We start from the raw sequence: 987,079 nt of genomic DNA on the forward strand, positions 1-987,079 counted from the left end.
TTCTCAACACGGGGAGGTCAGGTTTCTCATTGCGAGTGGTCGCGTATGCTCGCGACCGCTCGCGATGAGAAACTACAAGTCAGCGTTGAGAAAGCTGCCGCTCGAGTAAAAATCTACTCGAGTGGCAGAAAACTACAGCTCGCACTGTGCAAGATGCCGTTTTCAATGATTGCACAGTGCCGGATGCTTGTCTGCACTGTGCAATCATTAAAAACGGCATCTTGCACAGTGCGAACAGGGTACTACGCAGGTCATGAAGTGCTACGCGTAGCTCGCGTGGTGCGAAGTACACTTTGCGTAGCTACGCGTAGCGCTACTTCGCGAACTACGCCCAGGAAGCATTATGCATTGCAGTCATACACTGCACACCTCTACGCACAGTGTCTTGCAGTAACACATTGCACACACAATCCAGCGCTATAGATCCCTGTTCAAAACTGTATTTCTGTGTAATATATTGCACAACCTCTTAAGCGCCTTTTGGGTACTTAACACACTGCTCTGCATCCACCTCCGGACATACAGCACCTGGGCAGCATATGCAAGACAAAATCAATGATTTGTTTGGATCGGTCTGACACTGACAGACAGACAGACAGACACACACACACACACACACACACACACACAACCACACACACACACACACACACCTGAGTTCAGTCAATCACACATCAAATTCTGCTTTTACAGAAGCAATCTAAACTAGAGAAAATGGTATTCCATGGGAATGAATTATTACAAAAGTACTTTCCACTGTGAAAATTAAAATTAGTCACTGGTGATGTATTTGATTATACAAAACTTATTTTTTTCAGATTTTTTAAATATGCATAGTAATCTTCATTCCAGGTACAGGTGGTACCTGCAGTGTGCATAATAAAACACTTACAGTTATACGTATATTACATAAAATGAAGAAACTAAAAAACAACAAAAGATAATTATACTGTGCTGTACAAATTCTAAATTTGCAATTTGCGCAGCAACTAGAAACTTTCTTCAGTTTTTTAGTTTTTTTTCTATACTATGGCTGTGTTTCAGCTCTGCCCAGATTTTTTCGGGTAATGAAAAGACAAACTAATAAAGCAAGATATTCAGATGTATGTATGGTTTGTACCACTGTGAGTCTTTCCAGAGGGCTGCTGAGCACCTCAATACCTAGGATTGCTTATTATTTTCTTGGAGAAGCCACTCCGTCTTGAAATGAGCAATCAATACCTGCCTGATGAATATTTATAGCACACGACAAACTGCCATCAACAACTAATTGTACAAAATGTACAGATTGCCTTGTTTGCCCCGTCGTCTCACCTCAGGATAAACTGTGTGCTGTTCAATGGCCACCGAGGTTGTTTGAGTCCACAACAACGAAAACAGAAAACAGAAATAAACAGGAAGAGGAGTTACTCTCTCACTGAGACCAATTACAGCATGCTGCTGTGTTTTTCCTCCTTTGGTTCAAAGGTGTCATCCCAAGACACTGACACAGCAGGCAAACACGTTTTTATCTTTTTAATCAGTACTATTCTTAAACTAAAGAATACCTGCGGAAGTTACAGGGACTGGCTAAAAAAATATCGGTTATGTGCATGTGCTAAACACGGTTTTAAAATGGGTACAAGTATGAGAACAAGAGTGTGAGTAAATGTAGGAAGAAATCACAGGGGTCATGCACGATAAATGAACAGACGCCATATTATGCGTAGTGTTCCGTGGCGTAACACAGGCCCCTGCATTCCCTGCGGTGCGGGGGGGCACCAATCTCCAAGGGGCCCCCTCAGCACAGTGTTCTGGCTGGAGAGCTCCAGATTGAGTCCGGAGGAGGCCCCTCCAGGTACCTTGCAGAGGGCCCCCCTCAAGTTTCGTTACGCCAGTGCAGTTGGCGCACCAGATGTCTGCACCCACTCGGGCGCTATGGTAGTAAAGAAGAGGCCGCAGATAATTGTGCTCTCTTCTGTAATGTGGATAGTTCAGACGCACATATAGCGCCATCACTCTCTGTTGAGGGTGTTCCCCATATGGGCATGCAAATGAGGGAATCCCTTTGCCTCTGCACCACACCCTATTATAGGCGCACTGAGGTAAACAGGCCCTCACGGCCCTCACGAGCCAAACTGACTGTGCGCCACAAAGAGGTGGTACACTGTTGGAGCATCCCCTGAGGGGAGTCCTTTGGAAGGTGCATGGGGGTACCATGAGTCCCTCCAGAATCCCCCTGCAGGCTGGCACACTCAGTCAGTGCAAAAACAACAATTGATGGAGAGAATGCAGAACAATGTCATACATTCACCCCAGTACAGAGATCTGGGCCTAAATCCATCGTTCTTTTGCTCACCATGCCATTCCAGTTTGGACCCAGCCATTCCGTCCATCAATTGTTTCTTTTGCATTTGTCACCCTAAGTGGGAAGGGTATGCCCAGACGTGGGTCCCGTGCTCACTTCACCACTGGATTCAAGCTAGCCTGGCTGATGAAGGGTGATGCCCTGAAACCAGTCCCAGGATGCTTGTTTCCGATCCAGGGAGGATCTGGCTTGGCAGTTCGGGCTGGACTGTTCCCACAAGGAACAGGGTCAAGACTGATTTGCATATGGCTGGGTCCAAACTGGGATGGTGTGGTGAGCAAAAGAATGATGGATTAAACTCAGATCCTTGTGACTGGGGGTGAATGCTTGCATTGTCCAGCATTCCATCCATCAATTGTTTCTTTTACACTCACTCAGTGCACCTGCCTGCAAGGGGATCTCTGTCCCCTCTTTAAAGCAGAGACGGGTGCTGACTGCACTGTGAAACAATGAGCGGTTTGTAAGCAGCCATTTCGTCTTTCACTGAATGTGCTGCTTCCAAAGCAGGCGCAAGTTCGCAGCTACCCCTGGTGGCAGCGCTTAAATGATAATAGAGCTCAAGAGTTGAAAGCCCCTTTGCACAAACTGGTACAGTGTGCCCTCTGATTAATACTGAACCAGGTTACAATTACCCAGAGTAACAGCAAAAGGTTTAGGTAAATCCTTAGACAGTCCTAGATTCAAAGCATGTATATGCAATGATGGCTGCTAATGCTTTAATTATTTACCTGTAATCACCTATCTCCATTTAGGAAGATGTGTTGCCCAGTGGGGCAAATCCCACCACCACTGTGCAACACTAGGTACTGGTTAGGTAAACAGAGTTTCTCTAAGACAGCCTTATCTACCCCTTAGTAGCGGAGGACTGAGGGCAACTTCAGAGAATGTTTGTTAAGGGTTAACAGTATTGGTATTGGTATTGGTAGGGGTTTTTTATAGAGCGCACAACTCACCCTGGGGCATCTAGGCGCTACCATCACAACACTTGCATCAAGAAACAGCTTAGTAATGTTCCCAGACTATTTCATTAAAATCAACAAGTATTTTATGATTAAAATGAGGCTAAAATGACAAAAATTGGATCAGTCACTATAAAGTTATCGCTTCTTAAAACGGCAGTCCCATTCCACATGGATCTTCCTATCTGTATGGAAAGTCAATGAAAGCTCCTAGACGGTAGTCTCAAGTCGCCCATGGAGGCTTCTTCTTCTTCCAGGGACATAGCACAAATCCCAGCTCCAGGCTGTATCTTGTCTTCAATCAGGCCAGAGGCACATGATGAGCAAGCCATCTTGTCCAAACTTCACAGAGTTCCTCTAGGGGTGTTTCTGGCTTGTGTCTCCACAGAAGACGGTCTCACTTGTCTTCATGAGTTTGCCTAAGTACCCCCTTACTCTCCTCCTAACTTCCCCTCCCATTCCTTGGTGTGGACTCTAAAGTCCTCTGCGGAGTCCTCTTTCTGGATACAAGTCCACAGTGAGTTCAAGGTAGCTTTGTCACTCACTTTCCAGTTCCAAAAACGAATTTCCATCAAGTCCAGTGTCAAGGCCAATTACAACTGGACCAATGGTCTGCTTCAAAAGAAGAGTCCTTTGGTGCTCTTTGATGGTCATCCAGTTCAGCCAACTGGGGATCAGTCTTGACACTAAACCATTTGTAGAATGAAACACAAGTCTTGGTAGCGGTGGGTTACACTTCCACCCACAGTGCAAGCAGATTCGATCCGCTCCCAACTCCTGCACCAAGCCTGAGGCTGTCTGCTTGTCTCCAGACTTCCAGCGGTGTTCCAGTCTGGTCTCTGTAGCTATCCAGTCACACATAACCTCCCACCCCCTCCACTTCAGAGGGTCTGTGTGTTTTTGAGGCTTTCAAGCAGCACCAACAGATATAGCCCCAGCAGAGGTGCCAGTCCCTTTGAAGATTCACAGAAAGACATCCCTTTATTAGTTTCAACTGAGCATCTTAGGAATGTGGCCACCCCCTCCATTTCCAGGTCTACAAACCCCAGTGAGGTCGAGCAAAGGGAAAACAGCCCATCGGCAGCTCTCGCATCCAATAAACTAGCAGGTTACGGGCCTGTGGCATGGAAACTGAATACAGTCAACTTTATACAATAAAGGAAACACATACACTGAGAAACCACTTAGTGGTTCCTCAGTCCACAGAATCAAAATACCAGCAGTGTCTAGTAGAGAAAATGTCAGGAACAATGCCTAAGCCAAAAGTGGATTTTCTACACTTCAGTTCTATTTCCTTGTCCCCAACATTGCAGCATGAAATGTGTCCACACCTTGGAGGCAGGTACCCCACTGCCTATCTTAAAGAAAAAAGTAAAAGAAGGACATCTAGCCACAAACCTCCTGAGTCGATTCCTAAAACAACCCAAAATTGTGGCAATCAAAGTCAGCTATTGAAAGGTACAGCGGAACAATTCTAAGGACTGGGGTGAGGACTTAAAATCAGAGTAATGAGACGACAGTTAAGTAATCAAAGCACTAGCTCCTCATCCCAGTTATCACTAATGAGTATCTACCAAACCAGGCATAACTGCCAGAGAGGTGGCCAGCCAAAAGAGGCACCATCAAGACACAAAGGATGAAGGATTGAATCCAAAATGTCAAAAAAACCTCCAGGGGCCAGAGGAAGTCAACAATCACTAAAGGTCAAAAGGCAGATGGCATAATCAGTGGGTCTCAATAAACAAGTCAGCCAAGAGAAGAGACATTAACAAGAGCTAATCCCCATGAGACAACAGAACAGTCAAGGAAACCAAAGGCAGCGGCTAGTTAATGAACCACAGGCAGTGACATGGTGGAGGAAAGCGGTAGGTGGAAAAGACCCGGAAGCGAAGGCAGACCCCAACTGAAGCAAAATGAAAGCATGACGGAGAGACCACCATTGACCTCCAGAGGTGGAATGTGGGATATGGTTAGGGACAAGAGCACAAAATAAGTATGTTGGGAGACAGCCCAGGACGCAGGACTGAGGCCCCAGGTTAAGGAACATAACCTCAAACACCCTGGAGAGCTCAGGTGAGGGATTCAACCAAGCACCAAGATGGGGGTCTCAAAAGAACACCAGCACCAGCTTAGTACCAAAGGAAAATCAAAAAAGGAAACCTGGGAGTAGAAATAACAGCACCCTTAAATGCTGCAGAAATGTACCCAACCCAAAGAATGTTTAGCGACAGCCTATGTGTACTAGGGTAAAAAGAAAACTCAGAAAGGATACAGATGAAGCACATACCACACAAGAGGTCGGATCCAGCATGCCATGAAAGGAGACAAGCACGGATGACCATGGAAACACATACCATGCCTTATGCTGTACCTACCTGCACCCAAGCACTGATGAGACCAATGAAGCACAGGACTCAGGAACAAAAGGCCAACATGGCAGAGAAACACCAGAGAACCTGCAGCAAGAAACCATAGAGGCCAAGCAAAAAACTGGTTGTCAAGGATATCACTATACGCGGATGATGTCCTGCTATACGCAACGAGACCTAGATTTACAATACCTCGGCTACTGCAGATATTCATACTTTTTGAAGGATACTCAGGGTACCAGATTAATTGGGATAAGTCACTACTGTATATGTTGTCAGACGGACCACCTCCGAAGCTAGGTGCTGACAATAGGTTACAAGTTAAGGACAGTTTTAAATACCTGGGGATACAAAAAGCCAAAACAGACACAGAATTTCTGGCAGGGAAATTACAACTACAACTACGTTTACGAAGCGACGTTGCCCACTGGAGGAAACTATCGGTATCGCTTATGGGGAGAGCTGTCCTCTTTAAGATGATGTCACTACCACGAATACTGTATGTCGCACAGAATACCCCTTGTTCGATTCCCGACAAGTTATTTAAAGATGTGGACAGCGAATTACACACATTACTGTGGGATGGGGGGGTGGGAGAATAGCATTAGCAAAATTACAGAAAGGAGTGTACGAGGGGGGTTTGTCCACTCCCAATCTGCAAAAGTATTACTTGGCCGCACACTTAATGGTCATAAATGACTGGATTTTCGCCGATAGGAACGACCCGGCCTACAGGGTGGATCACTGGTCAATGGGGACCGGTAGGCATCTGCGAGCGCTATATAGTCGGGGGAAAAAAGGTGACATGCAATCCTATACACAGATAGTAGTGAACATATGGAGGAAGGCCAATCAATATTGGAAAGGGCAAGTCAACAAAGTTGGGCAGTGGGGTATAGACTGCGCACGGTTGTGTGATAATGTACTCTGCTACAAATTCATCAGATAGTGCTCAAAGGAAAATGAGAACATCGACTATCCTGCGTTGTAAAATCAATGTGAAACCATCCACATTTATATAACTAAATACCAATTCAATTTCCTGAGCCACAATCATGTAGTGTATGACAATAATTGAATCACACAATGGTTTTCTTCAAGTGTTCATCCTTGGTCTTTATTCCATATCTTGTAATATTTGCTTGTGCTTCAGTTCTTCATCAAAGCTACCGACAGTCACAGTTTTTGCCAACACGTGTTTCGTCTTATTGGCGATAACCAAAGACTTTCTCAGGGCTACAACAAACAAATATATGTCCTAATTGCATTATATTACATCTACATTGAGACCTCTACCAACTTCTTGGTTGAGACTACCCAATACTCAGTGCATTATTTAAACCCTATAAAGTAAAACCATCTTAGTGTACTGTGCAGTACATCAATCTGCAGTAAAGCAAGAAATATATATCTTCAAGAAGAGAAAGAAAAAAGCTAAGAAAAAGAAGAGGAAAGAAAAAGTAACGAACCCTTGAAATATTAGAGCTAAAGTTACGACGCTAAAAGAGAGAAGACCTTCCCATAATAAAATCACCCGTGCTAACTTCTAGATAGGCAGGGTAAATCAATATCACCCATGCACAACTCCATTGGGCGAGCCCAAAGCTCCAACAAGAAGGCCCACAACAGTAGGAAAAATGTCCTTGGTTGGCACAAGGGGAGTCCAAGACCGGAAGCCATATGAAAATTCAAGGGGAGCCAAGAGGCCCAATAGGAAAGAGTGTTCCATCTAAAGGGACAAAGCCCAGGACACTCAACAACCCAAGCTCCAAGCAAGGCTCGACAGCCAGCCAAGACCACAAAATTCCAGAGGAGCCTTCAAAGGCTCATACGTCAATGTTCCAACATAGGGCAAACCACAATACAGGACTGCTATGGAAGCCACCTCCAACAGCAAAGTAAGGCCCACAGAGTCAGAATAGCAGACCCTCACAAAGAAATGCACCAACATGTCAACCCCATCACACTGCAACAGCTGTGGGCAGCCACATAGGGTGCATGCCACTAAGATATGGTAATCCAAAGGTGGACCTGAACCACCCCCCTCTGAAAGACCCCAAACACACAATGGAGGAAGAGATTGCCATAGAAAAGATCACATGCTGTGAGCACGCAGCACCCACAAGCATCCAGAGTCAAACAGCAATGACAGACAGTCCGGGAACAAAGCAAGAATCGAGAGTCTGGCAGGGGATCCAAATGACCAATCACCAAAATCCCCAAGTCACGGATGGAGCAAGGTCAGAAAGAAAACATGATGCAAGTATTCGAGGCAGAATAGATACCAGTGCTCAATCCCAAGATCAGGGGCACACAGGTTCAAGCCATAGAAAGCAAAGAGGGACCAGACCAAAACCAAATAGACAAGTCCCACACAGTTCCCTGTTAAGGCATGCAGGGTCATGCAAGCTGTCACCACTGCCTTTGGTGCTAGGAGGGCAATGAATATTCCATAGAAAAACTGAAAACCCTGGGTAAACAAGCCCCACCAAGAAGAATGGGGAGACCCCACCTCCAGAGAAGATCAAACCGGATCACAAAACACTTATGAAAGCTCACCACCAGCCTGCTAAGCAAATGGCAAACAAATGGATCAGGTGGTAAAAACCATTTAAGAAAAGACACAACCCCAACTTCCACTTCACCCAGAACACCAATGCAACACTGGAGCAGGAAGAGGAAGAAAAGAACTTATGGCCGGCAACCACAAGCTTAAGACCAACATAGAGTAGCACATCCTCAGGAGAACAAAAAAGTACAAATAATCCCAAATAAAATAGCATCACTAATTAGAACCCTCTACCAGAAGCCACAAAATAGGGGGACTGCTGACTGTCCTCAAAACTCCCAAGCCCCAAAACTGAGTGGTGTGGACCATAAGCCATAGAAAGAAATCATAACCAAACTAGTGCTTATTTTCTAAGAAAACAAGAGCCAGGGCCCTTGTCATGAGGGCACTGCAGCTTGCACCACTCATTGCCCCTGCCCATGGTGCCAATGTCAGTACCAATACAACTACAAACCATTACACTCCTGCAAGTGTGACAAGTCAGACTATTCCACAACCGCAAAGCTATAAGAATGGCTTGGATGGCAGCTATCAATTAAGTGCAGGTGCCGATCCCCAGAAACCACCAGCTAAAATTAAGCACTGAACCAATCCTCCGAGCAGCAAGGTGAGCCGAGATAACCCCAAGTGGAAGTAACAAGGGAAAATCAGGAATAAAACAGACAAGGATCATGCACAACAATATTGAGTGAATGGAGAACCCAACAGATAGACAATCTGTGCACAGCGCCACAACAGGACACAGGCTTGAATAAGCCTAGCCACAGCAGTAAGCAAAGGGAACAGCTGAGCACCAATAACCACATATGCAAAAAGCGTCAGAAAGGACAAACAGGAAGGACAGCAACCTAAACAAGCGTTGGCAAAGCCAATAGGTCTCACCTTTGGGACTTATTGGTTTGTCAATACCTTTTAGCCACAATCTAGAAGCTGAGACCTAAAAACACCTTACAGTGTCTGGTGGCTACTCTTGCAAAGAACGATTAACAAATTGAATAGGAATGAAATATAAACTGTTCAGCTTAAAGTTGCATATTGGTGTATTTGGGTGTTAAACTAGGGCTAATACAGAGAACCCTTTGTCCAGAGAGTGTTACCATGTGCAAAAATGACAAGCTATTGAACTGATTCAATTATGCAGCATAATGTACATTTTATTGCTGCATAATTTAGTAAACCCAGCCACATAATTTGGCCCACTCTTGTTGTATACTTGAGTGGCTCTGCCCATAAACTACATGTTAATGGTGACTCAGAGAGTTAACGTTTGCCACTGAAATATGCAGTGATCTGCAGCTCACAAATTCAAACTGTAGGCAGTTCAATTTAGCCTTCCATTATTCTGGTAGGTAGGTGAAGTGTGCTTCATTAATACTGGCAACAGTTACATCTGGTATTTACAGTGCTTAGAAACAGCATAAGTGAGGAATGAAGCACTGGGGGGCAAGACTACAAGCTAAATACATTTGTGAAGTTGTGAGAAGTAGTATCATCACCAAGTGTGTACACTGCAGTACAACAATGTACGTCAACATGTATATGTCAAGTATCTGAAAAAGAAACGCTTTACTTTGCACCTCGGAAATTTGCACCCCATATTTTTCTGAGTAGTTTAAATGCAGATTTAAAGCTGCAGTGGACCACGGTTTGCATCCAGCCTGTGTCAAGGGAATAAAATGACAGCTCTACAAAGGTGCCAGGTAGCTGCCTGATAATTATGTAAAACCTACTTCAAAAGTTCACGTCCCAGCTTTAATAACCTAAGTAATATCTGAACACTGACTCCACAGTGGCGAGTGCATGCCACATTTATCGAACAATGACATAGGATTTTATGCAGCTGCTGAAACAATTTCTGTTTGACCCATGCTGTATGCTGAGGACTGGGTTGTTCATTGCATTCATGTACTTGTATACCTCAAATATGCTTTTGAATACAGTCACAGAGTTTGATGATTTTTTTGCACCTAGAGCGCTTAGTGGGTCGATGTTGGTTTGAAGCACTATGCAATGGGGGCAACTGTGAAGTTCCTGAAGCGAATGGTGGTGGTGGACGTGGTGGTGGACATGGTGGTGGTGGACGTGGTGGTGGATATGGTGGTGGTGGTGGTGAACGTGGTGGTGGTGGTGGACATGGTGGTGGTGGTGGACGTGGTGGTGGTGGTGGACGTGGTGGTGGTGGATGTGGTGGTGGACATGGTGGTGGTGGATGTGGTGGTGGTGGACATGGTGGTGGGGGACGTGGTGGTGGTGATGGATGTGGTGATGGACGTGGTGGTGGTGGTGGACATGGTGGTGGTGGTGGACGTGGCGGTGGATGTGATGGTGGACATGGTGGTGGAGGTGGTGGTGGTGGACGTGGTGGTTAATGTGGTAGTGGTGGATGTGGTAGAGGTGGACATGGCGGTGGTGGACGTGCTAGTGGTGGACATGGTGGTGGTGGATGTGGTGTTGGACATGGTGGTGGATGTGGTGGTGGTGGACGTAGTGATGGTGGTGGATGTGGTGGTGGTGGATGACATGGTGGTGTGGACATGGTGGTGGTGGACGTGGTGGTGGTGGATGTGGTGGTGGTGGATGTGGTGGTGGACGTGGTGGTGGACATGGTGGTGGTGGATGTGGTGGTGGACGTGGAGGATGTGGTGGTGGACGTGGTGGTGGTGGACGTGGTGGATGTGGTGGTGGTGGACATGGTGGTGGTGGTGGACATGGTGGTGGTGGACGTGGTGGTGGTGGACGTGATGGTGGTGGACATGGTGGTGGTGGTGGATGTGGAGGTGGACGTGGTGGTGGGGGACATGGTGGTGGGGGACGTGGTGGTGGTGGACATGGTGGTAGTGGATGTGGTGGTGGTGGACGTGGTGGTGGTGATGAACGTGGTGGTGGTGGACGTGGTGGTGGTGGACGTGGTTTTGGTGGACGTGGTGGTGGTGGAGGGTGTGGTGGTGGTGGACGTGGTGGTGGTGGACGTGGTGGTGGTGGACATGGTGGTGGTGGACGTGGTGGTGGTGGACGTGGTGGTGGTGGTGGTGGATGTTGTGTTGGTGGTGGACATGGTGGACATGGTGGTGGTGGTAGACATGGTGGTGGTTGACGTGGTGGTGGTGGACATGGTGGTGGTGGTGGACGTGGTGGTGGACGTGGTGGTGGTGGAAGTGGTGCTGGTGGTGGTGGATGTGGTGGTGGTGGATGTGGTGTTCAAATAGCTGGCACATTTGCCGTTAGGATCAACACAGCATGGCGATACAGGACATTTGCTTCAACAAAACTTCCACCTTATGAGTGAAATATCGGATGCTATTTAAAAAGACAAATACAAATGAAACGCGTTTCAAATATTTTGACTGTTTGAAAAATTAAGGGCTTTCACTTTAAATTTCCCCAAAGGGAATTGATTAAAAAGTGCTGTCAGTAATAAAGTTAAATCGGGAAATCGGGGAGATGAGTCATCCGCAAGATGACAAAACAAGGAATGCATGTGAGAGAGAGGGGGAACAGGAGGTGAGCCCGGGAGTGGTGCATGCGTGCACGCGCAGTCTGCTCATTTTCAAGCACTGCACTCATGCTTGTGGCACGCTCCCGCAAGGTGGATGCCGCCACAAGCACAAGTGTGTGCTTGAAAATGAGCAGAGCGACGGCTAAAGGCCCTCCTAAGGAGCGCATGCGCACTGCGTAGGCGAGACCTAAAAAGGATGGGGATAAAAAGTGCTATAGGTTATGAAGGGGAGATAGAGAAACTCCATCCCAAAGGTAGCAGGTCACCCAGCAATGAATTTAGAGCAAGCAAGGCTACAAGGATCGCAGATCCTGAGTTTCAAAGTAATTTGTGCTAGTAAATCAGACTTGGTTAGATTTTCAGCAGCAAGGAATTCATTTTACTCAAGTGTGATATTACTCCACAATTGCACTATATTACACAGGAGTGCATTCTATGCAAAGGGTTTGGACCAGGTGTTCAAAGCGTGGTGAGCCTTAAAAGTTGGTGATTACACCCATACATGTGAGTTTGCAAATATTCCCAAACTCCTCTCTATCCACACTCTGGAAATGGTCATAGATTTACTTCTATCATGGGCAGGAGTAAATTTCATTTCATAGTGGGAAAGGAAATAATACCTTGAAAGAGTGTTGGAGAAGCGGTTTCTCAAAAGGAAACATATTACCCAGTGGAAAAAAATTGAGCCATTTCAAATAGGCGCTGACATTTCTCTAGGCATAATTCTACACCATGTAAAATTATGCCAGTGAAAATCCCAATGGAAAGATGTATTCAAGTATTCAACATTTGTTGGTAAAGCTTGCTAACAAAGCTGTGATTAGTCCAGTTTTACAGGTATAGTGTGAATACAGTAACCAGTGAAGTGAGAGCAAGCTGTAGGCTTACGTCCACGCCAGTCACAGCGCCTTTTTTCCACGAATCAAATTCTAAATCCTTGCTTAATTAAGACCAGAATGTAAATATTCCATCCTGCAAAAATTTGGCTCATTAGAACAGGAGACGTCTGACATGACTTCACTGCAACCTTTTGCCTGGGTCACTACTAGAGTACCATAGTTGGGACTTTACTCATGCAGAGCTCATCGTACTGAGACAGCATGATTTACTCCAACAGTAATGGAATCAGGCAGTGGTTCTTAACTTTTTGGCGCCCGTGGACCCCCAATGAGTCATTATTGGAACTGGTGATGACCCTCCACCCGTCAACACCCCCAATACTCCTCCCCGGCCTAAGCAATTTCTATGATTTGAACTTCATAACAATACACAAAAAATACAATAACAAGCAAACACCAAACAAACGCTCCTATATCGAACTATTTTATTTAATTCACAATCAAGTATAGAACATTCTTCACATTTTAAATTTTGCTTCTTTATGTGCATATACTTTATTCATTTTAATGTAGTAATTTTAGCATTATATAATGTTGTACATAGTTGAGGACCACCCAAGTAGGCGTCGCCTTAATTAATTTTAATGTAGTCATTTTAGAATGATATAAAGTTGTACATAGTCTAGGACTATCCGAGTTGGCCTCGCCTTTATTAATTTTAGTGTAGTAATTGTAGCATTATATAATGTTGTACATAGTTGAGGGCCACCACCTGAGTAGGCCTCGCGGATCCCCATGGCTCCTCCCACCACAGCTTAGGAACCACTGACCCAGGTCCTTGGACTCCGGGAAGTTATCGAGTTTTCCACTGGGGGCGGTGATAATTTCTGCAATAAGATGCGATGGCAGCTGGTGTTTCCCGGCATCCCCTGAAATGGGGCCAAGCTTCCGCATCCTGCCCTCGTGGTCTTTTAAGCAGCAGCAATTACAGGACACGTGATTACCAAGGATAATGAGTTTCATTGCCTGTGAAATATGCACAATGAATTAATACAGAGTACAAATAAATGGAGCATGTGTTAATTACCGTTCTCTCACTCTACCAATTCTGCACGAGGTGCAGAGTTCATCCCCTGCGATCTGAGTGCGCAGCTACTTATGTCCCTGATGGCTGAATCATGTTCTCCTTCGGAGTGCATGAATTACTTTAACGACAGCCGATATGAGAAATTCATAATGCGGCAGTATTAAGGACTGTACAGTGAGAAGCAAGGAAATGTCGCTGAAGTACCTGTCTTTATATATTAATAACTAACTTCCAGATAGCTCACCGCACCTAATTTCTGCCACTTCTAAGCGCCGTAAATAAACTATGACCTGATTTAATGGTACACAAATTGGGGGTCTCAGAAGAATGAAAAACTGCACGTGCCTGGGCAGGATTTTAACTTGTGATCTGCTGTTCACTATATGTTCCGGCAGCAAGTGTTCAACACACTGAACCATGCAGCCAGCAGTCAAATTAACAACAAGCATTTGCAATTGCTATTGACATTGTAAATGACACTGCCTTCAATGTATCTGTTTTGATAATTAACACATAAATAAAAGGCATTGTCATTTAGAATGCCAAGAGCTCAAACTCTTGTAAATGCGAGACCTATTTAATTTCATAGAAGCGGCCGCCATAGTCCCGGGCTGCTTGGAAAGTGAAATCCTGCATGGCGCGCTGAAGGTTGCAGGATAGCATGTTGTGCCATCAGTAGGAGAAACACATTAAAGAAAATAGTGCTTACAGACTAAATAAGACATACCGTGTAACAACAGAAGTAAAAGGGCCAGTCCTCATGGGAGGTTACAAATGAAGACAAGGAGGTACTAAGGAGGGACTAACAAGCCTATTAACAAATCAAATGCCAGCATTTACAAAAACACAAAGCCTATGAAAAATATGAGCGGAGAGTGGGCGGAACTTCAAGTCCATACTCGAATACAGCATGCCTCACAGAGCAGCGCATGTGCTGCCCAGGCTCGACCTAAGAACGGATAAAAACATCATTTGAGCACGGTGAAAATCCAGTACCCATGTCTCCACTTTGCTGCTCTAGTCATAGATATCTTTATCTACGGTCCCTAGAGGCCGCAGAAGGTGATGATGAGAGACTGCACACTCGTGGTCCAACTTTCATGAAGCTGAGGGTAGAGGGTTGTCTGACCTTGTGCGAGCCAAAAGCATAGACAGCAATTCTCAGGCCACACAGGTGCCTCTCAATCCAGCAAGCAAGCCAACCGGGTGACCAACCACCACAAAACAGCAAGGTCAAATAAAGAACAAAATAATAAAAGGTGAGGCAATGAGGAAATGTGCATGTCAAGCATAGTTATACCTAGTTTACCTGCGCTTGTAGCAGCAGAATTTTTGACCAGTTATCCTATGCTGGCTGGTGAGGAGGAGAGAGGGCTTAGGGGGCCATATCAACATCTCTGGACTTAATGTGCTTGTTGGGGGATTCCAACAAGGCACGGTCAGCAGGGCAGCAGAGCTGGAGGAGGGGATTTCAGGCTTACTCTGAGCTTTAATTCAAATGGACTGCACTTAGTTATACATTTTGGAAGCATCAACAGCAGAAGTGTTCACAGAGGTCGGGATCCTGAGATGTTCAACAAGTTGGAGAGGAACCCTAGCCTATATGTCCAATACTGGGGAGCTGGCTCTGACCTTACAGCCGATACATCCTACTAATACAGCTGCTCCAGCCATTCAGGCAAGGTCATAGCTGCTCTCCTCAGAAAGGAGTTTGGGTAGGTCCTCACCTTGGTATGTAAGGCGGTGGTCTCTGCCTACATGTAGGTAAGCATGCACACCATTCAAAAGGCTGCACTGAAGGAATACCTTGCTTAGGGTCACCACACATCTCTGGGAAACAAAGAACAGACAATGAAAAACTGGGATGTGGAGGTGTCTTCTGGGAGCAGCATCCATCAATCATCTTGCAAACAACATCCTTACAAAAAACAAATGTTCTATAACAGATATGGGTACCCCAAGCAAAATATGCTCCAGTATTCAACACATTTATTGGAGACATATCTATAAAACGACAGTGATAGGTTATTAAAAAAGTTATCCACGTATTGTTTGATGAACATGAAGGGGCCTCCATCTTCCGCAAAACTTTAGAATACACTAGAATAGGCTAGCATGCTCCTCTCTATGCACCCTAAACAACTATAAATATGTTGTCTCCAGGGCAAATGGCATGGGTGGGGTCACAGTGTTTGAGACTATGCTGTGGGGAGACAAATTGAGGAGCTCCATTCTCAGAGTACATCAAATGAGTCACCCTTAAGAGCACCTATTTGCAGTTCGAGTTGTCGCCCAGGTTCAGGTAACCCACAAATTGTTGCTTAAAAACAAATAATGGGGAAACTGTCACAGACAAAGGGAAAATAGCAGGTAAGGCACAGCCGCACAAGGTTTTGAGGGCCTTGGGCCTCACAGTTTCAAAGTTCACCAGCCACCTCCACTGTAAACTGTGGCATTATTCATTACTTGAGTGCCACCGTGAGGAAATGACTTTTGTAGGCTCACTTCCGCTTTTTGACTATTAGGTACTGTTGTAATGACTGTGCAATTCACCGGGCCCTGCCGACTAGGAATCAGTGCATGTGCTTTGACCGTAAAGGTGTATGTTTAATTTGCTTATACCCAATTGGCATAGGTTAACTCATTTTGAAGTCCTTGGTATATGGTACCAGTGGTACACAGGGCCTGTGTGTTAAGAGTGTGCCTCATGGATTGCAGCACCCATTGTGTCATCGCAAGTGTGACAAAGTAGAGCATGTCTCCTAGTCTGACACTGCACACTGGTAAAGCAGGTTCAAATTGCTAACTTGACCTTGCAATTTGAAGTAATGGCAAAGCTCAAACTTTCCTCTTTAATATATATATATAAGTCACTCCTAAGGCAGGCTTAACAAGCCACAAGTCTTGATGTGTATATTAAAAAGTAGGTTATGTGATTTTACATGTCCAGACAGTAAAAACCCAAAATTGCATCTTGCATTTAGAAAGGCTAGTAACCCCATTGGCAATTACAGGATTACATGCTGATAATTCAGCAGTGCTATCTTCTGAATGGGACTACTAAATATGATACTTCAAGGTATGTAAAGCATTCTTGCATTAAACCAACTTAATAGTCCAGTCCAAATTAATACAACTTTTGCACATGTGACAACTTTAACGAGTAGCCACTTTATTGCCCAATGGTTTTCAGAGACTATTTATGGTTGCTGGCAAAAAGATAGCCTTCTGCCCTTCTGGAGAAAGGTGTAAACAACTCTCAGGAAGGAACACAAAGGATCTTGCAAGGCAATGACCTCCTCTTGACAGGAAGGCCAAAGAAAGTGTGAGCCCAGAAGTAGAACTTATAAGGGGAAGCTACCTTTGAATTACAAAAGGTAATCACACAGATGAGGAGCTACTCCTTTGTGTCTGCAAACAGGCTGGCATCTTGGGCAGAGAGGGAAAAGATGTTGCCAAACTGGTTTTTCAAGGGGAGTGAAGCTCAAAGTGGCCACTTCTCTGGGATAGGATAGGGAGCTCCACACACCAACAGATGGGTTCTGCTATGTCTGGAGTGGGCAGAATAGTGAATTCTGGGACAGCTAAATGCCACACTTCACTGGAAGTCATCACTAGATGGAATTGGACCTGGTAACTCATTGGCTAGTGGTTGGCGCATTTGTTGAGGGCATAAACTGGGCAGAAAAGTAGTACGCCTAGCACCCAGACCTCCGTTCACATCTGCACTGAACAGAGCCAGACTGGGAACCGAAACCAGCCCTGGCGAACTGCTGGACCGGCCCCCTTGGGGGGGGTTGGGGGGGGGTTGGCGGTGGGGTGCGGCCACGCTGTTTGTTAGGGCCGGTTTCACCCGATTTTATTACAGGGGGGGCGATATTGCCAATCCCCGGTAACAAAAACTGCCCCCCATGGACCCAAAACTAGCCCCCACCCTGGCGAGCAGCCCACCGGGAAAAATGCCCGGTGCCCACTACGGCCAGTCCGGCCCTGGCACTGATGAGAGAACACAAGAAGGAGCGCCCTGCTGTTTCCTGGACCTGGCAAGGAGAGGCTGCGCCAAAGACTGGTCTGCACCTGCTGATCCTTGAGCTAGCAAAGAGATGACTGTGCCTATGGGGCCCTGCTCGAGGAAAAGTCGCCTCCATGCCCCGGACAGAAATAGTGACACTGCAAGAGCCAGTTGGCTGACTACCTGTCACAGCTATGGGGCCACAAAAGCTGAAGTAGCTTACCTTGATGATCTGGCAGCTTAGAACACCTGGCTGCCACTGACCACCGAACTGCAGCCTGGGAGACCGAGTCTTGACCATCAAAAGCTGCACGCGAATCAACTAGAGCCAGGAGAGTCATCTGAGTGCTGTTTGGTCACCCAAGATAAACGTTCCCACCAGTTAAAGGGAACCGCTGATTTCGCTGTAACCAGACACCAGTGGCAACTGTTTTTTGGCTGGACTTCGATAGACATTGATCCCCTGTGGCCAGAGTCACCCCGCTGTGTTCATGAACTAAAGGGTGGCCCCATGTATCCCTTGCATCAGGACCACTACATTGATGTGTATAGTGGTTAGCCCATAGAGCCTGGAACTTGACTGCAATCTGCTTTTATTGTAAGGTAATGGGACTGCCAAGCCTCATTGAACCAAGTGACTCCCTCCTTGCTGGATTTGTTCCCCTAAAGTGAGCTGAAGTAGTCATGTACAACTTTACAAAAGTTTTCCCAAGTAACCGCTAAAAGCAGTAGAGGCCAATGCTTGTGTGAGAATTGAATGAAAAACAGTGATTTATTACTGCATATTCATTTATAACTCTGGAAACCTCTGGCGCATTTTGATAATTTTAGTGTCTAACAATTCATAAAAGTAAGAGCTATTTTTATAAATTGGTTTTAGATTTCCCTATTGTGTTTCTTTCTAGTTCAACTGTTGTGGTACTTTTAAATGCTTTGCACTTGTTCCTTTGACAAAGCCTGACTGCTCAAAGTTACCCATGGTTGAGCTAAGATTTTGCAAATTAGCCTGATTGGACCCAAGATAGGTATGTGTTGGAAATGGCCCTTTTTGCAGGGTCATCCCTAAGCTTTTTGCCTCCCTCCTGGATTTTTCCTAACCTGTTTTTGTTGGCTTTATGACTCTGGGCACTATACCACTGCTGATCAGTGCTAAAGTGCATATGCTCTCCCTTTGTAAATATGACTATGTGAATTGGTATATCCCTGATTGGCTTATTTGGTTTACCTGTTAGTCCCTAGTAGCGTGGCCCGTGTGTGCCCAGGGCTGGTAAACCGAATGCTGCTGGTGGGCCTGCAGCACTGGTTTGTGCCACCCACAGAAGCAGCTTGCAAAGTGTGTCTCACACCTGCCACTGCAGTGTCTGCGTGCAGTCCAGAACTGCCATCTTGGCTGTGAAGTGCACCCACTTCCCAGCCCCTAAACCTTCCCTTGGCATCCTGTAAGCCCCCCTTATGATAGGGCGCATTGTATGTGTAAGGTAGGACATGCCCTGATGTGTGTAGCATGTCCTAGTAGTGAATTACACCCAATTTCGTTTTTCACTACTGTAAGGCTACCTGTTCTCCATAGGCCAGAATGGGAGGTCTGGGCTATTACATCCTATAGTCCTAACTGACCCACAGAACATGGTAGAAAAACGAATTTAGTATGCCTGAGCTCAGAATATTAAAATACATCTTTTAGTGAAGGTTATTTTTATATTCTGTGTTTGAAACTACCACTTTTAAAGTATAGGTACTTTCTTGCCTAAGCCTTCCAGTGTGCTCTGCTATTATGTGTATTGGCTGTCTGGTTTTGGAGGGACAGGGCAGGCTGAGTCAGACCTGGGTTGAATAGAGCGACCTGCCTGGGTGTGAGGGGAGGGGTAGCTCCTGCACTTGAATAGGGCTGTGCCTGGCAAGGTGAATGCTGGCTCTTTCTGAAAGGAAGGATGCAGCCTGATCAACAAAGTGCTCCAGGGCTGGGCAAAACTGGTTCTGGCTGGGTTCAGAGACTTGGGACCCCTAAGAACAAAGACTTTGGGGGTATAAATATTTGTGCACAAACCCCTACAATTTGTATTGCTCCTGGATAACAAGAAGAACCTCTGTCCGTGTGGCTACAGGAATCTGCAAGAGAAGGACTGTCCTTGTGCCTTGTGTGCTGTTTCTGGGACTGGCCTGCAGCTGTTACTACTGGACTTCAAGAAGAGGAAAGGAACTTTGATTGGACTTTTATTTCTTTTGCTACAGCAACTACCCAAGGGCTAGGAGAGAGCTAGCCTCCTGCTGGAGTCTCAGGCACATCAGACTCCACCATCAGCCTCCTGTTTCCTCCCAGCGAGGATTACTATCTGCAGGTGAGGCTCCTGTGTGTTCCAGGACCTCTATTTCTACTGTTGAGAAGAGAGCGCTGAAAATCGTTAGCGGGCCGCTGCAGCTGGTGAGCGTGAGAAAAATCGCCGCTCCGCTGTCGCCGAGCGCTCGCTAACCCCGAAGATCGTCGCAGCACCTGTCTGCGGGCCTGAAAACGCCCGCTATCCGAAGATCGTCGCAGCACCTGTCTGCGGGCCTGAAAACGCCCGCTATCCGAAATCATCGCAACAGGATCATCGCAGTGCGGACGCCGAGCGTTCGCCATTTTCCCCGCATCGAATCCGGATCGTCGCTCCCTCGCGGAGCGCCATCTTTGTCAACGCAGCAAGATCGCACACGCAACAGGCCCGGTGCATCATCCTCCCTTTGCGGCAAGGATTTTATCGCATCACCGGATCAGCGTGAAGAAGTTTGTCGCTTTGTCCTGCCCGCAACCCAGCGCATCATCCTCCCTTGCGGTAAGGATTTAACGCATCGCTGGCTAGCGTGAGGAAATCTATCGCAACAACTCCTTAGCGACATTTTTGTTGCTTTGCTCCAGGAACCAGATACTTTGTGAGTAAAAGGGTCGCAGAGACCACTGCCTTGAACCAAACATCATTTTGTGCATCCTGAACTATTTTTCCTTGCAGCATTTCTAAAGTAATTATATTTTTATAGTATTGTGGATTTTTACTGTTATTGGTCTTGTGATTAAGTCTATATAAAAATACCTATTTTTCATAACTACTTGAGTGGTGTCCATTTGTAGTGTTCCTTATTATATTACTGTGTATGGTCATAAATGCTTCACACACTGCCTCTGAGATAAGCCTAGCTGCTCGTGCTACGTTACCACAGGGTTGAGCAGGGGTTGTCAAAGGGTGTAGGCTGCTTACTCTGACTTAGGAAGAAGGGTCCCTTCTTGGACAGTCGCCAGCCATTGCCAACTAGAGACCCCCATTTCTAACAGTATGTGAATTTATTGCAGGGTGAGGTTGCACAACCACCCCATATAATAAACCGCCTTTCTCAAAACTGCCATATATGAGAAATTACATTGGCAAGCGACCTTTTCAAGGCCCATCTGGGAAGAGCATGCTGTCACACTACTATTTAACTAACAAATAGTTTGCGGACTCCTTTCTTTCGAAGCAGAAACAGAAGGCATTTCTAAAATGGAGCACCCTACCAGTGCTTAATTTGAGCCAGTGGTTTTTGGTGCTGGCACTTAATTGCCAGCACCGGCGCTTATGACAGTCTGCCACTTGGTGGCGCTGTCTGCCTAATTTATGTATGAGCACAACAGCTGTTTATTAATTCAATTTACATTTATAATGACTAATATCTGCTTCCCAAGCAATTCTTATAGATTTGGGGCCCTGGGAAAGTATGAATTGTCATACTTGTAACAGTGTGATAGTTGCTGTGTTTGCAAAGTCATTGGCAGCGCTGGCAGGGGCAACAGACAGTGCAAGCTGTAGTGTCCTCCTAACGAGGGCCCTGGCGCTTATTCTTTTTACAAATTAAGCACTGCACTTGGTCTCCGCTAATGAGAATTGAAACCCTACAGAAAACAGACTCATGTACGATGTAAAGGCAGCAAATGCGCCGGTAGGTTTACAGTATTCCGCAAGGAGCCAGGTGAATGACCTGTTTTACCACAGGAAGGCCCTGGACATCTGTTCTTACTTCATCCACTTGGGAGCTTGTTAGCAAACACAAACACGCGCTGCTTTCTTCTCCGGGAGGAAACCAAGTGCCATTAATCAAAACAACCGCAGCACACCCAAGTCTGCTGGCTGACAGGGGAGCAGCTGCTCTGGGATCACGCGAGACTCACTTCACACTCGAAGGCACCAGCTAGCCAGCATCATCCTAGTGTGCATTACACGTCAGTCAGTTTACACTATAGGGTTTAAGGCTTACGTTACGCCAAGATTTAGGGCCAGATGTATCAAAGGGTTTTACCCATTCTGTGTCTATGGGAAAATGTGTTCATACATATGGCCCTTAGTGAACTGTAGCAAATATGCTTGAGCAAGGCAAAGGTGAGTTCTACAACACAAAATGGCGCTAACGACAGTTGCGTCTCGACTCGTAGCACAATCCTCCAGATAAGCTATGTTAGGTAGGTGTAACAGGGCGGGAAAAGTGCAAACATCGCTAGACTTCCACGCCAATCAAGATCAACTCAGGTCACGCAAAAGATAGCGTGAAATCCTAGTAACAAATGAAAACAGGTGCAACAAATAGACACCAGGTAAACGGCGAGGTATTTCCACGCGTGATATGTGTAATTTGTGTGAATCACGCATATTTTGCAATTTACCCTGGGGAAGTTGTATGCATGTGGAGATTTTAACTGAGGGTGTGGTTTGACTACAAAATTCAGGCTAGCCACCACTCGGTCACATTTGCGTCATAGTGCCACTCCAAGCCTTCCTTAGCATCTTGGTAACAAGTCATTATATCAGCAAGTTTCATGAATGACATCATTGGTACCCAACACATAGTAAATATGATGGTGCACAATTTTTTTACTGTTAGACAAATTCAGAATTTCTGCTAAGCATTGTATTGTAGGATCTTGGTACATCTGGGTCTTAGATTTCAAAGAGAATGTAGCATCTGGGCATGGGTCAAGTACAAGATAGTAGCTGTAATACAGGGGAAAAAACATTTATGACCAATGAGAACGCATTTAGAACTGATTAGCATTGTACTGTTTTTTTTTTTATTTCTGGAAGGGTAACAGGAAAATTTCTAAAAGAAAAACTTTACACAGCAATGTCAATGACGGTGTGTAGGTCAGCGCCGGCTTGGTTTAATACTGATAGAGGGAAGGTAGCAGGCTGTGCTTAATTTGAGCCGATGGTTGCAGCTAGGGCTAACCGGCACTTATTTTTGAGGACCGGCACTTGTTTTTTAGACTTTGACCCAGGGCAAGTGAGAGAAAAACACAAAAGAAGGAATAGAAAGACGTAAAAACAATGACAAAAAAGGAAATCAAGGATGAAGAAGAAGCCACAAGAGTGAGATACAGTGTCGGGTTGTGGGTGAAACAGGCATGAGGTAGAGTTACAACTACACATCCCACAGAGCACGAAGTTACGCGGAGCACCATAAGTTAAAAGAAAAAGTAAATGCTAAAAATATTGCCATTGGGGTTAGTTGTAGGATTGCCTTTTGCACAGCTCACCCTGACACCAGTTAGTTTCAACTAGCATGTTGCCTAAACCTTTTTTTGTTTTTTTTGCAAAGTTAATTACAATTAAAAGTGTTTTATATATTAATGTGTAGCTCATGTGTATTTATGGCTATTAGCACCCAGTAGTAACAATACACCAAGAGTGTTCCTTCGAGGTGATGTGCTGAAATGAGTTGGGTAACTCCATACCCAAATCAACAAGCATTTTCAATGCAATAGGTCTTGCATTTGGAAGAATTCAAGATATTGGCATTGTAAATGACAATGTCTTTCATCCATGTGCTTGCCTTTGAGATATCCGTGAAGGTACAAAGATCTTCTGTGCAATACTAGACTCAGAGAAGCGAAACTACAAAGAACCTAAAGCCCAAAAGGAAACAGATGTGTACAGTTCTAGCATATAAATGAGGTTTTCACTAAAGAACCTGTACTTCCCAAAGTTGTGCACAATAAATCCATGTGCACGCATGCGCCTTTGCTCAGTAAAAAGTACAAATTGGGTGATCAGAGGCTGCAAGAAGCCTTATCTGCCAGATGCCACACAAAACAAGGGCTTTGCGGGATGAGGAAGAGAAGGGCGAGGTCCGGGAAAAAGTTTCTCGACTGAGGGTTTTTGTAATGCAAAAACGCCCTCTAACTAAAACAATAAAACAATGACTTTGAAACAGGAGGAAGTGCTGCTCGCTCAGGCAGACACGGTTTTCATTAATTAATAACATTCCCTGAACCTCATAAGCAGGGAGGTAGGGAATAGTTCTCGTAGGCAATGTTCACTGATGTCACTTTATCATTGTAAAGGCTGTCGCAACGTGATCAAGCCCCCCCCTTTACAGCCATATGAGGTGAAACTTAGCAAGGAGTATTATATAAGCATATGTACGGACTACAGCACATATTTCCATACACAAATCACATGCAGCGATCTAAGAAGACTATAATCAAGTTGTCCTGAAGAGAGGATGTCCAGGAGAGGCCTCCTTACTTTGGGTTCCATAAAAAATGGAAATGTGAAAAGAACAGTTAAGCAATTTTTCCTATTGTAAGTCATGTGTATTTTCCATGCGTTTAGGTGTTGACTTTATGAAAAAGTCAAAATTACATCTAAAAACAAGAGGGCATTGCAGAATTCTTCTCTTTCCGCTCTGCCCATAAAACACATTTTACGAGAAGACACTTTCAAAAGAATAAACAATAGCACATTAAGTATAAAAAAAAAACCACTTAAAAGCATTGATAAAGCTTCCTTTCCAAACCCAGCCTCAATTAGAGGATATTGCATAACGGCCAGAGCAGACGACTTTGCAGCTGGGGAACCAACTTCGAGTCTCAGCATCAGCTAAACATCCTGTGATTCTGAACATGTTATTTATCTCCCTGTGCCTCCCAAAAATCAATGTGTCCTTGCGTAACATAACTGGTGCTCATAAAAAGCCTCTAATACCTTTGTTCGCGCTATAGAAACAAGCAGTGTTGTGAGGTTGCAGTACCACAGGCTGTCACTAGGTGTCCTATGAGACCACTTTTGGCTACATAGTGTACTGTACCGTGCAAACGTGATGAAGCAAAGGATATGGCACAGCGGTAAGAGATGCCGACTGGTAAGCTGAGGATCCCGGTTCGAGTCGACTATCATGCTCAACATCCTGTGCTAATGGGCTGATTGTTTAATTTCCCCGAGCCCATGGCTAGGTTAGCTATATTAAATAAAAGTGTTTGTAAAGTAACATAAAAACTAGCAGTGGCCTTGGATGAGTTGTGGGGGCCTGCAAGCAGTGTTGTGGGAGGGATGAGGGGGAGGCGCAGGAGATTAAGGGATATGAAGCAACCAAAGCAGTGTTGTGGGAGGGGTGGGAGGGAGGCTCTGGAGATAAAGCAACGGCAAGCAAAATGATGCAACAGAAGTGTCACTGCAGAAGTAAACAGAACAGTTAACCAGCAAAGAGGCAGGCCAACTAAAAAAAGCTTTTAAGTATAAATAACCTGAACAGTAAGAACACATGTAAAAGGGCCAGTCCTCATGGGAGGATACACAATTCCAAAAGTAGGGACTACTAAGTGTATTCACCAATGAAAAGGCAGCATTTCTAATGGACAGCAACAGAAACCAATGATAAAGACGGGTGTATTTTCCAGCCCATATCCTATCTACAGCATGTCTCAAAGAGACAGCACAAGCGCTGCCAAGGCAAGACCTAAAAACGATGTGTCTGTATCCCGTTATTGCAGAGGTAAGTAAAGCACGGCTCCCATAATTAATGTTAAGTGAGTATTGAGGAAAATATTTGCTCCTGATAACACAGTCCTTTTCCCTATTTGACAAATAATAAAACTCTTAATATTCATTAGCATTAGACAATGCTTCAGAAGAGCCAACTCTTTTGCCTTTCCTTGAACATTTCTACTAAACAGACTACCAAAAGGGATTCTTATTTTCAATTAATAAACTGGAGAAAATGCTGGAAAACAAGTTGTAGGAAGGAGGGGTTTTCCTTCTAACTTGGTTAGTTGGGAGGAAGCGCAGTGTGCATGATACAAGTGAAAAAAAAAGAAACTGCAGATAGGAAACGGAGTGCACCTTCAGATTTTTGTGTTTTACCCAAAACGCTGTGCCTACCTAACAAGAAAATACTAAATCACAAATGGAATTAATAATTGGAGGGAAAACGAAACTTAAATTAAATTAATTCTTGCTGATTTTATATGCAGATTTCTTTGACATATCGAAAATCAACAATTTGCAATTGGTGCTACATTAAGAGAATGTCCAGTAATTTTATGGCTCGTATCGTGCACGCCCTCAGATTGCCCTCACCCGTTGTCAAGTGCTTTAGGATGCCGGGTAGTTTGAGTGAGTTTTATTAAAGGAAGATTAAAAAAAAACGACATACACAAGTATATGAACCAATCCATCTCGAGTAAAACTGACTTTAAATTTGGATTGCAGACCCAGGAGAATGTATGTGTATGTGGAACTGAGTCTTTGTACTACATGGCAATCGAAAGTTAGAATTGAAAACATTTTAAACGAAATGCACAATACACAAAACTGTAGATTATGCCCTCTGGTCAAAAGGAAAGGAACATTCCATTTTGGTACTAAATGAATGTTATGGCCTAAGCATCACTGTGCATCAGTCCACATACAAATTAGAACGACCCCATCTTCCTGAAGGGCTAATTGAGCAAAAAAGACTATCTGACTTAGCCTGCCATCTGCCCACAGAGTACACATGTACATACATGCTTACACTTTAGGTGAAGCATTCTCAGAGCCTCTTACCCTAGTTATCTACAAGCACCTGATTTTATAATAATTGGTGAGCTTTTTTGGAGTGAGGGGTTTCCAGAAACATTACAGTGAGTGAGACTCCAAAGGAGAGTTCAGAAACCAAAGGCCTGACAGTAGGAAAAAAACGAAGGTGTTCAAGAGTAGAATTTACATCCCTACTCATCCAAACTTTAGGACTGACCTTTCTCCAGTAATGCCTTCTTGGTGATTTATACAGGGACATTCAGTGATCCCTTGAATTCTATTTATTTATGTGCACAACCCTTATCCACATTTTTAAAAATCTTTTAGGTGCAAAACACGGACACCACATACAGGGGCGGCTGGTAACATTTGAAAGTGGTGTGGCGTAAAATGATTGGCATACTGCACCGTTGCAAGCGAGCGTAGCGAGCGAGCCCGAACCACCATAAGGGGGGTTCAATGCGATTCTCTTTCCGTGAAAATTTTGAAAAAAGAGAAGAAAAATTGTGCATTTTCAAGCAAATTTGAGAAAGCAGGAAGGTTAATAAAGCAATTGTGAAAATGCCTCTGTGAACTGTCACTTTTCTCTTTACCTATCTCTCTCCCAGAATTCACCACCTTCACCTGTAAGTGGCAGCGAGCTGCTCTATCGGCGTCACTCTCTTCCAGTAACACTCTCACCTTCCCATCATCTAAGTATCCCTTCCTACCTTATCTCTTTCGCTATCTCAGCATCTCCCCTCCTCTGTCACTTGCTGGGTGCTGCTGACACTGCCCGGTGACTGTCTCTTGCTGCCCCTTCCATTGTCTCGCAACCCCCCATGCTCTCCTCTCCCTATCTTGCTATCTCTTCCTATCTTGTTGCTGTCACATCCATCTTGCTTGCTATCCCTCCCTACATCTCAGTATCCCTTCCTCCCTCGTCTCTTTCTCTGTCTCCGCACCTCCATTCCCCCGTCATAGCAAATGACAAGAGTTACGACAGAGCACATCTCACACAAGAATCGGATAAACTATCTCTAGACTCTACTATAACACCTAATATGTACCGGTGATTGCAGGTGGTGGGCGCTTAGCGCTGCCACTCTTTTAAGGTCCGGCATCCGGTCCGGGGCGTATTTCTCATCATCGGCCTTCACCCCCAGAGCAAGAGAGAAAAGTCAGTTAACCGGGGAATAGAAAGAGAAGGAAACAGTGACATAAGGGAACGAGGGTGCAGAAAGGAAAGTGTGTGAATAACGGAGCTGACCTAATGCCCATTGCTTATATCATTACAAAACGAAAGCAGAATGGTTTCAAAAGACCACGTTTGTGATTCAAGAGCAGCAGTATGCATTTTGTTTTCAAATGCACGCACCCAACAAGCAGGTATTTCAGTACCTCCAGGAATAGTGTGCTTTCCCACCCAGGGAAAACATGGTTGTTCAAAGAGCGAGGAGGCGACAAAAGTAGGGCTTCACTGGCAAACACTGTAATGTGGCGCTAATGTGTTTAGGTGTGAATAAATCAATATGGCCACCTTGCTTTAGTTAGTTAGTTATTTTTCATATTGTGAATGTTTTATTTCTCTCTACCCTGAGGCTGCACTTAGAAATTGAAAAATGTCAGCAAATGACTACGTTTCCAGCAAGTGATTTTCTTTATTGGATCCATTTCACAAGGAAGCAAATAAACGAAAGGAGGCAAAAAAAGGTAATACCTGTTTCTTGAAGTCTCGGACCAGTTTTTACTACATGAGGAGGAGCGAGACAGAGAGGGAAGAGGGGGAACAAAGGAGGGGGGGGCAGCTGCCAGCAGCGGGAGAACTGGACACTGTCCTTGTCTTCTTTGGGCACGAAGGAAAAGACAGAGTTATTTTCCTTCACTGCCAGTTTCGCCCGTCCCCAAAGGCCGAGCCTTAACCATCGGCCTTGCCACTTGGCAAATTCCGCCATGGGGAAGGCATGTTTGAAAAAGTAGGGGAACGGACTCAAGCAGTGACTTACGACAGAGCACATCTCGGAGGAGGGGGGGGGTAGCGCTGGGTGGTGGAGGGAGAATAAAATTAAGACAAAAACTTACCTGACCGCCTCTGCTCCGCGTTGGCAATGGCGCCTCTTGAGTTCAACAGGACTGGAGTGGCAACCCCTCAGCCAATCCCGGTGCTGCTGCAGCGCCAGAATTGGCTGACGGCATAGCTTACTCTTCGCCCGCCGCCTGCCCATTAGGAGACCGAGGGGCCCCTAATGGTCATGCGCAAGTCAGTGAAAACACAAGTGCGCATGACTGGGCACGGGCGAAAAATTTGCGCACCGTCCCCACTCATGCGCACTTGTGCTCCAGTGCGGCCTGTCCCTGCCTGGTCTGACAATGCATGTCAGTCAACATGACACCGGACTTCGGGGGGGGGGGGCTAATTCTTCCAGCCATAGGCAGAGTGGCTTTAAGAATGGGTGAAAACACAACAGAAGCCTCATTAACAAATAAATGGTCTTTTAAAGACATGTGAAGTACTCAGGTGCGGCTGCAATTAGATGGTCTCCAGCCCGCTAAGCTGTCTCAGCCCGGGCTGACACACACAATGGGGGGGAGGGGGGGCTGAAGCCCGGTGAGCCTAATGGGTGTTGCAAGCCTGCTGCTCACTGCTACAATCAATGCTGTAGGGAGGCAGATACACAAGCAGGCACATACACACATCTTACAAAAACACAAAGGCAATCTCAAATGGATAAACGCACAGAACAAAGACCAACAGTAATTCAAAGAAGCGGCCGCCATTGTCCCGGGCTGCTCGGAAAGTGGAAGCAGGCATGGAGTGCCGCATGTTGGGCCTGCAGTAGGAGACCTCATTGGACTTAACCGCAATATAACACCAGATATCATCCCATCCTCATCCGAAATGTGAAGCTAAAGGTCCCACCAATTGCAGTTGATTGATAAATCCTTTATTATAGGTTACACACTGGAGACTACATCCATCAGAGTTCTGACCACTCCAGCTCACAGCTTAACCACTGTCTATTTGAAGAAACACATTATAACCTGGCGAGGTCATCACATGCAATTCCATTACCCTTAGTTCCATTTTAAGCATCAGTGCATGCCACACAAAGCCTGTAGGATGTAATTTATTGTAATACACAACAAAATGAAATACCTTTATGTCTAAGCTCTTTCCTAAAGACTAGGGTACTGTTACTCATAATTGATCTTCTAATCTATGCTGGACACTTTTGATTCCAAAACACCTTTCTTGGCAACACACCCATCCTTTAATCTCACCGAAGGAATTTCATTTGAATCAAGAAACACTGGCAATTCCTTTATATGAAACCAACTGATTAAGGAATCACCCTTCACGGATACATACATTTTTGCTGAAATAACCCTATCATGCAATTCAACTGTGCCCCAATGGCACTTGTAGGGGACTGTTAGAATCCGGGTTCTCTGGTTGGCACAGGTAGGTACTTGTGACAAGCAGGGAACCTTTCCTCTAGTCAGGGTAAGGGGTTACACTCCTAAAATAACCCCTGCTCACCCTCTAGGTAGCTTGGCGCGAGCAGACAAGGCTTATCTCAGAGCGTTATAGGTTATGCATTTGTGAACACATACAGTAACCAAGTGACAACACGACAAATTGTCACCACACAGGTTTTTATATCAAAAATAAGGATTCTTTATATAGAGTTATCACAAGACCATTAAACGACAAAAATACACAATACTGTTACTTTAGATGGTAGAAGTTTGCTTAGTTCTCTTAAGTTCTTAAATGCGACACTTTAAGTCAATGTACCTTAGATGCGACACGCAGGGCAACGAAAGTGTTGCAACGATGCTGATGCGTTGAAGTTCTTGGTGCAAAAGAAATAAAGACGTGAAGATCTTCCAGATGCGTTACGCTTCTCTCATGTTGTGAGAAGGCTCGACTCGATGCGTCAGCTACAGCGGCGTCACCCCTTTACGCGATGCGACGACAGCGGCCTTGGCAGCGGCACTCTTCTCTGACGTTTGTGAGACGCTTCCACTCGATGCGATGCTGCAGCGGCATCACCCCTTTACGCGATGCGATTACAGCAGCTCCGACGGCGGCACGCTTCTCCGTGGATGCGAGGTGCTTTTCTGGATGCGGTGCAATGCGACAACTACGATGGCTGCAATGGCGACACGCTTCCTCCTCGATGCGAGACTCTTCTCTTGATGCGGTGCAATGCGTCAACTACGATGGCTGCGATGGCGACACGCTTCTTCGGCGTTGCGAGACACTTCCGGAATGATGGGAGACGCTTCCGCTCGATGCGATGCTGCAGCGGCGACACCCTTTGCGAGATGCGACGGCCACAGCTCTGACGGCAGCACGCTTCTCCTCCTTGAGTCGCGCTTCCAGCTCCTTGTGACATACAGTACCTCAGAAGGCCCAACAACAGCAGCAGGCACTTCCAAAAGACTCTGGGGAGCTGGGGATGAAGTCCACTGGTCCTGGGACTTCGTTCAGGGGGCAAGCTCAGTTCAAGCCCTTGGAGATATTTTAAGCACAAGTTGAAATAAAGTCTTTGTAGTCTTTTCTCCTCTCCTTTCAGCAGCAAGGCAACCACTGCAGGCCAATCCCCCAGGTCAGGGACAGTACTCCTCCTTACAGCTTTCCCAGTTCCTTCTCCTCAGGCAGAGGTTCTTCTTGTCAAGCAGGATCTAATTTCTTGGGAGCAGGGTCCCAATACTTATACCCCTAATTCCTTTGTTCCTCTGGGGTAGAGGGGCCTTTGCCCAGTCCAAACCAGTTCTTGAGCACTTTGTTGACATGACTCTGCCTTTCTATTCAGGGTGCAGGGCAGAGACATCAGCCGCTCCACAGGAGGTGGAGCCAGCATTGTGGTGGCAGAGCACAACCCTATTCAGAGTCCAGGTGCACTCCTCCCACCCATCTGGATGTCAATCTCTCTATTCACCACCAGGCTACCTAGCCCTGCCCCTCTGGGTTTCCCCAGCCCTGTCACTCACACAAACCAGACAGGCAGATACACATCACAGCAGAGGCGGGCTGAAATGGTTAGGCAAGCAAATACCAACTTTCTAAAAGTGGTATTTGCAAACACAGAATATTAAAATAAACTTTACTAAAAGATGTATTTTATTATTCTGAGTTCAGGCATACTAAACTCGAATTTCTACCATGTTCCCTGGGTCTGTTAGGATCATAGGATGTAACAATTCTAACAGCCCATTCTGGCCTATGGAGAACAGGTAGCCTTGCAATAGTGAAAAACGAAAATGGTTGTAATTCACTATTAGGACATGCCACACACACAGGGCTTGTCCTACCTTATGCTTACAATGCACCCTGCCCTTGGGCCTACCATAGGGGTGACTAATATGAAGTTAAGGGAAGGTTTAGGGACTGGGAAGTGGGTGCACTTACCCAGTCAGCATGACAGTATCAGACTGCACGCAGGTTCTGCAATGGCAGACCTTAGACACATTTTACTAGGCCGCTTCTGTGGGTGGCACAACCAGTGCTGCAAGCCCACCAGCAGCATTTGTATTTACAAGCCCTGGGCACTCCTGGTGCACTTTACTGGGGTCTGACAGTAAACCAAATAAGCCAATCATGGAATCCAACCAACATATACATTTTAAATAGGGAGAGCATATGCACTTTAGCACTGAACAGCAGTGTTAAAGTGCCCAGAGTCATAAAACAGCCAACAACAGGTCAGAGAAAATACAGGAGGAAGGCAAATATTTCAGGGATGACCCTGCAAAAAGGGCCAAGTCCAACAGGGACTTACAGTTGAAAAATGTAGCATGTAGGGTAAAGGATGATTGGTCTGGAAAGGACAAGGTGCGCAATGAATTTTAGGGTTTTTGGCATGGTAAAGGATGAACTTTCCTCGGAAGACGGTTTGGTGATGAGAGGAGGAACTTTAGTTCTGCATGAGAGAGTAAGAATGCGTCTAATTAGATGGGCCCATGAAAGCCATCCCAGCATATCAAAGACCAATAGAAGAGTAGGAGAAAATTACTGGTGGCCAGGGATGGACATTTTAATTGAAAGGGTTGTGCGTAATTGTATTGAGTGTGAGAAGTGTCACAAAATGCAGGACGCAATCTATGGTCTTTAGAGATTTAGCAACTGGTCCTTGGGGTGATCTAGCACTTGAAATTGTTGGTCCCATTAGGTTGTCAAGTATTGGAAAATTTATAATTACATGCATAGAAGTAGTCTAGGTGGCCTGAAGTGAAAGTGGTGAACTCATTGGAGACTCATGATGTAATTCTGTTTTTGGAAGAGTTATTTGGTGTTGCGGCCCGGTACGAGTGCCTGCAGCCGCCATTTTCTGCTCCTCGGAACTCTGAGCATCCCTGGTCAGTGAAGCTCCCTCTGCGCCCCCTCATGGCATCTCTGGAGGCCTCACCTGGTTTCTTGGGGCCCGGAGCGGAGGTCCGGCGGTCGGACCCCATTACTTGGAGGTGCGGAGGGTGCGTTGACCTGCGCCCACGCCGCCATCTTGGGCCTTGCAACACGGCGAGAGCATACAGGCCCCGGATCGCTTGACCGCTCGCCCTCTGCCTCCCATTTTTGCATGCTTGGTGCACCTGGGCACCGGAAGTAGCAGGATATCGCTTGCCTGGCTGACCCGCCCCATGGACTGCTGGTACCTTTGGGGTGGGGGCCTGCTTTAGGGACACACGGACGCCATTTTGCACCACCTGGACCCCGGAGAGTTTCCAGGTGGCGGGGGCCTACTGCAGGCTCTAGGAGGCACTTCGAGGGGGCCTGCCTGCCCCTTTGGGGTCCGGAGCGTAACCCTGGTGGCTCGTGCCCTTCTTGCAGGCACACGGGGGTGCATCGCACAGAGGCCTTTGGGAGCACCGCCATCCTGGGCCTCCTGGCGAAGTGAGGGGAAACGGTCTGCGGATCCGCTGACGGACTTTACGTCACAGCACCAGTTCTCTGGAGACCCTGCCTGGCTGCCCTCCACACTGAGGTGAGTGGCATCTCCCACTGGACCCCTCTCTCCCGACCTACACCCTCTCTCCCGACCTACACCCTCTCTCAGCTGCTAGCCCGCACCACACCTGAACCCTGGACTGTCTTTGAGGCTCCCCAGGTGTCTCCCTCTCGACGGCTTGCTGGAGGAGCCTATCTCCGTCCCCGCCGGTACCTAGGGCACTGAACTTCTGTTGAGCCCTCACCTCCTGCCTGGGTCGCACCAGCTGGGGGTCCTCCCGCTCCCACTGCTCTGAGCCCTGCTGCTGGGACGCTCTGGGGCTTCTTGGTGACTCACACTGTTGGCTGGGTTGATGCCCTTCCCCGCATGCCCTCGCGAGTGGCCTCTCCTTCCCGCTACATACCTGGCTCCAACTTTTTTGGGGCTGGGAGAGCTGCCGTGTCCGCTGGGGCCTCAAGAGGGACTCACGAGGTTCTCTTTCTCATCCTGCCAGTGATCTCGGCCTCTAAAAAGACAAGCCCTCGCCACTCAGCCCTTTGTTGTAGACTGTCCTGCTTCTCCACACAGCGGCTGCCTTTGTTACATGCGGGGGGTGGCACCTGGCCTCCTGCTACACCCTCCTGCCCTGGCTTCACACTCGGCACGTGGGTGCTGGAAGGGTCATGCCAAGGTGAGGAAAGACACAACTGCACCTCCGAAGAACAATCCTGTGATGGCCTTGTGGAATAAACCTGGTCCTATCTCTGTTGCGGCTATGGCTGCACCGACAGAGGCTCCTACGACCCTGTTACTCAGTCCTTTATGGCCAATTTTCTGAAAGAACTGAAGTCCGAAATTGGCTACCTCTGAACTGAAGTACAATCCTGCGTTAAGGAGCTCAGAAGACACGTCACCGAAATTGGTGGGAGGGTGAACGTCCTTGAGAAAACGGTCGACGCTCGCACGGAGGATCGAGAGCAACTCTGGCAACGACTGGCTCTCTTGGAGGAACAGCATATCGAGCTCCAGATTAAGCAGGAGGACTTAGAAAACCGGCACTGCCGCATAAATCTGCACCTGAGAGGGGTCCCGGCGGGTCCAGAGGGCTCTGACATCATGAGTTTCATTGCTGACCTCCTCCACGAAATCAGAGGGGACGATGATGCCTCTCCGCCAGCACTTGATCATGCTCACCGTGTGTCTGGGCCTCCTGGTCACTCTGGTCTGGTCCCCGATATACTCACTTGGGTCCATTTCTTCACAGAAAAGGATGCCATCTGAAAGGCAGCGCATTCCAAGTCAGAGTTAACCTACAAGGGCTCTCCTATACAGAAATTCCAGGACCTTGCTCCTACCACGCTTCGACGCCACAGGGACTTCAAACCTGTAACCGACAAACTTCAAGAGATGGGCGTATAATACCAGTGGGGTCATCCTTTCGCACTCATCTTTTAATGGGAATCCAAGCACCGGGTACTACGATCCCTTCAGGAGGCCTCCCAACTGCTTCACCTCCTGTTCACTTCCCCGCCGTCCAGCTCTTCACGACTGCCTTCCTCGGGCCGAGAGCCGGCGAAGCCACAGTGGGCTAGAGTGCTTGGACCAGTCTAAACGGGGGGAGTTCTCCTCTTCCCAAGCCAAACAAGACATCATCCAGCATCTTCGCTCTCTGGATGGCGGGCGGCCTCCCCCCTGGTCCCAGCATAAAGAGAACTGAACAATTTGCCATATCTCAAACGGATATTACTCCTTTTCGTCCTTCGCAATTCTTCACGGAGATAAGATTGGATCTTCATGCTCCTTGCTTGTTCGTCCTTTGCTCTGACCACAACGTGGCAGCGGTGCTGGTGTGCACCTCCTGATGGCGATGCTGATGATCTGAGACCCGCTTCCCCTCCTATTCCTTGGAGAGTGACATCTCTGGGATGGCTTGTGTCACTGAGCCTAGCTTGCTCCTAGACTGGACTAGGTCATGTTGGCCATGTTGGCCGTTGTTCAATTTGGGTATTCTGCTTATCTTTTCTCTTTCCCCCTTTTCTTTTCTCCTTCTTTCTTCTTTTCTGTCTGGAGGGAGGTGGAATTTAGCCACTTTGGGTGTGCCATTTCTCAATCGAGGGCTATTAATTGCTGTATTGGCCCCTCTCTACATTACACTGGACATTGTGATGTATTCTTGCTGTATTTGCTTTTCATGGGGGTATGTCGGGGGAGGCTGTGGGGCGCTGCTTTGTAATTTACTCTCCCTACCCGCAATGGCACCTGTGTGTAGTCCTCCTTTGTCATGACTTCTGTACCCTGCTTGAAACTTCTCTCCCTTAATGTAAAAGGTCTTAACTCCCCCAACAAGCGCTGTCAGATTTGGCGTTATCTACTACAACAGAACCCAGACGTTATCTTCCTAAGGGAGACTCATCTGTTAAAGGCAGACGTTCCCAGCATGGTTCACCCTAGATATCCCCTCCAATTCTGGGCATCTGCATCTACCAAAATGGCTGGGGTGGCTATTCTCTGCAGGGCAGGTATCCAACAGGGGGCCCCCAGAGTGGTCCGTGGCAAAGATGGTAGATTCATTAAATTGGTGGTCAGGATCGGGCAACGGGCATTCACACTTTGCAATATTCATCAGGGAACTCCTACAGGGACAGATAACACCTGATGACCACCAACTTATCCTGGGGGGTGATTTCAAGCTGGTTTGGGATGCGGGACTGGATCATAGTGATGGCTCGTTCCAAGGGGCGGAGGCCATGTCCTCTTCTTTGAAAAAGCACATTACTGACCCTGGCTTACTAGACATTTGGCGCTACCACTCACCAGCCGCGCGAGACTACTCCTATTGTTCACATGTCCATCATTCTTACTCTCGCATCGATTATTTATTTGTTTCGCATTCTCTGATATGTGATGCCTTCTCGGCGTCTATGTCCGATATTTCCATCTCGGACCATGCCCATGTGGAGCTTCTGTTGCATGACCACGCATCTCACTCTTGTCGCCCTCCCCGCTGGCGGCTCCCTCCTCAGATTCTTCGAGACGCTGTGGATGTATCAGAGCTCCGGGAAGCTATCACATCCTATTTCTTGTCCAACGACCTCCCTGAGAATCCTTTCCCCGTGTTCTGGGATGCCTTTAAAGCCACGATTTGGGGTCGTATCACCTCTATTGCGATAGCTCTTGCTCGGGAAGCTCGCCTCTTTGAAGACACTCTATCTCGTGACATAAAAACGCTCGAGAAACTGGACCAGGAACTCCCTCTTGCTCTTCACAAGCGACGTCTGGGTATGCTCCGCGGCCAGCTACGGGCCCATAGAACTAACAAGGCAGAGCATGCTCTCCTGGCGTTGAAGCAAAGATATTATGAAGGTGGGAATGGTTCTGGCCCGTCGCTTCTGGAAACAGGCCGCAAAGGCACACATTGCTAAAATAAAATTGGATGATGGCATGTGGGCTACTACTGAAGCCGCTAAACTGAAAGCCTTCCATGACTACTACTCCTCTCTTTACGCACCGGATCCACCCAATCTGGATCAGATTCAGGCAGTACTAGGGGAATGCACTTGGTCTCTGATCGTCCGACACCACACACAACTCCTTGAGGACCCACTTACTCTGAAGGAACTCATAGGCACCCTAAAAGACCTCCCTCTCTGTACAACCCCCGGGCCCAGACGGACTCCTGGTCTCTTTTTATCGTGTTTTTCTTCCGCAGCTTCAGGAACATTTACTTCAACTTTTCAACTCTTTCTTGGATACTGGGGGGCCCTCCATCTCTATGGCAATACCGAGATCACACTGCTTCGGAAACCGGGGAAGGATCTCACGCTATGTTCCTCCTTCCACCCCATCGTGCTCTTAAACACAGATCTCAAACTCTATACCAAAATGCTGGCCAAACGACTCAACCCGCACCTACCCGGGCTTATTGAGCCAGATCAGGTTGGCTTCATTCGTCACCGGCAGGGCGCAGACAATGTGCGGCGCATCGTTCATTTAGTCGGGAAGGCTCACCACTGGAATATACCTATGTGCTTGTTGTCACTCGATGTTGAAAAAGCATTTGACCAGGTGGACTGGGTCTTTCTCCGGGCTGTCCTGCATAAATAGGGCTTGGACCTCAGATTATTGCTAGGATCATGGCTCCCTACCTCTCACCTCTAGCTCTGGTGTGGGTCAACGGCAAACTTACGAGTCCCATTTCTATCCACAGGCGCACCCGCCAGGGTTGTCCACTATCCCCCCTATTATTTGCACTCATTGTAGAGCCCCTCGCTGTCATGATACGCAGGTCTCCTGATATTCATGCCATTACTCTCGGAGGTTTGGACCATAAAATAGCCCTGTTCGCGGATGACCTCCGTCCCCCGCTGTCCCGCCCGCTAACCTCTCTGCCTCTCTTCATGGGTTGCTTCAGTTGTTCAAACTTGTTTTGGGCCTCCAAATTAACCACTTTAAATCATGGGCCTTGCATCTCAATCCCTGAGTCAGAGATCCCTGTGCTCCAGTCTCTTGTACCGTATCAATGGGCTTCCCATTCCATTTGGTACCTAGGGCTCAACTTGACTCCTAATCTTAACACGTGGTCGCAAACCAATTGGCAAGAATGTAAAAAAAAAGGCCGTTCTGGAGGATCTGCGAATGTGGAAGTCTCTCCCACTTTCCTGGCTGGGCCGCTTGATCACAGTCAAAATGTCGCTGCTACCGAAAATATTATATCTATTCCAGACCCTACCCACGCCTTTCCCCCAGCACCAGATTCAGAATCTTCAGCATGAACTCATTAGCTTCATTTGGGGAGGGCATCGGCCAAGCTTCTTCAATAAAATACTTCTACTACCGCGAGACAGGGGGTGTCTTGTCCCAATTTAATGGAGTATTATTGGGCTTCTCACCTTCGTTTAATTTCGGAAGGGATGGCATGGGAGAGTGAGAAGGTCTGGTTCAATATGGATAGGGCTGTGACCTGTAGACCCATATGGGATCTTGCCTGGCTCCCACGGGAGGCTCGGTCACGCAGCGCCTATATAGCCATCCCAACAAAAACCGTGCTCGATATCTGGGATAAGTTAGCGTTGTCCAGGGGTCTCACTTCTTTTCCGTCTCCTCACACTCCTATTGCACACAACCCACACTTCCCGCCTGCCTTGCATCCACACTCCTTCTCGACCTGGTCGGATGAGGGGTGCCGGACTCTCTGGGACCTTTTTAAGGAGGATTCCTTTAAATCCTTCGAACAATGCAAACTGGACTTTCAGCTCTCTGAGGGGGCTAGCTTACAGTATCTTCAACTCTGGCACTGGGTTAAGGCGTCATCCTCCGCTCAGGGAGCCACCCGCCCTTTCACCCCTTTTGATTGACTGGTGTGCTCCTTTGATAACTCCAGGGGGCTGATCTCTCGCACATATCAAGTTCTTCAACATACTCCTCGGGTTGACCCGCATACCAACCAGTCCCGATGGCAGTCCGACGCATCTGCTGACATCACGCCTATGCAATGGGACCATCTGTGGTGCGACATTCCGAAGGTTTTCCGCAGCTTCTCCCAGAGGGAAACCCCATACAAGGTTATGACACAATGGTATTACACCCCACATAGGTTGCATAAAATGTTTCCTACTTCCTCCCCTATCTGTTGGCGTTGTACGAGTGATATTGGAGATTTTATCCACATCTGGTGGAATTGTCCGCTCTTGACCACCTATTGGAAGGAGGTCCTTAGTCACATCAAACTGGTGATTGGTTACCCATTGTCCGAAGCTCCGTCCCCAGTCATTTTAGGCCTTAAGCCCGTGAACCTGCTTGCCATGATGGGCAGGGGTTGTGTGCACCCGGAACTCAAATGAGTCTCAGTGACGCTGTGTGCGTGTGCTTCTTGCAGCCTGAGACCTTCGTGAGGATTGCCCTGTGACTGTGCACACCTGAAGCTCAAGGGAGCATCAGCGACGCTGTGTGCGTGTGCCCTGTTGCAGCCTGAGATCTTCGTTATCGCCATCGGCCTGGAAGCAACCAAGTCTCATCGGAGGCCCAAGTCGCGAGAGGCGGAGAGGAGAGCGAGGTAACGTGTGTCGGCACCTGGGACGGGGTGCGGGTCAGAGAGAGACGCACTCGGCCTCTCCCCTTCTTGCAGCGCGAGCCTCTGTTCCAGCTCGTATCACGGCCCGTACGTGCCAAGGAGTGGCAGTACCAGGGCCGGAGTGTGGAGCTGCACTGTGGTTTACACCATACTCATGTTGGGGGCACATGTTGGCGGAGCCAGTACGAGTGGCAGAGAGACCGTCTGAAGCACCGTGATCGGTGTCGGAGTGCCATGCGCATTGCATTGTTTCTGTATTACGAACTGCCCGATTGCTGCCTCGTGCATTGCATTGTGTTTCAACATAACGAACTGCCTGATTGTTGCATTACGCATTGCATTAGTTTGCATAACGAACTACCTGATTGTTGCAATGCGCATTGCATTATTTTGGCATTAAGAATTGCTTGATTGTTGCATAACGAACTGCATTATTTTTACATTGTAAAGCGCCTGATTCTTGCATTACGAACTGCATAGCATTGCATTAGGACTGCATTGGATCATCTGAATTGCTCATTAATACCACCAGAACCTACAAGGGCTGGCTGGCCTAATAACCGGCCAGGAGGAATATTACAGATACGTATATGTTGGATTGTTATCGTGTGGTCCCATCGTATATCCTTTTCTATAAACTTATACTTGTTTTTCTATGAAACTCGTTTGGAGTCCCCGTGTGGTGTCATCATTGGGTCACTGAGAGCATGGTTGCAAATGCTTTACACATTTGCCTTGAAGATAAGCCTGGCTGCTCGTGCCAAGCTACCGAGGGGGTGAGCAGGGGCTATATAAGAAGGTGTTCTTCTTCTCCCTGACGTGAAAGCGAGGGTCCCTACTTGGCCTAAGGTACCTACCTCAGCCAGCTAGGGAATCCCGGTTCTAACAATCGCCAAATGTCTCTTGGCCTGGACGCCGAAGGCATAAGTTCCTAAAAGGTGGACAAATGTGTGTGACTGAACGTCACGTCTCAAATCCATTCTTTCATGGAGGGAACAACTTTCCTCCCCCAATGCCTAGCTACCCTACGCATAGCATGTAGCTTACGGGTCTCCTTTGGTGTGTCCTTAACATAGCCCAGCAGTCCCAATAAGGGGTTCGGGCCACCAGGTGTGCCAATGATGTTGTGTATTGTGTTAAAACTCTTATCCTAAAACCTGGCCAACCTAGGACAGCTCCATGCCATATGCCGAAATGAGGCTGGGTCGAAGTCGCATCTCCAACAGCCATCCTCCGCCCTGATCCCCATTCGATAAAGCTGAGAGGGAGTCCTATAGAATCTATGTAGAAATTTTAATTGGATTATTTGGAGTTTATAATTGGGGGATAAAGCCGTTAGTTGATTGCAACAAAACACCCACTGTTCCTCAGTGAATGCATCGTGCAACTCAGCACTCCATGCTTGAAGGGCCTTGGGCGACAATACATGGGCCGAATTCTGCATGTTTTTATAAATCCTCATGATGAGTCTGCGGGGGGAGTCAGTCTTAAGCACGTTCTCTAGGGCAAGCACTGTAGGAGGTGGGTTGGGGAATGTGTCATGTAGTGCTCTGCACGTGGCTCTAAGTTTGTGATGGAATAATAATTCAGAGAAAGAAGCTGCACGCCACTCCACGGGTTCGAAGGGGAGCTCTGAACTCCTCTCCTGGGTAGAGGTCCGCAAAAGTTTGTATTCCCATCTTCAGAGCTAGTGCTCTACTTGCACCCTCCCCTTTTGTAGGAAGCATAGGGTTGTGTGCCAGGGGAATAGAAGGGGCATACAAGATTTTGAGGTGCGCTCCTTCACGTAGCTTGTCCCATGCCCACCTCAATGTTTCCACCAAGTCAATTTCTCCTCGAGGTTGTTTGTAAGTCAGGTATAAGGCCACCTGGAGAGGCACCGGAGCAGCCACATCCAGTTCTACAGCCGTGTGCGGCTGGAAGGGGGTTGGGTGCACCCAGTAATGCAAACATTGTGCTTGTGAACTTAGCGCATATAGCTGAATGTCAGGGGCCCTCATCCCACCCTGTGAAAATGGCAAAGTCAACAATTCCCACGAGATACGTACTTGTCAGCCTGCCCAAACCATGGATATCAATATGGAACGGATGGAATTAAAAAAGGTCTGCATGAGAGGGAGCGGGATAATAACAAATAGGTACAACAGTTTCGGCAGTATCACCATTTTATCAATGGCTATTCTCCCAGCTAAGGACAGGGGGAGCCCGGCCAACGCGGTGACTTTGTCTTCCAGCCATGATACTGTTTGCCCACAATTCATGACCCAGATTTTATGCATGTTTCTGCTGAGTCAAACACCAAGGTATTTTACCGGGCCATCGACCCAATTTAATGGGTAGTCAAGAGGAAAAGGTGCAGTAGCGTCAGTTAGGGGGAAGATTGTGGAGTTCGTCCAGTTTATAGAGATTCCAGAAAGACCACCAAATGTGATCAATTCACGGAGAATGAGAGTCGTATTCGTCTCTGGATCAGAGATATAAGGTGATATCGTCAGCGTATAGTGAGATTAAGAGGCTCCTCGAACTGAATCCCAGGCCTCTGGCTGTGTGATGTTGCCTGATACGAGCTGCCAACGGCTCCATTACAATCGCGAAGAGTAAGAGAGATAACGGGCACCCCTGTCTCATGCCCCATGAGATGATAAACGGATCCGATAGCATTCCATTCACCCTTACCCTGGCGGAGGGTCTTGTATAGAACAGTAGCACCAGACTCAGAAAAAGAGGATTGAACCCCATCCTCTCCAGGACAGCTAAAAGATATGACCACTCCAGCGAGTCAAACGCCTTTGTAGCGTCAAGGAAAATAGCAATGGCCTTCGAGTCAAGATGAAGATGATGCACAACCAAAAAAAAGGTTCGAAGACTGTGAGATGTAGAGCGCCCGGGTATAAAACCTGATTGGTCTGGGCAGGCGATCAACGGGAGGAGAGGCTGAAGTCGATTGGCGACCAATTTAGCCAAGATTTTGACATCCACATTTATCAACGACAGTGGTCGGTAAGAGTCAAGTTCATCTTCGGATTTCCCCGGCTTAAGCAAGGTAATTATAATGGCCTCACGCATGGAGGGTGGTAGGATACCCGTGGTTTGAGCCTCCTCGTAGATCGTTATGAGGTGTGGGGCCAGTTCCTTGGTATAGGCTTAGTAAAAGGCTGTGGTCAGCCTGTCGGACCCTGAAGCCTTGTCCGATGGAAGACTTCTGATTACCTGAAGTACATTCTCCACTGCAAAAGGAACGTCGAGGTATTCTCTATGCCCCGTCCCAACCATAGCAACTCGAGCGAGTCTAAGAACGGCTTGAGATTATCTTGCACAAAGCCATGGGTCAACGTATATATTGTAGAATAAAATTGTGTAAACTTGTTCAGTATGTCTTGTGGACCTGTTGACCCTTGGGTAGAGTCCCCCCTGACCTCCGTAATGAAAGCAATTGTGCGTGAGGCGTGAAGCATTGTCGCTAGGGTTTTCCCTGATCTATTACCCTCCCCGTACCTCCTGGCTTGGGTGAACTTGCCTAGAAACTTTATTTCGCACTGAGCCTCCTCCACGAACTCTAGCAGTTTCTCCATCAAGTTTGCAACTAAAGTGGGGTCATCAGTGGTAAAAAATTACGTTTCAATTTCCTTAATCTGTTTTTCCAAGGACTCTAGCGTGCCCCTTACAGCCTTCAGCACTCCTCCCTGACGAGCTATGCATTGCCCCCTAATTAACACCTCGAATGCCTTCCACAGAGAGGCCTGGGTGAAGACTGAGCCGACATTAAGAGCGAAATAGTCAGTTATATCCCCTCTTATCTCCTCTTTAAATGCCTCGTCTAGCAACGCATTGGGGGGAAGCTGCCAACTGAACATTTTGGTGGGAGAGTCTGGTAGCACAATGCGCAATAGACTTGGTGCATGGTCCAACAAGGACCTTGGGAGATGAGATACTGCACTCGTCCATGACGCCACATCCGACTAACCACCAACCTTAGGTTGCTGGAGCCATGTGCTGCCGGCGCAAAGAGCTTTAACGCCTTGTCATGGATAGTAAGTGCTATCTATATAAATGCAATTACTATAAATACAATGAATATGCAGCTTTATCCATAGGTTAGCCAGTGTTCACTTCAGGTAAGCGAAAGGCATTGGTATGGTGGCCAATCCCAGCAAACCTTTACAAGGAGTACATGTCCCATCATGTTGAGTCACTGAAACTCCTGAATGACTGATGTTACAGGGAGAACGGAATTTCTGTAGCCTACCGGAGGGCAACTTTATATATCAGTGCTCCCCTTACAGTACTGTTTTTTGCATAGCATATATTTTTGCATTCTTTTTTACTCTTTGTGTCTCTCTGTAAAGCTGGCTAAAGTCACCTGAAGTAACTCTGAGATCATTGGTTTTTACAGAATCCAGATCATCACGAGATGTACCTGGATCTGGTGAATTAAAGATTTTCCCCCCAATTCCTTCTGAACCTCCATTTCCTTTCAGTCAGTTTTGGCATTGTGGCTCTTACTCTAAGGGCCACAGAATTACCAATAGGGGTGTAAATGGGATTATGCCCCCAAATCCGGATTACAATGTTTGCAGTAATATTGCACTAGCCATGCTGTCTTCCATCCACACATTTCTGAAGGTAAAACCTGGTGGAATTTGCGTGGGGGATAACCACATTATTCAACATTTTGCTGCATGCAACAAGGGAAAACCATGGCATTTCTGCAAAAGGCTTTCTATGCCCTTCAGCCTTGCGCCTCTACATGGTCATGTACTTCTTGGTGACTTGCAATATCCTTATAATGTATAATTATGGTACATTATCCCATTTATAATTCTCAAATTAATGCCTAAGAGCTAAGCTTGTAGTAAGGAGCTGATAACCTGAAATCACATAAAGCAACATGTTATCTTAAACTAGCGAGTTGCACACTTTTCAGTATCCTACATACCAGAATTCCCCTTGACAACAAAGGTCACTGAGAAAGGAAGCCTGGCCAAAGAACACCAGTCAGCCACTAGAAGAGGTGATATTTTTGCTTATTTAATAGGTAGCGTCATGTTGATATGAATGTCCCCACATTTAGATGGAGTCCCTCACAGGCATGGACAATTTAGGGGTCTACGGGGGTCACAGCTGTGACCCCTGGCTTACTCCTTACGACCTCTGACACTACCTTTGCTACCCCTGGCCTGAGAGATCACAAAAAAGTGAATTACAACGGGGCTCATAAGAGCCCTGTTTACTTTTTGTTTCTTTAATTCATTTGTTTGTTTCCTCAGTGTCTCTAGAAGGGATTTTTAGAGGAAACAAGGTGGCTACAGATGAAACTGGTGCAATCATGAGGACTGTGCGCATGTTTATATTATAAATATCATACTTTTTAGATTCCTAAACTAATGTAACAGGTTTCTAAAGCGGATACAACATACAAATCTATTTTTTTGGAGAGAGAGAGAGACAGAGAGAGAGAGTATATATATGTGTTTATGGTACATAAATAGATTTATATCTGCTTTAGAAACAGGTTGCATTATTTTATTCATCTTGCACTTCATGTTTAAACTTTCATTAATTGTTGCTTTTTTAGTTCTGAGGTGTCGCTACGTTAATGTCATTATGCCAAGGTCGTGTGGCAACACCTTCTCTACCATCACCAAGGTCAACAAGTAATGTGATGTCACTTGTGGTGTTGTGTGATGTCTTCTGTGGCTGAACCATTGGATGATGTCAGTTCCACTACCCCTGCCTTTTTGGTAAATCAACGCCACTGCTCACTCGATGAAAGACAAAGCACAGCCCTGGAGGCTTCAACAAGTCAATGGTAAATGGTTTTATATTGCCTTCTGTGTTCACACAACGGCCTGATGAAATGGTCAGTAGCCAGCAGCTTCCGTGTTCAGGCCCTAACCTCTGTGGATGAGACATATACAATATGCACTGTGAGAGCCCATTGTTGTTTTATGCAGACCAGTACTTCCTTAGGAAATACTTTTTTTTTTTTTTTTGAAAATATCTTTATTGAGCATCAGACAAAAGCAATCACATTTACATCCGGTTTCCATGTGTCATCTGTGCATTTTACGGTAAACAAAAACCAAAAGGTCTACAATCTGATATCCAAGTGACAAAGATCCACCACCTCAGCAATGCGCCACTGCATTTCCAACATTGTCAATGAGTGTAAGCAAACGAGACAAGTAGCCCGCACCCTGAGTGGTTTGTCCTGCACCTACAGAGAGCAGAACAGTACAATACTCAATATAGCCCTACCCCACAACCACCCCCCTCCCCCCAACCCAAAACTAACTAAAAACATTGGTGCCGTTTCACGGGTGAAGCACCCCCTCCGATGTAGTAGCGGCAGGTGTCCACCCAGCTCTGTTGCCCCCAACCGGGGGGGGGGGCGGTACTGAGGGGGAGGAGGGAGGGGAGGGGGGGAGGGAAGGGGGAGAGGCAGGGGCGGGGGGAAGAGACTGAGGGGGGGCAAAGGTCACATAAAGGGAAGGCAGAAGAGGGGACAGGGAGGCTAGCCCCCCCGGAGGGGTGTGGGGGGGGGGGTGGAAGGAAAGGCCAGTTCACGGAGGGAGCCAGGAGGGAACCCCACACCCAGGAGGTTGACGAGCTCTCTGATAATAGGCGGGGCTCACAGCTGCAACACCTACCCTGCTCCGCCAGCGCCATGCGACCCCCTGCGTTCCCGCGTCCACCCCATCCTTAGGAAATACTTATGTAGCTACTTGGCTCACAGCTGAAATCTACAGAGAACACAATACTAATCAATGTACTCGTGTTAAAAATTAGAATTAAACAGGGGGGTATGACTCTGTCATTGTTAAAATCAGGTCCAGGCATTTACATCCATCTGGTAGTCCTATGCATATACATGACGCGCTTGTGAAGCATAGAGTAGGAAAGAACGTTTCACTTCTTGCATTATTTAATATTTCTGGGTAAAGTGCTTGACTAATAAGCTAATGTCCTTCACAATGGCGTGATGCAATTGCAGAGGAAAAACGTGTTTATTACTAAATCATATGATAGACAAACTTCTGTTAGAGTAAAACGTGTGTGATTTCCCCACAGGGTATGAAGACCAACAGAATGACTGATAAGGATTGCTTTTTGGACGAGTCCAACAAGGGTAGGCAAGTTACACTGGAACGAGATGATAACTGGTTTAAGGTTACCACAGAGAGGTCCTCCGACATTCTGACACCCACCTCCGCTCCCCGGGCAGTAGTATGATCCAGGGATGCAGAGCAGGCGTTGTAAGAAGGTGTTTTCTTTGGCTGTAACTTGTAAGAGATGTGGCTCCCAACTTCCGCATCATGAAGTGTACTAGAAAGACGTTTAGTTTGGCAGATGTTAGGCGGCGGAAGTAGCATGCAAGAGCTAACCGCTGTGCGACGTCACACCATTGGCGGAGCTGCAGAGAGTCCCACTAACGCACTTCTCGTGTTACTGCTTTCTCACTTTCTAAAAATATCTCAATTAACTTCGTAACATTTCCAGCTATACACATTTACGCAGAGGCCCACTGACCTCTTACGTGCTGAAGTCCCAATTAACACTGAATACGGAGAAGTGCGTAATAGGAACAGCGTTGATTGTGCCCTCAACAAAGGATTCGTAAATACAAGCGCACTGCAGGGAATGCAAGGCTGGCGCCATTAGCGTGCGGTATGAATCATTATGTTCCCAACTCTGCCAAATAGCATCAGAGCTCATGACGAGAGATTGCACAACGCAGCGCACGCACCGGTGTGGACTGCAGTACCAAGCGCAAGAAAGAGGCTGTTTGACAGCGGAAGTCAGCAGGGAATGTTTAAAAAGCATTTATAAACCAAACATGTACAAAAACTATAGCAATTGTAAGTCTTTGCCTATGTGTAGCAAACAGACTTAAAGTGCCGTCTGCCACTGGTTTTTCTTATAGGTAAAGTGTTGGGCTCCGTTTACTCCTTTTTCCATACTCCAACCCTCCAAACAAAATATCTCTTTTAAGGATTGCTTTTATATACATACACACTTTGAGCACTAGCCATGTACACAGTAGTAAATCTACACTTGCAGAAGTACACCGACTGTTGTGACGGAAAAATCTCCCGCATGGGGATGGACATGCACCAACCATCTCCATGAGTGGCCTAACTGTAATGATGTCTGGAGCCATGCCAGCTGGAACACCCCAGAACTCAGGGCCACCAAGAGCAACTACCACTGTCTGGAGAAACAATGGCACGCCACTAAGAGCCCCGCCAACAGAACAGCTCACAAAAAAGCCCTCAGCAACTATCGCAGCACATCAAGGAAGCCAAGAAAACAGCCATCAACTCCGCAGCCAACCACAAAAAGGAACTTTTCAAAATAGACAAAAAAATTCTCCAACCCGACAGCTACAGAGAACACCATTCACCCCTCCCAAGTATTCTGCAACACCCTCTCAGACTACTTCCACAGCAAGATCACCAACATCTACAATAATTTCAACCTCCAACCCACAACCCTCAACCCAGATGACCTCAACCAAACAGCGAGCACCAGCCAAACCATTACCACCTGGTCGCCGCTCATCACCCTAACCACCTCAGTCATCATGTCTTCCATTCACTCGGAGTCGCCTACCGACCCCTGCTCCCACCACTTCTACAACCTTGCAACAAACCCAATCAGCACACAATTCACCAGTATCCTCAATACCTCATCTCACCAGCAACCTTCCCAGACAGATGGGAGCACGCAGATGTCAGACCCCTCCTAAAGAAAGCCTCAGCTGACCCCAGCGATCTAAAAAATTATCGTTCGAGCTCCTTGCATCCCTACCCGGACAAAGTACTCAAGAAAGCCATCTACCAGCAGCTCACTGAATTCCTGGACCAGAACTACCTACTGGATGCCTCACAATCAGGATTCCGTGCCAACCACAGCACTGAGACGACGCTGATTGCTGCCACAGACAACATCAGAACACTTCTTGAGCGTGGAGAAACCGTGGCCCTGATCCTCTTTGACCTCTCTGCAGCATTCAATACAGTCTCCCACAACCCCCTCATCAACAGACTCTAAAACATAGGCATATAGCAAGACACCCTCAAGTGGATTGCCTCCTTCCTTACAGGACGCACACAGAGCATCCGACTGCCTCCCTTCACCTACCCACCCAAAGACATCATATGCGGCGTTCCACAAAGATCATCCCTCAGCCCCAGCCTGTTCAACATCTGCATGACACCCCTCGCATACGTCACCAGATTCAACATAACCTCCTATCCAGACGACACTCAACTGATCCTCTCATTCACCGAAGACCCCTCCAACGCCAATACCAATTTCTGCAATGCCATGACCAATGTAGCCAAATGGATGAGACCACTGCCTCCAACTCAACTCCGACAAGACTGAAGTACTGATTTTCAGGAAGAACACCTCCGCATGCAATCACAGCTGGTGGCCTGCAGAACTCGGACCTACACCCACACCGACCAACCATGCACGCAACCTTGACATCATCCTTAACAGCCAACTGACCATAAAACAACAAGTTCTCCCCCTGCTCCCACACACTACGCATGCTCAGCAGAACCTCCGGATGGATCCCATCCAACATCAGAAAGACTGTCACTCTGGCCCTTGTTACCAACCACCTCACTATGGCAATGCCCTCTTCACCTGCATCTCCACCCAGCTCCTCAGAAGACTCGAGGCCTTACAGAATGCTGAGACCAGACTCATCCTGGACCTCCTCAAAAAACCCACATCACCCCCACCTGAGAGACTTCAACTGGCTACAGAAGAGATGCTAGTTCAGGTCCTTACACACACGCCTCCAGACACTTGCACTTTTCTTCACTCGCACACCTCAGATCCATCGTGGCCGCACCTTCTCCTACATTGCTGCCAAGCTCTGGAATGACCTCCCCCTCCAGCCCCGCACAGCCTCCTCGCTGGCAGACTTCAGAAAGAGACTCAAGACCTGGCTCTTAGATGGAGACATAGCGACCAGATACCCCCGGGGTGACAGCATTTACAAATGCGGTTTGATTGATTGCTTGACACTGATTTTTGTTGTCATTAGTTAACATGGACTATGCGTGTGCGCCAAAACATAGGCCTGTCTCAAGGACTGAGGTCGTTTGGATGGGGAGGGCTCCGTAAAATGCTACCCTCATAGTGGTGAAAGACTACTCCCCTTTACCAGGAGTTAAGCAGCACAAACGCTGTGGAGGCAGCATGCCATGTAGTGATCAGCAGGAGTGAACAGGTCCTTTTTAGGTCTCGCTGAGACAGTGCAAGCTGTCTCTTTGAGACAATTTGTAAGTGGGCTTTCAAAAGTGCTACCCACATGATTTGGCAGGCCTAAAGCTTGGGTGCACGATGGCTGCTCGCACTCCCTCCTCCCTTCTCCCCCTCCCTTTTCGTCAGCTTCAGGCTCCTTTGATGCTGGCATTCACCCCTCCCTTCTCGCCCAGCCCTTGTCACCTCGGCTTGTTATTCGCGCGGCCGTGTCACTTTCACGGCCAATGCTTGTTTTCATTTGCTCCCTGCCCCATGCATGCAGAGTCATCGGGTAGTTCACTGACGAAGTGCGCTTTCATGACACTAAGCAGATGGCTTCAGAGGATTCTTTTCAAAGGGGCCGTCCGGGCTTTTAGGAGACAATTGCTCCCAACATAAAAACTTTGCAAAGCATGTCAAGAGCATTAATCTACCAGTAACTTCCCCATTCTACAGTCATTCATCTGTTATTTGATGTATTTTACCTACTTAGTTAATTGGTTCAGGAGGAAAAATATGAAAACGTCACCAGGAAAGGAAAAATAGGCACAGAGAATTATATTAATAAGTAATTCTCTCTGTCTATTTTTCCTTCCCTGGTGACGTTTTCATATGTTTTGCCTGAGCCAATTAACTGACAAAGTAAAACATATTCATGACCGAAAACCCTGTCACGTTGAATGAATCACGTCTCCCTCATCTCCCCTCTCTATGGTCCTTCTGTCTCCCTCGACCCCTCCCTTTCTACCGTTCTCGCTCTTCTCCTGTTTCTCCATCAACGTTTCTTTAATCTCTTAACATTCCTGCCCCTCATCTTCCCTCCCTCCCAAATGTGTATCCCCTTCCCATATCTCTTACTGTTGCACCCACGTCTCACTCAGCCCTGCTCTTTGTCCTCATCCTTCCTGTCTCGCACACCCTGCATTTTGTTATGCCCACTCTCTCCTTTATCCCACCCATCATTTCCCATTACCACCTGGCGCACCTCTCCCCCTCTCTGTCTTCATCTCCTTCTATTCCTCCATCATATCTCCCTCACTGTCTCACCCTGTTACTTTACTTTGCACTGCTTCTCTGCAGTTACTACCCTGTGTGACAGACTCCGCAGTAGTAGGGTACTTCGTGCTCTCTCTCTCCCTGACACAGGTGTAAGAGGGCCCATGCCACTACCTGTGCAGGGTTGAAATAAGGGCCAAAAGTAAAGAGTACCAAGTTACGGCATCAGTTTATCGAGAAAGCAAAAAAAACGAGATAATTCCAAAACAAGCATTTGCAATGCAAAAGGTCTTGCATTTGCTTGGACCTGCAGGGCATGTCTCTCTGCATTACCAGCCTGCTTAGGGCACAAGCATTTGCAATGAAATAGGTCTCGAATTTACGCGAGTTTGAGCTATTGGCAATGTAAATGACAATGCCTTTTATTTATATTTAGTTTTTTAAAACATAAACAAAGGGCATTGTCATTGTCTCTGAAAGTGGTTCTGAGTATGCTCTAACATAGCGGCATTGTCATTCCTGTGGGCAGTACGGATTCTCTAGAGGATTCCTAGACTTAAGAATGCATGCACGATTGCTCCAGAGCCTACATTATACGTAATGTATATAGGACGGTCTGAATAACTGCTCCATTTTTACATTCAAGACATTTGGAAAGCGTATGTTCTGCCCTCAGTGTGGTCTCAAAGCATTAACAGAGCATGCCCCTTCCAGCCTACAATGTTATCCTCATTAAAAACTTGCATAACATGTAAAGTCTTTTCATGGTATTGATGTTAAACTGGCCAAACTTTGGGTCATGTAACCCAGCTAGTATGCTTTTAGGCTCAATGTGCCTGCATAATTGTTAACGAGTTAGTATTGGCTTGGCTTCATCTAATTCTCTGTATGCAAAATAGAAATGAACTTTCCTAGACACCCATTACACCTGTCTCCTCAATAGTGACTCCGCAGAGCGAAGTCCTATGGCCACTTTAACCTTAGAATCGATGTTTAACTGACCGAACTATGTGATTTCCATGCAACCTGGCGCAGAGGTTCAGAACACATGGAACGAACCATGTTGTGATGTTTACACCTAGGTGCAGCAAGTTCCGACACTGTTTTGTGCGATCACTGACATTTTGCATATGATTACATCTGTATGCATAGGGATGGAGTACTTACTAATTGTTCTTTTCCAGACTCTATTGTATAGTGCTCTAATCTCTTACAGGACTAGGTAAAAATAGAAACTAGTCATTTCTTAGAAAACGGGTACCTGTATTAGTGTGTTCATCATAGGAAAATCAAAACTGCAAGTACCCGAGTGTGTAGAAGTAAATGAAGCTTGCCAACCCGCTTCTGTCCGACCTGCAGCCTCTCTTCAATTTGTCCCCCGGAGGCCTTGCTTGGCTTGGCCTGGCCTCTACCCTAGGTATAATGGTCAACCTGGGCCTGTCCCTAATCTCTGTGTTTTCTTTCCACCAGATTGAGGCAGTCACGGAAGCCTGAGCTTTTATGTTCTTCCAGATAAGATAGCCATGGCTACCGAGTAAAACACCCCGGCAGGTGCCCCCTGGCTCTGAACTTCGCTGGAGCCTCAGAAATGCTGCAGAGCGGGAGGCCTGAACTTTGTTCAAGATCGGGCAGCAGGGCCGTCAGTAATGTGTTTTTCTAAGGGTTGAGTTCTTGGAAATGGAGAAGTCCTGAACACCCATCAGAGGCGGAGTGTGTTTGTGTGCCTGGTCCCATCTTGAAAATCAAATCACTTCTTTAAAAGATTATTCCTTGAGCTGCCCCCTTCAGTTTTTTGGGAAATCCTGGGCTTTCCTTTAACGAGCAATTAAACTGTAGAAATCGATTAAACTCAACCAATTATACTGAGCAATTAGGCAAAGGATGAGGGGATTAGCTAAACATATATTTCAAAATGCCTGTAAACAGTGCTCTACAAACTACGTTTGGCTAACCTTGTAACAGAAATGCTAATGTATCTGCTTATAAAATTAATTTAGAAAAAAAGATATATATATTTATATTGAGCTGTTAGGTTCCCTGTGACACGAGACATCTAGGAGCCTAAACATTTCTACCCAGCTGTAGTCCTAGACAAATGATGTTCCTTCACATCACAGCCCTCTCTAGGACCTTTGTTAGGTCTCGCCTGACCCAGCGCATGCGCTGACCTGGCGAGACATTTTGTGAGTGCTCAAAAAAGTGCTACCACTGTAGCCTAGAGCTACAGTGAATGTGCGCGGGCGCGCCTCACTTTCGCGGCTGCACGGGCGCTTTGATGTTCTCCGTGAGCCAGTTTTTTTTTTCCTGTTTATTACTTCTATGTAGTAATGGTGGCACCCGTGCGCCGCCATTACTACAGAGCAGTAATAAACAGAAACAAGCATTGGCATAGCCAATAGGTCTCGCTTATGGGACCTTATAAGTATTTAGTTATGCAACTGTTGCATGGCTAAACACTTATAAGGTCCCAAAAGCGAGACCTATTGGCTATGCCAATGCTTGTTGTCTATGACACTAGAGTGAGGCCTACATGTTCACTCATTTAAAGTCCCACTTCTGTATGTTTAACTCACCCTTGGCCTACATTGGTTTGGTGTGAATTGCTGTGCAGAGTGTGTGTGTTATACATGTGCTGAAAGTATGCATGTCTGGTAGTGGTAAAATATAGGAATAGAGCTGTGCAGTGAGTGTATATTATATGCATGAACTGGATATATGTGTGCCAGGGAATTGTACAATACAGTAAGGATGTGGTGCTGAGCAGTGTGTGTTTAGCATATGCAGGTGATGGGCGTATATATGCTGTGAATGGTACAATGCATGAAATATGATGGGTTCCATTTTTGGAGAAAGCAAACACAAGGAGATGATGGACGGAGCGCTGAAACTTTTCGGACACTTACCCCCAGTCACAGGTCTGGGTTGAATCCATCATCATTCCATTTTTGGAGACCCAGGGTAAACTGGAGGAACATGAGGAGGTAGAGGAATCGCCCTGTAGCGTCCTCCCCAGCCCGGGAGCATACAGATTAATATGCCACGCAGGGAGCTCTGGATTGTACGTCATCATTCTGCCGCATACAATCACACTTTACCCTGATTACATCATAACTGTTAATAACTACACCTTAAAACCTTCCTACCAGTTACGAACCACAAGGGTCCCAACACACACAGTTTAAAGACACATCTTCCCCCTTGTTAAAATAAAAAGTACAAAAAACAGTTACATTATATTTCTTTGATGAGCCATCAAGGTGCTCACACTAGTAGGCCAGATCCAGTCGACGAAGTCTTTGAGATGCACTCTGTTCATGTACTGATGGTACAGGTTTTAATGCTTGATCTGGTCTGTCAGGCAGAACTGCCTCATTTGTAATTGCAGGAGCTGACGATCGTAGATGTAGGTGCTTAAAATGTGACAACCCTGTGAGATGGACTGTCCAAGACGATGGGTTGTCACCATGTGTCCTTTGCTGGAAACAACCCTCAGGGGACCGACAGCAAACCGAGTGTCTGTTTTCCGCTTTTGCTTCTGCTTGACCAGGACTAAGACACCTTTGTTGAAGACGATGTCTTAGGCCTCGAATGCCAATCGGCGTACGTCTTTATTTTGCCCTTTTGAGTAGTGTCAGTGACGCGAACCTTATCAGCACTCACGGAGCGGTCAACTGTCCATTGTGGCAGTTTGGCTCCGATGGCTCTCCCGAACAGCAAGGTGGGGGTCTTTCACCCATTGTGGAGTGAGCAGTTGAACGATAGGCACAAAGGGCTTTAGAAGTGAGATCCCTCCAAGTCTCACTGGTGCAGGGACACCCTTTGTCTACGGGTTCAGTAAATGAGGATCGACACTGGAGTGGGACAAAACACAAGTTTATTATATCTCATGAGATGGCTCCGCCATAGAGATACTACAAGTGCTTGAGAGGGAACCAACTAGAACAGTCTAAGACCTGCCTTTTATACATTTTGGGTACCATAGAAATTCACCAAATACCCCTTTGTCATGGTTACATCTTTTATATAACCCTCTTATGGCATTTTTACATAACGCTTACACAACCCCTTTACACAACGCCACCATGATGTACTGTAGAATCCTGATAAACCCCTATCCACGTCACTTTCATAGATAGGCAAGGGAGGTTACAGGCGTTGGTGAGATAACAGATTAGACATCCATCTGTGCACGTAGGCCTTTCGGCAGGGTAGGGCTGCTTACTCTGGCATGCGAGCCTTATCAATACAACCAGCTTTCAGTGAACACGTAACGTCTGACTTCACCAGAGTCCCTGCAGAAACACAAAATAGGGCTGATAAACAAAATGGCTGAGAGCAGAGGCTAATTTAACAAAATACAATGTTTACCGTTTAACAGGGCTTGCTTTAATTCAATCCCCTCCATTGATGCTCAGTGAACTACCCTTTTGAGGGTACCCATAAATAGTTCCCCACCACCATTTGCTTTTGCCCACAGAGGTGTCCTCTTTTGATGCTTGATATTCATTTTGACTAGAAACTCTGAACTCTTTGCTGTTGAACTGTGGACCATTGTCAGATTTAAGAATAGCAGGGATACGCCACACTGCAAAGATGTTGGCCTGCCGCTTAATGACATTGTCATGTGTTGTTGATAATCCTCAACCAACAGGAAACGTGACTACTCATCAGTGACTACCATGAGATGCTGTCTCCTAGGGGGCGAAATAAATCAACTTCAACTCTTTCCCAGGCATGTGTCGGAAGATCAGACATTGTCAATGGCTGTTGTTTCACTTTGGGGAAAAGGCAGTTGCAAAGATGGCACTCCATTAGTTCCCTCTAAACTCGCTCCTCTAAATGCTCGCTCTCTTAGGGTTCTTTTAGTAGCTACAATGCCACAATATCCTTCAAAGGCTAGTTCAATGGCTTGTTGTCTTTGGCTCCTACTAACAATTCTCTCAATACCACACCTTCATTGGTCACGGACACTTCATCTTGTACATTTTTTAATTTTTTGAAATTTGACATAGTCAGCAAGAGATCGAACACTCCTTTTGCATGACTGAATTAAAATGACGTCTTTGAGGATAAGCATGTTCTTGCCAGCATTGGTAGCAGCAATAATCTGCTCAATGGATAGGGCTGCTTGTAGTACTGGACTTCACAATGAAGTTAATGTACTCCTCAGCTGTTTTGGATGTTGAATAGTGACGATTTAGCAGTGCTCAGGAAAAATAATCAGCAGGGTTCTGGTCTTTACCTGGCTTGTGTACAATAGTGTAGTCTTACTCTTGCAGTCTCAAACCCCACCTCTCGATGCAAGGCAGCATCTTATCTTTCGGATTTCCAAAAATGGTGACAGCGCTTGTTCATCTGTTATGATAGTGAACAGTTTTCTGAATAGAAACACACGAAAATGTTTGCAGGGCCACACTACAGCCAGGCTCTCCTTCTCTGGCTGAGAATAGGCACATTCTATGTCAGCCAAACTTCGACTTGCATAGGCCACAAGGGGTCTCTGGGCATTCGGATGACCATTATGTTGAGCAAGGATTGCCCCTATCCCTACAGGCCTCGCATTGACAGTGAACTCAGTCTGTAGTTGGGGGTCAAAGTTGGCCATCTCGGTTGCATTCTCCATTGCATGCTTTATTCTTTTTAAGTTTGATCACATTCATCAGACCATTTGAACAATACATTTTGTTTTTTTAGTTGTCTGAATGGAGCACTCATAGAGGCAAAAATCCAGATTGTATCTTGAACAATAACTGGACATACCTAAGAAGGATCGCAGCATAGTGACATCTTGTGGGGGGCAAGTAGCTGAGTATCAGGGTCAGGAGTTCTTCCCCATCAGAAAATAGGTGTCCAAAGAATGTAAGTTTGGTCTTGTGAAACTAACACTTTGCTGCTTTCAGAGGGAGACCTGCATCAGCAAGTACTAGGCACACTTGTGTAAGAGCCTTGTCATGTTCCTTTTCCGTTGCTCCAAATACCAGTATTTCATCACTGTAGTTAAAAACATTCATGACGTATAATATCCTGAATTATTTCTGCAGCTGACGACACTCCAAAACTCAACCTTTTGTATCAGAACAAACCAACAGGAGTCGAAAAAGTAGTGATGTACCTGCAATTCTCTTCGAACTCGTGTTGATACTGTCCTTTGTTCAGGTCATGCGGGGAGAAGACTTTGGCACTATTCAGCTGCATGATCATTTGCGCTATGTGTGGACCAGGATGTCTTTCTCTCTCGATAACTTTGTTGGCCTGTGCATGTCAATGCAGATGTGCACTGCACCCTCAGTGTCCTTTTTTGGCACACCACTAAGGGCAACACCCATGGCATAGGACCAGTGGAGTGCTAAATGATGTTATTTTTCAATAGCATTTCTAGTTCTTTTTAAACAGCGGAGAGGATGTGGCCTAAAGGCTAGAACGGTTGACCTCAAAGCTAACGAACCGGGTTCAAGTCTCTGCAAGGATGCTCACCATCCTGTGATTCTGGGCAAATCACTTAATCTCCAAGTGCCTTACAAAATGAATGTGCCCGTTTGTAACCTAACAGGTGCTCATGTAAAGCACTCTGATACCTGATATCTCCAGGTAGAGTTTGCGCTATATAAAGTTCCCTAGAAAAAAAAAAAGCTTTATGTAAGTGAAAAGCAACCCTGCGGTGCCGCTGGCAACAGGGCAAATGCCCTCATTGATGTGAAGTTGCATTTTCATCACCTTGATCCTGGCTCGGCCGTGAAATAACAATGGAAAGGGACTCACAACTTAAGATTTAGTTTGGAGGTTGGAATTGAGAGATATCAGTCCCATGTCATCAGCGGTAGCAAAACTGAGTAGGCAAGCACTGGACAAAGCTCCTTGAAGAACATAAATTGTCTCTTGCACAGGTAATGTTTTTGTTTCAATGTCACATTGAATGACCCTTTTCTCTGCAATGGTTTACAAGCAGCTCACATGTAGACTTTTATGTTTGACAGATTAAGGTATGGCACAGGAGATCGGCTTTTGAATTTTTCAACAGGCATGACATTAATTGACGCACCACTGTTGATAATAAAGGTTACAGGGCAACCATTTACTTGACATCTCGCCATAACGTAGCTGGTTTCTCTTTTGACTTGCAATCCGTTATGAAGTGGTTTTCTTTGCAGAAACCTTTTCGCGTTTGTCCTAGGGCAGGACATTTGCCTTCATGGGGAAATTAAAACCCATATCAGAAACCTAACTTTTTTTCTGTGGAGGCATTGATTTGCATGCATCTAACTTGCACTTGCGCTGGCTTCTCGCGACCAACGTCAATTCTTTTCTTGCTATTCCAGCTTCCATATCAGCAGCTTGTCAATCTGCTCTTTCCTCAGCTCTTGCAGACATTAGTACTTTCTCTAAGCGGAGCGTCTCTCTCAACATACGTCTTCTGAAAGACAGCCATTGATGACTTGAAGACGTATGGCTTCCTTATTAAATTCACTAAACTTGCAGTGTTAGATAAGCACATCAAGTCTTTCAACAAACACATCCACCTTTTCACCAGCTTGCTGTCTTGCTTGCTTGAAAATGTACCTTTTATAGTCGATATTTGACATTGGATTAAATTGGCTCCCAATGCTTCTTTGATCTGACGTTACAATATTGCATCAGCTTGTGATATTTTCTTCATCATTTCTTTCACTCCACCACAAGCAAGATTCTTGAAGTACCTAATTATTTTCTTTTCATCTTCTTTTTCTAGGACATCTATGAAATCATCAAACTTCTCGATCCATGCAGACCACCTGGCGCCAATATTCTGCTTCTTCGCCGTGTCGCATGGTGGTTGTGGTTTCAGAAATACAGCGGCATCGCACGTTGTGCTGTTTTCTACTGCAGTTCAGAGTATATGCCATTCAGGTGACAGCAGCTGTTCTTCCGGGCCAGTATCATCTCCAAACACTGGCCTTGTGCTTGCACTTGGGTCGTTGCACTCGATTGGAGGTTGTAAGGCGCCATCTTTCTTGACTGTAATTAACGGTTTTGTCTCGCACTTGTTCTTTACTGTTTTTTTGGCATTCTGCATTGTACCTGGTTGTGACTGCCTTTAAGCATCTTGCTTTATATCGATGCTGGCTCTGTGTTATGCTGAGGCGCAGTATCTCTTCTTTTGGCCTTACCAGTGGGTTTCTGGTAGGCTTTTCAAATGTGCTCCTCTGCAGGGTCTTCAACTTCTTCAAGGGCTGTGTATGGGCTGGAGCGGGACTTCGATTCCACACACGCCACCTTCGAACTGCTTCTCTTCGAATTGGGCACACATGGCACACACAAGGAGTCTGCTGTAATGTTGCAAGCTTCCAGGGAGAGCAGTCTTGTTTCTTCGGTGCACACATCCAACACTTGTCACCAGTTGTAGGATCCTCCCCAGCCTAGAAGCATGCAAAGAAATACGCCACACACAGAGCTCTGAATTGTACGTCTTTATTCCTCCACATACAATAACACACTCCTTTCTGAATACATCATAACTGTTAATAACCACACCTTAACACCTCCCAGCCAGTTGCACACTTCCTCTGTTGATTCCACCTAAAACTGCAAGGGTCCGGGCAGACAGTCTCATTACAGTACACCCCCCAGACAGATTTGTGTATTTCTGCACTCCTGGGAGCTGGCTGGGACACATTGGAGTAAGGGAGAGCCAGGCTCTTCAGTGCACTTCAAAGGGTGCTCTGATTCAGACAGAGGTAAGTAGGAAGGAGTCTATGCACATCTCAGGAAGGAGATGGGGCTGATAAGTGAATCAAAGAGTAGGGCTGACCTTTTGATAGACATCAATGTGGCTGGCATCCAGTTGTGACATCCCGTTGTGAACCTCTAGTCACTCCCATGGCCTGTGTTGTTGGGCTATCAGATTTGGAGTCACTCCTGTTGTGACAGACAGCTTTCTGTAAGAAAGGGAGGGCAGAGTAGAGGGCATTTCAAAAGGAAGCAGACCTCCAACATATACTTAGAGAGTCGGACTCAAAATCACATTTGGTGTCTGGAAATAGACTATAAGAAGGGAAGTTTGATGCCCTAAAAATTGTCAATTGTCAGGCAGGCAGTCGGGCTGTGCGAAAAGCTCTGCAAGACTTCTGACTCTGATCAGGACTGGGGTCCAGGGATTACCAGAGTTCAGGGTGGGTGAGGGAACATCCCCCACAGAATCCAAGACCACCTGCCCCTGGAGCACCAGTGCCTTCCTGCTTACCAATACTAGTGTGCCTTGTGTTGAAGAGGGGGGGGGGGGGAGAGAGATACAGTGGGAGATCTTGGCGATTGGATCTCTAAAGCGAGGTGTGAGGAGAATGGCTTTTGCACTGATCAGATCTTAGTATGTGTGTGGAAGGAAGACGGCGACCCCATATGCCAGGTGGCACTGCCATGAAGATTACTGTTGAGCTGCTCTGTCTGTAGCCTGTGGGCAGAGTGAAGTTGGTGACCCCGTATGCCAGGTTGGGCTACTGTGAAGATTGCTGTGTGCCGACTGGGCCACAGCCCATGTGCAGAGTGAGGACGGTAACCCTGTACGCCAGTGAGAGCCACCAGGAAAACACAAGGAACATGGTCTGGTCGAGACTGTCGTCGAGTGGTATACTCAGCCGTGGAGACCCGTGCGGAAGCATGCACCGAATGGGAACCAGCACCAGGAGCGTCGATCCAAGGAAACTTGCCAGCATCGGAGGGGCATCGAGGAGCCCCCCTCTGCTATTGCCTCCGCAGGACCACCAGTGAGGAACTCAATGAAAACCCACTGATGCCCATGCAGGGCTCTGTGTCAGTGTGGGAAGGTAGGTTCCTTCTAGTATGTTCACCCCCACTATTTGCCTGGTGTCAGTGTGTTTTTGACTAGTCTGCCTGGGATCATGCTAACCAGGGCCCCATTCACTGTATTTCTTCCCTAAATTTGACTATGGTAAGTACTATTGTACCTCCACAATTGGCTGCTGGTGTACCCCTATAGGTACCCAGTATATGGTATGAAAGTACCCAGGGCATAGGTACACCAGGTATCTCCCATGGACTTCAGCATGCATTGTGCCACCCATGAGAGACCACTCAAACTCTGACTACAGGCCTGCTATTGCAGCCTGTGTAAGCTGCTGCTAGCACCACTTACAACAGATATAAGTTTATCTGAGGTCACTACCCTTAAAACCTATAAGTCGCCCCTAAGCCAGGCGTTTCAATCCTGAAGGCAGGGTGCTGAGTTATAAGTGTGTCGTGCCCCTGTATGAGCAGGATACCCCTATTCAATTCTCCAGGCTTTATTAGTGCGGTCAGTCATTTCAATACATATAGTGGCCATTGGTCATTACACAATGTCTAACCATATAGTGGCTGTGCTAAACCTGGGCATGTTTGATATCAAACATGTTGGAATCATACCCCAACACAGTTACCGGTGTTAGAGGTATAATTCCATGCACTGGGTGCTCCTCTGGGAAGCCTTCTATACTCCCAGTAACAGCCTTCAAGGGTCTGCTAGCGTTGCTGCTGACTCCAGACATGATTCAGGATGGGATGGCTCTAAAAGAGAAAAGTGTCTCTGGCTTCTCTGGTGACTTTAACAACCGTGGGCGCTATACCCCGACATTGTCACGTGAGAGCTTGTGTCTCACTCTTCGCCAACCGGCAGGAAGTGTGTGACTCTTCTGGGAGCGAGGGGCACTTATGGAAGGGAGAAAAAGCGTATCCCACACAAGAACGAGAGTACCTCTGAGGCACGTGACAGTGAGTGCACGTGTGAGGGCGTGTGAGATCCGCAGAGCCGTATTTTTTGTCTTGCAATTTTATATAGCTCGAACTTAACCCTGAGGTATCATGGCGCTATACACGAGCACCAGCTGTTGCAGACGGGCACATCCATGTTTTGATAGGTGTGGGGAGATGAAGTGATTTGCCCAGAATCACAAGAGGTTGAGCCGCAGAGACTCAAACCTGGTAACCCAGCTTCGAGGTCATATGCTCGAACCGTTAGGCCACATCTTAATGAGTCCAGCCTGCAGGGACAGGGGCCCATGTACTTTCACTCCAGAGTGTGTCACTCCTGGGCGTGTCACTCTTAAGTTTGTCAGTCCTGTGTGTCTCTCCTGAGGTTATCACTCCTGGATGTATCACTACTGGGTGTGTCATTACTGAGGGTGTCACTCCTGAGTGTGTCACTGGGGCGTGGGGGAGAGCAAACAACCCCGTACTGGTCACGAAGTTCTATTTGTATGCCGATGCTTGTTTACACCCGAGAGGCGCTTGGTGGGCGCTATACCCCAACCTTCCCACGTGAGAGCTTGAGTCTCACTCTTCGCCAACCAGCAGGAAGTGCCTGAATCTTCTGGGAGAGAGAGGCACTTATGTAGGGAAGCAAGTGCATCCCCCAAAAGCATAAGAGTACCTCTGAGGCACGTGACAGTGAGTGCATGTGTGAGGGCGTGTAAGATCCGCAGAGCCGTGTTTTTTGTCTTGCAGTTTTATATAGCTCGAACTCGACCCGGAGGTATCATGGCGCTTTTCACGAGCACCAGCTGTTCCTTGGGCACATCCATGTTTTGTTAGGCGTGGGGAGATGAAGTGATTTGCCCAGAATCACAAGAGGTTGAGCCGCAGAGACTCGAACCTGGTTACCCAGCTTCGAGGTTGTACGCTCTAACCGTTAGGCCACATCTTAATGAGTCCAGCCTGCAGGGACAGGGGCCCATGTACTTACACTCCAGAGTGTGTCACTCTTAAGTTTGTCAGTCCTGTGTGTCTCTCCTGAGGTTATCATTCATGGATGTATCACTACCGGGTGGGTCATTACTGGGTGTGTCATTACTGAGGGTGTCACTCCTGAGTGTGTCACTAGGGCGTGGGGTAGAGCAAACAACCCCGTACTGGTCACCGTGTTCTATTTGTATGACGATGCTTGTTTAAACCCGAGATGCGCTTGGTGGGCGCTATACCCCGACTTTGTCACGTGAGAGCTTGTGTCTCACTCTTCACCAACCATCAGGAAGTGTGTGAATCTTCTGGGAGCGAGGGGCACTTATGGAGGGAGAAGAGTGCATCCCCCACGAGCACAAGAGCATCTCTGAGGACAGTGAGTGCACGTGTGAGGGCGTGTGAGATCCGCAGAGCCGTGTTTTTTGTCTTGTAGGTTTATATAGCTCGAACTCAACCCGGAAGTATCAGGGCGCTTTACACGAGCACCAGCTGTTTCAGACGGGCACATCCATGTTTTGTTAGGCGTGGGGAGATGAAGTGATTTGCCCAGAATCACAAGAGGTTGAGCCGCAGAGACTCGAACCTGGTTACCAAGCTTCGAGGTCGTACGCTCTAGCCGTTAGGCCACATCCTATTGATGCGGCTGCAAGACGCGATATGTAGTGGGGGAGGGGGAGAAGCGAGAGTTGTGTGCGCGTGCAGCCAATGCTTGGAGAAACAAGCATTGAAAATGCAATAGGTCTCGCCTTTCATTAAGTTAAAGCCATTTGCATTTCTAATGGTATTGTGTAGCAAAGCAAATGGCTTTAGCTTAATAAAAGGCGAGACCTATTGCATTTTTAATGCTTGTTATAAAAGCAAGTATTTGACTGGGCACTCACTTATTACTGCTACAGAGGTATTTTGAGTTGTGAGCCTGTGTTTATGCCCCTGTGTCATCCACTCCCCCCGAGAAGCCTTGGACTGCTCAACTCACGTTATCACTGAGAGCCAGGTGGTGAAGGGGTACTTGGCCCTGTTGCTCAGTATCTGTAGTAGGCCTGGCACTGGGACATCAAGAGTAAAAGGCCTCAACCCCCACCGTTCAGCCCAGTAGCTTCTGCTTGCTTTGTGGCCCTCTGACAGGGTTCCGATTTACTACTTTCTGCAATTCACCTACAATCCCAGTAATGGGTAAATGCTATTCGACATAACCCACCGGGTCCTATTTGCCTTGTATGGAGTTCTACATAGCATAGAATTCCACACAGGGAGGATGGTGTCTCCTATGCAAATTTATGTTTTTTCCTCCTTTGAGGGTGAATACATTTCTCCCCAAGGGGAATCCCCTTTCATACTCCCTCAGCAAATTTGAGGTGGCCAGTTCCTCTGCCATCCTGGAAGGAAACTTACTCTAGCCTTAGGTTGGATAAAGTCACTAACCTCACTGGTGGAAAGGAGTTTATTTTGCCCACAAACAGAGACTGCAGTACCATTTATTGAGCGCAACATTCATCCATTAGGGCATTTTGGTGCTAACAACAAATAGACCCAGACTCATAAAGCAAACACCTCAAAGAGAGGAAAGTCGGGATGATACTAACAAAATAGGTAGGTCTTTAAATTGCCTTCCGATTAGACATATACAACCTCAATGGCTTTCTTCCCAATCGGAGATTGTTCCATAGCTTTTTAACAGGAGACACAGGAAAAAGTAGTTCGGATTTTCACACTGCTTAGCTTGTGGAACACATTTGGAATTATGTTTAAGGTGCCATTCTAAATGTATTGGTCCTCTGCAAGGAATGCCTTAGTGGAGTAGATAATAGAGGCGGAGGAGTCAGACTTTCATAGATTTTACTTAGATATTTCTAAAGCGCCGCTATCGCTCTGAAGGGAGCATCCTGGCACTACACAGAAGATTGGGTAAGCATGAAAATGATCCTAATATGCCAGTTAAGAGCAGAATAAATTGGTGAGCCCCAATAGCCAGGTTGTCAGTGATTTTCTAAATTGAGTCTCTGATTCTATCATCCTTTAGTGTGCGGGCATGAGATTCCATGCTCTTGTTCCCAAGACTGCAATGGATTTTCCTCCTTTCTTTTTATACCTAAAGGTGGGGGGCTTATGAAGGTTCGCTGTGGAGGATCTGAGGGTTCCTAGCCGTGACCGAATGAGTGAACTTGGCTGCCAGGTATTTAGGTCCACGGTCTCTAAAGGCTCTGAAAGTAATCACCAAAATCTTGAATAAAATAATTTTCTGTATGGGCAGCCGATGCAGCGTCTTAAGAGCTGTAGTGGCCGATGAATACCGAGGCATTTTCAGCACTAGACGGGCCGCTGCATTCTGTACAATATGTAGCCTTTTTACTACTCGTTTGTTGGTTCCTGTGAAAAGGCTATTGCAGTAGTCTAATCTTGAAAGGATCAGTGCAACTGCCACGGTCTTCCTTGCAATGCAGGAAATGTAATCAAAAAATTTTTTGAGGGTTTTTATGGGGTTCAAGCACATTCCTAACACTGCAGGAGCCTGTGGCCCAAATGAGAGAGAGGCGTCAAATTTCACTCCCAGATTCCTGGCGATTTCCACTGTATTAGATGGGGCAGGTGCATCTTCTGGCCACCATTGAATTGGGTTAAAAAGATTGTGTTTTCCGATCAACAAATTCTCGATTTAGCAATATTGCTATTTGATGGGGGGCCGGTGATACTCCGACATCGAAAGGATCGGTGAACAATATGAACAAATGTATGATTGTCGTAAAGGAAGTTTTTTAAAATAGAGGATAAAAAGTGGGGCAAATGGAACCCATATAGAGGAGAAATCTGTGTCTCCCTATCAACTGAAGTGGCAGGGGAGGGCAGAGATGGGTGCCGATAGGCCCGAGAATCTGCAGCCCCAAGAATACCATTGCCATGGTGTATTTACAAAATGTGTACTGAATGTCATATCCATTATTTATCGGTATTATGACCTGTACTGTTTTGCATTAAAAATCAAACAAACAAAAAAATCTGTAAAAAATAAATCAAATCTCGTTTTTATCCGAGTTACATTTGAGGTTGTTTAGTCTCACCCAGCGGATGTCCTCTGTCATACATTGCTTAAAATTAAGGGGATGATTACGATGGCGGAAGGCCCGCAACCTCCAGGCCATGCGTCGGCGGGCCCTCAACCATCAGACGACGATTCCCCGCCCACCAAATTAGAGGGGGGGGGGAAATCAGGCCACGACTGTGGCGGGTGCAAAGAACGCCCGTCATGGACCCGCCACAGGCAATCATTACGATTGCCTGGCAGAGCGGTTTGCAAAGGTAAAATGGTGGGGGTGCCAATTTACGATGCGGGCTGTGGCCAGCCTTTCCGTGGTGGTGGAACCGCCATTGAAAGGCTGGCAGGAATGGGTTTTGGGGGAGGTTGTGATGCACGGGGTACCCCTCTGTATTTTTCTGCACTAAGTGGCAGGCACCGTGTGGTGCCTGCCATGTAGCGCAGGATAATGCACTGCATGCACATTTAACATTGCGGTGGGTGCTGCAGCCAGCAGCACCCGTTGCAATGTTAATAGGCCTGGATGCAACCGCCATGGTGGCGGTTGCATCGTATAGTGGGGTGCGGGACCGCCGCATTACAGGCAGGCACCGCTATGATGGCAGGCAGACTCGAGTCCGCCCGTCATGGTAATCGGCCCCTAAGCTCTGTTTTGGTCATGTCTTTATCCAGGGCCAAGATAAATTGTGCGTCACCTCCATATGAGTTTCTTTTTAACAGAGTTTTATATAGCACGAACTTGACCCGAATCGGATATCAGAGCGCTTTACATAGCACCAGTTGCATTACATGAGGACACATTCTTTTTTGTTAGGCACGGGGAGATTAAGTGATTTGCCCAGAATCACAGGATGTTCAGCATCATTGTCGAGACACGAACCCAGTTCCCCAGATTAGAGGTCGACCGCCCTAGCCAAAGAGGATATTAACAAGATCAACTGAGCCATGCAGATATTAAATAGGAACGGGCTGAGAGAAGAGCCTTGTGGAATGCCTGAGGTAATCTGGCGTTCGGTTGAGAGGAAATGTCCTAAGGCCATGGTTTGTTTACGGTTAGTAAGGAAGGATTTTAGTCAAGCCAGAGCCGTTGAGGATACAGCGCTTTGTTTGATTCTAGATAAAAGGATGTTGTGCAATATGGTATCAAATGCGGACGACAGATCTAATAGGATTAGTACCAAATTTTTTCCTTTGTCTAGCGTTAGGTTTAGTGTGTCTAATACTTCCAGCAATGCAGACTCAGTTGAATGTTTAGGGCGAAAGCCAGATTGGCTGGGGTGAAGTATCTTGGCTTTTTCGAGGACGTTTTTCAGTAAGTTGTCTCAGTAAGTTGTCTATTGACAAGTCTTTCAGTAATTTTTACAAGAATGGGCAGTAGTGATGTAGGACGGAGATTTTTGAGAGTAGAGGGGTCTATGTTCTGGTTTTTTTTTTGCAGTGGTTTCACAACTGCTAGTTTCCATTCTTCCGGAATTATCGCTGTAGTTAAATATGAATTAATTATCTTGTTAACCACTGGATTAACAACGTCCAAAATCTTTTGAAGGACCGCAGGGGTACATGCATCAAATGGGGATCCTGATATACAAACAATGATGGCTTGGCGTGACTGTTCTGGTTAGATTGCCTCAAAAGCCTGGAAGGACGGTCCTATAAAGGTAGGATAGGGTTTAAGGTCTACCTGGGTGTAGGATATTAAATTATTTTTGAATATTAAGAATTTTCTCTTTAAAAAAAGACTGAGAACTGGTCACATAGCCAAGGAGATCCAAGCATCACAGATGCTAATGCTTTTGGGTCAGTGAAGGATTTCACCACTGTGAAAATCCTTTTTGATCATTACAGGCCTCTAAGATTTTATTGGAGAAATACTCTTTTTTTGCTAGCTTAATGTGTGTTGATATTTTTTTCTGCGTAGTCTGAAGAGGTTCCGTTCTTCTACACTGTAAGTTCTTCTTCATCTTCGTTCTAGTTGTTTGCACTGGAGGTGGAGTCCTGTTAGTATAGGCGTATACCAGGATGCTGAAGTTTTAGCTTTGTTTGTTTTTTACTTTGCTCTACAGGAGCAAATTTGTCACTGTTCTCGGTTATCCATTTGTTAAAGCGGTGGGTGTCTTCCTAGGTGTTTCCTGATAGAGTTGGTAGGGTGTCCCTTGCCAGTTGGGATAATACTGGGTTAGCTAACATCTTAGCCCATTTGCTGCTTGGTAATGAAGTTGACTTTTATTTAGGAGGGTGAATTAATCCTGGGAAGTAATTTTTAAATGGTATTAACATGTGATGAGACCAGACTTGGGCCACTGGGCTGCTGACTGTTAGAGAGGAGAAATTGGAGCACACTCGGTTGATAGTGTGCCCATCCTGGTAAGTAGGGGCTGAGACCAATTGGTAAAGCCCAACGGTTTTTAGCGTTTCTATAAAGTTAATCTACCCCCGGATTACTACGGCATTCCAAAAAGAGATTAAAGTCTCCTAAGAGGGTGAAATTAGAATACTGAAGCTTGAGGTCTCCTAGGGCCTCTCCTAAAGAGTCCAGAAAATCGCAAATAGGGCCTGGGGGGAAGTAGATCAGGGCTCCTGTAAAGGACTGGGAGCCATTGATTTTAAAATAGATCCCAGAGCTTTCTATACCTTTAAGAGAAGCAAGGTGAACGTTTGTGCACTGCAAGTACTCACGGGGAATGACGGCCAGCCCTCCTCCCCTTGTTTAATTTCTATCTTGCCTGCAAATGGCTTAATTAGGAGGGAGTACATTGGCAATCTCAGGGTTACAACATTCCTTAAGCCATGTCTCAAAATCAAGTTGTAGCTCAGTTATCATCTCACTGATGTATAGCATCCTGTAGTCAGTCTTCACATGCCAGGTGTTTAAGAGAAACTCTGATGGATGTGCGCGCATTTAGGAATGGGGAATATGAGTGTGTGTGTGGTCTCTGGGAAGGAACACAGGCTGTCTAAGGCAGCCAGCAGGAATGCATGGAGATGGTCCATTTAAGAGACGAATAGTATTTCTTTCACACACTACGGCTAAAGGAGCTAGTTTGTTTGCTCTTTTACCTTTCACCCGCTAAAGTAATGGGTTAGGTTTTCTGAAACTGCCAGTGCTGCTAATTCCTGGAGGATGCCTAAGCATAGTTGCTAGGGGGCCCTTGTCATGTGTCACACCAAAAGCAATGCTGCCTTTGTAGCATGCAGCAGATTAAATTCTTGGACATGTAGTTTTGTTTCAAAATTGAAAATCCTAACATGTAAAGTAATGTTGGTTAAAAATGCAGGAACCCAAGGTGTCAATTCTAACAAATGACCACTTGTTGGACATTTAATGTGTTTCTAGAAGGAGGAAGCAAAGCCCACATGTTATAGAGAATAAAACACCCCCTTAAAATATATGAATGGAATTCATCACATTTATAGAGCGCACAGCTACCTTCAGGGAGTTGTTCTGGCGCTAGCGGAAAGCTTGCGAAAGTGAAGGGAGGAATGTAAGAATAAACAACCATAAGATTAAAAGGATATTGCAAGTCACCTCGGAGTTCCTTGACATAAAAAGATATTCATGTCTCTATATGGTCACTGAACTCCTCTGTGACTTGCAATATCCTTATAATGTACAGAAGAGGGCATTGTATTCCATATATAAACTGCAATGTCCTGTATCATTCATCAGCCAGAAAAATTTCCAGGTTAAATGTATGTAGGAATAGTCCACATCTACCCCTAATGGAGAGCTACGCCCTCTTCATCTGCTTAAAATGTGAACTTTTATTAGCTGCCATTGGAATTGTTATCGATTTGACATTTGTGTCCACTTTAAATCCCCTTTGTGCCCATGTTCACATTACAATTCAACACTTTCCACATAATGTAGGATCCTGTTTTTTACAGAAGTTTTAAAGTGTATTATAATTACTGTTTTAAACCTATGTGTTTTGTATTTGTTGACCTCAGTAGAGGTCTAAAGCAAATTAAATAAAAAATTGTAACTTGAAACTGTTTGCAACAAACGTTTGTGCACATTTAGGTTTACACACCCAACCTTTATTTTGCTTTGGTATGACCTATTTAGAAGGCTTTTCTTAGGTGTGGCCTATTTTGAAGTTCAACATTATGATCATCCTGCAGCTCACCACTAAAATGTCTTGTAATTTGAGTCTTTTTTTTAACCCACTTTCGAGGTAGGGTATGTGTTGTAACTTCCTTCCTTGGTATGTTCCACCCACCCCTCCCCTTTACCCTACTATGGTACAGTCGTGGAATGTTGGAATGAAGTCGACCTTAGAATGTTGTCAAGGGACTTCTGTTCAGAGAGATTCTGTAACTGACAAGCTGAGGATGCGTCTATGGTTTTAACTAATAAAGAAGTTAATCTTTCCACCTACCTGCGTGGTCACGTGCTACATTTGGCGACGAGTTACAAGGGATGCTGTGACAGGGACAGCGGTGCATCCTCCCCTGTAGTTATGCAGCTTGCAGTTGGTGATGATAAGGACTTGACAGCATCTGGATTGTGAGTAAAGGGACACAGCAACAGCGGTTAAGCGGATTTATCGGCCGGTTGCCGTGGAGGTTGTTGATGTCGATACAGGAAATGAGAAAGTGTGTCACAGAGGTTCGGCACATTGGAGGTCTTCAGGGTGCTCACAGGGGTTGGAGAGCGAGAAAACCCTCATGTTGAGCGTTGCGAGGGGGATTTGGAGCTAGAGTATCAGAGAGCCTGTGGTGGTTTGAAAAGAATTTACGGCGGAACCCTTGTGAGCGTTTTACTTAGCGGGTGGTGGACATCCGTCACACCTCGACTAAGAAGTACAAATACATTGAGGCCGATCTGTGTGTGGGAGCAGCGAGACGGCGCGACGGCTGATAATCAGTAATTGAGGTGGCGAGGCAGCCGGGTTGGTAACGTGAGCGACGGACTTTTTGAACACAGCTCAACCAGATTACGTGGCAGTGCATCGGGATACGGCATATCGTTAAAGGAGAGGAGAGAGCATTCGGAGAGGACGGGGGGCTTTTACCTCGTCAGGAACTGTGCGCACATCCTTCCCAGCGTGAGGCGGCTACGATCTCCCGTGAGGTGCTTCCTGTCAGCGGTGCACATCCTTCCCAGTGTGAGGCGGCTACGATCTCCTGTGAGGCGTTTCCTGTCAGTGGTGGAGGCGTCGCTCTTCGCATCGCAGGCCAACCAGAAGGAGGAGGACGCGGTGATTCATCGGAGAGAACACAGTCACAGAAACAGGACTGTTAACGCTCAGAGATTGAATTTTTTTTTTTAATTTTCATTTTTGGACTGTTTGGAAAGACTTCGACAAAAGTAAACGAACTGTTCATTCTTGTGGTATTTACAGTGAGTAGAGCACGATTTAAGTGGGAGTGAATGAGAATAGTTTTTTTTTCTCTATAAAGGTGTTCTCTCAGAGTATATTAAAGGTAAAACGAACGGTAGTACAGTAAAGACATTACATAGATATTTCAAGCTATCACCTAGGAGTAAATTTGTATAATACTACTGGCTTGCTGATTGAGTGAGGTAACTAATTCAGGGGTATTTAGAGTGCAAAGGCTTATAGTTTGTATTCTGGGAGACATGGCGGGAGCGGGAATGAGCCAACCTCCCCCATTTTTGAATGATCTAGGTGAACCAGAAATTCCGTGGAAGAGATGGGTTGGCATTTTTAAATCATATTTGATTGCAATAGGTGGAGGAAACTTTTCAAACATACGGAAGCAGCATATTTTGTTGCACAACTTGGGCATACAAGGTAGAAAGGTGTATGAGGATGTGACAGGGAGGTCGGTTGAGGATGATCCCTTGGAGGAAGAGGAAGGTGTGGATGTGTATGAGTATACCTTGAGGAAGTTGGAGGCGCACTTCAAAGTAAAAATAAATGTGGTCCTGGAGAGACACAAGTTTTTCAAGCGCAATCAAAAGAGAGATGAGAAAGTGTCCTCATATGTAGCAGTGTTGCGGGGGATGGCCGCCACATGTGAGTTTGGTGCACTCACTGACTCCCTTATAAGGGACCAATTGGTGAGATGCACAAATGACGAAAAGGTGCAAGAAGAGCTTCTCACAAGGAATCCGGATCTAGAGGAGGCCATTAACATAGCCAAAGGTTTAGAGCACACTGCACAGTGTATGAGAGAAATGAAAATTGGTGGGGCAGTAAAAGACAAGTTGGAATGCAAAGAGGGAACCAACAGTGAGGCTGTGTGTATAGTGGATGAAAAAAAGAAGGAAGGGTCAAACAAGAGAACAAGTAATTTACAATGTTTTAGATGTGGTAGTCATAACCATTTGGCGAATAATTGGAAGTGTCCCGCAAGAAGTATTGTATGTAGAAAATGCAATAAGAAGGGGCATTATTCGAAAGTTTGTAATGTATTTATGCCAAAAGTACACGATTGAGCAGAATGAGGATGGAGAAGTTACAGATGGGAATTTCATTTTTCAGATAGATGAGGACACGGAGAAAAATACAGGGTATCCCATGTGTGAAATCAAGTTGGATGACGAATGTTTTAAAGTGTATGCGGACTCTTGTTCTCCATTCACACTGGTGGATAAGAAAGTATTTGAGGAGAAATTTGCTAACCATAACATTATTATAGAGAAGGCAGACATTTCTCCGTCAGGGTACAACAAAGTTCCCATACCCTTAGAAGGCATGGTAAGAATGAGGATTTCTTTCAAAGACAGACACACGGTGGGGAAGGTTTATATTTCGAAAGAGGGGTCAAGCTTGTTGGGCTGGAAACATCAGAAGGAGCTTGGCATAAAGCTTGATCCCAACAACAGTGAACAGGTTCTACTCATGGAGACCCCAGGGGTTGGGGCCACGCTAATTGAGAGTTACCCGGAGGTATTCAATGAGGAGTTAGGACTGCTTAAGAATTACATACACAAAATTGTACTTAAAGAGGGGGCAAGGCCAGTCATTCACAGGACAAGGTCAGTACCCTTATTGATGAGGGAACCATTGAGATTGGAGTTGGAGAAACTAGTGAGACAAGGGGTGATACAAGAAATTGAGAGCTCAGCGTGGTTGGCACCCATTGTGATCACAACTAAGGATGGGGGCAAGAGCATTAGGCTCTGTGTGGATTTGAGAGCGCTCAACGGAAACATTGTGGTAGACAGACACCCCTTGCCAAGAATTCATGAGATGTTGAGCACCTTGCAAGGTGCTAAAGTGTTTAGTGTCCTAGATCTATCGTCAGCATACTATCAAGTGAAATTACACCCGGAGTCACAACCGTTGACGGCATTCACTACCCCTTTTGGCAACTGCAAATTCCTAAGAATGCCTTTTGGACTAGCTTCTGCAGCCTCAGCCTTCCAAAGAGCCATGCAGCACGTGCTCAAAGATTGCAAAAAGTCCATGTGCTTCCAAGATGACATACTCATATATGGCATGAGCGAAGAGGAGCATAAGGTCAATGCAGAGAGGGTGTTGGAAAGGTTGAAAGAAGTAGGGTTTACCACTAAAGAGAGTAAGTGCAAGGTAGGGGTCACCTCCGTAGAGTATTTGGGGCACATAATCTCGGAAGAGGGAATCAAACCTAAACATAGCCTAGTAGAAGCAGTGATGAAAGCGCCCACACCCACTAGCAAATAAGAAGTGCTGTCATTTCCAGGCCTGGCAGAGTACATGGCAAAGTTCATTAGGAATTTTGATAGGATGGCTCAACCCTTAAGGGAAATGCTAAAGAAAAAATGTGAATTCACTTGGGGGAGAGAACAGGAAGCGGCAACGGAACATATAAAAGAAGCCATTTCCAAGGCACCATACATAGGCAATTTTGATGTCAATAAGGATACCATAGTTACCACGGATGCCAGTAGCAAAGGGATTGGGGCGATGTTATCACAGAGTACTAAGGAGGGTACAAATGTGGTGGCGTTTGCTTCAAGAACATTGTCAGCAGCCGAATCTAATTACTCCACGATAGAAAAAGAGGCTTTGGCGGTGTACTGGGCGATCCGACACTTCAATTTCTATGTGTGGGGCATGCCGTTCTCTGTGCACACGGACCACAAACCCTTAATGGGTTTATTCGGGAAAAAAGAATTGGAAAATCTGACGCCCCGCATCGCTAAATGGATACTGGGCTTACAAAGCTTCAACTTTAAAGTGGGTTTTCTACCTGGTCACCAAAACAAGGTGGCAGATTTTCTGTCTAAATCACCATTAGAGGAAGGTTTGGAATCAGAGTCGGAAGAGAAAAAGGTGATGGAAATAAAGATACCTGCAGTAACGAAAGAAGTATGGGATGTGCATTCAGAACAGGATGCAAATCTGGCGGAAGTGAGAAGGAGGGTGGCCGAAGGGTGGCCCAATAAGTGCAAGGATCTGGCGGAAGACATCTAACCGTACTGGAATGTACGTAATGACTTGTCTATAGAGGGGAAATTTATTCTCAAGTCGGGAAAGATCGTACCCCCGGAGGGTTTGAGATCAAAGATTATTGATCTCACCCATGAGGGGCACATGGGCAGGAGTATGTGTAAAGCACGTTTAAGAGCTGTATACTGGTTCCCAGGGATGGATCAGCTCATGGAGGACAAAGTGAAGGATTGCTATTCATGCAGTATCAGTGACAAGTCTAGAAGCATAAGACACTCACCGCTCATACCGGTGGAAGTCCCCATGGTCCCATGGGACAAACTAGGATTGGACATTACAGGGCCCATCCGGTCTATAGGACCTCAAGACAGGTACCTGTTGGTTTTAATTGACTATTACTCAAGTTGGATATCTTGCAAATTTGTGAACACAATAAATACCAAGACACTTATAGAGTTCATGAGCGAAATATTCTCGAGAGAAGGAATTCCCTCCACCTTGGTTACTGACAACGGGGTACAGTTTGTGTCGGAGGAGATGAGGGAGTTCCTTAAAGACATGTCAATATCACATGTACGCACACCCCTATATTGTCCCAAAGCTAATGGGAAGGTGGAGAGGGCAAATAGGATGATGAAGGAGTGCATACAACTGGCTAATAAGTCAGGGTTAGCTGTTGAGCCGGCTATTAGAGACATGCTATGGGCATACCACACAACACCAAGTCTGTCGACGGGACAGTCACCCTTTGAATTATTGAGGGGAAGGAAGGCAGGCACAAAGTTGTCCCCTAACTGGTTGGGTCCGAAGGAGAGGGTATTGGTCAACTTGAGTGAATTCAAAGCTAGGACTGATACCCGGCAGAGGAAGTACCAGGAGTGGTATGACAGGAGGTGGGGGGTACAGGAGAAATCCCTCAGTCCAGGGCAAAGTGTGTACATCAGGAAACCCGAGATACAGGGTGGTAGTGGAGGTAAATACTACCCTCCGGGTAGAATCAAGGAGGTCAAAAGAAACGTGGTAATCATGGAGGATGGAAAGAAATGGAGCATGGACAGGGTGGCGTTGGATGAGAGTGGGGGTATCCACAGAGAGGACAACAGGGGTCATGGACAAGGTGCTGGGGTGGTGAAGACTCAAATCAGGAGAGGGTACCGCCAAAGGTACACTCCATGCTGGCACAAGGATTTTAGTATGGGAGACCAAAGTCAAGCAGAATGTTCATATACTTAGATCCACACCACACATAGGGCACCCAGGGAGGTGGGTAGCTTTGTTTTCCTATTCCTGTAGTGAGTTCCTCTCCCCTGCCCCTTTTACCTTGATGGTCTGTTAGGGAAGGAAGATGTGTTGTAACTTCCTCCCTTGGTATGTTCCACCCAACCCTCCCCTTTACCCTACTATGGTACAGTCGTGGAATGTTGGAATGAAGTCGACCTTAGAATGTTGTCAAGGGACTTCTGTTCAGAGAGATGCTGTAACTGACAAGCTGAGGATGCGTCTATGGTTTTAACTAATAAAGAAGTTAATCTTTCCACTTACCTGCGTGGTCACTTGCTACAGTATGTAGTCCACTTTTCTCCTGCAAATATTTAGAATATACCTACCTAGATTTTGTATGTTAACTTCGTCGCTCTGGCTTGTGAAGGTAAGCTTGAATCCAGCAAGTGTCATCCTCGGTCGTGTTGTTTATTTTGTCCACAGGATAGCTTAGTGTTATTTTTTTTGCCACATATCTTAGCACCTCCTTTGTTTTTAGCTTGTGATGTGTTTGGATACACATATCTTTTAGAACTGTAGGTAGCTTCGGAGAACAAACTATGCTAAACATTCATCTTAAGATCATGCTCTTCCCAACATCCTAAAACAGCACTTAATATTGGTCTACACCTCTTTTACCTGACCTTTCGGATGTTTGTCTACTTTTACGCCTTCACATTGTGGATCCTTGTGCACTTAGTAGTGTTAGAATTAGGGTCCTTTCAGTTAAAATGTCACTTGGTTAGACAACTAAGGAGAATTAGTGTCTATGGACCTGGATGTCAAGCTGAGAATTACTGAAAGACTGTAAGGCTAGGTCATTATACCACTTCTGTCTTAGTTTAATCTGTAGCCCTGAATAGATAGTATTAACTTGTTTATATTTTGCTTTGTGTGAGATATGGTATTCGCTAAAAATATCCAAAAAGAGAGTACAACTGGATCAATTTCCTCCATAGTAACTGAGTAACAGGGAAAGGTGGAAGATTAAAGTTGTCTCTAAAACGCGGTTTCTGCTCAATATCTCATCTTCCCCTCATCCACACTTTTGTTATTACAGATAGGCAAGAAGTAAGATTATTTGAGGCAATAGAAAAAAGAAGAAAGCTCAAAATATTGCATCAAAAACTCTCTAAACTGATTAGCAGAATGGCAAAGGGCATCTGGAATCTGGTGGGCCAATGCCTGGGGATTGTGGGATTCGAACGGTATGACAAGTTGAGCGCTTCAGCATGACGTCACTTTAATCGGCATACATCAGGGTCCCAATGGCACGGGCAAAAAAGTCCACCAGCGCTATGGCGACCACCTCCACTTAGGCACTGATGAAGGAGACTGGCCAGTAAAGATGCACATTTGATTGCTGAGCATTTGGCACGCAATAATGTTGTACTGGTGGCTTCTCATAAGTCCAAGAGTGGTATACAATAAAATATGGACAACTCAGCCAGCTCATGGAGATATAGGCATTGGTGGCACTGTGACAGCCATTTCAAGAACTCTGTTAGGAAGGCTTTATGCCCCAGGGATTTACCCGACGTAAGCTCTCCAAGAGCTTTCTGCGATTCATATATTGTCGGATGTTCTCCTAGTAACGTGTGTTCTCGAAGTATCAGCCCTTTAACAAGAAGGCTAGGAATGGTGTTATTATACTCACTTCTCTATGACCCTGGGTGGGAGGACAATCGGGAGGTGGAATGCGAAGAGTGAACCATATTGGCTTTTTGAGATCTTCACTATTCAATCTTTTACTGATCGACCTACCCATATAATGAGCAAAGTTGACAAACAAATAGCAAGATGCATATGCTCTTAAGCAAAGAGAAACAAGGGCCATTATCATGATTTAACTTGAAATCCAACTGGCTGTGAGCCCCGCACCAGCCCCCCAACTACAAAGTGACTCATAACAGTACATCATTTGGAAACTCTTCCCATCCACTTCTGACTGATGTCAACAAGGTCACACTTCCTCCATGCAACATGTATTTCCCAAAAGAACTATTATTAATCGGTTATACACAACCGTAGTCAATAAGAAAAGAATCTTTAGTGTTCCAGTGATCTCGCATCCAGCATCCAACCTACACGACTCTCCTCAAAGAGGAAGTGCACACATCGCTGGCCCACTCCTCTACCGCCCCCTCCGAAGAAACTTCTGGAAATTCCAAAACGTGTGTCATGAAATCACAAAGACGAACATTCTCTCTTTTAGAAGTCTAATAACGTTTAAAGTTTGTCAGATTTCAGGCTTTTAAACACTTTGGCAATAATTGATTTTTTTTTGTCATTTAGAAAAGGTTTTGCTAAGTCTGTTTTGCATTTGTTGTTTTTTTGCTAATCGTGCTCGCTTGTACATCCGTGGACGCTTTGGAGCCTTTCTTGGATAGTAATTGAGCAGCACTTTACAAATAAAATAAAAGGCATAACACCACACAAAGCTATGCATACAACCAATAGGTCCAGAGATGTTTACTGCTTTGCCAAAGGGATACAAGCACTGACAAAGCCAATTGGTGGTGGTTCAATGTACTAAAAGGTGGGAGGAACCCACCAGGAGTGGGCAGAGAGGGCTACAGATGTAAACCGATGCAGTTCACCACAAGCACTGGAGAGGAGAGGGAAGGATCCACTCAGACAGCAGTAGCATTAGATGAGGGATCAACACTCTACTGGACAGAAGCAAGACTTTGATCAGGTTCGAAGCCACTAGCTGAAAGACGCTGGTTGAGGAAATGCAGTGGTGGAAAGGGGCAGATCCAAAGCCCACTCTATGTATATTGCTAACAATAGATCTCACTGCAGCACTGGCAAAACCCAGATCTACAAATGGTACCTAAAAAGGGTACATTTATTAGCATGGATGAAAAACACCATCAACAAATAATAAAGAACAGTTTACACCAGTAATCAGTCATCTTCGGTTTATTTGCAAAAAGAGATTTCAGTATATAATGGGGGAGAGGAGTTGGCCTAAGGGCTAGGGCGGTCGACCTTGAATCTAGGGAATCAGGTTCGAATCTCGGCAATGACACTGAACATCCTGTGATTCTGGGCAAATCACTTAATCTCCCCGTGCCTAACAAAAAACAAGCATTTGCAATGCAATAGGTCTCGCATTTATGCAGTTTGAGCTATTGGCATTGTAAATGAGAATGCCCTTTATTTATGTTTTGGTTTTCAAAACATAAATAAAAGGCATTGTCATTTACAATGCCAATAGCTTAAACCTGCGTAAATGTGAGACCTATTGCATTGCAAATGCTTGTTTTGACAGTGCCCGGGCCAAATTGTGATCCCAATCTGACCCTGCCTGGCTCCTGAGAGGCAAGGAAAGGATCGGCAGCCCGGGTCCAGGGCAGGGGAGGGAAGCCACTCCTCTGATCAGACCATTCACGGATCTGCCAGCTACTCCAACACCTTCCGGCTGCCGCTTCTCGTGCCCTCCCATCCAAGGTGCTGGGTTCTTAATGCCAGGGGAATAGAATGTTAGAACGTTTATGAATTAGAAAAGTGGTATTCGAATGTTTCCTTTGGAACGGTGGCAGTTGCTGATCCCTGCCAGGGCTACTGGCCGCTCTTTGATGCTCATTAAAGACTTCCACAGATTACGGGGGGCGTGGCCAACTGGCGAGCATGGCGGACGCCAGTGCTTGAGGCTCCGGCCGTTACCCCCGTTTAATCCTGTCAGTTCTCCTGGGAAGTGGGCAGCTCTGGCCCGTACAGCGCTGGTTGGGTGCGGGACGACGGCGGGGACAATCCCTGAGGCCCGGAAGCCGCGGGGCGGTCGCCCCTGGACACGACCCGTGAAGCGGCCCGCGCGGCGGAGATGATTGCTAGCGGCGGCCGCCGGCTTGAAGTCGAGTCAGGCGAGCGGAGGACGGAGAGCGGGGTGATCTGCGAGGCCCCGTGTAGTTGCGGTGAGGCTCCCGACTGGAGACTGCGGTGCGGAGGAGGACCTGCTGTAGTGGAGTGCGGAGGAGAGGTGGCGGCGGACTGGGCTGCGCTGCGGTGGCCTGTCGCGGCCAGCGAGGGCTCCGGTGACGGCGGCGGGCGGAGCTGAGCCCTGAGGGAGCGACGCGCCTGGCTTGAGCGGCCCGCATGCAGTAAGGCCTGCAGCCTGGACACGGCGGACAGAGAGCTGGGGGCCCCGGGACGTTGTGGGCCCCGTGGATGTGACAAGTACTGAGGCGTCACGACGAACAGCGAGTTGCTGGGGGCTGCGGAGCCTGCGGAGCGGTCTGCGCCACCGCTGCGGGGAGAGTGACGGCCTGTGCTCGCGCCTGGGCAGGGGCGCTTCAGGAGAGGTAGAGCGGAGCGGCTGACTCAGGGATACAGAGGCAGGGTGAAGAAGCGCCTTGACAGCCCGAAGGGCCCGGAGGCTGGGGGACGCCTGCTGCCGGGGGCCTGTGGACTGGTGCGGGCGGTGGCGGGCGCCATCTTGTGAGGGGCGCCATCTTGGGAGAACCGGCGCCGGCCCCCTGGGAGAGGGTGCCCAACGTGGAGAACAACAGTGCGGCCTCGGCGCCCGGGCGGCAGGAGAACCTCTGGGCGGCTGAGTGAGGTGCGCTGGGCGTGGGGGGTCCCCCCGGACGCCCCCGGTAGCCGGAGTGCTGGAACAGTGACACTCCACGCGCCCAGGGGCCCAGCAGACTGCCGGCGGGCACCGGTCGGGTGTACCCGGCGACATTGGGGAGGTGCCAGCCTAACCTCAGCAGGCGCCACTGAAGGGAGACGCGGGAGCCTTTGGCGGGCGCCGGTCGGGCTTACCCGGAGCGGCTGGAGAGTGACGGGTGGAAGTCTGGCTGGTCGCGGCCGGCGCCGGTGAGGGGAGCCGCAGGGGACCACACCGACCGACACATTCTGGGAAGGAGCGCAGTGGAGGGCTGACCTGGGGAGAGGGGCACGACGCACTGGCCCAGGAGCCCTGCGGACTTTGGGGCCTGCTGCTTGCCCGCACTGGTGGCCGCGTAGAGGAGTGCAACATATAGGAGCGGAGGTGCGGCCACCGAGCCGTGCTTGCGACACCAGGAAACAGCCTGCGGATGCCGACGGCTCAACAATACGTGATGGGCCGGCTTCGTGACAAAACGCAGCAGGGACAGTCACGCACAGGGAGCTTGGACACCACGCAGTCCCGTCCAGGGGGGGACGTGGAGCCACAATCGACGGCCCTGTCGACCAAGATGGACATCATGCTTGCGGCGGTGGAGAAACTCAGCGCCAGCTTGGAGCAGACGAGAGAGTCCTTAGAAGTCAGGATTGACAAGGTCACCTCCGACTTCACGCTACTCCATGCGGACCACCGCAAGCTGGCTGAGAGGGTCACGGTCCAGGGCCAGACGCTTCGGGAGCTCCAGCCAATCACCCAGAGCCATGGGGCTGCACTGCAGGATGTGTTGGACAGGGTTAATGCACTTGAAGACCGGGTCGATGAAGCAGAAGGGCGCTCCCGTTGCAATAATGTACGCGTCGTGGGACTTCCAGAGGGCGTGGAAGGACGGAACCCGGAGCAGTATATAGAGCGCTGGCTGAAGGACCTCTTGCCGCAAGGGGCACTCTCCCAACACTTTGCGGTAGAACGAGCGCACAGGGTGCCGGCGCAGCAACCCAAACCAGGGGCCCGGCCCCGCCCGTTCCTCTTCAGGCTCCTGAACTATCGCGACCGAGATGCGGTCATGAGTGAAACACGCAAATCTGGGGACCCGACGGTTGGCAGTAGTCGCGTCATGTTCTTCCCCGACTACACCGCGGCGGTGCAACGGCGCAGGAGCAACTACCTGGCGGTGAAGAGGCAACTTCGGGAACTGGCGCTGCCCTACTCCCTGCTGTTCCCGGCCCGTCTGCGAGTGGTGGCAAAGGAGGGGACCCGCTTCTTCGACTCCCCGGCGGATGTCTGGGACTGGCTGGAGGAGACGGGGCAATGGACGGGGGAGAGACCCACGGGTGCGGCGCCTGACGGCCGCCCAGAGAGAGGACCCAGGAGGCGCAGGAGGCGGGGAGCCCGACAGCAGATGTGGATGGGGCTGGTGGCGCCTAGCCCTGAGTGGATCAGAGTGGAGAGACAGGAGGCCCTTGACGCGGTGGCGACTCTGGGGACGCCACCTGGTGGAGACTGCATGGAGACTGGAGCGTGCAGTGCTCCGGGGACCAGTGGTGCCTGGTCCCCGTCCACGGTGATTTCGGAGGAACTGGTGCTGCCGGTGGTGACCCCACAGACTGCTGACTTGATTGTGTGATGGGACGCTGCTGCACCGCACTGAGGTGGGAGCCATGTGGGGTGGGTATACCCACACAATTGTCATGCAACTATGCACCTAGAGGAGGGGCGGGGACCTGAGGGAGAGGGGGTTCTTCCACGAAGGGCATAGGCTTCGCGTGGGGGGCGCCCGGCAGGGTAGGGCGACTCACCTGTGGCGCGTGCCGCTAGATTTTACAGTGGGGGGTCCCTACTACCGAGCCCTCGAGCCCGGACAGCGCGACAGTTTCATGCTAGATATGCTGCTGCTTTTTCCTCCACTTAGAGGTGACTGGGGTGGGGGGAAATTGTGCCAACTAGTCGATACTCCCGCGCGTACCCCATCAGACACAGTACTGACACATTGCATTGTTAATTAGTTTCTTTGCAGTTTGGACGGATGCCCCGTTGGGAATACGCCCCTTTTGTTCTACTGTTCACGGCAGTTCCACTGTTCACATGGCAGCGCATTTATATGTTCCCCTGGGTCGTGTGGCCGGCCCCTCCCCCTCCTCCCCGGGTGCGGGCGCTCTACTTCCAGCCCGGCTGGCTTTCCTACCTTCACGATGACGCACACTAATGTTGTGACCTGGAATATACGGGGCATGCACACACCGTCAAAGCGCTACTCCATCTTCTCCTACTTACAACGTCACTCTGTGGGGATCGCCCTCCTACAGGAGACGCATATGTCACAGCTAGAACTAGGTAGGCTTTCCAGGCGATGGAGAGGGCACACATATGGCACCATTTACTCGGCGCACGCGCTCGGCACGTTGATATGGGTGCGAGCGGGGGTCCCCTTCCGGTGCGAGGAGGTGGTGGTGGACGTTGAGGGCAGGTACACGCTGGTGCGGGGACACCTGAACGGGCAGGAGATCTTGCTGGGGTCGATATACGCACCCAATGTGGATCAGCCGACCTTCCTGGAACGCCTGACACAAATCCTGCACCCTTATTCGGGGCTCCCCTGGCTGCTGGGTGGGGACTTTAACATGGTGCTAGATGTCCAGCTGGACAGATCCTTCCCTCCTCTGCGCGCTGCGATGGTGGAGTCCAATGCTCGGGCGCTGGGAGACTGGCTTGCGCACTGGGCGCTACAGGACCTGTGGCGCACCCTCCACCCGAGAGACAGGATATATTCTTATTACTCGGCGGTGCACGATCTGCACGTCCGGCTGGATAGGTTGGTGGGCTCGCAGTCGCTACTCCCGCTTATAGCGCGTTCTGAATACCTGGGCCGAACGCACTCCGATCATAACCCCTTGTGGTTCCAGCTTAGCTGGGAGGTGGAACGGCAGCCGGTGCCCACTTGGCGGCTTCAGCCGAGCGCGCTTGAGGACCCGGAATTTAGGTCTTCCCTTGGCACGGCCATTCTGGCATACTTTGAAGCAAACGAAGGGACCGCGAGTGATACACTGGTGGAGTGGGAGGCCCATAAGGCGACCATTCGAGGCCACTGCCTGGGGGCCACCTGGAACATACGCAGGGGCCTCTCGGACTCTCTGACGAGCCTGGAGAATGAGCTCCTGCGGCATGAGAGGGAGGGGGAAGGAGGGGGTCGCCGCTCACACACCCTGTCGGACCTCCGGGAAAAGCACGCGGACCTCCTGGAGCGGCTCCGGTGCTACAACTAGGCTGCGCACACAGCCAGGACGCACGCTAGGGCGGACAGGGCGGGCCGCCTCCTGGCCTGGCTCATACGGCAGGAGGACCGACGTACCCCTATAGGAACGATCCGCAGCGAGGATGGCACGCTAGTCCACACACAGAGTGAAATACACCGGGCCTTTGCTGACCACTATAGGCAACTGTACAAAGCGAGGGGCACTGGCCCCCCGCAGCTTCTTGGGGACTTTCTGGCCTCTGTCCAGCTCCCCGAGGTCACGGCGGCGCACAATGGGGAACTTGCCGGGCCTCTCTCTTTGGAGGAAATAGGGGAGGCAATTCAATCAATGGCATCTGGGAAGACGCCGGGGCCGGATGGCCTGCCCGCGGAATATTACAAAGCATACCGCGAGTCCCTGGCGCCGCTGCTGCGAGAGCTCTACAATAGAGCACTTGAGGTGGGGTCGCTCCCCCCTTCTATGCGGGAGGCGTTCCTGGTCTCCCTGCCTAAGCCTGACAGAGACCACACAGAGTTGGGCTCCTACCGTCCCTTAGCGATGCTGAATGTGGATTACAAAATCCTCGCCAAAGTGCTGGCGGAGCGGCTGGCGCCGGTGGTCCCCCATCTGGTGCACACCGACCAGAATGGCTTTGTCCCGGCACGGTCAACGTCCCTGAACATTCGACGATACTTCAGGGTAGCAACTGAGGCAGTGCACAGGTGGCCCAGGGCAGGGTGTCTCATCCTGGACTTAGAGAAGGCATTTGATAGTCTGGAGTGGGGTTACTTAGCCGAGGTGCTGCTGCGATATGGGTTGGACCGGGAATTCCTGAAGATGGTCGACCTGTTATACAGGCGACCCACGGTCCGTGTCCGTCTGGGCCCTCACGTCTCGGAGGCGATACCGGTGGGCCGAGGCACCCGCCAGGGGTGCCCGCTCTCCCCGCTCCTGTTCGCCTTGGCAATTGAGCCTCTGGCTGTGGCTGTGCGGGCGACCCTGGGAGATGGTATACAGCTGGGGGACGCTGTCCACCACGTGTCGCTCTACGCTGATGACCTACTGGTCTATGTGCAAGATGTGGGGCATGTGCCGGAAGAGCTACCGCGGCTGCTGAGGATGTTTGCCGCCATCTCGGGGCTGCGTGTGAACGCAGCCAAATCATGCCTGTATGCCTTTAACGCCGGTATCGACGATCCAAGATACTGCCTGGATGGCACGCTGGTCCAATGGAAGGAAGACACCTTCCGCTACCTGGGGATCCAAATTTACCGCTGCCCGGCCGACCTCTTCGATGGGAACCTGGGGAGGGCGGTCACGGCGCTCAGGTCGCAGGTACGCTTCTGGAGCGCACTCCCACTGACGATCACGGGCAGGGTGGCGCTGGCCAAAATGGTCATGCTCCCCCGCCTCCTGTACTACTTTGCCAACCTTCCGATGTATATTTCCCCCGCATTTTTTGGTAAGCTTAATCAGCTGCTGCGGGACTTTGTCTGGGGTAATGCCAGACACAGGCTGGCGCTCGCGAAGTTGTATCTACCGACAGATAGAGGTGGTCTAGCCGCCCCTTGCTTCGAGCACTACTACCTGGCCGCTCAATTACAATGGGTGGCCCGCTGATAGGGGCAGGGATGACACGGCCTCGGGGTCGGCGCCTTACTCCCTGGAGCGAATAATCAGGTCCTTCCATCCTCTTCACAGGATCGCGCGCCCGCTGCCACTCCTTCTGGACGTGGCGCACAGGTGTTTCCGGAGGGCCTTGTTCCTCACGCGTACTATTGTCCCGTATGCGCCGGCAATACCGCTGGAGGGCTCACCTGGTGGAGGAGGGGTGCTCACTGCCCCCATGCTGGCGGATTGGTGGGGAGCTGATGTGCGCACGTTGGGAGATTTGTACCGGGAGGGCGAGCTCATACCATACGAGACCCTGGTATCAGAGGACGGGCTCCCGCCCGGGGGGTTCCTGACGCACCGCTCGCTGATAGCGAGCATGGCCGCCCAGTGGGGAGATATGGCCTCGGAACCCACCCTGCACCTGACCATGCAATACCTGCATGTCATGGGGAGGGGAGGACACCTGATCCGCTGGTTTGCAGCTTCACTGAGGAAGCTGTCGTCCATCAGTCTGGACCGCCTCCGTGCTAAGTGGGATCTGGACCTGGGAAGGCCGCTAACGGACAGGGAGTGGGAAAGGATACTCAAGGGCCCGGTGCGTATACCCCGAAACTTGCGGTTCCGCCAAATCCAGTTATTTATTGTGCACAGAGCTTACCTCACGCCGGAGTTAATCAATAGGTATTTTCACCGTACTGACGCAGTGTGCCCTAGATGTAGTGAGCCGGGGGCGGGTTTCCTACATATGCTGTGGAGCTGTTCGCGGCTGGGTCCCTACTGGAGATCGGTCAGTGGGTTACTGCTAGAGAGTGTGGGCCGCAGCATCCCATTCGACTGGCCCGAACACATATTGCATCACTTTAAGCGATCGCGTAAGGATAAGGTGACGTCTCGATTCATAGACCTGGGGCTGGTGGTAGCGGCACGCCTCATTACGAAGCGGTGGAAATCGCATGACCCGCCGCGCGTGCAGGCTTGGAGTGCCTCATTTCAGGCATGGGCCGGGGCTGAGGGGACCGCCATTCAGAGGGAGGAAACGCTGGGCCTGCAGAGGGAACCCATGGCAGACCGCTGGAAGCAGCTGCTGGGGAAGCTCAGACGCCTAGGCGCGGAGGGTTGCGCGGAGTTGCAGGAGGCGGCCGACGGAGCTGACATGGGTGGGGTGGATCGGGGGATGCCCCCCTGTCGAGATGATACGCCCCTGACTGCTTCCTCCCTTGGCGCCACGACACCCACACTTGCAAGGCGTTGTTCACAGCCGAGGCACACACACATGGGGGATCCTCGGGGGGGTGCGGAGGGGTGGGGGTTTACTGACAGCTGGGGGGGGGTACTGAGCCTGTATGTACAGTTTATGCTGCCATTGTTACGGTTTTGTTATGTATAATCTTTGGACCTTGAGGGTATTCTGCCTGTTCTTCATTACCTGAATGGGGCGGGAAGCACTCACGCACAGGCACGGAGCCTGGCTGAGGTATGGTTAACACTGTCACTCTCGATGAGACTGCACTGGAACTGTCAAAGAGACTGTAGATGACTCCGCTGGGGACAGTGTTCACAAATAAGCCTGATTGCATGACATAAAGTAGTAGATATTGACCCTGATGCGGGGCGATCCCCCACCCATGTTTTCAACTCTCTGCTTACCTATTGTGTCATATGCCAAGGTATGTTCTTGTTTAAAACAAAAGCAGATTTTCAAAAAAAAAAAAAAAAAAAAGAAGGAATTGAAGAGCCGAGTGAGAAGGGGTGCCAGCGAAACCAGTGTATTTTGATACTTATGCTCTCAGTTTAGATGAAGGGGAAAGTAACCCGCGATTTTCAGACTCTTTGTGGTGTTCAATAACTATTTGTACCAGGATGGTGTGAGTATATTAAAGAGCAGTTGTTCGGAAAAAAAAAAAAAAAAAAAAGACTTCCACAGATTACCTTTGGAGCTGCCTCTTTTTACAAGCACACAGACAGTGCATAAATGCCTTATTTGCATGACCATAGTTGTTTGAATCGCGTAGCTCGTCATTGTCGCGAAACTGGCGGAAGCCCACGCTAACAAAATACTAAGTGAGCACATGGCAAAAAACAACATCCTGGACCCCTCCCAGCACGGGTTCAGGCCGGGCCACAGCACGGAATCCGCGCTCCTAACTTCCACAGAAAGTTTACGGGAAATTATGGATTCCGGCGAAAGTGCCGCGCTGATTCTACTCGATCTCAGCGCGGCCTTTGACACGGTCTCCCATGCCATCCTATTGAAACGCCTAGGAAACATAGGTATCACAGACGCGGCACTCCAATGGTTCAGATCATTCCTAACCAACAGATCGTTTAGGGTATCCGCCCCCCCGTTTATCTCCCAACCCCAAAACATAGGACAAGGAGTTCCACAGGGCTCTGCCCTCAGTCCCTCCTTGTTTAACCTATACATGCAACCCCTGGCGGAGGTTGCCAAGAAATGGGGCCTCACAATGGTGTCGTACGCCGACGACACACAGCTGGTCATCAGCATCAACCATGCCCCCTCCCCCGATGCCACTAGATTCAGGGATGGTCTGACCGCCGTTGCTAAATGGATGACGGCAAATTGCCTTCAACTCAACGGCGACAAAACAGAGGTGCTGATAATGGGGAAAAATAGTAACAACTGGAATGACCTCTGGTGGCCCCAATCACTGGGCCCAGCACCCCCCCCTAAGACTCTAGCGAAAAACCTGGGAGTATGGCTAGACTCTGCGCTTAGCTTCCAGTCGCACACAAAAAAAGTTGCCGCAACCTGCATTGGCCTACTGAGAAGCCTCACCCCCATCTTAGGCGATTTTGACTCCAAAACTCGACAACTCATCGTTCAATCTACCATTCTGTCCAGACTGGACTACGCGAGTGTCTTGTTGTTAGGAGCTAATAAAACTGAAGTTAAGAGACTCCAACGGATACAAAATTCGGCGGCAAGGGCCATAGTAGGTCTCCCTAAAAGATGCTCGGCGAGAGCAACCATTCACAGACTACATTGGTTACCCATGGAAGCCCGCATCCAGTTCAAGGCCCTCATATTCGCCTTTAAAATCATGAGGAACGAAGGCCCGGAGCTACTCCGCTCACTGCTGACCCCCTACTCTCCCAAACGGAACCTCAGGTCCATGGGGCAACACCTAGCTATGGTGCCCTACACTAAGTTTTGCCGCATCGGAGGGCGCTCCTTCAAACTACTGGGGGCCAAATTATGGAACTCCCTTCCCCTCAATATTCGATGCATGGACAACATCCTAGCTTTCCGCAGAACTATTAAAACCTATCTCTTCCCCCCCTGTTAGGTCCCTCCCCTCCCCTTGTTCAGTTGGTTGTGTTATGGTTCCAGCGCCGGGACGCCCCGTTGCGAGGGCAGCTGTTTGCGCTTTACAAAACTGTTAACATAACATAACATAACATTGTGCTGCAGCACCCGATGTGTCGTTTCTCTTGACACTTCTATACTATTCACTTTGACAATATCATGTTTAGTGCAGTTCTGCGCGTGCCTGATACAGCCACTCTAGAGTCTAGACGTTGAGCTGGCAGAAGGCAAGGTGGCAGTGCATGGCGAGGGGAAACACAGGGCTGGCAGTGCACATCGGAAGCAGGCACTGGGCTGAATTCTGGTCTGACACTCTGTGGGACTGGTACCATATATAGATAACATGCAGAGCACAGGGCTGGCCGCCTCTGGTGCAGGAAACCAGGGTTCGAGCCTCGAGGTCACGTCCATATCCTGTGATTCTGGGCAAATCACTTAATCTCCCCGTGCCTGAATGTGTAATGTAAATACGGTGCTACTTAAAGCGCTCCAATATCTTCGGGTCGAGTTCACGCTAAATAAATATGCAAAAAAAGCCTGGTAGTATGCAAAAGTGAGGAGTGTCAGGTAGGCGGCAGAGCACTGCATGCCGGGCTGAGAAATGGGCCACTTTGTGGTTGCCAGTGTTCAGGGTTGGCAGTAGACCGAACTGGCAGTGTTCACACCTACAGAACAGAGCGGATTCAGGCCTTGGTGGACAGCATGTGGCTTCTCTGCTGCATAATGAAGTTCTGCATGGCTACAGAAGAGAGTGTGGTCCATCGGCTAGATTGCCGACTTTGATGCTGGAAACCAGGGTTCGAGCCTCGGGGTCGCGTCCACATCCTGTGATTCTGGGCAAATCACTTAATCTCCCCGTGCCTGAATGTGTAACGCAACCGGTGCTCATGTAAAGCGCTCCAATACCTTTGGGTCGAGTTAGCGCTATATAAATCTGCCTTAAAAAAAAAAGGCACGGCTGCTCACTAGGACTGTATGCGCAGCGAATCAGCTTGGCGGTTGGTGCCCAGTTTACCTGTGCACATGCCTGTCAGAGCGCACGTGTACTAGGAGGGCTGACTGCGCAAGAGCTGCCCTCCTTAGGGCTGCCGACGCACAGGGTTCTTTCTCTGTGTGTAGGACTGCCAACAGAGCGTTCTCAGAGGACATCTTTATTTGTAAGGCTGCCATTGCACAGGGCTTGAAGTGCACACGGCACCCACTCACAGGGCATCCTGTGTCGAAGATGCCTATGTGCAGGGATGGACGTAAGCTCTTTATGCAGGGCATACATCTGTTAATGTGACAACCTTTCCTTAGTGCATGTGTAAAACGGCGCGCACACACACTGCTGTTAACGTGCAGTCCTGTCAGTGCACGGGGCTATGTGCAGGCCCGGCCACTGCAGAGAGCTCTCTTGTACAAACATTGGGAAAAGAGGGCGTCACTGCAGGATGAGGAGGATGGTGCTTGGGTGGAATGCAGAGAGTGGAAAACAACAGCAGCCGACTAGGAATGAGGAGTATTTGAACTGAATGCGATGGTGAACAAAATTATGTTTTTTAGTTCAATTGTTACCCAACATGGTTGTTCTGCCCTCGGAAGCCTAAAGAGGAAATCAACATAGAGCCTCGTTAAACCGGCAGCGAGAAGAGCCAAGTTCTTGGCTGTTTACGGAAAGTCAGAGACAGGGTTGAAAGCAGAGGGCATGGAATTCCAGTCGTGTGCAGCCAAATAGGACAAGCCCGGTGGAGCGTGGGGCGCGCGCTTGGTGGGGCGGGGGAGACATTCCAGGCGGGGGAGCGGACCCTTTGAAGTGCGATGCCAAACGGATTGCATGGCGGCACGATGCGCGTGATTGTGCGCGTGCTCGCCATGCAATCCGCTTTTCGGAGCACTTTTGAGAGCCCCTTACAATAGGATCGCTTATGCGATAGCAAGGCGAGACCTAATGAATGTGTGTCCTCATGTAACGTAACTGGTGCTATGTAAAGAGCTCTGATACCCGATTCGGGTCAAATTCGCGCTATATAAAACTCTGTGTAAAAAATAGATAAATAAAATGCTCCTTAGGTGGGCCTAACGAAAAGATCAATATATACAGATGTTTGTCTGAGTTAAGAACCTTGGTTGACATAAATATTCTGTGCCCGGTTTGACAATGTATGACGGTTTGACTATGATCTACTCACCTGTAGATAAACTCCTGTTCCTTTTTCCTCGGAGACGGGAGCTGGAGAACACAGTGGTGGTTGCCTGGCTGAGGAGTTGCCCAGAGAGCGCAAGCACACACAAGGAGAACAGGTGACCACTGCATGACAAAGAACGAGCAGAAGAATGTGTGGCATCCTGGCAGGTGCACAGGAATGTAAAATGTATAACTGGGAGTGTTCTGTATGTTTACTATTGATGTGTGGAACGTTAAGTGGTCAGTTGAGACCTGCTCTTTGTGGGAGATGGAGCCACGGATGTGGTCGGAGTCTGCATCATAGAATAACCCTACTTATTCAACCTACACCCTGTATTTGTGCCTTTAATGGAATACCTCAGAATGATGCTGCAAGGATCTCTAGTGAGACCTTGTACCACTGCCCACTCTAGTGCCTGTTCTGGCTGACCAAAAAATGCCTTCAGAGCACCTCCTCCTTCCTCCCTGGGAGAGTTTGGTAAGGTTGCCAGATTGAGGGGACACTAATCCTGAGCTTAGGAAGGAAACATGTGAAGCCTGGAACCTCTGATCAATGAGTGGGTCTACCATGTTCCTCTAAGAGCTTAGTTGACTGCTGCTGTAAATGACATTTTTTTTTTGGTGTGAGAGGTGCTGAGTGCAGTAGGGGGTTTTGTCTGGCCCTTTGACTGAGGTGTATGGATCTTGCACTTGAGCCCCGCCACATAACAACTCGCACACATCGAGCTCTCTGCTTCACTCGATGAGATGGCAGACGTTGGCTACCATTGCACAGTATGCCACTTCTGAACTACAGATGGGTCAGCAAGAGTGCTGGGATTGGACATTTGTCACATTGAAATCCAATCCCACATGACGTCACATTGTGGAAGGTCAAGTAATATAATGTTGCGTTTTGAGTATAGAGCTTGACGATGGTGTAGGAGAACAAATGAGTGTAAACACACTTAAGGAGGATGGCAGAGAGAAATGGGGGGGGACAACAAGGCAATATTGGAGGGGAGTCGAGGCACTATGGAGGAAATGGGTTGGGGGAAAAAGTTTCCTAATCTTCAGAGACCTATTGTCCACACGCTAAAGAACCATTGACAGACTCCAACTTCCCACTGGGGACAGTCTCCTCCAGGGGCAATAACCTAGGTCAGGTATTTAGGGATTGCTGGGCCTATTGTCAAAGAACTGTCTTACCTGATGGGATATCTCTTAGTGTTAGAGAACACGTTACTTTCCTGGACAGGCCTGAGGTGAGTACAGGCCTTGCTACTGCAGAAGCACATGATGTAACCCACAGTAGATTGTGGAGTCGAACTAACTGTTGTGAGATGCTGGCAATTATCAAAGTGTAAAATCTAGTCCTGGTTGAAAATACCCGTATTTTTCACAAAAAAGTCCAGACAAAACTAGGACAAAAGAATTTGTAAAACTCCACAAGGTCCCTACTTTCAAGTTATCCTTCCCATGTATTGGACTTGATCAGACTGTATATTGACTTAGTAATGACTCTATATCCCAGCATAAAGTGTTGTCCTGTGACGTTACGGCAATAAAATTATTAGGCTATCTTGAAAGCAGTGTCGCTTACCAGGGAACTGAGTGCCTCAGAGCTTGAGGTTATGAAAAACTATCTTCTCTAAAAAGCTAACATATCAATACATGTTTTCCTACCAGCTCACCATGCAGATGTGCGGGTACAGCTTAAAAAGCTTTAGAGAATCTATTGACTCCTTGGTAAGATGTTCTATGTTCCACCAGATTACCGAAGAAATTTAAATTTGTAGACTATCATACGGACGCTCAGATGTGTAAGCCTATGTAGTGTGAGGGGCCCAGTAGCAGTAGATACATTTAGCAACTGATTGTGAATTTTCAGATCTTTTTCAGGCTGAATCCAAATCCCCTAGACCAAGCATTCCAGAGAAGTTGAGGATTAGTTTGAGTCTAGAAACACCAGAGTTTGGCAGAAGGGAATAATCCAGAAATGACCAGATGACTAAGAAGGCAGAGTGATTAATACAAACCCACCCACTGTCTTGAGCTTGAAAAAGTCACATACATATGACAATTTTCTTTTAGAAAAATTAGAACAAAACTCACTCCAGAACAGAATATAATCTGAAGCGAATGCTTTTTTAACCATTTTCTAAATGAAAAATCAAAAATAAGAGCAATTAACCACTGAAGCAAGGTCCCTTGAACAAATTGAGACTGAGAGAAACTGACAGTTGCTGTACTTATGGAAATGCCTGACGTGACAGTGCATGACTACATTCTAAACTTCAGGCAAATTCTGCCTGTAATAAGATGTGATATTGAGGACAACATTTCTCAAAATATTTGGAGAAACCTCCCAGAGTTTTGGAACAAGTCCCTCCCCAGGTCGGTTATGTAATTTCCACCAGAGAGTTTTTCATTGTAGTTGCCACTGCAAAGTAACACTAAGCACTTTACTCTGTGCTTCCTTAAACTTCGGATAGAAAATGAACATGCAAAAGTTCTACTCAAGCACGACTATCTCTTTGATCATAGATTGCCAGTGGAGAATAGACACTTTTTCTTCCCCCAGATCAACTTGCAACAGACTATAGAATTAAATGCGGGTCAATTGTAGTCATGAAAGCACATTTTCTGAAAGCCATGTATTCTGTAAATCAATAATGGTTTTAATCTTAAAAGATGACAAAGGTAATGAAGAGTCTGATTTTTAGTTAATCTTCTACACAAGGAAAATAGTACCTACAAATTCCCTGAGGTGTAGCGAAGTGGGTTCTCTGATCCCACTTGAGAAAGATTTCTGAAGTCTTGATGATCAAGATAAGTTCTTCTGAAACTGTAGAAAACAGGTATAACGACCTCCGAAAGCATTCCACAAAATTCTGTAAGGTAACGTTGACCAGCTTGGAGGTTCCCAGGGTCCAAATAAATATAAAATGTATTGTGTATTAACAAAGTCAGCTCTTCATCATTTGCAGGGCCAGAAAGAATAACACCACTGATCAGGATGTTGGTATCCTTTTTGACAAAAACCTGCCGTTTTCTAGGAAGAAGTGAAAAGGGAATAATAATGAAACCACTGCACTGGAAGGAATGGAAAACCTTCTGTGTTTGGTAATAGGACATCTAGTGGTCCCTGACACGGACAACCCTGGAAAAGGGGCCAGAAACCTCTGTTGAAAGAGGCTTTGATGTTTTACATAGAGTGACACAGTGGTTATATTCTTGCTCATTTCTTTTAAGTGACACAGCAGTCCAATAGGGCATATCTACTGTATAGTAGGTCTTTTTTTGTCCTATTGTATATAACGTTAAGTATGTCCTCTTTGTAGAATGTATCCATGAATCGTTTTGTTAGTCCTTCATTTGTGTTTTGTCTTGATTAATGTATTTATTTTGATTTAGTGATTGTTCTAAATGTAGTGATGCATGTTATTGTTTCATTTAGTCGTTTCATCCAAAAGATAAAGGTTTGATACAGTCAACCTACCTGCTTTTGGAGTAATGATTCTGTGAGCTTTACATATCAATGTTAGAGAGGGAAAACGCTAATAATTTTTTCATCAAGATTCTATAAGTAATTGAAGTTCATTAAGTGTACATAAGTTGAGACAACTTTTGAAGCACTTCACTGATGAAAGAACTATTGATCCTTGGTCTGAGAGGTACTTTGTTGTTGTAACGTATTCTTGATTCGAGTCCTAAACTGAATCACTCCCCCATAAGAGACCACTGAGTGTGGCTTGGCATTGTGGATCCGCCCAAAGATGACAGGGTGGAGAGGGACCCAGTACTCCCAACAAACTAAACTAGACAAGTACGTCCTCCATAAAGACTCTGTGGCGAGCTAGGTCAGGGGGGCGGGGGTGGACACGGGGCTCGGGAGATTTTACCCCCCCCCCTCCCCCAGAGAGAGCTATGTGCTCACCCGTAAGGTCAGATAGACTATGTCACAACCAACGCCATGCTACTCTGGTCAGATCTCCACCCAATGAGGAAGAGAGTAAAGGGACTGAGAACACTATCAGGGCCCTGGTAGCGACACAAAGACCCAAAAGGAACAAGTAAGTGCACTGCAGGTCGACCTAAGGGAAATGGAAGCCAGACTGGAAGTCTTTGAAGTTCGTGCACGACTAAATAATATCAGGGTAGTTGGGTTCCCGGAGAGGGCGGAGGGCCCTAGTGCAGACCTATTCTTGGAGGACTTAATTCTCGACACGCTTAAACCAGAAGGTCTGTCTAAGTTGTTTTCCGTAGAACGCGGCCATTAAGTTCAAGGTGCACTGCAGCAGCCAGGGGCTATGCCGCGTACCTTCATTGCCCGCCTCTTTAACCACAGACACCGTGAAGGGATTCTACAAGCTGGACACTGCAGCCTGCCCCTTACATATGAAAATGCAGTCATTAGCTTTTTTCCAGACTTTCCCTTGTGGGTCCAGCATCTCTGCCACAGCTTTGAAGTAAAGAAAGCGCAGAGTAAGCGAGAACTTAAATATTCAATGCTGTTCCCCCCCCCCCCCCCCCCAAATTGAGAGTAGTGACAAGAGGGAAAAACATGGTACTTTGGTTCACCTAAGGAGGCATGGAGCTGGATTGAGGGCTGGCGGGCAGCACAGGACACAAAAGCACGGCAACGTTGCCACAAGCGGAGGATCGATGGGTGGGGCCAAAATGGACTACTCAGGAGACTGATCCCAGCAATCACCATCAAGGACTGTCCCACTCACTAGACAACACTTCGGAGGGAGCTGTGGGGGATTGGTTCTATGTCCCTGTTTGAGGCACGGGACTACAGAGGTGAACTTGAGACAGTACTAAGCCCAACTAAGGGCATCATGAGAGAACTGTGATGACGGAAAATGTGGACCCACTGGGGGGGCTAAAGGCTCAACAATGAACTACAGTAAAACACTGGGGAGATGAAATGCGAGGGCTCATTGATTGATTGTGTCCACCAACCCCTTTTCTGTTATACACCAGTTGGGGCGACAGGCGCTCTGCAATCTTGGGGGGGGGGGGGGGGAGTGTGGGCAGTTCTGAGTTCACTGTGCAGGGATGCAGGGAGTTTCAAGGGGAAAGATTTACTATCAGTCATCGGTTGTTACAGCTTTTGTTTTGTGTGCACAGTCTATCATTCTGCACTGGTGAATGCACCCACCCACATCACTCTCTCTGAGCCTAGAGATCAGCGAGGAGCCAAAATGGGCCCGCACAGACATTAACCCTGGTGGTAACATGGGAGGAGATATCTCAGTGAAACTTATGTCCTGGAATGCCAATGTGCTTGGGGATAAAATTAAGAGAGGGATAGTACTGCAATATCTGACCCGCAAGGAGGCCAAAGTGGTACTAATACAAGAAACGCACATGCTGGGCAACCACTACCATGCACTAGATAGATGGGGATTCAAGATGGCAGCCCATGTGGGCTATACCTCGGGCTCGAGAGGAGTTGGAATCTTGTGGAAGTGAATGTTCCCGCTTATGATCGAGCGTACTTGACTCAACACACATGGGAGGTATACAGCACTATTGGGAAACTGGGAGGGTCACACACTTAATATTTGCTCTGTTTATGTCCTGCCGCAGCCGCATGTCTCAACACTTTTTGACTTGAGTGCTCTATTGCTGTAGTTGCACGAGGTCAAACTTCTTGGTGAGACTTCAATTTAACAATGGATGGGGCACGAGATCTATGGCCACCCAGACCCCTAGGGTCAACCCACGCTCCCCTCACTGTTTTTGTTCAACCCCCCCTGGGACTGGTAGTCCTTTGTGCACACAATCCCAGGGACCAACATTATACCTTCCACTTGGGAGCACATTGAAGCCTTTCCCAAATCGATTACCTCTTTACACACCACCACCATGTGCAACACTTCTCTGAGATTCAGCACCTGGCAAGAGGGATAACTGATCATTCACCAGTTTGGACACAACGGTGAGAGGGAATACCCCAAAAAAGGCCCCTGGGACTTGAAGCAACAGCCCATATGGGAGAGATGGACAATGGCCAGTGAGCACTACTTTATGGAGAACCTGGCATCTGTTGGCTCAGGCCAGACTCTTTGGGAGGCCGACAAGACCATTGTCAGAGGCCCTCATTTCAAGGTTTAGGAAGGACATGAGAGCAAAAATGGAGGAACTCGGAGGAGAGATTATAGCTCAGTAACAACCCCTTACAGAGACGGCTAGCCCAAAAGCGTGGTACACACTTACTATTAGGCAGAGGAAATAGCAGGGCCTAGCAACAGAGGCTACCAGAGCGGTACACCGTGCCACACAACATGGCCTCTACGAGGTAGGTGACAAAACTGGCAAGTTTTTGGCATGGCTTGACAAGAGGGGTCAGAGCAGACATTGGGTGCTGGAGGTACAAACCCAAGAGGGAAGGCCAGTGAGGGAGAGGTGCTAAATAGCGACGCATTTGCAGACTATTCTGCCCAGATATATACTCTGGCGTTGCAGACCACAAGCGAAGACTCCTAGGCTTTGCTCCAGGACATAAGCCTGCAGAGTCTGTTGGGGGACTGATAGAGATCTCTTAGAGGGAGACATTACCTAAGGGGAAATATTGGTGGTGATAGGAGAGCTTCGCCCTGGTAAAGCCATGGACCCCAATGGGATACCAATTGAGGTCTACAAAATGTTAGGCATCAAGTTCGCTCCCCCACCTGCTAACAATGTATAAAGAAAGTAGGCAGAAGGGTGCTTTATAACACGATCGGAGATTGGCAACCATTGTGGTTATCCTTAAGGATGGAAAGCTGCTGGATCATTGCGCCTCAGACACGCCAATATCGCTCCTAAATGCGGAGGTTAGGATATTAGCTAAAGTGCTTGCCATATATGCCTGGTCAAGGTGATTTACTTCCTAGTTCATCTGGACCAATCGAGCTTCATGCCCCACAGGAGAACTACCCTTAATCTTCGCTGCCTTCATAGGATGTTGGGAAAATCAGCGGCCCTGCAGGAACAGGAACTGGTCTTGTCCTTGGATGCCAGGATGGCATTCGAGACAGTGGAATAGGACTACATCTTTAAGGTATGACTAGATTTGGCTTGGCTCTAACTTTTTTATCTGGATCTGGCTCCTGTATACTGAACTGCTGGCCCAGAATAAGGTGAAATGTGGTCAACCCAGAGAATTCGAACTTCAGTGGGAAACCAGACCGGGCTGCCCCCTGTCCCCGTTGGTCTCTGCCCTGGCACTTGAAACCCTGGCAGCATGGATCAGACAAGATCCATTGGTCAGAGGTCTACATTGGGAGTGACAACAGAAGGACAAAATATTTATACGCAGGCACTGTGCTGCATTTTGTGACTGACCCAGAGCTCATCCTGGCAAAATTAATGTAGATTACGAATTTCGGTAGATATTAAGGCATTACCATAAACTGGAGCAAATCCCAAATATGCTTACTGAAGGGCTGGATGCTGCAGCTGCCGCCGGACAGTCAGGAGACAGTGGCTATCGAGGGTTTCTGTTACTTTGGGATCTGTGTCACACCTGACAATAGCCTCTTTTTCAGAAGCACTTCGCTCCCTTACTAGACCGGTTGAAATTTAATGTGAGGCATATGAGGTCACTGCTGCTCTCGCTATTGGGGAGGGCTGGCTGTTCAAAATGATGACTCTGCCCTGCTTCCTATATGCCCTGCAGAGTGCCACTTATGAAGTCCCTAGATCATTTTTCAAAGGGATAAAAGGGAGAAATCAATACCTTGCTTTGGGACGGAGGCCTGGCACGAATAGCACTACCAAAACTAAAAAGGGGCTGGTATGATGGGGGCATTGCGGTGCCAGTTGTACAGACATACTATTTGGCAGCACAACTGGGCACCATTAACCACTGGACCTTCCTCCCACTAAAAGACCCTGCAATCTGTAGGGACCTTTCTGTGTTGGGGCCCTGTGGGTACCTGAGGCACTATATGGGAGGACTGGGCGGGGAAACTTCCCTGGCCCCACGTGGTCAGTAGTACAACTGTGGCACCAGGTCAAGTCGTACCTGGGGCGGAAAAACAAGGTGACACAGGCAACATCTGAGACACGGAAAGTCTGGGGGCATTATGGAGGCAAGCAGGGTTCGATAAGTGGGACCCCGTAAGAATCTCCAAAGTCGGCAATATTTAGACTCAGGATATCACCCCCTAGTCAGACTTGAGGCAGGAGTATCACTTGGCCGCCACAGAGACGTACATGTATATGCAGATCTGTCATGTGCTCAGAACAACCTACAGCGGGACACAGACCTTCCTAAATCCTCGTCTCTGGAACATAATTTCTGAATTTATGCCCGAAAGGCCATGTCACTGACATCACCTAAAAGAAGATCCTCAATCATATGCCAGATACCTTGACCCAGTAGAAGGAGAAGTGGGAGAAGCTTTGAAGAAAGGGATTGGTAGGAGGCCCTGGCAGCCCCAATAGAGGTAGCTGTACGATCAAGGTTTACGCTAATTCAGTTACAGATCCTGCATCCCTCCAACTACGCCCATACAACAAAGGTTAAGATGGGGAGGGTACGAGATGCAAATTGCCTGCAAGGCTGTGAACAAACGGGCACATTCCTGCACATCATTGAGACTACCTGGGAGGAGGCGAGGGCGTGAGTGTCTCTGCGAAGCAGTGTGTACTAAATATAAGGGGTGAGAGTGACGTTAACAGGGCTTAACGGCTATGGATGACAACAGGACTGGTATAGGCCAAAAGGAACATTGCGAAGCTCAGATTTAGAGTCCTGGAAACATAATAAGGCTATGTGCATGATAGAGCGAGTGGTGTACGAGGGCAGAGGCTGCCCCCGGAAGTGTGGGAAAATCTGGTATGTCTACAGGGGCCATATATGTGGGACTCTGCACTGACCTGAAGATGAAGCGGGATATCCCAGAGGCGTTTCAAACAAACCAGCTGAGAAGTGATGAGTGTGGGGGGTAGGGGTACGTCTGTTCAAGGATGATGTGCAATATATGTCAGTATTGATTTTGCAGAGTACGGTTGCACTTATGACATTGATAAAAATGATTAACAAATGAGTTCATGTATTTAAATTAATTTATAATTTAATACAAAAAAAGGCTGTGTTTTGTATCTTTAAGTAGCCCTATGTTAATATCATTTATTGAACACCGGCTTACATTTTGATTTTACAATAAAATATATGTACTTTTTTAAACAATAAATATTAATAATTTTCTTTATGCTTTCCTACAGTTGGTGGCAGATATCTCCACAAATAGGTAGAAAGTTAGTAATGGTCGCTTTATGCTCATAAATTTAGTTGTAGGTGTCACCATCTACTTCATTTAAGCAGGAGGAGATTCAAGTCTACATTTAGGTATAAATCTCTACAAAGAAATGATAGGAGTCAGATCCTCTAGCAGAAAGTTGTGGACTTCTCAGGCGATGTCCCTCACTTGACTAGGAAGTTGGCTGGCAAGCACATCAGCTCTGGATCTCAGAATATTCTCCAACACACTGCGGGATGTCACCTACACTGGTCAGCTAGAAGTTCTGACTTGCAGCTTCTGTCCCTTTTTCCAACCACATTTGCAGATGCAGTTTGTGTGCACCATGGCACAGTTCTAGGACTGGTTTGAGGGGTGTTGTCACTCTGCATATCCAACGCCAGGCAGTCTGTCTTCAAGTAACAGCAAGAAGAAGGAATAGAGATAGGAATCGTATTCATATAGTCCGAAAACACTTTCACAAAGGGGAACAAATACTTAATTTATCAGCCTGTTGGAAGCAGCATGACCTAGAAAACAAAAAGGGCAGGAAAAAGACCAACTCTACACTTCTGAAGAGCCCCCTCTCTCCTGTCCTCACACATCACTAGTCAACTTCATTGGGGCGGGGTAGGGGGGGATAGGTGGAAGGGACACCTGGAACGAACAAAAGGGCAGGACTTCACAAAAGGCTATCTCTATACGTCTAGAGAGACCACTGACACTTGTAACCCTACACTTGGTCTGGGAATGCCTTCAAGCATTAAGAATGGCAGCAATAAATATTGCTTGTCTGGTAGGTAATCTCTCACCTCCATTTTCTTTTAACACCTTGCGTACAATAGAGATATAAAATGGATTTCACTGTGCCTACAGTCATCCATGCCACAGACAAAGGCACATCACACAGTCTTACCCATGCTCACTGAATGAAGTGAAAGACTCAACTGAGACGAATAGGCAACTCTGGGAAGCAAGGAACTGGTAAAAACAAAAAGCCTGACTTGCCACATTAATTAGCACTATCACTACTGTTCTTCTAGAGCAATTCAATTGCACACTTAGGAATCACATTCAATATAGAGGGAAAGCAAGGGGCTCCCCCCCTGACTGTAGAGCCTTGTTGTAGATCCGATTCAATGACTCAGAAGTCTTCAGTATGCACATGATTGCAGTGAGCACTGAGGTCCAAAAGAAAACTCAAAATAACAGAGACTTCCTTCAAGGGATCACTCAGAACAGTGGTGCTGCTTGAAAAGTCACGCAAGGGGACATTCTCATTCCAATAGGTGGTCACCAAACTCCACAAAAGAGTGTATAAGAACTGAAAAAACCTGCTTCTTCGGAACATAGGAGGTGTGGAAAGAATAGGACTTAACTGGTGCAGAGTGCTCTTTATGTGATGGGGTGTGACTTTATATTTGAAATCCATGCAGCTTCAGTTATGTTGCCTGACTCTTCTATCACCTTGAGATGCTGGGTATGCTACATTTTCCAGATCCAGCTTGCGTCCGGGGCGTCATTTAAGATGTCTCCTGGAACCTGCATCCATTAGAAATATATTTTACTAGTATCAAAACAGCGCTGAGCTTCAAAATGTACATGTGGAAGAAATGGTCAGAAAGATTTCATAGTTCAGTGTCCAGTCTGCAACTCGTGCTCATTGCAGAACTCATTCTTTAATGTTTCTGTTGCATCAGCCTCAAAGTATTTTTTTTAATTCTTCCAAGTGCTTTTTTCTGATACTGAGAAGTAATAGAAAAGCTTCGATCTAAAACTGAAGTTTGGTGTAGAATATCCACTGCAACTGTAGGTGAGGTAAGTGCCAAGAGATTTTTCTGTGCAATTTAGTGGCGTACAACCAACACGCAAGCAAACCTCCAATTAGGCAAGAAAAGACACCAGTTGAAGCATTCCTGGGTTGCTTTTTGTGGCATGGGCAGACAACAATATTCACCCAGAAAGATGCTGGGGAATGCAGCAATTAACAAATTTAAAACTAAGCTTGCATACAAAAAAAAGAAAAAAAGAAAAACAGACCAGTATTAACTAATTATCAATATACAAATGAGAAAATTAGATCTAGAAACAAATAAACCAATCAATTATGGGGCGGGGGGGGGGGGGGGGGAGGGGGGTCTGCGGTTCAGTTCAGTCGAAGAGCCAGGTCTTGAGAGCCTTTCTGGAGGTGTTCAGGACTGGTGCACGTCTGATGTTGATCGGGAACTCGTTCCGGGTCTTGGCTGCAATGTAGGAGAAGGCTCTTTTCCCTGTTCTGGCTCTGGGGATGCGTAGGGTTTTGGCGAGGTCGGCGGATTCTTTTGGGTACGTGGAAGGTGATTATCTCATTGAGGTATTGAGGTCCGGTGTTGTGGAGGCATTTGTAGGCGTGGGTGAGTATCTTGAAAGTGACTCTCTTCTCAACGGGGAGCCAGTGGAGATTCCGTAGGTATTGGCTGATGTGCTTGTGTCGTGTGATATCGAGGACGAGTTTAGCGGCGGTGTTTTGTATCATCTGGAGCTTGCGGAGTAGAGACTTGTTGATTCAGACGTAGGCTGCGTTTCTGTAGTCCAGTCAGCTGGTTATGTCGAGTACGATTATAGACAGAGTAAACTTCTCGGGTCTAAACAAGCTTACAGCAATGGCACAAAGAAAAGAATGAAAAGTAGATCTGTGTCTCAATAACAAAAACCTAATAGGGGAGCAATCCGTTTTTAGGACGAATGCCCTCACTCACCAAAGGTGACATGCTTCATCATTTGGGCTTTCTCCTCCCAGTGGGAAAACCTAGTCCCCACTGAGGGCTACAACCACCTCACTGAGAGGTGGGAGCTCAGGGATGTTTTCAATTATGCATAAAGTCTGGATGCTCAAATCCCAAAGAAGAGCAATGTAGTGATGTGAGGGTGCAGCGCAAAAAAGTGAGTGAATGGAGTATGTGAAACTAAAACTACCTAGTGCAGATGAAAAGGAATTTTATTGGCTCATCTGTACTGGCAGGAATAAAAAGCAGTGCAAAGCAGAACCTATTGAAAGCTGCTTGATTGAAAAAAGGTCGACATGTTTCAGCCATCAACCATCTTACAACTATGTCTGGCTTTCTTCAGGACCAAAGAAACAAAGCTGCTGCTGTGAAGTGCAAAAATGATATTAAAAGTAATTTTTTAGATACAAAACCAGTAATCCACTTGCGGATTCAGTATCACTGGAACTTTTCTAAAAAGAAAGACACAGAAAAACACATTAATCATTCTAATTTCTAAAGTCATGCCAAATAATTACTATATTGTATGAGGATAATTCTTGTAAATGCCTCAGACAAAATGTATTTAAGTCCTTTAGGGTACTTAAAGGTATGTTCACTCACCCGATTTGAAGGACAAGTGAGCCCATCTCAACCTGGTTACAACTCAGGGAAGGGAGCCCCGCTCTGAAAAAACAAGCAAACGTTCAACGATTAATGAATCCGTTTTGCTATGCGAGATGTAAGGATGTGTAAGTGGTGTTAAGGACCACCAACAAACATGGACAGATACCGAAGTACAGAAAAATAACAATGGCACTATCAAAAAAACAAATGATCTGGACAGTCATGAAAAGTGTGCCCAAGCCTTATCCATATAGATAAAGGTCTCTAAAGTATATGCATCTGAGTCCAAAGCTCTTCACTTAACAGCAATGCAATACCATTAGCAGAAAACATGCTAATACTCACACACATCTACATATAAAGAAAGTTGGAGGTATCTAAAATCACAACCACCAAACTCTCTCAACAATCGCACATGGTTGCGATAAAAATACCAAAGGTAATTAAGGAGAGAAATAAATACACATAGTCCCCACAAAAATGCTAATGCATATCGTGCCACCAATGATTAATGTGCAGGCAACAATGTTGAGCAAACCTACAAAAGCAAGTCGGTTAATGAAACCTACAGCAGTGTGAATCATGCTGGTTATGGAACACTTAGAGTCACACACGTAATTCACAAAAGGACTGAGTAAATCATGTCTCTCTCCAACTATTTATATATACAATTAACTGCTCAATATCTGAAAACAGTGCTATCTCTGTCATGTGCGTTATACCACACACGTGGTAGCCGATATCCATTGTGAGGGCTAGGGAAAATATGCCACTGCTCGATCGTAAGTGTATATAACTGCAAAATCACACTTTCGTTAAAAAGACATATGTTGTAATAATGTCACTAATACTATAAAGGATTAAGGTATACTAATCTGAAGCAGCCTTGCTTTGCTCCAAATACCCTTAGTTAGCAAAATTATTAGCTGTATAAACCAAAAGTAACAAATTACACCGAGTCAACAATCCAACGGATAAAAATTATTGTCAAGGCTCTTCTCACAGCCCACCCAACTCACCTCTCCGTCGGTACTCCGTTGTAGTACGGAAATTGCAACCGGAGGCACCGACGAGGGCGATTAGTTGTATTTAAGTAGCTGCATCGATTGCCTAAGTCGTCGCGGCAAGGACCCCCCATAGGTGTCTTACTGGGATGCCTGTTAGACTAGTAGGACCGAAGGAGTGTGATTTTGCAGTTATATACACTTACGATCGAGCAGTGGCATATTTTCCCTAGCCCTCACAATGGATATCGGCTACCACGTGTGTGGTATAACGCACATGACAGAGATAGCACTGTTTTCAGATATTGAGCAGTTAATTGTATATATAAATAGTTGGAGAGAGACATGATTTACTCAGTCCTTTTGTGAATTACGTGTGTGACTCTAAGTGTTCCATAACCAGCATGATTCACACTGCTGTAGGTTTCATTAACCGACTTGCTTTTGTAGGTTTGCTCAACATTGTTGCCTGCACATTAATCATTGGTGGCACGATATGCATTAGCATTTTTGTGGGGACTATGTGTATTTATTTCTCTCCTTAATTACCTTTGGTATTTTTATCGCAACCATGTGCGATTGTTGAGAGAGTTTGGTGGTTGTGATTTTAGATACCTCCAACTTTCTTTATATGTAGATGTGTGTGAGTATTAGCATGTTTTCTGCTAATGGTATTGCATTGCTGTTAAGTGAAGAGCTTTGGACTCAGATGCATATACTTTAGAGACCTTTATCTATATGGATAAGGCTTGGGCACACTTTTCATGACTGTCCAGATCATTTGTTTTTTTGATAGTGCCATTGTTATTTTTCTGTACTTCGGTATCTGTCCATGTTTGTTGGTGGTCCTTAACACCACTTACACATCCTTACATCTCGCATAGCAAAACGGATTCATTAATCGTTGAACGTTTGCTTGTTTTTTCAGAGCGGGGCTCCCTTCCCTGAGTTGTAACCAGGTTGAGGTGGGCTCACTTGTCCTTCAAATTGGGTGAGTGAACATACCTTTAAGTACCCGGACTTAAATACATTTTGTCTGAGGCATTTACAAGAATTATCCTCATTCAATATAGTAATTATTTGGCATGACTTTAGAAATTAGAATGATTGTGTTTTTCTGTGTCTTTCTTTTTAGACAAGTTCCAGTGATACTGAATCCGCAAGTGGATTACTGGTTTTAAATCTAAAAAATTACTTTTATTATTATCATTTTTGCACTTCACAGCAGCAGCTTTGTTTCTTTGGTCCTGAAGAAAGCCAGACATACTTGTAAGATGGTTGATGGCTGAAACATGTCGGCCTTTTTTCAATCAAGCAGCTTTCAATAGATTCTGCTTTGCACTGCTTTTTATTCCTGCCAGTACAGATGAGCCAATAAAATTCCTTTTCATCTGCACTAGGTAGTTTTAGTTTCACATACTCCATTCACTCACTTTTTTGCGCTGCACCCTCACATCACTACATTGCTATTCTTTGGGATTTTAGCATCCAGATTTTATGCATAATTGAAAACATCCCTGAGCTCCCACCTCTCAGTGAGGTGGTTGTAGCCCTCAGTGGGACTAGGTTTTCCCACTGGGTGGAGAAAGCCCAAATGATGAAGCATGTCACCTTTGGTGAGTGAGGGCATTCGTCCTAAAAAGGGATTGCTCCCCTACTAGGTTTTTGTTATTGAGACACAGATCTACTTTTCATTCTTTTCTTTGTGCCATTGCTGTAAGCTTGTTTAGACCCGAGAAGTTTACTGTGTCTATAGTCAATAATGTTCATTGGAGACTAACTTCTTGCAGGTCTTTAAATATTCATTCCCTTGGACCCCCCCCCCTTTTTCAAAGTCTTTTTGCGTGTATATGTCTAGTACGATGCCAAGGTTTCTGGCGTGGTCCATGGACGTCTGAGGACTGCGGGCCACCAGGTGTTGTTCCATGCTGATGGGGTGGTTCCGAGGACGAGGACTTGCCTTTTCCGAGATGAGCTTCAGGCAGCTGTTACTCATCCAGGATGCAACGTCCTGCATTCCTTCATGGAAGTGGAGTCTGGTGGTGGTGGGGTCCTTGGTGAGGCAGAGGATGAGCTGGGTGTCATTGGTGTAGGATACTATGCTAAGGTCGTGCTGTCTGACTATGGCAGCGAGGGGGGCCAAGTAGATGTTGAGGAGGGTTGGGCTGAGCGATGATCCCTGGGGTACTCCGCAGTCTATTTCCGTGTGTTCCGAGAGGAAAGGTGGCAGTCTGATCCGTTAGCTTCTGCCAGTGAGGGACGAGCGGATCCAGTTGAGGGTGGTTCCTTGTATGCTGGCGTCATGTAGTCTGGCGGCGAGTGTTTGGTGGGAGACAGTGTCGAAAGCTGCTGACAGGACGAGCAGGATCAGGGCTGCGGTGTGGCCTTGGTCGAGGAAGGTGCGGATGTCGTTCGTGGTGGCGAGTCGGTGAGTCTTGGTGCTGTGGTTGCTGTGAAATCCAGATTGAGAAGGGTCAAGGATGGAGTGGTCTTCGATGAACCTTGTTAGTTCTGCATTGATGGTCTTCTCAGCAACTTTTGCCGCAAAGGGAGGAGCGAGATGGGCCGGTAGTTCGTGAGGTCCGTGGGATCTACTGAGGGCTTCTTGAGCAAGGGTCTGACTTCTGCACGTTTCCAGTCATTGGGGAAAGTGCCGGTCACAAAGGTGACCTTGATGGTGAGTCGCAATTCTGCCGCGATGGTGGTGGTGGCTTTGTGGTAGATGTGTGGTAGGCAGGGGTCTGTGGTGGACCCCGAGTGGATGCCTTTCATGATCAAGGCGGTTTCTTCGTTCGTGACCAGTGTTCAGGAGGAGATGGTGGGCTGGCTGGCGTTGCCAGAGGGCGGTATTGCTGCGGAGTCAGGTGTTTGGTCATTGAAGTGGTCATAGAGGTTTTTGATCTTCAGGTGAAAGTAGGATCAGAGCTTGTCACAGAGGTCCTGGGAAGAGGTGATTTCCGTGGCTTCGCTGGGGGGCTTTGTGAATTCCTGGATGTCTCTGAAGAGTTCCTTGGAGTTGGCGAGGATTTTGTTGTGGATGAAGGTTCTTTTGGTGGTTCTGATGCATTGGTGGTTTCTGTCATGGCGTTCTTGTAGGTGTTGTGGTTTTCAAGTGTTTTGCTGTTTCTACAGTGCTTCTCTAGGATTATGGCTTCCTGGTGGTCGGTGGTGAACCAGGTGGCTTTCTTGGGGCGCTGTCTGTCAGAGTTGCGTAGCGGGGTGAGCTTCTCTGTGCAGTTGGAGATCCAGGTGTGAAATTCCTTGGCTGCGAGTTTGGCGTCGGTTGCAGCGATGGGGGTGTTGCGGTTGAGAGTGGAGGTGAGCTGCTCCTCAGTGACTGCAATTTGGTAAACAAGAGACCCCTACTGAGAATAATGAATCTTGCTAGTTGTAGAGAAAAATAGTGGTAGACTAAGAAACACAAGATCTATAATATTCAATTCCTACAAAACTTCAGGCCTCTATCTATGCAAAAAAAAGAACACATGTAAAATAAACAAGTACACATGGCGGAGGGAGTTTTTGTATGCCATGGCGAGTCCTCCTCCCGGGTGGTTGAGGCGGTCCTTCCTCTGGATCTTGTATCCGTCCGGGATCGATATTGTGAGGTCTGGGGCGGAGGAGGCGTTGGTCCAGGTTTCTGTAAAAAAGGCAACGTCTGGTGAGAGGGTGTCAAGGAGATTCCAGATCTGTGCATGGAGCGAACGTTGAGGAGCATGCTCCTCAGGGCGTTGGCGGCGGTGGTGAAAGTCTGGCGGCAGGAGAATTGGCTGTGGGTTGTGTTCAGCATGGACTACTGGCAGTTGTGGTTTCTTCCGGGGTTGAGTGTGAGAAGGTCAGCTGAGTCGTAGCAGTGGATAGTCGGAGATGCAGGGTCCCTGGGGCGCGGATGGGCTTGCCTTTTGCGCTCCCGCTGCATGCAGCTGCTATTAAATAGGGGAGGGGGGGGAAGCACAGCTGGGAGGCGGGAAGCGGCAGGGGAGAGGGACCTTGGGGGCAGCGTTGGGCAAAGAAGAAAAACACTGACAACCACTTTATTTGAAGTCAATAGGATAATCCATTAAAAGATATTTAGCGAGTCCCAATGTAAGTCTTTGCTGAAAGGTGTAATGTTAGAACACAATGTTACTATGAGTCTTTTTAGCATTACTGGGCTCAATGGCATGTCAACCTCCATGTAAAAGAATAACCTGGTGTTGGAAGAAAGTCCTCATAGTAAAAGTTCCCTTTATACTTTGATCTTTCTTTGTAGCTCACATTAGGCCAGTGGGAGCTGTTCAAGGTGAAAGCAGGTTCAACAGCTTCATGTAGGCAGGGGGAGACACCCTTAGTCATGGTAGTTTGCAAGGATTTTTTTTAAAAAAACTATCTACGGGCAAAAGACCACCATACAGAAGGATGGCACATGATGAAAGGTTGATGGGCGCCTGCAAGAAATTCTCTTGGCCAATACTCTTGTGAGAAAAGATGAAGACTTAACAGCGACAGTTACCTCAAGACTCAATCCATAAAGGGTTCCCTGACGTCCGAGACATGTCCAGGAGTGATGATAACCTCTATGTCCAAATGGGGTATGTGACACTCATTAAGGCTAACCCTTGGCCAGTTCCTGTTGTGAAATGCAAGATGATATCAATCATCATCAGAAAGTGGAGAGCCATCAGCCAAGAATTACAGACCTTGAATCTGCTCAGACAAAAGAGAGCAGAGGAAGGGGGCAAGGGCTTCACAACAGACCACACAGGGAAGGCAGGCAGAGCAGTTGCAGCACAACAGAGCATGGAACGCAGAAGGGAGTGGCAGTAAACTGGACCAGGGAGGACAGAAGGGAGGGGATTGGGGCATGGAACTCTAGCAATGAAAGCCAGGGTGGTGGGCACAGGGACAGGGGGAAGCCATCTGACCATGCTAGGCAGGTAGGAGGGGCAGTGACAGCTCAAGCGAACACTCCAAGTAGACCCGAAGGGCAGTGGCATATCCATGGAACATGGTGGGCAAAAGGGAAAGAGGAGGACAAGCACACGGACATCAGAGGACAAGGGGAAGGAGGGTGGGGCAGCAAGCTAAACAGGAGCGCAATGATAGTGGCATAGACTCTGGCAACGAAGGGGTGTGCAGGGATATCAAGCTAACTGGAGGGCAGTTGCAGCAAATAGGACCATGAAAAGCAGTAGGGAGGGGGCAGGAGCACAGACTCTGATAATTGAGGGCAGGAAGGAGGTGGGTAGGGGCAGTAAGCTAACTGTGCAGGGCAGGCAGGAAGGGCAGTGGCAGAAAAACGGACATGCAGGGCTAGACAAGTAGGGACTTGGACAATGGAAGGCAAGGGAGAGGGGGCAGGGGCAGTACGCTTGGACAAGGGCAGCACAACGAACAATGCCAGGCCAGACCCGGTGTCTATCCCGCGCTGTTCATTAAGATGAACATCTTATTTTACGTTAAAAACACCAAGAAATTCACTGAAAAAAACAATGGTTAAAGGGATGTTCTACTTAGGTGAAAATGTAATGAAAAACGTAACATTTGAAACCAACACAACGACTGACATTCGTCAGTTATAGTTATCTCAAGTAACTATAACTCACACCCTAAAGTAACTATAACTTGTGCCCTCACCATGCACTCATTTTACCCTTGAATATGAAACCACTCATGACTTATTCATGGACTACATTTAAAACATCCCTAATCACATATGAAATGCAACCATTGTTGATAATACAGTTGTCACATAGGCCATCGCTCATGACATAATTTATAACATCACTGACGACATCTCAAATGACATCTGTAAAAAGGTGGAATATTATGTGGTGATACTGGTTAGGCTTCACCATGACATAGTCTCACCGTACCTCAGAAATGGTCCCTGGATTCACAATAGTAAATCCTTAGCTCAGTCCTGGTACAGTAGCAAAGAGCAGTCGTGCTTTAATAGAGGAACATTTGTTAAGCATTTCAGAGTACCAACATGGACAGTAAGTAATTAACTCAACTCGAAAGAAATTTGACACCAATTTATAAAAACAAAGAAGATTTTTATATAACTTTAGACACCAAAACGAAGTCAGTCAGAGAAGTATAACTGGAGTTATGGATATTAGAGGCAATATTAAATCAGTGCACAACAGTATTGCAAAACTATCATTGCAGTCAATGGTAAAAAGCACTAGGGACAATCGGTCACTTGCAAGTCGAGCTGCTTGGAACCCAAGGCGGTGACAAGTGATGTGGGGCCCAAGACCAAACCATGACAGTCAATTCGATTTTACTTGGCTCGAGAACCCCGGGTACAGAGTTGTCCTGACTGTTCTTAGTGCTGAAGCGGGAGCCACGGGGAAGCTGGTTTTACCACTTACATTGTGCTGAAGGGGAACTGGGTGCAAAAAGCCAACTACAAAGCCACTGCTGATGTCAGATGAAGGTTTTGCAGATTTCCCTCGAGGTACAGGTGGTGGCTGCCGTACTGACGACTAAGAATCCTTGGAAGGAGTAGGTCAGCAGAAATGTATTTCGATGTCCAGAGGAAAATGGTAGCCGCCTGAAACTGTCTGGAGGTCAGGAATATGTTTACGACAATGCACTGGACAATCTACTTTTGGGCGATCGTTTGGAATGGCCAACAACCAGTGATTCTTTTCTTCCGGTATGTTGTTTTTACCTGCGGTATGCAGGGAGCTAGAGCCACTAAACCAGTGGAGTCTGGAGTTGCCTTTGGCTCTCAAAAAGTGCCCCACAATCTGGTGGAATCGAGCTTGGATCCTGGACGAGTAACAGTCATGCAGTTCCAGGAAGGTTAGCACAGGCGCAGAGTACCATGCCTTTACTTTGTGCAGATCCTGTAGTCGAAAACACAGATCTCCTCTTTGTCCTTTATTGCAAGTCAGATCAGAACTGGCGTTCTGGTGTCAGGGGTAGCCCTTAAATCCCAGATTTAGGAGTGTGGTTGCAAGTGGCCAATGGGCTACTAATCCCAGATGCTAATCTGCCTCTGATGTGAATAGATCCAGGGCAATGTGTGTCAACTTTTCTACCTAGAACCCTCTTTTCTATCACTTTTAAAAATGACAGAAGTCTTCCTCAGCTGTACAGACAAGGAAGGCCACCCTAAATGTGTGGCGAGCCTTCTGAGACTATACATCTCCTGAATACCTACTTTTCTCACCTGCCCAGGTGCAACTGTGCCTAGGGGTAGACTGTTTCCATCTTTGGGAGGCAGCCTAGGTGCATATCACAGACAGAGAAGTCTTTGAAGCTTCTTGATGTGCCACTTCATCAGCCATACTGTCAGGAAGGTGTGACCTTCCAGTCCAGGCATTTGTTTCTGACTCCTGGGAGAGTTGACACCTCATGGCAGGGGGTCAGATTCCTGTCTTTGCGGCAGCAGCTGGTAGCCAAAGCACAGGTAAAGTTACAGCAACCAGGTGAAGAACCTCTGAAGTAGCCACCTGAGTACATTCCACATTGTCCTCAATACAAGATTAGTGTCAGGCGTGATGAGCAAGTTGTTCGATACCAAACATGACATATTTCGGCAGCATCATAATGGAGCTGCTAATCTCCGGTTTGCAAGGGTGCCAGTGATCCTATGGACCGCCTATCACTTATAGTAGCCTTTAATGGTAAAAGCCACTATCAGCACATATAAGCTTGCACTTACATGTCCACACCTTAATATAATGCACCCTGCCTCCTGGGCATCAGGAGGCCTTCCTCAGGTGCAACTGGCATATATTAAAAATAGTGCATTGACTTTGCCACAATTGGTAAGGGCAAATTTGGACTGGAGCAATTTGCACTGCTTCTGCAATGATACGCCTGCTGTCAGTAGTTTACTTGGGTCACTCAAAGTGGCACAAAGAGCGCTACAGGCCCTGGTGAACCCCTTTAACACCCATTCCCTGGGGTACCACTGGTACCACACACTATGGACTCATAAGTGGGTTAAAGTCCTTGCCAATTGGGGCCAATTCACGTGTATCAGTTTTAGGGAGAAAGCACTGGCAGGGGCCTGATTAGCATGCTTCAGTGCACATTCATTGTTGAAAACCAGGAACTAGTAGTTCGACTGGGGACAAAAATCGGGCAAAAAGATCTGTTTTCTTACAAGATCATTGATGACATCCCTGATGATATCATTCAATGAGCACGTCAGTTTGTTTTATAGTTTACATAGTGGCAGGTAGCTACATATTTCTTTCCTGCCTAATTTTGTACAGCCTGTGTCCAGCTAATCAGCAGAAGTGTTTAGAAAACCCATGTGCTCCTAATGCACTATAGGTGTGTAGAGGTATTGAACACATTATAAATCTATGTATTCAAAGAGTAACTCTGTGTGCAGGTCACAGATGATTTATGTACCACACAAGTTTTTTGGTATTGCAAAAAAAAGCTTCCAGCAGGCCAAAGATTCTGTGTACTACATATCAAGTATTGTAGGCAGCCTTGAGTTATTAGAATCGTCTGAGCATGACAATTTCTACTTAACATAGAGGACTGTGTACAGCAAGTATTAACCTATGTACATGTGCTTGTTTTGCTTTTGAAGACGGGCTTTCTGTTATGTTTCACCACAGTATGGAGGCTGCAGGTATGACATTTAGCACATTCAGACCATCGGACCTTGTATAAATCAAGTGACAATTGGACAACTTTTGAATAGAGTGTACACTGTTCTTAGTAGATGCTTTTTAATATTCTGGTATACTTCTCATGAGAGTTCCACTGTCTGCAAACACACTGGTACAGGTAAACTTGCTATGTAGAGTAAAGAGTGTCAACAGTACCCACTATTGTACTCATATCCTCTTCTTTTCACAATCTAAGTACAGCGACTGCCAAGAATTTTATACAGGTAATGGATGTCCATAGAAGGGCATTAGTTATGTAAAAGGGTTTCAGTATCTTGAGGAACTTGGTTTTCCCTTAATAGCTGTATACAGATTGAACACCATATGCAGTATAGGTTATCCTTTAATCTGTGGCAAACAGTCAACATGATCTTGGCTACCCACAAAGTGTAAGGTATGGAGTCAATGTTGCATACAACACAAGCTTGCTTTACCTATGGAGCTTGTATGTATTATAGAAGAATTGTTGCTTGCTGCTATTATGAGCTATTTTGCACTTACTTGCATAGCTCTAATAGTATACCCGTTTATATAGCAATGTGTAAAAAAGAATCTTGGAAATGTCATCAGTGATGTCGTTAATTATGTCATGTGAGATTTCAACAGAGATGTCATAAATTATGTCGTAGAACATGTCATGTGAGGTCAAACAGTGCTTGGCGGGCGCAAGTTGCTACCAGTTTTTTTTTTAGATCAAAATGTTATTGTTGTCACTGGTTAATTCACCTACCTATAGCGTTACGTCAACCTTTTTTCTCAGCAAATTTCATATATATATATATATATATATATATATATATATATATATATATATAAATAAAAACACTGTATGAACTCATCCATTTTGTAGACACTGATAAGAGGAATTCGTACCCTGGTCACTTGTACTTAATTAACATTCATGTACGAAAGAATGAGTGGACAGAGTCAGAGTTTGTCAAATAACACAAAAACATTGAAATGGTTTTACATGTAGAAATATTTCTGCAGCTTGAAGAATTTTCTCATTATTCATGGTGCGCATAATTCCACCATCTAGTGCTTGGGTCCAGAACAGACTGTCCTTATTGTTCTCTCTGAGTCATTGGCCATTTGGTGCCGTGATCTCAGACATATGCCCTAGATGCCCCTCTGCTTGGCCACCATCTTCAAGTTCTTTTTTCCCCTTTGGCAACTTGTAACATTATTTGGGCTTCCTTTCTCCTTGTACGTACTCCCTCCAGCTCTTCGTTCCAAATCATCTCATTTCAGGGAGATAAGAGGGTCGCCTTTGCATCCAGAAACTTCATTGAGCTGCAAAACTACCCCACCTATATATGTATCCATTTAGTTTTGCAGTGTTAAAATCTTTTCTGGTATGAAATGTTGGGCATAGAATCTGTAACAAAATTCTTCCTCATTGGGAGGCCAGTTTGAAAAGTGTGAGCATTTGCAAAGAGTTTTTTTTTTTGAGACTTTCTGTCCCACTTACTCTTCTTTTTTTATTTGATAGTCCACTCATAGTATGAGTGGATGACCATGTGGCCAGCAAGCATGTCATTTGTCGAAATGCTGGTTAAAAAAAAACAAAAAAATAAAAACAGTTAAGCTACCAAAGGTACTCCTGGCTTGTGACATGTTTGAATTTTCTGTATTATCCATTTTGTTATATTCCCCTTCTAACTAGTGAGCCTTTGGTTGCAGAGGCAAAAGGAAAGAAAATGGCCCCCCTTCTTGATTTGGCTTTTCTTTTGCAAATGACTGCCCGCCTGATGTCTAATATGGGTAGTGCTCTTTCTAATGGTGACTGAAAAAAAGGCTGCTAATTGGATAGTCTCTGTCCATGATGTGATTTGAAATCCCTTGAGAGAACCTTCTAAATCATTTTTCCATTTGGCAAAGCACTGCCATTTTAAGCTCAAGTCGGTGCTTCTTCGCTTTTGAAGTTGAGTGCCCCGATTCACCATCACTTTCTCTTCAGCGCCCATTTTTCTCGCGCCTTGAGCCCCTTCTTCCACTCCTTTTCGCCTTTCAGGTCGAACGGATGTCTAAGGGGTTATCATCAATAATGTCTTTTGGCTTTGAACACTGGGGTTTGCTATGTTTTGACTTACTTTGTCTCATTGGGTGTCATTCGTGTCAAGGCTGGTTTAAAGGCCGTAAGAGTCCAAAGCTGTTAACCCATGCTTCTTGTACTCCGCTTCTTTCTGCCTTTTCCTTGCAGCCAACTCCTTCTCGGTTCGACAACTATTTCCTCGGCATCAGATTCTTCCACCTGCACCACCTTGTGCTTCAGGTTTTCTTACTCGCTCGGCTGCCCCAGATACTGGAGGGAGTGTTGCTCCTGCTGTTTCTGTGCCCATCTTTGCTTTTCTCTGACATTCATGGTTTTGAGAGCAGGAATATAACACAAGCTTCAAACCCCTCCTAGCTGTGGTCCTTTGACAAGCAAAGACAGCAGACCATGTGGCTTTCCTATGCGCAAAAACGTGGTGGCACTTTGGGCAGAACCTAACAAGGGGTTTGGTCCATCTCTCTCAGTGCCTCTGAATGCCTGGCTGTATATTCTCTGACCCACGTGTTGAAGTTACAGTCTGCAGAGTCCCCCCCACCCCCCAAAAAGTAAAAACTCTTCTAGTGTTTGTATTTTCTTTGGATGTCTGTGTGTCTTATGGTTTTTCAGTTATTTCTTTAAAAGCCCTTTGACAAATTCTGTCCAATTCACTCCAATAGTCCCTGGATGACAAAACTTCCTTCAAGACCCAAAGGTGGAAACAAGAATTTGAAGCTGGCCACCACACGAGGGATTTCCAGGGAAAATATCTGAAGTCAGGGGAGAGATATGACAGCAACAAATTGTCAACAATGCCTAAAAAAATAAACCAAAACACTAAAAGAGGTAATTCCAGACCTAAACCAAAATAGATGACGGAATAATGCACAGTAGGTGCATTTAGAAAAGATTGACGATTCACTGTAAAATTAGAGGATGGATTAGTTCACTGAGCTATCCATAACCATGTGCTGTATTAAAGAAATGACACCATGAACAACTTATCTAAATGCTGTAAAGAAGTGGACTAAAATTATAGTATTTAGCTGAGTGTCTCCAAAAACCTTCTACGCTTTTCAAACTCTTTTTACATTATGGGCAGATGCTCAGGTATGCAAGGATGTTATTAGATTCCAATAAGTAGTCAAACAAAACCAAGCCATACAAGCACTACACACAACACAAATCAAACAACATTTGTCAATACATAAAGATAATACAGCAACAAAAAACATTAGTGAACTTAAGTCTTTTTATTTTCCGTCACCATTAGTATTTTACAATACAAATATCACCTTGTGAATACACAAAACCCTACAGAAGAGAACTCTGCTTCACGTAAAATACGTTATGAATGTGTTAATATATAGATATATATGCATTTATGTACATGTTTGCACATATCTATAAATGCATATTTATATATGTATATATAGTTCATTAAAATCTGCACATTGGCAAATATAGGTTAGAATACTTTCTCAAAAATATGGTAGGAGTGAAACTCAAAGTACATGCTTTTTCTGCACAAATAAATTTAAAAGAAATAGAAAATGTTTGTAATTTATTAACAACATTGTCAAGTATGTATAATTAGTGATAAGGTATCAAGTTTAAATTAGGCAATGTATAAACAAAAATGATGCATGTATTCTTGAGAAATGAATTTTGTTTCAGAATACAGAACACAAATGCATTTGTTTTAAAAGGCGAGCTTCTACAGAATTTCTCTCAAAATAGTAATTGTTACTTGGCCATAGACATGGGATTGTGACATCTGATTTCATCATAAAACTGGAAATAAAAGAGCTCCACTGAAACCAGTCCTCTGTTCCACAAACCAGTACATACTGCATGTTTGAAGATCATCTTCTCTCACAAGTGCTGAACCCTATTAAACAAAACAAGTAAAGATGAAAAGCGCAATATGCACAGCTTTTAGAAGGTAGAGGTAAGATTTCCTGGTGAAGCTTCAAATGTAATTTTCAGACAAAACATTTCACAACATACATTAGCATTCATTTCTATTTTGAGAAAAAGGCACACAAACTCTCCTTTTAGTCAGACAAATCACTTGAACAGAACTCACAACATGTGAACATAATTCAGAACATAAAAACAAATGCTTCTGTCTTTTTTCAAATTTAACTTTTGAAGCAATTATTTGTTTCATTTAGTTTTGAATTCAAAATTCAGTAACATATACATATAATGCCATTTTTCATGGAATACTTTATCGAAAAATAAAAACATATAAGACTGTCTACTGACCATACAATCAAGACAAGAAAGGCACTAGTAACAGACAAATCTCTTCCAATGTTAACTTTCATTTTCCAGACATGTAAAAATCATCAATAATTTTCATACATATTTTGAAAAATAAAGTTAGGAAATACTTAGAAAATCACTTTACAACAGAGTATTTTTGCACTTTTGACACTGCAGATTTTTACAAAATCAAAGTTATCAAACCTTTCTTCTGCTACGATTTTTAGAACATTGGTGCAGGCGGTAAAAAGATTTCAGCCTTTAACCCATTCCGGTATGTCAAAGCCTTCATAGAGACGTTTCTTAGAAAATGGCTTACAGCCCAATCTTTGGGGCAAGAGATATGAAAAGTATGTTTTCCCAAGAAAATAATATGTTTTTCCCAGACACGACTGGAAAGACCACAACCCAGGATATAAAACGTTTATGAGGTTGTCTGATATACAAAGGAACACGTTTATGGGACATGTAGACAGACATTCTGTTTGCAGGAACTTTGTACAGTGCATGTTAAGTTTTGTTGTTGTCCAACGCAGGTCCTTTGGAGAGAAACAAAATCACAGTGCTGACCATGTAACTTAACAGGTTAGGGTCAAGGTAACTGTTGAAGATGGGAGAAGGAGGAATTTGCTTTATGGCAATGGTCTTTTATGGAGTTCTTAGCACTTAGGATAGCTCCTTCCTCAGTGTAAATTTCCCAGCTGCTATGTATCATTCACAAGTCTGCTGTATTCCACTGTTCGACCAAAGCGTCTTCTAAATGGAAGCGGACATGAACGAGGCCAGTGATAGGAGCGAGGTATCGTGCCTTGAACATTCTTTTCAAAGTACTGAAAGGGTCTGTACCACCACACTTGAGAGAGAAGATTCGTTGGGGAAGCTTCTTTTAGAACCTGGGGGAGTAAAGAATGACACTCATTAGTTGTAACTCGCACTCCCACAATAAGCAAGTCGAAAGTTTCAGAATTCTACTTTGAGGATTACAAATCCGTCTCTTTCTCAAAGGTTATGACTGTCTAATTTTATCCGTTAAATTACTCTATTGTACAATTAGTAACACAATTCTACTTACATCAAGAGTGTACAGACTACAGAGACATATTTCACAGGACTTGCATTCTTGACAGACCTTGAGATGTGCCCATACATTTATAAAAACATTTTTACAGCACAAAGGCACTAGACTGAAAGGTATAAAAATATATCCAAATCGCAACCAAGTAATTGTGAGTAAATAAAATAACACTTTTAACAGCTATGCTCATGGTAAAAAAAAAAACAAGCATTGGCATAGCCAATAGGTCTCGCCTTTGGGACCTTATAAGTGTTTACCCAGAGCTATTGGCTTTGCCAATGTTTTTAAGCTATGTTGTAGAGCATTGTGGCTGCTGTGCAGCAAGTTGAAAAGTTATGATAAAAAAGTGTTAACATTTTTGTTACCATATATTTATATAACTAAGAAGCCATTATGTACAACTGAATGACCGGATTAAAAAAGAATTAATATAAAAAATGTCTTCTAGTTTTTTGTTCTTGCAGTGCTGGCAAATTCTTCCTGCCTGTTCTAATGCTTGTTTATTTCTTGTTGATTTATTTATTATGGTTTTCTTTGTTTTGTTATGCGCGGGGGACATAACAACGGGACGGTGGTGCTTGGGAAATAGTACCTGAATTACAACACAAGCAGCGGACAGACTTTAGGGGAGAATCAACAGGTGCCAGATTCTGTGGATAGACTGACGTGGTGCTGAGTGGTACTGAGTTCTGGTTTGCTGATGTGGAGGTGATGCTGAATGATACTCAGGTGGTGCTGAATTATGGTGAGGTGGTGCAGAGAAGATGCTCAGGTGATGCTGAGTGATGCTGTGGTGCGGAGGTGCTGCACTGGTGCTCAGGTGGTGCTGAGTAAAACTGAGTAAATGCTGTGTTGATGCTGAAGTAGTGCTGCGTTAGTGCTGAATTGCCGCTGAGGTGGGGTTGCGCTTGTGGTGGTGCTGTGCTAATGCAGAGGTGGTGCTGTGCGGATGCTGAGATGGTGGTGCACTGATGTTGGCGGTGCTGGGGTAGTAGTGAGGTGGTTCTGAACTGGTGCTGTACTGATGCTGAGTTGGAGGTGAGAGTTTTGTATATTTCGTTTTTTTGGGGGCGAAGAGTTGGGAAAGACTGCTTGGGTTCTGAATGTGTACTGATCGACTTATATGATATTGTGCATGCAGGAGTATGCCTTGGCTGCTGGACATCTGTGTTTTTAAGGCAATCACAATATATCTGAGGAGAGATTCTATATTTGTTTCAGCAGCTTAAGTGTGTAATGTTTAGGGAGGAAGACAAACAGTTAAATAAGCAGGGACAGATGGGAGGTGGGGTGGGGAGGACACAGGAGCTAAAGTGAAATACAGGCCTGCTCGATATTTATTACTGCAGCTGAAAACAGCATCTGAAGTGTGCAAAGCTTATTTAAAGCTGGTAACGTAATCTTTCATTTGATTCTGATGCCCTCACTATAGGCTCCTGCTTCGACACTTGGCTTGCTACAGCCCATGTAATATTTATCAATAGAGGAAGGCGTGTGCACACTGCAATGGGCCAACATATGTGATGCCACTAATTTCGAAATGTATGCTCCGAGGATTTTTAAAACTTACGTCCTACAACTATGGTGGCCACTCTTGTTAGTTTAATTAGGTCCACTGACACTAAGACTACATTACCCAGAATGCATTACGTTGTGTCGATGTATGGGCAGTGAGAAGAGACTGTGTCAAATGATGGTTTCCTAGTTTGCTATTCGGAGGTTCAGTCTCTTTTGCTATTGGTACCTCTAGTCTAACATTACGCCTGCTGCTCTGAGTGAAGAGTGGTGGACACCTGCCGTGGACATTTGCAAATAAGTAAAGTAAAGGAAGAGGTGTGGCGCCGCAGCCAGGGCGACTGACTCCGGAATCTGGGGATCACGGTTTGATCCCCGGCGCCGGCGGCAGATTAGCTAAGCACCATGTGACTCTGGGCAATAGCTTGCTTAATCTTCCCCACTGCCCCCAGCGCCTAGAGACCCTTACGGGTGATTGTTCGCGATTTACAAATGTGGAACTTATACCCTTAACTAGGAGGAACCCGGAAAGGGTAGTAGGTGAATGTGAAGTGGAAGATGTGTGAATCTCTCATATCAGTAAATGGGTTTTATTGAGAAAATAAAAAGCATGACGACGCACACAAGGGAGAACCAATACAGGGGCGGCGGAATGAAGCATGAGAGAGAAAGCAACAAAGAGCACAGGGGAGAAGTAGAAGAGACACAGCTTGCAGCACATGAAGGAGGCAGCAACAAAGAGCCTGGGTATATGGGTAGGAGTGGAAAGAAGCACAAAACCAAGAGAGTTGTCAAAACATGCACTCACATGGACTGCCAAGCAGGAAAAACAAGCAGCGGCCGCGAAAGTTAAAGTAACAGCCAGTGGAAGAGATAAGAAAGGCAGATGGCAGCTTCGCACGTGCACGCAAGCTTGAGGCCAGGAAAAGCTTGTGGGTAGCACTTTCAAAACTCCCTTACTAAACGTCAAGCAAGTAGCGCATGCGCTGTTCTAGGCTCGACCTAAAAAAAAAAAAAAAAAAAAAAAAAGAAATAGCTGGCTTGGAATTTGAGGAAAAGTCTTTTGATGCAAATATCAAATCTATATACTTCCGTATGAGTTTATTCCGGAAATTAATTCTGCGCCTACTACCCCGAATGGATAAGGGAATCACAGAACATGCTGCTTAAGAAAGGGCGTCCCTCGTCTATACCAAGGTGCCCATTCATCACACTAACACTTGGGACAAAGAATCCTGATGTGGAGGAGATAGGGGATGGGCGGATGGAGAGGGAGTGTTTAGCCTTCCGTGGCTTCTTAAAACTCTTTGATACTCTCAATATTTCTATTCTCACTCTTATTCCCATGTTTTTATTTTACAAGTAAAACTTGCAGTTCTGTGATACGCCACCAGCCTCCGGGTTGTAGGCAATAGGCTGTGTAATATCTTTATGCACTCCACTCGCTGCCGGCCGATGGTTGTAGGTAAAAGCTGTGTTAATACTCAACGGACAATAATTAAAAGAATTGTTCCATAAAGAAGCAAAATTGCTACCATTTGGAAAATACTTTATAACTGTTTTGTTTTTACACTGTACATTCGCAAATGTCTCATCAAAAAGAAGCTTGCCACCGACAGTTGTAAACACTATACAAATTAAGTGTACACAAGTAAACTTCTTAATCAGCAATGTAACTTCGAAATCCAGTCTTAAAATGCAGTTTAATTTCTAATTCTTCATCTACACAAAAATGGAGACTTCTCACTTTCCTTTACCAACCAACCCTCTCCGAGAGTGAGAACTATTATTTTCTTAAAACATGAAAGCAATGCATTAATTGAACCCCCTCAATAAGTAGAATGCAACGATCATGTTTAAGCCTCAAACTGTTGCAGTTAGTGCTGGTGGCCAGAAGAAAGCACCATGCTTTTTTGTAATAGATGCACAGTTCTACTCATCCTCTTATCTTTCCTTTTTAAAGGCTACTCTGTCATTTCCTTCAATTCCCCCACCACATCATCATTGAGGGTTGTCAATGGAACCCCCTCTCTAGAGAAGTGAAAGACGATGCTAGGACAATTGTTTCATCCACTCCCTCAAAACAGACGACTGCAAGCCCTATACTGACATATCACGGACTAATGTCTAGGGGAGAGATGGTGAGTCTCTGTACAGCCAGTGCAGAGAGCCAGAGGGAAGAATGTCTTGGATGACCAACATCCCCTTGTGTCTTTTTCTTTTTGTGAAAGGATGGATCACATCCTGTCTTACTTGGTCAACAAGCATCCTGGGACTGGTTTCGGGGTTTCATCCCTCATCAGCCAGGCTAGCTTGGCTCCAGGGGCATGGAGCGCACGGGACTCACATCTGGGTAAACCCCAAAACAGGTCTTAGGATTCTTGTTTCCGGACAAGTGAGCCCCTGGCTTGGCAGTTCGGGCTGGGCTGTTCCCATGAGGCACAGGGTCAAGACTAATTTGCAAATAGCTGGATCTGAACTGAGGTGGCGAAGTGAGCTAAAGAACAATGATGGATTCAACCCAGATCTGTGACTGGAGGGGAATGTTTTGATTTGTTCTGCATTCCGTCCATCATTTGTGTTTCTTTTGCCTCAAGAGCACATTTTCTAGAAAAGATTTATACTTGCTTCTACAGAAACCATTCTAAATGCCTCATGCATATTACAAAAAGCACCAAAAACATGTAGTTGGATAGGCCTTGTCCCCTCAAAAGCACATCTATATCAAGATACTTGTCAACTGGTGAGAAGAACATGTCAAGCCACCTGACACAATCACAGGGAAACCGTGGCACCAGAGCAATATAGCTGGCTAAGCACTTCCACCTCAGTAGTGTTTCCGTAACAGGTTACCAACCTCCAAATCAGGTGATATTAACTTAAGATTGCCAAACAATATTCTGGGAAAACAGGAGCTCCTCCAGGTCAGAATGGAGTCCAAAATGCGGATTACCAAGTTTCCAAGATCAGTTAATCAGAATCCTGTAAGGGGAGACCCTCAATGGAGTTTTAATTCAAAATATTTAACACTGGGTCTGTATTGAATACAGCAACAAATGTGAAGAGATCAATGCATCCTCACCATATTTCTCGCTCCCCAGGGGTTACAGAAACAGCTACGTGTCACAAAAGTAATCTTCCCACAGCACGGACATGCCAAATGAGGCCGGAGAGAATCACTAGATCTTTATTCCATTTCGTTCACCCACCCATCCATCCTCTCAATTTAATTTACTGCCAGCTTTCCATACCCCCATATATCCATCTTCTCAGAATTTCATTTACTTAGTCATCTTTTCACCTACCATCTATCCATTCTCCCAAATATCCATTTACTCTTCCATCCTTCCCCCTCCCGTTTACCAGTCCATCCTCTCAGATTTCCATTTACTCTACCATGCTTTAACCCACCCATCCACCTTAACCCCTAATGCACTCATCAAGTCATCCTGTCACTTACTCACCCATCCTTTCACCCACCCACCATCATTTCACTCACCCATCCATCCATCCTTCCTTTTACCAGTCAATCCTTTCACCTACCATCTTCTCACCCACCCATCCATCCTCTCATATTTCCATTTATGCTGCCATCCTTTCACTCATCCATCCACTTATCCTTTCAGATTTCCATTTACTCTATCATTTCCCCCACCGATTAACCTATCCTTTCACTGACCCATTCTTTTACCCACTCATCCTTTCACCTACTCATCCTATCGCCTACCCATCCATTCATACAACTATTCTTTCACCTACTCTCACCCTATCCATGCACCATTTTACCCACCCATCCATGCACCCTTTTACCCAGTCATCCATGCATCCTTTCACCCACTTTTCCTTCTGTCCTTTAACTCATCTATCCATCCTTTTACCCGTCAATCCTTTCACCAGCTCATCCATCCTTTCACCTACTCATCCTCTCACCCACCCAATCATCCAGCATTTCTCCCACTGAGCCATTCTTTCATCCATCCTGATTTCCGTTTACTTTCCCATCCTTTCACCCACCCATCCTCTCAGATTTCCATTTACTCTGCCATAATTTCATTCACCAATCGTCTCACCCACTCATCCATGCATTCTCTCACCCACACATCCTATCACCTATTCATCCCCCATCCTTCCACCCACATATCGATCTGTCCTTTCACCCATCCATCCTGTCACCCCATCATTTCCCCAACCATCAACGGAGATCAAGCTATTGATAGAGGAAGACCTTGAGGTATTGTTCCTCACAGAGACCTGGCTTCGACAATGCTTTACCCCATAGATTGTAAGCACCCTCCCCCAGGGCTCTGAGATATACCGACTAAACAGTCGGTAAAATAGGAGGTGGCATTGCCATAATTTAGAAAGCACATCTGGCTTGCGCCATCACCCCCCTCAAGATTGTCGACTGCGAAGCCTTTGCATTTAGATTGTCCTTTACCCCGACCTCCTCTTTCTCGGGCAGTCTCATCTACAGGCCTCCAGGGACTTGTACACCTTTCTTAGTGGCTATCCCGGATATCCTGGCCAGCATGATGATAGAGAAAAGAGCCTTTACCGCTTTAGGCGACTTTAATATTCATCTGGACGATCAGAATAATCCATTAACCAAAAGATGTGTAGCTGATCTCGAGGCCCTACAATTAACACAACTGATACACCAGGCTATGCCTGAAAAGGGCCATACTTTGGATCCATTTTTTTCCAACGACCCTAAACTGGAGGCGCTTGCTCATATGCCCTGGTCAGATAATTTTTTTATCCCCATTAGATATTTATAACCCCCTACAGTAAAGCCCAAGTGTAGTTGCCCAGTGCTAGGACGCAAAAGGCCAAGGCAGGTCCCTGAAGCCTCGCTTACAGACCTTGAGGCGAATGCCCCACCAGAAACAAGTGACTTGGAGCAAGCGCAGAAGAATTGGTCAACCTGGATGAATGGAACTGTGGATAGAAATTTTAGGAAACCTGGTCCAATAAAGCCTAATAATTCCAACAGGTCTTCCTGGTTCAGCCCCCAGCTGGTCGCCCAAAAAATAACTGTAAAAGCTAGAGAGGAGCGGGAGGAAGACGTATGCCCCTGAGTTCAAAATAGCATACAAGGCAGCTATCCAGCGGTACCAAAGCACAAGCCGCCTTTTTTGAAGAAAACATAAAGAGGTCTTCTAACTCCTCAAAGGAGCGGTTTAAAATTGTAAAATCTCACAACAGTTGAATCAGGCACCCACATTGCTCAATATTCATAAGTAAGATGTAATGAGTTGGCCACGTTTTTCAAGAGTAAGGTGGAAAAGATTTATAATTCCCTTCACTCACACATGAGCCAGATGCCGGCAGCAACCACAGTCCCTAAGAGCACCCAGGTACTTCCATCTAGCGCAGAGTAGACAACAACCTTCTCTCCCCCAGCTATGTTTTTGTACCCTAAACTAAGCGAAGAACAGGCTGGTTCCCTTCTACGGCCCTATAGACCCTGCACCGCCCCACATTCTTGCTCAAGGGGGAATTGTGTTCAGACGCAACTCACCAGCCTCATCTCTCTATCTCTTGAAAAAGGGATAGTACCTAAAGAGTGGAAGCATGCCATCGTAAACCTGCTGTTAAAAAAACCTCAACTAGGCAAACTCGTCCGATCTTATTACTGCCCATTTTGGGAAAGATCGCAGAGAAACAGGTCAACAGTGCTATTTCACAGTTTCTGGAAGATAATGGCATTTTACACCAGACCCAGATGGGCTTTCGGCCGGAGCATAGTACGAAGTCAGCTCTACTTCTGGTCACCGAAAAATTTAAAAAAAAAAACCAGATCAGGGAAGGGCCGCAGCTATTGCTACAAAATTCTTGTCAATAGGCTCAAAAACATTGGGATTAGAGGTACAGCCAACCAATGGGTGGCCTCGTTTCTGAGTGACAGATCTTTTCAGTGTATGGAGGCCGGCATTTTGTCAGACACTTTCTCAGCACCTTGGGGAGTACCTCAGGGATCCTCCCTGAGCCCAACCCTTTTTAATGTCTATATGAACCCATTGGCTCGCATAGTTCAGGAGTTTGGGCTCTCCATTGCGTAATATGCAGATGACACCCAATTAGTGGTGTCAATAGCCGACTCTATTAATTCCAACCATAGGTAACTAACTCAGTGTCTGGAAAAAATAGGAACTTGTATGGCTGATTGCAGTCTCAAGCTGAACAAGGAATAAACCGAGCTTATGATCCTGGGCAGCAATTTCAGCCCTCGCTTCGAGATCCCTTGACCAGCAAACTGGGGTCCCCCCCCAAACTCCTAAATGCTCCATAAACAAGCATTGGCATAGCCAATAGGTCTCGCCTTTGGGACCTTATAAGTGTTTAACTATGCAACAGTTGATGTTGCACCAAGCACATTGTGCTGCATAATTAAATACTTATAAGATCCCAAAGGCGAGACCTATTGGCTATGCCAATGCTTTTTTTTTAATGCTCTCGTAGGGAATTTCATTAATTGCTGGGAGCTCAGTCTGAGTAAAGACGCGAAGAAGCAGTGAAGTCTGGTATTGTGGCCGCTAAAAACGGGTGAAGTCCATCTTTAGATACTAAACCCATAAAAAGTGAAAGACAATTGCGTGTCACATAGAAATGGAAACAAAAGGTCCCTGGCAACAGGTTTTATTTTTATTGTACTCTCATTCATATACAGATATAAACCGCAGACGAGCTCTGTCTTTCTCTTCTTGATATGAAACCATGGCTCCTGTGGTCCAATGCGTACCGCGCACAGAAGAATGTAAATACAATTAATTAAACACATCAGGAAATGCAATTAATTAAACACATCAGGAAATTACACAATTGAAGGCCCATTCATTCTTTGATGAAACGGGACGTTGTTGATGGAGGCAAAACTTCTAAGTAATAGGAGAGCATATTACAGCCACGTGGTCTATCCAAGCGCTGCAAAGTGGATGAAAGACGACGCTTTGGCACTTCACACGATTTTTCAAAACACTCGATTAACAAAATAAAATACCCTTTAAATGGTTGGTAGGCGCTGGTGCACAGAGAATCCTAAATTCCTGAAACAGTAAAATGATTTCAATGGGGTGTTTATTACGTCTGATAGATAACAAGTACCCCTGACACACTAACAAGTAGTGTATACCTACGAAGAAACACATTCTCTCCAAATAAAAGAACATCGTGCTCAAAGTAAAGTTGATATTTGCGGGGAAGGGAATAGGATTTATTTTTAATAATGTGGAATAAAACAATAAAAGAAATGAGGTGAGAGAGGAAAGAAATATAGACAAGCGCTAGTAATGTTGCCAGTTGTGGGTGTGCTGGCAGAGGAGGCTGGGTCTGCGCAGCAAAGCGGCCGTGCGGCCGCGAAATTGAAAGTGATCGTGATCAAAGCGGCCGTGCGGCCGCGAAAGTGAAAGTAAGCGCGGCGCCCGCGCACATGCACTGTAGCTTTAGGCCACGGCAGCACTTTGTAAAGCCCAGATATAAAATGTCTCTTCGAGCCTTTGGCTCGCGAGACCTAAAAATCTGGGAATGTGGCTCGATCAGAATTTAACTATGGAGACGCAAGGCAAAAAACTGGCGGGCATATGTTTTGGGATCCTCCGGATGATCAGGAAAATTCTGAGCCTAATCCCAGAGAACTCAAGAAGGACAGTGGTACAAGCCTTGGTGGTCTCAAGACTAGATTATGGCAACACGCTATACCTTGGGTCACCTAAATACGTCACCAATAGGCTACAGGTTGTACAGAACGCAGCAGCTAGACTCAGTCAGCTACAGCGTGCCCTTGAGAGAGCTGCACTACCTCCCCGTTCAGACCAGGATCAAATTTAAGTCCCTCTGCCTGGCACACACAGCCATGCATGGTAGAGGCCCAGCTATGCTACGAACTTTGATATCCCCTTATTCACCCTGCCGCTGTCTCAGATCAGGGTCTAATTTTCTGATGTGCACCACCAGAATTAAGAGGTCAAGGTAGGGTGGCAGATCATTCTCTCACATGGTGCCGAAACTCTGGAACAGCATGGACCCAGAGTTGCGGCTGATCGGAAGCCAACAGTCTTTTTTTTAAAACTTAAAGACTTGGCTGTTCCCCTAACCTTCACTCCAGATAGCTGCCTTACCTGTTATAGCTCTGGGATGCCTTTGGGTAGCCATGCGCTCTATAAATCCCTAAATCCATCCTTTCACCCACCATCCTCTCACCTACTCATCCAAACATCCTTTTGCACACTCTTCCTTCCACCTAATCATTACCCATCCTTTCACCTATCCATCTCCTCAGCCACTTATCCTCCCATACTTGCCCACTCATTCACCCACAAATCCATTACTGCGCCCACCCATCCATCCATCCATCCATCCATCCCAACACCAGTCTATCCATCATTTTATCCAACCATCATTTCACCGTCTTATCCATCAATCCTTTCGCCCAACCATCCATGCATCCTTTCATTCACTTATCCTTTTACCCACTCACTTATCCTTTTACCCACTCACCTATCCTTTTACCCACTCACCTACCCTTTTACCCACTCTTCCATCCTTTTGCTCACCCATCCAATCTTTCACGCAGTCATCTGTGCATCCTTACCCACCCACTCTTTCACATACTCATATTCACCCTTCTTTCCCTTTTTTTAACAACCCATATTTTTTCTTCTTTATAGAGTTGTTTCGCTTTTATAAAAAGCCCTGCTGAAACTGCTAAAGCGAGGGGGGTGGAATCCTGACAGCCGTACCCTCTTATGTATTAACTACATTTTTTGACACTTGTGATGGCCTCAATTTTATTATTTAAAAAACAAGTTGATTTCTGCAGACCCAAATCCACAGCTGGTGACTTCCCTCACTGTAGAACTCTTTGGTAGAAAAGACACCAACACAATATTTGCAAAGAAAACAGATCACTTCAAACTACCAGTGAATTATATTATCCGATTTTCTTAAATCATTTCCTGGAGACGTCAACAGCTTCTGAGAAAGGGATTAATAAAAGCAGCAAATATTACAATTCACCAATTGTGCTGGTTCCTTTTCCTTATGAATCCAACATCCGGTAGTGGCGTCCAACGTACCCAATTATCATCAACACAAGTGCCAAAGGGTGGCATGACATTTTTATAGCTTGCATATAAAAAACTGAGTAACATTTACACTAAACTGAATACTCACTTGCTGGTTGGCCATTGTATGATACCACCAGAAAAGTCTTGAAGTGATATAGTAAGCCACAACCACATCCACAGTGTAGTGATCATGAGCTAACAGAATACAGAATATCCCCACAACGCTGAGGCTCCAGCAAATCCAGTGGTATATTCGGAATCGCCGTGGTGAATCTGAAAACAAACGCAAAAATTCTTCTTAGGTGTGTGAAAAATAATATCCCATCATTTTAGTGAGCCACATGCCATAAACAAGAAATGGAAGGCAAAAATAGAATAGAACGTCTCTAGAAGGGGATCACGAGACATCCTTAGGAAACTTTCACGCCTGTATGCAAGCAACAGTAAAATGGCTAAGAGACCACTTCTTGCAATTTAACAGTGAAAAAACAGATCTTACACTGTGCGATAGGGAAAGTGGTGCCTACACTTCCAATTGACTTCTGGCCTATCCCTACGGGTACCTGTTGAGAAGGTACGTAAATCTAGGAGTCAGTTTTAATGATAAACTGAACCTAGAGACTCAAGTCAACTAAATTGTGGGGAGTAGTTTTTCAATTATTAGGACACCTCGGAAGATTCTTCCGATGTTGCCAATCCAGGCCAGAGCTCTAGTAGTAAGGAGTGTTATCCTGAGTCGTCTGGATTACTGTAACTCCTTGCTACTGGAGCCTCCTAGATATCTGATTGGGAGGCTACAAAGAGTCCAGACTGTGGCGGCAAAGCTCGCCCTTATGAGACCACGGCGATCTTCAGCATCCCAGGCCCTGGCAGAGCTGCACTGGCTCCCTGTTCTGCAGTGGATACAGTTCAAGTCATTATGCATTGTCTATAAGGCGCTGCATGGGCTTGGGCCTAAAACGTTGCAGAGCAAATTCAGATGGTATGCTCCCACCCGTACTCTCAGCTCTTCCTCGGCTAACCTGGTAAAAAATACAGAGGATTAAAAGAGCTAATTTAGGGGGTAGGGCCTTCGGTACTGCAGCTGCCAGGCTATGGAACGGTCTGCCCACCGGACTGAGACAGGTGCAGGACCTGCTACTGTTCCATAAAAAAATAAAAACTTGGCTCTTTCCAAGAGGTTAGTAGATCAACCTTGTAGGTTTCTGCAGTGGGCATTATGGTAGTATATATGTATCTCAGCGCCAGGATGCCCGCAGGGTTACAGTGTGCTTTACAAGTATGATTTAAAATAAAAAAACATAAGAATTTCGAAATACGATGGTTAACCACTTCGTTCTGAAGAGTTTTTACAGGTGTTTAATCCTTTTTTGAAATTAGGCACAAGTTACACTAAAACATCACAACATTTTCCCACAAACAGTACTTAATATTTTTTTCTTTTTTCCCTATATGCTGAGCACTTTAATTGGTATCTAGAGAAATTCACCTACCCTGGATATCTAATCAAAATCTGGAGACATTTGGTTCTTTAAAATAGTGTGTTGTGCTAGAAAACAGGTTTTCTAACAACTAGATCAACAAAACGTCTGCTGGTGAAAAATAAATATTTCTTCACCATTAGTTTTGAGCTCAATATTTTCAATTATTATGGTTGATTCTTGTTTCCATATTTGGGGAAAATAGCAGAGATAACTATGGATGAACTCTCAAAGATACAGACTAGACACCATCTTGAATTCAGTAAGGGAAAATTTGTGAAGCTTGGTCAAGTTATACACGAACAAAATAATACCTAACTTTACAAACATATAATATCATTGTGAAAAAGTGTTGATTGGCAGTAAGGTTCACATCTGTAGTTTTTTGTATTGAAGATGGGTGTACATAAATAGTATTCTATCACATGTCCCTTACTCCTCCTGGATCAGATATTCACAAATTGTTTGTCCAAAAATCCATAGCTAACAACTGCATGTGAAGTACAATGCCTCACTGTGTACAAACCATGCATCAAATGTCATTGAAGACGGTAAATTATTCAAAATTAAGCATTCAGGGTAGCTATACATTTTTACCATAGAATAGGGGTCACATTTACCACCTATAATTCTGTAAATTAAACATCTAGGGCTATCCAATGGCTGCAATGAGCAAACCACTTTTTCTTACCCAAAATGCACTGCAAACATATACTTTTCCAAATGCCGATGACATTTATTTGCATGCACACTATACAAAGGAAAACTTAAAACCCGTCCAGCATAGCAGAAGCAATTCTGGTAATAGCAATGAGGTTGTGGCAAGGCCATTACTAGGCAAACAGCAGTAACATTTGTGATTAGAGTTTGAGGGTGTTCCCCAAGGATGTGTGCATGAACCATTTCAATAGTGCCTGATAAGTTGTACTACAGATAGGAGATTACAATCACAGTACCATGTGGTTTTAAAAAATAGGAACTTCAAAGGAACTGTAAACCGTACCATAAACTTGAGTTTCTAGAAGATCAACACTCAGATCATGCAGATTTATTTAAAAAACGTTATGGCTTGCTTTTGCAGGTACCAGTAAATGAACAGGCATTAAAGGAGATCTATCCATATGGATACACATAGTAAATTAGACTTCACTGAAGTCCACACTTTAATGACAGCCTTTATCTACCAGACCTACGATTTTCAGATCTGGTGTGTGATGACATTATCTGTTAAGATAAACGTATACCCACAATTTTTAAAACAATTACAATAAAAAAATGTTAAAAAAAAAAAAAAAAAAAAAAAAAAAAAAGAGAACAGAGTCGCCTGTGCTTCTGCCCCCTTTGGGTTTTATGTGTTTCAAGGTATGCCATTGCTTTGGTGGAATTTTTTTCTTTTTTAATCAGTGCCACATCATTTTGAGCATTGTAATATTTGTGTTCCTATTAGAATTTGGTGACGAGTATTAACCAGTTCTTTAGTTAAACTGTACATGCGACAAAAGAGTGGCTTGCAAACGAGAGTCAGTGTGCGTTACGATTTAGTCGCTTTACTTATAGAACATTTAACATGCGGAGTTATAACTTTTTTGGGTTAGAATGTGCATGTTATGTGAATGTCAAAAAATACCCCGTGCCCCTCATTAATCAACTTGGCATGTTCAATTGTTTTTCTTTGATACCATGTTAAGTGTTCAGCATTTGTGTGCACAAATTAAAGATATGTGCGCACACACGTGCATATATACACAACACACGGTGTCTTAAAGCTACAATGAAAAAAATAGTGTCAAAAGTCTACTATGCAATGTTTTGTTTATATGGCTTTACCTTTCACCACTTACAAGGCAAACTTCATCTTCGGACTCATTTTGTTAATACTCTTCTAGGAGGGTACAGCTTAATAAGCTATTGCGATCTGTTAAGCAAAGGATCTCTACCCCCTGCTTCTGTATTGTTGTAATTCAGGATGTTGCTTTGTTAGGGAATATTCTTTCGAGACAGTGGGAGCTAAACACACAAAGTTGCCTACCTATTTAACAAACACTTCCCCTACCAAAAGGCTATTTGCTTGGCCATTCCTTGTTCCGGGATTTTACAGCCAGCTGGTGAATACAGGAGTATGGTACATTTAACTGTTGTCTTGGACCTTAAAGAAGCAGGTTCATGATCTTTCTAAAAGTCGACCTTTAACTTAACACCGGACAAGCTCAAATGATATGTTCTCTTTAGAACTGTGTACACTCCCATTTATAAAGTAAACTCCAAATGATAAGAAATTAGAAATTGCAAGCCAGCACAATCAGAAGCATGGCTGCACTGTCCCAATAATATAACACGGAATAAGAGTATGTATGATCAGTACTGTTTTGCAATCTGATACAAGTCACCTTACAAAAAAATCTGTATTCCACTTACACTCTTTGATAAACATGTAGGTGAGTGTTAACATGACAGTGTGGCCACTGTACAGATAGTCTCCACACATGGTGTGCGACCCTGTGATAGAAAGCCCTCCTCCTGCGATCATCTTCATTATCCTCCTCAGTTGGGCTTCCCAATCTCCCAACAGCTGGTGAAAGATAAAATAAAATAAAATTAATTCCATTACTTTCTGTGCCATAAAGAAAAACAAAGCACAAAGTAACTGAAACAATAATACAGGTCTGAGTCGTAGTCTCCCTTTGTTTTGTTTTTTTATTTTTTTTTTAACAGGTGATAGTAACTTAACAATACGATTCCAGTACTGGACCGAGAGCCAAAGAATACAGCCTTGATACTCGGACATCGCTGTACCCCGTGTTCTGTTTGTCGCATCGCTCATTGCCTTTCCCCTACAGGTGATGGTGGGTATGTGGAACAAAAGCCTGCGCTGGCTCGCACAGTCTAAGGTATTTGTGTCATCATGAATGTAGCACTGTTTCGGAGGAAGAGGACTTGGGGAGAGGCACTACACAGCGATAAGCTTCTGAACATACTGTCAAAACACTTTGTTCAATCATTGGCTCAGATATAGGATAAGACAGGTGTTGGTGTATGAATGTCTGGTACTGGACATTAAAAATGACATAGAAGTAACCCATAGAGAGCTGTACTGGTTCTTTTTCTTTGTGAGATCACAGGACTGGGTTTTCAACCTCATCCTCTGCAAAATCACATAACAGGTCTTTCATCATATATAGAAAATGTTACTTACCCTGCAAGCATCGGTTTGTGGCATGTAATGCTGTAGAGTCACATGCTTTGTACAAGTCCGACATCTAGTGCTGGGCTTCGAAGTGTGCAAGTTGTTTTTCTTCAAATAATTCTTTCGATTTATGAGGTGCAACGACTCCTCTTGCTTGGAATATGTATGTTCCTCGACTATTGTTAGATTGTTTTCCACTTGGTGGGGAGGATGAAGTGAAAGGACAGTGTATCCTATGGAGATGACCGTGTAACAATAATGTAATGTATAATATAGATAAATGCAACCAGCACAAGTTACCGGGGCGGAGGGAGGGCACATGTGAATCTACAGCACTACATGCCGCAAACAGATACTTACAGGGTAATTAACATTTACCATTCGATGGCATATGTGGCTGTAGATACACATGCTTACCATAGACTAAAAAGCAGTTCTCCTTGTAAGCGGTGGTTAACTCCAGCTATGTGCATTTGTTTGAAATAATGTACGTAGTACTGCTTGGCCGACACTTGCTTGTTGTCGTGCCATAGCATGTACACAGTAATGTTTGGTTAATGTGTGTGGTGTAGACCATGTAGATGCTTTGTATAGGTCAGCTATTGGTATATTTTCCCCTAGAAATGCTACAGAAGCTCCTTTTTTATGTGTAGAAAGAGCTTTTGGTGGTATAGGGAGGGGTGTTTTGGCTTTATCATAGCAGGTTTGGATACATTTTACTATCCAACATGCAATACTGGATTTGACAATTGTTTTATCTTTATGTGGTTTGGAGAATGCCACCAATAATTGTTGAGTTTTCCGAAAGGACTGTGTCCTATTGATATAGTACATTAGTGCTCTTTTAACACCTAACGTGTAATGCTCTTTCTGCCACCGAGTTTGGTTGAGGAAAAAATAAATGATATTCAATAGACTGACTCATGTGAAATTGTGAGACTACTTTTAGTCGAAATTTAGGATTAGTTCTTAAAAACACTGTGTAGTTGGAAAAATGGTTCCTCCAGAGTCAATGCTTGAATCTCTCCCCCTCTTCTGAGTGAAGTAATTGCAATGAGAAAAGCAAATTTCCATGACAACATGCACACTTCTGAGCCCAACACTAGATGGCGGACTTCTGCTAAGCATGTGCATCTAAAGCCATATATGCCATCAATCATATATTGTATCATGGAAGTGAAAATTAATGTTATCCATTTACTACCTGTTAGAAGAAACTGTACTAATAAAAGCATATCCAAACATTTACTACAACACAAAGGTCAAAATCAAATTTATTACCACTGGACAGCAAACTTTACATGCCTCAAATACTCTATGTAACAATTACCTACCACACTGTGCAAATGCAACATGTTGCATCCTGGTTTTGTTGAAATGTCTTTTGTTAAGGAAAGTACACATTAAATAATACCATGGCATAAACCATTTATGCTGAGGTGCAGAGTATAATATGCTATTTCTTACCACTGTTGCTCATCTCTCGTGAATCTTCCCACACCACTCAATAATGGTAGTAAATAGCACATTACAGATGATTACAGTATACATTTTACACACACACATATCTACACACACACACACACACCACACACTTCATTGTATAAAATGCAGTGGTATAAACCAATATGTCACATGGTATCGGTAAATATGGAAAACCTTCTACTGAAATATAGGTTTCAGTATCATAATGCCACCAACACAACAACACTCTGCAGAGCTTTACCATTTTCAGATTCACTGTGGCAATGGAGGACCAGATTATGCAGCAGCATTATCTAAATTCCACACCAGGAAAAGGCAAATTATACAGCAAGAAAAGGCACAATATATGTATTTTGTAGCACTCTGACAGTATAATTTTGATCAATTTCAGAAAAACTTTTTGTGAATAGCAAATTGTGGCTAATGTGTTTCAATCCATAATTATGTGGCAAGCGGAGCAGCTACATAGTAGCATAATTCCACTGTCCCATCACATTCTGCATGCTGCACAAGAAACAAAATACCCACAAAGAGGCATCGCCAATATTTGGAAGGACCTTTCCAGTGGTTGCGAGAACACTTCTAGACTGAAGCCTTAAGTACTAAACTTGACCTTCAATTCAGAGGGCCTCTATTTAAACCTAAATAAGCTCCCATTAATATTCTCATTGGATTCTAGTTAGGTAAACACTATTACCGGTATGGATATATGACTGATGCCTCAAGTCTAGGCTTTACTAATTTGTTGGGAACTTGCTGCAGATCTTGCTTCTGGAATAGAAGAATCTTGTTTGCCACTTAGTTATAGCCCTCTTCTCTATCACAGCATTTAAGGCCAAGGATTACACTGTGGCGTTCCAAAGGACACATATGGATCACTTTAAGGATAGTGCCAGACTTTCTAGTGGAAAGCCTCAACATTTGCAACATCAACCATGTCAGGCAGTTCACCTTCAGGAACATCAAACATCAGGAACCCTGCACTACAATCTTTGGAACATCATCTACTTGAACAAGCCAGGAAGTCCAGGATATACAAGTGCGATGCCTTAAAGGAATCCTCAAGCATCTCAACGTTTGACTTCAGTTCTACAACAGAGGTGACAACACATTCTTTAGATTAATGCGAGAGTTCACAGTTTCTACTTAAGTTTAAGAGTAGTGCTCCAACATCTCCTGATTCCAGAACAACCTCCAAGGATGGTTGCGTAGCCTTCAGTCTTATCGGAGACACCTTTACAACTCTAATTTTAAAGTTCTGAAGATCGTCTATCACTACCATAAGAAGGAATCTGCCAAGTCTGTGGTCACATCACTTCCCTCACCTCTGTGGTCACCAGCTCTAGAGAGAGGCTTAGGAGTACACAAAAAGCATTTTTCCTCCCTATTCTCGATGGGGACTGTCTTAATATGAGGGTCTAGCACAAAAGGAGAAGTACCAGGATCGTAGTATACAAGCAAACTCACAGTAATTCACGAATGTCCCAAACCAGAGGTTCTACAACACCCATCTCGGTTTCTTCTGCCACTGTGACCTAGTGCAGCATCCAGTCAAAAGGTGGGGGAGACACTAATCTTTAGACAGGTTTCACACCAGTCTAACACATACATCACATTCCTCACAGCTTCCCAGCAACAATATAGCCCGAGTGTTAACGGGCCAAGGAGGAAGGAACCAGATTTTCAGCTCTGGGTAGTACAATGAGTTAATGACTTGGATGCAAGCTACAAGCCACACAGAGTGCGCTTATGGCATGCTCCATGTTAGTGGAATGGTGGGTGGAAGCCAAAAACTTCCACCTGGGTATAGAATCTGGACACATTTCAAAGTATTTCAATAAGGGAGTTCACCCTCATAGGCTGTTTGCTGGTTCTGGACACTACCTCTGTTTGTAAGAGGGTAGCTGAGACTGATGTTCTAGAACAAATCTTTGCTCCAAACAACAGATATTGAAGTCCTCGAACTGCGGATTCGAATTTAGATCTCACTGATTAGACTCCTCGACCTACAACTCGGTTTCTGCATATGAGTGGTCTAAACTTTGCTACAGACATACTCCAAGTTATCACGTTTAAGACATTTCTTCAACAAGCTGACTAAGCTTTCTGGGTCTCTGAGGAAACAGAGCCTCTTGTCCCACCCCTCCTTACCCCCCCCCCCCATACACGGAGAACACCTTCTTGCACTTAGCCTTCAGAAATGACCTGATTAACTGGAGGCCCTGTGACAGCAGTAGACATAACTTTTGTAGGTCCGTAGAGAATAACCAAGAGTACAGAATATTTATTGTCAAATACAGACATCTAGCTCCTGTTGGGGCCATGAACACTTGCTCATGAAGACTGACAATCTTGCATAAGAAAGGATGCGAGTCCAGGCGCCTGGAAAGCAATATGCTTGGGTTGAAGCTCACATGTGATGCACTTTAAAGCACCTTCTGGTACCATCCATAAGATGGAAGTCTTCCTATGCATTGGATATGAAAGTCGCTGAAAGTTAGTTAAGTTTTCAACATAAATGTTTTAACTAAAAAATGTCAAGTACAGTACTTTCCTAAAGTTGAATTTGCACTTTCCAAGTAATTTTCTGTAATACTCATTCGAAAGTAAACTGCAGGCATTACTAAGTTCACGGTCCACTTACAACACCTGCATTGGCAAAGGCCATCTATCTCGCTTTTGTGAGACCTATTGGCTTTGCCAATGCTTTTTAAAGATGTTGCACAGTAGCGCGAGCTACTGTGCAAAATGATGAACTAAAAACAAAAGCGCTAAGACACGGCCAGTGTTGACCGTGTCATAGCGCTTTTTTAGTTAACTTTGTCATGTTGCACGGCAGCCTGCGCTGCCATGAAACATCTTTAAAAAACAAACGACGCCAAATAGCTCTGCGCGAGCTATTTGGATTTGCTAATGTTTTTTTAAAGGGGATGTGGCATTATGGTCAGAACTGCCGTCTGCAGTACTGGACAACAGGTTGGAGTCTCAACATTGAAGAATCACCATGCAGAGATTCGGGTCAAATCACTTAAACACCCTGTGCCTAAATATGAAAATTAAAGTGTCACTGCGTAAAGAAAGTGTTGATCATGCAATTCTCTCCAATACCTTTGGGTCGAGTTTGCATTATATTAAGAAAAAACATAGCAACGAAGAGGGAGGGGGAGGTAGGGACAGGGAAAACAATGAGGACGAGAGAGGGGTAGAGAAGGCCTGCAACCACACACACTCTTAACGAGTGCGAGAAATATAATACAAAAAAAAGTACCTCTTCCAGTGTGAGAACACTGGAGCAGAGGCAGTTAACTACTTCGTCCAAGGACACTGCATGGACGACCGAAGAAAAACAAGAACAAGCATTGGCATAGCCAATAGGTCTCGCCTTTGGGACCTTATAAGTGTTTAGCAATGCAACAGTTGCATAACTAAATACTTATAAGGTCCCAAAAGCGAGACCTATTGGCTATGCCAAGCGGCAGTGAAAGTGATCGCGATCAAACATCGAAGCGGCCGCGAAAGTAATCGCGGTAAAGTGCGGCGCGCGTGCCCGCACACATGCACTGTAGCTCTAGGCTGGCCTGGTAGCACTTTTTGGAGCCCTCTCAATAAGTCTCGCTAGACCAGCGCATGTGCTGGGTCAGGCGAGACCTAAAAAGTGGAAGCAGCAAGAGGCCTTAACCAATGAGAGGCAAGGAAATGAGTGACGTGGAAGCCAACCAATGGTAAGTAACAATAAGTATTGGGAGTGGGTTCCAAGCCTGTTTTCAAGCTCTTTTTTTTTATTAATCACAATAGCTTTTGCGGACAGCACATGCACGCTGTAGGCAAAACATAAAAAACGATTTATTTTGTAGTAATGTAGGTACACTATGCAACCACAGCTTCTCTGTCATAACCAAAATGGAATTTCGAAATGAAAGCGTGGTATCATTATTTAAAAGCATAATCAGGCAGGCATACACTTTTACGACAGGTGGAAAATCTGCCAACTGTGATAGTATTGTCTGGGTGTGTAACGTTCTGTACCACACTGTTACAGGGTTTACTGCAGCAGTACAATTCAATAATGCTAATTAATGAAAGGAAAAAAAACAAATCTTCTGGGAACCTTTTAAGGGAGTAATTGAGCTGCCAACCGCTGTGGGAGTTCTGTAGCCAAGAGAATACCAGCCACATACATCCTGCTACTAAGAGACGTTAACTGTGTTCTGTAATACAGCTGCCGTGGTTTCTTTTTTTAGCTTCACTAATAGAAAAGTAAGAAGCCACGGTCATGGCAGCATGTGAAAAGGATGCCGTTAGAAAACTCAGCAATTGGTAAAGCCTGTACACATTTGGCTAGAAAAGTTCATGTTACTGGCCTCTATATACGGTCAGACTAGTTTTTAGGTCTCACCTACCAGGCAGGCTGAGTTATATCTTTCCACTGCTCACTTTTTGGGAACAATTTTTTTCTTTCACTAAGCATTCCATGAGTGTACACGTGTTTTCTGCCTGGCTCTCTGCCTCATGTTTTTCTCCTTTCAGCCAAATAACCAAACCCCCGAGCTCCATGTTGCACTCCTTCATTTGCAGCTGTTTTTGTGCTTTGCATTGCTACGAATTCCCACCATGATGTGTTGCTCTCTCCCTTGTGTGCCGTTTTCTTCTCCTGTATAATCCCACTGGCCTTTATTTTTCATTTAATTTCCCCTCCCCCACACACAATGTTGCTTCCCTCCACCCATTCCTTTGTTGGGTGCCCACCCCCCACTTTAAAACATATATATTTTTAGGAGGGCTCTGCAGCTCCTATTTGTGACATGCTGCTCGGCTTGATGAAATAACCCTTAGCGCAATTCAATTTTTCATTTTTGTATTTACTGAGCCAAGTGGAGTCCGTCATCTTGGATCAGTAAATAACAAAATTGAACTCCCATATTTTAGTAGGAGCCCGCATGCATGTGCGTCAGGCAAAAGTCACCACAAGTGCATGCGCCTACTGAAAAATAATGGCTCCGGCAGAGTCATGGTGAGTAAAAGCTATTCATGTTTTTTCTTTGCTGATGCAGCACATCATGGGCAAAAATATTTTGCTTTTTAAGAAAAAGCACTGAAACACAATAGCACCTATTGACTTTGCCAATGCTTGCTCGTCCTAGAAGCAAGGCTGCTGGATTTGTCACATGCATCGGATTTTATACCTGTATGCAACTAACTGCTTCTAGCATATACGTATCTAAAAGTGCGCAGTATAAAGTAACAGAGGGTGGTCGACAAGGAGGGAGTGTGCTTTTACTGTCAGCCTAGAGTGCAGAGCTGATGGTGCAACAGATCCCTTCATACATAACCTCTGAGTCCAGGGTCGGTGCCTAATGCAAGGTTATTGCACTGCTATGGCTCATGGTGTTGGTGTGCAGAAAATATATTCCTAGGGTCAGTGAAATTGTGTATGTGACATGGTACTGCATTTAGATCCATCAAGGATGGTGCCGTTTTAACATTCACAGGTTTGTTGGTTTCCCTGCTTTTAAGAGTTGCTGCAGCCAATTAAAGCTAAACATTTAAGCCACAAGTAGGCCATGTTCACTGCAATATTTATTAATAGAGTAAATAATCACATTATAGTAAATGAATAGCCACTTATGACCATTTAACAGCCCAAATGCGGCCATGACGGGATGCGGTTGAGTTGCTGGCCTTAGAGCCTGGAAGTCTGCGTTTCACCACCTGACCGAAATTTGGGATTTTGGGTAAACATTTGCAAACAGATGTAAAGTAAATATGTAAATAACCAGTTTGCTGTCTAGTACTGTAAGAATTACATTTCTCATCCCATGACATCATGGTTTTTATTATTCAATCACAGCTGCACTCCTATGATCACACGTGTCTATGTACAGTGGTTCACGTTCCCCGTGCTCCTGCTACAATGGAATGCCTTATGCTTGGCACTCCAAGGAGCTGGTTCTGCAATGAATTAACTACCTAATCATCTTGAACTAAAAGGGATGTCTAACAATATCATACCCCACTAAATACTAATTTCCCCAATACCATTAAAATATATCTTCTATATCAATCCTGAACAACTCTGTTACGTTACTAGTCCCCCAATATCACTTTATAAAACCATCAGCTGCAGGACGTACCCCATACGCCACCATCATAGAGCTCCAATACATCAAGTAATACTACCAACGTGAGCCATCAAACATATATCAGAAATCAGTCAATATGTATGACACTAATTAACATCTATAATACAAAACCGCAAACTAAGCGTGTTATTCCACAATATCAGCGCCTTCTACAGACACCAGTAGTGGAGAAGTGTGGCTCAATGATTAGAGCGGCAGACCCTGATGCAGAGGTCTAGCCCGTGACCAGGGTTCAATTCCCCGCTTCGGTGGGTCTTGGGCTCAAAATTCCACGGACCTGATAATTCTCGCCTCGGTGCCATTCCAATCATAGAGTCCCACTCTGCAACTCTGGGCAATAGCTTGCTTAATCTCCACAACGGCCCCCACAACGCTAAGGATGCCTGGCCTCCACCTTGGGGGTGCCCAGGAATGGATGCCTCACAGGGAAAGCCAGGATGAGTTCCACAGCGGTATTCATACAAGCGCCTTGAGACCCTTGCGGGTGAGTAGTGCGCTATACAAGTATCAATTTATTTATTATTTATTTAATGGCACTGATCGGACATCAATACTATCAAGCAATCCCATCAATTTCAGCTAAGAAGTTCCTACTAGAACTGAGAAGTATATAAGGTACTGCATATATCCCTCTTCTTCAGTACCCATATCTAAACTTTTTCTTGTTGACTTTTCTCGAACCTCGTGTTTAAGGAGGAATTCACACTAAAGGCTAGAAGGCAGGATATGCTTCTAAAACCTCACACCACAAACTATATGTGCTATATAGGCACAAGGAAAGGGTTTTTCTGAAAACTACCTGCAGATAATAAAGGGAATACCCACCGATTTAGCAACTGTGGAGACTAAGATTACCTGAATTCTATGGAGTTAAAAAGAGATTAGAATAGAAAAGGTACCTGCTACAGGTTTAGGGTTAACCTAATACGCTAAAGTGCAAATGAGTAATTGTACAGATTTGTATGCGCAACAAAGCTATCGCCAGCACTACAAAAGGTGTTTTTAACATATTAGTACACTTATTTATTATATTTATAAAGTGATAAAGTCACTTCACAGCACGGATTGATGTGCTTCAGGCTTCTTGTGCTTGCAAGCACAGGGACGGGGAAGGTGGGGACCCTCCTGGCAACTCTGAAATTTGATTCCTGATCTGCAAAAAATAAAGTGGCAGACAAGTTTTACCAATTCAGTTTTCAAGAATCTTCTTAACTGCATGTGATTTGGTCATATTCTGTGGTTGGGTTTCAAAGCATTCTACAATTTAGAAACTGGCACGTCTGGGAAACTCCCTCAGTATTTCAGCTGCTGGAAGAGTTGGTGGTTGATCATATGTGCCATCGTCAAATGCAGAATCTTGGTTCTGCGCATATAAAAGGACGAAACAAGTCTGATATAACTTGTGCAACTTTTCATAGGGGATGTGGTCTAGAACTTTAGTATGAGTTTTGAAGAGGGGTTAAGAATGTATTGCATGGGGTTCGCTACGGTCTCGGTTGATCAAGATAAGCTAAAAGAGATGGAATGAAATTCCAAGAGCTCGAGTTGACAGAAGGAGGTCAGTCTGTCACTTTTGTGCTAGGTGAGTCATCCTAGATGGTATGGCCCAGTTGTAGGTACAGAGCTCGCTGGTGGGACCTTGAAGCATAAAGTTAAAGCATTCAAAGGGATATTTATAATCAGGAGGGGAATTGTATGCTGGTGAACTTTCATACTGTTTCATTTGAGTAAACCACACTGAAGTCCTAATCTTAGGTGATCAGGTCCACCATTGACTTTTCAAGAAACCAGCATCACAAAGGGGAATTTCTCTGCCAATGAAGTCCAGTGCAGTGGTAGTGCCGGATTACTGCTGATAATCTGTACGGTTCTCCTTATACCCCACTACCGGACCTCTGAAATATGCAGTATAAGAAACGACAAGTCACTAATCCCAAGGCTTTTTTAGGACTGACCTGACAAAACAGCCGCCAACCACAGGGGCTAGTTTAACAAAACAGTGGTCTTGTGAGGTCAAGGATCCTCAGGTAGCGAGGCTACAATTGTTAAGTTTGAGAATAATTCAATTGAATTCATTGATATATTGAACCCAAGGCGGATCCAGTTCAGAATTATATGCAAGGACACAGAAATTTAGAGGAAGGCATCACATTTTATTTGACATCATAAAATGGAGTAGCTTCCATTTCTGTCATTTTTGCAATTCAAGAGTATACATTATTGTTAGACCGGTCAGCCCTTTGGGTGGTCCCTCCTCATCATTATTTATTTTGTCCCACTTTTTGCCTCAAACCCTGTTAGAATTTTTCCTTTTTGGGAACCACCAGACTTTTTAGTGTTGATGCAGATTCAGGGAGCCATTTTATCTATCCCTGGAACTTCTGTCTGAGGGCCTGGAGCACAAAATGGTGGCCACCTGTGACATCACCAGCAGCCACTGGAACCTACTAGAACCTTCTGCAACATTCTGGAGCCCTGTGACAGTTGGAGGCGGTTTAGAATGTTGGGAAGCTAAGACAGAGAGTTGGCAGTTGGAGCTGGCAGTTGGCACCTGACTGGTGAAGAGTGAGCAGCAGAAACCTGAAGGAGGAAGGAGTGAGGCAGCAGGGGTGGAAACTTGTGCCTGGATTGGGGTCCATAAACCCACCCTTGATACTAGTCCCTACTGACTGAGCCCAGCCTGGAGCCCTGTGTGGGAAGAAGCAAGAAAAACCATCTTAAGGACCTGGACAGCAGGAACAGGCCTTAGAATCCAAGAACAGCAAGATCCTGACCTGGATACTGGTTTCCCTGGAGTCAGACGTCGAGTAGACTGGAGACCTGGAGCCCGAGGTGGAGAAGCGGCGCTGACTGGAAAAGCAGACGTCGTACCCGGAGCCGCCAGAGGTCGAGAGAGGGCGCCGACGGAGGTCGTAGAAGTACCAGAGGTCGAGGAGGAAGTCACCCGAGGTCGAGTGAGCGGCGTCGACGGGGGAGTGAAGTCCGCCCTCCGGAGTCGCCGGAGACCGAGGTGAAGCGTGCCGGAGGTCGGGAGTGGAGATCGCACTCCGGAGTCGCCGGAACCTGAGGAGAGGAGCACCGGAGGTCGGGAGTGAGGTCGCACTCCGGAGTCACCGGAACCCGAGGAGAGGAGCACCGGAGGTCGGGAGTGAGGATCGCACTCAGGAGCCGCCGGAAGTCGACATCGAGCCAAGGCCGGCCGACGTCATCGAAACTGAGGTCGCCATCGGACCGGAGCCGCCCGAAGTCGACATCGAGCCAAGACTGCCCGACGCCATCGAATCGGAGGTCGAGATCGAGCCGAGGCCGCCGACATCGAACCGGAACCGCCTACCGGCGTCGTCAAGAACTGATATTGTGCCGAGGCCGCCGACATCGAACCGGAACCGCCTCACGGCGTCGACACGACTCCAGCGGCGTCGGAGCTTCAGAAAAAGGGCAGTAAGTGGAATAGAGGGCGCCTAAGGCCCTGTGGAATCCTAAGAGACTACCCTAGGGGTTAGAGAGGTGCTGGAACCAGATTGACTGTGCCAGGGGTGAGCTGAGACTAATTCAGAGGGGTTGGGTAGAGTGAGAGAACCAGGTCTCTAGTATTCCCCCCTTGATCTACCTCAGTTTAGGCCTCAGCCTTGACCAAGCTAGGGAGCAGCCACCCTCAAGCCATCCACCTAACCACAAGCTGTGCCTGGGCCAAATCAGCCCATAGTAATCTCAAACGTGATCTGATTCTATAAGTGTCACTGTCAGCTTTTAATTATTTATTGAGAGCACTGTATTTATTGTATTTAACCTATTTATTGCTTCACTGTATTTATTGTTCCACGGTATTTATTGTCGCACAATATTTATTGGTTTGCAGTATTTATTGCCTCAGAATATTTAATTGCCTGTATGTAATGCACTTATATTTATGCCTTTATTATTTATGATCACCCCTATCTATTGAATCATTAAGACAGTATTTATTTGACCTGCACTATTTAGAAAGCCTTGTATATTGTGATTGTGTTATTATTTATTTAATCAGCAACTAAGAGAAAAAGAAGATAAACAGAGATATTTTCATAATTTTTACGGTGTAGAGTCGTTTTTGGAACGGATGCACGCATGGTTATTGTATGGGTATGTCGTATGCTTAGCACGGTGCCTGATTCCTGACCACTCGAGCCAAGCTACCACAGTGTGTCCTGGAAAGACCCTGTTACCACCACCCTTTCCGGTGTGGGAGTGGAGTATTTTCAACAATTATATACAGTGCTCACACATACATAAGTGAGGGTGCGTGAAGTGAAGTGTTTAGTGACAATAAAAAACTTTACATCGCATTGAAAAACAGATAAAAAGAACCCAGGTAGTTTAGACAGTTTAAGGGAACTTTGAAATTGTAGTCGACGGCGTTTCGATCTTAGTAATTCAAGATCATCATCAGGACAGTGTAAAGTGCGAGCACGTAGGATTACGTAAATAATACCAAGGGTAAGGTCCGAAGAATCAGGCTTAATTGGCGGAGGGATCCTAAACGGGAGGCAAGAGCCCGTGTTGAGGAGAAGACACGTAGGCAGAGTCAAGAGTCCCGGTATTGTTGGAGGAATGATTTTTCCGGAGTGAGCAAATCCCGGAGTGAGACGCGCTGGCAATAGTCCGTAGCGTGTCAACCACAGGGGCTAGGCAGACAGATGCACTCAGGCGCAGCTGAGGGAGGGTGGCAAGCTTCAAGACACATGTAGCTCTTCTGCGTAGTTATCAGTGGGTTGACATGTGGACGTGCTACCTTATAAACCTTGCTCTCTTTCACTTTCTCTTGTTGGTACAGTCCTTGCTTAGGGAGAGGAGGCCTTGTTGTCAACCCTCACTGGTACCGGAGGGAAGGTAGAGTCAACGATCGCCAACAAAAGAGAATGGAGGCAACCACTCCTCCCTTGAATGGAACTTTTCATACTGGCATCGTTGGAGGAGACTGATTCAGCTCCCTGGTGCAACACATTCTACTACAAGAGAAAAGGCGGGGGGAGGGGTAGAGACCTGCACTGGCATGATGCACTCTGAAAGGGAGCCTTTCTCTACCTCACAGTGCGATGGTCTAAAGCCACACTCGAGTGGTAGTCATGGTCAACCTCACCATTACGGATTGCTTGAAGCCATCATGCCCAGAAAGAGTGAGACTCTACGACACTGTAGTAGTCTCTGCCGGAGAAGGAACGTTTTGTTTCTTGGAGACTACCTACTCCTGGGTTGGAAACATTTATTCTCAAGCATCTTGGCTGGATCCTGCAGCAAAAAGTTGAGTGGTACTGGCGGAAAGTTAACTGACCAACATAGTACTTGCTTTGTCCCAGTAATTAGTTGTCAACGGAGAGTATGTCCTGTGAAGGTAACCTTCATACTGGAGGAGAATCATTCCAGAACAGGATGATTTGGGGCTGCACAGGATTTCAAGGAGCTCAGCGACGGGACAGGCATCTAAACTCCAGAATTTAACTATGTTATTGCAAACAACATTGAAAAACTCCTCTGTAATGGGAATCATGCACATTGGCAAACAATTCTTAAGAAACCAACTTGTACTATTAAAACAAACAAATGGTAGCAGATATGGATCAGATAGTTTCCTAAACAAGGCACAACGTACCTGTTAAGGTTATTCGTTGCAAGCTGTTTCTGCTTAAAATAATCTGGTCTCATTAGCATAATTCATAACCTCAGAAATAATCAGAGGTTCAATTTTCTTAAAGGATGGTTGTAGATATCTAAAGAAGAAGGGCACATGCCAAGCCCTGAAGGACTTCGGTGTGGATTTTAAGTGGAGCCAAGGTGAATAGGCATAGGAACATAATTTGTTTAATTTAAGGTAAAAAGGATAATCTCTATTCCAGTGTAGTGCCACCAAACTCCAAAGGTCTTAATCAAGAGAGAAAACTCTTATGACTGAACGAGTCTAAGATCACCTGAAGCCCGACTGTATCTTCGTCTATTACTTTTGTAAGGCTAGGCAGGATGCCGAACAACAACAAAAAATTCTCTCAGCCTGAATGTACTGGACACATGTAAGAAAGTGCCCCTTTTTGCATGGTTACCCCCCACTTTTTGTCTGATATTTGGACTGAGTGCGCAGTGGGTCCCTGCCAATCATGTACCCGGTGCCTGTGTTCTTTCCCCAAACTGTACCTTTGTTTCCACAATTGGCACAACTCTGGCTCACTTGTAAGTCCCTTGTAAAAGGTACCAGAGGTACCAAGAGCCTTGTGATAAGTGAGGGTCTCCAAGGGCTGCAACACGTATTGTGCCACCCTCCGAGACCCCTCACTGCACACACACACACACTGTCATTGCAGACTGTGTGTTTTGGTGCAGACAAAACTTAAGATTCGACATGGCACACATCTGTGTGCCCTGCCTGTGGCATAGGTAAATCACCCCTCTAGCAGGACATTCAGCCCTAAAGCTGGGTGCACTATCCCGCAAGTGAGAGCACAGCTGCATGAGCAATGTACCCCTACAGTGTCTGTGCCATTCGACATTGTAAGTGCAGAGGAGCCGTATTGTGTACATGGGCTGGGAGTCTGTTATTACGAACTACACAGCTCCATGATGGCTTTACTGGATGCTTGGTATCAAACTCCTCAGCATAATAAACCCACACTGATACCAGCGTTTGCTTTATCTCAATATGCACCCAGAGGGCGTCTTGGAGATGTCCCCTGAAAAATGGCCAACTCCCTTGTGTGCAGCTGACCGGTCTGCACCAGCCTGCCTCACACAGATGTTTCTGATCTCCTGGGGTGGGAGCTCTTGTTCTCTCTTAAGTCCGGGACAAAGGCTGATTGGGGTGATTTACACCTACCCCCAAGCAAGAAGAGCACTCAGGGTGGCGAGCCTCAAAGGATTCCTGCCCTTTGATATACTAGCCAAGGCCTCTCCAGCTAGTGGAGATGCCTGCTCCCTTGACCAAGCCCCAATTTTGGCTGCAAGGTCGGCAGGAAAATTAGTAGTCAGGAGAGGTGTGTCCCCTTCTCAGCCAGGACTACCCCTAAGGTGCCCTGGACCGAGGTGCCCCCTCCCCACCCCCTTTTAGGAAATCCTGCATCCTGAATGGAAGGATTCGACACAATTAGGTTAGTGGGATGCCCCCTCCCTAAAGGGAGGGTACATTCAAAAGGTGTAGTCACACTAAAGGCAAGAAGCCCATTGGCTACCATCTGCAGATACCTGTAATGCCCCTAAATTCCGTATTTAGGGGCACCCCTGAACCTTGATTCTCAGATTCAACAGACCGAAGCAGAGGATGGAAGAGGTCTACTGCTGGACGAGTAACAATCGCTGTAGACAGAACTCAAATAACCCAGCCACCTGTAGCCAGTTCAACAACTGGACCTGCTGTCCGTCCCTTCAGAAACCCTGCAAGGTCTCCAAGAAAACCCAGAGACCTCTCAGCCTTCACCCAATCGCAAAGAACCTCCCTTTGGACTAGAGGCTCTAGTCCCAGGAGTCCGCCAATACAGGAACCGCAGCAGTTGAGTACTAGCACTTGTGTCAACGCGACTCTGCTGCAAAAGAACCAAGACCCCAGTGGTTGAGGACCGGCACCTGTGTTGACACAACTCTGCCCTGCCAGAAGAAAGCACCACAGCTGGACGGGTTCCATGACCTAGAAAGGATCCCCTCAGCCCAATGACCCAAGGTGTTCACAGCTCAGTTCCCAAGTCTGTACCCTCCTGCAATTGGCCCTGTCAGCCTCCTCCTGCACCCCCTGCACGACCGCAGCCTCTTTGTTACGGTCCGGCTATGGTGGAACACCTCCATCCCCTGCACATCTCCATCCCTATGACTGCGACAGCTGTGTTAGAAGTGCCTCCATCCGATCTTCAGTAACTTGCTGACAACGACGAACGGTGTTGGCGGTCTACTGAATCCTATCCATCTTCATTGCTCTCAGCTGAAAGCAAAGGTAAATATTGCCGGTATCGACCGCTGCGGCGTAGATACCGAATCATGCAACTCTTCGGGTGCCCCCAGTCTACATTGACTAACATTGGGCTCAGTGACCTCTGCAAACCGGCCGCCTCCGTGCTGCTGGTGGTGCCGGACATACCTTAAACTTAACCCTTGCCAGTGTAGGTCTACACCCTCGAACACTGGAAAAGTAAGTCGTGTATTTAACCGTTAAGGCATATAAACTATTTTCCTCCCATATGATTGCACTGCATTTTTATCCTATTGTATTCTAAAGTCTCTCTATTTCTATTGCAAAGTTCGACTGTTCTAACTGAAAATACCAAAGCATTTCTATCCCTGCAAAACAATTTGCACTGCATTTTGGAAAGTAATACTATTTCGAAAACTCTTACTTACCTGCAACTGAGTACTTCTTGGGTTTAGAAATAAAATAACCAAATAGTAACGTTTTATACAAAACAATTGGTCTGGATTCAGTCTTTGAGTGTGTGCTATCATTTCTTGCCTGAGTGTGTACAATACGTGCTTTACATAGCCCTTTGATAAGCCTAACTGTTCAACCACACTACCACAAATAGAGCTTTTAGTATTATCTACTAAAGCCTCTGTAAATCTCTGGGGATCCACTGGCCTCTGCAAATACCATAACTGTGCTTTGGTATAGTATATACAGAGCCAGCTTCCTACAATACAGGGTTGTATTTCTTTTAACAAGTAATTGAATTGTATCCATCACAGCATTATTCAGAACTGTATAAAAAGTCAACAGGAAGTTTAAGAAGGGTCTAGAAATCGCAAGGTCTGCTGATTTAAGCAAATTTTTTCATTAAAAGAGTAAATCGCTGGTCATTTCATTGCGAAACCCGGCCTTTTGTTAGAGGTAGCAATGCTGCACTTAAAACTCGCCTATCTGAACACAAAGTCTTCACAACCGAAGGTTGTACGGGATTTAAATTAATCTAGTTTTTGAACTGGCATGCTACTCAAGAATGATGTAAGTTCTGTTTGAAAAGCTGGCTTGTCAACTAAGGAAAGTTGCATTGACCCAGTCCCTTAAAAGAATACCCCATACTTGCATCGATAATGTTATTTATTTAAAAGTTAACTGGCCATAAAGTGCTGTGAGCATACTTGCTCAGAGCTTTTGAATCACAAAATCCAAAGACAAAGCAGCCATTTCTGCATATTAGCTGCTGTATTACTTTTCGCCATGGAGTTATTTTTTGAATCGCTGAAATCAGACCATATTAGTTTCTGACATATGCACAATATGCCATTGCTTAAAGTATAATCTTTTTGAGACAACTTCGTTATTATTTCAGTTTATCGACTCAAGTGCATATTCTTGTAAACTAGTATGTCAGGGTATTACAAAATAATACATTTTACATACTACTAAATTTGCAAAAGAACGAGTGCCCGGGCCCAAAGTACTGCTCAGAAGCCCACGGCCGATCTATAAAACAATAGTGCGCCGAATATCTAGGCTGCGTAGTATTAAATCCACTCCCAGACACTCGACCTTTCATCTCACTCGTGCCGGTCCCTGCTCTCGCCCTTTGTGATGGCTTTTCAGTCTTTCTTACTCCTGCTGTCCCCTTAGTGTGTTTTTCCCTTTCTTGCTCTAGGGAAACGCAATATGAGGTAAAATAAGTGCCAGTGCCCCCGCCCGACTGGCTCAAATAACAGATTCAGTGTAGTTCACAATCTTGAAGTCTAGTTGATTTCTAAATTCACCACAGAACAAGCATTTGAACTGCAATAAGTCTTGCATTTGTTAAAGTTAGAGTTGTTGGCGTCGAAGACAATGTTTTTTACTTTTGTTTTTTTATTTGCAGTGGGGTTATTATACTTGCAAAGCACTATTGCCAATGGTCTAAAAAAGCAAAAGTAAAAAACTGTCATTTTCAACACCAACAGCTCTAACTTTAACGAATGCGAGACCTATGGCATTGGAAATGCAATCGGTCTTGCATTTGTTGGAGTTGGAGTTATTGGCATTATAAATGGCAATGTTTTTTTACCTAGCCATGTTGCAGGGTGCAGTAACATATGAGGCCAAAAGAGGTCCCATGAGACCTCCTTTGGTCACATATGGTATTGCACCTTGCAGAAGATATGCTAAATCCACCCTACCCATAATGCATTGCATGCAAGACAGTGTCACAAGTACATTTAAATTGTTATGTCCATATATACAATTAGTAGCTTTGAAATGTGACAAAATAATTATTATATTAATTCCAGATTAGGTTGTACTTTGTGTGGAGCTGATGAAGGGAAATTTATAGAAGGACTCCCATAAATGTGAGATGTGCTAGTGAGTAAAGTAACCACTGCCAGCCTTGCTTAGGACCAAGAGTGTCCTGCCTGAAGCCCTTTAAGAAAATAGTGCTCTGAGGCTGTAAGTAAAACCTAGGGAGTAACAACACATGTAACAGGTGGTGTCCTCATGGGAGTTTACAAGAGACAAGGCGGTACTAAGGAGGGACTACTAAGCCTATCTGAGGCTGTAATTAAAACCTAGGGAGTAACAACACATGTAACAGGGGGTGTCCTCATGGGAGGTTACAAGAAGAGATAAGGCGGTACAAAGGAGGGACTACTAAGCCTATTGACCAATGAAAAGCCACCATTTACAAAACAGGGACAGGACCATTTAAAAAGATTGGGCGGAAAGAGGACAGAGCTTTATGCACAAATCCTGAATACAGCATGTCTCTAAAAAGCACAGAAAGTTTCATGGTACACTGACACCCTTTAAATAAGGTAGATGCATGTATTCAAAGGCTTATGTAATAAGAACAGTGCTTCAAATCAGTATTTATAAAGACACAACTGACTTCTGACCTTTTATAAAGGGGGCAGTACAACATGACCTCTCTTGCTTTTATATGTCAAAGAAATCCCTATTGGAGATGTGTTTAGTAAGGAATATGCTACTTACCAGTATGCATCTGTTCTTGGCATGTAGAGCTGCAGAGTTGTACACTTAGCATAGATCGCCATCTGGTGTTGGGCCCGGATGTTTGCAGTTTGTTTTTCTTCTTGGACAGTCTTTGGAAGTCACGAGTTTGGTGACTCCTCCTTCGGTCCGTACTGCGCATGGGCTTCGGCTCCATCCTCAGATTGTTTTTCGCCAACAGGGAAATGATGGAGCGTAGTAATAACAGTGAGAAACCCATGTGTTGTATCTAAATAAGATGTACTGGAACGGATACAGGTAGCCGGGGAGGCGGGTGGGCGTGTACAACTCTGCAGCTCTACATGCCAAGAACAGATGCATACTGGTAAGTAGCATATTCCGTTCGAGGCATATGAGCTGCAGATTGTACACTTAGCATAGATTATATAGCAGTACCCAACCTTAGCGGCGACCACCGGTATCCGTTGCAGCTGTTTGAAAAAGTGTCTTTAGTACAGCCTGGCCCACCCTAGCTTGCTGCTTGGAATGCACATCTACACAGTAGTGTTTTGTGAAGGTGTGCGGTGTAGACCATGTGGCTGCTTTGCAGATGTCATCTAAGGGTATATTCCCTAGAAAAGCCATAGAAGCCCCTAACTTTCTTGTAGAGTGGGCTTTAGGAGGAACAGATAATGTTCTCTTTGCCTTTTGATAGCAAATTTGTATGCATTTTACAATCCACCTAGCTATCCCTGATTTCGAAATGGGGTTGCCTTTATGTGGTGGAGAGAAGGAAACGAACAATTGTTAAGTCTTCCTGAAGGGTTGCGTTCTTTGTATGTAGTATAGCAACGCCCTTTTCACATCAAGTGTGTGTAAGGCCCTTTCCGCAGCAGATTGGGGTTGCGAAAAGAAGACAGGTAATTCCACTGATTGATTGAGATGGAAGGGGGAAATGACTTTGGGCAGAAACTTCGGGTTTGTACGAAGTATGACCTTGCTGTGATGCATTTGTATGTAGGGTTCCTGTATGGTGAACGCTTGTATTTCACCAACCCTTCTAAGGGAAGTAATAGCTACAAGGAAAGCTGTTTTCCAGGTGAGAAACTGTAGCTCACATTTGTGCATTGGTTCGAAGGGCGGACCCATTAGTCGTGTAAGAACTAAATTTAGATTCCATACAGGGGAAGGTGGTGCCCTGGGAGGAATTACTCGTTTAAGGCCTTCCATGAAGGCTTTAATAGCGGGCACTCTGAAGAGTGATAAATGCTGTCTGTTTTGTAGATAAGCAGCGATCGCTGCTAGGTGTAGGCGTATGGATGAATATGCCAGGTTACACCTGTGAAGATGGAGCAGATAGCATATGATGTGCTGTATGGATGCATCTAGAGGGTTGATTGTATTATTACGGCAGTAAATTACAAATCTTTTCCACTTTGCGGCATAGCATGCTCTAGTGGTAGGACGTCTGGCTTCCATGATGATGTTCATGCAATCAGGGGGAAGGTTAAGGTATCCGAATTCTAAGATTTCAGGAGCCAGATCGCCAGGTTGAGCTGAGCTGGGTCCGGGTGCCTGATTTCTCCATGGTTCTGGGTTAGGAGGCATGGGGATAGGTGCAGTTTTTGATGTGGTACCACTGATAGTTGTAGTAGCGTGGTGTACCACGGCTGCCTGGCCCACGTGGGAGCTACCAGAATGAGTGTGAGGGAGTGTTGTTGTAGCTTCCTGACCACTAATGGAATTAGTGGGAGAGGTGGAAAGGCGTAAGCAAATCTGCCTGACCAGTTCATCCATATCGCATTGCCCTTGGACAATGGGTGTGGGTATCTGGCGGCGATGCTTGGGCATTTTTTGTTTTCGTGGGTGGCGAAGAGGTCTATCTGAGGATGCCCCCACTGTTGGAAGAATGGGTGAAGAACTTGTGGATGCAGTTCCCATTCGTGTAGTTGTTGCGTTTGTCTGCTGAGCAGATCTGCCATGGTGTTTTGTACGCCTGGAACGTGCTGTGCCAGGAGAAAGATGTTTTGGGGAATTGCCCATCTCCATATGCTCTGGGCTAAGCGGGAGAGCTGGGGAGAGTGTGTCCCCCCCTGTTTTTGTATATAATACATCGCAGTCATGTTGTCTGTGCGAATGAGGACTGCTTTGCCCGAAATCTGTTTTTGGAAAGATTTTAGGGCTAGAAAGATCGCCAAGAGCTCCAGATGGTTGATGTGGAGCGATTTTTGCTGTGGCGTCCATAGACCTTGCATGATGAGGTGTAGGAGGTGCGCTCCCCAGCCGGAGAGCGATGCGTCCGCTGTTAGAATCACCTGAGGAACCGGGTCCAGGAATGGCCGCCCTTTGGAAAGGTTTGTGGTGTTCCACCACTGCAGAGAGTGATGTGTGCGGCCGTCCACCAACACCAGATCCGTCAGCTGACCCTGGGCCTGGTTCCACTGTTGTGCTAGGCACTCTTGAAGTGGACGCATGTGGAGTCTTGCATGGGGCACTATGAAGATGCAAGACGCCATCATTCCTATGAGCTTCATGAACACTCTTGCTGGAAGAGAGTGTTGAGGAAGGAATGTTTTGCGTAAGGCTTGAATGTTTGTGATTCTGGCTGAGTTTGGATAGGCAATACCCTTGGAGGTGTCTATAGTGGCCCCGAGATATTGCTTTGTGTGAGATGGTATGAGGTGGGACTTTTGGTAGTTCACCGTGAAGCCTAGCTGGTGGAGCAGTTGGATGGTGCTGTTTGTATGTTGCACACATTGGTCGTAGGACGCGGCTTTTATCAGCCAGTCGTCTAGGTAAGGGAAGACGTGAATATGTTGACGTCTGAGGTGTGCTGCTACTACTGCTAGGCATTTGGTAAACACCCGTGGTGCGGTGGTGACCCCGAAGGGGAGAACCGTGAATTGGTAATGTTGCCCGTCCACCACGAACCTGAGGTATTTCCTGTGAGAGGGGTGTATTGGAATGTGAAAGTATGCGTCTTTCAGATCCAAGGTTGTGAGAAAGTCTCCCTGGCAGAGGAGTGGGAGGACTTGTTGTAGGGTGACCATGTGAAAATGGTCTGAATGTATGTAGGCATTTAGAGGCCGGAGGTCGAGAATGGGTCTGAGGGTCCCGTCTTTCTTTGGTATTAAGAAATATAGGGAGTAGACCCCTAGATTTTGTTGATTGACGGGGACCTGCTCTATAGCGTGTTTTTGGAGGAGTGAGAGTACCTCTTGTTTGAGCAGTGTGGAATGTTCTTGAGACATTGGACGGTGCCTTGGTGGGATATTGGGTGTGGTAGATGTTAGTTCGAGACAGTACCCTGACCGAATGATTTGGGTCACCCATTTGTCCGATGTTATGGACTCCCATGCGTGGATAAAGTCTTGTAGTCTGCCCCCGACCGGAGTGGGATGGTCTGGGGGGAGCGGAGGGGAGTCATTGTGCGGGTGGGGTGGCAGAACGGGTGTTGTTGGTTTTGCCCCTGCCCTTATTGTTGTTGCCTCTGTAACCACCCCTTTGATTGCCCTTTGAAAAGGTATTTTGAGGAGGGGACTTGTAGGAGGTAGAGGCGTTATCGGTGGAGGAGCCTCTGCCTGTGCCACGAAAGGACGAGCGTCGAAAGGAACGTTTAGAGGCTTGTGTTTGGAGTGCCCCCATAGACTTTGCTGTGTCTGTGTCCTTTTTCATCTTTTCCAACGCTTCGTCTACCTTTGGCCCAAAGAGAGTTTGCTGGTCAAAGGGGTGATTGAGTATGGACGCCTGGACTTCAGGCTTGAACCCTGAGATCCTGAGCCAGGCATGGCGACGAAGCAGGACACTTGTATTTATGGCTCTAGAAGCAGTGTCGGCTGCATCGAGGGCACACTTAATGGAGGTGTTTGTAATTAGTTTACCCTCCTGTATCAGGTCATGAGCCTTGCGCTTGTGTTTTTCTGGAAGGTGCTGCATAAGAGCCTCTAGTTCGTCATAGTGTGCTCTGTCATATCGCGCAAGCAGTGCTTGTGTGTTTGCAATGCGCCACATGTTTGCAGCTTGGGAGGCGGTGCGTTTACCAGACGCGTCCAGAAGTTTAGATTCCTTGTCTGGCGGTGGGGCTTCTCCTGAGGATTGGGAGTTAGCCCGCTTTCTAGCTGTGGAGACAACTAGGGAATCTAGGGGAGCAGGGCCCTTAATGTATGCAGGGTCTGTGGGTGTCGCCTTGTACTTCTTCTCTATTCTAGGGTTCAGTACTCTGGCCCGGACAGGGTCTTTGAACACCTCTGTAGCGTGCTTGGTGACACCCTTAAGCATGGGTAAAATAGAAGTGGATTTGTCTTGTATGTCAAATGTATCCAGTAGGAAGTCTTCTTCCACTGGTTCACTGTGCATGTCCACCCCATGGTAGTGTGCTGCTCTCTGCACTAAATGATGAAACCCTAAGGAGTCCTCTGGAGGAGACGGCCTGGATGGGTATAGGTCGTCCTGAGGTATATCTGGTATATCAGGGTTATTTTAATCCTCCCATGGGTCTGGGGTCCCTGGTGGAGTGGGATCCATTGGGGCGTCCGCCGGGTAATTGTCCGGGTCCCCGTCATCCGGATCTGGGGCCGGATCGTAGTGAGGTAGAGGTGGCGGAGACCTGGGAGGGGGAGGGGGTGGAGGAGGTGGAGGAGGTAGGGGAGGCGGTAGTGGGGAGGGCACTCTGAGGGGAGAAGTAGCAGAGTCCTTCCTTTTGGGTGGAGGAGGAGGAGCCGGAGTATCAAGGCGTCTTTTCTTGGTAATTAAAGTCAAAAGCCCAGTCTTTCGATCTTTGGACAGAGTCTTTTGTAAAGGGTCTGGTGTAAACAGAGCCAATGGTGCCGAATCGTCTGTCGGCACCGGTGATTTCGGAACCGAGGGTTTCGATGGTTTGTGTGCGCCATGCTTTCTTGAGGTCTCCGGGTGTTTCGGCGTCGAATGAGGTTTCGGCGCCGGGGCGTCGGTGCCGACGGATTTATGTTTGTGTTTGGTCGGCACCGAGTGTCCAGGCTTCGGCACCGGTGGCTTCGGAGTCGAGCTGGATATTGCTTTCTTCGGTGCCGGATGCTGTTTTTCGGCACCGGGCGTCGGCTGGCTCGATCCCGAGCTGCCGTGAGACTTTGGAGGCTTTGACACCGGGCCCGTAGGTGGGGTGATAGAAGCTTTGGTTTTGGTTTTGCCCAGGCCGGCAGGCGAGGGAGTAACCTGAGTCTCTTTGGTTTTCGGCGCGGGGGTGGGAGGGGGCATAGTACTCACGGCCCGCTGCGCCGGTGTAACGTCCTCCACGTCGGAGTCGTCGGCCTCGGAAGCGCTGACGACGTCTTCCTCCTGTTCGGTGTGTGTTTGCCCCGAAGCTTCGGCGCCGTCTCCGAAGATGTCCGGTGGAGCTGCAGAGGATGAGTGCGCCATGGTGCGTCGAGCTCTTCGATCTCGGATGGTCTTCTTCGATCGAAAAGACTTGCAGGCGAGGCAGTCTCTAGCCTCGTGTTCAGGAGAGAGGCAAAGGTTACACACCTGATGGAGGTCGGTGTGGGGAAGTTTAGACCCACATTTTGGGCACTTTTTGAACGGAGTCCTTTCCATCGGCCGGGACCGGAGTCGAGGAGGGCCCGAAGGCCGGTGCCGATGTACGGGATGGAGAAAGTGCCGCTTCGAGAGATGAAGATGATGATGAAGAAACTCGAAGAATCGAGGATTTTCCGTCGAGGCTGGAACCGTAGAAGTTCGAAGCCGGAGCACGAAGTATCACATCCGAGCCCGATGGCGGAAAAAAACAATCTGAGGATGGAGCCGAAGCCCATGCGCAGTACGGACCGAAGGAGGAGTCACCAAACTCGTGACTTCCAAAGACTGTCCAAGAAGAAAAACAAACTGCAAACATCCGGGCCCAACACCAGATGGCGATCTATGCTAAGTGTACAATCTGCAGCTCATATGCCTCGAACAGATAGTTTGTCCCTTTGCCGTGCCATGTATGATCCGCAAATAAAAAAATCTGAAGCTTAGACATGTCGGCGTGTGCCACTGGCGTGGGGTGCATGAGACCACTTTTTTAATCTGACATAAGCAAAAGAAAGAAAATTATCACTTTAACATAAATTAGTTCAAAAATCTCAGATTTCAGTTGTGCTCTTTTGTGGTCAAATAAAGCATGCATATCTTGGGAGGATATCAACACTTAATTTGTAAAAATAAATAAGCGCAAGGTCCCACGGTAATTCATTGGAGGGCACTGCAGCTGCCACCAGCCACAGACTCAGACAGTGCCACTGATATCTACTAACCATCACACTCCAACAGATGTGACAATTTAGATGAATTCATCTGAACCGAAACTGTGAGAATGGCCTGGTTGACCTTTAAAAAAAAAAAAAAAAAAATTGTATATTGAATTATGATACACTGTTCCTGATGTGCACTGCATGAAAACGTTTTTTTTTAATAAAACTAGACAGGGCCACCATGTGGTGAACCATTAATAACAGACTGTAAGCAAATAGGGGACTGTCTTTTGCAAACACCGGCACAAATTAAGCACCGATAGATAGATAACTTTCTTCACTGTGAAGGAGTACATTCATTATGGACCATGTCCAATTCACCTACATTTTAGGCTCAGTTGTAGAGATGTGGCATAATTTGGTGCTACTCCATATCATTTGCTTTGTGTTAAACCTGCATGTGATTGTTCGCTACTGCTCTACTGAAGCAGCCAATATACTCAGGGTAAAAAGTGATCAACAACCGTATGGAACACATACAGTGCTGTCAATCGGTTACATTGCTATTTTAAAGAGGTGCACAAGTAAGAGGACTCTTTTTTGAATACCCTTCTTATGTGTCTTAGATGCAGTTCCTGTCTATTTTATGCAGTTTCTCATTTGAATTGAATAGGTCTATGCATTGAAAGGTTGATAAAATGCCGATCTAAAAATGTAAAAAAACAGGTTTTGATGGAATGCAAGGGCAATAAATGAAGATAAATAGCCTGAAATTGACAGTGGAACTGTGCTAAGCTTTCAAACCTGCGCCTTATCTACAGAACTTTGAAATTATGGAGGAGGTGTTTTCGCGCGACATGCCAAAAATGGTGTACGCCCGCCTATTCAGCAGGCACATCAACATCCTGGTTTGATGCAAGTGGCTACAGAACATGGCTACTTTGCAACCAGAAGGCATTATGTATTTGCTGTTTGCACCTATAATTATTATTTTGGAACAGAAAATCACAACACTTTTAAAAACAAGGCACAATTTCCAAATTAGGAGTATTCTGATATCCTTACATTCTCACTAAGACACGCAAAATCTGGGTGTGTAATACTTGCCCGTCAATATCCTTAAAATTAATAAGATCTGTAACTTAATACGGAGTTAAAATTAACCAATTACCTATGTGGTCAACTATACTGTTTAACCACAAAATAGATTTAAATACTTTTCCTACTAGTACTGACATGCGAACAAAGGCCTTGACAGTCGAGAAAAGGACATATTTTTTTTTTTTATCTCTACAGGTAGTGTAACAATACTTCTGAAAGAAGGATCCATTGAACAGCATCTGGGTCACCTACTAACCATTGAGCACACAGCCTTTATGAGGTCCTGGTGAAGGGATGAAACGTAGGATTCAAGTGCAATGGGATTTAATTGATCCCTCAATCTAAAGAAGTTGGAGTATTAAGTGTCCACCATTGCATGAGTAACACAGAGATAGAAATGTACTTCATCTGCATAGGTCTTTGACAGTAGCTGCAGGATTGCTGGCAAGGGATATGAATAAATGAAAGCATTTATTATAGAACAGCCATCTCAAAAGGCTTTATGGATAATGGTACAAACACCCGTTAAGGGTTTCAAGCTGCACACTGAATTACACGAGTTTGAAGGACATCAAGTAAATATAGAGATGTGTCTAGAAGTACAAATGATAGTAAAACAAAATGTTTACTTTTTATTTTTAAGAAAATCAATTCGAACATGACCAAAAGAGTCAATATTCCCAATGAGCTGCTGGCCGCAGTACTAAGACAGAGATTATTATAATACACCTTGCATGAAATTAGGTCCATTTAAGCTACCTAAAGGTTGCCCCAAAGAATGAGCAAGAACAGTAGAAATGGAATTAACAGACACAGAACAGAAACCGGACACTAGTGGACAGACCGCTCTAGACCAAAGCGCTGGGGTCTAATGCCAATGGAGCAAGTCAGGGTATATCTTGTAAACTGCAGCCAGCGAATGGAGAACCAGGAAAGGTAATGGGATGAGAAAGATAAGGAAAAAGACCGGAGGGAACATTGGGAGGGAAGAGTTGGCATGTCCAGGTACAACAGTCAAAATACGTGGTGTTCTTAGTTAAACTAAATTGTGTAGTGTTGAACATCTCTACAAATAATAAATACATGCAGATGAGCAAATCAAAAAATGAAAAAAGCTATTGATCGGTGAACGATTCCAGTCATAGGGGAAAACGAACACTTTTCCTTGGAAAAGCATAAAGCACCAACAACAGTTTTCAAGTCGCCACAAGGGATAAAAAAAACGGCCATTTTAACTCGTCTTGCATGGATAAGGTGCAGCACGCCATTTGAAAGGACGCGAGGTGCTGATCACAATAGGTCAGTGTTTGCTTTCTCCGTCGTTAAGCACCAGGGCGTGTTTTTCCTGCTAAGGCTGCTCATAGATCTGCTAAACAGCCGTCGTTCCTCGGCTTCAATCAGGAAATTGATTTAGCTCGTTCGGGGCCTCTGGACTCAATATTGTGTCTCTTGGAAACAGGAGGCATGCGGTGAATAATTTGATTACTAACAAGCAGATGTGGCACGACGGAGAGGCCGCGAGGAAAATCATTAGTGTAAAGGAGGCCTCGAAGTCTGCCGACGCCTAATCCTCCGTTTTAAGAAGCAGCAGCCACTGATCCGAGGGGCGGAGGGCGGCGGCGCTGACGTGCATTACTGCGCAGTCCACAGCCCGCTTTCGAATCCCTACTTATGGAGGTCATTAGCAGGCAAGGGTCAGGGATTCCTTGTAATCATTCAAATGAAGTGCTGACTGAACTATCCTGTTCGGGGCACCGGATTTACTTCCTCACAGGAGGCTGCAGATCGGGGACTGCGGTGTAATACATGAAGCACACCAGGGCTCGAGTCGGGGTACCACGCGGGTGGACGGCGTCCCCCCACATATTTTACCGGGAGCTCGATAACTGGAGCCACACATTCACTCTTTGGCCTCTCTGGGGCGAGATCGGAGCTCATTCAGAATGCTGCTCACGCGCTGGCTTCTCTGATGCAATCGCATCTCAGGGGTGAGCCAGGGGAGGCAATGAGTCTGATGGTGCAAGCCACCTTTCGTGACGTCACTTTCTGTCGTGACGTTAGCGTCCCCCCACTTCTTTTTTTAGGACTTGTGCCCTGAAGCACACCGTGCCGAAGTGTCCCTCCCCTGGCATCGTCTCCCACCAGCACAGTATCCCAACAACACTGTCACTGCAATGGCACTCTGTGACATGCATGACGGCCTCCGGCCTGCCCTGCTTTTCACAGATCACATTGTGATGGACTGGATCACAGTTTAGAGCCGATAATAAAACAAGCATTTGCAATGCAACAGGTCTCGCATTAGGAAAGTTTGAGCTTTTTGTATTGTAAATTGAGTAATTTTTTATTTATGTGTTGGTATTTAAAATATTGAAATTACTAGCTTTCTCATGTACAATGTCAATAGTTTTAACTGTTGCAAATGTGACACCTATAGCATTTGTAATGCAATATGTGTTGTATTTACATGACTTAGATGTATTGATATTACAAATAACAATGGCTTTTAATTTTTGCAAATAATTAAAATCTTAAATAAAAGTTAATGTAAATTATAATGGCAATCGTTTAAACTTTTGTTAATAACTCTTGTGAAGATTAGGTTTAGCGTATTTAATTGCGCCTAAAATCCAAGAACAAAGTTAAATATCATTTTTTTTGTGCCCTTTGTAATAAAGCCTAAATATTGAGAGAACATATTAGAGCCAGTTGTTGTTGAATGGTTGTACAGATTGATACTGTGGTGGCGGTGAGTGATGTTGTGGTGGTGTCGAGTGATGCTGTGGCGTTAATTGATGCTGTGGTAGCGCATAGTGATGTAGTGGTGCCCTTGAGTGATGCTGTGGTGGTGCTAAGTGATGCTGTGGTGATGCGATAGAGTGCAATAGTCCAATAGATAGATAGATAAGATAGATAGATAAGATAAATAAAGATAGATAGATAGATAGAGCGATCGATAGAGTAATTATGTAGAATATAATTATGTGGCACTGAGTGGTTTTGTGTGGAGTGTATGTTGATTTTAGTGACGTGTAATTATGTGGCATTGAGTGTTATTTTGAGTGTATCTTGCATTGTAATTAATTGGCACTGAGTGTTATTTGGAGTGCATGTGGCATTGAGTGTAGTGTAATTATGTGGCGCTGAGTGGTATTTGAAGTGTATGTGGCATTGAGCGCTGTGTAATTATGTGGTGTGTAACTATGTGGCACTGATTGGCTTTTGGAGTGTCTGTTGTATTGAGTGCATTGTAGTTATGTGGCATGTAATTATGTGGCTCTGAGTGGCATTCGGAGTGTATGTTGCCTTGCCTTGTATTTCTATGGTTCCTTAAACCCTTAGAGGCAATTCTTTTATTTTAACTAAAAGGATGGTAGTTAAATGGTGTTTACGGCAGGATGGTCGTTAAATGGTGGCTACGGAGAAGCTGTGTGCTGAAAGGCAAAGAGAACACGGGCATGAAAGTGAAAGCGAGGATGAAAATGGAATGAGTGTGGCAGGATGGTCGTTAAATGGTGGCTACGGAGAAGCTGTGTGCTGAAAGGCAAAGAGAACACGGGTATGAAAGTGAAAGCGAGGATGAAAATGGAATGAGTGTGGCAGGATGTTAGTTAAATGGTGGTTACGGGGAAGCGGAGTGCTGAAAGGCAAAGAGAACACGGGCCAATGCTGGAAGAAAACACGAGATGCGAGAGGCATGTGTGTGTGGCAAACACTGGTGGGGCTCAGAGCATTCTGTTGCTGCCTTGATGCCTGTGTGTGTGAGCAGTGGGGCTGTGTGTGTGAAGTGCCTAAAGTTGCAAGAAAACATATGGTTATTTAAATCCTTAGACGCAGAATTAATGGAGCTAATGTTATCGACCTTAGAAGGATGAAAAGGGAATGAGCGCGGCATATGTTAACTTTGTAAGCGCAGAAAGCGTGCAGGGCAATCTTATTATTTTGGTTGTTTGAGACTCGGATCTGGGCAAAGCTGCAAGAAAACATGGAGGGGGAGGGCGGGCTGTGTGCTGAAAGGCAAAGAGAACACGGGCATGAAAGTGAAATCGATGGATGGCAATGCGTCCGTGAGACTAGCCCTGAGGTGGGGGAGGGACAGTTGTGAGAGGTGCCATGAGGAAACAATCTATCGGCATGCTGTTGCGGGGGCGGGGGAGCGCATTCCAGGCGGGGGAGCGGACCCTTTGAAGTATGATGCCGAGGCTGTGGCTACACGTGCACGCACCAGTGGGCTGAAGCGCTTCCCCAAACGGATTGCATGGCGGCACGATGCACGTGATTGTGCGCGTGCTCGCCATGCAATCCACTTTTGGGAGCACTTTGAAATGCCCCTCTTACTAGAGACTCGCATAGCGATTGTGTAAAAGCAATAGCTAGGCGAGACCTAAAAACTGCCAGCCTAACACTGTGCAACTCATTGGATGTGTAAATAGCCAATAGGAGAACACATGAAAAAATATCAAGGAACAGCTTTTATTTTAGAATAAATACTATTGTATACCCAACGAAGCATAAAAAAACCTTAACACAAATGGTCAACACGAAAATTAATTTTGCCAGAAAACCACCCACTTCAATTAATTTTTAATTAACAGTTCTGGCAGCTAAATAAAACTATGCGCTACTTTGGGGGATCCGAGATCCTGCTTGTGAGAGATCCATTGCCCAGGCACTGCAGGTGAAAGAGTAAAACATCACAGGAGACTGTCCTAAGAACCACAGGGAAATGGGCACTTCATTGCCACAGCTCCATGTACCATGGTGGCTACCTTGGCTAAAGATCCTTTTGGTGGACCACAGATACAGTGGGAATGAAAAGCAATAGTCGTGAAGCTGCTGTCAGGCTTATGCCTTATTTTTTTATTTCATTTATATTATACATAACAGTATGTCAGATGCAATGTCAATTATGATGAAAGGTGATTGTATAACGTGAATAAATAGAATCATATAAATAAACAACTAGAACCTCTTGAGCAAGTTTTAATTGTCTAAACTAGCACTGCCAATGCCACAATAGGCCTGGCTTTAAGATAATGTTGTACAGTAAATAGTATGGGAATAAATAAGCCTTTTGTGGATGAGAAGAACTGTAGAATAAGATATGTGTAGGTTAAAAAGGTCTGATGACAGTTGCACTGTCAAGCCAGACCTAAAAATCAATGTAGGGTAATGACTGCCCTCCTCCATCTGTGCTGTTGCCAGAGCAAAACAACTTACATTATCCAGTGATATCTAGTGGGCTTTCTTACCAGCAGGGTAGATTGGAAATAAATACCTCGTATCTGGCCCCCTGAGGGCAGAAAGACTGTTGGGAACATTTTGGAGAAGGAGGCGAGGCCCAAAGTATGGGAGGGCCATGCCCCACACTTTGTAGAAATATAAAACTCCCTGGTATTTAGTGGGATTTCTGCCCTCCCTTGGGAGCAGTGTGTGTGGTTGGGGCCAGGCCTAATACCTGGGAGGGCCACCCCGACCCATTTTTCAATAAGGAAAATAAAGCTGTCACCCCTGAGGTAGAGTGGAGGTAATTGGCTCTAATTTCTCCTGGGGTGGGCCAGAAAGATATCTGGGGATGGGTAGGGGAGGTAGCACTAGCTCACTGCGAAGTGGCCACTACCCCGCCCCTCAAAATCCGCTCCCTGGTGATCAGGTGAGCTTTCTGCCCCTGCTTGGGGAGGGGATGGGGGGTGGGGGCATATCGGAGGAAAACACTCATTACCTGCCCCCGAAGGAAGGGAGAGGCAGAATATTTTGGGATTAAAAAAAACAATCCCTGGTGTTTATTGGACTTGCGCGTCGAATGTCATTATAAAATGAAAAACAAAAAGTGCCTCGGGCTGCTGGGGAAGCTCATCCCCATCTGCCCGGAGTGAAATCAAAACAAGGAAATACCTCTGGCGCTCACACCAGAAACATTTCCTGCTGTCAGTGCAAGAACGTGCTGGAGCCGTCCTCCGCACCCAAGCGCTCCTGCGCTGGACAGCTCCAGCATGTTCTTAGCATGCAAGTGGTTACCAGATTGTTTTGTGAATTTGTTTGATTACTGTATTTAAAATTAAATCAATTTGATCAGACGACAAAAAGTGGTTGACAGCACTTAAAAGATTTGTAAATCTTAAATTAAACTTTAACTTGAGAACAATGCTCAAAGCGCCCGGGAAAACATTTAGATTTTGATCTGGTGGGCATTACGAGATTTGAAAACCTGCATACTGGATTCCCGAGTCTTGATCTAGGTAAGTCAATTCTGGGGCCATGTATGATGACAGCACAAATTCAATCACTGATGACATTACCGGTGACCTACTTAATCACCATTAATACCATTTACATCAGTTAATGCCAGGTCCTGGGAACAATGTCCATGCCGCAGAGCCTGCTGCTACAGTCCTTTGGTTATGTCCAGAAGGCACTGGCCCAGCCTTTGGCCACATCCTTCGCTGTGATCGTGCCCCCATAGCCTGCTATGCATTGCTTTAGGCCACATCCATAGTACAGTGGGCACATTGGGCATCTTCCTTGCTCACAAGCTTCCTGTACTCAGCATTTAGCAGAGGTCATATTAAACTGGGTGCAGCTCATGAGCTATGGCTATGACCAACATATAGTAGCCATGCACCTATGGCGAACAGCTCAGCAGGCACTGGCCGCAGCATGTTGCCTCCAACTAGGGCAAGTGACCATTCCTCCCATAACCCACTGAGTGCACCAGACTTCAAACATGGTGTTTTGGGCTGCAGCCGGTACCCGGTCACAATGACCCCCAGGGCCTTTGAGTTAGGCCTTTGGCAGAGCCCACCCAGTACCCCTTCTCCTCACTACATTATTTATCAACTTTTGGCGTTTTCAAAAGGTGTTCACATTTCCCAAACATTAAAGAGAAATCCACAGACCCTAAATATTTTGGATTGATGATCACTTCAAAATAGTGCTGGTTTGAGGGTAGTTCAGAAATTCCACAATTTTCACATGATTTCGAATCAGCAGGCAGGCCTAGAATGTAGCTGAATCTATCAAAAACCTATTGGTACTTCAAAGGCACTTAAGTTAGCATGACTGAGTCCAACCTGCAGGCTTCCTATAAGCCAGAGGTTCTGGCATGACACTTACCTTTGTAGCCTCTCAGAAACATCAACTTGCATTTTCACCACCCCTACCCTACAATAAATATCCTCTCATGCTACAGCACAAAGACAAATGACTAACTCTGCCCCGCCCCGAGCAGCTTCTTAGATGTGAAACAGACACGCCAGTAGTTCTATGCCTAATCTTCACATTTTTGCTGCCCTAAAACAAACTTCAAGGTGAGGTTAGCTTGTAGCCAACTCTGCCGAACACACAGAAACCTTTCAGAAGGGAACCTCCCCAAAAGGGCCCATATGGCATCTCTTTAAAGGCTTTCACAATAGGATGCTTTATATTGAACATGAAAACTGCACCAATTCTGATTCTTTCAAAGTCTCCTTCACACACAGCCCGAAGAATCTGATCACAAAACGTAGCAATGGACTTATTTTGTTAACTTAATTAAGGTATCAACTTGTTGCCTCCTTCGGACGCATTATGTTTAATTATAGTAGTTGTCTAGCTATCACTCCAAAGAATCTAATCACGCAACTAACCATATATCTCACACAGATGACTCCCTAGTTCATGGATTAGAAAGCCAGTACCATGGAAAAATATTTATTTTTTGCTAGTAGCTTCCACTCGCTTAATGAATCTGCATGCATCTGTCAGAAAATAAGCATCTGTCCACCTGCACTTAGTGCCAGAAAACCAGCGGGTGGGAGGTGGTTAACTCGGCTGACCCCAAATGGTGGAATTCCCATGTGCATTTTTTTTCTAATCTGCAAGAAAAATCTACTAAACGTGGGCAACATCGTATCCCGTAGGCTAACGTTGTCCCCTTTTGGCAGTTTAATCGAAATCCTTTATATGTTCTTTTGGAGAGAAAAAAATATATATCGTCAGTGGGTTTGTGAAATAGCTCAAAAAACAACATTTGAGGTTGCCATTTTCCAGTTTATAAACTAGACTGTATTCTGAAAAAGCTGTTTGGATTAATTTATGTGGCGGTAGAGTGGGCATGCACTCCTCCTTCTAGAAGGACTCGGGAGATTCTCAGCGTGGTGGAAAGTTACCCCTTTATTTCCTGCAACCGATAGCTACATTTTACCACTTGGTCTGCACACCCTACTTTAGGATCACAAACACAGTGGCGGCTCCACCGCTAAGGCAGAGGAGCGTAGCCCCACTGCTCCGCTGTAGGAAACATAAAATATTAGCTTGCATTATTATCATTTTAAGTTTCCTTCCGCTGCTGCAGCTTTCTGGGCGGAGCGGACTGCTGTGGGGACGGAGGAGCAGGGGAAGAGAGGTCTACCCACTCCTAAGTGCACATGACTGTTTGGTCAGCCCTCTCGGGCCGCCCAAAACAGTCATGCGCACTTCCCATTTTCTCCATGCAGACTGCATTACAGCCTGCATGGAGAAGATACCCAGGTCCCCATTCCCTGGCTGAGCACCAATTCATGGAGCTCAGACCAACCACAACACTGCATTGCAGCGTTGTGATTGGCTATAGGGAGCAAGGGAGCTGGGTGCTTCCTGCTGCTTTCTGTATCCTGCTGCAGGACGGAGCAGGAAGAAGAGGACGGGGAAGAGGCGGCGGCCAGACGTCCGTCACATGTAAGTGGTGTTTAAAAAATAAATTTAAAAAAAACACCCCCGCCCCACCGAGTCCAGTAGCAGCCGCTACTGTACAAACCGCTATGCAAATATTTTTTTCCTGCCAGATTCAAGGTGACATGACCACTGCCCCTTACAGCCCAAAGCGAACTTTAATCTTGCACTGGTAGCAGTGGGTATTGAGCCAAATACGTCCACCTAGGTCTGATCTTCCTTAACTGTCTGCAGATTGCCCAGGGCAGAGTTAAAGGGAGTCCTAAAAATACAATTTTACAGTGATATCCCCATATAGACTTCTTGGATGTCACAAAGTCAAGAATAGCTTCCCGAAAATAAAGTGTTGAACATAGATAAGGGCACTGGGAAGAGAATTTGAGCCAAGATGATCGTGTGTGAGAAGTGGACACTGTGTGCAGGGGGATATGGGCACACTTCTGGAAAGTGGACACATGCACTGTACTATCTGCAATGGACATGGCAGCGGCTATGCTCACTGGGTAGGAGGTTCGGTAGGTGGGCTGCACAACGTCTAACCCATAACTACGCGGCCCACCACAACTAGTGGTTAGCTTGGGATTGGGCACAAAATCTAAGGGCTTACTGGGAACAGAGTACTTCCAAGCAATGACTTGTGCCCGCAGTGCTGAACCATAAACTGTGCCCAGTGAGTACTGGAGGGGTATACCTGTGACCGGTTCTGGGCCATAAATAGCTCACAGGAAGTAAACCAGATGACCTCTTATATATTCCACTAGGAGTCTAGATTCAAAGGATGTGTATAACTCTAAAGATAGAAGACTTGCCAAACCATATCTCAATCCTGCAATTTAACTGGATGCAGACTCACATCATCACTCTTAAAGTAAACAAAGTGAAGTGAACTTACCTTAGGAGAACAGTGGAAATGCTTTCCAGGTACTGGGAGTGTAGTTACATACATGGTAATACACCGATAAAGGTACAGCGTGCCCACAAGACAGAAAAATCTTCTACTAATAATTGACCTATAATATAATGAAAATAAAAGTCAGATCGTCAGAAGATAATCGCTCACTTATAGTACATGTTGCGGCTAAGGATTCTCTCTGAAAGGTAAATTAGAGATAATGTAATGGACTTCCAATGCTCAAAGTGCTATTTAAATAATTAATTTGTGTGAGTGTTCACAGACTTTGAAAGCATTTTCCAAGGCTTCCATTTCCATGGCATATTTTAGCAGATACATGCCCTTCTGCTTTTGCCCACTAATTGCGGCCATCGTTTACATTGCAATTTTGCCCCTTAGATGTGGTTCTGCCTGGAGATCAAAATGGAGAATCTGTCGACCTGGGCACCTTGAAACCTCTCTCCACCCATTAATCATATCTTGTGTGTTTATTCACTCTCCCAGCTACACTACCAGTGAAACCTCATCTTTTGCAACTGCTGTAACATCTCTTCCTCTCCCTTCTGCGCTCCTGAACACTTCCATCTGTCTTATCCCCTCCTTTATGAGCTTTAAGGTCTCTGATGCTAACAGGTAAATGAAATATCATGCCCTTCCATTTTGGGTCTTTCACTGCCTGTACCTCCAGTACCCCTCACCGACACCCTGCAGCTCAGTACAATTTGTTAATAATGTAACTGGTCTCTCCTGCTCCTAACTTAACCAATAAGCCTCTTGCTCCTGTGCATACATCCATTTGTTGCACTCGCCTAAGATGTATCCCTTTCTCACATCTGCACCCAAGCCTCAGCTCGAACCTGTTGTTTATCACACATCTATCTGCTATCAAAAGGTCCAATATCCCTCCTTTCCTCTTGCATGGCAACCTCGCATTGAAACTCCTCTGTCTGTGCCCTTCTATCTTGTACCCACCAAATGAACCTTCAGGAGAGCTTACATTCCTAGAATCTCTCCCGCCTCCTTGCAGTCTTGCACACCCCTCCTTCCCCTTTGCATTTCCCTAGAACTTCATTTACCCAATCTCTCCCATCAAGACCTCCAAGATATCCTGCAGGAAGCTAAGCATGCCCTCTGTTTGCACCTCACTCCAAAGTCTGGTATGTTTCAGCTTCTCAACTAATTCTTGATCCCTCCATTAGAGTTTGACCAAGTGTACGGCATATTTGCATCTCCCTAGGCCCGATAATCCTTGACACTCCATTCTCCCCTGAGATAGCAATTTTACTGCTCCACTTGAATCCATTAAGATATGTGTTTAAGCCCGCTCTGCTGCCATCCCACCCTTGTGACCATATACACCCCTTCAAGCTATCCCCCAACTTCTTTGGCTACTGAACAACTGAATCTTTGTGGACCTCTGGGCAAGTATGAAAACGCCACAGTGAGCAAAACGGACAGTTTCAGAGGCTTAAACAAAAGGGAGCAAAGACTCTCAAAGGACTCAGAGTACTTTAAGAAAAAAAAGAAAAAATAAAGCCAACCACATCAAATGGAGGTTTAAAAAATGATTTAGAATAAGCAATCTATTTTTTTTTTTAGAAGCTACACATAATCCTCTATAATCTTAAATTATGAAACAAATTAGTGTTCAACATGGACGATTTTGACCATTCTCTTGCATGTAGGCAATGACGACAAGTTTTTATTTGTAGAACGAATGATTGACAAGCATGATTTCGCTGGTTTGGCTCATTATCACTTAACAGTCAATAACAAGAGGGCCGATAAACTAGAAGAAAAATCTACAAAACATGTAGAAGGTTTTCTATTAACTAGTATTTGCACTTACTGTACTGCCTTTTTTTCTCCTATTGAAAAATGTATATATGCAGACCGTCTTGCAAGTCACAGAGGAAGCCTGCCACCTCTGGCACCACCGGTACCACATTTGTCGGAGCATTTGATATAATTTATAACTGAGAGTTTCAATGTCATAAAGGCTTGTCAGTTAGAGGTGAAGCTTGTCAGACAAGGAGGTATGTAACGAGGTCAATTTTTTAGCTACTTCTTTCTGGAAACAGTCTCCAGCCTCCATTCTAGAAGTTAATCCATATAGAAGTAAACTTGATGCCATGGATGTGACGGCTGAACAATTTAAGGTACATCACACTTTTCAAATAATTTGTCTTTAACGTAAAACCGGAATACAAACAAATGTATTCAGATGATGCCCCCAGTCATTAGCTACACGCCTAACATCTTTCATCTCAGTGGTGCTTTGTCATTATACGGGACACATTTATCTTTAAGCCTCAGCAGACTGCATCTTCGCTGGGACTTGGCGAACCTAAACAGCAACCTACACCATTCAGTCTGAGCGCCAACTTGAAAATTGTAAGCAAATTATTCAGTCACTTGCAAAAACAACAGTTGATGGACAGAATTCAGAACAATGTCATACATTCACCCCAGTACAGAGATCTGGGCCTAAATCCATCGTTGTTTTGCTCACCATGTCATTCCAGTTTGAACCCAACCATATGCAAATCAAACTTGACCCTGTGCCTCATGGGAACAGTCCAGCCCAAACCGCCAAGCCAGGTCCTCCCTGGACTGGAACCAAGCATCCTAGGACCGGGTTGGGGGTTTCAACCCTCTTCTGCCAGGATAGCTTGATTCCAGTGGCATGGAGAGCACATGACTCACGTCTGAGCATACCCGTCCCACTCAGGGTGACAAATGCAAAAACAACAGTGAAACCCCGAAACCGGTCCTAGGATGCTGGTTTCCGGTCCAGGGAGGACCTGGCTTGGCAGTTCGGACTGGACTGTTCCCATTAGGCATAGGGTGAAGACTGATTTGCATATGGCTGGGTTCAAACTGGAATGGCATGGTGAGCAAAAAAACGATGGATTTCACCCAGATCTCTTGACTGGGGGTGAGTGTTTTGATTTGTTCTGCATTCCGTCCATCAATTGTGTGTCTTTTGCATTATTCAGTCACTCCCATCATCACCTTTCCATCAATGCAGAATCCATGCCCCTTAATTGCCATCTGTCCATCAAGAACGTTGTATGCTACCCTTTCGCATCTCCTTCAATGACTTAGACCATTACCCCCCACATAGAATCAGAAAGCAATTTCCGTTTCTGAATGGCCCAGTTTGACTGGCATTCTATCTCCAAACTCGGTGGCTCACTATCCCAGAACCTCAGGGGGGTTTAATACAGCACCCAAACACACCAAGGAATACTATCTGGAGCCTCCTCTTCCAGAAACATAGCAGTTACCTTACTAGAGTCCATCCACATGATGCAGGTCTATCAATGGGTCAGACCATTGCATCTTCTCCGGTCTAGCAATTCCATTCCACCCCTCCGTCCAAAAGCAGCAGCCAACAGACTTAACACTACAATTCAGGGGCATGGTAAAAATAATTATATGAATGCCACCCTCCTCATCCTCTTAACTGGTACCTTGCCTACTCTGTTTGCTGACCTGCTCTCCACCGTGTTCCAAGACTGAGATGCCAGCCAGTTCAACTCTGATCTCTCCTAATACTGGCAACTCTATTGACAACCTGATGATGCCTGGAACATATCCAAAACAAACTTCAAATAAGCAGCAATCACGCAGCTCCACCTTCCTTGCAACCAAAATTACAAGTTACAACAAACTGCAATAACTGTTGAAAACTTCAATGCGCCTGCAAAATTAGTAACTGATGAAACTCCCATCATTAACTGGAAAGGTCTCTATAAAAACTTCAAAATGTTCAGGCAAGTTTAAAATAAAACATTAGCAATGAATGCGACAAACACTCCCACAAAACGTTCAAATTGGTTCAGTGACCTACCACCAACCAATGCAATTATACATTCATCGGCCTTCTCCGCAGCTACCATTACCTAATTCAGCTTCATACCCTCTTTTTCACTCAAACCAAGAACACGGTTTTGTCGTCAACCATTCCATGTTCCGTGTAATGCCAATTCCAATACAGTTGCTAAAGAAATGGGCAACGAGGGTACCTAGGTGAGATTGTGATTAATATTTATCCACAACTCCCCACAACAGGTCTGCCTGCATACTGCAATTATACCTAAAATAATGCCAGTGAATGGCAAAAAATAGGGTGTTTCTCTTTGCTCGGACAATCAATTTGTATTTAATGTTTGTTAGTTGCTCACAACCTTCCATGAACTGTGCATGCCCCCTATCCTGCCCTCAATGCCTGGATTTCACAATAAAAACCCGATGGTTTTGAAAGATAAAACTACTGTACAGCATTTCACCGACTGAATTGCTTTTGTCTATGCTTAACAAAAACCATAAATACATATTAGCTCAAAGTGCTAAACTGATCTTACTTGCTTTACCTACCAATTCAAACTCCCCTACAAATTGAACAGGGGAGGACAGTCAAAAAACGTCATGGGGCTTAATCAATAAGCCCAGGGGATCCAGAAAGTACCATCCAAGGGCAATTCACTTGGTGATCGATACCCAAGGGCATGCCCGTGAGAAGCAAGCGGATGAGTTCACTTAGGAGGCTGGAAGGAGGAAAAATGGTGCAGGGCGAAGCAACTACAGCCATTCAATTCAGTCTTATTCAGCTTAAATACTTTTACTGGTCAAAGAGCACCTGTCAAATAAAGGAAAATTGGCATGATGGATTTTCATGACTGAGATGCCATGGTAAGCAGGGAACTTCAGACAACATCAAACCATTCTGATAGGCAGTACTACAAAGGGTAAACATCGTTTACAACGAAGTGGATACAATGCATGCCATCACAACGCGGTCATTACAACAACTGCTTTGTTACATCGCATTCCATTACAATGCAAGTCGTTACAACGACTTGTTGTAGGAGGCAGAAGGTGTTGAATTTAAAATCCAACACCTTCCCTACTGTTGCAGACTGGAGTTAGAATAGTAAATGATACTATTCCAAACTCCAGCGCCCCCACCCTAGAGTAAGTCGTTGTAATGACTTGTGTTGTAATGGTATGCATCGTAACAAGGCTGTCATCGTAATGACCGCATTGTAATGGCATGCGCTGTAAACGTGTGCATTGTAAAGTGTCCTATTCCCTACAAAGCCTAGGCTTCCCCTGCTTCCCTTATCCATTGAGGAGGACGCAAATCGTCATAAGCTAGCTTTACTGTACCTGGGTCAAGTAGTGGGCGAGGAAAGTTAGTGTCAAAGAGAAGACAATGAGGAACACCGAACCCGGAGACTCAGGCGCAGGAACACTGCAAGTCACTAGAAATACCAAATACAAAATGGGGGGCTGCCACGCGAGCACCTCAAAATGTGGGGCTGGTGAATAAGATTCAAAGGAACAGAGGTAGAACTGGGAAGAACTAAAAATATACTTTGGGTGGTGATGTGTCTGAGACAGAGGAGAGTATACCACATATTTACATATATCTCATTCAATACCACTGCAATTGCGCGGCAAAGCGCAATGCAGTATTACGTGTTGTATGCGACAAAGCGTCATTTCCCCTGGATAAGGGCATGCGTGGTATCGACTGATACTCTGTAGAGCTGATCCTGTATAAATGGATTACAATCGCTGTATGCCATCTCACTTTTTTGTCTCTCAAACTTTAATCAAATAAAAAGAAGGAATCATTCAGTAAGGAACTTATTGACTCCTGCACAGAAATGGCTTGCTGTAGACGTATGTTACGTGGCGTGACATACTCCCTCCTTGCCGTAACAGCATGACAAAGACAGATTTTAAAGGGGGTGAGTGAGCGGAACCCATCACGTCTGATAGCATGCACTTGTTGGAAGAAGATCACCGACATATTTAGTCACACAGCTCCCAGGAAGAGGATTATTCATTTATCCGGGCAGCTTGCTTTCTAAGTACTCGCGTGTGTTCTCAGGCGTATATCCCCGACAAGGAAAACACGGCCATACTGCAGATCTAGCGTGATGGAGATATACAGAAACCAAGCTTTTTATTGTGTCGCAGGAGTTAAGCTCTCATTGCTCACCGTTGTGTTCTCTCGTGGTCTGACAGATACGTTCCAATGCCTGCAGCTCAGTTTTTCATCCTTCCAAGGTCAATAGATTGAGTTCTTTTAAACTGGGTACTAACACCTATCGTTTAGAGTGTTCCGAAAGGGCAAAAGTGTAGCATGAAGCCATGAATAAAAACATTATCACGTGCAACCCACGAATAGGCACGCACTTGCTTTATTTAAGTTGAATATTAAGTGTGTAAACAAAAGAGTAAAGAAAGGCACAATTTATTGACCAGGAAATTCAAGCGGACAAGAAAAACATACAGCAGCCATTTCCTGGCCTTTGTCTTTACTTTGTCAATTCTGTTGCCAAAGCAATCAAATGAATATTACTGCGACACGGGACGGCACTGCAGCGACAACAGATGACCGGGGAGGTGGCTGCTGTCAGTCAGGGGACGCTTTTCAAGGGATTACCAGCTGTGAAATGAAAGACTTCCACCCTGAAAATGGAGTGCTGCCCAGGACACAAGCTGTACGTGACACGCTAAAGGTCACCAGAGGTTGACAGACCACATGAAAGAGAGCACCCTGCGGGCACAATTCACGGGCCTACAATGTTATTTATTTTTAAATTACCACGGGGCTCGGGAACTTAGATGGCAGAAATCCAATTCCTGAACCCTGGAATTTTCCATAACAACTTGATGCTGGTGCCAGCCTCCCTTCTCCCCGCGCAGCTGGGCTATGGAGCAGCGTGCTGATCGTCACTCGCCGACCAGCTCAGTTTCCACTCTCCATCAATGGGGAGATACAGGATTAGCACAATTGGTGAATACAGAATAATGCATTTCACTCCCTCGGAAGACCGGTCAATCATCGCTTCCCAATACGCAGCTCCGTGCTAGCCAAGGCCAATCTATCAACTGTGAGAAGCTCTCTGGCCCTAGGCACGGGGCTAATTCCCTCACCACACACATCCTCCCCTTGCCCTTTATGAAACAAAAACACGAGGGTCGGATTCTCACGGACATGGAGGAAACAAAGTGGCCACTAAAGATTCATATTGGTCACTGTGGCTAAGGGGCAGCTGTAGCATGGATCCTTCTGGATTCCTCAGAGAGCTGGTGCTGTCCACTTCTTCCTAACCAGTCTATGGCAGCCTATGGGCTTTGGCAACGAACCCTCTTGGAAACCGAGGCCCAGTTCAAGCACGCCCCTAGCCTGGGCAAAGTGATCGTTCTAGACAGTCCCTTCACCAACAGACGAGCCATCTTTTCCAATTGTGAAGCCAGACTGGTGACCCTTTCACACGGTCCTCTACAGTCGGCAATGTAAAACAAGCATTGGCATAGCCAATAGGTCTCGCATTTGAGACCTTATAATTGTTTAGCCATGCAACAGTTGCATAACTAAATACTTATAAGGTCCCAAAAGCGAGACCTATTGGCTATGCCAAGTGGCCGTGGGGCCGTGAAAGTGAGCGCGAACAAACATCAAAGCGGCCGTGAAAGTAATCGCGGTATAGCGCGGCGCGCGCGCCCGCGCACATGCACTGTAGCTCTAGGCTGGCCTGGTATCACTTTTTGGAGCCCTCTCAATAAGTCTCGCCAGACCAGCGCATGCGCTGGGTCAGGCGAGACGTAACGAATGCCGGAGTGTAAAAAGTACATGAAACACTGCCAGAAATAACTACTGACTGGTGCATTTCTCTGTGCAAAAGTCTAGATTCCATACGAATGGTTTTACTCAAATCAATGCCAGTCGCATGGCCTTCCATGCGGAGGTCCACCACAATCACAAAAAAAATATAGGATTCTTGACGTTCTTTTTGATGAATTAATAACTTTTAATCCCCAAGACCAAATCACTCCATTTTGATTGAAAACTGGTGAGGAAAAATATAGCCCCCACACCATTAACAACAAACACTTGAAATATTAATTGGTCTGACTGCCAAGTTGATGCAATAGATAATGGAAAAAACAATTCAAGCGTGGGCCACAAAAATGAAAAAAGGAAAACATGCCACAGCCAAACAGGGAGGTCATATGCTTGAAAAAAGAAATAACCGTCACATCCAATTTATATTGGACTGTATGCATGCTTGCTAGCAGACAGGAATATCTAGAATAAATTTAGAAATCTTTAGTTTTGAAGCACATTATAGGAATATTGGATTATCACTGGTGCAAAGTAATGGTACTATTGGCGTTGAATTACAGAACCCTGAAGACGTTGTTTAAACAAAGTGGGATGACCCAAAAATATAAAAGGTTAAAGAATGGAAATGAAAAAGCACTGGCACAATAAAGTATGGGGCCACCTCCCTGGCTCTGAACTGCTCTTCTTTTCAGGGAAATCTGATCAGCCAGAATGCTGTCACTCCGTGCAAGAGAGGCATTGGCTGAAGGACGCAAACCAGATGCCCCCTGCTGTATGCTATGGTGGAAACAAAATGTCAATGAAAAAAGATCAATGGATGCCAAGGAAAGCTCCAACGGATCTCTATATGTATATAAGTATTCGGGTGGAAACCTGCGAATTTGTCAATCACAGACACAGATTCCAATCCAAGCCTGTCGTGCGATACCCTAAAGCATTTTGGTGTGGCTTTTTAATAATGACTTCTTCACTGCATTGGGCCGAGAGAGCCCACATTTCCACTTTCTATTACAAACTCGCAAAACGGCATTTTCATCCCGTCCCCAAGCATTTATCCCCTACTTGTCCTTTCCCTGTTTTTCAGCTCTTGATTAACATCCGATCCTGCAATACTTAACTCTTCCCTTCTCCTTACAAAATAATCGTCAATATGGTATGGGTTGCAAATAATTTTGATTTCTCTATTTAAAGTAGCCAATATATGGCTGAAGCCGCCAAAGACTTTGATCAGCAGGGTATTTGAGTCATAAAGCATTATAGTGAAGTACTAAGAACCCATTATATATTTTTCACTCCTTATAATACTGGATCTCTAATCCTGAAATGAACCGCATCAAAAAATATTCTTCTTGGTTCCAAGGTACAGTGGTTTTTCCTTGCACTGTTGAGATATGCCTCTAATCAGAGTCTACATCGACCTCCTTTCTATTTTAAGTGCTTATTGCTCTTCTAATAGTTTCTTAAAGAGTTAGTAATACCCCACACTTCCATACAGGGCTCTGAGAATTTTGATTGTACATGTAGGATTTTAAAAATGTTCACACTATTCATTAAGCACGTAATTAGTTTTCATTGACTATTACCAGCTACAAAGTCAATTTTATTTTACACTTCCATTACTGCGCTGTTTTTTTTGGTTTATGTATTGCCTTCATTTTCAAATTAAGGCACAAATTCGATCTTTAGTGGTCATAGTATGCCAACTGCACCTCACTGAATCATGTATAATATCAAGCATTTTCACAACCAGGTCTATGGGATCAACAATTTAAAGCATCAGCAATTGCACTGGTTTAGGGATCCAGACCCCTTCCTCTTCACCAGTTCTACTTCTAAATTCAGTTCTGTACTCTACCTCCCATTCTTACGCACTAATGACTTTTAATTCCATTTACACTTCTGCCTGAGCCTGCGCTTTATATATATATTTTTTTGAAGTGCCCCATCCCTTCCTTTTGATTTCCGATTGCTCCCAATCTCTTATTCACTTAAGAGGAGAATTAATGATCCAGTTCAATTCTTTGCCTGAGTGGAAGGCTGGGAATTACATTTGAAATACATTTTTTTTAAAAAAGAGAACAAATGAACATTGTCATAGTAACATACAGATCACCAAATGACAACAGTACTGGACAGACCAAGCACATGGAAACCAAAGTAATATAGCACGACTGTAACGAGATCCATCTATCGCGAATGCTATATATTTTTTTCTGCATTTTTTTTTATAAGCCAATTTAATATTTGCAAATGGTCGAAATACCTATAGGCAGACTAATTTAAATATTGGTTGCCTTTTTGTTTACGCACGGATGCCTTTTATGTAACTGGGAAAATAGCTCAATTTTCAAATCACAAGACTGTTTTGAGCATAAAAGCTTTGAAAGAAACACGCCAAAAAACCAAAATTCATGACCTATTTAGTATGTTTCTGGACTTGCTCGTTTTTTTACTTTATAGGTGGTTCGGAAAGAACACTGAAAAAAAACTCTTTCTTGGCAAAGCGAGCCAACAATGAAATGCTGGACAATCCCACATAAAGATACAACAGTACTCAAAAATGGGCAGAAACCTGCCTTTAATGGTATATCTCAACCTCTCGCGGGCCTGAAAGCCCATCTACGCAGATGTCGCTGATCGCTTCTATACATTTTTTTCAATTAGCATCTGGCATTTTTCATTTTAATTTGTAGGCTTGGCATGAATCGAACTCGCCACAGACTGAACAGCTTTCAATGTTCCCTATGCACAACACAAGCGTGCCAGACACTCAAGTGTTGTGGAGGAAGTGGCACAACGTACAATTTAGCTCGTTAAAAGAGGATACTGAACACCACCTCAAACACAAAACATTTTTACTTGCACTTAACCCAATTTATAGACAACCTACCAAGATTCAGATTCACTCCCTGTGCGATAGTACAGGTGAAGTCAGGCAAAAAACGATGGTTCACCATTTTAAATGTAGTTTGACAGTATCACCAGCAAATAGAAACTATATTTAATATACCATTTAAATCAGAGAGCATCCAAAGCCAAAGATAAATAGGTATGTGACAATGGTACGTTTAGGCTAAATAAGTGCAAAATCCGAGATCCCGAAGATACCCTATCTTTCCAGATTGTGCTCCCGACCTACTTGTCAACTCCCGGCGCAAACTGAAATTCTTAAATCATGCTCTCACACTTTCCAAAATGTGCCACTGTTCATGTAAGGAATTTAAGAGCACATTTGTTTGATGCTGGACTGGGAAACGGAAGCAGCTTTGGATATTTTTTTAACAGGAGCGTCAAACAGAAAAGAGTGAGGAAGCAAGGAGTAAGCCCAGGCTTCGCCGCGGTGGTTCTTTAAGAATGGGGCTCGATGGGGAATTTACCAGCATCATTTCACAAACGTATTCGCTAAAGGGCGACATTTTCAGGCAGTCAGGTGGTGCCCTCGTGAAATGTTCCAATACTCTGAAATGTGCCAAAGAAGTATAAAGGTGTGTTGGGGAGTTTCACCTCAATGGCAGCTAGAAAACATATCCAGTGGCGGGCGGTAGCTCTCTAGCGCTAGCTTAAACAGGAGACTAAACCAAGCTACCATTTCTTCAGACTCCAAGTAGTCCTTTTCATTCGGTATTTCTGGCATCACCGAACCAGTTCTTCCCTCTTTTTCTTTTCTTTTTCTTAACTGCATTGACATAGACCGCGCTTTTAATGGCAACTTCAACTGCTGGGTTGAAAATTGAAGGTGCCGCACCGCACAGAGCCACAGATGAATGAGAGGAGATGTCCAGATGGAAGCACCAGGTAGTTCAGAAGAAGGAAGTATTCTCCCTACATGCACGCCTACCTCAGACTGTGGTGTACGCATTCCCTGCTATGAATATAGCAGAGTAGGGTGACAGTGGACGGTCAAGGTTCTGCCCACTAACAGACTTTCCACTCTAGTGTAGGGTCAAACTATGTATACTGTTTTCACATGAGCCCCATTTGCTTAGCCCACTTTCTATCTCTAGGTCTTAAGACTTAGTCACACCACCCTACTGAAAAAAAGTAATTTATTTTACTATCCCTCATATCCGTTATTCACCAAGTGCTAATCACATTCTACCTTTCAGTCACTCAAACAAATCTTGTCTAATATTCTTGAATCCGGGCAAGAATATGACTATCTACCATTCTCCATCGCCAAACCGGACACATATTTTGCTTTTTTGTCATTTCTATTTTTTTTCGTACAATGGTACCCATGATCATGTTGATCAAGTTTATTCTTCTCTTTGTGAGCAACATTTCTTCAACCTTGCTAATTATGCCCTTGTCTGTCACTTACTAGCCCACTGTATTTTGCGGTATACTCAAAGTTTCAATGTATTGGTCTCCGTTTATGGCTTTTGCACTTACGGGCTCATCCAGCCTAGGTTCTGCCCTTTGCCTTTAGCCTTCTCCCTCCTCAGTTTCCCTTCACATCCAATTCTTTATTTTCAATCTCAGAATCATTTTCAAATGGCATAAAAAGTGACCTTTTGCTTCCATCCATACAATCACAAACTCATTTAGTGTATTTTATGTTGTCAAAAAGTTATTCTTCATTACAACTGCTCAGTCAACTTTGACCGTTTTAGTGATGTCGGAGTTTATTAGAGAAAAAATAGAATACATAAATCCCATACTGGAATTACTCCGAGATGTTCAAAATGTGGATTGCAGGAAGCAAGCGTACTAATGGCCACATCATATATATTTATAATATCCCATTTCTTCACAGGATAATGAATCGTTAGTTTACAGCCATATAAAAACAGTTATACATCTTAATGGGGGCATCACATTTATAATATCCCATTTCTACGAGGAATATTGAGTCAGTTTACGTACCAAATAAAAACATCTTGGATAAGTCAAGGTGAAAGTAAAACAGGGCACTGTGGGATCAGAGGGTACATGGTCCTGTATACGCTCTGTTTTGGAGATGCCATGAATGAATGGGCAGTGCACGTATCATCTGAGAAATTATTTGCAATAACCCTGATCATTTTTTGAATCTGAAGAATCAGACCACTCCATTAAAATATCGATTTGCCCTTGTTAGTTCTCAAATATTTCAGATGACCGATTCTGTGGTTTATATCTACAAAGAGGGAGAGAGAGGTTGCGGTTTGTTTTAAAGCGTGACTGGTGCCTCCTCCCAATCACAATATCTACCACAAAAGACAAGCATTTATTAATTGCTGAGCAGTGTGGACAACACAATTTGGTGTATTATTATGAAATAATTCAAATGCCTGTTCTCTGTGCATTTTAAAGGCCAGAAGACCGGTAGCTCCACCATTCCAGGGATGGATCAGAGTTTTCCTTTCTAATATTTCTCTTTTTTGATTGACACAAGATTAGACCACAAACATCTAAGTAATAGGTTAGGATAGACATGGGTGGACATAGCTCTTGACCGTAGATCAAGGGGCAGTACTATGTTGACACCAAACTAAAAGTTTGCATTGCACAGACTTTTGAGCAGTGTGTGTTACTCGTGTGGTAGGAAGCTTTCAAATAAATAGGTGCACCATTAACTATCCCTCACACATTTTTAACTTGTTGGGTACATCTAGCTTATTAGAATGGAGGCATACAATCTTCCTCAAAAGTCCCCCAGGGGGAGCCAAACAAGTCGACTTTCAGGAAATCATGGTGAGCAGAGACCCGATGGCTAAGCATCCCACTTAGCTTAGTGAGTACCTCTGACCTTAGAAAACACCTTCTCTCAATGTTACAGAAACCCAATGCAGTTTTTGATTTACGGCTTGGTGTCTTATGATACAGATTCTGTAGGTTATCAATTTAGAATTGCTACATAAAGTCGTTTAGCGTATTGAATTCATACTTTTGTGCATAATGCTATTTTCATCTATGTATTAGCAGAGTTTCAATTTCTATATACCAGACCTTCAGCTATGTCACTGCCTCTAAATGATCAGCAGTAACTAGCTAGAAAATAGACGCCAGAGAGACCAAGATATAAAATACAAAGGGTGCATGGCAATTACAAAGTTTTGCCTATGGATAGTGAAGGGTAATGTTAAGTAGCCAACATTATATGCAATGATGTGCTGTTCTACTTTAAGGGTCTGTCACTCTGGTATAACCCATCTCTTAACTTTCGGAGCAAGATCGTGTTTGAGAGTGATCTGGAAGAAATCCTGCTGTTTCCTCTTAACCCCCTACTGCGGCTAAGGTAGACTTGGATCTAGGGGAGGGACTAGTGAGGTGGAAGGGTATGTCCTTCTGAAACTTAGGAGTCCATACATTTCATGCAGAGTTGAACCATCTTGAAGTTAATCCTCACTGCCGCAATGTCATCCACCCGGGAGCAAGTTGCCTTCTGTCAATCACTTTCCTTAAACGTTATGGGCAGGATCACAGTCTTGAAGATAGTGATGCATCTGAGCCTTCTCTGCCATTTCACCAACATCCCGATAGTACCAGGTCGGCATATTTTTCAACACTTCGATAAACTGCTTCGTGAACAGTTCTGGCAAAGCTGCTATTGGGCAGCAGTACCCAAATAAAGGCTCCTCCAGATAAGGGAGACCTTAGAGCTCTTAATTTTGAGCTCTATTTTTGGCAGCCCAGGAGCAATGGCCATCTTGGAGGCGGTCAGCACACTTCCTCGAAGACACTAGCACTCAAGACTCCCCTTTGATCAGGCTGATATCCTGGCCTGGACGTGCCACAGGGGCATGCCCAAAAGGTGACCTTCCCCACTGCCTACTGGTGGCTCAGAAGTCCGCAGTTAGGGGGCACTGGATTACCAGAAGGATCCCCCTCCTTTGCTCCCATTATACCTCTTTTGGGCCTTCCTAAAGGACTGGGATGCCAGATTGAGCTACAGTCCAAGGATCAGGCAGGAGTCTCCATATGGGGCAATCTTTAGAGGGAAGCCTGCTCATGACTCTTCAGACCTTAGTGGAGCAGTGTGATAATCATTGGGGGGAGGGGGGAGTCGTCCTTGTATGTGGTCTTCTGTGCCATATCATCCGTGATAAATGGGAGGTGGAAGAGTACGAGTCAGCCACCCATCAACAAATTCATAATAAGCAATGAGGAAATGGATGAAGACTCGTCACCTGGTTTGCCATGGCCCTCACTGGCCATGCCCAGATCTGGTTACAGCCTCTAAAGCCTCGGAAACCTGCCAGATATGGTGCCCCAGAGGCAGATCTTAAAAATATGGTGTGGGACTGTTCTCATTTGCAGTCATACTGGGGTAAGTTGACACAGATTATTATTATTAATGAAGGGCCTGCATAGGGTGGACGTGTGGGAGGCTGAAACTCTGGGCATTTACTAAAGACCCGGGAAACTTAAGACAGCTGTCCTTTTTCTTGATCGGTCCCTAATCCTTGTGAACCGCACTATCACCATGACATAGAAAAACCCACAAGCACTGGGGTTGTGTGATCGGTCCGAAGCTGTGGATTTACATATGGAGAAAGCTAAAGGTATCCGAGTCCCTCCCAAACTCATTGGATAAGCTGGTAGTAACTCTCAGGGCTGCGCCTCTTCATATTAAGATGAGAAAGCAAGGTGTTTGCCACTCAAATTCTCATGTCCCCAGCTAAACTAGCTTTGCCTTAAAATTCCCACTCCTGCTCGTCCGTTGGATTTTACTGGTTCAATCGCAGTCGCATCCCCTCATACAGTTCAGCAGTCCATCCCTCCTGCAGAGAACTCTGACTTCATGCTTTTACCTTGTACATCGGGCTACCCCTTTGCCTTTCTCACCTCCCCAGGTTTTCCATAGGTTCACCTACGGTTATGCAGGTTCATATTCGCCCAAATCTGAGTCTACCTCCATGTTTTCTATATGTTAAGGTTATACGTAATCTACCATTGTTTTTCTAGCAATGCTATGGTAAATTATGGTTTTGCATGGCATGCTGGGCTCCTTCTGATGAAACTCTACTCACACTTGATGTTCTTTTACATAATTACCCTCTGTATTAGCGGTCATTGCGTTGTGAGAAATGGCAATAGCTGATATGCCTTTATTTCAGAACTCCCTAGATACTTCAAGTAATCGGGGGCTAGCTCACACCTCTACCTGAGCTTCATAAACACAATATAGCGGATTCCACAGACCACACAGTTCTTTCAAAGACCGTTAATTACTCAGAGTGGAGTTGGGTCTTCCTCAGTTCAATGCACCTGCTCAAGTATCCATTAAGGTAACTTACCACATTTGACTACTGCACAATCATTTAAGAAATACTATTATTGGGCACTCATTATCCATTTCTGATGTATACTTCAGCCAACTTTGGCTTTCACCCATGCAAAGGTTTTATTTTCCTCAGTTCCTCCCATAAGTTTCATTGGCTAGATTTAGACACATTTGTGAACATATATTTGTAATCTTTTTGAAGACTTGGATGTCTTACCACTTCACTAGGAGCATCTGATCCTGTGGCTTTCAGTATGCGGGGGAGAGCTAATTGATCTCAAGTTTATTATTTGATTGGCTCCACATTTTCAGGTGTTCGCCATTGTACTGCTGGCACTGGTGTCTTCGGAGATAACCAATGTGGGCTGGACGTAGGCGAAAATTTCAGTTTGAGAGTGAGCATATTTGGATGTGTGATGCAAAATATAATGGGTGCAGCAGCCTTTTCTGTTGAGAGTGGGGTGCTCGAATGGAATGGGATTATTGGACCAAAAAAGGTACGTAGCACCACAATCAAGTAATATTTCCACAAAACTCCCTTTTGTTACTTCTTTCAGTTGTCCACAACTTGCAGACTTTCGGAAGCCTAATGTTGTTGGTTATAGCAGTATTTCCTGTGGAAAGGTTTGCATCATTTTTGGTCCATGAGCATAATTTATATTTGTTATTTTATTCTAAGCAAGTGTAATCGGGACTGTGTCTTCAGCACGGATGTGGTATAGACTCCTTCTTAGTTGTTACTATTATTTTGGGGAAAATATTTTTGGGTCCTTTAACGCTGTTCGATTCAGTGGCAAATTCATTACCTTCAGAAGGTGGGGAAAAGGTGCAGGAACTGCCCATCAAGAAATGGTATGCTGTGGTTCGTATTGGGATCTTGGCTTGCAAATGACTTCTTTTACAACCGATTGGCAGCTACACAATTCCAGCATGAGACCACACAGTAACTGTCACAAAAGATAAAATGCTGTGCAGGAAGAATGTGGCCAAGGACTTAAACAATAGCCAGCGCCACCAAGGAATACTGGATAAAAATGAGCAATTCACCACAAAAGACAAAATAAATGGGCACAGGATCAGAACGGCTATTTTGCAAAGCAGCCTGTTGAGTTATTTTCTCATTCCATTACTATTCTAGCTGCAGATCCTTTCTTTCAATCAGATCCAATTCAATGGAAAACCATCCATTATTGATGATCGGAAGGGATTCAGATTTACTTATTTAAACAGAAGCTTCAAATAATTTATCATTACATCTTATCTATCTCTCATAGGAATGGTCATTTTTGAAGCAGGCAAAGTAAAGGATGCTGACTGCAGAAGTATATAAAACCCTAAACAAGGTAGAATTAGCACAGGAGTGTCCATGGTTACTGATGGCTAATACGTGTTAACACACTGTTGTAGGAAGTGTTTGTTCAGGGCTGTTCTTCAACTACCATATTAACACTTGATAAATATGCAATTATGCACCTATTATTAAGTTATTCAATTATGCACTTGGTTACACATACCGAATTATAAGATTCACAGTTGACAAACCCCATTATATAAAACGTTTGTGCGCTTAAGGCCAGTTCCCTTCCTAAAGTTAAATTAAATCCTTGCAGGCAATAAACTAAAATATTGGAAACCATCTCAAAATTAAGGCGTATGGAAATGTGCAAAGTTGACAACTGGAATTTCATGAAGTTACAAAATTTGTTGGGAGAAACGTTTTTGTTGGGATTTTTGCTGAAAGTCTGTTTTGATCGGGGACTTATCAGCAAGGTGGCGAAATTGCAGGTTGCTTCTGAAACTACCTTTTGTAGCATTGCACGGCCTGTTTTCCTAAACCACCTTCTTTCTTCATGATATCAAATATGAAAAGAATTTAGACAAAACTGAACAATAGCTGACTTAAGTGAAGCTTGCACAAACTACTCAAAATCTACAGTTGTCTATGGTTTTTCTGACATTAGACTAAGTAAAGTAGGAACCAATCATTAGGGATTTTGGTTACCAGGGGCCGTTTTATGGAAGTTCCCCGGGGGCGCAACAGGAGTTTGTGCCCACTTTGTGCACCCCTGGGGCACTTTGGGATTACAGAAGGAGCTGCAGACGCTTGTGCGACCCTTTCTAGAATACCGATCGAGCTGGCACACAAAGCACCCAACGCTATCTTAAGAGGGTGTTCCCTCATTTGCATGGAGGCGCTGCCCCATGCAAATGGGGGAAGCCTTTGCCTCTGCACCCGTGCCCTATTTTAGATGCGAGTGAAGGCAAAGAAGCTATCAGGAGGCGCACTGATAGGGCGCCACGTAAAATGTGGTGCATTGTCAGAGCACCCTCCGATTGCAGTCCTCTGTAGGGGGGGGCAAGGGGGTCTCATGGACCGCCCCAGACATCTCTTTGCAGGCAGGTGCAGCCACCCACTGCACCTGCCTGTAAGGAGATCTTAAATCCCCTGTAAAAAGTGAAGGCGGGTTGCCACCTGCACAGTGAAACAGAGCGGCTTCAAAGCAACCGCTTCGTTTTTCACCTGAATGCGCTGCCCCCAGGGCAGTGCAAGTTTACAGCTGCCCTGGGGTCTAGCGCATTCCATGTAATAGGGCGCACTTTCCCCGTTTGCGTCCGGTGCACCAGTTTTAGGGTGCGCGGACACAAACAGGGAAAGTGCGCCCATTACATAATATGGCCCCAGGATGGCAATCTAATCCCAGGATCAACAGTGCAAGTGACAATGCTTGATTTGCAAGAACACAGCCTTGTATATTTCTCTTCCGTTTAGGAAGTAGTCACTTGTACCTTCAGATTTCCATGCAAGAAGTTCTAGCATTACTTTAGCTAGAGAAAAGGAACACTTCGCAGCTTAAGCCGGATCAAATACCACGATGTGAACTGTAGGTTCCAGCTTTTATAAGAAAAATCATTACAAATAGGAGGAAGAAGGGTGAATACATGGACACTAAAAATCAATCGTTGGGTGGCTTTGTGAGAAACTTTGTACTGTGCACCATTTAACTCACATCAAAGTAAAGAATGCCATCTGCATACAAAACCGGAAAAACAATTACCAATAGAAAACTGATTTCAATCTAATAAATACCAAACAGAATAGATATTGATGATATTGATTTCACAGCACGAAAGCCTCTACCAATTAAAGAAAAGTGCAGTAAACACTTTCAGCTTCCTATTTAACCTTTGAGTACAACGCCTGAATTCATCTACTTTAAGAGAACAGTTATGGGAGTGTGGCTGTGTGGAGTAAGACAACACAGAAATTTATGTCTGAAAAAGTTAACAGGCACCAAAGAAAATTCTTAAAGAGACAGGCTAGAATAATGCAGGAAACTTTTTTTTTTTTAAATGACGTAACTGAAGACATCTTTACCATTTGGGATAATAAGAAATACCATTTGCAGCAGACCTATTGTAAATTCAATTCACAATTGATCTTCAAAGACTTGATTTCTAGTTTATCAAATTGTTACAAGCATGGGGAGGGAATGTTAACTGTAAATGTTTACACATTACGTGGTCGTCCCCAATGATTGCATTATTCTCTGAAGGATTTGTGTGCGCGTTTGTAAAATTCATGCTCATCAGTTGTAGATTTTGCTACCTTGTCTGCCCAGGTACAGGGATCAGAGACAGTTTTCATGTCACTACAGTGTTTAATTCTCTTTTAGAGTGTAAAAGTTATTGAAAGCCAGTGACACGTAACCCAAATGCATGCTAACACTAGGACACGTTAAACTACACAGCAATAAATGAAACAGTTTTAATGTGTGTACTTAAGATGCAGGATTCTTACTAAATGGAATGCATTAATTTACGACTTTCTTCCAACCAACCACTTTTGCCTTTGTCTTTCTTTCCTTCCTCAACAGGATTATTCAAACTGTACCCAGTAGCTGATAAGCATTCGAATAATTAATAACCATTGCCTTTAAGATTTGAGACTTATTTCACAAGTATACCTTAGTCCCAATTACGAAGTCAACAAGAACCTTCCATCCCAGTCACTCGACACCAAATCCCCCACATCCTCCTCACTCAAAAGTTTGGCAATAAAAGCATTCCCAAATGTATAAGCAATGAATGGCATCATCAGCCAAAAATGAAAGCTTAACCCTTGGTCGTATTGCACAATAAACTGGTTTTGCACCACTTAAAAATCTGATAATTGCAGTAGGCAACTCTAATATTGCAGTGACTCAACAGTGCTGAACATGCAAAACGTGAATGAAGCCATCTAGCAAATAATATCAAATTCAAGAAATGGCTGTTCTTGGATTACCATTGGCAATCCGTAAAACCTTAAGTTTATAATTGTAAAGTATTCACCCAGCCACATTATTTTTTCAACTGCATTCAAAGATGGCAATAAAAACGTAATTCTAGATTAAAGCAATATTTTGGACATTTGTACAAGCTAGCCTGTATATGGAAACACAGGGTCGATAAATACTTAGTAAACGGCTAACTTACTTGTGTTTTAAAAAAAGCCACTGGATTAGCCACACGCCCACGAGGACCATCCCATTGATTTCACATATAGAAAAGGCCCACTCCACTCTGTTAAAATAATCAAAAAACGTGTCTGGTAGTGGAGGTTGTTCCTCCAAGGGAGGCACTCTTTCATGGACAACCGAAATCATCACTGTGGTAAAGATGAAACAACAAACTGCATAGAAAAAAGCCAGAAACGTTTTTCCCCATTCCGCAGGAAATGCATTCAATCGCTCTGGCTCTGGCATGGGAATATGGACCATCTCCTTCCTGTATCCATTTGGCATTCCATTCTTTTTGCTTTTGCTGGTGAAGCTGTTCTCACAGTTTGGGACAGCAGTGCCAATACTCAGATGCCCATTAGCATGTCCATTCTTGTGTTCCTCAATGTGGTGTTCAATTTTTAATGTTTCTATCATCTCCAGCAATTGCTGGCCATTGTCCGAAGTAACCCGCGATAATGGCGGCCTCTTAAAGTCCTCTTCTGTTAGCTTTAGCAAGCTCTGCCCATTCAGATTCTGAAAAGTCTCAGAGTATTCTTGCATGCCCGTCTCTGTAAGCCAAGTAGCCACCTCTTTCGGTGACCAGTGCACCACTTCCTTCATCTTATTACTGGGCAAATTTTCAGTCCTCAATCTTCTCCAGAGTACATATCAGTCTCTTTCTTTGCAGTACAGCAAAAACCCTCGCCTTTCCGTGCTCATCTTGTCAAACGTGCAGCAAAAGGTAGAGTGTAAACTTCTTAATGATGCAACCAAACTCTTAACACTTCAGGTAGCTTTTGATCTTGCTCGGAAACGCACCACTGAATTGTACTTGAAATGTTCTTATCCAAAGGATCATTTCTGTTGAGATAAAGAGTGAGATTTAAATTCTTATAACGTTTAGGACATTTCATTAAACATAGTAAGAAATCAATGCAAGCGTGTGAAAGGATGAAAGGATGATCACGACAAGCTTCAAGCACGGTCTCGTTAAAATAAAAAAAATGCCAGTGTGCCTGAAATCCAGAATGGAACCATTTATCCTGTATACCAGTACAAAGTGGCATGTAGTTTTCATTTATTATGGTTTTCGGCTCATAAGAACTACCAGAAAAAGTTTCACATACATAAAACTCAGTGGGTTGTAAACTGGTACTAGGACACAAAAAGATAAAAATAACTTTTTTTTTTTTTTTTAACTTTACTTGCAATTTAATACTAAATGGCACAAGTTAGGATGGTTGCACGTCATATCTACATCAAAGCAATGCCAAAATTAACCACAACTAGAGCCCAAGAAAGATTAACATAAAATTGATGTTCACTTGCCGGTTTGCAATGAATTAGAGGGACAACATTTCGGACTAACTAGAAATGAATGCAACACTGGAAAACAATGGAAAGTTATTTATTGTGTAGGGTGTCAACCTAGGATAAAAAGGTGCCTACATTAAATCAAGAGTTGATGCTAGAGATAACAATAGTGCAATGTCCCCAGAAATTACGATAACTCATGGATCTTCAACCAATGGAACACATTTATGGACCCCTGTTTCACATGGCTACAGAAAATACAATTATATGAAATGGCACCAGTGTTGGATGGACTGGCCTTTCGGGCAGTTTGACACACAGTGTGCGACCTGTTTTTTTTGGGGTCCAGTCACGGCCCACAGCACCCAAAAAATGAAATGGAATATTTAGGAACCCTTTCAAACTGGCGAGTCTAGCAGTGCCAACTGGCTAGACTGCCCCAAAGGTATATCCAGCACTAAATGGAACATTCATAAAAATTTGCAACGAAAAATACTGACTGACTGCGAATTATCAGGATAGCAAATGCAGTGGCACACCGACTGTAGTAAAATTATTAAGCAGTTTGATCATATAGAGGGAAGAGCAGGCTGGTACATCCTTTACAACTGAAGTCCGCACCAACTGTCGCCTTAACTGTCCCTTCAACAAGCCCCCACAGAATCTACCTAGGCATCTACTATGATGACCACCTATCTTAGCAGCAACCCACTTGGCAACACCACAGCAATCTATCATACCAGATTGCTGGCACCTCACACCCTCTTCGGTTGCCTATTGATGAACTCCAAGAAAGGGACCAAGGAGCCTCATGCTTCAACATACTATTCCTGCTCCCACTGTGAGGCAACTCTACAGCTATAAGTCTATGCCTACACAAGGGTTACAGAAATCTGAAAGAATCCATGGTTGCTCATTCATGCAAACGTTTTCTTTACAGTCAGGGCAACTATTTCTTGCCCGGTTTCAGCATGCCTCCTTACGTAGGAGTGAATTTTAGAGCCTGAAAAAAAAGTGCTGTTCTACTATGAGAAGCATGCTACTGAAGTGCTCAAAGGCTGAGAATAAACATTAAAACTGAAACGGTTAGGTTTTTACATCATGTATATTCTTATTTTCATTGTCTTTCCAAATGTGAAAATACTTTGTACACTGACCAACGCATCTTACCCCTATGAAAAACAACCAACATTACACTGGAGGGGTTTGCAGTTCAACATAAGCTATTAGATCCAACATAGGCGAGATCTTTCAAAACGTTCTGGCACTCACAGGAGAATAAGACATCGTACCGCCTTACCAACTCTCTTACCTTGTACTATTATTCAAATATACTATACAATTTATAGTATTTTCTTAACACTTGCGGTGTGACAGTTTTACAACAAAAAAATTCCCTGGCATACAATGTATGTGGGAAGCACACTGGAGGTTGAAGTATGTCTAAACCTTCTATTATATTAGAAAACGCCCAGTGCTTGTCAGTGAAAACACACTCCATTGGATTCATACAAATGTATTTAATTGACAAACGTGTTATAATTTTTTTCACATATCGTTGTAAACTTGAAGTGAACTGTTTGGTAAGATGAGGAACAAGCATTGGCACAGCCAATACGTTTGACTGGCAAAGCGGTTATTTCTTTCTTTTCATTATTACAAGTGTATACTACAAAAATAAATAGAAACAAAAATGAGTATGCCTCCACCTAAAGAGGCAGACCTAAATATGCAACAGAAATGTAAATTTAGAAATAAATTAACCATCACAATTTTAAGAGACCAGTATGACTATCCATAGCTGGCAGGTGTACTTAAAACAGGAATAGAAACTCGTTTTGAATCACGGGAAAATGGGATACTTATTGGTACAGAAAGAGTACAATTGACTTTGAATTACTATAACCCTAAGACCTCCTTTAGCAGTTAAAAAAGGGATATGGAATGGAAAGAAAAAATGAGTAGCAAGAGGCTGCCTTAAAAGTTCTGGCACTGAAAAAGACTTCTTTTTAAGGAGCCAATGGCAGAGGGGGTGGACAAAAACTTAATTTGATCAACTATTGAAGAGACCAATGGATTACAAACGCTGACCCAAAGCCCCTTAGCGCAAGTATGGACACATTTTTATATGACGTTAATTTGAGAATGTAGCAAAAACATTGTGTCTTAGAACAGACTTATCAATAATTTCGCTAAGATACAACCAGATAACTCCAAAACCACGATCTAGTACAGATAAAAAGTGAACATCAGGCACTTGTAGCATATATGAAATAATCCATCTGGGAATGAAGAGTCATCCATAGTACTTAGTCATACAAATATTTATACTGTGGGTCGGATTGTCTGCAGTATTGGGAGCATTTTAATGTATTTACTGATGCTATCAATTTTATATGGAGTTATAACTGATACCAGAGGATAAAGACACTGTTATACAATGTTATATTTTGTGATTTTTATAAAAAATATGTTTGAGTGAATACTTTCAAAAAGTAATAAAGCATTTTAAACAGCACAACAGACCTACATTACAAGACTGCACCTAGTAAAACATATGGCTAGGGAGAGTTGAGAAGGCAGTTTAGTGGAGTGGTTGAGGAAATGATCAAGCAAAACTTCATCAATTATTTAGTGAGCTACATTCTCTTCTATCGTTAATTGAAAATGCTTTTTTCCCTAATATTACGTCTGGAAATATTTTGGGATAGGCTGTTCATCTGGATCCTGCTTTCTAGTCATTCAACTTAGGAGGCTTTGGACCTTTGGTAAACAGTACAAATATTATGGATGAGAATGAATGAATCAATCTCAGTCCCTTTAGTCAACCTAGGTGCACTCCATTCCATTCTATTCCCAAAAGATTCCAGAAATGCAAATCATCTTTGGCAAAGTCTATGCCCTGATGAAGGATCACTGTGCATACACGTGCAGTGTTTGTGTTCATTCAGAGAGGACACAACCTTTAAGACCGAGCTTTACAGGCTTACACGAACTACGAGAAAATGGAATGGAATACAACCAGTAATTGCCAATGGTCGAGACGTGATGCAACTATTTACATACATTACTTTTGGGCTGCCAGGTTCTTCAACTATCATCACCCATTGTCATTACTGTTACTATTGCACTGCTTCCCACCAGATCCTTTTTGTTTTAATGTAGGGACTGACCTAAACTTAATGCTTACATATTGCTGTTTAATCATTTGTCGGATTTCTTTTGGGGGGGGGGGGGCGCTATATTCAGGTAACGGGTGTTAGGGAGGTAAGGTTATACACTACCCATGGTAGTGGAGTTCAGGTATTGCAGGCATTACATTGGTTAAAACAGAAGGCCCCAGGGTACATATGCCTTAAGGCTTCATCAGATACTAGGCCCAAAAATTACCTTGATTAGTAGCACAGGACATAAAACCACATATTTTCCACACAATAATTCAGTTGCTCGGCTAGACCTAGAAAGGGATGAAAGTGACAGGGGTGTGGAATTCCTATAGCCCGACGCCGAGGACATTGTTTGAGGTCAAGGACAACAGGCTTTTATGTTTATTTTGTCCGTGGGACAAGTAGGCTCAACCCCATGCAGTACAAGCCCTTTGGCTGCCAGTCTACAGAACCACATTAAGGATCAGGGAAGGGCACTGGCTGCAGTTATGGTGATATTTGTGAATATATGTTAATGCTGTTCGACTTGTATTTATACGTTTATTAATACAAAGCCTTTACGGTTGGGGGCAGCGCTCAGGAAATGTTGTAATCTCGGACTACACTACTGAAACTGGTTCCAGTATAAAAATGTGTACTCATTTGCAAAGTTTAACAATATGAATCAACTTGTGATGCTCCAAGAATGCTCTCTGATAAGAAGCAATAATTTGCATAAGCTAGAAAGCAAGATTGATGATTCTATGCTTTCAAAATAAAATATTCACTAACAAATGCAACTAGTAAAGAAATGTTTTTCTGTTAAATTTTAGTTACCATTTCTTTGAAGCATCAGTTCGTAAAATGTGTTGATACATGCTAGAATTCTCCAACAAAAATTGATAAAGATAAATCAGTGCAACCATTTTCAACAAGATAATGGGAAACATGAAAATAAGCAAGCATTGGCAAAAAGAATATGTCTGACATTGGTGGTCAGCCTTTTGGCTTTGTCAATGTGTGTCCTGTTTTGACATGGTCTTTGTAAAAATGTTATTGTTGTAGGAGCCGCCGGGCCATTGCCATTATAACAAACATTGGCAAAACACACAAATATTTCTGGGTCTCAAAAAAGCACACATTGCGACAGCAGTTCCTGGCAGTACACAAAACTGTGTGCTGATATGCTTCTTGTGAAAGAGCAGAATGCCGTCACACTAAAGCCAGCCTATAGAGAAAGAGATACACTTTCAATAAAAGCAAAATATCTTGGTTAGCACCAGACCTAATTAGATGCAAAATTCTTAATAAAAGTCACAAAGGTGCATCCATGGGATATGCCCTTGCATTAGTGCAGATTTATGGCTTTCATGAGTTTACACAAATGTACGGAAGTAGGCCTGGAAATCATACTCCTAGAAAATATTTGTGAACTCAATTTTAGCATGCGCAAATATTCATATATAGATTTGCTCATGCGAAAACCTGTTGAGCGTTTACAGTTCACTTTCCCTCCAACCACTTTTTTTCAAATCCTGAAAGATTTTTTACTTCAGCCCTTGTTAAGGAGCACATTTTAAACCTTTCTCAGTTATGGAAGATCAGATGAAGCTGGGGAAAACCCCTAAAACTTGCAAATTAGTAAATTTGCACAGACTCAAAAGGGTATTCCATCCCTGGAACTATTGCTTACTGCTACCTCCAATCCCAGTATGCTGATATGCAGAAAGGGGCAAAATAAGGGAATTGCTAGTATTTAGACCTTACAATAGTATGATCCCTGGCATAATCAGAGAGGCCATTATCCGAGTTCTTATATAATGAGATTGCTGCCATAATTTGATGCCACACTACACAGCAACAAATGGACAAGTGTGTTTTGTTACACTACACGTAAATTTAAGAAGGAACCTGTCCCATGGACAAGTAGATATTTTACTAAATTCCACACCCCTGCAGCGGAAAAGCACTCAAAGCAGAGTCTGCGGCATTGAAAAACCGAGGCTGGAAATGCAATGACCGCTGCACAGTGTTGCAGAGACTAGAGGAGGAAAAACTATGCGACTGAGACAGAAGTAACTGTCAAAAGAGCCTAAAAAAATCAGTATTAGTGATAATGCAACCATGGGGTGGGGTAGACAAAGAAACCCTTAGGCTGGAACAAGGACTCCAACACTAGCACAGGAAGACACAGGCTCGAAAACCAGAGAAAGGGGGACAGCCAGAAACTCCTTCATTGTTACTGGAGGACACACTGAACCGGAACGGAGAATTCCCAGATACTTGGACTGTTTTAATGCATCTGCATCAAGTAAGGCAACAGCTGTGTCAAGTCATTAGTGAATACAAGTGCCCCTAATAAAGAATGCATTGCCTATGTGTTTACTCAAATTGGACCTTCACATTGTCTACATAAAGATATTCCAACTGAATTGACTGTGTTTTTATTGGACAATTAATGTATGAGGTAGTCATACAGTGAGTCCATATTAACTGTTCAGTTAACAAAGGAGGTGATTAATCCGCTAGGTTACACTAGATCTTGTCTGAATTCCCAAAAGTAATCCCTTTCACTTTAAAAAAAACAAATTATTAGTATCTGAAACCATTCCTTACAGACTTTTTATGATGTTTTGGGGATTTAAAAGGTGTTATCCTAAATTGCAATAAAGAACATAAAAAGAAAATATACATTTTCTAATCTCTCAGAAAATAGAACACAATGATGGAATCAGAAACAATCCATTTATTAAAACCTTATAAGGACCCTAAAACCACAGATTTATATTGGCGGATAGATTTACTCAACATAGGTTAAAACATTGTTCAGAAGACCTCTGGCCCATTATGATTTTTTCGACCCAATCGGGGATTCATAGAAAATAGGCAATCAATGAGTAAAGTAAGAAAGGGTCAGGATTTATATGTTGTAATAGCAAACAAAATCTAAAAAACTCTTCTTCTCGCTGAACCCAGAGAAGGCATTTGATAGAGTAGATTTGAAGTTCTTACTGTGCAGTCTGGATAAGGCTGGTCTGGGTTGTACTATAACTCTTATTCTAGCAACTTTTAGAAGCACTAGGCTCGAGGTCATTGGAGTAAAGCATCCCCCGCCCAAATAATGGTTACCAGATGGATGAGACAAGATTGTCCCGCCTCCATCCTTGTTGGCCTCAATAATAGAGCCCTTCCACGATTCAGTACTTGGGAGTGCAGATAACAGCCTCACTGGACCAGTTATTCGATGCTAAGCTTCTCCATCTATTAGATGTCATTTTTAAAGCATCGTATCAATAGCCCAAGTTGAAGATTTTGATGTTTGGTTGTTTAGTGGCCATAAAAATGAATTTTCTTGCTTTGTTTTTTTTTATACGTTATATCAACCAGACTCTTCTGTTAACGATCCCACCCAGTGTCCTGAAACCTATCAAGGATATGGTGCTGACATTTATATGGAATAACAAGGCCTAAAGGAAGTAGGAAAAAATCCTTATTCCTATCCATATGCAAAGGGGGCCTGTCATTTCCATACTGGACTTCCTACATTCGGACTACACAGGTATTGTCCTTATTGGATATCCTCAATGTGGCTGGGCTCTAGACATTGTGGCAAAGCAACTTTGCTAATACCAATCAAAATGACAATGAGTAATTGTCCACAGCTACAAGAGGTGCTACCCATGAACCCTCTAACATTACTCCTGGAAGACTCAGGTCAGGATCCTCTGACCACTCGTTCTGGTAAACTCATCCATTTTTTCCTTGCACCTCACCTCACGATATCATATGCTTCGAATCAGCCAAATTCTCTACCACCCCCCCCCCCTCCCGAAAACACATGGTGGCTCGAAATATGGAATATTTACAACATGGAAAAACAGACTGTTAATTAGGGACAGCATGCAAATATTTGAAAACACTAGGGCTCCCTTCTGTACCTTTATCAAAAGCACATGTCACCAGAGGGGAGGCCTGCAGTACATGCGTCAGCTTTTTCATAGGTCTTGATTGTGTAGGCCTAGCCCTGCCCGGTCGTCCGGGGATGAGGACAATATTGCAGACTCTATTTTACACAACAAGCCTAACTGAAATCATACAAGATTGCTGCTTGGCAAGAAGCTAATGAGGTCAATGGGTGGCAATTCAAGTAGTCTTTGCTAGATTTCGATTTGCAACAGTTATTCTTTCTAGATATGCAAAATGCATTGTAATGAGGTCATCGTTGATATTTAGTGATACAAAAGGTGATGTGATTATCTACTCCTTTCTCTGTAAAAACTTTCTAAATAAAGTTTGGAAGAAAGAAAATACAATCTCACTTGTAGATTTCTTAGAGTGCAGATTTGAATTATACATTTCAGAATATATATGTTAATTTGAAGATGTGCACATTGTGTTCTCTCCATCAGCTACAGTGGCAAGCCCACAAAGAAGACAAATTAAGCAATTTTAATTGGATCCTGTAGTGTTGTAATGCTTTTTCACGCAGACTGTTCCCATGGGCTCTCTGGCCTTGTTCCACTCTTCCCACTATCTATTCCTTCATTGGAAGGCCCTCCTGAGACCAACTGCAATTTTACTCAAAAATCAATTTTCAATGACTTCTAACACAATTATCCCAAAATTATCCAAAACACATTTGAGGCTACAAAATTGCACTTGTAGAATGTTCCCTAGTTCGAGAGATTAATTATCCAATTTAAAAAATGCTGGCTTGCATAAAATAGGATGTTTTAGAAGGCAATGTGAATGTCTAAGCAAGCTTAAACATCAATGGATCTGTTCCGAAAGCCATGAATGCAATTTTTTAAGCTTTCCTGGCCATCTAAGAAGTCAGACATCTGAAAATTTGCGAGACACTGGGATATTGTTTAACTACTTCTGGATGCATAAATTAAGCTGCTATGTATAGTACAGTCCTGGTATTTTTCTAGTAACGAGAATTTAACATGGCAAAAAAAGAAATGACGCAAGCCACAACCATGAAAATCAGTATTCAATGATTTTTTCCGCCACAAAACAGCTTACACTACAAGGCATCTGAAATGTACTGTCAGTTGCTGTAGACCACTGGGATTGTGAGACCACCTCTCCCTTATTGGAGCACTTGGCAGTTCCACTTGCCCTGGAACACTCCACTCTAGCGAACAACAGTGTTCGCTGTTTCCCAACCTTTGGTGATGCACAAATAGTACTTCTATTCTTCCAATGTCCTGAAGAGTCCCACAGTAACCAGGGCCGAAACGCGTTGGCAGTATCGTTTGGAGGAGCCATTCAATCTTTAACATATTAAGCAATGCATTGGACACACATTTAAAAAAAAAAACAAAAACAAAAAACAGAGGTCAGGATTTTCCTCAGTGTGAGACCATTCAACTATTGCCCATATGGACTGTGCAATAAATAAGGAGCATAGCCACACTACTTGAACCAACTGGAAGACTGATGCAAGATTCTAATTGTCACATTTATTTTTGTCTTTTGTATATTTTCTTGGTTTCCATAAGTTAGTGATTGCCTTCCCTTTGTTACTTTGTATGTGCATTGCTACATTTAATGTTAACCTTAATGCACACTCTAGGTACCAGTACCAAGAGTTAAGATTATAATGCTACACAAGGAGTAAAATAAATCATAGTTTATGAAACTGGCCAAAAACACCAGGGATTAATGTAAGCATTCACAGTGGAAATTACTTAAATAAAATCTGTTACCATATTATACCATAGCTTCTGTTTAAACCGTTTTTTTATGCCAAAGTATTGTGGGGGGTCATTAGAGCAAACCCCTATAGTTTGATACACATTGTTAATATCTTTCATAATTGCTAGATGTTGAGTGAAAATCGATTACTTCGATGTTAACACACAAAAATACAAACAAATGATAACTACAAGATCAATACAAACTTGGCGCACACAGTCATACAATACAAATAAGTCAAAAGCAGACAAGTAATTTCGATCTTAACATTACAAAAAATATGAATTTTAAAAAAAGAGGGAAAAGGAACTGGCTAAATTTGATGTGCAATACATCACCCCCGACAGGACAGCAAGTTCAATAGTTTCAACTGGGAAAAGTTGAACCTTATAGCCGTAGACAATATCTGTCATGGAGCATGTAAGTAAAGTTCAATGAACATGGGGACAAATCTGGAAGAGCTTGACATAGCTACATAGAATAAATAGGCATAAGATGCATGTTCCAAAGTCGAATAGATGGAAACAGTCAAGAACAGAGGTTCTTAAGATGACTGCAATATTCTATGAAAATTCTTAACTATTTATGGATTTGAGAATAACAGTTTAAACAATTTTTGACAATTCTTACACTAATAGGACAATTAGACTCAGACTGGAATATATCAAAGCTTCCAAAAACAGAGGAACATTCAACAGGCCTGGTCAAAATTAAGCTAGCATTTGCCAAGCCAACAGTTCTCACCTATGAGAGCTATTGGCACGGGCATGTTTTCTAGCCACCATGCTACATCACTGCTCTACAGCAGCGTGGCTGCTGTGCAGCATGGCTAAATCCAATTAAATAAAAAAAAGTGCTATGAAACAGTCAACAAGGAGTAAGAAAAGAAAACAAGCATTGGCATAGCCAATAGGTCTCGCCTTTTGGACCTTAAGTGTTTAGCCATGCAACAGTTGCATAACTAAACACTTATAAGGTCCCAAAAGAGAGACCTATTGGCTATGCCAAGCAGCCGTGCGGCCGCAAAAGTGAAAGTGATCGCGATAGCGATCAAACAACAAATCTTATGAGCCAGGAAGACATATCACTTCCGCCAACTATTTGGTGACTTGCGCCCATGTCTAAAGGCAGTCGAGTTCAGTAAAGGGAAGTAAAGGAAGGAACTGGCTCCCTTCTTTTGGACAGAATCTGAAGCGGCCGGCTTGGATTCTTTCCGAAGTTGCCGCCCACCCCCTTCTCTCTGGAGAATGAAGCCACCTTATTGTTTTTAGCCCCATAGATGTGCAGCGCCACCAGGCACATGCCACCCTGAGAGCAGCATTCTAAATATAGCTCTCAAAGAGCGCTGATAAAGGGCCGCAGAACCAGAATTAATCTTACTCAGCCCCTCAGAGAGGAAGATAGGCCTCCGAGCCGATATGCAAGGAAATCCAGTGGGCTGCAGCTGTTTGCAGAACGAGGCTAACAAGGGGGTGATGGAAGCCACTGGAGGCCTGTTGCTGCCAGGCGAGGGCGCTACCATTGTGCTTTCACTACAACCAGTGCCCGCTGTCTCCCAGCTACTTTAACGTATGCAAGTCTGCAACACCACCATGCTACTACTATTACTGGTAATAGGCGGGCTTGACGGGTGGAAGGCAACATTAAACGCGGTGACCCTGAAGCCGGCGCCGCGCTTATCGACATAAGCTCGGTAACTTTGCCCTCTGCCTTGTGTGAAGTCGCAACACCTCGTGTGCACATCTGTCTGGCAGACACTGTGAAGCCGCAGAGACGCCCTGCGTGTGCACATTTCCTGGGCATGTGTCTGCCTTACGCCGTGCATGTGCACATCTTTTGTCCGGCATGTGTGCCTTGTGTGAAGTTGCAGCGCCGCGTGTGCACATCTCCTGTCTGGCAGACACTGTGTAGCCGCAGAGACGCCCTGCGTGTGCACATTTCCTGGGCATGTGACTGCCTTACGCCGTGCGTGTGCACATCTTTTGTCCAGCATGTGTCTGCCTTGTGTGAAGTCGCAGAGCCGCAGTGAAAGCTGAGATGAGCGCGCGAAAGTGAGAGCGCAGTGGGAGCGTGTGAAAGCTAATATCACCAGAGAGGAGATCTTGTGCGGGTGCACATCGGCTGTCCAGGCAAGTGCACATGTCCTGTCCCCCTTCGCCCACCAAGTCGACAACAATCGGTCTCGTCAAGGCGAGCAACGCATGCCCTGCGTCATTAGGGAGAGCTAAAAAGGAGAGTGGGTGGGAGCAACGACACAGACAGAGGAAGGCCGGGATTAACTAGGGGCAAGCAAACTGACAACGAAGTGTGGGCTGGAGGGGTAGGGCAAGGGTCTCCAACCTTTTGTATAGTAAGAGCTACTCGTGCTCGGTGAAAGTCACTCCGAGCTGCTATTATTTTTAGTGTCTTAATACTGGCCTGTAATGGTTGATCAAGTCATCACTCGAGAGTCGTTCTCCAAGAACATTTAGTGTTTATTGCAAAAGCTTCCCCACGACATGGAGCGTGTCTCCAGCACGAAGGTCGATCAGCAACTGACACAGTCCATCGAACCTCGAGCCGGCGCACACTTCATGCACAGGTCGACATAGTTCAAAGCAATACATTCTAAAATACATGCATAGTATTTTGTAAGACATCGTAACAAAGTAAACAACCCACTACATCACCTCCCCCCTTATAACACAAGCATTGGCATAGCCAATAGGTCTCGCCTTTGGGACCTTATAAGTGTTTAGCCATGCAACAGTTTCAGAACTAAATACTTATAAGGTCCCAAAAGCGAGACCTATTGGCTATGCCGTGCGGCCATGAAAGTGAACACGATCGCACAAACATCAAAGCGGCCACGAAAGTGAAAGTGATAATCGCGGTAAAGCGTGGCGCGCGCGCACATGCACTGTAGCTCTAGGCTGGCCTGGTAGCACTTTTTGGAGCCCTCTCAATAAGTCTCGCCAGACCAGCGCATGCGCTGGGTCAGGCGAGACCTAAAAAACAAATCAATATGTAACAAAATCTTTGAACCTAGCAGGGGGTTTTCTCGGCCTGCCAATGTGACTAAATGATGGTGGGTTCATGGTTGTTGACACTCTGACAGGCCCATTGGTGGACAATCTTTTGTTCCCGGAAACAGGAACAGCCCTCACATCCGACTGTAACCAATGCGTCCACCCATTATCATCTACCTCCAAATTGTTTTTTCTACTACTAATGAACTTGGCCTGCTCGTGTGTCACCTTCACCAATTGCCTCTTGTTCCACCATCCTTTCCCTTCCAGGAAAGCTGCCCCCTTACCAACGTTGTTAACCTGAACTGGACTTGAAAATACCGAATTCACTTTAATAACTTTAAAGGGTTTTTTAATCATCACCCAATCACCTACTTAAATTTTCTTGTTTCCCCAAACAATTTTTTTAATTAAACTTTTCTTTCATGCGCCATTGCTTTTCTTTAACCTTGTTCGCAATCATTCCAGTATCAACACATTCCTTTGCAACATCTGAACTTTTTTAGCCTAACCAAGAAGGAAATAAAGTAGTGAGCTTTTGTGTCCCTTAGTAGCTCAAAAGGAGTGACCTCTGTGGTACAATGGGGAGACGTATTATAATTCCATACTTTCTCCTCCAGAATTTTCCAACATCCAAACCTGAAGCGATAGCTGTCTGAATGCCTTCTTTCATAATCTTATTACCAAGTTCCACGAGCCCATTAGAAGGTGAGTACAGTGCCACCCTAACGTGCTTTATGTCTTGCAAGTCCCAAAATGTACGCATTTTTTCAGACACAAAATGAGTCCCTTTGTCCGTAACTAGAACACAACGAGCCCCTTCTAATAGAAATACCTTTTTTAGAAACGGGATAGTATTGGCTGAATAGGCTTTTACAATAAACACTTACATTTTCTCGGAGAACGACTCTCGAGTGATGACTTGATCAACCATTACATGACCACATCAGAGAAGATTACATTGGTGCCCACCACATGCAATATTATCAGCAGTGTCCACCTCAGCGTATGAGGCACGGTTGTCATGGCAGTAATGTAAACATGCATTGTCAATGTAAAATGCCTCTATGGGGGTGATGCATTACAGCTATTGTTGCAATGCCCCTAGCACCAAGTTATTAGTAGTAAGTCTCCCCAAACACCAACTTATGAGTTCTGAAAATACACATTTTCATCTTAAATACACACTTCAATTTTGGTATACATACATTTATTCAACTAAGCAAAAGCTTCCGATTTATTAGGATGGGCTGTACACAGGAGAACTACTTGCAGGTAGCAAGAAAGCTACCAGCAGATCATGAGCTACTTGTTGGAAAAGCTTGGACAAGGGCAGGCGCACAGACAAAGGTGAGTGGGCAAGAGGTGCTGGGGAATCACACGGAAACTGCTGTAGGGTGGGCAGGGTGGACTGGGGACAACATGGAGAGGGAGAAGAACACAGGGAAGACAGCTGAAACTAACTCACACAAGCTCTCATAGATTGCTTAAACAAAAAAAGAAGGGTAGCACCTGAAAAAGCGAGCAGTGGAAGGGCATAATCAAGGGGTCCATTCTCTAGCAAGAGAACAAACACACGAAGAGAAAGGAAACCTATGGAAGGTGAAGAAAACAAATGAGTGACAATTAAGCCAACATGGAAAGAAATAGGTGGCCTCTAAGCCTCCTTTAAGGTAACAAAAGATCTAGCAAGAGACATAACAAGCATTGGCATAGCCAATAGGTCCCGCCTTTGGGACCTTATAAGTGTTTAGTTATCCAGCACAATATCCTTGGTGCAACAACATCACGTGTTGCATGGCTAAACACTTATAAGGTCCCAAAGGCGAGACCTATTGGCTATGCAATGCAATCGGTCTTGCATTTGTAAAAGTTAGAGCTATTGGGGTTGTAAATAACAATGTTTCTTAGTTATGTTTTTTTGTAAAATATATCCCAGCAGTAGCATAAGCAATAAAAGAAAATCCAAGAGGCAAGGAAGGGGTGTTGTACCACAGGCTCTTGTTTTCTTATAGCTTAGACTGCAGTTACTGGGTATGAAAAAGTACAGGCTTACTGTAAATACAGGGCAAGCACGAAATCGAGTTTTACTGAGTGCTGTTTAACTGATAACTTATTTAACATAACGGCCTTAATTTTAGTTTTCAACATGACTAAATAATGAAGTAACACGATTACAGAATGTGCCAAATTATGCTGCATAATATGGCTTTTTTGCAGCATAATTTATTCAATCCTGCCTCATAATTTGGCCCTTTGCTGCCACATAATTCCAGTGGCTTTTCCTATAAAGCAATTAGGCAGTGCCAGATGGGCTGCTTTGTGAGGTAAATGAAAGGGCTTGTGTTTGTTATTTATGTGCATGTTTTATGTTCTAGTGGGACAACAAGACAACTGTTTTCAGAGGTGTTTTGTATAGTGTGATGTCGGCATCTGTAATGGTTGAGAAGCTTGTGCCAAAGTGGTGTCAATTGGTTCACTTGTGCACTACTGTACATAGCTACTCACACCAGTTTTTTTTTTTTTTTAGAAAGTATTTTATGCAGGTTTATACTATGCGTAGAATACAATTAACGGAAAGCAACTCCACATAAAAAAAAACACACGCACACAGAAGAAACAAAGCAAAGGAGACCTAAATAAATCATATGAACTTAAAGCTCTCTACTGTCATGATATAGCGTATTTGTTAAGGAAACCTAACAAATAATTACCTAGCTAAAAAAATTGATAAACCTATAAAAAAAAGAATGGTCTTGTTTGCCATGCCAAGGCGAGTCTCCTGCCATGCAGTCTACAGAGCAGGAAGGCATACTGGCTTGTAAGTCTCTGCCCTGTTGTTTTTTCCATAAACGCGCTCTGCAGTCTTTTAAAGTTATCGAGGATCCCCTCTCGCCGCCCCGTGGAGCCTTGCAGGAAAACCAAACCCCTCATCTACTCATATTAGAGAAGAAATTGCCTGCAGGCATTATAATAGTTGCATAGCCCTAACCTAATTCTTATTAAAACGACTCCTTGCTGAACCTGACCTTCTAAAAAACACAAAACGCAAAAATATGAAATTGATATTCATTTTAAAGCACTACGAGTATGGAAAGTAGGGTATGTTGGTCAGCACAAAGAGCATTTGAAAATTATGGAATGGGACGTGCTTAGAGGACTCACCCGTGGTTCGGATGTTAGAAATGCCTTAGAGTTCACCCGAGGCTTTTAATAAAACATGTAGTATGTGGGGGGGCTGCTGAAGTCAGAACTGTGCAGAGCCACTCACACCTCCTTATTGTGAGTCTAAAGTGTTAGTAATAGCCCATGTGAGCAGAGTTCACCAGTTGATACAAAGGTGACCTGTGCCCTCGAGTTACCTCGTCTCAGGAGACCCAGGGGAGTAACTATGCAGAGTTGCGCCAGCCAGACTCCTTGTAAGAGCCAAGCTGGTCACAGCTCTGTGTACAGACCTGCCCGCCATGGAGGGCTCTAAAGTCTGGAGCGGCATTAATGTACAAGGAAACAAAAGTACGTTCCATGACAACATTTTCGGTCTGTCGTTTTTGAAATGCTACCTTTCCAGAGCGATGGAAAAATCTGCATTTAAACATGTGTGATCTTTGTTGTGTTCAGCCTCTTTTTAAACGAATCCCTGACTCACCCACCCCGTGAAGACGCTGGATTCTCGTGGGACGGAGGACAGTTTGGTTGCTTTAAGATAAAGCAACTAATTTGCATTTAGCACGGCGGCTGGCTGTAAAGATGAAAGTGTTTCTAAAAGAGTAAGCGTGGTTCTATTATTGGCGTCTCGCTTGAGTCTCCAAAATAGGGCAAGATGGTAAGCGGGAGGATCCAAGTTCCACTTGTAGTGTCCTGGGAACTTGAGAGAGGGGGGGGGGAGCAGGAGGTGAGCCCGGGAGTGGTGCGCGCGCAGTCTGCTCTTTTTGGAAGCACATACTCGTGCTTGTGGCACGCCCCTGCTCGCTCCTGCAAGGTGGATGCCGCCACAAGCACTTGTGTGTGCTTCCAAAAAGAGCAGAACGACGGCTAAAGGTCCTCCTATGCAGCACATTGCGCGCTGCGTAGGCGAGACCTAAAAATGAGAAGAAACCACAGGACCATTGAAATTAAATGGGAAAAGAGAAGGTGGATCTACACCAGTGGTCTTCAAACTTTATAGCACTGAGACCTCTTGAGAAAACTGTTTTTCTATCTGGTCCTCCTTCAAGCTGAACTGTGTGGGGTAATTACATTTTTTAGAGCACCAAACGTGTACAGAGGCTGAGGGTGTGGGGGGGGGGGGCTCCTGACTGATTCACTTTTCCCCTTCATGCACTCTCCCTCCAGAATTTCTCGCCATCCCTTTTTAGACTGATACTGATCTGGGTTTAATCCATCATCATTCTTTAGCTCACCCCAGTTCAGACATGGCCATATGCAAATCAGTCTGACCCTGTGCCTCATGAGAACAGTCCAGCCCGAACTGCCAAGCCAGGTCTTCCCTGGACCGGAAACAAGCATCCTGGGACCGGTTTCGGCTTCATAACCCTCATCAGCCAGGCTATCTTGAATCCAGTGACAAAGTGAGCAAAGGACCCACGTCTGGGCATACCCTGCCAACTTAGGGCAAAGAAAGCGATACCAAACGGGATGATAGACGGAGCGTTTGAGCAAATCAAACACTCACCCCTAGTCAACGGAGCTCACACTGTTGATATTAAATAGAGTGGCCATGTACAAGATGATCAATCTACCAAGATTTCTCTTTGTGCTTTTAAACATCTCACTGATCCGAATGAAAACCTCAGTTAAGCGAAGAGGCTGAGACGCACAAATTACTACAGTTTGTTGAAACCCTGAGAATTCAAAGTGAGATCTAACACTTTGGTTGGTGACGGAGGAAAAAAAAAATACATCCTTAAATAACAATGGGCCTCCAAAATGCTGGTGGTAAACCAGACTGGAACCCGCCTGACCTACAATGGAAGGTTGGCAGCAGAACCTTTGGCAACCATGGAAAGGGTCATGGCAGCATAATGGAGAAATATAAAAAAGTATTTTTCCAATGTAATCTCCCCTAAAGAATCTTAACATTTGAAAAAGTAACATAAAAAAAATGAACGAAAGGTCTCCCCCGGAAAAAGTACTCGGCTTTATACGGGGTGAGTTTTGTCGGTTTGGTAACATTTCCTCCAATTGTTACCGAGAAAAACAAAGTGTTCCTGTCAGGTGTACATATGCGCCTCTTACACAGAATTGCACAGTAAAAAGTCACTATAATGCCGATTTATATTTTTCTTAACACAATACATTCTCTCTAAGCAAATAATTCAGCAACCAATTATGGTTTAAGAGCACAGTGTATTTCGACAAAGTTTTTAAATAGCTGCTTCCCTTTGCATGATGCATAAGCCTGCTACAGCACAGAAGACTTTTAAAGGAAAGTATAAACCCAGGGAACGCATTCCACTGGTTTGCCCATAAAGCTCATCTATGTATACACGCACGCACACGAGCGCGCACGTCAGGCGTAGGCTATGCAAAACACCGGAGCTGCACTAACGGTGTAAAGAAGAGTATGCGGGGCCAGCCTCGAACACGCTTCATGTGGTGATGGCAGTACCATTGGAATGCGGGTGGTGCTCATTAATCGGAGAGCGCGATCAATATTCTTTAAAGCCGGAATGCATTTGTTTACATTTGCGGTGGCACGAAGCCAGCAACACAAACTCAATTCTTTTGCTTCTACAAACGGCAGTATGCAAATCGCCTCAAAATGGCAGCGCAGAGCGGAGCCGCGGCCAAACATCCGCCTTCTAATGAGGTCTATGGCCTATTGGCTTTTTTCTTTGTTATACAGTTGTGCTGCTAAATGAGCTGCACACGTTAGAAATCGATCTGTTCATACACGTCTCACTGACCCGACCATACTGGTGAAAAAGAAAGCGAAACAAGAGAGAGTTCCCTCCGTAGCAAGTTATCTATTTAAAAACTTCCGAGTAGGTTTGCAAGGGGAAAGGTACGGTGTCGTGTAAAGCAGCCGAGCAATTGCCTGTAGCTTGTACATTTCGTCAGCTTTTTATCTGTTTAGTGATTGCATGTCGCATAATCATGTTCATTACAAAACACAAACCTGGGAGGTTCGTGCGCGCAGCTTCCTTTCTCTGGGTGCAGCTCACACATGCTCGCTCTGGTGTACTTCCCATGAGAAGGCCTTCAATCCGACTGTTGTTACCAACTCCATTATACACTAGTAAATATGGCTGGAAACTCGAGTTGTGGAGTTCAGATTTTAAAATAATTTAGGAGATCGAATTCAAAGCACTACATGAGAGCCAAGAAACAAGAATCAGAAATAACAGCTGTAAGGTTCAAGGGTGAGGGTTTTTAAAATCAGATAACTGATGCTAATGGACATATAAAATATTATCTATATCTACACACACATACAAACACACGCACATAAATATATACACACAAAATATATATACATACATACATACATATATATATATATATATATATATATACACACACACATGCATACAAGATCACGCAGGCAACTGCTGGTGTCTTCTTACTGTCAGTAGGGAAGCAACAATTTAACATTGCTTTTGAAATCTTGAACCGCTGATCTCCAAGCTTCACAACACGTAAAGACAACTATTACGCGGCACTTCAGTCCTTTGACAGGTGGTGAATGATTTCATGCATTTTGAACGGGCAGAACTACAAGTCAAATGAATTTTTATATACGTACTTTCAGAGGCACACAGTTTTTTGGAACCAATATATTTTAAAATGAAATGTAATTCCTGAGAAAAAGACAAAAAGTACCTCATATATCTTTATCTGAGATGCTGTGAGTCAGCGCCTCCCTGGGCCAGGTTCAAGAGTAAATTGTTGACCGCCGCAGTATATCCCATGATCTATACTGTCTTTCTTTCCCCTCATTTTTGATTCAGACCTCTTATGCGGTGACACTCCCGGCAGGCTCAGACCTATACACACACTTAACAAATGCGATATTTGATTCTTTCTGTGAATCCTATTTTAATGTAGGCCTGTCATCACTGAGTCCCCACACTAGGACTAGGCTGTCACTGGGAGACACACACAAGAGTAATTGTTGTTCGTGTCTCCTGTCTTGTTTGATCCGGACCAGTTCTGAAGCTGCGAGAGAAAGAAGCTTGGTCCAGAAGACTAAGCATTATTTTATGCAGCTGACAGCTCTGGGCTGACAAATATAATGTTGCTGCTCAGTCCTGGCTCTTAAAGATAAAAAAATATATGAGCTATTAATTTAGTTTTTTTTTTTTTTTTTTTTTTTAAATATTTTTTATTTTCATCAACACGGTAGGCACAAAATAAAATACAGTAATACAGAAGCATATATAGTAGTATACATCAACAGTATAATAAATTCAAAAAGACAATAAAATGAATAGCATATGACATGACATATGGACATATGGAGAAGGAAGGCAACAAAAATAGAGTAAGCAGGTAATCAAGAAGAACCATATAATCACAAATTGAGATGATCACCAAATGATATAAAGCAATATAGTCATGAGGGCACACAGGAACATTTACTTCGCGAATTACAAAGCCACAAATATATAATAGATTGATCAAAAAGACATTGGTCGCCAAAGTGCTTCTAATTTAACCAAGGAGCGAAGTCCCCTTGTATTTGCTAAGGCAGCCTCCAAGCCGTAGGTGTCCTTAATTATCGACCAAAAATCCTCAACCTGAGGTGGTGTGGGGGAGATCCAAGCCCTAGCGATAGCTAGTCTAGCAGCCGCCATTAAGATTGAGAAGAGACATGCTAAGCCTGAGTTATTTTCTTTACAACCCAGCATGATCTCAAGACCAGTCAATGGTTGATTCAGACCAAGTTTTAGCTGAAGTAGCTGTTCAATTTTCTGCCAATAAACCGTCAATGAAGGGCATGAGATAAACATATGCAACAAGTCGGCAGCGTATAATCTGCATTTAGGGCAATATTTTTTATCTCCCGCCATATTACCTGGATCCCATTTTGCAATTCTAGCCGGTGTGTAATATAACATACAGGTAATACGTAGTTGCTGGAGTTGCAAGTTGACAGAGTGCACCGAGTCCTTTACATTAACTAGTGTTTGTTTAATCATACTAGGGGAGACCGTTAAACCCAGCGTTTGACTCCACCGTTCAGCTAATTTTACGCTACCATCGAGTTTAAAGCTAGACAAATGAATATACATCATGCCTATTAAAGACTTAGTCTTTGTGCTATATATACAATCCCAAACACTTGACTGTATAAACTCAGTTGGAGCCAGAGTTGTAGTCAAATAGTCTCTTATTTGCAGATACTTATAGAAGAAATTTACCGGTAGCTTATACCTTATGCGCAAATTTTCGAATGACATGATTCCCCTCTCGTTATAAATTTCGCCTAGATATGAGATCCCATATTTACTCCAAGATTTGCCTGCCTGATCCTGGAAGATCTTAGGGAGCAGTGGATTCCCCCACAGAGGAAATTTGGCATGCATTTTGGGTAGCTTACACTTACTAGCCATATCTCTCCATATGAACACAATATCCCTCAGAGTCTTAAACTTAACTCTCTTAAAGTAATTTGGATCGTTTATCCCATAAAGAAACATGTCCCTTTGATTACCTAAAATAAGCTTGAATAGTGGATTTAGCTGGTCCAAGCCCAACAAGCATCGAAAACGAAAAATAAATGAAGACCAAAAATACATTTTAAAATCCGGAAAACCGAGCCCTCCCTGTTCGTAAGGAGATTTAAGTAGCTCGATTGCTCTTCTGGGTTTTTTATAACCCCACAGAAAGCTGCTACATATGCCCTCGAGTTTTTTAAACAAATTGTTAGGAATTTTCAGCGGGATAGAGCGGAACAAATATAAGAATTTGGGAAGTATTTTCATTTTTATTAGGTTAGATCTACCCAATAGCCCCAAAGGGAGCCTGTGCCAAAATTTAAATAACCTAGCGGTTTCCTGCAAAAGTGGTAAATAGTTGATGTCTATAATCTGTTTAACATTAGGAGTTATTTTTACCCCCAAATAAGTTACTGTAGTGTACGCCCCAACCGTCACATTATGAATCCCTGGAGTAGTAAGCACTTGAGTTTTATTCACGTTCAACTTGTATCCTGAGACGTTACCGTATTTCTCAGCTTCATCTATGATGTTATTCACGGCCTCAGTTGGATTAGTAGCATAAACCGCTATATCATCAGCATATGCTGTAAGCTTAAGTTGAGAGGTGCCGGAAACCAACGGATCAATGTATACACAAGATTGAAGAATACGTAAAAATGGCTCTATATATAGAGCAAAAAGTAATGGTGACAGCGGGCAGCCTTGCCTGGTCCCGCACAGTATCCTAAAAGATGTTGACCTAGAGCCCATATAACAGAGATTAGCTTGGGGATTACTATATAGAGCTTTTACACAGGACTGGAACTGCTTACCGGCACCTATCTTTGCTAGGATAGCCCAGAGAAATTCCCATCTGACACGATCGAACGCTTTTTCAGCATCTAGTAAGATCATGCCAAAATCGATTTTCTTTTGCTCTGCATAGTCAAATGAACTAATTGCCGTGTTAACGTGGGCAGTAGTATCCCTCCCTAATATAAATCCATGTTGACTTTCAGAGACTAAATCCGTCATGATCGGGGCTAAGCGATTTGCCAAGATCTTAGAAAAAATCTTCGCGTCCGCATTAATAAGCGAAATTGGCCGGTATGAACCACACTCAGTCGGTGGTTTGCCCTTTTTTAAAAAAAACACAATCTGTGTCTGATTCCATGATGCCGGCACCTCACCGTAAATAGCTACATATTGGATTGCACTGATAAGGGGTAGAAGTATGATCTGCTTGAAGGATTTATAAAACTCTAAGGGTATTGAGTCAAAACCAGCCGCCTTCCCACTTGGTAGTAGTGACAGTGCAGATTCAACTTCTTCTTGCAGAATTGTTTCTTCTAATGTATTAATTTTCTCATTATCTGCAGACTGGAGGCCACTGTTATTGATATAGCCTATTATCTCTTCTTGTTTAGATGACCATGTCAGAGAATATAACTGTTGATAAAACTGCGAAAACTGATCTAAGATATCGGATGTTTCTGTGTACAGTATCCCATTTGTTCCCTTTATAACATCAATCTTAGTTCTAGCTTTTGCCTCTGCAGTCTGATATGCCAATACATGTCCTATATGTTCCCCATACTCATACCTCTCCAGCCGATGCTTACTGTACTTTGCGGCCATTTTCTCTCTTAAATGTTTTTTGACTGCAACTCTTGCATCAATTAAAGAAAGGAGCATACTTTCCTGGGCCTTTGAATCCTTACTCTTAACTACCTTCACGTGTTCTCTCTCAATATCACGCAAATTAAGTAATAAATTCTCCATTTCGCTTTTTCGTTTTTTGTTCTGTAAAAGAATATATTTCTGTGTGATACCGCGGACGAACGCTTTCATAGTATCCCAAACAATTATTGGAGATGCAGAGCCTATATTTATTCTAAAAAATTCCTTTAATTGCTGTGTAGTACTCGACAGATATTCAGTATCCGTCAGCAAATACCTAGGGAAAGAGAATTGCCTGATTTCCTTATCTTCAATTTTAACCTGAAAAGAAAAAATAATGGGGTTATGGTCGGAGGTCACCCGGGGGCATATTTCCATTTTCGATGTTCTAAGTACTCTATCAGAGACCAAGGCCATGTCAATCCTAGAGTATGATTTATGAGGAGCCGAATAGTAAGTATAGCCCGGTATTAGAGGGTATATATGTCTCCAAGCGTCCTTGACAGACTGAAGCCTCATCATTTGCATTATCGCTCTACGAGTTTTGCACATTCTTACATTACGCCTATTCCCCGTAGAGTCTATATGATAGTCTAAGACGCAGTTGAAGTCCCCCAAAATTAATTTTTCCCCCTCCCAGTTTAATAATTCCAAATTGAGGAATTCGAAAATATTAGGATCGTCGACATTAGGGCCGTATATAGCACAAATCACATATTTCTTACCCCCTATAGCCAGCTGAGCTATTGCCCATCGGCCCCATTGATCTGCCAGTTTGTTGATAACTTCGCAGGCAAACTTTTTATCTTTTAAAATAGCTACTCCTTTAGTAGATACGGTTTGAGTTGTACTAATGACAACCTCTAGCCCCAGGTCCGCTAATAAATTCCGGTCTTTGTAAGACAGATGAGTTTCTGTCAGCACCACTAAATGAGACTGATAAATTCGTAACTCCTCCCGGACCAGCCTTCTTTTACCTGTGTTGTTGAGACCAGCGACATTACAGGCCAAACAATTAATCCAATTCATATTTAAATTTTATCTTTTGTGTTAATCCTCCTCCTCCTCCTACAACAATAATTATCAAAAAAATCAGATGATCTATGACATATAGTTTATTTTTTATACTGTTGACAACTGAAATAAAACACCTCCCCCATTCTTTAAGAGCGCAGTGCCGCAATGATGATGATTTTCTCCCCCCCTTTAACCTCATACACCCTCCCTAACCCTCACCAAACCTGAGCCCAATCTAAAGGTGACACCTCACCCCGTCTCCAAGAAAAACCCCCCCTTATTACCAGCTGCCGCTGGAAATGGCAGCCCTACCGAGCCACAGCCCAGTCAAACCTACCCTCACTTACATCTATTTATAATGTAGTTTATAATGTAGTCATAAACAAAAACATAATGCCAGGCTTTAAACATAATTGACAATTTCTGCTAGTTTCTCCAGACTACTACAGTACTGCACGGAAGAAAGTTCCCAGTCGCAATAGAGCAAACCCTCCTTCTATCCCACCTATCCCTGTTCAGCATCTTCTGCGCGCCATTTGTTTCTTTTTCTCCTAGAAAAATGTAGGTATGACTACCCTTGAGAACTTTCAAACGTGCAGGTTCTTGTAGGAAAGCTTGAGCGCCAAGAGCTTTTATAGGATCGATAAATTGGCGCAGCCTCCAACGTCTGTCCATTGTAGCCTTGCTCAAATCTGATCTAACAAAAAAAGAAAAAGAATCTACTGAGACTGGAGCGTTAGGTCTCGCTTTCATTGACACTGCTTGTCTCAATAAAAAGTTCCCAAAATAGATCAAAAAAGGGCGAGGGTATTGCCCGTCTTTATTCCTCTGAGTTAGCGGCAGTCTATGGACCCTTTGAAGTTGAGAGTCCCAATCCCAATCCGAGAGGTCAGGGAAAGCTTTCTGAAATAGTTTAACCAGAAACCCCCTCGGGTCTGACCCCTCCGCACCTTCAGAAATACCAAAAAGTCTCAGGTTTTGTCTTCGCTGGCGGTTTTCAATATCCTCCAGCTTGATTTGCATATCCGCAATCTGTCCTTCATGCTTTCTGGCAGAGACATCTGTGAGTGCTGATAGATCTTCGGTTGCGGAAACTCTCTGCTGCAGCTCAGTTAGGTCTTGAGTTAACCCGCTAATTTTATCAGACATTTCCCGAAGGGATTGTTGGATTCTACTATTGTCCTCTCTGACCTGTGTATAGTGCAGCTGCGCCTCTTGTCTTTGCTCAGCTAGGGACTGCAGAATCAAAGAGAGTGATGGCGGTGGCGCTGCTCCCTCATTACAGCCGGTTCCTGCCTCTATTAGTACTGTCGCCTGACCAGCTTGAGACTGAATCTCTTTCGGGGAATATGGATCATTGTGACTTAAGGATTCCGGCTGTGCTATTCCTGGGACATCGCGCCCAGAGCTGGCTTCTGATGGCGAGTCACCAGGGTGAAATGTTGATGGGTTAGCCCCATTGCTGTTGCCGTTAACGCCCGAGAGTCTTAGTGCCATATTTCGCACTCCGCCCTTAGCTTGCACCCATTTTCTGAGGGGGCTGTTATCAGAGATAGCTTTCCCTATAGGGAGCACATTGTGTAAGTGGAGTGTACTTCTCTTCGTTTTGCTATTGACTTTCCCTTTGACCTTTTTAACGGTCAATGGCTTACACCCCGTCTGTGCTGGACACTCGATTAGTTCTTCAATGTCATCAAATGAAGCCGAGTCATTAACATCGCTATCACCTTCCCCTTCTACTATAACACTGCCCTCCAAGCCAAGAGTCCGACCCGCACCGGCTATTGCAGTCACGTTATGCTCACCAACATCAGCGTCTTTTCTCAAGTCTGTAGATGCAGACTCTAATACCTCTGTTACAACCATCAGCTCTCCCTCTTGCCTGCTAGTCCCCTCGTAATGCTGTATGGGTGGGGAAGGAGTAAGAGTAGGCATGGACTCAGATTGTAAACCCTCTGCGCCTACACTGCAGCTTGTAATAGAGACACTGGCGTTATCCGCTACAGATGAAGCGTTGTCTATTAAAGGGACGGCTGAGCTGAGTGCAACATTGTTGCTATCTTTAATTGCGGAGAGTAAAGTTTCTGAAACATTGTTGCTAGTCGCGCACTTGCCTGCGAGGAGCTCCGGGACTCTCCCAGTCTGTAGAAGGCTCGTTAATGGCTTGCTGGTTGTAATGCCTGATCTCTCCTTGCCGGCACCCGTCACCAAGTTCCCCTCGCCTTTTCCAGCGATATTCCGGCCGGTACGAGTGCACCGCGGGGTCGTTTTCGGTGGAGCCATTTCTCCCCCACGCTTGGAGTCAGCTGAAGCAGCAACAGCGGACGAAGTCAGACCGGTCCAATGGAGTGTCGAGCAATACGGTGAGCGCCCTGGGAGAGAGCAATAGCCAACAAGCAACCTCCCCAATGCTCTCCGCTCAGATTTCAAAAGCGAAAAATTGCCACATTCGCGCACGCTGTACTCCGCTCCGTAGTTCTTCACTGCAAGTATTTAAATTTGAAGCCTCGAAGTCTTTTGTATCGCACACATCATATCGTATCGTTAGAGGTGTAGGAGACCATCAGGGCTGCAGCTCGCTGTGGCGGCTTCAATCCGCCATCTTGGTTCTCCGGTTTAAATTCAGCTATTAATTTAGATTGAAAGTTTGGTGTCAGCACATAGTCTTACATTTGAATATGGTAGGTAATTTGGCATGAAAGTGGCATACCGGCATGAGATCCAAGCTATTTTATTTGATAAACCTAAGAGATAGCATTGTGCTTGCCTGTAGCCAGCTAAAGTGGTTCAATACATTTTAGCTGCCGAAGCAGAGAGCCCCTACTCACCTCATAATTACATTGTTTACAATCTACCAAACTTTGGCTACATAGGGGTGATTTATCAAACCAAGAAGTTGGGTAGGATAAGAGTTTCAAAACCGCCAAATTTTATTTTAGTATTCTTAGAATTCTGTCATCCTATCTGTTTCAAGATGCAGTCTGTCCCTGGCATCGTGACTTCTCTGTCCAGCAGGTAATCTACACAGCGAGGGACAGCAAAAAAGGGTAGGAATGTCTTTGGAGTGAAATGGGCTAAACTCGCAACTGAAGCTGAAAGGAGAGAACGCTCCTGCTGAATTCACCAGAATGCCTCCCTGCAATGTTTGACACTTTGGCAGGCCACTACCTACCTCCTGGACAGTACTCATCTTAAATGAAGAGAAAGTGGATGGAAGATAAAGATAACCGGACTAGGGTCCCACTGCATTATAATAAACACTGCAGGAACTCGCTGAACAGCATACATGCCGTTCATAAGTAGCTTATATTGGAACAAGAAGGTACTACATATTTGCCTACTAGCAGAAGCCTCAAATGGGGAGAATGTCACCCTCTAAGAAACCAAGCAGGCTACAAGACTGAGAAGGCCCAGAATCAAAGAACCCTGATGGAAAGACCAGAGAAGCCCTGCTAAAGCGTGCTGATGGAGAGCGGTGGAGATGTGCCCCAGATTGAGGGATCCATCCAGACAACTTAAGTAACCAACAAAAACACCTGCTTAGAAACTGGATGTCTCAGCTAGCACACTAGTAATGTAATTAAACACCATCAAAACTGACACAAAGAGGCAACTTGAAGCACGCAGGTAACTGTCTCTATGAACATCCTCGAGGTGAGCTGAACTTTCTTGGTGCACTGCTGCCTACTGGTGAATACTTTGATACAAATCCGGCCAATACATTCAGAAAATTAACATTCGTCGGGTGCTAAATTAATCCAGATACAACTGTATCTTTCTCTTTTTTACTCAAACATAAGTCTTCAAATAGGACATACGTCACCAAACATATTACAAATATCAATAAAGAACACAAGTTTCATACTGCTCTTACTGGAGCAAAGTAGGAGGAACGAATAATCCAGTAGCTAGCTTCAACGCCTAAGGTTTTCCACCAGCTGTACAACTTTCAGCCACAACGTGTTTTGCAGCGCACTGTAACACTTCTTCAGGGCTGAAACAGAATAAGTGAATTCATATAAAATAACAGTCTTAATGGAATGTATTCTATTGTAGCCCTAAAGAAGTGTAGATAGTCATGGGCTACTCAACCTGAAAAAGAAATACTTCAATGGAGGACATCTGGTAGACAATATCCCTATATTTTAGAGTTGGTGGGAAATCAATAAGCTAGCAACTTAAGTGAATAAAGATTACATTTAGAAGGTGCTGAAAGCACAATAGTCTCCGAGGAACCGTTGGGCGGGAGACTCTATCGAAAAACAGACCACAGTGGACGTGAGATATCCAGACTCGTCCGGGGGTAGAAATGGGCACCACAACTGTGAGAAATATGGTGAGCAAACAGGAAATGATCCTTCAGATGTTTAGCCACAAGAACAAATGGTAAACCACTTTAAGTGGGATGAAAAAACGAGGGGGGGGGGGGGGGGGGGGCTCTCAGATGGGCGTGGCCAATGTAATTAAGGGCGTGGCTTAAAACACCTAAGCTAAAAAACTGTGCTTAGCATAGTATGCCGTCCGACTAGTATTTTGCTGTTTCTGTCATTGCATCCAGATATATGATATAACCAGTAACAGGACTACTGGCTTTGTCAATGGTTGTTAGTTGCATAAGATAAATAAGCAGCAACTATGGCTTGTATACAATATTGAAAAATCTTCCACTTAAAACCCTGGTGACACCACAACAATATTGCTGCTCCTGAGTTTCAATAAGAGAAGGGAAATCTAGAGAGAAAATGACTCTTTACATGATTTCCCTTCCCCTACAATGCTCATCTGGCAGGACGTCATGACGTAACTTCTGCAGTCCGGCCACAAGAAAATACATCACAAAAAGTGAAAGAATCTGAAAGCTCCATAAAACCTGAAACCGCATTACAAAAAACGAGGCAAAAACGGCATAACTGTGAACAAAATATTTGCAGTCCAGTTTCAAACTGCCTAGTTACAAAAAAAAATAATATTTTAATTTCATGCAAAAATGGTGTCAATGATACAACACTGATGCACTGGCTGGGATGGAACACTGTTAACTGTAATGGCTTCGGTGACAGTGACACCACAATGTTCCATCCAAGGATGTATGAGTACTCTTATTACTGTATTCTTCGACCAATCCGGATAATCAATCACATGGTGGCGACATGCACAGGTAAGACAGCTCTATGGGTCTAATTTTAGTAGAAAACTGTGAATAGCGTGGCACTTAAAATGATACTACTAAATACTCTGACATGAACTGTCTGCCAAAAGATGTGCCCTTAGTAAAACACCCTCTGTCCTACATTAGCCTGTGGTGAGGGGACCGGAAGAAAAGCTGTAATTGAAAGCTTACTTTATTGTCCTGTTAGAAGAAAACACAGTTTCCAAAGATATACTTTATAAAGTTCGTTGAAGGTTCCTGCCCCAATCGGAGTAAATTTTGTTTTCTGACAGCTAACATTTTAGAACGGGCCGTGATCGAACATTGAAAATATGTTCGGTCATCCCTAGTGCATTTGTATAGTGCATTCCCCCTGTGGCCTGAAGAAGGGTGGCAAGGCATGGCTTCAGGCTCCGACTCCCTCATGGATTTCAGACTGTAAATGCAGCCCATAAACGAGGAGTGTGGCATCAGTATCCGACCTCCTGGACCCTAATGGCGTGGGTAAAGACCCTTCTGTACTTATTGCATATGATATGATTTACATATGTTGTTCTTTGGATATGAAACGCTACATTTACACTGCTCTTCTAAATTCCCTTCCACAAAAAGATACAAAACTAAAATAATTCAAGAAATAGTTTTGCGCGTTCATCTAACCCGTTCTTAACTGAAGGAAATAAAAAGTGTGTACATTACACATTAATAATGCGCCCTCTGTCTAAACGTAAACAAATTGTGACGCAAAAGCAAATCGATTGGGGTCTCATGAAACCCCCCGCAAAACCTTTGGTGCAGGCCATGCAGCGAGGTTTTGCAAGGCTCCGAAGATGAAGCACAGGAAGTGAAGTTGTGAAAGCCGAGTCACAAGGAGCCGGGGGCGAGGGCACATGGAGAGGGGAAGAACAATCGGCGTTGCTCAATAGGAACGTTTGTACAGTGTCAGGAGCAGGTTTGACAACAACTGTTGGAAGCTGGAGGCTTAAAGTGACAGCCAGTGAACCACAGCCAGAAAAGTGGAGATGCAATAGCTTTAAAAAAAACACACACACATTCTCACCAGCACTTGGAATCGAGAGGAATTCAAGCCATGCGCTGAAATAAACCTCACATCTGAATGGAAACAGTATACCGTTGCCAAGGTCACTCACTGATCAGGAACACTAAAGGAACAAGCAATGGCATAGCAAATAGGTCTCGCCTTTGGGGCCTTATAAGTGTTTAGCCATGCAACAGGTGATGTTGTTGCACCAAGGATATTGTGCTGCATAACTAAATACTTATAAGGTCCCAAAAGCGAGACCTATTGGCTATGCCAATGCTTGTTTATTAAAGGTAACAGGTGGCCTACGGGCAAGACGACCTCAGGATCAGCCCTCGTGAGGCAAGGAAACATTGGGACAGGGGGCACTTGGACCTCACAATTGACACATTGGATCAGGAAACAGACAACAAAACAGGTTCACTGCACCGAAGAGCAAAAGAGACTGGGTGATAGGGAAACACTGTTTCCATAGAAGAGACAGGTAAAGAAGAAACAAAGAGTTTTCATTCTTTTAATGCCTGGATCTGGAACAATACACCACAGACGAACTCACAAGCGTTGCATTAGAAATACTCTGACATGAAGCCACCTAGGTCATTGTGAAAGGCACAAGACCCACTTACCACCCACGCCGTGCACTACCATTGCTGACACAGATTATGCAAAAATCCTCCAGACCAAAACCCCAATGCGGGCTGCATGTAGCGACACTCCACTACACACACATCATTGGTAGAGTTAGGCTAGGAAGGTCACAATAACCTCACCCTGCAAAACACCTCTGGGAGGATAACCCACATCACACAAACTACCCACCGACACCAATTTGGTAGAGGAACAAAATCGGGAGAGAACCTCTCCTTGAGGAATCACAGCCACAGATAGCCCTAGGCAAGGTAACTGGCGAACGCCATGCCTCACAAATAATGAGCAACTCTAGTGTATGCAAAAGAACCGCGCGGAGGTTTGCAATGAAATCCCACTGTGAACCGCAAGATGAATCAGTAGCACGAAAACGTGTGTTTGTTTACCTTGAATGCAGGATCAATGTGGAAATCTCTGGCTCTAAGATATCGAAGCAAGAACTCATCCGACAAACCCAGGGGCTAGCGCGAGCCCTCGTTCTCAGCTTTCTGCCTAAGGAAAAGGATGCCTTCTTCACTACTGCGGTGTGGCTGGGCAAATCGTGGAGTTTGGGGTTACCTCTGTCGAAAGACGCTTGCTCTTCAGACATGCTGCGGTCGATGAATGAAACGTATCAGACAGGGAGGGGGGCTGCAGCGCTCCCACACCTTCCCACTCCTCTACGTTGTCAAATGTGCCTGAATGAAACATGCCGATAGCTGCCCTAACACCCCACAGCTATGGGAAAGTTATCCGCCCTCCCCTATGGATCCAGCCCTCCTCCTACCCAGCCTCCAGGGTTACAAGGTAGTCACGTGACACACACGCAGCCTACGTTGGTTGTTAACCTGCCCAATGCGAATGCCCTGGAGATCGTGATCTGATGAAATGCCGACCTCTTTGCAAACGATCCAGGTTTTCGCAAGCAACCTTTATCATTGCACTCGTGTTTGACGACAGTCCAGCCTCCTTCCGTTCTATGACGCCGCTGCAACCCAACAAAATTAGAAGCGTTTCCACACTACGCCTCATTCGAGGCTGAAACCCAATCATAGTTTCTGCGTGCACACAAAAAAGACCACAGAGTTGTGTTTGGGAGAAACTATCTCAAGTTTGTTATTCAACTGCATCATTTTACGCACATCAAGCATTTATGTACTAGAAACATTATGATGTGCGCATCTAACTTGTAGCATGCCAGACAAGTTATCAGCAGTTTTCAGTTTGAAAGCAAGACTAGAGCCTCTCTCTTCAGTGGCAGTAAAGTACATGGAAAACAAGCGCGGCCACGCTAATTACAAACAGATGACCAATGCGCGCAATAGAGCCTCTCTCTTCAGTGGCAGTAAAGTACATGGAAAACAAGCGCGGCCACGCTAATTACAAACAGATGACCAATACGCGCAATAGAGCCTCTCTCTTCAGTGGCAGTAAAGTACATGGAAAACAAGCACGGCCACGCTAATTACAAACAGATGGCCGCTGCTCGCTCCCGCAAGGTGAATGCCATGGCATGCACAAGTGCCTGAAGAGTGCAGACCGATTCCAAAAGGTCATCTCCTAGAGCAACGCATGCGCGCTGCGCTAGGCTCGAACTAAAAAGTGCAAGACCTGCATGTTAACAGGCGCTAAGCAAAACTGTGTACAATTGTCTGAACAAGCACTAGATTAAGCTAATCATTTGTTTTTAGGTCCAACCTAGGCAGAGCTTGCGCTGTCTCTTCGAGACATGCAGTATTCACTCTATGGACTTAGAACCTGCTCCCCGCTGTGGATTGGCTTTTGTCAGTCATTCAAATATTCTAGGCTCAAATTGGCTAATGGTTGTTGCATGTCCCATCCTTTCTCTAGAGTTTACTTCCACAAATTTTTGCCGCAGGATTTGTCTACATCCACTTTTGTTATTGAATTTTGTGTCTGTGGCACTTTTTTTCCTACGTACAACAAAGCACTTCTTTAAAAACTTGTGCTTTGTTATTTATCTTTCAGGGCTGCGGGCTGTTTCACGCGTGCCGTGCTGTATGTTTTTCTAAACTAAGGCTTCTTGAACTGGTTTGCATGTGAAGGTTGCTTTCTGTCCGGACCACGTGTTCCAGTCTATTTCTGACCATTTTATACTATACGTATAGGCAGCTTTATTTTCGAGTCACATTTACGTTTTTTTTGTTTCAGAAAAATGTATGTTTGCTTGCCGCTGCTTTATGCTCGGTCTTAATGTTCGTTCCTTCTTTGAATATTAGATCCAGTGTTTATTTTTGACAATTATTTTTATTTGTTTAGTGAGAGGGGTTCCATTGCTCTAGGCAGCGATGAAAGGAGCAGACTGGGATTTCTCATCACGCCAAGTCTCTACACACGCTGACTTTCATCAAAAACTGCGAAAATGAGGCACTCAACGTGCACTATGATGGCATGGGCCAAGGGCAGCAACCCACGCTCATCAGAGCGTGGTGAGCACTTGGTTATTTACTTGTCCAGCAAGCAATGGTTGAAGTATGTAGCGACTTGGCGCGAGGAGAAAACCCTGTTGGCTCCTTTCATCACCACTGAGAGCAAGAGAAACCCCCCTCAGAGAGGCCCTCGTCGGCATGCTGAGAAACGCCACGCCATAGGAATCACTCAGCGCGGCAGTCCCTGTACTAACACGTGTTGACCAAGGCAACCCGGAGAAGCCTGTCCCAGCCCAAGTGGCCTGATTGCATAGTCCACGCCACCCAAGAAACACCTGAAGGAGAGGAGTCACCGACATACACGGGCGTCCGCTGAGCTACCAAGAGATGCTGTGGTCCGCGATTCCCACTGCAGTCGCACTGCCCTGCATAATAACGTCCCAGTAATCTGTGCCTTGTTTTTCACTGTAGGTGCAATTGGGTACTGAATTAATGATGATGCTTGAAAGTTTTCACTTTATTTTTCTTGTTGGGATGCCTAGTGTGCATTGTTCAGCGTAGCTGGTGCTGCATTTAGGTCATTCCAGGTAGCAGCCTTACAGAACCACCACAAAAGTCTGCACCAGGACATCAGAGTGCAAAAAGCAAAAATTGTCTAATTGTAAAGTATCATTTTTACTGGGTGATGAAAATCAACCTGCTCAAATTTTTCACATCCTGTATATGCGCAACAGCATAAATGAGGGTTTGATTTTTTTCCCTTCTTGAGTAAACCCCGGTTGGTTGTGCGCAGCGTGGGGGAGGGCTATCTCCCCACACCCCTCCTTCCCAGCCTAACCGCAAGGCCCCCTCTCAGTGAGAGGCTCGCACCTCTAGAGCCCTTCTCTTCTGGCAGCGGACACCTTTGCCCCATGGGGTCATTTATGTCACCCACACTCTTCTGCCAGAGACCTCATAGGGCTCCGTACTTCTGTTCCAGGACAGTATTTCTTCTTTGCACCCCTTCCAAACTGTTAAGCCCATTAACACAGAGACCAAATTCTTTCACTAGAGATAGAAACAACCTGGACCGTGGGTATATAGCATACTGAGTCCAGGCACAGCATCAATGGGTGGACCCAGCTGATTTCATTTTGATTCCTCCCTTCCCCCACGGTATGAATGAGTGAGCAGCATGGCTTTATAGAGTGTACACAAAAGCATGCGGCCACTCCCCCTGGGCCCAGCAGGAGTGGACTACATAACCAGCACAGTGGGTGTCTTGCCCAAGATGGACGCCAACACAGCGCCCATCCAGTGCCCCGTCCTCCCTCGCAGCATTTGCCAGTGCCAGGCTAACGGTAATCTTTTTATTCAGTTTTATTGATGCTCCTTTCCCAATACTCTATTCCACTGAGCCACACGTTCTGCGTGTTAAGACTTTTAAACTGCACATGGAAGTGCAACATTTTAAGTGCTGCAGTAAACTTACAAAAGTAAAGATGCGTCCACTAAATTACTTATTAAGACAACTGATAGAAAACTTGATCAGGTTTACACTACAAACCTCTTTGTGATTTGGCTGCTGTAACTGCTTATTGTGTGTACTTTTTAATTTTGTGCGCATTTTAGGAATTGAATGTGATTTTTTTGTTAAATGTCTATTATGAAGGGCAATATAGATAGGTTCTGATGACTTAATGAATCCAAAATGTTTTTAATATGACATTCAGACACGCCAGCTGTTGACTTTTAAAGTTTGATCAAAAATCGCATTTTGTAAGTCTGTGAGACGCAGAGATTTGTAACACCACGGTGGCGAGGTTTAGTTGCCACTACTCATTTACCCAGATCCCAGCACAATGTACTCTGGTCCTCAGAAAACCAATACAATCCTCAACCAAGATGGAAGCCGAACGGACTATACTGATGGTCGTACTGTACGCATACTGATCCTGATAACTTGTATGGTCAAGAGAGGTAGCTACGCCAATATGAATATAATTCTTTCCAATAAAATGTTTAGAAGTGGCCGTGAGGTGACAATTATAAAACAGACCACTAATAAAACCTGGTTTGTATGTATTTTCGATCTACAGTGCACAACACCGGACTCAAAACATTCTGGGCAGCTTTATTTAATAAAGGACAGATTCATGTTAATTGTTCTCTTCGTTCATAGCACCCTTCATTCAGTATACGCTCACGTCACCAGTGGCACATGAAGCAACAGTAGATGTTGTAGCACCCAGGATATAGCGCTGCATGGCAAAACACTGAAAAAAGTCCCACAGGCGAGCCCTATTGGCTATGCCAAAGCTTGTTTTCTCTTTTTTCCAATTACTTTTTGACGATGACTTCGGCACTGATAAAACATATGGCAGAGTTAGAACATTGGTTAAAGTAAAATGAGCCTCACCACACTTCCTTCGTAAAAGTTTCTCCCTCAGTATTACAATTAGGTTTGGGTAAAATAGTGTGTGCACGCTTAATATGGCAGTGGAGATTGTAGCCAAGTAAGTCAAATGAGGTCCTAGAGCAAAGGATATAGAAAGGAGAAATCCAGGGGCCTCTTAAATTCTACATATCTCAAATTAAAATGTAGCATTGAAGACAAACGTGCTGTCGGAATAAGTAAAGGAATAAGCGCACTCCCGCTAGCCATTTGCAGCACCAGTATACAAGCATTAATAAAGATTTTAGGTCCATCCATATAGTCATGGGTGAAGGTACTTAGTTTCATTAAGCATTGTGATTAACCTTAAATGAGATCTCGACTGGGAGTGGGCCAAAAGGCCCATCTCCATTTAAGAGTTTGCTTTGGGAACCATACTCTGCGGTCCAGCATAGTATAACTACATATATCCACTAAAAGTAGCCATAATCATAGTTCTAAAGAATAACCCAACTCTAGCTACACCACCTCTGATAGCCCAAGCACTGATCTTTGCTCCACCAATGTTACCAACTGTGAAAGAGAATATAGATAGATATAGGTGCCTTGGCACTAGAAGGCCCCTTGCAAGCTTTTTATCTGAAGTGAATCAGTATTGGAATTGCAGCAGGGACAGTAGCTTCTCTATGCTACTTGCAAGGCTATAGCACTCTGTAGGTACACGCCTACAAAAATGACAGGACAACAAGAAACAGAAGACCTGAAATGCAACTAATCGTAGAAATAATACCTCAAAAACTGGTGACCTCAGGTATGTAGGGCACTTGGGCAATGCAGCCTAGCTTGTAGCCATCAAAGCACTCTCTCGGTCTCTCACTCGGAGACTTCTGCGCCCTACTCCAGTGAATACCTCTGCCTCAACATTTTAAGTAATCACATCCCGATATGCAAATTACACACTTTCTATCACCCCCCCCCCCTCCCCCCTCCCCCCGGGGACAATCTCTCCTTCATCAAACAATTACTAGAAATCATCTCCGGTAATGTCGATTCCGCAGTTCCCCAAATCTTCCTCGGTGATTTCAACCTTCATTGGTCTAACCGCATTGACCAAGCTGCTACATGCCTTAAATCCTTCTTAGATCACGAGCTGACCAAATACTGTGACAGGCCAACACATAATAAAGAAGAAATCCTGGATCTCATCATCTCCAAAGGAAACACCATATCTCTGGATAACATCTCCGAGTGGCGACTGGTCTGACCATCACATCATCCTTTTACATTAACCGGGAGGTGTCCGCGAGGAAGCCTCAATTGAAGAAGCTAAAAGTATGGAAAAGGGACCTTAGACATATTAATACAGCTGAACTAGCAACCCAATGTAAACTTGCCCTTTCCGCCCATGTTGTCAAGCCTGAGGTTCACTTACTCACGGACTTTTACAACTCTTCTATCTCAAGTATCATGGACTCCGTTGCACCGATCCAGCAAAAAAATGCATCAACAAAAATCTCGAAACCATGGTTTAAACGACAACTTAAACTCCGAACGACGTAACCTAAGGGCAACTGAACGATCTTGGAAATCCAATCCTTCCTCGGATCGGCTAAAAGTCCTCAGATCGGCAAGGAGCTCCTATAACAAACAAATCAAGAGTGCCTAGGCCGACTACCTCAGATCTCAACTTGACCAAGCCTCTAATCGTCCCAGGAAACTCTTTGAAATCATGTGATGCACCCACTCGGTCTAACCCAGGTCACAGCCCACCCTCTTGCGACGCTTTGGCTACATTTTTCTCTGAGAAATCGACACTCATCAATATCGTAATGGAATCCAAAAAGGCCTCTATACCATCCCATTGCCTTGAGCACCCTTCATCCTCCGCTGAACAGCCCGATCCAGTTAGTCTGAGCACCAAAAACAATGCCTCTTGGGACACTTCACCCCTTTTAGCGAAAGAGACAACAAAATTCTTCAGAATATCAATCCATCCAATCACTTCAATGACCCGCTACCACCCTCCGTCTTTAAAGAAATCAAGGAAGTCCTCACCCCCCTCTGGACAAAGTTTGTCAATGCCTTTCTGTCTCAAGGTATGATCCCGGACTGCCTAAAAGCAGCTTAGGTTTCCCCTATCTTAAAAAAACCTAATGCTGATAGTGCTGACCTTAAAAACTTCCACCCTATCTCCAACATCACTACTCAGGCCAAAATCCTTGAAAAATGTGTCCAATCTAAACTTTGTGCTCACATTGAAAATTTCCAAATCCTAGACCATCACCAATCTGGCTTTCGGAGCGGACACAGCACTGAATCGGCTCTCATTCATGTTTACGATGACATTCTAAAAATGCTCGACCAGAACGAATCCTGCCTCCTGATCCTCCTTGACCTTTCCTCTGCATTTGATACTGTAAATCCCGACAACTTACTATTAGTTCTGGAACACAGGATGGGCCTCTCTGGTCTGGTGCTGCAATGGTTCTCGTCCTTCCTCCACCACAGATCCCAAAGAATAAAGGCGAACCACTCTCTATCCCAGGCAACGGCTGTATCCATGGGTGTCCCTCAAGGGTCCGCCTTATCCCCCATACTATTCAACCTATTCTTGGAACCACTTGCAAATGCACTAAACTCGAACATTCTCTTCCACATGTACGCAGATGACACGCAACTTTACATGAAAATCTCCTCCCCTGACAATCTCACATCATTCAACACTATTCTCTTGAACACTCAAAACTGGCTAATGGAGAACCACCTCCTACTCAACACTTCCAAAACCGAATTCTTGCTCATTTCTCCTCCGAATCATACTCCCAAGGTAGACCTCTGGATGAACCATCGCACTGCTTTCAACTGCCCCCGTCATTTTTGATTCAGCCAAATCGCTCGCAATCACCCTGGACAAACACTTAAATTTGAAGAACCACATTAGTAAGGTTTGCAAGGGAGCAATTCACCATATAAGACTACTCAGGAATCTCAAACCTTTCCTCCCACAAGCTGACTTCAAGCAGGTTGTTCAAGCGCTGGTTTTGCAGAGGCTAGACTATGGCAGTGCTACACTATGTGGCCTCCCGAAATAAACCTTGGCCCCTCTTAAAGCTGTACTGAATGTGGCAGCCAGACTGACCTGGGGCACTAAAATATCTGCGCACATTTCCCCAGTTCTAAAACCTCTAAATTGGCTGCCTTTTGAAGCAAGAATACAGCTAAAGATCGTCTGCTTGACTCAAAGCTCTCCATTTCAAAAACCCCCCCCAAGTACTTATGCCAAAAGCCAGAATAGTGTTGATTTTCACTTGCAAGTGGAATTTGTCACACTTCAATATTTAACCGTACAACAGAATTTGTTAAAGATCTGCTCTCTGGGGTAGATTTCTGGACATTGCAGAATGGTGGAAAGTTTGTGAGTATTTCCAGCTCATTCCTGTTGTCAAGAACAGCAGTAAATGTATTTACATGTTGGGGTGGGGGTCCACAGCATTGGTGATGGTATGGAGAAAGGAGTTTCTCCAAGTGGAAAATAGTTTAACCATGAAGAAACATGAACAATATTGACAGACGCACAGCCACATTAGCAGGACATGTCCGCATGCCAAAATGTACATATTTACATTTTTGTATGCATGAATAGATACACATGTGAGTACGTACTTCTGATAGTCTTTCACAGTCGCAGCTTCCCAAGGGTACTTCTGGAACTTTCAGAATACAGGGTGTCGACATCCATCAAATGCAGCAACTCGCACATTCAGTGCACGAATGTATCATGGAAACCCGCCTCCCTGCCACAGTCTCTGAATCTTCCACAGGTCATTGCAAGAATTTAGTTTGTCTAAAGTTGTGGTTGGATAGAAACAAGTACCGGAAGTCAAAGGGGTTCAAAATTGTTTCAGTCACAACTTATCTCTAGGCTCAACCACCCATCAGGAGACACAAATATACCGTCGACTGTGTCACTTATATTTAATAACTTGAAATGTGAATCAGTTATATTTTTTAAGTTTTATGTTCATGTATGCTATTTAGGTCTATGTGTCTGCAATTACACTGATCCCGATCATTTAGATCGGACACAATGTAAACTGAGTGATTAATTATTGGGGTAAATTACTTTTTAAATGGAGGATACCGTTGTGTACTGGTGGCACAAGATTATCTTGTTGCCGTCCATTTTCTTAGCCTTAAAGAGCCTAGGTGCTTTTTCCCATGTGAAAGGTCACTGACGAAAAGGACATTCCGGCAGAGCATGTCTGTCCGACTTGCAAGGCTCTTTGCTTGTAACTCTTGTTTATTGGTGGGTGGTTTGAGTTCTCCCTTGGTCCTTGTTGAAGAGCTTAGTTGTTACCACACATGGCATTACATCTCAAGTCGTTTCTACGACTTGCGCTAGATGGCGCGCTGGACTTAAGAATAGTATAAATTACTATTCCTACTCCAGTTAGCGCAACAGCAGGGAATGTGTTGGACTTAAAATCCAACACATTCCCTAGTGTTGCACGCCATCTAGCGCAAGTCGTTGAAACGACTTGCGATGTAATGCCATGTGTGGTAACAACGCGGACGATGTATATATATTTTTTTTCTTTTACACAAAACCTGACAAGTGGCAATTATTAACAGACGAGTAGTTCTATTTCTTAGAAGAACATTCAGCTAAGCACACTTCTGCGTGTACATGCTACTGTTTTTATCAGAATGCGCTAGCTGTGAAAACAGCTCTATTGTGATTTTTAGCTCTGGGTACTGAGAAACGTAAAACAGTTTCTTGGCAAGAAAATCAAATAGTTTCTCATGGAATTCTTAGTATCAATGCGGCTGGAGTCTGCCGTAGCGTAAGAAGTGACATAGTGACTGACTGTCTAGGTTTGTGTCTGTTTACGTACGTGGCCTGTGTTCGAGTTTTGCAATCACAGTGCATGCCACCGATTGCGAGCTTGTCCTCCCAATAGAATGATGCTTGCAGCCTGCTGAACAGCAATGTAGCACAGCACATTGGCAACAGGGAAAGACCTGAATCACCACATGCTTGAAAAAACATGAACAGCGACCTGTGACATCGCCCAAGGAGAGCACTCAATACTGCTTAATTAGGTTACTGGGTCTTTCATTTTCATGCAGTTTATCAAAAGAGGTTACGTAACAAAAATAAACTGCAAACTCACTGTTACAGCACACGTCCTTTAACCACACAAGAGCGAATTAACAAGACCTTTGAGCGGTACTTTAAACACATTCACTTTAAACGGGTTCCTTTCCATAGTTTGAAATTGTGTTTGGTTGAGTGCTTCCTGTAACTCATTTAAAAAATAGTGCTTACAGACTAAATGAGATGTACCATGTAACAACCGAAGTATAAGGGCCAGTCCTCATGGGAAGTTACAAATGAAGACAAGGCGGTACTAATCAGGGACTAACAAGCCTAATAACGAATCAGAAGCCAGCATTTATGAAGGACAGTGACACAAGCCAATAACAAATGTGGGTGGAGAGTGGGTAGGGCTTCGCGTACATACTCCAATACAGCATTGCTCACAGAGCAGCGCATGCGCTGCCCAGGTTCGACCTCAACAAAGACCAGCAAGTACTAAAAGGCATAAAGTCAAAACGGCATAACATGGGGGAACATCAATGTTCTACAGACAAAACATTTAGAACAAGGGAGAACGTACCATCGAACAATCAGTCAATTTTCATATCGAACCCAATCTCCTTAGCCCTCATGTGCATTTTGGATTCAGACAGACAGATGCTTGCAATGCAACAAAAAAATAGGACCTTATATGTGATTTCACTGCATGCAAGGATTACTCCAATTTACTACTATAGCACACGATTACAACTACTCTATCTTTTCATTTTTCTCAAGAAACACTGTTAAAAGTGTACAATATTTTGAAAGTAGAGAGCAGCCTGTACAAGTAGATTGTCAGAAATAGTTAGCAAGGGGTTGATGGTGATAAGTCCATGAACTACTCTGTGGAGACAGCAGAGCTCTAAAGTCTGCTGAACAACCATCTGGGCCTGTGAGAAATTCCATCCAATTGTTGATCATTAACAACGTACTGTAAAGACATTTGGCAATACCGTGACCTTTAAACTGCCACAAATAAAGTAATTATAGGTGTAGACTGCTGTTGCGGTATTAACCTTCTGTGAAGACACTGCGGTCACCCATATGTTCCAGGATAATTACCAGCATTACGATGACTTATTTACTCAATAGGTAACCGCACTAAAACCTATTCTCCCACTGGTATGAGGAAGGCAGATTTTATTAGAAAGAGAACAGTGCTTTCGGTAGTGTCTATTCTTCAATATCGAAATATGAATCACCTGGATAACAAGCATTGGCACAGCAAATAGGTCTCGCCATTTGGACCTCCTAAAGTTTTTAGCCATGCACACATTATCCTGGGTGCTACACCATCTACTGTTACTTCAAGTGCACTGATTAACGGCCACACACACCCAAAGATGCGCTTCCGTGCTTTTTAATGAAAATATGAAAAACTTGTGCACATCGGGTGTCATGTCATAAAAACCGTGAAAGTGAGAGAGACTAAGTTCTGGGCATGAGGAGAACAGAAGAGTGCATCCGGAATACTTTGTGACAGAAGGAATTGTGAATAGTTGTCTGTGTGCAGAGTATGGGGGTTGCAAGTGCTCGAGGGGGGGCCCATGTTTGGTTTCGGGGGTCTGAAAGCAGGGTCACTGGTTTCTGCATGAGAGCTCTGGCACGGTTTGTCTCGGTGACCGGTAAAGAGACGTCGCTATCAGTGGTGCGGCCAGTGGCGCCAGGTCAGGGGTGTCACCCGCAACCAAATTGCACAAGAAACCTGCTATAAGATGTTCGTGAACATCGCCGCGCTATAGGTGGCGCACACGTGGCTTGATTGTCATAGGACTGCATGTAAAAACTCATATGGACAAGGAATTGGTGCATCAGAAGTTCAATGTTCTGAATAAAAAAAGTTCTCTCGCCCTGAAGCAGTTCCACAGTCAGAAGGAACAACATGCGTTGACTGTTTTTGTTGTATCTTTAGCCAATAATAAAGAAAGAATATCGAAATTGGCTTTGTGGACTGTATTGTGCATTGATTACATTGAAAGTTTGCTCTTCCACATCCACATCCGTGATTCAGGAACAAAGTTTTGATGTTTTTTTACTTTAAAACGAGGGAATAGTTTTTTTAATTTTTTTATTTTAGTTGGCACCAGGCCCATGGCGCCATTGCTGAGAGCAACTGAGTACACACACAAATGTGAACATTACGGGGTCTCCGAAAGCCCTCGGTGCTCCGTACGGGACTGTCACATACCCTGCTTCAGCTATGAAAGCGCCTGGGGTGAGTCATTCTTTAGGGCTGGTGTCTGCGCCCGGAGCGCACTCTTCAGCGGCTGCCTGAGAAACGACCACCTGCCCCTGCGGTCTGGGCGAAATGTCATAGAAAATGCTAATTTCCGATAAGGCTGCGCCAAGGGGTGTCAGCTTCAAGGCAGAGCCATGCTCTGTGAGAGGGTGTGCTGGCAAGGAGGGTGGGGCGCTGCGGTGTGCTGTATGTGGCCAGAAGAGTCTCTGCCCTAATCCCTGCCCTGGGGGGATATCCCGGGACTGAGAACGAGAAAACGCCTGTTTAGGGTTAGGAGAACCCCAGAATGAGGGCATACAAAGAGGCAAAAGGGGAAGGCGAGGTGTCCAAAGAAAGAGGGAGTAAAGGTCTACTGAGAGCGCAAATATTAAGAGGCAGAGAAGCGGAGGACATAAAAATAAAGGAGAAACAAGGGGTACATACATGGCGTGATCTGAATATGCAAAGGAAGTGGGGTGAAGTAAAGAGAGTGGACAGTGAAAAGATATAGAAAAGGAGAGAGGGAACATATGAAAAGAGTGTCGGGAACGGGCAAATAAAAAGGGAACGCAAATAATGTTAAGAGAACATAGGGAAGAGTATACGAAAACGGAACTGCTAGAGAAGAGATTGAGGACATGGGAGAAGAGGGTATAGATAAAGTAGGGGAGAGAGAGGGGTCTGAAAAAGAGTTTGAGAAGGATGAGAACAAGTGTGTGAAGAGAGAAGAGAGTAGGGAGAATGAAAAGGAGAGAATATACAAAACGAGTGGAGAGACAAAAAGAAAGAACGGGGAAGATGAAATGAGCAAAGAAAAGGAAAAATAAACAAAAGAGACATGGAAGGCGTACATGGAGAGGACGCGTGAAAAAGTAGAGTGAGGAACGTGGGAGTGAAAGTGTATGTATCTGAGAAAATAAGAAAGACAAAGTATGGAGCGGTGAAGAGATGGAGTGTAGGGGTGGGAGGGAAGACTGGATCCTGGGCTCGAGGGGAGATGACAATAAAGGGAGAGAAGGGGAAGTACAGTGGTCTGGAGAGCACATGGGTTGGAGGGTGCGAGATCAGGTTGTGGAGGGAGGAAAGTCCGTGTGTCTAGAGGGAATCGGATTTGGGAGGGGGCAGAGGAAGATATTCTCAGAGGTGAGAAATAGGATGGGAGAGAGCACAGGTGGGTAAAGTTCTGTGCAAGGAGGCATACGAAACAAGTGCTCACAGTTCAGGCAGACAAAAGAAAACCGGGTTCATTCAGGTGGGAAAGCGATTTGTCCAGGATCACTGAGCGGCCTAGTGATGAAGTCAAGATCTCCAGAATCTACAATTTAGTCACTGAGAAAAGTACGTTGCCCAGATGAGGGGATAGGAAGGAATAAGTGATAGGAAGGAATAAGTGATATAGAGGGGAATAGATAGATAAAAATGGAAAGAAATGGCGAGTGCTAGATGTGAGGTGGGAAAAGGTGACCAAGTGGACTTACCAATTAGATCATTGGAAGGGGGTGTCTGTGGCACAGCAAGTTGGAGGAGAAGGAAACAGGAGTCAGAACAGTGGAGCGTTATTGATATACAAGGACAAAAGGGCGGGAGGAGAGTCTCGCCCAGTTAAAAATGGAGGTGGAGATAGAGGAGGGGAAAACAGCAGCACTAGAAATCAACGAAGGGAAGTGGATGAGGCGCTGAGAGACTGGAAAAAGAGAGAAGAGCAGTGGTGTAAACAAGGTGTAAAGAGACACTGGTCGACGTAGAAAGAGGACGGGAGGGGGTGCGAATGTAGGAAGTGTGTTGGCAGTGGAAGAAAAGTGAAGAGGCAAATGGGAGAAACAAGGAGGGTGGGTGGTGGGGAGGGAACAAGGATGGGGAAGGGGTGGTGCAAAGGGAACAAACAGCACACAGAGAAATGGTGGGTGGGAGGAGAAATCAATAACACCAGTTGCAAACATCAGCTGCATGCGTTTGACTAAGAAAGCCAACAAACAGCATTCCAAGAACATGAGCCGAGGCAAAGAAAACAGTGTACGAAATCAACTGAAATTAACAGAAGCTAAATGAGACATGTAACATGGGAAGTCTCCATGGGAGGTTCTAAAACACCAAAAGGAGGGGCTAATAAGCATGGTCACCAAACTAAAGCAGGCATTTATGAAGGGCAATAACAGGAACCAACGAAAAAGATGTTAGGTGCTCGAAGACCACATTGTAGATACAACATGTTTTGAAGAGTCAGCGCAGTCACTGCCTAGGTGAGACGTAAAAAGTGGGCACTGTAAAGATACCAGTGAAGGAGTGTTTCGTTCATTCAAATGTAGTTTTTCAAGCAGCAGACAAATGTTTCTACGATTGTACACATTTTTTAATAACAAATAATTCTTTCGCAAAGTTTATTGAAAGAAGTTGATGTTCTTGGGAAGGTCCCATAAATTACAAAATGGTGCGTGCGTATGTGTGAGAGCATGTATGCGCGTGCTTGAAGGTCATTATAAATTCAAAGTATTTTATATAACACCAATCTCTGATGTGGCTGCTTGCAATACTGTACGAATAGCTTATATTCTCTCCACCACTGTCTGAGATAAGTTTGCGGGGAGTACCCCCCCCCCACTGTCTGACATAAGTTTGCGGGGAGTATCCCCACCACTTTCGGAGATAAGTTTGTGGGGAGTATCCCCACCACTGTCTGACATAAGTTTGCGGGGAGTATCCCCACCACTTTCGGAGATAAGTTTGTGGGGAGTATCCCCACCACTGTCGGAGATAAGTTTGCAAAAGTTTACAGTGGCCTCAAGTTTGATACATCCCATGCTTTGTGGCTCATAAATGTGACGCATATAAGCGTTATCCCAGGGAAGCACTCATGACTTAGTGAAGGAGTTAAATCAAGGTCATTGTCTTGATTTAGAAGTTTCTAAGACTTATTTTTTAATTACGTCCTTTAGTGTGAGAATTGGCGTTTGGGCAGGGCAACCAATGGCGGAATTGGTCAAAGTCTCAAAGGAACATTACGAGAAGTTTAAACTAGACACCAAAAGAGAATAGTGCGAAGGCATCTCAGTTCATTCTAAATGACCAACCAGGCCTACCTTGCAGCCTACAAGACTAGATATGTGTACTACAGTACCAGGATCTTGCTAAGTGTTGATAGTTATGGTACTTATTGCAATTAAAACATTTTTGGCCCTCTGGCTTGTGCAATTAAAGGTCCACCTCTTGCAAAATTTGGCAGCCCGGTAGTAACTTCAGTTTTATTAAAGTTTTTATTCTAATAGGCCACTTCATTTCATGTTGAACTTTTTTTTCCCGCTTCAAGTAATAGACCGGTATTCTGCAATGAAGTCCTTTCAGAAATTAAACAAGCAGTTTTTGTGGACTCTGAGAACAGCTAAACAAAGAATAAAATAGGGTATCGTTTATGAAGATTTTCATTCCCCTGTCATCAGTCGCGAGTTCACAACCAAGTGGACAATGGAAAATTAGCAGCAACTTCTCTCAGAACACACTACAACTGTTAAAAGAGTCGGTATTTTGCTTGCTGAAATGCACTAAAGCAAATAATGTGTATATCAGTCTGAAGTGACAGTATCGCCCACGCGCTGATGTTTATTTAAAGGAATTCTATTTTTCAATAAACTATCAGGCTGCCATACCCTCATTCCAAAAAAATGCTTCTAGTCCTCTGTGGGATTCTCTTCTACGTTCTACTGAAATACAAGAGAACTGCCACATTGTCAATTTATTGCCAAGTAGTACATAGTTAAGCTGCCATTTTCTTTAATGGCAACTTTTTGTGGTTGTTAAAGTGTAGCAGTTTTAATTTCATCATCTATCGGAATGTCACTCAGACGGGATCTGAGGGGCATTACGTGCTCATACATTTTTATTTGACAAAAATAGTTCCCCTTCTTTCTTTTAACAAGCATTTGCAATACAATAATAAAATGTCGAGCTATTGCTTTAAATGTAAAAGAAATGCGGCATCCGCCTGCCTTTGTTTTTTTATTTATTGACTTTTGTAGCAATGGTGCTACGCCGAGCTTTAGATGTTTAAAGCTAAAGCGTGTCATGCTGCTATTAATACAAAAAACAATAAATGGAAAGAAAGAAAAAAGGTTGTGCAGCCGCCTTTTCTTCTGTATATTTACTATTGTAGCATTTGCAGCATGCCCAGCTTTAGCTTAGGATGTGTAAAGCTAAAGCGAGGCTTAACGCCATTGCAATAAAAGCAAATAAATAGAAATAAAATGCGGCGTCCGCCTGCCTTTATTTTTTTATTTGTTGACTTTTGTAGCTATAGCGGCAAACCGCGCTTTAGATGTTTAAAGCTAAAGGGCGGCATGCAGCCATTGCCACAAAAGTCAATGTAGTGTTCTGCAGGGGGGTGGGGTATGCCGCCAGAAGGACGGCAGCAATGACAGGAGGGAGGGGGTGCGAGCAAGGAGGCAACAGACGGCCAGAGAAGAACAGCCCAAAAAAACAATTGGTGATGTCCGCTGGGGGGTAACCAAGCACACAAAGGCAGGACAGATGGACAGTATTGAAAAATGAGAGTAAAGGAATTTAGAAAGGCAGGCCAACTAACCAACCGGAAGTGCTGGGCGTTTTGAATGCCGTTTTCCTGAATCCAGATGTCTCGAAGAGACGACACAAGCGCTGCCTAGGCGAGACCTAAAAAGCAACCATCCCAGAATAGTTTACTCCCACATTCAAGATGGCTCAGCTGAAGTGGAAGGGGAGAGAGTCTCCTGAGGTGTGAAGACTGTGGGGCACACAACTAAACAAGAGACAGGCCTTCCCTCCAGGATGTCTGTCGCCTGAAAGAAATGTAAATGTGAATATTAGGTTAATCTGTGAATGTAAAGGGTGCCTGTAAGCCTGTACTGTCTTTAATTGATTGAGTCATTTGAACAGGGTTCTTTGGGAGATATTGTAAGGTGACCTGATGAGAGTGGTGTGTGCTTGTAATGAACAGTTAGAAAAATGTCTGTACTAGGTAACAGTTTGCATATTACTTTGATCTATATTTTGGAAGTACTTTTTTAAAATCATGAACCGAAATCTTTTTGTGCACTTTGTGGCAGCCTATCTTATACTGTGTGTAATGAATGTTTAAAATAATACCGTACATATTCAGTATTGGGACCTTGTAATACTGAAAACATACAAGTCACTATTGCACACTGCACCAACTAAAATTCAATTCGGTCTCTCTCTGGTTACACACACAGATATTGCATTTATTTTTAAGTTATGGTGTGCGTTATTTTATATGCAGTTACTTGAAGGTGAAAGACTAACAAAATAGAGACTATTTTGTTCTTTTTACCGAGGCCTTTGATCCCCGCCTCCACGTTTACTAACCCTGCCCCAGTGGACTCAGGATCAGAGTTTGCATACTTTTTTTTTAATGCACTTTGACCCCTGATGTCACAGGTGCAGTGTCAGATCTCAAAACTCACAGTATTGTGTGCGATTCAAGAATAACTGTGCGGAAATTGATTCTGATGGGACCACGCCATTAGAAAACTAGTGCATTGGCCCAGAGGGCCACCTTTCCTTTTAAATCCTCAGTTACTTAAACCACTGACATGGCGTTAAAACAATTTCAGCCAGTGCGTAACACAGGCCACTGCATCGCAGGGAGTTCCCTCAGCCCTTCAAGGGAACTCCATTCAGCCCAAAGCCTATAAATATTGGTCAGATATTGGAGACTTGGGGGCCCCTAATCACATTCTACATGGGACCCTTTCATTTAGCATTATGCCACTGCCTCCAACGCGGTTTGTGCTACAGTGGTTTTCCACTTGATTAAGGCATAACTAGCACCTATAGGGTGCACCGTTACGCCACAAAATTCCACTGGGGGTTGGGGTGTAACTTTATGGAGACCATATTGTCCTTCTTGTTGCCTAAAGTTATCCTTTCTCTCGGCAAGCAGGCCTTCCACAGGCTGCCCAAACTATTTCGATTTTAGCAACGGGGACCCCATAATGAATGGCGTGGCAAGGGCACAAGTTCTAATGCAAGGAAGGACCCCCTCCAAACTCCCTAACTTGGCAATACAAAACAGCACTAATTGGGGGAAGTGAGCCCCATGCCACAGCATCTGTTGCACTATTGATAGCTACCCCTCTGCACGTTCAAACTGCGCCAAAGCCAACTCACAGAAGGCACCACCAATGGGCAAGATCATTTCGGCTCTAAATATAATAACCACCATAACGTTCCCCCGAATACGTGGGGGGAAAAGTAACAAGCATTGGCATAGCCAATAGGTCTCGCTTTTGGGACCTTATAAGTGTTTAGCCATGCAACAGTTGCATAACTAAATACTTATAAGGTCCCAAAAGCGAGACCTATTGGCTATGCCAATGCTTGTTTCTGTTTATTACTGTTCTGTAGTAATGGCGGCGCATGGGTGCCACCATTACTACCTAGAAGTAATAAATAGGAGAAAAAATCACCTGGCTCACGGAGAACAGAAAGTGAAAGTGATCGCAATCGCGATCAAACATCAAAGCGGCCGCTGGGGCAGGCGGGCAACTAGAGCAAAATTTCGGGGGGGGGCTGAAAAAGATTGCGGGGGGGGGCTGAAAAAGATTTCGGGGGGGCTAAGTCTTCCAGCCATAGGCAGAGTGGCTGTAAGAAGGGGTGAACACACAACAAAAGCCTCATTAACGAGTAAATGGTCTTTTAAAGACCTGTTAAGTACTCGGGTGCGGCTGCAATCAGACGGACGCCAGCCCGCGAGGCTATCTCAGCCGGGCTGACGCACATGACGGGGGGGGGGGCTGAAGCCCGGTGAGCCCAATGGGTGTTGCGCGCCTGCGCTGGGGCCCCCTGCGAAAGTGAGGCGCGCACGCGCCCGCACTGTAGCTCTATGCTACTGTGGTAGCACTTTTTTGAGCCCTCACAATAAGTCTCGCCAGACCAGCGCATGCGCTGGGTCAGGCGAGACCTAAAAAGCACCCAAAACAACAATTCACTTCCGAGTAACCACAACAAAGACTAGTTTCAGTGTAGGGATCTCTTTCTTCCTTTTCCACACTGGTGCTTTCTGGCAAAAGAAGCAGCAAGAGGGTCAATACAGACACACTTTATCCATGACAACCTTTCGTTTTAGGCACAGAGGTCGCCAAACAAGGAGTCACCACAAGCCCAACAGGTTAGCGTGATGCTCATTACTTTTCTCAAGCTGGTTAGAACCAATAATAAAGCTATGTTATAAAAACGAATGTCCTAAAACTAAGGCCTTGCTATGCTCCCAGAAACAAACTGGATGCAAGAAAGTAACAGTTAACTGTGGAACAGAAACTTGCTTTAGAGTGGAAGCCAGTAACAGAATGAAGGCCAACAAGGAAACGCAGGAGCGTAAAAGGAACAGCAGAAAGGTGCTTTCCTGCTGGTACAAACACAGACAAAGGGCCTGATTTAGCTCTCGGTAGACGGGTTACTCTGTCACACCGGTGACTGAAATCCAGTTTGGCAAAATATAAATTCTATTATATCCTGTGGGATTTATATCTCGGCGGATGGGATATCAGTCACCGTTGTGATGGAGTAACCCATCTGCCGAGATCTAAATCAGGCCCAAAAATAATCCGATAGTACAGTGCACGACTGCCATTCGCACACAAAAGTATCAAAGCCAGATTTTCCTTAGGCCATGCTAATATTTGTGGATAAAATCTGCAAGCCTAAGGTGGCAAAATAAAGTAAAACATTTAAACAGCAGGCAAAATGGTAAAACTAAGGTAGTAACTTTACTCTTTACAAGAATTTCAAACCCATGTTTAGGTGGCGCATAATAGAGAGCAGTGGATGCAAAATACCTATTGTGGGCTTTATTTTCAGGCATGTTGTACGGCAGCCACGATGCTGTACAACAAGGCTAAAACACATTGACAAAGACAATAGGTCTTGCATAGGCGCGACCGATTGACTTGGACAATGCTGGTTTTCTTTTTTTTACAGATGTAGAGTACCGGCACTGCTCGAAAGCAAATAGGTAGCCTGGCCTAGGGTACCTCCATTTACATTTATTTTTCACTTTTGACCATGCTGCATAGCATCTTGATGACGTACATTGCCAAAAGGCAATGGCGAAGCAAATAGATCCTAAAGGCAGGACCTACTTGCTTTGCCAATGCTTGTTCTGTCTGGTGTTATCTAACCCCTTTTGACTTTAATAAAACTATATGCATAATATACAAACTTGTAGGGGCTTTCACACAGCCCTCTTAATCCATTTGTCTGCTATTGTCATGCACATTTTTCATCCGGCCACTACAGCTTACAGCTTTGGGCAATGGGTCAGCCCACTTCAGCCACTGACTGACTTTACTGTGAGTAACAGCATTTTACTCTTTCACATGAGACACATCTGTCACTGACTAGATTCCTTCAGTGCAACGCGATGGTAGTGTGCACTTTGAGGGAAAAAAAGTGATTTTACTTTATCATTTTTAGGTCTCGCTGAGTCAGCGCGCATGCGGTGCTTAGACATTTAGTAGATGAGTTTTCAAAGTGCTGCTGGCTGGCGACAAGCTTGCGTTCACGCGAACGTGCACGCGCGCAGCAGGCAGCTTTCAGCGCCATCTGGAGTTTTCACTTTTTCCGCCGTCGCGCGCGCACCCCTGCTTTCACTTTTGCCGTCCCACTCGCGTGTTTGCCAGCGCGCACCCCTGCTTTTATGTTTTTCGCGCGACCACTTTCCTTTTGCTTGTTACTATTGAGTGCATGTTTAACTTGCTGCTTTAATCTCCAACTGTTATTAACCTATTACAATATGGAGCCTGTTTTTATATGTACCTTGTGCGACACTACAGTTCCGTTTCTATTTATTTACACATAATTGGCCACTCTGATACTGTTCCTTTTGTAAGCCAGAATCATTCAGATCGCGGTCTGCCACAGACCTGTCACTTGTATTTTAATGGGTTGGATAATATCAACATTTCTTATTACAGCGCTCGGATGCACTGATGGTGTCAGGTGTAACTTGACCAGTGATTACGCAGGTTCGTCTTTATAGCCATAAACAAAGGACTCAAAATGGACCCGATTGTATTAGTGATTGAAGGGAACTCTTCCTATGGCAGCTGCTGTGGTGATCTTTGAAATTGACAATTTTAATGTTATATTAAGTGCATTTGTGAGGATAGCACTTTCAACCCGTTTGTAGAGTCCTTTCGTTCACAATTCATCACTTTCAGGTATGTTGGCCCAATTAGTGCGGTTTAAATTAACGACGACTACAACTCCCAGAACTCAGTAGGTTGTTGAGAAAAGTCCAGACTGGAAAATGTCTAATCCAGTAACTTTTCTATTTGGGAAGCCTAGTTGTTGTGTGCAAAATCCTTGGCGATACTCTGAACTTGTCAGCATGTTGTGTGCTTTGGAAGTACTATGTATGTACCTCTAGCCTGTGGCATCGAGGTCTGAGACAGGCGAATTCTGCAGTTTTGCAGTAAAACATGTCACGCCGAGCTGTAGAAATTGCCATACCATCAACAGTGTTTAGAAGGGTTGCATGTCAGAATATCGTTAACAAAAATAATGCGGACATAGCCCTATCGTTTACAAAATATACTGTCATTGAAGATTTTCTACATTTAACTCCAGTGGGGAGATGTTTTTATAAATAATGTTTAGGACACACCATTTTTGTAAGGCGATATCTATTTCACAATATTCTGCTACCATACAGGTTGGGGTATGGAATTGCTGGTAAGCAGAGCTTCCTTCCTTTGGCAAGGACCTGAAGCCCTTTGTATTTGCAATTGTATTTATTTGAGGAAGAATGTGTGTGGTTATATGCCCCGTGGCTTATGTAGGCGTTGTGTGTGAGGACTGGAGTTGTCCTCTTTCTTATTTTTGTCGCTGCACAATATTCTTTGTCGGGGGATTTTTTTTTCACAATATTCTGTTGCCATGCCAAATGGGAGTATTGTAATGCTGTTACGAAGAGTTTCCTTCCTTTGGAATTGCGAGGGAGAATGTGTGTGTGTGTGTGATATGATCGAAATTAGTGAGAAATAGCACAATTGTGCATAAAAAACACTGCCATGCAGCTTCTTCATGCAATCTGTCAGGCAATTGGTCATGCAAGTGTGCATGGAGGCATTTACTGCAGCATGATACTGTTACATAGGTGTAATGGTTGAGCTCTGCCGAGTAGAGAATTAAAGGCTTTATCCATAGTTTGGGGACTCTGGCACAAATGTGGACTATGGCCCGTCCACCATTTTAACAGTGCATTTTGATCAATGGCACTTGCAATATGGTGGATGGGATTATCGGTCATGTTTTGACAGAGTATTCTCAACCTCCAAACTCTAAATACGGCCTATAATTCCTACAAGTCACAGGCAGTTTAGCTACTTCTAGGGTAATAAAATATAAAAAACCAACAAGGATTTGCAATTCAAAAGACCTCACATTTGCGAGAGTTTGTTACTGGCATTGTAAATGACAATGCTTTTTATTTGTGTTTTCAAAACCAACACATGTAAAAGGCTCCGTTATTTATAATGCTAATAGCTCAAACTCCCGCAAATGCCAGACCACTTTCATAGTGGCTGCACCCCTTTCTTTAGACGCTGCTTGCCGTATTCAGATGACAGCGAGCCGCATCAAAGGAAAGGGGCGTGGCCGCCATTAAAGTGAAAGCATGTCATGGGGCACTTTTACCCCCCAAAAAAACCATTTGTTCACAAACCTGTTTTTTTTGTTTTTCGGTAAAAGCAACCCATGTCGTGCTTTCACTTTAATGGGGTGCACGCCCCTTTCTTTAGAAGCAGCTCGCTGTAACCTTGATATGGCAGCAGTGTCTAAAGAAAGAGGTGCAGCTACTATGAAAGTGGTCTCATCCGCTTAACATGTAGGATGCAAACTCGCGTATTCTATCCACAACGTCAGTATTCTATCCACAACGTCAGGAGACTTGATTGGCCAAGGTTCAGGAATCTCATATTTTTTTTACTCCGGATTGTCCTGTCCTACCATATTTATTATTGTCGTACCATTAGGTCCACGGCACCTCTTGCTGACACAAAACTGCGTACACACACACTAGATCCAGGACAACTGACAGGGACTGCATTCGGTCTCATACTAGATCCACAGGCTTTGGTAGCTCTGTACTAATATGCGCAGAGAATTAGTAAACAAGCATTGGCATAGCCAATAGGTCTCGCTTTTGGGACCTTATAAGTATTTAGTTATGCAGCACAATATCCTTGGTGCAACAACATCAACTGTTGCACGGCTAAACACTTATAAGGTCCCAAAGGCAAGACCTATTGGCTATGCCAATGCTTGTTTATATAGATCCCGGCCAAGCAGTTTCTCCAGCAACAAAGTGCTGCAAAAAGAACTTGTATCAAGCAACCAATGCGATACCTATTGGCTTTGCCAATCCTTGTTCAGATCGACTGCGGCTCACAAACCTTTAAGAAAAATGACCTAATTTACACTGTCATATACTAACTAGACTGTATCATAACTCGGAAAATAGAAAAACTTTATTTGTCTGTATCCTGTTTTGACAAATTAAGTGTATGTGTAGGAAGGCAACCAAGTTTGGATAAGAGTTAACAGATCTTTGAGATACAGAAATATGGAGCTCTGTGGCCCTGAATATAACATCACAAGGAGTAACTCTAACCTGTATGTAAAAATATAACAAGTGATTAATAGAAGATACTAATTTTAAGTAAAACCTTGCCTCAAGCTCCTATTCAGTAATCATGTTAACATAAAAAAATTAAACAAGTCCTATATTTTTCTCAGTAAGGCTCACTTGGGTTTTTGGCCAATTGTTTCAAATCAAGGATTTTGAAGATAATTTTAAAATAGATTAAAAATCATCACGGAGACCTACAGTGAGGTTTTTAAATGCTCCACAACTTAGCCAGGATAACCCCAAAAACATCCTAGATAGACGCAAGTTAGTATTCAAAAGTCAAAACTACGTAACTGGTGACACGAAGGCCAATGTGTCCACTGGCACTCAGGGAGGATGTATACTTTAGCATAATACTGCCAGACACCACTGCGAAAAGTGGCACTGATGAAAAAAGACTGTACAATTTCCTGCCCTCCACCCACAAAAACACCATGAGGTGCAGGAGCACATTCCTTAATGACCCCAAATGTTACTAGAATCCAGCGCAAACAACCTACCAACTCACCAAGAACAAAACATATATACTTCTGGCTGGTGCAGCTGTCACTTAACGCACCTCATTGAGAGACTGAGGCCCAAGTAACAAGATCTGCAATCACCCTTTCCCACCCACCCAAATAAGTGATACAGAGCAGGAAATTACTAAGGGCGTGCAAGACTAGCGTAATTTGCTGTAGCGTGATTACGAAAAATTACACAAAATGCATCTTGTACTTAAAAAAAAAAAAACTTACCTGAACGGCAGATATTCAGGCAAACATTCAACTTGGATTTGTGTAAATTTCCCACCAGGGTAAAAAGTCTACCTGTAATGTTTGACCGCTCAAGTTTAAGGAACTCCCGCTCGCATTCAGATTTGTAGTTTCACGTTAAAAAATTACCAGAACGGTCCACTCGGGTAAAAAAACATCTCGATGAAATACAGCTCATTTTCAAATATTACCAAAAGGTTCTTTATCTTGTGTTAAAATTTCTCGCCCGAAATTATGTTATTTAAAAGTGTGATTTCTGTAATGTTCCATATACTTTGTTAAAGAAAATTACGCTAATTAAAACGGTGTTCAAGTAAAATTTTGCCTAGGCTTAGGAATTACGTAAACGCCAACTCGTCTCAGCTGAAGCACTCCGCAATCAGAAGATCCAGTAAAGTACTACGGCATTGTTTCAGGTCAAGCAGGTATGGGTCACAGATCTGTACAGCCAAAACAAGCATTTGAAATGCAATCGGTCTCACCTTTGGAACCTTATATGTATTTAGCCATGCAGCACATTAGCCAGGGTGCTGAAACATCTACTGTTCTTTCACATGGAGGGAAAGTAAGCACCAAATTGTGTGACATGCCGGGTATGATAACACATGGAGAGAAATATTGCTTTTCAGCGGGAAATGGTAAAGTCCAAACAACTGTTTTTAATATAAAATCAGGGCCTTCGGTGGCCATATCACTGAAAATACAAGATTTGAAAAAAATATTGTCTACGGGTGCTTGTGGAAGACAATTTCTATGGACGGGAATCTAGAGAATGCTAAAATGATTCTGGTATTTTACGGACCTCTGCTGGTCGTTTTCTATCAAGAAAGTGAAATAGAGGCAGTACCAACAAAAATAAAAAAAAGTAAAGTCCCTCAGCAGAAAGCAATTCTGGTATTTTACTTACCTCTTCTGGTAGTTTTCAATCAAGGTAGTTGAACAGAAAAAAAAGTCCCTAAGTGGAAGCAGACAAGTCCTAGGGCGGATCTCCAGGGCCCACAAAGTACATACAAAGAAAAGTATATACTAAATTATATACAAGAGGTCTCGAATAGTTGACCTAAAAAGGAAAAGAAGAGTTCATGGCAATCATCATACCAATATACTAAAGCATTATGTCTTTGCAGTGGAATAAATAGCAAAAGTGTCTTCTGCTTAACCCGTTTACAAAAATTATCTTGATTGAAGGGACTAGTAGTGCTGTGCAACAATTTTAAATGGCTAAGCTTCAAAAACCGTTGGCTTCTACGATTTACCAAAAACATTCTCTTAAATTATTCATATAAATTCACAAAGACCACTTTTTGTGGTTTTCCAAAATATAACATTGTCAGAGGGGTCACCACTGAAAGTCACTGTGACAGCTAATTTGTATTATTTCTTTTTTTATATATTGGAGGACTACGATCTGAAGAGTGAGCCATCACCTGAAAACCACAATTAATATTTTATTACTGTTATGGATAAACATGTGTGATCCAGATACTTGCATGCACAGCGATCGCTGTTTCTAGCCCTGTGCGCTCTGTTGTGACTAGGGGTGGGCGGAATTTGCGAAATTCACTTTCGCAAACTATCGCGAAAATGTTAAAAATCTCCGCAAACACGCAGAAATATCGCGAAGACGCAGAAGTTTTTTTCCCGCCCGTTCGTGGTATTTTCTGCGTGATCGCGGCTCACCAACTTACCCACGCGGTTGCTCACGGGTGCGGCCATCTTGTTTTCACTTGTCTCGCTAGAAGAAAGACGTGATCGCGAGAAGAAAGACGCGATTGCGAGAAGCGACGAATGACGTTACTGTGGGCGCGAACTGTCGCGAGACAGCGCAAATGGCTACCAACAATCCAACATCTCGTGGAGAACGCGACCGGATCGGGAAAACTTGTCGGCGAACGCGGGGATTCCGGTCAGGCGATCGCGCGCACGCGATAATGTATTTTTTTACAGTGCGAGCAAGAAAAAAAATTTCCGGTAAGATGCGGATTGCGGAAATTGACATTTTCGCGCTCTCCCCCCGGAACGCGAAAATGTTAAATTATCGCAATTTCCGCGAGCGGAACGGAATTTTCGCCCAGGCCTAGTTGTGACTTGGTATTGTTCTCTGGATGCCTTCGGGTTCTGCCTTCTAGCACTTAGCATATTTACCTTTGAGACAGAAGTATTTTATATTCACATAGTTTTAGAAGAAGGTGCAAGTTCTTGTGTTTTGCTCTACAGTGAAGTACCGAGTAGGAGCCTTGGCGCTTTAAATCCCCGAGACTTCCTGGACTCGCATAAAGTATCCAGGTTTAGCAGTTTGTGAACCTATGGAAGATCTCTTGGGCGAATTGTGTGGCGGAGTCACCTGTTTTCTTCGCACGGACTCAAAAGGTGGCACCAGGATCCTGAGCAGCAGCATTATTCCATGACAACGTCATTAATTGGTGGGGCGTTTTAAACTTGTAATCCATCAATGTATATTAGTGAGCAAAAAAAAGAGGCCATCGCCATGATAGGCAATATTTGAATATAAATTCGGTAATATCAACACATGTTATGGACAGCACTTAGTAATGCAGAAGTGCGGCATGAAGCACTGTATAAAAAAAAAAAGTTATTAATCATAACTCAGGGAGGGATTGTTGGAGAATGATGTTCAACAGCACTGCTGCCCTAAATTAACCCACTTATCAGCGGCACCCCTAGTTCTTCTGTGAAGGTTTAACTAAACCAGCACATCCAGAGTTTCCACGGCTAGTAGCAAGAAGGACATTTTTTCCTTGCTCAAGGTAAATTGCAGTTCTGTGGATCTCATGTTATTATCCTACACCAGAGGTAGAAACGGGAACTATTTGATGATATGCAATTCTTGTGAGGTGTGCATGCCCAGGCGGTAGATTTATGCAGAACAAGCATTGGCAAATCAAAGCGGGGTCGACCATCAACCTTTTAGCTTTTCAATGCTTTTTTTGTCATGGCTTTATAAATATTTACTGTTAAGTAAGTTGGCAGGCCATGGTCCAACTAAAAAAAAAAAAAAACAGCCTAAAAGCAAACTTTTGTGATCTAAAAAACACAATTTGCCCTAGTAGTTAATTCCACATAAGGGAACTACTTTGTGTGTGGATGTGCACCTTATGTGATAGGGTGAATACCATAACTCACAGCGAATTTATCCAGTGGCTGTAGTAGTTTGACCCACTGCCCCACGATGCATGCTGTGGATACTCTCAAACATTTTCTCAGGGGCCAGAAAGTACAATTTGGGTGTGCTAAGAGCTGCATCTATGCCATGGCATCCTCAATGAGACGCAGTAGGGTGGAGACGTAAGGGACAGAAAAGAAAACACCTTTTCAAAAGATTACTAGGAAATGCTTTCTTACAAAATATTTTTGTAGCGGACTCCTACTTTTTTTTTGTTTAATTGTATAACTTATGCATACGGATTCATAATTTTTAAACTAATTGCTTTCACATTTCATAGTGCTTATTGTCACAGGAGGGGACCTCGCATTATTAATAAACTTCACTTTTCCCTAGTGAACCAACCAGGATTTAATTCTGTGACCCTCCAGTTAGTTTCACATAGAGACATCTGAATTCATTAACGAACTAAACTTTCCTGTCAAACCAACGCAGGTCCACAAATTACATTAATTTTTCATTTAACGTATCTGTATTATTTAATAACATGTAGGTTAAAGATCAACATGTAATTGCAAGACAGCCAACATGAACCATGGAAAACCTGTGTGATTGAGGCCACAACACATGCAGTGACTGGCACTCTGAGGTGCCTCGAGATAATTAAACATGGATTCAAGAGGTTAATCTGACACCGTGGCAAGCAACAAGAAAAGAGCGGTTTCATAAAATGTCTTCTATAAAAAGGCAGGCTTTCAACCCAACACTAAAGCTGCTCAAAATACATTTCACACATACTTTTTGCCATTTTCGGAAGTGATCTTAACTGTGCTTCGACTACACGTCAGCAGATCACCAAGGAAGTGACTAAAGCCACAGCTCCATGGCAACTCCGTCAGTCAAGAAAAATACAGCATTTTGCTTTCGAGACTTACTTGCATTTACCATCACTATTGTTTAAGCACAAAAAAATAAACATTTAAAGAACGCTTGTTTTTGCGATTACAACCTGGTTTAAAATCGTTCCTTCCAAGCCCAAACAGGCCTATGCTAGCTCCCAAAAATTTATCGTAAAAAGAAAAAAAAAATAATAAGAACAATCGGAAAATGTATACATCAGAACCGTTAAACAGAGCTATTCGGGCTTTAGGTATAACTTACACATGCCAGTAGCCTTTTTTCTTGGGCACTGCAAAACCCTTTTCAAAGTTCGCACAGCAATCCCTAGTAAGTAATTCATCCCCCGTGGCCAGGGAATGGGTTGCTCCTTGGAGAAACAATTTTCCCCATGTGCTTGCGCTTTTTTTTTTTTTTTTTAATGCGGAAATAAAGTGTATATTTTTGCCTCGGAAAGTTACTTTATTATTTTTCGTATGCATTTCTGAAATTGGATGGACTTTTGAAGGCAAAGCAAAATGAAAAACTTCATATGCCTTGATAAAGAATGACATTTGTAAACAGACTGTATATTAACTGCTATATTACTTGCTATATTAACCAAATATGTGGTAATTACATTAATGTAGCCCTCTTGTTCACTTGGAATTTGGAATATCTGTCCCGAAGCAGTTCAAACCCTGCCTGCTTTGCACATGTATACAATAGATCAGACCATGAATGCCTAACTATAATAAAAAGCAACAAGCATTTGCAATGCAATAGGTCTCGCATTTCCGCAAGTTTAAGCTATTGCCATTGTAAATGAAAATGCCTTTTTTTAAATATAATTAAAAGGCAGTCAATTACAATGCCAATAGCTTAAACTCGCGAAAATGCGAGACCTATTGCATTGCAAATGCTTGTTTTAAAAAGCCTCAATATTTGAAAATTACATCCTCCCACTTGCAAACAGGAACTTAGTTTCCATATATTTAGCCCCCCCCCCCCCCCCCCCCCTTCAAATAACTGGTTTGCTCGCACAAGGCAAAATGCCAAATCGGTGGTGGAATGTAACAAACACGTAAAACATATGTAACACACATGCATCTTCTGTTTATGTGAGTTCGGGCCTACGTCATCTTCATTGGCTTTTGGCTAGATGTGCGCTATAGAAATACTACATATATACATACACACATACAGACATACAAACATACATACACACACAGACCTACAGACAGACCTACACACAGACCTACAGACAGACCTACAGACATATATGCAGACATACCTACATACATAAACACATTCATAAATACTGACAGACATACCTACATACATAGACATACAGACATACCTATATACATACATACACACATACATACAGTTCGTACAGACATACATGCAGACATACCTACATACATACACACATATAGACATAACTACATACATATATACAAACAGACAGACCTGCATACACACGCAAAACCAGTAGATAGGGTTGTCCAGTAGAGGTAGAGCTGGTTTTGGTAGCTGGGTGGTCAGGGTTCCTATTGTAAACAGGGGCCTGAAGATTGAAGGCTTGAATTTTGTAACTCAGTCAGCCTTTCATTCTTTTAGGGCATCAAAATGAGCACCGCTGAGGGCTGTGAGTGGCGCAGTAATCCCGATGTTACTGTTCATGAGAGATACCATCTGCATTGAGATTGCCACTCATGGGAAGATATCACGACTTGAAGTTGAGAGGTTTATCTGCGCAAAGAATCGAAAACGTCCTTTTGAAAAAAACGATGAGAAACATACGGGAATCGGGCGGGCTAGTTTCGTAAGATTCTGAATTCCCACAACAAAGTAATAATTATACCGAGGGTTTTGGTCCTTCCAGGCGCTAGAATGTACACTAAACTCTTGTATCACCAGTAAGCCGTCCCGAGTTGGAAAACGCCTTTTAACATTGCTATTGAACTGCAAGAGTCTGCTAACAAGAGGTAGTAATGAATAGTAAAGCAAAGCCGGCACGATATGGACATCCGCGCCTTACTGCCCAGCGAAGACACGGACAATGTCCTCTTCTTTTCTGTGCTGGCAGCTGCCCCCCCCCTCTTTCTATTATTCCCCCTCTTTCGGTCTTGCTCCTCACTTACTGAAAACCGTGACTTGAAGAAACGGTTCACAACCTCTCTCTCTTTCCTTCTTTCATTTAGTTGCTTCCCTGTGATAGATCCAAAAAAGAACAAGCTGTATCCGTGGAGCCGACGGGGGACGGAAAGTGAAAGCATGAAATGCGCTTGTGAGCGCGCGGTGGGAGCCAGAGACGAGACGCCATGCGGGCGAGCCAGTGAGTGTGTGTGAAGCAGGAGACACCATGCTCGTGCACATCGGATGTCCGTGCGCGCACATGGTTTGTCTCCCTTCGCTAGGAAAAGCCGCAACAATAGAGTCTCGCAAAGCGAAGCTGGTGCGCTGCATTCGCTAGGCGAGACCTAAAAATGCTGCCCATCTAAAAGTGGTGTGAAATGTTTCCACATAAACAAATAGTAAAAAACAAAACCTGAACACGCATTGCATAAATAAATTAGTTTAAAAAAAAAAAAAATCAAAACAGAAATCAGAGCATTATTCGGCCTGCCAGCACAGACACTGCAGAGGACCACTTTCTAGGTTGCTTTACAAGAGCAAAATGCGGTCACTTACACTGAAGAAAAACAATGGCTAAAGTGAGCTGACCAACTCCCCTGATGTAGGCTGTGGAGGGCGGAAGTAGAATATGGGAGGGAGAGGATGCAGAGGAAGAGGAAGAAGAGGAGTTACCCGAGTTAACTATAACTTGCACCTCTACAAAGCACTGCACATGACCCGTTATGTTATGTTAATGCAGTTTAAAGCGCGCACAGCTACTCCTAGGAGTGTCCAGGCGCGAGCCTAGAGGTCAGCAGAATAGAAAAGAGTTAACATATTACATTACTCATGACATGGTGTGACATCTCAAATTACATCACTGATGACATCATCCACAGAAGCACACACACCTACTCACACTCTAATACAACATCTCATAAGCCCGCTCACATACCCACACAACTGCTCACATACCCATACAGACTGATACTAGTACTTAGAAAACCATTCACTTAACCATAGATCCACTCACACACCCACTCACAGAGTCTGACCATACAACCAGTCACTCGCCTCCTTACAACCACTCACCCACACAGCTGACACATTCAATTAGTCGCCCATACAGTCACTCATCCTCTCAGAGCCACTGACTTGCCCACAGAACCACTCACATCCATACAACAACTCACACACCCATACAGGGCATGCCACAAACAATCTTCCACTCAGCCACTAACACACCAACTCACTTAACCAAACTCTCACCCTAACAGCCACTAACTCACCCATACAGCCACTTGAACAGTCACTCACACATACAGTCATTCAGACACTCACTCACCCATAAAGTCACTGACAAACCCACTCAGTCACTGACACACCCACTCACCCACAAAGCCAGTCATTCACCCACCCATGCAGCGACTGACCCATGCAGCCACTGACACACGACTCACTCACCAACACAGCCACTGAGTTACCCACTCAGACACTTACACACACACCCGTACAGTCACTCAGACACAACTCATACACAGTGACTCACAAACTATGTTAAAAAAAGAAAATCACTCAGTAGTAGTACACTAAGTATACCAATTCAACTTTTGTAGTATCTTAGGTTATACGTTTAACACAAATGTTTTGAAAACACTCACAATCGATGTCATTTGAGATGCCATCAGTGATGTCACTGACCATGTCATTAGTGTTGTAATATGTGAGGTCATAAGCAGTGCATTGAGGGACGTAAGTTACTGTTAGCTCAGGTAAATCTAACTGCTAAATTTCACTGGTTTTGTACAAGTGAAACCTGAGCCTTTCTAGAACACGCTATAACCTTTGGTTTTATATATATTTATATACACACGCACACGCAGAACGGGGCCTAGAATGCAGAACGGGGTCTAGAACGCCAAGGCTCGTCCATCTCAACACGTAGTGGACGGAGTTAAGTCAAAGCACGCTTTGACTTCTTGTGGTGCCTCTTACCTCACAACTTCGACGAAGAGGACTACGAGCCTCCGAAATTATGCGACCTCCACGGTGCGTGCTATGTCGCGAGGAGCTTCAGGGTCTGCTCCACAGCCTTCAGCGCTATGGCCTGATAATCGTAGCAGGACTGTGTTGCGGTCGCGATCCAGGCACCAGAGCCACACGAGATGGGGGTATATTACCGACATGGCGCGGTGACATACGCAGCACGGCTTGAACCCCGAAGTCTTCCTACAGGACATCCCCAACATACCAAAAGGAGATGACAAAAGGTTAAAAAAAAACTGTCAAAAAGTGACATGGGGTAGCTCTCTTCAACGGATCACTGGCTGGCGTGGAAAAGAAAAGAACTGGTGCCGGAGTGGCGGTTATATTGATGCGGACGTCACGACGATGACCAACAGGACGCCATGATGTAACGCAGAGTCGACCGATACCACCTACCAGCGCACAGGAGAACTGCTATCAAAAATCTTCTGGATCCAGCCTGACGCCTGGAAGTTCAAAGGTAAGGAATATGTGGCTAAATGTCTCCATCAGATACCTTAACCACACTCCGACTAGGACCTACATATGGACCACAAGTGCATCCACAGAAACTAACATGCCATTGAGACAACAGGCTCAACTTTAATCTCTTCAGCATCACAAAACATGAAGCAAAGACTTCCCGCCCCCTTCATTACCAATGCACAAGCAATTTTCGGAGCTGAAGAATGTCAAGAAACATACCACTGTCCCTGCAATTTTATCACGGATCTTCTACCAGGGACCCTACTCCTCATCACAACTGGCATAGTTTCAGAAGCTGCAGGTTAGGGCAGGGTATACAATTGAACTGGAGGACACTTTTGCACTAGCATTGAGCGAAACTGCCAAAGCCTCCTTAAAAGTGCCCCTTCTCATTTTGTACTTTGCCCATCAACTGTGATCCAATATGTTCTGTCAGGCCACTATCCCTTTATAGGGCATCTGCTCATCATGCCATACTGCTCTGCATCATTACTTCCTTTTTTATCCAAAGACTCATACAATAAGCAGTTTCAGTCCTGCAAACTTCCTCGGTATACAGATTCCATGTACACAGATACGGATTTCTGCCTGGCAGTGAACTATTGAATTTTGCTCAAACCTTCTGGGATTAAAGCTGGCCTGCTTACTCCTCCATTAACTCAGAATATAACTTATCAATAAGCTTATCAAGATAACGTGTCAAGAAACTGAGAATGTCCTTGCAATTTAAGGCACTTAATAATTAAGTCACCAAAATAATTGAGTCCTTCATTAAAATATGATTAAGAGGTTAATTAAATCTTGCGTAACTGGATACTACTTGAAATATTGATGCAAGGAGGCAGCATGGCTGCTACACCTTATGAATCGAACCAGCAAAAAAAGGTGCTCGAGAAAGATCAGAGTAGCACATCCTAAAATGAGCGAGCAGGATCACATCCAATTCATGTACTGTTATTCTAAGGCACAGTGTTCATTATCAAATTGGGAATAATATTAATCTTAACACTAATTCTGTACTCCCCCTCCCACGCCACTCAGAAGGCTCAAATAAGCAGATTGTAAATCAGACTTTGTTCTCCTCGAATCCATGTCTAATACCCTCCCATTCCTGAATTTCCGCTTCACACTTCATAGTTTGGTGATTACAGAGGTTCAGGGAGAGGAAAGCTGCCCCATTTAACTGTGGAAACGCAACCAGTCAGAAACGAGATTGGGTTTCTTTATAGTTATTTTTGTAGAAGTTCCGGATAATGCCTAGCTTAAAAATGTCAGCCACGAATAATTTGTGGGATTGACTGAGAAACAAGATAAAACCTCTATTAAAGCTATCGCTCATTCTAAATCTCCGGTAACCAACTAACTCCTACTTGAGATATATAAAAACTTTCAGAAAGGTTTAACACCCAACTTGGTGAATTAATATAATGTAATTTATAAAGAAGATAAAATTCAGCCCCCATTTAAACAGAGAAACAATATGTCCTTTTAAAGCAGAACGAAAAGCGTGATCATTGAGATTCTTATAGACCAATTACTCTCTACAATATGTATTACAATATGTATTACAAAATACTTATGAAAATTCTTTCAAAAATATTGGGCAAGATCAACTGTCCTAAAACACTCAAAAGCATTCAATGCAAAACAGCACGTCTATTGTTTCAGTTTTAGTTCTCTCCCAATTTATCTGTGTGATTTTATATTTTGCGTATATGGCCGATAGGCATCAGTGTGCTTTACAATAAAGTAGAATGAATCAATAATAGAAAATATACTCTCACATTAAAGGTGGAGAGAACATCACGTTAGCCTTCCCATGAGGTAGAGCAAGTCACACGAATTCATTGTAAAACAAAGCAATGACAATTAGGTGGTACAGTACCACAAGATGATCATCAATCGATTGTGCTGGTTGAGGTTGGTCTGCACTTGGCGGGAGCGTGAGAGGGGGGGTAGGAGCAGTTTAGGCCTGGTGTCTTTGAAAGAGAAGAGATTTGAGGTATTTTTTGAAAGGGAACATATTATGTGGTCAGACGGAGGCTCGGAGGGAGAGAGTTCCATGTTCTCGAGGCACTTCCAGAGAAGGATCGGTTCATGTCTCAATCGTGCTTGAAGGTAGGGGTTTCGAGGAGGAGCAAATTAGTGTTTCGCGAGCATCGGCAGGTGTCTGAGATTTTTAGTTTCTCAAAGTGGCATGAGGGCAAAGAGGAGTGAAGAACTTTGAATGATGCTGGTAGGTTTAAATTGGGCTCTCACTTCTATGGGAAGCCACTGAAGGGAGTGTAGAATGGGGAAGAGATGTGACCTGTGAACGTCTTGTGATCGGTCATGCGGCGGGCTGCTGCTGCATGTAGGACTGCTCTGAGAAGGCCTAGATGAGCTTTGGAAATGCCGGAAAGGAGTTCAATTCCATAGTTGAGTCTGGAGAGCCCAAGTGCCTGGGCTACAGATTTATGGATGTGTGCTGGGATGAGGTTCCCGATTCCCCAGAGAAGCCTTAGCTGGAAACGGGCACGCTGAACTATAGAGAAGATCCAGAGATTTGGTATTCTGAATGATGGACTGTTGGCTGTCAATTAGCATACTCTTAACAGACCCCAGACGCCTTTCATATGGGATTTTAAGCTCATATTTTAGGAAGCCTTTGAAGGTTGTTCAGTAATGCAGGACTTTTAAAATGCAAGTCTCTGTGCTCAGATTATCAGAAGTCACTTCCTATGAGCTCAATGAAGAGTGTTTGGAAAAGGTCCTACTTAAGATCCTGCAGTGATCAGTTTCTCAACCAACAGTAAATGTTGGAAGAGGCACTGGGAGGCAGCAAGCACATTCTTGCTTATCCTGATCACAGCATCACCAATGGTGAATCATGTATTAGAACCCAGTTAGGTTTCCCACACTTCAGAGAGCCCTGGATACCACTCAAAATAAGCTTTGCAACCTGTTAGTGGAAGGCAATATAGCAGGGAGCTTTGACAGCATACCTAACAGCAAGCAATATACTAACATTTTGACAGACCAAAAACAAATGCTTCACAAACAATTTAAACAATCAAGCTTCTTGAAGTAGCCCTCCCAGGCTTCCACACAGCAGTTTGATGCTCCTTTTAGGGGCTGCCCATTTCCAATAGACCCATTGCAGATCTCAAGATAGCACCCAGTGTGCCTAGCGTTGTCTGGGAAGGGTGGGGATAGACAGAGTGGAAAGAGCTGCTGTAGAGTCCCCTCGGGTGTATGGAGGCTCAAAGGTACTCGAAGGCTATCATTACTTCATACCTGAAATGCAATCTTCCAAACTGAAGTGCTTAGGTCACAGCAGTGCCTTATTGTGGGTGGAACAAGTCACAATGACATGTGGGCTGGAGGAAATGGGACTTATCATGAGTCTAAAGATTAGAAGACTTTCTCTGAACGAGGTCAGGAGCTCAGCTAGGTCATGGCCACCTTGCCATCATCCCCCAGACGCCCTAGTGCAGTGATCTGGGGACTTGAAATGAGGCAACAAAACCAATTACCAAACTGAGCTAGTCTGTTCCTGGTCGCTAGTCGGTGCACAGCAAGCAAATGTGATTTGTTGTGCGGGTTACTGCTGGCAGGATGTTTTAAGCTGATGGTTAAATATGGGGTGCTATGTTATACTGAAAAACAGATCACTAGATAACAAATGTTACCTTGATGAATGCCACAGGGCATGGACAAACGTATCGCACATTAACAGAACATTAAATTTCAGTCACGGTCTCACTTGTAAGGTCCTTTGCAATGCATACTGATATTGTACTGAAAAGGAAGGCAAGCATTACAGCACAAGATGGTTCTAGACTGTTACTATTAGCGCTTCTGCATAAACCGTGGTTATCAATTCCTATCTGCTGGGGAGTTAATTGACTAAGTCAAAGGCACCAGAAAGCCCTTCTGAAGGCAGGTTATCCATACTTAAGCAGATATTTTTGTTGCATTTACTTCCCATGAGGCCGGGTTGGGCTAATGGATATATAGGTCCAAAATGCACAAAGAAAATACTCAACAGTATGGTACGATTGTTTCCTCAAATGTGCTGGTCACTCACCAGAACACATTTTTTTTAAAAATATAAAACAAACAACTTTGCAACTATAACTCAGTTTACCACTTCATTTCACAGGATCAAAAAATGTCATCAGATCGTATGTGGAAACTTTTATTTCTCTTATTTCATTCCAACACCCTGATGGTTTCTAGTTGTATCTGTTGATTAGGCATTTATCATCAATCTGAGCCACTTGGGGCATCACAAGGAGTCTGTGGTGATCTGCAGAATAGACCTAAAGGAGTGCACTTCTAAATGTAGCTCTTCCTTCTCTACCCTTCCAATATGGATGGAGCAAATTTAGTACTCCTTATGTTGTGTCAGGTTACATGTGGTTTATTTCTGCATTTTGTTTTTCCCTCGCCAGGGAGCAGCTAATCATAATGTTTGGAGCCCAGAGCTGAATGGAGAATCTGCAGGGAAAGAGGCGCCTTATGAGTACCTGAATGTGTGTAAGTGTTTCCGGAGGACATAAATGTTCTATTTTAGAACAAGAAGTCAGGTCTAGACGTGAGGGGGAGAAAGTGATAGGTAAGGATAAACAGAGAAATATGGGAACGCACATGAAATGGTGTATAAAGCAGGGTGAGTACGAGATAAGTGCAGTGAGGCAAAAAGGGGAGGGGAGGAGAAGAAACAAGCTGATAGAGGATGCAAGAGTCCTAGCTTGCAGAAAAATTATGTGTTATCAGAATGAGAAAATGACAGTGGAAGCCACTCTTCAAAGGATGGTAAACGAAAATTAATTTAAAGTGATTCACTTGGAAAGAAATGTACTCTGCAAGATTCAGCAACCCATACTTTTCCACAAAGGGGGCGGATCTAACAATCGTGTTTGGGATGGCACCAAATGCACCTAAATTTCTTGGTATGTTGATTGCTGGCCTGGTTACCTTGATTGCCATGCAGTCAGCGATGACACTGAGCTTGTTAAAAAGACTTGCGCGGTGAGGTACCACGGGGAAAAAGCAGGGTCTTGAAAGCCGGGGAATTCTCGTGTCAACAGACGGATGGGCCTTAGAAAGATGCTTGTTCAGCAAGAAATCTCAAGCAAAGAAACAAGAAGAAGGAAAAAAAAAGACAGAAGGGCTCCTTAAGCTTACTATGTTAACTAATCTACAGTATACGTACAAAAAAAAGTGCAGCACCAAGCAGGTGAGTTTGCAAAGAAAACCGAAACGTTCACTGATGAGTGTGTCGAAATCCACGATTAATCATGAGACCGGGTGGCAGCGGCATGACTCAACTGGCAAAGCCACGTCTGAGTCATGCAAGATTATGAGTAAGGGAGCCTCGGTGAACGTTCAAGTATTAGGAATATACCATCCGCGGCAAACCAGGCCAAGAAGATACACGGGTAGCTGCAACGCTAGAGATATAGGTCTTGTCCAGAAAGAAAATACACCATGTCTGCATCTGAACAGGTAAGGAGCACTTAAAAGCCACTTGCCTGGATATTAACTGCCTCCCCTGTCCACTGGCCACATTGCCTCAAGATCCCATTTTCAGAAAGTATCTTTGTGTAAGGCAATCAGCATACCCAATCATTCATATTTCCGTAGGGAAAACATAAGAAAACAAAAGTAATTTTTCTGATGCTGTATTACGAAGAATGAAAAATTGAGCCTTGCCCCCTCTCTGACCTAGAGCTATACCTATATCTACTAAGACTGTTAAGGCCTACCTGTAGCACTGCAACTCCCTGGCTAGCCCCAGGCGTCCGTGCTCCATCTGTGGACACCCATCGGGTACTTCCCCCATGGATTGCGAATGTGCAAGACTGGGCACTGCACCTACTAGACACTATGTTTGCTCATTGGAAACAGATGGATTGCAAGTGCTCATATATTCTCCATACCTGTACCTCTGGCAGAAGTATTTAGACTGGCAGCAAACCAAACATGGCAGCTTCTCACAAAACAAGCACAAGCAAAGCTAATGGATCTGTTGTGTGGCACAGAATATTTGCATTGGCATTAGTTAAGGACCATTGGCCATCACCGAGTGAAGACACATGCTAATGCATAGACAGCCACTCTGGAATGGGCTTTTACTGCAGAAAATCAATCCAAAATGACCTCCTAAGGCCCATCTGTCGTAAATCATTTGTGAGCATAGTCAATCGAGATGGCTTCTAATGCAGAAGCATGCATGCATTCTGATGCAGTAATGCACATGCAGCATGACACCGTGGCCATTTCTAATTTACAGTTTCCAAACAGCTGTCTGACAAATGTAGAACTGTAAATGTATTGTTAACAAGAGACTGTGCTACAGCACAAATAAGGAAGAGTGTAGTCTATAGCAAACTTAAAAAATAGGAAGTTGGGAGCAGAGCATGACAGCAGGGTTGGGGAGCACGAGATGAACTGTGGGGGCTAGGGAATATAGCATGGGGTTGGGGGCGCTGTGATATCTGGTGCAAGAGGTTGAGGAAGGGGCATGGTGGGTGGGGAGGAGATTGGGGTTCCAAGGAAAGACGAGAACTCCCAGGAGTGCTGCAATGTAACAAAGAACTGGTGAATTTGCAGGAAGGGACCAGAATAATCTGTTTTTCAGCCCTAAAGAACCAGCGCCATGAAAGCAAAACACATGCTGGCTGTACCCCATGAGAATCAGTTACACAATGGAATGATGATCTGTCTGGAATACCAAACATTAGATACAAAGGACATTTCAGCAGAACTGTACATTGATGTAAATGGGATAAAACTCAAAGTGTTAACCATATATAGTTTTGTGAATTTGTGGCACGAGATGTTTTATGAACATATATAGATCTTAACTCTCATGCTCCTCCTTATAGACAAAGGAATCTCTCGAACACTTCTGATTGCAGCAAGTGTTTATTAAAAATGGCTCCTCAAGACAGGCTTCAGCTGTAGCCTCTCTCAAGGACCCGTGAGAAAGTCTACGTCCGAAACGTGTTGGGAGAAGGCATTTTCAATAAACAAAACTTGCAGCAACCAGGAGTGTCAGAGAGAATCCTTTGCCGATAAGGAGGAGTGCATGAGTTAATGTTACGGGCGACTGGAGCCCGACTCAGACCAATACACAAACAGCTCAGGAACTTACCGGGAGGTTTGGTGATTTTATACATATACATACGTAAAACACACACACATATATATACGTACAAACACACATATATATATATATGTATATACACATACACACACAAATACATGTACATACACATGTATTTGTTTTAGATTAAGCAATGTAATAAGTGAGTTGTTGAAACTAAGTAAGGAGAAAGCAGCTGTTTGCATTGATACGATCTCCATACCACAACCTGTTGCATTTTAGCAATCAGTCTTCCAGAAGGGTTACTGAATAAGTGGGCGAGCAGAGAACATCCATTCTGTTCAGTGAACCCTAGAAATGAAAGAAGTGACAGAACTATTCACTGCACTTGGGTAAATAAAAAATGAAAATCACCAATGTTGATTTTGAAAGTCAGAAGATACAATAACGTCCTGCAAGAATTTAAAAAACAAACAGGATGGAGAGGCAAATATATTCGAAATACAGTTAATAATCATCAATATTGGCACCTTTTAAAAGTTGGACTAAGACTACATAAAGGTTCTATACTACATAAATGCTTACATCTGTAAGCCAAAGTTCAACCTTGTAAGGAGTGCGATTACACAGAGGAAGTGCAGTCTTGTTTAGGCTCATTGCTACATCAGCTTCATCTGGCTACACCAGAAATGACAATGAACAGTTCAAAGTCTTTTCAGGAAACAGGAAGGCTTCCCACAAAAAGAGAAGCCTTATAACTTGGGTGGAACACTCACAGAAGAATCTAGAAAGGGACCAGAAATCAGTGTTTAACAATTCAATACAGAATTCTGACTATTTCAGATTTATAATTACCTGCCTTTGAAATACAAATCTGGAACAAGTTGAGCAGTCTGTGTTTCTAGTGTGGTTCCAATCATTTTCTTCAGGATAAAGAAATGTTTCAATGTTAAAATCGCTTCAGACTAAAAGACTGTATTTTTCGGTCTTTTCGCACCAGTGTTGAACACATCTAGAATAGTAAAGTAATCATCTCTAGTTTACATCAGATGAAAATTGGGAGGTACAAATACAGAAACTTTATGTGTCCGTTCTAAAGAGAAAGACAGAGGAGAGAACTCACTGAGAAGGCATTGGATAGAATTTGAGGAGAAAGCAATAAATATGATAACTGCCATATTATGAAAACAATGCTCTAAAATCTTGAATCGATGGACTCTTGCCCGAAAAAAAAGCTTACAAATATGTCACATTCTGGAAATGTAATTAAAATATAAACTTACTTTAAAGTGTGCTGTTTATAGGGAAGAGCAAATGGGTATTGGCACGAGGTCTTTAGCTAAGTGGCTAGGTCATACCCCCCAAAAACATAATGTCTTAGCTTTGTTTAGTGGTCTCCAAAAGCAGCAGGCATGAAAAAGCTACGGGGAAGGGCAAAAACGTTGTGGTGACTGGGGTGTGCTCGGTTAGTAGACTAAAGTAGAGAAAAACATCCAACAAAACAGGAGGCATAAGCACAGAGGGAGCAAGAGATGGACCTTTGGCATTACAGTAGTTCCATTACATGACAAAATATGTGCATTCTAAATTCTGACAGAGCCCTAAATAACTGCATCGATCAATGTGCTACAACTACTGTAAGTAACTAAGAAGTGCAACGTGAAAAAGCAATTCTTGCAACACTGCCAAGTTAAACCAAACAAAACGAGAACAAATTATGAGGCTCACTAATTTTCAGTGGGAACGAGCAAGAACGAGACCGGGGTTAAACCGGACCTTTATGCTCTCTTCCACGCCTTGTACTTGCCTTCAGGCACTCATCCTTCTTTAGGGGTCAAATTCCTATATTAAACACTGTAGACGGCAAACTTTATAAGTAGAGTTGGAGAGGTTAATAATCAATCACAACTCCTTCGATTGCTATTACAGTATTGCAAACAATCGAGAGGAGGATAAGAAGATTATCCAGCCCCTAGCGACAATACCTCCTGAGGCTGGAGCCGGGAGTTAACTTTTAGCGTATTTGCACTTCGTAATTGCTCTGACTGCTCCTAACTTCTGTTTAACGCTTTTAATCGCATTTTCAAAATTAAATTTAATTGAATTGTCACAACTTCCTTTTAACGCTTTAATCACATTTTAAATTTGAAGTTAACTGAATTTTAGACGACTTATTGTTTTACCTGCTCATGTTCACTGTATTGCTGCTAACTACCAGGGGAGCTGGGATCATTTTGCGAGCGTGCTTGGGGGCGGACAGACACCTGTGTTTCCCGTGACTCGTGTGGAGCAGGGCTGCCATTTTGGGGGTAGTTGAGGTCAGCTGGCTAATTTCCCCCCCCCCCCAGACGCTACAAATGGAAGCGCTGACGCAACCACACAGCGTATGCGACCACGCAGCGGGCGCGCCAAAGGCAAACTCGTCTGCGCCCGTCCGCGCTCCGCCCGCGCTCAGCGCCAGCACCCCTGCTCAATTAAACCCAGGTGAGGCCAACATCACAGGGTATTCAAGATCACAATTATTGAATTTGAAGCCAGTTGGTAAGTCGACTGGCCGTCTGTGTCTCAAGTTCAATACGAGGCCTGTGTCTTTTATGATCACCTGCCCCAAATGCAATTCTACTTTGCCTGGACTTAGCTACCAATCTATTAAGCCCACTAATGATGAAATTCTTAAAACGGTGGAGCCTAACACAACAGTGGTAAAACGCATATTGCTGAATGCCAGGACTTTGGTGAAGCATAGTGTTGAGTGTGCCTCACTCATTGAGGGGGAGAATATGCAAATTGCTTTTATTACTGAAGCTTGAACAGATGATAGCTCAGGCCCCGATATTGTAAAAGCGACTCCGCCGGGGGGGGGGGGGGGGTTGTACTTTCATATAGCCTCCAATTCAGCCTATGAGGCTCTCTCCTTTAGCTTAAGTCTATCACATCACCACACATTTAAGGGCATTTTACTTTATAGACCCCTGGGACCTAGGAGCACTTTTCTAAACTATTGATAATTTGCTGGAAGAGGGGCTCTGTACAGATGCCTTCACCAGCATGGGAGACTTTAATTACCATCTGGAAACGTTAAAGGACCCAGACTCAGTGGCCCTTATAGATATGATGAAGAGTGCTGACCTAAGTCAGCAAGTGACAGGCCCCACCCACGTGGCAGGTCACATATTGGACGGAATCTTCACAAACCACCCTCAACTGCTGTACACAGATTTATTACCTCTGACCTGGACAGACCACGCTGCCGTACAATTTGAGTTAGCCCTGCTCACTCACACCACGATTCAGATTAAAAGCAGAGCCTGGAACAAAATCGAGAGCGCGGACCTACAAGATGCACTTATGGCATCTGCTGGTCAGATACCCTCAGGAATAGAGGAGGCCGCCGCACATTATACAACTTGTGTGGAATCAGCTTGTAATAAACTAGCCCCAGTCAAAGTTTTATTTCCTAAAATGTCCCAACCAACAGCACCCTGGTATTTGGAAGAACTGAGGAGACAAAAACTCTCCCGTAAGTCTCTAGAGCGGAGCTGGAGGAAAGAATATAAGGAAGGGGATAAAAAGAGTTATAAACAAAGTCTCGCCATTTATAAGCAACTCCTATTCGAAAATAAAGAAAAAGTTCTTTACTAATCAAATCAATTCAGCAAAAAATTCTACTAAAGAACTTTTTAAAACTGTTTCAAGCCTGGCCTCCCCACCCCGACAAATAACGTGGCGAGTCAGGAACAATGCGATGATATCGCTAGGTTCTTTTTGAACAAGGTAGAGGTTATCTTCTCATATTTTAGTCACCCAAGCCCGGGAGGAGTTGTAGCTTTTATGGAGGGAAAGAGGCCAGTTGCTGACCCCCTCCTCGGTTTTTGACAAATATGCACCACTGTCCACAACGGACACTGAGAAGCTTCTCCTGTCTGTAAGATCAGGTTCCCCCTATGATCCCAGCCCAGTCTCAGTAATCAAACGGGCCCCGGTTCCCGTGGCCCTTTTACTTACCCCTCTGTTCAATGCAATGTTTGAAGCAGGGCACTTCCCTAGATCTTGGAAGCTTGCTTCTATATTGTCTCGGTTAAAAAAGCCCAGCTTGGACCCAAGGGAGCCCAATAATTGTCGACCTAACTCACGCCACCCATTATCTGCAAAATTGGTTGAGAAAACCATGAACTTGCAGCTTAGAGCCTTTCTACTCTAAACCCAGTTTTAGATCCCACTCAAAATGGGTTCAGAGAAGGGCACAGTACAGAATTCACCCTTATAAAATCTACGAAAGAGATAAGGGAGGCTTTGGACAGGGGAGGTAAGGCTGCCCTTATTATGCTGGACTTATCTGCAGCCTTTGATACGGTCCATCATGATGCATGGATAGACCGTTTGTTGGCATGTGGGGTCCAAGGCAAAGCATGGGAGCTCCTGGAATCCTTTCTGATGGGCAGATCCCAGACTGTAGCACTGGGTGAATTCCATTCTAGACCTTTCTCTTTGCCTTGCCGAGTGCCACAGGATCTTTGCTTAGCCTCACTCTTTTTAATGTATATGTATCTTCCCTAACTTTTTTAATTGGTTCCTTTGGCTTCAGCCTGACATTGTATGCAGACGATACACAAATTGTGGTGGCTTTCCACCCTCGACAGGCAGCAGGAATCGAAACCCGGTTCCACAATTGTATGGCAGCAATCGCGAGGTGGATGTCAAAACTGCCTAAAACTGAATTCAGGAAAGACTGAGGTCATCCTATTTTGAAATAATCTCACCTTCTGGACCCCAAATTGGTGGGCAGAAGCAATGGGGACTCTTCCTACCCCCTCCAGGAAAGTGAAAAACCTAGGAGTCATAATTGATGAGAAACTCAACTTTGGTGATCAGATCAATGCTGTGGCATCAACTACCTCCTATACAAATCAGAATGATTAAGAAAGTTCTCCCCTTCTTGCCGGCTGATAGCCAGCGGACTGTAGTCACTGTACTCATTGTGTCCAGACTAGATTATTGTAACAGCCTTTACTTAAACATACAGGAACGCTTTTTGAATAAACTGCAACTGTTGCAAAATGCGGCAGCAAGGCTGCTTACTGGCACACCCAAATTTAACCCTATTACTAAGGAAATCAAAAAACTCCATTGGTTGCCTGTTAGGAAATGGGTGCGCTTCAAAGCTCTTTGAACTGTTTACAAGGCACTCCAAGGCATAGGGCCAGACTACTTGAAACAGCAATTGCGGTGGTACGTACCCAGAAGAACCCTTCGCTTCTGTGAAGCCACGTTGGCGATAGTACCACCCAATAAAAAAGCCTCATGGGGTGGGAGAAGCATTACTGTGTGCTCAGCAAAGGCCTGGAATGATCTTCCCCTATATTTTAGAAAGGCCTCCAACCTCCTTACTTTTAGAAGGGGATTGAAAACCTGGCTTTTTAACCTTTAACGTTGCCTCTTAACTAATTTCTCAGGGGGGGGTGTTAAAATCGTTTTAACAGAATCACGTAACTTAAACAGCTATTTTTTAAAAATAAAATATTCTTATATAATGCGCATACCAGGCTGAATTGGTAAAAACAGTCAACAAGTATAGCAAGGAGTGGTGAGGAAGGACAGGATTAACAAAAGAAAAATAGTTGTAGATGAGGCACTTCTTTCTTACTGTCTGCAAAGAAAGCAGTCGCAAGAAAATACTGGCTATCTGCATATGGTGGTGTTTTTTTGTACTTCTAGAGGGAGTTGGACTGAACAGTCCAGCTCAAAAACAGAGAAAAATAAATAGCACAGATAAGGCACTCTTTGCTTTCAACAGTCTGAGTCAACTAAGTGCGTAGAGTACTCATGCGATTCGCTTTTAGGATCAAGAAGCAGTTCCAAGGTGGTCTGAGAAACTCAAATAGCTGAAGAGGGGCTAAAGCTATTCAATGATGAAAATGACTGTTTATGGATCCTCCTTAAATTGACACATTCTAATAAAACTCGCATTAACCTAGCTTGCAAGATAATGACAGAAATTCAAAGTAGTCTTTACTCGCAAGAGAGGTAAACTGAAAAGGCATAAAAAAAGTACAACCTCCATTTCAATGGTGCTGCAAGAAACGGTGCCGTGAAGGCATGTGTTTGCATGTATTTACTTATTATGCACAACTTATACCATACAAGTACTCGGCGCAAGAAGGCAAGAGTAAGGGGAATATGAAGAGAGCGCACAGCAAATTCGGAGGGGCCATCCAAGTGATAAAGGCAAAAGAAGACATAACTATGATAAAAAGCAAGTGCAGGAATTGAGTCCCAGTTACAGGAAACAGTGTGTTAAGAGGCCGAGACACTAGCAGCTCATGGATATTCGAAAACCTTATGCAGAGCAGGGGATCTTTGTCACAGAGAACTACTACACCACTACATTCGCTGAGTTCACTGCATGTTCAAATATCTTAACAGGTCTCAGGGAAAATGAGGAAACTAAGAAAACAATCTTAGAAAAGCCCAAGAGAAATAGAAGCAGTCATGTTTTTTTTTAAATCTCAGCAAACACATTCAGGAAGAACCGTGCTATCGACCAGCTCTGTTAAAGTGAGATGAGCTGAATTGGAACACCAGTAGCCCACTGCTCGGCTTCAGAGAGAGATCTCGGACCCTTAGAATGAAACTCTGCGCACTCGTAGAGTACCTTGATGATTGAAGCCTGTAGATAGAGCCCTTTTTCCAGAAACCAAACTTCGAAATGTTGTTCATTTGTCTTTCGAATAGGCAGCCACAAGCATAGATTGTATCTCAAAATAACATATGTCTTTTTACCGAACACTCCAAATCCAAGATGACTGAGAGAATATTTAACACCACCACTGTCCCTTCTAGTGAATAGGAGCCATATCATCAAATTGCAGTGGGAATGGAAGATGAACAAATGGAAATCAGAAAGGAATGTACTGAGTGAATGGACAACCAATCAAGTTTCTTCCCAACCCCATAGCAAACTGGTCAGCTCTTTAAGCAGTCTTCAGTAATGAGTATGTTAGAGTTTTATCTCGTAACAGTCTCTGCCTCTTAATGTCTAATGCTGTGCCACCCAAAACCCTACACCCCGTCGTAAGGGGTGTTTGTGTGTGTGGGAGCGGGGAGCCTCTTAGAAGAATACTTAGAAGAATGTTCCCTCATGCATCACTCAAAGCTTAACAGGGTATTTATTAGACAGACAATTTGTGTCCTTCTGCAAATCCTCTTAATTATTAGGGGCTCTGTCACACAAATGAGGAGCAGTCTAAAAGAAAACATTCTGAATGCTGCATATTCCCGCATATATTTGAATTAACTTTGGAGATCAGGCTACATTGTTCGGTAGGAAATGTACGTATAAACTATTGTTGAAGGCAGCATAAAACGTATGGCATACTGTGGTGAAGAATTTCAGGCGACATTATCCCAAAAATGCAACTCTAACTCTTCGCACTTCGGAGACGAGTCCTTTAGGGTGATTTCACACTAAAGTTGGTGATGCAGAAACTCCAGTCGCACAGGCTCTGCGTACACGCCCTACTCCACACTCTTGCTTCACAAATAGACCTAACAATGCTGTAACAAGCCCTAGCACTGCAGCGCGCGGGAGGGAGCAGGCTCATCCACTGATAGCAGATACGTTCCTGTGAGGCGAGTCCCAACTCGCATTCTTGAGCACCAGGAGTCCAGCCCATCCAAATGTAGGGCAGAGTCGGTACTAAGCAGGCCAGCAATGTGGCACCAGTCCTCATCCCGCAGGCTTTAATACCAGCCAGAAATGCACAGAGCAGCTGAAACGTAACCTGGGTGCACAGTCTCAGTTGCAGTCTTAAATACTTTTCACGGACAAACAAGCATTTATATGGAGGTAGTACTGCTTCCTCGGATCCATTTCTCCCAAAAGAGATGGGTCTTTTTCTACAAACAAAGTCATGCGATTAGAAATGTATTTAATTCCTTATTCCATGTATCCAAAGCTTTTGATGAAAATGGTTATTCTGCGCTGAATGCAAAATGAAAATACTAGATGTTTTCAGTTTCATCTTTTTATCAGATAAGGTAGCAACACAAGTGTGGGAAGAATTATTTTCAGTACCCAAAAGCAGTTTTAGGTCTGGCCCATGAGCTCCGATTGAATGATCAAATAAAGGGAATAGGAGGGGCCCAGTCAGTTGCATTACCCTTGATTAGCGCCTATGACTCCAATTTCAAACCTTTCAGACAAAATAAGAAAATTGTAAGAATATCCGGATCCTTAACACGTAGCTTCACGCGCTATAAGAAATATTATCAGAAAGCAATGGTGCTATGTGAAATAAGGCTAACCCTTCTCAATCTGCACCGGTCCTAATTTTCAACTGGAAAATCCATAGCAACATCCGGGCAAAAACTGACATCCCCATGACACAGCAGGGATTACTACTCTAAGCCAACAACTCTTCCCTTATGTTTAACAAATTTCTCCATCTTATTACTCAGATCAAGGAAGAGGAGTATAATTTCGAGTCGTAGCGTTAACTTTTTGGGCTACGCCAATCTACTTTCAAAGGATCTTTCTACTGCTTGAATGCTTACTAATGGCAGATTCACTGCCCCCCCCCCCCCCCAAAAAAAAAAGGTCACCGCCAACACAGAGGTGAAGAACAGAGTCCCAGCTATGTGCCGTAATCTGAGAGCTGGATAATAAGTAGAGGCTGATTCAGAAACACAGGATCTGCAACAATTCTCTGGTAAATTAGATGGCCTGAAAAGGGAAAGGTGACTGGTTTCCATATGTTCTGCAGGATTCAACTTCAGACCCAGCTGATCTTAAAGAGCACAACAACAGGAATTTAAAATGGGGGGGTTACAACTAATTGTATTTATAAGTATTCCTTAGCCAAGTGATTTGATTTACATATCTATGCTATTAATTGTGCTCTGAATTCACAACTTCAGGGCTTGTGGCAAAATGTTCTGCTGCACAATGGCGACATTACGGGTCCTTGCCCAAAGGACAGATCAATTTAATCCAAGTCTGCACTCTGATGAGAAATAAACATGGTTCCTCGTTCAGTCTGTACCCAGTTCAGGCTCGATATTGGATGTTACTATGAATGATTCCACACAAATCCTCTTTGCTGGTCTATGCTTGCAATGACACATAGCAACATCTGCCCCAATATATTTTTGTTGGTGTCTCTGACTCAATGTTGCTATGTTTGCCAGTCATAGTATGTTGTATTATTTGTATGAAAGTGTGGTGCAGTTGTTGCAGCCTGCAGCATCTTCTTTGCAGTCTGTGCTAATTTGTGTCGCGCTGGTGCTGCAGATGTGTTGCGGGGGTGGTGTGTGCGTGTAGGAGTGTGATCTACGCCCAACTCTAATTGATGCTGTTACCAGCGCTTGTGCCCTGCTACCCCTTTGCTTATACATGAGGCGTGCCCATATGCAAAGAAAGAAAAAATGTCACACTCCCCAATACACTACCCTTTACCTTTCTCAATATATCCTGTACCTCCACTCCGACTCATCCCGAACCTCACTCTATCATCTCCAAAATAACCGTTTCTAGACCCTTCCCTCCTCAACTCACCCTATCCTAATTTTACTACTGTGGCCTCCCAAACAACTCTTTCTAAATTCTTCGTCATGTACCTCTCCCTTGACTCCTCCCAAACCTTTTTTTACTACTATGATCTCCTTAATCCCTTTTCAAAGACCCTTCCCTCCTCCATCTCTCCTTTTTACTCATCCCAAACCTAATCTTACTACTTTGATCTCCCAAATAACACCCCTAGACTCTTCCATCCCTTCATTATCCTCTTCAATCCAACTAACAGACTCACATATCCACTGCTCACATTAACTCATATTTCAGTATACTAATCCACCACTAATCCTCTGAGTTCCGGAGTAGCATGCTACTCGCTGAAAAGCACTTAAGACGCCTCGTCAGGGGTAGTAAGCGCTATAGAAATACAATGACAATAGCTGCAAAGGAACAGAAACAGCACTGGTTTATAGAGGATCTTAATAGAAACGAGAAAAGAATGTTTTTCTCACTACAACGTGATAGCCTTTGAGGCCAAAACAACAGAAAAGATAGCAACAAGCTAAGTGTAACTCAACTGAAGCACAGGAGAAAAGAAAAAAGTAAGGAGGAACAAAGAGCAAGCAGCACAAAGAAGGGTAAAGGGAGAGACCCAAGCACAAACAAAATAGATAACGATTAAAGTGGCCAGAGATGGGGGTGTGAACTAGAGCAGAGGAAAAGGTTAACATTCCAACGCAGGGATAGACCTTTATTACCATACCAAGCAATCACAGACTGCACCAACCACATTCCTTTGTGCTTGCGATGCAAAGTAAACACCAGTCACAATGAAACAAATGACATGGCAGGCCACAGACCGTAAGGGAACTTACAATAACGCTGAGGCAATGTCTGCCAGCAAGGAAGAAACACTAGAAAATGCCAAAGAGAAACACAAGGAACAGAAGAAATGAATAGGGTGCTCGTAAATTTAAAATACATTTTCTTAGCAAGCAATCTATCCCGGCACGGTCAACTCAACATTCCATTCTTCCATGGTTGCTAAATGGAGCACAACTGTATTGTGTAGTACCGGTTATTGGTGGCAACAATTTAGTATTCGGCGCTATAGAAAAATACAAGTTTGTGATATTAGTAAAAGTGTTAAATAAATTGCAGAGAAACGTTTCATTCGTGCCAAATAGCAAGCTTTGCATCGGCTGTCAAAATCCTAATCTTAGCATTTTACAACAATTATTTGAAATTTGCGAGTTTACACAAGAGTTTGGTCTTAATAGATGTTGTACCACCGCATCAGTGAGTCAGCAGTGGTCAAGTGCTTGCACCGATGCACAACGTTCTGTTATGGGCAAGCTCCCTCTATTAAAAACATTCCCAAGGCTGTGGTAAACAAAGGACTTCATGGAATCCCAAAAAAGCACATGGCAGCATGCTAATACCAGCAGACAGTTTCGGGTGCAGGTTAGCAGAAGAAACTTTCTGGGATATAAAGGTTATGGAAAGGGCCCTTCACACCACCTCGGAGGATCTAGGCCTGCTTCCTGGGCACTAAAGATCCATCAGACAAATGCCTAGAAACAGATAAGCACTGCCAAAGCCAATAAGTCTCGTCTTCAAAAGGCGTTAGCTAAGCCTTTGGGTTTGCTAGCTTGATAACAATTCTGAACATCAGAGACAACGAAAGTGAAAAAAAAAATGGCTGGCCCTGACTGATTGATTGTATGCATCATCACACGTGTATATGTAGCCATCATGATGCTATAGCATACTTTTTCATTTTTTTGCATTATTGCTGCCCCCTCCATGATAATTTGTGCATGCACTTACATCACCATGCATGTGCATCTATGCCTTATGCTGCAGCAACTCCCATTTTTATTTTTTTTACTGTGAATTTACCATTCCAAGATGGTTAACGCCCATCTTGGACAGGTAAATAAAAAAAATACAATGTACGTCCCAGAAAGTCTTTCTTCAAGACAGGAGCAGCCTGCTATCAAATTAAAGCTGATGGGCCCTCACAAAAACACAAAGTACAAATAAACCTGAAATAAAAACAGAGTACGTGAGTAAGGTGCAGGGGAGCAACTGAGGAGAGGGAGCATGGGAAAGCAAGTCAACTTTGCCAAGCGGCAGAGTGCAATAAGGGGCAGGGGTTTCAAAAAAAGAAATAAGAGACGCAGAACATGGCGAAGAAGTGATGGACAAGCTCGGGGCATGGGAGCAACGGAGAACGGTGGGGTTAGGAGTAGCAAAACAGCACACAGGGAATACAGCAGTAGCTTGGCCTCTGTTCCTGCCCTGGCTGTATGCAGTCCTTCCCAAACTCTTCAAGCTCGGATGCTCATCGCCTCTAACTTTGCAGATATTAGGTAAGCTGCATTTTGAGGGGAGAGCAGGGTTTCGTTTCATTGCCTCAAATTTAGGTTGATCCGTCTACTTTCAGGCGACTCCGATTCTATTAATTCAGCCAGTGACAAGGCTATTGTTGTAGTTTTTAATTGTAGCTTATGATGTTAAAGAATTTTGAGTTTCACATTTAACTGAAAGATACTTTAAGTAAAGGAAAAACGCTTATGCAGCTGATTAGGAAGTAATATATGCAACGGTGGATTGAAATATTGTTTAAAATGACCAATGATGAGCGAACAGAAGCAACTTTACATTCAATAAGGAAGTGGAAGATCGATTTATGGGAAGAGATTACTGATCAGTGCCAGAAAATCAGCTACAACCATGCCAAATTGAGCTCCCCAAACCACAGGCACAAGTTATTGCACTTTAAATATAGATACCCTATGTATTGATGCTCTTCAGCAACCTTACTTGGGTTTGATCTTACACGTAATCTCAAATGCTATAGATGTTGGGCCTCCGAAGCCAATTTTTCTTTTTACTTGTAAGACACTGTCCACTGGTATGGGCATGCTGAAGGCACTAATTAGAGTGCTATATCAATTAACACAACAGGCCACTCAGGAATCACTGGTCGCCCTGTTGGGATATTTAGAACATTCCATCCTGGACTAGACAGCTGCAAACAGTTCACAAACTATCTAACATAACATAACATAATGCTGCTATTAGCTAATCAACCAGTGGTGCTCCATTGGTTGCTTACTTCTTAGCCCAGTCGCAACATGGCTATTAGATCTGACTACATGCCAAACCAACTTAGAGGACTATGCCTCTCTGCAACACTTCACGGCTAGACCAGGTGACATATGAGGACCGCTCAAGGACTACCTTAACAAATGGGAATCAAGTGATGGAGGGACGGCCATGGTGGGACAGTGATGCTGGATAGGGTAACCTAAGGGGTATGATAAACACAGAGCCATATGGATGCTGTCCTCGGACTACCTTACCCGGGCGCATGCGGAACGGGATAAGGTGGGGTCTCTTTTGGCATGGTTGGCGTCCCCGACGGCCCGCGGTACACCTATACTGTCTCTGGTCGAGGCAGGGGGGGTCCCGGTCTATTCTCAGGAGGAGATTAATAGGCAGTTTGCCAGTTATTACGCAAGGCTGTATGACAGCACCATGCGGGAAGAACCTGAAGGTTTAGCTGAGTTTCTGGTGGCGGCTCGCCTGCCCCGGCTGGACCCGGAGAGCGAGAAGGACCTCGGGGGTGCTATCACCCTGGGCGAGATTCGTGCAGCAATTAAGCAAATGGCCAGGCGAAAGACCCCGGGGGTGGACGGATTGCCCATCGAGTTCTATGCGGCTTGCCCAGATTTGCTCGTGCCACAGCTGCAAGTCCTTTACGGAGAGGCTTGGCGACTTGGGCGCTTACCGGCCTCCGCTCGAGAGGCTATTGTGGTGCCCCTGCTGAAACCGGGAGGGGAGGCTGGCGAGCGCACGGCGTACCGCCCGCTCTCCATGTTGACGGTGGACTACAAAATCCTGAGCAAAATTCTGGCGTCGCGCCTGTTGACTCATATGACCGCCTTGATCCATCCGGATCAGGCGGGCTTTATCCCCCGACGTAACACGGCCACGTCGGTGCGACGTTTGTTACGGGTGATGGAGCTGGACCGGGACATATATCCGGAAGCCTGCACTCTGTCGGTCGATATTGAAAAGGCCTTCGATAGTGTGGAGTGGCCCTATTTATACCGAGTGCTGCGGGCTTTTGGCCTGGGGGACGGCTTTGTACGCTGGACCACCTTGCTCTATAATGAGGCCACGGCCCGGGTGAAGATGGGGGTTACTATTTCGGCCTCCTACCCGGTGCGGAGGGGAACGAGGCAGGGTTGCTCGCTCTCCCCCTTGTTGTTCGCCCTGGCTATTGAACCGTTGGCGGCGCATGCCCGGCTGGGGCGTTCCTATGCTGGAGTTCACTTGAGGGGGGATGCTCACTATATCTCCCTGTATGCTGACGATCTGCTGATGTTTCTGGCGGATGCCGAGGGAGCACTGAGTGGGGCGACTGCCTTGTTGGAGGCCTTTGGACGCCTCTCAGGGCTCAAGGTCAACTGGGGCAAGACATGCTTGTTCCCGCTGGGACCGGGCGGCCGGGCCCCCCAGTCACTGGGACTGGTCCGATGGGAGGGGGGCTGCCTGCGGTATCTGGGGGTTAATATCTACCACACCCAGCAGGACTTGCTGGAGGGGAACATTGGCAGAGCCATTCGCGGATTGCGGGGCAGCATGAGTTTCTGGAGTACACTCCAGCTTTCGTATGCCGGGAGGGTGGCGCTGTTGAAGATGGTGGCGTTGCCAAGACTCCTCTATTACTTTCGCACCCTACCTATATGGGTGCCGGCGTCGTACTTCCAACGGCTTAGGGCGATGTCCACGGGCTTCATTTGGGGCTCCGGGAGAAGGCGGGTGGCGTTGACCACCCTGCGGTGGCCGAGGGCGGAAGGGGGCCTGGCAGTCCCGGACTTCGAGTGGTACTATCTGGCGGCCCAACTCCAGTGGCTTACGCAGGCGGTTGCCAGAGAATACCGGGGCCCGGAGGGCCCACAGGGCAGGCTGATTCCGCGACATGTGCTAGCCTTCATAGTCTTACAGCAGAGGCTGGACCTTGACCTGCTCACGTTGGAAGAGCGTACACTCCGGCTGTGTTGGAACCGATGCCAGAGGAGGGCGGCGATAACTCGCCCCTACGCCCCGGAGATTCCTTTGGGGATGTGTACGGCGTTCCCGCATGGAGGCGATTGGTCTGGGCTGGCTGTTTGGGAGGAGTTGGGTGTGCAGATGGTGGGTGACTTATTCCGGGAGGGGGTGCTGCTGCCGTTCCAGGAGTTGCAGGACTCCTATGGGCTCCCACGTGGGGACTTCTTACTTCACGCGGCCCTGGTAGCGAGCCTTCAGCGGCACTGGAATGCGGGGCTCTCGGAGCCACCGGTCGCTGCGGGTTGCCAATATGTAGTGATGGCGGCGGGGACGTCCAAGGCCATTACTTGCCTATACCGCAGGCTGTCGACGGAAGGCTTGCCGCCCCTTGCCACCTTGAGGGGCAAGTGGGAGTTGGACCTTGAGAAACCGATCCCCGAGACTACCTGGTCCACGCTGGTGCGGCGGGCCTGGAAGGGAACGCGCAATGCCCGTTTCCAGTTGGTGCAATTTTTCACGTTGCACAGGGCGTATTTGACACCGGTTAAAATATTGCAATTTTTTGGGGGGGCGCACTCACAGTGCCCGCGGTGCGGAAGAGAGTGCGCTGATTTTCGTCACATGTTTTGGTCCTGCGTCCAGCTGGGTGATTATTGGGCAGAGGTCATGGATTGCCTAAATCAGGTGACGGACCGAGTTATTGACCCGGACCTGGGGGCCTGTTTGCTGCTTTGGTTCCCGCACACCCGCCGGACGAAGGTCACTAGCAAGTTTTACGACTTAGGATTGATAATGGCCAAGAGGGAACTGACTATGCACTGGAAGTCCAGGACGGGGCCTAGCTTCTTGCGATGGAGGGCGGCCTTTGTGCGTTGGGCGGGGGCTGAGGGTGCGCTCCGGTTGCAATTAGCTCTTCGGCGGGATGACGAAAAGGCGTTGGCGACGGCCCGGGCGTGGGAGGAGCTGGTGGTGGAACTTCAGGGGCTGATGGCTGACAACGGGGTAGAGGGGGACACATCTGGCGGGCAGGAGGAGGCGGTGAATGGGGAGTAGAAGGGGAGTAGTAGTGATCGCTGGCAACGAGGCTGTGGCTAAGCGTAAGGGAAAGTCACGGATCTCTAGTGGAGGGCGAGTACCCATGTCTGATTTATGGCAGGGAGGGGGCACATCGGGAGCGAGGTGAAAGACAGGAGGCACACTGACATGGGGTGGGGGGGGGAGGGCCGGAAGCTCATTCTCCCGGTAACTTTATGTGTACTAAACATTCTTTGGCCGTGGAGGAAGCGGGTTGGTACTGTGCTGTTGCTATGAAAACAATAAAAAATGTTTCAACAAAAAAAATGGATGCTGTCCTCGGCCCTTCCCCAGTCTTATCTTTTGCTGGCAAGCAGGGAGAGTGTTGGTTGCGATGTGACACCCTGCAAAGCACCATGAATTGTTTACATACTTGCCCTGTAACGATATAAAAAAAAAGTCTCGCACTATTGACGTTACTTCAGTACATGATTTTGCTGTGATTAGAGAACATTATTAAATAAATAAAATAAGTTAAAAACGCGCACACACACACACTTGCGCACACATAAAAATTAGGTATCCAATATAAAGTTTGGAAATCCGTGGAAAATAGAATTTGCTCCTTAACAATTTATCACATTATTCCATTAAGAATCCTGCTGATTTGATTCACGAAATGTTAATGTTACTGTTTTTGAACCCATGCCAAATACTTAACTCTCCTAGTAAGGGCTCTAACAGATCTTAAAGTACAAGCACATGATCGTGACTGGTGATTTACAAGACCTCAATCAAGAGGAGGCGAATCATGTGAGGAAGACATGTTTTCCTTATGTAGAGCACAACCCGAAGTACTGCTTCTCCTTTCTCTAGTTATAGCTTCTAATCCACGGTTGATTTTGCAGTCGTTACTGCTGTGCTTGCAATATTTTCCTTTGCTTCTTTATTTGTGTGATTTAAGAAGTCTATCCCACAGCAAGCCTTCTTGTTGCTATCACTTTAAAAAAAAAAAAAAGATTTGTTGTTCAGAAGTGCAAGCACATTTTTACATGAGAAAGGCAGCACTACAATTGTATCCATCCTCAATTCTGAAGGGTGCAGAGATTTTTGTGTCTGCTAAATCATCCTCTCATTTTCCTTATTCTGTTTCTTGTGAAGATCACGTCAAACGTTTGACTTACATGGACACTGGTTATGATGCATTACCCCCACACCGCTGAAGAGTCAAAAATGAATCAGGGGTTCGTATAATCCACTGGACCTGTGGTGCCATTGCTACCAGATTCCCTCATTTCTTAACAGTCAGGGCACATTGTGCAAGTGCAGTCTCTCAGTCTGTCTTTCTAAATTCACACACATAAGGATATTACGTTGTGACACCCAGTACTATCCGTGCTTTCTGCAAGCACTGATACGAGTTCCTGTTCCGCAGCAGATGTTCGGCTTTTCAAAATACTTCTCCAATAATTTGGCTTGTAGGGTGGTTCGCCTTGAAACGCCAGGTAAAACAGTCCTCCTCGCAGTAGGACAAGCTTGTAGAGGTCTTGCAAACTATGCTTCAGTGCTGCGTGACTAAAAGTATTACTTGCATTTTTAAAGGACGTGCATAGGTCTCCTTTAACTAACAGTAGTACAGTTAAACCAGCTTCCTCATGTTCCTACTTGCTCAAGTCAAGGTATCTCAGCTTTGCTTTTTAAATCCCAAATTATCTCAGCTACATAGAAGATGGTAACCTATGGATTTCTTCAAGTAAACCAACTTCTTGGGCTGTATTTGTAAACTAGATGTACAGAGCTCATTGGCATCCATCATTTTGTTCCATATCGTTTTTCTTGTTTTCGTAGAACAGCAATGAACTTATCCAGCACACAGCAAGGTAATCTGATCAACTCCAGAGCCCATTCAAACAAACATAGTCAGAAAATAACATGTTACTTCTATGAGGTCTCAGTGTCTAGAAGGTCACGCCAATCAATTAGCTGAAATGTGTGTCTCACCACTCACATCTTATTTCTTCCAATAGTCTTAGTCTTCCTCAAAAGTGGCCTATAACCACATTTTTAGGTTCCGCACATTGCTCTCACTAAGGTGGGAGTACAATGGTCTGCTAGAGATGCTTGTAAGAAGGCAAACATTTTAAAATGTATTCTCTTTCTAAAAAACCTAAAGTTTGCCCCATGAATTTTGTAACCTTCTCAGATCAAGCAACCATTATCAGAGTGCACATTTCCAGTAAGGCAGTGCAGGTGGCTGGTTGGGTTCTTTGCATCAATCACTCCGGATTTATTTTCTGATGGGAGAATACGTGATTCATACAGAGTAAAACAGGCTAATACTTGGTTTATGCACGAGTTGGTTATCATTGTTTTCGGCTTGATCCCAAACCCATACCTCTTTCAGAAAGAGAATATACCCATTCATATGTGTATTAAAGAGCATAAACTGTCAGGTAGTGGATCAGAAACCTTATACATCTTAAGTTGTTAATAAGTCCCGTATTTAAGCTCGATAATGTCCAATGCAGAACAGTCCGATATTTTCACAAAGCGGCCCAAAGGTGAATGTTTAGAATCCGCTTCAAAGGACATCTTGACGCATGTACAAATAAAGTATATCCTCTCCGTGGATGAACTGGTACTCTTTAGGACTGTAAAAATACATTAGATCAGTCAAAACCTCAAGAAATGTCCTAGCAGACACACATGGTCTTATGATTTATTTCAATCTGACCTTCCATGAAGCTCATTAAAATAATTAAAACGCATATTGCTGTTTTAAAAAAAATCCTGGTTTTAGCCACCTGAAGTATTTGTGCAGACTATCTAACCCTGAAACGAGCACACAAAAAAAGCACAGGTAAGTTGCCCCAAGGACTATTTCTGAAAAGAGCTCTCCATTTCTAACCCAGAACAATAAATGGTGAGAGGTCGAATAACTTCATAATTGCATCATAGCTTGGAAGGTTTCTTCACTTGTGCAGGGCAGATTAACTGTATAAACCATGAAACCAATACTGGTATGGGTTTAAGATGCAATGCGTGCTTCATAAACACCAGCCATGGCCTCTCAACAGAACACTGAGCCAAAGCAGTGATGCGGAGACACCAGTCGCCCCAAAAAGGAGGTCTTTCAACAACACATTTAAAGGTCATCAAGATTATGCATGGCTCTCTCATTAACTAGGGCTCCTTACCTGCCTTCCATTTCATTCTAAGCACTTCGATCTGCTAAGTTTGTTGTATGACTTGAACTGCAACATATCTTGGTGGTCCTATCTGTCAGCAGGCCAATTTTCAACAATTTTAAAGAACTCTAAATAAGTTACTAATATAACTTAGTCAAATGTTTATATGTAGGTACGGGACATCGAAAATTAGCAGCACTTGGGGAATACGAAACTCTTTCTTTGTATGCCGAGTGCTATGTTTCATCAAGTAGCCGGGACTTGGGCTTGACAGTATTTAAAGATACTCTAAGACTAGGCTGGGTTAGGCTTATGTGGTAGTTTGTAGCTGCCCAATATGCTCCCTTTCTTCATCGGTTTCAAGAATCATGGAACCTCGAGTTACCCTCGTGTTAAGAGGGGGTGCAGATTGTGGCTCAGCCTGTAAAAGTGATTGTTCTTTAGAATGTAAATAATGCGAGTCAGAAAAAAACGGGTGCAGGCCCAGTGCTCATGTGCCACTATCAAAAAATGTCAGTCCTTCATGTTTAAGCCAGCTCCTAAAATTCCAGCAAATGTCTTCATTTCCAACACTGCACAGTCTCAATTAACCCCTTCATCCATTTCCTTCATAATCATTTACCTCAATGTATAGTCATTGAGTGCAACTTATTTTGGTAGCTTCATAATTGGAACTGCATTGAAAAGTAGATCTTTCCAGAGTTATTTTGCAACCCGCGACTAGTTACTTTTAAAATATCACACTGTGCTTATGTCACAAGTTGTTGGCTATTAGAACAACTTTGGAAAACACATACATGAGAGACAATTCATGTGAAAGACTCACTAGTGCATCTTTGACACAATCAAAAAAAGGTAATCACAATTGGTTTTAACATATCAGTCGTGCCAAATTCTGGTACTTAATTTACTGCTGCAGTTGTGTGGAAGGAAGAAGAAACAAGCATTTACAATGCAATGGTCTCGGCATTGGTAAAGTTAGAGCTATTGGCATTGCTCATGACATTATTTTTATTTATGTTTTTGTTTTTAAAACATTTAAATAAACGGCATTGTCATGAGCCATGCCAATAGCTCTAACTTTAACAATGCCGAGACCGTTGCATTGTAAATGCTTGTTATTATTAAGTGCTGCTCTGGTTCTGATCCAGACTTGTCTCAATGAATTGTGATTTTATAGCTTTTATTGCTGAATGAAATGTTTGTTTTATCATTGTTCTACTGATCTTGCTGTGTTTTAGAGATTTTATCTGAAATAAACAATGAGTTGATAAAACAAATATTCAGCGATAGTGAATTGTGTTTTCAATGATGTTATTTGTTAGCAAGGCAGCAACTCACTAATATTACTGCACCCAATATCCGTGACACCTTTCTGTTTCCCATATGTGAGGTCCTGTTTTGATTTAAAATAAACTGTTTATGTATCTTGCATGAAATAAAACCAATTTTATCGCTGCAAAATATCTGTAATATACGCTCACACATCACACACATTAAAAAGAAATGAAAGAAAACAAAATTTACAACAATCTGTTTAAGAATTATTCAAGGTAATCAGGGCAAGACTGTGCAGAACAGATCTGACTCTATCGGTGGGGTTGGGGCTCTGAAAGCCTGGGCCCTGGGCCAAGGCACACTTTGCCCCTGTCTTAAAACGTCTCTGCCTGGTTGCTCCTCAAAACATTGGCCCCAGTAAAGTGGGCTCTGTGGAGGGTGGCATGTATTTCTTTCACCCCCACAGCGGAAACTCAAATAAAGTACACAATGCGCATGAACTAACAACAGCAGAGAACAGCCCTGTGTTAGCACGCTGATCTTTACAGTTGATGGATATGTCAGAAGCAAGGTTCAAATTCGAAGGAACCAATCCCCAACCAGGTTTAGCATTTAGCAAGGCATTTACAGCAACGGCAAACCTCTTGCATCTTGACTCACTGTGAGTGAAGCAGTGTGTATTCTTTTCAGCACCTATCAGAGTTTCATTTATTCATACAACAAACAGCAAGAAAGAAAATCGCCCGTTTGCCGGAATCAGGCACACGTGGGTTGTGAAAAGGGGCTGGTGTTTTGTTCTGTTATCTTAGGAGCAGGGAGCCTGTCTCCAGACTGTGGAAACCCCTCATGATGGAAGGTCTGCGACAAGGAAGTAAAGCTGGAGTAATCAACGGACCAGTAAATTATCAAAATATTTTAAAAAAATAACCGGGCGCAGAGGAAGTAGAATTTATGCTAAGAGAGAGACCATGTCAGATATGGCTCTGTGCATTCATTAATTAACGTGTGGAAACATTATGCTTGAACTGGTAGATAAATAGGACGTACAAAGTGTGCTGGTTTACTATGACAGCAATCGGGTGCTCCTCTGCGCCAAACCAAAGGTTTCCCGAAAGATGCTCGAATGCCGAAAATAGTGTTTTCTCACCTCTTTGAAAGAATTCATAAAATTGCGCACAATGCTATGGTAGAGTGCTCCTTTCCTAATCTAGCATTAGCAGGAAGCAACATGCAGCTGTTTGTCGGCCTTATCTCGGAGAACAGCGCGCGCTGATTTGTTCACTTCTTTTTCACTGGTGAGTGAAGACGTGTCAGAGGAAAGCTCGTGGTGTAGACTTGGAAACAGTCTCAAAAGCTGATGAGTGACGACATGCACGCTGAGGGCCTTGAAGCCTGAGTACTGCTGATGAGCAATCAGTAACTGTGGTGTGGGGTTTGACTAATCTTTTTGGATCGCCCCTGTGGTCGAAAGCAAAGGCATTTCTGCCTCTCTCCGTTTGTAACAAACAGCGAGCAGCATCCGGGTCCTCACGCAGAGGCCTCCTATGCTCAAGAGAACCCTCGCAGAGGCAGTGCGTAACAAGTAGCTTCAACGCGTCTCACAGGAATAATTTATTTTGTATTTGTACCTAGAAGTGGAGTTAAGAATATTCGCTGGAGAGAGTCGGTCTTTTTACGAACAAGGAGATCAGGTGAGGGAGCAACGCCGGGACACCACCGCCTTTCTCCGAGGCAGAGAAGAACTGCCTCGGAGAAACGCAGCCTCGGTTTCGGATTCGGGGCGTGTTTCTTTTTCTCTCCTCTTGCCATTGGCTTTAGGAGAGAAAAACACGCCCTGCGAAAAGCAACGAAAAAACACGCCCCCCGATCCGAAAAGGACGGGGCTTCAACGGAGTGACTGGACCTCTTCTCCAGTGGCTGGCCAGCATTTAAGAGGCCAGCCAATGGAGAACAGGAGAGAAGAGGGGCGGGTGCAAGCCCCTCTTCTCAAAGTCACTCAAAGTTATTAAATCTCGGAGCGAGACTGCGCAAGCGCAGCCATCGCTAGCCGAGACCTAAAAAACTAGTATCTTATAAGCTTATCAAAACACCAAATTCCAGGGGTTGCCGGTCTTAGAAACACGATTTTGTGGTCATCATCCAGTAAATGTACTGAATGCTAGCTCTGAACAGGTGCTTGCAAAAAATGATCAAAATTCAGATGTTTGTTTTATCTAAATATCTTTTTACAATAAATTCTACTTTGAATATGTGAATACAGAGTTGGTTGCAAAAAACAAGGTGGTGATGGACGGAATGCTTTAATCTCAGCCATAGGCTATTACTCAGGCCCTCACCCTAGTCCATCATTTTCTACCCACAACACCACTCTAGACACAGACAAGCCAATTGGAAATCCATCTTGGCCATGACATTGAAGTTGTCTACTTTCAACTGATAGGAGAGTTTGGATAATTTCCAAATAGGAAGACAAAGACTGATCGAAAGGCTTTCCCTAATATTGCTTGCTTTGCATGGAATCCCATCCAGTAACGTTTGGAAGTTTCAAGAATTGACGTTTTGTAGGAAGATGCACAATAACTTCCTCCTTAAGGATTCATTTCGCCTGCACAAATCTTTGTGTATGAGACCCAACAGTAGGCCTACACAATAATTGGGGGTCAATTATATTTGTATTACTATACAATACTCTTGATTGACTTAATTGATGATTCATGTTAAAAAAAAACACGTTTTTTGCTCAGAAGTCTGGGTTTTTTTCCCCCCCCCACAAATTTAACTCGAGGTACTGCTAACTGATAATTTGATACTCTTAAGTGTTCAAGGCCTAAGCCAGAATCATGTGGAAAGTTACCAGACTGCTAAAAGACATATGAGGTCATACCAATCAAGGAAAATACACTGTAGAAAAAAAAAAAACATACTCGTAGATGAAGATATGAAAAAAATCCGTAAATTACATTGCATTTATAAAAGTTATTTATCGAGTTCTGAACTTTTATTATTAAAAATTAACTATTTAACTTTGACCCTATTACTGGACCTACTGTTCGCTGTTAAGTGGAATATAATATCATTTTGGAAGAACCATAATAGTCACTCGATTGTGACAAAGTGTTTTAATATACATAATTAAGGTAACAAACTTATTTCCACAATGAATGACTACGGTCTTATATAGCGCATGGCTACCCGGAGGCATCCCAGCGCTTCAACTCGACTAGATCTCGGAAGAATCAGGCAAACAGGAAGGTTTTCAACCTCTTCCTAAACCTAAGGTGGTTAACTTCCATTCTGATGGAATCGGGAAGGTTGTTCCAAAGGGTGGCGGCTTGAAGGGAAAAGCGCCTGCCTCCCATTCGCACTCTCCTGGTTCTAGGGATTGCGAGCAGCTTCTTATTATCAGACCTTAGGGTACGTCCAGGATGATATAGGTGGAACATTGCTTGAGTCAAGGATGGTCCCATTTTATTAATTGCCTTATGGACCGTAATCAAAGCTTTAAACTCTACTCTTTGTTGGACAGGCAACCAGTGGAGTTGGCGCAATGCTGACTTAGCCGAAGTCCGGCGAGGGACATTCAGCAACAATCGAGCAGCGCAGTTCTGTACTATCTGCAAGGTTTTAATGGTTGCTTGTGTGGTGCCTAAATACAGCGCATTCGAATAGTCCAGGCGTGAAAGACTCAAAGCCTGCACTAATATTCTCCTGGCCTCCGACGGAAGAAGCTTAATTATCTTCCTCAGTAGTCTAATGATGGCATAACAAGTTCCTGCCACCTTGCGAGCTTGAACACCAAAGTTTAGGGCTGGGTCCAACCAGACCCCCAAGCTCTTAATTTGTTCTTTAGGTGAAGGCGGAGGGCCAAGGTTAGACGGCCACCAACCCTCTACCGTATTAGCTGGTTTATACCCTAGCAGCATCACCTCCGTTTTAGCTCCATTCAATTTTAAGAATGATCGATCCATCCATTCTTGTACTTTGTTGAGACATAGGGAAAGATTCTCAAATGGAGCATCCTGGGAGGCCAGGGAGATAATAAGCTGCGTGTCGTCTGCGTACGTTACCAGCTGTACTGCCCAGGGAAGCACCACCTCGGCCAAGGGCCTCATGTAAATGTTAAATAGGGTAGGGCTGAGGGATGAACCCTGGGGAACACCGCACTGCAGACGCATTTGAGGGGAGCAAGCATCATCCTCAAAGACCGCAAAGGTCCTATCGGAAAGGAAAGAGCGCAGCCATTTTAGTGCACCTCCCCCGACACCTATTTCCATCAGTCTGTGAATCAAGATGGAGTGATTCACGGTGTCGAAGGCGGCACTAAGATCTAATAACAGAATGGCTGCGCTGTTTCCATTGTCCACAATCTTCCTAGCTTCCTCCACAACAGTGATTAGGGCTGTTTCCGTGCCCTGCTTAGCTCTGAATCCTGTCTGAGTGGCATGGAGGGAATTGCTGTTTTCAAGGTAAGATCCCAGCAGTGAGTTAACATGCTTCTCCGCGAGCTTACTAATGGTAGGTAGTAGGGAGATAGGGCGATAATTGGCCCAGTCTTCCGGGTTAAGGTTTGGCTTCTTCAAAAGTGCCTTCACTTTTGCCTGTTTCCAGGAAGGAGGAACCGTACCTGATGCCAATGAGGCATTAATCATCTCTTGAATAACCGGGGCCACAGTATCTGACACCAGATTCAGAATGGTAGGGGGGGGCAGGGTCCGCTGGAGAGCCTGATTTCAAATTTTTCAGGAGGGACATGGTTATAGGACCATCTAGCCGGGGGAATTCCTCCAATCCGGGGATAACAGTATCCACTAGAGGGGGAAGTATCAATTCACTGGGCATAGACTTAAATGAAGAAAAAATATTATCCACCTTATTGTGAAAGAATTGTGCTAATTCATTGCAACGCAAATTAGCCAACCCAGGGTCATTAATGGGAGCAGGGGGAGTAACCAAAGCTTTAAAGATTTTGAAAATTTCCCTGGGGGCATTAGAGGCCAGATCAATTTTTTCTTGATAGTAACTTGACTGGGCAGATTTAATTCCATGTTTGTATTTCTTCAGGGCCAGTTTATAGTTGTCCTTACTCACTTCTGAATAATTTTTCCGCCATGGTCTTTCCTGTTGCTTACAATGGTGTTTAAGGGCTTTCAATTCTAAGGAATACCATGGTTTTTTATTATTGCCACTTCTGTGAAAAAATTCGGTTTTGGGGAGAGTGGCATCCAAAGAGGAAGTTACCCATTGATTAAATTGTATATCCGCTACCAAAGGGTCCTGGGTGAGTGTTGGTAGTGTTTCCAACAGTTTCTTCCTCCAACTCTCGGTTGGAAGTTTGGACCAAACCCGTGAGGACCTCTTCGTCATGTTGGAGGGTCCAGGGGATGCCAATGGGGCAAAAGAGAGGAGCAGCAATTTATGATCGGTCCAGGGAATATCAATTAATTTTTCAAAGCTAAGAGTATCCAGATTGGTATAGCAATGGTCGAGGGTGTGTCCAGCTCTATGGGTAGGGCCTACCACGAATTGTCTCAACTGGAGCACTTCCAATCCTGCATTCAGACTGATGCAAGCTGGTGAGTGTGCCTCGTCTGAGTGGATGTTAAAATCACCCAGTAATGTGAAGTTAGTGGTGGTGCTAGCGTAATTAATAACGCTAATAGGGAGGTCCTCGCAGAATTGACCATAGGGGCCTGGTGGCCTATAGAGCAGGAGGCCCGACAAGGTGCAAGTGGGGGAGAAGGAAATGGCAAATGTTAAGCTTTCCGCACCTTTTATTATAGCTTTTTCCACCCTGCATCCCAGTGTATATTTATAGATAATGGCAATCCCACCCCCCCTACCCTCGGGGCGGTCGTGTCTCAGTATAGAATAATTGTGGGATAATGCTCGAACGAGATCAGAGTCTGCGCTGTCACTCAGCCATGTTTCCGTTAAAAATAACACATCTAGATTTTGTTGCTCTAAAAGCAGGGAGATCTCGGTGGCATGCCTTGGTAGTGAGCGGCAGTTTAGTAGTGCAAGATGATATGGACACAGCCTGTCTCCAGTACTAATGGAATTCTCAAGAGTGAAGTTGTAGTTACATCCAATACATGGTGAGATATTTCTTACATGTGTTCGCAGTTTACTACAGAGCAGACTGTTCGTACCTCTGAGTCTAAGTAGCTCATCCCGGCTGTACCTAATCAGAGTACAGAGGCGGTCTGTTCTGACAGGAGCCCTGGCCCCTGGGCCCGGACGGGCCCAGACGGGCTTTCCTTAGGCGCTCCTTTGACGCGAGGATGGCGCATCCGCTCTGCGCGTCCGCTGCGCGGAGGCATACCCGTATGTTTAAATACTAGCCCCGAGTGCCTTGCCGTGCCTCAGCAACTAGTACTGCACCCAGCCTGGGAGATACCTCCCTAAGATGGCTGCCACGTTCCTTCCCCTCACCTCCTAAGATCGAGGCCGGACTGAGCCCTTAATCGGCTGAGTCTCGCCTAAGGGAGAGGTCAAGGGAAATGTGGCTTTACTTTCCAAACCCACATACACTCGCCTCTGATGATGGCAATGTCCTGCTCTGTGGTCAACCAGACTCCACAATGGCCTCCCTCAAGAGCATCAAGTACTTAAGGTTAAATCGTGTAAATGTTAGCACATGGTAAAGTACTGCGTCCATCAGAACGATTTTTTATTTTGCATCGCAAAATAATCGATTTTACACTTCAATGATTTTCAAATGCCAACATTTTGGATATTTTCTGGCATGGAAAGGTTTTGCTTTGTTTGGGACGTTCTGTAGCTACACATTCATCTTCCAGACTCCCACATTCATCCGAAGTAAATAGTGCACCTACAGAACCAGTGAAGAAAAAATTACATAAAAATCAATCTGAATCGTAAAGTCAAAACCAGCCTTCTTATTGTTATGTATGTAGATTACTTATGTAGCGCAAACCCTAGCCAAAAGGCAGCAGAGAGCTGTACATGGTGAAAGCTAAGCTTAAAGTCAGCGAGTAACAGGAGATGAAGCTGGGTTGTGGGTGGTTAATGCACTGCGAGTCATTTTCCCTTTAACTGCAGATTTCATTTATGCCTTGGGGTGCCACTCTCCTAACAATCCAATCCCTGGTGAAGCTGACGGGAATGAAGCCCTAGGACTCCATTCTCCAAGGCCAAGTTTCACTTCAACCCAGGTTCAATTCATGAGTTCACACATATAAAATGAACAGGGAACAAACAGGGTGGCAGTCTCCTCTGGCTCCAGTTTAGAACCTTAAGTGTACCCATGCTCTGTCTCAAATGCCTACGAAGACTTTTTTTTTTTTTTAAAGTAAACTGTCGCAGTGGCATCCACCCTGCACTAACTCTTGAGGGCTAACAGCAAGATAAACACATCAGCACAAGGCTGCCATAAGGTGACTGGCAGTGATGCATGCCACCCTGCACCACGGTCACTCAGTCTGTATGATAGGACAGCAAACCTGCCATGCATGCTTTCAGAGCAGCGCACCGTTCCAGGGAACCTCGGGTTTTTTTTTTTTTTACAAAAATACTATTTTACACCGAGAAAGGCCGAGGGAGATAACTGGGAGCACATCAACTAAAACCAAAAGCAAGAGGAGGCGCTGAAGCGCCGGCAAACAGAACACGCCTACAGTCATCTTAGCACACCGACTACTAGAGTGAGGGGAAAAAACAACTAACGTGGTTTCAATGGCAGTAACTGTTTTAAATTCCCATTAAATGAACAGAGCTCATGACTCTTACGACTTCTAGTACCAGATGCACTAACTCCACTGTTCAGACTCAGTTTCAAGCTTACAACTGGAGTACAGACTGACTGAAGAGATTCGGGCCCGACTCTCAAAACCATCTGTTCACCTAAAACTACCTCAAGTGCGCAAAGCGTAGGGCTACCCTAGAAAGCAAGAACACCAACAAACCAGTGAGTTTTGGATCATTCACATTTTTTTTCTATAAGGCATATTTTCGCCCTGGATAAGAGTTAAGATTTACTCCTGTAAAGGGCAGGACTGATTTACTATTCAGGGCGGGGGGAAAAAACATGAGGACACTCAAAACTGAATGCGGCAAAAGGTTTCTCACAGGAACATATTCCCAAAGGAGAAAAACAAACAAATGATTTAGGGAGGAAATACACTTTTTTCGAAGTATTTCCACGTAGGCAAACGCATATCCGCTAAATGAATGGATGCATAAACGCCTACACATGCAAGTATTCCAGGAAACTTACAACTGTCACACCTTGGTTTACTCAAGTACTCCAGTAAATCTACAACTGTCACACCTTTGTTTACTACTTTAAAAATGTAGAGCTGGGGGGTTCCTGGAGCGAGATATATATATATATATATATATATATATACACACACACAGACACACACAACTTTTCTTTTTCACCCGAGGTCTAACACAAAGTAGCTTAGATTATATATTAAAAACCGTCTAGCTATACAAAGTAGCCAAGAAGATGAAAATATGTCTGCTGTAGCGCCAAATCAGCAGACGTACCAAGTGCTGAGCGCCGAACTTACCATCACACAACTTAATGGTAGGCATCGGCACAGGCTTCGATTACTGTTCTTGAAGTTCTATATTGGCTTTGTAAATGAAACAGACCACTGAACTCTCAGGAATGGACGGTCAAGCCGCAGTAGTGTCTAGTTATTGGGTGGCATTCTGTAGCTCCTTCCTACTTACCCTTATCCCCCCGATGTTATCATTGGGAGGGTGGAGGGACCCAATTCACTGGGGCGTCTGGTATTCATCTTGCTTTTCTATGGAAGGAGGGTGCACATGTTCATGTTCTTAAACATACATTCACAAGCCAGACCGAACCCTCCCCGCACTTTTTTTTCTGATGTCATTTTGCTTTTCCTTCTTGAGGCTTAGGAGGGGCGAGGCTTTTTGAGAAGAAAATGAATTGCGAGAAGAGATAGAACATCTGCTTTCAGTTACTGTAGGGTGGGGAGAAGACATGCAGATTCTTGCACGGGTGTGGGGTGGGGAGAGCAGAGTCCTCTTTCTCATGTTTTTCATGCACTAACATAGCTGACTCTTTCCTCCCATTCAATTCAAATCGAGCGAGTTCATTTTAGTTCAATGTAGATGGGAAAAAAAACACCCCATGCATCATTTGTGTTTTTCCTCAATGCAAATTGCTATATTCATAGCACTGTTGGTTATACAAGTACTAAAAAGCATTGCTGGCAAAGCCAATAGGTCTCGCCTATGGGACCATCCGGGATGGTGTACGGCATGGCTAAAAAAACACTGGCAAAGCCAACAGGTCTCAAAGATAAGACCTATTGGCTTTACCAATGCTTGTTTCTGGTTCTGTTTGCCCAGACCTGCCAACTGACCCATGTCACTTATGGGACCATCAGTTTTGACTTTAGCCAGCAGCACTTTACATGCTGGTATTCACTAGTTTGGGCTGGTTGTCCTGATTTTCCTATTCCAGTTACGAGCATACAAGTTCCAGCATTCAAAGTGCTGTTGGCTAAAAAGCAAACACTGCATGGATACGTCCAACACATGGCATGCAGCCAGTTGGCTGCTGTACATTTCAGTTTACACCCAACCTCCCCTATGGGTTCTATATAGGCTCTTTAAAGACCCTTGGGGATTCCCTCATTGTTCCGTTCATAGGCCCTGCCCTGATAGCCCGTACCTACTGCTGTGTATTAAGGATGTGGTAGGAAATGGAGTGCTCGACTGCCTTCTTGGCGGAGGGGTAGGAGTATGTGGTGCGAGGGAGTTTGGGGGAGGCGTCTGGTGTAGGTTTATTTCACTGCCGCAGTCTTGCCCAGTGCATGGAAGGTCAGTACATATTGTTCAGACTCTGAATCTTCAGACAAGAAGAGCTTTGCTTTTTACTATAAAACTAATCACAAAAATATTTCACTTAAAGGACAAAGACAAGAGCTTGCTAAATTCAGGGCGGACTTAGGCTATTTGCACAGTAAATTTGCTCACCCACAATAAGGAGCTCAAGGGGGGAAATACCAATCAGGTCGCCTTCCACTCAAAATTGAAAGTTGTCACAGTAAATGTGCTCACCATGACTGGGTTTGTCTGTATCCAACCCTTCTCCCCTTTTTAGGTCTCGCCTGAGACAGCGCTTTAGCGCTGCTCTCGCGAGAGCTTTTGTAAATGGGGGGATCTGGAAGTGCAAATGAGTGCTTTCAGGCCTCCAAATACCGTGCATGTGCGCCGGGCGCGCGCACCATTTGGCAGCCTGCACACCATTTGCTTTCACTGTCGCGGCCGCTTTGATGTTTGATCGCGATCACTTTCACTTTCGCGGCCGCTTGTTTGTCATGTGAGTCTTGTTTGCTCCTTGTGTCCAGTACTCACTGCCTCTGATCGTCCCTTCCCCTCCCCCTGCCTTTGTCAGCAGGGTTCCGTCTGTCCCTGTTTTCTAGTCTCCTTCCAGCCCATCTCACCCGGTCTGTTGCTGCCTCCACTGCTTCCTTGGCCGGTTGATCTTTTTCTCCTCTCCCCGTGTGATCTTCAGACTGGATGTCTCTTTCATGTCTGCCTCTGCCCGCCACCTTTCTGTCCCTTCGCCCTTCACTGTCAGTCGTTGACTGTATCTCAGCTGCATTGCTTTGTTTGCTTCACCCTTACTTGTCTCTTTGTTTTCTGCCTGTTATGATTCAGTGGCATGTGTGTTTTTGTGATGAGCTGTCTCACTCAGAGCTTATGGTTGTCAGTGCAGTGAGTACAGGCGAAGACCAAGGCACATGACAGCCGAGCTTCCCTTCATGCTGCATCACTGAGTCTCTGATACACATCTATTCACCAAAATGCCAGGGTTAGATGAAGTGGCGTCACGCACCCTTTTACCTCAGTGACTGACACCATATTGTTGTTCTCTTAGCCCCTCGGCTGTCTCTTCATTGCATCTGAGGGTCAATTGGAAGCACAAGCACTTTTAAAGCAAACACAAATAAAACAAGCATTTGCAATGCAATAGGTCTCACATTTACGCGAGTTTGAGCTATTGGCATTGTAAATAATGCCTTTTATTTAGGTTTTAAAAACAGAAACAAAAATAAAAGGCATTGTCATTTACAATGTCAATAGCTCAAACTCACGTAAATGCGAGACCTATTGCATTGCAAATGCTTGTTCTGTGGAAGGCCAGCACTTAAATGATTGATGTGCTAGAGAGCTGTACAGCTACATTATAGGAAGCCTGCATTTTTAACAGATGTACTGAGTAGTCTTGGGCGAGCCTCTACATTTCCATTTCCTATTTTCTTCCAACAGAGATGGCTTGGGTGAGAGAAAGCAACAGTGCGACGGGAGGGGAAGCAACCTGGGAGTGCAAATGGGAATAAGCAATACGGAGGGCGCTGGGATTGCACAAAACTGGGAGAGAGCAATGTGGAGAGGGGAAGCAACCAACTGGAAAAGCAATTTGATAAAAGAGGGGTGGTTTGGGAATGAAGAAGCACACAAGAGCATCACTGGGGTGCAGGGGAGAAGCACACAAGGGAGGCATCTGGAAAACAAAAGCGCTCAGAGAGCTTCAACAAAAAGAAAAAGATAGTCCCTTAAAAAAGAGAGCAGTGGAAGAACATGGTAATATGTCAATGCTCCAGGGGCGGGACAAACAAGAAGAGGAAGGAAAGTCCACACAGTTAAAGGATAAGAAGCAAGGAAATAAGAGTGACAATAAAGGTAAGCAATGGAGGGGGTCTAAGCCCACTGAAAGAAAACTTTGTGTCTCGAAATAGACCATGCATGCATTGTCGTATGCAAGACCCAATAATCATGCCATTTCGTTTTGCTATTTTAATAATCTTGTTTTCTAAATCACCACATTTGTATTGCAGATTCGTCTGTTATTGTCTCTATGGTTTTAAGATTATTTTTTTTTTAGGCTAGGTTTTTTTTATTTCGGTTAGGTCATAAGAGGGTACAAACATGAAGACTAAGCATTGTAGCATTGCTTCTTAGAAGTATTGGTTGCTTCGCAAGTTGATAGGCAGGCGATGAGGAAAGTAGCAATCATTTTGAAATGCCAAATTCCTGAGACAGCATTCTATTATTTTATTTGGGATTTCTGCATAGCACTCGTAGTGCATTTCAGACATTTTATAGCGCTTCAGGAAACAAGGAGTAGCGAGGACGGGGAACTACAAAAAACGTCAGGGTCCAAGGATAGTCATGTTAATGGTCTGAAAACATTCCAATGCTCTGCTTGTTAGCCTTGTGATTGTCCATTATGGTGTGCATGAGCTTCAGACCACTAGGAACACATGGCTTTTGATGTCTCGAGTCTGTGAAATTCATGAATCTGAGCTGAAGTGAGAAGTCTAAATTGTGGAACCTAGGCTATATAGGATCTTGCACTGAACCATTTGTATACAGCTTTCACAACGGATACCAAGTTCAGCAAGACCAACATTATTAGGCTTAGGGTCTGCAGACATTTCCATAACTTCATGGATTAGTAACGGTGTTTCTTCATGCAGAGCCTTCTGGAGGATGCAAAATATTTTGAAGCGGGTTCTTCCCCGACTAGGGCTTTAACAGCTATAGTGACAAGTCTGTGGGGCACAACACGATGGGATGTGCATTGTGGTTACGGGTTCTTGTTTGTTTGCTGATGGATTTTGGCTGAGAGCAAACTGTAAATGGCATGGAAGCATCCCATTAACTTTAGAGATAGTAGTACCAAACCCGGCTCATCACACTAGTGCCCACTAGAACCCAGGACAACCATGATATAAACACGTCCACATGCAATACAGCTCAGCTATTTGGTGCTGGATGAGATACTAAAGATTTTATTAACTAGAATTATTCTTAAAGGGCCCTGGGTTGTTTTTCCATAATTGGGCATGCGGTGCCAGGAGTGTGTAAACGTATGAAAAGAAAAGAGCTGCCATTATCTACTTACTGGTGTCTAAGAAACAATTTGAGGCCTTTAACATTAACATTATTTGCATAAAATCCTATGAGCAGACAACCTGCTATAAACAAGCATTTGCAATGCAATAGATCTCGCATTTGCAAGAGTTTCAGCTATCTGCCTTGTAAATGACAGTGCCTTTTATTTATCTTTTTTGATAATTAACACATAAATAAAAGGCATTGTCATTTACAATGCCAACAGCTCAAACTCTTGTAAATGCGAGACCTTGGCCACATTGTCCCGGGCTGATTGGAAAGCGAAAGCGCACCTAGCGCCCTAAAAGTTGCAGGAAAGTATGTCGTGCCTGCAGTAGGAGAAAGGCGTTAAAGAAATTAGTGCTCACAGACCAGTTGTTACATGGAATGTCTTATCTAAAGTAAAAGGGCCAGTCCTCATGGGAGGTTACAAATGAAGACAATGCGGTACTAAGGAGTGACTAACAAGCCTATTAACAAATCCGAAACCACATTTACAAAGGACAGTGACACAAGCCAATGAAAATTATGGGCGGAGCTTTAAGTCCATACTTGACTACAGCATGCCTTGCAGAGCAATGCCTCGCTGCCCAGGCTCAACCTAAAAATCCCTAAATTACGTATTTTCTGCCATATCAGCCACCTGTGGGTCAAAGATGAATACAGCTCTGTTCTTGTAATTTAACTATGTAATTCCAAAAGCAAATAATCAGCTAAGTTAAAACATACATGCAATACGGTGCTAATTTTTGGCAGGAGTGTGACGTCACTGTGGGATTCTTAGATCAGGATGTCTATAATGCAGGCATGCTCCACAGGTTTCTACACAAGGTAAAAGCAGTCTGCCTTTGCTAGGCTAGCACCCAGGGCAGAAATACATTTGGCGTCCTAGCTGCTACTGAATAAAATGAAGCAGCAGAAAGGCCTTTTTGTGTTCACAGATCAGTCCCTGGCAGATTACTTAAGAGCAATGACTGGCCTCTGGCCGCCAGCATTTTTGCTCCTCCTCCAAATCAATTGTATCACCCACAACTTAGATCTGTCAAGAGCCTACCAACTGCTTTGCTGTGATTTAGGGGTGTCTGTTGAGAGCAGCTGCTGATGTGTGGTGGCAGCAGGTTAGATGTAGCCAGGAAGACAAGGAAGCAGTTGATGGGGTTTTAGAACAAGCATTGGCAAAGTCAATAGTTCTTGTTTATGCTGTTGTACTGCTGTGCAGCATGGCTAAAAATGCTTGACTGCATCATTGCACTTTTTACCTTGAGGCGGGTGGCAGCACAGACATTAGATGGGAAGGAAGAAGCAACAGAATAAGGGGGGGGGGGGGGGGGGAAGAAGCAAAAACGGTCTAAGTGGGGGTGGGAAGAAGCAAAAACGGACTCAGATGGGTGAGAGGGAAGAAGCAACATGGACAAGGTGGTGGAAGGGTAAATGCAACCAGTGGCGGCCAGCACGGATGTGGGGTGGTGAGGCGAGAGAGTAAGGAGGTATATAGTAAAAATAAAAAAAAGTAAAAATCACTTACCTCCTCGCCGCTCTGTCCCACGTGTTGTCTCCTCTGCCAAACACTAAGCAGCCAAGCTCCCCTGAGCCAACCACTACGCCGTAATGCATCGCTGTGATTGGTCTGAGTGCCGTGGTTCGCTGCTCAGACGGGGACTGGGGGCCTGGGCATGTTCTCCACCCAGGCTGTAATGCAGCCTGCAAGGAGAACATGCTAAAGTTTGCATGACTGGCCGGACCGAGAGGGCCGGTCAAAGCCTCATGCGTACTTTAGTGTGCCCACCACCCTTCCCCTGCTCTGTCAACAGAGCAGCCTCGCCCTCATGCTGCCATAGCAGGTAAGAATAAAATGATTGCATTATCATTTTATTTTTGCTTTCTTTTAATGCTGCACAGCAGTAGTGGAGCGACGCTCCTCCGCCTTAGCGGAGGAGCTGCCACTAAAAGCAACACGGACAAAGAGGGGGTGGAAGGATAAAAGCAACACAGACAAGGGGTGGGGGTGGGAGGGTAAAAGCAACATTGCCAAAGGGGGTGGGATGGAAGAAGCAACGTGACAAATGAGAAACACATGGTAAAATAGTACCTCAATCACAAAGCAAGTAGCAGAAGGACACTAATCAAGATGAAGCAATCAGTACTTGATACATGCTCCACAGGAAGGAATAGGAAGTGAAACTGGCACGCTCTGGCTGATTAGGAGTCAGTAACTAAGAGTGAAAATTGAGCCAACGAATGATAAGCAATAGGCAGGTTCAAAGCTCCTTGTTGTATAAAATATCTCTTGCAGGCAGCTCATGTGCGTTGTCTTAGGAAAGACCTAAACAGTGCCTGCCGCACGTTAATCTGAATCACTGGAGTCTAGTGAGAGGGACGCTGCTGTCTGCCTAACTCTGATGAAGACATTTCGATGGGCCCTTCTGAAGATTGGTGCCCTGGGTCCAGCTTACCCCTGATGACATCCTCCTTTTGCTGAGAGGTGTATAACTTTAATCTGTTCCCATTTTTCTCAAAGAAAACAAACAAAAATAGGCATTCCTATTGTCACCATGTTTTTCTCACTGCAACACAAATTACTAGCAAATTCATTATGTTTTCGTCAAGCTTATGGTGTTCTCATTATACTAATTCACAGATCAAAAAGCATTTCACAGGCTGCCTCTGCAGGGACTACAAGTCTCTTTCTAGAATCCAACACAGGTGTGCAAATCTAGCCTTACCATGACGACTGTTTGTGTTTTGGCGCGTCTGGGATCGCTGCTAACCACATCATTAAGTCAAAACCTTGTGGATCAAGTTTGATACCGATCCGACCTCCACTCCCCAGATCAATGACACTGTAAAGCGAATTTTCCACCACCAAATGCTTTGGGAAAGCCTTCTACTACTTCAAAACAGGACAGATCCAACCCTAGCCCTCACTACTTTATCAACTTCACTGACACTGGACTTACCAACAAAAATGTAGGTTAACTGTAGACAGTGCAGAACCAGGCTGCAAGATTACATCACAACCTTAGTAAACAAAACTATGACCATTAGAGTAAAGAATCACATTTGTATTCATCGTAGATAGGGCCTAATGTGACCGAGAACTATAACTCTAAGTACATTTTCACATAAATACACAGAACAGTTCTGCTGTCAAGTTGGGATTGATACTGTCCCAAACATATGTACTTGAGAAGTCCTCTGATAACGGAGCTGTTGAGGCTGGCATCTGAATGAGAGAGAACCAGTCACGCAGAGGGTATTAACTGATTACTACAGGTGAAATCTTCCATGCATTTCTTTACACAACAACTGCAACCACTGTGCTTCCACTATTCTTGCTGTACATCTACTGCTTCAAAGTAAACAAAAGATGACACCTTAGGGTTGGAAGAAAATCTTGTAAATAAACTGCTTTTTATACCTGCACTGCAGAAGCAGTTAACCTTCTCTTGCCAAAGCTCATTCACCCCAAAATCATGGACACCAGTGTAGTAATGTGTAAATGACACTATGATGTCATTAAAGTGGAAACTGATTTACAAGCTCCATTAAAGATATTACTAAACATCTTGGATTGTGTCTGGAAGACTCTTTACAACTAATTGTTCAATGTATCCATTATGCTGATGGAAAAACAATCATGTATAAAGGAAGCTCTTAGGAGGCACAAGGTGGGTGTGAGGGACAGAGAAACAGAGGTGGGGTGATAGATAAAAATATTTGTACAGAGACAACCCAAAATAGGACTACGAGGAAAAATTAAGAGTATATGAGTAAGATAGCGTTGCAACTAAACCACTGCTACACAAAAGGCAAACTGAAACGATTAACACAAGCAATCAGGAAACTGTCTCAAAACACTGACAAAAAAACTCAATGCATTTTAAAGAGCAGTTGAGCTAAGAATGGGCACTTGAGTCAGGCACACTGATGTATCGGTTTTTAACACAAGTACAATAACAGAAAATATGAAAAATATATATTTTTTTAAAATCAGCATTATAAGCTAAAGAACGGAAGCATTAAGCATACAAAGTAAACAGTTGTAGTAGGTGAATGCAAAACAAGACAGTCGGTAAAACTGGACTGCACACAACAGGAAGACTGACACAGATTGGGACGTCCTCCAGGATGTTAACAGGAGATACCACACCACCAGAGATAAGAACACCACTGCGCCCAGGACACCAAACGCACTTTAAAAAGCTGCCAACAACAACATTACAGTTTGAGCCGGATTTGTTTATTTTTATCATCTGTGTGCCTGCCAAAAAAGCTGCATTTCTGGCGCGACTACCCAGCCCCAGGGGAAATTATTCCCTATTCTGCTTACAATAACTTTCCCCATTCAGTGATGGGATTTTCGGGGGGGGGGGGGCTAGGGAATAGCGCCTCCACGCTGAAAGTGTGCTCTTATCCATCTCAACGTTATGATGAATGTATTAAACACGGTGACTTAAAGTGGAGCACTTCCTGAATTAACAGTGAAAAACGCAGGCAACGCCTGATGACAGATCCCAAGGGGTCACCTCGGGTGTGGATGTTTCCCCGGTAATGTTTTCACGGGCATTCTGGAACGTGTAGTTGTGTATTTATTACCATCGCGAAATGCACGTGTACAACCAGACGTTTGGCTTTTCCCGGCAAAAATGTAGTTAACATTACAGCAACAACTATAACTGACATAGAAACGACTGCATGCGCTACTGACGCCTGGCAACCTGCGATCTTCCGGTGCTGACTCACAACTGATACACACGTTTACGGATGACAGCAGCGGTGCGTGCGCGAGACAAGATTTCCTGGCACGGGCAAATCTTTCCCAGGACCTTGAACCCTTAGTTAGCCCTGTACAAGAAACAGCAGCTTCAATTTTCATTAATAAGAAAAACAAAATCATTTATTTCAGAGGGAAGAACAATTCAACATCACGCAGAGAGGAGGGCTCTTGTTAACCGAGAGAGCTAGGTGTGTATGTATCCTCGAGCCACAATCAAAACTGCAACACGAGGGTCCGACTCAAAACCAACCCCCACAACATTAATGGGCTAGAACCGGATTCTAATGAAACCTATCAATGTCTGATGCACATCGAAAACTCGCTCCGGGACAACTGTTGACGCGAAGAAAACAGACAGCAGCACAGGGAAATGCGCTGTAACCCCGTTGCCCGAGGTTTCCTGCACGGAGTTTGTTTACACTACAGCATGTGATCTAAACTTGAACGCCGTACACTTTACGGAAACGTTACCGGTTTCCAAGGCAGAAGAAGTGAAACCACGATAAACAGGCTTACAAAGCAGGCACAAGCATTCCTTTTTTGCCCATTTGTTCAGGCTTGGTTTGGAGAGGTCTGGCTACGAGACAGTTGGGCGGTTTCGGCTATTTGAAAGCGAGATCCACCGACACACACCAGCCAGCAGACAATAAAATATGACCAAAGCACTTGGAAAGTTAACAAGCAGACATTGCTCAGCGAACTGGATTGCAGGTTTCACTTACCAACAGCAGGGCGCTTGCGGGGCCGTTACCCTCCGAAGTGGCAGCCTTCCGACTAAACGGCGCTCCTCAGTTCTAGAAGAAGTGGAAAAAGTGTTTAGCGGGAGGCCCAGCCCAGCCGAGGAAGCCTGCAGTGACACATGTGGGCGGATCCATATCCGCCTGTGTAGGCGCGAGGCGGACCCAGAGCCGCCCGCGCCCCTCCCAGCCCGGGCTCCCCACGAGGAACGGCCGGGGTGTGTCGCCGAAAGCAGCTTTCATGGTATGCTGACAGGGAGCACTTGCTTTACCAGTTCCCGTTTTGATTGTGAAACGACTGCCAAGGCGACCGGTACATTCCTGTCGTGTAAGCTATGACTCGACACATGAGAGGGCGCTCTGTTCAGCACATGACGTATGTTGCCACGCAAAGGATATTTCCAGTAATCGGGTCAGAAGCTTAGCTAATATTCATTTTAACTCATAAATGCAACTTGATTTTAATTAACGGCGCTCTTCTACGAAAACAGCTTCTACGTGAATAATCCTTTTAGACTTGGACAAAATCAGCATGTTAACACTATAAACACAATTCCTCCCTAATGGATGCCATATGGCTGCTTGAAGTGGAACACAATAGGCTTCCAAGCATGCCATAACACCAGTTAGTAAATGGTTTATACATAATTCAGATGTGCCGTGGAGTGTGTGTTTATATGTGTATTCACAGAAGTTTCATTTATGTCAACATTTCTGCACGGAAAACGAGTGAAACGGAGAAGGAAGGGGAGGGAACAAGCAATACGTTTCAATGCAGAGTAATAGTACAGGGAAACACTGCGTTTAACTACACTTTTTATTGTCCTCATTTATTAATCATATTTTGATAAGGAACTCCATACCAACTCAAAGGGAAAAAGTAAACATTACTGACCTAAGGCATATTTCAAGTTTTGCTAACATAACAAAATAAAAAAAGACCAGGCAGGATTACCAATCGCATGAGCAGCAAAATTAGCGTGGTTTTGTATTTTGGGCAAACACTATCCGAATATTTCGAGATTTGGGTACGTAATTTAGACCCATATAGGGCGTTTTGGGAAACTGAACATAACCGTTTACAAAAGACTATAACTATGGTAGTGATTAGGAAGTGGCTGGATCAGTTGATAAATATCTATAAAACACTTACTCACAGATTTGGATTGCACAATTGTTTTAGGTCGAGCCTAAGCAGTGCACATGCGATGTCTGTAAAACATGCTGGATGTACCATATGGGATTAAACCACGCCCATCGATTGCCATTGGTTCTTTGTTTTGCCATTCAGAAATGCTGGCTTTTTATTGGAGGAATGCTACCCATTCACGCTTTCTCCTGGCACAGCATACTATGGCCCCTCCTCCCATCACAGCCTAGACCATCGCAAAGATTTGACCGTTCCTCCTGGTCGGCCACCACCCCTATGTCCCAGGCTGTCTCCTCCTCCTCCCTTTGCTGCCTCTGGCTGTCTCAGTTTCTTCCCTCTGTGTCTCTGCCCCACTACTGTCTCCCATTCCTTTTGCCTTTTAAAGGCAGACCTGCCTCTGAAGGTCACCGCTCCTCCCCGACTGGTTCTTTTGGTGCTGGCATCTTTCTTCTGCTAGTTAGGATAACTGAAGTGGCAGAGCTCACTTGCTGTGTTTTCAAGCTCGCTCTACAAGACAGCGGGTGCACTTCCCTGCCATGGCCACTGCCCATCTCACTGCAGCCCCGCAGAGCGACAGATCCTTAGCCTGCTGTTGGCAGTGCCTCGCCTGACAGTGCTGCTGTTCACACTACCTCAGGGGTACTGCGTAGCCTCCAGCTGCAGTGCACACGGTCTGCTCCAGTGCTTTACTCTCCTGGAGGCCATATGCAGTCAGCTGCCCCCATATCCCTCACCCTGCACGTGGCATTAGAATCCGAGGTGTGCATCTACACCAACCGGGGGAAAAAAACAGGCTTGTGCAGGAAACGACACTTTCATGGGCTGCTGCACGTACGCACAGACTGTGGCAACGCTGTTAAACACTGCACTCTCACATAAGTCCCTGTTTATGTGCAGAAACCGTACTGCACGGGAGTGTGACCGGTTAACTCCTATGTGAAGCGAGGGAATGTTAACAAATGTAACACTGACACAGGAGTTTTCATACACAAAGGCATGCCTTTGCCACGCCACAATAAAGTCAGTCAACGAGCGAGCTCTGTTATGCAAGATTTTAGAATGGCCTCACCCGCGTGCACAATATTAATTGGTTTACCATTGGAGCACTGATGCAGTCACCTTGATGACCGCTATGTGTGCATACAGAGCAGGCATGTGGTGACTACTTCCCTGTGTTTGGGAGTACATGGGGTTGCGTGGCTATGCCATGCCTTTGGATTGAAGTGATGTGGCAGCGTGCACTCTAATCAAGATAGAGGCAATCAAGTCTCCTCTGAAATGCAGGGGCAATATAACCAACAACCATGACAAGTTCTCAGATTGATGAACTCAGGGATGGGTGTGCATATTTTCTGGAGGATGAACTTTATTCCAGGTTGAGCGACACCATGTTAAAATAGTCACAGAAAGAACTCTCACTTGTTTTTGTAGGCACTGGGAGAGCCAAGCCCTGTTATCAACTCCCAACTACCCTCCCATTCACCACCCTCCCTTTCACTGCCCCCACCCTATTGCCAAAGGCAATAGCTCACTTTAGTTTCCCATTATCTTTGCCCACAAGGTTTTCGAAATATTGTGTTCCCAATTTAAAAAAAAAAAAAAGAAAATATCACTTCTCCTAGACCTGACTACTTAAAAGGTCCATTTAAATATGTACATGTACATATGCCCCCTTATGTCTTAATTAGCAGATTTCTCCATTCACCTGGAATGCAAAGTTTTATTCTGGGTTAACCAACTGCTTGGAGGAATGTTTGTCGGAGCTTCATTTAAATTGATTTATTTATTAGAAATTTTGTAAACATCACGTATAACATTTCAGAGCACTCACAATGAAACAAGATTATCTAGAAGGTATCCCTTATCTAGAAAGTCCCGGTGTGTTATTTGAATGCCCGGGATAGGAGGATGATGTGCAGTGTCTTTTTCCTTGACATTTTCTCCTCACACGTATCTCTAACTAAGGCTGTAAATGAAAAGACTGATCCATTTCAAACTTCAGCCTCTGTTCAGAAGTTTAAATCGTGGTTCTGTACTATTGTTCAGCAAATCAACTCATTTCTGTATTGCAGACAGATCTAATGAAAAAACGATTTGTCTCTACTACTTAAATGTCTCTAAAATGTGGCCAATCCATTCACAAGGCAGTTTCTCCTTATCTGAAGGCATTCCTAGTATTCTGATCATCCGTCAAGAACCACAAAACAGATTGCCACAAATTTCTTTTCATAGTCATTGTCTTGCAATATCCAAAACTCTATAATTTTCTGATGGCATAATAAGCTTTGCTCACTCAAAGTCTCTGTCAGAAGCATCATGGCTCGTTGCACTCTTCACCAGTTTCCACAACGAGCACTGGGACCATACCAGTTTACTTGCAGTATTCACAACAAGCATTGGCATAGCCAATAGGTCTCGCCTTTGGGACCTTATAAGTGTTTAGCCATGCAACAGTTGCATAACTAAATACTTATAAGGTCCCAAAAGCGAGACCTATTGGCTATGCCAAGCGGCCGTGAAAGTTAAAGTAATCGCGGTCAAGCGCGGCGCGCGCGCCCGCACACATGCACTGTAGCTCTAGGCTGGCCTAGTAGCACTTTTTGGAGCCCTCTCAATAAGTCTCGCCAGACCAACGCATGCGCTGGGTCAGGCGAGACCTAAAAAGGGGTGAGAAAGACCCGGATTCAAAACACCTTTTGACTACATCAATTCCATCCTATAATGTGGTTTGGTTTGATAATGTCAGCTTGGGTTTTGAGATGCATGGTGACATCTACCAGAAAGCTCTTTTCATACTTTCTTTACGTTACTGAGCAACACCTTTGTTGTAATGTGCATCTGCGCACAGCTAAAACATCCCATAAATGACAATCGTACAAATAATATTTAGCATTTTAGAACCTATACTGAATTTCTTTCGTGACTGGTGTTGTTGTTTACGTGGTATAGCTACTCCCGTTTGCATTTTTAACAAATATAGTTTACCTTGTTTCTTCAGTTTTGAACGCAAGTGACAAACCTCTAAATATTACAGCCAAATTTTAGGAGAGAGTTCATTGCCACACATCTCATATTTCTGATCCCTGCTCAAATTTGCATATGCATCAGAAGGCCAACACTATCAAAGGAATTTAATTAATACTTGGTAGTAATAGGGCCAGATGATCTACCACAAACTTTGATGTCTTTAATGGCTAATGTAATGGATAATGTGCTGCATGGCTAAACACTTATAATGTCCCAAAGTTGAAACCTATTGGCTATGTCAATTCTTGTTTATTGATGTTTTGAAGTTACTGTATTCCTTGTAATTTTTATGTTGTGCTTTTCAACCTAGGTCATTGATGTCTTACTTCCTGGAATATTAGTGGGTAAAAGGACTTGCAGATTTACAGTGTTAAAGGTCATTGAATTCAAAGTCCTCTGATCCAATTACATAATCTAACTCTGCTGTAAGACCTCTAGACCTGGTTATGCTAATCTCACCTACTACTCTCAACCCAACACAAAAATAAGGACTCAAAACACACAGCTGGCTTGAACACAGACAGAAAACAATCAAATACCCTTGAAGCATCTCAGAGAAAAATATACAAAGATCAAAGTCATCTTGCCAAAGAAAAATATTTCAGGAAACAAAGCCATACACTACCCTAAAATGCCCATTCAAACTATTAAATACCTCATCCAGCCAACACAAGCAACAATTCAAAGCTCAGCCAAAACAGCAAAATTAATGTCTTTCTTCCCTGAGAAGATACCAAAAAATATTTAGGAAAAAATATTGCCATCTTCCACTCCTTTTATCATACCAGAAAGAAGACTCTAGAATGGTCATCTTCAAACTGCTTGACACCAAGTATCTCCCTCAAATTATTACCTCCAATAAGCCCTCTACATATGCATTCAACCCTATTCCAGGAAACTTAAATTGCATGCACCCAAGACCAAGCCCCCCCTTCAGAGGCAGACAAGTGAACAAATTAACAAAGAGCCTAGCCAAGGGTCAGCTCTGGCTGGAAGAGCCCGTGCATGAACTGAGCTAAGAAAATACTTGCCATGTAACATCTTTGAATATGGCATGGTATCTTCAAAATTAAAAAAAGTATATATTTTTTAAACTAACAAAAGCATTTATCCTTAGTACACAAGATAGTATTACTGCAGCAAGAAGTATTTATTTAAAGTGATCATTTTTAAATAAAAGCTGAGAAACATCACTGCCCGCTGTGATGACAGTGAGTGAAATAAAAGGTAAAGCAGATGTTGTATGTACCCTATATGTGGTCTAGATTCTTCTTATTTAATCAAATCAGGGAATGGGGGGGGGGGGGGGGGGAGTAGGAAGGAGCTTTGATCCATTCAGCTTCCGGTTAGTCAGTCAAAATCAAATGGGAATGGATCACTTGTACCTGCTACCAGGGTTCACTATGTTCTATCCGTCAGTATTTCAAGAAGTACTTAAAAAACCCTCATTCACGCAGGCAGGCCGTGTGGTGGTTTATCGTGGTTCTCCGCCTTTATTAGGTGCGTGACAGCATCATCATTGGGTCTCTTTTTTTGTATGCTTCCTCCACCTGGAGGGAACCACCGGTTTTCACAATAGTGATCAGAAATAGATGGTGAGTGATAAGTGTTCTAGTGGGGTGCGGTGTTGTTTAAAAATAGTACCTTTTAGAAGTCCTGATTCGGGCTTCAGCGGGACCACTGTGTGCGCAATACCTGCTCTTTAGCGGTGTAGCACGACTTGTGCTGGGCTGCAGAGCAGGTATTGTGCACACAGTGGCCCCGCTGAAGCCCAAAATCGGGACTTCTAAAAGGTACTATTGACCTCCACTACAGAATATTTACTCTGATCGATTGAATTGGACAAACACCCAATTCCCACACTGTCCGTAGGTCCTGACGAAAGCCCAACGACCCCTTGAGGGCGCCTAGAGGGCTGAAACATGTCGACCGTTTACGAAAGTGCGGTGGACTCATAACCAGTCGTTCGCTGCACGACCTTCACAATTTTTATACAGTCCACCCATACACCAGACGGAATAAAAATGTTATTTTTAGGTAGCATGAGGATGACTTTTTAAACAACACCACACCCCACCAGAACACTTATCACTCACCATCGATTTCTGATCACTACTGTGAAAACCAATGGTTCCCTCCAGGTGGAGGAAGCATACAAAAAAGAGACCCAATGATGATGCTGTCACGCACCTAATAAAGGCGGAGAACCAAGATAAACCGCCACACGGTCTGCCTGCATGAATGAGGGGTTTTTAAGTACTCCTTGAAGTACTGACGGATAGAACATAGTGAACCCTGGTAGCAGGTACAAGTGATCCATTCCCATTTGATTTTGACTGGATTCTTCTTATACATAGATCAACATTATAGTATAGTAAATAGTTTATTAACTCAAACACAAGGTTTTTGTATATCACACATCCTGAACTCACATATTTAAAGGTGCTCTGATATGTGATTAGGAACACAAAGATTGTTTTTGTGACAAGTATTTGCTTATCATCACACAATTTGGTCAAGCAGGGAAGCCAGGATTGATAACAGACTTTCTAGTTTCTATATGGGCAATTTAGCCACTAGATTGGTATCTCTTTCTGACATTAAAGGTTAATGTTTTGCCTTTAAATGTTGGAAGAGGAGACAATCACATGCATGACAGACAGAATCCACATTGTATTTTTAGCAGTATCAAATAGTGCAAACATATCCCACAGACATTCAAGAGCTTCAAAACAGACATTAACTACTTTACACTTTTGTTTATGACACAGGAGGATTTTCAGATATACATGATATGGAGCCCAGGCCAGGATTCAAACTCATTTCCTGTGTTACATAGTCAGCATTTTTAGACACTAGGTCACATGGCATCCTGTGAAAGCTTGGCTTGTTTTGGGCTTGAGATTCCGATGGGCCTCAAACTGAGTCAGAGCCAAACACCTGGCTTGAACTTTCAGTGGGTCGTCCACCTCTAGCCCCCCTCACCCAATTCCTTGAATTAGCAATCCCTCCTCTGCAGAAGACATATGTCCTCTTCTCTTTGCGCCCCCTAATAAAGAAGCCAAACTTTGACTCTACAGACTCACAAAACTTAGAACCAGATTTCAAAATTCCCTTGGAAAAAATAATTAAAAAACTCTAATTTCCTTCTCACATTACTGCTAACAACATACTACACCCTTTATAATTTGTATGCTATCTGAAATCCAATATGGAAATAACAGCCGTCCGGATTCCATATTAAACTCAATAACGGACACAGCCTCAAACCAGCCCAGCTGTTGAATCACAGCTGGCAGTGATCTCTCTGCCTCACCCAATGCGACATGGACTTCAGTGTAAAGTGACAATTTATACTGCTCTTCTCCACTGTGGATGGCAGATATGGTCTTATCCCCGCTAATTCAGAGCAAGAAAGAGAGTAGACAATTTCTATCCCTGGACACTGGACATCCCTACCTTGTCACACTCTCTAGCTGTATATTTCCAGAGTAAGCTGTTTCAATAAATCTTAACAGTGGAGTGGCCATACCATGCTAGAATCATTTTTTTAAACTGCGCTGAATCACATACCCTCTCCACAACCAGAGTCAAGAAGATCCAAGCCACTGGTAAAAGGCTTTCTCTGCGTCTAATGATGCCTGAATGGCAGATAGTCCTTTTTAGGTTGAAGCCTACCAGACAGAAATGCTGTCTGGTTTGCTAACATCTTGGAGATATTGTTAAAGCTTCCCTGGGAATGTATTCCACCCATCGCTTACTATTTTTTTTTTTTTATAGGGTTCTTATAGAGCGCCTATCACCACCGGTCTCTAAGCGCTGGACAAAAGACCAAAACATAATGACGCCTCAACAACCATCAACCTGCTCCAATTAGACTGAAGATGTTACCTTTCCGAACAGATATGTCTTCAATTTTTTCCTGAAGGAGAGTAGGTGAAAGTCTTCCTTCAGACTAGATGGAAGATCATTCCAGAGTTGGGGAATGAGTACAGAGAAAGCACAACCTCCTTTAGTTTTTAGATTGAATCTGGGTTGAGCCAGATTTGATACAGACCCAGAGCGTAAGGGTCTACCGGGAACATACTTCCTCAGGCGCTGTTTGACATATTCCGGGGCATTGCCAAAGAGCGCCTTGTGGGCCATGCAGAGGCCTTTGAATTGAACCCTAAGCTTCACCGGAAGCCAGTGCAGTTTACGAAGAAGAATAGTTGCATGCGAGCTTCTAGGAAGAGAGAAGACCAGTCTGGCTGCGTCGTTCTGCACAACCTGCAGTTTCCTCATCAGCTTCTGTGATAAGCCCAGGTACAAAGCATTACCATAATCTAGCCTCGAGATGACAGTCGCTGAGACGATGGTTTGCAGCGTGGAGGCTGAGAGAATGGTAGTAAGCTTGCGCAACTGCCGCATCACGGCTGTGCAGGAACCCACCACAGCCGACACTTGAGGGGCCATGGTAAGATCCGCATCGATCTTTAGGCCAAGACTCTTCACTACTGTGCCAGGAATAGGAGTTTTGCCGAGTTCTGGGGGCCAGTACAAATCATCCCAAGGGTTGGCTTTGTTTGTTAGTACCAGCACCTCCGTTTTTTCTGCATTAACTTTGAGGAAGTTGTTGGTCATCCAGTTGACCGTGAATCTAAGAAGATTCCTAACTGATTCTTGGGCCTCTGGTGTTTGTCCCAGCCGCACCAGTAACTGCGTGTCGTCTGCGTAGTTAAAGACCTCACAGTTCCTGCGCGTGAGTTCTTCCATCAGGGGTTGCAGATAGATGTTGACTTTGTGTTTTGTAACTGTTAATCCCTTGCCTTTTATTTGCTGGCTTTATTTGTTTTAGGCTATCCAGCTCGAGTTTGTCCCTCCCGAGGAGCAATCCCTATATACTGTATTCTTCCAGGAGTGCTCGCTTTCTGTAAACAGACCTTTAAATCTTGTTCTCATCTTGTCACATTTTCTGTGTATCTAAAGACAGAAGTCAAATGTCAGGCTCTGTGGTCTCAGGTTCTTGGTGTTTACGTTTCTTTATCGGACTTCAAAGTGAGAACATTTAGGTGGCAATCCTGTTGAGTACCCAAGTCAGACGAGAGGCTGTGGGATGTCATGACACTCTACGCCACTCTATTCCGCTCTATGCCACGTCACCCTAGGCCACTCTACGACACTCCACGCCACTCTATGACACTTTACTCCATTCCATTCTACGCCACTTCCTTCTATGCCACTCGATGACCCTCCATGAGACACTATACACCACTCCATAACCCTCTATGACACACTTTCCCGCTCTATGGCACTCTTCACCACTCCACTCCATTGTGTTCATTCACTCCATTTCCACAATGCTCTACTCGAAGCCACTCAATATATGACCCTCAACTGTGATCTTCCACTCTATTTCATTCCACACTACGTCCCCTCCACCCCTCAAACCTACGCCCCTTGATTCCAAAAACATTTAGCCATACTGAACAGCAGCCACTCTGATGTACAGCATGGCTAAAACCGATTGGCAAAGCCAATAGCTCTTGCATAGGAGAGACCTATTGGCTTTGCCAAGACTTGTTTTCTGTGCTATCCCGACCAGGTGTAGTTTCTTTCCTAAAATATTGCGAGTCTGTCTAGATGTGACAAATTCAGACTGGTCCACGTGTGCGGGATAGGGAAAAATTCTGTCCTTTTTACCTGCCAGGAATTTAGCATATAGCTTTAGGTCTGTTTTTATTAGGGCTATCAGCATGTAAGCAACACACAGCTTTAGGTCCTGTCCTTGTTTGAAGAGGATGGTGATTGTTGCTGTGCCCATGCCTCATGGGACCTCTATGTTGTGCAACATGGGTAAAGGTTTTCTCCACATTAGGGATCAGGAGGGATTGAAAAGTTCTATTATTGCATTTTGAGCTTATTGGTCACTTTCATTTAGGGTGACCAGAATTGTAAAGCCAAAAACCGGGACATTTCACAAAAATAGAAGGACTATAATGTTACTTCAAGCGAGTGCACAGAATGACAGGGCTCCTCAGCAGAGAATTACATGAAAAGGCAGTTATAAGTTAGATAAAGTGCACTTTTTAAACCCAGTAGTTTGCTTGTTAATTAAATTGCTTCTTGACGCTAACTATCCCTGCTTTGTAAAACATAAAAAGGCACCTCTCGCAGTTTTCAGTCGACCCTCTGGGATTTGAGCTAAATTTCCTGAAATCTGCCAGAACAGCTGGTGAAAATCCAGGACGGTCCTGGCAAATCCAGGACGCCTGGTCACCGTACTTTATTTCCTCTTAAGAAATCTGTGAGTCCAGCTCCTGTTGCTGTCAGAGGGTCAAGTGTGGCAGTGGGGTCCAGTCTCTATACTATTCTGCAGGTTCATTGAGCATTCCTATTTAGACAACAATTTTAAAAAAAGCACTAAAGACTTTCAATATATTACCCTCTGCTATAGAAATTCTCCCATCTCCTTTCCCATTTTCCCTCCACTGATGAGCAAGGTGAGGATCACTTTTATTTTCAGCTATGTAGCTGGGTTTCTTAAGAGACAACATTGACAGTTTTCCCCTACTGATGTATGATTCTCTCAGCTGACCCTGGACTTTATTTATTTTTTTTTTTTTTTTTTTTTTTAAAAACCTTTATTTGTGCATAGTAAAAGAACAAATACGGGCCTACAACCATCAGGCCGGCCACAATACGGTTGAGCACAGAGACAAACAATACATCCCCTGTGCGTCAAGGTCAAGATTAGCAACGATTCAGGATTCATACACTGGAGGGATCCTTGACACCGGGGGAAGGAGAAGTGAAGGTTAATTTTAAGGTTTTCAAAAAAAATTTTTATCGGGAAAAAAGTCAGTAAAGGATAGAAACAAGGAGATTCGAGTCCGCAAGTCGGCTTCATACACTGGAGAGCAGCAGCATCATTAAAACAGCCATAGAAAATCTCATACAGTAAGGCGATGCAATTAGATAACAGGATCATCACAGTAGTAAATACGCACCCCCTAAAAGCCGCCCCCACTCAATCCACCCCACACCCGGACCCCGAATCGAAACAAGTATAGCGCAGAGACATGAAAGAAAGAGGCCCATAGAACTAAAAAAGAAACAGTAAATTACCCCCCCACCCTACACCAATGCGGAGGCTATGGCCTACCCCCCCCCCCAGCATAGTGCCTGTCGCCCAATGAACCCGAAATATAGACGAGAGAGAAAGTAGGAATAGAGTAAAGAAACTAAGAGAAGAAAGAAGAAAGGAGGCGGGGAGGAGCCCACGTATCCTCAGGAGCGCCCGACACCACCGGCCAACCAAGCCTCCACACACTGAAACCCCACTGCACCCAAAGGCGGTCGTGGGAAGATAGCATGTAACACCACGGAAATGAAGGCAGACAGATCGCGACGAGTGCGCACAACATAAGTAGACAATTCCAGTCCCAGTCCAGCCCGGCCGTGAAGCCATGATGATAGAAAGTAATCTAGCCCTGGCCCGATCGCGGGCGTACGATTAGACCCGCCCCCTCGTGAATGCCCCGCATCCCGAACAGACAAAGACAATATGGCCACTTGGGAGAAGATGGAGAAGTAGAGTCACAAAATGGCCGCCGATCATCTATGGAGGTCCCCTTGCACACCATATAAAATCCAGACCTGGCTTGTAAAGTACATGAGTTCCACATAAAAGGAGTCGTAGGCCACCGTGAACAGTTCCTCGAGGTCGCCAGGTGTAGTTCAGCTGGAAACTCCTGCGGGCACGGTGAGGCCGGCAACAACAAAGCAGGCAGCAATGACCGGGGAAACAAAGTATCTGCCATTGAGCAGGAGAGCGATTGATCCTGAGCGCCGGGAAAGCCAAATGCAGACACCAGTGTAGCACCGTGATACCCAGTCGTTGCTTCCCCGCAGGAGGACCACAGCACTGGCAGACTCACGTCTTGTTGATCACAAACGGGGCGCTCACGGCCCGCAGCAGACAGTGTAGAGTCGAACCGCTCACTCAGCGTTTGCAAGCCGACACACAATTGCAGACGAAAGTCCCGCAGGGCAGCCAGAACGGAGCCGTATGTCAGCGGAAGCTGCGTCCCCCCAACGGCAGCAATCCGGGACGGCACTGGGGAGCTGGAGTCTGGTAGAGGGAGGGCGAAGCGGGCAGCGGGCGAGACCGGAGCATCACCCCCCAGCAGCGAGCAGGCAATCAGCGCCATGTTTTACCGTTGAACGGTACCGTGGCCGGGGGGGGATCGTGACAAGGAGGCAATTCCCAACAGGTCTGCGCCTGACCCTGGACTTTAGATAGTGTCCCCAACACTGCCATAGTGGGCGCTTCCTTGTATTCTCTTTCACTATTTCTAAAGTCCCTCTCCAATATTTCTGCCTTAATCGAATTTTAACGAGGTGTTCTATCAAAGAGATGCACTTTCCTCTGAAGACTGCTTTAAATGTATCTTAGAGAAGAGGTTGTGGGTGGGACTGAGGGGGAGAGGGGGGTTGTTTCCTTATTATTGGTAAGAACAAAATATTCAGTGATCTGCTCTGCTATTGCCTTCCATAATACAGGGTCCCCAATCTGGGGGGGCAGTCGCCATGTGGCAGTTTTACTAGGTTTCAAGCGGAGGTCAATGTCAGCTGTAACAGAAGCATAGTCGAGACCCCCATCAGGCCTGTGGTCGCTTCTGCAGCGAGGGGGGTCAATAACTAAAATTATATTTATATGAGAATATGTGTGGTCCTTCCATATAGCTCTAAGTCCCAATTCTTTCAGTTTTATTTTAGGTCTTCTCGAGAAGGTAAAAAGAAAGTTAATATCCTGAGCAATGAATGTCCATATTAATAAGAACTGTCCACATCAGTAGTTGTCACAAATTTCTTCTTCTCTTCTTTATTTTCTTAAGACAAGATTCAACACAACTTCTAGCCAACACGTGTTTCGTCGTCTTATTGTGGAGTAAACCACAGACTTCTTCAGGGCAAAAAACAAATATCTCGATCTCCCCGTTTTCAGGGAGCACTCTCCTTCCATCACGCTTGGCCTTTTCAGCCTACGCCTGGATCTATGAATATAGACTTTGGAACGATTTGAATATCGCAGCACACCCTCTATGGGCTGTCACTTGTCACGTTAAATCGGGAATTGCTGCAGTTTTGACATTGTCCGAGTACTTTTATTTGTTCTACCACACTATAGCCATTAAGAGATCGAGATATTTGTTTTTTGTGTCTCAGACACAAACGATTAAAAGCCATCAGAGGTGCATTAACTTACAAACACCAAGGATAAGAGATTCTGCAAGAGTGCTAGTGGTCCCCCTCTAGTGTTGGATAATCAAGGAGTGGTGATATTGGACAACTTGCACACTGTTCAGAATACTAGATCTTCAGAATAGATTAGAAGTTGTTTTTGTTACTTATTTCCTAAGTCCCTATATACATCTCACCAAAACAAAATGAAATGAAATTTGAATGTTCTGGGCCTGCTTGTGCTGACAAGGTAGCTGAAACCTCTGAGATACGCTCCCCCACTGGTGGATTTTCTTGCAAAGTGGGATGCCAAGTCACTTATACACTACTAGGATACATTTTAGGAAATGTAGGATTCTCTTAAACACATTTTTAAGTTGATTTAGGCAGCCATTTCTTTTGACCACACTTGTCTATCTAGTCGCTTTGTCAGTATTTATATCAAAATGTAGGTTATATCTTAGGGCGCCAACTACTTAAATAGGCATCCTGTCCCCTAAGATGCACAAACCAGGATTACAAAAACAGCCCAAACATTTACCTCTATATGCTGGCTACACACCATCATTTATAATAAATAAAAAAAAGGCATGCCAAACTCTTTGTATAAAGGTCTCCTATGACTTAGAAAACAAAGTTCTGAGGAGTTTATCTTCAATTTCTTTCCTGTTCATCATTGAGTTATTATATAGCCACCAGTATTGTTTCATCCATAAGCCAACATGTTTTGTCCCATGGATTTTTTCAGGGCTTGCAATCTTAAAGTAATGCAAGCAGTTATCCATCATACACGCATTTATTAGGTTCACTAATTTTATAGACTCATCCACACTGGACGACATATCTTTAATGAATAGGTTTTTCATTGTAAATTGTAAGGCTTCAGAAGTCGCTCAGCAACACTTCTGAGAGAGCAGCAATTAAGCTAAGTGGCAAAAGAATTATAAGGTAAAAACATCTACTACAAGTGCGTCTTTCCTATAGGTCACTGCCTTAGCTAGAAGACCAAGGAAGCATCAATTCCAAGACAGGAGGAGCAAAAAAGCCCATCTAGACACACTCCAGACTCAAAGGAACTGGTAACAGCAGAGCTAGGGCAGGAAGACACTTCAACAAGGAATAAAAGCAGCTAAAACTTACATTTCTTTCCTCTTCACAGGAAGGGAGAAGAGAAGGTTTAGGACAGCAATATGTAGACACTCTTTTGCCACAAATGCCCTTTTCTGATGGATTACATTATGTACTATGACCAAGGAGGAAGGTAATCACTGGAAAATGATTAACTTACAATGTTACAATTCTGCCCAACGGCCTTCGCGGGACAATTCCTTCTTACTGCCAGAGTCTGGTAACACTACATTTTTCTTAGGGTGCCGGCGAACAAAGCTCAGCTCAGAAGCCAGTGGCTGGCATTATTAAATATCTGCACAGTCTTCATTCCAAACGGATGCCTCTTTGATCCAGTTCTGGACACTCCCTGCCCTTTTATCTCACTCTTGCAGGTTCCTGCATTTTTTCTTTGTCACGGTTTTCTGCCTTTCTTTGCCTCCGCCTTCCCACATTGTATATTTAATAAGTAAGCAAGAAGTCCAATAGGCCATCATTTCGTCACAATGAAAGAAACTGCCATGCTGTATGAATTTAAGACACTGTCAGGCCTTCCTTTGGATCGTCATCCAAGAAACTTACAAAGAATAAATTCCTACATATCAGCCAGTGAATACCCTGCAATTTGCATGAAACCTTGAGGTGAACCAATTCTGAATGCAACGTGGTTTATGCTAAAAGTAACTGTAATCACATTTTGTGTGTTAGGAATTTAGAATTAAATTGTCTAGGATTAGACTTGCTTTCTATCTCATTTTATATTGCTTAAATAGTTTCTGGAGCGGTGTTATACTAAATGTTACTGTTGTATGTTGTTGTGTTCACTCTGTACAAACCCGGTGAAATCGTTTGTACAAAAATAAAACTTAGGTGCTGAGGTTTAATTTTGTGCCACACAACCACATCTGTCGAATTAGCTGCAATCATCAATGATGGCAACAGGGTAGCACCATTCAAAAATAATAATAAATAGTATGTTTCTCCAACATTGTAACAGGGATGTTAGTGCCAGTCGAGAAACACGGCAATGGAAACTAAAGTGGAAATCGAGATGGTTAAAGTGTCAAAGCTTACACAAATTTTAAATAAATATTCTTTCAAGCATCTGAGCATCAGTGAGGCAGCCATGCAAACTGTACCAGTGCAGTCGTTTGAGTCCTTACCCGGAGCAAGAATCTCTATTTGCATGTAGACATCTGAGATGGGAGAGTGTCACTAAGGAAATGTTTTTACCCTTATCGATTAAGGAGCAGCCACTATGCGAGCTCCTGTTATGCAACCATAGATAAGTAGGACGATGTTAATACTTCCTAAGTAAAGACAGTATAAAGTATTTCTCAAATCTAAGTGTATTCAGCAAAGCAGATAATAGCATTATTCAGACTTAGTAATATAAACTTACGTGACTCACAACAAGTATCAACTCCCCAAGAACCAGAAATATAATACTCCAGAGAATACCAGAGAATTTAAACAGGACAATAAATATATAGGAGGAACATACACTGTAAGACAGAGTGACAATGCTGACCAACATTCTTTAACTCAGGAAACCCTCAGGACACAGTATCTCCCTGATCATTATATATAAAATAGGAATTAGAAGGTATCATTAAAGATCTACAACATGGAAAGGCGTGTACCCTGCAATTAATGTTACAAGATACTTTTTTATTTGTGTTCCACCATATAAGTCTAATACTTTCTGCAAACCCTCTTCCTCACCTGCACATCACTTGTAAAAAGGTAGGACTGATCTGGAGATTTTTCTCAGTAATTCATTTGTGCGCCGGTAGATGGCGTCATGTGTATCCTTGTCAGATCCGTCCCACCCCATAAGTGATGTAAGGGCCACAATATAACTGCCACCTATGCGTGTCGTTAGTTTCTTTCAGATTTCTGTCTGCACTGTTTGATGCATAGTCCTTAGTAATCAGCTTGTGCCAGGTTGAAGATCTCTAATTGAAATCTTTATAGTATGGACCACAGAAATCCATTCCAAAGAACGGAGAAGTTGGGTTGGTGTGGAATCTATGGGTAGATAGATCATCACCCCAGAAATAGCGTTCAGAAGGTAAGAAAATTGTTCTTCTGATGGATACTTCTCTAAACGCAGATTCCTCACCTTGTGAATAAGATTACAAAGCGGTACCTCCCCAGGTGGTGAGTCGGTGGAATGGCTCTGGCCTGGAAATCCTGCTGACAGAATGGGCAAAATGCCCCTTCCGCTGCGCCTGACTATCTAGGCAGTAGTGCTTAGTGAATGTGTGAACTGATGCCTACGTCGCAGCCTGAGAGATATCCAAAACCAGACCTCTGTGCGTCAGCATGCTTGTAGTAGCTTTGACTCTGGTGAAAAGAGACAGTTTCTTGGCCAGTTCATGGCAAATCTTTATACAAAGGACTATCCATCTGGAGATGGTCCATTTCTGCACTGCTCTCCCCCTTCTTCGTCACAGGAAACCTAAAAGAGCTCATCATCCACCCAGTGATCCTCGGTGCGATCGACGTAGAAGCGCATAGCCTCTCACCTTGGATGGATGAGAAAGAGGAGCAAAGAACGTTGGCAGGGTGATAGACTGCCAAATGTGGAAAGGCATTACAATTTTTGGAAGGAACCCTGCCTTCGTCCTTAGCACCAAGTTGCCCAGGAAAAAGTGGTGTATGGTTGCTGGAGGGTAAGGGCCAGCAGCTTACTCACTCAATGACCAGACGTAATCGAAATTAGGAATACTGATTTAACGCTAGCAACTGATGCAGCATAAATTCTGATCTTTCCTTGTACGACATATCCTGGATGAGACAAATAAACCTTTCATGAAAATGCATGCGCGTCTTGCACATGTTAAAAAAGGATTCAAAAGAAAAACTTACATCACAAGCACCGTAAAGGCAGGCTTTGTTTAGAAATGAAGAAAACAAAACGATGTGCTTAACTTTCTAACAGCTCATATTCATGTAATTTTACATTTTATGAAACCAAATAACTCACAAAATGGACTTTCTGCAATTATGTAAATTAATGAATGCATAATGTATTAATGAACTGTTGAGCTTCATTTATAAGTGTGTCAAAGCTTATGACAATTTCTAAAAAGCAAAGGCCTGAAAACCAGTTCTTTCAGTCTCATTATAATGCACCATTGACCATTCGAAATTATGGTGCAAAGCTTTAACCTTTTGAGATCGAAGAGTCAAACTTTGCACATATGGTCTTTATAACCTTAGTGACTTAGATTTCCTAAAACAAATTTGTTATCTATATGTTTACTGATAGTTGCAACGTATAGATCTTGAATGTGGTAATAGGTCATAACTAGCAATGAGCATTTACATGTACAATTTATTTATTTGAAAAGTTTTATAAAGCGCGAACATGACCCTTGCGGGTATCAGAGCGCTGTACACAGAGGCAAAGGCATGAATAAACACAGTACAATGGCGGTCAACACTGTAAAACAACAAGTAGACAATCAAAATCGGGTACCAGGTAGTGGGCCCGCTAGTTCACTTTCTCATATGATGCAATGTATTTCTTGTAACATTCAGCAAAACAATCAGAGTGGCTCGTCATAACATAGTAAAATAAATGACAAATAAGTAATCGGCCCAAGAAGTATTCTTCTAGTATAGTTCCGGAAGGGTCCTAGTGCAAAATTACAATTTACCAACCAAACAAAAATAAATATAGAAAGATATGTTGGGATCAATGACAAATCTGTTAAAAAGGGACTAGAAAAATAGTACAGGGTGATGCACTTAATGTTCACTCAGGAAAAGCCATTTGGCCTGTTTCTTGAAAGAGGCAGTGGAAGGATTGGCTCTGATCTCCGTAGAAATAACGTTTCAAATTCTAGGCGCAAGGCCGGAGAAAGCACATTTGTACGTTCTTTTTGAATTGAGGAGGTTTCAAGAGTTGTGTGGACGTACTTCTCAAGTTCCGAGCGGAGCCTAAAAGAACAAGCTTGTTCGTCAGATAGGTCCGAGTGTTGTAATGCAGGGCTTTATGCGCGAGGCAAGCTATTTTAAAACGAATCCTACCTTCAAGGATGACTGATCACGCAATGAAAGAAGCTGCACAACGTCAGGTGAGATGAGATAGCGTTTTTTGGAGCCTGGCCGATACATTGAGAGTTGCTCTGAGAGGGGCCAAGCTCGCTTTAGGAAGCCCCCCGCAAGGGTCACCAAACCATATTCAAGTTGCGAGATCACCAGAGATTGTACTGCAGGCTGTAAGTCTTTTGGCGGAAGGAAAGGCTTGATTTTCTTAAGGGTGTTAAGATAAAAGTTACAATTTTTGATTGCTTGACTGAAATATTAATTGAATTTACTTGCAATATTTCTACCAAGGTATATTTACATTTGGGTATTTTGATTTAAATGCTCAAATTCAAAAACATTTGAAGCTAACATCTTTTGCCTAGACTCAGGTGAAAACGATGACAATACTGTTCCTCACATGTTGCCTTTTCATTTCTTCCCATGGACATTCCAAGACAACGGTTACAAATAATGTTTTTATGAAATTACCGGTGTGAGACAAGAACGTTTATTCCGTTCTCATGTGAAAGACTGCAAAATTAAAAGGCTATTGTGTGTTGACCTGTGTGCCATGGACCGAAAACCTGTTCCCATGTATCCTTTAATGTATCTATACTTTATTTCTACTTATGCACCACATGAACGGCAGATCGCCTGATGGGACATCATACCACAATGAGGTGACTACTGATGTCACCTCTGGAACATAAAAATATATTTACAAATGATTTTTGGATAGGAGACTGTTCTCTCACGAATTTCTTTTTGCCTGAGTGGAGACACTTCACATGAGGAGTACCCCTTGCTGGAGACAAACTCTCTGATGGTGATACCTCTGATGCAGACAGGTGCGGAGAGCATCTTCTTGCAAACTATGTGGGCTGCTTACTGGACAGGGCAGCCACTGCTCCTCTAGCCCAAGCGGTTGTTGTCTCTTTTTCCCCCTTTATCCTTGCTGTCCGATGGACTGGAGATGGCAGGCTTGTTAGTTGCTAAAATTCCTTTCCCCCCCCTGCTCTTCGACTAGATGATATGCCCCGTGAGAGAACCTTTAAAACTATCCTTCGCCCTTACTGGTGGTAGGAATTCCAGCTAAAGGATCGTTCTATAGATGCTTGAACTAGGACGCTTGAACTTGCACTGCAACTGAGAATTTCTTTTTATTTTCTTTATGCTTATTGCATTAAATGTGAGTTATTCTTCTAAAACTATTGCATTAATGTGTAGTTTATATTACTTTCGAATTCTGATGAAGACTTGACTAAATTGCCTAATATGCCTGATTCTTTAATACAATACTCCTTTAAAACTAGAACGATTGAGTCTTTATTGTACTAATAGTGTTCCTATTGAAACTGTTCATATTGGGTATCAATGTATGATAAGAGGAGTCCTAGATTATTTTCAAAAAAGGTTTTACTCCTCTTATTTTGTACCGCGGTAACAGAGCTCTTGGTTTGCATGATACTGGCCCAACAGAACTTCTTTAGGTTTGGTTTATCCATGGTTATCGTAAATTTATAGCATGGTTCTGAGGATAGTGTACTTAAATTTGATAAGCAATTTGTAGATTGGTTACCAATTCCTGGTCTTCATTGGTTAACCACTAGTGGGCATCCAGTATCCCCACCCCTCAATGCGATGAACAAGGTCCATTGGAGGACCAAGCCAGTTTTATTAAGAACGAAATACATTTTAGACAAAAGAATTACCAAAATTGGGCCAAGTAACAAAAGAAAATATAGTAAAAAGAGTTTCGCTGCATCACAAGCTTAGAGGACAACTGTTTATTGGCTCAAATGGAGTGTGCATCAGGATTGTGAGAACCAGGTTGAGGTCCCGTTGGGTCAAAGGGTTTTGGCGGGTACATTTGGGTAAGCCCTACAAAAAACGCATCACAACAGGTGATATAAACAAGGATGACTGATCACGCAATGAAAGAAATGATGATACAGCCGACAAATAACCTTTGACTGTTGCCACAGTAAGGCGTTGCTGGGCTAGAGTTGGGGAGACAAGGAGAACATTCGACAACTGTTCCTGTAATGGTTGAATATGTTGGCAGGAACACCAAGCAACAAACTTCTCATAGTGTCCCACATAGACGGTCTTCATAATGGGATGCCTGGCTACCATAATCACATTCACTACTTCATGAGGAAGATCGAAGGCCATCAACTGTTGCTGCTCAGTGTCCAGGCATGGAGGGGCAAGATGTGCAGGCTCACATGCAGGCTCTGCCCTGTTGTGGCAGCAGGTCCTCCCAAGAGACAGCCAAATAGGAATACAGATTCTCATGGCCAGAAGTTCTGGGAACCACACTCTTGCCCCAATTCGGAGCTACTAGGCCGATTTGGTTCCTCCTCTTCTTCAGAATTTTCAATAGAAAAGTTAGAAGCGCAACATTTTCAATAAAAGTACTTACAAGTGACAGACGTAAGGGAACGCCCTCCGGATCTGCATCAGAAAGCACAGAATGAAAGGAACTAGCATTGACACTCAGAGGTGGCAGTTATTTTGTGGCCCCAAAGGTCACTTCCTGGATGGGATGGACCTAATGTAGAGCTGCAGGGAATCGCTCTGAAAAATCTATGGAACCAGTCTGCCTTCTGGGGGTATTCACAAGGTGAGGAATCTTCAATTAGAAGTATGCATCAGAAACATTTGTCATTAGTGAAATCTACAAATTGTGCAGCAGATGGTGAAATTATGTGGCAAATTCCAAATTATGCAGAAAACGCTGTGGCCGCAGAATCACATAATTCCAATGGCCTAAAATACAGAGTGCAGAAGACTTTCAAAATGTCAAGCAATTCGGAACGAACATGGACACCTGGGGTGTGAGATGATTTGTAGGTAACAAGTGTTTTTAAATGTATATTAAGATAGGTGACCTGGCGACTGATGGGATGGAATTCTGTTTTCTAAAAACACTTCTAGAAAAATATTGCCTTAGGGCAGTGTTTTCCAAGCTTTTTAGAACCACGACCCACTCTTCAAAATAACAAACATTTGCAACCTACCTAGCTGTAATAGACATGAGGCACGCAATTTTTTCTAATGCTAGTAAAGCATCTTGCCGTAGCATACTGCCATTTACAGGCAGCACTTTATCTATTGAAATGGCCACTAAATGTGCACAGAGATACAGTTTTACTGATAAAACAGTATTGCACACATATGGTGTTTGGAAATCATGTTTCAGTGACTATTCCTCATTTGACCGAGATGAAAAAAGACCAGGTACGAACTGCCATTCATGGCATTATAATGAAGGAATACTTGCGCGCGAATGCGGCACCTAAAGGGCTATGGATACAAAATGCTCCATGGATCTTCCTGAAAGACATGCTATTCAGGAAAGACTGGTCTTCCATCTCATGGAAATGTACCAGAGACTATCTAGTCCTAATCATAAAAACAGCCACAAGGTTAGTAGAAGCTCTCACAATCCAAATTCAAACAAGTGAAGCCAGATTGAAAACAACGGTTCAACTCACAATATACAAGAAGAAACTTGAGGAGATCAACAGAGAAATGAATGAGACCAAGGAGTACATCACTCAGAATAAAATACAGAAACTGAGTAAGGATCTCAAGAAATTCTCAGTTGAAAAGATGCACCCTTACTCTAGAGAAGACTACACAATACCTGACCATTATAATGACGACTCCACTGGCGAAACATCCAGCAATAACTCAGATTGGAGCAGCGATGAAGGCTCTTACCCTAGACGAGGAAGAGGTCGATACAGACGAAATCAACGACGACGAGGTGCCAATTGGTCAACGCCACAGTTCTATGACCAACCAAAACAACTATACCAACCATTTGCACCTAACTTTCAGGGATGGATGAACCCATATTTACAAGGACCACACATGATGGGCCCTATGATGAACACCCAACGCCCCCCTTTTTTAGGGAGAGGTCGGACCACCCAACGAGGAAGGAAAAAAGAAGTATCCTGGAACGACCAAGAGAGACAGATATACACCAGGAGCATGTCCAGAGACCAACCAGGCCCCAGCAACATGAATCCCTGGTGATAAATCTAACGGACACCACGATAACCCAAGATCAAGAGGAAATACTAAACAAAGGACTAGGTTTTGTCCCCACACCCCCTTTAGATTTATTCAAAGTCAAGTGCGAGCTATCAGAATTCTGTAGAAAAATAAAATTGAAAGCTTTCTTCAAAAACAAACAGAACGATGCACCAACAAGTGACACCAGCCTCAGACCAAAATCCACCTTCTGTCCACCCAACCATCTGGTCCCTATAGAAGTATTAGCCTTCGAACAAGCTATTCTCAAAGGAGTGGACAACATCAAACCCTCATCCCAAAGACCATTTATGAATATCACCAAACGAGAAAGACTGGCAATAAAAGAACTAAGCAGCAATGAAAACATAATTGTCAAACCTGCTGATAAAGGGGGAGGAATCGTCCTCTTGAACAAATCAGGATACGACACCCAATGTCAAAACCTACTATCAGACCACAAATTCTATGAAAAAATTACCATTGATCCAACAAAGAGACTGCAAAGTATCATTAAATCCATGATAGAAGAAGCTGAGACTAATCAGTGGATATCAAAACACGAAGCAGACTTCCTAATAACCAAATCACCCAGAACACCATATTTCTATTCCCTACCAAAAACACACAAGAATAGATCTCCACACCAGGACGACCAATTGTCTCAGGAATTGGGTCGGTATTGGAACCTCTTTCACAATTTGCCGATCATTTCCTCAAACCTCTTGTACAACGAACACCCACGTACCTGAAGGACACACGTGACCTCCTCAATCAACTGGACAACCAGATATACAATGAAAACACCATGTATCTAGTGGGACTGGATGTGGAAAGCTTATACACCAGTCTCCCCCAACAGAAGACCCTAGACACCCTCGAAAACATGCTGTTCTCGGAACCTTGGACTCACTCAACACCGAGACATTTCATACTACAGTGTTGCAAGTTAGCTCTGACCGAAAACTATTTTGAATACGAGGGCACACTCTATAGACAACGCCACGGTACATCGATGGGCAGCACCTTTGCTCCCAGTGTGGCGGGTCTGTATGTCAGTGACTTTGAGCAAAAATACATACACAACCCCGACAATCCGTACCTGACTAAAGTAAAATTCTGGAAGCGTTACATAGATGACGTCATAATGATTTGGGAAGATACTGCTGAGTCTTTAGGAGATTTTCTTATATGGATCAACTCCAGAGATGAGTGCTTAAAATTCACCTGCACTTTCGACAGACACAAACTTGACTTCCTAGACATAACTATCTATTCAGAGAATAACCTCCTCCAAACTAAGACGTACCACAAACCAACAGCAAAGAACAGCTTGCTGTCTTACAATAGCTTTCACCCGCGTCCTCTCAGAGACAATTTACCATTCAGCCAGTTTCTTAGACTCAAGAGGAACTGTAGCAATCTCCAAATTTACAAAACTCAAGCCAAAGAATTGGGTTAAAAACTAATCAAAAGAGACTATCCAGTAAAAATCATAAGGAAGTGCCAGAAAAGAGCCCTGTACCAACCGAGAGAAAATCTTTTGCAGACATCCACACGGGCAGAACCAGAGGATCTTCTAACGTGTGTCACCACATATAATACTATGTCCAACACAGTGAAAAAGATTGTGAATAAAAATTGGAGAATTCTAACCTCTGATACTTTACAATGGCCTAAACCAAGGTTTGCAAACAAAAGAACAAAGAACATAAAAGATCTTCTAGTACATACTAGACCAGCTCTGCAAACAAGTACAGAAACCATAACAGCAGCATGGAATCTTGCACCGATCACAGGACACTATCCGTGTGGGACGTGCTCAGTCTGCAGCCTAACAAAAGTGACCAAAACCATCCAACTTCTTCCCAACCTTACGTGGACACTGCGACAACATACCAACTGCAATACTACCCACGTAATTTACATGATCACCTGCCCCTGTGACCTCAAATATATTGGAATGACTTGCCGAAAAATAAAATTGAGGATCACAGAACATAAAAGCAACGTGAACTGCAAAAGAGCGACTACCAAAATGAGTAGACACTTCATAGAGAACAACCATGCCACCAGTGATCTAAAATGGGTAGTCCTAGAAAGTTTGAGAACTGTCAACTACAATGCCGAACGTATTTTGTACGAGAAAGAACAACGTTGGATTGACCGTTTGTCCACGGACAAAGAAGGCCTCAACGATAATATCCCATGGAACACCTTAGCCACTTAAGCATTCCATCACATGAATATTTGAAACAAACAAGAATGCAGTACCTGATTAATCTATTCACCAAGGCACGCTAATTACGCATAACGAATACTTATTCCACCATCCGATCTCAGAATCACGAGAGTGTCGCAGTTTCTCTATCACCATACCTTATTCCAATCATGATAGTTTCCCTAGGGAACATCACACACTAACAAAGTATAATTTTACATCACGAACAGCAATGTCTCGACTAGATTAGTGTATACAATCCCATTCAGTAACAACCCCTTTTTTCCTGTTGGTTCCAACACACATCTGTACCGTGCCAACCATGACACTTTGCCAATTTTTACCGTACAACGTGGAGTCCTTCTTCAACCTCCACTACCTCTGCACCTTTTAACGGTAAGCCTACACGGACGATTATGGTTGGGTGTACCGCGAGAAGAGGCAGATGCAGACACCGAACGTGCGAGAATCGGTAAGCTCTGATGGCCGCCGCTGTTTTGGAACAACGTCCAAACTAAAGTAAGGTCTTTCTAATTTACCTCTTTTGTCTTTTTCATTTAACTACAGCAATGAATTCTCGGCCTGCCTCCGGGCATCCACGTATGAATATTAATAACTTTGTCTGAGGTAAACACGCATTGACGTATTATTGTAGCATGTTGTTAGAAACACCAACGACTGATTATTTAGAAGATGTGACTAAGCTCATCTCACTTACGTCGCAATAAGCGGCACATCCAACGACTCGCTATTAATGATGATGTTTATGATGACATTTTGAGTCCATCGCATGATTACAAGCATACCTTGAATGATATTATCTACAGGGCTTCGTATTCTTTATCCATAACGTGTCCCCTCGAATCATTATGAACTAGGCAATTTTCAACAATGATTTTTTTAATTTTTAATTTCATCCCGCCGAGATTAGCATCTCTTTACCTCACGTAACTGCCCCTGGCTTTCGCCTACTTGCTTTGTATTTACATATTATCCTCACTTACCTCCCCTCATACAAGTAGTTGCCCTAGATGATCGCATGAAGCAGCAAATCATGGCCTCGAATCAAGAAAATTTGGTGAAAGTAACCTTTTCTACCTTTTCTAGGTACAGATACTATTGATCTGAACCCTCTACTCAGAACAAGTGACAAGTTTTCTCACTTTAGGAGCGACAGAGCGCCTTCCTACAAATAATGGTCCTGATGAAAGCCTTTAGACCCTTGCAGAAGGCTGAAACATGTTGACCCCTATACCATGAAAAGTACGGCAGACCAGTAACTCCGTCTCACCCCGCACTTCTTTCTTTTAACTCTCTGATCAAGCTTTCAAGAATAAAGTCACTATGGAAACAATGACCAAGAGATTTTAACTCACTAGATACGAACCCTCTCACATTTTTTGTTTTTCATGTCTGGACACTACTGTTGAACCAGAAGGTCTTCCTCCGGGTGGAGGGCAGCGTACATTCAAAAAAGACCCTATGATGATGCTGCACTTTTACACTTAAGCGGTAACCCAGTTCATGCCGCCTCTGGTACCTGTGCATAGTTATGAGGGTTCTTTTACGAAGGAAATAACAGTGATAAGACCCTGGCTACACAGGACAAGTGGTCCACTCCCTTTTTGATTTTTTGTATTCCTCATTTGTGCATCACTAAGTTAAGTGTCTTGATATGTTTTGATCCTAATAAAATCTTTGTTTCCATCGCATTTCAGAATTACAAACAAATGTGCTTCAGTTTTGCTTCCCTAACTGCTAAATGCGTTAAGCTCATTTATAGTTATTAACATTTTGTTACGCGTTATAAAAAATGACATTCTACAGCGTTACCTTTTTCAATTCTTGTACCCCAGCAAGATTGTCACATAATTTACTTGACTTTTTTTTTCTCACCTTGCAAAGTGAGGAGTTTGTAAACACAAATCTCCAGATTAAAAAATAAGCAGTAATTTGTCAGAAGACATAGCCCGAACTTTGTCCAGCCTTTGAAGCACAGCAAATGTGACAAGATAAATACAGAATTTAAAGGCATCTCTATTTAATGCTTGGACTTTCACGACCCACCAAAAATCGCCTCGCGATCCGGACCACAGTTTGGGATTTGGAAAACACTGCATTAGGTTGGATGCAGTTTTACTGATGGAAATTCAAGTGGAGGGAGTTCGCACCAAAGTGGTCTCATGCCTGAACTATAAAAGGGCCTTAGTGAAGCTTAGGAATAATACCTACACATAGCGAGTATCCTTAATCCAGTTTTGACAAAATAAAAACTTGAACCACATGTTTAAAAGAAGTTTTTGGGTTGAGATTTTGCAGGAACCTGAGCTGATGCTTTGCCCCCTGTAGCCAAAGAGCTGACATGCGCTTGCAAGTTCAAATTTTCAGTTTAGCTCAGAGAACGGGTAGAGCCACGTTTGGATTGGGTCACAGCAGTTTGGGGGAGAAATCGGAAGTAACTTTGGTTTTTTGGTAAGAATGACCCTGTGACTAAGAGAAAGGACTTGCTAAAACTCAAGAAATAAGCAGAACGGTGTCCATCTTTTTGGAAATGTGTTTCGGGCCGCATCTTTTATCACCAGCAAACGTGTAAAAAAAAAATAGTTGCCCATACCTACGTATATAGCATTTCCGTTGTTCAGCCTAATAGTGATTAGGACTTGGACTAAGGTTCTGAGCAAATCAAATGTAATCCAACGAAAAAGATTCCTTAGGAGCTTTAGGAGGCCAAAGCATTTGCAACAAGTGACAAAGACTTGGATAAAGAATAGTCGATGAGAACTCCTAGGGTTTTCACCACGTTTTTTGGCTCTGGTGCAGGACCCAGCGAAGCTGACCACCAAGATGAATCCCACATCTGATGGGCACCATCAAATTGCAGAAGTGGTTATCGGCATTTAGTTTTAGGCAGTGAGATATCATCCAACTAGCTACCTCGGAGACACAGCTGGAGAGGCTTTTCAAAATCCCTTCATGCTTTTCCCCAATTGAGATAACCAATTGGGTGTCGTCTGCTTATGAGAAAATCTCAAATCCTCAATTTCTGACCATCTTAGCAAAGAAGGAGACGTACACGTTCAAAAGTGTCTGACTCGGGGAGGAGCCCAGAGGAACCCCACATTTAGAACTGTGGGGGAAGATCAAAAAGTATTCAATTGAACGGAAGGAGTCCTTTTGCTTAGAAAAGAGCCAAACCATCTTAGGACTGTGTAGTGGAGCCCTATCATGAAGTATTTTTATTATCACTATGCTGTGCGTGTTGGTATTGAATGCTGCAGAGAGGTCAAGAAGGATCAGGGCAACAGCCTTGCCCTGATCAACTTCTAATTTAATGTTGTCCAAAACAGAAAGAAGGGTAGATTCTGTACTGTCCCATCTGAGATGGATCTAACTGGTTGTTGTCCTCTAGAAAGGCGGTCAGGGGAGTGTTGACAAGTCTTTTCAGGACTTTGGACATGTAAGGAAGCAAGGATATATGGCGGTAGTTAAACAGAGTGGAAACATCTAGTCCTGCTTTTTTGACCAGGGGAGGAATTAGTGCTTGCTTCCAGGTGTCGGGGTACTAAGCATTTGTCAAGGAGCAGTTGAACATTTTAGTCAAATGACTTAGTGTAGGTGCTAAGCAGGAGAATATGAAGTGGGGACAGGGGTCAAGAGAAAAGCCCGATTTGACCTCCATCAGCTTCACGTCCTGTTCCATTGACACATTTGCGAGACTCCCAAGTAAGCACTTGCGTCCAGGTGCGGTCCCAGCTAATCCCAGGGGAGCTCCGCTAAAAAGGATCGAGTGTCATATGTCGAGTAGATTTTATCAATTTTATCTGTGAAGTAGCTATCTATTTCTTCATAATGGGGGGCTGAAGGGGCAATGACCGATGATAAGCTGGTAGGTTGGGAGAGTTCTTTAACAATTTTGAATAGTTCTATGGAGGAGCTTTTGCTTTCTTCTAGTCTTCTAATGAAGTAATCTTTCTTTGCTCTCTTGAGCGGTCTATGATAATGGTTAATGAACAAGTTACTTATCTCCGGTAACGATATATCTGTAAGAAACATTAGTTAGTTATAGATTCCTTACCTTAGAATTGGATCCAGAAAGTTTTTTCATCAGCAGAACCTTTGCGCATCGGAAGGTGGCGTCGGTCGGCTCTGCGTCTGTCGTCGGCGTCCCTGTTATGACATCGCAACAGCTACTTAGACGCCGCCCTCACTCGCTGACGTCAGTTCTGTACACGACTTTCCGCACCAGAAACGCAGCCATGCAAGCCACTGACCATTGGTGCACAAAACTAGGGCCCTGAAAGGAGGTCCTTCACCCTAGAAATCAGTTCGCAGAACGGAGAGGATGGGTGGCACGGTAAGGAATCTATAACTAACTAATGTTTCTTACAGATATATCGTTATTGAAGGTTAGTCACATGTTCATCTGACAAAAACACGTTAGATATAGATTCCTTACCTTAGAATAGATACCCCAGCAATACCAACCCCGGTGGTGGGTCTGCGAACCAAGATCACACCAGAAAGTCCTAGAGAACAGAACGGCCAAAGAAGCAGTCTCTCTGGACTTGGCTGTCCAGGCAGTAGTGCTTCGTAAACGTGGGCAGCGATGCCCACATGGCCGCCTGACAGATGTCATTTAGAGGAACTCCTCTTCCCAAGGCAGTAGTGGCTGCCGTCGCCCTGGTGGAATGGGTGCATAACTCGACCAGAGGCTCGTTTTTAGCTAGAGAATAGCATGCCTTAATACACAGAACGACCTGTCGAGAAATGGTGGGTTTGTTTACGGCCCGACCCTTCTTGGCGCCCACGTAGCCAACCCGGAAATGTTTTGTGCGATTCAGATAGAAAGAGAGCGCACGTTTTGGGTCCAGACAGTGGAGCCTCTCTTCCTCCTTCGAAGGATGTGGAGGCAGAAAGAAAGTGGGCAAAGTAATGGTCTGCCCGATGTGGAAGGCAGTGACAACCTTAGGAAGAAAGGATGAACGGATCCTGAGAACCACCTTGCCGGGATGGACAGACAGGAAAGGAGATTTGGAAGAAAGGGCCTGGAGCTCACTCACCCTTCTAGCAGAAGTGATGGCTACCAGGAAAGCAGTCTTAACAGTCAAGAGTCTTAAAGGACAGTTATGAAGCGGCTCAAAGGGAGTGCACATCAAATAGGTAGGAACAAGATTCAAGTCCCACTGAGGCATAACGAAGGGGATTGCAGGAAAGAGATGCGTTAAGCCTTTTAAGAAACGGTTAACTACTGGGGACTTGAAAAGTGAAGGTTGATCTGGCAGCTGAAGGAAGGCAGAGATGGCTGAAAGATAGCCCTTGATAGTGCCCAGAACAAAGCCCTTCTGGGCTAAAGAAAGAAGGAACAAGAGAACTTCAGAAAGAGGGGAAGAAAGGGGATCCACAGCCTTTGCTGTGCACGATGCCACAAATTTGTTCCACCGGCAGGCGTATACCGTCTTAGTGGAGGGACGCCTGGCTACCAAGATTACGTCACAGACTTCGGGAGGCAACTGCCGCCGCTCAATCTACACGCAAGGAGGTGGAGACTGGACAGGTTTGGGTGGAGGACCGTCCCCTGCTGCTGCGACAGAAGATCCTCCCGAAGAGGCAGTCTGATCGGAGGAGCGATGGCCATGTTGAGCAGCTTGGGATACCAGACTTTCGTGCCCAATCTGGAGCCACAAGAATGACTTGGGCCCGGTTGCACCTGATCTTCTTCAGCACTCTGGGCAGAAGTGGTATAGGCAGAAAGGCGTACAACAGACCGCAGCTCCACTCGTGACGAAAAGCGTCGCCTAGCGAGTGCCGCCTTGGAAATTCCAACGTGCAGAATTGCGGACATTGCGTGTTCTCTTCGGTGGCGAATAGATCTAACCAAGGCTCTCCCCACTGTCGTAAGAGACCTTGCACCACCTCCGAGTGAAGATGCCATTTGTGATCCATCATGCACCTGCGGCTGAGTTCGTCCGCCCAGGCGTTCAGAGAACCTGAGATATGCCCTGATGTTCCAGCCATGTCCACAGGCGAAGGGCCTCCTGACATAGGGTTCACGACCCCACCCCGGCCTGTTTGTTACAGTACCACATGGCGGTGGTGTTGTCCGTTAACACCTGAACTACTCTTCCCCGCACAGAGGGAAGGAATGCTTTCAGTGCAAGACGATTCGCCCAGAAGGTTAATGTGAAGCCCGGACTCCGCTGGAGACCAGAGGCCTCTGATCTCCGCCTTTCCCATGTGGCCACCCCATCCCAGAAGGGACGCGTCCGTCACCGCCGTGTGTTCTGGTTGGGGAAGGGAGAGGCATCTGCCATTGACCCAATCCTGGTTCTTGAGCCACCACTGTAGTTGTTGAGCAGTGCCCTCCGAAATCTGGACGCAATTGGACAGATTCCCCTGATGCTGCGCGCACTGGAACTTCAGGTACCACTGCAGAGCCCGCATATGCCACCTGGCATGATCGACTAACAGGATGCAGGAGGCCATGAGGCCCAGCAGCCTCAGAGTCATTCTGACCAAAACCCGGGATAGAGGCTGAAAGATTGGAATCATAGTCCGAATATCCCGGACTCGCTGTTCGGGAGGATAAACCCAAAACCGTGTTGTGTCCAGAACCGCTCCGATGAAGAGGAGCTTCTGAGAGGGAATCAGGTGTGAACTTCGGCACATTGATGGAGAACCCCAGCGAATTCAGGAGGTCGGCCGTAGTCTGAAGGTGGGAGACGACTGCCTGGGGCGAGCCCGCCTTCATCAGCCAGTCATCGAGATAGGGGAAGACTGAAACCCCTGATCTGCGCAGATGAGCTACGACCACCGCCATCACTTTCGTGAACAAACGAGGGGCGCTGGTAAGGCAAAGGGGAGCACGGTGAACTGAAAATGCTTGTGGCCTACCGTGAACCATAGGAAACGCCAGTGGGCCGGCAGGAGGGGGATGTGAAAATAAACATCCTGCAGGTCCAACGCTACCATCCAGTCTTCCAGGTCGAGGGCAGACAAGACCTGAGCCAGCGTCAACATCTTGAACTTCTCCTTCCGGAGGAAGCGGTTGACGTCCCTGAGATCCAAGATAGGACGAAGGGCCTTTTCCTTCTTGGGAGCCAGAAAGTAGTGGGAGTAACAACCACGACCTACTTCTGGGACAGGAACGCACTCGATGGCTCCCTTGGCAAAGAGAGCTGAAACTTCCTGCTGGAGAAGGGCCAGTTGATCCTCCGACATGCTGTGGTATCGCGGTGGCATGGCTGAAGGGGTAGTCTCAGAGGGGAGGGAGTAGCCCCTTCGGACTATTTCCATGATGGAACGCCAGTGGGGGATGTGATGGCAAATCCTGCTGCCCACTGGCGTTTGATGGGCCTGAAAGGTTGGGTTAGGAGGCTGCTGCAGAGGGGTGGGGTTGGTGGACTGGCCTGCCCGCTGGCCCCCCGAACCACAGCGTTGGTTCCTACATCCCCGCAAAGGTTGAGTAACTTGCTGACAGAGGTGCTGTGCCTGTGGCTCTGGGCGGGACGTAGCAGGGCACCCCTTCCGTAGCCACAAAAGGGTCGAAAAGCAGACTGCCCAGGGCAGGTGGAGAGGCCCAAGGACTTGGCCGTAGTCCGCGAGTCCTTGAGGCGCTCTAGGGCGTTGTCTGCTTTGTCACCAATAAGGTGACAGACATCAAAGGGCATGTTCATCAAGGTGTTCTGGACATCCCCTGAAAAACCAGTCTACCTCATCCAGGCGTAGCGACGAAGCGCTACTGACGTTGAAATGCTCCTGCCCAGAGAGTCGGAACTGTCCAGCCCACAACGTATCATAAACTTCGCTGCATTCCTCCCTGCGGCGACAGCCTTGGAGAGCACTGTCCGGGTCTCCTCCAGCCCCTCAGGCAGCACTTCCGCCCCCGTATCCCACACTGAGTGGGAATTACGGCCCAAGAGACATGCAGTGTTTACGGATCGCAGTCCTAAGCTGGCGGAAGAGAAAATGTTCTTTCCAAGATGGTCCAGCTTCTTGGATTCCCTTTCCGGTGGAGCAGTAGGGAAGGTGCTTTTGGAAGTGAAGGCTTGGCCCACCAAGCTCTCTAGGGTGGGGTGTTAAGAAAGGAAAGTGGGGTCACCCAGAGCCGGGCGGTGACGTCAGGCAATCATCCTGTCCACGGGAGCCCCCGTGTTGGGCCTGGATCAAGTGCCCAAAAGGATGTCGGCGAGGGCCTCATTAAACGGCAGCAAGGGTCCGAAAAGCTTGCAGCCGGTTGAAGCACCTCTGTCAGGAGGTTAGTCCTGACCGCCATCGTAGGAACCTCGAGGTTGAGAGCCTCAGCCGCCCTATGCAACACCACTGCGTACGGTGCTCCCTCCTCCGTAGCCACAGTAGGAGGAGAAAACATGCCAAGGTCAGGCGAGGTGTCCAAACCACTGGCATCCCCCAGTTCCTCTCTCCAGTCCTGCTCACCCTCCTGGTCAGCTAGAGGGTCACCTGACCCCTCCCAGTCCTCCTCCTCAGTATCTGTATGCCATTATAGTTGAAAAGGGGCCCCAGGAGTGAACACGGGCATAAAACCCCTCTGGGCGCTGGATCCCAGCTCCGTGTCCATGTCGGGATGGAGGCGGGGGCCGACCAGCGTCGAACGCGGTAGTGGTGCGGGAGGAAGTGGCAGCAGTGGAGGCGTAATCAGGTCAACCGGCGCCGATCCGGATCCAGGCCTGGATCCAAGGAGGCCCTGCAGGGCCAGAGCCGCCGGCAGAGAAGGCCTAGGACCCCCAACCATGTCCGCGGGGCCCGTAGGCGCCCTGGCGGGTTCGGGCCGCTCAAAGATGGCGTGCATCGCTTTGTAGAACGTACGAAGCTGGGCGGGAGTCGCTCCGGTTCCCGGAAAGGGAGGGAAACATGGAGTCGACTCGGGAGGGGCACCACCTGTGTGCCTCATCGGGTCGGCTGACCTACGAGAAGTCGAAGAGTGACAATGCTTTTTCGACTTCTTCTTATGCTTCGACTTACCCGACCCAGAGTGCGAAGACTTGGAACCGGAATGATGGTGGCTCCGCGACTGGTCCCTCGACCTCCCTCGCGACCAGGAGCACGAACGGCGCGAGCCAACTGCCGGTGCTCAAGCAGCTTTTGGGACCGATCCCGTAAAGCTTTCGACGCCATCGACCGTCAGTCGGAGCACGACTTGGGGTCGTGGTTGCGCTCCAGACACCGACATCATGACAGGAACTGCATGGCTTGAAGCCAGACATCCCTCGTTCACCCTGGAAGTCGAAGACTCGAAAAAAAATAAGTCGACAAAAGTCGAACAAAAAGTTAGTCAAAAAATGACTGAGGTATCGCTCTTCCCGGATCTACGCTGTCTGGCGCGGAAAAAGAAAGAACTGACAGCGCGCGAGGGCAGCGTATAAGTAGCTGCTGCGACATAACCTCGGCGATCACAACGCCGACGACGGACGTGGAGCCGACCGATGCCACCTCCTGATGCGCAGAGGTACTGCTGACGAAAAACCTTTCCGGATCCAGTCTGACGCCTGGGGGTAATTATAAGGTAAGGAAACTATAACTAACGTGTTTCTTTCAGATTTGAAGTTCAAAAGCTTGACTGTCAGAAGAGCTTTTTGAGGGTCTCTAGGTTAGCTCAAGAGATTTACATTTCCTTTTCCATCTTAGTTATAAAAATGTATAAAAGTAATTTGTTTAAAAAGAAAAAGAGGGTTGTGTTTGAAGATATGGGTCATTAACCAGGATTAGATGTCCATTAGAACTAGGGGAATGATTTTAACGTCTGTGGAAGGAGAACATTTTCAAATACAACTCGGTGTAATCAGCTTAAAGGTGGGTATGCATTATACCAGTATATACGAGAGGATGCAAGTTTTGCCTAAGGTATTAAAATGTAAACTGAGACCCCAATCTTACACCCAAGCTGCCAGACTTAAAATCTCTTCTGTGCAACAACAGGGTCATTCAGGATACAACAGTGGAAAAACACAAAACACAATGACCAAATGGAGGCTGGCTTTGAAGGGGAGTGCAGAAGGTCACAAATAGGTCTAACAAATTAAAAGGATACCGTAAGGTTAAAGCAACACCCAAAATACACATATGCAGCACAGCAACTAGTCTCTTTCTGGGAGCAGTTTGAAAAACCTAAAATAAGTTTGAAGCGATACTTGGCTACCCAGGCAGTTCAGATACGGACAGTGTGCTTTAGCCCTCTATAAAAACATGTCCCCAATGAAAACAGAGGATCATAAAAATTATCCTAACAACGCAAATTCCCTTGAGTAACTAATTAGCACTCCACAGACAAACTAGTAATAGTAAATTATCAAATGAAGATCATGTCAAATCAGGGATGAGAAATTCCTATAGCTCAATGCCCAAGACCTATGGATTTGGGTCAAGCACGACCAGCTTTGTTTATTTTGTCCACTGGACAGGTATGCTCAAGCCCCTGCAGCAAACACGCTTTTGACGTAGTCGGCAGCTCTGGCAGTTACTTACGCCAGAGCTGCCCACTAAGGACTATGATTCTGGGCAAATCACTTAATCTTCCTGTGCCTACAAAAAAGAAAAATGAACATGTCCTTGTGTGATTTTACTGGTGCTTATGTAAAGCAGTCCAATGCCTTTGGGTCAAGTTTCTGCCATTAAAAATTGTTTTTCAAAATTATACATACAATACATTTCAAACCCTTTATTGTTACCTTGCATTGCTCACAGTGGTTACAATATAAAAACATGTACATGTTTGTTAAACTTAATTTGTGGTTATTAATAATTGTGTCAGAATTAAGCAAATACTTACATATGAATCAAAGCAATATAACTGATGTACCCCAGAATCGATTGCGAAAGAGACTAGCGAAGAGCACTGGTGTGTCCCTTACCTACCCGAACCTCTTCTCTGTTTTTAGCCCGCTCCAGGACGTGACTGAAACGAGAAGCAACGTCCGCTGTTTTGGCCCCTTTAATTCAAGCCCATTCCCGGATCATGTGACCTCCGAAGAAAAACGTCATCACAGGCCGCGAACCAATGAGGAGAGAGACACAACCCGGTTGAGATGCACGTTGTGTGGTGAGGAAGACTATGAGAATGCCGAAAGAGAAGAACGGTCAGTGAGAAGAACGGTCAGTGCCAGCTGATAGTTCCCGAAACAAAAATACATCGTCTCCACTGGTAATCATTTAGAGGGCCAGTTGCGCGGCGAGTATAAATCTCTCAGAGAGGGAGACCACAAGATTTGGTGATAATTAGTTTCTTATTTGGCAGTAGTTATATCCGCACTACAAAACATTTTATGCAGAAGTAACCAAAACAGACAAGTGTGCACTGAACGTGCTAGTGAAAGTGAACAGCGCAGTGACACAAGGAAGTGTAAAACAGCGTGAACGGCGCAAGGTGAAATTACAAGGATTTTTTTGTGGTCAAAGGTACGAAAATTCCTTTTCTTTTTCTTTTAACTGTATACAGCACTATACTGAATTAAATAACCATGTCCTGATGATGACCTGGAATCGAACAGGTCGAAACACCATCGACTACTCAGCGTAAATTTGGGCATCATTGTGGTCTACCTAAACAGCCCAAACCAAATATTCAACTTGTATATATTCCATATTGTACCACTGACCACAAAAAACTTCCTTGTAACTTTGCCTTGTGCCATTCACGCTGTTTTACACTTCCTTGTGTCACTGCGCTATTCCTTTACACTAGCACGTTCAGTGCACACTTGTCTGTTTTGGTTACTTCTGCATAAACTGCTTTGTAGTGTTGATATAATTACTGCCAAATAAGAAACTACTTCTTACTAAATCTTGTTGTAGTGTCCCTCTCTTACCCTCTCTGAGAGATTTATACTATCCACACATCTGTCCCCCTGAATGATTACCAGTTGAGAAATATTTTTGTTTGCATACTCTACCTGGGTCTCAACTGGGTTAACGGGTTTACTACTGTTCTACAAGTTTTTGGCTGATAGTTCCCAGCAGGAATTCAACTTGAGTCCGCAGGGACGTAACCCTGGCAGGATAGACAAATACAAGAGACCGCAGCAGACTTCAGAGAAGTCCAGGGACAATGTCCTCACAAGTTGCCCAGTCACGCTCCTGGAGGAGCGTGGCTTGCATAGGTGCGTGCCCATCTCTGGGGAGGAGGTGTGATGCGGGTAGGACAAAAGGAGAGTCTACGAGCGGGCAACACACTATAAAACATACACTGGCTGTAGTAAAGACCAGAACACACTGCAGTATGTGCGTTTAGGTCTATAAGACAAACCGGCCCAGACAAGAAGGTCTTTCTTTTTCTTGGAAATACTTCACAAACCCAATTCCTTTCATTTTTTAGCAATTATTTACACTTGGTAACGGTTTTGTCTTGGTAAATGAAGTGATGCTCTCCCTCACTCCCCTGCCTTCTCTATAATAAGTGTGAGTAAATCACTTACCTGTGCCACTTCTTTCTCTTTAGTCCGAGGAGAACCACCGCTGGCCTCCTTGGTGCCGTCGAACTAGAATAACCTAGAAGAAATAAGAAGAGGATAAAGGGGGACCTCTGTGTTTCCACTTAATTTAACCAGAAATAAGGCATAAAAAAAATCAAACTCCCAACGTCTCAGACTATTATGTCTCGCCGCCCTCTTACATCATGCAATTTTTAAAGACAACTTTTAATACCATTTCGGTAAAAAGGCATCATAAAATATAATGTATTTATAAAGCATGTAAAAAAAATGAAGGTCTCAATTCTTGAAGAAAATCACAAAAGTGCTCCCTGCGGTCTGCGAACTTGCATCAGTGTACATTTATGACTTTTCATAAATTCAAACATGTTGTCCTGGAAACCTGAAACAGAGAATTCCAGGCACACCCCTAGCAAACTCTGCTGTAATCAGAAGTCAGACAAAATGACAATGGTGGTATATTCCGCCCGCTAGAATGATCAGTAAGATAGCCTATGGATATCTCACACAAACAAATCTTCTGTATGTGCAGAGCCTGTGACTATTCTAAGATTTGACATAAATAGAGCTCTCCTATATTAAAGGTCCAGTATATTCAGCACCGTCCAGGTCTGATTTCCACAGCAATGCCCCACACCTCCCCCAGATTTTCACATCCAGATCCAAAGAAAGAATGAGGATCTCATAATTCTGAAGGACCTGTAGTTGGTGTTACCGGCCCCATCATAATGAGGGCCTTTATGGTAAAGAACTGGCTCATAAGGGCAGCAGCAAATTAGCAAAGCTGGGGAGAGAATTTACAAGAACACAACCCTTACTCGGCAGAGTGATGAGGAAATTCATATAAGGTATATATTACGAAGAGCGTTGTTACTACAGCTCATTCCAGAGAGGACACACTATTTCACACATGTTCAGGTACTCGCAGTACTGCATTTTCTTGATTCAGGGTCATACAATCTGCTGTCGCAAAGGCAGGTAGTACCTTGGAGTGCAACCTCAATTTTGCACAACCACTTCTAGAGCCTAGCACACCTGCACGGGCTAAATGAGCTAGACGGTCCACACATGATATGCCCATCATATGTCACACAGCACATTTACAAGACAACATTTGTTGACAGTGCAGATTACGTCTTACACAATTGAAATGATAAGTGACATAGAGGCTAAGTACCTAGCCAGCATACAAGGCAGCCATATATTTACGCACAGTCCAAGTCACTTCGGAGTACAGAACAGTGATATCGACAATAGAAGACTACTCAGAAAGGCTGTACTAAAGCATGTCCAGGAATGCCTTAACGAAATCCCTGCACATGGTATCAGACACATTCTCCTTGCCAGGTACCAGTGCCTACACCCTATCTCTAGCCAAGCATGTAAATCCGTGCTTACGGGAGCCCATGGAATGTGATAAAGCAGACATTTGTGATTCCAAAAGGGGTATTCAGTGTTTCACAAATCTGGTGATGCATTGCAAGATAGGCCAGTGACCTTCCTCAAGACCATTGCTCTATGTACCACGTAGCATAGCATACCAATGGATAGGAGCATGGACAAAAATGACAATCCTGAGGCAGCATAGATTTAAGAAGGAGATTGATCCATGGATGTGTCAGAAAGCATGAATCACTCAATGTTATTTATTGAGGCAAGCGAGAAACACGTGTAGTAACAGGCCCCTGATAATAATTTTAGAACATACCAGAACTTTATGCAACTTTCTTCAATAGTGGCAGCAAAAACAGCATTTCAATTGTTAGTTGCTAAAACATAATAACATCAACAAACGAAAGCATATTCAAAAATTTCAAATAAAGTCTTCCAACACTGGCATTTGGATGTTCACGATGCCCTATGTCCACGTCAAACCAGTGGCTTTACCTTGCATACCCTACTATGGCTCTGGTGTATGGGCATTGGGAGAGTGGCACACTGCTAATACTGGAAGACTCACTGGCGGCAAGATTAGGCTGGGAGTGGAGCGTGCTCCTTGTGGCAGCAGTGAAATGGCTTACGGTTGTATCAGATTTTAATAACCGACTTGCTAGGCCTGTGCTGCCGTTCACAGTTGACAGTCTTTATACTCAAGATGGGCATGGAATTGACCAACTCGTTCACAGAGCAGTCGTACGATGTTCTATGGCCATGCGTGGGCATGAAAGGTGCTAGCCTACCATCCTCAACTTAGCATGCGCTATGGCCTTCATTTCCCTACTCATACCCTGCACGTGCACTTTCTTGTCATTACATGCCTCTGTAAAAGCACTTCTATGTTCACCCAAAAGGCGACCAACACAGTGTAAAAAAGAGAACAAAGCTGCTGCTTCTGCACACAAAGCATTTTTCTCCCATATGCACAGAATTGACAGACTGGCATTCTGCTTAGTGGCCATGGCATGGGTAGCAGGCATTGAAGGGGCAAACCTCGGCTGGGTTAACACTGGACGATGAAGGTTGCGCAACATTCTACTTCGACTCATGGCTTTCAGTGTTTGGCCCTGCTGCTTGTAGCATGATTCTAGCATAGGACTTCATGGTCTCCTCTCTGGCACACACTCATGTGAAAATGCCTCTGAAGATGAACTTAAGTGTCATCTACTTTGTACATGACTCAACAAACGAATGGTGGCATGTGTATCAACGATGTAACCATAAGGTCATTGTGATTATGACAAATAATTTTAGGGGATGAGTTTTGGTAGTAACAGACTTCACGTACCAAGGTGCACAGCCCTGAGGAAGGCTTCAAAATTGAAAAGTATTCATGGGTACACCTTTCTAGATTTGAATTCATTCACGGGCCATAGTTTTGGGTTTACTGCTTTTGCCATATAATCCCCTTCAGAGTCCTCTGTCAAAGCTCCCATCGCAGATGAGTCAACGACGGGTACATCGTGCACTTCCTCAGGTGTCAGAATGCCTCCACCGGGGTTTTATGGAGCTGTCAGAGGCCTTAACCGGTCCCCCTGCCCTCGAAGATATTGGTTGCAACCTTTTCCTTTGCCCGTCATTCCATGCCACACCAAGGCTTCTGCTGTTCCACCTCGCGTTTGACTCCCTTTCCTGCACATACTTTAATGTGTGTTCTGGCCCTTAACACTTGTCTGCTGTCATTTTGGACTTTAGCGCTTTTTCCAAAACGTTTGTCTTGTTCCTTTGTGACTTTGACAGTCAAGCTGTTCTCTTCTGTAAACCTCTTAATTCGCTTCTGGCTCACTAGGCTCTCCTGAGGCCATTTCAACAATAATGCAAAGCACGTCCTCTGGATTGCACTCTAAGGAAGTCTCTACTTTCCTCTGTGTGCAGAAGCGTGCTGTGAGGTCATCAGCACCCGACATGAAGCGCATTTTGGTGAATAGATCAATAGAGAATCTCTTCTGCTAGTGGCATTTTCCGGAGAATCGCTACATTGCAATATTGGCCTCCGTGCATCTGCTGCTTAGTTAGTGATTTCCGGAAAATCAATATCTTTGCAATTTCACCATGATTTCCATGCATGAGGGCCCAAGTGTGTATTTTGCTGTGTGCATTTTACATGGTAATATGCTAGAGGCACGCATGGCTAAACCACGCATGCCTCTAGAACACTGCCTCAACCACAAATGGGTCTGAAAAACGCATTCCTTTACCACGCAATTTCGTGATAAAGGCATGACTGGTAAAGGGATATGTGTGGTAAAGTTCACACCGAGCCTCCCCCCCCCCGAAAACTACCTTGCCCCACCCTGAGCCCTAAAAACTATTCCACCCCCACCAAACCCTAAAAACTTCTCCAACTCCCCCAGCCCAGAAAACTGCCCCAACCCCCCCAGCCCTTAAAACTACCTTGCCCCACCCTGGGCCCTAAAAACTTCTCAGACTCCCCCAGCCCTGAAAACCACCCCAACACCCCCAGCCCTGAAAACTACCCCCCTCCTGAAACCTAAAAACTAACCCGACCCCCTCTAAGCCCTAAAAACTGAACCAGCCCCCCCCCACCCAGTTCTCAAAACTACCTTGGTTTCCCTGAGCACCAAAAACTTCCCAGTCTCCCCTGAGCCATGAAAAAAACCGTGTATCCCAGCCCTTAAAAACCACCCCCCAAAATACCAGCCCCACTTACCTCACCACGTCCTCTCCTGATCCTTCCTGTTCCTGGGCCCGCCCATCCCAGGATCTAGACCATGCATATGTCTTAACCATGCATATGCATTGTTAAGGCAAGCGTGGTTGTGCTTGAGAGGAAATGGCACATATGGCTTAGCCCGCATTGTAAAGGACGTTTCCTATTTTACATTGGTGTTCATAATTAGCTCACAACACATTTTTGTGTCGTTTGAAAGCTATGTCCTTAATTAATGCTTATAGATTAGGGTAAACCTGTAGACAAATGTGCTTCGTGGATGCTGTGCACCATCTCAGTGGATACCTGTATACCATGTGCCTCCTACATTTTGTTTCAGCTTTCCTCATATCATGCGGAAAAATTTAATGCATTCCTTGAATTGCAGAGCTCTTTCATTAATCCTCAACTCAGCATGAGCTATTTAGTCAAGACAATCAAATCAAATGATGTATTTATTCCCTAGCTCAAGTGATGAAGCCATCATATTGTTGAGTGGTTATCAATTAATAAAAACCGCCTCCCCATTATACACACATTATCAATTTATTGTAAATCTGAATCCATCATCCCACTTAGGACAAGGCTTGGCAGCCACAGTATCAAGATGAAGGTTTATCTTCCTCACACCATCTCTTCCTCGCTGTCCATCTGGAATGATGTACTGAACAAAAATTAAATATTTGAACTTCAATTGTAAATACTGAATTGCTATCCCTGCTCTGCAGACTTACAATGTACTACCAGCAAAACTGTGCTTCGTGTGGTACGAAGAATTGGTGAGCCTTTTTTTAGAACCATTTGTATTAATTGTACTGCACTACACTGTTTTAACGATCCTCAATTTCACGACAATGTGAAGAGTTTCATTGTTCATCTTGATGCCGTTCACACAGTGGACAGCACTGAGCCAATATATCCCCGATAAAAGAGGGAAGGGAAATTCACAATTCAAATCAATTCTTTTCCACCGATTAGAAGAACCTGCTAAATTAATGAAAGTCAAATACTGTAAAATTATCTAGAGGCACACAAGAGGGCTACCCAGTTTGTCCAATGGTCTACATGTTAAGTAAGAGCCAGACACAACTGATTAGGGAATGATTGTCTCTAAAACAATGTATCAGGCTTGAGGGAACTGAAAAGAAACTCAATGCCTGCACAAAATGTAATGGTAGCAATGACTTATCTAGCGGCCGCTATTCCCAGTCTGGCAGAGATCTAAATTTTTTAAAGTTTTTCTAGCTTGGACAAAATAAAGGTGATTTTACTGTAGAAGATTAGGTATTGCCAAAATAGTTCTGTATGTTTAAAAAGGCCCTTCTACAAAATTTGAAAATAGCCTCAATATTCAGTATTCTAAATATAGGTAAAAATCTGGAATATTGTGAAGATTATTATCCAATCTCCTCAATCTGGTTGGATACAAAAACTCTTATGTGAACATATCTAAAGCGATGTAACAGAATTATTAGGAAATGGCTCCAATAAATCAAAGAAGGCTTGTGTCTGGAAGCCAAGGCAGTGATATTATCAGGGTTGATTACCTGGATTCACATAGTTAAAAACTGTGGAAACAGCACTGCCAAATTATCAATTGATTCTCATTAGGCATTTAATAGAGCAGAATGGCTGTTACTTGCAGCCCATTGAAAATTTGATTTTTCTTCAGGATTCTTTGACCTAATTCCCAATTTCAATAAAGCCGAGTTGAGCATTTCACAATCACTTGATTTCACCATCATTTAATGTAGCAAGGAGGACAAAACAGGTTTGTTCTCTCTTCATATACTTCTGGAAGATTTCATAATACCAATAAAATGGAATGATAATAAAAAAGTATTAATTATAAAGCTTTAGATTGAAAGCGTATATGGTATGCTGGTGAGAAAATGATTATTTCTTACCCAGATTACTTAGTTTCTGAACTGTTAAAACCGGATACACATAGTTTCTTAATTTTGTGACACAAAATAAAATAAGTTGGTGTAATTATTTGGTATTACCTCTACCTAGGAGTAGTTTTTAAAACATTTTTTTTTTTTTTAAAGCAACGTTATTGGTTTTTGACAAAGGATGCAGGCTTGCTAAAGGGGGGGGGGGGTCATTTGATTAAACTCAGTACATAATCCACAAAAAAATGTACAGGCTATCAGGGAGGTGAAGGAAACTGCAAACTCAGACCAACTTCAAGGTTGATCAATGTACAGTTTGCATATCAGATTGAGATGTATTTTCTGTCTTCCAATACACAAGCAAATCAGTAACCAACTGACCCCTATTAATGCAGGTCTCCATATGTCTATTTTTGCAGTAAATTAGTGATGAGAAACTCGTACCTAAAAGTTATCTGACGAAGCACTTTGCAAATCGAAACTTTACATGAACATAACAATTAATTAAATATTTGGTGATCTGGATTGTTCGATATTTGAAAGAACTAGTTAAGATACAATTGGATGTAATCAAGTGCAATGTACATTAAGAATGAAAATGAAAACTGAAAAGAATATTCTGCCCGAATTCTTATGTCTTCAGAAGTCTAACATTACATGTTGGGGGTATCTTTTGCTGCAAAAACAAAAATTACACTTTTTATAGGAAGTAAGACAACATCAGGTTATCATTAAAGAAATACCGTTTGACTTTTCACAAGGTGGTTTGGGCTTTCTATTTTATAACAAGACTATATTGCAACACGATGTGATACATTTTCAAAAGAGATACTTTGAAAAGGTAACAGTTTCTAGTTGCGTGGAAATTAAAAATGGGTCTTCTGCACCAATTTCAGTCTGACTTATTTTCTCAACAAAACACAGGATAGGAAATTATAAACCCTACCTAATGCTAAAGAATGCTAGATTAGTATGAGCCCACCCCGGTTAATAGAAATGCCTAAAATGAAGATTTAATTAATTTGTTTAGATGTCTTTATCACGTATGTTAACGTTTTAAAATATGCATTTGGGATAAGACCGGAGAATAACAATATTGATTACATATTAGATCATGGATGCCTAGCTTTTATGGACAAATGAAAGCCATGCTAATTCTATCCAGTTAGTGTAATTTGTACCATGCCTCACGTTCATTGTTAAAAAGAATGGAGTGATAGAGAAATAATTTTCGACCACTGGGCTGAGGAAGTCTACTGTTATTCGAATTATTGGTGTATAAAGATTGAATTGGTGATACATAAGAACACCCCCCCCCACATAGGAACACCCCCCCATCCTCCCATGTGGATAAGGAGATACAAGGGGCAACGGCGGAGGACATTTTAATGAGCAGCAACTCCGATAATTAACATTTGGGACTAAGATATACTTAATAGAGGAGCCTACATTTACACTATAGAAAGGAGTACAAGTAATAAAATAGAAATAATTTAGTCCCTCTTGGTCCGACCATTGGTGTTACATGCATTCTCTAAACTGTTACATTGTCACTTTACCTGTTGGGTTTAGATTAAAAAAGACAATTAAGAAAATATTTAAGTTGGTGGATATAGACTGGCCCTTGTAACCTTGGCAAAACCACATACAACTATGCGGACCTGTGGAAGAGCTTGGTCCTGTTGATTTAATACATGAGACCACATTTAACATTTTTGGAACGAAAGGCTCTCTCCACTACTAAGTGTGGTTGAGAGAAAAAGACTGGCACCTCTATAGTCTGGTTGAGGTGGAAAGGGGAAACCAACTTGGGTAGGAACTTTGGTTGGTTCTGAGAACGACCATGTCCCTGTGGACATGAAGAGTTCTTGGAAGGTGGGTGCCTGCAACTTACTTATGCACACGAGGGAGGCTATGGGGAAAGCTACATTCCAGAATAGAAATTGCAAGGGGCAAGAATGCATGGACTTAAGGGAGGAGAGGGGGCAAGAGTAAGTACCATGCTGAGCTTTTATGCAAGAACTCTGGGATAGATGGCCCACTTAAGGCCCTCCATAAAGGTTATAATTACTGGGATGTGAAAGAGGGAGGAGTGTTCCCAGTTTTGCATTTATGCAGCCATGGCTGCTTGATGTAGCCTTATAGAAGTGTAGGTGAGGCCTAGCATTCCTTTCAGGAGAAGCAGGTAACCAAATTTGAAGACCTCAGATGGCAAAATACTGCTTGGAATCTGGGTGTCCTATCTGGCCTTGGTTCCTGTGAGAACGTCTACCCTGTTGGGGAGCATCTTGTGGGGGCTAGTGAACACCTCAAGGAGTGTCGAGTACCAGGGCTGTCTTTGTGGTACTTTAAAATTTGGGACCGCGCAGGAGACAGGGCCCTACCCCTGCTAATCCCGGTATTAGCGAACCGCGAATGGCCAATGCGGTATGTACAAGTGCTTTGCATAACATTTCATTGATAAATGCACTTTATATACGATTTTACATTAACTTCGTGGGTTCCATCTTAGAGCGGTGGCCATCTTATGGTTGCCCTCACATAGGCTACACATTACGAACAAATATGGGCCTTTAGATCACATGTACTTTCTATTTGACTTCTCTGTGACCTGGGCAGCTTGGCTCCGCTGCCCCAGGTCAGTCCGGTCTCACAAGCTCCCCGTCCTACGGCCACCTGTGATTAGCATCAGGGTTTGACACACCATAAAGCCTTTTCATCCCACACGAGCCTCCAGCTAATCTCTTTCACACCTGACTCTTCCTGCTTTATGGCTTGTTTTCCAAACAGGAGATGCCCGTGTTTATTGGGGCCTATTGATATCTGATGTGGGATCTGAGCCTCGCTGGGTAAATAATTGTGGGCTGGCTAAACTGGAATGTGGGATGGTCATCATGACTCTGCCTTTTTGTTTGTAATGGATACGTGTCGATGACCATATCGTAAAACAAGGAATGTATGCCTGAAGCATGATATTTTGTATTTAAGGAGAAGCCCGTTTCTGTAACTTTAAGCGGTCTCCTGAGAACATACATTGTGTTGTACTTCTCGGATACCTGTAATTGGTCTGCAGCCAATAAACTGATCTTTGACTTCACCAAGAAGACTCTGTGTTTCTGTAGGTCTGAAACAGGAAGAACCCGAAGTCTTAGGGTGTGTTCCCCTGCACCGCTGGGCTTTAAATTCCCAGTACTTCAGTTGGCGCCCAACTCGGGGCGATTTCAGCGGTACCGGTCCAAGCCAGAGGTTCATGAGGAGCTTCGTGTGGAAATTCTGGAGGAAGGCCGCCACTTCATCGACCCCTGCATGTCGACGTGGTCCGAAAGTCTTTTCTGCGAGGTTCTCCGCGTCCCGACGGCTACGAAGGACTACTGCCCTGATTAATCGCCCTGTTTTGGACCCTTGACGATTTTGGTAGAGCGAAACAATCGAGAGAGTCTTCTGGTGACGCCATCGATCATCGATATTCAGTTAAGTATAAGTGGAGCGTCTCCCAGTTTGTTGGTATCCTTCGGGAATTTGGTATCCTTCGGGATCATTTTGATTTGGAGTTTGCAAGCGCCAAAGCCAGAGGACTCGTGTATTCACGAGACTATCGTAATCGATAATCCTTTGAAGTTTGAAACTAGACTAGTGAGCGAAGATGCCTGGTTCTAGTGTATTTGGTAGATTGTTTTGTTTGGGTTGTGGAAGGGATTTCCAGTTAGAGGATTCATGTCCGGTTCCTCCAATTGGAACTCCAACTTATGAGCTTTATGTAAAACATGGCGTGGGCCCCATTGCATATAATGAAGTATGGATCCGATACACCAGAAAGGACGGTGTTTTAAAATGGCCCCAAAATGGTAGTTCGATACAGATATCTTAGATAATTTGGAGGTTAAATTGTTTAAAAAGAAAGCCCTGCCGGCGATGTTTGATTCTTTCCGCCTATGGCGAAAGGAAGCCAAACAGAAGGAAATTAAGCTAGCGAAAAGGAATAAGAGAGAAAGAGGTATGTCAATGATGCAAGCAGCTGTGCAATTTAAAGATAATGAAGAAGAACAAATGAATGAACAGCTACATAGACAGCGCAAACTAGGGATAGATAAATGTTACCCTGTTTTGTCACCCCTTGTGCAAGATGAGACAAAAGAGATAGAAAAGGATTCCCTAATGTCCCATTTGCTAAGTTCGCCACCCCCGTATGCGCAAAATGCCACAGCGCCTCCACAGCTTGTAAATGTGCCGCCTCCAGTAAATATGGCGCAAGCCTTCCCACAGCCGCCAGCTCCTCCTCAGCTGGCTCCTATCCCTGCAGTGCAGCCCTCTCAAGGGCCGCCAGTTTTGTTACCTGTTGCCCCCGCGCTTCCTGCGACTTTGCCTAGTACGTCAGCTGCCTCCCCTGGCGCTCTTTCTTACACTACCCAGGCACCTGTATCTGAATCCGCTTTTCTTCCCTCTGTCTATCCCCCCGTTTTCGCCTCAACTTCTCCTTCAGCACGACAACGACTAGCTAATGTAGTTACTAGTTTAATGTCGCCTCTCTTTGGGTCATCTAGCATGACCCCTGGTTTACAACGTAAGCAGTTGCGTAGTCAGCTGCCTAATCCTGAAGAGAAAGACGTACTGGATCATCTGGCGCATAGGTGGATTGGTTTCCCTTCACTCTATAATGTGGAATCAGTTGTTAACGTTTTCCACCAATGGGATGCCCCAAAACAGAGATATGTCTTTGACAAAATGTGTGAATTCCTCTGTGAGGAATTGGAGGATCATGGTTCAAGCACAATCCCGCAGGAATTGTGTCGAGTGCGGTTTGATTTTGGAACAGGTACAATTGTGGGTCCCGATGTAGATAAAGCGGTTGCGACTTTACTGTCCTTTAGAAATGGCGATTGTCAACAATCATTGTTTGAACCAGAATTCCCTGTGGGGAAAAAGGGAAAAGTGCGACAATACCCTATGAGGGAAGTCCCTCCGGTATGGAAGGAAGCCGTTGCGGCTGATGCCGCTCGAGGTATTGCTGCTGCTCCAGCACATTTTCAGCGTGTTTGGGTACATGTCCCATGGAAGCGTTCTGAGGTGTTAGCGCTTAAGCAGACATTGTCTGACCCCCCGTAAAAACCCTGCAGGATATTATAAGGAGTTATCACAAACTGCAGAATCGTGTGTCATGAATTTGGCTGACATAGATATGTTGTTTGGGAATGTGGTTCCACAGCCTTTATGGGGATCCATTCGTAATGTAGATCACGCTGCAGAATTGGGTAACACATGGGCTAATATCATTGCTGCGGACGCGGGCCAAGTTGGTGGCGCGAAGCCTGACCCTTTAGTAGCAGACCTCCCTGGTAGAATTATTACATACATGAAAACTATAATGCCCGCGATGCGCGTGAATTGGAATAAACTATCTGCATGCAAGCAGAAGAAAGATGAGACAGTGTCCGATTTCTTTACAAGGTTTGAAGAAACGTTTATCGACCACAGTGGTCAAGACATGAGTACTGAAGGTGGCCAACGGTTATTTGTTGATAAATTTGTGCAGAATCTACTTCCCGAGTTGTGTAAGAAATTAAAAGATTCAGAAAGTTCTTGGGCTGTTTCCTCTTCAGCGCAAATACTGGCTACTGCACAGTATTATGAAAATAGAGATAAAGACGAGAAGGATAGAACAGATAAGAAAACGAAAGAACTGAAAACGAAGGTCCTTTTACAGCAGGCTTACCCGCCACGTGGAGGACAGAATAACTATAGGCAAACGCAAGGTATGTATCAGCAGCCCCAACAGTTTCAGAATAACCAGCAAATGAATGGGTATTATCAACCACGTATCCCTGTAGGTCCCAATCAATGTTCATATTGCAGAGAGGAAGGTCATTTCAAGTATAGTTGTCCTAAATTAATGCAGCGTACTAGTAATGCGTATGGCGCAAGAGGTAGAGGTGGTCAGCAGGCTCCTAGAGGTAGAGGGCGTGGAAATGCTCCCCAGAGCGCGCGTCCTCTTCCGACTCAAATACGATAAATAGCTTTGATCAGCAAGCCAACGTGACTGGTAATACAGCTCAGTACTATAATAATGATTATTATGCAGAAGACGACAATGTGGAAGGTAATGATTACTAGGACAGCCATAGACAGAGAGAGGGAGTTGTTTCAGTACCAGTGGATCAGAGCGGACCATATGTTAAAGTGACTACAGCGGGTGTAACAGAGCCCTTTCTGCTGGACACTGGTGCTGCAAAGAGTTCAATTATGCATTCAAAACTCCCTGGCGCGCCTTTGTCTGGCGAAATGAATGTTTCAGTAGGTTTTTCTGGCGCCCCAGTTAGGAACCCGATTTCTAGTCCTATGTCACTCTCTGTTGGACCTTGTGAGCTAAAAGCACCCCTGATCCTAACGACAGGTTGTGGTGAAAATCTGCTAGGATTAGATTTGCTAAAAAGATTGCATGCGACGCTATATTGTTCTCCCTCAGGAGTACAACTTACATTAGGTAAGAAAGTGATTTCCCCAATGTATTTGTCTAAGAATGCAATGCCACCTGAATTGTCATCCCTACCGGATGTCCTTTGGGCTACTGGTCCCAATGATGTGGGTCTTTTGGAAATACCGCCATACGTGGTCACCTTAAAGGCCAATGTCAGATTGCCACGCATTCCCCAGTACAAGATTTCCAATGAAGGTCAGAAAGCGTTGTTAGCCATTATCAGCGATTTGATTAAAAAGGGTGTAATTGAAGAGACAAGAGGCAACGTTTGCAATAGTCCTGTTTTACCTGTCTTAAAACGAACGGACCCTTCACAGCCACCTGTTTACAGATTTGTGATTGATCTTAGAGAGGTAAATAAGATTGTTGTGCCACAGTTTCCAGTTGTCCCTGATATAACTGCCTTGTTAACTATGATTCCAGCCTCCGCTGCATGGTTCTCAGTGATCGATTTAAAGAATGCTTTCTTTAGCATCCCAATTGCAAAGGAGAGCAGAGACATTTTTGGCTTCAGTCTAGGAGGCCGAAGCTTCCGCATTAAACGCGCTCCACAGGGCTACTGTGAAAGTCCATCAATATACAGTCAAGCTTTAAAAGCGCAGCTTGATGCACTTGTTCTCCCTAGTGGTGCTACCCTCATTCAGTATGTGGACGATTTACTAATCGCCGCGGATACTGAAGATATTTGCAAAAAAGCTACATTGTCATTGTTGCGCCATTTGTCTGCCTTCCATCACAAAGTGTCTCTCTCAAAGATGCAATATTGTCGACAAGAAGTGACCTACTTAGGTCATCTCTTATCGAAGGAGGGAAGGAAACTGACCCCAGAAAGAATTCAAGCCATTGCACAATTAAGTGTGCCAAGAACACAGAGAGAAGTGCGTGCTTTCTTGGGCATTACTTCATACTGTAGGCATTGGATACCGAATTTCTCTTTGCTGGCAAAACCTTTGTTAGCATTAACATGTAAAGACACACCGAATCCTATTCCATGGTCTGAAGAGTGTCAGAAAAGTTTTTGGGAATTACGTGATGCATTGTGTTCAGCTCCTGTGTTGGGTACCCCTGACTACAGTAAGCCTTTTACATTGTATGTTCACGAAAAGAATGGTTGCGCATTATCAGTGTTAACACAGCCTTTTGGCGACAGACCGCGTCCATGCGCATATTTTTCGTCGACCTTGGACCCGGTAGCGAGGGCATTGCCAAGTTCTCTGAGAGCTACAGCTGCAGCAGCTATGTCTATTCGACAGTCTGCTGGACTAGTGATGGATAATACATTGATTGTTATGGTTCCACATGCTGTGGACACATTGTTAAACAGGACCAAGACACAGCACTTAACTAGTGCGCGATTGTCAGGATATGAATTAACACTGTTAGCAAATCATATACACATAAAGAGATGCAACACGTTGAATCCAGCTACATTATTGCCGATTCCAGCAGACCTAGATGAGATTGAACAACATGATTGTCTGTTCAGAACAGAAGAAGAGACGAAAGGAAGAGTGGATCTTAAAGATACACCCTTGACCGAGTGTGATGGTACCTTATGGGTGGATGGTTCGTGCTTCAAGCTCCCGAATGGTGCTACGACTGCTGCATATGCTATCACGACTTTGCATACAATTGTTGAAACAGCACGAGTGCCACATAATTCGGCTCAAGCAGCAGAATTGATTGCCCTTACAAGAGCATGCGTGTTGTCTGAAGGAATGAAAGTGAACATATATACCGATAGCCAGTACGCCTTTGGCGTGGCTCATAGTTTGGGGCGATTGTGGAAAGAACGTGGGTTCCTGACTTCGCATGGAGCTAAAATTCAGAATGGCGAGTTGGTGAATGATCTCCTTGAGTCACTGACCCTACCGTTACAAGTTGCGATTATGAAATGCAGTGCGCACAAGAAAATCACTGATGATGTTGGTCGCGGTAATGCGTTTGCTGATGAAATCGCGAAAGAAACAGCAAAAGATGTGAAGACTCGAATGTATGTTGCAGGCCCTGCAAGATGGGTTAATGATGTTGGAATGTGTGAAAACACGGTAGAGAGTGCGAAGTCCCTTCAAGCTGAAGCCACAGAGAAAGAGTTAAGCAAGTGGAGAGAAAGTACGGGTAAATTGGATGAGAATGGTTGTTGGATTGATTTGTCAGAACATCGGCGATGGTTGTTACCTGATGCATATGTGCTTCCAGTGGTTACTATGGCACATGGAATGGCACATATCAGTATGAAAGGAATTTGTAAGTTGTTGGCTCCAGTATGGCAGAATGCTGGAATTCCCAAGTGTGCAGAGAATGTAGTCAAGAATTGTATGGTATGTTTGAAATACAACCCTGGTAGAGGAACCCCAACTCCAGCTGGTCATTTTGCACCTCCATCATGTCCATTTGAAGTTTTACAGCTAGATTGTATCCACATGGAAAGGTGCAACAACCTGAAATATGTATTGGTTGTTGTTTGCGCTTTTTCAAAATGGATAGAAGCATATCCCCTAAAAGACAACACTGCTTTATCCACAGCCAAAGCCCTTGTAAAGGAATTCTTCCCTAGGTTTGGAATGCCAAGAATGGTGTGGAGTGATAATGGGAGTGAATTTGTGGGTCGAGTGATGAAGAATGTGTGTGAGGGGTTAGGGATCAAGCAAAAGTTTCACGCTGCAAATCACCCCCAATCAGCTGGATTAGTAGAGTGCTACAATGGCACTCTAAAACTCAAGCTGGCCAAAATGCAGGCGAGCTCCGGTCTTAAATGGCCTGACGCTCTGCCTCTAGCACTCCTGTCCACCAGAATGACTGTGCACTCACGAGTGGGACTCAGTCCATATGAAATAATCTTTGGCCGCCCGGCCAATGTATGGGGTGTGCCAAGACCGACGAAATTCAGCGAAATCGAACATCCAGTACTGCTTGATTATTTGTATGAATTGACGGCTAAATTGCGTGTTTTACACCAACAGGTGCATGATACTCTCCCCCAGGCCTCTGAAGCTCCAGGACACCCTATTGACTCTGGCACGTGGGTTCTCATCAAGAACTTCCAGCGAAAGAGCAATGATGAGCCCCGTTGGATTGGCCCTCACCTCGTACTTCTGTCTACAAGATCAGCTGTTCGAGTAAAGGGGAAAAAGAATTGGATTCACGGCGCCCACATTAAGAGGATCCCTTTGCCTCTACCTTATGACCAGTGGGTCCAAGAGGGTATCGCTGATTCTGAAACAGACACTGTACCCCGTTTTGTACCATTCAGTGATGTACGCGTAAGAGGCACAACTTCAGCACAAGAAAGTGACGATATTTTGCAAGAAGCTGTGCCACCGTCATTTCGATTGGACACCACAGAGCCTGAACTCTTGTTTCAAGATCAGACAGTACCTGGCCGTTTCAGCTACAACTTGAGACCAAGGCCTATGGACAAATAAATATTCCCTTCCCTTTTTATTTTTGATATCATAGCTTTCCCATCTGAAGGACTTTTCGTGATTTTTGTTTTTCGAACCACCATCCGGGTTCAGCCGCAGGGTCGCGGTGCTAAGACTTTGGGGTACAGGCCGAAGAAGTTAGGTCAACGGTTCTGGGTGGTCTAGGGCATTCCCTGGACCGACAGGCGTACTCCCTAGCAGAAGATACTCACCCGCCGCGAGCGGCACAATTAGAGGATGGAGTTTTTCAAGATGGAGAGACCCGCTGAGGAAATGAACCTTAAAGCGAAAATATGTAAAATAATGAAAAGCAAACGTTTTGTATTTTTAAGTCTGTTTATACTATGTAGTATGATAGTGTTTACTGTAGGATTTGTATTCTTCTCCTCTCAAGAGCCCTTTGCACCCACTGTACAGCCTATACCTCCTCCTACTGTCTCCTTGCACTCTTTTCACCCTCTGCCTGAACACGAACAAGCTAGACGATCAGAGTTTGTAAACAACTCGTTTATTCAGCTCCTGCACCAGCACCAACTAGTCATGAATACAACCAATTGTTGGGTGTGTGGTCTAATGCCACATACCATTAACAAGGGTATTCCTTATCTAGTGCTGCCGTTTAGTTACAATGGATCGTCATGGGCATTCCAGACCATGTTTCTCTTTGCATTAGATACCTACTCCCCGCGACAACCGCGTTCCATCAGACCTGGCACCAATAATAAAGCTTTAATGAAAGGAGTTGCCGATATGAGCAGAGATATCGACGCATACTCATCTATTCCCAAGGATGAATTGAGAGCTTATGTAGGGTGGAACGCGACGGGGTATAGTATTAGTCTGGGTGAAAGACAGCGAAAAATGTAATCCCCAATTTGGGTCGTACCCCACATAGGTCGGTTCTGTTTACAAGGTAATGGTCAGAATCCAAGAGCTCAACTGGGGAAAAGTGACTGTACTGAAACGTACACTTTTCCATCACAGTTTTCCCCTGCGTTTTTGGCTGCCAAGGGTACATATTTTGTCTGCAATGACTGAGCATATACATGGTTGCCCCCTGATTTCTCGGGCACATGTTATATTGCAAATTTGCTACCGCCGACATTCACTGCTGCCTCTGACTATCACAAGACCAGAGTTGTAAGAGGCGTGATTAGTAAGGAGGATACTGCCGGTCAGGAAGCGGGAGACTTCTTTTTGGGTTTCCTGCCGTTTTGGGGACCTATGGTCAATAGTAGGAACCTGAGACAACTGACTCGTTTGGTTGAATCCACCGTTAATGTAACGGCTGGTGCCCTTGGTAATTTGACAGCTGAGCTCCAAGCGGATCGCCTCATGACTTTGCAGAACCGTATGGTTCTAGACGTCATACTTGCAGACCGCAGTGGGGTATGTAAGGTTATCCAATCTAGTTGTTGCATTTTCATACCGGATAACGCTCCAACAGTTTATCAAGCCATCTCCAAACTGCATAAAATATCTGAATCCATACACGTGGATAAAGGAGATTGGTCACTGGTGGGGTGGTTCTGGGAACTGATATCTGCCTGGGGTTGGAAAATTCTGATGGTCATTGGAATGGTCTTAGCCATCCTTTTCCTGTTCTGTCTGTGCATACAGTGTGCTCCCGCGATATGTGGCCTCTGTGCTACATTATGCGTAAGGAAACCTGTATCGAGGGACGAGCTAAGTAATAGGATGATGCTACAGCAACATCTCCATGACTTCGTGAATATTGACCTAGACTCGGATTGATGTGAATATTGTTATTGCCTATGTAAGGGCAAAAGGAGGGTCTGTGGTACTTTAAAATTTGGGACCGCGCAGGAGACAGGGCCCTACCCCTGCTAATCCCGGTATTAGCGAACCGCGAATGGCCAATGCGGTATGTACAAGTGCTTTGCATAACATTTCATTGATGAATGCACTTTATATACGATTTTACATTAACTTCGTGGGTTCCATCTTAGAGCGGTGGCCATCTTATGGTTGCCCTCACATAGGCTACACATTACGAACAAATATGGGCCTTTAGATCACATGTACTTTTTATTTGACTTCTCTGTGACCTGGGCAGCTTGGCTCCGCTGCCCCAGGTCAGTCCGGTCTCACGAGCTCCCCGTCCTACGGCCACCTGTGATTAGCATCAGGGTTTGACACACCATAAAGCCTTTTCATCCCACACGAGCCTCCAGCTAATCTCTTTCACACCTGACTCTTCCTGCTTTATGGCTTGTTTTCCAAACAGGAGATGCCCGTGTTTATTGGGGCCTATTGATATCTGATTTGGGATCTGAGCCTCGCTGGGTAAATAATTGTGGGCTGGCTAAACTGGAATGTGGGATGGTCATCATGACTCTGCCTTTTCGTTTGTAATGGATACGTGTCGATGACCATATCGTAAAACAAGGAATGTATGCCTGAAGCATGATATTTTGTATTTAAGGAGAAGCCCGTTTCTGTAACTTTAAGCAGTCTCCTGAGAACATACATTGTGTTGTACTTCTCGGATACCTGTAATTGGTCTGCAGCCAATAAACTGATCTTTGACTTCACCAAGAAGACTCTGTGTTTCTGTAGGTCTGAAACAGGAAGAACCCGAAGTCTTAGGGTGTGTTCCCCTGCACCGCTGGGCTTTAAATTCCCAGTACTTCATCTTGGCCCACTTGGGCACCACCAGGATAAGGGTTAGAGATGTTTGCGACATCTTCCATACCACATATGGAAGCTATGGAAGAGGCAAAGATCCCTGATCAATTCATTCATAGTGCATTACCTATGGACTGTGGGTACCTGCGACACACTTAGGGCATTTTGCATTTTCAGTAATGGTAAACAGGTATAACTGTGGGGTCTCACAGCGTTGAAATTACTTAAGTAAGACTGTCAGGTTGAGTTCCCACTTGTTGATGTGTCCTGCTGAGCACGTCTGCTAGTTTGTTGTCCACTCTCCTAAGGTACTCCACCAGAAGGTTAGCAGCCCAAGATATTTGATGTGTCACCCCTAGAGATGGGGAAGGTGGACAAACCTAGAGTATTGTCATGTGCTTGAGATGTGCCTCCCAGTCGTGGTACGGAGGACTTGCTGAATGAGGTTTGAGAAAAATCTGCCCTGCAACAGGTTGTTGCTGTTCTAACACAGCAGAGAGAAATGGGTGTTTACCAACACTGGATCTTCCCAGTGACCCTCTGTTGTGACCACTAAGCCGAAAGCATTCTTGCAAAAGGCACAAGTGATGTCGGCAATGGGGTACTATGGAGATGAAGGAGGCGCATGACAGTTGCTCGGTGATTTGAAGACTGAGCTGAAAAAGAGGTAGGAGCTGCTTGAATGCCAACACCCTCTGCTGGCTGTGATAGGCTATGCCTATAACTGTTTAGTACAGACCCCAGAAAGGGCTCAACCTACAGTTGTTGTAAGTGAGACTTGGTGACATTCACAGTGAATCCCAGGCCATGAAGCAAGGAGATCTCAGCTTGCATGTGAGATGAGTATGTTTTTTTGCCTGCTTCTTTGATCAGCCAAGTTAGTGGTAAACTTGGCTACCACCCCTCCTTAGCTGAGCGACCAAACCCTGCTAGGTACTTTGTCAAGACCCTTGAGTGGTGGTAACCCCAAAGAGAAGTACTTTGAATTGGTAATGATGGCCGCTTACTACAAAATGAAAGTAGCGAAAACATGCATCCTTCAGGTTAGTGCAGTCATGTAGTCTCCCTGTTGGAGCAGAAAGAGGGCATCCTGCAAAGTTTATGTGGAAATGTTCCAACAGGATGTATCAATTGAGGGGCTTGAGATAGACCTGAGGGAGCCACTCTTCTTGGGGGATGAGGAAATAAAAAGAGAAGAGATCCTTGTCTGTTGATGAGGCGGCACTCTTTCTATGGCTCCTTTGTGGCAGAGTGCCTGGACTTCTTCGTCTAAAATGCATAGATGTTCTCAGCTGAGGGTATGTGTGCAGGTGGGATGTTGGGGTAGGATAAGAGAAGCTCTAGGCAGAGGTTGTTACTTACCACTAAGTACCCACTGATGTAATATAATTTCCTCCCCACGAGAGAGGAAATCTAGTAATCTTCCCTCAACAGGTGATGTGATTGGGGTGGGAGGAAGGAGGGACAAGTCAGTTCTAAGAGGTGAAAGTTCCTCTGCCAGTGCCACCTCTCCCCATGCCTTTGTTATTTTTGCCCCTGTAGGCACCACTTATGTACCTCCTGCCTGCCTGCTGGCAGGAAGGCTGCTGCTGCCTCTCGTATGAATGGGTGGAATCAGGGGAGGACGCTTTGGTCCCTTCCTCCAGCCTGCTGCCTCTGAAAGGAGACTATGAAAGTTTGGGTTCGAAGGGCATCCATCGATTTCACAATACCAGTGTCTTTCTCTATCTTGCCCAGCATCGCATCAACCTGAGGTTCCAAATTGGAGTTCCCCGTTGAAGGGCAGATTGAGGAGATGGTATTGAACCTTCAACTTAAACCAGAGATACAGTCAGGCATGGTACCCGAGTAGAACGCAGGTGTTGACCACCCCCCCCCCACACACACCCTGGGAGGCTGTGTCCACAGTATTTATGGTGCAATAGATGGATATCATTGGCGATAGTCATGCCTACTGACACTATCTCCATCCCCATAACTTGAACTCATCAGGAAGATATTTCATTAGCTTCAGCATTTTCTTCCACTGGGCTCATTGTAGCAGGAGAGGAGCCCCCACTAAGCTGGCTATGCGTTTGCCTGTATCTGGCCCTACAGCCACCCTCTTGCTGCTGCATCTAGCTTCCCTTGTCAAGCAGTGGGGTGTTGCTTTGGCTTGAGCACAAGCCTGCTTGAGGGTGGTATGGACAACCAGGGTGTTGGGCAGGACATAGAACCTGATGTACATGGGGTCACTGGGCGGGCCTGCACGGGTCCCAGGAATGTCTCTGGGGAAGACTTGAGCTTTCCGTTCAGCACTAGCAGAAAATGCACCCTCCATGCCAACTTGTATATTGTCTCAACAAGGAAATCCTTCTCCTCGCGGAGGCCATGCTTGCCCACCATGTGAATGGTGGCTTCCTACTGGATGGCCTTGTGATAGGCTGTGTTGTCTTTGGGGATTGACACAGTTGAGGGCCAGACAAGTCGCAAAGGGGGAGAGAGGGGTTCTGTGGGCTCTGGTTCGAGGAGTGTATTATCAGTAGGTCAGTAGGACCAAAGAACTGCCAGTATCATAAAAGGATTGTGGTAATCCCTATGGGGGAGGCAATGGAAGTGATATACCTGGTGTGCACTGTTCAGTACTGCAGCATTTCTATATTGTACCAGGGTGTGCTATTGGCAAACACACACACTGTCAGCACTCACACTCCCCATGTGTGCACAACACATAAGTTCACCCTTCATGTAATCTACTTCTCACAACAACACATACACCCGGCCTGTGCTTTTCATTGTGCATGCACTGCACAGTACTACATCTCTCATTTAATGTATTCCGCGCAGGCATACATACACCCAGTACATGCGCTAACCATAACTGTAATGTACAGTACTACTCTATCCGCATAGTGTACCCTTCCCAGTCACAAATACAATCTGCGCAGTCACTACTCCTACTCTGTGCAGCACTCTACATCTACCTGAAAGGCGAGTTAAGCACACAGCAGCAGATTTTTTTTGTTTAAAAGGTGAGTGAGCCTTTAGGCCTCACTCCAGTGACACAGGGTAACAAGTATTTGCAATGCAATAGGTCTTGCATTTACGTAACTCTTGTAAATGCGAGACCTATTGCATTGCAAATGTTTGTAAAATCGCCCATGTGGTGCTTTCACTTTAATGTAGGCCGCGCCCCTTTTCTTAGACAAGCTGTGTCTAAAGAAAGGGGCGCGGCCGCCATTAACGTGAAAGTGCGGTATGGGGTGCTTTTACAAAAACAAGCATTTGTTTGTCAACTTAACAAACAAAAGTATTTTTTGTAAAAGCACCCCATGCTGCAGTTTCACTTTGATGGCAGCCGCACCCTTTACTGAGATGTGGCTTGTTTAAGGACAGGGGCGCGGCGGCCATTAAAGTGAAAGTGCGGCATGGCGCAGTTAAAAAAAAATATAAGAAATAGTAAGAAAAGAAAAAATATGCAGCGGCGTTCGGCGCCACAAACAAAAGGCATGCCCACCTCTATATGAGCGTGCTGTGCTATAAAAAATAAAGCAATGGGAGAGAGCATATCCTACCTGCAACAGCAGGCAGGAGGAAAACCATTTAAGCCAATAGTACTCGGAGGCTGAAATTAAAGCCTGCCGAGTAACAACACGCGTTAACAGGGTGTGTGCTCATGGTAGGTTACAAAATGAGACCAGGCGGTACAAAGGAGGGACTACTAAGCGTATTGACCAATCAAAATCCATAGTTTCCAAAGGACAATGACACAAGCCAATGCAAGATAAGGGCGGAGAGCATGCCTCGCAGAGCAGTGCATGCGCTGCCCAGGCTCGACCTAATAAGGACCTGTTCACTCCTATTGATCACTAAACGGTATGCTGCCACCACTGTTCTTGACCGGATTAGTTCTTGGTGAAGGCAGTAGCCTTCCAACACTATTAGGGTAGCACCTTGGGCATCCCCCCCCGGTCCAACAAAAACACAGGCCGTGAGACAGGCCTACATCATGTGTTACACACGCATGATTGGGTTTGTCTAGGACGGTAAAAATCAGCATTAGGGTTCCAGACAACTGCACAGCTCAGCACTCAGGGCAGGAGTACATATATTTTACCAGGCAGAAGACTTTCCCGTCCCAACACGCTCAAATACATGTATTTGCTGCTGCGCTTGGTAATGTTGGCATCTTCTTTTCTAATCATTTTTTTGTTTGAACTTAGCTGCTGTTTAATGGGGAAAACCTGGTTATATTTTCACCCTGCCTTCTCATTCATAATTTCTCCCAATACCACAAATTGCTTGCTTAAAAGGAGAGACCCCATTACCAAACTTTGTCTCTCCCCTTTAAGCTCTCGTCCACAGCATTTCCTCCGTTATCCACCTTTAAAATGTTAGTTGTTTCCCCAAATTCACCTCTCTACACTACAGCCTTGTTAACTTCTTTCCCTATTTTTCTACAAAGAAAATTATAGCACTGAAGTGTTGTTCTTTTTCAGAACATTTGAAATGATCAACATTTTTGGTGCAAGCATTTGGGCGTCTCTGTGCCAATGATTTTGTTCCCTTACCAAAATTCATGGTAGCCATTTTATCAAACTAGTTCGAAATCCCAAATGATCTGTTCTAGTGAATTGCATTTTGTGCATTATCTCTTTCATAATTATTTTCTTTCACTTTTTCAACAATTCACAGCAACAAAAAAACTGTTAGATCCTTTATATTACATATTGTGGACCTGATTCGATGTACACCATAAAAAGGTAAAAAGTGAAGCTCAGCAAGTTACAGGGATAGAAGTTCAATGAATGGATGGGGAAACGTTATTGAGACACAGCCAGTACCTGTAATGTCAGCATGTTCAGATAATCTGGCATCGCAGCCCAGTGTGTAGCACATCAATAATGCTCCCCTTGCTACCTCATCGAGACGAAGGGCAAACAACTGTGCAAGCGACCTACCATCCAAACACATAACCCTGGAATGCTATAAACCATTCCATTAGAAACAAGCATTGACAAAGCTAATAGGTCTCGCCTATGGAAGAGCTATTGGCTTTGCCAATATGTTTAAGCAATGTTTTACATCCAAATGGCTGCTGTTCAGCATGGCTAAAAGTTAAAGGGGTAAAGAAGAGTTGGGTGGCATGGAATGGTGTAAAGTCGTAGACTGCTGTAGCGGGTGTTGCATAGAGTGTTGTACAGTTGAGTGGCGTAAAGTGGAGTAGATTGTCAGCGTGGAGTAGTGTGTTATAGAATGGAGTGGAGTAAAGTGGCATAGAGGGGGTAGCATAGAGCATTATGGAGTAGTGTCACAGAATTGCATAGTGTGGAGTAGAGTGCTGTAGAGTGGAGTGGCACAGAGTAGAATAAATTGTCAGCGGAGTAGAGTTTAATGGAAGATCATCAGAGTGGAGTGGCCTAGAGGGAAGTGGTATAAAGAACAGTGGTGCAGAGTAGATTGGCTTAGAGTGCAGTGGCATAGAGTGCTTTGGTTTTGAGTAAAGTGGTGTAGAGTGCAGTGATATAGGTGCACAGAGTCCAGTTAATAGTAGAATAGTACAGTTGAATAGTAGAGTTGGATAGAGTGCACTGGCATAGAGTAGAGTGGTGCAGAGTAGAGAGGCGTGAAGTGATGTAGAGTGCAGATGTGCACATTAGATTAGAGTGGTGCAGAATAGAGTGCAGTGGCGTAGAATAGACTGGCACAGAGTAGAGTGGCAGAGAATGCAGTGCTGCAGAGTAGAGTGTTGTAGAGTGCAGTGGTGTAGAGTGGCATAGAATGCAGTAGCGTACAGTGGTGCAGTCGAGTAGTGTGAAGTAGTGCAGGGTAGAGTGCAGAGGTACAGAGTGCAGTCATGCAGAGTGAGTGTCAGAGTCACAGAGTAGAGTGGTGCAGAGAGCAGTGATGGATTACAGTGCTGCACAGTAGAATAGAGTGCAGTGACAAAGTGCAGGTGTATAGAGTAGAATGCTGTAGAGTATAGTGGCATAAAGTGCAGTGGGCAAAGTAGCTGGCATGGGTGCATTGGTTTTGAGTAAAGTGGTGTACAGTGCAGTGGTTTAGAGTATAGTGGCATAGTGTACACTGCAGAGGCATAGACTGGCACAGCATAGAGTGCACTGACATGGAGTAGATTGTTTCAGAGTGGAGTGGTGCAGGGTAGACTATAGTGGTGTAGGGTAGTGCACAGTGGCACAGCGTTGATTGTAGTGATGTTGAGGGGATTGGCGTAGAGAGCAGTGGCATAGAGGACATTGTTTCAGAGTAGAGTGGTGTAGAGTAGTGGTGTAGAGTGCAATGGACTAGACTGGAATGTTGTAGAGTGCAGTGGTGCATGGTACAGTGGGGTAGAGTGCACTGGCATGGAGTAGAGTGAAGTGCCATAGAGTGCAGAGTAGAGTGCAGTGGCATAGAGTTTAGTGGCACACAGTAAAATAGAGCAAAGTCGTGGGGCTTAGAGTTCAGTGGCAGAGAGTGCAGCACTGCAGAGGAGAGTGTCGTAGAGTGAGGTGTAGAGCAGACTGGAGTAGAGTGCACTGGCATAGAGTATAGTGGTGCAGAGTAGATTGGCATAGAGTGCAGCGGCATACAGTGTATTTGTTTTGATTAAAGTGGTGTAGAGAGCATTGGTGTTGTGCAGTGGCATAGAGTGCAGTGGTATAGAGTAAAGTGGAGCAGTGCAGAGTGGAATAGAGTAGCGTAGAGTGACGTGGCACAGAGTTAAATGGAGTGGTGCAGGGTAGAGTGCCAGAGTGGAGTGATGCAGAGTACAGTGGTGTATAGTGCATTGGCATAGAGTAGAGTGGTGCAGTGTCGTAAAGTGCACTGGGGTAGAGTGCAGTCATGCAGAATAGAGTGTTAGAGTGGTACAGAGAGCAGTGACGTAGAGTAAAGTGTTGCAGAGTAGAATAGCAAATATTGTTTCAGAGTAGAGTAAAGTGGCACAGAGTGCAGTGGTATAGGGTAAAGTATCAAAGTGCAATGGCGCAGATTGAAGATAGTAGCATAAAGTGCTGTGGTGCAAAGTAGCTGGCGTAGGTACAGTGGCGTAGGGTGTATTGGGTTTGAGTAAAGTGGTGTAGAGTGAATTGGCGTAGAGTGCAGTGGCGCTGAGTAATTGTTTCAGTGTAGAGTGGAGTTGTGCAGAGTAGAGCATTGTGGTGCAAATTAGAGTGCACTGGCATAGAGTAGTGGTGTAGAGTAGAGCGCTGATTGCAGTGAAGTGGTGTAAAGCGCTGTGGCATAAGGTGCAGTGGCACAGATTAGATTGTTTCTGAAAAGAGTGAAGTAGCGCAGAGTGGAGTGATGCAAGGTAGAGTGGTGTGGAGTGGTATAGAGTAGTGGTGTGGGGTGCAGTGTTGAAAAGTGGAGTGGTGTAGAGTGGAGCAGAGTGGAATGGTGTAGAGTGAATAGTAGAGTTGGATAGAGTGCACTGGCATAGAGTAGAGTGGTGCAGAGTAGAGAGGCGTGAAGTGATGTAGAGTGCAGACGTGCACAGTAGATTGGAGTGGTGCAGAATAGAGTGCAGTGGCATAGAATAGAGTGGTGCAGAGTAGAGTGGCAGAGAATGCAGAGCTGCAGAGTAGAGTGCTTTAGAGTGCAGAGGTGTAGAGTGGCATAGACTGCAGTAGCGTACAGTGGTGCAGAGTAAAGTGATGAGTGCAATGGTGTAAAGTAGAGTGGCGTAGAGTGCAGGGGCACAGAGTACAGTATAGTGGCATGCAGAGAAGATTGGCAGAGTGCTGTTGCGTAGAGTGTATTGGTTTTGAGTAAAGTGGTGTAGAGTGCAGTGGCACAGAGTAGAGTGGCATAAATAGCAGCGGCATAGAGTGCAGTGGTGCAGAGTAGAAGAGTGGTTTAGAGAGCAGTGGTGCAGAGTAGACTGGCATACAGTGCATTAGTTTTGAGTAAAGTAGTGCAGAGTGGAGTGACTCCAAGTGCGGTGGCGTAGAGTAGACTGTTTCAGAGTAGAGTGCAGTGCAGAGAGGGGATTGGCATAGAGTGAACTGGCGTACGGTGGAGTGGTACGGAGTAGAGTGAATTGGTATAGAATACAGTGTTGCAGAGAACAGTGGCACAGAGTGAAGTGGGGAAGAGTAGTAGTAGTGGAGTAGTGTGGGGTAGAAAGCATTGGCGTGGAGTGATGTATAGTAGAGAGGAGTGGTGCAAAGAAGAGTGCAATTACAGTGTGGCGCAGAGTAGAGTGCAGTATGCATGGTATGGTAGCATAGTGCCATTAAAGAAAACACATCTTTTATTGAAATTACAATTATTTTTGCACTCACCTACAGTTTTACTGATAAATGTATACAGGGCACAAACTGTGTGGAAATGTCATCACCCAATGTATTGATTTGATCATCAGCACAGTTCATTTACAGACATATAAATGCTGTTCCCTTGAAAAAATAAACATAGTATAGTCTTCCTCAAGCAGACCCCCAGTAGCCAGCATGGTTGTCACATAAGTCCTCTCACTTTGAAGTCAGAGAAAAAAACATAAACACCAGGCTTCCTGGAAGACACAGTCTGACATTTGACCTCTGTCTTTAAAAGCACAGCTATTGTGACAAGATAAGAACAAGATTTAAGGGCCTGTTTACAGAATGTGAGTTCGTAGAAGACTAAAGTAAACAAGGTTTGGGAAAAAGGAGGGACAACCTCAAGCCAGACAGAGTAAAGCAAATCAAACCAGCAAATAGAAATCCAGAAAATGTGGATTACAAACTACAGTGGTCGAAGTGGGGAAAAAAAAGTAGGGGAACTGTGGGTGGAGAATTAGAGGGCGGGAATAACCCATGGACTGGGTCAGTGGGCGGAGTCAGAGGTGTGGACAGAAAGAGCAAAACATCCCAATTTTTAGTATTTGTTTGGTATTTCACTGACCATTTACAACTTATTACATTATTTAATTCAACCAAGGGATACACATGTTTATTAAAGGTTGAATAGGAGTTATTGACATTAAAATGTATTCACAAAGTGGGATACGTTTCCAATCACAGAATGAACCAAATACACTTAAAAGTGGAAGTACGAGCCATGCAGTTTCTGTCCTCAGCACTTCTCCTCCCTTTTTCCACAAGAGCAGTTCAAACATGAATGACAAAATATCCCAGTTTGCAAATGTTTTCCACCTAATTATGGCTCTGCCATATTTGCCACATATTACACCATCTGCTGCATAATCTGATTGTAACTAATAAATTGTTTGTACCTCAAATGGATCAAAAGTTTTAAAAAAAATGTTGCTGCGATGTGGAGGGCCCTTTGCAAAGGTTGACTGGTAACCTTTCTCACTGCTGCATTTGACTGTTACACTGGTACTAATGAGGCAAAATATTTGCAGAGACTTTTAGTATGTATAAAAATGTCGAAATAATAAAGCATCAGAAAATATACCGCATTATTCTGCAGACTTTTTGTTTGCTGCATAATTTAGTCAACAGTGTGGCATAATTTTGTTCTCTCTTGCTGCATAATTCTACTGGCCCCAAAGCAGGCAGCACATGTTAAAAGTGCTTGTTCATGGAGCAGAGAGGCCGTGAAGTTTGCAAACTTAGTTTGGTGTGCGTGCAAATCCTGCATTGCCGATCCCTGGTGAGTTGCACTACTATTACTGTAACAAGGCCAATTGAGGCACCAGTGGGTGAGGCAGACTTACTTCAAGGGTCCTGTGACCTCAGTGACCAAGTCACTGTCACTCTGGGGTGTGTTGCTTCATAAGCCTGCCCGCAAGACTGGAGGTGAACTTCAGTATGGATTTTGGTGGACAGGCCTTCAAGGATAACCCACACTTGCCACTGCTAGGGTCCACCTTCTGGTGTTAAGACACCCAGGCTTCTACAGTCTAGCTTGGCCTTCTAATGTCTAGCATGGGAATGTGCTCCCTCTGGAGAGTGGTTTTGTGGAGTGGTCATGAAGGCTGAACTGGGTTCCCCAGACCCTAATTCGGCAGCTCTGGCCATAGTGCCACATCCTCTCCCACACTGAACACCATACCGCCCCACTGAGAGAAATTTGCACTGCCTTCAGCTATAACCAAGTTGTGCTGCGCTATAAACACCTGGATGTGACTCAATTCAAATGATGCACTAGACAAGTAATATGCTGCCTGAAAAAAAGTAATAACATCTTGGAAAAATCAATTACTCATAGGGAATGCAAGATTAAGTAAAACATGTCTAATGTAAGCAGGAACAACGTGGTGTTAACAGGGCGCAACAAGGATAAATGCTTTATTTGTCTTTGTTTTTGCTGTTTTCATGTGTGCTGCATTGTGCAGCACACACAAACAGCAAAATCCCATGCAGGATTTTTTATGTACAGTAAGGGGTCACTTTCTGCACATAAACAGTCATTTAAAAAATGATGAGTTGCAACTTCTATTTGTGCTGCACAGAGCAGCACAAATACAAGTTACAAATCGCCATTTAAGATTGTTTATGTGCAGGAAGGGACACCTTCCTGCACATAACAATCATTCCACCGCAACGCAGGCACCCTTTCACTATGGTGCAAGGGTGACTGCGTTGGTGATAGGCAGCTGAAATGATCACCAGCGCAGGTAAAAACGCAGGGCTGCACTGTATTGTTGTAAATACGGTGCAGCCCTGCATTTAAGAAATTCAGAGCGCGGCGTTAAGCCAAGAAGGCCAACGCTGCGCTCTGTCACTTCTTTATAAATATGCACCGTTGTTTAAAGAAAGACGACAAAACAAAAGTGGCGCTTCATTGGCAAACTCTGTAAAGGGGCCCTAATGTGTTTTGATGTGAATAAAACCAATCTGGCCACTTTGCAACCACTCTGACTTGCTTTATTAGTTATTTTGAGTATTTTGAACCATTTTTCTCTCCGCCCGAGGCTGCCCTTTGGAATAGAAAAATGTCAGAAAAAGACATTGTGGCATGCTATGCCACTATTTCCTCTCGGTTAGGTCTATTTTTATGTAAATTGGAATTAGTAAGGCTATTGGATCCCTTCATGTTCTAGTTCGGAACTCTGTTGTGCCTGTTTGAACTCTATCGGTCTTCGTGCTCCTGGGTCCCTGATACCCACAGCTTATCTTCAGCCTACAAATAAAGAGCTACTAAATTCTTTTAGAGCAGCGTCTTCAGTTCATTACAGACATTTGCAGCAAAGGGTTTCTTTCTTTTTTTGTATCCATTTGACAGGGGAACAAATAAAGGGAAGAGAGAGTAAGAGAGCTGTGTCTTAAAGTCACGGTTTCGAGCAACAGAGAAGGAGCCACACAGAAAGAGAGGCAATGAGAGGCAGAAGTAAGAGAGATGGGGGCAGCGGCATAGTGGAAGCGGACACTGTCCTTGTTTTCCCTGGACAAGAAGGAAGAGAGACAGAGTCCTTTTCCTTCTATGCCCACCCGCCCGTCCCCGCACGGCCATGAATGGCCGAAACTTATCTATAAGCTTTCACTATTTCTGCCGTCCTGGGACACATTTCCAAATCAGAAAAGTGGGAGAACGGATTGCTTACATTTTAAGAAGTAGGGGCACGCCGTGCCCTTCCGATCCCACCCACTGAAAAACTACAAAGCCAATGGTAAGCAACGGACGGAATGCGTTCATAGATCAACTTTCTGAATGTCCCCAAGATGTCTTTAGCAAACCAGATTAGTCTGCAACCCAAAAATGACTTCTATCCATTGTTGACATAAAATTAAAACAGGTCTTGTATAATATAGATTGTATTTTAAACCTGGCTGTATGGGGGGTACCATACACCATCTTTCATCCCAGAAAGTGCAACAGACGTGGAACAAGGTAGCAGAAAGAAATGGTGTGGACAGAAAGCACGTCCACTGCAAGGTACACACTATATTTAAGCCCCAAAGCCACCAAGATAAAGTACAATATATGTTGCAAAGGATACAAATGTACTCCTAAAACAATCTTACAGCTGTTTGAAAGTCAGAAAGACTAAGTACTGCATTGTTGAAAAACCAAAAGCCCCCAACAAAGAGACAGCTCTAATAGACAGGATTAAATGATCCCTTCCATTTGAGAAGAGCATCAGCTGAAAACCCCTGTAAAACAAAATTGACAAAAAGGTAAACAGAACATGGAAGAAAGATGTGAAAATAGCAAAGCAACAAAGCAGGAAACATCATATTCATGCACAGAGAGGTAACGGTCCTTGGAGACATAACCAATAAGTCCTGTTGACAGCCATGCATGGTTACACCATGAACAATTAATAGAAAGGACAGAAAACCGCACACAGGGTAGTCTCACTCTTAGGAGTAGAGAAACCATCCTGATTTAGGAAGACTAACAAAGGGGTGGTACTCTTTAGTTGCATGATATATCACCAGCAACTCGCCCAGTCAAGTATTAGTCAATAATAAAAGTTGGCGCCTCAGCTCCAATGCCGAGTTCCCATGTCATCTCTTTGGTTTTTCAACAAGAGGTCTAACTGAACTTGCCAATAAATCTCACGTGCGACTAATCCGAACGCACTCTGGAACTTTACCAAGACAATATTTAAAATAGTCCGCAAATAAAGATTAATCCTCTTACAAACACACAATTCAACATTTTTTTTTCTTATAGGGAAGGCTGCTGGGTGTTGGACGTAATTCAATGTTGCTCTGGGAAGGATCCCAACAATCACATTAGCTTGCTGTAGCTTCCAACCATGCACAATGGCTTATCTTAGTTTCTCCGTCCAATAACCATAACCCATTTTATGGGTAAAGGGAAAATAAAACATAAAAAGATGTGTCACGCAGTAAACCACATACACCGCAAACAAGAAGACCAACACAATATGTTTGGGGAGTATCAGGGGAAAAAACAGGGGGCTAGAATCAGACTATATGACATTTGTGGCACACACCAAAGACGTCAAGTGTCACCAATCAGGTATTCACTGTTTAAAATACACACACTTAACATTTATTGTAAAATGGCTGCTCTATGTGTGCACTTTAGTGAACGAACAAGAAGAGCTGCCCCCCTACACATTCGGCTGTGCGGTGCCGCAAATGCAAGAGTGGATAGTAACAGGAAACTCTTGAGGTTTCACACAACTTCAAAACAGGTCGGTATTTTATACGTTTGACCAGCTGGAAACAGCTGCTGTCGTCTATTTAGGAGTATAAGAGTAAAAACTTTTACTTCTTTACAACGGAGTTCGTGATATTTTAATAAGGTTGGAAGCCCACCTGATAAGTGCATCAACATCTTACCTAGTAATAGTCCCCATTTTACACCGCGTTTCCGCAGAAGGATTGTGCTTGGTGACAAAGCTAATTTCCCCTGCAAGTGGTGGCGTAAGTAAATCTACATATTAGAAGAAAAAAAAACCTCTGAAACATCCGATAAAAATTCCGAAAAAATTAAGGTTAGCCTTTACTTCCCAAAGACTTCTAACTACAAACAGCACAACCTAGCTCTGGGTTCCCCCAAAAATGCTGCTAAGATCCCCAAGGGAATTGGAGCAAGTGTGCCCTCATCCGTGGAAAGAAACGCTATATGATTTCTACTATAGAATAGAATACGATAAATCGTGACAAATAAGTTAACTCAAAGAAAGCAATGGTCTGGCAAGTAATAATTAAATGAAACAATGGTGACGTGCACAATTGTAATCTGATAAAAAGTGTCTGGACTCGGGTTTTGAAACGAGTCCTGCAATGGCAGAGGAGGGAAGTGTGTACTTTTGTAACTAACAGTTTGGGGAGAAGCTTAGGATAAAGGATGAGAAATTTGGAGCGGACTAGATGTCTGTTTGGAGTAGTGTTTGTTTGGTGGGAGGCAATACTTTTATACTACATAGTTTAATTTTTAACTGGAGCGGCAGAATTGCTGTCGGTGGAGCTAGGGCTGGGGCAATGTGTAGGAGGGTCCGACTGCTCTGGGTATAGTTATTTATTATACTTTACTAATTCTGACTTTGGCTCATGGTCAAGGAGAAGTTTGTCCAGGCATTGGGACGAGGGTCAGGCATGATATAGATGATAGGTTTCTCCTCAAATGTTTCAATACCACTCCCAGCAAGCAGATGTCAAGGGGTGACAGCCGCTTGGGAAGGTATTGAATCCGCTTATGGTCAAGGGTCCTCACAGACTGGCAGGGCAGATGTGCTTAGGTGGGTTGTATGAGGGGCTGCATGGTTGTACTCTTCCCCATCATGTTTGTGTCTGAAGGATCACATCACAGAGCAAGGTTTTGGGTCCAGAGGCTCTGGTAACAGAGGGGCATGTGAGATTAAGTACAGGGTTCAGCTGATAGGAGACAGTTTGTACCTGCAGGGAGTAGACGGGATTAAATGACGATTAAAGGTAGGTGAAGTTAAAAACATTTGGCCCTGGATATCAAAGCTGTTCAGAGTGGTCTCGAAAAGAAAAAAACTGAACGACTTAACCACACTGCTTATCTTTTGGGAATCCGCTAGAAATTTTTAAAAATCATTACAGTTACAACTAAAATTATGAATGTGTCTTGATAGGCTATTGCCTTAAGAGGAAGGGTCGATAAGCCCACATGATGCAGGGAAACGGAAAACAGCACCCACAAATCAGTGAAGTAACACACTATTCTCTAAAAGTCAAAATGCTAAAAACCTTCTTTGGTTTATGGCAAAATATGGTAAAAAAATTCAATATATTTCAGTCTCAATCTATGTAAAGTACTTTTGGTTGGAAATGACAACTGGAATGGTTACGGTACTCGACTTCACAGCTCATAACTATGCAGAACATGTGTGTCAAGAAAATACTGTTTTGTTCTAGACCTTTCCTACCTCACTTCTAATTCCTGTTCTAGGCAAAAAGCAGTTCGCAATGAGGTTGGGAAACAGATTTGAAGGAAGTCAATCTCACCTTTGGGGTGCCTGGGTGCACTTCAGAAGCTAGACCGGTGCCGGTAAATAACTAACAAAGGAGTAGGTGTGGAAATGTTTGCATTTGCAGTAAGATCAATTCTTTATAGTTTCACAACTCAGCCCACGGTTAAATAAATAAAAAAAGAAGACGGGGACCCAGACTGGCTAAAGGATGCTGCCTCGGCACTAATTTTAATGGGAGAGGTGGTAAAGAAAGAGCAGCATATTACAGTGCCCTCAGAATTGCAGATCCTGGTATATCATTTTCTGAACTCAAAAGGACTCCTTCTTGCTCTTGCAATTTGAAGAACCGAGATCGGTCTTCCGGGCTACCAGGCCTCATTGACAGTGTGATGAAGGGACAGAACTGTTCCGAGTAAGCCTCTGAAATAACCAAATCAAGAACTCTTCAGGCAAGGACAACGAGCCGAGTCCGAGAGGAGAAAGTGGCGTGCCCCTCTACTATGGTGTCTTCAAGTGATTGATGTAACTTCAAACCTACCAAGATGTCAACACTTTAGTTAGAGGCATAGGAAATTAATACAAAAGAATTCATTCTTACTAGGCCAATCTACCAGGAATTCCAAAAGCAGATGCTTTGCCACTCATCTGGCTCCCTGCCTTTCCAAACCCCAAAGCAACCATGCTCACCTATCAGCATTCAAAGCAAGAACCGCTGCCAATCACAGGCTTCAGGTTGCCCTATATGCCATTCAGAAGTGTGCTGTGGCGACCCCCTGCTAACCACACAACTGAAAGCTAAAGAAACAAATGCATACCTCAGATTTGGCACTTTCAGACCTTTCCTTAGCCCACATGAGCAATATGTGGTTTTAGGCAGCAGTAGTTGGGAGTGTGTCCACTGAAACAGTCCTGCACATTTATAGAGCTTCCAGCCAGACTGTTACTGCTGGAATAGGACCAAGGCTGATTTACATACAACTGCTTCATTGAACACAGCCATGGCTTGTAAGTTTGAGCTGGCCTGCTCCTAAAGGAGCAGGATTAAGTATGATTTTCATATGTATAGTTCCTGACAATGCTGTCAAAAAAGATGGACTGTAATTATTAGTGGCTGAGATTAATATAAGTGTTCCACCCATCACATTTTTGTTTTGTCAGTGAAACCTTAAGAGGTGTTCCATTTCTGCCATACTCCAGCAGGAAGAGGTGTAAGTGCTTCATTATGTACAGAGATCACATGCATGAGAACTCTGGATTTTCCTCAGCTAGAGGGAACAGAACACATTGTATTGGTGACACAACACTTTCTTCAATTTGAATTACTGGATCCCGACAACACTATGGCTTTAGACTTGCGCAAGGAGCTCTGCCTGCAGACGAGAGTCCTAAGAGGAAGACATCAGGGACTGGAACCGTCTTGGAGTTGGGAAGCGCACAAGACAACGATTCGGTCACTAGGGAAGCTAAGTGGCGGTATCCCCCTGATCTGGTCGGTAGGAGTCTATGCAGCTGCATGTCAAAATGAGATGCAATATCCGGTACAAGTGTCAGTAGCAACTGATTTGTCTTAATTGTTGTCTGTACCACTGTTTATGCCCAATAATAGGATTTAAACATAAATTAGCTACATTTACTAAACATGGAATGTTGGAAAATAATACACTCATAAAATGACAAGCTGAAGTTTGGGACGGAGTGAATGTTCAAAAATGCACTATCTGATGTAAAGGTTAAAAAATTTTTTTTACTAGAATTCAAACTGTATATTTTAGGACATTATTTTATAATTATTAAAATGTAAAAGAATGTTTGAGGACAGATTTAGTGCATCAGTTAAAGGCACTTTTGTACTGCTACCCTGATTTATTTATGTCACTTGTACAAACATGTTGTGATCAGTATTAAAAGTTGTGTGTGCTCTTGTTCTCCCAATATACATATGTATAGGAGACTGAGTCTATAAGGTAAGTGTAACCAATGGGATATTTCTATTGCCTGGAGGATGGTTCAGCAATCCAAGGCTAAGAGTAGTCGGATCGGTTTTGTCACTACCCCAACCATATTACTCAGAATACTTGGAAAGGCGTCGAATAGACCAGCAAAAGAAGTGGAAGGAAGCCAATTTCCTTAAATATTTGTGTAGTGAAATGTAAGATGCCAGTGGTACCAAGAAAGGGTTCGCAAACCTTGCTAGACAGGTTTCAGGTCTTATGAAGGAAGAACAGGATCCTTCATTAAGGAGCATAAAATACAAAATGTGCTGTATTGTCTCTGAAGAAACAATTTTATTCTTTTATTATTAGACAAATTGATTATAGCCATATTGGATATAGAAAATGTAATTTTGTAACTGATTTCTAAACATTTAAAAACCCACACACTTTCATAGGTGTGTGTATGCAAGGTTATTTACTTTTTTATATACAGCTAACATTCTTGGCATTTAATATTTCAAAGAAAGGCTATTGTTTATAAACTGGAATCCAATATAACAAAAACAATGTCACCAAGAACCATTTTTTACCGAACGTTTTTGGATTGTGAGATTCAGGAGAAATATATATATAATTTGTTAGAGGGGGTGCGTTATGGGTCTTTAATACTTTAGAATAATACAATAGATTTTGATGACAAGGTTAGAATATTTGTGAAAGAACATAAGGGAACAGACAGCCAAGTGTCTTTCTAGCCAACCGTCTCAAAGCTCTCACAGCTCCTACTTATGCACAAATATTCTAACCTTGTCATCAAAATCTATTGTAGGATTCTAAAGTATTAAAGACCCCTAACGCACGCCCCTCTAACAAAACAAACTGAACATGACAAGCAGTTATAATCTACCTCCCATACAAATCATTTTTAACAAATGTTCAAACAAACCATTCCAGAATTTAAATTCATAATATTCCAGAACCCCATCCCTTCTTTCCCACAAAAAAACGAACTCAAATTACCAAGTAAAAGTTACAAAGGAACATTTTCAGAAATGTAATCTCGTAACCACACAGGAGGTCGCTTTGAGTCCATTGGTACTTCAATGTTAACTGATGTTATCACTACTACTCTCGCCGTCAAGTATATTGTTCCCCTGTGTCTTTGAGGTTTCATCACAGGCAAGACCTACACCAGTTGTATCCCTACAATTAGTATCATTTGGTCTGTGTATGGTTAGCACTAGAAGAACCAGGTAACTCATTTGACCCTCTATTGTGTTGGTTCCACCACTATAATCCACAATGGTGTCCTCCAACACATCATTAGCAGACTCATACTCCGAAAGACTCACAGACAGGTTGGGTGCAGAACTTTTCGCTATTCTCTTAAGATTCCAAACCCTTACATCTGCCAGACCAACACCTCCACGACTATCATGGGTTCATAAAATTTGACTTTCACCCTTCAGAACTTTGATGAGCTTCTTAACTTACAACCATTGACCCACCATAACCTGACATTCCTTAGTTACATGTTTATCATACCATTTCTTTCATTTTGACTGTGTGGACTTCAATCTATTGTGTACCACTTCCTCAGACCAATGCAACACATTGGATTTAAATAACCACCCGCATTATATTTGGTCCTAGGGTTTCTCCCACGCATTAGAACAAATAGTGAGTATCCTGTAACTTCACATATATACACCCTATACGGAAACAGAGGTTTTTTTTCTAATTTGTGTTTCCTAGTCACTACCCCCTGAAGTAGACAGTTGAATAATGTTCTTGATTACTCTAATGAAGTACTCCACAATACCATTACGGTTCTGGTTGTGTAAAGACAGTTCTGCATTTAATGCCCTGGCTACCAAAATAGTCCTTTTCTCTGTTGGACATAACTTGTGTACCATTATTACTTAATACATTTGTAGGAGTTCATTCCATTGAAAAAACTGTCTATGAAACTTAAAACAGTATCCATATCAACTTTCTGCACAACCTTAATCATTGGCCTCCTAGAGAACGTCAATCAGCACAATAATGAATGCATGCATGTCTCCGATTGGACCCATTATATTACCAGTGACAGAATGCCAAGGTGACTTTGGTAAGAGAAATGTGCCCATAGGAGGGTTCAATGTTTAATATTTGTCAGCATTTTTACACTTGGAACATTCCTGTACATACCTCTCAATTTCAATATCCATTCCTTGCCACCAAAATGACGTATTTACCATTTGTTTAGTTTTTAATATACCAAAATGACCTTTGTGGCAGAGCTAAAAGATCAACCTACAAAGACGTTTTGGGGGTACAACTCCCTTACCCCTACAAATATACTCCCCCTGTTCACAGTTATATTTTCACTTCACAAAAAGGCTTTCATCTTGCTTTTAATATTGCTGTGTGTGACTATCCTGTCTGAAGATATTCTGTTACATTTGTTAACACTTGATCCTCCTTGTATGCAAGTCCCACACTTCTCTTACAGCAAGAATTTCCTGATTCAGGTACATATGCAACCTTAAGGTCATTCGAACCTCATCTTCACACTGAACCAACTGCTTATCCCATCCTCGTCGCCAATTTTATGTAGGGAAATCTATTGTATGATTCTAATGTATTAAAGACCCATAACAACCATATTTCTTTTTAAACATGAGCTTCTTTTCAGGGGTCTCGGGAAGGCATGGTTTTTGATGATGCAGTGTGTCCCCCATCAAACTTCAATAGAGGGCATCTGCTGGCACCCTTAAAACAAGTCTGAGCGGCCAGCACAGGCAAAAGTATGCTTGTGGTCAAAAGGCTGAACCACATACCTGAAAGGACAAAAGTACTTCGAGATGCATCAGAAAAAAAACATGAATGTGACCAGAATAATATTTACAATGTTTTCCACCTAGAGTGTACCGAGTTTTTTTTAACCACAAGAAACCTTTTTGATTGAGAGGTTATTAAGAATACTTGCCCATATTACTAACACTAGGGACTTCTTAAAATATTGTTCATTTTATTTTGGAAAATTGTTATTTCTGCACAGCTGGTAGAAGTGTGAGAGCTCCTTAGAAACGGCCACTTCCCTTAAACAGAGCGATTGTAAAATCCTCTTTATCAAGAGTCTTAACCCTAAATTGTGCTTCAGACTTATGTCGTGGGTAACTTAAAGGGAGAAGGGCCTGGAAGAGGACTTTGGACGTCTGACATGTATGGTGACTGTTGACCTAAAGTTCACTGAAGAGAGGTTTCATTTGCAGAAAGAGATTAGGGTTCGACTGAAAAAGAGTACAAGAAGAAAAACACTAGAAGACAGATATTTGCCCAAGGTTTACGGAAATAATTTCCTAGCAAAGGAAAAAAGCAGTAATGATTTATGGATTTATGTGTACTAATTCTATTTGTGTAGTCCTGCATTATTGTTCTGTCTGCTTGTGTTCAGTCAGTTCTCCCATGTCTGCTCGTTATTTTCTACGAAACCTTTCATTTATTATTGTAACATTCATTAATATGATTTATTTAAAGTTATCAGATGTACATAAAAATACTTCACTGTATGTAGCTTGTGTTGAGTATCAAATAAAGGTCATCACTGAAATCATTGGAACAGAGGAAGGAAACCCAATGACGTGCTCGCTGTTAACTTCTACAAAAAATACCAGTGGCTGTCAGGTTCTCTGGTTTGCATAACATACTTTCTGTCACAATGGGACAAAAACACTATGAAGACTTACACAACCTCAAAATCTGGAGGTCACCACATAATTCTGAGAAACACAAAAACACAAAGGGGGAAGTACAGCAAGTTACCTAAACACAAACTGAACAATGCCGTCTATTGTCACTATGCATCTGCACTAACATCAATCATACTTAAACCTTCTTATATATTCTTAAACCTTTATCACCTCAGGGAGATCAGAAACATGCATTTCCACCTCAGTCCTCACTGAACTCTGTATACAATTCCTCCCTTTTCCAATCCCACTGCTTCTGGGAACACAAAATGCACCATTACCAAAATAATGCACATTGAAATTGCTTCTTCCTTTCCTCTAAGTCACTTTTATAAGCACATTGTAACAAAATCCTTTCTTTGTGCCGTGATTGTGCTGCCTTTTTAGGCCTCGCCTAGACAGCACATGCACTGTTTCTGTGAGACCTTTTGTTTTCTATCAGTGCGTTGGAGACTGCTCACTGCTTACCATTGGCTGGCTTCATAATCGTTTTCATTTGCTTGCTTCTTAATAGTCAGCTATTCTTGGACTTCCTTCCTCTTGGTGTTTTTGTCCTTCGCCTCAAGCATACATGCATTATTTGTGTCCTTCCACTGCTAATTTTTTTAGATGCTACTTTTTTCATGTGTTTAAGCACTCTACGAGAGTGCTTGTTTTTAGCTGGCTCTTTCGTGCACTTCTCCTCCTCCGTGTTCTTCCCTGTCTATCTGCCCCACCATCCCCCTCTCCTCCCATGGTCTAAGTCAGCTTGCTACCACCAAACATCCTGCCTCCTGTTCGTGTGAGCTTGCTCCTACACTCCCCCCACCCGCTGTCCTTGAAGTCTCCTTGCACTCCCCTCCCCAGTCCCACTGTCCGCATGGCCTCCCTGCTCCCACCCTCTCCTTTGCCGTTTTCCATGTTCGCACCATTCTCACACTGTTTGTGTTGCCTGCTTGCTCCCGCCCTCCTGTTCATGCTGGCTGCTTGCTCCCACGCTAACCCTCCCGTTGTCACTCAGTGTTGCCTCCATGCTCCCACCATTCCCCCTCCATATGCCCATATTGCATCTTTTCTCCCCACTCCCATGGTCTGTGTTACCTCCTTGCTCCTAAACCCTTCCCTTTGCTTAGGTCAATGTTGCCTCCTGGCTCCCTCTCCTTCCTCACTGTGTCCGTTTTGCCTCCTTGCTCCCACCCTTAATTTCGTTGTCATTGTTTCCCCTCCTCCCTGCCGTGGGTCATATTGCCCCCAGCACCCACTGCCTAACCATTGTGCGTGCTGCCCCTTATGCTCCATATCTAAACAAGCACAGGCATAGCCAATAGGTCTCGCCTTTGGGACCTTATAAGTGTTTAGCCATGCAACAGGTCATAAGGGCTACTGTGGAACATACTTTAAAGTGCGTGCTAATTATATTTACTGCTATATTCAATGTTCTAAGTTTATAGGCGATTTTACTAATGTTTTTACCGGGAAAAATGAAAGTGGAGTCCTATGGTGCCTGATATGTGGCTGGGGCCCAAGGTCAGCTGTGAGATAAGGTGCACTGGAGAGGAGTAGTGGATAATCAAGCCTGTAAGGGAGTGCGTTGCAGAGTCCGGGGTCAGGCGGAGGTAGTAATGAAGAGGGATGTCCCTGAAGGCTCGCACAGAGGGAGCCCGAGAAGTGTCACTTGCCCGATACTCCCACCACAGAAACCTCCTCTTCCCAATAAAGGAACATTACATGGAAAAAGCACTTTTTGAGAGTGATAATATTTAGAAAGAGATTTGGAAAAAAAGTGTGTTTTACTGGGCCTTGTAAGACTAAGAAGAGATAAAGGAGGGCCCGGAAGCAGGCCTGCCTAGACATATATGCGACAAATCAAGCCCGCAGTGGCCCACCCAAATGCATCCTTGGCCCACCCAAATAAAAATTCCTGGAGCCGGGCCTGTTCCCCACATGGCGCTTTACAAACAAAAGAGTAGAGCAAGTTAAAAAACCCAGCGTGTACTTTCAGAAAGTACACGCTGCGTTTTTAAAGTTGCTCTTCTCTTTAGTTAGTAAAGCGCGGTGCGCGGAATATTGTGGGCTTTTGTTTAAGAATTCATGTTAATCACAGCTCGTGAAGGGGCTGTGATTAACATGAATACTTAAACAAAAGCCCACAATCTTCCCCGCACTGCGCTTTACTAACATAAGAGTAGAGCAAGTTTAAAAACACAGCGTGTACTTTCCGAAAGTACACGCTGTGTTTTTAAACTTGCTGTGCTCTTTAGCATAGCTGCCAAGGTTTCAGATTGCTATGTGTGGCATTTTAATAATTTCCCTGTAATTGTGAATGACATTTCAGCAACTATGAGTGACATTTTCTCCCGAGCAAAAATCAAGCAATGAAACATAGGGAAACAAATAAATATCTGAAATTACACCCATTTGAGCTACAAGAAACTGTAAGAAGCAATTGAAGTAAAGTGCAATAATGGGGGCGTGCAAACAGCGACGGTGATCTGCTCTGCTAATCAGTGCGCCCCTTGCTGAGTGGTAGCTGAAACAAGAGTATTAGCTTGATAACTGCACTTTTTATCTCCATCCTGAAACATTGCAACATTCAGGTGCTATACCTTTAGGTCCTCATTAGAAACAAGACTTCATCTCATTTGCACCTTTAAGCCCAACACAAAACATGATGCAGTCCAGTCTGTGGCACCATCAGGCTATACTGAGAATACATTATTTTGATTATCACCATTATCACTGTCCGCATGGCCTCCCTGCTCCCACCCTCTCCTTTGCCGTTTTCCATGTTCGCACCATTCTCACACTGTTTGTGTTGCCTGCTTGCTCCCGCCCTCCTGTTCATGCTGGCTGCTTGCTCCCACGCTAACCCTCCCGTTGTCACTCAGTGTTGCCTCCATGCTCCCACCATTCCCCCTCCATATGCCCATATTGCATCTTTTCTCCCCACTCCCATGGTCTGTGTTACCTCCTTGCTCCTAAACCCTTCCCTCTGCTTAGGTCAATGTTGCCTCCTGGCTCCCTCTCCTTCCTCACTGTGTCCGTTTTGCCTCCTTGCTCCCACCCTTAATTTCGTTGTCATTGTTTCCCCTCCTCCCTGCCGTGGGTCATATTGCCCCCAGCACCCACTGCCTAACCATTGTGCGTGCTGCCCCTTATGCTCCATATCTAAACAAGCACAGGCATAGCCAATAGGTCTCGCCTTTGGGACCTTATAAGTGTTTAGCCATGCAACAGTTGATGTTGTTGCACCAAGGATATTGTGCTGCATAACTAAATACTTATAAGGTCCCAAAAGCGAGACCTATTGGCTATGCCAAGGCTTGTTTAAAGTTGAGATTGAGTTCATTCAAATACAATTCCACAATCCACAGGGCATGCACATCGCCGTAGACAAGCACATTAAGGATTCTCCATTTCTTTTCCCAAAATATGGCAGCCACGTTCACAATGTGCGTTCTTTCTTCAGAAAATAATGCTTGTATAAGAGGATACGGCCAAACATACACGTCACAGCTGAAGGATGAGATGGAAGAAACAATGGATGTCACACGCTGTAGGAGCTCAGCACACAACTGCATGCAGTAAAAGCATGAACAGAAATCAGCGCGTGAAGAGAATATACTGCTAGTGAGCGTTTAAACTGATTACAAGCTCGCGCAGTAACTGCCAATACTATCCAAAGCTGCAGCAGTAAAATAAAACAAGTTATTAGTGTGTCTGAATTTTTTGAAAATGCTCAAATCTGCCCACTGTAATGTGCGTTTAAAAGGTGACCACGCAAAGGATTTGCAACTTTAATTAAGAAGGTTGTCTGGTATGGCTTGTTCTCTCCTTGCGCCTGTGGTTTGTGTACTTGTAACACATGCAAATGCCAAACCATTAATCAAGCCGGATGGCTCTGTCTGGCTTCGAGCCCAGTGGTGCCTGTTGTCTGTTATCTCACGAAACTCTTCCGTGCAGTAAGGGAGGGGGAGGAGCGGGTGAGAGAGGGGGAGGAAAGCCGGCCATGCGAGGAATGCTAGAAACCAGGATAGCAGCTGTGCGCGTGCACGACATCGCCAACGCAAGCTGGAGGCCTGAAAAAAGCCACTAGGCTAGCACTTCCAAAACCCGCTTACTAAAACTCTCGCCAGAGCAGCGCTATAGGCGCTGGCTCAGGCGAGACCTAAAAAAAGTGCTATGATGAAGACACCGCTGGCCTTGTGATAGTGATATTTATTTTTCCATCGCCCTCCCTACTTCTGTTGTCTGTGTTGCCCATCCCACAAGTCCGCCCTCCGTTGTTGCCACCCCTACCCATAAATAAATGGTGTGGATACCACTGGTTGAGTTATAGAACTTTTCCCCCCACCCAACCTCTGTGTTGGCTCCATCCACTTCAGTGTCACTTCCTGCATTGCCCTGCCCTGCCCTCACCACTGTTCCCGTTAAGGTGCACGCACCTCTATTAACGTGAGCGCGCACTGCCGTACGTGCAGCGCGCACACACACCCACGACATCCCGCGAGTGAATCGCGCCACTGCTTTAAAAAAGCGAGCGGCGCGAAAATCACTCACTTCCTGGAGGCGGTGTCGGGAGTAAAGGTAAGGCGGGCTTGGGGGCTTGCGGCTGTCGGCACTTGCGGGGCAGATTGTGGGCTTTTGTTTAACTATTCATGTTAATCACAGCCCCTTCAGGAGCTGTGATTAACATAAATACTTAAACAAAAGCCCACACTCTTCCCCAGCAGGCCCGGTTCTAGCCAAATAGGAGCCTTGGCCCTCGTAGTGAGGGCTTGAAGGCAGGCGTGCAATGCCATGGGGTTCAAAGTGCTGCAACCCCCCGCCCCTCATGTGTGTCAGCCCGGGACGAGACAGCTTCCCGGGCACACACAGACAGTTTTAGAGATTATCATAGCCGCACCCGAGTACTTCACAGGTCTTTAAAAGACCATTTACATGTTAACCTGGCTTCTTTTTTTTTTTTCACCCCTTCATCTCCACATGGCGAAAGGCGACAAATCCTTTCTTTGACAATGGTAACCTTTGCCTACTGTTCTGCTGCGTGGATTTTTCTTTTTCTATGCAGCGCAGGAGAGAAAAAGTTTATTTATTCCTATTTACCTTTCCCGACCCTTGCAGCGGATTATCACATCAGGCTGTGACACAAAGTTTGACTAATGGAGTAGGTACGAGAATGTGTTACTACATTTTTTTTCTTTTTAAAATCTGCACAGTGTGGGCTTCATTTAAACAGTTTTTATCATTATCATGGCCGATGCAGGACAACAATAAGACAGTACAAAATACCCAGACAACACTGGTGATCCTGCTGGAGAGCAATCATTTGTCTGTCAGATGAACTGTATTTTATGTGGATAGCTCACAGTGGGTTACTGCCTTTTTCACAGAGACCCTTGTGTTACTTGCAGTTCAGAAGTTACAATCCTAACATAGGACAGTGACCAATGAACTGTCATCAAAGAGCTGCAGACAAACATGAATGGTATAGTTAGAACTTGGCTTTTTTTGTTTTGTGATATAGTTAGAACTTCCCCAGTCTTTCATTATTCTAATGTTGCTAAAATGAGTATGTTTGGGCAGATATACATTTTTATCAGTAAAGCTGACCCCTATGGAATACTCTTTAAATCCTAAGGTCGTGTTTCCCCAGACCAAACCCTCTTAAAATATACTACCCACCAGTATGGATGACATGTGATTCCTACACCTTGTAATCCTCATTGGTGTATGTGACATTCCCTGTAGACTGATTTACACTGATATGAGTAGCGCTATACAACAAATGAAATGTATATGAGAGAGGGGCTAGGTAAAGAAGAGGGGCACTGTTGAAGGGTGGCAGTGAGGGAATCTGAGGAAGAGGTCATGGGGAGGGGCTAGGGAGAGATGAGGGGCACTGGTGGAGGGTGGTAGTGATGGAATTCGAGGAGGAGGTCATAAAGGGGAGGGGCTATGGGGAGATGAGGGGCACTTGTGGCATGTGGCAGTGAGGGAATCCGAGGAGGAGGTCAATAGAGGGGGCCATGGAGGGATGAGGGGCACTGTTGGAAGGTGGTAGTAAAGGTATTTACGGAGAAAGAGGTTATTGGTGTGGCACCAAAAAATACTTTCGCATCAGTGCTGAAGCCGGCCCTGTCATGGCCTTTCTGTTTTTGTTTATTTAATTAACAGTCAGGTCATAAGGGCTACTGTGGAACATACTTTAAAGTGCGTGCTAATTATATTTACTGCTATATTCAATGTTCTAAGTTTATAGGCGATTTTACTAATGTTTTTACCGGGAAAAATGAAAGTGGAGTCCTATGGTGCCTGATATGTGGCTGGGGCCCAAGGTCAGCTGTGAGATAAGGTGCACTGGAGAGGAGTAGTGGATAATCAAGCCTGTAAGGGAGTGCGTTGCAGAGTCCGGGGTCAGGCGGAGGTAGTAATGAAGAGGGATGTCCCTGAAGGCTCGCACAGAGGGAGCCCGAGAAGTGTCACTTGCCCGATACTCCCACCACAGAAACCTCCTCTTCCCAATAAAGGAACATTACATGGAAAAAGCACTTTTTGAGAGTGATAATATTTAGAAAGAGATTTGGAAAAAAAGTGTGTTTTACTGGGCCTTGTAAGACTAAGAAGAGCTAAAGGAGGGCCCGGAAGCAGGCCTGCCTAGACATATATGCGACAAATCAAGCCCGCAGTGGCCCACCCAAATGCATCCTTGGCCCACCCAAATAAAAATTCCTGGAGCCGGGCCTGTTCCCCACATGGCGCTTTACAAACAAAAGAGTAGAGCAAGTTAAAAAACCCAGCGTGTACTTTCAGAAAGTACACGCTGCGTTTTTAAAGTTGCTCTTCTCTTTAGTTAGTAATGCGCGGTGCGCGGAATATTGTGGGCTTTTGTTTAAGAATTCATGTTAATCACAGCTCGTGAAGGGGCTGTGATTAACATGAATACTTAAACAAAAGCCCACAATCTTCCCCGCACTGCGCTTTACTAACATAAGAGTAGAGCAAGTTTAAAAACACAGCGTGTACTTTCCGAAAGTACACGCTGTGTTTTTAAACTTGCTGTGCTCTTTAGCATAGCTGCCAAGGTTTCAGATTGCTATGTGTGGCATTTTAATAATTTCCCTGTAATTGTGAATGACATTTCAGCAACTATGAGTGACATTTTCTCCCGAGCAAAAATCAAGCAATGAAACATAGGGAAACAAATAAATATCTGAAATTACACCCATTTGAGCTACAAGAAACTGTAAGAAGCAATTGAAGTAAAGTGCAATAATGGGGGCGTGCAAACAGCGACGGTGATCTGCTCTGCTAATCAGTGCGCCCCTTGCTGAGTGGTAGCTGAAACAAGAGTATTAGCTTGATAACTGCACTTTTTATCTCCATCCTGAAACATTGCAACATTCAGGTGCTACACCTTTAGGTCCTCATTAGAAACAAGACTTCATCTCATTTGCACCTTTAAGCCCAACACAAAACGTGATGCAGTCCAGTCTGTGGCACCATCAGGCTATACTGAGAATACATTATTTTGATTATCACCATACAGGCCAAGGTTTTGCAGTTAGGAACATTCTGCTTTGTAGGAATGCTTGTCATAAAAAGGCTCACTGGGTACTCAGAAGCAGGGAAGTGAGCACAACCACATTGATACATTGTCTTGTTAAGTTACAAGACCATTGGTATTGTAATACCCTAAGATCATTTAGCTGGCATGGTTTACGTGTGTACACAGAGCATGCCTCTGCGGAGAAGTAGTGAATTATGTCAAATTCAAGCATGGATTTTATGAATTGACTTTAGGAGAATCCTATTTTATTTGTGTTTTACTAAAAAAAAGGTTTTCTGAATAAAAAGGATTAATCAATAAAATCAGTAGCTTTATGTAATGTTCCTAGCTCCCAGCTGAAACGCATTGTATGTTGTAAAGAGTATGGCAGAAGTGTTTTTGGATTGGTAGATTGAACAGCGCAGAGCCTATATTCTTAGTTAACTATTTTTTGTATGTTAGCAAAGTGTAAACATAGATGAAGAACACACTCAAAACCCGTTTGAGCGTAGGCAAAGACTCCCATTTCCTGCAGACAGTGCTGGATTTTGCCTTGCAATTATGCAAGAGGGGGGTGGCATTATCCCAGGGATAGGCATCATCGTGCCGTAGATGCCTGGAGCTGCCACCCTTATGCTTGAGCTAGTTTTATTCAAAATGGTAGGCACCATCATACCATGGATTCCCTTAATTTGCAAAGAATTATCAACATTATGCCAGCGCCAGCTTTATACTGGAAATGTGCGAGTCACACACATTCAGGCATGCGCTCCCATACTCTGGCACACACACTCTCATTAACTGTATTAAATGTAGTTACTCTGCGAGGCTGCAGTGCGTGTGGTGCAAGCTGCAGCCCCTCTCCCTTGTGGTACCTACAGCATAGCAGGAGGTATGGGGTCGAAAATGCAGAGCTTGAATTCTAGCTAGTCACTTTGTGGTTTGAGACGTATAGAGGTTGGCTGTTATTTAGGCATCTATTTTAGTATTTGAGGAACTCCCTTGAATCGGCTGCCCTACTGTGCCTTGTTTTGTGTTTTATTTAAACTTATCTTCAAGTAAAACATGATTGAAGGTTATTCCTCTTGATGCTGATTTTTAAATTTCAGGCTGAATTTTTCTATTTACTGTTCAAAAACACCCTTACGTTCTTACAATCAAAAGCTATATTACTCTTCTGCTCGGGTTGTCTGTCGCAGGTTTTCTGCCATTGCAATGAATGGAAATGCAGCTCTTTGATAGTTAATAGCTTACTGTTCTATATTAGGATTTAAACTTCTAAACTGCAAGTAACAAAAGGGGCAACATTTCACCACCCAATGAATAGTGCTCCAGTTAAGTATCTTAAGTAAAATCTTATGATGGTACCACCGTTGGGGGCATATTATCAAGAATGGTGTTAAATTTATCACCGCTTTAACAGCAGGAAACTGCCGCTAAAACGGCGATAATGGGCTTGATATTATGCCCTTGAGCATTCCAATAGAAGCCCAGGTTCACACCAGAACATGGGCTTCTATTGGAATTCTCAAGGGCATATTATCAAGCCCATTATCGCCGCTTTAGCGGCAGTTTCCTGCCGCTAAAGCGGCGATACTTTTAACGCCGTTCTTGATAATATGCCCCTTGGAGTCTTGTGCTTTTCTAAACCTGAAGTGTACTTGCCTGTGTAACCAATTCATGTCATGGAGTGTTTATCCAATTTGCAAACCGACCTTAAGACCCTTAACGTGGCGCTGTATGTGTAAAAATGCACCATCTTTTCACTTATTAAAGTAAACGTTTGAAGTGACATTTGGCGCTGCACACGCGCGCGGTCTGGTTCCTGGCGCACATAGCCAAGGTTGCAGCGCACAGAGACCCTCCACTACCGCACACAGAGGAAAAAAAATAGAGGGAACATTGGCCCTCACCCACGCAAAAAAGATGCTATAACACGGACAGCACTGGATGCGACATAGGTGTTTTTTTTGGGAACTTTACCAGGCAGCTATCCTTCTGTACATAATGCCTAAAAAAACATTGACAAAGCCCATCCCTCATGTAAGCGAGGCCTATTGGCTTTGCCAATACTTGTTTACATTGTGCTAACACACAAATACACACTGGAAGCTACTGATCTAGGAGTATGGAACTCTTAGGGTTGAATTACATTTCCAATTCACAGAAGGAAGGAACCCAGAAGCAGTGGGACACATAATCGAATATTTATTCAATTTGGCTTAAAAGAAATGAATAGGTCATATGATATAAAATGGGAATAAGGGGGGGGGGGGTGTAAAGACAATTTGTAGTCAGGTAAGCTGGATGTGGCACCGAGATGTTAGGTGCAAATATAGCTGAATATACAGAATGAGAACTCATACATAAAATCAGGGGGTAGATTTGTGTCCCTGCAATTCCACTTAAAATTGGTAAAATAGCAACACGCATGGCAAGTTTTCCTCAGTAACAGACTTAGGGGCAGGCTTTGGAAAGGAGGAGACTATTGGAGTGTTAAGAACTGATAAATATTTTACACAGCCATACCTACGCTGGACATGCTTATACACAGGGCACGAGTCGGGTGTATACGGGGGTGTATGGCGTCCACACACTTTTTTCACAGAATTTGGGCCCCACTGAATAATATGCTGAACTCTAAACACCAGGACACTTTCAGCAGCGCCTGCACATTTTCTGCTTTCCATCTGCAACAAGCAACAACGTTCAGGCGGGGAGGGGGCTTTCTTTTTAGGTCGAGGACCGTCCGGTCTGCCGAAGGCAGAACCGGAAGTCGGAGATTTAATGTTTCTTAGAGTGGCTATTTAGCCCGCCTCTCTTTTTGCTTCTCCTCCATTGGCTGGCTTCCTAAACGGAGGCCAGCCATTGGGGGAGAGAGCCGTCCCTCCAAATAGGCTCCGTCTTTTTCAGATTCGGGGGGGTGTTCCGTGCTGTTCTTTCCACTTTTTAGCCACGCCCTTTTTCGAACAGCAGGAACACGCCCCCGAATCCGAAAAAGTTTGGAAGCTTCCGTCCGCCATTTTTTAGGTATCGTCTGGCCGTGAGGATCTTCTTGCTGTTGTGCACGAGTAAGGTAAGCCATCTTGTTAATTATTATGTTACATTTCTTGAACACGGTTCCAGAGAGTTTCCAGCAGCCCTTCCAAGTCATGGCACCGAAGGGTCAGGCGGTAAACGAGAGAAGATTCGATGGCTACCAGCCGTCTTGGTAATTTTCTCCACATGTGCTCTCTGTTTTCCTTTGCAGAGCAGTCAGTCCTGTGGCTGAGCGGTGCTGAAATGTGCTGGGAATGGGTGAGCTTGGAAGTAACCTAAGTGGCTGGCAAGGAGTCAGAACTGTTACGCTGCCGCCGCGCTTGGAGAATGAGTGAGACCAATTCCCCCTCCCTGCAGCCCCACACCCGCAGCCCAGCTCCCTGCCCCCTTCCTGCTGCCCCACACCCGCAGCCCCTGCTCTGCGATCCAGCCAAGAGATACTGAGACGTTAGGCATGCTTCTTGGAAATACCTCAAGGTGCATTCTGCAACTCGCCGCCTCTGTCTCCTCTCTCCAGCGTCTCTTTCTCAGTATCAATAACTTTATTCTCCAGTTTGTATTCCATCCACTCTCTCTCCCTACCTACTTCTCACTCTTCTGTGTGATGTTCGTCTATTTTGTACATTCTCGTACCTTCTACGTACCTCTCTTGTGTTTTAATTTCCCCCACCTCGTTGCTCTCCTTTCCTCCTGTTGACCCTCTTTGCCACGTCTCCCTCTCTTTACTGACTTCTCTCTCTTTAGTAGCCGACTTCCCCTTCTGTCTCCCATTTCACTTATCGCCCCCTCTCCTTCGCTGTCTCTCTTCCTCACTCGCCCCACCTCTCTTTGTCTGTTTCTCTTCTGCTTTCTCTTCCTCGACTGTTCTCTCTACCGTGCTCTCCCCTTCTCTCTCTCAACGCATGTCTTCTATATCACAACTAAAAGGCGAGGCTTAAATTGGCCCTTGTCTGTAATCTGAAGTTTAGAGTGTATATATGTCTTCCCTAGGAGGAGCACACGTGACCCAACTGAAAATAGCCATGTATCATGTTTATGTTCATTCCACAAGGCTCACGCATGAAAATAACGCAAGTTTATTAAAGGACACTTATTTATCACTCCATATTTTAGAACACTGAAAAAAAGGTGACAAATCGTTTTAGGTGGACAGTGCGCGTCTTCCATCTGACTAGGGCCTGTGAGTCCATAAGGCGAGGTAAGAGTCCACCAGCAGAGGCCAGCAAAGAGCGCTGGATTGCAGAATGGACCTTTAATTGTTTCTGGGAGAAATCTGATGGGAGTAGGCCATCAGGAATGCTAGAGCTGCACTGCATCAAGCCCCCCCCCCCCCCCCCCCCACACACACCCCGGACCTTTAAAGAGCAACGGTTCATGGCTCAATCCTTTTCAGGGAGTGGCACTAGAGCTTACAACTCCTGCAACTCCGGGCTGAGGCACCACTATCTCACTCACTGTCTTTAAATATGACTGAAAACGCTTCAATTTGAAAGACATTTGAGTTGCTTTCCCTTGCCAAAGTCTCTCAGACTTAGATGTTAGACTGAGCCTTTCCTTGAGTTGTACCCCTCTACTTTGATATTGTCCTGCACTTTGTTTACCCCAGTGCCTGTTTATGGTGATCAGAAAGTTCACTTATTGGAGGGGGTGACCTGCAGGTGTGTCTGCTTCCTATGGGTCAATGAGGGGTATGAACGATCCCCAGACATTCTCAAATGTCTGGAGTTGATCCTGAATCTTGTATATACTTATTCATAAGTGGCCAATTAGAACATTTTAGTCATCCATTCGAGATGTGTTGGCAGTTTTGGGGTACGCCAGGGCCTAAGAGTACATATCTTTGCTGCCATAGAGCTGGAGACATCCACATCTTCCAAGGGGAAGTGGCTTCATCTGTGTATGGCCAATTTCACTGATTCTACAAAGGGGTTAAGACTGGTGTTGTCCAATGTGTGCCAGATGTCTGTCCAGTAGTCATGAGTCATGTACAATACCCCACTATGAAGTACAAATCGCATTCCGGTTATGTGCTCCTCCAGCTGTGGTCATATGGAGTAAATCAGCATTTAAGGCAACATGTATATTTGTTCTATAGTATAGGTAATTAGAGGAAAGATATAATCTCTGCATGTTTTTAGGTATTCTGAGCTACAGTGTTTTTTAAATCAATCTTGTTCTAAACTGATACTGATATCTTTTCACAACAAATATCAAACTGCTTTATTGTGTGTTTAATTTTGCACTAGAGGTTCATAAACATTTGATCTCTTTTATATGAAAGAGCACCACTCCAAAGATATAGGTGGTTTGTGGGAAGGGTTTTGGTGTGACTACTACTTATTATAAGGAATAACCCCCCCCCCCCCCCCTTTCTGTACATTACATTACAAGGCTAATGCAACTCATCTCGGAGATCCATGACCTTATAAAGGAACTCAGCCTTTGGCCTCATTCCTCAATATGGTCACAGACCCGCAGTATCCTTTTAATGTACAGCAAGGGGTACTTTATTTCATATCTACCTATAACTATACCAAAGGTTTTAATATTAGACAACATAATATGTGAGCCTGTAGCAAATTCCGAAGCATGTAAGGTGTGCTGACCATAATATTTTTTTCACATTAAATTTCATTTGGAATGTGATACTGATCAATTTTTTTTGCTTTCATAAATCTGATTTTATAGCTAATTTTAATGAAATGCTTAAATGTAAATACATTTTATGGCTGTAATAATATTGTTTTTCTCTTTTTTTTTTCCTTTACTGGTTTAATGTATTTTCTCATATATGGTACTGTAATGTAAAGCTGTATTTCTTGACTCTGAAAGGTTAGCTCTCCTATTGGCTTTGCCAGTGCTTGTTGCCAATGCTGAACAGCATCAGCAAAAATGCATAAAATAGTATAATGCAATGTCGAAATAAAGGACAGTGATTTTCTGTGAACCATCTACCTGAATTGTGATTACGTGAGGTCGCATCCTCACTGTGAAAATCAAGCTCTTATTCAACAAGCATTTGCAATGCAATAGGTCTCGCATTTATCTCACTACCTCACTCTCTATCTACCTCACTCTCTCTCTCACTACCTCACTCTCTATTTCAATACCTCACTCTCTCTCTCTCTATCTCACTACCTCACTCTCTCTCTGCTAATGCAATAGGTATCACATATGCAAAAAAAAGCTAATGCCAATAGAAATGACAATGCCATTATATTAGGGATACAAAAATGATAAAAAAATAATGAGCAATACCAATAGCTCTACCTATAATATTGCCGAGACCATTGCATTGTAAATGCTTGTTTAAGACTTCTGCTGGGCCCATAACAAAGGCCAAATTTGAGGGGTCATCTGGCCTCCTTTTGTTCAGGAGCCTCACACCTGATGCAAATGAAGCAGAGGGGAAACAAAGGCTCACACCTTGTTAGCACTTCACACATACTTAAGAGAGGCAGCTTTTCACTTTGCTCAGTCCCGGTTTAGGAGAAATGCATGCACTGTAAGAATGTCAGATGTGTTGGTCTTTCCCAGTATTTACACAAAGCAAATTGCATTTATATAGAGCTTACTACCCCTGAAGAGGCGTTGAAATCATTTAAGTACCACTATTTTTTTCTTGTATAGCCCTACTCATTCCACTGCAGGGCGTCAGAGAGCTTTACATCAACACGTGCAAATTACATGTACAATAAATTCTATGAATTTGTAAATGAATGTACAGGATGTGTTATATAAAACTGGGGGATTGCAAGGTGTAGAAGTCACATATCATCTTCCATAGCTCACTGTGCTATTATCCTGGCAATGTGCTCAAACGTACACATGAAGGACCTGCTAAACATTTATGTGAGTGTTTTAGATATGATGTCACTTCTGGTGATGCCACTTTCTATGTCAATTCCTGTGATGCCATGTGTGATGTTGTGCGCCGTATGTCGTGATGTCGCGTGCCATGATGTCGCGCGCCGTGATGTCGCTTGCATACTGACAAACTAGGTCATTCCCCCCTACTTCTGTTTTTTAGGTCTCGCCTGAGACAGCGCTTTAGCGCTGCTCTGGCGAGACTTATAGTAAGCACTTTTGGAAGTGCAAACGAGTGCTTTCAGGCCGCCAACTACTGTGCATGTGTGCCGGGCGCGCGCACCATTTGGCAGCCTGAAAGCACTCGTCTTTCACTTTCGCCTGTCACACAGCCGCGCTTTGAAGTGTGATCGCGATTGCGATCACTTACATTTCGAGGGCGCTTTGATGTTTTCAGTGAGCCGCGCGGCCACTGAGGACATCAAAGCGCCCGTGAACACCATTTGCCACCCCCACCTCTTCAGCCAACTTACTCGCCATGTCTGCTCTGGATTCTTGTGCCTCTTTTTCTAACTCAGGAGCAGTAACATTGTCGTGGTGTCACTAGGGCTTCAAGTGGATGCTTTTTCAATATTATATACAAGCCACAGTTACTGCTAATTTATCTTATGCAACTAACAACGATTGACAAAGCCAATAGTCCTAACTTGTTGTAGGTATCATGTTACTTGTTGTGTGTAGCTGTAAACACGTAGCTACAGCCGCCCACCTAGTGCTTAATTTGTAACAAATAAGTGCTGGTGTTTTAATGAGGCAGAAGCTTTACACTTTATACTTTTTTTTTATTTTGCGTAACACAGAGGACATCAACTGAAATTTAATAGTGGCTTGGCTACAGCCACTTTCCCAGTGCTTAATTTGTAACAGAAGAGGTGCCGGGGCTCTGATTAGGTGGCAACTTTACACAGCATGTTGTTTTGTTTAGCCTGCCTAACACAGAGCACACAAACCGGAAAAATGGGGAGGGGATGTTCTTTAAAGGCCACTACTGCTAACTTACGAGTTTTGAAACCAGGTTTTAATGTCTGAATATGCTTAATAGCCTGTGATTGTGGACAAATTAGTTGATATTTCTATAGACACAAACATAAATATGACCTAAAGTGGAGCTACGTTATTATTTTATTTGTGTGTAGCTGCAAACACGTAGCTACAGCCACCCTCCTAGTGCTTAATTTGTAACAAAGGAAGTGCCGGTGTTTTGATGAGGCAGCAGCTTTACACTGTATATGTCTTTATTTAGTTTGCGTAACACAGAGCATATAAACTAAAATTCAATAGTGTCTTGGCTACAGCCACTTTCCTAGTGCTTAATTTGTAACCAAAGAGGTGCCGGGGCTTTTATCATGTTGAAGCTTTACAGAGCATGTTTGAATGGTTAGCCTGCCTAACACAGAGCACAGAAACCCTACAAATGGGGAGGACATGTTGTTTAAAGGCCAAAACTGCTACATGCCACACACTGATGCACGCCACACACTGCTGCACGCCACACACTGTTGCATGCCGCTGCACACCACACACTGCTGCACGCCACACACTGCTGCACGCCACACACTGCTGCACGCCACACACTGCTGCACGACACACACTGCTGCACGCCACACACTGCTGCACGCCACACACTGCTGCACGCCACACACTGCTGCACGCCACACACTGCTGCACGCCACACACTGCTGCACGCCACACACTGCTGCATGCCACCACACACTGCTGCACGCCACACACTGCTGCACGCCACACACTGCTGCACACCGCACACTGCTGCAACCGTGACACTGCTACATGCCACACACTGCTGCACGCCACACACTGCTGCACAAATGGGGAGGACATGTTGTTTAAAGGCCAAAACTGCCACATGCCACACACTGATGCACGCCACACACTGCTGCACGCCACACACTGTTGCATGCCGCTGCACACCACACACTGCTGCACGCCACACACTGCTGCACGCGTAACACTGCTACACGCCACACACTGCTGCACGACACACACTGCTGCACGCCACACACTACTGCATGCCACACACTGCTGCACGCCACACACTGCTGCACACCACACACTGCTGCACGCCACACACTGCTGCATGCCGCCACACACTGCTGCATGCCGCCACACACTGCTGCACGCCACACACTGCTGCACGCCACACACTGCTGCAACCGTGACACTGCTGCAACCGTGACACTGCTACATGCCACACACTGCTGCACGCCACACACTGCTGCACGCCACACACTGCTGCACGCCACACACTACTGCACGCCACACACTACTGCACGCCACACACTACTGCACGCCACACACTACTGCACGCCACACACTGCTGCACGCCACACACTGCTGCACGCCACACACTGCTGCACGCAACACACTGCTGCATGCCGCCACACACTGCTGCACGCCACACACTGCTGCACGCCACACACTGCTGCACACCGCACACTGCTGCAACCGTGACACTGCTACATGCCACACACTGATGCACGCCACACACTGATGCACGCCATACTTTTTTTTTATTGTGCGTAACACAGAGGACATAAACTGTAATTTAATAGTGGCTTGGCTACAGCCACTTTCCCAGTGCTTAATTTGTAACAGAGGAGGTGCCGGGGCTCTGATTAGGTGGCAACTTTACACAGCATGTTGTTTTGTTTAGCCTGCCTTACACAGAGCACACAAACCGGAAAAATGGGGAGGGGATGTTCTTTAAAGTCCACTACTGCTAACCTACGAGTTTTGAAACCAGGTTTTAATGTCTGAATATGCTTAATAGCCTGTGATTGTGGACAAATTAGTTGATATTTCTATAGACACAAACATAAATATGACCTAAAGTGGAGCTACGTTATTATTTTTATTTGTGTGTAGCTGCAAACACGTAGCTACAGCCACCCTCCTAGTGCTTAATTTGTAACAAAGGAAGTGCCGGTGTTTTGATGAGGCAGCAGCTTTACACTGTATATGTCTTTATTTAGTTTGCGTAACACAGAGCATATAAACTAAAATTCAATAGTGTCTTGGCTACAGCCACTTTCCTAGTGCTTAATTTGTAACCAAAGAGGTGCCGGGGCTTTTATCATGTTGAAGCTTTACAGAGCAGGTTTGAATGGTTAGCCTGCCTAACACAGAGCACAGAAACCCTACAAATGGGGAGGACATGTTGTTTAAAGGCCAAAACTGCTACATGCCACACACTGATGCACGCCACACACTGCTGCATGCCGCTGCACACCACACACTGCTGCACGCCACACACTGATGCACGCGTAACACTGCTACACGCCACACACTGCTGCACGCCACACACTGCTGCACGCCACACACTGCTGCACGCCACACACTGCTGCATGCCACACACTGCTGCATGCCGCCACACACTGCTGCATGCCACACACTGCTGCATGCCGCCACACACTGCTGCATGCCGCCACACACTGCTGCATGCCGCCACACACTGCTGCATGCCACACACTGCTGCATGCCGCCACACACTGCTGCATGCCGCCACACACTGCTGCATGCCGCCACACACTGCTGCATGCCACCACACACTGCTGCACGCCACACACTGCTGCACGCCACACACTGCTGCATGCCACATACTGCTGCACGCCGCACACTGCTGCAACCGTGACACTGCTACATGCCACACACTGATGCACGCCACACACTGCTGCATGCCACACACTGCTGCACGCCACACACTGCTGCATGCCGCTGCACGCCACACACTGCTGCACGCCACACACTGCTGCACGCCACACACTGCTGCACGCCACACACTGCTGCACGCCACACACTGATGCACGCCACACACTGATGCACGCCACACACTGATGCACGCCACACACTGCTGCATGCCGCTGCACGCCACACACTGCTGCACGCCACACACTGCTGCACGCCGCACACTGCTGCATGCCGCACAATGCTGCACACCGCACACTGCTACACGAAACACTGCTGCAGGCCACACACTGCAGCACGCCACACACTGCAGCACGCCACACACTGCTGCATGCCGCTGCACGTCTCACACTGCTGCACGTCTCACACTGCTGCACGTCTCACACTGCTGCACGCCGCACACTGCTGCACGCCGCACACTGCTGCACGCCACACACTGCTGCACGCCGCACACTGCTGCACGCCGCACACTGCAGCACGCCACACACTGCAGCACGCCACACACTGCAGCACGCCACACACTGCAGCACGCCACACACTGCAGCACGCCACACACTGCTGCATGACGCTGCCCGCCACACACTGCTGCCCGCCGCACACTGCTGCCCGCCGCACACTGCTGCCCGCCGCACACTGCTGCACGCCGCACACTGCCCACATCTGCTGCACGCCGCACAATGCTGCATGCCGCACACTGCTGCACTCCCCACACTGCTTTTATGCGAGTTTATGCTACTGACATTGTAAATGACAATGCCTTTTGTTTGTTTTAAGACCAAAACATAAATAAAAGGAATTGTAATTTTACAATGCCAATAGCTCAAACTCTTATAATTGCGAGACCTATTGCATTGCAAATGCTTGTTAGGACTTGTGCCCTGCAAGTTATACATTTATTTCCCAATGAGTAAAAGATGTGTCGCCTTAGTAGGAAGATTCTGGATTTGCATAGAGTTTCACGGACTTTACTGTGCCACTTTAAAGATAAGCAGTAGCAACATCTGTTCCCACTTACAGCTGTGATTGCGGTTGCAAACGTAATCAGCACAGAATCAAAGCGTTTACGGAAACATCCGTCAGATGTAGATTAAAGAAAACGACAATCTTAAAACCCGGCGCACAAAAATCAAAGCACCGTAAACACTGTTTTCTGTAAACAAAATGAACGGATTCTACTTCTGACGAACGTTTAAACAACCGCCGGCACATTCCCTTCGATAGAGCTCGCTGTGATCTCGCACTCACTGAAAGCAAGTCACCAGACTGGGTGCACCACCGATAAGAGAAGAAAGGGTCTGATACGGAGGTAGGTGGTTGCAGAATAGTGCTAGATATTCAGAGTCTAGGCCACCGTAGAATGTAATGGATCACAGGATTAGCCCTACAGCAGTTCCTCCTTCAGGCTTAGTACTGCCTGAATAAATGAGAGGACTGTCGTCTTAAATTAAGTCACAATATCTAGCAGTCTGCTGTTTTGCGGGCATACTTTGATGGCAGAAGTGCTGGACATTTATTTATTTTTTGGGTATAAAGAAGAAAATTTCTGCGAAATGCCTACCACGGAAGAAAAATGGCCGTTCGCGTGGTTCTCTCTAGTGACATCAGATTCAGCGAGTACCAAGCAAACATATCGGTCCTTGGCCAGTTTGTGTGGTTCTCTCCGGATCTAGTTTTGCCAAGGAGAACTATGGAAAGTGCAAGACCTTAAAATCTGCGTTTCTCGGTTTCGTGGCCCAACCGCAGAGCGAATTTGGCTGTGTTTTAAAAAAAAAAACTTAACATCACACTGTAGGTGCATTGAAAAGATTGGCCGATTTCTTCTATGTCAAATAAGTTTCACCCTGTGCTAGTTGCCAGGGCTTTAAATCTGGTCATGATTTGTAACTTTGCTTATCGCTCTGTGCTTGTTTAAGTGGGTTTGTCCTGTCCCATCGCTAAATTTATGCCTGGATACTCCTACTCAATGAGTTGGACTGCAATTGTGCAGAGATTACAAGAACCGACACAAAGATCTCTTGGAACATATTAGTTAGGAGTGCTGAAATATATAAGCCAGCTAACTCATTTAGGTTCCTGTACAATGAACAGGCTGTTAGTTATTTTTTATTGTATCCCTCAATTGGTTCCAATTGTCCTCTTCCAGCAGTAGTGACATGTTGCTTCCCTCACCTACTATGTTGACCTATACCACTTCCCCACCCCTCTTCTTCCATTTTTCATCCCCCAACCTGTTCATTTGTCACCATTCCCCACTTTGTTTTTCATCTCCTCACCAGTTCCTCCATTTCTCTGCCTCCCCTTCCCACAGCTTCACATCCTCCCACTCCCCTCATCATTTTTTATTTTTGAAAAAATGTATTTTCTTTTTTGCACACTGTTACCGTGCCATTCCCACCTTTGTTTATGCACTCCCGTATTTACATTTTTTAAATTTAATTGACCATTGAAAATTGTCATGTTATTTTGAAATATTAAACTTACAAAAAACAACCCCGCCCCACCCCCCCCCACCCCAAAAAAAACAAGCCAAAATGGCAGTGGTAACTTACAAGTCATACACATGCATTGTGACGTCACAACGAATTTGCATGAAATTACGGCTATTTTGGGATGCTTTTTCCATCAGAAAACCAGTTTCAAAATAGCAACCCATGCATGCACACATGTGTCATGGTGTACCAGCCGGCAATCCACAAGCACCCCCATCAGACAACCTTTCATTCTATAAAGAATAAATGGAGGGTTATTTACCTGCAAGCGACCTTTCCGCCAGACTATATTTACAACATGTAATTGAAACATGGGACAGGGAAGTTTTCAGAACAATTCCCACTTCCCCTTTTAGGGTACTGCTGGCTGAAAGCCCTTATCCTGTTTATTACTCACTCTACATTTTTTATCTTAATTTGGCACAGTCATTAAGCTGATCTTTTAAATAATCTCAAGATTGCCTCCAACTGAAATCTGACTCTTCCACTTCCCATGACCCGGATATTGATTCTTAAGAAACCCTACCGTAGTAGGTGAAACGTTGGGTGGAGCGGGGGTTACCTGTGCTTTAGTTTACATTTTTTATCACCTCCTGAACAGCAAATAACGATAGTTTTATACCTTCTAACATCATGACTGCTTACTTGTGGTTGGGATCTGAGGTGACCAGAGTTCAACTGTTGCATGCATTCGGCGAGCTTGATGTACTTTTTCCATATGTGCAGTTATCAATATCTTCCAATTATAAAATTGCTCGCTTAGACTGCAGCTGGGGATTTGGAAAGGATGCTCTTATTTCTAAAGATAGTTTTACGGTCTTCCATGTTGCTATTTCCAAGTGTTAAAAGATAGACACACTTGCTGATTAATTTAAGGTAAGCCCCTACTTTGCCAACTTGGACACTACGGTACGCTAACAATATTTACTAGTTCCTTCCTTGTTTTGAAAGCCTCTAAAATAGTTGTGCTTGGGGATCTCAGTGTTTGGGGCAGGTTCTGTTGACTGCACAGATGGTAAATCTTATCTAGGATCTTGCAGTGTGATCGGTCTCCACATGTGGTTCCTTAGTTCTTGATTGAGGAAGGACATACTAAATCTTATTTATTTTTTAATTTCACATTCTCTTCGTAGAAAGCTATCCATGAAACAATAATAGCAGCATCTGTTTTTTTTAATTCAAATTTTACCCTCTAACTACTTCCTTTATTTAAAATAAATTTGAAAAAAACACCCACTCCAGGGCAAATTTGAACTATCATCATCATTTATACAACAGGCCTTTAAGATCTTCCTGATTTATGTTTAAAGCTGCAGCTAGAGGCACTGAAACGATTCTACATACAAGTCTTAAAGGGCATCGGGAAGAGGCCCTAATCCTTCTTTGGAAGTAGGAACTGAATAGGGTACTATTCCTAAAAATTATACATTTGCAAGTGGGCAGGGCAGAGCGAAGTTCTGCCAACTTCAAATTTGTTAATCATTCAACAAATTCAGACAAATCTTCAGTAATGTCAAGGAGCTTGTCAAGCCAGTCTGTTCCATTTCTATGGCATCACAGTCATTTCAGCTTCTCCCCTGTTTTCGTTGACATTATAGATGCCACCAGGGCCTCCTTTTCTTCATTCAAATTCAACATCACGTCTCTACAGTGGGACTAGTGAAGACCTCTCTCAATCTGTTGAATGATTCACAAAGTCAAGTTGGTATAACATAGCTCTGGCCTGCCTACTGGAGGATCTCTGCAACAGGGACGACTTCCTTTAAGGCTTTTTTCTCTCAAGCCTGAAAACTTGAAACAACAAGACTGCCACCAAATTGGATCATCCCCTGTCACTCTCACAATAAAACACCTTAAACAGGGGTATACTAGAGCACAGCTGCACTAAGCAACTCACAGCTAGCCTCAAACTTCTCAGGTCTATGTAAGAAAACTAAAACAACTGTAGACACTGGTGTCCAGGACAACTATTGCTCATATCCCTGCTGCCAACTTGGGTAAAAATGCTGGAAAAAGAAGTCAATGCTCAGATGCTTTTATATATTTAAGTGAACAAGAGCCTTAATGCTCAAGTTGGATTTCTCCTCACGTATGGGAATCACAGAGCACTAATAACTGTATAATCGGAAAGCTGTTCTATGACACCGAAGGTACTGCAGCTGTACTCGTTTAGATTTATCTGCAGCACATAGTACTGTTGATCTTTCTCGCTGCTATTGGATACAGATATTGATGGCACAGAATGGAGGTGGCTGCAATCTTTTTTTGGTTATATGATGCAAGCAGTTGCATCATTAACGCCCACTCATTTGCCCCACTAGTAAATAACCTCAACTCCACGCTCCTTGTCCTTTTGATATTGCTTACAAAAAAATATATCATACTGCGTCTTCTAGTGTCTTATCACAGAGAGGCAATACAGGCAGGTATATTTGCATCAGTAGAAATGACATATTTGGGCACCACACGTATCAAGTGCATTGTCAGCAGGTTGCTCAAAAAGCATCAGTTTGGCTCATTCTTGGACTTAGGAAGTACTTTTGTGTCGCATAGACCTTGGTAATCACCTATGGCTTTTCACCAGAAACTGTTTTTTCCTGGAAACCCTGTGCTACTGCAACCAAGTCCTAAATAAAAGCATCCTCCTTGTCCCCTTTCCACATCTTGTCAATTTCAGAGCGAGCCATTCCAGGATCTTCTACTAAAAATCATTTGGTATTTTATAAAGTGCGGTAGCAGAGAATTGCCATACTGTCATTCTCCTGTCCTGCACTTAAACTATGAACGGCTCAGTTATGTAAACTCAAACTCATCATAGCTAATCAATTTTTCAGACATGGCTAAAAATCGGGCTTTTTCTCACATGACCGTGTGTAATCTTTAAACTCTAATATGGTTTTTGATGCAATCTATTTCACTAGGATGCCCTGTTTGTTCACAGGAAACTTTACAGATAATATGTACAGGCACTCATTTATTTACATAACTCGAGTGACAAAAATGAAGGACGTATGTGTGAAAATGGGGTATGACAAAGATCCCCATATTTGTAGGTCTACAGATATAGAAGTGTCCACATGGAAAATCTTTTCCTGGTGGAGAAAAAAAAGAGCAATTTGATATTCTAATGCATATTTCTGCTATGCTTATTGGAGGAGACCGTTGGCACAGTGGAGCATCTGATAGGTAAGTATTTTGCAGCTGGACTTTTCAGGGAGATCTATGCAAAGTGGAAAAGGTATGAGGAAAACTAAGAACAATAATTTCTATTTTTTATATTAGCTTGGAGAATCAGCTTTATTCCTCACAGGCTTCAAGCATTTTTATAAGCGTATGTTACAGTCACACAACTTGGTTGGAGTTTACAGTTTTTTTAATTTTTTTTTTAAAAGTGCGATCATACTCACTTGAGAGCTTGGCTGTATATGCTGCCGTGCTTATGGGAAACCTCCGATCTCATGAGCCCAAAGGAACGTGAAAAGGCACTGTCTCCGGATTGAGCCATCTTATCTTTGCCCTGGAAAATAAATTTGGGTACCTACCGCCAGCAATGACCCAGCCCTTTCTATTCCCCGCATCCTACCTATGGAGGAGATATTCTGGTATTTGGAAAGGAAAAATACCAATAATAAGAATACTACTAACCATTTATGGACCAAGCCCTACAGGGCTTTCACGATATGCCTTTTTGTAACGCAACTCAATGTTACTCATTTCACTAACCCTCCTGGAAACATGATGGCTAAATCAGCTCAAACAGGATTAGATCTTGGATCCAGCAGCTTATTTAGAGTTCACTGTAGTCTGACAGCAGCTCATTGAATTTTATTGTCCGGATAGGTAAGGCGCATCCCACATTTAGGATACTTCAGGAGGACAGGTTTTATCCCAACCATTATGACAAACATTCCTTATTTCTCGATACTTGGCTCACATCACGTTGAAGAAAGACTTATTTTTTCCTGAAGAATGCCAGCAGCTGTGGGCAATGCCAGGAAGGTTAGGTCTAGATCTGTTCTTCCGAGCTGGTGCTCATCTTCTCCTGGCAGTCCACCGAGATGCACAGATTATACATAGTCTAATTTGACTAGATCCTGGCGGTAAGAGAGCTGTAAATTTATCTAATCATATCAGACAGTCTCCAGACCCCGAACTCTTGAGCCCTTCCAAGGAGTACATGTTCCTTCTCAGAGGGTGACCTGATGTTTCCTAACCCTGAGAGCATCTTTCTTCTCCCCGACTACTGAAAGTGTATTCTTACTCTTCACACCGAGGCCAGCTGCTTCCCTGAATCTCTCCTGGTCATCACAACCCCAAAAAGTCGAAATGACTGCAAATGTCAGAGCTCGTTCTTTCTAATAAAGAATTGTGGCTTAAATTCCACTTCAAGTTTCATGATTTAATACATACTGTTATTCGTTCTACAGCATCCCACATTCCAGTTTGAAATCACTTCTAAAATACTCCCTTCCATATGGATTCCCAAGGAGGCATCCCTAAAAAACACATTCCCATCTGACTTCAACAACCTGATGTTCTTTTCATTCTATGATGATGTTAGAAATCGTTGTTTATTCTTCAGATAGGATTCCTTAGTAAAAGCTGTATCCTTTTAACCTATTGTGAGCTTATTTTATATTTTTGTAGTATCTTGCATTTTTCTGTTTAACAACGGCTGCAATAGTCGAGCATTCTGGGCTACTTTAGGATGCAGAATGACAATGAAATACCATTGTGGATGTCCATGATGAGAACTAAAGAGGCGAGAAATCACTTACATCGTGTGCCACTCGCCACTATGAACCCCTGAAATGTCTATATTTGGCAGCCAATGATGCAAGAAAACAGCACAAAGATCTTAACACTTTTCTAGTGTAAAAATGTTCTGTACTTGTAGCACTGAACATTGTTAAGAGAAATAAAAAGAAAACGTCACAGAGCGAAAACAGTACAAGCAAACTAAAGGAAAACGCACAAATAATAGGATGCAAGGACAGAGTCAAGAACTAAAATTAGAAATTGGAATGTTTTAATAGCTTTACAGCCACTCTGCTTCAGGCTAGACTAATGCCTTGCAGCCCGCTGCCAAGGGCTATACCAGTTGTTAAAGGCCCCCACCACCAGAGTTATAGGCCCAAGCTGCAGAAGAGTGAAGGCTTTTAAACTCTGCAATAGCCTGAAGCAGAAGGGCTGTAAGGCTATTAGCTCATTACACCCGCAGCGTAGAATTTTATAAATTAAACAGGAAGAAACAGAAAGACACATTTTGGAAAATAGACTTGCAACCCTAAACCAGCCATTATTGGCCCTGAGCCACTCCAATGTCATCAGTGCAGCTCTCAACATTCCAGTGTTCTTATATTGCCTTATAACCTGTCGTATGGGGTTACACCAGTCATTAAAGGCTTCCTCAAGCGTTAAAGGCCCAATTCGAAGAACATGGCCTTTAACACAGGAGAGGGCCTTTAATGGCCGGCATTACCAGCTACGGCAGACTATAAGGCTATTAGAACATTCTGTTTCATGAGGGCAGAGTGTCCCAATTAAAAAAAGACAAAGGCCTCTTGGAGCCCGAGGTGGTTGAACCCTGCCTTGTGGCTCAGAAGCCTTTGTTTCACAGCTGTTGCTGTGAATGTTCAACAGATCCATGTGCAGGGCCATTGCTTTTAGCTATTGATCATTTACAGCAATACCTGTGAAAGGAGGCTGACGTCAATGCTGGTTCTCCCTGCGCTCTGGTAAACTGATTTTCCTCATTCAGCTGAGCCAGGGAGACCCATTCACTGAGCAGCATTCCCCTCCTTCTTCCTTTCGACGCTCCAGTGACCCTGCGAGCTAAGGAATGAGGGAGAGGGGAAGGCCATTTTGTGTCCTGATGCACAGGTTCTGCCTTTACGCATTCCCCTGCTCAGTCCTTATGTTTTGGAGAGGCAGAGGAAAGAGAGAGGCAGAGGCTGTGTATTAAGACACTGTAATGTTGAGAGCAGCGGGTCTATACTAGTTTATAAAGGCCACTGCTGCTCCATTGTCTGCAATAGAGCTCTCAGCATTGTAAAGTGCTGATATAGTCTTATAGCCTGCCATAGTGGGCTATACCGGCCATTAACGGCACGCTCCAGCGTTCAGGGAGGGCCTTTAACAAGGGAGTGGGACTTTAATGCCGGTATAGCCCAGCTACAGAGGGCTATAAGGCTATTAGAACATTCCGAAACTAGAGGGCATAATGTTCTAACAGATGAAATAAATGCCTCGCAAAGCCTGAGGGGACTGATATCCCCTCGGGCTCTGTAAAGCCTTTGTTCTGAGCAACAGCTGTGAACAAAATTGAAATGTTGGAGCTCCAGGCTTCTACCAGCCAATAAAAGACCAGAGTACTCAATTGTTTTCAACGGAGCTCCCAACATTCCAATGTTCCAATGAATATTACTACACTGGAATGTTAATAGCACCACTGAAGACAACTGAGTGGCTCCGGGCTTATAATTGCTGGAATAAGTCTTTTGCTCCAACATTCCAATATTTGTCTTTGTTTCTTCCTTTTTAATTTAGAACATTCTAGCCTCAGTTGTTGGAACGTTCTAATAGCATTATTGCCCTTCTGCCTCAGCTATTCCGGTTGTTAAATGCCCTCAACCTCGTTATGGTCCCAACTCTGGCTCAGGGCCATTAACGGCATAGCTTTTGACAGCGGGCTATAATTTAGCCTGAAGCAGAATGCCTCCCTTCTTTGTAAGCCCTCAACTGTAGCTTGGGTCTATAAGTGAGATTAGGGGCTCTTAACAACCGTTATTCCAAACAGACTATAACGTTATAATAAAGGATTCCCGCCCTTTTAAGCCCTCACCTGTGGCGTTGGTGAATAACTCAGGTCATGGGCGCAGCCCTTGCCCTCAAGCTAAAACACAACATGTCGAAAAAGAATCAATAAAAGGAGAATTAAAAATACCTTGGAGGCTCCAAGTGTACTGGTTTGAAACTACTACTCTTACTTCACAAGGGAAGACAGGCAGCAAGGGTAGTGCCATAACCTACTCCAATACAACATCAGAAACTGCAGTGCAATTCCCAGTGTTGCATAAAAGTTCGGGAGCTCAAAGCAAGTGACAAGAGCAGTTAAAGAAAAGGGGATGTATAAAGGCTCTCAAAACCTTACAATTTGTGTGCATCTTTATTGGTGAACGAGTGAGGGCAAATGGCAATGGCAGTAGGGGGCCAGAGGGTCACAAGAACACTTTTTGAAAGGAGAGTTTCAATTTTTCTGCGAAAGTCTAAGAGCGAAGCCTTGCTGAGGTCTGCTGCCATGAAACATACATGGTGGCTTACAGGCCTGCAATAAAAAGTCTGAGCCTGATGTAAGAACTAGCATTGTTTAGCCTGTGGATTCAATATGTGCATACCATACAATTGTCACACATACTGGTTTTGCTGGAAACGGGCTCAGATAGAAATGGATGCTACAATAAAAAATAAAAAAATAAATCAAAAATCAAGCAACTTTTAGGTATCATCCATTTTTCAGATGCTTTTGTCATCGCTTGGTCACAGATGGAACCTGGCTACTCTCAGATTGCTTTCGGGTGTAAATTAGTCCCTCACGGTGATACCAGATGTAAATTAGTCCCTCACAGTGATACCAGTACATTTGAGGATGAATCAAGATACGATTGACAATGCCTCAACCCTACACTTGAAGGTTGTGGAGCAAGAGAAGCCAGTGGCCGAAGGAAGCTTAACCAAAACCCCTCAAAGTAAGTGTAGAATATATGTTCACCATGAGTTGCACAAGCAATTTGCAGTCAAACCTAAACAAACACAAAACATCAAAACAAACAAAAGACACTGCTGCCTGGTGAGAAGGAGGATATTTAAGAGATGGTATGTGACTTAAGTTTAAGAGTGTGCTAAGTCGTAATCGTTGTGGTGCATATGGCTCTTAAAGGGGAAAGAGAATAGCAGAGGTGAAGTGGGTACCAGACCCAAATAAAGATAGCACAAACTGAGCCACTTAGGGCATCTATTAGAACATCTGAGATTGCTAATAAATTAAGACGACAATTCATAACTCAAGGAGGCCATAAGAAAGTTATTTGGATGGTGAGAGTCTAGGAGATAAAATAAAAAGCAAAACACAAATGATCTTATTTTGCTCAGCCTTTGCAAAAACGCTTTAACCCCCCCCCCACACACACAAAACACACACACACACCAAAAAATACATTAAAAGGAGCTCAGCTGGAACAAGCAGTAGATAAGATGCCTCTTGGTGAAGTGTTGGTTTGGAACATTTATTTTGGAAGTGCTTTCGTCCCAAGGCCATGCATGGATTAAATGAGGCACTGATGGGAAACATTAAATGATACATTCAAAGAAAAACAACAAGATAATCCACACATTATATATGCATAGCAACAGTGCTATTTTTTTGAGTGTCTATGGTTGCATAAGTGGGCTTAATTAAAAAAAAAAAAAAAAAAGTTTAGAAGAAAATAACTTCAAGCTGTGAAAAAAAAACAGATAGAGGTCACAAAGGATGTGAATTTAAAGAATAAGAAAGGTAACCTCAAATACAATGACTATATTAAGATGACAAAAAGCTAAAACGTCCTTAATCTAAAAGTGGAAAATGAAACAATGTGAGCACAACCATAGGAATCTAAGCAGAACATCCGAATCAGATAGGAAAATGCAGATAGGCCATCTTTACAGATTTGAACTAACAATTCTAGGTAAGGAGCCACAACAAGAACCATAACTGTTCATTGCTCCTCAAGCTATTCCACAACCAACTACATATTTTACACCTAATAAGCCATTAAATACCTGATCTTATACCAGTTGAATTTAGATAATGTTCTGAAGAACAGCTACCCTACTTAAAGGCATGGTTAAAGTACAGAACAATTGTCATAACGAGTAAATACCCCAGTACAATGGCAGAACCTGATTTTTCATTTCAGGGTCAACACACAGACAAAAACAACCAGACTCGGAGCAGGCACGACCATGTGTACCTTTCCTTTTATGCCCCTGAACAAATTATGCCATTGCGGCCAAACAAAATATTTACGTCTGCAATTGCATTACCATACGTAGTTCCAAAGTTTTAAAATGTGGTTATTTTTTGTTGCAGTTTTTTAAAGCGCGAACTAGGCCCACAGGCATTAGTGGGCTTTACATTATGATTTTTTTAGGTCTAGCCTGGGCACCGGATGCACTGCTCTGTGAGGCATGCTGTATTGAGGTATGGCACAGAAGCTCCATCCATGTCCCGCCAATCTTTTCATTTGGCTCCTGTTACTGTTGTTGCAAAATCATTGCTTTTTATTAGTGAATAGGCTTAATAGCACCCCCCCTTTGTACCGCTTTGTCTGCATTTGTAACCTCCCATAACAACTGGACTTTTTACTTGTGTTGTTACACGGTCAGCTTTATAAGCCGGTGAGCACTATTTTCTTTAATGGTCTTTCCCTATTCCACCCACGACATCGCAACACGCCCCATGCTTTTACTAATGTAGGTATTTAAATTACAGCATGGTCCGCTTTAACTATAGCAGTGGCGCTTATTTAATTATTTAATTTACAGCGCGGTCCGCTTTCACTTTAGTGGCTGTGCTTATTTAATTAATAGTGCGGGCCATTTTCACTTTAGTGGCCGTGCTACAGAACCTTTCTAAATTTATTTTTTTCCACTTTGGGTGAACGCGCCCCATAGCGCCTTCACTTTAACACTGACCGCGCCCCTTTCTTTAGATGCTGCTCATTGTAACCTGAATACGCGAACAGTGTCTATAGAAAGGGATGCGGCCACCATTAAAATGCTCTCGCATTTGCGTGAGTTTGAGATATTGGTATTTAACAATGCCTTATATATATGTGTTGCTTTTAAAACATAAATATAAGGCATTGTCATTGTTTTTTCTTTTTTGGAGTTTTATATAGCGTGTGCTTGACTGGAAGGTGTCAGTTATCAGAGTGCTGTACATCAGCACCAGTTGAATTTCACAAGGACACATTCATGTTTTTGTTTGGCACGGGGAGATTAAGTGATTTGCCCAGATCCCAGGATGTTGAGAGTCATTGCCTAGACTCTAAATGCGTTCCTCAGATTTGGGCTCAACCGCCCTAGCCGTTATGCCACAATCTCTCTCCTATGCTAATAGCATAAACCCGCGCAAATGTGAGACCTACTGCATTGAAAATGCTGCTTCTTTTTTAGGCACGGGGACATTAAGCAATTTGCGCAGAATCACTGGATGTTAATCTGAGGCTGGAAGTCGAACAAGCGTTCCCCAATTTCAAAGTTGGCAGCTTCGGCAGTTATGTATATAAAACAAAGCCATGCCAAATAAATCCAGCTCCAAAGCACATCAAAGCTTTAAGTGGGATGAAAAAACTGTGGGGTCTCTCAAAGGGGCGTGGTCAATGTAATTAAGGGCGTGGCTTAAAAACAAGTAAGCTAAAAATCTGTGTTTAGCATAGTGTGCCGCCCGACTTGTATTTTGTTGTTCCTATCATTGCGCCCAGATATATGATACAACAAGTCAGATCATACCTACAGGTCAGGACTATTGGCTTTGTCAATGGTTGCTAGTTGCATAAGATAAATAAGCAGCAACTATGGCTTGTATATAATATTGAACAAACTTCCACTTAAAGCCCTGGTGACACCACGACAATGTTGCTGCTCCTGAGTTTCAATAAGAAGGGAAATCCAGAGAGAAAATGACTCTCTTTAAAGGATATTCCTTCCTCTACAACGCTCACCGCGTGCACATCCATTTGCCTGCTGTCAGTGCAGTCCGGAAAAAAAAAACCAGACCGCCTGTGCAAGGGCATAAAACAGAGCCCGATAGAGACCTGTTTTGAGGCCCCATTAAAAAAACTGCTGGTGCTCAGACCCGGTGAAACCCGGCCCACTTAAAGCCCTGAAAGCAATACATACAACCACTACAGATACAACTAAAACAATACAATTACCAAGATACTGAACTCCTTCAGTGCCCATGACGAGATGGTCTCGTCAAGGAGCGCGGTTGCGCTGTGCCCATGACGAGACTATCTCGTCATGAACCCCGCCCGCTAATGAAAGGCCCGGCACAGGGCGGGGAAAGGGCGGGGCACTGAAGGGGTTAAGAAAGAATGTGTACACAATTCTAATGTGCAAGTAACCAAGTGCTAATGAGAGTTAAAATCAAACGAATATAGTGAAACTGAAGACTGAAGAACAATACTAAACCAGTGTCAGTAGTCCTTGGAACTGAAATGAACGTCTTTGTATGTGTACATGCAATGTGCGCCTTGTGAAAGGGCAGGGAGCGGTCACTCGCAATGAAGCCTATGGCTGAAGTTGGCTGACCCACTGCCCTTTGCTGTATGCAGTAGTGAATGGAAAAAAGTAAATGACAACAGCAGACCAATGGATGAAAATGAATACCTGAAATATCTTACAGTTAAGCATATAACACATATAATCCTAGTAAAAGCAAAAGATCTTAGCAAACACCAGACCTAATCTGAATCATTATAAAATCATTAACTGGGAGCTGCCAGCAAATGTGCTTCCAGTTTTGATGTACGTTACTCTATAAAGTACAACTGCCTGAACCAACATTTTTCAACTGGTCATTCGAAAAACAGGACAAATTTTTAGGTCTGGTTTGACTATTGTTTAAAAAATATTTTTTACATACATAATATATGTATACAGAGAGGAGCTTTTGGCAATGAAGCATCAGTGAACTGTCATTTACATTTTGCTTCCACCCACCACAGCATGGAGCGATGTGTCAGGCCACTATTCCCATTGGCTCCTTTCTCATCGAGTGACTGCACAAAGTCTGGGTACATCTGACTAAAATTCTATGTCCGGACCGGAGATAAGTCCTCGCCTCCGCATCCTTAATAGAATTGAAACTTTCTTTCACAATAGCTAGGAAATTTATATTCTTTTTCTCTTCTCTGACAAATGTTCAAAGTGTGCTTTTTTAATTTTATTTTTATAGTAACTTTAAATACCAGCTTTTTATCTTGCCTGCAATTTGGATGTCAATTTAGATGGCTATTTTCCATCTCTTTTCTTAAGTGTTTATCAACTTTGTAACATTGCAGCTGCCTGAGAATTTAATCTTTGTTTAGGTGGTAATGCATTCTTATCCCCTTCACAATTAATAATAATAACAAAGGGCGTAGCACAATCAACAGACTTGCCATTTACTTGTGAAAGAGCTGCATCAGTAATTTAAATTTGAAATGTAAACTTTTTTTTATTGCAAGCACATGACGGCCAGACTTGGGAAGCAGTAGGTTTTATTTTTTTCCTTTAACTTTTGAGGTGCATGCTTGCAATAAAAAAAAAAATCAATGCAGCAGCTTTCCAAGTCTCGACCTATAAGCTTTCCCAATGCTTGCTGATACAGTTAATGAGAGAAACTGCCAATCTTAGCAAGCACATGATTATGACTAACAAATAAAACTGAATTTTTAGCAAATACCTACAAGAATTGGCTGTTGACTAAGACGTTAGTCATACAGAACCCTTCATTCAAGTCCCTCTCTAGAGCCATCAAAACAGAGCGCTGCCAGCATATATCATAGGCCACATTATTCAACCGTGTGGGACAACGGCAGCAAGTAGACAGACGAGCGGTGAAATGCAGAGTCCTCTGAGAAATATATATATATATATATATATATATATATATATATTTTTTTTTTATTTTATTAATTCTTTTTATTAAACATTTCCGAAATAAATCACATCAATCAATTACGAGCAAGCGACTTCATCATGCCAAATTCCCCTCAACAACATTACAACACAATTCATAGCCATCGTATTGGCTAAATCAAGGGGCGTCAAGAGTTTCAGTATTGGTCCGTATGGAAGGCACGGCACAGATATCTCCTCTGTATTGGTTCCAATCTCCCCACACCTTGGCCCACTTCCCTGGGCACCCTCTGGCCACATAGACCGACTTTTCCCGCAACATGCACCAGTCTAGGTCTTCTTCCGACCTCCTCAGTTGGGGCGGCTGACTCCCTCCCCACTGCTGTGCTATGTTTCTTTTCGCTATCATGTATGCTAGATTTGCCCATTGTGTAGTGTACATATTGAGGTCTGTAGGGTCCCAGACGTTTATAAGCACCTTCGAGCCTCAGGCAGTATATCTACACTTAGGACTTCCTGCAATGTGCGGTGAATGCCTTGCCACTATGTCTGTATGTGCGGGCAGCTCCATAAAATGTGGATGAACGTCCCCATGTCGCCACACCCTCTTCTACACTCCCCCACTCTACCCATCTGTACCAGGCAAGGCCCTGTGATGTAGATCCTATGCAATATTTTGAGCTGCACCAACCTCAGCCTGGCAGGCAACCACCCGCGGGGAGGAAATCGCCTCTTGCAAGTCTTCGTCATCGACCTCTAAGCCATCGCTGACCCATTTCTCCTCTAGAGCTTGTAGCGGGTCTGCCATGTTATTGATCAACTTTCTATAAACAAGAGAAATAGTCTTTTCCAGGAGATGTCCATCTAGCAATCTATCCTCCTCTAAGGATGGAGGGAGTATATATATATATAAATATATATATATATAAATATATATATATATATATATATATATATATATATATATATATATATATATATATATATATATATATATATATATATATATATATATATATAAAATGGTTGGGGTGCATGATTGCAATAAAAATAAAAATAAAAAAAATCAATGCAGCAGCTTTCCAAGGCTCGACCTATTGGCTTTCCCAATGCTTGTTGATACAGAAAATGAGAGAAACTGCCAATCTGAGCAAGCACATGATGATGACTAACAAATAAAACTGAGTTTATAGCAAATACCTACAAGAATTGGCTGTGGGGGGGAGGAGCCTAGCGCGCAACCAAGATGGCCGCGTAGGTGCGAGGCTCCCGAGGACCTCCGCGACCTCCTGCATAAATCCTGACAGAATCCTGTCCCAGATGAGGGGACTGTATTTGTGAGCCCGAGCAGAGGTGACGCCCGTTTTCCGTTTTTAAATCGGACCTCGGACACCGGCAGGAGCATCGATTGAGGTTTGCGGCCTTCTCCACGCCAGCCCCCCGTATTGGAGTTGTGGGGCGATCCGGACACAAAGTGAACAACAGCGGCGGGCGAGGCTGGGTGGCTCGCGTGCCCCGCACTTTCACTTTCGCTTTTGCGCCCTCCTCGCTGCCAGGCGAGGTTGGGTTGCGGGGCGGTGTGCGGTGCTGTGGCCTCGTTGGGCTCGTCCTGAGGAGCGGTGGTCGCCCCCCCCCGGAGCCCTTGAACGGGATTGTCTGCCTCCTTTCTGAGGAGATTGGCTCGATTTGGGGATTGCGACCATGGCCACAAAACAAGATGGCGACCGGGCCAAGGTGAAGTCGACCCGTCGTGGCACGGCCCAACAATCCAATAACATGGACCGCTACACCCTCCAGAAGGGATCTCCAGAGGTGCTGCGTAGGTCCCCCACGGGCCCGACTGATGCTCCTGTTCCGCCCACGGACCTGACCCTCCGGGACGTCATGGGCGCCATCGCCGAGATGAAGGCCTCGGTGGACCAGCGCTTTGACACTCTGGCGCAGAAGATCGACTCGGTCCTCGTGGACGTGGGCCTCGTGAGAGCTGATCTGTCTAAAACGAATGACCGGGTCGATTCTTTGGCCCACTCTACCTCGGGCCTCACAACTGACGTGGCGGCCCTCCAACAGGAGGTGCGCAGGCTTGGCCAGGCGAGCGCCCTGATGAATCGTCGACTGGAGGATTCCGAGGGTCGGGCCCGGAGAAACAATGTCCGCATTATCGGGGTGCCGGAGGGACGAGAGGCGGAGGCAGCGGATCTGTTCGTGGAGGACCTGGTCCTCACCCACCTACAGCCTCGGGGGCTGAGCAAATTCTTTGCAGTGGAGCGGGCCCATAGGGTCCCCGGGGGTAGGCCTAAGATCGGCGCCCCTCCGAGGCCTCTCATCGCCCGGATCTTCAATTTTAGGGACAGAGACGCTATCCTGCAGACTTCTAGGCTCCAAGGGCCAGTCAGGCTTGACAACATGGATATTAATTTCTATCCTGACTTTACCCCGGCGGTCCAAAAGCAGAGACTAAGCTTTCTGGGTGTCAAACGTCGCCTACGAGACCTGAATCTCAAATATTCGATGCTTTTTCCAGCTAAGCTGAGGGTGGAGGTAGATGGCCGCACGCACTTTTTTGATCGTCCCGAGGCGGCCGGGGACTGGCTGGACACTTTGCCCGGAGATCGGGGCCGGGGGGGCGGGGGGGGGGTGCGGTTGGTGGGGAGGGCCCGCCGGGTCAGGCCTAAGGGACTAATGGTAGGCCTTGCTCCGGGCTGTGTTATTGTCACCATTGTCACCATTGACTGTTAGGGTAAGTTCCCCTCCTGTGGAGGTCGTGCGGGGTCTCTTGGGGGATCTCCCTCCTCCTCTGGGGGACTAGTTAGTTTTCTTTCTATGGGGCGACAGGCACACTGCACTTTGGGGGGGCTGTTTGGGCTCATGCAGGGGTGCAGGGTGGGGGGAGTTCTGTTGGGATGGGTGGGTTGGGGTGGGGTGTGGTTCGTTTCTACCGCAAGGCAAGCCCTTTATTGTACTGGTGTTTTTGAGTTGCTCTCGGGGGGACAAATGATGGCTTCTGTATGTGATGGGGGGTAGGGACCTGACTTTGTTGTCCTGGAACGTTAACGGGCTGGGGGATAGGATTAAGCGGGGTGTGGTCCTGCAATATCTGAAACGGATTTCGCCTGATGTGGTCTTTCTGCAGGAGACACACCTTATTGGTAACTCCTTTTGTGCCATGAATCGAGGTGGTTATCGTTTGGTGGCCCACTCGGGCTTTACGTCAGGCTCACGAGGGGTGGGCATTATGGTCAAGACCTCGCTCCCGCTAGAAATAGACGAGGTGCGCCATGATGAGAGGGGACGCTACACTGTTTTGGTGGGGAGAATGGAGGGCAAAGTAGTCGTCTTTGTCTCAGTGTACGTCCCACCGGGGTTACAGTCCACCACCTTTGCGGACCTGGGACGCCTCCTTCTTGACCTTCCGGGGGGGCTTCTGGTGGTTGGGGGGGACTTCAACGCGGTGGTTTCTGGGACTATGGATCGTTATCCCCCTAGGGACCTCCCCCGGGCACAGGCGTGGCTGTCGGGCCTTTTGGACACACTGGGATTGGTGGACTGCTGGCGTTTAAAGCATCCCACTCAGCTGCAGTACACCTTCCATTCGGGTGCCCATGGTAGCCTTTCGCGGCTTGATCATATCCTTGTCCCTGCGGCCTATGCCGGGAGGGTGGGGGAGGTGCGCCATTTGGCGAGGGGAATTTCAGATCACTCCCCGCTCCTGTTGCACTTTGATGTCTTCCCGAGGGGGGAGGGCAGGGTAGCTCCAATCAACGCTTGGTACCTGCGCGACCCCACTATTCGCGCTGACTTGATTAAATCCTTGCAACGGTATTTCGAGGAGAATGTGGGGTCAGTCCTGTCGGCTATCTCCCTGTGGGAGGCTTTCAAGACAGTGCTGAGAGGGGAGGCCCTCTCCTTTATTTCCCATGCCCGGAGGCGCGCACAGGAGGAGGTGACCCGGATGGAGGCCGAAATTACTGAATTGGAGGGTGATTTGGGGAGTGGGGTGACTGACACTGCGCTCCACGTTCTGCACCTTAAGCAGGCGGCCTATAGGGCCCTCGTCACGGAGGCGGCCAGGGGCCTCAGCAGAGAGCAACAGGGGCGATTGTATGATATGGGTGATAAGGCGGGCAAGTTGATTGCGTGGCTGGATAAGAAGGAGAGAGCGAGTCGTGTGGTCCCGCTGATTGAGAGGACGGATGGTGTGCGTGTCATTGAGCCGGAAGGCATTGTTTCTTGCTTCGCGGATTATTTCCGCGAGGTATATTCCCCGGTTTCTCCCTGCTCGGAGGAGGATTCCCATGCCCTGCTGCGTGACATCGCGCTCCCCTCCCTTTCTGTGGAGGACAGGGAGTTGCTGGATGCCGCCCCCACCTCGGACGAAATCGCCCTCGCCATCCGCTCGGTCGCTTCTGGCAAGGCCATGGGCCCGAACGGTATTCCCATCGAGTTATACAAGCTGCGACCGGATGTACTGGCACCCCACCTCCGCGCAATGTTCCTTGCGGCCCACTCGCGGGGCTCCCTCCCGCCGGACCAGCGTCTGGCTACCATCGTGGTCATCCACAAGGAGGGGAGACCTCGAGATCGGGTCACATCCTATCGGCCTATCTCGCTCTTGAATGCGGAACCTAAAATCCTCGCCAAGGTGCTCGCCAACCGGCTGGTCGGCGTGGTGGGCGACCTGGTCCACCAAGACCAGTCCGGCTTTATCCCCCACCGCAATACGGCTCTTAATCTGCGACGCCTGCACGGTGTGCTAGCGCGTGTTCCGTTCGTGCGGGAGCCGGCCATCTTGGCGTCTTTGGACGCCACTATGGCGTTCGACACACTCGAGTGGCCGATGCTGGCGAAATTTGGCTTTGGGCCGGGTTTCATCAGCTGGGTCAAATTGTTGTACTCGGACCCACTTGCACAGGTGGTGGTGAATGGTCGAGTCTCGGCCCCATTCGGGCTGGGACGGGGCACGCGACAGGGTTGCCCCCTGTCGCCGCTCCTGTTCGCACTGGCCTTGGAACCCCTGGCAGAGTGGCTGCGGTGGCACCCTTCTATCCGAGGTCTCCGTTGGACCCCTGAGTATGAGGACCGAGTGTCTCTCTATGCAGACGACATCCTTTTGTACTTAGCCTCCCCGCGCAAATCACTGATTGTCCTGGTTGATGTTCTGCACTCTTTTGGCCGCAATTCAGGCCTTGTCATCAACTGGGCCAAATCCTGTGTCTATGTGCTTTCCGGGGAGGCTCCTGTCCTCCCGCGGGGCTGTCCGATCCAGATTGCCTCGGAGGGATTTCGATACTTGGGTGTCTACATTACGCTGGACCCGGTGGCCCGCTACGAGCGAAATTTGCTTCCCCCCCTCCAGCGCTTGAAGGAGGATGTCGCGCGCTGGAGGCGCTTGCCACTTTCACCGCTCGGCCGGGCAGCGTTGTTCAAGATGATGTCACTGCCGCGCTTCCTGTACGCTCTCCAGAACACTATAGACTTGGTCCCAGCGCGCTACTTCCGTGAAGTGGAAGGTTTACAGCGCCGCCTGCTCTGGGATGGGAGGCCGCGTATAGCCTTGGCAAAGTTGACGCTCCCGTGGTACGACGGAGGGATTGCCCTCCCGGATATTAAACGGTATTACTGGGCCTCCCAGTTAGCTGCAATTAATCAGGGCCTCTATGGGCCCGCCCTAAACCCGGCATTTGAAATGGACAAGATGCTCCTACCCGGTGGCGACTACAATCGAGCGCTCTACGCTAGTGTGCCCGATTCCCGCTTGACGGGACCCACGCGTGTCATGGTGCGAGTATGGCACGCGGCTAATGCAGCTATGGGCTGGAAGGACCGTTTGACCCGGGCGTCACCGCTGTATGCGTCTGAGAGGTTGGGCTCTCTGTGGACCTCGAAGGGCTTTGAGCAGTGGGACACTATAGGCATCAGTACAGTGGGGGATCTCTGGACGAGGGGAGGATTTAAAACATTCGAGACGTTGCAGGCGGAGTTTCAGCTGCGGGGCAGTGAATACTTTCGGTACCTGCAGGTCCGTCACGCGCTGGGCTCCGTCTTCCCAGACGTGGCCTCCATTCCGGAGTCCTCCCCCCTGGAGGATCGGGTGCTAGATGGCCATGTTCCGGACAGCACGATCTCCCTCATTTACAAGAAATTGATAAATGATCGTTTGGGCTTACTGACTGGCCTCCGCGAGGCCTGGGTTGCCGATGGGCTGGAGTTGGACGACGAGGACTGGATTTCCGCGGTGGCCTCTCCGAAGGAGGTGGCCATCCCGGCTCGCCTTCGTTTCGTCCAGCTTAAGATACTCCACCGGGTGTACATGACGGGGCCAAGGCTTCTGCGTATGGGCTATGCCGAGGACGGATTGTGTAAGCGTGGGTGTGGTGCTTCAGCGACCTTTTTGCACATTTTGTGGGAATGCCCGAGGGTGGAGCGATTCTGGCGTGGTGTGCATGAGGTCCTGCGAGCGGTTACGCATGTCGCGCTGTTGCCTGAAGCGAGGAGATGTTTGCTGAATGTGTGGGAACCGACCGATTACTCGGTTCCGCAGACGCGATGGGTGACTCTGGGTTACATGGTGGCTAAACGGGACGTTGCACAGCTGTGGGGATCCCAGAGGTCCCCGGCGGTGTCGGCCTGGAAAGAACACATGGATTGGTGCATGTTCCGAGAAAAGGTGGTGTATGTGGCGCGGGGTAAGCCTGGGGCATGGGTGAAGATATGGGGCCCCTGGAACGCCTACCGCGGGGATATCTGCGAGCCGCCGTTGTTGCCTCCCGCTTCACCAGCTCCATCCCCCTAGTTTGCTCCCTCCCTCAGTTCCGAGCACAGTATTCTCCCGGTCCCAGACCTGTTTCCCTTCCCCTCTCGGGGGTTTTCAGTGGATGATTTGGGGTCCCCCATTTGAGGAGCACGTGCTGCCACTTTCGATCGTGGGTTGCCTTGCGGGTGTGTGTTTATTTATGTTGTTGTGTTGTATAAAATGAAACCGTATTGTGGGCTCAGAGCCATATGGCCCGCGTTGTGGATACCTCCTGCCTTAGTGTCTATGTAAAGCTAAGTGCCTCATTGTATGTATGTCATTTGTTATCGTCACTTTAGCGGCCGGCCAGAAGGTTGTAGGCCCCTACCTGTATATATTTGAGATTGCAATAAACGGTTTCAAAAAAAAAAAAAAAAAAAAAGAATTGGCTGTTGACTAAGACGTTAGTCATACAGAACCCTTCATTCAAGTCCCTCTCTAGAGCCATCAAAACACAGAGTGCTGCCAGCATATATCATAGGCCACATAATTCAACCGTGTGGGGGGGGGGGGGAGGGGGGGGGCGGGTGTGTGTGTGTGTGTGTGTGTGTGTGTGTGTGTGTGTGTGTGTGTGTGTGTGTGTGTGTGTGTGTGTGTGTGTGTGTGTGTGTGTGTGTGTGTGTGTGTGTGTGTGTGTGTGTGTGTGTGTGTGTGTGTGTGTGTGTGTGTGTGTGTGTGTGTGTGTGTGTGTGTGTGTGTGTGTGTGTGTGTGTGTGTGTGTGTGAGAGAGAGAGAGAGAGAGAGAGAGAGAGAGAGAGAGAGAGAGAGAGAGAGAGAGAGAGAGACTCTTCAGTTCACATCAAAGGTTGCTCCTTTATTCAGAGAGAGGTCGCTGGAACGGGCCTGGGCTGATCAGCTAATCATAAAGAGTAGGTCTGGGGCCCTAGGGTAACCTTTTGACGCACATATCACTGTGGGTGGCATCCAGGTGTGAACCTCTAGTCACTCCCGTAGCCTGTGTTTTGGGGCTATCAAATTTGAAGTCCCGCCTGCTGTGACAGACTGCTTCCTGGAGGAAGGGCATGACAGAGTACTTCAAAATGAAGCAGACCCCCGACACAAACTTTAAAGACTCCGATCCTAAAGCGCATTTGGTGTCTGGGAATGGACTATAAGAAGGGGAGATCAAGGTCCCCAAATCTGACCATTGTCAAGCAGCCAGCTGGGCTGTATATCGAGGTGGAGAAGCTCTGCAAGACTTCAGCCATTGACAAGGACTAGGTGTCAAGCTCAGCCAGTCTCCCAGCTGGGTGAGTGGGGGGGACATCACCCAGAGAAATCCAAGACCACCTGCCAAGACCTGTGTGCTCTATGAGGAAGAGGGGAGAGCTTGGAGGGAGCTAGGCCAGGATCCTGGCAAGTGGGTCCCCTTAGAAATATATTAGAAGACGGCTGCTGCACCAATTGGGTCATGTCCTGTGTGCAGATTCAAGTTGGTGACCCTGTATGCCAGAAGGGGCTGCCATGCAGTTAGCTTTTTTGGCACCAATCAGTTTGCCAGAAGGGGCAGTTGTGAAAATTGCATGATTGCCCTGCTGTAGCCCCGTGCCGAGTGAAGTAGTTACTACTGTGACCAGTGAGTGAACTACAATGGCTAGTTGACTAGCCTTATTAAGCTTCAGGGACATAACAGCTACAGAAGCCCTGCACCTGCAAAGTACCCAGCTGATCTGATGGTTTAGCAGGGAGATCGAGTCCTAGCTTTCAAGAAGTCCCTCTCACTCTGCAACCTTGGCTAATGCTGAAGTGTACTCTTTCTTGCCAAAGAACTGCAACATGTGAGTCACAGCCAAAGATGACAGTTTGAGCCTGCAGCCCGAGGCTCTTAAACTACTGCTATTTGCTGGGTCATAGGAAGCCTCAAGAACAGATGGGAACCAAGGCTTTCACTGGACCCCCGGACTTTGCCGATCTATCAACATCAACCCTAAGGCAGGACTCAAGCTGCAGAGGACAGTGCTGATCTCACTGTCTATGAGAAAAGGCACCAGAAACGTTTTTAAGTGGGAAGGTAAAATCTTGACCGGCACCAACCCGGTGCCCGCATTCCACCCAGACTTCTATCACAGTCAGCCTAAAATGGGATTTTGCCTCAGACCCTCAGGTTCAAGGCTCTCAGACTACCACTAAACGTGAATAGCTGTGACTTACAAACTTTGAAAGACTTTTAAACATGTTTTTGAAGTTAAAAGTGATTTATAAATAACTTGCAAAGATCATAACTACAGTTCCCTTTTTCAGATTTGTGTTTGGTGTCAATTTGAAGATAAAAATATAACCCTATTCATATAAAATGAAGTGGGGTTTTCATTGTTTTGTGCGGCTTACTTAACTGTTTTAGTACGGATAAATGCTTTACAATTTTTTCCTTAGAGTTAAGCCAGACTGCTCTGTGTCACAGCTACCCAGAACTGAGTGAAGGTTTGATTTAAAGAAACCTAACTGGTCCAGTTACGGAATAGAGACATTATTACTTGGTGATTCCTCACAATCACCCCAACTATTAATCTACTTTTCTCGTGCACTGGAAAAATAAAGTTGGGCTACCTTTCTTGTTCAACTGATAATATAGAGGTGGAGAATATACGTATAGACTGTTGGTGGACTTTAGGTCGTACGTATTTTCACTAGAAAGTGTTTTCATGGCTTAACAAGGAGCCAGAAAACATGGCATGTACTTTTTTTTTTTGTAGTGCGGACAGCTGTGATGGCATCTTCACCTCCATATGCATTACACAAGCACAAGAGGGGGAACAATACTGTGCCTAATTCTATGGTGCAAAATGGCACATAATATGCACGACCGAGTACTTTTAAAAGCTGCTGTGCAGGGCAACACTAATACGTCTTGTTCCATTGTACTGGTTAGGGAAGCTATTTTAAATGCCATTATGGCAAATCAAAGAGAGAGTATTTTACTTGTAATCCTAGTTCTGTATCGTATAAAATGAGTTACTTACCAGTAACTGTGGTACCTCATCATCTACGTCAGAGTCCCTCAGTAACTTGAGCATATCAATACAAGGCACTGACTGGCAGCTTAGAAACATCCTAGAAAGTGCCAAACTTTATTTTTTTTTAACAAATCCACCTCATTTAAAAGGAACCAGACGCCACTGAAGTGAAAGTGCTATTCGGTCTTCAAACCTCAAACTTCTAGCACAAGAATGGAACTATGAGCCAGATGTATGAAAGGGTTTTACCCATTCTGTGTCTACAGGAAAATGTGTTCATACATATGGCCCTATATAGCTTAAGCTGAGCCTTTAATTATGGAGTAGTGTGAGCCACATGTGAATCTATGAAAGATACCAACACTTGAGAACCACAGTTACAGGTAAGTAACTTGTTTTTTCTACAGCATTGGATCTTTCATTGATTGACATGCTTGTTTCAGAATAGGACACAGTACTAACATTTCAATTCAATGTGTCCATTAGAAGAGAATGGTGTGATAGAATAGACAGGCTCGCCTTAATTGAACAGAACTGCCTGTCCCATAGCTGCGTATTTGTCTGCAACAGCCTCCAAGCAGTATGATATTGTGAACGTTTCGGTTCCTATGCTTTGCAGCTCAGCACATTTTGTTATGTTAATGGTAATTTGTTGAGCGCACGTTCACCAGACGGTTTCTTGGCGCTAAGGGAGGACGGCTGCGGTTGCACAATAGTAAGTGAGTCTCAGTTGTAAGCCTGGGTAAATAGCCAGGTCTTAAATGGTTTTCTGAACTCCACGTAGGAGTCAGTGGTCTGCAAATTAAAAGGGAGTGCGTTTCAGATCTGAGGGGCCAAGGTCGTGTATCTAAGAGCTCCATGTTTTTTACGTTTGAAGGTATGAGGGACCAACAAATTCTTGTTTGAGGAACGTAGGTCGCGAGAAGGGATATACCGATGTTTGAGGAGATAAAGGCGGGGCCACGTCCTGAAAGGGCCTTAAAGATGGTACAGCCTAACTTGAATAGGCAGCGTTGAGGTAAAGGAAGCCAATGGAGGCTTTTCAGCAATGGTCTCACATGACAATGTTTAGGCTGACCGAAGATAAGCACTGCTGCCTTATTCTGGACCAGTTGCAGACGGTGTAGCTGGTATACCGGTATACCAGCATACAGGGAATTTGCGTAATCGATACGCGAAATCACCATGGCAAGAACCACTTGGGTCAGGGCGGCGGTGGAAAGGAATCTGCTGATGTTCCGAATTCTTCGGAGATGGAAAAAGCACGCAGAAACCACTGAACTGATCTGGGCCTTCATGGTTAGATCATTACTGATCACAATTCCCAAGCTTTTTACAGAGCTGGCTGGGAGTGGAGGGCTCCCTAATAATGGTGGCCAGAAGTTGGAATTCCACGGATTAGCCGGACCACCAGTAAGGATCAGCTCCGTTTGTCTAGATTTAATTTAAGTTTATTGGCATTCCTCTAATCACTAATGAAGTTCATAGTAGATTGGAAGCTGGACACAGATGATGCGGAGGCGTCAATGTTAAATACCAGCTGAAGATCGTCAGCGTAATTAAAGACTACGACCTCTCTCTAACGCAGGGCCAGAACCAAGGGGAGAACATACAAATTGAAAAGTAAGGGTGAAAGGGAGGAACCCTGCGGAACACCGCAGGCAAACTTTTTTCGTTCTGCCCTAAAGCTGGCAAGGCGCACCGATTGAGGACATTTACTGACAAAGGAAGTAGTCCATTTCAGTGACAGGCCCTGAATTCCAGCACGGCTGACACGGTCGATCAAAGGATGATGATCAACCGTGTCAAAGGCAGCCGACAGATCGAGGAGCACCAGGGCCTAAGTGGCACCCTGATCGGCCCCCATTCTCAGTTCATCCAGAACTGCCAAGATGACGGACTCGGTGGAATGTTCAGGTCTGAAACCCGCCTCGTGAGAGTCCAGATAGTTAGTCTGTTCTACAAAAGAGCTAAAGCAGGTGCCAACATGGGCTTCTAAAACCTTGCTAAGATAGGGTAGCAGGGAGATAGGACGATAGTTGCCAGGTGCTAATGGATTTAGACTCAGTTTCTTAAGAACAGGAACAACTTCCGCCATCTTAAATAAATCGGGGACAATCCCTTGGGCAAGGGAATTATTAAGAAGCAGTAAAGGGGGGTCCGGGCAGCGGGAAAAAAGATTCCCGAAGTATATGAGGGGGACAGCTATCCATGGGAGAGCAAGATCCAACTTTTTTAAGTAAGGCGGAGAAAGCATCCTTGGTGATTAGAGGAATATGATCTAAAAGTGCGGGATCCGTGAGAAGATGAGGGTCAGCCAGGGGAGTTGTAGATTTGGGGATACTAGCTTTGATGGTGACGATCTTCTCAATGAAAAATGTACTAAGCGAATCACATAGAGATTGTGATGGGACGGGTTTTGCGATGACTCGATCTAGTTTGGAAAGCTCATCCACTATAGAGAAGATGTCCTTCGCTTTATTAGTTGATTTTACTATTTTAGAAGAAAAATATTCTGTCTTAGTTTGAAGGATAGTTGTTTTATAATCTCTAAGTAGGGACGTAAAGGTTGCCTTTTGATTGGGGCTGTAGTCACGTCGCCATTTGCATTCCGCTTGCCTCAAAGCTAGCTTCTTTGCCTTCAGATCTGCCGAAAACCAACGTTGAGGCTTCTTTATTTTAACTTTCTTCAGTGGTGCTATACTGTCTCTGATAGAGAGTTCAGCCAGATGTTGATATTTTCCACTTGGGCATGGGGCACTCCTCCGAGGCAGTAGGGGCTGAGGCTGTTAGCAAAGAGCAAAATTCGTCAATATCCTCTCTACCCCAGTTTCTGGCCATGAAGTTGCCTGGCAGAGGGGCGTTATTTAAATGAACGTTAGGGATAAAGAAGGTAATAAAGGGGTGGTCTGACCATGTGCAAGGCAGGACCTGTAGCTGGAGATTTCCAGGTTGGCGATCCAGACCTGGTCTAAAGTGTGCCCTTTAACGTGAGTGGCTACCTTTATGTGCTGGGTACAGTTCATTACCACTAAAAGTTCTGCAAATTCAGCCAAACAAGGACTTGTATGTCGTTAGGCCATAAGTTTAAATTTCCAATAATCAAAATTCGAGAATTGTTGACCACCACCTCAGCAATCATATCACCCAAAAACTGGGGAAATGTGGGCATATGGTGTGGGGGTCTGTAAAATAGGGCACAGATGAACAGAGAATGATAGGACTGAAATTTTGAAACAACATTTTTAGAACTATGGGTTCGTTCACATGAAATTTAGTTGGTTACTTTGGGGAATAGTTCTTACAACGACTTTGTCTTTTGAGAACTGCAAGAAAGATTCTGTGATAGTAAAGGCCTGGATTTCAGTAACTTCTCGCCAATATGATGACCGGTAAAAAATGCAGTTTTCCAGATGAGGTATTTTAGGTTTGGTAATTGGTTCAGAGGCATGGGCTTGAATCCCATCGCACCACAAATGTAAGGAAATGGGCCATTTATTGTGTGGCCTGCGCAAGTAATGGGTCCACATTCACCCTCCACTGGGAACCAAACACCCCACAGCAACGTTTGACCCTCAGGGTAGCGACGTAGATCAGTCCAAGGCCTACGCAAGGGAGGTGTGAGCTAGTAGTCACCATTCACTGGCACGCAAACTCAAATCATTGTCCAGTCTGGGCTTTTTCTTTAGAAAAAAGAAAAGTACATTTATTTCACACGCTACTTAATACTACACAGTAATTTACAAATATACATAAGGCTGGTGGAAATACCTTTGGCAACATTATATTTGACCCTTAATGGGTCATGACTGCAAAATTCACAGCACCTCGCCCCATGTACAGTACAGCACATAAACATGTATGGGGCTGTCAGTTTACATCAGGTCAGCGTCACCACACTTGAAGTTCAGAATCACATATCATGGTACTACTTCATTCCATAATCACCCTGCACTTACTATGAATAATCCAGCACTGTAATCATGTGCTCACATTATCATTAATAAAGCATGACATTCTCCTATGCCCTTATTATGAAAAACCAAGCATAGCAATCAGTGCTCCCATTATAATTAATAAAAGCACTGCAGCCTTTCAGGAATATACACAAATAGCAGCACTAACAACCACATAAATAAAGCATTGTAAATAATATCTTTGGATAAAGTATTACTTCGAATCAATGTGAATAACACTTCTAAATAAAGCAGTCGTCAAACCATTATGAAGAACCCTTTTCAATGAGGCGTTGTTCAAACCATTTAGCATCACACTATAAAATAAAGCATTATTTAACCACCTAAAGCCACATAACCTGCAGCCATAGACTCAGTCCCCCAAAGGGAGCTGCACTCCACTCCCAGCAGTAGAGCCAAAGCTCCAGCCTGGAGAGTGCTTAAATATCACAGGCAAAGCTCAGGGTGGTTGATGGTGGTCCATCTCCATCTGGTCTTGACCCTCCTAGCTTAGAGTTACCTTTGAGTGAACGTTCCTTTGGCCTCCTTGAGAAATAGGAGCGGCAGTGCTTCTGCAGCTGCCGTGCACTTTTTTTTCCTTGTTGGTGGTGGCCCCACAGTGCTAGACTCACCACGAGCGGCAAAAATGAGTTGGCAATTTCTAGCCCTGCAGGGCATTATAGCGCGCTCCTTCGCGCACTTGAATAACTAATAAGCGGATCCGGACGCTTGTTTTTTTAAGTTCCACCAGCGTGCTTTTTTTGTTTACATTTTTTTTTAAAAACAATTCGGGGTGGCTAGTCCCACCTGACACCATGCATGCGTTTTAATGTTGGGGGGAGGAATGTGAGGAAATGGAGTGTAGTATACGGTGTGGTTGTGTGATCTCATCATGCAATACACTGACCAACCCCTTAAGGATCAGTAGGTTTCGTTTGGTAAACCTTTAGCTCAACCCTGGATAGCTGTGTCCGAGTTGCCAGGCATATATAAAGTAAAAAGTGTACAAAGTAAAAGCATTTAAACAGCACCAAAACAATTGAAGAAATCGACAAAACTAAATAAATCAAGACGAATTTATAAAACCAGACTGTAGTTATCTTATGTACTTTTTAACACCACAATGAAAAAGATCCACCAGAGATATAGAATTTACAAGGTATAGCAAATAAAAGCATTTCACTCAACGGCGAACAAGCATTGGCAAATTCAACAAATGTGCCACAAACGTTTTCACCAAAACGTTGGGCTAGTTGTATTGCTGTCATTTAGAGTCACTAGAGGTGACTAACTCCAGTAGGGAGCTAGTCCAGGGAACCAGCAAGGTTCCCAGAATCAGTTACTTTTACAGGTGAAGCAGTCTCAAAGCAATTCTAGGCACTTTAGCCCTTTGCACTGAATTTCTATGGAAGTGGCCCTGATGCAACAGATGAAGGATGCAGTAGATGCGATGCAGTCAATGGGAGTCTTCCTACGGCTACTAATTTCTCCATGAAGGGGGTGAGGAGGTGCTGGTCACAGGGTCAACATACCTCGAAGTCCTCTTAGTGCTGGTGGAAGTTCTGTCGCCACAGGGCTACCAGTCACCCGGTGTCGAAAGTCACAGACCAATTATTCCCTGGGCAGTAACTCTGCTTCTGGGTGATCAAGCTGCACTCTGACAACCCTTCCGAGGTCAGTGAACTCAGGTGCAACTTTGAGCGTCTGGTTCTGGTCTCTGGTGCTACACGGGGGTGCAGGAAACTGGGTTCATGTTGCAGTTCCCCAACTTTTTGCCTGGGTTTTGACGCAACTTTGACTAAGGTGTACTGGGTCCCTGCTAACCAGGTTCCCAGTCCCAGTGCTCTTTCCCCAAATCTGTAACACAATTGTCACAACTTCAGCAACCCTGATAAGTCCCTAGTAAATGGTACACCTGGTACCTAGGGCAGTGGGACTGAAGAGGGTCCACTTGGGCTGCAACACAAATCGTGCCACCATCGGGACCTTTCACCAAGACCATGCAAACTGCCATGTAGGCTGCATGTCTTGGTGAGGAGAAAACTGAAGAGTCGACATGGCACAGAGCCCTTTGTGCCATGCCAACACTGCATTAGGTATAGGTAAGTCATCCCTACTGCAGGCCTTACTATCCAAGGCAGAGTGCACTATATCCCATGTGTGGAAATATCTGCGTCAGCAGATATGACACTTCAATACCAAAGTCCATTCTTGGACATTGTAAGTGCCCAGGGAAGCCATAGAGAGTACATAGGCGAGATACTTGTCATTACAAGTTGCCTAGATCCCTGTTGGCTTCACTGTGCCCTAAGATTTTTGGTAACAAACATCTCATATTAATAAATCCTCACTGATGCCAGTGTTGAATTTATAAATAAATGCACACAGGGGACACCTTAGAGGGTCCCCTGAAAACCTACCAAGCACTGGCCTGGTCTTAGCCAACCTGCCAACACCAGACATATTTCTGATCTCATGGGGTGAGAGCCAGCATTCTCAGAGGCCAGGAACAAAGCCTTCTCTGGGCGGAGGCACTTCACACCTCCTCAAGGCCGGGCTGGCCTTCCAGGGTGGGAAGCCTTTGAAATGCAACCCAGGCATTTACGGATAGTGGAGGATGCCAACCCCCCCTGTCCTGCGAGGACAGGTGGGAAATTAGATTAGGAGGTGTGTCCACATTCAGCCAGCACCACCCCCAAGGTGGGGCAGGTGATGTGGACACTATATTTCCAATTACTCCATCTTGAGATAGCAGAAATTAACCTGCTCGGGTAGTGCCCCTACCCACAGGAAGTGGTCACTTAGAGAGTGTAGACACCTTAAAGGTAGGCAGCCTATTGGTTATTACCCATTACTCCCTTTAACACCCCTACATTTTGTATTTAGGTGTCATCCCTGAACTTCAGATTAGATAGATGTAAAAGAAGAAACGGACAAAGAAGAGCAGCTGACCAGAGAACAGAGGGCATGCTGCAAAACATTGGCGTGAAACCCTGCCTGCTGCTCCCACGACTCTACAACCGTGGTGTGCTGTCTCATCCTGCTGCTGTGAGGATTCCAAGAACCACAGAGCAACCCCAGCCCTTCACAAGTTGCCAGAGAACTCCCTTGGGCTAGAGGAACAACTCCCCTGCAGTCCACAGGCACTGAACTCGCAGAGACCGGTTTACCGACTTGCTGCACCCCGGCAACTCCGACGCAGCATCCAAGCAAGAAGAGGTACATCAGCGCCAGAGAGTCAGATCTGTCGCCCCACAGAGTGTGAAGACACCAGTACCTACTGGAGTCGTGCCAAACTCATACCTGGGGTACCAGACCGCCTGCAACCTACACCGAGATGAAGAGTCCAGTCTGGAATCCAACTGCCGAGGAAGCAAGCACCCAAGGAGGACGTTGAGACCCCTGAGACCCACTTCGTGAGTGGCCCAGCTGTTCTGGAATCGTCCCTGCAAACCAACAGCGATAACATCTTGATGCATGCCGCCTGGCTGACCTATCTGCTCTGCACACAGCCATCGAGTGGGACCCCCTCGGACTTACCCTTGAGTCCCATGGTTCAGTGTGCTTTCAGGTAGCCTCCTTTGTATCATCTGCTAACAACAACCTCATTACCTGCTTCTGGCTGAATCAGGATGCTCCAGACAATCTGCTGGTGGAACATTGGACCTGGCCTTGCTTCTTACCTAAATCCAGAAGATGAACCTCAAGATCCAACTGCATGATTTTATATGCATTTTCCTATTTTATCACATAGACGTTTTATGGTGCGCAATTGTGCACAAATGTGTGTTAATTTGCAAACTTCATATCTTAAATAGTACTTATCTAAGAACAAAGTTCTTGGTCTGATTTTTTTTATTTTTTTTTTTAAACCATTGTTATGTTTTGCAAAATGGTCTCAGATTTATTCTTGAGAAAGTGTCTCATTTATTGCCTCAGAGTACAACACATGCTTAGCACTACCCACTGAGTGTTGGACACCGGACAAACAGCGGCACTCCTGCTGTTAGATCTGAGTGCCGCCTTTGATACGGTGTCACACTATATCCTGGTGCGGCGGTTAGAGGAAGCTGGGGTTAGGGGGCTGGCATTAGGCTGGTTCCGCTCCTTCCTTTCCAACAGATCCTTTCAGGTTGCGATACCACCCGGTAAATCCACCTCTCACCCGCTCACCCTGGGGGTCCCACAGGGTTCATCTCTGAGCCCCACTCTCTTCAATCTTTACGTGAGGCCGCTGGCTGCGGTAGTCAAAGGCTGGGGCTTGACAATGGTGTCCTATGCGGATGACACGCAGCTGGCGGTCACACTAAGTTTGGGACTCAGCTTTGGACGCCCTCAACTTCTGTGAGGGGCTGCGCTCGGTGGCCAATTGGATGAACCAGAATTGTCTCCAATTGAACACAAAGAAGACAGAGGTGATGGTGTTTGGGAAGCAACCTGGATGTTGGAATGACAGCTGGTGGCCCCCCGAGTTAGGAATGATCCCCTCTCCTGCTATGGAGTTAAAAAACCTCGGGGTCTGGCTGGACCCCTCACTCAGTTTTACTTGCCATACTAAGAAGGTGGCTGCCTCTTGCTTTGGCATTATTAGGAGCATCAGGCCGGTGCTTAAATTTTTCGATGCCAGCACTAGACAGCTTGTGGTCCAGGCCTCGGTACTATCCAGGATAGACTATGCCAGTGCTCTGCTTGCAGGCACGAACAAGGCTGAAGTTCTGCGGTTACAACGAGTGCAGAATGCCGCCGCAAGAGCGATATTTGGGTTGCCCAAACGTTGCTCAGTGTCCGGAACACTGCAAACACTCCATTGGTTGCCTGTTGCGCGGCGGATTGAGTTTAAGGTGCTTTGCCTGGCCTTTAAAATTTTGAAAGGCTTGGCTCCACCTATTCTCATGAATCTTCTGACTCCATATATCCCCTCTTGCTCTTTGAGATCGATGGGCCAGAATTTAGCTGTTGTTCCCCGCTTTCTGTTGAGCAGGACTGGAGGCCGCTCCTTTCGAGTAGTAGCCGCCAAGTTCTGGAACTCTCTCCCTAATGACATCCGTGCGTTGGAAGACTTAACCAGGTTCAGACGTGCCATTAAAACGTTTCTTTTTAATAAAATTAACTGACTTGGCTGCATTTTGTGATGTTGTGTTTACCTTTCTTGGCGCCAGGACGCCCCTTTGCTGGGGCAGCTGTGCGCGGTACAAAAACCATTAACATAACATAACATAACATAAGCCTACCTGCTCGCCACAATACCACAAATAGAGCGTTAGTATTATCGGCTTTTGCCTTTGTACACCAGTCTGAGTCTCACTGAACTCTGTACTTCGTCTTAGTACACTATATAGACAGCCAGCTTTCTACAGGGGACAGTTGGCAGCGATCTGAAGATTCTGGGCTAACACCTTCCCCCAGCAGGCTTCTCAGCAGTTGTGGCCCTGTGCTGTGAACAGGAGGTCACCCAACTGGAAACACTCTTCTTTGACTGTGCTCCTGAGACGACATCTCAACAAGCAAGGCACAGTCCCTCTTCTATTCTAGCCCCCAGGTTCAGCAGATGTAGTTCACCCGGTGCAGCCTCTGTTTGCCAGGTCCATGGTGAAGCAGGGCAATCCTTCAGTCCTTCTTCCAGTTCAGATGAGATCTGAGTTCTGGATGCCCAATTTATGCTCCGAAAAAGCTCTCAGGATAGGATGCACTTGGTGGGCAATGGACTAACAGGTTCCCTCCTTCCTGGAAGTGTGGCAGCTGGCTATCCCAAGATGCACCACTCTGCCCATTCTGAACATGGCAGAACCCCTCTCTCAGCATCCAGAGCTCCTACCCCAACCCTGGGGTGTGGCTACAAAGGGGACTACACGCCCCTGGAAAACTAGTTTGAAACCGGATTCGGCTTCTTTGTCCCTTGTGCCAGCCTGCCTAAACAACAGAGTAGCCCCTCTCCAAAGTGTCTCCTTTGAAGCTCAACTTTTGCCCAACACTTGGGTGGCTTCCTGCAGGAGGGAAGTAAAACCTCTCTCCCAAACAGGCCCCAGGGCAGAAAGCTGTACACAGGACAGACCCCATTTACAGGAGTAAACAGGCATTGGAAATCTTGGGCAACTAAAGTGACAACTTCTTACAGTATCAACTTTAGTAGTCCCATTCAGAAGTTAGCAGAGCTGAGATGTTAGCCTGTAACTCTGTCCTTATTATGTGGCTACTAGCCTTTCCACAGTAAAAACAACAATTTATGGTTTTTACTGCTGGAACATGTAAAATTATAGATTCCATTCTAATTACAGCACTCTGCTATAGGGCCTGTTAGGCCTACCTTGGGGGGACATTAAAAAGGGAGGATTGGGCTTTGACACTACCTTAAATGGCAAAGTCATGTTAGCAGTTTTAAATTGCCCTTTCAGTCTGTAGTGGCAGAATGGGGCCCATGTTTTACCTTGTCATACTCGTAGTGACACAACTAGTGCTGCAGTACGAGACACACCTCAATTTACAGGCCTTAGGAACGAAGCCCTGGTACCATATACTAGGGACTTACAAGGAAGTAAAGCCAATTAAACATGCACTATTTTAAGGGTTAGAGAATATACACAGAGTCCCGTTTAGAAGGGCTCATGGCATTTTAGAGTCACTACACCAGTACCTTGTAGTCAAAATGGGTGCATTCTGCTGAGATAATCTGCTTGATTATTGCTTGTCCCTATGAGATGTTCTGCTGTAAGAGCTATTTTGCAGCAAACTGCCTAATGCCTCACTTTTTTGAGCTTATGCTGACAAGCTCAAGAGTATGTTTCCTCCCTGCATGTTTATATAGATCATTGTGGTGGTGTTGGCACCTCTGAATTATGGATCTGAGGGAGAAGGATTTGTAGTGCTCTTCTGGTTGCTCAAAGTTTAAGCAAGTTTATGTATATATGTTTTTTCTGTGGAGACCAAAGTCCTCTGGCACAAAGCTCCTATAAATAAGCATCACATCTCTCCATCAGGGTGTCTGAGGTGTGAACAAATTGAGATTGCAGGAAACTGAAAATGGGAGCGCTGAACATTTGTCCTGTGACATCAACCAGCAGTGTGCTTGTTTCATTTTTGAAGTTACGGGTAATTGGTGTTTGAAGGAGCCAGAAACTTGAGTCTACTGTTTGGACAACTGAGACTACTGGTTAGGTCTCATGCCAAGTCTGCAAAATATTAACGCTATGCATGACCACATCAATAATCTTGGCAATAGGACTGAGGTCAATAGAATGGTTGATACAATGGATACATAAACGTTTGTATAGAGCTCGGTACACCTGCATTCTCCCTCTTCCCAGAAAAGATCGAGGCCTTCTTTGCTGCAGAGACCACAAGGATCTGGCTGTGTCAGTGTCTGCTTTAATACTTTGCAGAATGTCGTCCATATGTTTTTAAAATAACCATTCTCCATCAAATGGCTTGTCATTAATTTTACTCTGGACTTCCAGCCTGAAAGAAGTAGCCCTGTTATCTGTGTAAGATTCTGGCTCCAGGAAGTTTTCTAAAGCAAATATTTGACAAGTCCATGTCTGAATCCAGTAGTACAGCCGGTGCCTTATCTCCCTCACGGAGAATATTGTAGTAAAATGACTAAATTACATATTAAGTCACATTATTTCTTGTATTATTGTATGTTAAGTATTTAATTACTCATATGTATCCCTGCGCACAAGCTGCTTAGGCTACAAGCTGCTACCATCATACTTGCTGCTCGAGTCCTTGTATTCCTAGTTCCACATTGTTGGAATGTTTATGTTTACAGTTTCTAAGCAGTTGGATGCTTGTCATTTATGTGGTTAGTCACTTATCTCCACTGCTGGGGACAGTTCTAAGAATAAAGTAATATGTATTCTACTTGGGTGTCCATTAATATTTATTCTACTTGGGTGTCCATCAGGATTACCACAGAGAGTAGTCTTTAACTTTTATTTTCTTTTTCTCTGGCAGTAGGTCCAGATACAGGGCTATCTGATCATACCTGCCAATTATTGCCATAGTATTAGCATACTGATAGACATAGCTGCCATACAGGAGAATCATTTGCCAGTCATGTCTATTCTTAGGCTCTCTTAATCCGGTGGAGCTGTGCACGGTGTACTGGGTTCCTGGAACACCTCTGTTCGACCTACATGATCAGTCGGCTTTGGGAGTTTTTGAAGACATATCAGTGAACTTTCAGGAATTTGTTTTTTTTTCTCTAGCTGGTTTCTTAAAATCATAGAGGAAACATTCAGATCCTTTAACAACAAGTCAAATCTCTGCACTGCTTGATCACTAGAGTATGGAACTCACAAAGAACTTCGGACTGTGAATCTACAGGCTGAGATGTACCAGCATCTTCATTATAGGGCACTGCTCTTAGTTTTTGTACACTGACTGATAAGAAGCAAAGTTCCAATCCTGGAACTCTCTTTCTTACCACTGTTGTGGATGGATGTTAGGATGAAAGGCTTCAGGCTGCTGCTCCTCTATTTGCCTGTTCTTCCGTGTCCTGGCATTTAATTGTTTACCTGTTCTGGAGTATAGGCCGCGCCAAAAGGGTCATGTGTATCAGAGAATTCTACTTCAGTATCCAGTAGCTGAGCTGGTGGTACACGTGGAATTTTACAAGAAGAAGCATTATTTTCAAATTAAAAAAAAGAAAATCCTGGTTCAAGATTTTCTTTTTAAAAATAAAATAAATAAAAATGGTGCAGGGTTGTGTTATGCTGATGCAACACTACACCAAACAGCGATAAGCATTGCCAAGAACCTCCGTGACAGCAGTTCCAGACAATGCTTTATAAATGACTGCCAGCTTGGTCCATTTGCAGAAAAATAAATTTTCCCCAAAGTTACTTTTGTCGACTGTGCTTGTCTGGTGGTCTATTTGAATATGTGGGAACAGACACACAGACGCTGTTTCGGTTAGTTAATTTTGCCGATTTGCATATCTTATCGCAGTGCATGCTGCATTATTGTTGTCTTTTGTTGGACAGTTCGTTGCATGCAAACACTTTATTGCAATAGGTTACAGCGTTAATCATAGGCTGTCCTCCCCAAGGTTGTGCAGTAGGTTTAAGGTAGAAAAATACTAAAGTAAATATACAAATATGAGCATTCTGCTAAGGGCATAGCCTTGCTGCCTGGTTCCCCTCCATGTGTGGAGCGCACTCATGTTTTCCTGGGTTGTCCAACGGTTGGTGTTCTATTTGCCTGCTACTATTTAGAGGGTTTTCGCGGACAATTGGAGATGGCATGGGTGGTGGTTGAGTATAGGTTGTTTTACGAATGTTGGGATTATCTTCAGTTTTTTCTCACAGCCATTTCAATGGGTACAAAGTAACATGGACTGAAACGAAGCATTTCTCGCCGAGTCGAACATGAGATGTGGCCTGACACGGTTTGCATAAATGTGAGCCCCTATGGCTCCTTAGTTAATATTTTTGCAGTGTGAACAACCCCTGCAAGGCCCGCCAGGTGCTTGCATATCTTGACTGGCATAAGATAGATCTAGCTCTTTTACAGGAGTCCCAGTGTTCCCCTATGGGTCGATTCAAGTTTGCCTCTTCATGGGGCTCACACATATACTTTTCTTCATATTCCACCTACTCTAGGGGGTGATGATATATTAAGGAAGACTATAGATCTCACTCTGGTAGAACACATTACAGACACTGCGGGCAGGGTGTTTGGGACAGTGGGTGTGCGACAACTGCTACCTGTTAACATATACAGTCCTAACAACGATGAGCCGACTTTCTTTTATGACGCCTTAGGGCTGTGCTCAAAGTATAGGTACTGGTCAATGATATGGGGTGGCCATTTCAACATTCGTCACAACGAACAACAGAGCCTCTGAGAAGGCTTGGCCCGCATTACGTGCCTGTGCGGCACTTACAAATATATTGCAGCTATGTGACCTGGCCGATGCCTGGAGGGACCTTTATCCCCTTCTCTTGGAATTTACATATTATTCCCCAGTGCACAACATGCCATCTCAACTTGACATCTGGCTTGTGTCTCGGAACCTCATGCCCATGGCTAATGACATATATGCTCCCCTGTACCCTAGCCAATCACTCCCCAGGGAGTGTTTACTTATACAATTACACTCCACCACCACGATTTCACAGTTGGTGCCTTCTGGGCATTGAGCTACACAATTAGGTTTTTAGAAGTGCAATTTGGGAAGCCATGCTGGACTTCTTTCGTCTGAATGAAAACTGTTGATGACATCGCTCTGGCAACACTTTAAGGAGCTCTTAAATCATACATCCTTGGTACATACATTTCAAAAAGTGCAGGAGTTCTTAAATCGATTCGTAATCTGTTTACTAGCCTCGAGCTCAGGCTCTTATAAACCAATTTTATGGTTACCATCAATCAGGTACTGTTAGCAGAACTTCAGGAGACTTTGCACAAATGTAGGGATGAGGTAGACCTTGAAATCCTCTAGCTAGGATGAGGGACCCGACAAGACGATTTGGTGAGGAAGACAGAACAGGCAAAATGCATGACTGGATCTAGGATTGAGCGTCTGTCTGAATGTATTACCAGTCTTCAATGCAATGGGCCAGACGTCACATCATAGTTGACCTCCATATTAAATGAGTTCAGACAATTTTACAAGCATCTCTATGTGCCTGTGGTGAACAGGGATAGAGCTAAATTAGCCAGCTATCTAGACTGGATCACGCTTGCCTGTCTTGATGATGCGCCAAGGAAATATTAAACTCCTGGATAACGCTTGAAGATACTAAACAAGCTATAATGAGCCTCATAGTGGGAAAGCTCCAGGGGAGATGGGTTGCCAGTAGAGTTTTACAAAGTTTACAAAGATTTGCTTGCTCCGCACCTCCTTGACATGTACAGTGCCGCAATTACCAAGGGAAGTCTTCCACCCACCACAATGGAAGCAATTATTATGGTATTATTGAAGCCCAGCAAATATCCCAGTGTATGCTGCTCTTACAGGCCATTATCTCTGGTAAATACTGATAAAATCCTTGCAAAAATCCTGGGCATCGACTTCAACCACATATGCAATTTCTGGTACTTCCGGAACAATCCGGATTCATCCCCAAACATTCCACAGCATTTAACTTCAGAACGTTAATGGCAATACTTCACAGAGTTGGCCCCCTAACAGCCTTTGGTACTCATCAATAAAAAAAAACGCTCAACTCGGTGGAGTAGCTGACGCTCCTTAGACTAGGCCTGTGAAACTGCTTTTTTCTCAATTAATATACTTTTATACACCAACCCCAAAGTCAGATTCCGAGTAAACAAATTGTACTCTGGATCACTCAATATCGGCGTAGGCACTGGCCAGGGCTGCCCCGTCCCCTTCGATTTTTGCCCTAGGATTACAACTTTTAGCTTGTTTTGTGAGGGAATTGCAATCTCACCGTGTGTTGTTTCGGAAGTGGATCATTGATCATATCTCAGAGGAGAATCTTTCTCCAATCATCTGTGATGAAGTACCCTTTTGGGAGGGGAGGAGAGGGGGGGGCAGATACTCAGGCTGCAAATTAATTAGTCTAATTTGGAAGTTCTTCCACTCAGCGACATTCACGCCACATCCGTAATAGACTGCCATCAGAAGGTGTTTGAAATGTGGGAATCTAGTTAATTCGCGGCCGCATAGACTAGTATAGCATATCTTTGGTATAGCACTGGAAATAAAACAAAAAAAAGTGTACTGCGATAAGTGGCTCCAGGTTCCCCTCTCTCTCTGAAAGGGAGGATCTCCCTGATCAAGATGGTAGTGCTGCTTAAATTTCTGTATTTATTTGTGAATCGACCAGCCTTCCTACCCTGTCACTTTTTTAAACAGCTGTGACTGGTTCTTCTATTGTTGATATGGGGAGGTGGCCAACCTAGAGTGTTGGGAGGTTCTCACAAGACCACATACAGGCTCGTGGCCTCATCTTGCCAGACTTTCATGCATATTACCTAATTGCACATGCACACTATTTGAAATTCTGGGCAACATCACAAAAATGATGTGGATTATTATTATTATTATTATATATGAATTTATTAAGCGCGCAGCTACCCATGGGTTTCCCGGCGCTAGGGACACAAGTTGGGAGTAAGGAGGTCAGACAGGAGTGTAAGAGACCGATTACGGAGAAAACAGCCAGGTCTTTACTCCCTTGCGGAATTTAAGATAACACGTTTCAGACCGTAAGGGTATGGGAAGCGAATTCCAGAGTGAGGGTGCCAGGTAGGAGAAGGAGCGACCACCAACTCTAACACGCTTAAAACGGGGAACAGAGAATTTGCATTGAGTGGAGGATCTGAGAATGCGAGAGGGACAGTATTGATGGACTAAAGTGGTTAGATAGTGAGGGGCTTTACCAGCTTTAATGCGGTGCATGAAGCATAAAGCTTTGAATTTAGACCTAGATTCTATGCGCACCCAGTGCAGGCTGCGCAAGGAAGAGGAAACAGAAGAGGTTCTAGGCAAATTGCAGAGTAAGCGGGCAGCCATGTTCTGGACCACTTGAAGCTTACGGGAGACCTCCTTGCAGGCACCCAGAAGTAGAACATTACCGTAGTCCAGGCGCGATGTCACCAAGGCCTGGACCACTGACTTCTGGGTGTCGGGGGGAAGCATCCATGTGATCTTTCTCAGCCACCTGATGATGGTGGTACAGGTGGCTGCTACTTTAACCACATGTTGCCTCATGGATAACTACCTATCAAAAAGGATGTGGCTGCATTGACCATTCAAGCTTGGTGGGATCTGATAAAGGGGTTGACATTAATAGGCCTTACTCACCGCCACTACTTCTGGCAGATAATATATTGCTCACACCCACCATGGAAATGGTAGTGAAAGGACTGTTATTGAAGATGGGGTTGACAAAAGATTAGTTTGAGGATCGAACCTTTCTCTCGATGCAAAGCTTCCGTAGACACCATGACACTATGCCACTAGCAGCACTCTGCTACCTTAGCCCACGCTCAGAGCAGGCCTCCCAACAGTCCCAGAGGCGCAGACCAAAATGACTCTCCGACCCGCCTATTTTGGCAGGGCTGACCTAGATCACTCGATATTCTTTTTGGTCTCCACTTTCATGTCCTGCATGGCCATTAAACTTCTGAAGGCCAAACACAGATGGAAGGGGTCCCTGGGCTAACAACTGCCTGATAGGGTTTGGGCATACTGTTGTGCACAGGTTAAGGACACGCCAGTCAACTGCAGGCATAAATTGATACAATTTAAATACATGCCTCAGTACTATAACATTTCAGAGCATACTGCTAAATTTGGTGCTGATGGTAAAAGTACATGTAGGAGGTGTTGCCTTGCGTATGCATTAGATTTTTTTTTACATAGGTCTTTGGAACCGTCGTACCCGTGTTATTGTAATGGCTAGAAGTATGTCAACGTCTAGTGGAGATTCTCTCATCGAGTGGCCTTGTTTAGCGGCACATCAGCCTTACCTACTATGTCCCGGTGACTGGCATACATTGCACCAGTGTTGCACAAGAGGTGGGTTGTTATGGTACGGATGTAATAGAGGCCACCCGCATCCAAATATTGGCTTCAAGATAGGTCCTATGCTGTGATATGGCTGAGCAGAATTCCAAGGAAATACACTCCACTGCCCACGCAAAGGACATCTGGGCCTCGTTTTGAGCTCATCTTCTACAAATATCTGAGACTGTCTCCTCTCTTCAAGCCCTTGGCTCACCTGAATGGACATCCTGATGTGCTTGCAGTTTATTTTTCTGTGCTTCCAACTATTGATCATATGTACTATGTCAACGTTATTTTTTATTGTCTTGTATCTACATCTGGTTGTACTTGATGTAATGGCATGCTGTGATTTTGTGTTTTTTGTTCAATTCTAAAAATACAATAAAAAAGAATAATCTTTCACGGTGCTCAAGGCAAGGCTAATAGAACAAACAATAACAAGGGCACAGAAAGTGGGTCAATATGATAAGAGGATCACTACGCCAAAAACTTGTTGCAACGACAGATATTCAGTTTTGATTGAAGGACGTCTGGCTAACAAAATCATATCACACATCTTGGGAGTAAGATCAAAGGTATTCAACTGTTGCCACTCAATCTCTACGCATAAAGGTGGAGCATGTGCAGATTCGGGTGCAGGACCCTGCCCTGCTGCTGTTACAGGAGATCCTCCCCAAAGGAGAACCTGATCGGAGGACAGTTGCTCATGCTCAGGGATTTGGGATATCAAACTTTTCTTGCCCAGTCCAGACCAACTAAGAGGACTTGGGCCCAGTCGGACTTGAGCTTTTTGAGCAGAAGCGGTTTCAGCAGAAATGAATACAGGAGTCCTGTATGCCAATCTAACCAGAATGAGTCTCAGTGTGAGAGCTGCTTTGGAAACTTCAGCATGCAGACGTGCTGGCATTGCACGGTCATGAACAGATTGAGTCAAGGTTCTGCCTATTCTCAGAAGAGACCTTGCCCCACCTCCGGGTGTAATTGTCATTTGTGATCTACAAGCCATCGACGGTCGTTTTGCCAAACGTGGCATTTCAGAGATCCTGCCAGGTGCTGCACTACCAGGAATATGTCCTGGCTCTCCAGTCAAGCCCAGAGGCACAGAGATTCCTGACAAAGAGTCCACGACCCACCCACCCGATAAGTTGCCATACCACATGGCGGCGGAGTTGTCCGTTAACAGCTACACCAGCCTTCCACAGCTGGATGGGAAGAAGTCTTTCAATGATAGCTCTCAATTTCAGTAAATTAATGTGGAGAGGAGCCTCAGCCAGAAACCAGAATCCGCTGATCGCCACCTCTCCTAGATAGCTGCCCCAACCCAGAAATTATAAATTGGTCACCACTGTTTTAGGTGTGGAAGGGAGAGGGGTCTATCGCTGACCCAATCATGGTCCATCAGCCACCAGTGCAGATCTTTAGCAATCTCCTTTGAAATATAGACCAGGTCAGAGAGGTTACTTGATGCTGAGCCCACTGAGACATCAGGTCTCGCTGTAGAACCCACTTGTGTCATCGGGCGTGCTTCACCAGCAGAATGCAGGAGGCTATCAGACTCAGCAGCCTCAGAGTCAGTCTTACTGAATCCAGGACAGAGGCTGAAACTAAGGGTGGATGTAACTCGCAGAGTTACATGAAAACTGCGGAGTTCTGTGAAAAGGCTGAAAATTGGCACATTGCACTCCTTCTAGCAGATTATTAGTGCTGGGAGCTTGATCTGTACTGAAGTCAGCGTGAACTGTACTAAGCACTGCTACAGAGGGCAATGCTTCTTGACCTGGTTTTGCAGCCGCTCAAGTAGATTTTCTACTCTAGCGGCAGCTTTCTCACCGTGAATGGTTGCGACCTCCCACATTGGGAAAACCTCGCTGGGTGCTCTTCAACCACCCTAAAATCTCACTAGGGGGCACCAACTCTCACTCACTTACTTACTCTCTGCAACTTACCATTGTGAGCCGCACGTGAGAAAACACTCCGCCACGCAGCAGTGGTCGGAATTTGGCCAGAACTCTGCATTACATGAGTAACACGGAGCAGCCAAAACTCTGCCAACTCCCTAGTTGAAACATCAGATTCACAGCCTGAGTGTCCTGGACTCTCCGCCCGAAGGTTAGGCATGAAACTGCACCATGTCCAGAATAACTCCAATGAAAGCAAGCATCTGAGAGGGAGTTCGGTGGGTTCGGCATATTGATAGTTGACCTCTGTGAATAGAGGATGCTCACTGTAGTCTGGAGGTGGAGAAGTACTGCTTGGGGTGAGCCCACCTTGAGCAGCAGCCAGGCAAAGATAGTGACCCTCCGACCTACGAAGATGAGCAGCTACCACCACCATCACTTTCATGAACACTTGGAGGCATTGGTAAGGCAGAAGGAGTGCACGGCAGACTGGAAATGTTCGTGGCCAACTGAGAACCACAGATACCGTCTGTGAGCTTGCATGACCTGGAGGTAGAAATATTTTTTCAACAAAAGCGTTGAGAGGGCGTAGACCTAGTATGAGGCAGAGACTGCCATCCTTTTTCAGCACCAGACAGTAGCAGGAATAACAACCACACCCTACCTCTGGAGCTTGCACCTTCTCGATGGCCTAAGGCCAACAGAGCCTGCACTCCCTCAGGTTGCAAGTGGAGATGGTCCTCTGCCATCCATTCTGGGGATGGTGGCAATGGTGGAGGGTTTTCCATGAATGGAAGGGCATAACCCCTCAGTATATTTGGAGCAACAATAGTCGTAAGCTATTTTGCTCCATTGAGGCAAGTGGTGCCTGATCCTGCCGCCAACTGGTGTGCTGGAATGAGAGCTTTTAAAGGGGCTTGGGGCTGTGGCAGCCAAAGAGCATTTTGACTTCTTGTGCTTCTTGAACTTACCAGATTTTTTGGAGTAGAAAGGCAACCGTCCACGGAAATGGCTCCAAGAGCGGCCTGAGATCTCACTTGGGCCCGAGAACGATGCAGAGTCTTCTACTGCCACGCCGCCGGGAGCTTCATCGTCAACACGTGGATCACCTTAGGGTGCATTTACTTGCACTCGGCACAGGCTTTGGGGTCCTGGCCCAATCCAGACACCAGAGACAGACCAAGTGGGGATCCGACACAAACATTTAACTTTGACATTCCCCACAAGGTTTAAAACCCATAGGTTTGTCAGGGGACATACCCTTTGCAGACTGGGACCAATTGCTCAAAAAAAGGGTTGACTAAAAGTAATAAAAAGTGGTCAAAGAGCGCCTGAGGGTGCTCTCAGATCCACACTGTTGGCAAGGAAAGAAAGAAACTGATATCAGTGCATCACCTATATAGGCACTGTACACTTCATCTCGGACGCCAACGTGAGGCTGATTAACGCCACTTACCAGCACGCAGAGGTAATGCTCAAGATGTTCTGGATCCAGTCTAATGTCTGGGAATATTCTAAGTAGAGGAATCTGCGGTTAGAAGTCTCTATCAGAATTAGAAACCAAGTGCAAAGACATGAGTGCAATACCAAGAGATTAGATCATTTAAGAGACTAAAAAAATAATGAACTTATCAGAACCTATGTAGACCTACAGCTTATTACCCCTGAGATAAATGCAAATGACCTGCATCCACCTCAAAACCTCGTTAAGACTCTATACCAAGCAATGCTATGTAAGTGCATTAATACTGGAGCATTGCCTGCATATTTTTGACAGTGCATGTACGGATTAGATCAGCGGAGCGCGAGCATTTACACTTGCACTGAGAGGACTAAGTGCCAAGACTTGTTGTACCCCCATCCCCTAATTCATCTCAAAACAGCTCGTATGTAAAAAAACGCTCAAAGTATTTTCTTGTGCTCTAAATTTTAAGAAGGAGCCCACCCAAAATCACCTTTCCAGATTCTTCATGACTCTCCAAGTTCCCTTTTATGTGCTCCCAATATGTCCATTAGATCATAAGCTGTAGAGCCATCCAGAAAAATCAAAGCCACATATTGGTCCTCATTTCTCAATAGTAGGCGTTTATGCCACGTGTCAATCTGGCTTAGGGCAGCTGCAGTTGTGCAACTCTACCTAACTGAGTATCGGCTAGGAGTTTATTTTACTCTGAATGGTAATAAATTGACCTGCGACTACCTGCTCAAATATTTATAATCATCAGTAGCAGAAATCATCATTCAAGGGTTTTCCCCATTATCACCAGCCTTTTTAGGTCTTGGCTATACAGCGCATGCGCTGTCTCTTCAAGGCGTATTGTTATCTTACAGTGGGCTTAGAGTCCGCCCGTTACTTACCCATTGGTTGGCTCACTGTCACTCATTTCTTTGCTTTTTTATTGGTTAGCTCCTGTAGGCGTAATTCCTCTTCTTGTGCTTATCCCACCCAGGAGCAATGGATACATTACTTGTGTCCCTCCACTGCTCATTTTTTGGGGCGCTACTTTTTTCATGGTATGTAAGCACTCTACTAGAGTGCCTCTTTCAGCAGGCTTACTCATATCCTTCCCCACCTCACTGTTACTCCCACCCACTCTGCTCTTGTTGTCTGTGGTGTTGCCACTTTCCACGACCTGCCCTCCTTTACTTCGGTTGTCCGTGGTGTTGCCCTTGATCATCCAACCACCCTCCTTCACTGCCATTATCAGTGGTTTTGCCCCCTTCTATGCGCCCTCCCTCCTTCTATTCCTTTGTTCGTGGTTTTGGCCTCTCCCACCCTCCTTGCCTTCCGTTGTCCATGGTGCCACCCTCACATCCCTCCCATAACAGTACGCACCCCCACCCATGGTTGTCAGTTCTGTATCTTATCCTGCATAATTCAGACAAGCCAATCCAAATGCCAGGTGCGCATGCATACATTCCTTATTTGTTTGCCAGCATTAGTCTTGTCCTCACCCTACCATTGGCTAACTCTTCCTTCATTACTTCGGTCCTCCCGACCCCAGTAAACAGACACATTTAGCTGTAAACAGGCTGTTTTCCCGGACTTTGAGCTGACTTGAATGTGAACAGTGCAGAATTCAAAACACTTGTCAAAGGTGCGATCCTTAGCAAGTTAGGTTACCTCATGTGCTTCAGGCCTTTTATCTTCCAAAAGTGAGATTTCTTAGCACTCACATAAAAGTTGTATTAGGTGTTGTACAAAGCAAGAAAACTATATGTTTAGTATTGTATTGTAATTGCATTTATATAGCATTTACTACCCCGGACTAGGTGTTGAAGCGCTTTTTCGGCGAGTAGCACGCTACTCCAGAACCCATAAAGGATTATTGTTGAATTAGTATAGTGAAATATGAAAGTAATTTGAGTGGTGGATAGGTTGGTCAGATAGCGGAAGGATAGAAGAGGGAAAAAAGGTTTGTATTTATATATCGCTTGTTATCCCTGATGGGGTGTTTAAGCACTTTTTTTGCCAATAGCACGCTACTCTGGAACCCATAAAGGATTAGTAGTGAATTAGTATAGTGAAATTTGAAAGTAATTTGAGCGGTGGATATTAGTCAGTTATTGGAGGGAGAAGTATAGCGTAGGGATAGTAGAGGGAAAAAGGTTTGCATTTATATAGGGCTTGGTAATCCTGATGGGGTGTTGAAGCTCTTTTTTATTTATTTATTTAATAATTTTATATAGCGCTGAATCACCCCGAGGGGCATCTCTGCGCTTGAAACAGATGACTATACGGGCCCTAGAATTAGAAAAGATGGGTTTTCAGCTGTTTTCTGAACTGTAAAAGGGGCATTTCGCCACGAAGGTGCTGGGGGAGGCTGTTCCAAAAGCTCGGAGCCAAATAAGAAAAGGCTTTGCCTCCCGTGCGTGCCCTGTTAATTCTCGGAATCGAGAGAAGCCTTTTTGTACCCGATCTGAGTGAACTACCAGGAATGTAGATGTTCAATTTCCTAGCAAGATAGGAGGGACCGAGCCTATTCAGTGCCTTAAATATCATACAGCCCATTTTAAATTCTACTCTTTTTTTAACTGGTAACCAATGCAGTTTGGACAGCAAAGGCAAAGAGGGGGTCCTAGCTGGTGACCCTGTTACCAATCGGGCTGCCGTGTTTTGTATGACCTGTAATTTACCCAGTGAGGCTACATGCGTGGAGAGTAGCAAGGCATTACAGTAATCGATCCTGCTCATGATGAGTGCCTGTATCAGGGTTTTTCTGGTGGAGATGGCAGCAAAGGAAAGATTCTCCTAAGCAGACTCAAAATATGGTAGAAGGTGCCGACAGTAGTATTGATGTGGGTATCAAGAGTGAGTTTAAGATCAAGTTTGATACCCAGATTTTTAACCTCCTCCTTAGGGGTAGGAGCTTTACCCAACTCCTCAGGCCACCAACTAGGCGACCAGCTGATAGCCGCACCCCCAAACAACATAATCTCAGATTTTTCGGAGTTTAACTGGAGGTAGTTTGTTTTCATCCAGGAGGCGATTGCACTCATACCCTGGGAGAAAATATGTTGTATGTCAGATCTTTTTTTATCCAAGGTGAGGAGGAGTTGGGTATCATCTGCGTAAGAAATAGGATTAAACCCCAGTTCCCTCATAAGTATAGCCAGGGGGGTCACATAGATGTTAAACAAGGTAGGGCTCAAACATGAGCCCTGAGGGACACCCCTGGTGATCTGTGAGGGAGCAGAAGAGAAAGAACCTAAAGTCACAGCCTGAGTTCTATTGGTCAGAAAATCAGACAATCACTTCAATGCAAGTCCATTGATCCCAAGCCCCTGTAATCTGGACAGCAGGACTCGATGGGAAATGGTATTGAATGCTGCTGAAAGGTCAAGCAGCACCAGAAGTGCCGCTTGACCTTGGTCCAGAGCCACCCTGATGTTGTCTGTGACTTCCACTAAAGCAGTCTCTGTGCTATGTTTAGCACGAAAACCAGATTGAGAGATATCGAGTGCGCAAGTGGACTTAATAAAAGCAGATAGATGCTTATTAATATGCTTTTCAGTAATCTTGCTCTGTAGGGGAAGCAAAGAAATCAGACGATAGTTGGTCAGTTCTTCAGGGGAGATTTTTAGATTCTTACGGATAGGGATAATTTGAGCATGTTTCCAACTTTGTGGTAGGCTGCCAGATTTCAAAGAGCTATTAATAATAGAACATATGGGCGAAGCAAGCTGATCCGCAAGTTTAGAGGCGATTTTGGCTGGAATAATGTCGAGGGGAGATCCAGATCTGGTGCATTTCAGAAGTAATTGTACTTCAGTGATGGTAATACTGGGGAAAGTAAATAGATATGGCTTTCCACTGACAGGATCAGGGGGAGCTACATCAGGGACAGGGGTGGAGGTGTTGGAAAGAGTGATTTTTTGATAGATATTTTCAATCTTTTGTATCAAGAAGGAAGAGATACTATCACATAATAATTGGGAGGAGATGTCCCTAGTTTCGCAGGATTTAGGATTGGTAAAGTCGCACACAATTTGGAAGAGCAATCTGGAATTGTTGCCTGCATGTTCCAGTATAGATGCAATGTGCATTTTGGGAGCCATTTTAACGTTATTGTGATAGATGGCTAATGCCGCCTTATAGATGGATTTGGCTTGCTCATTATGCGAGCATCGCCAGATACGCTCTAGCTTCTTGCAAGAGCTTTTCTCTTCACGAAGGGCAAACGAGTACCAACTAGCAGCAGAATTTTTAGGTGAGTGTGTGAGAGGTTTCAGAGGGACCACTTTGTCAAGTAATTTGATTACCCTAGAATCAAAAAGGTCAAGTAGTTGATTAACATCGCAAGACATGCTATCCCAGTCCCACGTCAAGAAAAGCAAGGAAAGATGATTGGCCGTCAGTTTGTGCCAAGGTCTATACTGTCGAGTGGCTGAGTTATTAGTTGCGCGAGGGGAATGGTCAATAGGACCAGAAAGTTGAAACTTTATTAGAGAGTGATCAGACCATGAAAGTGGATAGGTCTCGCCACATTTAATATCCAATGAATTGGCGAAGATAAGATCCAAGGTATGACCTGCGATATGGGTGGGGGCAGAGTTAATTTTTACCAGACCGCAGGCCGCTAGATCTTGTAGGCATAGACTTGCATCTTGATTAGAAACATCTTCGCTGTGGATATATTTTGGCGAGTAGCACGCTGCTCCTGAACCCATAAAGGATTAGTGTTATGCCTCACATGTCGATATGCTTGGGGCAGAATCATTCAGATGCCAGGTGTAACCACATGAACCGTCTTACTGGGAGTAGACCATTAGATCTACAGTTTGCATAGACTGGCTGTAGGCATGTTAATCCCATGAGCTATCAGGGAGTACGTGACCTGCAAGTTCAGACATGCATACTGTAGAACCTGTTGGGAGTGAATGACAGCCAGATGTTACCACCTGGCAGGTCCTTCCGCCGGGCACCCAGGTCGGCTGCGCTTTCCAGTTGGAAGCTGAGTGAGATGTGTTCCAATGCACTGCTGCACATCCCGTTGTTCCATAACCAGAACAGTGTTATCCAGGTGTAATCTACAGTATATGAAGATGACTGAGGAAGAGGAGGGCAGGAGCATCAATAGTGGGACACATTCCTGCCACGCGAGACCGCTAACAAAAGAAAGCACAATTCATCTACCTTGAAATGCATTAATGAATAAATGCCTGGGTAAATTCGATCAATGAGAAAACATTTAGACATTTTTAATATATTAGGAGTACAGAGATGTATTATCTTTTTGGGTCTTGAATATAAATACTTCCTTTTAATAGGTTTCAATCTGCAAAAAGTGAGAACATTGACATTAGTCTTTCCATTCTGGAAGGCATTTTCAAGTAGATCTTTGCAATTTTTGTCTCACAACATAGGGGCCTCTCTTTGGGTGCCCTTCCTTACAGCTTTTGTTAGGTTTTTACTTTCGCATGAGGTAGATTACATGCAGCTGCTGTTGGATGTAGGGGTAGGACACAGTTGGGTTGGGGAACCTTCTAAAAGCTCTGAAGGCCGGCAGTGGCTGGGTGAATTATAGCTTCCTGAAGATAAATCCTTCTAAAACAGAGATCCTTCTGATTACTAATGCCCCAAAACTCCATTCTTTGGTAGGACTCACTTGGCACTTGCCCCTCCCTTGCATCAGCTGTAAAGAGCTTATAAGAACATAAAGGCACTGCCCTTTTTTGTTCTATACACATTAGCTGTCTTGAAAATCTGCCTTTCATCTTAGACAGCTTGATGGAATGGTTTCCTACCTTCCAATATGGTCATCCTCATCAAGGTTTGAATTCATGCCAGATTAGATTAGATTTCTGCCATGCCACTTTATTAGATGCTTCACTGAGAAATCTGGCCAAGCTTCAGCCCATACAAAATGCAACGGCCTGCGCTATTTCTGGCCTGCACAAATTTAACTCTGTGTCTAGGTATATCATAGGTCTTCAATGGCCCCTAATAAGAAAGTCGTTAATTTTTAAAATCAATTTTCTTCACAAATGTTTCACTCTAATCAGCCGCGTTGTCTGTCTAATAAGTTCAACAAGTACCAACCTTCCAGGAATTCTCGGGAAAACTCCAAGCTCCTTTTTGTGACTCCAGATTACAGGAAAAAGAAATTGGGTGGGAAGTCCTTTTTGATCTCGACAGTTATGTAGTAGAAGAGGCTACCTTTGACTCCAAGACATGAGACAACCGGATATAATTCGGACACCCCATGAAGACCTGGCTGCTTGATTTTGCTCTTAAATCCACATTTCATTTCTTTCTAACTGACATCTTAAAAACTTTTTTCGTGGAGCCAAGAGACCTTGTTTAGGAGGTGAGCGTAGCGCTCGACAAATATCCACATGGTATAATATTGATTAGTCTAAGCCAGGGGATACTAGCCAGCCAAAGACCATGTTGCAGGTATGTCCTGCAACTTAGTAAGGACACTGGTGTGTGTCAAGGCACAGGCCACATATTTCTTTTTTAATTTACCCACTGTATTCAAAAAGTGGAGGGATGTAATGTCATGAGAGCAGAGCACTTTAAATCAGGGGTGTCCAATATAGGTTCTGGAGGATCAATAGGTTCTGGAGGGCCAGATTAATTGCAGATTTTCAGAAAAAGTACACAAGCTTTATGCCCTTACAATAATCCTAGCTAAAAATATTTTACATGGTCACTTGTTATCATGACAAATTGTTGATCTACCCTTCCTGGACCTATGTTGGACGCACTTTGCATGTTCACTTGACTGCGATAAAACACACAGTTCCATGCGTTTAAAAAAATAAATCTAAGCTATGCATTTCTATATACACTCCGCCTTCATGGACCTTCCCAGTAACAACTATTGCCCTTCACATGTTAACTGCAGCAGAACGGAATGAATTTGCACATGATGTTCCACCACACACCTTACTGTATTGTCAATAGTTGCCAGATGCAGAAGACATTATATCGCTAGTCAAACGTACCAGCTTTTGATCAAATCTAGGCTTCCTCAAAGAAATCCTCTCTTCAGCCTTCAAGAATCCTGAAAAAAAGGATCAACAGTTAACGGAATTAATGTAGCCGGTGAAAGACATTTCAGCACAAATCAATACACAGAGGGATATCGTTTTCCTCATACATTAAGGCAATTCTCTTTTTTGGCAACTTCTAAAATCCCTCAAAGTCAAAATACCCAACTGCATTCGATATTAGTACTCAAAATAGCTAATAGATTTTTTTTATGCCAGTCAACTAACAGACAATGTTGTACGTTCATTAACTTTTTTTAAAAAGTTTCTACACATTTTTACGCTGATTTACAAAGATTTTTTACCAGGCACCTGTTTTTTTGTGATAAGCAATATTTTTCACAAATAGAGGAATGAAATGCTTTAATACATAAATGTTGGAAGGACAACTTGTGTAAGGTATCAAAGTTATTAACAGTGATCGGTCCAGTATAATCGTTTGTTTAAAATCAGTTGTACACAAGCATTATACAGGTCTGGTTTTCTTTTCTGCAATAGAGTTCGCCTCACATCTACTTTAGAGACTACAGCAGTTAAGATTCTTGAACGATAGTTACACATTATAAACCTCGCCAACAACTGATAGGAACGTGATCATATTAAACTGCTTTTCGCTACTATTTAACTTTTTCAATCTGGTACGAAGCACTTAGAACAAGACCAGATGCAAATTATGCCCATGGCGAAGCGAACAGGTCTTAAAAAAAAAAAAACGTTTTCAGCAAACATTCAGGTTTAACTATACCTTTTAATTTGATCACGTAAGCATACATTTTTTACCTCGGGCTGTAACCTTTTCAATTATTCAACTGCCGAACCCAGTTGCAAAACAACTTAACTCTGCTTCCTACCACGAGTACAGATCCGGTAACTAAATGTGCTAATGTTTGCTAACATGAGGAACCCTTTGCATGTTAAATCTAAAGTCAGGCTGTTTTAAACATTCGTTAGAAGGTTCTTCCATGATTAAGGATTCACAATAATATCTTGCGAATCTCCCTCATTTTATGCCAAAAACCACTTAGAGGCGCACAGACCAGTGGCGGCTGGCACGGATCGGGGATGGCAGGGCGGAGGCGAAGAGGGGGAAGGAGGTAAAGTAAAGAAAAAAAAATTACTTTACCTCCTTGCCGCTCATCATCGTTGTCCCTCTGCAGGAACCAGGAAGTACACCCAGGTTCACCTGACCAATCACAACTCTTGATAAATCACATGGTCTGAGCACCATGGTTCAGGGCTCAGCCAGGGAATGGGGTCCTGGGCATGTTCTCCACGCAGGCTGCAATGCAGCGAGCATGGAGAACATGCAAAGTGCGCATGGCTGTTTAGTCATTGCGCACTTAGGAGAGTGCCACTACTCATCCCCTGCTCCGAGAGCAGAGCAGACCCGCCCGCCAAGCCGCAGCAGGAACAAATAAAATCATAATAATAACAACCAGTTATTATCATTTTATTTTTCCTTTATTTACACAGCTGAAAGCAGTGGAGTGACGCTCCTCCTCCTTAGCGGAAGAGCAGCCAATGGCCCAGACTCTAATCTGAATACACATGCACTTTGCAAAAGATGCTTTAAAATTATTTTATCAAGCCCACTGAATTATAAGTTTAGTCAGCGCTTGCAAGCTCGTCGTGAAGCATGCGCCTTGGTGGACTGCTCATACTGCTAAGGCAAAAACAAATCTGAAATCTATGCTCTCAATGCGTTAAGCAAAGAGCTGCATGTGCATATCAGCACCGGTGATTTAAATGGGCAATGCTCCTGGACTTCATAAGGCTCATGTGAGCCAGTGAAAGAAAGCCTTCTTCTGGACGATCTTTATTTACAGCAATGCATTTTAGAAAAAAACAAATCCTGGAACATATCTAAAATAAGTTTAAGGTCTTTTTTAACGTATGTTATCAGTGTGTGAACAAATGCACCGATTTGCTCATCTGTGCCCAGTTTTCACAGATTAAACTGCCAAAGGTTTTATTATAGCCCCCTGCTGAGGGCTATACTGGCGGTTAAAGGCTCTTAACTCGAGGAGACGACCTATAATGTGGGAGAGGGCCTTTAACAACCAGTATAGCCGGAGGCAGAAGGGCTATAAGGCTGTTACAACATTCCATCCACTGACGATAGAATGTTATAAATTAAAAAGGGAGAAATGTAAGAACAGAAGACTTATACCAACCGTTTTTAGCCCTTCATTGTCTTAAATGGAGCTCCCAACATTCCAATGTTCTAATATCTTTATAGCCCACTAACTAGGGCTATACCGGTTGTTAAAGGCCCTGAACCCGGTTATAAGCTCGAGCCGCCGGCAAGGGCCTGTAACGGGGGGTGAGGGCCTTTAACAACTGTTATAGCCCGAGGAAGAAGGGCTATAAGGCTATTTGAACATTACACCCACTCAGAGTAGAATGTTCTAAATTAAAAAGAGAGAAACAAAAAGACAAACATTGGACTGTTGAAGGAGAAGGCTTACACCAGCCATTATAAGCCCAGAGCCACTCTGGTCTTCAATGGAGCTCCCAACATTCCAATGTTCTAATACTAATTAAACTTCCCAAAGACTGACTGACTTAACATGGCCAAAGAAATTAAGCTCATCCTTTATACAAGGCTCACACTTCATAATTCTAGTGTTATTTACTGACCCCTCCCCTCAGAAGCAACACCCTACAGCATTCAGGTTCCACAGGGTATTCCAAACCAAACTGGTCTGTGGCAGAACATTTAAGAAGTTGTATGAAGATTTCAGGAATTAGGAGAACATCATCTGCTTCACAGGAAGAGTCCAATGTAGGAACTGCAGCATCCGCTGCAAAAACAATTCAGTGTGATTGCAGTGCATGTTGCAAAAGAGGAGTCCAATGTGGAGAGAGAACTTTCTTCTATTTTTATCACCACGTGTATTGGACCCAAGGTTTAGCTTCATTTGGGCTCACCAGCTTTGCCTGTGTTTTAAGTAAAAACTCCCCCCATTTCTATAGCCTGCGGAACAGGCAGCAAAGCAGTTAAAGATCTGCATTCAACACACCAAATAATTTTTTTATGTTTTTAAATATACGTGTATGTGTTTAGGGGGAAATTATCTGTAGAAGAAGTGATCTTGTGATAGTGTATACAATGTCAGATATAAAATTTAATTTGCTTTGCCTTTAGTCGACCAACAAAATTAATGTTTTTCCGGGGACCACTGCTCTAGGTATCCTTCTTTAGCAGCAACATTTTTTGAAGCTGCCCAGCCTCAGCCACTATTAATTGCGCAAATGGGATGTGCAATACATAAATTAGCACAGTGAGAACAAACAATTAGTCTGGCAGAAAAGACACAACATAATTATATTTTGCTATGCAATATAAACAAAGAATCGTTGGATTGAAGGACCTCTAAAGCTCTGGAAGGCTGCTGAAGAGTAGTGGCCATTAACAGTCCCAAAGTGTGGGGTAGTTGTTTTTCATAGCATAACTGGACCTCTACATCTCCTAATCAGACAGCAATGTTTAGGGGGGGAAAGCTGTTCAGATGGAAGGTAGGTGCTGCAGAACTTCAAGAGGCTCAGTAACAAAGGGCACAGCTTTTACAGCAAAGAGGAGAGAAGGCTGGCTGCATGCAAGCCTCTGGGATCTTCAGAATGAGAAGCTTTCCTTTTGAAAGAGTCCAAAGCCCTAGATTCTTCACCATTCATCTTCAAGTTATCTGAGGGTATATTGCAGTAAACAAACAATTTCTAGTGCCCTAACTTTGCTAAGCAGCAACATAATTCAAAGGTCTCCGCAGATCGTTCTTCACCTATGCCGTCTTAGGTATGAAAAACAAGCTGCATACTGTCACAGACCTTGCAATGCAGTCTTCATCGAAGGGCGGGCAGTGTGTGACCTACTACAGGTTGAGCCTTTTGGAAAAACATTTTGTGCCCAGTAACTTGGACCATAGTGGGAAACTGAGTCCTGGTCCCATTCTACAAACGTCAGCCCAAACCACCTTTAAACTGTAGGCTGTCGGTGGCATAATGCCAGCTTGTTTAATTCATACCACAGTTTCTGGGGTTTCTAATGTCTGCAAAAACCGGTCTTAGCAATCCCCAATATAATGGTAGTTAATATGTTGACGCTGAATGGGTGAAAGCCAGACTACGTCATCCCTCAATATGAGTTTGTGGCCTGAATGTCAAACAATATGTAGGAGGCGTACATTTAACTCACAGAGCAGTCTTCTTGACATTCATGGTGATGGGGAAAATTTTCTAGGGTAGGATTGACAGCCAAACCTCTTGGTGATCCCCATTTCCACATTAACCTAGTGTTGTCACAATGGTTTAGAAGTATTTCCCCCAATATGGACAGTCGTCAAAAGCACTGTTTCACCCCCTTGCAGGAATAACTATCCACTTCATTGAAATTATTAACTAAAAGGATTTTTCCCTACCCTTTACAGAAGTAAATCCCTAAACACAGAAGGGGAAGCAGCATGCTGAAACTTGTGAATAACTACAAACTTGTACATTATAGGATGTTCACCACCCTCTGCATGTGGACACTCCTCTGAAAAGTCCACAACCCCTCTCCCTTAATAAGTAAATCTGTTCAGATGTAGATTTTGCCGGGGCGTGGGCAGCAGACAGCTAAAATGGCCGAGATCTGAAAGAGCTGCGCTAGCCGTCAGTAGAAAGCCCCTTATAATCCGTCACAATCCTGATATTTGGAGAGCACCTTTGAGGGAAGAGAGGTCTGTGAGCGAAATGGTGACCCCTCTGACGAGCTAAAAGGCCAGACAGAAAGCGACGGACCGAGGACTCAGACGGCGGCCGCGGTAGCTTGAGCAGGCCTGAAAACAGCAGAGTCCGGGTTTGCAGGCTGGAGTATGTGATACGGCCCGGGACAGCAGCCGCGGCCGAATAACCAGTGTGCGCTTGGAGCTATTGTGGGCCCCCCCCCCCCCCGGCCCGCCTGTGATCTTGGGAGCAGCAAGAACAGTAACGCACGCCGGCTGAGAGGCGCGGCCTAATGGGCTGTGGGTGCTGTGGTGGCAGAGAGGCTTTGCAGGAGGCCCGATACTGTTGGCGGTAGAGAGGCCGGAGGGGCAAGCTTTGCCGGTGCAGCTGGAACCGGGGTGCCTGCCCCCCTCCATCTCCCCCCCTCCTTCTCTACTGATCAGAGCAGCGGCCGCCGTAAGTGCTGTGTATGCAGGTACATGCCTAAGCGCGGAGGCCTGATCCGGCCTAGGGTGGAGGCGCGAGGAATGGGGACTCTGAAATTCTGGACCTCGAGTGTGAAAGGAGTGCGAGTGAAGAGGTGCCTGCCTGACCGGTGAGCCTGAGAGGCGGGTGATGGTGACTCCCCTGGGACTTTTCAGGCGATTAGAGGCCCAACAGCTGCACCAGTGACTCGCGGAGTGGACCAGAGCCCGAACGTGACATGGAGTAGGCCACAGTCCCCATGGGACGGTAGTAGGCCCCGGCAGAGGGAAGGCTTGGCCTGCCCGTGGAAGTAATACTATCGGGCGATCCTGAGGAGCCCTGTTTGGGGCTGGCGAGATGCAGGGGCTCCCCAGAGGAGTTTTGGCAAAGTTTCCACGAGAGTCGCCAGTGGAGAGCCTTGCACCCAAGAGACGGAGTGGTGTGGACGGGGCAGCCAGGCCCCTCCCGGTGATTTCGACTTAGCGCAACAGGGCCAAGGGGAGGCTGATCCGCTGAAAACATCGCGAGGCTGCCGGATGGAGCGCACAAAGCGAGTAGGATCGACCAAAAGAACCATAATCGACAAATACACTGTCAATATGGGCCGTGAAGATGGCGCAGCGGGGGGAACGCCGATGAATAAAAGGGAAGATCAAGCCCCAGACCACTCACTAAAGGATATAATGCAGGCGATATCGGAGTTGGGTGGAACTCTGGAACCGAAGTTGGACTCGGTCACAGAAGTCGTCAACCTACTCAGAGCAGACTTCAAGAAGATGGTGGACAAGATCACTTCGGCGTAATCCAGCATCGGTGGACTACAATCCAAGACTAAGCATTGGGAAGAGCAAGTCTTGAAATTGCCCAAGAAACAGGGGGACATCCTGGCCCGGCTGGATGACCAAGAGGGCAGAGCACGTCGTAACAACATTCGAGTAGTGGGGGTGCCTGAGGGTATGGAGGGAACGTCGGTGGACCTCTTCTTAGAGGACCTTATCCTAAATAAACTGAAGCCGAAACGCCTATCAAAAGTTTTCTCCATCCAAAAGTCGCACCTTGACCGGGAGCCCCTCCCGTAGATTATCGCGTGTATCCTCAACTACAGAGATAGGGACGCAATCCTACAAGCGGCACGCCAACATGGAGATCTGCAATATGAAAATGCCACGATCCGATTCTTTCCAGACTTCACGCTCCAGGTACATTGCCAACTACGCACTTTTGATGCAGTGAAGAGGGCCCTGCGAGATCAAAACATCAAGTACATGATGCTATTTCCAGCAAAGTTGAAAACCATCGTGGAGGGTAAGACCTTCTTTTTCAACTCGCCGGAAGAGGCGAGCGACTAGCTAGAGGGCTGGAGAACAGTTGGGCGGAAAAGAGCCAGGGCCCAACCACACACCATCAAGGAGCGGGGCGGAGAGAGGAGGACCAGGATCCGGAGAACCCAACACAGCAACAAAGACCAGATAAGTGAACAGTTGGGGGCACCATGATTGTCAAAGACTATATTCTACCCATGGGGGAGGGGGTGGGGGTTAAGTCGAGTCAGTTATCAAATTGAGGCGAAGTGACTTTTACACTCTGGAGAGCAGTTGCAGAGACTTTGGAACTGGGAAAGCTGGTGGATGCTGGACTGGGGACATACGCACAGAGGTGCACTCAAAGGGAACTGGGGCAGTGTTCATCCGCTGGCTACATGAGGTACCTTAAGGCTGGAGGCTGGCTCACGCCCCTCACTATTTGTTACCATTACACAGTTAGAGCGGCAGGCACTCTGCATGTTGGGGAGCGCGGTTGCAGGGAGGGGGGTGTTGGGGTATTGTTCACTTTCTGTTACTTGTTTTGATGTTTCCAGTTCAGGACCAAAAGAGACATATCATGCATACAAGAATGGTGTGAATCGGGGGGGCGAAGGAAGCAACAGATTTTGAGGACCATGGCTATGACAGTAGATAGCCCAGCCTAAATTTGGGCCTGGACCTGGAATGTCAATGGCCTGGGAAATAAAATCAAGCGCACACTTGTCCTACAGCACATTAAGAGGCACTCCCCGGACGTCATAATGATGTGGGAGACACACCTTAGAGGGAACAAATACAACGCATTAGATCGCTTTGGATATAGATCAGTGGCGCACTCTGGGTATACTTCAGATGCCAGAGGAGCGGGAATACTGATGCTGACTGCTTGCCTGTTCACTATAGAGGGGGTCTGGTCCGACGAAGCTAGCTGCTGTGTGGCGGGGGGATGGGAGGGACGAATCATAAACCTCTGCTCGTTTTATGCACCCCCAAGGCTCCAAAAGATTGTCTTCCCAACGACTAACAAAATCCTCATAGGGATCCCTGTGGGCACTCTCTTGGTAGGGGACAATGCAAACGCAGTTTTAGATCCGGAGCTGGACAGCTCGAGTGCACCGATAGGGCAGGGGGGTGAGAGACTCTTCTCCAGTTTCTTGACTGCTCTGGGGCTGGTGGACATCTGGCGGGTGCGAAACCCCCAACAGCAACAATACAAATACAATTCTGCGCGCCACGGCTCGTTCTCTAGAATAGACTACCTACTACATAGAGCAATAAGGTGGGGGATTTTTTAGCACCTACACACATGGCCAGGGGTGTCTCTGACCATTCCCCGGTGGGAGTCACAATTCTGGGTCCACACATCAACAAGGGGGCGTTCCAGAGGATAGACGGTTGTGGGACTCAGTGCTGAGAAACAAACTCGGGGTGGGGGGGTGGAACGGATTTGTATTTCCTAGAAAACGCTGGATCGGTAGACTCGCACCAAACAATCTGGGAGGCTTACAAAACAGTAGTGAGGGGTCAAGCTGAGGCGCTTATAGGGGGCCAAAAGAAGGAGGAGACAATGCACATGAGGTCCTTAGAGCAGGAAATACTTCGGATTGAGGAGGCGGTTACGGCACGAGGGGATGCAGACCTGCAACATGCTTTGGCCCTGCGTCAGCACGAACGAAGAGCGGCGGCCAAAGGTGCGGTACGTGCGCACGCTCTGGCAGTGCAACATCGTCTTTATGATGTGGAGAACAAGGCGTCTAGGCTGCTGGCCTGGCTGGAGAAGCACGATAGAGAGCTGTCGAGGGAGGCCTGTATCAAGGATAAGGACGGCACACTCCAAGCGTCTAGTGTAGACATCGCGGAAGCGTTTGCTTCTTACTACGAGGGTGTTTATTCACCAGTGAGAACGAGATCTGAAAGTGACTGCAAGGAGTTACTGAGAGATTTCTCATTGCCAGTTATGTTTGCTGAGGCTTGTGAGGTCTTGGAGGCCGAGATAACGTAGGAAAAGCTGTCGAATGGCCTCCCAGTTGAGCTATAAAAGGGACTGGCTTCCAGAATAGTGCCACCACTACGTAGTATGTTGCTAGAGGTGCAAGAAGAGGGCCAATTGCCCGCTGATCAGCGAGTGGCCACTATTGTGGTTATACACAAGTCAGGCAGGCCCCCAGATCAATGCAGCTCGTACCGGACAATTTCCCTGCTCAATGTCGAGGTATAGGAGTTGGCCAAGGCCTTGGCAAATAGGCTGATACCTGTCATTACCAAGTTAATTCACAGGGACCAATCAGGCTTTATGCCCAACAGAAGCACCCAACATAACCTACGCAGATTGTATGGAGTGCTGCACATGACAAGGGACCCCTCCAGTCAGCATAAAGCTCTAATTGCGCTTGATGCCTTAATGGCCTTTGACAGTATTGAATGGCCCTGCTTGTTTGCAGTGCTAACTAGGCTGGGCTTTGGCCCAAACTTATGCAAATGGGTGACACTGCTCAATCAAGGCCCGATGGCTCAGGTGCGAGTTAATGGTGTGCTGTGAAAAGAGTTCCACTTGCGGAGGGGAACGAGGCAGGGTTGCCCCCTGTCTCCTTTATTGTTTGCTTTGGCGCCGCTGGCGCACTGGATCAGGTAGGACCCTATGATATGGGACATCGAGGCACCGGGGGCTGGCTGGGAAGATCGTATATCATTGTGTGCCGACGATATTCTGTTGTATCTCGCAAGGCCCTATCACTCTATCGCAAGGGCACTTCATATTTTTTAGATATTTAGGAGCTATTCGGGGTACACTCTAAACTGGGCCAAATCAGTGGTGTTCCTGCTGTCAGGCCTCCCCGAGATTGCCAGCGAAGTGTACAACACCGATAGTCACGGAGGACTTCAAGTATCTGGGCATTCAGATTGTCCGGGACCAACAGCTGTTCCTGGAGAGGAATCTTACCCCCAGCTGGAGAGAATCCACATGGGCATGCAAAATTACCGAGCCCTGCCTCTGTCCCTCGCGGGCAGAGCGTCTCTTTTTAAGATGATGGCCCTACCGCGTCTGTTCTACATTCTGAAAAACACCCCCTGCCTCGTCCCACAGACGGTCTTCAGAAAGATCGCCCAAGATACCCAGGAATTGCTATGGCAGGCAGGTACACCTAGAATAGCACTTCATAAGCTGCAAAGAAGGGTATATGATGGAGGCCTGGCTGTCCCGGATGTTCCGCTCTATTGCTGGGCATTGCAGCTGTTAGTGGTAAATGATTTGGTATACGCGGATAGAGGAAAGCCAGCATACAAGGTAGATTGGGACGCCATGCCGGCAGGTAACTGAACCGCTGTTGTATGTGCGGAAGCCTGACCCCAAATGGCCTGCGCACACTACGTTAGTGGTGGCATGTTGAAGGGAGGCAAATCGGGCACTAGGGTGGCAGAACAAACTGACCAGCAGGACACCCCTTTGGTCGGGTGATGGGTTAAAGGAGGGGGTCTCACTACGAGGCTTTACTGGTTGGAAGAATATAGGAATCGAATGCTTGAGAGGCGTGTGGAGGGGTGGGGCTCCACTTCCATTTGAAGACCTGCAGCAGGAGTTTGATCTGGCAGAGACCCAGAGATTTCACAACCTCACACATGCCCTACTGGCACATCTGCATCAAGGTACGTCCATTCCCGACCATTCCCCCCTAGAAGACAGACTACTCATTGATCCCATTCCAGAAAAAGCAACTTCAACAATATACCGTACACTTATAAATAACTTGCCTGATACACTCATAGCCCTGAGGGCCGCTTGGACCGACGACCTGGGAAACAGATGAGGAGTGGCTAGAAGCACTCCATGGCCCACGGGAAATAGCGATAAGTGTACGATTCAGACTGGTCCAGCTCAGGATATTGTATTGCTTCTATTACCCCTCTACGCTTCTACACAAAATTGGAAGGGCACCGTCACTGCAGTGCATCAGGGCTGCGAGCGGGAGGGCACTTTCCTCCACATTCTTTGGGAATGCCCTAGGATTGCGCAGTTTTGGCGCAGTGTTATGGCAATAATGGCCAGAGTAGCGGGAACAGACTTTCCACGAGACACAAAGAGGCTTCTGCTTATAATTAAGGAGAGACCGACTGGCCAAGATATGTAAACATCTGGCTTACGCCGGCAGCGGGGATAGCGAAGCAAAATATAGCTAAGGGCTGGGGGGTGCCACATCCCCCTTCAGTGATGGAGTGGGAGAAGGACTTGGACTGGTGTCAGAGGGCGGAGGAAACTGTGTACAAAACCAGAGGGTGTGCCAAGAAACGGGAGCAGGTGTGGGCACCATGGCGTGCTTATAGGGGGTTATTAGAGAGCCAGGACGGAGCCAGAGGGGGCTTAGCTGAGCACAGAGAGGTGACTGCTTAATTGCAATCCTTCCCCGAATACTAGACAATGTTGGTGGTGGGGCCGGGTGCCCGTTGGTTTACGATGTTCTCCACCCCCCTCCATATCCCTGTTCTCCTAAATTACGATGAATGAATGTAAACGTAACTCAAAATGTGCATGCTTTTGCAAACATGATTGTCCTGTCTAATGAGCTGGTTCAATAAAAATTGTTTATAATATATATATATATATATATATATATATATATATATATATATATATATATATATATATATAATCAATTTTCTGACATTGGTAACATTTTTGAGTATGTAAATCCCATCAAAGGCAAAATCCTCCCATTCCTCATTCTGTGAATCAGGTACTGGATTTTGCCCTCATAAATGTCATGGGGTTTTACTAAAAACTTTGTGAAACTATAACTCATTGCAGGAGGCATATTTTTAGGTCTGTATGTGCACACCAGCAATGGAGTTAGTGCATCAAGTTACAAAAAAATAGTAGACAACATCAGACAGTAGTTGTAAATTAAAAGTGGTACTTCCACAACTTGATAAACCAGCACAATTGCCTCCTTCGAGAGTCTCAGTTTAGTTCCTCTCTGTCCCCTATCACCCCTGAAGAGTTGTCCGACTGTGGCTTTTGCCATTAAGAGCAACCAAACAAAACAAAAAGTCACATGCAATGTTTTAAACTGAAATGAAGCGGGCGAGGAGTTTATTGGTCATTATGACCTTACAAATCAATTGGGTAAAGGCGTTGGGTAAACTACGCCTCAGCAAAGATTACTGTTGAGTAATGAAACATGGTGTTACTAGTACACAAGTGTCAATTAACTTATTGTCGGTCAGTAAAACCAGAAGCATTTTTCTAATAACCTTCATCAGGCATCACGGATACCTTTCTATCCTACATTTGACGTCATGCTGGTCAAAATAAATCTGGCCCAATAACTTCTCTTATTCGGAACAAGTTTACTAAAACACGAGTGCAAAATCCAAGTTATTAACATGGTTAGAAGAGGAGATGATAGAATGTATACATATGCTTTTTTATGAATACAAAAATATATGTAAATGCACCAATTGTATATGATAATTATAGCCATATATATTATTATATTGTCAGTCATCAAATCTTTCTTCCGCTAAGCATTAGTCCTAAAAGCACATTTACATGCCAATAATTTAAACAAACCATAATAGAAACAGCATAAAACGTTAGAACAGTGTGTCTCATTTAGTCGTTACAGTCTCAACAGAGTTTTCTCATTTTCATTGCAGCGCGAAAGAAGTTAATTACAGCAAAACAAGTTGATTCTACGGAGGGCTGTTGTATAAGCCGGTTTGTGTGATGTTAACACCTTAGGATAAGGGAACAAGGAACCATTTCATGGGAGCTCAAAGGAACATAAGTGCTTTGTGCTGAAACGCTGTAATATGGCAAACTTGGAAGATTAGCAAATCATGAACCACGTGAGGGAAATGCCAATAAAAATGCAAAGAATTAATTCATTAACGAGTACGGTACACTGTATACTGTACATTAATCGTTAACAATAACTATGGCTAATCTCCTGAGATCATTCATAAGGCTACTCTACTGTTGACTTAGTAGTTTCTTTATGCATATACTCTCAAGAAACGGGTCCTTCACTTTAGATTTAGTTGTAACATCAATACACTCATGGTATCCAAACAGTTGGGGGGGAGGGGGCATTTGAGAGGTCATAAATGATGGAACATGTCATGAGTGATGTAATATGTGAAGTCATAAGCAGTGCTTGGCCGGGGCACAAGTTATATTCACTTAATATGGATGAATTTCGTGAATTAAGATTTGTAAAGCAGTGCCAAATCTATCGGCAAAACAAAACGCTTTTCCTATGGAAATTTCAGTCCCAACTATAACTACCTACTGGCTCTCGCGTATATATATATAGGCATTCGTGTCTGTCTGGCGCATTTGCTGGCTAATGTCGGGACATTATTATGTGTTTACGCGGAGGTCACAGTACCTCACGCGTGCGCGATGTGCTGGAAGATACATAAATATGGGGATCCACGGACATGTGTTGAGGGGCACATTGAAAGAGACACTGATTCAGAGTGGTCTAATGGGAAGACTGCTGAGTGAATGCCATAATGTACGGTGGAAAATCTTGCTAAGTTTAATTGTGGGAAGAGGATTACATTGAGATATTACATCTTCAATCATGAGGCACAGGCCATTCAAACTAGATTGGTTTCACAGATATATGTTTTTGTGGCTACATGGAACTGAACACTATTGGGGTAATGGGACGGTCCTCTTTCTACGGCCACTACATTCCACCAATAAAAAGACACTGTGCTGGTTTTAAATCACCGGGTCAAGCCCCTCATTTTGCAACCTACATTGAGGAAGGCACACAACCCGAAACGCGTCTGTAAGTTGCAATTTAAATAGTCACCATTCTCAACGGCCATGACTCACGAGAAACATATATGGTTTATTGCATTCTATTTTGTTTCATGCATATTTATTTTAATAAAAGGAACGTAACCACAACAAGGAAGCACATGGGTAAATGTGTGCAACACAGTAAAATCACAGTGAAGATATATTAGGATTATTAGAGCTACTTCCCAGTAGTTTTTACATGAGCTCTGTGAGGCAATAAAAGGAAAATGTTACTTACCCTTAAGCATCTGTTCTTGCCATGTAGTGCTGTAGAGTCGCATTTTTTCCCCGACTAGGTCTATTGAGTCATGGGGTACTGTGACTCTTTCTCTTGCTGATAACGCGCATGGTCATCAACTCCATTGTTATATTGTTTTCCCACAAGGCGAGTGAGGATGGAATGTAAAGCTAAGCCATATATAGAGAGATGTCCATGGATAGGAGGAAAGAGAGATCGTAAGTGACACCGCCATATGTGTCTGGGGAGGAGGGTGGGTGCATGTCAATCTACAGCACTGCATGCCATGAACAGATGCTTACAGGATAAGTAACATTTTCCGTTTGAGGCAGGTTTGTAGATACACAGGCTGTGCATAGACTGTAAAGCAGTCCACCCAAAAGCAGTGGCTAGCCTGTGGGTGTTGCAGTAGATTGAAAAAGTGTACGGAGAGCTGCCTGAGCAACATTAGCTTGTTGGTGGGCTAGGACATTCATGCAGTAATGTTCTGTGAAAGTGTTCCACAGGAAGGCAATAGAGGCTCCTTGTTAGGTCTTGCCTCCGCAGCGCGCATGCGCTGCGTAGGCAAAAAGACCTTTAGCGATCGCTTCGGCTTTTCAGCCAAAAAACGTGCACGCGTTCCATTGCCTTCAATGGCAACGCGTGCACGTCTGGAGATTCACTTGCGGGAGCGAGCGGCTGGCGCCATATGTTATCAATTATCGCGGCGCCAGCCGCTCGCACCCGCAAGTGAATCGCACAGGCCCCCTCCTCTCTCCCCTCCCGCGCACACAAATCCTGGGCTTGTTTAAATTGCTTTTAGTTTCCTGCTCCCACCTTCCTGCAGACCTGCCCATGTCGTGGAGCCTAGGACATGCCTGTAATTCTCTGCCTCTGTAAGTAATATGGCAGCGTCCCTGGCCATGTTTATCTAGCTTGACCTCCCACGGATACAGACACAGTCATGTTTTGAGGGAAGGAAGTACATGTCCTGTTTATTAGTAACTTCCCTGATTCGCAGACCAACCAACCAGTAAGGGCGGCTTATTTTCCAAGCCCCTGCTGGTCGGCTGCATACAGAACTAAAATACACCTAATAACAGCACTGCAGGCCAAGGTGTCATAACGCTTCTAATGTTTGAACAAAGGCGAGGCTTTGCATTGCTCCAGTGGGGAGTTTAGAGCCGGGGATTTTCAAATGACCATCCTGAACTTCAGAAACAATGCTGTCTTATGCCGTGCTTGTTAAGCATGCATTTCCCTACAAGCTTACAACGCTGTACCGCTGAGAAACAAGGTCGAGGGGCGTATAGTGAGGAGACTATGGGCGAGTGGCTAGGGGCTGGTTAACAGAGGAGGCGCCGAGGAGTCGCCAGGTCAGTGGGCGTTGAGCACTGGCCTGGCCGAAGCAGGCCCATGAGGAGAGCCCGGGGGTGTGAGGAAAGTCCTTGGCCAGCTGGAGACAGGCTGGGGGCTGACCATAGACTGGGTCACCCAGGCCATTGGACGGCTAAGGTCAACGAAAGGAGACACCGTGAGGAGGGGGGCTACTTCCGGCCTGCTGCCTATGTGCTGTCCTGATGTGTTATCGAATCCATAGGAAATGAAATGGTACCCGAAAGGGGTGTCGCGTTATCCGTGCATTCCCCTTAACCGTGAAGGACTTTTGGGAAAAAAGATTTGAGCCTATTTTTATTTGCGATTCATATTGTTAGGTAATGATTTGGAATTCACCTATTCTTTCTCAATGACAAACGCCTCACCGGGAGGAAATATTGTATCTTCTGCAATAGAACTTGGGTTCACACCTGACCATGAACTTAATTTCTTCTTGTTCATTATTTTCTTTGAAACGTTTAGTGCTAAAGTAGGCACCAGCAGATTTATCATAGAAACCTTTTTACTCATGTCAAGTTTCCGATAAGTACGGGTTTATCTGAGTTTATTATATTAACAATGTGTTTCTGTTAAATTGGTCAACCCCACGAATGTCTTCACCGCAGCCTGGTATGGTGGTAATAACGCCAGAGCCATCCAGTGCTTGATTTGTAGCGAGTACCGATGCTCACAGCTCTGCTCAGAAGCCCCCGGCCGCACTATTAGAGGTCGGCGTGCAGAATTCCAAAGTTGCTTAGCCCTGGGTCCACCTCGTGCCTCGGGGTTTCCGTCTTTCTCTCACTTGTGTCTTCCCAGTCTTGCTATCGGGAAATGTCTGAGTAGGAGAAATAAGCACGGCCCCCAAAATAAGTGCCTGTGGTCCCCACCGACGATCCCTCGTTCAAATCAAGCACTGGAGCCATCACTGTTACAATGCAGAAATGAAAGCAAGCGTTTCCGTTAGATTTAGCTCAATGTTGACATCTGAAGGATGATAATAGTAAGTGTGGGGAGTGTGATGATGAGGTGGGCTATTTAGGAATCGCGTTTTTTGCAAATAAAGACATCCTTTGAAACTAATTAACAGTAAATTCTGGTGATGCAGTTTATTGCTCACTATGTATGTATGTTTGTATATTGAAACTGTACATTGAAACTATTTAGTTTTGTTTCATATTGTAAATTGGTCAGTTCAGTAGAAAACATCAAAAAATATTTACATTTTTTAGTCCGTTACTGTCTGTTTCCACGAACATCATTCTAAAATGATTGATTTCTGAGACTCGGCTCACATACAGATTTAGTGCCTCGCTAGCCTCATGCAGATAAAAAAAATCCTACGTGAAAATACATATATGCGTTAATACCTACATACATAGATACGCATTTAGAGGCGCCTTGAGTCAGTCCTGTTCATTCCGTTGTCTTTTCAAATCGCATTCACATTTTGCTTCCACCTACCACGGCATACAGCATGGGGAAATAGATCAGCAAGCCCACTGCAGCCACTGGCTTGCTTGCAAGTGCTTTTCAGTGGCATGGTTGGTAGACCAATACCTTACTTTGCCAATGCTTTTTTTGTGCCATCCTTCTTTGTGGCAAAACGATGTATTCAGTTACAGTGATTATTGGACTTGGCTCTCTCTGCAGGGTCATCCCCAAACTTTTTGCTTCCACCCTCTTTTTTCTGAATCCGTTTTTGTTGACTTTGATGACTGCGCACTTTACCCCTGCTAATCAGTGCTAAAGTGCATCCGCTCTCTCCCCTTTGCTTCTCCTTAGGGCAGCAGCCTATTTGCATAGCTTCAGTGTTCCTCCTTAAGAGCACCTCATTTTACATGAAAAACACAAACGAGTGTAAAGTTAATTATTTCCCACCACATTGTCGTTGATGAAGTCATGAACACTCTCTAGATCAGTGTCTGGACTCTTGCACCTTGTATTGTTCCAGTTGTTGCATTTCATTCTCCTTACCTCCAAAAAACTCTAATTGTCTACTGCTGTTACCTGTGAGTGACAATTCTGATTAAAATGCTCAGAAAATGCAATCTATGCAAATTAATTAATATGATGGTTACATATTGTTTTAATATACATCACAAAATATTTTGGAACAGTAGCATGGAAGCTTGTGCTCTGGAAGATTACATTGCCTTCCAGCATGATGCTGGGAAAGGGGCAGAGGGAAAAGCTGTTGAAAATGCAGAACAAATTGCGTCATAAGTCAGTGGCTTTATAGTTTATTATGAAATTATCCTTCCAGATCTGTTACAAAGATATGGCTTTTAGTGCTATCTTTCTTATGCCCATTAGAGCTCTTTTCCTTTTTAAGTCTGTGTGTTTAGCCCAGATACGATCAGGCATTCAATGCTTCTGCATTTGTAGGAGATTGTTAATGTGTCTACAGTTGAGTTGTCTCGGATTAATAGGCAAAATTGCTCATGTACACCATATGGCAAGCATTTGGTGACTTGTTTCAATGTGTATTTTTAATGTGGTGGAGCTCTTATGGTCTTTTGTAGGCAATAACTATCTGTGTACTTGTGCTATGTAAGCTTCTGTATCCATTAACACAGTAGAATCTACACGATCCTCTCTCATTGTAAATACTCTTGAATTATATATTTGGTGCTGTCCAGCTAGGTGTGTGCTATACAACTACCACCACAGAAATAAATACATTTTAGGTAACACCAAAATGCTACCCTTGTTTCATTGTTTTTTTGTAATGTCCATGGTAATTTTAAATGTGCTCAAAGTAGCTATTGCAATCACCTACTTCCAATTCTGTTTTACTTTTCCTTTTCAGTCTGAAGCTTATTGGTCTTTTTTTAGGTTGAGCCCAGGCAGCGCTGTTTGCAAGACCCGTTATCTCCTCCATCGGCTTTTGGCATGCTCATGAACTGCCATATGTTCGTTGTTGTGCCATTTAGAAATACGGGGTTTTTATTGGTGCATTGGGTCTGATTCTCTCGCCTTTGCGTGCTTGGGTCACGGCCAGGCGATTTCACTCATTATTTCTTACGTTGGCCATCCCAATACTTTCGCAGTTCCTCCTGGTAATCCTGATCTGCCTTTTTTATTTTGTAGGCGATCAACATCATTTTAGGTTTTCAGGCCGTTTCACAGAGCAATGTGGCAATTTCTGTCCGGTAGCTGTTGAGCTATGTCAATAGCTCCAACTCAAAAAAATGCGAGATCTATTGCATTTCTAATGCTTGTTTCGAGTAGCGTGCGTGCTAGTAGGAGTAGGCAGAGTCCTCTTAACTTTAGCGTAGCCTGTCTGGATGCATTTAACTATCTGGCTATGCCTGACTTGGATAGAGCCTTCCCTTTTTGGGGTTTGCAGACCGCAACAAAAAGTTGTTGCGTCTTCCTAAATGGTTTGGTTCCATCAATTTAGTACATGAGGGCTTGGTTCACATCCAAAGTACGGTGAACCTACTCCGCAACTGAATCAAGTTGTGGGGAAAAAAGACTGGAAGGTCAAAAGACTGATTTAGATGGAAGTGAGAGACTACCTTAGGAAGAAATTTGGAACCCTATCCCTATTTACTTTGAAGAAAGGTTCTTCCATGGTTAATGCAAAAAGCTCACACACATGCCCGAGAGGTGATAGCAACCAGAAATTCCACCTTCCAAGAGATAAACTGAAGGGGGCAGGAGTGGAGGGGTTCAAATCGAAGGGCACTGAGTAGTGGGAGTACAATTTTGAGATTCCATGAGTGAGCCAGTGGGACCCGGGAGGGTTGACCCTCATGAAACCCTCCATGAAAGCTTTATTGAGTGGTATCTTGAAGAGAAAGATGTGTTGCCTATTCTGAAGGTAAAGTGAACTGGTAAAGTGTGACTATCACACTGTTTTCTATATAACTTCTAAGCATCATCAAGAAAAAATGTTTGATTTGTTGCTAAGTGGAGGAATCATTGAATATATTATTTCCTTCCAAATTTTGTATAATTGTCTGAATTTTAAGTACCCTAACTACCATTTATTGATACAAATTAACTTTTTTTCACACACCTCTTGTCCTTTTTGATTATTCAATTGTTTTAATTCGGTTGAAATGATTTAAAAATTTAAAAATATAACTTTACGATATACACACTTTGAGATTAACCTCACCTATAGGTATATTTTCATCCTATAGCTAAATGATATAACGCAGTGTTTCAAAAAATCCCTTGAAGGCACACTTTACCAGTTCACATTATTTGCCCAAGCGCTCAAGGGTACATTGGGTTGTCCACTTTATATATCCTATTCTGAAGGTAGGCAGTCACGGCAGCCAGGTGTAGTTTTATGGAAGAAAAGGCTAGACCAGAAACATACAAGTGAAGTAAGTACAAGCCACACTGAAGGACATTGTCTGCTACAGGATCAATATATTTTGAGTGACAGTACTATACAAATCTTTTACACTTGGCTGCATAGCAGGTCCGGGAGCAATGTCTGTGTGCTTCCTTGAGAATGCTCATACATTCAGGTGGAAGATTAAGGTACCCAAATTCTATGACCTCAGAGGCCAGATCACAAGGTTAAGGGACCTGGGGGCCTGATTTCTCGATGGTTCTGGGCGACAAGGTCCAGCTTGTTGGGGAGCCTCCCATGCCGAACCAGAAAGAATTTGAGCAGAGTCGTGAACCAGGGCTGTGAGTCTATGTGAGTGCCGCCAGAATATGAGTTAGGGGCGCCTGTTGAAGCCTCTGAACCACAAACAGAGCGAGCGAGGGGGAGGCCGAAAAGTGGAGGCAAATATCCCTGACCAGTTTATCCACAGTGCATTGTCGCTAGACTGTGGGTCTGGGAACCTGAAGACGAAGCTTGGGCATTTGGCATTTTCTGCTGTGGCAAACAGGTCTTTGTGGGAAATCCCATCTGTGCAAGAAGCAGAGGAGGACTTGCAGGTGGTGTTCCCGCTTGTGGACTTGTCACATCCTGCTGAGGTGGTTGGCAAAATTGTTTCCAAGCCCCAGAAGGTATTCTGCTAATAAATGAATCATGCGGCAGAGAGCCCACTATCAAATGCTCTGGGATAGCTGAGAGAGTTGTGGGGAACATGTGCCCCCCTGTTTCTGAAGGTAGTACATGGCTGTCATATTGTCTGTCCAGACAAGAATAACCTTGCCCATCAGGTGAGGTAGGAAAGCCTTCAACAATAGGTGAATGACTAGAAGTTCTAGGCAGTTGATGTGGAGGCCCTATTGTTTGGATGACCACTGTCCCTGGACAGTCCGATCCTGTAAGTGCGCACCCTAACGCATAAGAGAGTTGGACATTCTAACAATCTTCTGCAGAACTGAGTCGAGGAAAGAAACGCTCCTGCAACAGGTTGTTGGTGTTCCACCACTACATAGAGCGTTAGGTGTGGCGCCAGAGCAACACTAGATCATTCCAATGACCCTCTGCCTGAAACCACTGTTGTGCTAAGCATTACTACAATGTACGCCTGTGTAGCCTGGCACGGGGGCACTATGGCAATACAGGAAGCCATCGTATCTAGAAAACACATGACTGTTCTGACCATTAGTTGCAGACTATGTTGGAAAAGAGGGAGCAATGCCTGAAAGGACTGAATCCTGGCAAGTTTCTAATAGGCTATGCCTATCTCAGAATTAAGAATAGCCCCTATGCAGGCTTGGATCTGGAAGGGTTGGAGGTGGGATTTTGTGGTGTTGATGGTAAACGTTAACTGATGAAGGTTTATTGTGACCTATGTGTGTTCGCTGCATTGCTGGCAGGTGGTACTCTCGATCAGCCCGTTGTCCAGATAAGGGAAACCGTTGACACCCTGGCTGCGCAGGTGTGCTGCCACACCACAAGACACTTGGTGAACATCTGAAGTGCAGTAGTTACTCCGAAGGGGAGCACCTTGATTGGTAATGTTTTCCACTGACTACAAACCAGAGATATCTGTGATGGGCCGGATGTACTGGTATGTGGAAACATACCTCCTTAAGGTTGACTGTGGTCATTAAGTTGCCTTGCTGGAGAAGCGGAATGACATCCTGGAGACGTGCTCTGAAAGGATGTTTTTATTTAGGGTCCTGAGGTCCAGAATGGGTCAGAGGGAGCCATCTTTTTTGGGTATTAGGAAGAACAGTGAGTATACTCCTGTGCCTTGTTGATGGTGGGGGACGGGTTCTATAGTCCCTGTGAGAAGGAGCGCACGGACCTCTTCTTTGAGGTAGCCTTTGGTGTTCTGGTGAGAGTCTATGTTTTCAAGTTTAAATGGAAGGAGGCATGGAAGTGAGCTCCAGACAATCATGTTAGATAATATCCAACACCTACTGGTCTGAGGTGATGGTTTGAGATGTGGGAAAGAAGCTTTGCAGGTGCCCCTCGACTGGTGTTGTGTAGTTAGGGTAGAAAAAGAGGCAAGTCCGGGTTTGGTGGTGGTTGGATATCTTTTATAGAGCCATCTTTATCGCGGTCTCTGTAATTGTTGCCCATGTAGGACCCTCTAAAATAACTCCTGAGAGAGGACTTCTGGCCATGGGTGCGCTGGTAGGATGTGGAGGCTTTGGGGAGGTGGTCTTCGAGCTTCCACGGTAAGGTGTGCGGAGAAAGGAGCTGCGGGGAGCAGGTGTCTGAAGTGCACCCATCGCTTTATCGGTCTGTATCTTTCTTGATCTTTTCTAATATGTGGTCCACTTGTGGACCAAAGAGATGCTGGTGATCAAAAGGCATGTTCAACAGGTTCTGCTGAACTTTCGGCTTAAAGTCAAATGTACAGAGCCAGGCGCGTCTGCTAGAGCAGAGTTTTCAGTTTGAAAATTAACTGGGTTTTGAAGCTCTGGCATGTCTATTTGTTATATTAATTTATTAATTATTAATTATTTGTCTTGTGTAAGTGTTTATACTAATCAACTCGTTTGTTTTAACAAGAGAGAATTACACGTGGGAACGCATAAGTGTGCTGTTTAATAATAATGTGCGTGTTTACATGTTTAAAGATTGCTGTGTGCTGTTTATTTTTAAGCACAAAACGCTTTTTGAATTAATGCTTTTCTATGTTGCAAGAGCTAGATAATTACATACACATAAGGGTATTAGTGGGGTTAACACTGTTCAATCACTATGCTGTGGTAACGTTGTTTTTGTCTCTTTTAATTAAGATGGTCTATTGTGGCCTATTGTGGCCTAAGTAAAGATGGCCGACATGTAGAGCCTGGCCTCGAGTAGAAAACTGTGACGAGAGAGAGCCTTGCTGAATATGGTCCTGAAGTCAGCTGACCACAGTCCTTGCTTTGCCTGGTTAAAACTTTCCGTGAGGACAGCAGCAGTTTTGGGCGATCTCCAAATGAAATGAAACGTCCTTGGCAGCTTTGGGAAACAAAGGAGCTTTAAAGAAAGACTCTGAACTATGATCTCATTGCCGACGAGATGTGGAAACTACAGGATACAATTGTATTTTTTGGTTCCTGTTCCGTTATGTTTATTTTGTGATTTTTCCTGAGCGGAGATTTTCAAATGTAGCGATGCTACATCCTTTCCTTCTCGCTTTGCTCAGAGGTTCGACGGAAGAAGTCAATAGAAAATGTGTCTTTCCTTTGTTTAATTCACTATAAGAATTGTTAGCCTAGAGAGGGTTTTTGCCACTTGCCATTTGCCTTTTGCCGCGTTCCGAATCTGCGTTGGTGAGGATCGTTGCTGAGAGGACTTCGTCTTGAGAGACTTTACCGAGAGACTTGTCCTGACCCATTCTGACATTTAGCTAGAATAGGTAACTATGGGAAAAATGATTTATTCTGATTGATTTTCTTTGACTAATTTTAGATAAAGCAATATAATTTTGAATATGGTGTTGGTTATTATTTCTTGTCAATTATTGAGTATTATATTTTGATTATTATTGTATAGATTGTTTAGATTATGTTTAAGGGCAGTCACAATAACCAGATCTTATCGACCTCAATATAGATGCAGGGTGTTTAGGAGTTTTTCTTCCACAGGTTATTGCTGGTAGAGTATTTGAGCTTATGTTAGTGAAATGGGCCCTAGTGTATGAAGAATGTATGTGCGTGTAACTGTGAGATTACTCTATCCGTGGAAGTAGGGATATTATATACACCCTGATCTCTATCAATTTCCTGGTAGAAGAGGATGGTTATTGATGATTGTCTTGATCTGATTAGATTACATATTGATTATTGATGTTGGTATATGTACTAATACTATATGTTGGAGTCGTCATGTTGAGTTATATGTAGTGCTTCTGGAACTTGGAAGCTGGTAGCAGTTCCGTAGTAGGGCAGAGGGAAGTATATGCTGCTCTCGGGAAAGACGGGATTGTTGGTCCTGTATGTATGCAGGAAAATCCACATTGTCTGAGTTCGGAATCAGTGACATTATTGTATGTTACTATTAGAATATATTTCTGGTATATAAGGAGTGTGTATGGTAGTGAAGGTTATCTGTGAAACTCTGGTCTTAAGTCCCAGGGATCCGTAAGGTTTACCGTTAAAGCTTATCGCGGGAGGAGTAATAGGTATTCTCTGAGCTTGTTTGAGGAACTGGGCAGGGGTAAGCTGCTTGGTTAACGTGTGTTATAATTCTGTAGTGGGACAGATTGTTCGCTGTTCTCGGGAAGCAGGATTCTGTGTGTATGTACTATATTTTCTTGTATGAATGTGCGTGAATGCATATACATTTAATTGATTGTAAGACTCTTTGGATAAGTCCTGGAGGAAACAGTTAAGAGATGTATGAAAGTTTGATGGTTCTTGTGAAATAGATTTCCTTTACTATTCTGTGGTTAGCTAGGCAGACAATGGAGATGTTTATATGTTGTAACTAATAGATTTTGTAGAAATTGTGACACGAAGTCTACTGAAAAGATTTTGTAAAGGAGGGGTAGACGAGTGACAGGAGACAGGAGACAAGCGACTGCAGCGACTGCTGACGTCAGGAAGACCGCGCTCTGATTGGATAGTAGATCAGAATAGTGTTCGCGCTGGGATTGGTGCGTTGGTGTGAGCCGCGCAAGGATTGGAAGAGCTATTCTAGTGACGTAGACGCTCCAGGATTGGTGCATTAGTGTGAGTCGCGCTGTTATTGGTTGGAAAATCGTATTGTATACTTGTAATACGGGAAAAGAGTAGAAGTTTTGGTAAAAGCTAAAATGTATTACCAAGAAGAGAAAAAGAAGAAAACATTCTTTGGAAAAATTAAAAAGTGGTTTAACAAGGATAAAGATGTTAAGACGAGAGAGGGTGAATTGTTACCTCCAACGAAAACACCTGCATCCTACATGGCTGCAAGATATGGGTATCATACCTGTATATGGTTGGAGAATTGGGTTAGGTATACCAAAGAGGATGGTGTTCTAGCATTTCCAGAACATGGTTCATTTAATCTGGCCGTGTTGAGAAATTTACGGGAAAAGATGTTATGTCTAGACCCGAAACCAAGACCTACACAGTTTGAGGCTTTAGTGGAATGGGAAGAGGAAGTACATGAGCGAGAAAAACAGAGATCTGGAGGACAGTACAGGTACATGTTTGGGAGGAGACATGATCGTGAGACTCATCATGATCGAATGAAAAGGTGGCGAGATGCTAGTATGTCAGAGGGATTATATCCGATGAGAACAGTTGAAGGGGGAGCAGAGAGGGTTCCTGAGTCAGAAATGAGAAGATATGGAGTTAATGAATATGAGGATGAGGTCTTGAATGACATGATTTACAAAAGACCACCTCCATATAGACCAGAACCAGATGAGAGTACACCAGTTGTTTCTCCGATAAGAGATACAGTTTGTATCATTGAGACAGAAAATGTGACATCTGAATCAAGAAGTGGTAATTCTTTCAGGGAGAAAGGGAATCGAAGTGGTGATGAAAATGCAAGAGAACTAGCCAGAACTACAACAGAGCTGACCGAAAAGATTAAGGAGTTAACGAAGAATCTGGAAGCTGTTACGGTGCCTGTAACCATAGGTCCGGTTATGCCTGTGTTTGACAAGCAGATAATAGGTGAAAATGGTTTGGTGATTCCATATGTTGGGAATAATTTGATAAGTTCAGTTGGTCCTTTAGGAGATTCAGGAAAAAGGACAGAAAGTAGTGACCTGAGACAATCCAGACATGACACATGTAGTGAAATATTGGATGCTAGTGAAGCTAGTTGTTCAGGGATGCCAATTTTAGAACCGCAAAAGAGAGTGGTTCCAGTGAGAAAAACTACTGGAATAACAGCTGAAGATTTGAATGATTGGATGAAAGTTCTTCAGAAAAAGGATAAAGATTCACAAGCAATTGATGTGGCTAGGTTACGTGTAGAATTAGAAGAGCTTGTTACAGGGACAGTTCCAACAGAAATTCTTAAGAGTCATCATGATGGTGAATTAATGTTCATGTGCAAAAATATTACCTGGAGAGCGAGAAATACACATGACAGGTTAAGAGCAATAGCGAATGAGCAGGGAGTTGACATTGATAAAGTGAAAGCTTTGCAAAAAACCTACAGGATGGATTTTACAGAAAAGGATATTGAAAATTTGAATGCAACTGGTAGAACAGGACAGATTAAAGAAATGGTTGCGTTATTGCGAAGATGGGGAGATGTAGAAAAATGGAAGGATAGGTGGTATAAGAAAAGAGAGGAATCTGAAGATAGAACAACTTATTCAGCTTTTCCAGTGAGAGAAAAAGAGAAACCAGTGGATAATTATCCTATGAGAGAAATACCTGGAGGAGGATATGTACATGTTCCAGGGACCAGACAGGATATTTTATCATTTACGAATGATTTCCCTCGATTGAGAGAAAAGCCCGTCGAGTGGTATAGGCAGGTAGATAGGTTTGTGAAATTGTCAAAAGTGCTGTGGATTGACCTGAATAGTCTGTTTGATATAATTGTTCCAGCAGACTTGTGGACTGAGTGTAAAATAGTTGTGAGTTGGCCTACTGAGGAATATCCAAGAGATCCAAGAACAGGAGCACCAGATCCAGAAGTAATGAGAAAGTATGATCAGGTGATGGTATACCTGAAGAGTAAAGTACCTGCAAAAGAGACAGACTGGGTAAAAATAGATAGAACACAACAGGAAGCAAAAGAATCAGTTCATGCTTTTTACGAGAGGCTGATACTGGCGTTTAAACAATTCAGTGGAGATGAACACCTGGGTGACAAAGATTTGAGTCATTTTGTATACAGATTTGTATATGGCCTGAGACCTGAAATTGGTGAGAGAATTCGTGAACACACAGTGGATTGGCAGAGTAAGAAAATAGATGAGATTCTGAGACATGCGAAATACTTCAGTGATGAAATTGAAGCAAAACAAAGAAAGCTGAAAGAGAAAGCAATGTGGGCACAAGTGAAAGTTGCAGAAAGACAGGAAGCACAGTTGATGGAACAGGCAAATTATCCAGGAAATAATGCAGGGAATAGACCTAGATATGCAGGGAAAGGAAAGGGGAATCTTGAGGAAGCAAAAAAGAAGTTCCCATGTCACAACTGTGGCCAACTGGGACATTGGAGATCTGAGTGTACCAATCCACCGTTAGTGAATAATGAGGGAAACTCCTTGAATCAACAGGTGCAGAACGAGGGGAAAAATCAACAGCAGCAACAGCAGAAAGTTGTGAGACAGCAGAGTCAAGAGCCAAAACCGCCCTTGCCGCAGAATAGAGGAGCACAAAAGTATAATCAGGATTCAGGATTCTACAATGATGAACAGGTAAACAAACCAAGGCGTTCTAATCAGGTACAACAGTACTTGTTAAAGAATGAAGGGAGTGAATCTGAGGGTGATTATTGACGGTGCCGAAGAGAGGAGGAAGAGTGCATACTTGGTGCAACTCTAGAAATAGACCAGGCAGGACCATTTGTAGATGGGAAAATAAATGAAGAGAGTGTTACTTTTTTGGTAGACACAGGTGCGACGAGATCAACTGTCAGGTCAACAGATGTTAGAAATCTTCCTCTCTCGGATGAAGCAATCCAAGTAGTTGGTGTAGCCAATACACAAATCAGGACACGTCTTACGGAACCAGTAAGAGTACAGATAGGGAAATTTTCGGATATGCACAGATTTATTGTCTGTGACACGAGTCCAGTGAACCTGTTAGGTAGGGACCTGTTGTGCAAGATGAACTGCACAATTTTCTGTACACCGGATGGAATAGCTTTTGAAACACCAGATGAGGATGTTTTGTACCGAGTGACTCTAGAAAATAGGGAAAGTGAGTTAATTGGTGCATTTGCTGTGTTTGATCCAGAGGATTTGCCTCGAGAGCTGAGGGACACAGTGAAAAGGACAGTTTGGGATTTTACTGGAGAGGATGTGGGATTGATGAATAATGTAGATCCAGTGAAAATTGCAGTGAAAGAGGGAATTACATATTCTAACATTCCTCAGTACAAAATGACACCAGAAATAATTGAAGGAATAACTCCTATAATTGAGAAAATGATTCAGCAGGGAGTCCTGAGAGAACTACTGAGTAGTCCGTGTAATTCACCGATAATGGGGCTAAAGAAGCCTAATGGGAAATTTAGGATCGTACAGGATCTGAGAAAAGCTAATCAAATTGTGGTGGCATGTTGTCCTATCGTGCCAAATCCATCAGTGATCCTGTATCAGATTCCACATGATGCTGAATGGTATACAGTGATTGATTTGTGTCATGCGTTCTTTTCAATTCCATTGCATCATGACAGCCAGCCGATTTTTGCATTTAGGTTTGGCCAGCGTATTCTAGCATGGTGTCGTATCCCACAGGGGTATACAGAGAGTCCTTCGATATTCAATCAGTTGTTGAAAAAATCGTTGGAGAGTTTGATCATGCCTGAAAACTCAGTACTAGTACAATATATTGATGACCTACTTGTGGCATCAAAGACACGTGAAGCTTGTGAAGTAGATACCATAGCTTTACTGAATCATCTGGCAGATGGAGGGTTAAAGGTATCTCCAGCCAAATTGCAATTTTGCAAGAAAGAGGTGCATTATCTTGGACACAATATTGAAAAAGGTCTGAGAAAAGTGACTGATGACAGAATCAGAATCAGAATCATCAGGGAAATGAAAGCCCCAAAGACCCAGAGGGAAGTGAGAATGTTCCTGGGTATGGTGGGTTATTGTCGTCAGTGGATAATTAATTTTTCGATGATAGCAAAGCCACTGATTAAACTGACAAAAAGTGAGATGACAGACCCATTGGAACTAGATGGAGAACAAATGGCAGCATTTGAAGAGCTTAAAAATAGAATGTGTGAGGCTCCAGCTTTGGGTATGCCTGACTACGAGAAGGAGTTTGAATTGTACTGCAGTGAGAGAAATGGATGTGCACTTTCAGTGTTAATTCAGAAGCATGGATTACTGAGAAGGCCTATTGCGTACTTCTCATCGACACTTGACCCTGTAGCTGTGGGTTTACCAGGTTGTCTGAAATCTGTGGCTGCAACATGCAGGAGTTTGGAACAGAGTGAGGGAATTATAATGGGATATCCTGTAAGGGTATTCGTACCTCACAATGTGGCAATTCTTTTGACAAGAAGCAGAACTCAGTACATGTCACATAGTCGGCTGACTAAATATGAGAAAGTGATTCTAGGAGCATCGAATGTGACTCTTGAGAGATGTGTAAATGTGAATCCAGCGACACTTTTGTCGGATATTGAAAATGTGGGTGTGAAAACAGAAGATGATCATGATTGTTTGGATGTGCTTGATTACTGTACAAAACCGAGACCAGACATAAGGGATCTTCCCTTGCATGAGAGTGATCATGTGTTGTTTGTGGATGGTTCATGCCTGAGAAATGATGATGGTGTGCTATGTGCAGCATATGCGGTGTGCAAAGTTTCAGAGGTTATGGAAGCATCACCATTGAAAGGAGTGAAATCTGCACAAGTTGCTGAATTGGTGGCATTAACAAGAGCTTGTGAAATTGGGAAAGATTTGAGGACGACTGTGATGACTGATAGTCAGTATGGATTTGGAGTGGTGCATGATTTTGGCCAGCTTTGGCTACAAAGAGGTTTCTTAACATCGAGTGGAACTCCAATAAAGAATGCTGAAGTGATTGGGAAATTACTTGAGGCGATACAGCTGCCTAAGGAGTTAGCAGTTGTAAAGTGTGCTGCCCATGGACAAGGGGAGGATTTTGTAACGGTTGGAAACCGTTATGCTAATGACATTGCTCAATACTGTGCGAAATACAATCAGTCTATTAATCGGGAACGAGAGGGTGAAATGTCTTTTTGCTCTGTGTGGTTGAGCAGATAAATGGCACAATCAAGAACAGGATTGGTAAAATGTGCTTAGCCACTGGAATGAAATGGCCCGACGTCTTGCCTCTAGTGCTAATGACTATTAGATCTACTCCAGATAGAACTACTGGTTTAAGTCCGCACGAAATAATCATGGGACATGCAATGCGCCATGCATTTGTACCTGTCAATAAGTTGATGACAATAACTGATGACATGATTTTGGATTACTGTAAAGGCCTGGCTGACGCAGTTCATTCTGTGTTTCACCAGGTTGGAGAAGAAGCTACCACACTTGAGAAGAAGCAAGCCCATGATCTGAGTCCAGGAGACTGGGTGAGGATTAAGGTGCACAGAAGAAGAAATTGCTTAGTTCCAAGGTGGGGAAGGCCGAGACAAGTCATTCTAACTACGACGACTGCAGTGAAGTGTGCTGGTGTGAAAAACTGGATACATGCAAGTCATACTCTGAGAGTTCCAAACCCAAAAGAAGGAACTGGTAAAGAGTACTTTGAAGAATCGGATTCCAGTGATGATGAAGACCCAGAACCAGTGAGAAAAAATCAAGGTTCAGGAGAAGAAGCTTTTTCTACAAGTTCAAGAGAACCATTGGGAGTCTCAGAAAGGAGATCAAATTCTGTAAAAGAGCTTGAAATTTCAAAAAGCAGTGAAGAAAAAAGAAAAGAAAAGAGCAATTCCACAGAGATTACTCCTGAATCAGAAGAGGAGGAGACTGAAGAACCACTTGAGATTATACCTGAAGAAACAGGGTCAGAAGAAGATAGAGAGGGACAGATTGCGGAAGACCCCCGAGGAGGTGTAGGGAACATTCTTGACAAGCTAGGTGAAGGGACAAGTAGACAGCAAGAAGATTGCGTGTCGGAGACCCGAGGAGGGACAGAAGTAGGGAAGTCTCAAACAGTGGTGAAAGAAACTGTGGAGATAAAGAAAACTGCTAGAAAACGAAAACAGAAGGCACTTGAAACAGAATTGGATGAGAGTGAAAATGAACAAACAGAGGGTCGAGTTCTGAGAAAGAGAACTTGGATTGGAGAAAGAAATAATAAAGAAATTAGGCCGAAAAAGGTGATAAAAGGAGATCGTTGGCCTAACAACAGAGTAAAGAGATTGAGATACAGAGTAATAAGAGCAAATACATCAAAAGCTGAACAAGTGAATGAAGTATCGAGTCAAAATGAAGTAAAAAGAAAAGAGCAAGAAGAATCAAGAGAACCTGAGGAAATAAAAAGAATAAGAAGACCCAACCAAAAGTACAGATCACCGGAATGGTCTTATGTGGCACTGTCTGAAGAAGGAGAAGAAGAAACAGTGACTCGAGATAATCCGGAGGGGATCTTGAGAAAAGTGGTTGAGGAAAAAGAAGGAATCTTAAAAGTTATCCTGACTGACATTGGAGAAGAGTCAGATGCACAGGATGTTGTTGATGATCTGATACAATTTGATGTTACTGAAGAAGAAGGAGTGAAAACTGATGAATATCCAAATTGAGTGAACTGAGAAATCACTTGGAGAAAAAGTGAAAGGAGAAAGTCTGAAAATCAGTTGTCTGAGGTAATCCAAAGTTGGGAAATTACAGTAGTGGAGTAGTAGAGGCTAAGTCAAAAGACAAGGTCAAAGTAGTAAAATGGCTAACATAGAGGATAATCAAAGTAGATGTGCCTTCTTTAAAAGATGGTGTAGAATGTGCTGCTGCTGTACTGGATTATTAATGCTACTATGGGGAGTTTTAGTTTTATTAGTTACTTTTAAAGTTACATTTGAGATGCATACAGAAAACATGACAGATATAGAGAAGAATTCGCAAAAAGTAGTTCCGACTAGAATTAGTAATACTTACATACACAAAGATAGGTCAATTAATAATTTTTCTAGTAATGTTTTTTCGAAGTTGTTATACGAATATGTGAAAACAATGGAAGTTAGGGATTGCTACGTTTGTATGCAATTACCTGCATCCGTTTCAGAGGGTGTTACTTATCATCATTTGCCAGCTACATATGGTATTTCATGTAGTATATTAAGTAGTGTTTTCTATTTGTTAGGGAAGATAGATTATAAGATGTCTAACAGAGATAGTATTTTTGGGCATTTGCCAATTAACAAAGAGCTGAATCCAGCTAAAGAAGCTAACACTTTTGGTGAAATTTTTATTGAAGAGAAAGGATTAACATTAGATTACATTTTTAAAAATAATTTAACTTGCAGTCTGAAAGAAGAGGAGAAAGCTTTCCTGGATATGGTAGAGGAAAGGAGATTGAACATGCATGAGAAAGCAGGGAAATATGAAGTGAGTGAGACAATTTGGGACATTGAAATGGGAAAAGAATTAAGAAATGGGGCTAGTCCAACTTTAGCTCTAGATGCACCACAGAAGGGTAAGCTATGCATTACAAGGAGGAAATCCCAATATGATACATATTTTGTTGAGACTAGTGAGTGCCATGATACATACTTCATTGCAACAGGTTGGGGTTTCAGAGGTGGAGAAGATACAGTTTTTCCAGGAGTGTACTATGTTTGTGGGAACAAGGCTTATTACAAGTTGCCTGACCATTGGTATGGCACGTGTTATGTGGGCCTGGTCTTTCCAAACATTTTCCATATAGATAAAATAAGAGATGTAGAACATATTAATTTACTAATGCGTTTCAAGAGAGAAACCTGGTCTGAAATAGTGGGTGATATTTTTGGGGTTTTAATTCCAGCAGTGGGAATTTCTTTAAATGCTTATGGAATTCGGAAACTGTCAACAGTGGTGGATCGCTTATCGACAAGTACCGCTGGAGGGTTTCTTTTAGTGAATACGGAATTAAGTGCCGTACGTGCCATGTCAATGCAAAATCGACTTGCCCTTGATATTCTATTGGCCAAGGAGGGTGGAGTTTGTGGAATGCTGAAAGTTCAACATTGTTGCACTTACATTCCAGACGAAAGCAAAGACCTGAAGGTCTATATCAAAAATATTACTGATTTGCATGAAGAATTAGTACCACTTGAAGCTGAGAGTTTATGGACTAAAATAGCTAATAAGGTGATAGCTGTTAAAGATTTTATTGCAAAAATAGGTAGTACTATTATAGGTAGAATATTGTTTCCTATAACTTGTATAATTGTTGCTTTATTGATACTGAGATTAGTGTGTGTGTGTTGTAAAAACAGGGGAGGGAAGAAGAAATTAAATAAAGAGAAGAAAAACAAAAGGTTGAAAAGAGAACCACAAGAAATTGAATTAGAAGAATTGAGGGAGAGTGTTTATTTGGAAACAAAGAGGGATGATGAAAGAGTAACTGGTGTGTAGTGTTGTGTAAGGAGAAAAAGACATTTCCGATTTCTCCTAAAATGGGACTAAATTTTCACTAATTTTTTTTTGGGGGTTTATTTGGTGATAAAATCACCAAAGGGGGGATTGCTAGAGCAGAGTTTTCAGTTTGAAAATTAACTGGGTTTTGAAGCTCTGGCATGTCTATTTGTTATATTAATTTATTAATTATTAATTATTAATTATTTGTCTTGTGTAAGTGTTTATACTAATCAACTCGTTTGTTTTAACAAGAGAGAATTACACGTGGGAACGCATAAGTGTGCTGTTTAATAATAATGTGCGTGTTTACATGTTTAAAGATTGCTGTGTGCTGTTTATTTTTAAGCACAAAACGCTTTTTGAATTAATGCTTTTCTATGTTGCAAGAGCTAGATAATTACATACACATAAGGGTATTAGTGGGGTTAACACTGTTCAATCACTATGCTGTGGTAACGTTGTTTTTGTCTCTTTTAATTAAGATGGTCTATTGTGGCCTATTGTGGCCTAAGTAAAGATGGCCGACATGTAGAGCCTGGCCTCGAGTAGAAAACTGTGACGAGAGAGAGCCTTGCTGAATATGGTCCTGAAGTCAGCTGACCACAGTCCTTGCTTTGCCTGGTTAAAACTTTCCGTGAGGACAGCAGCAGTTTTGGGCGATCTCCAAATGAAATGAAACGTCCTTGGCAGCTTTGGGAAACAAAGGAGCTTTAAAGAAAGACTCTGAACTATGATCTCATTGCCGAGGAGATGTGGAAACTACAGGATACAATTGTATTTTTTGGTTCCTGTTCCGTTATGTTTATTTTGTGATTTTTCCTGAGCGGAGATTTTCAAATGTAGCGATGCTACATCCTTTCCTTCTCGCTTTGCTCAGAGGTTCGACGGAAGAAGTCAATAGAAAATGTGTCTTTCCTTTGTTTAATTCACTATAAGAATTGTTAGCCTAGAGAGGGTTTTTGCCACTTGCCATTTGCCTTTTGCCGCGTTCCGAATCTGCGTTGGTGAGGATCGTTGCTGAGAGGACTTCGTCTTGAGAGACTTTACCGAGAGACTTGTCCTGACCCGTTCTGACATTTAGCTAGAATAGGTAACTATGGGAAAAATGATTTATTCTGATTGATTTTCTTTGACTAATTTTAGATAAAGCAATATAATTTTGAATATGGTGTTGGTTATTATTTCTTGTCAATTATTGAGTATTATATTTTGATTATTATTGTATAGATTGTTTAGATTATGTTTAAGGGCAGTCACAATAACCAGATCTTGATTTAGAGTTCTGAGGCCCTAGGATCCCAGGTCCTGGAGAGTATTGCTCAATTTAGATGAATTACGTTCTCGAGGGAATAGACTCAAGGCACTGGACCTCTATGGCCTTAAACATTCATAAGTCTTTGTAGTAGTGAGTCAGTTTCAGGGAAACTGACTCACTACTACAAAGACAATAACCAGATCTTATCGACCTCGATATAGATGCAGGGTGTTTAGGAGTTTTTCTTCCACAGGTTATTGCTGGTAGAGTATTTGAGCGTATGTTAGTGAAATGGGCCCTAGTGTATGAAGAATGTATGTGCGTGTAACTGTGAGATTACTCTATCCGTGGAAGTAGGGATATTATATACACCCTGATCTCTATCACGTCTTCATAGAAGGACGCTGAATTGACCTCACTGGCAGTGATGTCGCTGTATCAAGGGCACAGTTAATTTGGTGTTCGATATCTGCTTGCTCCCAGAAACTATTTTCTCTTCTCTTTTCCTGTGCTCTTCAGGGATGTATTGGAGGAGTTCCTCCATCTCGTGCTAGTGGGCTTTATCATATGTTGTAAAGATAACTATACACCAGTGGTTGGTGATAGTGCTGCCAGCCTTTCCCCCGTTGTTTACTTTCCTTCTCTGGTGGCAGGGCATCCCCAATGGCCTGAGAGTTGGCTCGCTTACAAGCAGTATTGACCACAAGAGACCAATGTAAATGGGGATAGTAGGGAAGGCTTTATATTTTGTATCTACTTTAGGTGTTATGGCTCGGATGGGGATCTTTGAAGATGTCGCGAGTGTGGCGTAGCATGCCCTTGAGTCGAGTGGTGAGTGGAGGAGAGGGCTTCAAAAAGAAAATCCTCCTCTAAGGGCTCTGTATGAAGATCTACCTTATAAAATAATGCAGCCCTAACAATCGTCCGGAGGGGAGGTGTTGGACCTGTCAGCCCTAGGGTGGTCTCCCCTTCTATTTTTGTATCGTGCCTCATTTTTTCCACCCTCATTTTTATGTTGGACTAGGTCTCCGGGTGACTTTTCATTGCCGATCAGTGCTAAGGTGCAGGTGTTCCCTTCTCCCAAGATGGCTGCCACAGGCCCCTGCTACTGCAGAGTGGTCTTTCATAGTAGCACCCTAGCTGCCAGGAGCTGGCTGGAACCCCACAACAATGTTGCGACTCCAGCCTGCCTTTTTGTCCCATAGGTAGAGTGGGGAAGCTCCTGGAATGTGCTGGAACCTTCTAGAAGGGAGGTGTGGTTTTTCTTTTGCCGCCTTGGCTAGAGGTCACCTGACCTAGGGCTACTTAAGAGAGGGAGGGAAACTTTTGTGGTGAGTTGGCCATTGGGGTGAAGCAGAGCTAGAAGAATCCACCAGGAGTGTAGGCGGTAGGGCCTAGCCAGGGACTTATGCCTCTGAGAGTGACAGGATTTAGGTGCTGCCTCTTAAGTGAGTGAGGGACCCTGTGAAACCCACTGATCTTGCCCAGCAGTAGGAGGACCCAGAGACTCTCTGCCCAGCCTGACTAGGAAGGATCTAGTCACCCTCTCCATTCCTAACCCCCTGTAACAGAACCCCTTAAGGGCACCAGATACATCTGCGCCAACAAGACCTTATCTGACATCTAAGAACAGAAACTTACAAACCAAGCACTGAAACTGCGTGTCCAGATTGAACTCTGAAACCTATTCATCAAGCACTGAGACTGCGTGTCCAGATTGAACTCTGAAACCTATTCACCAAGCACTGAGACTGCGTGTCCAGACTGACCCCTGAACCCTGATGCAAAGCTGACTGGAGAACCACCGGGGATCGACCAGGTATTAGCGCTGTGACCCCTGCGCTTCCTGCCCTGGTCTGGGACCCCCGGCAGCGTGCTCCGCTGAGCACAGAACCCCATCCTTAATTTGAGCCCCCCCCTGTGACGGCGACGCCAGCGCGCTCACCGCCGTGGCCTGGAGGCCTGGAGAAGTGCCCTGCCGTGTCACGAGGCCCGCGAAGAAGCCCGGGGCCCCGTCGCTGCCGTCGCAGCTGCGTGAGGAGGTGTGCGAGGCCGGGGCCGAGTTCCCCCATCATCGTGGGAGCGGACGCCTGCTGACGCCGAGATCGAGGTAAGCCCGGAGGCTGAAATCGCCCCCGGTGCGCCCCCTGCGGGTTGGGAGCCACACCGCACCCTTAGCCGGGTTTCCTCTCCGTGGGATTCCCCCCCCCTGTCTTCACGACGGAAGAGACCCCGCCGAGGGATCCTTTCCGTGTGCCCCCTCGAGCGATACTGAAGCGTGGTGCCCAACGAACTGCACCGGAGCTCCCCGCTGGAAGCTCCGCTCCAAAGTACTGAGAGTCATTGATTCCGAGTGGCGCTTTATGTTATGTGCTCCGCTCCAAAGTACTGAGAGTCATTGATTCCGAGTGGCGCTTTATGTTATATGCTCCGTCCAAAGTACTGAGAGTCATTGATTACGAATGGCGCTTCATGTTATATGCTATGTCCTAAAGTACTGAGAGTCATTGATTACGAATGGCGCTTTATGTTGTACGCTCCGCTCCAAGGTACTGAGAGTCATCGATTACGAGTGGCGCTTTGTGTTTACATGGCCTGCTTTAAAGTGTTACGTGCTATCAAGTCCGAGTAGCGCGCTGTTATTCATGTGCCAGGTTAAAGTGTTACGTGCTATCAAGTCCGAGTAGCGCGCTGTTATTCCTGTGCCATATTGATGTGTTAAACGCTATTGATTACGAGTAGCGCTCTGTTATTTATATTCCCTACTACAGTGCTATGTGCCAGAGATCACGAGTAGCTCTCCATGCTAGGTGCCCCGTTCTGAGGTCGTCACCGGTTAGCGCGCCCAACGCGCGTGTGCAGCTACGTGAGTGGTAGTTGCGCCCCAGGCAGTACTGTCATTTCATGAATTACATATGTGGTAGAAACAGCCTTTATAGCTCCTGACTGATATGTACATCACTAGCTATGGTATTATCCGTATATGAAATGTACTGCTACCTCATGAACTGCATTTAACGTGACCTACTTGGATAAACTTGAGTATTTACATAATTCCTACAGTGTGGCGTCACTTATTGTGTGTGTTCTTCGTCGCATGTGAGGTGCGTGTTGTATGGTTGCTTTACACACAGACATTTGGTGGCCCGACCGCTCGTGTCACGTTACCGCCCCATAGGGCCTGGTGACCCCAGGTCTTACAGGAGGGATGAGCAGGGAAAAAGTCAAGGTGTACGTCCCTCGGTTGGTCTGCATCAGAGGAGTCCCACGGATTACCCTGCGGAAGGGTGTCAAATGTGTCATCACAACACCCACCCACGTCAGAGTGTGGAGACCCTCAAGGTGTGATGTCAAGGGGGTCCTCTGGGGAAGCAGGAGGGGAGGACAAAGGCTGAGGAACAGGATGAGGGGATGGTTGTGCATGGGGTAAAGGGCTGGTTGCCTTATCCACTTTCTTGCAATGTTTGTCGGGCTCGATGAAGGCTTCTTTGGGAAGAGCATCTGAAGTGGTCTGTTGGTGCCGGCCATGGCCCTAAGGCCCGAAGGCAGTGGTGATCTGAAAACCTGCCTCTGGCGCTCCAAAGTGGCTGAGTGCCCTTTGACAGAGGGCTGCTCAGATTGAGAGTAGTGTTGAGAGGGTGCTGTACAAATAGACTGCTGGTCTGGCGGTAGGTACTCAATCGCAAGATCTGAGCCAGAGCTTTCTTCAGGGGGGAAAGCCTCTTCATCTGCAGCCAACAGTTGTGGATGATACTCCCACTCCGGTTCCTTGGGACAGACTGTCTGAGCTGTCATCACTGATCCTACGGTTGCGAAGAGTCTTCTTGGAACTGAAGGAGGAGCAGGCGTCGCACGTATCCTCTGTGTGTTCGGGCAACAGGCACAAGTTGCAGACCAGATGGAAATCGGTCCAAGGATATTTTCCGTGGCAGTGAGGACAATACCAAAATGGAGCCCGTTCCCTCACCGTCGAGGCATGGTGGAGAGACAGGAGTAAGCACTGAAGGGTGAGGCCCAGGAGGGGCTGCAGTCGACCCGGACCCCACTTGAGCAAAGTAACCAAATGTTGACCTGAGACAGAGTAAGAGAGACATGATAAAAGTACATTCCGATGGAGGGAAGGAAACCGTGTGAACCAAAAACAGCACTGCAATGATGTCGACCCAGATCACTAGAAAACACGTCCGAACAAGACGGCTGAAAGAAAACATATCTAATAATAGAGTGCATGACCCTGAGCATTATTGCCAACAGAAGGAGTCCCAGTATTCCCGGCTCGAAAGAAGTCTTTGAAAAACAACAACTTACACACATCTGGGCCCAAAACAGATGGCAGCAGTATGCATAGCATGTGTACTTCAGCCACACATGCCTCGAACAGTGTTATTCCCAAGTCAATGTTGCTGTGGTAATGAACTCCCAGAACTAGTTACTGGACTTCAGTAAAGCTCTTTCTCAGAGAGATTCCATCTAGCCTCAGATTCATCACCTTTTGAATACTCCCCAAGGGGGCCGCCTGGATCCAGAAAATTTTCGGCATTACCCCTGTGGCCCAGCAGTTGGCACTTATGGCTCAACACAAACATCACTCTCCGCCGGATGTGACGTTCACAAGCCTATATAGGCACCACCCATTCACACTGACATAAGTTGCTTTCTTGACACTTCTGCGACTACAGACGCAGATCCAATCAGATTGGTCATGACCAGAGTGCAGATTCCTAAATTAGGATCAGTTCAAGGAATGGGGAGGGTCGGTAGATAGAATGTCACTAGAAAGAGCATTATCAAAGGTAAGTAGCTTGATCTTCTGATAAAGACTTTTAACCACAGATTCCTCACCTTTTGAACAGATACTCAAGCAATACTTCCTAGGTGGTGGGTCCTGAAGTACCGAGGGGGTAAACTGCCCTACTCAATGGACCTAACTGTCCAGGCAATAATGCTTCATAAACTAATGGCGGGATATCCATGTCGAGAACTGACACCCGCAAGCCAATGCAGCCCTAGCTCTGATGGAATGAGCGGCAAGCCCTCAGGAGGCTGCTTTTGGGCCAGCAAATAGCAGATCTTAATGCACAGTACAGTTCAAGGTGGTCCTCTGCTGCACAGCCTTGCATTTCTGCACTCCAGTGAACCTGATAAAGAGCTGATCGCCCACCGGGTGGTCTCTGGTACGATCGATGTAGAAGCTGTGGGATTTTTTTGGATTCACCTGGTGAAGCCTCTCCTGATCAGAGGGGTGAGTGAGGTGTAGCAAAGAAGGGTGATTATCTGACCCACATGAAAGGAGGTCACTAACCTCCGAAGGAAGGAGGAGGACGGAGGCTCTGAATCAGCTTGTCTGGGTACAAGGTGGTATAAACAAAGCCTGTAACTCGCTCTCCCATCCCATCAATGTTAAGGTGACAAGCAATAATGTTTTGAGTGTAAGGAACCGAAATTAACAACTGCAGAAAGGTGTAAAGGGTGCACACATGAGGAATATAAAGACCAAATTTATGCCCTGCCGCTATTAGGGCATAACAAATGGAGAAGAGGGAAACATATGTTGTCAACCTTTTATGAAACTCATCACAACAGGTGATTTAAATAATGATGGCTGGTCCGGCAACTGTAAAAAGGCCAAAAGAGCAGACAGATACTCTTTAACAGTGCCCAAACCAATGCCTGGTCAGGCAAGGGACAACACAAACAAGAAAACCTCAGACATTTTAGCATGGAGTGGGTCAATCAGTTCAGTTGCGCATCGAGTGACAACATTTTGTCCCAGCAGCAGGTAAATACTAATTTGGTTGAGGGATGCCTGGCTGCCAAGATGACATCCACAACTTTGGGAGAAAGGTTGAGAGCACTCAACTGTTGTTGCTCAAGCATGTAGGTGTAGATTGCACGGGTTCAGGTGCAAACCCCTTCGCTGCAGCTGCAACAGCAGATCCTCTTGAAGGGGCAAGCCTGATTGAAAAACAGATGCTCATGCCCAGGAGTTCGGGATACCATACTCTCCATGCCCATTCGGGGGCCACTAGAATGCCTTGGTCCTGGTCTTTTTTCATCTTCATAAGAACTCAGAGCAGGAAAGATATTGGTGGAAAGATGTACAGGAGTTAGTCCCACTCTACATGGGATGTGTCTCCAAGTGAAAGACACCTTGTAAACGCCAATGCATAAAGTGCTGACATTGCACGTTCTCAGCCATGGCAAAGAAATTGAGCCAGGGTTCTCTCCTTGCGCCAAAGAGACCCCCGCGCCACCTTCAGAAGTAGTTGTCATTCATGATTCGCACAATGTCGACGGATCAGTTCATCCACTCTGGCGTTCAAGGAACCCACCAGGTGATGTGTCACCAGAAAAATCCCTTGGCGATTGAGCCACGTCCAAAGACGCAAAGCCTCCTGGCACAGGAACCACATCCCCACCCCACCCTATTTGTTGCAGTACCACATTGTGGTGGCGTTTTCCATGAGCACATCATGCACCAGCTTCTCTGTGATGGAAGGAAAGCTTTCAACACTGAGCGGATGGCTTCTAGCTCCAAAAGATTGATATGGAGCAGGAGACCAGACTCTCCTCTGAAATCTGGACCAGATAGGAAATATCCCCTTGGTGATGTGTCCACTGGGGCTTCAGATCCCACTGCAGAGCTCAGATGTGCCATCTGGCATGCTTGACCAGAAGGATGCAGGAGGCCGTCAATCACAGCGACCTCAAAATCCTCTTCATTGAGAACCAGGACAAAGGTTCAAACATCGGTATAATAGCCAGAATATCCTGGACTCTCCATTTCGGGAGAACGGCCTGAACCTGCACCATGTTCAGAATGGCTCAGGTGAAAGGGAGCATCTACAAAGGAGTGAGGTGTGACTTTGGCATGTTCATAGTGAACCCCAAACAAAGTCAGTGTGTTCGCCTTAGTTTGGAGGTGGCCGACTACTGCCTGGGGGAGCCTGCCTTCAGCAGCCAGTTGTCAAGGTAGGGGGAGAATAGAGCCTCTGACCTGCACAGATGCACTGCAACCACCGCCATCACTTTCGTGTACATGCACGTTTGGCGACGCGGCCAGGGTGACTGATGCCAGACGCTTGGACTCACGGTTCGATCCCCGGCTCCGGCAGCAGGTCAGCCCAGCACCATGCGACTCTGGGCAATAGCTTGCTTAATCTGTGCGCTTTACAAATACTGGATTTTATTTTTTTATTTTACTTGTAAGGCAAAATGGGAGCACAGTGAACTGAAAATGCTTGTTGCCTACCATGAACCGCAGGTAATGTCTGAGGGCCTACAAGACAGGGATGTGAAAGTAAGCATCCTGTAGGTCCAGGGCCACCATCCAGTCTCCAAAAAAGAGGGCAGACAAGACCTGAGCCATGGTGAGTACCTTGAACTTGTCTTTTCAGGAAGGCATTGAGAGGACCAAGTTCTAAAATGTAACTGAGAAACGTGTCCATTTTTGGCACCAGGAAGTAGTGAGAGTGACAGACTTCTGGCACCAGAACACTTTCTACAGCTTCTTTGGTCAAAAGAGCTTGCACTTCCTGCTGCAAGAGAAACAGATAATCCTCAGTCAACCGTTATGAAGTTGGTGGAAGGTGCAGGCAGGTGTTCGGGGAATGGCACAGTTTAACCCTGCCGAACAATTTGCAGGACCTACTTTTTCGAAGGTTTCTCTTGCCAACCTGACAGGAATTGTTGTGTCCTACTGCAGACAGAGTGGCTGTGTGCCCTCAAGGGCATGCTAAAAAGTCACAGGGAAGCAGCTGAAGCTGTATAAAACTAGACAGTCTGTTGTCCCCATTGCCTTCTCTAAGGGGCACCATGGCCTCGGCCATGAAAGGGTTGTGGCGACTGATGCACCCGTTTGGCTGCTGGTAAAATGCCATGAAATGAGAAAAATTGAAGGTGTGGCAAGAGAAAGAACAGAAATGCTCAAGGAACATGCTGTGGCCCTGCTATTTGAAGTGCTCCAGAGCCAAATCCGCTTTATCACCAAGCTATCAGGAGCCACTGAATGGCATGTTCATAAAACTCTGCTTAAATCCCCCCCAAAAAAGCAGATGGACTGCATCCAACAGTGTCTTGTTTCCTGTCTGCTGTGTAGAAAGAAAGGAACTGAGGTCAGTGCTCATGAATGGCACCCATGTACGCTCTTGCACCCCCGATGCAGAGCCATCTGCGCCATTTATCAGAGTACAGGGGTACTGCTGACGTTCTTCTGGATCAAGGGTGATGCCTGGGGGGGTATTCATAAGGTGTGGAATCTGTAGTTAGAAGCATATCAGAATTGGACCTCTGCACTGTACTAATAAAATGTGGTATGTAACCTTACTTCTCAGTTTTTAGTCCGCTTTTACTATGTGTTATTTTAGGGAAAGGGGTAAGGGTAAAGAGGGTAGGGGTTAATTTAGGGTTCGGCGTGGGTAGAAGTAAAGAGGGTAAGGGTGATTTTGTGTTTAAAAAGTTCAAAAGTGGAAGAGGAGGGTGAGAGTGATTTCAGAGTTAAAGGGTGAGTTAAGGGTAATTTTGGGGTTGAGAGGTGGGTAGAGCTAAAGGGGGAAAGGGTTTGTTATACCTCAGAGGTGAGAAGATGTAAAGGGAGTTACGTTTGTTTTATTTTTACAAAATATGGGGTTTGGTGGCTTACCCCTTTACCCAAACAAAACTTTGAAAGGGAGTTGGGGGGATGTAATCACACAATCACAAACATTTACATATACACACACATGGAATTTAAAAAACGCAAAAAAAACTGGAGTCAAAAAATGATATCTGAGGACCAAAGGCTTTCGTTGTAAATAGTTCTTTTAAATGTAACTGGAGTAAAGGCATGAGGAGAAAAATCTGCAAAGTAAAGGCACCCATAGTAAATACTTGGGGACTACTGTCTGATATTCAACCCCCCCCCCCCAGACTAACTTGCGCGCCAGCCATGCACTGCTTATTACCACACATCACTTATGACATGTTAAATGACATCTAAAATGGCAACACCCAATGAGTATGACAGATTGCTATATGCTTTTCATACTGGAATATATTCACAGACCAACGCCTAGAACCAATTTTCGATCATTTTTGTAGTGCTACTTGGTGTAACCTTTCACAACAGGCAGAACATGAAACATCTAAAAAATGATGTAGGTATTATGCTCTTTTTTTAACTGGTATCCAGGTGCATTAGAAACAGAGCAAGTTATGCAAGAATAAACGCAAACGTGTAAATTACCCACAAGAGTAGGTTACCTTTATGACTAGCCCAGGTAACAGGTCTGTAAATATTAATATGATCAGCAATTTATTAAACCTTGATTACCATTTAAAAATGTGTGTGGGATAATTATTTCCCTTAATGAGATGTACCTGTTAAATACCTCTTGTAACGTATGTCTGCAACTCACAGTAGTGACACTCAGTCTCTACCTTGTTTAAATGAAGTACTGTTTGCACTTAAAACCATACTGGTAGTTAAACTGTGCACCATATAACTTTTACCATACTGAAACGAACTTTTCTCCATGACTATACTACTTCTATTTCTATTTCGTACATGCACACATGTACATACAAACGGTCTATGCTGTATGTGTTTGTGGAAACTCTACTATTTTTTTTATGATCTCGAAGTTTTTAGAATAATTTGTGGAGCAATAACTTGGATGAGGTCATCAGTGATATAATTAATTATGTCATTTAACATGCCATGAGTGATGTAATACTGGAGGTTATAAGCAGTGCACGGTGGGGCAAAAGTTATCGTTAGCTCAGGGAATATAACTGGTTGTATTTCAGTGTTTTTTGGTTTTCAAACATTTGTTTTTAACCCATTTCAATGCCTAACTATAAAAGTACTTCAACCGTTGTTTTTTTTCAACACATTCCCATTTCTAAGATTGTTTTTTAACGTAGAATAATACCTCATTGACATACCTAACTATAATGCCACTTTAACTTTCGTTTTTACGCTGAATTTTCAGCTAAACCCCCTTCGGACATGCTCAGCAAGGGGCTGGCCAAAGCCCACCCCCTAATGAGCAGCTAACCCACTGCATACGGCTCTCCGTGGTCCGCTTGCTGCCCCTGGCCCGCCAGCTCTCCATTCTCGGTCTCCATGCTCGGTAGTACCGACTCCCTCCTGCCTTCCCTGGTAAGCATTCTGCCCCTGCCCCCTACTGCCTGCACTCAGTTGTCCATCTGAGTGTTCCTGCTCCCTCACACTACCCCTCCTTGGCCGATTTATGCTGCCACTGCCTCTCCCTCCTGCCTTCCCTAGTAAACTTGCTGCCCCTGCCCTCCATTTTCAGTGTTCATGCACCTGCTGCCTCCCTCACCTGTTGTGCAGCGACTGCGCACCAAATCTCTGTGTGGGTGCCCAAGCCCCCTCCCTCTCTCTTCCGTTGTACTGCAACTGCCCCTGTGCAGCCACTGCTCTTATCGCCCGTTCCCCATTCTCCATGTGGATTCCCCTGCCCCCTCCCTAGGGCGCTTTGTTGCCACTGCCCCTGAGCTGCAACAATTCTCCGTTGCTGGCCTTCCCTCCCTGACCCTCCCCCCAAGTCTCTGTATGCTTGCCCCTCCCTCCTTGGTCTGTTGTGCTGCCAATGCTCCTGGTTGTATGCTGCCACTGCCAGTCTTTGCTGCCCCAGCCCAGCTCCCCCTGCCACACTACTTCTCATTGTGCATTCTCCGACCCCTCCCTCCCTGCTCCATTATGCTGCACCTGCCTGTTGCTGCTACCCCTGCACCCTCTTCCCCTTTCTCCGTGAGTGTGTCCCTGCCTGGTCACTGCGCTGTCACTGACCTCCGCTGCTGCCCCCACTCAAGACTACCTATGCTCTCCATGTGTCTGCCCCTACCCCCTCCATCCCTGGTCCAGTGCGCTGAAACTGCCCTCGGTTGCTGCCCCAGTCTACCTCCCACACCAGTTCTATGTGTGCATGCCCCTGTCCTCTCCCTTCCTGGTCCAATAATCTGCCACTGCCTATTTTGCTGTCCCTGCCCCCCTCCACTTCTCCATGTGTGTTCCCCTGCCCCTCCCTTGTCCATTGTACCCTTCCTTGTCCATTGTACTGCTACTGTCCTCTGCTGCTGGGCCAACCCTTTGCCACCATTCTCCGTGTGAGTGCCTTTGCCCCCTTCCCTCCCAGCTCCATGAGCGGCCATAGCCCCTGTGCCGTCTGTTGCCATGGCCCTCAGTTGCTGCCCTTCCTCCCATATACGTCTATGCACACAGTCACATTTTTCGTTCGATCCCATATTGGCATTGGAACTAGATAATCCTCACCAAAGTTCAATTTTGAATTCAAGGATGGATTTTGTCTCCTTGTCACAGAAAAAGCGCCAGACTACAGGGTGCATCCCACTCAGCAAAAATGAATTCTAGACCGAAAGCTGGTCCCCCTAGTCAACTTAAATTCCATCTAATTACAGGAAAAAGTCAGTTTATGAATCAATGGTTACCAACTCAAGGAGGTGTCCCTTTGGCACATCGATAGAACTTAATCATTATTATTATTATTTCTTTTATTAAGCAAAAATCGAGCGTACCTCACTGGGAAACTTTATCAGTAAGTAAATAGGCTTAAAATGGAGGAAAAGCTAAACACGGAAATCAACCACCATTGGGCTACACAAGTGAAATGTGCTACAGAAACACAATAAAGAGTATATCCATGTCTATAACCTGTTTCACAATGAGAGCAATCCGGGGGAGAATCCACATGTTCAATCGTGAAAAAAATCCACTCTAAACAACCGTCAATCCGCGCTTTCCGACAACACCATGCAGTTGTGGCCTGTTTTGGGGCTAGTAACGTAGACTCTTTTTCTAACTTCATCAAACGTTCTTTCTTAAAGATGGTCTTGCTTTTATACCCCGCTCCAAAGAGCAGTCTTCTCAGGGTAGATCTGAAAGTGCTTGAGGACTGCCATTTCTTTGGACAGGAATGCTCTATTACTTACCGGTAATCTTCATTACTCCGGGTCCCGTTATCCTCGTCCCCTTCATTAACATATTGGAGAGAACTATCTCCCGACAGAAAAAAAGAGCAGAAGGCATGCTGGGACCCTAATACTGCCCCTCCCACCGGGATTACATAAGCAGTACTTACCCAGCATCCCGTCTGTACAACCAAGCCCAGACAGGAAGGCCGGTCGCCCGGGAGGGAGGGAGGGGCGTATGAAGGGGACGAGGACAACGGGACCCGGAGTAATGAAGATTACCGGTAAGTAATAGAGCATTACCCCCAGGTCCCTTATGTTCTCGTCCCCTTCATTATCATATTGGAGAATACCAAAGCAGAAAAACCGGCCTTCCAAAACCAAAAGCACACCCAGGAAACCACACCAACGCAGCAACCCAAGGGAGCACCGAGAAGGAGGCAAGGGAGACCGCAGGAAGCAACCGGCCAGCACCAACCAAGGACCCGAGACAACCCAGAAAACAACACAAGACCAGGACCACAAAAACGAGGCCACCAACCAGAGAAACAGGAGACAGGGCAACCAGGCCAAATGACACGGCCAAGGACGGACAAGCCCGTCCAGCCCAGAACCACCAGGACCCGGCAGCCGTACAGACACCGAGCAAACCCCGACCACCCCGGAGAAGGCCAAAGAAAGAAGGCCAGCCCAGGAAATGAGGCGCAGCCCCAAGCACCCAGACCAACAAAGAAGGAGGAAGGCACAGGCCAGAAACCAGCCCACCACACCAAACCGAACGACCCGGCCAGACGAAAGCACAGAGAAGAAAGCCAACGAACCTCGCAGAGGAGGCCAGGACCGGGGATGAACCACAGCAAGTGCAAGTGAGCAGAACAGGATCCAGACCCCAACCAGACCAAAAGGACCGGGAAGGAGACAGAAACCCAAAAACCACAGGAGGACAAAAGCCGCCACAGGGAAGAAAAACCGCCAACCGAACAGGGCGGCCAAAACCCAGAACAGGCGGAGCAGAGGAAGCAATCCGGAACAGAACCGGAACCTCAAGACAGAGGGCAGAAAAAAACAGAAGCCAAGAAGGAGGACGACCGCACAGGCACCCAACACCCAGGCCAAGCATACAGCAAGGGCCAGAGCCACGGAACAAACAGCCCTAAGGCGCATAGCACCCAGACCGGAAACCCACCAGGCCCGACCCCACACAATACCGAAGAGGAGCCAAGAGACAGCAAAAAACAAGAGCAACAAGGGACAAGGAACCAGGAAGCCAGGACCGGAGCCCAGCAACCCGCAAGGGCAGGAGGACCCACAGGCCCAACCAACCCCGGAAGAAGCCCACGTAGAGCCCAGGGCAAAGGAAAGGCAGGGAGGCCGAACGAGACCACCAGCAACCCAACACCGGACCAAACAGAAGGCCGGAAGAAGAACAAGCACAGGAAACCACCAAAACGGAAACCTGAGGAAGCAGAGAAGCAGAGGGCCAAGCAGCAGCAGAACCCGTACACCCAGGAAACAAAAGAGAGAGGGAGAGCACGACAAGGAGGCCCAGCCAGAGGCTACGCAGAACTAGAAGGAAGCCCGCAGACCAGGAGCAACAGGAGACAACCCCGGAGGAGCCAACCCAGAAGCACCGAACACCCGGACCCACACAGGGCCGGACAAGGGACCCGCAGCCCAGGAAAAAAGAAGAGGGCGGTCAGCCAGACAGGAGCAACGGGGAACCGAAGCCCAACAGCACCCAACCGAACCCCAGGAACCAGGCAGAAACACGGAAACCCAACCAGAGGCGAACCAATCCCAGGAAAAAAGCACCGGCAGGACCAGGCCCAGAAGGACCCACCAAAACACGACACGAAACCAAGAGAGCACCCCGCCAGGAGCCACCGAGAGAGCACAGGCAAGGATACACGTCCGAAAAAAGGTGACCACCAGACGTCCAAAACCAGCAGAAACTGGAAACCCCAGCATACCAAAAGAGGGGAAACAGAGCCAAGTCAAGGACACAGCACCAGCGAAAGAGAGCCAGGCCCCAAACAAACCAGGCACGAACGCCAGAGAGCCAAAACACGAACCGGCACTGGAAACACACCCCAGGGGGGACGCAAAAAAAGGGAGAGCAGGACCCAACCCAATCCGTCGGAGAAGCCGACCGCCACAGGCACCCCCAGGTAGCCACAAGCAGGAAAATACCTGTCCCGACCAAGCGGAACCACAGAGACAAGGCGAGAGCAGGACCGCCACAGGAAATAGGAGGGGCGACCAGGACCCACCTAAAGAAGCCAAATACAAGCCCAGAAAACGAGCAGGAGCGCCGCCGTAGCAGGGGAACACAAGGGCACACCAAGGAACCCCAGAAACCAGGAACAGCCATAGCCAGAGCCAGGAGCAACATAAAACAATAGCACCCAGCACGGAAGATGCGAGAAACCGAAGACAGCACTCAGACATCCCCCCACCAAGGAACCCAAGCACACAGGAGCATCCGGAATACAAACCGGAAGCCCCAGAAGGTGCAAGGAGAAGACAACAGCAGCAAAAAGGAGGCAGCAACAATAAAAGAAGCCCCCCAGCACATGGCAACACACAGGCAAGGACCCCCGGGGAGGGAATCCATCCTAGGAACCCAGCCCACGCCAGGCCAGACCACAGCACGGTTCCCAACAACACCCAGCAGCAGGACTGCGCAGAAAAAGCCAAAAAACAGGCAGACCCCGGCAGGACCAAGAGAGCAAGAGAGGGTAAGCCCAAGCGGACAAGAGAGGACCATGAACCCCAGACACACGACCCAGGGAGGCCACGTCCCACAGAGGCAAAGCGGCAGCTAGCAAGAAAGCCCACAGATACCCAGTGGAGCAACACAGAAGCCCCGGAGGGAAAAGCGGCAAGGGGACAAGGCGGCACAGACCCGCTGCAAGCGCCAGAGGACACGCAGCGCCAGCCCCGGCAGCCAGGGAGCAGGAGGCCGCAGAGGCAGAGAGCCAAACCGGCGACTAGGTCCCCGCAAGAGAGACAAGGCCATAAAAGACAGCCCACACGGCGAACCAAAACACCGGCATCACCGCACACTCCAGCACACCATCCCAGCCACCCGGAACACCCAGGAAGCCAAGGACGAGGAACAGCCCAACCAGGCAAGAACCCAAGCCCCGCAGACCACACACGAGGGCAGAAGCGGGGACGCAGAGCAGCAGCAGAGAGCAAGCAGCACAAGCAGGAGGCCCCAGGTACAAACCCCGGCAACACCAGGAGCCACCGCCACCCAAACAGGCCAAGGCCTACCCGTCAAAAACGGAACAGGAGCGGGAGGACCGGCAAAACAGAGGCGCCACAGGAGCAGGGGGAAAAGAGCAACCAGCAGCGCGGGATGAGCAGGAAGCGCCCAAAGACAGAGGCGCCCAGCGGCCAACAGCCCCCGAAAGAAAGGGCCACACAGCAGCCCCAGTGCACAACTAACAGAACCAACGAGAGCACCACGGGAACGGAACCACAACACACACTGGGGACAGGACAGAGTGGGGCGGACACGGGGAAAAGAGAATGGAGCACACCATCTCTACGTCGCACCACGCAAACACCCGAAGTGCAGCAGAGAACCGTAAGTCACACAGCCACAGAACGGGAACCCGACGCGAAGGCACCGGAGCGCCCCACAAGAACACCAGGGACGGCACACAAGGACACATACAAGTGCGCAAGGCGCAGGGAGAGCAGGCGAACAGCGCAGAAACACAGGATGCCGAGCCCAAGTCAGGCTCCAACCCGGAACCCCAGCCACAAAAGAGGCAGCCCACGCGGCAAGGCAGCATCCACAACGGGGAGGAAACCAGCACACGCAGAGGCAGCAGCCAGAAGGAGCGTCACACCGCCGCAGGCACAAACTCCGGCAGCAGAAGAAGCACTCGGACACAGAGCAGGCAAACGGGCAGGAAGGAGGAGCAAGGAGCCACGCTCCCCAACACCCCAAGCAGTCAAGCGCCAGCGAAGAGTAAAGCACCAGGACAGCGCCAGCATAAAGGGAATCCATGGGCGCGCCGGCCGGGATGTAGCTCAGTGGCAGAGCGCATGCTTCGCAAGCATGAGGTCCCGGGTTCAAACCCCGGCATCCCCAGGAGCCCCCGCCGTCCATCACGGACCTGAAAGAAAGAAAGAGCACCAACGCATAGCGAAGAACAAAAAAAACGCAATGCGGGACACACCCAGGGCAGGGGCTGGACACCACCAGCAGCAAGGCCCCCACCCCAACAGCGGGAAGGTACGGCACACAGGAAACGCGGCACGTCTCCCAAACGCCCAGCTTCAGGAAGACGTGCACGCGACCCGGAAGTACCCGGGAGCGCACCAGCCGCAAAGGTCCCGCAGGAGCCAGGCAGCACACAGGCCACCACCGTCACAACCCCAGCAAGCCGGGCAGGCCAGGGGACGGACCAGGAACGCCCCCCCCGCACAGCCAGGCAGCCGGGCAGGGGGAGGAAGAAAGGAACGCCACACCAGCCCAGCAGGAGCAGCAGAACAGCACACCACGTCCATTCTGTCGACAGACAGAAAAAAAGAACAGACGGGATGCTGGGTAAGTACTGCTTATGTAATCCCGGTGAGAGGGGCAGTATTAGGGTCCCAGCATGCCTTCTGCTCTTTTTTTCTGTCGGGAGATGTTATCTCCAATATGTTAATGAAGGGGACGAGGACATAAGGGACCTGGGGGTAATGAGTTAGGAGGGATGACTACCCGGGAACCGAAGCCTCCATACAGCAGTAATGCACTGCATGCTTGACCATTAATGGTGGTGTTAGCTGGAGGAAGGCTCACAACATGCACTGCACCTCTTTTCAGAGCTTTTGTTCACAACACGCAGTCTGACAGTTATAAATGCAAACATAATCAAGACTACGTACATTATTTATCATCCGCTATGCATAATTAGGAGCCGGGTGAAGAGCACGTGGTCCACGCTCTGCCTTCCAACGAAGAAAGCGCGGACGAACTACAAAGCATCGACTGTCACTGAGCAGGAAAAGCTTCTCCTCCCACTGGTAACTTGTTGAAGCAGCAACTGCTTCTCGTGGAAGGAGGCATTTCTCTCCATAAGTAATGCATGGACTTTGCCCTTTAGAAATGTATGTCTTCTCTCTCCATCCTACACACATTTTCACAAAGTTCTTCAGATATGCAAAGGTCATGGAATGCAACTACATCTTGTTCATGATGATGGACTATCTACATTTCCACCGGGGATGAAGGGCAGCTAAGCACATGGAATGCAGCAATGCTGCACTCTGAGCAGGGCGTGCCAACAGGGCCGCCTTGGAAACCTGGTGCCATGGTTGTTTTTTAGATTTATTCCTTAAATCAAGAATACGCCACAAAAAAGGGGAAAAAAAGAAAATGTTCTGTCACCTCGACGTGGCCGCCTTGTGCCTGCAATAAAAATGTCAGGTTTAAAAAAAAGACATTCACCAAAGTAGCTGTTTTTACTAGTGATGCTTTTTAAACAATTTCTTTCAGTTTTCCACACATTCTATTATTTGTGAAGGAGGCAAGAATAAATAACCAGCTAACCAAAGCACTCGAGTTGCAGGCAACTGGAACGGCGTTATTGCACTGTCCCTTCAACACTTCATACACAACTTTAACAAGCATTGGAAATGCCATTAGGTCTGGCTTAAAGGACAGTTGTACCGTAATGTGAAACATTACAAGTAAGAGCATGGTAATGTATTTGCGTGGAAGCAAAGAAGTGTAGAATAATATTGGTGTGGGTGAAAAGGCCAGGTGATAGCTGCGCTGCCAAGCTAGGCCTACAAATCAACATAGGTTAATGAGTACCCACCTCCCATCTGTGCTGCTGCCAGAGAAAAACACCATAAATTATCTAGTTATCTTAGATACTTTAATATAGCACTGCAATGGCATGTGTGTGTGCCCATGAAAATTCAAGTTTCAGGCAGCTGGATAAATATACAAAATGATTCCAGCTTTGTGGAAGGCAAGCACTTTTTGTTGAAACACACAACTACTGTCCAATCAAATTATGTACTCCTGGCTCCACCCACATGCTGGGAGCTAGGAGTACATGTTTTGACTGGGCAGATAGTCTACTTCCACAAAAAAGTGCCTGCCCTCCATATACACTCTTCAGTATGCCGACAGAACTGAGCAGTCCAGAGTAGTGCACCCATGAGTTACTAGGACACCTAGATTTCAGCGAATTTAGTGTTATAAACATACAGTCTTCCTCAAGTATTAATTTCTCCTTTGGTTTCCTTTCAGGCAAGCAGGATCTCATATTGGGCACTGGCCAACCAAATAGGCTCTTGATTTACAACCCTCTGAGTATATAGTCAGTCTGCACCTTCCTCTTTTTCTCCTTCCCTCCTCCGTCATCTCAGTCCATTTCGGGTCTACGGGCTTGCTCTAAAGTGCTGCCTTTATCACATTAGCAGCAGCAACCCTTTTAAAGAATAACAAATATGGACTTTTTCAATAGCAGCTGCTTCTGTTATATGTTCTGCTATTCTAACTTTTATAGGCAACACAATCGAACTTAAGGGTTGCCAGACACTAACCATCAAGAGGTAACAACAACATGTCCATGATTCACATATATATTTGCTTTATGGAAAAAGAGTACAGTATACTTTGAAAACAAAAAAGTGGTGGTAATTACTATAGGCTGGAATCAAGTACATCTTTTTTGGCCACCAAGCCAGGTCATATAGAACTCAGTCTTAGTCCTGCCTGCTCTAACAGGAACATTCCAGCGGGAACTGCCATGCCTACGCCACCTGACCAGTTTTCTACAGGCACCACCAGTATTTTAACGTCCCGGCCGGTACAAAAATAAGCAAAATCACCTAAAGTCGTTTCTTTTTAGCCCTTATCTGTACAGACTTCAAAAAGCAAAAATGAAATAGATATCACTTTTAAGTGCGTTCTAGAGCTGCATTAACCATCCCGGACTAATAATTAAAGAAAACAAAGGTAGAAAACTCTTGGTACAAATGAATACACACACTTATGTTTAAAGTCCTATTTAGTGTCATGTCCAGGCCTCTGGAGACAACAAATGGCCGGTTTTTTCTCTCTCAGAAAGGTGGCAACCCCAGCAGGAGCACGAGCGGCACTAGAACAGTTTTGGTCTTTTTTGCCGTCTTGGTGACTGGTGACTTGATACTGCTCTGGACCACCACTTCTGAATCAAGTCACACCCATGAAAATGTCTTTGTGTTGCTCGATACGTAAAGGTGTACACCATGATTCTGGTTCTCTCCCAATAGGTCTGGGGCATGTGTAGGATACTGTGGTCAGACTTCACTCATGTAGTAACATACATATTCTTCAAATTTCCAGTGTGCCATAGAGACGCAGAATTAGTCTATCGAGGTAGCCTTTTATTTCCCTACATATGGGAGGATGGGGTGAATTTGTTTATCGATGTTACCTGCTACTAAGCCATACTTGCTCAATGAAGACAGCAGTCGCTATCTGGACTGCCACCTCCGCTGGGTGGACATCCAATACAGCCTTCTTGTTGCGATGTCCACTCAGAATTAGCCCAGCTCCTTTACTGCCACTGAAGTTGTCACCCTACAATAACTGGAGAGTGGTGAGGGGCTAATTTGCTTAGTCCAAAGAGCTCAAGTCTTCTTAATAATTCTCTCAAATTATCATAAACCCTCAAAAAATTGTCAGTTTCGCACCCAACCCGGCCCACATTAAGTGCATGGCTGGAACAGTATATCACAAGGATGAAACTAAATATTTAAGCCCAACAACTACACTCTTATCAGTTAAACTCGCCGCATTTGAAATCCATATGGTTAGGCCCTCTTATGGGGGCGCTCCAGTCTCATTATCACTGGTTTAACAAATTAGTCTTCCTTGGTGTACATCATCACACAGGTTGTTTCTTTGGGGTTTTTTAAGAGACAAGTCACAATGTGCTACAAGTAACGGCCAGTCCTTGTCCAGGGCCCTGGCGGGAACCACCACATCATTCTTCAAGATGAACAGGATTGGTCCCATCCATTCTTTCACAAGTAGCAGTCGGCGGCGCATAGTATTTACTTTCTTCAGGATAAAAGGAGAAATAAAACAGGAAACCTTAGTTGACTCAAACTGCAAATCAGCAGTCCCTCTTGTGAGAAGTTGGCCTGGTATATGATGCTCACTAGTTAAAGTGATCACCTTGTACCATGCCAAGCAACCCTTATGGTGTGGTTGTAAGTCAACCTTTTCGGACTAGCTGCCCTAGTGGTAGCGTAGGCTAAGCAGTCTTTGAGGCTAAACTCGTGAAGCGTGTTAAGCCAGCTGTTTTACCAAATGCAACCCCCTTTTATACCAATAAAAGGACACCACACAGATATATATTCAAAATATATATGTATTTATTTCTCAAAGTAACCCCTAGTCTCTTTATGAGCACAGGAGCACAAATCGTCAAACAAGATTACAGTAGAATACACAGAAGTTGCACTTTATATGGATAGGCCCTGGTGGCCGCTCAAACCATATACTAAAATAGTGGTATAAGTACCACGAACAGAAAAGGGAAAAGGCCTAGGGCCTCTAGAATCGCTGGGCCTACAAGGAGCTAACTTCAGTTAGTGACTAGGAGGTCCACGGGTGGTGTGTGCAGAGCAAATAGTCACACGCGTGCTCCCATAGGTTTCAATGGGTGCGTAAAAAGTACAAAGTTACTGCAAAGAGGATCTTCCGGATGGACTAGGAACTCAAGATTTGGAACACAGGCACTAGAGATGTAATACTACACTTGGGCACAGGTGTGCCAGCTTTACCTCACCCACAGGAAGCGGGTGCATAGGCCTCGAAGTGCGTCGGGTTTCTTCTATCTATTCCGTGGAGCTTGAAGACAAAGATGCTGCAGGCGGTCGGTCCGGGAGAGATGCAGTGGATCCAAGAGTGGATCGGAGATGTTGAAGACCTGTAAGCAGAGGGGACAGTGTTCACAGTCACTAGCCAGTGACCAGCGTGGCACCAGGTGGGTACCAGGCAATGTCGGGTGCAAACAGGAAGAAAGGTGTAGCTTGTCTCTGCAGCCACGTGGTCCCTGGAGGTCGACGACGTCCAGGAGTCGGTTCACGAGCTGTCCCACGCAGGCTCTCGCTGTCGGCAGTGTCGGCGACTTGATCGAAGCAAACAAGCCTTGGTAAAAGCAATTGTTGTAGGAGATGAAATAAGCTGATGGTTCTGACCAGCAAGGTCAGAAGGACTGCTCCTTTGGAGGGGAGCAAGGGCCAGTCTGGAGCAACCAGACCAGCAGTGTATTTCGTAAAGTTCGTCGCCAAGATGGCTACTAGCCAGCGGGCCAGCAACCGGTTAGGCGCGTCGAGTGGCAAAATGCAGAAGGGCCCCACGCAGATCGTGGAGATGCTGGAGGGCTCACCTATGGTGCAGATGCTGCTCGAGGGTTGGGCTTCTCAGATCCCAAAGCACAACTTGGAGGGAGCCTCGGTTGTTGCACTTGTCAGCTTGTCGTGGTCGTTTCAAGATGGCTGGCTCCACGTGTCTCGGTGCCTCCACGGGTCTCCTCTTTTCAGGGACTGTGGATCGGGCGGTGAGAGGTCTGGAGGTCCAGGTCTTGTCAGTCTCTGGGCTCGGGCTCCGGCGGGAGGCGGCGGCAAAGCAGACGTTGATTCGCTGGATGGTGCTTGCGTTAGCAAGGTGGTCACTCCCTGACCACAGGGGAGATTTCCTTCAGTCTTCTGTGCAGCAGAATGTCGAAGTTCCCGTCTTCTTCTTAGTTTCAAGTTGATTCCAGGATGTCTGATTTTACCCGGGTTTCAGGTACTGTACATGTCGTGTCCCTCTAGAAGGGTGGAATGCTAACCCCGTCGCCTGAATTGGCGAGGGGTTAGTATTCCAATTCGTATGACACCTTACTCGACATGTTTTGATAAAGTCAAACCAAAGATAGCATTTAACCGCGAGGTTCATAATGCACTTAAGAGTATATGGTATGACGATATCTGGAAACAGTAGAAGGAAGTTGTTCCGACCACTGCAGACAGGCTCAGCTCATGCCAGAGCACCATCTCACATGGAACCAAGCACTCTGCCTTCAGGATTGTTAAGGCCTGCCATAGGTGTGACTTATAGGTTACCAGGTGTCCCATTTAAGGTTAGGTATAGGTATACTACACCTAAGTAAGAGGTGATTACACCACCTTACCCCAGCTGAGTGATCAGCCAGTTGTGTCAGATTGTTAGGCCAAGCCTGGGGTGGCATAATACATGCTTCAGCCCCTGGCAGGCCTTGGGTACACCAATGCCCTGGGTACCTAGTGTACACTGGTACAGGGGCTGACAGGGTGATCCAACCAATTGGGTATGTACCTAGGGTACATGGAGTCCATTTTAAAGAGAGAACAGCCAGGCTGAGATCCTGAATAGCAGGATCTCAGGCCAACTAAGTCGAAAAACCAGCTAGACACTAGGCCAAAAATTTGGGGGTAACCATAGTCAGATAGCCACCTTCCTACACCTCTGAAGACAGAAAACTGATTTTTCTAACAATGCCACCTTCAGGATGAATGAAGTTCCATTCAGCTGCCAGAAATAAGTATGTGTTGGCTGCAGACAGTTTAATCAATGAGTGATTCTATAATCAAGAACTCAGTAAAGCAGAATGTCTGCTCTTCACTGCACCAGTATCCACAGGTTCTGAAAAAGCAATGGATGGTGGGAGGCAACACTGATAAATGATGCGTCCCCTCAGCAACGGCAAAATAGTTTGGTCCATCTTATGGAGATTAGTCTTAGAAATATACCCGCATGGGTGCCCTGACACCCAGTCACTTTCCGCTAACGGTACTAGACGGAGCGTGGAAGACTCCAGGACACGCTTTTCTCCAGAATAGCGTGAAAGGGGGATTTTAGCTTAGGGCAGTGTTAGCGCTTAAGTTCTATAACAGTTGCTGCTTATTTTGTAAATGGCCATCTCATATGGGAGGTTGGTAGTAATATTTTTGAGTACATTCATCTCTTCGCTGGTAGGGTGAGAAGACTAGACTCGCCTTTGCCATACATAATAAACAATGTCTAGCATTCGTTGAAACCCTAAAGCACGGAAATCGAAGCACTGTGCACAGTCGACCCGAGGAAACATGTCTGCCAACTGTTGCTTGCTGTATGCCACCTCAATTCCCAGATCATGTTGGAAGACGGACTTCCAGCTGCTGGTTATCAAGTACTGTATCTTGAACCGTAAAACCCTGTTTTTATTATGAGTTTTCAATTCCCATGCACACTTAAGCTGCTAGCTATTGTGTACTGTGCCTTGAATCGTAAAGCCCTGCTTTCACTATATGTTTTTAATCCTCAAGCACTAATTGTAGTATTGTATATATATATATTTTTGTAATTACTGTAAAAGTCTAACTGAAGTTCTCTAAGAATCCCATGGTGGTAAACCGATTTATTATGGCCGTGCACACTTGGCACTTGAAAGGTCCTTGGAACGTTTTTTGTACTTGTGTACCTCCTTTGTTTTTATATGAAACTATGAATGTTATATTGTATAAATAATAACATTTTCTTTTATGGGTGGGTTGTGATGACCTTGGATGTATATTTTTTCTTATGTGGAACTCTTCGGAGTCCCAAATCATAATAAAATAACTAACTCTGACTTCCAGCAGTGTGATGATTGCTGATCGGACGCCCCACAATTCAAAGTCATGGGGCAGGTAAAGGCATGATCTTTTCTCTGAGTTATGCAGAGACTGAGGTTCAAGAAATCCAAGAGAACATGTGGAGACGATCACAAGTGATTCAAGAGCCTAGAGGCTAACCACACAACATTACTTAATGGTACAGAATTTAATTGGAGCATAGTTTTGAGAGAATTGTATTAACAGCAGTAGTAGGGTTAGTTTAAAGAAACAGCTGAAAATTCAGCTTGACATTTAAAGCCTGTGAGTTACACTGGTGTGCCACATGCATTCCCAGTTATAAACCTAGAGTGGTCCCCTCAAAATGGCATCCTTCTGAGTTTGTTAAAATGAACATCCTTAGCTTGGAAACAGCATTTATATATATTCACGAGTTTCAAATACAGCTCCATGTGCATTGGCCACTTCAGAAGACTGCAGTAAGAACAAATATTAGACACTAAATGGAATGACATGGAGAACGGGGATGGAGTCCAGCCCTTTGTATGAACAGGTACTCACTCTAGCCATCTTTTTTCGGAGTGTTCCCTTGATGAGGTCAAGCTCTAGTCGGATGCTCTGCTGAATGATGGCTTTCAGGAGTTTTCGGAATGTAATTTTGCTTTTTGAAAATTTAATTATTCAACTTCAAGTCAATACAAAAATCAACAATGCAGCATACTATGGTCAAGCAATTACATACTATAAACTTGGTAGGGACTCCCAGGTGAGGACAGAGAACTGAAGGTGGGACACATCCAAAAGCCAAGTTTCTGAACGTAATTTAAATAGATGGGGAGCAAAGCTCTCAACTGATGGACCCTAGCTTTTGGGTATTTTGTTCCCGGGGATCTCCTTCCTTGTTGGAGTCTTCTGAAGAAATGTTTGATTAGAGGAATGGAGCCTCACCTTAAATTCATTAAAAGTGCGCAACTAAGATCCACGCTGTATGCTTGAAGTACACTGCAGAGAGTATTAAAATAGCTTTTGGTCCTGAGGTTTATGGGATCCGAGCTGTTTAGGTAGATGACCTCCTACCGGTTTGGTTCTGTGATCTTTGTGGCATGTGGATGAGTTTTCTGAAAGGCCATTGTAGATCGAATTACTGCAGTCCAGGCTGCCTTTGTCAGAAGGTGTCTGATCTATTTGATGATCTCTGTAGAATGGTGGGAGCTTTTCCGCAGGAGTGACTGTGGAACAACCATTCGGGCAGGGGCATGGGCGGAATGAAGGCGAGGCTCGATTTGGAATGGATTGCAAGTGTTCTCTTTTGTTATGAAGGGGATGGGGAATATCCCACGTGTGTGCGCCATTTAAAGGAGAGTGTCTCATAAGCCCTGCATGATTGGGTCTTTGGTTCTAGCCCTGTTTAATCAGAGGAGGCCTTACTTTAATCTATGGATGTGACTGGCAAACTGATAATTATTAATGTTATCGGACCGTTTTGAAGGCGGATGAGGAGCTGGATGTCATCTGCATAAATTTGCGTTAAGTAACTTTATTATTTCAGCACATAAATAAGCCACACAATATAAAAAACATTTAAAATCCACAATATTCTACAAATAGCCATGTAGAGGTGTTTGCCAGTGGAATTCCCTTACCTGTGAGAGTGAATCCGTGTGGACTGAGAGCCGCCTATCAGGATAGGAGGATGTGCAGGGTGAAAGACTGCTGAGAGGGCTAGAAAGATGCACACCTCAATTTCAGTTATTGATTTGGGTTTGATTTTTTGGGGTTATTTTTTTTTTTTATAGGCGAGTTAATTTAGAATGTGGTTATATTTAAAGTCTTCTACTCTCCGGTGTTTACCGGGTGATTTCTGCATGTTGTTTCAGGCATGAAACCAACCAACAAAATTTCATTTTTTACACAACAGATAATTCCGAATCAACACAGAGGGACCTAATGCACACTGGGAAACACGGCACTGTGAAAATTATAAATGTCTGTAATTACTTATTACTTGATACGCGCACAGCAGCGTTTCAAAGCCAGATCTGCACTGGAGGTATTGCTGTTGTTGGGGAAAGGTGGAGTCCAATGAGGCAAAGACAAAAAACACAAACATTAGGTAAGCCAAATGGCCTCAGCTATACAGAGCTATTGGCTTTGGCAATGTAGTTTTGCCATGTTGTATACTAGTGTGGCTTCTGTTCAGCATGGCTAAAAGTTAGTGGCGTGGAGAGTCCTAGAGTGGAGTGGGGGGGGGGGGGGGGGTAAAGGGGTTAGAGTATCGTAGACTAGATTTGTTTGAGTAAAGTGTTGTAGAGTGGAGTAGAGGAAGTAGAGTGTCAGAGTTTTTGTGGAGTAGAATTCAGTGGCAGAGAGTGTCAGAGTGAAGTGGGTTGGGGCGGAGTGCATGGACTGGACTGGATTGAGTGGAGAGGAGTGAACTGGGGTGGACTGGATTGGGGTGGACTGTAGTAGAGTGGGGTGGACTGTAGTGGGGTGGACTAAAGTAGAGTGGTGTGGGGTGGACTGGACTTCAATGAAGTGGGAGAATTAGTGTGGGTGGATTATCTTGGAGAGGGGTAGGGTGTATTGGAGTCGGGTGATTGGGGTGGTATGGACTGGAGTGGTGTGGATTGGATTGGGGCGGGGTGGACTGATGTGGAGTAGACTGGATTCCAGTGGGGTGGACTGGATTGGATTGAGGAGGATTGGGATGGGGTGAACTGGATTGAAGTGAATTGGACTGGAGTGGGGTGGATTAGGATGGAGTGGGGTGGATTAGATTGGAGAAGGGTGGGGTGGATTAGAGTGGTGTGGGGTGGAGTGGGGTGGATTGAAGAGGAGTAGATTGGATTGCAGTCAGGTGGATTGAACTGGATTGAGGTGGATTGGAGTGAGGTGGGTGGATTGGGGTGAGGTGAGGTAGATTGGAGTGGTGCGGATTAGCGTGTGGCTGATTAGAATGAAGAAAATTGATTTGGAATGAGTGGGGGCAGATTGATTTGGATTGAGTAGGGGCATGGGTTTTGGATGGGAGTGGGGTAGACTATTTGGAATGGGAGAGGGGCAGATTGTTTTGGATTGGGTTGAGGTGGATTGGATTTGAGCGGGGTGGATTAGAGCGAGGTGAATAGCGATGGAGTAAGTGGATTGGATTGCAGTGGGGCGGATTGCAATGGGAAAAGGTTGGAGTGGGGCAGATTGTTTTGGACTAGGGCAGATTGTTTTGGATTGGAGTGGGGTAGATTGTTTTGGATTGGAGTGGGGTAGATTGTTTTGGATTGGAGTGGGCCAGATTCTTATAGATTGGAGTGGGGCAGATTGGGGCAGATTGTTATAGATTGCAGTGGGGCAGATTGTTATAGACTGGAGTAGGGCTGATTGTTTTAGATTGGAGTGGGGCAGATTGTTATGGATTGAAGTGGGGCAGATTGTTATGGATTGAAGTGGGGCAGATTGTGATAGACTGGAGTAGGGCTGATTGTTTTAGATTGGAGTGGGGTAGATTGATATAGATTGGAGTGGGGCAGATTGTTATAGATTGGAGTGGGTTGGAGTGGGGCAGATTGTTTTGGATTGGATGGGGGCAGATTGTTTTGGATTGGATGGGGGCAGATTAGAGGGGGACGATTAGAGGGGACAGATTGTTTTGGATTGGAGTGGGGCACATTGAGGTGGACAGATTGGAGTGGGGTTGGTGAATTGGGGTATTGGATTGGGGTGGATTGGATTGCTCTGGGGTGGACTGGAATTAATGGGGCGGACTGGTGTGGGGTGAGGTGGCGTGGATTTGATTGGAGTGGGGCGGAGTGGACTGGAGTTGGGTGTACTGAATGATTATGTGTTAAAGCATAATTTCAGAAATTATACTTAAGAAAAAGGTCACTGTGCAATAACAATCCTCATCTTTTGAGAAAAGCACCCACAATCAAAAACCAAAGAAAACATGAGTGCAAAGTGAGAAAAGAAGACTTGCCAAAATAAAAGAAAGTTAATAATAGAAAACCTGCTGGGCACGGTTTTGCCAGTCACATGCATTCTGTTTGCAAGGCACTAAAACTTAAGAACATAATAGTACCTCAATCACGTCAGGAGCAGCGGACGGACACTAAGTTGAATCAATCAGTGCTTGGCCCCTGCTCTGCAGAGAGGAACAGAAATGTCAGGCCTACCTTGAATTACAAAGTTGTTAAGAATAGTGTCATGCAAGCCAACAAATGGCAAGCAACAGGTGGGCTCCAAGCCCTTTTCTGTACACTAGATTGTCTCACAAGCGAGATGCATGAGCTAGCGCATGCTCTCTCAGGCTCGATCCTTAAAAACGGAAATCTTGCATTATTACACACAAATGGGTTCAACACCTTAAATGAATAACAAAAAATAGCTTGCAAAGCAAGGTGAATACGAAAAAGGGAAGATAGTCAATGGTTTTCATTCGGTTACCTTTCTTTATTTATTTTGGAACATGAGCTGAGCGGTTTACTTTTCCTAAAAGATAATAGAAGGAAGGATAGTATCTTTACCGATTTTTTCAAGGTTGTAAGACAGGAGAATATAGTACCCATTCTGAAACGTTTTCATACATGGGACCACAACAGGGCACTTGTATACAAGCATTGTTGGGGTGTATGTAGATGGGGCTCGCAGTACCATAGGAACACATAGGGCTGGTCAATAGGACGGTCAAAGCTTATGCTTCATTCATAGGGCTAAGTCATTCCCTCTACAGCACCCACAACTGCAAGATCATGGTCCTGGAGCGAGTTCCGGGCCATGGAGGCTCTTCCGGCATTATATGTTGGGCGCCAGCAAGATAACGGAAAACCATTCTTTAAATACAGCAAACACTGCTTCATCGGTGGTTGGGGACTGCCCATATGTTTCCACCATACACGGACTGAACAGAAAGAAGCGAGAGGTCCAACGGATACCGACCCACCACACAAAGATGTCTAACTTTTGTCGCAAATACATCACCTGCCAGTTCACTCATTATTTGACACTTCGAAAAGGTTCAAGTTACACCTAGATGCTACAGAGAAAGTGGAAAGAAATTCAAACGCCTTAAAAAAATTGAGAATTTGTAAATTTAGAAACTAATTTTGGAATTCGTGCGGACTCCACATACTTACTTATATACCAAAGACAGAAATGATGCATATTTCGTAGTACTACTGCAATAGAGTACAAATAAATATCACGACTGATTGTTAATATTTACTGTATTACCACAAGCACGAAACCGTGAAAATAGCTGCATTGTTTGGCTGATCTCAGAATTGAAAACTGCAGCAAAACGTTCGTGCACGTCAGTTTTCAGCACTGCGTTATAAAAAAAAAAAGCAAATTAAAATCAATTGCACATTTGTTGATCAACATCTTAAAATTGTGCAGATTTTTTTAAAGGTTTATGAGAACAAGAAGCACAATGACAAACACAGAAGACTAGAAGACTTTAAAAATAACTACATTCTAAAGTAACTCGTCTATAAAAATAAGAACCACAACAATCAAACCCAAATCAATAACCGAAGCGGAGGTATACATCTTTCAAGCCCTTTCAGCAATCTTTCACACAGCGCATCTTCCTACCCTCATGTTGGAAAGAAAAGTCCTCTCTGCATAGTGAAGAATTGTACTTCTGCCATCAGTGGCCAACTGTTCAATCGTCTGGATCGCTAATGCTGATTTTTTTTGTCATAGGCGAACACGGATCATGCGTGTGGCCATGACATCGGCCTGTCCAACAGACTGTTGTCTTTCAAACTGGGAAGAATACCCAAAAAGCTACTTTCATAGTGGTGAAAAGCTACCGCCTTCACCAGGAGTTAAGTAGCACGAGCGCAGTGGTGGCAGCAAACAGTAGTGATCAGTAGTAGTGAACCGGACCTTTTACCCTGTGTCTCTGGAGTGAGGCCTACATGCTCAATCACCTATTTAAAAGAAACGCTGCTGTTGTGTTTAACTCACCCTTGGCCTGTGCACTGCAATGGTGGTTTGTACATGTACTGGGTGCATGTTTATCCTAGAGCAGGGGTCTCCAACGAGTAGCTCACCAGAACCATTGAAGTAGATCTGAGAGATGAAATATAGCCAGTACCTCACTCAGAGGGTCTGCACTTATTAAAGAAGGGAGCACTGCTCACCTCATGACCATTCGAGTAGCAGGCTGCCAAACCCATGACGGGAATCTTAATAAGACTCAAAGACATACCATGACAGCCTTTAGGGTCTGCCTCAAGGCCACGTGTCTTCCCCACTCGCAGTTACAAAAAACATATACAGTTGATAATTGAATGAGAGACCTATTTCTGTATTACTTTGTGCTAGAGGACACCCAATGCTTTGGCTGGTATTTCATTAGTCAGGTGGAGGCATTTAATAATGATGTGTTTTTTCCTGGTATTTCTGCTGGTAACGTCGCCTGAAACGCTTGGTTGGTTGCTACTGATAATCCTATTTAGGGTGTCAATAGTATAATGTTAACATATGTGATTACCACTTTGTAGTGATAAAGTTTTCTAGTAGCTCAAGAGGACTTTCCTTGAGCAAAAGTAGTTCTCACTGCGGAAAAAGTAGTGCTGTGCAGTGTGTGCGCAGGGAAAGCAAGTGTGCTTGCATGATGTGAAATACACGAAGGAGGAAGTGAGTGTGTTTGAGTGCGAGTGTTTCCTTGTACATAACACACCCTGGTTAAAGACAAAAAATCTTCAGTGCTGAACAGTGTGCATAGAGTTAGTGTGTGTAGTGAATGAATGTGTACATGTAAGGGTACAATGCACAGAGTTAGCAGTGCTGGACCAAACCTGTGCTGTGAATGTACATTGAAAGAGTGTGCCTGCAATGGTACATTGCATGGAGAACCCTGGGTTCCGTTTTGGGAATCCCAGGCCTACCTCTTGCAGATGTGAGATTTGTGGATTCCTGTGGGGGGGGGGGGGAGGGTGGGGGGGGGGCGGGGGCTGACTAGAAGAAAAGGAAGAGGCTCACTTTACAATTTAAAGACTGCTCTTTGATTCAGTGGTTGACCACATGGAAGGGGCCTGAACACATCTCAGGAACGGATAGGGCTGATCAGGGAATCATAAACAGTAACACTGGGGGTCTGGTATTAACCGTTTGATGCACATATCACTGTGTCTGAAATCAAGGTGTGAACTCTGGCCACTCCCATGAATTGTGTTGTGGACAATCAGCTTCTAATTCATGCCTGCAGTGACAGACATCTTTCATGAAGAAAGAAGAAAGGGATAAGTGCCCGCTTCAAAAGAAGCAAAACCCCAACATAAAACAAAGATCCAAGCTCTAAATCACATTCGGTGTCTGAAAAAGGACTATAAGGAGTGGTTGAGTCCTCAAACATTTGTCACCTGCCAAGAAGTCAGACGGACTGTGAGAAGGGGAAGCTCTGCAAGGCTTCTTCCTGTGACCAGAAATGGGGGCCAAGGCCTACTAGTCTCCCTGCTGGGTGAGGGGACATCCCCCAAGGGCAACCAAGACCACCCGCCCTGGAGCACCCGTGCCTGCCTGCTTTCCAAGTCCAGTGTGCCCTGTGAGGAAAAGAAGAATGTTGGATGGAGGGAGTGAATGTCCAGTGGGGAGCCCTACCATGAGGACTCCCTGTGCGAGGTGTGAGGATTCTGCTGTGCACCGATCAGGCCATTGCCTATGTGCAGGACTGTTTTTGGTGACCCCCGTATGCCAGAAGAGGACCGCCGTTGACTGAGCGATGTGCGGTGAGTGCCAAGCCCACAAGGCCTTGTTGCAGTGACCCAGTATGCCAGAGGGGGTCACCTGTGAAAAAGTTGCGTGAACAGTGTGCCAGGACTTATGAACTCCTGATAGGCGATTCTGTTTGCCAGGAGGCGATTGCACCTGATGTGTCTACACTGTGCACGAAAGGTATCTTGGCAACCTTATGTGCCAGGATGGACTGTTGGTACCAAATCAAAGAGTTCGGGCTGTCGCCAACTACTGTAGTGAGGTTGTGGCCAGCAAGTCTAGCTGCACCAAAGGATCTGCCCTGACTGTCCCCTGTGGACCAGGAGGAAACCAAGGAGGATGACGTGCCCTTGAGGGAATCTAGTTAGGAGCTGAAGGACTGAATCCCCAACGTCAGGGAGAACTCGACTTACCACACTGCTGTTATCTGGAAGCTGCCCCGATCCCTGGAGGGATTGGCCATGATGCTCCGGAAATTAAGCCTCCACCCATCTCACACTGCTGCTTGTACCGCAAGCAGACCTAGCTCTACAACTAGGATGTGATCTTGCGAGTGCCTGCCTTGATGGCACCCACTGTAATGCTGAACACTTCCATGTTGCAGGAGTGAGTAAGACTTGTACTAGATCTTTGGAGCTGCAAGAGACTCGCTGCTGAAGGTGCTGCGGCACAATACACTTTTTCGAACAAAATCCTGAAGAGTCCAGGAAAATCCGAAGTACAGCCTAATAGGAAGCATTCCCTGGATGTGGCCACCAGTGAATGGTGAATAACACAGAAAACGTTACACTAAGGAGGATAGGACAGGTATGCACCAGACAACTACTAGAGCCCTAACCTCAAAGGGGATTTTGTTGTTGCCTTTCAATGTCGCATTTCTTTGCATGTGTAGAGTTAGAAAAAAATACTACTTTTACTTATGGAAGCAAGTATTTGGCTGGACAAAAATGTATTGTCCGTACTGTTTGCACTTTAGGTTATGAGTAGTGTTCACTGACCGGTATCCATATTCCCCGGGAGCCTTAACTGTTCGGCCACTCCAAGTCATGTGTAGAAGGGGTAGTGGGCCCAGTTGAGCAGGATCCATAGTACGTTGGGCCCCGGAACATCAGGAGTAAGGCCTCAACCACCACGGCTGGGCCCAGTAACTGCAGCTTGCCCTGTGGCCCTCCAAAAGGGGTTCCGACACCTCATCCGGCAGCTCCCAGACCACACAGATTTACATGTACAGCTAAGAGAAATCCACTTGCAAACACGCATACCTGGCTATTTGTAGACTTTGAAGCAAAACTGGAATGGGTAGAGAGCACAGAATACAGCTACTGCCTTAGTACCGTATTCGTTATGTGTGCAACTATATCACAAATATATTCTAATATTCAACGAGCATGTCACTGTGTAAACCTGGGAGTCTGTGCCAGAGTCACGAGGACTGAATTACAATTTACAGCTGCACGCTAATCCTAGATGAACTGTGAGCCTTCTGGCAGACTTGCAAGCAGAGCATAGAATAGGTTGTGCACGCCATTACTTTACATTAAATTAAATTATTCTATGGGGGGGGGGGGCGTTGTTTCTTATTGGACACAAATACAAGGAATGTTCTCTTTTTCTAACAATACCATTTCATAGTGTGTTAAGTGTTTAATTGTTTGTCTTAAACTTGGGCTGCTCCCAGGTCACATTTCTGTAAAACCAGCCAACAATTCAACCCTTTAAGCCCGTTTCAGCTTTTTATTCCACCCGCCTCCCTCATGCCTGTAGCCTGAGAGTGCACATTAACAGCAAGCTTAGCTCTGCCATCATCGCAGCTTTCAGATCAGCTCTTCACCAACCACTAAGCATTTGCAAAATCTACCCCTTGTTAAGCACCTTTGCCACATATATGCCAGTGGTTCACAAACTCATCTACTGCACCCATCTCCTTCTCACATCAATACTTTCCTTAATCTAAGAGCAACGCCCTCATTTCTGCCACATGTACCCTAATCAAACTCTCATTATTAATTGGGCAGCAGACCGCACTGTACATTGCAACAGAAGTGTGGCCCACATACAAGATTGGTGTATCTATGCGGAGACAATGCCTTCTGAGGGGTTATTAACGGACTGAAGACAGAGAAGTGGACAGAGAGGGGAAAATAAGTCATGCAGAAGTAAGGCGGGGGTGAGGTGGGCCTGACATCTTTTCACAAAAGCACCATAGGGGATTGTGGCATCATAGGTGCACGTGAATAAATCTCCAGTCTTAGAGCATGTGACTAGAAGGTATTTATTGTATGGGTTTTTGTGGATTTGGAGTCTTGCAAGGAAAGGACTGTGAATTATTGGGTGTCGGAAGACTGTGATTTGCTTACAAAGTAATGTACCTTTCAGCGTCTATGAACCTGTGGCGCAAGCAGTTTGCTTCAAAGAAGAGGTGCACTACCAGAGTAAGTAAATGCATTTTTTCTGTATTAGGTACAGTTTTTGAATTGGTTTTAAATTGTGATCAGGCAGGAACATTGCCGCATGTAGGACATTTTTTTTTTTTAAACCAATGTGGTGTGAAAGCGGTCTCTTGGTATTTCTTGTGTGCATTAAAGGATGGGGGGCCTCGACTTTAAAGAGAAAGTTATTTGGTGGGAGGGAAATTTCATTTTGCACAATAGGCTTAGCAGGAGCCAAGCTCTTGTGGCTTTCTTCATCCTATAGTCTTGGAAGGACGGCTGCTGTTGACGTAAAAGGCTAGGGGTTCACATTTGATCGGCAAAGGAGTAGAAACCTTTCAGGTTCATGCAGTAAAGTCATGCATGGTTGGAACATGGCACATATTATTGAGGACAAACTCGGACTTATTTACTTTGCTGTCATAGCAAACTATAAGATTTACAGTTTTTTAGCTCACAAAGTAAAGATATGTGGATATAAGCTTCCTTGTAGAAACAAAGATACTGGTCCTTTGTTCAAAGTATCTACTATGCAATATTTTGCTGCCTATGTCTTAAGTTCACCACTTGCAAACAAAACATTTCTGACTCCTCTTCATTACACTTCTTTGAAAGTACAGCTTACCTTTGATAATGCAGTCTGTCCAGCAATTGGGCTGGATTCCCAGGTTTCGTAATCTAGCTTGCTCCATTATGGATTTTACAGACAGACACTCGCACAACTATTACTAAACACTTTCCATCAGGAAAAGCAAGATCTATTGTCTTTGGCAAGGCTGGTTGAGAATACTGTTATGTTATTGGCATTTGTATAGCGCGCAGTAGGCCTTTAATATGGCCTGATAATTACAAGAGTTAGAATGAAATTCAGAGGCTTATATTGCAGTAAGTACTTTGAGTCTTCACCGTGGACAATTTGTGCCAGTGGGGACTGGGACACTCTGCACCTTTTGCCTTGTTCTGGTCTGAGAAGACTGTTAGTGTTACTTTTATTTCCAGCAGGGAAAGAAATAGGACAGCCCAAATAATGATCTTTCATCTCTTCTATTTCCATAAACCTCAATTAAAGTAAGACTATTCCTCCTCTTCTGTCTTGGGCCAAGTAGATAGCTGAAGGCTTTGGCGGCACTGCAGGAAACATTTTGGGACTGGTGCTTAAATATATTTGTTTCATCAATTCGGCTCATAGTCATCCTATGATCATCTGTTCTGGTTACAGAGCTCTAGCACACATCTGGCAAGGTGGCTCTTTGAAAAGAGCTGTGGGTGTGTGAGTTCTAGTGTCCAAGAGGTCTGCTTTTACGAATTGTTTGTGCTTCTTTTGGGACACTGACGTCCTTTGTCCAATATCTAAAGACACTGTAGACCTAGTTTTACTGGTTTTATGCATCTTTGAGCTATGATGGTGCATGGAAGATATGCTTAATGTGCTCTGTTGAATGTGTGTATGTGGTGTACCTAAGTGACGATTGCTTTTGAGACCAACATGAATGTTGACAAAGGTTCATCTGTGCTGTGCTGGTGATCGGTCTGATGCCTTGTTCAATACACCTTGTTGGATGTGCAAGTTTCATTTACAAAGAACTGGAGTAACTAAAGTGGGATTGCTCAATTATCCGAGCTGTACTTTAGGTATCCCAAGTGCAATTTAGAGTCAGACGAGTTGTGAGTAGTTTATACTGGTTGCCATTTAACTGTCAATGTGTTCACATGGATACTGCAAGTTGCCAGCATAATTAATTTCCTTAGAACGGGAGAAGAAAGCACGAAGGCATAATTATTTGCTCCAATTAGTGTTTCTTCATCTGTGTTCAGATTCTGTTGCCCTTCCTATATTTGTTTTTATGAAAGGACCATCCTCGAGGCAACAATAATTCACTGCTGTCCAGATGACTGGTTAAACAAGTGGGATGGACACCCGATAGGAAACGCAAAATGCATTGGGTAGCATATCAAAGTACTTACTTCTGACTAGACCAAGATTTCTACAGCTCCAGTCATGTAGTTTAATTTGGTAACTATTAAGGGTGTTACATCTAAGAGAAGCTCGAGGAGCGCTGAACTAACATGGCGTAATAGAGAGCTCCCTTTGAAACTGGCACTCTTTGGCAAAGAACCTGCTTGGTCTCCCTGGAGACAGGTCGAAGGCATTGGAAATCAGCAGTCTACACAGCAGCAGCAAACTGAACTCTCCTGCAGTGCAGATTCTAGCTTGTGCAGCCCCAGACTACCCCCACCAACCGGCAGCAGGACAGCAGGCCAAACTTGCAGGCCATGTACCAGGCACTGCGGCTGAAGCGTTGGAGTCAGAGTGGCAGCATCAAAAGTATTCAACCAGCTCTCGCTCTGGACACCAACCGAGGGGAGGTGCTTGCTCTCCAGCGTCAATCCTGCTGTCTGCAGGAAGTGGCCCTGCCAAGGTGGAGGGCGGCTACTGGGCAGTCCCAGAAGTTAAGCACCCACATCCCCAGAGCCCTGTGTGTCAGGGCAGGGAAAGTAAGGAGACACTGTGTGGTACTCCTGTGTACCTGAGAGGGGAAAAGCAACAGACAGAAGATACTGCTGGCCCAGAAGGTAACCGATGTTCCCATCTCCTGCAGTGAAGCGGTCTGTTCCAGGATCTTATCCTGGACATGGGGTGCACTCAGCAGCACATTACAGGTTTGGGAGGGGTGGGGGTGGCAGGGGTACCCCATTTAAGTGGCCAGTCACCTAAAGAGTTCACATTGTAAACATGTTAACACCAAGATCTATAAGACACTTAACACAGGCGCCACTGACTGTGCTTAGGGAGCGATGGGAAAAAGATCTTGGGGCCCTAAACAATGACGACTGGCCGGAGGCCTGTAAATACCCATGCAAGGCTGCGATCCACTCCGGTATCTGTTTAGTACAACTCAAAATCTTGCACCGAGCTTTTTTATAAACCAGATTATACAACATTGTCCGGAATCAACAAAGATAGAGATTTGCGGGCTGCACCAAGAAGGGATCACTAATTCACGCGCTATGTGAAAGCCCACAGATATGGCTAGTTTGGGAGGGAATGCCAAGACAACTGTCCGTAGCGCTGAACATGGCACTAGAGAGAACATCACAGAGGGCGCTACTGGGGATATGGCATGAGCAGCCTTTGTCCAAGTACAATATCCTATACAGCAACACACCCCGATGGTGGCGAAACAGGATGTGGCTACACTGCGGGGTTGTGAAGCTCCGCCGAACCTGGATTGGTGCATGCACTTAAAAATCGTTGTACAAAGCAAGTGGATGCCATTAGAAATTCGATTTTTTGGGGGAATCAATGGAGAACCAACAGAGCGAGGGCTTGCGACCCGGGAGGCTACAGAGTGTATACAAATATGGGGCAACGGAAGAGATAGTGGAAGGACAACTACAGGATCCACTCAATCAATCACGAATGCAATTCAGGGGGCCGGTTTCCCATCATCAAAGCAAAATGTTCCTATCCTCTCAACCTCTCCTTGATTCCACGCCAAACTGTTAAACTGGGTTTATCAATTTAAACTAAGCCTTTACACTGACAACAATAATACAATAAGAAGATTGTTTTGAAAAGAGACTCTTCAGAGTCATAAGTGTTCATTCCATGCAAATCTGTATTTCCCAAGGCAGAGACGGCCCATATTGCCCCGTTTTTCAGGTAACGTCACACTGGGTCCCTTGTAATTTCCTAATTTGGTTCTGTTAATGGATATCTCGTACAGATCAACAACAGTTAACAAAGGCTCATTTGCAAGGAGACGATAGCTGTCTAGTGCTTCAGTCCTCCGAGCCCGAGCCACTCCTCCGCTTTAGCTGGATATGCTAAACGGACATGACATGTTATTTATTGGCACCTGCACTGATCCCCTTGACTGATCAGGCCAAATCGGAGGAGCGACGGGGAAATGGCGTCTGTGCTCTCGAGTCTGGGATTCAGACAAGCGTTCCCGCACAGAGGCGAGTGACCTGGAACACAGCAGACGAGCACAAGGCGCGGGGCTGGAAAGACTTTCGAAAAAAGTTTGAATTGTAAATGCTCTTCACGGCTGGAAACGAAGGACCAAATGTTTTTCATCAACTTCTGCCAACACACATTCTTGCCATTCAAGAAGAAAAACCCACTCAATCTCCTTTAACGACACACTGTTTAATCTCTCAAAAGCCAACGCATCTGCTGCAAGAAAGTGACTGCAGTACCAAAAAATAACTTGTACATTCTCTGTTTTGGGCAGTAACTGGAGCTGGTTTAATTCGCATCTAATTCATAACATGGAATAAACAAGCAGTGGCAAAGCCAGTACGTCCATTGTTGGCTTCCAACGTTTGTCTTTGTGGAGGTTTAGGATTTTTGTTGAATACAACTGTCACATTGGAGTTATGCTACGCTGACGAGGCGTGCCCTGCTCTGACTGCAGAGCCGCTGCTTGTGCTGCGATTGCACGACGCTGAAACCAAAGAACTGGAGGACACAGAGAGAGGACCCCTCGGGCCGGAGGCGGCTTTTGGGGCGGCCGGGGGCAGAAGGGGAGCAAAAGGGAAGTCAGCTGTAGTAGAGGTGAGGGAAGAGAGTTTTATTTTTTATAAAACTGTACATAGGGACTAAGTTTTCAGTGTGAGTGCACACTGTGCAAGAACAGAGCCATCACTCACAGAATACTGCTACTCGCAGAAAGGTAAACCATTGGCTGCTTGGACGGACCCTATTGATATGAATACTGGGGATGCCCCCAGTGCGGCAGGGGTCGGTTTCCTATTCCCTGATGCAAGGATTTAGTTCAATGCATAAGCATTGAATTAGGATAAACAGTTGGACGACAGCCCTGCTGGATCTGCTGAGCAATCTTGTGTAGGCAGTGTTTTCAGATTATTATCAGACATTCAAGTTTCAGTGACACAGTGGCTATCTAAGGAATATGCTACTTGCCAGTATGCATCTGTTCTTGGCATGTAGTGCTGCAGATCTACACACTGTGCATAGATCGCCATCTGGTGTTGGGCCCGGATGTTGCAGTTGTTTTTCTCTTGGAAAGTCTTTCGAAGTCACGAGGTATGTGACTCCTCCTTTGGATCATATTGCGCATAGGCTTCGGCTCCATCCTCAGATTGTTTTTCGCCAGCGGGGAAATGATGGAGCTTTGTAAGAAACAGGAAAGAAGGCCATGTGTGTGTATCTATTTAAGATAAAACTGGAACAGATAAAGGTAGCCGGGGAGGCGGGTTGGCGTGTGTAGATCTGCAGCTCTACATGCCAAGAATAGATGCATACTGGTAAGTAGGATATTCCGTTCGAGGCATATGAGCTGCAGATTACACACTGTGCATAGATTATATAGCAGTACTCGCTCCTAGCGGCGACCACCAGTATCTGTTGCAGTTGTTTGAAACAATGTTTTGAGGACAGCCTGGCCCACACTAGCTTATTGCTTAGCCTGCACATCTACACAATAGTGTTCAGTGAAAGTGTGCGGTGTAGACCATGTAGCTGCTTTGCAGGTATCATCTAAGGAGATATTCCCTAAAAATGCCATGGAAGCCCCGATCTTACGTGTAGAGTGGGCTTTGGGGGAACAGATGGCGTTCGTTTTGCTTTGTGGTAGCAAATCTGTATGCATTTAACAATCCACCTAGCTATCCCAGATTTGGAGATGGGGTTGCCTTTGTGTGGTGGTGAGAAAGACACAAATAGTTGTTTGGTCTTACAAAAAGGTTGTGTTCTCTCGATGTAGTAGAGTAAAGCTCTTTTGACATTTAGGGTGTGTAGAGCTCTTTTTGCAATGGTGTGTGGCTGCGAGAAGAATACGGGCAGTTCCACAGACTGATTGAGGTGAAACGGAGAAATCACTTAGTGCGGAGAACAACTTTATTATGATGCATTTGCAGAAAGAGTTCTTGAATGGTGAGTGCTTGTATCTCACTGACCCTTCTGAGCGAAGAAATGGCTACAAGGAAAGCAGTTTTCCATGTTAAAAATTGAAGCTCACATTTATGTAGAGGTTCAAATGGAGGCCCCATTAGTCTTGTGAGAACGATGTTTAGGTTCCACACAGGTGAGGGTAGCACTCTGGGGGAAATTATTCTCTTAAGACCTTCCATGAAGGCTTTAATGGCAGGTACTCTGAATAGTGATACATGCTGTTTATTTTGTAGATAGGCTGCTATGGCAGCAAGGTGTAGTCTAATAGATGTGTAGGCTAGGTTGCATCTTTGTAGGTGTAGTAAGTAGCCTATGATGTGTTGGATAGGCACATCTAAGGGATTGACGTTATTGTTGTGACAATAGATCACGAAACGTTTCCACTTGGCTGCGTAGCAAGCTCTAGTGGTAGGTCGTCTAGCTTCTCTAATGACGTTCATACAGTCAGGGGGAAGATTAAGGTAACCAAATTCTACGATTTCAGGAGCCAGATCGCAAGGTTTAACTGAGCTGGGTCCGGGTGACTGATCTCTCCATGGTTCTGGGTTAAGAGGCGCGGAGAGAGGTGTAACTTTTGGTGCGGAACTACGGAGAGTTCCAGCAATGTGGTGTACCACAGTTGTCTGGCCCAAGTGGGAGCAACTAGGATGAGAGTTAGGGACTGTTGGTGTAGTTTGCGCACCACTAATGGAATGAGTGGGAGAGGCAGAAAAGCGTACGCAATTCTGCCTGACCAGTTCATCCATATCGCATTGCCTTTGGACAATGGGTGTGGATATCTGGTGGCGAAGCTTGGGCATTTGGCATTTTCATGGGTGGCGAAGAGGTCTATATGTGATTGCCCCACATTTGAAAGAATGGTTGAAGGACTTGTGGATGAAGTTCCCACTCGTGGATCTGTTGTGTTTGACGGCTCAACAGATATACAATGGTGTTTTGCACTCCTGGGACATGTTGGGCTAGGAGAAAAATGTTTTGAGGTATGGTCCATCTCCATATGCTCTGTGCTAGCTGAGAGAGCTGCAGAGAGTGTGTGCCGCCCTGTTTTTGGATGTAGTACATGGCTGTCATGTTGTCTGTGCGGACTAAGACAGCTTTGCCTGGGACGTGTTTGAAAGGCTTTTAGGGCTAGGAATATGGCCAGTAACTCCAGATGGTTGAGGTGGGGTAACTTTTGTTTAGGTGTCCACATGCCCTGCATGGTGTGATGTAGTAGGTGAGCTCCCCAGCCGGACAGCGATGCGTCCGCAGTTAGAACTATTTGAGGAACCGGCTCTAGGAACGATCATCCTTTGGAAAGGTTTTTGGTGGTCCACCACTGCAGAGAGCAATGGGCACGACTGTCTACCAACACCAGATCTGATAATTGACCCTGAGCCTGGTTCCATTGGCGTGCTAAGCACTCTTGGAGAGGACGCATCTGGAGTCTTGCATGAGGTACTATGAATATGCAAGAGGTCAACATCCCTATAAGTTGCATAAACACTCGGGCTGGAAGAGAGTGTTGTGGTTGAAAATTGGCATGAAGAGCCTGTATGCTTGCTATCCTGGCGGGACTGGGGTAGGCTAACGCTCATGAGGTGTCTATGGTGGCACCGAGGTATTGTTGTACGTGGGACGGATGCAGATGGGACTTGGCATAGTTTACTGTGAAGCCCAGGTCGTGAAGTAGTTGGATAGTGGCGTGAGTGTGTTGTACACACTGGTTGTATGAGCTGGCTTTTATGAGCCAGTCGTCTAGGTATGGGAATACGTGGATGTGTTGTCTTCTAAGGTGTGCTGCCACTACTGCAAGGCACTTGGTAAACACTCGTGGTGCTGTGGTGACTACGAATGGGAGTACTTTGAATAGGTAGTGCTGACCGTCCACTACGAATCTAAGAAACTTCCTGTGAGCGTTGTGAACGGGAATGTTGAAATAGGCGTCCTTGAGGTCTATGGTAGCAAGGAAGTCGTTGTGGGAGAGCAGCGGAAGTACTTGCTGGAGTGTGACCATGTGAAAGTGGTTTGAGTGTATGTATTGGTTTAGGGGCCTGAGGTCCAGAATGGGTCTTAGAGAGCCGTCTTTTTTTGGTATCAGAAAATATAGGGAGTAAACTCCCTTGTTTTGTTGGTGGGTAGGAACTGGTTCTATTGCACTTTTTTGTAGGAGGGAGATCACCTCCTGCTTTAAAAGTGACAAATGTTCCTGTGACATTGGGCGCTGTTTGGGTGGAATGTTTGGGGGGGTAGATGTTAGTTCTAGACAGTAGCCTGATTGAATTATCTGTTGCACCCATCTGTTTGAGGTGATGGTAGCCCAGACAGGAAGGAAATTGTTGAGTCTGCCTCCGACTGGAGTGGAATAGTCTGGGGGGAGTGGAGGGAAGTCACTGGGTGGGGGTGGAGGCAGAGCGGGAAGTGTTAGTTTTGCCTCTGCCTTTGTTGTTGTTAGCCCTGTAACTGCCTCTTTGGTAACCCCTAGTGAAGGTGGATTGGGTAGGGGCCTTGTAGGAAGTGGAGGCGCTGTCGGAGGAGTTGCCTCTGGTGGAGTGCCTGGGAGCTTGTGACTGCAAGGCTCCCATAGATTTTGCTGTGTCTGTCTTTTTTCATTTTTTCGAGGGCTAAGTCGACATTAGGGCCAAACAGGTGTTTCTCATCAAAGGGATGGGTTGAGGACGGAACTCTGAACCTCAGGTTTGAACCCTGAAATGCGTAGCCAGGCATGCCTACGCAGAAGGACGCTATTATTTATTGCCCTGGAGGCAGTGTCAGCTGCATCGAGGGCACAACGGATGGAGGTATTAGTTATAGTTTTACCCTCCTGAATTAGTTTGTTGGCCCTATGTTTATATTTGTCAGGGAGGTGTTGCATTACTGACTCCAGCTCATCATAATGTGCCCTGTCATATCTGGCTAGGAGCGCTTGGGTGTTAGCAATGCGCCATATGTTGGCCGCTTGGGACGCTGTCCGCTTGCCAGAGGCGTCCAGAAGTTTAGACTCCTTATCTGGCGGTGGAGCCTCACCTGATACCTGTGAATTGGCACGTTTCCTCGCATTGGAGACTACCAGAGAGTCTAGTGGTGCGGGGCCTCTACTGTAGGTTGGATCTGCTGGGGCGGCCTTATATTTTTTCTCAATGCGAGGGTTGATGACCCTGGCCCTAACCGGGTCTTTAAAGACCTCTGGTGCGTGCTTAATAACCCCCTTAAGCATGGGCAGAATGGATGTGGACCTCTGTGCAGTGTCAAATGTATCTAAGAGGAAATCGACCGCCACTCTATCACAAGGATGATGTCATCAGTGATGTCATGAGTGATGCCACTGACCATGTCATGAGTGATGTAATATGTGACGTCATGAGCAGTGGATTGAGGGCGCGCGAGTTATAGTTATCTGAACTAACTATAACGGGGGAATTTCATTGGTTTTTTACGAGTGAAATATTCACCTAACTATAACCTGTGTGAGACCTATGGTTTTTTTAAGTGAATATATATATATATATATTTATTTTTATTTTTTTTATTTTATTAAAGTATTGACTGATGCCAGACCTAAAAAGACAAAAAGAGATCCAAGTAAAGTCATAATCCTATATTCATAAAATTCTACATGTGGTGTTTTTTTAACAATCATATGCACATCAAAATTAATCTAATCAGAAAAAGGTTGGGTATGGAATATTATTTGGAACACGTGGAATAAGAAATAGATGGAGTTCTTTGGCAAAGGGTCCTTTGGGATCTACTTAATAGTAGTTTCAAGAACTAAAACCGTGATCCACGTTGGAGATAAAGAACTGTGACGGAAAATGTGATGTATACACTCATGGCCCCACCATAATAGGATTGGGATTTCCTGGACAAGTTATCAGACAATATGAGGACCTAAGGAAAGGTAGTTACAATACTGTGGGCAAAAAGGTAGGAAATACACTGGATAAGGTCCAGGGACTGTCTTATACAGCTAGAATATATACAATGAGAAGTTGGATGGTCTGTGGGTGACAGGCGATAGAATGCATAAATATGCACACTAGGTAAATGGCTGTACATTAATCTAAGGCACAGATATAACTGGTTGAAATATACATTGAGGATATATGGTAAAGTCAATAGGATTATGCAAGACCTATTGAGGCATTACTACTGTGTGGAGGTTATTTACTTCCTTTTTTCATTAATTCATTCACTATTCTTCTTTTTTACACATCACTGTGAGTTTTAGGAAGGGATCCTTAAGGTCCTGACGAAGAAGCATGGGGAAGCTTCGAAACATGTCGACACCACTAGGAGGCATAGCTCATTGAGGCATACACCCTCCTCCCCCTCACCTTTTATTAATACCAGCTCAAACGGCAGAATAAATTTTCCTTAGACCAGAGAGCCAGGTATTTTTTAATTCACTTTTCCATCCACTCCTGACCCTTCCTCTCACACCCTTGCATCACACATAGCCGTCTCAGTAATAACAGTGCTCCCACGCAAACGTAGGTCATAGCACGCCCCGTCCCGTAGAGGGGCGGGAAGACCCCTATGATGAAGCATGACACCAAGGGCCCTTTTGGTGTGTGAGGGGTATTTAAACTGCTGATGTGTATTCTCCACGACTGTGGGATACATATTGTGTAAACGGGAGGTTCCTGACATACTATACCCGTGGGTGGATCCCTATGTTTATGTACGCTTGACTGGGAGGAAGTATCCACCTCCACCACTCGCTGAGTGGTACCTCTCTACTCCCCTCTTTGTTCCTTTGCCTAACCACTGATGCCCCAGGTTTTACTAAAGGAAAAAACTATATTTGCCAGTCTTCATTGGCTGCTGGAGCAGGCTAAAGTTTGGGGGTAAGGTGTTATGTGCCTTATTGATCAATGTATTTTTGATAAAGCACCTTCATATCTTAAAGCAAAAATCACAAAGTACTCATGTGTACACCTCTTTCCATTCACTCTACCTTCAAAACATGCCAGACGCCGTAAATGTCCCTTTGGAGTTAGAGCCTGCCAGGATCTAGGCCTATGCTTTTGGAATTCCTTACAGAGGTATCTGAAAATAATTATCTCCCACTAGACATTCAGAAGACAACTCAAACTTTTACTGTTTTCAGAATAAGACCTCGCTGTCTTCTTCCCCTTCAGGTTGTCGCACCAAGTGACTACGGGGGAGATGAATACTCACAATTATCCTTAATCGCCATGTCCAAAATTGAGAGCTAAGAGTTAATATTAGCAAAATAATTGCACAAGGTGGACAAACATCTTTGAGAGTCAAGTTAACAGAGAATGGGAGTAAGCAACGGACAGGGGACTGAATGCAATTTACGTCCATGTTTCTGTGACTCCCACTACCGCCCTTCGATTGATGGCATTGTAAGTTCTTGCCAATTTGAATAAATGTTGGTATACCTTGCAACCACGGAGAACATGACTAGAACTCAACTGTACCGTAATAATGGTGAGAGCCACCTGCAGAGCCACAAATTGCATACCAGGCAGAAAGGTGCAGATTGGCAGGGTATTATGGGTATGAATAATGTAGCTACAAATAACCAGGTGCAAGTATAACTGATGGTAATAAGTGGATATACGTTTTACTAGGAATGCTTCAGTGACTGCAATAATGTGTACAAATCACTCATCCTGCATGCTGAAAACTTGAAAATAAATACAATGCAGTTTATATAAAAAGGAGCATATTTGACATGAATTTCCTCTTTTTATAAGCACTATTTTCTGAACTTCAGTGCTGCTGGATGATAAGGCCTGTCTCTAGGTCATAAGGAAATTTGTATTCACAAATACATTAACCATATCTATTTATCTCGTATCCACATTGTTAACGCAGAATTCAATAAACATACTAAAATAAACAAGGTCGCTCTCAGCATTCTTTGGATTCGGTCTCCATAATTCAAGCTTCTGCTAGGACGCAATGGATTAAATGATTTGCAACTGAAACTATAAACTAGTCAATTTTGGATACACCGTACCTGATATTTATGAGAAACAAAGTAATATTGTTTCTATAAAGGACAAATGGTTCAAAATATATTAATTTAATTTGATTTTTTTTTTACGGCCAGTTCAAAATTAACTTTGAAAACAATTACCATTATAGATGTATTCTTAATTATTTAAATGTGTTCCCATACGAGTTAAATTTTATTACAAAACAGTTTTCTAAATGTGATGCTCACTTTTTAATAGAAGCAAATACATGCTCGTATTTGTGAACGTGTGTAAAACCAAAAGCACTTATTAACTAACAAGTACTGCTACCAGCAATATGAGTTACTTACACCCCTAGAAATACGCTATTAGATGTGGGAACTGGGGATGAAATATGGCATATAATACATTACTATGCAAGACGTATTATTTGTGTATTCAAAATATAAACAATTTACACCCTTTAAAGAACAGCATTAGGTTTTGGAGATGAAATGAGAAATAGAAATACACAGCCAGATAAGGGGCATATTCATGCTAAAGTTGTGACTAGGCCTGGGTGGTGAACTCTGCTCGAAGAGTTTGCAGAGTTTTTGGAACTCCGGGGAGCTCACGGAGTTCTGAAAAACTCCACTCTGCTATGCGGAGCAGAGTTTTTTCCTCACTCGTGCAAGTCAACCGTAAGTTGGGGAGCAAGAAAAATCCAACACTAGACCGCTTCCCAGCTAGATTTCTCAACGCAGGCAGTCGCGGACGGTCGCTACTGCTTACGTGTAGAAACCTGTTCGCGTTAAGGAAGCTGCTGCTCGAGTAGAACTTCTACTCGTGTGGCAGAAAAGAGAGGCGCCCTCTTGCGCTGCACGTGATGCCATTCACACTGATTATACAGCGTGGGACAAACACCCGGCGCTAAAAATCAGTGCGAACAGTGTGAAGTAATGCATTTCACCGCTCACGGAACTCTGCGTACGCGGAACTGTGCCCAAGCCTAGTTGTGACCCGAGAAAAGCTAGGAAAAGTAGAAATGATGGCAGATGTAACTATATACACTTCTGGTAAGAATAAAAAGGTTAACATTTACAGAGGTTATCTAGAAACCTGGGAAGAATACTCTTAAACTTTCAAAAAGAGGTGGAGCGCTGGCAAGCGCACCACCTGACGTTGTTAGGGAGTGCGGCTATTTTCAAAAGTAACGCTTCTCAAACTTCTGTATGTCCTGCAGAATACATACTATCCAATCCCAGAGGCTAAGTTTGCAAAATCAGACGGAGATTATGAAGACTCTGCTGTGGAGCGTGGTACACCCCAGAATAGCGCACAAGACACTTCAACGTAATCCATATAATGTGGGGATCGAGCTCCTGGCAACCTATTGAAGGATGGAGAACTGATACCCTTTTCCTTCCTTCAAAGGGAATATCAGATGCACTCAAACCAATACATGTTGTGGCATGCCTGGCAAGCAGAGGGGTTGGGAAAACAAGAAATACCCGAATACGCCCTCCTTGAGGTAAAGTTGCTCAGAGGCGAGTTTGCATCAAAATGTATCCCCCCACCTATAAAATACTTAACAAAATACCATGCCAGATACACTGAGAAAGCGGAGAGAAAGATGGGTGAGGGACATGGGGAAGATGGATGATGTGGACTGGGAAGGGGCCCTGATCCGGATACACCCAAGGGAGGTGGCCATTAAAACCAGGCTGCGCCCGACTCAACTTAAGATACATCGAGGCTACTACGATCGTGATAGATTACACAAAATGGGGAGTGATGTCTCTGCACTGTGTGAGATGTAACGTACCAAGAGGTACATTCATGCACACACTCTGGGGCTGTCCAGCTATCCACGCATATTGGTCCAAGGTGGCTGAGGGGACTCTAATATTCTGGGAGCAGATACTCCTCTCAAGTCCAAATGCATTCTCCTCATTGCCCTGACAGATGTGGATGTCCCACAGGTTGAACTCCGCTTTTCCAAACCTGGATATGGTGGTGGCGAAGAGAGGTGTGGCAGGACGCTGGGGAGTGCCCGAAGTCCCAACCTTGGGAGAGTGGAAGGCGGGGATGAATCTATGCATGGTGGCTGAAAAAGTCACCTACAAGAGTGGATGGTGACCATGCAAATTCCTCAAGGTTTGTGGCGGCTGGCTAAAGTATTATGGCCTAGACCATGCTGAGGACATGATGTTGCTGCAGTGGTATTGCTCCACAATTGTACCGTATTGTCATTGTGATAACTGTATATTTTATCCTCCCCTAACTGTTGTCTGATACCCAGCTTTAAGTCAGTCTGTGTGCATAATGTGCTGTCCTACTTCTCAGGTAATGTACAATTGTTTCGGGTGTGGGTTTGCGCCCTATTCTACTGTTTACCATGTCATAAAGAAATACAAAATATATTAATACAAATAAATTGAAAAGGGTCTGTGGGAGCCAAAGCTGATTCTTCCTTTAGTTCAGTGTGTTTGAGGGCTACCTTAGTCTCTCTTGCATTGCTGAGGACTAGCAGGAACCATGCACTTAATTAAAATCCTAGTCTTGTGACTTTTTTTTTTTTTTTTACTTTCAAGGCAAAGTTTTGTTTGAACTGACAAGAAGTAATTACACCACATAGGGCTTTGGCTTCATCAGCGAGGAGGAGAAATACAGGGTTGGGCAAAGAAAAGGTAGCATATTTCTGTAAGGTAAAATAGGTCCCAAGTACATTTTAAGGTCACAATTTGATTCTGCTAAGCAACACAAATAACAAAACATTAGATTGCCAAAGGGGCTGCTTAGACATTTAATGTTCTACTCCGATGTTAAAGAGAAGTCATACACATTACAAAGGAACGATAACCACCTAGCTAATTGCACAATACAAAAGACTAGATGCAAATGTTCACATTCCATATGGTAAAAAAAAAACTACTCTAAGAACCAGATCTGCCACATTTAGAAAAGAAACTCTAGCTACTGACAAAGAGCCAACATTCTGAATTTGCTCAGATGTAGAAGGCCCTAGCACAAAATCTGTCTAAAGCAGGAATATCCAGTTCAGAGAGCCGCCATGCTAGTAACTATTTTTTAATGGCTGGCTAGGAAATTCACCATCTTGTTAGCCTCAAATCTCTTCTGGGACCCTGCTGATCCAAAGTCATCACTCTAGATGCTAGACTCCATACATTTAGATAATGTACTGCTTAAGTACGCCGATAAAAGAAAGGATGTAGATAACATATGCCCAGATAGCAACCAGGTCCGTAGTGGGTTGAAGTGCATTAAACATTAAAAAAAAACAAAAAAAACAATCACAGTATATGGCAATGTGTTGATTATGTAGACTGAGACCACTCGACACATCTCGGGTGGAGGAATGGTTTGAAGGCCAGAAACATAGCTCTCAACTCTAATAAGTGATGGACATCTTGTCATCTGGAGAACAGTGATGATACAGAGGATTTTAGTAGAGGTTAATGCCTATAATCAAGACGGTGGTAAATGACTGGCAAGTTCGCCTTCAAGACCTACTAAGACATTTTGGAGGAGTAGACAATGGGTATGGTGCTCATTTTTATGTGGCTCTTTAAAATGGTCCAAATGAGCAAATATGGTCTGCATTTAACAGCCTTCTGGAAGGACTGCACGGACATAAAAAGTGAGGCTGAAAAGTGGACAAAATGGTGGAGCAACACTGTACCACAGAAGGAACAATAGAGGAGGATGCATCAGAAGACGCTGCGTTTGTTTATGTTATCAGACAAGAAACTATGTTTATAAGGCAAATGAGGACAAAAAACACAACCAAAAAAACTATGAAACAGTAGCATTTTCTGGCGCTCTGGACAGGGCTTTACAGTTGCGTTTTTCATAGAAGGTACAAATATAAGGTCTCGGTGGAGGTCTGGCAATGGAATCTCTACTTCCAAACTGGTGGTAGCCCTGATCATGCAGACTCCAAGGAGGATCTCAGGCTGCACTTTAAGGATTTTCACTGCCTGCTTTTATGTACATTAGACAAGTGCCATTAGGTGAAGAAGGGAGTTCAATGAACGTTACACTTCTTACTTCATCTTTCCACACTTTTTTGTTAAAATGACAAGCAACTGCCCACACTTTTCTACTTGGGAGATGTAGGAAGGCAGGGAATGTGTCCTCCTCCTCCTATTGAGAGGAGAGAAACCACATGGCTTTGCTGTTGCCAACTTTCCTTTGACTTTCAGTTCGAAACAGACCAATTCATTCTAAACATTTGCAAAATGAGGTGCCCTTCGTTTATAGATAGGGTTGCACATGTTCCAAAAACTGAGCAGAGTCTGTACTAATAACTAACTCCACTTTGCTCTGCTCTTCCTAGAATATGCTGAGTGCAAAGAAAACAAAATGCATTCTACAGTTACTGAGGAAGCGCCAAAGTTATACAAGTGTATTTAAATACAGAACCTATAAAATAGTAATAATCATTTAAATCCTATACAAATTAGAGAGCTTTTATTGGTTCTGAAAAGCTGGATAATGATCTGCAACTGGTGATGGAAAGAACTACAGTTCCCACCTACGGTGGCAGGTGTTTAATTTGTGTACTACTTAGCTACAGTGCTGTGGTATTCAATAAAAACATTTTGTTATGGAAGAAGTACTCCATTTCCATACATACAAATAAAGAAAAAGGTACTCAAAATTAGAAAAATGCACTTACATGGATACACGGTTACTATGTGTGTGAATTTCATTACATGCAGTTACATCTACATGTATGTCCTGGTCAGATAACCACGATCTTGGCATGTTCTGTGCTTTCAACATATAATAGGGAATTGCATAATTTACAGATGAGGCATTTTGACTACTCAAGGGAAGAGCAACCCGAATGTCACATGTTAACATGCATAACACGGGTGTTACCCATGGTTAACCAGTGCAAACTTGCCACACATTTTTAAGAACACACTGCACAAAGCGTTCAACAGTGTGCAAGAATCATGGGTTCCAAATCTAGTCAAATTAATACTGGCTTGGGTTTACAAGTCATCCCAGAACATCCCTGGAGAAAACGAGCCATGCAGCAGTGAGGAAACCACCATGAACATCTAGAAAGCTCTGTAAAGGGTGGAGCACCGTTCTTTTTGGTAGTGTCCTTGGGTGAGATCTTCGTGTACGAAGCTCAAGTCGATGGCCATCCCTGACTTCTCATCTGCTGGAAGAAACTATCCCATACTGCCATTAAAAAACAGAAGATGCGTGAATCTCAGGAAAAAGACAGGGCCAATATAAGAGCCCTCTTCTGATAACTGCCAAGAGTAGGCAGGCATCATTTCCCACAAGGCCGTACAGCCAAAAGCCATGCAAATCATTAAGTGTAACAAAGTACAAAAAAAAAAGGTTTCAATCATCTCTTATTTTCTTAGTAAGGAGGAACTCCAAGAAAGGTTGCACAGGAAAGAGACCCTGGACAAAAAAAAAAAGTTAATGAAGAAGCAGCCAAGGGAACTCTAAAGACGCTCCACTGCAAAATGATAAGTAGATGAAACAGAGGTTAAGAAAGGAGGGCAAAGCAATGGAGGAAATGGAGAAGTGAGAACACTGCTAGCCACAAGGGAACATGCACAGCTGCTACTCAACTTCTGAATTATATATGACGGTCCTGAAAAACTGTACCCAGCAGGTTTCAATAGGACAGTAGGAGACTACATAATGCAATTCTAATTTTAAAAAGAACATGTATTTAGGTTCGATTCTGTTAAGTATTAGTGGTGCTGGGGCGCATTTCCTCACTTCAAATACAAAAACGCAAGTGAAAAGTGAAAAAATCCTTGCCAAATAAGACGAATAACAACTGCAAATTCTGTAGGGGGTAGTCATACTTATTCATTGCAATCATACAAATAAAATAACAATGTGCTGATTTAAGTTAGCCTAACTACTAATGCCATTAACAGTGATTTATACATTCATATTGAAAGGGTTGTTTTCCACAATGAACTGTTTTGCACAAGGTGTTTTTCTCTCCCACTGCAGATGCTTTGAATTTCCGGAAGCCTTCTGATATTTAGTGAATAGGCATTTGTTGTGTATAATTAGCCAACTGATAGTGAAGTTCCCACCGGGAGGAGAGGAGATGGCAGCAAATATGAATCATGGGAAGAACTGTCCGAACTACAAGTTGCGGATGAAGTACCTTTCCAAAGACTTGTTTCTGTGGCCTATTGTCAAGACGTGAGTTTATCAGCTCCCATAGGTTTGGTGAAATCCTACTGGATGCTAAGAACAGGGAATGTGTCAATTGTTACAACTTGAACTTTAGTAAATTTATATTTGCATGTGTTCCTAGAGTTAGGCGGCACACTGACCGATAGATCTCTCTCCCCTGCACTCAGGATTCTCTTGCTGAGATTCATAGGGTTACTTCTCTTCAAGAGAGATTTCCCACTGTAGCCCTCATCTCTTTTAGATTTCGATGATTTATAAACTGAGAATACTCTCCAGCTTAAGAATTTCTTTACTGTACCAAGGCTTTATGCTTATGCATTTTATTCTCTTATCAGAACTCTTTATTGGGTTTCTGAACCGGCACCTTTTTCCATGACTTACTTATGAAATTGCCATTCTAATGCTTAATTGAGATTAGGGAAATTCCTTTGCAGAACACGTATGCTGTATCAGCTCTATTTTGTCATTTTTAATAATTTGATATTTTACAATATTTTGAAATATCGACTAATGGATTATTTGAACTTGTGATAATGATGAATAAAGACTAATCTTTACAAAAAAAATAAAAATTAGATTTGTTCATAAAAACCCTTCAGCTCACAACATCTCTCTTCACTGATTATTGCAGAGCGCCAAATGGGCTTCACTGTTCATGGTGTTTGAGGTTTACATTTGCTCCTCTTAATTTCTCCTTGTCGACGAACAAAGATCCATCGCACCAGTATTCGGGTAATTTAAGGATTACACATATAGACCAAGGTACAAAAATCTCAGCGCCGTCATTGGATAAAGGGTTATTAATGCGTAACAGGGTGAATTGGACCACCAGCAGAGAGGACACGTCTATCTAATGTTACATAACCACTGCAAAATATTGACACCTTCCATTGCAGACTAACAGGTTTTTCAAGTCAGGAGCCATCCCATACACATTAAGTTCAAACAGGCATGGATCAACTTTTGTTTTTTTTTAAACTCTTTTTTTTAAACATTTGCTCAGATCACTTTTGCATTTACATTACAAGGGATAAGCATATATCAACACTTTATTTCCACACTTCCCAGAATACCGTCTAATCTGATGGTTCACAGAAACCAGTGGCCCCTAATCGTCCATGTATATACTGCCCTTTTCCTATATCCTCCCTCTCCTCCCTTTCAGTCACCTCTATAATCATTCCACCTAACCTAAACTTTGCTCCATTTCTGTGGACATCCTCTAGCATTGTAGATTACATTTTCTGCACCGAAACACCAATCCAAGTAGGCCTCACATTCCTTTAAGTATGGTATCTGGTGCACTCCCTATTTTTTGGCTATATTCCTTTTTGCCACCATTGCTACTATTTTCAACCATATTAATGTATACTTGGGCCAGTTTTCTTCTCCTGTGACACATTATAATAGCCATCTTGGGTCTGTTGGGACCTCCACGTCAGTGACTTCAGTCATGACTCTCGTCACCCCTCTCCAGAAGACTTGGATATATTTACATTCCCAAATGATGTGGAAGGAACCTATTTCACTGCATCCTATTACACAGTACCTAGACCCTTCCCACCCCATTCGATGCAATAGTGTTCTGGATGCGTATGATCTATGAAGTATACGCAGTGGGACTAGGCGAAACCGGATCCTTATAGCTATCTCGCGTGGGCTCTGTACTATCCATGGGCAGAGCTGGAGTAGCGGGACTACGCGGAGGTCCACGGAGTTAGGACCCAACTCCGTGGAAAACCGCTCCCCTCCGCCACCCTCCTCCACCCCCCCCTATTAAAAATTATTTAGACATTAATTAAAACAAACACACTTACCTGAACTGCGATGTACCCGGGCTGCCCTCCTCTTCCTCGCCGTCTCTCTCGAAACTTGGGTGACCATTGCGATTTTGCAATGATCACCCAAGTTTCGAGAGAGACGGCGAGGAAGAGAAGGAGGGCGGCCCGGGGACGCCACAGTTCAGGTAAGTATTTTTTGGGGGGTTTTAATTGTCTAAATAATTTTTAATAGGGGGTGGAGGCGGGGACTGGCCAACTCCGCTCTGCTGTAAAGTATGCGAATATTTGCCTACTCCGCCTTCCGCGGAGAAGGCAAATCTACGCACACTCCGCTGGCGGAGCAGAGTTCCCCGCCCATGCCTACTCTGTCCTGCCTCTTCCCAGTCATCATCTTCCAAAAGTCCTAAGTCTATCTCCCACGCCGCCCTCAAGGGGTTTACTGGATTGGGTGAATTGTACGTTATTTTCTTATATATTAGTGATGGTCTGCGTGGCCATTGGGACCATCAATAATCTGTCTTTTAATGGCGAGTAGTCAGGCAGGGTGCGTGGATCAACTGTTAAACAATGCTAGATGTATCAGACTTGAAAAAGTCCGACCCATTTTCCAATGCCTATTTGCTTTTATAAATACTAGAAAAAGGAGCCACAATACAATTAAAAAATTAAGTTGAATCTCTAAATCGCTTGGGGGAAATGACCAGCTGGACTGAAGTGTAACAGGGAGACAGTGATCTAAATCTATATTATAAAACCCTGATGTAAGATTATGGGTGGTGACTGGAGACTCAGAGGATGTCAGTAAGGAGTTTGCCTCCTTCCGAGAGAACCATGAGGCCTAAGTCCCTTCTGGTTCGGCGAGTTTAACTGAATATAAGCAGGTCTGTACAGAGTGTTCTAAGAGATAACGAGCCTACCAAGAAATGTACCAGTAAGCAATTATTTTCCAAGTACACTGATGGGCAAGCAAAATATGTTACACAAAGGTCACTTCTTAAAAAGATGTCAACTTTAAATGTGAATACGTAAAATGATAGTATTTGTGCCCAGGGCCTATGCAACCACAGGACACCTACTCCTCGTCTGTAAGGCGACAAAACACTTAGGCTAAATATAAAAATAAATCCTTGAACTTACACAAAATATACTTTGAAACTTAAGGCCTAAAGAGATTTGTACCATTTAAATAATAATAAGCCTAAAGAAAGCCAAATTGCTAAAAAGCCAATCAAAATATGCAGTTTATTGCATCAATAAAAAGTGAAATTTTTAAAACATGGCCAATTAAAAAGTATTTGAACCTCTTGATTGTTCAAAAGCTCCGAGAGTCATTAGGAACACTATTGTCACCAGCATCCACAGACAAGTATTCAGTTGGCACCTCAGAGAAAAGATCCAAAGAACTAACTTGGTCATGTCCAATCCACACAGCAGCCTCTGAGGGTGTAGCAGCAGTAGTGTTCCTGATGACTAGGAGCAAGGTTTCGCATCCGTGGATGGCTCAAAACATGCATTCCGTAACAAAGGTAATCTCCCAGGACATCCGTGCAGGTGGATTCTTAACGGACCTATGAGCAACTCTACATCTAGAGATAGGACTAGTAGTTTAGCCAGGTATAAATCCACTGCACCCTCGAAGGTACACAATTATGCCGCAGAACATGGGTTGTACACAATGAAACCATGTAGGTCAAAAGGACAGAGACAAATTTGTTCAGTTCCTGCAGCAAGGGTGTGACAAAATACTAGATCATTCTATCCCGACAGCAGCAAATGTGGAAGTGGCATTCTCATTTGGCTGCAAGGTGCAAAATCCATTGGGGAGCAGCAAAAATAGAACCAAAATGCCAACAATCAGAAATAGGATGAGCGGCAAATCTACAAACACGGTAGACACAACATAGTGTATAACAGATTTATTTACTCAAAAGATAGTCTGGAACGCACCGACAAACCCAGACCCAATCACCTTAAAAAAGTGTACTACTCCTGCAGTATTAGATGCATTAAATATGAGGTGTACAAGTTCTCCAAAATGTTGTGGGAGGTTGGTGTGTAGTTGGGATTGTATCTCAGCAGAAGACCTTGCAACTTGGAGATCAAATGTCTCTCTTGCAGAGAATAACAAATGAAGGCTTTCAGCTGACTAAAACTATTAAAGTTCACAGCAAAAATAGCAATTCGAGGCCAAACTGTTGCTACCCTACCTGTGCGGGCTAGTGAAAATAATGAATTAGGACAACAGGTCACAATTCGAGAAACAGTAACCACAAAAGGTTTCATCCCACAGCAACCTTGCTCATTCAACATTAAATAACTTCCATTAGAAAGCAATCTAAATATTGTGAATTACGGCAGCTGGAGAACCTTTGAGATAATAGGCTATGTTTACCTTCTACCCATTACAAGCCCCATACCGGGTTAACTCCCTGCAAACTAATGAATGTCAGAGAGGGTTCTCACAGTCTGTAATGCTGAGAAATACCTTGGTTTTGCCATTTCTACACCTGTACTCAAAAGGAAGGACCCATTGCTCATGTACAAATCTCACCCCTAACGCCTCATATCTGCCAGCCTAAAGATTTTTCTAACAGCTTGTGAAGTGGAAGATTGGTATTGGTAGGGATATAAAGCCATGGATTATCCAATCTGCTGATGGTGTTTTGCCACATTGAATGGCAATTTCGCAAAATGCTCTATGTATAACATGGTGTATGTTGCATCTAATTTAGCTGTCGTCTGCTGTTCTTTGGTCAAATTATAGGGCAAAAAGAAATCGGTAATGCTTAAATACCTCCATGGCTCTGTCCACGTTGTAATAGGGACATATCACTCTGTATAGTGTCCATAGCTAAAGACACAATATCACTCAGAGAATATATTCTATTGGAAAATGTAGTCATATCATTGTCTACGACTGCTAATGTTTTTTTTTTTTGTTTTTTTTTACAAATTAACTATGCCAACTTCACGTATTAGTTCAGCAGCTTCTTCCTGAGAAACTTTCCATAGCTCGTTGTAAAGTGCATACAAGAAACGTTCATGAAGTGGCTTTCTAGGACCTAACAAAAAATCCTGCACATCCATGTCATCGGAAAGGAAAGTCAAGGGTGTTTTCACTTAATCTAACGAGGAGTGTTGTTAACTTTCTCCACGCTATACATAGTTACCCCTCTGAGTGTTTAGTCTGCACATAACGAGGGCCTGGTCTATTTATTGTAAAGCCATTCTTGTTGTTCAGAATACATACATGACACCCATTGGTATTTAATGGCCACACTAACCATGTTTCAGAACTGGAATGTGAAGTATTGTATGTACCATTCTTGAGCACGTTGTGAACTCTTCCTCCGTGTGGTTTGTGAATTCTTGCAATTGCCGAAATGTACAAATATGGAATGTTTGATACGTTCAAGTCTTATCTAGCTCTGTGTAAGAAGTGGTGTGTATAATGGTGTAAACAATACTTTCCATCATAATTAGACGCCCCGCTATAGATATCTTTAGTCTCAAATACAGCATAACATTCTAGCTCAGCAAGCATAGACTTTACAGCATTTAAATATCAATCATCAGAGATGGTGCCAGGGGTAATAACATCTTTAAGTGTTAATTTAAAAAAAGGCATTTGTAACGTTTCTGTTGACCCAAACATTTCAAAGGGTACCTTAACCCAAACAATTCCATCAAGTACCGGACCCGCTTAAATGTTCACAAAGAACAGATCTCTTCTCACTTTGTGCAATGACAAATTAGGCACCAATACTTCACCTACAGGTTCATACACAGAGTGTTCTGAGAGAGAGCAAAAAGAACGCAGTTACAAAGCTGATCCAAACAGAGAAAAAGCACTGCCAAAAAAATCCAAATATGAATCCATGGTGGAACAAAATATATTGTTTTGAGTCAAATTATAAATGCATGAGTTACATGTGGTGGTGGATCTGAGGAATCTGAGGAAAAGTCATTAAAATACACTAAATAGCAAGAAGCAGTATCTGTAGAAACATGGACATCATGCAGTATTATGGGACTTGCAGTTCACTCAATGGTGTAACATAGTATGCAACTTTGTTTATGACATCTGTTGATACATTTTGTGGAGTTGCATATGAAGCTTGAATGGGGTTAGCTGATGTGACTGGAAGTAGCATAACTTCAATATCAGTTTTCCCCAGCCAGGGTGAAGCAACTTCGTGGAGGAGGCAGGTAACTACTCAGTGGCCTCCTGTTTAGGACTGGCCACAGGATGTAGTTTGATTAGATCAATTCACACAACCCTCTTGTCATTACAACCAGCCATAGGTAACAAAAGTACAGTTCTGGTACCTTCAACCACCAGTACAGACACAGGTGATCTATATGATGGGTCAAGTTATGTTTTGTCCACAATTTTTTCTCAGACTAGATCTCCGATCTTTGGAATCCAGCCAGGAGTTGCTGGTTGTGGCCACACTTCCCCAATGGCTGAACGTTTCTTCAATTAGTTGCTGTTGTCCTCACTGAAGTAATTCAGTTCCTGCAAAACAGCCAAACATTTACTGATATCAGAAGGCGCTTCCGCCATCACTGGGACTGGATTGTCTAGGTCAGTTACTCACATCGTGACCCCAAACAGGATCTCATAGGGAGTCCTACCACCCAAGGATCTTCTTGGAAGATTATTTGTACAGGTTTAACAATCATTTTCAGTAGTTCTCGCTCCTGATCCACTACTGAAACTTGTGCAAGACACTGGCGTACTGCTGGTGATGCTGATTCACTTTTAATATTACTTATAATCATTGAGAAGACCAAGGCAAAGCTGTTCATCAGTTGTATCCCTACGTTCAGGGCTGGGGCTGCCCTGTATTTATTTTTAATCAGTTTTAGCACATCAGGCAAAACAGCAATGGATGGTGTACCATGTGTTATGGTATATGCCGCAGCGATCACTGTACCCATGTGGCACAAGCGTCTGCTGTAGAAACAATTCCTAAATGAAGGCATATTGTGAGAATTCCATGTTTTTCTTGAGGTCACGTATAGGGAAAGACTGCTTCAAACTGACTTGCTTTTGTGCAATCCAGAACAGGATTTCCTCCTGTTCGGTGGGAATCTTTCCCATTATTGAATTAATAGTTACCTGACTAATTGCCTGCATCGCTAAATACGGCTGAGCACCTTAAACATTCATTGCTGGGTTCAGTGCCATTGTCTGCATGCCAAGCTGTGCCATGATTCTGTACAAACTAACTAGATTTGTGTATAGTATATGTAGTTATATAGGGGGGAGGGCCCGTATGGGCTGGAAGCTTATTCTCCCGGATATTGGCTGGTAACTCTGTATGTGCAATGCATTCTTTGACCGGGGAGGAAGCGGGGTTTGCACTGAGTTGTTGCTATGAAAACAATAAAAAATGTTTCAACAAAAAAAAAATAGTATATGTAGTTATATTGCGTTTAAATTTGCTATATCTGGATAGGGTGTGTAGCTAGTTAAGATGGGCCATGTCACCCGTAAGTTGCTGAGGGGACGCAGTCTGATACGTACTACGGTATATGATACCCATGAATAGAATATCTCTGTTGTATACGCTTGGTGAGCCTCTAGCACGAAGCTAATTTCTCCACCTCTAGCTTGGAGCCCATGATGTAGTAATATTTGTGTTGCCGCATGTCTACTATTTACTAGTATGCTCACTGACCGTGCGTTAGCCATGTTGACTTATGGGATTCAGGGACGGTAACTATAGTGGGGTGATCCTTTTGAAGGTTCAAGCTTGAACAACCTACAGACAAAAATAGGGGTTCCCTATTTATCCGATGCGGATCAGGTCTCGAAAACTCATCAAAATATTACTAGACCTGCAGGTCTAGTGACTTAATCTGCTCAACCTAATTATAATGTTCTTGATCCATAAACTGATTTCAAATTATGTGATCATGGGCAAATATTTTGAATCACTGAGCTGCCATTTTCTTCTTTATGACATATGAAAGCACCTTCAAATATGCAAGTTCAGCATATCTGCTGTACAAAAACACTTTTATTGGATTTAGTCGGCTAAACTTTTTCTCCATAGATAATATAGGAGACACATGACCGTAGACTTACTTCTTGGTTCATTAATTGCATTGTCATCACGGTGAGGGCAAAAATGCAAATCACGTTTAAAGGCTATCACTTTTAATAAATACATACCTGAAGCATGAAGTGGTAGTACTCTTACTTGCAGATTTTCCATTGAAATGGCAAAAATACTTACAACGGAAGTGGTTTTACTGATAAAACTATATAGTGTACCATGTTTGGAAATCAAGTTTCTGCAAATATTTGTCATTTGCACTTCACCACGTAAAGTGTTCTGATATGTCTTGCTCTTATTTAAATCTTTGCTTGCATCACACTTCTGAATTACAAAACAAATGTTCTGTTGTAATTCCTAATATATTTTTAAATACTTCATTTACAAGCGTTTTAAATGTTGTGTATTAGAAAACAAACTGATATCTTACAGCCTTTTGTTTCACAATGATTCAGACCGCTCACTTGACAAAAACCTTAACTGTATTAAGAGAAAGAAAAGTAAACTCCATTTCCAAGCTAAGATAAGCAACAATTAATAGAAAGACAAACTGGCATTTATTTCAATTATTTGAAGAGTTTTATATAGGAGGTATCAGAGCGCTTTACATGAGGAACAGCGGGTTACAGGTTACGAAAATTACACCAGTTACAAGTATAAGCTTAGGAGAAAAACATGAGATTACGCAATTATTTAAATTATTAGCACATAGCATAGCCAAGACACACGTCTACTGGGGAATGGAAGGTGGGGGGGGGGGGTTTGAGAGAGGTAAACATGGGAAAGGAATACTTCAGGGGGGTCAGAGCAGTCAAAGAGAAAGACAGATAAAACCGTGAAGAACTGTGAGAAACAATGTCCTATGTCCGGCTGGGTATGTGACGGCTGCGGGGGTGAACCAGAGCCAGGCTCCTCTGTAGCTGCATAGGACAGCTCCACCGGGCAGCAGCCAAGGGTGGTCGGGCTCCGCGGTAATTACAAACAGTTTTAGTTTCCGCCCATGGGGCATCGTCATAGTTCCATAGACGGCAACGGTCCCAGTGTTACTGGGAAATGCCGTCCGCCTCATCCTCCAGCTCGCCCCATGAGAGGAGAGGTGGAAGAGACAGCTCCGAAGTCTGCAGATCTTCCCCATTCCCCGATGCAGTAGTGAGTGTTGGGCAATAGTCCAGGAACACAGTGGTAGGGGGGCCATGGGCACCTCAGGGTTGAAAAGTGATGCTGGGAGAGTGGTAGGCCGCAGAATAGAGCCTTATAGCCTCAACCAGGAAACCGGGGTCTACAAGCTCCCAAAGGACATAGGGAGAGATCGTTGGCAGCAGTGAAGGAAAAAAGGATTTCTTGGCAGTGGAGGTTATGGAGTCAACTCGCTCAGAGGGGTGTTTTGAGTGCAGAGGGACGGTGCATAGCCACTGCCAATGACTACATACCTCCCAGCCGCGGGCTCGGACCCCGGTTAAAGGTCCGATCTCGTGCGACGCAGCAGGCCGGGCTCGTGTGCCCCTCCCCCTCCAGCCACAACCGTACCTCAGAAGCAGCCGAGGGCTCGGACCCCGATAAAGGTCCGGTCTCGTGGGAGCCTGCAGGTCGGGTTTGTGTGACCCTCCAGCCGGAACCGTAACTCAGAAGCAGTGCGGTCAAACGAATTGCACAATGCGGAGTAATCTCACCAGGGTTAGCCGGCAAACCGAGATGCGGGCCGAGGGTTGGGGGCGTTGATTGCTGGATTAAAAGGAGGAGGTCGGCGGCATCACGGCGTACTTCTTTCGGCACCGAGTGCGTACTCACAGATTCCCAGGTGCCATCTTAGCATATTCATTGGCGGGGACGTTATGACTCATTTCTCAGTGATGCAAGATCGGAGAAAGGCGATATTGATCTTCAGGTGATGTGCATGCATTCTGGTTGGGAAATCGATGTTCTGGGTGGGATAACAGTGCGGTGGAATGCCGCTCAGGAAGCTGTATCCCTAACATTACAGATTTCTCTGATTAATTGGCGAGTAGGGCCTTTGGGCATACTTAAGAAAACTATTAAGGAGACCCATTAAATAAATACCCAAGCAAGAACGCTGGTGGCGCCTTGTTGTACGGTTCCTACTCAGTAAGACTGTGCCTTTGGGCAACATAAGGATCAAAACTATGAGGGGCTGAGTCCACACATACCATCAGATTATGTTGACCTGGTTCCTGGCTAGCTCCCAGTGCTCCATCAGGGCCTCTACACCGACAGGACACCAGATTGGGGCTGCAAACTCAGAACATGACAACCCTAATTCCCCCAAGGAAATTGAGGAAACAAATCCTACCCTTTCATTGTAACTCAGGCATGCACAAATAGGTACACAAGTAGTGTTTCATCTATATATTGAGGAAACTGGAATCTTGTGTAAAATATATGTGCTACCATGAATAATAGAATGAAGCAGACCAATGTCACCAGCATGACAAGAACGGTAAACAGGATGAATAATTCAGCTATTGTACAATTGCAATATATTATATGAATACCTATAATTGTAGTCCTATCTAGCTCTTCCTATCCTAATAAGCGTAGGTGTGCTAATCTTCTATTTGCATGTGCGTGTGTATCATCCGACAGTTAGGTCTGATGTAGAGCAGGCCGCCGTCCTTCTCTGGATAGGGATGGAATCCAGCTGGGATAGAATTCAGGAACAGAGTGACCATGATCCTCCTGCCAAAAAGCTCCTCTGCCTAAGCAAGGGCTTATGTGGTTTATATATCAAACTAAACCTGTGCATTCAGTGCCTGAACTCCGGTCCAGTCGCATCTTGTTTATTCTACTTACCCAGGGCTGCCGCCTAACAGACAAAAATCCATAACTTAGTTTGCGCAAAGTACTGGAGAGCTTGTACAGAGTGTTCTAAGAGGATAATGAGCATATAAAGAAATGTCCATGTAAGCAATTATTTTTTGAGTACGGTGATTTGCAAGCAAAATGTGTTACAAAGATCACTGTTTTTAAAGATGTCAACTTTAAACGTGATTATGTAAAATGGAAGTGTTTGTGCCTAGGGCCTATGCAACCAAACAACACCACCAGGCTCATGTTTGCTGCCTCTTCAATTGAAGACACATATACAGCTGTTGCACGAGTTCCTAGTTAGTTGAACGTCATTTTCTAGAGTTATGCCAACAATAGTCAGGTTACCTATCATCTGAAGGAAAATTCAGAACAAGACCATAATAAGCAACTATAAGCAAGTTTTGTTAAAATCAAACATTGGAACAGAGGTGGTCAAGTCTGAATGGAGGTAAGTGGTTGTCTAAAAAGTAGGAATGCACGGTACACCTTTGACTGAATATAGCAACAAATCCCACCACAGCCAACATTCATGCAATTTTAACCCTGGCTATTACCTCATATATTCCTCTATTGCAGCACAGAGTTGAAAATTAAATGTAATACTGGCTAATTTAAAGATCTAGATGTGTGTCTCCTCCTTAAAACTGTTAATTGCATATTAACGTAGTGTGATTTAAAAAAAATCTTTTGGGCTTTTCTATACTTTCACATATCCTAATACAATCTCCCGCTAGGTGCCTGGGTTGAAATACTCTGCAGTATATACTATATACATTTCCCAAATATGCGATGTTACATCGCGGTGTTTACATTGCGATACCTTTACAACGCAGGCATTACAACGCAAGTCGTTACAACGACTTGCGCTGTAGGGCGCTGGACTTAGGAATAGTATGATTTACTATTCCAACTCCAGTATACGTACAGTAGGGAAGGTGTTGGAATAGTAAATCATACTATTCGTTAGGTTAGAGCGCCATCCAGATCAAGTCATTGTAATGACTTGCGTTGTAATACCCGCGTTGTAAAGGTATTGCGGTGTAAACACCACGATGTAACCGATGTTGCCCAAATTCCCCTAATGACTCAATCAGTTAGACCCCATTGTTGCTTGGATATGAATTTGAAAAAATGAAAAGACAAGAGGCACTAGTTTATGCAGGAACAAGTTGGTTTAATAAACGCTGCGGCTGGGAGAGCATCAGAGTCATGTCTGAAGAAAGTCTCAATGTCCAGATGTTTTGGCTGGTAATATATACAGTTCTTGAGGTACAATAAAACTATTGCACATTCTTGTAAACTATGTAGATCTAAGCTGAGTCATGAACCATCAATTCAAACATTTGATAAGGGGAACCCAGATAGCTCTCGACCACGTGTGGGCTAGTGTGTATGTGTCCAGATGTCTGGCCTGGGGTGCACGTGGTGTGCATGCTGTGTTCTGATTGGCTGAGTATTCCTAACTACAAGTGGCATCTGACTTTGTGATATTTTGGGAACGCGTGCCTTTGGCCAAGTGTGTTTTATTGGGGCCAATCTCCTCAAACCTGTTTGTGGTGTAACTGCCTATCTGGGGGAATAGATCACGGTTTTCCCTGTTTGCTAGTTTGTCTTCAAGCTAAGTATACCCCACCTGTGACCTATCAATCAGTAGGCTACGGTTGGAGTCGCAGGGACTGTCTGACCATGTATCTCTGACTTAGGGTTGATAGGGAGGTCATCTTGGGTGAATTAGACAACAATGATACAAGTTTGCATTACGTGTACATATAACATTGCAGTCATTGATAAGTTTAACGACATTCTCATTATTATCCGTACATTTTGTCATAGCGTACATCGTTTTTACTGGTATTGACATTGCTGTGCATCCATAGATTATGGCGTACATTGACATTGCATTTACTAGTATTGACGTTGATACGCATGCATATATCATTGCGTAAGTTGACATTGCATTCTCCAATATTAACATCATGTTTATGCGTTGCAACATTAGGTGGGCGGTGCATCCACCACGTCGTTCAAACCTCAATCACACCCAACATACCCCCAGGTAGGTCGATAGGGACACTCTTTCAACAACGGATTCCGAAGGGAGCCCAGGTGCACTCTGTAAAGTTAAGCGCTTCACACCACTTCGGTAGGCATTTTAAGATATAGAAATTTCACAGTCAAGCCACTCAAAGCTCTCAAGGCCTTACTAGTAGTACAGGAAGCACTGAAAATAAATCATGTTAAACACTAGTTTGAAAAAGCAACCCATTATAGACTTTGGAGGCCGGCGGGTGAGGGGAGGGGAGGTGTTATCTATAACGTACAATTACAGTTCCTATTGTCAACTGCCAACTAGTTATTTCTGTGATGAGAGATTATTATTTAAGAGAAGGGCCCAAAGCACACATTCACTCAAAGCCAATTTCAATGTCAGTCGACAAAACGAGTTTGTGGGTCACAAGTATAGACAACACATTTCCAACAGCCCGGTCCAATCTCAATGTAAAAGGCAGAATGGTTAACGGAGTTCGAGCTCAAATGTCAACAGGGACAAAGCAGACTTCCCTCCTTCTGGGGTCGAAAAATTAGATACCCTTAATTTGGGAAATAACACCGGATGTGCACGGCGCTTTAGAACGAAACATCGGTGTCATTTGAAAACAAGCTTGTGATATCCTAACTCTCAATGCCTGGATTGTGGGCAACGACACACGCCACCTTTCTCCTCACGCGCTTCGTTTTAGGACACGAGGCTGGCGCCTGTAAATTGAGCATACAACTTTCTGTCTCAGCTGCGCCTGAGAATCTTTCCATGTGGGATATGTGTGCAAGTTTTCCTTTCATAGCCTGTGACCAACATTCAGCCGGCATTTAAAAAAATAGCCCATCAGCTGGGCAACATGCTTCTTTTAAGTTCAACGGAAACTATTTTTTGAATGAGACTTTAATGGGCTGCTGGTATTTATATTTAGAAGTGGCCCGGCAATGATATGAACAGCTATGTGTTTACACTCGGAGCCTCAGAGACGTTACAGGTATCGTATATCTGGGACTTCCACGGTCAGGCTCTCAAGACACAATGGTGTTCAGTCAAAATACACTTGGCTACCTTCACTATTGCTTCTTCGCGTTACACTATTCCTGTACACAGCTCACCCTATAGCAAATATGCACACAGTACGAACTGACGCATGACAATAAAATAAAGCCTTAATGTGCATGTTTAAAATGCATTCATAATGATCATGAAACTGCATGCTTTTAAAAGCATGAGGGGTCTTTGCGCAGGGCTGGACAAAAACCCACACAGGCATCTGGATTGCCTCCAACGCAGCATAAAAAGAAGTTAATAGATCCCGACTCAGAAGGGGCAGCACTTCCAGTTCACGGATATTCCGTGCGCAGCTTCCACCCTCGAAAAGATTTTTTTTTTTAACCTACTGGCAAAAGCAAATAATTCCGCCGCCAACGAAAAAGGTTGGCCAAGAGTCTGCACAGGGCATGCGCAATGGAATCTTCGGGCACCTGTGTAACCCACGTGGTTGCGAAAGGTCCACCCCTGAGAACACCGAGGATTGAGGTCCTCCTTGTCCCGCCAGCAAGCACATGCCCTGAACAGATAGTGCCGACTTCATGTCCGACCGGGTCAAGGCCTTTCTTTCTGCTGAGACTGCCACAAGGAGTCTAGGTGTCAACTCTTGTGGTGTTCCAATCTGGGATCACGTTATCACTGGGAACCTGGCCGAGAGTCTCAACTAATTTCACATGGGTATACTGCACAGCGTCACAAGGAAGAAGTAAGGCTTAAATCGGAGTCAAATTAATCTATTATAAGTAGGCCTGGGCGGTGAACTTCGCTCCGTTTGTGGAGTTTTCTGCACTCTGCGGAGCTCACGGAGTGCAGAAAACTCAGCTGCGCGATGTGCAGCGAAGTATTTTCCCCACTTCGCGAACGCGAGCTGCAGCTCGGGTAGAATTTCTACCAGAGCAGCAGGAATACTAGCACAAACTGCAGTTCGCACTGCACTCCACCACTCACGGTTTTGCAACTTCGCGGAGTTCCGCGTAGCAAAACTCCGCCAACTATGCCCAGGCCTGATTATAAGAAAGATTTCCAAATAACAAAGTCCAGGCACATCAAGAGAAAGCAGGAACACCACGTAGCCGGGTAAACGTTCCCAACCACCTCTCATGAACTGGCAACCAATATTCCCACAATCCAAGTGTGACCGCAACAAAAATGCAGGGTCGCAAAATGTACCCCATTAGAGAATCATGTTCCACCCAATCACAATGGAAATTGCATTTATTTGGCAATTAATCAACATTGTCAACAAGCCACCAAGAGGGGGAGAAACTAAAGCACTCCTATGCAAGCAAGACTGAGTGATCTGCTGCTACAGACCCATCACAGAAGGACGGAACACGTTGGAGAAGTGGCATCCCACTGTATGGACTTGAACGCCCAACTTTGAATGATGTATTTATTTCTGGATCGCTGTACAGTTTTATATTGTTTTTGCATCGGTTATGTTATACCTTCAATAACACTGACTTGTTTCTTTCAACAATTTTTCATCATTGTAATGTATTTCTATGATTTATACATGGTCTTTCTTCTATCCAAGTCAGCCGTATCTCTATTGTTTTTCCCCTCACCATATAAAAAAAGTGTTCCTTGAAGGAATTGGATCTTTCTGCCCCTGAATTTGTTTAAAAATAAATATTCCCCACTTTTCCTCTCTTGCCCTCTTCTAATTGCACCTCCTTTACACGCTCACGATATGGAGTAAGTGCGCCACACATCGTGACGTTGGGATACTGACCAGCATCTTTAAAATATAACTAAATTTTTATCAGGTTTAATGAGTGATGTACTTACAAACTTGTCAACGCTCTACAGAATCCTTCAGTTTCTTACTGGTTGATCCCTTATTCTTCCACTCATTGTTCCTGGGACTGCCTCAGCTAGCAAGAAGTTGCCATGCAGAGTCCATAAGTAACTTTTAGGGCCCGACACTTTTTACTTAGTAATTCTGGTTTGTTATTGATTCTCTCTACAGTTGTGCCCGAAATTAGTGCTGTACTGAGGATCACCTTTCAAATCAAATATAGGATTGCACAACTGTCGACACCAGTAGAGACAGCCAAAGCGATTTTACTGTATGATTGGGTAATGGCTGCTTATTTGAAATCTGAAAAATCGTCCTCCATGTGATTCCTTGGTCGACTGCATATCCCTGTATATATACATGTTTTACTTGTCGCTTCTTCAGCATGTGATCACTTCTGAGCATATTACACTACGTCAGTTATTTCATAGATGCAAATAATAAAGTTCATTGCAGATGCTTTACAGTAAGCAGTGGCTGGGCTTTACTTCCATTTTAGTCTCGGCTAGACAGCGGATGCGCTATCTCTTTGAGACATTTAGTTTACACACAGTGGGCTTACAGCCCAACCATAAATTTATCATTGGTTTGCTTCAGTCGCTTTCATTTCTTTCGTTTCAGTGTGGAAAGGATTGCCCGCGTCATGTCCTCTCCTTGTGTTTGGTCCTCTCCTGGAGCATGGACCTAGTACTTGTGTCCATCCGCTGCTCCAGTTTTTGGAGCCGTTGTTTGTGTGTCCAATCACTCCAGGTGAGTGCTTGTGTTTTCACTCCATTTAACAATGCGGACCAAATTTTACAGACTTAGCCACATGGTCTGAACCCTCTGCAGATCGAGGACCATTTCCTCTGCTGTTCTAGCACACTAGCTTTACAGGCTACATCCTCCTTTCCCAAGCATCACGGCCCCACAACACCTGGACTATTACCCCAACTTTCCTCTGAAGCCTGGGTTTGCTCCAATCGAGCGCCTGCTCTGTTGCCAGTTTTCACTGTAGCATGTTCGTCCATTAAAAATGGAATTGTATCCCACTTCAAACACCACATCTTCGTCAAACTCCGCAGCCGTTGCTCCCAGTCGAGCCAATCCGCTGTACATCAGAAAATGTAGTCCCGCAGAGCCCTGAAGCTTAGCATCTGCAAACCCTGCCCACTATCCAGCTGAAACTACATCCCCCCCGAGCTCACCGGGACCACACTCCCGACTACTGCACAGCATTTACTGGCAGCCCGCACAAGGAGTAGGCTGCTCATTGGAAAGTAATGGTCTCTGCCCTTTTGTTAGTGTGTCGTTATCACGGATGTTCCACTCCCGCAGAATGGGGGGGGCAGATCCTTTTACTGAGAAGTAAGAAAAGCATTTCCGCTCCGTCTCTCCATGTGCTCTCTAGTAGGCAATTCCTTTTGCTTCGCTATTATTAGAGCTGTATATATCACCTCCCCACATTTTTAGGTCTCGCCTAGCGAACGCAGTGCATGCGCTGCTTCGCCTTGGCGAGACTTGTTGGTTTTGCTAGCGAAGGGAGACAAACCATGTGAGCGCCTGGACAAGCCATGTGCACGCGCACCGCACGGCGTCTCTTTTGCTCGCGGGCCTGTCCAGGCGCGCACCACACAGCGTCTCTTTTGCTCGCGGGCTTGTTTTCACAGGCAGGTACCTGTGCATCCTGGGATATGCTGTCTACAACTGCTTCTCGTATCGAGTTAATGGGCAGAACTAAACTACAGATACCATCACATTCTGGTAGGAAGCAAAGACGGACCACTTTAATTTGTAAAGGATTGTTCTAGTAAGCTATGTTTTAATAGGCTTTTGTCCATGTCTTGAAGCGAGAGCTCAATTGGAACCCAAGCGTGGTCCGTGGAGCAACTAGACGTAAAATATAGGCCCTACAATACAAATACGTTGTCCAAACCACGCATGTGCAGGCAAGTATTTTGGTTGACGACCTGCCCTGCACGTTGCTTCCCCGGCATGCTCTGCGCCTTCGGTGTGTATCCTGGTTACTCCGCAGGTCTCTGCTGCTTAGGGGAGGAGCAGTAGTCAGGATGGAGGAGAAGATCTCCGGATTGAAGCCCTATCTGGAAACGTTGACCCTTGGAATCATCAAGATCCTAGGTGAGAGGGGATGCCTGGCGTAGGATGCAGGTGGACTGTGGAGAGACGGGTCACTGTAGGTTAATGAAAGATACTGATCTGGTTAATTAAAGAGACTGATCTGGTAAATTTGGGGATAATTTTAGGCACCTAGAAGACACAATGATGGAAAACAGGAGCCCACACAGGACTCCACAGGTCAGAGAAGCATGCACGCATTAAGTGCAAAGGACCCTGTCATTAGAGATCTCTTTAGTCAACTGTGTAATGGATCCTTTTAATAAAAAAAGTGCAGCTTTATATGATGCCCAGGATGGAACTCATCTATTATCTTCCTTGTCGCAATCATGACTTGTGAGGTGAACTCCACATCTGAGTCAGGAAACATCAGGAGTGCTGAAAATGCAAGTGTCACCATCTTTTGCTGGGCGCCATAATAGGGCTTCTGTTCCTAGTGTTTTCCCGATTTGTTTCCTGTCTCGACTGAGTTAGGGATGTCAGAAGTAGAAGTTCCTACTGGGCTTGGGACACCAACAAGGTCTGTAAATGCTCATTCAATTCTGGGCTTGGGAAGCAACATATCCACCGAGAGGGCTGCGGCAATGGAAGCATGCATGAAAATGATCCCTAGTTACTCGAACATTAATATCGTGGGCGTAAATTCACCAACACACTGGGGGCAGTGGAAGTGACGTCACTGACCCTTTGACCATGATGAAAATCACAGGATGTGACATCATATGACTGACCCTAGTGACATCACAGGAAGTGGTGTCACATGACCATAATCACATCTTAGGAAGTGCTCCCTCAACTAAAGTGTACGGTTATCAAAATAGCAAAATGTTATCAAAGCAAACATTATTAACTGAATAATAGATAATATGCCAATGGTGCAACTATGAAATGCAGTGGGCACAGCCATGATAAGCAGCCATAATATGCTACAGGTGCAACCTTTACAGGCCCAGTTGCAATCTTCAATTGCCTAGGCTCAACATGCATTTACTCAGACTCAACCATCATTTGACTGTGCTGAACCATAATTTGCCCAGCCTTGCACCTAATTTGTTCATGCTTATCCATAATTAGCCCTGGTTAAACCAACATTAACCCAGGCTCAACCATCACATGCTCAGGCTCAATCCGCTTACACCAAATGTAAACTCAAATGTAGAGGTCTTTCCCCAAGTCCTTTATTTTTGGCATTAGATCTGCCATTTCCAGACAATTAAGCATGCCTTCCGGAGTGGGTGAAACTGCTGGCCTGTCTTGACTGGATGTGTCAGAGAAATATATATAATAAAGGTTACCTTGTCAATGCTTTGTACTCAAAAGGAGGTCGGTCCCAAAAGAACGGCCAAATTATTATTTGCACGTTACTATAAATTTATGTTATCATTGTTTTTAGTAAAGATCAGTGTAAATGTAATGTGAAAACACTACTCAAGGTGAAGAACAAAAGGAAACGTTAGCCAAAACTACACAACTATAAGCACAAGCAATGTATCCTTAAATTCATAGAATAAACAGCTAATTTATTTAACATTTTCATGGGAATTGATCTGTTGTATGTTCATTCAGCGCGGCCTTGTGCCTGGAAACTTTTTGGGAGAGCAGTGTGACCCATCCAAGTTCGACATTCAACTCGACATTTTCAATACAGTTTAAATCAGATTTTAAACATTATGTCAAGATCCCTCAGCCTCCTCTTCCAGAGCCCGCGCACACGCACCAATGTTATAGTTATGACTATGGACCCGGAGACCCCATTAGTCCTAATACCAGATGCGAGCTCACTAGTTTGGGGAGCAGGATTAGACTCGGTCATGCCAAAGCCATTGGTCTTTAACACAAAGTCATCAATCCTGAACCTGGAGGGAACAAACAGCAGCCCGTTGTGTTCTACGTCGTTTTTGGCTACAGATTCAACATTGCAATGCTTTGGTGAGGTCAAGTAATGTGGGAAATGTGGCTAATATAAACCACCAAGGCAGCACTCTTTCAAAGTCATTGAATGCAGTAGCATTTCAACTAGGGGCTGTCAATGAAACGCGTCTTGTCCCTGGTGGCAGCTCACATCAAGGGACAAGATCATGTTTTAGCACATCATTTAATCGGGCTTTTCCATCATCCCAGAATTTGTTTCATTCTCCAGCGATTTCCCAGAAGGTGTGCAGGTAGTTTAGCACCTATTTTCGTGATCTATTTGCTTCCAGTGCACAACTGCCCATATTCTGCTCATGCACTACAGAAATAAGGACTTGGAGGACGTAAATGCGAGACCTATTGCATTGCAAATGCTTGTTCCTCTCTGTAGGTGGCGCAAACTTATGGATGTCATGGAGTCCTCAGTGTCATGTTCATCTTCTCTCCGTTAGCACTGCATTGTAACAAGGGCATGGCAGGGCCCCAATGCAAGTAGCAACAAAGTGTGCACCTATCCCCTACTTTTTGCATAAAAACAGCTATAATTGAGGTGAAATGCATCCCTCAGACTCCTGGGCTTTGATGCCACTGGGCTAGTTTGATTTTTGCAGTTTTATATAGCGGGAACTTGACCTGTAGGTATCCGAGAGCTTTACATGAGCGCCAGTTACATCACACAAGGCCACGTTCATTTTTTGGTCTCAGCTTTGGTCTTGGGTTAACAGCGCATGCAGTCTCTTCATTTAATTTTGTTTACACAGTGGCCTTACAGCCCCCCACACCGCTTTATTATGGGTGTTCTTCAGCGTTGCTCTCATTTCCTTCTTCCGGTTGGTGAAGGCATGCTTACAACATTGCTACAATACATTGACATTGCCAATAGCTCTCGCATTGCAGAGACCCATTGGCTTTGCCAGTGCTTGGTTAGACTGAATGTGACTATGGTCACTAATGCAGCAGCCAACAGTGTCTACTAAATGAGTCCATGGTTAACTACTAATTGTGTATGTTGTTCCTAACCCATGGTACAGTTCATCACCTTTTGTCTTGTATCTACTAAAATAGCCGAAAGGCTGATAGTTCTGGTACATCATTTTGTAGAGGTCATGAAGCTCAGAGAGGCAGAGAGTGGATCTGGAAAGTGCGGTCTGGGCATGACAATTAGGGATCAATCCTTTTAAGTGCAAGATCAGATACAATATTGCAAGGTGAAATCTTAGATACTAACAAACAGCAGAGTGATTCTAGGATGGTCTTCGGGAGTGTACAATTATTTTTAATACAGCCATCTAATTTGTAATTTTGCAGGTGCATAATTTACTTGTTTTCAATGTAAATGTACTAAATTTATTGAAGGTTACTTTTCACAAACCTTTGAGGTCAACCCCACCCCTCTCAATTCTGCATATCTTCGAATAGCACTCTGTAACCTAAAAGCGGCTAAAATGCATTTATGCCCATAGAGGGGCAAGCATAGTTTTGGAATACATAACTAAAGACATTACCAACATAAAGTCAAATTACCTGTGAGAATATGTCTAGAGTACTATGCTCATCACTAGAGACCACCTTTTCAAAAGAAAATATTCCTGACATTAAAGAGACAGACAGCAAAATTATTCAATTATGTTACACCACAACCCTGGAGTAGAATGGCTCAAACTCTTAAAAGTGCACAATAGGAAAGGAAAGAAAGAGGGGCAATGGAGAAGATATAATCTGCGTTGCTAATAAGGATAACCAGTTTTAAAGGCACGCATTTTTGAACAAGCAGTTCTTAGTGTAAATCAATCAGTAAATTCTAGTTCCATTTCTTGTTGTTTCATCACATATTTAAATTGTTGTACCGTCAAACTTTAAAAATACCCTGAAAATATTCCATCACTACGAATAAAAATACCACATTTTTAGGTTGAGCCTACCACACAGCAAACGTTGTCTGGTTGGTAAAGACCTACTGTGGGCTTACCAAGAACGAACAGTGGGGTAAAAGCCCATCTATTACTTACGATTGGTTGGCTTTAGTGTCACTCTTTTTAGCTTGTTTGCTATTCAATGCTCAGTGTTCTCTTCTTCGGTTTGTCCCTCCTCTGGAGTATGGACACTTTACAATTCTTTTGACTGGCTAACTTGTATCTTTGTCCAAAGAAATAGAGAGTAACTCTTTAAACCAAGGGGGTAGGGTTGTCAAAATCAAATCTAAAAATGTTCCTCTCACCACATACTCAAAAAAGGACAATCGCAGGTAATTGCACTTTTTTAGGATACACTGATGGGAGCATTTATAGATTTGACTTGCATTGTTCACTGTTAGGGAACTACTTTTTTCTTTCTGGTGATACAGTCTTCGAGAAGGAATGTACTTTCTAGCTCTCATCCTCCTTGCTTCTCCCCTCAAGCAAACACCTGACCCCTGCTCTAAAATTGTGTCTCCATTCTTTGCTACTCTCCACACTGTTGTGGTCTCCTTCACACGTTCCTTCCCACCCACACCAAGTTGCTAACCCCTACTCCTCCCTTGCCCCCACCTGCCCACCTTTTTTCACCACTGATGCCGTAATTTGACTATTATTATTTGGGTGAGGGGGTGTGGGTGGGCGACAGGGGCAAGATCCACTACCTAAAACAGCACTTCACACAAAATAAATTTCATTTTTTTATTTAAGAAAAAAATGACAACGCGTCATTCCATACATGTGCTCATATGTGGAGGGAAGCAGCACGAGGGAGCGAGCTAAAAAGCACATGGTCACTCAGAGTGCTGAAAGAAAAAGAAAAAAAAGCAGTTCCCTAATGGCGATTAGTGGAAGAATACACGCCAGCCAATCAAAAGAATGGTTAAGAGGCTGTGCTCTAGGGGAGGGGAATATAAGAGGAAGGTAAGTCATCAAGCAAAAGAGTGATGAGAAAGCCAACCAATTGTAAGCAATGGGAAAATTAAAGGTCTTTACTCCATGCAGGCCCTTGCTGCCTGTCAATCAGTGACATGGGCGCAAGTCCACACTACTTGTGCAATCAGTGATGTCCTCTGAATCACCCTGGTGTGGAGGGGACTTTGGACTTCGCTAGCCAACAGAAGTATATCACCGAGCATGCAGATTGTACTTCACGCTTCTCTCGTCAAAAACGTTATATAATTTAATGAGCTGGCATTTGTCCATTCTTATTACAGAACACCTTCAGTTGTGCACACTATTAACATTTTAAGCATCAAAGAAAGAAAATTACACATTACGTACCACACACACTTCTGCCCTTATGATGCAATTTCCTGTGCATGTTTGAATTAAGTCTATTCTACACTTGCCAACTAAAAAAAGAAAAAACACAAAACACTGAGAAAAAGGGAGGGATTTTGATACGGTAACTGCTGAAGAGGCACTATGCACCTTTATCCAATGGCCTCCCCCTACTAAAAAAAGAAAGGAAACAAAACACTGATAAGGTTGCCGTAGACGTGCTGGGGTGTTTTCACACCCCTTAATGGGCATAGGCTATTCAGAGCATACAAAGACTAACTGGAAACCCCACTCACTAGAGGGGTTACTAGTTCGCTTAACCTGCCACTGTTTGATATCTGCTCTTCCAAAGGTGACCCTGCGATGGGAGCCGATATCATGTGGCCAAGCGTGAGTTGGCAAGTCTCATTTGCTGGCTTTTAATTAGCAACCCGCTTCAAAACACTAACATAAAACAGATGGAATTGCTGTAATCCTGTTTCCTGTCATAAGGTTGCCGGTTGATTTCATACCATGACGTGATCATGATGTTTTCAGTTCAGTTTTATTACCAGTTCAGTATTCTAGGACTTACAATCCTGATTTAGTTCAAGTAAAAACTTTCACCCCGAAAACAAAGATTTGAGGGAAAACCGGCGTGGAAAATGAGTGCCTAAGCAACCAGGCATCATGTACCGACTCGACGCTGTGGCCTTTGATGCAAATACTGATTTACATATTTGAGTTAAATTTTTTCGTTTCAAGGTTCTGCATGTTTAATTGTTTTTTTTTTATTTTTTATTTCAGTAGATTTTTTTTTTTTTTACAGCATATGACATTTAACATGTAACATATATATATATATATATAACATATAACATGTACTCTGCATCGCTTGTTGTTACAGGGCAGCCCATATTGACTGGGTTAGTTGTAGTACAATTTACCTATTTTGGCTGCCCCCCAACCACTGTCCTCGTATGGGTCAGAGAAAGCAAAGGGAGGGACAAGGAAAGGGACTAGAGCAGAGAGAGAGAAGAGAGCATGTTTAATTGTAATTGCACGAGCGTGCATTGTCCAAGTCTGCACAGTGCAGCAACAAACACTGCTCTGTGCCCACACACCACATCTGCTCCACACTCCACTGGGCAGTTGAAAAGCAAGAAGCTTGAATGATGTCACTTCCCATATAGGCTACAGAGGATAGTGCACTAACCCAATAATGCACGTTAGTGTGCGAATTAAACACACACGAAGCTTCTTGATTTTTCAACCACTCTGTAAATTGCGTTACAATTTAGTACTTCTGTTTTTATTTATATGTTTGCATATAATCTGTGTAGATAGTGCATATTTGGTCCACTGAGCTTGAATGCAAGCGCATTTCCTCTTGAACATGTAAATTCCATTCCACTTTTGATCATAAAAATATATCTCCAGTCACTATAAAGATAGTGTTTAACAACCCTGTTACCTGAACGGCTTAAGGGTTGCCAATAAAAATAAACCGAGCAATTGCTGCAGCAGTGTAGACTCGGCCTAAAAAAAAAAAAAAAACTTTGCCAATGCTTTTTGGTGATGCTGAACAGCAGCATTAGGGGGGAAACAATCACAATGCTTTTTGCAGATGCTAAAAAGAACAAGCATTTACAATGCAACGGTCTCGGCATTGTTAAAGTTAGAGCTATTGGCATTGCTCATGACATTTTTGTTTATGTTTTTAAAACATGTAAAGAAACGGCATTGTTATTTACAATGTCAATAGCTTAATCAGTGTGTGTGTAGGTGGCTCTGTGTGTGGGTGGCTTTGTGTGCGTGGCTCGCATTTGAGTGATTAAGCTATTGACATTGTAAATAACAATGCCGTTTCTTTAACCCCTTCCCCGCTCATGACGGAACCGTTCCGTCATGAGCCACGGTTGCCGTGTGCTCATGACGGAACGGTTCCGTCATGACAATCCTGTTGGCGGCCGCTCCGCCTGCGCGGCGCTGTTTCCCCGCCTGTGCGGGGCGACAACGCAAATGGGCGGAGTCATGACGGCACCGTTCCGTCATGAGCACAGCTCAACTGTGGCTCATGACGGAGCGGCTCCGTCATGAGCACAGGCCCACCGCGCTGCCCCCCTGCCCCCCTCAGCGCTGCAGCGGAATGTCCGCGGCAGCGAAGGGGTTAAATGTTTTAAAAACAAAAACATAAACAAAAATAATGTCACGAGCAATGCCAATAGCTCTAACGTTACCAATGCCGAGGCCATTGCATTGTAAATGCTTGTTCCCACATCCCATGGACGGTAATCCTTTCCTGGGATTGTTTCCCTAAGGTACAGACCAGAGTAGGCTGCGCGTCTACGGGCCACTCGATTCTTAGACTGGTGGGGGGTTGGCGGGCTAGGTGCAGAGGCAGGGATACCGCTACTATGATTGCTGGGATTTGCTGCTACCCTTGCATCGGGCACCACCTTGTAATTGTGCCTGTCCTCCGGTACCTTGAAGAAGCAAAGCGACCACCTCCTTTATACAAGGCATCATTCAAGAAACCTTATTGTTCTAGACAAACTGCCTCCCCCACTTCCTTATTGAGCAGTTCTGTGTATTTTGAGAACTTGAGTAGTCCGGTGATTACGGATTTCTGATTGGTTGAACAATCCTGAGCAAACCAAGTTTGTGTGGATCAGCACCTGGATCCTTAAAACGGCGACGTGGGATCTTTAACATATGCTTAACACCAAACAGGTATGGACGTTGCCCTTTTACACACCGAGCTTTTAGTGTAAGCCTTACAAGATTTACTGATGTTTCTATACACCAGGGACGCCTCACGTTGGTTCGCGTTTCCTTAGTTCCTCCTATCAATCAGGGCTGGTTTCTGTGACGTCACTGACGTGCCTCTCGGACTCGGAGGACACATATTTATAATCCCCGGGAGAGCTGTTGCTACATGTCTTTTATTGCAGAGTGGCGTCTGAATGTAGTGGAAGCCATGATTAAGCATAAGCTTACAAAAAAACCTGTCATGGACACAGAATTATCTCATATTTTTTTCTATTGGTCGTGCGGAAGATGGAAAGCGTTCTTGTTTTTTTGTGTTTTACGAAATAAGGGTAACCGCCTTACAATATTTTCCTAATGCAAATAGACAAGTGTGCTACTAATGTAGCAGTGACGGCAAGCATCTTCACTTTCTACTGTGAAGAGACAGGTTGCCGTGTTTGGCTTAGTTCTTCGTGTGAGTTGGAGAAAGCATGTGTGCCACTAGAGATGCCTTCACTTGGCTGCGATCCCACCCTTCAAGCCGAACTGGGCCGTGGAGCGAGTTTGCACGGCGGAAACGTATTCCACGGATCGAATCTTTGGAAATATGACACTGTTTTAATGGGACTTGCACTGTTTATTTGCACTTATGGGTGTTTTTTCCCGGTGATTGCTATGATTGTATGCTTGCTTAGTGTATCGTACATTTGTGTTTACGGCAGTGTGTAAGCACGCCACCGCCTTTCTCCAAGGCAGAGCAGATATGCCTCGGAGAAACGCTGCGTCCTTTTCGGATTCGGGGGCGTGTTTTGCTGTTAATGAGACTTTCTGCCAAAAACACGCCCCCGATCCGAAAAGGACGGGGCATGATTGGAGTGACGGGACCTCTTCTCCAATGGCTGGCCAGCATTTACGAGGCCAGCCAATGGAGAACAGGGCAGAAGAGGGGCGGGTTCAAGCCCCTCTTCTCCCAAGTCATTAAATCTCCGGACTTCCGGTCTGCCGACCGGATGGTCCCGAGACCTAAAAAAAGAATAAAATAGGAAAAAGGACAACAATGTGGTAGAAGTTTATGCTTGCGTCATTGTATAGGAGCGTGCATACATACTGAGGTGGGCACCTCATTTTTTTTATTGACAAATCTAAAATTGGGGGTCCCACTTACATCACTTAATGGGAAAAAAAAATACATGCGCAAAAGCACTTTTGTAGAGGGTTAGCAGCAGGAAGATTATATATATATATATATATATCATGTGATCAAGGCCGTGGTAACACGGCCGAAACGCGTCATGCCTACTGACTCTATGGAATAACCCTTTTCTACGACAATATTCAGCGTGCTGTGGTCTGTACCTGTTCCAGCTATCTACTGGAGTCTGGGAACTCCTCTTGTGATATATATATATATATATATATATATATATATATAACGCTACAACCTGCCCGAACAGTGAGAAGCACTCTAACACCGGCACTGACTTTGTGATTGATTGCTCTGTATGAGACAGCGCAGAGTGTTATGGGAGTGGAAGTCCCATTAGAGAGGGCCAAATGTTCTGCCGGAAGATTGCAAGCCCGTAGATGACTAGTGTTGCGAGAACCCTGACTGTGCTTACCTGTTTCACTACCACCAGCCTTTGAGAAAGAAGTTTGGATCTTCGAAACGCGTCAGGCGTATGTGGTGTACAGCTGCTTAGGGTGTCAGCAGGCGATGCTACCTGTACCTAATAAAGGACTTGAAGTCAGTGCCGGTGTTAGAGTGCTTCTCACTGTTCGGGCAGGTTGTAGCGTTATATATTTGGCGGCAGCCCCGCCGCCGAGAAGCACCACCCCGGGAACCCAGGGAGCCGTCGGAGTTGTGATTTTACAGATCCGATATGCGGAGCACCGACACCAGGATAAAGGTACCCCACCTGCTGAGGCTCATCTACGGGCTTGCAATCTTCCAGCAGAACATTTGGCCCTCTCTAATGGGACTTCCACTCCCATAACACTCTGCGCTGTCTCATACAGAGCAATCAATCACATGATGCGCAATGATGTGGATTTAAGTGTGGCGAGAACCCTGACTGTGCTTATCTGTTTCACTACCACCAGCCTTTGAGAAAGAAGTTTGGATCTTCGAAACGCGTCAGGCGTATGTGATGTACAGCTGCTTAGGGTGTCAGCAGGCGATGGTACCTGTACCTAATAAAGGACTTGAAGTCAGTGCCGGTGTTAGAGTGCTTCTCACTGTTCGGGCAGGTTGTAGCGTTTATTTATATATATATATATTATATATATAAAAATATATATAGATATATCCAACCTTCAAAGTTGCCTGCAATGAGGAGCCCACGACAGGTAAGTAACTGTAGCCAACTTCATTTAATGACGAATTACATCGCAAGCAGTGGAAAAGAACTTCGCTTAATCATCAAGTCCTGCCCGACGCATTTCGTGCGAAGCACTTTATCAAGGGCTGCGGGCTTTTTGAAATGAGTTCAGTCACGGCTCTTTTCACAGCACCACATTAAATACTCTCTCCCCGCCCTAGTGGGCGTGTCAACCTGCATGGCTTGCTGGGCATTGTACTGCAGTGGTCTTCCTCAAGTGAGTCGCCATGACTGGACCCAAAATCTAACTATTATCCACAGTGGGCAGCGTTGTATCATCTCCCAGCTTGTCCTGCACATCAAGATTCTCCATTGGGCATACCTGTTCCCAATGCCGTCACGCCGTTTGGCGCAACAGCGGGTCTGTACTGCGGCACTGCGGGACCTTCCTCGCGGCTCAGGCTGCGCCGCACATATCCAACCTTTAAAGTTGCCTGCAATGAGGAGCCCACGACAGGTAAGTAACTGTAGCCAACTTCATTTAATGGAGAATTACATCGCAAGCAGTGGAAAAGAACTTCGCTTAATCATCAAGTCCTGCCCGACGCATTTCGTGCGAAGCACTTCATCAAGGGCTGCGGGCTTTTTGAAATGAGTTCAGTCACGGCTCTTTTCACAGCACCACATTAAATACTCTCTCCCCGCCCTAGTGGGCGTGTCAACCTGCATGGCTTGCTGGGCATTGTAGTGCAGTGGTCTTCCTCAAGTGAGTCGCCATGACTGGACCCAAAATCTAACTATTATCCACAGTGGGCAGCATTGTATCATCTCCCAGCTTGTCCTGCACATCAAGATTCTCCATTGGGCATACCTGTTCCCAATGCCGTCACGCCGTTTGGCGCAACAGCGGGTCTGTACTGCGGCACTGCGGGACCTTCCTCGCGGCTCAGGCTGCGCCGCACATATCCAACCTTTAAAGTTGCCTGCAATGAGAAGCCCATGACAGGTAAGTAACTGTAGTCAACTTCATTTAATGGAGAATTACATCGCAAGCAGTGGAAAAGAACTTCGCTTTATCATCAAGTCCTGCCCGATGCGTTTCGTGCAAAGCACTTCATCAACTAACTTGGGGAAGACGACTCAAGATGCCGCATAGGGGCAGTGACTACACCCCAGATCTCTTCGGTCTTGAGGACCTCGAGGGGGAGCAACACCCACAACCGTTGGCTTTGGATGAAGAGGCTTCATCCCCAGTAGAGAGTTCTGGAGACCTGGAGATCGAGGACCCAAGTCCAGTGCAGCAGTCGCAAGTACAGCACCCACTCCACTTGACACAGATCACACTGAGCAGACTTTAGCCAAAGGGCATTCAGCCACTCTGGAACACCAGAAACAGGCTTTCGGACTGCCACTGACTTCGGGGCATGGTTGGCACTGACAACCCAATTCGGACGCCCCGCCAAGCTCAGCGCTGAAGAAGCCTTGCAGACCGACCGCTTTGGCGGTAGTCACCTCAACACTGGCACCAAGCCAACCCTCGGCACCAACCAGAACCTCTGTGTTGACCAGCAAGTCTAACACCAGCAAAATCGAGCCGATTCTCCATAGCTGCAGAAGCAGCTTGACTTCATCTGGTTATTCATTCCCACATGGGCTGCATTCTTGCATGCCCTTGGGGCCCTGCTGCTACACCCTCAAAATATCAGTTCTTCGAAGAGGCCTGGGACATTCTGATTACAGCTAAGCAACACAAGAAAGCAGATAAGGATACCACCCGCTTATCCCTTGTGCCACCGTCGCCTCTCTGTGCCTCAGCCCTCCACGCCCGTTTCTTCAGGAGAGCCCCTTGACATCACACCTCAGGGGTCTCCACACTCTGACAAGGTGGGCGCGGGAGGGAGGAGGGTGATGACATCTCTACATGGTGATCCATGGGGCTCCTATGATGTAAACCCTCCAGGGGACTCAAACCCTCACCTTTAACCTGCCCGCCTCTCCGGATGATACTACATCCTTTTAGGAACTCATCAGTAGGGCCACTTCCTTTCACAAGGTGGAACTCCACATTGAGCCCTTTGAGAACTTCCTGTACTCCACTCCCCGCTCCATTCAGTATTTCCCCATGCTAAAGGTTATGTTACGCAACACACACAACATTTTTAAAGACCCTGCCTAGGCTAGGATTGTAACTTCTAGGGTTGATAAAAAAATATAAAGCCTCCCCGCCTGACTACATCTGTGTTTGCAGTATGCTCTCAACCAACTCTCTGGTAATCCCCATGCCCGTGAGCCAACTCCCAGGCCACCGGGGAGCTCCACCACCAGAAAAGGAAAGCAAATGCTTAGATGGAGCAAGAAAACAGGTGACTAGCAATAGCGCATAGCTAATTCTGTTGATCTTCTTGCACAAGACAATCGGCCCATGGGGACAAAATGGTGGAGCTCCTCCAATATCTTCCTGCAAAGCATAGGAAAAAAGATCAGCAGATAGTTCACCTATATCCACTGTGTCCTTGAAGTAGCCAGCACCGCTGTCAGAGGGGTCAATTCGAGCATTCTGCTACGCTGACAGGCATGGCTCTGTATCTCCGGCTGGAAGCTGGATGTTCAGTGGTACCTTCTGAACATGCCCTTTGATGGTGAGCACCTATTTGGTTCACAGGTGCACCAAGCTTTAGAAAAGATAACGGATACGAAGACAGCCAAAGTGATGCAGGCACTGAAAAATCCTGTAGCTCCTTTCGCCACAACCATTATTGTGGCGGCTCAAAGATCACCTCCTCTGAAACCTTCATGTCCTATCAAAGCACCCAGGGCCAGTAATCCTCCCCAAGGATATTTCAAAGGGCCCTATGGGAGCAACAATGTGAGAGGCAAGGGTAGCTCCCCAAAAGGAGCTACACCCACCAACAGACCCCGACTTGCCTCTCCCCCCCAACCACACAACACCTGCTGGGGGGTGCCTGCAATGCTTCTATCCCACATGGCAAACCATCACCTCAGACCGGTGGGTGTTTGACATTATCCAAAATGGTTATGGTCTGGAGCTCACTTCAACGCCTCCCACCATTCTCACTCACAAACACACTCCCACCATAACATCACAGTATACTCAAGGAGGAAGTCAACGCCCGCCTCCTCATAGGTGTTGTAGAACCTGTCCAAACGCTATCAGTAGGGTATGGGAGTGTACTCGCTGTACTTCCTAATATCCCAAAAAACGACGGGTTCCTCCGGCCTATTCTGGACCTGAGGCCCTTAAACTAATATCATATCAGAGCATTTTCACATGGTAAACCCTTCAGGATGTCATTACACTTCTCCAGGAATTTGACTTTATGGTAGTGCTCGACCTAAAGGATGACTATTTCCACATACCAATACATCATTGCCAGTATATCAGGTTTGTGGTCAGCGGCAGGTATTATCAGTTCAAACACACAATAATCCCACTCTACCTAGGGGCTATTCTCAACTCCTAGTTAGGCATAGCCGAACCAAATCCTGCCAGGATTCAGTCCTTTCAAGTACTGCTTCCCTTGTTTCCATCAAATCAACAACGTAAGTCAGAACAGTCATGCACCTCCTAAGCTTGATGGCCTGCAGCACTGCCACAGTACATCATGCCAGGCTGGGCAGAAATGTTGCCCACTTGTCTATTCACCAGCAAACACCTTAACCCATCCACTTCCACAAACATATTAACACACTGGCAATAAATGCACTCCACTCCTTTACTACAAACACACCCTAACCAGTTTTCATTATCAAAACAACCACCAAAACACACTTCTAGACATGGTTTCAAACCTACATTCCAGCCTATTAATTTTTGGTGACCTAAACATTTGGTTTGTCAAACCCAATATGCCCCATCCGAAAACTATCACTGGCCTAGACGCACTGATCATCCACAAACATCGCTGGACACATCCTAGATTTTATTTTAGCAAATACAGAACTAGTTCTCTTTCAAACAATTACTCCAGTCACATGGTCAGACCACCATTTGCTTGCTTTCCAACATAAAACGCAAAGCAACACACCTTAAACCATCTTACATGTATCCACCTATCGACCGTGGAACAAAATAGATTTTGAATACTTAGAAACACAACTAGCATCCAATACAGATCTAGGCACAATAAATTCCATTAAAAAAAACTATGAGTGGCTACAGGAAGCTTTTGATATCCTAATACCAATAGGAACAAAGTAGGAAAAAAGAAAACGGGCACCTTGTAGAAATACAAAGCTAAAAAAGAGATAAAACAACAAAAATTGGAAAGCTGCAATGCACCTGGCAAAAAAACAAAAAAAGTCTAGATAAACTTCAGCTACAGAAGCTTAACAGATTATGCCAGTCAGCAATCAGAAAAGCTAAAAAAAAAAAAAAAACGATACTATTCAGACAGAAATCAAAATGCTAAATGTGCAAATAAAGAATTCTATGAAATACTCACAAAATTTTGCAAACCGATTTGCCTAGGATGAACTCATCCCATTACTCCAAAGTTCACAAAGAAACTGGCAAACCGTAACACAACCAAAGAGGACACGTTGAACTCCTATTTAACAGAAAGGAAAAGCACCAGTAACGACCCTTTTACAAAAAACCCCTTCAAGAGGAGGCTAACCCAGCCTCTGCATTCCTTTCAACAAATATCACACCATGAATTTATGGATCTGGTCAAAGTAAGCAGGCCTGCTGCCAGCCCTTCTGATCCATGCCCACCACAAACCTTCAAGAAAATTCTTCTAACTACCACACCAGTAGGAAAAATCATCAACAATTCCTTGACTACAGAAATATTTCCGGAAGACCTAAAAAAGTAATACATTCACCCATTACTAAGGAAAACAAACCTGGACCGCTTAACCCAGATACCTACAGACTAATTACTAATGGAACTTTCCTGGGCAAACTGACAAAGTGCAGCATTCACCCAAACGTCACAATTCATTTAAGATAATTCCTTACTTTTAGACTTCCAAACAGGATTCCATCCAGGAAGAGGCACAGAATCTTCCCTCATTGCTGTCTGGGATGAACTTAACAAAATTGGCCAGAAGAGGGTTGCTGCACTACTTCTCTTAGAACTCTCAGCTGACTTTGACACAGTTGACTATGACACTGTATTTCAAAGACTCTACGAAGCCAGCATAGACGGGACTGCTCTCGACTGGATCACATCCTAAATTCAAAACAGAACAAACGTCATCCTTAACCAACCCCATGCCCCACACCACCAGTCCTGTCTCGTCCAAACCGTGCTAAAAGCAGGGGTCCCTAAAGGCTTTATCATCTCACCCATACTTTTGAACATCTACATGAAGTCATTACCGGCACTGATCAATCAATTTCATCTCACATGCTTGGACTGCAGATGAGACACAAATTCTCCTTCAAAAGCCCCAAAGACACTGGAAACCCAAATTTTCAGTTGCGTCAGAGCTGTTGGTCAGCGAATGGCATGGAGCCATTTCAAATTAAATGCTTCCAAAACAGGAATACTCATGTGGCAATTGGAAACATTATATGACACTCGCCGCCTGGCCTGGTGATCTGGGTATACCGCCTAAAGTATCTAAGGTAGTAAAAAACCTGGAAATGACCATGGACTCCAAGCTACCAATGAATGCCCAAGTGGACAAACTAGCAAGATCGAGCATCATTACTATAAAAACTCTGCAACGCATCTTCCCCACCTCGGATTTCCACACATGGTCCAGGCTACTAAATCTCTTGTACTGTCTAAACGCGATGACACCAATAGCATCTATCGATTAATCTGTGGTTTGTAAAGCGCGGCTATTCACCCGTGAGGGTTTCAAGGTGCTGAGGGGGGAAGGGGGTGTGCGGGGGGAGGGTGGGGCGTGGCTGCAGATCCGTCTAGGCGTTGGGTTTATTTAAAGAACCAGGTCTTGATGTCCTTTCTGAATTGGGCCAGTGATGGGGATTGCCTGAGGCGGAGGGGCATGGTATTCCATGGATTGGCGGCGGGGTAGGAGAAGGATCTTCCTCCGGTTCTGGTCCTGCAAATCTGGGAGACGGTGGCCAGTGACAGTTGTCCGGAGCGAAGGGGTCTGTTGGGTGCATGGAATGAGAGGTGGTGGTTCTGGTATGCTGATCCAGTGTTGTGGAGGGCCTTGCACGTGACTGGGAGCAAGTGGGGTTCATGCAGGAGTTGTGCGATATGGCAGAAGCAGGGTATTTTTAGTAAAAGTCTGGATGCTGTGTTTTGAACATTTTGGAGCTTCTAGAGGAATTTCTGGGTGACGCCGGCATAGAGTGCATTGCAGTAGTAGAGTCTGCCACTAATGAGGGCGTGGGTGACAGTCTTCCTGGATTCTGTGAAGTTCTTTCGGAGCAGTCGGAGCATGTTGAAACAGGACGAGGAGACAGTCTTGATCTAGCGGTACATAGTGAGCGTGGAGTCCATTATGATGCAGAGGTTCCAGGTGGAGTTCGTGGGTGTGTGGGGGGGGGGGGGTGTTCCCAGTGCAGCGGGCCCCCAGGAGGCATTCCAAGCAGAGGGGGGGGGATCCCAGAATGAAGACTTCTGTCTTGTCTGAGTTGAGCTTGAGGCAGCTATCTCTCATCCAGGTTGCAATGGCTTTTATCCTTTCGTGGAAGCAGGAGACTATGTTGAGTCTGTTGTTTCTGACGATAGTTGCGAGTGGGGCACAAGTAGATGAACAGAGTGGGGCTCAGGGAGGAGCTCTGGGGCACTCAGCAGCTGATCTCTGTAGGTTCTGAGAGGTACAGTGGTAGACTGATCCGCTGTTTTGGGCCGGTGAGTAAGGAGCAGATGCAGTCCAAGGCTTTGTCGTGGATGCGGGCATCATGGAGTCTTTGGCTTAGGGTGCAATGGGAGACTGTGTCGAAGACTGCGGTTTCGCCCTGGTCAACGAGGGAGCAGATATAGTCTGTGGCGGTAAGGAGGGCAGTCTTGGTACTGTGATTGCTTCGGAAACCAGATTGAGAGATGTCCAGGACATGGTTGGCTTCGATGAAGCTGGGCATTGATGGATTTTCGATGACCTTGACCGGAAAGGGGAGCAGTGAGATGGGCCTGAAATTCTTAGGGTCCTCGGAAGGCTTCTACAGCAGGGGGTTGATCACGGCGTGTTTCCAGTCATCGGGGAATGTGGCGGTTTCGATGGAACAGTTGATAGTGCGGCGCAGCTCGGGTGCGATGGTGGCTCTGTGGAAGATGTGGTGCAGGCAGGGATCTGATGGGGCTCCAGAGTGAATGCTCTTCATGGTCTTGAGGGTGTCGTACGTGGTGAACGGGGTCCAGTTGAGCAGATCTACTGCGGGACGTTGATGTTGGTTGCCTGAGGCGGCGGTCGGATGTTCTTGGGCGTCTCAGCAGTCGGAAATATGCTTGACCTTGTGGTGGAAGAAGGTGCCACATTTGTTACAGAGGTCTTTGGCGGGCGGGATAACTGTTGTCTCGTTGTTGGGCTTGGCAAACTCTTTAATGATGGCGAAGAGTTCTTTGCTGTTTTGTGTGCTGGGGTTGATTCTGTCTAGGAGGAATGTTTTCTTTGTGGTTTTGATGAGGTGGTAGTGTACAGTGGTGGCTGCTTTGAAGGTGGCGAGGGCTTCCGGGGTATTGTTGTTCCTCCATCTCTTCTCGAGCCGTCTACAGGTGCTTCTGACTCTTGGAGGGCGGAGGTGAACCAGCTTGCTTTCTTGACGTGTTTGCCGGGGGTACTTAGAGGGGAGCCAGGTTGTCAAAGCAGTTGCCGATCCAGTGATGGGGGTTGTGTGCTGTGGTGGTGGTATCTGTAGAAGCCAGTGGCAGGGGTTCTGCTGAGGAAGGTGGTGAGCTGTTCTTCGGAGATTTTGTTCCAGCTTCTGCAAGGGAATCCATGGGTGTGGTGGTGTATGATGGGTTTGGTCAAGGAGAAATTAATGTAGTGGTTATCGGTCCAGAGGAGTTCGGTGGTGTGGCTGAAAATTATGCGGTCGCTGAAGACTGGATCAAGCATGTGTCCTGCTGTGTGTGTAGGCGATGTAACTAGCTGCATGAGTCCTACATTGGTGAGGTTCTCCAGGAGTATTGAGATGTTCTAGTCGTTGGTGTTGTCCAGGTGGAAGTTGTGGTCACTGCATAGGGTGTAGGCGGTGGATGTGAGGGCCTGGGCGATGAAGTCGATTATGGCATTGGTGAAGGGAGCCCGGGGACCGGGTGCTCCTTAGACGAGAGTGCCATGGAGAGTGGTGGTCGGGTTGGTGCGGATCAGGAAGTGGAGGTACCCCATGATAGTCTTAGGGTGATCTGCGTGGGTGGTCAGGCAAAGTGTGTTTTTGTGGACGATGGCGATGCCTCCCCTTGGTCGGTAGGCGTGGTTTTGCAGATGATCTTGTAGCCATCGGGGTAGCAGTTGTGATGTCCGGGGCTAAGCTGGGTTTGGTCCAGGTTTCCTTACGGAAGGCGATGAGGGGCGAGGCGGATTCAAGGAGGTCCCAAATAGGCATGTCTGTACAGGGATCGAATGTTGAGGAGGATGCAGTTGAGTCGGTTGGGTGCAGAGAGGTTCAGCCAGGCAGGAGGAGTAGCTGAAGTGTGTAGGTGGGTGAAGGTGTAGCAGCAGGTGAAGGGGTCGTGGGTGTCATTCGGCGAACAGAGCTGGCAGGCGGTGTTGCATCCGAGGTAGAGTGCGTGAAGGGTGCGGGAGTCGTAGTGGTGGCGGGTCCAAAGAGGAACAGGGTCCGTGGTGCTGGGCACGGTCCAGGCGTGGACGGACGCAGATGGGCTTGGCTTTGGCATGCCTCTGGAGCCACAGCAGCCACCCTTAAGTAGTGTGAGAGGGGAGGGGTGGACAGCTGTGAGTCGGGGAGAGGGAAACGCAGCGCTGGAAGGGGTGGTGCTGAGGGTGTCCGCAGTAGCGCAAAAAAGGCTGAAGTGAAAGTGAGAAAAGTGAAGAAGAGTAAAGAGAAAAAACTGGCAAAAAGAAAAGAACCGCAGAAATAAAGGTGGAGTGAGAAGGGAAAGGAGTCTGGAAAAGAAGGAGAGAGGGCAGAAAAGCAGTAGAGCAGAGACGTTCTACCACTGAACCATCTGGGATGAGGCACAGGTGGGAGCCTGCGGGTGGAGGAGTACCTCGAACTCACTACCCAGCAAGGGTAGCAAAGCAACTACTTGGTGGAGCTGAGCAGGAGGTGATGCAGATCACTGACCAGGTCAGTGGGATTGCTCTATCACAAATCATCTTTAACTACTATGAAAAGACTGCAACGAATTCAGTACTCTGCCACCAGACTACTCCTACATGAAAACCCACAAGCCCACATCTCCCCTACCTTGAAGGCCCTACAGTGTCCGAAGATCGACATTGAAGTTGCTTTCTATAATCCACAAAGTAATACCTGGAACGGGGCCCCTTCATCAGGAATAAAATCAAGAAATACATTCAACTAAGGAACCTCTGTTCTAGATTAGCACTATGCCTTAAAATCTCACCATACAAGAAAAAACATAGGTGGCACATCCTTCTCTGTTCAAGCAGCCAAACTATGGAACTCTTTACCCCCCAAACACAAGATCTACGGATAACTATTTTCTCTTCATCTACACGCACCGGAGAGGACAGCACAGAGCTCTTGCGAGATGTATCCCTTCCAATACTGTCCAGTGATGACAAGCAGATGGTGGGGCAGGACTTATCTGAGGAGGAGATAGTGGGGGCTATCCGGGACCTACACTCAGGTAAGGCAGAGGGCCCGAATGCAGTGGCGGCCTCAACTTAATGGGGTTGGAGAGACAGGGGGGGAGGGGATGGAGGGGCAGGCGGGCGGGGTTGGGGTAAAAAAAGAAAATAAATATTTATTTTTTAAAAACACTTACCTGCAGGCTGATTGCCACCTCTCGGTCCTCCCCGCTTCCAAAGGCAGGAACAGTGAGCACACAGGGTTCCAGACTCCCGTAGTCAATCAATGCTGAGCAGCGTCGTGATTGGTCTGAGCGACAGGATTCGGCGCTCAGAGAGGGACTGGGAGCCTGGGCATGTTCTTCACCCAGCCCTTCACCCAGGCTGTAGTACTGCCTGGATGAAGAATGTGCAAAGTGTGCAGAACTGTTTAGGTCAGCGCCAGAGGGCTGGCCAAACAGTCCTGCGCACTTAAGTGAGTGCCTACCATTCCTCCCCTGTTTCTGTTATAGCTAGCCCTCCCCGCCCCTAACCAGTCGAGCAGCGGAAAAATAAAATAATAATAACAAACGTTATCATCATTTTATTTTTCATTTTTTAACTGCTCACAGAGCAGTGGTGCGACACTCCTCCGCCATAGCGGAGGAGCCACCCCTGCTCGAATGGCCTACCAATTGAACTTTATAAAGGAGCGGTAGGCATAGAGGTGAAACACATGCTTAATATGTTTCAGATGGCAAAGGACAAGGGGTATTTGCTGGAAGACCGCCGTACAGCTTTAATAGTAACCATTCCTAAGCAGGGAAAACCCCTGGAACTATGTACCTCTTATCGGCCTATATCTCTAATTAATTTGGAGGTTAAGGTCTTGGCAAAGGTCCTTGCGTCTCGGCTATCTACAGTGTTCTACTCGGTGGTGCATCCAGACCAGTCAGGCTTTATGCCGCATTGAAGTACCAGATTATATATTAGATGTTTATATGGGGTTCTACATATGGTCCAGGACATGCCAGGGAAAGAAGCTGTCCTGCTATCGCTAGACGTCTGTATGGCGTTTGATAGTATTAAATGGCCATACCTATTCGCAGTGCTCGAGAGGCTGGGATTTGGCCAAGAGTTCATCAGCTGGGTCAGGTTGTTATATAGAGACCCGAAGGTGAGAGTTCGAGCAAATGGTGCAGTGTCTAGAACAACAAATTTCGCTGCACGTGGACGATCCTATTCCTCTAGCTCGCTCCTATATAGGCTGCGACATAGGGTAACGGATAAACGTAGAAGGGGTTGCAGAGAAGTAGGCTCATTTTTCCACATCCAGTGAGAGTGCCCAATTATCCGTGGCTACTGGAAAGAGGTCACTAAAATTATGTCAGAAGTTATAGGTAGTGTTACAGTACACAAATGATGGACGGAATGCTGACAATGCAAACATTCTCCCCCAGTCAAAAGATCTGGGTTAAATCCATCGTTCTTTTGCCCACAACGCCACCCCAGTTTGGACCCAGCCATATGCAAATCAGTCTTGACCCTGTGCCCCATGGAAACAGTCCATACCGAACTGCCAGGCCAGGTCCTACCTGGACCAGAAACAAGCATCCTGGGACCGGTTTCAGAGTATGTCACCCTTCTTCAGCCAGGCTAGCTTGAATCCAGTGGCACAGTGAGCAAGGACTGTTCCCATGAGGCACAGGGTCAGAGTGATTTGCATATAGCCATGTCTGAACCGGGGTGGCGGAGTGAGCTAAAGAATGATGATGGATTAAACCCAGATCAGTTGACTGGGGGCGAGTGCTTGCAATGTTCAACACTCCGTCCATCATCCCCTTTGGTTTTGCTTTGTTCGCCCTAAGTTGGCAGGGTATGCCAAGACGTGGGTTCCTTGCTCACTTTGCCACTGGATTCAAGATAGCCTGGCTGATGACTGCTGATTAGCCAGAAACCGGTCCCAGGATGCTTGTTTCCGGTCCAGGGAAAACATGGCTTGGCAGTTCGGGCTGGACTGTTCCCATGAGGCACAGGGTCAGACTGATTTGCATATGGCCATGTCTGAACTGGGGTGGCGGAGTGAGCTAAAGAATGATGATGGATTAAACCCAGATCAGTTGACTGGGGGTGAGTGCTTGCAATGTTCAACACTCCGTCCATCATCCCCTTTGGTTTTGCAGAAGTTATAGGTAGGGCAGTCCCCTTGGAGCCAAGATGGCTCATACTATGCATCTTGGGTGAGGAGCCGTGGCCCAAATACAGAAACTGTGGCTCATGATGACAGCTGTGGTGGCCAAGAGGAATGTGACTAGGGAGTGGGGAGTGGCTCTCCCCTCAAAGCTGGAGGCTTAGGAACAAGATCTAGACTGGTGCAGTCAAGCCTAGAAGGGTGTTTATCAAAGCAGGGTCTGCCCCGTGAAGTGGACGATGGTCTGGGGTGGGTGGGAAGGGTATAAATAAGGGATATTGAAGAGATTATCCAGTATCCTCAACATGAAAACATTGGCTGCTGTTAGGCTCGCCCAGATGGCCACGGGCAGATATCTTATGTATCAATGGTCCTTTGTTATTCCCACACTGCTGTGAAGAACTACAGTAAAGGACATTTAGGACAACTCTTCCTGCATGGCTATGTATTGAAAGGTTATGTGGACACCCGAGGCTAGAGTGCAGCTGAGGAGGTGGCGCACACATTATAAAAATGTACATACAACCCCTTTGTTCCAATGGTTGCGTACATTACTAAGTAACAGCCTCTCCATTTTCTAAGAATTGTCAGCTTACAAAAAAAAGTTTAAAAGCGGTCACTTTCAAGTGGCTGGGAGCATATTTCAAATTTCTGTTTGAAACTGCGAAATCCAGCATCTTATCTATTATTTAATTAAAATAGTTTTTTTTTTTTTTTTTTTTTTAAATGTGTTTATTGACTGCATACAAGGAACAGTGATATACAGATCCGAGTGCCATCAACCCTAGGCCCGCCATTTTGTCTCATCTCGCAATCGATTATATCGGCTATCCCACATCCCGGAGGCCGGGCATCACCGTGCTAAACTGAATAAACACCTAATGCTTCCCGAGTGTCCCTCCAGCTCATCGCTTGCATGCGGGGCAGACCCCCTGTCTGCGGTCAGGCTTTAACGCGCTCCTTTCCCCAAAGCTTAGGGGACAGTCACTCTTTTTTATGGCCATAAAACTCCAAACCCCCTCCCTCCCCTCACGCTTCCCCCAACTCCCCTAACCCACCCTCCCCAACCAAACCCCTGAGGTCCTAAGTTAGTCGCAGTATCGCTCGCATCCCGCACTCAGCCGCCACTCATCTTCATCTAGCGTCACCCGCCCGAACACCTCCTACGGGAGCTCCCTCTTCTGCAACCTCCGTGTCAGGGCCCCCATCCGGGCTTCCTGCTGCAGCCCCCCGCCCGCTCAGGTAGTCCTCATACAATTCCCAGAAGTTTTTAGGCCTGCTACGCGGCGGCAGCAACTCGCTGAACCTCTCCGCTTGGGTGCAGCAGTACAGCACATCGCGTTTCCACTGCTCCACCGTGGGCACGGGGCCACGCATCCAGCACATCGCCACTCGTCGTTTCGCCACTAGCATCCCCATATCAACCAGGCGTCTGGCCGCCTTTGGTACACCTCTTGAATGCCCCAATAGCGCCACTGCCGGGTCCGGAGCCAGCTCCACCCCCGTCACCCCCACTATCTGGTGGCAGACCGCCACCCAATAGTTGTATATGCCCGGGCATTGCCACGCCAGGTGAAGGAAGTCAGCCGTCGGGTGTCTGCAACGTTCGCATACAGAGTCTTCACGCAGCCCATATCTATGCAAGCGCTCCGGCGTGTAGTAGTACCTGTTGAGGAATTTGAAATGGACCAGCCGGTGTCTGCCATGCAGAGAGATGCGTCTAATCCCCGTGCAGCAGTACGCCCACATTGCATCGTCAATGGTAATCCCCAAGTCCCTTTGCCAGTCCAGTCTGCATTTTGCGAACTCGTGCACCCTATGAGATTGCGCCATTCTGTACAGCTTAGAGATAAACCCGCGGGGACTGTCATTCTTAATTATGTATGTCAGTTCCTGAACCTCCGCCGGCTCCTCCATACCACTCCCCAACAACTGTCTCCAGGCCTGCCTGACTCTGTAATACTGAAAACGCTGCAATTGTGTGCCCTCCGCGCCCGAGGCTGCCACCGCCGCCCACGTCTTGACTTGGCCGTCAGCAAACATGTCACCCATTGTGTGCACTCCCATCTCCTTAAGCGCTCGCCGCACTCCCTCCTCCTTGCAAGGGGCCAGCCACACCGCCCAGGCAGTGGGCATTGCCGGTGAATACAGCTGCGCCCCAGAGTCGCGCTGTAGTATACAGTTCCAGGCATGCCTAGTGGAGTTCAAGGAATCAAGAAATCCCGTGCGGCGGTCTGGATGCTCAAAAATTACCGCTGGGAGCGGCAACGGCGCCGCAAACAATGTCTCCAGTCTGAGATACGGGACAGCCTCGCCCCCGTGTATCCAACTATGCGCCTGAGCTCCCTGCGCCACCCGGTAGTACAGCTCCATGTCGGGTGCCCCAAGGCCACCCATCTGGTAAGGTAGCGTCAGTACTTTCCAGCTGGTCCGCGCCTGCTTGCCAGCCCACGCCAGCCTTAGCAATGACGCCTGTAGCCGCGCGAAGAAAGCACGCGAGAGCACCATGGGGATGTTCATAAAAAGAAACAGGAACCGAGGGAGCACCACCATCTTCATAATGGATATGCGTCCCAATAACGAAAGGGGCAGCTTGATCCAGGTCTCCACGTCGTCTTCCAGTTTACTTATGGCCCGTCCGTAATTCTCAGATAGCACCACCTCTGAGTCCCTATGGAGCTGGATCCCCAGGTACCGAACCGGTTCCTCAGACCAGTGCAACGGGTACTCCATAGCAAAGGGGGTCGTGACTGGCGTCAGCGGGAACACGATAGATTTATCCCAGTTCACCGTCAGCCCGGAGAGCGCTCCAAAATGGACTACCTCCCTCAACACTGGGGCTAGGTTATTTTCCGGGTCCCTGACATATAGCAGGGTGTCGTCTGCATACGTGGATATCGTTATCCTGTAAGTAGGGAAATTGATGCCTCGAAGGCTGTGGTATTCACGCATAGCGCACGCCAGCGGTTCTGCCACCAGGGCATACAACAAAGGTGACAGGGGGCACCCCTGCCTCGTGCCCCTCGTAATTGTTATCGGGTCCGTGACTCGGTCGCCCAAGCGTATTCGCGCCGTGGGGCCATTATATAGTACTCCTATCATTTGTAGGACGATCGGACCGAGCCCCATGCGCGTCAGGACCTGCCGCATAAATGGCCACTCGACAGAGTCAAATGCCTTTTCCATGTCGAGAAACACAGCGAGCGCGCGCGCTTCAGGGCGAACGTGTTGCATGACGCCAAACACCGTCCGCAAATTATATGTGAGGTTCCTGCCCGGCATGAATCCCGCCTGCTCTGGGGCGACCAGTTCGGGAGCGAGAAGGGCCAGCCGCGTGGCCAGGATCTTGGCATATAATTTCGTATCCACGTTGAGTAGCGACAGCGGTCGATAGGAGCTGCACTCCTCGGGCGGTTTGCCTGGCTTCGGTATAGCGACTAAGAGCGCTTCGCGCATGGACGGTGGCATATGCCCCCTCGTGCACATATCGTCAAACAGCGTCGACACGTGTGGTAAGAGCTGGTCTATGAAAGTTCGGTAGAACGCGACGGTGAGGCCATCAGCTCCAGGGGCGCTCTGCGCCTTCATGCTCGCCAGGGCCTCTAGAATTTCATCCCTCTCGATAGGTAGGGAGAGAAACTCCCTGTGTTCGTTCGGTAGGAACGGCAACTTTATATGGTCCAGATAGTCCCCTATGCCGTCCTCCATGCCGGTTTGTTTAGAAGCATAGAGGCCAGCGTAGTACGACCGAAATCGCTCCACCACGTCCTCCTCCTCTGTGAGCAGTGAGCCATCCGCTGCCTTGACCTGCGTGACGGCGGTCCTGCGCCTGCGAGCCTTGAGCAGGTTAGCTAACACCGACCCCGGTCTGTCCCCCTCACCATACACCCTGGCCGTAGCGTACTTCCCCAGGTGTAACACCTCTGCATCAGCCGTTTCGTGATACTCTGCCAGTAGAGCCTTTATCTCCTCAGTAGTGTCATCTCCGCCCGCCTCTAGCAGTCTTGTCTCCAACGTTGCCAGATTACGCTCCTGCGTCGCAAGGCGGCGCCGGATACTCCGGAGTACCCCCGAGTGTTTAGCCATCGCCACTCCGCGAATGTGGACCTTGAAGGTCTCCCAGACAGTCTGGAAATCCTCCACGGAGCCCAAATTAGTGGCAAAGAATTGTTCGATCGCAACCATTAGCTCCTCCTTGAACAGAGGATCCAGCAGCGAGTAAGGGGGAAATCGCCAAAGGAACGGCGGGGGGGCCTTTCTGGGCGTCGCCAGGGAGAGCAGTATCGGCGAGTGGTCAGAAAGCGTTCGTGGGAGTACCGCGCACTCGCGAATCTGCGAAGTGAGGGGCGCAGATAGTAGCCAGTAGTCTATCCGCGTATGCAGGTTATGGTATGCCGAGTAATGCGTGTAGCCTCCCTTTGCCGGGTTACGAGTGCGCCACAAATCCACCAAATCCAAACATAGCATACTCCGAGTGATCGCCCTCGCTGCCGCAGGTTGCGCTCGGTTCGGGCCTCCTGACCTATCCAGCTCCGGGTCTAGCACTACATTAAAGTCGCCTCCCCATAGTACCTGCCGCGCGCCTGTATCCCCCACCGCTCCCGCCAGCGCTGTGAAAAACTCAGGGCAGTCATAATTCGGCCCATAACAATTAACCAGTAGTAAATCCATGCCCTTTCCCTGAAAGCGCGTGAGCGCATACCTGCCCGCGTTGTCTGTGGCAATGTACTGCAATCTGTGCTCCACCCGCGCGTTGACCCATGTAAGCACCCCTCTAGAGTGTGTAGTGAACCCCGCTGCATGTGCCTCCCTCAGGTCCCTGGTGCGCAGGATAGGGCTGTTAGTGGGAAGATGCGTCTCCTGCAGGAGTGCAATATCTATCTCATGCCTCTTAAGGTAGTGCAGCACTTTACGGGCTTTTCGGTAATCATTCAGCCCCCGTACATTCCAAGAGAGGATTCTTAGTGCGTCGCGCTTCTCAGGCATGGCCGCTTCGGTGTTCGCCATAGCTTTCTCTTGGGTGCAAATCCCTCAATTGAGCGCACCTCCAAGCGCAGGAGCATACTAGTAGTGCTAAACTCGCACCCCAACCTAGTGACCTCAAACCCCCGGAAATCAAACCCCCCCTTCCCCCCCGCCCACAGCAGACCCTCCCCAACTCGGCCTTGCAGATTCCCAAACTTGGGCACCCCATACCTCCCGCCTCCCCACCCTTAACTGTCGAACTCTCAACGGAGTGGAACGCACACGCGGGCGGAGGTCGCTCTGCGCTCACACGTTAGTGTGGAAGCACCTAGCACCCAACAGCCGCCGCCCGGTCCAGCGAGCCACTATGGTGTCTCTCGACCCCTCCCAGCACTTTGATACAACTTCTTAACAGCGTTCTCAGGTGTTTGGCCCCAGCAGCATACTCTATAATCCTATAAAGGAGTTAAGCAACAGGGGGATAAGTCGCTGTCCACGGGCCTCCCTGTTGCGACTAGTCCGGTGGGGAGTGCATCTCACATTGTACAGTACCCCATAACCATATCGTCCAACCGCCCCCCACCCGTGCCCCTCGAATCCTACCTCCCTGCAGCCACGTATGTCACGACAAAATACCAACTAGATGAGTCCTGCCCTCTTGGTCAGTCCTGTGCGTCCAGGGCGCCATCTCTCTCGTCCCCTCGCGGTGACGTCGCCGGGCTCCGACGCTGCTCCTTCGCCCAGTCCTTCAGCGCCTTTTGAAGTGCTTTAGGGTCCTGGAATATGTGCGACTTGCCCTGTCGGTTGACTCGTAGCTTAGCCGGGTACAGCATGGCATAGTCCACTCCGAGCTCCCGGAGCTGTTTTTTGGCTGGGGCAAACTGTCGTCTGGCCTCCTGCACCCGGGCTGTGAAGTCCGGGTAGAGCGAGATAGGCGACCCTTCGTAGGACAGTGTCTTCTTTTCCCGGGCCACTCTCAGCGCCGCATCCCGGTCTCTATAGTTCAGGAGTTTAGCTATGACCGGTCGGGGCGGTGCTCCTGGCGGGGGCCTTGGGCCCAGGGACCTGTGCGCTCTCTCTACCACGAACAGCCCGGAGAACACTTCCTTCCCCAGCAATGCAACCAACAATGTCTCCACGAAGGTCTCCATGCGGCCTGTGGCGGTGGACTCCGGCAGGCCAGTGATGCGCAAGTTACATCGCCGAGAACGGGCCTCTAAGTCCTCTGTCTTGTCCTGCAGCATCTGCATTTGGCGCTCGAGCTTCTTGTGGTCGCTGTCCAGTGCCGTCTGCGCGCCCTCCACCTCTGATATGCGGCTGTCAGCCTGGTCTAGGCGCTCCGAATGCCTGTCCAGGCGCTCTCCCATGCGGTCCATTCGGTAGGAGAGCGCGTCGATTTTGGCGCCCAGGGCAGTGATGCCGCTCTGCAGTCCCTTCTCCATGGACACCAAGAGGCCCCTCAAGTCCCGGTCGTCTTCCGCGGGGTCAGGCCCGCCTCCCGTAGCACCCTCCATGGGTGTTTGCGGCTGGGGGCGCCGCTGCTCGAACTTTAGTTTCGACTGAGTTTTATCAGCCTTGCCCATCTTGTGCCCCCACTCCGCTCAGCGCGCCGCCGTTCGGCCTGGCAAGTCCCCCGTCACCACCCAGCCGTGGCACAGTCGCAGGCAGCCCACCGCAGGCGTCTCGGCGGTTCAATTAGCTCCTTCCGTCCTCACCCGGCGTACCAATCCTCTAACGTCCACTCCAGGTGTCCAGCAGGCCGTCCGCCCCGTCCCAGCTGCAAGGCTACCAAGCTCGTGGTGTCCGCGCTCAGCCCAGCCTCGGAGGCGTCTCACCCGTGGTGACTCCCGACCTGCTGCCTCCTCCGCACCTCCGCTGCAGGGCTCACCAGCGCCCCTCGTCCCGGCCGCCGCCGTAACGATGCCCAGGAGCGCCCCAAACGCGCCTCGCCACCAGTCTCTCTGTTTTAGGGCGTGCAGGGGGTATCACCGATCCTCCGCGCTGCGGGCGCCGTGGGATGCAACCCGGGTCTCTCTCACTCTCAGCAGATCGGCGCCTCACTCTCGGTGCTGTCCGCTGCCTCTGTGTGCACCGGCGGACCCTGCCTCTAATCGCCGCTGTCCTCCGCCACGCATCTCAGGTCCGCTGGCCGCACGTCTCCTTACGTCGTCGGCTGTCTACTCCACCCGAGGCCGGGGATCCGCGGCCTAGGACGCCGCTCGAGTCGCCGGCTCCGGAGGTCGCCCGATCGCTCGATCGGGCCGAAAATCGCGGCGTTCAGCTGCCCGGCACCCTGGTACGTTCCGCCGGGGCCGACCGTTGCTCTGGGGTTCGTCGGGGTCAGGATTATTTATGGATATTGAACGTGGCTCGCCGGAGCTCCGAGCTCAAGCGGCCATCTTCTTTGCGAGCCAAGCTCCGCCCCCTTTAATTAAAATAGTTAATGTGAAGAACAGACCAACAGCAGTTTTGGATGCCTTTACCACGGGGTGAGTGTCACCGAGAACAAATTCGGATTTATGAGGCCCACTTTCCTGGAAACCCTTGTTTTTAAATCAGGACTGCACAATAAAGGCACATAAAAATGAATTCTAAAAATACATTTGTATGGTGTGCTCTCTCTAGAAGGCAGATTTGCTGCTATGATCCTGTGCAGCACGTTTCATTTTCTCTGCCCCAAAATTCTGAAATGAATGCACCCTATCCCGGTTGCTATTCTCCTGTCTGGTAACCGCATACCAACGTTGTAGTAATTTGTTTGTGTTTGAAGTTCTCCTGTGCCAGATTAAAAGTGCACGCGTTGTCGCCTGCACTCAAGAGCTGTATATTTACTCCCTTTTGATCTCCTGTGCCACTGGTCAATCTCGGAAAGGCTGGGAGACCTGTAACTATCTTTACAACCGTCACTTTAGTCCGCCTCGAAGCCCTTCATTTTAAGGAGGCCAGGGCACGCTGCGTGACGCCCGCGTGATTACAGAGCAGGGGACCTGGCAAAGCAACCGCTGCGTAAGGAACGGCAAAAGGGCAGCTCCCTGCAATGCAAACCGATACGAACACTCCAGAGGGCCGTGATTTATTGTGCCCAGCACACCATGGTATCTCCGATTACTTCATCAGAAGTAAATACCATAAATCTAAATCACAACAACCTAAATGTGGGTCATTTTAGTTCCAAATTACTAACAAAAACAAGTAAATCTACACTGCTCCTAAAATATGCGTATGATTTTTCTTCCCGCTCATCACCTGTTGAACAAAAGTTAAAAAAAACACAGTCCAATGAAAGTAACTAACAGCGCGAGGTGATAAAGTAGCGAGAAAACTCATTTCCATTTCGCAAGAGGCTAGCAAAGTGTGAATTCCCACGCGTACAGTTTCTTTGGGGCGTCCTGAAATAACGCTTAATTCAATGAAATACACATTTTTATGCCATTGTACTGAAAATAAATGTAGCCTCAATAACACGTAATTTCGAGCAATTTTACTAATAAACACACAATTATCACTATTGTGTAATGGTTAATTAAAGTTCAGTACCACAGTACGGAAAAACTCACATTGTATACGTAATTGTATTTATATAGCGCTTACTACCACTGACGAGGCGATAAAAACACTTTAATGGCCATGGAGGGCCTGTAACAAGACACAAGGAAACAACTCAAATGGTTACTAGGTCTGTTCAAACTGATTCGACCATACGGCACTATAACCCCGAGCGTTCTTGTTTTAGTTAAGTATCTTTTGTTAAAATAAATACACATGAAAAGTAGAATGCCATTAACTATATTGAAGATGCACAAAGCATCTCAAGAGTAATGGACTCTCCCAACCCTCAACCATGGGTAATAAGTAGCATACTACACGCGCCACCCGAAACAATGGGTAATAAGTAGCATACCACACGCTCCACCCGCAACAATGGGTAATAAGTAGCATACTACACGCGCCACCCGAAACAATGGGTAATAAGTAGCATACCACATGCTGTACATCGGCATCAATACCACATCAGGCTCGATTAAGTATAAAAGGCTACAAAAGGTTCAGATACAATCAATACATGTAGTGATCACTTTACCCTTATTTTCATAATTTTCTGTCTTCAGTCTCATAGGATGAACTATCAATCTCCTCATCATTCAATCACAGAGATCATTTTCCAGTCGTTCCTTCCTTTGTTCGGTTACAATTACAGCCGGCACGTGCTTCACAGGGTATACCCGTCGCCCAATGAAATTAAAGTGCTGTAGGCTCAAAGTATACCTCTGGCGTTTAATACTTCAGAAGTCCACATTTCTAGTCCAAACATATATATGTCCATGAAAAAAATGATCACTGAAAGACCTGGCGTTTCTGCATATAGGATCATATATGCAAAAGCACGAGGTCTTCCCCTGCAAGCATGATCATGGACGCCCCAAGATGCGAGGAATTTCGCAATAGTCAGTTCTTTTGAATCAGTTTAAAAGCAGCACCTCATATTTCGGACAGTAACCTGGTCTTCTAAACTATAAGGTAAGAGACAAAACTTCTGTACAATGTCACTTTAATTGGACCACACAACACTTGTATTAACTTCACAGATATCAGAATTTTGAAAAAGCCGGTATACCCTTTAAACATATGCAGACTGCAATTGTAACCTAGTTCAACATTTTGAGGTTGGGCCCCTGTCATCCCAAGGGAGGTTAGACACAGTAAACCAAAGACCATTAAGCATACCTAGCTAAACCCATTTACTGTGTTGCATTACAAGAGTATTATTTAATTTTAGGTAAAGAACAATCACATAACCCACAGGGATTGCAAGTGATTCGTTATTGAATATTTACTGAATTGTCAGTTCGTTAAGTACCATAAAACACAAGAACAATTTGCAGCATAAGCGGTTTCTTTAAAAAAAAAAAACTAAAGAAAAAAAATGACATTTTGGAAGGATTAAACAGTCATTAATGAGTGAATGTGGCTAATGAAGGGTGGTGTTTGTGGCTCAAAGCTTTAGTGGGTTGGAACGTTTTCCATCAGTAAGTTTACATAAATATACAAATACAAGTAACAGCCCATATGGTTTATGGGGTGAGGGAACTATCATGTACAATGCCCACTACGGTATTTCCCTTATTTTAAGAAAAGCAGGAGGGGGTAAGGAGAAGTAATGGAGGGCATTGTTTGCATTGCTTTTTTGATGGAGAACGCCTGCTCAATTAGCTTAAAAGCACACTTTTGCTTAGAGTTTTGAATAGTTTGTGTCTGCAAAAGGCTGTTGATGCGTCCGACCCTCTGAGTCTTGAGGGTCTCCCCAGGACTGGGACCTGGTGTAGTCTACATGGCAAGGGAAAAAGAGTTTTTAGAATTTGGTGGATATTGTGTTGCAGCAACAGTTAAAGGCATACCTGAATTGAAAAAAGATTGCATACCATTAATCCCGAAGGCAATTCAATTCCGAAAATTCACTGGCAGTGAAAAATTAAAAGAACGATGCAAGTATGGCTGATGGACAGAAATAAGGCTCATCTTGCTCAGATTGCCACTTTGTTTTAAAGAAATTGCGACACTCATTTAACCTTTCTATTCCCCATCAGACACACGGTCTCAACCTTTTCATCCTTTACATTCTTTCTATCTTGTTAGCTGTATCGTCACAAAGAAATCACTTTTATTGACTCGTTTTTCCTATAACATTTTGTGGCACCTCATTTACCCCGCACATCTCCCTACTGGTCTCATTGCTGCCAAGCACTATCTTTCTGCTGTCACAAGTATCCCTCGCTCTCTTTTCCACTCATCGATTGCCTATGCTTTTGCACCCAACTGGGTCTGGTGGCTCAGTGGACTAAAGCAGCCACTGCTGGGGCCTGTGTTCGACCTCATGGTCACAGGTTCAAATCCCGGCGTGTCCACTCAGCCTTTCATCCATCGGAGGTCGATAAAATGAGTACCAGTGAGTTGGGTAACAAACATCTGTTATTCAGCGCCAGGACACCTACGGGTAATCGTGCGGTTTACAAATACACCTGTTATGTTATTGTTACTTATACCTTAGGTCTTGGATTACCTTTCCTTGTTCTACTCTATGTGTATTTTATGTCAATTCTATATGTCCTAAACATGAGGGTGGCCCTTTACTGCCAAAGGACCAGGGTTCAATGAAGAAAAAAAGCAACAATGTGTCCTTTGGTCCACCAGTACTGTAGATATTATTCACTCAAACAATCTATCTCTCACTCAGACGCAATCAAAGGTAATAAAATGACTCTTGCAAAAGCAGTAGACCATTACACAAATGATAGTGAAATTATTATATGTCAATTTATTAAAATAATTAAAACAATTGTGACATTAAAAACAGCAATACATCAAATGTCATTTGTGTGTTGGCATACTGCTTTTGCAAGAGTAATTGTGTTCCCTTTGGTTGTGTCTGATTGAGAGAGATGTTGTTTGAATGAATAATATTTACAATACTGGTGGACCAAAGGACACATTGTTGCTTTTTAATTCATTCTATATGCCTCCAAATAAATTACCATAATTAAAATGTATCCCTTCCTACACATTAAATGAGAGGGAAAAAATGCAACCATCTCCCCCTTCAATCCAAACTGGGAAACTTGCACTTAAAACAGAAACATTAGCAACCCTTTCTCCTTTCGGGCAATTGATGAATAGCTGTCCTTTAGGTGAAGAGAGTGCATTCCAAAACACTTTAGGGCATATGTACAAGGAAGTGGCGGAGTGAGGCGTTAGCCGTCATGGCTTAACGCCTCACTCCGCCACTTCAGAAGCGCAAGGCTGCACCATATTTACAAGGAAATGGTGCAGCCTTGCGTTTCCCCCTGGGCTGGCGCTTCACTTAGCAGTTTAGCGCCAACGCAGGAACCCTTGCACCATAGTGCAAGGGTGCCAGCGTGAAGGGGAGGACTGTTTATGTGTAGGAAGGTGTCCCTTCCTGCACATAAACAATTCTAAAATGCCATTTTGTCACTTTTGTGTGTGCTGCTTCATGCAGCACACATGAAAGTCTCAAAATAATTTTTTTTTTTTTTACAGATTGTTTATGTGCAGGAAGGAGGACTTTCCTGTACATAAACAATCCATGGCAGTTTGCTTTTTTCATGTGTGCTGCACAAGGCAGCACACGTGGAAAAAGCAAAACAAGGAGAAAGAATGAATTTCTCATCGTTTCGCCAGGTTAAGACCAGGTTCTCCCTGATCTTAATTTTGGCACTGCTTCCTATGTACGCTGCTGCCCTTGTACATAAGCGCCTGCGTCAAAATCAATGGGTGGAACTCCCACCGCAACACCCACCCCTTTCACGGTAACCATAATGTGAAAGGGGGCCTTATTTACAAGGCAGTGTTAAGCCACATTAAGTGGCTTAATGCTGCCTAATGAATAAGGCTCAGCCCCTATCGCCACCACAACGTCGGAAAATGTGACATTGTGGTGGCAATAGGGGCTTGTACATATGCCCCTTGTTCTGTTCAGATTCGACTACAATCCAGCGTTATTCATTCAGCCTCCTGTAGCTGGGTGTCAATAACGAACACATCCACAATAAGCCCCTTTATGTCTCTACCAAGAACGCTACAGCAAACAAATGATGGACGGAATGCTGACAATGCAAACATTCTCCCCCAGTCAAAAGATTTGGGTTAAATCCATCGTTCTTTTGCCCACTACGCCACCCCAGTTTGGACCCAGCCATATGCAAATCAGTTTTAACCCTGTCCCCCACCGGAACAGTCCCGACCGAACTGCCAGGCCAGGTCCTCCCTGGACCGGAAATAAGCATCCTGGGACCGGTTTCAGGGTATGTTATCCTTCTTCAGCCAGGCTAGCTTGAATCCAGTGGCACAGTGAGCAAGGGACCCACATCTGGGCAAACCCATCCCACTTAGGGCGAAAAGCGTTACAGCAAACAAATGATGGACGGAATGCTGACAATGCAAACATTCTCCCCCAGTCAAAAGATCTGGGTTAAATCTATCGTTCTTTTGCCCACTACGCCACCCCAGTTTGGACCCAGCCATATGCTATCCTTAACACTACCAAGCAGAGCTCCTTGGTTCAACTGTCTTCAATTTGTTACCATGATAGTATTGATCACTTCATTTTCTGATTCAGTGCAACTCCAGAACCCACATCTCCAGCAAAGGATACCACATTTAGTTGTTTCTTTTCAACCCATTATCCTTGTTCCAATCATTAGGGATCTTGTACCCCAATGACTACCAAAGTCAGCTCCATCAGTTAGGTAAAACACATTTTTGAACATAAACAAAAAATAGTCAAAAAAGCTCATGCTCTGCCTATGGCAATCTTCCCCAAAGCTGGTTCAGTCAATGTTGAGAACTCACTGACAATATTCTACGCAACTGTAAAAATCCCTCTTTTTCACCCAGAAAAGATTACAAAATCATCTATATCGAATCATCAACCAATTATCAAATTCAGCACGGTCAGCTGGATTTACTTTTATCTGAGTTTAGTGATCAGTGGTTGAGGATGTCAAATGTTACTGCCTTTCCTATAAGTTTTAAGTACATTAGTCTGGCCGTGTAACCTCACTACGGTGCAGCTGCCGACTGTTAACCCAATATGTAATACAAATAAAAGATGCATATGAAGGCTATAACAAAATTCTTGCATGTTCTGCCATTTTGGACCAACAATCTTTTTTCTTTAATCCTGCAATGCTTCCAACAAATTGAGAAGTGAGGAAGCACAATATAAAATATGTTTCCGAAGCACTTACAAGTTACAGATCAAATAGTTTAAGTTCTCTGTCAACGAACATTATCAGATGAGAGGAACACTCTGACTGGCAACCACTAACTAGTATGGGAGCAACAAGCGAGATTCAAAAAGGAGCACTAGCGAGAAAAGATGCTTGTCAGAGTTAGGTTGGGACCCCAGAGTCAATCTATCCCTCCATCTCCATTTTGTCATTCTTATTTCCTAGACAAGGCAAGCGAGCTGCAACAAGCAAATCTTTATGAATTAAGGTATGTGCACTACATGTGAGGCACTCTTGTGACGTCATTCCTCATCAACAGGTTTTGGAAGCGGACATATTTCTAGGAATCGCTACAGACAGCATTAGCTATCTTGTAGACTTGTTCTTAACAATACTTTGACATTCACTTTGGGCGGATGTACTACAAGTGTGCATTGGCTTAATCCAGAAGAAGAATTCTCCCCCCCCTTATGATACAGGATGTTTAGATGTGTCCATTTGCCATATAGTGAAATGCATGAGGGACTATTTCCAACCTCAAAGCACACTCAATCATCAAACATTCAATTATTTATCTAAGAAATTTATCTTTTACAAAGATAAATATTTAACCACATAATTTAAATTTTTTCTTAGTGCGCTAGAATGAGCCTAACCATAAAATGGCTGCCTATTCCCTTATAATAGGATGATGGACTGACCAGAAATGCCAACGTGGGTTGCTTCATTGAGTTGCCCAGTTGCTGATGCCTTCAGAGCATTCGGCAGCCCGTTCTCACCCTGCTGCCAAGCTACAGATGCCAACCATAGGCAAAGCCAATCGGTCTGGCCTGGAACTAAAAGTGCAAGCAAGAATAATTGGCTTTCCTCGTTCATGGCATTCAAGTCATATCTCTTTTCACTGGGCCATCTGCCAATATGAGGATGTTAATAAACTAACTTCCAGCAGAACGCGTCTACGAATGTGTCCTAAGTGAAACATGATATCAGTGTGCGGGAGACAGGACCTCAAATGCACAGGCAGACCAGCAAACATTGCAAACAGAACTATCTGCTGCAGGGTGTTTTTCATATTATTGCATCTTGTCCACAACTAAAATTCACCTGTGACGATGGGGAAACTGGCCTTCTCAGGAGTACACCTCGGGGTAGTATTTCTGCTATGGTACTCCTATTAGGAGGATTTCTGTATTAACATTTCTCATATTCATTAACTACTTCTGTGAATCGGCCAAATTGAGCATCGACTTAGCAAAACTATTCAATGGATTGGTTTAACTTTTCTTAACTTTAATATGAAAAGGCAAAACATGAATATCTGTTTTTTGGGCACTTTTTTCCTTCTCGAAAAAAACGAGTAACCAAACCGTGAGATGATGTGAACAATCACCAAATATAGATTTTAACAAAATGCAGAGTGAGTCACTCAACTCCAGCATCTGAAACAAGTAAAGCAGAAGTTCGTAACCACTTTGTTTTTGAAGGGGAATAGGATACCTTAAGTTACGGTTTTTCCCAAATTTGACTAATTCTACTAAAAGGGAGCTACGTCAGCCTAAAGTAGCTGAAACATAACCTATTTTGGAGAAACTTCAAACCAAAATGAAAAATACCAGCAAAATTCAAAACCCATGTTAATGGCTTTACCACGCTTCATATGTATTTTGTTCCCCTAGCGCTGTAAGGGTTTGCATAGTTGCACATGCTTGAGCCGTATTCTATACATTCAGTGCCTATCGGAGCCGGTGGTTGCCAGTGGGGGGCCACCGACACTCATCTTTGGGGACCGGCACTTATTTGTCCTCAGCAGACGTTGACCAAGAGCCAGACCGGGATAAAAACAAAGGGGGAAGAAGTAGAAAGGGAAAGACCAGGGCTTTAAGTGGGCCGGGTCTGTCCGGGTCTGAGCACCGGCAGTTTTTTTTGGGGGCCCTCGAAACGGGTCTCTATCGGGCTCTATTTTCGTGGCTACTAAAGGTAGTCCGTTCTTTATTTTTTTCGGACCCGTTTTGAGGGCCCAAAAAAAAACTGCCGGTGCTCAGACTCTGTAAGCGCATAAGACCTTACATCGTGTGCCGCCAGAGACCGAAGTTAATATGCAACCCGTAACAGGCGCGCAACACCCATTGGACTCACAGGGCTTCAGCCCCCCCCCCCCACCCCCGTCGTGTGTGGCAGCCGGGATGAGACACCTTCCCGGGCAAAAAAGCAGCCGCACCCGAGCACTTCACAGGTCTTTAAAAGACCATTTGCATGTTAATGAGGCCTCGCTGTTGTTTCACCCCTTCTAAGAGCCCCTGCAGCTCCACTCTGCCTATTGCTTAAGCCCCCCCCCCCCGAAACTTTTGCTCAGCCCCCCCCCAAAATTTGGCTATAGTTGCGCCTCTGACCCGTAATCGCCCTAGTTGCATCACACATTGTTTGTTTCCAGACGATCCGACGACACTGGGCGCCTCTGCCCTTAGAGTGGCAGCACCGAATACTAGCATTCTGTATTTCTGGGGCTTGCGGTAGACAAGAAAAGGCATATCCCTCTGCAAACACGACCTTACCTTCCAAATGATGCACGTAGGAGCTCTGTGCGGCCCACTCATGCATCAGACTGACAGACCAGTCACTCCAAGCCTGAAGTCTGCACAGTTGGCTAAGAAAAAACGCCCAGGAGCACCTAACTCCGATCAATACAATGCAACATCTCTATCACTGTCTGTGCACCCTCAGACGGACATTGCCTTCCATTCCTCCATAACGAGTGGAAGTACTTGGACTCAGGCCTTTAAGTTGGACGGGTCCTCTCGGTCTCATACCATACCCATTAGTAATAAAAAACTGACTTGAAGCCGTTCCCTACCGGACCCCATATTCGTGTCCTTACATTTACAGGCAACCACACGCCTTGCTTATTCAACAATAACTGTAAAAACCCAAAGGTAATCCATATCAATATTGCAGTCTCTGATTACATTTCACATATATTAGTTCATCTCTCTTTTCGTAAGTGTTTGTTTTTGCTGATGCTGTGTTTCTGTAGTTTTTGTCATGCAGCTCTTGTATAGAGCACAGTGAACTGAGTTGCCTCCATATGTCTGGGTGTGAATTCATGTTGTAGTTGGGTCTTTATGGCAGGCCACTATTGAGAGCTCTGTAGTAGGAGTTGAGTGCAATGCGAGCTGCTCACGGTGACCATCAGTGACTCATGTAAAAGTGTTCAGAAAACATGCACATCTGATCCTTTGCCTATTTGCAGAGCACAAAGAGTGACAGTCACTTATGCACCAGTTGTCCCGGTACTCAATGGGAGAACACGGAGAAGTGCCGGTACTCATGATTTTCTTAAGCACACAGTGCTAGTTATTTTGATTTAGACCACGCCCCTACTCGGATAGGCCACGCCCCTTCAAGACATTAACCACGCCCCTTTTAGAGCACCCCCAGTTTTTTTTTCCCACTTAAAGCACTGGGAAAGACAGAGAAAACGTTGCAAAGGGGGAAGCAGGAACTTGCACGAGTCACATCAAGGGGCAGGGAGTGTCCGATAGTTAACAGGACAGCTATGAGGCTAATTTAAGAATACGCAGCCTTGGTATTAGGTGCGCCAACATTTTGAAGTACCGGCCCACTCATACGATTACAAATTAAGCACTATACACGTTTAGACTTAATTAATGCCCTGAGAGGCAAGTAACAGCCTGAAAGGTCATCTGTCGCTGGGCCCTCCATTTTCAGTCACAGTGACTTCCAAAGACCACAGCTGGATGTTTCACACAGAACGCAAAGTACTGTGATCTACAAAAAAAAAAAAAAAAAAGAGTGCTGCCGTCACCTGGCCTCTTCGGTTGTGCTGACATTACTGTCGTCTGTTTTGCCATCTTTTTAGTCTTTAGCTTTGTAAATGGAGTATGCGTTTAGCTTTACACCACTTTTTTTTTTTTTTTAGATTTTACAGCAAACAAAAGAGCACCTCTCAGCCTTCAAAGGATTATGGGTAAAGGGTGGCGCCCTCTCTCTAACAGGATGCGCTGTAAAGAGATTGCCAACAAGCAGCTTAATCCTGTACCTCCACCCTGGAGCCTGGAGGCACATGGCTTACGTGCAACAGTACAAATAATGGGTTCAATGTGCACATCTTATCCATGTTGATTGAATACAACGAGTCAACGACGACACCCAGCCCCCACCTAACATGCGACTAATACTTGTCTCTGTGACGCGTTTCATTTTTAGCACTTTTAAAAAATGTCCCCTTTTTCTCACGCCTCAATAGTTTTCTATTTTCAACAGACTGACGTACTAGGACTAAGAAAACCACTCTCTCTGCTGCTTTACCGAGATACCAAAAACACAATTACCATACACATAATGCATTTTAACTTGTGCCTCAGAAGTACTTAATGTTTTTTTTTTTTTATGAGGGGAGTGGGGGCAGGAGGTCTGGGGTTTATTCTTTTATCTCCTACCCTCCTCTATAGGCCTCACTTCGACCTTCTCCCAAGGAAAGAGCAGTTTTCTTGGTGATGGCAACAATTGCACATATGGTTCTGCATTTATGTGCTATTGCCCAAGATTTAATTATCAATAATGGTATGACAAAGATAAATATTCCAACTACATAGTGACCAAGAAATTACTAATACAAATATTCGAGTTTCACCACTGCTTCGTTCCTTTTTGGGGCAGGTGGTGGGGGCAGTGAGAGACTGGTTAATCTAACACGTTTCTTACCCCAAAATCTTTTACAAGCTAAGGTCTCCCTTTAAAAAATATATTTGGAGCACTTCGCGCTTAAGCTTTCCCCACTTTTTTTCTCTCCATAAGATTAATCCAAGCCAAATTTGCATTTTTATTTTCCCCCATATGTGACATATTCTAATTGTACACAGAGGTTCTGGGTTCCCCAAGAAGGAGCTGAGAAAATAGGCAAACAGAAAACTATGAAGATTTTTTGGAACACCGTGTTTCCCAGGAATGCATTAGTGTTTTTTTCCAAGAAATGGCATGAATAAAACTTTGGTTGCAGTAACATCACCATCTTCCCAGAAGAACCCGAGCATGCAGAAAATGTCATAGAGGCATGCATGTGATTTTTATATGCATAGGCATGTGGGATAAATTGAGGGGACAGTGCACCTCCCAAAGCAAACTATACAATGTGAAATAATGAATAATAGTGCGAGTGGGCGAAATACAAAATCATGATGCCAAGGTTGCTGCCACAGTTGATGATCTGTGGCTCATGTATTATTTTGCTGTCATCATCCGTTCTTGCGTTGATCGTAGAGTCATTCCGGCTACCGCTTAGAACTTCCCAATTTGTGCGAGCTCCATCGGCACTGTAGTGGTGTAGATGAACATTAGAGCCTCCTTGCATGATCTCACGACATTTTGAATGAACATAGTTCTTAAATATAGGTGCCTCGGGCTTAACAGAACTGGACAGCAGTAGATAACGTGCTCAGCAGATTCTATATGGTATTGGCACAAACGACATCCACTGCTTCTTGATGGTGTATTTTTCCAGTGAGCCCTGTAATCCTGTATTGGTAATGTTAGGAGCCCAGTCCTCAGAACATTCTGTAAGGCTTGCCTTCCCAATCCTGCTGTCACGTATGGATGACATAAGGTAGCTTCGTGTGAGTAGACAAGGCCCTCTGCGCCACGAATAGATCTGATCCGTTCGAGATCCTGTTGCCTGGTGATCTTATCCTGCTTTTTTAGCAGGCTTTTTAGGCCGGCCATTGTTAGTGGTATGTCAGTTAGGAGATCAGCTGGCAGACCCAATGTCTTGTTGGTCGTCAAGAGATACCTTGCCCAGCGACAGGTGTTATCGGTGAAAACTATTTGTAATGCTTCCCTGACTGTACCAGGACCTGCCTTAATCATGTGATGATAAAATTTAACTATGTCTTTTTTACATTCTGTATCCATTGCTGGAATATTGAACTCTAAGCGAATCAGTGTGCGCCTTGTTGAGTATGGAAGCTTAAAAACCTTTCTAAAAGCCATGGTGTTCAGGCACTCCAATTTGTCGGTCTGCACACCAGGGAAAGCAAGATGGCCATAGCTCAATGTTGTAATTAGCTTTGATTGCATTACTCGTCGAATGCCCTCCGTTGAGTGGCTTAGAAGCTTATGATTTAATTTACATAAGGCATGTGTAACCTTAGCCGCTTTAGTCTTAAGTGCCTTGGCCTACAGTGTTGGTCTGCCAGTGTCGGAGAATTGTACTCCCAGATAAGTATACTTGTTGGCAGTAGCAATTCTTAGCGGGCCGAGATGCCAACCAAATACAGATTTTTATAGTTTATGGCCAAAGACCAGCACCTTAGTTTTTGTTGCATTGGCTTGAAGTTTGTATTGTAAATATGTAATGTCTCCAATGCCCTTTTCATGCCTATTCTAGTTTGATCCAATAGAACAAGGTCATCCGCATACTGCATGATCGGAAGTCTAAGGTGGCCCAGTTTGGGCAGAAAGATGTTGGTTTTTAGAAGTGCCTCTCCCAGATCCGCAGTGTACAAGTTAAACAGTGTGGGTGCGATCACACAACCCTGTTTTAGCCCTTTGTTCGTGCAGATCTTGGCTGTTGCACATGTCTGTGTGAGCTTGGTGCGAACCCAAGTGCCGGTATGAAGTGACATGATGGGCGCCAGGAGTTTCCTCGGAATACCCCTCTTTGCGAGTTTTGCCCTCAGTATGTTACGGTCGATGCCATCGAAGGCAGAACTGTAGTCGACAAAACATGCATATAGTGGAGTGGTGGCAACCTCTGTGGCCTTCGTTGCCATATATGATGGCGCGATGGCATTGTCCAGTGTCGATGAGTTCGGCCGAAATTCTGTCTGGTATTGTGGTAGGATTAGATTTTTTGTTATCCATACCTCTAACTCTTTCAAGAGCACTTTTGCAAATGCCTTCCCATCGACGTCCAATAATAATAATAATAATAATAATAATAATAATAATCTTTATTCGGTTTTTTAGCATTGCAAAACCATAAAAGATATCATAGCATACAAATATTCACAGTAAAGTTTGTTTAAAAAGTATAGTTGAATATACAGTTAAAAAGAGAAAATGCAAACGGTTAGATGGTATGCGAATTAGTCCTCTGTTTTACAGGTTATTTCTGTGCCTCATGATACACTTTAGAAAATTCAGTACGTGGTAAACAGTACATTCAGAGTCCAAAGTTTGAAGTGCCAGCATAGCTGGACGGCATTGTCTGTGGCCCCATTTTTTTAGTAAAGGGATTAGCCAGATTTTTCGGTGGGTATGGAAAAACTTGCAAAACAATATTGTGTGCATGGTGGACTGTTGGGAAAGATCATCACATGGGCACGGATCCATCTGAGTATTCCAGTTATTTTTTTCAGGAAATGTCACTAGTCTGAAGAAGAGATTCATTCTGAACCTTGTTAGGAGCATCTTTTCATATGTTGTGATCTCCAGAGTCAAATATGACTGAATTTTCGGGGACTGCTGTGTCATAGTTGCGTGAGTAACAGATTTTTTCGCGATCAACGAAGTCAGTCTCAGGGATTCCAAATGGCTCAGCGCAACTAGTTTCAGTTCTTTTTTGGATATTTCTTTCAAATTTTCTGGCGTGTGGTAATATTTTTGTAGACCCAGGTCGGAAAAAAAATGTCTTACATAGGAGAGCCAGGCTATTTTGTGAGCGTGGTCCAAATCCATAGTGTCGTGTAGAATGCTTTTAGTCAGGCTATTTTTTTCCGACAACCAAACTCGCCTCCAAAGTAAAAGAGGTTGGATTTTCATTAAATCTTCGATATGTGGGATTCCCAGTTCCATGTGTGAGGCATAGGTGGAGGTGCCTCTTGGAGTTGATAAAAGGAATCTCATGAAGATATTCTCCTCTTTTTGTATAGAGCCGGTGGGTGTATGTCCCCAGATCCCTACACCGTATAGTGCGATGGCTTGGCATTTCGCAGCATAAATCTGTAGCAATTCTACTGGTGGTCTTTTCCCGAGTTTATTGGAGAATTTCATCAACGCCATGATCGCTCGTTTGAAGAGATGTCTCCTGGCCTCAACCGCCGCTTTCCAGTTTAGGGCGTCATCGATCATAATGCCTAAGTAGGGATATTGTGAGGTCTTTTCAATTTTTTGATCTTTCAGAAAGATGGACTTAGTTACTTTTCTTGATCCACCGACTACCATGACAAAAGTTTTTTTGACGTTAATGTGCAAGTCCAAGGCACCCATGAAGTCTGCGTATTTAGATAAAGATTTCTGCAGTTCGATGGGGGTACGTGCTAAAATGACTGCATCGTCCGCGTAAAGCAGCGCGGGGATCAAGCGATCTTTTGCTCTAGGGAGGTCCCTCCCCCCTCTCAACATAGTCTCTTCTAGGCCATTGGTGTACAAAGAGAAGAGGAAGGGGGCCAGGACGCAGCCTTGCCTCACTCCCCGCTCTACCCTAAATGGTGACGTCAGTTCTCCTTTTGTCCCGTACCTCACTCTCGCCGTGGCTTCACTGTATAGCTCCCTCAGAAAGTCCAAAAGAGGGGGGTCTACCCCCATTGCGCTCAGCAGTGACCAGAGCTTCGCGTGCGAAACGCAGTCAAATGCGGAGGACAAATCCACATATACCATGTAGATGGGACCAGGTTTAGCATGGGTATATTTTGATGTTAACAAGCTTAGATTTAGGGCCTGTTCGACAGTTCCAAAGCCCTCCCTGAACCCGAACTGTAAGTCCGAGAGGATGTTTTTGTCTTCTACCCATTGCTGTAGCTTTTCAAGAAGGACTCTGCCAACTACTTTGCCCAAGCAGTCGAGGAGCGAGATTGGTCGGTAGCACTTAGTGTCTTGTCGGTCCCCCTTCTTAAAGATTGGGACCATGATGGAAGATGACCATGACTCTAACAGGCCGAGTTTCGTTGTTGCTATGCAAACTCTTGTGAGTATTGGTACCCAGAGGTCTGGAAGATGTTTAAATAAGTCGACTGGGACCCCGTCAGGGCCGGGAGCTTTCCCACTCTTACTTAAAGATAACGCCATTTCGAAATCCTGCAGTTCAACATCCATTGAAATTGGGTAAACTACTGGGTAGATGTTAGGATGGTGTTCTTCACTAGTAGATGTCAATTTGAAGATTTTTGAAAAGTGGTTCACCCACAAATCCTCGTCGATGGCCACGTCTATTTTTGGGCCGTTGGGGTCCGTTAGCAAGGGGGATTTAACTATTTTCCAGAATGCCTGGCTGTCTTTCAGAAGTGCACTCTTGTGCAGAGCGTTCCACAAAGATTGTTTCAGTTCTTTTTTCCTTGCTTTTCTAGCAGTGTTATACTCCCGTCGAAGAGCTTGGATGTTTGTTTTGTCTCTATTTGGATTTCCGAGAGCTTTCTTCAGGTTAGTCTGTGCCTTGGTACAGTCTCGGTTAAACCATCCTATGGGGCTTGTTTTATTTTGGTTAGGTGTTTTGGTTAGCAGTTTTTTGACTTGCTCTATTATTGTCTTGAAGTTTTCCACGATTTGATTCGGCTCCGCATGAGGGTCGAGACAGATCAAAATGTTATTATAAGCAGATTTTACTAACCGTTTTGTGAGAATATTGGGATCCACTTTTTCCCATTTTATGGTATATCCATTATTTTTGCCCAGTTCTAGCCTGTTCTGTGTTAGAGTTTTTGCTATAATTGCCATCAGTGTTCTTGGTTGATTTGTTTGAAAGTTTACGCTTAGAGCAGAATGATCACTAAGATTGTTTTCCAAAATTTTAAAATTATTAATTTGATCTTTGAGGCCTTCTGAGACTATTACGTAGTCAACGGTGGTCTCGTGGCCCCTTCCTCTGTAGGTGGGTTCTAGTTTGTTATTTGACTGTTGGATGGGGTTTATAATTTGCAGATCGAGATCGGAAAGTATTTTGTTCATGGCTAGCCCCACTCCTGAATGGATAAAGTGGACTATAGAGTTCTCATATTCATCCACCATTCCACAGGTGTCGTTGGGGCAGGGATGTAGATTGAAATCTCCTCCCCAAATTATATGGGCATTTTCGATTTTCTGTTTGGGATGCCAATGTTCGGTTATTTTTTCTTGAATTAGGGAAAGAACGTTCAAAAAGTTGTCATCCTCTAAGTTGTTATATAAGTTGATTATTGTGATGAAGAGTTTTTTCCCAATTATGAAGGTGAGGATCTGGAAATTTGATAATAGGTCTACCTTGATGATCTTCATGTCAGAAATTGTATTTGCTAGGTAGATTTCCGGTCCCCCTTTAGGTCTACCTGAAATGCTAGGAAGGGCGGGGGATGTAAATGTCCTGTATCCCTCAAGGTGTAGGGGCGTCGTTGCCCAGGTTTCTTGTAAGCAAATGATTTGGGCGTCCTTCAAGAAACCAGCGGCCGAACCGTCCTCTATTTTGTTTCGGAGACCCGCCACGTTCCAAAAGATCACAGGAAGCTGTGAGGATGTGTTATCTAAGGCTGAGATTTTCATTTGTGGAGGGGCTGGAGTGGAGATGGATGGGGCCAAGGTTGTTTGTGGGGGCTCCGGGGATTTGATTATTGGTCAATCGACCATTTCCAGGCCGCTGAACCGATTCATAGTCGGTATGCCTGGCCAGTTTTGCCCATTGATGGTATCTCTATAGTTGGATCCGTATAGTTGGTGGGGTGGTCTCTCCCACTGCTCCCAGTTTCTAGGTCTGTTTTGTGGGCCCATAATCTGCCACGGGACTTCTCTTTGCTGGTGGTTCTGATTTACTGACCACCAGGAGTTATCAGGGTCACTATGTCGCGGCAGTAGTTTTGGTCCAGCGACATCTAGCTCCCACGGCTGTGGAATAGGTTTCCGCCAGATGTTATCAGTGTCACGTATATAATTGTTGTAATTATATCTTTTTGGGTAGAAGTATGACAAAGATCTTGTGGCGATCCCCCCTGTGGTGTTATTGTATTCCCAGGAGCAGATCTACTCAGCTATACTGGGGTCCTCAAACGTGATTACAACGCAGTCTCCCCGGATAGTTTTTTCCCTATGACCCACCCACGAAGTCCTGCAGACTGATGCTATTCTGCTTTTCCAGGGTGGCGGGACGGGGCGGTTTGTATTCAGCCAATACTGGACTTTGTTCTTCAATGACCAGTTGGGTTCCGTCCCCTCACCTGTAAGTTCGGGGACCCCCGTCATGACTACCACGTATGGACATGCCTCAGGTGGCATGTTTAAAGTAGGTCTTTGATCAGTAGTCCCTTTCGGGGCTCCTTTTGTTTTTGGTGGATTTGTGTTTGTTATGACAGGGGTTTTAGAGGCAGGTGTGTTTATGATTGGGGTATTTACTATTGGTGTAGGTTGGGAATTAGTTTGTGGGGGAATGGTCAGGGGCTTGGGGATCGGTTTTTGTACAGTGGGAGGGTTTGGTACTGTAGGGAGTTTTACTGTGGGTTGTTTTTTGGTCTGCGGAGGAGGTAAGGTTACAAGTTTCTTAAGTATAGGAAGAGTAGTCGTGGGATTTGAGGCTGGTTTTGGAAGGGCTTGTGGGGGTATAGGTTTAAAAGAACCGGAAATTTTTGTTAATTGAATCTCGATGTTACTAAGTCTAGTTTCTAAAGGGCGAATAAAGGAATTTAGGAGGGAAGCTATCTCCTTGATTAATCTCGCTGCTTCTCTTTCTTTGCCTAATTGTTGTGGGCTTGGGGGATCTGGAATAGAGGTATCTTGAAGGTCATGTGGTGGCTGATGTATTACTACTACGTTGTTATTTGGGGGGGCAGAGTGATGGGGTAATACTGCTGGATTTGTATCACCAACCAAAACTATGTGCTCAGTTGCTTTAGTATTTTCAGTGTGGTTTGGGTTTTTCCTAGCGTTCCTTTTCTTTGTGGCTCCCTCCCGCCTCCCTCTCATTTGCCTTACTTCTTCAAGGGTTGGATCAGGGAAGATGTCTGGGTTTTTTTCTAGGTCACTTTCTGTGAAAGTTACAGAGAGTTGGGAGGCTGAAAGGTCTACATTGTTTGGGAGGCTAAGTCTGTTTGCAGCCACAGAGGTTTGGGTTGGCGGTGACTGTATATCTGGAGTTCTTGCGGTTGCTAATAGTCCCATTGAGGAGCGACGTGCGATTGCAAGTTCGGTTGAGACCCTCCCCTCAATTAGACTTATACTTTGGTCAATGAATGTATTTGCTTTGGCGAGAAAATCATCCATTGGGCCTAGCAGTTTTTCTCCTATCCCGTTTTTTAAAAGTTTTTTTTGCTTGCTAGATCACGTATTCATTTTCCGATGAGTGTTTATAGGGAGAACTTTGTGTGGCGACTGTTAGCTTGTAGGAGAGGTCAGAGAAGTGATAGATACCTGTATTTGGATGTCCAAAATATAGAGCTTAGGGGGGTGGGCCGGACCGGACTCTCACGTTCTCGAACGGCCTCAAACGGCCCGCTCTTTGCCCGGTCTTCGCCCCGGGCTGCGACCCGCGCGCGTCCCGCGATGCGCGTTCCGGGGATCGCTTTTAAGATGTGATGGATTGTGGGGGCGAGGCACTGTGAGGGGGCGCGGCTCTCGCGGGAAGAGGACCAGCTGGAGCTATTGTATGCTGGTCCTCGCAGTCCCGGGACCAGCGCCTCACCCTCCTCTGCGGCCACGCGGTGTTTGCCGGCGTCCTAGCCGATCCAGCAGCGCAGGGTAAAGGTGGTTTTGCTACTCCTGTAGCGCAGGCGGTAATTCAGGGCTCCAAAACAGCAAAGGCAACGGAGTCTATTACGAGTGGCACCCGCGAAGCGGGTGCCGCGAGATGTTAAAGGGCTTGGCTGTGGGCGTGGCACTGTGAGGGGGCGCGGCTCTCGCGGGAAGAGGACCAGCTGGAGCTGTTGTATGCTGGTCCTCGCAGTCCCGGGGCCAGCGCCTCACCCTCCTCTGCGGCCACGCGGTGTTTGCCGGCGTCCTAGCCGATCCAGCAGCGCAGGGTAAAGGTGGTTTTGCTACTCCTGTAGCGCAGGCGGTAATTCAGGGCTCCAAAACAGCAAAGGCAACGGAGTCTATTACGAGTGGCACCCGCGAAGCGGGTGCCGCGAGATGTTAAAGTGCTTGGCTGTGGGCGTGGCACTGTGAGGGGGCGCGGCTCTCGCGGGAAGAGGACCAGCTGGAGCTGTTGTATGCTGGTCCTCGCAGTCCCGGGGCCAGCGCCTCACCCTCCTCTGCGGCCACGCGGTGTTTGCCGGCGTCCTAGCCGATCCAGCAGCGCAGGGTAAAGGTGGTTTTGCTACTCCTGTAGCGCAGGCGGTAATTCAGGGCTCCAAAACAGCAAAGGCAACAGAGTCTATTACGAGTGGCACCCGCAAATCGGGTGCCGCGAGATGTTAAAGGGCTTGGCTGTGGGCGTGGCACTGTGAGGGGGCGCGGCTCTCGCGGGAAGAGGACCAGCTGGAGCTGTTGTATGCTGGTCCTCGCAGTCCCGGGGCCAGCGCCTCACCCTCCTCTGCGGCCACGCGGTGTTTGCCGGCGTCCTAGCCGATCCAGCAGCGCAGGGTAAAGGTGGTTTTGCTACTCCTGTAGCGCAGGCGGTAATTCAGGGCTCCAAAACAGCAAAGGCAACGGAGTCTATTACGAGTGGCACCCGCAAATCGGGTGCCGCGAGATGTTAAAGGGCTTGGCTGTGGGCGTGGCACTGTGAGGGGGCGTGGCTCTCGCGGGAAGAGGACCAGCTGGAGCTGTTGTATGCTGGTCCTCGCAGTCCCGGGGCCAGCGCCTCACCCTCCTCTGCGGCCACGCGGTGTTTGCCGGCGTCCTAGCCGATCCAGCAGTGCAGGGTAAAGGTGGTTTTGCTACTCCTGTAGCGCAGGCGGTAATTCAGGGCTCCAAAACAGCAAAGGCAACGGAGTCTATTACGAGTGACGTCCAATAAAGCAATCAGTCTGTAGTTCTACCGGCTGTGAAGAATCCCTTTTTTTATAAATGGGTTGCAAGATGGAACCTTTCCATGAGTCCGGTACTGCTGAGGTATTATAGCATTGGTTAAATAGGCTATGCATGCGAGGGACCCAAAAATCTCGATCTTCATTAAAGATGCTGCCTGGTAGCCCATTAGGCCTGGGAGCCCCATCCTTCCGGATTCCCATGAGGGTGGTTAATTTTTTTTTCTTCTGTTGGGGCAAGGTCTTCTGCCTCATTCCCGTCGGGGTAATTGCCTTCTAACTCCATAGTTTTTGCCACGGGTTTGTATTGGACGACATATAGCCTTGCTGCGAGGGCTGCCCATTTTTTGGCCGGTACAGCATTATGGATATGGCTTCCACTGTTTAGACCATTAACACAGCTCCAAAACTCCCTGTTCTTATTGGGTGCAAGCAGAGCATAGACGTGTTTCCATTTTACTTCTGTGTTGGTTTGTTTCAACTGCCACACAGTTTTTTATGCAGTTTTCTAGAGGTTTTCAATTTTTTTTTCCGTCCTTGGGCACTTTTCTCTCCTGTACTGTAACTCTGCCAGATGACACATCTTTTTACTCTCTCTGAATGCTTTGATGTCGATGAGATTGATTGGTCCATTTCCAGTGTGTTTGCCTTTATATGTGGGTTGCCTTCCTGCAATCAGAGCATTAGATAGCGAGGCCATGATTTCTGGCCAACTTTTCTGAGGGCCAGTTGTGCATATAACCTGTTTCCACTTGTTGTATCTGGCCCGGCTTATGGGTCCCCATTTAATTTGTTTTAATCTGTGCTGGTTCATGGTTTGGATTAAGCATTTTACGAGCAGTTTGGTGTTCCTCATGCATCATGGTGCTTACATTGAGGAGGATGGATTTGGATGGTGGTCGCTTGCAGTAGTGTGTAGCACCTTATATTCTTCACACCTCTTCAGTAGGTTCTTGCTCAGGAAGATGTAATCTAGCGTGGAGATGTTTTTAAAAGTAGGTTGTAGTTTCCTGTTTGGCTGCTCTATGTGGTTCACGGAATCCATGTGAAATTAATTGATGCAGGCTTCCATGATATTCCGCCCACTATCCCCTTGGCTTTGTTCAGGGTGGCACAGATCTCTCATGTTAAAGTCCCCGGTAATAATACATTCGTGTCCTGGGTTCTCATAGAGATATAAGCTAATCAGCCCGGTAACGATCCTGGTGTTTGCGGTTTTTGCCTTTTTGGTTGGATTAACATAGTGGTTAATTACTGCGATTGTGGTCGGGATACCCTCTAATCCAATTCCTTACATAGTTGTGATCTGAACGTCAGGTGAGTGCGTGGGCTATTCCTCAATTCTTACTTGCAGATTTAGTTTTACAAAAGTTGAAACCCCACCGATCAGTCTTCCAAAGATGTTTCTTGTTGGCCAATGTGTGGGTCGCCTGAAAGCCTTTAATGGAATTTGGTGTTACCGTCCATGTTTCCTGCTAGCATAAAATATCTCCTGTTTTAAGAAAATCCATGGATTCTTTGTTGACTAAAGTCAATTTGAGCCCTGCCACTTTCCAACTTATTAGCCTGATCTTAGTTCTTGTTATCGGCGCTTGTATGCCTCCGAAATTATTGGTTTGGTCCTTCCCTGGTATCCCGCGTTGTTGGAGTCCAGGCAAAATCGCATTACATAGTGACCAAGAAATTACTACTACAAATATTCGCGTTCCACCACTGCTTCGTTTCTTTTTGGGGCAGGTGGTGGGGGCAGTGAGAGACTGGTTAATCTAATACGTTTCTTACCCCACAATCTTTTACAAGCTAAGGTCTCCTTTTTAAAAAAAACAATATTTGGATTACTTCGCGCTTAAGCTTTCCCAACTTTTTTTTCTCCATAAAATGAATCCAGGCCAAATTTGCATCTTTATTTTTCCCATATGTTACAAATTCTAATTGTACACAGAGGTTCTGGGTTCCCCAAGAAGGAACTGAGAAAATAGGCAAACAGAAAACAATGAAGATTTTTTGGAACACCGTGTTACCTAGGAATGCATTTGTTTTTTTTCTAAAAATGGCTTGAATAAAACGTTTGTTGCACTAACATCACCATCTTCCCAGAAGAAGCAGAGTTCTAAAAAACAAACAAGCATTAATAACGCCAATAGTTCTGGTTTGAAGGAGTGTTTCAGGGTAATGCTGTGCCTCACCAGCAGTTAGCAGGGATATGTAATTGGGTGGATGCAAAGAACTGTAGGATAATATTGGTCTAGGTTAAAAGGTCAGGTGAAAGTTGCACGGTCAAGTCAGACCTAAAAATCCTCGTAGGTTAATGGCTGCCCTCTTTCTATCTGTGCTGCTGCCAGATAAAAATCAACATACATTAATTATGTAGTTATCTACAACACTTTAATTGCATTACAATGTTGTGTGTGTGCCTCTGGAGGTTCAAGCTCAGGCAACTGGATAAATTGTTTATTGGTTTGCACTGGATTACAGTTTATGGTGGGAATCAGTATGAAAATCAAAAAGCTATACATTTAATAAACTAGACAAAACTCAAAATTCAGCAAGCGGTCATTTATGTAGATCACTCATGATTTTCCCAAAGAAATCAACAGTTTTAGAAATATTAAATATAATGGAAATACGTCTCAGAAAAATGGAAATAGGTGATGCTTTCAGATGCAATTTTTTAGCTTCGATGACCGATTTACAAAACTAATACCTCAGGGTTATATAATGTTTATTGATTGTCCAAAAACACTCAAAATCCAGAAAGAACTAAGCTGTAGCTCATAAACTTTCCATTGTATACAGACTATACTTTAATCCATAAGGTAAAATTTAATAAATGAAAAACGGGTGTACAAAAAACATGCATTTTTAAAAATTGGATTAGGATTCTGAGTGCAGCAATACTGGTAGAACTCTAAATTCGGGGTTACCCTAACTATCATGTGATTCAGAGGGTATTTCGCAAGATGTGTTCTTTTATGTATACTTGCTTTCCTTTGCAAGTCAAAAGTGAAGTGAAACTCAATTTATAATAACACATGTAACACTAGTCTGTGTTCCCACAGTTCTGATAAAATCAGTATCCTACCTGTGTGGTTGGGCCTATCGCGTAACAGGACAGAAAACATAACTTTGAGGATTATTACGTTTTTCATCTTGATAAAATGAGTTAATACAGTTAGACGTATTAAAAAGCTCAACAGAAATCTCCCTGATTGCCAAGGATACTAGGAAAAAGAAAATGGGGTAAAAGCAGGCCCATCCTGACATTTGACTGCACCCGCACCCCTAAGTCCCAATAGTCTTTTTGTCTCCTGAGGTATAGAGCATGCCCTACTATGCCACTAAGTAAGGTAGACTGGTATGCCAGTATTGAGGCGTGAATCATGCACAACATTTTTAATTGTACACTTACTCTTCCTACTTCTCTAATCATACTGGACCCTTTACGATTTGACAGTCTGAAGCATTTCCATTACCACAGAGGCAATGTTCTTCTGACTAATGTTTCTCTGCCGATAGGGGTGGAACTTAGGGTGACTAAACTCTAAGTTAGCTGTGCAATGAGGACCCTTAATTGACAGCCAACTCAAGTTAGAAATCAGATTTAGATAGACCACTCCCAAGACCATATAGTAAAAATAAAGAATAGCAACTGAAAGACCCAAACTCCTGAAGAAGTTAAGTCGAGTGAGGATTATGCACACCAAAAGCTCCACAATAGCAATAGCGACGATTCTCTCTCAACGCATTTAAACAGAAGCGCAGTCTGAATGGAAGAACCAACAGTACTCAATAATAGACTCTGACACATGTAGATTAAATTGGTTCTTGTATTAAAGAATCAAAATTCATAAAAATGACCTATTTCTTAAGGACTTCAGTCAAGAATATCACAACTTGCATTAAAGCACCTAACATTTAGGCAAATCTTTCTCAAGTGGTCACAAAGTTCAGAGTCAGATAGTGATACCACCACTAAGGCAGAAGAATGGTTAAAATTTCTAACAGCTCAGGTCATACAAAAGGGGAAGTTTAGACTTGAAATCCATTAAAGGCGACTCCATTAGCTTATAGCTAAAGATATGGAAATTGAAAAATAGAAATGGTTCGTCAGCCAACGATTGTTGCATCGACAAACAGTCCAAAGTAAAAGATCAATCAGCATAGCTTCTGGATCTCATGAAGCAAAAATCAATGGCGTATGGTGCCCCTCCTTTGGGGTTTCTACTTTTATAGAGTTTTTAGCAAGATCCAGTCGTGTGGCATCACACCACCATCGAAAGACTATCACATGGTCATTTTCACAACATGTCACCTGAGATGGTTGAAACATCAAGCTGGTTTCCTATGATAGTTATGAGAAACGAAAGTTTGTGATTCTACACAAGCCTAATATAGGTAGAAAAGAAACACAAGGTTGCGACTTGTAGCCATAGCTGAAATTATATTCCCACAGGAATATTTCACTGTGAAGTTCGAAAAAAAACATTCCATAAGGTCAGGGTGTAGACGTGTACGGGACAAGTAACCAACGCTTTACTTGCAAAGAACTATCTATTGTAATAAATCAGTGGAACAATCGGCATTAGGGAAAAAGCTTTTTGAGAAGGCCTTTAAGTTAACATTTTACGTTTAAATGAAATAAGCTTCAACTTTAATCAAAATATAATGAAATTAAAACAATTCAACAGAAAAATGTATACATTTCTACAAAATATTATTCCATGGAAAAGGTGAATGTTAGAAATGCCCTACTACCACAAATTTCCACAACATTCATAAATGCACGTTTTTCCATTTTTAACATACAAAAAAACTTTCACTACTTTATAAACTACAGAGACTTTAGAATATTGGAAAATATCAAGCTTGTACTTCATTGCTACACATTTTTGCACCGACTCGTCTAACTGGTGCATCACAATTTATAAGTTAATAAGCAAACTATGAGAGAAAATGTGATTTTCGCAACTCTTTTATATGGATTAGTATATGGATTAGTGTTGTCTTATCAATATGTTTTCTTTATCTCACTTTTAAAGGCACACTTTTACGTGCCTGCAATGTGTACTCTCAACTTTCGGGTCTTCTGTGTATAAACATGTGTATTATGATTTTTAAAATCATGCTCAATTACAAATTTAGGTGTGGGGGGGGGGTCCAATGCAAGTGTGGGCAGCCCTCAGCACCACTGTATTTAGTTTTTTTTCGTTTTTAAATAACTCTGGTGTTTAGCGAGTTTTTCTGCCCCACCCAGGGCCACAATGGGGGTAAATGCCCTTCAATATGCCTTTCACTCTAGTGGCAGAACAGCTGCTGGTGCTATTGCAGGGTGGGTGCACAGCTCAATCCATAGTTCTAGTGGTCTTTTATGTTGTCACCCCCCTCCCCGAAAGACTGTTAGGCCTCTTGTGTGATTGGGTCATGGCCTCATGCCAGGGTGAGTCGAGACCAAAATTATATATCCTTGGTAATTTAGTGGGGCTTTCAACCTCCTATGAAGCAGACTGCAGGTTAAGCTCGAAAGACTGTTAAGGCTGTTATTAGGTTGGAGTATGGGACGATCACTAGACAGGCCACCCACAACCTTTCATTTAAAAAAAACAAAAATAATAATAATCGCAGGCACTGGTAGGGTCTCTGCCCTCCTGGGGGCCAAAACTAGTGGTAAACCCTTAAAACTGCTGCACCTCCCATGGGCGGGCAGAAAAAAAGTTATTTACAATTTTAGGCAGGAGAGCGCTTGCACATGGCAAAGGGGGACAGGGGAAGGGGTTAGTTCTCCCCCAAAGTGCCTTCTGTGATGTTTTGTGGGTGGATTCCAGCTTGGGGACTGTAGTTCTAGAGCATTCCCCACAGAGGGATCACCATGGAAGATGTACCACTAAAAAGGGGACAACATCCACTACCCAGCAGTACATCTCCTGCACACATCGGTACTCTACGACAGAATGATGCTCTCCAGCACCGATCAAAGTGCAATCAGACAGCACCTAATGGAGCCATCTGCTTTTACTTTTGACATGGATGTCAGCGTGCTTTGAAGGAAGAAAAAAAATGCAAAGAAAAAAGGAAAAATTACGGTAAAGAAAAAAGGGACAATTAAGGTCTAAAGCAAGGTGTTACCTTGCATTCTGAATTTCTTCTTTAATGTGATGGATAAACATTACATGTCCTTTGCATGAAGGAGTTTGAGAGTAAACAGTTATCATTTAATTTTTTCTCACCATTGCTTAGGTCTTTCAGGGGGATACCCCTTTGAACCGCTCTCCATCCATCACACACATACCTGTGCATGTTCTTTGATACCTCGTTCTACCTCAACCGCACAATCGGAGTTTGCTTCTAATGTGACATTTTCAACAGCTCGTTTCACATGGCCTTCTACCAACCCATTCCTCCCCCCATGCTACTTTCCTGCCAAGCAGATTTACGCAGTTTCACTTATAAGGCCATAGAAACTGATGCCAGAAAGGCAGACCAGTGTGTTAAGACAATTTCTGTTAACATCTGGTTAGATCAGTGGGCACCAGTAGACATAAATCAGCGTTATTTTCCTGTTACAAAAGGATCAATCATGTGACAAAGGATGAAATTTGTATGTGGCTATCGAGGAGCCCAGATTCAAGAAAACATGGTTATACTTAAGCCTTAAATGCACTACTTTATCAAATAACATCATCCACACATCTAAGTATTTTGACAGTGCTCTCATTATAACATAATAAACCTCAGAATAGTAATAATAGGGTCACAAGCTGAATGCTTTCAGAACAAAATGTTATTAGATTAAGCTGCAACATATATGACTGGTCAAAAGGTCAGTAACCAACCAATGTCCTTATGCGTTGCTTTTAAAGTAGAGATTGGATCATGAAGGGCCTCATTATGATGTAGGTGGGACCGCCACCACAGGTCGGTGGCGGTCCCACCGACAGACAGCCCTTCAGTCCAACTGCCACATTACAATGCTGGAGTTCGAACCCTTTTCTGTCGGGGGATGAACCGCCGCCTCTGCCAGGATCAGTGATCCCGATGGGGGCGGTCAGAATCGTGAACCCAAATGGAGGCCGTGCTGAGGTAGGCACTGCTGTCGGGATTACGATGTCCCTTTCCGACAGCCTTTTCATAGCTGTCCGACCGCCATGAAAAGGCTGTCGGAATGGGAGTTTGGGGGGCCACAAACAGAGAACCCTGTCCCTCGTGGGCCTCTACAAAGTCGCCCTGGGAGCAGATGTAGTGCCCTCACACACATCCATGGACCGTGTTACCATGCACCACATGGTGCATTGATGTGCACAAAGGGCTCTTTTACACGGTGGCTTGTAACTGCCCTTTTCCTGGGCCGCAGCACAAGCCACCATGAAAATTTGCACTTTCCCACTGACAGCCTGGCAGTTGCATCGTAATTGAACGGTCAGACCGCCACCTGTTTGGCGGTCGGTCTCCTGACCGACAAAATAGCGGGAGGCGTTCTGACCACCCGCTGTCATAATAGGGTCCTAAATTACAGAGCACACACATCAGAGCCAGGTATGTTGGCGAAAACACCAGTAATATATCCAAACCAATAGCTTTTTCACTTCATTTATAAGATTTGTTTTGAAACACCAGTAATATATCCAAACCAATAGCTTTTTCACTTAATTTATAAGATTTGTTTTTACAAAATCATTGGCTTTTTTGATAAAGTACAGTACATTAGCATCAGTATCATTTAGAATGTATATCATCAATTTAACTACTTGTCATGAAATAGAATTACATCATATTGAGCGCCCCCCTGAGCGGTTCTAGAATTGGTACGGTTGAGGTGGATCGATAGGTGAGGCGAATTCTGTGTTCACGCAAGGTAGTTTGCGATCTGTACTGGAAGTCGGGCTTTGCTCTCATTGTCAGCCCTATGCTAAAAGTAGTGGTAAGTGCCAGCTAATTATGTAAACTGAAACAAATTAGGGAGACATAACTGGGATACACGGTGTCATATATTGCACCACTTGGTACGGGCCGCCTGATTACTGCATTATGGCTAGGTCTCCGACTATGCATGCGGGGGGGGGGGGCTTCCTGTTGTGTCGCATGAAGAGTAATGCGCGTATCGCCCATGCTTGGCCGTCAGCCTTGACCCACCGAGCGTCTTCTCTACCTGAGGACTACTCTAAGTTGCCGCGGGGCTCACCTGTACCACGGGGGAGTGGATAGCCTGGGACTCTGGTGCATCTGATGTTTTCTGCACAAAGGAATGGAGTAACATAGCCCACGGCATAGATATAGGTTGTTTGCGGGTTCCCTTGACCTCTTCAGACCGGATTACCTCTTCCTCTGCTGTGCACCACTTCTTGACTGCTGCCACCCATGCCGCTAGGGAAGGACCCTCCGGCGCCTTCCAATGCATCGCTATGCACTGCTTGGCCAAAAGGAGCACCAGGGACGCAAAACACGTCTCAACTTTCATACTCTTGCGGCATTTGCTAATGCCCAGGGCGCAGGCCTCCCATGTGTGCATGTCCTGGAGCCCCGTAACTGCAAGGAGGGCGGCATGGATTGTGGCCCAATAGACGCGGAGCGCTGGACAGTCCGAAAACATGTGTTTAAAAGAGGCGTTAGGTTCTGGGCATCTGAGGCAAGTGAAGGATCCATCTGGATAATATTGCTGAAGCTTTTCAGGGGTGAGGTATGCGCGGAGCAGAATGTGCAATTGTATGTTTTTGAATCGGTAGTTGCGGGACACCTTTTTAGGGAATTCTAGGGCACGAGCCCATTCTTTGTCATGGAGCGGTCTGTGGAATTCAGTTTCCCATTTCTACCGGAGGGATGCAAGGGTGGGTGGGTTAAGGGCTCGTATCGCTTTGTATATCCAGGTGATCAGGTGTCGTCCCGGGCCCATCTGTAATAGTGCATGAATTACCGGGTGTGTAGGGGGTTCTGTGTCTATCATGTGCCACACTTTGCGACAGTCTCTGAGCAGCTGCGGATGCAAAAGGAATTGTCCCCTAGGGAGGTCCATCTCATCCGCCAATGCTGCAAAGGTCTGCAGTTGTCCATTGAGATAGTGTGTGCCTGCGTCCGTCAGTGAGTGCTCCGTCCATGTGTGGAGCATCTGCTCCGGGTAATGTGCCCGACCGGCAGGATGGGGGGGGGGGGGGGGGAGTACATAGATGCCGTGCGGTTCATCCTATGTATGCGTATCAGACAGGCGCATGCCACTGTCACCTGGAGAGGCTTATTCCGAAGCGGTGTTGCCCCTAGTAGCAGCATACGGTTGATGATTGGGGTCTGGATCAGCCCGGCTATTGTGGTCAGTTCCCCCAGTTCCAGGCCCGCTGTCCAGCGTGATACCCATTGGAGCTGTGCGGCTAGAAAGTATGCCTCAAAAGAGGGGGCACCAAGCCCTCCCTGGTCTAGAAGCAACTGCAGTTTGGCGAGGGCGAGGCGTCTAAGTCCCGATCTCCATATAAGGGTCCCGAGGAGAGTGTCCAGCTCCTGGAAAAAGGTACGCGGAGGGACCACCGGAAGGTTAGCAAAATAGTATAGCAATCGCGGGAAGAGGATCTTCTTAGCAACTGCTATTTTGCCAGTGACAGCTAAGGGGAGATCCTTCCAAAAATGTATGGAGGACCTGATGCCAGCCATTGCCCTGCGGTAATTTCCTTCGTAGAGGTTTAGGATGCAGACTTAAACAATGTTGAAAACATACTTGCAAGATGTGTTCTACATTATGAACCTGCGCACCAGCCAGAAAATGTACTCAAAAGTACTACTTCTACCATCCCAAACAATGGTTGTCCGATAATAAAATGGGATTCCAAAACAAAGGCAAAATAAAGCATCTTACATTTTGATCAATCACTTGGGGCTAGGAAACATTAACTAAAACAAAAACAAAAAAAACTAATGGTAGTTTGGGTAGCAGAATGAAAAGCATGAACATGCAGTCTACTCCAGTAAACTCAACAGGCACACAAAGCAGCTAACAACATTGTCGGGTTCATCCCCAACAGAAGAGTTACGCCAAGTGAAATCTTAAGTGTGAGCCACAAATTTTGGAAATACACAATACTTTCTGACGTACTCCTGCAAAGATCTGCCATTTGCAAACCTATTGCAAGAAAACTTTTGTCAATTTCTGATTTTGCCTGTGTGCAAGTATTTCCACATGTGTAATCATACAATTACGCATGCAGAAGCCATTTTTAGGTCTCGCCTTGGCAGCGCATGCGCTGTCTCAGCGAGACTTAAAGTAATCTGCATATTGGCTTAAACTTCATGTAATCTGTTTTTCCGCATCCTATTGGCTTACTTGTGGTACTGTTCTCGTTATCTCTCTTTCTGTTGGTTGTTCGTCATTTGCTTACTTCCGTGTAGTCCCGTTTCAGCGGCACCTAACTACAGTTTAAGTCCGCTTTGTTTGCACTTCTTTTCATTGGAATGCAGTGTGCCATCTGTTTTTCTCGCTGTAGCCCGAGTCTGTAATTGGAGACTTTTGTGCACGCTGGCTAGTTTTTTTTTTTTTTTTTTTACAAACGCGATCTCTTTCACTTTCGGCATTGCCAACCTTTTCATGACATTCATATCTCGTATACATGCCCACATTTCCGTCCGTCTATTTTTGTGCATCTATTAATGCTGGGATCTGGCTCCCCGTGTGTGGGTGACTGCCTCCTTTCTTCCCGTGAATGCCAATCTTCACCTACACACAACTAAACCCGCATGCGCACCGTGCCTGCCTCCATCTGCAAATAGAGCAATCGCATTCACTTTCGCGATTGCATTCACTTTCGGCATTGCCAACCTTTTCATGACATTGTGCTGTTATATTTGTCACTACTCAATGTGTGCACTGGGAGGCAGTTACAGCTAGAAAGGGATGGTGTGCTCCTGTTTGTGAACGGGAAACCCACTAAGACGCCTGTTCTTATACAGGAACTGCTGCTCTGTGCGTGGGTAGACTATTAAAAACAGACTGCGCTACTCTGCTGGTGAATGAAGCCCATTAAAAGTGGACTGTGGTGGGTGACGCAGATCCGTTTATGCACATGAAGGCCCATTAAAAGTGGACACCGAGCTGTACTGCTCCGCTGTCCGTGGTATTATATAGGAACACAGGATGAATGATGCTGCAATGTTTGTGCACGAGTATCCAGCGTGCAAAAGCAAGTGTAAACAGCTTGGCGCTTTCCTCCTCGCCGTTGTCGAACGCTGCGCTGTAATCTGCCCGGTGCCACGGGGGTCCCCATTAGGAGCCCAGCCCCCGCTCCTAGCAGCAATCCTTAAGTGAAAGACTTAAACTAGGCCTTGGCTTACAGCCTCCCGGGAGCCTGCCTGACTTTTCAGCTAAATGAGTGAAGTGTTTTAAATAAACATTCCCGGGCAGAGGGGGTGCTGAGACTGAGAATAGTTAAATTTCGTTCCGTGGAGTCGCAGAGGAAGCAGCCCGGGCCCCTGGATACTGCCGCAAAAGTGCAAATGATAAATGGCCGGAAAGAAGCAGAAGGCAGATCTCTTTGTAAAAAGGATCCCAGAGTCCGCCGTTTGATCGCAAGCGGAGTGATCTTGGGGTGAGTAACTGGTTGTATGTGCCCACCAGTCCATGACGGATTAGTGTTGACAAACATTCGAATGCTGTGCTTAGAACTGCAGTAAAATGTACTAAAAAGATTTGAAAGCGCCAAGAAGTGCGTGCCCTTCCCTAGTGCTTGATTTAAATAACCAGTTATCTGGCGTGATACCTTTACTGCCTGTTACGCGGCTAATTGATTTTAGAAATTACTTTTAAAATAGTCGCTGTTAAAGAACACGTGTGATGTGCAATGCAATAGGTCTCGCATTTATGCGAGTTTGAGCTACTGACATTGCAAATAACAATGCCTTTTATTTTTTGTTTTGTTATAAAAACATATATAAAAGGCATTGTCATTTACAATGCCATTACCTTAAACTCGGGTAACTGCGAGACCTATTGCATTGCAAATGCTTGTTCTCTTTGGGTAAAAGTGTCACTACATCCACATCAATATCAATGTTTGGTGTGTCCCACCAATGAGAGGGATTTACTCCTGCCTTTGGCTAGAGAAAAAACTCTAACCATTTTCAGGGTGGGGAACGGTCTGAGTGGAGTTTGAGAATACCTTCAAACTCTTGAAAGAGTGGTTGCTCCCAAACTTAGTGAGTAAGCAGATTCAAGACCGCCTCAGAGTCTGCACCCTTTATGCCATGAGGCGTTACATGAATTGTGCACAATAACCCTTGCTTTTGTTATGGGGTGGCAGGAGGTTGGAGGGATCATGTGAATGAGTGTGCTAGTTTCAGAATGTTTTCATCAGGGCAGCTGCAACAAGTTGTGAGTAATACAAGTCACTGTTATTATTATTAATATTATTATTATTTTTATTAGCTTTTGTAGAGTGCATAGCTACCCAAAGGCATCCCAGAGCTAGCGTCTAGACAGAAGTTAGGGCAAGGCCCTGTGGTGAGATATACCACTTATTGTGAAGTTTGCCTGTCTCAAACTTCCTTACAGACTGTCACAATGAACCAAAGCCTTCAACTTTGAGCACAAATGGACTTGTTTTAGTCATTGTTACCATACTTCAATGTGTATGCCCCTGCCCAAAGAGACTGCCTTATTGATGTGAATGCTCAGTGTACATGGATCACTGGTCTTTACTTTTAAAAACAGAAGCTTAATCTGGAACCCTCAGAGAAGTGGGCATGGGAATGATGTTTCACACTTGGGTCCAACAAAAGGTTTTTTTTTTAAATCTCCAGATTGGCATGTCCATAGCGTTAGCAAGTGTTAAAAGTCAAGTACATAGGCTAAAGATGGATGAGACCCAATATTAACTCCTTAAGTTTCTGGGCCTTCTTTGGCTATTTGAGGTAGTTCACGCTCAGGGCTCCATAACTTTTTTTCCACATAAAGTATCAATGCCAAATTGCGTCCTTTTTTCCAACATCCAGGGGATTCTAAAGGTACCCAGGGTGTGCAGACTCCCCTGGAGGAGATCAAGAAAATGGGGACAATGTAGCTAAAGATTTTTGTGGAAAAATAGGAAAAAGTGCCCTGGATAAAAGTGTCTGTTTTTTCCTTAAAAGGCATCAAACTGTTTGCTGTGTTAAAGTCACCAGCTGCCAAGAGCATGCAGAAGTGAATAAACCCCCTCTTTTTTTAAACCACAGTTTTGGTATTTTTCAAAGAGCTGGAACATTTTCCCTATTTTTGTGCTCTCAAGCTACTTCCAGTTTGTAGTGGAAACCAGTGTGAATGGGAGCCCTTGAGAGGGGTTGCCCATTTACTGTTTCTGCCACAGGCACATGGCTCAACCACACAGGTGGCACAGCGTTTTTATCAGCACAAGCAGGGCAATGCTGGGTGGTAGGCATTTTGTGGATTCCAAAAGTTTCCATCACAGAAATATAAGGAAAATGCATGAATTTCAGGTAAAGAGTGAGGTTTTCAGGGCATTGTGTTTAAGGAAACCTTGTGGAATCCATGCAAGGCACATCACCCTGGAATTCTCAGATTGTCTAGTTTTCTAAAATGTCTGTATTTGGTAGGTTTCCATTAGCGGCGGCAAAGCATGGCCCTAAATCCCAAAGCTGTCCCTACTGCTGATCTCTCCACATAGAGCTATTGGGTGTTTGCGTCACGGTCTCTTGGCCCACTCACACAAGTGAGGTACCATTTTTATTGTGAGACTTGGTGGAATGCTGTGTGGTAGGAAGTTTGTGGCTAGCAGATTAAAGATGTTTTCCTCACAGAAATGGGAGGAAAATGTGTTTTTTGTCAAAGTTTGAGGTGTGCAGAGCATTGTGGGTAAGAAAATGGTGCTGGATCCATGAGAAGCACACTACCCTGGACTCCACTCAGGTGTCTAGTTTTCAGAACTGTCTAGTGCTGGAAGGTTTTTCCAGGTGGCAGCCTACTCAAGCCCAAAAAGTGCAGCCATTCACAATTTCGGGAGTCAGCCACACACTCCTGGCCCATATGTAAAATCAACACGCAAAAGAATCAAATGTCCTCTTGCTTGCTATTGGGATGGGATGCTTTAGTCCGCGTGGGAGCAGAAAGACTGTTGAGGCTTTAGGGTGAGGGTGGAGCCTGATGTTAGAATAGGCCAGACCCACCACAGTATTTTATTTAAAAAATATATTCCTGCCGTACAATAGAATTTCTGCCCCCTCAGGGGCAAACTGGGTGCACATCTCCTGCCTACCCCTGTGGAGGAAATAGGGTTTGTCCCTTTTGGTGTGGGGCTTTGGCCAATGCCGGAGTGCAACAGCCACAGCACTTTGTTTTCCCCCAAAATTCCTGGCATCAGGTGGAGTTTCTTCCCCAGGGACAAGTTTGGGGCAACCTCCCAAACAGGGACAAGTCTCCTACCTGCCCAAAGGGGGGGGGGGGGGGGGAGAAATAAAACTCTTGACCTCACAGTGGCAGGGGTATGGCTCGATGCAAGGGTACCTGACGCATCTTTTTGTTTGTAGATCAGGGGATATGACCCCCTCATCCCCAGGAGTGGCAGAAAGACTGAGGAGTTCAAGTAAGATGAAGGAGGACAAGTCCTTTCCTAAGGGGCTGCTACCCCATCCCTGGTGACTATTGGGTGGATCCCTGGTTGGGGATCGCTTTCCTGTGGCGATCGCCAAGCAGGGATCCACTGAGCAGAGGCAGCATTGGAAAAGGGAGATTCTCCCCTTTCGGACGATACCTCTCCTGAAGGAATCAGTGCTCGGGGGACTGAGATATTCCCCGGAGCACCAATTCAGTGAAAGTATAGCGAGCCCATCGGCTCACTTTACTTTCACTTTCCTGTAATGACTTCCGCACGCCCTGCGCACTGATCCTCATTGCTTTGGGGAACATTATCAGGCTGCTCGGTAAACTATTCCCGGAAAGCCTTATGTAGAAAAATAATAAAGTCCTCCCTCTGGCGCAGAGCACCCAAGGGGCCTTTAACCCCTTCAGCGCTGCGCGGATTCCCCCGCGGTGCTGAAGGGTTCGAGCGCGGGCGGGGCCATGACGGAACGGTTCCGTCATGAGCACAGCTCAACCGATGCTCATGACGGAACCGTTCCGTCATGAGCATCGAAGGGGTTAAGTACCTCTCCCTTGTCAACCAATGGTAGACATCCGCAATGGGGAGGTAGTGCAGCAGTCAGCCATTGGCTGCGGATTGCATTTAAAAGGTTAACAAAGTGCACACCTGTGTTAATCTCATCTGCATTAAAACAAAATCCATAGCAAATATTCGTATAGGTCTCAAATGAGCACCGTTATAATAATCTGCGCGCTCATCTTTAGTCAAAAAATAAATAAAAATGAAAAACATTTTCCTGGTAAGATTCTTAAATGATCCTTCATTCGAATGATTCAATAGAAATGAACGGTTTTACCGCCATTTTTAAGTCAGTGGACCTTCCTTAACAGAGAATTGTGAAAAAAACAGATGATATCGGAGGGTGGCAGAATTAAGAACTTTATAAACACAAAGTTATGTTAAATGTGATCTCTTGACAACGTAAAAAAACAAGCATTGGCAACACCAACAGGTCTGGCTTGCACTTACAGTCCCAACTCATTTAAAAAAAAAAAAGGCTGCTGTTGAGAAAAAAAGGGTTTTTTACACAATGTATCTATGAGGGAGGGAATTTAAAGCGTGATGATTTAGAGTAGTCCGAGATGTAAAATAGCCCCTCTAGAAGGTGGAATGCAATACCAATCAACCAACTGCATGGGGTGAAAGATAAATACTCGTCTGAGAGCAGCCTAAACCCATTCTTTCTAGATTTTAAGGATTAGGTAATGTAAATTCATCCAGACCGGTGTGCTGTCAAGCCACCTCAAAACAGCAACAAGTGAAAAGAGCTCCCTTTGGTATTAGGAGCATCTCTGCTGCCATCTAGCTGTCAATAGTCCCTAGGTACTCAAGAGAGGATACTTAGCATTCAGTTACATTTCTCCACGTTTTTGCCATTTCTGCCTTCAGCACAGTATCCAGCTTAGGGTGTGATGTGCAGAAGAGAGGTTGTAGGTTTACTTATTTATCTTCGTGGGAAAGCAGATCCACACAGGCTTCCCAGTTATCCACAGCCATGTATGATATCTGAAATCTCCATTACCCTGCTACCATTACCTCTGGGGAACAGAAGCCATTAACAGCCTATTGACTGGAAACAATGTACACTCATCAGTATCTATTAGCTTCCATTAGCACTTCTTGGTGTCTATTTTATTATGCTAACCGCTGTCAAAGTTTGAGCAACTGGCAACAAAGAAAATGAACATCTATGGACCCAAAAACATTAGCTGGCAATTAAGCACACACATGCCCAAATACGCCAATCTTTAGATGCTCATATTAGCGTACAATTGTCTCTGATGTAATCGCCTTCAAGGTTTCACAGGTCCACAGTGAGGATGTTGGGTTCCTTCTCAATGGACCAAAATTAGAGAACACTAAGAGAGTTAACGTGAATGATGCAATAGGAAAAGAACAATGTGGGTACACTGGAATGACACTTTCTCTCCAAAATGTTGAAAGACATGTTATTAAAGTGTCAATAGTTTGTTTCTATAGAAAATGTTGATGAAAAGGCGGAGGTTAAACATTACGTTCAACAGAATTGGAACCCATTCCGGCTTTCATCCCAGTGTCAGAGAACATATAAATATTGATAGGAGGTAATCAATGAATTAAATACAACCTGGCTGCGTGAGCTCGTGCCAGAGAATAGGTCACTAACAGTAACCATCTACTTTAGACCTGGAGGAGTGGTATTTGAGCCTTCGAGTCAGATAATGTGTTGCTGCGTTAGCCAATCTTACAAGTCCTTTACATGCATACACCATTACGACTAAGACCTCAGTGATACAAATCGGTATACCGGTGCAATATAATGGCATATTTGTTGTGGTTGGAGCATAATTAGTTATTTTTCTACATCAAAGTTATATCTGTTGTTCTTAGGTTCATAATTAAGCATCCACATAGCGAACGTTTGGATTTTAACATGTCCAGGGATTTTTTTTGTATTGTCGTGGTTTTACTCACGTCACCCATCACTTCCAGAGAATCAGTTTCATGTTATTAGCCGCATCCTCCAATTTGTATGCCTCCACTCCAGTACACCAAAGGGTGATGCTGCTTACTTGCATAGTCAATGAGATTCTATCAAATACATTCAGCAACTGCATCAGGGATCTGCATACGATTGATTTCTTCCAGGTTTCCTTGGGGAGGAGGAGTGGAGTTGAGGGTCATCCTCCAGTTCCCTTGGGATATCAGGGTTCCCCCACATTTCCTGGGACTTATGTTCTCCTGATCTAAATGATGGATTTAACCCAGATCTCTAGACTGGGGGTGAATGTTTTGATTTGCTCTCAATTCCGTTCATCAATTGTGTGTCTTTTGCTTCCTGAAAGGTGACACCATCAGTACTGGTCTTTGAGAACTGGCTGAGGTATACTGTTCGTCTGCCAAACTTCTCTTATAACTACGGTGTCTGTGGCAGTGGCGTAATGAAACTTGAGTGGGGGAACCCAGCAAAGTACATAGAGGGACCCCCTCCGGACTCACTCGGGAGCTCTCAAGCCAGGGTACTGTGCTGCGGGGACCTGCAGGAGCTCGGGCCCCCGCACTGCGGGAGCTACGGGGGCCTTTGTTATGCCACTGAAGAAAAATTTACAACCATTTTTTATTTATTTTAGAAGTAGGCAGTGGTTGCAGGGACCACTGCCTTCACCTAAAAAATTGCTTTAGGACACATTTACAAATGGGAAGATGTTGATGGCCACCGTCCTGTTTGCTAACAGTTACCACCTCCTTTGAGTTGGTGGTAAAATATGAATGTAATGTGCCCAGATTTCGGTCACAAAACCTCAATATATAACTTCAGGAATCTGTATTTGGATAGGACCCCTTAACACACCCCTTCCAATTACAGATTTGGTATTTACTCACAAATCGAAGTTGTGATTCAGTAAGGTAATACCTAAGCACAATTTGGGTGTTGCACATTTAAAATTTTTATTTTCAAGTCAGAAAGGCTCCAATTTGACCTTTGCGACTGTAAAATTACTTTGAACATGAGAGCTCAAGCACGGGTGAAGAAAAAGTTTATTACCTTCAGTAATAGTCTTTCTAATGGATACTCCATCTACCCTCAGCTTCCTCTCATGTTAAATACACGCAGGCACCTGACAAGATTCGGAACCTTTTCTATAGCTCTCCTGTGCTGGTAAGCAGTGCTGGCTTTATCTTGGTGTCAGCAACAACACCACAGTGACAAAACTTAAGTTATAGAGTCTCATCCTCGAACACAGACATCTGTTCCACATCCAATTTTTTCTGTGCCGTAAAAGCCAGAGAAGAAAAATGGCAATCAATCTGAGGCAGTGCTGTGCAACAAAAAAAGTGGAACCTTTTTAAATGTGGCATTTGGCCATCCTTCAAAAAGGGGAGGTATGTATGGAATCTGCAGGTTGGGTATCAGAAGGTATGTAACTTTCTTCTGATGGATACTTCTTGCTATATATTCCTCACCTTTAGAATAGATTTCAAAGCAGTAAACCCTCTAGGTGGTGGGACTGAAAGAATGGTCAAACAAGGAAATCCTGGAGCACAGACCATGCAAAATGGGCATCCCTTATAACTATGAAGAGAAACAAAAATGCTTAACCAAGGTGTGAAAGAACGTCTATTATTCTCGGCACAAACAAATCTCAGCCACCTAAGGCCTTCTAGTTGGTGGTGATGTAGAAGTTTGCCCTGGTGGAATCAGCCCCGATTCCCGACAGTGGACTTTTTTGGCAATGGTGCAGCACATCCCTATTTAAAGAATTATCTATATGGATAAAGTTAGCTTTTGACCTGCATGCCTTTTTTTGCTTCCTGTGTAAATGACAGCGAGAGGATCGGACTTTATCTACTTGGAGCGGTCAATGTAAAATCCAACCACTTCTCTGGGTTTCAAACACTGTAATCTCTTCTCCTCCTTGGAGAGATGGCGTAGAGGATAGCAGATAAGAATCATAACTGCTTGGGTGAAATGGAGGGGCCACTACCCTCAGAAGGACAGCTGCTTTATTTCAGAGGACAAACTTGCCCAGGAAAATGCATGTGCAGAGCGGATGGCCGGTAATTGTTGGCAACTCACTAACTGCTCGTCAAAAAGTAAAGGCCACAAGAAAAAGAGTGTTAAAAGTTAGCCTCAACTGGCAGCTGTGGAGGGGCTCCAAAGGGGCACCCATCAAAAAAACTCAAAACAAGGTTCATGTCGCATTTGGGCATAATGAAAGAAATTGATGGAAACAGGTTTGCCAATCTTTTGAAAAATCTCATGAACTGGATTGAATATGGATGGCTGGTCTGGTAGGCAGAGAATTAAAGACAAGGCTGCAATATATTCTTTGTCAGTGTCCCCTGCACAGCCCCGCTGAGCCAGTGTGAGGCGAAGAACCTCAAATAGGCAAGCAGCAAGGAATCCACTTTCTGCTCTGCACACCAGACTACAAATCCATTCCACCTTCCAGAGTAGACCATCTTGGTGGACAGGTGGCGATCTCACAGAATTACATCAACCACCTCTGGTGGCAACTGGAAGAAGCTCAGGCCCCTGCTGAACCTCCAGTTATGAAGGTGGAAGCCCTGGAGCATGGGATGCAGTGCCTGTCCTTCCTAATAGAAGAGAAGGTCCTACACAAGAGGAAGATCGAGCAGGAGATACAGGGAGAATCGCAAGATGTCAGTGTACCACACTTTTGTCAGCCATTTGGTTACTGGGGAGGCTGATGGTGTTGGAAGTAGAAGCCCCTCTAGAGCACTCATAATTGTCAGTAGTCTCTAGACAAAGACTGGAAGTAAAATGATCAGGCTGTGTATCTCATCGCTTTACATTTCTCCAGGGCAGCATCAGCTAAGTCCCCAAACAGATGTGCTACAACACAGAGTACATCCATTAGCATTGCCTGGAGGTCTCTTTAAAAGCCAGCTGACCCGAGCCAAACCAATCTTTCCAAAGTTGTTGAGGAGGCCAAAGCCCTGGCCACTGAATTGGCGGCATCTGTCCCACTGCAGATGTTTTGCATAGAGGAGTTTTGCCAGTCATGAAACAACTCCTCAAAATGTTCCTTAAGGTGGTTCATGAGGTTTGGTGCCACCATTCCTAGCATGTCCCAGGTTGGATGAGCATATCTCCCCAACAAACAACAAGCATTTAGGGAGAGAAGGGCCAAACCGACTGCCGAGAAGACTTTCTTCTCCACTGCTTCCATATTTCTTTGTTTCCCCATATGGCAGGGCTGGAGGGAAAGCGCCAGGACTTTGCTTTGTACAGAACAAGAGCTGTATCAAACTCTCTGGAGAAGGGTCAACCAAAAGAAAAGCTGGGTCCCTAGTTGCCAGTCTATATTGTCTGCTTACAAGACTGTTCACAGTTGGGGGCTTCTCCCAGACCAACTTTAAGATCTAAGAATGTCATGTTAAAATACAACAAAGGTTCTAAAGAGCATTAAGAAATCTGTAAGACCTCAATTGGAATATATGATCTGGCCTCTACAGTACAGAGGGGAGGCTCAAGCACACCAGTAGCTTTCTTGGTCACACCATGTAAAGAGGCCAACTCTGGGGAGACTGGCCAGGAGAGGCACTCATTTTGTATCTCTGCAGAAGTGTCTAGCCCCTTTACATTTTGCAGAGCCATCTCGTTTGCTGTGTTGGAAGAGGGGGTGGTAGCAGCAAGTTGGCTCCTTCACAGCGGTCATCCTTATTGTACTGAACAATGCACAGTATGGTTTCCTATCCTATCAGATTACCCAAATGCAGTGTGTGCATGTAATATTAGTGTGAGGAGGCATCATGCTGTTAAACCCTATTATCAGTCCTACTATAGAGCACAAGTTATAGTTACTGGAGATAACAATTGGTTAATTTCAGTGGCTTTGTTAATTTAAAACAGTACAGTTTAGCTGTTATTTTTATCTAACTAGAACATCCCTATAACCTTTGTTTTTTGCAATACATTTCCAAGGTTTAAACATCTGGACTTAAGTACAGGAAATTTGACAGAAAGTTTGATCTTGGTCCAGAAAGTGTGCTTTTTCTGAATTAGTGTAAATCCGCTCTGTAGGATTTGAGAAATAAAGGCTGAAAATGTATGTATCTATCACGCTGCAGAAGATCTGCAGTGCCAGCACAGCTTGAGAAGATCCAAGTCATTTTAAGACTCTAGTACTCTATCCCCTGTCCTAGAATTGTTTTTCTTTTTTTTTTTTTTAAAAACATATAGTGGGCTCTGTAGGGCTACCATACCATGCCCCCCAGGGCCAAAACCAGGATTTTTCTTTAGTTGGATCCATGTCACTGATTTGGTATTAAAAAAAGAATGACAGGCCGCCTCCCTTTTTTTTGTTTGGTTTTTACCACAGTGGGCCACAGCTTAGGGGGAGTGGGGGAGAAAGAAAAACTCACTGTTTGGCTTTTGGGGAGGGGGAATGTGGCCTCCCTTCATGAGGCCCCAAGGACCCCATCCTCTGGGGCCAGTGTAGTTTTTGGGGGGAGGGCGTGCCTCCCCCCAAAAGCCAAACAGTGAGTTTTTCTTTCTCCCCCACTCCCCCTAAGCTGTGGCCCACTGTGGTAAAAACCAAACAAAAAAAAAGGGAGGCGGCCTGTCATTCTTTTTTTAATACCAAATCAGTGACATGGATCCAACTAAAGAAAAATCCTGGTTTTGGCCCTGGGGGGCATGGTATGGTAGCCCTACAGAGCCCACTATATGTTTTTAAAAAAAAAAGAAAAACAATTCTAGGACAGGGGATAGAGTACTAGAGTCTTAAAATGACTTGGATCTTCTCAAGCTGTGCTGGCACTGCAGATCTTCTGCGGCGTGATAGATACATACATTTTCAGCCTTTATTTCTCAAAACCTACAGAGCGGATTTACACTAATTCAGAAAAAGCACACTTTCTGGACCAAGATCAAACTTTCTGTCAAATTTCCTGTACTTAAGTCCAGATGTTTTAGTTGTATCTAATTTTCCTACGTATGTGAGGCAAAGCCATGAGCTAATCTAGATGCCCTTCTCCTCCATCAACAATGGTACCCTGAAGTTCTGCATATACGATTTTGGGCTACATCCATTATGTTAATGGTACTCGTTTAAAAAATATATTTCAAAAACCCAGAATACTAGGGGTTAAAATAAACTACTACAGTGACGCCTCTTGACTATGAGAGTTGTTTCCTTTGTAAAATAATTGATCCATGTTATATCCGCAGGGAATAACATTTTCACTGCCAATGTTGCTGTACTGTTGTAAAAAACCTCGAATTTGATCTGTGCACTGCAATAATAAATGTGTGACTGTCTCTCCCTCTCTCACGCATTATCGAACCTCAGATGAGTCAACAGCAAACATATTGCAAGTAAAAGGCACAGAGAGGCAAAAGAAGAATGAGGCAAGAGCATCAGAGCACGGAGGGCCCATACGTGAACGTTAGAAGTCCAACCGACCGACCTGAACAGCCACTTATCCTACAAAAGGCTTTGTTCCTTAAAGTGGGGTTGAGAATAGTCATCTACGACAAAAGGACCAACTAAAATCACAAAAACCCCGTCTTGTAAGGGAGGATGGAACTCCATCATTCATGCATAGAACAAAACAGGCTCCCCTTGGTCAAGTACTTCCCTTTACATGACTTGCACAGGCATTACCTACTGCCTCTCGGACAGCCGAAAAGTGCCCATCAGTCCAGTATTCCATCAGTGTCAAAAGGCCAAAGGATGGAATGTGATGTGGAACCAAATAACTACATCAACAAGTACCTCGTGAAGTACAAGAAGGTCAGGCATCTACTCTTCGACATCACAAATTAGCACAGTGATACAAGTACACATCGCTATTTGCCCAAGGAGAAGTCTCTGCGGCAGAGTTTCTTACTGATCATCGGTGAGTAATTATTGTTCCAATTTACCCAATGAGGCCTGAGCCTAAATGCATCGCAGACATGAATATTATGCTAGATAAATGATGCCAACATTGGTACATCGTCTCCCTTCCCTCAAAAATGTGCTCATAAATATTAGGTTATGTAAAGAGATGGACAATGGCAAGGTTGCTACCTTATCTAAAGTATATTTCTGCAGACTTTTGGGGTGATTTACGCACCAGTCTTGAGAAGAGAGCAGGTTAACATTTGGTTGGGATTAAAGATGGGTACATTCAGTGGTGGCTGGTGAATTTTGAAAGTGGTAGGTCTGAATAACTGTCCAGAACTGCACCGTTCAAGCACATCTAATGAGAGCCTGGCCTCTCCAAGAAGGACTTGGAGAGGTGGATCGGTCTCCCTCTTGAAAAAATGAATAAACATATGCACAAAGGATACATTGTGCACACAGTTTACAAATAAACTGAGTAAGTCAGGTTTTCCAGGTACACAGAAGAGGCATTCCTACTATCCTACACTTGCATGGTGCACCACGCAAATCTGACCCTCCCCACGGGTCGCTGAGGGTAATTTCCGTGCTCCCCTACTAAAAAATGTTAGTCAAACTAGGGTTTATTCACACAGTTTCATTCAACAAGGATAATCCGGATATGCAATTTAACATTCCCTATAATTTTCCAAAAAGTATATAACACTTCCCCCTCTGGTTTTCCCATCTTACACTTTGTTTTTAGCTTTATTACACAGAAACAAAAAACACACATTGCCACAGTACATGATAAAAGAAACCCAAACAGCAATACCGTACAGTATAGAAGCATTATTAAGGACAATAGGCCCCCGCACGCGAGACATCAACATGTCGCCTTCCGGAGGAATCAGGTAGGGAGAGCAGATAGGCTGCAGAGGGGCCCCAGATGTCTCCGGTCCGTGACGATACTGGAAGCTCCTCAGCAAACACCGCCAACTGGTCCCTGCAATAGGTTCCGTCAAAAAGACACTGTTGCATCGTAGATGCCTCAAGTTTGCATCAGTACATCACAACTGGCCTTTTAGACAAGTGTGCCACTGCTGCGAGTTTATGCACTGCTGGTTGCAGGTCTCGAACAGAGGAGGCTCCTCCGTTATGGCGGAGGAGCACTGCCCCCCTGCTAAAACCCAGCAGGACAAAAATACAATTATAATAAAACATGTTCTGAAGGGGTCTTGGGCAAATGGGTAACATCACAGACCCAGGTACAAATATGTTGGGTTGCCAACCAATAACCCAGTCGGGACCTGGAGTCGTGTACAAAAGACTTGTGCCCTTTCTTCACATGGGATGATGGAGCCTCCAGAGGTCCACTGTCCCATGCTCTTCCACCCAGCCTGGAGCACCTTAGAAGATTGCTTGCCATGCCAGTCCGCTGTGACAGACCTATCTAAATTGGGGTTGATGTACGTATTAAAATCACCTCCCCACAATATTGTAACTGTCGTCAGGGCCGGCTTTAGTGCTGGTAGCGCCCTGTGCGACAATGTTTGTTGGCGCCCCCCCAATGACCACCTCCACCACTGATTCTCTCACTAGCACCCTTTAACAGTGACCAAGTCACCATAACCACACTCTCTCAGATGCATTGAATTAGTTATATAGCGCCACTCATACCAGTGTAGGGTGTCCGAGCACTTTGCATCACACACACATTACACCGAGACAATCAATCATACGTGTGTAAATCAGTGTATAGGAAATGTTACATAAGCCAAAGGACTGAAAGTGTAGGAGTCACATGTCATCCATTCTGGTAGGCAGTATAGTCGAAAAAGAAACAGCATAGTTGGGAGTCTTCTTTAATAATAAGAATCGATTTCTAGCCAAATTAACCCTCTTTGCAACATTAATCAATGTTCAAATAATGTATACTTTGCGGTGTGTATGTAGTTCTGGGATGAAAGTTAATAGCTCACTATTCTATATTAGGACTTTAAGTTATAAATTGCAAGTAACAAAAGGATGTCTCTTTTGAAAGGAGTAATCTGCTGATCTGTTTACATCATATGCACTCTGTAATTTACTTGATACACATCCTTTGCAGCAGGCATATTAACCCTCTGTACTAACTTCACCTAAGTCAAAACCTCAACTATACAAAATGCTGATCTCTCTCCAGGAAGATAATTAATCACACGAGTTATCTTGACATTTATGTGAGGCCTGGTAATTGCCAGCGGAAAGAAACGCTGCAGCAGATGCTTCAAAAGCATAATAAACTTTCGAACACGGCGCCCCCAGGAAGCCAGCACCCGGTGCGGTTTCACCGGTCGCACCGCCTTAAAGCCGGCCCTGACTGTCGTCATCTTAAGGACCGGACTCCACAATTTCAAATAAAAGTTGGAATCATCAGTGTTTGGGCCACAAACATTGATGAAAACACGGGCGCCACAGAGCACCCCCGTACAATGACTTAATGTTCCTGCTTATCAGTAAGAACAGTAGGAAAAACATTCCATGGGCAGCCCAGCGGGTGCCCATCTTACCCTCAGTCTGACTGGTCAAATGAGTTAATTGGAGGACTGCAACATGTATACCATGGCGATCCAGGTAGGCCAACACTTGGCGTATACTGATGGGGGTTGTTTAGCCCCCGCACATTCCATGTCACCAGTGATATAGTGTCTCGGGACATTGACACCAACCTATATTAACTAGTGTCATTGGGATAACCTGTACATTCGTGTGGTACAGCCCATAGAGGGAATATAAAATAAACCGATCACACAATCTCAAGCAAGAGCCAGCTGAGCTACTCCTTGAATGCGAAGATTTTACTAGCTTTAACAGAAGAACTCATGTGATAAGCTATCAGTACAGTTCTGGCAGCACTTATCCAACAAATAACCTTGTAGCTGAAAAAAGTGTTCTCACACAAACAATTATGCAATAACCGGTCATAGGTGTTCCGAATTCAGCACGAACTGCGACTCACAAATCAATCTCATCTATACTGGAAAAGCACTCTTCTCTTTTTCAGTAAATGTGTGCTGTCTCCAAACACCAACTTTACATTTCTTATCACAATCGTTTCCAGGTCAGTGCCCGTAATCATTCAAATATCCGCTTTTAATGTTAAAAAGGTGATATTTTTGCATTAATTAGCAACTGAATCTTCAGTAGCAGGAGCTTCTCTCACCACAGAGAAGAGCAAGGGAAGAACTGCAAGCTTCACTGCAAAAAGGAGCTCTACGTCAGGCAGCTCAAGGGCAAGCTTGAACTATGCACACATAGCAGCTACAGCACAGGCAGCAAGGTTGCATTGTACATTAAACTGCTAGAACATGGTTGCGTAATCTTCCGTACAGAGGAATTAGGTTCAGCAAAGGCAGAAGGGCAAGTTTGAGGACCACACAGAATGTTTACCATAGGCCCTGTTGCAATCTTCCCCCTACACAAAGCTTGGAGTCAGCAGAGCCAGATGAATAGCAATTGTCAAACAAAATCAGGTTCAAGAAGGCCAGAGACAGAGTTAGCACACTCATCTGACACAGGGAGGGACCGCGAAGGCAGCACGAGTGAATGTTTCATTTGCAAGTAACAGTAGAGACACCCGAACACTAGGAAAGGTTTGTCAAAAGGTAATAGCACTGCATGTTAGACCCTGCACTTTGTTTGTGCAGTAAACAAGTGCACCTCAGGCAACAGTCAAAGAAACTTTTCTCGCTCACGGTGAACCGGTGTGGGCAGCCGCACTGAACCACTGGCGGGGGATGGTGCAAGCGCAGCTTACCAATAGGGAAAAATAACACATCCTTCATATGCATCAGCCAGAAGGTCTGGCCACTCAGTGACTTCCTTAGATGTGGTTTCGAGCTGTGGGGTTGCTGGGAGTAGGAGCCAAACGTTTGTGTTTTTGTTTACTAAGGCCTCAGCAGTTTAAGTTATTGTTCTGATCTTAAACCTGCAACTGCAGCAGTTCATACAAGAAAAGGAGCATGATAAATAGTAAATCACCCTCCTTTCACTATTATCGCTCTCGTAGATATTTCTGATAAGCATTGAGAAAATATACATTGAGAAAACCTGGTTCTGTAAGCTTAACTCATCCCCCACCCCACACTCATGGTTTCTAATTGGTTATTTAGGTGAATTATTTAAATAAGTATAACATCACATGCTTTCAATATAGACATGCATGCTTGCTGTGAATTCACTCCGAGGGATTATTTTGCATTAGAGCTCCATAGAAATATTTGTTTTTTAAATTACATGAAGATAAGTCTCTTTCAAGTGGTCCCTTTTTTGTAACCAAATACACTTTACCATTCACTCAAAGGGACCGTCTGACGCTCAAGAAGGCAGTTCGGTATCTGCCTTTCTGTGGGTACGCCTCCGATGGGGATTGAAGGGCCCTAGGGGTCGAGCGCACTAAATACCACACAGATGACTGGAATCAGCGCACAGGACCGCCATCATAAACACTTTTTATTTCAAATAGTCTTTATTGGCATATTAGGCTATACAACACAAAAAGGGGGAAGTAAAAGAAGAAAAAGATAGGTAATCATGATACATTTTGAACTCACTTAAAGAATGTACTATGTGTTCACCTAAAGCGCGCATGTGCCTGTCCTAAAAGTTGCTTAACGTTACCAACGAAGAAAAGGACTGTATCCTCCTCCAACCCTGCCCTTTTCCTATCTTGAGAGAGGATGGGGCGGGGTTATTGACTCACCCACATAATGAAAAGGGTGGAATCAAAGAAGAAGTAATGGGGACAGCAAGGAAATGAATGGTCAATCCCTGTGCTTCGGGCAGTGAAGTGCTATCCCCGAAGCAGTATTAAATCAGTGGCAAGGCGATCTACTAATTGTGAAGGAAGACGGTGGGATTTTCAAGTGGAGAAAGGGCGGTCTATAAAGGCGCGAGCACTGATAGTTTGAAATAAAAAAACTGATTGAAACTTCAGTCGCTTACCAAATGCTGCAGACAAAGTGCCGTAAATCTTTTATTTCTGCCTGAAGGCAGTGTTGCCGCCTAACCTGTGTAGGTCATAACTGGGTGGAGCCCCAAAGCTCATATGGAGCAGCAGCTACTGGGCACATGCATACAGTGATCCTACTGTTAAATTAGAGAACCATTCTTCCAGTTAATACACAGGGCTCTGTTAAATTATTCATCTATACAACACAGCCTTCTGAAACAGGGAGTCTCTTGGAATCACAGTAAAGAAGAACCAGTAAGACCTGGAACTAACTGGGTAAGTTAAATGCCTGCACAGCCAGGTCTTTAGCAGTTTGCAGGATCTAAGGTAGTTACTAAAGGAAGGAGCACAGGCGGGGCATTTCATACAGCAGCAGACTGCAGTACGCATGCCCTGACATCTACGAGGGGTGTGGTGGAAAACAAGGAAGAGCGATGAGATTAGTCTCATTTTCTCGACTCTGCTAGGTACAATTTGGCAAATTTATAGCAAATGAACTATGATCTAAAGCCACAAAAAGCTCCGAGGATAAGAGATTTCCTCAATTTATCAGGCTACACCCAAGCTCTTTAAAAATATTAAATGCTGTGCTCCAAAAGCAGGTACACTCTTCCTAAAGAGACAGTTGTGTGTAAGGTGACATTCTCAAAAAAGTTACTCGTTACATTGTTCACTGCATAATTACAAATATACACATGATCAAAAGTCCTAGTCCTATCCTTTGTCAAGGACTGTTTCCCAAGAGAACTTGAGCTGTACATTACTTACTGCTGGAGAACACTGTAGCGCAGCCGGTTACTGAGGATCTATTTCTTGTCATGAACATAATATTACACCTAGGCACAAGAAAAAAAAAGCCATTTTGAAGACATGGAGTAAATAAAGGGTTACAAAAAATGCACAACAATAATATAGATGAATAAAAAGAATTACCCTACAAACGCAATTGTTTTCATATGAGGCAGGAGCAATGCAGAACCTTAAACCCAATCGCAATACACAAAAAAAAAAAAAAACTAGTACCAAAAATATACTGTACTTTGATATTTAAAGAATGACTTCATAACAAGCAATGCACTATATGTTAACTCCCACGATTACTCCATTTAATTTGCATTTGGCAGTTACCTACAGTTCACATATTTTATAATTAAAGAACCAAGAATTCCAGGGTAGACAACGCGGTCAAAAACTCAATAGCTGAAAGGCGAGTGCCAGTCACACATTCCCAAAATGAATCTTGCCCGAGGGGTTTAACATTTGTGATGATCGTATGTATCCAACTGGGTCAACTGGTTGGTTGATGACCTTTGTTATACACACCAATGCCATTAGTTCCAATGTGTAATAAATGACCTGTTTGACTCAACAAATCGAAGGGTTCAGAAAAATATGCCTTGCAGTCCTCTCTCGGGTCAAAGAATCAGGAGAACTGGAAGCTGGGGGTGGTGTAGAAAGGAACACCCTTGACTCACTCCAATATCTGCAGTTTGTTGCTCACATAGCCCTGCTCTTTCAAACTGTGAAGCTAGTTAGCATCCCGACGCAGTAATGGCTCTCATACCGCCAACATGCAGATTTAACCCAATGGAGAGTCTGAAGTCCTCAATATTTCAAAATCCCTTCTGCGGAAGGTAGGAAAGCATTGACCGAAGCCTGAAATAATACAGACCAGCCAGGTCTCGACAGTGATAATATATAACTAGAGCACAACGGCTGTCCATACCTTACAGATTCATGATCTAGGTAATGTCTTGAGTCTACACATTGACGTGGAGCCTCCGATAAGGTGATTATTTAATCAGAAGGCTTGTGCCCCCATCTACCTTCTATACACATCTACACCTGCAGTCATATCTACCCATTTAAGTCAATTCTTTAATCTTCAGTCAGCAGTATCAATAAACTACATACACGGATTTACCATGATTTGCTTTTGGCACTGGGAGGAAATGTGCAGTAGGGCGGTCACCATTGAGTTATCCTTACTCTGCATTGCTAGGGACTTGGTTCAGGGCCAGCCACAAAAACGTCTTCCTCAAAACCTTCACGCATATGAAAATGTAATCCTCATCGAGACAAATGGATTAGGAAACCTTTAAAAGACAAAAGGCAGAAAAAATACTCTGCTTAGGGATTGCCATCTTTTAAAGTGTGGCAGAAAACGTGGAGGCAAAGGCAGTGCATAATTTTGTTCGACAAAACAATTATACAAGGAGAACCAATTTATTTTTAGTGATTCCCTGAGGGTGTACTAAAGTAAAAGGAACCTTCATTCGTCCAAATGCACTTTTAAAGAAATGTTTTATTAAGGCTATTATAGAACTACCAGCAGAAGCCATAGCTAGTCTGCACCTAAATGCATATTCCCAAAACTATACGAGTGTCATGTGGATGTTGGGCTTATACCCGCAACAAACCTTTTTAACGAACGAAAAATCATGTTTAGAATTCACATATATCAATTGTGCACTTGTACAGATTTACCAGCACAAAGATTTTCATGTGAATAAATCAATTCACAGAAGCTCGGAGTAGGCAGGCAGTGGGCATTCCAGGGGTAAAATGCCCGTTGACTTTATGCACACCCACAAAGATACACGTGTGCCTCTTAACACTCCACGCCTACCCTTTCTATAACTGAAAATGGTTAGAAATTTGCTCCCTACGAGGGCTGCAATTAACCACCCTCTACTATGTGAAACTGAACCAAAAGGCCCCCAAACTGGTAGGAATCTAGCAGAAGAAGCAGTTTCGTGGGTTTAAGTATTTTCCCTTGGTAAAAAACAAGCATTGGCAAAGCCAATAGGTCTCGCCTAGGTGAGAGCTATTGGCTTTGCCAATGCCTTTTAGACATGTTGTAAAGCAACCTGGCTACTGTTCAGCGTGGCTAAAAGTTAGTGGTGTAGAGTGCTGCAGATGAAAGCAGCGCAGAGGAGAGTGGCGCAGAGGAGAGCGGATTGAAATGTAGTAGAGTGGCATTGTGTAGAGTGGCATTGTGTGGAGTGGCATAGAGTGGAGTCACATAGAGTGAAGTAGAGTGGCTTGCAGTACAGTGGCAAAGAGCAGAGTGGAGTAGAGCACTACAGGTTTGGGTGTAAGTAACGAAAACGTCAATAGAGACAGCAGATACTGTGAAAGCAACATAAATAAGAAGCTGAATGCCTGTGTTAAAAGTAGGAAAGCATGTTGCACTTCCAGGAATAATACCAAAATGCTTAAAAAATATATTTAAAAAAGTGCATTGCAAAAAGACGAGGAAGAAAACATGTACTTGGTCCATGCTCCAGGGAGAAGCTAAAAAAAGAAAAAAAGCCCACAGGAGCTGAGCAATCAAAAGATTGCAAATAAGAGTGACAACCAAAACAACCAATGGTATGCTGTGGGCGGGTTGAAAGCCCACTGAATTGTAAACAAAATGTTTTACTGCCCAGCACATTGAAAAGGAAATAGTTAGATTTTCACATGAAATGTGCAGGTTTGCTTTTGCAAAATTGAAGTCACAAAAGTGTGCCTGAATAGTGATAGAGCAAGAACATTTAGCTGGAATAATGCAGTTAGCTTATAAAACATTAACACGAGTTATGCTTAAAGAAACAGAAAAACAAATGTGCCTTTCTCTAAAGGTGCTAATTAATGTGTAACATGTTTAGGCTGATTTTTTATATATTTTACTAAGCATATATTTCTATCGTAATTTCATTGTCAAGTTAAGCTGGGCCTCATTCATTTACTATTCTCTACATGTCCTTTCTTAAATAAATATGTGTTTTAGGAGTATGTGGCAAGGTGCAGTATTAATTAAATAATTCATGTTAGCCTTAGAAAACATGTCATCCTCGCAGAGTGTGCGGACTCCGATTCCTTCCTAAGCTACATGCTCTCATCACTTTTGGATAGATTTGAGCTATCTCTTGTTCTTAAAGATGAACAATCAACAGTATATTAAAACAATAAGTATAAGCAGAAGAAATGTGAAGCCTGTGGCGTAGATCTGTACAAGTTGCAACTAGAATGTTACTACTTCTGACTAGTTCATTGTCAAGAAGTGGAGTTCTGAATAGCTAATAGAGTTAGTTGTAGGGTTCTTGGGGAAACTCAATGTGAAAACTAAATGTACGTAGGCAACTGCAACTTAGTATGGCCCTTGAAGATAATGGTAGCTTTTCTCGTATGTTACCATGGGAATGAAGAAGGATGCGACAGACCATTGGACGATCCTTTCACCATTGGTTGAAGATGTCATAGCACTGAAGAAGATGGATCCATATGTTTTTGTGTTTAATATCCGTGTTCCTAGTAAGGAGACTTCAGAATCTCTTTCACCACCCTTTCCTTAGACACGCGCCAAGAGCGTTATGCTGATCAGACTGGTCCAGGCTAATTGCTCTGTGACTATCCATTTGCTCTTTACACTGTGAGCTAATGGTGATGGCGTTTTCTAAATTTTCTTTAAGACTACAGCTATTGCTGTGACTAACTCCTGATTGAGAGAAGGCTCGGAGAGAAGGCTCGGATGAATTTACCAGAACTACTCTTCATGAGCAGTTCAAATAATTTCTAAATACCATTTCTAAACGCTCCTCGAAATTCTCGCTCTTTTCTAAAGAACTCTTCATGGGCTCTGTTAAGTTAGGATCTAATTAGAGTAGGGATTTAGGTAAATTTCTTTTATAGAACATCATGTAATATTTTCTTGTTGATTTGCTAACCTTTATATTTATTAATATTTCTGTAAACTGATTTAACCAATTTCAGCTTGAATAAAGAGATTAAAACTCAAAACCACTAAACTTAAAAAGATAAATAAAGCTTTTAAAATTAATCTAAACTCTCATTATTATCTGGACATAATAAGTAGTATTGAAATTTGATATTGATTTACTCTCCATTCTAAAACAGTGGCAAAGATCCATATGACCTGAAGAAGAACATGGTGCGGAGTTGGAGGCTGCTGTTGTAAGTCAAGGGTTGAACTATTTTATACTAATCACACACCAGCAAGAGTACACACTTCCAAACATGTGACAGAACTGTAAGGAAAGTTTACTTCAGAAAAGATTATTTTTATTCAAATATAACCATGAACCGTGTTTCCCAACAAGCAAACATTTCACTTACAATAATTACATTCCGAACCTTGCAGGCATAAAAATAATTACAATGCTCTAAGCAAAAACTCCGAGAAAGCACCAACACTGAAAATTAAGCATGCACAATCAGTACTTTCAAAACTGTATATTGAAAGTTCAGCAATCCTTTTACTCCTGTGTGTAATATCTTACCTGAACCCAAGATCTTAAAATAATGACCGAAAATCAGTCCCAAGCCTTACTAATAAAAACAAAAAACCAACAAACTGGCTAGCATTATAAAGGCTCACATTTAGATTTTACACTAGCTCACCTCGGACACTTGTTCTAGACGCAGTCTACCTATTTTACCTAGGCTCAGCACAGCACTTTTCAGCCAGTCAAAAAAAGTACACTGTTCAACAACTTGAGATTTAAACTTATGTTGATGGCACCATCCATTAACATGCAGAGTTCCAGTAACTAATGCCTATTGTTTGGACGCAGGTTGTGAAATTACATAGAATATCTACTTGCCCAAGGAATGAGATGCTTTTTAAATCGATCAATGAAAAAAAAAACATATCCACTCTTACTATTTGGTGGCACACAGTGAAGCGACAAATAATGCCAACATACTCATTATGTTAAAGCTCTGTCAACAGCTCTTATTATGCCAATGATCATTGTTATGACAGGGTTTGGATTCTAGCAAGGCTCTGATTTGGCCACCTTTCTGATCATACTGAACATACCAGTGTTCTATTTTTGTCAAATTGTTGAATATTCATAAGCTCTGCACACAGAGATTTTTGTTTATGGATGAGCTTTGCATAGGCTAGCTTACTGATTGGGGCCTGAACGTGGTCGCAATTTTATTATGCCAGACTTCTGATGACAGCAGAGTTTGGGATATATTATTGCTCTAATGGAACCATTTTTCTCTTGCTTACTTTACTTGAGGAACTAAGCATCTTGTGAATTGCTCTGACAAATGTACTTTTAAGTAGTCACGCCATTTCACCAATCTGCTCTGTCGTTTTTAGGTAAAGCTTCAGCACGCATGCGCTGTCTGCAAGACCTGTTGTAATCAAATAAAAACACTTTTTTCGCCTGCTACTTACCATTGGTTCTCTCCGCTGTCGCTCTACTTTGCTGCCTCCTAACTCGTTCGCTTTGCCAACACGTCACTTCCGTTCAAGGCTGAGGATCACCGGTAAAGTACAGTTTCACTGCGCTTTCCTTCCTTATTGGTTATGTGGGAGAACTTGTTTTTTTAAATTTGTTTCCTGCCTCCTGCTCCTCGCACGCTCTATGGTCAATCTGGAGGTTTTTCCTGATATCAGAGCCACATAGGAGGCAACGTGTTGGGAAATCTGAAGCTCACCTCCTTAGGACTGCATACAGTTATTTTTTTTTTTTTTTGTCAAACCATTTTTATTGCAGGACCAAGTACAACGTACAGCAACCAGGATACATGTCAATAATGCAAGTTTCCCATCCTCCCCTTAATCATTAATCCGGGTAGTATACACAGCCGTACTGCCCACATCCCAGAGGCCGGGCGGCGTCATATAGACACATGGCACATTAATACGAAACTGTCAGGAGCATGCTTCCGGTGAAGAACCCCGCTGCCCGCTTTTGATCGCTGTCCCTCTGCTCCCCTAAATACCTACAGAACTTACAATCTACTTTCAAAAAACCTTAAACTTGGGAACTCCCCCTCCACCCCCCCTCCCTTGTGCCCTCCCGATTGCGCCTAGTCAGGAACATATAGCATGTGTGGCGGGTAACAGGAAAAATGCAGTAATCCCTAATCGTGCGTGCTTGGCAGGGGGGCCTGTGGTACGACTTCGTCCGCTGCTTCCTCAGAGTTCTCACCCTCCTCCCCACTGGCTGGGCTATCTCGCAGGGCCTGCACCATCACCTCCCATACCATTGCCGCCGCCTGAGCCCGGTCGTCCGGTTTTCGGTGAGCTAGTTGGTACCTGAGCGTGCTCTCGCTAGCCGCCCATTTGAGAAATTCATTTAGCCATCGCCGGTGTGTTGGCCCCGCCTTCGACTTCCACCCTTTCGTCACCTCTCGCTTAGCTAGGAGAAGGCCCATGTCTATAAACTTGCTGGACATTTTATTCTTGGGCGTGTGCGGGAACCAGTGGAGTATACAAACAGCCGCGTCGTATTGTAGGTCCCTATCTGCTACGTCATTCAACGTGTCGCCGACCCCCTCCTAGTACTCCTGCAGGTTTGGGCAGGTCCTCAGCATGTGGACCAGGTCCGCTCCCACTCTGTTGCATCTAGGGCACGCAGCTTCCGCGGCTCCAAAATATTTCCTAATTTTTCCTGGGGTAAGGTATGCCCTATGGAGCACATAAAAATGTATCAATTGGAATCGTGCATTTCTCGTGCTTTTTCTGGCTCTGCGCACCAATTGCGCCCAAGTGGTGTCAGGGATGTCCACCTGCAGATCCAGCTCCCACTTGTTTTTTAATGCAGTTAGGGGCTGGAGTGTCTCCCTCACCATCCGCGAGTAAAGGCACGTCACTGCCTTGAAGGTGCCAGCCGACATCATCGTATATTGGCACACCTGTGTCGTTGTAGGTTCAACTAGGCCCTCGCCCCAGTGCGCCTGTATGGCCCTCACCACCGCCGCATGCAAGAGGTAATCCCCTCTCGGGAGGTCATAGCGGTCCCGCAGAGTCTGGAACGGGGACAGCACACCATCGTCATACAGGTCCCCCAACATCTGCAGGCCCGCTTCCTCCCACAACTGCAGTCTCGACCAATCACCCCCATGAGGAGGACTGCATACAGTTATGCATGAATATATTCCATGCAGGGTGTGAGGTTCCAGACGTGGTTTCCCTTTTAGTGTTTGTAAATGCCCAGAACTTGGGTTTATTGCTATCCAACCTCTTTAAACCTAGAAACATTCAAAGATTTACTCTAGAAATGAATTGGAGAACTCTGTTCCAAGGTAGGAAGGGGCACGGAACGCTCCCCGTGGAGACCAAAACAGCCTTTGACCGTCCAGCTGTATTTGATTACATTGCAAAGGTCACATGTCACTCCAAGCAGCGCACCTAGAAAGTAGCGACTAGTGTAGGTCTCCTGGAGCGCTACTGCCAATGTCTGAATTGCAAAAAGTTGTGTACTTACATCGGTTCTTAGGAGTACCTTTATGGGCATACACTTGCGACGTTCTTTGTGAATCATGCGTTGAAGTGTGAGGTTCAGTGACTTTCGCTGTAGCAATAACATGCTGCAAGCGTAAAGCGTTAAAATAAAGTGTGGGTGCTGATAAAATGATGTCTTTAGAGACATTACTTTTTCCAGTAGGGTTTAGTGATTGCTTCTAATGATTCCTTTTAAAATTAATGAGCTTTATTACATACCTGTATCTATTTTGCCTGAAAGAAACTGTTGAAAACAGGACAGTACACACAGCTGCTGACACTAGCCGCAAATTAATGATGTTTAGACATTCACAGAGGCAATGCAGATTGTTTACGTCAGTACTGATACTGCTTGTGTGTGTTCACAACAATGTGATTTTAAACAAGGCGCTAATTGCTCATAAAATTCTGTGATTGGTGACATCTATAAACTTTAGTGTGTGTCCTTGAACAGTTAGTTTGTTAAACGATGTTTAAATGGGCACCATACCAGGACAGTTAATGTACCCGTCAGTGTGTTAATGTTCTTTAACCAGATAGGAGCTATTAACACATTCAATACTTTATAATAAATAAGATGCAGGGATGCTGCTGATGGCTCTTACCTCTCTGATGCTGCTACTTCAGCGAATAAGTGGAGATTCATAGATGTGACGGTTCAAAAATGATCTATATTGTCATGAAGTTGGTATGTACTATTTTTGATTAACTCAGTTTTTATTTCTGCTGCTGTTTACACATAAATACGTGCATAAAACAATCTGCTTCCCTAAGGCGCTATTTACTTACAAAAACTGAAAAATGCAGAAAATGTGTATTTTGATTAGCACTAAGCCTTCCAATTCAATGGCTGTGCAGATTCACAAAATTAGGTTTTAAACAAGCATTGACAATGCCATTATGTCTGGCATTGGATGATGACCTATTCACTTGGCAAATGCTTTGTTTGTGAATAGTTTTTTATGAAGGCATAACTTTTTTGAAAACAAGAGCTATCTAAAAGCCAGAATATCTATATTTTTTTTATGTAAAAGAACACGTTGCACCTGCAGTCCATGGCACTGCTGAGGAATACTTGTGCAGGTGTGCACATTGTGCAAAAGCAGAATGCCATCACTCAATCGGGCTTGCTGATGGCTTTAGTGTAGTAAATCGTTGCTCCATGCTGTGTGCTGTGGTGGGCAGAAGCGAAATGTCAATGACACTGCAGCAGGCATATAGGTGAAGAGGGCTGACTATGTATTGAGAGCAAAAGGTCTTGATTAACGCCAGAAATAAAAAGATCAAGCTATGCTCTCATTTGTAAACTGGCTCTGTAGCCATTCCAACATGTGTCCTACCATTAAATCAACACCATTACTTGGAGAGAGCAAGTAACTAGGGTAAAAGTAACTAAGGGCCTTATTACGATGGCGGACTGACTTCAGTCCGTCCGCCATAGTTTTGCATCTGGAACTGCCCACCTACAAGGCGGCGGTCCTATAGGGCTAATTATGATGCGACCGCCACCATGGCATTGCTCATGTTTTGTATTGCAGCAGGTGCTGCGCTCTAGAGCGCCCGCCACAATACGAAACAGGCACCCCACACATATCCCTGCACTACATGGCAGGCACCATGCGGTGCCTGCCACAGGGAGCAGGGATATGTAGGGGGCACCATAGGTGCCCCCAGGTCCCATGTCTGTGGGCCAGTGGGTAAGGGTGGCCCACTAGGGGCCCCCAATGTCCCTTTCTGCCAGCCTTTTCATGGGCCGGCGGAAAGGTACACCGTAATGCATACGGCGGTGCCTGGTAGGCACTGTCACCATTGTAGGCAATACTCTGCCTCCGATGCCCGTCGGATCTCTACCGGTCAGCCTTTTCGACCGCCACAAAGCCATCCGCCAACCAAATGTGGCGGCCAGTGAAGTTGTTGAAAATGGCGGGAAGAACGCCACTGACAAGGTGTCGGTGGCGGTCTCCCCGCCATTGTAATCCGGCCCTAAATATTTATAGTGGAATAGAATGGGTATAATTACCATCTTTCTTTATTTCAAATTACGCCATTTATCCTAATTATTATCAACAAATATTGAGCTTTTGCTAGGTTAGGGTTGGGACTATGGTACATTATTTTAATGTAATGCAATTAATATAAATATATAATATTTATTTGGGTTTCGGTTGTGGTTCACTATTTTTCTATTCAAATCTAAGTGAAAATGATTAATGTCATCACACTGCTTTTATTAGTCGACCTGTATTGATCCAATTGTACATAAGTATTGATTTGTCGAAGCAGTATATTTTCACAATCAATATAAAAAATTTACTCAGATACTTCCTATTTAGATAACAACAAAAGTGCTTAGTGCTTGTGACGAATACACATTGCTAAGGTGGAAACCTAGTATAGGATAATCAGAGCATTCTAAAAAACATTTTATAAAATATTCTCCTTGGTTTAAATGTAAATGGAAATGATGTACTCTGACATATGTTATTCAACATTCATGTTGACTTAAGGAAACATCTCCGAACTACAGACATATCCTAGTGCAGATAAAGGGTAAACTATATTTAATCTACCTTTCGGTTTTAAGTGTCATATCTACCAGAAAAAACATCAATGTTCAACTCCAGCTAATTGGCAGACTGGCAGTAAAAGAGGCACAGTTACTACCAGCCTTGCTTCTAGTAAGCAAGGACTGTAAGTACAAAGTGCCTGTTTACGCAACGCTTGCAGGTTTTCAAAACACATAAGTAAAAGGCATTGTCATTTACAATGCCAATAGCTCAAACTCTCGCAAATGCGAGACCTATTGCATTGCAAATGCTTGTTCTTTCTTCTTTCCACATCTAAAAATCTTTCCCCCCCAGTCGTATGGCAATTATTTATAGTAAACAGGTTTATAACAAAGCTAAAGTTACATCAGTTTCAGAGTGCAGAATTCCACTTCTTTAACTGATGTACACATACATCCTTTATTTGCTGACCAACAAATGACATTGGCTCCTTTGATATTGTTATATATGGGGGTTTTAAGTATATTTATATGAAGCTTCATATTGTTTTTTGTTTATTGTATTTTTTTCCAATAGGATTTGATTGAACCCCTAAAAAACTCAATAAGACATGCCTAAACAGGAAAGGCCTGGTCAAAGTCAAAATGTTAGGGGCCTGAATCTAAGATATTAATGCATAGAAGCTTAGCTTACATGCTCAAACGCACTGGTAAAACAAATTATCGACATGAACATTTTCATATAAACAAATCTAAACACATACGAGGAAAGTAGGCATAAAATGCTAATTCCTGGACTGGAATGCTCTCCGAGATTGTCCATAACCACAAACTTACAAACATGCTATTGGGTATTCACCAACCCCTACGCACCTTGGAAAAGGTCAGAAAGGTACTCCATACAAGGGAAGGAGTCCAATCTTACCTAGAATGGAAAAGGATTACCCATGCCCCTTCACATCCACCTCAACATAGAAGAGGAAGGAATGTTGGGAAATAAGATATTCAACAGAGGAAAATATTCCTCCTCCCACCAAAATTAGCAAATTTTCGCAAAAGCAAACAAAAATCGTTAACTTCTCGTTTGACGATGGAATTAAAAAAAGCTTGGTTCCAGTGGACAAGGAGGGATGCTCTGTAATGACTGTTCAAAAGTACACATCGATTTAGAGGCTAAACATTTAAATTAGGAACATAAAACCTGGTGAATATATGTAGCTGGTGAAGCAAAACAGCATTAAAGGCTTTCGAATTATGAACTCTACTAAAACCAGATTACTGAATCTGCTTCTCAGTGATATAAAGGTCCTCATTACAAGTGCCTCACTGGGATTATACATTACGCTGTTTCACATGGAGATTTCGGCTGCTCTGGGAAAACAGAACAACAAGGAAACACAGATTCCAGTAGGTCATTCACCAGGAACGTGTAATCATGTTTTTTTTTTTTTTAGGAACCTCTGTTCCAGCAAATCTGGAGGAAACCGGGAATATTTTATGACATGCTGTAAAAGAGAAGCCAGAATTCAAGAACGTCACTCTACTTTAGGGATTACTCCAGGCCACTCGTAATAAGGGCGTTCATGTCAAGCATATCCATGGATCACTTTTAAAAATGTGTATATGTGCACTAAATTTGTGAGTTCCCAAACAAGATTCCACAGGGTTTAACCACAAACAAAGAATGAGGGAAACCAATTACAAAAAGATAGGAAACAAAGTCTCAACATGATCTACTGTTGACTTTATACATTAAATACAAATGATACTTTTTCACTTTTGACTTATTTAAGTGATCGGAAATAATTCATGTGGTGAGGATAAGTCTTAGGGGCCCTATACATTTAAATTAGGTATCAAGAACTGAAGCTCTGGTGTGTTTTTGGGAAGCCATTAACTAACACCAGTTTTCAAACATTTTTTGCACTATCTTAACAACTTATCCTTGAAATCCAATTTTCTCTAGTCAGAAGCGTAAATGCAGCTGACAAGCAATCACAATGACAGAACACTTAACACAATCATCTCAGAAGCATAAACAAAGACGCAAGGCATACTACAGCTCTAATTTAAATTCTAGACTACACTGATAGATATGAACTATTGTCAAACAAATAACAAAAGTATAGTTACTTGGCATACAACATTTACTTGTTAATGAAAATCAGCCAAAGGGGGCTTTTTGTCATCTATATGTCAATTTTGATTGAAAAGGGCAAGATTTGCCAGCACAGCATTCTTAACAGACCTGGGAACCCAGTCAATCCAGGAAAAGATCACGGTGTTAAAAACATCAAAGCCTAGCTGTCATTGTGATAAAAATCACTGAGAAACAATCTAGTAGTATCGCGAGATCCGGCGTAGCTGCAGGCGATGAAATACAAATCACCCAATTTCTGCCTGAACTGTAGAATATAACATTTCCTAGCTATCGTAACGGAAAGTTTCAATTCTATTGGGGACATGGAAGTGAGGATTATGCTCATCTTTCTTCACTCTTTATTCAGAAGCAGTCTTTTAACAAACAACTACCTAACCCAGAAAATCATTAGGGAAAGAGAAAAAAACATCAGAACCAATCAATAGACAGTCCGTGCAATATAGTCTGTTACCTCTTTTCAAGCCCCCCCTTTCTTCACTGCTCAGCAGCCGGAATTTAAGTGCCTTTCATTGTCTCCTTACTTCAATGTATTGTTGAAGGCTTTATTGGTAACTTTAACCCCTTCAGCGCTGGGCGAATTCCGCCGCGGTGCTGAAGGGTTCGAGCGCGGGCGGGCTCATGACGGAACGGTTCCGTCATGAGCACAGCTCAACCGTGGCTCATGACGGAACCGTTCCGTCATGAGCATGGAAGGGGTTAACATGTGTTCACAGAGTAGTGCTGAGGTTTCGGCTTGCGCACTATAACGTCGTTTTTTTACTGTGCTTTTTACCTTGCAGGTGGTCGCAGGAGCATGCATCAGCGCTCGTCACGCGGGTCACTTTCGTTGACAGGGGCCATGTGTGCGTGTTATGCCCATTAGCCACTAGAGGGTGCTCATAGTCGAACGAGACGCTGCTCGGCCTCTGCAAGCATCGAGCGCTGTTTTCTGTAATTACAGAGATGCCACCTCGCATCGTGGAGCCTTGACCGTACGCAGGTGGCCCTAATTAAGCCAGGAAGCCTCTAAACCCTTTCTAAGGTCAGTAATTACAAGCACTATCACTGGTAGACTCGCTATCCGCAGTGCAGTGACCACCACGCTTGGGGTGTCAGGTATGTAAATTTAACCTCTCAGCGCCAGGATAATTAAGCTGGTGTGCCTGTGGGCTTTTATAAGCCAGATCAGTGTGGTGAGTGTTCTCCCCCCACCCCCCCTTTTTCCTGTAGTCAGTCCACTCTGGGCTCATAAACCCTTTCATAACCTGTCGTGCGTATTCGGCTTGTAAGGTCCACTCTGGGCTCTTAAACCATTTCTCAAACGGTCATGTGTGTTCTGGTTGTAAGGTCGGTTAAGCCTTCTGTCAAGCCCTCCGGCACCACTGGGAACGGCCAAGGTTCTTTACCCTCTGAATGATTATAGGGTAGGCTCCCATTATGTTGAGTCTCTGACTCACTATAGTGGCAAGGCTGCCTGGCGCCAGAGAATTGTCTGTCATGCAGGAGACAGTGGTTGATTACATGGGGAGGAAGCGTTCTCCTTTCTGCCTTTAGATGAATTCTGTGAGGCAATGGACACCTCGATACAGCACGATGTGTCCCTAGCTTTGGCACCCCTAGAACAAAAGACTGAGAAGTTGGCGGAGGCGCAGCATGAAAAGGTATTGCGCCAATCGCCTAAGCGCCCTGCAGATCAGCGCATCAAGAAGAATGCTTTCGACACCTCGAAAAGGCCTTCATACAGGCTCAACCACCGGTGCCAGTCTTTTGATTGGTTCTGATGTTTTTTCTCTTTCCCTAATGGTATTCTGGTAAAGGTTGGTGTTTGTTAAAAGGCTGCTGCGGAATAAGGAGTAAAGAAAGAGGAGCATAATCCTCACCCTTGGTCCAGACATAGAATCAACAAAGACAGGATCAAGTGACAACAGAACATGGAGGTGAGGGGCTTGTAAAATAAGTAGCTAACTGAAAAACTAAAATAAAAATTGCGACAATAAATGTACCAGCAAACAAAATTTAATTTTCCCCATGTCAGTTAGCCTTTTTGACAACAGTGTGATTGATGTGCGGCCATGAAATACAATTAATTATCCAACTTTTGTTCGGTGTTTGAGTTTCATCAGCTTATATTTATTTTTGTGCTTCAAATTCGAGGTGGGCTGATCGCTAATGCTGCTTTTCTAAGTGTGCTTATAAATAAAGCTTTTTTTTGTTTTTAGTATTTTTCAGTAGGTAGATTGGAGGAAGACTAAATCACTTGCTCGAAATTAATTAATTCTGTATAAAATCACAGACGGGAAAACAATGCATAAAAAGAAGTGCTTACAGCCATCATAATTCACAAAAATGTTATTACCACTTTGATTTAGAAACTTGCATACAGTAAGGGAAAGGGAACACCATATTTCCTTCTTAATGATACATTGTATTGCTTTTATTGGTTAGCAACATGCCGTTCCTTTATTCATCACATGTGAAACAAGCCAACAATCTAAAAAAAGGCGATCGATCCTGCAGAAAAAGAAATAATGTATCTTAGTGTACTAATACAATCGAATTAGCCAGTCACACAGTAAATAAAAAATTCAAGCTTATATAAATAATTTTATAAGACAGCAATATACAAATGTTGCCTACAAGCAACATATAAAACAGAGTATTCTGAAATACAAACCCGTCTAGTTGATTGAATGATAGTGGTATTATTATTCAACTCAAAGGTTTCAGAATTGAAGCACACAGGTGCGTATAAATTCTGTCAGGACTGGAGGTGAGGATTATGCTGCACTTTCTTCACTTTACTTCTTACAGCAGCCATTTCAACCATATGACAGGACTTCATTTCCCATGAACCTTGGGAAAAAGTAAAGCAATTGTCCAATCAACTGTCCCGGGACCCATTCATAGTCCTTTGCCCCTCTTGGTACCTCCTCTTTCTTCACTGCTCCAGCTGCCGAGATAACTGCCTACGGACTCTGGCCACTTGTTTATTTAAAATGTTCTGTTGCTAACAGAATACTTGCCTCTATTGTGATTGCAAACTTCTAATATTTTGTTTTTCCATTCTAGCGTGGCCACAAGAACGCTTGTCGCTCCACCATTGGCCCCTTCACGCATGGTGTGGTCCTACGACCACTAGAGAGTGCTACATACCATAAATCCTCAGCGCATCTATGCTCACAACGGCACACTTATTCTAATAATAAAAAACTCCCACTTAGTCTCTAGTCTTTCCTTCTTGGAAGATGAACAAGATCAGACACAAACTGCGCCGGATGGCGGCCAAGCCATTTACCTCCTCCAAAACAAATCACAAGGGTGGTAGGACTGTTCTCGTCCTCGATTCAGGACATTTTTCTGGGGCCCCTTGACTACCAAACTCTGCATTGGCTCAAACCCCTCCACCTCCGGTGTATTCTCAGGTAGTTTTGTTATCGACAGAAGTCAAGGAGGAGATACAGCGAGTTAGCAATTTTTAGTCCCTTCCAGATCTAGTATTAGAATCCGATGACAGTGGCACGGGTTGGGTGCAAAGTGAGGGAAATTCTCCAAAGGAGGAAGATGGTCAGCTCACGAAAAATCCCTCCACATCAACTGTCCTGAACTACTGGCAGGCTTGTTTGTGGTCAAGTGTTGGATCAAGGACCAAGTGCAATGCTGCGCCCTATTAAAGATGGAAAATGTAGCAGCAGTATGGTACTTAAACCACTTGGGAGGTACGAAATCAAAAGCTCTCTTTGATGTGGCCTGGAACTTCTGGGACTACTGTCTAGAAAACGAGGTCTCAGTGACGGCGGAACACCTTCCAACCAAGTCGCCGATTGGCACTAACGCCACATGCAGGACACAAGCCTTTGGCAGTTGCACCTCTCAGCCTTCCATGCTCTCCAAGCCAAATGGGGTCTGTTTTATGTGGACCTTTTTACATTTTGTCTGAACCACCAACTATCCAGGTACTTCAGCTGGCGGCCAAACACCAATGCGGTACCCAGAGATGCTTCCCTCCAGAACAAGTATCTAGAGAGGAGGTGTGCTTTTCCCCCGTTTGCAGTGATCATAGCCCGCTCGGCTCAGGTGCAGAGACAGCATGAGGATCTGGTGCTAGTGACCCCAGTTTAGAGATCACAAGTTTGGTATACGGTTCTTCTGAAACTTTCTTGGGATTTTCTCCTTTGCGATCCAAAGGGTACTCACCATCCGCTAGTCCTGGAAGGGTCTCTACCTTTTATGTGATTAAACAAAGAGGACTAGCTTAAGTTGACCAAAGTGTTACAGTACTCAAATTAGTTCTGTCACGGGCACCTTGTTGGTGTATTCATGAAGCCCTCACCCACCAACCTAGTTGGTGGCATGCTTCATCATCGGGCCCACCCCGTGACACCTAGTATGTCCCGGGTGTGCTACGACGCCTGATTACAGCGGAGCTGGTATATTGCTGAGAGTGCAGTGAGGTTGGGTGAGTTGTGATTTAAAACGGCTTGGTGGTGGTCCCAGTACCCGAGGGTAAATACAATTTTAATAACTGGGCCGTCACCAGCGGTTAAAAGTAAGGCTACAGGACGCGTGAGGGTGGCGAGTTACTGCCCCCTGCGTCCTTCAGATGGTCGACATGTTTCAGCCAGTGCCTTAGAGTGTTCTGGCTTTCCTCAGGACCGTTTTTTTAAAAAATGTGTGGTGAAATAAAACAGACTTAGTGTTGTGGTACAGACTATGTGATACACTCACTAAGGCGTTTTTCTATATGTGAGAGGGGGATTCCCTTCTCATGCATATGCTTTGGGTTATTAGCCAAGGCTTCCTGGAGGGAAGCGGTAAGGGGATGACCAGTCTTTCTGGTCAGTGCCTGCCTTGTACCTTTTGTCCCGCCGTCGTCCTCCGGTCTACCTTTTATGGCATGGAGGATTACAGGGAACGCTGGAAAGTCCTAGGACTTTTGTGACACGCTGCGTCCTTCTCAAAGGCCTGGGCCGATAGTACTATCAAACGATATAGACTGGCTTGATCTTGATGGATGCGTTGGTGTCACCAGCCACATTTGGATCCAGTAGGGACAGATATTGTCCATATCTTGAATTTTCTCGCTTCATTGACCACTGAAGGACTGGCTTACCGATCCATCAACACTTTCAGATCAGCAATATTGGTAGGTCATTCCCATGTGGGTAATCAACAGCGCAGGGGAACACCCTCTGGTGAGGAAACGTCTGTGCAACATTAATTCATCTCTCCCTCCAGAGCCCAGATACTCAACGTTATGGGATGTCAATAAGGTTCTTTACTTTTTCTTGTCCTGGCAATCCAATAAATATCTTACAAGGAATGAGATATCAGTCAAACTAGCAACCCTCTTACGTTTGCTCTCATATAAATGTTTTTCAGATGTCAGTGCCCTGGATACAACGGGTGGAGTATTCACCATGGATGGGGTTACTTTACACATTTCACGTAAAACAAAATGTATTTCACGTGTGATTTCTTACCTTTCTTTTGCAGGTTCCCCAAAATTGTGTGTAATTCGATGCATCAAAAGATATGAGATCATGACAGCAGATATCCGCACCCATGGTGAACGGCAACTTGGACTACCCCCAAGCAACCCATAATGGCAGTCTCCTCTTCTACCATCACTCAATGGGCTAAATAGGCGATGTAAGAAGAGCCTTGATACTAAGGTGTTTTGTGTTCATTCCGCCAGAGGGGCCATGGCCTCATAGGCATGCTCTCTGGGGGCTAGACTTGAAGATCTCCTCAAAGAGGCGGACTGGTTTTCAGATTCTACCTTTAGGAGGTTTTACTTTAAACCAGTCCCCAGCATTAAATTGCTGGCGGTGGATAAGCTTTAAACTAGCAAAATCCTTGCCACCCTGTCCAGACATGGAATGAAAATGTTCCTAGCTATCGTGATGGAAAGTTTCACTTCTATTAAGGACACAGGGGCAAGAATTAACCCACCCAAGACTACATATGACACTCCCGCATGGATGGAAGATCGCTTCTTCGTAGGGGTGGGTACACTACAGTGGTTAACCCCTTCCCCGCTCATGACGGAACCGTTCCGTCATGAGCCACGGTTGCCGTGTGCTCATGACGGAACGGTTCCGTCATGACACTCCCGTTGGCGGCAGCTCCGCCTACGCGGCGCTGTTTCCCCGCCTGTGCGAGGGGACAACGCAAATGGGCGGAGTCATGACGGAACCGTTCCGTCATGAGCACAGCTCAACTGTGGCTCATGACGGAACGGCTCCGTCATGAGCACAGGCCCACCGCGCTGCCCCCCTGCCCCCCCCAGCGCTGCAGCGGAATGTCCGCAGCAGCGAAGGGGTTAATACGCAATCTTGTATGAGTTTCTCTTGCACACGTTCACCTGTTGGTTACTATGTACCACTGTATATTACTTGCTCTAATATGTTCATCTGTATGAACAATGCATGCTCTGCTGCTGAACTGATATGTATAGGAACTTTGTCAGACATATTGACTGTTTTCTCCAGGATCTGATTAGTCTAAACAAGACTGAAGACACCATTGATCGGTGGCGGCAGTAAGAGGGACAAATGACTATGAATGGGTCCCGGAACAATTGATTGGAAATTGTTTGACTTTTTCCCCCAAGGTTCATCGGAAAAAAGGTCCTGTTATATGGTTAAAATGGCTGCTGTAAGAAATAAAGTGATGAAAGTACAGCATAATCCTCACCTTCATCCCCTTGATAGAATTGAAACTTTCCATTATGATAGCTAGGAAATTTTTCATTCTACCTCACGTTCATGGTCATTGCAGTGCACCAAGTAAAATTCCCAAATTAGAGTGGTAATCATTACAGTTATACAGTGATTAGTTTCTACATTATGTAATGCGTGAGAATAAAATGTCACTCAATACAGAGGGAGTGATAAAGATTATTAATAGTTCATTTTGTGACTATGAGCATTTAAAGTGCCCCTGTTGCTGTACATGAAAAGGTACTCTGACATACTTGTTTAAATAAAGGATGCCAGGGCAAGGTCAAGATGGCGGACAGATGAGATGCACCTTTTGCTCCCTCCACTCCACCGGGCCTCGTCGCCGGGGCTGAATCGCACAGAGTGGAGCCCGAACATTGCATCGCGGGTCTGACCACCTGGGGGGGGCTCTCTCCAGGGCCGGTCTTGGACTGCCTGCACCTGACTCCAGAGACCGAGCGCAGCTATAGTGGGCGGAGACCTGCAGATCCAGAGCCTGCCGTGGCCACAGGGATTCCTGCCGCCCGACTAGGCCCGACCTGAGAAGACTGGCTGCAGATGGAGGACGACGCCGCAAGCACCTGGGAGCGATTGGGGCTCGACGAGCGGGCCATGAAGTTCCTGGAGCAGGACGATGCGGTAAGCTAGACTCACCGGCAGAGGCTTACATGACAGAGGTGCCTGGTGGTTGGGGGTTGGTTCCCCTGGGCCTATACCCTTACTGGAGGGAGCAGTGGCCCTTGATAGAGAAGACAGTGTGTGCCGGCACAGAGGGGCAGCGAGATGCCCCCTCCCAACAGATCGCCACAAGTCTGGAGTGAGGTGAGGAGTACGGGGCGCGCTTTGGACACTGGGCCCTTTGTCCACCATCCGTAGGCGGGGGGACGGCGGGGGGGGGAAGACGAAGGATAGCCTCATGGGCCCACCCCCCTACCCAGGGTTCATCAGTCTTGCTGCGCTGCTCTACCCAGGGAGGACCACTGCCCCCCCACACACTATCATCTGGGGTGCACTATAACAAATTAAGCAGCCGGATCTGCAAAGGAGCTTCCCTGCTTTCCGGGCTACCCTCCCCCTTGAGCACTCAGAAGTCTGGACTGTTCCTGGGGTGTGGGCACTGCAGATTCCAGTCACACCTTCCGGACAGCTTGTACTTGACACCATCGTCTTGGGTGTCCTAGAGTTTGGCTTTAGTCTGTTACTACCCTCTGGGCTGACTCAGACCTGCGTCCCTGACAGGGACGGGCACAATTTTCTCTTTGCCTCTCGACATGGCCACAGGAAGTGGTAAAAGGGATCGGACCCTCAAGGATATGCTCCTCAAACCGCATGGTGGCCAGACCGGAGACTCTGCCCCAGTACCAACCACACAAGAGACGCAGGATTCCGTGAACCCAGAGGCGAGGATTACTGACCCATATCTAGAGGCGCTGTTCGCCTCATTGCGCGAGGACCTTGAATGAGTAAAGAAAGAACTTGCTGGGGAGCTTAAGGAGGTACTCTATGACAAAGATGGACTGGGGGACAGGGTTTGGACCCTAGAGGCTCATGAATTGGGAAGAGATGAGAAAATTGAACAGCTTCAAAAAGAAATCCTGCGCCTAAGAGATCAGCACTTAAGACCTACAGGCCCACGCCAAAAACCTGGAGAACAGGTCCCGTTGCAATAACATCTGATCAGAGACATTGCATCTGGGGCAGAAGACTCGGATATCGCCTCTTCCATGACGGAGCTATTCTGGTCAAGGAGATCAAGCTTGACTGCACTCATAGGGTCAGCCCTTGTAGTACCACTGCTGCTTCTCCTCCAAATATACAAACTTGTGTCCACGATTTTCCTTTGAAGGAGCAAATCCTGCAGAAATCCAGAGACAGGCATCCCATTCAGTTTCAGGGCCACAGCCTTGTTCTCTATCAGGATTTGGTGGCATCAAGCCTTCAGAAACGTAAAGCATTCCGACCTGTTACCTCTCATCTTGTAGCAGCAGGTGTGCGGTATTCCTGGGGGCATACCTTCCGTCTGGTCTTCCACCTGGATGGAAAGCTGCACCAGCCTTACTCACTGTAAGAGGCGTGCACACTGCTGGACCTGAAGGACCTTTCTCCAAAACGCTCCCAGGTAGAGCACAGTGGCCGGGATAGGCAGAAGGCGCATAGCCCAAAGACAACAAGGTCTTTCCCAACTGAAGTTTGCCCGGACCCAGAGACTATCGCCAAGGAGATACAAGCAGTCCTGGTTACACTGGCTGGGGACCCGGCGGGTCCAGCAACAACATGTCGATGCTGCTTCCCTCTTTCTTTTCTTTTTTTTATTGTCTGTCTCTCTCCTTTCTCACTCCTCTGGGGGCCCCGGCAGGAAGCGGGGACCATGGTCAATGTCACCCCTATTTTTTGATACATAATCCATGGGACTGCACATCTTGGACACTATGATTTTACATTATGATTTTTGGTGAACATTATGATTTTTTTTTTATCGTTTGTTTCGGCCCTAGGGGCGCTTCATTGTTTTTTCTTGTTGGACCCAGGGGTAGAGCTCATATGTCCTCATTGCTGTCACTACTGCCTTGGATGCATTGATATCCCCCCGCTCAGGTTACACTATGGTGGGGAAGAGTGGAATAGGGTACAATCCAATGCAGTTCACTATCGGAAGCCGCAATGACTAATTAGTTAGTGGTTCTCACTCTCAACGTTAAGGGCCTTAACCACCCACTGAAGAGAAGCTCTATTCTCTCCTATTTAGAACACTCTTGGGCACACATATGCCTACAAGAGATGCATCCTCTCCCCAAGGATGAGCACAGGCTCCGCTGTAAAGTTTTACCCTATCAATATTACTCGTCTCTCTCCTCCAAAACGGCTGAGGTGGCGATCTTGATCTCCAATGCATTTAGGGGGAAGGTGGGATACCATGCAGGCTGAAATAAAGGGCAGATTACTAGCTTATTCACAGACAGTAGGGTCCTGTAAAATCACAGTGGGTACACTCTACTCTCCAAATGAGGGGCAAGAACCTTTCTCCGTACGGTGGCGACGGAGGTGCTGGGCTCTCAGGACAGGCTGGTGCTGCTGGGAGGGGACCTGAACCTAGTGTTAAATATTGAGAATGACAGATCAGCGCAACGCCTTGGCCAGTGGGGGGCTCTTTCTCTAGAAGTAGTGAACTGGTTGACAGACATAGGCCTAACGGACATTTGGAGATCCGCACATTCACAGTCCAGTGACTATACGTTCAATTCTCATGCACATAAGACGAACGTTAGGTTTGACTATTTTCTGGGTACACCGGGGGTACAGTAGGTGGGGCTTGAACCCCGCTCTTTATCCAATCATGCGGCCGTGATAGTGACTCTTGGTGTCTCGGCCTCTGACCCATCCTCTAGAACCTGGTGCCTCAGAGACACTTTAGTACAGCGCCAAGAAGTTATTGTCCAGATCACTAAGATGATCACTCATTATTTTACGATTAATGATACCCCAGATGTTACAATCTCTACTCTATGGGACACACTAAAAGCAGTTGTCAGGGGGAGTTAATCGCTATAGTGGCCACTGACAATAAGCTTCGCCAAGAAAAGAGGGAGCACCCAACCCAAAAGTCCTAGAATTTGAACGTATACACAAGAGAACTGGCACTCCCAGAGTTTGGCGGCAACGAAGGCAGCTCGAGCCCAGTTAGCGGGCATAGACGTAGACAGGGAGAATACGCAGAGCTTTGGCTCCATCACCGGTATTACGTTGGCATCGACAGAAGTGGCTGTCTCTATAGCTAAACGGCAACATATTCAACTTCAAGAGTCAGATGTCCAGAGGGTGGTTGATGAGGGACGGGAGTGGATGGATGACCCATACATAGTGGAGACTTTCCATGATTTTTACCGGAACCTCTACGTTGCACAGGATCTCCCGCCCAACAGTGTGGCAGCATACCTCTGCCCTGATGACGGGTCAGGCGACTGAGTTAGACTACCCAGTCTGGAGAGAGGAGGTTACCTCCAGCATAGCCCGCCAAGTGCCGTCCAAATCCCCGGATGGCTTTCCGGTCTCCTTTTGTAGGCCTTTTGCCAAATCCTGGCACCTCTCCTCACTAGACTGTTTAATGCAATCAGGGATTCCTCCTCGCTTCCCCCTCCATGCTCATGGTGTCCATCCTACTAATCCCCAACCCTTGGAAGGACAAAAACCACTGCTCCTAATACAGGCCGATCTCCCTTTTGAACACAGACCTTAAGCTTTTTAAGGGCATCCTAGCTGCCCACCTAACACCCTACTCCTGGGCCTTAAGGTTCAGGCCCAAGCTGGATTTGTGCCACCGTAGCAATGTAGTGATAACACAAGACAAATCCTCCACCACATAGATAAAGCTCAGAAATATGGCCAGGAAAGGATGCTCCTGGCCATAGACTCAGAGAAAGCATTTGACAGGGTTCATTGGCCATACCTTTCGGCCAACCTGAGACATTTCGGTCTGGGGGACAGATTCATAAGGTGGATTCTAAGCAGCTATAAAACCCACAATGGTGGCAAGTGTTAATGGATGCTCCTCCACGCCATTCCGCATACGCAGAGGAACCAGGCAGGGGTGCCCTCGGTCGCCTGTTATTCGCTCTTTACATGGAGCCAATGGCATAGAGTCCGCACCAACCCCCAGATACGAGGGATTCAATTCGTAGGAAAAGACCACACTATAAGCTTATATGCAGATGACGGCCTGGCAACCTTGGAGGAGCCTTCCACTTCACTTCCCACATACCTGGATGAGGTAGAGGCTTTTGGCCTGGAGTAGGCTTCAAGGCAAATATCCACAAATCGCAGGGCCTCCACCTGACCCTCCAACTGCACACACTAGACGCCCTACAATGGGCACTGCACCTTTGGGCACCTACATCTTTTCCCTATCTGGGCTTCCATATCACCACCACATTTGCGGGAATGGTTGCCCTCAATTACCAAACTTTGACTCACCAGATTAAATCCGACCTATGCCGGTGGCGACCCTACTCACTTATGCTGGTTTGGATGAATCGCAGCAATTAAGATGATGATGATGATGATTCTCCCTAAGGTTCTGTTCCTCTTTCAGGTCCTCCCTGCTGAAGTGCCCCCTGGGATACTGCGATCCCTGTAGCAGGAGCTTAATAGAATTGTATTGGGTTGACAAGCGGAATAGCCTGCGCAAAGACCTCAGTTACAAATCCCCAACTGAAGGAGGTCCAGGGCTCCCAAAACTTTATTGCTATTTTTAGGCTACCCAAAACAGGGTCTTTGTGGAAAGGTCTCGAGGAGAGTCAGAGAAGCGCTGGTTGTTCATGGATAGGGCACTGGCAACACAGCCTCTGTGAAGAATCCCCATTCTTCCCAAACATGCCCACTCCAAAACCCTTTATCTTTCTCCCATCACTAAGTCATCGCTGACTGCTTGGGATGGACTGGCAGTATGGGAGGGCTCACATCCTTCCCCACTCCATTAATGCCCATAGTTGGGAATCCAGACTTTACCCCAGGATTACGCAACCCTAAATTTCACCTTTGGATTCAAGCTGGCTGTAGATCTGCTGGACCCCTGTTTGATCTGGAGGGCCAGGTCCCCTTCAAGTTATTGCGCACAATCCATGAACTCCCAGACTCGGAGCACTGGCATTAGTCCCAGGTTCGCCATTGGGTGATGCACCCATCTGTCCGCACTGAAGCTGAATGGCAGCTTACCCCTTTCGAACTGGCTACTTTCTAAGACCTCCAATAAGTGCCTTATCTCAATGTTATATCTCATGCTATGCCCCACCGCCGAAGTCTCCAAATCTGCGAGCCTGAAGCGCTGGGGGTCAAAAATAGGTAGAGAGTTGACGCTTAGAGAGTTTGAGACATTTAATATCGTGCACGACACACTGCCCACAATATAACTAGCATCAAAACAGCTACAAAATTAATCGCCTATTGGTACTTCACGCCCCGCCGATTGCATAAATGTAACCCATCTACATTTCCGGAGTGCTGGTGCCAGAGTGGGTCTTCTGGCACCTTATTACACATCCTCTGGGACTACCCGAAACTCATGAACTATTGGTTGCAGGTACTTAAGGACATCAAAACCCATTTTGAAACCGGACCTTCCCAGCTTTCGCCCCTACATTATCTTCGGTCTCCCTAAGGCAAAATCTCGTTGGGGCAGACAGATTGGATTAGCACTAGGGGTGGCCTTGCAGAATATTTTGGCACACTTGTGTACAGGGTGTTGGCTACACAGACTGTGGAACATAATATGGATGGAACGCATAACTCTCGCTTTGTCTAATCAGGGTACATCATTTTCCAAGCTGTAGGGTTCATTCTTTAAGTTGCTGAAGTCTGAATTTCATGAACTTACCTTCCCAAAATATTTACGACTCCTCCGCCTGCCCGAGCCTCTCCCCACCACCACCTAGGAGAGCATCGTCTTAGCATAGGTTATCTTTGTGACAGTGCTGATCTTGTTTTTATGCTCAACTGGGTCTGGGGTTTTGGGCGAGGGGAGGGAGTTGTGGGGTTGATACACAATCCAATGCACTGTGGCAGGTATGCTCGATGTTTGAAGTAACCGTAAGAGCTTATGAGGCCAATAAGACGATGAGAAGGAGGACTACTGGCCCTAGGACTGGTGGCCCCATCTTGAATAGTGCTAATTACCCATAACAAAATCTCCCCGACATATGGAGCCAGTTCGGTTGCACTGATGATCATGTCCCATACCAATTAAATAACTAGTCTCTACACACACAATTAGATATACTGCATGAATGACCCACTGCAATCTACTCCCCAAACAGCACTTCTGATAGAACGTACACAATACTACTGGATATGCAAAAAAAACTTACATTGTGGGGCGCTTCATGGTTCTCCATAGTGTAAAAACACTCTTTCCTTACCTTCACAGAACTCTATTGTCAGCGTGATGCAGCGGAAACTAGGCGGTAAATTCTGATTAGTTTAAGGGCAGAACCAAGACACCATATTGCATTGCTGGAGCAGTTACTGAGCCATGATCAGTACTGAGCCCCTCAGATGTCAATACCAACTAGGCAACGTCCATTTACAGAGGAAGTAACAATAAAACCACAACAGGCCTCAAAAGACTGAGAACACAATGCAAATCGTAGTTCCTAGAGACAATACTGAAACAGCTAACAGTTCTAAGAATTTCTGTCTCGTCAACTGCAGAATATTCCTCTAAGACAATAAGAACAGACCTCACAGCCTTTAATTCTCATTTGTCGTGACGGACGGCAGATTGGCATACATGAAACTTAAATTGAACACATCAGTCAATTGGGAGCAGGATCAATAGTTTATGGAAAAGAAACTCACGCAATTGGAAGACAGAAATGTAAGAGAAACTGTGGTTCTCTGGAATCCCACAAATTCTAGAAAAAAAGACTGTATGATGGCTTTCATGTTCAGTTTCATCCCAGAGCTAACAACATTGGAACTCAATCCTCCACTGGAATTGCAGGGGATGTATAGGATCAGGAGCAGGGATCAAGTTCTGGACCTACTGCTGGAGAAATCCAGCCGCTACACAGTAATATATGGATGCCCCTTCTGCACAGGCCTCATACAGTACAAGTCATTGTTGGACCCATGGAGGCTAACCCACCTGAAAGATTATACCTTAGCTCATGCACACATGGCACACAAACATATAAACTACTTTCTAGTGACAATTTCCTTATTACACAGCGACACAGGTTCAGACACTACGTCAAACGGAGTTTGGGAACAATGTTATAAGTTTGGAAAAAGGGCAGTGTGCCTATTGGCCCTCCAGTGAAAACAACAGGAAGCAACTTATACCAAAGATTAACAATGATCAAAGTAAGCTGGTTTCTCACCCATTTAATGTCCTTTCAGCCTTTCATACTGATAATAAAGCATCATTATCTTATACACATGGATATATGCAGAGTATTAACAATGTAACAGAAGAAATTACAATTGAACATAGCAAAAAAATTAAAGAGACACCCAATTTCCATACAATATATACTCTTCAAGGTCAACAAGTGATCCTGAAAACTTTGGTTTATAAAACAGAGGATTGCAATCGTCCTTCCCACAATAGTGTTGCCGAAAATGTGGTTCCAAATCATGAGCTCCACATTCAGAAGGCACCACAAAAATGCCTAGGCAGATACTGCTAATGGAGAATATTAAACTGATGGAGGATGTTCCATCTTATGTGTGTTGCTGGCAGTGTGAAAGCAGCTCAATGCTAATAGTTTCAAGTGCATTCCACTAAAACTTGGGATCAGATTGTGCTGGAACTGGTGAAAAAAAACTTAAATTACATTTAACGTTGAGACTGACTGACAGGTTATATAGAGGTGATCAATATTACTCATAGACGCCTCCTGGGGTGTGAAAAAAGGACTTGTAAAGGTGCACACACCACCTACGCAGAATAGCTATTCTGGCCACTCCAACACAAAAGGAGTTTCTGCTCACCGCAGCTAAATGAGCACTGCAAGGTCTTGTCAGAGTCCAAATGTTATGGGCATGATTGTCAAAGCTATTTATCCATGGCTTACATATGCAAACAATGGCTTTGCACTCATGAAGGATGTACTTACATGAACATTTTTGTGAGAGTAAACCTACTCACAGGGTCTGTAAGCAGGTGGGAAGTGGATATTCCAGGAAGAGAATTCCTTATGAGTTTTTGCACACCTATACATTTGCATGTGTAAGGTGGCTCACACACTGCTCTCCCTCACCTTCCCATCTTAGAACAGGTTGGATATGCACTACTGGCAAGGGTAGGAGTAAAAACGTTTTCCATTATTGCAAGAGGGGAAAAAAAGTGTTAAAAAGAGAATTTGCACTTGCGCTCTGGATTTTCACATGAGCAAATCAAAGCGATAAGCAAAAATTACTCCGCAATTTAAAACCTTACTTAAACATACACATGGTGTGGACCAGTGTACTTTTCGTGTACTCCCTAGGTAAACGACAAAAATAGTCCTTCATACAATATATGGTCAATTCTTTTATTATTTATATTCTTCTCATGCAAAGTCCATTCAGGTGTAGCCACAAGAGATATCAGGGCTAAAGGTTCTGAGAAGGCAATTTAAGGACGGTGCAAAGTTTTGTACATTTCAATTATTCCCTACACGGTTATATGTTCATATCCGACAATACTTCCATAGGGAAGAATAATCATGGAGAACGGTATTTAAGCTCTAGTTAGGGACCAAACACAAACATAGTTCCTACAGTAAATGGGTTTGTTCTCCCGTGCAAAATAGTCACAAACGTGCTCTTGGCTTAAGTGAGTATATCTGCTCATTCCAAAATGAAATTCTGAAACTTTTGCTAGGAGTATGGTTTCCAGGCCTATCTACGTAAATGTAAGAATTTGAAGTTGTAAAACACACCCCGGCAATGCTACAGAACTGCAGTTGTGATTTTACGAGTGAGGCCAATCATTTCTTTTATATGTTATGTTTTTACACCGATTCCTCACTGATATTTTTATTACAATGCTGACACGCTGCGTCAACATTATTTGTAATAAGTGAATGGACTCTGTAATAGGGAAATTGCAAAGTTTTTAAAGAGACAGTATATTGTATAGTTTATTGTAAAGTTGTGTGTGATTAATTGAATAGAGTACAACATTATATACACATAGGTGCATGTAGATTTTATACAGACCTCTAGGCATCAGTAAGTATATATCTAGACATTTCTATTTAGATGTATTGTATGACAATTATCATCAATAAGAGTATATAAATAATTCTTTTATGTGTATTGCGTGTAATAAATATATTTTAATTAACTATAATTGTTCTAAATTGTTCTTTGTATGGTCTTGGTTCAGTGGATACTCTCTCTTTGGTCATTTTAAAAAATATTAGCACAGAAGGGAAAATTTGTTAATTTGAAAGAGTCCATCATGACTTTGCCTAGATGGGAAAAAAGGGTAAACATAAGAAAATGATATCAGAGTTTGGACTTTAAATAATAAGTTGCTACCATTTCTAGTAACTGAAACCACCAAGAACCACTACATTGCCTGAAATATTAGGCAGACTGGTTTAGACAACTACATTTTAAGAGTTGGTAGCCTCTTTACTTTGTTTGATAGAAAATTTTCAGTAATGGAAAAAAACGTGACCCACAAATTCATGACATTTCTAGATCCCTTGACATTATAATATTTAAATCCATGCCTTTCGAATAAAGTACCAAAAATGCAAGCATAAATCAAATATACATAAATCTTCGTGTTTGCCTAGTTCTGTGACCCCAGTTTGCCCACATGAAAAAAGATTTTGCCGTAACTTAATGAAGGAAGTAAGTAGAGCTGAAGAGTATACTCGCATCAGGTCAATATTAGACTATGATGATGTCCTCTACTTGGGTGCAATTAATTTAGAACACAGAAACTAAAGCTCAAGGTGGGAAGCCCTACATTCTGCCTAACCATCGCTGAAAAGGCATGCTGACCTCAACTGGGAGCCAGTGAGAGTTATAGTTAATGTAGTGATGACTGTAAGGAGGTGCACAACGTGTAGTAAATTGCAGGTGGAGTGAAAATTAAAAATGTAAGTTATAACTTGAATTTCTACAATTTGTATAGTTGACTTTGGGTCTGTATAGAAAGAATAAATAAAGTTTTCCTAACTATAACGGAGCTTTAACCTTTGGTAGCTTCATTAAATTTAAATGTTTTTTATTTTTTTAATGGAAATAGGTTTCCAATTGAAGTGTTGAGTATTATTTAAAAGAGTTTACTTCACTATACCTTTAACATCAGTGTCGTAAAGTATAGTGTCACAGAGTGGAGTAGAGTGGTGTTGCATATAGTGGAGTAAAGTGTAACAGTGGAGTGGCATGGTGGGCCGTTTAGTGGTGAGAAGGGTCACAAAGTGGAATTGTGTACAGTGAAGGGTTGTACATTAGAGTAGTGTAGAGTGGAGTATAATAGAATGGAGTGCCATAAAGTGGGGTAGAGTGGAATAACAGATTTTAGTGGCGTAGAGTGGAGTGCCGGACAGTGGAATGCAAAAAGAACAGATGAGAGACGGAATGCTGAACAAATCATTCACATCCAGGCATAGATCTGGTTTGAATCCATCTTTATTTACACACCACGCCATTCCAGTTAGACCCAGCCATACGTAGATCTTGACTGTTGTGAATGTTTGATTCATTCATTATTCTGTCCATCATTTGTTGCCGCAGTATAGTGGAGTGGCATACCAGTGGAGTAGCATACAGTGGAGAGGTGTGGAGTGTAATGACGATAAAATTTAGTGGTGCACAGTGGAGTGACATACACTGGGAAAGCCATATAGTGGAAAAAGCGTAGAATTGCGTGTTTTACAGCATAATATTATACCCTGTAGTGGATTACAGTGGAGTGGGGGTGCATTGGAGTGGTTATAGTGAAATGGTGTAGAGTTGAATACCGTAAAGTGTAATGTCGAACACTGAAAAGTATAACAGCGTCCAGTAGAGTGGAGTACTTGAATCAGACAGTGTGAAAGTGGGTAAATAGATGTAGATGTATGTAATTTGCTAGGAATACAGATTATTAGATGTAAATGCTAATGTTTGGTAGTATTTGTTAACCAGGGGTCTCCAACCAGTCGATCGCGAGCTACCATTAGCTGCTTAGATTGGCTGAATTTAAAAAAGAAAACTCTGCCTTATTTTAAAGGATTGCATGTAATTGCTTTATGTAGGACACATTTGGCTGATTTTGCCTAAAGTACACCTCTAAAGTGAGGGTCATTGTTTGAGTTGTACAGCTGGGCATTTTGCACACAACATGTGCACTGGCCATGAATTTTTCTGTTGATTTTGTTGGCACGCTGGTAGGTTAGATAAAATGTGTGTACAGTGGGGAAAGGCGCACGTCTAGCAATGTCTTTATCAACGCTGAGATTATTGAGATATTGGGTACAAGGTATGAAGGAACTGCAAGTCTCAAAACAGTCAAAATGACTTGGTACCACAAAAATAGACAGCGAACGATATACAAAAGTGGCATACAAACAAATCTGCAACAAAAAGCTGTGATTGATTGGCAAGAATGCGAATGGCAATGGCGAATTGCAAACAATCTATTTCAAAATAGCAGCAAGACACAAATTCCATGTACTAACCATTGGCAAAGAGTAAATAGTTGCAAAAATAACAAATTCTCCTTGTAAAATAGCATGAAAGTAAAATAGGTGGTAACCTTTATAAGGGTACGCTAAAAATACCGGCTTTAGGAAATTTTGATTATTTTTGTACCGGCTCGGACATTAAAATACCAATGATCCTGGTAGAAAACTGGTCAAGTGGCAACAATTAGTGAAACCAATGGCAAATATATATTTTTTAAAGTATGGGTTTTAAATTCAGAGTGTATTTCTCTGACAGGAAGAATTTAATCTCAGAACATAAGACTATATCACTGGTAATTTTTAAACATCATGGACTCCCTCCATCTCCGATGACAAAGGAAAGTCACTTGTCATGTGCAACATATGTGTGGCCTAGGCAGTTTTTACTGCAAATCGAGCTTTATAGTCGCACTGGAGGGACTTTGTACAGTGCACACTATGAACGAATGCATTTCAAGGTGCTGTCATGTTTGAAAATGAAGAATGGGGAGGCACTGTGTTGCAGGATTTATAGCGCTTCCTAACCCAATGTGTTGCACTGAAGAACAAGTTACTTACTTTCGGTAACGATATATCTGTAAGAAACATAGGTTAGTTATAGATTCCTTACCTTAGAATTACCCCCCGGCGTCAGACTGGATCCGGAAAGTTTTTCGTCAGCAGTACCGCTGCGCGTCGGAAGGTGGCGTCGGTCGACTCCGCGTTCATAGTCGGTGACGTGGTCGCCGGGATGACGTCGCAATAGCTACATAGACGCCGCCCTCGCGCGCTGACTTCAGTTCTGTACATGACTTTCCACACCAGAAGCGCAGAGCCATGCAAGACACTGACCACTGGTGCACAAAACTAGGGCCCTGAAAGGAAGTCTTTAACCTTAGAAGTCAGTTCGCAGAACGGGGAAGATGGGTGGGGCGGTAAGGAATCTATAACTAACCTATGTTTCTTACAGATATATTGTTACCGAAGGTAAGTAACTTGTTCATCTGAAAGAAACAGATAGTTATAGATTCCTTACCTTAGAATAGATACCCCAGCAATACAAACCCCTTAGGTGGGTATACGAACTAAGTTCACACCAGAAAGTCTTGGAGAACAGAAAGGCCAAAGAAGCCGTCTCTCTGGACTTGGCTGTCCAGGCAGTAGTATTTGGTGAACGTGTGCAGCGATGCCCATGTAGCTGCCTGGTAAATGTCATTAAGGGGGACTCCCCGTCCCAAAGCAGTGGTGGCTGCAGTCGCCCTGGTGGAATGAGCGCGCAACCCCACTGGCGGCTCCTTCTTTGCCAAGGAATAACAAACTTTGATGCACAAAACGACCCATCTAGAAGTGGTCCGTTTGTGCATGGCCCGACCTTTTTTGGTGCCCATGTAGCCAACAAAGAGCTGGTCATCTATCCGAAATTGTTTTGTGCGATCCAAGTAAAAGGAAAGTGCACGCTTTGGCTCCAGACGGTGGAGCCTCTCTTCCTCTTCTGAACGATGCAGAGGCTGAAAGAAGGTGGGCAAAGTGATGGTTTGGCCAATGTGGAAAGAAGTAACCACCTTGGGAAGAAAGGAAGGTCTAGTTTTAAGGAAGACCTTGTCTGGATGGACAGCCAGAAAGGGAGGCTTGGAAGAAAGAGCTTGTAGCTCACTCACCCTGCGTGCAGAGGTGATGGCCACCAGAAAGGCAGTTTTGAAAGTGAGAATTCCGAGAGGACAGTTATGTTGCGGCTCAAAGGGAGCACAAATGAGGTAGGAAAGAACCAAGTTCAAGTCTCAGTGAGGCATTATGAAGGGAAAAGGAGGAAAAAGATGAGTAATGCCTTTTAGGAATCTATTTACAGGGGACTTGAAAAGAGAAGGCTGAACACGAAGCCAAAGGAAGGCTGGAATGGCTGGGACGTAGCCATTTAGAGTGCCCAGAGCAGAGCCCTGCTGGGGCAAAGAAAGGAGGAACAAGAGAACGTCAGAAAGAGGGCAGAAAGGTGATCCACAGGCTTTGCTGTGCACCATGCCACAAATTTGTTCCATTTGCAGGCATATACCGTCTTATTGGAGGGACGTCTGGCTGCCAAGATAACATCACAGACTTCGGGAGGCAGGTCAAACTACGTCAACTGCCCCCGCTCAATCTCCAAGCAAAGAGGTGGAGGCATCAGGTGGAGGACCATCCCCTGCTGCTGCGACAGAAGATCCTCCCGAAGAGGCAGTCTGATCAGAGGATCGATGCCCATGTTGAGCAGCTCGAAATACCAGACACTTCGTGCCCAAACCGAAGCCACAAGAATGACTTGGGCCCAGTCGCGCTTAATCTTCTTCAGCACTCTGGGCAGAAGTGGTATAGGCGGAAAGGCGTATAGAAGACCGCAACTCCACTTGTGACGAAAAGTGTCGCCTAGCAAGTGGCGTCTTGGAAATTCCAAAATGCAGAACTGCTGACGTTGCGAGTTTTCTCGGTGGCGAATAAATCTAACCAAGGCTCTCCCCACCGCTGAAAGAGACTCCGCACCACCTCAGAGTGAAGATGCCATTCATGATCCATGCACCTGCGGCTGAGTTCGTCCATGATGGCGTTCAGGAAACCTGACAGGTGTTGAACCACCAGGGATATGCCCGGATGTTCCAGCCATGTCCAGAGGCAGAGGACCTCCTGACATTGGGGCCATGACCCCCCACCTTGTTTGTTGCAGTACCACATGGCAGTGGTGTTGTCTGTGAACGCCTGCACCACTCTCCCCGGAAAGAGGGAAGGAATGCTTTGAGTGCAAGACAAATCGGCCAAAGCTCCAGAAAGTTGATGTGGAGCCTGGACTCTGCCGGAGACCAGAGGCCTCTGATCTCTGCCTCCCCCATGTGGCTGCCCCATCCCAGAAGTGATGCATCGGTCACTACTGTGAATTATGGTTGGGGAAGGGAGAGCGATCTGCCACAGAACCAATCCTGGTTCGTGAGCCATCACTGCAATTGGTGTGCAGTGCCCTCTGAGATCTGGATGCAATCTAACAGATTCCCCTGATGTTGTGCCCACTGTAACTTCAGGTTCCACTGCAGAGCCCGCATATGCCATCTGGCCTGGTCCACCAGCAGGATGCAGGAGGTCATCAGACCCTGCAGCCTGAGGGTCATCCTGACCGAAACTCGGTATAGAGGCTGAAAGATCAGAATCATAGTTCGAATATCCCGGACTCGCTGTTCAGGAGGATAAACCCGAAACTGCGTTGTGTCCAGAACTGCTCCGATGAAGAGGAGCTTCTGAGAGAAGGTCAGGTGTGACTTCAGCACGTTGCTGGAAAACTGCAGCAAATGTAGGAGGTCGGCCATAGTCTGGAGGTGGGAGACGACAGCCTAGGGTGAGCCAGTCTTCAACAGCCAGTCGTCGAGATGGGGGATGACTGGAACCGCTGATCTGCACAGATGAGCTGCGACCACCGCCATCACTTTCGTGAACACCCGAGTGGCACTGGTAAGGCTAAAGGGGAGCACGGTAAACTGAAAGTGCACGTTGGCTACAGTGAACCGCAGGTAACACCGGTAGGCCGGCAGGACGGGGATGTGAAAGTAAGCGTCCTGCAAGTCCAACGATACCATCCAGTCTCCAGGGTCGAGGGCAGACAAGACCTGAATGAGCATCAACATTTTGAACTTCTCCTTTCGGAGGAAGCGGTTAACGTTCCGGAGATCCAAGATAGGACGCAGGCCTTTGTCCTTCTTGGGCACCAGAAAGTAGTGGGAATAGCAACGACAACGTACTTCTATGGCATGAACGCGCTTGATGGCTCCCTTGGCCAAGAGTGCCAAAACTTCCTGTTGGAGAACGGCCAGATGATCCTCCAACATTCGATGGTACTGAGGTGGCATGGATGGAGGGGTAGTCTCGAAGGGGAGGGAGTAGCCCCTTCAGACTATTTGCAAAACCCACCTCTCCAACGTGATGGTGCCCCAGTGGGGGAGGAGATGGCAAATCCTGGCGCCCACTGGCGTTTGGTGGCCCTGAAAGGTCAGACTAGGAGGGTTTGGAGGCTGCTGCAGAGGGGGCTGTGGTGGACTGGCCCGCCCGCTGACCCCCAGAACCAAGGTGCTGGTTCCCACATCACCGGTCACGCAGAGGTTGAACAGCTTGCGCCGGCCTGTGGCTCTTGGCAGGACATGGCAGGGCACCCCTTCAGTAGCCACAAAAGTGGCGAATGGCAGACAGCGCAGGGTGGGTGGTGGAGAGGCCCAAGGACCTGGCCATAGCCCGAGAGTTCTTAAACCGCTCCAGCGCATGGTCTGCCTTGTCGCCGAAGAGGCGGCGGCCATCAAAGGGCATGTCCTTAAGAGTGGATTGGACATCCCCGGAAAACCCAGTTAAAGGCAACCAGGCGTAGCATTGAAGGGCTACTTATGTGGAAATTGTCCTGCCAAGTGAGTTGACGATATCCAGCCCACAGCGGATGGTAAACTTTGCTGCGTCTCTCCCCTCGGCAACTGCACGGGAGAGCACGGCCTGGGCCTCCTCTGGGCACTGGGGCAGCACCTGCGCTACCGTATCCCACACAGAGTGGTCGTAATGGCCCAACAGACATGCAGTGTTTACCGATCGCAGTCCCAAGCTGGTGGAAGACAACATTTTCTTCCCAAGGTCGTCAAGCTTTTGGGATTCCCTATCGGGTGGTCCGTTAGGGAATGCACCTTTGGAGGTGGAGGCTTAAGACCACCAAGCTCTCAGGAGTGGGGTGTTGGGAGAGGAAAGTGGGGTCACCCGGGGCCGGGTGGTGGCGTCAGGCAATCATCCTACCCACAGGAGCCCCTGTGTTGGGCCTGGACCAGGTGCCCAAAAGGATGTCCGTGACGGCTTCATTAAACGGCAGCAGGGGTTCCGAAGAGCTCACTGCCGGTTGAAGCTCCTATGTCAGTATGATGTTTCCTCCTCCATAGCCACGATAGGAGGAGACAACATGCCATGGTCTGGTGAGGTATCCAGACCATTGGCTTCCCCCAGTTCATATACCAACTGGTCAGTTAAAGGGTCACTAGACCCCACCCAGTCCTCCTCCCCCTCCTCTGGCTGCCAATCTGGTCTCAAAGAGCCAGGGTAGAACAGTGGCACAAAAGTACCCGCCGGCACCGGTTCTCGACTCCGTGTCTACATCGAGGTAATGGCCGGGTCGACGTCAGCTGGGGACACGGCCGACGCCGGTTGCGGACGTGGTGCCGGTGGAATCGGCGCCGGGGCAGGGGTAACCAGGTCGACCAGTGCCAATCCGGATCTAGGCCTGGAACCAAGGGGACCCTGCGGCGACAAAGGCCCGCCGCTGCCTAAGGTCACAGTCCCCAGCCAAGTCCGCGGGGCCAGAAGGCGCGCCGGCGGAGTCGGGATGCCCAAAGATGGTATACATCGCTTCGTAAAACTGACGAAGTTGGGCAGGTGTTGCTCCTGGTCCCGGGAACGGGGGAAAACCCGAGCAGACACTATGAGCACCGCATGTGGAGCCGCGAGAGGGGCACCACCCGCATCCCTCGTCGCGTCGTGCTTCGACTTACCTGACCCAGAGTGCGAAGACTTAGATGAAGAAGGGTGTTGGCTCTGCGACCGGTCCTTCGACCTCCTACACGACTGGGACCTCGAGCGACACAGAGCCAACTGCCGGGCCTCAAGGAGCTTTTGGGACCGCTCCCGCAAAGACTTCCGGGCCATTTTCCGGCAGTCAGAGCACGACATGAGGTTGTGGTTGCACTGCAGGCAGTAGAGGCACACGCGGTGCGGATCGGTCACAGACATCAGTCGGTTACAGGAACTGCAGGCCTTGAAGCCGGGCATCCTTCATGTAAAAGGAGTCGATGGACTCAAAAAACGAAGTCGACAAAAGTCGAGAAAAAGTCACTCAAAAAGTGACTGGAGGTACCGCTCTCTCCGGATATGCGCTTGCTGGCGCAGAAAAAGAAAGAACGGACGTCAGTGAGCGAGGGCGGCGTCTTTGTAGCTACCTCGACGTCATCCCGGCGACCACAACGACGAACGTGGAGTCAACCGACGCCACCGTCCGAGGCGCAGGGGTGCTGATGACGAAAAACTTTCCGGATCCAGTCTGACTCCTGGGGGTAATTTTAAGGTAAGGATTCTATAACTAACTGTTTCTTTCAGATGCACTTACCTACATGATCAGCAAGCTATGTCATGTAGGGTCTGTGGTTGGAAGTGTTTTCTTTAGTTTGTGATCTTATGAGGGAAGTGTTACCATGACTTGCATGATGTACAGCAAGGTGCGGTTATCATGTTATGGGACGCAGTGCGTTACAGTGTGGTGGATGAGACAGATTAACAGTTTATGCTTTTCAGTCTGCTAACAGCTTCGAACAGCGCTATAGAGCCCACTGATATTTCTGATGATTGTAGTAGTCTGCTTAAGGTGGTTTTAGGAGACAAGGGTACCCCAATATGCGAACCTGGGGTGATAGTAAATAATTAAGGACAATGGTTCAGGTATGGCCTAAAAGGTCCTAAAGAAAGGTGACCCAAGAAGGGGCACTTGTTTTTTAAGAAGTGAAGTCAATTCCGTAGGGAGCAAAAGACAAAGTACGTAAAGGGTCATGTAGGTCAAAAAGATGACAGGTATTTATTTAAACAAATTCAATTTTTTTGAGTGCTCACATAAAAAAGCGTGGAGTGAATTCCATAATTGATTTTTTACAAGTTATAAGGAATTCATGTTGTTGTGAATTCCTTATAACTTGTAAAAAATCAATTATGGAATTCAACTATATTGTTGTCAATGCGATGTCTTTTTAGCCACTATCACTATTTCACTCCACGCTTTTTTATGTGAGCACTCAAAAAAATTGAATTTGTTTAAATAAATACCTGTCATCTTTTTGACCTACATGACCCTTTACGTACTTTGTCTTTTGCTCCCTACGGAATTGACTTCACTTCTTAAAAAACAATCGCCCCTTCTTGGGTCACCTTTCTTTAGGACCTTTTAGGCCATACCTGAACCATTGTCCTTAATTATTTATGTACTAGTCTGCTTAGCAGCTTCACGTGGTTACTACTACAGGTCAGGATCACACAGTTTGTTCAAAAGGGGAACCGGGATTGATCTCAGGTTTTCGGAGGTCAATGAAGCTGGGCGTGGGGAGTGGGTCCTTGAAAAAAGGAGAGTGTTGCTTCGCCTTTAGTAGCTCATGGAGATTTTCACAGATCAGAAGTAGGTACCCCTACAGAAAATTTTGGAGACCCATGTTGTAAACAGTGTAAGTAGTGTCATTGATATATGTGTTAAAAAGGTAATATAATGAGTCACGAAATACCGCAGTAACTTTGCGGTATAAAACAGTACATGCTGATAAAGGAGTATCTGACTGGCTAATGACTGTCTTTATAAAACGTTAAAGGCAGCCATCTAGTTTTTAGTAAACTTTGGCTGAGTTCTAAGTAAGGGCTTTATAAATAGGTAAGTGTGGCTTGCCTGACTTCCTTGAGCGATGTACAGACCCCGGGGGCACTGGAACGACGCATACTAGCATTTCTCTCCTTTCTGGCCCTTAGAGTTTGACTTGATGGCCCAGGATTGGTTGCGTGAGGAGGCGGGGCAACACTCACACGGAGACGGAGGATCAGCTGGGGAGTTTACGGCGGTTCGGAGGAAGACAAGCAGCAGTACAAGCGACACGAACATGCTAGCGGAGAACGAAGGGCGGACGAATCCTGAGAAGGCGGAGAGAAGATTTTCCTACGGTGGTGGCTTTGCGAAGTGCGGAGGCCAGGAGGAAAAGAACCAGAGGGAGGATGTGCTGGACAAGATTGCCGGGACTCCGGACGGGAGTCCCGGCCTAAGGCAAGTGTGGCACAATTCCCTGCATGTCCTCGGGGTCGAGTTTGTGCTGGGACTTTGGCTGGGTCTGTATGAGCTTGTTTTCGGCACGGGGGAAGGTGCAGGATACCCAAGCTTCAGCCACCTGTACCATTTGTTTTAGGTCCACTGAGAAGACTCAGAATTGTGTGGAGAATGATTCATGGCAAGGCACAGACATCACCCTCGTTCTGCACCTCGTAAAGGAAATCCCTGTTCCTTTTGTTCACTTAGCACGGCGCAGACTACCTGTTCTTACTGACTTCTCCCTTCACCAATAAAACACCTCAGTGAAAAAAGAAGTATATACTTAATGGTCTTGTAATCTGGTTTTCCTTCCGAAGGTGCAGCAAGACCGAGAAAGGGAGAGAAGTGGAAAAAGAAAAGGAGAAGAAATATCCAGGAGTCCTTTGGAAGACGACTGTTTCTGTGCTGTGAACCGTTAATTTGAAAGCCTTCATATAACAGAAAATATAAAAGAACACAATAATTGACTAATCTGAGTTACCCTCTTTGCTCGTCCTTTCACAGTAAGTAGTAAGTTTGGTTGTTCTCTACATTTTACCACTTTGTGAAAGTGATAATAGTTAGAGACATTTATCAATAATTTTCTATATATTCTTGCAGTGGTTTAGAGAGAACTGCCCATTAAAAAAAAGAAAAAAAAAAAAAAGAAGAAGATTAAGGAGTTCATTAAATTGTAGGTATTACCACTGGACTACCTACATTTTGTTGAGAATATTTAAATATGTTAGAAATTTAAAATAGACTGTAGTAGACTACATTTGTAAAATATAGTGTAGTAAAAAAAAAAAATCACCTTTTTTTTAAATATAGAAATATAAATATTTTTCCCAACCTATTACCAATTTAGCAAAATGGGTAATTGAATATCACACCCAATACATACCTATATCTAACGGAGTAACTGAAAACATAATAAAATTGTTACTGAAAACAACATGGCTGCCTGTAACTTTTGTAAAGGTAGTCATTAGCCAATCACATAATGCCTTGTCATCACTATGTGCCACAGTAACTCCGCAAAATTTTGTGTAAGTACTACAAAACAGATATCACCAAGTAAAATTCTTTACAGCCTAAAAAAAATACTCAGCCTATTTACCTGTAGTACTCAATAGGATAATCTTCACACAACAATGTGTATTCCTGCCGAATTTCATTGAAATGCGACGTGCGTTTTTGCTGCTAAGCGAGAGTACAAAGTCTAAGGAAAAATGTAATGGTGTTCAAACACATTTTGGGGATTGCCCCACCCCCTCTAATATATTTGCACCACCCCTTGACCAGTCACCACAAAACTTTCCATCCTTCGGCAATGTAGAAAAAGCAATAGGTCTGGAGAGTTTTGTTGAGATTTGTCAAATGGGCACACAGTTATTAATGGTGAAAAATCTGTGAGACAGAGAGAGAGAGACACAGAGAGACACAGAGAGACCGAGAGACACAATTCAGTACTGAAATATTTTATGTTAAGTGAACATGAAGACAATTATTTTTCATATAAACAATTCAAATACATGGCTGTTTCTCTCACAATAACTGCAGATAAATTAGATGAGCTCCTAGAAAGTAAAGTACGTGACTGCTCTAAAGTAAAGATTACTTTTAGATAATTGGAATCTGAGAACATTACACCTCACAACCTTATCCTTTCACTTCCAAAAATAGCCATCAACAAGAGTGAGAATTCTTTCCAGGCTGGACCTACGCCACTACAAGAAGCAGCAATGGGCTTTGGAATTAGCTAAGGAAAAAGCACTAGTAAAATGAAGGGGAAAGCAGAGGTGTGACAAAACAAAGCTCAGGTTATCTTGTATTAGGCTAAAGGCTGCAAGAGACCATACAATCACAATCCTTAGGAAATGCTGCCAGAAAGTAAACAGGCAAAGAATAGGTCAGTCACGTACAAGCAGGCAGTATTTTCTATTAAAAGGTTAAACATTTATAAATACCTTCAATTCGGGTACACATGTCAAGAGAACGAAAATGGAAGTAATGGAAGAAAGTGCTTGTAATGACATGGCAGTGAAATGGGTCTCCGAGAATGTGTCCGAGAAATACTGAGAAGCAGGCCCGGCTCCAGGAATTTTTATTCGGTGCATTTGGGTAGGCCACTGCGGGCTCGATTTGTTGCATATATGTTTAGGCAGGCCTGCTTCAGGGCCCTCCTTTATCTCTTCTTAGTCTTACAAGGCCCAGTAAAACGCACTCTTTTCCAAATCTGTCTCTAAATATTATCACTCTTAAAAAGTGCTTTTCTTCCATGTAATGTCCCTTTGATGGGAAGAGGAGGTTTCTGAGGTGGGAGTATCAGGCAAGTGACACTACTCAAGCTCGTTCTGTGCGAGTCTTCAGGGAGAATCCCTCTTCATTACTACCTCCACCTGACCCTGGACTCTGCAGCGCACTCCCTCACAGGCTTCATTATCCACTACTCCTCTGCAGTGCACCTTATCTCACAGCTGACCTTGGGCCCCAACCCCATATCAGACACCATCGGGCTCCACTTTCATTTTTCCCGGTAAAAACATTAGTAAAATCACCTTCAAACTTAAAACATTGAATATAGCGGTAAATATAATTAGTACGCACTTTAAAGTATGTTCCACAGTAGCCCTTTTAACCCGACTGCTAATTAAATAAACAAAAACAGAAAGGCCATGACAGGGCCGGCTTCAGCGCTGATGAGAAAGTCTTTTTTGGCGCCACACCAATAACCTCTTTCTCCGTAAATACCTTTACTACCACATTCCACCAGTGTCCCTCATCCCTCCATGGCCCCCCCATTGACCTCCTCCTCGGATTCCCTCACTACCACACACCACAAGTGCCCCTCATTTCCCCATAGCCCCTCCCCCTATTGACCTCCTCCTCAGACTCCCTCACTACCACCTTCCACCAGTGCCCCTCATCCCTCCATAGCCCCCCCCCCTATTGATCTCCTCCTCGGATTCCCTCACTGCCACCCTCCACCAGTGCCCCTCATCTCTCTGTAGCCCATACCCCTCATGACCTCCTCCTCAGACTCCCTCACTGCCACCCTCCAGCAGTGCCCCTCATCTCTCCCTAGCTCGCTCTCCACCCCATGACCTCTTCCTCGGATTCCCTCACTGCCACCCTCCAACAGTGCCCCTCATCGCTCCATAGCCCCTTCCCCTATTGACCTCCTCCACAGAATCCCTCACTGCGACCCTCCAACAGTGCCCCTCATCTTTACGTAGCCCCACTCTCATATGCATTTCATTTGTTGTACAGCGCTACTCATATCAGTGTAGTGTGGGTCAGCACTTTACACCACGCACACATTATACAGAGACAATGAAACATACAAGTATGTAAATCAGTCTATAGGGAATGTCACATAAGCCAATGAGGATTACAAGGTGTATGATTCACATGCCATCCATACTGGTGGGCAGTATATTTTAAAGAGGGTTTGGTCTGGGGAAACACAACCTTAGGATTTAAATAGTATTCCATGGGGGTCAGCTTTACTGATAAAAATGTATATCTGCCTAAACATACTCATTTTAGCAACATTAGAATAATGAAAGACTGGGGAAGTTCTAACAATATCACAAAACAAAAAAAGTGAAGTTCTAACTATACCATTCATGTTTGTATGCAGCTCTTTGATGAGATTTCATTGGTCACTGTCCTGTGTTAGGATTGTAACTTCAAGTAACTGCAAGTAACACAAGGATCTTTGTGACAAAGGCAGTAACCCACTGAGCTTCCACATAAACTACAGTTTATCTACATTTAAAAACTACTAACAGACAAATGATTGCCCTCCAGCAGGATCATTAATCACCAGAGTTATCTGGGAATTTTGTATTGTCTTATTGTTGTCCTGCATCGGCCATGATAATGATAAAAACTGTTTACATGAAGCGCACACGAAGTATGTGTCCTGCTGGGCCTGTGCATATTTTAAAAAGAAATAGTAACACATTCTCTTACCTACTCCATTAGTCAAACTTTGTGTTACAGCCTGGTGTGATAAGCAGCTCAAGTCAGGAAAGGTGAATAGGAATAAACAAACTTATTTTCTCCTGCGCTGCATAGAAAAAGAAATATCAACGCAGCAGAACATTGTCGCCTTTGCCATGTGGAGATGAAGGGGTGAAAAAATAAACAAAGCCTCGTTAACATGTAAATGGTCTTTTAAAAGACCTGTGAAGTACTCGGGTGCGGCTGCGATAATCTCTAAAACGGTCTGTGTGTGTGCGTGCCCGGGAAGCTGTCTAGGCCCGGGCAGACACACACGACCTGTGCTTTGTGCGCCTGCCTTCAAGCCCTCACTGCGAGGGCCAAGGCTCCTGTTTGGGTGGGCCAGGCTCATGTTTGGGTGGGCCTGGCCCACCCGCTATAACCGGGCCTGCTGAGAAGACAGGTAAGTGTTCCAATTGGCCACAGAGAAGATAAGGGGCAGACTTACAGGTAACAAACTAGGTAGGGAGAAGTGCAAGACTAAACCTAGCACATTTCAAATACCTTGATAAAACCCACTAATCGCATCAGACTGTTCAAGAAAGGAAGATGAAAAACAGAGCTATGCGCTGTAGTAACGTCACAAAAATGAAGGTTTTTTTTTATCCGAGATTGCTGGAGGGTCGTTGTAGATTTGAGGCAAATTATAGAGTCCGCCCCAGAACCCAAGCTGTGCCTTGGAGGTAGTATTCTAAAGATAGAACTCTCAAGGCAGAAAGGGATTCTTGTATCTTATAGCAAGGCATGGCAAAAACATGTCGTCGACTGCACCTCCGGGGCTAGAAGAGTGTCTCTGTAATATGTAAGAATATGAAAGACGGTCTTTGTAGAAGCAGACTGAGCTGGTAATGATGGATGTAGAATCAAAGTGCACCTGGGCACAGGACATACAGATGCCAGAAATTAAGAATATGGAGAGCATGTAATGGGTTTAGGTAAAGATTGAGTGGAAGAAGACAAGAAGGTCTGAAATAAGTGTGGAATGTCATGCTAGCAGACACTTGCAGAAAATACCTTGAATTCAAAGGAAACAAGGTGTGTACCAGGTGAACAATCGGTTATTCAGTGATAATATTGAAAAACTTAGTAGTAATGTTAACTGAGTCACTGACAGAACTGATAAACGTTGCAAACATACAAGTCATGAACATGTGTGATACAGTCCCATTTTTCATTCTTTGTGTCCTTTACTCAACTCCACCCAGATAAGGAACAACTCCCTACAAAATAAACATAGTAGTCAAGATACATATATATTTTTTTAAATAACGTGCTGCTACTGACTTCCAAATCAAGCCTAACCAATAATTTGCTGTGAAGAACTGCAGAGAGCATCAATTTATGCCTCTTGTGGAATATTGCTTGGATTGGTTAAGCTCCCATTTACAAATTACCTACTGTGTCGAAGACTAAACCTCTATTTGCACCTAAAAAACATCAGAAACAAACAGTAAATGGGACAGTCATACAGTAAAAGAACAAGGCTCACTTGACCTTTCTGTTTATCCCTGTGCATTTTCATTACACGTTTAAGAATACTGGCATGGTCACAATAGCACATACACAAGGTTCAAAAGGATTGAGTGTGCTAGTGATGCGGCATGAATACTTTACAAACGAGATGGGAACTCAACACAATTAATTATTTAGTTAATTATGTTAGTTTACTGGATGGACATAAATATTAAGTGACTAGTCATGTCTTGCAGAAGAGATGAAGCGGATGAAAGTCAATTAACGTGAATGACCAGCCATTTCAGGTCTACTATGGTCCCGGCTTAGACATGTCAACGGTTACACAACTGATGGGGCATGGCGGAGAACCAGACTCTGGTGAACAAGAAAAGCACCACTGGCCTCATTAAGAGGCCCATGGATGTGGGAATATTAATTTAGCACCCCCGGGGTTAACAGTATAAGGGTTCCCGTTAGTCCAGGTCGAACCCTTCGAATCACTTGAGGAAGGAAAAATTAGGGGAGTGTTTAAAAAAAAAAAATAAGGTAACTAAGGGTTAAAATTTCCCTGGTAATTTCTCACTCTTTCCCGCAGTTTCATTTAGGTTTCAGTGGTTTTATGTAGTTGAATTCTCCTGAGGAAACCTGGGCAATCCAGGGTAACTGAGCAGAGCTCAGCTCCTGATGGAGCCGGTAACAGGATTATCGGCCTCTGGTAATGAGGGCCTACGTAGCAGAATCTATTAAGGGACATTGTAGCAATACCTCAATCAATTCCGGGGAAAATGCGATTTCTTTCAAAGGAAACACCCATGAATAGAGATTTTAAAAAAGCATATCAACATGCACTTTGCTTTGCAAATGAACGCAGGACAACATCTGACGAAAGCATGGGATTAACAGACAAGAGACTAATTTGTACGGGCAGCAATAACCAAATTGAAAACTTGCAATAATACTGTGTGTCAAACGGCTTGCTTACATTTTACAATCCATGTTTCGTGTAGTTCTGGTCTTTGGCGACTGGCTGAGCAGTGGTTAATAAAACTCTTATTTACTAATAATAGGACACTTGCCTCCACTGCAGCATGTAATCTATCGTAGCACAGCACACATTTGCTCTCATATAGGCCGGCCCCTGAATTCGTCCATATATTCATCCCAAAAACTCTCTCTGATGCCGGCAGGCAGGGGCTTGCCTATTTACAAGCAGTTGACATTCCCTTCCAACTTTGCTTTGTTGTGGACATTTTACTTTCTGTGGTGTTTGCGGATAACCCATGTGGGATTACGCTGTAGAGTGTTGCTGTCTGAATATGGCATCTGCGATGCCTCAGGGACAAGGGTCGGATGTACCAACAAGACAGTAGCAATAGGGATATGGTGCCAGTTATTCTCTTTAGGTCTCGCCTGGCGTAGCTGCACGCATGGGCAGTCTCGCCCGGCGAGATTTAATGTTTTGAGGGATATTCTGTAAGGGGCATTAAGCCCCCCCCTCTTTTCCATTGGCCGGCGGCACTGTTTATGCTAAACGGTGGCCAGCCATTGGAAAAGAGGTGTCGGTGACGTCTTTGCTTGGCTTTTTGAGCCATCTCACTTGGACGGGCTTGCCTGAATTACGTTGGTCGCAAAAGGTTTCTTATCTTTATGGGGCCAAACACATGGCCCCATAAAGACAAGAAACCTTTTGGCAGGCAAGGCCGTCCAAGTGGGACGGCAGAAAAAGCCAAACGTCAATGCACGTTCATTTTGAGGGATCTCCCGCGCTGACCGACATACCACCTCACTGATGAGCTAATGCGACCCGCAGCCATAGAGCGGGAACGTCAGCTGACTCTGTTGTCGGGGAGCACTGAAGAAGCAGTGGCCATGGTGGCGAAATGTTACCATAATTAATTACTGATGCCCTGTGACAAATAAATTAACCGAAACGCATGTGCTCGCGGACGCGGTGCTGTGGCTGCCCGAACCCTGAGGCCCCTCCCCGGCAGGCCCGCTCGCCAGCCCGCATGCCTTTCCTGTGCTCAGATTGCAGAGGCAGGTTGGCCGGTGCCACCGTATCTCGCAGGGTTTCCAGTTCTGCCAGCACAGAAGTACTTTGCGGCGGGGCCATCTGGACGGGAAGCGTCTCCTCAGAATTCAAAGTATGCTGGCGGTTTGGGCTCGCCGGGCCCTGGGGTGAGAGAGCCGGGGAGCAGCAGGCATCGCTGGCGGAGCCGGTCGCGGCACACGGGGCCATGGAAGACGGGCTGTCCAACCTCCCCCCGGTGTGCAACTCCACCGCGCTTAACAACTTCTACAACGGTAAGTACGGCGTGCGCAGAGGGCCAGGCGCCGCTGCCGGGGGACATCTTGTGTGATGCACTGCTTCAGAAATACGGAACCAGTGTCGGTATTGGCAGAGTAACGTGCTTTATAGCCCCTCCTTACCAAATACGAAGAGCAAAAACTGCTCTTCTCTGCTGGGGCAATGCACAGGAGGTTCTGTTTCCACATGTTTGGTAGACAGAGTATAAGTGCGTACCGGCCCAGAATTTCATAAAATAAGATTTAGAATAGTCGGAGGGAGTTTTCAAAAGAGATGGGTTTTTTAGCTTTTTTTTTACACATTTTGTAAAAGAGGAAATGTGCGTCTGGGGCTGATGCAGAATACTTAGAACAAATATTATGCAGCAAACGTGATCACCGTGGGCAAAGGGTATCACGCGTGTTATTTTGGTGGCATTTTGAGGTTCTTTTTAACCTTAGTAACCAGGGTCGTAGTTACCTATAGTGCTGCAGGTGCCCTGGCACCGGAAGGAGTAGTTTCTTTTCTGTAACTCCAGTTCTGTAGTAGGGGTATCTCTGTTATAGTCATAATCTAGTGAATAGTCCCGCCCATGTGCGCGGACCCCGGAGCAATAAAAAATAATCTCTAAAAGGTGACAAATCATGCAGACCTGCATACACCTTTAAGAGAGAATTTAATTTAAAGACAGATAATGCAGCCTATACCCACAGGCTACACTGTCCAGTACTTCAACTAGAATTCCACCAAAATCCACAAACAGCACTGCCTGTCCAGTTTTTCTCCACATAGGAAAAAACCCTGCCTCTACCAGCAAAAGCCTCTGGAATGATAGAGAGGAAGGAGTGGACAGACAAGCCCCATAGGCTGCCATTATGTGGCTTGGAACAGGATACTGTGCCTTTAAGAAAACTTTCCAGTTTTCCAGAACTTTCCCCAGTATCCCAGAATGCCCAGCAGGTCCCATTTACTTTCAGTTCTTTTTGAAGGCGTAGCACGCCAGACCTGTAGCATTCTACATATGAATAAGTATCTCTCCACCGGGGAGGAGGGCGGGCGCTTATGACTATAACAGATATACCCCTACTACAGAACTGGAGTTACAGAAAAGAAACTACTCCTTCTGTAGTAGGGGATCTCTGTGTATAGTCATAATCTAGTGAATAGAATGGCAAGCCCATCCCCACACAACAAAAGCGGTGGAGAACGCACAAGACACTACCACTACTGTGCGAACAAATTTCGCAGCGAAGCCTGCCCAACCTGAGCATCTGCCCTGGCATCCGTGTCCAGACAGTAATGCGCAGCAAAGGTATGGACCGACTTCCACGTGGCCGCCTTACAGATTTCCGCAATCGGAACATTACGCAGCAAAGCCGTCGTGGCAGCTTTGCCCCTGGTGGAATGAGCCTTAGGTTTACCCCCTAAGGTCTTATTAGCCTTTTGATAACACAACTGTATGCAGGACACAATCCACCGAGAGATGGACTGCTTAGAGGTCGCAAGACCAGTCCTGACTGAGCCATAATTAACAAACAATTGGTCAGACCTACGAATATCCTTGGTCTTATCCAGATAAAATTTCAGCACCCTTCGGACATCCAGGGAATGGAGAGCCCTTTCCGCTGGTGAAGAGGGATTCTGAAAGAACGTAGGTAAAGTTATGGTCTGATTGACATGAAAGTCAGAGATAACCTTAGGAAGGAACTTAGGGCGAGTACGCATCACAACCTTAGCAGCATGAAACACAGTATAAGGTTCTTGACAACATAATGCCTGAAGTTCACTCACCCTGCGGGCCGATGTAATGGCCACTAGGAACGCCGCCTTCCAGGATAGGTGCTGCAATGAAGCCTTGTGAATAGGTTCAAAAGGCTCTCTCATCAGTCTGGACAGCACCACATTCAAGTCCCAAGAAGGCGAGGGAAGTCTGACAGGAGGGAACACCTTCTTCAAGCCTTCCAAAAAATCCTTAACCACAGGAATCTGAAAGAAGGTCGTCTGTGAAGGGCACTTCCTGTAAGCAGTCAAAGCAGCCAGATGAACCTTAATGGAATGGAAATTAAGGCCAGACTGCGCCAGATGCAAAAGGTATGGAAGGATGACATCTTCCTTACATGTTGTCGGATCAAAGTTCTTGGACTTACACCAGATACAGAACCTCTTCCACTTGTAAGCATAGGATGTCCTAGTGGAAGGTCGCTTAGACTCCTTCAGAATGTCCATACAATCGTCTGGTAGATTCAGATGACCATATTGCACTATTTCAGGAGCCATGCCGCCAAACTCAAAGACGAGAGGTTGGGGTGCACCATCCGCCCCCCGAACTTCGTGAGAAGGTCCGGCCTGCACGGCAACCGCATGTGAGGAAGGAGAGACCGGTGAAGAAGGTCCGTGAACCACCACTGCCTGGGCCACTTCGGGGCGATCAGGATCATCCGCGCCCTGGACTGGGACAGCTTGATGAGCACCACCGGAATCAGGGGAATGGGTGGAAAAGCGTACAGAAAGCTGTTCGACCAATCGATCCATAGCGCATTCCCCAGCGTCCCCCGCTGGTAGTACCTGGATGCGAAGTCTCGGCATTTGCTGTTTTCGGCGGTGGCGAACAGATCTACGTCTGGAGTCCCCCACCTTGCGAAGACTTCTCCTAGTACTTCGTCGTTTATGACCCATTCGTGGTTTTCCTGAATCAGCCTGCTCAAGGCGTCCGCCTGAGCATTCTGCACCCCTGGCAGATGCGTGGCCGTGATCGTCAGTCCTCGGGCCAGCAGCCAGCGCCAGATCGCCTGCGCCTCCTGCGACAGAGTGCGCGATCTCGACCCCCCCTGCTTGTTGAGGTAATACATCGTGGTTGTATTGTCCGTCTGTATCAGCAGCGAGTTGGTCTGGAAGGACGGAAGGAAAGCCTTCAGTGCCAGGAAGACAGCTCTGAGTTCCAGGAAATTGATGTGGTACGTTGATTCCAAAGGAGACCACTTCCCTTGAATCTGCAGGTCCCCGGAATGCGCACCCCAGCCCTGGAGAGAAGCATCCGTCACCACATTCGTCGTGGGAATGTCCTTGTGGAAGGGAACCCCCTGGAGGAGGTTTTCCGCCGAACACCACCACTTCAGAGACTGACGAGCATGTAGAGACAGTCGGATCTTGTCGTCCCAAGAGCCTGTCTTCTGATCCCACTGATCCTCCAAGCACTCCTGCAGTGGTTGCATCTGTAGACGTGCGTGCGGAGTGAGGAAGATACAGGAGGCCATCGATCCCAGTAGAGACGACACCTTCCTCACAGTCGTCGATGGAGCAGTCCTGAGGTCCTGAGCCTTCCGAAGGAGTGATAACCGTCTCTCCTCCGAAGGAGACACGCTTGCTGACCGCGTATCTATGGAGGCCCCCAGGTACTGTATGCACTGTACCGGAGATGGGACCGATTTGGACATGTTGACGTGTAACCCCAGCTTGTTCAAGAGCTCGCACGTCCAACGGAAGTGTTCTTGCGCTTCCTCGAAGGATGACGCCTTGATCAGCCAATCGTCCAGATACGGGTAGACAAACACCTTGTTCCTCCGCAGGTGTGACGCCACCACCGCCATGCACTTCGAAAAAGTCCTGGGAGCAGACTTTAGCCCGAATGGCAGTACTGTGTATTGATAGTGATTGGCGCCGACTTGGAATCGCAGGAACTTCCTGTGCTTCTGTGCTATGGGCACATGGAAGTACGCATCCTGTAGATCTATGGCACAGAGCCAGTCTCCCCGTTGCAGCTGAGGGTAAATCTGGTGCAACGATAGCATGCGAAACTTCTCTCTGCGAATCCACTTGTTTGCTTGTCGCAAATCCAGAATGGGCCTGAACTCGTTCTTGTCCTTCTTGCGAACGAGGAAGAACCGAGAGTACAGACCTCTTCCCCTTTGAGACAAAGGTACTTCTTCTACCGCCTTTTTTCTCAACAAGATGTCTGCCTCCGCCTGGAGCTCCCTCAGCTGGAAGCGAGAGCTGACCGGCGGAATCGCTGGAGGCGGGCTGATGAACCGAAGACTGTATCCATTGCAAACAATATTCAGCACCCACTTCTCCTGAGTAATTTTTCTCCACTCTGCCGGAAAAAATCGAATGCTTCCCCCCACTGGAGTGGGTAACGGTTGAGGGGGAAGTAACAGCTCAGGGCCGAGACCCGGCCGGGCCCTTGTTTGTGGTAGTAGCCTGCTGGCCACCTCTACCCCTCTGGCGCTTCTGGAAGGGCTTGCGGAACTGCTGCTGTTGTGGCTGCTCCTGTCCCGAGCCCTGCCCACGCCCTCGGCCCGACGACCCGAACCTCCTCTGGAACGGTCGTTTCTTTTTCTCGGCCTTCTCTAACCCGACGGCTGTCAGGGTTTCCGCTTCAGCCTTCATGCGGGCCATTTCATCGTCCGCATGCTTCCCGAACAGGGTTTCCCCCGAGAAGGGCAGGTTGGCCACTCTCTGCTGCGCCTCCGGCTTGAGGGACGTCAGGCGCAACCAGGAATGGCGCCGCTGGTGGACGCCATGACAGTAGGCGTGGGCGGCCAATAGCGATATATCCGCTGCTGCGCTGATCGTTTGGTTAGAAACCAGCATGCCTTCGCGCACCGTCTCCAAGAAGTCCTCCTTCTTGTCTCGTGGCAGGAGGTCCGCATATTGCTGCAGGGATTCCCACAGGGCCCAGTCGTAACGGCCCAACAACGCCCCTGCACTCGCCGCCTTCATCGTGGTGGCGGCGGTACCACACACCTTCCTGCCCGCAGAGTCCAGCCAGCGGCTTTCCTTGTCCGGTGGCACCGTGGAGGCCGGGGCGGTCGCATGTTGTTTTCTCGCCGCCGTCACGATAACCGAATCCGGCTTCGGGTCCCCTCTCAAGAATGACGGATCCGACTCCGGGGCCCTATATTTCTTCATGAGCCTGGACGGAGCGGCCTTCGCTGTTGCGGGAGTGAGGAACAGTTCCAAGGCTGGTTCCACCAGTCCAGGCACGAGAGGCAGGAGGGGGCGAGACAAGTGTCTTTTATGAAGCGTCTCAAATATCACGGACGTCGTGGGTGTTGGAACCCTCACCGTGATATTCAGCTTCGCAGCCCCTCGCAACAGCACCTCCTGGAACGAGACCAAGTCGTCCACCGGCGACACCCTAGTCCCCGGGGAGTCCGACAGCGTCGGGGAAAGGTCCCTGTCCGAGGAGCGCAACCTGGACCTATACCTTCTGCGGCGTCGTCTAGAGTCTGACGAGGATCGCCCTCGGTTCCGCGATCGTCGCCTCCTGTGAGAGCGGGAGCGCGACCTCTTCGGCTTAGGCCTGTCCGCCGGTCTCGCTGGTCCAGGCGACCGTGGGCGTCGTGGCTTCGGGGTCCCCTGCGGCGGAGTCGGGTACCGTGGAAGGGAAACCGACCTCGGGGGGACCGGCGGCGGTACCGCAGGAGTGCTTGGCAGCAACAGAGGCCGGGGTGGCGGAGACAGAGTCCGCGGCCACGGAGGAGGCGGTGGAGGAGGTGGAGACGGTGGTGGAGGAGGTGGCGGTGGTGGAGGAGGCGGTGGCAGAGGTGGTAGAGGAGGAGGCGACGGAGACCTCCGAGGCGGGGTATACACCACTGAGTACACCGATCCCGGCGACTCTCTCTTCCTCGACGTCGACGTGTGCCTCGACGTCGACCTGTGCCTCGACGGCGATCTTCTCGGCGTCGATCTCTTCCTCGGCGTCGACTTTTGTCTCGACGGCGACCTTCGCCTCGACGGCGATCTTCGCCTCGACGGCGATCTTCGCCTCGACGGCGACCTTCTCCTCGACGGCGACCTTCTCCTCGACGGCGACCTTCTCCTCGACGGCGACCTCCGCCTCGACGGCGACCTCCGCCTCGACGGCGATCTCCGCCTCGACGGCGATCTCCTTCTCTTCATCGACGGCGAGCTGCGATCCCTCGACGCCGAACGCCGACGCCGGGTCTTCTCTCGACGTTGACCGCTGGACGCAGCCGAAGACGGCGTCGTCGCCGACGACGCCGATGTAGTCGACGGCGGCCTATTCAGGTCCCTCGACGGCGATCGTCGACGCCGCTTCTCCCCAGAGCCCTGGGGAGACGGCGAACAGACGGTGGTCATCCTCCTCGACGTCGCCGTCGACGCCCTCGACGTCGACGGGGAGCGGGAGCGCTTACTGGTCTTCCTGCCCCTGGGGAGCCCCCCAGAGGCCTCAGTATGGGCCAAATCAGCCCCTCCAGACCCACCTGGTGCCTTCAGTCTTCGCTCCTCCAGAGCTTGAAGCCTGCTCTTCATCCTGTCCCTCAGGGTTCTTGCTGAAAACGAGTGGCAGATGGTACAGCTTTCAGGCACGTGGGACTGGGGAAGGCAAGCTATGCACACCTCGTGTGGGTCAGTTTTAGCCTTCTTTCGACCACATTCCGGGCACTTGTCGAACAAGCCAGGCATGTTGACAGTACCAGCTACTAAACACAAGAAAAAGTGACAAAAATTGCCAAAATCTCAATGAAAACCTTGAAAAAGGTAGAGCTCAATGCTCCAGGGTCCTGCTAGCAGGAGCCGGAAAAAAGAACTGAAAGTAAATGGGACCTGCTGGGCATTCTGGGATACTGGGGAAAGTTCGGGAAAACTGGAAAGTATTTTAAAGGCACAGTATCCTGTTCCAAGCCACATAATGGCAGCCTATCGGGCTTGTCTGTCCACTCCTTCCTCTCTATCATTCCAGAGGCTTTTGCTGGTAGAGGCAGGGTTTTTTCCTATGTGGAGAAAAACTGGACAGGCAGTGCTGTTTGTGGATTTTGGTGGAATTCTAGTTGAAGTACTGGACAGTGTAGCCTGTGGGTATAGGCTGCATTATCTGTCTTTAAATTAAATTCTCTCTTAAAGGTGTATGCAGGTCTGCATGATTTGTCACCTTTTAGAGATTATTTTTTATTGCTCCGGGGTCCGCGCACATGGGCGGGACTATTCACTAGATTATGACTATAACAGAGATTCCCCTACTACAGAACCCAACTGTCAAACGGGCAGTTACACCTCAGTTGTGGTTGTCTTTTATTGCCCAAGGTGGGGTTTGACGGCATATTTTAGCTGTTTGCTTTGTGGCCTGTTGTATCCTGGGTGCCCACAGTTTGTAACCCTTGCATGATTGTACTTTTTGCGGAAACGCGCACTGTCTGCTTCGCAGTAAACATCAGTGGCGAATCATAACAGGGACAGCAGATTGTAATATTCTTTCAGTCGCCGTATCGGGCATGCTTTCAGTGAGTCACAGCTGTTTGGAACTAGCCTTCGCCGAAACATTGCACAAGAATCGTGCAGCGCACCGTCCTTTTGTTTCCACCACGTCACTGAAATGCGATCCCCTGCCTTGTCTGCTGGGTGCTGAGATGAGGCTGGGTAGACACTGAGAGTAGTCAGGCCATCGTATTTCTTCTCTTTAACCGCCCACAGGAAATGCAGACCATGTGCTTATTTTTTAGGTCTCACCTGGCGTAGTTGCGCGCATACGCAGTCTCGCCCGGCGAGATTTAATGTTTTGAGGGATCTCCTGCGCTGACCTACATACCACCTCATTGATGAGCTAATGCGACCCGCAGCCATAGAGCGGGAACATCAGCCAACTCTGTTGTCGGGGAGCCCTGAAGAAGCGGTGGCCATGGTGGCGTGTTCGAAAGCCGCTCTCTGCTAGTCACAGCGAGTCGTCCATTTTCCGTATTTTTTCATGAGGTGGGTGTGTAATTTGTCACAGAGTCTGTTCTAGTAATCCCCTTAGTGCTGAAGAGTATTAGCCTGAAGTATTTATGTAGCTCACAAAATGAGCAAGTAAATGATTTATGGAGAAGGTATTTTTGTTGCGCCTTATTGTTCCTGGGCAATGTTTTTTAAGGTTAATTAGGGGTCATTTGGCTGAAGTGCCAACCTCGGAAAAGGTGTTATTTTTCGCAGCGCGTCTTCTCTTTGAAATGTGTCAGGAGAGCATTTTGGCTGCATTACCTTCCAGCCATCCTCCTGCTCACCATTCACGCAGAGAGATGGCTTTTGGAAAGAAGGTGCAAGCCCTGGGGAGAAGAGGTGAAGCTGGGCAAAGAGATCAGCATGGCTTTTATTTTAACACGTCATCTTGCAAAAACAAACACACATCCCTGGTTGAAAGACGCGCTCCTATAACCCACCGTGGGAAACAGGCGAATTGTGTTTTTTTTTTCTTCACGGAGCTGATATGCGCATTTAAACCGTTAATTCGATATCTCCTCCATAATTCCTTTTTTCTTTTGAGGAGATATGGAAATAGTTAAACTGGTCGGTCCAACTTTTGCAAGATTTTTGTTCTTCTCAATATAACAACCGGGCACGTTTTGATAATAGTTTGTGATACAAATGTGGGAATGTTGATTTTTCACATTTTTATATTTTATATTGTGGCTGTTTCACTCTGGCATATGTCATCATTGTACAAACTGCTGCCCCGAAGAAAAAAAAAAGGACGCGTATTAAAAAAAAAAAAAACTGGGTCTAAAAACAAAAATCTGAACGAAACAAACGTGTTTAATTCCATTTTATTTTTTGTGTGCTGCTATTCTGTGTTCTTTTAACAGTGGTAAATAAAATCGATACTCTTCTAATGTGATTCATGACTTTGTGAGTGGTAATATTGCTCAACAGTGCAAAATTGATAACTCTCTCACTCTAGACAGAGACAAACCATGTGCAATGTGTCTCGGTCCTCTTCAATAGGAACAGGCCAATGAACTGCAAAGGTAACCCCTCTCTAACACAGGAATAACAAGCATTTGCAAAGCAATAGGTCTTGCATTTGCGAGAGTTTAACCTATTGGCATTGTAAATGACAATGCATTTTATTTAGGTTTTGAAAAAAAACACATAAATAAAAGGTATTGCCATTTGCAATGCCAATAGCTCAAACTCTAACAACTGCAAGACCTATTGCATTGCAAATGCTTGTTTACTTTAAGTTTGGGTTTGCCGCAATTTTTTTTATGGGGTGGGTCGCTGTAAAGATGTGCTTTTCTATTATTACCGGGTCAGTATTGACATTCACTGCCCTTCTCCACTGGAAACGTAGCAGTATTTCTAGAAGACAGGCTTCCTTCCACTGGCGTGCGACGCCCTTGACAAATATCTAGAGTTGAGTTAATGTAGGACCACCAAAGGACACAATTCTGCCACCAAAATAGATCAACAAGTAAACACGGATGCGAGTTCAAAGTGTGGGTCAAAGGTTCAGACATGGCTATGGATGGAAGCCTGTGTTCACGAGGTCAATAAAGAGAGAGTCGTAAAACGGGTAATGCCAACACCTTCTGCTATTCTGCAACTAGACATCTGAAGCTGTGTAACGATTGATAAGGTGTAAAACTTGATTTTATGTATTTACTAGATTTTTTATGGACTCACTTGGAAGAACATGTCTGCAAGGTGTGTTACCATTTTCTGAAAAAATATACATAGCTTAGGCTCTGGATCCACCCAGATGAGTTTTACGCTCACTGTATTGAATACCTTGTGTATTGTTACACCTTCCAGGAAATGTTTTCATTGGAATGCATGAGGGACTAGTTTACATCTGTAAAGTACAATCATCTCACTGCTGCCTTCAATTCCTCATCTCCTGATCGCATTTTACACAGAAAGCAATCCTTTTTTTCCTAATTTGGGCCAGAACTGGCAAAGCCAATAGTGCAGGCTTTTTAATGTGATAAACAGTATTTGTGCGTGCAACAGAGGTAAACCGTGTATGAACACTACCATTCTTCAGCTGCCAGGCTGAGTCCCATGCTTACATTCGCAATCGGCTGGGGTCATAGGACTCAACCTGGGGATTGAAGGGAGCGAATTAAAAATTGGTCCAGCACACAGACACAAAGAAAATCGCTTCTTCTCTTTTGCAGGACTCCTGATCCAGACTGATAGCCACTACAACTGACGTCTGTTACACCACGTCGGACTTCCTCACACTATTTCAGCAAACCAGAAAGTGGAGGGATCCAGGTCTATAATTGGGTGCTTTGCTAACAATGCCAACACGATTGCCATATGGACAAAAAAACAAACAAGCATTTACAATGCAATAGGTCTCGCATTCACGCGAGTTTGAGCTATTCACATTGCAAATAACAATGCCTTTTATTTGTGTTTTCGTTTTAAAAACATAAATAAAAGGCATCGTCATTCACAATGCCAATAGCTTAAACTCGCGTAAATGCGAGTGTACCGGGGGATGGAACACCACAGCTGTCAGATGGACTCTTACCTGTCCTATAAAGGGCTTAAAGGGCGATAGTGCATCTCAAGAGAGAGCACTGAATTGTATTCTATGATTTTTCTAAACCGACGGTTTAAACTATTATCTGCCAAAGTTTCACTGAAGCTCAGCCGGAGCTTCTGCGTCTCAGCTGGGAATTTCCAACCGTGGCTTTCCTCCCTTGCTTAGGACTTTATGGGTCCACTGGCTTTTATGAAGCTGAGTGTTACTTTGAGAGACGGACTGCCTTATAAATATTGGGATAATGGGAATGGCGTGATTTCAGGGTGAATACATTTTGGTGGTGACATTAGATTCCCATCAGCATCACTTGAAGGAGTGATGATAAGGGAAATGAGGTTTAGTGGCTGTGGAAACGACGAGTGACGGGTATAGGAGGAAAGATGAATGGTTAGTATGGCAAAGACACAGATGACTTGTGAAGGGGATGGACAGGGCGAGAGCATCTGGTGCTAATCCAGTGACAATCGCCCCCCCCCCCCAAATCATCATTACCGGGGGCCTATACACACACACACAACCCGCCACGTGCTGCTGGTGCTAATGTAATGACAGCACCCCCCGCCCGTGCCAATCCAATGACAGCACCCTCCCTCATCATCACCGGGGGCCTATCCCCCCACGGGCTGCTGGTGGTAATCCAGTGACAGCACCCTCCCACCATCATCACCGGGGGCCTGTACACCCCACCCCCCATCACTGGAGACCCATGAACACCCCCCACCCACCACTTGCTGCTGGTGCTAATCCAATAACAGCATCACAGGAGACCCAGGCACCCCCCCCCCCACCCGCCCGCCACGTGCTTCTAATCCAATGACAGCACCCCTCTTTGCTGCTGGTGCTAATGCAATGATAGCATCCCCCAATTCATTATGAGGGGCCCATACACACCCACCCTGAGCATGCGCAGCTGTCACTAATCCAGTGATGCCCACCCCCCGCTGAATCTATTATAGAGCCTCCAGCGTGCCCTGCTGCCACTAATCCAATGAAAGCGCCCCCCTCCTCCCAAAAAAACCTTGTACACCCCCCCCCCCCCCTGCACAAATTTATTAGAAGGCTTCCTTACTTCTCGCTATCCTCGGGGGTGGGGGCACGAAATCAATAAAAAGCCTTCTCTCTACCCCCACCCTCCATTGCCGAAGGGGAGGTGGGGGGGGGGGTTATGAATCTAATTTTAAAAAATCCTTCTTTGTACCCCCGGGGGAGAGGGGGCATCAATAAAAAGCATTCTCTCTACCCCCCCTCCCCGCCTCCTCTAGTGGGGCGGGGGGCAGGGGCACGAATGTAATGAAAAGCCCCGGTCACAGTTAAAGCCCCTGGTTTTGGGGCCGAAGGGTCCGCGCCCACCTCAGATCCAGTCCCAGCCGTGGGTGAAAATACCCCACGGGGCTCCCGGAACGGCCCAACCCACCCGGGTATTTACGGGTCTTTGTTTGGAAACGAACTGATACACAGTAACAACCGGTGCCTGATACACACGGACCGGCCTTTGTAGTTACAAACACTTCCTTGTGTTTCTACCAAACCGATTCCGAAGACTGCACCCTTCAGGGAGGATTTTCATATTTCACATCACTATGCGCAGCGGACGGATTTACTTTCGCCGTCCCTAGAAACCTCACCCGCTTTCCAGGAAAACCGAATCAAGGATTTGAACGGGTTAAAGATGAAGATAACGGTTTAACGCTGCAGGAAGAAGCGCTCCTCTCGCAATGAGATATCGATGCGGTGAAGAAATCTATAGAATTACAGGTTACTGAAAATAAACGGAAACAAGCCTGGGATCATTGTACTCCGGGTACAGAGGGGCCCGCATGCCCGCCACCGCCTGGCCCTGGCCGGGAATGACGACTCCTTCTCTTCAAGTGCGCACGCCATGACGTATTTGCTCGGCTTTCCTCGCCCGTTACCTTTTGCGACAAACGCAAAGCAGGCGAGGCCGTCCAAAATGGAACGGCTCAGAAAGTCAAGTAAATACGTCAACGACACCTCTTTTCCAATGGCTGGCCACCGTTTAGCATAAACGGTGACGCCAGCCAATGGAAAAGAGGGGCGGGGCTTAATGCCCCTTACAGAAAATACCCACATCTCATTAAATCTCGCCAGCGAGACTGCGCATGCGCGCAGCCTACGCTAGGCGAGACCTAAAAAAAATAAAATAATTAATGACAATCTTTCTCAGATTTCAACTTGAAACTGATCAGTAGAAATACATTACACCCCTTCTGATTCAACATTTCTTGTTCTCCAACGCCCCCTGGGCCTGCAGTCATTAAGGCAATGCAGCCGTTCTTTCTAGAAGCCATGGATTTAGCTTTTTGGTGCTAGAAACCCCCTGAAAAGGTTTCACGGTGTCTTCTTTGGCAGCTATACTACAGAAGAGTCTCCCTACCAGATCTCCCAAGCTATGTCCTGCCTGGTCTTCACGGAGGTTTTTAGAAAGGCATTTTTAAACAGGCGCCTGCACTTAGAACTACACACCTATCAGATGGTTTTAGGGAACTGGTGAGCTTTCCTACCATGTGCTATGCTAGGTAACCAAACACTGAGCTTACCTGACCCAGGGCTGACTTTCACACCCATGAATCGGAGTGTCTGGAATCACAGCAGTTGACACCTGGCCTCCACGGGGAGGAATGCAGCCTCCAGTTTCAACCACAAATCTCATGCAGGCTCCTTCTCGCTCTCATCTGGCAGTCCTGCTGCCAATCTACAAGCCGATGTATAATCTGCGCCAGCTAATGACAGAAATGCGATTTCATTTCTAATGTATTAGTGCCATTCAGCTTTAATTACATGTATAGATGCTTTCAGCTGCCAGACAGACCAAACTAGCAATCCCTGCTCATAAATTAAGAGTTTGTCTTCACTTTCACTCGTGCAGGTGAAATAAGCATAATAACGTATGTGTTCCAGCAAGGAATTTCAATGGACATTGACCACAGGATCCTGACCTGATTCTTGGGGCACTGGCTGGTAGCCTCAGTCTGCCTCTTGCTATAGAGGGGAGAGGATGTAGGCCTTACGGCTAGAGCGGTCGACCTCGAAACTGGGGAACCGGGTTAGAGTCTGAGCAGCCATGCACCAGGTTAGAGTCTCAGCAGCGACGCTCAACATCCTGTGATTCTGGGCAAATCACTTGATCTCCCCGTGCCGAATAAAATGAATTTGTCCTTATATAACAAAACTGGTGCTCATGTAAAGCGCTCTGATACTCGATGTCTCGGGTCTAGTTCGCACTATATAAAACTCTTTAAAAAAAAAAAAAAAAAAAATTACTCTTGGCACCTCTTCTGTAGATTGTGGTCCTACATGACAATCTCCACTGGCACCCAGGACTTCAGATATGACTGGAATTTGAACAAAACCCTCTCCCTTTTAACCAACCCAGTCATGTTAAATCAGGGCTGTTGCTATGATTTCTGGTGCTATGCAGTAAGAGACATTTTTTTCACTCCTCTTGCAAATGGGCCGTGAGCATTATAGGACAATATGGCAACCCATAGCTGGTGAGTTTCATTAAAATGCCTTGTTGTATCAACTGCCATCTGTGAATCTACTCAAGTTATTCTCGCCAACTAGGCTTTTAACTACAAAATAAGCATTTTGAATCCAAATCAGCAAGCATTCCATATTTCTGAAATTCTCATGTCAAAATAATTGACTTGAATCAGTATCTTACTCTCTGTGATGTACAGGTTTCTAGAAGATAAACACTTCGAATTTGAAACCTCTCTTCCTCACTGGCAGAAAGAATTATTTTTACTTTGCTTTCACCTTGATCGATAGAAAATATTCAAAATGTGTCCGTGGTTTAGGTAATTCATTGTCAAGTCGAATTAATTTACAAAACAAATGTACTTTACATGACAAAGAATATGAAGGTCTGATGAAAAGAAAGATTCGCTTGAACCAAATCGTGCTAAATTTTCTGCTAAATATTCATGCTGTTTAAGAGACAGCCAACAACACAATTATCATAAATTGTTCAGGATAGCTGTGAAAAATCTCCTGTCCAGAGACTGGATTTTTAAATGGAGGTTATATAATTCCACACTTGCCACGGTGAAGAAATACGAGACTGAGGATTTGCCATATCTGTCAGCCTCCAATTTCTCTCGCTACTTTCATCAGTTGTTATGACCAATAAAAAACTTCAGCCAAAGAGCTGAGAACACAAGTGTTAAGTGACACATAATTTACTTATTCCACAGTCTTTCAAACACCTTGAAAAAGGACTCATACAAAGGCCCTGTGAGCGAGATACATTATCTATTGATGCCACATGTTCAATACTAATTTTTGCATTTATGGAGAACACATTTAGCCATTCACAACTTTTTGTGAGGCTAACATGCTTCCCTTCAAAGAAGCAAAAGGCTGAAATCACAGAATGGTTCGAGACAATTAATGGTTTACGCCAATGGCAGCCTCCTACTGGAGACGGTCAAGTCAAGGTATGGGCGATCATCTACCGCCGACATTTGGGATTCCTGCTTACCGAAGACTGACTGATTTTCTTAACAGGTGCCTTGTACAGTGCCAGTTTGCAGGTCTGATTCACGAAACCTTTCAAAGATGCTCCATTTACCAGAACAGAATTATTGGCACTAATGCTTTACACCTGAGAGTTTTGAAGATGATCATAGTCAACTCTGTCCCACCTGCAACTCCCTACTAGGAGGAGCGCAGAAAGAGTTCACTTTCCATGCAGAGTGCGAGATCCAGAAGACCATCGGAAGGTCTCACTGAGTAATCTCCACTAAGAAAGAATGCTGGATATATAAACACCTAGACATATGCAGTGCTGTCCCCACGCGATCTGCTCTATGGGGCAGAGCTTCTTCTACAGCAGATGTGGAAGTAATGAGCATTCTGACGAAGAAACTTTATGATGCAACAGCCTTCTGGTGCTTGAACAATTTTTACTGCGAGGGTGCTGGCCATCAACATCACCCAACATGTGCCTTGCTACTGCGGCCTCCCCCTTCACCCTAGTGAGAGCGTGCCAACTTAAAACTACACACTACCCTAAAACGCAACACCGGTGTGGAGGGTGGCAAAGCTGGTTGACGAAGTGCTGCTTATTATTTCAGTCATGAGACGGTTTCTGCGTTAACGCACTGTAAATGCTTCAGGACTAATAAGGGCCATTTCACTGTCGATTCTCCATCTGATCCAATTAAAGGATATATGGGGGTGCTGCAACGCCACCGCCACCCCCCCCCCTTGCATCTCTACATCCAGCGCCGCAGTGTCATGTCCTCCTTTCACCTACTGCAGCGACAATGAGGTCATGTGAGCATGCAGCACTAAGATATTTTTTGGCAGGCCGCAGTCCATCACTTCCGGTACAGTGGCTGTTACATATTCTTTTTACTATGAAACCAATTTCTTCCTGCTTGAACAGTTTGAAAAAAAAAGTCTGGTTTAACTGCTCATGCACGTTTTATGGTTTACATCCCTCTTAATTTCCATTGTGACTATCGGACAAAAATAAACCTGCAGGGATGACTTTGTAGCGATCACATCAAGAGTGGACACATTCCTTTTCTTGGATGGGAGGCAATTGCCACTAAGAAACAACACTATGTTAACAGCATAACATCACAACAAAGCTTCTTGTGTAGCTTAAACTGTTGCTGCAGCAAATTTTACTGGTTCCCTAAACTGTTCAAATTTACTGTGAAAAAAAAACCAAAATCTATTAACGACAGCTGGGCGAAAAAAATGTAGGCATAACGAGGTTATTTGGAGAAAAAAAGTGATGCGAAATGCGGGTCGCTGGGCCACATTAGTAGACCACATTACTGGCCGCCGTTGTAATGCTTTCAGCAAGTGAAGTAACCCAACACTTTTAATGACCACTTAATTCATTTAGGTTTTGTTTACAAGAAATCAAACCCTCATTCATGAGCAAATGTTGCTATCCAGACACAGAGAATTGAGTTACAGCCACAGAGCCATGCGGGGCACCGAGCAGGAGCAAGCTCTTGTCTAATGCTTTACTTAACACGTATTGTGCAGTTGGACAGAGTTACAAATCTGGATATCCTGTAACACGATTGGCATTCAGGGCACAGTCTCTAATATGGCTGTGTGGGCTGCTGCTGCGATTGGCTGCTGGGACAAAGTCCCATGACGCTAGGCTAGCAAAATATGGTTTCGTTTCTAGGAAGAGGCGAGCACTGTGTAATCATGCATTTTAAGTGTACTGATCTCAAAGGAGACGCAGTCAGTCAAAACGCACGTGTTCCGCACAAGTGATCGCATGTTGTTATCATGGCATATAGAGAGACGGGAGAGCCAACAAACTAACAGGGAGAGCTGGGCCAAGGGTCTGCACTGGCTCCAAGAGCGCATGCACAAGCCGAGCCTTTAAAAGATGTCATGAAAATCATGCAACAAACAAGTCACCACATGATACGAGGTCTTCAAAATTTATGAAAAAAAAAAAAAAAAAGGGTATTTCTTTAACACACGGAAGCGTTAATCCTTAGTGCATCAGACTGTATCACTGCACGGAGAAACATTTACTAAAGTTAAAAGGTTTTAAACGTGATCTGAAAAACAATTCTGCCCCCTCCTTGATGTGAATGCTCCTAGAGAGCTAAGAGGAAAGTCAGTTGTCATGTGCACCCTATATGTTGCTAAGATTCTTATTACAGATGGAGAAACGTTATAGGGCGGCTATTAAATAATACAAAAGTGTGTTTTTTTCTACAATGCACATCATGAACACATGAATTTGAAGGAGCTTTCAAATCCGATAATGAACAAATTAGAGACTTAGTGAAATAAAGTATTTGTCTAAACAGAGGTGTAGGATACACAAAACTTCAAAGTGCCCTGTAGTCTGAAAGCCATATATAAAAATCGGACAGTTCTGAAGTGAAATAGCGAAAAGGGGGGCATGTAGTCAAAGTCTGCAAGTATGCGTTATCGGTATTTGCACTCTTCAAAGAAATTAGAATATATGTGAAAAACATGAACATTGTGTCTTCATGCACCAAGCAAAAAAAGGGTGGGAGGGGAAAAAAGGAAGAATAAACCAACTCTTCTCAGTGACATTCCTAAACCTCAAATGTAAGTGGACTAATCAGTCTTGGACTTGCAGCATTAAGTTACTTTGAAATCCTGAACTCTAGCTTCAAATCAATAATATATATATATATATATATATATATATATATATATATATATATATATATATATATATATATATAATCTACTGGCGGTCGCCAGTAGATAGTTATAGTTAGGACCACGTTTCCATAGGAAATCCGCAACATTCTATTTGGAATAACTTTGGCGCCGGTCGACGAATCCTCGCGAAATTTTCAAAATAGGTGGGGCGCTACGCTCCGCTCCTACCCTGAAAGTCTCGGGGGGATTCGTCAAGCGGGGGCTGAGAAAAAAGGGGGGTCCCAAAACGCGTTTTCCCCATGCATTTTTCCATAGGACCTTTAGACACAGCTACAGCCCGAACGGCTGAACAGAGTTACTTGAAATTTGGCAGAGAGGTAGTGCTCAGGTCAAGGAAGTGCCTTTTGTAGGTCTGGTGTAAATCTGTTCAGTAGTTCCTGAGAAAATAGCATTTAAATCAATATATATATCTGAGCCAGCTTACGGTGCGCTTACCGTGCGCTTACGGTAAGCTTACCGTAAGCGTACGGTGACGTGCGCGAGCGCGATTCTGATTGGCTGTTAGATCTTAGTAAACATTCGAATTGGTCGAAACCAGGAAGTGTCGGACGCCATTTTCTCTCTCGCACTCTGAGGGGAGTGAAGGAAAAACAAAGTCCGAAAACAGTAAAAGCGGCTTGATAGACAGCTCCCAACCACCCAGTCATTGTTATGGAGTCCCCAAAGAACCCAAAAGGCAAAAAATGTAAAAATTTTTATTTTCGAAAAATCGCCAATTACGCTTACGGTACGCGTACGGTAAAAAAAAAATAAAAAAAAAAACAATATCCACGTTTTCCTCACCCCGTGTGCAAAAGGCGCCCGAAAGGCACCTTTTGTGCATGGCATATGACCAATAAAGACAAACTGTTTATTAACCATTAACAACGATGTGCCTAATACGGCTTCCGTGAGCGGACGGTGCGCGAAGCGCATCGTGCGTACATGGTCCATTTAGCGTAACGTGGGCACGAGGTGCGCGTAGCGCACCGCGTGCCCACCGTGCGTGCACGGCACTAACTGCGTAAAGTGGGCGTGCGCGCGTGCGCACGGAACGGAACGAACTGCGTAAAGTGGAAGCGCACGCCACGAACGGTGTAAAGTAACTTAGCATTTAAAAAAACGTACAAATTCACTGAAAAAACCATAGGTTTCACACACGTTATAGTTAGGAATTAGCATTTAAAAAACCTTGCAAATTCACTGAAAAAACCATAGGTTTCACACAAGTTATAGTTAGCGGACATTTTACTGATAAAAAACCATTGAAATTCCCCCGTTATAGTTAGTGCAGGCAACTATAACTCACGCGACCGCAATCCTCTGCTGATGACATATGTGTCTTTATGAAAAAAAAATATTTGTAATATATGTATAGCTAAAATTTAATGAAAGAAGACATGGGCAAATAAGTGTCTAAATACAGTATTAGCATCAGCAGAGGATTGCGGTCGTGTGAGTTATAGTTGCCTGCACTAACTATAACGGGGGAATTTCAATGGTTTTTTATCAGTAAAATGTCCGCTAACTATAACTTGTGTGAAACCTATGTTTTTTTCAGTGAAATATATATATATTACCTACTGGCGGTCGCCAGTAGGTAGTTATAGTTAGGACCACGTTTCCATAGGAAAACCTCAACATTCTATTTTGAATAACTTTGGCGCCGGTCGACGAATCCTCGCGAATTTCTCAAAATAGGTGGGGCGCTACGCTCCGCTCCTACCCTGAAAGTCTCGGGGGGATTCGTCAAGCGGGGGCTGAGATAAAAGGGGGGTCCCAAAACGCGTTTTTCCCATGCATTTTTCCATAGGACCTTTAGAACGAGCTACAGCCCGAATGGCTGAACAGAATTACTAGAAATTTGGCAGAGAGGTAGTCCCTAGGTCAAGGAAGTGCCTTTTGTAGGTTTGGTGTAAATCTGTTCAGTAGATTCTGAGAAAATAGCCTTTAAATCAATATATATATCTGAGCCCGCTTACGGTACGCTTACCGTACGCTTACCGTACGCTTACCGTAAGCTTACGGTGGCGTGCGCGAGCGCGATTCTGATTGGCTCTTAGATCTTAGTAAACATTCGAATCGGCCGAAACCAGGAAGCGGCGTCCGCCATTTTGTCTCTCGCACTGAGTGTTGTTTATCAAACATGATGGCCAAAAACATGTTACGGGGCTGTTTTGACAACTCCCTCCCACATAGTCATGTTGAGGGAGTCCCCAAACATCCCCCAAGAGCAAAAACGGTTTTATTTTTTTTTCGGCAATTTCGCGGGGTACGCTTACCGTACGCTTACCGTAAGCTTACCGTACGCTTACGGTAAAAAAATAAAAATAAAAAAAACACTATCCACACTTACCCCACCCCCTGTGCTTTTGGTGGCCGCAGGCCACCAAATGTGCAGGGCTTATTAATAGAGAAAAAAAACGTAATTTTGGCAACATGAAATTATAAAATCGAAATAAAAAAAACACTATCCACATTGACCTCACCCCCTGTGCTTTTGGTGGCCGAAGGCCACCAAATGTACAGGGCTTATTAAAGTTGATAAAAACCGTGCACGGAACGAACTGCGTTAAGTGGGCGCGCACGCCACAAATGGCGTAAAGTAACTTAGCATTTAAAAAACCGTACAAATTCACTGAAAAAACCATAGGTTTCACACACGTTATAGTTAGGAAATAGCATTTAAAAAACCTTGCTAATTCACTGAAAAAACCATAGGTTTCACACATGTTATAGTTAGCTGGACATTTTACTGATAAAAAACCAATGAAATTCCCCCGTTATAGTTACTGTAGGCAACTATAACTCACGCGACCGTAATCCTCTGCTGATGACATATGTGTCTTTATGAAAAAAAAATATTTGTAATATATGTATAGCTAAAATTTAATGGAAGAAGATATGGGCAAATAAGTGTCTAAATACAGTATTAGCATCAGCAGAGGATTGCGGTCGCGTGAGTTATAGTTGCCTACAGTAACTATAACGGGGGAATTTCATTGGTTTTTTATCAGTAAAATGTCCAGCTAACTATAACATGTGTGAAACCTATGGTTTTTTCAGTGAATATATATATATATATATATTACCTACTGGCGATAGCCAGTAGGTAGTTATAGTTAGGACCACGTTTCCATAGGAAAACCTCAACATTCTATTTTGAATAACTTTGGCGCCGGTCGACGAATCCTCGCGAATTTCTCAAAATAGGTGGGGCGCTACGCTCCGCTCCTACCCTGAAAGTCTCGGGGGGATTCGTCAAGCGGGGGCTGAGATAAAAGGGGGGTCCCAAAACGCGTTTTTCCCATGCATTTTTCCATAGGACCTTTAGAACGAGCTACAGCCCGAATGGCTGAACAGAATTACTCAAAATTTGGCAGAGAGGTAGTCCCTAGGTCAAGGAAGTGCCTTTTGTAGGTTTGGTGTAAATCTGTTCAGTAGATTCTGAGAAAATAGCCTTTAAATCAATATATATATCTGAGCCAGCTTACGGTACGCTTACCGTACGCTTACGGTAAGCGTACGGTGGCGTGCGCGAGCGCGATTCGGATTGGCTCTTAGATCTTAGTAAACATTCGAATCGGCCGAAACCAGGAAGCGGCGGGCGCCATTTTGTCTCTCGCACTGAGAGAGATTTTTAAAATCGGAAGCCCAAAAACATGTAAAGGGGCTGTTTTGACAACTCCCTCCCACATAGTCATGTTGAGGGAGTCCCCAAACATCCCCCAAGTGCAAAAACGGTTTTATTTTTTTTTCGGCAATTTCGCGGGGTACGCTTACCGTACGCTTACGGTAAGCGTACGGTAAAAAAATAAAAATAAAAAAAACACTATCCACACTTACCCCACCCCCTGTGCTTTTGGTGGCCGAAGGCCACCAAATGTGCTGGGCTTATTACAATGGAAAAAAACACTATCCACACTTACCCCACCCCCTGTGCTTTTGGTGGCCGTAGGCCACCAAATGTACAGGGCTTATTATAAGGGAAAAAAACTTAGCATTTAAAAAACCGTACTAATTCACTGAATAAACCATAGGTTTCACACACGTTATAGTTAGGAATTAGCATTTAAAAAACCTTGCAAATTCACTGAAAAAACCATAGGTTTCACACATGTTATAGTTAGTGGAAATTTTACTGATAAAAAACCAATGAAATTGCCCCGTTATAGTTAGCGCAGGCAACTATAACTCACGCGACCGCAATCCTCTGCTGATGACATATGTGTCTTTATGAAAAAAAAATATTTGTAATATATGTATAGCTAAAAATGTATGGAAGAAGACATGGGCAAATAAGTGTCTAAATACAGTATTAGCATCAGCAGAGGATTGTGGTCGCGTGAGTTATAGTTGCCTGCGCTAACTATAACGGGGCAATTTCATTGGTTTTTTATCAGTAAAATTTCCACTAACTATAACATGTGTGAAACCTATGGTTTTTTCAGTGAATATATATATATATATATATATATATATATATATATATATAATATATAGATTTAAATGCTATTTTCTCAGGAACTACTGAACAGATTTACACCAGACCTACAAAAGGCACTTCCTTGACCTGTAGACTACCTCTCTGCCAAATTTCAAGTAACTCTGTTCAGCCGTTCGGGCTGTAGCTGTGTCTAAAGGTCCTATGGAAAAATGCATGGGAAAAACGCGTTTTGGGACCCCCCTTTTTTCTCAGCCCCCGCTTGACGAATCCACCGTGTAAATTTTTTTTTCAGCCTTCGGGGTCCTTCAGGGACCCCCTGACAAAGGCTAGGGGGTCAGAAACTCTCTACTCTGCCCCCTTTTCACGTTCGCCATCTTCCTTTTTCCCTGTCGCACACAAAACAAACAAAATGGCGGCCGACACTTCCTGATTTCGACCGATTCGAACGTTGACTGACATGTAACCACCAATCAGAATTACGCTCGCGCACGTTAGGGTGCGCGCACGGTGCGCGCCTATAGATATTTATGTACTTTTAACTGCAATTTTCTCAGGAACTACTGAACAGATTGACTCCATATATGCAAAAGGCACATGCCTGACCTGAGGACTACCTCTCTGCCAAATTTCAAGTAATTCTGTTCAGCCGTTCAGGCTGTACCTTGGACTAAAGGTCCTATGGGAAAATGCATGGGGAAAACGCGTTTTGGGACCCCCCTTTTTTCTCGGCCCCCGCTTGACGAATCACCCCGAGACTTTCAGGGTAGGAGCTGAGCGGAGCGCCCCATTAGTTTTGAAAATTTTGCAAGGATTGGTCAACCGGCGCCAACGTTATTGAAAATAGAATTTTCAGATTTCCTATGGAAACACGGTCCTAACTATAACTATCTACTGGCGACCGCCAGTAGATAATATATATATGCTTCATATCTATAATATCCCCACCATTTGCCAAGGATCTACAGCGTTCATATTGAAATTGAACATTTTTTGTCTCCACTAACGGAACTTACCGGAATATTGCACCATGGGAGCTGAAGTTCACAGACATTGAGCCTCAGCTGACGGTGATTAATGGGTGGAGCCAGCTGACCTCCCCTGATTAGGAGGGCCTCAGAATAACAAGGGTGGTAGAAGGATGGTTCCCGTTCAAGTTAGCGGCATCTGACGAAGGCAAAGACGCCGAAATGCATTATGCCACATCTAACCGTCATTAAAGCATTCCTGAAACGCTTCCCGCTGTGTCCTCTGGCTTCTTATACGGAGGGGTCTTTGTTGGAGATGTTTACGTGCTAGCCAGCAGCACGTTAAGAGGACCCGTTCCACAAAGTGTCCTGCGTAAGTTTGGCATCGTTGCAGTTTCACCCGAGGGATCGGATATCGCAGGACCGCCACAGAACTAAGACAGGCAAGCGACTACTGTCATGGACAGCCCGTGACTTCACGGGGTAGCTGGAACACTGAATCCCAGCTACATGGCTCGTGTTGACTTTGCTTTGGTTTATGGGGGCTGGAACGTTGGGGACCCGAGGGAATGCTGGACTGTAATCTACGGGACTGCTTCATATCTATAATATCCCCACCATTTGCCAAGGATCTACAGCGTTCATATTGAAATTGAACATTTTTTGTCTCCACTAACGGAACTTACCGGAATATTGCACCATGGGAGCTGAAGTTCACAGACATTGAGCCTCAGCTGACGGTGATTAATGGGTGGAGCCAGCTGACCTCCCCTGATTAGGAGGGCCTCAGAATAACAAGGGTGGTAGAAGGATGGTTCCCGTTCAAGTTAGCGGCATCTGACGAAGGCAAAGACGCCGAAATGCATTATGCCACATCTAACCGTCATTAAAGCATTCCTGAAACGCTTCCCGCTGTGTCCTCTGGCTTCTTATACGGAGAGGTCTTTGTTGGAGATGTTTACGTGCTAGCCAGCAGCACGTTAAGAGGACCCGTTCCACAAAGTGTCCTGCGTAAGTTTGGCATCGTTGCAGTTTCACCCGAGGGATCGGATATCGCAGGACCGCCACAGAACTAAGACAGGCAAGCGACTACTGTCATGGACAGCCCGTGACTTCACGGGGTAGCTGGAACACTGAATCCCAGCTACATGGCTCGTGTTGACTTTGCTTTGGTTTTTGGGGGCTGGAACGTTGGGGACCCGAGGGAATGCTGGACTGTAATCTACGGGACTGCTTCATATCTATAATATCCCCACCATTTGCCAAGGATCTACAGCGTTCATATTGAAATTGAACATTTTTTGTCTCCACTAACGGAACTTACCGGAATATTGCACCATGGGAGCTGAAGTTCACAGACATTGAGCCTCAGCTGACGGTGATTAATGGGTGGAGCCAGCTGACCTCCCCTGATTAGGAGGGCCTCAGAATAACAAGGGTGGTAGAAGGATGGTTCCCGTTCAAGTTAGCGGCATCTGACGAAGGCAAAGACGCCGAAATGCATTATGCCACATCTAACCGTCATTAAAGCATTCCTGAAACGCTTCCCGCTGTGTCCTCTGGCTTCTTATACGGAGGGGTCTTTGTTGGAGATGTTTACGTGCTAGCCAGCAGCACGTTAAGAGGACCCGTTCCACAAAGTGTCCTGCGTAAGTTTGGCATCGTTGCAGTTTCACCCGAGGGATCGGATATCGCAGGACCGCCACAGAACTAAGACAGGCAAGCGACTACTGTCATGGACAGCCCGTGACTTCACGGGGTAGCTGGAACACTGAATCCCAGCTACATGGCTCGTGTTGACTTTGCTTTGGTTTATGGGGGCTGGAACGTTGGGGACCCGAGGGAATGCTGGACTGTAATCTACGGGACTGCTTCATATCTATAATATCCCCACCATTTGCCAAGGATCTACAGCGTTCATATTGAAATTGAACATTTTTTGTCTCCACTAACGGAACTTACCGGAATATTGCACCATGGGAGCTGAAGTTCACAGACATTGAGCCTCAGCTGACGGTGATTAATGGGTGGAGCCAGCTGACCTCCCCTGATTAGGAGGGCCTCAGAATAACAAGGGTGGTAGAAGGATGGTTCCCGTTCAAGTTAGCGGCATCTGACGAAGGCAAAGACGCCGAAATGCATTATGCCACATCTAACCGTCATTAAAGCATTCCTGAAACGCTTCCCGCTGTGTCCTCTGGCTTCTTATACGGAGGGGTCTTTGTTGGAGATGTTTACGTGCTAGCCAGCAGCACGTTAAGAGGACCCGTTCCACAAAGTGTCCTGCGTAAGTTTGGCATCGTTGCAGTTTCACCCGAGGGATCGGATATCGCAGGACCGCCACAGAACTAAGACAGGCAAGCGACTACTGTCATGGACAGCCCGTGACTTCACGGGGTAGCTGGAACACTGAATCCCAGCTACATGGCTCGTGTTGACTTTGCTTTGGTTTTTGGGGGCTGGAACGTTGGGGACCCGAGGGAATGCTGGACTGTAATCTACGGGACTGCTTCATATCTATAATATCCCCACCATTTGCCAAGGATCTACAGCGTTCATATTGAAATTGAACATTTTTTGTCTCCACTAACGGAACTTACCGGAATATTGCACCATGGGAGCTGAAGTTCACAGACATTGAGCCTCAGCTGACGGTGATTAATGGGTGGAGCCAGCTGACCTCCCCTGATTAGGAGGGCCTCAGAATAACAAGGGTGGTAGAAGGATGGTTCCCGTTCAAGTTAGCGGCATCTGACGAAGGCAAAGACGCCGAAATGCATTATGCCACATCTAACCGTCATTAAAGCATTCCTGAAACGCTTCCCGCTGTGTCCTCTGGCTTCTTATACGGAGGGGTCTTTGTTGGAGATGTTTACGTGCTAGCCAGCAGCACGTTAAGAGGACCCGTTCCACAAAGTGTCCTGCGTAAGTTTGGCATCGTTGCAGTTTCACCCGAGGGATCGGATATCGCAGGACCGCCACAGAACTAAGACAGGCAAGCGACTACTGTCATGGACAGCCCGTGACTTCACGGGGTAGCTGGAACACTGAATCCCAGCTACATGGCTCGTGTTGACTTTGCTTTGGTTTTTGGGGGCTGGAACGTTGGGGACCCGAGGGAATGCTGGACTGTAATCTACGGGACTGCTTCATATCTATAATATCCCCACCATTTGCCAAGGATCTACAGCGTTCATATTGAAATTGAACATTTTTTGTCTCCACTAACGGAACTTACCGGAATATTGCACCATGGGAGCTGAAGTTCACAGACATTGAGCCTCAGCTGACGGTGATTAATGGGTGGAGCCAGCTGACCTCCCCTGATTAGGAGGGCCTCAGAATAACAAGGGTGGTAGAAGGATGGTTCCCGTTCAAGTTAGCGGCATCTGACGAAGGCAAAGACGCCGAAATGCATTATGCCACATCTAACCGTCATTAAAGCATTCCTGAAACGCTTCCCGCTGTGTCCTCTGGCTTCTTATACGGAGGGGTCTTTGTTGTGGATATATATATATATATATATATATATATATATATATATATATATATATATATATATATATATATATAATCTCCTTGTGCTGATGTGGAGGACAATTTTTTTTGCTGGTGTCTGTTTGTCAACCGGCACCATCATCTCTTTATGTATGCTGCATATGGAGACATGATTCAGGCTTTTCCTGAACATAGTTGATCTCAACCAAATTTTCAGTCGGCAGAGACCAACGAAGATACTGAAATAACTAAAACAATTTGTTGTAGCTTCCCAACCTACGTAAAGAAAGCTCCCTCTGTAGGAAATATTTTTCATAATATGTCTGCCAGTTCCAGCCCTGAAGAGTAGTTAAGCATACTTGATAATATAGTTAACTGAGCTGAAGGGGGATGGGAGCACATTGCCTCACCTCCCAGCACAGGTCGCCTCTTAGCATTGTGGTAAGTGCAGTTCACAGGGATTGCTTACTTGAATTTCAACTGTAGTGGTTCACCAAAGTTGGTGCAGGTTAGTGCTGTAAATCTCTAGACATGTGTTTCTGGATATTGTCCTTTCTCAGTAGAGATAAAAAACGAAATTCATCTGGGGTTGCTGTGAAGACTGCCACAGTCTCTCAGGTCTCAGTACCTCTCTCTGGCGCACAGGTGCAATCCAAATGCTCGTCAGCTCAGTGGCTCAAGGGAGCCTTTTTAAACAGAAGGGGGATATTTAACTGAACTGGTGGTATCTAAGGGTCAATCTCTTTGGCAGTGAGCAATAGTGTTTTGTATGCATCTGTGCCCATTTTTTTAGGTGTTCGCCCATAACACCCTTCTCTACAATAAGCTCTTAGTCTTTTCCAAAGAAAGCTGTAATAACACATTACATTTTAATTGGGTGTCATTAATGTATCATGCTGTAAGGAAGTTGCCATCCCTCTTACCTCCCAATAGTGGCATTTGTCCACAGAGGGCATTCACTGAACATTTTAATAAGAACCTACCCCACCATAACTGCAGTGCTGTGGGAATGTGCATCCAGGAAATATTATTTTTATTCCCCAGCCTCCCTGTTGATGAACTCTATGCTCATATGCAATCATATCTTCTACTTATAAACCTATTTGCTTTAGCATTGCACAGGATGGGATGGGAATGCTACCACAGACAGTTGAAGTGTGTTGCTAGGTCTCCTGTGGCTGGAAGGTGGAGACTAAGGCACCAGTGGCGGCTCCTCCGCTAAGGTGGAGGAGCGTCACCCCACTGTTTTTTTTTGTGGTTTAAAAAATAAAATGATAATAACCCAGTTATTATTATTCAATTTTTTTCTTTTTTGAGAACGGCAGCTAAGCTTTGGGAGGGAGGTGGGGCTGACAGAGCAGCCGAGGAGTGGTTTGCCTCCACTCCTAAGTGCACATGACTTTTTGGCCAGCCCTCTCGGGGCACCCAAAACAGTTACGCGCACTGTCCCTCTTCTCTACCCAGCTTGTTACACCTTCTAGGAAATGTTTTAATTGGAGTGGAGAACATTCCCCGGGACCCCATACCCCGTCTGAGTGTCGACCAATAACAACGCTGTATGGCAGCATTGTTATCGTCTCAGGGCACCCTGGGTGCTTTCAGACTGCTTCCTGTTCCTGCCGGCGGGAGGAGGAGGTGGTGAGATGCGACAAGGAGGACGCGGCAAGCAGGTAAGATTGATTTTTTTTATTTCACAACTCCCCTCTGCCCAATCCTCAGAGATCATGCAAATCGTCTGAAGAAATTGGAAGGTATTAAAAACAGATTCAGTCATAGGATCACAGATTTTCTACAAATGTGAAAACCCTGATGTGAAATATGGGAGGGGGAGGGGGAGAGAGAGACAGAGAGAGAGACAGAGAGACAGAGAGACAGAGAGACAGAGAGACAGAGAGACAGAGAGACAGAGACAGAGAGAGACAGAGAGAGACAGAGAGAGAGACAGAGAGAGAGAGAGAGACAGAGACAGAGACAGAGACAGAGACAGAGACAGAGACAGAGACAGAGACAGAGACAGAGACAGAGACAGAGACAGAGACAGAGACAGAGACAGAGACAGAGACAGAGACAGAGACAGAGACAGAGACAGAGACAGAGACAGAGACAGAGAGAGAGAGAGAGAGAGAGAGAGAGAGAGAGAGATAGAGAGAGAGAGAAAATGTTCATCTTCCTGTGGCCTGTTTCAAATGGGTTTCCTGCTATGTGTGGATTTATTAACGGCTGTTTCCCGGTCGTGAAACAAGGCCCACCGTGTGAATGCGGATCCGAAAAGGTGCCAACCGGTATCTGAGTAGTAGGAAGGAAGAAGGGCTGACTCCATTGCAGGGTGGTGTCCGCTCACTCATGATGACAGCAACAAAGCGGGGCAGATGACGGCCGTTACTTGCACCTACCCACTTGGGAAATGAATTCGTTTATTTTAGTGAAAATGAACAGCACGCCCACTGGGGATTACAGGCATCGCACTACAACATTCAGAAGGCCGTGCAGTCGGCCACGCCCATTGGGGCAGGTGTACTTAATGAAAATGTGCGTAATGCAACAGTGCTTTCATCTTCTCAGAACAATGCCACAGAAGAAGGGACTGGTGAGATTCCCGAAACGCGTCTGGCCTAAGAATTATCTTGGATGCACGTTGCTGTCCAGTCATCTGCTTGCATGCTGCCATTAAAATCAGTGAGAAAATTTTCATCTTCCTGTGGGCTGTTTCAAATGGGTTTCCTGCTATGTGTGGATATATCTATATATGTATATATCCACTGAAAAAACCATAGGTTTCAGGGACGTCATAGTTAGTTGGACATTTCACTCTTACAAAACCATAGAAATTCCACCAATGTCCAGCTAACTATAACGTCCCTGAAACCTATGTTTTTTTCAGTGAATATATATACTAAAAATACCCGCAAATCGAACGTTGACACACAGGTGGGTGCGGGCGTGCAGACAAAAACGAGTAACTTAAGATCCCTATATGGCAGGCTAGAGAAGGCTTATGAGAAAGAAACAAGAAAGTGGTGGGAGGCTACCTCCTTACAGCGGTATCTGGATGTCAATTGGATTCCAAGGGGTTTAAGAATCTATACCAGCCCCGCATATGAAAATTCAGACCCTCAGCTTTTACAAGAATGGTCGGAATACACACATGAATCATCAAGTGAAATGGTGAAGATATTGATCAAATATGTGTGGAGCGACAGGCAGAAGATACAAGAGGAGATAAAAGCCATTGAAGGAGAGATAGCAGCGGAAACAGACAATAAGTTGAAGGAAGAACTACAACAACGTATGAAAAAACGTTTAATGGACTATGAAAGTATAATTAAACATCGTAAACAAACGAAGTACCTCCGAGACGAGGAGGATTATGAATCAGGGAGAGTATTAACTTTTGCAAAAAAATTCGAAGGCTCCAGGAAACTATTGATGCAACAAAAATCACAGATAGTTTCCTCTATAGAAACGTCAGAATCCGATATATCTGAAGGAGAACAACCAGTACGGAAAGAAAAGGAAATAATCCCTTCTTTTTTTCACGAGTATCAGCTATTGAGACAGGCAAAGCAGAGACCGGCTGCAAGAACACACCCACCGCCAAAAGCAAGAGGAGACGGAGAACAAGAAGGGGCGGGAAGGGGAAAAAACGGAACATCAGATTATATGGTAACAAGGAGCAAACGTGGGGGGAAAAGGAAATAACAAAAAAACAAACAATCATCAATTTATCGAAAAGACAATTAACATCGGAGGAAGAAAAAGTATTGGAATTGGGACTTTCATTTTGCCCCACAACTCAATTTGATTATGCGAATGTGCACATAGATTTATACAAGTATATAAGAAAAATGAAATTGATGAAAATACATCTGCTACATCCAGCAAAACCTAAACCTGTAGATGAAGAGATGGAATCAGAAGAGGGGATCACCACTGGCATGGACATTGAGATGGTACAGGTACTACATGAACTAGAATATGAGAGCACAATGACGAGCCAGTATGATATTACCAGGACACTTCAAGAAGCGGGGATAACACAAGTAGGTGCCCCGAGCAACATACAACTCAAATCGCGAGTCATTCCCCAAACAGCATATGACAACAGCATATGACACAATAGATGCTTTGCATGATTTAATGATCAGTGATTTGAAAAAACTACAAGCTAGAGGCCCGAACCTGAGCAAGGAAAATTTCACACAAGCTCAATGGAAGACAATAACAGATCTAAAGAACGATGAGAACCTGATCATAAAACCCTCAGATAAGGGAGGAAATATCATACTGATGGACAGGAAGCAATACCAGAAAGAAGCATGGAGACAACTTTCAAACAAAGAGTGCTACAAGATTGTAACTCGATCAGTATATGAGCAAAGCATAATTGATTTTCACACAATCCTCAAATCATGGTATGACAAAGGCATACTAAAGGATACGGACTATAAATTTATTCTCTGTGAAGCACCAGAAATTCCCACCTTTTATCACTTGCCAAAGGTGCATAAATGTTACAAGAATCCGCCAGGCAGGCCAATAGTATCTTCTCTGAACAGTTTGCTGGAAAATGCTTCCATATACATGGACTGCTTTCTGAATCCTTTAGTCCGTGATCTGAGTTCCTATATAAAAGACACAAAGGATTTTTTGCATATAATCTCAAATATTCAATGGGAACCCGACATGTGGCTTGTGACCCTAGATGTCACAAGCTTGTACACAAGTATACAACATGACAAGGGACTGAGAGCAATTGAGTTCTTTTTGAAAAAAAGAAATGCTAAGTATTATGAACATAATTTAATTATTATGGAATTCACAGCATTTTGTCTGAAAAATAATATTTTCATGTTCGCAGGAGAATTGTACCATCAAAAGCAGGGGACTGCGATGGGCACGTGCTTCGCCCCCAGCTACGCGAACTTGTTCGTGGGCTGGTGGGAGAAGCACGTGGCCTGGGCAGGAGAAAATGAGAAATGGTTGGACAAAATTGCGTTGTGGGCCCGCTACATAGATGACCTCTTCATTATTTGGAAGGGGTCACTAAAAGAAGTGACTCTCTATGTGGTGGCCCTTAACAACAATGAATGTAATCTGATGTTTACTGAATGTGTGAGCAAAACTCAGGTACCCTATTTAGACCTACTGGTTTACATTGAAGATGACAAGATTCAAACAACACTATATCGAAAACCAACAGCTGGGAACAGCACGCTACATGCGGAAAGTTTCCATCCGAATAGTGTAGTGCAGGGGGTCCCATATGGGGAACTTGTCAGGATAAGAAGAAATTGTACCACCGACAATGAGTTTTTGAAAGCAAAAGAGGAAACATTCAGCAGACTAAGAGAAAGGGGATACAAAGAAAGGATATTGAAGGGGGCGGAGAAAAAAGGGGAACATCTGTCACGACAAGATCTGATAATGGGAGAGCGGGAGTCCCGCAACATAGAAAGCAGCAATGTAGTGAGAATACTCTGCCCAATCCTCAGAGATCATGCAAATCTTCTGAAGAAATTGGAAGGTATTAAAAACAGATTCAGTCATAGGATCACATATCCCCGAGACTCCTGAGATAACATATAAAAGAGGTCCGGCCCTGAAAGATCATCTTGTAAGTAGTCATTTCTCAAAAAACCCAAACAGAAAAGATGCAGTAACAGGATTCTATCCATGTATGAACTGCAAGGCCTGTAAAAATGGAAAAAAGATAAAAGAATTCTCTATTCCGGGCAGAACAACAAAAAGGAAAATCAATAAATTAATGAACTGCAACACAGAATTTGCTGTGTACTGCCTGTCCTGTCCATGCGAACTTAAGTATATAGGAAGCACAATTCACCCCGCCAAAAAAGAGAATTCTAGAGCATATGCGTGCCATCAAAAATCACGATGCAAATTATCCGGTGGCACGCCACTTCCAAGAGTTCCACAAATCTAATTCGAACCTTTCAAGGTTCTTTTGCCTGGATCATATCCCTAAGGATGAAAGGGGCGGAGACAGGATTAAGAAATTAAGGAAGCTAGAGTCGAAATATGTAATCGAGATGCAAACCAAAAGCCCCTCTGGATTAAATAACGAGGAGGAACTCTGGGTACATATTACATAGTTATCTTGATAATATAATGAAAGAGCAAGTAAAAAGCTGCACCACCCGTCACCACCTGGTGCCTATGTTTGAAAGGCTTGTGGGAAATGAAGGAGAGATAGGTATGGGAAAAATAGGGAGCAATCCTTGAGAACTGGGGCTCGGATAGTGTAGCACAAGGCCAAGTAAGTGCCTTATGAGACCGATAAATGAAAAGATTTAAATCAGGAATTGTTATATTGATTACATCAAGATACAAAGATTATTCAAAGTGTAAACATTAGAACCTCAGTTAACAAAGGGACCCTTGAGAAACTGTCATATATGCCCATTCAGGGCAGAAAGTTATATATACCTGTGATGTTTCAGGAGATGTGTAATGTAAATAGAGTAATTGTGCACATTATTGTACATAGATATGATTTAAGATGTAGTCAACATATTGATTTATATGTACAAAGGTGTATTCAACACGTGAATTACACAGATATACTAGGAATGTATGAAGAAACAATACATTACAAGAGGTCTGCCAAAACGAGAGCAAAAAATGTGGCATTACAATTCCCTCCTTACTTTCCATAACACAAAGGAACTGTTTTCCCCCTTTCTAGGTCGATGAATTTTATTGTTTTGTTTGAAAATGAACACGAAACGTGAACCCTACCGACATTGACAAAGGCGTGTAGCCGAAACGCGTCTGTCGGGTGTTTGTTTTGCTTTGTGGCGAATAAATAATTTATAAATACATTTCTCCTGGAGTGCGCCTCAATTGCGATCCGTGAGAGGGATCAACGAAGGGGAATATATATATATATATATATATCAAGTCAAATATCTTTATTCAGTTTGATATGATAAAACCATAAAAGCACAAGGTAAAATGCAGGATAACATATGAAACAATGTGTACCATCCAAACGGGAACATACCTGGTATAAACATGTCATAGACAATTTATTTTGTATGCACTTAAATGTATCTAGTTACCCGGTCACCTGAACGAAACTTCGATACCTGATAAACACTATAAGTGATATGATAAAACCTTACACTTCATCAAGTTATTAATTAAACAGGCTATTTGGACCGGTAAAGTGCATAGTGCCGGAGATAGTGACTAGGTATACATCTCCTACCATAAGGAAAAGCATTTTTTGTTTAGCCAATAACTTTGGCGCCATATGACGAATCTTCACGAAATGTTCAAACCTAGTACGACAGCTCATGTTTTGAAAGTTTGGGGGCGATTCGTCAAGTGGGGGGCCAAGAAAAGGGAGGTCCCAAAATGCGTTCTCCCCATGCAATTATCCATAGGGATTTTAGACACTGCTACAGCCCAAACCACTGTAAGGGTTTACACCAAATTTGGCAGAAAGGTAGCTTTTAGTCCAGAAGGCGACCTTTTTGTGAATTGGTGTAAATCTGTTCAGCAAATTTTGAGATATTAATGAAAATCTAAACATACATACATATATATATATATATATGCAAATTCACTTAAAAAACCATAGGTTTCACACATGTTATAGTTAGGTGGACATTTCACTCGTAAAAAACCAATGAAATTCCCCCGTTATAGTTAGTTGAGATAACTATAACTCGCGCGCCCGCAATCCTCTGCTCATGCCGTCACATATTAAATCACTCATGACATGGTCAGTGGCATCACTCATGACATCATCCTTGTGATAGAGTGGCGGTCGCGCGAGTTATAGTTATCTCAACTAACTATAACGGGGGAATTTCATTGGTTTTTTACGAGTGAAATGTCCACCTAACTATAACGTGTGTGAAACCTATGGTTTTTTTCAGTGAATTTGTACGTTTTTTTAAATGCTAAGTTACGTATTTATTATTATGTTTTTTATTTATTTTACAATAAACTAGGTCTTAAAAAAAAAATTGCATTTTTTTATGGTTTTTCACCGTGCGCGCACCCCGCGATTTTTTGAAAAAATAATAAAATGTTTTTTTCACCCTTTGGGGTCCTTCAGGGACCCCCTGACAAGGGCTAGGGGGTCAGGAACTCTCTACCCTGCCCCCTTTTCTCGTTCACCACCTTCTTTTTTCACTCTCGCACTCAAAACAAACAAAATGGCGGCCGACACTTCCTGATTTCGACCAATTCGAACGTTGGCTGACATTTAACCACCAATCAGAATTACGCTCACACACGTTAGGGTGCGCGCACGGTGCGCAGCTATAGATATTTATGTGCTTTTAACTCAATTTTCTCAGGAACTACTGAACAGAATGACTCCATATATGCAAAAGGCACTTCCCTGACCTGAGGACTACCTCTTTGCCAAATTTCAAGTAATTCTGTTCAGCCGTTCAGGCTGTACCTTCGACTAAAGGACCTATGGAAAAATGCATGGGGAAAACGCGTTTTGGGACCCCCCCTTTTTTCTCAGCCCCCGCTTGACGAATCCCCCCCGAGACTTTCAGGGTAGGAGCTGAGCGGAGCGCCCCATTAGTTTTGAAAAATTCGCGAAGATTCGTCAACCGGCGCCAAAGTTATTCAAAATAGAATTTTCAGATTTCCTATGGAAACACGGTCCTAACTATAACTATCTACTGGCGACCGCCAGTAGATAATATATACACACATATTTCAATATACACACACAGACACATATATATATATATATATTTTCTCTCTCTCTCTCTCACTTACTTAAAGGGGCTTCACCCAGTTTTTTAAAATCTTTTCTTCTACTGTTGCATCATTCACATTTTGACACATCCATGACAGCATATTCCATAGGGTAATGGTCCAGCACACTTCAGCAACAGCCTAAATTTATTGTGAATGATCCTGCTCTAGCACTATGCACACTTCCATATAGAAGGTGTCCCTGGCACTAAGGGGGACAATTTTTTTGTCTGTTTTTTTGATGAAACAAAAAAGTTTTTTTTAGTAATGTTTAACAAAAACCAGTACAAAACAAACCATTTTTTTTCCAAAAATCAATAAGCTGGCAGTTAACGTTAGACCTTTTGGCTTTGCCAATGCTTGTTTAAACATATTTATGTTCTGAAAATCCGAGCAGCATGGAGCTCCCTTCAATGTTTAAAGTTGTGGGAACTAAGGGCCATATGTATCAAAAAAGAGTTTTGAGATTCTCTAATTGCGATTTTTAGCTATTTGCAATTCGAGAATCGCAAAATGCAATGTATGAAGGATTTGCTAACAATTTTGCGAATCCTACATATTCCTTATTTGCGAATCGCAAATTGAGATTTGCAAATAAGGAATACCTTCCCATTCATTCCTATGGGCTAGGAGGCCCATAGGAATGAAAGGAAAGACATTCTCAATTTGCGATTACCAATTAAAGAATCGTAAATTGAGTATGCAATTTCAAGGTTGCCAAAAGGACACCCTTTTGCACCCCTGAAATATGCATGTGTGCACACTTTGCACACATACATGTAGGGCATTTATGTGTGACATATGGCACTTTAAAAAAAAAAAATCAAAAAGGTGCTTTTTTAAAGAAAATCTCAAATTACCACCAACTTGAAGTTGGTGGTAACTTGCAATTCCTTAAGGCCAAATAGCAAATTTCTGCTGCATTTAAGGAATCGCAATTTGCAATTTCTTAATTGCATTCGCACAAAATAGAGAATCGCAAGTTTTGCGATTCTCTATTTTGCGAAGGCCTTTTGGGATGATATATCCCAAAACGCTTTTTCCCATTCGCAAATGGGCAGATTTTGAGAATCTACCCGTTTGCAAACGGGAAAAAGGCTTGAAACATAAGGCCCCAAGGAACTGGGAAATCAAGCAGGTTACCTAGAATCTAGTTGTCACAGAGTGGCACCACAAGTTCAAACACGAGTTTCCAGTTAAGAAGACAAACAATGACTTGCCGACCGGACAACACAACTAAAGGCAGTTCCTGTTGACATCCTTAGGGCTATCTGATAAAGAATTTTTTCACCATAGCCCTAAAAAACTAAAGTGACGTTTGATACTGATTCTTTCAAATAATAAGGAATGAACAGAATTATGTAACCATCATGTAACAGATATCTGTGGTACAGGATAATTCTGAACTTCGTTTTCCTGGTCTCTTGCCAGTGCAAAGCAGAGGTATTGTAGCTCTGCCTTTCACGGTCGTTCACCCCACGTGGTCTTCTAAAGACGTGGCCTATAATCAACGCCCCTGGAATTAAATGGCAGTAGAGGATCAAATTATGCAGCAAGGAAAGGTGAACTAGGCATTTAAAAGCAAATTAAAACTCCATATGTGACATTGTCATCTAGCTATTTTGGTACATTGATAAAAAAAGTGATCCCTGTAACATGATAAAAACTGATTTCTGTTGTTGGGTCAGCAGGTCTGCCCAAGAGGTAGATGGAGCAGAGGGCATGCGCTCAGACTCAGTAGATTGGATTACCAGACTGTATGAGCACAGCACAGGATCATCAGGATGAGCTGAGCCCAGTCCCTACTCACTTTTTTTAAAATATATAACTCGGAGCAGTAGCAGCAGAGGATCAGACTCCAAATGGAGACCACAGTTCCACAGAAGGCAGAAGGCAGAATGAATATGCTACTTACCAGTATGCATCTGTTCTTGGCATGTAGGGCTGCTGACATTCATATCTGTGCATAGATCGCCGCCTAGTGTTGGGTCCGGATGTTTGCACGTTGTTGTCCTGGAAGAGTCTTCGAAGTATCCTTGAATAGGTGACTCCTCCCCTGGACTACAGTGCGCATGGGCATCCCCTCCATCCTCAGATTGTTTTTCGCCATTGTGGCAGTGATGGAGTAGATACAGAAAGTGATGACCATGCTTTACAGTAATTCTGAGAGCTGCAGCTGCGACAGGCGCCGGGGAGGAGGGAGGGCGATATGAATGTCAGCAGCCCTACATGCCAAGAACAGATGCATACTGGTAAGTAGCATATTCAGTTCGAGGCATGTGGGCTGCTGAATTCATATCTGTGCATAGAATGTATAGCAGTGCCCTCTATTAGCGGCGGCTACCCGTGCCAGCTGCAGCGGTCTGAAAAAGAGTTTTTAGAACAGCCTGTCCTACAGCTGCCTGCTGTTTTGACTGCACATCTACACAATAGTGTTTAGTAAATGTGTGTGTAGTGGACCATGTGGCTGCTCTGCATATATCGTGCAGGGGAATATTTCCTAGAAAAGCCATGGAAGCCCCTAACTTACGTGTTGAGTGGGCTCGTGGTGGAATAGTTAATGTGCGTTTTGCCTTTTGATAACAGATTTGAATACATTTAACTATCCATCTGGCTATTCCTGCTTTGGAGATGGCGTTACCTTTGTGGTGCGGGGCAAAGGCAACGAACAGTTGTTTTGTCTTCCTGAAGGGTTTAGTCCTGTCGATGTAGTACATGAGGGCCCTCCGTACATCTAGTGTATGGAGTGCCCTTTCTGCGACAGTTTGCGGGTTTTGGAAGAAAACGGGCAGTTCGATAGTCTGATTCATGTGGAACTGCGATATTACTTTGGGCATGAATTTTGGGTTGGTACGTAGTACGACCCTGTTGGCATGAACCTGTATAAATGGCTCTTGAACGGTTAGTGCCTGGAGTTCACTAACTCTTCTTAAGGAAGTGATCGCTACCAGGAAAGCTACTTTCCAGGTGAGGAATTGAATCTCGCATGAGTGTAGAGGTTCAAAGGGTGGACCCATTAGGCGTGTGAGGACCAGGTTGAGGTTCCACATTGGAGCCGGTGGGTGACTAGGTGGAATGACTCGTTTGAGTCCTTCCAAGAATGCTTTGATGGCAGGCACTCTGAATAGAGAGAGGTGCTGCCTGGTTTGCAGATAGGCTGATATTGCGGTCAAATGGACACGTATAGAGGTGTACGCCAGATTGCATCGGTATAGGTGTAATAGGTAGCAAATGATGTTTTGGATGGATGCGTCCAGCGGGTTAATGTCATTATTACTGCAATAAATGACTAACCTTTTCCATTTGGCTGCATAGCAAGCTCTTGTAGTGGGTCTTCTGGCCTCCTTGATGATGTCCATACAGTCAGGTGGCAGGTTGAGATAGCCAAACTCTAGGACTTCAGGAGCCAGATTGCCAGGTTCAGCTGTTGCGGATCTGGGTGCTGAATCTCTCCATGGTTCTGCGTCAAATGAGCGGGTTTGATCCGCAGCCTTTGATGCGGCACCATGGAAAGTTCGAGGAAGGTGGTGTACCATGACTGGCGTGCCCACGTAGGAGCAACTAGGATGAGTGTCAGGGAGTGTTGTCTGAGTTTGCGAGCCACCAGCGGTATCAACGGCGCTGGGGGAAAAGCGTACGCAAATCTGCCGGACCAGTTCATCCATATCGCATTGCCCTGCGACTGCGGATGTGGGAACCTGGCGGCAAAGCTTTGGCATTTTGCGTTTTCGCTTGTGGCGAACAGGTCTATCTCCGGATGACCCCACTGCTGGAAGTACGGCTGGAGTACTGATGGGTGTAACTCCCACTCGTGCATCTGGTGGCTGTGTCTGCTGAGCAGATCCGCCATCTGGTTGTCCTTGCCGGGGAGGTGTTCCGCCATGAGGAACATGTTCCTTTGAATGGCCCACTTCCACATGCTCTGAGCCAGATGAGACAACTGTGGAGAGTGTGTTCCTCCCTGTTTCTGTATGTAGTACATTGCGGTCATGTTGTCCGTCCGGATCAACACGACCTTGTTGCACAGATGTACTTTGAATGCCTTCATGGCCAGGAAGATTGCCATCAGTTCCAGAAGGTTGATGTGCATCTTCTTCTGTTGTGTCGTCCATAGTCCCTGCACTGTGTAGTGGAGTACATGAGCTCCCCATCCCTGGAGAGACGCGTCTGCTGTCAGTACTATTTGTGGAACAGGCTCTTGGAACGGTCGGCCCTTGCAAAGGTTTTGTGGATTCCACCAATGCAGAGAGTTGTATGCCCGACCGCTCACCAACACTAGGTCTTTCAACTGTCCTTGAGCCTGATTCCACTGACGTGCTAGGCACTCCTGAAGCGGGCGCATATGTAATCTCGCGTGTGGGACTATGAAGATGCAGGAGGCCATCATGCCTATCAACTGCATGAACACTCGCGCTGGAAGTGAGTGTTTGGGTTTGAACTTGGAAATCAGCAGTTGCATGCTGTTGATCCTCACTAAATTTGGCTGAGCTGTGGCCGCCAGAGTGTCTATAGTCGCACCTAGGTACTGTTGTACGTGTGCGGGCTGGAGATGGGACTTTGGGTAATTTAGTGAGAATCCCAGACTGTGAAGAAGGTGAATGGTGCGGGACATGTGGCTGGCACATTGCTGGGCTGACTTCGCTTGAACGAGCCAGTCGTCCAGGTAGGGGTAGACGTGTATGTGCTGCCTCCGTAGATGTGCTGCCACCGTAGCTAGGCACTTCGTGAAAACCCTGGGCGCTGTTGTCACGCCGAAGGGAAGGACTTTGAACTGGTAATGCTGTCCCTGAACAGTGAACCTGAGGTATTTTTTGTGTGAGGGGTGAATGGGGATGTGGAAATACGCATCCTTGAGGTCCAGCGTGGCTAGGAAGTCTCCCTGCTTGAGAAGCGGAAGGACTTGCTGGAGAGTGAGCATGTGAAAGTGCTCTGAAAGAATGTACCGGTTCAGGGGTCTTAGGTCTAATATAGGTCTGAGTGACCCGTCCTTTTTTGGTATTAAGAAGTAGAGGGAGTACACTCCCGTACCCTGCTCGTGGACGGGTACGACCTCTATAGCGCCTTTTAGAAGCATACTTTGCACCTCCTGCTGTAAGAGCGTTAAGTGCTCTGAGGACATAGGACGGTTTCTTGGCGGTATTGTGGGTGGAGTGGAGGTTAACTCCAGACAGTAACCGTATTTGACAATATCTTTGACCCACCTGTCCGTGGTGATGGAGTTCCACGTGGACAGGAACCTTTGTAGCCTTCCCCCGACAGGTGTTATGTGGTCGGGAGGAAGGGAGAGGGCGTCACTGCTTGTTTTTGGGGGAGGACCTGGTGTTGCCGTAGCCGCGTCCTCTGCCCTTTGTACTGGAGCCACGATATCCACCTCGGGTGTTTTTATCGTAGGTGGTCTGTGTATTGCCTTTGTTATACGTTTGTTGTGACCCCTGTCCTCTACCTGCTCCCTTGTTTCCGGGGCGACGAAAGGAGCCGCTCCGAAAGGACTGAGTTTGGAGAGCGCCCATGGACTTTGCAGTGTCCGTGTCCTTTTTGATCTTCTCAAGGGTGGTGTCAACCTCCGGCCCGAATAAATAGTCGGGGTTGACAGGCTGGTTGAGTATATTATTTTGTACCTCAGGCTTGAATCCAGAGATTCGTAACCAGGCATGTCGTCGCAGCATGACGCTTGTGTTTATGGCCCTGGCAGCTGTGTCAGCGGCATCTAGTGCACACTTGATGGAAGCGTTCGTGAGTAGCTGTCCTTCTCTGATGAGAATTTCTGCGCCTTCTTTGAACTGGTCAGGGAGATGTTGGAATAGTTGCTCCAATGTGTCATAGTGCGCTCTATCATAGCGAGCAAGGAGCGCTTGAGTGTTGGCTATGCGCCATATGTTGGCAGCTTGGGCGGCAACTCGCTTGCCAGAGGTCTCTAACACCTTGGACTCTTTGTCCGGGGGAGGAGCGTCACCTGTCGTTTGCGAGTGTGCCCTCTTGCGAGCATTCGCTACGACAATGGAGTCTAGTGGTAATTGGCCTCTGATGTAAGTAGGATCCCCAGGTGCTGATCGGTATTTTTTATCAATCCTGGGGTTTATCACTCGTGCCCTGGTGGGTTCCTTGAAAATGTCCTTGGCTGGTTTGAGGACTCCTTTCAACATGGGCAGAGTCTTTACATGTCTTTCTGAGGATGCGAAAGTGTCCATAAGAAAGTCATCTTCGATGGTGTCAGAGTGAAGCTGCACCCCATGGTTATTCGCAGCACGTTCGATAAGAGCGTTGAAGGCTGCAGTATCCTCTGTGGGAGATGTTTTTGCCCCATAGAGTTGTGGGTCCTGTGCATCGAGAGGTGCACCTGGGTCTACAGGGTCGCCCCAAGTGTGATCAGGGTCCTGCTGGTCATCAGGGTCTATGTCTCCACGGTAGGGGATTTGGTCCTCCATGTAGTCCTCCAACGCATCCGTGTCGGAGTGTGTGGGAGAGAATAATTGTGGATCCTGGTAGGATGAGTGGAAAGGTTCATAAAGGACAGGTTCTGATTCTACAGGCAGCTTCCTTTTTAGTGGGATCCTGAAAGGGTCCAACGGTGGTTCCGAAGTTATCCTCCGCTCGTGGAGAATCATCCTGCCAGTGTTGGCGTCGATGACATGTGCCGGAGACGTCTCGGCAGGTGTAATCGTGGTCTGGGTGACCCGTGTCCTGAGTTGGAATATTTTCGGGATTGTGGACGGCGGCAAGCCAAAGGTAATGTTGGCCGGCACCGAAGAGGCTGCCGGAGCGTCGATCGGTCCGGAACCCGACGGGTCCTGGAGGGCAGTCTTGGTTTTGCTGCTTTGTGCCGCAACGGGTCGCGTTTGGAGCGCCTTTGAGGCTTTTGCACCGACCAGGTTCGTAGAGGCGGCCGTGGACTTTTTCGGCGCCGGTGGTTCATCGAGTCGAGGTGTGAAAATGACCGTCGACGTCTTCGATGCGTGAGGCTTTGGTGTTGTCGAGGGAGCGATGCGAGACGTAGCAGGCAGTGCGGTCCTCGGTGTCGGTGGCGTCGGCGCCGGGAGTTGAGCAGGTTTGTTGGCGCCGAAGGCCTTTTTCCGTATGTCGACTCCGATGTCGCCCGCTTCAAGTTCGGCACCGAAGTCTCTCTTGGTGCGCTCGGTGCCGACGCGTTTCACTGGCGTCGAAGGCGTGGAAGGCCTCGATCCGACTAGCGCCACTTTCGGTTTCGGTTTCGTTTGAACCGGTGCAGCTTCCGGTTTCGGTTTTGTAGAAGTGAAACCAGCCGTTTTAGGCAGTAATGGCTGCTGCTTAATGTCCGAGGCCGGGCCCGAGGGCGGGGCCGAAGAACTGCGGGATGGGTCTCGGGTAAGGCCCGAAGGCGATCCCTCGACCGGAGCCATAGACTGTGGCACTGGGCTTTCTTCGGTCTGAACAGGCAGGCCTTGTTCATCATTGGAGCTACTCTCTTCGGCCCCTAAGGCCTCCTCGTCGTCTCCTACCTCGGTGTCGTCTTCACCTCTGTGGAGGAGTGATTCGTCGACTTCGTCCGATCCGGAGTCGTGTTCGGAAACGGGACTGGAGGGTAGGACTTCCAATTCTTCGACCTCTTTGGCCTCGTTGAAGATGTCCGCTGGTGCCGGTGCCGCGTGCTGCGCTTTGAGTCTCGCCGCTCGTCGATTCCGTAGAGTCTTTTTGGAACGGAACCGGGCACAGGCCATGCATGTCGATTCGTCGTGGTCCGGCGAAAGGCATTTGTTGCACACCGGATGGACGTCGATGTGGGGGTACTTCGCATTGCATACCGGACACCTCTTGAATGGCGTCCTCGATTCCATCGTCGAAGTAGTCGATGGACAGGTAAATGCGAAAAAAGTCGGTCCTGAAAGTTAGTAAACTAACAAGGTGGTATCGAAAACCGATCGATAAACAGTACCGACGCGAACTAAAGGCCTTTTGGCCTCGACAAAGTTTTTTCCTAACTTGAGCTAAGATAGCACATCCGAACCCAATGGCGGAAAAAAACAATCTGAGGATGGAGGGGATGCCCATGCGCACTGTAGTCCAGGGGAGGAGTCACCTATCCAAGGATACTTCGAAGACTCTTCCAGGACAACAACGTGCAAACATCCGGACCCAACACTAGGCGGCGATCTATGCACAGATATGAATTCAGCAGCCCACATGCCTCGAACCGAGTTTCCCAGAGAACCGGGATGCAGAAGCTCCAAACAACAAAATTGCTCGACAACGAGCATTTTCATCAAAACAGAAAAGATCTACCAGAGAAACGCCCCACTGTAAGAAGACGCCATGAACTACCTCTAGGTGCAGGTGCCACTCGTAACCATTAGAAAGATGCCTGCTAAGCTTGTCGATAGTCGGGTAAATCACCCAACAGTACAGCCAGTGCCCAGATAGTCTCCATAGTACAGAGATAATGCTTCAGTAACCTTGATGAGCTCTAGATGGGACAGTGAATACAGCACTCTAAGTCAAGTCTGCATCCATCAACCACCATTAAAGGTCCCTGTCCACCTCATACAACACACAGATGTTGGTTAAGACAGACACAGAAGCCAGGATCATAAAACTGATACAGGACACCCAAAGTCAGCAGATACTCAAGTTGGCGGAGATAAAAAAAAAAAAAAACACAAACACACACTCACGCACGCACGTGCAACACTATAAAGAGTTGTATGCTGCCCAAACAGATCCCCCAAAGAACTGGAACATTCGATCATCCCAGACCTTCCCATCCTAACGCTTGAACTCGACTGCCCTCTCCCCAGGGAAGAGCAAAAAAGGACAATCCCGGAGATGCCATCAGGCAAGAAACTCCAGGCCCAAACAATATCCCTATTGAGCTTTAGTTACTGAAACCATACAACCCATATTCTCTTATTAATAGAGCATTAACTTTACATGCACTTTCCCAGATTACAAGAATCCAGCTAGAGAGTTAAAAGACATCGGTTAAATATATTGGATGGTGTTGGAGGGTAAACAGCGAGACTCCCCCTGTGGCAAAGGCACACTTCTCAAAAGGGTTTCTAGTCTCACTTGTTTCCAGGCATGAGACCTCATTAGCATTTCCAAACTTGGTGATGTTTGGGAGAACAGATACACGAAATGGTTCCAACAAATGTCATCCAACTTTGCACTACGCAAAAGCCAGTTTTTCTGATACTTACAGCTCAGGCATGTTCTGGAGGGTAATAATGCTACACTCACTGTGGTGCCAGAGGTACATTCCCTTAAAGCAATGGTTACAATGGAACAATGTGGTAAGAAGGATATATCTTTTATGTACAAATCTCGGTTGTCAATCCTCCCAACCCCTTCAAGGGTCTCAGAAAAAAGTGGGAGTCTTACTTAAGTGCCTTAGGTGACGAGGAGTGGATTGAGCCTAGAAGGGCCTCAATAGTCAAGTCCATTTCGGCCATACTCAGACTCATGCAGGTTAACTACCTGCACTGTGTATATTACCACCCCTTCGAGCTGTAGTAAAATGATACAGCCCCATCAACTGATAGTTGGAATTGTGACTGCCCTGAGGGTACAGTTTTGATCATTATAATTGCTGCATACTGGACTATTGTACACACAAAAAAGGAGGACATACTTGACTTCAAATTCAAATTTGAGTCCAGGAGGGCACCAAAAAACGGCTTCACTGGACACAAACAATTATGTGTGCAAATGTCATCACCTAGTGTATTGATGGGTTTTGATCGTATTCAAATATTGGTTTCAGCAACACCTCAGAATTGCAAAAACAATGTGCTTCATTGATACTAATTTCGATATGTTATGAAACAGTAGCATAGTTCTATTTTTGTGCGGGTGCTAGAAAAAAATCTGCATCCTACATCCTCTCCTCTTACATGGGTACTCACCAGAATGGTCACATAAATTCTCTCACTTTGAAGTCAGAGAAAGAAAAGTAAACACCACACTCCCTCGGAAGATAGAGCCAGACATTTGACCACTGTCTTTAAATGTACAGCAAATGTAACAAGATAAGAACAAGATTTAAAGGCCTGTTTACAGAAAGCGAGCTCATGTAAGAATACAGTAAACAAGGTTTGGGCAACAGGAGGGACGAATTCAAGCTGCACAGCATAAAACAAATAGTCAGCAAATAGCCAAAAAATACGAGTTACAAACCACAAAGCCAATGGTCAGCAAAGGAAGGAACGCATTCCTAGGTCTTCTTTCTGAATATTCCCAAGATGTCTTGTAGGCTCCGACCTAAATATGATCGCAGTATACAGGAGTGGCAAATCAGGAGACGGTGCGGAGGGCAAGAAGAAAAGCAGCACACAAGGGAGACAGTTACACGGGCCAGGGCAAAACATAATGAAGAACACTGGGGGGAGGGACAAGACAGAGACAGACAGAGAGAGAGTGAGAGCTCGAGACAGACAGAGAGAGAGAGAGTGAGAGCTCGAGACAGACAGAGAGAGAGAGAGTGAGAGCTCGAGACAGAGAGAGAGAGAGTGAGAGCTCGAGACAGAGAGAGAGAGAGTGAGAGCTCGAGACAGACAGAGAGAGAGAGAGTGAGAGCCCGAGACAGAGAGAGAGAGAGTGAGAGCCCGAGACAGAGAGAGAGAGAGTGAGAGCCCGAGACAGACAGAGAGAGAGTGAGAGCCCGAGACAGACAGAGAGTGAGAGCACGAGACAGACAGAGAGAGAGTGAGAGCACGAGACAGACAGAGAGAGAGTGAGAGCTCGAGACAGACAGAGAGTGAGAGCTCGAGACAGACAGAGAGACAGACAGAGAGAGAGTGAGAGCTCGAGACAGACAGAGAGAGAGTGAGAGCTCGAGACAGACAGAGAGAGAGTGAGAGCTCGAGACAGACAGAGAGCGAGAGCCCGACAGAGAGCGAGAGCCCGACAGGGACCGTGAGCCAGACAGGGACCGAGAGCCAGACAGGGACCGAGAGACACACAGGGACCGAGAGACACACAGGGACCGAGAGACACACAGGGACCGAGAGACAGACAGGGACCGAGAGACAGACAGGGACCGAGAGACAGACAGGGACCGAGAGACAGACCGGGACAGACAGAGCGTGAGCTCGAGACAGACACTGAGCGAGAGCGCGAGACAGACACCGAGCGAGAGCGCGAGACAGACACCGAGCGAGAGCGCGAGACAGACAGAGAGCCAGAGCGCGAGACAGACAGAGAGCCAGAGCGCGAGACAGACAGAGAGCCAGAGCGCGAGACAGACAGAGAGCCAGAGCGCGAGACAGACAGAGAGCCAGAGCGCGAGACAGACAGAGAGCCAGAGCGCGAGACAGACAGAGAGCGAGAGCGCGAGAGCGCGAGACAGACACCGAGCGAGAGCGCGAGACAGACACCGAGCGAGAGCGCGAGACAGACACCGAGCGAGAGCGCGAGACAGACACAGGCACCGAGCGAGAGCGCGAGACGGGCACCGAGCGAGAGCGCGAGACGGGCACCGAGCGAGAGCGCGAGACGGGCACCGAGCGAGAGCGCGAGACGGGCACCGAGCGAGAGCGCGAGACGGGCACCGAGCGAGAGCGCGAGACAGGCACCGAGCGAGAGCGCGAGACAGGCACCGAGCGAGAGCCCGAGACAGGCACCGAGCGAGAGCCCGAGACAGGCACCGAGCGAGAGCCCGAGACAGGCACCGAGCGAGAGCCCGAGACAGGCACCGAGCGAGAGCGCGAGACAGGCACCGAGCGAGAGCGCGAGACAGACAGGGACCGAGAGCCAGACAGGGACCGAGAGCCAGACAGGGACCGAGAGCCAGACAGGGACCGAGAGCCAGACAGGGACCGAGAGCCAGACAGGGACCGAGAGACAGACAGGGACCGAGAGACAGACAGGGACCGAGAGACAGATAGGGACCGAGAGACAGACAGAGCGTGAGCTCGAGACAGACAGAGAGCCAGAGCACAAGACAGACAGAGAGCCAGAGTGCGAGACAGACAGAGAGCTAGAGCGTGAGACAGACAGAGAGCCAGAGCACGAGACAGACAGAGAGCCAGAGCGCGAGACAGACAGAGAGCCAGAGCGCGAGACAGACAGAGAGCCAGAGCGCGAGACAGACAGAGAGCCAGAGCGCGAGACAGACAGAGAGCCAGAGCGCGAGACCGACAGAGAGCCAGAGCGCGAGACCGACAGAGAGCCAGAGCGCGAGACAGACAGAGAGCCAGAGCGCGAGACAGACAGAGAGCCAGAGCGCGAGACAGACAGAGAGCCAGAGCGCGAGACAGACAGAGCATGAGCTCGAGACAGAGCGTGAGATGAGCTCGAGGCAGACAGAGAGCTCGAGACAGACAGAGCGTGAGAGGAGCTCGAGGCAGACAGAGCTCGAGACAGAGTGTGAGATAAGCTCGAGAGACCGAGCGAGAGCTCGAGACAGACCGAGCGAGAGCGCGAGACAGACAGAGCGAGAGCGCGAGACAGACCGAGCGAGAGCGCGAGACAGACCGAGCGAGAGCGCGAGACAGACCGAGCGAGAGCGCGAGACAGACCGAGCAAGAGCGCGAGACGGACCGAGCGAGAGCGCGAGACAGAAAGGGAGAGCTCGAGACAGAGACCGAGAGCCAGACAGAGACCGAGAGCCAGACCGAGACCGAGAGCCAGACAGGGACCGAGAGCCAGACAGGGACCGAGAGCCAGACAGGGACCGAGAGCCAGACAGGGACCAAGAGACAGAGAGACAGAGAGCGTGAGCGCGAGACAGACACAGAGCCAGAGCACGAGACAGACACAGAGCCAGAGCGCGAGACAGAACGCAAGATCGAGACAGAATGAGCGAGAGAACAAGAGACAGAACGAGCGACAGAACGAGCGACAGAACGAGCGAGAGACAGCAAGAGAGAGACAGCAAGAGAGAGAGACAGCAAGCGAGAGAGCGTGAGAAAGAGCTACAGAAGGAGCAGGCAGCATGAGGGAGTGAGCCATATAGTACACAAGGGACAAGTATTTGAAAGGGGAATAGCATACGAGGGAGAAATCTGGAAAAGACATGCACTCTCATGGATTGCACAACCAAAAATAAAAATAAAAGTTCTCTAAAAATTAGCAGTGCAAGGATAAAAGTCAACAAAAATGGCAAGTCACTGAATAGGAAGCAAGTAAATGAAAGGGACGAAAAAGCCAATCACTGGTAAGCAAAGTGAAGGCTGCAAGCCTACTGTAAGTTTACAATAGTCTTTTTGCAACAAAACAGCTTGCATTGCCTGGCAGGCAATATCCAAAAATAAGCACAACGGGCCAGAAACAAACAAATGAAGGAATACTTCGTATAGCATAGTCACCGGGAGAAAATGAGAGTAAATTTTCTCTGCTCACACACCTCATTGCGTACAGGATGCCAGATTCAAGGCCAGCTTCAGTGTACACTATGATACTACTAAAGCTTATGCCCCAGTGGCAAGGAGGTGCAAGTGCACAGTCATATTGTTATCTGCAGAAACCGGAATCTCACCCACAATGGCACAAAAATCTTCACAGTTATAAAAGATATCCAGGTAAAGCAGGACCATTTGCTGGTTAGTCCAACCCTATCAGCAATTCCAGAGTCAGCATCTAAACAGGGCATCTTTTCGGGGGCCGAGCTTCAAAATGGCACTCATTTATGTATGCCTACAGTTCTGGTGTTACCATCTCTGCCCAGGACTTGTTGAAGTAGACACATTTTACATCTTGCATTTTTTCCCTCCAGCCCTGCAGTGAAAAGAGCATTCAACATAGTGGCAGCATCGCTGGTGCGTCAACTCCTACCTAAAAGCCCCCACTCCGAGGGTCTCTGAATTCCAGAGGCGAGTGAAAACAAGCAGGGTTTGGAGTAATGTTGTAACTTTGCATGCACTATTACTACACACAGAATTAATTACCTCTAGGGGTTTTCTGGGGGCATGCTCACAAAACCAAATCTGACGAAACCTGGCCTGGTACTAGGGAATTAGCTGTGGAAATAAGAACAGTGACACAGACTGCCCACGCCATTCTCAAACGCCCAGGGACAGCTCAGAATACCGAGCTAGTTCCCAATCCCAAATCTGGGGCCCCCAAAGGTATCTGCAATTACAAGTACAACAATGTCTGCACCGCGGATTTCGTATCATTTAGAATGAGGGCCCCTACCGTTGTTATTAAGTTTAAAATGTTGAATGCAATGTTTTAGCAAACGTTTAATATATCATAAAGACAGCCTGATATATCCATTCTGTCCGAGTTGTGTTTTCTGATTTAATACCTTTAGAAAGATCAATTCAACAAATGCATTTTCTTGAATCACCTTCCTTTTCCAGTCTTTAATTGCAACTACAAAATGTGCCCGATGCCGCCCAGGCAGCTAACAGTAAGTGACATTAAGACAAAGATTACATTTCTTCAGAAACTGATGCAAGAGGACTCCAATTTGTGCAAGTCAACGCACGGGTCCTTTCATACCACGAGCCGGATGAGACAATACGCAGTCTTTCCTTACAACAATGCGTACAATGGGTGTTTCTGGTACCTTACACAGTGATGTGCGGGAGGAGGAGACCGGGCGGGATACAGCGGCAATGAGGACATTTGTTCGGTTTCTCTACATTTTAACCTCGCCAGCAGCTGGCATCCACAAAAACCAATGCGACATAAATTTCACAACAAAAAGCACAACGATCCGAAAATATGCAACACTTTTACAAATAACCTAATGGAGCGTGCCCTCCAGTCTTAGAACAGCAGACATGCGGTCTATAAAACATGCTGCTATAATAACAGGGTCCTTTCGAAGGGAGGTGCAAATAGGTTCTGGGAAATGTCCACTTTTAAGGTTACTCCTGGTGGAATTTCAAATTGACAATTTTGAACTGGTTCTACTGGATTCAGTATTGGGCATTTAAATGTGTATTTTCAGCGGACACACACACACAAGGTAACATTCCACTTGGTAACCAACAAATCATATACCATCGAGGCACCGATAACCAAAATCTAAGAATCGATGGGATTAAGAAATATTCCCCATAGTAGTTCTGGTGATCGCCAAAATGCCAGATGCCTCTCAAGAAGATCCAGAAAAAAATGTATAACCAGCCAAATGGAAATCACGCCTGGATGGCTTTACACAGAAGCCACTGCCCAAGAGCGAGATTGGGCACTCTACCTGAAATCTTGTCAAACATAACCACTAATAGCCAGAAACCCTCTCATCTTGGATCTGCTATCGACAGTGGAAATAAAACTGAAGAATTTGTAAGTATCCTCCATTCTCTATTACAAACTGCAGAAAACTGACTAAGCCTTTTACGAGTTTGCCGCCTTGATAGATATGAAAGCAAGGTGCACGTGAAGCACGGATTCGTTTTTCTAATGATATACAGCTGTAATACCTTGCTCATCAAGAGAATTTAATGTCAGAGTACAGCATTGACTGTTGTTGTTGCATGTGCTGTAAACTTGGAGGCCTTTTCACCAATGTGTTTGATTGTGTAACTTAAAGCTTTTGGATGGGGACATGTCCATGTAATCAGAATCCAGAGTTAAAGTACTACAGCGTGCAGATGTCTTTGCCAGATTCTTGCGACACCCTCTTCTCCCTCCATACCCTTGTCCCCCTGAAAGTATTCAAAAGCCTAACATGCCACAGGCTTGGTTTGTACAAATAATGAAACTAAATACAAATCTCCCTTGTGGTTAAACTCCAATCCATTATAATAACATACAGGATTCCTTAGGGTGAACAGCAAACTTCGAGTTCGAAACTTCTCAAGTGCCATCCAGTCAGCTGACCCACCACTCATTTCGGTACTTAATAGATTCCACATCCTTTGAGTGGTACTTCCACTCAGCATAGTTATCAACCAAGCCACTACAGGAAAGTTACCGAACGTTAAACACCTATTTTACTTGAGGGGCTCTAGTTCATTAAATGATCTCCATTGTACAGAAGCCAACATTTAACTTGCGCTCAGCACATCCTTTGTGGTCATGGAGGCCCTACGTGAGGCTATAAAAGCCTTATGAAACTATGGCACATTCATCCTCATGGCAAGACCAGAACACAAGTCCATATCAAGAGAAGAGAGACGCAGAGACAAAAAAATGATATCTTGGGCCTGAACAATAGGCCATACAAACGGCCCAGTAGTTAAAAAAAACAAAGGAACGTAGGCCAACCTGCTAATCCCCAAACCCCATCTGTGATTTTTAGGTCGAGCCTGGGCAGCGCATGTGCTGCTCTGCGAGCCATGCTGTATTGGAGTATGTATTTGAAGCCCCGCCCACTATGACCATATTTGTAATTGGCTTGTGTCATTGTCCTCCATAAATGCTGGCTTCTGGTTTATTATTAGGCTGGTTAGTCCCTCCTTAGTACCGCCTTGTCTTCATGTGTAACCGCCCTTGAGGACTAGCCCGTTCACTTCGGTTGTTACACGGTAAGTCGTCTATAGTCTTTAAGCACTTTTTTCTTTAAAGAGTTTCTCTTACTGCAGGAGAGCAGGAGGGTAAAGCATTAGCAATGCAATAGGTCCCGCATTTGCAAGAGTTTCAGCTATTGGCACTGTAAATGACAATGCCTTTTATTTATGTTTTAAAAACCAAAACATAAACATAAGGCATAGTCATTTACAATGCCAATACCTCAACTTTGCGTAAATGCGAGACCTATTGCATTGCAGAAGCTTGTGTTTTTTGTTTACAGAAAAGTATTCCCAGATTTCATTCCTTTCGCACTCGAGACAGACCAGATACTACTGCTGTCTATAAACTCCCCAAACCAAATCAAAAAGAAAGCATGCAACGTTCTGCTTTCTCTACACTGAAACATGCGGACTACTTTTACATTTGATAATGAGGGACCAGATTAAAAATGCCTATATATCTTCTGCAACACACGTTTAGTAAGGTTTGAGGTGAATATGAAAGAAAACTCCATATATTATGCAGGCCGATATTTTAACTCGAATTAGCAACAGGGCATGTACTACACGATAAGGTTACTTACCTTCGGGAGCAATATTCCCGATGGATATCTTATCTTCTTGCAGAACAATCACTTTATAAATGACCCTTGCCTCTTCCAAAACGTTGGCATGTATGAGATGCGCAGATATCAGTGGCTGATACTTGCTCCGAGCCCTGAGGTGCACCGAGAGGAATCAAGACAGCAGAAACAGCGAAAATAACAGCACGTAAGACGCTTGCATATCTTGTTGATCAAAGTACTGATTGACCAGGGATAGAGGGGCAGACTGGTGAATCTGAGGGAAGATTATGTGTCCATTTGCAAAGTTCTTGCACAAGTGCAGTCACTTTTGCTTCTGGTAGCTACATCTCCCATCAGCATCTGCACCTTTTGAAGGAGTGTCAAAGCAATACCTCCATGAAGGCATGTTTCAGCAGTGCCAGTACCCAAACAAATCATGCCACACAGCTCAGGCAAAATACCAGCCACTGCATGTCCAAAATGCAAGATATTAGTGATTGGCAAAGGTAAGCAAACATGACCATGCAGACGCCGGGCACACATCATCAACAGAGGGGCCGCAGGAGAGTTATGGAACAGCCATGCCTACAGTGGAATAAGCCTGACTGTGCGCTCGAGGACCTTGCTTCATGAAGTTCTAGCAGACCTTGATATAGATGGTGCCCCGATGTGAGACAGTGAGCGAGGGCATCACGTGACTTTTTTAGCTCTGGCCAACCGACAAAACGCTCATCATCCACTCTAGCCTACCACATACATGTAATGTACTACGATACTGAAGCCATTAGTTGGATTTGGAGGAGAGAAGAGGATTGTTATTTGCGAAGTACCAACTTATCTACATAGAAAATTGAAAGATGGACAAACAGAAGCCAGGACGTTCTTCGACCTCAGAGAAGAAGTTAATGCCACCAGCAAAACAATCTCCTTGGTAAGAAGTCAAACAAGGCAACTATAAACTAGTTCAAATAGACATGCTACCAAGAAAGTGAATTCAAGACTCAGATGGTACTGAGGAACAATAAAGGGAGTGGGAGGAAACAAAGCAAACTTTTTAGAAAACACACCACTAGTGGCAATCTAAGGTTGATAAGAAAGGCACATGAAGGTAGACAGGGCAGCCAGATAACCATTAATAGCAGCCACTGCCAGACCACCCTCTTCAAGAGGCAATACAAATCGCAAGAATCAGAGCCGAGCATTATAGGCGGGGTTTAAGACTTCCAACTCGCACCACTGAACAGACGGGAGACCTGTGTAGATGATAGGCTTGCTGGCTGTCAACATAACATCTGGAAGGCAAAAAGGACTCTATCAGACATCACTCAAGCACAAGATATGTGACTACAGGATTTGGAGATTGAGGTGGGAGACCATAAATCTTGCTGGGAAAGGAAGTTTCGCTATGTACGGCAGAGGAAAGGATGAATGCTGAATGCCAACAGAGCAGCACTGCAGATCCTCCGTCCCCTATCTGGGACGAAACCATACACATCCCTTGACCCACTTGCACCTTTGCAGCACCTTTGAGAGAAAAGTAATGAAAATGTTTATAGCAGGTCCGGAGACCATATGAACCTAAACACATCCTGTTAGAACCGGGGTCACCGATTCCGACACGGTAGCTTGGAGCGAGATAGGAAGGCACCTGAAGGCAATGTGTTAAGCAGTTGTGTAGCACACACTCACACTGACTCAGTAATGCGCACGCAATGAAGAGACACCACACCAGGCTGATTTATAAAACAAGACTCTTTATCTACTTCAGGTAAGAGCAAGAAAATAGGGCAGATAATCTCAGGGCAACAGTAAATTCATTTCACTCTAAGACAGGAGTAAATTCATTCAAGTGCATCAGAGCAGTAGAACTGTATGCCGGTAAAAAGGCAGTAGCAATAACCTTTCTAAAAGTAAGTATCACTGTAGGTAATGGATTGCATGTTAAAACCTAGGCTTAAGTTCATTCAGGTACATCCAATCAATTAGGATCTTAATGCAGGTATGCTATTAACATGGGAAACATTTCTTACTCAGAGCAGGTACTTTAACTCAGTCCGGCACATAGCAGGAGTATTAATCTCTAGGTAGGTATTGAGACACATGAATAACAACTCCTCCAGTACACAACCTTAACCCCTTCAGTGCCCGCCCCTTTCCCCGCCCAGTGCCGGCCGTTGCATTAGCGGGCGGGGTCTATGACGAGCTGGACTCGTCATGGGCACAGCGCCACCGCGGCCCATGACGAGTCCAGCTCGTCATGGGCACTGAAGGGGTTAACCCACCCAGGTATTCAGGCTAATTTGGGCAGGTACTAGCCATCGGTAACCAGGCCAGATCTATATCCAATTTAGGGCCCGGCCTCCTGCACTTAATCACAGAGGGAGCAGTCAGAGGAGAAAGTACAGTTGGGCATCTGCTCCTCCCACTTATGCTCAGAGCTATGCTGCACGGGAGCGCCGTCCCCTGGTCCCCCTCACTTACAGCTGTCTCGGCAGGGGATTCCAGGCTACAAGTAGCGCTGGACGCCTCCTCCCCGGTCAGCCCGCTCCTTACTAGACGTGGGGGCTTCGACCAGGGCAGGCGGATCGGCACGCTGGCGGCGATGGTAGAATTACAGGGCTCCCTTCCGGAGGGGCGGTGAGACTCTCCTCCGACCCCCGGAGCCCCTCCGATGCGGCCGGAGACCGGCCCCGGGCCTCCGTAGGCCTCGAGACCTGGGAGCCAATACTAGCGTGGCCTTTGGGGGGGGGGGGGGGGAAGGGGGGCAAGGTCGATGACACGCCCGGTGCCCCGGTTACCGGGCAACGCCTTCCTTCACTCGTCAGGCCTAGCGCGGCCTTGACAGCAATCGCGGCGTTCACTTACACGGCGCCTGGGCAGCAGCGGTGATTTGGGCCTCAGCTTCCCTCCTTCAGCGGCCCCGAGGCTGCGGCGGTGAGTCCAGTCACAGCGCTCCTTTAATTCAAAGCGCGGGGGCCGCGGCGGTGATCCTGGGCACAGCGCTGGCTCAATTCAGAGCGCCGCGGCGGGGATTTTGGCAGACTGCGCACGTTCTCACTGCGCGGAAGGGGCACAGCAGGAGCGCGCTGTACAGCGCTCCCCGAGCAGCTGGTACTTGCAGTATAGAGCTCACAGGGTTCTCAGCGCTTCACAGTCCCAGCACAGGGGGTTGTAGTATCTTGGTTGCAGGGTCTTGGTTGCAGTATCTTGGTTGCAGTATCTTGGAGGAGAGGGTAGAGGTAGAGTTGGCAGGCCCAAAAGGCAGGATGGTTCCCTGCGACACACTGGAGTTGGTCTCCTGGGTTCCCCCCTCACTGGACAAGGTCAGCAGGCTGGCAGAGTCCCTCAGCTATCTTGGGTACAGCAGGGCCAAAGCTCAGTCAGTCTCAGTAGTGTAGGTTCCCCCCAAGGCCCAACAGCCTATACTCTGGCAGAGGTTCCCCCAGGTCCAGTCGTGCCCCAACTGGCTAGTTAGGTTTCCCTCCTTTACTCTTATACCCCTTGTAGGAGAGTAGGATCTGCACTTATGTTGCCCCCACTTTTTTTCTGATGTTAACACTGGTTTCGGGCTATAGTCAGGCTGGGTCCCTGCTAATCAGGGCCCCAGTCTCTCTGTTCTCTCTAAACGACTTGGAGTGCTTATTAGATGCACTAGTCATTGGTTACTGTGGTGCCTTATGAGCCCCTAGTATATGGTACCTTTGGTGCCAAGGGCATAGGTACTTTACAGGCCTACCAGGGGCTGAAGCATGTATTATGCCACCCCTGGGAAGCAGACTAAATCTGACACCTCAGGCCTGCTACTGCAGCCTGGGTGAGGTAGTGTTAGCACTACTCACAGAGGTATAGGTTCCTATATCTCACCATACACACACATATAAACCTATCAGTGACCCCTAAGGCAGGCCCTGTCAATCCTGAGGGCAGGGTGCTTGGTTTACAATGTGAGGGGGTGCCTCTGCCTGAGCAGGGCCCCTCTGCAGCTGGCAGGCTCTATTCCCTGTGGCTGTTTGTGGATGCGGTTAAACCATATACTCTTAAGTGCATTATAACCTCCCGGTTAATACTAACATTGGAATGACTGCATGAAAACATGTCGTGTTTGGTGTCAAACATCTTGGAATCATACCCCCCACACTAGTAACTGGTGTGGGAGTATGATCCCACCCTTCTAGAGGGGATGACATGTACCTACTGTGGTAACAGTAGAAATCTGAAAGAGCCCTAGCATCACAAAATGGATGCCACCAGCACAGACACTGGGCTGCCCTCCTGCTGCTGACTGAAACTCGCAGTGGAGGAGGCCCAACAAAAGGCATCCTGTCACAGGGAGGTGTCACCACCTTCCAGACAGGATTTAGTGTATTGGAGCTGGGTGGGTGCACTTCTTAGAGTGCTTTGAAGTCCTGCACTGGGGGAGCAGTAGGCTCCTCTGTGCATATGCTAGCTCAAACTGGTTCAGGGGCTACCTGCCCCTGCTCTGGATCGAAACTGGACAAAGGGAAGTGGGTGTAACCACCCACCCCCCTGACCCTCCCAGAGGAGTGGTCATAGAGCTAGTCCCTCCCTTCCTTGCAGTATAAGTTAGGGAAACCTTGCCATTGCATATCAGATAACCCTGGACGACACTTTACAAGAAGAATCCTGGTCCTTCGACGTTTCACTACCTTTGGAAGACGGAAGAATCTCCCTTGCAGTCAAGGAGGGACTCCCCTGCTTGGCAGGCACCAAAACTTGAATCAACGGTCGCAAACTTTCCCGCTCCCGCCGGAGTCCGAAGTCCCTGCAGCCCTGGAAGTGGATTTCCTGACCTCTCGTCGGCCATTGTGAGTCCCCAGCAAAGCTGTGGCGTCTGGACCCCACGAGCGACGAGGAACTGCAATACCTGGGAACCGTGCACTATTGTCGAGTGTAACCCCTTCACGACGTTCTAAGAACTTGTGCTTTGGACCATTTGTGGCCCAAGCCTCCAGCAGGTTTTGCAGCGAAAATCAGAGGCCTACCCCATCCCGAGTGACCGTGGGCTCCTGTGAAGCATTTCCTCAAGAGGCGTCTTCGCGATCCCTTGCCCGTTGGCTTGTGGGTCCCCCGAAGACTTTATCGACTCAAAGGGCTCCCCTGGTTGATCCAAGCCTGCCCTCACTTACCCTCGCTGGGTGAGTCCCTCAGACCTTGCTGGTCTGCACCGCCGACTTTTTCCACATCTCACAAGACTTGCTGTTGCCAAGGCTTGTTGGCTCCAATCCGGTTGCCGACACCGCAGTCAGCTGTAGACGTCGTGGGACACTCCGAATCCAGCTGCTGGTCATAGTCGATCCCTCCTGGACCTCGTGAGCGAAGAGTCAAAACACCCTTGATCACTTGAAATCACCCGACATCCGTGGGCATCCAGCTTCCTGGCCCCGGGTCACTGGCAAGTGACTGAACACTGTCCCTTCAATTTTCAGGTCATCTGCATCTTGAATCCAGCCTTGGATTCCACCGGACACTTCTTCAGTCTTCGCAAGCAGCAAATCTTCTTTGGCTTCCATAGAAAACAGCGTCGCGACCCGACACCAAAACACACCTATGCACCCGGCTTCCCTGGGTGAGGTAACTCGTGCACTCCGGTGCCCTAGTGTGTGTTGGCCCTCGAATTACTTACCTTGTAAGTGGCTTGCTTGTAGACTTCCTCGAAGTACCCTAAAACATTAAAAATCCAACCGCGACTTGCTCCATTGTAATCAATAGGGAACCCGCGGCTGTGTTCTCACACTGCATGAGTCTCCCGTGGGTCTGTTACTTACCTGCTTTTACTGCATTAGTGAAGCCCCAGCAATTCTACAGACCCTAGGCCTTGTCATTCTGCAAGTCGACTTTCCTAAGCCTCTTTTTTAGTATATGGTCTGGTACGCCACTAGGGCCCCAGCCATATTTGTGCTTAACTTATTGTGAAACGTTGATATTTGAATGTGTTCCTGACTTCTAATCTCATAAAGAGATTAGTAGAGTGTGTCTAGAAATAAATACATATATATTTGATATATATACCTGTGTGGTGTCCTTTCATTTGGTAATTCAATACATTATAAGGTAAAACAAGTTGCTTTACATTCCTCTGAGACTTAGCCTGAAGGCTGCTCTCCACAGCTACCACTAGGATAGATTTCTTTAAAAGGTTGTCTTAAACCTATCTACCATAAGAGTCGAATTGGACTGGTGCAAGGTGGCCACTATAACTAGTGACCAGCATATGCCAGGCCAACTTCACACCCCTAGGTCAGGTGACCCTCCTGAAAGGCGGCAAAGTATAACTCCTCCCTGGGCTGGAAGGTTCCAGGGGCTTCTACCATGTCTGTCTATGTGACAAAAAGGCGGGGCGGCAAGGATACAGTTACAGTATGCCCCAGTCTGATCCTAACTACTGGTGCGTATATGTACAATGGCCACTCCGCAGTAGCAGGGGCCTGTGGCAGCCATATTATTAGGGGAGAGCACCTGCACCTCAGCACTGTTTGGCAGTGGTAAGGCGGCCAGAGGCCTAGGTCCAACAAAAAGATGGTGGCAAAAATGAGGCGAAAAGGGAAAAAACAGGGTAAGACCACCCTAGGGCTGACAGGTCTAACACATCCCTGAGGGAACCATTCAACAGCACAAAACAGAGGACATCTTCTGTTCTGGCCATGATGAATTAAGTCCATGAATAGAAAATTCGATCTGGATAAAATCACAGTTATTTTAGGATGCAACTGTCACTCATGGTCTCCAATAAGAGATGACAAAGTATCTGCCATCACACACAGCCTGCAAGATAAGATGCTGCAGGGGAGATTCCGAGACCCTCCACCAGTGCCACAGGTGAATCCCCTCCCATCATTCACAAAACGGTCGAGGCAGACATAGGTATCCGTTACACATGCATTTACAGAGTCAGAGTGAATATAAATTCAAAAAGTCCACAAATAGATCCAGGATGTAATTCGGTTTTCATTATTTATTTTTCTTTCTTGTATTTTCCAAATGACATTACATAGACATAACAGCCGACACGTGTTTCGTCCATCCGGACTTTTTCAAGGCTTCTTGAAACAAGTGTTTCCTCATGTATTAGTTTGATATGAAGTATCGTCCCTCCTGTTCTTACTGGTGGATTCGTATTATTAGATACATCCGCAACCCATCTAAAATGGATATTGTTCCTATGACCTGTACAATTCTTCCATTCGTTGTTGATTGTTTAACGGCCAGAAAATCACCGTTTGCAGCAGGTAATGATACACCTGACAGCTGAGTCAATAACCGCATCCGCACTTCCTCACGTTCGTACCGATGCATGTGAGTAAAGAATCCCCTCCCATCAAAGGGTGTGCAAGGGGGGCGTGGCTTGGCCGAAGATGATGGCTGATGCGTGAGCAGAGAGCTCCGCATCAGCCTCGCAGTTCTCGTGAATAGTCGGACGTTCGGGGCCGTTTAAAGCGTCATCGGAGCCCCCTGTGAGGGCTGCACATACAAGGAGCGTATCCGGAGTGCCACAAATCGCAGTCCGCACATAGTATCGGCGGCGGCAGAGGAGTTGTCCCGGGAGGTCGGGAAGGCTCAAGATGGCAGCGGGAGCAGCCGCGATGCGAGCAGTGAGCTGTTCTCTGCTCTGAGAGTGCGAGCAGCCTTGAGGTACTGGATGGGATAGCGCTGCCCTATATTGTGCCCCGCTGCAACAAGTTGCCGAGAGTGACGACGATTGACGGCTCAGCAGCATACAGGAACATTGAGGAGGCACATGCGGCCACACTCTGAGTTCCTGAGCTAGAGGCATGGCGAACGCATACCTGCCGGAGGGGGTCCACTGGAGCGCCCTCTGGCACAGACGTGGAAGCTGGCCTGGGGTGAGTGCTCCGACATGCTTGCCGGAGATCGGCGGGCCCCTGGAGCAGTGCAATGAACACAAACTGCTGTGAGATCCCCATTGCCTGGCCCGGAGACAAGAGGCGAGCGAGCGGTGAAAGACTGTGCTGCGACCCCCTGGCTTCAAACATGGCGGCTGACGAGGACGGCCGGCTGGGCTGCGTGAGGTGCTGTCTGGTACTGGCCCGGAGCAACGGCCGGAGGGGATAGACCTATGGAGCTCGCGGCGACGGGAGGCCCCTGGGAGTTCTAAGCCAGGTACTGAAATTGGGGGTCGCCCAGGAGAGCACAGTTTTTTTTTTTTTGGAAACATTTTTTTTATTGGTTTCATAACAACAACTCAGTACAAGCCCCGTTACTTCCACCATCGAAAGGAGAACTTTACAGTTATCGTTGCTACCAAGTATCCAGGAGCATAATCCTCCTTCCCAGGCGGACCCTCCCCTCCTCCCTCTCCCACCCCATGTCAGTGTGCCCCCCTGCCTTCCCCTCTCCTTTTGTGCCCCTCCCCTACAATTAATCATGTATGGGTGCTCAACCGTCCCTAGGAAACCAAGGCTTTCCCACCTGCCTAACTACTTTTAGTGCGTCCAGTGCTCACCACTGCTCCTCTCCTACTCCCCACTCATCGCGTCCTCCTGCCTATCAGATGTGCTCCCTGCTCCAGGAGAGCACAGTTTACTGCCCAGTGGAGAACATTGCACAGGTGGGCCCCACGAACACTGCGGTGACTGCTGGTATCATTCAAAGCCAGAATTTGAGAAGGCTGGTGGTAGAGGAACTGAAACGCCGGGCGGCGCCCCCCAGGTGGAGGCCCAGGGGCGGTCGAGGACTTTGCTGGGAGCTATGCGCTGTGGTGGAGAGGCGCGCACCGTTGGCCAGAAATTTGGCGGCCGCAACGAGAGCGCTGGCGTGGGAGTGCCCCGTCGTGGACCGCAGCGCACGTAGGGGGATTGATTGCTTGTGTTCTGGAGTCTTGAGGGCCTTTAACGGAAGGTGCCTGAGGAGGTCAGAGTGAGACTCCAGCACCTTCAGGGGAGACAGCGACTGAGGGGTGAGATTGAGAAGGACTGGAACAGTGCGGATGACCCTTGCTTGTGGCCCTGGCAGCTGGGGGTTTGGGGTGCAGGAGAAGAGCCTGGGCATTGCACTCAAAGCTTGAACTGATCTGGAGAGGAGGAGTGGCTGATGCCGGGCCTTTGGTGCGCATCATAAGGCCGCGCTACCGCCGCACAGTGAGCTTGGGTTGGAATGTAACTGCAGAGCACCTATCACCGGACAGAAGAGGGAGTGAAGGTGTGCGTGGAGGGCCTTCGCCGTCATGGGTAAGCCCAGGGGTCGACCGACTGGAGTTTCCCAGGAGCAGGAGGAGAATGCTTCGGTTCAGACGCGGACTGCCCAGGAAGACCCGGTGCAGCACCAACTACAACAAATACTGGAGGCCATAACGGACACGAAGGCGACCCTCCACCGGATATCAGTACTGTCGCAGTGGGGCTTAGCCTACTACGGGATGAACACAAAAAGCTTTCAGAGAGGGTCAAGAAAACTAAAGTCAGTATTGCAGAGCTGACGCCGGCGCAGAAGGACACGGCACAGCAGATGGGGCCCTAATGGACAGAGTGAATGTGCTGGAGCGCAGGGCCGAAGAAGCAGAAGGGTACAATCGGAGGAACAACGTCAGGGTAGTGGGCCTACCGGAGGGAACAGAAGTAGGCGATATGGTGACCTTCCTGGAGACGTGGTTAAGGACTGTTGTGGCCCCGGAGGGTCTCACTCCCTTTCACACCCTTGAAAGAGCTCACAGGGTGCCAGCCAAGCCGCTCCAAGACCTGTGGTGGCCCGCTTGCTCCATTTTCGCGATCGGGATTTACTCCTGCAGAAAGCACGGACGGAGGGAACCTTCAAGGTAGACAATGCTAGGGTTATGTTGTTTCCGGACTATACTTTGGAGGTGCAGAGGAGGGCCTCCTACGTGCGGTTAAGAAAGCGCTGCGAGACGAGGGCCTCCAGTATTCCCTGATATTCCCGGCCCGTTTGCGCACAGTTCTAGATGAGAGTACACATTATGTTGACTCACCTAAAGATGCATGGGACTGGCTGGAGACTTATCAAAAAGAGACACCGCGAGGAGAGACCCGTGGGGAGCACAGGGACAAGCCACGAACCGGACAGCACACTCGAGCCGTTGCTCCCGTACCAGAACCCAGAAAAAACCCACATTATGTCAGACTGTGCAGGAGCGGGTGGAGGAACTGCAGGCTCTGGTGGCACTGGCACAGGGTTGGGCTGCGGTGTCGGAAGAAGAAGCTGGCTCTACCAGAGACTCCGTGGGCAATGACTCGCACACGTCGCATGGTAGCGGCGACCAGATGCCAAAGGTGACACCGCAGATGGCGGATGGCATTATCTGAACGTGGGTGGTAAGCTAAGATGGGCAGAGTGACTAGAAGGATATTTACGCTTCTAAGTTTGGGTTCCTGCCCCGGACTGGCCTGCTTATGATGGGCTGGTGTGCAAGGATTAGTGAAGTCCCGAGCCAGCTGCGGTCCCTAGCGCCTCTGTAATTGACAGGGGACTTCATGTGTATTTTCTTATGGTTTGGATGAGTACTAGTTTAACAGTAGCTGTTCTGGGGAGAGGGAGTTGGGGATGTTTGTTTGATTCAAGGTTAGTTAGGGCCAGGCATGTCACTAGAGCAGTTTTCAATGCAGATTTACCGACACTGTTGGGATGGGTACCACCAATTACTTGAACTGTATCTCATGGAATGTACGGGGAATGCACACTATGTGGCGACGACATAAAATATATGCATACTTGGCTCGCAGGGGTGTTCACATCGCGTTGCTGCAAGAAACTCACTTACAGGCGCAGGAAGGAGCAGCGTTACAGAGGAGATGGCGTGTCCAGGTGTTTTATACCTCCTATTCACCATTTGCTCAGGGAGGATTGCTCAGGGAGGACCCCCTGGGTCTATGAAAGACTCATAGACCCAGAGGGCAGAAATATAGTGGTACTTGGGAAGCTAGATGGGCGTGACATAGCCTTGGGAAGCATATACGCTCCTAATACGGAACAACCTGCCTTTTTTTGCAGTTGTCAGGGAAACTGGCAACCTCTATCACTGGGTCAGTATTGCTTGGTGGGGACTTTAATTGTGTGTCAGATGTGATCTTGGACCGCTCGCACCCCCCACTTCCGAATACACCCATCCATAGGATAGCAGAGGCGAGGCGGAATGGGCAGGGCTGTTGGGGACTAGTGGATACATGGAGGGCTCAACATTCTGGGGAGCGGGACTACTCTTGTTTTTTCTCTCTGCACTGCATGACCTCCATGTGCGCTTAGATGCGTTTTTATGCTCCCCCCCCCCCCCGACGTGCATGCAGGGGTGCAGAGCAGCGAATATCTTGCTCAGATCACAACCCCATTTTACTCTGGATGCAATGGTCATGTGTGCGAGCCAAGATACCGACCTGGCGCTTACGCCCGGAGGTGTTAGATAACCAAGTGTTTCGTGAGGCAGTGGGCACTTCCATAACTCGATATTTTGGGGTCAATGAGGGCACTGCCTCAACATCCTTAGTGGAATGGGACGTCTTTAAAAGCGGTGATTCAGGGTTGTAGTATGGCTGAGGTGGTGGGAGTTTGCAGGGTGCTGCTCGCGGAGGTGGAGGAAGCGTAACAGCACCTTCGAGGTGTGGAGAGGGATCGCCCTGGGAGGCCGGATAAACAGGGGGGGCTAGAAGAGGCAAGGGAGGCGGTAGCGGCACAAGTGGAGCGGTTGCGCAGCTTCGATCATAAAGCTTATATCGCACGCTCCCATGTCGAGGGAGACAAAGCCGGAGCTCTCTTGGCCTGGCTGGCTAAACCGTCGCGCAAACGCTCGATTATTCTGGAGATCCGGGATCCCCGGGCAAGTGCTTGCTATACTCAGGAGGGTATAAATGAGTTGTTTTTCGACTATTATAAGGACTTATATCAGAGCAAGACGACCCAGACGGAGGGTGACTTGGATGGGTTTACCAGTGGACTCCAGCTCCCACGATTGGATGATGATCAGGCGGAGTTGTTAGGTAGAGATATTGAGATTGGAGAAGTGAGGGCAGCTATTAAGCATATGGCACGGAATAAAACACTGGGGACGGATGGCCTCCCGATAGAATTCCATCTAACCAATACTGAGCAGCCAGCACCACGATTGGTAGCGCTATATAAACGAAGCGAAGAGGCTGGGCCAGCTTCCAGTGTCAAGAGAGGCAGTTATCATCCCTCTCCTTAAACCTGGTAGACCAACATGGGACCGATCTGAATACCGCCCGCTATCCATGCTTAACACAGATTACAAAGTACTGAGTCGCATACTGGCCACTCCACTTCTGCCTTTCATGTCGACCCTAATACATCAGGATCAGGCTGGATTTATTCCTGCTCGGAATACGGCCTTAAATATTCAGCACCTTATGCAGATTTTAGAAGCAGACTCTTATCCAAACGACACAGCCACTGTCGATATAGAAAAAGCCTTTGACAGCTTGGAATGGCCCTATCTGTTCCATGCTATGGCTAAATTTGGACTGCGGGACACATTTAAAGAGTGGACGGCTTTCCTCCACAACCGCTCCACGGCACGGGTTAGGAAGGGAAGATTGATATCTGATGCTTGTGCTGTGGGCCGGGGTACAAAACAGGGATGACCACTGTCCCCGCTCCTGTTCGCGCTGGCCTTGGAGCCACGGAGGTCCGAACAGGGCAATATTACAAAGGCCTACAAGCGCATGGGCAAATTCACCACATAGCCCTGTATGCCGATTACTTGCTAATGTTTTTGGTGGACACGGTGCAGGCGCTCCTAGGAGCGAAGGCATTGATACATGAACTGGGGGTCGTGTCTGGGCTTCGAGTAAATTGGGCGAAGTCATGCCTGTTCTTGACTGTCGGGGACAAAGATGGACCGCAGGATATAGCGGGAGTGCAGTGGGAATACCGATGTCTCCCGTATCTAGGGGTTAAGATACATCATACACAAGCGGATATGTTGGAGAGCAATATAGGCAGGGCAGTGCGAGGACTGGCAAGCAGCTTTGAGTTTTCGGGGACACTTCCATTATCAGTGGCTGGGGGAGTGGCCCTACTTAAAAAGGTGGCCCTCCCCAGGTAATTATATTACTTCGGGACCCTGCCGAATTGGATCCCAACGTGGATTTTTAAGCAGATTACGACAATGGTCACAGGCTTCCTGTGGGGTAATGGTAGACGGAGGCAGGCTTTGACTGATTTAATGTGTCCCAGATCAGAGGGAGGATGGGCAGTCCCTGATTTTTAAACTTATTACATAGTTGCTCAGCTGCAATGGCTTACGCAAAGTGTAGCAGCGCGGCTGAGTGGCTCAGAAGAGAGGAGGAATAGAGCCCCGCCTTTAAGATTACTTTCTCAAATCGTACTGGACCTTCTGGTCTGTGTTGGCGTCCTCCCGGGGGACCTTAAAAAGGCGAGACAATGCTGGAAACTGAGCCTAAAATGGGCAGGTATTTCGGTGCCATATGCCCCTGACATACCGCTATCCACTGCCCCACGGAGGTGCCTGGAAGGACTTAGTACAATGGGGCGAGAACGGGTTGAATACCATAGGAGATCTGTATGAAGATGGCAACCTTCTGCCATTTCATGACCGGCAGGGGCATTTTGATTTACGTGTGGGGGGGACTTTTTGTCCACGCGGCGCTTACTGCGGCCATCCGTGGGCACTGGAGGGAGGGCCTAATTGAACCACACACCTCATTAGGTTGTCAATAAATTTTTAGATATGGGTCTTTTGCTGGCTAAAAGGGAAATCACGATGCAATGGAAAGCGCAGAGGGGCCCCAACATAACTAGGTGGAAGAAGGAATTTATCAAGTGGGCAGAATGTGATGGGATAGTGCGGTTGCAATTAGCAATGAGAACGAGCAGCGAAAAGGCGTTAGAAGCGGCAAAAAATGGGAAAGGTTAGTGGGATTATTAAAGGACCCGGACACTGATAGCGATGAAGGCAGTGAGATTGCTGCACCGGCGATAGGGCATTGAAAGGCTAGCTACCGAGTACAGCAGCACTGACACCCCTAGCACCAACATGATACACGAGCACACAGCAGAGGTGCACACCCGTCTTCACTGCTTGCCTTGGTATGCTGGAGAAACCCATGCATAACAGATGGATATTGAGTATATTATGAAGAGTTGGAACTGACGTGCCTGGTGGGGAGGGATGGGTTGGGGGAGGTTAGGGAGTTTTGGTTGGCGTAGTGATGATTTGAAGTTATAATGTAATTATCACTCTGGGATGGTACTAGCGGACTGTTCTTTTTATTTCTCATTGCTTCTTCATTTTGTCTTCGACACTGCAAGGGCGGAACACCGATATGTAACGTAGACTTTAATTTTTAAGACACTACATTATATGCGTGTAATGGCTAGCTAGATGGCAAGTATTATGTAACGTATTTTGACACACTGTAAAAGATCAAAGGGTGTGCAAGCCTACACCGGTCTGTTGATGTAATGGATGGTAGCAGCTTGGTCTGAAAGAATATGACCGTTCATTAAGACGGAAGGATATGAAGGAGAGAAATTAATTAATTGCAAAGTGTACTGCCTGCAGTTCAAGCACATTTACATGCACGTGCTATGCCAACACAGACCAAAATCTCCCACATGCTCATGTCACCCAAATGTGTGTCCAAGCACAGAGAGCTGGTGTCAGTCACCAGGATAGCCTTCTTGACAAGGGCATAGCAGATCTTGGTACAAAGGATGACCAAGTGAGAAATTGTCAAGAGTCTGAATTGCCTTGCCTTTCTCTGAGACTGTGTAACCAAGGAACAGTTGGTCAACCTGAAATTTTTGGGTCCTGTCCATATAAAACCTTAGAGCGCTATGAGGGTCTAGACTGTGCTAGACCTCCTACTCCTTGGTGGAGGAGGAACTGGGTAAACCATCAGCAAGGTGATTGATTGACTGGCCCAAGTACAAAGGAGTGACCACTTTAGAAAGTAAGATAGCCTTTGTTCGCAGACCAGCCTATGTGAAAACAAATTAGGTGAAAGGAGGCTGAATAGACATCTGCAGCTCGCTAACCCATCTAGTCAATGCAATGGCACCCAGAAAGACAATTTTTAGAGTCAAGAGCTGCAAAAGACAATTGTACACCGTTTCAAAGGAAGAACACACGAGGAAGTTGAGCACCAAATAAAGGTGCCAATTCAGCAAAAAGAAGGATGAATGGCGAAATTAATGCAACAATCCCTCAGAAAGGGCATAACTATAGGAAACTCAAACAGCGATGGCTGATATGGCAAAGAACAAATGAAAGGGCTGACAAATAACCTTTAAGATTACCCATAGCAGAGGCTTGCCAGGCAAAAGATAAAACAAATTGTAATACATCCCATAAACGCACCCTTAATCAACTTTCTCCATTGCGTACCAACCCATAAACCGGGACCATAGTCTCCAAATAAACAGACGTGGTAGAGGAGTGAGAGGCTGATAAAATGATGCTGACCACCTTCATTGGTAGGCTGAAAGAGCTTGGGCATGAAGGGGGAGGCACTGGAGGTTTGGATGCAGGACCCTTCACTCCAACTGCAAGAGGAGGTACACCGAGTGGAAGGGAAGGGGAGGACACAGGGACAGATGCAGCAGTACAGAGTAGCACAGTCTCCATGGCCAGTCCGGCGCAATTAAGTTCATCTCTGCACAGCTGTGACGTAGATTCCTCAGAACCCAAGGATTCACAGTGATAAGAGGGATGGGAGGAAGCCCGTGCTAAAGATGAACACTCCACCTTAAACAATAAGTCTCTCAGAGGCTCTTGTAACAGGACGTGCAGGCCACACAACTCCAGGCAGTGTGTTCTTGTGAATGACCAAAAGGTTCACCAGAGAGTCACCCCAGAGGACAAAGACTAACTGAACGACTTGCAGGTGAAGACGTCATTCAAGGGCGGCATGATGACCAACTAAAATTGTGGGCCCACACATTCAGTGATTCCGCCAGAACTTACACAACCAGAAAGAAAACAACTTGCAGGTGAAGGCACCGTCCATGGTTGCAAGATGGCGTCAACGTAAATAGTCAGCCCACACATTCAGCGGTTCTGCCAGAACACACATAACCAGACAGATATCGGGAGCCACCAAACAGATCTCAGGAGCCTGAGCCAAAGACCATAGCCATGAACCCAAGTCAATCTGTTAGCATAGCAAATCCCAATTGTGTGGTTGATTAGATCCTGCACTCACCTACCACAGATGGAGGGCAGGAACTCCTAGAGGGCTAGACGGATTGCCCAAAGCTCAAACAGCCTATACGAAACTTCTGCTTCCAAGGAGACCAGAGGTCTCTGGTCTCCAGCTCAACAAGATGACTGCTCTAATTACCACTGCATCAGGATAGAAGAGCTTCCTGTATATGAAGTGGTTGATTAATAGTCACCACTGAAGGGGTCTTGAGCTGCCTTAGGGCATGCAAATGGTGCCTATGGTATGGTGGGCCAATGAAAAACAGAGGAATCATTGGAGAGTACGCCTGAATATCCATAACTCACTAGGGATGCAAGAGAGTCTTGAAGGAGATAATGTCCAGCTATGTCCCAATAACAAGGAAATGCTGGGGGGCTGGAGTTGGGACTTTGGGATGTTGATTAAAAAAGGGTTAATACAACCTGTTGGTGGTCTATTAATGGCTGCACAAATTGTGGTTTCAGTGGCTAATTGTTGAGGTACATGAACAGAGAGCTAAACTCTGAAGAAGTGCATTGACCACGGACATCACCTCAGTGAAGGCTCCAGGTGGCAAAGTCAACCCAAGTAGAGGACATTTAATTGATAATGGGTAGAGGTTACAAAAATTTGCAGGTACTTCCCATGTGACTGCAGAACTGTTATATGTAAATACATGTTCTGCAAGTTGAGGGGTCCCATCCCCAACATTGTACCGCTCCAGGGCAAAGAGGAACTGTGCAAGGGACTGCATCCTGAACTAATTCTTGTGGGGTAAAGTGTTCACAGCACAAAGGTCTCAAAATGGACAGAGGCCACTGCCTTTCTTGTGAAAATAGCACACGTAAAACCCAGGTTTGATTTTGTTCTCTGGAACACACTCCACGATCCCTTTGCTCAGAGCGAAAACGTTCTGGTGCAAAATAAAGGCCTGGTCATCTAAAGTTAATGACAGAACAGGAGGAATGGGAGATGACAAGACTGTGGAAGGAAAGAGCATAGGCTTGCTCAACAACCCAAAGGACCCAGAAGCCTGTAGCTAAGGACTGCCAAGTGATTGGTCGTGCTTGCACTGCCCCGCTCTTCACAGGTAACACACATTTCCTCAAGGGTGGATTACAGTATTTCAGAGGTGGCAGGGAGTCAATAGGAAAACTACTACCCATGATGATGGCCTCTTGAACCACTATGTCCACTGCAGCTACGAAAGAACTTGTTCTGCTGCTAATCAGGTTGTGAGTGTTGGTGGCATTGAAAGGGCAGACTTGGGAATATCCACTGAACTAGTGATACTGATAATGGAACTATTACAAAGGGAAAGCCAGTTCCAAGGACGTGGCTCATCCCTGCTTGAAGCACTCCAGAGCAGAGCCTGCCTACTCACTAACAAGGTGACCTTCGTCAAATGGCATGTCCATTAGATTTGCTTGCACATTGCCTGAAAACCCAATCAAAGCATGTCTGGAGAAGGCAGCAGAGGAGCCTACGGATCATGCTACCAAATCCTTAGTGTTCATGCCATGTACATTTGTTTGCATTAAAAACTGATAACTTGTTTATAGTCTGCTTAAAGCATGCTAAAGCATTAGCATTATTGCACAGTTACAAGTTTCAAAGGCACTGCCACTTTGTTATCCTGTGTTGTTACAATGCACATTTAGCCTAACCTTGGTAGTAAGCATAGCATTGTTCTGAAGTTGACACCATAAAGCGAGAAATGCAGTTATAATGAAGTCCGTTTTTTTTTCTCTCTTTTTTTTTTTACACCAAGGTTTTCTCGCATTCTTTCCAAAATAAGAGCTCAGAACCTGCTCATTAGTGCTTAGCTGCAGTTTCAGCTGCATCATGAGTTCTTTAACTCCACTCATTGCACGGACAGAAGAGTGTATAAATGTACCACCAAAAATGTATAGATTTTAACCTTGTATTTTCCAACTGATCAGTGAACTTTGGACCATTCAAAAAGGCAATTTTAGAAGCGTGCTGGCTATTTTGACATTTAACATGCATTTGACTTCTATAAACGTTTTCAAGTGGCCATTTTCTGTTACAGCTACATCTTGTTCATTATGCACAACTTACACAAATGATCACAAAGGTGGTTGGGAAGATTCATAACCATCTGCATCATCACCCATAAAGAGTGAAAAAAAGGCCAGAAAGCAAGTTGCTTTTGTGGAGATAATTACAAGGCTCTCCAAAGAGAGGACCTTCTGTTCGATCACCTCAATCCTCTGACTCTATCCAGAGGAGTAGAGGGGGGCCGTAGTCTAGGTTCTGTCTGGAGATGAGGACACCTGCACAACAAGGCTCTCTTGAGGGAGGGGGAAATTCATTGTCAACACTCTGGGTCCCGATATGCAGGGCGACTCAGCAGTTCGCCACTGGAGCAGAGGATGGTTTTCTCCACACAACCAAGATGGGGCCCGGTATTGCCTTATTGAAGGCGAGAAGTACATTGACAACTGAAGAGGCATGCTCTAAAATGAGCCATTTGTCATTATTCTACACATATAAAAAATAGTACCTCAAATGACTTCCAATGCCTTGTTCAAGACAGCCATGAATGAGGCAATTACTCCAGTGGGAGATCCTAAAGGACACTTTAGATCAACTTCTGGTGAGGTATCCAGGCCACTGCCATTCTGCAGGGCTAGACAGTCACCAGTGTGGGAAAGTAAGAATAAGATGGTCCCCACACTGTTATAAGTGACAGATGACATCTGGATGGAGCCTGAAATCAACCCAAACAGCTCCCCAAGCATTCCATAGTATTCACTACGAGGCAAAGGCTTTGGAAAAGTTAACTTAGTTCTGTAGCAGATCTGAAGTTGGCACTGGCAGAGAAAGAGTGCTGGCCGGAGCAAGAGCACCAAGTACCAGAGCAGGGTTGACTGGTGCCAGAGACACTGGCAGAAACCCACTAAGGAGTAGTATGGCCATCTTGGAGCACACAGGCACACCACAGGGAGCAAGAGAGCAGCAGACATGCTAGTACAGCCTAGGTGGGGACAGCAATCTGTGCAGGGTTAGCACCAGGAACTGGGAACTCCTGAAGTGAAGCATGATGCACTACAACCCAAGGGCGCTTCAGTGCTAAAGGAATCTTCACAAATCCTGCTCCTAAGTTCACAATGAGGCTGTGCTCCGGAAATAAAGCTACTGACAGGAGGACCTATCACTTGAGCAAGAGCAGCGTCTAAATATCCCTCCGGTAAGGTGTACTGTACTCGTTCTTGGAGGACTTCTCCTTTCACTTGGAGGTAGCTTGCTTTGACAACTTACTGGTCGAGAATAAGCCAGAGAGGTACCCCGAACTAGACCTGGATTCTGGTAACTCCTTGTGCTAGTCAAAAGCCTTTGTATCCATCTCCTAAATTTCCTTGGAGGGCATTCGGTCACAATTCTCACATGACTTGGAGTCATGTTTGGACCACAAGCAACAGACGGGAGTCCTGCAAGTCGAAGATACACATCCAGTTAGTGCAGAAATTTTACACGGTCTGCAGATTCTCTGTATTAAAAAGGTCGGGGAAGATGAACTTTTTTTCCTGCACGGTTTGATTTTGATCAGTCAGCAGCGAACTGGGGTGGTTCTTAGTACGGCTCCATGATATATCGGGATGGATTCCAAAGATATGTCAGAGCAGAGGCACAACTTACTAGCACAGAAAAGCCATTTCACATTATCGTATCCAGCCTGGCACCTGTAAGAGATTCACAAAGTCACAAACCTGCAGGTAGAATCATCCATCAGAAACTCCTGAAACATTTATGGAAAATCTGAGATTCTCCACGAAAAGTAAAGGTCATTATGTGGGTCATGTCTAGTACTGTTCTTAGAAGGGAGTATCCATATCGTAAAGAGCTGAGACCCCTCAACGTTGAAGAGAACACCCAAGTTGTTGAGGAGTCACAGTCTGCTGAATGGGTTCTCTGACCCGCACTAGGACTCTTTTTCACTAGCCAGTCCACGTATAGAAATACAAGAACTTCTGACATCACAGTGAAGCTGCCACAATGGCCAGCACTTTCCTAACACGTGGAGTAATTGTCAGTCTAAATGGTAGAACCACAAATTGATAATGCTTGGATCTCACCATGAACCATGGTAGTGTCTATGGGAGGGAAGAATTGGAAGATGAAAATAGGCATCCTGGAGATGCACATTCAGGGCCAGCAAGACTTGGATCAGTAAAAGCATCTTTAACTTGCCTTGCCAAATGAACAAGTTCAGAATGTTGAGATCCAGGATGGGGTTTGGACCTCCAACCTTCTTGGAACCAAGAGGCAAAGGGAATAGAATCCTGTAACACTTTCTTACAGAGGCACTAATGCTATGGCCCATTTGTTTAGCAGGGAAAGGACTTCCATCTCCACAATTAGGCATTTCCAAGACAGCACATGCTGATGCAAGAAGGAAGGTCCAGAAAACTGGTGCCTGGATAACCTCACGGGTGATAAACCGTGCTCTACAAATTCAAATAACATAACAAAGGGCATAGCCTTTAAGGCTTAACTGAATGATCAAGTGATTTAACGTAACATCTCCGAGATTGTAAATACATTAAATCCCTCCCCCATCCTTAAATTGAAGATGAAGCTGCAAAGAAAAAAAAACTGATTTTGTGGAATCAGAGTCAGGGCAAAATCTAATGGCATCCTAAAGAGCCACACCTGCCACGAAAGTAGAAGTCCAGTTGCGGGGGTCTTGGACTGGCTGAGAAGGCTGCCTCTGCCAGGACTCTTCTTTCAGGGATAAGCCTCAAAGTTTTCTATATTGCTAGTAAAACGGTCATGCTCAGGAAGCGCATCTCAGCACACACCACAGATTTATCCACATTCTCTGTAAATAGCCATTCAACGCCAAGGTTAGGTCAAAGAGTGTCTTGGAAATCTCCAGAGAGGCTAGTGCAACGGACCCTCATATGTAGGCACAGCATGACAGCCATTCCTACGGACCAAGCAACCTAACCACAGGTTCCAGGCCACCCTTCGAGCTTTCTGGATGAATTTAACCCATGGTTGACCAGTTCTATAAATGGCTTTTTCATGTGGTATAGCAATCTGACCACCAAGTTTCAGCAAGTTCCACAGGGCATAAACGTAATGGCTAGTAGACAGCCAGTGTAGATAGCCAGTGTAGAGGGCCAGACTACCAGAAGCAAAGCCTTTTCTTGCTTGAAAAGTCAAATTATTTCAGACTCATTTGGGAGTAGCAATGGGTTGGGGGGGGGGGAGGGGAGGGCATTTGGATTTTTCTTGGAAAAGGTTCAAGACTTGAACCCTCCAATCTTTCTGGGGATATGTGAGAGGCCAAAATGTGGGGATGGGGAGCAGGCCTATGTTGTCTGAATCAGTCTGTTGACTGCTCGACACAAAAAGCTTTTACCATCCAGGAAAACCTCACTGAATAGAAGCAAGGGCACCGCCAGGAAGGATGAGGGTTACAAGATCTCAGTCAAAATATTAGACTTCGATTCTGCAGAGGGAAAGGTCAATTCCAAGGCTTCAGCCGAAACTGGTCCCAGGATGCTTGTTTCCGGTCCAGGGAAGACATGGCTTGGCAGTTTCGGCTGGACTGTTCCCATGAGGCACAGGGTCAGACTGATTTGCATATGGCCATGTCTGAACTGGGATGGTGGAGTGAGCTAAAGAATGATGATGGATTAAACCCAGATCAGTTGACTGGGGATGAGTGTTTGATTTGCTCAAATGCTCCGTCCATCATCCCCTTTGGTATCGCTTTTTTTTTTTTTCAATCACAATTGTACAAGTGGAAACTTCTTCTGAAGCAGGGCCGAAGGGCTAAGTGATAAGGGATGACCCCTTCAGGTGTCAAAACCACTTGCATTTTGTAAGTGGAAGTATAACCCAGCACCAATAATATAGTGGGCGAAACATCATTTAAGACATAGCCCTTACGTTTTCTGTTGCAGCACAGAAGGAGAAAATCATTGAAGAAAATAGTGCTAACAGACTAAAAAAGACATACCATGTAACAACCTAAGTAAAAGGTCCAGCAGTTATATGAGATAACAAATGCAGACAAGGCAGTACAAAGGAGGGACTAACAAGCCTAATAAAGACTCGGAAGCCAGCGTTTATGAAGTACAATGACACAAGTCAAATAGAAAATATGGGCGGAGAGTAGGCAGGGCTTAAAAGCCATACTCCAATGCTGCATACCTCGCAGTAGAGCATGCGTTGCCCAGGCTCAACCCAAAAAGGGGTGCCCCACAGCGTTAAATGCTTCAGACCATTTCAGAAATACATGGAATTACACTGCTCTAACTCTCTGACCAAAGCAGCTTTAATCAGATGTGGTCTTGTGCGAGAGGTAAAACCATTAATACTGTCAAATTGCTTGATCTGGGCCTATAACTGGGCACATATTTGTCTTGATTTCTTACACACCACCAGAGGTGAATCTGGCACCAATATGTGCTCAATTTAATAACTGAAATGTAATAACTAAAGCAGACAATGAACAGGACATGCAGATGTAGCTATTTCTCAACTGAGTTCTGAAATAATGGGTCTAGAGACTTTCAAAATTGTTGAGGAAACTAGGCAGGCATTCGCACAGTTTATTTTTCACTGTAGATAGATTTGTGATCGTCACTTTATGAGTATTGTGAACTGAAAAGATGCTACATACTGTTGTTTGATTTTGCTAGCCATTATAATCAAAACATATAAAGAACATTTCCCCCAAAGGCTAGCAATAGCAGACACTGTAGTAGACACTATTAAAATTACACACTGGATGATCCTGGACAAGATCACTTCACCTTACTGTGTTCTAATTCTCTTACCTGACAAAATCTGGATATCTAAGAAATAAGCACTAAGTGTTATTTGCAAGTATAAAGCACTGTCCGGAGATGGGTGATCCACCGCATTCACCTCCCCATCTAGACCCTCAACATCAGACAATCCATTGCAGTTACACAGTGGTAGAGGCAAAGAATTCACTGTAACCCTCACCCCTCTAACAACCCAGACTCACTAAGCCGATCTCGAGAACATGGTCCTCTTGGACAGGGTGGGGTCGAACTAGGCCGCATATGAGCCTTGGTGAAGCTGAGACTAGGCAGTAGCAGAACCACCAGGCTGCCAGCTGTAGAGCGAAGCTGCACCTCAACTGCATGTCGAACAGCTGACATGGGCCATGAGCTACTTCTAGTGCCCCCAGAAGAGGAACTGGGAGACTGGGCCCAGCCGAGGAGCTTCGTGCAAGGGTGAACTCTGCCAGCTATGGACTACGGTTGGAGCAGAGGTGAGTTGAGCGAGGAGCCATCTGCCAGACTGGTGAATGTGGGGCCCACTGAATGGCCCACAGCCGATCTACAGCAATGCAACGGGAGCCCCCGTGGTGACTTGGGCCTACAGATGCCAAGAAAGGGAGATGTGGTGAGCATAGCGAGTTTTACAGGCAGACCTTAGCAGCAGGATCAGAGGTTACCGACGTCCCTTTCTCTTTGCATGCACCGCTCGATGGGACCTACCTCACTTCTCCAGGTCTGCCCAATGTGAATATGGACTACTGAGACAAGTACACAATTTCAGAACTCATCAGCATGAGGGGACGGAGCAAAGGGCACATCATCCTATTATCCCACCATGCACAGGTCCTCCGAGGCAAGAGTTCAGTAGGGCTACCACACATTGTAAGCCTACACAGATGACAATCCAAGCCACAACCTCTAGGGTCTGGTTTACACCTAGACCGACTGACCACTGTCGACCACTCACAATGGATCTAGACAAACAGCCCTCACGGCCTACACAAGACAAAATCAACATATTCAAAAATTCACTAGGTCACATGTGGTCCTAGACCTACCAAGCTCAGATGAGTCAGCTCGGAAGCAGGGGGAGGAGGAATGGGGAGATGCGGTCTCTAAAGCCACAACATCCATATTAAAAGCGATGCAAGAGTCAGGAGCATCCCTGGAGAGTGAGATTGGGTAGTTGAGCTGGAACTTTCCTCGTTCCGCCAGGACTTGCGCTACACGGCTGCCCATGCTACAGAAGCGCAAGGTAGAATATCAGAGGCTGAAGACTTCATTCAAACACTTCCGACTAACGTCACTACGCTGTAAAAAATACTGCAACAATTGGAAGAACAGCAGAGAATGCTGAATTGAGCTCAAGGTGAAAAGGGATTATGTAAGGAACAAAAGGCCTGGCATCAGCCACTTTCATTACCAGAAGTTTAAATCCTGGGTCCAAAAAAAAAATACCACACTTGCTTTATGATACTAGAACCCCACCCCCTTCACCAAAAACAACACAATCAACACTAAGGGTCTGGCAGAGTATTACAAAACATCAGATGGTTCCAGAAACCAACACGAGTTTCACCATTCTGGAAGGGAAACTAGCTGGCAAGTTCCCAAATGTTGTGACATAATAAGGCTCTCACAATTAGGAGACTTGTGGGCAGGGAGATACATAAAATCCTATTAAGAACACGGGAGCACATTTTATTTTCATAATTCAGTTTTTTTAGATTTTTGCAGCTCAGGAGTCTGTTGAGACTCTCTGCTGCCAATAACTGAACCCCTCTCAGATTACAAGCCATATGAAGCAAACTATCATTAGAGCACCTACGAAAGGGGGGCTATACCAATCTCTTGTCACAAACACACCAGACCAACTCATAGCCCTAAAACAGAGATGGCAAGAAAATACAGAGGCATTGGACAGTGATGAATGGAGGACGACTGGGATGGCACCACAGCTGTTGGCAGTATAGGCCAGCCTTATCCTGATCGAACTAAACTACTTCTATAGAATACATTATATCCTAGAAAAACTCTGGAGGATGGGCCCATATTGTTTGATGGAAAAGGGTTTCCTTATCCACACAACCTGGACATGTACAGTTATTCTCGGTCCTAGCAGCAACAATTGGCATACCACACAGACCCTTGTCCCCACCAACCCCTCCACACACCAAGATGGCACTCCTTGGACACCTTGATGATTAGGGAGGTTCACGATTAACCTACCTGTTGGGGCTAGGGTGTATACTTGCAAAACGTGAGATTGCTCGCAGGTGGGGCTCCGAGATAGTATCAATCTAGAGAGACAGAGTGCTGGAAATGGATAGATGTGCCATTATGGAAAATGAAGTCTAAAAAGCACGGGGTTACCAGAAGAACAATGAGAGCCTACACCAAGGGCTTACCTAGGACGAACAGAATTGCACAATACCTAGCAATGCTGATCATGGCCGACATGCGAGAAGGCAGGAATGAAAAAGAACCTGCAATAGTGACATAAAGAGGCAGGAACAGTCAGGTGGTAGATTACAGTGGAATAAGGTGGAACCAAGACTACGCAAACTGGGTATTCGGCATCCCACCCTTCAACAGTGCTGACGGCAGGTTTGTGAGCAAAACCTTGTGCTTCAGCACTTACTCTTTTACAAATTAAGCACTAGTGTGAATGGAGCAGTGAAGGAAGGGGTATTTGTCATAGGGGCAACATTTACAGTTAGGTAAATGAATTCTTTAGGCTGTGGAATAATGAATGCAATTAATTTGAGTAGTATCCACAAGGTGAAAATAAATCACTGGGAAAAATGAATCCTGGGACCTTTGCTGGCAGAGGGAAAGGTGAAAGGAAATAGGTAGTTGCATTGTAGTGTTCTTGTGATAACAGCAACAGAAATCTATTTAATGAGAACACAAAACTCAAGCAACATGACAGCAAAAATATACAAATATAGTTTGCCCAGTTCCTTATTTCCTAAAGCAGTTAGAAGCCCTCTTTGGATTAGGCTGTGGCAGTCGACAAACCTTCCTGCCCGCCAACTGTGATTGTGGTATGGCGGAACTAGGGTCCAGTGCTACCCATTGGATTCTGTGAAGAGGCGTCTTTAGTAAATGTTTTTTCAGTTTTATACATCAAATATCGCTCACTGCGCGAAAACTGTACACTATCAATACAGTGGGCCCACTGAGCAGTCGTAGTTCATGGACCATGCACTAATCTTCAAGCTGCCCTGCCTTTGGAAATCTTTAAAAGAGGATGGTGCTCTTGCATCACATCATGCTGATCACGTAATGAGCACCGGTTTAGATCTGCAGGATAATTTTTAGGTCGAGCCTAGCGGCAGCTCGCATGCACTGCTCGCTCTGTGAGGCATGCAGTAGTCTAGTATGCTGTGAAAGCATCGCCTTCTCTCCGCCCATATTTTTTGATTGGCTGGCGTCATTGTCCTTGGTAAATGCTGGTTTCCGATTGATAATGAGGCTAGTTAGTCCCTCCTGTTACCGCCCTGTCGCCATTTGTTACCTCCCATGAGGTTTGGATCTTTTACTTGTGGCGTTACACGGTCTCCTTCATACGTCGGTAAGCACTATTTTTTTATTTATTTGCAGCGCGGTCCGCTTTCACTTAAGCGGCCGCGTTCGTTTATTTAATTAATTTGCTGCGCTAGCCGAAAGGTAGAGTTTCTACTCACCTATCTTACAAGCATTTGCAATGCAATAGGTCTTTCATTTATGCGAGTTTGAGCTATTGACATTACAAATAAAAATGCCTTTTATTTTTGTTTTCGTTTTTAAAACATAAATAAAAGGCATTGTCATTTACAATGCCAATAGCTTAACCTTGCGTAAATGCGGGACTTATTGCGTTGTTATACATAGGTCCTGCATCAGGCCTGCTAACTCAATGGCGTCGCACGAGAGAGGCTCTTTTCAGAGAGTCACTCAGTGGAAGCCAATATCACACTGTGACAAGGAAAGCAAGCTGGAAACCCCTTCAGTGACTGGTTTTGCAGATCATCTTTGGAAGCTCTAAGCAGCCGATGTTCATTAAGGGCAGTGAAAACACCCGAGAACATCAGTGGCAACCGCGCCGAGATTTATTTTTTTGGGTTGGTGAAAAGTCAGTGTGGGGTATAGTCAGAAGTAATGTTCCCTTTAAATTTTTTTAAACTGTGTGCGGCAATGAAAGTTGCCTGTGCACAACAGTCAATGCTCTGTGCACCGCAGAAATGCAGCAATTTGCTGTACAAGGGAGCACAGTGTTGGAAGTATCAAAACTAGTGAGGTTTGGCAATAAAGTAAAAAGGTGCATATTGACTCGCATTTTGCGCTGCATGCAACAGTCATAATGGAGGCTCTTGAACCAGTCTCTTTATGGGATGTATAACTATGCATACCACCATTAATTGCTTCATAGTGAAACTATGTTCCCATACCATCCTGGCAGTTTGTGTGCAGACCTTTCCTACATGGCTTATGCCTACATCTTTCACATATACCAAGAAGACATGATTTACAATTTGGGTTCCTATGCAACTTAATTCAACCTGCTCTACTTCCTTTAGAGATTCATAATGATATAAAAAAAAGTTCTTCCTTGTTTCAAGGATAAGCTTGGCCACAGCAATCAACCAATGTGGCTTAGCATTTGTTCTAGGGACTCCGTGTTGATATTGTAGAATGGTGATTAATGTGAAAGTCTCGCTATTCTCATCAGCCTTGTGCATCAAACCAACACTGGGGTGCATCAACAAAGACTTGGTGTGTTGCTAGGTGGTATAAGTTAGGTAGTGCATTGCCATAGGAGTTCTGCATGCCAAGAATGAAGCCCAGTAAGAAAGTGTCATGTCAGATCAACGTGCCTCATTGGAATGATGGAAAGAAGGGTATGTTACACCAGTGCTCTGTTTCTCTTTCTACCCAGACATACACAAAACCCAGCTCACCTACCAGGTACTAGTAAAGCCAAGGTACAAGGGAAATGAAAAACCCCAAACCATGTACTTCACAGCTGTAATGCAGCAGAATTAACAAGTAGGCAACAATATGAACAAGAGGCAAGATCCTCAAAAAGCAAAACTGCTTCATGGCCCGTTTTATTCCTTTGACACTTAAAAAAGGCATAATTGCATGATTGTGTTTAACAAATACATTGACGCATCAATCAGCCATATGTGTGAGCCCCCATGGTAGAGTGATGGACAACACATACAATAACAGAGCATTGGGCACACACTAGTGCCACCTCTGCCCATCATTACACCCATTCGTTTTGGGCATCTCAAACTCCAGCAACAAGAAAAGGCACAAAATAAATCATAGAGCAGGTTACAATGAGACTTGTTTCTGAGATTCTCATCCGTTTAAACAACTGAATAACAAAGTCTCTTTGTGGCCAAACCTGTGTGTGGCCCATGCATGCCTGTTCTCTTTTTAGCTGTGCAATTTCATATATGTTGGAGTTACAGAGATGAGTCTAACAGAGGGTTCTCAACACTAGTCATAATCCAAAGACGAGAAAGAAATTGAGGATGGAGACACATTTTCGGTTTCATAAATTTCATGTGTCTATGTGGGGAGCAGGGATGTTTTCAGAGATGGTCCCATCCAGTGTGCTCCGTAAGTTTATTCCTTTTGAATGCCATGATACCACCAAAGCATCTATCGCTACCCACCACAGTTGCAAGAGCACTATCCCTACTCACCATAGCTGCAGGAGCATTTCGGTTGTCACATTCACATTTCGGATACCCTGAGATACTGACAACTTGGAAACTGTTGCTTCTCTAACCTCATCACCCATATTTTATATCTTCTTCTCTCTCGACAGCTCAAGAAAGAGGGAAGACAATTGTTTACATTGTCCCTAATAGCTCTGCCATATGAACATTTTTTTTTTTTTCCACGGATTAATATTTTGGCGCAACTTTGACCCGAAGGTATCAGAGCGCTTTACATGACCACCAGTTGCGTTACATAAGGACACATTCATTTTTTGTTAGGCACGGTGAGATTCAGTGATTTGCCCAGAATCACAGGATGTTGAGCGTCGTTGCCGAGACTCGAAGCCGGTTCCCCAGATTTAAGGTCGACCGCACGAGCCGTTAGGCTACATCCTCTCCCCAATTTAGAAAGTTAAACTCCTATGGACGCTTATGATATGGTCTAAAATGCATATTTCTAAAAAAACACACCTTTTTTAAATTTCTTCCTAACTTTTCCAACAATGGTATTCTCTTTTGACTTTGAACAGATTCTTGCAGCAAAACTGAAAACCTGCGTTTCCTACTGTCATTAACAATAGAAAGATCTGTTCATATGGTTGGTGCTTTTGCTCAAAGTAAAATCCAAAGTTAACCACTACAAGATTCAAATCTTTAACTTATAGGTAGGATTGTTCAACATACAGCATTGGCAATCTAGCTTAGGTGGTTAAAGCACCTGCTACAAAGATCTGAATACAAACTGGCCACAGGACTGAAATATCACAACAATTTTAGAGTGTTAATGTTGTTGTAGAATAGAACTGCATGTAACATATCGGTCATGTGTTCAAAAGCTTAATACATAGCCTGGTGGATTCTAGCATTTTTGTAGAGACCTTTTTGTAACCAGCAGGTGAGAAGTTCTAGCACAGTTCTGGTGATAACTAAGTGCCTCCAGCAAACATTTACATTAAATGAGAGGGGCATAAGCAGGGCCACTGGAATGATGTGGCAGGGTTAACTAAATTATGCAAGAAAAGGCAAATTATGCAACTTAATGCAAGACATTTTTTTGATAGTATTATTTTATATTTTTTTAACACATGGCAATACTGGTGGAGCAAAGAATGTACATTATTAGTACTAGTTTAACAGCTAATACAGAAATAAGTAACTGAAAGATTACCAGTTAACCTTTGGAAAGGGCTTTCCATTGCACACAAACAAGTCGCAACGTTTTTACTATCTTTTGATCCACTTGAGCTAGACATTTTTTTTTTGTTAAAATCTGCAGATTATGCAGCAGATGCTGGATTATGTGGAAAATTCGCCAAATCCATAATTATGTGGGTGAAAAAACCAGCAGCTGAAGAATTGCTTAATTCCAGTGGCCCTAGTCAGAAGTTTGAAACATTGTGGGTCCAAGCGAAATTTCATTTTTCGAGGTATTCAGTTTATTACTAATTTAAACATAGTGTAAAAACCAAAGTTATATTGCAGTTTGTGTTGTATAAAGATTCATTTTGGCAGGAGTGCACATACACACTTGACAAATCATTAAATGACATTAAATGTGTATATATTTTTCTATGTTTTTACTGAAAAAGAAGTTGCATCATAGGTTGCATCAAGCAATGCTGCCCTCTCTCCTACTTTCTGCTCCAACCTCAGACATCGCCTTCTGAATGTATTTAAGGGGTCAAGCTGAGGGTAGGTTTTAGGTTTCACTTGGTGGCTGGCTTTTGTTAAGTAAAGTGCAGGGGCGTGTACTGCAGTGCAGATTCCTCACTCCTACTGAATAATGCAAGTCTTGTTAAAGACCATGCTAATTACCATTGAACTGACACCGTGGATGCCCGATTTCTTCTTTTCTTTTAGTGCAAAAAATGCTCTTTTGCACCATATAGCGGGTTTAAGTTTCAAGGGATGGAAACCAGTTTTAAAAAAAGCTCAAAATAAGGGGAAGGCACGGGTATCACAGTGTGTCAGCCAGCAATTAACATTCTTGACTGTGGTGAAACACCAGGCGGGGGAGAACACTATTTGTGTGCGGGTTGTTTACTCTGCTCATCAAGTTTACAGTGCGACGCATTTTAAATAAACTCATGCACACTAAAGAAGACATTCACGCTCCCAGTTTTATTTTTTTTATTTTAATGAAGCAGCAAATAGTCTCTCTGAGGTTGGGACGATGTGCGCACTCCTAGAGACAGCTTGGGCGCAAGGGGAAAGTAGACTGCGTACGTGCGCAGCCTACAGGGAACATAGATTAGAAGTGCTTCTCAGGCAGTTCTCAATATCATGCTCCACCCCCTCATCAAGGAATGTATTTTTTTTAGGTGAAGCCTGGGCAGCGCATAACCTGCTCTGCGAGGCATGCTGTATTCGAGTATGGAGTTGAAGCCCGCCCACTCTCCACCCATATTTTTCATTGGCTTGCGTCATTATCCTTTGTAAATGCTGGCTTCGGATTCGATAATGAGCTTGTCCTCCGCCAGGTCTTCATTTGTAACCTCCCATGAGGACTGGCCCTTTCACGGTACATCTTCTTTAGTTAGTAAGCACTATTTTCTTTAATGAGTTTCTCCTACTGCAGTCACAAAATGCTTTCCAGCAACATTCAGCACGCCATGCGTGCTTTCAATTTCCAAGCAGCCCGGAACAATGGCGTCCGCTTCTTTGAAATGAAATAGGCCTTGTATTTACAAGAGTTTCAGCTATTTGCATTGTAAATGACAATGCCTTTTATCCATGTGTTAATTATCAAAACTCTCCCAAATGCGAGACCTATTACATTGCAAATGCTAATTTTACATCGGCAACTCTGCTGTATGTATTTGCCAAGGTGCTGGTTTTTAAAAGGACAGGCTTTGGACAGGGTACAAGCACCACAAATGTTACTGCAGAAGGTGGTCTGCAGTGCTAGAGGAATAAAACGTGGTGAAAAAAATTAAAGAAACTGAGTCAGCCCGCTTGGTTTATCGACACTTATATGTGTGTTTTGCAGGTGAGTTCCTGTACTATAAGTTGCAAAGAGAAAGAAACAGAGCGACAGTGAGCTAGAGACAGAGAGCAGGGCTTCCAGTGCACAGACTGGTATGTAATAACCCAGAAGCCATCATCAGTCAGGAAGGAGGAGTACAAATGAAATGGACCCCGAAGAAGAAGTGTGGGGGGAGGGGGGGGGGGGGGTAGGGGGAGCTTGAGAAAAACACCTTTAAAAGGGTAAGTGTTTCATGCATTTCACTTCTTATGAGTACTTCGAGCAGAGTGGACTGCGTTTCAATGGAAACGGTTATAGAAGACATTAAAAGTATCTATTCGTAACAATCTGATGGCAGAGACTTCCCAAATAAATCAGACTAAACTTACTTATTTTTTTAGAACCTTCATCTAAAGATAAACACTACCAACAAAACACCGAACGTAAATATCTTTCTTAACTCTGACTTCATCAAGATGCCAAAATCTCCCAGCTCAGCTCATTTACTCTACTTTATCAGGCTTGGCAGTACATACCAATCAGGAGGCATTTTGTCCTTGTGAGTCGGCCAAAACTTGAGTCAGATCCATGCCTTCTTTTTTGTGGTCCTCACGGGCTCATACAACTGTGGAAGGTTAAGAAGAAAGACAGCATAAGTAACTTTTACATACAATTTAATACGTTTTTTGTTTTAATTTTGCTTTTTCAAAAATCTTATCAAACAAAGATAATCATCTGAGGTCCATCAAGTCCCCTCATTCCACAAACATCCGTTTCAGGATGGTCACTATACCCAAAATCAAATGGAACAATAGGACTTCTGTGGCAGGCCTTAAACACCGATGTTTTTGATAAATCTACAAAAGGACATTTAACTGTCACAAAGCAAACACTCTGCAACTGGAGCAGATTTATGGATCTTTTTGTAGGTCTCGTATAGGACAGTGCACGCCCTGTCTGTTGGAAGGCACTTTGTTAGTTTACAGTGGGCTTACTGTTGACTGACTTAATTGGCACTCATTTGCTAGTTTCTTAATCGTCCGCAGACTTTCCTTCCTATTCTTGTCCCTCCCCTGGTACCTGGACACATTACTTTTGTTCTTCCTCTGCTCATTTTTCAGACGCCACTTTTTTCTTTTTCTTTAAGCAATCTACAAAAGGGCATGCGTTTTCCAGCTGTCTTCCTCTTGTACTTCTTCCCTCCTTCATGTTACTCTCTCATCTCTCAGTTGCCGGCCTTGCTTTTCCACCACTGCTTTTCCATTTGAGCCCCATACCCGCCCGCACACCGTCCGTTTTCAGTTTGCTTCCCCAGCGTTTCCTACCACTATTGTCAGTTTGCTTACCCCATCCACACCCGTTCTCCGTTGTCAGCATACTGCCCCAGCTCCTCCCGCCCACCCTTCATTAGCTTGGTGCCCCAGTCCCTCCCATCTGTGTGCTTTCCCCAGCCTTATGCCCACCCTCCATTGGCTTGCTGCCCCAGCACCTGACAACCACCCTTTCTTACTACCACTTGTCTTCCGTTGTAGCTTGATGCCCAGCCCCTGCCCGCTGCCCACCATTTGCCTCCCAAGCTCCTTCCACCCACGTTCCATATTCCGCTTGTTTGTCTTTCATATGTCCTTTCTTCTAACCGTGTCTCTCTCCCACTATGTGTCCTTCCGTCCCTCCAGGTTGCCTTATACCCCAATACACTCCCCAGTTTAAATAAAGAAATAAAACAGCCTATTAGCACGAGTTGAGTCCTAGCACTTTTATGTTTTAATTATTTTAGCTGTGCCGCTGTACAGCATGGCAAAAAAATCATTGCCAAACAGCCACGGCCCTTGCAGGTAAGAGAGGTGGGGCATTTCGACGGACTATGACGAGGGAAAATTAAATAAATTATTGATATTCCCACGTCGTCTGTCAAAATCCGCCACTACCTCACCCAGCCCCACCGCTCTTACCTGCATGGGCCGCTGCTGTTGCCAAAGTCAATAGCTCTCACAGGCGAGACATGCTGTCTTTGCCAATGCTGGTCTTGTACTTGACGAAGTCTTTTGGCCCTGAAATATTCGTTTGCATTAAGATTTGATAAAGTTTTTATCAAAGAGACAATCCAACAGGCAAACAAAAAGAGCAAAGCCGAGAGCAAGAAGTCATACTGCCACATGGGACTATAGTTTACTACTATTTTGTTTATTAGTGAGCTACAGTAGCATTTCAAACAAGGACTGTACATAGCAATAGTATAACAGTATGAAGAATAGTGTTCTTCGGTGGGTACAACCCGAGAGTGCTGGAGATGATGGATGGTGGATGTTAAACAATACAACCATTTCTTATACATGTAGAGTCACAGTTTCAGAGAACAAAAACCAGCACTGTGTAGTTAATTTTAGCATTTCTCGCAAAACAAGGTATTCCATAGAAGCGGTCTTATAAGGGGTAGACAAAATTGGGGAGGAAAAGAGTTCCGTCACAGTAAAAACAATGACTGGAATTTAGATGCTGCAAATGGGGTGCGCACCCCGAATATCAACGGGACGCAATATTGACGACAGGTAAGTCTAGAGTGGCTATACCAAACTCCACATATATGTCCGTACACAGTACATACATCTTCAAGGTACATTGATGAGAAGGTAGGAATGGTAAATCTGTACTTCCCTATATGCACTTACCTTTCAATACAGGAGGAAGACTCTGCAGTAGAGTTTGCTAAACACTAGGGAGGAGATCAGGGCCTTGGCTGCGCGGAAGGATACGTTTGGACAACATTTTTAGCATGGTCGTAATGAACACTGCAAAGGTAGATTTTAATTAAGGAACATAATCGTGTTCTTGGAGAGCTTCAGATATTCAGAGATTTCCAGCTCAGGGTGTTGTGGTCAAAATGCCAGACTGGAACGGAACAGTATAGAAAAGGTAGGCAGGGGTTGATGCGAAAGAAAAGCATACTATTTCTCTGCGAGTGGACTGCTATCCAGGGATGGATGACTATTAGGAAGTCTGAACCCATTCCCCTCGGAATGAAAATTTGGACCCATTGCCCCAGATGTTAGAGGACATCTTACGTTAACAGAGATGGGTGGCTTTGGCACTTGTTTGAATGACTGATGCTGGCGGATTTGGGCAGTCTACTTTGTAAGAGCTTAAATGCCAGTGTCGTCCTCCTCTGTCTCGACATGTCACCTCTCCTTACTCCTTCTGAAATACTAGGGACAAGGGTTTCTGGAAAGGTTGGACAGACATTCTCATCACCCAGAATGCTAGCTAAAATATGGAAATCTAATATAGTAGATATAGGGTCTAGGGTAACACCACTTGAACCAATATATCAATGTCACTTTAGGCACCTTTATTGCATATTCACCTTTATAGTGGCAAGCACATCAGGACGATCACTGCATGGGAAAAGGGCTGTTGGAAGGCGAGCTTTCACAGTGTTTCATGCAAAAAGGACAATGATCAAAGTCTATGGAATTTACATGGAAACAGATGCACACATTTCACAGAACCTCATTGCTTCGATTCTGTATTAAGATACTATGATGGCCTAGCAGTGCCTAAGAAATTGCTGCCAAAGTACCCTATCAGAGAGATATTAGTTAGCATCCTGCACAAGTACATTCATTATTAACAGATCACACCATTAGGTTACTGTAAGAAATTTGGTTAATGGTTGAGGGAGGTGAAACCCTACTCAAACAGCAACCATTAGCCTTGTCTGGGTGATGAACAAGCAAACCACAAACTAACCTGTGCTCAACTCGCTGGTAGCTGGGCACAAAGCAGTCAGGCTTAACGTAGAGGCAATGTATACAGTATTTATGCAACAAGTTAAAACAGTAATAAAGTGAAAACACAAGAAAAATCACACACCAACTTAGAAAATAGAGCAAATTTGAATACATAAATCAAGACCAAAACAACAAAAATCCAATTATTAGAAATGGAGATATGCAATATTTATGTGAAAATGAAGACAAAAAGTCCAAAGCACCACTCGCAGATATCTGGTCGTGAAAGAACAGGAGAAAGTAACAAGTTGAGGTCAACCGCAATGGCATGCACAGCGAATACAGGGGCCAGCTTAGTCCCGCTGAAAAGTTACCACCTTAGTTAGACGCAAAGAATCCCGCTCGCGGAGGAGGGGTCCACAAGGAGGAGGGAAGCATCACGGACGCTCGTTGTTGCAGCGTTGCATGCTATAGAGTAAAGGATTGGGTTGATGGAACTTTGCGTTGACAGGCATTGTGAACAACAAATTTTGGGGGCCAATAGGCTCGTTCAAGGTTGCGAAGAGCCCAAAAACTTCAATTTAGCACCATTAAGGACACACCAAGGGTCCAGGATCTGAGGGATACTTCTTGGGGCTCAGGGACTTGCTCGAGCTGGCTCTGGTTGCTGTTTTAGGTGGTTGGGAGCCAGTTATGTGCCTGTGGCTCTGCACAGGAGGCAAGCAGACTAGCCCTTGGAGTCACTCTAGTGTCCTGGCTTCAGGTACAGGTTCAAATCCCTCCGACTCAGGCAGGAAGTAATCCATCAGGGCAGCAGTTCAGCAGAGTAGCAGTCCTGTCAGCAGCACAGTAGTCCTTCTTCCTGGCAGAGTATCCACAGGTCCAGAAGTGTACTGAAGAGTTGGGTTTGAGGTCCGATATAAACCAGTTGCCTCCTTTGAAGTGGGAAAATCTTCTACAGGTTTCCATTTGAAGTGCTCAGGTTTTCTGCCTTCCCTGCCCTGGCTCCAGACTAACTACAGGGGGTAATCAGCCCTTTGTGTGGAGGCAAGACAGTCTATTTAAGAGTAAGTAGGGCTGTGCCCAGCTCCGCCTTTCCATCCTGCTAGTGATGACCCATTCAGGCACACCTAAGCCCTCTATTGTGTGTGGCCATCTAGGAGGAGTACACAAAGCTCAATTGTCAGCTATACACAGTCATGAGACCTAGGGACAGGCCGCAGGCACTACTTGTCTAAGGCAGAAAAATGGCAACTTTCTAAAAGTGGCATTTTCAAAATTGTAATAGAACATCAGACTTCTTCATGAGAGGGTCTTTCATTACAATTCCAAAGACACCAAATATAAACTGGTTACTAGTTCCTTTTTGGACGTTACAGCTTATTAAATGAAATAAGGTAACTCCAATGTTATCCTATGGGAGAGGCAGGCCTTGCAGTAGTGAAAACCACATTTTTCACTACCAGGACATGTCAAACTTAAGAGTGCATGTTCAACCTTTTAAATACACTGCACCCTGCCCTCTCAGCTGTTCGGAGCCTACCCTAGGGGTGATTTCTATACATTATAAAGGAAGGTTTGGTCATAGCTAAAAATTTCTTTTGCCAGGTCAAAATGGCAGTTTAAAACTGCACACAGGCTGTGATGGCAGACCCAAGACATTGTTTACAGGGCTACTTAAGTGGGTGGCACAAGGAGTGGTGCATGCCTACAGGTAGCATTTAATTTACGGGCCCAGGGCACATGTAGTATCGTTTTACTAGAGACTTACAAGTAAATTAAATATGCCAATTGGGCTATAGCCAATTCTACCATGTTTTAAGGAAAGAGCCCAAGCACTTTAGCAATGGTTAGCAGTGGTAAAGTGTGCAGAGTTCTAAAAGCCAACAAAAAAGGGTTCGGAAAGCAGGAGGGTGAAGGCAAAAAGTTTGGAAGTGACCCTGCAGAGAGGGCCAGGTCCAAAAGGTACCTATGGGTTACAACTGCTTTTAATTTGTTCGTTTTGACCAGGATACTATCATGATTCACTTATGTGCTCTTGTACCCACCACTAGGCAGCATGCCTGTAGGGACTTTCCAATGCTTGACTAAGTGATCTGTTCTTTTGATATATCCCAGTTCAGTATTCTACCATTTTAAACAATGTTCAGAATTTGCCTTTCATTTCAGATCCCTTGGAGGCTTTTTGACATCATGCTAGTTTTTGTCAAATGACTGCATTCCTCAGTAGCTCCAGGCTTGTGGCATATTTGGGTACCGGTTCCCCACTTCTCCGAAAAAAATTCAACAATTGGCTTGAATGATCGATCCATTTCAGGTAACGTAGCAGCTCAGATGTTTTTCCTGCCAAGCACGGCATTTCCTAGAATTTACTGCTCACTGTTTTGTCAGCAGGAATGAGCTTATCTATGGCTCATATTTTCTAACTTGATCATATCTGAGGTATGTGATAATCAGCGAGCTCTATTGTAGCCTCAGATTGAGTCAGTCCAATGTTGCCCTTGATGAAGTGTAAAGCAGTCAAGTGTTGTAGGTCCTTCGGTGAGTAGCTAACACAGTTGGTCATGCAGTCCTGGTTTAGTTTTTGCATTCTTGAACTTGCTGTCCTGTTTCTAAGTGATACATTAGAATGCAAAGATAAAATCTGGACTGGATGAGCTACTCTTGTGTGGACCTGCGAAACTTGACTCCTGTTGCAGTGTTCCAGTCTGAAAGAAATTCTTTCTCCAAAGATTTTCTGATACATCTGCTGCAATCCCTAAATTTACACAACTTGCACTGTGTGGAGATGCATTCCTGCTCTTGTATTTCCACTAATTTTATTGGATACCTTTTTTTACAGTGATTGCTATCCCATCACTGCTTCCTTAGTTTGGCATTTTCTCAGTTTCCCATCTTCACCCCTGCTGCTACTGCCTCGGTTTTCCTGTGAGATCACAATTAGGTTACCTTTTACAACTTCAACAACCATATCAGCTTCACATAGCCTGCTGTTTTATACACGTCCTGTACACAGACATTCAGCAGAGCGTATCCTTAAGAGCAATTGTGGGTAACACACTGAACTTCGATTGCACCGCGTGGCGCTCTGAAATCTCCTGTAGCCTTATTGTTATAAATTATTATAATTAAGAACACCATGGATGTAGATACTATGAAACCTGTATTGCTTGGTTTGCCTCTTCTCATGAGCATGACCTTTCGATTATTACTTTGTGTAGATAGTGTTCATTGGTTCCTCCTTGTCCTCCAACTTCCTGTGTGATCTTGAGTAACTTTTTGTCAATATCATTCACCTACTAGGGGCCTCATTTATATGCTCCTGACAGACCCTTGATGGTACAGTGGATTGAGCCTCTATACTTTATACAAAGCTTTTGAAGACCCAGTATATCATTCATTCATTTACTCAAAATCTTTATTCAGTCTGGTTTAAAATAGACCCAAAAAAACACATAAAATCTGATACAAATCCATTATATATTAATAATACTAGTACAAGTGTACAATAATTTAGAAATAGATAAAAATAAGTTGACATTAGTGTAAATTAAATCCCCAATTTCATCCTACGTCCAAATTAAAAAAAACCTAAGCACAATTTTGCGTGTTACAGTTGGCCGAGATTTAACAGGACCAGTACAAGAGAACAAAAACCTCAAAAATAGGGTCCGCTATGTACCCCAGTCCTGTCCAGTCTAAAAATGTGCATTATTCAAATTAAATTATAAAAAACATATGGTGCGATAAATAAACGCGATCGTTAGAAGTTTGTTAAAAGCATGAGTCGCATATTGTAAATCCATAGCTAGTTTGTGCGCATTATCCCAATCCTAAGTGAGGGCAAGAGAAATATTCTTTTTAGCATAAAAGACGGCCCAAAGAAAAGATGACATAGCACAACAGATATCCATAGTAGGCAATGATTGCAGATAAAAATATGCAGAGTGGCATTGTGTAAAATGAAATGATCTTATAATTGGTACGATATAGTGCTTCTTCATTCTGATCTGGTGTAATTCAAATTTCTTTGCACCTTTGATCACTATTTAATGGTTCTTTTGATAAACAATTAACACAACAGTGAGAGATAATGAAATTGTGCTACCAAAGTACTATCTACCAAGCTTTGAAACTTACCATTAAGCTAGGATTTGGGCCTTTTCAGCAGGCTCTACCAACCCCTGGTTTCCCAACAAGTGCTCTAGTACTGATGCACGTGTTTAACATTTACTATCCCCTGCTCAATAACAAAGATTTCCTCAGCTGTCCATTCTGCACTATGACCACCCATACGTAAAGCACTATTCTTCCTCAGTTACTACCAATTAGGCTACAATGTAAACACCCCTTGAATTTGATTCTATACTGAATTACTTGGTGACTAAAAATAAAACAAGGCAAGTCATTGCCTGAATCAATCTGTGACATAGAAACTTAAGAAGTGTTTAGGCTGTGCACAAGGCTCAATTTAAAGATGTTCCACCTACAGTTCTGCCTCTGGTTCCACCACATAACCACCTCCACATGTTGCATGTTGCACAAACTAGTGCTCCTAAATTGAAAAGAAAAGAAATCTGTAGAATTGTTGGGAGATAGAAAAGCAAACTTGTCTCCATGCACTAGAATTGATTCCAGTACATCTGAATAGTCATGGATTTACATTTGGCAGTTCTCTGTACTCAATCAAATCCAAATCCATTAGGTAACAATCACAATATGGTTAAAATTTGATCTGGTCAGTAGACTTCACGATAAATTTAAGAATCCCTTACCTCCAACTCTTTTCTTCATTTATGGCCGCCTCCCCTGGTCTAGTCTCAGCTCAAAATAAGGGCCACGGAGGAATGATGCTTTTGAGTCACAGCCATAGAAACATGATAAAAAGCATAATTCTACAGGAATGTGCATGTATTACGATTGAAGGCGAATGCACATTTTTAAAACTAAATTGTTAAAAAAATATTGAAGTTTAGGGTATGAGCATAGGATCTGAATTTGTTGACCTCACAGCGAGGTTTCATGCTTAAAAAGCGAAGACCAGTCCTTTATGGTCCACGATTTTAAGCTCCAAAAACGTTTTTCTGACAAATGTTAATTCTGGTTTTCTAACTTGGCAGCTGGCACCTATCCTGCGTGATGACCATTCCAAGGATTGGTGGGTGGAAATTATGGCGATTCCCTGCAACATTTTTTGTTAGAGATAAGAGTGTCCAGTTAGGACAGCCCAGTTTGGTCCACCAAGATCATTAGATTAAATCCCTGGTTGACACCAATCTAGACCCTTCACCCAGACTACTTATCACAAATACATAGCCTCAATAAGTGAAAAAAAATTATATACACACATATATACACACACACACACAGATACACAAATGTGCATATACACACACACACACACTGAAAAAAGTCAAAGATAAAAGGGATTTAATAGTCAAGTGTTAAAATAAAACAATAACATGAAAACTGGAAAAAAAAAACTTTTAAAAAAACCTAAAAAATAAATAAAAATAAAAACACACCAAAATTCACCATTTCTACTTTAGAGAATTAACTAAAAAGTGTGTCCCCTTCATGCACTGCTTATGACCTCACATATTAAATCACTCACGAAGACTTCAGTGGGCGGACCAGGCAAGTACCATTAAAATTCTAGGCATCAGTGAGACAGTGGGGTTTTTGTTATTCTGCATTACTGTTGTTTTTATTTAAAAATTAACTTTGCTCTGGTGTCTTCCAGTGCTATTCTGCCTTGGCTTAATAAATAATTTTTTGTTGTTATTAATGTACATCTAATACATAATCCAGCACTTGTATTTATTCTCTGAAATGTGTGATTGGCTCAACTAGCATTCTGCATTTAAATTTGTAATTTATATGAATGAGGTTTTTAAACTACCTTGGAATATTCGGAGAGACGGAAAATGGTAACCTTCTAATATCTTGAACAGCACAAGTGCTATGCTTCATAATTTGAGGACATCCCAATAGCCGACAAAGAAAGACTAAGCATTCCGCTATCTGCAGCTCTGACATCGCAAGCCTTGACTTAACCACAGGAAGCAAAAGACAAAATCAACATGACAGGATGAAGCTCTCACAAGTGCCATGGAGTTATTGCCTTTGTCAAAACTTATATAGCTTCTGCCTATAAAGTATGTGCCCTGTGTTTATGTGTGTAGCAAATATGCTTGCCTTGCTGGTTATGTAATATCTGTTTTGTAGTTGCAAGCAAAGCTTGCACTGTTGCTACCAGTACAGTAACCGGTGTGTAAGGAAAGGTGACACTTGTGTTACTTTGTGTACATAGAGCCTTGAGCTAATGCAGCTGTGTGTTTATAGTGAGCGCCAATTTGTTTTCTGCAGAGAAGGCTGTTGGTCCAAAGGATATCCCTTAATCACACCTACAAAACTGCCACAAAAGTACACAATTGCCCACGGACATGAATTTCCCAGCCCTTTGCATCTAATCCAAACACTCGTGTACTTGGATCGGCCATATGGCGTTATTAATGGAAAATTGATGTATAATGCAAAAATTAAACTTATTAAAGTCTAAAAACATTTGCGAAACAAAAAACAAAAAAACTAAAAAACCCCACTAAATTTCTATGTTGAGTTTTTGCAATTAATTGATATTGAAGGACGGAGAGTGATCTATGTATAGTAAACCAGCCCCAAACACTGAATCACATTATCATCAACAGATTTATTTGCAAAAAAACATGCCACAGTCGTCATCAAAATAATAAAGAATCTCAACCTCCCCTACCCAACCTGTGGGAGCAGACAAAGCTACTCTTGCTTCAGGCAAGAGTTCACAGGTGCCGAGTGAAAGCCTAGCAGTATACCAGAACAACTGTGCCCTTCCCTCAGTGCTCAGCTGCCAGAAATAAAGACGTTCGGCATTCCTCCACTTCACAGTCCAGGAGCATGGCCATAGGGAAGGGCTCCAACTGTTTATATTTAATTAGAACTTATGGTAGCACCAAAAGGGAAGTCCCTGGAATATTTAGCATGGCACCAACAGTGGTGACAGATTTGTGGGCTAGGTATACTCCAGAATTGTCACAGATTTTGTGGTGGGTAATAGAATCAGTATAAAAAGAAAATAGGATTGTCACTAAATAGGAGTTATGTTCTACTTTCTTTGAGGGGCTGAAAGACTAAAGGAGAAGGACGAAAAGAAGCCACCTGAGGGTCTATAAGTGCAAAAGCACTTCTACCAAGCGGAAACAAGCATCCAGGTTTGATGGGGGTATGGTAATTTCCATACTTAGCTAAAACTATGTACCTTAAAATCGTCGGTGCTTACCTAGGACCAAGACTGATTTGGATATGGCTGGCTCTAATTAACCCCTTCAGTGCCCATGACGAGCTGGACTCGTCATGGGCTGCGGTGGCGCTGTGCCCATGACGAGTCCAGCTCGTCATGAACTCCGCCCGCTAATACAAAGCGCGGCACTGGGCGGGGAAAGGGGCGGGCATGCAAGGGGTTAAAGGTGGCATGGTGGTTAAAAAACAATGGACTGGGATTTGGTCCTAAGTGATTGCCAGTCGCTGAGATTACTTCAAGCACCCCATACATCACATTTTTCTATTCTTCAGTGTGATGCCCCAGGTGCGACTGGCATGGTCAGATGTGGGTTCAATCCTCACTGTAGCACTGGAACCAAGCTGCAACCGACTGAAGAGGTCCAGTTACACAGAAACTGATCTTCGGTTGCTTGTGTTCTGTTTCATAGAGGACCTGGCTTGGCAGTTTGGGCTGGACTGTTCATTTCGGAGCACGACTAGGGTTGATTTGCATATGTCAGAGTCTAATCTGAGGTGGCATGGTGGGCAAATAATTAGCAAAATGGGGGTATTATTTCAAGAGGTCAGGTTATTTACGAGCGCTCTCTTTTATACGTTCTTGTAACAATCCAAATATATCTGTAACGGTGCCACAGAAGAGGGAGAAACAACCCCTAAACCCTCTATAAGTGGGACATGGCCCACTGTATGAACAGAAAGCAAGACTGTGCACACGTTAAATTCTCAGTGTCTGAGGCATATTAGCATTTATATCTAAAACATAACCATACAACAAAACAGTTGGGTAATGAGGGACCACAGGACGACCAGGTGAATTCAGTTTTCGGTTTTTATGATGTATTTCAGAATAATCCAGCCAGCCAACACGTGTTTCGTCATGGGGCACACACACCCCCGACTTCTTCAGGGCTTCTCGTAGTATGGTCAATATATCGGACCTTAAACCTGGTGATAATTCCGACCCAGGAGGTCTTATAACTATGACGGAACCAGTGTGATTCAGCGTTATCAGTATGCAATCGCAGTGAAGTCCAAAACAGTCCGTAAGTTTATGACACCGATTCTTAACACTCAGGCTCAGAAGACGAGTACATCCATCCGTTACCGCCCGGTACTCTCCGCGTGTGTTTGCGAGTGAAACAAATAAAACGACTGGGATGCAGCCCCGAGTAATTATCAGTGGCTGAAATTAATTAAAGAATCCCATCCATCACTTTTTTGAATCCTTCACAGTTGCGGTTCCTCCGCTAAGGCTGAAGAGCATCTCCCCACTGCATTGCTGCAGTGTGAATAAAGGAAAAATAAAATGATAATAACTCTTAATTATCATTTTATTTGTTCCTACTGCGGCAGCTTCGCAGGAGGGGCGGGCTGCTCTGCTCTCAGAGTAGGGGGGAGGAGGGGGTGGCACTATAAGTGCGCATGAAAGTTTGGCCGGCCTGCTCAGGCCAGCCATACAGTCATGCGCACTTTGCATATTCTCCACCCAGGCTGCATTACAGCCTGCGTGGAGAACATACCCAGGCTCCCAGTCCCTGCCTAAGCGCCAATCTGTGCCAGCTGCCACTGATCCTTCAGAACCTTTTATGAACCGGCATAAACACGTAAAAAGATACTTTTATATTTGAAAAGGAAAAAAAAGCACATTAAATATTAAAGCACATGTATTCTGGAGTGTGGACACATTTCATACTAAAAGGCAAAGCAGATAGCAGCAGAGGAAATCTTTCAGTCCCGACACCAGAGTGCAATAAATAAGGCTATAAGCATGTATTGCATTATTGTTAGTTTAATGGCCATATCAAAGTGCACATTATCCTCCACTGAGCCAACATCAATCACAACAATCAACATTATTTCTATTCTCAGTCTCATCCTATTTGAGCAGAGACTAGTGGAAGTAAAGCAGATTGTTCATTTTCACAAACAAACGATCTCCTATATTTAGATAATTCAGAACAAGGTATTAAGTTCCTCAAATCCCCACTAAAATCAACCAAGATAGATAAACGGCCCAGCTGGATTCAGTAAATGTGCTGTTTGGGATCTGAATAAGATTACCTGTTTTATCACAGTGACCAAAGTTCGTTCTTCAAAACAGACAAACTCCTGTGTAGTCAAGACCCAACAGCGAGATTAGTGGGAACATTTAAAAATACTTAGATGTGAATCGACGCCTTTCTGCTATGATGCTCCATACCACTCCTCCAATAAAAGCAGTTCTCATTCCCTTCTGAAATTTTCAAGTAGGGGCATCGCTATTTGCTGCTCAAACGCATTCTACATGTGACCAAAAGCTCCCCTAAATTCCCCTCTCTTTTTGATGTTCACGAGCTATAGTCTACCACTGCGATTCTATTTTTTTGGTGTGAAATATTTTATTATTTTCAAAACAAACAAAAAACCAATTGAAAACAGTGCCAAACAGGCACTCATATTGGTACAGACACTTTGCCACCATTGTAACATCCAACATCCAGTGAACATTTAAAATTTAGAGAGACAATGGCAAAATCCCCCAGACAAATATTGGCGCTATACATCTGAATCCATTCGGTTCTCCGTGGTAAATAGGTTTGGAGTTGGTATGGCCCCTTCCTCTGGGGACCCCAGTGAATGTTATTTGAGCCAGCTGCCCCATACATTATAGAATTTCCGGGGACAATCCCTACTGGTGTAGGTGACTTTCTCTGCTGCCATGTATTTGTCCATTCCCTGTCTCCATTCGTGTATAGTCCGGGTTTCCCGTGCCCTCCAGTACCGGGTCACGTCTCTCTTGGGCACCACCAGACCTAGGCAGCTAAACAGTAGCTTGGCTTGTGTGATATTCGTGTCACTGGGAATCCCCAAGAGAACATATTTTGGATTGTGCGGAATGGTGACTTTTAGGACTGCACGGAGTTACGCAATGATCGCGTCCCAGTAGGCTTGAATTAGCGGGCAGCCCCAGTTAGTGTGCAGGAAGGTTCCATTGGCCCCTTCGAAGCGCATACAAGTAGGGGAAGCCGCCCTTCCCCATGCTATGTAGTCTGTCTGTCATAGTAGACCCTGTGTAGTATCTTCAACTGCATCAACCGTAGTCGTGATTTTAATCGCCACCTCCCTCGGGTGCATCAGTGCTGCACCGCGGTCTATATCTTCCACTTCCCCTATATTCAGCTCCCATCGCTCTCAAAGCCCACCCAGGGTATCTGGCATATTATTGTTCAACATCCTGCAAGTGAGTAAAATCGCACCTCTCCCCAATTCTGCCATGAGCAGTCGTCCTTCTAGAGGGGCATATTCTAGTATCTCTTCCCCAGTTAGCCCCTCTGCCAGCCAGGCATGTCGCAGTTGCGCATATTTAAAGAATGGATTAGGACGCAAGTGGTACTCCCGCTGAAGCAAGGTAAATAGCACAATATCTCCATTTTCCCCCCACTTCCCCTATAAAGCTAGTGCATGTGTAATTGCGCCCCTAGTTTCGCAGGTTCCAGCCAAAAGGTGGAGTGATCCATGGGGGTGAATAGCCAGTCATTTATGCTGATTAAGTGGGCTGCCCAGTAGTATGCCTCCATATCCGGGGGAGCAATCGCCCCATTATATGGGTTGCGCGGGGTTGTTTTAATTGCGGTTCTGGTGTAAAACCACATCTAAACCTAAATTACTCATCAGGGGAGTATGAGAGGTCTGCAGCCCACTGCACCCCAAACAAACCCACCCCTAAAATACTCAAGTTAACTTGAACCACCTGCCCCTATGAGCAGTGACCCTATAGTATTGTAAAGATGAAGTTCACACTCCATTCCTCCAAGCAGTTGTTGGAGGTCATGGGGTGGCGTTCAATGCTCCTCACCGGCCCATGATGCCATCTCAGTTATGGTATCTCCAGTATTTGGGCTGTGATCCGCCTTGCTTATCAGATGTCACTTGGGTTAATTTTCCAGGTTCGCAATCGCTGCACCAATGGGTGCGGCTCATCTGACCCAATCATTTGTCCGCCCCCCCCAGGAGCTGGGAGAGGTCTTACCACGAGTCTGCTCCTCTTAGTCTTTGTTTGCCACCATCCGGTACCCCTCTAAGAGTGAAAAGGCTCCGGGCTGTCCCTTCGTCAACTCGCTGTGCCACAAGTGAAGTATTCCAAGCCATGTCTCTTCTGGTGATTGGAGGAGCAACTTCCCTTGACAGAGACCTTACACTTTGGCAGGAATAGGAGCGTAAACTGCAGTTGGAGTATCCTCAGCTTGGCCTTAACGGAGTCAAAGGTGCAGCGTTACCTCTGGACCTCCGTGTGTAGTCTGGAAGCACAAGGATTTTTGAGTTAATGTGGAGTATAGTACTTGTCCTAGGGGAGGGTCTTTTTCAGCCAACTGTCCGGAAATTTCACCATGTTAGGTTTCTCAATCAATTTGGGGAACCCCCCCGAATCTCAAGTTATTACATTCTGCACAGTTTTCGGCACCCTCCAATCTCCAGACAACATCCTTCGTGGTGGCCCGGGCGTCTCCGTCCGGAGCACCTGGACCATATCTTCTAGTTCTTGAAATTCTGATCTGTTGCAGTCATCCTTTCTGCCACATTGCGTAGGTCTTGGCGCACGAGGGAGACCTCTGAGCGCACTTCTTCCACCCTTCACTCCAGGGACTCTCAGGAGGACTGGATCGCCAGGAGCAATGCTGCGTAGTCAGGCATAGTCTGCGTCACCTCCTCTGCCTGTGGAACGACCAATCTAGTGTAGCAGTTCATTTCCCCCTGTCACAGCGGCTTGGGGTCCTTATCTTTAGCCATTGTTGTTGACCAGGTACCACCATACTGAAAAAGGGGGTCCAGGTGTCAAAACCAGCCGATTCAGGGGAAGAAGGAGGGCAGAGGAGGGGGAGGAAAGGGAAGGCGCCCACATGGGGACAATTTGATACTCTATATCAGAGTAGTCACTCCTCTCCTGCTGCCGTACTTTAGTTCACTGTCGCTGAGTAGCACCAGCCCGGGTCCCGCAATTTGTGGCCTGACTCCAGGGTTGCTCTCTCTCAATGGGTTCGGTGCGGTGCCCGGCTTGTCTTCCATGCTGGCCCTGTGCAGCACAGGTGCCCCAGACTCCTTCCCCTTAGGACATGTGTCTCCGGCATGGGCAGAAGAGGAAGACCGGGGGGGGGGGAAGGGGGGGGAGGAATGTCACTCCATCAGCCCCTGTCTGTGCGCCTGCTCTGCTCCCCTTACAGGGCCTCGCTGCTGCATAGGCCTTCAAGGGGTCTCAAGTTAGGGGTCGCAGACCTCCCACTCTCTGCCCCACCAGGCGCATTGTGCCCCCGAAACCGGTCTGTGAGGCCAAGTTCCTGCACAGCCACACTGCTACTTTCCCGGTACTTGTTCCTAGAGTCCCCCGCCGGTTCCTTGTTGTGTTGGTGCTCTCCTCTCTCCCCTGATGTCCTATAGCTCTGCGTAGGGGAAGGGGGAGAGGAAGCGGGAAAATGTGGGCAGTGCTCTGCCCTATGTGGTTGCCACCCAGGTCAGGAATATTGTGCTGGAGCATCCCAGCGCTCCTCTCTGTCCTTGCGTAGCTCACCTTCTATAACCGCTGCTGCCATGGCATTTGCGACCCCATCAGTGGGCTCGTCATGCCGGGCCACCTTGCTCCCAATGGGTCTCCCTGATCCCTAGAACTGCCGGACAGGGAACCAGACCCTTCGCTGCTCTGCCTGTGTGTGACCTCTGTACGATTCAACTGCTGTCACTGCTGCTGGTTCAGCATTTGTGGCCCCTGCGGTGAAGTTGGCAAGGGGAGCAATCTGAATCCCTTGCATCTTCTCGTTCTGATCGATGCTGGCTCCCGATCGGAGGAGCCCAACCCTTCACCTCCCTTGCTACAGGCTGTCGAGCGCTTACCACTCATGTGAGATTGGGGGGGTGGAAAGAGAGGAGGCACTCCTCACCTTCCAGCCGCCCTTTCATGGGTCTTTGCAGCCCCGCTAATGCTGTGAGTTCAGCCGATGTGGCACCTACCTCTCAGCAGTAGCCATTTTAAGGAAGGCCACGGCCATTGCTCCAGAAAAAGCAGGACCTCGCATGGCTCCCGGTCATTTGAGGGGCCCGCTCACCCTCGATCATTACTGGCGGGTGTGCAGGTTATGTGCTCACCGTTTGACTCGTCAGTTATTGCCGAGATAGCAGGATAATGGTAGGATTCAGTTCAGGCAGCCGAAGATCATGGGATTCAATACTATTTTTTCTGGCCACGCTCCCAACACTGCGATTCTTAATATCCAAAATCAATAAATAGCATTACCGGCCCTAAAGGAAGCAATCAACTAAATAGATTGTTGAGCCATCACAATTACAAGCTCTTCATTTAAATATTGAACATTATTTAGGAATGAGAATTGCAGACATGGGTACTAAGCACAGTCACAGGCCTGCCATTAACAGACCACAAACAAAGGTGCTGCAGGTAGTATGTTCTGTGCCCAGTGGGTGGGTTTTGCAGGCACTGTACTGACTGCGCCAGGCAACCACTGCTGGTGAAATGCCACAAATTTTGTTCAGTGCCTAATTCTAGGTCATGCCCAATACATATGGCAGGCAGCAGAACTGTGTACATGGCATGGTCATAGGCCACACCTATGCCAAGTGGGCATGAAGTACTGGGGTATGGGCACAGGAGGAACTGGCTACACTGTGCCCACTTGAGGTTGCGTTAGTGATCAAGGTGTACACAGTAGAAAACACACACAAAAAAAATAAAAATGAAATACTTTTATAAAGGAATACTATTTTTACCTCCTGAAATCACTTAACATAGGGTATAAAAAAAATTGGGGGGGGGGGGGGTTTACAGGAATAACAACGCAAAAAACTGTTGAAGTGATGTTATTGCTACATTTTTAAATCTAAGGACCAGTGACAATGGCCATGTATGGAGGGCAATAGATCATGAGATGCGCTTTAGATGGCATCATGATTCTCACACAATCACACAGATGAAAGGCTGCAGGTACAATAACAGAGATATGGCTACACATTATTATGTGCTTATGAAAGTCCACAATTCAACTAAAACCCAATAAATGTTCCCTCAATGATCATTGAAAACATTGAGCTCAGAGGGCGTGGCTTGAGCCCGTGGAAGATGGCCGCCTGATCCAGTCTCTTGCAACAACTCGAGAGATCCGGCAGGCATCAGAACACGCAGCAACCATCAATCCAAACGCTGTAGTTCGCAACCCAAAATAAGAGACTTCAGTTGCAGCTTTTATCCTAGATGATAACCATGCCACTCAGCAAATAAATCCAGCTTTTATAATTATGCTCAACATGATGTTGGAACCGGATTACCTCCTTTCATCGGAAACGGGGTACTCTTCACCCACACCCAGCGCACATGAGCATCAGATCTCCACACTTGCGGGTATTATTTATTTTATTTTTTAATTTTATTTTTTGAGTTTTATATAGCGCTGGCTAGACCCGGAGGTATCAGAGCGCTTTACATATGTGAGCACGTGAATAGTTGCATAGTTAAAAATAGATACAAACATCAATGACCAACATTTGAGAAGTGCAGCGGAGCAAGGGATAAACACAGGCAAACTCAGCAAGGAGCAGAGGGAGGATCGGAAGCCAGGCAGAAGGCAGTGGGAATAAGATTCAAGCCCAGCAGACCAGCACCAACCAGGGCACGCCTGGGGCCAGTCCATTTTACCGGGCCCAAAGCAAAGGCAGACCAATAGGAGTTCGGTGTAAACCCACAGGAGGGTTGTGTAGGCGGCCCAGCAACGCAGCAGGACGGTTTAGCTCGCCGAGCTGAAGACAAGCAGACCACTGAGAGGCCATCAGATGAGGTGAAAATGGTTGCCTCGAACCCACCATCTCCACCAACAGGAAGCAGACAAACGGCGATGGGGGAGCAAGAGTGAGTTTGTGCGGTCGGGCGCTAGGCAAAGACCAAGCTGACGAAAACAACACCCAGGAAGAGGCTGTAAGCGGTGACTGCCGTCGAAAACATCCCATCTTCCAGGAAGAGGACTCCGTCAGTGATCGCCAGTCCTCAAAAAACCTTGGCCATTCAAAAGTAGGGGGGAGACCCCTTAGACCCCAAACGACTCACCCATGGAGGAAAAGCTGTCCTGACTCCTGGACCACAGGAGGGGTCGTCAGGGGGGTTAGAGGGCTGAAGACTGGAATCCAATGCTCTCTCTCCCCACTCCGACCAGGGAAATCATCTCGGGGACCATGCCAGCTGCGGCGGGAAAACGTGAAGGGCCGCCATCTGGAAGGAAATCCAAGTGAATAATTGCCAGTGAGAAGAAGTCGTGGCTGAATGCAGAGCAATAGCGGCCGAGACAGGAAGGTAGGTGATGGCCAAGGGATAATAACCCAAAGGGCGATCCCTAGACAACTCGTCTCTGCAGAGGGTGAACAACTCCAGCACAAGGCAGACATTACCATAAACACAGAAGGAAGCTGTTCGCGTGGATTAAGAATGGAACAGCTTCTGGCGCTGCCCATCTTTAACTATGAAATGCATCCAACAGCACCCAGGTAAGGGGGCCCACGATACAGTATCCGTTTGATTTGACTGGGCACTCCTCTCTAGAGAGTATTAACAATCCGACCAGCACAATATACAGCAAATAGAGTTCATATCCGAGGCATTTAGACCCAGCAGCGCTCATGGATAGAGGTGTGAGCTCAAATATATCTCCGATTTAACTACACTCTGCTGCTCCCTGTCCACATTACTAGATTTCAACAACTTCTGCGTGGGCCAGGGTCTCAATTTACTGCAAGAAGCTATTTCTGAGGAATAATGTGAATGAGAATGTATACAAAAAGTTCAATAAAATGGCGATCCCGCTTAAGTCTGAGGCCTTCGTCTACTGGTGCTTAGGATATATACTGCTGATACAACACTGAACGCAAGGGCACTACTGGTGGCCTCTCCTCACCACGTGGTCAACCCACAAGATCCATATACACAACTCACGAAACAAAGCCAGTTTTGACTTACCTGGCACAGTAGCCTGGCCATTGCTGGGGAAGGGATGCACCATAGACAAAAGTGAGGGATTGGGCGGATGGTAGCACTAAAGGGGGCCTGCTCTCCAATTCTTCAGGATCTAATCATTGGATTGTACCCAGCGACTCCAAACAAAAGGACAGTGACCCTTGACACAATCCTAAGCTGCAGCATCTCTACACATCTGTCCCCTGCTTCCGCTCCACTTTTGGCTTTATGAATTGGTCACCACCAACATTGGTTTTAGATGCTGTAAGTGTACTCTCCACTATAGTCTGTAATTGAATAGGCGAGGGAGACTTTTCAAACCCTCTAGCCAACTAAACAGCTACTTTTGCTCAATCACAGGAAGTATAACAATCACCTCATGCTTACACTACAGCCTACCTCTAGCCAACTAATATGCCTACCTGCAAAAAAACAAAATATATGGTAGAAGAAATCTGAATCAGATCCCAATCCCTTACTTGATCAAAGGGAAGTCCGACCAATGCCAACATGGATCTGATTTTGTACGTATAAACTCACTACAAAACCTAACTCGGAGCACCAAAACAAATGCTGATCTAATTCAAGCAGCGCTGCAAGAACTAAGGAAGGCTGTCCAATGCCTGTCCTCTAGAATCAATGAAGCTGAATCAAGAATTAGTAGACTGGAAGACGGACACAGCACACAAAATAAATTAATGGACACTGCTGCTAAAAAGATTGCAAAAGTGGAGAAGGAAATCACAGAACTCGCAGACTAAAATAGAAGGAGGTAATCTCAGGATATGCCGCCTTCCCAAAAAAAGAGCAAGGTCCTACAGTGCATTCCTAGAGTCATGGGTGTAGAGGTACTCCAAATTTCCTTCTTCAAGGACATTGTTAGCCCTTTCGATTTTCAGAGTCGCTGCTAAAGCTTTAACTTGGTCAAAAAATACCATACAAGTGATCTCCAGACTCCTACACTACCCTCATATGGAGATAATCTTGGATCACATGAGGGAAATTACGACAATCTGGGAGGGGTAAATCTGTATTCCACAAGATTATACTAAAGTTATGGTTACTTGCAGGAAGCGCTAAGAAGCAACATGAAAGCCCTGAAATTTCATTCTCCTCTACAGGACCCTCAAGAATAAAGATCACAGATGGTTGATAACCTGCTCTGATGAACTTGCAGACTAGGGTCCTATATTTCCAGCCTCTCGCAAACTGAAATGAATTTGTAAAGTAACAGTCAGTAATCAACACTGAGCATCAGATCCTCAAATGAAGTATTAAGTTTTCAAAAAGCTGCATGGCTAAAAAAAATCCCTAAAAATAGGACTAACCACCAGGCTCAGATGTCCTTCCATCTAGCTTCTATAAACATGCGAAGACTAAGAGAAAATCTTGGGAACTACTTCAGAGGCTACTATTACTGTAATTCATAAAGCGAGAAAGATCCCTTGGACATGAATAAAACTATATAGACCAAGCTCTCCACTAAATGTAGACTGCAGGATGTATGCAAAGATCCTTGCTACAAGATTAGAAAAAGTCTTACCTCCTAATTCACAACTCATGAGATTTGTCGAGGGAAGGCTTGTGGCTGGCAAGGGAATGCTTTTCTGTCATGTAATTAAGAGAAGGAAATCATTACATCCTTCAAAGATGGCAATGGCACTGGTCTCAGAAAAGGCCTTTCATAAGGTGTTGTGGTCTTTTCAGCGCTTAACTCTCCAGAAATTCAATGTGGGTGAGAAATCTGACAAGATGGACTATGACCTCAATCCTCAGCTCGCATGAAGGTCAACATATACTGATCTGATAAATGTAATCTCTTTCAAGGAACTAGACAAGGTTTCTCACATTCCTCACTTGTTTCTTTTCTAACTATGGAACATCTGCTAACCACCATAAGATCTGACACTAAAATGAAATGGTTATACTTTCTAACACCGTACACAAGCTTGAGGCTTACTCAGATAACGTTCTGATCTTTACAGAGGAGACTGATTCTGCCATCACATTAACTCTTGACAAGATTAACGAACATGTTTCCTCTGAATGATCTCAGCACCGCTTGATAAAAGGAAATGCCAAATTACTTTGGCAAAGGAAATAACTTAAATACGTTGTTTACAACTTAGAGACAACCTAGAAGACACCAGAATGCTCAAAGAGATCCTTCTAAAAAAAAAAAAAAAAATCTTTAAAAAATCTAATGTCCACATGGCCTCCCAAATACATGACATGGTGGTGCAGAAAAGAATATGCCAAAATTATGCTTGCTCCCAAGTGAACGTTGTCATGTTAATTTTTCTCCTACAACTTTCCTCTAATTATGTCTCAGCTATGCAGCTGTGTATGTGCTGTGGGGGACTCGTAAGCCAACTGAATAATAGTGGCAATCGCTCTCACTGTCACTCTCATTTGAAATCTTTCGATTCCTTAGCTCCCACAGATTTATTATGAAAAATATTTGTAGAGCGCGCAGCTACCCATGTGTGGGCTTCCAGTCACTGGCAACAACACAGTGAGGACACGTGGGTGCTTTTAGTCTGCTTAGGTGAAAAGGCTTACCTTCCTTTCTTGTGTTAACTCCTCATGGAGCAATGGACCAAGTACATGTGTTCGTTCTCGTCTTTTTGCAAGGCATTATTTCTTTAAGGTTTTGGCATTATTCCTGGGTGTGCAATTTGCTTTCCTGCTTTTAACACAGTCCTACAGCTTCTTTTTTATGGTGCTTCCACCCTTTCTGCTTTTAGCTGCTTACACCCACAACTGTACTACTCCACTCAACTCTCCTCTATGCAACTCCACTGCACACTATTCCACTCTCCATCTTTTAGCCATGCTTAACAGCAGTCACACTGCTATTTAACATAGCTAAAAGACATTGGCAAAGCCAATAGCTTTCACATAGGAGAGGTCTAATGGATTCTGCCAATGCTTGTTTTATAGAAAACTAGACAAGTTAATCTCAGATTTTAGATGAAAAAACAAGAAAGCTATAATCTTGATCACTAATCTGAGAATAAATAAATCTCAAGGTGGAGTTAACCTACCCTACGTCTTTAACTAACAAACAACTCTTTTGTAGAGAAGCTATTTGTTAAACCCAACCAGATAGACCTCACTCACTACTAAAGGACCCCAGTGAATAATATTTAGTGAATCCCTACACCTTAATCTCAACCCCAAAAATGAAAAAAAATAAAAGTGCAACACCCCCATTACATTATTATGGATATCATTTTGGCTCTTATATAGCTTGACAAAAAAAACTAAATATTGAAGGTTTAAGATTCAGATCACGAGTCACTGTGGGGCAACATGAAAATTAAGAATGGTGGTACTTCACCTACCTAGACTGGCTGGGTAAACTGAATAATCATGTTTATCAATGACCTAGGCACCCCAGAGCATCCCCAAACATTTGCAGGATTACAAAAAAACATATGGATAAAACAATGTCAAATGTTTTTCAAATTTTCAGAAATTGAAAGTAGCAAAGTTAAAAAAAAAACCTCATGCACAGCTCAGAACTCACCAAACGTCTTACTAAACTAACAATGTAAACGCATGTAGTTGCAAAAATCTACAAAACACTAAATCTTACCAATCGCAATAACAAACTAACGCTATACAAAACAAATGGCTCGACTCTGACCCTACTGCCTACGGCTCCTACCATAACTGACAAACAGTGGTCTGGGAATGGGATTCTAAACCCAAAAAAATAAAAATGTGCCAAGTAGTAGCACAATGCAAAATGTGGACATTACACAGAGCATTAGGGCAAAACGGACCTCACGTTGACAAATACTGGCTCTGTGGAGTTAAGACTGGTTCCCTAGGTCACATGCTTTTCACTGCACAATGCTAAAGCGCTTCTCGATGCAAACTGAAAACACCATCAGTGAGCTATTCCACACAAACCTCACTAAGCCATAACATTATGGCTTTAGGTCCAACTTACCTTTCAAGAGAAAGATGCTGGCCTTTATTTTTTTTAAATCTGCAAAACCTGAGACATAACACGAAGTATGACTTTGAACAAAATAGCATGTATTCATTTGTAATATGACTTTTCGGACTGTGTATACTTCAATTATTAGTCAGAGATAGTTAACCAAGCACTAGAAGACATTTAAGAGTCCTTAAGATTTATATTTGCTAAAGTATTACTGATAAGGGCTAAAATACCAGCTTTAGAAGATTCTTAATTTTGCACTGGCCACGATATTAAAATACCGGGAGGTGCCCGTAGGAAACACACAAGGTGTCAACTCTACCCACATGTGACATAAGCCACCAAGACCTTCACGTCCTAGATGTTCTCCTAACAGGAATTAACAAGCATTTGCATTTACGCGAGTTTAAGCTATTGACATTTAAAATGACAATGCCTTTTATTTATGTTTTAAAAACTAAAACTAAAATAAAAGGCATTGTCATTTGCAATGTCAATAGCTCCAACTTGCGTAAATGCGAGACCTGTTGCATTGCAAATGTTTTTTTAGGTAAAGTGCCCGCCTTTCACCACAACAGAACCAAGCCTCGCGTGATGTGCCTGGCTCTAGCCTCGCCTCTGCCCCCCATACAGAAGAAAACAGGAAATTAAATAACTGTGAGCGGACAGCACTGCAAATTAATTAAATAACCAAGCGCGGCTGCTAAAGTGAGCGGACCGCACTGCAAATTAATTAAATAAACAAGCGGGAACGCAAAAGTGGCCCGTGCTGCAATGTAATAAATAAACGAGCGCGACCGCTAAAGTAAAAGCGGACCGCGCTGTACATAAAAAACAAAAACAAACAAAACAGTGCTGTTAGCCATGATAAAGCAGACCATGTAGCATGACCAGTAAAAGGTCCAGTCCTTATGGGCGGTAACAAATGGAGACAAGGCGGTACCAAGGAGGGACTAAAAAGCCTGTTTACCAATCAGAAGCCAGTATTTAAGAAGGACAATGACAAAAAGCCAAAGATGGGCGGAGAGTGGACGAGGCTTCCACAGCATACCCTACTACAGCATGCCTCTCTAGGCTCGACCTAAAAACATCTTATGTGATGAAAATCATACAAGAACCTTTCACATCATACTTGTTGGGTTTGATTCGCCAGAAGTGCCGACATGTTTTTCATATCAATTGGAACATCCAAAGCTCAAGCAAACTATAGCATAAATTAGAGTTGTTCATGCTAAAATCCAAACCACCATGAACAGCAACTTGCTTCTCCCCGACACTTTCACCTGCTATTTACTACCAGCACAAATATTCCTGCACTAATCCCCACATCTTCAGTTCCAAACATAAGATTACTCACATCTATGAATCAACCACTCTTATATTTATCCACAGCCCCAGTTTACCCTCCTCTCCCCGTTTTTTATTGCCCCATTCCTAAATTGTTTATATTGTGCAAAGCTTCCCTTTCTGTATACATCCTTTCCGACAATTATGCATTTACTAATGCATAAGATGTATTTTGAAGTAGGCTTTCTGTTGCATTGAATTTTGTTTGTATTGCTTAACATAATGCTTCGTACATTTAATTAAAAATCTTTGAAAACATTGTCAAGTAGTATAGATAATGGAAATGGTGGTCAAAGACCACTTGGAAATTTGAGGCTGTATATCAACTAACAAAAAAAAGGTTTCGCATATAATACAGTAACAAAAGGCCATGTTAAATAGATGTCAAAAGCCAGAAAGTGGGCTTTCCGATATTTACAAATAAGGCATGCCATAAAAACTGATGTAACAAGCGGTGAAGCTCCACCCGAGGCGTCTCCACAAGAGGACAGATTGTCACGTAAAGCAATATCATTAACATATCACAAATTAATAAACAATAAGCCGGATCCGCTGGTACCTCCCCGGCCTCTCTGGGTAACTGATGTGGGATTCTAGAGGAGGATGCCTGGCAAGAGGCACTCTCTTCCCCCAGAGAGGTAGCCATTACAATGAGGCTAAGATTCATTCAATTAAAAACCCTACACAGGGAATACCTCTCTGCGGGCACACTTGTCAAAACGGGACGGAGACCTGACTCTGGGTGCCTTAAGAAGTGCGCTAAGGAAGGCACATTCTTCCATATATTCAGGCGGCTTCAGCGATACGGGTACGGTGCAACCCGTTTATTATGTAACTGCAGTGTTTGGATGCAATTCAGGGTATGCCCCTTGAACCAGGGGCTGCTGCCTTTTGGAATTATGTTAGCGGTGACGCCCACTTTGCGAGCCCCGGTCCGATTGGCAGGGCGTCCCTCTCAGCGTCATGCTCATTTGGTTGTTCATAATAAAGGATGCCCGCCCCCAGCGAGATGGGGACTAATTCAACAAATGAAGAACGGAGCCACTGTGAATCAAACGGGAGACCTACTCGAAATTAATTGGATTTGGAAACAATTTGTGCCAGCTAGGATTTATGGAGGAAGTGACCTCTACACAAGCTGGGAACTTTGCAACAAGGAACTCTTGCAGGTAAAAGTTTGAAATATTGAAGTATTTTCAGACATTTGACACGTGCACTGGCAGAGGTAATACCTTTTGCGCATCGTGGATTTTACAACTATGGCCCTACATGAAATTATTTCTTCGAGGCAATCAAAGTAATCGAATTTGGGGAAATTGCAACACGTAATACCCTGTAAGAATGAAAAAACAGTGACTAAATCTAGGACCTATATGTCTGAGTGCAATTGACAGTCACAATGCATTATGGTACTGTGGTCCGATATTTAAAACTTGTGTAATTGACCTAAAGTAAGAACCAATTTTGGAAATATTTCTTGTTTGAAAGCCTCTGAACAATTATACTAGAGACCATGAAACCTGAAATTCTTAACTACTTTAGTGACAAAGAAATCGACTTATATGACTGAAAGCATTCTGTGTCCATCTTCAGTGTTTACATATTGTGGTATAAAAGGAGATCAGCTGACCATACCACATGTCGCATATGATTAAGACGCTGTGTGCATTGAAACGCGTTATGCTGCAACTCTCTGCTTAATAAAAGATTTCATGCCACTAACCGGCTGGTGGGCTCGTTGTTGGCCCTTGAATCAGGGGCTGCTGCCTTTTGGAATAAATATACTGGCGGTCGCCAGTAGATAGTTATAGTTACAACCTAGTTTCCATAGGAAATCTCAAAATTCTATTTTGAATAACTTTGGCGCCGGTTGACGAATCCTCGCGAAATTTTCAAAACAAATGGGGCGCTCCGTTCAGCTCCTACCCTGAAAGTCTCGGGGTGATTCGTCAAGCGGGGGCCGAGAAAAAGGGGAGGTCCCAAAACACGTTTTCCCCATGCATTTTTCCATAGGACCTTTAGTCGCAGCTACAGCCCGAACGGCTGAACAGAATTACGTGAAATTTGTCAGAGAGGTAGCCATAAGGTCAAGGAAGTGCCTTTTGCAGGTCTGGTGTAAATCTGTTCAGTATTTCCTGAGAAAATAGCATCTAAATGCATATCAATATCTATATGCGTGCACCGTGCGCGCACTGTGCGCGCACCTTGCCGTGCGCGAGCGCAATTCTGATTGGTTGTTAGATGTCGGTAAACATTCGAATCGGTCGAAACCAGGAAGTGTCGGTCGCCATTTTGTCTCTCGCAATCTGAGGGGGTGAAAAAAAAAGGTGGAGAACGTGAAAAGGGGGCAGAGTGGACAGTTCCTGACCCCCTAGCCTTGGTCAGGGGGTCACAGAAGGACCCCCAAGGGAGAACATTTTTTTAAAAATTTTTTTTAAATCGCGAGGTGCGCGCATCGCGCGCGCACGGCACGCACTGCGAACCGTGGGTGCTCGGTGCGCGAAGCGCACCTAGCGCCCACAGAGCGCGCACGGTGCGCGCACAGTGAAAAACCTGAAAAAAAAAAAATGTAATAAATACATAACTTAGCATTTAAAAAAACGTACAAATTAACTGAAAAAAACATAGGTTTCACAGACTTTATAGTTACGAATTAGTATTTAAAAAACCTTGCAAATTCACTTAAAAAACCATAGGTTTCACACATGTTATAGTTAGCTGGACATTTCACTCGTAAAAAACCAATTAAATTCCCCCGTTATAGTTAGTGCAGGCAACTATAACTCACGCGACCGCAATATCTGACGTCATCAGCAGAGGATTGCGGTCGCGTGAGTTATAGTTGCCTGCACTAACTATAACGGGGGAATTTCATTGGTTTTTTTACGAGTGAAATGTCCAGCTAACTATAACATGTGTGAAACCTATGGTTTTTTAAGTGAATATATATATATATACACACACCTATATATATATTTGTTTTTTGCAAAAACAATTTTTATTGCGTTTTTCAGGTACAATTACCTTTCGTTAATTACCATCATGCCGAGGGACATATCCGACTTCCAGAAATCAATGTGGTAAATGATCTAAGTCGCTGCCATCCGGATATTCTTTACCCATCAGCACTCCTATATGCATATACACCCTCCCCCCCCCCCCCATGTCAGTGTGCCATAATGCAAGGTATAAGGATGATTCTCTCTTTTCAAGTTGCTGTGTTGTTGGTCGTGGGCTACTCCCCACTTCAATAATCAGATTCAGTTCTGTAAGGAAAAGTGATGTACTCGTTCCATCGCTTGTGTTCTACCTGGTACATCTCTATTACTGCGCTTCCGCAGGTTGCTCCACTGTATCATCGTCCTCAACTTCATCCGTTCCCCACCCTTGGAGCTCAACCACTAGTGCCTCCCATGTACGTGCCATGTCCAGCGCCTTTTCATCGTTCCCCCGCAATGCTAACTGTAGCCTGAACATGCCCTCACTACATGCCCACTTGGTGAAAGTCGCTCTCCATCTCGCAAAGCTGGGACCAACTCTTGATTTCCAGTGCAGGGTGATTTCTCTTTTGGCCATAACGAGCCCTAAATCGCAAAACTTGCTCGTAATTTTTGTGCGCGGAGTGTGGGGAAACCATAGCAGCAGACAAACTCCCAGTTCCACCTCCAGGTCCCGCCCCGTCACCTGGTTTAAGCAATCAACCTCTTCCCAGTAGCGACTTAGTGACCCACAGGACCAGAACATGTGTTTGAAGTCAGCCCCCTCCTTCCCACAGTGAGGGCATTGCAGTGTAGGGCCCCCGAAATAATTTAGCTGGCGTCAGGTATGCCCTATGCAAGATGAAGTACTGCACCAATTGAAACCGGGCATTACGTGTGCTCTTCCAGGCCCGTCTCTGTAGCTTGGGCCACGTCAGTGCGGGGATAGGTTTCCCAATATCCATTTCCCATTTGTCCTTTAGTGCGTTCAAGGGGGCTAGATGTTCCGTCGCCAGTCTCTGGTATAGGCACGTAATGGCCTTAGTTGTGCCCGCTGCCATGACCACATATTGACATCCTGCAGCCGTCTGGGGTTCTGACAGTCCCGCATTCCAGTGCTTCTGGAGACCTGCAACCAGGGCTGCGTGGAGTAGATAGTCTCCCCTCGGGATCCCAAAGGAGTACTGTAGCTCCCTGGAATGGCTGAAGCACTCCATTTAGGTACAGGTCCCCCACCATCTGCACCCGAGGTCTTCCCAGTTAGCCAATCCCGACCAATCCCCTCCATGCGGGAGGGCCGTGCACATGCCTAATGGGATCTCTGGGGCGTAAGGGTGAGCAATGCCGGCCTTCCGTAGGCTTCGGTTATAACACAGCCGGAGCGTTCGCTCTTCAAGAGTTAATTGTGACAAATCGAGTCGTTGTTGGAAGACAATAAAGGAAAGCACATGGCGCGGGATCAGTCTGCCCTGTGGGCCTTCCGGGCCTCTAAACTCCCTAGCCACCGCCAGCGTGAGCCATTGTAACTGGGCAGCCAGATAATACCACTCGAAGTTGGGTACTGCCAGCCCACCCTCAGCTCTGGGCCGTCGTAGGGTGGCCAGCGCCACCCGCCTCCTGCCAGTTCCCCAGACAAAGCCCGTGACCATGGCCGTGAGCTTGCTGAATAGCGACGCCGGTACCCAAATAGGGAGCGTACGGAAGAAATATAACAGGCGTGGGAGTGCCACCATCTTCAGTAACGCCACCCTCCCCGCCACCGAGAGCGGAAGGGTGATCCATAATCCGATACTGCCAACCGGGCCCCTGATTGCCCTACCCACGTTCCCTTCCAACAGGTCGTGCTGGGTGTGATAAATATGCACTCCCAGATACGGCAGACACCTGTCCTCCCAGCGTATTGCTCCTAGGGAGGGGGAGTCCGCCCATGCTGTGTTATGGGGTACACACAAGTCTTGCCCCAGTTAACTTTCAGGCCCGACAAGTGACCAAAGTCCTTCAGTAGAGCCTTGGCGCCCCGGAGGGCCCCCTCCGCGTCAGCCAGGAATAGCAATAAATCATCCACGTAAAGGGAAATATAATGGGTTTCCCCCCTTAATATTAGTCCGGCATAGGCGCGTCCCGTTCTTGCATGAGACGCCAGGGGCTCGACAGCCAAGGCAAACAACAAGGGAGATAACGAGCAGCCCTGTCTTGTTCCCCGTCGCACTGGATAGGGAGCAGATATTGTGGTCCCCGTCCGCACCCTGGCCACCGAGTTGGTGTATAACAATCTTGTCCATCGCACGAACCCATCCCCCAGACCGAACTCCTGCAGGACCCTAACCAAGTAAGGCCACTCCACACTATCAAAGGCTTTTTCCATATCTACAGATAGTGTCAAAGCGGCAGGGTATTCAGTGCAGTCCACCTCCATAACCCGCAGCAGGCGCGGGATACACGTCGACGTATTACGTCGAGGGATGAACCCAGCCTGTTCGGGGTGTATCAGAGTGGTCATATGAGCCAACAGCCGCGTGGCTAAAATTTTGCTCAAGATCTTATAGTCCACTGTTAGCATGGAGAGTGGGCGGTAGGCCGTGCTGGCACCCGGGTCCCCTCCTTTTTTCAGGAGAGGTATAACCAATGCCGCGTGCGTGGAAGCGGGCAATTGTCCTTCCTTCCAGGCCTCCCTGTAAACGGATTGTAATTGCGGGGCAAGCAATTCCACATAGGCCGCGTAGAATTCCACGGGAAGCGCGTCCGTCCCCGGAGTTTTCCTACGAGCCATATGTTTGATCGCCGTTCGGATCTCACCTAGGGAGATGTCGCCTCCCAACTCCTCCTTGTGGGTTGGATCCAGTCTCGGTAGGCGGGCCGTTACCAGGAACTCCTCCAATTCCCCGGGAGCGTCCCGCATGGTGTTAGTGTACAGGGCGGTGTTATATGTCAGGAACTGATCATTGATCTCTCTCTGAGAGTACACCACTGTTCCCTCCCGGTGGTCAGAGAGCGTATGGGGGAGTTGGGCTCGCCAACCAGGCCAGGAGTGATCCAATGTTGTCCCTCTCCGCGTGCGCTCTGGTGAGGTACGCCTTGTAATCAAAACAGCGGAGCCGTTCCACTTGCACTGCCATTCGCTCGCGCGCAGCAACCACCTCATCGTGGGATGTCTCCCCCGTGTGATGGGCCCTTTCCGTTGTGCGCAGCGTGGTGTCCGCCTTCTCTATGTCTCCCAACATTGTTTTCCGGACCCCGGACGTGGAGGAAATACATATCCCTCTGATGACCGCCTTGAACGAGTCCCATTCCCATGCTCTCCGCGACGCTGTCCCCGTGTTCTCTGCAAAATAATTAGTTATTCCATCGCAAACCTCTGCTTGGAAGACAGAGTCCTCCAGCATCCGTGGGTTGAAGCGCCAGGTGGGTATCGCTTAACGCTGCCTACTCCATTGCGCTATAACCAAACAGGGGTTGTGGTCCGATATGGTTTTCGCCAGATATTCGCTATGGCGAATCAGAGCCTGTACATCTGGAGAGCATAATATGCTATCCAGGCGCACATGCAGCTCGTGCGGGGTGGAATAAAAGGAGTAGTCCCTTTCCGTCGGGTGATGCTCCCGCCATGTGTCTACCAACCCCCACGCAGCCTGCCAGTCCCGTCTACTTCTAGCCGCCTGATGTATTGCTGACTGGGCAAGGGGTGGATGAGATCTATCCAGGTGGACATCAGTGATTGAATTGAAGTCACCCCCCATGATGGTCGGACCCGTTAGATAATCCGCTAATGTCCCTGAGATGCGCGTGAAGAAGGCCGCCTGCTCTACATTTGGGGCATAAAGGCTACATAGGGTTACTTCCCTCCCATCTAACCGGCCCTGAACTGCCACAAACCGTCCCTCCGGATCCACCTGCGTGGCGAGGGGCTGAAAGGGAAGACCCGCTCTAACCCAAATAAGGGTACCCCTTGCAAATTTGGAATAGGTGGTGTAAAACAATTGACCCCGCCAGCGCCTATGTAGGGCCCGCCCTTCTGTCCGATCTAAATGAGTCTCTTGTAGAAAAGCCACCTGCACCCCTCTACGCACCAAGTAGGCGTGGACTTTGCAACGTTTCGCCATGGAGGTGAGCCCCCTCACATTCCAGGTGATGTATTTCAACTCAGGAGGGGATGCCATCACACCGTTTAACACGTACTATCCAATCTTGCCCAGTCCTAGGCACACTGACATCACCCCCAACGCCCCGCAACTCCCCAACAACCCCCAATCCCACCCGCCCCCAGAACAGGTGCCCAACCGTAGTTACCCATCCAAATACAATACAATTAACTAACTTCTCTGGTAGCCACCAGAGTCTCACAGCTAGTGTGAGTAGGAGGAGGTGGGCCGGGGCCGAACGGGTACGGTAAGTGTTCTCAACAACCATCCTTGCCCAGTCTCTACAGTATCTCCCCGGACATTCCATGCCCCCGGTGCGCCCGCCCCAACCCCCCACTCCCGCAATCGTGGAAAGCCGGGCCAACCCTTGTTGACCCGCGGCGACCCCATCCCCAATGCAGAGTCAACAGTTCAGCACAGTGCCCCTCCAGCGCCCGGCTACCCTCCTTACTGTCACCGGCAAGCCAGAAATAGTTCAGGTGTCCATTATGCCGTCCGCCGTCCCCGGCGTGACGTGGGGCAGCACCACAGCCTCTTCCTCGGCTTCATCGCTTTGCAGAGTGTCAGACCCTTTTTGGGAGCCCGAGTCCTCGGCAGGGATGGATGCAGTGGCACCGGAGATGGCTGAGACCGCCTGCAATGCCGCTCTCTGCTCCGTCTGTGACGCCAGGGGGGGCATCGTCCCAGGCGACCGATTCTTGTTACGTCGGCTTCGACGAGGCTTCGGCGAGGACATCCGCGATTCCCCTCTGGCGGCGCGGGTCTGCGCTCCCGATCTATGCGTTTCCAGCCAGCCCCATGCGGCCTCAGGGTCATTAAAAAAGAATGTTTTGCCGCCCAGCATGATCCGCAGACGAGCAGCGAACAACAATGAATATTGGATGCCTTCTTCCCTGAGAGCCTTTTTGATGGCCAGGAACGATGACCGGTGCCGTTGGACTTCGACGGAATAGTCAGGGTAGATGGAGACCGACACATTTTCCACTCGGTAGGGGCCCTTTGTTCTGGCTTTCTGGAGAATAATGTCCTGATCTTTAAAGTGCAGAAGGCGTGCAACCACTGGGCGGGGAGGTCTGCCAGGGTCCGGAGGACGAGTCGGCACTCTATGCGCTCGTTCCAGTGTGTAGAACTGTGTTAGGCCCTCCGGTGCGACCACTTCTCGTAGCCAAGTCTCCAAGTAAGCGAGCATGTCACTCCCCTCGATTTTTTCGGGCAGCCCTACCAACCGTATGTTGTTGCGGCGGTTGCGGCCCTCCGCATCCTCAGCTCTCTTCTCCAGTGTCTGCACCCTCTGTTTCAGATCCTCCATAGTGGCATCAGATATCTTCTGGGCTGGTGCCATCTGCTCAAGCGTGGCCTCTGACTGCTTGACTCGATCAGCCAGCTTCCGGTGATCCCCCCCGGAGCAACCCCAGGTCCGTGGAGACTTGCGCTATATCTTGCTGCAGAGCAATTCTGGTATCAGATATGGCCTGCAGGATCTGGTCTAGCTGCTTTTGTTGGAGGCCCACCGATAGTTCCCCAGTTCCGTCTCCGTCCTTCTCACTGGGTGCGTCCCCCGTCGTATCAACGGCAGTGGCGCCTTGCTTCGGGCGTGTCTTTCCCATCGTTCCGTCGAGGATGGCTCGTCTGGAGCCCCGCCGCCCCAGATCACGGCTGCCCATGCGATGCAGGATGAGGCCTCAGCCCTTCACCCACCACGATGGCCAATGGGGGACAACAGGGCGACCCCGCTCAGCGCCCTACACACACCTATATATACACACACATAAAAACACACACACATATACTATATATATATATATATATATATATATATATATTACCTACTGGCAGTCGCCAATAGGTAGTTATAGTTAGGACCTATTTTCCATAGGAAATCCGCAACATTCTATTTGGAATAATGTTGGCGCCGATTGACGAATCTTCGTGAAATTTTCCAAACTTTTGGCCAGCTCCGGTCCGCTCCTATCCTGAAAATTTAACGGTGATTCATCAAGCGGGGGCCGAGAAAAAAGGGGGGTCCCAAAATGCGTTTTCCCCATGCATTTTCCCATAGGACCTGTTGACGCAGCTACAGCCCGAACTGCTGAACGGAACTACCCCAAATTTGGCAAAGAGGTAGTCCTCAGTTCAGACTCGTGCCTTTTGCTTAAATGGTGTAAATCCGTTCAGTAGTTCCTGAGAAAATTAGAGTTAAAAAGATAGATATATCTGGGCGGAGACTAACCACACATCTCATCGTGAGATCTGATTGGCTGTCAGTACTTCATCCAAGAAGTGTTGGCAGCCATCTTGGTACCAATATACATGATAGCACCTCATTAAAAAGCATTGCAGTTAATAGAAGGTTTTAAGACTTTAGTTACATTATAAATCATGTGTTGATGGTACCATACTCATTTTAGGGATTGTGGTGTGTTCTAAGGTGATTTTACCATGTGAAAAAGCCTTCTGCTGTGATATCATGAATCATGTTTGAGAGAAAACTATTTTCTCATGCTTTTCCCACAGAGGTTTGGAAGGTGATCTATAAGCTAAACTGAGAGCATATTTTCTGTAAATTCACATTATCTTTCTCAGTCATGTGAGAATGAAGTCTGAAATTCACAGTAAAACATGTACATCCAACAAGGGCAGAGACTGTCAGTTGATTCCTTTGTGTTCTACTGCATCTTCCCAGAGTGTTGTAAAGAACAACAGTCCTACTCATGACAAACGTATTGCACACCTGAAGCCATCGTGATTGGAATAAAGTGGTAAAACTTAAAACATTTAATTTACCAAGGAACAAAATGAGGAGGTTCATTTTGCCATAGTAATTATGATTAGTGCTGCAGAAAGAAAAATTAGGGCACATTTTGACTTCTCAAATCCTCCATTTCATAAAGAAGTCTGACATGCAGACTGAAACATGCACTTTGAATACCAGCAACAGACTTCCCTGGTGAGCAGTAGCTTTACTACAGTGATCTAATGAGCAACTAGAGTGCTAACATTCAGAATTTATGGCAAATGTGTGACACATGTGAATGCCTTCTTGATGGAACCAAAGTAAAAAACTGAAAGTATTTCCTACTGAGGAGACTGCAGTAAATGAGGAAATTAGGAAACTTCATAACAAATAAATCTCCCAAGATGGTCACCAGAGACAAAAGAGCCCAAATGTAGCCCAAATATCACCCAGGTGTAGCCCAAGTATAGCCCAATGACAGAATGTCCCAGAGTGTTCTAACGAACAACTAGAGTGCTTACTGTCTTACTTATGACAAAAGTATGGCACACCTGAAGCCATCATGATTGGAATAAACTGGTAACACTTAAAACATTTAATTTAAAAAGGAACACAATGAGGGGGTTCAATTTGCCATAGAAATTATGATTAGTGCTGAAGAAAGAAAAATTAGGGCACATTTTGAGTGACTTCTCAAATCCTCTTCTATTTCATTAAAAAATTCTGATATGCAGACTGAAACATGCACTTTTAATACCAGCAGCAGACTTCCATGGTGAGCAGTAGCTTTACTACAGTGATCTAATGAGCAACTAGAGTGCTAACATTCAGAATTTATTGCAAATGTGTGACATATCTGAATACCTTCTTGATGGAATCAAAGTAAAAAACTGAAAGCATTTCCTTCTGAGGAGGCTGCAGTAAATGAGGAAATTAGGAAACTTCATAACAAATAAATCTCCCAAGATGGCCACCAGAGACAAAAGAGCCCAAATGCAGCACAATTATCACCCAGATGTAGCCCACATGCAGCCCAATGACAGAAGTGTGCAAAACACTTATTTTTTGTGTGTTTGCAGTTTTATATAGTGCAGACTTGTCATGTATTGGAGTGCTTTACATGAGCATTGGTTACATCACACAAGATCAAATTCATTTTGGTTGTAGACATAGGGAGATTAAGTGATTTGACCAGAATCACAGAATGTTGAGCTGAAGCAGAAACTCCAACCTGGTTCCCCAGTTGCAAAGTCTGCAGCTCTGGAAGTAACACCACACTCCTCTCCCCTAAGTGCAATATTTAATCATGTGGTCAACTGGTTAAAAAAACAAAGATTACAAATAATTTAAAAGTTCCTTGTCGCTATTTGAAAACTCAGAAAATATGTCCTCGTTTTAGTTTTTTAGAGCACTAACCATAATTTTGATGCAAATAAGACCCTCTCATATATGTAATTTCTAAAGGAAATGCTCTAGGTATTACAGTTTTGATTACATCAAGATGACGTCAGGCGTTCCACACTTTTGTAATAAATATAGAATGTTAGCAATCTAGTTGTTCATTGGGATACTGTTGAGAGGCAGAGGCCAGGGGCATGGACTCTGAAAATTGAAGGCAGGTAGGAGAGTGCAGAGGCAACAATTTGACCACACTCGGCAGGCAGGAAGGGCAGTGGCAGCACAACAGACTATGGAGGGCAGTGGAAAGGGGGGCAGGGGCAACAAACCAACAATACAGGACTGGCAAGAGAGGCTGTGGCAATATAATAGACCATTGTGGGCAGAAGGAAGAGGCAGTGGTAGTACAACCATACATGCCAACAGACCCGTTTCAGCCAGGAAATGTCCAATGTTTTTAAGCTCAATGGGCTTTATTTGATCTGTCTCCTGTCTACAATCTCCTCTTTTTCAATGTAACTCAAAGGTGAAAATCAATACCCCAGTTTTTTTTCAAAATCTCCCTCTTACCAAGTTCAAAATGTTAGCAAGTATGGTACATTGGATCATGGTAGGCAGGAGGAATTGGGGTAGGGACATGGACTCAGATAACAGGACATGGAGACGTGCACCAAACTGACCCTACAGGGCAGGCATCAGGGTTTGCAGCAGCACAATACACCACACAGGGCATGCGGGACGGGAGTGCAACACAACAATCCATAGAAAGCAATAGAGAGGGGACAGGACCATGCACATGGACAACAGAGAACAGAGGGGAAAGAGGCAATGGTAGCTAGCTGACCGTAATGGACAGCCAGGAGAGAAAGCTGCAGCATAACAGACCATAAAGGGCAGGAGGGACGGATCAGGGGCATTACAATGGAACCGACAAGCCAGGAGGGAGGGAATAGGGGTCTGCACATGGAAACAGAGGGCTGGGGGCAAGGGGGCAGGGCAGGAGCAGCAAGATGACCATGGAGGTCAGGCAGGATGGGCACTAGAAACAAGACACACCATGGAGAGCAACAGTGAGACTATGATGGCATATACACAGACCACGGAGGGAAGGTGGGAGGGGGTCAGGGGCAACTAGCTGACCACACAGGGAAGGTGGGAGGGGCCATGGCAGCACAGAAGACCATGCATGGCAAGCGGGAAGGTTAGTGGCATCACAATGGCTATGATGGGCAAGAAGGAGGGTGCAGGGGCATGCACAAAGGACCATGGAGGATAGAAGGGAGGGTCAGGACCTGGGACTTGGGTCAGACAAGAGAGTTCAGGGGAAGGGGCCTCACAACAGACCGCGCGGGGCAGGCAGGAGGAGCAGTTGCAGCACAACAGACCAGGGAGGGCAGAAGGGTGTGGCAGTAAAATGGACCAGGGAGGACAGGAGGAAGGGGATAGGGCCATGGCATGTGGACAGGCAGGGTGGAGGTGGCAGGGAAAAGGTTACAGTCATCTGACAATGCTAGGCAGGTGGGAGGGGAGTGGCAGCTCAGAGTAGATAGGCGCGGCAGGTCCATGGAACATGGTGGGCAAAAAGGATGGAGCAGGGGCATGCACAAAGACATCGGAGAGCAGGGGGGAAGGAGAATAGGGGCAGCAAGCTAAGCACAGAGGCTAAGCAGGAGGTCAATGATGGGCCATATAATTGGGCAATGGAGGGCAGGAGGAGTGGACTGGTACAATATGCTAAATGGAGGGCAGTGACAGCACATCAGACCATGCATGGCAGGAGGGAGGAGGCTAGTCCATAGATTCAGACAACAGAGGATAGAGAGGAGGTGGATGGGGCAGCAAACTAACTCTTCAGAGAAGGTGGGTATTAGGAACTTTATTGTTTTTAAAATGTGTGTCTGTGCGAACTACTTAAAATATGAACAAGTATGCAGAATAATCTCACTTTTATTCAGGAAGAAGAGGACGTTTGTGACTGTGACTCCACGCTCACTTGGCAGAAACACCCCCTGACCCTCCACCCCCCATCGCAAAATGTAATGCCCGTGAAAAGGGTAGGTGGACGCAGTGTTATATAGAACATAGTCCTGAGAGCACAATTGAAAATGAAAACTAGATATAGTATATGGTATAAACTATGCACCAAAAAGTGTGATATAAGATGAACCGGGGCGTGAAATATAATATGCAATACATTGTGCGCAATGACAGATTCATTGGAGAGAGCGAGATAGCACAGGCACTAGCGCGGGCTATGCAATATGCGCCTTGGAGTGTAATATGCACAGGGCAGTGTTGTGTAACCCAACTAGTCTCTAAAGTTGTAATATAAAATATGTGCTGGGGAGTGTAACGTTGCATATGCACTGTGACAAAGATATGGATCCCAGATTGTAATATGTATGGCATAGCGCTGTGAGTTATAACATAGGCATCGAGGAAGGCACGTTAGATGGGGCAATATAACCCGTGCGAAGGCAAGTGTGGCATAACATATTCACGGGGTGGTGTTACAGTGCACACGGGCTAGAGAGTGTCATAGCATACGCACTAGCTGGTGGAATACAACACAGAGGTGTGTGGCACTCGGCGGGCACTGGTGGGTGTAATACAGCATTGGGCTCAGCCAGGAGCACGCTGTGACTCTCAAGTGAGGTTCGTCTCCTTTCCAGAGAGTAAAATAAAAAGTATTACACATCCGGCGGTGGATGTGTGTTTTATTAACCGTGAGGGGGGTTTCTTGCATAGTTTGGTCTAATTTTTGTCGAATCCCCTTTGAATGGCTTGGTGTGCGTGTGCATTAAATGTGCCCGTCAATAGCTACCTATGTTTGTATAAATAAACAACAAGGGTGTCTACTTGGAGAGTACCCACCGGCGGGGGTGCCGGGATTAGGCACGGTAGGGCGTCAGACACGTCAGAGCTTCACTAGCGGTGTAAATACATTCCACGTGGATTCATTGTATGCATAGTCGCCTTTTAATGAATATCACGCAAATCGTCATGGTGATAGGTACATACGGTTTGTCCAGCATGTCCTAGGTGTTTCTATAAATATATATTTTTTAAATAATAAAAAACAAAGGCCGGCCCCGGGGGTTGGGGTCCCCGGGCCCGATTAAGGCCTTGGGAAGGGGGCCATGCGGCCCCCTTCCAAATTAATTTTTTTCAACAAAAAAAATTAGGTTGCAGGCCCTGGGGGATGGGGTCCCCAGGGCCAATAAATTAGAAAAAGAAGGGGGGCCACACAGCCCTCCTTCTTAAAAAAATAAAATAAATAAAAGACCGGCATCGCGCCGGAGGCCACGCCCCCTCCTTGCAGCACTCTGCAAACGTGCCCCCTGGCCAGTTGTAAGTTGGGGAATTAATTCCCCTTCAATACTGAGGGTCCCTGAGGGCCAACTAGCCCAACAGGTATCTCCAGTATGCGCCAGGGAGCTGCGTTGCAGACAGGTGTTCTGAGGCCACATCCCTTTTTACACCTCTATGCAGTGCAGCTCTGTGGCACTTACTGGAGGTACCTAGTGGGCTATTTTGACCCTAGGGACCCTTAGGATTCAAGGGGACTTAATCTCTCAACTTAGAACGGCAACTGGGCGCGTTTACACAGTGGTGAAGGGAGGGGACGGGGCCTGAGGTGACGTGTGTAAACACGCCCTGTGGCGCGTTTTAAGTTGGGGAAATAATTCCCTTTCAATCCTGAGGGACCCTGGGGGCCAACTTGCCCACCAGGTGCTTCCAGTAAGCGCCACTGCTCTGCGTTGCAGAGAGGTGGTGCAGGCCGTGCCCCTTTTTACACCTCTGCAATGGCGCTTACTGGACGCACCTAGTGGGCTATTTTGCCCCTAGGGACCCTCAGGATTCAAGGGGACTTAATCTCCCAACTTAAAACGGCCACAGGGCATGTTTACACAGTGGGGAAGGGAGGGGACGGGCCTGAGGTGACGTGTGCAAACAAGCCCTATGGCGCGTTTTAAGAGGTAGTTTTAATCCCCTGCCCTATTATATACTAGGGGCTTACAGAGGAGGTCATGCTAATCACAGGGCGACCCCAATGCATAGTGTTCCCGAGTGTATGTAGGTGTTTTCACTGTATTCTGAGTGTCTTTTAACATAGCATTGGCTCTAGGACTGGTTAGTCAGACTCAGTTACCACCAGTATTCGTCTGAAAAAGTTGAGGGTACAGGATGATTTTGCAACAAGGCTTCTTTCTGCTCTTCTGTTTGTTCTTTCTGCACGTTATCCTTCTTCCTGCACTTTTCTTCGTCTTTGAGGACTTCTGTTGCTTCTTTCTGCATTTCTTTTTTTTCTTTCTGTGCGTTTTTTCTTCTTTCTTCACATGTCCTATCTCTGTAGGCATAGTTAGAAATTAGCATTTAAGAAACCTTAAAAATTCACTGAAAAACCATAGGTTTCAGGGGCGTTATAGTTAGCTGGACTTTTCACTCGTACAAAACAATTGAAATTCCCCCGTTATAGTTAGTTCTGCTAACTATAACTTGCGCGCCCGCAATGCACTGCTGATGACGTCACATATTACAACAAACAAATGATGGACGGAATGCTGACAATGCATACATTCTCCCCCAGTCAAGAGATCTGGGTTAAATCCATCGTTCTTTTGCCCACTACGCCACCCCAGTTCAGACATGGCCATATGCAAATCAGTCTTGACCCTGTGCCTCATGGGAACAGTCCAGCCCGAACTGCCAAGCCATGTCTTCCCTGGACCGGAATCAAGCATCCTAGGACCGGAATCAAGCATCCTAGGACCGGTTTCTGGCTATCAGCCGTCATCAGCCAGGATAGCTTGACTCCAGTGGCGTAGTGAGTACGGGTCCCACGACTGGGAATACCCATCCCACTTAGGGCAAAAAGCGTTACAACAAACAAATGATGGACGGAATGCTGACAATGCAGACATTCTCCCCCCAGTCAAGAGATCTGGGTTAAATCCATCGTTCTTTTGCCCACTACGCCACCCCAGTTCAGACATGGCCATATGCAAATCAGTCTTGACCCTGTGCCTCATGGAAACAGTCCAGCCCGAACTGCCAAGCCATGTCTTCCCTGGACCGGAATCAAGCATCCTAGGACCGGTTTCTGGCTATCAGCCAGGATAGCTTGACTCCAGTGGCGTAGTGAGCACGGGTCCCACGTCTGGGAATACCCATCTCACTTAGGGCGAAAAGCGTTACAACAAACAAATGATGGACGGAATGCAGACATTCTCCCCCAGTCAAGAGATCTGGGTTAAATCCATCGTTCTTTTGCCCACTACGCCACCCCAGTTCAGACATGGCCATATGCAAATCAGTCTTGACCCTGTGCCTCATGGGAACAGTCCAGCCCGAACTGCCAAGCCATGTCTTCCCTGGACCGGAATCAAGCATCCTAGGACCGGTTTCTGGCTATCAGCCGTCATCAGCCAGGATAGCTTGACTCCAGTGGCGTAGTGAGCACGGGTCCCACGTCTGGGAATACCCATCCCACTTAGGGCGAAAAGCGTTACAACAAACAAATGATGGACGGAATGCTGACAATGCAGACATTCTCCCCCAGTCAAGAGATCTGGGTTAAATCCATCGTTCTTTTGCCCACTACGCCACCCCAGTTCAGACATGGCCATATGCAAATCAGTCTTGACCCTGTGCCTCATGGGAACAGTCCAGCCCGAACTGCCAAGCCATGTCTTCCCTGGACCGGAATCAAGCATCCTAGGACCGGTTTCTGGCTATCAGCCGTCATCAGCCAGGATAGCTTGACTCCAGTGGCGTAGTGAGCACGGGTCCCACGTCTGGGAATACCCATCCCACTTAGGGCGAAAAGCGTTACAACAAACAAATGATGGACGGAATGCTGACAGTGCATTTGTCACCCCGAGTGGGAAGGGTATGCCCAGACGTGGGTCCCGTGCTCTCCATGCCACTGGAATCAAGCTATCCTGGCTGAAGAGGGGTGAAACCCCGAAACCGGTCCTAGGATGCTTGTTTCCAGTCCAGGGAGGACCTGACTTGGCAGTTCGGGCTGGACTGTACCCATAAGGCACAGGGTCAAGACTGATTTGCATATGGCTGGGTTCAAACTGGAACGGCATGGTGAGCAAAAAAACGATGGATTTAGGCCCAGATCTCTGTACTGGGGTGAATGTATGACATTGTTCTGCATTCAGTCCATCACCTGTTGTGTTTGCATTTGTCACCCCGAGTGGGAAGGGTATGCCCAGAAGTGGGTCCCGTGCTCTCCATGCCACTGGAATCAAGCTATCCTGGCTGAAGAGGGGTCAAACCCCGAAACCGGTCCTAGGATGCTTGTTTCCAGTCCAGGGAGGACCTGGCTTGGCAGTTCGGGCTGGACTGTACCCATAAGGCACAGGGTCAAGACTGATTTGCATATGGCTGGGTTCAAACTGGAACGGCATGGTGAGCAAAAAAACGATGGATTTAGGCCCAGATCTCTGTACTGGGGTGAATGCATGACATTGTTCTGCATTCAGTCCATCACCTGTTGTGTTTGCATTTGTCACCCCGAGTGGGAAGGGTATGCCCAGACGTGGGTCCCGTGCTCTCCATGCCACTGGAATCAAGCTATCCTGGCTGAAGAGGGGTGAAACCCCGAAACCGGTCCTAGGATGCTTGTTTCCAGTCCAGGGAGGACCTGGCTTGGCAGTTCGGGCTGGACTGTACCCATAAGGCACAGGGTCAAGACTGATTTGCATATGGCTGGGTTCAAACTGGAACTGCATGGTGAGCAAAAAAACTATGGATTTAGGCCCAGATCTCTGTACTGGGGTGAATGTATGACATTGTTCTGCATTCAGTCCATCACCTGTTGTGTTTGCATTTGTCACATATTACATCACTCATGACATGGTCAGTGACATCACTCATGACATCTCAAATTACATCACTCACATTCAAAAATAGAAACTAAAATTTTCAAAACAATGGACATACCAATACCAGTTACAACAACCTATTCAGTAATTCTAAGATCCACATACACATCCACTCATTCACGAACAGTCCTATACAGTCACTCATACATGTACTCACTCATCATGTACTCATACACCTATACATCCTGTTACACAACGCCACTCATCCATAGAGTTACTCACACACATAGTCACTCATGCTAATAAAGAATCAAACATCCATTTACTTGCATATACAGTTATACACACACCACCACACTTACTTCTACAGAAACTTACACATACTTAGTCTTTTAAACAATCACTTATAGAAACACATACTTATTCATACAGGAACTCTTCCAATCTCTCACTCTCACATACACTCACTTATATACACCAATAGTCACATATACTAGTTTAAAACATTTGTAGTTACTCATAAAGCCACTATTGAGACAGTCATTCACTCACTAACACACCCATGCACACACTCATGCACCCATACAGTCCTGCACACATGCGGTCTTCAACACATACAAACAGTGAGTCACTCATTCATGCACCTATGCACTACGTAGAACCCCCCGCCGAACCATACAGACACTCATACTGATACTCAAAAAACCAACTAATAACCTATATAGACACTCATGTAGCTACTCAACAACCCATGCAGCCACTTATACACAAAGTGAGAGACTGATACAGATATTTACATATTTAAACATTACTCACTAAGCCATGTATTCACTAAGATACACTTAATCAGTCAGTTATACAATCAATTTTTCAAAAACAAATCATCCATTTAGACACTTATATACCCATTTATTCTTCCATCGACCTCGAGATATACATATATGAAACATATGTAATGTTCAGAAAAACACACATTCACTGGATGATGTCATCAGTGATGTCATCAGTGATGTCATTTGAGATGTCATCAGTGATGTCATCAGTGATGTCACTGACCATTTCATGAGTGATGTAATATGTGACGTCATCAGCAGTGCATTGCGGGCGCGCGAGTTATAGTTAGCTGAACTAACTATAACGGGGGAATTTCAATGGTTTTGTACGAGTGAAAAGTCCAGCTAACTATAACGCCCCTGAAACCTACGGTTTTTTCAGTGAATATATATATATTCACTTAAAAAAACCATAGGTTTCACACGTTATAGTTAGCTGGACATTTCCCTCGTAAAAAAACAATGAAATTCCCCCGTTATAGTTAGTGCAGGCAACTATAACTCACGCAACTGCAATCCTCTGCTGATGACGTCAGATATTACATCACTGATTAAATATGTGTCTTTCTGAAAAATAAATATTTGTAATATATGTATAGCTAAAGATTAATGGAAGAAGACATGGGTAAATAGGTGTCTAAATACAGTGATGTAATATCTGACGTCATCAGCAGAGGATTGCGGTCGCGTGAGTTATAGTTGCCTGCACTAACTATAACGGGGGAATTTCATTGGTTTTTTACGAGGGAAATGTCCAGCTAACTATAACATGTGTGAAACCTATGGTTTTTTTAAGTGAATTTGCAAGGTTTTTTAAATGCTAATTCCTAACTATAACGCATGTGAAACCTATGGTTTTTTAAGTGAATTTGTACGTTTTTTTAAATGCTAAGTTATGTATTTATGAATATTTTTTTTTTTCAGGTTCTTCACCGTGCGCGCACCGTGCGCGTGCTGTGGGCACCGAGCAACCACGATGCGTTGTGCGTGCCGTGCACGCACTGTGCGCGCACCCCGTGCTTTTTCCTTGGGGGTCCTTCAGTGACCCCCTGACAAAGGCTAGGGGGTCAGGAACTGTCCACCCTGCCCTCTTTTCACATTCTCCACCTTTGTTTTTCACTGCCTCAGACTGCGAGAGACAAAATGGCGGACGACACTTCCTGATTTCGACCGACTGGAATGTTTACTGTCATGTAACCACCAATCAGAATTACGCTCGCGCACGTCAGCGTGCGCGTACGGTATGCTTACCGTACGCGCACGGTGCGTGCCTATAGATATATATGTACTTTTAACTGAAATTTTCTCAGGAACTACTGAACAGATTGACTCCAGATATTCAAAAGGCACATCCCTGACCTGAGGACTTTCTCTTTGCCAAATTTCAAATAATTCTGTTCAGCCGTTCGGGCTGTACCTTGGACTAAAGGTCCCGATGGAAAAATGCATGGGGAAAACGTGTTTTGGGACCCCCCTTTTTTCTTGGCCCCCGCTTGACTAATCACCCCGAGACTTTTAGGGTAGGAGCGGAGCGGAGCGCCCCACCTATTTTGAAAAATTCGCGAGGATTCGTCAACCGGCCCCAAAGTTATTCAAAATACAATTTTCAGATTTCCTATGGAAACACGGTCCTAACTATAACTATCTACTGGCGACCGCCAGTAGATAATATATATATAGAAACAGACACAGACACAGGAACAGACACACACACACACAGCAATTCCCTTAAAATCAATTTAGATTAGATATATTTTCAGTGCTTTTGGAAAGGGCATGCTTTGGATTTCATCAGGCTGACAATTCATCATCAGAGTACAAACCCAGATTTGATTTAAGTATACATTTTTTTTTTAGTCTTTGAAATGTTGATTACAACATTTACATTTCAGAAGCTCAAGTAGGCAACAGCATGAAATCATTAAACAAAAACAATGGTATCAATCCGCTCTTTCAACACTTGAATTATCCGTAGTCTGTTTATCCATGTTTAATTCAGAACACACAATCCTCAGTGTATGCAATGCAGCAGCATGACAGCCATTTTTAATTATCCTTATCAGACTTCATTTTCATTACAGCCCTTGCCAGTTGCTTTGGTCGAAATTCAGGAGAGGGAGTTAATCACCACTACATAGGTCTTGGCTGTGGACTTAAATGTCAATGATGAGATCTGCTTTGGGGATTTTGATCTGTGACGATCAACGGTTGGTATTTACATGCGACGTGTGTATAAATGTTTGACTGTGATACAAGTTGTTCAATTACTTATATTAATTTATCTTGCAAACCAGTGCACTTTAGGAAAACGTTACTTACCAGTAACAAAGCAATTGCATCTTAGGATTATTCTAGATCCACAGGCTATGCATTTCAATACCTTCTGGTGTTTGTGCTCAGAAAAGAATCACGTAATTTTGAACAACTGTTTAGGTATTTAAGACAACCAGTCACTTGCACATTCAAAACCTCCAAATGTACATCATGGAAGGATGTACAAGACTCGCAGAGTTGAACCAGTGCTTGCCATTCAAGATGGCTGTGCAGAAATCAGCTGGGCAGGCCTACAGATTTGTTGAAACTCCCCCTTCAGGTGAGAGGCTGCCTTTACCTAAAAGGATACAAGGAAAATGGGTGGGGGGGGGGGGGTAGGCTGGCTTCATAGGAAGATTCCTTCACTATTATTACAATAATTTCATCCATTGGGTGGTTCGCCGGGTTATATGGGTTGGGTGATGGAGTTGACCCTGGCAGATAGAGAGTTTAGATACCTTGGGATCTTGCATTCCACAGTCCCTGCTATTTGATGGGAGCACAATATGGCCCCGTTGTTGCTGCAGGTTCGAGAGGAGGTTAAATTGTGGTCCCCGCTGCCATTGTCCTTATTCGGAAGATCGGCCATCTTCAAGACGGTCTCCTTACCCTGCCTGCTATACCAATTTCCGAACTTCCCATATACAGCGTCCCTTACGTGGTCTTGAAAGCTTAATACGCTTTTAAGTCAGTTCTTATGTGGGGGGGGGGGGGGGGGGGGCAACTGGCATACCTCTCCTTACCTGCTTCCAGTCCACCTTTTTCGGTGGCATAGCCACTGTCTATGTTCAATCATACTATACTGCCACTCACCTAGATTCTAAACTACTGATGGTATTGTCCACAGACAGACCAAGACTATGATACGGAGGGATGGCCCATGGGCAAAACATCCCCATTACATTTGCTTTATAGCAGGACAAACATCCCATAGGGGAAATAGCCAGAGGAAATTATTAAACTACACATAAAATACATGGTGTTCCTCAATGTTGTCCGGAGAGGATGATCATACAGAGGTCATGGTGGGAGAGGCAGAATTAAAGGAAGGGGAAGTGGTAGGAGGTGTAACTGGGGTGGCAAGTCCTTTAGGAGGGCTACTAATGAATGAAAGTGAGATTCTTCGGATCATGAACGACCTAAGAAAGGAAGTAATCCTATTAAAATCTGTTGTTCTTAACCTCACTGAGCAGGTCACATTTCTAAGAGCTGGAGTAGTCTCATCAGCCCAGTCTCCCAAAATGGTAGCTGATAATCATACAAATCAACCTAGAGTTGCTACTCGCTCAACGACTCCCACCCCAGTATACTGCCAGCTGCCCCCTGATAGGGTCCCAAGGAAATGCCCTCTGTCATCGGACACTAGAATAGATGCGGGGAGTACGCAAAAAGGCGGATGGCAAGTTGCAAATCAACATCATAAGCGGCTTAGCCGAAGTATGAGCCACGAATCTTCCCCCCAACCGTCTAACTTAACTACCACCGATCCCTCACAAACAATTGTAAGGGCAGACTCAATTATCCCCTAAGTCCATATTTATGATCAATGTTCCTAGAGCAATCAATCCTGTGTTTGCTAAGCGAGACTACTCACCCGTAAGGGTCTCAAGGCGCTGGGGAGGTGCAGGTTCCAGTCCATCAAGGAGGAGGTCTATCGAAAAGCCAAGTTTTGAGGTTTCTCGTGAAGATGTGGAGAGATGTCTGTCTGAGGTGGAGCAGTAGGGAGTTCCAAGCTCTGGCCGCAAGGAAGGAGAAGGAGCGGCCTCCCGATCTGGTCTTTCTGGCGTGGGGGACCACGGTGTAGGAAAGCTGGGCTGATCGTAGGGTCCTTTGAGGTGCGTGGAATTCAAGTCGGCTGTTCAGGTATGCAGGTCCGGTGTTGTAGAGGGCTTTGTGTGCGTGGGTGAGAATCTTGAAGGTGATTCTGCCCTCGATGGGGAACCAGTGGTGTGTGTGTGCAGGTGCTGGGAGATTTGGCAGTGTCTTGGCAGGTTGAGGACCAGTCTTGCTGCGGAGTTCTGGATGTTTTGTAGCTTGCGGGTGAGGTTTTTTTCCGGCGTAGAGTGCGTTGCCGTAGTCAAGTCTGTTGGGGACTAGAGCGTGAGTGACGGTCTTCCTTTGCTCAAGGGGGATCCATTTGAAGGTCTTGCGTAGGAGGCGGAGGGTGTGGAAGCAGGAGGACACGACTGAGTTGATCTGGCGGTCCATTTTGAGCTCGGAGTCCAGGATGATTCCAAGGTTGCGTGCGTGGTCCGTGAGGGTGATTGGGCTTGCAAGGACGGGGGCCACCAGGTGTCGTTCCAGGCGTCTGGGTGTGGGACCCATGGAGGGAGCTTATTCTGTGACAACTCCTCACCCAACAGTAGCTGGGAACCATAATGAACTGGATACCTTTTGATCATCAACTCTTAGCTGTAAAACATTGAATAGAGTTAAGTTGGTTTAATGGAATGTGGCAGGGCTAAGATCGAAAATTGCTCTTTTGCATTGGGTACAATACATTGAGTCCTTTGACATATGTGTTCTCTAGGAAACTAGGGAGCACTATTCCTATCCATCTACCTGGCTATCTTACTTTTCATTGCCTAGCTTATTCTAACAAACCTGGCAGACCTGCAGGGGTACTGACAATTTGGATAAGAATTGTGTTAGCTTGCACCATCTCCGAACTTCACACCAATAGTCCCGACATCCTTGCAGTCCAAATTAGAGGCAGAAAGGGAGCACTGCTAGATATTTATAATGTCTATGCCCGAGGACCCATTGCAGGCAGATGTTCGCCAACTTTTCAAGAGCTGGAAAATCTACTTGACAGAGGGCCTCATGTAGGTAGCGAAATACCGGTCGGTAACGGCCGATTTTCGGTAAATATGCCGTTACCGACCGGTATTCAGACAAGTGAGATGTAGGAGTCCAAAAACCACTGTTCGGTAAATATGAGGCGGTAAATACCGATTCATAGTTACCGAATGCTAAAATACCGATTCATATTTACCGAATACATAATTAACGAATCGGTAAATATGAAGTGGTAAATATGAAGTGGTAAAAAGTTAAAATGACATGTAGGAGCACTCGGTAATTAAGAAATCCAAGAAAATCGGTAAATAAGAGTCGGTAATTAACACGGATTGAAAGCAGGTGGTAACCAACAACAGTGCAGCTAAGCAATCCCAAAATGCAACAGCGTGGACACCCTGGAAGCTATGTACGTCATTGCAAGGCGCCTACGTCTACAGGCAGCAGGACTGAGGGTTTGGCGACGGAAGGAACGCATCCACAGACAGCGCATCACACTATTCCAGCTGACTGATGCAGAGATACATGAGAGGTACAGGCTACACCCCGAAACCATCATGGACTCAATCAGGGACCCGCACCCACTCCTGGACCAGCCAATAAGAAGGGCGCACGCCATACCCCCACATGTGCAGGTGCTCTGCAGCCCACATCTGCTGGCATCCGGCATTTCTCAGGTGGTGACAGCTGCGGTGGGTGGTGTATCCCAGAGTTGCCTGTCCCGTTCCTTCAGGAATTTCTTCCACCATTATATTGGCTGCATTGATGGGACACACATCCCACTCTGTCCACCAGCTGACACAGAGCACATCTACAGGATCAGGAAGTCCACCCACTCCATCAATGTGCATACCGAATGGAATGATGTTGTGAATGGTCCCGTGGGTGGCAGAACCAAAAGGTGCGCGTATGCTATTTACAACGAGGTCTGCAAGTTCTCGCACAGTGAGGCGGCTTCCAGACTGAGAGCTATTGACCAAGCAAACATGGAGAAGGCCTAAGCCGTTATAGATATTAGCTCTAGCACTCTCACTTCTAGGATTCATACATGAGACAATAGGCACATGCAAGTACACGGCGCATGCAATGTACAAGCCCCGATTTTGGCGTGCGTCCTACGAGGTATCCCAGTGCCTGTGATTACACCTTCTTTCACTGTGCTTGCAAACGGTATTCATTTAATTATGATTAATGAAGTTTGCTGCGGGATGTGAGTGGTAATCCCGTACATAACTGTCTCGCATGAAGTTGTCTGCTGCAATACTGTTCTTTTTCCACCCCCGCATGGGCGGCGGGATGTTTCCATCTGGCCTTCGATTCCAACCTTGAAAGCAGAGTCCAACAAGTTGAGCAGAATAGAGCGCCATTGTCCCACAAAGAGGTGCCTTTGACTTCCTCTCGTGAAATATTTGTCCTTCACGTTGCTACTACGCGCACTGAGGAACAGGCGCCTCTGAATACTGACCTCCCCCTGCATTTCGGCTCTTTGATCCAAAGTATTATCAATGCCTCGTCCACGACCGGCCTGGCTCAATTTTTTTTAACATGTGGGGCTCGGGTCTCGTGACCTCTTTCCAAACTATTTTTGGTGTAATTCCGGCATTTGTTCATTCACTGTTCTCGAGCATCTTTGGAGGTGTTCCGCTGCTTCTGGCGCTGGTGGCAGGTGTGCTGCTTTTACTTTTCATACTACGGAATGGCTGCTCCTTCTGTGCCACACGAGCACCTGTCCCGTCTGCATCTTCTTCGTGATAGGATGCTTGACTTCTATGGTACTTTGCCATTGGCGACTTTGAGCCTGGCTTATGGATTATCCTTCAGGTATTCCTACTTCACCTGCGTACAACCTGTATTACACTGCCTGGATTGTCCCTTTGAATGGCCTCTGGATTTGTGCTTGACCAACATGGTGTCTCCGGTGCCGGATTTCGATCGACTGATGCGGCCCTTAGTGTCTCACGAGTTGTCCTGTTCTGGTGTCCGGATCATGGCGTGTGGAGCGGCGCATGGTATCCTGGGTAATTGGGACATCTCAGCGGCAGCCTACGACTTCTTGTCCATGAGCTATTTGGAGGAACATTCCGGGTGCCCTCTGATTGTGCTAGAGGCTCCGTTGGTTGGAGAACACGTATGTTCCTTTTCTTTACTCAATTGGATGGCTGAGACTTTTAGTGGCCCTGGAAACGATTGCTTGTTGGAAGCCGTGGCCACATATGCTGCCTATACATTCATGGATTAACTGGATTGTCGTCCATTGCGCCTGTGCTACTGGACAGCACCCTGGCGCAACATTTATTTCTTTTATTTCTCGTTTTTCTCTTCCTGATGGTCTGCTTGAGTTTTTTACTATACTTGCATTGTGTTTTTTGGAATTGTATGCTGCAATTAATTGGACTGTAGGACTTTGGCGCTGCATTGGTTACGCCCTGTTCTGCTCTGACGAAACTGAACTCTGCGTTCTCTCTTTTCTTGCCTATTACATATTGCTTCGCTCAAGGGGGCGTGTAGTGAGTTCTCCCTGAATACGTACATGCATTGTTCAGTTGGCATAACCACGTTGAATGTTATGTAGCCATATTTGTGTCTTTGCACACGACACTGCGTTTACATGTTCTTTCTTGAATAAACTGCTGACTCGAGACTTCCTTCAGACGAGTGCATTCTGTTGTTCCCATCCCAAGCTCTGCGCAGCGACCTTGGTCTGTACATGCTGTGACACACAGTCTGGAATTTTACACAATGCATGTTTTCCACTCTAGGTTGTTCGACCCACGATTTAGCCATGGCACACGCGCAGCTGCACATACCTGACAGTTGGTGCTTTTCATATCTCAGACATCATGTTTATTATTCAGACCGAAGACGAGCCTTCCTGCGAGGAGACTCCTGATGCTCCTGTGATGTGATTTCACTAAGCTGATCTTTGAGGTATGGGGTCCCCTATTCAAGCCTGAGAGACCTTCTATAATGACATGATTATGATATTGGCTACTTAGTTAAGGGAAGGTGGTAGTATCCTCGGTATTTTCCGATTCGCTAAATACCACCTCGGTATTTACCGATTCGGTGGATACCACCTCGGTATTTACAGATTCGGTGAATTCCGATTCGTATTTACCGAATGTTACCGAATCGGTAACTGTTACCGAATTTTTACCTACATATAACTTACCGGTTCTAATTTACCGATTCGGTACGGCTCGGTATTTATGAACCGGTAAAATTTATTTACCTACATGAGGCCCAGAGTTACTGAGCCTCTATTAATTGTTGCAGGAGACTTCAATTTCACCTTTGAGACATTAGCTAGGGAGGACATATGTGGTACAAGAAAGAAGGATGAGTTATGGCAAGTGCCCCCCCTCGATCTACTTCCCCATCAAGAAATGGTCACAAGCAGCTGCAAAAGATCCGAGTCCTCAACCAGCAAAATAATATGAGGGAATTCAATCAATGGCTACACAGGAGGTTTCTCCAGTTCTTGTATAAGCAACTGGTGTACAAGTTCTGGCCTTACCTTTCAGCCTCTCCTCTGTGGTGGTTTACTAATGTTTTGAAGCTGGTCATAGAACGTTTAAGAGCCAGACATGTTAGTCTCATCGTCCACCTGGACGATTCCTATTGATGATTTAGAACCCAACAAGTCTGACAACAGGAGAGATGAGGCGAAAGAGCTTTTGCAGGATATAGGTTTCATCATCAGTAAACAGAAATAGAAACTGACACCACCACAAAGGATCATTTTTCTGGATTTCGACACAGATTCACCTCAGTAACAGCTGAAACATGCCATGAAGGTGATATTCTTAAGAAATGGATTAAGGAAAATGCGCTCAAGAAAATACTGGTCTCCTAGAGACAGTTTGCAAAGCTGGTATGACGAAGTATCCTCGATGCAGGAATTCTTACCAGGCCCTCTACATTACAGAGCACTATAGGCCTCATATCTGTAGGAGTGACTGACAGATGTGTAAGAGGCACTTCCGATAGGAGACAGGGGCAAGGAGGAGGGGTGCAGGGTTTGGTGGCAGCCAGGACCAAAATTCAATGGTAGTTGTTTCCCATGGAGGCCTGGTATTGGAAGGCCATTTTCTGCTCAGTGCTGGACTTGGTTATAAAGTTGGATTCAAGTTGCTCAGGCCAGGGAGAACGATGTGCAGATATCTCCATGGAAGTATTATGGTTGGAACAAGAAAATATTATTTCACATCAATTGCCTGGAATAGTTAGCAGGGTTGTTTGTGGTGAAATGCCCGCCTAAGAACAAGGTCTGCTGTTCCACCCTACTGAAGTTGAGCAATGAGTCAGCCATCCGAGGCATAAGCACACTAGAGGGAATGAAATCAAAAATTCTGGCAGATCTTGCCAAGGCTCCTGGTATTTCTGCCTGATCACGAAAATATCCATCACAGTCGAATACCTTCAGGAGAGACAGAACTCTTTTGTAGATTGGACCTCAAGGATTTCAGCACCTGGAAATTGGAGAAGGAAAGGTGTCGGAGAAATGAAGAAATGGGGATAGGCCCATACGTATCCCAGCTGGATTATCAACTTCCGATGTTCTACAGTTATAGGCTGGATCCTCTAGAAAAGGTGAAGTATGTATTCCTTCAGGGCCAGAGCCAGTGTCAAGCTTATGTGTTTCTGCAATTTGCCATGGTGACTAGAATTACAGGACAAATCAGAAGACACAAAGTGGAGCTGGTGTTGTTGACACCACTATGGAGGTTGCACATATGGTTTCCAGTTCTTCTGAACCGTTCTTCAGATCCTCCAGTTGTTCACCAACTTCCAGACAACCTGAAATGATATTCAAGGAGACTCATGTAAACTGGTACTGGAAGGAAGACTCCTAGCGATGGCCTGGAGGATTAGTAAAAGTGCCGATATCCAAGAACTCTTGGAAAATGCTTTTGTTTTAATCAGGAAAAAATGGTCGGACATTACTGTTACACGATATAGCTTTGAATGGCCCCATGCGTGTTGGGCGGGGATCTGGAGCAGGGATTTGGATTCCATGGTGGCAGATGTAGTACACATACTGAATTTCGTTTGTCAGATTTGGCAGGTTCAGGGTTGACTTATCACACAATTAATGTCTGTAGGTCAATAGTATCTGCATGACACATACCAGTTCATGGTATACCTGTAGAGATCACCCAATGTTTTGTAGAATTTAGAGGTATACAACTATCTGTCCCAATAAAATGTGGAATGTGAACTTGATTCTGAGGTACCAGGAGTCGTGGCAGGCTGATCAATTTTTGTTCAGGTGAGACGTTTCAGGTAAACTGGCATGTTACTATGTCTCATCTCATGAAAGACAGTGTGAGATGTGAGGGCATTGGATAGATCTTCTAGGATCCTTAACCCAGAAACGGTTACGTTTACATTATCTAGAAGAACCAAACCTAGCAACGTCATTTCAGTATCCAGAATTTTCAGATTATTTGAAATTGTGTGTGGCGAGATGTATTATGGCCTATGAAAACATGATTAAAGAGCTAAGCCCCGGGAGTGCAAACCTATGATTGATGTCCGTTGAGAATCCTTACAAACTGGTTTAACCTCAAACGATCACAAAATAGGTCAGTTAGATCATGAATGAAGCATTCACGGATACTTCATGCACATTGGGGAGCCAACTGGATAAACTTACATAATCTGATGGTCTGGTCCAGACACAGAACTGAACCTTTTATTCACAATAGCTATGAAATGTTACATTCTATTAAGGACACAGACAGGAGCATTACCCCACCTGGAAATCCCATCAACAGTTTTCAACACCTGGCTACATATGATATACGTATCTGTAATTCTGTTGGCTTTAATCAAGTGCAAATAACTGCAAAGGTTACAGATATAAAGGTTGGTAAATTCTGAAAGGACAGTTCCTTAAATCTATTTGATTGCCCTAGGAAAGGATCAGAAGCAGAACTATTAATACGACACATGGAGTAGTATGAGAAGGATGAGGAAGCTCAAAGAAAGAGGAGGTGCCCTTCAAGTCCGTTTGGAAACTGTTTTATATAAACTAAGGATTGTGGGAATATTGATTATTTATTACTAGGACTCCTGTGAGTTGTAATCCTTGTGTTATGTGTCATATGGTTTGGCCTGCTGGGCAAATACAACTAAGAAATGTAATGCTTTATCCTCACCTCTGCGTCTCTGGAATTGAAACTTTATTTCAGGATAGCTAGTAATGTTTTACAGTGAGACAAATAACATGTCAGCACTAATGAACAAGTTAGTAGAGCATGAAGACAACCATTAACAGGATGGCTGCAACATGAGAACAGATTACAAGATCCTCCAGAAGCTAATGGATGGCTGAGAAACCTTTTGCAAAAAGATCTTAGGGTGACAAGTCATTGTTTTTCAGTTCATAGGACAATTGTGTAGATTGGGTACTTAGCATTTCTGGTACACTCAAGGAATGGCACAATTATTTATACTCAGTCTGGGATCCACCCCAGAAATCCCCTGTAGACTAACATGATAGTTATAGTAGGCCTTCCATTGGTAACCCGACGAATTTCAGAAGTAGGAAGTCTGCCTCACGACTTTTGAGCATAGATCACCCAATTGATATTACTGAAGCAGATGTCGAGCAATCTTGAAATGCTCGCTTTGAGATGGGCTTCCAAAGGTTTTCTTCTGGCAGCACAACTGGAAGTGATTTTGTTGATAGCTACTTTGTTAGGAGACAATAAGCAAAAAATGTCAATATAAAATTGTGAGACAAAGCCTCTTTGATGAATAAACTTAAAAAACAAACATAAGAGGGCTGGTATAGCTGAGTGCTTGCAAAGAACAAGGGTTGGCTGATATGGACAGATATGGAAGTACCTGGGATTCTACAGTGGTGCTTGAAAGTCAAATAGTGTTGTATGTTTAACCAACTGCTTCCCATTTGAGTCTTGCGATTTGCAATCAATTTAATGTAAGGTAGCAGGTTTTGCTGAAATAAACTAAGATAAGAAACACATCATGTCAACAGACTGCAAGGAGTCTGGTGACTTTTATTCCTCTCTGCAACTTCCCTAAAGCATCCTTAGCATTGAGCACCACTAGTCCTGTCCAGGGTCCGAACCACTGGTGGTCGACTGGCAACTCCACCAACTACTCTTGCAATATCAGTGATATGTATATATATATATATCTATCTATCTCAGCCTCTTTCCTAGGTGATTCATTTAAGTAATCTGCACACTGCTATGTGATATTCTGTGTGCTCGCATGTGTTTATTTTCTCATCATAATTAAATTCAACACTCAGTGTAAAAAATCTATAATATTGCTAAAATTTTATTCCGGATACCTCCCCCTGGAACACAAAGCAGGAATAGCTCCACCCTCTGTGTACAATAGCGGCTTCCAATGAAACCATATTGCACAAGATTTGTAACTGGCTAATTAAGAACACTGTATTCTTAGTAACAGTATGATAATCAATGCCAGTTAGCACTTGGAGATTACAACATAGCCACATAATATTAATTATCCAGTATTGAAGGTGCCCTCCAATAGATTTCATCTTTACTTTGCCCTCATGTACATTTTGATTTTTCCAATATTGGAAGCATCAACTGTAGGTAATTTTCTGCATTAGCCTTCATAAGGTCGAATGTGCGTTCTCGCGCTCCTCTACAGAATAGACTAATCATTTCATTTCCAGGTCCACATATAACAGTGTTGTTCCCTAGTGAGCTTATAAAAGTGCTACATGTTCACTTAAACAAAAAAAAGAGGAAAAGACGCCTGAAGACCAAACCACACCCTTTTTTTTTTTAGCAACATTCTACAGCGGTGTATTGTAGCCCTGAGCAATTACGATTTATGCCAGCATGTTATGATACGGAAAAAAAACAGGTTTATTTGGGGTTTGGTTCACTCACAAAAGGCAAGGCACTGCATGCGTGGGTGCTTGTGTAATTTCGTGGAAACTAGGTGGGGATTCCATTGTAACGCAGCAATGATTTCCCAATTACACAGCTCAAGCTCTGCTGACTGTATTTGCAAAATCCAAATGTGCCCCTGGAGAACCCGGGGGCTTCTAAGGCAATCAATTACAGAACCTATTGCAATAACGCTATTAGATAAAAAAATCAAATAAATAATCAATTGCAAAAGACGTGCAATGGAGTGGAGCTATTTCTTTCTCCACACTTAGCAAAGAGATGAAGTTCAGTTTTCAATATCCTAGTGAGGAGCCGTTTAATAAAGGTATCGACTTCTGTCTCAATCAGTACTGCTCAAGAAAGAAAAAAGAAGAAAAAAAAAACAACAGTACACAACTTTACTACAGAATAAAGAATGAAGCCATATTAGTTACAACAAATAAATACTTAAATACCCAGCACTTTACTAGGTAACAACTTTCTCACCAATTTTCAACAATCAGCAGATTCCTAGACTTAGGAAAATCTTCACCGAGTCATGAAGACGACATGAACGTCAGCTCTGCCACATACACAAAACCTGTTGGGCAAAAAGCAGTAAGCATTGCAGCTCCCTGCCCCCCTCTGCAAGCACCACTGCTCCTAGCCAATGCTGAATGAGGGGTTTGCTTGTACTACAACCCCGAATCTTCAAACTACAGATCATACCGGTACACAGCCCCTTGCGACCCCAAACATGGATAAACATGTCTTTTAGTTCTCTCCGTCCTCTGAGAATCATTGGACCCCAGTGACCAAGGGTTAGCAACTGGATATCGGTCACCACAAAGGGAAATCAAAATTTCGCAAACATGGATTTAGTCCTTACATTCCAAAGAATCACAGTGTACGTTACGTAGTTGAAGGGGAAGCTGCCAATCCTACGTCCACATAATCTGTACCTGGGGCTACGAGATGATCCTTTTACATCTCACCACCAATAAACTAGAAAATGGCACTGACAGCAATGGCAAATGTGACCCTTGGATACACAAATTTAAGCAAAGACAGAGAAACTGATGGTGTCAATTCTCACTCTGGCAGACTACCTGAAGCTCTAAGCAAAGTTCCAAGCAACTCCACTACTCATAAAAGCATCCTCAAGCCTGTCCAAGGCAGTGTTGTTCTACTGTCACCGCCACTGAACAGATTCGGGAAAAAGAAGATTGAGATTCACAAAAGATGTACGAGACTTGCATAGATTTATGCAATTTCACAATTTAAACCACTTATGGAATGAGCATGAACATTTAACAACCACAGATTTCCGGATAAAACGTATAAAAAAAATGAATTGCATTGATTTTCAACCACAGAAAAAACGAATCCGTTCCCTTGAAGAACCCCAATTCCTTTTGCAATCTAAAAAATCTTACTCTTTTTTAAAACAGTAGCTACGCTGGGTGTGGAAAAAAAGACAAATGTCAGTGAACTCATAAATTTGCATGTTTGTCTAGTGTTCACATTTTTTTGTGCTTGCTAACTGCCTAGGAATAACCAATGTCATGCCCTTATTGGAGAGAGTTTAATCACCTGTAGAAAAAGAGGCTTTGTCTGCAAAACCAAATTATTTCTATGTGGCCAAAACAAAGTCTCATGAAGATTCTGCGACTCACAATCAGTCAGTTCACCCAAGTTCCACTTGGTATATATACTTTTATTAGATTTTCTTAAAATCATAAAAGGGTGGAATATACCACCATAAGCTATACAATGTAACACAAATGTACTGGATGAAATATTTCAATAAAACAATTTTGTAATTATGACCTGCACATGATGCAATTAGTTCCCAAGACCAAGAATATGTATGTTAGGAGTTACTTCTACCACAAGACTTTTAAAATTAGTTGTATCTAGGTTTGTTCCTCCTATTTCAAGTAAAGTGCTTGTGCTGAAAAGGGGAAAAGGAGAAAGAGAAAGTGCAAGATAATATTCTGTAAAGGACTCAGGCCGACTACTTGAAGGAGTGCTTGTCGACTGTCCTTTTTTCCAAGCTCTTTAATTGCAGAGTTCTTCTTTCCAAGTTCTTGTGCTGCTAAGTTCGAAAATGGACTTGTCTGTGCCTCCAATTTCAAGTAAAGTGCTTGTGCTTAAGAGTGGGAGGCGAGAGAGGGAAAGTGCAAATTTGAAGTTCTGGAAAGGACTCTGGCCGACTACTCGATCGAGTACCGGTCATTTATCCTTCTTTACAAGATCTTCTGTCCCCAAATCCTTTTTTCGATTTCTTGTGCTGCCAAATTCAAGAATGTAATAGTCTTACAAGACAGTTGGACAGAGGAGCTACTTAGACATTTTATGACAGCCGCTCTGCAAGTCCTGATTTGTGTTTCCCTTAAATTTGGTCGTAAAAGGATCTCCCTTTCATTGTGAATAGCCGGGCAGATGCATAGTAGGTGTAATAAGGACTCTGCTCCATTACCACAAAGGCGGCAGTCCGAAGTGGACCAGGTCCGTAACCATTTTGGAGTAAGATCATTTGTCGTGAAGGACCCCAGTCTCAGTAGAGTCAGTTTCCGCTTGTAATAGTCTGAGAAGCCTTCTTGTAGATATGGTTGCGGTTTCAGCTGTTTATAGGTTGGCATCACCATCCATGTATAACTTTTGCCGGCCAATAAAGCTTTATCTGTTTACAACTATGTTTGATCGCTTTATTGGTAATTTGTTTGAATGCGGAGTACGGCATTGGTGTGTGCCAGGCTTCCTCAAGGTTTAATGTTGAAAGAGCTTGTTTTAAAATTCGGACTATAGACTGGGTCTGCCGTCATTGTTTTTTGACCTCCTCCCAGCAGTGATGGGCCAGCGTGTTGTTTTCACCTGCCCTCATTCTCCAGTAGTACTTGACCATGGCTCCTTGTCTGTTCCACTTGTTTGCATAGAAAACTTTGGTCAGAAAAAGGTAAACAGGTTTGAGCAATTTCAAAGTGTAGATCAACATTCTATGTCAAAACTGGAGAAAAGAAGTAAACCCTTTCACTTTTCTCGCTCCCAACAGTAGCAAACGCAATGAAAAAAAAGCCCATGTTGTCAAAGTCAAATTGCCAGAAAGTGCTAAGGAAAAAGTAAAAAATTAACAGCTTCACCAGAGCACTACCTCCAATACTTCCCTTCTTTTCTTTGCCGATTACCGCAATGTTAAGTACTGGCAAATTGAATAGTACTAGGTTCTCAATATTTAATATGATGACACGAACGTTGGTGGATTTTCCTATATTTATGGTCAGTGTAAGTGCACAGAATCCCTGTGGTGTAGCACTGTCTTCCTCGCCCACTATCTGAATTCCACTCCAGATTTCTTAAAGACGAGGGAAAGTCAAAGACCATGCACCCATGTTATGCACCCATGTTATGGAGTTACTTGCACTGGACGACACACCCCTCCAGAACAATGCAGCATTAGGGTTCCAGAAAACGGACTGTCCATAACCTCTTTGTGGGGAATTCAGATGCAAGGCTAACCATAGATGCAAGGAAGCTGTGAGGTCCCCACACAGGAGACAAGGATCTCAGGAAACTGGGTACGGTAATTAGTGTTCTTCCAGTCTCTATTCAACAATTTATTACCAAGGTCCCCTAACTATAAGGCACTGAAAATGTGGAAAATCCAGCATTTGCCAGAACAGAGTTCCAATAGTACTTAGACCACATGGGAAACCCTGTATTTGGTCATCAAGTTACATTCAAGCAGGGTAGGTTGGGGCATAAGTGAGAAACATCTCTACTGGACAAAAGTGGTCAAAGTACACCATGGATATTGTATATTGGAACGTAATACTTCGCTTCTTTGCAACCAAGGGCTTAATAAAGGACCACCTTAGTTGGTGCATTCTATTTCCTAGGACTATGCATCATTGGTGATCTTCAAAACCAATTTCATTAGGATGAAACCAAAGACCATGATAGAAATTGCAAAGTACTTCTGCTCTTAATTCATAGAGCTCAATATCTCGATTCAGACCAGTTAAGCAAGTGAGATTATGTCTTCTACAGAGGTCTGCATTGCCATTCGAGAGTCAGATTCCATTTTCAATGTTGGAGGAAAGGCATGAACATTCACTTGAACTCTGCAACGTCGAATTCCACCACTTCATTGATCACTTACAATCACTATGTTGTCTTATAGTAGATGTAACAATGCCTAGAAGGTCTTGAACTCTCATGTCTTATTTGTTTAAGCATTTTGGGTTGAGTTTGTTCGGGAATCAAAGAATGCCACTATTCTTGAGGGAGGTTTCTATTTGGGTACCTTATCTGTTATAATGTGCATACTCTGGTCTTCTACGCAATTCATTTACCAAGTATAACTTGGCAGCTAGAGCTAATATCTACATTCTCATTTACTATCTAAAAACTACACAAAACCTGCAGAACATATATGAAAATTTAAGCTATTTAATGATTAGCATCTGGTAGAGCAGATTATTTTAAGACAAATGTACAATTAATATTTCTTCATCACCCTCACAGAAATGAGAAGAACAAGGACTCCACAGCACTTTTATGTTACACACTTGCTCAATAAAAACAATCATAAGTGTAAGTTGCAATAATAACGGCATCCAATAATAAGCTTTTGTGCTTTCTTCACTGTAGGAGTACTACCTGCAACAAACACAGCTTCGCTGTAGGAGTACAAACACAGCCATCAGGTATTTACAGACGGAGTCTAACACTGGACAAATAAAAAGAAAAGTTTAACTGGGGTTGGAGATAAGCCAAGCAATCTAACAGTGTCTAGCTTCCGCTTTAATTCATTAAGCCTGTGAATTGTTGATCCTTGTGCAAATTCATACATTAACCGTTTAATATGTGATCAGTAGTTCATGGACCTAAATAGGAAAAAACGTTACCCTGCCAGATATTAGCTCCATACCTTAATACAGCAATCTTAAGATGCAGTTATGCTAGTATTGAGTAAGGGAAGAAACCAAATTGGCACAGCAGTGACCTTGACTTAGCCTCATCAGAAGTTAGCCATGATCTAACCTAATTGTCTCATCAGAAGTCTCTGCTGTGCAAAACAAGTCTCCTGCAGGCTCCCTGAATTCGATTAAAGGCACCATCATGTTTACAAACCATTCAATGCAATAATGGTAATGAAATACAGCCAGTTAATGAAACATTTCCAGCATTTCCTAAAGGAAAAAGCTGCCCATAAGCGTTCTGTTTTTTTCTCTTAAACTTGTGCTGAGTTCATGTCAAGCTGTTTTTTCCTCTGCCCATACCGTATTAAGGAAGACAACTTTGTTTTGCCTTACTATGTAGAGACATCACAGAGACCTTGACTTGTTCATACTGCAACAGTTAGGCTGGAGGATCAGAAATTCAGCAAGTGGTAAAGCAATGCACTAGACCGACCAACTCCCAGAGCAGTCACTCCACTCACAAGAGGGAGCAAGTGATTCAATCCACAATGCAGAGGCAGTGGGGCCAACATGAGAACTTGTATAGCACTTTGAACATGGAACCTTAGCAGTACTTTAGGTACCCATGTAAAATGTTTATTTCAAGGACAAATCAGTCATACTGGCTCATCCTTCTGCCACTAATACGAACACCACGGACAGAGATAAAGGTTTCACAGTTGGAGGCAGATGCAGTAGCAAACCACCCATCAGCAGTTTTAGTTTTCCAAACTTGAGTTGACAATTGTGCTTGGGCTAGTTATTGCTCCCTTGTCAATTAGTGGTGGCTGGTGACCTTTCAAAGTGGTGAGGCCTAAAAGCTGGGGGAGAGGTTGAAACAGGAAGCAAGCGAGTCCAACTAATAGAAGAGAAGTTCAGGATGGGAGGGTTCTCTTGCTAAGAAAAATGAGCAGCAAATGGCACATTTGAAAGCTATTTTTATAAGAAATTAGGTGAAAAAGCAATAGGATTTATTAAGCAATTCAGAAGGTGGAGTTTTGAGCTGATCTAAAACCCAAATTTGAGATTTCAGATGAAAATATGAAAGAGTGCCCAATATCTTGCACTGGTAAATATTTCAAATAGTTACACACTGCCTGTGCTTTGTAGCAGGTCGTTACCCTCTCTGCTATTTTAGATAAGTCAAAGATGTGACTATACTGCAAGCCGATCTCACCAGTAAGTGAATTACTCACCAGACGTATTTCAATGCCAATACTGGGGGGATCGAAGATGACGGATACAAAGATTTCAGCAGCGTATGGTTTATTCCAATTGTACGTTTTTTAATGATATCTTTTTATGAACAATTAAGTAATCCAGGTAGAATTACTACCACATTTCATCTTATGAACTTGGCCAGTGTACTATCATTAAACCAAACTTCACTCCATCCCGATTTGATTTAATAAAGTGCTTTTGGCTCACAATGTAAAAACATAGCTGCCTTTCCTACAAACATTATACAATAGATACAAATAAAATTTTACAAATTACCCTAACACACAGATTATCACATGTAAAACATCAAAAGTGAATTAAAAAAAAGAGCATTCTTTTTAACACCCTCAAATTTCATGTACTTTCCCTCATAAAAATATACAAAGACTCTAATGACCTGGTAGGCTTACCACCTGTCCTGGAGTTGTATGTGATAAAAACAGGATACTTTTGTTGTATGGCCGGAGAGGTCACATCCCAGAAAAAATATTTGAACACAGTATGTTCATATGCTTAAGATCTTGGCTACTGACTTATATTTGACCTTACTGTAAAACTTGCAAGATAGCATAAAGTGAATCATGTCTTCTTTCACCACATAAAAATGTGTTTGAAACGTTGGGATTAATCTGCTCTTAGTGGCATTTAATAACAAGCAACCACCTCAGTCCTGCAAACAGTCTTTCTTCTCTCTGGTTCATTAGCAGATTAAATTCTGTTGGACGTTCTACGATGGATCGGAAAAAATAAATCGGCAAGGCACCTGGGGTATAAATTTTCTAAGGCGTCTTTTTTCTATTTAGCTTTAGGCTAAGAAATTACTTGTCAACAATGGCATTTGGCCTTTTTCATATCAGCAGTTTTATATTCGAAGACCTAGACAAGCCCAGTCTCTTGACTTCCCTTCCCACTGAATTACATATAATGAATTTATATGCACTGAAAAATGTTATTGCCACGCATAATTGACTTAATTTGTACCTTGCGCTCTTAGTCTTTTTAGTCTGTAGTTAATAGAGGCCATCTGACAGCTGGACTCAATGAAGAAACAGCCAATGTACATTGCTGTGCAAGTGTAGGAAAGCTGGATGTCAACTTGAGCAGTGATTTTCAAAATTTCTTCTCATAGCGGCCTACACACTTTGGACTTGTCCAACCCTCACAGCTCTGCATCATATGATAGGACTACATCCGGAGCTGATCCCACAAACTCTGTATTAGTGTAAAAGTACACCATACGCCAGTCAATGCTAGGATCAACCACCACACTGCTATGGCAGTAAATGCACCTGAGCACATCCACCTACAGCACTGGTTTGACAGACCACCTTAATGCATCTAGGGTGAAACTATTTCATTCTGTTACCAATGCATTTGAGCTCACCAAGTGCCAGGTCCTACAGAAAGCTCTCATAAAAGACTACTTCACCCACAGTTGGAACCTCCATACTGTCTTGCCAAGACACTGAAACCAGACCTAAAACCATCAGGTGTTGACACTAAATAAATGCTCTGCAGAGGCATCTCAATTGATCACAAATAGGAACACACATACAAGTTGACAAATGCACTACTTCCACTTTCGAATGAAGGAGGAAAGGAAGAGAGAAAATGAAGGAAGGGAGAGAAGGAAGAGAGAAAATGAAGGAAGGGAGAGAAGGAAGAGAGAAAATGAAGGAAGGGAGAGAAGGAAGGGAAGGAAGGGAGAAAAGGAGAGAGAGAGAGGGGAAGGAGAGAGAGGAGAGAGAGGAGAAGGAGAGAGAGAGGAGAGAGAGAGAGAGAGGAGAGAGAGAGAGAGGAGAGAGAGAGAGAGGAGAGAGAGAGAGAGGAGAGAGAGAGAGAGGGGAGAGAGAGAGAGGGTGGAGAGAGAGAGAGGGTGGAGAGAGAGAGAGGGAAGGAGAGAGAGGGGAAGGAGAGAGAGGAGAGAGAGAAGAGAGAGAGAAGAGAGAGAGAAGAGAGAGAGAAGAGAGAGAGAAGAGAGAGAGAAGAGATATATATATATATATATATATATATATATATATATATATATATAGATAGGATATATAGATATATATATATATCCCGAGAGATCCCCTTTACACTTCAAAAGGGTGCTCTTTGATTCAGTGATAGTTCACAAAGAAAGGGGCCTGGAAACCTCTCAGGAGGAGATGGGGCTGATAATGGAATCATAAAGAGTTGGGCTGGGAGCCCAGGATTAACCTTTTGATGCACATGTTACTGTGGCTGACATCTAGGTGAGAACTCTGGTCACTCCTGTGAATTGTGTTGGAGATAAATCAGCTTCAGAGTATTGCCTGCTGTGACCGACATCCTTTCAAGGAGAAAGAAGAATAAGAGAAGTGTCAACTTCAAAAAACCTCAGACATTGTTCCTAAATTAAATTATAGTATCTAGAAATGGCCAATAAGAAGGTGAGGTTGAGACCAAAAAAAATCTAAATCTGCCAAGCAGCCAGACTGGCTTTGTGAGAGGGAAAGCTCTGCAAGACTTCTGCCTGTGACCAGGACTGGGGGCAAAAGCCTGCTAATCTCCCTGCTGGGAGATGGGACTTCACCCAGGAAAACCAAGACCACCTGCCCTGGAGCACCAGTGCCTTCCTGTTTGTCAAGACAAGTATGCACTGTGAGGAAAAGGAGAGCACTGGAGGGAGCGAGGTCCAGTGGGGAGCCCTGCCACATGGACTCACTGTGCGAGGAAACAGCTGTGCACAGATCAGGTGGCTGCCCGTGTGCAGTATTGGTTCGGAGACCCTTGTATTCCAGGAGAGGGGCATTGTGGACTGAGCTGTGTGTTACAGTCTTAGCAAGACCCACACGGTGCTTATTGACAATGTGCGGTGACCCCGAATGAGTTTACACTGGAGGATACTGCTTCCGATTTACTATGTACCTTGACAACCCCGTATGCCATGAGGGGCTGCCGGTACCTACGTTGTCAAAGAGTTTAGGCCATCTCCGGAACAAAAAGCTGTGTCTGCGTTTGGTGGCTCAAGCCCATACAGCTAGAGAACTGGCCCAGACTTATCCTCGAGGATGCCACACGCTCGCTGGGCTTCAGTCGGCAGCTGAAGACAGAATTGCACCCCACTCCTAGGGGAGGCTGACTTACTGCATCTTTGTGAGCTGGGAGCTGCTCCGATAACTGGAGAAGCAAGTAGTGCCACTCAAGCGGGCGTGCCTGCGCCGCCAGATGCTGCACTGTGAGCAGCCCAACTTCCCTGAGCAGGATCAGAACTTGTGTGTGCCCACACGGAGGACCCCTGCTGCAATGCTCAACATTCTGGTGCTGCAGGAGTAGGTAAGACAGGAATTAACTGACAAAGGTGCTACATCACCCTAGACACTGACTATTCAGAAATTAGTGAAAACAGAAACGCTGGAGTCCATCCTACTAGTGAGCATTCCCTGGATGCAGTCATCAGTGAACGGAGAATAACCCAATGGCGGTTGGCAGGGTATAGAGGGGGAGGGGGAAGAGGGGTGAAAAAAAAAAAAACACTTTCCTCTTCGGTTAGCCGCATCGCTCCTCTGCTTCCCTGCTGACATCCCAGAACGGAAGCTGGAAGGATACACAGGCTCCCCCAAGTCAACCACAACGCTGCAATGCAGCATTGTGATTGGTCTGAGTGCTGTGGTTTAGCACTCAGACGGGGAATGGGGGCCAGTGCATGGTCTACACCCAGGCTGTAATGTAGCCTGGGTGGAGAACATGCAAAGTGCGCATGAATGTTTGGCTGGCCCAAGATGGCCGGCCAAACATTCTTGCGCACACACACACACAAAGTCCCATCACTCCTCCCCCAGTGACCCCAGCTTCGCTCCGCCTTAACCCAGCCCCACAGCTGCCAAAAAATAAATTGATAATAACTACGTTATTTCATTTTTCCTTTTTCAGTGCTTTGAGAGCAGTGGGGCGACGCTCCTCTACCTTAGAGAAAGAGCCCCCCCTGGGGTAACCTCACCAATGTTACAAGAAAGAGGGTGGGACAGGGTTTTGCCTGACAACTAAACTACTAGAGCTCCGACCTAATGGGTGCAGTTTCTACGTGTGCCTATGATTATTTCTTTGCATGTGCAGAGTTGGGAATACATGTAATTTTTTTTTTTTTTTTTTGCAAAACGCAAGTTTATAAAAAAGTTAGTTTGACAGGACATTGATTTATAATTCGTACGGTTTGCACTCTGCTTTGCGTTATGAGTTGGGTTCACTTACCTGTATCTACACTTGCCCCCAAAGCAAGACTTTGACTGCTCGTCCATAGCTACCATTAAGAGTCAAGTGCAGAAGGGGTACTTGGCCCGTTGTTCAGGATCCATAGTAGGTCGAGCCCTGGGACATTAATGGTAAAAGGCCTCATACACCCAGTTGGGCCCAGTAGCCCCTTGGCCCTCTGAAAGGGGTCCTGAGACCACCCTACTGCTTTGACAAATTATTTCTGCTCTGTCTGACGCCACATGGCTTTGTGAATATACAGTAACACATTTAGGGTTGGGAATAGGGAATCCCACATTGTTATCTCAATGTACTTCAAGACACTTAAAGCTGGAACGTAAATACTAGTCTATCACTACACATGAAAGGTTGCAGGGATGGGAACGCCACACAACTCGGCCAGTGTACCTCTACCCATCAAAGGCTTGGGGCCTCTACACAACTTAGCCATTACAGATTACACAGCATTACAAATTCACACATCTTTATCCAGTACTGAGAGCCCAATACACCTTGGACAGGCCTTCAACCATTCCAAGCCTGGGATGACTTCTCACCAATTCATCCCAATAAAGGACACTTCTAAAATAGCACAAAGAAAGCAGGTCTACCAAGACAGCTTTTCACAAATTAAAAAATATCATTTGCTTTGTGGCATTAAGCATTGTCCTTTGCTTCTAAGAGGCAGATAGACAGCCTGTTGCTCAATATGGATCACCAGAAAAACTTGGCTCAAATCCCAGCTTTCCCACTGTACTGGATTGTGTGATCGGATACAAATTACTTTACTTCATTGTGCCTCATTTTTAGTTAGAATGAAATCCAAGCCTACCTTGAAGAAATTTAAAGGTTCAAAATGTGTACTACATAAACAACTATTTTACGGTTTAACACAGGTGTTCAAGAAATAAAAAAAATAATTGTTCCGATAATGTATTTATCATGTTTTCTAAGGTGTTACCAGGCCTTTGGCTCAGCTCTCACTTTGATTTTCTTTGCTTGTCCATATGTAAAAACATATTAAAGCCTCTGGGTTGGAGCCACTACGGCTCTTGTGCACACCCAGCACACAGAAAAACAAGGGATCAATAAGAATAATAAGTGTGTCCGATGTACCCACACTGTCTCACCACAAGGGATATTTTAAGCAATTTAGAGTTTCTCCTCCTTGATACGTTCATTTATTTTGGAATATGAAGCATGTCGCAGGAGAACGGTCAAAAGTATTCCTCTGTACGCTGCAGCCACCGAAATGGCAAAGAGATATATGTGGGGAATTCGGAAAGCTGATGTGGGAGAGAAGACTAAATGAGAACTGCAAGAAACAAGGGCTAATGCGTACTCCAAGCCAAGTATCATGGACAACCTGGTGCTGCAGTGGCAGTAAATGAGACTGTCTTCCACGGCCTGTACGTGACCCTCCCCTAAGCTACATGAAAAAACATAGCAGGAACAGGCAGGATAAATTGGAGAACTCACTGCACTTAGGAAAGAAAGAAGACACCTGTGTTACTCTCCATTAACTAGATAAGTAAACGTTTTCTTCATCTGCATCCTCCTAGACTTCTTCACAGCCCCTCGCAATATTAACCTGTAAAGAAAATTAGGGTAGAGCCTGGTGTTCATAACCAGCCCAAAACTGCCCCCTTCTATTGTAAGCAATTGCGCTCCGACGACTCCACCCTTGGCCACAGAAATCTACGCCCCAGGGCAGACTACAACAGTTCCCCTAAATCTGGCCACCCACAGCAATCTGACGCTACCCTGCTTTTCTGTGTCTCAAGGGCGAGAGTACACCTCGCCCACATATGTACATAAAAAAAAAAAAAAAAAGACATAAAAATAATTTCCGCTGGGCTAAAACGGTCACACAATCTACTAATATGTGCGGAATGTCACATTTCGTTCCTAACGTGCATATACAACTGCCATCAGGCTGCATCCTTTCTGCTATTATTTTCTCATTTATCAACCATGGGTTAATGCCAATTCTTAATCTTAACATTTTGCATCTGAGCCAGTAATTGGATAAAGTGTCCAGGTATGGATAAGAAGGCTTAATTCATCCAGGTAGCCCTTATAAATTGTACCGATTTTTTTGCCCGCCTAGACAGTTCCTGCCCTTGGGATCGGAGTGTACTCTTATTAAATTCTATCTGGAGTGAGTGTTGACAATTCTCACATTCAGGTTCTCGCAAACCTTGTACTGTTTTGTTCTCGTCTCCCTGGCCCATTTTCAACTACCAAGCTGAATCTCATTTCTACACCATTGAGAGACCTTTTGTACTGTTCCGAGATCCTGACGTTTCCAGACTTTATTATGGATGTGTTTCACATCTGTGTATTCTTATGGCCATCTGCCACTTTTTCAGCAAGAAAAATGTTCAACACAGCAGGCTTCCAAAGCGAAGAGTCTGGTACAAAAGAGCCAATGAAAAAATACTCCAAGAAGTCTTTCCCTTTCATTCTTAACCATCCGACAAGAGCAAAACACATCCAATACATTATGAACCTGCAAAATGCAACCCATTTCTTCTTGAGTGATAACACTATAAACTAGGAGAAAAGGTGGAGAGATTAGCTGCACCCTAAATAAAGAGTCAGGTTCTCAATGAAAGGGTAGCATTTCTCAAGAATAGCAATTATTTCTAATCAAAATGCCATGCTAAAGAGTTTCCAACATTCTGCTCTAAAATGTATACATTAGCAGCTACTAATGTGCACTGAAACGTTTCCTAGTCCATGTTAAAAGAAGACTTTGTGGGGAGGAGCGCTGGTAATGACCAGTATGCAGGCACTCAATCAGGCCATCGAAGACAAGATTGTCAGAGGTTTTCTTGAGAAACAGACAATCCATTCAAATGTTTTACAGCGTTGTAACTCGCATCCACCTTACTAATGGTTAAAAATATTCGGGAACCTACCCAACCAGACTATCCAGAATCATTATCAGAGTCTTCTTTCTCTCTGGTCCTCTCTAGTTAGCAAAACACAATGGAACAATGTGCCAGCTAGGACCATCATACAGCAATGGCAAGGAGTCCACCTGATCACTCTTCAGAATTCCTCAAGCGGCTGCTTGCAGGTCTCCTGATTAACTGTGCGCCAGGAGACCGTGTATCCCGAGGCAAACACTGCTGCCCAAGCAACGTTTTTTAGAATCACCGTTCCAGAGCTATAATTAAAAACAGTACAAAACTAAAGAAACAATTTTAAGTAACATAAAGCAGGAACAAGGTGTACTCTTTAGGTTACCACCTGCAGTTGATTTAGCTGAACTTTAAAGATAAACCCTCAAGCATTATATATACGCTCACCGACTGCAATCTACTCACGTCATTACTCTCCCACTTTCACCAATTCTGTCATTCCATCTTTATTCTGCCATTCATGCATACATTACAAAAACACAAGACTTAAAGAATTAATTCCTTTTACAATGTAAAAGCGTGCTTTAGTTTGTAGGTCTCTCCTGCGGGCAGCGCTTGTGCCGTCACTGTGAGGGGTACTGTTTACTATTTACCATTCATTGGCATCATTGTGAGTCTTCTTTACTGCCTCCTAATTGGCCAGCATGGGTCAGGATGGGCTTCCTTTTCCTTCTGTGAGGCATGGACCAAGCACAGATTGATTCATCTTAATTTGTAACCATTCGCTACTCGCGCTGTGATTAAGACACTATTTATTCTTTCCCCTTCCCACTCTCTTGTCCATGGGGTTCCTCCCCCAGCACCCCCCCTTCTACATGTTGCTTCTTCCACTACTAGCTTTGCCAATATGCGTTTTCTTTTTGTGCAACTACTCAACTCAAATCACACTCAGTGGAGAGGTATAATCAGAGCAGTACCAAAACGTAGGATTTGGACACGTTCATAATCAATTAATTTTTGAAATTCTAACACAAGGTTAAAGAGCAAAGTTAACCTTCAGATTAGTCTAGGTGGTTCAAATGAGACTGTGCCTCTAAACGAACAGCAAAGGCAGATCACATCAGTCATTTGGTTATCTTGGCTCTTTGACCACAGTGTCAGATTTTTGGACAGCCTCTAACAGATTTCATTTTGTGCGAAACAACAATTTTCTTCTTTTCCCATCAATACAAGCAGATAATAAAGATAGGTGATCTGAAAAGAACACGCAAAAAGGCAGAGCCTTTTCTTCGCATGCCCGGATAAAAATCATATATGCAAAAGTCCAACAAGAAAGCTATTACCAAAGTAATAATTTCTTATATGCTTATGCAGGGAAGCAGCTCATAGTCCCACTGCCAAAGTCTTCGCCATCTATAATAGTCTAGCCTGCTTAAGATTTCGGCAAATCATTGGTTCCACCTTTGCTACTGCTATTTGACAACTCGGATCTCTTGACCAACAGAATAATGAATAATAACCCTACCTGCACCACAAACTTAGTTTCGCATGCAAATAGATAACTTTACCCTAAGCTAAAAATCCTCTCTCTTTTCTCCATCTCTTCTGCACCCATGTCCTATGCCTAGAGCAGTCATAACAACGCCAACAATTTGCTCTTATTACAAATTGAAATTTGGTTTAGTGCTTGCCTCTGGTCATGTCCCAAATGCTTGGAAAACTGTTATTAATCATCTGTTGTAGAAGGTGATAGCGGATCCTTACAGCTTTACTAATTAATAACCGGTCCATTCCACAGCTTCCCTTTGAATTTTTATTTATTTATGTTTTTTACTTGCAGTCCACCAGCAACTCTAGAAATATCTTAAAGAGAATCATATTCTTGACCCCCATCAATCATGCATTCACAACACAGAAACTGTTCTGGTCATTCAGATCAATGACAGACTGCTGAATGTTCGAGAAATAGCTGCCTTTATTTTGTTGGCAGCGTTCAACCCAGTGTCATGCTCCATTAAAAAAAAAAAAAAAAAAAAAAAGGGGGGGGGGGGGGGGGGGGTGAAACAAGAAGCTGACATTTAAGACTCGTCTAGCAGTGGTTAATGTGCTTGCTCACCAACGGATGGCAAGCTTTGTCACTGCACTCTTACCATGAGCTTCAGAGAGCCCTCCTGTGCAGTGCCTTAGGATTCGGCTAGAAGCTTGTCTCTATTTAATGTTTATGTGGCTCCTTCAATTGTTTGAACTCGGAGTTTAAAGATCAAGTTTTATCCATACCAGAAAACACCCAATTAATCAGCTGCTTGGAAAGTAAAATTTACAATTCTTTACAGCTTAACTCTGACACAACAAAAAAAACAGATTTGGCCATCTTTGGTGATAAATCAGACGGTAGACATCTTGATGAATTTACGAACTGGAGGCCCTTCACCGCAACAAAATGCAATTTATGAATCATATTTGCCAACCAATTATACGTTAAGAAGCAGATTCATAAACTGGAATCCCCTTACCCTTACACTGAAAGTCATTGACGTTCTGCACTGCCTAAAATACACCCGCAACAATCTTCAAAGTGATCTGCCTCCTGAGCCAAAAAGATATTTCTCTGGTACAAGAATATGCCTTTTACAGGTACCTACATGCTTAACAAAAAGTCAAACCAAACTGTTAATAGTAGACTGGTTTTACGTAACTGCTATAACACAAAATACACGTCAGGGTAACAAATACTGGATATCCACCTTTTGTATTTGTGAGTGTTAAAATGTTACTTGTAAGTAATATTTAGTTGTTTTTAAAATATATATATATATATTTTATATATATATACTGGGAGAGTAAGTGATTTGTCAAAAATTAAAGGATGTTGAGTCAAGGTCGGGATTCAAACCTGGTTCCCGAAAATCCTAGGTAGCAGTCACAACACACCACTTTGCAACTGCAAAATAAGAGGCTTTTTATGGGGGAGGTAGTGGTTACCATAATAGCAGGAGTCTGGAGTCCAGAGTGAATGCCAGCAACACATCTGTAGATCTCGTCAATAAAATAACAAGCATTGGCATATCCAATAGGTCTCGCCTTTGTTATGTTATGTTATAAAGTTTATAAAGCGCATCTGTTACCCGTAGGTGTCCTGGCGCTAAGGTATAGTCCTCCTTCAGCTGAGTAGGTTATCATAGATACCTATTAGTACGCAAATAGCCCGGTTTTTAGAGCCCTCCTGAAGCTGAGATGGTTAGAGATACCTCTAAGGTGTCGTGGTAACGCATTCCAGGCCTTAGTAGCTCCGACCAAAAAGCTCTGGCCACCCCAATTTGTTTTTTTCGCTAGAGCAATTGTGGCCAGTTTGGCCTCAGCAGAGCGTAATGCTCTTCTGGGTGTGTACCAGCGAATGCGGGTCCCTCACCCTGAAGTGACCTATGCACAATGCACATGGCTTTAAACAAAATACGTTTTTTTACTGTAAGCCATTGTAGTTTTTTGATTTCGGGTGAGATGGCAGCGTACTTTGGAATCCCAGAGAGAAGTCGAGCGGCTGCATTTTGAAGTAGCTGGAGTTTATTCAATAGCCCTTCACGAATGTTTATGTAAAGGCTATTGCAGTAGTCCAGTTTTGAGAGGGCAAGAGCTGATACCACTGTTCTTAAACTCTCTTTGGGAAGTAGGGGCAGAATTTTTTTGCAGGACTTTAAAGTAAATGAGGTGGCAGACACCACCGCATTAACTTGATCTCTATAGGATAGCTGGTTATCTATCATTATCCCTAGGTTTTTAACTTTCCTGCTAGGTGGCAGAAGTGGTCCCAATGAATCTGGCCACCATTCTGGAGTTCAAAAATTAAGAACGATTCCGAAAAGAACCACCTCTGTCTTGCTGGAGTTCAACTTGAGGCAGTTTTGAGCCATCCACTTACCAACCTCTGTCATACAGTCATTGAACCCAAAGGAGATGTTCTGTTGTCTTCCCTTTGGGACCTTATGCGTTTTTAGCCTTGCAACAGCTGATGTTATTGCACCAAGGATATTGTGCTGCATAACTAAATACTTATAAGGTCCCAAAAGCGAGACCTATTGGCTATGCCAATGCTTGTATTTAAAGAGTTTTATTCCCAGGGACTTTATAATAAGGGCACCTGATAGCCCACTTAGTATAAGACTAACTTAGATATCTTCTTTATAGCAGCAAATTCATCAGTCTGTCTCCAAGGCACTTCTTGCAGACAACATTTAGTAGAAATGTTTTTAAGAGACAGAACTTCTCATTGCTTTGACAAGTATGGCGGATTGCTCAGTATTGAATGAAAGTATGAAACTCATGTGATCTTTAGCGCGCTACTTCTAAAAGTTGGGGCGTCCACTGTTACCAGACTGCATTTTGGACCGGATGTCACTCCCATCTTACTGAGTGAAAGCCTCAACAGGATGAAGTTCCAGCCTGAATGATGCTCTTGTTCTTTTAGTGTGATGATAAGCCGTGTGGTCATGGACAGTCGCACTGGCCTGCATTGGTCTTTCTCCAGTGCTCAGTGTGCCTATCAAACTGGTTGATTCCATTGTCTCACAACTTAAGCAAAGAATTCTATTTGTGGTCTTTACGGAACCAGAGTTGGGATGGGAGCCAAGGCACGCAATCCAAGGACCCGATGGAAGCTTGAGGGAGCACAGGCAGCACCAGTGCTTTAAATGCTCGGATTCATTACTGTTCTGTCCCAGTAATTTATTAATGCCCCTTTCACACTTAAATGTCACACCAGTAAACAATGATTTTTTCTTACTCCTACTAGACCTGAGATATCTGCTTTGTCTTCCACAAACCCTAAGATGGAACCTGAGGGACACCATTTTGAGAAACTATGTGCTTTAATCAATGGTTTATCCAGAGCCGGCTTTAGGGTGGTGCGACCCACCGGGCGCTGACTTCAGGGGGAGTCATGTTTGGAAGGATATATTGATTTTAAAAGCACCTTCTGCCAGCGTTCCTGGCCTCTAGCAATTTTCAGCCAACAATGAAAATGTCAAGAAAACTGGGATTTATTTCTTTCGTATAGAAAGATCCGAGGTTTGTCTAGTGAAAGTTTAGACTCATGGTAAGGTTACACAGAGGGTTAATATGCCTTCTGCAAAGAACCTGTACCATGTAGATCACAAAGGGCATATAATGTAAATAGGTTAGTGGGCTACTACTTTTGTCAGATATCTTTTTGTTACTTGCAGTTTCTACCTTAACATCCTAACAAAGAACAGCGAGCTATTAACTGTCAAAGAGCTGCCTGCATCCTACAAGGTATAGATTAGAGCATTATGATTTTCCCCGGTCTTTCATTATCCTAATGTTGGAAAAAGGATTAATTTTGAAAGAAATCAATTCTGGTTATTAAAATGATGCCCCAACCATGGTGTTACGATTTAAATTCTGAGTTTGTGCTTCTCCAGACCAAGTCTCTTAAACTATACTGTCTACCATTATGGATGACATGCGACTCCTACAGCTTGTAGCCCTTTGTCTTAAGTAACATTTCCTATACAATGATTTGCACATCTATGATGGATTATCTCCGTGTAGTGTGTGTGATGTAAAGTGCTCCAACATCGTACACTGGTATGAGTAGCGCTATAAAACTAATTCAATGCATCAGAGAGAGAGAGTGGTTATGGACCCTTGACGGACACTATTAAAGGGTGGTAGTGAGGTTTCCGTGGCAGAGGAGGTCATTGAGGGGCTCCAACAACCATTGTCACACTGGACGCCACCAGTGCTGAGGCCAGACCTGGGTTTAACTGTTAAGTAACCTTGAGTAGATCTGGCTACTTCTATCCAACGACCTCTAACGTTTTGTGTGCCCTCCATCAGAGGGCTAGGGCTCTGTAGTCTTGTGCTGCAGTAACATGTCCTATAGAGGAGCAGTATTAGAGATGGGACCATGGTCCATAGAGGTTTGGTGGATTCAATCTCAGAGCCTGTCATCTCATGTCTACCACCGCTTGGCTGTAGCGTTCGATTAGCTGGCTATAAAGGCATGAAGTGTTGTCTCTTCAACTTGTACAGTAATTCAATAAGATGAGGAGTCTTCAATCCTTGAATGTGTTTATTGCAGTAAACAGGAAACAGATGCAAACAGGTATAGAGGGCTCAAGGTGGTGGCTCCAACTGACTGTAGAGCAGCTCCAAAACCTTGCCCTAACATTCCATAGCAAGTAGTACACAGAATATTCTGACCAGCACAAAGTAACATTCTAAATTATACATGTAAAGAAAGTGCACTGAAATATAATGCATAGACACCACATATCTCCCTCCTTTAAACAAGAATAAAATATAACACTTTGGCCAATACAATAAAAATATACTTATTGAAAATATTTGCTAGGAGTTCTCCTAAATCTTAAACTCCTTCTGACAGTAGAAAAATTCTGACCATCGTTGACATGTGAATCATAAACAAAATTGCATTTAGCCAGACAACCAACGTTCCACCACTGACCATGGTCTAGTTTTGCGCTGTTACCTTTAATAGTGACTATTCGTGTAGGATCTCTGAACTTTGATTTACCTTTTTGTAGCAACAAGGGATCCTTAACACGGACCACATCTCCAACAGCAAATTTGACTTCTTTTTTTGAAACAGGCAGGGTGATTTTCTCACACCTGCGAACACTAGCCTCATCACCAAGATTTTTAGCAAGAAGAGATTTGCCACATTACATTCATTATCCAAATAATTCAACTTCCAAAACGGATTCAGAGTGGAAACCACTTTCCTCCCTCTCATTAATTCAAAAGGAACACAACCTGAAACTGAATGAGGGGTGGTCCTATAAAGCCCATACCACTTCCCTGATAGCAGTCTCACAATCTACTTTTGCTTTTACAGTACTTTGAATACATTCAACTAGGACCCTGTTGAATCTTTCAACGTTTCCATTTCCTTGAGGAAAATAAAATGGTGTACGTGAATGTTTGATGCCCATTTTTGTTAAAAACTCTTGCATGAGTTGCGAGATTAATTGAACTCCATTGTCTGTGAGTAACTCTTCAGGAGTGCCTTTGCTAAAAACATCCTGAAGAAATCTGATGACAGATTTAGTGTTAGGTTCAGAAACACCCCCGACTTCTACCCACCTAGACAAATGATCAATTAGAACTACAAAATATTTCATACAATTGGGAAGTACATGAAATGGGGCTAAAAAATCCACAGCTACTTTTTGCCATACCTTCTTAGGAGAGATTGGAGGTTTAGGAGAAGGAGAATTCGTAACCAAGTGTTTGTCACTGTATGAACATTGTGTACAGTTACTAACCAATAATTCTACATCTCGATCTACAGAAGGCCACCAAAAATCATTGCGTATTCTGCGTTTGGTAGCAGTCATACCTAAATGGCCTGAATGCGCAGTTTCTAGGATTCTCTGCCGGAAGCAAAATGGAGGAATTAATTTACCCTCTTTGACTAAGATCTTGCCTTCAAGAGATAATTCATCTGCGATCTTACAGAATGGTTGTAATTCAGAATCAACCGACCTTTCCTTAGGCCATCCTTTTACAACAAAATCCATGACCTGTTTAAGTGGTAGATCATTCTCAAATGCCTTAAACCATTCATTCATGTCGGGACAAATTACAGTATCATAAATACTTGCAATGATACATTACTCAATGTCTTCATCGGATTCATTTGACTTATCCTCATGAGCAGGAAGTCTGGATAAAAAGTCAGCCTTGATGTTCTTTCCTCCAGCTATATACTGTACAGAGAAGTTGAATTCTAATAACTTGGTGGCTAACCTAGCTAACCTAGCAGTAGATTTTTTAATCTTGTTACCAGATAGAATATCAACTAATGGCATGTGATCAGTTCTCAGACAAAATGTTCTCCCCCACAGATATGGTCTGAATTTTTCAACTCCCCAAACACAAGCAAGCATTTCTTTTTCAATGACTGAATATCTCAGTTCAACATCTCTCATACGTCTAGAAGCAAACCCAATAGTAAGTTCATTTTTGCCTGACAACACTGCTCCCATGCCATAAGAACTTGCATCAACTGTAATTATTGTGTCCCTACCCTCCATGTATGCTTGAAGAGCAGGAGCGGAGAGAATTCTCTCCTTGATGCGTTGGAAGTGATCTTGACAAGTAGCTGTCCAAATAAACTCAGCATTTTTTTTAAGCAAACTTCTGAAACATTCAGTGAGACTGGCAAAGTTCTTAATGAATTTTGAATAAAATTAACAGAGCCCAATGAATGAACGAAGTTGATCTTTATCAATAGTATGCGGTGCACTGACTATGCCATCCACAATGCTTGGCTTAGGTTTGACACCATCTTTAGAAAGGACATGTCCTAAATATTCAATCTCATTGACAGTGAAAATACATTTGTCTTCTCTAACCGTGACATGATTGTGTAGTATCGGTGGTGAGTATTCGCTCAAGTATGACATTGTGTTCTTCCTTTGAACCAGTGTGCACCAAAATGTCATCCTGGAATACAACTACATTGGGAATATCCTTCAACATGTTGCTCATCAGTCTTTGAAATACAGAAGCGGCAGAACCCAAACCAAATGCCATTCTACGAAACTGGAATGTGCCATCAGGTGTAATGAAAGCTGTTAAATGTCTTGAAGATTCTTCCAGTTCCACCTGATGGTATGCAGATCGTAAGTCCAGCTTCGAGAACCACTTCGATTGTCCAACTGCAGCGATAAGATCTTCTATGCGGGGTAAAGGAAAGCTTTCCACCCAAATTGAGTTATTGATAGAGCGCAAGTCAATGCATATGCGCAATTCGCCATTTTTTGGGGGGGACACAACTATGGGAGAAAGCCAAAGTGTGGCATCTACTTTCTCAATGATGCCATTGTTCTGCATGTTATTTAACATTGTAGATAGTTCATTCCTAATACTATGAGGTACATTGCGTAACTTATGTTTGTTTGGTTGCACACCACCTTTAATTTTAATAGTATGATAAACATCTTTCATCAGCCCAATTTTGTCAGAAAATACATCTCTATACTTCTCTTTCCAAGGTGTGATCAGATACAGAGCTAGTAAGGGAGACAGAATGTTTGTGACCAGGTTTAATAATCATGCCAAACTCAGCTTGATGCCACCAACCTAGTACATTGATGCCTTTGTATGCCACATAAATTTTACTATGAATGGTCTTTGTTTCAAAAGTAATATTACCGCAAAAATACCCAGCTAAATCGATCTTGCTACCTTCAAATGCTGTAGTTATAACATCAGGAGGTAATAGCACCTTATGTGCCCAATTTTGTTTGTACTTATCAATAGAAATGATGGTGATTCTTGCACCAGAATCAATGAGTAGTGGAACATTGACATTGTCAATGAAAATTTGAACCAAAGGATCTGAAATAACATTGAGAGTGTACGTTGTTAATATCAATACAATCTACAGCTAACATTAATTCTTCAAGTTTGTTCTCTATAGGAATTTGCTCAACATTGACCTCTGAGTCTTGCACATATCTAACAGGGTGGCGTTTACCGACTCTACAAATATTGCCAAAATTACCTATTTTTTTTACATTTCTAGCACTCGTGCTATAGCTGGGCAATTTTTTTAAACTTGATACATGAGAGTTCGAACCGCATCTAAAACATTTAATTTTACCACGACCAAAAGATGCATTTCTAAATCTTCTGAACTTGGAAAAAACACCTCTGGGTTTGTTTGTTGTGTAGTCATTTGTTTGTGGAGGCTTAGTGGAAACACTAGCTAGAGAAGGTGAAGGTGAGGGTTGGATTTCTAAAATCTTTGAGTCATTCTGAGAAGTTTCTATGCTTTTCACTATGTCAATAGCTTCATCTAATGAAGGATTTCTACACAATAAAAGTCTCTGTTGAATTTTCTTAGAATAGAATCTAGACACCAATTGATCCCTAATTAATTGGGAGGTGAAATTATCAAAATCACAATAACTAGCCAAAACGTTTAGTGCTGTAAAATAATTGTCAATGGATTCATTGGAACCTTGTATGCGAGTAAAACATTTGTGATGATGAACCACTAAATTGACTTTACCCTTATAATAAATGGTTAATTTTTTAACTGCAAGCTGAAATTCATCAAGCTCACCTAAATCTTGACCCAAATAAACAGGTAAGTGCTCAAAAACATTTTGCCCTTCTACACCTAAATAATAGTATAGGAGGCTACGTTTTCTTTCTGTTTCGAATTTTAAACCATCAATGGCACCAAGGTAAGCTTCAAAAGATCTGAGCCAAAGACTCCATTTCAAAGGTGGTTCACCAGGGTCCTGTAGAAACAAAGCAGGAGGAGTAACAGATTGCATTCTAAAAACAGGAAACCACTCAAAATAGAATGAAAAACACCAGAGTAATAGACATGAAATACCTGAAAGAAAAAATAAATAAGGATCAACAATATAAATAACATTGATGAAAGATTCCCAGAAGTGTGTTGATCACTCTTGTAAAAAAAAAATAATATATATATTTGTATCAACATCTCAAAAATAGCGTGTTAATCGCTGATGAAAAAGAAGAGAAAAGAAAAAAAAAATGTTTTTTTACGAAGATCCAGCAGGTGGCGCTGTGATGTGACAAAACTGCTCAATAGTTCTTGTTAAAAAGCAGATCCTTTATAAGCCACACGTCTATGGTTATGTTCTTGAAGGACAACAATGTGGATAAAGATAAGATGAGGAGTCTTCAATCCTTGAATGTGTTAATTGCAGTAAACAGATGCATACAGGTATAGAGGGCTCAAGGTGGTGGCTCCAACTGACTGTAGAGCAGTTCCAATACCTTGCCCTAACATTCCATAGCAAGTAGTACACAGAATATTCTGACCAGCACAAAGTAACATTCTAAATTATACATGTAAAGAAAGTGCACTGAAATATAATGCATAGACACCACATAGCATCAACATTCAGGTTTGTAAATTCAGAACAATGTCTGGGGTAGCGGACGTGACATTTCCCCTTTAACCTCGTGATGATACCACATGGTTCATCCGTTCTTCCACCCTTGTCCCATCAAAGGCCTCCTATTAGTTGCTAAGGGGTAGGGGAAGGACCAGCAGTGGATACAAAGAAAGTTGCACTGCTCTTATAGTCCGGTCTATTTTCTTACTATGCTCTTGTCTTCATAAATCCTGAGACTAAGCGTTTCAGGAAACATACTAGTGGTACTAAAAGCCAAGATGGAGTAGGAGCTGCTAACACTGGCCGCTCCTAATTGAGGACCATGGCCATACAGCTTCTGATAGCTTGTTGGCTTGTCCTGTTTCAACTCTTCACACATGCAAGTGCTAAACCTCGCAGAATTAACAATATTATTTCATTTGAAACACATGCTTACACTTTTGGATGACCTTGGGATAATGTGACTACCAAGTGGGTTGCTATCCACTTTTGCAGTGCTAAGCGTCACCTTCCTTTAATGCAGCGTCACCTTCCTTTAATGAACAACCCTGTCACTCTATTGTAAACTGGTCCTTTCTTGGTGTGGTGACACAACTCATACATTCATGCATCCATCCGAAAAAATACTATGCGGAATATATATTGTGACATTCATCCTTCAAAGGGATCAATGAAACACACTGGACTCATAGGGATAGAATTCTGCAAGGGCAAGACAGCTCCATTCAAGTAGGAATACAGATGTGGAGGTACCAGTTGAGGATTGTGGCTGCCTGCCTCACTCGCAGGGCAGCAATTTGGCAGGCAACGGCTTAGAGCAGCATCCCCCTGCCAGGCTGTGCACCCTTCCATCCACTCTTCTCTTTCGTCAGCACCTCTTCAGTGCAGTCACTTCCGGGTGGAGATTCCCCTCTTTATGCCACAGCTCCAGGGGTCGGCTTCTTAGGCAATTCGCTGCAGCGAATCAAATTATCATCAGGCTTTAAAACTAACAGCAGTATGAGGTTATTACCAAAAGCGGACGATGTACCATGTAAAAGTGTCATATGGTAACATGACATTACATAAGTTACACAGCACAACTTGACATAACAAGAATATCATAACATAATCCATCCTTATGAAGATCCTTTCAAAAGCCACTAGTGGGTTGAAACATGTTACTTTGGTGATAACACAGATACTCAAAGCGGAGTTCACCTTCTTGCAGCGGTAGGACTTCCTACACTCTTCCTCTGGAATAATTTTCATTGTCAGAAGAGTGATTTCCAGTCATGGCTATACTGAACTGCTTACAACCACTGAGTGTGTCTCGACGGCCCCCTCGAAGCTGTGGCTGTGGGCTCAGCCTGTCTTGGCTCGTAGGAAGTCGGGTCAGCCCCTGTGAGCAATACTGGGGTCACTGTAACCCTCGGCCTGCTGCCTGCATTGGGACTTCAGGAGCTGGGTAATGGGTCAAGAAGGAGAGGCGGTGTGGGGGGTACTAAGACCAGGCAGAGGATGAAGAGGGAGGCATTGGAAGAGCTGGTGAAGGCGATGTAGTGGAGTCACGCAGTGCAGGGGTGTCATGGTGAGGGGTCAAACAGCAGTGGAGGTCAGTGGCAATCCGTGGAGACGTAATGAAGGGCGATGACGGAGGGCAGTGCCTGGGTGTGATGGTGATGGACTTTAGGGACGGAGTCTAGCAGGAAAGGTGATTGAACAAGCTGCTGAAGGATATAGTGTCTTTTGGAACCTGACAGTAGGGGTAAAGTGAGGGTAGAGGACAGTGGGCATACTCCAGGAAATATGGAATCATTTTGGCAATTCCTCATTAAACTTTGATGTGGAATTAAAGATAATAATGTGATTCTGCTCATCTAATTAAGGGGAAATCCGAGGACAAAATCCTAACACAAAAGCATCCTTAACAAAAACAAGCCTCTGCTCGTGTTACTATTCATGTTCTGTTGCATTAAACATTATTTCTTAGCACAAAATGCATCATTGTGCCCATCTAAGACACAATGGGCATATTGGCCCTAAGAAAATAGCAATACATTCAAAATTCTTCTTTTTGCATAATTCCGATGAATTTCGTGGAACTTTTAGTTAATGCTGTGTGATTCCTCTACACAGAATTACACAAGTTACACCCGTTCTTGTGAAAACGGAGGGTGATGGTGTGGTTGGCAGTGCATGTGGGAATAGTGGAAATTGGCAGACCGGACATGATGTTGAGTAGAAAAGGTACCAGAGTTGATAGCTGCATGTGAGGGTAGTGGAGAAGGACATTGAAGGCCTGTGAGAGTAGTGGAAATGAGCTGTGGGTGTGAGAGTGGAGAAGTTCTAAAGTGAAGGCCTGTGAGCGGGATCGAGTTGTGCCGTGGATCTGAGTATGGTTTAGTTTGCACTTGTATGTGAGTGGGTGGAGACAGGCAACATGTGTGAGGGTACTGAATCTGGATATAGCAGTAGTGCAGGGCAGGAGATACGTGCTAGATAGGGTTAGGCCGTGCATGTAAGAGTGGTGGAGCTGGGCAGTGCATGTGAGAGTGGTGGATCTGGGCAGTGGATGTGAGGGACCTGAAGCTGGGTGTTGGAGTGCTGCGGATGGACAGTTGGTGCATGAGAGATAGGGTTGGGGTGTTGGGCAGTGATTGTGTGGGTGGTGAGGTGGGCAGTGGATGTTAGGGCGCCGAACCTGGGTGCTGGAGTGTATTGAGCCAGATGCTCCGGTTTAGGAAGGGACAATGTAGAGATGAGCCACAGCAAAAGGCTCGAAAAATAGAACTAACTTCATTTGCACTACGGATAGGGTGGGATTGGCAAGTCTCGCTGCTCCCCTGGCTCACGCCATTTCAATCAAACTGTCATCAACCAGACACGGACCCGAAGTCCGCATGGGAAAGTGCCCCCTACAGGAAGAATCAAGAACACATTGGCTGCTACTAGGCCCCTGGGGGCACTTAAGTTTGGCAGCGAGTGGTTTCTTTTTCATGGAAACTGGGGAGCTTTCTGGTTGGAAAGGAAAAGGCTGCAAGATGGTACCGCTGGGGGCTCTCGTCCTTAAGCAGGTTGCAAACTCCTGAGAGGTGTTCCACGCAGGAGAGGACTCTGCCCATGCGTAGAACTGAACAGTAACACATCACGGCGCGTGGAATCACTACAAAGCGGCGCACAGGAGGGCGACGAGGACGTGGGTTGGTTTACTTCACGCGCAAGAACTGCTGCTTCCAAGGTGAGGCTGCTGGTGGGAAGGGAGGGGCTCTTCCGGGCGAGGAAGAACTGGGATTGGCAGTCTTGGCTCATTCTCTCCATGGTCTCTGTGAATGAAGGCTGCCTGTGGGGATGCAGCAGCTCTCACACGCTTATTGCACGCTTACTGCACGTCAGAGAGTGGGGCCACACATGGAGAATAGTGGAGTCTGGGTTGAACCGAGGATAGGACAGAGAGAGCTTGAGCAGCTGGTAGGGCTGGGGTGGTGCAGAGTTTGCAGAGAGGTGAGAGTGGTATGAACAGCTGAGAGGTGGCGCAAAGAGAAGGAGCTGCTGAAGGCAGACATTCAGAGAGGAACAAAAACTGCTGAGGAAGGTGGACTGTGAAAAACGTCCGAGGAGAGGTACCAGGTCTTTCAAACAAACACTGCCTGTTGTGCCACTGAACGATATGCACGTTTCTATCATTCAAACCACGTAAACCCTTTCGATTTACAGTGTGCGCATATGTGTAACATCCTGTGCCCCAACCTTCACACCACAAATTACAAACAAGCATTGGCCGCATGACGAGATATGTGGTGGGGGAGGGGGAGAAGCGGGAGTTGTGTGTGCGAGCAAAGAGGAAATTTTAAAAAATACGCAGGCTGGCGAGTGGTGTGCGTGCATCGCCCGTGAAAGTGATCGCAATCGCGATCAAAGCCGCCGCGAGAAGCGATCTGGGGAGGGGAAGAAGCGGGAGTTGTGTGTTGGAGGAAAGGCAGCTGCACGTGTGCACACTCGCGTGCACGCCAGCTTGAGGCCACCAAAAGCCTGTGGTGGCACTTTCAAAAGCCGCTTACTAAATGTCTCGCAACGCATGCGCTGGCTCAGGCGAAACCTAAAAAATAAAACAACATTTAAAAAAGCAGGTGCTACTCTAAACAGTTGTGGAAACTATCTGAAATGTTTGCTCACCATTTTCTGAAGCAAACGGGAATAAACATGGTATGGCTTTTCTACTTAAAAATTAAGTACACATTGAAGGTACAAACTTGGTCAATGCAGCCCTTCAAAAGCAGATAATCAACGACATGTTTAGGCACCTGCGAAGAAAGACAATAAAACATTTGAATAGGAATAAGTAACCTAGCATCGGTGCCAAAAGGAAATTGAGTTGGTCGGGAGTAGCTAATTGTCCACAGAAACATGAAGTTAGAGTCTCTCTATCAAAATAACAACTTTCTGCAATAGGATAATTTACAATAAACTAGTAGAAGAACTGCTTGGCAATCAGATCGCTTTGTGGTACTCCTGCGGGCCAACCGTTCAGAGCTCACTATATTTTGACACTATTTTTTTCAAAAATGGTCGAGTAGGTGTACACCAAATTATTTAAAAAAAGCATGCTCGGATCTAGCTTTCTGTATAACACAAGCTGCTATTTTTCACATTTAAGGTACTGCAATGTCACTAACATGTTAAGCCTTTCATGATCGATTGAGCCCGTTTTTAAATATGAACTTCTCAAAAACAGCTGAAGACATTTACATCAAACAACAAAAAGCACGCTTTTGGAGTAATGTTCTAACTTTCTGCAAAATCTGGGGTTATTCATTTCAGTGGTTTTTCTGTATCCCTTCCCAACATTTCCAATGCATATTAACATGGGAAAGACATTTTGGGATCCACGCCCATTTTCTTGGCACCTGCTTCACTGATTAACCCGAAACTTTCCAGAAAGGGGCCAAGTTAGATTACCTTTTTTGGAATGTTTTGTGTAGATTCAACCAGTGAAGCCAATGTTGTTACCAAATCAAACATAAACAGTTGCTCATCTTGAGGAAATTATGATCTACTTGTAACTACACAGTGGCGACTGCCACTGTTTAATATAGTTTCACTGAATAGATCACCTTAACATGTACAAAAAAAAAGCCTCAGGCAGTTACACAAAAAATAAAGTTGTAACAGTTTTTTTTTTTTTTTTTTTAATTTCAAATATTTTTTATTAAGGAAACAGAGACAATACAATAACTCTTCCGTGTACCAAGATCAAAATAGTCATGTCATATGTACAAATACGAAAAAATAAATGAGTGACAAGACAATAAATGAAGAATAAAACCCCCATTCCAGCTCGCATCAACAAATACAGGTACATTCCCATTACATTGCTTCATGTGTGGCGCGCAGCGCCCCGGGACCCGATGGGTCAGTCACACCTCACCCAACCACAACCCCACGCAGAGGGACAGACAAAGTATACCTCTCAGGGTGGTTCGTAATGAAAGGAGGATGCATCCAATGATCTCCAAAGCTTTTTGTTTGAAGGGCTCCAGGTAGAAGCCTGAAGCGCCGGATTACTAGACCCCCTCAGGAAAGACAACCACTCCTGCCAGATTTTAAAGCTCACTTCAGACGCATTTTTCCATTTGCAAAGAATCACTTTACATGCCATTGTTAACATTAAGTCCATCAATTGGCGATCTTGGTCAGATGTTATTTGTGGGTCCAGTGCCCCCAGAATGACGTACACAAATTCCTGTACAGGTTTTATCTTAAAGACATGGGAAATGCAATCAAATACTCTCCCCCAATAATCCTTTAATGAAGAACAGGAGAAAAGCATATGCGCAAGATCCCCGGTGCCTAGCTGACAGTTCCAGCACACAGGCGAATCTCTTAATTTACATTTGAATAACCTGTCAGGAGTCCAATATGCCCTGTTGAGAAGCATATACTTCGTCTGAAATAGAATGGGTGAGACTTTGTGTGTAAGGGCTAACCTATGAATCGCCTCCCAGTCAAAGGATATGCCTGATAGATTTGGCTCCGCTTCCCAAACGCTTTCCACTCTTTTATGTTTTTTCATGGGTAGGGGCAACAACAATTTATATACTTTCGACACAAAGTGACCATCGTGTATTAGTCGTGGGATCTGCTGTATAAGCCAAGGGACATATGGAGAGAAGCTGTTTGCTGTCAGAACCGATTTAAGTTTAAGAAAGTCATAAAAATCCATCGGACTAAGATCATGCCTGCTCTGTAAGGTCGAGAATGGCAGAGGATCCCCATCCTCATACAAGTCCTTCACCAAGTTAATGCCCTTTTTGGACCATGACTCCCAAAATATAGTACTACCCTTAATCTTAATATGTGAAAGTTGTAACATAGTTATGACAACAACAAAAAGGCACTGATAATTGCAAGCTTTGGTTCGCCCCACAATCCATAATTTATATAGCAGCTATGTAAACCATATCTTACCAAATGCAGTGCTCATGACCTCACTCTTTATGTGACAGATGCAATTACAAATGTTGTAAATAATTTTACAGATTAGTTACATTTCACATTAGCCCATACTATAAAAGACTGCTCATGCAAGTGCTTTTTAATGAAGGTGTGCTTTTCGGAGTTACTAGGTAGTTGCATGAATATCAGGAGATCATGAGCATTTCGTTTAGTGTGAGAGGCCTACGCCCAATGAGCAACAAAACCCTGCTGCCTGAGGCCGTCAGCCAAAATTCAAAGAAAGGTTTGAAAAAGTGAGGCTGCTTAAATCTAAATAACAAGAATACATGTTGTATTAGATGGCAACAGGATATAAGCCTACACAAAAAAAAATATGATTCAATAAACCATATAGGAAACTTTCAGGTCGACCACTAGTGTGGAAGCTTGCTTCCAATGGTAACTTGCAGTGGTAGAATTTTGATAACTTTGGGGGGCTGATAAGTACTCATCTACTATCCATGCCAAGGATGTTTTTTTATGTAGTGGGCATAGCACAATATGATGGTTTAGGAAAACATAATATTATGAACAGAAGCAAACAAGCATTACAACAGTGGAGACGTTGTCTCGATTTTCTATTAACAATTACAAAACAACACGATCTATAAACCATTCAACTAAGTAAATAAAAAAACATTGACAACACGAGGACTGAGTAATGGCTTAGATCATTGACTGTCTGCTTAATGAATTCTGAATTGTTCACTAGAATTAAAATGGACTACAATTATTTTTCAAAGTTGGACAGATGTGATTGAGATGGCAATTAGTGAAGCCTCCATCCTAGGACTTCTTGCAAGCCTTGCTTCCAGCAAGACACACATAGATGGAATCATCATCACTAATGAGGTTGGTGTTTCTCATCCCGGCTAAGAAGGATTTAGTGTAAAATGTTCATAAATGTAGCACGAAGGAGTGAAAATAAACCTAACAGCGGGAGAATTCATTCACATCACTTTCAAAATGTAGTTACACCTTCTAAATTTTAAACAAAACATTCCAAGTTGACTCACTAATTTTCCTTTGCAACAGACATAATTTTAGATATTTGCTTGAATTTTTTTTTTTTTTTTAAAAAGGGGGGGGGGGTAGCAACAAATCTACATAACCCTAGTGGAGGTGGATTTCCTAAATTTAAGGACATTTACGGGGAGTGGGGTTAGCTTGGACAATGTATCCGACCTACCTTACAGCAAAGAATAATATAGTCAACATACTTTTTTTTTAATAAATAGATTATTCATGATTACCAACTAAAATGGGTATTCTCTGCACCAATGAAGCAGGATGAAGCCAGAAACAACGAACAGTTCATGTGGTGAAATCAGAGAGAAGCTTTGGCCACATTATAGATGTCAATCCTAGATTCAGGAGAGTTTGATCTTTGCTGGATTTTTAGGATAACCATAGATATCAGTCTCACTGAGATCTATGGCATGCCAATGTATCTTGCATGTATAGCCTGAAAATCTGGAACAAATCCAGCCCTTACTGATTTACACTCTTCACCCCTGAATAGTATGGATCATTTACGATAAATTCCATGTCAGGAGTGGAGGTGGCGATTATGCTTTCTTCTTTCACTTTATTTTCTTGAGCAGCTTCAAAAGTAACATGTAACCAACTACCTTTCCCTGAAGCCTTAGGGAAAACAGAACCAAATAAGAACACATATCAACTCTGTAACACAATGATGCAACAGAAGTTCTCCCCTCCTTCCCTGCTCCAGCAGGCAGTTAAGAGCATCTCTCCCTCTTCTTCATGGAGTTCGTGCTGTATTTAGTGTATAACGTTTTTCTGCACTATACATAATTATTTTATACTTGTGTTGTATAGGTATGATTCATTGAGAGTGATCATCCCTCTGACTGCATGCTTTACCAGGCTATCTCAGTGTCTAGCAGAGAGCCCGTGGTACTGTCCTTCGACACCTAGGAACAGCCCTCCACGGCAAATGTTGTTCCTTTCTCCGCAGGTGGCGTGCAACTTACAATCGTCTTTTTAACCCTGCAAATACAGAGGTTGCAGGTCCCCTAACTCTCCTCCTACTACCAGGGCTACGCGTTTGTGCTTGGAAAGCACTTTTAATGGGATTACATTGACCGAGTGCTCTACAATGCAGACAGCCATGGAAGACCATGGGAAGGTAAAGGAATGTATCTCATGGGAGGATAACATCTCGGAGGTGGTTGACGCCTCAGTACAGAGGGCCGTCATCAGCACCCTAGAGCTCTTCGAGAAGCAATTAATGCTTCTGGCCACCGGCCACCCTGAACCCCTTCCTCAGAGGGAGGGTCAACCTTCCCACTCTGGAACTGATGAACCCCAGGGTCAAGAGGGACAGAGTGCTGCACAGGAAAAAAGAAAGAGGGATTATCACTGGAGGTGGGGGGTAGATGCTTTTGCTAGACTTAAGTAAGCCTTTCTTGCATGGTCAAAGCTGACCCAGGAGGGGAAAAAGTGAATGGAACAGACAGCCAGTTGGACAGAAAGATTGGGACTCAGCCACGCTGGAACCCGCGGAGAATGGGGGGGGGGGGGGGGGGGGGAACTCGCTAAGCTAAGGGGTTCAGACAACTGATATGATGCAGGGAAGCCCTTGCGCCCAGTATACTATCCCGAAATGAACAAAAGCAGATGAACCACATCAATCAGTCACAATCCCCCAAGGGTGTGCTGGATCTGGAGGACATTTTTCACCCCAGAATATTGGACTGGACAACTGCAGATAAAGTGGCTTAGTACGTGGCCAGTCAGCTACACAAACCTTTAGATAAGGAGGTCAGGAACAGCCTCAGGGAGGAGTGCCATAGACCCGATCTTGAAGGTAAGTTTGTGGCAAATCCCAAAATGAAGTAGGATGGCTACTATGAGGAAAGTTCAGCAAAGACCCCAAAAAGGAGATAATCAATCCTGGTGGGCTTCTCAGGCTAAATTACTTGACCTGGCAAGGCCCCCCCAACTAAGATCCTAGACAAGGACGAGGGAGCCAGGCTTTCTGATCTAGCCAGATATCCCGTCTGGCTGGGCCCAGAAAACAAATGCCTTTCTTGGGAAAGCATTCCAATTTCCACAGAGTACCAACAATCTTTCCTTATTAAAAGGTAGTTCCCAAGTTACGTGATTTGGCCTCTTCAGAGACAGGATCAGTTGCTCAAGAAGAACTACCTGGGGATTCCTTTATGAAAGATCTTGGAAAGAATGTATTCACATCAGTGGACAAAGCTCAGTCCTCAACCAAAAAGATAGTCAAATGTTTTTTGTTCACCCAGCTGCTTTGATAATCAAGGTCCTCTACGTAACCTTTGATCAAGACAAGGTCAATCACAGATCACAACCATAGCTTTGAAGGCTACTTCCCTGCTCATGGGTCCCAGCCAAGGTCATGGAAACAGAGGCTCTTATCTTCAACAACCCCAACTAAGTCTGATCACTCCTTACAAATTGGTGGGGGGGCAGATTCCTCCACAAATAGAGGGAGATCTCCAGCGATGCATGGGTTTTTCAGACAGTCTCAGGATTTCACACTGAGTTTTCTGGCTCGCCCAGGCAATGGAGAAACTGAGGCTAATCTCGTTTATGGCCAGAGAATTCCAGCTCCTAGACCAAGAGGTAAGCTCCCTACTCTCCAAAAAGGGCCATTGGTCCTTTCCAGCTGCACCAGATAGACGTTGTGAGCAACTTGTTCATGGGGGCAAAAAAGGATTTAGGCCACAGATCAACCTCAGGGAATTATATGAGTGGTTGATTTTCTGACACTTCAATATGAAGAAGATTCATCCACTCAAGGACATACTCTGCCCTCATTATTGAATGGCAAGACTGGATATCGAGTGCCTATCTGGTGACTCCAATGTTCGCCCCACACTGCAGTTTCCTCCAGTTCTTCTGAAATCAAAAGTGTACACATTTGCCACACTGCTCTTCAGGCAGTCAGCAGCACCATGGTACTTTACAAAGATTCTGCAACCAGTAATGGAACACCTCCAAAAGAGAGGTATAACATGTCATATGCCTATCCGACATTCTGATTGTGGACAGCTTGAAAGAGTGGCACAGAGAGAAGGTAAATAGGACACCTGCTCTCCTAAAAGACTTGGGATTCTTAAACTGTGAATCATCCCAACTGTAACCTCGGCAAACAACGTTCCTGGGTTTTGTGATAGAGCAACGCCAGGACGAGCAACGCCAGGACGAGCAACGCCAGGACGAGCAACGCCAGGACGAGCAATGCCAGGACGAGCAATGCCAGGACTTCACTGCACAAGCTAGCTTGTATTGTAGGGATATCGGCAGCGATCTATGCAGTCATCCTAGGACCACAACACTATTGTGCACTGCGGACACTTAAGATAACCCACATCTGGAAGGATCTTACCTACTCTTAACAATTAGGCACTTACCACGGAGGCAAAACAGGAGATCCACTAGTGGCTCCAACATATTGAGGCATGGATTGGCAGAACAACCTTCTACTCAAACCCTGGACTTCATAACAGAGTCGCACACCAACAGATAAGGATTGGGATCCATACATGGGAAGTATTCAATAGGAGAGAAGTAGTCATAAGAGAAGCTGCCCATGCATATCAGTTGCTTAAAACTGTCACGGGCTCCTTCACTAACAAGTACTGGAAGAAGATGTAAGCTGTTGCCTCCTTCTGAAGATAGACCATGATTCATCAATCACTCAGCAGTACAAGATCCCCAGCCGTGGTTGAGTTAGGAAAGAATTCTTGTCACATTTGCCTACAGCTCCACATAGAGGTCACAGCCGGATACCTTCCGGGAGCCCAGAATAAAAACTATTTACTGGAAAATGCAGAGATACTTGTGACTCCAGTGATTGCAAACTCCTTCCAGAGGTGTTTCTAGACACCATGAACCACTGGGGTCCCTGTCAGATAGACCTTCTCATGGCCAGGATTTCGATCCTGTAGGGGCCGCCATTGTGCACGTAACACTTTTCCTGTTGGAGTTGGCTTCAACTGGGAAGGCTTCCAGGTCAGTAAATTCAATCAGCCATCTCCACTGGCCACGTTCTGGTGGATGGATTGTCAGTGCCTTCTTAACATATATGTACCAAATACTGATGACGGTGGGTTCTTTGAGATACTGGAGATTGACCTCTTGACATACCTGGGGATGCCTACAGTCTTGGTGGGGGACTTTAATTAGCCTGTAGGCTCCTGAAGGGTGTTAAACTGGCAGCTCTCCTGGTCCTGAAATAATGTGGAATGTGGGAGGCCAATAAAGGTACCGAATATAATCATGTCTTGGCATCACAACCAATACCTTACCAGAAAGGAACTGTCTGGTAAGCTATAAATGCTACCAGGGCGTGGCCAGCAAGATAGCCGACTGTCAGCACGGACCAGGCGCTCCCAGCCTGCATAACTAATCTTGCATCATCTGCCACCCTAGAGGACCCACAACACACACAATGGATTGGGTATTTGGTAGGAGCCCTCTACGCCGTTACCGTGGTCATTCAAAGGGTAAGGCAGCCGGAGATCTGCAGAGGACCCTGCTTAGGTCACGCACAGCGCCTGTGGCCTAGATGGCTGCAGGGCCTTCGCGCCAGCCAAAGGACTCGGGTGCATGATGGTGGCAAGCAAAGATAACAGAGGGAAGGGAGCTGCTGCTTGACCACTCTGCCTGCTGAAGTTAAGTTGCTGCAGTGGGTCATGGCCGTGAACAGCAAGGAGCCTGCGGAGGCATGTATTGGAGAATTGGGGTGGGCCTCCCATATGGAGTGAGAGCCCAGATGAATCCCCCCCCCCCCCACCTTTCCAGTCGGGGTGTGCAGACCTTGGAGTGGTTGCGTGCTCCTCTGCTCTTGAGACCCCAAATGCTGAGTATTGCGGCTCCTATCCGGAGTAGCCCGAAAGTGAGGCATAAAGTCTGCAGTGATAGAGGGGATCCTGAGATAGATGCCATCGAATCTGTGGCTGCGCTGGTGGAATGAGGTGCTGAGAGGGCGGGCTCGTGGGAGAGGAGCCAGGACGTGGATGGCCCAGACTGCATAGGATGCGCGAATCAGCAGACACACACTTGTTCTGCTGCCTCACCCCCTTCAAGGAAGGACGGAGGGCACCTGCAGTCCTCAGTGGTCAGGGGAGCTGCATTCATGATCCCACGGCCCAGCCCCTACGCGAGCAGTGAGGGCTGTTTTGGGTGCCAGGTGAGGCCCAGTGACTTCACCCAGTCCTTAGTGGGTGATATGTAGCAGACCGGAGCACAGCAGAAGGCTGACCCCAAAAGGGAGAGCCAGAAGAAGGACCCTAGTGTGGTAGGCAGATGTCCGTAAGGTAGCTGAAATAACTGTCGTAATGGAACGGAACAGCTGATGTCCAAATTGCAAGAGGAAATGTTGATGCCGAGAGTTACGGTGGCCACACCCACAGCCCAGTCGCGGAAGCTGGAACTGCAAGAAAAGGACGCGGAGGGAGAGGTCCGTAGATGTAATCTGAGATTTGTGGGGTTCCTCAAATAGGCCTAAAGCAGCATGCAAGAGAGTTTCCTAGAGGGCTGGCTTAGAGAGACAATACCGGATGCCAGCCTGTCACACATGCTTGTAGTGAAGCAGGCCTACTGGTCATGGTCCCCACTGCCGCCATCAGGGGTCCCCCTAGAACTATTATAGAAAAAATACTCAACTACAGAGATCAGGATGTCATCTTACAGAAAGTATACTGGACGGGTGACCCCCATCTTCGAAAACCAGGTCATACACATTCACAGATTATACATGGACTGTACAACAACAATGGCAGACATTTAGCAGCGTTAAACAAAAACTGGAAGCAATGGGCCTCAAATATATGCTACTTTACCCGGCCAAATTGAAAGTAATACATGATGGCCATTCCCACTTCTTCACTGCCAGAAGACATGTGGGACTGGCTTGAGATTCGAGCGATGGCAGAGTCCCGGCTCGGGAGGACTCCCATGAATGGGCCCAACAGAGAGGGATGATGAGGTTGGAGGCAAGGAAGCGAAGCAGACGCAAGAAACGATCAGCGTCAAGCACAAAGGTGGTCATGGTGTGCCGGGATGGCACGCTGGATCAACAACGCCAGTTGCATTTGCCAAGAGTGGATCAGACAGACCTGGTGGAAGAAACACAGATTCCAGAGACAGAAAATTACTTAATCTGATTATTGCTACCCGCCTGCAGCTGAACAGGAGTCCTGTTCGGCAGGGTGAAGAGACCCACTCTTGAGATGGGCACATAGCAGATAAGGTACTGTATATTTGTCAGAAATGGCTTGATACCACAGAAAGTCAGTTCAGGCTTCAGCCTTGGCAGGCCAGAAATGGGGAGACTGCTCTTGGACAGGGTGCTGCGGGTGACAGCGGCAGGAACCAAAAGGCGAGTATGGGCTACAGTGGAGGGCCACCCCCAATCTTTCTGTGGCTGTATTGTGTGGGTAATGTGTGTGGGGACTACAGGGACACAAAATGGGCTGGATTGTGACTCAGGTTGATCTCTGGTTGACCCCGGGCCACACCCCACCAACAGGATATACTAAACAGGTTGGGGAGAGAAGTGCAGTTTGATGCACTTCGATACAGCCACGAGTTGTAGCAGTTTCTTATAAGGGAGGATGGGTGCAGAATATGACAGGGGAGACAAGAGTTAAGTTTGAATGTGTTTATCAGGGGAGGGTGCGGAGATTGTTGGGTGGGGTTTGTTGTTCTGCAGCATGTGGTGGCTCCTGCTCCTGTTGGCAGCATGGAGTGAGGTGCGCGCGAGGGCAGGTCTGTGGACTCATGACATCTGACAACTCATGATGGGGGGAGCACGCGCTCTTGTGTGGACTGAGAGGGTCTTGAACCCCTTGTGAAATGGTATAGGACACATACCTATCTGAGGAGGGTGGGGGTCCACATTGCAATGTTAGAGGAGATACACCTGATGGACAGGAAGGCACAGGAATTACAGGGAAAAGACGGAGAGTTGGGAACCAACTCCTGGAAATACTCGTCAAATGCCAAGGGGACTGGGGAGGGTGGCGGTGCTCTATCTATGTGGCACCTAGGGCCTGGTCTCAGCAGCATAGTCACACAGCATACAGAGGAGAGATATGTATTTCTGCATGGCAAGGTAGATGGTATGGAATTGTGCCTTCTTAACATATATGCACCAAATACAGATGACGGTGGGTTCTTTGAGGTACTGGAGATTGTCCTCTTGACATACCTGGGGATGCCAACATTCTCGGTGGGGAAATTTAATTGTGTCCTGGATAGACACCCACCCAGGTAGGGAACAAAGCTGAACATGGCATTGAGACTGCACAAGACCATGACCAGGCTACAGTGCGTAGACTTCAGAGGGAACTTAACCTGAAAACTCAGGAAGTCTCTTGTTACACACTTGTGCACTGAGCCCATAGTCAATTAGACCGGTTCCTATTATCTGGTGAAGGTGTTCTGAATTTTCAGGGAGTGAGATGCCGGGTGTTCTCCAAGTCCATGCTCCCTCTTGTTGGAATGGGCGTTGGAGGCCAGCAGCTCAACAGTCTCCTGTGGAGGTTTCAACCGGAGGCTCTGGGGGACCCACAATATAAAACAGACATGCGAATGGCGCTACAGAGCTTTTTTGACACCATCTGGAACACCACCGAAACACATGGAATGGAATGGGTGCCTTAAAAAGTCGTGAGAAGCGAGAGCCTACGATTTACAATACTAGATGGAAATTAAAACAGGAATTGCTGGAAGGGAAGGGCCTCATGATTAGCCTGCAGAGACAAGTGGTAGGAAAGGCAGCAGGGAAGGAGACGTGAGCAGAGGTGCATAGGCGAGTCGCTAGCATACATGACAGATTGGACTGGCATGTCATGCACGACGGGACTACCGACAGAGGTTACATAGGGATGGAGACAGGTCTGGACAACTATTATACTATTTATGAAGAAGGGGGACACTAGGAGCTAGTTTGAGGTCCAGTGACCCGTGCTCCCGAAAGTAGACTTATACCAACTGGACAACTATTAGCCTGGCTGCTCAAACGTGAGGGGCCCAACAATGATTCTCTTGCACTCAGGTGGATAGTGTCAGGACAGGCAGAGATAAAGTTGGCACAGCGAGATCATCTAGCGAGTGTGTACGCCACCCCTTCAGGAGATACGGAGTGCAAGTATTCCTAAACAGGGTCTCCAGAATATTAGCGGACCAGAGGGAAAGCCTAGAGGAGGAGGAGATACAACTGGCAGAACTGCAATAGATCCTGCGAGACATGGCTCGTAGGAGGTGCTGGGACTGGACCGCCGCCCGGTAGAGTATTACCAGACATATTTAGACAAATTGCGCCCAGGATTACTGGGAACTTTCCAGGAAGCAAAAGCAAGTGGTACCCTGCCGATACACATGCAGGAGGCCTTGATAATAATGATCCTAAAGTCAGGAAAAGACTTCAGGGACCCCGGGTCCTACCGACCACTGTCCATGCTCAATGTTGATGCGAAAGTACTTGCGATGAGTCTAGGCCGCATAGTCACACACTGAGTGAACAACGACCAGTGTGAAATTATACTGAGGAGGGGCACACATGAACCTACGGCAGCTTTCTCAGGTTATGCACGTCACCCAGGGAACAACTGAGGAGGCAACACTGTGGCTCTAGACATTGAGAAAGCATTCAATACCATGTTGTGGGAATATCTATGGAGGGTGCTACAGAGAATGGGTCTGGGGTCATGGATGAGCCTCGTATACGGAACTCAGGGTAAGGGTGGGAACTGCACAGGTGGTATCAGACGTATTACTGTAAAGAGAGGAACGAGGCAGGAATGCCAACTATCCCCGCTCCTCTTTACCAATGACCATGGAGCCTTTGGTGGAGTACTGGAGTAGCAAACTCTGGGACTGGGGACTACGAGTAGGTGGCACGACGCATATTGTGTCGATGTATAGGGAAAATACCCTAGTATATGTGAACTAACCGGAAAGGTCGGAGCGGCGCCTCCAGTTCACTCATGGCCAACTTCGGGAGGATGTCAGGACTACATGCCGACACAAAAAGTGCTTTCCTTCTGGCGTCCCTAGCACACCAAAAGTTGGCTGATCTCCCGGATGTAGGGCTATGCTGGAAGACGGTGCAATTTCACTACCTGGAAATACAGATCGCTCATGACACGCAGTAGCAAAACGAGTTTAATATGGGACGGATGAAGGACGGCCGGACTGCATCTGTAAAATTCTGGAACACCCTGCCACTGTCCGTCATGGACAGAGTGGCGCTAAGCAGGATGGTATTGCTGCCCAGGTGTCTTAATACTATGCAGAACTCGTTCTGTGTCCTACCGAACTCCTTATTCCGGCATCTCAATGGGATGTTGGTGTCCCTAGTGTGGGCAGGAAAGCAAAGCAGCGTAAGACTAGAAGTCTTAAAACTGGACCTAATTGAGAGCAGATTGAGCCCCCCGGACCTCAAGTTATATTATCTAGCCGGACTCCGAGAGTATGCAGCACTGCGGTGCGATGATGGCCCCAACTGAGAGAATGAACTCCCAGAAGGACTGGTGATGGAGGAAGACCTCCCCAGACTGCTGGGGTAGGGTACTGGCGCCCTTTATACTGGTTTAGGTTGCACAGGCATAGGAAAAAGCAGTCACTCATGTTCTGAAGTGTGCACCATATGTCAGGCTGCTCCATACAAGGTGGCTGCGGCCTTTTATACTCATCCACACCTCCATGCATGTCTCCCAATGGTTAAATGGAGGCTTTCAGAAGCCAGGAGATCTGGTTTTTAATGATTTTCGAAACACTAGCATAAACAGGTACACTTTTCGGAGTAAGACCGGGTCACTTTCTACAGTGTGCAAACATGTACTGTACGGTCCAGGAGAGGCACATAAATTTACCTGAGGAGCCCAGTGAATTTCATGTCCTGGACGTATTATTGGACCCACGCTTGAACAGGGGCCTTATTTCCCAGTTGTACGCTCCCTGAAGGAGGACGGGCAGACAGATGTAACGTCTCCCGCAATAACTGGAACAGGGACCTTGTGGTCCCCCTTACGGATGGAGAATTGAAGTGGGCTAGGGCACAAGTGCAAGAAACACCGAATAATGCCAAGGTTTAAATTGGCACAATTCTACTACCTCCATAGGGTGTACTTCATGGTGCAGTAGCTGCACAGAATTTTCCAGATGCGGTCAGTGAGCTGCACAAGTTGGGACGAGACCCACGCTGATTTTATACATGTTACATGGGCACGCCATGTGGCGAGTTCCCTCTGGACAGCGGTGCTGCGGGAAGTGAAATGGATAACAAGGGTCAAGGCAAAGGTGATGATAAGCCACTGCATCCTGGGTCTCTTGGCGCTCAATAGGGAAGGGAGGAAGATGGGATATAAATTTGCCCAACTAGGACTATACCAAGACAGGCGATGTATTGCATTCAATAGGCAAGTCCAGCACCACCAACGCAGGGTAAGTAGAGAGTTGACCGGCTGGAATGGGCGGTGGCTGAAAACACGTAGATGGATTTGGGGAGGTCGGGAGTGATGGTGGACTGCCTGGGAGAGGACAGAAGGGAGATGGAAGCTTGCTCGGCTCCGATTTTACCGGTGGCTGAAACTGTGGGGGGATATTGTGCTGCAGGAATGTTCCAAGATACTGTTACCGAGGTGTGTAGTGTTTTTATATTGCAAAAATGCCAATAAGAAATTTGGCGGGGGGGGGGGAATAGCTAGCAATGGTACTAGGTCGGATTTCTTGCAAGCGGGTCTCAGATGTCTGGAGCTAGGATGTTCACTCCTCACAAATTTACTTTTTCTCTTCTATTTTCAAACGTACCAATGGTAATACCAGAATTTTATCATACCCGGTTTTAAAGGATTCCGATAAGCAGTGTGTTGTACATTGCTTAAAAGTTGACGAAGCTATGACTGAAGATTTTGGGTCAGCCGGCATGGGTCAGCTGCTGATTGCAATAAAGTAACCATTCAAGGTGGTATCCTCCTCAACCATGGGACATGGATAATGCAAGAAGCAGGTGTGGATGCTTTGCTCTACAGAGCCCGCTCAGCTTGTGGTGTTAGGACTGAGCGAGCTTTTGGAGTGAGGCTAGCCTAGAAAATCGGAGGGAAGCCGACTAGTTCACTGAGTCCACATTCAAACATTTTTACTTCAACCAGTTGCCAATGTGGCTACTTGGGTAGCAAATAAACTTTGAACCAGCAAAATCTAAGCATCAGTCCATTCAAAGAATAATAAGTTCCTAGCTATCATGAAGGCAGGTTTCAACTCTATGAAGGACACTGAGGAGAGGATTATCACTCCCCAGAAAATTTGGAGTGCTATCCTACTGGCCATATACTAAGAAAGTGGTATAAGAACCGTGACTCAGGTCAAGACAGTGTGGAGAGGACAAAGAAGTGCTGGGGACCCAAGGAACCACCCAAGGTGAGTAGATAGGGACCCCACGGAGAGCGTGTGCAGTGTGGGAAAACGACTGCGTGCTCCGTACAACTCTCTGGGTAAATCGCGGTTGTATTTTAAAAAATTAAGGACCCTTTCCAGTGGGCCCTGAAGAACACTGTGGAAGACAGTAGGTTGGAGAGCCACCCCACCCATAGATACCCTAGTACCCATGTTACCTACACCAGGGAAGCCGGGTGCACAAGTGCGAAGTGGTGTCGGAAACGGCTGTCAAACCCAATGGAGGACTTCAGGAAAGTGTCGCTGCTGAAGAAGGAGAAATTGTCCGGTGGAATCCTAAGGTGGATTCGAGATGAGAGGTACCGGCAAGCAGAGAGGACAGAGTCTATGTCACTCAGTAGTGACCAGGAGACTTGGAAGATAAAATGCCCTCCGATATCGGTTCTTGAAGGATGGATGACGATGACCTGGACTCTGCAGCTGTGAGGACCAGGAAATGCTGAGGAAGACCAGGAGCCATGCAGGAGCTGTTCCACGTCAGCTGTCCAGTGCTGATGGGTCGGTGTTCGGTGGTAGAACCAACAAGCCTTGGCAAATGCAACCAACACAGAAGTCGAAGAAGGTGCAATTTCGGAACCAGCAAGGCTCAGGGGCCTCACCACAAGGTGACTCAGGGCAGGCTCCGATCAATCAAGGGAGCCCAAAAGAAACAAAGGTGGCCCTATATTGGACCCACAGGTCGGAGGCACTGGAGATGAGATAGGACCTCAAGCAGCTCACCAAAAGCTGCAGGCCACGATGCAGTGTGGCTGAAGATTCTGGTCACTGGAGGTGCTCGAGGTTGGGGCCACTTAAAGCCCGAAGATCTTCTTGGAAGGAAGCCAACAAGCCTTTGCAACTGCAAGTTGACGCGGTGCACAGGGGTTCGGTTATTGCAACCCCCACAAGGGGTTCAAATTTGGTGTGAGTGTAGGTCTCGGAAGCTGTGAAAAACCACCACCTGTGGTGCAGAACCTTACGGTGTCCGGAGGAGCTCAGGATCAGCAGACCGGTTGACTTCGTTGCTGTACCTGCGAATGCAGGGGAGTGACTCTTCACTCCAAGGGAGATTCCTTCTGGTGTCTTTGATGCCCACAGGCCTTGAAAGGTTCCAGTATAGTGCACAGGCACAGACGATGCAGAAGACTGGAAGGGAGACAGAGTCGAGCCCAAACGAAGTCCAGAGTGCCTAGACGGTACAAGAAATTGTGTCTAATCTGAATCTTGTCCCATGACGAATCTAGGGACCCACCCACGGATTTGCCCTCAAGTACCCTAAGAAAAGGGTTGCGACAATTTAGGGGACCGTCCCAGGGGAGGGTCTGGAAAGGTGGGTGGTGGGAGGTTACTCACATGTCCTTTGTCCAGTTTCGTGCCAGAGCGGGAGCCAACAGCTCCCAGAGCTGGTTTGAACTGGACTATGCAAGGTGACATCAAATGTGCCCTTCATTCAGACTGAGTGGCGCTGGCAAGCGCACCCACTCTGCCCCAATACACTAAATCCTGCCTGGGAGGCGGTACACCTCCCTGTAACAGGATGCCTATTGTTCTGCCTTCCCGTGGTCTAGCTTGGCTCAGCAGCAGGAGGGCATAATCGTGTCTCTGGTCAGCAGCAACCATTTTGTGCTGTCCGGGTCAAGAAGGCTGGTACCAGGAGCACTGAGAGGCTAACGGAGGGCTCTTCAAGAGCTTGGAATCATACCTTCTGCACCGTTTACAGTGTAGGTGTATGATCCCAACATGTTTGATACCAAACATGATAGGATTAGTTGTAGGCAGTTTCGAGATGGTCATCGCGTAATTACGGGGTGCCCCCCTTTATAGTCTAGGGCTGCTTCACTGACCACCTAGAAAAATGGATTCCGTGGAATGTAGGTGTGTCCTGCTCATGCAGGGGCACCCTCACACTTAGAACCAAGCACCCTGCCTTCAGGATTGATAAGGCCCGCAATAGGGGGTGACATAAGCAGTGACCTCAGATATAGGAAACCTATATCTGTACTAAGTAGTGATAGCACCAGCTTACACAGGCTGCAATGGCAGGCCTGTAGTTCCATTTTGAATGGTCTCCCATGGGTGGCATAATGCATGCTTCAGCCCATGGGGGACCTCTGGGGTACCTATGCATTGGGTACCTTAGTACCATATACTAGGGACTGATGGGTACACCAGTATCTAATCTGGGATGTACCCAATACTGAACATACCAATTTAAGGGAGAAAGGCAGATAGACTGGGGCCCTGATTAGCAGGATCCCAGTCAGACAGGTCAGCAACAGCTTAGCACGAGGCAAAAAGTTAGGGTAACCATAAAAGCAGATCCTACTTTCCTACAGTTTCAATTACAAGAAATTACCATAAACTGGGGTAAAGGAAGATGCTCTGTTTAACTTACTGCTGTCACAGATCACAGACTTCTCTACCATTTTGGGAACATTCCAGATGAGGCAACATCTTTTTCTGCTTATGACAAATTATTTACAAATTACTATGTAGTGCTACTTTATGCATAATGTGCTACAATTCGAGAGCTTGCCCTATTCCTTTGACTCAGACATTCTTCTAAACATTCTCTACTATAACTTTTGACATAGAAACCTCTTCATATTATGGATTTTTTTTTAGTTTCTGATAAAAAAAAAAATTAAAAATAAAGTAACTACTTAGTGACATGAATGTTTGCACTAAATGAAAATGCTGCACTTTACAGAACTAAAGTTTTAATTAGCATTGGCCAAACAAGGTCTAAACTTTCCCAACTCTATCTTGTATTGTTACACACCCATGTTTTCATCTCACTCTGTTCTGCATGCAGAAAAAAGTATACAAATAAAATGCTTTGTTGTTTTTGATGAACTCTTGAGAAAGCCTTCCATCAAAATGTAACTGTTCAAGGCCTCTGCTGCCAGTTTTCAGTGGGTTTATTCACTATAGGAGTCTATTATTGTTTTGTGTGCAACTAGATTTGTAGCCAGATCAGATAAAATTAGGTCAAAAGAAAACTTATGACTATTCACTAGGGGATGGTTTTTGGAATGGTGTTCAGTAATAAGGAGTGATTTTCTTTTCTGTGATTTGCTGAGCCTAAGCAACATTTTACTCACCTCATGTTGACTTGGATTTTCACTGTGTGTTTTCTTATGAAAAAAAGGCTCATTCTGGAAGTGAGCCAGAGTCAATCACTTGCATCTTAAAGGAGCAGACCAATGGCAATCGGTCTCATGCCTAGGACGTAGAGTATTTCCTATACTGATTGATTTAACCATATTATGCCTTCTGTAATGAACTTTAAATCTTTTAATAAACCTTCATGGTTTCTAATGAGTGAACAGTCTCAAGAAGGCTTATATAACAGATTACGCCATCTGTTATACTGAGAATTTTGATTCTGTTAACATTATCTATTGTGCAGGAGAACATTGCCCCTGATCTGTGAGAAGGTGCTTTACCTTCAATCTTACCAAACTATCAAAGAGTGTTAACAGTTTTGGAGGAGAATACGGGCAACTGATAAGATTAAAAAAAGATCTACAGGTTAAAAAAAAATCCCCTTCTCTGCAAGCTGTCTGCACTCATGGTGGCTATGGTGTAGACAAATTGGATTACAGTAGTGTTCCCAAGCTGCTACCGAGCATAAGGGTGCGAGTATCAATAGGGCAAAGGTATTGTGAGAAATTTAATTTTGACTAAGTAATACTTTCCGTTTGGTGGGAATTCATGTGGTGACATGAATTACAAAATGTGTGAAATTTTTAGTTATGCATTATTGATTTACAGGCTATTATTTTGATGATTGTTTTTTTTGAGCTCATTGTGTTTAAATACTGTCATATGTGTTGAAATACTAGGAACTGGATAGGTCACAGACTAATAAATTATTGTGAATTCTTTTACTGACTTTTCGGATTTGGTAAATAGATTTGTCAAAATCGAAGATAGATAATGGTGTTTAACTTGTCTGCGAATTCAGGGTGTACTAAGTCATCCTATTCACACCAGGATAGGAGTTTCCTGCATTACTAAAGGTTTCGCAGAATGCGTTCCAATCTAAATTGATGATTTTTTTATTCTTTGGAGCACAAGAGTAAATGCACTGGTCAAAAACATGAATGTGATGCATAGTGCTTCAAGGTATAATTTTTTGCCAAAAGAAATTTGCCTCTCTTTCTTATTTAGGTTATGGAGACAAGATATTCATTAATTAAGTTTCTTCATTTGGGTTATGGTTATGAAACCATTACGTCATAGTTAACCAAGCGGTCATTGGTTAATTTTGATGAGGAGACTCGTTATTGGCCAGTTGTCGCTAAAGGTCACGCGGTGATTGGTTAGTCCTAACTATAGCCATGGTTACTGGGTTTTTTTTGTTACATGATCAGGAAAAAAAAAAAATCAACCTGGGAAAAATTAGGGGCTATTTTGCAAAAGTTTAAGATTACTATAATAGAACGAGAACATACGCAACCTAGAACTGTCCAGTTCGAAGCATTGAATGAGTGGCATCGTATTACAAGTGAGAATGAATCAAAAGGAAGGAGAATCAGATTAGAAATGCAGGGAGCCATTGGTTAAATTCAAAATGGGGAATACAGAAGTGTGTGGAGAGAGGATACGATGCTGAGAGTGGGTGTGTTCCCTCCAATTAATAATATTGCTAAAAAGAATTGATAAGAAAATAGGAGAGCGTAATTCAGGTGAGGAAGCCAACTTGTTAGTTGATTTATTAGATTCAAGTCTTTCTGAATATAATGATTTACAGCCACACAGACCACCTACTCAGAATATGGGTGCAGGAGTGCAAAGCATGCGTATGCATGTGTCAGGAGAAGAAACAACACCATAGACACAGGTCCTAGTCATATTATTCCTAATAATGTCATTTTATATACTGATGATGGCATCATTCCTACTGTTACTACTAAGCAGTCCAGACAACCAGTAAGAACAGGAATCAATATTTATCAATTTTTCAAACTGGATTTGGAGAAATGCTACAGTGTACGATTGATGTAGAATGACTAACTATATACAATGAAGAACTAAAATCCATGTGTATATAAGTAGCTAGATGTGTGCATATAGTAGGCTTGAAGAACTAGTGGAAGAATGTGACATTAATATAATTAATACAAAAAATATTAAAAAGAAGTTTGCGCAGAAATTACAAAATGGATTTAAGTGAAGGTGAACTGGATGGAATGGGTTTAATAAACCCACGTGCACATATCAGAATTAGCTGTACAACGGATTGGTAAATGTAAAGAAAGATACATGGAAAAAGAAAGTGTAAAGCAGAAAATAAAGTGATTCCGACCAAGAGTGAACCTGAAATGGAAATGGTAGGACTGAATTTAATTTACGAGTGGTCCATGGAGGAGAATGTTTGCTTTTACTTGGAATAGATCTTATCTTTTTGCATTGTGACAAACTTTCCAAAGCTTAAGGAGGAAGCAGATAAATGGTGAAGAGACTAGCGATAATTTTGAAGATGCTTTGGGTACATTCAAATATGCAGTTTGAAACCATTGCCTTGAAGGATTTGTGAGCTTAATACAAGGCAGCCATCTCAGGGCCAGGGTGCATCAAAGAGTTCCTCCTCATAACGGTAGAGTTCTTGCTGCTTTGAAGAAGTACAAGGAAGTTTTAACTATTTAAACTTGAAGCAAAAGGTTTAAGAGATAGGTGAATTGGTAACAAAAAAAAAATATATATATATAGAAGTGCTACTAAGAAGCCAGAGTAATGGGTGCTTGCTCTCTATGAGAAGCTTATGACGATTTACAGAAAATATAGAAGAGTCGAAGATCTGATAAAAGAAGGCATTAGAGGTTTAATGTGTAAGAAACTGGCTCTGTATATGCTGCACCAAAGTGAGGTACAGTGTGTATAGAGTCCAAGAGTCTCCAGAGGTTTGGCAGAGGTTAAAGTTAGATAGAACCTTACTCTCTAAAGTGGTAGCTTGGTCGAGCAGTAAGGCAGTATCAGAGGACAGTGTAAAGCATTTGGTGTACACACTCAGTCAGCAAATGGTCTCACACACTCAAGAACTGAACTCTAGGCCAATTGTTTTGTATAAAAAAATATACAGTAGTTTTATTTCTAGAACCAAGCAAGCCTTGTACAGGTAAGCATATAAATACTTTACAGTAGTAATTTACTTGTTTGAACACAGTTCAGAATTGCAGTATTACTGGTACTGGTTTTGATTACAGGTTTAAGAAAGCAGTTTGCAACACACTGAATTGAATTGGCTTTTTAATTAAAATGCAGTTAATTACTTTTCAGATTATTTTTCTAACCACAGGACTGGATCCTAGATTCAGCCCTGGGACATTTTCCTGAAAACAGGTGAGTAAATGCGTTTTGGTTAAGGTATGATTTTGAAGGAATATTATTGTATTTCAAAAGTTGACAGAAACTTTTTTCACATAGAATTGCCAATTTTATCCTATGGGAGGAAATTCGCTTAGCAGGTAAGTTATGTTATCGTTACTTTTTCTTACTCAGTGCTGGATCCTGGATTCAGCACTGGGACACTTCCTGAAAACAGTTGAGAAAATGCGTTTTGGTTAAATCGGCTGATTTTTAAGGAATATTTGCAGTTTTCAAAAGTCGACACTTAGAAACTTTTTGAGAGAAAAAGTGTCAATGTTATCCTAGGAGGAAAAATGAGTTATCAGTTTCAAGGTAAGTAATCTGTGTTTGAGTTGGGGTTCTGGGGTTCGACTCGGGGGTCTCCCAGGGTCAGTGATGCACCTTCAGCAGCACTCGGGCGGCCGGGTTCAGAGTGTTGAGGCCCAATGTTATCCGATGGGGGATAGGGGGGACTCCGGTTGGTGGCTGCTGGCAAGCAAGCCACAAGGTTGTGGGAGCAAAGCTCCTAGGGTTAAGCTCAGGGCATGTTGGGGACCAAGTTAGCACCAAAGGGACAACCTCAGCGGCGCTAGGGCAGCCGCGTGCAGGTTGCAGTTTTGAGGTCGGGTGTCCTGTTGAATTCAATGGAGATTCTCCGGGTCAAAGAAACACTGCAGGCTCGGGGACGAAGATCTTCCAGGAGTGACCACCACTTCGAGGGGTAAGCTGGGATGTAGAGGGATGGTCAGGCACCACTGGGTTGGGCACACAAGGCCGTAGGGCGTCGGGTGCAGGGGTGCCTTTAGAAGTCGGATTTTCTTACCAGCTCTGATCGCAGTAGGAGGGGACTCCTGGATTGAGGCCGCAGGCATCGTCTGGAGGCAGGTCAGGGGTTGCCGAATCTTGGGTCACGATCGCTGGAGGGACCTCCTTGTAGTGTTTGTTCACTCAAACACAGGCCGGGCTCGGCGGGTGCAGAGTGTGCTGGATTCGCGGTTTCTGGCTGGCACCAGAAGCTGCAGTTCAAACACGTCCGGTGTTCACGGGAGAAACAGCTTGGAGAGTGAATGCAGGCAGGTCCTCAGGGGTTTTTGAGGTTGCTGGCCGCTGGACACACCGGGATTTTGCAGGAGCAGGTTTGAGGGTAGACAGGCCTGTAGGGCTGATAGCCAAGTCAGTTGGCGTCGTCCTCTTGTTAGCTCTGCACAGCTTCTCATCCTTCTTTTTTTATGGTTGCTGGATCTGAGGAAGGAGGGTTCAGGGTGCCCCTAAATACTAATTTAGGGGCATTACATGTAGGTAAAGGGCAGGGACCAATGGGTTCCCTCCCTAGGGTGGGTACACCCCCTATTCTGCCACTCTCCAGTGGGAGGGGGGCAGAAGCCTGTCCCTGGTTTGCTGGGTCCCCCCATCCTCAAGATGGCAGGGACTCGAGGTTGTGCTTCACCCACCTTAGGGGTGGAGTTGGCAGAGGTGGGCACACCTCTCTTCCTCACTTGTTTTTCCCACCGGTTCTCCCGCCCAAAGTGGGGGGTAGAACCAGTGGGGACCAGTTGCTGAAAGCAGGAAATGGTCTGGAGAGGCTCACAAAGGCGGCATGCCTTTGAGGCTTCTACTTCGTGAACCCTGCCCATCCTGGAGGAGGAGGCTTGTCACCTCGTCCCAGGATGTGCATCGTTTCAGGCCCCAGAGAGCAGCAGGCTCTCGGCCCAGGGGTCCAGAAACATGTCTGGTTGTGGCAGCCTGCGCAGCCACTCAGTCAGGTCACTAGTAGTTGGTTGTTTTTAATCTCTAAGATGCCCTCTGTAGTGCATTTTACACTAAATCCCACACCGGCATCAGTGTGGGTTTAATGTGCTGAGAAGTTTGATATCAAACTCCCAGCACCATATACTCTTAATGGCAACACTGCACTTACAGGGCCCAGGAATGGACCGGGACACTGTAGGGGTACAGGGCTCATGCACCTGTACCCTCACCACTGGCATAGGGCACCCAGCTAAAGGGGTGACTGATGTATGCCAGGGCAGTGATTTGTGGGCATGGCACACAGGGATGTGTGCCTTGTCATCTCTGTTTTGTTCTGCACCCAGACACTCAGTCTGCAAAGGCAGTGTGTGTGTGCCAGGGTACAGGGCCTCTAAGGGTGGCACAATTGGTGCTGCAGCCCTTAGGAGCCTTCTCTGGTCACAGTGCCCTGGGTACATGGGGTACCATTTACCAAGGACCTACCTGTTGCCAGAGCTGTCAATTGGGTCTTGTTTTGGGGAAAGAACACAGGCCCTGGGTTCCTGATTGGCATGGCAGGGCCCCCGAGCACATCAAGTTAAAGAGCATCAGTAGTCTGGCAACAAAAAAAAGGGGGGTGTTTACTGCAACAGAAACCCACTTTCTCACATCATGTCAGTTTTTGTATTGGGTTATCGTCTGGAACTTAGTTCTCATATCCAGAAGATTGTGATGTGTTCGCAGAATCAAGATCAAATTCAAAATGATTGTGTTCCCCAAATGTAGCAGAATGTAAATCTATTAGCACAAAATGGGATACTGCAGTAGATGGTCCCATACCAACTGACTCCTGAGCAGAATTAGAAAAATCACACGCAATTCAATGTGAATAGGCCTGTAGCTCCAGTGACACAGCAAACCATGTGAAATAAAATACCTAATTTCCAAAAGATTTCCATCGGTCACAATGACAGTGCCTGAAGGGCAGGAGGATTGCATGCTTGTTGGGATCTAAGAGGTAGACCAGAGTGACCCAAATAAAAAAATAAAAATCATAGGATCATAATTAGGTTCGAATGCCAGCTCAAAACCTATATGTTCTATCCAATTCGATACTATCACCCATGTCCAGGTTAATAAAATGGTCCGACACATGTGTTGGTCATAATGCTAAAGAAAGGCTGTTCAAAAATACTGGTTTAACCCACACTTCAGAGCTGTAGCTGAGAGTTTGTTACAATGTTGTGTAACATGCCAGCAGATAAATACAGGGAAAAGAATACTCCTATTACTTGTGGTGACGGAGTCACATAGGAAAGTTTGAGTGTCCATTCAAAAGAGTTCAAGTAGTATTTATTGAAATGGCAGTTTACAATAGTCAGTCTTGAATACATTTTTGTAGTTGTCTGGTTATTTTCCAGGTGGGGGTCGAGGCCTTCCCAACTAGGCCCTGCATGACAGTGGCCAAACTATTATTGAGGGAGTGGATACCTAGATTCGGTATACCATCATCTCCAAAATTAGAAAGGTGCTCGCTGTAAGAGTGAAGTAATAAAGTTACTGTGCAAAACCTTACAAACTGAGCAGAGGTTCTATTGTAGCTACAGACTGGAAACATCAGAAGTCGTAAAGAGTTTTAATGGTACACTGAATTCCAAGCTAGCAAAACGGTGTGCTTCAATGCCACTGAAATGATCAGATTCACTTCCACTCGTGCTGATGAATATTAGGAATAAACCAAATCAAAACACTGGATTTTCGCCTCACAAAGCATCAATGGGGAGAGGCATGAGAATTTCTTGCATTCCTTCAGCTGCACTTGAATCTATAACTGATGATATTGTGTCAGATTACTACAAGAGTCTTGCTTAAGTTACACGCTCCATCTTTCATCAGGTAAATTTGGCAGCACCATCAACAAAAGAATAATTATGCCACAATGTCCAGCCTGGAGACTGGGTGGCAGTAAGGAAGCAGGTTTGTAAATCCTGTCCAGAGCGAAGGTGGAAAGGTTCATACCAAATGATCTTTGTGGTGAACACTGCTGTGAAATATGGAGGCTTTCAACAGTGGAGCCAAACATCTCACACGAAGACAGGGAAGGCTGCAGATGAAGTAGTGATGACAACAACCACTGAACCATATCATCTAGCTTCAAGTTTGCTGCGTGGATCAAGCAGGGGCGATGATCAATAAGAATAAGAGACTCCAGTTCAAGAACCAGGCATGAAGCTGAAAATTTGAGATTCAAACCCTCCGCCCAACCCCCACCCCCAAGAGGAAGTCCGTTCGCAGATAAAAGAGAATCAAGCTGATTCAGACAGAAACGAGAAACAAGTGGCAAGCGAGGATGAAGATGTAGCAGTAGTCAGAAGTTGATATAAAGATGAAACAGTACATCAAGATGATAGGTGGCCTGTGTCTGTCAGAGAGAGAAAAAGAGTGTGCAAGAAAGTTAAAAAAAAAGAAACAATCAGAAAAAAACTCTAATGACAGTGAAAGTGAACATCTAAAAGATAATCTAGAATAAGATCACCAAACAAAAAATATGTTGCTACTAAATGGTCTTACTGGGTGGAACCTGAATCAGATTTTGAAGTGATTGAACTGACAACCTGTCAATTTATTTCCGAAGAAGACCCATCATGAACTATTGTGTATATTTATATATATATATTTTTAATTGGGGTTGCGGAACACTGTACTTCATAGATAGGGTGTGTTTTGCACCACAGGTATTCAGCCGATGAGATTAGATTTCCTTTCTTGGATTTACATTGAATAAATGAACGGAGCCTATAAATAAAAAATAAACTGAAAAAAGCTGAATTTTGAACCTTAAAATTTAGTAATTAGATGTTTGCTTTGTTTTACAGAGAAAAAAATGGCAATTAGCAAGCAAAGGTGCTGCACAATTTTGAGCATAGTTTTACTAAATATATTCATTATGTTAGTTGGCCTGCTGTTATGTTCGATTTTACCAGTTGGAAAAGTCTTATCTCAATTTGGGAATAGTGAATTAATCACTACACACAACAGTATGGTAGCTGTCAAATTAAAGCATAAAAGTAGGTCCATACGTAATTTTAAAGAGGACATATATTCTAACCTGTTAGTAGAATATTCAGAAATTATAAAACATTCACAACTATAATGTATGTACCTTTTTACATGCTTCTGTTTCACAAGGGGGTATCTTATCTGCATATGCATCGGACTTCTTTATCGTGTAATAGCTTGGTCAACATTCATCATGATAAAGCATTTTTGGCAACCTACCTCACAAACGTAGTTTCCTTGGGAGATCTTCGTGAGAGGGCGAACCTCAAATCCATTTCAAATTATGAGATTAATTATGCAATTGCAATCTGATTGAAGATCTAATATGATTTGAATGAGTGTGTCAATTGAGTGGTGAAGAGAGTGAGTTTATTAAAGAATATAATGAGACGTGTGAAAATTATCAGGAATTGGGAAGATGCAAAAGATGAATTTGCAAGATGAGGCCTAAACGATTTTTTTTTTTTAACTCAAGGATGCATACGAGGCTGATAACAGAGCACATGAGAAAAGGAGTGTTTTTTTTTGGGTGAGTGGAACATTTCGGAGCAAATAGCCTTTAGAAATGGTTGGCAAGACTCAATGTGATCAAAGTTATATGGGTGATGTTGAATATTTACTTTAGAGTAACCAATATTTTGAGTAAAGACATAGGTTTGTGTTAAAACAGCTTATTTAAATCCCCCATGTAATTGGCTGGAAAGCTGCTGACTTGCTTCAGCGGTTCCTCATGTTTATCACATGAATGGAGAAAGTGTAATGAAACTCACTAGAGTGAAACGAGGTTTTGGACAAATTATGATGGGTGCATTTGGTACCTCTGTTGTGGCTTTTAATTATATAAAAATTAGATAGCGGTTGACATTAGTGGATTGACTGGCTTCTAACACGGTTGGTGCAATAACCAGAGTTATTGGCAATGCATGCAATGATAATGAAAAAAAAGTCTCGCTTACACATTCTACTTGCAAAGAAGGACACAGTCTGTTGCCTTTTAAGGATACAACAATTCTATACTTACATACCGGATAACAGCAAGCAGATTAATGGTAACATTGGTAATGTCATATTTTTGCATGAGGCAACGGTTCTTGAGCACAGGTTGTAAGAAACAGTTGGTATGCAGCTAAGAGATTGGAAAGTGATCTGTAAAGGTTGATGAATGGTATGATAACATAGGTGGAAGCATGTTACCAAGGATTTAAAGTCCACTAACCAATGTTTTTACTCTGTATAATTGGTCTCATTCTTTTGCTGATATTCTTGGAATTTATTTCAAAAGTGATTTCATTGGTGGGTTTGAAAAAAAAAATGTCAAACATCTTCAAGGAAAAGGAAGTGAAATGACGGAACTGAGTTGAAGAACCTTAAAATATATGACTATGATGATATGACGATCTTGGAAGAATTGAGACACAAAAAGTTGATGGAGACTGTATTGCAAATATTGTACATTAGGATGGGGATTCAGAGGTAAGATTTTATGATTGAAAGTTATTGCTTACCAACGAATATTTTCCACTAATTATGAAAATATTGCACTTTACAGAAACATTTTTTTCTTAGCATTGGCCAATCAAGGTCTGAACTAGGACAAGCTCCATCTTTTATTTTCCCGCACTTAGAGGTAAGCTAGAGTCAATCTCTTGATTCTGACAGAGCAGACCCATGTCAGTTTGCCAAATGCTAGGACTTATAATATTTTAAATAATGATGCATTTAACAAAAATCCATGCCAATTCTCTATAATGACTAACCATATTTTGCCTTCTGTAATGAACTCTAAAACTTTTTATAAACCCTCATGATTTATAACGTGTAGCATGTTTCAAGAAGATTTAGTTAACTGATTATGCTACCTGTTTTATTGCGAATTTTGGCTCAGTTAAGGGCACATTATCTCATGTATTTTTGAGGATAACTGCGTCTGATCCTGTGAAGGCGCTTTACCTTCTATCCAGGGAAGGGTGAGTTTGGTATGGAAATAAGGCTTACAATTTCCAATTCCCTTCAGCAATTCCTCATTATTTAGTGAGCCGAGAGAATAATACATGCTTGATTACCATGTGGCTTAGAGGTTTCTTTAAAATCCTCAACTTGGCCAGTGCAGCGGATTCCTCAGGTTCATGCAACTAAGGCTTCAAGAGGTCCAAAATACTGATCATATGAAAGAAAAAAATAAAAAAAATATAAAACACTATCTACAGCCAGTGGAAGATGCCTTTCCCCACTAATGATGGGTGCAAGGTCGTTTAATGACAGGTTTTTGGATGCTATGGCGGCTTCTTTCTTGGAAGGGGCCTGCCCTTAACTAAACTTGCAGATTCTCACTCATCTGCAAGCAGGGCCAAAAGGCCTGTAAGGCATCAGACACAGTGGGTAATAGGAGTATAGAGCATTGCATGGAGGGATAAGGTATGGCCAGTTGAGGTTCTTGCATAGGCAAAGCACGCAATTTCTTCAGATCAATGCAGGCATTTCACCTAGTCTTTCGGTCACTCTGAAAAAAGCGTCAAGGTTTTAATTCTGAGAAATACAACAGTGAAGTACTGCAACACAATGTGGTCAATCTGTTAAACTTTCATCAGATCAATATGTTAAAAATAATTTGAATTGATTATTTGGGATAACATGAACCTGCCACCCTTAAGCTACGTCAGACAATCGTGCATGCAAACGTTTCAGATGTAGTTGAAGGTGGTAAATTTGATAACTTTATTACTAAAGTTTACATCAATGTTAGTCTGCTTTTTCACGGACATTTCAGTACGGCTTATGCAGACAGGCAGCAACGATACAGGTAGTGATAAACCAAGCACCCCACATTTTAGTTGCCACCACTGAGAGCCAACGTCCATTCAAATTACCACCTAGATAAAGATGTTATGCGGGACAGCCTACTCTAAGTGAAATTTTTTCAAGCAAGTAATATTTGCACAGAGTTAGGAGTCAAAGCTTAAAGAATTGTTTTCACAAAAGGCCCTGCTAATAATGGTATTTCAAGAGATCACCCATGCATTTATACATAGACTACCTTGCTAGAGCCGAACATTCAACAGTAAACAGTACACAGTACTAGGCAAGAGGCTACAAAAGGGACCACATTTTTAGAGTCTGGCTCATGATGACTCTACCCAACCAGCAACTACCACTAGTATCTCCTTCACAAACTAACAATCCAACAACTTTAGGCACTAATTAAGGATACCAACTGAGGAATACTTTTTGTAGTTAAAACAAATTCATTAGCATGGAGCATTTACCACACTTACTCATTATCTTCACCTCATGACCACAATACTCTACTATTCACTGCAAGAATTTTTAGCTTCAATCGGTTTATCAAGCATGAAGAATACCACATTAAGGTTTTGACAAGAGATTGGTAATTCACTCCAAGGCTGGGTAGTATAAAAGGAATACCATTTTCCATAACCTAAAGTGCCTGCTATCAAGAACATCTTGGGCACAAATTACTTCTAGCAGGCAAAGTGGAGATTTAAAGCTCAATTATGGTGCCTTGGCATTATAAAAGGAATACCATTTTCCATAACCTAAAGTGCCTGCTATCAAGAACATCTTGGGCACAAGTTACTTCTAGCAGGCAAAGTGGAGATTTAAAGCTCAATTATGGTGCCTTGGCATTACTCTTTTCAGATTGTAAAACTTGACAAAGTAAATCAATTTTGAAGTGCATCAGAACACATTTCAGTTAAAATATGAAGCAAAAACTGCTCCATCTATTATACAACATCCTTGTTGTAGATCAGGGTGCCCAACGCAGCATCTGTGCTAGGTTCTGAGAATAACTAGAAAGCATGTAAACCATTCTCTTTAATCCAGTTCATATAATATTCTCACACAGACATACATGGCTTCAGCCCTCAGGAACCAAAGTAAAGCATTCCTTCTTTTCAAGACACATACCAGGGACAAACACACATGGGGAATTAAATATTATTCATGTCTGTGGCATGCATCTCTAAAATACCTACCAAATTCTATTGAAATTACAGATAAATATTAGACTAACAAAAGATTAATATGTTAACTGAAAATAAATTAAACCTATCTATAAAAACATTTTTTCCATATAAAAAGGTATCCATGCCAAATTTGCCTCTTTTTTCCTCCAAACATCATGGGAATTCAAAAGGTACCAACGGTTTTCAAATACAAAAATGTAGCTATTTGTATTTTTTTTGGAAGGCGGGGGGGGGGGGGGGGGGGGGTGTAAAAAAAAAAAAAAAAAATGGGAAAAAGTTGTTCCGCAAAAAGAGTCTGCCTTTTCCCCCCTAGAAATGGCATCAACAAAAAGGTTTGCTGTCCTGAAATCACCATCTCCCCAGCTTTCAGGAACACAGTTTGGGCATTTTTCTAAGAGACAGCCCCATTTTTCCAAATTTTTGAGCTTTCAACCAACTTAGAGTTTGTGATGGAAACAGGTGTGAAATACATGCGTGATGCCCGAAAGCTAAACATTTCTGATTAGTTGGCAAGATTCTGAATTTAGCAAGGGGTCATTTCTGAAGATTCCTTAAGGTTGATCCAAAGAAACTAACTGTTGAAATACAAAAATATGAAAAGTGAGTAGGGGAAAAAACCCACCTATTTGTGGCAACGTGTTCATCTGCAAGTTCTTGCCACTATGGCAGAATTACAAAACCGATACACTTGCAGGTCTGTTCGAGCCTTCTGGTAACGGGATATAGTAGGGCTGTAGGTTCTCCAAGAAACCGAAGTATGCAGCACCAACATCTTAGCAGCACCTTACAATCGATTTTCGTTGTGCATCAGTTCAGAGGAGCTCCAGAGCAATGATGCGAGGTGCTGCTTCGCCACTGAGGATCCAGTCAACGAGGGCCAACAATTTCCAGTCCGGCATCAGAGATGCATTACGCAGTGGAGGCAATGTGTTGGTTCCAAAGAGCTGTGAGGCTGCGATGAGAGGACCTGCGTCGTCGAGGTTGCCATAGACAAGAGATTTGCGATGCGAGAGCCTGCTTCGATGAAACTTTGCACAGCGGCTGTTCTGATGCAAGATGCAAGGTTGATGCAGAGTCCTTGCGCTGGAAGAAGCCTTGCAGCAGCAGCGTTAGTTCTGCTTGGGACTGCACAAAACAGCAGGAGATGTGTTGGTTGTACTGGATCCAGAGATGGTCTGACTCTGGTAGAGAACCTTAAGGCCCACTTGCAAGGGTCCAGGACTGGGTTGGCACCACATGGCATTGTAGGACTTGTGGACACAGAGTCCAGGTGATGGGTTCAAGGTGGTTAGAGTCTTCTGTCCCCGAAGCTAGTCAAAAGGCCAGCCAATTAGCACTTGGAGCCACTTTGGGGCCTTAGTTTCAACAGTTGCCAGGTCCAGCCTTTCTCACACAGGCAAGAAGGCAGCTGGTCGGCAGCGCAGGACAGCAGTCCCTTAAAGCATCAGTCCAGCAGAGTGACAGTCCTTTCAGCAGCACAAATGTCCTTCCTGGCAGAGTATCCACAGGACTAGAAGTCCAATATTTATACCTGGGCCTTCCTTTGAAGTGGGAGAAGCTTCTAGAAGTTTCCCTTTGAAGTGCACAGGTTTCCTACCATCCTTGCCCTAGCTCCAGACTAACCACAGGGGGTATGCAGCCCTGTGTGTGGAGGCAGGACACAGCCTATTCAAGTGTAAGTAGGGCTGTGCCAAGCTCAGGCCTTCCATCTTGCAAATGATGGCCTATCCAGGAACACCTAAGATCTCTATTGTGTGAAGTCATCTAGGAGGAATACACAAAGTCTGTCAGCTACACTCAGTCATGTGACCCAAAAATAGGTTGCTTGCACTAAATGGCTAAGGCAGGAAAATTGTATCTCATTGATATCAAGAAAAGTGTATATTATTTCCAACAAATTATTTACTTTAATGCAATATTTTCAAATCCTACAAATGAAGGCAAAAAAACTGAAAGCAACAAATACTACAATATTTTAAGCAGGGGTGGGCGGAACTCTCGAGTTACCCCAAAACTCTGCTCGATTCCACGCGTGGCGGAGTTGTTATACATTACACTGTTTTTTAACTCCGGAAATGTGTCAAGTGCTGTAAAATCAGAGCGAACTGCACCACAAGGCGCCGCTTCTTTCTGCCGTTTAAGTAGATTTTCTACTAGAGCCGGAGCTTTCTCAACACAAGAGGCTGCTTTCTCAACGCGAGAGGCAGCAATATACTGCGACGGCTCCCGTTGAGAAATTCACCGTTAGGCAGTCTAGTGCTTGATTTCCTTGTTTGCGCCAACTTAATACTGGCTAGCCACCCATGAGAAAAAGACATTCCACCAAGAGCCTGTTGGTGGAGATTTTCCAAGCGGAGCAGGCAAAACTCCGCCAGAGGAGAGGAGTATACCGCCCACCCCCAATTTTAAGTCCAATCCAAATGCAAAGGGTCATTCGAGTCTCTTTTTAAAATAAATAAATAACTTTTTTTAAATGGGACGTTGCCTGCTTCGTATATGAGCACTCTACGCCACAGTGTAAGGCTTATCTTCACTTAAAACCACAGATAATGTTGCTTAGCGTTAAATTAAAGATGCAGCTGATAAGTAAAATCATAGCAAAAAAGAAAAGGAAAATAGAAATCCACAAAGAAGAGTTTTTCTTCTTGGGTTTGGTTCTCACATTTGGATTACTGCGACATCTTGCTTCCGATGTATAAAGGACAGCGAAAGGCCAACCTGGCGTTACCACCACGAAGGATAAAACAAAATACATAAAACGGGTTCAGAACGGGGGTGGGACAAGCACCCATTTATATATTCAAGGTTTGCGGTGTGGGAAGCAAAAGGCAGTGGAGGTGGGCTTCAAAGTATAAGCGCCTAGCAAGGAATTAAATGTAGGAAGTATTACTGTAACGCGTTACTTTAAGTAACCTTCCAAGTTATAAACACCTACAATCGTGATCATTTATTTTTTTATTTATTTTAGAAATACTAGACGCGTTCTACACTTTAAATACAACCTATACTTTCAAAGTATTAGACTAGTGTAGACCATTTCGAGGGAAGGTGGAAGAAATGCACTAGCAGCATCAAGAGTTATTTATATTTCAGTCATTTGAATAAAAACATTTAAAATAACGATATACGCAAACAAATGTTAAACCAGATACAAACTCGGCGTGCTACGCCATGCAAAAAGATGTGTTGCTGATGCTGTTTTAGTTGTTTACAAACCTGTGCCTATTTATGAAAGATTGCCATTACACTGCACGCCGATCGAGTTATACGATGCAGTCTGCAGTGATTTACGGGTTTGACAAATGTCTTGCACCAAAGAGAACTGCCGTTATGAATAAGTGCATTACATCATGGCTTTAATTATATGCACTTTATTTATCCATGACACATCTTGGAGCGGCAGTGTCCAAAAACGGAAAAATAAATATTGCCCATATAACGATGAAGAACCTCTCAACTTGCTTTACATTGCATCAGTAGACATCCAGAGACTAGACAGAATGTGAACAGAGCACATTAAAGAAAGTGAGTCAGTGGCTGTTGGACATTGATCAAGTTCCACAATTTACAGGATACTATTCTGGGCCCTGGCTACTACTGCTGCCCTCAACGTCTTCACGCACTGCAGCGTTCACATCAAGGCAGATAACGTCCCCCGTCAACTGGGTCTTCACATTCTGTGCTTAACCATTAATCCGCACCTGGATTAAAGGCGTTTTTCACAAGATAGGCAGATATTTCAAAGTGTTTGTGAGAAATGTAGATTTAAACAACTACAGGATAAAGGCTTCAAAGCTTGTGTCCTATATGATAAAAAAAGAAGATCAGGCGACTAAGTGGAAGTGGGTGAGCATCACTCCATCCACATAAAAGGAGGGCGGGCATGATGCAACCCTACCTCCAAAAACTAACACACAGGCAAACACATCAGGGAAACTAACACACTGGCTAATACATCAGGGTCTTGACAATATTATATTATGACAAAAAGAAATACTGTCACCTTAATATGGGAGCCATATCCTTGAAATTAACATGGGGGGGTGGGGGGGGGGGAAAGAGACCCATAGTATTTGGTGCGAAGAAGATGTACTAATGTCCTTTAATTAGTGTAAAGTATAGACATAGTTTAAACCCATGACAACTGCAATTGTAAACCACATGTAAAACACATTTATTTAAAGCGCCACAAGGGGTGGGGCAACAACAGTGTTCAAGGCTGGGCCCAGGGGAGGCTATATATAAATACATTAAAAAATATATAAATAATTTAAAAATCAAAACACAGAGAAAGTGTGGAAAATGCAATGGGGAGGCATGAGGAAGTAGCACAGAGCATGCGGTGGGCAAATGTATCTGGAACTAGAAGCACACAAGGGAGCAAGTTAGAAAACCAAATGCACTATTATGAAGTCTTTAAAGACAAAAAAATAACATAAAAAAATAAGAAGGACTCCCCTCAATAGGAGCAGTGGAAGAAGAAAAATCATCCAAATAAACGGATGGTAAAGGGGCTGTGTTCCGGGGAGGGAGAAACGCATGAAGGCAAGCAGTCGAATGAGAAGTAAAGAAATGCGTAACAATAAAGATTATCAACAGTATGCAGTGGGCGGACTCAAAGACCACTAGGTTTTTGATGCAGTCCACCAGAGGTCTAAAAGCTGTCTGTTACGGGAAACCTAAAAATACACCAAAAAAGAAATTAATAATAATAGTATGTAAACGTATGTTTCGATTTACTCATAAGTCATTGCCACAGCATTAACAAAAAAACTGATTTTCTAAAGTAAAGCTGTTAAAGCGAGGTTATGTTAATAAAACAAAAACAACAAAAATAAAAAACACAAAAATTGTTCCGTTACTGTTAGCTAAGGAATCCATTAAGCTAGTCATGACCCACTGATTAAGTAGCAAACGTAAATTAGATCATGCAACATGACCAATTACATCTTCGATGACATCACTACTGCAAACATTAATGACCTCATTAAAGACATGTAAGCTGACCTTAATATGACTTCAAACCAACCACTTGCAATGGGAATGCCTGTAAGTCGGTAATCTGCATACACTCAATGACTACATTGACAACTGGCTTTCATCTCCAGCTATCCATCCAAGTAGATGACTTCCCTAGAGAAATACCACCAGCTGTTACTTACACTGATTAATTGGCACACTTTTGCTAACAAACAAACAAAGGCTTGAGCCCCAGATGGTATTCTATAGTCTCAAATGTACCCCTAGGTCACACTCGCTCTACACTTTCAAGCCGATGTGCTTTGCTTAAATATTATGCTCATCGTTTCCTCTACATTTATACAGTGCTTGTTACTTAAATCATGAGTAATCTCATATTCCTTTAGTAATCCAACACATTTCACCCATCTCCAAGCTCCCCTTTGTTGTTTAAATAATGCACTGTATAAGTACTGTGGCTGAAAGAAAAATCACTTAGGTAGCTGTGTAAGCAATGGCACCGACATTGGATGGTTTAACTCGCACAGTATGGAGCATAGGCCTAGACAGAAGACTTCCAGGCAGAATGTTCTCTTCAAGGGTTGTATCACAGGAAACAGATCACGCTGAATGATCTGCTCAGTTCCAAGGACTGTATGAGGAGGAGTATCAAAGTTGGAAGCAAACATCGATCCCCGTAACAATTTGAGGTGGGAAGCACATTTTCTTCTGGTGTTCCCTCAGTGATCTTACCCGAATCACTTGCGGAGACAAAACAATTTTCTGGGACCAATTGAGCTCCCTCAGAATCTAGGCAAATGCTTTTGAAACATGCCATCAGGCTCCAAAAGTACAGAAAGCCAACAATTAACTTGGATGGCATAGTGATGGGTGACCTCGCTCTTAGGAGACTGAAGAAAGGAAACTGTGCAGTGGCAACCAGAAGGAAATTGAAATTCAGTTTTCCAAAACCTTGAGCTGCAATCATTTTATCAGGAAGAAAGGGTTACAGGTGGTATAAAGAGAACTGAAAACGCTGGATCTGGTGGCTTTAGACGTCCTGTAAAGCTCAATATGGTCTACCAAGGAAAACATTACATGGTCTCCCAAACTGAATGTGCCAAACCTTCTAGAAAGCCTGCCTGCAGAGATGGCTACACTGTGCGTGTGCTATGTGTATCTGGAATGTGCCTTCAGGGTTAACTATGTGGCCTAACAGCCAGAGCTGCCAACTCTGAAACTGGAGAACCAGGTTAGAGCCTTGTCTTTGGCTCAACACCCTGTCATTCTAGGCAAATTACTTAAACTCCTGGTGCCATAAAAACAGGAAGGAAGAATATGATCTTTTAATTGGTGCTCATGTAAAGAGCTGGGATAGAATGAATAATGTGCCAGGTTTGCTTTAAAATATCTTTAGTATATGTGATTATTTCTATGCAAGGAACAGAATTGCTGGTGTTTGGACAATGAAGTATCGATATACGTGCTGTACTTTTTTTGTTTCTTTCTTCATAAACCAAATGAGCCAAATTAGTAGTATCACCGAAAGCACTGTTATTTTTACCATCTTAACATCCACACGAAAATTATAACTCAGTAATTTACATGCAGTCAGCCCCTGTTTAACAGGTCATACGCACCACTTCGTTGTCATCATGTATACACATGTTTTTATGAACAACTCAGGAAATAAAGAGTAAAGTCCAACACCTGGTTCTGAGAACTAGTCCTGCATTCAACAAATAAAAAATACATAAAATAAAAAAATAAAAAGAGGGGGGCTCCACATTCAGCATGCAATTCAAACCCAAATTTCACAAAAGCACTGAAGGGAATGAGAACTTTTTCAGCAAAGAGTTCTTTCTGCACTACACACGCTTGAAATTACATGGAATTTTACAACACTACGTGTGCACTTTTTGTTTTTACAAGTACTTTCTAAAACTAATTTTGAAAATACACTGACCTGTTTAGCCCTAAGCTACATTTTAAAAATACATGTGCTGAACTTAAACTGCTGACACACGTGTTTTTCAGACGATATGTCCATCGTTCAAATGTAATCAGTCTATTATTTAACCACACATGAACCACTTTTGACAGCATGTCACTACATTTCCTGCTTTCAAGCACTTAACAATAGTTAAGAGTGCACGATGTAATAAAAGAGAGAAGTTAACGCAAATATTTACAGATAATTAAAGTTCCTATGTCCGGGGGTGGTGTGGTCATAGGGGGAGGGCGGTAGCCAGTCACTGACCATGTGGAAAGGGGGGGCTTTTGGCCCCCCCGCCTGCATGGCTGTGCGGCGACCTCCCCCCGGACTACTCGGTGGTGGGGCGCGTCACTGGGGGGCGCGCCCTACCGCCGATTGGTTGCCTGGATGACCCGGATGTCGTTAATCGACATCCGGGTCGGAAAGGAGGGGGGCGGGCCACTGGGGGGGGATAAAGCGGTGGGGAGCGCCCAGGTGACCCCCTTGTTCCCTGGACGCTCCCCCACATAGGACGTGCCCCGGCGCTCGGGGCAGATAACTTTTCCCCACCCACCATCCCTGGAGTACGTGGTTGATGTGTTGCTAGCCCAATTAGCGGGCATTTGGGCGCGGGAAATTGTCATGAAATGTTAGTTTCTGATGAGGTTTTTCTGTTAGGACTTTTTCTCCCATTGTAGTGATCAATATGGTATTGTGCAGTTATGTTTTTGACTATGCTTTCGTAGGCCTTTTCTCCCAAGGTAGCGAATGATTTTGGATTATGTGTAAACTGTTGCAGTCGTGTTTAGGTCTTTTCTTTCCCTAGTAGCTTTATGATGTTATACATGACCTGTGTTTTTAGTCAGTGTAGTTGTCCTTTAGAATTTTCTCCCTTAGGTCGTCGTATTTATTAGGTATGAGGGGCATGCGGTAAGGTCATGACCGGTGAGCAACTATTTGAAGGTCTGAGGGGGGGGGCATCATCCTACGGAGGTGCCCGCCCAGGGGGAGGGGCCATTGGCCCCTCCTAGAACTTCAGGGGCAAGGTAACTGGTGCTTCAAAGGGGCGCGGGTTGGGGAGTCACGCTTTCCTTAGGCTGGTAGCCACCCCGCGCGCGCATACTCATGACGTCACCGGATGGCGCAGAGTAAGGGCCCTCCTTTAGTGGGTAAATGAAGTTCACGGCGTGGACCGGGTAATTACCGGGCCCGGCTGCGCATGCGCACACCTGTAGGGGAGGCGCAGCTAGTAGGACCTGACACCGGTTAGCGACCTTGCCATATGGCCCAGAAATGTTAGTATACAAAATTGCAGAGGAGGATGTTAGATTCGGTTAGGAAACAATCTGTATTAGAGTCTTTGTTAAGGATAGACACTCACACCTGTTGACAATTATGTATCTAATGTCCTGCTGAATTTTGTATAACCGTTTATCATGCAAATTTGAAATTTATTGTTTTTGTACTTAATAAATACGGCCGGGGGGTTTCGCGACCCCCCACCTTCCAAAGATACCACGTCTGGGTGCTGTGTCCGGGGGTGGTGTGGTCATAGGGGGAGGGCGGTAGCCAGTCACTGACCATGCAGACTGCACTGAAAAAAAATTGAGCAAGCTACGAATTTTAACATAATATTTTCCATGGAAATTGACCGAGGCCATGTTTTTCATGCAATGTAACTAATCAAGGGTTACAAAGTGACATCGAATTGAAGAAGAAATAATTTATGACGGTAGGCGTTATGCTGAAAGTGAGGCATGGGCCCAGACTACTGAGTCTATGGTGGCTACAGTTATAATGAGGCACATGCACTTATACTACAATAAACATCTGTTAGCAGATAACAGGTCGAATAAGCGGGACACACTGAATTTACTTTCACCCTGAATGATTACATCCGCTCACAACAATTATAATATAGCAGCAGCAAAGTTAAGGTTTTGGGGATTTGGAGAGCAAAGGAATGCCGTTTTAACTTTAATACATTTCGATAAAAGTACCTCACGACGAGTACATGCAGAAGTCCAGACTGCCTCTGATTACACAGACTCCACGTTACAATGAAACAATAACCCAGTGTTGGGCTTTAAACCTAATAGATAATCCTCTCAGAAGCTTTCAGCACATAGAGCTCTGGCTGCCTTTTTCACCCAATGTATTAATGATAAATAAGTATGCTGTATGTAGGCCACCTCACTTGTACAAAGCAGCAGTGTTCGCAGAGCACAACAAGACTTATGAACGAGTGAGACAACTGTAGGTTTCAAAATGCATACTTCAGCCTCCAATCCCCAGCCATAGGTCATATTATGTATATGCACCTGTATCTACATTACATCTAACAAACACAAAGAGGAAAATACTGTTTTCTGCTTTTAAAAAAATCAGCATTTCATCTCAACAATGTTATTCTACGCCTGTACACGGCGCCAGACTTTTTAAGCAACTCTGGTTATAATGTCGATCTGTTAACACGATTTAAGATAATTTAATGTAGTGAAACAAATGCATGCTTATTACAAGCAAATACTGTCTCCCAATGCAGTTCCATAGCATTCCACTGTAGATTAAATGCAACGTTAAATGTCAATCGTTAAACGGGAACAAATAGGCAGCTTTACTAACCATCAGAACTAAACATTAAATACTGCTTGAAAGTTGAAACCTGCATTAACGGTTAGTCCAAAGGTACAAGTAAAACTGGGGACCACTATGTAAAAGAGTTTTTAACATTGTAGGGTTTGCATTTTTTTAATTAACACCCTTCGACACTTAACATAAGATAATATTGTCAAACCAGTCAAAAAGTGTATTTGTTGGTTACTAAGTCGTATGTTGTACAGGTGAAAAACTATGATCGATATCTCAAACACACGGGGACAACGTTATATATGCAATACGCGCTCCATCCATGGCTTTGGTTTCTCTATACTACATTCAACGATAGTAAATGAAATTTGTTTTCATGGACATACCCGCCCCCCCAAAAAATGTACATATGACGTTAGTTCCACCGGCAAGACCAACCCATGCAATTAAAGCACCTGTAGGACGACCCATATAATATTTCTCACCAATTAAAATCGATATTTCGTGTCTCAGCTGCATTCGAAGCGAGTAACACGTTAAGGACGGAGTAATGTAGTAATAATGAAATTATGTTATATTTGTCTAAATGGCTTTATATAATACCGTCCTCTTACACAGCTGCATCTTCCTCCCCCTGTTGCCAATAGCCTTCCCTGTGACAGCGTTCAAAAGCAGCAGAGCGGCAAAGAGCAGATACAATAAAATACATTTTGATGTGTAGGTGGTAGGGAAATATTGTCCGTAACATGCCCCTACGTCATATAATTACCTATGGAAAACACACAGAAATACAATCATTGCAACAGAACACCTTCCACCAACCACCGGATGCATTCCTATGGCATACATGACAAATATCCCGAAAAAGGCGGCAGGTTAGCGGATGCGCGACTTACCTCGGGTATCCCGACAGAGGGTCTCCAAATCCCGATTGCTTCTGGCCAGAGCTGCCAGGACTGAAGTATAAACAAGCCCGATCTACCTAAAAAAAAAAGTCCCAAACAAGCTCAATGGATAGCAAAAACAAGCCCACGACAAGCCCCGCCCCACAAAACAACCCACGCGGATTCCAGAAACAAGGAATGAACATGCTAACAAGTGTTCGACACTAAACTAAATAGAAACATGAATACTAGTAAATCACTTTGAAACCTACACAGAAGCAGCTTCTAAAAGGCACCCCACCACCACTAAGTGCAGGTCACTGTGGATGGCTACTCTCACTGACCTCAATAGCCCTGCCCGCTTGAATCACGCCCCTCGCTCCTAAATGACCGTAGAGCCGCACTCCTTCAGTGTGACGATATAGCCACGCCCTCTGTCAAACACTCCGAAAGCCACGCCTTCTTGCCTATAAGAAGCTGTGCAGGCCAACTACTCGTCACTCGACCAGAGTTCTAGTTAAGAGCTAGGTTGCGGACTTCGCTTGCTGAAGATGCCGGTAATGGGTGCCATGCTGCTGAGTTAAGCTGAAGTGGAACGCATCTTTTTACGAGGCAGCATGCTGATTTTGAAGGCGAGAATTAAAGTTGGAAGTGCGCCTGCCTGTTGCATACCTAGGAGAGCCTCCAAGGAGCACACTAGTAGTTTTGAAAAATATTTTATATTCTGGCTTTTTACTGTGTTAGTAACAACGTGAACATATTAAATCTACAGTAACTCATTTTTACTGTACCATCTAAACCGATATGGTAACATTTTCAATTTGGACCGGAGTTAAAATGATATTATTTTATTGTGTTATGAACAGCTCATTATAAACTAATGTAGACAAAAAATCTACTATCTGCTTGAAATATAGTCTGATTATCGGAATAGCATTACAACATTCCTGAACCATGAGGTCTCAAACGAAAGCTAAGTATGAATTATCACCCAGATGCGAAGGTTGGTATATGGGGACCCGAAGCTTGGAATGTGCCTTGTCTTACATTGCACTGGTCCCAGGATACTTGTTTTCTGCTCCAGTGAGGACCTGGCCTGACAGTACAGGTAGGACTGTACCCATGCAGAGCAGGGTGAAGACTGATTTGCATAGCTAGGTCCAAACTGAGGTGGCAGGATGAGCAAAAAAACTATGGATTTAACCCAGATCTGTGACTTTGGGCAAATGCTTGACAGTGTTCAGCATTCTGTCCATCATCTTTTTGTGTTACTGTAGTCTCCCTAAGTGGCAAAGGTATGCCCAGACGTGGGTCCCGTGCTCACTATATCGCTTGATTCCAGCTAGCTTGGCTGATGAGGGGTGATAGCCTAAAACCATTCCCTGGATGCTTGTTTTATGGTCCAGGGAGGACTTGGCCTGCAGCTTGGGTTGTTGGAGTACTCCCATGGGGACCAGGGTCAAGACTAATGCGCATATGGCTGGGTCCAAACTGGGGTGGCACAGTGAGCAAAAAGCAATAGTTACAACCGAGATCTTTGACCAGGGGTGAATGCTTGACAATGTTCAACATTCCATCCATTATCTTTTTGTTTTGCTACAACCCTAACTGCTGTCATGATGATCTGCAATCCACATTTAACTGGCTCATGTAAAATATTTCCATATTTCGCTGGTTCCCATCAACTAGAACCTCAACATGGTATATATGCGTACACCCATGTTACATGATTGGTGATAAGCAACGCTGAAATTATTCTTTGCATGAAACTGGAACTTGATAAGAACTGGTCATTGTTTATGGTCTGGGGTGAAAACTTTAAGAAATATTTGACTTATGTGCTTTACCCGAAGGTGGCAGGCATGCGTTGAAGGGTTAAACGTTTGTATGTTTTGTAGCAATGGATTTCTGAATTGCTATTAAATCTAACCCACAAGAATTTTTTTTTTAAACTTTCAATGTGATTGTAGGGGAGAGCATATTTCCCTCTGCTTTATGTGGATATCTGCTGCTTCTGAAAAGATCCGCAGATCTGAACAATCTCATTGGGTGATTCTGAGCAGCCTTTATACAGTGCGATTGACATTAGGCTATTCATAGATCTGTGTCACAGAAAACGAAACTAGCAGTATAAAACATGGTCTGGGTGACCATCCCCAAGTCTTGGAAGGATGGGGGGAGCACCAAAGCAGGACGTATGCTGAGCTCAAATTGTTAAGTTTTGGCAGGATCCTCTACATCCAAACAAGATAGTGGTTTTTCATTTGTATATTCTTTCTCTGAAGCCCCACCATGTAGGAGTTGTGCAACTCTTTTGCAAATTTTATCTCTCAAAAATTATAGCTATCATTTTGAATACTATAAAGAGCCTTACTTTTTACTGGCAACTGGTGGTGTGCTGATGCGGATGCTCCCAGCTCAGAGTTGGAACGGGTGAAGACCAGCTGGGCGAAGCCACACTGGGGAGAAAGGCATGAACTCCAACAGTCGGCGGCCTGGCAAAGGCGTGTGCATGAATGCTGAGTACTACAAATAACCCCTTTACAGTTGAGACAGAGGGGCTTCTCCCCCGCCTCCAGGAACATGCTGCACCCTTGTATGACATAGGTACTATTTTGCTCCCACTACTGCATGGAGCCCCAGGCTATGGATCACTGAGACACAGGCCTAAAAGACCTGGAGCTGAGGATGAGAGAAATGAGATCACCTCACTGGCCTTTGTGGTCCACTTAACAGACGTAAACATGTCTCCACACCCACCCCCTCCCAGTGTACACTGCTGGTACACTGATTGGGGGAGTGGTGGGGTAACACCTGGCTACCCGCTCCTGAGGGGTGAGGGCCCGGCAGCTCCCTTGACAAGAGGCTTGTCTTCCCACCGCACCAACCTTATGGCTCCGGGCACCGCCTGTCCGGTGCTGGGGAGACTTGGGCCGTGAGCCTACCACTTCTGAACATCCCCGCATGGGATACTCCTTGTCTCTTTTTGAAAGAGACATGGGGCGCACACAGTGACACAGAACAAACTATGATGGTGGTCCCTACCCTCCTGTGGTCTAATCACCTTGGGAAAAACTAGATGTCATATTAGCTGCCATAGGATCTACTCGAGATGCCCTTGAATCCAAAATAGATGCCTTAGTGGTGGACCTGAGGTTGCTGCACAGGGACAGGAGGAAAATCACTGACAGGGTTCGCCAAGTGGAAACAGAGATTGCCGACATGGGCCTGGTCTCCAGTGTAGGCGCCAGGCACTTGAGCTCCCTCACAGAGTTAAAATCGTTGAGGCTCAAGTCGAGGATCAGTAAGGTAGGGCCCTACAGAAAAATATTCGAATTTTGGGACTGCCAGAGCAGATCCAGGGTTCCTTCCTGGAATACTGGCTGCAGGAAGTGGTGGCCCCTAAGGGGCTATCTAAACATTAAGCCCTGGAGCGTACGTACAGAGTGCCAGAGATGGGGCACATCCTCGTCCAGTGATGGCATGGCTGCTACACTACAGGGGCAGGGACTATCTCCTGCGACCCCATCAAATAGGTGATGGCCTGGGTCTATCTCTTCCCCAACTTCACTGCTACCATCCAAGGCCAGAGAGCATCTTTTCTTGCAGCAAAGAGACTCAGTGTGACCTTGGCATAACCCACTTTTTATTGTTTCTGGTCAAATTACGAGTGGCTCTTGACAGAAAGTCCTCCTTCTTCACCGCACCAGAAGCTATCTGGCAGTGGCAAAATGACTACGATTCGGAAGGCCCCCAGTGCGGTCGAAGACCTCCCCTCGCGCGACACACAGTAAATGCAGATCCCACCTGCACCGCAGAGGTGGCTCACAACCCATATGGAACCATGCCAGAGAGAGCAGAGACAGGGCACTAGCTGCGGCTGCCACAATTACCCAATCAGAGCAGTGCAGTGGTGAGCATTCTAGCCCCGATGTGGAGGACGCGTCCAGCACAAACTCGGACACCAGCTCAATTATTCCTCAAAGTTACAACAGGCACCGCATATGAAATTACTAATACTGCAGAAGGAGAGATTGAGCTGCCTGCACTCCCACAGTTTGCCCCTGGCGCACATTAGCCTACTACAGCGGCTCCACACAGAACATGGAAATACTGTGTGAGGGCCGAGTACAAGAGGGATGCCTTCACCTACCCTGGCTCTCTTCTGTTACTTTCTTCCCCCGTGCACCAGGTGGAGATTGATATATTAGCTCTCTCTGGAAGGTGCCTAGTATGCCCACGGTTGGAACAGTTTGGGTTTGGACATTGCACACCAGTGTACTCGGTGGGATCAGTTGGGGTTTGAGTTCAAGGTTTATACTTTTTTTTGCAATCTGCTGGGGAATACTGGTGAAGCTGAAACAAGGGAGTCTGGCAGGGGGAATGGGGCGAGTGCATTATTTGCACACCTTATGGGGACCTATGACTATCATTGATAGGGTCATCAAGCTCCTGACCTGGGGGGGTGGTCTCACCAAGCAGCAAGATGGCAGCTCTGTGAGAGGGCTCTGCCGACCGAGACATGAATCTGAAATAAATCGAGCTTACGGGGAGCTCTCATCTGCATTGCAACAGTGGTGCTGTACGAAGGAAACTCTCTAGTGCATTTCTGCACAACTCTGGGACCGGTGAGCCCCATCCGTCTGACTGTGGGCTCCACGTCTGCTGCAGATATGGAGGCTGCTGTGGCATGGTCGTGTCCCAGGCTTGGACGTGCTGGCTGCGGAAAGTGATCTGCTGTGGCGGAGGACGTCCCCAGGAGGAGATCGTGGCCGACCTGTCACTCCGTGGGATTCCCCGTACTGCCGTACTGGTGTTGATGTAGAGAAAGGGGCCTGCGTGTGTGTGGAGAGGAGATCAGGTGAGCTAGAAAGGGGAAGAGGAGAAATTCTGCAACCATGGCTGTGCCCCCGGCCCCCCGTGCAGACCCAATCCTCAGTGATGCTACATGTGGCCAAACATTGCTGGAGTAGGTATGTTTTAGACTGGTAAGTGGGGCGATTTATGCGGATGAAATACCATTGTAGGTTGACTGGGGTGTTTTTTACACTGGGCAAACGCTCACTAGAGGTGCGAAGGTAGTAATGTATAAGACGAGAATTCACAGATGCCAAGTTGGTCGGCATACTGGGTTACCCAAAGACTGTCACGAGAAACCGCTGGTGTAATATAAATTCACTCATATAAACTACTTGCATCTGACACATCTGTCCCCCAACAGATTGCTAGAATGTTTCCAGGGGCTCCTGACCTCTGCCCTAGATGTCCACTGACACAGACTGACTTTATGTGGAGGGTGTGGGGTTGCTCACAGGATCAAGTCCTACCATTCGTTTGTCACTATGAGAGATCTATACCACAGATACCTTAAGGTGTCCGGTTCCCATGCAAGAGGGCTATGTGTGAGTGGTAGACCAGCCGTATCACTCACTGAGAACACTGGAAACATGCAAGATTTACCCCAATTAATCTTCAACCAAGAATAAATCTCAAATTAATTTATTAACTTCATGATGCCCAATAGACTCTGCTGTGGTCCCCTTTGATACAGAAGATCATTGTCTGCGTATAGGGAAACCATGTGCCTACCACGAGACAATCTGATACCCCACTACTGGGCACTGTCATACAGTATATATGCAAGGGGCTACATTCCCAGAGCAAACCATAATGGGGAGAGAGGACACCCCTTCTGTGTGCCCCTCTGAATCACTCCAGGCTGCAAGAAACATGTCCTATACAGACCCAGGCTGTTGAACATTTATACAGTAATTGAACCCACCTAAGGATATTCATCATAGCCCGATTTCCAGAGTACTGCAAACAAAAACTGCCACCCCAACACTCCTTGGGAATGCATGTGTGGCCCTGTCATGTACCAGAAAGAGTCTCCTCAGATTTAGGTCGAAGTTTCTCCCTGGGATAATCCCGTTCTGATCCGGGAGGACAGAGTCATTTATGCATGTTACTAGGCTGTTTGCCAGTACATTCCACAAGTGTCTTCTATTCAGAGTTACACAGTGAAAGCGGCCTGTAAGACCTGATATCTAACAGGTTACTCCCTGCCTTGGGCAGCACAGCACATTACTTCACGAGCGGTGTGCTGGGGAGGGCACCCTTGTAAAATGCATATTTGAATATGGTCAAGTGTTTTTGGAACAGCATTTCTTTCTAGGTTGAATAGAATTCAGGTGGTACCGTATCTAGCCCAGTCATCGTTCCCATCGCCAGTTGATCAGCAACCATGTTTAAAAAATACATTTGTTTATTGAATTTCATTGAATATAAATCATTAACAACAATAATTGTGATTTGAATTCATAAGGTTTACAGTGCATCCAAATGCCTCATCCCTCCCAGCCCACACACATCAGCAAATATAAAACCCAGCGCACAGAGAAAGTAGCGACAGTTACAATAGCAGAGTATCATCACAAGGGGGTAAGGTAAATCCAAGGTTACAGCCAACATGTGGGGAATTAACAGAATAGCTAGGGGCGCAGTATCACCCAAGCCACTTTGGTGCATGTGAGTGTCAATATCCATTTTATCCTCCTCCATGGTGTGTAGGCAATCTAGTGAAGTTCTTTGCTCGCTGGGTAGCCCAGGCATTGCAAATACGGCTGGATTCTTCTTCAAACATGTCTTCTCTCTGCTCCTTTGAAGCAGTGCACAGCTTCCTCTGTTCAGGAAGAGGCACAGAATCTGCCCTCATCACCATCTTGGATGACCTTAAAAACACAGTAGATCGGAATGGGGTTGCTGCACAACTTCTCTTGGAACTTTCCACTGCCTTCGACACAGTTGACCATGACACTCTAATCCAAAGACTCTACGAAGACGGCATGAAGGGGACTGCTCTTGACTAGATCACACCTTACCTTCAAAACTGAACAAATGTCATCCATACCCCCTTTGACTCATCCAAACAATACTTCACAAAGGCAGGGGGTCCCTCAAGGCTCTATAATCCCACCCATGTTGTTCAACATCTACATGAAGTCATTACCAGGAATGATCAATGCATTTCAGCTCACATGCTGTAATTATCCAGATGGCACACACATTCTTCTTAAACTGGAAAGCCCCAAAGACATTGGAAACTCAATCTTCAGTTGCCTCAGAACCGTGATCAGTGCATGACATTGAGCCACCTCAAGCTAAATGCTTCCCAAACAGAAATACTCCCATGCAACAACTGAAATAATCATGACCCACTCTGCGCCTGGCCTGACGGCCTAGGACCACCTCCTAAAGTATCTAAAGAAGTAAGAAACCTTGGAATTACCATGGACTCCAAGTTATCAATGAATGCACATGCGGATGATGCAGCGGAGTTTACCGGCTCTACACATTCATACACACAACACTCATTTGGGCCCATATACATTCATACACTCAATGAGCTAGCAAATATCCGCTGGTCATCAATTTTATTTTACCCTAGGAAACCTTTACCCCAGTATTCTTACCATTCCTTTCTCCTGAGTAAATGAACATTCGAAAGATCTAGTAATAGATTAGAATAGGGAGGAAATACAATAATACATTTAACCTTTATTAAAGAACCACAGACTCAGGGGCCGATTCTGATCTGGCTCGGAAGGGCACAAACGCGATCCGGCCGGAAAAACTACGCGCCGCACGCGTGTTTTCCACCTAACTTGTACAGCTGTACGAGTGAACAAGTACGATGCGAGCTACATGAAATTCACCGACTGACTCGTTTCTGGGTCCGAACCGCTCCGTATGTCTTGGTCGGAAGCTAACTGTGGCATGCAATGGATGCGATTCACGACCGAGCCAGTACGATGCACACGTCGGACAGCCTGTGCGAGCCGGAGTGTCCGGCTCGCAAATCTTCCGGGTGGTTGCCTTTGGGGGTCCGCGTCAGACCCACTGTCACCCGCAGCCTTACGACTCGGACACAGGGGGAGACCCATGGGTCTCCCCAACACGGTCATGTACGGTGCGGATGGCACAGACGCGTACTCACTGTAGGGGGCGCACTTGCCTGCGACGTACCCATTCAGTCAATGGGAGCCCATGTACGCGTCGTACGACTGGCTCCCATCGACTTCTATGGGTGTCCGACCGAACCGAGTCTGACAACATACGGCTGCATCGTACTCGCTTGGTCGGACTGCAGGACTCCGGCTCGGAGTCCTGCAGTCCGAGGACTTGATGTCCTAAGTATTTGACTGAGTTCTTACAAAACTGAAGTTTCTCGGGGGACACTTTATGTCCTCCTTTTGCCAAATGATTTAACAATGCAATTGAATCGGTAACACAGTCATCTCGTGTGTTTGACACCACCAATAGGTCATCAATATACTGCACCAGGACTGGCTCTCTGGGCAATACAAGAGATTCAAGGCTTCTTTTAAGAATTTGATTAAAGATTGAAAGACTTTCAGTGTACCCTTGAGGCACACGATTCCAGACGTAAACATGCTCTTCAAATTTTAACGAGAATAAAAACTTGCTATCTGGATGCAATGGAATGTAAAAGAATGCATGACATAAATCGATTACTGTGAACCATCCTGCTTTCCATGGTATATGATAAAGAATCACAGCTGGATTAGGCACTACTGGGCAGCATGGTACAACAATCTTATTAATTTTCCTAAGATCTTGAACCACCCTATATTTTCCATTAGGTTTCTTAATGCCAATTATAGGTGAGTTACAAGGGCTACTCATTATTTCTTTCAAGATGCCTTGTTCGACCAATCGCTCAATCTCTGCTGCAACACCTGCTTTTACTTCTGGACTAATTTTGTATTGCCGGGTATTCGGATAAACAGCACCTTCTTTCACTGTTACTTTTACAGGATCTACATCTGCCATTAATCCTATTTCTTTTCCATTAAAATCCCAAATTTCTGCATTTACAGTCAGTTTGACTTGGGCAGGTAATTCATTCTGTGTTATCATCAAATATAATTCATTTACTTTTGTTCCCTGTTTAGCTAACATGAACTTGTAAACTCCATCTTCATCTGGGGTTTGTATTGCAACACCATCCGGTGTGTAAAATATGGTGCAATTCATTTTGCACAGTAAGTCCCTTCCAAGCAAATTTACAAGGCTTGAGTCACAGACTACAAATTTATGCATTTCTTTAAAACTTCCAATTCGCACCTCCATTGGTTCCGTGATCGGGGTTCTAATCCGTTTGTTTGAAACACATACAACTTGGATATCTTCACCCGAGAGGGGCAGGTTAGGAATATCTGCTGTTCTTACAGCAGACCTGGTAGCACCAGTATCCCACAAGAAAGTGATATCATTTCTTTCCACTTTACCTTCCACGTATGGACCTGGCATCTACCGGTGGGGATGCGCCAAGTACGCACTCCCCTTCCTCCCCCCACTCAGGCACCGTCATTCCTGACCATACTCAATTAGTGGATCCTACAAAAGAAACTGTGATGTTCCAAACTTTTTCTTACCACTTCCTTCTGGAAATTCGGCGTCCACACTGTAGTTGGCTTGACTCACAAAATTTGACTTGGGGGCAGGTGGCAATTGACTCTGAAGATCTATACCCTGTTGCTGATGATTCATTAATCCCTCATTCTGTGTCTGTGGATTTAAATTTTGATTCGGGCCATTATTAACTTGTATAGCTTTACACTCTTCCTTCCAATGCCCCAACTTCCTGCACCCGTGACAGGGAAATTGTTTCTGTACCTCTTCCCGATTCAACTTTCCGCGAAGCTTTCCCACCTTGACCATGTGCTCTTCCTTGATTTTCTGACTGTTTATTTAATTGGAGCTCTTGCTGTTCAGCTAATTTTACTTGAGCTCACATTACTTATTCTTCTAAGGCTTTTCATTTGTTATCAATTTCGTCCCCACAATATTTAGCATATTTTAAAATCTCGTCAATGGGCTTTGATTGCCAACACAACATGTGCTGCTTAATCATTTGATGTATATCCAATCTCAGCCCAGATACAAATCGATACACAAAATGAGTCATGTCCTTGTTTTCTAAACTTTCAAACCCACTATACTGTTTGAACACCTGTAAAAGACGTTCGTAGTAGGCATGCACAGACTCATTTTTCTCTTGGGTTGTCCTATCTATTTTTACCCAATCAGTTTCCTTCGGGGGAATTTTACTCTTCAGAAAAGTGATCACCTGATGATATTTTTTCATTACATCTTCTGACGGGGTTCTTGTCTTTGAATCTCTTGGATACTCCTCACTAGGCCAATCTACAGTAATTTTACACTATGTCTACAAATCTGCAGGTACCACTATGTCAAACAGACCATCCAGATCCTTTAATAAAACCTTTGAAACTTTCACAAACCTCTCAACTTGTCTGTACCACTCCAATGGTTTCTCTCTTATTTTTGGGAAATCATTTGTAAATGACAAAACAGCCTGTCTATTCCATGGCACATGTACGTACCCCCCTCCGGGTACTTCTCTTATTGGTTACAACCTCTCAGCTTTTTCTGTTTCTCTCATGGCATATTCAGATGTCATTCGATTTACCTGTGCTTCTTCCTTTTTCTTTGTCCATCTAACTTTCCATCTTTCAAGATCTCCCCACTTTTGCAACAGAAATAACAATTCTCTGATCTGCAACTTTCTTCCAGACACGTTCATGTTTTCCACATCTTTATCAATTAATACTGCTCTATATGGTTTCTGCAACACTTTTGATTTCCCTATGTCGAATCCCATTTCCGATGCCAAATTTGTCAGTTTTTCATGGAATGCCTTTGTATTTCGTGTAATGCTTCTACATTAAACAGTAATTCTTCCTCACCGTATGTGTTTAATCTGTCTAGACCCACATTTCCAGCAACCATTTCTTCAAATTCCACTCTCAATTTGAAGATGTCTCATATTTTTGGCTGTGACTTTAGCTTCTCTATTTCTTGAGACCATCTCTCTATATCTTCTGGGGTTACTATTGTGGCACTTCTAGTTCCTGAGGATGTTTCTAGTCTTACTTCCTTTGAACAACTGGGCAAATTTCTCTTCGGGGTTCTCATCATTGGCTCTCTTATGGGCAAATCCATTAATGATATTACTGATTCACATTCACTTGCTTGATCATCTATTATTATTTTTTCTTTTCTAGGTTCTATGCTTGGGGTAGGCATTACAGGAACTTTGGGACAGTTTGATTTTTCTCCATACAATGGAACTACCGGACCTATTGTCACTGGTATGGTCAATGCTTCCGGATGTGCGTTTATCTGAGCTATTTTCTGAATCAATTCATCTCTATTTTTTTTATTGCTTCCTTTTCCTTTTCTTGAAGTACCCTGTCTGCCGTGTCATGTGCTATCTGGGGAACCAAAGGCGTTCCTATCATCGGGACACTAGGGGTCATTCTATTGAATCCATCATTATAAGGTGGAGGACTTTTCATCAATATGTCTTCTAAGTATCCCTCTTCTGCTTCTCCCCTACTTAACATGGTTAAGTGCTTCGTTTTCTCTGTACATTTACCTCCTATCTGCTCTTCTGATGTTAACACAGGATATAAACCTTCTGCCACCATGGCCTGTCTCCATTATTTCATTTGACTATCTCTAGTCTCTCGGGGAAATTTTGGGTAATATTTGCTTAAGGTCCTGTTACGTCGTGGTCTATCACGTTCAAAGGCTTCCATTTCCCATTCTCCTAAAGGCTCATACTGTGTCAATCTAGGTCTGGGTTCTAATTCATTCATTCGTGTTCTTAAATTGTACAACATTTTTCCATTAAAACTTCTGTATTCAGGAAATGCTAATATTCCATCTTTTGTGTATTCTACCCAATTTTCTATCCATACACAGGTATGGTAGCCTCTCTCCACCATCATGTTTGATGCAGGCGTATTTGGAGGAGGAATGAGAATCCTCTCTCTACTCTTAATGGGTTTATCCTTTTTAAAATAATTCTTAACCTTTTGCATGAATGACATTTTTCTCTTTTCTCCGTACATTGCGTGCTTGTGCTTGTTTAGGTACTGCTCGTAAGCAAACCCTATAAATCTTCTATCTGGTCGGGTCCCTGTTAATGTTGGATCGTACATGCAAGCTCCACTATCTATTATTATTCTTGGTATTTCTATTTTGTCAACCAATCAGACGCTTGCTTTAATGCTAAAATTCTTTAATACCAGAGCGTTTATTAGTCTGAGAACAAATCAACTTCTACTCTACTCTGCTCGCTCAGCCAGTGCTTGCGCGGCTATTCTGTGATGTCAGTATCACTCCTTACTACTGACCCCTCCTTTACAATTTCGCATCAACTATATGCCCGTTAGTTCAACCAATCCCAGCGCGGCGCTCAGTGACGTCAGTGCAGCACCCTCAACTGACCCCTCCTTTACAAGGTAATGCAACAACTTATTTTCCTACAAATTTCACACAAATTTAATTAATTAAACAACGTATAAACATTCGCTATTGTGTCTGACCCACTAATTCCAAGAATAGCAAGATTTCTTTCACTACGAGTAAAACTTTTCCGCTTACTCTTCACACAAGCATCAGAGAACCTGCTACTCATTCAGTATTACCCTTTCTAGGTGATATAATACCAAACTTTCACCAGCGAACTCCTCGCGACCAATTATCCTCACTAACATAGAGGAAATTTTCCCTAACTTAGTGCTTCCAGTCCTGCATAACTTTCAGCACTTTCTCGATCCAAACCAATAACCTCACTGCAGTGTGGCTTCCATTTACCACCCGCTATTCAATATTCCCGGGAATTTCCAGACAACATAAAACAGTACATGACGGGTTTTGGTTAAACATAAATCAATAATTCAACATTTCAAATTCAATCCTCACCTACCTAACTAACTATACTAACCATGCCTCTGCTACCAAGTAAAACTGATGCAGCGGAGTTTACCAGCTCTACACATTAATACACACAACACTCATTTGGGCCCATATACATTCATACACTCAATGAGCTAGCAAAGATCCACTGGTCATCAATTTTATTTTAACCTAGGAAACCTTTACCCCAGTATTCTTATCATTCCTGTCTCCTGAGTAAATGAACATTCGAAAGATCTAGTAGTAGATTAGAATAGGGAGGAAATACAATAATACATTTAACCTTTATTAAAGAACCACAGACTCAGAAGGAGTTTTAAAAGAAAAGTTTATCTGAATTAATAATTTTGTGATTCAAATCAGAATACACATAGATATACCAGAATTATCCATCAGGAAAAATATTACAGTTAGTTTATAATCAAATTGCATTAGATTCTTGCAATGACAGAACCTGAGGAGACAAAGAATAGAGAGCAAATACTGAGCATTTAACCCCACAGTTATATTTACCTAGAATGGTGTGAGGACCCTGACATCAGAATGTCAAGGATTCAAGACCGGTTCAGGTCTGGGAAGGTGATCTCTTCTAGTGTAACGCCAGCGTGACACTCCTCTCTGGTGCTACTCTCTCCGGCTAGGGCTTGCCCGGACCCCTCCCGAGATGTGCCTCCTTGGTTGTTCCGCAAATTTCCCTAGTGTTGGATTCTTCAGTCAGATTGCAGCAAAATCCGGCAGCATCTCAGCATAGCATCAGCATCTCGTAGGTCAAGTGTGTCTAACTATCTGTTATACCAAATCAAATGTATGATCCACCCCAAATGTTTCAATTTCATTTTCACCCACAATTTGATTGGGCCAAGCAGTGGGATGAGGACATCACACCATACTAAGTGCAATAATTTCTTTAGTTTTATTGTCTAGCTCCCCGCCCCTTAATTTTAATACCCACAAGCTTTATTCCCACAAGCATTTCATATGTGGATCGATAAGTCTGTAATACAATGTTGCATCTTCTTCCTCTCGTAGGGTCAAGAGTTGTTGTTCCTATGTCCTTGCTGGGCTTAGGGTTTGGCAGCCAGTCAATAACCTCATTTGTTTCAGGACAAGCAGACGTTGCGCATGCGTAGAAGCCACAAGAAAACAGAGACGCGGTCACCCTCCAAGGCCCAAATATGAATTATTAATAAAGTCAAAGAAAAACACGTTAGAATACAAAATTAAATGAATTCACTGTATACCACTTATTTATACTCTAACCCCCCTTTACTCCATAAATCTTTGCATTAATAGTTTAGTAAAACCTGCATAGGTTAGTTTCAGCTCAGCATGTACTTTAGTGCGAAGGTTTCGAGCAGCCATATTCAAAGCTATTGCGCAGCTACAAAGTTTTCCCCCCCAAGCGACAGAAGACGTCATACTACGTAGATGTAGTAGACGCATTTGCAGAAGAGTTCCCGTGTTTTTGCCGGCCATTTTAGGACACTCGGGTTATTTATTAGTAAAGCACATAGAAAAGCTTCCCTTAGATACGAAATGTAAAATGTGGTGCAAAATTAGTATTCACGGACAGATTGGTGACAATGTTATAGGTTATTTGAGAGGATTGCATACGAGCAAGTTTCTTTTTTTTTATACGAAACCATGCTCCATCATGGACAAGTTACCAAAAGCAAGCTTCATTACTATGAAACTCTGTGACACATCTTCCTCCACACAAGTTCCAAACTACTATCTCTCTTGTACTGTCTAAACTTGATTACACCAATGGCCTCTACCATGGATCATCTTTATCAGCTGTGTAAAAACTAGAACGCATTCAAAACTCTGCTTCCAGACTACTCCTAAATGTTAAACACCTAGCCCACTTCTCCCCTGCCTTGAGGGCCTTACATTGGTTACCAGTTGCTATAAGATCCACCTTCAAGCTGCTCTGTATCACCCACAAAGGAATATATGGAACAGGATCGCTTTTTATCAGGAATAAAATCTAATAAGTCCAATAAAGTAACCTCCGCTCAAGATTGGCACCTCGCCTCAAAAGCCCAGCCTACAAGAAAAAACATAGGTGATACATCTTTCTCTGGTCAACCTGCCACAGTGGAATTCATTACCCCCAAACATAAGATCCACGGATAATTCTTATCTTAAGAAGACTACTCAAGAGTTGGCTCTTTCCTACATGACCACCATACTCAAACACAAATAGACAGCATGTGCCTATGCCTGTAAATATGTATAATTGGATTATACATATGTAATCAGATATGTGGATTTCTTCATACAAAAAATATACTACTTATGATTTCAAAATATATAGATATTCTTTAGGTCAGCTTAAAAAAAGTATATATAACTTATGGTTGGTGCATGTATGTATGTATGTGTGTGTATGTGTGTGTGTGTGTGTGTATATATATATATATATATATATATATATTTTTTTTTTTTTACCAAAGTTCCTTTGGTAAAAAACCGCAATACTGAGAAATGTTCCAGCGCATGTGGAATATCAACCATGAATAAAACGCACTAAGCGTGCGCAAGCAACCACACATGATAATAATGGTTTACCTACAAAGCGCATTGAAGGAATAGAATTGTGCATTGTCAATAAAGTTTGATTTTTTCACCTAAATAAAAAATGCCCCAAAACAATGATAAATAATATCACCATATCCACGAGTGATTAATACATCGCTCCACAGAGGAATAAATGAACTTGAGTGCCGAAAAACGGTATAGAACTAAGAACTACATCTCCCATAATTCCTCCTAATTGGTTTCAATGGGAATAACTATAAATAATGACACAAAGAACGGACTCACATACCGTGAGCAAGACCTATTGTTGGTTGAAACGCGTTGGTGGTGGTTAGTGGTGACTATTTGCACCATAAAATAAATTCCAATTAATTGACGACTTCCTTGGAGTGCTGTGATTTCCTTTTTCAAAGGAACTTTGGTGAAAAATTGATTGCGAGGACTGGCCCGTCCTTGAGACCAGCACCCACTATGGAATAGAGCGCTCTCCTTGGGGCTGTTTGATATATATATATATATATATATCAATCACCAATCTATATATATATTCACTGAAAAAAACAAAGGTTTCAGGGGCGTTATAGTTAGGAATTGGCATTTAAAAAACCTTAGAAATTCACTGAAAAAACCATAGGTTTCAGGGGCATTATAGTTAGCTGGACATTTCCCTCGTAAAAAACCCTAGAAATTCCCCTGTTAAAGTTAGTTCAGCTAACTATAACTCGCACCCCCGCAATGCACTGCTGATGACATCACATATTACATCACTCATGACATGGTCAGTGACATCACTGATGACATCTCAAATGACATCACTGATGACATCACTGATGATGTCATCCAGTGAGTGTGTGTAGCTGTAAATTTTAAATATGTTTAATATATATATAGGGAAAAACCTATGGAAGAATGAGTGGGTGTATAAGTGTGTGAATGGATGATTTAGCGTGACTGACTCTATTAGTGAGTCATTAAATGTATCTTACTGCAGACTAGTGACTAAACTGTGTGAATGTCTGTATCTGTCTGTCTGTTGGTGTATAAGCGGCTGCATGATTTTGTGAATAGCTATATGAGTGTCTCTATGGGTTATTGATTGGTTGTCTGAGTATCTATATGGGTGCCTGAGTGTTTGTGTGGGTGGGGTGTGTGTGACTGTGCATACATGTGTAAGTGGGTAATTCTATGGGTGCATGGTTTTAAGAGTGCATCTGTGGTGGACTGTATGGTTGGGTGAGTGTATGTATGGGTGTGTTAGTGATTGAATGTATATCTCAGTGGTACATGTCTGAGTAACTACATATGTGAAAGGCAGTATATATGTGTGTAAGAGTATATAAGTGGGTATATGTGAGAGTGTGTGATTGTGAGAGTGGCTGTATGGATGAGTGTGTGCTTGTATCAGTGATTGTATAAGAGCGTAAGAATGTGGTACTATTTTTATGAGTAAGTGAACTCTTGTATGTATAACTGCATAGGTGAGTAAATGGGAGTGTGATTCATTATTTGCATGACTGACTAGGTGTGAGAGTACCTCTATGGATGATTGGTGGTGTGTGAGTGTCTATGTAGGTGTATAAATGCATATGATAGTCCTGTACTGAGTGACTGTAAGTATGGGTGACTGTACAGGTGAGTGAGTGGATGTGTGTGTAGATCTAAGAGTCAATGAGTGGGTATGTAGTTATTGGTGTCGGAGTATCTATGGTTTTGAGAATGGACGTTTGAAATTTTGATTGAGTATATCAAAGGGTGTGAGAAGATGCACTAATTTATCACATGGATGACGTTATCAGTGATGTCATCAGTGATGTCATTTGAGATGTCATCAGTGATGTCATCAGTGATGTCACTGACCATGTCATGAGTGATGTAATATGTGACGTCATCAGCAGTGCATTGCGGGGGCGCGAGTTATAGTTAGCTGAATTAACTATAACAGGGGAATTTCTAGGGTTTTGTACGAGGGAAATGTCCAGCTAACTATAATGCCCATGAAACCTATGGTTTTTTCAGTGAATTTCTAAGGTTTTTTAAATGCCAATTCCTAACTATAACGTGCATGAAACCTATGGTTTTTTCAGTGAATTTCAAAGGTTTTTTAAATGCTAATTCCTATCTATAACTTATCTCTAAAGATATCATGTTTAATGATTTTCATTGGATTTCTATATTTTTGAAATTCAGTGTGTCCATTTTATTAATTATGTTTTTTTGAAATTCTTTTTCATCACCATTTTTTTAAACTTATTTTTTCAATTAATTCTTTTAAAAATTAAAAAATATTATTTGTTTTTATTGGGTTTTTCAAACATATTTCTTAATATTTAAAAAAATATTTTTTTAACTATTTGTTCAAAACTTTATTTTATTATATATTTTTTCCATGTTTTTGGATCCGCGCACCCTATGCGCACCATTCTCGATCCCTACGCGATAGCATCCGTGCATGGTATGCGTTGGGTACGTGTTTAGTGCGCAATCGCAATGCGACCGGTACGCGACTCCCAGCCTATACGCGACACGTTCGATGTACGTAACGCGACGTTTACGCGCTTCTGCGATGCGTCATCTGCGTCTATGACGTGGTAGGTGCGCGGATCCAGCGAAATATTTAACATTTAAAAAAACTTATATATATGTATTTCATGTGAATATTAATTGAAGACAAACTCTAAACTAGTCTTAAAACTAATATATTTTTACATCTAATCCTATAATTTTTTTTAATTCAATTTCGCGGATGCGCGCTGGGTGCGTGCTGCCTATGCGCAGGGTGCGCAGATCCCATGTGACCTGCAAAAAAAGAGATTTGATTGGTTCATTACACTTCCTCTTCTAACTATTGAAAGACCCCACCCAATTCAATCATTCTTCTTTGAGCTTCTTTGGAGGAGCATCTCTTTGCAGAGAAGAAGATTTTTTTAGAATAAGTTTACACTTAGCTCTAACTTTTTTCTACTAAAAATGGCTTCAGGGCAGCAGGCATCACCTGCATCTCCTCATACATCTGAGGATGAATTTTTGGAGGAGGCACCATGCAAAGAACGTTTTTCTTCAGTGGTGTGGACATTTTTTACTTTTCCCGAGGGACAAACAAAGACCAATGCCACCTTGGTCACATGCAAGATTTGCAAAAGAGTGCTGTCGCGAGGGGATCCTAACAAGAAATACTTGTGCGGCACGGCTAGTATGATGAAGCACCTAAGGACCCTTCATCCAAGCAATCTTGCACGAGAAGAGTGCAAACGGATGAGAAACACTCCTGCTCCTGCGCCTTCCACCTCATCGCAGCCGAGCACTTCAAGAGTGCATCCATCAGCCCAAAATTTGGACATCCGTCCTCAATTTCATTATTTAAAAGTGCTCTGCACTAAGTGCAATGCGACTTTGTGCTACGGTGAGCAGTCGATCGATCTGATCTGCCGCCGGCAAGAAAGTCACATTTGCTAGTTTTTTTTTGTTTTTTTTATTGTTCTCTGAAGTTCATTGTTTGGTTCCTCCTGTTTTTTTTTTTTTGCAGAAAAACCTTTTTTTTTTTTAAATTGTTCAGAAAACCCCCCCAAAAATATAAAAGAAGAAAGAAGAAAAAAAAAAGTTCTTGTAAGAACTAACTTTCCTGGTTTAAAAAAAGAGCTACATTTCTTTGTTAGTGTGTGAAAGTTTAGATGAATGTATGTGTAGTACGTAATTGACTGAATGAATGCATTAGTAGCATATGGTGAATGTATAAGTGCAGAACTATGAGGAAGTGCTGCAGCATCACACAGTAACCTCTTTAACTGCAGTGTGCTGTAGTACTTCCGAAGCACAGGGATGCAACATATCTACATTAATATGTTGCAAATCTATGCTTCTCTCTGCACGGCTGCTTAAACTGCAGCCATGTGGTGACACAGGCACCCTTGCACCATAGTGCAAGGATATCTGTGTCATGTGCTGTTTGTTTTTGTGCAGGAAGACACACCTTCCTGCACAAAAACAATCAGCAAAGCCATTTTTCTCCTTCAATGTATGCTGAGCATTGTAGCATGCATTGAAGATATCAAATTGTGGAGAAATGAAAACAATTCTCCTTGTTGTGCTTTCCTACACCAATTTTAGAATGATGCAGCATTCACACACATATCGAAATTTATAATTTCTGACAAATCTAGACATGTGTCTTGTTCTATGAGTATTCAGTGCAATCATGCACAACAACACTTATAGAACACTCTTTCAACGCAAACTGGTGTGCATAATGAGGTTGTATTTACATGGAGTATAAAAAGTGCACAGAGTGCCTTTTCCTCTCTTTGTAAATATGAAAGAGTGTCTTGCGCAATAACTATGTTACAAAAAGTGACACATTTCCAGTTTTAAAATTCCTTGCGAATGATAGAAGGTAAGCACAGAGTTTTGTCTGCAAAGATGTTCAAAGAAGAATGATTGAAATGATTGCGGTCCTTCAATAGCTACAATGGGAAATATTATGAACCCCTCAAATCTCTTTTTTTGCAGGTCACATGATATCTGATTATGGTCAGATTTCAAAACTACATAGGTATAAACAGAATGTTTTTAGAAACGTGTTTCAACTTTGTAGCTTCTTGCAGACCTCCTCATTCTGCATATTGAGACTTAGTTAAACTTACCTTCACAGTAATAGCAATAAAAAATGGTATACATTTTTTTCAGATTTTCATTGCAATCTAAATTCATATAAATTGCTTATTTTAAAATTTGGATCTGTGAAAGAAAAGGAAAAAAAAATTATAACATGTAATAATACATTTTTTACAACACAGTATAATTTCCACAAAGTAATTTGTTTGCCTTTTTTGCTGTTCTCAGAATATATTGAATTTCACTAAAAATAGTGATTTCAATCGTACTCATCACTTAACAGCGGGCAAAAAAAAAACAATCAGAAAGATTGTTAAAAAAAACAACAACATGCTATTCTCAGCAAAATACCACAAGATACAAATCACGGATATATGAAATGCTTACGGCTAACAACATTTTATAAGTTTAACTTACAAAAACTGTAAATGTTGTCGCTTTAAAATATTCGCTGAATCTAAGGATGAATTTTTGGAGGAGGCACCACGCCCACAACGTTTTTCTTCAGTGCTGTGGAAATTTTTTACTTTTCCCAAGGGGCACACAAAGATCAATGCCACCTTGGTCACGTGCAAGATTTGCAAAAGAGTTCTGTTGCGTGGGGATCCTAACAAGAAATACTCGCACGTCAAGTATGATGAAACAACGAAGGACCCTTCATCCAAACAATCTTGCACGAGAAGAGGGCAAATGAATGAGAAACACTCCTCTTCTGTATCTGTAAAAAAGAATCCCAAATACATGTATTTTAATAACTTTCAAATTTATACTATTCCATTACCGTACAAACACATTTTATATAAAAACTGACTAAGGAACTATAACCCTGAACCACAAGTGTGACGATGGTTAAAACACTACATGCATAGTGCATACTACTTTGAAGCATTTCATGCCCTAAAGCCTACCTCACTAAAAGACTACATGCTAGCTGACTGAATAATTACACTACTATAAGGAGACACACTGGGTGAGTAACAGGGTGTTTGCTAGAAGTGTATGAATACTGACTGGGGAATTGAAGGTGTGAAAGACAACTGTATAGGTGGTTAGAGGTCTGCATGAATAGTGAATAGGCATTTGAAGCAGTCTATGTGCTAAGGCCTGGCTCACTGCATGAGTACTTGGGAACTGATAGAATGATTAGAGTACAGCAAAGAGAGTGCCTGGGTGAATTTATAAGTGGTTGGCTTTTGACACAATGAATGGATTAGCACTTGGTACTGAATGGGTCACTAGAGGAGTGCAAAGGGAGTGACAGGATGTTTGCTGGACTGTATGGATACTGACTAGGTAATTGAAGATGTGAAAGACAAGTGTATAGTATGTTAGAAGACTGCATGCATACTGCATAGACATTTGAAGCAGTCTATGTGGCAATGTATGGTTCACAACATGAGTACTTGGAAACTGACTAAATCATCAGACTACTGCTAGGACAGTGCCTGGGTAAAACGTTTAAATGTTCAGTTCTGGCACAGTGAAGAGAATAGTACACGGTACTGCACTTTAGTGTCAAACCCTGACTCATTTTATCAATGCATAAGCAAAGAATAGCTTCTAAAGCTACTAAAACTTGACAACATGACCAGTTTTAAAACAGTTATCTGTCAGCAAATACACGATGTTACCAAATGCTTCTATCACAATCCTTACCCAAATGCACACAGACTCACAGTGTGATTTTAGACAAACAACACTATCCTAGGAGTTTACCAAAACTCATTCACTAGTCTAGAAGAGGTAAGGGTACTGCACACAATCTACATATTTAAGTACAGCACATTAGTGTCAAAGCATGACTCATTTAATCAACGCATAAGCAAAGACTGGCTTCTAATGCTACTAAAACTTGACAACATGACAGGTTTTAAAAGAGTTATCTGCCAGAAAATACACGATGTTACCAAATGCTTCTCTCACAGTGGTTCCCAAATGCACACAGACTCACAGTGTGATTCTAGACAAGCAAGTGATAGCTGATGAAGTTTTAGGGAGATGTGCTAAAAACCCTGTGTACACTTGGGATTTCAGTAGTGTTTGCAGTGTACGACAGGAATCTATTGAAAAATTATGTATGAGCCTATACTAAAAAAAGTGTAAAACAAAAGATTAAGCTGTTGCAAGGACTAGACCCTTGCAGAGTGAGAAAACATACTGGTTTGCAAGGTCATTCTCTGGCTTGTCTTTCTAGGAAAGTTTGTCAAAGTGTTTTTCACCATTTCAGAATGCTGGCAGTACATCATACTCAAATGCGGAAGTTAGTGAGAAGGTTGTATTATGCAAAAAGTCCAGCACTAAAGTTGAGTGAGTTGAACAGTGCTCTTTTGCGTGGGTCAGTATCAGATGTGAAGCAGGTCTGTGATGATATTGAGTTTTGTTACTTTGGTCCTCAGCAAGAGAGTGAAGAAACTGACACATTAGTAGAACAAAATGTTGAAGACAATGTACAACCCGTAATTACAGAAAAATTTGAGGATTAAATCACAAAGTTTAAGGTAATTTCAGGTGAAAGACCAAATGTTTCTTGTATTTGTTGTCGGGGAAGTCACTATAAAAATCAGACTAGGGGTGTCAATCTGTATTTAAAAAGTGAAATAGAAGATAATGATAAGTGGATGGAATTTGCAACTTATTTGCTGGTAGAGGATTGTTTTGATTTGGGATGTGAGCAGCGTATTTGCAAATATTGTTATAACAAATTAGATGAGAATAAAATGCCTGCTAGAGCTGTTCATAATAATCAAGAGTTGGTTGCTATTCCTCCAGAGCTGATAGATTTAAATACGTATGAGTCTATTCTTATACAATGTGTTCACCCGTTTCAGGCTATTGTTCGTATGGAGCCCAAAACAGGTAAATTACCTCCATCAGAGTTGCAAAGAGGATTGAAAGGAAGAGTTATGTATTTACCGTTAGATTTAAGGAAACATATTGAAACTATTGGTGTAGACCATGCAGAAAATGAGCCACTAGTCATTCTAGTTAATGGTGTTCCTACTAAGAATAAGAAAATTTGGCAAGAGTTAGTGGATGTTAGAAAAGTGCAAAAGGCATCATTGTATCTGTTAAAAAATAATGAGTACTATAGAAATGTGTTTGTAGGAGAAGAAGAAATAGATTTAGCAGAAGATACTGAAACATTAAGTGGACAAATAGAAAAAGTGGACATGTCCAGATGTGAAGAAATCTATGAACATTACAGTGTACATCCACTTCATTCCAAAGAGGTGATGGGGAATACAATTTGAGTTGTTTCAAATGAAAAAAGCAACAGGAAGTTCCATGAGTGTATGGGAAGAGTGCTTGGAAGCTCGTTGTTTCCCACATTTGTTTCCAACAGGAAAAGGTGGACGATTTGATGAACGTCCTGTGCAGATTCCTGCATCTGAATATCGGACAACAAGATTATATGCAGAAGATCCAAGATTTCGACAATGTATCCCTTATATGTTTCATCTTCTGTTTGAAAGTGACTTGTCTGGACTTTCATATGCAGTAAATCACATTTTAAAAACTGGAATGCATCTTCAAAATGTAACTGCAAAGGATTTTATGGATAAAGTGCATCAGAGAGATGATCATTTAGAATCTCAGTTGATTAATCTGATGGCATGTCAGCGTGGGACTAATGAATATTGGTACCATTGACATGGAGAACTGAAATGTATGCTACGGAACTTGGGAACTCCTACATCGTTTGTTACACTAAGCTGTGCTGAGTATGCTTGGGATGATTTACTTGAATTTCTTTGAGAGGCAAATTCCAATATAAAAAATATTGAAAACAAGACACCTGGAGAATTGTGCTCTTTGGATCCTGTCAATGTATGCAGATATTTCAATAATAGATTTGAAGCTATGGTGTCTTTCATCTGCAATAAAAAGAATCCTCCTCTTGGAGAAGTTGTGGATATCTTTTGGAGAAAGGATTATCAAGCAAGAGGTGCTCCTCACATACATATGTTGTTATGGATCAAGGACGCCCCCAAATTTGGAACAGATTCAGATGAAACTGTTTTGTCTTTCATTGAAGATTATGCTACATGTGCTCTTCCCAATAGCATAGAAGATAAAAACTTAAAACAACAAGTCTTACGATTTCAAAGCCACAGGTGTGGAAAATACTGTCAACGAAAGTACAAGTCAAAGGATAAGTTCTATACCAAATGCCGTTTTGGATTTCCACGTCCTGTATTATCCAAAGGAAGAGTGAACAGTTTACTGTCAGCTATGCGACATACCATCACAAGGAAGTCTCCGAAAAACACCTACAACTTAAGAAGAAGCGAAGAATCGAAATACATAAATGACCTCAATCCAGTTATTTTATCCATGTGGAACGCTAACATGGATATTCAGTATGTTGCGGACAATTCCATTGCTGTTGCTCGATATGTAACGTCTTACATTACTAAATCAGAAAAGACTGAATTGAAAGAAATGTGGGAAGAGATTTCTCACGAGAAGACTCTAAGTAAGAAATTATACAGTTTCAGTTTGAAGATGTTATCGCATCGTGAAATTGGAGCATATGAATGTTCAGATCGGTTATCATCTGCAAGTCTATATTCCAAAAGTAGAAGAATCATTTGGGTGAGTCTAGGTCTTGCAGGAATGCGAAATCGGGTACTGAAATCTGTTCAAGAAATTGAATATTTAGCAGAAAATGAACCAGAAAGTACAGAGATTTAGAAAACGAATATGTTGGACACATACTACCCAAATAGAAGTCATCATCTTGAGAACATGTGTCTCTATGAAGTGCTGCAAAACTACACTTTTAAACGGAATACTACAAAGAACATCAACGATGGAAAATATGGAGTGATTGGTTCCGAAGGATGTCTGGTGAAACAAAGGAAAGGAAATTTAATTAATCACAGGAAACTGAGTTGCAACACTGCTGACAAAAGGGAATTTTACTATTTAGCTCTTTTGCAAATGTTCAAACCATGGCGTTCAGAACTGGAATTACTTGGAGATTTTCCCAGCAATGAAGATTCATTTAATGCTTCTAAAGATAGCATACAATGCAGTGCTTTCTCAAATTATGTCAAAATGTCGAATGATGAAATTGATCAAGAAGCTACAATTGCAGCTGAGATTGCTAGAGACAGTGCTCAAGACAGTCAAAGTTCTGCTGCACTGAGTCAAGATCCACTAGGACAACCAATTGTTGAAAATGAAGCAGCGATTGCAATGAATGAGGTGGAAACAGCAATGTATCAAGCTCAAGAAGATGCAATACAGTTAGGAACTAAATGTTGAACAGAAACAAATATATCAGCAAGTGAAAGAGCAGATTGACCATGGATTACTTCATGAAAAGAGAGGTTGCTCATGTACATCATTTCAACCTATCCGAATGTATGTGAGTGGTCAAGCTGGAACAGGAAAAAGTTTCTTAATTAAAGTAATTACAAGTTATCTGCAGAAAACAACTGATTCGCATTTGTCTTGTGTTGTCACTGCTCCAACTGGGTTGGCAGCACATAACATTAAAGGAATTACTTCACATCGTTTACTAATGCTGCCAGTAGAGCATGAGAACAAATTGGAATACCACAAGCTATCTGGAGAAGCTTGTTGTGAAGTTTCAAGAGTTCTGAAGAAAATGAAACTTCTCATTATTGATGAGGTGAACATGGTCTCAAACTTGATGCTTGCCTTTGTGCATTTAAGAATGCAGCAAATTCTTAAAACAGAGTATGGCGTGTTATTTGGAGGAAAACACGTCATCGTTTTTGGAGATCTACTGCAACTGACTCCGGTAAAATGACAACAGGTATTTAAAACACTTGCCCATGAAGATACTAGAAAGTCTCTTGGCAGTGTTGGTAATGTGAACATTTGGAGTAATTTTGAATACAAAGAACTGACAACAAATATGCGACAGGCAAATGATGCTGAATATGGAAGTATTCTTCAAGATATAAGAATTGGAATTCTTTCAAAACAAGGCAAACAAGCTTTGGAGAGTCGATTACTTTGCAATGTCTTTCCAAATGAAAATGCAGTTCCTGCAAAAGTGTACGTGGAAATTGCTAAAAATAAGTCAGTGATTTTCTTAATGCCAACACTGCGCGAGTGTTCCATATTCAACGAAGAATTATTGAAACTGGAAAATGAAGAAATTGTAAAAATTGAAGCCATCGATAAAATACTGCATGAAGGAATCCCTATTATTTTGACGGGAAAGTTGAGATCAAAACTGGATTGTTTAGAAAAAAAAATATCTAAAACTGCTGGTTTAGAAAAGACACTATCTGCGTGTGTAAACTGTCGGGTAATTTTAAGGCGTAATTTGGATGTAGAGAAAGGTTTAGTTAATGGTGCAATGGGTAAAGTGGTGGATTTTGTGAATTATCCGAAAAAAGAAGGAATTGAATTTTTAAAAATTAAATTTGATCAGATTGATGAAGTTAAAGAAATTGGTCGTTGTTCAGTTCGTTTTTTGCTTGTTAAAGATTTATATGTCCGTAGGAAACAGTTTCCATTTTCTCTGGCATATGCAGTGACTATTCATAAATCTCGAGGATTAAGTGTAGACAGTGCATTGGTGAACATTGGATCTACTGTATTTAAAGAGGGTATGGTATATGTTGCTTTGTCGCGAGTCAGAACATTATCTGGTTTATTTTTGATTGATTTTGATGAGACAAAGGTTACTGCAGATCCAAACTGTGTAAAAGAGTATAATAGGTTAAGAAAGGTGTGTGCTCCAAATTTAGGTCAATATCCTGTATTTGAAAAGTGTGTGGTTGGTCAGAAAAGAAGGTTAGAGAATATCTTTTCTGAAGGTGTCAAGAAGGGAAAAGAACAAGATAATGTTGGGATTGCAGGTAAAAAGAAATTGGACACTGTTGAAGAGATTGTTGGTTATCAGTTTGAAAATAGTTCTGGTGTCAACTGCTATGCTAATGTAGTGGTCATTGTTGTTTTTTATCTGGAAGGTTTGCAAGAACAAATTATGCAGAATCGGGACAAAAGATTTTGTTCTCTGTTGCATTCTGTTTATGAAAAATTGACAAAAGATAGAAGTAAAATACAATCTGTTTCAGATGTTCGTAGTCTTTTGTAGGTGTGTTCTGGTTCTACACAATTTACACAAAATATCCAACAAGATGCTCAGGAACTTTTAATGTATATGCTTACCATTTTTTAAAATGAAGGTGTAGAAATAGAAAATATTTTTGGCCTTTCTTACAAATGGGAACATTATTGTGAAAATTGCATGTATACATGTAGCACCAATGTAGACACTGAGAGATTTCTGTATTTAACATTGTAAATCTGTGTTTTTCAATGAATTAGTTAAAGGTGCAATTCAAAACATGGAGTGTAGCCAATGTAAATCAGAAATGTTATCCACATTATTCTTAACAAAATATGGAAAATACATCATTTTAATGATGCAACGTTGTACAGCTGATAGAAGAAAATTGGATACTTTAATAAAGCAATTTGTAGCAGCACAACTATCAATATCAGGAAGGACTTTTGTAGCAATTGCAATAATTTTCCATGATGGTCCTTCCACCACATCTGGACATTACACTGCCTATCTAAAATGTGAGAAAGGCTGGACACTTTGTAATGATTCCCAGTTGGTTTTTAAACAACGTTTGCCTAGGGAATTACAAAATTCCTACCTAATATTTTTAAAGTCAAAGATTTAAGAAGATAATTCACTCTCTGAGGAATTTATTATTATAATTTAATAGGACTACCATTGGACAATTTACATAAAGAAGGAGTGCAAAAATACCATTTGGCCTCAAGGAAAGGTATATTTTTGAATTATGGACTTTTTGGTGGTCATTGATTCGGTGAATATTTTAATGCGGCAATATTTACAGTTTTTATAAGTTAAAGTTATAAAATTTTGTAAGCTGTAAGCATTTCATATATGTGTGATTTGTATTTTCTGGTATTTTACTGAGAATAGCATGTTGTTTTTTTTTACCAATCTTTCTGATTGTTTTTTTTTTGCCCGCTGTTAAGTGATCAGTACGATTGAAATCATTATTTTTAGTGAAATTCAATATATTCTGAGAACAGCAAAAAAGGCAAACAAATTACTTTATGGAAATTATGCTGTGTTGTAAAAAATGTATTATTACATGTTATACATTTTTTTCTTTTCTTTCACAGATCCAAATTTTAAAATAAGCAATTTATATGAATTTAGATTGCAATGAAAATCTGAAAAAAATGTAAACCATTTTTTATTCCTATTACTGTGAAGGTAAGTTTAACTAAGTCTCAATATGCAGAATGAGGAGGTCTGCAAGAAGCTACAAAGTTGAAACACGTTTCTAAAAACACTCTTTTTTGTACCTATGTAGTTTTGAAATCTGACCATAATCAGATATCATGTGACCTGCAAAAGAAGAGATTTGAGGGGTTCATAATATTTCCCATTGTACCTATTGAAGGACCGCAATCATTTCAATCATTCTTCTTTGAACATATTTGCAGACAAAACTCTGTGCTTACCTTCCATTATTCGCAAGGAATTTTAAAACCGGAAATATGTCACTTTTTGTAACATAGTTACTGCGCAAGACACTCTTTCATATTTACAAAGAAAGGAAAAGGCACTCTGTGCACTTTTTATACTCCATGTAAATACAACCTCATTATGCACACCACTTTGCGTTGAAAGGGTGTTCTATAAGTGTTGTTGTGCATGATTTCACTGAATACTCATAGAACAAGACACATGTCTAGATTTATCAGAAATCATAAATCTCGATATGTGTGTGAATGCTGCACCATTCTAAAATTGGTGTAGGAAAGCACAACAAGGAGAATTGTTTTCATTTCTCCACATTTTTATATCTTCAATGCATGCTGAAATGTTCAGCATACATTGAAGGAGAAAAATGCATTTTCTCATTGTTTTTGTGCAGGAAGGTGTGTCTTCCTGCAGAAAAACAAACAGCACATGACACAGATATCCTTGCACTATGGTGCAAGGGTGCCTGTGTCACCACATGGCTGCAGTTTAAGCAGCCATGCAGAGAGAAGCATAGATTTGCAACATATTTATGTACATATGTTGCATCCCTGTGCTTCGGACGTACTACAACACACTGCAGTTAAAGAGGTTACTGTGTGATGCTGTAGCACTTCCTCATAGTTCTGCACTTATACATTCACCATACGCTACTAATGCATTAATTCAGTCAATTACGTACTACACATACATTCATCTAAACTTTCACACACTAACAAAGAAATTTAGCTCTTTTTTTAAACCAGGAAAGTTAGTTCTTACAAGAACTTTTTTTTTCTTCTTTCTTCTTTTATATTTTTTGGGGGATTTTCTGAACAATTTTAAATTTTTGGGGGTTTTTCTGCAAAAAAAAAAAACAGGAGGAACCAAACAATGAACTTCAGGGAACAAAAAAAACAACATAAAAAACCTAGCAATTGTGACTTTCTTGCCGGCGGCAGATCAGATCGATCGAGTGCTCACCGTAGCACAAAGTCGCATTGCACTTAGTGCAGAGCACTTTTAAAAATTGAAATTGAGGACGGATGTCCAAATTTTGGGCTGATGGTTGCACTCTTAAAGTGCTCGGCTGCGATGAGGTGGAAGGCGCAGGAGCAGGAGTGTCTCTCATCCGTCGGCATTCTTCTCGTGCAAGATTGTTAGGATGAAGGGTCCTCAGGTGCTTCATCATACTAGCCATCCCGCAAGAGTATTTCTTGTTAGGATCCCCTCGAGACAGCACTCTTTTTCAAATCTTGCACGCGACCAAGTTGGCATTGGTCTTCGTTTGCCCCTCGGGAAAAGTAAAACATTTCCACACCACAGATGAAAAACGTGGTGTGCGTGGTGTCTCCTCCAAAAATTCATCCTCAGATGTATGAGGAGATGCAGGTGATGCCTGCTGCCCTGAAGCCATTTTTGAAGTGAAATCTTAGTCCCAAAAATCTTCTTCTCTGCAAAGAGATGCTCCTCCAAAGAAGGTGAAAGAAGAATCATTGAATTGGGTGGGGTCTTTCAATAGTTAGAACAGGAAGTGTAATGAACCAATCAAATCTCTTTTTTTGCAGGTCACATGGGATCCGCGCACCCTGCGCTTACACATCACGCACCCAGCGCGCATCCGCGAAATTGAATTTAAAAAAAATATAGGATTAGATGTAAAAATATATTACTTTTAAGACTAGTTTAGAGTTTGTCTTCAATTATTATTCACATGAAATACATATTTATGTTTTTTTAAATGTTAAAAATTTTGCGGGATCCGCGCACCTACCGCATCATAGACGCAGATGACGCATCGCGGAAGCGCGGAAATGTCGCGTTACGTACATCGAACGTGTCGCGTATAGGCTGGGAGTCGCGTACCGGTCGCATTGCGATCACACACTAAACACGTACCCAACGCATACCATGCGCGGATGCTATCGGGTAGGGATCGAGAACGGTGCGCATAGGGTGCGCGGATCCAAAAACATGGAAAAATATATATAAAATAATGTTTTGAACATATAGTTAAAAAAATATTTTTTAAAATATAAAAAAATATGTTTGAAAAACCAAATAAAAACAATTATTTTTTTAATTTTTAAAAGAATTAATTGAAAAAATAAGTTTAAAAAATGGTGATAAAAAATAATTTCAAAAAACATAATTATTTAAATTGACACACTGAATTTGAAAAATATAGAAATCCAATTAAAATCATTAAATATGGTATCTTTAGAGATAAGTAATAAATAGGAATTAGCATTTAAAAAACTTTTGAAATTCACTGAAAAAACCATAGGTTTCATGCACGGTATAGTTAGGAATTGGCATTTAAAAAACCTTAGAAATTCACTGAAAAAACCATAGGTTTCAGGGGCGTTATAGTTAGCTGGACATTTCCCTCGTACAAAACCCTAGAAATTGCCCTGTTATAGTTAGTTCAGCTAACTATAACTCACACCCCCGCAATGCACTGCTGATGACGTCACATATAACATCACTCATGACATGGTATGCAGTCGTCCTACTCACTTATGCAAACAATTGATCATACTTACATTTACTCAGCTACACACTTCATTTATTTATATAGATAGTAATTCATACTTAGTGTGTTATAAAATCACCATTACAAGTATACAGTTATCCATACAGTCACTCATAGAATCACTGAGTCTTATGTATACTTATTTATATACAACAACTGTCACATACACTGCCTTTTATATTTCTACTTTGTTGGACATGTATCATTGAGAAATATATTTACTTATCACTACACCCATAAAGACATTCACTCACCCAAACAACTGTTTCCACATGCAGTCTTAACCTCACATACCTACTAAATTAACTATTTACACATCTTTGGACAGTCACACACCTCCCACCCAAACACACACACATTCACTCTCCCATAAAAATACTCACTTAACTAATCAATAACTAATATAGACTTTCACATAGCTAGTAACCAACTTATGCAGTAGTTTACACAACAAGAGACAGAGTGATACAGATATTCACACAGTTTAATCACTATCCCATATATTTAGTGATACAGTTTAAATTAGTCACTTAAACAGTCAATCACACTGCTAGTAAATCCTCCATCCAGACACTTATACTTCCACTCATTCTTCAATGCAGATTGCTATATATATAATACATATTTAAATATCGAACCAAACCACATTCACTCGATGATGTCATCAGTGATGTCATCAGTGATGTCACTGACCATGTCATGAATGATGTAATACGTGACATCATCAGCAGTGGATTGCGGGCGCGTGAGTTATAGATAGTAGAACTAATTATAGCAAAGGAATTTCAATGGTTTTCTACGAGTGAAATGTCCAGCTAACTATAACACCCCTGAAACCTATGGTTTTTTCAGTGATTTTCTAAGGTTTTTTAAATGCTAATTCCTAACTATAACATGTCTGAAACCTATGTTTTTTTACAGTGAATACATATATATAATTTATATTCTATATATTCGTCCAAACACTTTGTATAAAACAGTGTGGCGCACACTCGAGTTGGTCTTTTGAAGATTACTTTATTGTAGTCCCGTAGCTATATATATGTGTGTGTGTGTTTTACCTACTGGCAGTCCATAGGAAAAGCGTTTTTTGACTTGCCTATATCTTTGGCGCTGTTTGACCAATCGTCATAACATTTTCCCAAGTAAATGCGTTGGTCATTCTAGTTGTGTTTGGAATGTTTCAAAGTAATCTGACAAACTGGGGCAGAGACAAAAGGGGGGGGGTAAAAAAAGGGCACTTTCCATGTTAATTTTCATAGAGATTTTAGATACGACTACAGCCTGATCCGCTGAACAGGATTACAACAAATTTGGCAAAAGGGTAGCTCTTGGTCCACGTGGGAGCGATGGGTGGAAACAGAAGCAAGGAGGCTGGATGTGGGTAATAGTGAAGCGTTTTATTGTTCAAACAGGTGAATAAAGGAAATGATAAAAAAAGGGGGGGAATTAAAGCATGTCTATCTGGAGGACAAAAGTTCAGTGTCAGTTCAGTTTCAAACAGGGTTCCAACTGAAATAGGCTTTCTCACTCCTGTCCTTTTTCTTGTATCTTCACCCTTTCCTCTCTCTCATTGTCTTTAGGTGCCTTGTCATGCCGGAGGGGTCCCCTGAGGCTTGCAGAGGAAGAAAGCAACAAAGGACAAGGACATGGTAAGTACAAAAATAAGGGAATGTCTTGCACTACCATTTCCCACACCCGGGTGGGAAGAGAGTCCATGCAAAGTAAGATAGGGAGATATAACGAAAATAAGGTGAAGGGACCTAGAAATTGTCTGTGCTGGTTTGGATGTGGGCTCAGTGCTAGGGAAAGGGTAATAAGGACGTGATAGGGATTCTGTTTCTCTTTATCTCGTGCCTAGAGTGTGAGGTAGAGTAAAGGTAGTGCCCAGGAATAACACGGAGAAGAACGGTGTAGCCACTTGATAAGAGACTACCTCTCCCAGTTCCCCTACCTCCGTCCCTTCGAGCTTTCACGTTCCGTGTTTAGCCGCAACTCTCCTGAGTTGCAGCGGCTCTTTGGATCTCCTCCGGTGACCACCACTCCTCACTCCACACGTCCGGGGACTTCCTCCGTTCTAGCTCCCTCTGGGTCAGCGCCTGTCTTGGTCACGTCTTCTCTGGTGAGGCTGCCTTTCTTCGCTTCTCCCTCGGTACTTGCTCTCATCGTGTCTTTTCCTTCTTGCCGACGACTTCCTTGTTTGATTCCTCTTGTCCTTTATGCCCGCTGATTGGTCTGTTGATCCCACTGTCGTGATCTTAGATTGGTCCGACCAGTGTGAGGCGGAGCTTTGGCCCTGCGGGGACGAAGCATAGCCCTTTCTCAGTGTTCCTTCCTCCCTGGCAAGTTCGTGTGGACCCGGAAAGTAAAGGGAACGTGGTGTTGAAATAGGGGGTAAGTCGGAACCTAAAAATGGGACCTGGGGCGCTTCCTCACAGTCCAGAAAGAGTGCTTTTTGCTATTTGATGTAAATCTGTTCAGTAGTTTTCGAGATACTAAAGGAAAATCAAATTTGTATATATAGGGACGTGGATCCTCCAAGGATCCGACAGTTCCCATGCTGAAATCTGATTGGCTGCCAACACTTTAAACTGGAAGTGTTAGCAGCCATCTTGGTACTCTGCTTCAGCCGAGTCCCCCCGCCAAAAAAAGTTTAAAAAAAAGAGAAAAGGGGGCAGGGTAAGAATACCCTGACACTCTAGTCTATTAATGTCTTGGGACTGCCACCCCCCAGGGCCGGCACCAGCTATCTCCCATGGTGCCCACACTGGGAAGATAGCAGTTTGCTTTTGCTTGCCGAGAGCAAAGACTAACTTCACTCCAAGCAAGTGGGAGCTGTCAAACTGCTCGCGCTTGCTGGGAGCGAAACTTTAATCTGTTTCTCTTCCTGCTGTCATGCGGGCAGGGAAGCAGATGACAGAATTCCAATTGCAGGGACCGGCATTTTCAGCAGCTCCCTGCGTGCGGGAGCAATGCCGGCTTCCGCAAGAAGTGGGGATTTGACAGGGACTGCAGGAGCATTCATGTCCCCCCCCGCAGTTCCCATCGTACTTCAATGGGCATCCTGGGTAGGCACCAGGGCACCCAGGAGCAAGAGGCCAGGCCTGGGTCCCCGCATCCGAAATCGGCCCAGAGAGGGGGGGGACTCACGGCCCATTGAAGCATGGCTGGGTCCCGGGGGATGGTTCCCCAGGGCTGAATTTGGCCCGACAGGAGAACCGTGCAGCCCCCTCTCCTTGTGTGAAGCACAAACTATTTTAACTTCTTGGGCTTGGGAAGGCAAAGCAAATATTTCCTCTCGTATTGCACATTAAAAACAATCTGAAATCCTTAATGGAGATGACTGCATCATTGATCTATTGGAGCACAATCTGATCTGGGGTTACTGTGACAAAGGACTTCTTTCTTGTCTCCTGGTGACAGCATAGTCCATGATTCTCCCTTTTTAATTACCCTGAGTACACAAATGCCCAAAAGCCATAGCACCAGTCATACTCCCGCTCACAGACATACTCAGGCACCCGCTGACCCACACACAGACCCACCCACAGGCACCCACTCACAGGCACTCACACACCCACTCAGACCCACACACTCACTCACACTCTAACTCTCAAAGGTGACAGGTTACAGTTAGGATTGAAGAGTTAAAACATAGAAATTCACTCAAAAACAAAGGTTACAGGGACTTTATAGTTAGGAAATAGAGTTATTAAAACCTTACATGCACTGTGCTTGCGATAGAAGACTAGGCCTATGCCTAACCACCAGTCACCCAGATACGCCAGGTCAGACTGTCAGGCACGGATCTAGGGCGCCTACCGGATGTACAGTCAGAGGAGGACTACATCCCCCAGAATCCCCGGCTGTATGGAGGCGTGACCAAGATGGGTAAATACGCGCGTTGCAAGCCAATCGAGGCGCGTAATACTGGAAGGTGGTTGGTGCTGGAGAAGACGCCCAGCAGAGAAGGAGGAAGACGCGTGTGTTCGCGTCTGTTACCGTGTTAGGAGCGTGCCGGGTTGTGGCGGAGTGCCGCCGCGAGGTACGCGGATCCGGGAAGCCAGTTCCGGCTTCACGAAACCCCACGCGGGACGCTGACGTAAGCGTCGCCGCGTTTCAAGACCCCAGGACTGAACGAGGTACGGAGCGGTTCTGTCCCATCAGAAGTCGAGGGAGACGCGGTGGGACTATCCGAAGGAAACAGGTATCTCTGGACCTCGGGAGGGGTCGGCTCAGTTCAGGACAGTTTCTCGTTACCAGAGAGGAGGAGGAAGGGAATCCGGAATACGAGACAATTGGTTAACTCTTTCCTTTCGTTCTGGCAAGGGAACAGCAAGCGCTAACTCTCTACATGATGTCAATGCAGGATTAGTGACTTTGGGATTAGGGCACTTGTACATTATTTCGGAAGCGCTCAGTAGCGCCACAGGGGAAGCCAACAGGGGAACGAAGGGGAAGAAGGTCTGTTAGATCTTGCGTGTGTTGGAGGGGGCTGGTCCTCTCGAGGCTGAGGTGAAGGCTACGTCTCTATGGGTGCCATGGTATGCATGAAGTGACACATTTGGCAGCTACACTTAGTGAGACCTAACTGAGAGTAGTTTACCTTGTGGTTGTATCCTATGTTCTTTTCTGTTCTTTCTTTGCAGGGCTCCCAATCCCCGCGGTCCCCGTTTTAGTCCTTTTCCCTCGCCTGATTGCCCTGGCACTCTGTGTTTCTATAACCAGAGCCGGGTACGTCGGGAGGTGGAACCCTTGTGCTTCATTCGGATCTACAGGAGCCACAGCGGAACGTGACACAGACACTTTACGGACTCCTCATGACCCCACACACGGACCAAGACGCACCTCACATACAGAGGGAAACCCCTACGAATCCTGTCCTGTAACATCAATGCGCTTCTCGACAAGGTGAAACGCACGCCAGTCCTGAGATATGCTCAACGATACACACCTGACGCCCTCCTGCTCCAAAAGACACATCTCATGGGTAATTACTGTCCCTTCCTAGCGAGACACGGATTTGATAGAGTCTGGCACTCTGGATTTGAACGAGGGTCCTGCGGGGTGGCGGTCCTCCTTTGGCGCACCCTCCCCTTTGTACTCATTAATGTAATCAGAGACCCTTGTGGCCGCTTCGTGGCCCTAGCCGGGACTGTGTGAGGTGCGGTGGTCAATCTGGTGTCCCTTAACGTGCCTTTGGCAACCACCTTGAGGGCCACCACTGACATTATATCCTCCCTACCCCTGGGTCTGACAGTGATTGGAGGTAATTTCAATGCGGTCATGCAGCCAGACATGAACACCACAGACACACCTTCCACCAGTAGGATCCTACAGGCGAAGAAATTGTCAGATTGGGTGGCAAGGTTGGGCTTATGTGACGTCTGGAGGATGTGGAAACCCAGAACACTGCACTACACTCATACTTCCACGGCACACCACACCCACACCCACATTGATCTGGTCCTCATACCTGCCCCAGATTGCCATGATGTCACGGACCTTAGCATCCTCCCTCAAGGCATATCTGATCACTCTCCTCTTCTCCTTAAAATAGGAAGCCCTCCGGGAGCATCACACCCCATTTGGAGGCTGTACGCCTGGTTCCTGCTGGATGACTAATTTCGGAAGACTCTTGGGGTAGAACTCCAACAATACTATCACTAACCAAAACACAGTCCCTTTCCCAGGCACACTCTGGAGTCTGGTAAAGCCACAATTGAGGCTTCGCCAAGGGGCAACTTAAGGCCAGACAATTGGCACAAGAAAGTTGGCACCCCCTCCTAGAGGCCCATGCGATTCGCCTGGAACAGGACTCACCCGAGTCCATGGGAGAGAGGGAGAGGCAATAGCTTGTGCTATAGAGAGGCGAAATAAAATAAATATCGCTAGAATTGGTTAAATTAATATGGAGGTCCTTCATAGCACGTGTGTATGGATGGGGTGACAAGAACGGAATGCTACTTCATACACTGGCATTGCAACCCCTTACAAACCTATAGTCCCGGAGATCCGAGATCATCTGGATGTTACCCACCATACGCCAATCGCTATTGCCCAAACCTTTGCAGACTACTATTCTTGACTCTACTCAACTGCCCAGGCCGAAACCTCAGATCCAGAGCAGTCGAGACTGGGGACGACCCAGCTCCCCAACTTCTAGAAACAGACGCGGGCCACCTAGAGCTCCCTATCACACGAGAGGAAATGGAAGAGACCATCCCCCTGGTCGCAACTGGTAAGACACCTGGCCCAGACGGTTTTCCACAGGAATACTACACCTCCTACAGAAAAATACTGATACCCCATCTCCATTACCTCAATACTGACGTAGTAGAGAAAGGATCCTCCACCCCCCCCCCCCGAAACAGATGTAGCGACAGTGGTCCTGATCCCATGGCCTCCTGCTCTGACTACCGTCCGATCTCTTTAATAAATACGGAAGTTACAATTACACAGAAAATTCAGGAAGCCAAGAACACCAGTACAGAACTATTTGACACAGTAAAAACGCTGACAAATCTCCCAACGAATGCTCGGCAAAAGTTCAGCCCAGATTTCTGTAATATCATAGGTCAATTCTTCATAAACAAAGTCGAGACTGTCTATAGAACATTCTCTGACAATTACACCTCTTCAAATGAAGGACCCAGGCCAAAACTAGAGGCATCAGACAAGTTTTTCGCCTTCTCTGGACCTACGATGGAACAGATAACCCAAGTGGTTAAGACTACCAAGTCAGGGGCACCGTCTGACCCTTGTCCACTCAAAGCTTTCCACCTATTCCCAGAAATGCTCAGCGAGCAACTCAAAATATTATTCGCGGATATAATACAATCAGGTACTTTTCCTATGGCATGGAAGTTAGCTTCAGTCCGACCGCTACTGAAAAAAGCTAACCTTGATCCCAATGAACCTAGCAGCTATAGGCCCATCTCTAGGATTCCGTTCCCCTCTAAGGTGCTGGAGAAGCTACTTAATACGCAGATCACAACATATATCACCCTGTGTAATTTCTTGGACCACTCACAATACGGTTTCCGAGAAGGCCACGGGACAGAGACTGCATTGATAATGGCAGTAGAGGAGCTTAGAAGCACGTTAGATGCAGGAAAGAATGCCGCCTTGATCTTGTTGGATCTCTCGGCGGCCTTCGACACTGTTAATCATAAGATCCTAATTGGTAGATTAGCTGAGATCGGACTCCAAGACACTGCCATCACCATACTTTCGTCTTATTTAGCAGATAGATCCTTTGTAATAGAAGCAGATGGATCATAATCCAAATCCTTCCCGCTGCCATGTGGGGTGCCACAGGGTTCATCTTTGAGCCCCACACTGTTTAATATATACGTGGCCCCTCTGGCAGCGATTATTAGACAATGTGGATTTTATGTGATATCATACGCCGACGACACCCAGGTGGTTGTATCAATCTCTAAAAACATCGAGGCGACAGCTGACCAATTTAATATCTGTATGTCCCAAATAACATCTGGATGCAGAAAAACTGTCTTAAACTAAACGGTGAAAAAACCGAGGTACTACTATTAGGGACAAACACCACCTTCTGGTCCCCAAGATGGTGGCCAGCTGACATGGGTGAATGCCCTACCCCAGTCCCAAAGGTTAGGAACCTGGGGGTCATTCTCGATGAAAGACTGACATTCAAATGCCAGATCAATAAACTTGCCTCCACTTTTTGGGGCATCCTAAAAATGATCAGGAAAATCAGCTCTTTTATCCCTAAAGATTCATTGAAGACTTTGGTCACAGCATTGGCCCTCTCGAGACTGGATTACGGCAACGCGCTATATGTGGGGCTACAATCACAGCTCCTTCAGAAGCTTCAGCGAATGCAGAATGCAGCATCGAGACTAATCTTAGATATACCCAAATATGAACCAGTCTCCCATGAGCTGGGAGACCTCTACTGGCTTCCAGTCGAAAAGAGAATCAAATTCAAGTCACAGTGTCTAGCATACAAGGCCCTACAGGGCAGAGGACCATTGTATATAAGAACACACCTGCAAAGATATACACCAACTAGAAATTTAAGGTCAAACCACCAGCACTTATTGTCAATCCCCAGATACAGGCAGGCCCGTTGGGGGGACAGAAGTTTCCTGCTGGGAACAGCCAAAACATGGAACAGTCTACCAATTCAAATAAAAAAACAGCACATCGCTTATGTCATTCAGAAAGCTATTGAAAACCTGGGTATTTGTCAACTGAAACGCCACAGCTCAATATTCCTACCAACTCCAGCGCCAAGACGCCCTCGGGCATACGTTGCGCTTTACAAATCTACAAATCAAATCAAAATCCACATGTCGAGGGAATGTCAGTGGCAGTCAACCATTCCCATACGACGCCTGTTATTCAAATACTTGACAATATCTAACATGGTTGCTTAACATTAAACCACTAGTCAAGAAAACCAAGTAGGACCACCGCAGATGGCAAGCTCTCCCACTCAAGTTTGGAATCGCCCTGTTCAAAATGATGGTTTCCCCTGGTTCCTGTATATCATCCAGAACACCCCGTTCCACTTTCCACGTGGATGGTTCAAGGAACTGGACACCCAGGCCACGGTGTTCCTCTGGGGCAGTTCAAGGCCACCTATGGCCCTCACCTGCTGTCAAATGCCCCCCTTGATGGAGGCATGGGAATGACCAACCTCTACCTATATTACTTAGCGACTCCCCTACTAGTCCTGCACGACTGGTTTAATGGAGGGTGGTCAGACTCGGCATATAGAGTTGAACTGGAGGAACTGAGATTCCCCCGGATCCTAACAACGCCATATGGGGGCCCAATCCCGAGTGTACTCCTCATGGTGACTCGAGCGGTACTACTCGCCTGATGCGCCGCGTTGCAATACACACACACACTGGGACAATAAACTCACGCAGCAGACTCCCTGTGTCATGGCTCCTGACTTCGGGAGGTGGGAGCGTTGGAAGGGTTCAAGAAATGGGATAAAATTGGAATAACACATCTGGGAGACGTGTGAAGGGGAGACCACCTTTGTTCCTTCCAAGACCTAGATTACATACACCCTGCACCCCTCACAATTCTACAAATACTTACAGCTCCATCATGCTCTCACCTCACATGTGCCTGCAGGCACCACCCTTCCGGACTTCAGCCCCTTAGAGGCCCAAATCCTGATGGGCAATCTTGGGAAGGGAGGGGTATTGAAGATCTATCCGTCGCTGATCAACAACTCCCAGACCACACTCGACCCCCTTAGACGCAAATGGGAAACTTGGGTTTGCCCTAGGGGACGAGGACTGGAGTGACGCCCTGTTGGCCCCCAAAACCATTACCATCTCAGCCAGGCTCTGACTAGTCAAACAATACTATCTTCTCTGTGCATACCACACCCCACACTGCCTTCATCGAGTGGGGATCTCGGCCACTCCGGTCTGTACACGGTGCAGATCAGAACCCACAGACGTCTACCACATGGTGTGGGTGTGCACCCACCTCACTACATACTGGGACACTCTGGTGTCCGAACTGTCCAACATATTGGGCTGGGAGGTACCACTCAACCCCGTGAACCTGCTCCTGGGGATCCTGGACGGACTAGACGGATCCCGTATGGATAGGCTCTTCCTGGGTACAGCCATAATGGTAGCCAAACGTGACATTGCAGTCGCATGGAAGGAGTCTGCCCCTCCCAGCATAAACAAATGGCGTGAAGGCATGGACTGGTGTGCGGCACAAAAAAAACAGTATATGAGGCCAGAGAGTGCCTCGCTAAACGTGGATGGGTGTGGAGGAAATGGCTGGGTCAGTTATAGTAAAAGGAGCAACTGTGGTGTGGAAGAATTCACAGTGAAACATTACACTGTGTACTGTAGCACCAAAGTAAGATGGCAATGTCTTTGTATCTTGCCTTGAATGAGAAGAAAGCTGTACTGTGTTTTATTTTATGTCAGAAAATTAATAAAATTGGTTATCCCCCCCCAAAAAAAACCTTATTAGTTCACAGAAAAAAACTATAGTTACAGGGATGTTATATTTAGGAAATAGAATTGAAAAAAACTTTAGAAATGCAGGGACATTATGGTTAGGCTCATATTTCAAATGTACAAAACCATTGAAGCTCAGCAGTTATAGTTACCTAAGCTAACTATAACTTAAACCCCGTAATGCACTGCTTATGACCTCACATATTACATCACTCATGACATGTTCAGTGACCTCACTGATGACATCATCCACAGAACCTCTCACACACCCACTCACACCCGCATATAACCTGATACGTCTACTCAAACACCCACACACATATCCAATCACAAGCTCATTCCATAACTCTCTCACACTTACTCACCCATACAGTCAGTCACACTACCATTCACTCATTCACAGAGCCGTTCACACACCATTACAGCCACTCACATAACCACTCATTCACCCATACAGCCACTCACACTGCCACTCATTTACCCATATAGCTGCTCACACATCCATTTACTAATCCAGTTAACCATTTACATACCCATTCACACATCCATACAAGCAGTCACACACCCAATCACTTGCCTATACACCCAGTCACACAGACATGTACTGTGCACAGCAGTCACTCACACACTCACCCATACATCTATTCAAACAGCCACTAACACACCCACTCACCAACCCATAGAGTAACTCACACTGCCACCAAACCAGATACTCAGACAGTCATCCACCCATATAGCCACTAAGGCAGCCACTCACTCATCTATAGAGCCAATCACACGACAGCCACTCAGTCATTCACACACCCATACCGCTACTCACACACCCCTTTATTTACTTATACATCCGCTCAGATGATATATGTTGGAAACAGTATCACTCATTACAAGTTTAGAAGGAATATTAATTTCACTTATGCAGTAGCTTACTATATATCTTTAAGTCTCAGAAACATTTACGAAACATTTTCATTCTCTGGATGATATCATCAGTGATGTCAATGACCATGTCATGAGTGATGTAATATGTGGGGGCCATAAGCATTGTATTGCAGGAGAGTAAGTAATAGTTAGCTCAGGTAACTATAACTGCTAAATTTCAATGGATTTGTACGAGGGAAATCTGAGCCATAATGTCTCAGTAACCTTTGGTTTTTCTGTGAATTTCTAAGTAAAAAAAAAAAAAAATTATTTCCTTAATGTAACATCATTGTAACCTTTGTTTTTTTTCAGTGAATTTATACAAATATATGAATCTATATTTATGCATTGATGGGCGGGATTTCCAAAGAAGAAACCTGCTCGGATTGACACCCCGTAATACATACTAACAGTGTGCAGTTAAGACTAACATATACATTACATAAACACAAGGGAAACTGCTTTGCGCATGTGTGCACTAATTGTAAACTAATGCATGAAAGAACTAAGTCATATTTACATTTTGCGTTTCTATAGAAACCGAATTAATGCATGTTTAGGCCGCATTTCGCATCTTGCATTTTGCGTTAAAGTTGATAAATAATGCCGCTTTTGCCTTCAGCTTCTGCCAGGAAAAACAGGGAATAGTGCAAAGGTGGGTGGTGGTAAACAGTGAAAAGTCCATTATCATATAATTAATGAATGTTTATGTTCCGTTTTGCCATAGTGAGCCGAATGGCCTCCATTACTCTTAAATTGTCCGGATAGATGAGGGGCAGGAGAATGAATGAAAATAACGTGACCAAGCAGACAGAACTGCTGAGTGTTGCAAAGTGCAAAGAAGGGACAAACGTTCAAGGATGCTCATCACAGAGTGCTTTGTTCACCTGCCAACTGATGAAATTGGCCGTGGGACTCGAGACATCTTCCGGGGACGTTATTGAAAACTATGTGTGGAAATGTTGAAATGTATCATGTATTAAATTGTGTGAATGAGACAATTATTAGGTAATGTGAAAGGATGCAGAATAATGAATTTGTACAAATTATGAATGAAGTCACAGTGGTGTGATGCACCGCCTCTCAAACTGACCAATAGAAAGTCAGATCCTGTGAATTGTTTCAACTGATGTGGGACGGAAATGTAGGTTTTAGGGTATAACTGGAGTGTCTTTGGGGGGGTGGTTTTTGCTTAGCTGATCTTAGGTCGGGTGGAGAGGAGAGAGTGGTGATGAGTCGCTGTCTGTCGGTTTGAAGAGAGGCCTAGCTGTTTCTGTCCTGTCCCGTTTCTGTCCTGAAATCTTTGTTCCCTCAGGGACCCACTCCACCACCTTGGTCAGGGGGGTGGTATCCCACAGATCCTTTGGGTTTGTATTATTATTCTGACTCGTACTTTGCATAATTATTTGCAAATGTACTTATGTCTCTAAAACTTTTGTCTCTTCTTCCATCCACTCCGTCATATGTATATTGTTTCGCATTATTTTGCTGAAACCGATGTCTCTTAATCTATCCACTCCTTCATGTGCATATCGTATGATGAGTTGGACACTGTTTGCATTTTGCTGATGTTTTCTCTTCCTCATGTGGATTACATTGCTTGCATATGTAACCGTATGCATTGAGCATGTATTCATTAATTTGAGATAAAATTGTATTAATCTTACTGAGAGTTTGTGATTATTTAGCTGGCTAAATAGTTAGTTAGATAGTACTATCATTACCATCAACTATTCAACTAATTGGTCCGTCGATCAAGAGGAAAGAAAGTTGACGTATAGGTTTAGTTATGTATTTAGAAATGTCAAACATGAATCTGTGAAGGGAACTAATTTTGACATCCTTAATAAACTTGACCCCCAGCGCATCAGGGATTTGGGTGAATGTGTGTTGGGCCATTTGAATGTTATTGAGTATTGATCCCTGATTAGGTATGGCGAGCGCTGGATCAGTTTTCTGGTAGCAGAGGATGGTTTAATTATTGATTAGTTTGGTAATGATTATTGATTATATGTTCTTAACATGAAAAGTTAGTGTCCTGTTCTATGTTGTCTAGAAGTACAGGCACAGAGATACCTGAGGAATCCGGGGAATGGAATTTCTGCCTGAAGTAGGCAGAAGAAGAATCATACTGCAGAAGTACTTTGTCTTTTGTATTAATACCAAAGCTCCGGAGGGCTGTAGGTGTTATATTTAGGGACAATTTTGTATGTGAGGGTCCACTTCCGAAACTCTAGCCTTAGCCCCAAGAGAGTAACAAGACCTCTTTAAATAAAGTTTGCATGTGAAACTTTGGCCTTTTCCCTAGAGGAGTACCAGGTCCTCCCGGAGCTTGTTTGAAAAGTAAAATGGCGCTGGTTGTTATTCTTACTTGAAGTGAATGAATTCTCTTTGGAAAGTGAAAAACTATCTCTTTATTTAGTGGAGCAGACAAGGTAGCATTATTTTGTGGTGTTACTAACAGAAATTTTGACTACGAAAACTTAGAAAAATATTACCGTATTCTTTTGTAAAGGGAGGGTCAGTAGAAGGAGTAATACTGACGTCAGAAAAGGCCGCACTGGCATTGGTCAGGCAGCGGGCGTGTACTGAGCTGTGATTGATTGGATAGTGTGAGCCACGCAGGTATTGGTTAAGACCTTGCTTACGCAGTGGAGCTCTGATTGGAAGGTTGATGTGAGTCGTGCTGGAATAGGATGAGAACTGACAAATAGAATAAGTAGAATTACGGAAAGGTTTCCTTGTTTGTTTCGTTGAGATACATTAGCGTAAAGAGCCAGAAAATGAAGTTGCTTAAGAAAATAAAGAATTTCTTTAAAAAAGACAAACCAATAGTGACTAGATAAGGAATTGCTATTCCACCTCCAAGAACGCCTGCTTCCTATATGATGTTGGAGCGAGGATACCATATTTGTATGTGGGTGGAGTATACAAAAGATGATGGTGTTATATCTTTTCCACAGCATGGTTCATTTAATGTAAGTATATTGCAGAATTTGAGAAATCAAAGGAATTCATTAGAGCCGAATCTCAGACTTACACAGTATGAAGCATTAGAGGAATGGGCAGTTGAGGCATTCGAAAGAGAGAAATCTAGAGCTAACCGAAGATACAGAAATATGTTTGGATATCCTTTTGAGAATAGGGAAGATAATTTGAAAAGATGGAGGAGAGCTGTGACAACGGAAGGTTTATACCCAGTTGTAGTTGCTGACGATCAGACAGGAGGCAACTGTAAAGAGAAAAATAAAAATATAGAGACTTCAAGTTTAAGGGCTGGTCCGAACAATTCTGATGATGAGCTGATAGAGGATATCATGACCAAAAGACCTCCACCATATGAAGATAATTCAGGGAATGTGACTCCAAGTGCCCCACAAATGGGATCTCCATTAACTCCACAATTCACAGAAATAGCTAGAGTAGTACGAGAAACTGAAATGAATTTGTTGAAGAAGGGGTTTCTCGCTGCTAAGGGGCTTTTTAAATTAATTTTATACTGTTTTATACTGTTTTATGTACTCATTGTGAATCTGCTGTGCTTTGCTTATTTGCACACTTACTTGCACTTTCTCTGCTGCCTGGTTTCAGGGATGCCCCGTTCCGCCGCGGCTGACGTGCCGATTGAGCGGAGAGCGGACCCTTTAGCTTGCAGTATTAGGCTTTACTCACTTCCGGGCAGGACGCGCTCTAGACGTCCGCCGGACGTTTTTTATTTAAACCACTCATGATGCGGGCGCGCAGCGGATGCACGCAGCAGGCGCGCCTAAGACAAGCCCGTCTGCGCAGCGGGGGCGCCTAAGACAAGCCCATCTGCGCCTGTCCGCGCCCGGACCGTGCCTAGTGCCCAAAACTCTGACTCTCCATCCTTACAAACTATCAGATACTCTAGTAGAGACGTACATGCCTTTAGTAGAAAATCTAGGGAAAACTGTTGTGTAATAGGTCCTGGGGTTGGCACGGTAAGCTGCGCCTGCGGTTTTGCTCTCCCTCAATCGCAATTAATTTCGGCCTTGCAATCATCCCGGTCTTCAGCGAATGACATTTCCCATGAAAGATCTATGCTTTATGGTGGTCTTGTTAATGCCAGATCTCTGGGAAAGCATAGATACGAAATTGCTCACACTATAGAAAGTCTGGGACTGGACATTTTATTTATAACAGAAACCTGGGCAGACGCGGCATCTGATCTTGATTTTATCACCGCCACTCCTGCTGGGTTCAGAGCGGTCAGAGTGGACAGGTCGTCTAAACGAGGTGGCGGAGTGGCTAATATTTTTAGGGACCATGTTTTGGTTACCCACCATCCTGTGTCCACCTCTTCTTATGAAGCTCTCCATTTTATGTTCACACTCAACCCTAAAGTGACATTTAAGGGAATCCTTTTGTATCGACCTCCAGGTACTAGAAGTACTTTTTTAACTAATTTCGATACCTTGCTTGAACCTGTTTTTTCAAATACGGTTTTTTACCATTCTTGGAGACTTTAACTTCCATTTGGAAGAGTTAGAGAACAAAGATACGATGGGGCTTTTGGATGCACTAGGAGCACTAGGACTCACTCAACTGGTGCAGTTACCGACTCATGTAGCTGGACACACATTGGATGGTGTTTTCTCTTCAGCCCACGGCCTTACGGTAAAAGAAATCTTCCCGCTGCCGTGGTCTGATCACTCACTTATTAAGTTTAGTCTTCCCTATTTCAGGGTAGGAGAGACTAGCATCACCAAAATGCCAGTTTCCACTTGTAAAGCCTGGAACAAAGCGGATAAACTAATTCTTTATACCCATTTGGAAGTTTCTCATCCTCTTTTTCAGGACCATGTGGACTCAGCCGTCACCAATTATACCAATTGGATTTCGGGGCGGTTGACGCCTCGGTACCCATAAAAACATTATCAGGCAATAGAACTATTTCTTCTACCCCCTGGTTTTCCGAAATTCTTCGGAAGGAAAAACAGAACTGTCGACGATTGGAACGGCACTGGCGATTAAACTACGATGAGCCAGGAAAACAAGCTTACAAAACAGCTTTACTGAATTATAAAAAACTCCTGATATTAGAAAAGAAAAAATACTTCACACAACAGATTGAGTTGGCTGTCAACTCACCTAAGGAATTGTTTTCGGTGATCAATAATCTTGCTACGCCCAACAATATAGGCAGGAGGGCCAATCAGAAATGTTGCAATGATATTGCAGCCACTTTTAAATCTAAGGTTCTAGAAATTTTTAAAGCATTTAAGGATGGTTCCGACCCCTGCTCCTTGCCCCACTCTTGTGGTTCAGACTTAAACAATCACATTTTAATTACTTTTTCCCCGGTTTCCACTGAAGACGTAGGAAAGTACATAAATTAATCTAGGTCAGGATCACCTATGGACCCATGTCCACCGACATTTCTTAAAGGAGTGGTAGACCTAGTGAGCCCTGGGCTTGCAGAAACTTTCAATCTGATGTGCGCCTCTGGTATTTTCCCAACCAGTTGGAAGGAGACATCCATTCTGCCTTTATTAAAAAAACCTACGCTAGATGCTACCAATCCCATTAACTACCGACCTATTGCCAGACTACCTTTACCTGCGAAGATAGTGGATAAAATCTTGAACACTCAATTGTCTCAATTCATCAATACAAACAGTCTGCTTGATCATTCCCAGTTCGGTTGCCGTAAAGATCATAGCACGGAGACCGCACTTATTAAAGCAACAGAAGAGATCAGAGCGGTAATGGACGGAGGAGGCACAGCGGCTCTCGTGCTCCTCGATCTGTCTGCCTCTTTTGATACGGTTGATCATTCCCTTTTGCAAAGGCGTCTGAAGAAGTTGGGAGTGGGGGAAGTGGCTCGGGCACTATTGGCCTCTTTTATAACGGATCGGAAATCCACTGTATCTATTGACGGTTTTAACTCAGCCCCTTACGTTTTGCCTTGTGGCGTTCCTCAGTGTAGCTCATTGAGCCCCTCATTGTTTAACATCTACGTCTCCAAACTTGCCCCACTAATCCGGGAATTTGGGTTTAGCCTGACCACTTATGCCGATGACACCCAGATTGTGGTAGCTGCACATAAACATCAAAACTCCCCTGCACTGCAGTTTCGAAGCTGCATGAGTACTATTAACAAATGGATGACATCGCACTGCCTTAAACTCATTTTCGATAAAACTGAAGTTCTGATTTTCGGCAGCCTGCAGCCCTCCTGGAGCAGTTTGTGGTGGCCGGCAGAGATGGGTTTACCACCAAAGCCAGCGTCAAAAGTAAAAAACTTGGGTGTGTTGATTGACAACAGATTGACATTTTGCCAACAAACCAGCGCCGTTGTTTCTGCTTCGTACTTCCTTATAAAGAAAATAAGGAAGATATTCCTGTATATTCTGGAAAATAACAGGAAAACAGTGGTGTCTTCTCTCATTCAATCTAAATTAGACTACTGCAATGGGCTATTTCTTAATGCCCAGAAGCAGTGTCTGAAGAAACTCCAGATGATTCAGAATTCGGCAGCACGTCTATTGCTTAATACTCCTAGACATAGTCTAGTTTCCAACGATATTCGCAATTTGCCCTGGCTCCCGGTGTCTCAGCGTATTAAATTCAAAGCCTTGTGCATTGTTTATAAAGCCTTGCACCACATAGGCCCTTTATTTCTTCAGAATCTTTTCGTATGGTATCAACCGACCAGACACCTTCGGTCAATGGGGGCAAGATTACTGTTGGTACCTAGAATTTGCACGGCTCATTGGGGATGCCGTAGCTTTTATTACGGTGCATCAAAACTGTGGAACAACCTGCCTCTTGAACTTAGGAATGTCAGTTCTTTGGGAGGCGGGACAAGATGGCGGCTTGAACGCGCCGCTGAGCGGCAGCACTGTGTGATGCTCCCTCTCTCTTTCTCACGGTGAAATCCGAGACTATGCTGGAGGAAAGAATTACGGAGAAGCCATGGAAAGAACTTGAGGATTTGGGAAATTAAGAATAGATTTGGATCGGAGAAAGCGGGGAAAAAAAAATGTTAATCAGCTAACCAGTCTTTTCTCTTCGCCCGCTGACTTTTGCTGACTTTTGCTGCTGTGCGCTGAATTGGATGCTGCGGTTCCTGCTGGGTCGCTGTAGGTGGAGGCTTCTCTTCACTCAGCCAACGAGTGTTTTGGGCGTTGCCGGAGCCGTGGTTTCGCAGGGCTTATCGCTTGATCATCCTGAGTCCGGGCTGGCGGTTTGCTCAGATCTTGACATTTCTTATAATCCTCGCATTAACAGAGTGAAAAGAGGGGAAAAGATACGGTCTGCCTCCACTATTTGCGCTATGGCACCAAAGAACGCCCATAGAACGGGTCGGGCTGGGAAAGGTCTCGTCTTCGAAAACTCCGCTTCCAAGGGAAACAATGTTGCTGCTGTAACGGCTCCCCCAGCGGCTCCTTCAGTAGCTTTGTCGGAAGTGCCAGCAGAATATGCTGGGAGAGTGGAGAAGGCAGTGACTTCGGCGGTTCCTGGTAAGCTGATTATCCGCCCTTCTTTACTAATGGTTGATACACAAGATAAATCCGGCTCTACATCCAGTATTGAAAACAATATTGCCTCTGTTATTGCCTCTGTTAACCCATTGGTTCCCCCCTTATCTTTGAGACAGAATGACGCCATACTTCCAATCAGCACCGATACCAGTACTGGGTATGGGAAGAACCTAAGTCAACAATTAGATGATGAATGTAGGGTTAATGAAGAAATAAATTCTAATTCATCTAACATGAGTCAGCTAAAGTCTCCTGAACTGGTGGGGGGAGAGAAATTGACGGTTGATATAGTGGACATGGCAGATATTGTGAACCCGGTTGTCTGTACCTCTGGGGTTGACCAAACACAGGTATCTATAGAACTGAGCTCGGGTACATCTATATTACCCATTGTGGGGGTACAAACTATCCTTACAGAAGACGAAGCAAACTATAGGGAAACTGAGGATTGTATGGTTGATGAAAATGAGGACTCGGTTGAAGAAATAGAGGAGGATGCGTCTAGATCCTCTTCGCGTTATCCTGGTCCTAAAAAAGGAAAATCAAAGGCGAAATATAAAATCAAGAAAGGCAAGACTCTTAATATCTCTGCTCTGTCTGCTGCGAACTCAGGGCATAAAACTCATGGTAAAATTATTTTAGACGAGAGTCCTTTACGAAGGTGGATACAGGCAAAAGGAGGAGTCAAGACTATGGCCCTGCGTCTTTCAGGTACTAACCCTGCTGAAGTAGAAGAGTATTTAAAAGAGGGCTTTATTATACCTGGTGATAAAACCAAGCAACCGGCTTTAACTGACCTATCTGTATCTCCAATGGATAGTCCACTTATTGAATCTCATACCCCTCTGTCTTTCACTGCAGTAACTGATACCATTGATTTGGACTCTCAACATTTGCCCTCAGTGCCTTCAGTGCCTTCAATGCCTGCAAGTATTCCAAGTGTTTTAAACGCTCCAAATGTTTCAAATGCGCTGTTTGCTCAAAGTCAAGAGAGCATAGAATGCAGCCTTTCTTCGTTTGATCAGATTTTAAAGATTTTGACTGATAACAGAAACGAAGCACAACAACATTTTTTACAGCTTAGGGAGGATAATTGTCAATTACAAAGGTCCTTGGAAGAAGCTGCTAACAAGTTTGGAATAATCACTCAGGAAGTCGCGGAGTTACAACAAAGAGTTGCAGGCATCGAGGAAACGTCTGTGCGAGTAGAGACTCTATCTAGCCAACATGATGTGCAGATATCTACCCTTCAGACTAAGCTTGAGGATATGGAAAACCGTCAAAGGAGGCAAAATCTTCTACTTTTTGGCATAGCGGAAGGCTTAGAAGGTGCTGATCCACGGACCTTTATGGTGAACCTCTTTCAAAAAGCTTTCCCCGATCTATCAGATTGGGATTGGGATTCCCAGCTGCAAAGGGTTCATAGACTTCCTCTTGTTCAGAGAAATAAGGAGAACAAATTTCCAAGGCCTTTTTTGATTTATTTTGGTAATTACTTACTAAGGCAAGCAGTTTCTTCCAAGGCTAAACCGCATACCCCGATTAAAGTTGAGAATGTAACGTTTTTTGTTAGATCTGATTTGAGTAAAGCCACCATGGATAAACGGTGGAAGCTGCGACAGCTCATTGATCCTTTTAAATCTTTGGGTGGGCAGGTATTCTTGCAGGAACCTGCCCGTTTAAAAGTAATTAAAGGGGGTCATACTTATACTTTCACCGATGTCAAAGAAGCTGAGACTGCATTATCGAATTTTGGTTAATAACTGGCATCTATGTATATTATTATTTACTCAAAAACTTTTCGTAGATTGGTGGAATTACATTCATAATGTTTAGTATCAAAGTTAGGCTACTAGTATGGATCTCTCTTGGTATTTTTGTCCTTAAGATTCTCGTACTTGGCTTTCTTTTCTTTTCTTTTCTTTTCTCCTTCTAGTTCTCTGTTATTTCTGATTTCTATCTGGGACTCTCTCCTTTTTTTTTTTTAGGAGTGGGCGGAGGTGAGTGAGAGAGGGAGCTATCTAATGCTGCCCCTCTATTAGGCTACCAAACAACGGCAGCATGTAGCAAGGGGGTGCTCTCCCCGATAGGGTTTGGGGGAAGGTCCTGGCTTGGGTGGGTCTGGAGGAGGGGTTCACGGGTATTGGTAAAAAATGTTAAAAATTACAACACTAGGATAATAATCTTTGAAAATAATAAAAAAAGAAACGCTGATATATATATATTTTTTTTCTCTTTAAAAAATGTCTAAACTTAGTTGTTTAATATGGAATGTCTCGGGCCTCAACTGTAAGAATAAGAGACGATTAGTACAAGAAGAGCTCAAATTGTACAATCCCCACTTAGTTTTAATCACGGAGACACATATTTGCTATAAAGATAGGAATTTGTTAAGGCTGGTAGGGTATGAGGTTATTGCATGTACAACCCTAAATGCTACTATCAGAGGGGTTGCCATCTTAAAACAAAGACAGCTGAAACTAAATATTATTAAAACTGCTGTAGATAAAAGGGGCCGATGGATAATTATTCAATTCCACTTGGAAAACTGTAAATATGTAATATGCTCTGTATATGGATCTAATGTCGACGATCCTTACATTTTTGATTGGTTAAATATGGAACTTTTGGAATGGGAAGGAGAACTCTTAATTGGAGGTGATTTTAATTGTATAATTGACTATGCCATAGATACTACTAAACACACTGGCTTTCAACGTATGCGGAAGACACGTGCGGCAATTTTAGAGCTAGGTCGGTTACACAATTTAAAAGATACTTGGCGAACTCTTCATCCTGAAATACCAGGGTATACGTATTACTCTGCACCTCATAAATTATGTTCCCGGATAGACATGATCTGGGCTTCTGAACGGATATTAGAAGCTAGCACTATCGAAATATGCCCTAGACTTACATCAGATCATAATCCCATTCTTTTTATCTTTCAAACAGTCACCAGAACTCAAGATACAAGATTATTTTCCTTCCCGAGATATCTTTTTTCTGAGTCAGCATTCATTTTACAACTTAAAAAGCACGTTTCTGAATTTATTGATACGAATCTGGATTCCACATCTTTAATTTATGTATGGGATGCTTGCAAAGCTAGCATAAGGGGATTTACTCAACAATATATTTTTACACAAAACTCTAAACTTCTATCTTTAGAAAGTCAACTAGCAGATGCTTTAATACAAAATACTTTGGATGAAGATAAAGTAAGACTGGAGCTAATCAGTCTCCGATCTGCTACTAAAAACGTTCTTAGAGAACGAGCTACTGTAAAATTACAGAAATTTAAAATCTCTCAATATGAGAGTGGTGATAAAATCGGTAAGATTCTGGCTTATAAAATTGCAGATAATAAAGCTAATACAATAATTAAATGTATTAAAGGTCCCAATAATATTATCTATGACCAAACTAGGGACATCATAACACAATTTGTTAAATACTATAGCCATTTATACACTCCAGAAAATATTCCTACTTTATGCAACATTCGAGCGTATATTGGTAATAATGTTACCAACAATATAATGGTAGAACATAGTCGGCAACTAGCAGAGAATGTCACTTCTGCTGAGATTAGAAAGGCAGTAGCGTCTCTTCCATCTGGCAAAGCTGCAGGTGAAGACACACTTCCCATAGAATTCTATAAAATCTGTCTTAATGAAATACTCCCCCTTTTTTGTTTAGTCATCAATTCAATAGATCAAACAGGGAAAGTTCCAGATTCTTGGAACTCTGCTAAAATAGATTTTTTCCTTAAAAAAAATAAACCAGCTGAGGAATGTAGTTCATACCGGCCCATATCTTTAATTAATGTCGATGCCAAAATTTTCTCTAAAATACTTGCACTTCGATTAGCCCCTTTTATGCCCGAATTAGTTAACCCACAACAACATGGATTTATTACAGGACGGGATACTACGGCCCATGTCAATATGGCAATTACTGCTTTTGACATAGCATCGGTTAATTCCACCCAACTCGGTATGATACTTTTAGATGCCGAAAAGGCATTTGACCGAGTTGGTTGGGAGTATCTCTGGACTGTAATGCGGGCTTTTGGCTTTAATGGTAGATATTTAAAATGGATACAGGCCCTATATAATTCGTCAACCGCCAAAATCAGCTATGCAGGTATGATTTCTCCAAGTTTTAAAATACTTAGGGGTACAAGGCAAGGATGTCCGCTCTCACCTTTATTATTTGCACTTTCTATGGAACCTTTTATAAATGCACTATCACTCCAATCACATATTATTCCATTACAACTTGGTTCTAATTCTCTGAAAATTACTGCTTATGCAGACGATATCGCTATTTATTCTACTGATGTGGAAAAAGCTCTTACCGCGATAATAGAAGAATCTAATGCTTTTGGAGTAGTCTCAGGATATAAATTAAACTTAAGCAAAACGCAAGTTGTATTAAACTATAAATCATTGACCCCTGTTCAAGGTACTTGCCGGGTGGCGACGTATTTAGGTATTAAAATTTCTGCTAAAGTAAGCGATATAAAAAATCTGAATTATGACGCATTATTGAAAGAAACAGCTTGTATACTCAAAAAATGGCACAAAATACCTCTAAGCCTTATAGGCCGGATTAATTTAATTAAAATGAAGATTTTGCCTAAATTTATGTATTTATTTAGGTCTATACCCTTATGTCTAAACAATCCTTTCTTTAAGAAACTAGATGTGATTTTAAGCAGCTATATTTGGGGATATAAGAAAGCTAGAAGATCGCTTGCCCTGCTTAAATTACCAATTAATAAGGGCGGTTTAAACTTCCCCGATTTTAAATTATATTTTTTGGCAACTTTTATTGGCCGTTTGCGTAGTTTATTTTTTATAAATAATCAATACTACTACCACCAACTTATGCTAGGCAATGACTCTAATTGCTTTCTTGCAAGAGTCAACGACCCTAATTACTTCAAAAGGGTCAAATTCAAGACTGCGAGAGAGACAGTTGCGGTCTGGAAAACTTTATTAACTACATGCAAGACCTCTTTTTTTCATCCTAAACTTGATCTGTGGGGTAATCCTGGGCTACCGGATATATTCAACGATGGACGTGGGACCGCTTGGGCTAATTTAGGAATCAATTCACTGGGTGATTTATATGGCAACCAGGGATTTTTAGATTTCGCAACACTTAAACTTCTTTTTAATTTAACGGATGGTATGCGATTTAAATATATGCAAATTAGAGATTTTTTGGTTGGTAAAATGAAAATTAACCAAATCTTAGATTCAGATTTATGGGCATGTTTCTATTTAAAAAATCAGAAGTCAGTAATTAGTCAGGGTTATAAATGTTTAATTAATTTCAAAGAAGATAATTGTCCAAAAATTGCTCTGAAATGGGCTTCTAGATTAGGGACTAATATCACTCCCACCAAGATCTCGGCGTCACTTTGTAATATTAACAAAGTAGTACAATCTTCAAGCCTGAGGATTCAGTTATATAAAACTATTTGTTCTTTATATTATACACCGTTTAGAATTTCTAAGTGGTCCTTAAATCCTACATTAAGTTCTCGCTCTAAGTGCCCCAAATGTGATCTTGTTGCGGCTGATATCATTCATATATTTTTTTCCTGCCCAGTTTTGTCTGAGTTTTGGTCCGGATTTGAAAATATTTTATTGCAAAAACAAATTGCTCTTGGTCCTCTTTCACCATTGTCTATACTACTAGATATACAATCTGAGAATTGTCCACAAAAAGATTTATTAACTGTATTAGTCTCCTGTGCTCGACTGACAATTGCCAGGCTATGGATATCTGAGAAACCCCCACATATCATGGAATGGTGGTTTTTAGTTAATGAAATTTACACTATGGAACGTGCTATTGCCAAAACGAGGGGATTGAAATCTATGATAAAATTTGAAAAAATTTGGGGAACTTTTCTTTAAGCTTATTTATTTATTTATTTTTTTTGCCAACATGTCTCTAATGTGTATTTATATGTACGGTCTATTGGATATCAGATGTACATGTTATCAGCTAATCTTTTGTTTTGTTTGGTGTTGTCAATAAAAAATTAATAAAAAAAAAAAAAAAAGGAATGTCAGTTCTTTGACTGGCTTTAGAAAGCAATTAAAAACCTGGCTTTTCCATTACTAGGTGCTAGCTCGTGGCTTGTATTTTCTAGCGCCAAGACACCTTTGGGTATTTGTGCGCTTTTATAAATCTCATTAACATAACATAACATAACAAGGCAAGGATAGAGCAGGTCCAGAAAATGAATCAGTTAAGTCTGAATGCGTTAGCATTGACGGTACCGGTAACAATTGGTCCCATAGTCCCATTGTATGGAGAAAAGCAGAACCTATCAAAAGTACATATGCTAGCAGTTCCAAGAAGTAGTGTCAGAAGTGGAGTGGTGACTAACAAATGAGAGTGGACAGGCTGATCCAAATACTACATTGTTAGATCTTCCGGTTTGTGAGATGATAACAGAAACCCCTAAAAGAGGTATACAGATAGACCCAGAGAGAATAGGGCTGAGTGTCACTCCAATGGCAGGGAGTTCAGCAGGCCCTTCACCAGAGGAATTAAATAATTGGATAAAGGAAATGGTAAAGCCGAAACCACAACCACCGAGTATAAATGTAAGCCAATTGAAAGCAGATTTTGAAGAAATGATAATTGGTACAATAAGTCCAGACAGATCAGGGACTTATCGAGATGAAGAACTGTTGTTTTTGTGTAAAAGTATTACTTTGAGAGCGAGGAATCTTCATGAGAAAATATCAGAAGCTGCTTGTGAGTATGGAATAGACATAGAGAAGTCGAAAGTATTACAGAAATCATACAGATTGGCTTTTACTGACCAGGATCTAGAGAGTTTGATTGCGTCTGGAAAAAGGTTGCATATAAAAGAATTTATGAATATTTTGAAGAAATGGGGATATATGGAGGGATGGAAAGGTAGATGGACGAGAAAGAAAGAAGAAGCAGCTGGTAAAGGAGTGGCTATGTTTCTGTTGAAAGAGACAAAGCAAGTTGAAAGGGTGTGCCCGATGAGAGAAGTTCCAGGCAGTCGATATGTTCACGTACCTTGGGCCAGACATGATATATTATCTTTTATGAATGACATTCCCAGGTTAAGGGAGAAACCAGTTGAGTGGTACAAACGGGTGGAGAGGTTTTTGAAAGTTTCATAGGTTTTGTTAAAGGATTTAGATGGGTTGTTTGAGATTGTCGTTCCAGCGGATTTGTGGACAGAGTGTAAGATCACTGTTGATTGGCCAAAAGAAGAATAGCCTAGAGATTCTAAAACTGGTGCACCATCTGAGGAGGTGATGAAAAAGTATTAACAAATTGGGTTAAGATTGACAGAACAACCCAAGAACCAAAGGAGTCAGTACATGCCTACTATGAAAGACTGTTGCAGGTATTTAAACAGTACAGTGGGTTTGAGAATATTGGAGACAAGGATATGGCTCATTTTGTGTATTGTTATCCGGTTTGGAATGAAACCGGAAATTAGTAACATGATTCGGCAGCATTTGATTTGTTGGCAAAGCAAAACAATTGACGAAAGTTTGAGGTATGCAAAGTATTGTAGTGACGACATTGAATCGAGACATAAAAAGTTAAAAGAGAAAATGATGTGGGCACAAGTGAAGGTACCAGGGCAGCAAGAAACAAACAATAATTCTCAAACAGGTTATCAGATGAATGGACAGAATCAAAATGGTCAGGTACCCAATGGAGGTAGAGGAAGAGGTAAAATGAGTAAAGAGGAGGCTAGGAAGAAATTTCCTTGTCATGTGTGCGAAAAGTATGGACATTGGAGGAACGAGCGTAGATCTGCTCAAAAGAATAATGGGGTAAATCAAAATTTAAATCCACAGATGCAGAATGAGGTGGCTGTGAATCAACAGCAGCAGCAGTTAAAGGTGCCACAAGCTCCAGTGTACACAATAAGGAGCTCTAGAGGGAAAGAAACCCAGGTCGCCCTCCACTCAAACAGTCTGTCGCTACAAAGACCTGGGTGTCAGAAGGTTTTAATGCAATGTATGGCATTAAAACCTTCTGACACCCAGGTCTTTGTAGCGACAGGCCACAAGCTCCAGTGCCAAATAATGTGAATGCTCAAGTGCAGAGGTACAGTGCAAACAGTGGATTTCACGAAGGTGATCAAGTTGGTAAAAATCAAAGTGTGCAAATGGTTCCGCAATACTGGTTGCAGTGCAATGAGAGTGATTTAGACTCCTCTCAATGACAGTGCCTGAGGGGGTAGGAAGAGTGTGTACTTGTCGCATCCTTGGCGGTAGATCAGTCAGGTCCATTTGTTGACCGAAAAGTGGAAGGTAATGATATTACATTCTTTGTGGACACTGGTGCTACCCGTTCTACTGTGAGAGCAGTAGAAATTCCGAACCTACCCCTCTCGGGAGAACCTATCCAAGTTGTAGAAGTCTCGAATAAGCATATTAGAACACCAGTCACAAATCCAATAGAAGTTCATATTGGAAATTTCAGAGACATGCATCAGTTTGTGGTATGTGATTTGATTCCAGTAAATCTCTTAGGTAGAGATGTATTGTGCAAAATGAATTGTACCATGTATTGTACGCGGGATGGTATTGCATTTCAGACACCTGAAGAGGATGTAAGATGATGCTAGTGAAGCAAGGGACAGAAGTGGATGAGTTATTTTCACTTCTCCCAGAAGAGAATTTGCCTGTAGAATTAAAGTGCAGTAAGATCGAATGTATGGGATTTCACAGGAAAGGAAATTGGCCTAATGACAAATGTAGATCCGACTCAGATTACAGTGAAAGAGGGCGCTGAATATCCAAACACACCTCAGATTAAAATGAGTCCGGAAGTAATTGCAAGAGTCACTCCTGTGCAGTGGTCAAATGTGCAGCACATAAATCAGGAGATGATTATGTGACGAAGGGCAACAGATACTCCGACCAAATAGCGCTTTTCTGTGCACTAAATTTAAAAGCCTTAAAAAGAGGGATTGAGAGGGAAAATATCAATTGCCATCTTATGTTCACATCTTCATTTCAAACTTAGTATGAGATTAGACAGCTGCAGGAAGAAGCAAGTGATGAGGAAAAAGAAATTTGGAGAAATATTCAGGCTGTAGAAAGAGAGCAGAGAACGAAGTGTGGGTCTATATAGATGAAAGACCAGACTCTTTACTTTCCCATATGGCAAGGGTATACCAAGGTGTAAGGAGGCTCGAGGGCTAGAGCAATGGGAATGGATGGGAAACAGTCAGTAGGTGGGCTTCCAGTAGATACTTTTTATTTTCAGGTTCACTTGCAGTCACAGTATGAAGGAAGCAGTCTGTATAAGGGCCAAAAAAAAGAAAAGACAAGAGTAGTCTCCATAGAGAAATACTACAGCGTCTGATCTGTGAGGGATGGGTTCCGCTAACAGTTCGTTCTGTACACCGGGGTGTCTTTGCCTTCCCGCTTCTCTTTAGGGTTACTCTCTTCCTGCGGACTCCAAACAGGAGGAGAGGAGAAGAGGAAAGAAGAACAACAAAAGAAAAATACTGGGGTTAGGCTCTGTCTGTTTCAGACTGCATATTTTGTGCCACCGTCACCAAAACGTTGTGTGGAAGGGGAAGGAAGGAAGCCAGGGAGGGGCCGTTTTGAGGAGTGAGGGGGGGTGTGAGTGGGGTAACAAAACTCCGGTAGGGCGTGGCAGTGGTATAACTCTTTTGGGCACCCCAGCAACCCCACCAAAATGACCCTCTGAGAGGCACTTGCCTGGGGCCACGACCTGTGAGCAGGGCCGTGGCAGCGGGACCCGGGGCATCCTCTCCCTCCTGTAGGCCGCTGGGTTTGTCAGCCTTGTATTCCCTCTCCGAGGTCTTCGTGATTTCAGGGGTCCTTCCACTTGGCACTCTGCTTGTCTCTGGTCTCCTCCTCCTCGGGTCTTCAGGGGCTCCTCCGTCCTGCTCCTCGCGTACCTCGGCGTCTCCTCCTCCTGTTCCTAGCTCCGCTGTCTGGTCTTCTCTGCTGGTCTCGACATCCGCGCTGCTCCGGGCCCTCCCTTGCCATACTCCGCCCTTCTTGTTCTCCGTTGTTGTGTACGTCCTGACGTCATGCGTCCCTAGCGCGACTAGGGCGCGGGTTGCTTCCGGTTTCCCTTCTTCGTCTCCGTCCGTGTTTCCCGACGTCCGCCGGGCTGAGCCTACGTCTTCCTCACAGGCGTCCCCCCTTTGGAATGGACGTTGGGGCCATTCACAGCATGGGTGCCTGGACAAATAATCCGCACTCAGCTGCTTCATACCAGGCATGTGGAGGGTCTGAAACGAAAAAGGTTGCAAGGCGAGAAACCATCTGAGTATGCGGGAATTGGTGTCTTTGTTCTGTGCTAGCCACGTTAGGGGAGCATGATCAGTAAGGACAAGGAACTGTCTACCTAATAGATAGTATTGCAAGGATTCTATAGCCTATTTAATGGCTAAACATTCCTTCTCTATCGTTGAGTAGTTTGTTTCCCGGGGGAACAGTTTTCTGCTGATGTACAACAGAGGTCGCAGTTCTTCACAGGAGTCAGGTTGGAACAATACAGCCCCTAACCCGTGGCCAGAGGCGTCTGTTTGATGGACAAAGGTACGGTCGAAGTTGGGGCACCGTAGCACTGGGGCGGTTCAGATAGCTTGTTTGAGGGCCTTAAAACTGGCTTCTTGTGCTAAGGTCCATGTGTGTATGTGTGTGGGATGGGCTTTGGACAGGAGTTCAGTGAGTGGACTAGCTATGGACGAAAAGTGGGGTATAAACCGCCTATAATATCCTATAAAACCCAAGAAGGAACGGATCTCCCTCTTGGTCTTCGGTCTGGGAATAGTTTTGATGGCCTCTATCTTATCGACTTGGGGTTTGATGTGTCCTTCCTGTATGGTATAACCCAAATATTGTATTTTGTTGGTTCCTAAGAGGGATTTCTTTGGGTTGATGGTAAGGCCCGCGGCCTGTAATGCTAGAAACATGGATTTCAGATGTAGCAGGTGTTCCTCCCATGTTTGACTGAAAACCACGATATCATCAAGGTAGGCTGCGGCATACTTCTGGTGTGGTTTTAGTTCACGGTCCATTAACCTCTGAAACATTGCAGGGGCCCCATGTAACCCAAACGGGAGTACCTTGAAGTGGTACAGGCCTGAAGGTGTTGAAAACGCAGTTTTTTCTTTGGATGTGGGAGCTAACGGGATTTGCCAATACCCTTTCGTTAGGTCTAGGGTTGACATATAACCAGCCTTTCCCAGACGTTCTACCATCTCATCTATCCTGGGCATTGGATATGTGTCGAACTTTATGATGGCATTCACTTGTCTAAAATCGATACAAAAATGCAGACTGCCATCTGGCTTTGGCACGATTACTATTGGAGAGCACCAGTTGCTCTGGGAAGGTTCTATTATCCCTGACTGGAGCATGTCTGCCACTTCCTTCTCCACTGCCTCCCTACGTGCTTCTGGGATGTGGTAAGGTTTTTCTTTTATAATTTTTGGGTTCAGAGTTATTATCTCGTGTTGGACCAAGGATGTTAACCCGGGGCTTGTGGAAAACAGGCCTGGGAAGGTGGACAGCAAAGCCCCTAGCTGGGTTTGTTGCATAGTGGTTAACACCTCTCCGATGGGAACAGTTTGGTCCAGGGAGTCATGGACTGACAGGAGAGGGATGTCTAACTGCTGGGAGCTGCAGGCCAGAAAGGCGGGATTTTGTCCCAAGGCGGGCTGGGATTCCTCCCATTTTTTCAGGAGGTTTATGTGGTATATTTGTTTACCCCCGGCTCGGTGGGGCAGTAATATGCTGTAGGTGACAGGCGTGACCCTTTTTTCTACCACATACGGCCCTTGCCACTTCATCAATAATTTGTCTTCTGTGGAAGGGAGTAACAAAAGGATCTTTTCCCCTAAGCCGACTGTTACGGTCGTAATATCTCCTCTGTGTCTCCTGTGCTTCCTTCATGTTCTCATGCACTAGTCCCCATATGTATGTTAAGGAGGTTTTCAGGTCGGTAACATATTTCAGCAGGGGTTTCCCTTCCTCTTCCTCCCCTTCCCACTGTTCACTTGCCATATCCAGTAGGGTTCTTGGCTTTCTCCCTAACAGCAGCTCAAACGGGGAAAACCCAGTAGACCGCTGTTCGTGTGTCCGTAGAGCGAAGAGAACCAGGGGTAGTTTTAGGTCCCAGTCCCTCCCATTTTCTGAGATGACCTTGCGGAGTAGGTTTTTGATCGTTTTGTTGTACCGTTCCACAAGGCCGTCTGTCTGTGGGTGATAGACTGAGGTTCTTATTTTCTCTATCCCGAGTATGGTACAAATCTGGCCCATCATTCGAGACACAAACGGGGTACCCTGGTCCGTCAAGATCTCAGAGGGAAAACCGACTCTTGAAAACAGGGTTATCATGGCTTGTGCCACAGCTGGGGTAGTCATGCGCGATAACGGGAAAGCCTCGAGATTTCGACTGGCATAGTCAACTATGCCGAGTATGTAGCGGTGTCCTCTGGATGAAGGGGTTAAGGGGCCAACTAAGTCCATCCCAACTCGCTTAAAGGGGATGTCAATGATGGGTAGGGGTTGGAGGGGTGCTTTTGTGATGGACCCGGGACTCGTATACTGACACCGCACGCAGGCAGCGCAGTGTTTGGCAACATCCCTATAGACACCCGGCCAGTAGAACTTCTCTAAGAGATATTTTAGGGTATTGTCCTTACCATAGTGTCCACCCCCCATCTTGTTATGGGCCAACAGGAGCACATGGTCCCGGAAGGGTTGTGGTACAAGTAGTTGGGTTTTGACTAAAGAGTCCTTTTTTTCGGCTCTATATAATAATCCCCTGTTTATGACAAAATAAGGTCCTACCTGGTCCGGTGGTTGTTCCTAGACCTGTTCCCAGGCGTGTACGAGCATTTTGTCTTCCCGTTGGGCTGCCCGGAAACTACAAGGCGTTGCTCCATCTTTATCTGAAAGGGAAAGGGGAAAGGCAGTCCGTGATAGCTGTGAACAAGAATAGTCCCTTTTTTCCCTTCGCCTTTCTCGTCTACTCTTCTTTTCTCGGGTGTCTGGTTTTTCTATCTCGGTATTGCAAAAAGGGGCTTCTTTTAGCCAAGTTTGGGTGTTTCTCTTTGTTCCCTCCATATAGGTCTCAAATTTTGGGTGGTCTGCCCCTATAATAACGGCTTCTGGTAAAAAGGGAATCACACCCACCCTTTTTAGGTGAGGGTCGTTATCGAAGTCCAACAAGACTTCCGCCGTAGGATACGATTTTGTAACCCCATGTACACATGTCACCTTCACTTGCTCGGTGGTTTGTAACTGGGGGTCCCCAACCAGGGATCCATCTACCACCGTGACGTGACACCCGGTGTCTAACAGCGCCTGTCGCTTCTTACTGTTTAAAAACACCTCTGTTTTATAGTGTTGGGAGCCCTCCCTTGTTACAAGGATCCTGCCCCTAGTATACCCCACCTCCATGGGTTCAGCGTAAGGAGCTCGGTGAGGACATTGTCTGGCTATATGGCCCCATTCCACGCAGCTAAAACATTGAGGACCTTGCCCGCTAGCACCTGAGGGAACCGGGGGTGGTTTGGGAATAGAGCGGAGTGATATTAATGGTCTTGCATCGGGTTTTAGGGGGGGACTAAAGGAGGAATGCAACTGGGGTCGTGAAAGGGGAACCGGAGACTGGGGTCGTGTAGTACCTGCTCTAAAGTCTGTGGCCCTATGGAAGGCACACGCTATTTCCACCGCAGAGGAGTGGGTGGTAGGCAGCACCGGACTGGCCGTAGCGGGCACCGGGCAATACCCCGGTGTGCCGCACAGGTGGGGGACGGTTTTGGGCCCCTGGGGGCCATTGTTTTACAGGGCCGTTCTTGCAGCATAGCTGCAAAATCAGCCCTGTAACAAAATCGGCCGAAAACCGGCCCTGGCACAGAGCTCGGCGGCACCAAGGGGGCCGGCCGAGCACTTTGCCAGGGCCGGTTGTGGTTCCCAGTCCGGCCCTGGTGGTAGGGCGTCCAGGAATTGTTCCAGGTAAACCTTTTCAACTACCTCTTCTACCGTGGATGTGTGGGGTGTCAGCCATCTGTTGCCCAAGTCCCTTATCCTATAATACAAAGCTCGAGGATTATCCCCAGCAGTCAATTTTTCTTTTCTGAATTTATTTCGATAATGCTTGTGATCGAACCCTAGTCTCTCTAGAATCGCCTTCTTTACATCCACATAGGCTGTAGTCCCAGCTGGATTGGCGGCTTGGTATGCCGCTTGTAAATCTCCAGAGAGGAGCGGGCGATGTATTGGCCCCACCTCTCTTGTGGCCAGGCTGCTGTGGACGCTACTCGCTCGAAATTTAGAAAGAAATACTCAGGGTCTTCCCCTTCCTGATACTTTTGTAGGACCGTTCCTGGGAAATTGGGATGGACTCGGGTGTGCACTATAGCGTCAGTGAGTCTTAGTATGGCAGTGTCCTGCACTTGTTGATTAGAGGCGACTACAGTTGCCTGGTCCTTTAGGGCTCCCTGTAAGGATTCCCTCTCTAGTCTAGCTGCCTGTAACTGTTGCTCAAACACTAACTGTAAATGTCTTTGTCCTTCGGCCAATTGTGTGAGCATATCTTCCAGAGGCACGGGCTGTGTCATGGCTTCGACACACAGGGACCGGAACTAAAATCCCACTTCTGACACCACTTTTGTAAGGAGGCTCGAGGGCCAGACCAAGGGTATGGATGGGAAACAGTCAGTAGGTGGGCTTTCAGTAGATACTTTTTATTTTCAGGTTCGCTTGCAGTCACAGTCTGAAGGAAGCAGTCTGTATAAGGGACCAAAAAAAAGAAAAGACAACAGAATAGTTAGACAAGAGTAGTCTCCATAGAGGAATACTACAGCATCTGATCTGTGAGGGATGGGTTCCGCTAACAGTCCGTTCTGTACTCCGGGGTGTCTTTGCCTTCCCGCTTCTCTTTAGGGTTACTCTCTTCCCGCGGACTCAAAACAGGGGGAGAGGAGAAGAGGAAAGAAGAACAACAAAAGAAAAACACTGGGGTTAGGCTCTGTCTGTTTCAGACTGCATATTTTGTGCCACCGTCACCAAAACGTTGTGTGGAAGGGGAAGGGGAAGGAAGGAAGCCAGGGAGGGGCCGTTTTGAGGAGTGAGAGGGGGTGTGAGTGGGGAAACTAAACTCCGGTAGGGCGTGGCAGTGGTTTAACTCTTTTGGGCACCCCAGCAGCCCCACCAAAATGACCCTCTGAGAGGCACTTGCGTGGGGCCACGACCCGTGAGCAGGGCCGTGGCAGTGGGACCCGGGGCGTCCTCTCCCTCCTGTAGGCCGCTGGGTTTGTCAGCCTTGTATTCCCTTTCAGAGGTCGTCGTGATTTCAGGGGTCCTTCCACTTGGCTCTCTGCTTGTCTCTGGTCTCCTCCTCCTCGGGTCTTCAGGGGCTCCTCCGTCCTGCTCCTCGCGTACCTCGGCGTCTCCTCCTCCTGTTCCTGGCTCCGCTGTCTGGTCTTCTCTGCTGGTCTCGACATCCGCGCTGCTCCGGGCCCTCCCTTGCCATACTCCGCCCTTCTTGTTCTCCGTTGTTGTGTACGTCCTGACGTCACGCGTCCCTAGCGCGACTAGGACGCGGGTTGCTTCCGGTTTACCTTCTTCGTCTCCGTCCGTGTTTCCCGATGTCCACCGGGCTGAGCCTTCGTCTTCCTCACACAAGGAATTGCACGTGTTGCAAGAGATGCAATGATCAGACTCTTCAGGCAGTCATGGTATAACCCAAAGTCCAGGGTCATTGCAGAGAGCCCTTGCCAGAAGTGCGTCACCTGTCAGCAGCAAAATCCAGGCAGAAAGACAGTTGTTAGTTGGGGACTAATTGGAAAAGCAGCAGGACCATTTGCCTGTCTCCAACTGGATTTTATAGAGCTTCCCCCGTGCAATGGGCTGAAATATGTGTTGGTTGTTGTCTGCTTGTTCTCTCGCTGGGTGGAAGCCTATCCCACGAGAAGAAATTACTTTAAGCCTTACTGTAGCCAAACTCACTTTATTAATGAGATAATTCAGGTGATTTGTGCAGCACTACAAATTGAGCAAAAGCTGCATTGTGCCTATTAACCTGAAGCATCTGGAGTGGTCGAGCAGATCAGAGGCACTATAAAATCTAGGTTAGGGAAAGTGTGTGCATCCACAACACTGAAATGGCTGATGCTTTACCCCTTGTATTGATGAGTCTTAGAAGCATTGTTAACAAAAAGACAGGATTGAATCCTCACGAAATCCTAATGGGAAGAGCAATGAGACAAGCATACATACCAGCGAAAAAACTGATGAATATATCTGAAGATCTAGTGCTTGATTATTGCAGAGGATTGGCTGATCTGATGCATTCTGTGTCTCACCAGGTTGGAGAAGATGCCACTGTGTCCTGGTGAGTGGGTTCTCGTCAAGAAACACGTGAGGAAATTGTGTTTAGAACCCAGGTGGAACGGACCTTACCAAATCATACTGGTGATGACAACAGCAGTGAAGTGTGGTGGATTGCCAAATTGGATCCATGCCAGCCATACCAGACGAGTCCCAAGTCCACTTGAAAGACAAGCAGAGCAGCAGCTGGTAAACCCAAGTCAAAGACCAGAGGCTGAATTGTGTAAAGCTGAAGAATCTAGAGCGACAGATTCTGAAGAACAAACAGATGATGAACAGCCAAGCCCAAGTCAAGTAGAGTGGGCATCAGCTACTGGGTCTCGTCAGACTGCTATTGAGCCAGAAGAAAATGAGTTTGTGGTTGAACCAGGAGACAGTGAAATTACTGTTGAATCAGCAGAAACAGACGTTGTTGAAAATCAAGAAGAACAACAGATAGAAGAATGGCCAAATAAAAGAACCTGTGAACCAGATGCAGAAGGTGAAAAAGTAGTTCAAACTAAGAGACCGAGAAAAGGTGATAGTTGGCCAAGTGGAGTGAAAAGACTGAAAAACACTCTTGGGAGGAGAAAGTCAAAGTGAAGACTAAAGCAAGGTAATGAGGTCTCAAGTCAAACAGAACAAGAAGAGTCAGGAGAAGAATTAGTACGAAAAACAAGGAGAGTAAGAATTCCAAGCAAGAAATACACAGTCCCAGAATGGACGTTTGTCATCTTGGAAGAAATTAAAAGTTCAGGTCCAAGTGAAGAAAAAGACAGTTCTGACACTGAGCAAGTTGATGAAAGCAAATTTAAACTACCTTAAAAGAAACTGTGACAAATTAAGGTACAACTTATCAGACGAAAATACAAATTAAATGACTCAGAAGACCTAAAGAAAAGAAAGAAGGGGGTAAAGAAGAAAGCCTTTAAGTGTAGGATTACACTACTATTTTTAGAAATGTTTGAGCAAAATTGGAAATTACAGATCTAGATAGATTTTTATATTTTTGGTAGAATACAAAATGGCCGAAGCAAAAGTAACTGAGCATCTAGAATCTAGTCCAAAATGTGGGTGTATTAAAGGTTGTTTATGTGGTGTCTTTTTATTAACATTTATTTGGATATTACTGTCCTTGTACCTATTCTAATGGTAACTAATAAGGAAAACAATAATAAAAATGTAACAAGTGGGGGAGGAGCCTAGCACGCATCCAAGATGGTCGCGTGAGCACAGGGCTCCCCGGACCCTCGCTGCTCCTCGGAACTTATCCTGACTTTATCCTGACTTGGTTGACGGATTCTGGAAGATGAACGTTGGCTGAACCCTAAACTCTTTTCAGAAACCAAATCGGACCTGGGAGACCTGATCTATGGTGGTTTGAACTTTTGAGGCCCAACTGATGGCTGTGCCCGGTGCGAAGGTGAACTGTGGAGCCGGGGCATAGTTGAACAACAACGGCATCGGGGCTGTGCCAGCGGCCATCCCATCACTTTCGGTTTCACTTTTGGATCTCTGAGTGGCTGGACAGTGGAGTTGCTTTGTGCGGCGGGGTTTTCACTCGGCCTTAGCTTGGTGCCTTTGCCTCCGCCTGATACCAGTGTGCCCATTCACTTTGATCCTCTCGCACCGCCACATTGCGGTCTCTGGTACGGCTCGTGTCTGCTTCGCCTGTGCCCCTTCGACGCTTGCTCGGTGGTCCCCTTCGGCGAGCGTGGTTCAACATGGGAGGCAGGGGGGATCCCGAGAGGCGTAAGACCAAGACATCCCTACGCGGGGGACCGGTCCAGACTAACAACATGGACCGCTACACTCAGGGTAAAGGGTCCCCTGGGACGGCCAGTGTTCTCCCGGATGACGCTGGTGGTGTTCCGTCCGTCCCTCCGGATTTGTCATTGCAGGACATCATGGGCGCCATTAACGGCATCAAGGAGACCATCGCTAAGCAGTACGAGGCCTTGGCCCGTAAAATCGACACGGTGGCCATTGATGTTACGCTAATTCGGGCGGATCTCTCTAAGACCAATGAGAGGGTTCAATCGCTGGATTTGTGGACGTCCACCCTTGGTACGGATGTGTCGGACCTGCAGACTGCTCTTGGCGACCTCAAGTCGGCCAACGACCTGATGGCCCGGCGGCTGGAGGACTTCGAGGGACGGGCTCGACGCAATAACATCCGCGTCATGGGTGTTCCAGAGACCTCCGACAATCGCCCGGTTGATCTTATGGTTGAGGATCTCATCCTCAAACAGCTTGCCCCCACTGGCCTGAGTAAGTTCTTTGCCGTGGAGCGGGCCCATCGAGTCCCAGGCGGTCGGCCGCGACCGGGAGCTCCCCCGAGGCCTATTGTTGCAAAACTTTTTCACTACAGAGACCGAGATGCGATTCTGCAGGCCTCACGGGTACATGGCCCGGTCCGATATGAGAATTCATCCGTTAACTTTTTCCCGGACTTCACCCAACTTGTCCAGAAACAGCAGATGGGCTTCCAGGGGGTGAAGCGCCGTCTCCGGGACCTGGGTCTTAAGTACTCTATGCTTTTTCCTGCTAGGCTCCGAGTGGAATACGAAGACCGGACTACCTTTTTTGACTGTCCTGCGACTGTGAGTGACTGGCTGGATTCTCTGCCGGACCGGGGTGACCGGCCTGGGCCTTCTGGTGGTACCGAGGGTGGCGGGCCTCTTTCGGAGTGACTTTTGGTCCTTGACTTTGACATTTTGTTTTGTTCGGCTGGGTTCTACTTCTTTTGTACATTTTGTTTAATTATGATCTGTGTTGGGGGCGGAAGGGACGGGTCCCTTTCCTCCTCCGGGGTCTTTTCGTAGAATGGGGTTTGTAGGGCGACATGCACACTGCAAGTTGGGGTGGTTTTTTGGACCGCAGGGGTGCAGGGTGGGGGGAGTTGAATTCGGGGGGGGTTGGTGGGTGGGAGGGGTTGTTTGGATTTGTGTTTTTTGTTTTCAAGGCGAGGTATTGCCTCTGTTTCAGTTTCAGGTGTCGCGCTTTTTGCTGGGGGACCCTTGATCTACTGGAGGGGATGGGGGGGGGACGGGTTGAGATTGATGTCTTGGAACGTCAACGGATTGGGGGATCGTATCAAACGGGGTGTTGTGCTGCAATATTTGCGTCGTTTGACTCCTGATGTGGTATTCTTACAGGAGACGTATCTGGTTGGTAATGTTTGTCATGCCATGAACAGGGGGGATACCGACTCGTGGCCCATTCCGGTTTCACCACTGGCTCTAGAGGGGTGGGCATTCTCCTACGATCTTCACTTCCGCTAGAGATCACCAGGGTTGTCCTAGACGATAGAGGGCGCTATGTGGCTCTGACTGGGAGGTGGGAGGGACAGTCCCTTTCCTTGGTTTCGGTTTATGTTCCCCCTGGCCTCCAGAACTCCACTTTCTCAGACTTGGGTCGTATGCTGCTTGAGCTTCCTGACAGTCTTTTGCTTATGGGTGGGGATTTTAATTCGGTTGTTTCGGGTGATCTGGATCGCCACCCGCCCAGGGCCCTCCCTGCTGCCCAGGCGTGGCTCGGCGGACTCTTGGATACCTTCGGTCTGGTGGATTGTTGGAGGTTAATGCATCCGACACAGTGTCAGTACACATTTCACTCTGGGGCCCATGGGAGTCTCTCCAGATTGGATTATTTTCTTATGCCCGCGGCCCAGACTGCCCGGATTCGAGAGGTTAAGCACCTGGCCCGGGGTATCTCTGATCATTCCCCACTGTGGTTGCTTTTCGACACCGGGACGCGGTCCGCTGGGCGGATCGCCCCTATTAACCCTTGGTACTTGCGAGAGCCCAAGATTCGTGATAGCCTTGTTAAGTCGATTGATCAGTATTTTCTCGAGAATGAGGGGTCGGTGTTGTCCTCAGTGTCCCTGTGGGAAGCCTTCAAAGCAGTGCTCCGCGGGCATGCCCTATCCCAGATAGTGGAGGCTAAGAGGGTTAAGAATGAGGCGGTGGTGAAGCTGGAGACTGAAATATCGGGGCTGGAGGCAGCTTTGGAGACGGGTGTCACTCAGGATGGGCTTCATGCCCTCAGCTTGAAGCAGTTTGAATATAAGTCTCTTGTTACTGACGCTGCCAAGACCATGTATAGGGAGCAGCAGGGTAGGTTGTATGATGCCGGGGACAAGGCGGGTAAACTGATTGCTTGGTTGGATAAGAAGGAGAGAGTGAATCGTGTGGTCCCGGAGCTTTGGGTTTCGGATGGAGTGTGTGTGACTGACCCTGGTGAGATTGTGGAGTGTTTTGCTGACCACCTCCGGGCGGTGTACTCCCCGGTGTCTGATAGAGATGAGGATGACTCTCGTCTCTTGCTGCGGGATATTGCCTTGCCCGGCCTATCCGTCGAGGACCGTGAGCAGATGGATGCCTCCCTGTCTGTCGACGAGATTGCTACCGCGATTCGTTCCCTTCGCTCGGGCAAGGCTATGGGCCCCAACGGACTGCCGATTGAACTGTATAAACTACGCCCGGATAAAATCGCGACCTTCCTCCGTCGTATGTTTCTGGAGTCGCTCGAGCGGGGTTCCCTTCCCGACGACCAGCGTCTGGCTACTATAGTTGTGATTCCCAAGGACGGTAAGCCACGAGACCGCTGTGCCTCATATAGGCCTATTTCCCTACTAAATGCCGAACCGAAAATCCTTGCCAAGGTCCTCGCTAATCGCTTGCTGAGAGTTATATGTGATTTGATACATCCGGATCAATGCGACTTTATCCCTCATCGTAATACCGCTCTCAACTTGCGGCGTCTACATGGCGTCCTTGCTAGGGCGGAGTACTTCTCTGAACCGGCCATATTGGTTTCCTTAGACGCCACGATGGCCTTTGATACCATCGAGTGGCCATTCCTTTGGGCCGTCTTGGCGAAGTTTGGCTTTGGGGAGGGATTTATTAGTTGGGTGAAGCTCCTCTATGCTGGTCCAATGGCTCAGGTTGTTGTCAATGGGCGGGTTTCTCGGCCCTTCGCTCTCGGGAGGGGTACTAGGCAGGGGTGCCCGTTGTCCCCTCTGCTCTTTGCTCTCGCCTTGGAACCGCTCGCTGCCTGGCTCCGCTGGGAGCCCTCGATCAGAGGGATCCGGTGGGCCCCGGGCTTCGAGGATCGGGTCTCGTTGTACGCGGATGATATTCTTTTGTACCTCACCTCGCCGCGGAAGTCGCTCAATGTGCTTTTTGATGTCCTTACTTCCTTCGGGAGAAATTCGGGTTTGATAATTAACTGGTCCAAATCTTGCGTGTATCCTATCTCCGGTGGCCTTCCTCTCTTGCCGCCTCGGCTTCCGATCCAAACATCTCAATCCGGCTTTAAATACTTGGGGGTGTACGTTTCGTTGGATCCGGCGGTCCGCTACGAGCAGAATCTCCTGTCTCCCCTCCGGCGTTTGAGGGTGGATACGGCTCGGTGGTGTAAGTTGCCCTTGTCTCCACTTGGTCGCGCAGCACTGTTTAAAATGATGTCCCTTCCCAGATTTCTTTACGCACTCCAGAACTCCTTCGATATCATTCCGGCGGCCTACTTTAGGGAAGTGGAGAGTTTGCAGAGGAGACTGGTTTGGGACGGTCGTGCTCGTATCGCTTTGGCAAAGCTGACTCTTCCCTGGTATGACGGGGGCATCGCGCTTCCTGACATTAGAAGGTACTATTGGGCCTCCCAGCTGTCTGCCATTAACCATGCTACGTACGCTCCTGGTTCGAACCCGGCATATGAGATGGATAAATTCCTGCTTCCCGGCGGTAACTATAACAGAGTGCGTTACTCTCGATCTGCCGGAGGGACCCTCACGGGCCCTACTAGGATTGCGGTACGTGTGTGAAAGGCGGCGAATGTAGCTGTGGGCTGGAGTGAGCGTTTAACGTGTGCTACTCCTTTATTCGCCTCAGAGCGCTTGGGAAGCCTCTGGACAACGAAAGGCTTTGAGCACTGGGATACGATCGGCATTAGCAGAGTGGGGGACCTATGGGTTAAAGGCGCGGTTAAATCCTTCGCGGCGCTTCAGAGCGAGTACGAGCTTAGTGAAAGGGAGTTCTTCCGCTATGCCCAGGTTCGGCACGCCCTACTCTCGGTCTTTGGGGAGGGGACCACGGTCCCTGTTTCTTCGCCTCTCGAGGACCGTATACTCGACGGACACGTCCCCGACAGTACTATCTCCCTGATTTATAAAAAACTAATAAATAATCGGGCTGATCTCTTGGTGCGTCTTCGGGAGGCATGGACGGGAGATGGGGTTGAGTTGGAAGACGAGGACTGGCAGTCTGCGCTGTCATCCCCTAAGGAGGTTGCCACCCCGGCCCGTCTCCGTCTGGTCCAGCTTAAGATTCTCCATCGTGTCTATGTGACGGGTCCCCGTTTGGTCTCGATGGGGTTTTCTGACGACGGGCTCTGTAAGCGTGGCTGCGGGCTCAGTGCCACCTTTCTCCACATCCTCTGGGAGTGCCGCGAGGTGGCGGAATATTGGCGCCAGGTGCATGATGTTATGAAACGTGTCACTGGGGTCGCTCTGCTGCCGGAGGTGCGCCGATGTGTTCTGAATGTGTGGGAGCCCAATGACTATAATGCGGCCCAGGCTCGGTGGGCGGCCCTTGGGAACATGATCGCAAAGAGAGATATTGCGCAGCTTTGGGGTTCCCAACGGCCTCCCACCGTGTCCGTATGGAAGGAGAACATGGACTGGTGCATGTTCAGGGAGAAGACGGTGTATGTGGCTCGTGGTAAACCGGGGGCGTGGGGTAGAATCTGGGGTCAGTGGAATGTGTATCGAGGGACTATCTGTTCTCCCCCCCTGGTGGATACGTCTGAGGTTGCCTTGTCCCCCTGATCCTTGAGGGTTCCTTGCTTAATTTGTTCATCTGAGTATAGATTTGGTTTTCCCGCGGCCCCCCCCTCCCTCTCAGACCCCCTTTTTATTGACCACCCTAGGGTGGTCGGGTGTGGAGTTCCTCTGCTGTGGTTAGACGCCCTTTCAATGTTTTTCGTCTTGCTTTTTGTTTTTCTTTACTTTTGTTGATATTTATGTAAAAAAGGGTGTATCCTGACGTCCCTTATGTGCAGTCTGATCTCCTGTAATTTAGCGGAGCCCCTGTGGGCCAGTCATTGTTTTTTGAACTGCTTGATCATTTCTGAATACTAGCGGCAGGCCCAGGAGGTTGTAGGCCCGTGCTTGTACCTTTTTTCTCTGCACAATAAAATGTTAAAAAAAAAAAAGAATAAAAAAAAACAAAATGTAACAAGTGAAAGAGTGAGTGATATTACTAAAGAAACCCCTAATAATAACATAGAACCAATAGATGGAAGCATTCTCCATCATGACAAATCAGTTAGTGATTTCTCGTTAAATGTGTTTACTAAATTGTTGTATGAGTACGTCAATGCGATGAATGTGAGTGATTATGTGTGTATGCAATTACCTTCGTCTATCTCAGGGGGGGTGACTTATCATCACCTACCTTTAACATATGGTATGTCTTGCAGTGTTCTAACCAGCCTCTTTTATGTGACGGGGAAGCTCGAGTAGCATTATTCCAATATAGATTGTGTTTTCAGAAATACCTGTATGTCTTGCAGTGTTCTAACCAGCCTCTTTTATGTGACGGGGAAGCTCGAGTAGCATTATTCTAATATAGATTTTGTTTTCAGAAATACCTGTTATAAAGGAGCTGAATAAGGTTTTAAGTAGTAAAAATGCACGTTATATGGGGGAATTCTTCCATATTACCAAAACACTAGATATAGAATATGCTTATAAAAATAATCTAACATGTAGTTTGCAGGTTGAAGAAAAAGTGTTTATAAAGATGGTAGAAGATAGAAGAGAAAGCATCCAAAGAAAAGCTGCTGAACAGAAATCACAGGTACCACTGTGGGCTTTCAGAGAGGGAAATAATGAGAAAGGCGAGACATATGATGTAATGTCCCTGGACTGGCATCAGAAGGGAAAATATTTTTGCTTAGAATGAAAACTAACTATAAAAATTATTTCACTGGTACTAGTGAATGTGAGCATACTTTCCAAATAACTGGAGGTTGGGGATTGAAGGGTGGAACTGATCCTGTTTTCCTAGGAATCTATTATGTGTGTGGTAAGAAAGCATATTACAGGTTGCCTGCACATTAGTATGGTAGCTGTTATTTTGCAATAGTCTTCCCGAAGGTCTACCATGTTGACGGAAACAATAACAGACTAAGTGAAATAAAACAAGGACTAATACGTAACAAGAGAGCGAGTTTCTCAGAAATAGTAGGGGATATTTTTGGTGCACTGATACCATCAATTGGAGTCGTTCTGAATTCACATAAAATTCAAAAATTGTCCACAGTGGTTGATCATTTATCAACAGATACTGCTGGTAGGTTCTTGATGATTGATACCGAAATGGTTGCAATCAGATCAATGGTTTTGAAAAATCGACTTACCCTTGATATCTTATTGGCAAAAGAGGGTGGAGTCTGTGGCATGTTGAAAATCCAACACTGCTGTACCTATATCCCTGACAAAAGTAAAGGTATTGAGGGATATATTAAGAATATTATGAAATCACATGAAGATTTTACCCAACTGAAGGTTGACCGTGTCTGGAAGAAACTTGGTAAGAGTTTCTCTTCGGTAGGTAAATGGTTATCTACTTTTGGGAGTAGTTTATTAGGGAAAATAATGATGCCAATCATTTCAGTAGCCATAGTAGCCTTAGTGATAATAACAACATATAAATGTTGTAAGTGTAAGATTGGAAGAAAAGAAGCGACAGAATCAAAGAATCAACGAAGAGCAAGAAAAAGAAAAAGCAATGAGATAGAACTAGAAGATATGAAAGGAGAATACTATAATATGATGAAAGGTTTAGACGAAAGTGCCATAAAAAGAGAGGACACTGAATTTTAGATAGATGAAGATGGCACTTGGTATGGTGGGTATTTTATGATGGCTCCTGAAAGCCATCAGAGCAGGATTTCGCAAAAAAAGAAACCTGCTCGGATTGACACCCCCGTAATACATTCTAACAGTGTGCAGTTAAGACTAACATATACATTAGAGTACATTTAGCAAGGAACTAAGTCCTTCAGGTTACAGTAACCTTTTTTTTTTTTTCAAATTTGCTGATTCTTCAACGAGTTGCTTCAATCAACAATACAAAATCGATTTGTAGATCACAGTTGCATTTTCTATAGATCAACAGCCTTTCTGCCTACGCGTTTCGTCCTTCCCTTAGGACTTCATTAGGGCTTGAATTCCATCAATTCTTATTTCTCATAATTGCTTCAATAGATAATCACTTAAAAATAATAAATTATTATTTTTCTGAAATCCTTCAGTCCTCCTCCTTTCACTAAGTTCAAAAATCTTTCACTCTATCAATCTTATTTCACAGCGATCCTCTCTCCTGCCGCGGGCCCGATAAATCCCAAGCTTGGAAGGAGGAGGACTGAAGGATTTCAGAAAAATAATAATTGATTATTTTTAAGTGATTATCTTTTGACCATAGTGAAAAGAGGAGTATTGAAGAAATTATGAGAAATAAGAATTGATGGAATTCAAGCCCTGATGAAGTCCTAAGGGAAGGACGAAACGCGTAGGCAGAAAGGCTGTTGATCTATAGAAAATGCAACTGTGATCTACAAATCGATTTTGTATTGTTGATTGAAGCAACTCGTTGAAGAATCAGCAAATTTGAAAAAAATAAAAAAATAAAAGGTTACTGTAACCTGAAGGAAAGATTTCATGGACTCTATTTTTTTATGTTCCTTCCTAACTGTACTCTTTTATTGATTGTGGTTTTGATGACAGTGAACCACAGGAAGTTGAGCATCTAACATTTTTTAATTGGGTGGTTCTGTATGTGTTAGTTGCGCACATTGTGTTCCCTTACTGTCATTGCTCTCAGAGTCTTGTAGCATATACATTACATGAACACGAGGAAAACCGCTTTGCGCATGTGTGCACTAATTGTAAACGAATGCATGAAAGAACTAAGTCACATTTACATTTTGCGTTTCTAAAGAAACAGAATTAATGCATGTTTAGGCCGCATTTTGCATCTTGCTTTAAAGATAATAAATAATGCTGCTTTTGTCTTAGGCTTCTGCTAGGATAAACAATAACAGGGAATAGTGCAAAGGTGGATTTTAAACAGTGAAAAGTGCATTATCATATAATTAATGAATGTTTATGTTCAGTTTTGCCATAGTGAGCCGAATGGCCTCCATTACTCTTAAGTTGTCAGGATAGATGAGGGGCTGGAAAATGAATAGAAATGACATTACCGAGCAGACAGAAATGCTAAGTGGTGCAAAGAAGGGACGAAAGTTCAAGTATGCTCAGCACAGAGTGCATTGTTCACCTGCCAACGGATGAAATTGGCCGTGGGACTCAAGACATCTTCCGGGGATGTTATTGAAAATTTTGTGTGAAAATGTTGAAATGTATCATGTATTAAATCGTGTGAATGAGAAAATTATTAGGTAATGTGAAAGGATGTAGAATAATGAATTTTTACAAATTATGAATGAAGTTACAGTGGTGTGATGCACCGCCTCTCAAACTGACCAATAGAAAGTCAGATCCTGTGAATTGTTTCAACTGATGTGGGACGACATGTTGGTTTTAGGGTATAACTGGAGTGCCTTTGGGGGTGTGGTTTATGCTTAGCTGATCTTAGGTCAGATGGAGAGGATAGAGGGGTGATGCGTCGCTGTCCGGTTTGCAGAGAGGCCTAGCTGTTCCTGTCAAGTTCCGGTTCTGTCCTGAAATCTTTGTTCCCTCACTCTATTTCAGGGGACCCCCACCATCGCCTTGGCCAGGGGGGTGGTATTCCACAGATCCTTTGGGTTTGTATTATTATTCTGACTCGTACTTTGCATAATTATTTGCAAATGTATTTATGTCTCTGAAACTTTTGTCTCTTCATCTATCTACTCTGTCATATGTATATTGTTTCACATTATTTTACCGAAACTGATGTCTCTTAATCTATCCACTCCTTCATGTGCATATCGTATATTAAATGATGAGTTGACACTGTTTGCATTTTGCTGATGTTTTCTCTTCCTCATGTGGATTACATTGCTTGCATTTGTAACCGTATGCATTGAGCATTTATTCATTAATTTGAGATAAAATGTTATCAATCTTCCCAAGAGTTTTTGATTATTTAGCTGACTAAATGGTTAGTTAGATAGTACTATCATTACCATCAACTAATTGGTCCATCAACCAAGAGGAAAGAAAGTTGATGTATAGGTTTAGTTATGTATTTAGAAATGTCAAACATGAATCTGTGAAGGGAACTAATTTTTACGTCATTAATAAACTTGACTCCCAGCGCATCAGGGATTTGGGTGAATGTGTGTTGGGCCAGTGAATGTGTGTTGGGCCATTTTTTTTTTTTTTTTTTTGTTGAAACCGTTTATTACAGGTCTTTAAAAGTATACAAGTATGGGCCCACAACCTTCCGGCCGGCCGCTAGCAATGGTAGGAACATACGACATACATTTATGGAACACATGGTATTACAGGAGGAGCATTTCTCAGTAGGTAACAATGTCAAAAGCCACGTCATCCAGGCCCCATTATGCGGTTTCATTTTAAATTAAGAACAACAAAAATTAAAACCACACCCACAAGGCAACCCACAATCAAAAATAGCAGCACGTGCTCCCTAAGAGGGGGGATCCCAACTATACACAGAAGTGTGAGGAGGGGGAAGAGAACAAAGCGAGGACTGGGGGAACCCAATGCCCGGCAGCGGGGGAATGAGTCGGCTAAGGGGATGGGGCTGGCGAGGCATCAGGCAGCAGCGGTGGTGCGCAGATACCCCCTCGGTAGGTGTTCCAGGGGCCCCATACTTTCACCCATGTCCCAGGTTTACCCCTCGCCACATACACCACCTTTTCGCGAAACATGCACCAGTCCATGTGTTCTTTCCAGGCCGAGACCGTCGGGGGCCTCTGGGATCCCCACAGTTGCGCAATATCACGCTTGGCTATCATATATCCCAGAGTCACCCACCACGTCTGCGGCGCCGAGTAATCAGTCGGTTCCCACACATTCAACAGGCATCTCCTCGCTTCAGGCAACAGCGCCACATGCGTAACCAGTCGCAGCACCTCATGTACACCACGCCAGAACCCCTCTACCTCCGGGCACTCCCACAAAATATGCATAAAGGTCCCCAAAGCACCACACCCACGCTTACACAACCCATCTCCAGCATAGCCCATACGCAGAAGCTTGGGCCCCGTCATGTAGACCCGGTGGAGTATCTTGAGCTGGACGAAGCGAAGGCGAGCCGGTATGGCCACCTCCTTCGGGGAGGCCACCGCGGAGGTCCAGTCCTCGTCGTCCAACTCCAGCCCGTCGGCAACCCAAGCCGCACGAAGGGCAGTCAACAGGCCCGAGCGGTCGTTTATGAGCTTTTTGTATATAAGTGAGATCGTGCTGTCCGGGACGTGCCCATCCAGCATTCTATCCTCCAGGGGGGAATATTCCGGGATGGAGGCAACGTCCGAGAAGACGGAGCCCAGCGCATGACGGACCTGCAAATACCGAAAGTATTCACTGCCCTGCAACTGAAATTCCGTCTGCAGCATATCGAACGTTTTAAATCCTCCCCTCGTCCAGAGATCCCCCACTTTACTGATACCTATTATGTCCCACTTCTCGAAGCCCTTAGAGGTCCACAAGGAACCTAACCGCTCAGACGCGTATAGTGGTGATGCCCGGGTCAAACGGTCCTTCCACCCCATAGCTGCATTGGCCGCGTGCCAGACTTGCACCATGACACGCGTGGGGCCCATCAGACGAGCGTCGGGCGCGCTAGAGTAGAGCGCTCGATTGTAGTCGCCACCTGGCAGGAGCATCTTGTCCATTTCAAATGCCGGGTTTAAGGCGGGCCCGTAGAGGCCATGGTTAATGGCAGCGAGCTGGGAGGCCCAATAGTACCGTTTAATATCCGGGAGGGCAATCCCCCCGTCAAACCATGGGAGCGTCAGCTTAGCCAGAGCAATGCGCGGCCTCCCGTCCCAGAACAGGCGGCGTTGCAGACTCTCCACCCCACGGAAGTAGTGCGCCGGGACCAAGTCCATAGTGTTCTGCAAAGCGTACAGAAAACGCGGCAGAGACATCATCTTGAACAATGCCGCCCGGCCGAGCGGCGAAAGCGGCAGGCGCCGCCAGCGTGCGACATCTACCCGCAGACGCTGGAGGGGGGGAAGCAGATTCCGTTCATACCGGGCCTCCGGGTCCAGAGTAATGAAGACACCCAGGTACCGAAATCCCTGCGGGCGATCTGGATCAGACAGCCCCGCGGGAGAATAGGAGCCTCCCCAGAGAGAACATACACACACGATTTAGCCCAGTTGATGACGAGACCGGAGTTACGACCAAACGAGTGTAAAACATCAACTAGCACTATAAGTGATTTACGTGGGGAGGCTAGGTACAGAAGGATGTCATCAGCGTATAGAGATACGCGGTCCTCATACTCGGGGGTCCAACGGAGACCACGGATGGAAGGCTCCCACCGCAGCCACTCCGCCAGGGGCTCCAAGGCAAGCGCAAAAAGAAGCGGTGACAAGGGACAGCCCTGTCGCGTGCCCCGGCCCAGCTCAAACGGGGCCGATACTCTTCCGTTCACGACCACCTGCGCCAATGGGCCCGCATACAACAATTTGACCCAACTGATAAATCCTGGGCCAAATCCGAACTTCGCAAGCATCGCCCAGATGTATGGCCACTCAAGCGTGTCAAACGCCATGGTGGCGTCTAAGGACGCCAAAATGGCCGGTTCCCGTATAAATGGGACGCGCGCAAGCACCCCATGCAAACGCCGCAGATTAAGGGCTGTATTGCGATGGGGAATAAAGCCCGACTGGTCCTGATGAACCAGATCTCCCACCACACCGACCAGCCGATTGGCGAGTACCTTAGCGAGAATTTTGGGCTCCGCATTCAGTAGTGAGATAGCCGATAAGAAGTAACCCGATCCCGAGGTCTCCCTTCCTTGTGAATCACCACGATTGTAGCCAGACGCTGGTCAAGCGGGAGGGAGCCCAGCGAGTGGGCCGCGAGGAACATTGCGCGGAGGTGAGGCGCCAATGTATCCGGTCGCAGCTTATACAGCTCGATAGGGATACCGTTCGGGCCCATGGCCTTGCCAGAAGCGACCGAGCGTATGGCGAGGGCGATTTCGTCGGAGGTGGGAGCGGCGTCCAGCGACACCCTGTCCTCCCCGGACAGGGAAGGCAGCGCAATATCCCTGAGCAGGGCACGGGAATCCTCTTCCGAGCAAGAAGAGACCGGGGAATACACCTCGCGGAAATACTCCGCGAAACAGGAGACAATTTCTTCTGGCTCAGTTACACACACACCATTTGTTTTCTCAATCAGCGGGACCACACGATTCGCTCTCTCCTTTTTATCCAACCACGCTATCAGTTTACCAGCCTTATCACCCACATCATACAGTCGCCCCTGTTGCTCTCTACTAAGGCCCCTGGCCGCCTCCGTAACGAGGGCCCTATAAGCCGCCTGTTTGAGCTGGAGGACATGTAGTGCAGCATCCGTCACCCCATCTTCTAGATTACCCTCCAGCTCAGCTATTTCAGCCTCCACCCGGGTCACCTCCTCCCGCTCGCGCCTCCGGGCGTGGGAAATAAGGGATAGGGCCTCCCCTCTGTGTTGGGCCATTTGAATGTTACTGAGTATTGATCCCTGATTAGGTATGGCGAGCGCTGGATCAGAATTATGTAATGTTTAACATGTCCATAGGTCACTGCATTTAAGTTACTTGGTTAGATGCTTATGGGACTCTGTTTATTCTATTTATCTATCACTATATGTAAATATGATTAAAACAAATGTATCTATAAATGCTGCACTATTCAAATATTGAGGAAAACATAAAAATAAAATAAACTTATAAAAATACACAAATGCATTACCTTTTTCGTACAGCAATATCTAAAAGTCAGTATTCTTAACTCTCTATCTATCCATACTTACACACATGGAACTTTATGCAATACAATTTTAAATCTCTTATATATGTATACCCTTTCTATGTAGTTATATATCTATATATTTATTACTTTACTCCTACTGTAGAAAGAAAAAATAAAAAGCATTCAACTCCCTCAAATGCACTACTCGGTCCCATCCTATACCCATCTCAATATACCTCCAATCTCTGACTCATCCAAAAACTCATTCTACTACTATGATCTCCCTAAGATCCTTTATGGACTCCTCCCTCCTCTATCCCTCCTTGACTCACCACCAACCTCATTCTACTACTATGATCGCCCATATAATTCTATCTAGCCTCTTTCCTCCTCTATCCCTCCTTAATCCTATTCAATCAAACTAACATACTCCCATGTCCACCACTCAAAATAACAACTTATATTTCCCTATACTAATCCACCACTAATCCTTTGGGTTCCGGAGTAGCGTACTACTCGTCGAAGTGCTTCAACACCTCATCTGGGGTAGTACGCACTATATAAATACAATTACAAAAAAATAGTTTGTGCAAGCAGTATTAATCTTTGGTTGTGTGTGTACAATACCACAGGTATCTTATCTAATGGCACAAATGGGCTTCCTCTCTTCCTCAAAGTGGATCAACCAGGCTAACAAATGTCAAACCCTCTCCTCCTCTCCGTGCTGCCTGGTGATATATTCCCTATAAATTACCTCCATGAGCCTGTCCATAAATTTGTGAGACTCTTTTTCAACCCCCAGATCTCTTCTTGTGGGCTTCTGGATCAGTCACCCGCTCCACTTCCAACTCACACATCTTATGTTCAAGCGCAGTTAGTGGGCACAATAACAGTAGTTTTATCCCTCAAGTATTCTTAAAGGCACACTTCCTGTATGAACACATTGAATAAATTCCACTTGGTGGCAACATCCTTTCTGGTAGCCACACTTTCTCTGAAATAATTAATAATGTGCTCCCCAACCACTGTTTTAAATGGAGCATCTAAACGTGTATCTACCTACAATTGTGAAGTCGGCACTGCCATGCAGGGTCTACTGCACTCCACCCACATCCACAAATGACTGTGATCAGACAGTGTCTTACTCAGTTACTCTGCTTCCATAATATCCAAATATGTGTATGAGCAGAAACATATCTAATTTTGTATGGATCTTGTGCATATTGGAATAGTAAGAGGCTATTCTCTCCTCATTGGGTGGAGTGCCCTCCAGGTTTCCACTAACCACCAGTGGCGAGTCCAGGATGTCAGTTACCTGGATATTTTCCAGCACTGGGCTCCCTGTAGTGGTGAAACAGATCTATCCAGGGCCACATCAAGCACAATTTTGCAATCCCCATCTCACAATCCTGCCCCGTCAGTCACATCTGCCAGTTTGCTGTCGAGCGAGTTCAAACATGCATTTGATTTATGTTGGGAATATAAATACTTGGCAGTACTGGGTTCCGACCATCCAGAGTCCACTCTAGAACTAAATATATCCCTTCTTCTTCCACAGAGCCTGTACACACCCTATAAGGCACACCCGGACAAATCCAATCCAGGGCCCCTCTTGAGTATGCTGTGTATACTGTGGCCACCAATTGGCCTCTGCACAGCCTTTGCAGTTTTTCAAGCCCTACTTTATTAAAGTGCATCGCCTGCAAGCAGGTAATGTGTATCAATTTGTGTCTTGAGTATGACATCACATTCAGACATTTAATGGGTATCCCCAGCCAATTGCTAATCCATGTCAGAAAATTATAGGCATTATTTAATCCATATGTAAGAATTTGAATTCTGTGGAATTTAATAGCCTCTCAATCAAGAATTACCACCTGCGCATCTCCATTTGTCTTGCCTTGATGAAGCAGTTTGCCCACCTACAGGTCCACTCAGCCTTAACCATCTGTTGATCTTGTCCCTTCAGTGACATCCATTTTAACAAATGTCAGGCATTGCACCCAAAGTGTGTGAAAATCCACCCTTAAGGCAAAGAGTTTTCTAACTACTTTGCCACCCAACATTCCTGAACGTACAAACAGTAACTGTCATTCCCCAGTGGAAAACGGGTCATGCACGCAGGACAGGAGTTTCTAACAATCAGATGTGAGCTGCCATGTCAATGCCCCCCCAGAATTGTATGTAATATTCTAGCCTGATCTAAGCAAACCTATAGTAAACATAACTTGAGGATTCTGCAGAGTTGAACCAAAGCTCCCCCCCCAAATCAACTGGGCAACCCATACACTCATCCCGAGCACCACACTTCCCTTCCTAAGCAAGTAGCTCTGCTGTCCTATGAGTAACCTCAGGACGAGTCCCCGGAATCTTGGAGGCAGACACCTTTTCTATGTCTTCTGCTTCATCCTGTGGTCCAGACTACTATTTTGAAGCCTGGCCCAGTTTGTCTCTGTATTTCAACACTGTAGTAACTGTACATTTTACAGATGCCCTCTCACTTCTTGCTGCTAGATGCTGTGGTAATTGATCTAGAAGTGTGTTTGGTCCTGTTGACCAGGGCCCAGAACCAGTGCTCTTTTCCTTAAAACTATGTGAATTGGTACACCCCATTGGCAGGTGCTTTTTATAACCCTGTAAGGCCTTAGTATATGTTACTAGTGGTACCCAGGGCAGGGACGTAAAAGGGGTACCAGGGCTGCAGAACTTATTGTGCCAGCATGAGTGACCCGAGTAAAACCAAAGTCTTCAGGCCTGTCATGTCAGTCCTGCACGAGCAGCTTGCCTGCTCTAGTTCAACCCTGCACACACCATGTGTGACCGGGTCACCTCACTGCATCTAATATATGCCAGTCACCCATAAGGCAGGCCTCCTATAGGCCAGGAGGCAGGGTGCCTCATGTTATATGTGTGGGAATATATGTGCAAGCATATTGCCCTGTGGTAGCATTGTAAACCTAATTCTACCGCACATGACCGGAGGTCCATCGGATAACATGGGCTGACATATGGGCATTACCTATGTGTCCAACTCCATGACGGCCCGACCAATTTCTTTCATGTGAAACACTCTTTTATTAACCCCTGACACGATGGTGGTGTTTGCTGTTAATCAGCATGTACCTAGAAGGCACTTTAGACAGTGTCCACCAAGCTACCCCACAGTTTTCGTGCCTTGGTGGGCTTTTTCGAAGGTTTGCCACCAAAACAGAAATTTGACCTCATGCTGAGGAGTGTGTGCCACTCCCAGAGGCCAGACACAAAGACCTGTGTGAACAGGAGGTCACATCTCCCCTGACACAGAATGGCTAGTGATTAGACCGGTGCGGCGGTGAACTTCAAAGGTTTCACTGGCGCAGCTGGACATAGGAACTTGTCCTCCACTTGAGGACAAAGCCTCCCCCTGCCCCAAGCACTGTTTTTCATAGGCAGGATGGAAATTAGCTATGCAGGAGTCATTCACCTCTACAAGGCTGACCAAACCTCTAGGGTGTTGCAGCTGAGGTGTACAGTTGAGGATGGTTTTGGTTATCTTGAATTTAGGCTACAAATCGGGTTCTGATTAGGATGTTGTCACTACTGCGGCGGATTAGACGCAGGAATAGAGGCCCATTGGCTACTAGTCCTCACACACACTAACACCAGACACCAGAACCTTAGATTGTTATGAACCCCAGTGTACCTCAATCTAGGCGTAGGGAGCAACATGACCTTTCACCTACATTTGTCCTACCTTACCTTGCATAACGGTTCTAGCACGGACCTTTTACCCAGTTATGCCAGGTGCACTTAGGTAGGGTTCGCATCCTAGGAGTATGCTTGATTACTGTTATGTATCTATATGCCTGCATATATTCACTGTTTTAGCACCATGGTAGAATTTTAACTTTTATTTACTCTGTTTGTGCTTGTAATATTATACATCTGTTTCTGTCTAATGATTGTCGCAGCAAACCTGTTTTATACTAGAATGACACTGGTTCAATAAATGCTTATTGAAAACGTCCCCATCGTTTTTTCTGTGTAGCTCTCTGAGACTAAGTGAGCACTAGTGACTGATCGAAAAGTACTGTACTGTTTCCACGATCCCTGAAGGATCAGGAGTTGTCATGTTCGATAGTTGCCAGAAACTATTTGGTCCTTGGTAAGGTTAGGGGGCTTATAGTGGCACTGTGAGCTAGCTGGTCTAAAGGCTAACATATGATTTGGGGGTGTCTAGAATCAGTCTGTACACCAGTCCCTTAGTTTATGTTGTCTAAACGTGCAGATCCTATATAATTTATAGGAACTACACAACAAGATTCAACGTGATCACAAGAAGAGACCTTTTTCCATGACAAGGCAGGATTCCACGAAGATAGGCGCTAAGCTCTGCACCTGTGGCAGCCACCGTGCCCCTGCTGGATTTCTACTCTACCAAGTCAAGAGGCCAGTTCTACAAGGAAGGTGAACCACTCTGCAAACTCCAGACTTCACAAGAGCTTCCCTTGGCTAGAGGAACTAGTCCCCCAGAGTGGGCAGGCACCTACCGATTCCACGACCTTAAAGTCCTGTTCCCAAGCAATCTGGCGTGGCCACTCAAAGTCCTTGGGCAGGTGGCTTCTGGGAATTGTAGTCCCGCCCTCAGCAAGGCTCAACTTTCTACAACGTCCCCCTGGTCCTCTGGATAAAGATTTCCTCCACCGGAATGCTTGCAGCTACCAAGGCCTGTTGGTGATCAGTCCGACTGCAACCTGCTTTACTCAATGCTTCAAGAGAAGAGATTGACCTGCACGAATGACCAACCACCCCTGTGGTCCCATCGTAAAGATCTTGTATTTGTTTTTACACTCTCTTGGAATGCCTGACAGTTCCTCTGGCTGTGGATCTTGTTCAGCACCACAAATAGCCAAGAGCACCTCTGCACACAAATCCCCTGAGCGAGGTAGATCGGATCTGTCTGGAGACTCCTGATTCAGGGCCAGCTTCTTGCTTGAGTTCCAAAGGGTTTTTCTCAATTCACCCCGCAAGTACCTTTTTACTGAGGGAACAGTTTCAACACAGCGGGCCTAGCTGGCGTGAACTGGTCTAGGGGCTCACAAGACTTTAACTCCAAGTGGGTTCAGTTGTACTCACTCTCTAAGTAAGCATTTGCATATGGGTTTTTTCCATTGACCTCAACATTAATGATTTCACAAGTACGGGTGTAATTCTATGCTTAAAAATGTATAACTCCGGTTATACTGCATGTATTGATTTCAAAATGAAAGCTATTTTTATAAATTGGTGCTGGATTTCTCTTAAGTCGTGTCAATTACATATCGTTCATGTTGGTGATTTGTAATGCTTAACATGTTCCTCTAAGTAGCCTAAGCAGCCTGTCTTCTCTTTACCTGAGAGAAGGTGTACTGAGAGAGTACCCAGGGTCCTTCTCTGTGTATTGAGCTAGTATTACATGGTAAGGCACCTCTTCCATACCACATAATACTTTCACCTTGCAACAAACACATTCTGCACCAGTCTAACCCTTTCTTTTGCCACCTGTTCCTCAGTTGGGCGTTCCTCAGACAGGTCCGGAACTCTATTGATCGTATTGCTTGGTCTATGATTTCTCTGTGGTCTTCTTGTTGTTCCTGTTCTAGAAGACCCTATTGACACCATCCAAGTTCAGGCCTCCAACGGTAAAGTGAAGCAATGCATTATTCCATTTGTAATGACCGTGTGTACGGATACAGCAATGCATATCTTATGTTATATAGGTAGATCACCTTCTTAACCTCCAGAAAGGCACAACTTTGACCTTGTACCTGTGTGGTGTAGTCCAGGAATATATTTACTTTTGGATTGTCCATTTTCTCTGGCCCTCTGAAAGATGTGGTCCCTGTCTGACCATTATTGGCCTAGGGAGTGCCCCCTTTCCACCGAAAGGAAGTGCTGCGCCAAGCCATCATATATACTTGCGATTACCCATTGCTGCATAAAAGGTTCCGCGCTCTGTCCTACCTCCTTCAGGAACACCAACCAGGCAAATCTTATTCTGCAGGAAGGTCCTCCGTGCCCTCCACCCTATCATGTAGAAACTCTATCGCACCGCAGCAGTTCTTTCACTTTATTCTGTAGCTTTTGAACACTGGGACTTAGGGATGACAGTGTTGATTAATTTATATTCACTCTTTTGATCAAGTTTATGGTCCGTGCATAGCAAATTTATATCAGGTGCTAAGGCATCAATTTTGTTATCCCGTGTGGATTTAGTGTCTGAGATAGCCTGCCGGACAGCATTGAATTTCTCAGTGTGCCCCTCTAGTGCTGTCTCCACTGATCTCTCTACCTGCACCCCCATCAGCCTGCATCTCAGTGTGTCTCTCTGGCAACTGATCCTTACCTATTTAAGTCTTGCCACTGTAACGGGGAGCACCCTGATTTTGGGGTATTTGCACTGTGAAGGCAGAGCTTCCAAACACATCACAGGTAATCACTCACTGGTGTCAGTCACTGTCGCATTGGCTAGCAACATGGGGCTAAGAGCTTTCTGCTCTAGGGCACAGGAAGCCAATCCCCCAAGACCACCTCAGGGGCGGCAAATCTGTTAGATGTAGTTTTCACTGGGCCCCCAGCTTCAACAGCTGCTGTAGCCTCTGTGCCATGATTCTTGGGGATAAAATGAGATGGGGGAATGCCCTTTGTCCTCTCACTGTATTACCAACATTTTTCATATAGATCTCCTGGGCGAGCTAAGCAGGACGTCTGGATACGAGCAGATCATGCCACGTAGCATAATCTCATTGCCACAGGACCCTTCCGTTTATGTTGTCCTGACCTACGATACACTGCAAGCGCCTTCCAGTGGCCCCTTGGTGAGTCTTTGATTGCCCCTGCATAGTTCTTTGAGGCCTTATTCTGGGGGTTTCTCGCCCGAACACAACCCCAACAGTGTTCTTTTCATCTACCATAACGTTAGCCCATGTTACAGATGAGCCGACCGCTTCAATGACACACACCTCTCTGTCTTTGCCACTGTACACATTCTTCATTTGCAGTTAGGCCACATGGGTGCTCATGATCTTGTTCCATCACCTATTGTGGGTCTCCCGATGTTTGCTGCAGGCTTCAGTCAAGCCCCACTCACTTTTTGAGCAGCAGCTCAGCGTTGACCGTGAGCCCACTCCCAGATCGTGTTGATCAACTCCAGTGACTTCTTGACTGCTGCCATCTTGCTCCAGGGCAGCAGCCCATAGGTTGTACTCCCTTTCTCAATTACCAAGGCAGGACAGTCCGCCATCAACCTCCTCCACTCCTCCTGGTCTGCTAAGCTACCTCTGCCAAGTGAGCTCAACCTGCAGATTGGTCCACAGTAAACAGGATTCCTGCCAATTACGGGGTGGCTTGCAGGAATAGCACCAGAGTACGTCTCATTCCTCCATGTGCTTGGCCATGCCCTCAAGGCTACCGCAGTGTTGATTAAATTAGGATACTTTTCAGGATAGAGTTCTCCCCACTTGTGGAGTGGCTTTCAGGGGAAGCGCTAAGGTGGACTGCAAACTTCATTGACTAGAAGGCCACGAGGGGGTGCCAACTTTCCCCTTCTGTAGACACTCGAAAAAGTGTGTTGTGCTCCCGCTGCATGCAGACATGCTAAAGCTGACTGCACACCTCATTGACGAGAGGACCATGCAGCGATGGAGGTAGGAGGAGGTACCTTTCCCCTGCTGTGGTCATCATAAATAGCCGTGAGGATTCCTGCTCTGCTACATTTATGAAGCTGACTGCAAACTTCATTGACCAGAAAGAGGAGAAGGCACCATTACAATACTGTGGTCACTGTAAAAAGTGCATTGGGCTCCCGCACTGTGGGACACTCGAGGGCTAAGACCGGGTCAAAGCCAGGCCTGTCTTGGCCTGTTACAGCCTGACTAAGGCTGGGCTTCACCACCCCTTGACTTTTCACTTACTTTCTCTTTGATTTTCCATCTCTGCTATAATTGTTACAATCTAAGGTAGGTGCAACCTTTGTGGCTCAATTATTCATCAACATGGGTGAAAGGAAAGCAACTTTTGTCTCCATTGTCGTCCCTCAGGTTAAAAAGCGTACCTCTTTCAATTTCATAAACAACGTTTTGGTTTGCGCCAAGAGGTCCATTGATAATAAAATTACCAAGACTGACAAAAGTTGTTGTTCCACACGTCTACGGAAAATATAGTTGTCACATGTTTTCATCCCCATTGTAAACATGAGTTCCACAGGCAGTTGCTCTGTAAACAAATCCTCCTGCTCCATGGAGTCGGAAGTTCACATCAAAGTTTGTCTCTGGGGATGCTGAATTAGGGGCTGGCTTTACCCCTTGCACATCCTTTACAATGGATGACCTGATTAATACCTGTAATTTGTCAAAACCTTTACTGAATAGTATAACCAATATGGTACCATCAGTGTTGGACCCCTATTTTGGTCAAATAAATAATAGACTTTTGGCTATTTAATCCAAGATAAATGATATTGGGCAATTTGTGTTCTTGTCATCCTTCGATGAGCCCCATCCTAACTATCTCATCAGACAACATGAGGCCTAAAGGAGTACCCTTTCTATCTTAGTCTTGGGTCCCGCCTGACTCCATACACTCAAGTGCGCACAATAGCATTATCAATCAATGTCTCTTCCAGGATTTTGTTTCAATTTTGTGCCGTTGTACTGATATACCTAAGTTACCTACTTCCTCTAGTACCCAATTATGACTACCCCACCAATCATACACCAGCATTTAATATGCCCTCAGCATCCCATCAAGGACCGTTGAGCCCCTGAAACACTCCCTCTACCCCAGAGGCCGCCCCGTGTGTTATGGTTTTCACTGACTTCCCTATTGTAAGTCATGGGAGATCAGAATCTTTTGAATGATGGAAAAAAAACCTGGAACTGGTCATTGGCTTCCCACGCCTTCCCTTCAATTTGATAAAATATCTATGGTCAGGCGAGTAGCTTGAGTGCACTCTTCTGTCAAGACAGGCAAGAGAGATTGTGTGGTAATCTACTTGAAAAATGATTACCTGCTTGGACATCTTTTCACGCTTTTAAAATTGATTAGCCCAATAGGAAACCCTATCAAGGCTATACTGTTGGGACATTTTTCAAACCCATCTCCGGTTTTTGAATCCCTTGTAGACACTTGTTGGGCCTCATGCAGCTCCTCTTATCCTCACAAATACTCTGCACCGATATTTCATTGTTTTATTCATTGAAACCACCTGGACTCTAATGACGGTCTGCCACACCTGGATGAGACTGGCCACAAATTAACATTTGAGTACCTTCTGCTTCTTGTGCACTCACCCGCCCAGCAACACACTTGACCAGCCTCAAAGAAAATGTTTAAGTATTCTTTCACGGAACGCTGCAACCTCTAAAATACACAGTTTTGACCGGCTTGCTGTTATAAGGCCTTTTGATCTTGCTTCAAGAAATGTGGGCATTGGTTAGGTGGGAACTTTGATAGTTATGCCACTTATATAGGACCTGCATTTTCATCTTCTTGCAGCAGATATCAAGGAGGTCTTCTGATGTGGGTGTCTATATTACTGGATTGCACTGTTCCCCCTTGATCTCAGTCCTAATATACAGGATTTGATCTTAAAAAAAGGAAGGTCATTTAGTATTTTGCTGATTAATTTTCATAATGACACCTTTGTGGGGATTAATTTAAATAAAGTTTAGTGATTGGTTTTGCTGTATCAGATCATTTACTTTCTCGTAATATTTAATGATCATGCCTGAGCAGCTCACTTGTGATGGCTGGGGATTTTAATGCCAAAATCGGTCCCTCCTATCCTACTGTTCTTTACTTGAGATTATGAATATCTTGCCAAGAATTAAAATCCATTACTAAAATGGGATAGACAGGGAAAATGTCTCAAGAATGCTCACTCATGCAAAGGTAATAATTACCGGCCCACTTTTAAATGTAGAGCCAGATAACTATTATAGATTATATTTTTGTCTCCACTGATCATATTAGTAAGGTTTTATACTCAGCAGTTTTGATATCGTAATTCAGTGATCATAATCCCTTGATCTTGTTCCTCTCTCTTCCAAGACCTTACAAGGCATGTCCCTTTGTGTTGGAGAAATGATCAAACATGGAGGACTTCGAATAAAATGGGCACGTATCAATCCACCAGATTTTCTAAAGCGACTTGTATCCATCAATTATAGTGAAAAATGTACCTATTTTGACTTTCTGTGCCTTCTGCATTCACCAATCCTCAATTACTTCCTTACTATTTGTTGGTTCATCAAAACAATCCCAACCCTGAAATGAGTCATCACCAGTGCTAAGGACTTTAAATGGTTCGACAAGTCTTGATTTCTAGCTAATGGCAATTTAAAACTGGCCCTATGTGATTTTCCAGGCGATGCAAACAAGATTGCCTTATGTAGAGCTGCTTATAAACATACTGTAGCTATGAGAAGAGGTGTTAGATACTAGCTATTCTGGTTGCTTCTAAAACATAAACTCCTATTTTTTAAAATTTATTTAATTTATTGAAAATGTTACACCAATACACATTCAAGATTGAATACTCAAAGAGCATTTTTGTCCCGAATGTGTGAACAGACAAACAAAAAAACAAAAAAGAACAATTGCAAAAACAGACAGGAGGCTTCGTACATATCTCACATCACCGAGTTAAAGACAATTGACAGTGGTCTATTTCTCATGGAGAGCACCACACATCAATACTATTATCAGCTACTCATGATGAATCTACCATGAGCGGCCATCAAATGTCGGGTTTCGACACCCATATGAGAGACTTTAACTAAACTGGGTGTGTTTCTGTATGTGTTTCGAGTGACTGTGAAGTGTAAGGTGTACCACGGGTAGGAGGGGCCAGGGTGTCTTCCTGAAGTGCTTTTAGACAGTCTAAGAAGGGGGTCCATATATCTTTTGGCCTGGAGCCTGCGGGCATTAGCTCCCAGAACGTCGATAGTTGAGTGTGACAGAAAGTGACGTCTTAGATCCAGGCTTTGACTGCAGGTGCTTTTCTACCCCCCCAATGTATGGACACTGTGTGTTTAGCCATCAGGAGTAAAAGCGCATGTAATTTGCAGTGCTCGGCCTTAGTGTCTTTTACATAACCCAAAAGTCCAATGTCCGGCTGAGGTTCACTGGACACCCCTAATATTTCATGAATTTTACTAAATATGGCAGTCCAGAAGGAAGCAATGAGTGGGCAGTGCCAGGGCATATGTAGAAAGGTAGCAGGGGCATGCCCACACCACCAGCATCTCTCATCTGGTCTCAACCCCATGCAATATAACTGAGTAGGGGATCTGTAGGACCTGTGCAAGTATTTCAAGTGTATTAATTTCATCATAAACTCCTATAGGTTTTAATATGAAGGCGCAGATGGAAAGTGACAATTGCCCATTTTGTTAACCTATGTAATATTTAGGCTCTATTTTAATTAGATTCCTTTGTTTCAAAACTCCAACTAAGTCATTCTTGAAGCATTTGTCTATTGATGAGAGAAACTGGTGATCAATAAGAGCCCACCCACCAAGGCCTAGATGGTATCAACATATACAAAGAGGCAGCCGGGTTGTCGACAACTGCACTACCAAGGCAAGTATACCTTGTCTTTGTATTGCCCACCTCAAATGGCCAGCTGCCACATGACCACAAATAGAAACATGAAGAAGATAGATGAGAGGCAATACACACGAACAGCAAGTTACAAAGTGTACAAAGTGATATTCATTCGATAGTCGTTTGTAGGTTTTGTTGTATGTCTTTATTTCACACACGTTTGGTGTACAGCTTTAGAAACAGCCAAAGCATTTTGCCCTAGCAAGAGCTTCTTCAGGGAAAAAAATGGTAATGAAGTGTGTGAGCCAAATCGATTCAATCCAGTAATTTATAATGAATACGATACGTCCTTCTTATGGACGTGATCTCCAAAGAAGAGGCCTCAGACTGGTTAGAAGTGCCTATGTATCCTTAGTCAGGAGATAGTGTACGTGGCCTCCAAGGTGGAGGTAAAGAACCAAATGGCCAATATACGCCTCCAATATCTTTCAAAAGTGTATTTGATTGAATCAGTGTGTATCCGATCTACATCCATGTCCGGCAGGCGCCCTAAGTAATTTGCCTAAATGTACGTAGCCTGGATATGTAAGTGTAGCATGTATATGTGTGTAGATATAAATATGTGTATTTAGCCAATAATCTCCTAGGGAAGAACCAAACCCCTCACCTGATGGTTGAGAATGAAGGACTCCATCTCTGCTTCGTGGATGACACCCCGCATAGGATGTCAGACCGCTGCGCGTCGAAGATTCAGCATACAGGACCCTGTGTCAGCTTGGAAGGAATTCTCCTATAATTTGCAGGGGGGAATAAGGGTCTTGTATACTAGAGTGGTCACTCCAGGGTTTCTTCTTGAATCGATATGTTTTGAAAACAGTCATAACTGTTTTGAAAACAATCATAAAGGTTTTTCCAAACAAATGCGATCATGCACAGTTGGCTGTTGGCCAAGGATAAAAAAAAGTGGTGACCCTTATACAGATTTATGTAGTGCCTGAGGGCATGTTTATGTACGTCAGGTACAGGGATTAGGATAGAATACTAAGCGCGGGTGTTGAAGAGACAGGAGAAAGGTACTAGGTAAGAGGTCACCTGTTTCAGAACCTTTATAGTCGTGTGGATGGGATAATGTATAAAAAAAGGGGTATACATAACAGGACAAGCCTAAAGGACATGATACCCACTCCTCGTCAAAAGGTCAACAGGGTCAGATAAATAATAATAAAGCAATCAATCAATCAATCAATATAGTCTTTATTTCGATTGTTCAATCATAAAAGACAAGGTATTACAGTATTAAAATGTATAAAAAAGATAAATCATCGCTTAACAATTTTTCCCAGTTAGCATTAAACAATAAAATCGACAGTGATCATAGTTCTTAAAATATTCAATAAATATGTATCCATTATTAAAACTCGTGATTGTACATAATCAATACTAAAATTGGTTATTAAAATACAACATGGCGTTCAACAATTATCATTTCACATAAGCTGAAACCACCATTTATACATGGCCCTTTATTTAGCAGGAAGTCAATAGGATTTTTAGACTAATATGTGGTCCCTCATTGCATTAAAGGTTTCTCTACCCCTATTTTCTTAGCGCGAAGGGGCCAAGCCCAAGTCAGAAATGTTGCCATGCCGATTACAATAAGGTCCGTGGTATCTGACCTAAGAATCCTTAGAGTTTCCTTTGCGGTCCTTATACCCAAGACCTTACAAACAGGTTTGAGCCAATTCGTCCTTGGAAGATGGTAAGCTGGGCAGACAAATAAAATGTGGTCTATGGTCTCAACATGGTCATGGCAGAAAATACATTTATCACTTGATGATGTGAACCATCTACTTGTGAACGTCTTACTGGTAGGGAACCTACTCTAAACTGATGGTAAAGTTTCCGATCGAGTGGCCTGGAAATAAGGTCCCAATAACCTTCCAATTTAGCCACATCTTTTACTTCTAGGAATTCCCTAGACAATGTCGGCCTTGTAATGGATGAAAACTTCTTAATTTTAACCATGTCCCAGTATGCTGCCCTGTAGATCTTCTTAAGGGGGAATACCGTAGCATCTGGCTCCTCCCACAGGATACTCATACCCATGTCGGACAACATGATTTTAATATTTTTCAACCATGGGATCTTGTGTAGGTAACCCAGCTTCCTTACTTCTAGTAAGGCCTTGGCACAGAATCTCCTTAACAACGGTGTTCAAACTGGAAGTCAAAAGATTCCTGATGAATAAATTCCTTCAGTAAGTGGGCTAGGCTCTCCTGCCCGATGTTATTGTTCCTACTTCCATGGTACCATCATTTACTACTACACTTCTTTACAACATGCTTTGCCCCTCCTTTGCTACCCTTGTACAATTGTTTAATATAACTTCCATGTGGCATTTGTCGTGTAATCTATGATCATTCGTGTTTTTATCCCTACCTGTTGTTGTTTTTGCATTATTGTCCTGCCTTTCCTTCCTAATGTAAAGCGCTCTGATATCCTTTGGGATCTTGTTCGCGCTATATAAAACTTTATAAATAAATAAATAAATACATATAGAGAAAGCTCCGGGGTGGTCCAAAGTCGCCTCCAAAATGCCAGTGGTCTGAAACGTGCTACATCCTCGATGTTGTAGCAGTCCAGATCTAAGAAAAGGGGCAAGAGGGGGGAGGATTGCGGGAGGCCAACCAGTAATCTAACAAACTTATTTTGTGCTAGTACAAGGGGGGTTAGATTGTCATAGCCCCACAGTTCAGCACCATATAGTATTGCAGGGCAAATTTTTGAGTTATATATTTGCAAAACAGGGGCAATGGGTTTTGTTGGGGAAAGCCTATGCTATTTAACCAGAGCACCTGCTAATTGTGCATGTTTTACGGCCATCATGTCAACTTGGGGTTTCCAACTTTGCTTTCTACTTAGTGTGATACCCAGATAGGTGAATACGTCAGTCTGGTCCAGGAGCACATTATTCATGTATACTCTCCCTATGGTAGCTTTTGATTTATGAAGCACCATAAACTTAGTTTTCTCCACATTAACCTTTAGCTCATGATCGCTGCAAAACACCTCAAACTGCGACAGGGGGGCCTACAACCCTTGTCTTGTATTTTTATACCTGCCAATGTTAGAGCGTCAGTGGGGTGGTCATTAAAATATTGAACCACCCTATTTATAAATAAAGAAAGCAGAGTGGGGGCTAGTACACACCCCTGACTTACCCCCTTGGATACCGGAAACCTCTCTGTAACTTCCCCCGGCTTCCCCAGCGGACCAGCGCATAAGTTGAATTGTGTAATTTTAGGGCATCCCCATTTCCACCAAAGCACTCCACATTTTTACAAGGGGAACAAGGTCAAATGCGGATTTTAAATCCACGAAAGCAGCGTAGATTGTGCCCCCTCCTATGATAACCACCCGAAGACCTGGTCGAGAGTACTTGTGTGTGGCCGGAACCCCGCCTGTAATGGTGTTAGGATGTCTGTTTCTACTATCCAGGCCTGGATTCTGCCAAGTACTAGTCTAGCTACAATCTTCTGAGCAGAATCTATCAGGCTAATAGGCCTGTAGTTTCCTGGTTGTGAGCGGTCACCCTTCTCATATATCGGTAGGATTTCGGCACCTAACCAGGTATCAGGAATCCAGGCACCACTGGCTATAGCATTCACCAGTAACTTTATATAAGGGACCCAGAACTCTTTTTCCTTAATAAACAAGTCTGCAGGTATGCAGTCGGGGCCAGCGGCCCTGCCTCTTGGGATAATTTTAGTACGGATTCAACCTCTAGACTGGTGAAGCACGGGGGTTCACTCGGCAGTGGCCATTGGGGGATCTCCTCATTACAGTTGGAGGACTGAAACTGCGCTTCATAATGTGCAACCCACTGTAATGGGGTGACGTGATTAATAGGTATTTGCTTTGATTCACCACTTTCCCATTTAACTAATTGCCAGAATTGTGTCATATTCCGTCCTCTACAAGCCAGCAGTAGTTTATGCCAATGGTCTTCATCCCATTCCTTTTTCGCTAGCAACTGAACTTTCTTATAGTCTGCGCTGGTCTTTCTAATGTTGCCCAGATCTTTGGATCCAATGGCCTTCGATAACATTTTGTAAGCAGTTCTACATGAGCTATTGTACCATGAGCCTGCCTTCACAATCCTATTCTTCCTCGGGATACTTTCTTTGATAAAAACATTTTTTAGATTCTTAAATAACTCTTCGTGGACATGACAAATAGTGAAATTGGCGTCTTCCTGTGAATCACAATCGAATAATTTGGTTGTTGCACCATTTACCAGATTCCTTATCTGTTCCATTTCTCCCTCATTGTTTGCAATCCTTGCCTACTGGACTCTCCTCATATCGTTGGTTAATATGACCTCTTCTGTACTGTACTCAACTTTCCTATTGTTTGAATTACAAAAACTTTCATCATGTAATTTTAAAACCAAAGGATTCTGATCACTTTCGGTCCGTTTCAGGACCTCCATATCCAGAACAGATGGCCAAAGTTCTACCTTGATAAGAATGTAGTCTATCCGGCTACTTCTTAGTCCATTATCAAAAGTGTTTGCACCCTGCCTGTCTGACTGCGTCTTCCCATTTGCTGCGCTCATTCCCTTTTCTAGACAAAAGCCCCTCAGTTGTAATGCGGCTTCAGTCCATTTTTTAATGGGGCCTAATTCTAACTGGGGGATGTTCTATTGTGCGTCCTCATCTTCACTAAGCTTTCCGTCCGCCTGATCCAGGGGCTCAAAGCTACAATTAAAATCTCCTGGTATGATCAGGTTGCAGATACCCCGTGCATTATCCAAATAGCCATCTAAAACAGTAACCACACCAGAACCTCTGCCACCCGGCTGCCCTCGTGAATAACATTGATAATCGTTATGTCAAGACCTTTGGTCGATCGAACTCGTATGGCCATAATATCTGGGCTATCTATATATATTTAATTCACCCTTATTCCCTCCTGCTGTCTAACCCAGCAGGTCAACCCACCAATCGGTCTTCCTCTCTGTCCTCCTATAGCAGCCTTAGAAAAATGTAGGAAGCCGAGTTGATAGACTCTGTCCAGGGACCAGGTCTCCTGGAATAACCAGACATCAAAGCCATCAATAAATGATGTCCAGTCTGTAGACACGATTTTTGATGATAACCCTGCGATGTTCCAGGAAGCCATGGTCATGTGGGTTTTTAAGGAACTATTACTAGGATTATCATGGTCATTAATTAGCTCAACATCATATACTGGGTCTTGTAATAAAGCCTAAAGCATTAAAAAGCATAACAATCTTTTGAAACTAAGATACCAAAAAGTATTTCTTTAAAAGGTCCTCTAAACTTGTATATGTGGTTATTATTACACTGAGCACCTTGAAAGCCACTATGCTCAGTTAGAGCAGAGAAGGAAAAATAAAACAAAGGCAGTTTTCGACTTTCAATTTGGTAAATGTTTAAAAAGTCGCCAAATAGTTCCCAGCACAGGAGAGGTTAGATTGTTTATGAATCCTCCGCGGAAGACTCAACATCTCTGAACATTGTATCCGCAGTTGGCAATCCCTCCAGAACTTCCAGAGCGACCCCTGACCCTCCTGGTAGGTCACTCCCCCTCCATGAATCTCCGACTATGTGCCCCTGCTGCCGCTGCCGACTCGCTGGTAAGTGTCCTTTGGCTTCTGTGCCACTGCTCCCCCTCTCTGTGACCCATTTTTGTGCTCTGTGCCACTCATTTTTGATCCCCCCCCCCCTTTTGTGCCCCTTTGCCTGTGTGCCCCGTTTTTGTGCTCTGTGCCACTCGTTTCCCCCCCTTGTGTGCCCCTTTTGCCTTCTGTACCATTCTTTTTCCCCTCTTGTGCCCCATTTTGATTTCTGTTCCACTGCTTCCCCGCCGCTGTGCCCCCTGCGGCCCCACCCCTACCCACTCGCTGCTCCTGCCTCCCAGCTGCTCCTCCCTCCCACCTCCCCATATATGCCGGATGCTGCGCGGCCGCGCCGCTGGCAATCCAAAGGCGCTCCTAAGGCATGCCCGTCTGCGCCCGTCCGCGCCTGGCCCGCGCCCAGCGCCAGAACCCCTGGACCACGTGAACGCCACGACACCAGACTCCGCTACGATGCCAGCACCCTCCACGCACTCAACGCCGGCCGAAACCAAACCTGCTTCCAGGCCGCCCCGAAACGGACCCACGGACCCTTCTCCTGCCGCACCTGCAGCTTCACCTGCAACAGAGCCACCAAACCTCCAAGGACAGGACCCAACCACCTACGCTGCATACTCCTCAACACCCGCTCCGCACGCAAACACGCCGTCGAGCTCTGGGATCTGCTCGACACCTCCGCCCCAGACGTGGCCTTCCTGACCGAGACTTGGTGGAACGACTCCTTGGCATCCGACATCGCCATAGCCATCCCACACGGCTAAAAGATCACCTGCAGGGATCGTGCCAATGGAATCGGAGGAGGAATAGCCATCGTCCTCAAGTCCACCCTCATGGTCACCACCCACGCAGACAACACCCTCAACACTGCCGAACACCTGCACTTCCAGATCCACACTGGCCCCAACACCACCCTCAGAGGAACACTCGTCAACAGACCCCCTGGACCCCGGGCTCAGTTTAGCGACTCCATCGCCGGCCTCGCCAGCACACATGCCCTCACCTCCACGGACTACATCCTCCTCGGCGACGTGAAGTTCCACCTCGAGAACAACAACGACGCCAACTCCGCCACCCTGATCGACAACCTCGCCAACCTCGGCCTCAGACAACTCGTCACCGCACCCACCCACGCCGCCGGCCACACGCTGGACCCCATCTTCTCCACAAGCACCCACGTCGCCTTCGACCACATCACTGAACTCCACTGGATCGACCACCGCTGCATCCATTACAACTTCAAGAAACCAACCACGCACCACCGCGCCCAACAGCTGGCTTGCCACTGCTGGAGCAAAGTCACCGAAGACCGGCTGATCACCCCCCTCGCCCAGAACCCACCCACCGACCCCACCAACCCAGACGCCGCAGACCGCAACCTCAAACAGTGGATCGACGACTGCGCCAACACCCTCACCCCGCTCAAGAAACCCTCCAACAACCACACCAGCAAGAGAGCCACCTGGTTCACCAACGAGCTCCAGACCTCCAAACGCGCATGCCGGAAACTGGAGAAGAAATGGCTCCACGAACGCACACCGGACAACCACGCAGCCCACAAGGACGCCACCCGCAGACATCACCACCTCATCAGATTAGCCAAGAGATCCTCCTTCAAAGACCGCCTGGATAATAACGCACACGACAGCAAAGAACTCTTCAGCATCGTAAAGGAACTCTCAAACCACAGCGCCAACGCCAACGACCTCCCGCCCTCACAAGAACTGTGCGACTCACTAGCCACCTTCTTCCACCGCAAGATCGCTGACATCCACGACACCTTCAACACGACGACCGCCCCGACTACACTAGACTCCACCTCCCCTGCGAACACCAACCGCCTGACCTCCTGGTCCAACGTCAACGACGACGAGACACCCAAGGTCATGAACTCCATCCACTCAGGATTCCCGTCAGACCCATGCCCACACCACGTATTCAACAAAGCAGAAGCAGCCATCGCACCCCAACTACGGAAGGTCATCAACATCTCCTTCGAAACAGCGACATTGCCGAAAGCTGGAAGCACGCTGAAATCAACGCCCTCCTCAAGAAGCCCAAGGCGGACACCAAGGACCTCAAGAACTTCCGGCCCATCTCCCTGCTCCTGTTCCCGGCGAAGGTCATCGAGAAAATCGTCAACATACAATTGGCCCGCCACCTCGAAGACAACAACATCTTGGATCCGTCCCAGTCTGGATTCAGACGAAACCACAGCATCGAGACAGCCCACATCGCCGCCACAGACGACATCAGGCGCCAACTAGACAACGGCGAAACAACAGCACTCATCCTCCTGGACCTGTCAGCCGCCTTCGACATGGTCTGCCATCGCACCCTAAAGACGTGCCTCCAAGAAGCCGGAATCCAAGAGAAGGCCCTTGACTGGACCACGTCCTTCCTCTCCGACAGAACCCAGAGTGTCCGCCTCCCACCCTTCCGATCCAAAGCCACCGACATCATCTGCGGCGTCCCCCAGGGCTCATCCCTCAGCCCGACGCTGTTCAACGTCTACATGGCCCCCTCGCACAAGTGGCCCGCCATCACAACCTCAACATCATCTCCTACGCCGACGACACCCAGCTCATCCTCTCCCTCACCAAGAACCCACACACCGCCAAAACCAACCTCCGAGAGGGAATGAAGGCCGTCGCCGACTGGATGAGGAGCAGCCGTCTGAAGCTGAACTCGGACAAGACGGAGGTCCTCATCCTCGGACCCACCCCCTCAGCCTGGGACGACTCCTGGTGGCCGACCACACTGGGAACAGCACCGACACCCACCGACCATGCATGCAACCTAGGATTCATCCTCGACTCCTCCCTCTCCATGTCTAAGCAGGTCAACGCCGTCTCCTCCTCCTGCTACAACACCCTCCGCATGCTATGCAGGATCTACAAGTGGATCCCGACCGAAACAAGAAGAACGGTGATACAGGCCCTCATCAGCAGCAGACTGGACTACGGCAACGCACTCTACACAGGAATCCCAGCCAAACACCTACGACGACTACAACGCATCCAAAACGCCTCCGCCCGACTGATCCTCAACGTCGCCCGCCGCAGCCACATCACCCCCACCTGAGAGACCTACACTGGCTCCCCGTCAACAAGAGGATCACCTTCAAGCTCATCACCCATGCACACAAAGCACTCCACAACGCTGGACCAGCCTACTTTAACAGCAGACTCAGCTTCTATACCCCCACCCGCCAGCTCTGCTCCGCCAGCCTCGCCCTCGCTGCTGTCCCCCGCATCCAACGAACGACCTCCGGCGGCAGATCCTTCTCCTACCTCGCTGCCAAGACCTGGAACACCCTCCCTGCCCACCTACGGCAGATCCAAGACCTACTCGCCTTCAGAAGACTCCTCAAGACCTGGCTCTTCGAGCAGTAGTGGCACCCCCCTCCCATCAGCGCCCTGAGACCCTCACGGGTAAGTAGCGCACTTTACAAGTACTCTGACTGACTGATTGATTGATGTTGAGTGAGCAAAGATGGTCATCTGTGGTTCCCACAGCAGCCGTCGGGGAAGAATTAGATGCCTTGAGCTGATGCCTGTACCTCTAAAGCAGAGCCGATATCCCTTCCAACAGGAGCGGAAGCATCCCTTGGAGGCTCTAGAAATGCGGTCATCAACATGGGAATATGCTGTGGACAACTGTACATTTAGGCCTGTAAGGGCTCCAGGAGCACTTCTATGTTTGTTGGCGCAACGGATGGAAGTGTCAGACACAGGTCCAATACACAGCCAAATCGGCAGAAGAGGCAACAGAGCACAGGCAGGTCACAGTGTAGCCAGACCGGTCTAAAAGACAGGAACAAGTGCTCACTCAGCTCTCGAAGTCAAGGCATACCCAGGTAGAACACCATCGCTCACGACAAGGTCGTTCCAGCAGTGTTCTCTCCATGTCTTGAGGGATTGAGACGTCCATTGAAAAGCAATGGGATTAAAATCAGGATGCCCGCTACTGATAGCAGGATCAAAGGAAGCCCTCCAAAAACACTTCCAATTACGGAGTGTATGAAAGCTGGAATTCCTCAGAAAATGGTCTGAAAGGTGGTTAAGAGACCTGATCCAAGATGCTTAAATAGGTGTACGATCCCACTCATATCAGGCATGTTAAAGATACCATGAACCATTTCTTTGAAATGGATCAGGAAGTTTGTATGGACCAGGGCCTGTTCTCTGCCGAAGACCTTGCAACCTGGAGATCAAAAGTCTCTGGGGCTGACGTTAAGGCCATATTTTGTTGAAACAACATGGCTTTCAGTCTGTTCAGACAATCAAACCTTATACTGAAAACATTCACTGAAGGCCACAGTGGTGCCTCCCTAACTGTGCAAGCCGGGGTAAATAAAACTTGCTTACAGCAAATAGTTTACTGTGACTAGATATGCAATGCCTGGCATCATCCCGCAACAGCCTTGATCATTTAGCATTAAATAACTCCTATTTGAGAGTAACTAATAAACCGGATGAATCACAGCAGCTGGGGAGCCTTTCAAGTAGCGAGATAAGTTTGCTATTGAAGCATTACATGCTCCATGAAGCGATACCCCTTTGCACACTAAAGACCCACTTAAAGCCCTCTCACAGTCTGTACCACTTAAGAAAATTTCAGTGTCCTTATTTCTGCACTGAGTATCTAGAAGCGTAACTCCCTGGTTTCCTGTATGTACCCTTTACCCAACGCTTCATACCTGCCTGCTTGGATGCATCCAAGGCAGTATTGGAACTGGAATGTCGGGATTGGCAGTGTGGTATAGCCATGAATTAACCATTCCATAGATGGTGACTCTGCTACTGTAAAAGATAACTTTTCTAATTTTTCAGTGAGCAGCATGTTGTACTTTGCGTCTCTGCATGCCATGGTCAATTGTTTGTCGGTCAGATTATAAGCTGAAAACAAATTTGAGCCGTTAATGTACCGCCATGGCACATGGCCAGAACGCAACGATTATAGCGTCCACCTTAAAAAAATTATGGAGAGCAATTGAGATGGCCCATGTTGTAGAATAGACAAATCTTATTCCATTATGTCGATTGCTAAGGACACAATGTTGCCCAGTGAATAAATACGCGAAGAAAGTGTGGTCACACCATTGTCTACCACAGCTAATGCCTTTTCTAGGTTAAGTCTTTCAATCTCATGTGATCTCTTTGCAGCATCCTGTTGGGAGACTTTCCACAGTTCATTGTAGATGGCATATAAGAAGAGTTTTTACGCGGTTTCTTGGGACCTAGCAAGACATCCCTAAGATCCATGTTGTCCCCTGCTAGAAGGAACAAGTGTCGTTTCACCTGTAATAGTGTTGAGATTTTTAGCCACTCTAGGCACAACTTCCAACACTATAAGAAGTCACTACCCTTGGGTCGTCTGTGTGTACATAGAGTGGGCCAGGCCTATGGATACCAAACCCTCAAATGGTACCCTTGAATCTTGATTGATGCCTATTTGTGTCGATAGGCCAAACCAACCATCCAAATTGGGAGCTGATGCATTGTATGTACCGTTCTGTATCATTGCACCCAGCATCACCTCACTTATCAGTGTGTCTTTTAATAAACCTTCAATAGGTGTCAGGAAGGGAACGCGTGGTGTTTTCAAGTCTTTTATTTTTGCAAACCCGTAGCAGGTAGTCTGTTGCACTGTTCTGTTCAGGAATATTATCTGTAATGGTATGAGGCAAGCTCTAAATAAAGCCTCTGTTCCCTGAACCTGCCA

The 987,079-nt window shown here is 44.9% G+C and overlaps 1 protein-coding gene across 8 annotated transcripts; it reads right to left on the minus strand.

The window, feature by feature from the left end:
- Window positions 1-115,508: 115,508 nt before the first annotated feature.
- Window positions 115,509-883,809, minus strand: SGMS1 (sphingomyelin synthase 1). Of its 8 annotated transcripts, none has more exons than XM_085605472.1 (12): window positions 883,711-883,809; window positions 883,379-883,464; window positions 758,006-758,094; window positions 627,204-627,271; window positions 445,762-445,820; window positions 335,910-335,982; window positions 261,041-261,197; window positions 188,568-189,433; window positions 168,232-168,349; window positions 132,093-132,246; window positions 128,303-128,469; window positions 115,509-117,434 (listed from the first exon to the last, which is right to left on the minus strand). In XM_085605472.1, the coding sequence occupies exons 8-12, from the start codon at window positions 189,191-189,193 to the stop codon at window positions 117,246-117,248; spliced, it is 1,254 nt and encodes a 417-aa protein (XP_085461598.1). In that variant the 5' UTR covers window positions 189,194-189,433; window positions 261,041-261,197; window positions 335,910-335,982; window positions 445,762-445,820; window positions 627,204-627,271; window positions 758,006-758,094; window positions 883,379-883,464; window positions 883,711-883,809; the 3' UTR covers window positions 115,509-117,245. The 8 variants fall into 8 exon arrangements, with proteins under 8 accessions (XP_085461598.1, XP_085461617.1, XP_085461587.1 ...); XM_085605491.1 differs by having other exon boundaries at window positions 445,702-445,820; XM_085605461.1 differs by lacking the exon at window positions 261,041-261,197.
- Between the last annotated feature and the right edge of the window lie 103,270 nt (window positions 883,810-987,079).

The sequence above is a fragment of the Triturus cristatus genome, chromosome 1_2, assembly GCF_964204655.1.
Source record: "Triturus cristatus chromosome 1_2, aTriCri1.1, whole genome shotgun sequence".
NCBI lineage: Eukaryota > Metazoa > Chordata > Amphibia > Caudata > Salamandridae > Triturus > Triturus cristatus.

What these genes read in the sequence shown, in the direction of transcription:
- SGMS1 (XM_085605461.1), bottom strand. Translation starts at nt 189,193, where the DNA reads ATGAAGGAAGTGGTGCACTGGTCACCGAAAGAGGTGGCTACTTGGCTT. An exon ending in ATTTCCACTGTTCTCCTAAG is followed by an intron (nt 132,247 to 168,231) that starts GTAAGTTCACTT and finishes ATCTTTCACCAG; the next exon opens with CTGTTGGGAGATTGGGAAGC. An exon ending in ATACAATGGCCAACCAGCAA is followed by an intron (nt 117,435 to 128,302) that starts GTGAGTATTCAG and finishes TTACTCCCCCAG; the next exon opens with GTTCTAAAAGAAGCTTCCCC.